The sequence below is a fragment of the Nyctereutes procyonoides genome, unplaced genomic scaffold (genome assembly GCF_905146905.1).
Source record: "Nyctereutes procyonoides isolate TBG_1078 unplaced genomic scaffold, NYPRO_anot_genome, whole genome shotgun sequence".
Classification (NCBI taxonomy): Eukaryota; Metazoa; Chordata; class Mammalia; order Carnivora; family Canidae; genus Nyctereutes; species Nyctereutes procyonoides.
In genome coordinates, this window is record NW_026575131.1 from 6,357,197 (window position 1) to 7,438,260 (window position 1,081,064).

A 1,081,064-nucleotide genomic window follows, 5' to 3' on the forward strand; every position below is an offset into this window, starting at 1 on the left:
ATGTTGATAGTCTTTTGATAGGGATTGCTTTGAATGTGTAGACTGCTTAGGGTAGTATGGACATTTTGTTCTTCCAATCCATGAGCATAGAATGTTTTTCCATTTCTCTGTGTCTTCCTCAATTTCTTCCATGTGTTTTCTAGTTTTCTGAGTACAGATCCTTTACCTCTTTGGTTAGGTTTATTCCTAGGTGTCTTATGGTTTTTGTTGCAATTGTAAATGGGATCAATTCCTTGATTTCTCTTGCTTCTGCCTCATTGTTAGTATATATAGAATTGCAATGGATTTCTGTGCATTGATTTTATATCCTCCCCCTTTGCTGAATTCCTATATCAGTTTTAGCAATTTTCTGTTGGGGTTTTTGTGATCTGTGAAGAGTGAAAGTTTGACTTCTTTGCCAATTTGGATGTCTTTCATTTCTTTTTGTTGTCTGAATGCTGAGGCTAGGACTTCTAGTACTATGTTGAACAATGGTGGTGATAGTGGGCATCCTGTTGTGTTCTTGAACTTAGGGGAAAGGATCTCAGTTTTTCCCCATTGAAGATAATATTCACTGTGGGCTTTTCGTATAAGACTTTTATGATATTGAGACATGTTCTCTCTATTCCTACACTGTGAAGAGTTTTAATCAAGAAAAGATGTTGTACTTTGTCAAATGCTTTTTCTGCATCTATTGAGAAGATCATAGGGTTCTTGTCCTTTTTTTTTTTTAATTTTTTATGATAGTCACAGAGAGAGAGAGAGAGAGGCAGAGACACAGGCAGAGGGAGAAGCAGGCTCTATGCGCCGGGAGCCCGACGTGGGATTCGATTCGGGGTCTCCGGGATCGCGCCCTGGGCCAAAGGCAGGCGCCAAACCGCTGCGCCACCCAGGGATCCCTTGTCCTTTTGTTAATGTGGTGCATCACACTGATTGATTTGCAAATGTTGAACCACGCTTATATCCCAAGAATAAATTTCACTTGGTTGTGGCGAATAATCTAAATAACCAATAGGTTAAATCCTATTGGCTAGTCTGTTGGTGAGAATTTTTGCATTCATGTTCATTAGGGATATTGGTCTGTAATTCTCCTTTCTGATGGGACCTTTGATTTTGAGATCAAGGTAAGTTTGGCTTCATAGAATGAGTTTGGAAATTTTCCTTCCATTTCTGGTTTTTGAAACAGCTTCAGAAGAATAGGCATTAATTCTTCCTTAAATGTTTGGTAGAATTCTGCTGGGAAACCATCCAACCCTAGACTCTTGTTTGTTGGGAGATTTAAAAACATTTTTTGTAAAGATTTAATTTATTTACTTAAGAGATACTGAGAGTGAGAGAGAACACAGAGAGAGAGGAAGAGGCAGATTCCCTACAGAGCAGGGAGCCCTATGTGGGGCTTCATCCCAGGACCCTGAGATCATGACCTGAGCTGAAGGCAGATGCTTAACTGACTGAGCCACCCAGGCACCCCTGTTGGGAGATATTTGATTACTGATTCCATTTCTTTGCTGGTTTTGGATCTGTTCAGGTTTTCTATTTCTTCCTGTTTCAGTTTTGGTACTTTATATGTTTCTAGGAATGCATCCATTTCTTCCAGATTGCCTAATTTGTTGACATATAATTACTTATAATATTCTCTTATAATTGTATTTCTTTGGTGTTGGTTGTGATCTCTCCTCTTTTATTTATGATCTTATTTAATATTCCTTTCTCTTTTCTTTTTAATAAGTCTGATTAGGAATTTATTGATCTTATTAATTCTTTCAAGGAAACATCTCCCAGTTTTGTTGATCTGTTCTACCTTTTAAAAAATTTCTATATCATTGACTTCTGCTCTAATCTTTGTTATTTCTCTTCTCCTCCTGGATTTAAGCTTTCTTTGCTGTTCTTTTTCCAACTCCATTAGGTGTAAGGTTAGGTTGTGTATTTGAGGCTTTTCTTGTTTCTTGAGAAAGGCCTGTATTGCCATATATTTCCCTCTTAGGACCACTTTTGCTACATCCTAAAGGTTCTGAACTGTTGTGTTTTCATTTTCACTTGCTTCCATGTATTTTTCAAATTCTTTAATTTACTGGTTGACCCATTCATCCTTTAGGGGGATGCTCTTTAGTCTCCATATATTTGTGGTCCTTTCAAATTTTTTCTTGTAGTTAACTTCAAGTTTTAAAGCATTGTGGCCTGAAAATATGCATGGAATAATCTCAGTCTTTTGGTACTGATTGAGACCTGATTTGTGACCCAGTATGTGAGCTATTCCAAAGAATGTTCCATGTGCACTTGAGAAGAATGTGTATTCTGTTGCTTTCAGATCAAATGCTCTGAATATATCTATGAAATCCATCTGGTCCATTGTGTCATTCAAAGCCCTTGTTTCACTGTTGATCTTCTGCTTAGATGATCTGTTCATTACAGCAAGTGAGGTGTTAAAGTCCCCTATTATTGTATTATTATCAATGTGTTTCTTTAATTTTGTTATTAATTGGTTTATATAATTGGCTACTTTCAAGTTAGGGGCATAAATATTTATAATTGCTACATCTTCTTGTTGGATAGACACTTTTATTATTATATAATGTCCTTTACATTCTTTGGTTTAAAGTCTAATTTGTCTGATATAAGGATTGCTACTCTAGCTTTCTTGTGATGTCCATTAGCATGATAAATTGTTTTTCACCCTGTCGTCACTTTCAATCTGGAGGAGTCTTTGGGTCTAAAATGAGTCTCTTGTAAGCAGCAAGAGGGTCTTTTTTTTTTTTTTTTTTTTTTTTTTTTTTGCCAGTCTGATACCCTGTGTCTTTTGATTGGAGCATTTAGTCCATTTACATTTAGGGTATTTATTGAAAAGATAGGAAGTTAGTGCCATTGTATTACCTTTGTAAAGTTGCTGTTCCTATAGATTGTCTCTGTTCCTTTCTGGTCTTTGTTACTTTTGGGCTCTCTGTTCAAAGGATCCTCTTTAATATCTCTTGCAGGGCTGATTTAGTGATCACAAATTCTCTTAGTTTCTGTTTTTCCTGGAAACTCTTGATCTCTCCTTCTATCCTGAATTTCAGTCTTCCTGGATAAAGATTCTTGGCTGCATATTTTTCCCATTCAGCACGTTGACTATATCATGCCAGTCCTTTCTGGCCTGCCAGGTCTCTGGCAGGTCTACTGACAGTCTTATGTGTCTGCCCTTGTAAGTTAAAGACCTCTTGTCCTGCACTGCTTTCAGGATTTTCTTTTTATCTTTGAATTTTGCAAGTTTCACTATAATATGTTGAAGTGATGACATATTTTTATTGATTTTGTTGGGGGGAGGGTGTTCCTTTGTGCCTCCTGGACTTGAATGCCTGTTTCTTTCCCCAGATTAGGGAAGTTCTCAGCTATAATTTGTTCACATAAATTTTCTGTCCCTTTCTCCTGCTCTTCATCTTCTGAGACCCCTATTATCTGGATGTTATTTCATTTTATGAATTGCTGAATTCTTGAAGTCTCCCTTTGAGATCCATTAGTTGTCTTTCTCTCTTCTTTTCAGCTTCCTTATTCTTTCATTATTTTGTCTTTTATATCACTGTCTCTTCAGCTTCATTTAGCTTCATTGTTAAAGCCTCCATTTGTGACTGCATCTCAGTAATAGCATTTTTAATTTCAGCCTGATTAGATTTTAGTTCTTTCATTCATACAGTAAGGGGATTCTCTAGTGTCTTCTATGCTTCTTTCAAGCCCACCTAGTATTTTTATAATCATTGTTTTAAATTCTAGGTCAGATATTTTACTTATATCTGTATTGATTAAATCCATGGTGGTATTACCTCCTGTTCATTCTTTGGGGGTGAATTTCTCCATCTGTCATTGTGTCCAGAAAAGAAAGGAGGAAAGGAAAAGAAAAAAGAAAAAAAATCCAGCAAAAACAGCAATAACGAAAACAAAAACACAACAACTTCAAGAAGTGCTTCTGCTATATTATGCATACACTCTGTTGTGTTTTAGCTGCTCTTTTCTATTGTACCTTCCTCTACAGAGTTCCTCCTTGCTATAGTGCAGTGTTTGGGCCTTTACGTAGGGAACTTTGATTTTTTTTTTTTTTTTGTCATGATAAGCCTCGCATCTGCCACATTCCCTCCCTCCAACTGTAGAGATTATTTCCTTAATCCTCAGGTAATCTTTCTAGTTGTTCAAAATAGTTGAATGTTGATTTGATTTAGAGACCAGGATTATCCAAGAGAAGCACATCTGATATAAATGATATATAAAACTGGAATTCTGGAGAGTAAGAACTGAGGCAAGAAGAAATTTTCTTCTTCTATTCATGTGTTCTCACCATGGCCTGAGGCAGAGGACAGAGACCTGCCCAGGGCCCAGGTGATGCTTGGTGGTATAGACCACTAGGACTTAGCAATAAGCCAAGTGCCTTCCAATTGAGTCTCCTGTGTTCTTTACATCTTCCTTATCCATTCATCTATTGTTGGATGCTTCAGTTATTTCCCTATCTTGGCTATTGTAAACACCACTGCAATAAATAGAGGGATACATATATCTTTTCAAATTAGTGTTTTCCTTCTTTGGGTAAATACCCAGTAGTGGAATTACTGGGTCATATAGTAATTCTATTTTTAATTTTTGAGGAAACCCCATCTGTCTACACAAGTTTGCATTCCCATGAACTGCACAAGGGTTCCCTTTTCTCCAGATCCTTGCCAATGCTTGTTATTTCTTGCATTTTTTATTTTAGCAATTCTGACAGGTATAAAGTGCTAATTCATTGTGTCTTAATTTGCAGTCCCCTGATTATTAGTGATGTTGAGCATCTTCTAATGTGTTTTGGCCATTTGTAGGTCTTCTTGGAAAAATGTCTATTCAGATCCTCTGCTCATTTTTTAATTGGATTATTCAGGGTTTTGTGTGTGTGTGTGTTATATAGGTTCTTCATATATTTTGGATATTAACCTCTTATGGGATGTATCATTTGCAAATATCTTCTCCCATTCAGTAGGCTGCCTTTTTGTTTTGTTGACAGCTTCCTTTGCTGTGCAGAAGCCTTTTATTTTGGTGTAGTCCCATTTGTTTAATTTTGCTTTTGTTTTATTTCCCTTGCCAGAGGATACATATCTAGAAAAATGTTTTAATAGCTAATGTCAAAGAAATTACTGCCTGTTTTCTTCCAGGAATTTTGTCTAGAAGAACGGCTCTCACATTTAAGCCTTTAATCCATTTTGAGTTTATTTTTATGTATGGTGAAAGAAAGTGATATAGTTTTATTCTTTTGCAGTTAGCTGTCCAGTTTTCCCAACACATTTACTGATGAAGCTTAGCTCAGTTAATCCTTAAAATAATCTCCTCAGAAAGGTACTACTATTCTCATTTCATAGATGAGAAAATTGAGACACATAAAAGCTATAATCAAAGTCAATTAGCTAATAATTAGCAAAGCCAGAATTTAAATTCAGATTTGATTTTAGCCCCTTCCTGTGGCCCAACACTGTCTCTCCCCATTTCTTTCCTGGCTTCTAAAATGTTCTGTAAGGCTAGGCCTCCCTGGAGGGCTCTTGGAAGTGAAACCTATTCATTTATCTTATGAAGGACAGTGTCTCAAATGGCCCATCAGACACCTAGAACTGAGACTCATTTACTGTTATTACTAACTTTCTTCATGACCTTGGCCAGCTCCTTAAGTTCCCTGGGCCTCAGTTTTCTCAATTGTAAAATGAGAGGATAGGACTAGATGAAACCTCCAGCTGTAAAATTCAGTGACTGTATTCTGTGTGCTCACCCCATTTCTCTAGTGGGCATGTCTCCTCATCCTGTGGGCTGCTCACAACTCACTAGTAGGGTGCTCCCCTTCTCTGACACTCAAGCTAGAAGTATGCTCCACTCCCATAACACCTACTGCTTGTTGCATTTTACACTTATTTGGCTCTTTTTCATTCTCCTTCCATATCTTATCTGAATTTAACTGAATTCTACAAATGTTTTTATTTCTTTAACTTCTATATAGTATTCCAATTTATGAGTAAATCACAATTTATGTTCTAATTCCTCCATGAGAGACCATTGGTTGTTTCCATTTTTTCATAAATGGTGCTGTGACTAATATCCTTTTACTTGCCTTCTTGAGTACATGTGTGCAAGTGGATGTCTAGAAATGGAATAATTGAGTAATAGGGTTTATGCATTAAATATTGTCAAATTGTTCCCCTAAGTGGTAGTACCAACATATGTTCCCATGTGCAATGTGTAAGCATTCTGACTCCTATTTCTTTACCAATACCTATCAAGCTTAATTTTTTTCCCAAACTAACATTTTGACTGTGTATGTCTTACAGCACTGATCACTTCCTTCTTTCTATTTGTATATATGCTACCTTCTCTACTGGATGGTAAATTTTATAAGGGCAGAATTTTTGCTTAATCCATTTTTATATTCTTCCCACAAAATGTGTTGAGCTTAGTAAATATACAAACAAGAGTTGTGAGGAAATAAATATGCAGAATTAGTTAATCTTGACCCAAGGAGATGGGAAGTTCCATGGGGCTGGGATGAAGTGTTGTATCCTTATTAATCTGGGGTAAAGATATGGGTAGGGAATCCCCATGAGCTGCCTAAAGGGCTGCAGAGTGGTCATGACTGGCCTACAGACTGAAGGCTTCAAGATCTATGTGGACTAGGGATCCCTGGGTGGTGCAGCGGTTTGGCACCTGCCTTTGGCCCAGGGTGTGATCCTGGAGACCCAGGATTGAATCCCACATCGGGCTCTTGGTGCATGGAGCCTGCTTCTCCCTCTGCCTATGTCTCTGCCTCTCTCTCTCTCTGTGACTATCAAAAACAACAAAAAAAAAGATCTATGTGGACTATCACCAACCTTGGAAGATTCCAGGTTTAGATCGTTTATTTTTAAATATTTATTGATTGTGGTGAGTGGCAAATTTCCCAATCTCTGATGCCAGCTTTATTATGTGCCAAGAGGAGTGTTTCTAAATGGAACTCCCCCACCTCTGACCCCACCCCATTACTAAGGGTTGAGTAGAATCCATGTGTCCTTTGGACTAGGGTGCTACATGACCTATGGTAAATGCCTCCCCTTTTTGTCACCCTAGCAGTTCCTGGGTGACTCATTTTCTAAATAAGCCATTTGTGGTTTTTGGTCTGACATCACATGTGGAAGAATGAGTAATTTTTTAAGAACCAGAACTATATTCAATCAGAATAAGATACATTGTGTATGTTACTCATGGTTCTAGGACAAGGGGTCAACACTAATAAGTTCTCTGACCTTCTCCCGCTACTCCTTTCCTGGTGCCAATGGATAGAAAGAAGGTAAAAGAAGGAAGAAGGTATAGATGTGAAGAATTTTTGTGTGTATTTCTTATTTTGCTTTCACATGACATACAATTTAATAAAATTATATCTTATTTCCTTTGCTAGATTAAATAAAAATAATACAGCAAAATTGTCAAGGCCATGAGTTATACTGCTATACTGCTTGGATCCAAATCTCAGCTCCACTGCATGCCAGCTCGGTGAATTTGATCAAGTTATTGAATCTTGATGTGCCTCCATTTCTTCATTTATAAAACAGTAATAGTACCTATAATATAGGATTCTTGGAGGGAGTAAATGAATTGATATATGTTAAGTACCTTAGAATTGTGCCTGAAACTTAGTAAGCACTATGAAAATATTAGTAAACATTTCTTTGACTCCATCACAGTGTTTATGCTCATAGTAAATGCTCAAGAAATGCTTTTTGATGAAATGAATGCATTCTACTAAACATTTTTAGAATTGAAGGGACAGAAATGACCACAAATGGCAGACTCTTGTTTGGAAATAGAAGGAACCTTGAAGATCAATTCCCTGGAGTATAGGGAGTTCTCTGCCCCCCACCTTTTTCTTTAGTTTAATAGTTCATTCTCTAGTTATGTATGTTGTTGAGGGAGGAGGGCTGCCACACACCTCCCACCCCACCCAGTGAGCCACTCAATGGGAAGTTCTACTTCCGATTTTTTTACGTGTAAGAAGGAGGTAAAGTTCTGGATCCTTGAACCTTGAAACCATGGGCTGAGTTAGAAAGGAGACCCTGGTGCCAGAGAACTTCACTCTCTGGCCTTTTGGCATCTACTGCTTATGAGGAGGGTTAACAAGATAGCGGCATTCAGTTGAGTATTATTTTGTTGAGTCAGGATGGGTATGTGTTGGAAATTATATAGATATAATGTTAATATACTGGTTTCCATGTATTAGTGCAGATGTGGTGCTTGTCTTCACAGGATTTGTGATCTTTGGGAGCCTACTCTTATGTGAGCTGTGAAGAAGCCAGAATGAAATCCCTTGTGGAGCCCACCCTCAATCACAGACCTCTTTAGGATGCCTGAGGCCAGGCTTGTGGGATTCCACTCCTCAGAGCTGGTTGGTCCAGCCTCATTGGCACCACCATGTGGCTTTGGGTGAGGAGCTTGATGGACCAGACAAGTAGGTCTAACTTGGATGCCATAGGAACAAGGGTGCTCTGCTTACTAGAAAGGCCACAAATTCAGTAAAAGTGGTAGAGATGTTGAGTTACCAAAGGAAGTTCAGTTGTCCTGCAGGAAACATTCACTGGGAGATGTCAAGGAGGCCCAGCATATGTGACATCTAAAGGATAGCCACGCTCTCAACCACTTGCATACAGTCAGTCACACATAAACACATTCACAAACATACTGGCAAAAACAGCTTCACTCTCCTAGACTTTTCCCTTCCCTATACTTGCAAGCACACATGTATGTCTCACATATACTCTCTCAGCCAAAAGGGTGGCCTAGGGGATCCCTCACAGCTGAATCAAATGCTGGTTAATGCTGCTGCTTTTATTACACCAAATGTCTTAACATTTATTTGGAGATGAACACAAAACTTGGCATACTGCTGTTACAGTGGCATGCATTCTCTACAATGCAGCTTCGGAGCTCAAGATCACTGCAGCACGCACATAAGAACTGCTCTCCAGAGGAGAGAAAAGGTAGGCGGGATCTTGTTCTCTCCAGTATCGACAGACTAAAGGTGCTTTGCCATGAGAGTGGTCGAGGAATCTCTTGTGTTGGGCAGGTGTGTTTTAACAGCTAAACATGTACGACACGGAATCCAAGTGTGGGTAAGTTCCTAACACTTAGAGCCAAGAGCATTTTTGGGGTAAGTATATCCCCAAATAGGCAGCACTGACTAAACCGGGGGCATGCTTAGCACTGCATCTGAGGTTAAGCTACCAAGAGTCTTCAGTGAAGGGAATCCTGGTTTCATGAAGAAGAATAAGACATGACGGCGCTGTCACAATAAGGCCACTAAACTCACAGCAAACGATGACCCCAGAGGAAGCGCTTAGGACTACAGGAAAGCAGCTCTATTCTCTCTGATGTCAGGTGCCCCTTGTTGGTTAGGCACTCGCCCTGAGACTTTCGCATGGTCTTTTCTGAGCTGCACAATATCACTTAGCACAACGGAGCAGAGGAAAGGGCCACACACATCGAGGTCATGGGACACCACCAAGCATGGCTGACTATTGGCAAATGTCTCAGATAGATGCCTTTCCCGGTTGGGCTAGGTGCCCCCGTGTTATCTGGAGAGCTAATCTGAAAAGAGGCTGGCAAAGGACTTCCTCAAGCTCCGGATGGTCTCCGCTTTGGCTTCATCCTCATTGGCTGAAGACCGGAAGAAGGAGGATTCAGAGAAGCTGAAGGCATTTGTCAGGGACTGCGACTTGCTTGAAGATAAAAACCAGAGAGAATGTGAGAGAGGGTGTTCCCAATGAGGGAGGGAAAGACGGTGACATGAGAATATACAACCGAACCCCACTCCCACCCCAGGGAGACCAGGGTGACGGAGGAGAAAGCCAGTGGAGTGCTGCCAGGACCCAGGGAGGCCCCTGTGCTATCATCCTCACCTTCAGTGCTGCTAAAACAGAAAAGGATGGGGGCAGTGTGGGAGAAAGGGAGAGGGGGGAAAAGAGAAAGGAAAGAGGGAGATGGAGCGACTTAAAAGCTGTTTCTTATACTTAATGCTAAACTAAATGGCTTACAAGCTACATTTCAGAGGTAAGTACTAATCTAGGAATCTTATACCTTTTCCTTCCGATTAAATATAGCAACTAGGAGACCTTAGACTCTCTGCACTCTCTTTTCCATCAACTGTCTAGTGGTGAAGCCAGCATCAGAAGACCTGGGTCAAAGTGTTGGATCTGCCCTTCACTCAGTCTTGTGCTTGGTTTCTCATCTGTCATGTGCAGATGTTTTGTAAAATGCTCTCTAGGACTTCTCAGGTCTTTATACTCCGCTTTTTTTTCTCTGATTCCTAATAAACTTGGAATAAACTAAGGCCTCAAGTTATCTGCTTTTAAAATGGACATGACCATCCTTTGTAGCCTTCCTCAGAGGAGGCCTAATATGAGGTTGATGCAGTTCAGGATATCTAGGGGCAAAAGAGATACATATCAGGTGTACACAAAGACGTTAGGCAGTTTTCTCATTAAAAACTCAAATCACACACATTTTAGGAATCTATTTTTCCCCTGAGACCTAGGGATTCAGAGAGGAAAAAGACAAGAACGTCAAAGGGAGGCCAAACCCAGTACTTGAGAAGAAAAGACAAGGTATGGTATCTCCAGTGGTCTCTCATGTCTCCCTGACTTTCACTGTCTCTTTCCTGAGGATTTCTGGCTGTAGAACTCTTCTCCTGATGTCTTAGGGCCCCCAACCCTTCTCTACATTTGGTGTCAGTCCCCAACATTCCCTTCTATGGGAGTGTGAGCAGTTTCTCTCCTACAGTGACTGTGAACAGATGGCCTTCCATTAGGGTTGAGGATGAGCCCCAAACATGCTGGCCTCTGGGAAGGGGGGCCTCCTCTGCGTGCACAGCCAGGGGCATGGCATATAAGCCTCCTGCCTGTTGGCTCTATTCAACAAATTCAGCCCAAAGGCAGTGATAACCCAAAGATCAGCCCTCAGACTGGGGCTAGAATTGACTAATGAGAAGGTAAGGGAGATTTTAAAAGTCAACATGCAGAAAACAATTGGATTGAGGGGAGGTTATGGGGCAGGTGAGAGGTGAAATGTGCCACTGGCCAGAGCTGGGGAGCAGTAGTGGATGATGCCCCTCCAGTCATGAGGGTTGGAAGACCCAGAGAAAGTGGTCATCTGGACTACCTGAACCTGAATCCTAACCAAATCTCTGAGCAGTTTATTCAATTATACATGACCAGACCATGTCTAAGTGGCTTTCTTTTCTCCCTCCCTGAAGATTTCCATCACCTCACTCTGAGAAGCACAGATGGATCACTCCCATCCCTGCAGGCCATACCTGTCTGTGCTGACAGTGATGACAGAGGTCTGTTTGGGGACAGTGGAGAGAGGTATCTCTGGTTCTAGGGGAGAGGGCACCATCCAACTCAGGTGCTTTCCATCCTAAGTACAGCTATACTGCTTCCCATGAACCCTCAGTTCTTCCTCTGAAGCAGGACTGTGTAGGGGGAGCTTTTAAGGAGTGAGGAAGACCAAGAAGATGGAGTTCCTCAGGGGTGTCTCTAGCTGGGCCTTCCTTTGATGGCCACGCCAGAAACTGACCTCCTTCTGACAAAGCTGAAGGTAAAAAGTTGAAATGGAATTAACTACTTCCCCCTTTTCCTTCTGGGCAGCCTTGCTGATTGCACACCCTAAATTCTGAGTCAGAGGCAGGAAAGAGGATTTTTAAAAAAAAATTTTGACACACACAATGCACACACTCACAGAAAAGGAATGGAAAAAAGAGTGGGAGACAGGATTTAGAAAGAAAGAAAGAAAGAAAGAAAGAAAGAAAGAAAGAAAGAAAGAAACCACCCTAAGCTAATATAAGAATAGGAAAAGGGCAGTAACTCTGCCTTATTGGCATTCCCCAGGAAGAAAGGGGAGGGTTTGAGCTTTTAGCTAGACCTTAGACTTTCACTTCCTTCTTTTCTACCCTCCCCAATCAACCCCAACCATACCCCCAACCAAAAAAATAACCCAAAACCAAAACCAAAAAAAGCCCCACAAAAATATCTGTAGAAGAAAGCCTGAACAAGGGTGCTTTCTAGCAGCTCTGGAGCCTAAGGCTGGTGAGGAGGGGCAGGAAGAGGGGAGGGGAAGGAGCTGCTGAGTTGTCTCTTACTTGAGCTGTGGGTGAGGCTGGGGCTTCTGTGGTGGAGCAGCCGGGGGTGGCTGGGCCTCTGCCAGGGAGCTGCTGCTGGAGGGTGCATCTCCGTGGGTGGTGGAGGAAGAAGAGGAGGAGGAAGAAGAGGAGGAAGGTGGCAGTGATGGTCCAGGGGGAGGCCGGCGTGGAGGCAGCACCTTGCCTGGGGGTTGCATTCCTTGGGGTTGCCCAGGGCCCCCTAGGTTCAGTACAAGAAAAACTTCATAATTTAGCCGTATCAAAGGGTTTCCTTATTAGAATCTAGTCTTAAAGGGTGAGGTTAGTTAATTATCAAAAGGATAAGCTCTATTATAAGAAGCTACCCAAGGCTCTGTAGGGCTCCAGAGCCAGTCCCTGGTTTCCCTCATACATCTGCCACTACTTGCTCCTCCTGAGACACACAGCACCTCAGGCACAGCAGAAGTCAGGAGGACAAGGAAGAAACCATGGGATGAGTGGCCCTGACCAGACGCAAGCTCTTTTACAGAAGGTCCCCCAGAACAGAGGGACCCAACCGTTCTTCCCCAGAGGTTCCTCAGGTATAGGGCAACCTGCCCCACAGTTTACTGGGAGGTCTCAAGTTCCACACAGTAGACGCAGTACAAAGGCAATGGAAAGAGCACAGGTCTTTGAATCAGAAAATCCAAGACACAGTCTGTTAGTGACTCCCTGAGCAAGTCAGCAAACTTCTCTGGGCCTTGGTGTTTATAACCATCAAACTATGAAAAAGTAATCTCTAGTCTTAGTTGTCTTTCAAGATTGGTAGTGTTTCAAAGATGTTAATGGACAAGAAAGTTCTTCAAAAAGTATTGTGTGCTTAAAAAAAAAAAAGTATTGTGTGCTTTATGATCATTAATGATCACAGACTTGCATTGTTTTTACGGAGCAGGGCCTTGTCCAGCTCCTGACCTGCACATGTCTGATTGCCATGCTCTGCCCAACCAGGGCTTCATTTTAACATTAACTCAAGCACATGACTAGGGGCATCTTCTGTTTCCATGTACTCTTTTGCCTCATAGTACCATCCTCAGGAGCCTCTACCCCCTCCCCAGCGTATGTGGTGAAATTCTCCAGAAATCCAAGTCCTATTCTCCCCTGGGGTTGTTGTGGTCACCATCCCACAAAGAAGCAGCCCCCTACCCTTATCCCCACCCCCAAAAGGACCAGGATACCATTCTCTCAGCATAAGACAGAAAACCACCTGGTGGCCTGGAGGGAAAAAAAGGCCATCCTCCCTCTGGGGGTTTGTCAGGCAGTAAGTATGATACCTGCTTGCTCAGACTTAAGGCGGGGGTAGGGTGGTGGTGGTGGTGGTTCTTGCAGTCCAAAGTCAAAAGATGCCCCCATCAGTACATACTGACTAGTGGAAATGATGCATAATTGGCCTGAGAGATCCAACTTCTCAGGTTTCACTCTCAGCATCTACGTTCATGAGCCCGTTAGAAGGAGCAGGCTTATGGAAACTCAAGAGCTAAGAGAGTTGTGTTGTAACTTAGTATCTTAGAAACACCAGAATACCCATACCCTCTGGAGAGGCAGAATTATACATCAACATCACTGTGCACCCCTGATTATCAGCGCCTCTCCTTTATACATGGCGTGGGCTCCACTGTATCAATTACCAATGAATACCAGAGTTAGTTTTACATAAATAAATACATAAATGTAATTTGGGATTGAAAACTCGAAGTTCCAAGTTCAAAGTGGATAACCAGTGAAGATGAAGCCAACAGACCAGCATATTTCATGTTAACCAGTTTTTGCCTCTTCCAAAGTTTGGCATCATTTGTATTTTAGCCTTTTCTTGCAAAGTACAGCAGGTGGATAGCTCAACCTCTTATACCAGGAACCTGAGTTCTTTCCCACTTGCACAGAGATACTTGAATAGCCAGAAACTTTACAACTTAACACTGAAGACAGATATAACTTTTCCTTTATTGCACATTAAGCTGTACAAGAGAGTCACAAAAGAGAGGTACTTAAATCACACTTCCAGCATTGGCTGAGGTTTTCCCAGCTGGATTGGTACAAAAAAAGGGGACAACATCAGAAAAGAAATGGATACAAAACACCTGAACAGCAATCCTATACTGTGACGTGGATGTCCCCCAGGCCACAGAGTTCTCCCTTAGCATGCTGCCTGAGGGCACATGATAGTCAGGTTATGCTGCCTGCTTCCATTTGGCAGTAGGAGCCCTAATCAGTTTCTCTCCGACCTGAGAAACTTTGGCTAACACCACTCTGGAGCCTGACTGAATTCAAATAGCAACTTTGTATTTGTGGCTCACAAATGTCACATGAAAAGCACCTGAATGTTCACACTGATAACATGCAGAGAAGCAACACCACCATCAGCTCACCACTTGGACAAAAAATAAAAAATACAAAAATAAAAATGTATTCCTCCATTCTGGGAAATGTTGCTTTATTCCTTTCTACCATTTCATCAGATTGGGAGGTATTTAAGGACCTGATTCTTATGCAACTCACCTGGAAGTGCATAAATGCATATATGTATATATTTACAACAGATCGATCACCATCACCATCTAAGGGAGGGATCACAGATGAGAACACTCACACTCAATGCATTTCTCTGTAGCCTCAGAATCTGCCAGCAACCAGAGGAGAAACTAGGGCATGTGCCCTTGACCCATACATCATACTATCAACACTATTTATTCCTCAGACCTGGAATCCAGAACTGTAACATGTCAGCATAGAAGTGAGAGGAATGTAACAGTAGAGCTAGAAGCACTTATTTAAAATGGAAACTGCTGGCATGAACTCCCAAGGACCTCCATCCTAGAGGAGACCACTCAGTGCCTGTCCCAACCTGGCTAGGAGATGGCAAGATGAGGCACTGCTTTCATTAATTGCCTCAGCATAGCCCAGGAACTCTGTGTCAGAGGAAAGAGGACAAACTGGTCAGGCTTCTTCAAGAGCCATGGCTGTGAAGCCTCTGCCCCAAACACACACAAGCTAAAATCAGAGATAGGTCTTTCCAGGAAAGATAAAACACCCCATTCTCTGGCCTCTGGGGGGGCTCTTGTAACAGCTGAAAATGAAGGCAGAAATCCAGCTCATAGTTCTGTAGGCAGTGTACCCACTCTGTGAAATGGGACATTTCTCATTTGGTCTCATGATTGCCTAGGGAGAGGGCAAGAGCAAGATAGTCGAATCCTTCTCAGACTTTCAGTAGCTTCCTGCATCCTATGTCCAAAATTGCTAAAGAATCATCTCTGTACATAGGTCAGGCTTTGGGGAATACAAATCAGCCTCAATTCCACAGAAGCACATAATACGGCCAATTCAGAAACAGCAACAAAGAAAAAACAACTTAGGGGACTGAGATCAACACACAGAAAATACTCACAAGTTCACTTTGATATTGCACATCAGCGGCCCCATTCTTTTTTGTCTAATCTCATAGCTAATTAGTTAATAATAAAAAAGAAGGTACACTGGGATATAAAGTACAGAACACATTCCCGGAAAGAGCTTGTTCTTTATATTTCATGTCATCACTAAAAACACAAGAGCTCTACAGGCACAGCCAGCCTATTCACATAAACTCAAACTGCACCAAATTTTAGCAAATGGAGAAAAAGGTGGATGCCTTCAGATTCAACGGATGAAGCTATGGAAATTAGACCTTGAAAATCTCTTAACTTCTATTTACCCTAGCCATGCAGAAAGGAAGCAAAAAGCACAATTCGTTGAAGATCCCAAGCACACTCATGGAGGTAAGCAGGGGGTGGGGGGCGCTTTAATCTGAGCCTGGGAAGGTGGAGGAGAGGAGTTGGGTTTTATTTTTGTGGTCTTTGTTTCTCCCCTGTCCATCTCCCCAGTCCTTTTTCACCCCACATTATGTAATACTTTAAAAAATACTATTAAACCACCCAGAAGATAGTCACACTGGACTTGGGAGAGGCACAATTCTTTTGTACACTGTTGACAAACAGCCCTGGAATCACAAGTTATACAGAGAAACATAAGTGAGCATTACAAGCACGAACAGGAACAGGTAAACAACCAGACAGAGGAGCTGACACTGCATAGGAAAACACAGTCCAGTCAGTATTGAAAGAATGCAGAAACGGCACCAAAGGGAGGGTCTGTTGCTCCCTCCCCGCTTTCCTTTCTTTCCTTGTTTGTTTTTGGCTTAAAATTTCTGCTTTGAAAAATGAACTACCAATCACTTTAAGAAGCTTGGACTTGTTTTGGCCCTACTGCAATGCCATTACAGTCGAGAATATACTGTAAACAACCTTGGGGGGCTGGCCGCTGAGGTGGGGTCTTGCTGGAGTCCGGATCCTTAAGTGTTCCACTCTGGAAGACAAAATGCAAAAGAGATAAAAACAAGACTGCAAGCAGATTCCGAAGAGAAACCTTGTGGCTCCATGGCATGAGTGCAGTGGGATGTGATGGGATCCATGGTATCTGGCCTAGAGGCTTCTGCTGTTCCAGAAATACACCTCAAAGGAGTTCTCAGCCTCTCTGGTGTTGCTGGGGCAGGGTTCCTAGGCAGTGTGGGCTTGAGACCTCCTAAACCCCCTTTTCATTTCCCTCCTTTTTAGACTTATTCTGTCTAGATGTTCTGGGTCTTCTAATAGCACCTGGTTTCTTCTCTGGTGGCTGCCTGCTGTCCAGTTCCTTCAATACTTACAGACCCAGCTTCCTGAAGGAAAGGGAGGATCAACACCAAAGTCCAGAGATTGGGTTGGGCTTTAGGCACTTCAGGGCCCCTGAGATTAGGAGCTGGACCAGATGATGAGCCCAGATTTGCCTCACTTCTGTGGAATTAACTCTGATGTAGAATCAGCTCTGGAGGTGGCTCTGGGGTCAGATCCACTCTTTGGGCTATGCTGGAACTCCCTAGGGAAGGACTTGGGGCCAGTCTTCTGTTTCCCCCAAGCTTCCTTTACCCAGAGGGAAGGGGTAAGATGTTAATGCTTGTAGAAGTGCTCAAGGCCAAGCTGTTTTTCCTTCTCAGATAGCATTACATTTTACCCAACAACATGGCTCCACTCCCATGTTTCCTCTCCTCCCAGCTGTGATTCTGATTATGCCCTGAAAGGATTGAAGATGCATGTGACTTCAGTTTGTCTACCATTTGAATTAAAGGCAGTGAGCATTTGTAGCTTAAATTCAGTACAAGGGAAATGCTCTATAAAGCCTAAGAGTTGCCAAGTGTGCTCATGGTGATGTCACAGAGGGAGCTGCAGGGGCAGGGCTGTGAAATGGGCTGAGCATGTCCCCAGCATGCTCCCGCTTCCTCTTTCAGTGCTCCTCTCCCTTGTGACGTGCCCCTCAGCCCTACTCCCACATGAAAACTGTTTCTTCTCCTGTTCCCCATTTCCTATGGGCCTCCCATTCTCACCATCAGTCTTCTCTCCAGCCTTTTTCAGCTCCACTCAAGAAGAGCTGAAGTGTTACCCTCTCCAGTGTCATGGTCTTTAACACCATTATCTAAAACTATTTTACTAAGAGGATTTGGGACAGTAGGAGGCAGAGGACCTTTGAAATGTCCTTAGTGCCACCACATCAGAGGGTACCTGTTCTATCTACAATCTCCACCCTCTCACAGATCACAGCAAGCACAACACTTCCCTTCCCATTCTTCCAAATACTGTCATGGGATCCAAGATGCTTGGTCTGAGCTCTGGCACTGAAATACCCACCACCAATACATCACCTAGAGATCACACCATCCAGTCAGGAGCAAGACCCATCCATTCTTCCCTCTCAATATCTATGATTCACCACTTTTTCCTGACTATTGCTGGTCAAGCCTGCACCATTTCTTGCTTAGACTACTAGGCAATGACTACTACTACTACATTACCAGATAGTCTCCTCTCTCTCTAATCTATCCCGTGCCTACCTAGTGTCCTCTTATGCTCCCTAATTGTGTCACTTTATACTTCTTTAATAATTTATAGCTAATACTACTTATGTGCCAGGTACACGATGGGCAGTTTGATATATTGCATACCTCATAAGACCTCTCTGAGGTAGATGCTATTATTATCAACATCCCTAATTTTTAGACAAGGAAATTGAGGCCCAACTAAGTCAGGTAATTTATCCAGGGTCACACAGTAGAGGCTAATGCAGCTGGGCTGTGAGGCCAGGCAATCTGATAGTCATATTTTCTTCCATTGCCAGCAGGATGACAACCTGCCAGCAGGATGACAACCACATCCCTCAGGCTGACATCTAAAACTTGCTTCAGCATGGTTGGAATTGGCCAATCTAGCCTTCTCTCTCCCTCATGTCTTAAGCATACCGGCTCCCTCCAGGCCTGATCCCTCACTGTTTATTCTCAAGGCTAGAACACATAATTTTTTGTGCTGAGTACCCTACAGGAATACTTTTTCACCTGTTCTACCAATCCCATCCAAAACATCTTAGATGTCTAAGTAATTTTCTTCCTCATCTATGAAATCTTCCCTTCCAACTGCCCCTTTTGACTATGATCTCTTCTCTGAAATCCTGAAACAGCATATAGGAAACTCATACTACCAAAGAGGGTCTTTGTAATGCTGTGTTGTGATCCTAAAGCCTAGATGATATGCCCAAGAAGACTGATACATCCTTCAAGCACAGACTATGTATCTTCATCTTCTCATGAATTCTTAACAAATGCAATGCCCTTGTTTTTAAAGAAAAATAGGGACATATGGCCTAGAACAGGAACTATTTATTTAAAAAGTTAAAATAGTTAGAATTAGGAATATTTTGAAAAATTCAAGACTATCATCATTTTACCAACACCATCAAGCATAGGGCTGAGTATATAAGAGATCCTTAATAAATGCTTGTTAAATAAATGAACATGCAAGTAAAATAATGGTGAAAATCCAAAAAGGACTAGAGTATAATTCTTTAGGAGAGGCATATTGTTAAATCATAAGAGTTAAACCATGTAAGTATTTGGTATCAACTCTAGTGAGCAGCTCTGAAAATGCTCAGGTTAGGGAACTAAACTTGAGGCCTGCTATGTGTACCTGTATATCAGGTACAGAAGGTAAAGTTAAAACAAGCGTCAAAGAAGCAGATATTGCTTCCATCAAGACTTCCTAACCCAAGGACATTTTAAGCCTAAGAGTTCATTCCCACTGTGATCTCTTCTTTCTCATGACCTGGTTGCCAGCTAGTTAAGTCTGGGGCCAGGATACAGTGTACAGTGTTTGATAAAGGGTGCATAGATAACAGGGTGGCCTTTCTACCTGGGCTTCTGGCATGCTAAGACGGGGCTGGGGTTCAATCCCCCTCCCAGCCCCCCCCCACACACACATTGCTGTCTAGGTCTCCAGCAGTAGGTCTTTAAGACTGGATAGCAGAGTGACTGAGGAAGTTGGGCTTTTGGGCTGTGAAGACCTTGCGTTCAATCCAGGTGTGCCACTTAATTGCTTTGTGACCTTGGGCAAGTTATTTCACCCCTCTGTACCCACTTCTTTTCAAAAGGTTTCTGTGATGTGAAGTGAGATTATCTATCTTTCTATCTATCTGTCCATCCATCTATCAAGATATCTATAAGCACTGGCCTCTGTAGTTTCTAAGTAAAATACAACAGATGACAATGATATTGATGAGGAATTTCTTTTTTTCTTTTTTTAAAAAATATTTTTATTTATTTATTCATAGAGACACACAGAGAGAGAGGCAGAGACACAGGCAGAGGGAGAAGCAGGCTCCATGCAGAGAGCCCGACGTGGACTCGATCCAGGGTCTCCAGGATCATGCCCAGGGCTGCAGGCGGCGCCACCCAAGTCTTATGCCCATGATGGAATACCCCTTGCAGTGCTCTATTCGTAGGCTTCAGAGAACCTTATTTAGTTGTGATAGTAAAGCCTCCTTTGATCTCCCTGACAATCTATCAGTGTTATGGTTTCTCATTGCCTGAGAAGAATACTCATATGAAAGACAGCAAAATTCATATTGTTTGTGGAGCCACTATATAGGCTCTTGCCAGTCTCCTTCCCTGGGGCCTCACCCCATACCACGCATGGCTGCCAATCACCTCAGGCATTGGTCAAGAACAGCTTAAGATGTTCTCCTCCAAGAGAATTTTTATTTTTAGATAGAATTATGGAAAACCATTTATAAGAGATCAGAACCAGGACCATTGGGCAAAAGCTTCAGAAAGGTAGAATTTCAGTTATAGGAAGAACTTTCTATAGTAAAATCAGTGGAAGAGGCTATCTTGGAAGGTGGGTGTGTTCCTGTAGAGGCTAGAGAATCAGCTGACCAAATATTGTAGAGAATATGCCTTCACTAAACATGAGCTATATTAGGTGAACACTATGGTTCCTTCTACCCTGACAATTTATGATTCGGGGGAGGGGAGGGTGGGGAGAGGAGAAACCCTTTAAAATCCCATAGATTAATCTCTAATGGTAGAACTCCAGACACTCATTGGATGAGTTGACAGAGTAATCATACCAATGAAGGCTGGCCCTGGCTCTCCTCAGCTTCAGAAATATACAAATAAGACATGGATGAACTGAGCCCAAAAGTTCCCTTCCAAAAGCTTCAGAGGAAGAGCTCCCAGAGGCAGTCCTTTGAACTGGAGCCTGGGAATATGCCTTGGCCACCCTTCTCTGGCGCCTAGGAAGCTTCACCCTTTGCTGGCTCCACAGAAGTTGTGGACTGAAGACTTCCCAGGGACTATGAGGGGTAGAAGAAGAGTCCCCTAGGACTGTCCGTTGCTAGGCTGAGACTCTCTGGCTCCACCCATAAGCCATCCATCTGTTGGGGCTGAGGGCTATTCCCGTGGGGTTTGGCTACCATGGGATCTGTCTCCAGTCACCAAGAACTGCCTGGGATGCTGAATTCCACAGAAGTCTGGCCACTCTGGCGTCACTGCCAAAGTCTGGACTGTAGCCAACCCACAGCAGGAGCTCATGGCCAGACTAAGCTGCAGTTTCCCTCAGGAAGTTGAGTTGACTCAAACAGGTAAGAATGTGTAGTCCAATGTTTGTGCTTAGCTGTACTGAAAAAAAGAAGGGCCTTTTTCCCTTATGGTCAAAGGGAAAGCCTTGGCAGCAGCATAAGAGAGAAAAAAAAACCCAAACAATTATGGCTTTATAGAATGATAACAAGCTCAGAGGGTCTCCATTTATAATGCTGCTGCCAAAAATTTGATGCAGTTAGAGGGGCTTCAGTGTCTCAAGGAGGGAAGGGCACAGGTCCATTGCTCTTTTAGCTGATAAGCCTCACAAGAGAGCAATGCAACCAGTTCTGGCTGTTCCTTTAAGGGGGACATCAGGCAGCCCAGGTGGCTCCGCGGTTTAGCGCCACCTTGGGCCCAGGGCCTGATCCTGGAGACCAGGGATGGAGTCCCATGTTGGGCTCCCTGCATGGAGCCTACTTCTCCCTCTGCCTGTGTCTCTGGCTCTCTCTCTCTCTCTGTCTCTCATGAATAAATAAATAAAATGTTAAAAAAAATAAGGGGGACATCAGTGGAATTAAAATAGATACATGGGGGAAAAATGGGTACCTGGAGCTGTACCCATGGTGAGAAGTATGGAAATGACATCTTTCCTCATGTGACTTTGGGAAAGTTACTTAATTTCTGAGTCTCAGTTCCTCAAACAGACCAATTGCAAGGATTAAGTGACCTAACCATGGAAGCACCTAAGACTGAGTAGAAGATCAAATGTAAATCCGATCAAAGGTCAAGGAATAACGGGCATAGTGAGCTTCCTGGCCTTAGAGGTGTTTAAACAGGGCCAGGAAAACCCTGGTCAGAGATGCTATGGAGGATGTTATGAAGTTATAGGCAGATGACTTCCATAGGCTGGTTCTGGGTTTCCATTAATACTTTCCTGTATTTTTCAGTTCTTTAGGTGTCTGAGATAGAAGACCAGCCCTCCTTAGCTGCAGAGTCTAAGCCCAGCAAGACCCCGGAGCTATTGGGTCTGAGCAGGGGTGTCTACAGGCACAGGCTTTGAAGCTCTTGACAAGTGCTTCAAGTGTGTTGACAAGTGTGTTACCGCTTTCCATCAAAGCCAGTGGGTTGGTATCCCACTTTGCTGAACCCACTGGGTGGGTCTGAGAAGTCAGGGAGGCAGGAAAGGCAGGTGTAGCTCAGAGACTCCTCTAGGTTGGCAGGTTTATCACTTGATTGTCAGGAGAAGGAAAACAAGGGTTTCCCTTACACAAGGTCACAAAGGCCCAGCTGTCTCCATTCTTACCTTCCCCAGTGCTCTGGTGGGGACATGAAAAAGGCATAGTGCATAGTATTGTATACTACTCCCTAAACTGGGTCCCCCTAAACTGGGGACCAGAAGACCCAGCTCTCCTGCTTATAAACCGCATGACTTTGGACAAGTCGTTTGCATTCTCTTTGCCAATGTACAAAACAGAGACAGACATACCAGCCCTATCTGGTATCTATCCTACTATCCTACATGAGCCCTACTATCTCGTGTAAGGGTGGTGAGACTCAAAATAATGTCTGTGCTTTGTAAACTGTAAGGTGCTAGTCAAAGCAATGATATAAGCAAGCATCATTACTATTATATAAATGATAATAAATATCAATCCAAAGGAATGCAACTCTAATGAAGCTCTAGAATTTAATGCATTGATGGAGAAAGTATCGTTGGGTGGTTTCCTGTCACCTGTTACCTGTTAGCTCAGTGTGTAGGGGATTCTGGGCTAGGTTATACCATGCCCTCTGTATATCATTGACTTGTTCCAACAAGGCTTATGAAGATGATGCAGAAGAGTCATTTTAGAACAGTAAATATTAGCTCTTAAGGTGAATGGACAGGAAATCACTGGTCTAGGAGAGAAACCAAGCCCATGGATGAGGGTTTGTGGGGTCTTGTCAAAGGCACCTTTAATTTGCTATCCTCTGGCTTTCAGCAGACAAGCTGGGAGACAGGAGCTCCTATCTCAGGTCCCAGCAGGATGGAAAGTTGAGGAAGGAAAGACACTGAGTGACTCAACTTTTGAGAGTTGTTGGCCCGTGTCCAGCTGCCCCCACCAAGGAGGAAGGCCTGTGCTTGCTCAGCATATCTGAGACAGGAAATTGGGAAAGGGTCTCAAGGTCTGGCCCCGGGAAAGAGGCCAGGCCAAGCTCCTTGCCTGACATGGCACAGAGCTATTCTGATCAGCTCCCCCAGGCTCTGCTCCCCTGGTCTGGGACCCCAGGGGGAATGAGGCTGCAGGAAGGAATGTGGTTGGGAGGTTGTACGTTCAGTTGGAGCAAAGGGGACAGCATTTTTTCAGGTACCTTGGGATCTTTCTGAGATCACTCTAGCAGTTACCAGTGCCTACCTTCCTTCCACTGAAAGGTTATAAAAGGTTCCCAAGGATGAGCTCCTCCTCCTCCTTTCATGAAGGAAATTGCTACTCCAAGGGCAGAGCTCATCTCCTGGATTGGGGCCCTCCCACAATCAGTGACTTCCTAAGGACACAAGAAGTGTCCCACGGGGGCAGTCCACAAGACCTACGGGGGCACTAAGGGCCAGGTCACTCGAGGTCAGAGTGTCAGCTTCAAGTGATTAAAGATGTCCCTTAAAAGTTAAGACGTCCCCAAAATAGTCAGTTTCCCTGAATAGTCTGCTAAGGGATCTGGTCACTAGTGACTTTATCTGAACCTGCCTCAAATCTCCTCACATTTTCAGCTTATGCTCACTGGGGAACAAATTCCCTAAAGCCAGTCCTGCTGTGGGAAGCAGGAAGGCCTTTCATTTGTCCTAAATTTACTTCTTAGCTATGTAAGTCCCTGTTAGTCCCATGATTGGGATCTGAGTCGTGGCCCTTCCCTAACTGCATGGCACTTTAGACCACAATGAAACCCCTCCTTGGTGTTGGTGTCCTTGTACTCAGAGACTTCATCTTTTCAAGCCTCTGTCACTGGAAAGACCTAGCTGAAAATGTTTTGAGTATTTCTTTAGTCCAAAGAACTAGTAAAAGGGACTGGGGGAATGTCCCACCAGAGGCCAGAGGCTGCAGATTTATGGACCTCAGCCCCTCAATTTTGAAGTCTCATCACTGCCATTTCCAGGTCTGTGGCTAGCACACAACATCCTAGATCTGGAAGATTTTATGCTACCTGCTCCAACAGCCCTAGCCCGCAGCCCACCCTTTTACCATATCCCTGACAAATGGCTCATCTTGCCTCTGAATAAACATCAGCAATGATGTGGCAGGCACACACCACTTCCCAGAGCAGCCTTTTTCTCTCCTAGTGTTAGAGAATTTACTCCTGTCTTTTGTCAGGTTAGCTTTTTGGCACCAGTCCTTTCCCATTACAGCCACAAGGGCACTGATGGTACTAAATCATGGGCTTCTTGAGGCTATTGCTATTCAACTGGAGCTCCTTTAACTTTTACTCAAAGGTTTGCCAAATGTCTCAACCTCCTGGTTATTTCCTCTGAGCACATTCCAGTTAGAGTTAGAGGTTGTCCATGTTATACTGTGGCCCTCAGACTGCAAACAACATTGCAAGTGTGATCTGATCAGCTCACAGTAGGGGAAGAGGCTCGGCTTCCTCCTGGACACCACATGTGTACTAATGCCTCCAAAGACCGAGTCTTAGGATCACTCCTCATGGGAATAACCCACAGGCCAAATAGAAAGCCCGTTGGTGCCTGAAATCCTTGCATTACCAATTCAGCCCTTTGACTCTGAAAGAATTTATAGGAAAATAATAAAAATGGAAGCAGTATGATTGGAAATTTAAAAAGATGAACACATGGAGAGCCCTAGGATGACACCTCTACTGGCATGACCTGAAAACTGTCTACCTGAAGTTCTCTTCCTGATTCCCAAGCCTCAGGAACAGCATATACTTCTCTAGAGCCCTGGATTATAAGGCCCAGCTCAGACCCAGAAGGCAGACCCCAGGGGTCAGTGAATGTGTGTGGGGGATGGGAGAACAGGGCCTGCAGGGAGGTTATATAGCCTGAGGCTTTGGCCATTACTGGCCACCAGGTGTCACTGCCACCTTGAAAACAGTCTCCCTGAAGCACTTCAGAGCCAACAATTGCCCTGGCCAATTCTTAGGGCAGCTCCGAAGCTGGCAGTCCAGTCAGGCTGAGACCATGTATGTTGTCATTAGCCAGATAAGGCTTTGCCACTCACCTCCCTACTTTCAGCAACACAGCCAGTGCCTCTTAGAAACCCACCCTATCCCTTTGAACTGGGCACAGCAGCTAGCCTGGGCCCACTCCAATGACTTTGCTCTTTGTTTTCTATAATTAATCCATCTTGGGCTAGGTGCCTGACTGACAAGGAGGCAAGTTGGGCCCTCTACTAATCTCCCCCTCAGCCTCCTTTACGGGCTAGTCCTTCAAGAGTCAAATTAATGGGAAGAAGAAGAGGCGAGAACGACCCCCGGACCGGCCAAAGCCCGCGTGCCGCCGCATCCCCGCGTCCAGCGCTTACGTCCCGCTGCCGCCACCATGCCCAAGAGAAAGGCTGAAGGGGATGCTAAAGGAGATAAAACCAAGGTGAAGGATGAGCCACAGAGAAGATCTGCAAGGTTATCTGCTAAACCTGCTCCTCCAAACCCAGAGCCCAAGCCTAAAAAGGCCCCTGCAAAGAAGGGAGAGAAGGTACCCAAAGGGAAAAAGGGGAAAGCTGATGCTGGCAAGGATGGAAATAACCCTGCAGAAAATGGAGAGGCCCAAACAGACCAGGCACAGAAAGCTGAAGGTGCTGGAGATGCCAAGTGAAGTGTGTGCATTTTTGATAACTGTGTACTTCTGGTGACTGTACAGTTTGAAATACTATTTTTTATCAAGTTTTATAAAAATGCAGAATTTTGTTTTACTTTTTTTTTTTAAGCTATGTTGTTAGCACACGGAACACTTCATTGTTGTTTTGGGGGAAGGGCATATGTCACTAATAGAATATCTCCGAAGCTAGATTGATAACAAGAGGGAAAAACACCTTCCCCTTCTAGTTTTGAGAAACTTCCTCTTGGCTCCCAGGAGGAGGGATTCCTTGATGTTGACACACATGAGCCACCTTGGTGGTGTGGAAAAACTAAAATTCATTTTTTTATGTCTTCTTCTCCCTCTCTGCCTTCAACATAGACTTGACTCCCTTAAACCCAGAGACTGTTGGAACCTGATCCCATGAAATGGTTCCCAGTATGTCAGGCAATCTGGACTTTACAGTGTCACCACTGAGATGGCGTCCCTCAAAAGAGTTCCTTTTTTTAGCTTGTGGATCTTCAGATTGATAATTCTGCCATTTTCATTTCATTTCCTGAAAGTCAGGGTCGGCTTGTGAAAAGTTGTTAAACAACATGCTAAATGTGAACTGTCAACCCTCACTCTAAACTTTCCCTGTTCAGAGCATCACATGAAGACTTCATTGGGTTTTATAGTGGCTTTCTGATTTTGGTAGTCCATTGAAGAAGGGAGTTTGAAAGTTGTTGTATACTGTAAACGATCGTCCGCCCATGTCCTGCCTGAAATACCATGATTGTTTATGAAAAGTATCTTTAATAAAGCTGGATACAGTTTGGCTTGGAAAAAAAAAAGAGTCAAATTAATGAAAGCTGTAAGGGTGGGACTGCAGACAAAGAGAGAAAGAGAAAGGTAGATAAATGGCTAGTCATTGCCTTTCTTGGTCTTTATCTAGAATACTGGGCAAGAAGTAGCTCTTAGGGCTTGTGACTCAGGCCAGAAGCTCTTTCAGCCTGAGCTGCCAAAGCCACAGAAGAAAGAGGCCAAAAAGAGGGACTTGACAATGAGGAATGCTATGTGATTTAGTGACAGCAGCTAAGGGCTCAGTGCATATCATGCAGAATTCTGGCTGGGACCCAGGTAATATTCCTTGGTTCATATCCCTTCCATATGCACACCACCAAAATCGCTCATAAGATCCTGACACCAATTCCAATATGCTGTAAGGGCTGTTAAAGACAGTTATTCCATCTGGAAATTCATTCAACAAATATGTGCTACAATGCCTTATCTAGGGGAGGAGAAGAGGAATGGTTTGTCTGGGTAGGAGGAATATTTTAATCACTGTCATTTGCATAGGAGTGCTATCACATGATGATAATAAAAAAGTAGCCAGACTTAGTTTTGTTATTGTTGTTTAACTCTCCTACTGACTGCACTTGTCTAAATCACTCTCATCCACCCTTCCTTAGTATACCCATGATGTATTCAATGGCTACCAGGTGCTAGCTACTCTGCAGATCCTAGAAGTACAGAAGTGAAGAGACCCCTATTCTCCAGATGCTTACATTCTACTGGAAGAGCCAAAGAAATGGACTGATGGGAATGATTTTAGCTGATAGCAAGTGCTATGCAGGAAATTAAAGAAGTAGGGGTGGTAGCCAGTGATTTGGATCCAAACTTTGGATTGGATAGCTGAGGAAATTTCAGTTATATTCTCATGAAGGAGCCAGCCATGCAAAAACAAAAGGAAGGGCATTTCAGAGAGAGGACACAGCTCATATAAATACCTTACCAGTGAGGAAGAGCTAGGATGGTATGAAGGCAAAGAGGTAGGTAAGAGTGCCTGTATGAATTGTTTGGAGAAATTAGAAGGAAGGACAAATTTAAGGGGGAAAAAAGAGTTCTGCTTTAGCCATGTTATATTTAGGATGCCTTTAGACATGTAAATAAAGATGTCAAGCAAGAGTTAGAAATGTGAATCTGGAGTTCAAGGAGTGGTCAGAGCAGGAAATAGATATAGTCTGGTTGAGATCACCAAGGAATATACACAGACCAAGTTCTAGGGCACTGACATTTGGAGGTTTAGCAGAAGTGGAGGGGCCAGCAAAGGAGGTGAGAAGGAGAAACCAATGAGGTAGAATGAAAACTAGCCAAGAACAGGATCACTGAGGCCTAGAAAGGAAAGTGTTTCAAGAAGGAGGGAGTGTGGGAAATTGTATCAAGGCTACTGAGAAGTCCTGTAAGATAAGGGGATGGAAAGATGAGAACTAGGTGACAAGGAGTCACTTTGACATGAGCAATTTCAGTAGGATGGTGGGATTGGCTTTTACTTTATTTTTCTAAATGGGAGATGTTTGTGGGTAGATGTGATAATTGTCTAGAAAAGAAGAAATTGATGATGGAGAAGAGAGGGATAACTTGAAAGCAAAAAGGACACTCATGGACCATGGGCCTTAGAAGAGATTCATGTGGCTAAATATGCAAATAAACTGGCAGATGTAATAGTGGCAATATGAAAACAATCTGGTTTGACAGCTCCATGGGCTTGGAGCCAGGATGACTGAAATGTCTCCTCAATCATAACCAGTGGAAATGTGTTATCATTAGGGAGAAACGGAAGGTAGAAATATGACCAGTACAGTCATAACCTCAAGCCCAAGTTGCAGTGTTTTGCCAAATGTGACAGACTGCGGTATACTTTCTGTCTTTAGGGTGGTCTGGGGTCAAGGCACAAGGTTCAAGAGGACACTAACAGAGAATACAAGAAGGTACCATCTGACGAATGTGAATTTAGTCATGATTTTAATCTAGAATCTAAACAACTTTAGGACAGGAACTGTATCTCATTCATCATCGTACCCTTAAGTCTGCTTTCTAATTTTAAGCACACACATTGGGATAGGCCTGTGCTGGTCCGTGGAAATATAGTTGAATAAAGCATGGCCCTCTCAAAATATTTAAGAGACATTTGTTAATTTAATTTAATCATGTCTGTAGTAAAGATTTGACTTTGCCCAAAGAGATATCTGGCCTTTGTACCCCCACTCCTGGGAGAGAAGTCTAAATTCTTGGAATTTCCTGAGTGATAGGAGTGTCTTTGTTATTTGTGGTGAGAGCCCATCAGACCACACATGATAATAAATGTTGATGAGGTGACTCACAGTGGTCCCTGAGGCCACATGGTATTAACCTGACTTCCAGGGATGGGGATACTGGAGACCAATTTCAAGCAGGTGATCAATCAATCAAGCAAGCCAACGACCTGAAAACCAATGAAAGCTGTGAATACTGAATCTCGGATGCGCTTCCCTGATTGGCAGCATGTGTACTGTCACATATGGACACAGGAATGTTAGGACAGTGGAATCTTCATGTTTGGAACACTCCCAGACTCTGTCCTATGCATTTTTCATTTGGTTAATTTTGATCCATACCCTTTCCTATTATGCACCTGGGAGTACAACAGTTTGTGGTAAGTTATGTGAGTCCTTCCCAAGAATTCTTGGGAACTCTCTAAACTCTATTGGTGTCAGGAGTGAGGAGTGAGTCTTGTGGAGAACTGTACTGTCAGACTTTGCAGTTGGGCAGACTCCAGGTTTCACGTGACCTTAGAATTGAAAGGGATCTAGATATCATCTGATTCAACCTAATTCTATAAGGCAAGGAACCAGAGGTCTAGAGATGGGGAATGGCTTACCAAGGTCACATACTTTTATGATAAAGTACAACTAACTCCCACATGTTCTGACTCCCAGCACAGGGTGCTTTCCACAACATCCTGTTGTAGCTTTGAATGTGAGCTTGAGCAGAGAAAAGCTTATCCTTGAGTCAGTCTGGCTTTTACTATAAGGGACTTTTGCAGGAGCCCCTATATTTAGGAAAGCTCATTACTTAATATGTTTCTTGACTTGATTCTGATATTTTCTAGATTTTTTCTTGAGAATATTTAGGTTGCAATATGTAACGCCTGCAAAGTAAGGGTCTTGTATCAAAGAAGAGCTAATGCTTTCCTGGGGTGCAAAGGGTTTTTTGGTGATTTCTCTTTGTTACTGAACTTTTATGCTTCAGATGTCATTTCTGTATAATTTAAATTTTATTGCTAGAAGACATCTTAGCAGGGTTTTGTTGTTGTTCAGTCCTTCATTTTACACATGAAGATGCTGAGGCACAGAAATAGGAAGATATCTACCCAAGTCACTTGGTAAGTCAGTGGCAAGGACAAGGCTGAACTCAGGTCTCCTCTCCATTCTAGTTCAAAATGACTTCACTATTGAAGGCCTAGAGAGTTTTGCACAGGTCTATTTATAAAAGTACTTAAGGAATCCTCACAAAATCCCAGAACAGCCCCCACCCCTTTTTTTTAATCTCACCTGGGTAGAGCATTGGACTTACTCTGTCATAAGTTCTTTAAGCTGCAACCAGATATTCTCTGTATTTCTCAGGGCTAAAGGGAAGAAGGGGGATACCTTCCACTCTTCCTCTAGGGCAGTGACAAGCAACAATCTGTAAATTTCCTACCAGGTCTGCAGCTGGGAGACTGTCGCTGTGAATGTGATTGGCCATGAGTCACACACCATAGTCAACTGAAAAAAGCTGCCTCTCCCTTAGCAAGGAAAGCAGATTTCTAATTTGAGTTTTACCTTGTCACTCTCTTCCAGAATGAGGGACCTGACCCTCTCTTCTCTCTAGACCAGCAGACTTCTGATAAAGACCCTTCTTTCTCTATAAATGTGGCAGACTCCTCACAGACAATGAATAGCTGGTGAAAGGACCCAACCTTTCTTGAAGATCTCCCATCCAAAAGTGGGAGTATCCTAAGGGAAATGGGATCTGGTTCTCCAGAGACTTCAAGTTCAGAGAGGAAATCCAGTAATCTATTTCTGGACAGTTCAATAGCTGATACCGCAGACTGCTAATGAGAAGGCTCCTCCATCCTGGAGCCACAGTGGACCTGGGAATGGTTCTTGGCTCTCCTGTGTCTCTTCCTCTTGCTTACCTGTGGCTGCTGGGTGGTTAAGGGTCTCTGAGGGGACAGAACAGGGGTCCTGGATAGCAGCTGGTTCATCTTGCTAATGACTAGTTCAGTAATGAGTTGTCTGTCTTCCACCTGGTGTTCACCAATAAGTGGCATACTGCAGTCCATGACCTAGTGGAAGATGTAGCCCAGGTTAGGAAAGGGTCTGGAAATATTTTTCAGAATGAGTAGGCATCAGAGATAGGTTGGGGATGAAACCAGTGTTCTTTTCTTGAGCTGGAAGCATGTTCCTTTGCAGAAATAGCACCTCTGTCCCCAACTCCAGCAAACTTTTGCCTTGGGTCCTTTCCCCCAGACTTCACCCAGGCCAGGGCTCAGTGAGACTGAAAAATTGGTAGCTGAAGGTAGCGGTGAAAAGGAGAGAGCATGGAGATAGCATAACTCCAGGGCTCAGAGGTTTGTTGGCAGGGAGAGCAGGAATACATGAAGGTCATTACTTTAACTCTCTAGTTAGGAATAGGCAGTTTTCATCTCCGAGATTTTTCACCCATGCAGTTTCTATCTCCACACATATTCTACCCATTAAACAACTAGATTTCTGCTTTTGCTCATGACCTGGGATGCCTTCCCTTTTCACTGCCATCCTAATTCTTCCTGTACCTCAAGGTCCAGGTAAATGTTTTCCTCCTTTAGGAATTGTCCACCTAATCAGGATCATAGATTCTATAGTCCAAGTCTCATTTATGGATGAGAAAACTGAGTCCCACTGAGAGAGGGGGATATGACTATCTAGAATACTACATGCCAAATACTACATGCCAAACAGATCATGAAGTAGATTTTGAAACCCACTTTGGACTCCTGACACTAATCCTTTGCAAATATCACCAACTCCTGGCAAGGAGCCTTTCCTGCTCCCAGAAGATTGGGCAGGAACATGTGTGAAGGATTCACACTGCTACTGACTTTCCTTTACTATGGAAAAAGGGAGTCCATCAAGTTTTGTTAGAGGACCAGGCTGAGTAAAGTATCTCTGAGGCTCAGAGAGATGCTAAGGATATCCTGTATCCAGCAGACCTGAACTCTAGCCCAGGTTGAGACAGTGATTTACTCCATGGCCTTGAGCACATGTCATGGCATTAGGCCTTAGTTTTCTCATCTGGAAAATGAGCAGATTGAACCAAATGATTCCCAAGTCCAGCTTTCAGAGACCAAAAATAGTAAATCATTATAGTCTTCCTAGAGAAATAGCATTAGGTTTGGACCCCAGGAACCCAAATCTGGCATCTCTTCCCCATTGGGTGGATCAGCCTAGCTGGTTGGAAACAATAGCTCCCCACTGATGGAGGTATTTCACTATGCACATCCATTGGTAGTGTTGTCTGGGAACCATCCCCTGGACAGAGAAACTGTAATCTGAATGTAGTTTGGGCCACTCACATAGTTCTGAAGCCAAGAGCCTGGCCTCTAGCCTTGGAGGTTGTCTCTTACTGAGATACTCTTTGTGCCAGACTTACCTCAAAAATGTAGTCTTTTCCATCTTTGCCATGTACAGCTTTGACAGCACAGATGTCCAGGCCACCAAACATCTCAGAGCAGGTGTCCACCCACAGCTTGTACCTGGAAGGGATGGGATGGTGTTCTGAGGCTAGGGTGTTAGCTCATTTCAAGCCTGCTTGCTACTCACGATTCCTTGGTGCCTCCACCTCATCCATCCCTTCACCTCTCCTCCTCCCCTCCCTCTACCCCCATCAAGCATGTTGCCCTCTCTACAGTGCTCTCTCACTTTGCTCTCCAGATTCCACCCATGTTTCCAGGCTCAAAGCAGGTCCCACATACTCTAGGTGGCCTTGGCTATTCCAGTGCAGAGTAACTACTCCTTTCTTGGAGCTTCTACATCATGTCCATTCTATCTTTATAATTTAGCATATAACCAAGTCCTACCTAATCTTGTTACCTGGTTGCTTAGGCCTTTCTGTTCTATCTTGATTAGAGGCTCCTTTTAGGCAGAGCTCATTTCTTTCACCTCTTCAACTATGGAGCTGAGCTAGGGAGTGGACTCCTTTGCTCACTCACCTGTCTGACATTGCAATCTGCTCCAGCATTGCAGAGCCGGTGTTTGTCTTCCAATTCCCTGAGATTGACGTCCTCCTGCAATAAGGTGCCACCAGAATAGGACAGGCAGTGAGCCACATCAGCAAGGGGAGGGCATGAGACTTTCCAGAATTTTAGTTCACTGCTAAAATTACTTACCTGCTTCTCGCATAAGTAGCCCAGGCACCTGTCTGCTGAGCCTAGAACCTGGATGCCCTGCCAACGCCTAACCTCAATGTCTTCCTCCTTTCTGTAGTCCAGCCCAGACTGCTGCGGCTCCATGGAGGCTTTCCTGATCTTTTCAATCAGATGAGCACTTGCTCTCCTGAACCCCTAAAGGACTTTGCCTGAACCTCACTTAAAGTCCTATGTCTACTTTTCACATTAGTTATTTGAGCTAAGTCTTAAGTCCACAAGTCTGTAAACCACTTGCAGCCTATCCACTTAGTATCTGGGCTGACTTGGCATATACAAAGTGAATTCTATTGATCCTGGGAATGCTCTCAGGATTCTTGTGAATATCTCCCATGGCTTCCTTACTGGCTCATTTATTTGTTTATTCAACAGTTGATTTCTGAGAGTCTACAGTATTTTAACAATGTGACTCTGGACAAGTCAGTTAACTTCCTCAGGCTTAAGTTGCCTCATCCATTCAAATGCAGCTGATGGAATCAAGTCACCATCTTCTCTGAAATGCCCTCTGCATCCTCTGCACCCTCTCCATCCACAAGCAGGTGTTAAAGTCAACTAGTCTTGGACTAAATTGGAGGTGGATGACCTGGTTTCTGGTCTGGATTTGCCCTTGACTGCCTGGGTGACCATGGGTGAATCACTTCACCTCTCTGAGCCTCTTATCATGAGGTGGTCATGAGGATCAATTGATACAGTTTTAAATAAATTGTAAAACACCAAAAATAGGCCTTCTTAATTATTTGTCTTCACTCAGACACAGTCAAGAGGAAGGGGTGGCCTAGAGGACAGAAAAGCCCTGTCACACTACTGACAAAACCGTTCATGTGCTGTCCTTGTTACTTGCTACTGTCTGGAGAGAGGATGCATGTGGTAGTCTCCACCCAGCAGTTCCCAAGAGTACCTTCCCCAGAGGCTGATCTCAGACACTGAGAAACCTAGACATATGGCTAATTTTCACAGCACTGAGGTGGCCTAATGAGTCAACTGATGTGGTATTAACAACCCCTCACACTTATACAGTACTGATTGCTTTCCAAGGTTCTTCCTCCACAAACCCTTCACCAGAGCTTCAGTACAAACCCCTGTTGTGAGCAGGCTGACATCCTTGCCCCAACTTTATAGACAAGGAGATTAAGACTCAGAAAGGTTAAATGACTTGCCCAATGTTATGTATACAGTCATATTAGATGTAAGATAGAAAAACGTCCAAGACTCTTGGTTCCCTCATTGTGCTGTGCTTCCCCATACCCTACTACCTAGTTCAGAAAACATAAACAACTAACAGATGAATGACTTCCAAAATCTGAGTAGTGACACAAAGATAGATCATAATAAAACTAACACTGTCTTCCCAATGTTGGTGGTTTATGAGTGTGTCCCTGTGACCAGGCTGGGCTCTTCAACGGTAGGGGCAGAGAGTCACTCACTTCCTGGTCCCCAGAACAGGACCCTGGTACGTAATAGGGGCTTGGAAATTTGAGCGAATAATAATAATGTCCTTCAGACTTCACACATCTCTAACAATGAGATGCAGGGCACAGATCCATCCTAGGTTATCTAGGTTGCATGGGAGAGCATCAGGGACACCCCAAAGCCACTCAGTAACAGCTCAACTACCTCTCAGGACTTGTAGGTCATCTGACATCCACAGAGAGAGGCACATTATGGCCTACTGAAAGCAGAGTGGTAACAGTACCCTCTTCCCACCAAACATGGCTGTCTCTGGATCTCCATGGTGAGAGCTAAGGGAGTAGGGAAGACTCTCAAATTTTATCTTGGCTATTGTCAGGTCAATTCTTTCTGAAAGCAAGGGAGCAGATAGATGATTGGGAAAGAGGAGCCAAGAGGAGCTGAATATTCCCCTAAATAAGTGTCCTTTGCAAATTAAAAAGTAAGTAAATGTTTTCTAAAGCTTCTTTGGCTGCTCACCTTTCATCATTAATAGAGGATTCTCTTTTCTTATGCTTCTTTGAAATTGCTTTTGGAAATCCTAGCCTTTAAAAATGAGGTGTCTTGTTTTAAGGATCAAGACACTTTTGCTCCACTGTCATAAGCATTTTGTGTTTATTTAGGAGATTTTACTTTGTTATTTTGTTGTATTTTTTAATTTAGGGGATTGTAAAAGTAAAGGGTAGGAAATCTGCTTTCCTAGGTGCCTACACATACTGATTTTTCTGCTTCTTTTAGCTACTTTTTACAATGGTCTTTTATTTATTTTTATTTTTTTTTACAATGGTCTTTTAAATTATCTTATATCGTGTACACTTTTTTTATATCGTGTACACTTTTAAAACAATCCTAAATTCCTTTTTGAAGCAGCAAGACTTTAAATAAAAAAATTATAAACTTTTAAAAAGTAGCAATATAGTAAAAAAAAAAAAAGTAAAAAAGATTCTATGCTTCAGTTCTGTACAAGGGCTCTTCCCTGAATACTTATTGGGTGCCTCCTCTGTGCCTGCTGCTGCACAAGTTGATGGGGCTGCAGAGATGATTTCACTGTTCCTGCCCAGGGAGCTCTTTAAAGGATAATAGAAATTCCCATGTGTGCAAAGGGCGAAAAGAGAGGTGTGTGCAGAGTTATGACAAGGGAGGGAGGGGCATGGCTCCTAACTAATTCCAGGGGTGGGATTTAGTACAAACACTAACCAGGGGAGACAAGAACAATGGAAATAGATGGACAAGGGAAAGGGAAGCTGTTTAGGCTTAAAGTCTGCTTAAGTGCTGAGCGGCCAAAAACAAATTTGTATGTTAGAATGTTCTTCATTTGTAAAGGAAATACTACCCTATAGGTTTTACAAAGTGAGAGGCTCACATTTCCAAAATTGGAATTGTAAGCTATTTGCATTCTTATGTATATTATAGAAGATTGGGTCATCTTTAAATCTTTTCTTTCTCTAAATTCGAATGGAGGAAACTTAACTTTCCATTCTGGCAAATGGACATAGTTAGGTGGAGAAGTCATCTATTCTCATAACTACTAGGCTTTTAATGCTGTGGAGTGTTTCCAGGGCTATATATTTTCATTTAGGAGTTCCTTAACCTTTTCTGAGTTCTGGCAGCCTGGTGAAGCTTATGGATTCCTTTCAATATATAAAAATATATAAGATATGTAAGTGTATAAAATAAAGTACATAAGATAACAAAGAAACCCAGTTATTTAAAATAATTATCAAAATATTAAACAAATCTGCAATTAGTAGAACAATATATTTCTTTGTAAATAACAAAAGTATTTTCAGGTACAAATGCAGTGACAGTTCTAGTAACTACCATGATTCCTGAGTAGTGATAAAAATAACTGGTATTTAAAGATACCTGGCGTAACTGTAAAGTGAATCAAAAATCTCTGTGATTACCTTTAGTAACAAAGGCACTTGTGCTGTTGTTACTACAATAGCCTATTGTGGTTTATAACCGAAGGGATGTCAAATTTCATTTAGAGGCTAGTGAATAAATGAATAATGAAATAAATGAATAAAATAAATATTCATTTTATTTCTCATCTTAGTTAATGTGACCTCCTCTGACTAGAAAGGAACTCACGCTAGGATTCCCTGACTTGAATGGCACCCTCTCTCTGGTCTCTGCCTTTTGGTCCAGGTGAGGCAAAACTGAGAGTTGGCTGCTACCTGGAGGCTCAGATATTCCACTGGGCTGAGGAGAAAGTGAAGAGTATCTGCTGGGTCCCCAGCCCCACTCACATATAAGCCTTGTAGTTGTTGCCTATCTTCTGGACCCGGATGTCATACTTGGCGTCAATAAAAGGCTCTGCTGTGGCATACGTCTGGGTGAGAGCCACCACACTAGCAATGTCCTGGAAGTCGTAGTGGTTTTCCACTTTGACCTAATGTTGGAGCAAGGCAGAGAGGAAGAAAAAGAGACATACCAATACATACACTGAGAGTCATAAGAACTCTGAGCCTCTAAACCCACCACGATGTTGTCGATCTGTATGTAAACCTAGATGTCACATCTCCCTAGGACACCCTTCCTCTCTAGTTTCCCCTCCTAGAACTCAGGAGCCACACTTGCTATAAAGGGCCCAAGAGCCCAGGTGAGTGGCCTGTACTCTGCTTGTTGGAAGAGGTCTGTTTGGGTAACACTCATGGCTTCAGAGAGGCCAAATCATTCCTTAGAAAGAATTCATGGGGAAAGGAGGCATAATAAGGCTCTCTGAAAAGTGCCCTTCTTGGCCTCAACCCCAAAGCATAGCAAGCCCTTACCACGGCCTTACCTTGCCCATGCCTGAGTGAGCATGGCCAATCTTCACCACCACAGGGAATGTGGGCAGTGTCAGCTGAAAGCAGAGGAGGAAGGAATGAACTGGTCAGACTGTGCCTCATCTCTGTGGAATCTTACAAGTATTTTTCTTGGTAACACCTTTGGAAGGGTCCTTTAAACAACTAGACCAACTTACTTGGTTTACAAATTAAATAACTGAGGTCCGTAGAGTGACAGTGACCTGCCTAAAGTCATAGCATACTAGTAGCAGAACTGTAAGAACCCTGTTCTGCCACTCAGTACTCTACATCTTCAAAATTCATTGCTTCAATCTCTGCATTAGACAAACCCTGGGCAGGATCAGTCCTTAACCAAAGCGAATTTAGAAAAAAAAAAAGCATCTTTGAAAGGGTGAATCCTGTTGTATATAAATTGTATCTTAGTAAACCTGAATTTAAAAAGAAATATATCCTGGAATCTTAATGTCCCTTTGTCTTATACCTTTTAGTACCCTCCCCTTCCCCTTCAAATGTCCAGCTTCCTATTCTGAACCTGGCCTTTTCCCTTCCTTTCAGTGTCTTCACTGTTCACCAACACTCCAAACTCACCACCAAACACAGCATTAGGATGCTAAGGCCTCTTTCTGCCCAGTTTGGGGTTTGGGAGAGATGACTTAAGAATTCAGCATGCTTATAATTTGAAAGACATCCTTAAGAGTGTAAACTCTATTTTGGGATAGTCATACTTTAACAGAAGGACAATAGAAACCTAAAAGGAGAACTATCCTCCAAAGGCAGGATTTCAAGTGGTTACAAAGTGGTGATGGAGGAAGTACTAGGGTGGAGTGGAAGAAGCACTACACCATATGTCAGGATATTTGCACTCTAGTCCTCTCTGCCATTAACTTTCTGCAAGTCACTTTCCCTCACAAGTCACTTTGTCTTCACATTTGCCAAACAAAGAGGTTGGACTGGATGCCTTTTCCCATGCTTCCAATACATCAGGCTCTATCTTGGTTCGAGTGTTATATGAGGAATCAACCTGGTCCCCAAATCTCATCCTTCTCAATCAGACTCAGCTCTCTTTCAATTCTTTTCTTTTCAAACATCACTACCACACCAAAATGGGAAGATATCTTTTGAAAAACTTAAAGTTAACTCTGATAAAAAGTCAGATTCCTATGGGAATTCTGGGTGTGGACAGATACTGGGAACACCCAACCTGAGGATTTCAGTATTTCTGGCTGAGACTAGTTGAAGCTGGGGCAAAGAGCTTCAAAGGGCTTTGGAAACATGTAGTTCAAGCCTATATAATGGGGAAGAAAGTGAGGTAGAGGTTGCCAGAGAGACAAAGGTTGCAAAGCTACCTTGTGACAGAATCGGAACCTAGCCTTCCACCTTCTAGTTCAGCACTGTGTGGGAATATCCTACAATAATCTCCTGGGTCTCTTTTCCTTTGGAGACTTGGAGCCCTATGCTCTGTCAAACAGAGCAGACAAGGCTCTGGTTGCAGTGACCCCATGAGCCTTGGTTCTTTGACAAGACTCAGTCTTCTCCAGCGAATAATGACACGAGACAAGAATCAGTGTAGCCTAGGGTCTGAAGAGGGCTTTGAAGTCCCAGGTTTGCTTTAGGTGATGGGATAACCCCCGCAAGGAGCTCGGTCCTCAGCCATCAGCAGAGTCTGAGGCTCTGGATATGGGAAAGGGTTTCTAAAGCACAGGCTGCTTTCTCTGACATCTCTCCCCACCCCCCAGCCAACAGCGCCAAGACACACACACACCCCAACTTTCTCTGTCCTATTCCATTACTGTTTGCTGTTGCTTTGGAGCCTCATAAATAGGGCATTGAAAACACTTCCTGCAGCTGAAAGAAGCCCTGAGTAGCTTGTCTCATTCCCAGTGTGCAGCTCAGCAAGAGGTCCGTCCTCTCTGTCACTGTCTCTTTTGCCTGTTGTAATTCTGTCTGCCTCTCTCTGACTCTGCCTGTCTCACTTTCTGTTTGTGCCTCTCCTCACTCTTGTTCCTTCAGAGTGAATCACAAGCCCTGGGTCTTTCTGCCCTCGTGCATTTGTCTTTGTTTCACTTTCTGTCTTTCTGCCTTGACACCATCCTTTCTCCGTGCTTTCCCTCTACTTCTATAAGGCTTAATTGCTCAGGCAGGGTAATAGAGGCCAGAGGCCTCTCTCCTGGCTTCCCTCTTCATTTTACTGAGCCTGCCAGTCAGGAGAGCTGTGGGTCCTGCAGCCGTGGTTGGCTTACTGCCAAAGGAGGGAGGAGCCCATCCGGGCGGGACTGCTCCTAGGTCCACCTCAAAAAGCCTGGGGTGGGGGGCGCGACGCTTCTGGATGCGCCCTGGAGTGTCTGTTTGGTCTGACAGTCCTCACAGGCTCAGTCGGGGCTTTGCGGTGTCATGCCCCGGGGCCCCCGGACCGCGCCGAGCTGGGCGCTGTTGCTGCGGCTGCTGGCACTGCTGCGGCCGCCGGGGATGGGTGAGGCGTGCAGCTGCGCCCCTGCGCACCCCCAGCAGCACGTCTGCCACTCCGCGCTTGGTGAGTCCGGAGGCCCAAGAGGTCCACAGCAGGGGGTGGTTGTGTGGGGTTGGTCTGGGGCTGAGCTGTAGACCTGGAGTCTGAAGGAAAAGGGAGGAGATCAAATACTGCACCAGTTGCCTCCTACTGGGGCTGATGGTTGGGCAGGGCCGGCGCCATAGCAACCTTGCAAGCTCAGAGCCTGGCTGATTTGCAAGGAAATGAAACTGTAAGGGACCCCCTTAATGAACCCCTGCCCCCTGCCTACTGCAATTATGGAGTGTCACTGAACAAGTCACAGGAGCTATCCAGTGATTATTCTGAACTACTGGATGCGGGGAGGGGGAAAGAGGGGCCAGGGGACTGGGCATTCATTATAAACATCCCACTGTGACCAAGCCTATAACTGATGTTTACTCCATGCACCCCCCACCCCAACATACACACACCTTTGCCCTTTCCCTTTCCTTTGCCTGGAATGCCCATATCTTTAAATTCCTGGCAGACTTCTATTCATCCATCAAGGTCTTATTTAGGTATCTCTTCTCTGAAGACTTCCTGACTCCTTGGTGTTACCACAGTATCCCTAACATTTTTGTACTGCCAGTATACTGTGCTGTTATTCTTTGTAAATGTATTCTCTACTAGACCAAGAGTTCTGCAGGATGGGAGACCCTGTCCTAACCATATGTATGGACTACTATTACCTAGTGTTAGACCAGGCACAGAGAAGAATTTTATAACCAGTTTTTGATTAATGCCCAAATGGCGAGAGATAAACTACCTCTGTGCAGGGTCAGAACATATTTATTAATTCAATAAACATTTACCAACATCAGGTCTGGGTGGGCTCTGTTGAGGCCTCAGACTATGTAAGTAGATGACTGCAAACTGACTATTCTCAAGGGGCTCCTCTTCCTTCTTCTATCCTGATGCCCACCTCCAACCCACTGCAATCTAGGCTATGCAGGTAAAGTATAGAGATTATACTTTAATATAAAGTATATTCTAAAGAGACCTAATAGGCCTGAGGGGTTTAGAACTTCTAGCAGCTGCAGAGGAGGAGTTTACAGGTCCCCACTCATATACATGGTCCTCCGTACAATCCAATAAGACCTAAACCCAGAATTCCCTCATAAAATTCTTCAGGGGGCTCAGGTCATCCAGATGCCAGATGGAACTGTTCCAACAGGTTGCTGAAGTTCCCCTCTTTTCTCTTCTTATGCAGCCATAAGGGCCAAAATATCCAGTGAGAAGGTAGTTCCTGCCAGTCCAGATCCTACTGACACTCAAAAAATGATCCGGTATGAAATCAAACAGATAAAGGTACATGGGGACAGGACAGGGTATTAACCCCCTCGGGCTATTGGGAGGAGTGGGGTCTGTGTATTGGGAGTGGGGCTGGTAGGTCAGGCAACCTGGCTCATTGATCCTGGGGTATTGATGCTGAAGTGGCAGGGAGGAGGCCCCACAGGCCCTTAGGGGTCCATCTAGTCCTACAGCTGCCTATGCGTGAGGCTACTAGAGGTATTCTCACTGGAATAAACCAAAGTTTAGATTTTTCATAAGAGAGAAATGATCCAGATGGGCCATCTGTGTGTGCCAAATCCTGAACTAGACTTTTGTTTAAATTTTTTTTTTAGATTGAGAAGTGAGTTTTTCCTGTTAAGATAAAAAGTATACTCACTGACTAAATATTGTTTTTTGTAATTGCCTTTCAGATGTTTAAAGGGTTTGAGAAAGTCAAGGATGTTCAGTATATCTATACACCTTTTGATTCCTCCCTCTGTGGTGTGAAACTAGAAGCTAACAGCCAGAAGCAATATCTCTTGACTGGTAAGTTAAAGACCAACAAGTGGCCCTAATAGTCTCTGTCCTAAGCAAGGCAGTCAAGAAGGAGCCAGGGCTCCTTGGGCAGCAAGCTGAGCTAGGTGGCATTTTCTTGGGCATAAAACAGAGTTGTATTACTAAGAGGCAGCCTCTGAGTTGGGAGAAGCTGTGGTAACCTTTCTTTCAATGAAGAGTTTTTATTACAGTGATCTTGGCCACTGCTTCACTGTTTTAAGGACAAGCTGCTCTCCCAGCCTAGGGAAGCTGGTTCCATTTTTAAACAATTTTAATTGATGTTAAGTTTGATATCTTGAGCCAAAAATCTGCCACTCTGAAACTGCCCCTTGTGAATTCAGTTCTGCCCTCTGCCTATGATAATCCCTCACAGGCCTGAGGACCATAAATACATGCATTCTAGCTCTAGGCCTGCTGGTCATGGTTCCCAGACCCCTTCCTATCCTGGCCACTTTCTCAAAATGGGATAAAGACTGTCCCTGTCCCTCCCCTCACACAGGACCCCAAACTGGACACTGTATACTATAGGTGATACCTTGGTTTCACAGAACAAACAAGGATTGTGCATGTGCAACCTTGCCCCACAACACATATACTATAGTTACTATAGTCTATAATGGCATTAACTTTAGGTTGCTATGTTGGGTCACGATCTTGGCTCATAGCCTCATTGGCTAACTCACATTAAAGGCCATATTCTGGGGTACAGTAAAGCACGGTCTTTAACAGAAGCCTTGAATCTAACAATTCTAACAAATCTCTATGAACCTGGGCCCAGGCAGGTCTCCATACTCAACTGGTTGGGACAGAGTAGTTAAGAAACCACACAAGAATATGACTCTGTGAGTGAATGAACACAATACTAAATTATTTTATAGTTTAGGGAAAAGAGGTATCTGTGTGGTTGTAAACAATAAGGAAAACTTCACTGTGTAAATGGGACCTAAATTGCCCCTAAAAGAAGAAAAATATTTGGAAAGAAGGCAACAAAAAGAAAAACACAGCAGGTGAGGAGAACAGGAGGAATTTCCACTATCTGTCCATCCATTCAGCAATAACGACCACCCACTCACTGCCAGGCCTTGGGCAGGAGTGTAGAGACTTAAAGACAAGCCACAGTCCTCAAAGAGTTCACAGTCCAGGCTTGGCTCTTGAGAAGTGATAGCCATTAGAAGCTACACTGGTAGAGGCTCCCCAGATCTAAGGATGTGGAATTGTGTTGACCTGGGAGCCTCTGGATGAGAGAGACAGAGGCAAGGGCATGCCACTGAGGCCTCCAGGTCCCAGGATTAATAGACAAACTTACTTCATTCCCTCTGTGTGCTAGCTCTCTGCCAGGCACTGTGGTGCATTCGGGGGAGGAGAAGACATGTTCTTTGTCCTCAGTGTCAAGGCTCACTGATGGGTGGGGATAAATGACAAAATACAAGTCCTCTGAAAAGTCATCAGTGGCCCATGCTCTTCAGAAGAAGGCACAAGCTCTTTTGTCCAATGTTGAAAGTCCTTGTGACCAGAACACTGCTGACCTCTCCAGCTTTGTCTCCAGCCATGTGAGATTGACAGTTCCCAGCCCCTCATTTCCCCCAGAGCTGAAATAAACTACTTGTAGTTGCAGAAGGTGTTCTGCTGGGTTGTGCCCCTCCACCCTGCACAGGGCAGTCCCAATGTCCAGAATTCCTTTCCCTCATTTGTCTGGTAGGTGAACTCCTACCCACCCATTCAAGGCCAAATGCAAGCATCATCTCCTCTGAGACACCTTTCTTGCCCCTCACCCCTTCCACAGATAGAGATAATTGTGCTTTGTTCATTCTTATAGAACAGGATAATTTTTTTTTTTGGATAATTTTTATCTACTTATCTATCTGCCCTACTGTTTATTAAGCTCCTTTGGAAAGAGATTCCGTCATATGTATTTCTGGGACCAAGTCATAGCAGCTGCTCAGTGAATAAATGAGTGACAGAAGTTCTAAGAGGGATATGGGCTAGGGTGGTCACAGATGGCTTTGAGGACACTGTGGTACTCAAAAGGGTCTTTGGAAGCTAGGAAAGGGTTTGATAAGTAAAGAAGGCGTGCTTTTCTGTGGGGAAGGGGAGAGACTCACCAGGATAGGTATCGACAAGGCAGGAGACTAGGCTGTGTAGATGTTGGGAAGGGTTGGAAAGAGGAAGGGACCTATTATTTATGGAAGCTTCTGTGGGCCCAAGCTGTGCTGGGAACTTTACATTCTCTCATTTCATCCTGACAACAACTTACTACTTTCATCTTTGAGCTGAGAAGTCATGTGACTTTCTGAAGGTCATACAGCTGTAAATGAGAGAAAAGAAAGGGGTTGTACCAACAGTCTGACTTTAAAGCTCTCTGCACCACACTAAAGGCCTTCATCCTACAACTCTCTCTCTCATATGAACATAATCTGTTAACATCTTTAATATGTAAATTACAGAGTTTTTTCTGGTTCTTTAATTGAGCTTCATGCCACCAAGAAGCCATTGAAGAAGCGGCAATTCTGGGCTCTTTGAGGACCTGGGTTCCTGGAGGTCCACGAGCAGATTCCTCATGCTAGGTTCTCCTCCATTCCCCTTGAAGGTCAGGTCCTCAGTGATGGAAAAGTCTTCATCCACCTGTGCAACTACATCGAACCTTGGGAGAACCTGTCCTTTTTGCAGAGAGAAAGTCTGAATCATCACTACCATCTGAACTGTGGCTGCCAAGTAAGGGAATGTCCATTGGCAAGGTCTTTGGGGGGTGAGGGAAGGGTCTTGAGCCTTGCAGCCTCACTTTTCATGTATTCCTTCCTTTGTGCATGTGTTTACTCATGTATTGTACTGTATTTGAACCAAATACATGGACCAAGCTCTGTATGAAGTTGGGGATGGGGAAGCAAAATGGTCCATAGCCCATGATCCCAAAGTACTTACATTTTGGCTGGGAAGGTGGCCATCATATAAAGAATGAGATAATATAGCTACCATTTAAAGAGAGTCTACTTTTTGCCAGGCCCTGTAATGTCTATCTATTTAAAATATTTAATTTAGTCTTTATAACAAATTTATGAAGAGTTCAGATTTCCATTTTAAGGCAAAGAAATTAATGCTATAGGAAGTGAAGCGATTTGCTCAAGGTCAGTGGTAGACTAAGAACCCTGAGGCCTGTCTGACTCCAAAGATACCATTAGAGAGGCAATACTGTGTGTTAGGAAATTGGGGAAGGGGAACTCAGGAGGAAATTTGGGGACTAGGAAAGGCTTCAGAAGTCAGGGGCATTTGAGCTGGGTTATAAGCATATGTAGGAGTCTGAAAAGCAATAATGGAAAAAGAACACCCTACTCATGTTGATGTTGTGTGGCTATGACTCTAGATTACCACCTGCTATACAGTGCCTTGTACCATCTCAGCCCCCAACGAGTGCCTCTGGACAGACTGGCTGCTGGAACGGAAGCTCTATGGGTACCAAGCCCAGCATTATGTCTGCATGAAGCATGTTGATGGCACCTGCAGCTGGTACCAGGGCCGCCTGCTCCTCAGGAAGGAGTTTGTTGACATCATCCAGCCCTAGTAGGGGCCAGTGACCATCACATCCCTTCAACCATCCTGAAGCCCAAGCCAGTTTTCCTTCCCTGTGGAGCTCTGGCTGTCAACACCTGCCTCATCACTGCCAGCCAATGGAAAGTACCAATGGATAGTTTGGCTAGAATTAGGATAGGGATGGAGTATGTTATAGCTTGTATCCAAATGCCAGCCCAGCACCTGTCAAGGGCCAGGGAAAGTAATATGACTTTTCTAGCCAGCCTTCAGCCCATCTCTCCTGCCTCCCAAACCCTTTTAGTTGAGCTGAAAGCTGTTACTGAAAATTTTGATTCTGGCTTAGTTTGTTTTCTAGGCCAGAACTATTCCCTTTTCTCCCTAGGAGAGTGTGTTTTCTCTTACCTTAACTGATCTGATAGGGGAGAAATGATGATTATTATACATATGAGATGATGTAGCCTTGTGATGTACAATACCAGAAAGTGGGTTGACAGAATCAGAATCAGAACAAACTGGGGGAATGAAAAGAACAACCCATTATGGCTGTATGTCCTCTACTCATATCCCCACTCAATCTAATCTTTTCATATACTATTATCTGTTTGAGGGAGACTCTTGGGGGATACAGTCACCCAACATAAGACCTGCAATGGCCTAACCTCCCTCCACATGCTATAATCCCCTCAATACCATTCCTGGCAGAGGATCTAGTCCAGTTAGCATACCTCTTTAGGCAAGAATAGACTTAGGTATCGTCTCTGCAGGTTAACTATCCTTAAAGCCCTCCACTGATATCCATAAAGCTTCTCTTCTGTTTCTTTTAGAAAGCCCTTCTCTACTAGATTACTAATGGTTTTATTCCTAATTCAGAATTTTTTTAAGCCAAAAACAGCTTTTCTATTGTAAGATGAAATTCCCCTTTAGATTTTGACACCTCAGAGAGATCTTAGCATTAGCAGGTCCTCTCTTGAGGGCAAATTTCAGGATAGAGGACAGGAGAAAAGTAACACAAGGACACTTGGGGGAAAAGATGGTAGATGGGGAATGTGTTTTGCAACTGTTGCAACTGTTTTCAGTGGTCAGCCCTGCTAGACGTTATGGCAGGAAAAAAAGCCAGTTTTGTTCCCTGTCTACCCTTCAGTTCAGTCCCCATATCACTGTGGGTTAGATTCTCTGAGAACTCCAAGTACAGATCCTTTAAGGTTCCTTAGATTGTGCAAGGCTTCTAGCTTGCCCTGAAAGGGAAAAGCCCTTATGTTCACCTCAAGGATTTATTAAGGATGAGGTCTTAAAGTTCTAGAGCCTCTTCCTGGCAAAGATGAAGGAGGTAGTTCTTTTCAAGGCCCAAGGTTGCTATTCATTTTTTATGTGTGGTTTGCTAATAAGCAGTGCCATCTCCATATGCCAAATGAAGGTTCTTGATTCACAGAAATTGTTCAAATGGAGATCCCTTTTGGAGTAGGGAGTGGGAAAGGCAACAAACATGATCACTGTCCCACAGTACAATACTAGAATGTTATGGCAGAAAGTCTCCATTGGTGGGTTAAGCAATTGACTTAACTAGTGGTCACCAACTGACCTTGCAGGCCTGGGGCAGAGGATGTAGGGACAGAGAGGAAGAAGACAGTTGAGCTAAAAGTTGTCTTAAAGGAAACACATTAGCTTTAGTCCTGTACCAACCAACCATGCCATCTCTCTGCCCCTTCTGACATCCTAGCATGGCCTCAGAGAAGGCACAGTGTTAGTTAGCCCAGTCTTATCTCAATCTTGAGGAAGCCAAAGGAATGGAAGGGCCTGGTGAATAATAACAGGAACAACACCTTACATCTGAGGAGTGCTTCACACTTTTCCAGAAGACTATTACTTAATCTCACTTACATTTTATAAGTACCATATTAGATATCCTGGTCAGAAATAATGATGCCCATTTAACTTTCCTATTGGGAAACTCACACACAGGGACTCTAACCTAGTCCAGTGACATGTGGCAGGGCAAGGACTAGAACCCAAAATAGCAGGATCTTCTGATTGTTGATCCAAAGATTTCTTACTTTTTCAGCTTCATAAAATGCCTTTGTTTCTGCTCTTCCCTATTGGGTCTCCGGATTTGGGAAGCAAGAGGTTGGCATTTAAAATTCAGCTGCTCTAGCCCCACAAAGCAGGTCCACAGTTAATCCCCAACAGAGTCTTGGGGGGTTGAAATGCTGAGGCATTTAGAGCCCCATAATCACCAAGCTCAGAATGTAAACACCAGAGGACTAAAGTCCCCACTCAATCTCCTACCATCTCTTTATGGTTGGGGTAGTATGTCTGCTCAATGAGTGGGAACTTCTCTCCTCCCAATGTCTTGTAGATGGCCACCAGCTGGGCAAACTGTAAAAGAGAAGCAAATATTTCAGCTTATCTGGACAAATGCAACAGACAAACATCAATCTATCAAACAAATATTTATTGGGTTTGCTATGTTGGAGGCTTTGTACACTGAGGATATAAAAGAGGTATACTATTCTTATTTTTAAAGACATATGCATTAGTTGGGGAAGGGAGAAAGAATGCACTAACATTCATTCAGTACCTATATGATTTTAAGGATATTTCATTCATTCCTCATATCAAATTGATGAACTAGGTATTTTATCATCTTTATTTTACATATGAGGCTCAGAGACAGTACAAAAGTTGCCTAAAGTCACAGAGCTGCAAAGAGATGAAGCTGGGATTGAAATTTGGGTCTCTAACTTAAACACTTGCATTCTAGAGATGACAACTGATAAAGCTAAATAGGTAACATGGGGACAAGTCATGAAAGTTCAAATGCCAGGAAAGGAATGATAGCTTTTTTTCTGCAGGCAGTCTGAAGTCCTAAGAATTGGAGCAGGGGTCATGAATAAAGCTATTCTTTAGGAAGATTTTCATGCTCATGGTATTCAGGATAGATAGACCTAGTCTCTCTAGGACTTACTACTCATTTAAGAACTGAACTCACTGGATCCTTCACCTATGAGAAACCAGAACAACTCTACAAAGAAGAGGTGAGGTACACATACTTACAGTGTGAGGGTTGAAAACCCTTTGGCAAATATCTAGCACCTCCTGAAGTCCCTTGCCCCCACATTTTATAAGTGAAGAAACCAAAGCCCAGAGAGATCACTTGTCCAAGGCCACATAATAGTTGAGCCGTATTCATAGCCAGGCCCTTTTATTTTTGATCTGTAACTCTTCACATGGCTGCCTTTCAGACTCTGCAGAGACCATGCTTTTCCCATAGTAAACACACAGGCCTTTTCTGCTCAATCCATTCAAACATACACCCACTCAAACACCTATCTCCAGTGCCTTGGCAGCAGAGGTAATCCAGCATCTTCCCTCTAGTGCTACTTAGGTTAGTTTACACTCTAACCACTGATATCTGGAACTGCTAGAAGGAAAAGTTGCCAGATCAGACTTGCCTTCTATTTACCAGAGAAAGGAAAGCTAGAATATTTTTCAAAAGCTCAGGTCTTATTCTCTATAAGGGATGTTGGTACATGAGCCAGTGGGGACAGAAGGTATGGGGGGAGGAGTAGAAACTTAGAATGGATTTTTAAAAATGAAGTCTTCTGGTTCTTGTTCTGCCTGGAACTTGCTAGGTGCCCTTTGGGCAAATGATTTCTCCTCTCATTTTTTTTTAATATATAAAATGAAAGGAGTGAATTTAATCAGTTCCTCAAACTTTTTGCCATAAGGGAACACCATTTTATTATATTTCCCCCCAAACTCCATTATCAAACTGCAGTTTAAGTGATCATATATTGTGGTCCTTTGTTGGCAAGGATAGAATTTATTTTTGAAATACTGGAAAATCTTGTAATTTCTGGGTCACTCCCCTTTGTGGAACGGCTATTGACTGTAGATCTTGAAGGCCTCCTCCAGAACTGAAAGTATGATTCAGGGACTCTCAAACCCTCAAGATTTGTTATTGAAAGAGACTTTAGGGATGCCTGGATGGCTCAGCAGTTGAGCCTTTGAGCATCATGCCTTTGGCTCAGGGAGTGATCTCAAGGTCCAGGATCAAGTTCCACATCGGGCTCCTTGTGGGGAGCCTGATTTTCCCTCTGCCTGTGTCTCTGCCTCTCTCTGTGTCTCTCATGAATAAATAAATAAAATATTAAAGAAAAAAAGAGAGACTTTAGATCTTGTAGACCAAACATCTCATTTTACACATGAGGAGGTGAGGCTAAGCTAAAGAAGCAAAGGAGAGCACAGGTTCCTAGATCACCCCTGGAATTGGGACTGCAGGACAGCACCCAGGTAGGTCTCTTCCTGCTCCTTGCATTCTCCATTTTACCCTGCTGTCCTTGCCATTCTTTGGTTTTCAACTTGCTTTGATTGTCAAGACCAACCCCTCAGACTTTTCTTGCCTTCTCTGATTCTTCCCATCACCCCATCTGACCTTTAAGTCCTGCCTGCCCAGATTCCTGCCTCTGGATACCTGCCTGAGCTCCCATAGCTCTCCAGCATCGCCAGCAAGCGGATGCCAGCTCTGCCTGACAACCTCTGTCCTGCTGCAGCCCACGTCCTGGCATGGCACTGAGGCATGTGGGGCCTCATCTTTCCAGCATGTGGGAGAGTTACACAGACACCACAGCAATGCCAAGAAGGCCCACGGCAAAATCCCAGAGTCCTGGGACAGCAAAACTAAAATGGCAGCCAGTTAGGTCCGGGGGGGGGTTGTTAGGTCTGTGGGAGCTCACCCTACTCTACTCCACTCCACTTTAATCTCCAGCAGTCCCTGTCAGCTCAAGGTATTGGACTTGGCATCTAACCCCTGCCTCCTTGGAAACTTAGATTAAGTCACAAGCACACAGTTACCAATTAAACAAATGTAATATCTGATAAGGGTTATTTCCTTTATGCATAGACAAAAGAATGGATTTTGGAGCTGGGGGTGGTGTTGGCAATGAATAGGAAGATAATTGTTCATTACCACCACTTCTTCAGTGAATCGGGAAAGACTTCTTGAAGAAATGAGATTTCAGAATCAGTCTGAGCTTAGTATGTTATCCTTAGCCCTCCTGAAAATAAATGCTTTAATTCAACTCTTGTGTCTCTGCCTCTAAAAAACCCAGATGGAGTCATAGGATTTTTAGATAAATTTGCAGCCATATGGGATGGTGGCATTCTTGCTTTCTCTGGAATGCTACCTTCATTGATTGGGCTATTTCTGCTTCCAAAATCCCAGGGCATAGCCTACCCTGACCAATTTATAACAGTAGATGTGCTCAGAGACACAATGATGCAAGGCAGAGCCTTGACAACCCTACTGAGGCCCCCTCTCACACCAAAAGCAGCCACAATAAAGAAATAAAGAAAATATGGTCAAAAGTCATCCTCTCAGAGGGACCCTCCTTTTATAGTCACCAAATTTGTTCACTCCCATTAACAAACAGAGAACAATATATAAAATGCCATTAATGGGGCAGCTGCTTAATGAAAATGAAGGGAAAACTTGGTGTCTGGCCAGGGAGCCTTGCTGTTCTCATGTGATGCCAAAGGCAATGTGCTGCGATTGTGAATGGGTGAGAATGTGAACCCTCACCAGATCCCAGATCCCAGGAGGGGCACAGCCTTAGGCATAGGCTCTCTAATCCTCCCACCTTGGCCTCTGGCATGGTTTTGGAACATAAAGCAGGGGACTATTTTCTTTAAGAGATCCTAAATACTAGGAGAATATAACAACCAGACTGTCAAACTGGTGACAGATACTACTATTATTCCTAGTTTACAGACAAAGAAACCAGGCACAGAGAGGATTACTTAACAAGAAAAAAACTAGCAATAGCAGAATCAGCTCATTTGGCTATGAGGGAGCCAAATTCTAGCAGGTATTGAAAGGGTGGGGAAGGAAAGGACTAGGGCTATGTGCAGTAGGGAAGGTTATATGACTAGGGAGAAAAGGGAGATCCCTAGAAAACAAACTTGATAAAGGCCTCAAATATGCTCTTCCATGATTAGTAACACATTCAAATCATACAACACTTTTAGCCTGTTTCTGCAAAACTCTAGGATTCTTAGATGCCTCAGGCCACAGAGAAAGGCTGAATAAGTGGTGATCAGGAACCCAACCCTCCTTCTTCAACCATAGCAGCTCCCACTGACTCCTCATTCTTTGGTCTTTGTCTTACACTGTCAGGTCTCCCTGGCTTCTAAGGGAACAGTGAGTTCAAGTGTGAGGAAGCGATCAAGAGCAGAGGTAATGGGTCCGTCTAATTAAAAAACAAAAACAAAAACAAAAAACACCCCCTCCAATTCCCTGGGTGATGGAGAGGCTTGGGGTCTGAGCACTTTACAGTGACCCTTGGCAAGCCAGTGTGATAGCTGAAGTGATTTTTGAAAAACAAGAGGAAGAGGATGTGATTAGGAGCAGGTGTTTCCTTCTAAGAGGGCAGCCTGGAGCAGCAGTTGTAGGAGCTGGATCCCCACTGGCCTCAGGCCTTTCTAATAGACCATTCAGAGGCAAGAAACGGTATTTTTATTCTTGCATCTTATGACTGAGGGCATCACTTGCAGACCTATAAGGACTTCTTTACAGAATCTTTGTGTGACTTTGTTGTGAGGCCAAAGGTCCACTCTGCAGCAAAGATACCTCAGCCCATGATAATGTTTTTTCACCCACCCTACCCCATGTCCCATCTGAAGCTCCTCTCACATCCTCTCAGCTGTGCCTAGTGCATCTTGATTACCAGCGGTGCCTCCTGGGGGACTGGGAGATACAGGACCTGGATCCTACCCTTTAACCTGGGGGGAAGGGGACCTCACTCACCACCCATGGCTTGTCACAGAAGTTGTAAATTGATTCCAGTGAGTTGATGCTGGGGAGGCCTGCGTACTGCATACCAATGATAAGGTGGCGGAAGTCCTCATTCTCTGCCATGCCAAATGCATGCTGCCGGATAAGCACAAAGTCTGGCCGGAAGGACCTGGTAAAAATGTAGAGGCAAGTTTCCCATCAACCAGCACCTCAGGTCATATGCCAACTTACCTCCTATTTCCAAAGCCCTAGACGGTTAGGTATTATGGCACTTCTTAAAGGAGATTCAAGGAACAGATGTCTGAAGCTCTCATTCCTCTGGATTAAGCATTGTCTTTTTCTAAGGTACAAATTCCCTCAGGAGGGAAGAAACATTTTCAGACCCTCACACCTTAAGTGAACAAGAATTTATGTGGTCCCTATGGGGCAATAAAAGAGCAGAAGTTTCTTGTGGCTTCAGAGTTCATGTTCCAAGAGGGTCCCAGTAGACTATGAAGACATATTGCCTGACTTCACCACCCTGCTATGGAGATTCCTGATCTCAGTATCCTATTCTGACTCTTTAAAGCTGCTCCTTAAAATAGGCAATGCCCTCATCAGGTCCCCACGAGAGCAAGGGTCCAGGCTGGCTGAGAACAGATGCCAAACTTTCCAATGTTATTCTTCCAAAGTGTACGCTAGGGAGGGGTGCAAATATTTTTCGAAGAACTGAGGTTGAGCAATGGCTACAGGAAGCACTGGGAGTACAGAATGTTCCCCATGCATGGGAAGGCTCCCTGCATTTCTCCTCTAGCCAGCAAAACTCCTCAGCTGCTCCATGCTCATGCCCTTACTCCAGGGGAACGCCACCTTCCCAGAGAGTCCATTCTGTGGCAGCATTCTCCCTCAAGGCTCTGGAGCTTGCCAGCTTCACACAATATAAATACCTACCTGGTTCTTTGCTCAGGCACCCATCCATCCCCCCACGTACAGCTGCAGTACCACCTGGGCTCAGAGATTGGTCTTTTAAAGTGGGGGTGGAAGAAGCTCTCCTTAAACCTCATGCCCATGCCCTCTTCAAGTAACTTAGCATCAAGTCAGGATGGTATATACTGGAGCTGTTCTGATCTCCTTGTGCACCAGTTCTGGGAAACTAGCCAAAGTCAAATCTTACATGGCAGTTTTAGGAACTGAGCCCTAGATTTCCTACACTGGCCAGGTCTTAAGTTCCTATACTCATAACTGGAAGGGCCTGCCTTATTTTTGCCAGATCCCTCCTGGCACCCTGCTATGGAACTTTCTGTCACCACCTGCTTGTATGCATATATCCCTATGACTCATTCTATCTACAGTTGTAGGGGCCCATCATTCTCTCTTGAGCTCACTCCCCACCTGGATGGACATTTCTTTTTCTGTCCTCATCTCTAGGATGGATGAGTTTACATTTCCTGTTGCTAGGTTCCAGACACCTGAACTTTGCCTTCCCTGTCACTGAGCCAGTCCCTGTTGGACATCGGAGACCTCAGTGTCAGGATGCTGCAGACTGAGGTAGGGAAGAGGATGAAGTGAAGATTCTTCCTGGAGCAAGATTCTGATATCTGAAAACCTGATACCATGCTGAGCCCCTGGGAAAAATGACACTGTGGAAACCATTTTTTCCCATCTGGAATTCTCATTATCTCCCTCACAAAACTGTTGTATTAAACTTGATCACATCTATAAGTTACCCAGCATACCACCCGGCATGTAAGTGCCTGTAACTACAAATTTTTCTTCCATATACAATGTCCCTTCCAACCTAGACTTTCCTATCAGAATTCCCAGGACTGAAGAATATAGAAAGAATACAGGGCTGGGAGTTAAGAGAATTCACATAGAAACACAAGGCTCTTCTACTGACTCACTGAGTAAATCTAAGCAAATCAATGTAAAATAGGTTGAACTAGAATTTTCAAACCTTTTTTTAAAGCAATGGAATCCTATTTTCCAGGGTAAATATACACAGAGATAAAAGCACAAAAATCACACTGGTGGAAGTGGCGCTGGAATCCTAGAACCCTCTGATAGGAATCTGATTACCTCTGAATTAGTCCTGAGTTCTTTCTCTACCATTGGATTAAGAACTTTCTGAGAGCAGTAGCTAGTTTTCTCTGCCTTCCTCTACCACTTCTACATAGCACACATCATTAACTTCTGTACAATATATCCCATCCTGCTCCAACACTTGACTTTGAAACCACCTTTGCAAACCAGAGACAATAACTCTGAAGGCCAAGACACTGAGGACAGAAGGAACCTTACCGGACAACCTTTGTGCCGTTCCGGAGTACCTGCATATCCACAGCATAGGTCCCATCTGCATGGGCCACCAGGTTGAGCTCTGAAAATTCTGCCTGGAAAATAACAGTAGGGGATAAAAGGGTAGATTTCATGTTATATATACATTTTTTTACTACAGTTAAAATTGTAAAAATAAATAAATAAAAATAGTAGGGAACTAAGGCCATAGTCTTGGCTTTACCAAGTTCTCCACAGAACAACAGCATCCCTCCCATCAAACATTTACTCAGTTTTCAAAGCACTTTCACAAACTGATTTCATCTCACTCTCATAGCAAGTCTTTGAAGCAAGAAGGACAAAGATAATTCTCCCCATTTATAAAGAAGCAGTTAAATGACTTTCTGGACAAACAAAACTTATTGTTTGTAGAGATAGGAACAAAGCTCAGGTCTTCTGACTCCTCTGTGCTGCCTTTCTACAGGAGTAGAAGTGCAAACTGGGGCAGCATGTCCTCTGTCCGTTTCAACATAAAAACACCAGATTTTAGTATGGCAACTGGGTTTTACTTCTGCTCTGCCCCCAGTTAGCAACATGGACTTTAGGCAAGTCACTTGTCCTCCTGTAGGGGTGGGAGGGGAGATTGTTTCATCTATAAAGTGGGAATAATTTTTAATCAACCCTGACTATCTAACAAGTTGTTTTAAGAGATAAATGCAATAATGGGTGGGAAAGTACTCTGTAAATTATAGCACACTGTGTAAGGAATGATGAATAACTTCTATTATTACATAGAAAATACATGCATTGTTGAAACTGGACATCCCCTTCTCCACCCAAATGGACTTCTCTATTTATCATGAAGCAAAGGGTAGAGGAAAATTTTAAAAAAAGGGAGGGGAGGCTTTCAGGGCTTTACTACATTAAATGAAGAAGGTGTTTTTAAAAAATTCTCTCTGAAGTGTAGCTTCATGACAAGTAGGCACTACTGCAGGTGCATAACTGAATGACAGTTATATGCCAACCCAAGAATATTATGTCACCAACAATATGGAGATGTGGCCAAGTGTCCCAGGAAGACATTCTCCTAAGGTCTTCCTTAGCCTGAGAATCCTGCACTACAAGAGGCCCTAAAAACCACATTCCTCGCTTTTCTACAGACAACAGGACCATGAAAGGAAATCAGGGAAGTTGAAAGGCAGCCTTCATGGCCATATCTCATAGAGAGAAAAGCCCCAGGGAAAGGGGTGGGGGAAAGGAGATGGAGAGCCTGGAATCCAGTGACGACTCTGAAGAACTAGATGGTTCACTCTGAGATGTCGAGAGAACAATGATGACGCAGATGTAACACTGGGCCTCAGGGTAATTACCTGTTCCACTTTGATGTCATAATCTCCAAGGACTTTTTTACCCCGGAAGCACTTGGCCCTGAAAAAGAAAACAACCCACACAAGTTAGTTTTGTACAAGTATTTGAGATCAGAAATTTACTATCATAAAGAAAAGGATCACAGCAGACAGAACCCCAGAATGAGAGTCAAGAGACCTGGGATAGGGTTGGACCGTAACTCAACTAGTAGATCATGATGAGACAGCCTCAAGCAAAGCACTTCTCCTTTACGCTCAGTTTACCCATCCATAAAATAATCCAATGCACTATTTCACTCCCAGCTTTTGGGATTTTATGATAATACCCTTTATCTTTGGGCTACAAAAGAAGTCCAGAGAGCAGCCTGGGTGGCACAGTGGTTTAAGCACCCAGGGCGTGATCCTGGAGTCCCACGTCGGGCTCCCTGCATGGAGCCTGCTTCTCCCCTGCCTGTGTCTCTGCCTCCCTCCCTCTCTCTGTGTCATCATGAATAAATAAATAAAATCTTAAAAAAAAAAAAAAGGAAGTCTAGAAATAGGAGTTTCCCTAATATGATTCCTGGTAAAGATCAGGTCAGTCTCACACATCTCTATACTTTTCTTATCTTCCCCCATCCTACAACTCACTCTGATTTTTTAGTTGGGTTCCACCCTTGGAATTTTAGTGTTTTTTTTTTTTTAAGATTTTATTTATTTATTTATTTATTTATTTATTTATTTATTTATTTATTTATGAAACACACACACACAAAGGCAGAGACATTGGCAGAGGGAGAAGCAGGCTCCCTGCAGGAGCCTGATGCGGGACTCAATCCCAGGACCCCAGGATCACAACCTGAGTCAAAGGCAGATGCTCAACCACCAAGCTACCCAGGCATCCTGGAATTTTAGTTTTTAAAGAAACTGTTAAGATTTTACTGCTTCATATGTATACTTTCAAAAAGGATTTGAGGCAATTAATAATTTAAGAGGCAAATATAACCAACAAAGTAAGGATTAAAGGACAATGAATGACAAAGTGTTAATTATACCGGAAAAGAAATTTTAAAAATTAGGAGGCTGAGGAAAGTTACTATAATTGAACAGAAAACCTATACTGTATTTCTGAATTTCAGTTAAGAAAACTACTCAGTCTGAGTTATACAGTACTTATTATTTTCCTATATTGTCACAGACCTAAAGGAACCTCACATTAATGCCTCAGGAGCTTCAGAGCCCCTTGTCAGTGGACCATGTTTATGTTTATATTGATACCCATTCCTACTTTACCTTTAATCTCCCCATTTCCCACAAGATTTTCTTATCTATCCACTTACACTAGTTCTCCATGTGTAAAAGGGCCTTTCCGCACTATACCTGCTAGTGAGGTTGGTCTTTCCCAGTGCCTTGAAATTTCAAATTAGTTATGTTTCGCTGGAGGTTTCTAAAAGCCTCTCTCCAAAATAAAGGGATAAACATTTATTGGGCATCATGTTCTAGGAATTGTGTGAAAATTGCTTTCAAGAACATCTCATTTAATCCTCATAACAACTTATTATATAGGGATAAAGGTCTTCATTTCTGAGATGAGGAAACTAAGACTCGGGAAAAAATAGCCTATTTAAGGTCACATGGCAAGTTAGTGACAGAGCCAATATTCACAACCAAGTTTGAGTCTTATGCTCCTGGGACTATATAGTACTTTCTCCCTCTGCTGATTCATTCTCTCCATCTTCACTCCCACCATTACAAAAACTGACTTGTGTGTTGCACTGCATGTTTTTTTCTCCATTTTCCTTCTTCCGCTCAAAGGGACTTAATGTTGCGAGCACTAGTTCCACTACAAATACTTCCCACCCTGGTTCCTGTGAACTACCCAGGATGAGGCCAGGCTATTTCCTTTCCTCTCTGGGTTCTGGAACAGTCCGTTCTAGGAAGTTGTCATTTGTCCTATTCAAGTCCCTGGCCATCCTCAAATTGTTCCTCAGAGGCACTCAGCCATCATCACTGAAGACTATCCCTCAACCTTTGCCCCAATACTTCACTAAGCTTCATCAGCTTGCTTCCAGAACCCTGTTCAACATTTATAGCTCAGCAATCCCCTCCAGCAAGGGGCCTGTACCCCATCCTGTCCCTTTGGCTACTGTTCTTATTTCTTTATTTATGGATTTAAATGATAGTCTATACATGGCACTATCACTCCTCTATAGATCTTGGGCTCTGTATGCTTTTATCCGGGACTTTAAAAAGGAGAAATGGAATAAAAGACCCTGGAGGTTCCTTTCTTGTATTGATGAGATATGTCTACCTTTTTACCAGCAATGCTTTCTGATGCTTCCTGTCTCAAAATAGCTCTTGTTCCGTGAGGTAAGTCTCAGAGACATTAACAACAACCTCTCATTCTGTATGATACCTTGCACTTTCAAAGCACATTCCTTGCCTTATTTGTTCCTCACAACTTAGTGAAACAGCCAGGGCAGATAGTACTCTCTGTTTGACCGATGGGGAAATTAAAACCCGAAGAAGTAAAATAATATGGCCAAACCACAGAAAAGTTCATAGGAGCTAAGCTTACAACTAAGAGTTTATATCTATCTTGGCTTACATGTTGCCAAGTATTTTAATTCGCTAACTTATTTTGTGAGTTTAAAACACTGATGTTGAAGTATATTTATAGATTCTGGCTTGGTTTATCTGCCACTTCCTGCATCTGCCCATTGACCAAGTTGGCTAAGGATACTGTTTTCATGCCTTTTCCCCGCCCCCACCTCTCCAATGATCTTAATGCCTTTTCCTTAAGGTAATCTGTCCTGTTGAAAATTTTAGTCTGTGTTTCCTGACTACAGGTCACTGACCTCTGTTGGCTGAGCACAATCTTATGGAAAAGGAGTCAAAGATGGCAGGCGAATAGGGCACATTCTCCTAGCTGTAGTGTTTGGAAATTTAGGTTCCAGGTTTTTTCATGAAAAATCCTGATACTAAGAGAGCACTGTTAGGATATAGTGTGTTAGAATCCAGGGGAATTGTGAATCACATGGCTCTGAAATCACAGTCTAGGTGGGAATCCTAGCTGTACCTTTTTCTGGCTCTATGACCTTAGGCAGTGGCTTAAATTAAAACAAACAACAACAAAAACACAAAGGTCATATGGTGAAATTAATCAATATACCTTCAAAAGTACATAAAACAATACGATAAAAAAATAAGTATCTCAATTCCCATTTCTTTTTCATCACATATAATCCCAATTATCAGTTGTAAGCAATCCTTCCAGTGTGGGGAAAATGCCTGCACCTATATCCTTCTAACATACATCATCATGCTACATAAACTCTTCCTTTTTGAACCTTGATTTTTATTGCACTCAGAAATACATCTTAGTGATATGCTTTCAGCACATACTAATGGATTTCTTTCTTTTTAATAATTGCATGAAATTCCATTCGAGGGTCATACAGTAATTTCAGCAATATATATTGGTGAGTGTTTAGATTTTCAGTTTTTGGGTTGTTTTTACCATTATAAACGATGCTATAATGGATAACATTTAAGAATATATCCATAGGAGTGTCTCCTGGGCAGCACAATCAGTTAAGCCTCTGACTCTTGGTTTCAGCACAGGTCATAATCTTAGGGTCCTAAGATCAAGCCGTGCATTGGGCTTCATGCTGATGGAGTGTGCTTTCTCTCTCCCTCTGCCCCTCCCCCTCTTCTTTAAAACAAATAAATAAATCTTAAAAATATATGTATCCAGGGGCGCTGGGTGGCTCAGTCAATTAAGTATCTGCCTAAGCATCTGCCTTCGGTTCAGGTTGAAGATGTGAGATGTGAGAGATGTGAGAGATGATGTGAGAGATCCCCAGGACTCTGGGATTGAGACCCACATCAGGCTTCCTGCTCAGCGAGAAGTCTGCTTCTCCCTTTCCCTCTGCTGCTCCCCCTGCTTGTGCACTCTGTCTCAAATAAATAAATAAAATCTTTAAAATATATATATATATATTTATTTATTTGGGGGGGGACGCCTGGGTGGCTCAGGGTTTAGGCATCTGCCTTTGGCTCAGGGCATGATCCCGGAATGCCTGGATGGAGTCCCACATCGGGCTTCCTGCATGGAAGCTGTTCTCCCTCTGCCTATATCTCTGCCTCTCTCTCTCTCTCTCTGTCTCTGATGAAAAAGAAATAAAATCTTTATATATATATATCCCTAGAAAAAAAATAATGTGTTCACAGGATAAATATTCTTTCCAGCTGTACTGAGATATAATTGAAAAAATTGTATGTATTTAAAGTGTACATTGTGGGGATCCCTGGGTGGCTCAGCGGTTTAGTGCCTGCCTTTGGCCTGGGGCATGATCCTGGAGTCCCAGGATTGAATCCCACATGGAGCTCCCTGCATGGAGCCTGCCTCTCCCTCTGCCTGTGTCTCTGCCTCTCTCTGTGTGTCTCTCATGAATAAATAAATAAATAAAATCTTTAAAAAAAAATAAAGTGTACATTGTGATGACTTAATTTACCTATACTTTGTGAAATGGGATTACCACACTCAGGTTAATTAGCACATCTGTCACCTCACATAGTTACCATTTGTGTGCCTGTGGTGAGAATGCTTAAGATCTACTCTCTTAGAGAATTTCAAGTATACAATACAGTGTTATTAACTATAGTTACCATATTGTACATTAGAAAGATAAACAATTTATTGCAGAATTGTTGGTGCAAGGAACAGACACAGTTACAGTTTTTACTGATATTGCAACACTGCCCCCTACCCCATGCCACCCCCAAGAAAAATATACCATTCTTCTCAGTATTTGAAAGTTTGGGAAAGTTACTTCACCTCCTTTAGTTCCCTTCTCCTTCTCCCAACCCCCACAGTTCCTTACATAAACTGGGCTCAGAGTAGGACTTTCTGACTGGCAGTGTTGTAAAATCAGCCTAAATTCACCTTCTTTGCTCCATCCTAAAAAGAACCTTAGATGTACATCCTTGAAGCACAGACTAAAAATATCTATGGTGCCTGTGTTGTCAATTTCCCTCTATTGTAACATTTTCTTAACAAGCCTAGCAGCTGAGGATCTATGTGGGTTTAATGGCTTGCAGCTTCCTTCATGGGCCAGTCAAGGAACCATATTACCTTACTGCTAAAATGAGTAGAGGCTTCTAGATTTAACTCTTCTTATTCAAGGCAATGAATATGCTCACCAATTCCTATCCAACTAGGGCTTGTGAGGCTAAGGATTTCAGGGACTTCTCTGCTAAGGCTGCCTCAAAACTTGGCCCAACTTAGACAAGGCTAACTTAAATTTTCCCTGTTTTATGCATAGGATAATGGAGAAAGGTCTAGAAATAGGAGCTAGTGGGGTTGGGTTCAGGCATAGTGACTTTAGGCAAGTATTGCCTCTCTGAGCCTCAGTTTCTTCATGTATAAAATAGGATTAATAATAATTGTAATACTGAAGCAAACATTCACTATGCACTAGCCAATATTCCAAGTATTTTATGTATTTTACCTCATTTATTAATACCATACTCACAGGTTGTTGTGAAGACTTAATAAAGTCACATGAGAATAACTGACATGAAATTGTTTTGGAAACTCTGAAATGCTATGCAAATATGAAGTACTATTAGCAAAATGCAACAAACATTTATGTACCAGGTATTATAATTGTTTTACTATTACCACAGCCAACACGGCCTCTTCCTCTTCTGAACTTTCATCCCATTTATTGTCTGCTCACGATATTTGGTCATAGCATTATCATCTGATACCAACTTTCAAACTCAGTTGTCCAATAACCTGGGACATCCCTCTCCCACTCTCAGCTCAGACAACTGGATTATGTAATAATGCTCAGAGTAAGGACCATCCATCCATATGTGAGCCCTGGATTTTCCAGAACATTTATGATTTTAAATAATGATTATGTCCTATTGATAGCTTATATGATTTGAGCTAAGGCCTATACAAACATAATGATCATATCTATAAATTTCCAACTCCTTCACTGAGCTATGTACTTACCTAGATCACAATCAAGGCTTGCTTATTGACTCGAGATGTTAGGAGTGATTTTTTTTTATTGGAGTTCAATTTGCCAACATATAGCATACCCAGTGCTCATCCTGCCAAGTGCCCCCCTCAGTGCCCATCACCCAGTCACCCCAACCCCCCGCCCACCTCCCTTTCCACTACCCCTTGTTCGTTTTCCAGAGTTAGGTGTCTCTCATGTTTTGTCACCCTCATTGATATTTTCACTCATTTTTCTCTCCTTTCCCCTTTATTCCCTTTCACTAATTTTTATATTCCCCAAATGAATGAGACCATATGTTTGTCTTTTCTGATTGACTTATTTCACTCACCATAATACCCTCCAGTTTCATCCACGTCAAAGCAAATGGTGGGTATTTGTCATTTCTAATGGCTGAGTAATATTCCATTGTATACATATACCACATCTTCTTTATCCATTCATCTTTCGATGGACACCGAGGCAGGAGTGATAGTTTTGGCTGGACAAATGTAGAAAACTAGAAGGGGCCACCTTCAGGACTCAGTGAATTGAGCCTGTCTCTAAAGGCCCAGCCTCTTCTTCTCTTCTCGTATGTGAACACCTGAGGGTGTCATGTTCGTTCTTCCCTGTCCTTCCCTACACAAAAATCTTTTCTTAATCTCCATCCACACTGGAACTAAAGGGCCTAAAAACAGTCTATAGGGTAAATCCTCCCTAGGTGCCTGAGGTTTGTATAAGGATAAAAAACCTCAAGCTAGAATATGAAAGCACTAACAAGCATTCTTAGAGCTCTGGCACTAGTCTAGCACCTAGTAAATGCCTGGCACTGGTCTGGATACTTATCTTCAATACAGTGCTTAGCTTCTGGCACTCACCGTCTTACTGGCGTGTTCTTCCAGTCAAGCATCTCTAGGCATCAAGAAGTTAGAAAGCACACCAGAAATACTAGAGGATTCCTATTTCCCACCCTATGGTAAAATTGGGCCGGCTGGTCTTGAGGTTTGTGAGGTCCTGTCGCCACCCACTGGCAAGATATGTACTGCAGACATGCTGTGGTCCCAGCTCACGATTCACTTAGCTTGCTGAATAGCAACCAACCCCACTGACTCAGGAATGTCTCTCCAGGTACTTATTTGCCACTTTGACTAACTATGTGTGAAAATTCACTGTTTCTTTTAGAAAGTCTGTGTCCCTCAAGCTAGATATTTAGCTTTTTGCAATCTTTAGAAAGAAAGGCTATGATTTGTCAGTAAGTTCAGCAACAATTTACTGAGTATCCAGTAGGAGGTGCTGGAACTGTAATAAATGCATTAGCAGTTGCGAAGTAGTGAAAGCACCATCTAGAACAGGAGAATGATATCCATTACCAAAATGGGTCATTGCTAAGGTCCCTTTCAACTCTTAAGCTTTATAACTAGTATTCATATGCCCAACTTTCAATCTTCCTTTAAAAATTATTTAAAGCACACAACTAAAACAACAGAAGTTTCATTCAGCACAGAAACATGTACAATGAAAAATAAGTTCCCTCTACTTTCAAGAAGCTCACAGGTTTGTGGAGAACAGAAATATAGACAGGAAGTATATGCGTAAATATAGGGTATAAGCTGTAACAGGAGTACCAACAAGGCACTTTTGGAACTCAAAGGAGTTTTCTTTGCCTGCAGAAGTCTGGGAAGGCTCCAGAGAGGGAGCTAAGTCTTAAAGAGTTGAGTAGGAATTTGCCACATGAGAAGGAGGAACAGACTTGAATTAAATGGCTGAGTGTAAAGGCAGAGAGGCTACTTGAACACAGAGCACAGCAGCAGACCTCCTGACTTCAGGGAAGGAGACTGTTGGCAGAGCAGTGGGAGCTGCAGGTCCCAAGAAATGGAAGCATTGAACTGGCAAAGGGTTCAGATGTCAGGCTGAATAGTTAGGACTTAATGGCTAGCTTCCAATTCTTTTTAATGTTTTTATTATGAAAAAACTACCCTCAATAGTTATCAACATTTTGCCAATCTTTTCCATCTATCGCCGTCACTGTTGTTGAGACTATTGTCTGAGCAATTTTATTTTTATTTTTTAAATATATTTTTTATTTTTAAGATTTTATTTATGAGAGAGAGAGAGAGAGAGAGAGAGAGAGAGAGAGGCAGAGACACAGGCAGAGGGAGAAGCAGGCTCCATGCAGGGAGTGTGACATGGGACTTGAGCCCAGGTCTCCAGGATCACGCCCTGGGCTGAAGGTGGTGCTAAACCGCTGAGCCACCCAGGCTGCCCCAATTGTCTGAGCATTTTAAAACAAATCCCAAATATCATGTCATTCCTTCTATAAAATTTTAAGTACTATCTCTAACTGGGTGGTGATTTATTTTTTTAACGTAACAAAATATATAAAAAATTTGCCACTTACTTCTGCATGTGGATGTCCAATTTTCCCAGCACCATTTATTGAAGAGACTGTCTTTCTTCCAGTGGATCGTCTTTCCTCCTTTATCGTATATTAGTTGAGCATAAAGTTCAGGGTCCACTTCTGGGTTCTCTGTTCTGTTCCATTGATCTATATGTCTGTTTTTGTGCCAGTACCACACTGTCTTGATGAACACAGCTTTGTAGTACAACCTGAAATCTGGCATTGTGATGCCCCCAGATATGGTTTTCTTTTTTTAAAATTCCCCTGGCTGTTTGGGGTCTTTTCTGATTCCACACAAATCTTAAAATAATTTGTTCTAAGTCTCTGAAGAAAGTCCATGGTATTTTGATAGGGATTGCATTATACGTGTAAATTGCCCTGGGTAACATTGACATTTTCACAATATTAATTCTGCCAATCCATGAGCATGGAATATTTTTCCATCTCTTTGTGTCTTCCTCAATTTCTTTCAGAAGTGTTCTGTAGTTTTTAGGGTATATTTTGAGAACCATTTGAATGGTAAATGGTTCTCCAACCTTTTATTTTCAGGTTGTAGGTGTCCTTCTGTCTAAAATGAGTCTCTTGTAGACAGCAAATAGATGGGTCCTGTTTTTTTATCCAGTCTGAAACTCTGCGCCTTTTGATGGGGTCATTAAGCCCATTCACGTTCAGAGTTACTTGAACTTCTTCTTAAAGGGGAGTTTTAAGAGTCCCCCTTAAAATTTCTTGCAGAGCTGGTTTGGAGGTCACATATTCTTTCAGTTCCTGCCTGTCTTGGAAGCTCTTTATCTCTCCTTCCATTTTGAATGAGAGCCTTGCTGGATAAAGTATTCTTGGTTGCATGTTCTTCTCATTTAGGACCCTGAATATATCCTGCCAGCCCTTTCTGGCCTGCCAGGTCTCTGTGGAGAGGTCTGCTGTTACCCTAATATTCCTCCCCATGAAAGTCAGGGACTTCTTGTCTCTTGCTGCTTTAAGGATCTTCTCTTTATCTTTGGAATTTGCAAGCTTCACTATTAGATGTCGAGGTGTTGAACGGTTTTTATTGATTTTAGGGGGGGATCTCTCTATTTCCTGGATCTGAATGCCTGTTTCCCTTCCCAGATTGGGAAAGTTTTCAGCTAGGATTTGTTCAAATACATATTCTGGCCCTCTGTCCCTTTCGGCGCCCTCGGGAACCCCAATTAAACGTAGGTTTTTCTTCCTTAGAGTGTCATTTATTTGCCTTAATCTGTCTTCATGGTTCTTTAATTGTTTATCTCTTTTTTCCTCAGTTTCCCTCTTTGCCATTAACTTGTCTTCTATGTCACTCACTCGTTCTTCCACCTCGTTAACCCTCGTCGTTAGGACTTCTAGTTTGGATTGCATCTCATTCAATTGATTTTTAATTTCTGCCTGATTGGATCTAAATTCTGCAGTCATGAAGTCTCGTGAGGCCTTAATGCTTTTTTCTAGAGCCACCAGTAGCTGTAGAATAGTGCTTCTGAATTGGCTTTCTGACATTGAAGTGTAATCCAGATTTTGTAACTCTGTGGGAGAGAGGGCTGTTTCTGATTCTTTCTTTTGAAGTGAGGTTTTCCTTCTAGTCATTTTGCTCAGTGCAGAGTGGCCAAAAACAAGTTGTATTGGAACACGGGGAGTATCACTGGTCCGTCTAGCTGGTCTTCTGGGGGAGGGGCCTGTTGCGCTGATTCTCAGGTGTTAGCACTTGGGGGAGCTGCTCTGCCCCTGCCTGCTGCCGGGCTCAGCGGGGGTTGTTTACCCCGTGGGGCCCCAGGAGGAACAGTCGCAGTTGCTATGGCAACTCTGGAAGCCTGGATTCAGCCTCCGCAGGAACTACGGGGCTCGGGGCTCTCGGCTCTCCGTCTGCAGGGCCTGGAGGCTCCGGGGCGGGGCCGCTGATCTGCTCAGCTCGGGGCAGGAGCGTCCTCGCTGTCCTGGGCCCTCCCGGCCTCTGCCTGTCCCGGGGGAGGCCGGATCCTGGGCTGTGTCCCGGCGCCCTGTGCTCCGGGGCCTGCGCTGGTGGATTCGCGCTCCCGCCCCGCAGCCCCCTCCGCGGAGCCGCCGCCCGAGCCCCTCCGAGCTGCTCCGGTCGGTCCCTCCGTGCGCGCTGCAGCCCTTAGGGAGCTCGGAGCACTCTCCTGCGCTCGCAGGTGTCTGTTAGTGTCCCCGGGAGCCCGAGGGCATCCCCGCCCTCCTGGGTCCTGCTCCAACTCCCTGCGAGCCCCTTTCCGCCCGCCCGGGAAGGTTGGTGCAGCTCCTGCTCCTCCGGGACGGGGCTCTCCTGTCCTGGGGACACTCGCCCCGGCCTCAGCCCGGCTCCTCGCGGGCCCCTCCCCCTCGGAGGCCTTTTGTTCCTTTATTTCTTTTTCCCCGTCTTCCTACCTTGATAGAAGCGCGAACTCTTCTCACTGTAGCGTTCCAGCTGGTCTCTCTTTACATCTCAGGCCGAATTCGTAAATTTTCAGGATGGTTTGAAGGTTATCTAGGTAATTTGGTGGGGACAGGTGATTTGGGGACCCTGTTAACCATTTTTAAGTCTAAAATTCAGTGCCATTAAATACATTCACAGTGCTGTGCAATCATCATCACTATTTCCAAAATTTTTTCATCCTCCCAAATAGAAACTCTGTAGCCATTATGCAAGAACTGCCCATACCTACCTACCCCTGCCCCCAGTCCATGGTAACTTCTAATCTACTTTTAATCTACAAATTGGCCTATATTAGGGTAATGACTTTTTAATAGTTAATTTGTTATTTAATAATTGGCAAATACTTTTAACAACTTTACTGAGTCTATATTCAAATTTTCTCAATTGTCTCCAAAAATGCTGTCAAAAACATTAAGCCAGGAGGTGACTTAATCAGTTGTGTCTAAAATCTGAGAGACTACCTTATCTGGAATGTGGGAAAGACTGGAGGGACCACACCAGGCCTTGGGATCATTTGGGAAGCTGATGCAGTAACTAGATATCAGAATTTGGTTTTACCGGTACAGAACAAACTGCGTAACACTCATCTGGGAACTCAATCATTTGATTGATTAGGCCTAGGAACTTTGAAGCTGGCTGGAAAATGACAGTTATTTAAAAAGATGTTTAAAAAGATATTAACTAAGAGGATATAATGAAGTCATAGAAAGTGGTATAGGACTCCTACTAAAGATGTTCTGGAGATATAAATGAGACCTAAGATAGTCAGGTAGGGCCTTAAGATTGGTAAAGGAATTCTTCACTCAAATTCGGACTTGTTTTCTAATTCACGAACCATATAACTTTCTTTCCATATGTGGAGAGATATGTCTGTTATGGATAATTGGTTTAGGAATAAGAAGCAAACAACAGGAATAAGTGAACACTTTTCTGGATAAAGAGTTCTGTGGCTACTCCTTGATATGAATTCAGTGATTTTTTTTAAAAGATTTTATTTATTTATTCACAAGAGACACAGAGAAAGAGGCAGAAACATAGGCAGAGGGAGAAGGAGGCTCCTTGCAGGGAGCCTGATGCAGGACTCCATCCCAGGACCCCAGGATCATGCCTTGAGCCAAAGTTCAACCACTGAGCCACCCAGGTGCCCTGAATTCAGTGATTAAGCTGTTCAATCAAATGCTCTGCAACTAAGGTCCTTCTTAGATAGAAAGCAAGCTGCATGGTGTCTTAGTTAACATTCATATAAATGATCTGGAAGGGAGTACAAGGGGAAACTGCCAAGTATGCAGATGGCATTGAGCTCTTCCAGGGATTAAAATGCCAAGCTGATTAGGGATAAACTGAAAGAAGATGTGGACGTGGGCAGAAAAGTGGCAGAGGAGTTTTAATGTGACTAAGTGTAAGAAAACACATTCAGGGAAAATGATTTTATCACAGGATCATGAGTGTTCGACTACAATCCAGTGAAGGAAACCGAAATGACAGGGGAAAAAAAAGACATCGGTTCTGTACGATGTCACAGGCAAACCACTGAAAGAGCGAGAGTGAAAGGTTAAAAGATGTTGGGTATCATCAGAAAGTTTACTGGAGGGACACCTGGGTGGCTCAGTGGTTGAGCGTCTGCCTTTGGCTCAGGGTGTGATCTTGGGGTCCTGGGATGGAGTCCTGCATCAGGCTCCCCGCTGCAGGAACCCTGCTTATCACTCTGCCTATGTCTCCACCTCTCTGTGTCTCTCATGAATAAATAAATAAATGATCTAAAAAAAGAGAGAAAGAAAGAAAGTTTACTGGAAACCCAACAGTAAGGCTTTCTTACACTCTGACCTCATCTTTTTGTTTGTTTGTTTTTTGTTTTTTTAAGATTTTTTTTTTAAATTTATTTATTCACGAGAGACACAGAGAGTGAGGTAGAGACACAGGCAGAGGAAGAAGCAGGCTCCATGCAGGGAGCTCACCCAATATGGGACTCGATCCCGGGACTCCAAGATCATGCCCTGGGCCAAAGGGAGGCGTTCAACCACTGAGCCACCCAGACATCCCCACTCTGACCTCATCTTGTACAAGTCATAGTACTTTCATATTTCTGACCAAGTATATTAGGTCCACTTATCTAAAAACAAATGACATAATGAAAGCAAAAATGGCCTAGGGAAAAATGGAACAAAATGTAAAGGCCCTGATTTTAGGAAAGACTGAAATAATTTCTTTGGTCTGTAAAGGTAAGGATCCAAAGGGGACAGACAGTTATGAGGGAGGGAAAGACAACACTGAATGACTTCACTGTCGTTCATCCCAGATAATCTATTTATTTCATGTTATTTCATGCCTTATAGGGAAGCTGCTCAATGTTATTGGTTTTATAGGAAAATGAGGCTCAGAAACTAAGTGACTTGATTAAAGGTAGCAGGGCTAGTAAAATTAAATTTCAGGCCTTTTGATGATCAGATTTAGAGATTATTTACTTCCTCAGGTGGGGACTGTGCTCTATTCCTTTTTGCATTTGCAATACTGTCCTAGTATTTGACACATACTGGATGCTCAGGAAGTGTTTATGGAGTTATTAAATTGAATATAGCTAGACATTTGGAGGTTAATATCAGGTTAATATCAGAGAGTTTAGCCATGCTCGTTGTGAAAGAATCCTGGGCTTGTAGGTCTCTGAGGATACCTACATAGTGCATTTCTCTGGAGTTATATATGTAAGTCCCTCAAGTTATTTGTGGGAAGACTGCAGCAGCCTTAGGTGGTGGATGAGACCCCTTAAGGAAAACAGCAATCTCAAAGCTCTGAAAACGACTAATTTCTGTGTAAACACCCTGGTTGTGACTTGATTTGGGAACACCAAATCACTTTTTCTAAGCAGATTTTCTGAAGATCTCTATTTTGGGGAATAATTAAATGATGCAGTATAACAAGATAACAACATTATCAAATGCAGAAGAAAAAAGAGAATCCTGTAACTCAGAACACATGATAGGAAGATTAGATGCATTTGTCTGTAATTATAGTGGAGCTACAGAACAGAATGCTTTGGAGTCATGGGACAGATTCTCTTTCCATGACTGGCTTATAAAATTAAATCAGGCTGATTTGATTTTGGAGCAAAATGGGTCAGTATGAAGTTTACTTAAGATAAACATTAAGCAAATATAATTTTTAAAAAGATATTGATTTATTTCATGCTAGATAGACATGGTTCCTAGCATTGACAAATCTCTAGGTTTAACTCCAGCATAGGGTCACAAATCATAATCACAATTACCACTACCATCAAAGCTGCATATTTCCATCCATTTTTAGCAAACTGGATACAAAGAAATGTTCTCTATAATCTGGCCCCACCCTTCTATTTCAAATTCATCTATTTCCATCCTTCAAGACAGCTCCAGACTTTTTGTATGAATTATAAAGATACTCCTGGGCGGCCCGGTGGCTCAGCGGTTTAGCGCCGCCTTCAGCCCAGGGTGTGATCCTGGAGACCCTGGATCGAGTCCCATGTCGGGCTCCCTGCATGGAGCCTGCTTCTCCCTCTGCCGGTGTCTCTGCCTCTCTCTGTGTCTCTCATGAATAAATAAATAAAATATTTTTTAAAAAAGATACTCCTTCTTCCAGGTGGATACACTCCTGTACTAGGGTACTTAACTTGACAAAAAGAATGTGGAGCTGAGTTTCATCCCCCATTAGTTTCCTTATTCAAATGCCCCTGTATAGTGAAAAACCTGCACAAGCATATGTAGGAGCCCTGTCCTACCACCATCCAAATACTGAATGGTACTATTACATCAATCTATCATTAAGACACTGTTTCTCAACTACCTCTCATCAAACTATTGCCTCTGTGCTTCGGTCCACTTAGAAATCACCTCTTTTGGGGCGCCTAGGTAGCTCAGTTGGCTGAGTGTCTGACTCTTGGTTTCCTGTTATGTCATGGTCTCAGGGTCATAAGATTGAGCTGTGTTGGGCTCTGTACTCAGTGCAGAGTCTGCTTGGGATTCTCTCCCTCTCTCACTGTTCCTCCCCTCGCTTGCCACTCTGTCTCTCTCAGATAAATAAATAAAATCTTTTTTTTAAAAAAAAAGGAAAAAAATTACCTCTTTCTTACAAGATCCATGATATGGAAACAACCTAAATGTCCACTGGTGGACAAATGAACAAAGGAAATGTGATGTATACATATAATGGAATATTATTCAGCCATTAAAAAGGTAATCCTGCCATTTGCAGCATGGATGAACCTGGAGGACATTATGCTGAGTAAAATATAAGCCAGATACAGATAAATACTGCATGATCTCACTTACATGCAGAATATAAAATAGTCAAACTCAGAAGCAGAGAGTAGAATGGTGGCTGCCAGGGGCTTAGGAGGGAGAAATGAGATATTGGTTAAAGATTCCAAAGTTTCAGTTAGGCAAGATGAATGAGTTTTAGAGATTTAATGTATATCATGTAACAATACTGTATTGTATACTTGAAATCTGCTAAGAGTTTTGCTTTTTTTTTAAGATTTTATTTATCTGAGGGGTGCCTGGGTGGCTCAGTTGGTTAAGCATTTGCCTTGGCTTGGGTCATGATCTCAGGGTCCTGGGATCGAGGCTCACATTGGGCTCCCTGCTCAACAGGGAACCTACTTCTCTCTTTCCCTCTGCCTCCACTCCCTCTGCTTGTGATCTCTCTTTCTCTCTCTGTCAAATAAATAAATACATCTAAAAAAAATATTTTATTTATTTGAGAGACAGAAAGTGAGAGAGCCAAAGGCAGATGTTCACAAGATGAGCACAAGCAGAGAGGAGGGGCAGAAGTAGAGGGAGAAGCAGACTCCCCACTGAGCAGAGAGCCCCATGCAGAACTCAATCCCAGGACCTTGGAATCATGACCTGAGCTGAAGGCAGACACTTAGCCAACTGAGCCAACCAACCACCCTGAAATCTACTGAGAGTTCTTAACACACACAGACACACACACACACACACACACACACACACACGGTAATCTCAAAGGATTTTTATGCATCTATTGAGATCATATTTTTTCTTATTACATTTGCTGCTGTGGTGAATTACATTGATAGATATTCAAATGTTAAATGAACTTTGTGTTCCTCAGATGAACCCCATTGAGTTATCATACATGATCCTCTTTATATATTATGGAATCCAATTTGCTAAAATGCTATTAAGTATTGTTGCATCTATATTTACTGGGGACTTTTGTTTGTGGCTTTGGTTTGGTATCAAAGTAATAATGCTGGCTTCACAGAATTATTTGGGGAGAAAGAGTGTTTGTGGAACTTGTATTATTTCTTTTTTTTCCAACCTTTGGATCCGAGAAAGTAATCGTTTCTCAGCCTTTTGGCTAAGATCAAGTGGATCCAGAAGTAAGTCTTACTTTATTATATAATGTATTTTTGATACCTAATTGATTCCATTAATCAATATGTTACAGAGGGGGGATCCCTGGGTGGCGCAGCGGTTTGGCGCCTGCCTTTGGCCCAGGGCGCGATCCTGGAGACCCGGGATCAAATCCCACGTCGGGCTCCCGGTGCATGGAGCCTGCTTCTCCCTCTGCCTGTGTCTCTGCCTCTCTCTCTCTCTCTCTCTCTGACTATCATAAAAAAATATATATATGTTACAGAGAATAATTGCATCTAAATTTGTAAGTAAATTTAGTAAGTAAATCTAAATTTGTAAATTTTCCCTTTGCTCTTAGCCAAATTATTGCTAAAATTATTCTGGCTTCAATAAAATTGGATAGACAGTTTCCTATTTTCTTTTCTGGTATAAATATTATGAATTATCTTCGCATGTATCCTAAAACTTATTAAAGATCACTTTAAAATTATTGTTTAAAAAAAGAAATCACCTCTCCTCATTCTTCAAAGGTCAAAACAAGTTCTGCCTCCCTTATGAAATCTGTCTTCCTCTCCTACGGTAGTTTCTTTTTCCTCTGAAAGCTTAGTCTGAAACCTATTTACTTGTCACTTTAGAGAGACACAGCTTAGTATAATCCACTGATTTTTCATCTATGTATGCCTTTTCCTACTGTATCAAAGCCTTCTGAAGGTGCATACTACCTTATATTTCCTCCCTACTTCCCAACTACTCACTCTCACACACACGTCTGCCTTAACCAAAGCATACTTGGGATAGTTAATTTTATGTGTCAACTTGACAGGGCCACAGGTGTCCAGATATTTGGCTAAACATTATTCTGGGTGTGTCTGTGAAGGCGTTTCTGGATGACATTAACATTTGAGTCAGAACTGAGTAAAGCAGATTGCCCTCCCCAGTGTAAGTGTACCTAATCTGATCCATTGAAGGCCTGAATAGGAAAAAAAGGATGGTGTAAGGAAGAATTCACTCTCTCCACCTTTGACTAGGGCATCAGTCTTCTGCCTTTGGACTCAGACTGAGTCCATCAGCTAGCTTTACATCATCAGCGTTCTAGTGCTTAGGCCTTCAGACTGGGACTGGAATGATACCATCACCTCTCCAGGGTATCCAGTTTGCTGACAGATCTTGGGACTTCTCAGTCTCTATAACTATGTGAGTGAACTCTTTATAATAAATCTCTCTTTTTTAAAAAGATTTATTTATTTATTCATGAGAGACACAGATTGAGAGAGAGAGGTAGAGATATAGGCAGAGAGAGAAGCAGGCTCCACGCAGGGAGCCCGATGTGGGACTGGATCCCAGATCGTGGGATCACGACCTGAGCTGAAGGCAGGTGCCCAACCGCTGAGCCACCCAGGCGTCCCAAATCTTTCTCTCTTTATCTACCCTATTTACTTATCTCTTTCTATACTCTCTAACGATCTACAGATAGAAGTATAGATATAAGACAGAAATATATATTACCTATTATCTATGCATTTATTACCTATTTATGTTATCTATATGTAGATATATAGATACAGATATCTATCTCCTTAGGCTGCTAAAGCAAAATTCTATAGACTAGGGGCTTAAACAATAGACATTTAATTCTCACTGTTCTAGAGGCTGGGAAGAGGTTCTTACTGAATAAGCTGCCACCTTGATCTAGACTTCAGATGGGCTGCATTTCAATGAGTTGCCCAATGGTAGGGCTCAGTGGAAAGAGCGTGGATTTTAAGAGCCAGATTAACCTGCGCTTAAGTCTCAGATCCTCAATTTACTACTTGAACTTGGGCTCTTTATTTCTCTGTAACTTTTTCTATAGGATAAAGATAATATGCATTTCTAAAATTTGTTATAAATTTACCATCTTTTTTGGGCTTTTGCACTTGTTGCAGGGTATATCCTTCCTCTAGACATTTGCAAATTCTGCTGCATCTTACCATCTTATATGTCTTACACAGCTTATACATCACCTGTGTTATGTTTTTCCAGACTACCTGAGCTCAGGTAGTCCTCTCCCCTCCCAGTCATTCTTTCTATAATCTTCAAAGACATTATCTTTACTTAAAACTTTCCTTGAGGGGCACCTAGGTGGCTCAGTCAGTTGAGTGTCCAACATTTGGTTTTGGCTCAGGTCAAGATCTCATGGGTTGGGGATCAAGCTCCGTGACTTGAGCTCTGCTCAGCGGAGAGCTTGCTTGAGGATTCTCTCCCTCTGCCCCTCCCCCTACTGTCTTTCTAATAAATGAATAAATATTTTTTTAAAATTCCTTGACTGTTTGTTTATTATCCATCTCTCTGATCAAAATGTAAGGTATATGACAACAGTGACCTTGCTATCATGGTAACTACTGTATCAATCCCATTCCCAGCTCTATTATACTACCTGGTGCAGGGATCCCTGGGTGGCGCAGCGGTTTGGCGCCTGCCTTTGGCCCAGGGCGCGATCCTGGAGACCCGGGATCGAATCCCACGTCGGGCTCCCGGTGCATGGAGCCTGCTTCTCCCTCTGCCTGTGTCTCTGCCTCTCTCTCTCTCTCTCTCTGTATGACTATCGTAAGTAAAAAAATAAAAATAAAAAAAAATACCTGGTGCATGTTATGTGCCAGATAATATTTGTTGAATGAATATAAATATGTAAAGTATCTAGCACAGCATGCATTCACACATTGTAAGTACTTTTCTTCCCCCTTTCTATGTAAAAATCATTGGGTTAAATAATGTGTGTGGTTCCTTTGAAATGGAGAGCATTTCAACAAAATGGATTCTTTATTTGAATGTTGATCAGGCATTTATAATTATAGACAGAAATATGATCATTTACTCCATTTTTGATGAGGCTATCTTCTATCTTAATGATCTATTTTAGATATAAATCAACATACTAGTTATTAAAGTGTTTATATAACTTTACTCTTATATGAGACTTTAATGACATAATTCCTCAGCCTTCTGAGAGGGAAAATTTTGCTTAGAGGCCTTTTATTTACAAGGAAGCAGAGGCCCAGGGAGGGGAAATACTTGACTAACTCAAGGTCAAACACCTACTTAGAGGTAAAATTTGTTGCCTTTCCATTCCACCATGCTGCCCCTTTAGAGAAAGAAAGGCAACTCACAAAATCAAGGAACACTGGAATTGAACAGAGATCCCTAAGTGACATTACAGGGTAGAAACTGAGGACTTGAAATCCATTCAGAGTGCTTTTGAAATCAAATATGATAAAGAATAAAAGCTATGCATTACAGAAGCATAAGTTTTATTTATTTTTAACACTTTACTGATACATTGATTCTGTTTGTGATACTGCATTACAGTTCATACAGCAAATTGCTGGAAGGCAGTTAGAAAAGAGCTCTCTTCATTCTGTTATTATTAGCACAGGAGATTTAACCTTCATTTCCTAGTCCAAGTGAAAACTGCCATGGCTAGTATTAGCAGCCTCCTCACCACCATGGCTCAGTAGAAACATCCTTATACCTTAAGGCAACAATTTCCAAATCCAAACCCAGGTGGCACATTCCATTCTACAATTTTCCAACTGGCACAAATTCTGGAGGAGATATTACTCACCAGAATAGGTATTAACAATTGAATTTTGGCAGGATAGGAGAATAACTGGCACTGTCCTGGAAGAGATATGTCACATGTTCCCAGATGCACCCAAGTTTAGCAACATGGAACCACGCATATTCTGACTGAAGAAATGGATCTTAGGTGGTATTCTCTCATTTTTATAGGCAAAGAAACTGAGGCTTAAAGAGGAAAAATGGCCTAAGGTCATGCGGTGAGAACCCCATGGAAGACAGCTATACTCACTACTGTATCACCAATGTATACAAGGACCTTATGGGAATGCTCATCTCTTCTTAATCCAGTGCTCCTCTTGTTACACCAAATTTTGTCCAGAAAGAAGCTCATGCCTTGGTATAAAAATGCAAAGATATATGGTGCTGTTCTGGCTCTCTTCTCCTCAATGAATTTGTCCATTCTTTCAGCCCCCTCTCATGATCCATTGAAATGCTCCTCACATTTAATAAGCTCAAAAGAGTAGTTTTAAAAATCGACCCAAACTGACTGAAAACTCAGTTCATTTTTACTTAGCATTGAATATATTTCTTTGAAAAGGAGTTTACTATGGAGTGCTATTATAATGAAATATATTCTATAAACCTTTAAAAATATTATAAACAATTATTCAATAAAGATTTATTAGATTAAGTACCCACTATTTGTCCAACAACATGGAATGCACTGGGTGGGGGTAGAGAAAGGAAAGACTATAGACCTCACCAAGCTCTGGCACAAAGAACAGAAATTACAGCAGTAGAGCAGATTATTTATTGCAGAATCCAAGCACCAGAATTATATTAACTACTGCAAAATTAATAATAACTAATATGTATTAAGTACTTAGCACTAGATACTATGCTGATTTTACACATCTTATTGAATCAATTCTCACATCAATCATATAAGGTAGATAATATTGTCTCCCAATCTAACAGATAACTAAGGCAAAGAAATAATGATTTGTTCAAGTCATACAACTGCTGAGTGGTAGATTCAGGGCTTATGACCATGATTCCAGAGCAGATCTTATTAATCACTCCACTTGACTTCTAAAATATGAAATTATTCAAAAAAATTTTTAAGAGTATTCACTTTTGAAAATCTAACAATTTACTAATAGTTTTCTAAGATACTCACTTTTTAATTTTTTTTTATGATAGTCACAGAGAGAGAGAGAGAGGCAGAGACACAGGCAGAGGGAGAAGCAGGCTCCATGCACCGGGAGCCTGACGTGGGATTCGATCCCGGGTCTCCAGGATTACGCCCTGGGCCAAAGGCAGGCACCAAACCGCTGCGCCACCCAGGGATCCCGATACTCACTTTTTAAAAAACAGATTTTATTTATTTACGAGAGAGAGAGAAAGCATGAGCTGGGGAAAGGGGCAGAGGAAGAGGGAAAAACAGACTCCCCCATGAGCGGGAACTTGATGCAGAGCACAATATGAGGTTTAATTTGGGGCTCCATGTGGGGCTCAACCCCAGGACCCTGTGTTCATGACCTGAGCTGAAGATAGACACTTAACTGACTGAGCCACCCAGGTGCCCCTAAGATACTCACTTTTATGCATGCTTTTAAAACTTTTACTTTTGAATAAATACAATTTTGTAATAAAAACAACTGAGCATACAAATGTCTATTATTATTTTAAAATGGCTTCCTAGCAAGTATGACTTTTGTAATAAAAATATAGCTTTAAAAATAGATACTTATACAAAATAGTAAAGAGAGTATTGCCTAGGCGGCTCAGTCAGTTAAGTGTCTGTCTTGGGTTCAGTTCATGATCTCAGGGTCCTGGGATCAAGGGCTTTGTCAGTCTTCCTGCTCAGCGGGGAGTCTGCTTCTCCCTCTCCTCCCAACTTATGGTCTCTCTCTCAAGTGAATAAATAAAATCTTAAAAACAACAACAACAAAATAAACCCCCCAAAATAGTAAAGACAACCAAAACCTTTAGATACAATTTGGTAACTTTCTCACTAATAATCAACCATTATAAATATTAATTCTCTTCTTTTTTTTCCATAGCAGATTTTAAGAAAAAAATATTTTCTTCATTAGGCTTATACATAATTCTCCAATTCTTAAAATTAAAGTTTTCAGTTTCCTTTTAGTTATGACATATATACTTTCTTTCTTTCATCACACCTTACTGGATAAAACATCAACTTAAAATTCCTTGTACTTGGGGTGCCTGGGTGGCTCAGTCAGTTAAACATCTGCCTTCAGCTCAGGTCATGATCCCAGGGTCCTGAGATGGAGCTCCACATCAAGCTCCCTGCTCAGTGGGGCGTCTGCTTCTCCCTCTTCATCTGCCTCTGCCCCAGCTTCTGCACTCATACACTCTCTCTCTTTCTCTCTCAAATAAGTAAGTATAAAATCTTTTTAAAAAATTCCTCGTGCTCATTGGGGATTTGTTGTTTGATGGATATAGATATTCAATTTTACAAAATAAGAGTTCTGGAGATTGGTTGATCAACAATGTGAATATATTTAACACTCCTGAACTATACACTTAAAAATGAGTAAGACAGTAAATTTTATGTTATGTGTATTTTATAACAAAAAAATTCCTTGTGCTCTTTTAGAGTCAAGATACTTAACTTTCAAAGGTATTGATTTAGAACAAATAAAGTCCCAAACATTCAACATGATTTTCTTTTTGTGTTATAGTACAGAAAAGGGAGTGATAAATTCTGATTATAGTATGATGTGGGAGAAATTTTGTGTAGTTTAGAAATTTATATGAATTACATTTTCTTTGTATGTAAAATGTGGAAATTTAATCACATGGCTTCTAAAGGAATTTTCAGGTTCTAACAGCATAGGAGTTAAACAGTTAGTAGGATTTCAATGTGTGATGCAGAAAAGGCATTTCAAGTAGAGAAACAGCTTAAACAAAAGTATTACAGCATGAAAGTGTAATTCACAAAACCTGCTAAGTGATGGTTAGCAGGTTATGATATAATACAGGATATGCATATGTCAGAGAGGAAGTAACAGGACCATTAGGATAGGCTTGAAAAGTAAAATAGAGCCAGTTCCTTGTTTCCTGGTTTGCCAGTGACCAGAGGAGAGGCCTCTAAAGACCTATGAGTCCAATAATTTGGAATTTGGGGAATGATGAAACAGACACCTTAATAGTACTGCCTTGAAGGGAGATTTCTACTTGAATGTTGTTTATTTCCCAGATTCCAGATTCTGTACTTTGGAGACTTTCCTAAAATAAAGCTGACATCCTGAAGCCAAGAGTAGTTTTCCCCTTTGTGTCAACAATTCTGGTATGCGACTATGTTCACTTGAATGGCTTAAGACTTAATAGTCTATCATTCATGTGTAGGAAGCTTAAAACTAGGTCATCAAATCCCACTTCCCACATCAATGTACGAATCTACTCTACAATGTTCATAATAAGGGGTCCTGAGAAAAATTACTATTTTTCTGTTTTGTTGTTTTCATTTTCTGTCAGTTGATTTTTAAACTGAGCCATATCTTGGAGTTTGCTGTTTAGTTTTGGCTCTGCCCACATAAAACCAGTCTGTTCCTTTCTTGTAATGTCTGCCTCGTCGGGGACAGTGAACAGACCTCCTTAAGACTTCACCTCTCCAAGCTACAAGGCCGCTATTCTCTCAAACAACCTCAGCCTAAACCCTCTTCTTTGAATATATTCCAGTTTATGTTATAAGGGCATGATGACTAGAACATGATGAAATCTTCTGGATTGGTCAGATCAAACCTGAATTAAGCAGCAAATATTGGAAGTTGGACAAATCTGAGATCGTACATTCAACATTATTTTCTCTTGGCAAATTACCACTTGGAGAAAACATGATTTTGGAAAAATGCAAGTCTGTTTATTTCTTTAAAGTTATACATTTTAATCAGGTGCAGTGGTATCTGTCTAAATTTCTGCCATCACTTTATACCACGCCTTACTATGAAAAAATGAACTTAATTAATTAGAATTAGTTATACACATAACTATACACTTTTCTAAAAGCTATGTACATTTCTCCAAATTTAAGTAATCTGCTAAATGAAGAGTTCAAGCACACAAAAATATTTAAAGAATGCTCTAACAAATACTTGTTTATCCCACTACCGAGCTTTGTCAAATCTTAACATTTTTCTACATTTTCCTCAGAATTTTTTTAAAAAAGAAATGTAAGATTCGCTATTAAAATTTCTTGCACATTCCTACTCAGTTTCATTCCCCTACTTCTCCTCCCCCGGGATAACTATTCTGAATTCGTGTTTATTATTTCCATATACAGATTTATATAGTTTTACTATATGTGTGTATTTTTTTTAAGACTTTATTTGACAGAGAGAAAGAGAGAGAGCACAAGAAGGGGAAGAGGGAGAAGCAGCTCCTCACTGAGCAGGGAGCCTGCTGCAGGGCTCTGTCCCAGGACCCTGGGGATCATGACTTGAGCCAAAGGCAGATGCTTAACTACCTGAGCCACCCAGGGGCCCCTACATGTGTGTATTGATAAACAATATGTAGTACTCTTACTTGTTTGGGGGCTGTATATAAGTGGTATTATTCTCTATCTTCCTGCCTGTAAGCTGCCATTTTCCACTCAATGTTGTAATTTTTATGTGTATTCATGGTAATATATAAAACTCTGGTTCATTAATTTTCATTGTTTGAATATATCAAACTTATTTTAACTTTTCTCCCAATGATGGACACTTAGGTTACTCTGGATGTTTACTATTAGAAAGTATGCAGAGTTACTCTTTCTTGTATGGGGCTCCTGGTACAAGTCTTTTCACTTTAATAGTCTGGCAATTACACATCTTATTTCTAATCTTTTTGTAGTTACACTTAACTCTTCTTTTAACCTGGACACTTTACTTTTCAAGTATAAATTTAATCAGTAGCTCTACTATCCTCTCAAATTTTAGTGTGCTTTAAGACTGATCACTCCTCTTTTCTCTTTACTCCCCTACCATGTCACTTATTACTATTGCCCAATATTTCAATTTCACTTTGTTTTCATACTCCTTAAATTGGTCATTATTTTTGTTGTTATTCCATACAGTCGAGTTTTTCTGTTGTTTTGTTTTCTATTTACACATATGTTTACCATCTCTGTCCTCACTATTACTTTTTTCATGTTACTGCTTCCTTTTAGATTCAATTTTCTGCTTCCTGGAGATTATCCATTTTTAGTACTCCTTTTAGAAATGGTCTCTGAGATGTAAACTTGATGTCTTTATCTGTCTAAAATTATCTCCATGTTACTCTTATTCTCAAATTAAGGCTTAACTAGCTGGAAAATTCTAGATTAAGTGAACTTTTTTCCTCCTCTCAGCTTTTGAGGAAATCATTTCCTTGTTTATTTTGTCACTGTTTTCAGTTTGTGATTTCTAGTAGGTTATCTCTTCTATCTTTGGACGCTCTTTAGATCTACTTTTGTCTTTGCAGTTATGCAGTTTCACTAAAATATGTCTAGAAGTAGCTTTGTTTATCCTTTGGAATTCAAAGACCTAATTGAGATTTTTCATTATTTTTGAAAAAATATCAAGCATTACTTCTGAATATTGCCTCTTTCCATTCTCTCTATTCTCTCCTCCTAGAACTATTATTAAACATATATTCCCATTCTATTCTCCTTGTCTCCTAACTTTGCTTTCATATTTTTTCTTCTCTTTGTTTCTGTGAGAGGCATCATGGATAATTCCTGACTGAACTTCCAATTCACCAATATTTTCTTTAGCAATATTGAATCTCCTGTTTAAATAGTACATTATGTTTTTAATTTTGATGATTATGTTTATGTTTTTTCTATTTTTGTTTGTCATATATGCCTTATGCCATGTTTTTTTAAAGATTTATTTATTTATTTATTTATTTATTTATTTATTTATTCATTCATTCATTCATGAGAGACACACACACAGAGAGAAAGAGACACAGAAAGATGGAGAAGAAAAAAAAAAAAGAAAGAAAGATGGAGAAGCAGGCTCCTCACAGGGAGCTTGATGTGGGACTCGATCCCTCTACCTGGGATCACATCCTGAGCCTAAGGCAGACACTCAACCGCTGAGCCCCCAGGCGTCCTGCCTAATATTCGGTTTTAAATTATTTTTTGTTCTTACTAATTTTAAATATATTAACGTTATAGACCTTTTTCATCTTATAATGTTAGATCTTATATCATCTTAAGAAAGTTCATGTTTTCTTCTGCTAGACACCCAGAATTGTTGTTTGGAAATATTTTTTTGTTAATTCATCAACTTGTAGGACCTCAGACTACACAGGTAGTATAGATCCAAACTCCAAACCCAATTTAAGATAGACTATAGTTTTGAGTTGTCAGAGAGAGACTCCTTTTTTTTTTCTTTTATATCAGAGCATAGGCTGAGATAGACAACTTTATTGTGTCGATATGTTAAGGAGATTTTTTTTTCTAATCCATCATTTTACTGAAGGTCCAAGGCTCACTTGTAGGTCTCAGTGTTAATGTGTCTCATGAAGATTCACAACTCCTGTTCTTGTGTGGGTATTAAAATCCAAGTCCTGGGATCCCTGGGTGGCGCAGCGGTTTGGTGCCTGCCTTTGGCCCAGGGCGCGATCCTGGAGACCCGGGATCGAATCCCACGTCCCCGGTGCATGGAGCCTGCTTCTCCCTCTGCCTGTGTCTCTGCCTCTCTCTCTCTCTCTCTGTGTGTGTGTGTGTGACTATCATAAGTAAATAAAAAAAAAATTAAAAAAAAATCCAAGTCCTAAGGTTACCAAGACAGATATCCCAAGAGGCCTGATATGACATCATCTTATAGACTTACTACTCAGTCTATCTCCTTTTTTAGCCTCCAGAGAGCCTCTTGCTTTCTTGCAAATTTAATTGTATATTTTAAAGAATGTTACTGTTTTTTATTTAGAGCTGTTAGGAGTTTAGTGGATGGAGAATTTTCAGATTAGTGAGCTCAAATTACTGCTGGAAACAGAAGATTCCTCTTTTTTCTGAGCTTCAGATAGAAGCTCAAAAGCACACATCAATTCAGCAAACATTGCTCACTTACTGTGACGATTAAATTTTGTGGCTAGATTATGGTCCCCTATTATTTTGTTGAATGCTAGCATAGATGTTGTTGTGAAAGTAATTTGTAGATGTGATTAATATTCACAACCAGTTGATTTTAGGTAACAGAGATTATCCTTGATAATTGTGTGTGGGCCTCATCCAATCAGTAAAAGTTCTTAAAAGCAAACACTGAGGTTTCTCAGAGAAGGAATTCTGCTCAAGATTAACATAGAAATCCTGCCTGAGTTGCCAGCCTGATGGCCTGCCTTACAGATTTCAGACTCAAGTCTACAGTATCAATTCTTGCCTGAGTTCCTTAAAATTCCTTAAGTTACATTTGATACAATTCCTTAAAATAAATCTAAATATCTATATATCTCCTATTGGTTCTGTTTCTCTGGAAAACCCTAGCTGATATACCTATAATGAATAAGGCCCTGTGAGAGACAAAAAGGTGAGTAAGACTCAAAGACTCAAACCGTGTCCCTGCTGTCACATAACTTGTCTAGTGGCAGACAAAAAGTGTTTTTAAAAATGTAGATACTATAATAGTATAAGCGTATTAAAACAGTATAAAATTATTTATTCATTGATCCCACAGTGTTTATTAAGCATCTACTATTAGTGAGATGTTGCTAGATGCTAGAAATAGAAAATAAAAGACATACATATCTCTTTGGAACACTGTCTAGTGTGAGAGTCAGATACAAAGAGATAAAATATACTGCTTAAGTACAAAGGTAGAGATAGGTATATTCTATTATGGGAGTAGCCTAACTCAGCCTGGAGGTGTCAAGGAAGCCATCCTGAAAAAAGTGATGCCTGTGCTCATCCTAAATAGGAGTTAGGCAAGCAAAAGTGAAGTAAAAACTTAGGGCAGGGAATTGTGGGCAAATGGACAGTATAAGCAAAGCCACAGAAGTGAGAAACAACATGGTATGTACAAAGTTGCTGTACAAAGTCCCTGAGGCAGGGAATGATGGGAGATGTAGCTACAAAGTTATAAAACTACAACAGAGGGAGGTTGTATAAGGTTGGAAATTGCTTCTTAAAGAAGGTGGCATTTAAGCCTGATCTTACAAGATCAAGGTGAAGATGAGGAGGAAGGGAAGAAAACACAGAACTCTGGGAGAAAATGTAGGATGCATGAAGGGGACACTAGAAAATAAGAATACAGAGGTAAATTATGGCCAGACCCAGAGAGCTTTGAATGATTGATGACTCCCAAAGCAGAAGTTTAGATGTATTCCCTCAGGTAGTGGCTAGAGGCCTGTGAAAAACAGAAGCTAGTGAGGAAATTGCGGTTATAAACACCTACCACCTCCAAGGGCTTGGAAGGCCCTGAAAGACACACCTGGCCGTGGCATTCAGCTGCCTCTGAAAGACACAGCCAGACTAGCCAAGGGACAGGAAACATCTGTGCCACCATGACCTGCCTGAATCCGCTCTCTCTCTATCCTTCTTGGCACTACAAAAACTGGGAACAGAACAAAGGCTAAGGCAAGCCCCAGCCTGGGTTCTAGAGAAAAACAATAACAAGAGGGGGCCAGCCTGACTTACTAGAGGAGAAGAAGAGGTGGACTCTGTCAGATCTCATCAAGGAGAGTAAAATAAAAGACTCATTGTTACTGTTTTCTCCCCTTGGGAAATGAAGCTCCAAACCGTAAATTGTGGTTCAAAGCACACTGACCTGGAAAGAAAACCTGGGTTCTAGTCCAGATCCTGTCACTAGCTTGCTGTGTGGATTTGGCAAGTTGTTTCACTTCTCTAGGTCTTTGTTTACTCTTTTGTACTGTGAAGGAGTTGAACCAGATTACTGGTTCTCAAACAATGTCCTGTGGAACCCCAAACTAACTCTTGGAACCATTAACTATATTTCATTAAAGCAACTCCATTTTCACAAGTTTTATATATAGAGTTGTGCCTAAAGCTTTGTTTAAAAAAAATTCAGCCATTTTAAAAAGTGTGAAGACCCCTGGAAGTGAATCTCTTAGATCATTTTTAACTTCAGGGTTCTATGACTTTGTGGTTTTGCATTAAGTTGCTCACCTTAAGGTCAACTGGGGCTGAGATTACATAAGAACCTCAGAGTGAAGGGAAAGTCTGGACAGAGCATGTCCAGAGTCCAGGCAGGTATGAAGGCAAGAAGGATATGGAAATGAACCTGGGAGAAACATCAGGAATCGAATAGGCAGTTAAAGAGCAAAGCCTAATAGACTCCGAAGGCTTTCCCAACAAAGGTGAAATCAGATAACCCTAAAAAGTGACTAAAGAAAGGGCTTCTGGAAAGAACTATGGAATATGGATTAAAATTCTGGCTATTTATTTTCCTGCAAATAATTAAAACCACAAATAACAAGGGAGGTCTTTATGTGCCACAGTATAGCTCCTTAACAAAAACTATCATTACAGAGAAAAATCACTGTTGAAGAAGAAGAAGGAGATGGGGGGATATCCAGGAAAAAACTGATTTACTTGTTCAATTACTAAAAATTTGTCAAATTTCTACTGGGGGCCAGAAACTGTGCTAGGTGGCTGGGATCAGAAAAATGAATAAAACATTATCTTTGTCCATAAGTTGAACAAAATTAAGTAGAAGAGACAGACACATAAATAACATGAGATGGAAAACTCAGTTCAAAAGAGCTGAATATTCACAGAGAAAGAAAGGCATGGTATAAGGAACACTAACTGATTTCAAATAGTAGCTAGAAGAGAATTTTTTACCTGACCAAAGAAGGATACCTGGCAGTTAGAAAAGAAGCCTGGCTCTTTAACACCAAAGAAACAGAAAATAAATAGATCCATTAAGAGAAAATAGTGAAGATAGGAATGAACGTTAGAAAGCCAGAACTGTGGGCAGCCAGGGTGGCTCAGTGGTTTAGCACCACCTTTGGCCCAGGGCATGATCCTGGAGACCCGGGACTGAGTCCCACATCGGGCTCCCTGCATGGAGACTGCTTCTCCCTCTGCCTGTGTCTCTGCCTCCCTCTCTCTCTCTGTGTTTATTCTCTCATGAATAAATAAATAAAATCTTTAAAAAAAAAAAAGCCAGAATTGAGAGATGGGAAAAAGGAGATTATGAAAGGATACATTGTCCAGTAGAATAGTCCCAGCCACATGTGACTACTGAACACTTGAAATGCAGCTAATACAAGTTGAGATGTGCTGGGAGGCAAAATACACATTCCAGCTTCAAAGATATAGTATGAAAAAAGGATGTAAATATCTCTTTAATTATTTTTTTTATATTGATCACATGTTTTGTTGTGTTAAACAAAACATTATTATTTTCACTTTTTTTTTTTTTTTTTTTTTTTACTGTGGCTACTAGAAAATTTAAAATTTCACACCAGGCTTATGCTTGCAATGTTAAACCTTTGCCAAGCCAAATGAATAAGATGACAGCATATCCCTACAATCCATACCCTTTTGGATAAAATATGGATCCCTAAGTTTCCTCACCCTAAACCTAAATACACTTTATGTGGGGGCAACAGCATACTGGCTACTTAACAAGGTCTATAAAAGGGGGGAAAGTGGAAAATGTCATTCTGCTTTGTGTCTAAACTACAGGTGACAGTTTAACAAGCATGTAGGACTTTCAGTAAGTTTTTCATCTCTCTATGCCTGTTTCTTCATCTGTAAAATAGGCTAAGATCACTCTCCACTTGTCTGCCTGTGTTTGTATTTTAAATTGTGTTTTCCAAAGTTTCTCATACTATCTCACTTGACCCTTACTACAACCTTGAGAGTTAGGCACAGTGAAGATTATTATCCCCATTTTATAGACGAATAAGCTAAGGCAAAAACAAGGTTTATTTGCTTATGAACATAAGACTGAGCCTTTCAGGGACACCTGGGTGGCTCAGGGGTTGAGCATCTGCCTTTGGTTCAGTGCATGATCCTGGGGTCCTGGGATCGAGTCCCATGCATCATGCTCTCTGCAGGGAGCCTGTCTCTCCCTCTGCCTATGTCTCTGCCTCTTTCTGTGTGTCTCTCATGAGTAAAGAAATAAAATCTTAAAAACAAAAAAAAGACTGAGACTTTCAACCTGGGTCTTCTAACTGCTCTTTCCATTTCTCCATGCTACCTCTTACTGTACAAACATCATTTGTCTGAATCTGCCCTCTTACTTTTCATTTACCTTTTCCTGTGTATATCCTATCTGCCTCATCAGACTACTTTTTTTAATGCAATATCCATGCCACATTCATCTCCATAACCACCGGATCTTCTAACATCCTCCATGTAGTAGAACTCAGAATTAAGACTAAGTAGAATGTGGCACAGAGGGCCAGGATAGGAAGACCCAGGAATCCCCATTTTCCAACTCCCCCTAGAAAGGCTGAGTCTTGCTTCTAGGAAGATGCCATGTACTTCTGGATAGGAAGTTCTATCCCTTCCCAGAAGGGCAAAAGGTAGAAAACAGAGGGGAGAGGATTTAAAACTTGACAACTCTAACTGCAACCACAAGGCAGAATTTTTAGCACATTATATAACAGTTTCTGGCACTACCCACTCATATCATCCAAAGTGCTATTAGTTCCAGTTCCCAATACTATTTGGGAAGGTGGGCCGGGATATAGTTAGTTCTCTGCTTCCAGGGCCTTTATAAACAATGAATGATGAGACACTATATGAGTCAGCACTGATTGGTACAAAATCCAGGGCAGTATGTCTAAGTAATTTCCAGCTTTTCTTCATAGATTTTGAGACCAGATACAAACAAACTAGGATATTCCTTTTTCTAAAGATCATACCTTGGTAAAGCACAATTTAGGGACTAAATCCTCTATCTCAACATTGAATCTAAAGCACCTAACAAAGTTGTCACTCAAAAAATGTATGTTAAATGACTGGAAGAAATTGCTTTTAAGTTTTCTCTAGGAATACAAGACCCATTGATCTTGTATTTTGAAGCTTTTGTGAGCACGGAGAAATCACAGTGATAGTACATCTTAAGTGAGTTTTTTCACATATCTACAAAGATGGGGAAAGGGACATGTGATTCTAACTAATTGCACTGGTTTTATGTAACTCTCATCAAATATACTTAACCTACAGAAAATTCTTGGGTGACCTTGAAATTGCAGTGACCTTTGCTTCCCCTGAGGTTAAACTCTAATCAAGAATGCCCTAGACTCTAAAGCTTACACCAACATCTGTAATCACAAGAGGAACCTCTCTAGGATGTCTGAGACTTGACTGTGGAGAAAGAGAGCAGTTATTTAAAGTCATTCCTCCCCTCTTTCTCCACAAAACATGTAAAGCCCACTCTGGATCCCAAGGCCCCACAAGACTTGAAAAGCATTGTGAGGGTGGTGACTACTAGAGTCAAACCCAATGCATTTCTGGCCACTGTGAGGAAACCATTCTCCAACAAAAATTCATTTGCAACCAATTACTGACCAATCACAAAACCAGAGTGAGGTCACAGCCACTATTCTCTCAGGTCATCTTTCTTTTTTCTCTGCATTACCAGCTACCTTTTTCCTCTTCCAATTGTGTCCCCATTCTCTTCCCCTCTTCTCCCAACCTTTCTCTCTGCTCCCCCTTTCCATACCAGCAATGGGAAATACAGCATCCTCCCAAAAATCCCTAGTTTTAAGCCTGGAAACATGGTCAAGGAGGAGTTTATCATTTCCTTTTCCCAGAAACTCGGGAAAATCTATAGTTATTCTATGTGGGCACTATGGGTTCAGTATTATTAGTCTTTGATTAATCTAGGCCACTCCAAAAAGCTAGATCTCCAAAAGGAACTGACATACAGCTCCATGAATCAGCTCATAAGCTCAGTTCATATTTTCTAGGCTATTGTTAACCCTCTGATTCTAATTGATGACTCATTCAGGGGCCCAATATTCTTGGCTGAGAAATGTCCAATTAAAATAACAGACACTTCCCTTAAAGTGAAGTAAAAAAAAAATCTCGATTCAATTAATTCTTTAAATAATCTTGAATATCTATTTTATTCTAGGAAGAATTGTACTAGGAGATGTACAAGTCCAGACGTTGCTCTGAGGAAACCAATAGTTACCCCAATTCATTACAAGTTCACAGAATGCCTACTTATGTCCTATTTACTGTATGTGGTACTATGGAAAATGAGTGGTATCCTAGGGAGCAAAATAATATTCCCCAAACATAATCTCTTGCCATAATGTAAAATTAGGGAGGCAAACATCAAAGATTCTTTATCAGAAGCTCTTGGGATTTAAGTTTCTATGTAAATTGGAACTCTGAGGCCCTTGTACAGCTTTTCCCAGGGTTTGGTTGTTTAACAAGGACCTTGAACAGGTTATTACAAATACAGAATGAATAAAAGATTAAAGAGATTCTAAACACTAGGAATTCCTGAAACCATGAAAGGTTTCATCTGACATATGGCACAAAAACTCCTATTTTTCACAGTCAATTTTCTAGGACAGCTTTTTGTAACTAAAGTAGGAGAATAATTTAAGGATATGAAGATTGAAACTGTTTTTATGCTGCTACTAAGAGCTGGCTGTAAGCTCTCTTCCCCAAAAGTTGAGGGGGAACTTCCAGGGCTAGGTTCTAAAGTAGTAGATGTCCATAGAGCAGATTTAAAAAGTGAAAAATGTCCTTGCCTTCTGAAACTCCACCACACATTCCTTTAGGTCCTAAAGAGCTACAGTATGATATATTGGAAGTAGCACTCCTGCATCCAAAATTTGGCTCTACTGCTTATCAATTGTTTGACCTTGCACACATCATTTACTTGAGTCTACTCTAGAATACAAGTTTCTTGCCTCCCAATTGACTATTCTTTCCACAAAAAAAAAAAAAAATGACTTTCCACAATAAAAATTAGATGATTCTTTGGAAGGACAACAGGGAGCTCTTTTCAAGGCAGTAAGATATTTCTCTAACAGAAAGAGGTTTCATAATTAGGGATAAAAATGAAGACTGACAGGCAAGTTTCTTGGAAATACATGTGGTGGTGGACAGACCCTGGGTAACAACATAGAGTCTCAGGGTAAAAGAGTAGTTAGAGATAACAGAAAGTTGTCATGTCTTTTCAGAGCCTGGTGAGTGAACTCTTGCTACCTTCATCTTGCCCAGCATTTATGTAACATTATGCCCATCTTATGAAACTGAGGAGAAGGTGGGTAGGAGAGGGTGCTTGAAGAGGAACTGTTTCCAAATTTGGTTTCCTTTCCTTCCTCAATATTTTATTACAGAGAATTTCAACAAAAAGCAAAGTTGAGAGTTGAAAGAATTTTATAGAGAATCCATCACCTAGATTCTACCATTAACATTATACAGGAGCTCCCCACTTATTTGAGGGGGACAAATTCTAACACCCCCAGTGGATGCCTTAACCTGATAGTACTGAACCCTATATGTACTATTTTTTTCCTTTACATACATACCTATGAGAGTTTAATTTATAAGCTAGGCACAATAAGGGATTAATAGCAACTAATAATAAAATAAAATAATTATAATGATATACTGTTATAAAAGTTATAGGAATGTAACTCTCTCTCAAAATATCTCATTGTGCTGTATTCATCCTTCTTCTTCTTGTGATGGTGTGAGGTAATAAAATGCCTATGTGATGAGATGAAGTGAAGTGAATGATGTAGGCATAGTGATGTAGTGCTAGGCTACTACAGACCTTTTGAACAAGTCAGGAGGACCATCTGCTTCCAGACCATGGTTGACCACAGGTAACTGAAACTGAATAAGGGAAGACTACTGTACCATACTTGCTTTATGACATATCTGTCCAGCTGTCTATACCTCTATCATTAATCCATCTTTTATTTTTATCAATGCCAAAGTAAACTGCAAATGTCAATACACTTTCCTTTATATACTTACACATGCATATCATTAACAAAGTTTAATACTTGATTCTTTTCTTCTTTTGAAATAACAGTTATATACAATGAAATGCCCAAATATTAAGTGTATTTGCTATGTTTTGACAAGAACACACCCTTATGTAACCCAAACCCCTATAAGTATATAGAACATAACTATTACCCCAGAAAACTTCCTCATACCCCTTTCCCATCAATCCTCAACCCAATATTTCCAGAAGGCATTGCTGATATGATTAGTTTTGCCTCTTCTAGAAGTTCATATAAATGAAATCATACAGTGAGGCTTTTTTCACTCAGCCTAATCTTTTAAGAATTATTCATGTGCTCTATGCTCAGTAATTTGTTCCTTTTATTGCTGAGTAGTATTCCAGTATATAAGAATTTGTTGGTTTAGTCTCCATGATGGACTCCTGGGATGTTTCTAGTTTGGAGCTATTATGAATAAAGAGCTATGAAGAGCTATGAACATTCTTGCATGAGTCTTTTTGAGAATATATGTTGGTTTCATTTTTTATTTTACTGCATACTGATCCTAGTCACAGAATTGGCTTCTCAAATTCATAGGAAAACTGCTATGACCCAAGTTCTACTCACTACAGCAAATACATAAAGAAATTAGAGTTCAATCAAAAGAATGTTGGGCCTCTAGTGAGAAGATCTCAGCTCTGAGACTGTGTGAGCCTATAGTAAATCATTAAATTCTGAAAGCCTCAGTGTCCTTATCTATAAAAGGGGATATTATTGGCCATCTTATTATCAAAAGAATAAAATTAGATATAAAAGCATTTTGTAAATTATAAAGTGAAAACAAAAGAAATATGTACTCTCATTGAAGTGAAATAGTATGATGCAATGGATAATATTTCTTTAAAAGTGGGGAAGGATGTAATTCACACATTATACATGAAATTAAAGAATCCACACACACCCAAAAACTAGAGCTAATAAATGAATTCACAAAATTAAAGGATATAAGATCAACATATAACAATCAGCTTTATTCTATATACTAGCAACTAACAATCTGAAAAGAAAATTAAGAAAACAATTCTATTTATAATAGCAACAAAGATAATAAAATACTTAGGAACAAATTTAACCAAGGGAGTGAAAGGTTTATACAATAAAAACTATAAAACATTGCTAAAAGAAATTAAAGATGACCTAAACAAAAGAAAAGACATAATATTGTTAAGATGGCCATATTCCCAGAGTGCTCTATAGATTCAGTGTAATTCGTACCAAAAACTTAATAGTCTTTTTGCAGAAATGAAAACACTGATCCAAATATTTATATAGAACTTCAAGGGACTAAGAATAACTAAAACAATATTTAAAAAGAACAGAGTTGGAGAACTCAATCACACTCCAACTTATTACAAAGTCATCGGAATTAAGACAATGGGGTACTGGCACAAGGAAGGACATATAGATCAATGGAAGAGAATGAAGACTCCAGAAATAAACCCATATATCAATGGCTAACTGATTTTTGACAATGGTTCTAAGACTAATAAATGGGTAAAAAACAATCTTTTCAATAAATGGTGCTGGGACAACTGGATATCCACATGCAAAAGAGTAAATTTGGACCCTTATTTCATATTACATACAAATATTAACTCAAAATGGATCATAGCCTTAAGTGTAAGATATAAAATGATAAAACTGTTAAAAGAAAGCATAGGAATAAATCTTTGGATTAGGCAATGCTTTTTTAGATATACACCAAAAGCACAAGTAACTAAAAAAATATATATCAGACTTCACAAAGAACTTTTGTGCATCACAGGATACTATCAGGAAATGAAAAGACAACTCACAGAACAGAAGAAAATATTTGCGAATCATATGTCTGATAAGGGTCTAGTCCCCAGAATATACAAAGAACCCTTACAATTTATTTTTTTTAAGATTTTATTTATTTATTCATGAGAGACACACAGAGAGAGAGGCAGAGACACAGGCAGAGGCAGAAACAGGCTCCACGCAGGGAACCTGATGTGGGACTCAATCCTGAGACTCCAGGATCACACCCTGAGCGGAAGGCAGACGCACTCAACCGCTGAGCCACCTAGGTGTCCCAAGAATCCTTACAATTTAACAACAAAAAGACAAACAACCCAGCTTTTTAAATGGGCAAGGGAACTGAATAGACATTTTTCTAAGAATACATAAAAACAACCATCAAGTACATGAAAAGATCGTCAACATGATTAGTCATTAGGGGAATGCAAATCAAAATCACATTAAGATATCACTTCAAATCAAAACCACAATATCAATTCACAGACATCATACTTCACACTAGGATGGCTATAATAAAAAAAAGATGGACAAGTCTTTTTTTTTTTTAATTTATTTATGATAGTCACAGAGAGAGAGAGAGAGAGAGGCAGAGACACAGTCAGAGGGAGAAGCAGGCTCCATGCGCCAGGAGCCCGACGTGGGATTCGATCCCGGGTCTCCAGGATCGCGCCCTGGGCCAAAGGCAGGCGCCAAACCGCTGCGCCACCCAGGGATCCCAAGATGGACAAGTCTTAGTGGGCTTGTGGAGAAATGGAAATTCTCATACATTGCTTGTAGTAATATAAATTGCTGCAGCTCTGTGTAAAACAATATAGCAGTTCCTCAAAAGCTAAATAAACATAGAGTTAACATGACTTGGCAATTCCATTCCTTGGTATATAGGAAATATACTGAAAACAAATGTTCAAACAAACCTTTTACACAAATGTTCACAGCAGCACTATTTCTAACCGGGAAAGATAGAGACAGCCTAAATGCCTATCAACTGATGACTAAGCAAAATACAGCCATAAAAAGGAAAAAAGTACTGATAATATATAACACGAAAGAAATTTAAAAACACACCACATGAAAGAAGTCAGACACAAAATACCATATTGTATGATTTCATTTATATTATATATCCAGAATAAACAAATCCATAGAAACAGAAAGCAGAATAGTGGTTGTCAGGGCTGTGGGGTGGGAGTGAATGCTTAATGAGTACAGAGTTTCTTTTTGGGGTGATGAAAATGTTTTGGAATTAGTGGTGATGGCTGCAAAACATTGTGAATGTGCTAAATACCATTTAAGACTAAGACATACTAAGACTAGAATTGTATACTTTAGAATAGCTAAAATGGTGAACTTTCACTCATTATACCACAATTATTAGAAAAGAGGAAAGGTAAATAAAGCCTGTCTTCTAAAGCATTGTTTTTACTTAATTACTTTTTTCCCTTTTTCAAACAATTAAATATACTATGGAGAAGAGTGCAAATTTTACATATATTTAAAAATAAAGTCATAAGACTTAATTAAAATATTTCAAATTAATGCCAACAGCTATTTGGGTTATAATATGTACTCTCTTCTCCACAGGAATACTTTGGTAAAAAAAAAAATACTGCATGAAGATATCAACATACAGAACTAGGATGCCTATCTGGGCCACAATTATTTCTAGAGAGTTGAACATAGAGGAGGGTGAAACGCTTTTTAAGGATGGCAGACAGATAAAGATCACCATCACTGAGTTTAGAACTTGCACAAAGACTTCTGTGCAAGAAAGCTCTGTCACTCAGAAGAACAAACACTAAAAACTCCTTCACAGTCCCTCCATTGATTTAAGCCCAACTCAAATCTTATCTATTCTACAAGGTCTTCCCTGATCATTAAAATCCATGATCATTCCAGACTACCATAGAACCAACTACACAGTAGGTTTATGTAGCACAGGTACATACCATATACTAACTTGAAATGACTTAATTCTTAAAGTATAGTAAGGTATCCATGGAGGCATCTCAGACATAATCAAATTAATTTTCACTTGGAGGCAGAAAAAAAATGGGTTCATGTTTTATTCTACCATTTATTAGAGGAAGGGTTAGACCCTGGTGGACACATTATTCTTTTTGTAGCTTAAGAGTCTTCATCTACAAAATCTACATAGTGGTTAACAAGGACTATACAGCTCACTGTGATAACTGAAAGAGAATCATGTATATTTCACAAACTGCAAATATTATGCAAATGTGAGAGATTCTTAGCACTTATATTTCAATGGGTTAACAGCCCTGTAACTTCACTGAAAAAAATTTGAAAGTACAGCCTATAGGTCTATGCCCTCCACAGCTGCAAGCTGTGTCTCAGCACAGGATAGAGACCCCCCAAATAATGAAATGAATTAAAACTAAACCTAGGAAGCCCATATCACAATTTAGTTGTCAGTGGTAGTTAAATAAATATGAATAAAGGAATAAAATGAATTAATTGATTCGGACTATGAAGCTGCCAGGAATCCCTCAAAGACAATGGAGTTGATCCAAGAACTAGAACAATGGGTAGGAGGATGGCAGATAGTTAACTTGCAGCATGATATTTTACTTGCACACAGGTACTTTCAAATTCCAAGGAGAATGCTGGACTTCTCATCTAGACTCAAAGAACCACTGTCAAGCCTCTCCTTAAGTTACACCACTCTCATGTTTTTTAGCATTAAACATTATCCTCCTCTTAGAGATTCTAAAAAGATAAACTATACCAACAATCGCCCAGGGATCTTACCTAGGAGTTTCTCCCAATGTGTTAGGTTAGGTAGTTTCTAAAAATTTGCCTTCCCAGAAGTCTGGCTGATACAACAATGACGCTATGTCCCAGATTCCATTTCACTTTATCAGGCACTGAGAGTCCTTTTCCCAGCCAATGATTCATCATACTACACTGACCAAGGATTCATGGAACAGTAGTCAACATCCCCCAGAGATAAATGGCCTAATACAGTGAACTGATGGCTAAGGAGTTCAGATTTCCCTTCCTTAAATAGCATCCCACTAACTAGGACTATTCTGAAGGCAGGTAGAGTGGGTTATACATTGACACCAAAAGCCAGTTCAAAGCTTTTCAGTCAGAAGTCCTATTTAAGATAAAGAAGAGAAAGATCTGTAAAGGAAGACCTGCTAAAAAATAAGACCATTTTCTCTGAGCCACTCTATCAAACTGCTTATGAATCACTAATTCTTTAAAAGTTTACTTAGGATTGTCTAAGGACCTGAAGGGGATCTCAGTGGGATGAGATGATGACAATACTGATAATACTGATAATAATTATGATAATAACAATGATAGCAATTAACATTCATTGAGCATCACAATGTGCCAGATATTATGCTAAAGATTACAAACCATAACTCTATTAGGTAAGTATTATAATTATTGACATTTTAAAAGAAAAACAAACAGGGGAGTCTGGGTAGTGCAGTCAGTTGAGCATCAGACTCTTGGTTTGGGCTCAGTCATGATCTCAGGGTTGTGAGATGGAGCCCCAAGTCAGGCTCCATGCTCAGCACAAAGTCTGCTTGGGATTCTCTCTCTCTCTCTCTCCCCCTCTGATACTCCCGCTCATGCTCATGCTCTCTCTCTCTCTCTCTCTCTTTCTCTCTCTCTAAAATAAATAAATAAAATCTTTAAAAATAAATAAAAGGGAAAAAACTAGTTTCATCAAGATAACTTGTTTTGGTTAGAGGCACCTGGGTGATTCAATCAGTAAAGGCTCAGGTCATGATCTTAGGGTTGTGAGATTGAGACCTGAGTTGGGCTCTGCACTGGGCATGGAATTTGCTTAAGATTCTCTCTCTGAAAAGACCCCGAATAGCCAGGGGAATTTTAAAAAAGAAAACCATAGCTGGGGGCATCACAATGACAGATTTCAGGTTGTACTACAAAGCTGTGGTCATCAAGACAGTGTGGTACTGGCACAAAAACAGACACATAGATCAATGGAACAGAATAGAGAATCCAGAAGTGGACCCTCAACTTTATGGTCAACTAATATTCGACAAAGGAGGAAAGACTATCCACTGGAAGAAAGACAGTCTCTTCAATAAATGGTGCTGGGAAAATTGGACATCCACATGCAGAAGAATGAAACTAGACCACTCTCTTGCACCATACACAAAGATAAACTCAAAATGGATGAAAGATCTAAATGTGAGACAAGATTCCATCAAAATAAAAAAATAAAAAAATAATAAAAATAAAAAGATTCCATCAAAATCCTAGAGGAGGGGGGGAGGGGCAAGATGGCGTAAGAGCAGGGTCCCCAAATCACCTGTCCCCACCAAATTACCTAGATAACCTTCAAACCATCCTGAAAATCTATGAATTCGGCCTGAGATTTAAAGAGAGACCAGCTGGAATGCTACAGTGAGAAGAGTTCACGCTTCTATCAAGGTAGGAAGACGGGGGAAAAAGAAATAAAGGAACAAAAGGCCTCCGAGGGGGAGGGGCCCCACGAGGAGCCGGGCTAGGGCCGGGGCGAGTGTCCCCAGGACAGGAGAGCCCCGTCCCGGAGGAGCAGGAGCTGCACCAACCTTCCCGGGCGGAAAGGGGCTCGCAGGGAGTTGGAGCAGGACCCAGGAGGGCGGGGATGCCCTCGGCCTCCCGGGGACACTAACAGACACCTGCACCCCGGGGAGTGCTCCGAGCTCCCTAAGGGCTGCAGCGCGCACGGCGGGGCCGGAGCAGCTCGGAGGGGCTCGGGCGGCGGCTCTGCGGAGGGGGCTGCGGGGCGGGAGCGCGAATCCCACAGCGCAGGCCCCGGAGCACAGGGCGCCGGGACACAGCCCAGGATCCGGCCTCCCCCTGGGACAGGCAGAGGCCGGGAGGGCCCAGGACAGCGAGGACGCTCCTGCCCCAAGCTGAGCGGATCAGCGGCCCCGCCCCGAGAGCCCCGAGCCCCGTAGTTCCTGCGGAGGCTGAATCAAGGCTTCCAGAGTTGCCATAGCAACTGCGGCTGTTCCTCCTGGGGCCCCACGGGGTAAAAAACCCCCGCTGAGCCCTGCAGCAGGCAGGGGCAGAGCAGCTCCCCCAAGTGCTAACACCTGAAAATCAGCACAGCAGGCCCCTCCCCCAGAAGACCAGCTAGACGGACCAGTGATACTCCCCCGTGTTCCAATACAACTTGTTTTTGGCCACTCTGCACTGAGCAAAATGACTAGAAGGAAAACCTCACCTCAAAAGAAAGAATCAGAAACAGCCCTCTCTCCCACAGAGTTACAAAATCTGGATTACACTTCAATGTCAGAAAGCCAATTCAGAAGCACTATTCTACAGCTACTGGTGGCTCTAGAAAAAAGCATTAAGGCCTCACGAGACTTCATGACTGCAGAATTTAGATCCAATCAGGCAGAAATTAAAAATCAATTGAATGAGATGCAATCCAAACTAGAAGTCCTAACGACGAGGGTTAACGAGGTGGAAGAACGAGTGAGTGACATAGAAGACAAGTTAATGGCAAAGAGGGAAACTGAGGAAAAAAGAGACAATCAATTAAGGGACCATGAAGACAGATTAAGGCAAATAAATGACAGTCTAAGGAAGAAAAACCTACGCTTAATTGGGGTTCCCGAGGGCGCCGAAAGGGCCAGAGGGCCAGAATATGTATTTGAACAAATCCTAGCTGAAAACTTTCGCAATCTGGGAAGGGAAACAGGCATTCAGATCCAGGAAATAGAGAGATCCCCCCCTAAAATCAATAAAAACCGTTCAACACCTCGACATTTAATAGTGAAGCTTGCAAATTCCAAAGATAAAGAGAAGATCCTTAAAGCAGCAAGAGACAAGAAGTCCCTGACTTTCATGGGGAGGAATATTAGGGTAACAGCAGACCTCTCCACAGAGACCTGACAGGCCAGAAAGGGCTGGCAGGATATATTCAGGGTCCTAAATGAGAAGAACATGCAACCAAGAATACTTTATCCAGCAAGGCTCTCATTCAAAATGGAAGGAGAGATAAAGAGCTTCCAAGACAGGCAGGAACTGAAAGAATATGTGACCTCCAAACCAGCTCTGCAAGAAATTTTAAGGGGGACTCTTAAAACTCCCCTTTAAGAAGAAGTTCAGTGGAACAATCCACAAAAACAAGGACTAAATAGATATCATGATGACACTAAACTCATATCTGTCAATAGTAACTCTGAACGTGAATGGGCTTAATGACCCCATCAAAAGGCGCAGGGTTTCAGACTGGATAAAAAAGCAGGACCCATCTGTTTGCTGTCTACAAGAGACTCATTTTAGACAGAAGGACACCTACAACCTGAAAATAAAAGGTTGGAGAACCATTTACCATTCAAATGGTTCTCAAAATATACCCTAAAAACTATAGAACACTTCTGAAAGAAATTGAGGAAGACACAAAGAGATGGAAAAATATTCCATGCTCATGGATTAGCAGAATTAATATTGTGAAAATGTCAATGTTACCCAGGGCAATTTACACGTATAATGCAATCCCTATCAAAATACCATGGACTTTCTTCAGAGACTTAGAACAAATTATTCTAAGATTTGTGTGGAATCAGAAAAGACCCCAAACAGCCAGGGGAATTTTAAAAAAGAAAACCATATCTGGGAGCATCACAATGCCAGATTTCAGGTTGTACTACAAAGCTGTGTTCATCAAGACAGTGTGGTACTGGCACAAAAACAGACATATAGATCAATGGAACAGAACAGAGAACCCAGAAGTGGACCCTGAACTTTATGGTCAACTAATATACGATAAAGGAGGAAAGACGATCCACTGGAAGAAAGACAGTCTCTTCAATAAATGGTGCTGGGAAAATTGGACATCCACATGCAGAAGAATGAAACTGGACCACTCTCTTGCACCATACACAAAGATAAACTCAAAATAGATGAAAGATCTAAATGTGAGACAAGATTCCATCAAAATCCCAGAGGAGAACTCAGGCAACACCCTTTTTGAACTTGGCCACAGTAACCGGAGAAGGACAAACAGTGTATGTTCTCATTCATTTGGGGAATATGAATAATAGTGAAAGGGAATATAAGGGAAGGGAGAAGAAATGTGTGAGAAATATCAGAAAGGGAGACAGAACATAAAGACTTCTAACTCTGGGAAATGAACTAGGGGTGGTGGAGGGGGAGGAGAGTGGGGGGTGGGGGTGAATGGGTGACGGGCACTGAGGGGTACACTTGACGGGATGAGCACTGGGTGTTATTCTGTATGTTGGTATTAAAAAAAAAAATCCTAGAGGAGAACACAGGCAACACCCTTTTTGAACTCGGCCACAGTAACTTCTTGCAAGATACATCCACAAAAGCAAAAGAAACAAAAGCAAAAATGAACTATTGTGACTTCATCAAGATAAGAAGCTTTTGCACAGCAAAGGATACAGTCAACAAAACTAAAAGACAACCTACAGAATGGGAGAAGATATTTGCAAATGACGTATCAGATAAAGGGCTAGTTTCCAAGATCTATAAAGAACTTATTAAACTCAACACCAAAGAAACAAACAATCCAATCATGAAATGGGCAAAAGACATGAACAGAAATCTCACAGAGGAAGACATAGACATGGCCAACAGTCACATGAGAAAATGCTCTGCATCACTTGCCATCAGGGAAATACAAATCAAAACCACAGTGAGATACCACTTCACACCAGTGAGAATGAGGAAAATTAACAAGGCAGGAAACCACACATGTTGGAGAGGATGCAGAGAAAAGGGAATCCTCTTACACTGTTGGTGGGAATGTGAACTGGTGCAGCCACTCTGGAAAACTGTGTGGAGGTTCCTCAAAGAGTTAAAAATAGATCTGCCTACGACCCAGCAATTGCACTGTTGGGGATTTACCCCAAAGATTCAGATGCAATGAAACGCCGGGACACCTGCACCCCAATGTTTCTAGCAGCAATGTCCACAATAGCCAAACTGTGGAAGGAGCCTCGGTGTCCATCGAAAGATGAATGGATAAAGAAGATGTGGTTTATGTATACAATGGAATATTACTCAGCCATTAGAAATGACAAATACCCACCATTTGCTTCAACGTGGATGGAACTGGAGGGTATTATGCTGAGTGAAATAAGTGAATTGGAGGACAAACAATATATGGTCTCATTCATTTGGGGAATATAAATAATAGTGAAAGGGAATAGAAGGGAAGGGGGAAGAAATGGGTAGGAAATACCAGAAAGGGAGACAGAACATGAAGAGTCCTAACTCTGGGAAACAAACTAGGGGTGGTGGAAGGGGAGGAGGGCGGGGGGTGGGGGTGAATGGGTGACGGGCACTGAGGGGGGCACTTGACGGGATGAGCACTGGGTGTTATTCTGTATGTTGGTAAATTGAACACCAATAAAAATAAATTTATAAATAAATAAATAAATAAATAAATAAATAAATAAATAAATATTCTCTCTCTGAGGATGCCTGGGTGGTGCGGTCGGTTGAGTGATGTACTCTAGGTTTCAGCTCAGGTCACAATCTCAGGCTTGTGAGATCAGCACCCCCTTTATGCTTATGCTCAGTGCTGAGCCTGTTTAGGTTCTCTCTTCCTCTCCATCTGCCTCTCCCCTTCTTTCCCTCTAAAAATTTTTAAAAATTAAAAGGGGCGCCTGGGTGGCTCAGTTGCTTAAGTGTCTGCCTTTGGCTCAAGTCATGATCCCTGGGTCCTGGGATCGAGCCCCGCATTGGGCTCCCTGCTCTGGGGGGAGCCTGCTTCTCTCTCTCTCTCTGCCTACCTCTGCCCCTACTTGCTTCCTCACTCTCTGTCAAATGAATAAATAAAATCTTTTTGAAAAAAATTTTTTAAAACTTTGTTTTGTTTATTCAGCTAGTAAATAATAGGAGTCAGTATACAAATTCATATTGAATTTCTCCTGAGCTTAACTCCTGAATCTGTATGCTTTATTGCCTCAGTCAAAGAGCCTCTGCAGGCAGAGTTTTCTTCTCTCATCCTGTATCTACCCCAAACCCAGGAAGGAGTTGTCTGTATAGTGGCATCTTATTCTCTTCCTTACAGAAGAAACAGGTGGTAGTAAGAAATAAATCAAGCAACTCTGGTGGTGGGGAGTGTGTTGGGTAAAGAAGGAAAGAAGAGAGGAAAAAAGAATTGTAGCTCTTAGTAAATGTCAGGCACTTCACATATTTTTTATATTAAAGCAAAAATATCTTTACTGGTTTTCTGATACCCCATAATTATCATAAACATTTCAAAAAAAGGAGAAATTAAAAATGTTTCTCAATCTCACTTGCCACAGGCAAACTCTAATTGTTTGATGAATATGATAATACTCATACTTTGATTTATGTAATCTTCACAATCCTGTAGATAAGTGGTATCATCATTTTAGAGAACAAATAATAAGCCCAGAGAAATTAAATACCTTATCTCAAATGACATAGCTCAAAATCAGAAAGTCTGGTGACTTCAGAGTCCAAGTACTTTCCAGTACAGTGCCTTTGGTAGCTGTGTCTCCTGTGTCTTTCTTTCTGCTTCTTGCCTTACACTTCTCCATGTTCCCAGATCCCTAATTGTGTTCCTATCCTGAGTCTAACTTCATTAAATTTCTTTGAAAATATTCCCTTAAAATGGTTTCTGACAATGGCACTTTCTGGCAAGAAAAAGCAAGAATGAAAAATCTTCAACATGGAAGCTCCTGGCTGTCTCAATCAGAAGAGCATATGACTCTTGATCTCAGGGTCATGAGTTTGAACCCCACGTTAGGTGTAGAGATTTCTAAATAAATCAATAAACAAACAAACAAACTTAAAAAAACTTCAATATGTAAAGAAATAGGTATTTAGAGATGGCATTACAAGCTCTAAGGAGGGGCAACCTGCAAGCCTCATTGAGTCTTGCCTCATTGATCCTCATTATGGACACATTTTCTTTTTATTCAAATAGCTCAGTATTAAGAATAGGTATTTTGAGTTTTCTCCATATAACTCCTCTCCCCGAAACTTTCCATCAATAGATGCCCTCCCTTAAGTAGAGGGTCAAGAAAAGCTCTGGAAAAACTGGTTCCCAGACCAAGTATATCTTAAAAACCAAAACCAAAACAAAACAAAAAAAAAAAAACAGAATTAAAAACAAACCCCAAAAAACCCACTAAATAATTTATGAAGGGACGCCTGGGTGGCTCAGTGGTTGAGTGTCTGCCTTCAGCTCAGGGTGTGATCCCGGGATCCAAATCCAGTCCCACATTGGGCTCCTTACAGGGAGCCTGATTCTCCCTCTGCCCTGTGTCTCTGCCTCTGTGTGTGTGTGTGTGTGTGTGTGTGTGTCTCATAGTAAATAAAAAAAATCTTTAAAAATAATAATTTATGAAGGATTCAGGTCCTTACGTGGAACACATATTCTTTTTTTTAAGAATTATTTTTTTATTTTTTATTTTTATTTATGATAGAGAGAGAGAGAGAGAGAGAGAGAGAGAGAGGCAGAGACACAGGCAGAGGGAGAAGCAGGATCCATGCAGGGAGCCCGATGTGGGACTCTATCCTGGGTCCCCAAGATCACATCCTGGGCCGAAGGCAGGCGCTAAACCGCTGAGCCACCCAGGGATCCCTCTAAGGCTATTTCTAATAAAAGTATTCTATAATGCTCCAAGAGTTGAGCTTAGTTTCTTGGATTAGAAAAAAATCAGCCTTTCCCAAACTGTGTTCTATGAGATTTATTGGGTGTTCTGTGGCAGGGTTTTTGTAATCAAATGATTTTAGGAAATGTTAGGTTAAAACCCATCCTACACTGAAAGATAAGAGATGATGAATAGGTCATATTGCTCCTCCTTATGTAGTATACTTTAAAATACAGTACCATATGCCGGAAGCCTCCACTTGAGTCATCTCAAATGGGAATGACCTCTCTGGATGAACATTAACAACTGAGCTAAGTAGAGAATTAAATTACCCAGCCTGATTACAGTGACATCATTACACAGACAAGCCCTCTGATGGGATTAGTATCTGCTAATCTATTATTTGAGCAGATAGTCAATAAGGGCTGAGCAAATGTCATTAAATTGCAACAATAACCATCACTCAAAACTGCAGGTTAAAAAGCTACTCAAGCAGGAAGGAAAATATTAACATTAGACAGTCCCAGGGTAATAAACTTTCAATTCCAAAGATAAATTTGTCTTGGAAGCTATTGTTGGCATCCATTAATCTCTCTGGTGCCTAACTTCAAGTATTTTTCCTCTAGTTGGAATATTTCTGCTGGGTACCTGGAATGTACAAGGCACATTGTTATGTGAAATAATATGTGTGAACAGTTGAGTAGTATATGAAATAGTAGCATTGGACATTGGAATTAAAAGATTATCTAATCTAAATTGTCTTTACCCTACACACACACACACACACACACACGCACGCACACACACACACAGCACTAGTTAGTTAGTGGCTGGGTCAAGATCTGAATCTATCTTTCATTTCCTATTCCGGTGCTCATTTCTCTACACCAAGAAAAATATAAAAGATATTTATGTGAATAATTTGCAGAACTTTGCTTTTAAAGCATCAACTGAAAAAAATTGAAGACTATAATTTTATTAAAACTACAAAGAAATTGCAAACTGAATTATACATTATTTTACAAAAATATATCATGCTATATAACCATCAGAATAGTGGCCATTGCCCTGAATTATTCATTCTTTTATTTATTCATCTAAATACTTACTAAAACTATAAATCATACTCTATACTAGATACTAGGGATTAAACATGAATAAGATTGTAATCTCATACTTCTAATACATTAATTAGTCAGTGATAATGTAAATAGCAGTATTTACTAAATGTTATTATGTGCCAGGCATTAACCTGCCCTAAAGACTCTTCCCATCTAGTAAATTAGATAAAACATTACACAAATGCAGTAGACAGAACTCTAAAGTGACCCCAGATTTCCCAAGGTAATCCCAGGATTGTTAAATAGGATGGATTTTACTCCCATGGACAGGTTATTATATGGCACAACTGACTTTAATATCAGGAGATTATTTAGGTGGCCCTATCCTAATCACAGAAGCCTTTTAAAAGCTGAGACTTTTCTCCAGCTGGTGCCTGAAGGGGAAGTCAGAGATTGGAAGCACAAGAAACATTTGAGGTGCCATTGCTGGATTAAAGATAAAAAAAGGCCACATGGTAAGGAATTCAGGCAGCCTCTACATGCTGAGAGTGGCCGCTGGCTGACAGCTAATAAGGAAATAGGATCTCAAGTCCTATAATCACACGGAACTAAATTCTGCCAAGTTCAAGAATGAGACTGGAAGCAGATTATTCCCTTGCATCTCTAGTAGCTCAGCTAACACATATGATAGCCTCAGCAGAGAACACAGCCACACTATGTCTGACTACTGACCTACAAAACTGTTAACTAATAATGGGTGTTGTCAAGAAACAATAGAAAACTAATACAACAAAACATTATCATAGGAATTGTATGTATATTCTCTTAATTGTTGAAAGGAGGATCTGTAAAATGCCTATTAGATCATGCATATTAATTATATTGTTCAAATGTTCTATATCTTTATTGCTTTTTTGATGCTTGGCCTTAAAATAATTAAGATATATTGAAATTTCTTAGCGATATATTGTATTTGTAAATTTCTCCCTGTGGTTCCATCAGCTTTGTTCTATATATTTCAAGATTATTTTAGAATTAATTTTCTGGTTGAGTCTTTTCCCCTAAAATGTATTTTGTCTTATATTAATCTGGTTACCCAACCTTTTTTGTTTTCCTTTCTAAATAGTTTTGTAGAGATGTTATTGCTACCTCAGCATTCTTATGTTCAGTGTTTGCCTGGTATACTTTTTTGATATCTTCACTTTCATGACCTATGTTTTGGTGTGTTTCTTGTAAAAAGCATATGGTCGGGTTATTTTTAAATGCTATTTGATAATGTATCTTTTATTTTTCTCTCTCTTAACTGGTAAATTTGGCCACTTATATTTATTGGAATTTGTTACACTTAACTCAACTGTGCTTTTCATTTGCCCTGTACATATTTTTCTCTTTTCCTGCCCTCTTCTTTTTTAATTTGTTAATTTTCTGAGTTGTATACTAATTTGGAAATTATATACATGCTATTTCTTTTCTTTCATTAGTTATTCTTGAAATTACATTTGTTTCCTTTCATTATATTCAAACCTAATTGATATCATACTCCCCTTCCTAAACAATTCAAGGACTTTAGAAGAGTGCTTCTCAATCTTTAATTTCATATGAATCACTTGGGAGTGTGCTACAAAAGCAATTCCAATTCAGTAATTGTGAGGTGAGCCTGGTATTCTGCATTTCTAAGCTCCCAAGTAATCAGAAGCAATGCTTTAGAATACTTTACTTCAATCATTCCCCTTTAGACTGGCATGCAATTGTTGTCTGGGGTTTTATTTATTTATTTTTTAAAGATTTATTTATTTATTTATGATAGACATAGAGAGAGAGAGAGGCAGAGACACAGGAGGAGGGAGAAGCAGGCTCCATGCCGGGAGCCCGACGTGGGACTCAATCCCGGGACTCCAGGATCACGCCCTGGGCCAAAGGCAGGCGCTAAACCGCTGAGCCACCCAGGGATCCCCTGTCTGGGGTTTTAATTGTCTTTTTTAATTCCATAATTATACATTATTATTATTCTTTTATATAGACAATATTCATTTAGACTTACAGAGAAAAATTTCTTAATTTCTTTGCTCACCTTTCTTTCTTCACATCTCAGACATTCCCTCTGGGATTATTTTCCTTCTTCCTAACATTCCTTAAACAAATCTCTGCTAAATGGTTCACATTCATTCTTGAGAGACAGTATTAAATTAGTGGACTGAGCAGATGCCTAATTTTGAATCCCTGTGCTGTCTGTTACTAACTGTAGACTTTAGGAAATTCACATCATTTCTCTGGCCCTCAGTTTCCTCATCCATAAAATGAGGATAATGATTTATTATTCCTTATGAGGAATTATTTATCCTCATTTATAAATGTATCTGGCACATTGTAAAATCTAAATAAGTGTTAATAACTACATAATTCTAAGCTGTCATTTATTTGCTCTCATCACTTTGGAAATATCTTAGTTCCTCCGGCTCCTATTATTGTTACTGAGGATCTGTAATTCGTATCACTCAAATAGGCTAGGTTTTGCTTCAGTAGTTAATCATGCAAGTCTCTGCAGCTCAGCACAGCAAACGTTTATTTCTTGCTCACACTACATTTTCTACACAAGTTGCAGAAGTTTCTGTCCCTCTGTCCCTCAGGGACTCAGGTTTTCTTTTTCTTTTTCTTTTTTTCCTTTTTTTTTTCTTTTTTTACCAGGGGACTCAGGTTTTCAAAGGCTCTCTCTTGAAATCTTCTTCCATTAATAGTTTAGACAGGAAAAAGGGAAATGATGAATTCCATACTGGTGTTTCAGGAAGTGACATTCATTTTGTTCATATTTCATTGCCCAAAGAAAGTTACATGCCACACTTAACTTCACAGAATAAGGAAAGCAATCTTTATTGCTTATAGGCAAAAAAAAATTGTAAGAGCATTCCTGACTACTGTAAGTCTAACTATAGTTCTTCTATAGGTGATCTTTTTATTGATTATTTTCAAGATGTTCTCTTTTTCTTAGGTATTCTAGTTTCACTACATAGTGTACAGTGTAAGGTGGTTGTTTTTTCACCACTTGTAAAAATATCTTGTTTTGTGCTTTCTTTGGAGATTTAGGTTTATCAGCTCGAATTCTTTCCATTATCCTTTCAGATAATGCTTCTCTTTTTTCCCTCCTCTCTGGGGTAACAGTGTAGATAGATTTCAGAACTTTTGATTCTATTCTCCATATCACATAACTTCACTTTTCATATTTTCCATCTATTTGTCTGTCTGTGTGCTGTATTCTAGGCAATTCAAATTTAGTTCAGTATTCAAATTTATTAATTTTCTCTGCAGGTATATTAAACCTGCTATTCAATTCAACCTATTGAGTTTCTTTTTTCAATTATAATCTTTATTTCTAAAAATTCTATTTTGTTCTTTTTCAAGTCTTCCTAGTAATTTTATATTTCTTCAAACATGTCCTTCATAAAGATTTTACTTTCTTTACTTGCAATTCTATTATCAGAAGTCCTTGGGAGTCTGAATCTTACTTGCATAAGCATAGTATATTTCTGGAAAGAGCAAAGAAGTTGAAGATGTTTGCTGCCTTTGGGGATGGGACTGGATGGATTTTACTATAATAAACTGTCAGCATGATAGCAGAGATATTTTGAAGATTCTTTCTATAACTAGATCTTTGATAACTTACAATAAAAATATCATTTTTAACCATTATTAGACCCTCAAAAACATAAGGAAAATCTCCAAATTCCCCTACTCCCCATCCCTCTATGAATTAAAAATTAAAAAAAAATAAGGAAAAAAATTCAGTGCAAACTAGAGAATTGTAAGCAAAAAAACAGCCCCAAAAGCTGAATTAGCCTTGAAGAAAAAGGCTGACTGATACCAACACTGGGATCTACAGACTAAAAACATTGTGTCTTCTGAAGGTGGCTCCTGACCCTGAAACTTTACTGCTAACCACATTAAGATAGTTTCTCAAAGGAGTCTACTCTCTTCTAAGCATCTTCTAATTTCAGCTCTTATAATTCAGTCTATAATCTATACTGTTAGTTTTTGATATAGTGTGAGCTAAGACCCCAATCTAATTCTTTTGCATGTAAACAATCAGTTGCTCCAGCAACACTTACTGAAAAGATTTCTTTCCCCAAAGAGTTATCTTGGCACCCTTGTTAAAAATCATTGGCCAGGGGATCCCTGGGTGGCGCAGGGTTTGGCGCCTGCCTTTGGCCTAGGGCGCGATCCTGGAGACCCGGGATCGAATCCCAGTCGGGCTCCCGGTGCGTGGAGCCTGCTTCTCCCTCTGCCTGTGTCTCTGCCTCTCTCTCTCTCTCTGTGACTATCATAATAAAAATTAAAAAAAAAAATCATTGGCCAGGGGATCCCTGGGTGGCGCAGCGGTTTAGCGCCTGCCTTTGGCCCAGGGCACGATCCTGAACACCCGGGATCGAATCCCACGTCGGGCTCCCGGTGCATGGAGCCTGCTTCTCCCTCTGCCTGTGTCTCTGCCTCTCTCTCTCTCTCTCTCTCTCTCTCTCTCTCTCTCTCTGTGTGTGTGTGTGTGTGTGTCTCATGAATAAATAAAATCTTTAATAAGGAAAAAAAAAGAAACTATAACTCAATCATAAGAAGAAACTCAAACACGTGGAGGTTAGAGAGCATCCTATATATGTGTGTGTGTGTGTGTATGACTATCATAAAAAGAAAATCATTGACCATAGTTATTGAGTTTGTTTCTGGACAATCAATTCTATTCAGTTCACCTATATGTTTATACGCTTGACCCAGACATCAGTATCACACTGTTTTGATTACAATAGCTTTGTAATCATGTTCTGTAGTAAGTTGAAATCAGGAGTTGTGAGTCCTCCAATTGTACCTTTTAAAGACTGTTTTGGTTATTCTGGGTCCCCTGAATTTCCATATGATTTTAAAATAAGATTGTTTATTCCTGCATAGAAAAAAATAAAGCCAAGTGGAATTTGGGTATGGACTGCACTGAATCTGCAGATCAATTTGGAGAGTAATGCCATCTTTTAACAATGTCTTCTGATTCATAAACATATTTCCATTTATTTAGATCTTCTTCAATTTCTTTCAACAATGTTTTATAGTTTTTCAGTGTATAAGTCTTGCACTTTTGTTAAATTTATTCCTGAATATTTTATTCGACACTATTATAAGTGGAATTGTTTTCTAAATTTCATTTTCAGATGATTAGTTGCTAGCACATAAAAATGCAACTGAATTTTCCCTTTCCAATCTAGAAGATTATTTCTTTTTCTTGCCTAATTACCCTGGTTAGTAAAAACAAAACAAAACAAAAAACCTGAATAGAAATTGTCAAAGTGGACATCCTTGTCACATTCCTGATCTTAGGGGACAGCTTTCATTCACCATTAGTATGATATTAGTTGTGGATTTTTTTTTATAGAAGTCCTTTATCAGACTTCTTATGAGAACTTATGAGAAAGTTCCCTTTGATTCCTAGATTACTGAATGTTTTTATCATGAAAAGGTGTTGGATTTTGTCAAATGCTTTTTTTGGTGTCTATTGAAATGATCATGTGGGCTTTTATTATATTAATATGCTTATTACACATTGATTTTAATATGCTAAACAATTTTACATTCCTAGGATATATCCCACTTGGCTGAGATATATAATCTATTTTATATAGTGCCAAATTCAATCCTGTTATTTTGTTGAGGATGTTTGTGTATATGTTCATAAGGAGTATTGTTCTGTAGTTTTCTTATAATGTGTTACCTGGTTTTGGTATCAGGGTAATACTGGCCTCACAGAACAAGCTAGAAAATGTTCCCTTCTCTTCTGTTTTTTGGAAGAGTTTGTGAAAGATCAGTGAAATCTTCTGTGTTAATTCTTCTTTAAATATCTGTTTGAAATCACCAGTGATGCCATCTAGTTCTAAGCTTTTCTTTATGGCATTATTTTTAAAATTATTAATTCAATCTCTTTAATTTTATAGGTCTTTTTAGATTTTGTTTTTTCTTGAGTTGGTTTCAGCATTCTGCCTTTCTAAAAATTTGCCATTTTAACCAGATTCTAATTTATTGCCATAAGAGATCATAATGTTCCATAAAATCCTTTTTATTTCTTCAAGGCCAATAGCAATGTCCCCTCTTAGATTCTTGATTTTAGTAATTTGAATTTTATATCTTTTTGTCTTAGTCCATCTAGCAAAAGAATTGTCAATTTTGTTGGTCTTTTCAAAGAACCAACTTTTGGTTTCACTGATTTTTCTCTATTTTTTTTTTTTTTTACTATTCTCTATTTCATTTCTTTCCACTCTAATTTTTACTTTCTTCTTTCTGCTTGCTTTGGATTTAGCTTCCTATTTTTTTTTTCTTTTTTTTAAGGTCAAGGGTTAATTATGCATTTAAAAATCACTTTTTAAAAAATAAAAATAAAAATTACTTTTTTCTTAAAATAGGCACCTACAGCTATAAATTTCCCTCTAAGAACTGTTTTAACCACATCTCATGAATTTTAGTATGCTCTGTTTTTGTTTTCATTAATCTCAAAGTATTTTCTAACTTCCTTTGTGATTTCTGCTTTATCTCATTGGTTGTTTAAGAATGTTTAGTTTTCACATATTTGTGAATTTCTTAAATTTCCTTCTGTTATTGCTTTACAATTGCATTTTCTTGTAGTTGGAGAACATACTTTATATGATTTAAACTCATTAAAATTTATTGAAATTTGCTTTATGGATTACTGTATGGTCTATTTTGAAGAATGTTTCATATGCTTTGAGAAGAATGGGCATTCCTCCATTGTTGGGTGAAGAGCTCTACAGATGCCTATTTGGTCTAGTAGGGTTTTAGTGTTGTTCAAGTCCTCTATTTCCTTACTGATCTTCTGTTTAAGTAATATATCCAAGATTCAAAGTGAAGGATTTAAGCTCTCAACTATTATTTTTGAACTACCAATTTCTTCCTTCAATTCTGTCAGGTATTTTTTGAGCTTTTGTATATTTAGATGTATGTTTATAATTGTTGTCTTCCTGACAGAATGATCTTTTACCAATATATAATATCCTTTTTTGTTTCTAGTAACAATATTTGTCAAGTCTGTTTTTGCCCAATATTAGTATAGCCATTCCCACTCCTTTGGTTATTATTTGTATAGCATATATTTTTCATGCTTTCACTTTTAACCTGTGTATCATTAGTTTCACATATAGAATTCAGTAATTCTTCAGTTGCATATAACACCCACTACTGATTACATCATGTACCCTCTTTAATGTCCATCACACATTTACCCCATTCCCCCACCTATCTGTGACTTTAAATCTACTTTAAATCTATTCATTGCCAGGATAAACAGCTCTCACTGAGCCCAGCACCCTGAAGGGGGCAGGGCATCTCTGCCCAAGCACAGACACCTGAGAATCAGCACAGCAGACCCTCCTCCAGAAGACCAGCTGGAAGAACAAGGGAAGAGCAAGTTCTTGACCAAACAGTGCTGGAAAGCTCCAGAGGAAGTCAAGGGATTTATAGTATATAGAACTAGAGGGTACCCCTCCTTTCCCCCCCCTTTTTCCAGTAAAACTCGTTTTTTTTATCAGACTAAAAATTTCCAATTTTTTTCTCTTTTCCCACCTTCACTACAATATTTTACCATCTCTTCATTTTTAAGTTTCTTCCTTTTTGACTTTCATATTTCTACAATTACATGTTTTACATTTTCCACTTCTAGATTCCCTTCAACATACTCAACTTAATTTGGGGAGATATACGAGATATCTTTTTTTGTTTGTTTTGTTTTGTTTTCTGTTTTTTGTTTTCTCTGCCTCATTTTGTTCTACAATGGTGGAAGTTAACATGACCAGCGTGCACCCAGAACCAAGTGGTATACCATGCTGGTTCATTCTGTGAGATTATCTTCTCTCTTCATTCCCATTCTGCCCCCTTCTTTTATCTCATTTATGTTTTGGTGATCAATGTTGGAGTTCTCTACAAGTATGTCTGGTTTATATAAATTTGGGACTGAGCATCTTCTATAATACAGAACTTAATACACTCAGAACCAAGAGGATCACCCTCTAGGACCTTCAGGTAGACTACATTCTGCCTCCACTACAACTTCATCACCACCACCATCTCCCAGTCCCCCCGCCCCGTTTTTTTCTGCTTTTTTCTTTTTTTATTTTTCTTCTTTACTTTTGCATTTTTTCCCCTTTCTTTTTTCTCCTTCTTCTTTGGGGTTCTTGGCCTTTTATTTTTTTACTACTTTGTTTTTAAATTTGTTTATTACTTTAGTGTTCCTTTTGTTTTATTACGTTTTGATCTTTGTTTTCATTTTCTGGTCTCTGACCTCATCAGAATCATCTAGGGTGAAATTTATTTAGGTTGTGGTTGATATTCTTGACTCATCCCGCTCATACAGTCACTCTGCCCTGAGCAAAATGACTAGGAGGAAGAACTCACCACAAAAGAAAGAATCAGAAGCAGTACTCTCTGTCACAGAGTTACAGAATTTGGATTACAATTCAATGTCAGAAACCCAATTCAGATGCACAATTATAAAGCTACTAGTGGCTCTGGAAAAAAAGCATAAAGGATTCAAACGACTTCCTGACTACAGGATTTAGATCTAATCAGGCTGAAATTAAAAATCACTTAAATGAGATGCAGTCCAAACTGGAGGTCCTAACAATGAGGGTTAATGAGGTGGAAGAAAGAGTGGGCAACATAGAAGACAAGTTGATGGCAAGGAAGGGAGCTGGCGGAAAAAAAAAAAAAAAAGAAAAACAATTAAAATATCATGAGTAGAGGTTAAGGGAAATAAATGATAGCCTCAGAAGGAAGAATCTACATATAATTGGGGTTCCCAAAGAGAATGCCAAGAGGGACAGAGGGACAGAAAGCGTATTTGAACAAATCATAGCTGAGAACTTCCCTAATTTGGGGAGGGAAACAGGCATTCAAATCCAGGAGATAGAGAGGTCTCCCCCCCTAAAATCAATAAAAACCGTTCAATACCTCAAAATTTAATAGTGAAACTTGCAAATTCCAAAGATAAAGAGAAAATCCTTAAAGCAGCAAGAGAAAAGAGATCCATAACTTATATGGGGAGAAATATTAGATTAATAGCAGACCTCTTCACAGAGACCCAGCAGCCAGAAAGGGCTGGCAGGATATATTCAGGGTCCTAAATGAGAAGAATACTCATTTGCAGCCAAGAACACTATATCCAGCAAGGCTCTCATTCCGAATAGGAGAGATAAAGAGCTTCCAAGATAGGCAGAAACTGAAAGAATATGTGACCACCAAACCAGCTCTACAAGAAATATTAAGGGGGACTCTGTAAAAGAAAGAGGAATCCCAAAGAAATAATCCACAAAAACAGGGACTGAATAGATATTATGATGACACTAAATTCATATCTTTCAATAGTAACTCTAAACATGAATGGGCTTAATGACCCCATCAAAAGATGCAGGGTTTTGGACTGGATAAAATGCAAGACCCATCTATTTGCTGTCTACAAGAGATTCATTTTAGACCTAAGGACACCTCCAGCCTGAAAATGAAGGTTGGAGAACCATTTACCATTCAAATTGTCCTTAAAAGAAAGCAGGGGTAGCCATCCTCATATCAGATACATTAAAGTTTATCCCAAAGACTGTAGTAAGAGATGAAGAGGGACATTATATCATACTTAAAGGGTCTATCCAACATGAAGACTTAACAGTCATGAATATTTATACCCCTAATGTGGGAGCTGCCAAGTATATCAATCAATTAATGACCAAAGTAAAGACATACTTAGATAATAATACACTAATACTGTGAGACTTCAACATGGTAGTTTCTGCAAATGACAGATTTTCTAAGCACAATGTCTCCAAAGAAAAAAGGGCTTTAAATGATACACTGGACCAGATGGATTTATGGGAGCTGCCAAGTATATCAATCAATTAATGACCAATAAAGACATACTTAGATAATAATACACTAATACTGTGAGACTTCAACATGGTAGTTTCTGCAAATGACAGATTTTCTAAGCACAATGTCTCCAAAGAAAAAAGGGCTTTAAATGATACACTGGACCAGATGGATTTCACATATATTTACAGAACTTTACATCCAACCACAACTGAATACACATTCTTCTCAAATGCACATGGAACTTTCTCCAGAATAGACCACATACTGGGTCACAAATCAGGTCTCAACCAATACCAAAAGATTGGGATTGTCCCCTGAATATCTTCAGATCACAATGCTTTGAAACTATAACTCAATATATAATCCTAACTTCAGTAGAAGGGAGGAAGTGAGGGAGGCATTGTCACTAGAAGAGAAGAGAAGGGGTGGCCATGGACCTGGGGCTAGGACCACATGTAGGAAAAGTAGTCAAGGGAAGGGAAAATCTTAAAGAATAAGAAAGTAAGGATGCCCCCCATTGTTACTTTAAAACCTCAGATTATGTGTGTTGTGTGGGTTTAAAACATTTGAGGCTAACAATTCTCAGGGATGAGATTTAGGCATATGCATGATCTTGGAAGGCATGTCGAGGAATCTGGATTGCGAGTGGCTTTAAAATCGTGGTTTTTTCAACAAACAAAGGCCCTATGTCAGATTCTATGGCTCGATTTTGTAATAGATTTAAAATTCAACCAAGGGCAGCCCTGGTAGCTCAGCGGTTTAGCGCCACCTTCAGCCCAGGGCCTGATCCTGCAGACCCAGGATCGAGTCCCACGTCAGACTCCCTGCTTCTCCCTCTGCCTGCGTCTCTGCCTCTCTCTCTCTCTCTCTTTCTCTCTCTCTCTCTCTCTGTGTGTGTGTGTGTGTCTCATGAATAAATAAATAAAATCTTTAATAAGGAAAAAAAAGAAACTATAACTCAATCATAAGAAGAAACTCAAACACGTGGAGGTAGAGAGCATCCTACTAAAAGATGAATGCGTCAACCAGGAAATTAGAGAAGCGCTAAAAAGAAGCGCTAATTAAAATGAAGATACAACCATTCACAATCTTTGGGACACAGCAAAAGCAGTCCTAAGAGGGAAATACATCTCAATACAAGCATCAAAAAATTGGAAAAAATCACACCTAAAGGAAATGGAGAAAGAACAGCAAATAACACCTACATCAAGCAAAAGAAGAGAGATAATAAAGATTTGAGCACAACTCAATGAAACAGAGACCAGAAGAACTGTAGAACAGATCAACAAAACCAGGAGTTGGTTCTTTGAAAGAATTAATAAGATAGATAAACACTAGTGAGCCTTATTAAAAAGAAAAAAGACTCTAATTAATAAAATCACGAATGGAAAAGGAGAGATCACAACCAATGCCAAGGAAATACAAACAATTTTAAAAACATATTATGAGCAGCTATACACTAATAAATTAGGCAATAAGAAGAAATAGACACATTTCTGGAAAACCACAAATTACCAAAACTGGAACAGGAAGAAATAGGAAACCTGAATAGGCCAATACCCAGGGAGGAAATTGAAGCAGTCATCAAAAACCTCCCAGGACACAAAAGTCCAGGGCCACATGGCTTCCCAGGGGAATTCTATCAAACGTTTAAAGAAATAATACCTATTCTACTAAAGCTGTTCTGAAGGATAGAAAGGGACGGAATACTTCCAAACTCATTTTATGAGGCCAGCATCACCTTAATTCCAAAACCAGACAAAGACCCAACCAAAAAGGAGAATTATAGACCAATATCCCTGATGAACACAGATGCAAAAATTCTCAACCAGATACTAGCCAATAGATTCCAACAATACATTAAGAAGATTATTCACTATGACCAAGTGGGATTTATCCCCAGGATGCAAGGTTGGTTCAACACTCATAAAACAATCAACGTGATAGATCATATCAACAAGAGAAGATACAAGAACCATTTGATCCTCTCAATAGATGCAGAAAAAAAATTTGACAAAATACAGCATCTATTCCTGATCAAAACTCTTCAGAATGTAGGGATAGGGGGAACATTCCTCAGTATCTTTTTTTTTAAGATTTTATTTATTTATTCATAGAAACACAGAGAATGAGAGGCAGAGACACAGGCAGAGGGAGAAGCAGGCTCCATGCTGAGAGCCTGACGTGGGACTTGATCCAGGATCTCCAGGATCATTCCCTGGGCTGAAGGCGGCACTAAACCGCTGCGCCACCGGGTCTACCCCATTCCTCAGTATCTTAAAAGCCATCTATGAAAAACCCACAGCAAATATCATTCTCAATGGGGAAACACTGGGAACCTTTCTCCTAAGATCAGGAACACAACAGGGATGTCTAGTTTCACCACTGCTATTCAACATAGTACTAGAAGTCCTAGCCTCAGCAATCAGGCAACAAAAAGAAATAAAAGGCATTCAAATTGGCAAGGAAGTCAAACTCTCCCTCTTCCCAGATGACATGATATTATACATAGAAAACCCAAAAGACTCCATCCCAAGATTGCTAGAACTCATACAGCAATTCGGCAGTGTGGCAGGATGCAAAATCAATGCCCAGAAATCAGTGGCATTTCTACACACTAACAATAAGACTGAAGAAAGAGAAATTAAGGAGTTAATCCCATTTACAATTGCACCCAAAAGCATAAGATACCTAGGAACAAACCTAAACAAAGAGGTAAAGGATCTATACCCTAAACACTACAGAACACTTCTGAAAGAAATTGAGGAAGACACAAAGAGATGGAAAAATATTCCATGTTCATGGATTGGAAGAATTAATATTGTGAAAATGTCTATACTATCCAAGGCAATGTACACATTCAATGCAATCCTTATCAAAATACCATGGACTTTCTTCATAAAGTTGGAACAAATCATCTTAAGATTTGTGTGGAATCAGAAAAGACTCCGAATAGCCGGGGGAATATTGAAAAAGAAAACCAGAGCTTGGAGAATCACAATCCCGGATTTCAAGTTGTACTACAAAGCTGTGATCATCAAGATAATGTGGTACTGGCACAAAAACAGACAAATAGATCAATGGAACAGAATATAGAAGCCAGAAATGGGCCCTCAACTTTATGGTCAAGTAATATTCGATAGAGTAGGAAAGACTATCCACTGGAAAAAAGGACAGTCTCTTCAATAAATGGTGCTGGGAAATTTGGACAACCACCTGCAGAAGAATGAAACTAGACCATTTTCTTACACCATACACAAAAAGATAAACTCAAAATGGTTGAAAGATCTAAATGTGAGACAAGAATCCATCAAAATCCTAGAGGAGGGATCCCTGGGTGGCGCAGCGGTTTGGCGCCTGCCTTTGGCCCAGGGCGTGATTCTGGAGACCCCGGATCGAATCCCACGTCGGGCTCCCGGTGCATGGAGCCTGCTTCTCCCTCTGCCTATGTCTCTGCCTCTTTCTCTCTGTGTGTGACTATCATAAAATAAATAAAAATTAAAAAAAAATTAAAAAAAAAATCCTAGAGGAGAACACAGGCAACACCCTTTTTGAACTTGGCCACAATTTCTTGCAAGATACATCTATGAAGGCAAGGTGGAAACAAAAGCAAAAATGAACTATTGGGACTTAAGATAAAAAGCTTCTTTCTGCACAGCCAAAGAAACAGTCAACAAAATGAAAAGACAACCTACAGAATGGGAGAAGATGTTTGCAAATGACATATCAGATAAAGGGCTAGTATCCAAGATATATAAAGAACTTATTAAACTCAACACCCAAGAAATAAATAATCCAATCATGAAATGGGCAAAAGACATGAACAGAAATTTCTCCAAAGACCTACACATGGCCAACAAGCACATGAGAAAATGTTCCGCAACACTTGCCATCAAGGAAATACAAATCAAAACCACAATGAGATACCACTTCACACCAATGAGAATGGTGAAAATGAACAAGATGGGAAACAACAAATGTTGGAGAGGATGTGGAGAAAGGGGATGAATCCTCTTGCACTGCTGGTGGGAATGTGAACTGGTGCAGCCACTCTGGAAAACTGTGTGGAGGTTCCTCAAAGAGTTAAAAATAGAGTGACCCTAAGACCCAGCAATTGCACTACTGGGGATTTACCCCAAAGATACAGATGCAGTGAAAGCCAGGACACCTGCACCCCAATGTTTATAGCAGCAATGTCCACAGTAGCCAAACTGTGGAAGGAGCCTCGGTGTCCATTGAAAGATGAATGGATAATGAAAATGAAAATGAAAAAAAATATATATATATATACACACACACACACACACACACACAATGGAATATTACTCAGCCATCAGAAGAGACAAATACCCACCATTTTTCGATGTGGATGGAACTGGAGGGTATTATGCTGAGTGAAGCAAGTCAATTGGAGAAGGACAAACTTTATATGGTTTCACTCATATGTGGAATATAAAAAATAGTGAACAGGATTATAAGGGAAAGGAGAGAAAATGAGTGGGAAAACTCAACAGAGGGTGACAGAACATAAGACACTCCTAATTCTGGGAAACGAACAAGGTGTAGTGGAAGGGGAGGTGGGCAGGGGTATAGGCTGACTGGATGATGGGCACTGAGGGGGACACTTGATGGGATAAGTACTGAGTGTTATACTATATGTTGGTAAATCGAACTCCAATAAAAAAATACAAAAAAATAAAATCTAAAAAAAAAACCTGTTCATTGCCAGCAATGAATTCATTTTTTCTCCCTGCCCTCTCTCTCTCTCTCTCTTGCTCATTTTCTCTATCTCAGTTAATCTGGGAATGTCTTGATTTCTCCTACACTTTGAATGATGATGTTGTTTGATACAGAATTCTTGACAGTCTTTTTCTTTTGGCATTTTGAATGTGTCATCCCACTGCCTTCTGGCCTCATCATTTCCGATGAAAAATAAGCTGTAAATTTTTTTGAGGATCCCCATACATAATAAGTCACTTCTCGGGCAGCCCCAGTGGCTCGGTGGTTTAGCGCCGCCTTCAGCCAGGGGGGATCCTGGAGACCCAGGATCGAGTCCCGCATGGAGCCTGCTTCTCCTTCTGCCTGTGTTTCTACCTTTCTCTCTCTATGTCTCTCATGAATAGATAAATAAAATCTTTAAAAAAAAATAAGTCACTTCTTTTGTGCTGTTGAGATTGTGTTTGGGTCTGGCTTTGAAAATTTGATCATGATGATTTAGGTGAATATCTCTTTTGAATTTATACTACTTGGAGCTTCTTGAGCTTCTTGGGTATTATAGTATAACACCCTGTGCTCATCCCATCAAGTGCTCTCCTTAGTGCCTTTCACCCAGTCACTCCATCCCCCTACCTCCCCCCTTTCTGCAACCCTTTGTTTCTCAGTAATTAGGAGTCTCTCATGGTTTGTCTTCCTTTCTAATTTTTCCCCACTCAGTTTCCCTCCTTTTCCTTATAGTCTCTTTTTTAACCATTATTTTGTCAAATACTCTTTCTGCTTTTTCCCTCTCCTTTTAGGACTCCCATTATATTTATGTTGGTATGCTTGATGATGCTCCATAGGTTTCTGAGGCTCCATTCATTTTTCTTCTTTCTTTTTTATTTCTATTCTTCAGACTATATAATCTCAATTGAACAATATTCAAGTTCACTGATTCTTTTCTGCCTACTTAAATCTGTTGTTGATCCTCTCGGTGAATTTTTCATTTCAGTTATTTTATATATATATATATATATATATATATATTTAAAGATTATTTATTTATTCATGAGAGAGACAGAGAGAGAGAGAGAGAGAGAGACAGAGAGAGGCACAGACACAGGCCGACGGAGAATCAGGCTCCATGCAGGGAGCCCGACGTGGGACTTGATCCCAGGTCTCCAGGATCACACCCCGGGCTGAAGGCAGTACTAAACTGCTCAGCCACCCGGGTTGCCCCAGTTATTATATTTTTAAACTGCAGAGTGTATACTGTATATCCCCTTATATTACTATATATCTTTATATATACATATATCCTTTATATATATTTTATATACTCTTATACACTCCCTGTTCATTGCTATTCTCTATTTGGGGATACATAATTCTCATATTTTCCTTTAACTTTTTTTAAAAATTGAGGTATAATTGACATATAACATTATATTGGTTTCATGTGCACAACATAATTCAATATTTGTATACATTGTGAAATGAACACCACAGTAAGTCTAGTTAACATCCATCACCTTACACAGTTACAAAATTTTCTTGTAATGAGAACTTTTTTTTTAAGATTTATTTATTTACTTATTTGAGAGAGAGAGAGAGAGAGAGAGAGAACAGGTAGTTGGAGTGGCAGGCAGAGGGAGAAGCTCAGCAGGGAGCCTGATGTGGGGTTTGATCCCAGGACCCAGTAATCATGACCTAAGCTGAAGGCAGATGCTTAACCAACTGAGCCTCTGGTGCCCCTCTTGTGATGAGAATTTTTCAGATCTTACTCTCTTAGGAGCTTTCAAATATGTAATACAGTATTAATAATTATACTCAACATGATGTATATCCCCATAAGTTATTTACAATGAGTAGTTTGTACCTATTGACACCCTTCAACCATTTGTCCTATCCCCATCCCTCAACTCTGGCAACCACCAATCTGTTCTCTATATCTATGACCCTGGGGATCCCTGGGTGGCGCAGCGGTTTGGTGCCTGCCTTTGGCCCGGGGCGCGATCCTGGGGACCCGGGATTGGGTCCCAAATCGGGCTCACGGTGCATGGAGCCTGCGTCTCTGCCTCTCTCTCTCTGTGACTATCATAAAAAAATAAAAAATAAAAAAAAAGTTATATCTATGACCCTGGTTTGCTTTGCTTTGGTTGTGCTTTTTTGTTTTTTAAATTCCGTATATAAATGAGATCACATGGGAATAAGTCAAAGAGCTACTGCTGTTTGTTTAGTGACTTTGATGGGAAAAGTCTGTATTATTTATGTGTAGCCAGTGAAGTCTCTGCTCGGTTAGCTTAGCAGTCTGTTAATAATTAAACAGAGATTTCCTTAAATGCCTGGAACCAATAAATCTAGTCTTTCCTGAGGGATCTCTGTGTATTGGGATAGGACTTCAGTATTCAGCCAGGCAATTTACAACTCTGCTATACCCTACAAATCCAGCACATGCACACAGCCCTGCACATGTGCATGACCTTCTAAATTGTAAGTAATATTCCACAGCTTTTTGAAGTCCACTATGAACATCAGATTCCTCAACTTTTCGTTTTAAGTTTCTACCACCTCAAGCAGTCATGATGTTAAGCAACTGCCACTGATTGTTTTTAGAAAATGCCCACCCCCCCCCCTCACTCCAAGAAAAGGCTTTTCTCACTGGGCAAATTTCCAGTCAGGTTAATAAAGACAAACCTTGCAAATGGAGTCTTCCAGGAAACCATCAAACAAGTCAAATAATGGCAATTTTTGGGGTATGGGGCTTTGAAGGAGCTCCATCCTCATTCTCATTGAGATTCAGCCATTTTTCTTGAAAATGCTCTTTGGATTGCTGTAGACCTATAGTTAATTTCCATAGTTCTGACAAAGTAGATTTTGACAAGTTTTGCCCAAAAAGCTCATTGCTTTTTCTTCTTACTGATTCATAGAGTTAATTACATCACTTACATGGAGAGATTTGTCAGAGGTCTGCACTCAAAAAAAAAAAAAAGAGGTCTGCACTCAATCATTCTCACTGACATAACTGTTTCCTTCTTGACTTAAGCAATTCTTATCTTGATTAACTTTTTACTTTTCCTTATTTCTGTTTCCTCAGAATCTTTATTTTCTGGTGCACAATTTCTTTCCTCTGGGGTTTAGAGTCACTGTGTAATTTTATGAAATATTTCCTTATCGTTTTCTGATGTATTTTTACACCTGTGATCATGTTTTCTTCCAAAATGCCCTCTCCCTGCTATGGCAAATGCTGGTTCGTCCCTTATGATCTAGTTCATTTTTTTTTTTTTAATGTAGACTCTGATTCAGGAGGACAAGGTGGCTGAGAGTCTGCATTTCTTTTTTTTTTTTCTTTAAGATTTTATTTATTTATTCATGCGAGACACAGAGAGAAAGACAGGCAGAGACACAAGCAGAGGGAGAAGTAGGCTCCTCGCAGGGAGCCCTACATGGGACTTGATCCTGGGTCTCCAGGGTCACGCCCTGGGCTGAAGGCGGTGCTAAACCACTGAGCCACCCCGGCTGCCCTATGATCTAGTTCAAATATCAACTCCTCTGTTAGGTCTTCTTCACTCCATCTACCAAAGAGTCAAATCACTCCTGCATTTTCTCCCACAACCCTCTTTATGTGCATCTATTACAGCTAATATTTAATCTACCCTGTCTGCTTTATTTGACTTTTGAGGACAGATATAAGGTATACACCTTACTCATCTTTATACACCTAAAATTTAACATAAAGAAGGAACTGAGAAAATGTTTTTGGAATTTATTCTCAATAAGAAGTTATCATTCTGCTGACAGTAAGAACCAATCTCATCAAAGGCACTGAGCCCTCAGGCATAAGCAGAAGCTGATGATCACAAATGAATTTTATGATACAAACCTAATAGAAGTCTTATAATTAACAAAATAAATAAAGAGACAGCACATGGCTTTTTTGTTTAACTTTGAGAAAATGTCACTTGGAATCATATTATTAAGTGTCCTTCTGGAGCTCTGGATGGTTCTCCAGACACCTGGGTTCTCTTCCAAGCCACCCCCTACCCTGCTGTAGGATTCTGAAGGAACCAACAAGAATATGTTTTAATGTGAAAGTGATTAATTTCATCTTTAACTCATACATGCTCTATCAAATTTATATCTGTAAGAGATCTCTTTCCCTGGAGTATGGAGAAAGAATTATAGGAAGACAAGACTGAGAGCAAAAAAGTAGATAGGTGTCTACTTTAAGAGTGTAGGTGAAATCTGATAGGACCTAGACCACACAGAAATGTGATAATGTGAGATATTCTGGAAATAGAACAAATCTGATTTGGAGTTAGATGTCAAGAATGAGGGAGAGGGAGTGAAGTTGACCCCAAAGTTCAAGCCTGACTAGTTTGACAAGTGGTACTATTTATTTTATTTATTTTATTTTATTTTATTTTATTTTATTTATTTTATTTTATTTATTTATTCATGACAGACATGGGGGGGGGGCAGAGACACAGGCAGAGGGAGAAGCAGGCTCCATGCCAGGAGCCCCACATAGGACTCGATCCAGGGACTCCAGGACCGCGCCCTGGGCCAAAGGCAGGTGCTAAACCACTGAGCCACCCAGGGATTCCCCAGACAAGTGGTACTATTTATTACGATGAAAAGAAGAGTTGAGGAGGACAGAGTTTCAACAGTTATGTTTGGGATGCATATACATAATATATACATGACATGTAAGTGGAGATGTCATGTAAAAAATTAAAGCTCATAGGAGAAATCTTACTAGAAATAAAAATTTGGAAGTTATCAGTTCAAGATAATGAAAAATCTACAGGAATGGTTGAGATCACCTAAGAAAAGAATTTTCAGAAAGAGGAGAGATAAGGGCTTGGTTTTGAGCCCTGAGGAATCTCAACATTTAGGGATCAGGAGGCGGAGTAACTATGAAAGGGTACTAAAAAAGAGGAGCCACAGAAGTAAGGAAAAGGAGGGAACAGTCAACTGTTCCATCCTCACTGTTCAATGAGGATAGAGAAATGCCCATTATATGTGTCCAAAATGTGGATAATGGTTCTTTGAAAAGAGCCATTTCAGTGCAGTTGAGAGGATAGTACAGAAGCCAGACTGTACTGGGTTGAAGAGTAAATGGAAAGTGAGAAAGAAAGATATCATGTGACAATACTTTCTTGAAATGTTTCCTTCTCTTGGCTTCTTGACATTACACTTCCCTGATTTTCCAATCTTTCTGGCTGCCTTTTTAAAGTTGCCTTGGTTGGGTTATTCTTTACTCACTTTTAAATATTGAAGTTCTACAGAATATAGCTATCGTAACTCTGTTCTTTATCTTTCTCTTCTTCCTGAGGGCTTCAGTTACCACATATAGGCCAACAACTCCCAGATTTAACACTGTATCTTTGCTCGGATCACTCCTTTGAGCTGTAGACTTGCATATTCAGTTACCTATTCGACATCTCAAAATTAGTCAACATTTCCCTTTCACAACTGTTTTGCTTCTAGTGTCCCAGATTCTCTGTAAATTATATCATTTTCTCTGTTGTTCAAGACAGACACCAGGAGCCATACTTTATTTTTTTCCCTCTTGTGTACTACAACTAATCCAATTCTACCTGTCCTGGAAGTCCTGTCCATTCTACCTTCAAATGTCTCATTCATTAACTGCTTATGGGCCAAGCACGCAAAGACTCCTTATTTATATTATCTTTCTCATTAAGGTTCACAAGTTCTCAACAGGGTAGGTTTATCTTCATCTTGAAATTGAATGTCAGACAGGTTAACTTAACTTTCTGCAGAAATACAAAAAGTGAATGGCAAAGAGGGGGGAATCTAATACTAAATACGTCTGATTTGACACTGCCTCTGACCTCCCCTCCCCCTGATCTAACCTCTCTGAGGTGAAGTTTCCTTAGGAGTAAAATGGACCTAAGATTTCCTAACTTTAGGCTGTTACAAAGATTAAAAAATAAACAATAAGGTATATAGCCCTAGTATATGATGTAAGTTCAATAAACGTTAAGTCCCTTACACTTCCTTCACTCCCTCCTTTATACTGTTTCGGGGACCATCTCAGTTATATTAGGATTACAGAGATGAACAAAGATTGCCCCTTGCCTTCAAAAAATAAATAATTTAAGGAGACAAATAAGCACACATAAAGCAATGAGATAATAATATAAAAAGACAGTAGAGAACTAAGCATTAAATTGTATACAGAGGCTTCTTAGAATTACAGAGAAAAGATAAAGGACTGTTGGGGAGATGGGGATGGGAGTGGGCTTTTGAAAAGAACCTATTAGTACAGTTAGGATATTTAGTGAGGATGTCAGCAAAGAGGGGCAGGGCACTCAGAAAAAAAGAATACTGATGTGAAAAGAAGAATAACATGCTCAGGGCCAGTGATGTGAGCAACTTGATTTCAGCAAAAGGTGCCTTTTTCCCCCTACATCGAAGTATTTTTACTACTAAGTTTTCTTTTAAGTTCCCAATGGAACAAAGCAACATTTGAGACCATTATTAAAACCAAATGTCCTGGTAGGCAAAACCATCATTAACTGTCTACCCACCTTCCCAGGAAAGAGGAACAAGACCTGGACTCTGACCTACATGAGATAAAAATAATTCAGATGCTGAGGTGTGCTTTGAGAATAATATCACACTGTCAGAATGGGTCTAATGACGTCAATCACATTTTCTTAGCTTACATCTCTCAGTTGCAGCTAACACTGACAAATATCATCATTCCTATATCTGAAGATTCCTTTGATTAAAACCTACAGAGACCACTGATACTAATATACCCATTAAGTCTAGGGGTTGGATGAAGAAGTTTTTATTCTACAGAAACCTGTTAATCAAACCAATTTGGCTTCTATGATGACAAGGAAATGTGAAAATAATTTGCCTCATCATTCAACGGAGCTTCTGGACAACGGCACCATAGAATATTAGGGCTGGAAAGAAACCTAACGATTACTTTGATCTTATTTTACTAACGAAGGCACAGATGCCCAAAACAGGGAAGTGTTAAGTGCAAGCTCAAAGGGGGACCAGGAAAGAAGGGTTTTTAGGATAGCCAATAGAACATAGAGAAGGAGAGTCGTTAGGTCTCCTGCTCAGAAAAGTGATGAAAATGTAGAAAAAGGAATATTATAATCTACTTTCAGAGCTCCAAAAGCTCTTTGGACTAGTCAAGAAACCTCAAACTCTGATCCAAAGTCCCTTCTCTCACCTTCCAAATGTTTCAGGTTGTCAATTAACAAACATTTATTCTGTACCAACTGTGTAAAACATTTTGAAACACCTAGGATGTGGAACACAATGATAACATGAAATACAGTACCTTATCTCAAGAAGCCTACTGTCTGGTTACGGACATAAGAAATAATATATGAGAGATGAAATAATCTGAGTGGTGAAGGGATTCAAAGTAACTGGTATAGCTAATAAGTGTTCTCAATTCAGATAGAATTGGAAAGAGCTCAATAGAAAGAAGTATAGTAAGAATACTTCACGAAAGAATGAGGACATGATGAGGACAAGGATTTGGCTACAAGAGAGCATGGTGGAACTCACACAGGCCAGACTGGATCTGAGGACCTAAATTTGTAGATCTCATAATTGATTAAATGATCTATTCAGCAGAATCACAGTAAAAGGTGACACTGGAGGCAGCAGAAAAAATTAAATAAAGCACAGAATTAACTTCAGTTGGAAGATTCAGTTCTGTCACCTACAAGTTATGTGGCCTTGAGTGTTATGTAACCCCTGTAGAAATCAGACTAACAATACCTTCCACATAGTTATTTTGAGAATTATAAGGTAAACATGGATAACCATCCAGTGGTTTAATAGGTGGACAATAAATGGCTGAGTATTTTTGTTACTATTGTTCATTTTGCCTTGGTTTCTGTTGCAAGTAGGTATGTAAAGGAAAATGTCAGGTCAAGAAAATGTTGAAGAAGTGAAGGTGGATTGAATTAAATTCTGGACGTGAATTAAGAAACAGAAGAGCTGGAAACAAATTTTCCACTCATGAAGTAGAAATTGGATGAGAAACAAGACTGATCTAAACCTGTGATTCTCATTGTTCCACAGCTCTGACTAGTTATGAAATTCACCTGGAAAATTTATTGAAAGAAAAATCAAAGATCCCAACCCAGAGGGTCTGATTAAAAGAGATCTATGGTGGAAACTGGCAATCTTAATTTTTTAAAAACAAGTTCTGCATGAATTTCTGATGCAGAAGAAGACATATAACTGTTAGACTAAATAACACTTAAGATCCCCTCTAAGAATCTCTAATTCCAAGCAAGCAGTGAGTTCTAAAGGCCTGAAGTACTATCCTTCCCATCATTCAAAGATTCAGGAAATCAAGCCTTAACCAGCCATACTACCTTACTACCTCATCTTCCAAAAGCTCTATTTGATCATGTCACTTTGGATTTTTTTTAAAGATTTTATTTATTCATTCATGAGAGACACAGAGAGAGAGGCAGAGACACAGGCAGATGGAGAAGCAGGCTCCATGCAAGGAGCCCAATGCGGGACTCCATCCCAGGACTCCAGGATCACGCCCTAGGCAGAAGGCAGGCGCCAAACTGCTTAGCCACCTAGGGATCCCCTCACTCTGGATTTTTAAAAGATATCTTCAAGCCAAGCTCTGCCTGATTTACAAGGATTTTTACAATCTTGATCCATCCTGCTTTTCTGAAGCCGTTCTTTGCCAACTCCATTCCATGTAGCAAGTCATACCATAAGATCTACCACTTTAAAATATGCACTTTGATTCTTCTGCATTTTTATATATGTTATTTTCTTGGTCAGAATAACCAGTCTCATCCCCACTAGAGTCTCTTGTTTATCTCAAAACATTTTACTCATCCTTCAAAGTTACTTCATGTGACCCTCTTGGTAGATTATTTCTCCCTCTGCGTTCCTCTGATCTCTCTAAGCAAGTCTTTCTCTCATTTATTATGGCTAATTGCTCTCATATATATAGTTCCTACTAGGTTAAGTTTTTGGAAAGCAGAGATTGGGGGCACCTGGGTGGCTCAGTGGTTGAGCATCTGCTTTTGGCTCAGGTCATGATCCTGGGATCAAGTCTTACATCAGGCTCTCCCTGGGGAGTCTGCTTTTCCTTCTGCCTATGTCTCTGCCTCTCTCTGTGTGTCTCTCATGAATAAATGATAAATAAAATCTTAAAAAAAAGAAAAGCAGAGATAATGTCTCAACCATCTCTTGAAAAATTAAGAGCACATAGTTTTTTCCATACTTGAATCTAAACCCTAATTATCTTTAGGGTTATTATCTAATGTATTTTAAAACATAGTGAAGAAAGTTTGAATACTGGTGCTCTGTTTAACAGTGATAACAGTTCAATATTTTTTCCCACTAATTCCTCATAGGTGATCCTAAAAACCTCAATTTCCAAGAAGCCACTGATCTTAGGTATATATGCAGACTTAAAGATAACATATTTAAGGGGACAAAACTTACTTAAAAAAAAATAACGACCGATCTGTAGCAATTTGCCTTAATTACCTTTATGGTGACATCTCCTACTGATGGCTAATACCTATTTGGGTTTTTTGTTTTGTTTTTTAATTTTATTTATTTATTCATGAGAGACTCAGAGAGAGAGAGAGAGAGAGAGAGAGAGAGAGAGAGAGAGAGGCAGAGACACAGGCAGAGGGAGAAGCAGGCTCCATGCAGGGAGCCCAACGTGGGACTGAATCCCGGGTGTCCAGGATCATGCCCTGGGCTGAAGGCAGGGCTAAACTGCTGAGCCACCGGGCTGCCCTAAAACCTATTTGGTACAATTCTTTATTTTGTGACTTGGCCAAAGTAGATCTGAAATGCAAATCCAGAGGTTCTTATTAGAAGGCTTGATGTTCATTTTGCTATACCCCTATACCTCACAACTTCAAGTAATGCTTTAAACACTTCTATATAGGCTACTGCCTTGTATCTATTTGATGGTAAAATCATCTATTCCAATAAATAGCTGGCAGAGATGTTGAGTAAGGGGCAAGATACAGAGGCTATACCATTGCTAAGTCTCCACCAAGTTTTGATATTTTATTATTTTGACAGAACTAATACCTGCAATCCAATTTAAATACAAAAAAATTCCACCAAATTAATTACAGAATAAAAGCCCTGTGGCAAAAGACCTGGCTTCAAGTCCTTGCTCTTCTGCTTATATTGAAAGTGATCGCAAATAAGTCACCTTCCCTGTCCCGTCACCTTCTGTTATTTTTTTTCAAGCTTTTTAAAAGTTCCAGTTAGTTAACACAGAGTGTAATATTAGTTTCAGGTTATAATTTAGCGACTCATCACCTAACATATAACACCCAGTACTCATCCAAACGCATGCCCTCCTTAACACCCACTTAACCCATCCCCCCCACTTTCCCTCCAGCAACCTTCAGTTTGTTCTCTGTAATTAGTCTGTTTTCTGATTTGCCTCTGTTTTGTTTTTTCCCCCATGTTCACGTTTTGTTTCTTAAATTCCACATGCGTGTAATTATATGGTATTTGTCTTTCTCTGACTGATGTATTTCACTTAGTATAATACTCTCTAGCTCCATCCATGTCATTTGCAAATGGCAAGACTTCATTCTTTTTGATGGTTCAGTAATATTCTATTGTCTGCATATGCTACCACTTCTTTACCCATTCACTTGTGGATGGACATTTGGGCTCTTTCCATAATTTGGCTATTGTTGATAATACTGCTATAAACATCAGTGTGCATGTGTCCTTCTACATCAGCATAAATTGCCATTGCTGGATCATAGGGTAGTTCTATTTTTAACTTTTTGAGGAACCTCCATACTGTTCTCCAGAGTGACTGTACAAATAGTTTGCATTTCCATCAACAAAGTAAGAGGGTTCCTCATTCCCCACACCTTTTCCAACATCCCTTGTTTCTTGCATTGTTAATTTTAGCCATTCTGACAGGTATCGGATCCGGTATCTTATGGTTTTAGGTGAAATAATAAATGGGATTGATTCTTTGATTTCTCTTTCTTCTTCTGCACTAATGGTGTATAGAAATGCAACTGACTCCTATACATTAATTTTGTACCCTGTAAGTTTACTGAATTCATGTATCAGTTCAAACAATTTTTTGGGTGGAGTCTTTTGGGTTTTCTATATGGAGTATCATGTTGTCTGTAAATAATGAAAGTTTGGCTTCTTCCTCACCAATTTCGTTGCCTTTTATTTTTCTTTTTATTGTCTGATTGCTGAGGCTAGGACTTCCAGTACTATGTTAAATGAGAGTGCTGCAAGTGGACATCCTTCACCTTCCCTTATTTTAAAGTAAGGATGATTATCACTTGAGCTGTGAAGATCAAATGGACCTTGAATTTGAAAGCTTTTTGAAAGTAATAAAGTGCTTCCTCAACAAGAAGAAAAAAGTAAGGAAAAGAAAGTTTATTAAGTATTTAGTATATACCAAGTGTTATGTTGGGCATTTATCCATATATTATCTTACTTTATTTTCATAACAACACTAAAAGAATACAGGGATTATTTCTGAATAAAGTCATGGAAGTTTAAGAGAAGTTAGATATCTTGCTAAGGTCTCATAACTCATAAACAGAACTCAACTTCTTTGGCATTTTTGGCTTTTTGCACAGATATAGACACATAAATAGAAAGATATTTTTTTTTTATTCCAAAGCCCAGTCCTTTTCCTATTACATCATGCTACTTCTCAAAAAGACTATAACAATCACACCTCTCCTCTCGATAGTTGGGGTAATAAAATTTTCCCATACAGGTCAAAGCAAACAGTTTTGGTAACATTAACATTAAAAACTATCATTTTAGCTATGTCAAAATATTTCTGAGAAAAGATTAGGGCAAGGTTGTCATATTTTGCTACTGCGCAATGCTCCTTAAATCGAAATAATGATATTTCCACAGAATATGCATAGAGACTCTTCCTGTAATATCAATTTCATGCACTGATTTTTTTTTTGAGAAAAGGGGGGTGTTTTTAAAAATTCTACGTTTTCTGAATATATACGTGCAATAAGTTCAACATAAAAATGTAAATAAACTTAACTCAAAGTCCTCTTCTATCTCTCCACTGAACATAAACTACTATAAACAGTTTAGTGGGGATCCCTGGGTGGCGCAGTGGTTTGGCGCCTGCCTTTGGCCCAGGGCGCGATTCTGGAGACCCCGGATCAAATCCCACGTCGGGCTCCCGGTGCATGGAGCCTGCTTCTCCCTCTGCCTATATCTCTGCCTCTTTCTCTCTCTCTGTGTGACTATCATAAAAAATAAATAAAAATAAAAAAATAAAAAAATAAAAAAATAAACAGTTTAGTGTTTATCATTATTCCAGACTTAGGCCTCCTGTCTACTGAGATTATGAGAGGAAGAGACAAAGGGAATAGTTTTGAATATTCTTTTCCTAAAGATAATTTAAAACTCAATGTTGATAGTAAAACAAAAATATGTTACAGAAAAGAATTTTTAAAATTTACATGAGATTGTCTCACTATAACATTTTAAATTTATCTATTACCCAACTTGAAGCAGACTGTTTAATGCTGTACTATTCCCTTCTTCCACAAGAACCTGGTGTTTGCCTTTCTCTGTCAATAGGGATATCTATGAAAGTTAGAAAAGCACTACCTAATCAGTATTTCAGTGGCACAATCAGGATAAAACACCACAACTTCAATTAGGCCAAGGTACAATAAGAAGTAATGCTTCATTATCAGGCTCCCAGCCAGGAACATCATGCTATCCCTGCTGTCATCCCAGAAGACTTTCCATCCAGTGGCTTCTAGCTCCATTCCCTTACTTGTGAGTTGCCAAGTCTCAGTTACTTGAAAGTTAGTCCAACTCTCTTATTTTACAGCTAAATTCTCATGCACAGAGAACTCACTAGCTCAAGGTCTTAATGGTAAGGAAGTGGCAGAGCCAGGACTTTAACTTGAGTCTTTAGACTCTCTATGTAGTATTCTTTCAACTCTATTGTGTCATCTCTCTTTTTGGACATTGTAATTTCAGGTGTAGAATATAGTGATTCAGCATTTAATACAATGTCATGACTATACTCTTTATGCTGTACATTATATCCCCATGAATTATTATTTGCTCTCTGTATCTATGAGTCTGGGTTTTGTTTTGTTTACTTTGTTTTACAGATTTCATACATAAGTGAAATCATATGGTATTTGTCTCTCTTTGGCTGCCTTACTCCGCGTAATACTCTCAATGTCCATCCACATTGCTGCAAAAGGCAAGATTTCATCTTTAATGGCTAGATAGTATTCCATTATATATAACATATCACAACTTCCTCATCCATCGACAGATACTTTGGTTGTTTCCATATCTTGGCTATTGTAAATAATGTTTCAATGAATATATGGATGCATGTATCTTTCAAATTTAATGTTTTCACTTTCTTCAGATAGGTACCCAGTACTGAAACTGTTAGATCATCATAGTTTTATTTTTAATTTTTTAAAGATTTTTATTTATTTATTTATTCATGAGAGGGGGGAGCAGAGGGAGAAGCAGGCTCCGTGCAGGGAGCCTGACGTGGGACTGGATCCCGGGTCCCCAGGATCCCACCCCGGACTGAAGATGGCACTAAACTGCTGAGCCACCGGGGTTGCCCTATTTTTAATTTTTTTTTAAAAAAACCTCCATATTGCTTTCCATGTAGGTGCACCAACTCACATTCCCACCAATAGTGCACAAGGGTTCTTTTTTCCACATCCTTGCCAACACTTCCTATTTCTTATCTTTTTTATAATAGCCATTCTGACAGGTATAAGGTGATATCTCAGTATAGTTTTGATTTGTATTTCCATGATGATACTCAACAGTGATGCTGAGTATCTTTTCACATGCCCTTTGGCCATCTGTATATCTTCTTTGGAAATATGTCTATTTAGATCCTCTGCCCATTTTCTAACTGATTGTTTGCTTTTATTTATTTATTTTTGTTTTGCTATTGAATTATATGAGTTCTTTATACATTTTGGATATTAATACCTTATTGATATATAACTTACAAATATTTTCTCCCATTTGGTAGGTTGCCTTTTCATTTCATTGTTGGTTTCCTTCACTGTGCAGAAGCTTTCTAGTTTGATGTAGTCCTAATAATTTATTTTTGCCCTTTCTCCCCACCTCTGGAGTCAGATCCAAACAACAACATCTCTAAGACCAATGTCAAGGTGTTTACAACTTGTTTTCTTCTAGGAGTTTTATGGTCTCAGGTCTTAGAAGCAAGTCTTTAATCCATTTGTGTTGATTTTTGTATATAAGGTAAGATAGTAGCCCAGTCTCATTCTTTTGCAGTTAGTGGTCCAGTTTTTTAAAACACCATTTATTGAAGACACCAATGGACAAAAACACATTCTGTGCTCATGGATGGAAGGATTAATATTGTTAAAATGTCCATACCATCCAAAGCAATCTATAGATTCAATGCAATCTGTATCAAAAATTTTTTTGAAGATTTATTTATTCAGAGAGAGCGAGAGAGAGGCAGAGACACAGGCAGAGGGAGAAGCAGGCTCAATGCAGGAAGCCCGATGTGGGACTTGATCCGGGATCTCCAGGATCACACTCCGGGCTGCAGGAGGCGCTAAACCGCTGCGCCACCGGGGCTGCCCTGTATCAAAATCATAATGCATTTCTCACAGAACTAGAACAAAAAATTTTTAAAATTTGTATAGAACCACAAAGACCGGGGATCCCTGGGTGGCGCAGCGGTTTAGCGCCTGCCTTTGGCCCAGGGCGCGATCGTGGAGACCCGGGATCGAATCCCACGTCGGGCTCCCGGTGCATGGAGCCTGCTTCTCCCTCTGCCTATGTCTCTGCCTCTCTCTCTCTCTCTCTCTCTCTCTATCATAAATAAATAAAAAAAAATTTAAAAAAAAAAAGAACCACAAAGACCCCAAATAGCCAAAATAATTTTAAGAAAACAGTCAGAGGCATCACACTCCCTAATTTCAGAATGTACTACAAAGTTATAGTAATCAAAACAGTATAGTTTTGGCATAGAAACAGACACATAAATCAATGGAACAGAACTGAGAGCCCAGGTAAGCCCATGTATATATGGTCAATTAACTTCTGACAAAAGAGGCAAGAATATACAATAGGGTAAGGGCCTTCCCTTCAACAAATGGAAATGCAAACGTTGAACCATCCTTGCATCCCTGGAATACATTCCACTTGATCACGGTTTATGATCATTTAATGTATTGGTGAATTCAGCTTGCTAACATTTTCTTGAGGATTTCTGCATCTATGTTCACCAGGGATATTGACCTATAAATTTTTTTTAGGACATGATGTCCAGAACAATGATTCTGGACATTTGTTTGTTGGGAAGCTTTTGATAACTGATTTAATTTCTTTGCTAGTAATCAGTCTACCCAGATGTTCTATTTCTTCATGATTCAGTCCTGAAAGATTGTATGTTTTTAGGAATTTTTTTAGGCTGTCCAATTTGTTGGTGTATAATTTGTTCATGGCTATTTCTTATGATCCTTTGTATTTTTGTTTGTTTTTAAAGATTTTATTTACTTATTCATGAGAGACACACACAGAGAAAGAGAAGCAGAGACACAGGCAGAGGGAGAAGCAGACTCCATGCAGGGAGCCTGATGTGGGACTCGATCCTGAAACTCCAGGATCACGCCCTGGGCTGAAGGCAGTGCTAAACCACTAGGCCTGCCCAATCCTTTATATTTTTGTGATATCAGTTTTAATTTCTCATTCATGGGATCCCTGGGTGGCGCAGCGGTTTGGCGCCTGCCTTTGGCCCAGGGCGCGATCCTGGAGACCCGGGATCGAATCCCACGTCGGGCTCCCAGTGCATGGAGCCTGCTTCTCCCTCCGCCTGTGTCTCTGCCTCTCTCTCTCTCTGTATGACTATCGTAAATAAAAAAAAATAATAATAATAATAATTTCTCATTCATTTCTGATTTCACTTATTTGAGCCTTCTCTTTTTTGTGGTGAGTCTAGCTAAAGGTTTGTTAACTTATAATAATGTTTTTCAAGAATCACCTCTTAGTTTCATTAATTTTTTTCTATTGTCTTATTAGTCTCTATTTCATTTATTTCCACTCTGATCTTTATTTCTTTCCTTTTACTGATGTTGGGCTGTTCTGTTCTTTCACTTGTTCTTTTTCTAGTTCCTTAGGTGTAAAGTTAAATAGTTTGAGATTTCTTTTATTTCTTGCGGTAGGCCAATTTTGCTATACACTCCTTAGAACTGTATACTTCCTCCCATAAATTTTAGTGTATTTCATGTCTCTAATATTTTATTTCTCTTTTGATTTCTTCTATGACTTAGTAGTTCAGTAACATTTAATTTCCATGAATTTGTAGTTTCTGTTTTTTTATTATTATTTACTTCTGGTTTCATATCATTGTGGTTAGAAAAGATGCTTCATATGAATTCAATCTTCTTAAATTTATTGAAACTTCTTTTGTGGCTGAACAGGTGATCTACCTAGAGAATATTACATGTGCACTTGAGAAGAATGTGTATTCTGCTGCTTTTGGATGGGACACTTATCTATTATGTCCATCTGGTCTAATATTTCCTTATTAATTTTCTGTATGGATGACCTATTCATTAATGGAAGTGGGGTTTAGAAATCCCCTACTATTATCGCATTGCTGTCAATTTCTCTTTAGGTCTGTTAATATTTGCTACAGACTTCAGTGCTCCTATGTTATATGTGCATATATTTATAAACGTTATATCATCTTGCTGGATTGACCCCTTTACATTATGCAGTGCCCCTTTTTGTCTTTTATTATAGTCTTTGTTTTAAAGTCTATTTTGCCAGGGCACCTGGGTGGCTCAGTCAGTTAAGCATCTGCCTTGGGCTCAGGTCATGGTCCCAGAATCCTGTGACTGAGTCCTGCATCAGGTTTCCTGCTCAGTGGGTCAGTGAGTCTGCTTCTCCCTTCACTTCTTCCCTTCCCCCCTGCTATGCTCTCTCTCTCTCAAATAAATAAAATCTTTTTAAAAATTCTATTTTGTCCGAGTATAGCTACACCAGCTTTCTTTTCATTTCCATTTGTGTGAAATATCTTTTTCTATTCCTTCACTTTCAGTTTGTGTGTCCTTACTTCTAAAGTCTCTTAAAGGCAGTATACAGGTATGTCTTTTTTAAATCCATTCAGCTGCTGTTTTTGATTGGAGAATTTAGACCATTTATGTCTAAAGTAATTAGCTTTTAAAATATTTTATTTATTTGAGAGAACCAGAGAGAGCATGAGTGGGAAAGTAGGGGCAGAGGGAGAAGGAGACTCTCTCCTGAGCAGGGAGCCCAACAAGGGGCTCAATCCCAGGACCCTGGGATCATGATCTGAGCTGAAGACAGATGCTTAACCAACTGACTCACCCAGGAGTCCCCAAAATAATTATTGATAAGTGTGTACTTATTGCCATTTTTTAAAAAAAAGATTTATTCATTTAAGAGAGAAAGAAAGTGTGTGAGTGGGGAGAAGGGCAGAGGCAGAAAGAATTGCAAGTAGACTCCCCACTGAGCACCAAGTGTGGAGCCTGATACAGGGCTTAATCTCATGGCTCATGAGATCATGACCGGAGCCAAAATCAAAAGTCAGACACTTACCCAACTAAGCCACCCTGGTGCCCCTACTTACAGCTGTTTTGTTAATTGTTTTCTGGCTATTTTCATAGTCCTCTCTGTTCTTTCTTCTCTTTCTCTCTTCCTTTGTCATTTGATAACTCCTCAATGCTATGTTTAGATTCCTTTCTCATTTTCTTTTGCTTATTTACCATAAGTTTTTGCTTTTTGGTTACTCTGAGGTTCACATGTATCATCATATGTATATAACAGTCTATTTTAAGTTGATACCAACTTAAATCTAAACACATTTCAAAACTCCAAATTTTGACTTCCCCCCAACATTTTGTTTTTGATGTCACTTTTTGTATCTTATTTTATGTATTCCTTTGCTAATTATCATAGTTTTAGTTCATTTTACTACTTTTGCTTTTTAAACTTCTTAGTAGATTTAGGAGTGATTAATCCACCTTTACAATATATTTACATTTTCCAGTGAGATATTTACTTTTGGGTATTTCTTGTTATTAATTAGTGCCATCTCTTTTCAGCATAAGTAAGTTCCTTTACTATTTCTTATAAGGCCAGTGTATGCATGTATGTATCTATGTATGTATTTATTTTACATTTTAAAATTTTAAATTCAATTTTTCAACATATAACACCCAGTGCTCATCCCATCAAATGTGCTCCTGATTGCCTGTCCCCTAGTTACCCCACCCCCCACCCACCTCCCCTTCTGCAACCCTTTGTTTCCCAGAGTTAGGAGTCTCTCATGCTTTGTCATCCTAATTTTTCCCACTCAGTTCTCCTCCTTTCCCTTATAATCCCTTTCACAATTTCTTATATTCCACGTATGAGTGAAACCATATAATGTTTGTCCTTTTCCAATTGACTTATTTAACTCAGCATAACACCCTCCAGTTCCATCCACATCGAAAAATGGTGGGTATTCGTCTCTTCTGATAGCTGAGTAATATTCCATTGTATACATATATACCACCTCTTCTTTATCCATTCATCTTTCGATGGACACTGAGGCTCCTTCCACAGTTTGGCTATTGTGGACATTGCTGCTATAAACATTGGGATACAGGTGTCTCGGTGCATTTGTCCTTTCTAATGGCTGAGTAATATTCCATTGTGTGTGTGTGTGTGTGTGTGTGTGTGTGTGTGTGTGTGTGTGTGTGTATATATATATATATATATATATATATACCATATCTTCTTTATCTATTCACCTTTCGATGGATATCATGGCTCTTTCCACAGTTTGGCTACTGTGGACATTGCTGCTATAAACATTGGGGTGCAGTTGTCCTGGCTTTCACTACATCTGTATCTTTGGAGTAAATCCCCAATAGTGCAATTGCGGGGTTGAAGGGTAGCTCCATTTTTATTCTTGAGGAACCTCCACACTGTTTTCCAGAGTGGCTGTACCAATTCACATTCACACCAACAGTGTAAGAGGGTTCCCCTTTCTCCACATCCTCTCCAACATTTGTTGTTTCCCTCTTGTTAATTTTCACTATTCTCACTGGTGTGAAGTGGTATCTCATTGTGGTTCTGATTTGTATTTCCCTGATGGCAAGTGTTGCGGAGTATTTTCTCATGTGCTTGTTGGCCATGTGTAGGTCTTCTTTGGAGAAATTTGTTCTTTTGCCATTTCATGATTGGATTGTTTGTTTCTTGGGTGTTGAGTTTAATAAGTTCTTTATAGATCTTGGATACTAGCCCTTTATCTGATATGTCATTTGCAAACATCTCCTACCATTCTGTAGGTTGTCTTTTCGTTTTGTTGACTGTTTCTTTGGCTGTGCAGAAAGAAGCTTTTTATCTTAAGTCCCAATAGTTCATTTTTGCTTTTGTTTCCACCTTGCCTTCATAGATGTATCTTGCAAGAAGTTGCTGTGGCCAAGTTCAAAAAGGGTGTTGCCTGTGTTCTCCTCTAGGATTTTGATGGATTCTTGTCTCACATTTAGATCTTTCAACCATTTTGAGTTATCTTTGTGTATGGTGTAAGAGAATGGTCCAGTTTCATTCTTCTGCAGGTGGCTGTCCAATTTTCCCAACACCATTTATTGAAGAGACTGTCTTTTTTTCATTGGCTATTCTTTCCTGTTTTGTCGAAGATGAGTTGACCATGGAGTTGAGGGTCTGGTTCTAGCTTCTCTATTCTGTTCCATTGACCTATGTGTCTGTTTTTGTGCCAGCACTATACTGTCTTGATGATCATAGCTTTGTAATTCAGCTTGAAATCGGCATCGTGATGCCCCTGGCATTGGTTTTCTTTTTCAATACTCCTCTGGCTATTTAGGGTCATAAAGCCAGTTTAGTAGTCATGATCTCTTTTAGCTTTTGCTGGTCTGGAAGACTCTTTATCTCTTCTTTAAATCTGAATGATAATCTTGCCAGGCAGAATATTCTTAGTTGGAAGTTTGGTGTTTTGTTTTGTTTTGTTTTCCTTTCAGGACTTTGAATGTCATGCCTCTCCCTTCTGGTTTGCAAAGTTTCCACTGAGAAATCTGCTGATAGCCTTGTGAGGTTCCCCTTGTATGTATCCATTTGTTTTTCTCTTGTTACTTTTATAATTCTCTTTTTAACTTTTTTTTTTTTGAAGATTTTGAGAGAGACAGAGATAGTGACAGAGATATCAAAAGTGAGCACAAGCAGGGAGGAGAGGAAAAGCAGGCTCCCTGATGACAGGGAGGGAGCTCAATGCAGGACTTGATTCCAGGGCCCTGGGATCATGACCTGAGCTGAAGGCAGATGCTTAACTGACTGAGCCAGCCAGGTGCTCTTTTTAACTTTTGACATTTAATTATAATGTGTTTTGGTGTAGCTCTCTTGGGTTCATCTTTTCCAGAGATTTTTGGGCTTCCTAGACCTGGATGTCCATTTTCTTCCTTAGATTAGGAACGTTTTCAACCATTATATCTTCAAATAAGTTTTCTGCCCCCTTTTCTCTCTCTTCTCCTGCTAGGACCCTTATAATGCAAATATTAACCCACTTAATGTTGTCCCAGAGGTCCCTTAGCCTATCTTTGTTGTTTTAAAATTCTTTAATTTGTGCTGATTTGTCTGGTTGAGTTCCATTACTTTATCTTCCAGCTCATGGATCCATTCTTCTACTTCATCCAGTATGTTGTGGAAACACTCTAATGTATTTTTCAGTTCAGTTACTGCATTCTTCAGCTGTGGCTTCTGTTTGGTACTTCCTAGTGTTTTCTCTTTGTTGAAGTTTGCAATGTGTTCAGCCATTCTCCTCCTGACTTTGGCGAGCATTTTTATGACCATTATTTTGAACTCTTTATCAAGTAAATTACTTATCTCCATATCTTTAAGGTCTGTTTGAAGTTTTTTCTTGTTCCTTTATTTGGAACATATTTCTCTGTTTCCTCATTTTACTGGACTCTTGTTTGTTTCTATGTATTAAACGAAATAGCTACCTCTCAGTCTTAAAGGAGTGGCCTTGTATATAGATGATGATCCCTGTTGTTCAACTTTGCCCTATCTCTTGGTTGTTTCTCGAAACTTTTAATTGTCTAAACTGCCTGATTTATCCTTGATATGTACCCACTGTTGAAGGTGTGCCAAGACCTATCAGCAGTATTCCAAGCAGAGGAATTTCATTTAGTACCTAGTTTTAGGCTAATTGGAAGCTAAGAGATCTGGAAGTGTTCCCTGGGCTATGGCAGCAAAATTTGGGGCTCCAAACATATTAGCTCCTTTCTGTGAAGTCTCATAGATCTATAGTGAGGCCAAGTGTATGCAAAAAGATGGTATCTCCCTGAGAGTGCCTCCTTAGCCTCTCAATGTATGGGAAACCTGAAGCCTATTCCTAATTCTAAAGCTCTAAGTCAAGTAAAGAGACCTTTTTCATAGGAAGATTGGGGTTGTTTCAGTCTGTTGTCTGTGCAGTGCCCTGGGAGTAGTATAGTGCCAAGAACTGTCTTCTTGATTGTTTAAGTAATATGGAATTCTGGAACACCAGCCCTCTGGGCCACCAGGGCCAGGCAGTCAAGCAGTGTCTCCTATGTAGATTGCATAGGCCAGCTGGCTTTAGCAAAGCTTCTATGGATTGTAGCGGGTGGGGCACAAGCTTCAGAAAAGCAGCAAGGCAGGGTAGGAGGGGCATTGTGTGGGGAAGGAATGTCTTGACTGCAGGTGCCTGTAGGCTTCAGCAACCCATCGAGAAAGTGCCCTGTTTACACACACAGACTTGAGACTGGAAGCAGGCAATGCCTGCACTTGCCAGCTCCAGCCAGGGGGAGGAGAGCGTCACAACTGCCTATGTTCACAGATGTTACCTAGGGAGCAGGAGAACTCTAAAACCATTTGTGCTCACCCACTCCAGCTAGGGAGTGGGAGAGTGCTGCAACTGTCTGTGCTCTCCAGCTTCAGCCAGTACTGTGATTGGTCACACTCACAGGTTGTAACAAGTTGGTGGGAGACTGCCACATCCGAGCTCATCCTGCCTGTGCTAGCAGGTTATCTGGAGAGTGCAACGATGATATCTGCCAATGCCTCCATCTCTGGGGAGTGTTCCAGCTATCCCCTACCTCTCTAGTTGATGCTTCTAGATCAGCAAGTGAATCTCTCACACACATAGTCTAGGGACTTTCCAAACTATGGTTTTTCACTGGGTCTCCAGGTGAGTGAGGCCACATGTGAGCCCTTCAGGAGGGGAATCTCACTTTCAATAGCACTTTAGGATCCCCAGACATCAGCTGCCTTGATTTTCCAAGCCAGAGGCTCCAAGGCTCATCTTTTCAGTTCAGTTCCCAGGGGCTGAGGGGCCCAAAGTGGGGCACTGAGCCTTCCTTCCTCCAGGAAAAGTGCTTATGTGGTGAAATCCTCCCTATTGTGGTCCCCAGGCCAGGGGTGGGATTTTGTGTAAGATCTTATCTCTGCCTCTCCTACTCATCTCAATATGACCCTTTTATCTTTTGTTGTGGAAAGCAGTTTTCACATGTTTTTAAGGGGGAAATGATCCATGAGTTCTGTTCTTCCTACTCCACCATCTTGGACCTCCTTCCTGTTTTTCCTCATGGTCATTTAAAAATAACAACACATTTTATGGAAGTGTTGAATCACTATATTGTACACCTGAAACTAATTTTACACTGTATTTTAACTAACTAGAATTTAAATAAATATTTTTTAATAAATACTTTTAAAAGTAAACTATTGGTAAGAAAAAAATATTATAAGTGAAGAAAAATAAAAATAACACATTTGCAGGAAAATGGCTTAAGCCTTTCTGAAGGCCACAGTCAGAGACTGACTTTATTCATCAGCTCTGGATGTAGATCTCTTAAGAAGCTACTGATTTTTTAATTCACAGGGACCAAGGAACCCATCAAAATTCAGTCAGGATTGCTCTAAAATTAATTATTCCTTCTAGATTCTTATCTGATCCACCATCCTGAAGGAAAGAATCTGATTAACTAATTTGCATATGAATTTAATGATTACATTTTTCAGAGGCATTTGGAGGCTACAACAATGTTGTAAAGGGCTTCCTCAGAAAAACAGAGCAGTCTGAATGACACTAAGACATATAATTAGGAAAAGTAAAAATAGTTAGATGTTATAGGGAAGCAGCTTTCACCTTAACATTATAAAAAATGTTCAAAGTGATCAAATTGATTATCTCAAGGCATACAAATAAGCTCCTGATCAATGAATGGTTTTAATTCAAACATGGATGACTATGTAATAGGGATGCCAAAATAGATCTCTGAATTACATGAATGAGGAGAAACATGTCTCAACAACAGACTGTCTTAGTATTCTCCTCTTCCCATTTCAACCCATGAAAAACATTATATGGCTTCTAAAGATTTCTTGCTCCTTAACTTTGGTCATTTTCTACTTGGTAGAGTATTGACATCTTATGGTTGTAAAATTTAGATGTCATAGTAATTCTGATAGGTAGATGGAAAGGTTAGGTCTTTTTTAAACCCAGTGGGCTCCTGCTTCCAGACAGATTAAAATTAGTAGATGACTGGGCTCTGCACCATCCTCAGGAGAGATCACTGGGTAGAATAGATGATGAAGGGCCAACAGCAGTCCACACATAGGCTCTTTTTGTTCAGGGAGAATCACTACAGTCCACAGAGATGTAAATTATAGGGACACAGGAGTTTTAGGAACATTCAAGTATGTTAAGTATTTTCTGAGTGTTCTCCTAAACCTGGAAGGTTTCCAAGTCTTAGGGAAAACTGTGGGAGGAAGGAACAAACATTTCCCTGTCCTTATCTATCCCACAAGTTTCCCCATTCCTTATTGCCCCAATTCCATCAACCTAAGGGAACTTTAGTCTGCAAAATTCATTAGCACCAACACCAGGAGTGGTGGAACCCTTAATCACAGGCATCTTAGGTGAGAAATGTAGCAGATCTGTCCAAGACATGATTAAGAACAATAGGAATGGTTAGACTGGACAGATTTTTACCTCAATACATACATCAAGAGCTTCTTAATAATCAAAGTAATCTAATGGAATCTCTCAAGGGGCAGATATATGAGAGGTAGGCAGAGCATTTGAGATCGAACAGTTTAAGTCTGTTATAAACAGATAAGAAGAATGATGGAGACAAGTGAAGAGTGACAGCATAAATAAGAACTCAGGTCATGGGACGCCTCAGGGGTTGAGTGTCTGCCTTTGGCTCAGGGCATGATCCCAGAGTTCTGGGATTGAGTCCCACATTGGGCTCCCTGCATGGAGCCTGCTTCTCCCTCTGCCTGTGTCTCTGCCTCTCTCTGTGTGTGTCTCATTAATAAAAACAAAATCTACAAAATAATATATTTCATGTGATTTTTTAAAAAGTCCTAGAATTGGACAGTAGCAATGGATAGATCTCTTCTAAAACTTTTTTTTCTAACTTTTCATACAAGTGTTTTTAAAAAGATTTTATCTATTTATTTGAGAGCACGTGCGAGAGCGAGCAAGCACAGGGGGAGGGGCAGAGGGAGAGGAAGAGAGAAAATCTCAATCAGACTCCTCACTGAGCATGAAAACTTGGGGCTCAACTTGGGGCTCAATTCCATGATCTGGAGATCATGACCTGAACCAAAATCAAGCATCAGATGCTTAGTTAAGTCCCAATAGTTCATTTTTGCTTTTGTTTCCCTTGCCTTCATAGAAGAGTCTTGCAAGAATTTGTTATGGCCAAGTTCAAAAAGGGTATTGCCTGTGTTCTCCTCTAGGATTTTGATGGATTCTTTCTCATATTTAGATCTTTCATCCATTTTATCTTTGTGTACAGTGTAAGAGAATGGTCTAGCTTCATTCTTCTGCACTTGGCTGTCCAATTTTCCCAACACCATTTATGGAATAGACTGTCCTTTTTCCAGTGGATAGTCTTTCCTACTTTGTCGAATATTAGTTGACCATAGAGTTGAGGGCCCATTTTTGCGTTCTCTATTCCTGTTCCATTGATCTATGTGTCTGTTTTTGTGCCAATAACACAAGATAAAAAGCTTCTGCACAGCAAAAGAAACAGTCAACAAAACTAAAAGACAACCTACAAAATGGGAGAAGATGTTTGGAAATGACATATCAGATAAAGGGCTAGTATCTAAGATCTATAAATAACTTATTAAACTCAACACCCAAGAAACAAACAATCCAATCATGAAATGGGCAAAAGACATGAACAGAAATTTCTCCAAAGAAGACCTACACATGGCTAACAAGCACATGAGAAAATGCTCTGCAACACTTGCCATCAAGGAAATACAAATCAAAACCACAATGAGACACCACCTCACACCAGTGAGAATGGTGAAAACGAATAAGATGGGAAACAACAAATGTTGGAGAGGATGCGGAGAAAGGAGATGAATCCTCTTGCACTGCTGGTGGGAATGTGAACTGGTGCAGCCACTCTGGAAAACTGTGTGGAGGTTCCTCAAAGAGTTAAAAATAGAGTGACCCTAAGACCCAGCAATTGCACTACTGGGGATTTACCCCAAAGATACAGATGCAGTGAAAGCCAGGACACCTGCACCTCAATGGTTATAGCAGCAATGTCCACAGTAGCCAAACTGTGGAAGGAGCCTCGGTGTCCACTGAAAGATGAATGGATATAGAATACATACACACACACACACACACACACACACACACACACACACAGTGGAATATTACTCAGCTATCAGAAGAGACGAATACCCACCATTTTTCGATGTGGATGGAACTGGAGGGTATTATACTGAGTGAAGCAAGTCAATCGGAGAAGGACAAACATTATATGGTTTCACTCATATGTGGAATATAAAAAATAGTGAACAGGATTATAGGGGAAAGGAGAGAAAATGAGTGGGAAAACTCAACAGAGGGTGACAGAACATGAGAGATTCCTAACTCTGGGAAACAAACAAGGGGTGTGGAAAGGGAGGTGGGCAGGGGGGTGGGGTTACTAGGTGATGGGCACTGAGAGGGGTACTTGATGGGATGAGCACTGCGTATTATATGTTGCCAAATTGAATTCTAATAAAAAAATACAAAAATATATATATGTATAAAAAAAGACTCAGATGATTAAGTGAATAAGCCACTTAGGTGTCCCTTTCATACAACTTTTATCCAACTTATTTGTCAATGCCTTTTACTAACAAGGTAATATTTACTTGCTAATGTTAGCCTATTTCACTTTCTGTCTGCACTTTAGAAAGGTCTCCCTAATACCATAAAAAGTCAACATACCAGGCTTGAGAATGCTCTCTTTAGAAGGTCCTGCTTGCAAGGCTGGCTAGTACCTAGGAACTTAGATTTCAGGAGGGTACCACCATTGTCAAAGTTCATAAGAATGGTCACTGTGCCTAAACTATTTATATAAACAATGTGGTTTATGATGACTATCTGCTTTCTTTCTAGGGGTCTGGATGGCATATGGTAAGTAGAGGGTGCCTATGTGACCAACCCCTAGTAAAAACTTTAGGCACTGAGTGTCTAATAAAGCTTCCCTGGTAGACAACATTTCACACTTGTCATAATACTTAATGCTGCAGGAATTAAATACATCCTGTGTGACTCCACCAAGGAAGCTGCACCTGTTTCCTCCAGATGTCACCACAGGATCTTTTGCCTTAGCTGATTTTGCTTTCTCTGTAATAAATCATACCTGTGAATGACTATATGCTGAGTTCTGAGAGTACTCCTAGTGAGCAAATCATCCAATCTAGAATCATCTTGGGGACTCTCTGACACACTGTTTTGATAGATACTAAGTCTTATTCTGTCTTTCTTAGTTTCTGCCCCTTGGCCCTTCAGTTCCACACCTTAGAACAAATGCTAAAATTAATGACAAACTGATAATCATACAAGAACAATGTGAGTTTTAGGAAAGCTCACTAGAGGAAATAATACTTGGGCCTTGAAGAAAGGGTGGCATATAGAAAGGCGGGGGAAAAAGAATACAAACCAATCCACTTAGGCAAGCAGTTTGAACATAAGTAAAAGCTAGAGATTGGTCTGGGAGGGGACATATATGATGGCAGAAGAGTAGATTAGATGGTTATTGAGAAAAATACTTCTGAGATTCTGATTCTCTATTTTTCTTTTTTTCCCCCATTTTTCAAACACTGTCAGATCTGATTCTCTATTTTTTTTTCCATTTTTCAAACACTGTCAGATCATCAATCCTTAACAAGGCAGGAAACCACAAATGTTGGAGAGGATGCGGAGAAAAGGGAACCCTCTTACACTGTTGGTGGTAATGTGAAATGGTGCAGCCACTCTGGAAAACTGTGTGGAAGTTCCTCAAAGAGTTAAAAATAGACCTGCCCTACGACCCAGCAATTGCACTGCTGGGGATTTACCCCAAAGATACAGATGCAATGAAACGCCGGGACACCTGCACCCCAATGTTTCTAGCAGCAATGTCCACAATAGCCAAACTGTGGAAGGAGCCTCGGTGTCCATCGAAAGATGAATGGATAAAGAAGATGTGGTTTATGTATACAATGGAATATTACTCAGCCATTAGAAATGACAAATACCCACCATTTGCTTCAACGTGGATGGAACTGGAGGATATTATGCTGAGTGAAATAAGTCAGTTGGAGAAGGACAAACATTATATGGTCTCTTTCATTTGGGGAATATAAATAATAGTGAAAGGGAATAGAAGGGAAGGGGGAAGAAATGGGTAGGAAATACCAGAAAGGGAGACAGAACATGAAGACTCCTAACTGGGAAACAAACTAGGGGTGAAGGGCGGGGGGTGGGGGTGAATGGGTGATGGGCACTGAGGGGGGCACTTGACGGGATGAGCACTGGGTGTTATTCTGTATGTTGGCAAATTGAACACCAATAAAAAATAAATTTATTATTTAAAAAAAAAGAAATCATCAATCCAATTACAGAACTTTTTCCAACCCCAGAAACATACAGAACATATTCTTTGGATCTACTACAAAGTACTGATCATGATCTAAATTGCCTTCTCAAATGTTCTTTTAGAACATTTGCAATTTGCTTTGGTAACAATGGCAACAACTAAAAAGTAAATGAAAGGAAGAAACTAAAGGTCCAAATGTCTGAAATGAACAACACAATAATATGCACTAAGCTAAGGAATACCAGAAAAAGTAAATCATCTTTCAGCTACCTTTTTATTGTAGAAACACAAAATACCTAGAACAATAGCTCACTCCCTCAGAAACTAGCAGAAAGTAATAACGCATATTCCATTTTCAAGTAGTTCTTTTTGGGATTTGATATTATGGACATACAACATTGTATTAAAAAAGACAACTTGTGTGCATAAATAAAAGGCAGCTTTTTACTTGCTTATTCAATGAGCTTTTATCAAGCATTTATATGTCAAGCACTACTGGGCTAACAGTGCAGATTAACCTTTGCCTAAACTTTGTTGTTTGCTCTCTAACTTTGTTGTTGCTCTGCTTCTAAAATCCAGATGTAATAAATCCTCTCATCAGTAAAAATACATTGAAATATTTACTTTCTACATACTACTTAACAATTATCTTTCCTCTAAACTATCAGTCTTCAAATTCTTATAGTTGAAAATTTTTCTTTCACCACAATTGAGACAGCAAATACCCTAAAATATTTTATGCAAAATTTAATTGAAATCTGTGGCCAGGATTACTCTTACAGGAGTTTTCCTTAGAGTGAATTCATTTCAGCTGAGTCACTGACATGACGCTCATGGCTTAATCTAACCTACTAAACTAACTAGTTGTAGAGAACAAATTGTGGAGGCGACACTGGTAAGATTGTCCCTTGTTTGCAATCCTGCAGTGAGCAGTAAAGTTAATCAGAAATAAAGTCAGAGAGGAAACCATACCTCTTTGCAACACCTCTCCCTTTGTCAAATTCTAATTCATTGGTTAGCAGCTGCTTCCTTCAATACCCTTTCTTCCCCTGTCTTAACATCTGTTCAAAACTACACAATTTCCCAGGTCAAAGTTAATTTTGATCAATTTTGTTCCTCCAAACCATCTGTCGCTACAGAGGCATCTGACGTGTTGTAATCTTAATATCAGTAAACTATAAGGGTAAACTCAGTTCATTTCCACAGCCTTGGAATGGGAAGTTCAAGAGCTTGTAATGATATAAATGTTTGTTCAAAACCATTCTACTGGGGTGTGTGGGTGGCTCAGTTGGTTAAGCATCCAACTCTTGATTTGGGCACAGCTCATGATCTCAGGGTTGTAAGATCAAGCCCTGCATCAGGCTCCATGCTGGGTGTGGAGCTTGCTTAAGAATCTCTTTCTCCCTCTCCTGCTCCTCACTCTCATCTCTTTCTCTCTTAAAAAAAAAACAAAAAACAAAAAAAAAAAAAAAACTACTACTAAGAAGCCATATGAAATTAGACAAGTACTTAACCTTTTCTAGCCATGGCATTAATTAATTAAGGTTAATTAAGACAGGTAAAACACTTGGCACAGTGTCTGGCATCTGGCAGTAACTGATTTAAAAAGTAACTATGGGGTACCTAGGTGACTCCGTTGCTTAAGCATCTGCCTTTGGCGCAGGTCATGATCCCAGGATCCTGGGATAGAGTCCCACATTGGGAATCCCTGCTCAGTGGGGAGCTGGCTTCAGTCTCTCCTTCTGACCCTTTCCCCCAACTCATGTTCTCACTTGCTCTGCTTTCTCTCTCTCAAATAATCTTTAAAAAGTAACTGTTATTAGCATTATACCCTTGAAATTTTTTTCTTCATTCTCATTTCCCATGGTGATCAGGTTACCATAATAAATTGGCTCATATAGTCTAATAAAAAAATTACTTCTAAGTTAAAAAGCAACCTGGGAAATATATTTTACATGCCAAAACACTGGCTTTTGCCTAACGTTTTCACGGCTCATGGGGATAAGGAAACTATATGAAATCAGTACTGAGAAAACCCAAGAACTATTATAACATAAATGCACTTAGTCCAGGCACTTATCACCTCACACCATCATTACTCCATTAGCCTCCTTACTAGCCTACTTTTTCCTGTCTCTAAAGGAAGCATAGCATAATGAGAAAAGCACAAACTCTGGAGTGAGTCAGATATGCATTCTAGTCCTGGCTCTACAAGTAACTAGCTGTGACTTGAGATTGTTCCCCAGTATTCTCATTTATAAAATGGGAATAATAGTACCTACCTCACAAGATTGTTTTGAAGATTAATTAATACATGTTCTAAAGTGTTTAGAACAATAAAATTGGAAACAGATCACACGCTCTATTATCAGCATTGCTATACTTTTCATGATTGCTTTTCTTCCACTTACCTGTTAATGAAAAATACCTATTGGTTTTCAAAAAATTTTTGTGATGATTTCTGCTCTAAAAACAAATAAATAAAGTGTTTAGAACAGTGCCTGACAGCAACTACTCAAGGGGCATTGACTATTATTACTATGTGCTCTTTACACAGTAACTAACTCATTGTTTCAAAATTCTCACATGCAGGATCCCTGGGTGGCTCAGCAGTTTAGCGCCTGCCTTTGGCCCAGGGCACGATCCTGGAGTCCCGGGATCAAGTCCCACGTCGGGCTCCCAGCATGGAGCCTGATTCTCCCTCCTCCTGTGTCTCTGTCTCTCTCTCTATCATAAATAAATCTTTAACAAAACAAAACAAAAATTCTCACATGTGACCTAGTGTTGCAAACCACAGGCATCATATATGCTTTTCTTTATAAATTATTTTGGCAAGATTTCATTCTTTTTTATGGCTGAGTAACATTCCATTGTGTGTATGTGTAATGTATACAGATATACCCCATATTCTTTATCCATTCATCAGTCAAGGGACATTTGGGATCTTTCCATAATTTAGCTATTGTAGATGGTGCTGCTATAAACATCAAGGTGTATGTATCCCTTCCAATTAGTATTTTTGTATTCTTTAGGTAAAAACCTAGTAGTGCCATTGCTGGAGCATAGGGTAGTTCTTTTTGGGGGAGTGGAGGAGTAGTTCCATTTTTAACTTTTTGAGGAACCTCTATACTGTTCTCCAGAGTGGCTGCTCCAGTTTGCATTCCCATCAACAGTGTAAGAGGGTTCCTCTTTCTCCATATCCTCACCAACAGCTGTTGTTTCTTGTATTATTTTTAACTATTCTGAGTAGTGTAAAGTGATATCTCATTGTAGTTTTGTTTTTTTTTTTAATAAATTAATTTTTATTGGTGTTCAATTTACCAACATACAGAATAACACCCAGTGCTCATCCCGTCAAGTCTCATTGTAGTTTTGATTTGTATTTCCCTAATTAGGAGTAATATTGAGCATCTGTATGTCTTCTTTGGAAAAATGTCTATTCATGTCTTCTGCCCATTTCTTACCTGGATCATTTGTTTTCCAGGTGTTGAGTTTGATAAGTTCTTTATAGATTGTGGATACTAGCCCTTTATCAGATATGCCATTCACATATATCTTCTCCCATTCTGTAGGCTGCCTTGTACTTTTGTTGATTGTTTCCTTTGCTGTACAGAAGTTTTTTATCTTGATGAAGTCCCATAGTTCATTTTCCTTTTATTTCCCTTGCCTCAGGAGACAGATCTAGTAAGAAGTCACTATAGCCGGTCAAAGAGATTACTGCCTGTGTTCTCCTCTAGGATTTTGATGGATCTGATTCACACTTAAGTCTTTCATCCATTTTGAATTTATTTTTGTATATGGTGTAAGAAAGCAGTCCAATTTCATCCTTTTGCATGTTGCTGTCCAGTTTTCCCAACAGCATTTGTTGGAGAAACTGTCTTTTTTCCATTGGATACTCTTTACTCCTTTGTTGAAGATTAATTGACCATATAGTTCCGGATCAATTTCTGGGTTTTCTTTTCTGTTACATTGATCTAGGTATCTGGTTTTGTGCCAGTTCCCCACTGTCTTGATCACTACAGTCTTGTAATAGAACTTGAAGTCTGGAATTGTGAGGCCTCCAGCTTTGCTTTTCTTTTTCAAGATTGGTTTGTTTATTCAGGTCCTTTGTGGTACCATACAAATTTTAGGATCATTTGTTTTAGCTCTGCGAAAAATGCTTGTTGGTATTTTGATGGGGATTGCGTTAGGTGTATAGATTTCTTTGGGTAGTATAGACATTTTAACAATATTTGTTCTTCCCATCCATGAGCATAGAATGTTTTTCTATTTCTTTGTATCATCTTCAATTTCATTTATCAGCATTTTATAGTTTTCAGGATAAGAACTGTATGCTCCTTTCTATAGATGCAGAAAAAGCATGTGACAAAGTACAACATCCATTCATGATAAAAACCCTCGACAAAGTAGAGCTAGAGGGAACACACTTTAACATAATAAAGATCATTTACGAAAACTCACAGCTAATATCATTCTCAATGGGGAAAAATGAGAACTAGTCCTCTATGGTTAGGAACAAGATAGAGATATCCACGCTCACTACTATTATTTAACATAGTCCTGGAAGTCCTAGCCACGGCGATCAGAGACCAAAAAGAAATAAAAGGCATCCAAATCGTCAAGGAAGAAGTCAAACTTTCACTATTTGCATATGACATGATAGAAGCCCAGAAATAAACCCTCACATTTATGAACAACTGATTTTTGACAAGGGTACAAAGATGAGTCAATAAAGAAAAGTATTTTTAACAAATGGTGGTGGGACACTGTATATCTATGTGTAAAAAAATGAATTTGTATTATTTCATATCATATGCAGAAATTAGCTCAAAATGCATAAAAGGACTAAATCTAAAAGCAAAATCTACAGAACTCTTAAGAAGAAGACAACCATAAATCTTGTAACCTTGGATTAGACAATGATTTCTTAGATATGACCTTAAAAACCACAAACAACAAAAGGAAAAATAAATTGAAGCTCATTAAAATTAAAAACTTTGTGCTTCAAAAGACACTATCAATAAAGTGAAAAAGACAACCAACAGAGGAGAAAGTTTTTGCAAATTATATACTTGATAAGGGTCTAGTATCTACAATAAAGAATTCTTACAACTCAATAATAAAAAGACAAATAAGCCAGCTAGAAAATGATCAAAGGACCTGAGTAGATATTTCTCCAAAGAAAATATATAATCAATATCACACAAAAAGATGTTCAATATCATTAAGCATCAAGAAAATGCAAATCAAAACCACAATGAGAAAAAAAAAAACACAATGAGATACCAATTCTTACCAAGATGACTACAATAAAAAGAAAAGAACAAGTGCTGATGAGGTAGTGGAGAAATCGAAACCTTCATACACAGCTAATATAAAATAGTGTAATTGCTTTGGGAAACACTTTGGCAATTCCCCAAATAGTTAAACACAGAGTTGCCATTTGACCAAGCAATTCTGCTACTAGGAAATGACGTAGAGAAATGAAAAATATATCACACAAAATTTATACATAAATGTTCATAGCAGCATTGTTCATAATAGCCAAAAACACAGATGTCCATCAACTTGGGAAAACAACGTGACATTTTCTTGGAATATGACTGCCAATGGGTAGTTTCTTTTTAGAGTAAAGAAAATGTTTTAAAATCAACAACTGTGATGATTACACAACTCTTGGATATAATAGAAATCATTAAAGTGTACACTTTAAATAAGAATATTTCTTAAGCGAAAAAAATATCACTGAAAGAAAATAGTAATGTTGGGAGAAAAGTTGAGGAAATTTTCCTAAAAATACAGAAAAAACTCAGACATGGAAAACAGAAGACAAAAAAAATTAAAATTACCTGCTTCATTCAGAAGTTTCAACATCCAAATAATAGTAGTTCTAGAAAGGCAGGCCAGACAAATATGGGTTGAAAACCAACAATGAAAAAATTTAAGTGTTCCAGAATTGGACTTGTTTTCCAGAATGAAACAAATGTCTCCATAGATCCTAGCATAAATAGATTCTCACCAAGGCTCATCATTATAAATTTCAGAAGAGCAAGTCAAAGAGAAAATTCTAAAAGCTTTCAGGGAAAAGGGTTGGGAATAGATCACAGACAAAAGATCAGGAAATCAAAGTGACTTTGAACTTCCCAGGAACAATACTGGAATCCAGAAGATAACTGAGCAATGCCTTCAATATTCTTATGGGAAAATATCTTCTAACCTGAAATTCTAAAGCCAGCAAATTATCAATTAAGTGCAAGAGTAGTATGAAAATATTTTCAGACATGAAAGGTGGATCTTTAAATGTTTCCATAAAAAGAGATATCAAGTTCATACCAAAAAATTTATTACAATTGAGTTCATCCACATTTTAAAAATTTAAAGAAAGCTTGAGAAGTGAAGACATGGAGACAGATTGAGTTGAGAAGTTTTTTTCAGGAAAGGAAGAAGGAAATTGGGAGTATGAGTGTCAAGGAAGCTTTTCTTTTTCTTTTTTTTTTTTTTTTTCATTTTTTTGTTAAAGCTAAATGAGCCAGAGCTTGTGATATGTTAATGGGAAAGATTCAGAACAGAGGGAGAAATTGATGCTACTTGGAATGCCCCCTCCATCAGTTCAATGAGGCTTCATATTTAGCAGCATAAATCTTCCTAAAGTGTTGGGTAGATACCCACTAAATCTTTAACAGTTTTCCGAACACCATCAGCACCAATGCAATCAAATTCTTAGGTTGGATTTGTGTGACTTCACTTAAACCTTGCTGTTATAATAGAACTGTAAAGGACCCTAAGCAAAATCATTTTTGGAGGTAATACTGCTTAACGGGCTAAGAGGCAATCATTGAGGAGGTATTATCTAGGAGAAAATATTGATTCTCTTAGTGCTTGGGGTTCAAGCTATGAATCTAGTTATGATTCTTGATACTTTTATAAAACATTAAGAGCTCCAAGCAAAATCTATCATCTTCGGTCTAATATTTAAGCCATACAAACCCTCAAATGTTAGCTCTAGAAGGGATTCCAGCAATGATTTTGTTCAGCTCCTCAGTGTGAAGATGAAGAATCTAAAACTCTAAGAGACATGTTATTTTCCTAAGATTTAAAGATCAGAAATTACATGTAAATGATTTGGGATCAATAATATTGGGATCGGATTTTTTAAAAGCCAACAACTTTATTGTTTCCAAAAGTAAAAATATAAGAGGTACACATCATATTCCCATGATGAGCACTGAGTGATGTAAATAATTGTTGAATCATATTATACACCTGAAACTAGTATGACACTGTATGTTAATTATACTAGAATTAATATTTTAAAATAAAGTAAAAATAAAAATCAGAGGCAGAGCCAAAAGCAAAACTTGGAACTCCAAGTTCAATTCTCTTAAATTTCCTCATACTCTGCTTTCATCAATAATAATGCATCAATGATACACATTTGCTATCTCCTCCCTGAATGCCTGACAATCCTATATTACTACATCAATGTACACTACAGAGGTTTGTAGTAACTGAGTTGATAAATGGGGCCAAACAAAATAGCAATGCTTTTGGCATAAGTATAGCTACTCATTTGCAAGGCCCTACAGAAAGCCCTAGAATATGTGCAAATAGTTAATAGTGCCTGCAGCATAGAAAGTCTGCATCTCTGAGAGTGTGTGAAATAAAAATACCTTCCCATATCTTAGTAAAAAATGTTTTATTTCAACTTGAAAATACCAATAACAATGACTCCACATATAGGAAAAAGTGCCTAGAAAAATGTTCCATTCAAAAAAAATTTATTAAGATCCTAATAGGTATTCAGCCCCATGTAAGATACTCTGTAAGAGAGAAACCATTTCTGCTGTCACAGAACATTGACATAGTTAGTGGGATGAAACTGACACACATACTTACATCAGAAAATAGCCTTAGAAATTACATCATTCCTTCATTTTGCAAGTGGGGAAATTGAGGCTAGGAAAAGCAAATGACTAATTAGGGGCCCAGCTCATATGAGAGCCCAAGTCTCTACTTATTGTTCTTATCATAAAAGCTATAACCACATACCCATGAGTAATCTTAATGTTTAAATCCTTTCACAAAGGATATGAGTGCTTCCCAACACACACGACAAAAAAGAATAAAAATAAATTATAAATGGTGTGAAAGCAAGGCATATAGCAGCAGTAGACCATGGTGAAGCTAGGACTAAGAACAGTACAAGCATATCCCATAAGTTCCTATATATAATTGCTAGTTATGGACAATAAATCTGGCACCCAGTTTCTGTATAACAAAGCAACAAGGAAAAACCAATCAGAATTGTAGCATCATTAAATGAAAACTAACCAGTTATTTGGGAGGCCTAACTAATGCTTCATAATAAGAACTTAAAGGAGTTTCTCCCATTGGTTCTTCCCAAAAAGCAAACATATCATACATATGATATGTTGGTATCCTAAATAATCAATAAATGTAATTTCTAACAGACTCTTATTTAAAAAACAAAGTTTTTTCCGCCCTCAGTGTGGAGTCTGCATAAAGATTTTCTCTAAAATAAATAAATAAATCCTTAAAAAAATAAGAAGTAAAAAGTAGTGATGCCAATTATAGTTACAGCAATTCAATAAAGGGATATAATATGGACTAGAGAGAAACAGATTTCATAGAAGAAATGGCCTTGGAGGATAGAAAGAATTTCACAGGAGAAAATCAGACAAAGTTGAAACAATAAGAGGAATAACTTTCCCTTTTTATCGTAACTGAATGACTTATGTTAAAACTCTCACACAGACTTGTTCTGTTCTGTTTCCCTTAATAAAATCTGCATCTGTGGGGTGCCTGGCTAGCTCAGTCATGCATGCATGCAACTCTTGATCTCGAGGTACTGAGTTCTAGCCCCATGTTGGGTGTGGAGGCTACTTAAAAAAAAAATGCATTAAAAAAACCTGGGTCTGTCCTTTCTCTGCTAGGAAGATGTGAAATAGAATTTAATAAAGCCTGTGAAGAAGTTCTTGAACAGAATGTAATGCTCTATATTCTGAATGTAACTACCATACCACCCCTGCGATGTTGGGACTCCAGCATACTTATTTCCATATCTTACACACTACAAACATTCTGAAATCAATATGCAAATAGTGTTGGGGAAGAGAGAGGGAATCATTTGGACTGAAAAACTTGGTAGTTCTGTAAATATGATATGTTTGCATAAGAGTCAGTCATATTTTCTACCAATGCCTCCAAGAATTTTGGTGAACATACTCAATTCATGCTCTGCAATTTGATTAGAGATTTTCTCCCTTTGAATCTTTTTTTTATGAAACAAATAGCTCTAACTATCCTTCTGTTTTCACATATGAGATTTTGTTTCTTTTCTCTTCTGATGTTAAAACAGCTGTTTTCATTTTTTAAAACTAACTTTACTTTTTAGAACAGCTTTAGATTTACAGAAAAATTGAGACAACGATATAGAGAGTTCCCACAAACCCCAAACCAAGCTTCCCCTATTAATGTACCCCTAGTAAGGTACATTTGTTATAATTAATGAACCACTTATTCATTATTAACTAAAGTACATACTTTGTTCAGATTTCCCTAGTTCTTTTTTATTTTATTGAGATATAATTCACATACCATAAAATTCACCCTTTAAAATACCATAAAATTCATAAAAGTACAGTTCCGGGGCTTTTAATATCTCAGAAGTTTGTGCAACCACCATCAACTATCTAATTGTAGAACATTTTTAATATCCCAAACAGAAACCACGTGCCCATTAGCAATCACCCACAATGCTCCATTCTCATCCTCAACCAGTAATTTACTTTCTGTCTCTACAGATTTGCCTATTTTGGACATTTCATGTAAATAGAATCATGCCATATGTGGTCTTTTGTGACTGGCTTCTTTCACTCAGCATGTTTTCAAGGTTCATCCATGTGATAGCATGTATCAGTACTGCATTCTATTTTATGACTGAATAACATTCCCCTGTATGGGTAAACCACATTTTGTTTATTCATTCATCATTTGCTAGACATTTGGATTATTTCCACTTTTATAGCTATTATGAATAATGCTTCTATGAATATTTATGTACAAATTGTTGTAGGAACATATGTTTTAAATTCTGTTGGGTATACCTAGAAGTGGTACTGGTGACTCATATCGTAACCTCATGCTTAACCTTTTGAGGAACTGACAAAATGTTTTCCCAAGTACATCATTTTATATTCACATCAGCAGTTTATGAGGGTTCCCATTTCTCCACATCCTTTCTACCGCTTGTTATTGTTTTTATTATAGTCATCATCATTATAGTCAGTTATGCTCTACATCCTCAATGACAGAGAATCTACACAAACTATTTGTAATTATAAGGAAATTTTTTCTCTTCTCATTTATTCAATCATTTATTTATATCAATATGAACCCATGCACATTTATTACATAGTTTGGGTTATAACTCAATAAAACTCTATTTATATTTTTGCTCAATTTGTTCTACCTTTAGCCACTGGGAACTCTTTCAATTGATTCCTGTGCTCCTATCTAACACATCCCCACCAATTTTTTTTAAATACCTATAAACATTCCCATATAGAACTACCTATATCTACATTAAGCTAAACATGAAGTTCACAATGATGTCTTCAATTCTAATCCATTACTATATGGATTTTTCTAGCCTCCTTCCCATGCTTATCCATAAACTTCCATTCTAATAGTGAAAAACCTGGCTTCTACTATTTACCAACCATTTACTTAATCATTCATTTTCAGTTTACATATATAGTAGTATCATATTGTTAACCCATACCCCCATGAGATACAAGATTATCAACTAGAGTATAGTGCTTATGTACAGTTTCATTTGCCTTTAGTCTTGAAAACTCTACTCATTGTCACAGCTACATTAGGTCAATACCTTTTCTCCTCACTCCCTTCAGATTGTTTCATACATCTTGTAACTCTGTTACCGTCTGTATTCATCTTGGGATCACTCAACTTCCTATATGATTTTTTTTTAATTTCCAAAAACTATGGTTCGCTCTGAGCTTTTGAGTTTCAAAGACTTTGACAAATGCAGTGCCATGTTTTCACAACTACAGTAACACATGGAACAGTTTCACTGTCCAACAAAAAAAAATCCAATTGTTCATTGCTGGGACATAGGAAAACAATTGACTTTTATGTATTTATTAACTTTGCATCCTGAAACCTTGGTCTACACACTTACTAGTTTCAAGAGTTTTTTGGTTGATTCTTAATTTTTGACATAGACAATCATGTCATCTGTGAACAAAGAGTCTTATCTCTTCTTTCTCAATCTACATACATTTTTTTTCCTTTTCTTGTCTTATTGTACTAGCTAGGTCATTCAGTACAGTGTTGAGTAAGAATGGTGAGAAAGGACATGTCTCTTATTCCAAATTTTCAGGAGGAAGCATACAGTCTTTCATCATTAACTATGATATTAATTATAGGTTTTTGGTAAGATGTTCTTCATCTGGTTGAGGAAATTCACTTCTATTTCCTAGTTTGCTGGAGTATTTATCATGAATGGTGTTGCATTTTGTGAAAGGCTTTTTCAGCATCCATTTCTGATCATTATTATTCAAATATATATTCTGTTCCCTCTTCTCCTTCAGATATTCTAATTATACATATTTTATATCTGTTGAAATTGCCCCATAATTCTTGGAGGTTCTGTTCTGCTTTTTTAACTCTTCTCTTTGCATTTCTGAGAAATTTCTATTACCATATCTTCAAGCATGCTGATACTTCCCTTAGCTGTGTTCAGTCTAATGAGTAACCCACAAAAGCATTTGTGTTATAGTGTTATTCCTGGCATTTCTTTTTTTTTAATTGAATATATTGACATGTAACATTATAGAAGTTTAAGGTATACAGCATGTTATTTTGATATATTTATATATTATAATTTAGTTGAGATGTAGTGATAGCTATGGTACATAATAGCACAAGATTATTGTCTCAATTCATTATATTGTGCATTAAATCTCTATGGCTCATTTCCTATTTGTTACAAGTTTATACCTTTAAGAATCATCATTCTTACTCCCAGGCCCCATCCTGAGGTAACCACCATTTTACTGTGTGTGTTTTGTTTGTTTTGTTTTGTTTACAGACTCAACTTCTTTAGATTCCAATATAGGGGTATCATATAGTACTTGTCTTTCTCTGTTGAACTTATCTTGCTTAGCACAGTATGCTCAAGGGCCATCCATGTTGTTGCAAACAGAGGAATATCCTTTCTCATGGCTGAATAATATTCTATTGTGTATATCACCATACTTTTTTTTATCCATTCATCCAATGATGCATATTTAGATTACTTCCAGATCCTGGCTATTATAAATAATGTTGTAATAAGCATGGGAGTGCATATATCTTATTGAAATCCTGTTTTCATTTCCTTTGAATGTATACCCAGAAGTGAAATTGCAGCATCATATGGTAGATCTATTTCTAATTTTCTGAAGAATTTCCATATTGTTTTCCTTAGTGGACCAATTTACACTCCCACTAGCAGTGTACAAAGGTTCTCATTTCTCCACATCCTCGCCAACACTTGTTATCTCTTGTCTTTTTGATACTAGCCATTCTGACTGGTGTGATGTATTATCTCACTGTGGTTTTGGTTTGCATTTCACTGATGAGTAGTGATGCTGAGCATCTTTTCACATGTCTACTGACTGTGTATCTTCTTTGGAAATGTTTATTTAGGTCTCTGCCCACTTTTTAATTGGATTGTTTGGGTTTTTGTGGTGTTTTTTTGGTATGGAGTTATGTAAGTTCTTTATATATTTTGGATATTAACCCCTTATCAGATTTCATTTGCAAATATCTTCTCCCAATCCCTAGATTGCCTTTTTGGTTGGCAGTTTTTATCTTTTGGTAATTTAAATATGTCCTTCCACACTCTGGTGGCTTGTAGAGTTTCTGCCAAGAAATCTGCCAATAGCCTAATGGGTATTCCTTTGCAGATTACTGTCTTTTTTCCCCTGTCTGCCTTTAAAATTCTTTACCATAGACTTAACAGTTTTAATAAAATGTGTATTAAAGACACTATTTTTGTATTGAGATTTAAAAAGGTGTTCTATTAGCTTTGTGGACTTGAATATCCAGTTTCTTCCCCAGGTTTGGAAAGTTCTCAGCTATTATTTCTTTAAATAAATTCTCTGCCTCCTTCATCCTCTATTCTCCTTCTAGAATACTCATTAGTCTTATGTTGGCTTTTCAATGGAGTCTGATAGCTCTCATTGGCTTTCTTCACTTTTTAAAAATCTTACTTCTCACTCTTCTTCTACCTGAATCATTTCTAGATTCCTGTTGTTTAGCTTGCTAATTCTCTTTCATCTGATTTGTTCTATTTCCAATTCATGCTAATACATTTTTCAGGTTATTGTTTTAGTTCTTCAGCTCCAGAATTTGTTTCATTCTTTTTTTGGAATTTCCTTCTCTTTGGTAAAGTACTCCTTCTGTTCATCAATTTTATTCCTGAAATCACAGCACTGCCTTTCTAATTTTTCTTGTAACTTATTGAATTTCTTCTTAATAGGTCTTTTTAATTCTTTATCAGTTAGATCACTATATTTTACATCTTTTGGTTCAATGCTAGAAAACTGTCATTTTCTTTCTGTGATACTGTACTACCAAGACTTTTCAAGGTGTTTGACATTTGAAGTGGCAAACACCTTTTTTTATTTAAATTCAATTACCCAATATATAGTACATCATTAGTTTCAGATGTAGTGTTCACAAATTCATCAGTTGCACATAACACCCAGTGCTCATGACATCATATGCCCTCCTTAATGCCTATCACCCAATAATTAACCCATCTCCCACCCACCTCCCCACTAGCAACCCTCAGTTTGTTTCCCATAGTTAAGAGTCTCTTATGGTTTGTCTCCCTCTCTGATTTTGTCTTGTTTTATTTTTCTCTCCCTTCCACTATGATCTTGTTTTATTTCTTAAGAGTCTTCTCATGGTTTCTCCCTCTCTGATCACTTCTCATTCAGTTTTCCCTCCCTTCCCCCATGAACCTCTGTGCTGTTTCTTATATTCCACATATAAGTGAAACCACATAATTGTCTTTCTCTGATTGACTTATTTCACTCAGCATAATACCCTCCAGTTCCATCCATGCCAAAGCAAATGGTGGTATTCATCCTTTCTGATGGCTGAGTAATATTCCATTGTATACCACATCTTCTTTATCCATTCATCTGTTGATGTACATCTTGGCTATTTCCACAGCTTGGCTATTGTGGACATTGCTGCTATGAACACTGGGGTGCAGGTGCCCCTTCAGATCAATACATTTGTATCTTTGGGGTAAATACCTAGTAGTGCAATGGGTCATAGCTCTATTTTTAACTTCTTGAGGAAACTTTATGAAGTTTTCCAGAGTGGCTGTACCAGCTTGCATTCCCACAACAGTGTAAGAGAAATGGTTCCCCTTTCTCTGCATCCTTGCCAACATTCATTGTTTCCTGTCTTGTTAAATTTTCACCATTTTGACTGGTGTGAGGTGGTATCTCATTGTGGTTTTGATTTGTATTTCTCTGATGCAGAGTGATGTGGAGCATTTTTTTTCATGTGTCTGTTGGCCATTTGTCTTCTTCAGAGAAATGTCTGTTCATGTCTTCTGCCCATTTCTTGCCTGGATTCTGTTTTTTAGGTGTTGAGTTTTGTAAGTTCTTTTTTTCTTTGTAAGTTCTTTATAGATCTTGGATACTAGCCCCTTATCTGATATGCCATTTGCAAATATCTTCTCCCATTCTGTAGATTGCCTTTTAGTTTTGTTGACTGTCTCTTTTGCTGTGCAGAAGCTTTATATCTTGATAAAATCCCAATAGTTCATTTTTGCTTTTGTTTCCCTTGCTTTTGGAGACGTTGTCTAGCAAGAAGTTGCTGTGGCTGAGGTCAAAGAGGTTACTGCCTGTGTTTTCTTCTGTGATTTTGATGGATTCCTGTCTCACATTTAGGTCTTTCATCCATTTTGAATTTATCTTTGTGTATAATGTAATAAAATGGCCCAGTTTCATTTTTCTACATGTGGCCATCCAATTTTCCCAGGAAACACCTTTCTAATTTAGGAAGGACTTTATTTCTAGTCTAACAGTTCAACAGGTTGGTAATTCTTTCTTTTGCTTTCCAGAAGGTGGTGCTATAGCACAAGTTTTTAGTTTCTCTTACCAGCGTTGACTGGCCACTAAAATTGAGAGCACATATTTTAAAAGCACCTTCACTTTCCACCTCCTGTGCCATAAAGATCCTGCTATTCTACTGCTAGACCTGCCACTGCTTTCTCTGCTACCACAAGCTCTGCTGCCACCAGCTCCACTGCCACTTCCCTTGTTCCACAGCCTCCTCCAAGGTCCAATCCACACACTTTCAAGTGTACAAATGGTGGATATCCTGGCTGTCCTGAAATGCTGTATATGGGGGTTTTTGGCTATAAACAATCCAATTAGTTGTAAATAAAAGAGAAAAAAAGGAACTATTCACACCACCATAATGTTGATGTCACTTCTAACATTTTTCATTCTTCTGGTTTTCATCTCTTCCTGTTATTTATTCCTTCATGTTGTCTACTTTTCCAAATAGTCTTTAACATATTAATCAATACTTCAAATTTCCTGTATGATTCCAAAATTTTTGCCATATGAATCTGTTTCTGATATTTGCTTTATCTCTTCAGACTGTGATTTCTTATTTCTTTTAGCATGGTTTATAATTTGTTCTTGAAAGCCAGACATAATTTATCAGGAATCAGAACTAGAGTAAATAGGCCCTTAATGTGAAGTTTTGTGTTAATCTGGCTAAAAGCAGAGATGTATAATATTTGCTGTAGCAGGAGATGCCAGAGTCTTCAAATTCCTCTAGTGTCCCTGTTTGTGTCTCTTCTGTTGCTGTGGTTTTCCTGAGAACTCCACCTCAAATAGAGTATGTCTTATAGGTCCTTTGGCTATAATCTAGTTATTCTATCAGAGCTCTATTGGTCTGGTAGTAAAATAGAGAAAGCATTCTATAATCTATGATTAAATCTCAATCTTTTAGTGGGCCTGTCTCTCTAGGCTGTGACCTTCAGAAGTCTTTTTTGTTTGTTTTTATTCACAAGTGTTTCTCAGCTTCTTTCTTCTCTCCTCACTTAAGTGAGATATTTAGAGAGGGGTAATGTCCCTTCCCCAGGTAGGATAAGGCTCTGGTAGTCTTTTGCCCCAGAGAGGAGACCTTTATTATGAAGGCTGTAGGTATATTTTATAATGGTTCCTCTTCTCTTCCTGCCAGAATCAAGATGAGATCTTTCTTGGTTCTTCACAGTGAGAACCTGGTTGGGTTCCTGGATATAAAACCCAGGAAAGGGATGCCTGGGTGTCTCAGTGGTTGAGCATCTGCCTTTGGCTCAGGGCATGATCCCAGTTCTGGGGATGGAGTCCCGCATCGGGCTCCCTGCCAGGAGCCTGCTTTGCCCTCTGCCTATGTCTCTGCCTCTCATGAATAAATAAATAAATCTTAAAAAAATAAATAAAACCCAGGAAAGTGTAGGTTTTTTGCTCTAAGAAGAATCTTAATCTTCTCTAAGATTGGGACCCCAGGGGTTTTTCATTCTCAAACTAGTTCACACTCAGCCTCTAGCAAGTCATCAATTATCAATTAAGTGTTCCTACCAAGTTCATGACTCCCGCAGCTTCTGTTCCAGGTAAGCAGATCTCAACTGTGACTTTCTAGATTCACCTGCCTTTTCATATTCTAGGGTAGCAATCTAAGTTTGATGATAAGAAAACTTAAGAATGGAAGAAATAATTTCTAAGCTCTTTACATAACAGTTGATACCTGCTACTTGCATTTTCATGCTTATGGTTTAATCAGTTGCTCTCTTGAGGAATCACTTGAGCAACATATTATATGGGATGCATATAACCTGGCAGGTAGATTTAGCTATGCCTCAGTGTTAGGATTCAGCTCTTGGCCAAATACTAAGGCTCCCTCATTCCAGCTGATGGTTTTGTGGGACCCATTACAAGATGGTTTTATAAGATGAGAAAGTAGTTGAAACTAGTGTAAAACTGGAATGAGGAGGTAATCTTGGAACGGCATGTGATAGGGGAGAGGGGATAAAAGTGAGTGTTCTTTTTAGAAATGATTCTCACTGTTACAACACTAGAACAGAATCTTTGGACTAGGTCAGAAAAGCAAAATTATCAAATAGATTTTCAGTACCCAGGCTCCTTTCTGGATTTCTCTCTGCCCATGCCTCCTTCCTTGTTTGAACACTGCCTTTGTATTACCTTCCCCGATGCTTTTATCTCGACTTACTCACTGGGCCCACTTCAAAATGCTAGAGCTTAATTGTTATCAGAAGGGATGATACTAGAATAAGAGAAAATAATAGAGGCAAGCTATCCATCATTGCAAGGAATAGTTTGCTCCAGAAAGGAATTTCCTGCCACTGGCATATTTAACAGACAAGAAACAATTGCTTGTCAGGAAAAGAAGTAAATTACTGTTATCTTACACCACACAAACATACAAAGGTTAATGACTGTAATAACTGACACTCATTCTGAAAAAAACATTCTAAGTCTTGATTCCTTTTTTAGTGTGTGTGTGTGTATATACACACACACACAGCATAAGAGCATACCTTAATTTAATGTCTTTGATAATGCAGCTGAGAATCATTTAGAAATCATTTACTATCATTAAAGGGATCCTTAGTTTGCTGAAAAGAAAATGTACTTAATGTTGTCAAGATCTTCAACTTACACAAACCTATTATTTCAAAAACATGCAAATGGTCTATCAGCTCAACTACCAGATAGCCTACTGATATCTACATGTCCTTACAGATACTATAGATAAGAAATTTAAACTCAAATGCAAACTGGTGCAGTTGCTGTGACAAACAATATGGAGATTCATAAAAATTACAAATAGAATTCCCATAAGATCCAGTAATTCCACTACTGGATATTTATTCAAAGAATATGAAAACACTAATTCAAAAATATATATACACCCCTATATTTACTGTAGCATTATTTACAATAGCTAAGTTATGGAAGCAACCCAAGTGTCCATCAGTAGACAAATGGTTAAAGAGGTGTGTATGTGTCTATAATTAAATATTACTCAGCCATGAAAGGAATGAAATCTTGCTGTTTACAACAACATGGATAGATCTAGAGGGCATAAGGCTAAGTGAAATAACTCAGAGAAAGATAAATACATGAGACAAAGACAAATATGAAAGACATATTTCACTCATGTGGAATTTAATTTAAAAATTGAAGAAAAAAGACAAATCAAGAAACAGACTTAACTACAGCGAACAAACTAATGGTTACTGAGAGAGAGGTGGGTGGAGGGATGGGTGAAACAGGTGAAAGGGATTAAGAGTGCATTTATCATGATGAGCACTAAGTGATGTATAAAATTGTTGAATAAAAAAAATAAAATTGGTGAATTGCTATATTGTACACCTGAAACTAATATAACACTATATGTAAACTACACTGGAATTTTTTAAAGATTTTATTTATTTATTCACGACAGACACAATGAGGGGGTGGGTGGGCAGAGACACAGGCAGAGGCAGAAGCAGGCTCCACGCAGGGAGCCCGATGTGGGACTTGATCCCAGGTCTCCAGGATCACACTCCGGGCTGAAGGCAGCGCTAAACCGCTGGGCCACTGGGGCTACCCCAAAATCTGTTTTTAAAATTGTTCTGGTACTGCTCAGCTGATGGATTATACTTGAAATTTATTTCAAATATCTTTGTTCATGTTTCATTAGGAAACAAATCCCCAAAAAGCAGATTTAAAAGTATCACTGTATCTTCCTGATATTATCTTCTTAAAAACTATTATCTTCTGTTAGAATATACATGTTTCCATAGAATTTTTAACATACACAAAGCACACAACTTTTCAGAAGGGTGACTAATTGGAGGATAGATATTATTGCCACTTAATTTAGAGAGAAATTAGTATACCACCCACATTTCTACTTGCCAACATCAGTCTAATGAGGAAAGTAAAAAGGATTCTACTTTGGAACCAGATCAGGTTTGGGCTTGAATTTATACTCTCTCATTACCATGAGCAACTTATTTAACCTCTATGAGACTTGGTAAACAAGGATAGTTTGGGGGTTTTCTTTTTTAAAACACTTGTGTCAAAGGCTGACTTTCAATGAAACAAGGATGGCTTTAAATATTAAGATAATATCTGTGAAACACCCTAACACAGTGCCAAGCATAGCTCCCTTCTTTCCACCTCTCTACCCACTAATCATCTTGTTCATTATTTCAGACCACAGAAGAGATATTGTTTTTGACCTTTATATTGTAGGGGTGCCTGGGTGGCTCAGTCAATTGAGTGTCTGCCTTTAGCTCAGGTCATAATCCTAGGGTCCTGGGATCAAACCCCGCATTGAGCCCCACATCAGGCTTCCTGCTCAGAGGGGAGTCTGCTTCTCCCTCTCCCTCTGGCTTGTGTGTGCTCTCACTCACTCAAATAAACAAAATAAAGAAATATTTAAAAGGATACCATAAATATGTTTGTGGTCTCCATTTCTTAAAAAAAGAAAACCTTTACGTTGTAAAATAAAACATACAGAAAGCCATACAAAAAATGTATTGCTTAATGAGTTTGATGAGTTGTTATGAGGCAAACACCCATGTATCCAACATCCAGGTTAAGAAAAAGAATTTTGCCTACCCCAGCAGCTCTCCCAGTACCCTATCACAACCTTAACCTACTCCCATCCCCACAAAATAACCTCTATCTTGACTTTATAGTAATCACTTTCTTATGTTTGCACCTGAGTGTACAGTTTTAGACATTATAGAGATGCCCATCAAAAAAAAAAAAAAACTGGGGCTTCCTGGGTGGTTCAGTGGTTGAGCATCTGCCTTTGGCTAAGGGTGTGATCCCGGGGGTCTGAGATGGAGTCCCATATTGGGCTCCCTGCAGGGAGCCTGCTTCACCCTGTGCCTATGTCTCTGCCTCTCTCTGTGTGTCTCTCATAAATAGATAGATAGATAGATGGATGATATAGATAGATAGATAGATAGATAGATAGATAGATAGATAGATGATAGAAAGAATCTTTTTTAAAAATTAAAAAAACAAAAAAGTGAAAAACTGTATGGGTCTTCTAAATCCCTGTTAAGTCACAGGATTCCTTCCATCATCTATTTCTTTCTCTTTTGCTACATCTGTTGAAGAACCTGGAGCCATTCACACATACACAGAATTTTCCACAAGGAGTATCAATACATTCCTCAGCCCTTTGTATTTCCTACAAATTGGCAGCTGGACCCAGAGGCTTGATCAGACTTATATTAGATCCCTTTATGTTCTTTTATCAGGAGTGCATAATTTCTGCTTGTTTCTTTTTTGTGATGTTAACAGCTGCTGATGTTCAATGCCTAAATACATTAGCTCACTAGGAGCTGCAAAATGGTAATGCTCTAATTTTGTCATTTTTATGCAAAAAAGTATTTATTTCTATGTCCCAGCAACCAATAAATAGAAAGAAAAATTTAAGAGTATTGCCATTTATAATAGTATCCAAAAAAAAAAAAATCCACAACCCATCAAGCACTCAGGGATAAAGAAAACAAAATGTGTCAAAGACTTCCACACTGAGAAATCACAAAATGAAATTGAGAGGTTATAGAAGCATCAAAAATGGTGGAATACATGTTTGTGAACTAGAAGATGCACAATTGCAAAGATGTAATTTCTCCCAAAATCGATCCACAGTCAATGTAATCACAAAATACTAGCAAGTATTTTTTGTGTACACAGAAATCCATTTTTTATGTACTTCTATTTTCCTTTCAGTTAATTCTCTTCATTTCTATCTTCATAAAATGGACACCTAGCTCATTCGTTTTAAGGCTTTCTCATCTAACACATGAATTTAAAAGATAAATTTTCTTCTAGACTCTACTCCTGTTTTATACCTCAACAGTGTTATGTAATGTTTTCATTATCATTCAGCTCTAGGTATTTTAAAATTGCATTAACTACTCAGTCTGTGTGGGTTTTTTAAGATTTATTTATAGATTTTATTTATTTATTTGAGAAAGACAGCACGGGGCAGGGAGGCAAGAAGGAGAGGGATATGGAAGGGGCAAGAGGGAGAGGGACAAGGGAGGGGAGAGAATCTCATGCAAACTCCACCTGAAGCATGGAGCCCAACTGGGGGCTGGATCCCACAACCCTGAGATCATGACCTGAGCCAAAATCAAGATTCTAATGCTTGAGCAATTGAGCCACCCAGGCACCCCCTTAAGTTTTTTCAAAACAATAGAAAGTTTTAAAAATTTATCATTCTGTATTAACTTTTAATTTCATTGTGTTGTAGTCAAAGATCATTTTTATATCTATTTTTAAAATTTGATATACTATTACTTGTTCATATTAACTTTTTAAAAGATTTTAATTATTCATGAAAGACACAGAGAGAGATGCAGAGACATAGGCAAAGGGAGAAGCAAGATGTGGGTCTTGATCCCAGGACCCCAGGATCATGCCCTTAGCCAAAGGCAGACACTCAACACTGAAACACCCAGGCATCCATCACATTCACATTAATCTTTTATAAATGTTCCATGTATATTTGAGGAAAGGTGTATTCTTAAATTGTTAGATATAAAAATCTATATATCCAAAATGTCAAGTATAAAGCATTAAACATTTTTTTAGATTTTATTTATTTATTTGAGAGTCTGTGTTTGAGTGGGAGGAGGGCCAGATGGGAGAGGGAAAGAGAATCTTAAGTAGACTCTGCACTGAATGTGGTGCCCGACACAGGGCTTTATCTCACAACCCTGAGATCATGACTTGAGTTGAAATCAAGAGTTGAATGTTTAACTGATTGAGCCACCCAGGCTTCCCAAAGCTGTTAAATTTTTAATTCTGCCTTCTTGACCTATCAGTCTTAAACTTCTCAATAGTAATAGATGCTAAAAGAAAGAAGCAGTAATTTTCTAAATTTTAGAGAAAAATTATTTTCAACCTACAATTCTATATTCTACTAAACCGTAAACCAAATGTATAAGGAGAATAACAACAGTTTTGAACACACAATTTCTCAGAAGATTAATCTCTTAGGCACCCTTCCTTGAAAAACTCCTGGAAATTATACCTCTGAAGAATGAGAATAAAGTAAAGTCAAAAGGAAGAAGTGGGATCTATGAAATAGTACCTATTCCCCAGGACAGCATTTTAAAAAAAAGTCCCAGAATACAATAGGCCTAGATAGCAAATAGGGCAAATTACAACAGAACAGATTTTGGGGAGATGAGGGGGAAGAGATTTCCAGACAGGGAGCAGATGGGAGGAGGGGGAATTGGTAGATTTTTCAGATATTGTTCGTAGATGATTGTATTAGACACATCTCTTGCTCCTTGTCAGATTCTCTTGGTTTTACTCACTTTTTCTTCAGCTGGCACCCTAGTGATTCTGTGTGGGCTCAAAGAGTTCCACTCAGGGTGTCTCTGGCTTCTCCCACAACTTCCAGATTTGGATGAAGTATCATACTATGGAAGGAAGAATCTTGCTTCCCCCCAAAATTGCCGAACACACATTTGATGATGTAAACAAGAAGGGTGGGGAGGAGGTTTATTCTTCACAGGACAAATTTTCACCAGTGGAAGACAGAAAATATGGGGAAATAAACAGATAAAATCCCTTTGCCAAGAGAAAGTTCTTGACCACTGGAAAGCTCCAGGGGAAGTCAAGGGATTTACAGTATATAGAACCAGAGGGTACCCCTCTTTTTTTCTTTTTCCAGTAAAACTCATTTTTAGCCACTCTGCACTGACCAAAATGACTAGAAAGAAGAAAAGAAAGAATCAGAAACAGCACTCTCTGCCACAGAGTTACAGAATTTGGATTACAATTCGATGTCAGAAAGTCAATTCAGAAGCACAATTATAAAGCTACTGATGGCTCTGGAGAAAAGCATAAAGCATTCAAGAGACTTCATGACTGCAGAATTTAGATCTAATCAGGCCGAAATTAGAAATCAATTAAATGAGATGGAATCCAAACTGGAGGCCTAACAACGAGGGTTAATGAGGTGGAAGAAAGAGTGACATGAAAGACAAGTTGATGGCAAGGAAGGAAGCTGAGGAAAAAAGAGAAAAACAAAAGACCATGAGGAAAGGTTAAGGGAAATAAATGACAGCCTCAGAAGAAAAAATCTACATTTAATTGGGGTTCCAGAGGGCACCAAGAGGGACAGCGGACCAGAAAGTGTATTTGAACAAACCATAGCTGAGAACTTCCCTAATTTGGGGAGGGAAACAGGCGTTCAAATCCAGGAGATAGAAAGGTCCCCCCCTAAAATCAATAAAAACCACTCAACACCTCGACATTTAATAGTGAAACTTGCAAATTCCAAAGATAAATAGAAAATCCTTAAAGCAGCAAGACGAGATTCCTAACTTATATGGGGAGAAATATTAACAGCAGACCTCTCCAAGAGGCCTGGCACGCCAGAAAGGGCTGGCAGGATATATTCAGGGTCCTAAATGAGAAGAACATTCAGCCAAGAATACTTTATCCAGCAAGGCTCTCATTCAGAATAGAAGGAGAGATAAAGAGCTTCCAAGATAGGCAGAAACTGAAAGAATATGTGACCACCAAAACACCTCTGCAAGAAATACTAAGGGGGACCCTGTAAAAGAAAGAGGAAGCCCAAAGAAATAATCCACAAAAACAGGGACTGAATCGGTATTATGATGACACTAAATTCGTATCTTTCAATAGTAACTCTGACCATGAATGGGCTTAATGATCCCAACAAAAGATGCAGCGTTTTGGACTGGATAAAAAAGCAAGACCCATCTATTTGCTGTCTACAAGAGACTCATTTTAGACCTAAGGACACCTCCAGCCTGAAGATGAAAGGTTGGAGAACCATTTACCATTCAAATGGTCCTCAAAAGAAAGCAGGGGTAGCCATCCTCATATCAGATACATTAAAGATTATCCCAAAGACTGTAGTAAGAGATGAAGAGGGACACGATATCATACTTAAAGGATCTATCCAACAAGAGGACCTAACAATCATGAATATTTATGCCCCTAAGGTGGGAGCTGCCAAGTATATCAATTAACAACCAAAGTAAAGACATACTTAGATAATAATACACTGATACTGTGAGACCTCAACATGGAACTATCTGCAAATGACAGATATTCTAAGCACAACATCTCCAAAGAAACAAAAGCTTTAAATAACACACTGGACCAGACGGATTTCACATATATTTACAGAACTTTACATCCAAACACAACTGAATACACATTCTTCTCAAGTGCACATGGAACTTTCTCCAGAAAAGACCAAATACTGGGTTACAAATTAGGTCTCAACCTATTGGGATTGTCGCCTGCATATTTTCAACCATAATGCTTTGAAACTTGAACTCAATCACAAGAAAAAGTTTGGAAGAAACTCAAACACGTGGAGGCTAAAGAGCATCCTGCTAAAAGATGAAAGGGTCAACCAGGAAATTAGAGAAGAGTTTAAAAGATTCATGGAAACTAATGAGAATGAAGATACAACCATTCAAAACCTTTGGGACACAGCAAAAGCAGTCCTAAGAGAGAAATACATTTCAATACAAGCATCAAAAAATTGGAAAAAATCACACCTAAAGGAAATGGAGAAAGAACAGCAAATAACACCTACATCAAGCAAAAGAAGAGAGATAATAAAGATTTGAGCACAACTCAATGAAATAGAGACCAGAAGAACTGTAGAACAGATCAACAAAACCAGGAGTTGGTTCTTTGAAAGAATTAATAAGATAGATAAACCATTAGCCAGCCTTACTAAAAACAAAAAAGATTCTAATTAATAAAATCACGAATGAAAAAAGAAGATATCACAACCAACACCAAGGAAATACAAACAATTTTAAAAACATATTATGAAAAAAAAACATATTATGAGCAACTATATGCCAATAAATTAGGCAATCTAGAGGAAATGGACGCATTTCTGGAAAGCCACAAATTACCAAAACTGGAACAGGAAGAAATAGGAAACCTGAACAGGCCAATACCCAGGGAGGAAATTGAAGCAGTCATCAAAAACCTCCCAGGACACAAAAGTCCAGGGCCACATGGCTTCCCAGGGGAATTCTATCAAACGTTTAGAGAAATAATACCTATTCTACTAAAGCTGTTCTGAAGGATAGAAAGGGACGGAATACTTCCAAACTCATTTTATGAGGCCAGCATCACCTTAATTCCAAAACCAGACAAAGACCCCACCAAAAAGGAGAATTACAGACCAATATCCCTGATGAACACAGATGCAAAAATTCTCAACCAGATACTAGCCAATAGGATCCAATAGTACATTAAGAAGATTATTCACCATGACCAAGTGGGATTTATCCCCAGGAGGCAAGGTTGGTTCAACACTCATAAATCAACGTGACAGATCATATCAACAAGAGAAAAAACAGGAACCATAGGATCCTCTCAATAGATGCAGAGAAAGCATTTGACAAAATACAGCATCCATTCCTGATCTAAACGCTTCAGAGTGTAGGGATAGAGGGAACATTCCTCAGCATCTTAAAAGCCATCTATGAAAAACCCACAGCAAATATCACTCTCAATGGAGAAACACTGAAAGCCTTTCTCCTAAGATCAGGAACACAACAGGGATGTCCACTCTCACTACTGCTATTCAACATAGTACTAGAAGTCCTAGCCTCAGCAATCAGGCAACAAAAAGAAATCAAGGGCATTCAAATTGGCAAAGAAGAAGTCAAACTCTCCCTCTTCCCAGATGACATGATACTATACATAGAAAACCCAAAAGACCCCACTCCAAGATTGCTAGCAATTCGGCAGTGTGGCAGGATACAAAATCAATGCCCAGAAACCAGTGGCATTTCTACACACTAAGACTGGAGAAAGAGAAATTAAGGAGTTAATCCCACTTACAATTGCACCCAAAAGCATAAGATACCTAGGAACAAACCTAACCAAAGAGGTAAAGGATCTATACCCTAAACACTACAGAACACTTCTGAAAGAAATTGAGGAAGACACAAAGAGAGGGAAAAATATTCCAGGCTCATGGATTGGAAGAATTAATATTGTGAAAATGTCTATGCTATCCAAGGCAATGTACACATTCAATGCAATCCTTATCAAAATACCATGGACTTTCTTCATAAAGTTGGAACAAATCATCTTAAGATTTGTGTGGAGACTTCTTTCTTGGCAGCCTGGGTGGCTCAGCGGTTTAGTGCCGCCTTCAGCCCGGGGCATGATCCTGGAGACCTGGGATCAAGTCACACGTCGGGCTCCCTGCTTGGAGCCTGCTTCTCCCTCTGCCTGTGTCTCTGCCCGCCCACCTCTCTCTCTCTCTCTCTCTCTCTCTCTCTCTCTCTCTCTCTCTCATGAATAAATAAAATCTTTAAAAAAAAAAAAAAGATCTGTGTGGAATCAGAATAGACTCCAAATAGCCAGGGGAATACTGAAAATGAAAACCAGAGCTGGGGGAATCACAATCCCGGATTTCAAGTTGTACTACAAAGCTGTGATCATCAAGACAGTGTGGTATTGGCACAAAAACAGACACATAGATCAATGGAACAGAATTGAGAACCCAGAAATGGGCCCTCAACTCAATGGTGAACTAATATTCGACAGAGCAGGAAAGACTATCCACTGGAAAAAGGACAGTCTCTTCAATAAATGGTGCTAGGAAAATTGGATAACCACGTGCAGAAGAATGAAATTAGACCATTCTCTTATACCATACACAAAGATAAACTCAAAATGGATTAAAGATCTAAACATGAGGCAAGAATCCATCAAAATCCTAGAGAACACAGGCAACACCCTTTTTGAACTTGGCCACAGCAACTTCTTGCAAGATACATCTTGAAGGCAAGGTGGAAATAAAAGCAAAATGAACTATTGGGACTTAATCAAGATAAAAAGCTTCTTTCTGCACAGCCAAAGAAACAGTCAACAAAACTAAAAGACAACCTACAGAATGGGAGAAGATGTTTGCAAATGACATATTAGATAAAGGGCTAGTATCCAAGATCTATAAAAAACTTATTAAACTCAACACCCAAGAAACAAACAATCCAATCATGAAATGGGCAAAAGATATGAGCAGAAATTTCTCCAAAGATGACATACACATGGCCAACAAGCACATGAGAAAATGCTCTGCAACACTTGCCACCAGGGAAATACAAATCAAGACCACAATGAGATACCACCTCACACCAGTGAGAATGGTGAAAATTAACAAGACAGGGAACAACAACACTGGAGAAGATGTGGAGAAAGGGGAACCCTCTTGCACTGTTGGTGGGAATTGAACTGATACAGCCACTCTGGAAAACTGTGGAGGTTCCTCAAAGAGCTAAAAATAGAACTGTCCTACGACCCAGCAAATGCACTGCTGGGGATTTACCCCAATGATACAGATGCAGTGAAAGCCAGGACACCAGCACCCCAATGTTTATAGCAGCAATGTCCACAGTAGCCAAACTGTGAAAGGAGCCTCGGTGTCCATTGAAAGATGCATGGATAAAGAAGCTGTGGTATATGTATAAAATGGAATATTAGCCATTAGAAATGACAAATACCCACCATTTGCTTCAACATGGATGGAAATGGAGGGTATTATGCTAAGTGAAGTAAGTCAATTGGAGAAGGACAAATTATATGGTCTCATTCATTTGGGGAATATAAAAAAAATATTGAAAGGGAATAAAGGGGAAAGGTGAGAAAATGAGTGGGAAATATCACTGACGGTGACAGAACATGAGAGACACCTAACTCTGGGAAATGAACAAGGGGAGGTGGAAAGGGAGGTGGGCGGGGGGTTGGGGTGACTGGGTGACGGGCACTGAGGGGGGGCACTTGACGGGATGAGCACTGGGTGTTATGCTATATGTTGGCAAATCAAACTCCAATAAAAAATATACCAAAAGAAATCCCTTTGCCTTTTTCTGGTAGCAGTGCAACTTTTAATACAGCCCATATGGAAATGTCCTGAGTGGATGAGTAGGTAAGGTGCCAAATGACCAGCTGTTATGTCTTCATGGTTTATTGTAAAACAGTAGCCAGTGAAGTAATGCATCATCTTGCATTTGCTTCCCATTCTTCCTGCCTTGCTTCCCCCTATCCTCATTCTTGCTGCCTGAGATTGTACCTCCCAATAAAGAATTAGCATTTATGCTTGCCCAAACTCTGTTGTCTAAGAAACATGGAGCAAGTCACAAATGTATAATGGATTCTGATGAAACTATATAAAATTTTAATTTGTTTGTAAAAATTATTCAAGGAAAAACATCAGAGTATTAATAGTCTGTAAGGTTTGTAAAGTAAGCATTGTAATCATAGTACAATATATCATCTAGGTCTGCAGAAAATATTTACACAATTATAATACTGTAAACACTAATCTCTGATATAAGTACAAATTGTAGAATAATTAAATTTAGTGGATGGAGAGTAGAGGAGTGTGAGAGCTAAAGTTATCTCTACCCGGTAATGAGAAAGAAGGATCACACAATCACAATCCTATTCCCCGCTCTAAAGTAATTCAAAGTGTGAACTTGCACAAGTTGTCTAATTTATCTTTGTCTCAGTCTCTTCACTTGCCACATGGAAATAATACCTGTCATGCCTTTTGCAGCAGGACTATTATAAAGGTAAAATGAAATGTTTGTGGAAGTATACTGAAAAACAGAAAGAGGCATGAGAACCACAGTAAGTTCAAAACCGCATTTTGGGATCAAAAGAAGAGAAGATAGATACGAGTTCAAATCCTCTACCTACCATTTCTTTGAAAGCTAAACTGAGTGGGGCAAAGCTAAGAATTCAAGAATGTTACAATCTCTTTTCTCTAGGAAGGAGGAAGATATGACCATGCCTGGCTCCTATGGGTAATTTAGATTAAAACAACCTCTTAATTGGTTTTCCTGCCTCTAATATCTCTCCCACCATATCCCTATCTAGCTTACCATTCCTAAACTAACTCTTTATCTTGTTATCCACAGATCAGGGACCTATTAAGTTCTCTCCATCAACTTGTATTAATTTTAATTTCTCTGGTCCACTCAGATTTTGTGTTTTATTGCCTTCTTCCAGGAGTCAACTTAATTTTTTTTCTTAGAAGTATAACCAACAGTTAACTTTTTTTTTCAAGATTTATTTATTTGAGAGAAAGAGAGTGCACAAGCAGGGGGAGAGGCAGAGGGGAGAGAGAGAATCCCCAAGGAGTCTCCCCACCAACTGAGGAGCCCATTGTGGGGTTCAACCCCAGGACCCTGAGAACATGACCTGAGCAGGAATCAAGAGTTGGATGCTCAACCAACTGAGCCACCCAGGTGCCCCCAGCAGTTAATTTTAATATTTAATTAAATTCTACCTTGTCGGAAAGGAGAAAAAATAAGTGGGAAATATCAGAAAGGGAGACAGAACATGGAAGACTCCTAACTCTGGGAAACGAACTAGGAGGTGGAAGGGGAGGAGGGCGGGGGGTGGGGGTGACTGGGTGGCAGGCACTGAGGTGGGCACTTGACGGGATGAGCATTGGGTGTTATTCTGTATGTTGGCAAATTGAACACCAATAAAAAATAAATTTATTTAAAAAATTAAAAAATAAAAATAAATTCTACCTTGTCTTTACAAATCTTGACCCCCTCTGACACTGCATGAAATTGAGAACATCAAACATGTCTTTTACTTCTCCCTAAGAGCTAAACACAGTTCTAACCAGGTAGCAGGTATTACCAAAAAAAGAAGAAAAAGAAATTCATGGAACAGAAGTTACTTTCTTAACCTCTTTATGCTTTTAATTTCTCTTCTATAAAATGTGGATAATACCTTACCAAGATACTATGGGACTTTTAAAAATCATAAATATGAGAGAGCCTAGAGAAATGTCTAGCATGTAGCTAGCAATTCATAAATGTTTGCTGAATCTAGATACTAAAATGTGGATAATATTCATCTCATGATTGGTGTGAGGACTAAATAAGGATGTGGCAACATGCTTTAAAACCAAAACACTCAGGGCACCTGGGTGGCTCAGTGGTTGAGCATCTGCCTTTGGCTCAGTTCAGGATCTCAGGATCCTGGGATCGAGTCCCACATCAGGCTCCCTGCAGGGAGCCTGCTTCTCCCTCTGCCTCTCTCTGTATATATCTCTCATAAATGAATAAATCTTAAAAAAAAAAGAAACCACTCACCAAAGCGAAAGAGTTATCATTATTAAAAAGCACAACATACAGAAACAGAATGGAAGAGGAAACCAGCAGGGAACTAATTCAAAAAAAATAGCCCCATGGGAAATATGTGGTGGATTTAATAGGAGTTTTGGCCTCTGAAACACTTCTTTCTTGGAGAAGCTGAATGAATACCTGAGGTTTTTGTTTTGGTTTTTTTGTTTGTTTTTTTTTGTTTTTGTTTTTGTTTTGTTTTGCCTGAAGAGGTGAGATTCTAATACCTTAGATACAGGCAAGCCTTGAAGCAGATGCTGTTGTACAGTATGCTTCTAAAGACGTTCTTTACAACTGGCGCATTTAAGAAATATTCCCTCCAGTCCAGAGAAGATCTTTGATAAGCCATCTCCAAGTGGGGTGATGCAAGAACAAGTCTGAGTATTCTGTTTCAAAGACCTAGGATCCATTTAATGTTGAAGAATAGCTCAGAACTAAAAGTATTCCATGTAATAGAGGAGGCAGACCACAGGAACTCTGAGACATTTCATTTATGAAATTTGATGATTCATCTGTACTAAGAAAACTTATTGGGGCAGCAGAATTGAGGAACAGACCACTGCTACCCAAATATAGAAGATCAGCAGTATTTCTGAAGGAGAAATTATCAGTCCCTGTACCTCTTTCAGAGATACAGAACAATGTTGCAATTCATCTCTCAGCACAGTGACCTCTGTTTATATTCCAATAAAAAATATTCTCTACTGAAAGCCCCCAAGAGAACCTAAACATCCCCTTGCCACAGCCCTATGAGATCATCTTAAATTCCTATTCATCCAGAAAGCTAGGTTTTTTTGCTAACCATACTCTGTTCTATAATAATCTGAACTGTTTTTATTGAGAGAACACTTAAATAGTCAAAGACAGGTAGGTCCATCATCATATACTAAGCATTGGCCTGCAAGTCAGAAGACTTGGATTCGTTTGTGCTGTGCAGGTCCAGCGCCCACTTGGAGCTCTCCAGGGTACTGATTTCATTTCTGCCTGGTATTTGCACTTCTACTCTGGACTTAAGCATGTTTCCAAATCTATCAACCATCCAGGCAGAGGTGTGACACAAATATATGCATTGCCCAATGGATATATGAATGAACAAAATAGATGAATGTCCTAACAGAGAACATCACAGGACTGCAAAACAAAATGAGTTCCAAACAGTTTTCATTCAGCACATACTAGCCACTTCACAGGAAGTACTGTACCATTTTCTATACAATATCCAAGTCATCTATAGCACTTCAGTACCAGACTAGAAGCCAGCTGTCTTAACCTTCAATCTAATGTTCTTTCCACAATTCCTCTCTACTTCTCTGTTGAGTCCCAATGTTAAATTTCCAAAGTTATACTAAGCCAGTAAGAATTCAGACTGTTTTCTAATACACCTAGCACAGTGGCCTGATATAACCGAAGTGTTCATAGATATTTGTTGAATGATAAAGATGGTACCATAAGCATTTCTAAACATCAAGTGCTTCCAGTTTCACCATGTCTCACCTGCGTATTCATTAAACCCTGACAATCCCAACTTACACAGAACTTAAAAGACTGATACATAAACCTTCCAGAGGTTAGGTCGGCATGTGATTACAAAATTAATAAACCAGCTGATATAATGACTAAAAGTAGACACTACTATGTTGATTGCTGCAATTCCAGTACAGGGATTATAAACAGAGGTTTGAAATCAGACAAACTTGGATTTGAACCCTAGCTATCACTTAATAGCTGCATGACTTGGGCATACTACCTTTCCTAAGTCACACCTAACATATCTGTAAAATGGGGAAGTACAGTATATACCCCTCATAAGTCTGCTGAGATGATTAAATTAAATACTGCATTAAAGCACCTACTAAGTAAGCAAACCTTAGGCTGCCTTACTGTGTAACTGGAACAATAATGCCTGGTACACAATTAGTGTTCAATAAATATTCCTATTGCGATCGTCTTTATAATAAATCACTGGATTCTATAACTAAAATAGAGGCTTTATATGTTAAAAACAGTCTTAAGAAAATCAAAAACTTTTGTAGTTAAAAAAAATAATGAAATCTCACACCATTCCCTTGGGAAAGTAAAATATATGAAACATTATGTCATTTTAAAAAGGCACAGAGAGGCTAAATTTTTTTACCTGGGGTCACATAAAATGCTCAATCCACTAAAGACAAGTAATGGGCACTTTGCCTATAAATCAGAAGCAAAAGATTGGAATATACAAATTACGTAACTCCACAGTTTCACAATTTGGTACCAAAAAACCAACCTATTTCATACCAATTATTTGCTAATTTACTGAACCACCTTAAATCTGAACAGCTTAGAGCAAGAAGTATGTTCATAGCTCTCTTCAAATTAAAGAGAAAATTCACATGCTGCCTCCTTAATATCTATAACAACCAAGTGAGAAAGGAATCAGAACTTTACATTTTACAAATGAAAGCAAACTTCATCTTAATAAATCCTCCAGATGATTCTGATGCACACTGAAGTTTAAGAACCATTGTCCCGGATCCCTGGGTGGCGCAGCGGTTTGGCGCCTGCCTTTGGCCCAGGGCGCGATCCTGGAGACCCGGGATCGAGTCCCACGTTGGGCTCCCGGTGCATGGAGCCTGCTTCTCCCTCTGCCTGTGTCTCTGCCTCTCTCTCTCTCTCTGTGACTATCATAAATAAATAAAAATTAAAAAAATTTAAAAAAAAAAAAGAACCATTGTCCCAATCCCCTCTCCCCTTATCTTCTTTTGCCTCTCTATTCAACCTGGATTCCATGACCTAGTATTTCAAGAACCTAGATTTCCTCTCTTTTTCATCCCCTCCACTTGATAAAACCTCAGAAACCCCTGATAAGCTCAATATCCACCTTCTCCAAGTGTATCCTCCAGGTTGCTGAAAAATGAAAAAAAAAATAAGGCAGACTGGCACTTCAACAAGGCTTTCAACTGTCAATAAATCATATGTTTGGTCAAAAGACATGGTAATTTTAAATCCTATTCATTCCCTTCAAATAGCACCTCTTCCGTCCTTCTTCCTCATTCTCAGTAGATGACCTCGCCTCCTACTTAACAGAGAAAATAGAATCCACCAGATGGATACATACTCAACTTCCCACCATCCAATCTACACAACTTTCTGTATCTTCATCCATATTCTCCTCCATCCCTTCTGTTAAAATAATAAATCAAGTGGCCCTCCTCATAAATAAGACCAAAACCACCTCATTCCCTCTTGCCCTTAAAAATCATATTATCAATTCTTCTCTCTCCATGTTATTTACCTTTTCCTTCAGTTACTTCTGACACATAGTCAGTACCTTAGTATACACAATGAAATGCCATACAGTCATTAAAAAAGGAATAAGGTAGTTCTTTCTGTCCTCATATGAAACACGATATGCTTTCCCGAAATTCAAATCCATATACCTCAACTGCCCATAATCATCCTTTGGTTGGATGTCTCATAGGCACTTCAATATAACATGTCTAAAGTAAGTCTCTTCTCCCTCTAAAATCTATTCCTTTAGGCTCTCTAGCATTCCTCATCTCAGTAAACATCACTTGCATCCACCCAAGTGCCCACCCAGAAATCTAGTTGACATACTTTGCTACATCTCTCTCCATCTCCTATCTAATCAATCATCATTTTCTGATATATTTCTTATATTATTCTACCTCTCTCCATCTCCACTGCTACTATCTTTGTCCAAATCAATATCAGCTCTCACCTGGGCTTCTGCAATAGCCTTTTAATGGTTTCCCAGCATTCACATTTCTCCTTTTCCAATTCTGTCTCCACTAGATTACAGCCAGAGCAGTCATTTCAAAAGGAACATCTAATCATGGCTCTCATCTATCAAAACTGTTATAGTTTCCCATTTCTATGAAAATAAAGTACAAATACTTATCAAAACCTATAAGCCTCTGCATGATCTAAACTTTGTTTTCTCTCATATAATTTTACACCACTCTCCCCACTCTACATTCCAGTCACATCGAAATGTATTTCTTCACATTATACTCTTTCCCTTTCAGAAACTTCACGAATGTTCTTTCTCCTGGAACGTGTTTCTCATTTGCCTAGCAAACTCCTATTCATTCTTTAAGTCTCAGTTGAAATGTAATATCCTCAGCAAAACCTTTTCCAAACCTTCAGATTTGGTCAAGCGAATTTAACCCTCCCCCCAACTTACCAGACATTCATTCATTTATTCATTCAACAAATATTTATTGAGCACATAATCTATACCAGTTGTTGTGCTAGGTGCAGAGGATATAACTGAACAATACTGATGTTTCTTTCCTGATTAAATATATATCCTAGTGGAAAATATAATCATTATACATATAATTATTTCATTCCCATTGTGATAAATACCACCATTAAGGAGAAGTACAGGGTGCTTTGAGAATGAATGAATTATCTGGTAAGTGAGGAAAGGAAGGAATTCAAATCCATGTCCTCTGACTCCAAAGTCTAAACTTCTTTTCCCACTACACTCTACTATAAATTCAAGCTCCATTTTATTTCTACCCATAACTGATTTTAACTTTTTTCTTCATAACTCCAGCAGATTCAAATTCTGCATAGATGTTTCTTGTGCTTCTGGGAGGCAGTCCTGAGCTCCCCACCACCCAACATGGCAGTTCTCCAACTCCACAAGGCCCACAAATCAGCTGACCATGAATACTATTCTGGGAATGGGGTAGGTAGGGATTGTGGGGGGTAAATGACATATAAAAAATAGTTTAAATACAGTGCAGGGCTATGTGCAGAAGACTATGGGAAGACAAAAGATGGAAAGGTTAATTTTGTCTAGGGCAATAACATAAGCAAAAGTACTCTGTAAAATGCAAAATGTTATTTGAATGATTGTTATTAGTGGTGGCAGTTGTGGTAGTCTCTCCAAGCAATATAATCCTCCAAGGACAAAAAACCAAACCAAAAGAAAACAAAAACCATCTAGTCAAATAGAAAAACAGTATGACTGTTTACTTATTTAACCCAGAAAAGAAACCTGAAATATATTTTCTTCATTCATTCTTAGTATCCCATTTTAACTCATTTTACAAACAAAATTCTTATTTGCAGCAAATGACAAATTTATGAACTTTACTTTTTATCTACTTTCTTTTATTGCATCAGAGAAATCTTAAATTCTGATATTTCTAATTTATTATGCTCACATCTTAACCATTAAGCAATCGCTGAAGTTAAAACACACACACACACACACACACACACACACACACACACACACACACAAGGCAGGGGCCACTGGGTGGCTCCAGCGGTTAAGCCTTGGATTGGGCTCCCCCTAGGGTCATGATCTCAGAGTTCTGGGGCCTAATTCCCAGACAGGCTCTGTGCTCAGAGGCCAGTCTGCTGAAGATTCTCTCTCTCCCTCTCTCTTTGCCCCTCCCGCTGCTTGTTCTCTCATTCTCTCTCAAATAAATAAATAAATCATTTTTAAAAATTAAATAAGGGCCCCTGGGTGGCTCAGTGGTTGAGCCTCTATCTACCTTCAGCTCAGGTTGTGATTGTGAGTCATCGGATCAAGACCAGCATCAGGATCCCCACAAGGAGCCAGCTTTTCCCTCTTCCTATGTCTATGCCTCTGAGTGTCTCTCATTAATAAATAAAATCTTTAAAATAAATAAATAATAGGTAGATAAATAAATAAAATATTCAATGCACTAAACTGTTAAATTCATTTTTAGCGTAGATTTGGTTACACCACAGGTACAGCCCCCTGGTGGTGGTATAGTGGAATTAATGGATTGAAATTTAGGGGACTAAAACTCAGGATCACTAACCACTTGGAAAGCCCAGGCTAGGTGGGAACCTCTGGATCACATAATCTTTAAGGTGTACAGATTTTAAGTTCTAATGATTCCAGTTATGCCATTTAGCTGAATGACCTGGAGTACATTTCTCAACCTCTGTAATCTTCAATCTCCTCATTCACAAAATAGAAATAACTATACCATTTTATAGAATAATTTTAAGAATTAAAATATGTAAAGAGATTAGCACACAACTAGTACTCAATAAACAGTTATTATATTACTGCTCTTTCAGTTCTAAAAGTCCTATAAACCCACAGAGCACAATAAAATACAGAAAACCTATATTATAGGTATTTTTCTTATTCTCCACTAGTAGAAATGTGCTGCAGTTCACAACTAAAAATCGTGACCAGGTAGACTTATAGTTAAAAGGGATGCCAACGGTTTCCTAGAGATCTCAGATGCTTCAATAAAACTAAATGATCATGACCCAAGATAAAAAGTCTCCTATTTTGAGGGGTTCTAATGGTTAAATAAATTCATCATAAGACTCCAAATTTCTCATACCTATCCCCCCTTAGTTCTTTCCTATGAAAGGATGGGAAATAGTTCCTTAGAATTATTTTGACCACAGAGAAAAACAACTTTAGAGAATTAGTAAGTCATGTTTCTAGAACCCTTTACTTTTCCACAAAGATCTTATTTCAAATCTTTCAATATTCTAATTACTCATGTAGTGGGAAAGACAAAATGAAAAACAATATTCTACCAGGAGTACAAACAAGTTTGACTTACAAAAGAATTCCCATTCTTTTTTGTCTTCGCTCATACTGTTCATGTTCATGCCTTACCTTACCTCACCTGAATTCTACTCATCCTTCAACACCTAAATTATGCTTTTCTTCCAACCCTCTGATTTCATTCCACCATTAGACTTTGTGAGTTGAACTAAAGAGCTATCAGCATCAGCATCCTATGAGAAGAAACTAAAATTCAGAGGCTGAGATTTGGCCAAGTTTATAAAGCTGGTCAATGCCAACACTATGATTTTATAAATCCACTGAAACATCAGGGATCATATTTACCTCTAGGGAAACACAAAAACAATTTAATGGCACCAAGAACATATATACCACCCATCTAATGTATTCTGATGAAAAAAAATCCAGTTTATTTCAAACAAGTATCAAGTTAAAAGTAAATCTACCTCTTAGTGAGTCTAGGATACTCATTTTAAAAATAATAAAATAAAAACTCAGAAAAGCTTATTTAAATTCACTTTTTCAGTTAGGACTCTTACATTTGCAAGTGTAAACTAGGCAAAAATATAGTTTACTAATTCACATATTTGAAAATATGTGGTTTTGAGTTCAACAGATTCTAGGAGTTAAAAGGACCTCGTCATTCTTCATCTGTTTTGGCTATCTCCCAGGCAGAACCTCTCCTGAGGACCCTGGTCTTATATCCTCTCAGGTTCATGTCCAGTATATAAAGAATACATATCTTCTCTAAAGAACTGATCTAAAATAAGAGTCATAGACCCAAACTGAGATTGGTGCCCATTCTTAAGTCAATCTCCATGATTAGAAGAAGGTAGTACTTTAGTCAGCAAAACATGAATCACATGTCTATCTCTGGAGCCATGGGTAAAGTGGGCTCTGTCCAAAGCTCAAACTCTGAGTTCTGGAGAGGAAATGGCTCCCCAGAGTAAAATCTGGGTATTAATGCTAAAACAAGGGGAAATGGACACTGGAGGCAAAAAAACAACAAAAGTCCACCACAATTATATAACAAATTAGAGTCATATCTGGGACAAGAACTTGCACTATGACTTCCAATTCAGTGTTCTATTGTACTATGCTATCATACTACACCATTCTTCCAGGAGGAAGACACTACAAAGGGAATCTCAACCAGTTCAAGCCTTGAATTATCTAAAGCTTAAAATGTTTTTGCTTTGCCTCTTAAAAGCTACTTTCATGAAAAGATAGCATCACAAAACTCTCCAGGATATAATTCTGCTCCATATGGAGAGTTTCAACATCACTTTTCAAGATGATCGTGACCTTATGATCTACTTCCCATTTATACCTGGCAGGATCAGCCACAGGAAATAGTAGATAACCTATAAGGTCAAGTATTTAGGAGGATCAAAAAGCTCCCAATCCAGATCTCTACCTCACTACTAATTAATATTCTTTTGAATTCTACCACTAAATTACATAGGATTTGAAAGGTCTATTGAGCTACTAGTTTCTCTAGAAAAAGAGACATCGTAGGATTAAAAACACTTTTAATTCATCCACTCAACCAACATTAAATGAATGTAAAGCAAAAAGCTAAGAGTCATTTGGGTACAAGAATGAGCAAGAAAAACCCTTTCTTTTGAGGAGTTTGCAGTTTGGGAAGAAAACATCTAATACAACATATTATGAAAGAGCTATGATAAATCTCCTATAAAAATGATTTAAGTCACAGCACAGGAATCACTTCAGAGGAGAATTAAGTGAGACTCATGAGACAAGAAGGCCTAGAGATGGTGTGGGGTACATCACAAAGGATAATGATTCCTTCCTAAGGAGGAATATAGGAAGAGACCAAAGATAAACTTTGCCTTCCAAAGGCATAACCTGGAAAGTGGAAAAGAGGGAGAAGAGGAAAATAAAATTCAACTAACAATTAATTAGCAGATGTTATGTGTAAGGATGTATGTAGTAGGTAATATGGAAGATAGAAAAATGACAAGATCTTCATCTTCAAGAAGCTTACAATATACAGGGGCAGAAATCACATAATAAGATATAGACTATTTAAAGTGCAATAGAGTTGAAACATAAACTGCTATAGAGTTTCAGATGAAAAAGAGATAAAGAATATTAGAGAAGAATCTAGGAAAGTATCATGAAGGAGTTATGAACATGTAGGGGTGAAAAATAGGTAAAGATGCTGAGGGAGGCAGATGTTAAAAGTTAATTCCAGAAGAAAGGTCATATGAGACTTCTGGCCTTCTTTTCATTAGTCCCCCTTTCATATCTTTAACCAATCTAGTAGGGTTAGACTATCATAATTCAGTGCCCAGTCACTCTGAGAGCCACAAAATAGCTCCTCAGGCAATTAACAGAAAAAAAAAAAAACACATTGCTGACCACACATGATAGTCTTAAGGAGCACCTGGGTGGCTCAGTAACTTGAGCATCCAGCTCTTAATTCCAGCTCAAGTCATGATCTCAGTATGACATTGAGCCCATTTTGGGCTATGTGCTCAGCAGGGAGTCTGCTTGGGATTCTCTCTCTCCCTCTTCTTCTGTCCCTCCCCAACCTCCCTCTTAAAAAACGGGGGTGGGCAGCCCAGGTGGCTCAGCGGTTTAGCCCTGCCTTCAGCCCAGTGTGTGATCCTGGAGACCTGGGATCCAGTCCCACATCTGGTTCCCTGCATGAAGACTGCTTCTCCTTCTGCCTGTCTCTCTGCCTCTCTCTCCCCTTGTGTCTCTCATGAATAAATAAATAAAATATTTAAATAACATATTAAAGTGCCTAGAACATGTCTGGTATATAACAGATCTTTCAGTAAATACTAGGTTTTCTTCCCTTCTGTTTTAGATTCCTAAGGCTTCCTTAACAAATCACCATATATGTAGTGACTAAATCTAAAATTTATTCTCCCACAGTTTTGGAGGCTAGAAGTCAGTCTGAAATCAAGATGTTGGCAAGACTATGTTCCCCCTAAAGATTATAGGGAACCATGGGTTCCTTACCTCTAGCTTCTATTGGCTATCCTTGCTCCCTAGCTTGTAGCTACATAGCTTCAATCTCTACCTCCATCTCCACATGGCCTTCTCCTCTCTATTTCTCTCTGGATCCCCTCTTCTAAGTACCACCGCCTTTGGATTTAGAGCCCACACTGAATCTAGGATGATTTCATCTCGAGATCCCTAACTAATTACATCTGCAAAGACTCTATCTCCAAAAATGGTCACATTCTAAGGTGCTGGGTGGACATGAATTTGAGGGGAGACACTATTCAACCCATCCAACCTCCCTTCTTCAGATTCATTTGAGTTTGAAACATTCACAACATTTTTTGTAACTGTCCAGGTCACAGGAAGGTTTTTTTTCACTGCTCCTGTAATATTTCCATGGAATTGAATAACAATATCAACAAATACCTTAAGGAAACCTGGGATTTTAAGAAAGCCTGAGGCAAGTCAGTATTTTCAACAGAGCCAAAAACCTGGGCTCCAGTTCTCTCTCTACCAGTAACAACCATAAGATCTTGGGCAAATTACATCAACTCCTCATAATTCAATTTCTTCATCTTTAAATGGGAATATCAAAATAATGAGGGGAGATTAAGATAATAAATGTGAAGAGATTTTGTGAATTCTAAAATAATATACAAATACTAGTTATTATTTACAAAACTTTCAATGTTTAATTAACAAAATATAATGATAATTGCCAGGCATCATCTTAAATACCATGGTCCCTGACTTCAAAGAGCTCATAGCCCAATACTTATAAACAAATAAAGATTATGAACTAATTTACACTGAATTATTTGGAAATGACCATATGTTTGACCAAGCCAAGAAGACAGCAACCAATGCTACTTTGAAAGAGGAAGAAATTGAGCTAAGTCTTACAAAATAGGTAGGTTTTAGCTAAAGAAGAAAGGAATGAATGCTAGGGAAGAAGATAGGACATTAAGGCCAGATGTAACAAACTTCATAGCTAGACAATATGCCTAGACTTGACACAGAGCAGCAGCTACTACAGGTAACTGAATGAAGAGAGCCATGATGAAAGCAGGGTTTTAGGGGGGAAAAGTCTGGCAGCATGTACAGTCTAGATTGGCAGGAGAGAGACTAAAGGCAAGGATACCAACTCAAAGGCTGTGGCCCTAATCCAGAACATGTTTCATCCTCACTGGTTACTAAAATCGTGACTGGCAGCAAGATCCATAATTTCTGGAAAGCTGCTTACTTCTCAAGCAGTAATTCCAAGTCCTTCCCAGGGATTTTTCCTCTGCTGACCTCACTAAACCAATCACTGGACTGTACAGAAGTTTCCATTTCACATCTCATCATCTCAGGGCAGAAAAGAAGCATGAAGGACACACAGGCTATCCAATCTAGTGTAAAATCCTCTCTAAAGCAACATGGATGGGAGTAACATCCATTGGGAGTTACAGCTTCTGCTTAAACACTTTAGCCTAAGAAATACCCAATACACCAAAGCCACTATCTCTGCAAATGACTGAGGTCAAATGCACTGTCAGCTCCTCGAAGGAACACTTGGTCCTCCTGAGTCCTGAGCAGCTCTTCACCTAAGGTTAGAGTTATCCACTGCTAGAGTAGAAGGAAGAATAATACAATCCTGCAGCTTTTGACTCAGATTCAAACCATACCCAGTAGTGGCTGGCTGCAGGGAGGCAGGTCTGAGTCAGTCTGTCAGGTGATGAAATCCTCACTCCATCTGCTCTGAGGGAGTCGTCTGCCAAGTTTGATGCCTGAACACATGAGCTCCCACTCCCACACTCACCACTTTCTCCTCTGAGAAGCAGAAACAAAATCTGTTTCAAACCTTCATCTTTCTCTTCTTCCCAAAACCCAGCCCTGAGCAATTACCTTTTCAGTTATAGGTTATAGAAGAGAAAAGAGAAGTACATATTCTACTAATGACTCCAAATGGGCAAGATGGCTATAATAAAACATATATTAAGCAAAGGCTACCTGGCATTTCCATAGTTAGCACGCTAGTTCCTTGCTGGGACTTAATTATTTTCCTTTATTCCTTTCATTCTTTCTTTCTCTTTTTTGGAATGAAATACTAGATATACTTAAAATTGTAGTATATACAGAAGTTACAAAGTCTGCTAATAAAAAAAAAAACTCTCATGGGCCTACCATTCACTTTAAGGAATAGAACTTGCCAATACCATTAAAGCTCTCTACCACACCTTCTTGCCTCACCCTGGCTTCCATTAGAAGTAACCAATCACCATTCTTCTATCCTATTCATCAAAATGAGATTAATTTGCTCATCCAAAAACCTCTTGCCCCCACTTTTCCACTCCAAAGTCTACTTTCACTGCCATTTTTGTCTGCAACTACACACTTAACCAGCCCATCTCTCATCAGATTCCAATCACCTTTAGGAAGCTGAATGCCCACACAATCCTAATTCATGATAATCAAACTCTTGAACACTCAAGGAATCTCTTCTCCTGAAACATGAGCACAAATCTCCCAAATCACTAACTTGCGTCCCATACCAGTATACTTTATACCTAATCACTCCATCCTTTATTATTGTTGTTGTTGTTGTTGTTATTAAAGTATACAATGAATATTGCAGGCTCCTCCAACACCAGTGCCCACCTGGTTAATGTGGACCATTGCTAGAGGCCTACTGTACATCGTGCATGTCACCCACAACTAGACCATTAATTACTTAAGGGCAGGAAACATGTCTTCTTTAAACCTGAGGCTTAAAGATGGCTTTGATTTAGGGGTTAAGTTCTGATCCTATCTGACCTCAAAAAAGAGTACCTATACAATTAAGAAAAACTTTAATTTCTTTCTCTATACCCCCAACACTTCACATGATATAAGATCTCTAGTCCATGATTATAACCAGGTCCAGTTCTATTACTACATACACAAAGCTAGTTTTAATACTCAAGATGCACCTTCAAAAAATCCATTGTTTTATTTGGTTGTGTCTCAATTCTTTTTCTTGCAGCATCAATCCCTATTTAAGGGAGGATACGTGCTGAAAAAAAAATATTTGCCCTTTTGTTTTGTCACCTGCAAAATAGGGACACCATTGCCTAGCATACAGTGAAAGATTAAATGACCTCCATTTAGCACAGAGGTAAAATTTTTAATAGGGTAACATCATGTAAGGCCTTTAGCAAAGTGGTAGCACAGAGGAGTTGGTGTAATAACATGAGGCAACTTCCATTTCTCTTTATATAATGTCAGATCTAGTAAATATATCACAGCTATAAACAAACTGTTAGCCAACCAAATCTAGCAATATATAAAAGGGTTTATATACCATGACTAAGTGAGATTTATCCCAGGAATGCAAGGTTGGTTCAACATATGAATATCAGTCAATGCAATACACCATATTAATAAAGGACAAAAACCACATGATCACTTCAATAGACACAGAAAAAGCATTTGGCAAAATCTAACATCCTTCAATCATAAAAATACTTGGCCATCTAGGAATCAAAGGGAACTTCCTCAACCTTATGAAGTGCATCAATTAAAAAAAAAAAAAAAACCACACAGCTAATATTATGCTAATGGTGACAGACTAAGGCTTTCCCTAAAGATAGGGAGTAAGACAAAGAATGTCTGCTCTAATTTTACCTAGCATTGTACTAGAGATTCTGGCCAGGACAATTAGGTAGAAAAAGAAATAAAACATCCAAATTGGAAAGGAGGAAGTAAAACTATCTCTACTTACAGATGGCATGATCTCTCATATATAAAATTCTAAGGAATATGTACACACAATTAGATAAATAAATTAATAATAAATGAATTCAGCAAGGTTGCAGGAGACACAATCAATACATAGTAACGAATAATTCAAAGATTAAATAAAGAAAATTCAATCAAGAGGGACACCTGGGTGGCTCAGTGGTTGAGCATCTGCCTTTGGCTCAGGGTGTGATCCCAGAGTACTGGGATCAAGTCCCACATCAGGCTCCCCCGAAGAGAACACCTGCTTCTCCCTCTGCCTATGTCTCTGCCACTTTCTGTGTCTCTCACATAAATAAATAAATAAAATATTTATGAAAAAAATTCAATTAAGAAAAGAACCCCATTTACAAAGAACAAAATTATTGGGAGTGAATATGGAAAACGAAGTACAAGACCCATACAATGAAAACCACTAAAAAACTATTGAAAAGGGCAGCCCGGGTGGCTCAGAGGTTTAGCACCGCCTTCAGCCCAGGGCGCGTGATCCTGGACACCCGGGATTGAATTCCACGTCGGGCTCCCTGCATGGAGCCTGCTTCTCCTTCTGCCTGTGTCTCTACCTCTCTCTCTCTGTCTCCATGAATAAATAAATAAAATCTTAAAAAAAAAAAAGCTCTTAAAAGAAATTAAAATCAAAACAAATGGGAAGACACTACGTCCGTGGATTGTAAAACTTACTAGATGTCAATATCTTCAAATTAATCTATAAATTAATGCAATCTGTATCAAAATTCCAGCTTTGTTTGCAGAAATTGACAAACCAATCCTAAAATCCATAAGGAAATTCAAGGGACCCAGAATAGACAAAAATCTTGGAAAAGACAAAGCTGGAGAACTTATACTTTCCTCTTACACTTTCCACATTACTAAGCAAATTTACTGCAGAAGTAAATAATGAAGACAGTGTGGTATGATGAATCAATGGAACTGAGAATCCATAAGTGAACCCATAATTCTATGGTGAACTAATTTTCAACAAGTGTGTCAAGACAATTCAATGGGGAAAGAAGAGCATTTCCAACAAATAGTGCTGGGAAAAACAGATATCCACAGGTATAAGAACACAGCATAATCTGTTTCATTCCCAAGAAGGGGAAAAATACTAAAATTGCTTAACTCATTACTTTGTATACATTCTATGTCTGATTAAGTGTTGATTCTCCAAAACCTCTTTCTTGACCTTGATGACTAAAGTCCTTCCCCTAAGCTTTTTCCCAGAGGTGAAATTTCAATAACTCTAATAGAATAATTATTCTGCTTTCAGAGTCAAGAAGTAGGAAAAAAAGGATGGATTTTCAACTCAAAGAAAAATTTAAATCCTCACTTAGCACTTTCTAGCTGTATGCAACTTTGGGAAAGTTACCTAACCATCTGCTTATATGTAAAATGGCAATAACACCTCTTTGAAAGTGTAAGGATTCAACTAGAAAATGAATGTAAAGTGCCTGATCATAGTAACTTTTCAATGTCAGTTCACTCCTTCTCAGTTTTGTAAAATGGATGAAGCTGACACTGGACCCAACAGGCAGATACCTCAATGTGAAACATGTCCTCAACCAGTATAGAACTCATGGGACCTAGGGACATCTCAAAGGCACAAATGATTAAAAGAAGCAAATGGGTGGAACATCTTTATATGTGTTTAATTGGGAACCTGATTCCCAACCTAATGCAATTCATAGGCTCTTTACATCATGGCTCTGAGCCTCGCTAGGCTAGAAGATGAGTGTTTGTCAGAAGAATGAAAAGGCACACTGCTCCAATTACCACGAATGCAAAGCATTACAAATAAACATGTGTTTTCAGGGACAGAATGAAGAGATCTGTTATGGAGAGGAGCTAGGAGGTTTTTGATCTACAAGATTGACTTCAATTTTTTACACAGGAGGTAAAATTACAATCTTGCCACTTCCACCTCTGATGACAAGTTTTAATAGTAAGGACACTACTGAGTTTATCACAGTGTGGAAACTTGCTGCCATCAATTTGCTGGCCCTCTTCCATTCCCCTACCCTTTTGTTTTACACAAGCATTACAAATATATCTAATACTCTAAGCCAATTAAGAATAAGAAATTAGTATAGACTCCAGGTCACCAAGGCTCTTTCTTATCAAAATAACTTCTAAGTGTGTGAGCTTCACAATTGCATACTACCATCCAAATACTGCTGTATGGATAAAGAGTGCACAGTCTAGAGGAACCCAAAATTCATTAAGCAGTTCTAATTCAAATGATATTTACAATTCTTCATTAGTCCTCATCACTGTAACTATAATGTTTGAGTCCCTTTACAAAGGATTCCATTGACCCCTCAACCTATATCACATAGCATTCCTCTTTCTTCCCGTTTTCATCATATACAATATCTACACTAAGACCACAATATTTCCAAAATAACAATGCCTTTTCATGCCTTCCTGCCTCATTCCTCTACCTGAAATGCCTTATTCCCTCCAATCTCCTAATCTACCCAGTGAATTTCTTCCTTTAAATCTAGCTCAGATGTTCCCTCTTTGACTAATCTTTCCCAACCTCCTACCCTAGATCAAAATTAATTATACCTCCTCTATCCCTCATGGCAGTCAGAGGATAACATGAAGGCCTTGCATATACCAAGAAAATGTTAACGTTGAGGGGCACCAGGGTGGCTCAGTCAGTTTAAGTGTCTGACTTGATTTCAGCTCCAGTCATGATCTCAGGGTCATGAGATCAAACCCCACATCAGGGCTCAGTGGGGAATCTGCTTGAGATTCTCTCTTTCCCTCTCCTTCTGCCCCTCCCTCTGCTCTTTCTCAAATAAGTAAATCAATTATCTGGTGTTAGATATAGCCCTTTTTGTTCAAGTTTCTTATAACATAAAAGCTTTTTATACTTAAAATACTGCAATACTGAGTAGTAATATAATTCATAATGAATTGAATGTTTGTGTCAAACCCCTCCCCTGAAATCCATATGTTGAGCCCCTAATCTCCCAATGTGATCACATTTAAAGGTAGGGCCTTTGGGAAGTCATTAGGTTTAGATGAGGTTGTAAAGGCAAAGCCCTTATAAAGGGATTTGTGCCCTTTTAAGAGTTTGAAGAGATCAGAATTCTCTTTCTACCATATGAGGATATAGCAAGAAGGCAGCATCTATAAGCCAAGAAGAGGACATTCACCATAATTATTATGCTAGCACCCTGATCTTGGATTTTTAAACCCCCAGAACTGTAAGAAATAAATTTCTGTTGTTTAAGCCATCAAGCCTATGTTATTTATTATAGCACCCAATCTGACAAAGACACAAGTATTGGTAAGGAACTCTTATAGATTGCTAGTGGGAATTTAAAATGGTAAACTCCATAAAACTCAATAATACAGTTTGATAGTATCTATTAAAGTTGAACATACATATTGCCCTAACCCAGCAAATTTCCACTCCTGGGTAGGAAACAAGAGCCTATATTCACCAAAAGACATATACGAAATTTGTTCACAGCAGCATTTTTCACAGAATCTCCAAACTGGGAACAAGTTAAGTATTTATCAACAGCAGAATAGATAAATAAAGTGTGATATATTCAAGCCATAGAATATAACTGAGTAATGAAAAAGAAGTAATGCTCCATAAAAGAAAACAGATGAATCTCATGAACATAATGTCAAACAAAAGAAGTTAGATCCAAAAGAGTTTATACTGCATGGTTCCTTATATAAAGCTCAAGCAGGCAAAATTAATATATAATGAAGAAAGTCAAAATAGTGGTTATCTGTTGGAGGAGGAGAAGTAATGACTGAGGAGGTACTCTATCAGTTTAGCAGGTATTGGTTATGTTGTATATATTGACTTGAGTTGTGCTTTATACTTGAAAAAACTCATTGAACTATAAACTTATTATTTTGTGCACTTTTATACTTCAATGTTTAAAAAGGGAAAACAAACCTCTGGGAGAGATAATAGACTGAAGGTCATAAGGTTCCAGAACTCCTTTAGCCTAGGACTACACCCTCTGATCTCCTTATATCCACTCCTTCACTGTCATGGTCTCATTATTATAAGCCTCTAGTATCTCATAGATAGACAACCAAAACACACTCCCTAAAGTCTCCAGGCCAACACTAATTCTTCCTCCTCCCAATTTTCAACAGTCTCCAGATATCTTCCTAAGGAAGGCACTGATTGAATCACTCTCTTGGTCCAAAATCTTCACTACCCCCACCAACTATGAGATAGAGGAAAAAAATCTCTGAGCTTTGCATTGAAAGTTCTTTCTTATCAGATCCCAACTTCCTCTTCTAGCTATGCTTCATTTGCCTCTAGGAAAAGGACTTGGGCAGAAAAATTCATCATTTACAAAAGTGATAAAAAGCTTAACAAAGTCTATTCCCTCCCCCAAAGTTACCCCCACCCCATTTTCCATCCTTTCTCACTATTTCCTTGGGGGAAAATAATACTTTAGAAAGTTCTATTTCATCTTCAAATGATAAAGATTGGCAGCAAAATATAAAGAATAAATCCAGGTCCTGGGAAAAAATAAAAGTAACTTCATTTCCCTATTTTTGGTTTCCTACATGAGATAATGATAACGATTCTTTTTCACATAGCACTTCTGAATTCACAAAGCTTTCATAACCTACTTTCATAACCTACTTTATTTCAATAAAAGTTCATGATAACCCTAGAAAGCAGGCATTTTCATTGACATTTATACATAAATATACCAAGGCTTAGTGACCACTAAGATTACTTTCTAGTTCTCATACTCCTGGGATTCTCTGCAATAGATGACAGTTTTTTTCTGACTTCCTACTACTCTTCTGAGCATCTCTCTCATCCCTATCTCTACTCCTCCACCACCAGGTGTCTATTCTATATTCTATCCCTACAGAGTGTTGCTCTCATGGTGGGGTTATAATTTCCAAGATGTTTCCTGAGAGCATCATAGTCATCCTCCTATAAGTATTAATAAATTCCAAGATTAGAATTAGGCCTCCAAGATTAGAAAATCTTTAAGATCCAAAGAAGAAATCTAAAATGTGAATGTTTAGGCAATTTAAGAAGAGGTGAGAATAATATTTAGAGGAGTTTACAGTACCCCCAAGAAATTCATATTCCTTCAACAATTTTTTGAGGCCTACTATTGGCCAGTGTGCTAAAAGCTGAGGCAAAGAATGAAACATGGCCTTTGCCCTTAAAGAACTCACAGCCTAGTATAGACTTCACAGGTGTCAACCCTACTTGTAGTACTGACTTTAGCTCAAAAGATCTGACTCTTGGGCAGCCCTGATGGCGCAGTGGTTTAACACCGCCTGCAGCCCAGGGTGTGATCCTGGAGCCCCGGGATTGAGTCCCACATCAGGCTCCCTGCATGGTGCCTGCTTCTCCCTCTCCCTGTGTCTCTGCCTCTCTCTAGCTGTGTCTCTATGAATAAATAAATGAAATCTTAAAAAAAAAAAAAAAGATCTGACTCTTGACTCCACAATCACAGAAGTTTTTGCTTAGACCAAATTCCCAAGAAGACATTCTAGCCACTGCTATCCATTCCTCTTCATCAATAATGAATGTCCCATTCAAAATCAAAAGCACCAAGGGGCTCCTGGGTGGCTCAGTGGTTGAGTGTCTGTCTGAGTGTCTGCTCAAGGTGTGATCCCAGAGTCCTGGGATCAAGTTGTGCTTCAGGCTCCCCACAGGGAGCCTGCCTCCTTTGTGTCTCTCATGAATAAATAAATTAAAAACAAAACAAAAAACAAAATCAAACCACCAAGTAAGCAAATCTACAAATAAACTGCCAAAAGTCCAGAGCAACTGTTTCACACATTTATAAACAAACATTAGGGAAAACATTCAACCTTACCTGTACTCATAGAAATGCATGTTAAAACATTCAAATACTGTTTTTTTTTTTAACATTTTAACTTTTTTTTTTTTTTTAACCTACGATAGTCACACACAGAGAGAGAGAGAGGCAGAGAGACAGGCAGAGGGAGAAGCAGGCTCTATGCACCGGGAGCCCGACGTGGGATTCGATCCCGGGTCTCCAGGATCACGCCCTGGGCCAAAGGCAGGCACCAAACCGCTGCGCCACCCAGGGATCCCTCAAATACTGCTTTTATACCTATTAACACAAAAAAAATAAATAATGGGCTGAAAGTGAGGTAAAAACAGTTGATGGACTACAAACTGGAAAAGCTTTTTATAGGAAGCAGTACAGAAATATCAAAAGCTATATATGTCATAATTTTTTGTCAAGTAGTTACTTTCCTGAAAATTGAAAATGCCTATAGCCTTACCATGTAATAATCATGAAAAATTCTAAGTCAACACAGTTATCTAATAGAAATAGAATTGGATAAATCATGGTACAACAGCTATGAGAAAATATGTAAGTAACAATATGTAAAAAGTATAAGCAGAAAAAATATGAAATTATAGTTAGACAACAATCACAATTACATAAAAAAATATGTTTGCATATGGACAAATACATTGGAAGAAAATATAGAAAAATATGAAAGTAGTTGCTCTGTTGCTATGGTAAAATTATGAGAGAAATATGTCCTACTTAAAACTTTCTTTAATCATGTTGATATGTCAATAAATCCCACTTTACTACATTGGTTGTTTAATTGACTATCTTCCCAAATAAAGTATAAGCTTTGTGAAGACAGGTCAAAGTCTCTTATGCACAAGCATTACAGCACCACTTCCTACAGAATAATTCATGAAAGAATGAATGAAATACATAGGAAACACCTCACAATAAATACCCCCAAGGAGGGGAGGGGAAGTAGACCACTAAAAGTAAACAAAAGGCTGATCTTTATGTGTCTTTTTTAAGCTCTGAATATGGGAAAAGCCAAACCAACCACTAAAAAGTCTCTGGGAAGTCTTTATTTCCTCAAGGCCCCTGCCGAGATGCTCCTAAAGGGTCTGGAGAAAGACACAGGGTTCTGGGAAGTAGACACAGCAGTAGGGTACTTCCAGGATTTGAGAGGAACACATGGAATCAGAAGAGACAGGAGCTTCATATCCTTTCCCTACTCCTAAATTCACTGCCCTTTGACTCTCAGAACCTTACATATAACTAAAGCTGGACTTAAGGGGTGGGATGTAGCAAGAGGGACAGGCTATGAGAAAAAAAAAAAAAAGAAGGCAGAAAAAATAGATCAGCAGGGAACAGTCTTTTTAGTAGGAACTTAAGTCTGTGACCACCTGGAACTCTGGCTAAGAAATAAATTTCCAGGTACAAAGAAAAATAAGAAGCTTTAAAGGAACTGGGCTCTGGAGTGAAAATCTCCTTTCTTGACAACTTAAAATCAGTCTGAAATATACCAAAGACACGAGAAGGATTCTAAGTCATAAAAATATTATAAGCATTAACAAAACACATTGGGGAAAGGAGCTAATCTTTAAGTTGTTTTTCAACCAACCTACGCAGCACCTGTCACAGACCATACAGGCTCTTTCCAGCTTAAGCAATTTTTTTAGCCTCAGTGCTTTTAGGCAAAAGTGTCAAAATTGACTAATGTAGAGCTCAGAAAGGAGTTTAGCTGCATAGAGAAAAGGGGCACTGAGTATGGAAAAAAACACAAAGAAAAATCTAGATTTTAGATGTAGCTCTACTTATTTCAAGTTGTAACTATAAGTGAATCACAATCTACCTGAGCCTTGGTTTCCTAATTATAACAGGAAGTTATACCAACTTACAAGGTTAAGGTAACAACTAAGTGAAGTGACACATGCAAGTCAGAGTACATAATAAAAAAGTTTTATTTAAATGTATGACCTTATTACAGAATCTTTAAATGCTACAATTTCCTTCCAGGGTCAAAGTTAAGTTGAGTGCATTTTTTTTTCCAAGCAAATCTGAATGCATTAGCTATTTGAAAGCTACAGGAAAATCAGTCTTATCCCACTTTGCCAAGTCAACTCACAGTTTATTCTTTCAAAGCGTAGACTTTTCATGTGAGCAAGTGGCAATAAAGAATGATTCTCCTTTTCCCCAATCTGAGTGCTGAAATTCCACTATTCATTAGATAGGATTAGAGTTTTTCTATTTTCCAGATCCTTTTATGAAAAAAGCAAAAGCCTGTGAAAAGGAATTGCCAATAACCATTAACAACTCCTGGCTAAGCAAAAATTAACTCAGTCTGCTGAAAATTAAAGACTAGGAAATAGGGATGCCAACAATAATTTGGCTTACAATTCCCAAGAACCTCCTAACTTCAAGGAATTTCCAACCACCAAAATTTCCCCAATTCCCACATTTCAGCACCTAAAATTCACTCATACTAGTTCTTAAACTGAAAAATAAGACCTCATGTCCCAGTTTTGTTTCAGAAAATATGTTTACCTCTGGAATGGGTCCCAGGTCATTTATAGGACATATGTCCATGGACACAGAATGAAAGGCATCAACAGGGAGAGAAGGCAAAGAAAAGCAAAAAAAAAAAAAAAAAGAGAGAGAGATTAAATTAAAAATCACCACCTCCACAGTTTTGAGTATAATCAACTGCCCTGATTCTAGGAAAAATATATTTGCTTCCCTAAACTTCTACTTCTCATAATGGTCCATGGCAATACTTAAGAGGAAATTGAGAAATTCTTCCTCATATCAACTCTCAATCCCACCTGTTGCAATAGTTTCAATCCATATATATTTAAATCTATATGGTACAGTTTGCAACTTGACCTCTCAACAATCTTATGAAGAAAGAAGGACAGGTATTATTATTACAATTTTAAGGATGAGGAAATTGAGATTCAGAAACTTGTTATGCCTGAATTCACCCAGACCATAACTCCAAATCTATGCTTTACAGAACACCATGGTGCTTCCCTAAGGTCTTTTGGCTCCATTCTTTCCAAAGAATACCAGTCTCAATCTTCCTGTCATCACCTTCCATGACAATGTTCACTAGCTTTTTGTGTTAGAACCCAGAAGTTTCTGCAAGAGAACCTCGAGGTAGCATTAAAGAGAAATCATTAAGCTAAACACCCTCGGAAAACAAAGAAGATTGTTAAATGGCTGGAAGAACTGATATTCTTGCCCATGTCATTTAAGCTTCCAATTAGCCATCCACCTAGTTCTATGGCACTTGCAACTCAGTACAGGAAGCCCATAGCAAAGTATACAAGATCCAAAGCCAAAGATCTGAGTTCTAGTCCTGACTCTATCATTTCCTAGCTATGTGAGCTTGGGTAACGACCCCATCTTAATTCCTTTTATACATAAAATGAGAATAACATTAATTGTGCCCCAAAATTTATGTATACAATGGAATATTACTCAGCCATTAGAAATGACAAATACCCACCATTTGCTTCAACGTGGATGGAACTGGAGGGTATTATGCTGAGTGAAGTAAGTCAATCGGAGAAGGACAAACATTATATGTTCTCATTCATTTGGGGAATATAAATAATAGTGAAAGGGAATATAAGGGAAGGGAGAAGAAGTGTGTGGGAAATATCAGAAAGGGAGACAGAACATAAAGACTCCTAACTCTGGGAAACGAACTAGGGGTGGTGGAAGGGGAGGAGGGCGGGGGGCGGGGGTGAATGGGTGACGGGCACTGAGGGGGGGCACTTGACAGGATGAGCACTGAGTGTTATTCTGTATGTTGGCAAATTGAACACCAATAAAAAATAAATTTATTATAAAAAATAAAATAAAATAAAATTTAAGATTAATTGTTCCAAAAAAAAATTGTGCCCCACAAATACTATTGTGTGGTGGATTAAATGAGACAATGGATGTGGTAACACTCAAAGAATAAAACTTCTACAAATAAGCCATCTCAAAAACATCTTCCCCAGAGGCTGTTTCAAAACACTAGTAATCAGTGTTTTCTAAACTATATGCAACAAAACTAATACAACCAAAATGAAGGAATATTCATCTAGGTTTGTCCTATTTTTCAAAATTATTTTTAGTGTCATAGAAATCTGTCTACAAATTATTTTACTTGATTTGAAGTCTTCTATAAATACTCATATGGTAAGCTGTTGTCTTAAAGCTGCTGTGAAAATCTGCTCATCATGGTAGAACATTATTGAACTCTCCATGTCCCAGACACTGCATTAGACATTTTCAGTTTACTTTGACTAATTGTCATAAGAAGCTTTTGAGGTATGTCTTATTTCCGCTTTATAGATGAAGAAACTGAAGTTCAGAGAGAACAAGAAATTGCCCAAAGTCAAATGTGTGTCATTGTCATTGAGGATAAGAAACATCAAGGTGTTTAGTGTCAAGAAATTTGAAACACGATTTATCTAGTGTTTACACAGTATATTCGGTAAGAGAATGCACTCAGAGCTGGACTACTTGGGTTCAAACCCTGGACTCACTATGAGCTTTAGTTTCTTCATTTGTAAAATTAAGTTCATAACAATAATCTATTTCATAACCTAGTAAATAAGTTAATACATCTACTTAGAACAGCACCTGCCTGTCACAGAGTATATGCAATATATGAGGTATTACCATCCATCATTTCTCCCACACTGCTTATCCAAACTTCTCCTCACTAATCACTCAGCCTTCAAAGGCTAGCTCAGATCTATCCTTCATGTGAAACATTTTCGGACTTCATCAGCCCATAGAAATTTCTTCCTTCTCTGAAAACCTCTATACTGTAGAAATCACTTGATTTCTAAGAGCTTCTGAAGATAGGTGATTTAACCCAAATCCCTAAATTTTGAAATAGAAATTGAAGCTTAAGGAGTTAAATTGCCTATGATGACACAAAAAAATTAATTGGCAGAGTAGACAATTGAATCTGGATATTTTAAATGTTTACAAAGCTCCTTCTACTATACTCTCCTTTTGTTTTGAGATTCTACACAACTTCTTAAAGCTGAAAGCATATATTCTATAATTATCTGATTTTAAGTATTTAACTGGCCTTGTGAGCTTCATGGCAACTAACACACTGAAGTTAGTAGCTGTTTACTGATTGATTAGCAGATCAATCTTTCACTGATGCCCTTTTGTCCAACAGTTAAGGTGTTAATACTTTAACACTTTGCAGCACAGAATGCAACAGAACTTAAATTCTCACCATCAGTGGCCAAAGAGGGAAACATATTCATATGTATCACTAGAATTGCATTACAGAATTGCATTGTAGTGCACAAATTTGGAGCCCTGCACCATGAGACTTGAGGCACAGCATGCTCCAGCATGATTGCCCCTACACATACAGCTCCTCTCTGGATTATTATTGGAACCTGGAAGTATAAAAGAAACAGTCTTCAGTTGAGTTTTCATTATTAATAAAAGGGCCCTTCAAGGATTTGAGTCCACAACAGAAAAAAGACACTTCAATTTCCTCCCACAAAGCCCAAGCCTCTTTTTGCAGGATAACCCCAGGCTAAAGTTATTGCATAAAGTTGCTAGGTCCCTTGAGCAGAGAAATAAATATGGGGTATATAACCTGGAAAGTTATTGTATCTGTACTTAGGAGGACTGGAATGGAAGAATGGTCCTAGACAGAAGGAAAAAAGAAAGAACAGGCCCTAAAATTTGAGAAAGTCTAAACTAAACAAAGACATCTTAGTGCCTATGCTGAAAAGGGGGAAGAAATAGAGAGCAAATGGCTGTTCTCCAGAAAACATGCATGGAGTGTTTATGCTCATCTAAAAAAAAAGGGGGGGTGTTAGAGAGAGGAAGAATAGGTACATCATCAACCTCTTGTAAGAGAGGCTAGTAATAATAATTAATGCTTTTATAGCATTTTATAATTTATAAAACATTTTTTAATATATCACTTCTTAATGAATAGTCACTTTGGCTAATGCAGCTATTGTTTGTTTATATTTATAGGTTTGTATATATTTATAGGGAGCTGAAGAGTTGCTTTTGATCATTCATATGTTCATAATTTTTTCATAAGTCATTTATAAAACATTTTTTAATATATCACTTCTTAATGAATAGTCACTTTGGCTAATGCAGCTATTGTTTGTTTATATTTATAGGTTTGTATATATTTATAGGGAGCTGAAGAGTTGCTTTTGATCATTCATATGTTCATAATTTTTTCATAAGTCATTGATTGGTCCCACAAATAACTATTGAAAACTTTGTCATACCAAATGCTGGGGATATCAATATTAAAGTTGTAGTCATTGTCCTCAAGAGAATCTCAGAGTTGAAGGTGAGGAGATGAGAAGATAAAATGTGATTATAACACAATAAATTAATTGCTATGACATAACTAAGTATATTATGATTTCTAATACAAATTGAAAGAATTAAGAAATGAGTAAGTCTAGTCCTTGTTGACTCTTCAGTAATCAACAACTGAATTGAATCTTGAAGATTATCCAGGCAAAAACACAGAAGAAGCCTTTCAGGTAGTAGTAGTAGTACAAATTTAGGGACATGGCAGATTCAGTTAAACCTAAGTAGTTGGTCATAGCTATCAAAGTGGGTGGGGAATCAAAAAAAGGTAGAACTGAAGAGGTAAGCACAGTCAGATCATGAAAAGCTTACTATGAAAAAAAAAAAAGAAAAGCTTACTATGTATTCAACATTTTTCAGTCACAATGCTGTTCAGTTCCTCAGAATTATCCTTCGGATAATCCAAAGGAATTTTTTTCACTAAAGAGAAAGAAACAAGCAGCTTGAGTGTCCCACGATTGGATTGTTTTTTTGGTTTTTTTTTAAGACTTTATTTATTCATTTATGAGAGACACAGAGACATGGGCAGAAGGTAAAGCAGGCTCCTCAGGGGAGCCCCATGTGGGACTCGATCCCGGGACTCCAGGATCACAACCTGAGCCAAAGGCAGACGTTCAACCACTGAGCCACCCTGGCATCCCTAGAGTGTTTTATACTGAGGAAAAGTTTTTTGGACGGTGGGGGGGCGGGGGGGAGGCAGAATTAACTTCAAAAAAATGAGCTCCATGAGAGCCAAGTATTAATATAGGCTAGGGAAGAGAACCTCAGTCCTTAATTTTATTTCATCTGCCTTTACTCTGCTCAAAGCTGCCATGGGCCAGATAATACTTTACAGTATTGAGGGCTGCTATGGCTCTCATTCAGAGTCAAATCTCTAAAGATTTATGATTTGGACTGATTGAAAACTGGTAACTAAGTTAATTTGTATTTCATACAGCGTAAGAGCAAAAGCATTCTAATGCTTGTATATACAGTGAATAAAGAGGATTTCCAACATAATAACATATACCTCTTATCCTAGAATACTTTTTTCTCACCCTTGTTCCTTTCTATCCCTTTTCTCATTCTCTGGATCTCTCTATCCTTAGCTCAATTTGGCAAAGATTTACTGAATTCAAACTATGTGTCAGACAGTGCTGAATGCTAAGGATATAAAAATGAATAAAACACTAAGTCTGCTGCAAAGAATTCTCCATCACACAAATAGATCATTGTGTTGAGTCCAGTGATAAAGATATCCACATGATTGAAAGCATGGAGGGGACAGAGGTGCCTAATATATCCAGGGGGTAAGAGAAGACTTTCTGAAAAAAAAGGAAATATTCATCTCAGTCTCTAAGATATATGAGTTTACTCAAGAAAAAGAAGCAAAGAGAAAGATAGATAATTGCAGGAGGAGTGAACAGCATAAACAAGGACAAGGGAAAGGAATGCCATAATGTGTGTATGGAACTACAAATAGTTCAAAAGTGCTGTAAATTGAAGTTTAGGGATGGAAATGGTTAGCAGATTGGACAAGAATGCATGGGTCAAATCACAGGAAAGTGATGAACTTCACCTATCAGAAATGGGATAGGACACAAAAAGCTTTAAGAAAAGGAATGAATAAGTCAGATTCATATTTTAAATAGTCCATTCAAGCTATTAAGTAAAAACCATGATGAGACTTGCAAGTTCTAGGCGAAATTAATGAGAACTTGAATAAGCAACCGTCAGGGTGTCAGTGTCCTCAGTTGAGACAGAGAATATGAAAAGAGCTGGAATAGGAGGAGAGATAAGGTCTTCAATACTGGAACAAATGATCCTGAGTTACTTTCAACCACCCAAATGGAGACATCCAGTAGGCAACTAACCATGTGTGTAAAGGTCCGGACAATGTTCTGGTCTAAAGATGGAGATTTGGAAACTGATTGCATTTAGGAGGTTAACTGACATCTTGAGAGTAGATGGGAAAGTATGCAGAGTGAAAAAAAGAAGTGGGAAGAAGATGGGACTCTGAGGAAAACTTAATGAGGTAAGCAAAGAAAAAGAACACAAAGAGTAAGAAGGAACTTTAAAAAGACAGGTATGAACAAAGATTGCCATATTCAGATGCCAAGGGACTTCTAAATGGAAGATAAACAGTGTCAAGCCAATCCGTGAAAGGATAAATTGACATCTTCCTTTGGATTTAGCAATGAGATAACCTAGCAAGAAAAATTTCAGTATTATGGAGATGGAAGATGTGTGCAGGAGGGAAAATACATGATAAGAAAGAAGAGACAAGAGTGAGATTGCTATTTCCCATCTGGAAGAATGATTAAGAAGGTGGAGAGCACATTTTGCTTATTTATTTACAAGGACAGAGCAACCAGTAGAAAATGAGAGAATGAAAAGGAGGAAAAAGGGGTGAAATTTAGAGCAAAGACATGGAGAGCACAGAAGGGGTTGGGTCATTTTTTAAACAAGACGACAGTATCCTCATTCTCTGAGAATGGAATAAAGAAAATGAGCATTGAGGTAAGATAGAGAAGCAGAACAAGAGCATTCTACAGGAACTATGTAATAATAGCATGGAATCCTGAAAGTCATGTATGTGTTCAGAAGAATGTAATCCAGGATATAGGAAAAGTTTAGGATTGAGAGTAGTGACAATGAAGCTGAAAAGATAAACTGGAGTAGGTTATAAATGAGCCTCATGAGCAACAATGTGTTGGAGAAGAATGTTAAAAAGAAAATTAACTCTGTAGTATTTGTGAATGCTTTTGCTTTAATACTTTGAATGCAATGTGAATAGGAGAAAAGAACACAGACACACCTTTTAAAGCTATTCTGTTTCTCTCTTCATTTCCCTCTGTAACCACTCTTCCCTAGTCACAAGTGAAACTGAAGCAGAGCTATTTTAGAATTTATTAAATCAGAATTTGAGGTCTTGTCCCTTATGGTTAAAATAGCTGAGCCAGGGGATCCCTGGGTGGCTCAGCGGTTTAGCGTCTGCCTTTGGCCCAAGGTGTGATCCTGAAGTCCCGGGATTGAGTTCCGCATCAGGCTCCCTGCATGGAGCCTGCTTCTCCCTCTGCCTGTGTCTCTGCACCTCTCTCTCTCTCTCTCTCTCTCTCTCTCTCATGAATAAATATAAAAATCTTTTTAAAAAATAGCTGAGCCAAATGGGTAATATCTTTTTTTAAAAAAAGTTAAATTATATTTCCTTTCAAAAAATACCAAAGAAAGCCTTCAAAAATTTTGCTTTTGAGCCAGTAGCCTTCAATTTAAAAAAACATATAGATTCTTCATCCTTAAAGTGTGCACAATAGTCAAGAAAACTGCACACTAAAATTTGGGGAACTCAAAGGGACCAAAATAGGTTGGGTACCTGCTGTTGGAAACAGGGAAGAAAGCAACAATCAGTAGTATGGCTCTTTACCCTTTAGAAAGTGCTTTTCCAAAACTTTATTTTATTCAATTCTCACAACATAGCTATGAGATAGACATGTTTTTATCTCCATTTCACACATAAAGGAACTAATTTTTGTCTGTGTTATTCCAGAACCTAGAACAATGTCTGGCATATGGTAAGTCTACAATGAAAAAGGAAAAGGGGCTCAGAGAGGTTATGTAACTCTGATTAACGTCATATGGTTAAGGGTGGAGCCAGGTCTCAACCCTAGGTCTTCTGACCCTCACATTGTTTCATGGTACTGAAGAGAAGAAAAGAGTAAAATGATTGAATACAATCATAATCTGCTTTCCAATTTTACGTGAACTGATTACAATTTCAGAAATGCCTGCTGTTAAGCACAAACACCAAGGCCAGTATACTTCCTCCTACTATTCTTAGTCATGCTGCGTTGGCATCTTTAGAGTTCAGAGATCTATAGTATTTGCTCACTCTTTATTCCCTCCATAGGTCACCTGCACTATTCTAAGTTACGTCCTCCTGCTGCACTGTACTAGTATCTGCAGAACGAAAAGCCTTTTATATCATCCTCTCTTCTCTCTAGAAAGCTATATGTAGCCTTCTGGCATTCAATTGCATCTACGTGGAAAGTTAAAGGATGACAGACAATGCCACCCAATGATTATGCAGGTCTTATTCACAAGATTTTAGTGTGAATAGTGTGAATGCCATTAAACACCAAAAACAGGATGCAACATTCCATCCTGAGGCTACTATGTTTAACCACACCCTCACTCTGTAATGGATATGATCCTGAAAAAGCTGTGTACATATAAAATTTTTGTAAAGTAATTTCAAAAGCAGTGGGGTGCTTATTATTTAAGCAAATTATGTGGTAAATTCTTTGCAAAAGAAACCTTTTTTATAACAAAAAATTTTTCTGCTGGCAAATTCATCTTGTATGTATGGGAATCTAACAATTAGGGTTTAGAACCTGACATTTCAGCTTAACAGCTATTTAATTTTGGGCAAGTGACTACTTTTATGAGTTTGTTTATTCATCTATGAGATATTCTTTCTACTGTTTAGAATCACTGTGAGGATAAAATGAGATAATGTGTATCCATATGTTATATAAACTCCTTAGCATAGTATACATGGCAGGGATCAAGATATAAAGTCTGTCAGCCAATACTTCAATGTATGTATATAAAAGTTCTTAGATCAGGAAGAGGAATTTAACCACAAGTCCCTAAATCCCATCAAGAGGAGGTAAGAAAGAGGTACCAAATGGCAAATACTCAAAGATGAGTCTTTCATCCAAAGACATGTTAGTCACTTATTGACCTATGCCTCCTCTTCCACGGATTTACAAGCACTATGCCATAAAATATAAAGTTTTTTTTTAAAGAAAATGACACAAAAACTGTACCATGCAAATACAGTGGTACTATAAAGGATCTTACAGAATGTCTGTTTCAATCCTCTCATTGAACAGATTTTAGAAAATCAAAATCCAAAGAGGCAAAGTGATTTACCTAAGGATATACAATGGCACAAACATTTCTAACCACAGCTTCATTTTCTAGGACAGTCCACCTTTATGGATGCTAATTACCATACTATAATAAATCCTACTTAAATGTCCATCCTCTCCCCTACTGGACTGGAAGATCCTAGCAAACAAAGCCTATGTCCAACTTATTCTTATATCCCCAGTATGTGGCTTGTGTTAGGTGCTCCACTACATTGAATATACCCCAGTTAAAACTGTTTTACCAATTTGAGAGGAAGATATATAATTCTGGAAAACTTATCTTTTAGGCCTCCATTACTTTTCGCTTAGCAAGATACTGAAAAGGCTAATAATGTAACTACTGATCTGAACTTGGGTACAGAAAGACAAAAAGCAATCCCAGGTAGACAGGAACACTACTGTAAAAATGGGTCCCTGAAAGGTCATCATTATAGCACACTACTACTAACTTGATTATATGTTGGACTTTGGTTACTGAGTTTCCTTCAACCATTTTACAATTACCTTTGCTGAAACAACAATACAAATAAGACAATGAAACTGCCAGTGTGAATACAGTGTGATGCTCATGTGGCTCTTTTTAAAGTATTTACTAAGAATTCCACAATGAATCTTTATTTTTTTAAATATGTATTTATTTGAGAGAGAGCAGGAGTAGGGCCAAAGGGTGGAAGGAGAAGCAGACTTCCCCACTGAGTAGGGAATCTGATATGGGGCTCGATCCTAGGACCCTGAGATCATGACCTAAGCTGAAGACAGATGCTTAACTGACTGAGCCACCCAGCCAACCCCACAATGAATCTTTAAAAGTAGACAAAGACAATATTTTTAAGGAGAAAAGGATTAAATTTGAGAGCTCTGCCTAAAGAGTGATTGAAGAGTATCAATAGACCTCTTTGAGAAAGACGTGGTTCTAGCTACAGTGGAGCCCTGGATGCCCCTGCTCCTGCTCCTGCCTCACTGCTGTTTGAACAAATCAGTCAGGAAGCTGCTCCGCAGTCATGGCTTTTAAAGGCACTGGGAAGACACCCTGGAACCAGAGGTGGCAATTCAGCGATTTAGAATTACTCTAGTTGCAACCTAAAATCTTCAAAGACGGTATGTGCTGACTTGATTAGAGGTGAAAAGGAAAAAAATCTCAAAGTGAAAGGACCAGTCTGGATGCCTACCAAAACTCTCAGAATCACCACAAGAAAAATTCCGTGTGGTTAAAGCTCTAAGACCCAGGATTGTTTTCAGATGACGATCTACAACAACGTATTGATCTGCACAGTCCTTCTGAGATTGTTAAGCAAATTACTTCCCTCACTATTGAGCCAGGAGTCAAGGTTGAAGTAACCATTGCAGATGCTTAAATCAACTTTTTTAATAAGTCATCAGTTTGAGAGAGAGACAGAGAGAGAAGAAAGAAACTTGAGTTGGAGTCAGATAACTTCTAGTCCCCATTCTCTAACTTCTTATTGGACTTTGGCCAAATCTTTCCATTTCTCTACACTAGATAATCATTCAGGTTCTTTCAAGTTCAAATGTTATAATTATAAAGGCAAAAAGTCCCTATCAGTCCTTGAAAGAGTCAGGGATGGAGAAAGATAACAGGAAGGTAGAAAGATGGTAAAATAGAGGGATACTGTGGTATAGTGGGGGGAAAAGGCCTAGTAGAGAGCCTGAAGTTCTAGATTGTAGTTCTGGTTTTGCCATTAACTATTTGAGGATCCTTATCCTTGAACAAGTCACTTTCCCTCTTCAGATCAAGATTTCTCCCATTTATAAAAGTAGCCAGATGATCTTCCAGGTCTAATAATCTAGAATTCTAAGCTATAGCCTACTGCTATTATGAACAATGAAATTTTATAGAATCAGTATGTTTGTGTTCACAAGTCAGAAACAAGACAGATAAAATATTTAGTAGACAGAAGCTTCAATCCTCAGTTGAGTCCCCCCATCCCAGCCCCGCCCAAGTTCTCAGCCTCTCACAAGCACTGGTCCAGACTACTGTACTTTGAATTCCCCTATTCTTAATGGTATGTCCCAAGATGGACCATTAAAGCATGGAAATAGGTGCTGCCTAGATAATGCATCAGTCCAGTCTCTTCACTGTCTCTTTGTTCTACCACTGTCCTTTCCTTATACTATACTATCCACTCTGGACTGAGCCAAACCTATCTCTTTTTATTCAAATTCTTCAAGGTTCAGTTCAAAACTTGATACTTGCATGAAGCATTCCCTTCTCACTATAGACACATGTATTTTTCACTCTTTTAAAGTTCTATAGTCCTACAGTGTTGTGGTACAGATTCAATTATATTTGTTAAGAGCTTAGTATAACATTTCCCATTTGGCAATTGCTCAATAAATAATAACAATTGTTGCCACACCTTTATTACTAATCACATATCCTTTAGATCAGTGCATCTTACATTTAATGTGCATGTGAATCACCTGGATATTTATTTATGAAAATTATGATTCATTAGGTATGAAGACTTGATAATATATATCAAAGAATTCCGGGGCTGGGGCACCTGGGTGGTGTAGTCAGTTGAGCTGTTGAAGGTTCAACTCTTGATTTCAGTTCAGATGGTGATCCCAGGGTCAAGGGTTCAAGCCCTGTGTTGTGTTCCAGAAGCAGTCTGCTTGAGATTCTCTCTCTCTCCCCTCTGCCCCTCCTACTTGTGCTATCAAAAATAAATAAATAAATCTTTAAAAAAAAAATCTCCTGGTTCATGCCAAAATACAAAGGGTAGTTTTTACTCAACTTAAAAAAGAAGTATGTATTATATCTATCCATTTGAACAGAAAGATCTTAGAAGACAGATGCTATGTCTCCTTTATCTTAGCATATATACCCTATATAGAGAAGGTGTTCAATAAACACCTGTGGACTTACCATATCTACAGTCCCTAGAACATCTAGGTAAACTCTAGAATGCCTGTGCTATGCTGATTTTCAAATCAAACATTGAGACTTGCTAAGATGAAAAAGCTCACTTGGTCCATGGAATTGGAATTGCTGAAAATGGAGACAGGGAAAATCTGAGAGAAAACTTACCTCTTCACCAGTGAGAGTGCGATATGTAGAAAAAAAAAACAACAACATACAAATGGACATTTGTTCCTTGTTTAAGCACAAAGATAATTAGAGTTCAGTCTTAACTACACTTTAAATTTAGGTATGGACCATAAAAGACGACATGCCTTTTCAGGCTATATATTTTTTTTTATTTTTACACTAGTAATGATTACTAATAAGGAGCTTGATTTCATTTTTTTAGTGGAGTAGATACATTTATCCAATGATTCTTTAGTGTACAATTAATCTAAAGATCTCAACCAACCAATGAGAACACATTTCAAGCAAGAGACTGAAACACCCTCCAATTTTTCCCATCAACTTAGTCATGGAAGTCCCCAAATTCCATTGCCAAAATTACACTGATAAAAAATTGGAGGAATCTGCTGTATATTAAGGTTGCCCTGAGAGGCTGCCTACTTTAAGCCCTTCCTTTAAATCTCCAATTATATAAGTGCTTATTAAAACCCTCTTTATTTTAGCATACTGTAATTTAAATGGGACCAATATTCTTAAATTCTCCTAGGAGGCTACACTCTGACTTCCTATTCATGAGGAAGATAATATTGAGTATATATGATACCTGAATGCTATCTAGATAGCTTTAGCTGAGACAAATTTACTAAAATTTGCCATTAAAGCAAAAAGAACCTTTTTAAGTCACTACTTGTCATAAGCAGGCATCTGCTTCTTAACTTACAGAGAACTTTCAACAAAACCATTCAATGATATTTAACTGAGATGTTTTTAACCAATTTAGGCAAAAGACAAAATCTGTAATCCTGAGAATTGCTATTAAACACAGAAACAGAAAAGCGTGAAATACTGTCAAGCACTAGACTCAAACTGGGTTTATGAGTTTTAATAAATCAATGTTATTACTTCAGAGAAAATCAGAAAACAGTTGGGAGTCAGCCCAAAGGAAAGTGGCTTCTATTACTTCCATCAGAAGTCTAGTCTCCAGGGCAAGGCAAATTATCTGGTTCATGCCAGGCAGGCAGTTTTCCTAGAAAAAAAAATAGTATCCAAAAAGAGTTTTGAATCCTAAGTTGCTGAAGCAGTTCATGCTAAACATTTATCATCAGCAGCCACATTATACCCATACAAATGAGTACCTTGCTATCTGTGGGTACCTAACTGGTAATTAAACCCAAAACAAATGCGTTCAACAGGATAGATCAAGACAAGGTACAGGAGCGTCAGATTCTTGCATAAAAAATGAAGCACCACTATCATTTCCACTTATCCCCTCCTTTTCTTGAAGACCCTTGTAAAGCTTTCTCCAATAACTCTGGTTCTCACAATCACTCTTTTATTGAATGCCTGAAACATTGGTCCAAAATAATAATTGTAGAATTGTGTTTTGTTAACTTTTCATGTTTCCATTTTGTCTCCCAAATTTCAATGCAAGTTCTTAGTAAGACCCTACATTGCCTACCCTGTAGAGGGAGCCAATTAATATTGCCAATAATACAATAGCGAGGCAAAAATAGCATAGTGGAATGGCAATACTGGAGTCAAATGGGCCCAAGTTCAAATCCTTGGTCTACTACTTGCTGGCTGTATGACTGGGAACACATTACTCACCTGTTGTAAGCCTCAGTTTTGTGTTGAGAATTTAAGGAGATATATATTAGAGCACTTAGTAGAGGGTTTAACATATAACAGAAGCTCAATAAAGCTTGGTTACCTACCTTTCTCACTTAACGAGCACTTGTTGATTTGAACTAAGAGTAATCCTCCTAGGGAGCTACCAATGGTACCATTATATACTTTTATATTTTCCTCATACACTCTTGCTGGTGTCTGTCATTTCCTAACGCGAGTGCCTTAAGATTTTCTACTCCATTGTTCTGCGAAAAGGCAACTACACAAGCCACCCAAATGACTATTCAGACCAGTCATATTAGGGGCCAGCAGGAGTGCATCTCCACATCCACCTCCCACTTCCATTACACCCACGCCAGTACTCCCTCCTTCCAAGTCTCCCAGGGAGAAAAATGATAGAGAAAAGCAGTAAAGCAGCCAAAAGAGAAAATGGAGATAAACAGCTCTGTGGTGCCTCACTCTTGGGAGGAAGTCCTTGGGTCCAGTGTCTAACCCCAACCCCTGGGAGAAAGAAAAAATAAAACCCTTCTCGTACTCCTGAAGAAAAAGCAACCCAGATCCCTTGCCTCTTCATTTCTTCAAGCCCTTCAGTAGTCAATTTCTCCATCGCCACCCACCCCAGCCATCCCCTGGGCCTACTTTCTGCTACATAAAATAGAGTCTCTTTAAGCTGATTTGTCTTAAATGAACCCCATTCATGCTTTCACAAACTAAAGGTAACATTTTCCCCCCAGCCTTCACCATTCTAAGTTGGAATGTCCCTTAGAAGAAAAAAAAGAAAGGGGGAGTGGGGTGTGGAGGGGAAAGGAGAAAGGAGGAGGGGAAGAAAAGAAGAAAATTCTTCAAGTTGCTATCTCCTGCATTAAGGCAGATCTATTTGTTTGCGCTCTTTTAACCATACCGAATATTTGACCTCGGGCATCATCTTCCCGGCTGGAAAAACCCACCAACACTTTCACAACCTCCTCCTCCCCCCCCCCCACACACACACACGTGGTTTTTTTTGTTTGTTTTTTTACTAAAACAAAAACAAACTCACAAATCCCCTCCCTGCTGCGCAAAACATAACAATTTTATTATTCTTCAACGGACTTCAGCCCCGCTCCCTGGGAACAAACCCCGGAACACCTGGGCTCTCACATCTGTCCTGTGACCAGCGTTGAGAACCACGCTGACACAAGGCCTCCCCCAGCCGGGTGAGCACTACCCCCACCCCCGTCACCCTGTTCCCGCAAAACACCCATTCCCACCGAAAATTCACGCAGCGCCTCACTATGTGGGAGGTCTTTTATTGGTCTGTAAGTGTTCCACCTGAGCTTTCCGCGTCCTGGCTGAAAGTCGGCTCCGTCTCCCCACCCCCACCCCTTCAAAAAACAAAAAACAAAACCAAGCCGAACAAAACTCTATTTTTTTCTTTAAGATCCGTCCCCGCCTGTTGTATAAAGTAGTTCGTGTCGTGAGGGCTGTGAGAAAATCGCGGCCGCGTCTCACCTCGGGATCCGCGTCTCACCTCGGATCCGCGTCTCCGGCGCCTCCGCCCCCCGCCTCAGCACACTCACCGCCCGCCCGCGTCTCCCCACTGCGGGACCCTGCGGACCCCCCTCCTCAGGGCTCAGAGACGATTCCCTGGCGCCCCGGGGCCACCTTCCCCGCGGCCTCCAGCTGCCCGCAGGCCCCGGAAGCCCCGGGAGCCCCGGGAGCCCCGAGCGGCGGCGGCGGCGGCGGCGGCGGCGGCGGCGGCCCGGCACCTACCAGTCGGTGTGCGGCTCGTCGACGACCAGCAGCACCTTGGCCTTCCTGGCGGCGGCGGGCGCGGGCGCGGGCGCGTCCACCAGGCCGGCCGAGGCGGCCGTCTGCTTCACCGCTTGGGACAGCGAGCTGAAGAAGCTGCTGCCCACCGACGGCGCCGCGGCCGCCTGCGGCGCGGGTTGCGGCGCGGGCGCCGGGGCCGGGGCCGGCAGCGGCCTCCGCTCGGGGCCCGGCGACGCGGCCGGGGGCGCCGAGGAGGCCGAGGCCGCGCCCGGACCGGGGGGCGGCGGCGGCGGCGGCTGCTGGGGCTCGGGCCGCTGCAGGTCGGTCATGTAGCCATTGGGCAGGTTGGCGATGAAGCTGCTGTCCGACAGCCGGCGCCTCAGGAAGTTCATCATCTGGCTTGGGGGGCTGGGGGCGCGCGGGGCGGCGGGGCCGGGCGGCGCGGAAGGCGAGACTGAGGCAGCGGCGGCGGGCCTGAGGCGGCTGAGGCGGCTGAGGCGCTGAGGCGGCCCGGTCCGCGACGCACGAGCCCAGCAGACAGCCGCGGTGCACTGGGCCGGGCGGGCCGGGCGGCGCGAGGCTCCGCGCCAGGGGGAGGGCGGGGCCGGGGGCGGGGCCACCGCTCGCCCCGCCCCGCGCCGCAGAGCTGGCCCCGCCCCCGCCCCGCCCCGCTGCCCCGGCGCCCTGCACGTAGCGGTGGGGGTCCCTGAGGGCCGGGATCGCCAGCGCTCCGGCGGCCCGAGCGGAGCTCTGTGGAGAGAGCGTGGCAGACAGTCTTGCTCCCTGAGAATACGGAAACGGGAGCCGAGACGCCTACCACCCTTTTGGTTGGGGATAAAAGAGCCGTGGCCCACCTGGGATTCAGATGAAGGAAACTGTCCCCACTCCCTCTGGAGGAAGAGAGGTGTCAGCCTCCCCACCCTGAGGTGAGAAAGGAGCCATTCCCCTGGCGTGCGCGCACGTACACACGCGCGCACACACTCCCCGTAGTGGGAAGGAAAAGAACCACCTCCTTTCTCAAAGCTGGGAGAAAGGTGCCATCTCCTCAAACTCCAGGTGACGGAGGAAGGAATAATCTGCCTCCCCTCCCCCCCCACACACACGTACTGCTAGGATGAGAGAGAGAAAAAAAAAAAAAAAAAAAACATCCCTTCCTCAGTGTTTGGAGACAAGGACATTCCCCATTCCCCCTTCATCCATCCGGTGACAGAGACTTGACAGATCCCGTCGCCGGGTCTGCAGACGCATTTTTGGTGACTGCACTTTAAGGATGGCTCACTTAAGAACACCTTCTTCTCTTCCCCTCCTCATGGACCAGAGAGAAGAGGCCGTGTATGAGGCTGAAGACCCCCTCCCCCCAAGGGGGATACCTAAGGGTGCCCCCCTTCTGTGTTTCCCTCTCTGATAGGCAGTGGAGCATCCTAGGTAGTACCAAGAGGTTCATCTCTTCAAAATCTTTCTATTTGTTTTTTTTTTTCCAGTTCACTAATTAGATCTGTTTCCACCTCCAAGAAGACCTCTGATTATTACCTTCCCATGTGTGTTCCCTGAATCTGGTATGACCTCTGGACCTTTGTTTTCACCTCTCACGAGAGATCCTTAATCCATGTGTTGTACTGGAACAAGACACAGCAGATATAGTACTTTATATTCAGACCACTCTGGGTGACATGGGACCTCAGGCAAATTAGCCTCTGATAAAAGGCTATCCCTATCTGATAAAAGACGATAATACTTTAATTTTTTTTAATTTTCACATAATTGACACACAATGTTACATTAGTTTCAGGTGTACAACATAGTGATTCAAGGAGTTTATGCATTATGCTATACAGAGGTAACACTTTTCAAAGTTGTTATACAGAATAAATGAGACTGGGTAAATAAAGCACCTGGCACACAGTAGGTATTTAGTAGTAGTGGCTAGATTCTTATTCTTTTTTTTTTTAAGATTTTTATTTATTCATTCATGAGAGACATGCAGAGACACAGGCAGAGGGAGAAGCAGGCTCCATGCAGGGAGCCCAATGTAGGACTTGATCCCGGGACTCCAGGACCATGCCCTGGGCTGAAGGCAGGCACTAAACTGCTGAGTCATCCAGGGGTCCCCTAGATTCTTATTCTTATTTGAACTAGTTCTCAGTAAGTATCTGTTGGACTGAATAGAATCAATGAGCGGCTTATCATTAATAGTGGTAGGCAGTTCTTGCTCCCTGCATCCCACCTGGCACTCAACTTGGGACCTATGCACAATCTGACTCTAAGCCAAAGACCCAGTGATGTTCAAGAGGTCTCTGGCCCAACTATAATAATACAGGGGTCTTGCTGTCTACCATGTGCCAGGCAGTGGTAGTGCTTCGTAGACTGATATGAATGGGAAGTCACCCCTGTCTGGGGGAAGTTCACAATCTATGTGGGCTAGAAGAGAGAATGGGGAAGATAGACACAGGAACAATTAGCCACAATAAGATGTGAGGAATGCTGTAATACCATTGGGCAAGGTGGATTAGGAGAACCATGGAGTGAGGGAAGCATTCTGCCTATAAGGTTTAGGAAGAGCTTCTCATGGGCAGCCCAGATGACTCAGTGGTTTAGCGCTGCCTTTGGCCCAGGGCATGACCCTGGAGACCCAGGACTGAGTCCCGTGTCGGGTTCCCTGTGAGGAACCTGCTTCTCCCTCTGCCTGTGTCTCTCTGTGTGTGTGTGTGTGTGTGTGTGTGTACACACTCTCATGAATAAATAAATAAAATCTTAAAAAAAAAAAAAAAGGAACAGCTTCTCAGAGGAGGTGACATTTGAGGTGGGTCTTGAAGCAGCAGAGAAGTGGGGAAAGCATCTAAGCAGAGAAGGGCTAGAGGAACGCTATTTGATGACTGCTCCAGGAAGCCTTCCCTCAATTCTCCAAGGTGGGCTAAGTGTTTCATTACCTGTGTTTGGTTTTGTCACAGCCCCTTAAAAATTATAATAAAATATGCTGGTGAGTTGAATGTAAGCTTTTCAAGGATAGGATTATGTTTTAGTCACCTCGGACCCCAACATGAAGCACGGTCCTTGGCATGGCAGTAAGGACTTAGCTGTTTGAGAGTTGAAATGTACTCTTACCCAGCTCAGTCTATTAGAGAATAAAATTGATACATCATCACTAATAACTAAATAAACTTGATTTAATGTATTGCCCTTCCGGTAAGTATGTCTTAGAATGTCAGATGAATCTTTTCAAAGGCATGAATCTCTAATGATAGCATTTCATATACTGTATCACTTTGATTTTTCAGGTGTTTGGATTATCTTCTTTTTATATTTCGCTAAGTAATTCCCCTTAACCATTAGTCTTGTATGTATAATATTTTAAAATCAACCAGTTAAAAAAACATGTTGTGAGTACCTAATACATGCAGGGTATTATGCTAAGCACTCATGGATAAAGATTCAAGGATATATAAAACCCAAGTTATGCCTTTAAGAAGACAGCTCGTAAACATGTGAACACATAGCCAGCCAGAGCAAAGCAGTCTGTGAATGACCAGAAATTGGAGCAGGCAGTGAGAGTTAAAGGAGCTAGAGGAAGAAAAGATCTCTGAGGTATGCGAGGATTTCACAGGGGAAGTAGGGCTCAGTCTTTAGGAAATGGCTGGAATTCAGATACCCAGGACAGAGTAGAGAAGGCATTCAAGGCAGAGAAGATAGGAAAAGCAAGACAGGAAAGCTGAACTGGATAAGTGATGAGAATGTATTGCTCTATTCCTTGAAGACAAAGACCTCACCTGTGTTATCACTAAATTTTTTGATCCTTAGAATAGCTCCTGTCCTTAGGTATGCCCTTAAATATCTGTAAGGAGGCTCTGACAGGCTATATTTGTGCATATGTTTATGTTGTTAGTGTCTATCCAGCTTTCTTTTTAGATGACAAGCACCTCATGGTGAAAGATTTTTCTTACGCCTCTCTCAAAATGTGCAATAAAGCCTGATATAACATTTAACACACAATTAGTGTCCCAGTCTTGAGTGCTAGACCAGAATAGTCCCGAAGAACTACTTAGGTTTAGATTCCTTCATTGATACAATGGAGGCCTATAAGACCATTGAAAAATATTTATTAAGGGCAGCCCGGGTGGCTCAGCAGTTTAGCGCCGCCTTCAGCCCAGGGCATGATCTTGGAGACCTGAGATCGAGTCCCACATCAGGCTCCCTGCATGGAGCCTGCTTCTCCCTCGGCCTGTGTCTCTGCCTCTCTCTCTGTGTCACTCATGAATGAATAAATAAATTTTTTTAATATTTTATCAAATATTCCATGAGTTTATTGTTATTTTCCAGTAGGTTTTAATGAGAATATCATTCTTATGGGAAGACAGACTATTGCTTTATAATTGGGAATGTGTGGTCATTAATCACTTGTTATATGAGCAGAAGATTTTGATTGGTTGGCACGACTGTAAATCACATCTGCTTAAACCAATATTTTCCATATTCCTCTGAGTCGTTGCCAAGAAGTGTTGGTGCAGTATGCAAAGACACTTGCTTGTAAGTGAGCTTCTGTTTTTAATGAGCCATAATGAAAATCTTTCCCTTATCCTTACCTGTGAATCCCGGTTCCAGATACAGGAAGAGTATAGCTTTTTTAGTCTATCTTATGTCTTGCCTTTTCTCTAGAATTAAAAGAGAGGCAGGACTTGAAAATGCTACAAAATATAAACTTCTGACACAGTTCAGGCCTTTTCTCTCTATCTCCCCCTGAGACCAACCAGCCATTCCCATGTCTAGGTAGAAGTCCTTTCTCCCAGAGTAATCTGTAGAAGGGTCTCTCTCACCTTTCTGAATCACTCAGAGACCGACTAAGCCAAATGTCAGAATTTCAGAGGTCTCTACCAGTTTTAGAAGCCCGAGACTCTGTAAGGCCTTTCCTTGAATAATCTTTATCTTCCCACTGAATCATAAACACAGGCACACATCTGTGAACAGCAGATGAAAGAATCCTGCTAAAATCAGGAACCAATTTAAATGCTTTATCGCCTCTCTGATTTCTCTCTTCCCCTGAACAACAAATGCAGCAGAGAATGCTCACGAGGAGAAAGAAAGGCAGGCAGAGCTCAAAAACAAAGCTTAAAGGAAAAGCCGGCACACCAAGCCAGCTGACCAAACACTTGTCCAGGTGTCCTCTCAAACAAAAGTTACTAGAGCATACCACCTTTGGCCCTTGCTCACTTCTTAGAATCAGGGACCCCATTCAGACCCACCTGCCCTAAAGAGATATACAACGAATTTGAAATTCAGAAACTGTAAATTCCATCGCTACTTGGCTTTGTGATTTTCAACAAGTTGCTCAGCTTTCTGGGCCTCTTATGTAAACAGGGAGGAAACACGTTGAAAGTGAAAAGCTTTACCAGAAAAGGCATCAATATTGCTTTCCAGACTCATGTTACCTGTCATTTGGAGAACACACTTGAACTGAGACTGTCACCTTTGTTCAGGTAGCCCTCCTTGATAATCAGCCCTGTGGATTCCTTTCTCCACAACCTCTGGATAGAGGACAGCTATGTCCCTGACATTGAATTTTCCAAAGGTGGCTGTGTCAGCTGGGCCGGTTTGCTATAATTAGGAATCACACACAAATACAAGTTTAATTCCTAAATCTACCTCATGGTAACTGTGTAACTTTGAACAAATCACTTTTAGCCTCAGTTTTCTCATCTGTAAAAGAATGATACAATGATCATAATGACCTTGAAGACTATTGTGAAAACTAAATAAGATCAAGAATATGAGTGTATTTTATAAGCAGTGAAGCACTGTGCAAATGTTAGCTATTAATATTTCTGACGCCAGGGGAAGCACAGAACTCGCCAGCACCACAACTAAAATATAAAAAAGGACTCCCCACACACATACTTATCCTAAAGTTATACACCCAAGAGAATTCATGGAAAGCATGAGGTGGATCCTTTGTAGTTATTCCCAGGCTTAGTCATACCTGCTAAAATATATGCAACAGTCACTTCAACTAATGGCTTCTACCTTCCTGGGTGACCTTGAACAATGCACTTCTCTCTCTCCTGGCTTCCATTTCCTGGCCTGGAAAATGAGCTGGGTGATCCCCAAGGTCTAGTGTTGTGAAATTCTGTGAGTGAAGTCCCACACGGGAAAATAAGCACCTGATGTCACCAGGCTGAGCCAGGGAATACAGTGGCTGAGTCTAGGGAGCAAACACTGAGCATGACTTTAGGAAGAGAGAGAGAAAGAGAGAAGCAGAGGCACCCAGGAGAAACAGGTGGCAAGGATTCTAACTCCAAGTCTTCCCCTGACTTAAAGGAGTCAGAGATGATCCCCTTGCCAAGTCTCCATTTCTCTGGCAATATAAAGGACACAATAATGACTACAACTAATTAGATGCTGACCACATGTCAGAAACTGCCCATGTGCTCTCATTTAATCCCCCTCAAGGGAGGTGTTAAATATCCCCTTTTTACAATTGAAGCAATAAGACTTCGAAGACATTATACTAACACGAGATCTTAGAACTCAAAAATTGCAGAGCTGGAAGGTAGGTTTGGTTGCTTACAAAGCCCATGGGATTCTCCATTAGAGTATGCTGGCAGACCCCTTAGAAAGATGCCATTCATCAGTAGCTTGCCTAATAAATACATTTCACTGGAATCCAAAGAAGAAATAATATGCCCTTGGGGCTCTCCTCAGCTTCTCTATCAACTCTCTTTGCCCCAAATCCTGCAGACATAGGAGGCTTGGTATCCTATATAAACATTCCTGCCTCCAGGAACAAGCTAGCTTCAAGCAAAAAGAATCAAGCTCATGAGACATCCCTCCCCCCACACACCCTACTCCTACTCCTACCCAGCTTGGACCACAGCTCCCCACAGAGCAGCTCTGGCCTCTTGTGGGATGCGGGTGTATTGGTTGTTGCCATGGTGATAGAAGAACATTACTGTCATGCACAGAGGAGCAGCACAGAGTGGGTCTCCCCTGCCTGGGAAACTCAGAGGATTCATCAGAGGTTGTTTTCTAGTTGCTTCCTCACACCACTTCACGGGTAAGTGAAAGAGCATCCTTTCCACTTAGCATTCAACCCACCCCAGGGACAGCGCTGAGCTTTTTGTACCGAGTGGGTGTAGAAGGCCTCTACTTCTGTTACAGTTCCTCTTCGAGGAGGTTCCTGCCAGGTGGTAGGAAGAGATATTTACAAGATGCCAGTGAATGAGCTGCTGTGTTTATAATCTCAGCTACACTTAGATTGTGAACCAATTAGATTTTTACTGTCAGATCCATGTGGGTTTATCCTCTGCCTCAGCTGCTTATTAGCAAAACAATCTCATGCAGTTCTTTAAAATGAGACTCAGTTTATTTATCTGTAAAGTGGGATCAATCATTCTTTGCAGGTTTTGAAGAAAATTAAGCAAGATCATGTACAAAACAGTGCTCAATACAATGCCTGGCACATATTCATGACAGCAATTTCTTTAAAGAAAGAAATATAGTGACACAGATGTTCTGGTTTGGAGACAAATATTTGAATCCTTGGTTTACCACTTAATAGCTTAATAGCTGTGTAATATTCTGAAGTCAATTTTATTTTGAGTCTCAGTTTCCTCAGGTGTAAAGAAGAGGTCATAATGAGATTCAGAGGCTCAAAACTTATTATGTTCTAAGTGAAGATTTATTTTGAAGACATGGTTATAATATCTGAGGATTTGTGTGAAAAAGACATCCATCCACTTCTTTATTGGTGAAAGGCCATAAGGAATCCATGGCATTACTTCTTAATATATCTACCCATTAAGAACCTTTCCTCCACCCCCACCCTTGACACCACATTGTATGAGTTCCTGCACAGCTGTCCCCAGGGAAAGTTTCCTTAGTGCCAGGACCAGCTCTGAGCAGATGGCCCCATTTCTTCTCTTGAAAACAGCCAGCTCCAGAGATCGGAGAAAAACTGTCATAGTCCAAGGTCAAACACTCGACTGTTGTTTTAATGAGTGTGATTCATCCTGAAAGCCCATCAGCATTTTCTCCCCATCCCCTCCCCTGAGCTCCAGAGTCTGCAAGACTCTTTGCCAGGACTGGAGGCCCTCTGAAGAGCTGAAACACCAGCTGGCTGGCTTGCCTGTCCCCTTTTCCTGATCAGGGGTGGGTTGGTTTTCCTATTCCTTGGTTTTTATCTTCTCCCTACACTGCCAGTGTCAAAAGAATGTCTTTTCTCATCTCCAAAATAGCATCTGGTCCATTTGAAGCAGGCTAGCAGTAGGCTTTCTGCCAGCATTCTCATTTCTTGAAGGATGGAAGGCATTCCCCCATCCAATTATCTAAAAGTCCTTTTGCCTGATGATTCAGCCAATCCCTCCATCATGAGCCAGTCCAGGGTATCCTAAAGTCACCTTGAACAGATAAATCATAGTGATCATTTCACACATTGCCTTGGATTCTTACATCTCTACAAGGTAAGACTCATGCTCTCACTTAAACAAATGAGGAAACAGAAACTGAGGAGGAAAAGACTTCCCCAAGATCACACAACCTGTCACAGAAGAGCTGAGATTCAAACTCTAATTGAGTTTTAGGAGGAAGAGTTGAACACTCACTTGCCACTTGCTTTTCCTACAAGCCACAGTGAGTGAGCACTTTGGAAAGTGCTGGGGACTAGAGAGCATAACAGCCAAGGGTTCCAAAAAATTATCCCATATGTCATCCATCTCTAGTGTGCCTCCAAGCCTTTGGCCACGCTGTTCCCTCTACTTGAGATATCCTTCCCTATGCCTTGCAGCATGGCACAGTGTAACCACCACAGGCTTTGTGGTAAACAGAGCTATTTTAGAATCCTCACTGTACCATTTGCAGATCTATGCTCTCAGATAATTCATCTAATATCCCTGAGATTTTCTTCTTCCTTAGGACTATCTACCTCATAATGTTGTCATGAGGATTTGAGCTAAAAGGGTCTAGCATGGTAGTTACCAGGGGCTGGTGACTACAACCAGTCCTTCCAAATGTAGCTCAGGCACCACAGCTTCAGTGAAGCCCTCCCTGACTATGCCTCCCTCCTCCATGCCCTAATATTCATTTTTTTCTTTCTTCATTCAACAAATACTTAAAATAAATAATGCAATTGTAGTACTCAGCACATGGTATTGTAATTATGGGGTCATGTTCTGTTTTCCTTCATTAAACTGAGATCTTTCTGAAGGCAAAGATTTCAATGAAATCATCTTTGAATCCAGAATGCCTTATCTAGGGCCTGGCAGGAGAAAGGAAGGGTGGAAGAAAGAAAGATGAAAGAATAAAAGGCAGAAGGAAAAGAAAATAAGGCCAAAGACTGCTTATGAAACCTGCTCAAAAACAAACAAATCGACCCCTCAGTATCCAGGCAGACAGGAAAAGCACCTGTTTCTTCCCCAGCCTGTTCTGCAAAAGCCTCTCAATTCCCCCCATTGACAGGAGCCAACAACAGGATGGGAATATCAATGACTGTCTGAATAGGAAGCCTCAGATGAGCCCCGCATGGAGAGCAGAGACAGGCAAGTGGAGAGTGCTAAGGCGCAGCTGCAGGAAGGAAAATTCTGTCTGTGCAGCCGCGGGGGATAGACAGCCGCCCGGACCTGGCAACAGCGCGGCTCTCGACGGAGCTCCGCCCACCTCCAGCGACTGCGGCTGCATCCAGGCAACTGCTCCGCCTGGCCGGTGATGAAGGCAGCTACCGAATGGGCAGGAGGACGTGACACTCGCCCAGGTGAGGGCCTGGGCCCAATAGCTCTACAGAGCTGGAGCTTGGACAAAAGTCTTAGACAACATACCAGGGAGGAGAAGATGAAGGTCTTCTTTCTCCCTGCTCCCCAAACAGTGCCCCTACCCACCACCAAATCATCTGAGGGCCTTTTATAAAATCCCATCCTAGGATCACCTGGGTGGCTCAATCGGTTAAGCATCCTACTCTTGGCCTAAGTGTTACATTTGTAAATTTACACTTCTTATAGTTGCTTCTACTGGCATTCTTTCATTTTCTGGTACTTGACTATGAGCATACAAAAATGATTCCTTTTAAAGGATAGAATCAGCGCTCAAATTCAATAACTCAAATGAGGAAGTGAGCAAGATCAGGATGGAGAAAACTTATGAGAATAGTTTGGTTGTATGAGATGTGTTTGGGATTATTTCTGCAATTGTAACACAAGCTCTTGTTTCATAATATGGACCCTACTCTGGAAAACACTTTCAGTGTTAAATCAACCAACTACATCTTCCTTGATGTGAATAAATAGCAGAAAGATTCCTACTGAAATGTTCTATTGTAATAAGCAATAAAATATTCAAATATCCAAAAAAAATTAAAAAGCATCTGACTCTTGATCTCGGCTCAGGTCTTGATCTCAGAGTCCTGAGTTAAAGGCCCATATTGGGCTCCACACTGGGAAAAAAAAAATCCCATTCCAATTCTACCATTCTTCCTTCAAATTGCTCATTTCCTAGCCATCCTTGAACTGGTCTACTATCATCTGCATCTGCTTTATGGGCAGATGACATGCTGTCATACGTCTGTGCCTTTACTAATGTTCTTCCCTCTTCTGGGAAAGCACTCTGTCTATTCTTTGCCCTGTTGGGTCAGTTTCCCAGAAGCAGACCCTGAAACTAGAATCTGAGTGCAAATACTTTGCTCAGAGGTGATACCCAGGAAGCCCCAGTAGGGACATGGACAAGTGAGACCAGGAAGGGAAGAGAGCTAGGAAAAGATACATTACTGAGCAGATTACCACTTTGGGTGGCTGGGGCCCAATCCAACTAAGCAACCCTGGTAGCTATTGTAAAGCGTATCTTCGGAGTTACACTCAACAGGTGAGAAAACTAGGGCAATTATCTGCCAAATCCCCTTCAAGATTAGTTGAGTACTGCCCCTGGGAGCATCAGCTACCCCAGCAGCCTGCAAGAGCCAGGCATATCTGTTCACCAAAGCTAGTGCTCAAGTAGAGAGTTACAGAATACTAGTACCACCTGCTACCCTTGTCAAACTAGTTCTTATCTTTCGAGGCCCAGTTTAAAAGCCAATACTGCTAAGCACAAATAAATTTCACAACCCCTTCTCTGCATTCCCAGAGCACATTGATCTTAACTCTATTGACTATTTAAGCTAGTTCATTACAGTGAATTTCTGCCTTTTGTTCCCACTCGACTGTGAGCTCCTCTAGGACAAGAACTGTGACTTTATTCATCTCGGTGTCCAGAGCCCCAGCACAGGATGGCACATAGATAGCAAGTGGTCATTAAATATTAATGTTGGTTGAGAATGCTAATGAACATTGACAAACTCCAATGCCAGCCCAAGATTCCATTTTCCTAAGAGGATACAAATCCCTATCTCCTTTCGAAGAGAAAAATCACATCTTTAGAAAGTGTAATACTGAATGCTGCATCAATTTCCTCAAGGTGACCATTTGTCAGGATCAGAGAAAAATCTACCTCAGCTTGAAGCAGCATAAGCTTTAATTAGCCATATTCCACCCTAGTGTGGACACTTTACAGTGGATGAAAAGACATTCAATTCATATAGATTTGTAGTTGCTTATAACATATATAACATCATTAACCTGTTTTAGTATTCATGGTACCCATTCTAGAAGAGATTAGGTGAATGGGTAGGGTATTCACTGGGCCAGAACCCTCAAAGGCCATCTCTGTCTCAAGGGGTCTAGGTCTTGCGTGCAAGCTGGCAGCATGAACTGGAACCCAAATCAAATCAGATATAATGTTTCTCAAGATAGCCTGAGGAAATACAGCCACAGTGGAGATTTTAAACTGTTGCCAAAAGAACATCCAGCTAGAATACACAGAGGAAGGGAACAAATATTTATAAGAGCAATTAAAAAGATAGATTATCCATCAATAAACTTTAAAAGATATATTCAAATTCTATTTGAAAAAAAAGTAATGTTACTAAGGGACACCAAATACCCTTAAAAAAAAAAAGCTATATCTTTTTCTTGAGTCAGAAGATTCAACATCATAAAGATGTCATTTCTCCCTAAATTTATCTTTAATTTAATGCAATTCCAGTAGAAAAGATACTGACAGATTTGGGGCGGGGGGGGGGGGCAGGGGACCTAGACAAGCTGACTTTGAAATTGATATAGAAAAGCAAGCAAAGAGGTGACTGGCTCATTCTGTCAGTAGAACATGTGACTCTTGATCCCAGGGTCATAAATTTCAGCCCCACATTGGATGTAGAGATTACCTAAAAATAAAATCTTAGAAAAGAAAAGAGCAGGAATAGATAGGAGAATTCTGAAAAGGAAGAATAGAAAGAGTGACTAGCTCTACCAGATATTAAAACACGGTATTGAGCTGCAATAATTTAAACAATGTGGTACTTATACATCAAGAGACAGATCAATAAATAGGAAAATCATAAACAAGCTAAATAAACCAGAAATCTAGTATAGAATAAGTGTGGCATTTCAAAGCAATGGGGAACAAGATTATTCAATAAACATTGTTGGAATAACTTGAAGATATCAAGTTAGATTGGATCCATATCTCACACGTTACATCAAAAAATTTTCATATGGATCAAAACCAAAACAGTAATAGAAGAAAACGTAGGGTGTTTTGTTTTATAATCTTGGAGTAAGGAAGAACTGTCTAAGAATGACATATCTCCATTATAAAATTTTAAAAATTGATAAATTAGACTGCCAAAACATTTCTCCATGGAAAAAAACCTTCACATATTGAAAAGGCAAAAAGACAAACTGGGAAAAATACTGGCAATTCATACCACAGGCATAAGACTAATTCTCTTATAATTAAAGCTTCTACATTATCAGTAAGGGAAAAAAAAACAATTCTACAGCAAATAGGTAATAGACATGAAAGAAAAAATATAAATGACTTCTAAACCTCCTGCATTTTAAACAACAAGAATTCAACGGAGTAAATTTCAAGATCAAATTGGCTCTATTCAATGACTTATGGATCAAGGCATCATCCCATCAAGCAATATAAAGGAGCTCTGCTGAACTGTAGAAAAGGAAGGGTTTTTTTTAAGTTTTAATTTAAATTCCACTTAGTTAACATACAGTGTAATATTAGTGTCAGGTGTACAAAATAGTGATTCAGCATTTCCATATAACACCTGGCACTCACCACAAGTGCCCTCCTTAATCCCCATCATCTTTGTCACCCATCTCCCCTCCCACTTCCCCTCTAATAACCATCAGTTTGTTCTCTATGGTTAAGAGTCTGTCTCTCATTTTGCCTCCTCTCTCCCTTTTTTTCCCCTTTGCCTTTTGTTTTGTTTCTTAAATTCCACATATGAATGAAATTATATATTTGTCTTTCTCTGACTTATTCCATTTAGCATTATACCCTCTAACTCCATCCATGTGTTGCAAATGGCAAGATTTCACTCTTTTTTATGGCTGAGTAATAGTCCATATATAAAAATATATATTTATATATGTGACCACATCTTCTTTATCCATTCATCAATCGATGGACACTTGGGCTCTTTCCATAATTTGGCTATTGTAGACAATGCTGCTTTAAACATTAGGGTGCATGTATCCCTTTGAATTAGTATTTTGGGGGACGCCTGAGTGGCTCAGTGGTTGAGCGTCTGCCTTTGATTTAGGTCAAGATCCTGGGGTCCGGGATCGAGTCCCACATCGGGCTCCTTGCAGGGAGCCTGTTTCTCCCTCCACCTATGCTCTGCTTCTCTCTCTCTCTCTCTCTCTCTCTCTCTCTCTCTCATGAATAAATAAATAAAATCTTTTTAGAAAATGAATTAGTATTTTGTATTTAGGTAAATCATAGGGTAGTTCTATTTTTAACTTTTTGAGGAAACTCCATACCGCTTAAGGAAAAGTTTTTAAAGATTTTATTTATTTGAGAGAGACAGAGAGCAAGAGAGAGCATGAGAAGGAGGGAGAGGGAGAAGCAGGCTCCCTGCTGAGTAAAGAACCTGATGTGGGGCTCAATCCCAGGACCTTGAGATCATGACCCAAGCCAAAGGTAGATGCAAAACCAACTGAGCCACCTAGGCACCCCTGTTAAAGAAAAAAAATTTTAAGGCAGAAAGGGAGCAGGTAAAAGAACTTAGCAAAGAATGCATTGTTTCAGGCAAAGTCACCCTCCTAAGGGGAATGAAAAGGGTCTATTGGGCAGATTATCTCACTAGTCCTGACCAGGTGATTCCCTGTTGACTGCTTAAGGATTACATTTCTGGGGTGCCTGGCTGGCTCAGTTGGTAAAATATATGGTGCTTGATCTGGGGATTATGAATTCGAGCCCCATGTTGGGTGTCGAGATTATTTAAATAAATAAATAAATCTTTTTTAAAAAAGCTTACATTCCTGGAGGATTGAAACTGCAACTATTTTAGGTATTAAGTCTCAGTTTGCGGACATGGGGTCTAGCACAAGTGACTCCATTTTGGACCTGCTGTCTTCTTTTCTAACATGCTTATAAGTTAACTGGGTGATGGGAAATAACTGTATGTTCTTTTTATCTCTAAATTTTATGCCATCTGCCTATGTTACCTAACTTTCAAAAAAATTCAAGTTAGAAAGAAGAAAGTCATTTTTTAGTAATAATCTATTTGACCCTGGGTACTAGCTGATTGGGTAACTGTGGGCATCCAAGGGATACATAGAAAAACAAATGAAGTTGGTAACTAAGGGAGTTAAAAACAGGGTAGGGGAGCTTAGTGAGGTAACCAATCATCTAGAGCTTGGTGTTCAAGCTCTATTTTATGCTAGTTATGTGACTTTAGCAATTGACTTCATTCTATGGCCCTCAATTTTCTAATCTGTGAAATGGGAACAATTATAGTAATTATCTCATTGGGTTTTTCTGAGGTTCAAAGAAGGGATGCATGAAAAATGCTAGGACAATATCAGGCATATAGTAAATGCATAAAGAGCACCTTGCATTAAAAAAAAAAAAAAAGAGCACTTTGCATGCGCCTCGAAGAGAGTGTATGTCAGGGATCCCTGGGTGGCACAGCGGTTTGGCGCCTGCCTTTGGCCCAGGGCGCGATCCTGGAGACCCGGGATCGAATCCCACGTCGGGCTCCCGGTGCATGGAGCCTGCTTCTCCCTCTGCCTATGTCTCTGCCTCTCTCTCTAGCTCTGTCTCTGTGTGACTATCGTAAATAAATAAAAAAAAAAATAAAAAAAAATAAAAAAAAAAATAAAAAAAAAAGAGAGAGTGTATGTCACAGCTTAGTGCCTGTGCAGGATAAATACAGGATCCTACATCTCTGATTTCCTAATCTTGACACCTGTGAGGCCATCTCTACATTTCTCGCTGACAGCCACAGTCATTTCCTTTTATCTCAGACCCATAAGAAACAAATACCTCAAATCCTTTTCTGCAGTTATTCTCTTTCTTTCCTAAAGCCTCTGATACCTAAGAATTACAGATTTCTGTTGACTTGCACAGGGCTCACTCGCCCTGAATTCTCCTGGAAAATTCCATTAAGGCTCCAAATATTCTAATCTATAATTATGGCTCAGTTGGGCTCATGATAAGAATTCAATGTGTGCAGTTTGCACTATGCTATGGCTGTTCCACCCCTGGTCCTTTCAATGAGACCATCCCACCCACATACCACATTCTTGCCAGACCTTTAAAGCAAGCTATAAATGGTAGCTAATACCTTAGACGATCCTTCAAGGCCAGTCCTCCCTGCTATCTAATCTGCCTACCCAATCTATCTCCTAGGTCTGAACTCCTGGATCCATTCCCAGACTTTGATCCCTGCCTCTGGCCCCTTCTGGGTTTTTGTATTTTGTCTCTCCTTTGGACTTTAGACCTTAGGGCTTCTGAATAATTTTTGATTTGCATAAGCATTAGGATAGTTAAGGACTGTACCTTTGTTTCTTCATTAAGGGAGACTCAGATAAGGCTGGCCCCCTACAAGTTTGCCTCTACTGCATCCCCCCTCCATTACAGAGCTCTTGGCCCAGACTTCATGCTGCTCTTCTCCCCTGGGTACCATCCTTAATGCTTTATTCTCAGTTGGCCATCATCAGTACCCAAAAGACCCCAGCTGATAAAGTTTGAGAATGAATCTAACACCCATCTTCACCATGGATTCCAAGGAGTTCTGAAAACCTGCAATGTCTCCAAGACCCTGTGGAAATTTTTAATTGCATAACCTGTATAGCATCCTATTCCCCAACATGATCTTGGGTACTTTTTCCCAAACTCCATCCACATGGCTGCCATGTTTCACATGACTCACTTTCTTGACTGCAATTCATTGGCTCACCTAACCCAGGCTAACCCAATCAAAGCCTTTCTCTGGGAGTTTTTTTTTTTTTAAATAACTAAAGAATAATAACTAGTCTCAATGGGGGTGGTAACTATAAGGCAAAAATGCAAGACTTATTCAAAGCCCTTTTTACCACCTGTGTCAGTTCAGATCTTCTGAAAAGCAGATACCAGGATGGGATTAGATATGGAAGATATTTCTTAAAGAAACACCTGTGGGGTATAGAGGGAAGGGAGCAGGAGTAGGGCAGCAGGAGCCTCAGAGTGCAATGCAGAACTGACACCTATGAAAGGACAGAGGGAAGGAAGGAGGATTGGTTAGGAAGAGCCTTAGACCACAGCACAGTTCTTTTTTTTTTTTAATAAATTAATTTTTATTGGTGTTCAATTTACCAACATACAGAATAACACCCAGTGCTCGTCCCGTCAAGTGTCCCCCTCAGTGCCCGTCACCCATTCACCCCCACCCCCCGCCCTCCTCCCCTTCCACCACCCCTAGTTCATTTCCCAGAGTTAGGAGTCTTTATGTTCTGTGTCCCTTTCTGATATTTCCCACACATTTCTTCTCCCTTCCCTTATATTCCCTTTCACTATTATTCATATTCCCCAAATGAATGAGAACATACACTGTTTGTCTTTCTCCGATTGACTTACTTCACTCAGCATAATACCCTCCAGTTCCATCCACGTTGAAGCAAATGGTGGGTATTTGTCGTTTCTAATGGCTGAGTAATATTCCATTGTATACATAAACCACATCTTCTTTATCCATTCATCTTTCGATGGACACCGAGGCTCCTTCCACAGTTTGGCTACTGTGGACATGGCTGCTAGAAACATCGGGGTGCAGGTGTCCCGGCGTTTCATTGCATCTGAATCTTTGGGGTAAATCCCTAACAGTGCAATTGCTGGGTCATAGGGCAGGTCTATTTTTAACTCTTTGAGGAACCTCCACACAGTTTTCCAGAGTGGCTGCACCAGTTCACATTCCCACCAACAGTGTAAGAGTGTTCCCTTTTCTCTGCATCCTCTCCAACATTTGTTGTTTCCTGCCCTGTTAATTTTCCCCATTCTCACTGGTGTTAGGTGGTATCTCATTGTGGTTTTGATTTGTATTTCCCTGATGGCAAGTGATGCAGAGCATTTTCTCATGTGCATGTTGGCCATGTCTACGTCTTCCTCTGCCACAGCACAGTTCTAAGAGAGCTTGGCCAGGCCCATCGGGAGTTGTCAAGCCAAAACTGCATTAGAGGCACAGACTAGCATTAGCCTCCCCGTTTTCCCCACCATGCTTAGTTATTGGCTGGAAATAATTGGGGGAAGCATGGCCTCAGCAAAATGCTATTGTGGGTCCACAGGAGTGGATGAGGTTCTTCAGTCAACTTTGCTCCCTATAACAAACTCTGTTAAAGGAGTCTGTTATTTCAGTACTCTGAGAAACAGACACTAAAACAGGATTGAATGTGCAAGGATTTTATTGGGCAAATCACCAGTCAGCGAAAATGGAAAGGGAGGCAGAAAGGCTGAAAGAATCATTAGACTATAGTGCAAGTCTGACTTCAGATGATAAAGAAAGGAAAAGTAGCAACCAAGACTAGGAGCCAGTCCAAGGAAGGATTGACAAGGCGGTAGGGAAATCATCAAGCCAAAAATCAATCATCAAAGTGTTCTTGTCTTCTTAGAAGGAGTCTGACATTTTCAGTCACTATCTTGGAGCAACCCAAGGGGATCATAGCCTTGCGGCAAATAGAAGAAATGAATTTCAGCAGCTGGGACCTTTGGTCAGTGACTTCTCCGTAGCTTCGGGTTTCTCAGGCTCAAACTCATGATCACCTCAAGGAGATCTGGGTGGTGCATTTACATAACCTCCAGCACCACCATACACAGAGAAAGCTGGTTGGCATTAAGAATGACATCAACGGGACACCTGGCTTGCTCAGTGGTTGGGTGCCTGCCTTCAGCTCAGATCGTGATCCCAGGATCCAAGATCGAGTTCTGCATCGGGCTCCCTGCAAGAAGTCTGCTTCTCCCTCTGCTAGTGTCTGTCTCTCTCTCTCTCAGTCTGTGTCTCTCATGAATAAATAAATAAATCCTTTTAAAAAAATGAATGACCTCAACTGAGCCTGGATAGCTCAGTTGGTTGAACAGCTGACCTCAGCTCAGGTCATTATCTCGTTCCTAATATGGAGCCCTGCTTTGGGCTCCCTGCTCAGCAGGGAGTCTGCTTGTCCCTCTTCCTCTCCCTCTGCCCCTTCCCCTGCTCATACTCTCTCTCTCTCTCAAATAACTAAATAAAATATTTAAAACAATGAATGACAACAACATAACTAAGAAAAGGCATAAAGAGAATCCTGGCACTGAACTTCTGATGTCACTTTTTCCTGAAATGCAGATTCCCCTGCCTTTTCACATCATTTAGCTGTTCATCTTTTCCTTAATAAGCCAATAACTTCCTCTTTCTGCTTACATTCATTTGAATTGGGTTTCTGCAACCAAAAGAATCCTGATTAATACAGACCTAGGGACACCTGGGTGGCTCAGCGGTTGAGTGTTTACCTTCAGCTTCAGCGGTTGAGTGTTTGTCTGGGGATCAAGTCCTGCATCAGGTTCCCTGTGAGAAGCCTGCTTCTCTCTCTATTTCTCTGCCTCTCTCATGAATAAATAAATAAAGTCTCAAAAAAAAATACAGACCTAAAGGAAACAAACTGGTAAAATTTCAGTACTGTCACCAGTCATTAGAGGAAATGTTTTTGGTGATGGAATTCAAATCAAGTTAACTCACAGAGCCTGGGTATAAAGAACATACAGATAAATGAGATTGATATGGGTATGCCCTATAACAATTTGAATTGTATTTGATGGATAAATGGCTGCTTCTTTACTAAACTATGAATTCTTTAAGAGCAGGAACATGCATTAGATCTCTGATGTCTGAGCATGTGTAATGGTACCAGGCACATAAGGCTTAATAAATAATTGTTGAATAAGTGAGACAGACCCCTGCTTTCAAGGAGCTCCTACTCTAGCAGCAAGAACAGATGTATAAACACTCTGATTACAATTACAATACAATCACAATAAGTATTAGAATTACATGCAAAGTGCTATGGAATCCACAAGCACGAAGAACATTCAGTTCTGCCTCAAGGAATTCAGAAATATTTACAATCAAGCTGGACTTTATGGAATAAAGAAGGGATGCCTGGGTGGCTCAGCGGTTGGGCAGCTACTGTTGGCTCAGGTCGTGATCCGGGGATCCGGAATCGAGTCCTGCATCGGGATCCTGCGAGGAGCCTGCTTCTCCCTTTGCCTATGTCTCTGCCTCTCTCTCTCTCTCTCTCTCTCTCTCTCTCTCTCTGTTTCTCTCATGAATAAATAAATAAATCTTTAAAAAAAATAAGGGATAAACGATCACCACTGGAGAAGGAAGAAAGTTCTTGCTAGGCAGCAGGAAAAGCATCTACAAAAAGATGACATAAAAGCATGAGGAACTTTCAGAAACAGCAAATAGACTTTAACTTGGCCATGAGCCCCTGTGTCTTAAGAAACTGAGTTGTATTCTTGGGTGAGTATCCAACACTTAGAAATGGCCTGGAATATAGTAGGAACTCAATGCACTTTTTATTTAGATTTTTTTTCCACTGCTTATTAAGTTTTAATGGACATATAACATATAAGTTTAAGCAACATATTGATTGGATACACTTATATATTGCAAAATGATTATGATATCATTAGCTAACACCCTTGTCACATCACATAATTACCATTTCTTTTCTGTTGTAGAACATTTAATCTCTCAGCAACTTGCATTATATAATACAGTTGTATTAATTATAACTGCTATACTGTTCAATGAATTTTTTGGTAGTATTTCAAAGTGGCTGAAGCATGGTGTTGTATGAAGTATAGCTGGAGGAATTATATGTTCTCATTCATTTGGGGAATATAAATAATAGTGAAAGGGAATAGAAGGGAAGGGAGAAGAAATGGGTAGGAAATATCAGAAAGGGAGACAGAACATAAAGACTCCTAACTCTGGGAAACGAATTAGGAGTGGTGGAAGGGGAGGAGGGCGGGGGGTGGGGGTTAATGGATGAGGGGCACTGAGGGGGGTTGACAGGATGAGAGCACTGGGTGTTATTCTGTATGTTGGCAAATTGAACACCAATAAAAAATAAATTTATTATTATTAAAAAAAGTATAGCTGGAGGAAATAAAGCTAAACAACAAATTCAGACCAAGTGGTAATAAATAATAATAAAATTAAATGTAAAGGGGCACCTGGGTGGCTCAGTCAGTTGGTTATCTGATTCTTGATTTCTGCTCAGGTCATGATCTCAGGGTCATGAGATCAAGCCCTGTGTCAGGCTCTGCACTGGGTATGGAGCCTGCTTAAGATTCTCTCTCTCCATCCCCCCTACCCCATCTCTTCCCTGACTCTCTGAAAAAATTTAAATTTAAAAATCAACAATACAAAATAATAATAATAATAATAATAATAATAATAATAATAAATAGCAACACTACATGATTGATGTGTGCCAGGCCCATGCTGAAAACTTCACATGCATTATCTTACGTAATCTTAACCTTATGAAATTGGCACTATTATAATCCCCCCCCTTTTTTTTACCACTGAAAATATTGTTGCTCAGAAAGTGAATAGCTTCACCAGGTCAAATAGGAAGGATGGGGCAGAGCTGGGATTCAAACCCAGCTAATTCCAGAGGCAGGGCTCTTCACCACAACATTGCCTCCCTTGCTAAGGAGTATTAAGTGATTCTGAGGCAATGGGGAGTCACCAGAGCCACTTGAGATCTGTGTGATGCCCTTAAGCCACACTGCATCAATGACCGCTTTCTCTATTCTCTAGTATGCAGAGTCTGAGAAGTGGGCTGAGGTATAGCCAGAGTGACATGACTACATTGGATGGGGTGAAGCCAAATGAAAATTAGGAATGAGATTGGGGGTAGATGCCAGGAAATGATCTTAAAGCTACTCTTAACCCAAGTACTGAGAACTGGGTTCTCATGTGCCAGGGCTGTCATGTGCCAGGCCCTGTGTTTGGCACTTCCGTTGCATCCTCTTGTCCCATCCACCTGTACGTAATTCCACCATAGGCATGAGGATTCTGAAGCCCAGAGAAGTGTAGGGTCTCTCCCTAAATTCCCTTAGCTAGTTAGTAGCAAAGCAAGGATTCTAACCCAGGTACTTCTGACTCTTAAACCTATACTCGTTTCATAGCAGAAGACTGTTTATCTCCAGTTTTTATCTTAATCAACTCATCCTTCTTTCCCATCCTGGCCCTGTAACAACAAGAGACAACTATATCCAAGGTTTGAGGGATTATGTCAAACCCTTGGTTTCACCAACTACATAAATGCCTGTTAGTGGTCAGCGCCTTGCCTATTTTGTCAGACTTTTCTCTCCGATCAGCTGTGTTGATAGGTCTGTCACTTAGGTTTGTCACACAGATAGGTCTGTGCCAAGCTGAGCCACAATCTAAGGTAAGATGCCTTAGAAAGGATTTTACCTGTGAATTTAATTGGGGAAATTCCCAAATATTAATATCTTTCACTAGGTTCCTCAGAGGAGGGATCACCCTCTTTCCAAATCTCTCATCTCTGTTTTAAAATCTGAAGCTCAAGATGGCGGAAGAGCAGGGTCCCCAAATCGCCTGTCCCCACCAAATTACCTAGATAACCTTCAAACAATCCTGAAAATCTACGAATTCGGCCTGAGATGTAAAGAGAGACCAGCTGGAATGCTACAGTGAGAAGAGTCCGCGCTTCTATCAAGGTAGGAAGACGGGGAAAGAGAAATAAAGGAACAAAAGGCCTCGGAGGGGGAGGGGCCCCGCGAGGAGCCGGGCTGAGGCCGGGGCGAGTGTCCCCAGGACAGGAGAGCCCCGTCCCGGAGGAGCAGGAGCTGCACCAACCTTCCCGGGGGAAAGGGGCTCGCAGGGAGTTAGAGCAGGACCCAGGAGGGCGGGGATGCCCTCGGACTCCCGGGGACACTAACAGACACCTGCGCCCCCGGAGAGTGCGCCGAGCTCCCTAAGGGCTGCAGCGCGCATGGCGGGGACCGACCGGAGCAGCTCGGAGGGGCTCGGGAGCGGCTCCAGGGAGGGAGCTGCGGGGCAGGAGCGCGAATCCAACAGCGCAGGCCCCGGAGCACAGGGCGCCGGGACACAGCCCAGGATCCGGCCTCCCCCTGGGACAGGCAGAGGCCGGGAGGGCCCAGGACAGCGAGGACGCTCCTGCCCCGAGCTGAGCAGATCAGCGGCCCCGCCCCGGAGCCTCCAGGCCCTGCGGACGGAGAACCGAGAGCCCCGAGCCCCGTAGTTCCTGCGGAGGCTGAATCCAGGCTTCCAGAGTTGCCATAGCAACTGCGGCTGTTCCTCCTGGGGCCCCACGGGGTAAACAACCCCCGCTGAGCCCTGCAGCAGGCAGGGGCAGAGCAGCTCCCCCAAGTGCTAACACCGGAGAATCAGCACAGCAGGCCCCTCCCCCAGAAGACCAGCTGGACGGACCAGTGATACTCCCCCGTGTTCCAATACAACTTGTTTCTGGCCACTCTGCACTGAGCAAAATGACTAGAAGGAAAACCTCAACTCAAAAGAAAGAATCAGAAACAGCCCTCTCTCCCACAGGGTTACAAAATCTGGATTACACTTCAATGTCAGAAAGCCAATTCAGAAGCACTATTCTACAGCTACTGGTGGCTCTAGAAAAAAGCATTAAGGCCTCACCAGACTTCATGACTGCAGAATTTAGATCCAATCAGGCAGAAATTAAAAATCAATTGAATGAGATGCAATCCAAACTAGAAGTCCTAACGACGAGGGTTAACGAGGTGGAAGAACGAGTGAGTGACATAGAAGACAAGTTAATGGCAAAGAGGGAAACTGAGGAAAAAAGAGACAATCAATTAAGGGACCATGAAGACAGATTAAGGCAAATAAATGACAGTCTAAGGAAGAAAAACCTACATTTAATTGGGGTTCCCGAGGGCGCCGAAAGGGACAGAGGGCCAGAATATGTATTTGAACAAATCCTAGCTGAAAACTTCCCCAATCTGGGAAGGGAAACAGGCATTCAGATCCAGGAAATAGAGAGATTCCCCCCCTAAAATCAATAAAAACCGTTCAACACCTCGACATTTAATAGTGAAGCTTGCAAATTCCAAAGATAAAGAGAAGATCCTTAAAGCAGCAAGAGACAAGAAGTCCCTGACTTTCATGGGGAGGAATATTAGGGTAACAGCAGACCTCTCCACAGAGACGTGGCAGGCCAGAAAGGGCTGGCAGGATATATTCAGGGTCCTAAATGAGAAGAACATGCAACCAAGAATACTTTATCCAGCAAGGCTCTCATTCAAAATGGAAGGAGAGATAAAGAGCTTCCAAGACAGGCAGGAACTGAAAGAATATGTGACCTCCAAACCACCTCTGCAAGAAATTTTAAGGGGGACTCTTAAAACTCCCCTTTAAGAAGAAGTTCAGTGGAACAATCCACAAAAACAAGGACTAAATAGATATCATGATGACACTAAACTCATATCTGTCAATAGTAACTCTGAACGTGAATGGGCTTAATGACCCCATCAAAAGGCGCAGGGTTTCAGACTGGATAAAAAAGCAGGACCCATCTATTTGCTGTCTACAAGAGACTCATTTTAGACAGAAGGACACCTACAACCTGAAAATAAAAGGTTAGAGAACCATTTACCATTCAAATGGTTCTCAAAATATACCCTAAAAACTATAGAACACTTCTGAAAGAAATTGAGGAAGACACAAAGAGATGGAAAAATATTCCATGCTCATGGATTGGCAGAATTAATATTGTGAAAATGTCAATGTTACCCAGGGCAATTTACACGTATAATGCAATCCCTATCAAAATACCATGGACTTTCTTCAGAGACTTAGAACAAATTATTTTAAGATTTGTGTGGAATCAGAAAAGACCCCAAACAGCCAGGGGAATTTTAAAAAAGAAAACCATATCTGGGGGCATCACAATGCCAGATTTCAGGTTGTACTACAAAGCTGTGTTCATCAAGACAGTGTGGTACTGGCACAAAAACAGACATATAGATCAATGGAACAGAACAGAGAACCCAGAAGTGGACCCTGAACTTTATGGTCAACTAATATATGATAAAGGAGGAAAGACGATCCACTGGAAGAAAGACACTCTCTTCAATAAATGGTGCTGGGAAAATTGGACATCCACATGCAGAAGAATGAAACTGGACCACTCTCTTGCACCATACACAAAGATAAACTCAAAATAGATGAAAGATCTAAATGTGAGACAAGATTCCATCAAAATCCCAGAGGAGAACTCAGGCAACACCCTTTTTGAACTTGGCCACAGTAACCGGAGAAGGACAAACAGTGTATGTTCTCATTCATTTGGGGAATATGAATAATAGTGAAAGGGAATATAAGGGAAGGGAGAAGAAATGTGTGAGAAATATCAGAAAGGGAGACAGAACATAAAGACTCCTAACTCTGGGAAATGAACTAGGGGTGGTGGAGGGGGAGGAGGGCGGGGGGTGGGGGTGAATGGGTGACGGGCACTGAGGGGTACACTTGACTGGATGAGCACTGGGTGTTATTCTGTATGTTGGTAAATTGAACACCAATAAAAATTAATTTATAAAATTAAAAAAAAATAAAAAATAAAATAAAATCTGAAGCTCTGTTTAAATGTGTTCTTTAACGCTATGCTCTGATAAACTTAGATCTATCACTGAAAGCTCTCCAGCTTAAAAAAAAATGGTAACAACTTCTAAACAAGCTGTCAGAAAATGTGGTAATTGGAGAAAAATTAGTTCAAAGCATCAGTGTGACCATGCCATTACGTAAACTGTTTCTCCTTCTGCTTCACCCAGAGGTGACAAAGGACCCCTGTAGGAAAAAGTGTGTGGCGGAGACTTCTCTAGCCAAACAAGAATGTTAAGAAGGACAACTGAGGCTGTTCCACTCCTGATCTCTAACAAGAGAGGAATGTATGTGAACCAGAGAAGATGCTGAGAATTGAGAAGTCTCTGTAAGAATGTTTAATGTCAACCTTGCTTGCCACATGTCCAGCATGGATAAGCTCCAGGAGGATTTACTGCTAGAACAGATTCAGAGTGTTTCAAAAATATCATCTAACCAGCAGCCAAATCAATTCTCAGTTCTGGTGCTTCCTCTCTTGCCCCACCTGGCAGCAACTCAGGTTAAATGCTAAAGCTGGGTAGTGGGAGTGGAGAGACTTGCTCAGGGTCAGGAAATAAGGAAGTGTCAGATTAAGGGCTTTTTCTCCAGGCTCATTGTAATTCTGCTGCATATCTACACTGTATTTGTAGGCCATCTTAGTGAAAGAAATCAGGTCTGTTTCATGTTGTCTTTATCTGTATTCAAAACAAAAATTTATCACCAACTCTGAGAGTCCTCTTTTAGTCTAAAATAATTCTTCAACAAAGTAGTTTGAGAGATTTGTCATTCAGGTTCTCAGACTCCCTATTTTTTATCTTTTTCCTTATTCCTTTTCTCCTGCCCCAAGACTCATCTTAGTCTGCTTCTATTCCCCTGCTTAGTTCCCTCTCCCCAGTTAAAAACTCTCTCAAGGAAAGAGTGTACACATATCCACACTGGAATGCTTGAGCAACTGCATTTTAACAAGGTTGTAAGAATGGCCTAATACATAGAGGAATTAATATTTAATGGTAGAACCTCAGAGACCATCTCTAATGGGGGAACGCATATCTTGGGGAAAACAGTCTTCCCAGGGCTTTCAAAGTCATACCAATAGGGAACCACTAATATGCATTATAAATCAGATCCATTTCACCAACTTTATAGATTTGGCTGGTTGCACTAAAAGGCAGTGTGGTGCATCATCAGAAACCACACTGGACCAGGAATCACCTGAACCTTTCTTTCCTCATACATAAGCTTTAGAAGACGTATCTTATATTCTCTTATTTGACATTCTAGGCTTCAGAGGTAGATTTTTCGGTAGTTTTGTAAGGAGTCAGACCTGGATGAGCGTGTCATGTCACTTACCATCTGAGACAACTTGATGAATCATTGAACCTCACTAAGCCTTATTTTCCCCATCTATATAATGAGAATTAAAATTACTTACCTCAGTATTACACTAAGCGAAATAAGCCTGACAGGAAAAAAACAAATACTGTATGATTTCACTTATATGTGGAATTTTTAAAAAACGAAACAAACAAAACGAAACTAATAGTTACAGAGAATAACTGGTGGTTTCCAGAAGGGAGGGAGGATGGAGGAGTGGGCAAATAGCTGAGGGGATCAAGAGATACAAACTTCCAGATATAAAATAAATAAATCATGGGAGGGACACCTGGGTGGCTCGGCAGTTGAGCGTCTGCCTTCGGCTTGGGGCTTGATCCCAGGATCCGGGATCGAGTCCCACATTGGGCTCTCTGGGAGGAGGCTGCTTCTCCCTCTGCCTGTGTCTCTCTGTCTTTCTCTCTCTGTGGGTTTCTCATGAATAAATAAATAAATAAATCTTTAAATAAATAAATAAATAAATGTAACATACAGCGTGATGACCTACAGTCAATAACATTGTATTGCAAATTTTAAAGTTGCTAAGAAAGGAAATCTTAGAAGCTCTCATTACAGAAATTTTTTTTTATAATTTTGTATGGTGACAGATGATAACCAGACTTATTGTGGTGATCATTTGTCAGTGTATACACATGTCAAATCATTATGTTACACACCTGAAACTAATATAATGTTAAATCTCAACTATATTTCAATAAAAATAAAATAAATGTACATATCTCAGAGTGTTATGAGAAATTCAATGAGCTGTGTGGTGCATGAAAGAGCTCAATAAATATTACCTATTATCATTGCTTTCTGTTAAAGGGTGATCACTTCTTCCTCAGCTAGCTGCCTGTCACCAGATAGTTGGATAGTCTTTTAATAAAGCTTGGGGATGAACCTTCCTTTAGTTTTACTGAATTCTCCAACCTAACTTCAGAGAGAAAATTATGTCCAAAACAATTAGAAGTCTATTGAAAAGAAGGAAAATGATTTCTTTCTTAAACAAATGTAGCTTTAATATTCTAATTTCTCACCCTAGCACTTATGAGTCACTAAAATTAATTGGGTTCAGTATTGAAAGAAGCACATTATCCCCTTATGTTTTCATAATCAGCTCCCTGGAAACTATTTTTAAAGAGAAATCAGTATGTCACACCTGGTCAGCATTATACTATGATTAGTTCTTAAATTAACAAGGAGGAAAAAATATCATATTTTATTAAGTCTTTGTGGAACTGCTGTTGGATTCCAGCAACTGAATAGTTTGTAATAATTCAGCATTGGATCATACCCAAGCAACTATTCAACTAAAGAGTGTATATTTATCAAAAGTTAAAGATGCTTATCATATTTTAAAATACTTCCTTACTTACGTGGGCTCCTTACAGTAGCATTGATTTCTTTTCTATTCCCTCTTTAATGCACAATTAAATGAAACTTCTTTACAAGAAATGTAGATCCACAAAAAAGAAAATCCCCCAAACTCTGCCAACTCTAGTTACCCAAACCAGAAACTTAGAATTCATTGACTTTACCACATATCAGAACCATTGCCTAATCTTGTCAATTCCATCTCCTTCATAATTCTGGAATCTGGAATCTCTCCATTCCCACTGCCATTAATCTAAGATCAAGCCCTCATCCTGTCTGACTTAGGTCCTTTCTACTCCAAATGTGATCCTGGACCAGCAGGATTTGCATCGCTTGAGAACTTGTTAGAAAGGCAGAATTGTAGCTCACCCCTCGTCCCCGGCCAGATCTACAGAATCAAGATCTGCATTTTGATAAGAACCCTGGATAATTCATACATACCTTGGAGTTTGAAAAGCACTGCACTAGACCAGCTCAGGAGTGAGGCCTTAGATTCTGCATTTCTAACAAGCTCCCAGCTGATGCTTGATGTGCTTTCCATAGAAAGCACTTGTAACAGCTCCTCATTTGTTTCCCTACCCCCCAGCTTGGGAAAATTGGAAGAAGTTCAAATCCTATCCACATTTAGCCAACAAAAGAATCTTTCTAACATATATTTGATAATGTCACTTCTCTGTTTAAAACCCTTCTTCAGTGGTCCCTAGCATGGACATTCATTTTAGTAGCAGTAGTAATTATAGTAGTTGTTGCTGCTGATTTGGATTTGCATAATTTTGGAGGGGGAATTTGGTTGATTCTCTTTCCAGTTTGGGAAATCTTTCTAACACTTGGTAGAAGGCAAAGTGGCCTCCCAATGTAGAAGCTGAGAATCCAGATATGTTCTCTGTCTCAGACTTTCTAACAACTAGAGAACTGGGCATGTGACCTAGTTTGGCCAAGCTGAGGTACCCATTTGGGATTTTGAACCTGGAGTTGATAGTAAAAAAAAAAAAAGACAGAGTAGCAGCCCCAACACCCAATTTCGAGGGGTGAAAGTGGCAGAGGTATCCAGGGCTGCAGGTATATAGGCTGTGCAACCTGAAATGTCCAGTGTTCAGCAATGAGAGTGGCAATGTCCCCAACAGTCTGGTTCCAAAGTTGATTTTGTCTGTGTTTCTGGCTATATCACCTCCTTATGTTCCTGCCCACTTTTCAATCCTGGATCCCTAGCCTTGCTGGCAATTCAGCGAGGTATCCAGTGTCTTGTCAATTACTTCTTTTCTTGCTTGTGTAATCCAGACTCAGTTTCTGTTGTTTGCAGCTAAGACCCCCTGATAGGTAAGGCTAACCAGCCTTGAAAGTCAAGTCTAAAGTCCTTAACCTTTAGCCTTCTTTATTTTTGTATTAGTAAAGATAATGGTATCTGTTGAAACACATCAAATCTCAGCTTAACACAACAGATTATTTTTTGTGTAATGTACTCCAACATGTATGTTCCTGATTGACAGGTGGTTCTTTAAGAAACCAAGTTCTTTCTATCTTAAAGATCTCACATCTCCAGCATGGCCTCCAGATGGTACTCTGCATCAGGCTGGTGAAGTGGAGAAAAAATGTACCCATCTTTATCTGTGATTACAATTAGATATAAGAGCAGGTGGGACAAGACTTTGGGGCTGGTGGCTGGGTAGAGAAGGGTAATAGAAAGTAGGGCAGGAGATCTGGAAGCATATGTTAGAAATCTGACTATCTCAGTCAAGGGTTCTTTAAAACACAAATAACAGATTTCTTTTCAAAACCATCTTAACCTGGCTAAAAGAAAGGAAAGAAATTTATTTTAAGAATAATCTATGATGAACACCTATTGTATCTATTGCCTTATATCCAGTCCTACTTCCTTTAAGGAGTGTTTCTTTGAGGAGCCACTTTTCTCCCCTCAGTCTATGTGATTTGAGTAGAACTGACTCCAACCCCTGGAATCATGTTTGGCCAATTATGCATTCCATCTCCTTGAACATAGTGATAGCTTCAGAGTTGGGCATGTGACCCAAGCCAGCCAATGACTCAACGGTGAGAACTTTTGGGAAAGAGATACTCTTGGCAGAGATGAAACCTGAATAATCTGTGCCTGGTGCTTCTTTCTGGCAGCTATCTTTCTACCATGGAAAGTGCCTACTTGAAACTGACACCAGCACAAAAGAAAGAAGATCCAAAGAATAGAGACAAGTTCCTGACAATATTGAGCATATTGAATCAAGGTAAGCCAGAACCCAGTGTTATTCTTAGAATCAGTGGATTGATTCTTTTTCATTTAAGCCAGGAGGAGTCAGATTTCTATCATTTACATCTAGAGTCATGACTAACACAGGCAAGAAGCCTAACTGGGAAATCCAGGGAGTCTCTCTCATCTTCTCCTTCTCCAGAGCTTCATTCACCTATTTCTTTCTATGTGCTTGCCACATTATTTTTCTATACAGAATTTCTATCTTTGTGTGTATCTAATCATTAATGACCACCCCAGAGCTCCCAAGTTTACATATCTTCATTTTGAGTGACCAGTGGAGATTATCAAACATCTCAAATTCAATTCTCGATTTCTGAGTGAGAGAATCTGAGTGATTCAAACTGGATCAGATGTCCAATCCTAATCTAATGAGCTGAGGCTCAAGAGGCTTTTGCATTTCATATAACTCTCTTAGACCTCAATTTCTTCATCAGTAAAATGAGGGCAATGGTAAAACCTACCTCAAATGTATTGGAGGACTAAATGAGATCACACATGTAAAGTTCTAAGCATAGTACCGAGTGTGTAGTAAATACAGAATAAATATAAGCCCTGAAAATAATACTTCATTGTAATGATTATGCTCTTCCTCTGTCCTTGGTGTCCTTAGATTCTTCCTAAAGTCAGGGTGATGTTGAAGCTGTAAGGAGTGTTGAGGGTCTCAGCTATCGGTGAGAGGAGATTTGAGGTAGAAAGCCAGACAGGTGATTACAGTGGTACAGGGTTCCACCAAGGAGGTAGGCTTTGACAGTGCCAGAAGAGTGAGGGAATATTTGAAATTCAGCCACTACACTTCTCCCTCCAGTAAAGGGAGGCTCTTCTCCCCTAAAATGAGGTTGCTCCCTTCAGAGAAATTCTCAGTCAACTCAGCTCTTCACCTGATTTCCCTCTGGTTTGTCTACACCAACAAGAAGAGTGAATAATTTAGAAAGACTTGTAATGGTAGCATTTGAGGCATTATTTCATTGAATCCTCACAACATTCCCCCTTGAAATAGGTATCACTATCATTACCATTATCATTATCATTATCATTATTTCTTTTTCATAAATGAGAAGACAGGGGCTGAAAAGAGGTTGGCCGAGGTCTCAGAGCAAGTAAGTGACAGAACCATAATATGAACCTACATCTGTCGGATTCCAATTCCCTATTCTTTCTACTGGGCCATGCCTAATTCTACAGTGTCATGATTTACCTATCAGTCTCACTAGCTAAATAAAATCCATTACTTTTGTGACTTCTCAAACAACTGGTACAAGCCCCAAGTCACCTGATGGAAGAGAGGGTAGTTGTAGGAGGATTGAGCTAAATTCTGAAAAGTAGGGAGGGGCTAGATTTTTAGGAGTTGGCCTTTTGGCGGTGGTCTGAGTGCTATTGGCGCTTGGAGGGAAGTTATGCCAAAAGATAGCTCTTCTCACTCTTGTACTTCTATGAACTAGATTGTGTACCCCCTCCAAATTCATACGTTGAAGTTCTAACTTCCAGTGTTATATATTTGGAGATGGGACCTTTGGAAGATAATTAGGTTTAGTTGAAGTTATGAAGGTCAGGCCCTCCTGATGGGATTAGTTTCCTTATAAAAAGAGACACCAGAGCACTTGCTTTCTCTCCACCATGTAAGAACATAGTGAGAAGGTTGCCGTATGCAAGCCAGGAAGAGAGCTCTATCAGAACCCAAACAATGCTGGCACCCTGATCTCAAACTTCCAGCCTCCAGAACTGTGAGAAAAAAGATTTCTCTTGCTCAAGCTACCTAGTCTATGATATTCTGTTATGGTAGCCTAAAATGACTAAGACATATTTTGATTTATGATAGTTAATTTTATGTGACAACTTTACTAAGCCATAGGATAACCAGATAATTGTTTAAACATTATTTCTAGTCCCTAGGTATGTCTGTATGTCTGTGTGTGTGTCTGTGTGTCTGTCTATCTAGGTTTTTCTGAGATTAACATTTGTTTGGGGTTTTTTCTGTTGTTGTCTTTGTTTTGTTTTGTTTTGTTTTTAAAGATTTTATTTCTTTGACAGACCACATTTAACATTTGAATGGGTAGAATAAATAAAGCAGATTGCCCTCCCCAGTATGGGTCAACCTCATCTAATCCATCCACAGAAGGCCTGAATAGATTAAAAGTTTGAGTAAAAAAAGAATTATTTCTTTCTGCCTGATTGCTCTGAACTGTGACAGTGGTCTTCTCCTGCCTTCATACATGGACATGGACTGGAATTTACACCATCAATTCTCCTGCATCTCCAGTTTTCCCATGGCAAATCTTGGATTTCCAGGCTCCAGAACTATGAGAAATAAATTTCTGTTATGTAAAAATACCACCCAATCTGTGGTATTTTGTAACTACTAAAGCTAAAACACACACCCAAGTTCAAATAAGTACCCAAGACACACATCTGACTATGACGCAAACCCAAGTCAAGACCACCTCTGGAGGTTCCTTTTCCCCAGTTTTACTTAAATGAGTGTACAGGGAAGGGTGAGGAGATAAAAGATTTCATAGCTGCATCTCTAGGGACATCCCTCAATCCCATCTCCAACACAGTGGGCAGGAAAGGCGTAATCCAGCCTGTAAGGAAACAAGTTTTATGGCCTGAAGCCCACATGGACCATCCAGTCTACCCCATCCAGCTAGGGAAGAACCAATGGCTAGGATAGGACACAGGGCCTTTTCCCCCTTCTCTCCATTCATTTTGTCACTGTCGTAGTCCATTTCTTCCTCAATGTCTGCTCAGATTCTTATTATGCCTCCTAGTTTTTCTGTGTGCCACCTATCTCTTCTCTCCCATCCATCCTTCAACATGCAACTGGGAAAGTCTTATCTGGTTTTGTCCATTTGTTTCTCTGTGATTAAAAACGTGGGCTTTGGAGCCCAACTGCCTGGGTCTACATCTCTGCTCTGCTATTTCCAGCTTTGTTGCTATAGTAAATTACTTAGTTTCATCACCTGTAAAATGGGGTTTGTGGTAGGTTAGATGGTGACCCCCAAACACATTCTGATCCCTGGAACCTATGAACATAATCTTATCTGGGGGGGGGAAGCCTTCATAGAAGCTAAAAATCTTGTGAGGGTGGGGAGGAGATCATCCTGGATTACCTGGTAGGCCCTAAATCCAGTGGGGAGGAGATCATCCTGGATTACCTGGTGGGCCCTAAATCCAATGACAAGTGTCAAAAATAAATTGACTGTAACAATAAGAGTTTATGGGACACCTGGGTGGCTCAGATGGTTGAGTGTCACACTCTGGTTCAGGTCATGATCTCAGGAGCATGAGATCAAACCCTAGGTTAGGCTCTGTGTCCAGCAGGGAGTCTACTTGAGATTCTCTCTCCTCCTCTCTTCCTGTCCCTCCCTGACTCACATGCACACACTCTCTCTTTAAAATAAATAAATAAATCTTTAAAGAAAGGATTTATTTCAAGATTCCCAGTTCTATTCTATTGATCTATACATCTCTACTGTATAAATCATTTTTTTATTGAGATACAACTTATATGCCATAGAATTAACCTTTTCAAAGTGTACAATCCAATGGTTTTGGTATACTCATAAAATTGTGCAATCATTACCACTATCTATGGGCATATCTTGGAGATATTTGCAGGTTTGGTTCCACACTAACACAATAAAGCAAATATCACAATAAATTGAGTCAAATGGATTTTTTTTTTGTTTCACAGTACATGTAAAAGTTATGTTTCACTATAGTCTATTCAATGTGCAAAAGCATTATGTCTAAAAAATATTGTACAAGCCTTAATTAAAAATACTTTATTGAGAAAAAATGCTAACCATCATCTGAGATTTCAGCAAGTTGTAATCTTTTTGCTAGTGGAGGGTCTTACTTCAATGTTGATGGCTGTTGACTGATCAACAGGCTGTTGACTGTTGTAGATGTTGAAGGTTGAGGTGGCTGTAGCAATGTCTTACAATAAGACAACAATGAAATTTGTTGCATCAAATCACGTTCCTTTCATAAATAATTTATCTGTAGAATGCAGTGCTGTTTGATAGCATTTTACTCACAATGAACTTCTTTCAAAATTGGAATCAATCCTCCCAAACACCTCCACTGCTTTAGCAACTAAGTTAATGTAATATTCTGAGTCCTTTGTTGTCATTTCAACAATTTTCACAGCATCTCCACCAGGAGTAGCTTCCATTTCACAAAAACACTTTCTTTGCTCATCCCTAAGAAGAAACTCCTCATCCAGTATAGTTTTATATGAGATTCCAAAATTCAAATATAGTAGTAATGAAAATTTTTGAACTATTGTGAAAATTACCAAAACATGACACAAAGACACGAAGTAAGTGATATTGAAAAAATGGCACCAAGCGTCTTGCTCCATGCACAGATTTGCTATGAACATTCAAATTGTAAGAAAAAAAACAAAAAAAAAACAGTAAGTGCAATAAGGTGAAGTGCAATAAAATGAGGTACAACTGTAATTCTGGAACATTTTTATCATCTGTAAATCCTTTTTTGATCCTTTCTTTCCAGACAGGAGTTTTGAGTAATGGTTGGGCTTTAATTCCTCATTTTGAAATAAATAAATAAATAAATAAATAAATAAATAAATAAATAAATAAATTCCTCATTTTGTTTTGTCCCTGTAGGTAGGGTGATCTCCTCATGTTAGTTTGTCTGGGACCTTCCTGGGTTTAAAACTGAAAGTCCCACATCCCAGAACCCCCTTAGTCTGGGAAAACTGGAATGGTTATTCCCCTTTCTTATAGGAAACATCATCAATGCCCTGCCCATATTCCTTGGCACCTGAATGTTTACCAGACACCTTCCTACTGCCAACTCCTGCATCTCTGCTAAAGACTTCCTCCAAAGCCTTGCAAGCTTTCTCTGAACAGAACAGCAGGATGGAATTAAATCCTGCTCTACAGGAACAGTTCTGATGGCAACTGGAACACCAATACCCCAACTCTGTCTCCTCTTGGGTGAGATAACTCCATAGGGAAGAGTTTTACACGTGCTCCTGTTATTTCCCCAGCAAGATAAGCTCCTTTTACCCATGGTGATAGCTGGCTTGATAGCATGCCTTTTACTGTCTGCCTTCCCTTGCTGTCTCACTACTCCAGTCTTCAATCTTTATCTCAGGGTCAAATCCAAAGACAGTCCCCTGTCCTATATCTTTGAAATAGACAACTAATGCTTTCTCAAATATATGTAAAGCGTTACGCAAATGGAATTTCCAATCCTTTCTTCCAACCAGATTGTTGCCCATAGAGTCCCCCCATATCGAAAAGCTGGAACTGCCACCACTTTGCTGGACAGATCTTGATACCTCCCTCCCTCAATACACAACACTGTCTTATGCAGAGCCTATCTTCAATCCATAAGCTTCTCCTAAGGCCCAGCCAGGGAAGTTCTACTTCAAAGCAGGAAACTTTCTAGTCACTGCTAGTTGGGCTCCATCCAATGACCCAGAAGCAAATTAGCACTTTTTATTTCTGTTCATTGTCAATGTCAGGTCCTCTTGGCAGGCAGGATCATGCCCCTGCCTATCAGTGGTGGGGCTGTCTGAGCCCTTGAGAAAAATGGATCACAACCTCCTGCAGGATAAATGCAGAGCACAGAAAAGCAGAATTATGCATGTAGGAAGCTGGAGCAAAGTGACCCCAGGAGCAATGAGATCTGATTTGAGCCACACTAAAAGGACCCCCCCATTGCCCCAAAATCTGTTCCTGTATACCAGACACATGCATGAAATCCCACCATTAGAGAGTTGTGCCAAATTGTGTTTTTGAAAGTCAGTTGCACCAATACATATCTACCCCCCCCAAGTTCTTATAATATGATATCAACATTCCTCCACTGAGAAGTGGAATCCATGTTACCTCCCCTTGAAACTGGGTAGACTTTTGATAATGCCTCAATCCATGAGATGAGGAAGAAATAATACTGCATGAACTCTAAGACTAGGTCATAAAAGTCCATATGAGTTCTATCTGGTCTCTCTCAGGATACTTACCCTGGGAACCCAATTATCGTGTTGAGAGGAAGTTCGGGCCACATGGATAGGCCACCAACATATGTTCCAGCCGACAGCTAACACCACCTACCAGACATATGAGTAAATGAGTCCTTAGATGATTTCTGCCCCTGGTCTTTGAGTCTTGCAGCTGAGGACCAATATATCATCCAGCAGAGTCAAGACTTCTTTTCTGTCCTGAGCTCCAGACTCACAGAAATTGTGAGAGACAACAAATGATTATTTATTATATCAATCCACTAAGTTTTAGGGTTGTTATGCAGCAATAGATTACAAATATAGTAGTGAATTCCTCAATTGCACTAAAGGACAACTTCTCTAAGTCAAACATACCCATATGGGGAAACCTATGAAGCTAGGTCTAGTCATTCACACATCAGTTTGAATCACTTATACTTGGCACCATTCCCCCATCCCTACTGGAAAAGAGGTAAGATTGAAAATTAGGAAACAGGAGATAGCATTAGGACCTAGGAAACTGAGTAAGCTGAAACAGATAATGTGGCATTTTGTAGGAGGGAATCTGGACTTAAAGCCAACAGGGCTGGGTTCTAGTCCTAAGCATGCCCCTTTCTGACAGAATTTCTTCTGGTATATACAATTAGCCATGTGACCTTAAGCACAGCCTCAGTTACCTCATTTATAAAGCACTCACAATAATACCTATCTCCCCAGATTGCTGGGAAAAGTGAATAATAATTGATATGAAGGGAAACTGTCCATGTAACTTAAGAAAGCTGCAGGATGTGGTAGATCCAAGGGGGACTCAGCAAATCTGGGTTTTAAATCAGGCTTTGCCAGTAATTCACTCTACATCCTTGACAAAGTCATTCCCCTCTCCACTATAGCCCCTACATAGCTCACAAAAATATAATACTTAACTCTAAACCCAAGCATCTTGGGTGCAAGGTCTTCAGTTATGAGTGCCAGCAGAGGGGCTCAGAGTCTCAAAGTTACCAGTCTAGTCAATAGGGAAAGATCTAGGTTAGAGCAAGGTCATTTCAGGATCAAGCTAGCAAGGTGAGTAGCCAGTTATTAGACAGGGTTATGGGGATCCAATGGTTATGAGTCCCATTGTCTATACCTTTTCAGCTATGAGAGACCAGGGATGCAACTCATGACTAGTAATGGGACCATCTATTACCATTCATGTATATTTATTATATATATATATTTCATACTATAAATATATTAATATACCAATATATATAATTTAGGAACTTAGACTCTGGAGCTAAAACACTTGAGTTCTATATCCCAGTTCTCCTACTGATAAGTTGTTGAAGTCCTGGATATTGTAGTTAAACTTTCCATGCCTCGGTTTCTTTATCTATAAAATGGAGGTAATAATTATAGCACTCTTACCAGAGTTATTGAGCGGAAGTTCTTTCACACCTAGGAAGCTAGTCCTCAGTGGGCAATTTTGTCTGATGTTTCCCAAGTAAGGAAAATGATTGTTATAGAGATAATTTTAGGAGGCAAATTCCCAGCTCCTTCAAATTAAAATCACATGTTCCCCCACCCTTCATTTAAAAATCACTTTTCAGGGATCCCTGGGTGGCGCAGCGGTTTAGCGCCTGCCTTTGGCCCAGGGCGCGATCCTGGAGACCTGGGATCGAACCCCACGTCGGGCTCCCGGTGCATGGGGCCTGCTTCTCCCTCTGCCTATGTCTCTGTATGTCTCTGTCTCTCTCTGTGTGTGTGACTATCATAAATAAATAAAAATTAAAAAAAATAAAATCTCTAAAAATCACTTTTCAGGGCACCTGGGTGGCTCAGTGGTTGAGTGTCTGCCTTTAGCTCAGGTTATGATCCCAAGGTCCTGGGTTTGAGTTCCTCATCAGGCTCCCCACAAGGAGCCTGCTTCTCCCTCTGCCTATGTCTCTGCCTCTCTCTGTGTGTCTCTCATGAATAAATAACTAAAACCTTTTTTAATAATCACTATTCAATATACTTTTAATCCTTCTGACTATACCACAGGGAAAATGTCAAGTTGGTGGTAGTAAGTCTCTAACACCTCTCTAGCACTTTCTAATTTTCTAATCCCCTCTCTAACAATGCAAGGTTCAGAGCCTGGAACTCAGAGCCTTCCCAGGCAGCAGTATCTAGCCACAATTTAATAACATTTTGCTCTTGTTATACTTTGTTATACTTATTTTTTATAGTTACTTTCTTTTTATGGGAGTGATTCTGGTTTTACATTTATAGTAGTGATTTAAAGTTTTCTTTTAAACTTCAAATGTATTTTTTAAAGTAAGTCTATTTTTAAATATTAAATATAGTATAGATGGTTCTTAGATATGGATAAAATCATGAAGGTGGTGGTGAAATGATTGAAGTTTGGAAAACGTGGTATTAGGCTGCCAAGGGCAGACATGGCATCACCAGGAAACTACATGGATTTACTGACAGCTAAGGCACATCCAGCAGTTCCAATTTGTGTCCTCACAGTCCCCTGTTCTGTTTCCCAGGACCTCAAGGAGTCATGCTGTATCCTGTCTTTTCAAATGCTGCCAGGATATAAATTGGTACAAACTTGGGTTAATTTGGCAAGTATATCCTCTTATAAATCAGCAATTCCATTTCTAAGAATTTAATAAAATAACCATAGATGTGCTCAAAGATACATGGTTGGAGATATTTGTGGCCACATTATTTATGATAAGAAAAAAATGGAAACCATCTGAAGATCCAACAATATGGGACCAGCTTAGCAAATTATAGTATATTTTTTAAAATGGACTGATCTAAAAACAATAATGTGACATTCTGTACCAAGTGCTTTTCTAAGGACTTTAGATGTGTTAACTCATTTAATCCTCACTACAATGCTAGAAGGTAGATGTTAGAATTATTAGCCCCATTTTACAGGTGAGGAAACTGAAGCACAGAAAAGTTGATTATCTTGCCCAAAGTCACACAGCTATTAAGTGGCAGAGTTGACATTTGAACACAGGCCATTTAGATCCAGAGGCCATGCTCTTAACCACTATGCTATAGTCTTCTCATTGAAGCCATTGTTGTAGATGAGAATATATTGACTTAGGAAAGCATTCCCAATGTTTTAGTAAGTAAAAAAGCAGGCAGGGGGGAAAAAAGATCTGGAAATAACACACCATTCATCAAAAAAAGATTATTTCTGGTTGGTAAGATTATTTCATTTTTGTTGTTTGGTTTTTTCTTGTATGTATTTTCCAGGTTTTCTGTTCTGAATGCTTATTACCTTTACAATAGAACTGAAATTATGAAAAGATGACATTTCTCCTCAGTTCTCCCATTTCTTGCTACTTCTAAAGACAAGGCAAGGGGCACATGGGTGGCTTAGTCAGTTGAGAGGTTGCTTTCAGCTCAGGTCATGATCTTAGGGTCCTGGGATGGAGCCCCATGTTGGGTTTCCTGCTCAGTGGGGAGTCTGCTTCTCCCTCTGCTCCTGCACCTGCTCATGTTCCCTCTCTCTCTCTCTCTCTCTCTCAAATAAATAAATAAAATCTTAAAAAAAAAGACAAGGCAAATGGTCCTTCATGACAATAAAATTGATGATGGTGATAGTAATAAACAACATTTAATGAGCTTTTTGTATGCTAAATATTAACAGTATGATTTCATTAATTTATCACAGCCAGGACCACGGTGTACATCCTTGTAGGCTGTGCACTGCACAACTCTAGAAAGTACCACTCGTATATCATCTACATTAAGACTGTGCTGTGAATTGTGCTGCTTGGAATTATACAACATGGCCACCTGTCAACAACCCTAAGAGGTAGATATTCTGATAATTCTCATTTTACAGAAGAGGAAATTGAGGCACAAGAAGGCTAATTAACTTGCCCCATATCACCCAGCTGGTGGGGGGAACCAGTATTAAAACCAAGGCAGTCTGACCCCAGAATCTATTCTTTTACTTTCAGTTGCAGAGGGGAGATACACAGGGCTTAACAAAGTAAAATCTGGACCTCTAGACAAAGATTACAAAACCAACAGAGGCATTCTGATGACATGAAAAGAGCACTGGCCCGAGGGGCAGGACATCCACATTCTAGTTCCTGCTAGGTCTCCACCTACCTATATGACCTTAGGTAGGTTCCTTTTTTTTCCCCCATGAGCTCAGCTTCCCCATCTGTAAAGTGAAGGAATTAGACAAGATGATCTTTAAGATCTCTTGCAGTTCTGAGAGTCTACAATTACAGATGGCATCCCAATATGGGCCCAGAATCGTGCCCTCCCACTCAGCATGGACCATTCTCCCTCCTGCTCACTCAAGGCAGTGTCTCTCAAGCTGACCTACTTTGTGTGCGAGGGAGAGAAGGGCAGAGAGGAGGGCTAAGGGTGGCATGAATAACTGCAGGTTTGCCCTCCCAAGAGAGTCAGGCTCCTCTCCAGCCCGTGCCCATCTCACCTGCTTCTGATGCTTCTCCCCCCTGCTCCACAGAATGCAGCAGGCTTAAAATATCTGACAGGGCGGCGGTGCTGTTTTAATGCACTGCTTTTAGTTTTTAATCATGTTGGTGATTCACCAGGGTATTTTTCTTACTTTCCAAACGTGCTTTGTTCAAGTCATTATTGCAGGATCATCAGGATGTTTTATTAAACAAAAAAAGCAAGGTGCAAAACAGTGTGTGTAGGGTGAGAAAAGTAATTTAAATATACATTTGTGGAGAAAGAAAAAAATGAATAATTTGTAGGAGACCTGAGACAACGGTGGCCATTTGCCTCCCAGGAGGGAAACCAGGTGGGGGTGGAGGCGGGGCAGAGGTAGGAGGGAGGCTTCATGCCTTTTGAATGTGCATGTATTATTACCTAGAGAATTTTTTTAAAAACCAACACAAGATATTGTTCTTCTCTCTCAATACCATTTCATTGTGACTCTTTTTTTCTTAAGATATTCCTGGCTGTATTAGTTTGCTAGGCTGCCATAGCAAAGTACCACAGACTGGGTGCCTTAAACAACTCGATGTTTATTTTCTGACATTTCTGGAGGGCAGAAGTCCAAGATCAAGGCGTGTCTGCAGGGTTGGTTTCTTTTGAAGCCTCTCCACTTGGCTTGCAGATGGCTGTCTTCTCCCTGAGTCCTCACATGGTCTTCCCTCTGTATGGCTCTGTATCCTATCTCCTCTTCTTAGAAGGACACCAGTTGTATTGGATAATGGCCCACCTTAATGGACTGATTTTAACCTAATTACCTCCTTAAAGATCCTATCTCCCAATACAGTCACATTCTGCTGTTTTAGGAGTTAGGACTGTAATAAATAAATTTTGGAGGAAATAATTCAGCCCATAACACTGTCCTATGCCAGTGAACTCACTCTTTCAGACCAGTGGCCCTTGGAGGAACATGTATGGGTTCTTATATTCATTCCATTTTAATTGAGCATCTCTTGTGAGGGAAATACTATTTTAGGGTTGTGGGTAATATCAAATAGAGTTAGATTTGCTTCTGGCCCAAAGGTAAATAGGGAAATGAGAAAGAACGCTAGATCCATACTCCACCTCTTACTGGCTGAGTTAGCCTGGACAAGATTTTTAGCTTCCAGTTTTACCACGTGTAAAGTGCCAGTCCTAATACATACCTCAAAGGGCTATTGACAGGATTAAAGGAGAAAGGCAGGTTAAATTCCTGATCTCTAGTAAATGTTCAGGATGTAGAATTTATCATTCAGCTCATCTCCCACCTGGACTGTGGACTTAAGCAGCAGAACCCACAGCTTTTTCATCTTATGGTTCTGGAGTATAGCAACGAACAGCGGAGCACTGGCTGGGAAGTTTTGCTAAAGCAATAGCCCAGACTGATTTGTAAGTCCATATGACCATACCCCAAAAGGACTTTGACTTTGAGAAATATCTGAGGGGCCACCTTTAAAAGTAGTTAAAAAAGAGAGAGAGAGAGAGAGAGAGAGAGAGAGGGAGAGAGAGGGAGAAAGAGTATTAATGTTAATATGACCATGGGAACCACAGGCTGATGAAGTCCAAGGATATCTGAGCTATATTTGGAACATGTCTTTCATGCCACACAGATCTCCCCAGCACAAAAGGAAGCACATACATTTATTCTGGACATTTGCTATTTGGATCTGCCAATCATTGATTCCCCCCTTCTTTATGTAACAGAATTCTACTTTTCTTTTGGAGACCCCCCACCCCCACCCCAGTCCTCGTAGTTTAGATGGGCAGACCACATCTGCAGCTCCTAGGAAGGAGCATGTGGTTCAAGCCTGGCCAATGAAAGTACTATATATTCTCTGGTTAACTAGAGTTGACTCAGAGATTAGCACATGATCCCAGCTGGAAAAATCAGCAACTCCTAGGAGTTTTATTGACACTATCAAAGAAAGAAGTGCTCTCTTTTCACCAGGGTTGCTAACCAGGGAACTTCTAGTGGCTATCTTGCCACTATGATGGGAAAGCCTGCCTTAGATCCTGGTCACATTGTTGGAGCACCTGGATTCAGCCTTGCCTAGAACCATTAGCCTTGAACATCTTGGTTATGTGAGTCAATAAGCTTTCTTTATGTCTTTTCTTTTCTTTTTTTTTTTAAGATCTATTTATTCATGAGAGACACACAGAGAGACAGAGACATAGGCAAAGGGAGAAGCAGGCTCCCTGCAGGGAGCCTGATGCAGAACTCGATCCCCAGGACTGCAGGATCATAACCTGAGTCAAAGGCAGACTCAACCTCTGAGCCACCCAGGTGCCCCTATTTCTTTCTTTTTTTTTTTTTTTTTTTTCCTATTTCTTTTTCTTCTGCTCATTTCCCCCTCTACACTTCCTGGCAATCACCAGTTTGTTCTTTGTACTTAGGAGTCTGATTTTATTTGCTTATTTTTTAGATTCCACATATAAGTGAAATCATAGAGTATTTGTTTTCTTCTGTCTGATGTATTTCATTTAGCATAATACCTGCTACATCCATTCATTTGTTGCAAATGGCAAGACTTAATTCTTTTTATGGCTGAGTAATATTCCATGCATATCTACACCATATTGTCTTTATCTATTTACATCTATCAATGGACACTTGAGTTGCTTCCATATCTCATCTTTTGTAAATCATGCTGTAATAAACATAGGAGTGCATATATCTTTTTGCATTAACAATTTCATTTTCTTTGGGTAAACATCCCATAGTAGAATTACTATTTTTTAAATCTATTTTTTTATTTTTTGAGGAACCTCCACAGTGGTTGCATCAGTTTATATTCCCACCAGTTTACATTCCCCCAACAGTACATAAGTGATCCTCTTCTCCACCCTCACCAACTTGTTATTTCTTGTATTTTTTATACTAATCATTCTGACACGAATTACATGGTATCTCAGTGTGGTTTTGATTTGCATCTCCCTGATGATGAGTGATGTTGAGTATCTTTTCATGTGTCTATTGGCCATCTATATGTCTTCTTTGGAAAAAAATTCTATCTAGGTCCTCTGTCCATATTTAAGTGGATTATTTGGGGGAGGGGTGTTGGTGCTGTATTTTATATGTTCTTTACATATTTTGGATATTAATCCCTTATCAGATATATCATTTGCAAATATCTTATCCCATTCAGTAGGTTGCCTTTTTGGTTTATTGATGGCTTCCTTTGCTATGCAAAACTTTTTATTTTGGTGTAGCACCAATAGTTTATTTTTGCTTTTGTTTCCCTTGCCTGAGGAGACAGTTCCATGAATACCTTCGTAAGGTCAATGTCCAAGAGATTACTGCCTGTGTTTTCTCTTAGGAGTTTTATGGTTTCAGGTCTCACATTTATGTCTTCAATCCATATTGTTTATTTTCATATATGGTATAAGAAAGTGGTACAGTTTCATTATTTTGCATGTAGATGTCCAGTTTTCCCAACACCATTTACTGAAAAGAATATCTTTTCTCCATTGTATATTCTTGTCTCCTTTGTTGTAGATTTGTTAACCATATTAATGTGGGAAGCTTTCCTTTCTACTTATATCAGTTTGAGGTGGATTTCTGTCACTGATCAAAGGAATTGCATGTACAAGATTAGTTACTTCTCTTGTAACTCTAATCGTTTGTTCAGAGGTGTAGGACTAGTCACTACTAAAAACCAGTTCATCAAACAACTTTCATGAGGATAGCCCTTTAGAATCTACAAATACGGGATCCCTGGGTGGCGCAGCGGTTTGGCACCTGCCTTTGGCCCAGGGTGCGATCCTGGAGACCCGGGATCGAATCCCACATCGGGCTCCCGGTGCATGGAGCCTGCTTCTCCCTCTGCCTGTGTCTCTGCCTCTCTCTCTCTCTCTCTCTCTGTGACTATCATAAATAAATAAAAATTTAAAAAAAAAACCTAGAATCTACAAATACTTTTCACATATCCAGGTGTGTATGTGAAAATAGATATTGGAGATGAAATGAAAATTGAAGATAGATATTGGGGATAAAATGAAATGAAAATTAACTACTCCTGCCAGGTGTATCTACATGCTGATTCTGACCCAGCTAGGACACCTGGCTGCAAGGTGGCTGATTTTGTGCTCTGGGCTAGTAGTACACTGGAACCGGCTTATACCCACTAACACAAAGATTTGTTAAATATCTGTGAATTATCTGCAAAATTACAGCTGATTATTAAACTGTTGGTAGCTTGAAATTGACCATGGTGAGAGTATTTATTTCATGAATATCACCAAACCCTACAAATTAAGGGGGAAAACACTTGAAGAGCCTATTTACCAGCAAATCACAGGCCCTGGGCCTTGGTTCAACAGGTCCCAGAGTGGCCAGTTAAGAATGACTGTTTAACAATAACCAATATCTACATTCCATTTCATAAACTTTCTCATCCATAATCTCATCTGGTTCCTCTACCAATGCTATAAAATAGAAATTATTATTCACATTTTACTGGTAAGGAATCCAAGGCCTGGAGAAATGTCTTCCCTGTGATCAGGTAACAGAGCTAAGAAATAAACTCAGGTCTTTGGGCCCCATGCCTGACGTTGTTTCTCTAACACCTCAGTGGGAGGTGACTGAAATATCAAAACAGGGTGTAAACAAGTAATTTGGTCACTGGATATGGAAAAGCTGTTCCTATAAAAAGAGCCTTTTAACGATGTATTTCTGAGCAGAGGTGGCCAATTAGCAAGGCAGTTGCTCAGGGATTAGCAATAATACTACATATTTGATCTGCTGAGAAAACACAGCATCACTTCTAATAAATTATATACCTCATTTGTATAGAAGTTTTTGGTTTATAAAGCCCTTTCAATTATGTTGCCTCTGTAGATCAACTCCTTTAAAATTTGGGCCCTGTGTAGCAGATTGATTAAACCAAAACCCACCACCAACACTCTTCTCCCTCCCAGTTAAGGGAGACTCTACCATAAAAGTCTGAAAAAACTAAATATTTACTTTTTAAGCCTCCCTTAGAAACCTACAATCATACAAACTAGTTCTGGCTATTGAGACTTACACAGAAGTCTGCTTTCCTGATAAAAAGAATTGCCTTTTCCCTCATTCTCTTGCCTTAAACAAAGATATGATATCTGGTGCTGCAACAGCCATATTATAACCATGAGGCGACAAGACAAAAAGCTAAGAGTAGCAGAACAAAATATGGGTCCTTGATGGCATTACTGAGTCTACACCTGTCTGCTTCCTCTGAATCTTTTGTTAGGTGAAAAGAATAAACCACTCTTATTTGGGTATTCTGTTACCTGCAGTGCAAATAATCCTACTAGGACTAGCAATTCTGCTTCTAGGAATTTGTCATAAAGATCATCTATAATAGGGATCCCTGGGTGGCGCAGCGGTTTGGCGCCTGCCTTTGGCCCAGGGCGCGATCCTGGAGACCCGGGATCGAATCCCACGTCGGGCTCCCGGTGCATGGAGCCTGCTTCTCCCTCTGCCTGTGTCTCTGCCTCTCTCTCTCTCTCTGTAGCTATCATAAATAAATTTAAAAAAAAAATTCATATATTAAAAAAAAGATCATCTATAATAAAGAAAAACTAGAGTCCAAGTATCCAACTATAGGTTGATTAAATAAATTATGGAATGGCCATATAATGTATAACATTCAGTTATTGGAAATTATATTGCAGACAAGGAATTCTTAACCTGTGTTCTTAAACAGTACCCTTAAATTACACAGAAACGTTTTTGTGTGGGTACATATGTGTATTTTTCTGGGTATATAATTCTTACCAGATTCTCAAAGGTTTCTATAAACATTTTAGAAATCACTATTACAAATTAATATTTGTATACATAAAGAGATGTTCTCAATATGTTGAAGAAACAGATATTTACAAAATAGTTTGTTCAATATTCTTCCAAATTAGAGAAATTACATTTATGTTCTAAATACAAGTATGTATGAGAGTGAGCTAAAAGTTACAGAATACATACTTAGATGTAAAAAAAAAAAACTATTTCTTTAAACTGAATTTGCCTTAGACTCTTATCCCATTCCTGCTAATTGTAGAAAACTTAATCTTATCATTCAAGGTAACTCAGACACTTCCTGATTTAAGGAGGGCAGTTCAAGACCCTCCCCATTTCCTGTTCCTTCCTGTTTTTCCACATCTTCCATGAGCAGATGCATTGCCCTGAAATTCAGAAGAGTGACATCTGGTCCTGTGCTACCCTCTGCTCTTCCCTGGCCTCTGCAGTTATCTCATTTGGTCCCCATTGTCAAGTTCTGGCATCTGCTGCCAATGTCTATAGTCTTCTCCTGGTTGTCAGTTGAAAAGCCTATATACTCCTGGCCTACCTTTTCCCAATTTATTCTCAGCCTGTTTGGTACCCATCACAGGGGAATTCTTAGATGCTTCCCTCATCTAAAAGGATGCCTTCAACATGTTACCCCTACCCAAGCAACTCTGCCCCTCAAAGTGCCAGGTTTGATATGGAGTGACTTTAATGAACATATATCCTGGGAAGAGAGGCTCAAGTGCCTTCTGTTTTTGTATTTTCACTAAAGCTATTTAGAATTCCTAATATCCACTTGCAGTCTCAGGTGTGGGCCAGAGCTCTGACCCCTCCTCTGAATCTATGTAATATGTCAGCTGTTTTCATTCCTCCAATGCTCTTTTCCCTTCCAGATATTCCAACTTATCTCTTTTTTTTCTTTTTTTTAAACTACATTTTTCTTCATTCTGGAGTTTATCTTCCAAACACTCCTCTGAGGTTCTCGGGTTTGTTCTTTTATATATAAAATCAGGCTGTCGCAAAACTAGAGATTTTTCTGTCAAAAAATCCCTGCTCTTGTGTGCTCATTGCATTGGACAATGTACATTGGCTTCCAAATTTTGTCCCTGCTGTAGATTTTCAAGTCACCTTAAGAATAGCCAAGAATTTGGCTTTTTGTTTTTCTCGATAATTTATTGCCCGCCCTGAGTAATACCTGGAAAATGCTTGAATGTGAGCCTAGAACACAAAAGGTAGAGTTAGCATGTATTAGGAGGAAGCAAGCTCTTAATCATTCAAAATAAGTTTTCTGGGGGCGCCTATGTGGCTCAGTCCACTAATCATCTGACTCTTTTTTTTTTAATGATCTTTTCATTTTTTTAATTTTTTTTATTTATTTATGATAGTCACACACACAGAGAGAGAGAGAGAGAGGTAGAGACACAGGCAGAGGGAGAAGCAGGCTCCATGCACCGGGAGCCCGACGTGGGATTCGATCCCGGGTCTCCAGGATCGCGCCCTGGGCCAAAGGCAGGCGCCAAACCGCTGCGCCACCCAGGGATCCCTAATCATCTGACTCTTGATCTCAGCTCAGATCTTGATCTCAGGGTATTGAGTTCAACCCCCACCTTGGGCTCCACACTGAGCATGGAGCCTACTTTAAAAAAATTTTTTTTTCTGCTACATATGCATTGGAAAAGATCTGAAAGGGTGCACACTGAGGTGTTATTAGTTATGATCTCTGGATAATGGAAGTATATATTTTTTGTTTATAAATTTATTTTTTATTGGTGTTCAATTTATCAACATATAGAATAACACCCAGTGCTCATCCCATCAAGTGCCCCTTCAGTGCCCGTCACCCAGTCACCCCCAACCCCCGCCCACCTCCCCTTCCACTACCCCTAGTTCATTTCCCACAGTTAGGAGTCTCTCATGTTCTGTCTCCCTTTCTGATATTTCCCACCCATTTTTTCTCCTTTCCCCTTTATTCCCTTTCACTATTTTTTATATTCCCCAAATGAATGAGACCATATAATGTTTGTCCTTCTCCAATTGACTTATTTCACTCAGCATAATACCCTCCAGTTCCATCCACGTCGAAGCAAATAGTGGGTATTTGTCGTTTCTAATGGCTGAGTAATATTCCATTGTATACATAAACCACATCTTCTTTATCCATTCATCTTTCAATGGACACCGAGGCTCCTTCCACAGTTTGGCTATTGTGGACATTGCTGCTATAAACATTGGGGTGCAGGTGTCCTGGCATTTCATTGCATCTGTATCTTTGGGATAAGATGCAGATAATGGAAGTATATTAATGTAACAGTTGTGATAGAAATTACAAAGAACCTAACTAACAGTGGCTTAAAATACCAAGGGTTTATTCTTCTCACAAAATAAGAAGTATGGAGGTAGGTGGATGCTGGCATTGGCTCAACACACAACATTGTCAGGGCTAGCATCTGTGCAGTTCTCTTGGCCTTCCTCTGTGATCTCAATATGATTGCAACTCACACATTACATGCCATATTCAAGGAAGAAGGGATGGCACAAACCCCATCTCTTCATTTGTACTGGAAAAGCAAAAGCCTCACACTTGCATCTCTTTGGCCAGAACTGGGTCACATGGCCATCTCAGGTTCAAGGGAGGCTAAAAAAACTGGGGAGGGGAGAGGGGGGTAGTTTAGCATCAGATTAGCCAGCCCATGGAGCCTATCACAAAGAGTACTTACACTATTTTAAATTCTTGCTTCTTTGTGTCTTCCAATTTTTCCACTATTGACAAATAGTGTTTATGATGAGTGCTAAACTCATTTAACTAAATGCAAATAAATAATGCTTAGAAATCAAATGCACTGCCTCATTTGATCCTCTCAATGCCTTGTTCTAGCTAATCTTCTCCTTGTCTTAAGAGAATGTAAAGCTCAGAAGTAAAATTACTTTTTCAAGGACATATGTCAAATTATTGCTAACACTGAAAAAAGAATGCAGCTATCCAGACTCAGAAAAATCAAATCTTCTGATTTTTCTACTAGACCAACTTGCTATTAAATATTGGGGAGTTTATAAATGAAACTTTACAGTTACACTAACAAAGAGGCAAGTGTAGGTTAATTAAGCAAGACACAAAAGACCTATTGCCCATGTTTCAAGCAACATTGAGTGGAGTTCCCATTGAGCCTATACTGACTGTCCATGCCTCTTGACTTCCATCCTGCCTCCCCTTTCCTCTGCCCTCCCTCCTCCTCACACTCTCTGCCCAGCTTTTCCCACCTGCTACCCCCAGGAAAGTGTCACCCAGTAGAAAGAGCTCCAACTTTGCCTTCATCTACATCTGAGTCTGATTCCTGATTCCACTCCTTACAATCCATGATACCTTGAGCAAGTTACTTCAACTCTCTGGGCCCCAAGTTCTTTGCCTATTAAATGGAAATAGTATTACTTTAAAAAAAAAAGACAGAAAGAAAATTGTATTATTACTTATCTCGTGGAGCTAACTTAGTAATTTTATGAAACAGCATGAATGAAAACTTATGTGGTATCTGATGCTTAGTACATGCTCAATTAATCACAATAATAGTAACTATTGCCATAACACAAAAGCTCAACCACTTTTGAAATCTTAATCTTGCATTATTATGAACTAGGGTAAGCATGTGCCAAAGTAGAAGGCAATCAACTGTGCTGTCAACAGAGCCATCACTTGTACAGTGCCACTTTAGAGTTAAAGCAAATGAATTTCAAAGCAGACTTTAAGAACTATCAGTTTGCTAAGTAATTTCTTAGTAGTGTACAATTTTGAGCACAAATGGTTGAAATCATGGCTTGGACATTCATTAGCTGTGTGTCAAGTTAGCTAAAGTCTCTGTGCCACAATTTGCTTAGGATAAAAATAGTACTTAACCTTATAGGGCAGTTATGAGGATTCAGTGAGTTAATATATGTAAACACCTAGAACAGTGCCTGACAGACACATTGAAGTGTTATATAACTCTTTGCTGTTAATATTATTGTGGGATTGTATTGAATACCTGCTATGTGTCCAGTATTATGAAGTCAAGATTTACACTCAGCACTGATTCTTAATCAGCATGCCAAACCAATAACTAGCCTTTTAGGGAGAAGTGTTCAGATTAATGGCAGGCCTTTTGTTTTGCTGAACAGAGATGTAAGTTTGAACCCAGAGCTGTTTTGCTTGGACAACAGAGAGACTATATACTGCCAAGAGGAGTATTTGTTTTCATTCTTAACATCCAACAAACATTCAGTCTCTTCTCTAAATTCCTTTACCAAATATTTAAGAATAATGGTTTGAAGGGATGCTAAATTATTAGCCTGCCTGGGATAGACATTACCTGTGCTCATCATTATCTGGCCTTGTGTTTCTCTTTCTGAGCACACAAGAAGAGTACACTATTTGGCCTCCTTGCAACTATATAGACTATATAGGGCTGCATGCCAAGTTCTGGATAGCAGGCTGTAGGCATGAGCTACATATGTCACTTCTAGGCCTAAGCACCTACAAGTAGATGTGAGTTCTCATTGCTTCTCTCTTCCCCCTGCCACGATGAATGTAGAGGCCTTGTGTTGAGATAATGAAGCCACAAAACTGAAATGGCCCAACCCAGTGAGTATTGGCTCATGGAGGACTCTACCCTAGGGGTTGGTTGGGGTCTCAGTGGACTTTGACCAATCAAGAAATACATTTTTCATAATAGACCAGAAATAAAACAACCCAAATGTTCATCAACTGATAAATGGATAAATTAAATGTGGTATGTCCATACAATCAAGTATAGTTCAGCCATAAAAAGAACTACTGTTACATACTACAAGGTGGACAAGGCCATAAAACATTATGCTTAGTGAAAGAAGCCAGACACAGAAGGCCAAATGTTGTAGGATTCCATTTTTTTTGTAGGATTCCATTTATATGAAATGTTCACAATTGGCAAATCCACAGAAACAGAAAACAGATTAGTGGTCACAAGGGGTTGGGTTGGGAGAAGCATAGGGAGAGACTGTTAGAGGGTACAGAGTTTCTTTTTGGGGTGATGAATTGTCCTAAAATTAGGTAGTGGTGACAGTGGTACCACTCTGTGAATAGACCAAAAGCCATTAATTGTGCACTTTAACTAGGTGAATTTTATGGAATATGAATTTTGCCTCAATATAGTTGTTAAAAAGAAATTTTGTTAGGTTCAACCACAGAGATTCATGGCTAATTTGTTATTACTAAAGCATAATCTGGGTCATCGCAGATAAAACACTTCCCAAAAGTACCTACCTGTGTGTAGTCAGTTTTGGCTATAGTAAAGTATGAATAAAGTGCCACGGGAGCATAGAGTAGGGGTCAACTAATTCCATCTGGGGAATGGTGACATTTGAGCTCTGGATTGAATAATGAGTAAAATAGTCCTCTCCTTCCCCAAAATAGATGACAGGTAGGTAGGTAGGTAGGTAGGTAGGTAGATAGATAGATGACTGGTAGGTGGATGGATGGATGAATAGACAGAACATGAGCCAATTATGATAAGACACAGACTCACTGAAAGAAGATATTGAAAAAATAATATGTAGACTGTGAGATACAGATCATCAAAGGGTCTTTAATTCCTGGGCAAGTTTTTGGGACTGGATCTAATAGAGGGGTTTTTAACAGAGGGCTAGAGTGGCAATATTTGTAATTTAGATCACTCTGGTGCCAGAGCAAAGACTAGATTCACGTCCATGAAATCTTAGGTTAGAAGCTGAGAGCTTGAGTCTGTCCATCCCACAAACACAACCTGCTGTTGGGGCTTCATACATGCTGGTATCTCTGCCTGGGACACTGTCCCCCTCACCTCTTTGCCTGGTAACTCCTGCTCATCCTTCAAGACTCAGCATCAAAGCCACTTCCACCAGGAAATCTGCCCTGGCTCCACAAACTAGATTTGGGTAACTTATTTTCTTTTAGAGTATGTGGTCCTTCCAGCACTTGTCTGAGTTGTAATTAATTACCATTTGTAGGATTTCTTGCAGACTATCTGTCTCCCTCACTGAACTCTAAGCTCCAGTCAGCCGTGCTTACCTTATCCATGGCTTCATCCTCACTGCCTGGTACAGTGCCTGGTCCATAGTAGGTGCTCAATAAATACTTGGTGAATAAACCAGGTGGGCAGGTACATGATGTGGTAGATGAATCTGAAATTCTAATAGCTGGCTTGAAGGTGAAATTTCTTCTTCTTGAAGGAGAAGAAATGCATTAATTGAACTTCTATGATAGCAGGGAGTGGTAAAGATTTCAGGCTTTGGAACCAGCCTGGTTTAGTTGTGCCTCAGCTGGGTAACTTAGAGCAAGTCACTCTCCTTCTCTGAAACTCAGTTTCTTTCTCTGTACAATGGAGACAATATTTATCTCATTCAATCAGAATATACACAAAGCAGCTAGCACTGTGTCACACAATAGAAAACCCTCGACATATGACAATAATCACAAAAATAGAGCTTTATTTTCTCAAACCTGACAATAATCCTTTGAGGATTAGGACTGTGTGTTTCCCAAGCTTGCCTGGTTGTAAGAATCACCGAGAGGGAACACGATATTCATAGATTCACAGATTCTCACCCTGGACATTCTGATTCTGTGGGACTGAGGTAAAGCCTAATGATCTGTATTTTCATCATGCACTCCAAGTGACTCTTCTGCAGGTAAGTTTGAGAAACACAATGGGTGTTATTATAACCCCTATTTTACTGATAAGGAGAGCAAGTCTTATTCTGTGCTTCTCCCATGTACTTCAATGTATAGGAGAATCACCTGGAGATTCTGATTCAGTAGTCTGGGGGGAGGCCTGAGGTGTCCAAGTTTTAGCAACCTTGCCTGTGATGTTGACACAGCTGGTCTGAGGATCACACCAAGTGGAAGGGGTTAGGCTGGGACTAATATTATCGTTATTTGAGGACGGACCCCAGAAATAAGGCACAAAGAGGTAGCATAGGCTGGGGCCCAAATCTTAAACCTGGAAGCAGAAAGTGAGCCAAGCCACCAGCACAAGGAGGGTGTAGTCTAAGAGCGAGACGCCTGCTCTTACTCTACCAGCTGTGGGCAGACCAAAGCAGACAAATGTGGATGTATGCCACGTCTCTCTCCCTCTGGCAATCCTCCAAATGTCACAAGCAGCTACTGAAGCCTGAACTCACCTCACACCACGCTTCCAGCTTTTTGAAGATGGAGACAAAAGCCAGGCTGCCCCAGCCATGAGATGAGAGAGGTATGATTGGACAACCTTGAGAAAATTGTAGCAACCCCTAACTCAATTTCTTGCCAATTACCCTGGTGAGATGTCTCCAAGGAACAGACGTCCACAGCCTGATTAACTAGGATACCAGACCACCGGAGACAGACAAACATTCTAACTGCAAAATTCATTTGGAAGACTCAAAGCAGAGAAGGATGTCAAAGAAAAATGGCTATAATTTCAGAAGCCAGGAGAGGTACCACTTGACATGAATAAAACTAAAAGCTGTCATTTTCTGAGGACCTGGCCTGTGCCAGACCCCATGCTAAGTACTCTCCACACTTTATCTCATTTAATCTTCACCACCCAAGGGAGTTGGTGCTCTTGGCCCTTCTGAACAGGTGAAGCGATTCAAGTTCACAAGGCCCAAGGTCACACAGCTAGTCCGAGGCAAAGTTAGGGCTTGAACCTCACCCCAGCTCTTAACCACTTTCTATTTTCCTTCTCACTCTGTAGCTGAGCCTCATAGATCACTGCCTACTTTGGCCTTTAAACAAAGAAAGAAATATTCTTCCTCCAACTAAGCAGTGTAATAATTATCCCCGCTGAGCTAAGGAGACACAGAGCCCAGCTGTTCTCTGTACCCACATCCATCTCTCCAAGTGCCTGCTCTCCAGCGAGGAAAGGGACTGATTTTTGAGATGACAGAACACCTCCAAAGAGAGAAACAAATTAACATAGTGCTCAGCTATGAAGGGCACCAGCACCAGAGAAAGCGAGGTTGTTCTGAGCTGCTTGTCTTTGGTTTTTCATCAGAGCTTTCAGCTGTTTTAATTTGCCCTGGGGATCTGGAAAGACAAGCACTCAGTTCTAAAGGCGTCAAGCAGAAACTACAGGTGTGGTCATTTAATTTCCTAGCTTAGAAAAAGGAAAAAAAAAAAAAAAAGAACAGGTGACATTTTGAACCAGCTGGCAGGTTTTGGTTCTAAAGAGCAGGATTGTTACTCGTTCTTATTTTATGCCCTCCACCGCAGGGCACACTATGGTTCTATGTCCTCTACCAAGGTGATTCCCAGGATACAACATTATCTACCTCCCATCTGATCTCTGAAGCCTGAAAACCCTTTCACAGGAGGACAAAAGCTTTCCTTCCATAATTAGAGACAAGGCCTTCAGGCAGATAGTTGGGAGAGGTCTATCCAACCTACCAGCCAGCAAAGACCTCTATAGAATCATCATGAATCCTAAGTCGGCCCTTTAGCAACACACAACTAGGAATGTCTTAGCAAAAGAAACAGCAGAAATCTGGGACCAGTCTTCAGTTTTAGGCTAGGTAACAAAGTAGTGAGCAAAGAATTTGAATTGCTTGCCTTTTTTTTTTTTTTTTAAACTTGCAAACTAATGAGGAAACCTCTTTCCTCAAATTCAGAGGCAACTAAGGAGCTAATGAGTAACTGGAATCCATGGTGGATTTCAAGCTGTTTTGTTGGCTTGGATGCATCTTGGTTTTGGAAACTCTTCCGCTAGCAAGCATACAAGCAAATAGCTTGGGAGACCATCTTAATTTTGTATCATTCTGGCTACAAACCTAGACATGAATCTCTTCCTTCCGTCCCCAGTTGTCAAGTTGTCAAGTGTAACCTTTGCTTCTCATCAGCTTAGGTTGCAAATGGATCACATAATAGGAATAGGAATAGCCAGTTTTTGTAGAGTGCTTACAATTTGCCAGAAATGGTATTCAGGGCTTTATATGTATTAATTTCTTTGCTCCTCAAGACAGTTTAATGAAATAGGTACTATTTTCATTCCAATTTACCTGTGAAGAAACTAAGAGAGGCGTTCAGTAACTTCTCCAAGAACACAGACAATAAGAGGCTAAGTCAAGACTTGAACCCAACCTGTCTGATTTGAAAGCCTACACTCTTTTAAAATTTTAATTGTAAACATTTTACAGAAGATAACATAAATTAGGAAAGTGCATGAATCATATGTGTACAGCTTCAAGAATTTTCACTGGGTGAATATTGCCCATTACCAATACTCAGATCAAGAAAGTGTTCTCCTGCTCAATTATAGTCCCTAACCTCCACCCCAGGGTAGAAGTGTTCTCCTGCTCAATTATAGTCCCTAACCTCCACCCCAGGGTAACTTCTATCCCAAATTCCTACTATCAACATCCTACTATCTTTGTCCTTTTTAAATTTTTATATAAATCTAATCATTAGCATGTACCCTTTTGCATCTAGTTTCTTTCATTCCTCATATTTGAGAAATGTACATAATGTAGTTGCCTCTCTTTCCCACTCTGTTGGTTTATCCTTGGGCTAGTACCACACTGTCCAAATGGCTAAGTTTTATGTTACATCTTCACATTTGATCGTAACATAAAGCTCTAGTAATTAAGACAACTTTGTTCTTCTTCAGGATTGCTTTGGCTATTCTTAACTCTTTGCCAAGTTTGTCAATGTTCACCAAAATTCCGACTGGAATTTTTTTTTAGATTGAGATTGCACTAAAATCATGGGTAAATGTAGTGAGAATTGTCATGTTTACAATAATGAGTCTTTCAAATGAAATATCCCTCTGTTTCTTTTTTTGGATCATCTTTAATTTCTCTCAATGTTTAGTAGGGTTTGGGTTTTTTTAGGTCTTATACATATTTTGTTCAATTTATTCCTAGATAGTTGATGCCTTTTATGCCATTATAAATAGATTTTTAAAATTTCATTTTCAATTGTTTGTTGCTAGTATTTAGAAATAATATTTTTGTACAATGATCTTTTATCCAGTGGCCTTGCTAAATTCAAGTATTAATGTAATCATTTTTGTGTAGATTCTTTTGTATTTTTTTTACATACACAATCATAATATCTAGACATGAGGATGTATTTGTTGTTTCCTTTCTAATAACTATGCCTCTTATCAATCTTTCTTGCTTTGGAGCACAAGTACAATGGTATAATCCAACTTGCTATACAGAACACCAGAGCTCTCTGTAGAACCAACTTCTCTACCAAGGCCACATTCCTGGGATCCCACAGCTCGTATTCTTTATCTGCTCTTATTTATCAAATTAGGAGTGCTTTCTGCTCCAAAGAACAGAAAACCTGACCTTTGTGCCATAAACAAATAGGAGGGTGTTTCATTTCATTTTGTTTTGTCTTATTTTGTTTTGCCTGAGTCACCTAATGGAGAGTCTAAACAAATGGCTGCTGAAGCTCCAGCCATCAAATCCATTCCAGCAGGAAGAAAAAGAAAGGGGGCCACATTTATACCTTGAACACTTTCCAGAAGTCCCAAAATAGATTGCCCCTGAAGGTGGAGTGACCAAAATTAGGTCACATGGCCATTTCAACTTCAAGAGAGCCTGGGAAAGAGGGGATATGCTATTGTGATCATTGACTTAGACCAGATCCATAATCTGGACCAGACACATTGCCTCTTTGAACAAGATGGCAATTCAGTTATCAAAGAAGAGGGAATGGTATTGGGTAGACAACTAGCACTGTCTACTACAACTCAAAAAGACTTACCTCTACCATGACAAGCCTCTGCTTGCTCTCTCTTGCACACATTGAGTGTCCCTGTGTCCCCTTTGGACAACACCACCTTCTACCAGAACTGAAGCCTGGTCAGTTGTGGCAAACTACCCTGATACAGCAGACAGGTGGAGCTAATGCTTCCCAACTCCTTTCATGCTACCCTCAGAACTGTCACAGAGTAATGCTGCTCATGCTCAAACATCACAAAATTTTTAGTAGAACAGAGCATTTACAATCCTCTCCTTTACAAGGACTTGACACACATGTCTGAATCTGAGCCCAGAACCAAGTGAGAACCACCAATCTGCACATGGCCTTATCTGAAGACCATAATTTACTAGTAAATCAAGCTCGTTATGCTAGGTGCCATTCTCCTTAGGATGAGTTCCTTCCCAGGAGTCAAGATTCTCATTTGAATCTCCACTCAGGCTTGAGCTGGAACCCTGGCTACACACATAAAGAAGCTAGAAAATTAGAAAACCATTTTGGCTTTGACCATTTTTCAACTTGATGACAAAGCAGTTTCAAATTTTTTTAGCTAGCTGGCAAGTCAAGAAACCTGGAGTCTAAACCCAATCCCGGCGCTACTTGGCAAATTTAATCTTATGCAATTTCATTCCCCTCTCTGGGCTTCAATTTCCCCATCTGAAAACATAAAGGAGTTAGACCAGATGGACTCTCATGTTCAACCCAGCTCAACTCTTTTTAGAGTCCACTCCCATAAGAGTGTGCTAAGGGAAAGCCCCAGTGGGCCCTCAGTATCTGTCAGCTCATATCCTGAGTACTCTAGGAGGCGGTCCTAATATTTTCCCCATATTAAAGAGGAGGCAAACTGTGAGTCACCACAGTAAGGCAACTTGCCCATAATGGCACAGCTAGGAAGCGGCGGTATTTGAACCCAGATCTGTCTGACTCCAGCCCAGCCTCTAGACTACCACATCATGTGACTTCTACCAATACTGGTTCCACACTCCTTAAGCATGGAGACTTGAGAGTCACTGTGCAAAATCTTGGCTGCAGGAAAGATATTCTTGCTTCTGGGTGAGTTGAAACAGCTCCCAGGTGAGGGGGAGGGCTGTCATCCACCTACCCATCCTTCCTTTGCATTGTCTGCCTACATGATTACAATGTTCTGCTAAGCTTTCAGCTTTCATCTGCTTTCCCCCACCATGCATGTCTTATTTTATGATTTCAATATAAATGATTTCCTGAGAATTGTCATTCTTTCCCTAGGCTGCTCAGCCTGCTATAGAAATCAGATTGCCCAAATCCACAGCCAAGTTGAATAGAGGAAATAAACATAACCTTAGCTCTGAGAATCCAGAACTGAGATGGCAGGCAGTCCATCACACCTGCCACCTGGGTCATTCACTCAGTGATGCATCTCGGGGCCTGCCACAAAGGAGGTCTGTAAACACACCCGCATGTGTACATTCTCTTCCCTTAGTCTCCACAGGAGGCTATTTACATATGCCAACAACTCCATCTTGGAAACTTTTTGTGAGAACTTATGTTCTCAAAAAAGAATTTTTTGAGCTGCCTCAGTTTTCCCAAAAGCAATCAACCTTTGGGAGGACAAAAAGTAAAAAAGTCAAATGGGAGTTATTCAGATTACTGACCATTCTCTGAAGCAAAGGCAGCCAAGATCTCAAACTTGAACTCTGCCCCAGTTACTTACTGCTGCAGGTTCCTAAGGGAGATTTGCAGAAATCTAAGCAAGGCTGACTCTTAGCATTGTTGTCTCCTTGCCTAATGAGCTTGGTAGTCCATATAGAAGCAGAAAAGACTCCTTTCACCTGTAGCTCTCAGCCAGGGCTTTGATGAAGAATGATTTTTTTTTCCCCCTCAATCTATCATGGACTGATAGTTTTATAAAATGTAATAAAAGTGAATTACTAGGGGAAAAAAGACATCCAAAATAAAAGCCTGAATGTTTTATTATTAGATTCAATAGATTCAATAAAATTACTCTGTCAAATTACCATAAAAAATGTTTAAGCATGTACTCTCAGTTTCTGCTCTTACCTTGTCACAGACCAGTTTCTAACAGCTTACAAATCAGCTGTAATTGAACAGCACTTTGTCAGGTCACAAAGGGGCAGCTATGTGGCATATGTGCCACCAGTTCCCTATCCTGCAACTGCAACAGACATTGCTAATTGGTCACAACGCTCATTTTTGAATGCAGCTCCAGATTCTTTCTCAGCACATTCATCTACTCCCCAAATCAGATTGGATATGTAAAATGAGAACTGTTAACTATCCCTGTTCTCTTTTTTCAGCCACACTCTGATCCTGGCTCTTCTGACTCTGTGCAGAGCTGCTGTCCTGAGCCATCCACTCTACCCCTCGTTTCCACTCTATCCAACATGGATAGGTCCTCCAAGGGACCAGAGCCTACCTGTAGGGGATGCAGTCCCAGCACTGGATTCATGAGAGGGAAGAGAGAAAAGTGCAATCCTAAAATTTTAAGGAAAGAAAAAAACCAAGAGAATTCCTCACCAACCCCCCCCAGCCAGTTTTATTTATGATCTCTTTACCCCCCCCCCAACCCCAGCAGCGTTTATTAACTATGTGCTTTGAATCTTTTACCAGAGGTACCATCTGTGGAGCAATGCATCAGACATTATTTTAGGTGATTATTTTTGTTATCTTGATCCATCATAAAACACCCCTATGAAACAGTCATTATTATATCACCATTTTTAACAGAGTATGAAACTCAGAGAGTAACAAAGTCATACAAGTAAGTGATAAAGCTTAAGTCAAAGGTCTGTCATATTCCAAGGCCTGTTTTTAAGATTTCATTTATCTTCTCACCTCCAACCAGACTCAGCTTTGGAGTTGGAGAAGACAAGCTTAGGCTTCCTCTAAAGGTGACACTATGCAACCCACGGTCTTCCCTAAGTGGTACCAACAGGCAAGACAGCACTTCCCCCTCCACACCACTAGAAGGCAGTGGAGGGCAGACCAAGACTCGGCTCCAAACTCCACGTTTTACCTCAAAGATCATACATAGATGCGTATTTTGGAACTACTCAATGTCCACTCCGATAGTCCGTGGCTGTTGCTAAGGCAGTTGATTAGACATTATTCATTTGCTACTCTGGCTCCTGGAGTCTTGATATTTTAAAGTGGGAGGCTACTGAGTGTCCACCCAAAAAAAGTGATGGAATGAGTCAGTATTTTTCAAAAGCATTGGCTGGAGAATTCACCCATCTGGCCTCAGCAATCTGGCCTCCTAGACAACTGAGGAAATAAATAAAACCAAATAAGAAAATGAGAATAACAACTGCTACTATTTATTGAGCTCCATATGCTGAGCATGATGATAAGCATATATATATATTCTTAAAATCCAAACAGCATTCCTTTGCATTTCTTCAGTGAGGGGGAAATTTCCGTACTTTAGGAGAGTGATTTTTCACAAGACCCTAAAGTCGTTTGATATAGAAGCAGATGAATAAGATGCGTGATGGAACTGAATCATGGCTGTATTTGACCCAAAATAAAGTGAAGCTTAAGGAATAATAGGATCAATTTCTTATATGTCTCAGATACTAGGTCTCAAGACTGCGGCACGGTGGGCCCTGGAAGATTCTGAACAGTGGCAGCCCTCCAAAAGAATATTTGTAGGTAAGGTGACAGGGTTTTTTCCCCTTTTTAAAAAAGCAGCATTTATTTGTTTTCTAAATTGCAAAGGCCATTTATCTTTACTGTAAAGAGTAGAAAATAGAAAAGAAAGTCATCTGTGATTTCCTGTCATTGTTTTTGTCATTTCCAATTTTGTTGCTACTAAAATTATGATGCAATGAATATTTTCATATTTATATATATTTTTGCACACCCCTGATTATTGCCTTAGTACAAATTTCTAGTCGTGGAATTTCTGGATGAAAGAGTACATATATTTTTAAAACTTTCAAAATTCATTGCCAAGCTGGTAAGTGAACAATGTTATCTTATTTTAAGGTGAATGTTCTGACTATTAATAAGATGGAACTTTTTTACAGTTTCTTATTTTGCATTTGTTGCCTATTCATAACTTTTGGTTATTTTCATGTTGAAATATTTATCTTTTTCTTTTTGTTAGGCATGCTTATATAGTAAGAAAGCCCACCTTTTGTATGTCCTATATTTTGCTTTCTTTAATTTGTCACTTGCCTTTCAATCTTTAGTTTTTCTAAATTACACTTTTTACTTCATGTAGTCAGATATGTAGATCATTTTCTAAGCGGCATCTGCCTTTGCTTGCATACTTTAAGAGGCTTTTCCTATATGATATAAATATTCATAAGGCAACTGCTTTGCAGGGAGCATGTTTTTAGATGTATAAACACTGGAATATTGTTTTTAAAGTCTTCATGCTTTATAGTCACACTTTTTAATTCAATCATTTTTCTCAACCACCATCAGATAAGTACCGTTACTTGCCAGGCTCTATGACAACTATTGGGGGTGCTATGATGAATATTTTTGGAGCTCAGAAATCACCCTGACCCCACTCTATATTGGCCAAAGCCAAACTTGACAACCTAGGAAGCAGCAGGAAGAAGAAAATGGGGTCGCTCTCCTTGGCTTCCTCTCCTTGACCTCAACATGTCTCTTACACTCAGTGCTTCCTAGAGGTCTATTCTAGGTCTCTTTTTCCTCTCACTCCTCACAAAGACCCTGGAGGATCACCTCCAATGGCTGTCGAGGATGAAGACCCCCATATCACCCTCCTGGGCATTGGAGCTCTATATGCTACCTTCATCAAGACTTGTAGTTCCCACGGGCACCTGTCTCATCATATACCAAATGGAGTTCATCATCTTACCCACAAACCTCACCTCCGTCATTCAGCTCAGGAAATGGCCCCACTGTCTCCCCAAGGGTCAAGCCAGCAACCTGAAGCCACCTCTCATTCCTAGCCTCTCTGTCGTCTCTGTTATCTGATCAATCACCAAATCCTAACAATTCTACCTCCGCATAGAGTTCATCTCTGTCCCTTTCTTCCCAGACCTACTACCATACTACCACAACCTCACTCCAGGCCCTCTCATCCCAAGCCTCCTAACCAAACTCCATGCTTCTTGTCTGGTCCACTTCCAACCTATCTTCCACACAGAAGCCACAGTGATCATACCAAAGAACAACTCTGGCCACATCCTTCTCCCATTGGTCTTTAATGGCCTCAAGATGAAGTCCATGCTCATAGCCTCCCCTATAGGACCTCCTCTGATGTGGCCCCTCTCTTTAAATCAATCTGTCATGTTCCTTGACTAGCCCTCCTTCTTCATTCCAACCATATAAACTGTTCACAGATCCCTGGATGTACCAAGCAAGGGAAAGCCTCTTGGGCTTTTCAAATTCTGTCTCCTCTGCTTGGGACTTTTTATTCCCACATTTTCACCTCACTAACTTCCATTTTTCCATAGGGCTCTGTTTAGATATTACTTTCTCCAGGAAGCATTAAGTGAAATCCACTCCAATGTCCAGTGACTTGATTAAGTACCCCCTCTCCTCTGCTTACACAGTCTCCCTTCTTACTTATCTTAAATACTATACCACAATGTTTGTTTACTTGTTTTCCTTTTTGTCTAGACTGTGGCAGAGCAGCATGCGTTATACACTGCACAGCTCACAAGAGACAATGATGTAAGTTATGCAGTGTATGTCCTTCACAAGTGTATCTACATGTGACCCCACGGAGAAGCAGGAGAACTACATTTTGTTCACTTTTGTATGTATATATATGCTCAGAAAATAATTGTTGAATTAATGGATTAATAGATGAATGATTAATGGGTTCATGGAAAGATAGATGGATACAGAACTTTCCCCCTTGGTCTTCACGTCCCCTAGCCAATGAAAGTCCACATCCTCTATTATCCTTGTCACTTCCTACCTGTTCTGCTTGCTTCCAACCAATTCACTCTCACATGGCTTCCAAGCAAGTACCTTATTTATGGGGATTAGTCCTTACATTGCTTAAAATCAAGATTCATTTCTCTTTATTGTTGCCTCAATTCCAAAAAGTCTCCTGAAGGTTTAATTGGGAATGACTTATCACCTAGGATTAAGCGGGTTTTTGTGTCTGACATTATGAAAAGTTAACCAGACTCTATGCTGTGCTTCCTAGGGCATAGAAGATTTATTTTTTTGTTGTTGTTTTTGTTTTGTTTTGTTTTGTTTTTTGTTTTTGGCATAGAAGATTTAAAGAGAAAACAACTCACCTTCCTTCTCTCTCCACCTTTTACCTTTTTTTCCACTGTTTAAAGAGAAATTGCCTTTGGAAAATTACAGAATCTTTTCCCTGTATCCTAGCCAAAAAAAAAAAAAAACAAAGAGTTTATGAGAATTAAAATCAAGAGGCTGAACCTAGGAAATATTTGGAGATGTACTATGCAGATATGCCAAGTGAATTAAGCCAGACTCTAAAGGCCAAATATCTTATAATTCCACTTATATGATATTCCTGCAAAGGCAAAACTATAAGGTCAGAAAACAGATTAGAAGCTGCCATCAGTGGAGAGATTGGGGAATTTGAGTGGGGGATAGAGCTGTGCTATATATTGATTGTGGTGGTGGTTATTCAACTGTATATGTTTGTCAGCACCTGTAGAATTGAACACTGAAAGAGTGGATTTTGCTATATATAAATTATGCTTTAATTTTTTTAATTGAAGAAAGTTGTACCACCTAGAAATCATTAATAGCAATGTTAATGTGAAGAATGCAGAAGGTAATGTATGGTAAATTGAGTTCTGTTAATCTCTATTCATTTTCTACCTTTGGATATCCACCAAGAATGTCATTTCTTTTTCATCTTTTTTATTGTCCTCTCTTTTCCCATTCCTTTTCTCAAACTAAAACAGACTCGGATTTGATATTTGCATTGTCACTTCCCAGTAGACAAATCCTGGACAAATTGCTCAACCTCCCTGAGCCTCAGTTTCTGGGTTTCCTTATCTGTATACAGGGGATAATCACACCTATTGCTCAGGAAGTTTTTGTGGGTGCTAAAAAAAAAGCAAACGTAAGTAAAGAAGGGTAACATGTCCTGCGAAAACCTATAGTATAAGTACAGTGCCATTGTATCCATCTATCCATTCATCTACCAATTCACCCATCCATCCACCCATCTGTTCATATATCCACCCACTCCTCCATCTGCCCATCCACCCATCCATTTATCCATCCATCCACCCATCTACCCATCCATCCACTCACTCACTCATCCATACACCCATCTGCCCATCCATCTATCCATCCATCTTCTACTGATCACTTCAAGATGAGAAGGGCAGAATCAGTAAATTCACGTTGTTGAGGATCTACTGGTACTGTGGAAAATATTTTCGTTTAACATTTGTCACTCAATTCTTCCAATCCCATGAAAAAATTCAGATTCAGAAATACCAGGTTGCATAGCCTAGAAAAGGGGACAAGATGCAAATTTTTCTGAGTCCACTCACTCTTTCTCCAGGTGTCAATTCCATTTTTCAAGTGTTATCAACTTTGGCCCTCACAACAGCCATATAAGATATATAGGCTTATCCCCATTTTATAGTTGTAGAAACTGAGAGGTTGTCCCTTGCCCAAGAACACATGAAGCTAGTAAGTGACTTTATTCTACATGTCCTGTCTAGCTCTTGTCATTGCTAACTGGTTTAAGGCAAGTTGCCAAGCATGCCATGCACCCTCCTTTGCCAAGTGAAGCCTCAGGCTGTATATGATGCAGTCCATGATCCAGACAGACAGGAGGCATTGCCCTGGGAAGTAGAAGATGCTTGGAGTTTGAAAACATCCTGGCAGGTAAAGAATCTTCATAGTGTATGGGCTTTTCCATTTTTCAGAGTGGCCTAAACTTGTTGCTTCTACTTTCTGATTCCCAGTTCCTTCTTCTGTTAAATAAGGTTTATTGCACATGCTTGTTGGAGCTGTGGTGGAGATTTAATGAGATACTTAGGTGAAAGTGTCTTGCATGAGGATGGTCGATAGTAGATGCTCAATAAAATGTAACTTTTCTCCCCTTTCTCCCCTTTTTTGCAGTCCCTGCCCTTCCAAAACTCAATCCACTATTGGTTGAGTCACTATTTATGATTTATTTACATCCACCAGTGAGTTCAAACCAGTAGCACCTGTTAAGATGATTAGAGGGGAATGGAATCACCAACACCTGCCCATGTTCAGGTCAGAGACTGGGAGAAGAAACCTAAGGAGACTAATTTATGGGGTTCTCTATGGATGTTGGGCCTTCAGATCAAGGCCAGCCCCCACTCTCCATCTCAGATGGATTAAGAGTATCTATGAATGTGCTAAGGGGAGGTATTGCCATAGTTACTCCATGCCCTGTACAAAGCAGCTGGACAGAGACTGAGCCAAGTCCTGGGGTGCAGGTGAGCATTACTCCCACAGGAACTCACTGGGTGCTGTTGAAAGAAGTCCTCAAGCAAAAGACAGCAGAACCCTTAAAAAAAGAGGTGGGGTAGCCCATGGACACTGACTCATCTCCCAAATTCTTCCAGTTATAGGTAAGGGACAGCATTCATACAGGTGGAAGCTGGATGGTGAGCAGAGACTGGCTCAGCTCCTGTCCACATGGTTCTTTCAGGTCCAAATCCACAAACCCTCCACCTCTCCATGCCCTCTCTGTCTCTCTCCTCTCCTGGTACAGAAAACCTTTCTGCAGTTTTGACGACAAGAGGCCTTGATATGAGTCCTCAAATTCTTCTCTCAAATGTATCAGAATATGAGCTGAGTTCTTTTCATTTTCTTGAAAGCCTAGGCTTTGGGAACTCAAAAGCCAGAAGCAGCATTCTTTCCTCTGCCAACGCATCCCTTTCCTGGGATAATTTGTCCCAGGATTATCTAGCTTGGTGGTTAGCAGCAAGGACATCAGCAGGAAACATGCTACAAATGCAAATTCTTGGGTCCCACCTCAGACCTACTGAGTGGGAAACTCTGAGAGTAGGGCTCAGCAGTGTTTTAACTAGCCCTCCAGGCCATTCTGACACAAGATATAGTTTGAAAACAGTTGCTTAGCTGATGGCCAAATAATGAAGTGGGGTAGATTTGGAAAGGGTCAAGGATAAATTGAAAATACAAAGGGCACCCAAAGTAGTTATTATTATATTAAATATGTTCTCCTCTTATAATAACAAGCAATAATTGTATTTGTAATGACAGACAAATTTGACTACTTATGATGTACCATGCACAACACTGAGAGATTTATCTGCATTGCTTACAACAACATTGTGATGTAGGCACTATCATAATTTCCTTTTGTTGGGTGAGAAAACTGAGGTTGCAAGAGAAAATTAGGGATTTGCCTTTGGTTATACAGGAAGCAGTGGAGCAACACTGGGGTCTTGTGGGTTAGGGTGGGCAAAATGGGTGAAGGGGGTCAAAAGGTACAAACTTCCAGTTATGAGATAAATCATTTCTGAGGATGTCATGTATGGCATGGTGACTATGGTTACTAATATTGTATATTACATTTGAAAGTTGCAAAGAGAATAAATCTTAAAAGTTCTCATCACAACAAAAAAATCTGTAACTGAGTGGTTATGGACATTAACTAAACTTATTCTGGTATTCATTTCACAATATATACATGCAACAAATTATGTTGTACACCTTAAACTGCTACAATGTTATATATTAATTAAATCTCAGTAAAAAAAAAAGAGGATCTTGTAAATTTGATTCAAGAGCTCCATTTTAGCGCTAATTTTATTTTTTTAAATTTTTATTTACTTATGATAGTCACACACAGAGAGAGAGGCAGAGACACAGGCAGAGGGAGAAGCAGGCTCCATGCACCAGGAGCCGGACGTGGGATTCAATCCCAGGTCTCCAGGATCACGCCCTGGGCCAAAGGCAAGCGCTAAACTGCTGTTAGCGCTAATTTTAAAAAATATCAGGCAATAGTGTGGAAAGTAGCATTAAAGATAAATTCTGTTTTCTTCTATTTTTCTGTATTTTCCACTTCTCTCTGTGAACATGTCTGGCTTTTTAATCAGACAAAAGGATACTATTTTAAAAAGTAATCTAGGGATCCCTGGGTGGCGCAGCGGTTTGGTGCTTGCCTTTGGCCCAGGGCGTGATTCTGGAGACCCGGGATCGAATCCCACGTCAGGCTCCCGGTGCATGGAGCCTGCTTCTCCCTCTGCCTGTGTCTCTGCCTCTCTTTCTCTCTCACTGTGTGACTATCATAAATAAATAAATAAATTAAAAATAAATTAAAAAAAAGTAATCTGGGGGATGTTTGGGTGGCTCAGTCAGTTAAGTGTCTGCCTTTGGCTTAGGTCATGATCCTGGGGTCATAAGATTAAGCCCCACGGCAGGCTCCCTGTTCAGCTTTTCCCCCTTCCTGTGATCCTCCCTGCTGCTTGTACCCTGTCCCTCTGTCTTGCTGTCTCTCTCTCCAGTAAATAAAAAATCTTAAAAAAAAAGTAATCTGAAAAAAAGTAAATTTAAAAAGTAATCTGTACATTATAGGTACCATATTGGTAAAAATAAGACCTATAAAACATAATTATATGTAAATGCACATATATATTTTACATAAATAGATATATCAGTGGGTATTTATTCACAAGAGAAAAAACTAGAAGGCTCAGCGTCAAAATGTTAGCAATGATTATCTCTGTGGTAGAGATCTAAATGATTATAATTTTCTTCTATTTGCTGCTCAGTATCCTTGTATAATAAACATAAATTACTTTTGTAATCAGAAAAAAGAATTATTTTAAAAATCTGAGCCTTTCTGACTCTAACACCAGAATTCTCTCATAGCAAACAGTGCTTATTTTAAAAAGCCCTTTTTTTCTAGCTTTTTCCAGTAAGCCAGTCTTGTTTTTCTGTCACATGTATGACTAACCACTTATCTCATTCCACATCATCCAAGAAGAAATCAAACCTTCCAACAAGGAGCCTCCTGCAAAGCTGCCAGATGATATCTGATTCAGATTTTGCCTGCAATCCCGTTGTTCTAAATAAAGACTAGAAACACACTTTGCCTTTCACTAGATAATAGTTGAGCTCCAGCTAATTATGGAATGCTCCTCTCTGGATTTTTGACTATAAGAACATGAGAGGCAATGTTCCTTCTTGGCTTCTTAAAGGATTATGAATCACATAGACCTAGGTTCAAATTCTAGCTATTTCTATTTCTTACCAATCCCATTGGCCTTGGGCAAAATACTTAACTCCTCTAGGCTTCAGTTCCCTTCTAAAATTAGCGAAAGTAATGAATGCTTTTAAAGGTTATGAGGACCCAAGAGGAAATACATGTGAAATTTCCTAAAGTGCCTGGCACACAGTAACCCTCAATCTTAGTTTCCTTCTTTCTGGAAGATTCATGGTTGATTCTGCTAATTGCCAATGGTGGGCTAGTGGTTACTCAGCCTTTGTCAGACTCAGTTTTCTCAACTGTTTAATGAGGATAAAACTTCTTTCACCTTTATGCTGAAGCAGTGAACACAGATATGAGCTGCCCATATGCCCCTTAAAAGGAGGGGCATCTCCTGCTGTCATCTCCTGCAAGGTTGGCTTCAGGGCTTGTCCTCATCCAAAGACCGATTGTAGGTGGGGATCAATGGAAATGGACCCACTGCAATGTAGCCCCAGGGGGGTTGGCTAAGTCTTTCTCATGTCTGCATTACAGTTCAATTTTTCCCTCTACCCAATCCACATCCACCCTTTCTCTGCCACAGCTAGTGATCCCTATTAAATATCCTGCATGCCAAACCTTCTCTCAGCAACTGCTTACAGAGAATCTAATCTGCAACAGCTGGTAGCAGGAGAGGTCTCGGAAAACAGGCAATAGATGAGGCTTTAGACCTAAATCACTCACCAGTGAAGACTCCATCACTAACAGTAGGTGGAGCACAGACAGCCCTCAGCACAAGGTGCTGATGATCCAATTGTTAAAACATTCACCTGTGATGAATCGGGATGGCATGTACTGATGGAAACAAGAGCTGGTGTGATCTATTAGGTGTTTAGAAGTATGGGCTTATTGTAGCCATGAGAACAGAGGGATTGGATGGATCAGTAGTGTCCTAGCACTGTTGTAACAAATCACCACAAACGGTTTATTTATTTTTTTTTAAATTTTTTAATTTTTATTTATTTATGATAGTCACAGAGAGAGAGATAGGCAGAGACACAGGCAGAGGGAGAAGCAGGCTCCATGCACCGGGAGCCCGATGTGGGATTCGATCCCGGATCTCCAGGATCACGCCCTGGGCCAAAGGCAGGCACCAAACCGCTGCGCCACCCAGGGATCCCTCACAAACGGTTTAAACGTGATTTAAACATGGCAGTTTAAAACAACAGAAACATATTCTCTCATAGTTCTGGAGGCCAAATGCCCCAAATTGAAAAGTCAGCAGGGCTGGTTCCTTCTGGAGCCTCTGAGGGAGTATCTGCTCCATGTGTCTCTCTTCATGGGTGTTCATGGAGGTTTCATAACTTCAACCTCTACCTCCATCTTCCCACACTGCCTTCCCTCTGTGCCTCAAATTTCCCTGTCCCTTCTCTTAAAGGACATCAGCTTTGGATGTAGGGCACACCTTAATCCAGGATGATCTCATCTCAAGATCCTTAATTATTCCTGTAAAGACCCTATTTCCAAGTAAGATCACATTCTGAGGTTTGGGGTACACAGATGTTTTGGGAGCCACAATTTAACCTACAGACAGTTATTGCATAACACCATTGATGCCTTTGATAGAGATCATGAAAAGCTGCTGGATCAACAGGCAATTGAAAGCTACATGTGAGGAGTGACTGGGTAACAGGCACTAAGGAGGGCACCTGATGGGATGAGTACTAGGTGTTATACTATATGTTGGCAAATTGATTTTAAATTTTGTAAAAAGCCCAGGAAAAGAGAAAAGCTACATATGAAAGCCAAGAGACCTCCTGATAGCTTACAGCAGCAGAAGGGTGGAGACCAAGAACCAGGCCCAGACCTAATAGTCAGAATGTCCAAGCTCCAAGGAAGATTAACTACTCAATCAAGGCAGATCTGTCAACTCAAGGTTATGGCCGGGGTTGGGAAAACATGGGCCTCTTACACTCAGGAAGGCGACATCTGATCCAGACTTCCTCTAGAAGCCCTGAGCCAGCATAAGTGGTCCACCCTTCTTATTAAGAGCTAGCATTCCCCCCACCTCTTACATGGAAAACATGGAGACGACTCTCTACAACCAATACCTCTACTTAGGATCTATCCCCACCTCCTGTCCTGGCCACCAGGCCTATAGCTAGGTGACATGGCAGAGCCAGTAGGGAAGGAAGCAGGCTACACCCCCAAAGAGCTATAATACATTCCAATACCAAACATTCCAAGAATGTTTGGTCAAGGGGGCTTATGATCAAGAACACAAGATTGGATTCCAGAGTATTTATTGATTGCCAAGCACTCTCTCCTAATACAGGAATTTACACCCTGGCAGAGAACTCCAGGAGATGATACAAATTCTCCTTTAAATGGTTATGAAAAACATGGAAAAAGTGATGGCCCATGCAAAGTGAAGTTGTAACTGCCGTGGCTGACCATGGAAGATACTATTAAAATGCTCAGGGAAGTGGATGTACCATGACACACCAAAAGACACACGAGAAGATTATATTCCATAGAATGCCCAGAAGCTACACCACTTACCAAGACTTGGAGAATGGGTTGGTGATGGGGACACTGGCATCACCAAAAATTCTGTGATAAATGGCTCTTCCATAAGCCAAGACTAAGAGCAGGAAGGAATGGCAATATCTAGGTTCACTAATAGCAGCAGAGGGGATAAGACCCCAAAATAGAGGCCAGGTGGTGGCATTTAATCTCCAGAAGCCAGGTGGATGCAATTATCATAGTAAACAGCAGGGTTGGAGTGGCAGCCAAGGGGCCTGACCCACAGAGCTAGTTAATAGTGCACAACATCCTTGGGCAAAATAGATAGGCAGCTTGTATAATCAGAGGAAATCAAGGAGGAATGATCTGGAGGCTTAGGACAGTTATCTTAAGAAAAAGTCTGATCCCTTGCCCAGTTCCAGACCTGGGTCAGGTTTTGGACCTAGAATCCACTGACTGAATAGGAGGCTAGGTCCCCGGGAGGAAGGACCTTTGCAACACCACAGCCAGTATACACAGAAATGATCCCCTAGTCCTTTTCTAAAGGGATCTGCAGCCATTTGCTCTGGTAACTATTCTCTGGGGAAAGGTGAATACACAAGGATTGTTGAACACAAGGCCTGAGCTGACATTGTTAACTCTAGCCCCAAAGCCTCATTCTCTCCATTACAGTGGGAGCACACAATAAATAGTCCTGACTCCATAAACCAGGAAAATGATTAAGTCTGCCTTTAGAAGTCCTTCATGATTCAGTTTTTGCTATCTCTCCAGACTTATCATTCAGCACTTATTCCACTTACTCCACAGAACTGAGCTACTTGCACTTCCTTAATGCTTCATCTCCTATCTTCATTCTCTTAGTCTCAATATCTTTCAATCTCTTTCTGTGTCTCATCTCTCTTCTTTCTCTCCCAAGCCCCCTTAAATCTTTCCTTCTGTCCTTGTCTATCTCTTTATCTCTTCTATGTCCCTCATCTTTCTGTCCCTGTTTCTCTCTCTCTCTTTCTCTCTCTCTCTCTCTCTCTCTCTCTCTCTCTCACACACACACACACACACACACACACACACACTCCAGGCTCCGTACATGCTTATTCACCAGTCTCAGATGCTTCCTTCTACCCCTGCTTTTCTTCTCACTGACTTCCACTTGTACTTCAATGTCCTTTCAAGGATCACGTCTGAGACTGAGAAGCTGATTTCTTTATTCTCTCTGTGCTTGCCTCAACCATAACAAAAACTAGACTCTGTGAAATAATTAGGACTCTCCAAAATGATCTACAGATTCAGTACAATCCTTATAAAAAAATCTAAGCTGGCTTCGGGGCCTCAGTGGCTCAGTCAGTCAAGCATCCAACTCTTGATTTTGGTTCAGATCTCAGAGTCGTGAGATTTAGGCCCACATCAGGCTGTGCACTGAGTGTGGAGCCTGCTTAAGGCTCTTTCTCTTGGGGATCCCTGAGTGGCGCAGTGGTTTAGCACCGGTCTTTGGCCCAGGGCGCGATCCTGGAGACCCGGGATCGAATCCCACGTCAGGCTCCCGGTGCATGGAGCCTGCTTCTCCCTCTGCCTGTGTCTCTGCCTCTCTCTCTCTCTCTCTCTCTGTGACTGTCATAAATAAAAAAAAAATTTAAAAAAAAGGCTCTCTCTCTCTTTCCCTCTCCCCTTCCTCCCTCTCTCTCTCTCAAAAAAAAAAATCTAACCCAGATTCTTAGCAGAAATTAAAAAGTTGATCCTAAAATTTATGTAGAATTCAAGGGATCCAGAATAGACAAAACTATAGAAATCAAGACAGTGGGGTACTAGCCTAAGGATAGACATATAGATCAATGGAATAGAAGTAGCTACTCAGAAATAAACCCCTACATCTATGATCAATTGGTTTTTTACAAAGGTGCTAGGATAATTCAGGGAAGAACAAACTTATCTTTCAACAAATGGTGCTGGAACAACGGATATCCACGTGCAAAAGAATGAAGTTGGAACCTTACTTCATCATATACAAAAATTAACCCAAAATGGATCAAAGACATGCAGGAGTTTAAATTATAAAACTCTTAGAAGAAAAACCTTGGATAAAATGTGAAACCCTTTCTCATTATGGAAATGCAAATGAAAACCACAATGAGATTCCGCTTCACACCTACTGTACTCAAAAAGACAGATACTAAGTATGGCAATTCCTCAAAAAATTCAATAGAATTACTACATGATTCAGCAACTCTACTTTTGGGTATGTTCCCAAGATAATTGAAAGCAGGGACTTGAACAGATATTTGTATACCTATGTTCACAGCAGCATTATTCCCAGCAGGCAAACAATGAAGGGAAGCAACACAAGTGTCCACTGACAGATGAATGGATAGATAAAGTGTGGTCTATACATACAATGTAATATTATTTAGCCTTGAAAATGAAAGAAATTCTAACACATGCTACCATATGGATGAAACTTGGACATTATGCTAAGTGAAGTAAATCAGTCACAGAAAGACAAATACTATATAATTCTACTTATGCAAGGCACCTAGAGTAGTCCAGTTCATACAGATGGAAAATTAGATGGTGATTTTTAGGGGCTAGAGGAGGAAGGAATGGAGGGTGAGTTTAACAGGTACAGCTTCAATTTGGAATGATGAAACCTTCTGCTGATGAGTGCTGGTGATGGTTGTACAACAATGTGAATATACTTTATGCTGCTGAACTGTACACTTAAAAATGGTTCACCTGATAAATTCTATGTTATGTGTATCTTATAAGTATTAAAAGAAAGAATGTTTACAGTTACCTAAACATACCATTATGTTTTTAAAGATAGCATGTCCCAGGGCGTGATTCTGGAGTCCCAGGATCGAGTCCCACGTTGGGCTCCTGGCATGAAGCCTGCTTCTCCCTCCTCCTGTGTCTCTGCCTCTCTCTCTCTCTCTCTCTCTCTCTCTCATAAATAAATAAATCTTTTTAAAAAAATAAAATAAAAAATAAAAAGCATGTTGGGCTGCCCCTGTGGCCCAGCGGTTTAGCACCGCCTTCAGCCCAGGGTGTGATCCTGGAGACCCGGGATCGAGTCCCACATCGGGCTTTCTGCATGGAGCCTGTTTCTCCCTCTCTGCCTCTCTCTCTCTCTCTCTCTCTCTCTCTCATAAGTAAATAAAAATCTTAAAAAAAAGATAGCATGTTGATCGTTAAATGTCAAACATCATTAAAGATATTGGTACAAAAAAAAGATATTGGTACTTAATTTAGAGGCACTGGGGTGGCCCATGCACCTCCTTGAACCTCATGGCTTCATCTTAAAATGAGGTGAGTAGGATTAGATCAGTGGTACTTCTAGCTCAGAGTCTTAGGACCCCTGTGGACTTCAAATGTAATTTAAAAGATCCTCTGGTTACTTTCAATGTTTCCAAATAAAATTATTCTTTTACCTTCCAAAAGCCTGCCCAGGGCAATAAAAAAACATCAGGCTTCACAGGATATTAGTTATAATTTTTACAGAAGATGGAGGAATGGGTTTAAGCTGCTTAACAGTGCTACTGGTGCAGGGGAGGGGACTGTCACCATGGAAGCCAACTGGAGAAGTACTTCAGAGCCAGCAAAGGGCACAGTAGTTTGAGCTTGGGCCACTACACCTACATCTGGAGAAGAAGAGAAGGATGTCACACCTGAATGGGCACAGGTACTTATGGCAGATAAACATGTCATCACAGCTGAAGCAGTAGTGTCTTCAGGTTCTATGACAACTGAAATCAAGCTCAGCAGCTGGGGGAGGAGAGGAAGAACATGGCACCTGCTACAAGGCAGCTGAGAAGACCAGAGAGCCATTTCTGACACCTTTAATTCCCTAAATTAAGGGTTCTCAAACAGTAGAATGCCACAGAATCACCGGGAGGGCTTGTTAAACCACAGGGTGCTAGGTCCTGCCCCCCACCCAAATATTTTTTTTCAATAGGCCTGGGATAGGGAACCAGAAAAATTAGCAGCTAACAAGATCCCAGGTAATGCCCAAGCTGCTGGTTTGAGGACCACACTTTATTTTTTTTAAGATTTTATGTATGAATGTATGTATGTGTGTATTTGTGAGAGAGACAGAGAAAGCACAAACAGGGGAAGGATCAGAGGGAGAGGGAGAGAGACAAGCAGACTCCCTGCTAAGTGGGAGCCCAATGCGGAGGCTCCATCCCAGGGCCCTAAGATCATGACCTGAGCCAAAGGCAGACATTCAGGTACCCCTGAGGACCACACTTTAAAAACCATTGCCCTACTAGTCTACCAGGATTAGTTCTGCTATTCTATAGTACTAAATAACCCCCCAGGAGTTTAACACCATAAAAGTTTAGTTCTTGCTCACATATCAGTCCAGGGTAGTTTAGATAGCCTTCACCCTTATCACAAGTATGCCAACTTAACTACAGGGAAGAAAAGGAGTATAGGAAGGTGCATGAGATGTTTTTAAAGAGTGATGCCTGGAAGAGGTTCACATCACTTCATCTGCCTCCTCCTGTGATTGGCCAGATCTCAATCACAGGACTCCAATCTAACTGAGAAACATAGTTTTTCCGGGTGCCAGGAAGGAAAAAGTGTGGTAAACATACATTATTTCCATCACACCAACCTACTGTCCATTCTTATTGTCCCTTCTCTCCTTCTCAGTAGCAGATTGTTTTTTAATTGAAATATAATTAACATAGCATTGTTTATATTTAAGGTGTGCAACATGTTGGTTTGATACATTTATACATGTAATACGATTGCCACTGTAGTGATAGTTAGCATCTCTATTATGTCACATAATTACCATTTCTTCCTTGTGATTAGAAGAGTTAATATCTCATTTCTTAGCAAGTTTGGTGATTATGATATAAAGCTGTTGTCTATATTCACTATACTGTGCATTAAATCTTCTAGGACTTAATTACTACTAGCTGCAATTTGTACATTTAAGAAACATTGCTCTTAATCCTCCACCCCCCAGTCCCTGGCAACCACCATTTCATTCTGTTTTTACAAGTTTGGCTTCTTATACTCCACATACAAGTGACATCATACAGTATTTGTCTTCTCTGGCTTTTCTCACTTAGCAGAATGTCCTCAAGATCCATCCATGTTAAAAAAAAAATCCATCCATGTTGTCACACATGGCAGGATCTCCTTTCTCATGAATGAATAATGTTTCATTATATATATTCACCACATCTTCTTTATCCATTCACCCATTAACAAGCACATCAGTTGTTTCCACATTTGGACTACTGTGAATGCTGCAATAAGCCTACTTTACCTCTGAATTTATTTTAAGCTACTTTGAAGCCAGATTGTTTCATGTAACAGAAAGCATCCAAATGAATACACCTCTCAAAGCATAAGAGTGGGAACAGAAATATTTTGTTTGCTAATCCTATGACCTTACTCTTACCCCAAGTGTTCTACAGATGAAGGAAATGAGTTAAACTTAATTAATGATGCAGTTTGTGTGATAGAAATTATTTCAAAGGTAGAGTCCATAGGATATAGTCACAGCAGATTGTAGACTTTGAGGTAGAGACTATGTCTTTTCTTTTCCCTATTTTTCCCTGTTTCCCAGGGTCCAGCCAGTGCTTGGCACAGACATATAAATGCAAACATACACTCATTATGTTGAATAAATACATCACCAGGAACTCACAAATATGGGTCCTTCATGGTGAGAAGGTTGGAAAGTTATCTAAACATTGTAAACAAAGAAACAATGTGAGTGTATAAAATGCCTAGCACAGGGTCTGTGGAACAGGGTCATTAAGATTACTGGGGTTAATAAGCCATTCCATCTTGAAGATTCCTTTCAAATCTAACTATGTTATTCTAGGACACATTGTATAGTGATCAAGAATATAGACGTTAGGGGCGCCTGGGTGGCTAGGTCAGTTAAGTGTCTGCCTTTGGCTCAGGTCATGATCCCAGGGTTCTGGGTTGGAGTCCTGCATCTGGCTCCCTGCTCAGCCAGGAGTCTGCTTCTCCTTCTCCCTCTCCCTCTATCCCTCCCCCTTGCTTGTGCTTGCTCTATCTCTCTCTCTCTTTCTCTCTTTCTGTTTCAAATAAATAAAATTTATTCTTTTTAAAAAAGAATATAGACTTTATTCATAATTTTCTAAAACTAGAACAAATTAGTCCAAATTCCATCAGCAGGTGAATGGATAAACAAACTGTGGTCTAGCCATACAACAGAATACTACTTGGCAATTAAAAAAAGAAAAAAATTCTCTCCTTCATTCTCTGTCTCTCTCTATCTCTGCCTGTGTCTCTGCCTCTCTCTCTCTCTCTCTCTCTCTCTCTCTCTCTCACACACACACACACACACACACACACACATGCCCACAGTGGATGAATCTCAAAAATATTAATGCTAAATGAAAGAAGCCAGAGACAAAAGCCTGTGTTCCATATGAGTCCATTATAACATTCTCAAAAAGATGAAACTATAAAGATAGAAACATTTCAGTAGTTGACAAAAGTTAGAGATACAGATAAGAAATTAGCTGGAAAGGAGCATGGTGAATCTTTTGGAGTGATGAAAATATTTGATACATTGGTTATACTGGTGGTTACATAACTATATATTTGTGAAAACTCATTAAACCATACACTATTTAAAGGTGATTTTAGGGCAGCCCAGGTGGCTCAGTGGTTTAGCGCCGCCTTCAGCCCAGGTTGTGATCTTGAGGTTCTGGGATCAAGTCCCACATTGGGCTCCCTGTATGAAGCCTGCTTCTCCCTCTGCCTGTGTCTCTGCCTCTCTGTGTGTGTGTGTGTTTCTCATGAATGAATAAATAAATAAAATCTTTAAAAAATAAATAAATAAAATAAAAGGTGATTTAACTGTAATTGAATTGTACCTCAATAAACCTGACTTTTAAAACATGTAACGTAGGGATCCTTGGGTGGCGCAGCGGTTTGGCGCCTGCCTTTGGCCTGGGGCGTGATCCTGGAGACCCTGGATCGAATCCCACGTCGGGCTCCTGGTGCATGGAGCCTGCTTCTCCCTCTGCCTGTGTCTCTGCCTCTCTCTGTGTGTGTGTGTGTGACTATCATAAATAAATAAAAATTAAAAAAAATAAAACATGTAACGTAAATAAATAAATAAAATTCTTTAAAAAAATATGTAACGTGTAGACTATTTGTATAGATCATACTCACGCAGATTTCAAATGTGGTCCCAATCCCAGATTCATCACTTACTATGTAACCTTAAAGATGTTTCCTTAATCTCTTAGATCCTAAGTTTTATTATTTAAATAATATCAAAGGAGCTTTTGTTCTGGGTATGATCGAATAAGCTCATTCTATTGTCTCTGATCCACTGAATGCAACTATAAGTCCTAAACATGATGCTTGAAGCAGATATTTGAGGTCTCTGAAAAATAAATACAAATTAGGAAAAAAAGACTAGAATTCCAATTAAACTGAAAGAGAGTTTGCCACTTCAGTTTTTACTCCAATGTCTTCCAGCTTGGACTCAACACAGCCCCAACCTGGAAGAAAACATTCATATAGACAGGGAGAAGTCTTCTGGTTATGGCGGTAGGAGCAACATAAGGGTGTTGCCTGGTGTTTTCTTCTTTTTCTTCTTTCCTTTTCTCAGCTTCTGTGCACTAGGTTGTGTGGCAATGGCAGTGATAGTTGTGGCAATAGAGACTTGCAGGAACCTGAAACTCTGAGAGTTTCTGATCAGAAGAGATGTGGTCCTAAAAAGGTGGGGCAAACCTGCTTATTTTTTTCTTTCTTGATCCCACATCTAGGTGTACTCATTGGAAGTGAGCAGCAGAGCAGAATAGATAAATTGCCAGATTTCTGGCCAAAGGTCAGAAAATATTTAAAGTGATAAAATAAGGAAACTATGAAAGAAACCTGGATAATTGGAGAAACTGATATACCATGTTCATGGATTGGAAGCTATAACCTAGTGAAGAAGTCATTTTTTTCCCATGTATATCTACAGATTTAACCTAATCCAATCCCACAAATCCCAGTGGGATTTTTGCAAATATAGATAAGCTGGTGCTAAAATATAAGGAAAGGCAAAAAACTAGAATACAAAGCAATTTTGGAAAAAAAATAATAGAATTGAAGGAATCACATTACCCAATTTTAAGGCATTATAAATCTCAATTAAGCAAGACAATGCTGTAGTAAGGAGGAACAGACATATAGATTAATGGAACAGAATAGAGTCTAGAAATACACCACATAAAACATAACCAATTGATTTTTCACAAAAGTGAAAAGGCAATTTAAGGGAGAAAAAAAATGGGGGATCCCTGGGTAGCTCGGTGGTTTAGCGCCTGCCTTCAGCCCATGGCATGGTCCTGGAGTCCCGGGATTGAGTCCCGCATCAGGATCCCTGCATGGAGCCTGCTTCTCCTTCTGCCTGCGTCTCTGCCTCTCTCTCTCTCTCTCTCTCTCTCTCTCTCTCTGTGTGTGTGTGTGTGTGTGTCTCATGAATAAGTAAATAAATCTTTTTTAAAAAGGGGGGGCAGCCTGAGTGGCTCAGCGGTTTAGCGCCGCCCTCAGCCCAGGGCGTGAGGTCGTTATCCTGGAGTCCTGAGATCGAGTCCCATGTCGGGCTCCGTGCGTGGAGCCTGCTTCTCCCTCTGCCTGTGTCTCTGCCTCTCTCTCTCTCTCTCTCTCTGTGTGTGTGTGTGTGTCTCTCATGAAATAAATAAATAAAATCCTTTAAAAAAAAAGAAAAAGAATTTAAAAAAAAACAAGAAAAAGGGGGGGGGAGAAAAAATGGTCTTTCTAACAGCTGGTGCTGGACAAATGATATATCCCTATGTAAGAAAATTAATCTTGATCTAAACTGCCCAACTAAAAAAAATAAAAATAAAAAAAATAAACTGCCCAACTAATAGAGAAATTTTTTAATAGAGAAATTAATTCAAAATAGATCATAGATCTAATTGTAAAACCTAAAATTATAAAGCTCTGAGAAGGAAGCATGGGAGAAAAAGCTTTGTGGCCAAGGGTTAGGCGGAGTTCTTACACATGACACCAAAAGCATGATCTTTAAAAGAAAATTTTTTCTCCTATTGACAAATTGAACTGAATGAAAAGTAAAACTTTTGCTTTGTGACAGACATTGTCAGGAAAATAAAAAGATTAGCCACAAAGTATAAGAAAGTATTTGCAAATCACATATCTGACAAAGAACTTGTATCCAGAATGTACAAAGAACTTTCAAAAGTTAGCAGCAAGAAAACCAACAATTCAAAAACTACAATAAAATAAGCAAAAGATTTGAACAGATACCTCACCAAAATAGATATACAGATGGTGCTGAATAAGCACACAAAAAGATGGTTTTGGGATGAGGGAGCTGTTCTATATCCTGATTTGTTTACATAAATCTATACATGTGTTCAAATTCACAGAGCTATGCATTAACAAAAAGTCATGATAATCTTTAAGATAAAGTTATAGGAAAGAAATAACATCCTAATAAGAGAACTTTCTCCATATGGCTTTGGTGTTTCAGCATGGAAGTACTAATAAAGAGGTGTGGAGAGGGAGGGGCAAGATGGCGGAAGAGCAGGGTCCCCAAATCACCTGTCCCCACCAAATTACCTAGATAACCTTCAAACCATCCTGAATATCTACGAATTCGGCCTGAGATGTAAAGAGAGACCAGCTGGAACGCTACAGTGAGAAGAGTCCGTGCTTCCATCAAGGTAGGAAGACGGGGAAAAAGAAATAAAGAAACAAAAGGCCTCCGAGGGGGAGGGGTCCCGCGAGGAGCTGGGCTAGGGCCGGGGCGAGTGTCCCCAGGACAGGAGAGCCCCGTCCCGGAGAAGCAGGAGCTGCACCAACCTTCCCGGGTGGAAAGGGGCTCGCAGGGAGGTGGAGCAGGACCCAGGAGGGCGGGGATGCCCTCGGACTCCCGGGGACACTAACAGACACCTGCGCCCCCGGAGAGTGCGCCGAGCTCCCTAAGGGCTGCAGCGCGCATGGCGGGGACCGACCGGAGCAGCTCGGAGGGGCTCGGGAGCGGCTCCAGGGAGGGAGCTGCGGGGCGGGAGCGCGAATCCAACAGCGCAGGCCCCGGAGCACAGGGCGCCGGGACACAGCCCAGGATCCGGCCTCCCCCTGGGACAGGCAGAGGCCGGGAGGGCCCAGGACAGCGAGGACGCTCCTGCCCCGAGCTGAGCAGATCAGCGGCCCCGCCCCGGAGCCTCCAGGCCCTGCAGACGGAGAACCGAGAGCCCCGAGCCCCGTAGTTCCTGCGGAGGCTGAATCCAGGCTTCCAGAGTTGCCATAGCAACTGCGGCTGCTCCTCCTGGGGCCCCACGGGGTAAACAACCCCCGCTGAGCCCTGCAGCAGGCAGGGGTAGAGCAGCTCCCCCAAGTGCTAACACCTGAGAATCAGCACAGCAGGCCCCTCCCCCAGAAGACCAGCTAGACGGACCAGTGATACTCCCCCGTGTTCCAATACAACTTGTTTTTGGCCACTCTGCACTGAGCAAAATGACTAGAAGGAAAACCTCACCTCAAAAGAAAGAATCAGAAACAGCCCTCTCTCCCACAGAGTTACAAAATCTGGATTACACTTCAATGTCAGAAAGCCAATTCAGAAGCACTATTCTACAGCTACTGGTGGCTCTAGAAAAAAGCATTAAGGACTCACGAGACTTCATGACTGCAGAATTTAGATCCAATCAGGCAGAAATTAAAAATCAATTGAATGAGATGCAATCCAAACTAGAAGTCCTAACGACGAGGGTTAACGAGGTGGAAGAACGAGTGAGTGACATAGAAGACAAGTTAATGGCAAAGAGGGAAACTGAGGAAAAAAGAGACAATCAATTAAGGGACCATGAAGACAGATTAAGGCAAATAAATGACAGTCTAAGGAAGAAAAACCTACGTTTAATTGGGGTTCCCGAAGGCGCCGAAAGGGACAGAGGGCCAGAATATGTATTTGAACAAATCCTAGCTGAAAACTTACCCAATCTGGGAAGGGAAACTGGCATTCAGATCCAGGAAATAGAGAGATTCCCCCCCTAAAATCAATAAAAACCGTTCAACACCTCGACATTTAATAGTGAAGCTTGCAAATTCCAAAGATAAAGAGAAGATCCTTAAAGCAGCAAGAGACAAGAAGTCCCTGACTTTCATGGGGAGGAATATTAGGGTAACAGCAGACCTCTCCACAGAGACGTGGCAGGCCAGAAAGGGCTGGCAGGATATATTCAGGGTCCTAAATGAGAAGAACATGCAACCAAGAATACTTTATCCAGCAAGGCTCTCATTCAAAATGGAAGGAGAGATAAAGAGCTTCCAAGACAGGCAGGAACTGAAAGAATATGTGACCTCCAAACCACCTCTGCAAGAAATTTTAAGGGGGACTCTTAAAACTCCCCTTTAAGAAGAAGTTCAGTGGAACAATCCACAAAAACAAGGACTAAATAGATATCATGATGACACTAAACTCATATCTGTCAATAGTAACTCTGAACGTGAATGGGCTTAATGACCCCATCAAAAGGCGCAGGGTTTCAGACTGGATAAAAAAGCAGGACCCATCTATTTGCTGTCTACAAGAGACTCATTTTAGACAGAAGGACACCTACAACCTGAAAATAAAAGGTTAGAGAACCATTTACCATTCAAATGGTTCTCAAAATATACCCTAAAAACTATAGAACACTTCTGAAAGAAATTGAGGAAGACACAAAGAGATGGAAAAATATTCCATGCTCATGGATTGGCAGAATTAATATTGTGAAAATGTCAATGTTACCCAGGGCAATTTACACGTATAATGCAATCCCTATCAAAATACCATGGACTTTCTTCAGAGACTTAGAACAAATTATTTTAAGATTTGTGTGGAATCAGAAAAAACCCCAAACAGCCAGGGGAATTTTAAAAAAGAAAACCGTATCTGGGGGCATCACAATGCCAGATTTCAGGTTGTACTACAAAGCTGTGTTCATCAAGACAGTGTGGTACTGGCACAAAAACAGACACATAGATCAATGGAACAGAATAGAGAACCCAGAAGTGGACCCTGAACTTTATGGTCAACTAATATACGATAAAGGAGGAAAGACGATCCACTGGAAGAAAGACACTCTCTTCAATAAATGGTGCTGGGAAAATTGGACATCCACATGCAGAAGAATGAAACTGGACCACTCTCTTGCACCATACACAAAGATAAACTCAAAATAGATGAAAGATCTAAATGTGAGACAAGATTCCATCAAAATCCCAGAGGAGAACTCAGGCAACACCCTTTTTGAACTTGGCCACAGTAACCGGAGAAGGACAAACAGTGTATGTTCTCATTCATTTGGGGAATATGAATAATAGTGAAAGGGAATATAAGGGAAGGGAGAAGAAATGTGTGAGAAATATCAGAAAGGGAGACAGAACATAAAGACTTCTAACTCTGGGAAATGAACTAGGGGTGGTGGAGGGGGAGGAGGGCGGGGGGTGGGGGTGAATGGGTGACGGGCACTGAGGGGGACACTTGACGGGATGAGCACTGGGTGTTATTCTGTATGTTGGTAAATTGAACACCAATAAAAATTAATTTATAAAAAAAATAAATAAATAAAGAGGTGTGGGCACCAGCCGTAGTACTTCTTCAATCATTTCTCTCCATGAAGAGGCCCAGATGATGCCCAAATTAGTAAGATGCCAGGGAAAGGGTCACATGCTCAGACCCTGGAGATTTGCAAAATGTCATGCTAAATAGGAAGATCATTCCTAGAATTTTGTCAGCTTGAAGTCTGAACAAAGACAGCCTCAGACAAAGGCATAGATATTCTTGGGATTTTATAACCACAAATTATAACAGTAATTCATGTTTCTCCTTAATGTATCTCTTAGGTTATGGCATCCTCTTGTTCCTGCAGGCAAAAGAGGTCTGCGTAAATAAGTCTTGATTGGTTTGGGACCTTGAGATGATTATCTGACAGCAAAGGAGTGCTTGGTACAAATGTTTCCCAAACCGATGCCATGAAATATTAATCCCAAAAGATTTTGAAAGAGGGAGGGGGAGAGAAGGAGAGAGAGGGAAGAGGAAAACATGGTTTGGGAAACTAGAAAGTGCTGCATGTTCTGTTTTTCTTTTAGTGATTCACGATGCATATTAATCTATTAATACTCTGGGAAATCCCACAGTTAAGAAATCTAGTTGCCTCTATTTAATACAGTTTCCTTAACTTAGTTGACCATGAAATTTTTTCCCAAATAATTCCAAATAGTAATAATTCAATGAAAGCCCACTTTGGGACATGTTGCTCTATCCCAAATCCTGATTACAGACTTTGGTGGCTAAAACGGACTTGCGCCCTCTCCTCTCCTCTCCCCACGACGGCGTGTGCTCATCCATTGATATCTGTATACTCCGAAAAGGGGGAATCATCTGGCAAAAATGTTACTTTGCCTGCTGTGTTTAAGGCTCCCATTCAACCCGATATCGTGAACTTTGTTCACACCAACTTGCACAAAAACAACAGACAGCCATATGCTGTCAGTGAATTAGCAAGTCATCAAACCAGTGCTGAGTCTTGGGGTACTGGCAGAGCTGTGACTGGAATTCCCAGAGTTCGAAGGGTGGGACTCACTGTTCTGGCCAGAGTGCTCTTGGAAATATGTGTCGTGGAGGCCGCATGTTTGCACCAACCAAAACCTGGCGCCGTTGGCACCACAGAGTGAACACAACACAAAAGCAATATGCCATCTGCTGTGCCCTGGCTGCCTCAGCCTTACCAGCACTAGTCATGTCTAAAAGTCATCATGTTGAAGAAGTTCCTGAACTTCCTTTGGTGGTTGAAGATAAAGTTGAAGGCTACAAGAAGACCAAGGAGGCTGTTTTGCTTCTTAAGAAACTTAAAGCCTGGAATGATATCAAAAAGGTCTATGCCTCTCAGCGAATGAGAGCTGACAAGGGCAAAATGAGAAACCGTTATCATATCCAGTGCAGGGGACCCTGCATCATCTACAATGAAGACAATGGTATCATCAAGGCCTTCAGAAACATCCCTGGAATTATTTTACTTAATGTAAGCAAACTAAACATTCTGAAACTTGCTCCTGGTAGGCATGTGGGACACTTCTGCATTTGGACTGAAAGTGCTTTCTGCAAGTTAGACAATCTGTATGGCACTTGGCATAAGGCTGCCTGCCTCAAGAGTAACTACAACCTTGCCATGCATAACATGCTTAATACAGAATTTAGCAGAATCTTGAAAATCCCAGAGATCCAGAGAGCCCTCCGAGCACCAGGCAAGAAGATTCATCGTAGAGTCCTGAAGAAGAATCCACTGAAGAACCTAAGAATTATGTAGAAGCTAAACCTGTATGCAAAGACCACGCGCCGGAACACCATTCTTCGCCAGGCCAAGAATCACAAACTCCAGATGGATAAGGTGGCAGCAGCCTTTGAAGCCAAATCAGGTGAGAAGGGGGTTCCAGACCATGGTAGGGAAGAAAGGAAAGAAGGCTCTTGGTGTGAAAAAGCCAAAGAAAACTTTGGTAGGAAAAAAGGCTGCAGCTACCAAGAAACTAGCAGCTGACAAGAAACCCACCACAAAAGAGAAAAAGCCCTCTGCCTAAAAACTTGTATTTGTTTATTCCATAAAAGTCAAATCATTTTGGACACCTAATTTTAAATAAAGACCTGATCAAAGATAGTGAGAAAAAAAAAAGAGATGGACTTGGGATACAATAATTAACTCTCTCTCCTCTAACTGGGGTCTTTGCCAACTCAGTTTTTCCCATAATTCAGGGCCAGTTTTACAAAGAGATAAGTAGATAGTTGCTGACTTGCTTAAATTTCAGGGCCATTAAGTAATTATAATAATTAATAATAATAACAAACACATATAATACCCACTACAGGGGCACCTGGGTGGCGGCTCAGTGGTTGAGTGTCTGCCTTTGGCTCAGGGCATGATCCCAGAGGCTGGGGATCAAGTCCCGCATTGGGCTCCCTGCATGGAGCCTGCTTCTCCCTCTGCCTATGCCTCTGTCTCTCTCTGTGTCTCTCACAAATAAATAAATAAAATCTTTTAAAAAAAATACCTACTACATATCAGGTATTTTTCTAAGCACTTTATATATACTAACCAGTTTGGTTGTTGTGACAACCCTGTGAGGTAAGCACTATTATTACCCCCATTTTATACATGTGGAAACTGAGGCACAGGCCACTTGCTCAAGGTCATACAGATAATAAGTGGCTGAGCCAAGTACTGAAACCTGGCAGAGTGGATCCAGAGTCCTCACTCTTGATCACTGTATTGTACTGCCTCTCATATGAGATACCTGCTCTGTTTCCTTCCTCTGTTTCTACTATTAGTCATTCATTTCTTTGATACCATAAGAGTCTGTGATCTTCCAGAACTCCATTGGAAAACACAATATCCTCCCAAAGTGAGAATTCCCAGATGCAGTGTAGCTGTTCTTTCTCCCTAGAATGTTTTTGTTTTAAAATTTATTTATTCACGAGAGACACACAAAGAGGCAGAGACATAGGCAAAGGGAGAAGCAGGCTCTACAAGGGGAGCCCAAAGCAGCACTCTACCCCAGGACCCCAGGATCACACACTGAGCCAAATGCAGATGCTCAACCACTGAGCCACCCAGGTGTCCCTCCCTGGAATATTTTCACTACTACTCTGTTATCACTCCTGTCTGGTGAACTGCTGGTCATCTTTAAAGACCTCATCCAATCGTCACCTTCCCCACAAGAAGCTTTCCCAGAAACCCTGAAGGGCTGTCTCACCACATCTGTGGCATAGATCTTGTCTGCATTTTACTATAATTGCTTTGTATATATGTTTAGTTTTATCACCAGCCTATGACATTCTCAATTTCAGAAACTTTGTTTCAGACATTATGCTAGGCATCAAAGAGTAGAAAGACAAAAAAGAAATGGTGCCTGGCCTCAGAGAGTCCCTATGCCTTATATACTTGTTCTTAATGGACACAGCTGATATTTAAGACAAGGGCTCGAGAGATATAAGCAAAGATTATGTGGGTACAGAGGGAAGAACTTCCCAGTTGGAAGGGGTGATATGTGAGCTAGGACTAAAAGAAGAGGAAGGTTTCAATAAGAAAATACATGAATGAATGAATGAATTCCTTGGGGGAAATGAATGATTTATGTTATTTTTATGGTGTAAAAGGGAAAGGATTAGACTTGGAGACTGTATTAGCAGCTGCTGCCATTAGCCCTGTGCCTTCAGGCAAGTCACTTCATTCTTTACATTTCAGTTTACCCATCTGTAAAATTGGAATAATAACCACTCATTTCCCAGGATTTGCTTTAAGAATTAAATAAAATAATGTCCAGAAAAGTGCTTTTTGTAAAATGCTAAATACCACAAAGATGTTAGGTTTAATGATGCTCCTTACTTGCTCTTGTATATTGTCTCTTAAGAGTTCAATGAGAGGAAGAATATTTGAGAGCTTACTCTGTGGCAGGATTATTCTATGTACTTCCTGGATACCATTTCATTTACTGTCCCAACAATTCTATAAGGTTGGTATTATTACTATGGCCATTCTACAGATGTGGAAAAGAAGGCACAGAAGGCTTCTCAGTTGTCTTGCCGACGGTCACACAGCTGTCCAATCTTGGGGCCAGATTCAAGCTCAGGTGGTACCTGAGGGCCCCTGATCAGAGGCTAAAGATAATGAAAGATGTCCTTAGTCTGGTCCAGTTATTATACATCAAAAATCAATTGAGAATGGACAGATGTGACAGGATGACCCTCTGACAAAGATCAAAACCCCTCTTTCTCACCTCTGTCAGCAAATACATCGAACATATAAGAATAATCATAAGAATCACAGTTTGAATTTTCTTTTCCAAAATATTTTGTCTTTTACTTAAACACTGATTAAATGAAAAATTAAGGCATAAAGGTTATAGATATTTCACAGGACTTTTATTTTTAAAGATTTTTATTTATTTGACAGAAAAGGAGAGAGAACACAAGCAGATGGAGGGGCAGGAGCAGACTCCCTGTTGAGCAGAGAACCCGATGTGGGACAGGACTCGATCCCAGGACTCTGAGACCATGACCCGAGCCTAAGGCAGTGCATAACTCACTGAACCACCCAGTGGTTATCATGGAGCTTTTTTAAAGATTGAATAGGTGAGCATTGTCCTACTGAAACCCAACCTGATAAGGTCATTGTTAAAGATACAATGCCAGCAGCTGGCTAAATCAGAAAAATGAGGCTCCCATTCAAATCAAATAGCATTTATCTGTAGTTTAAATGGCTCTCTAACATTTGTATTTCATTGGTATGAGAGTTCCAGCAGAACCCTAAAGCGATTATATAGAACACCAAGGCTTTTTAATAGCTTCTAACTTAGCAAACCATGGTAATTTAAAAGGGAACGGATGAACTGCTAGAAGCAAGGAGATTTCTGCTGAAGAATACAAATGTGTTCTCTGCTATTGCTTCTGCCTCTTTCTGGGGAGAGGCAAAAGGCACAGAGGCATGTGATGGAACTTTCCAGCTGGTGGTTTTGCATTATCAAGAAGGAAAGTGTTTGTGAAAATGAAAATTACTGATAATTAGTTGTGAACGTCTGTAAGGGAGAAAAATGGAGAAACACTGCAGAATCTTTATTTATATAAAAGGCTGAACCTCATGGGTAGCAGTGTGAATTGGTACAATCTTTTGGAGGGAATTTTAGCAATGTGCTGACCCTTTGACCCAGCAATTCCACTTCTAGGAATCCATAGCAATATTTGCACATGTACACAAAAGTCTATGTATAAAGAGGTTCACTGTAGCATTGTTTACATATATGAAAAAAGGAAATAATCTATCTAATCAATATGAAAATATTTAAACAAATAATGGCATATCCATATTTTAGAAAAATTTGCTGCTAATAGATGGAATGAGATAGATCTACATAGTTGACACAGAAAGATGTCCCCGACATGTTAAGTGAAAAGGGCACGTTGCAAAATAGTATCCCTTATATGATTCCATTTTAAAATGTTTTTGATGTTAATATATATGTAGAAAAATATCTGGAGGAATATGTCCCAAAGACTACCAGTGACTATCTCTGGGGGATGGTGTAATATTTTTGTAATGTTTACATTTTTATGAGCATCGATTGCTTTTGCAAAGAGGGGGGGAATAAAACAAAGTTGAAGGATTTCCTCAAGGGGAGAATGAAAGAAACATGGCTGGTAGAGATTTACTCACTGTGTTTAGGTGAAAGGGTTTAATGTAATTCTGCAGAATCTTTCAGATTCTGGCAATCTGGGCAAGGGTGCTAAACCGTCAGAATGAACCAACATGACTGTGCTCACACAGGGAGACTGAGACGCAGTCCTTATTCTGCTTTCTAGGTTGTCCCTTTGACTCTTGCTGCTATTCCTCAACCTTAGCTGACAGAGTAGAAGCAGCTGATTTTCCTTTTTCTTCTCTTGCCTCACAGGCCAGCCATTTTAGAAGGCACTAAAACATGGTGGTAAAGAGCTTAGCCTTTGGAGTGCCAGAGCCTTGAGTGCAAATCCCAACTTTGCCACTCTATTAACTGTGTGACTTTGAGAAATTTGCCTCTCCTGTTGGGTCCTCTGTTTCCTCATGTTAGAGAACCTGCCTATGAGGGTCTTTGAAATGATGAAAAGAGGTAAGTATAGAAAGCGCTTGGAAATTCATCTTGATGAGGGACGCCTGGGCGGCTCAGCCATTGGGCATCTGCCTTTGGCTCAGGGCAATTCCAGGATCGAGTCCTGCGTTGGGCTCCCTGCTTCTCCCTCTGCCTGTGTCTCTGCCTCTCTGTGTCTCTCATGAATAAATAAATAAATCTTTAAAAAAATAAAAAGGGATTTTTCTTGATGAGCACTGGGTGATATACGGAACTATTTAATCACTATAATGTATACCTAAAACTGGTATAACACTGTATATTAACTACACTGGAGTTAAAAATATTTTAAAACAGAAAACACTTGGGAAGTGTAAATAAATAAATACCACCTATTATTACTGTCGCTATCCCCTATCAATTCTCTCTTAGTAGAACTTCTTCCATCTAACTTCTGTCTGATAAACTCCTACCCGTTCTTCAAGCCCTGGCTCAGATGCCATCATTGTAAAACCCTCTCTGGTTTCTCCCTGCACCCCCAAAGCTGATTAACGTTCCATTATCAGTGGTCCAATGGGGTGCTGGGGTGCCCCAGCTTCATTACTGCATGTTATGTTCTAGGTTTACTTGTCTTTGTCCTTTACAGACTCTGAACTCCTGCAAGGCATCAGCCCTGTTCCAGCCATCTCAAATCCTCAGCACTTACCTCAGTGCAGGTCTCAGAGTTTGAATTCACATAATCTTTTTTCTTTTCTTTTTTTTTTGTTTTGTTTTTTTCACATAATCTTTTTTCAAGTTGAATTAATCCCCTCCCTGCCTCTATCACCCAGGCCAGGCGTCTTTAGTTTTGATGAAACTATGGTAACAGCATCCTAACTTCTCTCTCTGCTCCTTCTTTTCTCCATTTCAATCCAGGCTGATGTTCAGCCCTGGGTTTTAGTTCCACTTTTGCCACAGGCTAATGTGATCTAAGCACACTGCTTTTTCTAACAGCTTCTTTATCGATAAAATGGTGACAATATCCTCCCCCTACCCAGTAGTGGAGGGGACTTAAGGAAAACTGCATGTGACTGGCATCAGCATTACCCAAATTAGCTATTGCTATTTCTGCTTTTTGTTTGTTCGTTTGTTTGTTTGGAGAAAGGAGGGAGGAGGGAGGGGCAGAAGGAGAGAGAGAATCTGAAGCAGGCTCCACACCCAGCACAGAGCTTACACAGTGCTCCATCTCAGGACTCTGAGATCATGTCCTGAGCACAAATCCAACATGGGCTGCTTAACCAACTGAGCCACCCAGGCATCCCACTATTTCTGCTTTTAGAAAGGTAGAGTACAACAGGGAAGAAGAAAAGAGTATTTGAAAAGTCTCTGTCCTGGAAGTTAAAGTACCTCCTGTGATTTTGGATGTTTCTCCAGTTATACATAAACAGGTGAGGTCTCACCTGGCGTCCTGTTTCCTCCAGAAATTGTATTTGATATGCTTCTCTGTGAGACCAATCCCCGAGGCAAAGGCAAAGACTCTTCTCCACCCTTAGAATTAAATACAAATATCAGAGAACACTGGTGCAGTCCCTTACCACTCATGGAACACTTTCATACCCATCACTGGATTTGAAAAGAGCTTTTGTCAGAAAAAAATCGCAGCCAAATCTTAGTGATAATCTCTGGATGGTGGAATTGGACAATTTTAATTTTACGTGTGTTTTCCTCAACCCTTCAAAATCTCCGATTTTGGAGGTGGATAGAAATGATGGTTGTGTGATATTGCGAATGCACTAAATGCCACTGAATCACACATGGAGTGTACCATTTATTTTAGTTACACGAATTTCACCACATTAAAAAGTATTCTGCAGAACATATGCATGATGTTATAGCCATGTACTGAAATGTGTTTGAGCTGAGAACAAAAACATTCTTTGGGCAGCCCGGGTGGCCCAGCGGTTTAGCGCTGCCTGCAGCCCAGGGTGTGATCCTGGAGACCCCGGATCGAGTCCCACATCGGGGTCCCTGCATGGAGCCTGCTTCTCCCTCTGCCTGTGTTTCTGCCTCTCTCTCTCTCTCTCCTCTGTGTCTCTCATGAATAAATAAATAAAATCTTAAAAAAAAAAAAAAAACGCCTTCTTAAGGCTCAACAGCAGTTCAGTTAAGAGTGGGTGGCTCCGTGGTTGAGCGTTGGCCTTTGGCTCAGGCCGTGATCCCTGGGGTCCTAGGTTCGAGTCCCGAATCAGGCTCCCTGCTTCTCCCTCTGCCTATGTCTCTGCCTCTGTGTGTGTGTCTCTAATGAATATATAAAATCTCTAAGGAATAAATAAAATCTGTATTTAAAAAAAAAAAAAAAGGCAGTTCAATTAGATGACACTCTCCCCGGCCGGATCTCCCAAGTCCCAGGTCGAGGCGGCCAGCCTGCAGTGCGCTCCTCCGGCCACCAGGGGCCTCCACGGAGCCCTGGCGTCCCCACCCGCGGAGGAGCGTCTTCTCTTGAGTCTTTGAAGCGCGCGTGCCTGCGGGAGGCGTGGCCAGGACTGGCCCCTCGGCCCACGTGACCCGTAGCCCACCCGGGCCGCACCCGGTGCTTCCCGGCCTAGCGGGGCGGTCCTCGAGGGCGGGGTGCTCACCGGTCCCCCCAGCCCCCGCTTCCGGCTGCTGCCGTCTGCTGTCCGGGCTGGTCCCCCCCTTCCGTCCCGCCAGCCTTCCTGGGCGGCCCCAGTACCCTGCCCTGCTCCGCCACGGGGCCCTGTCTCAGCCTCGGCCCCATGGCGCTGCAGGCGCTGCAGAGCTCGGGGGTGGCCTTCCGCAGGATCCTGTCTCACTTCCCCGAAGAGCTGAGCCTGGCTTTCGCCTACGGCTCCGGGGTGTACCGCCAGGTGGGGCCCAGTGCAGACCAGAAGGTGAGCCTGGCCCCGGGGGCAGCCCCACCGCAGTCGGCCTGTCCTCACGAAGGCCCTTTTGCATCCCGGGCCTTAGAGCTGCCCCCCTGCTCGGCGCGATCCACGTGTCCAGTGCAAACCGTAGCAGAGTGTTCCTGGTGTAATGACATCATGAGCTGAGCTTGGAAGGATAAGTGGGAGCCCACTTCGCTCTAGAGCAGGAGATGCGATCACGCAGAGGGAAAAGCTGGTGCAGAGGCAAGCGGGAAGACGGGAGCTATTTGCCCGGCGCTAGCCCAGCGTGCTCAGCCTTAGCTGAACATTGGGGGAGCTTGCTGAGAAACTTTCAAAAATGCTGATGCCTTTCGAATACAATCTCCGCTTGAGGAGGTTCTGATGTACTTGGTCTGGGATGAGACCAGGGCTTCAGGAATTTAAAAAACTTCCCTGGTGATTCTAATGCACAGCCAATTCGATGTGAGAGTCGCATCGATAGCCGTGGGGAGGAGGTACCAGATGGTTTTCCGGACTTGAGGAAGCTGGCGGGACTGGTTGTAGGGCCTGGGCAGGTGCAGTGCAGCGAAGTTGCCAGCAAAAGTTAGCGGGTGACTAATATATTTATTTACCCATGCTCAGGATAATTATTTAGGACTAGGTCCTGTTACTATTCAAAGTTGCCTGAGCGCAACAGCAGGGAGGGCACAGATTTCCTAATGATTGCAGACTTTTGTTCCTGTAAATAAAGGGAGGGGGGGAGAGTGCTTCCAAGGGGGAGACAAGATTCAAGACATAAAGCAGCGGAGTGCCGGGCAAATATTCTCATTTAAATGAGGCTGTTACAGACTTTCCCCATTAAGGCTGTAGAGCGTATGCTAAATCAACATGAAAGGAGCAAGAGTCTAGAGATGTTCTCTGGCAAACGAGATTTTTTACTTGCTGTAGGTCATGCACAGCATAACAATTCATAGTCATCTTAGTTTATTTTTTTTTCTTCTTTTTTTTTTCATCTTAGTTTATTAAACTAAGGAAATGATTGCGATAGGGCGTCCTGGATTTGAACACCTGGCAGTAATCTGTGTTTAGGTTAAAATTTGCCTGTTCACTTCTTGTTAAGGCCATCTATACTGTTGCTTGGATTTCCTGTTTCCCAGCTATATTGTATTTAAGTAATACTTGCTTTAAGGTGACAACATGTGAAAAATTCTAAGTTGTAGATGTATGAGAAATTATAGATTATTATAGGCTAGTTACTTTTTCTAACATACATTGACATAATTATTTTTTTAAAAAGACGTCCACCCCAAATCTCTTTTTTTTTTTTTTTTTTAAGATTTTATCTATTTATTCATGAGAGACACACAGAGAGAGAGGCAGAGACACTGGCAGAGGGAGAAGCAGGCTCCATGCAGGGAGCCCAACGCGGAACTCGATCCTGGGTCTCTAAGGATCACACCCTGGGCTGAAGGCAGGTGCTAAACCGCTGAGCCACCCGGGCTGCCCATCCACCCCAAATCTTAAGTTTCACTGGTAGTTTGTGGCTTTTGAGAAACCTAGAGCGGGCCTTAGCCTCCTGATTCAATAGCCACCTCTTCATTTTTCCATGAAGATTTTACTCTGAAAAGGCTCTTTCTTCCCTTTGCCTCACCTTCCTTCGCTACAAGATAACAAGATAACAAGTCTTGCAGATTCCAGCATGAAGTCTCTCTCAGATCAGTCCCTACGCTCAATGCCTTACTTAATATCTTTTCATTTCTCACCTAGGAGTTTGCAGTTAGCCCCCTATGTGGTTTCCCAGCCTGTAGTCTTTCTTCCCTCCATTGAGCTCTTCTGCAGGAAAATTTTTGAAGGTGGTATCCCACCCTCCCTCTCTGGTCTCCCTTGCTTGTGTTCTGTTCCAGCTATATCAAACCAAAAGCAGCATCCAGAATATGCCTAGCTCTCAGAGCCCCAAGCATACTTTCCTTTAACAGGACTCTCTTCCCTTCCCCATACTTAATAATACTTCCACCAAGCCTGCTGAACTCTTGCACATTCTTCAAGACTGAGACTTACCGGAGGCTTGAAGAACGTTAACTTCAGAGCAAAATTTCTCATTCCTCTTCTGACCTCATCCTGAGTGAAATTAGTACATTTTCCATTCTTCTATCAAATTCACTTAGTGAGAATTTGTCTATTCCCCCCAGTAGACTTCCTTTACCTCTACCCCCAATCTACCAGGGCTCCTTGTAGGTGCTCAGTGAGTGGTAGGTGAATAGGTAAGAGTTAAAGTAACTTATTTGCCATTATATAATACTTTACAGAGCTTATCCATACTGTGTTATTTGACCTGGAAGAAAAGTGGAACACTTAGCTACATTTAAATGAAAGGCTGGGTGGCATAAGGTTTAGCACACAGAATTTGGAACCAGACTGTGTCTGCCACTCACTAGCTTTGCGTCTGTGGGCATGGAACTTACTCTGTGCCTTGGCTTCCTTTCCTATAAAATTGGGATAATACCAATACCTACTTGTAGGATTATTTTTGAGGATAGAATGAACTATGATACAGGACAATCCATATTGAGGAAGCATTGCCATTACTATGTGTATTGATGAAAACAAGCTCAGATTAGTTCCAGAGACTTGCTTAAATTTCTGATGACAGCCTCAGGGCTTCTATTTATTAGCCATATTGGCAAGCTTTCCACTCTAGGTGCCTTTGAGGAATTAAAACTAAAATCATTCTCCTCTTCATTCCCAGAATGCCATGCTGGACTTTGTTTTCACAGTAGATGACCCTGTTGCATGGCATTCAAAGAACCTGAAAAAAAATTGGAACCATTACTCTTTCCTGAAAGTTTTGGGGCCCAAGATTATCACCACTGTCCAGAATGACTATGGTGCTGGAGTCTACTATAATCCATTCATCATGTGTGATGGTAGGGTAAGTGACTTTGGACCTTTGTCTTAACTTGGGTGGTTATTATTAAATTAAATATTAGAATACCAGCTGAATATGTGTGTCCTTGCAGTCAGGAAATGTTCACATTCCTGCTGGATAAAGATGGTTGAGAGAGACTGTCTTTAATTGTTGCCTTTGGCCAGTGGTTCTCAAATTTGAGCAAGCATCAGACATCCTAGAGGGCTTCTTGGACACACAGATTGCTAGGCCCCACCCCAGAATTTCTGATTCAGTAGGTCTGGGGTGAGGTTTGAAGATTTGTGCTTTTTTAATTGCGATATAACTGTATAACATTGTGTTAGTGTTCAGTGTACAAAGTAACGATTTAATACATGTATGTATTGCAAGATAATTACCACAATAAGTTTAGTTAACATCACTACACATAGTTACAAATTTTTTTTCTTATGATGAGAACTTTTAAGATTTACTCCCTTAATACCAAGGATTTGCATTTCTAACTTCCAAATGATGCTGATGTTGCTGGTCTGGAAAATATATGTTAAGAACCACTGGTTTGGTCAGTGGGATGAATACTGAGGCCTATGAAGGATGAGGGTGTCATAGGTAGTCAGGAGCATGTGGTGTCATGTGATAGGAACCTTTTGGTGCCGGCAAGTGGATGGAATTTGAGGATACACCCCATCTCCCTGTTGGAGAGCAGATAAGCACAGATCCCAGAAGGAACAGAAGGAACCCTGCTGAACTGTTTTTCACACGAAGGGGCCCAGTCTCTAAGAGAGCTCCAAGAACTAGGCGGGACTGCAGCCCAAGAGGACCAATGGGGGACTAAGTCCTGTAGTCTTTAGAGATGAGCCAGGCTGCCATCGACAGTTTCCACCAGCTATGCCAAATGTGCTCTATGCTGCTGATTGCTTCGAGCTGTCTTTATATGTCAATGAATCACCTGAGGATCTCGTTGAAATGCAAATTATGATTCAGTTGGTCTGGAATGGAGCTTGAGATTCTGCATTTTTTGACAAGCTCCCAGGTGATGCTGATACTACGGTCAATGAACCACGCTTTGAAGAGCAGGAGGTTGGATTACTGACTTGAGAAGGATTTTGAAAACCTGTCTGAACTTGGCAGGAATGAGTACTATGATAGATTGGTGATGTCTGCATAGCCTCTGGGCCATATGTTTACTTTTCTGATTGTTTACTTTTCACCTGCATTTTGCAGTTGGGAAATGAGAGTTCAGAGAGTGGACATGATTTCCATGAGGTCATGCAACTTGATATGACAGGCCCCTGACTTCCAGGTCAGTGGTGTTTCCATTACCTCCCAGCTGTTACTTGCCTGCAGCAAGAAGGGCTTTCTGCCATAACGTGGCCAGATTGGAGGGAACATGGTTGCTCAGTGCAGTTCTCCACATCCACGTTAGTCATGCCAAGCACGTAGCTTTGTTCTTTCTCCATAATTAGTATTATGCTGAGCCTATCTCTAATTAGTGGTTTCAAACAATATTATAAGCTCCAGTAAGCAAATGTTAGGGCATAATTATATGCCAAAGGGACTGTGCTTTTTAATTGAAATTCTTTAGCTACTTTTTAGATATTTGTAGCCTGAGAAGGCTGTTTGGCTACTGAAGTTTAGCAAAGTGAGTCTGAAGTTAGTTGTTGAAGCAAATGGGATTTTGTAATTTGGAACAACTAAATTCAGGGTTTGTACAAATTGCTTTTGAAATGAGCTTGGCCATAATTCCGTGTGTTTAGTTCTGATAAAGAGGTTTAATTTTTGGATGTGGCTTTGTAATTATAAAAGTGTTTGAAATACTCAATAGTGAAAGAGAAATTCACCACATAAAGGATGTTGGTGAAAACTTCTACTTAAAGAAAATTTCCTGTACTTTGTGATAAAACGAACGTTGGAAGCCCAGACTGACATTCAGGGACCTAGTTTTTACTCTGCTATTAATGGTAAATAATGGGTACACCATTTATTACATTTATTTCTAAAATGAGAAGCATGAACTATATTTTCACTTCTCAAACTGCCTGTGGTGCAGACCCAGTTTTTCTTTACAATTCAGTGAGTACCAATATGTGCTAGATAGCCTCTAAGAGCCACTGTGCCTTTAACATCACAGGAGCCTGAGTGAAGATAGTGATTGCTTCACCTCATCCCTGAGGGAACAGATCAGCCTTGGAAACTAATCCATTGTGAAAGATTCTGATGGAGATGTGAGTTTGCACAAGGCAGAGATTTTAAGTGGCTTTGGAAATCAAGGTGCTAGTCTGGTTGGAAATTTTTTCCCTTATATTTTACATTTGCAAAAGCAAGAGTGTGGTATTTTGCTGTCTTTCATGCCCATATCTTCTCTTTTCTAGCTTATCAAATACGGGGTCATTAGCACTAACATTTTGATTGATGATCTCCTCAACTGGAATAACTTATATATTGCTGGACGACTGCAAAAACCGGTGAGCAAGTGTCTTATTGGCTGCCACAGTTAGGGATGTCTTTCCTCTCTGAACCTGACTTGCTTTGATGTGTTTGATTGCAATGAGATGGAACTCCAAGAAACAGAAATGAATTTCAGACTCCTTTTACTCCTTATAGAATTCTGTGCCAAACAATATCAAGATATTACCCACACTACTCCTGTCTTCTCTCTAAAGATACTCCAGTTGTCTGAATGGATCAGGCTCGGTGTCAGGCCATTTGGGCTAGGGAGGATGGCAAAAGAGGTGCCCAGTGCCTCAGTGGAGCCTCTATCAGCATGACTCAGATCACCATTTAAGAGTCTAAGTGCCATGCGGCACTGTTTGCCCCCTGATGTATCCCAGCAATGCTTGGGACAGTGTCTGATACATAGTAAACATTCAGCAAACACTTGTTGAATAAATCAATGAACCAGGTAGTCATTCAAAAGGAAGTAGATTCTGATCCCCTTTCTTACCCTGCTCAGGCCAGTGGTAAGATCCTATTATAAGGTCCTTCCTTCATTTAGGATGCTGCTAGAAGAGGTGGGCTTCCCCCTGGGTTGTAATAGAAATAAAACAGGAAAAGAAAATGATAAAAACTTGAACTTTTTCTTTTTTTAAGATTTATTTATTTTAGTGAGCTAGAGAGAGAGCACAGAAGGAGGAACAGAGGGAGAGGGAAGGAGAGAATCTCAAACAGACTTCCTGCTGAGTTGGGACTTGATCAAATGACCCAGAGATCATGACCCAAGCTGAAATCAAGAATTGGATGTCCAACCAACTGAGCCACCCAGGTGCCCCAAAGGACTCGAACTTTTGGCATTGTATTTGTGTATTACGTTTCTTCTTTATATATAGCCTATTTTCTATGAAGGAATCTGTTCATAGTTTAAGAATTATGTGAAATAGTCACAGTTGCTAATCTCACAGCAAGGAACAATTTTCTTTGTGCTGTTAGAGGGTCTCAGGCCCCAAAATCAAGTATGTGGATTGTTCTCAGATGTCTCCATAAGTATGATTCTGCTGCTCCCCTTTTTGTCAGTTATGGCAAAAGATTAGAGATTTATACAAACTTAGCTCACTTGATTGTGTCATAAAAATCTTTATTGAGCGACACCTGCATGGCTCAGTCAGTTCAGCATCCAGCTCTTGATTTTGGCTCAGGTCATGATCTCAGGATCCTGAGATTGAGCCATGCCTCAGGCTCTGTGCTGGGTGTGGAGCTTTCTTAAGATTCTCTGGCTCCCTCTTCCTCTCCCGACAAGCCCCCCCCACCCCCCAATCTCTATTGATATACATAGGTAGTCACAAGGATCACAATTCTCTTGTCTTGCTTCTGGACTTAGAATTTAATAGTGTAGCTCATTAAAATACCCAGAAACACTTGATCCAGGGCAACAGATATGGGTATATCCATATATAAAAATTCGTCAAGCTGTATCCTTTAGATTTGTGCATTTTGGGCAGCCCGGGTGGCTCAGCGGTTTTAGCGGCCTTCAACCCAGGGTGTGATCCCGGAGACCCAGGATCGAGTCCCACGTCAGGCTCTCTGCATGGAGCCTACTTTTCCCTCTTCCTGTGTCTCTGCCTGCCTTTCTCTCTCTGTGTGTGTGTCTCTCATTAATAAATAAAATTAAAAACCTTAAAAAAAAAGATTTGTGCATTTCACTGTATGTAATCTTTGCTTCAGTGAAAACATTTTTTTTAAGATTTGAGAGAGAGAGGGATCCTTGGGTGGCTCAGCGGCTTAGCGCCTGCCTTTGCCCCAGGGCGTGATCCTGTCCCTCATCTGGCTCCCTGCCTGGAGTCTGCTTCTCCCTCTGCCTGTGTCTCTGCCTCTCTCTCTCTCTCTGTCTTTCATGAATAAATAAATAAAATCTTTGGGCAGCCCTGGTGGCGCAGCGGTTTGGCGCCGCCTGCAGCCCAGGGCGTGATCCTGGAGACCCAGGATTGAGTCCCACGTCAGGCTCTCTGTATGGTGCCTGCTTCTCCCTCTGCCTGTGTCTCTGCCTCTCTCTCTCTCTCTCTCTCTCTGTCTCTATGAATAAATAAAATAAAATCTTAAAAAAAAAACTTTAAAAAAATAAATAAAATCTTAAAAAAAAAAAGATTTGGGAGAGAGAGAGAGAGAGAGAGAGAGAGAGAGTGTGTGTGTGTGTGTGTGTGTGTGTGTGTGTGTGTGTGGCGTGTGAGCAAGCAGGAGGAGGGGCAGAGGGAGAGGGAAAGAATTCTGGAGCAAACTCCCTGCTGAACGTGGAGCCTGACTTGAGGCTCTATCCCAGGACCCTGAGATCATGCGTGACCTGAGCTGAAATCAAGAGTTGACCACTCAATTGACTAAGCCACTAGCACCCCAGCAAAAACATTTTTTAAAGTCCAGAAGCAGTTGGCTTACTGCAATAATTTCATATTTATGTAGATGAATTTCTCATTTCTAAGCTGGATAATTAGTAAAGATAATCCAGTAAAGCTGGATAATTAGTAAAATAATTGAATGAATAGATGTCATTGAAGATTTGTAAATATTAATTTTTTTCCAAGTTTTTTTTCTTTTCTCTTTTTTTTAGTTTATAAAATATGAAGGCACCTGATTGGCTCAGTTGGTGGAGCATGCGACTCTTGATCTTGGGGTTGTGAGTTCAAGCCTCAAGTTGTAATTAGAGATTATTTTAAGAATAAAAAAGATTAAAAAATGAAATAAATTTACAAAATATAGACTGATGGGAAGAGTAATGAAAGCAGAATTAGAAGCCTTGGGTCTTATTTATTCCTGTTACTTGTTAGCTGTTTATGTGAACTTGAAAAACTTGTTTTATCCTTTTGAACCTCAGGTAATTTATCTGTAGGGTGGAGTAACAATACAGTACTTGCCTTCACAAAGGTGTTGACAAGTGGGGGCAGAATAATAATGCTGGAAAGAGCATGAGTGTTTTAGAATCAGATCTAGGGTTTGGGTCCCAGCTGTGATGCTCCCCAGCTATATGACCCTGCACCAGTGACTTAATTTCCCTGAGCCTTGGGACATCCTCCTCTGTGGATTGGGCAGACGACACCAACTTTAATGGCATTCAAGAAATGCCTAGATCTAAAATGCCTGGCACTTAGTAGATACTCAGGAAATGATTGTTCCTTTCTCTTTGTCCTTGCTTATCTCAGAGTTATTTTGAGATAAAATGAGATATTGAATGTGAAAATGTTGTGTTATTCTCTGTACTGTGCTTTGTGCTTAGAATACTTCAATTTTCTGGAACACCTGGGTGGCTCAGCAGTTGAGCATCTGCCTTGACCCAGGGCGTGATCCTGGAGGCCCAGGATCGAGTCCCGTGTCAGGCTTCCTGCATGGAGCCTGCTTCTTTCTCTCTCTCTCTCTCTCTCTCTCTCTGTCTCTCATGAATAAATAAATAAAATCTTTAAAAAATATATTTCAATTAAAAAAGCTTTAGAAAATGAAATGCCATGAAATCTCAGAATTTAGCACTGGAAAGGACCTCAGATTTCATCTAAATGTCACATATCCTTATAAAATAAAAATAGCAACTCGTGACCAGTAGTAACTGCTACACTTATCTTGATAAAAACTGCATTTCTGAGCTAAGTTGGAAAAGAAAATGTTACTGAGAACAATGACTATTCTTCAGGCTTATTAATTAACAACTCAAGAAAACTAGGCTATCTTAAGAATCATTTGAAAGTGTTGAACATAATACATGATAAAAAATAAAATAAAAAATAATAAATGGTTGAATTTACTCTCACCCATTAGCATTTTCCCTGTCACATCGAAATCACTGCTAACCAGAGAATGCTCCGTGGTAACGATCTTTAAGCCAATGATTTTCACCGCTGGGTGGCAGCATATAGTAATCAAACATGAACACAAATACGATGAAAAGAAAGGATTGGTAGCATTGTCGACAAAAGAAAAAATAGGTGAAGGTTTAGAATTGTGAGAATATGAGTGTGAATTCTTTATTTTTATATGTTTTAAAAGAAGGAGTTATATCATCTAAAGCTCTAAAATTATCTTCCATATTGCAAATAGGACAGAATTTCTCAAGTCTTTTAAAGGATTATACAGAGGGTATATAGGAACTCTGTACTTTCCAGTTTTGCTGTGACTCTGAAAATGCTCTAAAAAATAAAGTTCATTAATAATATTTTTTAAATATACAGGAGTACCCTGCTTAAAAAGATGGGCGTTTCTGGAAAAAAAATGAGTGTAAATTAAATTTCTACTCTGCTTTACCATTAACTTACCGAATAGTTGAGGTTAGATAAGTCATTTTTATTTCAGTGCAGCTATAAGTTTCTGAGTCACTCACCAAGACATTTTTCAAGGAAAGAGCCATGAAATTTAATAGAATCTTGTGGACAGGGTTTTTTTTTTTAAGTCAAGAACTCTAATATTAATAGTCACTTCCTTAATTTATCATGTCTGGATTTTTGTATTTCATGTTTTTAGTGTATAGATAATTTGGCTTGACTTTATAAAGCATTCTCATTGACATAGAATGGTATTTTGCTACTTTGTTAAGAGAATTTCTATTTATTTTAATGTATTCATTGCAATATTCACTTTTTTGCTAGTAATATAGCTTTTTTATATCAAATTATTGATTTAATTCACATATATACAATTCAACCATTTATTTTTTTTTAATTTTTATTTATTTATGATAGTCACACAGAGAGAGAGAGAGAGAGGCAGAGACACAGGCAGAGGGAGAAGCAGACTCCATGCACCGGGAGCCCAATGTGGGACTCGATCCCGGGTCTCCAGGACTGCACCCTGGGCCAAAGGCAGGCGCCAAACCGCTGCGCCACCCAGGGATCCCCAATTCAACCATTTAAAGTGCACAATGGTTTTTAGTATAGAGTTTTGCAATTATTCCCATTTTGTAACTTCACTGATTTACTTTTTTGTGGATAGAAAAATCCCAATGATATTAAAGATTCCTGAAAGAGAGTTGGAAAACCTGACTTACTGGTCTTGGCTCTGCCCAGCTGTAAGCAAATGATTGCACCCCTAGCCTTTGAAATGCAAAATTTAAGCCATTAATTTACTTATTCAAGAGACAACTAAGTTTCTTCTTTGTGGGTGCTGCTAAAGGAATAAAAAATAACACCACATTACTCGCCCTGGAAGAACCCACAGTCCAACAGGTAGATGATAAGGTTTCATCCAGCTCAAATGTTCAGTGTTTCTTCATGGTCAATAAGCAGTGGCCATTTAGGAAAATTAACTTTTCTTGGCCATTTGGAATGGAAAACTTCAGTGGGAAGTGTCATTTGGTTACTGGTTGAGTATTTAAACATTAGGTAGAGCTGTGTTCTTTGTGACTATAATTTCACTGTTTGCAATTCAAGGACAGTCTCCATGTGACTGTATTATAGTGGAGACCACATGTGACTCTTTTTTTTTCTTTCTTGAAAGGTACTCACAAATCTCTCAAGTTGAGCTTTTGAAAGTCCCTTCAAGATTTGCCCCTTCCTCTCTCCAGTAACGATTTTCTCCTTGGCAGTAGTGCTAATGCTATCTGTGCCGTTCAGGTCGGGGCATTCCCAGTAAGATACAAACAGCTATTCACAAATCTAAGGACTTTCTTTTTTTCCCAGGCCTCTCTGGCAGTGTCCCAAGAGTTCACTGGCTTTTCACTCTGAACCACAAATAACAGTGCTGCCGAGACAAGTTCCTAGGTCACTTTACACTGGAGAGGCAGATCAGCCCAGTAGCAGAGTCTTCTGAATTGACATTTTTCCTTTGTGTAAGGATGCTTTTATTTTTACTCTTCTAACCTTAAAAAGCAAACAGACTGCTTTTTTACAACCTAAATAGAACAATTTTCTTGGAGAATAAATGTATTACATTGAATAGGAAAATTTCTCCAAACATACTGATTTGTTAGCATTTTAGAATAACTTCTGTTTCCATTGAGTTTCTGTAAAAGCCACCAAAGAGAGAGAGGATGAAGAATTATTGAGCAGGACCTGATGAATGAGGAAGAAGAACAGGAGTTGGGAAGTAATAAACAGGCTTCACAGGGTTGTCAGAAGAGCTCTGTATAGATCAGGGACCTAGGTCCTCTTTTGGTGTGCCACTACTTCTCAAGGGGAGATCTTTTAACCCCCTGGGCCTCAGTTTCCCCATTAGTAAGATGAGGAGGTTGCCTTCCTAGACCCATGATTCTATATGGAATACAGAGTTTGGGAAAGTTATTCGAGGAATGACCATAGGAGTTCTATGGAACTTAACATTTCTTTTAATCATCTTTCAAGGTAAGTTAACCAGGACAACCATAACAAAAAAGTTAGCCAGAACAGATCCCTAACTGAATGCATGAGAATAATTCAAAATATTTAGAGCTGGATCTGCCAAGTATAAGGGTGTTACCCTGATTTTTGCCATCAGCTCATTATGCAACGCTGGGCAAGTCATGCTACTGGACTGCACCTTCATTTTCCTTTCTGCAGATGATTGCAATAATGCTAAACTCACCCAGGTGCTGAAAGGCTTAATTAAGGGCTATTAAGTGCTGTAATTACAAGGGAGGAGTTGGTTATATTGAATAAAGTGGCTTACCTACCATATGGGAGGTTTGGATTTTATAAATATTCCCTTAGAAAAAAAGTAGGGACAAAAGGTGAAAAATAGAAGTTAGGTTCTTAAGTTATTAAAACAGTTATGTTTTACAATATCCTTTTTGACAATTAAAGAATAAACTATTTTGAGATACACATCATCCTTTCTCATTGCTGTATAATAAAATTTTAATTTAGTTTCTGATACTATATGTCTTTTAGTGCCATCTTAGCTTGTCTCAGAAATCATCTTTATTTGACAGATAAAAGGCAACTTAAGCCCTATTTTCTAGATTGGGGGAAGATTTTGTGACAACACTAAATGGTTTACAGAAGGTGGATACATTTCAGACAGGTGAGAGTCCTTATTAGGGACTTCTAGACCCTTTCCTCGTTTATAAACAGAGGCAGCCTGATCATATAAAAAGATAGTGCCAGGATTATAAATTGGCACAACCACTCAGAAGAGCCATTTGGCGTCTTCTAAGTATATACCTGAGAGCAGTGGTTCTCAAAATGTGGTTCCTGGACCATCTGGGAACTTGTTAGAAATGTACATTTTCAGGCAGCCTGGGTGGCTCTGCGGTTTAGTGCCGCCTTCAGCCCAGGGCCTGATCCTGGAGACCCGGGATCGAGTCCCACGTCCGGCTCCTTGAATGGAGCCTGCTTCTCCCTCTGCCTTTGTCTCTGCCTCTCTCCCTGTGTCTCTCATGAATGAATAAATAAAATATTAAAAAAAAAAGAAATGTACATTTTCAGGTCTGACTCAGGCCTACTGAATCAGAAACGCTGGGGAATGGGCCTGATAATAAGTATTTTAAGAAGCTCTCTCAATTGATTATGGTGCTTGCTAAAGGTGAGAACCCCTGGCCCAGGAAAGCTCTGGGATTATGCTGCAAGAAAGACACTGAAGGAAGCTCGCTTCAGGATAGCCTCTGTGGTGCAGTGGTTTAGTGCCTCCTGCAGCCCAGGGCGTGATCCTGGAGACCCAGGATCGAGTCCCACGTCAGGCTGTTTGCATGGAACCTGCTTCTCCCTCTGCCTGTGTCTCTGCCTCTCTCTCTCTCTGTCTCTATGAATAAATAAATAAAATCTTTAAAAAAAAAAAAAGGAAGCTCACTTCAGCTAAGGGTTCGAATGCAATATCTCATTTAAACCCACAACCTTATCAATTTGATTCTGTTATTAACCTCATTTTTACTGATAGGGAATTATGGCCATAGTCCTAGAGCTAGTAAGAGACCTGGGTCTTGAACAGATTTCCTAACTGCAGTGCAGTCTTCAAAACAGTCTCAGAACAAACTGGAGCAATTTGTATTTTAATGGATTTGAGGAACGTCAAAGAGCACTTTCTGCTTCGTATTCAGGACAAAAATCCTTTTTATTGATCATGGCATTCACTAGTACATTAGGTACTTTACATTTATTATTCAGTCTTTGTAACAAATCTTTGATGCACATTTATCCCCACTTCATAGATGAGGACTTCAGAGAAGTTAATTTGCCCAAATTCACAGTTAGTAAATACCTAGACCTGAGCCCATACCTATTCCCAGGCCCTTGCTGTTTCTACTGTAGCTAATTTTCTTTCCTTTTCTTCCTTAGTTGGGCTCAAAATCAGTTCAAAATAAAGCGTGAAGTGCTTAGGTTATATATGGATAAGAACAGAGGTGAGTTCTAAATAAAGAAGTAAAATGCCTTTGCCTACCATAAAATTAAGTAAAGAACAATGAGATTATAAAATTTAAAAATACAAAATTTCCCAACGGATGTTTATTCCATTTATACCGACTCTTTTTCAAAACCCATGGAGAGTTTCCTCATTTAAGAGAAATATTTACTTTGTTTTCTTTCCTGTATCATGATATATCTTTGATTCTGGCATAAAACATAAGCTTCTGGGATTGCTTATTAGAGTAATGATTATTTCGTGTCAACTGGCCTAGTATGCCAAGATCTTCAGGGCTAAGGGTTTGGGACAGTTCTAGTGCATGTGTAAACCCGTAGCTTGAGCGATAGTCCACTTCTGAAATTTTTCTTCTAAATGTTCTACTTTTTTTGCAGGTAAAAATCATAGCAATGAATGAAAATATTGCTCTTAGGTCAGCCCTCGATAAAAATCTGAGAAGTGCTGTGACCACGGCTTTCCTCATGCTCCCCGAAAGCTTTTCTGAAGAAGACCTCTTTATAGAGATTGCCGGACTCTCTTATTCAGGTTAGTAGATTTGGTGCTCATATTTTGTGCAAGAAGGAGATGTGTTGTTTGAAGACCATGCAAACAAACATCCCGCTCTTCACCCTATGCTGAAGCTGTGGCACCCCTACTGGATCCCACCACTTCCTGTGCAGGTATTTGCAAGAACCCTGTGATTTACATCCTTGCCTCCAAGGTCTCTGCCTCTCCACATCTGTGTCTGTATGTAGGTCACCCCAGGGTAATCTTGTTGTTACTAATCATTTTCATTGTGAAACAATTTCAAGCTGACAGAAAATTTCAATAATAATACAAAAAACTCCCATACACATTTTGCCCAGATTTATCAATTTTAATGTCTCACCACATTTATGTTATTCTCTTCATCCCAATTTTTTTTTTAAGGTTTTATTTATTTATTCATGAGAGACACAGAGGCAGAGACGTAGGCAGAGGGAGAAGCAGGCTCCCTGCAGGGAGCCCAATGTGGGACTTGATCCCAGGATCCCAAGATCACAACCTGAGCCAAAGGCACATGCTCAACCACTGAACCACCAGGTGTCCCCATCCCAGTGGTTTTCTGACTCCATTTTGCATCAGAATCCTCTGGAGGGCTTGTGAAAAACAGATATGGACCAGCCCCCACAGAGCTGCTTTGGCACTCTGGGGTGGAGCCTAAGAATCTGTATTTCTGGTCGGTGGATTATGCCAGTGCTCCTCCAGGGATCCCACTTAGAAAACCACTGCCCTCCTCTATAAACTGTAAATACTATATTATTTTTTTGGTTTATTTTTCTGAATCATTTGAAAGTAGGTCAGACATATCCATTCCCCTTTGGGCCAAGTATTTCAATATGTTTCCCAAGAGCAAGAACATTCTTTTACATAACCACAGCACAGTTATCAAATTCAGGAAATTTAACACTGATATAGTACTTTTATCAGATTGATGATCCATAGTTCATATGTTGTCGGTAGTCCCAGTGATGTTCTTTGTAGTGTGTTTTCCTCCTCAAGTACAAAATCCAGTCAAGGATCATATTTATTAAGATGCCCTGTCTCTTCTTTTAATCTGGAACACTTCCTTAGCCTTTCTTTGTCTTATATGACATTCACATTTTGAAGTCTCAGACCAGTGATGCTTATGCCCTGATAAGCATAATTTTTGCTCTTCTAAGCAATCCATGGGGAGACATTTAAAGATCAAATACCCTGTTTCTTAGCAAACTTTCCTTCCTAGTTTGAGCTTTCATTGGTGATTCTTACTCCAACCAGTCTTTACTATGATGATTACAAAGTGGCAACTTTAGAATTCCACCTCTCCTTGTGTACTAAGGAAAAGCTTTCCCTTCTTCCCCATTATTTATCTAAATCTTACTTCCTTTTCATTTCTCCTTAAATCAGTTGTGTTCCTCAGAGATGTCAGAGTCCCCTTCAAAGGGAGAGAGAAACTCTTGAGACAATAGAGCCCCTGGCCCCTCACCCTTGCTGCAACCAGAGGGGAGCCCCCCTTCCTGTTTAATGTGTTAAGGATCCCCATAAAACTTCACTTACAAAAAAGTAGTCTGCTACTTGAGAAAGAGTTTGAAACCATTGTCTTGAAAATAAATATCTTCTTTCCCAACTTTTGAGTGTGAGTTAGAGAACTCTATGCTGAAAACATTGCAAAAGCAGTTTACTCACTTTCTGAATCCCTGTATAGATAAGATTTCATGGGAGTATAATGCTGAAAGAGACCTTAAAGACCTTGCTCGTCAGTCTTTCTCCCAAAATGCAGCTAGCAGGACTATAGCTGCAGTTGCAACAGTGGAGAGAAAGAAAGTGATGTAACCTCGGTCTTGGTGGCTTCTAGCTCTACATGGCAGCAGCCCTGCCTTTCAACAGGAAGTGCAGAGGCAAAGGCTTCTGTGGCTAGGTACCAGAATGAATGGGCCTGCATGCAACGTGTGGGAAACGTGGTCACCTTGTAAGGATGATTCCCTCTCTATGCTCCCTTGTGAAAAAAAGATGGACCCAAAACCTTTTATGAAGGGTTAACTTTGTGGGAGAAAGTGGCCACACCAGTGCCACTCCTCCATCTCCTCCCCTATGATCAACATCAGCATAATGTGAGGTGGATTTCTAGGAGTTCCTATAAATTCTGAACATTTTCTAAGGAAGTTTCTTGAATGGCATAACTGCTTTTACCTATTAGCAGACTTCAAGTTAGCATTCAAGCAGGTATCAATCTTTAGCTGACTTTTACTTTGCCTCCTGGAAGAGCCGTGTTTTATACTCCTGATTTCTCCTGTATTGTGAGACATGTACAAGGTGTTCAGTGAGTGCTTGCTGACTCAAAACACTATCATTGTCTGTTTTCCTGTTTCTATAATTTTTATTAAGGGCTGCTGTGTAGCAGTGCTGTACCAGACACAGTAGGTAGATGGGTAAGTAGATAGATAAGTTGGTACATGGGAAGGGGGGAGGATAGATATGTAGATAGATTGATCTTTTATTCTATAGTTGAATCCTCACACAGCAAACAAATATTTCCTGTGTGCCTTCCATGTGCCACATGCTATGCTAGGCCCTCATGGAGTTCATGTTCCCTTAGGCAGAGGCAGACAGTACAGAAAGTAATTTCAGAGAGTGGTAAGTACAATGAAGAGAAGAAAAGAAATCAAGAGGAGGGCCTTTACCTTGGATAGGCAGGTAGGGCCCTCTGGGGTGGCGATGTCTGAGCTCAGATCTCATGGTGGCAAGGAGCCCACCTGGAGCTGCTGGGAGAAGGGCAGAGAGAGAGAGTAGCTTCCTAAGAGGTAGGTCCTAACCTCGGTGAACCTGACTCGGGCTTTCTCAGCTTCCAGTTTCTCCCATTTCTCCTCTCGTCTGCTCTTTCTCTCTTGCCATTGTATTATTTATTGCTTAATCCAGATTTGGATCTGAGAATTTGGCCAAGGATCCAACATTACTCATTTCACTGAGGTTGGCTTCTTTTTACTGTAAAACTTAGGACACAATACTTGGCACATCCTCTCCAGAGGGAACTCATTCCAACTCTGTGGCCATCCCTAGCTTATGAATGAGACATTTTCCAAAAAAGCTTTCTATAAGCCAGTTGTTTAGAACTGGGAATGTATTTTTCCCATCAAGACAACATTATATGATGTTCCTAAGCCAGGACACTATATAATTAATGGTTACTTAATCCATAGTAAACGAAATTAGAGTAGAATAGTGAGGATCGGGAAGGATCTAGGCCCTACAGGTAGATGCCTTTCATCAGTAAGAGACCTGCCCCAGGCTATGTGTTAAAAGGTAAGCTTTTCCTCCTCCCTTTCTTAGACTTCTGAGAATCCAGTATCCTTGAACTGATTGGATTCTGTCCTGATGGCAAACCACCCAAAACTCCCAAGCCCTCAGAATATTACAAACCAATCTCATCTTTATTTACAATTTTGACATTTGTTTTCCATTTGAGAGACAATACATTGTTCCTAAGCTGCATAGGTCAGCATTTCTCCCTGGAAGTGGGTAGGGATGTGGAGACAGGAAACAGCATCTCTCCATGTTATTGGACAAGTTCCTGCCAGTAGTTACTAGCAGAGGCAGGATCTGTGTATTACTAGTAGTAGTAATAACCCCTTACTTTTTACATAGTATTTAAGGAACACTTTGACTGCCTTGGGGGTCATTATTGATGACATTATTGTTGTAAATGATGGTGAGAAAGGAGTAGGTGGAAGATGAGAGCCTGCAAAACTGGGAAGGAGAAAGCTTTTTAATCCTTCAGTTATTCTTAGAAGTCAGCATTGAAGTAAACAGAAAAGGAAAACCAAATGAGCTTTAAAGGGTCACCTTGACCTTTCTCATGTAAGTAAGAACTATTAAAATGACTAATTTTACATAATGATCCTGGTTTAACAATTTATCAAATGAATCAGCGTCCCATACCTCATGAAGAATTAAAGCTATAATTTCTTCTCTAAAGAACTTCACATTAATAAGCATGCAGTCATAGTGAGTCAGTGATAGACTTCAAAAACAACACGTGTAGAAAAGGCAGGGAGTGTGAAAAAATACGACTTGTTTAGGGAAGAACAAATAGGTTGATGTGACTGAAGTCTGTGGCTCATGGCAGAAGAAAATAGCACTTACTGTTATGTGGCAGGAACAACTCTCAATACTTTTGATCTAATAACTAGTTTAATCCTCGCAGTCCTCCTTTGATTTGTGTGCTAATTTATTGCCTTATTTTAAGATTAAAAAACTGAGACTCAGATCTGTCTGGTAGGTTCGTGGGTGGTGGCGCTGGAATTCTAGCCCACGGTCTTCACCACTTAACTCTCTTCACCACTTAACTCCACTGTCTCTCAGGTGTTTTGGAGAAGAGGTTAGGCCCTGGCCAGGCCAGACAAGGCATTGAATACAAAGTTAAATGAGACTGGAATTTGACACCCCATACACAACTAGGAGCCATGGAGGTTTCAAGCAGTGCAAGATGGTGGGAGATTTGTTGCTACAGAAAGATCATTTTGCCAGCACTGTGCAGGAGGGAGAGAGACTAAAAACAGAGAGAAGTCTTACTCATTGAGCCAATGAAAGGATGAGAGTCTCCTGTGCCAAGCACTCTTTTACCTCTATGGATGAAGGAAGTAAAGAAAGCAGCTATTGTCCCTGCCATCGTGGGGCTTTCATTCTGGTTGAAAAGTTGTACAGCAAACTCATGGCAACACTAGAATATGGGAGGAAGGCAAGCGTGGCTTACATTAGTGTAACCAGGGAAGGTTTCAGCGGGAGGTGACATTTGAACCAAACACCAGTGGTTAAAGACCCACAAGAAGGACCCACATGACAGCCATATAGGCAGAGAGGAGTATAGTTAGGACTGTGCCCGTGTCCAACCAGCCTTGTACCTTCGGTCTCTGGAACAGCACTGGGGCACAGACTAAGCACCCTGTATGTCTTTGTTGGGTGGATACAGTGTGAATGGTGATGAGGGCTTGAATTAGAATAGTATCTCAGCGAAGTGCATAAGTTCTTGCGAGAATAATTGACATTAAACCCTTAACTCCTTTTTTTTTTTTAAGATTTTATTTATTCATGAGAGACACAGAGAGAGAGGCAGAGATACAGGCAGAGAGAGGAGGAGGCTCCCTGTGAGGAGCCTGATCGATCCCAGGACCCTAGGATCACTTTGGCCCTGAAACAAAGGCAGATGCTCAACCACTGAGCCACCCAGGTGCCCCTAAACCCTTAACTTCTTCTTTTTTTTTTTATTTTATTTTATAAAGATTTATTTATTTATCTATTCATGATAGACACAGAGAGAGAGAGAGAGAGGCAGAGACACAGGCAGAGGGAGAAGCAAGGCTCCATGCCGGGAGCCTGATGCGGGACTCGATCCCAGGACTCCAGGATCGTGCCCCGGGCCAAAGGCAGGTGCCAAACCGCCGAGCCACCCAGGGATCCCTAAACCCTTAACTTCTTAAATTAATTGTCTTATTTTGTACCTTGCTGCTTTTTTTTTTTTTTAACATTATATTACTTCGTGGAAGACAGAATTAGTGAAGTGTTTAAAAGCTGGAGCTTTAGAGTCAGAGGCCTGGGTTCAAAACCTAGCTGCACTCTTACTTTTTTCTCTTCAGGCAAGTTTCTTAGCTCCTTGTGATAGTTTCTTCATCTCTAAAGAAGGGTTTTATATGGATTAAATCAAATCATACATGTAAAGTACTTAATAGAGTAGCTGGTACATAGTAAATGCTCACTAAATGTTATCCATTGTTATTTTAGATATGTGTACTCACATAGCCACTTTGTGTAATAGATAAAAGAAAGGGAAAGACCACAGACCTGAATTTGAATACTGGCTTTGTAAAAGTGCTTGTACCCTTCTGAGCCCATTTTCTTAACTGTGAAAGAGAATAGCTGTCTTGTAATAAGGTTTTCAATGAGATAATATATATAAAAGTCCCCAACATCATACCTCATTGAGAGTTGGTGTTCAGAAAATGATTGGTATTATTTATTATTGTTACCATATCATTGCTGGCCACACAGGTTTTTCTTAGGTTGAGACACCATTGTTTGCTTATTCAGTGATAGATGGATTCTCAGGTTAGCTCCATTTATTATTGTTTTATTAATGCCACTGCTGTGAATCACTTTAAAGAAATTACTTTGGTAGGGGAAGGGGGTAAAGGGGGCCCCTAACTTCCTCGGATATGTTCTCCAAAATGGAATTTTGTTGTGAGTTACAAGAATTACAAAACTTGTTATATAATGACAAAAATTTGCAGGCATTAGAATCTGCTTAGATGAGGTGGATTCATTTGGCCCTTTCCTGTCCTTAAGGAGTGAAAAACACCTTTAAACACTCTTGTGTAAGAGAGAGAATGGGTTTCTTTCAATGCCAGATTGTCTGAACACAGGCTCAGCTACTTCTAGGAATAAGACAAAGCGAGGAAGTTGCCAGTTGAGTGATTCTTGGAGAAAAAAAATTAGAAATGGGTGCCAGCCCTCTAAAGAGTGAGTAAACATCCTCATTTCTGGATCCTGGTAAAAGTCAATAAAGAAACTTTTTCTCTAGAGAGCTATTGAGATTTATTCCACGAGAGTCGCACCATCAGAAACCTTGCAAGCAGTGTCATTAGACAACTTGCATATTAGAGATTGACTATTTCAGTAATTTGGGAGCATATTTCTCTATGCTTGGCAAGCTTGAGCTTTTGCTGAAGCCTCAGATGGAACTCTGCTCAGTCACTGATTAGTTTCTGAGAATGTAGTACTCCAGAAGGGATAGTAATTGTCAATAATACCTAATGTTTATGAAGTACTTACTATGTGTCAGATAATATTCTAACTGTACACATGCAGAAAAATGAGTTTGGGCCCATGACTCATACTATGCATAAAGTTAACTCAAAGTGGATTATGGATATGAGAGTTAAATCTTAGAGCTAAAACTAAAAAGCTCTTAGCAGAGTGACTTTGGGTTAGACAGTGGTTTCTTAGATATATGCCAAAAGCACAAGCAACAAATAAAAAACAGATAAATGGGAAAACTGTATGAAAACTAAACTTTTGTGCTGCAAACAATACCCTCAAGAAGGTGAAAAGGCAACTAATAACATGGAAGAGATTTACAAATTGTATATCTGATAAAGAATAGCACCAGAATATAAAAGATTCCTGGAATGCAATAAAAAGACAAATAATCCAGTATTAAAATGGGCAAAGGATTTGATGAGACATATTTTCAAAGAAAGTATACAAATAGCAAGTACACACATGAAAAGATGATTAACATCATTAGTCATTAGGGAAATACCAGTTAAAACCCCAGAAACAGTGCTTCATACCCACTACAATGGCTGTAATCAAAAAGACAAGAACAAGTGTTGACAAGGATGGAGAGAAATTGAAACTCTCATGCATTGTTGATAGGGTTGTAAAGTGGTACAACTGCTTTGGAAAAACACTTTGGCCATTCCTGAAAATATTACTATATAGCCCAGCAACTCTGCTCTTAAGTATCTACCCAAGAGAAACAAGAACACATATCCACATGAAAATTTGTACACAAATATTCATCACAGCACTGTTCATTAAAAATAGCTAAAAAGTGGAAACAACCTAAATGTCCATCAGACAAGAAATGGGTTTTAAAAATGTGATACAGGGGATCCCTGGGTGGCTCGCCGGTTTCGCACCTGCCTTTGGCCCAGGGCGTAATCCTGGAGTCCCGGGATCGAGTCCCGTGTCGGGCTCCTGGCATGGAGCCTGCTTCTCCCTCTGCCTGTGTCTCTGCCTCTCTCTCTCTCTCTCTCTCTCTCTCTCTCTGTCTATCAAAAATAAATACAAATAAATCTTTAAAAAAAAATGTAATACATCCATCCATCCAATGGAATATTATTTAGCCGTAAACAGGAATGAGTATTGACACAGGCTACAACGTGATGACCTTTGAAAACATAATGCTAAGTCATAAAATACCATTTATTGTACAATTCCATTTATATAAAATGTCTGGAATAGGAAAATATATGGATACAGAAAGTAAATTAGTCTTTGTCTAGTGCTGGGGTTGAAAGGGTGGAGGGAGACAGTGTCTTCTAATGGGTACAGGGTTTCTTTTAGGGAGGCCAAAATGTTCTAAAATTAGATGGTTGCACAACACTCTGATATATACTAAAAATACTAAAAAAAATTATTTTATATAGGTGAATTGTATGGTATGTGAATTATATCTAAAAGGAAAGCTGTTAAAAAATGAATATTAGGGGCATCTGGGTGGCTCAGTCAGTTAAGCATCTGCCTTCTCAGGTCATGATCTCGGGGTTCTGGGATGGAGCCCCAGCTGAGCTCCCTGCTCAGTGGGGAGCCTGCTTCTCCCTCTCCTTCTGCCCCTCCCTCTGCTCATGCTCTCTTTTAAATAAATAAGTAAAATCTTTAAAGAACAATGAGTATTATTTGGGGTACCTGGGTGGTTCAGTCAGTTGAGCATCCAACTCTTGATTTCAGCTCAGGGCGTGATCTCGGGGTTGTGAGATCGAGCCCCGAGCCATGTCAGGCTCCGAGCTCAGCACAGAATCCCCTTGAGTTGCTCTCCCTCTGCCCCTCCCCTCACATGCTCTTTCTCTCTCAAATGAGGAAATAAATCTTTCTTAAAAATTCTGCCGTATTAACATCCAGTTTGGGGCTACTGTTCTTAAATACTACCATATAAGAAATACCCACCTCTGCGACCCACAGTGAAATGATCTGTTTTCATAGCACCTCCAACCTCGGGTAGGGCATGTATCTTTTTATCTCTAACGTCTGGCAAAGCTTCTGGTACTTACTAGCCACTTAAATATTTATTGAACTGAATGAAATAACAGCAGTACTGCAATGAGTTTAGGGGAAAGTTAGCCAGTTATTATTTTCAAAGACTCAAGGGCTCCCTCTTCCCCCATCCTTTCCTCATCCCATATGGATATCATAGCAACCATACTATCTGCTTTACTCTTTACAAAGCCTTGTCTGCTGCCTTAACTCATTTAAATCTAAAAATAACCTTGTGAGATCAGTATGTTGGTTACAGCCATTTTCCAGGTAAGAGAGCTGATTCAGAACAATCTCCAGTCACCACAGGCACTGCCAGACTTTCCACTGTACGGAGCAGCCCCTTACATCCCTACCTTCATACTAAGGCCCCTGGCCGCTGGTAGCATGCTGGAATCACAGAGCAGGCCAACTACAGATGCTTTACAAGCCTCTGTATTTATTTCATTTCAAAGTCAAAGAGAAATTATCCTTTTGGTTGTCCATTGTTACTAGACTGCCGGTTTTCTGGCTTGAGCAGTCAAGAGTTAAACTTACCAGTAGAGGTATAAAATAAAAGTCAGCAGTCAGTTTTTCTCAATCCCTGTGTTTTGTTGCAAACATCTCTGGAGGTAAGAAAAATTGATTCTTATGATCAAAATGCTGGGTCATGCTGTGCCCACGATTTTATTCATTTTGTTCTGAAGAAACAAGTAATAAGCCCATTTGCCTGTGGTTCCCTGTGGCTGAGCTAGTTCTGCTGCACAGCAGTTGGAGAAATCCGATTCGGCAGACGTTTGTCAATGTACCTTCCATGTGCCAGGCAGTGCATAAGGAGCTGGAGGTACAGGGATGAATAAGCCCCCGTCCACGTTCTCAGATCAAGAGTATTTTTTTTAAGGTTTTATTTATTTATTCATGAGAGACACACAGAGAGAGGCAGAGACACAAGCAGAGGGAGAAGCAGGCTCCATGCAGGGAGCCCGATGTGGGGCTCGATCCCAGATTTCCAGGATCACGCCCTGGGCCAAAGGCAGATGCCAAACCACTGAGCCACCGAGGCATCCCAAGAGTATATTCCATGCAGATGTTCTTTGGGGGAGGATTTGGATTCATTTGCTTTTACGTTGTAGTGAAATACAGCCACTCTCAGAAAGTTACTATCTAAAATGTAAGAACTCTTTGTTGAATGTACAGGAAGAAAAGAAATGACACACACGTTTAGAACTCAGTGGTGATAACAAACTGATCTTTTACTTCAGAGCCAGCCATGTTGGATTCAGAGTCGGATGACATTTAACCCTTCCAAGATTGATAGAATCCATTTATGGGCCCTGAATAAAACCATAAGGATTTACACGATTGAAAGTTAACCCAGCTGCCTCTCAGTGCACATTTGCCAAGTTAGCATGTCTGTGCATCCCATGCATCTATTTAAAAATGCTAGAAGTAATATGCCAACATTATAGAAGTGAGGAAAATGGCATAAAACTGCAAAGTAGAGTAACACTAGTCACCTAAAATGTCACTACCCTGATACCAAGAGGTAGCTGGACCTTTGCACCTCAATCTCAATTTTAAAATTGGGAATACTTAGTACCTTCATTAGGAGGCTTTGCCAGGACTAAACAAGGTAACAGCATAAAACACACTCACACCAAAACAACTCATAATAAATATGTGCTTATTAGAGCAAAAACAACATTTTTATGTAATCTTTCTGTCTTGTTTTTTCTATTTTTATACGAAGTTGTTTTCTTGTACTTTTGTCTTAGTTTCTTACTACTATATAATCATTTTTCATCTAGCCGTGTGTGAGTATTGTAATTTTTAATGGCTGCACACTGTTCTGTGGTAGGGTATGGGATTCCATTGTAACTTATCCATTCCCCTGTTGGACTTTTGGGCTGCTTCCAGTGTTTCGCTTTTATAAATGAGTGCCTCAGTGAATAGTTTTATGTATGCAATGTATTCACTTACTGGGAAATCTCAGGCAGGTGACTTCATCTCTGTCCTTTTTGCCCGGATGTTAAATGAGGATAGAATAGTATCTGAGAGGATGGGGATGTGTGGATTAAATAAAGTAATATAGCAAAGCACTTGCAACAATGTTTGGCACTTAACCAGATGCTCAGTGAGCATTACCTCTGGACCTCTGTTTGGGTCTGTTTCTTTAGGCTCACTCTCTAGAGATGAGATTGTTTCATCTACTGCTTTCCAAAGGATTTTACCAATTTAGTATTATGTCAAAGGACCAATTTCTCTACACCCTCACTAGCAATCATCTCAGGATTTAACTACGTAACAACTCTCTTTCTCTTTAAAATAATAGTGAAAAGGGGCCCCTGGGTAGCTTTAGTCAGTTAAGCATCTGCCTTCAGCTCAGGTCATAATCCCAGGATTTTGGGATTGAGCACTACATCAGGCTTCCTGCTCAGTGGGAGCTTGCTTATCCTCCCTCTGCTGCCCCCCCCCATTCACACACACACACACACACTCTCTCTCTCTCTCTCTCTCTCTCTCTCTCTCTCTCTCTCAAAGGAATAAATAAAATCTTTTTAAAAATAAAATAAAGGTGAAAAAATAAGTTCGTCCATATTTAGGGCAGCTTGTTATGACTGGAACTCACTTCTACTCACTGCCCTGAACAGACCTCATGTCACAAAGGTTGGATCCCAGAGGCTGTTCGTAAATCTGTTTTCCTGAAGTTTGCAGTGTCCAGCTGCTCTCCACAAAATTGTAGCATAAATTGGTCCTCTGGAGCTTTAAAACCCAGCATATTTTATTCCTTACTGAAGTACATACTATTGGGTATCTTTATTTTTTTCCAAAACAATAGTTTGGTCTAGTAATATCTGTTTTGGCCTATAATAATTTCAGTGATTCCTTCCTCTCCTGCCCACCCCACCTCCAAGGAGATAAATTGGCAAGGGTAACCATATGTTTGGGTTTGCCCAATTTTTACTTACCATGGTATAATTATTCATCATGCCCACTTCACCCTCAAAAGTGACCTAGTTCAAATGATGAATTACTTCATCACCTGATCCCCTGGAATTCCTCAGCAGCTGGGTACCTGCCAACACTTGCTAACTAACTACTTTCCTGGACTTTCTACCTGTCCAACAAAGGTTTCACTCAGAGTGCTTTCACCAGGCTTCACCTGAGAAGCCTTCACATGCACCCAGCCTATTTTGAACACACATTAGCCCAGTAGGCATTCCCTCAAAGTTTTTACATTTCATCATCTTTTTCCCTCTACATCTTGCTGGTAATGTCAATGGCATAAGCAGGCTTGGGCACTTCTAATTTGTGTCAGAAGTGGCTCTTCCCATATCAGGCTCCCTGCTCACTGTGGGGGGGCGGTCTGCTTCTCCTTCTCCCTCTGCTCCTCCCCCTCCGCTTGTGCTCTCTCACTTTCTCTCAATCTTAAAAAAAAAAAAAAAAGTGGCTCTTTATTCTTCAGAACTATTCTGCAGCTCATTTCATCCCACAGGCAAATGTAACGTTCCTTATTTCTCACCACTTGCAATTTAAAAAGAGACATCTGCTTTCAAGAAGTTAATCTTAAATGTAAACCTCTTCTTACGAGGTAAGACTCTTAACACTCACTGCTCCTGCCCTTATCAAATATGGTAAAGTTCTTTATATTCATAAAGTACGCAGAAGCCCTTGCACAAATGCAGTAAGAGGTTCAAGCTGAATAAACAGTAGCAAGTAGCAGTTGCAAAGACACGTCTAAGGTGAGACACTGCAGCTCTGTGATTGGTCACAGACAGTTTTGCTCACAGAATAAAAAATTATAAGTACAGGTGCTTCTGCGATGGAAAAACAAAAACAAATCAGCTTCCGGTGATTACATTTTGCACCTAGGTAACTGCATTTTAACTAGCATAAAGGGCTTTATGACTTTTTTTTTAAAGATTTTATTTATTCATGAGAGACACAGAGAGAGAGAGGCAGAGACACAGGCAGAGGGAGAAGCAGGCTCCATGCAGGGACCCCGATGCGGGACCCGATCCCGGGACTCCAGGATCACACCCTGGGTCGAAGGCAGGCGCTAAACCACTGAGCCACCCAAGGATCCCCTAAAGGGCTTTATGACTTGAGAGGGTCTGTTTTCCCCCTAACCAAGTGCCTGCATTCCTTGGGTAATGTATGCACGGTTTTAATTAAAGAGGAAAATTGGGGATCCCTGGGTGGCTCAGCAGTTTGGCACCTGCCTTTGGCGCAGGGTGTGATCCTGGAGTCCTGGGATCGAGTCCCACATCGGGCGGGTTCCCTGTGTGGAGTTTGCTTCTCCCTCTGCCTGTATCTCTCTCTCTCTCTCTCTCTCTCTCTCTCTCTCTCTCTCCCTGTGTGTGTGTGTGTCTTTCATGAATAAATAAAATAAAATCTTTAAAAAAAAGAGGAAAATAAAATGTTTTGAATGTGGGATGCTAGTCATCTTGAGCTAGCATCAGATGAATGTGGGGCTATAGTTTATAGGTCAAGATGTGTACTCTTAGTAGAAAATTTGTTTATCCATTTGTTTTAACCAGGCGACTTTCGGATGGTGGTTGGAGAGGATAAGACAAAAGTGTTGAATATTGTGAAGCCCAACATAGCCCACTTTCGTGAGCTGTATGGCAACATACTGCAGGAGAATCCCCAAGTGGTGTATAAAATCCAGCAAGGCAGACTGGAGGTAAACCGTATGTGGGAAATAATTTATGTTGTTTCTAAGGCAAGAGTGATTTTAAGAGAAAGAAGTAAGGGTTAGAGTATGACTAGTGTGATAACATTTTACAGTTTAAAAAGTAAGTTTCATATGTAAACATACTCGTCTGTGTATTTGGACTTATGCTAAATGGTAACATAAGAGAGTAGTAATAAGAAGCTGCCTTTGGGGAAGGGAACCTGGGGCTAATGTGGGAGAGGGACCTGTCTTCATCATGTACATCCTTTTTGCCATTTGAAACTCTTCTTATGCATACTACCAATCAAAATACGTGAAAGATTCTCAGATTTGCCTTCTTCATCTCCAATTCTGCTGGCCTCCCCAGATGTAAATTTACTGACAGTCTGGCATATATTCTCCTAGATCTTTTTGCATGTATTTTTGTATTTATTTGTACATATACACATGTATGAACAAGTTTGGTCTTTTTTTATTTGGGTTTGTTTTATATAAATGGACTCTTATACTTATTCTGATGTTTATTTTTCTCCTCACTTGTGTTTATTATGTCTTGGCTTTCCTTTTGATAAATGAAACTTTCTTTCTAGATATCTTAAAAATTATATTATTAAATATTTGAAAATAAATATTAAAGAACTTTTCATTTGAGGAAAATAATTTGGATTTAAGATTTTTTTAAAAACTATAGAAACTGGGAACTCCTGGGTGGCTCAGTGGTTGAGCGTCTGCCTTTGGCTCAGGGCATGATCCCGGGGTCCTGGGATCTAGTTCCACCGATATCGGGCTCCCTGCATGGAGCCTGCTTCTCCCTCTGCCTATGTCTCTGCCTCTCTCTCTCTGTCTCTCATGAATAAATAAATAAAATATTTTTAAAAAATAAAAAATAGATAAAACTATAGAAACCAGAGAGTTGGGTTTTTTTTTATCTTTAGTGTAAAGAACACTGTGTTTTACTTTTTTTTTTTTAATATTTTATTAATTTATTCATGAGAGAGACAGAGACATAGGCAGAGAGAGAAGCAGGCTCCATACAGGGAGCCCGATGTGGGACTCAATCCCAGGAATCCAGGATCACACCCTGAGCCGAAGGCAGAGGCTTAACTGCTGAGCCATCCAGGCATCCCTGTATTTTACCTTTTTAATGTTCTTCCTCTTCCAAATAACAGGGGCAACTAATATTATATTGAATATGGAATTAAGTAATTTCTAGAACTGAAAGGGAACTTCCAAAAAAAAGAAAAAGGAATTATTTTAAACAAAAAACAATGAGAGTAATATAAATGCCCAGAATTCCCTCCACTCAGTTGAACAAATTTTGCAAGAATTTTTTACTTTTCTCAAGGTAATGTGTGCACATGTTTTTTTTTTTTTTTTTTTAAGATTTTATTCATGAAAGACACAGAGAGAGAGAGAGAGAGAGAGAGGCAGAGACACAGGCAGAGGGAGAAGCAGGCTCCATGCAGGGAGCCCAATGTGGGACTTGATCCCGGGACTCCAGGATTACACGCTGGGCCAAAGGCAGGCGCCAAACCGCTGAGCCACCCAGGGATCCCTGTGCACATGGTTTAAAAACCAAATGGGACCTCACGGTTTATAACAGAAAGTAGCAGTTCCCTACTGGCCACCTTCTGGGTTCTCCATGCTGCTTCCTGGAGCCCACTGCTTTCATCTTGTTAGCGGGTCCTATGCTTACCTCCAGGTTTCTAAACAATATGATTTGACTGTTATTTCTTGATATATTTTTTTTTATTTTATACTTTATTTTTGTTATCCATGTCTGGAGGATGAGTATTGTTTTACTCTCCTTTGTCATTTCCATTAATAAGCACACACTTGTGCACACACCCTCTTCCTCTTCCCTTCCTGCCTCAATCCCTCTTGCTCCACATATGGTTATTTCATTTTTGGTTGGGTTAATGTTCAATATTTACATTATTATGAAACTTACCTTTTCTTCATTGCTGAGATATGCTACTATGAAATTTCCTTTCCTATACAGATTTGTTTTTCTTGGAGTTAATAATTGTCTCATTTTCTTCATCTGCTTGATTTTCTTTGTACCTGTCACTAACTCATACCCTCTTACAAATCTGTATAGCTTCCCCCATTATAGACAAATACATCAGGTGTTTTCTGTTTCTTGTTTTTCTTGACATTTCTTCCTGGAGCTCTGTGTGCCCTGTTCTTTCTGGATGGGCTATTTTCTAGGCTTGCTGAGTGGCTGTTCTCCTAGAACATCTTTTCATTATCACCCTGCCGGTTCTTTCCGCCTCTCTCCTTTGTTAGGTTTTGGTTTTCTGCATCTTCTATCTTCTTTTTTTTTTCTTAGTGGCCCTTTAATCTTGGTGAAGTATATCTTTTAGTACCTCTCTAACATAGGTTGCAAGGAAGGTAAATTTTTTGAGACCATGTACATCTAAACCTTCTATCCTTGCACTGATTCATAGTTTGGGCTACATATCACATTCTAGGTTGGAATTTTTCCCTCAGACTTTTTAAGTCATAGCATTACTTCTTCTAGTTTATAAGTGTTGTGTTAAGAAGTCTAATGACATTCAGATTGCCTATCCTTTGGATATGACCTTTTTAACTCTTGCACAATGCTATGCTTAGGATCTTTTTCCAGTCTTACATTTCATGGTAGTCTGTCTTTGTATATGTGTTTTTCACTATTATTCTGGCACTTTATGAGCCTTTCTAGTCTGAATATTCATGACCTCCAATTCTAGGAAGTTTTGTTATTTCTATAATAATTCATATCCATTTTCTTCATTCTTTCTGGATTCCTGTTAGTTGGTTGTTGGACCTCCTTGTTTGATCCTTTTTATTTCTCTTTCCTCCTTCTGCTTTCTTTGGGGTTTTTGTTCTTCTTTCCAGAAGAATCTCTCAAATTGATCTTCTAGCACTGCTATTAAATATTTAATTTCCTCTGAATGTTCCTTTTTTCTTATAGCATCCTGTTCCTGTTTTCCAAATATATTATCTTTTCTCATCCCTTTAGTGGTCTTTATTATAATTTTTGAAGTTTTATCTTGCTCTCTACATTGTCTCTGTTTCTTTTAATGTCAGTATCTGTAAGATTTCTCCAAAGGGACATCATCTGCTCCTTGGCTTCAGATCAGGAAGTATAATATGCCTAGCTGCCAACTTTCAGAAAACTGAGCAAGGGGAAAGGGCTGGGAATTTTCTTTAGACCCTGAAGATAAACATTTCCAAATTCCTTACTATGGCCTGTGAAAGGCTGCACAATCTAATTGATCTCTTATCCTGGGGAAGAGTAAGGTTAGTAGGGACCCCTGGGTGGCTCAGAGGTTGAACGTCTGCCTTCGACTCAGCGCATGATCCCAGAGTACCGGGATCGAGTCCCACATCGGGCTCTCTGCATAGAGTCTGCTTCTTCTGCATGGAGTCTGCTTCTCCCTCTGCCTGTGTCTCCGCCTCTCTCTCTCTGTATCTCTCATGATGAAAAGAAAGACAGAGAGAGAGAGAGAGAGGAAGGAAGGTAGGAAGGAAGGAAGGAAGGAAGGAAGGAAGGAAGGAAGGAAGGAAGGAAGGAAGGAGAGAGGAGGGAGGGAGGAAAGAAGGAGAGGAGAGGGAGAGAGGAGAGGAGAGGAGGGGAGGGGAGGGGAGGGGAGGGGAGGAGAGGAGAGAGGAGAGAGGAGAGAGGAAGGTTAGTGGACTGAACTACAGTTCCCAGCGCTGCTGAGGCTATAACTGACACCCGCCTGCTCCTTCCTGTACTACCCATTCCAAACTCCCTTCACCCTCATCTAGTACTTGTGCTGGGCTAGACGAGGTAGCCCAGACCCTTATCCCTGAGGCATCTGAGACCTGGTCACCCTGCCCATTTCAGGGTAGGGTTGCTGCCCTTTCCCTTTACCATCTAAACAGAGCAAGGGGTACTGAGAGATGTGTACCAGCAGCCCTACCCCTGATGATCAGGATTAGTTACTTCTGCCACTATGGTGACTCATTTCCATGTCTGAATCTGAATAGAGGAGGTAGCAATCATAGCGTTAAGTTTAAAGTCTTAAAGTTGTAGGGATGGGAAACACACATTTCCTGAGTGGGTCACTGGGAATGATGGGAAGCAGGCCTACTTCTTTCACACCTTGGTTCCCAGATCTATGTGTTCAATCAGTTGGGAACGTGGTACTGTATAACAGGCATTAGTGTAGGATGTGTACGGCACCCCATTCTCACAGGGTATCATCTCCAAGCTGCTGGTTCAGCTGTTCCTCATTGCTCTAACAAGATTTTTTAATGAGGGTACTGTTGGCATGTTAGGCTGGATAATTCTTTGCTGTGTGGGCCCCAAATTTCCCCTTTTTGAGAACTGCTCTATCAGTCTGGCAGCTTTGGTGCAGTATATGGTAGGAAAAGTGGAGCCATGGTCCTATACCCATCGCCATACCTCTGTACCTCTTTTGTTCTACAATGGGTCCCATATGTAATGTTACATGGTACAACCACAATGGTGAAGTGTGTGTTTGTAAGCCCTGTAATGGTACTGGCTAGGTCCTGTGGGTAGGAAAGGCAAACCCATACTCAGAATATGTGTTACTTCCAATTAAGATTAATTACTGCCCCAGGTGTGGCAGGAGTCCAATGTAGTCAACTTCCACCAAGCGACTGGTTAGTCTCAGGAGATGGTCCTGTTATCAGGATTTTAGCTTTGGCTTCTGTTGCTGTCAGGATAGACTTTAACAGCAGCAGTAGCTAAGTCAGCCTTGCCTAGGCAAAGCCTCTATTCCTGCCATCATGGCTACTCCTTTATGAACCATTGTCCCTGCACTGGAAGTCAGGCTATTTAATCAACTCGCTGAATTGTTCTTTTGGTTATTGTTGATTCTTCTGTGAAGAATCCTCTCTTTGTACTAAAATACAAAGTTCTTCATGCTTAGTGGGCTCCTCCCATAAGTCCATCCACATACCTCTTCTCCCTAGTTTTTTGTCTTCAGTCTTCCAGTCTTTTTCCTTTTGGGCCCACTCAACCTGCAAACCATGCTTCATACCCATGGGTCTGTGTGTGTTCTTACCTGGGTCTACATTCTCCATGTAAAGTGGGTGACCATGTGCACTATCTGAAGCATACCCATTTGGGAGGATTTCCCTTCCTTAATGTCTTTCAGGCCTATCCATGGATGAAGCTATAATGTATCATTTTCAGCTAGTACGTACTAAGCCAAATCATCCATGCAGCAAGCTCATCCTTTATCCTCCAAAAGCCAATCACAAGAGACCTTCCATGTAGTCATATGCATGAACCAGTGAAGAAATAGGGTGGTATACACTGGTACAACAGTGCAGAGTGGATATTATGGGGCCCTAGGTTTCCATTTGCGCAGCTTACTTGTGCCTTCTGGCCTTACTCATGTCAAATGCTAGTGGACCTCTCCCATCTTACAGTAGATTACTGTTGAGCCTGCCTGGCCTTAAGATCTGATGAATAGGAGAGATCTCCGCTCATGATGGCAGTTCTTGACACATGGTCTTTTGATGATGATCCATAGTTAGAAGCTCCATCTCTACCAGGGTCTCATATCTAGGAGCTGATTTCAAATGATATATTGTTCTTTATCATAGATGGCATGGCCTTGGTCCAGAACCCTAGTAATTTACATTGTGATTGTCCTACTGGGAGCCTACCACAAGCTTCCTGTGGCTTCTTTTGATACCAAAGATCTCATTAGTACTATAGAGTTTATAGGGTTCTGTGCCCCAAGTGGGGGCTGCTTGCACTGCTGCCTGAATCTGTTAGAGACCTCTTTTCTGCTCTGAGCCTCACAAACCTGGCATCCTTTCATATCACTTGGTAAGTAAGTCTGAACATTATGCCAAAGTGTGGAATATGCTGCCTCCAAAACCTGAAGAGGCTTACCAAGCATCATGCTTCATTCTTAGCAGTGAGAGGTATCAGATCAAAAAATTTGATCTTTACTTTAGAGGGATGTCCCAGCATGCTCCAGACCACTTGACTCCTAAACACTTCACTGAGGTAGTAGACTCCTGTAACTTCATAGGGTTTATCTTCTACCCCCTGGAGTACATTTATCTACCAGGGATTCCAATGTACTTGCCCCTTATTGTTTCCCAGGTAACAGTAATAACATACCATTGATGTAGTGGATCAGCCTGAGAGTATACAGAATGTCCAAATAGTCTAGTTTCGTTGGGATATCTTATGACAGAGGATAGGAGAGTTAACATAGCCCTGAGGCAAACCGTAAGATATACTATTGTCTGTCTCATGAATGCAAGCTGCTTCTGATCCTCCTTCCTAATAAAGATGGAAAAGAATGCATTCCCCAGGTCTTGGCCTCATCCAGATACCTGCAGTTCTGTGACTTGCTCTAGCAGATTTACTACATCTGGCAGAGCAGACATCACTGGGACTTCTACTTGATTGAGTTTTGGTATAATCTTCCAGAACCCATTTGGATTTTGTGAGGGCCAGACTTAATGGAAATATGATGGAGACAATTAGTCTTCACATTAGGGTTCTCCGAAGAAACAGAGCCAGTAAGATTTATAGAGAGTTATTTTGGGCAGCCCCGGTGGTGCAGCGGTTTAGCGCCGCCTGCAGCCCAGGGCGTGATCCTGGAGACCCAGGATCGAGTCCCACGTCGGGCTCCCTGCATGGAGCCTGCTTCTCTTCTGCCTGTGTCTCTGCCCCTCTCTCTCTCTCTCTCTCTCGCTCTCTCGCTCTCTCTCGCTCTGTGTCTCTCATGAATAAATAAAATCTTAAAAAAAAGAGTTATTTTAAGGAATTAAATCATGGAGGCTGTAGAGTTTGAAATTTGCAGAGCCTACCAGCAGCACACCTGGAGACCAAGGGAAGAGTGTGTCATAGTTTTAAGTCAGAGGGCAATCTGGAGGCAGAACACCTTCTTCCTCAGAGACTTTAGTCATTTTTCTTAAGGCCTTCGACTGATTAGATGATGCTCACCTACATTATAGAGGGTAATCTGCTTTACTCAGAGTCTACTGACTTAAATGTTAATTACATCTTTAAAAATACTCTTATAGGGCGGCCCGGGTGGCTCAGCGGGTTTAGCGCTGCCTGCAGCCCAGGGCGTGATCCTGGAGAGCCGGGATCCAGTCCTATGTCAGGCTCCCTGCATTGGGCCTTCTTCTCCCTCTGCCTGTGTCTATCTCTGTGTGTATGTGTCTCTATGAATAAATAAATATTTTTTTAAATACTCTTGGACTAATATTTGACCAAGCAACTGATCACTATAGCCTAGCCAAGTGACACAAAATTAAACATCATACCCCTGCATCCTTTAGGTTTACAGATAGCACTAATCCCTGTATTTCCTCCTGAGATGTGGTGTTGTTTGATTTTGTTTTTAATCACTGTCTTGGATAAGAGGCAAAGTGGCAGCTTCAGAGTCTTCTACTTAGCCTTCCATAGTAAGACAGCTCTAAAATGCCATCATAGAGTATACTCTTTGGACCGATCCTGGTACCTATTTGCATAGCATCAGGATTGAGTGGATTTGAAACAAGCCCTCATCTGATCCTGCAGTAGCACTGTGGAATTAAATGGCCCTTCCTAGTTGTCCCCACTTGGGGAAAAAAGGCCAGGCCTTTGTACTCCTGCAGTGTCCAGTCATTGGATCCAGGCAGCTCCCTTTGGCTGAAGACAAGTCTGGGGAACGACTCTAAGAGTGGGATTCAGCCAATTTTCCCAGCAGCTAGTGAAATGACAGTGGTACAACACAGAATCCAGTATCATATGCCCAAATCTGCTTTTTTAAAGCATCAGCTTTATTGAGATATAATTCACATACCATAAAAATCAGTGGTTTTCAGTGTATTCACATAGTTGTGCAACTATCACTACAATCTAATTTCACAACATTTCTGTCACTCCAAAAAAGAAACCCCACATCCATTAACAGTCCCTAGCTTACCCTCCCCACAAGCAACCACTAATGTTTTCTGTCTCTGGATTTGTCTCTTCTGGACACTTCATATAAATGCAACAATACACTATGTGGTCTTTTCTGTACCGGCTTTCAAAATGCAGTTTGACGCTCATGATTTAACTGAATGCTTTCGCTTCCATGTTTTAATGAGAATCAAAGAGTAAGAATAATTACCCAGAATTTAACAATTTATTTGAACATGTCACCTAATATTTTGTCTTTCAAGCAAAAATTCCAGTGCATTATTTTCCTCAAGAGAAAGCAGTGGCAAATATGTTTTTTAATCCTTATCTACAGCTAGACAGTACCTGTCAATTTCCTGTCCTTCCAGTTACTTTTGTCCATGTCTGGACTCAGCTGGCTGTTCTGCCAGCACCTTGCTGGTTACTGACCTGATAGTGATGCAGCCAGAGGCACCTGAGGGTTAGCCCAAGGGCCCACATCCTGGCTTGGCCTGTGAAAGAGCTTAGGGTCCTTGTCTGGGTTTTGGTGATGTTGCAGGAATACCCCCAGCCCACTGCCCCCATTCCTTTCTGCCTCTGGCTTGGAGCTCTGGACCAGGGCTTTAGTCCTGGTCTGTTTTGTTTTGTTTTGTTTTGTTTTGTTTTGTTTTGTTTTTTCCTGGCCGGTTTTTAAATAATTATTTAACAATGTAACTTTTAGACCTGCGTGACATCTACAAAGTGTCCAATAAAGAAAGAAGAAGCAAATAATAATAAATAATAATAAATAAATAAACAAACAAAACAAACTTAAGCCATTTTGACATCTCTAAAATTCCTGAAAGCTTCATAGATAAAGCCTTACAGAAATATAAGATCCTTTTGACTAATCTCAATCTTAACCCCAAAATATGAGTCTATAAATGTTATTTCTAATATATTTTATAGTAATATCCACATTTTTGTCATTTAGTGAAGCAAAGCTAAGTAGAGTTCAAATCCTGTGAATTTAGAATCCTTTTAATGATAAATATGAAATATTCAGGTTAAAAAACCCCTTTACTTCTACTGGAGCCACTAGATAATAGTCCTTTGTTCTTGTTTGCATAAATTTAATAGAAGACTAGGAAATCCAGACATTAGTACTCAATGAGTACTTGTTGAATGAAAAAAAAGAGTGGTAGAATGAGTGAATTCTGAGTGTTAATAAAAAGTCATATCTGGAAAATCTGAATCTAAAATTTAATACATTTATTTGTCAAATTTTTTTCTTACTGTTGTCTTAGTCAAAGTTAAAACCTAAACATTTGTTGAAAAAATATAGGACAGATTTCTTGCCTGACAAATGATGAGATGAGCCATTGAGGCCAGTGTTACTGGTTCTTACCTTGGCAGGCAGTCAATGTTTATGTGATTTTGTAAAAACTTAGTTCTGTGAAGTAAAGTGTATTAGACTAGAAGTTAGAGAAGCTAGGTGTGGCCTTGGCTCTGTGACTAACTTTGGATTCAGAGTAAAGTCTGATGCATAGTTTGTGTGTTTTATTTCTGTGTTTCTCTTTCAACTTGATGTATCTAGAATATGTGGGGCACAGAAACCACTGGTGTAATTTAACCCTACTTAAGAAATAATGACAGCTAAGCTTCATTGATGCAGTTATTCATTTCCTTACTCAACTAGTGTTTTTTGACTACCTACTATGTACCAGGAGATTAAAAGCCAATAAGCTTAGTCCTGTCATCAGTTTATTCCTACAGTTTATGAAATACAGCATGATGAGTAAAAGGCCTAGAAGGCAGGAGACCCGAGGTTGGACGCCTCTCTCTCCAACTGCTATATGACCATGGCTGTGTCACTCAGTGCCCCTGTGTTTACAGTGGGAGAGAGAAAGTCTGAGTGTCTGGATTTGCTGATCCTCAGTGAGTGTTAGCGGCAGCCTTCCTTCCTTTACCGCTGGATTTAAGAAAAAGAAATTTTAAAACTGAGAGTCAGAAATGGATGCTTGAAAAGGGCCTCTACTCTTTTCTCGTTGTAAAAGGAGAATATCATAGGAAAAGTGTTGGCCTTTCTGAAGGACCTTAGAATCTGAACTCTTGTGCATTCAGTTTCAGAAAGGAGCAAGTTTCCTTAGCATGCTCCCCATTCTGGGGTATGGGTTCGTGCATGTCTGTGTGACTTGAAAGAGAAGCCATGACTTTGAATCTTTATAGAATTCAAAGAACTTCCCATAGATATCATCTTTCTTTTTTTCCCCCTTAGATAGATAAAAGCCCAGAAGGACAATTCACTCAGCTAATGACATTGCCCAAAACCTTACAGCGACAAATAAATCATATTATGGACCCTCCTGGGAAAAACAGAGATGTGGAAGAAACTTTATTACAAGTTGCTCATGATCCCGACTGTGGAGAAGTGGTGAGACTAGGTATGTTTATGAATTTGACGTTAAGGAAGTGCTGGCCATGGGTTAAAAGCAGACTTTGTGACTGAGCTGTATTCTTTATTCTTTCGTGCCTAGTGAGATCGAGAGACAGATTGTCTCAGGGAAGAAGAAAGCACTAACAACCTGGGTTTTTTCCAAATCTAAATTGTCATTTGTTTGAAGTACCGCGGTGAGAGTACTCCTGTTTTCAGATTCCTTGGTCCTAAATCACTGTCAAAGGGGGAAACAATGTTTGTTTTGGTTCCAAGACCATAACTTCTAGAAGTTATTCCAAAGACTCCTCTGTGTTCTTCATGGTGGTCTGAGAAGGAAGGAGGCTAGTGACATTTTTACTGCTTTTATAACATCAGGAACACAGCTTTCATCAGCCGACTCCTGTTCGATGTGTCTCATAGTGTGTTCAGTCAGCTCCCTCTTACATGGCCCAGGGCCTTCCCAGTGTTTACCCAAAAATCTTATCTTCAGAGACCCACTTCTCTTTGAGTCGTTAAAGATAATTTACAAGGGCTGTCAGTAAAGAAATAATCATGATTGAAAATGACTCCCTTCTCCAGATGAGCACGTTCTCCTGTGTTATTGAGTAAATATTTCTTGAGCTCCTCAGGGATGCAAGCTACTGCCCTAGATGCACTTGCCAATGACGCACTCTCCCAGGCACCTGCCCCAGGCTGTCAGAGCATACATTTAGATTGCCAGGTACCTATTCTGAAGATAAATGAGGAGGCATGCTGTTTGTTTTCATTTTAACATGATTCTGGTCAGCATATGATCTCTGCTGCCTTTGTGAGAGGGTGAAGGACTATGCTATTGCTCTTCCCTGAGGAGTCCCATATATGTTTTCAAAATGTAAGTTTTTCTCCCAGGCAGAAACAGTGGGTTTGGGGTTGAGAACTAGCACCCTTAAGCAGATTTAAAGTCATGAAATGACCTTTGAGGGTGACCTAATCCACCCCATATTTTAATTAAGGTGAGGGAGGACCACGCATTTGCCTGAACTCACACAGCTGGTTGCTGACATGCCTGGCAACTCTGGTCTCCTGATCCTCAATCATGATACCCCTTCCACTGTCATTCTGCAACATCAGGGCAGAGATGGATGTGCTGGTTTTATTAGATAACTGGAAAGAATATTTAATTTTAGATTTTAAAAATGTTAAGATGACTAACATTTGGCCTTTTTTTTTTTTTTTTTGGCATCCTTGTTGGTTTTCTTTTCACAGGGCTTTCAGCAATTGTGAGACCTTCTAGTATGAAACAGAGCACCAAAGGCATTTTCACTGCTGGTAAGAACTTTTGAAAGTCCATGCTTTTTTTCACAAAAGTTACATTTAATTCACAGTGTAATAAAGGTTACAGGTAAAAACCTACACATAAAGCATAAAAAGGCCTATTACACAAATGTACAATTCTCTCCATGAAGCTCATATCACCATTTGCTGCATTTATCTCCTCTATTTGTCAGCTAGGACTACTTCTGGAGCTCTGGATTATGAGAGCTCTCAGACAAGGCAGGGAAGAACCTCTGAACCAACACCTAATAATGTCCTCTTAGAGACATCGGTTATTTGCAAAGTAAAATCATTTCCTTTTCGAAAATCCAGGCTTAATATATCTACTGGATGGAGTGGCCTCAGCACTCCTGATTCAGATATAAAGCTTTATCTGTATCCTGCAAGTACCTCTGAAGTGCTGAATTTTGATGGTCATGAACTAGGACATAGCAGTGGCATACAGACGGGCAAAATAGCACTGTCATCTGGTCTAAACCAGTCCAAACATGTGAGGTACTGTTGGAAGCCTTACTACCCCTTTCAGTCTTCTGAATAACTCCTGTGTGCACGTTGTCCCCTCGTTTTAGGATTTATGGAAGTCACATATGCATGATGTTGCAGAAGCAGCAGTACCTTGCCCTTCCCTGCCATTTCCCCTCTCCAGAGACAGATGTTGCTAATCCCTCTAGTGGGTTGGTTTTATTCCCACTGCAAGGGTCTAAGTAGTAGGCGTATACTGCTGCTCCTCTCCTTTCCAGTTGTCAGCATCAGCTGTGGACTTCTCACTCTGGGAGATTAGACTTCAGCTCTTGTATCCGCCCTGTCACACACAAGCTCACCCCTCCCATCCCTCGGTCCTCATGTAGTTGCTGTATAGCTTTGGTGAAGCCACTTGTCAGAGTTTATGGTATATGACTCTGTTACTGTGATTCACAGGTGAGCCACATCATACACTTTTCTTTCCCGGCACAACTTTCTTTTCCCACGGAGATTGTCTTCCCCTGTCTCATGGGAGGGATCCCCTGTTTCCCGTCTCTTGTGTCTTTTACTTTCATGGTGTACATTCATATTGGTGAAGCATGCCTCCAGTACTTTTCTGAGAAAGGATGCAGGGAGGCAAATCAGGAGACTGTGTATAACTAGAAATATCTTTAGCTTACCCTCACATATAATCAACACTTAGGCTGGAGATGGATTAGAAATCATCTTTTTAAGAATTTCGATATCATTATTCCGATTATCTTCTCATTTGAGGATTGCTGTTGAGGTCCAAAGCCATTCTGATTCTCAGTCTTTTGTGGTATATGTTCTTTCTGGAAACCAGTTGGGTCTTCCCTTGCCCCCATGGCTCTGACATTTCTCAGTGATACGCTTTGATAATAAATCGTTTTTATCTACTTTCCTGGGTACTTGTACTATCCTTTCATTTTGGAAACTCGGAAAATAAGAATATAAGAAATTTTTCCTTTATTTCTTTACCTTCTTCCCATCTATTTTCTTTCTTGTCTTTCTGGAACTCCTTTTTTTCAGATTTTGGACCTCCTCAAAGAGCCCTTTGGTTTTCTTTCTTTTGTCCTCTATTTTTTATCTCTTTGTCTTTTTGCTCTTTCGGAGAGATTTTCTCAACTTTAGCTTCCAACTCATCTAGAGGGTTTTTTTGTTTTTTGTTTTTTTAAGATTTTTATTTATTTATTCACGAGAGACCCAGAGAGAGAGAGGCAGAGGGAGAAACAGGCTCCATGCAGGAAACCTGATGCGGAACTCGATCCTGGGTCTCCAGGATCACGCCCTGGCTTGAAGGCGACACTAAACCACTGAGCCACCCGGGCTGCCCTCTATTGAGTTTTTTTATTTCTGCTATTGTATTTTTAATTTCCAAGAGCTCTTTCTGTTTTCTTTTTTTGTTCGTTTGTTCTCTGAACGTACATTTTTATTTATTTGAAGATTTTAAAATTTATTTTAGAAAGAGAGCTCGTGTGTGCACATAAGCAGGGAGAAGGGCAGAAGTAGAGGCAGAGGGAGAGGGAGAGAATCTCAGACTCCCCGCTGAGTGCAGAACCCTACACAGGGCTCAATCTCAGGACCCTGAGATCATGATCTGAGGCCATGATCAGCAGTTGGATACTTAACCGACTGATTCATCCAGGTGCTCCTGAATGTACTTTTTTTTTTTTAATTTAAAATATCCTGATCTCGTTTTATGGGCCTAAGCATTTGAACGTATCTTTGGATATTGCCACATTGCCCTCCAAAGTGATTATATCAATTTAAATCCTACTAGTAGGAAACAAGAGTTATCTTTTCCCCCCATCGTCTCCAACACTTGATATTGTCAAGTAATGGACTTGGATAGTTGAGTCTTTCTTCATGTGACCATCTACGGAGCCTCAATGTGCTAGCCATGCCAGGATGCAAAAGTGAACACAACACCATACTGCCTTCAAGGAGTTCATAATCTAGAAGGGGAGACAGATGTGTAAATAGAAATGTGGGGGTGCCTGGGTGGCTCAGGAGTGTTGGGCATCTGCTTTCAGCCCAGGGCATGATCCTGGAGTCCCAGTACTGGGTCCCACATCAGGCTTCCTGCATGGAGCCTGCTTCTCCCTCTGCCTGTGTCCCTGCCTCTCTCTTCCTGTGTCTCTCATGAATAAATAAATAAAATCTCAAAAAAAAGAAAATAAACATGGGGCAGCCCTGGTAGCTCAGCGGTTTAGCGCCACCTTCAGCCCAGGACCTGATCCTGAAGGCCCCAGGGTTGGGTCCCGTGTCGGGCTCCCGGCGTGGAGCCTGCTTCTCCCTCTGCCTGTGTCTCTGCCTCTGTGTGTGTGTGTGTCTCTCATGGATAAATAAATAAAATCTTATAATATAAATATATATATATATATATAAATAAATAAATAAATAAATAAATAAATAAATAAATAAATAAATAATAAATTAAAAAAACATGGTAGAGGGAGGCAGGTTAGGAGTAGATGACATAAAATTGGCCATGAGTTGATTGATTTATTGTTGAAGCTGAGTAAAGAAACATGAGACATATTCTACACTTCTTTTATAAGTTTGAGCTTTCCTCAGATAAAACGTTTTTAAAAATCCATCATCGTCTCCTCTTGGCACTTCAACCTGAAATGAATCTTTGGTCCTCTTTCCACCCATTCTTTCCAGTGGCCAGCAGAGGGCAGTGGGTGACACAGAAGCCACAACCCAGTTTTCCTGTGGCTGTCCTAATGCCCAGTGCTGGTTTCTGTGCCTGTTCACTGCCTGCTTCCCTCTCCTTCCTAAATATCCTTATTGGATCTTGGAAGGCCCGAGTAGCAGAATGTATGCAGCCTGTTCTGAAGGTGCAGAAACTGTGGAAAGTGATGGGCATCCCTTCAAAGTCTGTGGGTTTACCTACCTTATGCTCTGGCTCCTCTGGTTTTATGGTGCTTGTGAACCCACAGTGAAGGTGGCCCAAGCCAAAGGCCAAGAGACTGCGGCTCATATTCTAACTTAACTACTGTGACTTGGGCAAGTTACCTAATTTTTCTCAGTTTTAATTTCACAGAGATAATTATACCTGCCTCACCAGGTTGTGTAAATAACATCTTGTGATGAATAAACTCACTTAGCACTGCCTGGACTTTGTCTTTTTGGTGTCATTACCTAAAAGTTTCTGGACCCCTCTTTATTTTTTTTTTAATTTTTTTTTAATTTTTTTTTATTTTATTTTTTTTTATTTACGATAGTCATAGAGAGAGAGAGGCAGAGACACAGGCAGAGGGAGAAGCAGGCTCCATGCACCGGGAGCCCGACGTGGGATTCGATCCTGGGTCTCCAGGATCGCGCCCTGGGCCAAAGGCAGGCGCCAAACCGCTGCGCCACCCGGGGATCCCTGGACCCCTCTTTAGAATAGACCTCTTTGCACTGTCATATTCAGATGGCATTCGCCTACCCATTAACCAGGTCTCCAGTCGGAGTAAACTAGCAACGAAAGGCCCTGAGTGGCTGGTTTACTGTTTCTCTGCCCTCTGACTTGAGAGCAAGTTTCAGAACCTCTATGCTTTTGCACATTGTTCTTTAGAAGTCCTCTCACGGTCACAGCTGTCGCTGTTCTGCTTACTTTGCTAAGGCAAAACCCTCCAAGTTCTACCTGTGTTCAGGTTTTCAGCTCACTGATGCATCACGTGCAGGGTGGGAACACGTGTGTATTTGATGGAGTTTGGATTCCTTAATAGCCATTCTCACCCCTCCCCTTTTGTTTGTTTGTTTGTTTTTAATTTATTTATTTATGATAGTCACACAGTGAGAGAGAGAGAGGGAGAAGCAGGCTCCATGCACCGGGAGCCCGACGTGGGACTCGATCCCGGGTCTCCAGGATCGCGCCCCGGGCCAAAGGCAAGCGACAAAGCGCTGCGCCACCCAGAGATCCCTCACCCCTCCCCTTTTGAATGGTCCCACTCAGTGGGGGTAAAAAGGAAGGTTCAGCCTTCCCCCTTAGCTAGTGAATATATATATTTTTAAAGACTTTATTCATGAGAGACACAGAGAAAGAGAGGCAGAGACACAGGCAGAGGGAGAAGCAGGCTCCATGTAGGGAGCCCGATGTGGGACTCAATCCTGGGACTCCAAATCACGCCCTGGGCCAAAGGCAGGCACTAAACTGCTGAGCCACCCAGGGACGCCCTGTGAATACCTTTTATACACAACTACAGTTTAGTTCAGAAAGATAGCTAACTGAGGAGCTAAGCCTGGGGTCAAAAGACCTGGACTTGATTTGTAGCCACTCATTTCTTCACTCTGTAACTTAGCATGTTAATTAGCTCTTCTTCCTTGAAATGGAGAGGATGGTAATACCCAGCTTGCTATGTGTTCTGAGAGTGTTCAGTATGTACCTAGTAGATGTTTTATAAACTTGGGCAAGTCTAGATCTAAATATCACTGTATTCCTAGAAAAGATAGAGGCCAGGCATCTATAACCAGCCCAGAGGATCACCTTTTCTAATAAACTGTATTGAATAACATAGTTGCCTGTTCTCATATGGTCCATACTCTCTTCATTAGTTCCCTTGAAATCCCCTCATCATCAGATACACCCATATTCTAAGGTGAGTACAGAAATGCTTCCAAAGCCAAACACCATTTTCCCCTTTTAGCCCAACTCACCAGAAGTTCAGGAGGAGTCAACAGCCATCTAGTCTCCTGCCTGCTCTTCTTTTCATGGTAGCAGCAGATGGCATCACATCTCAAACTGGTCACAGAAGACCAGCTAAGCAAACTGTCTTCTGATCACCAGCAGCCTTCGCGTTATTAACCTGAGTTTTCTGGTACGGGAATAGAAGAGAGATGGAGGAATTTAGTGATAAGTCTGAGAAGTAAGCAGGAACAAGCAAAGGGGGGCCTGAAAAGCCAGGCGGAGGAATTCAGAGTTTATTTTGAGGGTGGAGGGAAACCACTGAAAGATTGTAGAAAGACCTCAATGGCTAGAGAGTAGAGAACAGATGGAAGGGAGATAACATGATTGCACAGGAAACTGATTAGTTATGGTTGCAGCCAGTCAGGGGAAGAGTTAGGCAGCCTGAACTCAAGTCATTGCAGTATAGGCAGAGAGAAGGGATTCATGTAATACTTAGAGGGCAAGTTACCTGTTCCAGGTGGTTGAAGGGATATGGAAAGTGAAGGAGAGAGAGGAGTCAAAGATAACTCCCAGGTGTCTAGCTTGGGAAGTGGTGGATGGTAGTGCCGTTCCCAGAGCTGGGGGAGGTTGGGAAGGAGGATGAACTTAATTGTTGAAATCTTGCTTTATTTTTCCCCACCTGACTTTGGTCAGTCAGAATTGCTCTGGGGACAGATACCTATTTACCCTTTCTAGCTTCAAAGGATTCACCTGAATTAACAAGACAGGTTTAGTCTTGTTCCTAAAAAGTTTCTGGCACGCCTGAGGGGTTCTTTACCAGCCCTTCCCTGGAACACAAGAGAATGGATCATGGATTAGCCTCTGCTTCTGATTTCTTATAACTAAAACACTTCTTCCATTTTTTTGGTACCTATACTTTAAATAAGAAGAACACGTGATAATAGTTAAGTTTTTTTTCTAGTGATTTGCTTATTATTTAACCTGAGAATTCTTAAAATAAGTTTGTACATCTGCTTCAAGAGATTTTTTTTGTAGATAATATCTAACTGTGGTTGGAAAATAATTGGAAGAATGTTAGGGGGCTTACTGATTTTCCCTCCTAAGTATCTGAAATGTTGAATTACAGGAAGGGAGAGACCTCTCACAGCCTACTCGTATCTGCCTCACATTGTTTCCCAGAGAACCATGTCTGTCATTGAACCCACCTTATATAAGTCACACCTTATTTAAGTGACTTTGCTGCAGGTCATGTGAAACAAGCTGGAAATCAACAAAAGTAAAACTCAAGGAGCCAGGGCAGCCCTGGTGGCGCAGCGGTTTAGTGCCGCCTGCAGCCCAGGGCTTGATCCTGGAGACCCTGGATCAAGTCCCACGTCAGGCTCTCTGTATGATGCCTGCTTCTCCCTCTGCCTGTGTCTCTGCCTCTCTTTCTCTCTCTCTGTCTCTATGAATAAATAAATAAAATCTTTAAAAAAAAAAAAAACTCAAGGAGCCAGATATTGAAGTAGATTTCTCTGGGCTTCCAAAGAAGACTTGACTTTAGTCAAAATTCATAATGATTCACTTTAAGGATCTGTCTAAAGACACTGTTATCTAACGAGATGTGGCATCTTTATCCAGTAGGGAAGGAGCAAAGGCGATGATGATGGTTCTTGAAGTGTCTTCCTTGAAGACACATTCTAAATGCAGACTTCCTAAATCACCATACTTTTCTGAAGAAAAAGAGCAGAAACCAAAAAGTAGGCTTAATGTAAGCCAAGTAGAATTCTGTGGATCATAAACCCTGTGAGAGCAGAGACCAGAACTCTCTTGTTCACACAGTATCCCCAACAGCTAGTTCAATATCTTGTATTATATGGATGCTCAATAAACATTGGTTCAGTGTATTCAGTGACTGAGTAAATGAAAGATTCTAGGTTTTCTGGTAGTAGGAAAAAATCTCCAGAGATTCAGAAAAAAAGTGCATAAATCATAAATTTGGTGAATTTTCACAAAGCCAACACACTCATGAACCTAGAACCCAGATAAAGAAATCGAACAGGACTGTCCCCCCAGTGGTGTACCAGTCATAGTCACTATTCCTCCTGGAGTAACCACTCTCTGACTTCCAGTGCCATGCTTCTGTTGTGCCCATTTTTGAACTTTATATAAAAATGTAATCTGTGTCTTTCACTCATTGTATCAATGAGATTCAACATGGTGTTGAGAGCAGCAATAGTTTCATTTATCCTCATTGCAGCAAGTCCATTGTATGATTACATCACGGTTTATCCACTTTCCTGTTGTTGGTTTCTTGGGTTCCTCCCAGCTGGGGCCATTACAGGTTGTGCTACTGGGAATGTTTTTGTACCTGTCTTTTGTAAGTGAACATATGCATTTCTCTTAGTAGCATACTTATGGGGTAGAATTACAGCAGCATAAAGTATGTGAATGTTGTGCTTTGGTAATAGCACCAAACCGTTGTCCATATTACACTCCCCCTAGCTGAGCTCTTGTTGCAGCCCCTCCTACCTTGGTGCTCCATGTCTTTTTCATTTTACACACTTAATAGGTGAGTATTGGTATCGTATTGGAATTTTAATTTACATTTTCCTGATGACTAATGAAGCTGGGCATCTCTTCCTGTTTATTTGGATATCCTCTTTTGTGAAGTGCCTATTCTAGTCCTTTGCTCATTTTTCTATTGAATTAATCTACCTTTTCTTACTGAATTCCTATATAGTCTGGATACAGGTCCTTTTTCTGATCTATGTAATGCAAAATCTCCCACTTGGGGGGCTGTCACTTCACTCTCTCAATGACGGCTTTTGATGGAAAGACGTTCTTAATTTTACTCAGTCCAGTTTGTCAGTTTTGTCCTTTATGGGTAGCAGCTTTTGTGTCCTGTATAGGAAATGTTGCCTACCAGAACTTCATGGAGTTTTAGTTTTCCATCTGTGTTGCAATTAGACTATTGAAGCAGAGGGGTGCCTGGGTGGCTCAGTCGGTTAAGCATCTGCCTTCTGCTCAGGTCATGATCCCAGGGTCCTGGGATCGAGCTGTGGGTTGGGCTCTCTGCTCGGCAGGGAGTCTGCTTTTTCTTCCGCCCCTCCTTCTGCTCCTGTGTGCTCTCTCTCTCTCTCTGTCTCTCTGTCACACACACACACACACACACACACACACACACACACACACACATGCTCTCCCTCTCTCAAATAAATAAAATCTTAAAAAAAAAAAAAGAATATTAAGTCAGAAAAGATCCTTCATTCCAATCTGTTGGTTCTTAACCTTCTGCAAATCCTGGCTCCCTGTGAAAACCTGATGAAAACTACTGTTGGCACAGAAGTACACATGTGCACACACACAGCAAACTTTCCCGGTTGCCTCTTAACTCTCCTGCAGACTGACATTGAAACATGCCTATGGCCCCTTGTTAGGGAACCCCAAATTAGTCTAACCAGTCTCATTACAGATGAGAAAGTTGAGGCCCAGAGAAGGTGCATCGTACTGTAAGTTTGTCGTCCAGTTGGGACTAGAACTCACATCTCTTGACTCCTATTCTAGTGCCATAACACAATGCCCTGCTGCAGTCTTTCTGAGAATCTCCAGCAGAGCCATCAAAGGAAGAGAATGTTTTTAATGAAGGGAGGTTTCTTTTTTTAAAGATTTTATTTATTCATTTATGAGAGACAGAGAGAAGCAGAAACACAGGCAGAGGGAGAAGCAGGCTCCATGCAGGGAGAACGACGTGGGACTCGATCCTGGGACTTGATCCCGGGACTCCAGGATCATGTCCTGGGCTGAAGGCAGGTGCTAAACCGCTGAGCCACCCAGGGATCCCCTGAAGGGAGGTTTCTATGTAGTAGCATCAAAACATGGCTACATGGTGACACTCATGTACTTCAGATATTTACCTTAAATGTTGAAGTCCAGGGCAGCCCCGGTGGCGCAGTGGTTTAGTGCTGCCTACAGGCCGGGGTGTGATCCTGGAGACCCGGGATCAAGTCCCACATCGGGCTCCCTGCATGGGGCCTGCTTCTCCCTCTGCCTGTGTCTCTGCCTCTCTCTGTCTTGCTCTGTGTCTCTCATAAATAAATAAAAGATAAAATAAAATCTTAAAAAAAAAAAAAAGGGGGGATCCCTGGGTGGCTCAGCGGTTTGGCGCCTGCCTTTGGCCCAGGGCACGATCCTGGAGTCCTGGGATCGAGTCCCGCATTGGGCTCCCAGCATGGAGCCTGCTTCTCCCTCCTCCTGTGTCTCTGCCTCTCTCTCTCTCTATGTCTATCACAAATAAGTAAATAAATAAATCTTTAAAAAAAAAAAAACCTTTAAAAAAAAGAAAAATGTTGAAGTCCACCGTGTCTGTATGTTAGGTTTGTGAAGTTGAGCTGGGACTTATCATGGCCGATGCATCTTCCTCTAGCTGTGACTCAGTGCCCTGGCATCGCTGTGTTAAACTCTACTGTATGCACCTACCTGTGTTCTGCTTAGTTTCTCGATTGGTTCTGGCTGGAGTATTAAAAAGCACCTTACGTAAGAAGTTTCCAGTCTCAATGCTCAAGTGGGTGAGGTTCACCAAAGTGGTTGCTCCAGGGAGAAAATTAAAAGAGGTGGAGACAGAGAAATGTGTTCTGAGTTTCTTGATTAGGCTAAGTCGGTTTGCAAACAGTAGACAAGCTGGGCCAGAGTTTCTAGAAGTATTCGCTAACGATTTTCCTAGTATGCGGCCTTTTTACCTGCCACTGCCTGCAGTAGCTTCTTCAGAGGTTCTAAGTGGACTGGGCAGCTTACAGGTAACAGGCCCAGGTATTTTCAAGAGACCACTCAAACTCCAGTACTGGGAGTCTCCAGATTTAATCCTGTTACCTCATCCACAGTGCTTACCAGTGATTAAAGTGCACTGCCAGAGGTGTGCATTTCAGTCTTGCAGTATAGACCACAATTTGTATCTCATGGGGAAAAAGGCTGTTCAGATCTTTAGGCCACACCTTGAAACACAGACTAAATGATCTCATCCTCAGCACAAAGGGAGTCGAGCCCATAATACCATCTGCAAATAGGATCCTATTAGACCTGACAAATAGCATCCCATTATTGTACCCCATTTTACCTCTGTCCCATTAACCCCCAGAGAGCCTCTTCTCTGGTTTCCTCGGGTATGTGGGATTAAGTAGGGGCAGGGGACAGGAGGTCAGATATCTCATGAGGGGCATCTGTTCCATCATTTCAAAAGCATTTACTGAGTGCCTATATGTGCTAGGTGATGGGGATACAGGGATGAATGGGACAAGCTCCCTGTCCTTGAGAGGCTCCCAGTCTAGGCAGAGGACCAGGTCACTAAGCTGACTGAGCACCATGCAGTATGCTAAGTGCTGAGTGAGACGTCAGCAAGGCTGCTGTGGGACCAGGAGGAGCCACATCTGAATTGCCTGAGGTGTCAAGGAAGGCACTTCTATAGGAGGATTCTGAAAGGGGATGAGTGTATAGGAGGAAAGTGATAGAACCCATGTTCATTCTGGTCAGGCTGGTGGCATATGCAGTGACACAGCAGCAGGGATCTGGGGGTGGTCGGGATGTGGGCATAGGAAGGGGGCTGAGGATGCCCAGTTACATACAGAGTTTTTGTCTTTGTTTTTCTTTCTCTTTAAAAGAGCTACTCAAGTCAGAGGCTGATGATAGACTAGTAACTTAAAAGATTCACTCATCCCAGTAACCCAGGTACCTTCGGTATCTGTGCCACTGTAGGAGTAGATTCCTAAATCAGAATCTCTTCCCCTTATGTTGTTCATGGTAACCTTTAATGATCTTCGACTTCCGGGGTCTCCTGGGCCCCCCAGTCAGCCCATTACTGCCCCACTCCAAAGACAGGCCTCTGATCAGGATATTATGGAAGCTCTAGCTGAGTACATAGTCAACAAGCACCAATTTTCTTACCATCTCTTCTTTTTGTCTTTTAGGCATGAAGAAATCAGTGGTTTATAGTTCACTAAAACTACACAAAATGTGGAAAGGATGGCTGAGGAAAACATCCTGATCGTGCTTGCTTTTATATGTGTTATGTATAGATTAATAAAGTGATCCTTTTTGACGGAACAGTATTTGTTACTTTGACCTGACCCATTGCTTGAATTTATAGATACCTTGGTTTGTATAATATTTGATTTTGAAATGTATGTGTTAGACATTTATTGGGGGGGGGAGGTGCAGATACTTTTGAGGACCTAGCATGAGAAGAGAAGAATCCTCTTTGCATATGAAACCATTTGTGCCCTGCTTGCATAAGAGCTTTAGCTGTGGTCTGTGTTTTTGGTACATGAGAGTTCATAAACTGAGAAACTGCATACACTTGTGGACATGCAGCCAACAGGCTACAGGCAGGGAAGTTTTGCTCCCTCTGTCTCTCAAGTCTCCTCTTCACCTGGCTTTTTCCATTGAGAGCTCACAAGTGTCACATTCACATTTTCCTGAACCTAGGCTTCTTATGTTTCTCTTTGTTCTCTGAGACATTGTGTAGCACAGTGACTTATGGGTGAAGAGCCTGTGACAGTCCCCTTTTAGAGTCCCCTTCCCCTATTTGTCTGGTAAATGCTTAATTATAAGGGGGTAACTAGAGGATGCTATGGAGATACCTAAAAGTAATGGCAAATACTGGGTTAAGCACTTACAGTGTCAGGCAGTATTCTAAGCACTTTCCATAGAAGATTCTCCCTCTCCCTCTGCCCCTCCCTGCCATTCTCTCTCACTCTCGCTCTCTTTCTCTCTGTCGCTCTCTCATAATAAATCTTTAAAAAAAAAAAAAAGTAGAGGCAAGATTATAATTATCCAAGTGAGAGATAATGACCATCTAGGAGATAATCAAGAATGGACCAAAGGGACACATATTCATGTGATGCTCAGGAAGTAGACTCAATACACCCTGGTTGAGGGGCAGCCCGGGTGGCTCAGCGGTTTAGCGCTGCCTTCAGGTCGGGATCCTGGAGACCCGGGATCGAACCCCATGTCGGGCTCCCTTCATGAAGCCTGCTTCTCCCTCTGCCTGTGTCTCTGCCTCTCTCTGTGTGTCTCTCATGAATAAATAAATAAAATCTTTTAAAAAAATAAATACACCTTGGTTGAATATAAAGAAGGTGCCAGAGCGTGTGAGTGGCTCAGTTAGTGGCATCCCCTCCCACTGCTCTTTCTCTCTAAATAAATAAGTAAAATCTTTAAAAAAAAAAAAAAAAAGTGCCAAGGTTCAGGCTGGGGCAACTGGGAGAGTTGTGTGCTATTTCCCAAGTTGGGGATTCAGGAGGAGGTTCAAATGGGGGGTGGCATGAAGACAGTGATAAATTCAGGCCTGGGCACACTGAGTTTGAGATGTCTGTGGGGGATGTTCAGTAGATAGTCGGCTAGACAGGTCAGAAGCTGGAGAGTATAACTATGAGAGTTGGCAGGTAATAGATGGGAGTGGATAAGACTCCCCCCAGGAAATCTGTAGAGTATGAAGACAGGAGAGCCAAGCTCACAACACTGGGAAACACCAACATGAAAGGAACAGGCAAGAAATCTAAGGGGTAATGGAGAGGTCAGAAAAAAATCAGGAGAGCAAGGTATCAAGTCATACAGGGGATGGTGAGGAAGCATTATATTGTATTACTGTTCCCCAGAATAACCTATTTTCCCTCCTTACAGTTCCCCACCTATGGGAGGACTAATTTTCTTTCCTCCAAGGACATCAGGTTGGCCTTATGACTCTTTTGCCCAATAAAGTGGGAATAGTGACATGTCACTTCTGAGAAAAAAACTTTAAGAGCCAGCCCAGAGTTTATCATGTCCCATTTCTCTCTGCCACAGGATTCGCAGTGGGGTCCTCATTCAGTTGGGAGTGTCAGAAAGTTTCGTGCAATCAGTTGATTTCTTGATTTTTGACAAGGGCACCAAGGCATAAATGAGAGAAAATGATTTTTCAACAAATGGTGTTGGGACAATTGGATATCCACATCAAAAGAATGAAGTTGAACCTTACCTCCCACCATATATAAAAATCAACTCAAATGGATCAAAGCCTAAATATAACAACTAAGTCTATAAAACTCAGGAGAAAACATGATTAAATCTTCATAACTTCGATTAGTCAATGGCTTCTTGGACAAGACACCAAAAGCACAGGCAACAAAAGAAAACAATAGATAAATGTAACTTCATCAAAATTTAAAACTGTGTGCTTCAAAGGACACCATCAAGTAGGTTAAAGACAACCCACAGAAAAATGGGAGAAAATAATTGCAAATCATTTTTTTTTAATTTTTATTTATTTATGATAGTCATACACAGAGAAAGAGAGAGAGAGGCAGAGACACAGGCAGAGGGAGAAGCAGGCTCCATGCACCGGGAGCCCGACGTGGGATTCGATCCCGGGTCTCCAGGATCGCGTCCTGGGCCAAAGGCAGGCGCTAAACCACTACGCCACCCAGGGATCCTGCAAATCATTTATTTGATAAGGCACTTATGCCTAGAAGATATAAAGACATTTACCAAAAAAAAAAAGACATTTACAATGTAGGAGCACCTGGGTGGCTCAGTGGCTGAGCATCTGCCTTCAACTCAGGTCGTGATCCTGGGGTCCTGGGATCAAGTCCCACATCAGGCCCACTGCAGGGAGCCTGCTTCTCCCTTTGCCTATGTCTCTGCCTCTCTGTGTCTCTCATGAATAAATAAATGAAATATTAAAAAAAAAAGAATATTCATAGCACCATGATCCACAATAGCCAAGTGGAAATAACCCAATATCCATCACCAATGAATGGACAGATGAAATATGATATATCTCACACAATAGAATGTTATTCAGCGTTAAAAAAGAATGAAGTACTGACAGCATGATAACAACATATTCGAACCTTGAAAACATAATACTAGATGAAATAAGCCACACCTGACATCTTGTAGGATTTGATCGATGTTAAGTGCCCAGAAGAGACAAATATGGAGGAATAGAAAATAGATTAGTGGTTCCCCACAGCAGGAGGTGGGTCCTAGGGGGCTTGGGAGTGACAAGTAAAGGATTCAGGGTGTCTTTTGGGGTTTTTGAAAATGTTCTAAAAGTGATTTTGGGGATGGATGGTTGCACAATTCTGTGAATATAGCATTAACCATTGAATTGTGCTTAAATTTAATCGCTAAAGTACATGAAATGGTAAGTGGTATGGTATGTGAATCATATATCAATGCTGAAAAATTGAAGAAGGTTTCATGGAGGAGAGATCCCTTGAGATGGTCTCAAAGGAATGTGAGGTGCTAAGTAAGCAAAGATAGAGTAAGAATGAGCACAAAGGCTGGAAAAGTAAGGAGGTGACAGGAACAGGAATAGGACTTTTTTTTTTTTTTTTGCCTGAGAATTTAGGGTTTTGTTTGAGGATCTCACACCAGAGCTTCCTGTCATCTCTAAGCCAAGCTAGACTTGGGGACAAGGAGACAAATCATAGGGTGTCATACTCTTGGTTTCCTCTCTGATGCTAAGCCAGAGAATTCTTGGATACTAGCTGCATTGCTTGTAGACCTCCACTGGAAGATAGGATTCCTCAGCCTGCCTCAGGGCCAGTGTTGGTCTCAGACAGGTTGCTGGGACCTTTGAATTGACAATCTACAAACTTCACCGTGTGAGATAGCAGGGCCAACGTGATGGGCCATGGTGACATCCAATCTTACCTCACTCGTATATTGAGTGGCAAGTTTCTCCCTGTTCTTTTACAGAAGTCGGAGACACAAGTATGATTCCTAAAACTGGAGCAACTTGAAAAAGGGAATTCACGGTGATTACACATTTTCCTCCTTTGCTGCAGTTACTGTGGAGGCCGAGAAAATTAAGGCCATTCCACCTTAAGTTCAGCGTTAGCACAAGTACAGCCATCCCAGGCCCCCGTGAGTAAGAGCTGAAATTTACCTTGCTTCAGTTGCAGGAAAAAAACAGCTTACAGCTTAACACCCTAGAAAGCCCCATATTAGAATGAGAACAGAGCTTAATGCCCTTGAAAGCCCCATATCAGAATGTAAACAGAACTTGAGAAATTCCTCCACCCCTTCTGGAGGTCCTTTAGACAAGCCCATAAAACTAAGCTGGAACCCACCTCGGGGTCCAAGTCCCTGCTCCGCTGTGTCGGGTATACTTGGACCCAAGCTCGAGCTTGTAAATAAACCCACGTGTGTTTGCATCGGTGTCAGCTCCTTGGTGGTTTCTCAGATATGCAATCTTGGGCACAACATTACAAAGTCGATCATGCGGCAAGAGGCCCACAGACTACAATGTCCTTGTGCAAGTATGACACACAAGAGCCTCAGTCTGTTAATACAGCTGCCATCCTTGTGAAGAACAACCTAACACTGGGGATAGAAGCCTTCGGTGCATTCCCTGGGAAACAGGCCCTGAAAAGGGGACATCCCTGCAGAAGGTGTAGTGAAGCATGCTCTCCAGAGCAATACCTGTAAGAAAGTGAGGAACACCGCAGGGACAAGCTGAGCTGGGTTGCAGCTGCAGCAGAGCCCAGCCATTCCTCCAGGGTGGCTCTGGAACTGGGGGACCTTACAGGGTGGTCCCAAGTCGAGACAAGGCAGTCAGGCTTTCTTACCAAGGCAACAATTGGTTATTGGATGTGGGCCCTACCCTCGGCGAGGCAACTTCCTTTGGCTGGTGACAGAGGCCACAAAAACACTCAGCTGTGAGCCATCAGCCGTCAGCAGTCTGGACAGCTGGAGGAACGTTTGCTCTGTTGCTGGAGGGAAATCTGAATGGCGCAGCAGTCAAACAGGACTTCCAGACCTTTTTCAGCTGGTAAAACCTCAGAGCCCCCATGGTATAAAGAGAGAGGAAACCTTCAGACATTAAACATTTATATGTTAACACTTTTCTTGAGCACTTTTCCCTAGGGGGCTCACAGACCTCCTGCCCAATATGGTGGCCACCAGACACAAGGAGCCACAGGGCCCTGGAAGTATGACCGGTCCAGATTGAGGTGTGGTATACGTATAGACTACACATCACATGACAAAAAGATATAGAATGCCTCATTAATCATTTTTTATATTGATTGCATATCGAAATAATTATTTGGACTACCTTGCCCCAACATATTAATGCTAATATTGGGATCCCTGGGTGGCGCAGCAGTTTGGCGCCTGCCTTTGGCCCAGGGCGCGATCCTGGAGACCCGGGATCGAATCCCACGTCGGGCATCCGGTGCATGGAGCCTGCTTCTCCCTCTGCCTGTGTCTCTGCCTCTCTCTCTCTCTCTCTGTGTGTGACTATCATAAATAAAATTTTAAAAAATTATTAATGCTAATATTAATACTAATATCACCTGTTCCTTTTTCCTTTTTTTTTTTAAAGATTTTATTTATTTATTCATGAGAGACACACAGAGAGAGAGAAAGGCAGAGACACAGGCAGAGGGAGGAGCAGGCTCCATGCAGGGAGCCTGACGTGGAACTCGATCCAGGGACTCAGGATCACACCTTGGGCCAAAGGCACAGCTAAACCACTAAGCCACCTAGGGATCCCCCTTTTTGCTTTTTTTTTGAATGGACTACTAAACAATTGAAAAGTATGGGATGACTGGGTGGCTCAGCGGTTGAACGTCTGCCTTTGGCTCAGGGCATGATCCCCCGGGGTCCGGGATCAAGTCCCACATCCGGCTCCCCACAGGGAGCCTGCTTCTCCCTCTGCCTATGTCTCTGTCTCTGTGTGTGTGTGTGTGTGTGTGTGTGTGTGTGTGTCTCGTGAATAAATAAGTAAAATCTTAAAAAAAAAAAAAAAGAAAGAAAGAAAGAAAGAAAGAAAGAAAGAAAGAAAGAAAGAAAAGTAATGTGTGGCTCCCATTAGATTTCCAGTGGGCACTGCTATCAGGCACGTTTTCTGACAGTCTGTATGCTGGTTTCTTTCTACAGTGGGAAGAAGGCTGTTTCTCTCATTGGATGGCTGGTAAGAACTCTATTCCTTCTATTCTTCCGGTCACCCACGCCTTGCCCATAGTAAACTCTTACAAAAGTTTGGTCAGGAAAATGGTGAAGCAGGAACATCCCATTCTGTTTCACTTCCCTCCTTCAGATGCCGCTATGCAATTTTGTTTGTGGGATTCTTAGCTTCCTCACAGATGGGAACGAAGAAAGCTGTGGGTGTGTCAAGGGTGTGTGAAAGGAAGAGGAGCTTACTAGGAGGTCCTGACGTCCTGCAAAGAAAGCAAGTGGGCGGAGATCCCACACTAACAATGGTTACTATTCGGGCAGTCTTTCACAGCCACAAGCCTGGCTCTGAGCGCTTGTTCCCAGGCATTATCTAATTTAATCCTCACAGCAGCACAGCAAGACCTATGTTTTCATTTCCCTCATTTTACAGGAGAGGGAGGCTTGTCCCTCCAAACTCTGCTTTACCTTACCAGCCTGGTCTGGTGGGATTGGAGGCTTTAGCCCTCATCCCTTGGCCAATTGCATGTCTTTTATATTGAAAACCTGGTTGGAACCAAATGAGCAGGGTTCCAATCTAGGTCTTAGTTCAAAGACCATGATGGAACTTTTTAATCAGATGCATTTACATGGTGATTTCAATACTTATTTTGACCCGATTTGATCTCTGGCATGGAAGATTCCATTTAAGTTTTTCTTTTGTAAGTACACTGAGTTGTTTAACATAACCTTATTATGCATCTTTCCTAACTCTGAGTTAATTTTAAGATTTCCTTTTTGGGAGGACCAGATGCTGCAAATAATTTGTTTTTTCCAGATTCTGGAGCGATTCCAGACTATGAAGCTAATCGAAGCAGATAACTGTGAATTCACTGGGAAGTGACCCATTTCCAATTCTGCAGGTCAGGGGTGGGACGTTGAGGTCATCTTTTCACTATTTTAATTAGGAGTACAGTCATAGCTAGCACAAATGTAGTGATTTCGATGGTTCTATTTAACTAGAACAGCAAACATATGTTTTCCAGATATTTTTATTCAAGACCAAAAAAGCAAAAGCCTTTTAACCAATAAAAGAATGAGTATTTTAGAAATGTTTAACTCATTTATAAATGTAAAATACATTTTGTTTTAAAAATATGTACTAAGCAGGCTGTTTTCATCAGGTTGGCATGTGAACCTTAAACTATGTGATTATTTTACATATGATTACCTATGTACATATGATTATGTAGCTAACACTCTTCTCAATTTCTCCCTCCTTTTTATTCACAGAAGAGAAAGCATCCCCTCTTTCCAATTCCCAAATATTTCCACATAGTATCAACTTATTGAAAGGAAATACATAGTCTTCCTTTTCTTTTTTTTAAAGATATATTTATTTATTCATGAGAGACACGGAGAGAAGGCAGAGTCACAGGCAAAGGGAGAAGCAGGCCCCCTGCAGGGGGCCTGATGTGGGACATAATCCGGGATCCCAGGATCATGAAGGCTGATGCTCAACCGCTGAGCCACCCAGGCGTCCCAATACATATTCTTTCTATCCTTATGGCTATCAGAAGATTAATTATTAACTCAGAAAGTGACCATGTTGTTTAAGGGAAAGATGTGACCTCTGGGGGTAATCAGATCTAGGTTCAAATTTGAGCACCGGCTTATCAGAAGTGGCCCTCATTTATCCTCCAAGAAGTTGAGCTTCCTCTTCTGACAAATAGGGATAATCACTACCTTGCAAGGGTTGGTGTGAGGCTCAGGTTAACTAAGGTAGCACATGGTGATTTCAATGCATCTTCCCTGATGAATCCCAGTGATTAAGAGGAAGCATGATTTAATGGTTCCAAATCTGAAGGACCCAGGGGGGATAAAGGTCATGCCTGCATAAGAACTTTCTGCTGTCCTGCACTTCACATAAGTGCATCAAGTTCTCTACAATAACCCTGCCAGGTAGGTGTTAATAGTCCTATCTGCACTTTGCTTTTCTCATTATACTTCTCAGATTTAAGCTCAAGTTTCCAGTATGCCAGTTACTCGGTGGGCTGGGGGACATTTATTCTAATGCTCAGTTTTCTGAGCATCTATAAAACTAGCAGTATTAATCCTGAGATCACACAGTAGCACCTCCATCCCTTTTTGGAGATACCCAAACCCTTTTTAGAGTTAGATTAGGTCTGGGGTGCCTGGGTGGCTCAGTTAAGCAATTGCCTTCAGCTCCGGTCATGATCCCAGGGTCCTGAGATGGAACCCCACATCAGGCTTCCTGCTCAGTGGGGAGCCTGCTTCTCCCTCTTCTGCTGCTCATGCTCTCTCTCAAATAAATAAAAATAAAAATTTTTAAAAATATATTAGCTCTGAATATAAAAGTAAAAGCTCCAATGGTACCCTTTGGAATGGGACAATGTGCATAGTAACACCTACCACACAGTAGGAGCTCAGTGAAGAATCATGACATCTGGATCCAAATGAAGTTACCTCCACTGGCATAGTGGTATGATTTTATTTTAAAACTTCTCAGCACACACATCTCTTAAAATGTGTGACAGTTTATGCATGGAGGTATGACTACAGAATGGCCAGGTCCTGGCCACCTTGATAAAATTGTAATGCAGTCATGGAAAACATAGTTCAAGGGTGAGTTATTCACATTGATATCAGAAATCTTGGGGCACCTGGCTGGCTCAGATGGTGGCATGTGCAACTCTTGATCTCAGGGTTGTAAGTTCTAGCCCCATGTTGGATGTAGAGATTACTTAAAAATAAAATCAAAAGAAAGAGAGAGAAGAGGAGAGGAGAAGGGAAGAGAAGAGAAAGAAGAAGAGAAGAGAAGAGAAGAGAAAGAAGAGAAGAGAAGAGAAGAGAGAAAGAAAGAAAAAGAAAGAAAGAAAGAAAGAAAGAAAGAAAGAAAGAAAGAAAGAAAGAAAAAGAAAAAAAAATGGCGTCAGGCAATGTGATAGAAATGAAGATGGTAAGCAGGATTTCAAAGCCTTCAGGGAATATAGGGAAGACATTTGGAGATAGTAATAAAAGTATTCTGGCTCATGACCTGGACCTCCAAAGGCAAGAGGTAAGGTCCGGGGGCAGTCTTGGGAGAGTGCAGGCTCCACCCCTCGGCCTGCTTGGCATGTGATTGCTTTGGTAGTTCTGCTACTGCCCATTGCACAACTAGTAGACCTTGCACTAGTTAACAGCCATCTAGTTAATAGCCACTCTGGAACTCAATTACTGCTTTTGTTGGCAGTTGGGGAGCTTGTCTGGGTCAGTTTGGTTTGATAAGGAACTTGCCAGGTGCACGTATAAAGGGAAAGAATACCTTCCGATTCCCAGGGAAGAAAAACCTCCCAGAGCTGGTATTTCTCTGGTGGCAAGACAACTCCTCCTTGCTGTTTTGTCCAGGAAGTTTTCCTGTGTGTAAATTGAGCATTCACAGAGTCAGAGAGCAAGGGTGCTCAAACCTGTTGTAGGTGACAGAGAACCTGTATGTCAGCTCCCTTTGCAGAAGATGATGAAACACTGGCATTTCTATGCCTCATACGAATGATGACTTAGCTCAGAATACATTGATGGATTTCACTTCTAGGTCAGGCTAGAAACATCTGTTCAATTAATTGTGCATACTGGGGACACCTGGGTTGAGCATCTGCCAGCGGTTGAGCATCTGCCTTCAGCTCAGGGCATGACCCTGGGGTCCTAGGATCGAGTCCCACATTGGGCTCCCTGCATGGAGCCTGCTTCTCCCTCTGCCTATGTCTCCCTCTGCCTCTCTCTCTCTGTGTCTCTCATGAATAAATAAATAAAATCTTTAAAAATAATAATAATAATAATTGTGCATACTGCCATAAAATCACAGCTGTAAGTGCACTGGCTCATAGGAAAAACAAGCTATTGAGCTATGCAGGATCTAGTTTTCAGGTGTCTCCACAATATCCATTTCCGGTATTCATTTGCCAGTAGCTTGGATATTCTGCTAGTACTTGATAGTAGTCATCAAAGAAAATTGTTGGGAGAAAAAAAAATACCAGCCTTTAGCTTTTTTTTTTTTTTTTTAAGGCAAATCAAAAAGAAAAAAAAAAGATCACATGTAAGATATTTGGAGTCAGAAAGACCTGGGTTTATGTTTTGTTTTGCTTTACTTTTTAAGTAGGCTCCATGCCCAACGTGGGACTTGAACTCACAACCCTGAGATCAAGACCTGAGATCAAGAATCAGGTGCTCCACTGGCTGAGCACCCAAGCGTCCCAAAAAGACTTGAGTTTAAATCAAGAGTATTAACTGTGTGACAATGGGCAAGTTACTTAATCTCTTGGAACTTTGCTTGCTTCCTCTTCTTTAAAATGGAGATAATACCTCCTTGGTAGGATTAGTCTCAAGATTAGCATTAATGTATGTGAAATTCCTGGCCCAGTGCCAGGCCCATAGTAGGAGGCTTAATAAAAGACAAGTGTTGTTAGTGTTATTCACATCAGAATGCTTTGTCCAACTCCTGGAACACCAGTGTCCCATCAGTGGGGAAAAACTAAGCTAGAAAAGGCAGAGAAACGATTGAATGGTTTCCCCCCTGCAACAGATGAGGCAACGGAGACTCACAGAGGATCCCAAAGTCACGCAGCAAATTTGCTGCGAGCCAGGCATAGAACCCCAACTCCAGCCGCTTCCCCAAGCTGTGCTGTTTTCTTCTGCAAACCCAAAGCGTTTCTGAAATGCCCCACGTTGTGCCCTTGAGGCCCCGGTGGGGCATGTGTTCTCCTCTCTTTTGGTGGCCAGCCCAGAGGAGGGTGCACGTGACTCACAGGTGAGCCCGGCCCCGCCCTAGTTACTGTTCCTGTAGAGAACACACTGCGCTCCCGCAGGCCCGCGGCTGGGGCTTCGAGCCCTGTTTGTTCCTCCTGCCGCGGCTCTGCTGGGTCGGGAGAACTTGCCGAGGTAGGTGTGTGGGCCCCGCACGAGGCCGCAGCGAGGACGCGGGTGTGGGGCGGCGGGGCAGGGAGGCCCGGGGAGGGCGCGGCGGGGGCGGGAGGGGGCAGCGCGCGCCGCAGGACCCCGGGAGGGCGGGCGGGGGGCTGGTGCGCAGGGGCCGAGGGAACCCAGAAGAACCAGCTGCCCTTTGGGGCCACGCGCGGGTTTCACGGCCTTGAGGGCTCTTTACTATTTCAAACGGCTCAGCGCCCTAAGAGATGCGGGATCCCTGGGTGGCGCAGCGGTTTAGCGCCTGCCTTTGGCCCAGGGCGCGATCCTGGAGACCCGGGATCGAATCCCACGTCGGGCTCCCGGTGCATGGAGCCTGCTTCTCCCTCTGCCTGTGTCTCTGCCCCTCTCTCTCTCTCTGTGTGTGTGTGTGACTATCATAAATAAATAAAAAAATTTAAAAAAAAAGAGATGTGTGTGGTTCCCTCCTTCGCTCTCCCACCCGGTCCGGACCGCGGCACCCATTCCCCCACCTTCCCGCTCCGGGCCTCAGGGCCTGGCCCGCCCAGCCTGCCCGCGAACTTCTATTATGTCACCAGCAGCCAATCAGAGTGGCTGATTAGTATGTGATAACCAGCGGTCCTACCTCGGTGGACACAATCCTGGCCAAGAGCAAAGACGCCTGACAGTTTTTGTCAGCAGGCAAAACTTTTTAGAGGGCTGTTGGCAAGCCTGCGTATCTTTATAGGGCCACTCATAGACCCCCTCCTGACTGTCGAGTCATCTGCACACGGCGGCGGTGAGAAAACTGCTCTGCGAAGCCTGCAGCAGACCCTGACAGATCGCGAGACGCTTGCCCTCACTCTGCAGCTCCTGGCTCCAGCCCAGGGGCACTGCTCATCCCACTTCTAAGTTCTAGAACGCGCCCCCAACACATTCTTTTTTACTTAAATTACTTTGTTTTTACCTAAATTAACTGGAATCAAGCCTTCCTGTCTCAGGCCAAATGGTGCTTTGGCAAGCCTTTCCACCTTATTACCCAGGCTTCTCCTTGCCTGGGCTGTGGGTTGTTTGGCAGGATTATTGCTAGTGTAGACTCTGTCTCTCCAACCTTGCTGACACAAGGACCTGCAGAGAATTCCAGTGGCCTGAATGGAAGATGTGAGCTTTGGCACAGCTTTGGGGTAGTGCCTTGCCTTTTAGGAAATGCTGGCTGGTGGGTGGGAAGCGGAGTTCCACTTTCCATCCCAACCCATGTTGAAGACCCTGCTCCTCTTGAAGTCCAAAGATACCCTCTTTGTCAGTTAAAAGTCCCACTTCCTTTGTTCTATTTTGATTCTCACCACTAATGAGAGAATTTTTTGGATAGTTGGGGGTCCACTTGTTTTCATTCTTCCCGTGGTCTAATCTAAGAGTCACTAAACCACAGCCTGCAACCCCCCCCACACACACACACACATCCATTCCACCTGGTTTTATTTATTTTTATTTTTTTTAAAAGATTTTATTTATATATTCATGAGAGACACAGAGAGGGGCAGAGACACAAGCAGAGGAAGAAGCAGGCTCCATGTAGGGAGCCCGATGTGGGACTCGATCCTGGGACTCCAGGATCAGGCCCTGAGCCAAAGGCAGGCACTAAACCACTGAGCCACCCAGGGATCCCTCCACCTGGTTTTAAAATAAAACTGTAGGCCGCCACCACCACCACCACCACCCGCCATCCACAGTCATGCCATAGCACGAGTTCTCTGTGGATGTGACCTGTGAAGGATGCTCTAACGCGGTCAGTCGGGTGTTCAACAAGCCGGGAGGAGTTGAGTTTGACATTGACCTGCACAAGAAGAAGGTCTGCATCAACTCTGAGCACAGCGTGGACGTTCTGCTGGAGACCCTGGAGAAAACAGGAAAGGCCGTTTCCTACCTCGGCCCCAAGTAGTGAGGGCCTGGACCCCTGAGCCCATTATGGACCAAAGGGTGCAGGACACTGATCCTCTCCTGCCTTCCAGACAGACCTGGGGCCTGGCAGTCCTGCTTAGTGATGGCAGTTCCTGACAGAGATCCTCACTTGCCCCGCTCCTCCCTAGCTTCCCTGTAATAAAGTCGAACCACTTTTGCTGGATAAATAAATAAATAAATAAATAATAATAAAATTGTATTAGGACACAGCCAGGCTTATAAATTTGTGTATTGTCTATGGCTGTTTTCACACTACAAGAGCCAACGTGAGACATTGTGACAAAGATCGTGTATTGGCAAGACCAAAATATTTGCTATTTGGTCCTTTACAGAGTTTGCAAACCTCTTAATTCCTCTACCTGGCTGCCCCCAGCATGATCTCTCAAGCCTCAGATGCAATCACACCATTCTTCAAAGCAAAAACAAAGCAAACTTGGGTGGCTCCATGATTGAACATTTGCCTTTGGTTCAGGGCATGATCCTGAGGTCCTGGAATTGAGTCCTGCATTGGGCTCCCCACAGGGAGCCTGCTTCTCTCTCTGCCTGTGTCTCTGCCTCTTTCTGTGTGTCTCTCATGAATAAATAAAAAAATCTTTAAACAAAACAAAAAAACTCAAAATCAACAGTCTGTAAACAGAACTCCTTGGCATGGCTCTACCCAACCTGCCCACATTCCCTTCCATCCCTCCTATGCACCCTTCACCTCTGCTGTTGCAGAACTTTGACATCAACAGTTACACCTTTGTCCATGGTGTGCCTGATGCCTAGAATGCCCTACCACTTTCTCTATCTGCCAAACCTCTAAACATCCTTTAACACCAAATTCAAATATCACCTCCCCTGTACTCCCTTCCTGCATGCCCAGCAGAATTAATTGCTCCTTCCTCAATGCTCCCATAGCTCTTTGGATAGATGTGTGCCATTGTATTGACCAAACGGGATTGCATGATGTGTTTATGTGTTTGTCTCCACCACTAGACAATGAACTACTTAGAGATCAGGGACGTTGTCTCAGTGTCTTTCTGCCTTTGACAGGAACAAAGATGAATCATCTGGATGTTACAAGTAAGTCAGAAACAGACCTTTATAGAAGCACCAGGAACCTGACTGTAATGTCTTATCTATGCCACTTCTCATGATGGACTATCCGGTTTCTTCTCATCTCCATACTTCCTGGTAGATGAAATATCATAGATGCCCAGAAAATGTCTTACTGAATGAGTGTGTAAATAGATAAAATACATGTATTTTTTCCTTTCTATTCTAACATCAAAATGCAGTTAATACATTGGCTATTTACTTTATTCATCAAGTACATTTAGGACTTTTAAAAGAAGTCTGCCTTCATCCAAAGATAGGCAAATGGCCAATAAGCACATGAAAAGATGGTCAACATCATTAACCATTCGGGCAATGCAAATCAAAACTACAATGAGATCCCACTTTATGCCCACCAGAATGGCTTTAATAAAAAAAGGCAGGCAATAACAAATGTCAGTGAGGATGTGTAGTAATTGGAATCTTGTATACGGCTGGTGGGAATGCAACACGGTACAGATGCTGTAGAAAACAATTTGACAGGTCCATAGTTACCAAGTGACCCAGCGATTCCACTCCCAAGCATATCCTCAAGAGGAATGAAATCATGCATCCGCACAAAAACATGGAAAATAATAGGAAAAATGTACAAACAATGAAAATGTCCATTGACTGATAAATGAATAAATAAAATGTGGCATAGTGCATACAATGAAATATTATTTAACCTTGAGATGCCTGGGTGGCTCAGTGGTTGAGCGTCTGCCTTTGGCTCAGGTCCTGATCCCCAGTCCAGGGGATGGAGTCCTGCATCAGGTTCCCTGCAGGGAGCCCGCTTTTCCCTCTGCCTGTGTCTCTGCCTCCTCTGTGTGTCTCTCAAGAATAAATAAACAAGGGCAGCCCAGGTGGCTCAGCGGTTTAGCGCCAACTTCAGCCCAGGTTGTGCTCCTGGAGACCCGGGATCGAGTTCTACCATCAGGCTCCCTGCATGGAGCCTGCTTCTCCCTCTGCCTGTGTCTCTGCCTCTCTCTCTGTGTGTCTCATGAATAAATAAATAAAATATTTTAAAAAAAGAATAAATAAAATCTTTTTAAAAAAGAAATATTATTCAACCTTAAAAAGGAATGAAATTCTGACACATGCTACAAGATGCATGAATATTGAAGACATTACACTAAGTGAGAGAGAAGCCAGTCACAAAATGCCATGTATCATATATATATATATATATATATATATATATATATATGAAGATTTTATTCATTTATTCAGGAGAGACACAGAGAGAGAGAGAGAGAGAGGCAGAGTCAGGCAGAGGGAGAAGCAGGCTCCATGCAGGGAGCCTGATGTGGGACTCGATCCTGGGTCTCCAGGATCACGCCCTGGGCAGAAGGCAGGCACTAAACCACTGAGCCTCCCAGGGATTCCCCCAATGCCATGTATTATAAAATCGTGTTTATGTAGAATGTCTAGAATAGACAAATCCATAGAGGCAGAAAATAGATTAATGGTGGCTGGGTTTAGTGGGGATGAGAGTGGGGGAGGCTATGAGCAATAACTGCTAATGGGTAGCAAGTTGCGTCTTGGGTTGATAAAAATGTTATGGAATTAGACACTGGTGGTGGTTGTACAACTCTGTGAATACACTAACACCATTGAACTGTATATTTTAAATAGGTTAATTTTATGGTAGTGGATTATACAGTGTTGTCGTTCTTCAAGTATTCTGCAACAAGTAACAGCTAAAATTGGTGAATTCTATCAGTTTAACTTCCTGGTTGGGAAATTGTTCTACAGTTTTGCAAGATGTTACCACTGGGAGAAACTGAGTAAACAGTACATGGGATCTCGATTATTTATTACAATTGCATGTGAATCTACGATGATCTAAAAATTAAAACTTTAATTTAAAACCATACTCCTCCTCTTTTCTATTTCTCTCCTCCCCGAATAAGAATACCCCCCAAAAAAGAATTTCCAAGAACATCATGTCCATGTTCCTTAAATGATATTGCTATTTGATGGCATCTTTTACTTCTTAGAAACCGTAGACCTAGCTCCTAAACCCTATGACTTTTTCAAAAGTTGACCAAAGTGTTGGATGCAACAAAAATATTTATTGTCCCCAAAAAATAAAAAAAAATAAAATCATTAATGAATATTTAAATGGCTACCCCCCAAAAATGGCTACCCAATATGATCTTATCAAATAGTGACCTGCAACTCAACTCATTTATTTCTGTGTGTGTGTGTGTGTGTGTGTGTTAAATGCTTAATATTTAATGTGGAATATTAGGAAGATTCAAAACAAGAAGTAACTTGGTTTTGAATCTTGTCTTTACGTCTTGTAGCTAGCTCTGTGGCTTTGGATAAGTGTTTAACTTCTTTGAATTTCAATTTCATTTTCTATAAAAAGAAAATTGTAGTATCTACTCCATAGACTTGTTGTGAAAATTAAAATTACAGGAATAACTCATTCATGTAAAAGGCTCAGTAGAGTACCTGCCCATGCCCCATTGTAAGGGCTCTCAATACAAGATAGTTATTATGATGACGATAATACCAAGCATGGCAATTTATGCGCTGTTGTTCCTGATGTATATTTTTGTAGGTGACTGGAGCTGGTGGTTAGAGCCCTAAGCCCAGTAGGTTCTTGGGCTCACTTGATAATGGGCTTGTATTTCACCAGAGCTGGAGAAAAGGCTTCTATTGTCACTGTTCTGCTAGAGGATCAATAGGAAGACGAGAACAAAGACCTGGTTACATTGGAGGCTCAAACTAATATTATTTTTAATGAAAGCCAAAAACAGTGTGGGAAAAAACACAGGAGGGGTGAGGCCAGCTAAGGTTTGTGTCCTGAGGTCAGCTGGTGGTTGACTGAGTCACGAAGCATTTCATACAAATCATGATCTGACAATCTGACAGTATTTTCCTTGCTAAAACTCAAGATACCTATTCTAAAAAAAAACTATTTTTTTTAGAAATGTGTGTGATATGTGGTGTCTTGTATATGACAAGGTTTGTATGTGACTTAAATCAAATTTGGTTATACTCTTTATTGAAAAGTGTAAGATTGTGTGACATCGGCACCTGCCTGGGAAACCTGAGCTTTAAGGTTGTGTAAGATTCTGCGACCTTTGGGATAACTGTGCAGAACATCTCTGCAAACGTGCGTCAGGGCCTGACCCCTCACCGAGCACAGAGGAGGCAAAACAATCCCTGTCCTCAGGCACACCTGGTACTATACCTATGAAATGTAACAAACAAACAACCACAAAACCCACAGAAAAAAACCCAGAGAGATCTGTAATATATAAAAAATCAGGGAAGCCCTGATGGCTCAGCAGTGTAGTGCCTGCTTTCAGCCCAGGGTGTGATCCTGGAGACCCCGGATCGAGTCCCACGTCGCGCTCCCTGCATGGGGCCTGCTTCTCCCTCTGCCTGTGTCTCTGCCTCTCTTTCTCTCTGTGTCTATCATCAATAAATAAATAAAATCTTTAACAAAAATAAAAAAATAAAAAATCAGGGAATCCCTGGGTGGCGCAGCGGTTTGGCGCCTGCCTTTGGCCCAGGGCCCGATCCTGGAGACCCGGGATCGAATCCCACGTCGGGCTCCCGGCGCATGGATCCTGCTTCTCCCTCTGCCTGTGTCTCTGCCTCTCTCTCTGTCTCTCTCTCTGTGTGATTATCATAAATAAATAAAAATTAAAAAAAAACCCAATGATTCTATGAATGTTTTATCTTATCAGTAGGAGATAATATTAAAACAAAAATGATAATGAAGATCATCTTTATCTTTCTGGCACTTGTATAGTTTTAGAAAAACAGTAGAACAGTAGAAATATGGCTAATGTACTAGGCAATACAAAGATTAGAAATGAAAAGATCTGGAGTCCTGATACCCACTGTGTGACTTCAGTCAAGTCACTTAAACTCTCTGTGCTTCACTTTCCTTATCTGTAAGAAATGAATAGTCATACATACCTCATGGGTTTGGTATGAAATTATCTAAGATAAATTGAATTGTATTCAAATACAAAGTAACATTATAGGAAATTATAGAGAACATTCTCAGTTGTGTCTCAGTTGTGGGCTGTTTACAGATAACCCAGGATCACAGCATTGTATTATTATTTTGAATTATAGTGTTACGCATTTTAGGCCAAAATTAGAGCAGGAAGTAAAAATTCCAAAAGAAAAGAAGAACACCACTGGAGGAGTCTAATTTACCAATTTTTCCCTGTTTTGTCTTTCAAGAGCTTTAAGATCTTTGATTCATAAAAGAGAAATTTGTGTCCACATCAGAAGGCAAATGCTCATCAAATAATAGTGCATGCCTAGGGGATCCCTGGGTGGCTCAGCGGTTTAGCGTCTGCCTTTGGCCCAGGGCGCGATCTTGGAGTCCCGGGATCGAGTCCCACATCAGGCTCCCGGCATGGGCCTGCTTCTCCCTCCTCCTGTGTCTCTGCCTCTCTCTGTCTCTATGTCTATCATAAATAAATAAATCTTAAAAAAAATGTTTAAAAAAAAATAGTGCATGCCTGAAGTGCTAGGTAAGGAATCATGCAGCAAGGCCTGGGAGATAAGAGAGAGTTCTGATTGTGAGTTTGGCATGGGCACAGGAAGGGCAGTATAGGTAAGAAGTAGGTATTCTTGGCCTTACATATCCAAAAAGAAGGGTGCACTACATTAGCATGGTGGGGGGCAAGTAGAAAGCAAAGTAAGATTCTTTTTTTTTTTTTTTTAAGATTTTACTTATTTAGGGCAGCCTGCGTCTCTGCCTCTTTCTCTCTCTCTGTGTGTGTGTCTCATGAATAAATAAAAATTTTTTAAAAAAGATTTTATTTATTTATTCATGAGAGACACAGAAAGAGAGGCAGAGACAGGCAAAGGGAGAGGCAGGCTCCCTGCAGGGAGGCCGATATGGGATGATCCTGGGACTCCAGGATCATGCCCTGGGTCGAAGGCAGGCACTCAATCACTGAGCCACCCAGGCATCCCGCAAAGTAAGATTATGATATATCTAGAAGACAGCAATGGAAGCCTAAGGTGAAGTGATTCGATAAACACTAACTAAGCACTTACTTTGTGCTAGACTTTGTGCAAGGCCCTGGGGATGGGGGGATTAGTGGGGCTGTATTCCTTAGTGCTCTAGACAAGAGGCCTTTGAGTATATAGACTAAGGTTCAAGTCCTGGCTCTGCCACTTGAACTATCACTTTAGGTAGGTGATGGAGTCAGCCATGGAAACAATTATAATACCATATAACAAATGGGCTAAGATAGGTATGTGCAGAAGATCTGGGAAGCCTCTGGTCAAGATGATCTCATAAGGTCATGCTTTGAGGCTTTCATCTGCTCCAAATATATGAAATGATAGATGAAGTATGAAAAGAGAGGGAGGAAAACATAGCCACACTAAAAAATTACAATAAAAATCTCTGTGGAGCAAAAATGGAAGACAGACCAGTCTGGCTCTGGATGGGGAAGCAGGCAGAGGTGACCAGGGATTGGGCTTTTGTGTAGCAACAGAAATGACAAGGACACTCAGCAAGGTGAAAGGCCAGACTCTGGCAACTGGAAACTGCTGGGCAGGGAAAGAGTGCAACAGGGACCATGGGGTGGTCAAGAGAGAAAACACACTCTTAAAATGAATGTGCAAACTAGCATTACCCAAGTCTATAGAAAAAATTTATGCTGGGGCACCTGGCTGGCTCAGTTGGTAGAGCATGCCACTCTTGATCTCAGGGTTGTAAGTTCAAACCCCACATTGGGTGTAGAGATTACTTTAAAAGATTTATTTAAGGGATCCCTGGGTGGCTCAGTGGTTTAGCCCTACCCTTCAGCCCAAGGGCCTGATCCTGGAGACCCAGGATCGAGTCCCGTGTCAGGCTCCTTGCATGGAGCCTGCTTCTCCCTCTGCCTGTGTCTCTGCCTCTCTTGCTCTCTCTGTGTCTCTCATGAATAAATAAATAAAATCTTAAAAAAAAAGGGGGGGGGTTATTTAAGAGCAGCCTGGGTGGCTCACCAGTTTAGCGCCACCTTCAGCCCAGGGCCTGATCCTGGAGACCTGGGAGTCCCACGCTGGGCTCCCTACATGGAGCCTGCTTCTCCCTCTGCCTGTGTCTGTGCCTCTCTCTCTCTCTCTCTCATGAATAAATAAGTAAAATCTTTAAAAAAATAAAAAAAAAGAAAGAAAGAAAGAAGAAAAAAAGAAAATCAATGCTAAAACAAACAGCCAAACAGAACCAACAACCAAGAGATAAATTCATTCCAGGTAAAAAGGAAATAATGAAGCAACCTGAAGATGACTTTAAGATGATTATGTTTATAGTCCTCTAAGGGATAGATGAAGAAACAGTATCTGTTTTTTTATAAAAGGACAAAACACTAAAAAATTAAAATGGGAAGAAATGAGAAAATGGATATGAAAGAGAAGAAAATGCTGAAAATGAAAAATACAACTATTTACAATGAAGTATGAATAAAGAGTAGAAAAGGAAGCTCCTAATTCAATGGGTGGTTGAGCTCAAGTAGAGCTCAGGATTATAGGTGCCACCAGGGAGGGAACTCCTTGAGTGTGTTTTGGAATGTTATTCTCATTGTTGGGTTGTCAGAAAAGGCAGTAGGCTAGCCTCCTGGCTTTGGGGAGAAAAGTAGGCAATTGCTTACATTAGAGGGAAGAAAACAAGCTTTGTTCAACAATGGAGTTATTTCCTTAAATTGAAAAGCTTCCTGAGAGGACAGCAACTTGCCCATCCAGAAATGCTATAATCGCATGTTCTGGAAATATTATTATTGGATCCACCATCTTTGAGTGGGTTTTCTATTGAGGGATGTTTTCCTAAACCTGATTTGTAGAATTTGGTCTTAGTCTAGATGCTTAAACATGGAAGCTGGGGTGGGGTAGAAGGAATGAATTTTTATTGAGCCCACACAGCATTTGTTTTCCACACATTTTCTCATTGATCCACACACCAACTCTGGAAGTCAGCTATTTTTATCTCCATGTTGCAGGGAGCAAACTGAGACTCCAGAAATTTACAGTAGCTCAACCAAATGTTCTAGGAGGTAGTGAGGGGGGAATCTGAAGCCATGTCTTCCTGTCATTTTGCTTCCTGTCATATTGCTGTTTCCACAATAGCCACTTCAAACTAGAGACGATGTTACATTTTTGGTTGTTTTCCCAATGCCTGGTGCAGTGTTTGGCACATGAAAAGTGGCTGGTAATTGTTTGCCAAAAGAGTGGAAGTTCCATTGATCAACCTCTAAGTTCCTAAATGGGCAATTAATCCTTCCATTCAAATACTGCAGAATGGACCTGAGTAATACCGAGTGTTTGCCAGTGAATCCCTGATAACTATTTTATGTGAAAGATGAACAATATTGCTCTTCGACCGTTACACTCTTCAGTCTCATCAAATCCTGCTAAATTTTGCTCCAATCCCTTCACTTCTCTTCATCCCCACCACCTCGATCATAGCCCAAAACATCTTTGTTTCTCAACTTCACTGCTGTGGTAGCCTCTCAACTCGTCTGCCCATTTCCCTTTTTGCCTTCCTTCTATCGATTCTCCACCTGCAGATACAATCATGTCATTACCTGCTTAAAATCCTTAAATGTTTCCATTGCCATAAAAAATGAAAAGCCATGGAACCCTTCAAATCTTCTCTTTCTTCTTTTTTTTTTTTAAGAGAGGGAGAGTGGAGGGGCAGAAGGAGAGGGAGAGAGAGAATCTTAAGCAGGTGCCACACCCAACACGCAGCCCAGGCATGTGGGGCTCTGCACATGGCTCTAACTCACCACCCTGATATCATGACCTGAGCTGAAATCAAGAGTCCAAAGCTTAACTGACTGAGCCACCCAGATGCCCCTGGAACCCTTCACATCTAAACCTGACCTACAGAGTCCTGCATGATCTGACCCCACCACGATAACCAAGTTATTGTGCCTCTGTCTAGTGTTCTCCCTTGTGCTCTCTCTCCTGCGGAGAACCTGGACTTTGCTGTCTCCTGCCTTCATGATGCTTTTCTTTACTTCTTATACCAGCCTCACTCCTCCTCAACCTCCAGGACTCAGATATCAGTTCTGCAGAGAAGCATCCTCTGGCTTCCTAAGACTGAGTTGAGACCTTTGTTGTATGCTTTCATGGCTCTCTGTTCACTGCCTTTAATAAGCTCTAATAAACTCTGGTTACTTCTTAAATATCCCCTTTCCCAACTCCACTCATCCCTCACCGACCGGGACTGGACCATTCTTGTCCACTAACATATCCTGAGCCCCTCCTCAGTGAACAGACATATAAGATACTCTCAGTGAGTACATGTTCTCTGCGTGAGTGATTTACACACTCTACTTAAGTGGTGACATGTCCAATGATTGAAAGGAAGTGACACAGAATTGCTTCTAAATCGCAGAATCAGAGCAAAGATTAAACAACTCTGTGATTTACTTATGAGTGACTTTTAGATGAAGAGCTCCTGATGGTCTAAAGAATAAGTTAAAAAGCATTGTCATTTTGCTGCCTGTGGCCAGCAGTTAATCAAACCCCAGTGGGGCCTGATTCCCATGTGGGGAATAAACAAGGTGACATCATGGTGACACACTCCCAAGGGATCGTGCAAGTTGTCAACTCTGTTTGCTGGTTGGAAGAGGCTGTCCTTGCTGTCTTGGGCTGCTAATCATCTTTGTAAGGCTTATGATTCTGGAGGTCTCCAGAGATGCGTGATAAACTTCAGTCTCCCCATTCATTCACCCTCCACGATGTGACCCTCAGGCTCTAGCTTGGACCTCCGTGGCAGGGAGAGGGTGCCCTCCACTGCACACGCAGAGCTCCAGAACAGTGCCTCTGCTCACTGGTTTCTAAATCTTGTGTAGTCATAGAAGTTCCCCTCTGAACTTCAGTGTAACAGCTCACATCCTTCTAACTAACCTTCATTGTTTGTAAAACTCTCCCAGTTTCTCTCTTGTCATTTGATTGTGGATCTTATGCTCCTCAAGGAAAGAAGACAGCTTGAAATTGCAGTGTTCTATGACATATTTTATACACACACACTCAGCTTAGTGATCTGGGCAAGTCTTTTAGCCTCTTGATGCTTCACTTCTCTGAAGTAGAATAATAATAGTAACTATTTCATAGGATTCTTACCAAGGTTTATTAAATTAATACATGTACAAACCTATAATAGTTCCTGGCACATAGATAATCACTAAATATTTAGCCATTTTTTTATATTTAGCCATTTATGTTAGTAGTATTAATCTATCTCATGAGAGGAAATGTGTTCTATTTGGAAGAACATGGGCTCTGAAATCAGAAAACTGGATTTCTGTCTTGGATCTATCAATTACTGGCTGTGTGACTTCAGGGTATTCTATTTAACTTCTCAGAGCTTCAGGTTGGTTGTTTATAGGATAGTGATTAATTCTACCAATCTCCTAAAAATCACTGTGAGTATTAACCAAAAGACTATCTGAAAAACATCTAGCGAAGGCCAGACATAGGGTGGACACCCATTAAATGATAGCTCTGGCCTATTATTCCACATGGAAAGTGCATCGCTCCCAACACATAGTAAGTGAGAATTGCATTCAAGCTAACCAGTGAAGAGAAGTCAAGGAAGAAGGAAAGGGCAGCACTATCATCAGATACTATTAGTAGCATCCTGCAAATAGGAACTGCTCAGTGACTCTGAAATTAGAACCAACGTTTACTGAGTATCTCAAGGGCAAGAAAGAGAGTGAACATTTCATGAGTACCTACTACATACCAGGCACTTTATGTAAGTCCATTTGAGTGCCGGAAAGATGTGCAAGGAAAGGATTGTCACTCTATTTTACTGATAATAGGATAGACACAGTGATTGCTCAGGTCTTGCTGAGTCAAAAGTAAAGCTGGAGTTCTTTTTTTTTTTTTAAGATTTTATTTATTTATTAATGAGACACACACACACACAGAGAGAGAGAGAGAGAGAGAGAGAGAGAGAGAGAGACAGAGACACAGGCAGAGGGAGAAGCAGGCTCCATGCAGGGAGCGCGATGTGGGACTCGATCCCGGGTCTCCAAGATCACACCCTGGGCTGAAGGCGGTGCTAAACCACTGAGCCACCCAGGCTGCCCTAAAGCTGGAGTTCTAATCCAGGACTGCGATGCCTAAACATCTTTTCTCCCTGTTATGAAATATTCAAACATCTGATGTCCTTCATAAGGACGAGTAGACAGTAGCAAGAAGATGGTCAGAGGAGTGTGTTTCATGGGGCGAAGTCATTGCAGGTAGCAAGAACAACGTGGCATATTAGAGAAGCATGAGCAAGCAGATGCCTTACAGGAGTGGAGGAGTCCATCTGGGGAAGGTGAGAGGAGGCGGAAAAGGTGTATGGGAGGACAGCAGGTGGTGCGAGTCCCCCTCATGGTGACAGGAGGAGTACATCATCAAGCAGCCTTGGTGTTGGCCATTGAATAGACATTGATTGTAAGTGCACTGGAAATGGTTCTTGCCTTCAAGCTCAAGCTGAACATTTGCACCTGCCTGTTTGCAGAGTGCTCCTATTGCTCAGAGCAGGTTCTCCTCATCTTAGTTTGTTTTCTTAGCTCCTTCACAGGAATGTGTCCTCCAACATGGGTACTTGGACCCCTGAGCCATCCCCTCATGGTCCCCCAGTCCCTTAGCCCTTTCATATACCACCCCCCCAGGAGCCCACTCTCCCTAGTTTCTGCATGGATCCTCAGAACAGGGCAGTGAATGGCCTGGGGGCTTGTAGGTCATGTCAGGGAAGTATCTGCAAGTTCTGGACTTTCTACAAAACCAAGAGAGGGGCCCCCTCTGCCTATCTCCTATGTCTGTGCATTGTTGTGTTTCCTCTCATCTCTTTGTCTGCCTTTGATCCCATTTCCAAGACTTCCTTTTGTTATCCCAGCCAAGGCATATGTCAAGGCCTGGAAGAAAAGCATGGGGAAGGAAGGGAGAGAAAGTGGATCCCATCACCCCACAAGCAGTTGGACTTACGCAGTTACATCATGGGCAGACTCATGTGTTAGCAGGTTCACCCTAGTAGCCAGTGTGAAGAGCACATTAGAGGGGAACAGGATGATGGAGAGTGGTGGAGAGGGACTCGTTAGGGGGCTGTTGCAGCCATCTATGGAAGAGCTATGGTATCTGGTTTAGCACTGTCTCTGGATTAGACAGGATAGTGACAAAAAGAGATTTGAAAAATCTTTTAGAAGTTTAAAGGAAAATTGGTAATTGATTGACTGTAGGAGGCATGGAAGAGCGAGGGACTCACAGGGACACTCAGGTTTCTAGGTTGGATGTCTGGGTAGAAGGTAGCATTATTACCTGAGCTGGAGAGACAGCACATGGAGCAGATGGAAGGCAGTGCTGCAGGAGGGCTTTGCACAAGTTTGAGGAGCCTGTGGGACAGACACATGGAGGGTCCAGCCTGTGTTTGACACGTGAGTCCAAAGCCCAGGAGAAAGGTCTCAATTCCCAACTGAGAGCAATCAAGATCTCCCACTTCCCCACTCACCCAGGTAGAATGAGAAGAGCAGGGGGCCAGGCAGGGAAAGAAGCTGGGAGAGCACTAATACTTATGCCTCATGTAGGGAAAAAGCAGCTCACAAAAACCCCCACAGAGACATGCAAGAGACTTATGAGGAGAGTGTGAGGCTTTCCAGGGCATTGAGAATAAATCTGGGTTCCTTACTGCTGCCCAAGGAGCCCAGCAAGATACTGCACCGTCCACTTACCTCCTTGTCTTCCGCCTTCCTTACGTGGATCAGACACACGCGACCTTCCTCTTTCTTAGGGTGCACTAAGTGCATTCCTGTTTCAGGTCTGCTCTTTCTGATATACACCACCTTCCAGGGCAGTCTTCTACTTAAAAACAACAACAACAACATTTTATTAAGGTGTGATCAAAATGAAAAACTGTACAGATTTAATGTATACAACTCAGTGAGTTTGGGGATAAATATATATACCTGTGACCATCACTACCATCAAAGCCATAAATGGTTTCATCAGCTCCTAAAGCTTCCTCTGCTTCCCTTGATTATTATTATTATTTTATTTGTTTGTTTGTGGTAAAAACAGTTAACATAAGATCTATCCTTAAAAAAAAAAAAGATCTATCCTTTCAACACACTTTAAGTATGCAGTACAGTATTGTTAGCTACAGGCACTATGCTGTATAGTAGATCTCCAGAAATTATTGATCTTGAATAACTGAAACTTTGTATTCTTTGACTATCACGTCTACTATTTCTCCATTTCCCATCCCCTGGAAACCACCATTCTTTTCTCTCCTTTTATGAGTTTGACTATTTTAGATTCCCCACATCAGTGGAATCACACAGCAGTTTTCTTCTTATGTCTGGCTTATTTCTCTTATTATAATGTCCTCTACGTCCATCTCTGTTGGCACAAATGGCAGGATTTCCTTCCTTCTTCTTCTTCTTTTTTTTTTTTTTTAGGATTTATTTATTTGAGAGAGAGAGAGAACACATGTGAGCAGGGAGAAAGCAGAAGGAGTGGGAGAGAGAATCTCAAGTCAACTCTGCACTGAGCATGGAGCCCAATGTGAGGCCTGAGCTCACACCCCTGAGATCATGACCTGGGTTGAAATCAAGAGTCGGATGCTTAACTAACTGATCCACCCTGGCACCCCTCCTTCTTTTTTAAGACTGTTGTTTATTTATACCATGTTTTCTTTATCTATTCATCTACTGATAGACATTTAGATTGTTTCCATATCTGGGCTACTGTGAATAATGCAGGGCAGCCACTTTTGACTATCCTAAAGTAGCTCTTCATTCCTATCACTTCTTGATTTATTTCCTTCATGGCTCATAGCACTATCTAAAATCTTTGGAACATTTACTTGTTCATTTGCCTCTCTCAGATTCCCCACTAAAATATAAACTCCACAAGGACAGTGAGCTGGTCTGCCTTGTTCATTTGTGTGCGCTCAGCACCTACCTGAGTGTCTGGCACCTAGTAAACACTCAGTAAATATCTGTAGAATGAAAGAATGGGCCAGAAGAGAGTGTCACAGCAGCCTAGGACACTGGTTCTCAATTAGGACTGCCTGCATCAAAGTCACCCATGAAGCCTGTCCCTTGCACTAACCTTGTACCCACAGAATTTGAATGCCTAAGCATTGGTTAATGTAAAATTCTCGGCCTTAATGTACTTAGATGGCAGTCAGGGTTGAGAACATTTAGAGTGAGAAATTTTAAGAAGGATCAACAGTGGCAAAGGCTATAGGGAGTTTCAGCAAGCTAAGGAGTGACCAATGTCCAGACTTGATGTTCTTTAGTGTTAAGCTGGTCAGTTCAAAGTGTAGAGGAAGCTGCTCAAGAGGAAACGTGCTGATTACCTTCCAGGGTCTACTTACCAATGCTGCCCTGATTGTCCTTTGGGGGATTTGTTCTTCCCTGTTCTTGACCATGTGGTTTGGTGGATCTGATCCCAGCATAACAAGTGTTCACTGGTCATAGTGATGTGCTTGTCTCCCAGGCATTTGGCTCAGAGCTCACCATAGGACCAGATCACAGCCAAGTGATCCAAGAAGATACTTGCTCGGGCTTCTTTTTTTTTTCTTTTTAATATTTTATTTATTTATTCATGAGAGACCCAAAGAGAGAGAGAGAGAGAGAGAGAGAGAGAGAGAGAGAGAATGAGAGGCAGAGACACAGGTAGAGGGAGAAGCAGGCTCCACGTAGGGAGCCCAACGTGGGACTCGATCCCTAGTCTCCAGGATCACACCCTGGGCTGAAGGCAGCACTAACCCACTGAGCCACCCGGGCTGCCCTTGCTAGGGCTTCTAAGTAAAAGACTCTTTCTCTTCCTCTGGATGTTGTGGTATGGAAGTATGCAACTTAGACCTGCGGTAGACATTTCGCCACCACAGAACAGAACGTGGAGCCTGCTGATAAACCAGGTCCATGGGAGAGAGATCTGAGGAAGGGAGTTAACTGAGGCCTCGGTGACAGGTGGGATCCCTGAAAACAAGCTGTCTGGAGCCAGTTCCCTCGGAACATTTCAGTTCCAAGAGTAAATAAATTATTCTTATGGGTGAAAAAGATTCCTGACCAATACAACTATTATGTCAGCTGTGCATCTGGGAAGCTGAGAGTGAACTGGGCTTTAGTCTGTTAATACTTAGACTCATCAGTAGGTTTTATTGAAATAGGCTGTCGGGATCCCTGGGTGGCGCATCGGTTTGGCGCCTGCCTTTGGCCCAGGGCGCGATCCTGGTGACCCGGGATCAAATCCCACATCGGGCTCCCAGTGCATGGAGCCTGCTTCTCCCTCTGCCTGTGTCTCTGCCTCTCTCTCTCTCTCTCTGTGTGTGTGTGACTATCATAAATAAATAAAAAATTAAAAAAAAAAAAAAAAGAAATAGGCTGTCAATCCAAACCACAAGTCTTTAGTTACGAGGATGAAATAAGCAATCAGCACAACAGTCACAATTGATAAATATTTTCAGAGGGTTAGAACATAGGTCTAAAGGGATCGGAAGCCTACTGTGGGCTTCATTCTGGAAAGATCTCTTATATCTGTCTCAATACCGAGAAAGCTTTTTAGAAATAGACACTCCTGGGCAGCTCTGGTGGCTCAGTGGTTTAGTGCCTGCCTTTGGCCCAGGACATGATCCTGGAGTCATGGGATCAAGTCCCACATCAGGCTCCCTGCATGGAGCCTGCTTCTCCCTCTGCCTGTGTCTCTGCCTCTCTCTCTCTGTGTCTCTCATGAATAAATAAATAAAATCTTTGGAAAAAAAGAAAAAGAAAAAGAAATAGACACTCTTGAGGTCTTCTGTCCATGTGGGCACAAACTGATGCCAAGATGTTCCAGTGTCCAATATGGTCACAGTAGTCTTAAAAACCAAAATCAATTCTTGCCATCCTCAGAAACCAACGTGAAACAAACAGCTCCTGCAGATCTCAAGCTACTTTGGTATGAATGAATACTCCCTCTTGCTTCATATCTGAATGTTATACATCTGTGTTGGATTGTACACTGTGTTTTTGGGTTTATGCTTTGATTCATAGCATTTCTCATGTTATGGGATTGGTTTGTGTTGAACACAACTCTAAATAAAAAGAAATAAATGGTTGGGGTGCCCGGGTGGCTCAGTCAGTTAAGTATCTTCCTTTGGCTCAGGTCTTAATCTCAGGGTCCTGGGAGCAAGCCCCACATAGGGCTCCTAGCTCAGAGAGGAGTCTGCTTCTCCATCCTCCTCGACCCTTCCCCTCTGCTCATCCTCTCTCTCTCTCAAATAAAGAAATGAAATCTTTTTTTAAAAAAGTAAGAAATGGCTGAAAAAGAAAAAACAATCTGCCAACAGATCCTGACCAACTGTAATAACTAGACTTGCCCGTTCATCATCCCTGTGACTTATCTATGTAGGGTGGAGTTGCAGAGAATTCAGAGGCCCTCCGGGGAACCCTAATCATAAAGCAAAGGAAACAGGTTTTTTGTGTTTTTTTTTTAAGGTTTTATTTATTGGGGGCATCCCGGGTGGCTCAGCGGTTTAGCGCCACCTTCCGCCCAGGGCGTGATCCTGGGGACCCCGGATCAAGTTCCACGTCAGGCTTCCTGCATGGAGCTGCTTCTCCCTCTGCCTCTGTCTATGCCTCTTTCTCTCTCTGTGTCTCTCATGAATAAATAAATAAAAAAAAATTTTTTTAAATAAATAAAAATCTTAAGATTTTTACGTGGATGAACCACAGGACACTATGCTAAGTGAAATAAACCAGTCACAAAAAGACGAATACTACATGAGTTCACTTATATGAGGTAGAATAGTCAAATTCATGGAAACCAAAAGTAGAATCTTGCTTGCCAGAGAATGGGAGTTACTTTTTAATGGATACACTTTCAGTTTTGCAAGATGAAAAGTGTTCTAGGGATGGAGAGTAGTGATGGTTGCACAACAATGTGAATGTACTGAATGTGCCATTGAACTTTACACTTAAAAAGATGTAAATTTTGTTATGTATTATATTTTATAAATATTTTATTTATTTAGAGTGTGTGTGCACGCGTGCACACATGTGAGTGAAGAGGGAGAAAGAGAATTTTTTTTAAAGGTTTTATTTAGGGGATCCCTGGATGGCTCAGTAGTTTAGTGCCTGCCTTCGGCCCAGGGCATGGTCCTGGAGTCCCGGGATCGAGTCCCACGTTGGGCTCCCAGCATGGAGCCTGCTTCTCCCTCTGCCTGTGTCTCTGCCTTTCTCTCTCTGTGTCTCTCATGCATAAATAAATTTAAAAAAAAATTTTTTTATAAAGGTTTTACTTAGCAGTCCGGGTGGCTCAGCGGTTTAGCTCTTGCCTTTGGTCCAGGGTGTGATCCTGGAGACCCGGGATCGAGTCCCACCTCGGGCTCCCTGCATGGAGCCTGCTTCTCCCTCTGCTTGTGTCTCTGCCTCTCTCTCTTCTGTGTCTCTCATGAATAAATAAATAAAATCAAAAAAAAAAAAAAAAAAGAAAAGAGAACAACTGATAACTTTGGGCAGCCCAGGTGGCTCAGCGGTTTAGCGCCTGCCTTCAGCCCAGGGCATGATCCTACAGACCTGGGATCGAGTCCCACGTCAGGCTCCCTGCATGGAGCCTGCTTCTCCCTCTGCCTGTATTTCTGCCTCTCTCTCTCTCTCTCTCTCTCTGTGTCTCTCATGAATAAATAAATAAAACCTTTAAAAAAATTCTCTTTCTCCCTCTTCACTCACATGTGTGCACGCGTGCACACACACTCTAAATAAATAAAATATTTATAAAAAATAATACATAACAAAATTTACATCTTAATTTTTAAGTGTAAAGTTCAATGGCACATTCAGTACATTCACATTGTTGTGCAACCATCACTACTCTCCATCCCTAGAACACTTTTCATCTTGCAAAACTGAAAGTGTATCCATTAAAAAGTAACTCCCATTCTCTGGCAAGCAAGATTCTACTTTTGGTTTCCATGAATTTGACTACTCTACCTCATATAAGTGAACTCATGTAGTATTTGTCTTTTTGTGACTGGTTTATTTCACATAGCATAGTGTCCTGTGGTTCATCCACATAGCATGTGTTAGAATTTCCTTCCTGGGATGCCTGGATGGCTCAGTGGTTGAACATCTGCCTTTGGCTCAGGGCATGATCCCAGGGTCCTGGGATCGAGTCCCACATCAGGCTCCCCACAGGGAGCCTGCTTTTCCCTCTGCCTATGTCTCTGCCTCTCTCAATCTCTGTGTCTTTCAAGAATAAATAAACAAAATCTTTTTTAAAAATTTCCTTCATTTTTAAGTCTGAATAATATTCCATTGTATACATTAATCACATTGTGCTTATCCATTCATCTTCCATGGACACTCAGGTGCTTCCTTCCGCCTTTTAGCCACTGTGAGTATTGCTGATACAAACATGAATGTACAAACATCTCTTCGAGACGCTGCCCTAATTTGTGGAGAATAGATTCCCAAAAGTGGGATCTTTAGATCATATGGTAGTTTCATTTTAAATGTTTTGAGGAGCTACCATACTATTTTCCACAGTGGCTGTACCACTTTACATTTCCAACAACAGTGCACAGAGTTCCAATTTCTCCACATCTTCACCAACACTTGGAGTTTTCTGGGGTTTTTTGGTAGCAGCCATACTACTGAGTGTGGTTTTGATTTGCATCTCCTTAATTATTAGTGATGTTGAACTTCTCTTCATGTATTTATTGGTCATTTATGTATCTTCTTTGGAAAGATATCTGTTCAAATGCCTTACCCATTTTTAAATCAGGTTGTTTTGTTGTTTTAAATTGTCCTTCTCTTAGTAATGTTATTCTGTTTTATAGATAATGAAACTTGAGAGTTTCAAAGTGACCATAATAGTACTGGTCACAGGCATTGTTCTTATATCATCAAAGACAAAGATAAATAATTACCTGAATATTGGTTGAGCATATCCTAAGAGGAGTTGAAATGTGACAGAGGCTGAGGATGCGTACACAGCTCTGAGAATGGCCGGAGAGGTAAACAGTTTAATACAATAGGAGAAGCGCTGTAAATGGGGATGTACATGAAGCCAATAAGGTATATTTGGGAAACTGGAAGTAATGTAGGATAGTTGGAGCATTGGGTATAAGGAGTGGCTAGAAATGAGGCTAGAGAGGAAGGTTGGTTGGAGTTCTTCGTTGCAGACAGCAGAATCTACTCAAGCTTATTTAAGCAGAAAAAAAATATATATATTTTATTTATGATAGTCACAGAGAGAGAGAGAGAGAGGCAGAGACACAGGCAGAGGGAGAAGCAGGCTCCATGCACTGGGAGCCCGACGTGGGATTCGATCCCAGGATTGTGCCCCGGGCCAAAGACAGGCGCCAAACCGCTGCACCACCCAGGGATCCCAGAAAATAAATTTTGAAAAGAATATTAAGTAGCTCAGCTCCCCATGAGGGTCATTAAGTGGGGCTGGGAAGCCACAGGAACAAAAACAATGCCCAGACTCCCCTACCCAGGACTTTGACCAAAGACACCACTGCCAACCCCCTACTAGTATAGTCACTGAAGTTCACTGGCTACAGTGATGTGAATATCTAGACCTCCATAACTGCTGCCCTTTTTTCTTATCCTTGTCTAAAAATGGTCTCAGAGTATCTACTTCCTCACATAGCTCATATGTGAACAAATTCTCACATGGCTATATCTGATGGACAGAGCCTAAGTGCCTTGGATACGAGTTGGGAAAATGAGTTTTTCTGGCTACTCTCTTCAATAGGCAGGGAGACTCTTAAGGGAGGGAACACTTCAATCATAGGAAGGGATTCAAAAAGTGGGCATGTTCATACAAAAACTTATACATGACTGTTCATAGGCATCTTCCTTTGTGATAGCCCAAACATGGAAATAGCCCAGATGTCCTTCAACAGGTGAACGGTTAAACAAACTGTGGTCCATCCATACGCTGAGTAGTAATGACTCAGCAGTAAAAGGAATGGAAAGATTGATACACACAACAACTTGGATGGATCTCCAGGGAATTATGCCAAGGGAAAGAAGCCAATCCCAAAAGGTGGCATACTGTGTTATTCCATTTATAGGACACTTTAAAATGACAAAATTTTAGAAATGGAGAGTAGATTGGTGGTTGCCAGGGGTCAGGGATGGGGAGAGAGGGTACAGTAAGAGGGAAGTAAGTGTGGGTAGAAAAGACCAATGCAGAGAATCCTTGTGGTGTTAGAAATATCCTGTGTCTTGACTATGGAGGTGGATATGTGGATACCTACACATGATAAAATGGTAAAAATTAAACACACACATACGTGTGCACACATACACACAAATGACTGCAAGCAAAAACTGGGACCTGAATCAGATTGGTGGACTGTATCAGTATCAATTTTCTGGTTTTGATATTGTACTATAGTTTGCATTGGAGAAAACTGGACAGAGGGTACATGGAATCTCTCTGTATTATTTATTACAGTTATATCTATAGCTATCACTATAAGCATTTTTTTAAAAACAGTGAAAAACCAGAGAACACTAGGAACTTAAGATGTTAAGAGCTGTGGGGAACTGTTGTGAGGTTTTAAGCAGGAGTGACACATGTCTTCATTTAGCACCGATTTTCTGTCCAGCGCTAGGATAATGTTATCCTGGTTTCAGTTACAACTGTGACATTTTAATTTAAAATAAAATTTAAAAGATCTGTCTTTATTTTTAACCTGATGTGGTTTTCCAGAGTTTCCAGGAAGGCAATTTTAGGCTCAATGTATAAGCTCTGATTCCTCCTGCAACAGAAATAATAAGGATTTGTTTTTTCATTCTTTCCTCAAGCATTTATTAAGCATCTGCTATGGGTCAGGCTCTGTGCCAGACACATCGATTCAGCAATAAGTAAGACAGTCTTGCCTTTGAGACAATGTACTGTTAGACTTGGCAGGGGTGGGATGGGATGGGATGGGGTGGTGGGGTGAGTGGCTCCAATAAGAAAAGGATTTATTAAAAAGAAAGAGAATAAGAAAAAAAAAGAAATAGATTTATTTGAATATCATGTAACCTGAAGCCAGAGGACAAAGGTCCAGAGATGGTGCAGTGGCCCCACAACATTACTAAGGTCCCAGACTCCTGTTATCTTTTTTCTCCACCATCCTTAGCCTGGTCGCCCAGCCTCAAGCTCACCTGTGGTTGCAAGGTGGGCCATGCAGCTTAGCTGGTATAAGGAGGGAGGAAGGGGCAGCAAGCAGACTACCTGCCAGCTGAATCATCAAGCCATTCCCCGAAGCCATCAGCTTCTGTTTACATCTCATTGACCACTGCTGTCTTGCAAGGGAGCTGGGAAATCAGCATTCTCCTGTTGGGGCAGGGAGAAGATGGATAACATTTGTAACTAGCAGTCTCAGTAACTAGTGAAAGACAATACAATGTGATAACCCCCAGTATATGTAATCGAACTATGGCATAAAGTCTGCAGAGCCACACATCCAGCCTAGAAGCAATCAGGGAAAGCTTCACAGAGGAGGAGACTTTTTGAAGAAATGCCCAATAGAGGAAACTGCATGGCATGTACCAAGGCATAAGAGCTGTCATGTCTAAGACAGAAAGTAAAATCTGATGGTGCTGGAGCATGAGGTATTTTCAGGAGTGTTACGAGAAGACTAGGAAACTAGCCTGGGATCAGCACAGGAAGAAACTTGAATGCTGTGCTGAGGAAGTTTGGACCGGGTCCTATAGCTCAGTAGTTTTAAAACTCCAGCATGGGGGATCCCTGGGTGGCTCAGCAGTTCAGTGCCTGCCTTTGGCCCAGGGCGTGATCCTGGAGTCCAGGGATCGAGTTCCGCGTCAGGCTCCCGGCATGGAGCCTGCTTCTCCCTCTGCTTCTCCCTCTGCCTGTGTCTCTGCCCCTCTCTCTCTCTCTCTCTCTCTATCATGAACAAATAAATAAAATCTTAAAAAAAAAAAAAAAAACTCTAGCGTGCTTCAGGATCATCCTAGGGGGCTTGTTGAAACACAGGTTACTGAGCCTCACCACCAGAGTTTCTGCTGGTGTATGTCTGGGATCGGGCCTGAGAATTTGCACTTGCATTTCTAACAAGTCCCTGCTGATCAGGGGACCCCATAGGGAGGACCATAGATATAAGGAATGGGAGATGGACAATTTCCTAGTGGGGGAATAATGTGATCATGTTTTTGAATGATCATCAACAAAGTTAACCTGGAATGAGTAATTTCCTGCAGAATGTAAATCTCTCAGACACAGCAAGCTCCCTAGAGCACAGCCCTAAAAGGTAGGCAGCTGCCTCTAGGGGCCTCACGCTGCGCAGCACAGATGCTTTTAGAAACAAAATGTGAGGTGTTGAGGGGATCTGGGTTCCAGGTCTGTCTCTGGGACCTACTAGTTGTATGAACCAGGGCAAATGTGTTAACCAGTTTGAACTAGGACACCAAAAACAATAATGACCACCATTTATTATAATTACACAATCATCTTGTTTAATACAATTGTCCTGAAAGATAAGTATTATTGTTCCATTTTATAGGTAAGAAAATTAGGGTTCAGATTACAACTTGCTCACGATTCTAAGACTATTAAAGGATAGGATTAGGATTCAAAACTAGAATTTTTGTTCTTTAACTCCAAAGCTTACACTCCTTTTTTTTTTTTTAAGCTTATGCTCCTTAACTATATTGCCATGATTTCTGAAACTGAGGTTTACAAGTGTATTCTAAGGAATTTATGAGTTTTGTAGGGGAATTTTTAAAATTTAGTATTCTTGATGCTAATCTTTAAAAAACTGATATAAGCAAATACTGGGTTATCTGGGTGACCCTTCCAGCTGATTGAGCCTCTGCATTTGTGTTTATGTTTGCAATTGGCATCAGAGCCAAGTAGAGTAATTTTAATGGTCCCAGCCCAAAGAACCAAAGAACACCAGTGGTCTTCATTAGTGAATGGCGTACCCATCCAAAGTAAAGAGCAAATGACCTCAGGATATGCTGTATGAATGAAGTGTTCACAGAGATCACTTTGAATGAAGAAAAAAGGTAAAAGGGTTAAATCATCAAGTGGCCCATGGCAGTAATAAAATGAAAACACATGAGCCCATATTAGTCAGTTTCACATTCATATTATTAATAGCTATTTAGTTTCATAAAACAGCACCATCTGTCATATTAGGTCAATGCTGTTAATGTCAACATTAGTGATTTTGTGGCCTTGCTTGTATTTACCTTGCTAATGTGTTTGTGTTTGATAGTTGCTATAGCCTCTAAGGAGTTTATGCATATTCAAGTGAGTATTTGTTCTCATGTCAAATGAGACAAAAATAATGTGCATCAACCCTGGGAGTCTGGAATTTTTGTTCTTTATTGGGGGACTGCAAATTACTTGATATTAAGCCAGGGTTCTGGGTTATGATGAACAGAAATGGTCTCTGGGTATAGAAGCAGAAATGGAGCTTATTGAACGGGTATTGGGTAACTAAAAAACAGGTGAGAAGGCTAGAGAACCAGACTCAGAAAGTAGTCAGAGCTAGAGAAGGTGGTCAGGGCTTCCCCAGAACCATCTGGGGTGGAAGCAGCTCTGACTCTGCCAGCACTGGATTCACCTCTTTGGCCCTGGCACTTCCATTCCAGGACTCTTGACACTGCCACCACCAAGAACCTGGGCAGGAACATCTAGTTGGCTGAACCTAAACCATTTGCCCACCTCTTGGCTGCCAGGGAGCAGCCCTTTGGCTTCTGTAGACCTAGGCAATGAAGAATTTCCCCCAAATAGGAAGGACCTCTAGGTGCTGGGCAGCCAAAACCTAGTTGATATTCACAATTCACACTTTCCCATAAAACAGAAAAGACGGGACCAGTTCCAGGGATGGTCAGCATTAACTAAGACAACCTCATGAACATCAACTGTATAACCCTACCCACATGTTGTGGTCATCGCTGAGCACTGTCCCAACGAGTCCCACAGTGATGAAGAAAGAGCAACTTTGAAAGGCCTAGACTTTACCACTGGTTTTTCTGTTTCATGGTTCTCACCATAGTGAGCTCTCACCATAAAGAGAAAACCATACAAGGTAATTTAACAGGCCTGAGAAACTGTGTATCCCTTGAAAATATACATTTTTTCCCCATTTAAACCAGCTTCTTCTAGTGTTCTAAAGACCAGCTAATAAAAGGCCTCTGGCTCAGTTTCTGGAGTTGAAATTCAGAAAACAGAGTATTTATCATTGTAGCATTTTAAGGTTCCCATCCTCCTGACCTAATCATGCAAATGGTCTAGCTCCAGGCATGAGGGGATGGGAAGTGTGTGCCTGGGTCTCTGATGGTGCTTGCTAAAAATGCTTCCCCTCCAAGAGGGCTTCACATGTGGCTGCAATTAACTGTGAAGAAAACCTGCAGCAAGAGGAAACATTGTGCATTCTGCGCTCAATGTTGTTAAACTGTTACCCTTTCTTATTTTGGTTGCAAATCCTCCACTTTGAAAGTGTTTCATTTTGGGAGTCGCACAGGAAGTTATTGATTGTGTGTTGCTTTCTTTGCAAAGATTTCTGCACCAGGAAATAGGTTTGTTTTTCTCCCTCCTTCTCCAGTTACATGAAGGCGTTGGGAAAAAAAATCTGTTTTGGCCGCTGCATGGCCTGCCCACCACCCCCACCTCTCTGACCTCTACCACTCTTCCTCACTCTGGCCACATGGCCTCATGGCTGGTTTTGGAACATCCCAGGTACTCTTCTAGCTCTGGGAGTTTGCATTTGCTTTGCCCTTACCTGGCACATACGTCCTCCATATAGACACAAAAGTGGTATAAGCAAATATTGGGTTATCTGGATATGAGCCCCTGCAATGGCATTTATATTTGCATAAACTCTCAACTTCCTTCGAGTTTCTGCTCAAGTGTTCCTTATTATAGAAGTCTTTCTGTTTCTAATAACCCTGGCACCTAACTTGTCTGGTATTTTCTCATTTACCCCACACTATTATTCTCCAGGGCAACTGACACATTGTATACTTCTTTTTTTTTTATCATCTTCTACTAAAATGGCATCTGTATGGGGGTTTACTAACCACAGTGCCCAGGACATAGTAGACACTCAATAAACTATATGGTGAATGAGTGAATGCATGTAATAGTAACAGTTGTCATTTCATGGGTTATAGAATTACAAGCATTTTCTCTAAAGAGGAGTAAAGTTATGCCGCTGCATTAATGATTGAGGGTCAAGGGTAATGAAGTGCCCCTACTTATAAGAGGAGGTGTTGGGATTAGAAGTCCTGGCAAAGGTAAATGCAAAATTTAAATTTCCAGTCTTCACTCTTCCTTTGCAGTCCTGACTTAACCCAACTGCCCTTTCAGCATTTCCTTTTAGATGTGTCATAGGCAGCTCGTAGTACATATGGCCAAAATGGGTCTTCTGATATCTCCGGCCTCTAGTATAAATCTACTCCTCCCCCATATTTCCATTTCAGTTAATGACCACCTTCCACCTTTGCTCAGGCCAAAAGCCAGGGGATCACCCTGGGGCTTCACTTTCTTTCAACTCCCATGTGCAATCCATCAGAAACTCTACCATGATAGAAATGACCTGTTGGGCACTAAGGATCTGAGTTCCCTTTCCATAGTATAGAACTGTCAACCAAAAGTGGCTCCCCACTCGGGGACTAGCATTTCTTAGCTCCCCATCATTCCGATGAGGCCATCTGACTGGTTCTCACCAATGGGATTATGCGGAAGTGATTTGTGTTTAGGCCCACAAAGAAGCACAGGTACCCTCTCCATGCTCTCTTTCTCCATCTGCTGGATGAAGATCTTGCAAAGGATTCTTGAGGTTTGGGGGCTGGCAGAGCCACAAGACTGAGGAATCCTGGGTTCCTGAGTCACCACTTGCAGAATAGCCACTGTCTTTTTAGAATACCTGTTAGACTTTATATGAAAAACCACCAAGCTTTTGGGGTCAACTCTTGCAGTAGCTGACATTGCCTTAACGGATACACCTATCACCAAAATACACCTCAAATTTGTCCATCTGGCTTCCTTAATCTCTTCTTCTTCTTCTTCTTCTTCTTCTTCTTCTTCTTCTTCTTCTTCTTCTTCTTTCTTCTTCTTCTTCTTCTTCTTCTTCTTCTTCTTCTTCTTCTTCTTCTTTCTTCTTCTTCTTCTTCTTCTTCTTCTTCTTCTTCTTCTTCTTCTTCTTCTTCTTTCTTCTTCTTCTTCTTCTTCTTCTTCTTCTTCTTCTTCTTCTTCTTCTTCTTCTTCTTCTTCTTCTTCTTCTTTTTTTAATGTTCCATATCTTCTTTTGTTTTGAGCCACTCTCCTCTCTCATTTGAAACATTGTGAAAGTCTCCTACCTTATCTCCTTGCCTTTATCTCCCTGCTAGCTACAGATTGTGTGCTTGTGCTCCCTGCAGATTCATATGCGGAAGCCCAATCCCCATGTGATGGTGTTGGGGTGGGGGGAGCTTTGGAAGGTGACGACAGCTGAGCCCTCATGAATGGGTTTAGTGCCCTTATACAAGACTCCAGAAAGCCCCCTTGCCCTTTCTACCATGTGAGAACACAGCAAAAAGATGTTCACCTATGAACCAGGAAAAGTTGGCTCTCACCAGATACCAAATTCATACAGGACACCTTGATCTTGGACTTCCCAGCCTTCAGAACTGTGAGAAATAAACATTTGTTGTTTAAGCTCCCCCGTCCATAGTATTTTTGTTATACAACCCAAAAGGCGTAAGGCACCGCCACAGCCCTTTCTCTGCACAGCCATCAGAGAGGTCTTTTAAGAACCCAAACCTGTGTCACCACTTTCCCTAAACCCCCTCAAATGGCTTCCTCTTGCATGTAGAATAAAGTCTGAACTCTTTACTATAGCCTGTCTACTTCCCTAACTTTACTTCAACTGTCTCTCCCCTCACTTATTATGGTCCCGTCACCCAGGCCTTCATATAGTTCTTCAAACATGGCCGACATACTCCTGTCCCAGAGTCGTTGCACTTGCTATTTTTTCAATTTGGAAATCCTCCCCCATCCCCTCCCCAGATCATGGCATGACTGGTTCCTTCTTATCATTCAGTTCTCAACTCAAATGTCATCTCCTCATAGAAGCCCTCCCTGATCATGCTGTCAGACTGAGGGAGGCCATTCTGCTGCCTCCAGTCATTCTCTATTTCATGATCACGGTTTTTTTTTTTTTTTTCATTGCTCTTATCACTCTTTTAAATTCTTTTAAGTTAACTTATGTGACTTAAATTATGTTTCATGGCTAATTATCTCTCTTTCCACCTCCTCCCCAACACCTCTCCATTAGACTCCTCCAGGGCAGGACCTCATCTGTTTTATTCATAGACACAGCTTCAATATCTAGAATGGTAAATGGCACACAGAGGGTGCCCTAGACAAAAGGAAGGGAGGGAGGGAAGGAGGATGGGAAGTCAGAAGGAAGGAGAGAGGGAGAAAGAATTGCCCCAATTAGATAAGGCCCCTCACAGTGCAACCCCATGGTCTACACAAAGTTCCCGGAGATAGGGGACTAGTGGGTTGGGGAGACCCAGAAGGAAGGCAGGCTGAGCAGCCTTGTGGCTTCTGAATCAGCTCCAGGGGATAGAAATACATTACCTACCACCACGAACATCAGCTCACTGCGCTTTGCAGGCTCCCACTCTGGAAGGGAAAAAAACACTTGCCCTTCTTTTTTCCTCTCTGTGCTGAAACCTCATCTATTTTGGACCCAAACCCATTTCCCTTACTGCCAATAAACACTGGGAAGATTATGGTGTCTCCTCATATATGTGATTCAGAAGCATATTAAACTGTAAACATAGTGTAAAAAAGACATGGTTGCCCACAATATTTATTTATTTGTATATATCAAATCCTTTAAAAAATAGGTTTGTACATTGTGGTGCCCTAAATACAAACACAGTCTGCTTACTGGGGATGCCAGCACTACATACAGTAGGAGCGCATTAGACTTTGAAATGAGGCCACTTTTATTGAGTATGCAACTGCCCTAATGTATACAAATACCCCCCTTTTTTAAGAAAAATGATTTTATTTACTTATTCATAAAGACACACACATAGAGAGAGAGGCAGAGACACAGACAGAGGGAGAAGCAGGCTCCATGCAGGGAGCCTGATGTGGGACTCGATCCAGGGTCTCCAGGATCACGCCCAGGGCTACAGGCAGTGCTAAACCGCTGAGCTACCAAGGCTGCCCTGCAAATACCCGTTTTAAAAAATATTCAAGCTAATATGAATTCATCAGCCTAAGGAGGGTTGACTTTAACACTTTTAAAAACCTGAATCTTAAAAAAAAAAACCAAAACCTGAATCTTTTTTGCCAATTAGAGTTTTTTCTTTTTCTCCAGTTTTTTTTTAATTTTTTTTTTAAATTTTTATTTATTTATGATGGTCACACAGAGAGAGAGAGAGAGAGGCAGAGACACAGGCAGAGGGAGAAGCAGGCTCCATGCACCGGGAGCCCGACGTGGGATTCGACTCCGGGTCTCCAGGATCCCGCCCTGGGCCAAAGGCAGGCGCCAAACCGCTGCGCCACCCAGGGATCCCTCTCCAGTTTTAATGATGTATAATTGACCCACAACCCTGGATACCATGTCTTGACTTACACATATTGTGAAACAATCACCACATTGTTTTGTTTTTTAAAATTTTATTTATTTATGAGAGAGAGAGAGAGAGAGGAGAGCAGAGACACAGGCAGAGGGAGAAGCAGGCTGCATGCAGGGAGCCCGATGGGGGATGCAATCCTAGGACTCCAGGATCAGGCCTGGGCTGAAGGCAGATACTCAACCGCTGAGCCACCCAGGCATCCCGGATCACCACGTTGTTTAGTTAACATCCATCAGCTCCTATAGATACAAAGAAAGAAAAAGAAAATTTTTTTCCTTGTGATGAGAACCCTTAGGATTTACTTTCTTAATAACTTTCAAATATATAAATATATATCGTATGCCAGTGTTAAGGTGGTCATCATGTTATACATTACATTCCTAGTACTCATTTATTTTGTAACTGGAAGTTTGTACTTTCTGAGCACCTTCCTCCTATTATGCCCCAACCCTGCATCTGGCAATCATAAATCAGGTCTCTTTTTCTATGAGTTTGGTTTCTTTTTTTTCTTCTTCTTTCTTTCTTTCTTTCTTTCTTTCTTCTTTCTTTCTTCTTTTCTTTCTTTTCTTTCTTTCTTTCTTTCTTCTTCTTTTTTCTTTCTTATTCCACATATAAGTAGATCATACAATATTTGTCTTTCTTTGTCTGTGTTTGTCTGTCAGTACTTGTCTTACCAAACCTTTCTAAGTAGGAATTATACCCAATGTATAGGAGAGAAGATGGAAGGGTGGGCAGTGGCCAAGTGTGTGACCAGCATCATACAGCTGGACAATGGTGGGACTGAGGTTTGAACTCTGGTCTGGCTGATGCTGATGTCTCAGCAATTCTCATGTTCCAAGTGTTTGTCCATCCTTTGACAAACAACGTCAAAAATGATGTTAGAACCTCAGTAAATTCCAATTCCATACAGTAGCCCACCAAGGATGGGCCACCAAGAGGAGACATTTGCCTTCAGAGTTGAAGTGTTGGTTTATAAGAGTAGATTTAATGGTTTACTTAGAGATTCTCAATAGAGTTGTTCTGGGTAAACTTAGTGATATTGCTGAAAGGTTATTGAATCAGGATCAGGACAGTTGGTTTGAATCTTGGCTCTGTACTACTAAGGCAAAGGTTTTACCCTTTCTAACCCCCCTTGTCTCATCTGTAGGAAGGGGTTGATAATGTCTTCCTCACAGGATTCAGGTTGTGTCAAATGGGAATGCTCAGCAGAGTGCCTTGCATGTAGTTGGCACCCAAGAATGTTGATCTTCTTCCTTCCTTGTTTACCTTCTTCTTGCTTATGTATAGCACATGCTTGTAAGAGCCGAATGCAAAGCAAGAAACTGGAGCCAAGAGAGACATGGCAATCTTGGTTTGAAGAATTTCTCTCCTAGGTGGTGGTGTCCTCTGAGTGATTCCACACTCAGAGGCAAAACACATGCTCATTTCTGGTAAGTTCCCTGACTCAAACCATTCTCTGTCTGAGAGTTAGCTAGTTACCTGTGGTCAAACTCTCAATGACATTGAATCCAGCATCTACAACATTATTTTCCCTGGAAAATGGCTCCTATTATGTCCTTGCCCAGACCACTGGTTTGTCTCTAAGAAAGATGGCAAGCATCTATTGCCAAGATGAATTGTTCTTACAGTAGTTGAAGGAAAATTCCTTGTGTGAGGATGAATCCAATCTTTGGATCAGTTAGACAGATATCACTCAGCTGAAGTCTAAGCAATTGTTCTGGCCATAAATCTTGCCTTGCTTAAGGGTGTCCATTCAGAACCATGCTGTGAAAAGAGCGGACGTTCAGAAAAATGCTCACCACTGACTCCTTGACAGATTTCTTTTTTTTTTTTCAGACTTTTTTTTTTTTAATTTTTATTTATTTATGATAGTCACACAGAGAGAGAGAGAGGCAGAGACATAGGCAGAGGGAGAAGCAGGCTCCATACATCGGGAGCCCGACATGGGATTCGATCCTGGGTTTCCAGGATCGCGCCCTGGGCCAAAGGCAGGTGCTAAACCGCTGCGCCACCCAGGGATCCCTCCTTGACAGATTTCAAATGGTACCTCTCCAAACTTTGGAGTGTCCCCTTCATTGAATTCCACAAACAATTTGAGACTTGGATTACTACCACTCAAATGGTCCCATCACTGCTTGGTGAAGGGTAAAATTCGTGTTGGGTCATGGTAGAGGTGAGGCTCATTTGTGGGCCCTAAGATGGTTGCAAGGAAGGAAAGAAAGGGACTTCACTGAGTGCTTACTTTGTGCCTGGTACTGTTAGATCCTTTCATACACATCTGCCTAGAAATTCTGCAAATGTGTTAATCATTCATAGCTCTATCATTTACCACATTCTGAAATCTGAGCAGTAGAGGATTTAGTAACCCACATCTGGGTTTGAATTCTAACTGCCCGCATTGGAATAATAGCTCAGAAAAAAAAAAAAAAGGAATAATAGCTCAGGGAGAGCAATGTTTGTTCACTGCCATATCCCCAGTGCCTACAAAAGTTCCCTGCACAGTAGGACCTTAATCCTTATTTGCAAACTTGGGCAGGTTAGCCTCTTTAAAGCTTCTGTTTCCTCAATGATAAAAATGGGAAAAATAAAACCTACATCATATGATTTTTTAGTTACGCTTTTTTTTTTTTTAGATTTTATTTATTTATTCATGAGAGACAGAGAGAGAGGTGCAGAGACACAGGCAGAGGGAGAAGCAGGCTTCATGCAGGGAGCCCAATGTGGACTCGATCCTGGGATCCCGGGATCACCCCCTGACCCAAAGGCAGACGCTCAACCACTGAGCCACCCAGGTGTCCCAAAATGCAGATTCTAAATCAGTTGGTCTGGGAATCAGTATTCCAGGGGATGTCTGATGTGGAGTGACACGTTAAGCACATGGACTCCAGAATTAGGCTCCCAGGTTTAATTCTACTTGAACTGTTATGATTTTTAAGACTTTGGACAAGTTATTTAACATCTCTGTGGTTCAGTGTCTTAATTTGCTTCAATAATGAGAATATTTACAGTCCCTACCTCATAAGACTGCTGTGAGACTTAAACTCGATAATTGTTTTAAAGCACTTAGAACAGTGTCCAGACCATAGTAAGTACTCATTAAATGTTAGGTATCATTATTACTTTAGATAATTTCTTTTTCTGGTTAAGATTTTATTTGAGAGAGAGAGAATGAGTGAAAGAGAAGGCAGAGAAAGAGAGAGAGAGAGAGAGAGAGAGAGAGAGTGCATGATCAAGGGGGCGGGGGAGAAGGAGAAGGTGGCTCCCCACTGAGTAGGAAGCCTGACTGGGGCTTGATCCCAGGACTCTGAGATCATGACTTGAGCTGAAGGCAGGTGCTTAACCGACTGAGCCACTCAGGTACCTCTAGGTAATTTCTTATTCTGTATTCTTACACTGGAATAAGATCATTTGACTTTTTCCACTGGTTACTTTGGCCTCTGGAAAAGTAGAAGTTCACCTGTTCCCACTTGAAGAGAAAAGAGAAGTTATGGCTAGAAGGGATTTTTAGAGCTCCTCTAGATTAGAAATGGTCAACATTCAGTACACTAGTTTCTACTCCGTGCCCATGGCAGACATTACTAATCAATCTTGACACTTATTTTTTCACTGGACCTCAATTGTGGCTTCAGAGTCTTCTCAAGAGAGGACTGCAGACAGAGCTGGTGCTCAAGATGACAACTGTTTGCCAAACCTGTTCTGATCTAAGCTCTTCATAGTTGTGGAGACTTAGACACATAGGTGTCCAATGACTTTAATGGGGTCCCACTGTCACCTAGAGAACACACATCTTCTGAATGAGAATCCCTATCTTCTGTCTCTTCAGGGATCTTTGTGGGATAATTTGGAGTGAAGAGAAGAAAAAAAATGAGACATTCATGTGAGCACATTATATAAGCAAAGGGCTGGGCAGAAGAGGACATTCTTCCATGGCACGTTAATGCATTGATAAGATTGATGACTATATGTTTGCACTACAAGCAATTCAGTTGGGGAGCCATCTTGGTGTTTCCTCAGTTTCCTTCTTGGAAGTATAACATGGGAGAACAAATTGGAAAATAAACTATTAATTGGGAATTTGGTGTGGGAAAAACCCCCTGTTTTTACAATTCTGAATAATTGGAGAGCCTTTTTTTTTTTTTTTTTTAAATTGGAGAGCCTTAACAAATCGTTAAGGAACAAACGGCAAAGCAGAGAACTTGTTCTCAATTGAACTCCTGAGGGCCTTTCAAAGTCTTGCATTGCTCTGGGTGCCGCTCCCCTCCACCTGCTGGCAGCTGTGTTATGTATCCTGTAATTCCCATTCTCCTTTGCCCTATCCTTTCTCCTTGCTGGACCGTGCCTGATGTCATGGGCCCTCACAGACCCTCACAGATACCCCACTTCAAGGCAGATCTAAGGATTACTAGAAAGAGAAGAATCAGATTATCTCTGTGAACAATTTGAACTCTGAAGATAGAAAGGGAGTCCATTACCAGGGGAACAAAAGCCAAAAGGAGCAGTAGGAATAGTAGTACAGGAGCCAAAGTGACAAGGAAACTCCTTGGTGGAGGGATGAGAAGGAATTAAATGGAGGTGGGGGAGGCCCAGAGAAACAGAGAGGAAGAATGCCCAACGACACTGTGGCCCATGAAGGAGGCAGGATTATAGTCCACAGAGCTTCTTTCCATCCTTGGCACTTTCTTTTCCTTTTATTTTATTTTTAAAGATTTTATTTGTTTATTCATGAGAGAGAGAGAGAATGAGAGACAGGCAGAGGGAGAAGCAGGCTCCATGCAGGGAGCCCTACGTGGGACTCGATCTGGGGTCTCTAGGATCAGGCCCTGGGCCAAAGGCAGACGCTAAAACGGTGAGCCACCCAGGCTGCCCCTTTCTTTTCCTTTTAATTTTGTAATGTCTTAATATAAAAATTTCAAACACATACAAGAGTAGACAGAGCAGTGTAATAAACCCCCTGTACCCATCACTTGGCTTCAACCATGATCAGTTTAGGGTGAATTTTGTTTTTTTCTCAATCTCCACTCACCCACCTCGTGGATTATTCAATCTTTTTTATTTTTATTTTATTTTTTCTTTTTTTTCATTCTTTTTTTAAAAAAATAAATTTCTGGGGGTGCCTGGGTTTTTGTTTTTTCTCAATCTCTACTCACCCACCTCGTGGATTTTTTCATTCTTTTTTTATTCTTTTTAATTTTTTTTCTTTTTCATTCTTTGAAAAAAAAATAAATTTCTGGGGGCGCCTGGGTGGTGCAGTTGGTTAAGCATTTGACTACTGATTTTGGCTCTGGTCATGATCTCTCAGGCTCCTGAGATCAAGCCTGCATTGGGCTCTGCACTCAGCAGGGTTTCTGCTTGAGTACTCTTTCTTTCTCCTCTGTCCCTCCCTCCACTCTCTCTTAAATTAATAAATAAATAGAATTTAAAAAAAATTTCTAGGGGCTCCTGGGTGGCACAGTCAGTTGAGTGTTGGGACTCTTGGTTTCAGCTCAGGTCCTGATCTCGGGGTTGTGAGATCAAGCCCTGTGTAGGGCTCCAGGCTCAGTGTGGTCTGTTTGAAATTCTCTCTCTCCTTCTCCCTCTGCCCCTCCCACTCATGCTCTCTCAAATCAATCAATCAATCAATAAATCTTTACAAAGAAAGATTCATTCCTATTGCTACACGTTAGTATAAGTGATTTGTTTAGGCTGCTAATATCCATCCCATCGTGTGAATAGTCTGTGTACCTGACAGGTTCCAGTTCCAGTCCATCTATACCTTGAAGGCACACCCCGTTTTCCTCAGGATGACTTGAGTGTGTCTTTCTTCTGCACAACTAAAACAGCCAGGCTTAAATAACCATGCTTAGATGTTGTCAGAGCGAAGTCACACTAATGCTGATGTAAGAGAAGCAGTGAGATTGATTGTTGGAAAGGTCGAAGACTGATCACATCCATGAGAAAAGGCCCTCTGTCCCCAAGATTTATCTGCAGAGTAAGGTTTGCTCTGAGCAGTGATGGAAATTAAAGAGGCAGCTTTAGGACCTCCACACTGACCCCAAATGGAAATCATTTAGCAGCACACAAATGGCAGAATTGTCATAGAAATCAAATGAGATAATGATATGTGGGAACACTTTGTAAACCCCAAAGCCAGTTTATAAATGTGCAGTTGTATTATTGTTGCTATCATTATTCATTTGCATTATCTGGGCAAATCATTTTCCCATCCCTCCATGTTAAGGTGGGGGTCTGTTTATAAGGTGCCACAGCAGGACTGGATTTAAGGTAGGAAGAGAGAAGGAGGATGTGAGTATTCATGGAATCCTATGCCTAGTCCTTGGTTCCGGCAACGGATCTTTAAGGTAAGAATTATTATCTGTTTTACAGATAAGAACACTGAGCTTGATAACATGCCCAAAGTCCTCTAACAAACACAGACAGAGTTTGAATTCAAATCCAGTTCTGTCCAAATCCCAAGCCCTTTCTCCATCCTGCCACACTTCCTGAAATCTGCCCAGGCAGCCCTCACTCTTTCCTCATACCCTGCCCTAACTTGGCAGGATGAAAACCTCCTTTTAATAATCTTTTCAGGGTGGTTTTCCCCCCCCTCCTAGTCTGAGACTATTGATGACCTAACATGGAGTCTAAATAAAAATATCTTTGGGGAGGCTGGGAGCCTTCCCAGCTTTAATCTGTGAATTTTAATCTGGGAACTGGGGGACCAGGGTCAGCTATGCTTGGGTTGACTTGTCACTTGGGTTGTGCATTTACAGTGGTCCTGAGTGGCCTGGAGGAGCGAGTATTTCACAAGGGGCCATAAGACCCAGGCTCTGGTACAGGCAACACCCCCTACCTGCTTTAGGTAAAATATCGAGCCTGACTGTAAAATGGAACTACTAGTACCTGTCCTGCTACCCAACAGGGGCTAAGATCAAATGAGGTAATATGCTGTGACTTGATATGATTGGATGAGGTAATAGATGGAAAAGCAGTTTGAAAACGGCAAAGCCTCCCCCCCCTCCCGCCAGCATTAATGTAAGCTGGTATTTCTTTTTTATTGCTATCATCGCCTCTCAGCAGAGCCTTCTCTCTCCCAGGGAAAGCCCTGTATTAGGAGCTCCTAATACCGACCCAGGTTTGAGAACAGCCAGAAGGCGAGCAACATGAAGCCATTTAAAGCAAACCAGAGGAAGTCCAGTCTCTGACTATTTATTTTATGAAGTTAGCGGCTGGATACGTTGAGCAAATGTTTTCTTAATTGTGGCAGTACGAGAAAACAATGGGGCAAGGGCTGCTGGAGACTGGAGTAGCAGGCCTCCACCCCTCTTACCGCCCCCCCCCGCCCCGCCCAAATCTCTAGAGAATGACAGGAAAAAATTAAAGACAGGGCTTTTCTTTTCGTGGTCACATGTCTGCGCTGCTGCTGTAACAAGAACCTGCACCAATTAGAAATGTTTCACCTCCTCCCCGCTGCCCCTCCCCAGGCACATTGCAGAGCAGCCCGGGTTGTGGACTCCAGGAGTTTGCCAAACGCAGCAAACACTGCTCTGTGAGCGGCTGGAGGGGGCTCTCTCCACTCCGACCTCCCTCCCTTTCCTCCTCTGCTCCCTCCTTCCACACTGTTTTCATTTACTAGGACTTCCTCCTCCGGGCGAGGGAGGGGGAGGAAAGACGCTGCTGGGCGCCTGGGGCGTGAGTGTGTGTGTGTGAAGTGGAGCGAGTGGTGGAGTGTAAAATGCTGTAATGGGAGGAAACCGAGCCGCGCCTGAGTTCCCCGGACTGCGGCGGCCGTTCTGATCGCAGTGGCGCCTGAGCACACGCTCCCCCAGCAAGCGCGACCTGTACCTGCAGGTACGTGTGCCGCCGGCCGGTCGGGGCAGTTTGACGTGGGGGTGTGGGCAAGGAGAAAGTGAGGCAGCAGCGGTCCGGGTCGGCGTCCCGGCGAGCGGGGAGACCCGGGTGTGCGGGAGGCACCGCGTGCACCGCGGTCCTGCGGGTGAGCCGGCGTGGGCGCGGAGGGGCGGGCCGGCCGGCCGGGGGCTGCCGGTCGGGAAGAGGACGGGTGCGGGTCGGAAGCCAGCGCCGCGTAGGTGCCGCAGGTCGGGCTCAAATGCTCTGGCGCTTGCTGCCTCACTTGCTGCGCGTGGCGGCCAAGGGGCAGCGGGTGCAAGGGGTGTGGGGTACGGCTCGGCCGTGGGCGCCGGTGTCACGTGTGCGGAGCCCACTGGGTGCGCGTGGGGAACGTGCCTGGTCCACAGCGGCGCGCACCTGGACGCGCACGCAGGGTTCGGTTGTGCGTGGACACTGAGGGTGTGTTCGCACCCGCTGGGCCCTGGGGGTACAGGCAGGTGTAAGATGCCGGGTCCTGGCGCCCCAGGCCGGCAGCCGGCGTCCCCCGCCCGAGCGCGGCGGCACCCGCAGGGTAAGTGCTAGCCGCAGCCCTGCGCGCGGCGGGCGGGCGGGGGGGGACTCTGCTCCGCGTGCGAGGCCCCGCCCCGCCGCCCGGCCGGCTCACCTGGGCGCGGCCCCCACCTGCCTGGCGGGAGGGGCGTGTCCGGGGGCGTGTCCGGGGCGTGTCCTGGCGGGCCAGGCGGAGCCCGGCGGAGCCCGGCGGAGCCCCGCGGAGGGCGGGCGGCGCCTCATTCCAGGGATTCCTCGCGCTTCCGCGCTCGCGTCCGCCGCGGAGCCGGCTCGGCGCGCGCCCCCGCGTGTGCGTGTGCGTGTGGGTGTGCGGAGCGGGAGGCCGTGCGGGAGCGCGGGCGCGAGCCCCGGAGTGCGCCCCCGCCCCGCCCCGCCCCCGCCCCCCGGGGCCCGGCCGGCCCGAGGCGGTGAGTGGGGCGGACTGGCCTGCGGGGAGCTCGGGGGGGCCGGCGTCCCAGCCGGGCTGAAGGCGTCCTCCGGGGGAGGGGCCGGCGGGTGCTCGCGAAGCCCCAGGGCTCTGGGGGAGGTCCGGCTCCAGGGGCGTCCCCGGGGCAGGCATCCGGGGAGGGCGAGGGCCAGGGCCAGGGCCGGGAAGGGGGCCCTGGCGGGCGGCGAAGCGGGGCTGGATGCAGGGCTGGATGCAGGGCTGGATGCAGGGCTGCGGGAAGGGGCCGGGAGGGGCCGCCGGCACGGGGCTCCCCTCCCGGGCTTCCCTGTGCTCCCTGCCCCAAACGGAACGGCGCACTCTTCCAGCACCGAGTGCAGGCCTCGCCGCAACGCAAAGGTCTTTTCCTTTTTTTTTTTTTTTTTCTTAAAGTCTCCATTGATTTCTGACGCTGGGACATTGAAATGATCTCAGGTTAGGATGACAGTGCTTGCTGGGGCTATTAGTCTTCAAGCGCTTTACTGGCATATATTCGTCTATTTAAGCTAGATGATTAAAATCGGTTTCACTTTGATCATTGGTGCTGTGTATTTGCTGGTTGTATTTCCTTCTCTGTGGTTAATAAGAACCAGCAGCCCAGGGGCCGGGAGTGGAGGCGGCTCTTCTAGTTTTTATCGCAGCTGTTTGCTACCTTCTGTCTGAAAGGTGCTATCTTCCAGTTTGTAGGTCTTGCAAGTCTTTTTCAAAACCCAAGCCTACCTTGACGAGAATGAAGGGTTGCATTTGGTTCCTCTGAACATTCAAAGACAAAACCAAGAAACGGTAGCTTTTCTGTTAGTGTTTGAAGGTCAGTTTTGCACACCGTGTTAGCGCACCACACTTGAACTCTTTGCTCTAGTCCACTAACTTGTAATGTTCATTGTTTCCTCCTTGCCGCGCGTGACTGCGAGGAGTAGCGTGGGTAGTTGAAAGGGAGCTTTGGGGTCAGTGCCTTAGGGCTGTACTGATGACATGATCTCGGCACACGTTATTTATCATCTCTAAATCTCAGTGCCTTAATTTTAAATAAGGCATTTAGAAATACTTTCTTCAGAAATTTCTTGTCTCATACTCGAGACATAATTTCGTGTTCGTTTTCTTCTGTTTCCTGTTGCATCTGGCTGAAAAATCATCTCCCCCATGGTAGAAAGGATGTAAAGCCCTCAAATGGTTATTTACTTTTAGTGCAATTTTTTAAATATTTTATTTATTTATTCATGAGAGACATAGAGAGAAAGAGAGAGGCAGAGACCCAGGCAGAGGGAGAAGCAGGCTCCATGCAGGGACCCCGACATGGGACTCGATCCCAGGTCTCCAGGATGGATCATGCCCTGGGCTGAAGGCAGGCGCTAAACCGCTGAGCCACCCAGGCTGCCCATTTTAGTGCAATTTTAATCCCAGGTTCATTTCCCCTGCCACTGCTTTTGTCACACTTTGGGGCAGCTTGCTTTTGCTTTCCATTTGGAAGAGAATGCAAACTAATTTTTATGTTGACCAAAACACAATACAATTAAGAAGATAATTCTGCTATAAATAACCATGGACTACATTCCAAAACTGTGAATGTTGTAGTAAAAACAGCTCTGGCCTATTTCTGGAGACTTGACGTTAAATCCAATCTCTGTCACCTACTAAGTTTGTGACCAGAAGAAGTTACTTTTACATAATCTTTGTATTTGCTTTTCCTCTGTAAGAGGGTGGTAGTATCTGGTCCCAATACATCACAGAAGTTCTGGAATTACAAGGAATAATGTGCTTTGAAGAGGAGTTGTATTATGTTATTTATAAATGTCTTTGAAGATTTGAGAGATTTTCTTAATAACAGTTGTTGGCACTTCCCCCAACTGATTTAGAATTGTGAGATTACCTGAAGGGTTTGACACTTCTTACAGACGTGATCATTATGAAACCAAAACTTTCACTTTCAGATGTTCAGTTTGACAAGAGTGCTTTAAGGGGAAGTTCCTTTTCACTGCTTATGGTGTCAGCCATGTTACCAACCTCTGGTGGTTGCAAAAACAAATCCAAAGGAAGGTTTTACTTTGTGTCTTTTCTCAGTATCTTTCCCCGGATCCCTTTGCTGTGCAGGTTCTAGTTTGCCTTAGTAAAATAAATTAAATAACCATCCTAAAAATTGCTTTGGGACTTTGACTATGACTTCATAAAACAATGAGAGTTGTGAATTCAGGAGGTAAAAGTGACATACATTGGGAAAATTTTAATGTAAATAAAAATATGACACTATAGCAATTTTAACATACCAAGTCTGGTTTTTGGTCTTTGTTAGACGCCCTGTGCAGACCCTGGTGAAAGAAAGTTTTTGTGTGTTAAGTTTGTGCATAACCGAAGCTCATTTGTGATTGTTTTAGAGAGCCCATCTAAAGGTCATGAAGTCGATTTGTGAGCACGTAATAGGTGAGAAAAGGGAATGCTGCCAACAGTCTGTAGCCATTTAGAATCTGTCCACATGAAGACAACAACAGCAACAACGACTGCTTAGAATTGGACTGCCTAATCTTGAGAGTATAAACTAAGGTAGGAAAAGCAGGAGTATAAGTGGGAGGTGCTGAAACCAGAAAGATTCTTGCTACCTGGGATGCGGTTTGACAGCTCCTTTGCAAGGGAGGAAAACCTTGTAGATTATACTGTGTCTTAAGCCTTGGGTCTGATAACCAAATACTGTCTATCCTCAGATTTCTGAGTTTGTTTACTCACTAAAATTTATTTGTAAGCCCAGATCCAAACTTGCAGGACTTTCCCCGTCGTATCACATAAGGTGTCTTTAAACAAAAACACTTCTAAAACAATGTTAATGTATTGATGTAACCAGCGGCTCAAAGGAACCTCAACAGGTGTACTTCCCCTAGGAACAGTGGTTCAGTGTTTGCTAATTCAGTGTTCTTGGAGACTTTAGAGAGCGTGACTGCTGTGAATAATGAGAATTGAGCATATATACTGATGCTGATAACTGGAGCGCTTCCTAATGATATGATGTGTCATGGGTTATTCATCTAGCGCTTAATAGGCTGGGTTGAGATTTTGGAACAGTGGACAGTTAGAGCTAGGTATTATGGGAAGTTTGCCAACTTGGACTTTGAAGCAGATTCATGTCTCTCATTCTTGGGGGTAAAAGGTTCCTGAGAGGGTTGCCTGGGTGGCTCAGTTGGTTAAGCATCCGACTCTTGATCTCAGCTTAAGGTCTTGATCTCAGGGTTGTGAGTTTGGGCCCCATGTTAGGCTCTATCCTGGGTGTGGAGCCTACTTAAAAAAAAAAAAAAAGGTCCTTAAGAGGATGGGCACCTCAGGAATTGTGAATAGGAAATTCTAAGTATCCTAATAAAAGAAATGGCAAGAACAAGCATACCCAGACTAAGCTAAAAATGCCAGGAAATTTCCCTTATTTCATGTGGAGTGCTGTAGAAGGCTAAAGTCTTAGAAATAAAGACACAGATTCACAAGAGCCTAAACATGAGAAAGAAAAGGATAGTCCCCCCCCTTTTTTTTTTTACAGTAATGTCAAGACATGGTGGGAACTGGTATTCTGCTCTAAAAGTCCAGACTTGAATTTTATTTTCTTTCACTTAGACACAGTGGTGTTAGTGTGGGTGCACCGTACAGTTTCCAGGGGACCGTTTGGTAAGGTAGGTAAACTTCAGCCAGCAGTGAGATTTTTATCTGGCATGCAGCCTCACAGAAAATGTCAGGAAACATGCTGTAACCTAAGTTTAGTTTTGCAGCATTGGGCTTATACACAGGGCTCTCAACTGGCATATGGTCAGCTTTCATACTGTCTGTGCAGGTGCATGGTTGACACTGATACCAAACTGTATTATAGGACCTGAGGATTTAGTTACTGTGTGGTAGCCCTGTTTGGCAGCTCCTGTTGCCAGGGTCATCAAGATGACTAAATATCATATTCCTAACACCCCCCCACCCCCCGGGGGAAGGGTGCTTAAGGAGGTCCATAGAGTCAAGCCTTGGGCCATTTTAGCATCAGAAAACCCCAAGTGGTTAAGTTGGGGATTCATTCTGGAGTTTCCATCCAGAGTGGTACATTTTATTCAGCCCAAACTGCCTGGGATCTCCGTCTCTGTTGAGATGATAGAAGGTGGAGACCAGCAGTAGGCAGAGCGGAGTAATTAATGGCAGTTACCTGAGATTACCTTGTTCCGACATCTAATGTATCCCCCACTTCGGAGGGCAAGAGTTGGATGGCTGTCCAATCTATAGACTGCCTCCTACAGAGCTTTCATAGGAAGAGCATTATATCATTATGGAAAGGGTACAAAACTGTCCCAACTTATCAAGTTTTATAAGACAATGGACAATAAAGGACAATGGAAGGACTGCCATCAGCTGACTCTCATTCTGGGGCTTATGCAGCCTAACTAGGGATTTTATACACACATATTTTCAATTCTCTGGAAATAAGCATAGAACATGTAGGTATATTGTTCAGATTTACTACATTTGGTCTTGAAATACATTTTCAGGAGTGGCTATATATAGAAGTGAGGAATTGAATGTAAGTGGAAGCTGGCCAAGCTCTTGTATTGTACTTGGTGGGTGCTATACATTATGGCAGTATGGGTCCATTATTCATGCCAGGGATATGCCTAGGTAAGGAACGCTGGCCTAGCAAATGATCCATCTGTTCATACTATTTCTTTGGCAGTATGACTATTGAAAGAGTATTTTTAATGAGAGCTGGTCTATATTTAGTAGTGTGGTATACAATTTAAGGTTGTGAGAAATACAAGTACGGTGAAAGTTTGAAAATATCATTTACAGATTTCTAACAGTTACCATTGGAACTCAACAATAGTTTTTTTTTTTTTTTTTTAAGATTTTACTTATTTATTTGACAGAGCAAGAGAGCATGAGCAGGGGGAGCACAGAAGGAGAAAGGAGAGGGAGAAGGAGACTCCCCGCTGAGCAAGGAACACCATACAGGGCTCTATCCCAGGACCCTGGGATCACAACCTGAGTTGAAGGCAGATGTTTAACTGACTGAGCCACCCAGGTGCCCCCAACAACAGGTTTTCTGGAGCATGACTAAGTAGAAACCATCCTTCCCAATACTGAACCTGTTCTTGGAGCCTGAAGCCTTGAGGGCTTATGTTTAATTGCTGTGTAGCTTCAGCCCTATGGAGTCCTGTGGCAGCAAGCTACTGCCAGTGTCGCTTGTTTCACTTCAGAACCAGCAGACTGTGAACATTTTCTCACCTGGCTTGGTTATGATTCCTGTGACTCCATGCCTGTCTTTATTCAAAGAAAGTAAAATATGGCCTCATTCTCTCATTTCCAAGAGGGGAGGGTTTGTTTCCCTTTACTTACTTTAGGAACTATAAAGTTATTGCCTGATGTATCCCAAGGTATAGGGGGGAAAGAGCACAGACTAGAAGTCTTGCCTTGAGTTGATGATGGAATGGGTTTTTGAGGGAAGTGAGGTGTAACTTAATGAAACTAAAAAGAAATAAGTATTTTTCTCTAAATGTCTTTATGAAAATCAGCTGAAGTATAGTAAAAATAGCATTGGATGTTAAGTCAGGGGACTTGGATTCTAGTCTTAGTTTCTTCAGGAAGTCACTTATATTCTTGGCACCTTGGTTTTTCATCTGTAGAAGAATATTAATAATCCTATGTGGCCAACTTACAGTGAGAATCCAGTGAAGTAATATATATGTGTGTTTTGGAAAAGTATGTGCTGTGTAGCCTTAAGAGTGTGGTGGCAGCATGGGTATAACATCTATTTCTCATTTGAGTTTACAAGGTACTTTTGGTTATGTTGTATCACTTAATCCACATACTGGGTTTGTGACCATATGAAGGAAACGTTATTGCCATTTTCTTTAAGTCAGGAAACTGGGGTCTGGGGAAGTTAAATGACTGGCCCATCCAATCAGTGGGAGGCTTGTAGAGCAGGGCCTAGCACAAAACAGTGATTGTTGACTGAATGAGTGAAAGTGTTAAAAGTAGGGCTCATGTCCTGGCTCCATTGATTTAACAGATGGTAAAGTGTGAAAAGTAAAAAAAAAAAAAAAAAAAAAGGATTACACTAATGAGAGATATTTTCTGCAAGAACATAGAGGGGTGGTCTGAGAATTGGATGTTAATGGGAAGAATGTGTTGCAAGAAGTTAGTGGGGCATCAACTAGACGCATAATGGAGAAGAAATAGCCAGGAGGATAAGACTCATCTTCTTTATGTGCCCATCCATGTACATCCATGTGGTTGCCCGAATCTGGTGATGATTTGGTCTGAAGTTTTATTTCAGTTCTCCTTCTCACTGAGATGGACAGCTAGCCAAATCAACTGCAGTGTGATACATATTTGGTGTAAGTTGCTTCAGGGCAGTGGATTTCCTTTTCTGTAACATCTGTATATAGGGATTTATTTTTATTTTTATTTTTATTTTTTTTGTATATAGGTTTTATAGAAATAGGAGATATACAATGTAAGCCTCTAAATTCTTGATGGCCAAAAGGGTCATATACCTCCTGCTGTGGTGTGAGAGTTCATACTTGTAGGCTTGTCCTCCGGTTGTGCTTTATTAGCTGAGGCTGGTTTAGATTATCCCAGGAAGCGGCCCTGATTGCAGGGAATAGAGGGATGGAACAAGGCCAATAAGAATCAGAGATACTCAACAGTGTGCATCTGGAAGCTGGAGATGCTATCAGTATTCCACGGTAGTGATGTCTTCCTGTTTCTGGGTTTTGGCCAAGTGACAGTATGGCAGGAACATCAGGAGGTTTGAATGTGCTTCTCCCCACCCCCACCGGTTTCCACCCCTTGCCAGGACAGTTGCTCCATGTTCTCATACTCTTTCCTAAATCATACTGTAGTTGGGTCCCCGTTCCTGGCAGAGCCATGGAGTGAGGCAGGCCTGGTGCCGTAGCTTTCACCTGGGAAATCTCCTTAGAACATTTCTATAACATATTTTAAAATTCTGTTCTTTTGCCTGAAAAAAAAAAAAAAAAAAAAAGAATACACCCTGTGATTCTGTTTCCAAGGCAGGTGCTTTTAAAGTCCTCATGTTGAAAAAAAAAAAAAAAAGTCCTCATGTTGATCAAAAAGGGACAGTTCTTTGTGGAAGTCCAAAATAATGGCTTTCAGATTTATAGCTGAGCGTGTCATTATCACTGCATGTCCCTAAATTTTAGTAGCTTTAGAATTGACCTCTTATTCTCCAATTCTCTATCTTAAGCTCTTTGTAGGAGCATTATTATAGGCAATAAGGGAGTTTGAAGAAAAGAATATGGTCTGACAGAGAAAATACTGGCCATTGCTTGCAAAACAAAACAAAATGTGTGTTCTGTTCATGATGACTAATGGTCATACTTGTCAGTAATCTCCTGAGAAGGTAAATGGATAGACTGGAAACAGAATGCAAGAGAGTAGAGTATCTTTTCAGATGTACATGATGTCTTTTTTCCAAAAGTATTTTCTTCACACGTGAATGGTGTTATGTTTCAGGTGTGAGCATTTCAAGCGATTATGTTTTTGGGTATTGTGATATTATACTGTAAAAACCATCACAGAAAGGAGAACATGTAACTGGGACGTATTTGGGGATCCCTTAGTACTAGGATCTACTTAGCTTTATTTTCTGGAGGTTGCATAATCTTTTGCAAAAGGTAGTAGATGATTTATGGCTCATAAAGGGTATACAGTAAACCAGGCATCTCTCTCCTGTGTAAAACCGTTCAGACCATTCAAGGGCTTTAGACTGAGAATAAAATCTCAGCTTTGTCATGCCCTAAAGGGGCATGCTTGATCTGCCCTTGCCCACCTCCCTGCCCACCTCCTGTTCTCTCCCCCTTGTTCCCTGGGCTGAGGTCATTCCCTCCACATCTCCAAGCCCAGTTTGGTTCTGTTTTGGGTGTTCTGCAAACGCTCTTTGTCTCCTTCCTGCCCCCCTTCACAAGACTAATTCTTCTCCTTGAGGTCGCAGCTTTCATTCATCTCAGAGACATCGATTGCCAGGTAAAGTAATTGTCAGTACCCTTTTTTTCAAAAACATTTATCACCATCATTTGCAATTTATTAAAATGTTTGCATACATTCTGACATATTGATACATATAAAGCCCATCCACTTTCCGTAACACCCTATGAGGGAGGTAATAGCAATTCATATCCTCATTTTACAGATGGGGAAACAGACACTCAGAGATAAAGTCATTTTCCAGGGACACACTAATAGGAAGTGTCTGAGCCCAGTTCAAACTCAGGTAGGTGTCCAAAGATCATCCTCTTAAATAACCACTCTGCTAATTTGCCTCTCCGTGTGCTGTGACCCTCCATAAAATACTGTAACCATTGTTGCCCGCCAGCCTTCTGCAACTTTACTAACATGTTTTATTGGGTTTTTTGAATTGTGAATATTGAACAAGCCGTAAAATAAATAAGGGTTTTTTTCAATAAGGTTTTTTTTAATTAATTTTTTTTATTACTGTTATCTTCTACCTGTATTTGCTTAGGTCTTTTGTGGCTAGATAATGCCTAATTGCTGGACTTCATCTCCCACCTGTATTTACTGAACCAGCCCCTAATGTCCTTATCTCACACTTGGTTCCTATAGAAGCCTCCTAAGTGACCTACTTCCAGTGACTTCTCACTTCACTCTATCAAGTTAAACCATCTTCTCCAGAACTGTTAAACAAAAATCTCATTAACATCAGATCACCAGCCTGCTCAGGGGCTAATAATAGCTGCCTGTTGCATACTATATTCAGCATAAACCTGTTGGGCTAGCCTTCAGCTTGTTCCTCCATCTACCCATTTTGAACTCACCCAAACTCAGCCTCTACTGCTTTTTTTTTTTTTTTTAAGATTTTATTTATTTATTCATGAGAGACAGAAGGGAGAGGCAGAGACACAGGTAGAGGGAGAAGCAGGCTCCATGCAGGGAGCCCCACGTGGGACTCAATCCCAGGTCTCCAGGATCACACCCTGGGCTAAAGGCGGCACTAAATTGCTGGGCCACCTGAGGCTGCCCACCTCTACTGCTTCTTAATCAGGACTCTCCATTCTGACCGGAATGGTCCCAGTTTCCCTGTCTTGGTTTTCATTCCTGCCTCTGAGCCTTTCTTCAGGCTTTTGATCCAACATGACTGCACATGTAAGGATAAGACAGGGTCCTTGCACCCAGGAAATACTCCGACAGTGTGATTGAGGTAAGAGAGGTCAGAGAGGAGCATGATAGCCTGAGGGGGTGAAGCTTTGGAAGGAAATCTTTGAAGTGGTTTTTTGAAGCACACACATGCCCACACAAAACAAAGTAGATGTTCACAAGGTATACATTTAAGCTGACACTGAGCTCTCTTTTATCACACAATACACACATTGGTTTTAAACTATGTCTTGTCTTTTATTATGCTCTTAAGTTTGTCTGTTATCCCATTCCTTAAAAAAATTTTTTTTGTCTGTTATCCTATTTCTTATACTTTAGGTTCACCAATAAGATCATAACTCCTTAAAAAAAAAGATCATAACTCTTTGAAAGCAGAGATCACATCTTCTGTTTCTCTTTTACTTCTCCTGAGTACTTCCCTGAACTCAGAATACTTGTGTCATAAAAATTGGTTGCTTTAAAAAAAAAAAATTGGTTGCTTTCATAAATAAGGCTGCAGCAGATGGCAGGTGCCTCTTAGGTGAACCTTAACCATCTAATCTCTTATCTGCCTACTTTGAACGTTAGGTTGCTTGGGGGTTTGGATTTCATGGTATCTGAATAAATTTAAATATGTAATCTGAGATGCTAGAACTCTGCATATACTTCTTTGTGTCATTTGATGTTTTTATTCTTTGATATTTTGCTTCTATGTGTAACACTTCTATGTGTCATTTGCATAACTGGAGGCATGTGTCAGTGTATATCTGTTCACGTTTAGAATTTTCACTGTGTGACAGGAGAGGCAGGAGTTTGATTGGGAAGAGAGCGTCCCTCAAAACCCTTGCCCTTCAACCTCACAGGAAAATTAAGGAATTTGAGTCTACACAGTGTATTATGGACTAGAATGCTTATCAACATCTACTTAATCAAAATGAAAGACTTTAAGCCCAGTTCTTGCCTGAATGGGAAACTGGTTCAGGTGAAGAGAAGATAACAGTTCTTGGGGGTTCAGCACGCCTTTTCCTGTCCTTTTGTTCAAGCCTTTCTTTGCTTTCTCCACCTTTGGACAAGTTCAAAAATCCTTACTCTCAGGAGATGATCTTTTCTATCTTGCCAAGAAGATTAGGAACGTGAATGTCATGAATTTTTCCTTCATTCTTCCGATTGTACTCATCTTCCCTTGTCTCTGAGAAAGAAGACATGAACTCTGGTTGGTGACATTGCTGCCCTTGCACTCACTGACAGCCTGCTTTGACTTCCCTCTCACACTTTCCTTTCTGCCCCCTCCCCCCATTTCTGGTATGACTCACCAATTTATTTATTTATTTTTCCACACTCCCTTCTTGACCTATTCCCTCCCCCTCCCCCTGCCTGCAACCACCAAACTGTTCTCTGTCTCTGTGAGTTTGTTTTCTAGGTTCCACATTCAAGAGACTCTACAGTATTTGTCTCCTCTCACATCTTGAGACCTGTCAGTCTGTCTCTGGTTTTCTCCTGTCCCCACAGCTCCCATAATAGCACCCCTCATTACCTTCTGCATGCTACATAGCTGTATCGTTCAAATTGTTTATCCTGCCTTTGTCTTCCCATTCTGTAGAATGGGACTACATGGTGCTACCAGAAAAATATTCATACAACACGTAGATGACCAAGTTAGTTCTTAGCTTAGAGATTTCGGTGGCTCCTTAATGCATACAGGATCAAACCCAAGTCTTTTTTTTTTTTTTTTAATTCTATTTATTTATTTGACAGAGAGGGGGGAGAGAGAGAGACCACAAGTAGGGGGAGCTGCAGAAGGAGAGGGAAAAGCAGGCTCCCTGCAGGACTCAATCCCAGATCCCTGGGATGATGGCCTGAGCCAAAGACAGACACTTAACTACCTGAGCCACCCAGAAGCCCTGGAACCCAAGCCTTGTCAGAGAGCACTCAGCCCTTCCATGACATGGCCAATTGAAACTCCCATCCCTGTCTCTTACTTCCTGTCTCCGTCTGACTCTGGTCTTCTAGCCAATATGGGCAACTTGTTCCTGAATAGATTCATCTTTTGTACTTCCATTCTGGAAGAACTTTTATATTCATTCTTCAGAGGCTCAGCTCATGGTTGTTTTGTCCACAGAGTCAGAATTCTTCTGTATTTCTATAGGACTTTGTTTATACCTCTGTTTTGTCAGTTAGCACATTTTACCTTAATCCATATTTTACTAAGTGTTCTCTAAGAGATGTTTCAGGTTAATAGAATGGCTAGTGAAGTTTGAGATTTCTTTCTTTCTTTTTTGTAAGTAGGCTCCATGTGGGGCTTGAACTCATGATCCTGAGGTTGAGAGTCAACAGGCTTTACTGACTAAGCCAGCTGGGAACCCTGAGAGATTTCATACGGAGAGAGCTACTCTGCCCACTACCTTAGCCTCTTGCAGAAGGAAGCCATAGCAACATATTTGAAGTGCAGAAAGGAAAATAAGCTGCTTAATTTGGTTTACTTCAGTGTTTCCTAAACTTCTAGAAAAAATTTTCCTTATAAAATATGAACATATAATGCAAAACACTTTTATTTGTTTAAATTTATATATTCATAGAGAGAGAGAGAGACAGAGACACAGGCAGAGAAGCAGGCTCCACTCAGGGGGCCCGACGCAGGACTCGATCCTGGGTCTCCAGGATCACACCCCGGGCTGCAGGCAGCACTAAACCACTGTGCCACCGGGGCTGCCCTCAAAAACACTTAAAAAAAAATTTTTTTTATTTACTTATTCATGAGAGACAAAGCAGAGGGAGAAGCAGGCTCTCTGTGGGGATCCTGATGTTGGTGGGACTCAATCCCAGGACACGGATCACCCCTGAGCTGGAGGCAGACCCTCAACCACTAAGCCACCCGGGCGTCACTCAAAAACACTATCTTAAACAACTAGATTCTTTTTTTTTTAAAAGATTTTATTTATTTATTCATGACAGACACACACAGAGAAAGAGAGAGAGAGAGAGAGAGAGAGAGAGAGAGGCAGAGACACAGGCAGAGGGAGAAGCAGGCTCCACGCAGGGAGCCCAATGTGGGACTCGATCCCAGGTCTCCAGGATCATGCCCTGGGCTGAAGGTGGCGCTAAACCACTGAGCCACCCAGACTGCCCAACTACTGGCCTTTTATTATTTTTTTTGCCTTAGCACCTGGTAGACAATGTTTATTAAATGAAGTTACATTGCCAGGCAAGACTTAGTATTTCTTTGAAGACCTGAAATATGAAATTCTAAAGCCAGCTTATCTGTCATGTCTTGTAACTGGCACATACCCAGTAGGTATTCAGTAAGTGTTGAAGAAGGCTGAATAAATGCTGAGTGTCTTTAAAGGGGCATAGTTAAGAAGGCATTTCTCGGAAGCCAGGGTGGCTCAACGGTTTAATGCCGCCTTCAGCGCAGGGTGTGATCCTGGAGACCCGGGATTGAGCCCCATGTTGGGCTTCCTGCTTGGGGCCTGCTTCTCCCTCTACCTGTGTCTCTGCCTCTTTTTCTCTTTGTTTCTCTCATAAATAAATGAATAAAATATTTTTTTTAAAGTATTTCTCTCAGTTGTACTAATAGGGTGTGCCTATTTTCCCAATAATTGCGTGTGCCTCTGTTTCTGTGTTTATGTATATGTGCGCATGTGCATGTTTAAATAACCCAGAAAAGGAAAACTGGGCAAAGTGGCCTGATTTTTCTAGGTTTTCCACCATCTTTAAATCTTTGGCAGTTTTTACTTTTATGTGTATCCGTAATTTAAGAAAACAGAATGAAAAAATAAAACTTATTAAAAAACACAGGATAAAATTGGTGATGGGTGGTGTTGATAGTATAAATACCATATAAACATGGTATTTTATTTGTTTTTTTAAAAGCATTTTATTTATTTTTTTAGTGGGAGAGGGGCACTGGGAGAGGGAGAGAGAAAATCCCAAGCAGGCTCCACGCCCAGTGGAGTGAACCCAAAACAGAGTTTGATCTCACAAACCTGAGATCATGACCTGAGCCAAAACCAGGAGTTGGATGCTTAACCAACTGAGCCACCCAGGCATCCCCAACACATGATACTTTAAAATCAAGATACCTTTCAGAGTTAAAACACCACTTAACTCAGCACTGGAATTCACAGACCTTTCGTGAGTATGTTGAATATATTAAGTGACATGATCATGCAGAGTCTCTCAGTGAAGGAGGTGAATGAACAGAACAGTTCAATCTTAGTAATTTCTGTTAGAACTAATAAACCAACGACAAATACCACCACAACAGAAATCTCAGACTGGTAGTAATGCTACATTCATAGAACAGCCTTTGTTCTGAAACTGGTTTTTTTTACTAGGTATGTCTGTATGGGCTTGTTGTTATGCACACACATAAACATTTATAAGCACAAATAACATGGGCGTGAATATTCACAATATCCCTCCTTTTAGCGCTAACACTGGCTGCTTCCTGGAATCCGCAAGGTTTAGCTTAGTACACTGAGTGGGATTTAACCCTTTGCTCTGTCTGTGCCTGAACCAAATCCATTGGATTTCTTCACAGGTTGGGAAGAATTTCATCCTCAGAATTAGGATTTGCATGCGGTAGGGGAATCCTTCTGTTAACTACCAGAATTCTAAAAGAGTGTTTTGAATTCTTTTTAACTTTTTTTTTCATCTTTTTTTTTTTTTTTTTTCCTTCTAGGCTCTAACCAGGAATGGAGACACCATTGGATGTTTTGTCAAGGGCAGCATCTCTGGTGCATGCTGATGATGAAAAACGTAAGTCAGGAACCTATTTTAAAGTGATTTTTATCCATGCCCTCTTGTCTCCTGCGTTATAATTCATGTGTTTCTCCAACATGGTTTTATGGTTATATGCAGTTAGTTTGGGTTGTTTTCCTCAGAGATAGCAGGTTAGGACCTTCATTTTTATTTTCCAATGCTAGAACATGTAAGTCTTATGAATGTCATCTTTGGATGCTGGAGCTCCAAGGCTTAACTCAAGGAAGTCTTTTCAGACTTCCTTGCTCTAGGATGGAGATAGTTCTTAAATGTCTCTGGAAGTTTAGATAAATATGTATTGCTTGATGGACTAATTGACCAGCAGAGAATTAGAGGTGGAAAAAATCAAGATCCTTCTTGTCATATGTAATACGCAGTGCATATAATGGAAAACAGTCTTGAAAATTCCTTTTGCATTGGTGAGAAAGAGCAAATGTTGTGTGGAAAAATTTACTACTGTGGTGGACAGACGAAAGGAAAGAGAACATGACATTGTCCTCCACAAAGTTATTCCACAATGTGTTAAAGTGGTTTTCCTGCTCATCCTAAGGCATATTTGTTTTTAAGCATTCTTGTTCAATGTTAAAAAATTGCTTGCTGAACAATTTTTGCGAGATTGGCTGTTTTACGTGAGAACAAAGTTAAGTTCTTTTTGTAAGCACTAAAATGCTAATAACAAAAAAAATATCTGAGGTTGAAATTTCATACATTAGAAGTTCTTAAAAACGAACTACTTTCCAGTTCTTAATGAATTGGCAGCTGGAAGGTGCATGGCATTAAAATGTAAACTCTGACTTTTTACTGGCTAAGACTTGTATTTTTCTATGCCTCAGTTTCCTATTCACTCACATGAAGTAACAACATTTTACGAGGTATTTGTGAGGATTAAATGAGCTATTGTAGATTGTGCTTATCTTAGCTGTCAGCTCCTGGCGGGGACTGCCATGCTGTGTCCTCTCTTGGCACTTTGTTGGCTTCTGGTAGGACTTAGTCTAGTCTTCTGTATAATCACTGTGTCTGTATCTTCCCACCCTCTCCTACTCCCAACAACTCTTGTAAGGTTATCTTTAGACTAGTGATTGGATGAGATAACAATTAGAGGGCTTTTTTTGTTTGTTTTTTTCAACCTCTTACATAATTTACATTTACTTAGCTTTTGATTGTTGGAAGGATATAACTACCTTTTGGTGTGGTATAATTATCCCTTGCTAAGGAAATTGAAGCTCAGGGATGTTAGGTGTCATTCCCAAGGACACTGAGCTAAGGAGAGGCAGCTCAGGTTGTAGGCTTTTATCTAAACCACAAAAACTCCTTTATGCCTCTAAGATTGCAGTACATGTTATTGACTTGAATAGCTAGTTACAAGCTTCACTAAGTATGAATATAGTTAATTTAGAAGTTTTTATACTTTGCAAGACAGTATTTTGAATTTCTTATAATGCCCACATTTATTTAGAATTAGTAAAACAAGATTATGTTTATACACATAAATAGAAGTAATGACCTCCAGACAGCCCTTTGTGTCTTGGGGGTAGACAGTTAAAGTTTTTTCCCTTTTTGAGCACCCTTCTTAGAGATTCAGCCCCAGAGCCCAGCTTGAGGGTCACTGATTTCAGGCTGGAGACCAATTCAATGAGCAATGATTGAATCATTAAGTATAAGGGGCATGCATAGATGAACAGGAAATAGCCACTGCCTTTATGAAGCATAGGAACTTAACTCCTGCAGCTGTAAAATGTATATATAGTAGGGGGAGACTGGGCATACTTGGTGATAGAAACAGAATGAATGATAACGCCAAGGGAGAGAGGAATTCTTACTTTTCTCTTGAGTTCAACACAGCCGGTAGTGATTTGCAGAGTAAGGATATATGCATATGGAAGGCCAGAATGAATCACAGAGTAGACTTTATTCTGGAATATTCTTCTTTGGACTCTGGTGCTTCCAATTGGTTTAGGAATGGGCTGGCGTGATTCTGGAATCCCTCTGGAATGATTTCAGTTGCTTGGGATCATTTTTTACATTTAAAGAAGAGGGAAAAAGTCCAAAAATGTCTATAATCATTATTATTAATATGTAGGCAACATTTTTGAGAATCCTTTTTACCGTTGTGTTCTGTACATCACTACCCACAAGAGCACAGAGCTCAAAAAGCAGGAATTCATTGTATTTTTTGTTACCTAATAATGTAAGTATGTGAAAACTTTGCAATTTATAGGCAAAGTTGAGCATTAAGTTCAGAGTCTTCCAGTAGATTTCTTAAGACTTACTTGGGCTTGTTCAGCCTGAATCAGCTTTCTCTGCCCTAGATTAATTCTATTTTAGCTTTTGTTATAAATTGCTCTTACACTCAACACTTAAAAAAAGTCTTGTGTATGTAATCTGATTTGGGTGTCTTATTACAAACAGAAAAATGTTCTATTACTTGGGATCAGTTTCCCGACTCATGTAGGTGACCTAAATGATTGTCTTTTCTTTGGCTCACAGAGAACCAAAAACTCAGGCATTTTTGAAGATGTTATTGTTTGAACATTTTGAAGAGAACAGTACCTATTAGGACTTGAGTCTATAATACCTGATAGCCTTAAGGCTTCATTATGTCTACTAGCAGAGAATAAAAGAAATATCTCAATGGTACACTGTAGAGCTGAAGTCAATAGTGAAATGGTGGTTTTGTAGTAGCACAATAGTCATTTATCTGGATGGCCTAGAAGGAATACATTTACTTAAAATAATCATTCCACTGCTCATGAGACATTGATTTAATCAGCATCCAGGGTAATCCTGGTAGGTACTTAAGGAAAATACAACGTGAGATTGCCCATTTTTCGTGTGCTGGAGGAATCTTTCCTTTCACTTGTGATTAATACTGGTGCTGGGAAGACCCTAACTTTTTGTCAGGTCTATTTTTTAGTGGTCAAAATTGAACGAAATTTGAGGACAAGACACTTAGACACTACTGAGGTTGTTAGACCAACACTTTGTTGCGTCTTTAATATGACACTTCATTTTATCTTACTGTTTACAAAATATTTTTGGTAACTTTGTTCATGTAGCTTCTGATGATAAGATCTTGTGTTTGCTGACTTCTTCACTTAGATTAAAATAATTTTAAGAGGGGCGCCTGGGTGGCTCAGCGGTTTGGTGCCTGCCTTTGGCCCAGGGCGTGATCCTGGAGTCCGGGGATCGAGTCCCACATCGGGCTCCTGCATGAGCCTGCTTCTCCCTCTGCCTGTGTCTCTGCCTCTCTCTCTCTGTGTCTCTCATGAATAAATAAAATAAAAAATAATAATAATTTCAAGAAATGGGTAGTTTTGGTTTTGTGGATTTTGGTGGAGGGAATAGCACTTTCGATCTGCTCTGATGAGCATGTGTATGATCAGAAAAAGCATGATAAGGTTGGTGTGATTGTGGAGAGAATGGGAAGAGAAGACAGCCTTGGCAGGGGGTGCTGCTGTACTCACCAGATCCTAGAAATTCACAAACTTCTCACTTGGGGAAGGTCACTGAAAGTTGACTAAATGATCACAAATTACCGTAATCTTTCCAAGTAAAGCACTGTTAGGAGTGCAAGCTTTTCTTATAAGGGGGACCAATGCCCCAGATGCATTTTCAGTATATAGGTTGTGGTTTGTTTTGCCTTAAAAAGGAGAAAAAGAAGCCTGTCTGATTAATTATAACATAACGATTAATTGCACTCACATACTGTTTTCTCAGATAAATTTCCTTCCTGCAAGATTGTGATCAGCCTCTGCATCAATAAAGTAATCTAGTTGCTGTGTGCACAGGTTATGGGTGCTCTAGATCAACTGGATCTGTACCTGATTTGTTTCTCTCTTTCTTCTTCTCCTCTTATTGTTGTTTTTCCTTTCTTCATCTGTTAGGGTGGCTTTCAAACATTTTTTATTATGGCACAGAATAAAGAAGTACTTAAAGGGCAGCCCAGGTGGCTCAGCGGTTTAGTGCTGCCTTCGGCCCAGGGCCTGATCCTGGAGACTCGGGATTGAGTCCCACGTCAGGCTCCCTGAGTGGAGCCTGCTTCTCCCTCTGCCCGTGTCTCTGCCTCTCTCTCTGTGTGTGTGTGTGTGTGTGATGAATGAATTAATAAAATCTTAAAAAAAAACCATATTGTGACCCTTGTATTGATATATTGACATAAATGATAGCAAAGCTGCATGAAACAAAAATTACCCTGACTTTGCATGGTGATATACCTGTTTTGTTCTTTATATTCTACTCTATTTAAATGAGAAGTGGGTCATGACTCATTAAATAGACTTTAGGATCTACCGATGAATTGGGACCCACACTTGAAAAAACAGGATTTGATTTATATCCCCTTTGTTGGATAAACTTGCTGCTGGCTCCTCCCTTCAGGTACTGGGAAGACTTGACTAACACACAGGGTCATGAAAATATGGTGAGCCAGATTATTCAGACATGTTGGAATACATTGGTGACTAGACAGGAATGACATCATCATACTCTCTTTCAAGAGTACTGGAGGACTTGGCACACCAGTTGTGAGCAAATGTGACTATTCCATTAGAGGCAGTTCCTCCCTTTCTCAGTCTAAATTGTTCCTGAATTTTTTTTTTAAGATTTTATGTATTTATTTGAGAGAGAGAGATAATGAGAGAGAGCATGAGGTGGGGTGTAGAGGGAGAAGCAGACTCTCTCTACTGAGCAGGGAGCCTGATGCAGAGCTCTGTCCCAGGACCCTGGGATCACGACCTCAGCCAAAGGCAGACACCTAATTGACTGAGCCACTCAGGCACCCTTGTTCCCAAATTTTAGAGAGGTACTCAATGAAATGGTTACTCTCCTTTGGTTAAATTTATTTAACTCCATCTTGCTCCCTAATGTGTGCTCCTAGCTGTACTACCACTCTATTGATATTGCTTCATAGACAGTAATTGAGAGAACACGCATCTGATCATTTGTAGCCTAATTTGATGGCATTAATTATTGCATTAGTGATTTTTATCCTTTTATCTTAAAACACCCAAGAGAGATACCATGCATTTTCATCCATGACAGTGGTTCATTGTGGCAGTGATTCCCAAAGAGAGGGATGAAGGAAGCATTCTGAAAATGCCTTAACAGGTGATTCTGTCATTGGATCCCTTCTCCCGGTTGAGGTAATGGTCGAAAAATACTCTTTGGGAGAATCCTGGATTTGGATCTTTAAGAAGGAGGGGCTAGATCCTCCTGCATGTAAGGTGCTGTAATTCTTTGGCTATCCTATATTCTTTAACCATATTCACCAGTGGTTTATATTTTGTCACATTTCCGTTATCATTGTCTCTCTCTCATACATATGTGCATATATTTGTATATACATGTGTATATATATGCAGATTATTTTTCCTGAAACAATTGAAAGTGGGAGAGCATGCCTCTTTACTCCTAAGTACTTTGTTATGTATTTCCTACAAATGAGAACATTCTTTTGCATAATCACAATATGGTTATCTTTATTAAAATGTTATTTAAGGGATCCCTGGGTGGTGCAGCGGTTTAGCGCCTGCCTTTGGCCCAGGGCGCGATCCTGGAGACCCGGGATCGAATCCCACGTCAGGCTCCCGGTGCATGGAGCCTGCTTCTCCCTCTGCCTGTGTCTCTACCCCCCCCCCCCGTGCGACTTTCAAAAATAAATAAAAATTAAATTAAAAAAAATGTTATTTAAATATATATAAGCCTAAAACTAGTCATAAAATCTTTATGCATATAGTTCTTTTACAATTTCATAACCAGAATATGAATTTATAATTTAAATATAGTGATAAAAGTTAGCCATGATACAGCAGATAGCTATCTGCTCCAACTGAAGCCTGTTCCACTAGTGTGGTCCTGCTGTCACACTGGATTTGCTTCATCAATGCCTGTACTGCTATGTGCCCTCTGACACAGTTTCCTCCCCACTTTTATCTTTTCAAACTCTTTTAAAATACTTTATTGTACAGATGGTGGTGAGTGACATAAGTTGGCTTTCTCAATGCAAATGTTTTAATTTCATATTAGGCCTATTTCTGTCCTTATCTCACTAGACCAGGAAGAAATGCAAACGTAGTCTCTGAAATCATGTGCAAGTACCTCATTGTATAGTAAATATCTGATTTTTAACCCCCAGATTTTCTTTTTCTTTTTTTAAAGTAAGCTCTATTCCCAACATGGGGCTTGAACTCATGGCCTAAAGAAGAGTTGCATGCTCTCCTGACAGAGCCAGCCAGTTGCCCCTGCTTATGTTAGGTTTTTAAAAAGATTCTCATTGACCACAGGGGAGCCATGGTCTTTTCTTTCTTCATGCTCAGACATAAACTTAGCATCTTAATGGAAGGAAAATGAGGGGAACTTAAATTATGATTTATTAAAGACAATTTCTGTTACACCCTCCTTTATGACAAGTGACATTTTAGATGTTAAAGTAAAAACTTTACCATGCCTTTTTTTTTTTTTTGACCTAACATTGAGGCCTTAAACCTGAGGCTCCTGTGCCTGATGGAATTCTTGTAACATACACTTGTGTATTATATAAAGATACCAAAAAAAAAAAAAAAAAAAAAAGATACCACTCTGTTTCTCTTAAAAAAAAATTCTCATTGAAATAACAACACAAGTGAGAATTCCTCACAGCCTTCAGAGCTTTGTCTGTGGACCTCAGTTTAATCACTGTATTGTCTCATTTTGTTCACACAAAAACCCTATTAAGTAGATATTGTGATTAGTCCCATTTTATAGATAAGGGAACTGAGGCTTTACAGAGATTTTTTTTTTTAATTTTCTTTTTTAGGCTTACTGAGTTTAAATAATGTGAATACTAATTATAATAATTCACTATACTAATAAATAAGGATCCTTAGGTGGTAGTGGCAGCTCTAAGATTCGAACTCAAGCAGCCCGACTCTGAAGCCTAAACCCTTAATTTCTCTGCTGTATGCCTTCTCAGAGAAAAGGCATTGAAGACTGGACTGCTGAATGAATGAATGCATGAATGCATACATATATACATACATACAAGATTTCTGTAAATTCTACTTCCACTAATAAGTTAGCAAAAGGTTTTTCTTTGGAAAATGTTCTTCAACCAGTAAATAGCATTTCAGGAGTAATTAGTAGCTATAATGAACCAAATGTTAGGATGGGTGGTGACACATATTCAAGAACTGCAGGGACTCTGCTTTCTCATGTGTGTCCATGACTCAGATCCTCACTGCCACAGAACTTCTCTTTTTAGGGAGCTTTCTTTTCCAGTAAATATCTCTCAGTTAAGACATTCCGATGGTATGGGCAGCCTCACGAAGTAACAGATCCCTTACTGCCAAAGTTCAAGTAGAGAGGACATAACCACTATTCAGAATCTCTGTAGGAGAGACTTGGTGGTAGGTGGGTGGCCACACTTGCTGACCTAAGATTCTCTGAGTCTGTTAGATCCTAGACTTGCTCAAGGCAAGGATCCTGTTCCATACTGCTTTGTATTCCAAGCATGTACCATTTGATGCATATGGTTGGCATTTAATAAACATCTGTTGGTAATAAAGTAACCGCTGTAGTGAAAGGCTCATCTCTAAGGAATTAATTTATTTAACACTAGCAAAAATGACTCATTATAATTATCACTATTACTACTAATAGTGTACAAATTGAAAGAACTATTATATTCCACTTGATAATAATTAATAGTTGGCAAACATTTTCATTTGATGGTTATAACAGGAATTTTTGCAGTAGGTTGAGTGGGAGTGTCACAGAAAAAAAAAACTAAGCTTGAAATAGTTGGATGCCTAATCCAGGATTAAAGTGTAAAAAGAAAAAAGCTCAAAGTGTGCCTCTTCTCTCAGTGTCTTCATGTGCGGTCACACACTATGATTGCCAGAGGTGCACTTAATAATTGAGTGTCAGCTGTTGCTGGGGAGTGCAGGGTACTCCAGGGGTGAGAGTCATGAGGTCTTGGGGGAGCTTGCCTCTTCCTCTGACTTCAAGCCTCCTTTTGATTTTCGAAATAAGGACTGAATTTATTATCCTTTTTAAAGGTTTGAATCACTAATAATATGCTTTGTGCTTTTTCAGTTATTTCCCTTTTGTGAACAATGGCATTGAAAATATCATCTCTCAGAAGCTTTATTTTTATTTTTTTTAATTAAAAGAAAAAATTTAAAAGATTTAATTTATTTATTCATGAGAGGCACACAGAGAGACAGAGACCTAGGCAGAGGGAGGAGAAGCAGGCTCCCCGCAGGGAGCCCTATGCAGGACTGGATCCCCGGACCCCAGGATCATGATCTGAGCCAAGGCAGCCGCTCAACCACTCAGCCATCCGGACGCCTGGAAGCGGAAGCGTTACTTTTAAAAAGTGCATAAAACCTAAGGTGGGATAGTATTTATGTGCTAACTTAAGACACTCTAGGTGTGGTCAGCTGCTTTAATCAAAGTTTGCCTTCCAGGCGCCTGGCATACAATCAGAAGGGCTACCCTCCTGAGACAGCTATTACAAAGGTCTCTGCTATTTTTGTGCTTTTATACCAGCTCAAATTAGCATAATAAATGTTAGAAATGGATCTCCACTGGTGAAAATAATGGCTCGTTAATTAACATAATGGCTGTTGGAAATCGATTCTTCCACCAAATAGCTCTTTAGCCACTTGAAGATGGTTTATTTTTTTTTATATATTTTTTTATTTTTATTTATTTATGACAGTCACACAGATAGAGAGAGAGAGGCAGAGACACAGGCAGAGGGAGAAGCAGGCTCCATGCACCGGGAGCCTGACGTGCGATTCGATCCCGGGTCTCCAGGATCGCGCCCTGGGCCAAAGGCAGGCGCTAAACCGCTGCGCCACCCAGGGATCCCATTGAAGACGGTTTATTATGTTTTCTTTAAACCAATATTTCTCAGCCTTTAGAAATCCACGCTTTCCTTTAATACCTATAAAAATGTAATGAGCTATTTTAGTGTCGTTTGCAATTCAATTTAAAAAGTCAGAGTCAAGAATCCTTGGATGAAGTCCTTCTGTTTTCCATTTGGTGCCCGCCTTCCTCAGCGTCCCCTTTGCTTCCCAGCACGCTCCCGCGTCTCTCTCTGCAGCTCGAGCCGCTGTCCGTGGGCAGGCTCTTCTCCGCCCTCGCCCTCGCCCTCACCCTCGCCCTCGCCCTCGCCCGGCAGCAGATCTTTGTTGAATAGGCCTTCTAAGCTCACCTTTGGGAGTCGCTGCCTACTCTGCCACTCTGGCTCCGTGGCGTCCCTCCTATGATAGGTACATTCAGACTTAAACAATGATTTTTGTGTGTGGTCTGGGGATAGTGTACCTGGTACTACCACCAGCCTTGATCTGGAGTTCTTTGGGACCGAGGGACGAAGGGAGTGGGAGGGCAGCCTGGTGCCAAGTGCGTCAGGCAGCCACGCTGAAGACTGTAGGGAGCAGGGGAATCCTGGAGAACACAAGGCTCTCTCCCCCTTTGCAAGAGGCAGCCACAGCCCAGCCCCAGTCACTGTCGTGTCAGAGCTGTGCTGTGCACGTCTCACCTCCGGACACAATGTTGAGAAGCTTGCAGCCAGCAATGGTGGGAGTGTTTACACTGGGGCAAGAGCTACAGATCAGGGCTTGTTTGGTTTTTCCTCCCAGCAGAGCCAGTTGCTACCATTTACCAGCATGCACTGGCTCCTGGTGACTGCTTTTACATGGGAATATGGGGCTGGATTTGTTAAATTTTCTGATTCTTCAAGACAAATTGAATCCTGGATTTTTGTGTAAAATGTATTGATTTTTAAAATTCCATGTGAGCCAAACAGTCATTTACTTGCGAAGATCTGACCTGTGAGTATCTATCTAGTACGTACTTTCTGGTCTAGTTTTAATACTTCTATTAGTACAACCTAAAATAACCTAATAAGTAGATTTAGGGATGTCTGGGTGGCTCAGTGGTTGAGCATCTGCCTTCGGCTCAGGGTGTGATCCTGTGGTCTGGGATCAAGTCCCACATCGGGCTCTCTGTAGGGAGCCTGCTTCTCCCTCTGCCTGTGTCTCTGCCTCTCTCTCTCTCTCTCTGTGTGTGTATCTCATAAATAAATGAATAAAATCTTTAAAAAATAGTAATAGTAAATTAAAAAAAAAGAAATCTAGATTAGCCCCCCCCCCCCCCCCGTAAGTTGTGAATTACTATAGCAATTCTTTAAGACCTGAAATGGTGGTATTTAACATTGAACCACTTCCTGGTATCTGTCATTGACTTAATACAGAAACAAATTTGGATATGTTTGTATTTTTTTCTTCCCAATCAGATTTTCTGTTAAAAGACAGAGGCCACAACTTTGCTTCACCTTATTTTGTTTTCTTAAAGTTTTATGTTACACACTTATGAAATACTTATTGACTTGATAGTGGATGTGTGTGTATTGCAGAAGCAATACCTTTGGGTTTACACTTTTAGGGAAAGATCAAGTTTGAAAGATCAAACTGTTACATGCTTAGTGGCTTTAGATTTATTGTAACTGCCTTTTTATTGGACCAAACTCGTAATTCCTCGTAAATGAAATAAATAAATCTTTCCATTTGAAATCTGGGTAAGTTCCTATTTCTTTCTCTAGGACTGCCTTTCTCACAAACTTTATATGTGTTTTTTTCCCCTTTGAAAAATATCACTTAAATGTCACTTCTTTCATGGAACTTGCCATGTTTAACTGGATTGTAGTCACTTTTTTTTTTTTTTAAAGATTCATCTATTTATTCATGAGAGACACAGAGAGAGGCAGAGAGGCAGAGACACAACACATGGAGAGGGAGAAGCAGGCTCCATGCAGGGAGCCCGATGTGGAGCTCGATGAGGGACTTGATCCCAGATCTTGGGATCATGCCCTGTGCCGAAGGCAGACGCCCAACCACTGAGGAACCCAGGCGTCCCTTGTAGTCACTTTTTAAATGAACTTGACAAACAGAAATCTGTTTTGTTCACCAGTAAGCAAGAGTGGAGAAGAATGATTTTTCTTTTCCTTGGCAAAAATGGTAGTTGGGGTGCTTTGAATAAAATAGTTTAAGTTACAAAGGGATATTTCATTTAGGAACTTAAGAGGACAAACTGGATTTTTGGGGTAAAATGGTAGCCTGAACAAATGTTTTTAGCTCCCCTCTTAATAAAAATCCTTTAAAATAACAAAATACAGACATTTATTTTATTTTTATTTTATTTTTTAAAAGATTTTATTTATTTATTCATGAGAGACACACACACAGAGAGAGAGAGAGAGAGAGAGAGAGAGAGAGAGAGAGGGGCAGAGACATGGGCAGAGGAGAAGCAGGCTCCCTGTGGGGAGCCCGACCTGGGACTCAATCACCAGTCTCCAGGGTGAGACTGCCTGGGCTGAAGGCAGTGCTAAACCACTGAGCCACCCGGGCTGCCCAAAATACAGACATTTTTTAAAAATCTGTCACACTGCTAGAAAACCAGAAAAAGTGCCTACCTTTAGTAGACCAAAACGTAGGAAGAATTCCTGGAAAACTGAAAACAGATGGGATTAGATTGACAAAAGGAAATAAAAACAAAAATAAAAAATCATAACCCAAAGCACAGGTGCAAGAGAAAATGGGATTAAAAGCAGAGCTTATAGCCACTAAGCACTACTGACAGGAAGGGGCCCTAGGGCCAAATTCATGAAACTCAAGTACTGCATTTATGACAATGACCCTCTGGCAGAGAACTGAGAACTATGCTCTAAAGAAAGTAAACACCCTGCCTTGGTAAGATTCCTTAACTGGATGAAGGGAGCTGAGAGGGCAGCAGAGTAGAGTTTAAGATTGGTGTGGACACCCCCAACCAAAAGCTGGGTGGGCAAGGTGATGTAAGCCTTCCTGTAGGCAGTGTCACAAAACTCCTTCACCACTAGAGGAAATACTCTTATTTAGGCAGGTTTGTGTTTGTCTCCCAGCCTGCTCTCTTACGTGTTTCCCATCCAAATACCCTAAAGCACAGCCTGCTTGCTGGACACCTCTTGTCCCCTTACCTAGGGCCTACAGCTGCTCCTCTCCAGGGAGAGACCCCAGTGCTAGCTAGCCAGGACACATGCATTAGCTACCTTTGGTGATTGACCTAGTCTTTTCTGATGAAGTATGAAGGAATATCCCAGGATCATCTGGCATTCGAGGAAAACAAATAGGATGAAAGAAAGACCCAGAGTAAGCAGACTTTGGGGAATATAGGAGAAGCTAAAAACATGTTAGTATCTTCAAAAAGATTTGAGGTAGTGAATATGTTAGATAATAGCCTGCTGTGAAAAAATATTATTTATGCAATAAAGTCCATGGAACTTTAAAATAGGATTATTAACTTAAAAGATTAAATAAATCAGCTTGAGAATTGGGTAGATATGATTAAAGACAAATTTAGTGACCTGGAAGATAGGCAACAAAATTTTATAGAATATCACAAGGAATTGAGGGAAGTAATAGAGATCTCAAACATCCATCAGATGGAAGTTCTGGTGAGGTGAGGCCAAAGGAGGACTGAGAAGATGCATTTATTAGAAAAGCAGGGGCACTGGGTGGCTCAGTCGGTTAAGCATCTGCCTTTGGCTCAGGTCATGATCCCAGAGTCCTAGGATTGGCCCCATGTTTTGGCTCCCTGCTCAGTGGGGAGTCTGCTTCTCCTTCTCCCTGCTTGTGCTCTTGTGTGCTCTGTCAAATAAATAAAATCTTAAAAAGAAGAATAGGGGGCTGCCCAGGTGGCTTAGCAGTTGAGCATCTGACTTTGGCTCAGGGCGTGATCCCGGAGTCCCGGGATCAAGCCCCACATTGGGCTTCCTGCATGGAGCCTGCTTCTCCCTCTGCCTATGTCTCTGCCTCTTTCTCTCTGTGTGTCTCTCATGAATAAATAAATAAAACCTTAAAAAAAAAAAAAAGAATAGGAAATTAGTGGACCCAATGAACAACCAAGATAGTAATAGTAGTAGTAGTAGTAGTAGTAGTAGTAGTAGTAGTAGTAGTAGTGGTAGTAATAATAACGCTAAAGTAGAAAGAAAAGAATTGGTCTTTGCTTTTATTTTTATAAATAAAAATGAAAATCAATAAACCTAAAGAGTAAAACCAATTTTTTTTTAATAAGCCAAATAAATGACATAAATCTTTGGTGAATTTGATTAGGGAAAAGAGAATACATACAATTATAGAACATTACAGGTGACAAAAGGTATTATTATGAGTATAGATGAGAATAATATACAAGTGAATACATATATACATATACCAAACAATGAAAAATGTAAGTGAAATGTATAATTTTATTTGGATCATGGAAGATAGGAAATCTGAACTGGTCAATGATTATAGGAAAAATTGAAAAGATAGAGATATGAGGCCCAGATGTTTGGTTTTTAAAAAATTATTTATTTAATTATTTGAAAGAGAGAGAGAGCACAGGCCCAGGGGGGAAGAGGCAGAAACAGAGAGAGAAGCAGATTCCCCACTGAGCAGGGAGCCTGAGTCAAGACTCATTCTCATGACCTTGAGATCATGACCTGAGCTGAAGGCAGACCCTTCACCGATTGAACCACCCTGGTACCCCCTAGATAGTTTTATAAGTGGAATTAACAAATCTTCAAGAAATAAATCTCCCTATAACACTGTGTAGAGCACTTTCTCACTCCTTCTGAAGGGTAATATAACTATGATATCAGAAGTGGATAAGGAAAGCCCAAAGTGTATGTGGGTATTATAAATCAATTTCCCTTCTAACATAGATATGAAGATCCTAAATTAAATATTAAGAAGTTCAGTCTAGTAGTGTATTAAAAGTAATATAATATATATCAAAGTAAACTGCATCACAGGAATGCAAGGATAGGTTAATAACAGGGGCTCTTAGAATGTAGTAAATTATTTGTATTACTTTAGTAGATTAAAAGAAAAATCCAAAAAATAAAAAATAAAAATAAAAGAAAAATCCATATAATCATGACAGAAATTCAAAAGTATTTGATGAAATACATTAATTTATGAAAAAAAACTCTTAGCATAATGTGAATCAAAAGAGACTTCCTTACACTGATAAAAGTAACGCACTAGAAACCTATGATTACTGTGTTTAATGGTGAAACAGTTTAAGTCAGGGCAAGACAACTCAAATAGCATTGAACTTGAGGTTCTAGCTAGTGAAAATTTTTTCAGATTTTTTCCCAATTTTTAATTTTATTTTAGTTCCAGTTTAGTTAACATACAAGGTTATATTAGCTTCAGGTGTACAATACAGTAATTCAACAATTTTATGCATTACTTAGTGCTTATCATGGTACATGTACTAATTCCCTTCATCTATTTCATCCATCTTCCCAGCCATCTCTTCTTAGGTAATCATCAAGTTTATTCTCCATAGTTAAGGATCTTTTTTGGTTTGTCTCTCTTTCTTTGTTTTCCCTTGCTCATTTATTTTGTTTCTTAAACTACACGTATGAGCAAAATCATATGGTGTCTTTCTCTGACTTATTTCCCTTAGCATTATACTCTCTAGCTCCATCTGTGTAGTTGCAAATGGCAAAATTTCGTTCTTTTTCATGGCTGAGTAATACTCTACCAAACATACATATACACATAGATGTACCACATTTTCTTTATCAGTTTATCTATTGATGGAAAGTTGACTGCTTCCACATTTGGTTATTATAATTAATGCTGCAGTAAACATAGAGATAGATGTTTCCTTTTGAATTAGTGTTTTTGTATTTTTTGAGTAAATATCAAATAGTAAGACTACTGGATCATAGGGTGTTTCTATTTTTAACTTTAGAAACCTCCATGCTGTTTTCTACAACAACAGTTTGCATTTCCACCAACAGAGCACAAGGGTTCTTTTTTTTTTCCCCACATCCTTACCAACATTTGTTTCTTGTGTCTTTGATTTTAACCATTCTGACCCATATGAGGTGATATGTCATTGATTTCCATTTTTCTGGTGATGAGTGATGTTGAGTATCTTTTCATATGTCTGTTGGCCATATGGATATCTTTGTGGAGAAATGTCTGTTTCTGTCTTCCACCCATTTTTAAATTGGATAATTTGTTTTATTGGTGTTAGCTATATAAGTTCTTTTATGTATGTATGTATGTGTGTATGTGTGTATGTATTCATTCATTCATTCGTGATAGAGAGAGAGAGAGGCAGAGACACAGACAGAGGGAGAAGCAGGCTCCATGCCGGGAGCCCGATGCGGTACTCGATCCCAGGACTCCAGGATCGCGCCCTGGGCCAAAGGCAGGCAATAAACCGCCGAGCCACCCAGGGATCCCCCTGAGCTATATAAGTTCTTTATGTATTTTGGGTACTCTTTATTGGATATTTCACTTGCAGATATCTTCTCCCATTCAGTAGGTTGTTTTATAGTTTTGTTAATTGTTTCTTTACTGTGCAGTAGCTTTTTATTTTGATGTAGTCCCAGTAGTTTATTTTTACTTTACTTTGTCTCAGGAGTCATAAAAGTCATAAAATCCTGATTCTAGGATTTTTATGGTTTCGGGTATTAAATTTAGGCCTTTAATTCATTGTAAATTTATTTTTGTGTATTATGTAAGAAAATGGTCCATTTCATTCTTTTGCATGTAGTTGACAGTTTTCCCAACACCATTTGTTGAAGAGACTTTTTCCCATCGCATATTCTTGCCTCCTTTGTGGAAGATTAATTGACCATATAATTGTGGGTTTATTTCTGGGTTTTCTATTCTTTTCCTTTGATCTGTATGTCTGTTTTGTGCCAGTCTCATACTGTTTTATTCACTATAGCTTTGTAATAGAACTTGAAGTCTGGAATTGTGAAACTTCCAGTTTTGTTCTTCTTTTTCAGGATTGCTTTGGCTCTTCGGGGTCTTTTGTGGTTCCATGTACATTTTAGAATTGTTCTAGTTCTTTGAAAAGTACTGTTGGTATTTTGATAGGGACTGAATTCTAGCTAGTGAATTTTTTTTTTTTAAGATTTTATTTATTTATTCGAGAGAGAGAGAGAGAGAGAGAGACAGAGTCACAGGCAGAGGGAGGAGCAGGCTCCATGCAGGGAGCCTGATGTGGGACTCGATCCCGGGACTCCAGGATTACACCCTGGGCAGAAGGCAGGCACTAAACTGCTGAGCCACCCAGGGATCCCTAGCTAGTGAATTTTTAAAAACTGAAAAGTTATAGGCAAAATGGTAATTTTCAGATGTTTATAAATAGTTTACTAGAAAATTTTTTTTCTACTAGAAAAATTTTAATGTCCTCATGTATTATAATGGGAAAAAGACTGCTAGGACTAATAAAAGATGCAAATAAGGTGTCTGGTTATAAGAGTAGCATCTAAACAATCAATACTACCCTTATTTACTTGTGATAACCAGTTGGAAATTATCTCTAAAAAAGTCTTATTCACATACCAACCATAGATATGAAGTATTCAGGAAAATACTAATAAGAAACATGTAGGACCTACATGAATAAATCATAAAACTGTTGAATGACATGAAGATGATCTGAATAAAAGAAAATACCATATTTCTGAGTAAGAAAGATTCAGTCAAATAAAGATGTCAGTAACATTCATTTTAATCTATGTTATCCTAATCAGATTCAATATGTCAATATAACCCTAATCAGAATATCAGATGTAATTTTTAAACTGGTAAACTGATTCTAAAGTTTTTTTGTTTTAAAGATTTTATTTATTTATTCATGAGATACAGAGAGAGAGAGAGAGAGAGAGAGAGAGGCAGAGACACAGGCAGAGGGAGAAGCAGGCTCCATGCAGAGAGCCTGACATGGGACTCCATCCCGGGTCTCCAGGATCAGGCCCTGGGCTGAAGGCGGTGCTAAACTGCTGAGCCACCTGGGCTGCCCTGATTCTAAAGTTTATGTCAAAATTTATGAAAAATAATTTGGGTGAGGAGCGAAGGGACTTGCTGTATCAGGCACTAAAAATCTCTATAAATTGTATTACTGTGAAGTAATTAAAATGGGGTAATACTGGCATTGCAATAACTAGAGCAAGTATTTTTTAAACTTAAAAAAATTACAATCCATAGTAATGAAAGCATTTTACAATGAAGTTTTGTGGAATAGATGGACATAGTGTGCAGGAAGTTTGCTGGGGGTGCTGTCAGGATTATCCCTGTGGGGGAAGGGAGGAACATGGGAGCAGAGGGAGAGGTTGGGCTCCTGAGCAGTCCCTGCAGGGTCCTCCCACTTTCTCCTGTCTCAGACTGTTTTCTGGTGAACCCAGCTAATAGCAGACCTTTGCAAACGGATGCTAATTTAGGATTACTGGAGATAGGGCCTTGATTATTTTCTTGTTCAGTCTTCTTTCTGATGCACAGGTGCCCTCTGCAATATTCCTGATGTTTAGCTGTCTGTCCTCTGCTTGAATGTAAGAGATGGAGACTTCATTATGTAGCTGCATCTGTCAGTGTTGAAGCAGTGTTAGAGCATTTTAAAAATTATTGGTTTTTTTTTTAAGATTTTATTTATTTATTCATGAGAGACACAGAGATAGAGTAAGGCAGAGACACAGGCAGAGGGAGAAGCAGGCTCCATGCAGGAAGCCCGACGTGGGACTCAATCTGGGGACTCCAGGATCACGCTAAACCGCTGAGCCACCAGGGCCGCCCCTAAAAATTATTGTTATTAAAGATTTTATTGAGAGAGAGAGAGCAGGGTGAGGGGCAGATGGAGAGGGAGAAACAGACTCCCTGCTGAGCTTGGAGCCCAATGCCAGGGAGTGGGGAGCAGGGAGAGGGTGAGGGGGTGGTGGTGGAGGTTGGAGTGGGAGGTGGGGCAGAGGCTCCATCCCAGGACTGTGGAATCATGACCTGAGCTCAAGGCAGCTGCTTAACCAACTGAGCCACCCAGGCACCCCTCGAGCACTTTTATTAAATAAAAATCTGCATCTCTATAACTTTCTCTCCTTAGATACAGTTCTCTCAGCTACTCCAAATACCTCTTCCAATCCTTGGAATTGTTCCAATTTCCGCCCTTAGGAAAATTGAAGAAAGTTACCACATTTCCTTTAAGTTTCTTCTTTACCCCTATTGAAATGCCTCATATTCTCACCTATCTCTTATATGATGTCCTTTCTCTCTTTTCTCCTCCAGCTTTATTGAGGTATAATTGACAAAATTGCATATACTTAAAATGTGCAGCATGATGGTTTGATATACGTATGTAATGTAAATAATTAATCAAGTTAATTAATACATCCATCACCTCACATTAGCAAATGTGTGTGAGAACACTTAAGATCTACTCTGATAGCAGATTTCAAGTATAAATACAGTATTTTCTTTCACCTGTAGTTACCATGCTATGCATAAGATCCTCAGAACTTACTTATTTATTAACATTTGTGCCCTTTGACCAAAATCTTCCCATTTCTCTGACCATCCCTAGCCCCTGGCAATTAATTTTCTATTCTCGTTTCTATGAGCTTGACTTTTTTTTTTTAGATTTCATGTGTAAGGGGATCCCTGGGTGGCACAGCGGTTTGGCGCCTGCCTTTGGCTCAGGGCGCGATCCTGGAGACCTGGGATCAAATCCCACATCGGGCTCCCGGTGCATGGAGCCTGCTTCTCCCTCTGCCTGTGTCTCTGCCTCTCTCTCTCTCTGTGACTATCATAAATAAATAAAAATTAAAAAAAAAAAGAAAGTACAAAAAAAAAAGATTTCATGTGTAAGTGAGATCATGTAATATTTGTCTTTGGCTTATTTCACTTCACATGTCCTCCAGATTTATCCATTGTGTCACAAATGGCAGGATTTTTTCTTTGTGTGTGTCTGAATAGTGTTCCACTCTGTACATATACACATTACATTTTCTTTGTCCAGACATTTATTAATGGACACTTAGGTCGTTTCCCTATCTTGGCTTTTGTGAATAAGGCTGCAGTGAACATGTGAGTGCAGGTATCTCCTCTAGATACTGGTTTCATTTCCTTAGAGTATATACCTAGAAGTGGGATTGCTGGATCATACGGTAGTCCTATTTTTAATTTTTTGAGGAAATTCCATTCTGTTTTCTATAGAGGCCATACCAATTTACATTCCCTATAACAGTTTTACAAGGGTTTCCCTTTCTCCATGTCCTTGCCAATATTTGTTCTTGTGTTTTTTATAATACTCATCCTAACACAGGTGAAGTGATATTTCATTGGGGTTTTGATTTGCATTTCCCTGATGATTAGTTGATGTTGAGCACCTTTTCATATATCTGTTGGCTATTTGTGTATCTTCTTTGGAAAAATATCTATTCAATTCTTTGTCCATTTGTTTTATCAGGTAATTTTTTTTGATATAGAGTTGTATGAATTCCTTACATATTTTGAATATCAATCTCTTATCAGATACATAGTTTGCAATTTTTTTCCTGTTTTATGGGTTGCCTTTTCATTTTATTGATTTTTCTTTTGCTGTGCAGAAGCTTTTTCATTTGATGCAATCATCCATGTTTATTTTTGCTTTTGTTATTTGTGCTTTTGGTGTCATATCCAAAAAATCATCGACAAGACTAATATCAAAGAGTTTATTATCTATTAGAAGTTTTGTGGTTTCATTTCTTATGTGTTTAAGTCTTTCATCCCTTTTGAGTTGATTTTAGCATATGGTGTAAGATAAGGATCCAGTTCATTGTTTTGCATTTAAGATGTACAGTTTTCCAAACACTGTTTATTTTATTTAAAACTTTTTAAATATAAATTTGATTTAATTAACATATATCATATTATTAGTTTCAGAGGTAGAATTCAGTGATTTGTCAGCTGCATACCAGGGCTCATTACTTCAAGTGCCCTCCTTAATGCTCATCACCCAGTTATCCCTTCCCCCACCTTCCTCCCCTCCAGCAACCCTCAGTTTGTATCCTGGAGTTCAGCATCTCTTATGGTTTGCCTCCCTCTCATTTTTTATCTTATTTTATTTTTACTGGTCAGGATGGCTAGTATCAAAAGAATAAGAAATAATAAGTGTTGGCACAGATGTGGAAAAAAACCGAAACCCTCATGCACTGTTGGTGGAAATGCATATTGGTACAGCCATTGTGGAAAACAGCATGGTGGTTCCTCCAAAAGTTAAAAATAGGGCAGCCCAGGTGGCTCAGTGGTTATGGCGCCCCCTTCAGCCCAGGACCTGATCCTGGAGACCCAAGATTGAGTCCCGCGTCAGGCTCCCTATATGGAGCCTGCTTCTCCCTCTGCCTGTGCCTCTGCCTCTGTGTGTGTGTGTGTGTGTGTCTTTCATGAATAAATAAATAAAATCTTAAAAAAATTAAAAATAGAGCTATCATATGATCCAGCAATTCCATTACTGGGTATTTACTCAAAGAATATGAAAACACAAATTTGTAAAAATATATGCGCCCCCACGTTCATTCCAGCATTATTTACAATAGCCAAGATATAGAAGCAAGCTAAGTGTATATCTATAAATGAATGGATAAAGAAGATGTGATATGTGATACACACACACACACACACACTTATCACCACACTGGAGTATTACTCAGCCATAGAAAAGAATGAGACTGCCATTTGTGATAACATAGATGGACCTAGAGGGTATTATGCTAAGGGAAATAAATCAGAGAAAGACAAATGCCATATAATTTCACTTATATGTAGAATCTTCAAAACAAATGAACAGAAACTAAACAGACTCATAAACACAGAGAACAAACTGGTGGTGGCCCAGAGGAGAGATAGATGAAATAGGTAAAGGGGATTAAGAAACAAACTTTGAGTCATAAAACAAGTCATGGGATTAAAAAAAAAAAAAAAAAAGTTCCCCGCAGCCTGGGTGGGGCTCAGCGGTTTAGCACTGCCTTCAGCCCGGGGCGAGATCCTGGAGACCCGGGATTGAGCCCCGCGTAGGGCTCTCTGCTTAGAGCCTGCTTCTCCCTCTGCCTGTGTCTCTGCCTCTCTCTCTCTCTGTGCCTCTCATGAATAAATAAATAAAATCTTAAAAAAAAAATTCCTAAGGCATAGAAAATATAGTCAATAATGATGACTACACTAACTGTGGTGAGCATTGATGTATAGAATTATCGAACCCCTATGTGGTGCACCTGAAACTACCATACCATTGTATGTCAGCTGTACTTCAGTAATAAAAACCAAAACCAGATGCTCCTTTATTCTTCAATTTTAAAGTTATTTCTAATTATCCCATTTGTGCATGATGCTACAGTGAACACTTTTATTCAGACAACTTCTCCGTCCCCTTCTTCCCTTTAGGGTTATTTCTTTACAGTGAGTTTCCAGACAGGAATCACTAGGTCCAAATTTGTATGTGTGCTTCTATCGTGGCTGTCTTTTAATTAAAAACAAAACAAAACAAAACTGTTCTCTGGTTCTTATTTCATCACATATAGTTGAATGTTAAGTAAACTTTTGGAAGGAAATGAGTCACTTACTATTTTCTATTTATTGTTTTACATGTTGTTAGTTTATTATTTCCAAGTACATATTAAATTCCTGAGGTTAGGATTCTATTTTCTCAGCCCAGTACAGTATAGAACTTATGAGTAAGTGCTCAGTTTTGGTTGCTTGGTTGAGAAAAAAGAAAAGTTTAGAAGGGAAATTAATTCTGGGGAAAAGACAAAACATTATTGATATCTGGTCAGATTATCATTTCTAGAAATGTACATTTAGGAATTTGTTCCAGGAAGAATAATAGTCAACTCCATGGGAAGGGCTCATCTGTGAGGGAGAGAAAATCATAGCAGATAAGAGCAAAGCAGATAACCACTGGGAATGGAAAGGAAGGGAAGGCTGCTGCCATTTACTGAGTACCTAATACAATGGCGTGAGCATTTCTGCATGCAGTCCTTACAGTAATTCCAGCCTTCCATCCATCCATTTATTGAATGCTTCTTGCATGTCAGATGTCATGCTAAGTAATGATGTGGAGGCATCTGCTTTGGCAGAAATCAGGACTTTGTTATCTCACAGCCAGTTGGTGGCAGAGATGGGGGGCAATCAGACTTGACTGCCTCCATAGTGCATATCCTTTCCAGTATGATGTTTCGGTGTAAGTGTACATTGTATTGGGAGTTAATCATGCACATTTTATTTAGACTTTTATTAAGGGACTTGGCATAAGTGCTGTCCCTGAGAAAAAAGTAGTATCCACCAAGGCAGCCCATGGTATCTTCCCACTATCCTCCCCATTGCCCTTCTGGATCAATCTGAGTATATTACGGGACCTTGTATCTTAGTGTAGTCTGCCTTCTATTCAGACTTGTTTGTCAATCGGTCTCTCCCACACATTTTGATTTCCCAAAGTATCCTTGTGTAGTACTTTAAGCAAAATAATTATTTTACCTGAAATTAAGTATATTTTTTTCTTAGGTATGAATTTGGTAGTGTGTTGGGATATTTGATTATCATGCTGCTGTGGAAAATAGCACATGGTTGTAATAGTAAGGAATATTTAAAAATCAGATGGCTTTTCTAAGGAGCATTTCTGGGCTATGATTTTTTTAAAAATGAATGTACTTTATTTTATGGAAAAATTACAACTTAAACAAGTAGAGAGAACATTATAATAAGCTCTCTTACACTTTTAGTTGGATTAGGATGATATGTTGAGGGTCACAGCTAAACAAAAGGCAGTTTAAAAGGAAAGCAACATTGTGACCAGGAATGGCATTCCTGCTGGAAGATAATTAGAATGTAGGTCAGAATTAATACTATGTTATCTCTGGAGTGAAAAATACCATGATAGTAAGAATTTAGCTATGGGTCAGAGATATTTTATGTGGTGTGAATATTTAGGGATTCTATTCTTGAGATCTGAGCTCCGAGAACGATAGCTTTCACTGAAGCTGGCCTATGAAATTAGCAATTTACTTTTTTTATTTTTTAAAAGATTTTATTTTTTTGAGAGAGAGAAAGAGAGCACAAGTTGAGGGAGGGAGAGAGAAAGAGGGAAATGGAGAAGCAGGCTACTCACTGAGCAGGGAGCCCAATGTGGGGCTCCATCCCAAGACCTGGGAGCCATGACCTGAGCCAAAGGCAGATGCTTAACCAACTGAGCCACCCAAGTGCCCCTTCTATTGATTATTTTCAAAGCTTCTATCATTATTTTAATTTTCTAGAGCTCTTTTTAAAAGTCACACCCTCTTTCACCAATGCTATGTCTCTTGGAGACAATTAATACATTGAAAAAAATTTCCTTCTTGCACGGTCTTTGAGTTGTCTGGGTTGCTTTCTTTTTTGTTTGATTTGGTCTCTTTCTTACATGTTAGTAGCTTTCCTCAAATATCTGCTTGTGTACTCATGATTAAGGTCAGGGAAGAAATGACTGAGTTTGGTAAAAGGCAGAGGGAAGCTTGTACTCTGAGCCCCATTGGAGGTGATCTTTGGGGGCCATCTGTTGGGAGAACCTCCAGTCTCAGTATTGTACATCTTTTATCTTGGGTTGGTCGAGTTTGTTAGAGCTCTCTAGAGTTCAGAAGCCTAACTGCCAGCATTCTGGGAGCCAAGGGGGGATGTGAAATCAATCTGCTATCCTTACTTGGGTAGGGGTTTAAAATAGCACAGAACTGTGAGGTTCAGTACCCAACCCCATTGTTCACTAATCCTCTATAAGCTGCATTTTATTTTATTTTATTTTTTAATTTTACTTATTCATGAGAGACACAGAGAGAGAGGCAGAGACACACAGGCAGAGGGAAAAGTAGGTTCCCTGGGGTGGGGTGGGGGAGCCTTTTGTGGGACTTGATCCCAGTACCCTGGGATCACATCCTGAGCTGAAGGCAGATGCTTAACCTCTGAGCCACCCAGGTGCCTCTATAAACTGCATTTTATTTTTTTATTTTTATTTTTTTTATAAACTGCATTTTAAAAACAGCTTTATTGAGACTGATGTACCACACAACTGACTAAAAATGTACAGTTCAGTGGTGGTTAGTATGCTTACAGAGTAGTATATTTGTAGTGTTGTATAACCTACATTTTATTAATTGAAATATATGTGGCATATAACATTGTAAAAATTTAAGATGTATAACATGTTGATTTGATACATTCATATTTTGTAATAGGCTTGCCATGTAGCAATAGCATCTCTCTCATGTTACATAATTATCATTTCTTTTTTGTGTCTTGGAATAATTAAGATCTGGTTTCTTAGCCAGTCTGATGATTGTAATACAATATTGTTGTCTGTATCCACTATACTGTGCATTAGAGCTCTAGGACTTATTTATATACTGGTTTGCAAGTTTGTACCTTTCAACAACACCTTTGTGTTACATCTCTCTCTCCCTCACTGGAATGTAAGCTCTAGGAGGGCTGAGAATTTGTCTTCACTGCTAAGCTACAGCATTTAGAACAGTACTCAGAGTGTGATAGGCTTCGGAAGTGTTTGCATGGAGTTTCACTTGAAATGCTTATCTGGGCTTCCTTCCCTTTGCAAATCCCTCTTTTACTGTCACCTTTTGTAAATGATTGTGGGGCTGCTTGTTGAAGTAGAAAAACATTGAGCTAATGATGAGTAGAAAAACATTGAAGCTAAATATATAATGGTTTTCAGAGACTTATTTTTAATTTAAAATTTTTTAAAAGATTATTTATTTACTTATTCATGAGAGACAGAGACAGAGAGAGAGACAGAGACACAGGCAGAGGGAGAAGTAGGTTCCATGGAGGGAGTCTGAAGTGGGACTTGATCCCAGGTCTCTAGGATCATGGCCTGGGCCGAAGGGAGGCGCTCAAACGCTGAGCCACCCGAGCTGCCCCAGAGACCTATTTTTTAGCCCTTGCTTTGGCGATAACTGTGTTATTTATTTAAGCTTTTTGTATTCCATTTTTCTAAGAGGGACTAATACTTGCTCTGCCTTGCTTATGGTGAGCCTCTTGAGAAAAGTGTTAAAAGTATAAATGTATAAAAAGTATACAGTGCTTTTATAACACAGAATATTTAAAAATTAAGAACATGAGCTATCACCTTGCACCTCTCAGAATGGTATTTATCAAAAAGACAAGAAACAACAAGTGCTGACAAGGATGTAGAGAAAAGGGAACCGTGGTGTCCAATTGATGGGAACGTAAACTGGCACAGCTACTGTGGAAAACAGTATGGAGGTTTCCCAAAAAATTAAAATTGAACTACCATATGATCCAGCAGTCCTACTTTTGGATATTTATCTGAAGGAAACAAAAACAGGATATTGAGGAGTTATGTATGGACTTGCATGCTCATTGTAGCATTATCCACATTATCTAAGACCTGGAAGCAACCTAAATGTCAATCAGTGGAGGAAAGGATAAAGAAAATGTAGTGTATGTGTGTACAATGGAATATTATTCAGCTATAAAGAAAAGGAACTCTTGGCTTTTTGTAACTTTATGGATGGACCTCGAGAACATTATGGTAAGTTAAATAAGGCATAGAAAGACAAATGCTGTATGACCTCACCAATATGTGGAATCTTAAAAAAACAAAAACAAAAACAGGGGTGCCTGGGTAGTTCAGTTGATTGAGCATCTGCCTTCAGCTTGGGTCATGATCCTGGAGTCCTGGGATCCAGCCCCAAATCGGGCTCCCTGCTTAGTGAGGAGTCTGCTTCTTCCTCTGCTCCCCACTTCCCCACTCCCCACTTCACACTTACATTCTCTGTCTCTCTCACTCATTCTCTATCAAATAAAAACATTTTAAAATTTTTTAAAAAATTAAATAAAACCCCAAATTCATAGGTACAGAGAACATATTGATTGGTGGTTGCCAGAGGCAGGGAGGAGCATAGCAGGTGAAATGAGTAAAGTTTGTCAAAAGGTACAAACTTCCAATTATAAAATAAGTAAGTCCGGGGATGTGATGTACAGCCTGGTGACTATGGTTAACAATACTGTATATTTGAATGTTGCTGAGAGTAGATGTTTAAAATTCTCATCAGAAGACATTGTAATTGTGTGGTGATAGCTGTTAACTAGACCTATTGTGATCATTTTACAGTTCATACAAATGTTGCATCATTGTGTTACACGCCTGAAACTAACATAGTTATGTGTTAATTATATTTCAGTTAAAAAAAAGTAAATGTAGTTAGAATCAGAGTACCTGAAGATCTCTTTACAAAAAGCATAAAAATAAGGAATACATTTAACTTATTTTTAAGCCCTTAACTTTCTTTTTTTAAATTTTTTAATTTTTTTTTTATTTTTAAAGATTTTACTTATTTATTCATGAGCGACACACACAGAGAGAGAGAGAGAGAGAGAGAGAAAGAGAGAGAGAGGCAGAGGGAGAGGCAGGGTCCATGCAAGGAGCCCGATGTGGGACTCGATCCCTGGACTCTAGGATCACACCCTGGGCTCAAGGCGGCGCTAAACTGCTGAGCCACCAAGGGCTGCCCTACCTTGTTGTTTTTTGATTGCTGTAAGATTATTTGTTTTCATCCTCAGGTTAATTGAGGTTAATCTGAAAATGTATACTTTTTCTTTTTTGGTTAGGATCTAGAAAAATGGGATTCCCAGATTCCTTCTTTCCAAACTAATAGTTATTATTTGGAATTGGATTTCCTGTTTAATTATGCTTACTGGTAAATATTTGTCATTTCAGTGGGGGGACTTAAGAACCTAAAGGCAGGTGTTGGCCTCTCAGCTTGTTTTGTTGAGGTCTCTGAAGGTAGAGTGAGTTGCTAATGGCTAAAAGCTAAGCATTCTTCTCTATCCCAACCTTTTCCTATCTCCCTCAATGTTTTTCTCTTTTCATTGGCTGAACCTCAAATCAAGTCTTATTATCTCTTTGATCCATAAAAAGTTCAGCTCTGGCAGCTCTGGCTTATCTATATTACATTGTATCCCCATTTTCCGATAAGCGGCCATCCCAGTGGATTTAATGCGTCTCTTTGTGTCCTGCAACTTGCTTTTCTTTTTCCCTTTGATTCACTCATTCAGTTATGTGTGGAGCATCTGTTCTCCTATTTGTCCCTCTTCTAGGCACTAGGACACAACAAGGAACAATCCAGAAACCTTTCTCTCATGGAGCTAGATGGAGCTTTCAACTTTCTTCAGTCTGGGATGCTTCTTTTGATTGACTCCAGTATAAAATAGAAGTATTTAATTAAATAATAGATGAATATCTTGACTGAAGTTTAGTGGTCTTTGTTCACATGTTGAAAAGTTAGTTGCATACTTAAGTTTTTCTGAGAAATTCATTTTGAATTCTTGTAGTTATGAATGATCCTTCACTGATTGTCTCTTGCTCTGCTTGCTCAATCGTCCTCCACAAAAACAGATTTCCTCCCTTTGCTGAATAGCAGAGACTTGCTGTGGAAACTGGCCTGGGAGAACAGATGAGGGAGAGCTTGCTGTTTTATATTCAGTTCTGTGAGTAGCTGGCCTAAGTATTCCGTGTGATGTCTGCCCTTTATTTTTCAGTTAAGGCAAAGAGTTCAGCCTTCTCTTTATTCCTTTCATAGAATTTTTTGTTGTTGCTATTAACTTCTAACTTTAAAGAAGTTGGTAACTTTGTTGTTGTTGTTAACTTCTAACTTTAAAGATGTTGGTAACTTCTTTATTTTATTTATTTATTTATTTTTGGTAACTTCTTTAAATGTATACAGATAGCTTTTATTTCTCAAAGTTGGCTGCCTCTGCCTCCCTGTGAAGTATTTAAAAATGCACAGATGAGGAACCCAGAAGACTCAATTTCAGTAGCAGTGTGGCTTTGAGTGAGTCACTTAATGTCTTCGGTTCTGTGTCCTCAGCTGTAAAATGAGGAGCCTAGAGAAAGCTGTTTGAAAGTCTCTTTTGCTGTGCTAAGAATTTTAGCAAAGTCTCAGCAAGGAATGATGACTAGAGATCAGAGGATGCATGTGTCATTTACCTTACAGAAGTTTGACAGGTGATCTTTGCACAAGTTTTGACTTGCAAACCTGTGCCTGTGCTGCAAGACTTATGGGGAATTGTGAGAATTTGCTGAGGATATTGCTCCAGAGATAATGAATAAGATAGAGAATGAATATTGTTTTTAAAATAAGAAAATAGAGGTGCCTGGGTAACTCAGTTGGTTAAGCATCTGATTCTTGGTTTTGGCTCAGGTCATGATCTCAGGATCGTGAGATTGAGCCCCATGGTGGGTTCCATGCTCTCCTTCTGCCCCCCCCCCCAATATAAGTAAATAAGTCTTTAAAAAAATAAGAAAATAATAGGAAAGTAGAATTTACAACGGGGGAAAAACACTAAACAGAAGCATATGCTTTCTTCTTGAGCTATTTTAATACTGAGAGCACAGTCTTAGAAAGTCAAGTTACTTCCTGGGTGTCTGAAAATATCTTTGCATCCTGGATTCATTCAAAGTTGACCTTCTGTACTTAAATTCTAGTTTTGTTAAATAGAGTTTGTGCTTTGCAAAGAGGACTCCTAATTGCCCTTTCTCTGGGATGATGATTCGAAGTAACCACAAACTTTCAGAAAGTCCAAAAGTTCTTGGCTTCCTAATTCCATTACTTTGCAGCATGATACTATGTGCCATTGGGAATCTTGAAGAATTTAGAGAAAGAGGGAGAGGTTGGTGAAAGGGTTCAAACTTTCAGCTATTAAACAAATAAGGTCTGAGGCTGTAATGTAAAACATGATGACTAGAGTCGGTAACACTGTATTGTAAAATTGAGTTTGCTAAGACAAGCTGAATGTTCTCACCTAAGTAAATAAGTAAACAAGTAGGACAATGGATATGTTAATTAACTAGATAGGGGAAATCCTTTCACAATATATATGTATATCAAAGCACCAGGATGTACACTTAAAAAATATCTTATAATTTTATGTTAGTTATACCTCAAAAAAGCTGAAATAAAAAAAAAAAACAAAAGAATTTAGAAAACTTGCCAGGAAAAAGTCCTCTGCTTTGTAGGAGATAAGCAGATGGCAAAAGGCATTTTATCTACCTGGCAAGCAAGAACAGTAGAGATTTGGAAATTTTGTGACCCATTTTAATGGCAGAGTAAGCAGTAAGTGAAAATTGAAACAAGGATGAAGTTAATAAAATAATAATTGTATGGGTATCAAGAGCTTTGCTAGAATTTTAGCCAAATATCCTATTCTTTTTGAAAAAATGCTAGGCATTTTGAAAACCTATTTTTAAGAGGCGTGTGGCTGCGATCCTGGGCTTTGAGCCAGGGGCTGGCTTTGTGGAATTTTCCCAGTTGAGATTTTTTTTTAAAAGTGACTTTTTAGGACAGCCCCAGTGGCGCAGCGGTTTAGCATCGCCTGCAGCCTGGGGTGTGATCCTGGGGACCCGGGATCGAGTCCCACATTGGGCTCCCTGCATGGAGCCTGCTTCTCCCTCTGCCTATCTCTGCCTGTGTGTGTGTGTGTGTGTGTGTGTGTGTGTGTGTGTGTGTGTCTATGTGTCTATGAATAAATACATCTTAAAAAAATGAATTTTTAGATGATATATTCTCAAATGAGCTCCTAGGAAGCACATTGCTGCAGAGAATATATTCTCTCCCTCTTTGCTGCTCAACTGTGGTCTGTAGGGTCACCTGGGAGCTGGTTAGAAATGCCTTCATGTCCTCACAGCAGAGCAACCGATGGAGATGCATTGTGCCCAGATCCCCCAGTGAGTCGTATGCACGCTGAAATTTGAGAAGCACAGTTCTCTACCCCATGGTAAACATGTATTTTTATATTTTCTTTCTTTTTGGGGAGTAGGGAGAGGGAGGAGTCTCAGTTTTTTCCCCCAGCTATAGTGAGCTATAATTGGCAAGTAAAGTTGTATATATTTAGAGTGTATAACACTCTAAATGATTTGATACATGTACACATTGTGAAGTTATTACCACAATTAAGTGAATTAACACATCTATCACCTCATGTAATTACCACTTTTTAAATTTTTTTCACATTTTCTTAATTAAATTAGCAAAATTGTAACACAGTGCTTTTCTTGCAAAGAAAAGTTCGGTAGGTTTGTCTAAATGGCTCATTACTTCCTGAAAACACCATTTGTGCTGGAGACCAGACTATAATCTTCTTAAGGACAGGGACTCCTGCTGTTGCTACTTTGTCTTCCCTCCACCTCTCTCAGCACGGTGTCCTTTACATGGTGTAGGATAAGGGAGGAGACTGACTCCCAGTCAGCGTGCACCCCAGGCAATGGCACTGGTTGTTAAGATTTTATTAATTTATTTATTCATGAAAGACACACACACACACATACAGAGAGAGAGAGAGAGAAGGGCAGAGACACAGGCAGAGGGAGAAGCAGGCTCCACACAGGGATACCGATGTGGGACCCGATCCCAGGTCTCCAGGATCACGCCCTTGGCCGAAGGCAGTGCTAAACCTCTGAGCCACCTGGGCTGCCCACTGTGGTCTTCTTAATGGAAGTCATACCTTCTGGAAGCAGGATTCTAGTCTCAAAGAATTATGCCAATTGATACAGTCAAAGAATGTTGTTCTAACCATTAGTCCAGGATAAAAATATTACAGCAATACTGTCATAGTTCAAGACGTTTTTGGAGTTGCCTTAGGGAAGAGTTTATGAAATACACCAAAATAATCAGTTTTATTAATATTTAACTTTTTTTTGGAATAGCTATTTAATCACCCCTTTAATTTGCATCAGTTGTTTAAATGGCTAGATGTTTCCTAAAATTCTTTTTTTTTTTTAAGATTTTATTTATTAATGAGAGACACAGGGAGAGAGGCAGAGACACAGAGAGAAGCAGGCTCCCTGCGGGGAGCCCTTTGGGGGACTCCATCCTGGATCCCAGGATCACACTCTGAGCTGAAGGCAGATGCACATCCACTGAGCCACCCAGGTGTCCCTGTTTCCTAAAATTCTAATGATGTCTTCAAAGAATATTTTTTGTCATTTAATGTCATTTTGAAAAAAAAGATGATAAACTAGAGGAAAATGTAAAAATTTTCAAAGAAGAGCTTTAAACAAAGACAATATTCTGTGTCTGAGTTGCATTTTGAAAAACATTTAATTAAGTGCTTATTTATTTCAAGCCATGTGTTAGGTGCTAAGGCTACAAAGATGAGTAATATATGGTCCTGCCCTTAAGGTGCACGCTGCCCAGTGGAGGAGAAAGAGATGTTTAAATATGAATCATGGTTTAGGGATGCAATCCTCACTGTGTTAGAGGATCAATGGAAGCCCGAAGAAGAGATTATTTCAATCTGGTTGATATTTAGTCAAGGACACAGGCCATGGGATGGGTGGAAGTGGTTTTACCAATAGTCTTTGAATTGAAAGGAGTTTTTACAGAAAAAAGAAATTCTAAATAAAGGGAACAGAATGAACCCTGGCATGAAGTCAGTAAAACGCACGGATACATTTGGAGAAGGGTGCCTAGGTAGTATGACCAGAACATGGGGGGTGGGGCACTTTACCCCACGGGAAGCTAAGCTCCTTGAGAATAGGGACATCAGGTACATCCTTGCTACCTGCAGAAGTACCTGGCATATATCAGGCAGTCAGCACATGTTTATTGATATAATGGGGGAGGTGGTTGCAATTACATTATGAAAAGCCTTCACTTCTTGCTAAGGTGTTTGCACTGTATCTTGTGGCCTTTGAAGGTTTTGGATGAGAGATGACATTTTGAGGATTGTTTTCATGATGTAACGCAGAGCCATCCTTCCAGCATTTTACCTAAAGACTTTGTCTGCTTCAGTAGGTTGGGGAGGGTCCAACAGTTTCCTTTTCTGACAAACTCCCAGGTGTTGCTGGTAGTGCTGGTGCCTCACTTCAGTAGCAAGGGTAGAATGGATCTGATCATTTTAATGAGGTTTCCAGGAACAGTAGTAAGCATGGTGCATTTGGAAATTGAAGAGGCTATATTTTGGATTCAGAAGATGAGACTAAAGCTGTTTTGATGTTTAAAATTCTCTCTCCCTTCAAAAATATACTTTTAATTTTGCTCTTTTTTGTTGTTGTTCACTTGTTTCTGTTTATATTTTAAAGAAGTGGGTTGTTTCCTGTGGCTTAAAGGTAGGAATTTGAGACCCTCATGAAATATTTCAGAAGAGTTCTCTATTTGGAAGGAACCTTCAATTGCATAATGAAGACAATGCAGTCCAGGTGGTAATGGTATCTAGACAGTTTAAAAGGAAATGCCTTTTGAAAAAAATTATTAATGAGCTGGCTTTGACGTTTGGTCACTTTTCATTATCTTTCATATCTGTTTGTGATACAACAAATATTGGGGCCCTTTTTTGTCAAAGTGTGGTGCATAAAGTCTATGTGCACCTGGTACTATACAGAATATATAAAGTGATGAGCAGCCCAGGTGGCTCAGCGGTTTAGCGCTGCCTTTGGCCTGGGGCCTGATCCTGGAGACCCAGGATTGAGTCCCATGTCAGGCTCCCTGCGTGGAGCCTGCTTCTCCCTCTGCCTGTGTCTCTGCCATTCTCTCTCTCTCTTTCTCTCTCTGTCTCTCATGAATAAAAAAATTAAAAAAAAATTAAAAAAGAAATTATATAAAGTGAATCAAATAGGTCCTAAATGATTACATAGTCTAATAGGGAAGATAAAGCAAGTGGATTAATGGCAAATAGTATATATTGTAGTATGTGTATGTGTATAGTATATATCAGTAAATAAATAGGCTATATCACTTTTTATCTTTATATCAGGTACAATGTGACATTATACCATAAAAACAAGACAGATAACATGTTATGTAAATTCAGAGAGAAAGATAAGGAAAGATTATCAGGAGACTCACCAGTCTTATTTTGTTCTGTATTATCTAGAAAGGAGGCCCAAGCTGTACAGCCTGTCTTTCAAAGTCATGGCCTCCTGGCTTCAGCCAGTGAGAACAGTGAGGATTAGAACCTTAGTTTAGGACTTTGTGAATTTGAGAGGCTGCAGGAGATGAAGCACAACTGTTAGGGATGCCATTTGAAATAGCAAACTGTGGTCCAAAGAGAGTCAGGCTAGAGATGGAAATCTGTGTGCTTTTTCCTCTCAAGGGATTGATGTGTGAATTGATTTAAAATTGTAGAGTGAAAGGCTGTTGAGACAGAAGAAGAAATAAAGGAGGATGGCACTTTGCAGAAGATCAGCATCAAGGTGTGTTGAATGAGAAAGTGAAATTAGGGAAGGAATCAGGAAGGCAGGAACATCGCAGAGGTAGGGAGAGGAACTTCTTCCACCAAGGGGAGTTAGTAGTTTTTGCTGCAGAGAAGTTACTAAGACTGAGAACTAAAGAATGTATTATTAGTGATTTAAGAGAGCAAATACATTTCTTAAAAATATATACCTACCTCTACAAAGACTAGAGTGCGAATAAGTAAGACAGTAAAACTATGGTAGCATTAACATTTTGTAAGTGGCTAATTATTGCAGTTGAATTTATTCTTTTTTTTTTTTTAAGATTTTATTTATTTATTCATGAGAGGCCCAGAGAGAGAGAGAGAGGCAGAGACACAGGCAGAGGGAGAAGCAGGCCCCACGCCGGAAGCCCGACGCGGGACCTGATCCCGGGTCCCCAGGATTACACCCCGGGTCCCCAGGATCACACCCCGGGCCACAGGCGGCGCTAAACCGCTGCATCACCGGGGCTGCCCCAGTTGAATTTATTCTTAAGTTGGGTGTTTTATGGAGCCTTAGAAGCCTATCGGTTTATAGGTCTCTGTAGAAGACCTGTCATAGCTTACGGTCTCCTTGGCTCTGGATTCCAAGTCCGATTTCAATGTTTCAGCAGTAGTTCTACCAAATATACATTTAACAGTTTTATTTGGAGGCCAAAATGCTTAGAGTCGTTCTTGATAGTCTTTTTCTCACAAACTACCCACCAGCAAATTGTGTTTCATCTACCTTCAGATGTATATGAAATCTGACCACTTTTTGCCATCATCATTGCTACCACCCTAGACCACAGACACTCACCTCTTGCCTGAATGCCACAGAAGCTCCCTAACTGCTGTCAACTACTAACTATCCACTTTCCATCTGTTCTCAACTCTATTGCTAGAGTGATTCTTTAAAAGTGTAAATTGGATCCGAGTGCCTGGACGGCTCACTCAATAGCACATGCAACTAACATGATCTCCTGGTTCAGTTCAAGTCCCATGTTGGACAGAGCTTACTTTAAAAAAAATGTAAATCAGATTATGTCACTCCTTTGTTAAAAAATCTTCCAGTGGCTTTCCCTCTCATGCTGAGATAAGAGCTGATGTTCTTTTATAACTTCTGAGGCAAGCTGGCCTCCTCACGACTCCTGGAAGCATGCCCCCGCCTCCTGACCCATCTCAGGACCTTTGCACTTGCTGTTCCTTCAGCATAGAATGATTTTCCTTCAGGCATCCTCATGGATTGTTCCTTCCCTTTCTTTGTATCTTCACTCAAATGAATCTTCTCAGAGCAGTCCTCCTATCCCCTGCCTGTTCCCCATCTATGACTTGACTGCACATTTCTGTTTTATTTTTTTTAAAGATTTTATTTATTCATGAGAGAGAGAGAGAGAGAGAGAGAGAGAGAGAGAGAGGCAGAGACACAGGCAGAGGGAGAAGAGGCTCCATGCAGGAAGCCCAACATGGGACTTGATCCCAGGTCTCCAGGATCACACCCTGGACTGAAGGTGGCGCTAAACCGCTGAGCCACCCAGGCTGCCCCTTCTGTTGTATTTTTATCTAAATTCTCTCTCACATACACTGGAATGTACAATCAATGAAAGCAGAATTTTTGTCTTATTTTATCCACTATAGAATCTCCGGAGCTTACTATGGGGCCTTGCACATGGTAGGTGATCAATAAATATGTACTGAATGCCAGCTTATTCTTCTCCAGACTTGGTGGTATTCTGTTACAGACTTTATTAGTCACCTTCATGCATGGACAGGACTTGCCTTTCTTTATAGAGGAGTGAGCTGGTAAAGGATCTCCTTCCTCCACAGCTGCTTGGCCAGCTCCCTCTGCCCACTCAGAAGTTACTCATCTCTAGGTCGTGGGCTGGCAGCATGGTGTAAATTGGCTTTGGCAAAGTTAGAGGTGCATGAGGCATGTTGGGATTTGAATATGGTGAAATTTTTAAAGTAAAGACATTAACATCTCTTCCATTTTGGTAAGCATTGTTTGGAACTTTATTTTGGAATTAATCAAATTCATACAAAAATTAACTAGTGACAGTAAAGGAAATCTCCAGTAGTGACTACAAAATCTCCAAAAGGTGCTACGTATGTCCTGTAAGAAATGTGGGAAGAGGCTGCCATGCTTGGAGGAAAAAGAGAATGGGAACACACTTGGGCTAATTAAGGTGTCGGTTTTATTTTCTGAGAAAGAGAATTCTATGACTTGTAGGCATTTGGGGCTGGTAGACTGTCATTTTGGACAAATCTCAAGGGTTAACATCTATTCTTTTCTACTTATTTCTGGTGAGAACTATGTTCTCTTTGAGGCAATTGTTTCCAGTAATAATTCTTGACAAGTATGCCTCTCTCACCAAAGTCTAGACTAGTGTCTCTTTTATATGGAAAGCATTTTACCTCTAGGGCATATCAGAAACCCTTGGAGGAGTTTTTTGTTTTTTTTTGTTTTTACAAATGATTCTGTGTGTGTGTGCATGTGTATGTGTAGATACACAGGGTATACATATCTTCAGAGATTTTTTATTTTATTTAATTAATTTTTAAAGATTTTATTTAGTTATTCATCAAAGAGAGAGGCAGAGACAAAGGCAGAAGGAGAAGCAGGCTCCGTGTGGGGAGCCTGATACAGGACTCAATCCCAGGACCCCGGGATCACCCCCTGAGCCAAAGGCAGACTCTCAACCACTGAGCCACCCAAGTGCCCCTATGCAATAAACTTCTGTGACTCCTGAGAGAGAGACAAATGACAGAAAATAAACCAATAGTAGAGATGTAAAAAATGATATAAGCTTATGATCATTTGCTTTTTTGCTTATTTGTTAAAAATTAGAAAATATATATAAAACAATTAACAAAAACTATCTGAAGTCCTCCCTTCTGCCCACAAGATGGCTTACTAGTTTTAGTAAATAGGCTTCAAACAATTTTTTGTACAAATAGATAACATATCACAAAAATAAAATAATATATAATATTTATGTATTGTTAGCTAGATATACAATTTTTTAAAAGATTTTATTTATTTATTCATGAGAGACAGAGAGAGAGAGAGAGAGAGAGAGAGAGAGAGAGAGGCAGAGACACAGGCAGAGGGAGAAGCAGGCTCCATGCAGGGAGCCCGACTTGAGACTCCATCCCGAGACTCCAGGATCATGCCCCGGGCTGAAGGCAGGTGCCAAACTGCTGAGCCACCCAGGGATCCCCTAGATATACAATTTTTTATATATACTATGTGTATAAAACAAAAGTGGAATCACACATAAAAACCAAACTGAGGGCAGCCCGGGTGGCTCAGCGGTTTAGCGCCGCCTTCAGCCTAGGGCGTGATCTTGGAGACCCGGGATCTTGGAGACCGGGATTGAGTCCCACGTCGGGCTCACTGCATGGAGCCTGCTTCTCCCTCTGCCTGTGTCTCTGCCTCTCTCTCTCTCTCTCTCTCTCTCTCTCTCTGTGTGTGTGTGTGTGTCTCATGAATAAATAAATAAAATCTTAAAAAAAAAAACTGAAGCAAAACCATATGTATTGCTTACTTTTTTCACTTAGAATTATTGTGAACATTTCTCCATATCACTAAATGTAGTTCTATAGCATTTTATTTTTTAATTAAAAAATTTTGTTTTAAGCTTTTATTTTTTATTATACTTTTTAGAGAGAGAGTGTGAGCAGGAGAGGCAGAGAGAGAGAGAGAGAGAGAATCTTAAGCAGGCTCCATGCCCAGCGTGGAGCCTGATGTAGGGCTCGATGTTATGACCCTGGGATCACAACCTGAGCCAAAACCAAGAGTTGGACATTTAACTTTGACCTACTGAGCCATTCAGGTGCCCCCTACATCATTATAGATTTACTGTAACTTATTTTGTAACTTATTACCCAATTATTTTTAGTTTTTTATTATAAACAATGCAGTTATGTGTATTTTTGTATATGTGTGTGTGTGTGTGTGTGTGTGTGTGTTTCTGTGTTTGGGAGTTTTTTTTTTTAAGGCGCTTTGTTAGATATGTGAGAGGTATAATCATTTTTCAAGTAAAATACTAAGACACTTCACAATTTTTTTTTATTTGTGAATATGTTATATGGGTCTTATTGCTAAGGTAGAGAATTACTAAGGTAGAGCATCTCTATCTAGTTGGCTGTATTTTAAAGGAATTGCCTATACTGGAAAAAATATGTACAGTTGGGATTGTCTTAGAAAATTGGGATAGATGATTACTAATTATTAGTATAAATTGTTGTGAGCTCATTACCTGCTTTATACATAGCCCTGGCCCAAAATACTTGATATTCCTATTGATGATCTGGCTTGAAGCCTTCAGGGATGTCAGAGGAAGGCTGAACTGTAGTTCTACATGTGCTCTGCTACGAATGTTTATTTAAATAATTGTTCCATGACTGTCTTCCAAGTAATTGAAAAGTAATTGTTTATAAGGGGTAACTCAGTTAACTAGAGCTTTTAATTAATATTCTGTTTCTCCCAAACTTCAAATAAACAGGAGTCTGCTGTAGTTGCTTCTTGTACGTACCCTGAATCGTTAAGCCTGTGTATGCCTTGTGTCATTGAGTTTAGGTATTTAGGCATTTTAAATTGTCAAGGAGTTAAAATGTTTATCTTGATGAGATAATAGCAATTTAAAGGAGTCTGTTTCTAAATGTGATTGTACCATAGTTGTACTTGGCAAAAATACACAAGCAGATAGAATTTCAATTATTAGGTAATTTATTCTTTGGATTCTGATGCATAGGATTTCTCTGTTCAGACAGGTCCTACCAGTTGTAATTTTTCTCAGAGACATTTTGAAACCTACCTAGCGAATAGTATGTGATGCTTTGTGGTGTCTTTGTTTTGTTTTTGCTTTGTTTTGATTTATTTCACTTCCTCCTGGGAGCAAACAGCAAGGAATCTAAAGGAGGGAATTGAGGGGACATAATCTAAAATGGAAGAAACAGAAGAAAGTAAAGTCTCACTAGTATGAAAGAATCAGATCATAGGAAGCAGTAATCTGTTCTGTTGGCCAGTCTTTTCCTGAAATACAGTGTTCAGTTGTATACCATTTTTAAAAGAGAGTCAGTAACAAACTCCATTCCCAGGAAGAAGGAAGTGGAGCAGAATGATGTGTGGTTAAGACTGAGATACGTGTTGAAGGAACTAAGGTTAATTAATCCAGAAAGAGGTCTAAGGTGAGACAGAAGAGCTAGTTTCTACATGACAAATATTCTTGTTTTAGGTCAGGGATTAGGTTTATCCAGTGCTGTTCTAGTGGGTCTAACTGGGATTTGTGGGTAGAAATTACAGGAATTGATTTAGTTTGCTGGAAATAAGAAATGTCTAAGAGTAGGAGTTGCCTAGGAATGGAATAAAAGGCTCACAGGTGAAATGCTGAGTCCTCAACAGCTAGAGCTAAGGAGTGGGGTGGGGTAGGGGCACCATCCACTGATCTTTTGTATAGTGACTTCTTCAACTCTAGTGGGGAGGTGATATTTAGGTAGCCCCCAGATCCTTTTCAAATCTGAGATGCTTTGGCTTTATTCATTGGTCAGGGAAATGCTCAAACTAAACACTTAAATGTTTAAGTCTGTTTCCTACCATTTAGTTAAAACAATTTTAAATGGTTTTCTATTGAGACTTCTGATATCTGTGCAGCCACAACTTGGCTGTATTCCTGCTATCACCCGACTACTTACATGTGCATGGGTCGCATCCCAGTGCTATAAACATTTCTCTCCAACCCAAAAATTTCTTTAAAAAAATAAAAAAAAATTAAGGTACTTGAGGATGTAGATTTACAAAAGAGAATTACCTCAGTGTAAAAATTAAATCATTGTATTAATTTAATTAACAATGAAAAAAAAAACCACAATCCATTTCTAAGACATTGATGATATAAAGAAAACCCTGACTGTAAGACTGAATATATGATTTCTGCAATTTATCTACCTGGCCTTTTCACCTAAAGGCATACAAATTTATTTGCTAGATGACTTACCACAGCAATATGTATAAATGCAAAAAATGTGATCGTGAATAACAGTCTTCAGTAGGTTTTTTTTTTTCCAATTGTCAACAGTCATCATGCAACCTACCCTCTTAACACATTTTTAAAAAGATTACTTATTTATTTATTTAGAGATTAAGCATGCATAAACTGGGGGAGGGACAGAGAGAGAATCTCAAGCAGACTCCCTGCTGAGTGCTGAGCCCAATTTGGGGCATGACCTCGTGTCCCTGAGATCATGACCTGAGCCATGACCAAGTGTTAGACGCTTAACTGACAGACCCACCCAGACACCCTCTCCTTTAACACATTTTTAAGTGCACGGATTATTATTATTGTTACTAAAGATTTTATTTATTTATTTGACAGAAAGAGAGAGAACATAAGCAGGGGGAGTGACAGCCAGAGGGAGAGGGAGAAGCAGACTCCCCTCTGAGCAGGTAGTCCAATTCGGGGCTCCATCCCAGGACCCTGGGATCATGACTTAAGCCAAAGGCAGACACTTAACTGACTGAGCCACCCAGGCGCCCCCGGAACAGTATTATTAACTACAAGGTACCATGTTGTACAGCAGAGCTCTAGAATTTACTCATCTTATAGAACTGATGCTGGATACCTATTGAACAGCCACTCCCCGTTTCCCCCTTCACCTGGCCCCTGGTCACCAACTTCTACTCTTTCCATGAGTTTGACTGTTTTAAATTCCCCCATGTAAGTGGAATCATATGGTATTTGTCCCTCTGTGACTGGCTTACTTCACTTAGCACAATGTCCTCCAGGTCCATCCATGTAGCATATGGCGGGATTTCCTCCCTTTTTAAGGCCGAATAATACTTTATTACATGCACATACTATGTTTTCTTACTATAGTAAAGAAATGGAAGAGAAAGAACAGGTATAAAAAAATGAAAACCAATTATACATTAAGATGATGGTAGTCTGGGTGAATTTTTACTCTTTGTACTATCAACTAATTATATACAAATTTTTCAACAGTCTTATGTATGTTATGTATAATATATAATTATAGCTATTAAGATCTCCATATCCAAGATAAATGTGAACAGGGTTATACAGGTTCCTAAGGGTAGGACTTCTTCAGTATTCAGGAAGTCTTACATAGCCAACTGGAATGATGTGTGTTCTGAGTGTCACTGGTAACCTGTTACTACACAAACTCTGTTGTTCAATCCCAGCCCTCTAGTGCTGGCCCCAGGTTCTCAGCTGCCATTGCTGCCAGATCTAAGTTTAACCTATTCATAAAGTTTTACAATTGGAAAGGATTATAGCACACTTTTGGTCCAGTCCCTTTGTTTTATAAACGAGAGTGCAGAAAGAAGAGGTGAGGGCAGCCCCTGTGGCTTGGCGGTTTAGCGCTGCCTTCAGCCCAGGGTGTGATCCTGGAGACCCAGGATGGAGTCCCACATCGGGCTCCCTGTGTGGAGCCTGCCTCTCCCTCTGCCTGTGCCTCTGCCTCTCTCTCTCCCTCTCTCCGTGTCTTTGATGATTAAATAAATAAAATCTTAAAAAAAAAAAAGAAGTGACTTATTTAGGATGACATAGGGAGCTAGAAGTAGACTTGAAACCAGAACCCAGGTCTTCAGATTACTAAATTCGTGCTCTTTTATTACCTCTCTGCAAAAGTTGTAGATTGGACTTTGGTAGCCTTCCTTCCAGGGATTGGTCTGTGTCTAGCTACTCTCCTTTTTGGAGCTGTTTAGATGGAATTTATGCTTAAAAGGAAATGGAAAAAGAAATGGCAAATGTGTTCTCTCTTTTTTATTTAAAGGATTTTATTTATTTATTCATGATATATAGAGAGAGAGGCAGAGACACAGGCAGAGGGAGAAGCAGGCTCCATGCAGGGAGCCCGGCGCGGGACTCGATCCCAGGTCTCCAGGATCACGCCCTGGGCTGAAGGCGGCGCTAAACCGCTGCGCCACCCAGGGATCCCGCAAATGTGTTCTCTTATGTTAGTGTTTAGCACAGAGAAACGAAACCTATCATTTTGCTAATCTCAGAAATATTGTTGCATAAAGAAATAGTGCATAACGACAGAGCTGTCCAAATTCTTCAACATAATTTACCAACATATATATATATATATATATATATATATATATATACGTATTTATACATATACATATGTATATATATGTATTTATCAAGTACTGCTAATTTAATTTTGAAACTTGGGAGTTCAGCAGGATGAATTAGTTGTGATTTCCACTTCCTTTTCCTTTTGCTTCTTTCTTGGCTTATTCTATATCCTAGACTGATCTTCCGCCATTGTTTTTATTATAATATTACTCCTTCCGTCTCTCCAAAAGGAACCAATGGTGATTCTTCACTACTGTGTGTTACTGTGCAGAGTCAAGCCTGATATAGTCCTGGTCTTCATCCTCTGGCCCCTTATATCTTTTCAGGTATATTTTCTACTGCTTTCCGCCACCCCAAACCCTTCCCTGAACTAATGGTTCATGTCATTTTGATAGCCTGAACTTACCCGCCCACCCCTGCTTTTTGCTTACCCAACTTTGACCTCGTCCCTTGTCTAAAACCTCCTAACTACTCTGCATGATTCCTTGGTAATTAATCTCTCCTCTTGTAGTTACAAAATAATTATTTATCAGTTTTGATTATAAAGTGTTTAGAGAAAAGAAAAATCCAGTCAGTGAAGAAAATTTCTCCCCTCTCAAGTTCCTAGTTTTTCTAAGGTAACCACTGGTAAGTTTCTTTTGTAGCCTTCTCAGGCTTTTTGCATCATGGTCACAAAATGGTTGCCATATCTCCAGGTATCACATATACATTCTAGACAGTAAGTCAGGAAGGGGAGGAAAAGGGTTCTCATGAGCCCAAACTGGCCTTTTTATTAAGAAAAGCGAAAGCTTTCCTAGAAGCTCATAGCAGACTTGTTTTCATGTCTCATTGGCCAGGCCTGTATTCTCTGGCTACTCCTAGCTATAAGAAATTCTGGAATAGAGTATTTAGGCTTCCTAGCCCCCCTAGTGGAGGTAATAAAGGAGAAGGGAGTTGACTGTGTATTTTGAGTTAGCCATCAGATTGTGTCTACTACACACAACATATTATTTTCATACTGGATTTTTATAAAAGTTAACTTTATAAAAAGCCACTTTACTATAGTTTCCTATTGTTTTGAGTAATTTTTCAGTTTTTTTCTCAGCTTCCCAGTGTGTCATTTTAAAATTATGAAAATTCTGCCTTTTTTTTTTAAGATTTTATTTATTTATTCATGAGAGACAGAGAGAGAGAGAGAGGCAGAGGGAGAAGCAGGCTCCATGCAGGGAGCCCGACGTGGGACTCAGTCCCAGGACTCCAGGATCAGGCCCTGGGCCAAAGGCAGGTGCTAAACCGCTGAGCCATCCAGGGATCCCAAATTCTGCCTTTTTAAAATAGTTTTTTAAATCTCATCAAGCAGCTTTCAGTTCCAAGTAATGGAAAACTGAATCAAAATGATTTTAAAAATAAAAGGAACTTATTAATTCACTTAGCTGCAAAGTCTGAAGGTAGGATGGACTTCAGGGGCAGTGAGATTCAAAGAATCCTGATGTTATCAGGTTCTGGCTTTATTTCCCTGTGATTTTCCTGAGTATGTGGGTTTGTCCTTGGGTCAGTCTTCTTTGTAGTAAGCTGCATGGGTACATCATAAGAGTCCGAGAAGACTGTCTCTTCTCGTAGCTCTCTTATCTTCTTTCCAGAAAGCCTACAGCAAACATGTGCAAGGCATGTTCTTTTTTTTTTTTTTCTAAGATTTTATTTATTTATTCATGAGAGACACAGAGAGGGAGAGCCGGATGTGGGACTCCATCCCAGGACCCTGGGATCTGACCTGAGCCAAAGGCTGACACTCAGCCTCCGAGCCACCCAGGTGCCCCATGCAAGGTGTGTTCTTATCCTTGAATCAACTCTTGTGATTTCCTGAAGCCTGTCCTTCATACACCTGATCTGGTTTTTATCCATGCCTGTTTCTTTTACTGTTTTTATTGTGGCATCTGTTTCTGTCAGAGCCGAATTTTTCCTTTTTGTGTTTCTTTCCTGAACTTTTCTATATTCATCTTTCCATGTGGTCATACTGTTTCTTCAAAATAGAGCTTTTACTTCAGAGTTTATGCTTTTTCTTCTTTTTTTTTGGTAAATCTTGTAGAGAAATGTTGGTTCACTACTTTCAACATTCTTTGTATAATTTCCCTAGTATGTTTTCTCAAACACCTTGTTACTTGTAATGTTTCTTTGCCTTTTTTTTTTTTTTTAAAGTAGGCTCCAAGCCCAGTGTGGAGCCCAGTATGGGGCTTGAACTCATGACCCTGAGATCCAGACCTGAGCTGAGATCAAGAATTGGACGTTTGGGATGTCTGAGTGGTTCAATGGTTGAGTATCTGCCTTTGACTCAGGTTGTGATCCCAGGGTCCTGGGATCAAGTCCTGCATAGGGCTTCCATGGGGAGCCTGCTTCTTCCTCTGCCTATGTCTCTACCTGTCTCTGTGTCTCTCATGAATAAATAAAATCTTCAAAAAAAGAAAAAAACTTGGATGTTTAACCAACTGAGCCACCCAGGCACCCCTTATTTGCTTCATGTTGCATTGGTGATGGTTCCTTTCTCATTATTAACCAGTTTGAAATGGGACTTGTTCTTTCTGCAGTAGCAGTTGGCTGAATGATGTTGAGTTGGGAGTGTTTGGGGAGATGCTGGTACTATATAGGCAGCTAGACTTTCAGTCAGTTGCCTCACAGCACTTTGTTACTGGCACTCCATCCTGAGGGTATGTATTTCTTCTCTCTAGCAGAGTAGGAATTTGGGCCGTCCCACGAAGCCCATATGCCCAGGTCCTTGTTATATAGTATATGAATAGATAAAGAAGCAGGTATATGTATTCATTTTTTTAAACATTCATTCATTCATTCATTCATTCATCATTTGTTTTTATTGAAGTTCAATTTGCCAACATATAGTATAACACCCAGTGCTCATCCCATCAAGTGCCCTCCTCAGTGCCATCATCCAGTTACCCAGACCCACTGCCCACCTCCTCTTCCACTACCTTTTGTTCCTTTCCCAGAATTAGGAGTCTCTCATGGTTTGCCTCCCTCTCTCATTTTTCCCACTCCATTCCCCTCCTTTCCCCTATAATCCCTTTCACTATTTCTTATATTCCCTGTATGAGTGAAAACATACGATGATTGTCCTTCCTGATTGACATATTTCACTAAGCATAATACTCTCCAGTTCCATCCATGTCAAGTCAAATGGTGGGTATTCGTTCTTTCTAATGGCTGAGTAATATTCCATCGTATATATAGACGACAGCTTCTTTATCCATTCATCTTTCGATGGACACCGAGGCTCCTTCCACAGTTTGGCTATTGTGGACACTGCTACTATAAATATTAGAGTGCAGATGATCCGGCGTTTCACCTACATCTGTATCTTTGGAGTAAATCCCCAGTAGTGCAATTGCTGGATTGTAGGGCAGGTCTATTTTTAACTCTTTGAGGAACCTCCACACAGTTTTCCAAAGTAGCTGTACCAGTTCACATTTGCACCAACAGTGTAAGAGGGTTCTCCTTTTTCCACATCCTCTCCAACATTTGTTGTTTCCTGTCTTGCAAATTTTCGCCATTCTCACTGATGTGAGGTGGTATCTCATTGTGGTTTTGATCTGTATTTCCCTGATGGCAAGTGATGCGGAGCATTTTCTCATGTGCTTGTTGGCCATGTCTATGTCTTCTTTGGTGAAATTTCAGTTCATGTCTTCTGCCTATTTCATGTTTGGATTTTTTGTTTCTTGGGTATTGAGTTTGACAAGTTCTTTATAGATCTTGGATACTAGCCCTTTATCTGGTATGTTATTTGCAAACATCTTCTCCCATTCTGTAGGTTGTCTTTTAGTTTTGCTGACTGTTTCTTTTGCTGTGCAGAAGCTTTTTATCTTGATTAAGTCCCAGTAGTTCATTTTTGCTTTGTTTCCCTTGCCTTTATAGATGTATCTTTTTTAAGAAAGTATTTTATTTATTTATTCATGAGAGACACAGGCAGAGAGAGAAGCAGGTTCCATGCAGGGAGCTGACGTGGGACTCCATCCCAGGTCTCCAGGACCATGCGCTGGGCTGAAGGCAGTGCTAAGCCACTGAGCCACTCGGGCTTCCCATTCATAGATGTATCTTACAAGAAGTTTCTGTAGTCAAGTTCAAAAAGATTGTTGCCTGTGTTCTTCTCTAGAATTTTGATGGATTCGGGGTGCCTGGGTGGCTCAGCAGTTGAGCATCTGCCTTCCACCCAGGGCATGATCCTGGAGACCCGGGATCAAGTCTTGCATCGGGCTCCCCACAGGGAGTCTGCTTCTCCCTCTGCCTTTGTCTCTGTATCTCATGAATAAATAAATAAAATATTTTTTTTAAAAAAGAATTTTGACGGATTCTTGTCTCACATTTAGATTTTTCAACCATTTTGAGTTTATCTTTCTTTGTGTATGGTGTAAGAGGATGGTCCAGTTTCATTCTTCTGCATGTGGCTGTCCAATTTTCCCAACACCATTTATTGAAGAGACTGTCCTTTTTCCAGTGGATATTCTTTCCTGATTTGTTGAATATTAGTTGACCATAGAGTTGAGTGCCCATTTCTGGGTTCTCTATTCTATGTATTCATTTTTGTGAGGACCTTCATGTATCATAGTTTTGCTGTTGGTCCCACAGCTACTGTGATGAAACAACCGTATGATGAATTGGTTTTTTGTTTGTTCTGTGTTCTTTCCTTTTTTTTTTTTTTTAAGATTTATTTATTTATTTTAGAGAGAGAGAGTGCAAGTGCAGGGGTGGGGGAGAGGCATAGAGAGTCTTTTAAGCCGACTTCGATCTCACAACCCTGAGATCATGACCTAAGCTGAAACCAAGAGTCAGACGCCCAGGTTGCACCACCCAGGCAGCTCTTGTGTTCTGTGTTCTTGATGTATTATGGAAACAAAGCTGAAATGAAAGTTCAGTTAACATAAAACTTGAGTCTTTGGATCTCAAAGTTTTTTAATTTTTAGAACTCAATGTGAATGATTTTTTACTGGCATTTCATATACCCAGGCCCCCAAAGAGATAGATATATTTTAAAAATCTATAACATTATTCATAGAAAAAAAATCCTACTGAGATAGAGATACGCTGAAATGTAAAGATGAAACTCAAATTTTGAAATAGGGATATTTCAGAATTTGAGTGACAGTATACTTTATAGTACAAAGGAAAGAATTTCCATAGTGAATAGAAATTGAATAGAAAGGAAGAGAATTGGGCATCTGTTGGGTGCCTGCTGATAGTAGCAGCAGGCTGTTTCAGAGTAAATAAGCAAAGAAGTTGGGTCTTAGGGAGTACTTGGTCTATCCAGGAGATAAAGCCATGTGAGATTATAGCAGACTGTATTAACAATACCATCATGGAAGTGGTGGCATCCCAAGAGAGTGATCAGTCTGTGGAAAGTGTTGGCATTATCCCCATTTTTCAAAGATAAAGAGTGAGATCAGAGGCATTATGTAATACACCTGAACTCACATAGCTACTCCTTTGCAGAATCAAGGTTGGAACCTGCTTCTGACTAGCTCCTGGCCTCCAGGATTGCACATTTTAATTATTTCAATATTTTAAGCTAGTTTTGCCCTGAGTAATCCCTTGAAGTTCACTTAATATGTCTATGGAAAACTCATTGAGCTATAGTAAATATTTTACTTTGTTTGTGTCTTGGGAAATACCATTGGGAATGTCTTGACCCTCAACCCTGCCTTGAAATTCTATTCTTGTGAGGGCCCAGACATATGCCATTTTCTTTGTGAAGCCACACCTAAATCCCTTCAAAAAACAGTGTTTCTCTTTCCTTTGCTTCCTATGGTTTGTTTATAGTTCTTGTTGTTTGCCCTCTGGTATATGCTCTTCAAGGACGGGGACTGTGTCTTATTCATCTTTGGGCCCCCATCCCTTCTAGGCCAGTGAAGTGGTATTAGCATTAATGTGGCTCTGGCCATTTTTTTTTTTAAGATTTTATTTATTTATTTGAGAGAGAGACAGCATGAGCATTGGTAGGGACAGAGGAAGAAGCTGACTCCCTGCTGAGCATGGAGCTGGACATTGGGCTCCACCTCGGACTCTGGGATGATTACCTGACCCAAAGGCAGACACTTAACTGACTGAGCCACCCAGGCGCCCTCTGGCCATGTTTTTATGGATGTCTTGCTTGCCATATGTCTAGAGTCCCAAAGACAAGTAAACAGTACTTGGAGGCCGTAAGATTGTGTCTGTGCTGGGTAGATTTTCACCTCTACTATGATCCTGGGCAGGATAAATTTGTACCTAAGGTTTGGAGAGTAGGGGTCAGATGTATATGGATGGTCTGGTTGGATGTCTCTCCTTCTGGGGCTCAGCAATACTCTTACCAACAACAAAAATTCTAGGTATCTCTATATAGTGTCTTTTAGCAACAGCCAAATAGCACTTTTCAGGTCTTCAAGATATTTTCACATTCATGTACTAAGTGCACGCAGTAGGCATGTCAATACTTTATAATTGCATATTAGGCAAGTTATTCAGACTCTCTTATCTTTTTGTTCCTTGTGAACTAAATAAATGTGCATTTATGAGTGAGAATTGAAGGCTTGATTTTTCTTTCAAGAAGAGTAGTGGGCCACATGCCAGGTGGATAAAAAGAAAGGTCTAGAAAGAGTTTGTGTATTCATTCCTTTTCTCTGTGGCCTTCCCAGTCTATTAAAATTGGCAGCTGGTTCTTTAATTAATGATGATATTAAAGCAGCAAACACACTGCAGTGCTCTGCCGGAAGAGAGTTGGAAGGTTTGCTTAAACACGGGAAAGAAAGCTTTTTCTTTTTCTTTTTCTTTTCTATGTGTCAGCCTTCCAAAGGAAAATATATTGGTGTACCTTTCCTTGGTGGTTCCAGGCCAAACGCGAAGTGTTTTAGTCTGCACTTTGGAAGCAGTTGTACTTTTAGAGCATCTATAAATAAAATATGGCCATTTGGTTATTTGTGCGGGAAGTGCAGCACTAAGCGTGCAGGTGCAAAGCTCTATTTTCTCATGTTTCTCTCTTTTTAAAACTTGTTTTCCTGGGAAAATGGAGAGCAGGGAACAGGAAGAATCATTTATTTTGATGCTGCGTAAATCGGCATTACTGCCACAAGGATCATAATTTTCTTGTTGGCAACCTGTACCACAGGGCTGTTAGCACAGATATCCTGTGACAGGAGTCTTGAACAAGGAGAGTCGCAAAGAACACTGATAGCCATTCAAAAGTAATAGGATCATACATGAAACTTTTATGGTGAACTGGTTAGGCTCCTTAACCCTCTGGTAACTGCCTAGAACGTAACCAAACTGAGAGCTAAAGACAACCAGGAGTTTTAGGTATTTTCATTCTTATTGAGCTGAAAAGTCCGATCCCCCTAGGGAGCAGATGTCTTGCCTTCATGTCCTCCCCAAGAAATGTAGAACTTTTAATTACTTTAAGACCTCTTGTTGTTATTGTTGGTATTGCAATTCAAACCATCAGGAAAATGAGCTAAACAATTTTCTTCATGTCCATTGTTGGGTAATATGTGTGCGTGTGTGTGTATGTGTGTGTTTCTCCCTCTCTCTTTCTTTTTTTTTGCCCTGGGAGGTACAGTGTGCTCTTTCTCTCCACGTGCTTTCAGTCAGTAAACCAAAGAAAAACCACCCATAAACCCAGCAGAAAAAGCCATCTCTAAATAGTAAATACTGCCTTTTATTTTTTATTTTTTTATTTTTTTATTTTTTTTTATTTTTTTTATTATTTATTTATGATAGTCATAGAGAGAGAGAGAGAGAGAGAGAGAGAGAGAGAGAGAGAGGCAGAGACAGATATGCAGAGGGAGAAGCAGGCTCCATGCACCGGGAGCCTGACGTGGGATTCGATCCCGGGTCTCCAGGATCGCGCCCTGGGCCAAAGGCAGGCGCCAAACCGCTGCGCCACCCAGGAATCCCAATACTGCCATTTATTATATAAAACATGAAATTCTGTATTGAGATTGCAAATGAACATGGCAGCCTATGGTTGGGGAGGGATGAGGGGCACAAAAGGAAGGGAGGAATTAACCGGAACCCTAGGATTTTAAGGCTGATTCATGCACAGAGGAGGTTGAAGGAAGGATGTTGTATATTGACGTGGGGCATATAGTGCATTAGAAAGAAGGTGTGAGGCTTAGGGAAGTATATAAGTAATGTACATTTTGTGTGATGTCAAGAGAGTAAATCTGTTCTGGTATTAGACCCCATTTTTATTTTATTTTTGACAATTTTGTTTATTAGAGAGCTCATGAGCAGGGGGAGGGGCAGAGGGTGAGAGAGAAGCAGACTCTTCACTGAGCTGGGAGCCCGATGGGATGGGAGGCTCCATCCCAGGACCTCAGGATCTTCACCTGAGCCAAAGGCAGATGCTTAACCGACTGAGCCACCTAGATGCCCCTACATCCCTGTTTTTAATGCAGTCTGCAGGATAGGTTTTGTTTCATCTGAATGATGGATAAGATATCAATGTGATTTTTAAATATTTGACAACTTTTAGGGTAAGGATACTAAATTTAAGTGAGGCATGCATCACGATCATATTTTTAAAATTAAAAAAAAAAAAAAGGTGTGTGTGGGTTCCTTGGCAGATCCACAGCCATCTTAAGTTATTTTCCCCTCTTCAGGATGCACAGAGGAGGTATGTGGCAGGGGCATTCCTGGATTCTCCTTCCAGAAATCCACAGAAGTCTAATTAAGCATAAGGAAACTGCTAACCGGCAAAAAAGACGACCTTTGTTCCCACATTTTTATAGATGTTTCTGTTTGAAGTTCTTTGGGAGGGAGGGAGTGGCCAGGGCAGTCTTACTGTCTGAACAGGCTCTGCTTCTCCTTGTGGGATACCAAGAAACTTCATCATCTGCGGGAGGAATGGCGTGAACAGTTCCCTACATTCGTACGTGCTTTGTAGTTCATGCAATGCTCTAATAGCCGTGGCTCCCTGGGTCCTTGACAGCCTGTGTGATGGGCAAGTGAAGTTTTATCGTACCCCGTTTGCAGAGAAGGCAATGAAGCCTGGGAGAGGGAGAGTTCGCTAAGAACTAGGAACCTAACTTTTCTGACTCCCAATCTAGTGCTGTTTCTTTTTCTTTCTTCTTTTCTTTTCTTTTCTTTTCTTTTCTTTTCTTTTCTTTTCTTTTCTTTTCTTTTCTTTTCTTTTCTTTCTTTCTTTTCTTTTCTTTTCTTTTCTTTTCTTTCTTTTCTTTCATTCTTTCATTTCTTTATTTTTTTTTTAAATTTTTTTTTATTTATTTATGATAGTCACAGAGAGAGAGAGAGAGAGGCAGAGACACAGGCAGAGGGAGAAGCAGGCTCCATGCACCGGGAGCCTGATGTGGGATTCGATCCCGGGTCTCCAGGATTGCGCCCTGGGCCAAAGGCAGGCGCCAAACCGCTGCGCCACCCAGGGATCCCTCATTTCTTTATTTTTACTGGAAAGCCAGTCTGAGATTGCAGAGTACAAAACGTAGGCTCATTATTGTTATCAGTTTCCACTCTTACCTGCTTCTCCTCCTTTGCTTCCCCATTCCTGACTTCCTCTGGGGATGGCTATGTTCCCCTGCAGCTGTTCCTCCTTGGCTTAGTCCTTAATTCTTAGACCTTCTTCTCCCTTACCCTTGGCTCTCATTCCCTCCCCAGGGTTGGGGTTTACTGTTCCTGCGGCCACAGTTGTCAGTGCTTCTCTGGGAGGCTGGAATGTCATCAGTCTTCTGAGCCTGGTTAGAAACCTAGTTCTTTACTGATCACCTGCCAGGTGCCAGGCATGGTCTAGGTGCTGGAGAGGCAATGGCCATTAACCAGAGGAGCATACGAATGTGACATCACAGTTGAGTCCTCCTCAGGAAGGTTCATGGTGCTGCACGTTACTAAAAATTCACCATCACCAGCCTTGACTAGACGCACATACTGTGGAAATGCTGCTCTGCTCCTCCAGTAAATACTCTGTCTCATTTCCAGGATCCCTCACACACTACACACCCTTACCCATTTGTAGGTAAGCAGAAAAGCCTGGTGTATACATTTCTGGTATTAAAATAGTTGAGTGTCGGCAGTTTATAAATCTCTAAGTTTTCTTCTGGCTACTGAGTGTCAGTGGTTGAAGAAGATGGGCTGAGAATGGGGGGATTTGTTGGTCTCTTCCTTGTAAAGCAAGACACAATGTGTAAATTGAGATGATGGGGTTCACAGTCCAGCTTCCTAGTGGGAAGGAATTTGAGCTGTGTCTAAGATTGACTCAAGGGGATCCCTGGGTGGCTCAGCGATTTTGCGCCTGCCTTTGGCCCAGGGCGCGATCCTGGAGTTCCGGGATCGAGTCCCACATTGGGCTCCCTTCATGGAGCCTACTTCTCCCTCTGCCTGTGTCTCTGCCTCTCTCTCTCTCTCTCTCTCTCTCTCTCTCTCTCTGTCTATCATAAATAAATAAAATAAATCCTAAAAAAAAAAAAAAGATTGGCTCAAGTCGTCTCCTAGTCCTGCCCAGGAGTAACTCATTGGGATGTCCTTGAACTCTGGAGGGTGTGGAAGGCAAGGGGTTTCCTCAGCCAGGCACTTGACTAAATTCAACTCAACATTCCCACTGCAGAGCTCCTGAACATCAAGGAGAGGGGCGCGTGTGAAAATGATGTAGGGAGCTATTTTCAGACTGTACTGAGTGCAGCTGTTTCCTGGGCATAAATTCAAAATACATCTTTCTGGGCCCCACTGTGTCCTACCCCAGATTTACTAAATCACCCTCCAGATACATTGCCGGGACCTGCATGGTTTTGAGTCTCCTGGGTGATTGTGATAGGTGTCCAGGATGGGAAACTGCTCTTCTAGTTGATGAACTACTGGTGCCCTAAGGCTTCAGTGTCCTCACTAATGGAAGCATCAGTGAAAACATGCAAAGGGTGATTGACGGGGCTATGTGTGCCAATCCATCCTTGGAAAAATCTAATTGTGTTGTGAAAAGAATTTGATGGCATTGACTGTTGTTTGACTCAACTGAATATTTACAACAAAGGGACACCTGGGTGGCTCAGCAGTTGAGCGCCTGCCTTCTGCCCAGGGCATGATCCTGTGGGATTGAGTCCCACATCGTGTTCCCGCAGGGATCCTACTTCTCCCTCTGCCTGAGTCTCTGCCTGCCTCTCTGTGTGTTGCTCATGAATAAATAAATAAAATCTTAAAAAAAAAAGAACATTTGCAACAAAACCCTTTTTATTCTACTTTAGGCTACTAAATATAGTTGACTGGGTGAAAAAAAAAATCTGAGCCATCTGCTTGCTTTATGAAGACTCTGTCTTCCTTCACTGGGGCTTTAGGTCAGCAATCCAGGGAACTTTAAATGCCTACTCCCATAGGCATTGGGGCATATACAAAGAAAAATAAGACATGATGTAGCTTTAAAGAGATCACAATGTTATGAGGAAGATGGATTTATTTAAAAGTTTTAAGGTATAGTTCTTAAAAGCGTGTCTTTTTTTTTTTTTAAGGTTTTATTTATTTGTTCATGAGAGACACAGAAAGAGGCAGAGACACAGGCAGAGGGAAAAGCTGGCTCTCTGCAGGGAGTCTGATGCAAGACTTGATCCCAGGACCCAGGGATCATGACCTGAGCCGAAGGCAGACGCTCAACCACTGAGCCACCCAGGTGCCCCATTACAGGCATGCCTTAATCTTAACATTGCAGATGATCTGTTTTTCATATCCAGTTTAAAAAACATTTCTTTTTTAGAGATTTTATTTATTAGAGTGAGAGAGTGCTCATGCGCACAAGTGTGAGAGGTGGAAAGGGCAGAGGGAGAGGGAGAAGCAGTCTCCCCACTGAGCAGGGAACCCAATGTGGGGCTCAATCCCAGGACCCTGGGATCAAGACCTGAGCCAAAGGCAGACACTTAACAGACTGAGCCACCAAGGTGCCTCATACCCAGTCTTTATTCTGTTGCTTTCTGCAGATCTGATGTGAAACTTGCCCCTTCTAAGTTAATAGTCCTTATAGCTTTCAAAAACTCTTATTTTTAGTTCAAAGTAAGACCTGGAGTGTAGTGGAAAAGCACAGCTTCAAATCCAGAGCTACCACCGCTTCTGTGAGTTTGGACAAGCCACTTAGCTTGTGTGATATCTGCTTCCTCATCTGTAAAACTGTGATAGTCCCTGATAGCATTGTTGTGGGGATTAAAAAAGACACCAAGTATGTAAAAGAACCTAATGCTACGCCATGTACTTGCCCAACACCTAGTACTGTCCTTTGTCTTTTATCCCTTCATCTTTAGGGAGAAAATAACATTTTGAGACAATAGGAAATTGACTTCTTGAGCTGTATCAGCCACTGATTATATGGCCAAGAAGAAAAATTCTAATAATGGTTTGCTTGAACCAGGGTTTCTTATTAATGAAGAAACCAAATGTTTCCATTTTGGTCTAGCTAACTCTTTGTTGTGGGGGTTGTTCTGTGTACTATAGCATGTTTGGCATTATTGCTGGCCTCCATCTGCTGCTAGAAGCCAGTGACAGCCCCAAGTTGTGACAGCCAGGCATCACCAAATGTCCCCCAGGAAGGGAGTGAAGCAAAATTGCCCTGGTTGAGAGGCACTATTGGTCAGAGGAGTATAAAGTAAAACCACAGTGTGGCTGCTCCATACTTAACAGAATAGTGGGAATGAAAAAGATTGAAAAGTGTTGACCAGGATGAGGAACAACCTGAAATCCATACACCACTGGCAGGACTCTGTATTGGTACAACTGCTTTGTTGTCATTGTGTGGCAACTAAGGTGAAAAAGATAAAATGTAAAGCTGCAGAAAAAATATAAAAAGTATAAATATCTGATTTTAAGACTTTACAAAAACAATAGCAATAGCAACAGTAACAAAAAAAAAAAAAACAAAACCCAGCTATATGCTCACCAAAGACATGCACTAGCAGATTTGTAGCAAACATATTATAATAACCCCCAAATGGAGACTGCCTAACTCAATGCCCATCAACAATAGAATGAAAGAAGTGTCCTCTGGTAGGGCAATGTAATGCTATACAGCAGTGAAAAAGAATGATTTTTCATCTGTGCATAAAAATAAGAGTAACACACTGGGTGCCTGGTGGCTCAGTTGGTTGAGCATCTGACTCTTGATTTCAGCTCAGATCATGATCTCAGGGTCATGAGATCGAGTCCTTGATGGGCTCCATGCTCAGTGGGGAGTCTGCTTGAGATTCTTTCTCTCCCTCTCTCTCTGCCCCTCCTCTGCTTGCATGTTCTCTCTCTCAAAGAAATAAAATCTTTTTTTTAAAAAAGAGAAGGATAACACTCATAAAATTGAGTGAAAGAATCCAGTCACAGTACATAACATATTCTATTTACATGAAGTGATCAAACTAATTTATGCTGTGAAAGGTTAGGATATTAGTTACCTTATGCGGGTAGTGACCAAAAGGGGGCGCAAGGCAGGGGAGCATTAAAATTCTCTCTCTCTCTCTTTTTTTTTTTTTATCATTATTTATTTGTTCATGAGAGAGACGGAGATAGAGGCAGAGACATAGGCAGAGGGAGAAGCAAGCTCTTTGCTGGGAGCCCAATGCGGGACTCAGCCCCAGGACCCTGGGATCACCACCTGAGCCAAAGGCAGGTGCTCAACTACTGAGCCACCCAGGCGCCCCTAAAATTCTCTTTTAAAATACCTGGTGTGGGGTCTGTTTTCTGGATGGAATCCTAACTGGTGGAATGGGTAGATATTCTATTTCTACCCTCCAGATTCTGAAGGTAAAAAAATGCTGCATACTGAAGTACGGTAAAGGCAGTGTACTGTGGGACTATCAGTTGATGTTAGCACTTCAAATGCTAAATATTTTGGTACTCTTCCTCCTTTGGATTTCATCTCTGATTTTTACTGTGGAAGGCAGTTCCAGCCAGCCTTGAAGGAATACATTTATGGATGATTATGATTTGTGAGAATGTGAATATCAGAATAATATTTTATTTGTGAAAGTTCTTTGGATGGCTTTACTGAACCTAAGTAATTTTTAGTAATAAAAACCTGTAAAATAATAATTCTGTTTGCAACAAAACATTTGCGTTGTCAAGCATATAAGGTAGTAGTTGTAAAACTTATAAGGTTTGGTATTTTGCAAGAGTTTTCTCCTTCCTTGGGAATGCTAATTGATTCAATTCCTTCTCCCAGTACTGATTTATTCCAGTTTAAGACTTCAGTCCTGAGATGGTAGCTAAATTTGTCACGACGATCACTTGGTAATGTATATAAATGTTGATTCACTATGTAGTGCACCTGAAACCAATATGGTATTGTACATCCACTGTGCTTCAAAATATATATGATATAAAATAATACTTTTAAAATACTATTAATATCTTAAATTCATGTCAGTAAAGATTTCCTATTCAATCATTTGATATTAATTGGTTTTGCTAGTATTTTAATTTTTACAAAGTTTAGTAATTGTTAAAAGATATTTGCTGTGAGGCTCCACGGCAGGCCAACGTGGAGTCTACTTAAATATATTTGCTGTGACTTTTAAAAATAAATTAACAGGTTTATTGTGTTTGAAATATAAGGTCTATCAGGTGAAAATGGCCCAAATTGTGGGGGCTTGCTTTCTCAAAATTGTCATTACATTTTAAAACTCACCCCCAGAGGGCGCTGTTGTATTGAAAGTTTAAATCTTTGAAGCACCATTTTATGTTTTTTTTTTTTTTTTGAAGTACATATATTTGTGCTAAAATTCTACACTAGAGTAAGTAATCTAGTAAAACTTAATAGAAGTTAAGAGTGTTTTGGGGAACCTGGCTGGCCAAGTCTGTAAAGCATGCAACTCTCCATCTTCAGGTCATGGATTGATAGGAGCTTCATGTTGATTGTAGAGATTACTTAAAAATAAAATCATAAAAAAAAAAAAAGAAGAAGAAGAAGAAGTCGAAGGGCGTCTGGGTGGCTCAGGCAGTTAGGCCTATACCTTCAGTTCAGGTCATAATCCTGCGCCCTCAGCCAGGAGCCTGCTTCTCCCTTTCCCTCTGCCCTTCCGTTGCTTGCACTCTCTCTCTCTCTCTCTCTCTCTTGCCTTTTCTTCTCTCTCTCTCAAATAAATAAATAATTTTAAAAAGTTGAATATTTTAACTTAGAGATGGTACTATTTTATAAACAAAGAAGTCAAGATAGGGCAGCCCCGGTGGCGCAGCAGTTTGGCGCCGCCTGCAGCCTGGAGTGTGACCCTGGAGACCCGGGATCGAGTCCCATGTCGGGCTCCCTGCATGGAGCCTGCTTCTCCCTCTGCCTGTGTCTCTGCCTCTGCCTCTCTGTGTCTATGAGTAAATAAATAAAAACTTAAAATATATAAAACAAGGGAGACTATGAGATAATATATGTATCTCTCTCCCACCAGTTTATAAAGACTGCTTTTGCACACAAAGGTCTTCAACAACATGGCTGTTGAACTAAATAAGATACCTAAACAATTTTCAAATGCTTCCAGTATCAATGAGGTGAACCTACATATCTATCAGGTTTCCTATCTTAACTGCATTTTCTTTCGAGGAAATAATTCCTAAATATATAATAAAATATTGCTTATTTTTCTAACTTGGAGTTGCTCATCATAGAATGATAAAAAATATATACTATTTTGCAAACTTTTTTTTAAGATTTTATTTATTCATGAGAGACACAGAGAAAGAGACAGAGAGAGAGAGAGAGAGAGAGAGAGAGAGGCAGAGACACAGGAAGAGGGAGAAGTAGGCCCCACGCAAGGGAGCCTGATGTGGGACTCGATCCCAGGACTCCAGGATCAGGCCTTAGGCTGAAGGCAGGCGCTAAACTGCTGAACCACCCCGGGATCCCCGTCAACTTTTTCACAAAAGTAAATACTATTGAGCTGTATATCTTGACTTCTTTTTTTTTTTTTAAGTTTTTATTTATTTACTCATAGACACAGAGAGAGAGGCAGAGACACAGGCAGAGGGAGAAGCAGGCTCCATGCAGGGAGCCCAATGTGGGACTCGATCCTGGAACCCGGAATCATGTCCTGAGCCGAAAGCAGATGCTCAACTGCTGAGCCACCCAGGTGTCCCGTCTCCCTTGTTTTAGAATTAAGTGCGGTATATCTGTTTTTTTAAAACAGATTTTATTTATTTATTAGAGAGAACATGAGTAAAGGGGTGAGACAAAGGAAGAGGGAGAATTAGACTCCCTTTGAGCAGGGAGCCTGGTGCTGCGTTGGATCCCAGGACCCTGAGATTATGACCTGAGCTGAAGGCAGATGCTTAACCAACTGAGCCACCTGGGCACCCCAAGTGCAGTATATCTAAAATACAGATTATAGAGATTAATCCTAGCTAATGGGGTTCTTGAAGAAGTTGGGGTTTTAGCTAGGCTTTGAGGAGCCACAGAACTTTGCATTCTGAACAATACTTAACGGAAAAGAAAGTTTGGTTTCTTAAGTCTTTTTTCTTGACACTCAATCTAGATGTTCATTTAATCCCTTTTCTGTGCTTTCCTTCTTACAACCTTTGTCTTAGTAATTAGTATTATTAGATAAAAAAAAGGAAATGTGCCTTGCCCAAGAAAATGTATGAACATCATCATTGTTACTCTTGCTATGGTTCATATTATACTGAGGAATGTACTTGTAAATGACAGTGGATTCTAGAGATGCTTTTAAATATTGTTATACAGCCAACTTCTTGTTCAACTAAAACTTTAGGTCAAGGTATAGTCAAACTTACTTTCTTCCTTTGATTAGGTCTGTTTTGATTATTATTCATATATTAGGTTGAAGTGATTTAAAAAAGATAAACGTGTGATAAGGAGAAAACTTTAAAAGCATTAACTAAGTATCTAGCTTACATAAAATCCTAGGGAAAAGAGAGCAGTTCAATCCATTAAAGGAACTCAATAACGTAGTAGGGTTATTTATATTTCCCAGTGTCTTTGAAGAGATTATTGTTAGACTTAACATTAAAATATTCACTTCTCGGGGATCCCTGGGTGGCTCAGCGGTTTACTGCCTTCAACCCAGGCGTGATCCTGGGGTCCCGGGATTGAGTCCCACGTCGGGCTTCCTGCATGGAGCCTGCTTCTCCCTCTGCCTGTGTCTCTGCCTCTGTCTCTCTCTCTCTGTCTCTCATGAATAAATAAATAAAACCTTTAAAAAATAAAATATTCACTTCTCGGAGTGTCTGGATGGCTCAGGCAGTTAAGCGTCCGACTCTTGATTTCAGCTCAGGTCATGACCCCAGGGTTGTGAGATTGAGCCCAGTGTTGGGGCCTGCTTGGGATTCTCTCTCTCTCCCTCTCTCTGTCCCTCTGCACCCTCCCCGCCAAAAAAGAAAGAAAGACAGGGAGGGGGGAAGAAAGGAAGGAAAGAAGAAAAGAAAAAAGTCTCTTCTTCATATACATACCTCAATGTTTATAACAACATTATTTACAATAACCAAACTGTGGAAGTAGCCCAAGTGTCCATCAACTGATGAATAAAGAAGATATGGTGTGTATACATACATACATACATACAGTGGAATAGTATTCTACCATAAAAATGATGAAATCTTGCCATTTGCAACAACATGGATGGAGCTAGAGAGTAAGTATAATGCTAAGCAAAATCAGTCAGAGAAAGACAAATACTGTATGATTTCACTCGTGTAGAATTTAAGAAACAAAACAAGCGAAGGAGCAAAGCAAGAAACAGTCTCAACTACAGAGAACAAACTGATGGTTATTAGAGGGCAGGTGAGTGGGGGGATGGATTAAATAGGTGATGGAGGTTAAGGGGGACACTTGTGATGAGCACCAGGTGTTGTATGGAAGCGTTGAATCACTGTATTGTACACCTGAAACTAACATTACTGTGTATCTTAAGTAACATTCCATTTAACTTAAATTTTTAACTTAAAAAATTCCCTTCTCTGCACATGCTCTAATGAGAGCTTTTTGTTTTTAAAAAAGTGTCTGGAGAGTGAATTTGATCTTCTAGCTTTTATCAAGCAGGTCACGGTTCCGATGTTCTGTTCTAAATTGGTAGTCAATTGTCTAGCAAACTGAATAGTTGAATCTAGTAATCAGCCTGGGGTCCTATCATCGTTTGGCCATCATTATTCCACAGAGATGCCGAGATGCTGTCATAGTGAACATGTATGGAGCACTTACTGTGTGCAGTGGGGAGGTTTATACCAAGAACTGAAACTCTGTTTTCTTTTTCTCCAGAAAAAAGAGAGGTCTTGGGGAATTGATACTGATAAGTGAAATAATTAGTAAACAATAGAGGACAGCATGTGCATACATATCCACCTGCTCTGAAAGTTTAAAGTACAGGGAGATTCTCTTTATAGTCCCTTTAGGACACATTTGAAAAAAACATCATAAATATCTTTGAGTCTTACAAAGGTCTAAATAAATGTTTGGAATCTTTAGTTGTTAAATCTAAATCAGAAAGATATATTATGGTATTTAAAAATAAGATACATATGGTCCCCTGTTCATGCCTTACCAGGGGATATTTTCTCATGTGCCTGCTTGTTAATAAGTGAGGAATCTCCTTCACCCTCACCTTGATTATGTATGGCATATACTCTTTGTAGGTTAATTAGAAATACAGAAAAATGTCAAAAATGCCCACTACTCAAATATGTAGGCACTGTTACTTTGGTATTATTATTATTATTTATTTATTCATGAGACACACACACAGAGAGAGAGGCAGAGACACAGGCAGAGGGAGAAGCAGGCTCCATGCAGGGAACCTGACATGGGACTCGATCTCGGGTCTCCAGGATCACACCCTGGGCCGAAGGCAGGTGCTAAAGTGCTGAGCCACCTGGGCTGCCCTATTTTGGTATTCTTTATAGTGTTTTTAATACATGTGCAAACTTTTTTCCTATATATGTGTACATACTCAGTATAGAAGCAAAATTGGTGTAGTACACTATGTACACTATATATTACTGTTATTTTTTTAATTTTTATTTTTTTAATTTTTATTTAAATATTTTATTTATTCATGAGAGACACAGGGAGAGGGAGAGGCAGAGACACAGGCAGAGGGAGAAGCCAGCTCCATGCAGGAAGCCCAAAGTGGGACTCGATCCTGGGTCTCCAGGTTCGTGCCCTGGGCTGAAGGTGGTGCTAAACCACTAAGCCATCGAGGGTGCCCCTGTTATATTCTATTTTGATTATATTCATTTAACATTTGTAGTACTATTATCATACAGAACATAGTATAGCCTTTCCTCATGTCATATTTTTGAAGGAATTATAATAACTATAATATTTTGTTATTAATATATTGCATTTTTTTGTTATTGTTTTTTAGAGAGCAACAGATAGAGAGCTGAGTAGAGGGGCAGAGGGAGAGACAGAAAGAGAGAGAGAGGGAGAATCAGGCTCTGCACTCAGTGTGGAGCCCAGCGCAGGGCTCGATCTCACGACCCTGAGATCATGACCTGAGCTGAAATCAAGAGTCATACACTTACCTGACTGAGCCACCCAGGTGCTCCAATATACTGTAGTTTTAATGCAGTCTCTTTGGACTTTTAAGTATTCAAGTTTTCAGCATTATAAGTAAAAGGTTGGTAAGCATCCTCATGTAACTCTTTGATGAAATCTTAGTATTTCCTTAAGACAGAGGTCTAGAAGTAGAGTCTAGTGTGAGGAAAGGAATATGAACATTTTTGACACTACAAATAACTTGATATAAATGCCATACTGCTTTGTGGAAAGGCATTATATGGGGGGTGGCTCAATCCTTGAGCATCCAACTCTTTTTTTTTTTAAATTTTTGTTTATTTATGATAGTCACACACAGAGAGAAAGGGGCAGAGGGCGAAGCAGGCTCCATGCACCGGGAGCCCGACGTGGGATTCGATCCCGGGTCTCCAGGGCCGCGCCCCGGGCCAAAGGCAGGCGCCAAACCGCTGCACCACCCAGGGATCCCCGAGCATCCAACTCTTGATTTCAGCTGAGGCGGGTCACGATCCCAGGGTCTTGGGAGCGAGCTCTGCATCAGGCTGTCTGCTCAGGAGTGAGTCTGCTTCTCTTTTTCCTTCGTTGATCTCTCTCTCTCTCTCTCTCTCTCAAATAAATGGAAAAAATTCTTAAAAACAAAAAAGAGGAAAGGCATTATCTGTTAACATGTCACTAGCAGTGAACACAAATTGTACTAGGATCTCACCTTACCAGCGCATTTAATAAGATTGAAAAGTCTTTGTTGTAGTTAATTTGGCAGATGCAAAATCACTTACTTTTTTAAAATTTGTATTTTTCTTAAGGATTATTTACTTGAGAGAGAGAGAGAGAGAGCAGGGGGAGGGGTGAACAGAGAGGGAGAAGCAGGCTTCCTGCTGAGCATGGAGTCTAACTTGGGACTCCGTCCCAGTACCCCAGGATCATGACTTGAGCTGAAATCGGATGCTTAACCTACTGAGCCACTCAGGCGCCCTAAAAATTTGAATTTCTTTATTAATAAAGTTGAATAGTTTTTCAAAAATATATTGACCATTCACTTCTTCCATTCTTTAAAAAATATTTAGATTCTTTTATTTCTTTCTACCTTTTTTTTTTTTTTTTTTTTTTTTTTATGATAGGCACACAGTGAGAGAGAGAGAGAGAGGCAGAGACACAGGCAGAGGGAGAAGCAGGCTCCATACACCGGGAGCCTGACGTGGGACTCGATCCCGGGTCTCCAGGATCGCGCCCTGGGCCAAAGGCAGGCGCAAACCGCTGCGCCACCCAGGGATCCCCTTCTTTCTACTTTTAAATGTTCTTTATAGATCAGAAACATTTATCCTTCATTGACCATAATGTATGTTACAAATATATTCTTCTGTTTGTTTTTTTTACTTGGTTTTATGGTTTTTATATGTACAAACACCTAAAACTTGTATAGTCAAAGTCTTCAGTGTTTTCCTCTGTATTTTCTTTCTTTAAGGGGTTTTTTTGTTTTGTTTTGTATTTTCAGCCTTAGAAAATGTTTCCCTGTTCCAGATTAGTCTGAACATATTACAGTTTTTAAAGTTTTTCAGTAAAAATTTTATTGCATTATTTGTATCATGCTACTTATTCTGTACCCACTTCTACCTCCAAAATGTTCTTTGCTTTATGTTTTAAATATCTGATAGCTCAAATTTCTTCATTGTTTTTTAAAAAAGTAAATTTCCTACTTGATTTTTTTTTTTTGTGGATAAAATATAGAATAGTCTTTCCCATTTCTTAAAAACAATCATGTTGGTACTTCAATTATGAATATATCATTAGCCTGTGAATGAACTTGAGAAGCATTGACATTTTCCAGGATTCAGATTTGTAAACTGAGTATGCCAACTATAACTTGAGGTGCGTTCAGAATCCAGATGAATGTTCCTCAAATGTGAGGACTTGTGGTTCCCAAAAGATGTCTACAGAAACCAATCTGGAAAACGCTAGGTATTCCAGTTTGTGCTGGGGCAGGAGGCTGGATAGAGAATATTGCTGTGAGATGTTTTAATCATCTTACTGATTTTAATTCACCAAATATTCACTGATGGCCTACCTAATGCGTCAGGCTTAGGCCAGACTGACCTTGAAGAAATGAAGAAGGTATAGTCCTTGCTCTTTCTTTCTTTCTTTTTTTTTTTTAAAGATTTTATTTATTTTTTCATGAGAGACACAGAGAGGCAGAGACATAGGCAGAGGGAGAAGCAGGCTCCTCCTGGGGACCCCGATATGGGACTCCATCCCGGGACCCCAGGATCAGGACCTGAGCCGAAGGCAGATGCTCAACTGCTGAGCCACCAGGTGCCTCTGTAGTCCTTGCTCTTAAAGTCTAAACTTGGGGGCAGCCCGGGTGGCTCAGCAGTTTATCACCACCTTCAGTCCAGGGCGTGATCCCGGAGTCTCAGAATCGAGTCCCAGGATTGAGTCCCATGTCAGGCTCCCTGCATGGAGCCTGCTTCTCTATCTGCCTCTCTCTCTCTCTCTCTCTCTCTCTCTCTCTCTGTCTCTGTCTCTATGAATAAATAAAATAAATCTTAAAAAAAAAAAGTCTAGACTTGGTTAGGATCAAAGCATATATCTGGAAAAATGATAGTGAGGAGCAGGGAACAAGGAGGTAGACAGACAAGAGCTATAGGACTGTCCACACAGATGATTGCCACTCAGAAACTAAGAACCACATTCTTTTTTTTTTAAGATTTTATTTATTTGACAGAGAAAGAGCACAAGCAGGAGGAGTGGGAGAGGGAGGAGCAGGCTCCCCACTGAGCAGGGATCCCAATGCAGGACTCAGTCCTGGGACCCTGGGATCATGACCTGAGCCAAAGGCAAATGCTTGACTGAGCCACCCAGGTGCCCCTGAGAACCACATTCCAAGTGACATAGCATCATTTAGGGAAAATTACGAAGTACTCATATTTTTATAACTATATTGTTTGAATATGGTTAAGTCACTTTATTTAAAGGTTTTATTTATTTATTAATGAGAGACACAGAGAGAGTCAGAGACATAGATGGAGGGAGAAGCAGGCTCCTCACAGGGAACCCGATGTGAGACTCCATCCCAGAACCCCGGGATCACGACCTGAGCCAAAGGTAGATGCTCAATCACTGAGCCACCCAGGCGCCCCTAAATCACTATATTTTTAAAAAGAGAACTCTTTCTTCCTCAAAATAAGTATATAAAATGAAGTATCTTAAGGGAGGTAATTTTTTTTTTCCCTCTTGGATAAAAGCAATGGTTTTCAACCTTGATTGCTTATTAAAATCACCTGGGACTCTTAAAAATGATACTGATCCTGGGTCTCACCTCCTCAGGTTAGTTTGAGCTACCTCAGCATCAGGATTTTTTTAAACGTCTGCATTGATTTTTATGTGCAGCCAACTTTCTCCCATAGGGACATGTTAATGAGTCATCATGTTTTCTGTTTGAGATCTTATGTCAAAGAACAGCAGAGTAATTATACTCCAAAACTACCATTTGAATTTGAATGTGGTGCTTAAAGATATTAAGATTGTTTGAAATGCAATAATCTAGTGTATTGTAGATGCTATTAGAGCTTTCTTCTGACCTTCCCTGCCAAATACCATTATTTTAATTATAATTGATGGTATATATATATATATATATATATATATATATATATTTCTGTACAGCTTATTCACTATCTAGAATATGTAACCCAATGTTAATAAATACCCTTATGAATGAAAGCTTGTGAAATCTTGATTTTTCTGTTGCCTACTTCACCCGCTGCTATCCAGTGATGGCAGTAGTATTGGGTGTTTTGTTAATCTTCTAATAAGATCTGATTAGAACAATTTGCTGTGAACATCTGTCATCCAAAATGCAACTACTGATGGATTTTAAAAATCCCCTGAAATTATTTATTCAGCTCTGTAGAATATTAAAATTTCAGGTCTTGATCTACAGTATGACACTCCTTGATATTTTCTTAATCTCCAAATAGCATATATTCATATCAATATACAGACCCTTCCCGTGGTGAATTATTAGTCAATTTATGGTGCCAAAAGCTAGCTACAGCCTGCAAAGATAAAACAGTTTCCTCCCTCTGTTTGCTAGTGTGCTCTTTGTGCGCTTAAAGGCTCTGGACATTCAGTGATGTACTCATCAGTAAACAGCTTTTGGGTACCTACTTGTACAAGATACTGGAGATAAGAAGTTTAAGGGTTTTATTTTTTATTTATTTTTATTTTTTAAAGATTTATTTATTTATTTATTTATTTATTTATTTATTTATTTATTTATTTATTTATTTATGAGAGAAAGAGAGAGAGAGAGAGAGAGAGAGAGAGAGAGAGGCAGAGACACAGGAGGAGGGAGAAGCAGGCTCCACGCCAGGAGCCTGATGTGGGACTCGATCCCGGGACTCCAGGATCACGCCCGGGGCCAAAGGCAGGCGCTAAACCGCTGAGCCACCCAGGGATCCCCAGTTTAAGGGTTTTAAAGGAACAGTATAGGAACAGCATAGCAACATGCTACTGGCCCCTAATAAATAGATGAAACAGCTTTCATATGTGCCGAATGAAAATGCCTTTATTCTCCTCATGCCCCGTCATTTCAAATAGGCTTTTGGTCTTCCTTGCTTAAACCACTTTCTCTGTTTTCTCTTTTTTTCTCTCTTTCCCTCCTTTTTTTCTTTAAGGAAAATTATTAGGGGAAAAAATACCCTAAAAGTAGTTTTACCAACTATTTTGGGGTCCTGGGTCAGTCATTTAATCCCTCTGAGCCTCAGTTTTCTCTGCTGTAAAAAAGTGATACCATCTCCGCCCCGTTCATGTCATGAGGAGCAGGAGAGAAGTTCTACGTAACATTCAGATCAAAATTTGAGACATACAGCCTGAAGTGGAGAAGTGTAAAAGGACATCATAAACCAATTTTTAAAAGAAACAAAAAAACCTTCCAAATAACGCATGGTATATGTACCACGGCAAACGCAGCAGCGTGGGTTCCCGAATCCCCACGGTGAAGACACAGCCAAGGTTAAATTCTGTGGAAGTTTGCTTCCATGATGGATTTTTTTTTTTTTTTTTTTTTTTTTTTTTTACACTTTTTTACTCAGCTCCCGAAACAGAAACTTCCTGGGTTTTCTCTCCCCTCCTAGGGTTCTTGCAGTGGCAGGGCTGCTTCCTGTCCAGAGCAGCTCTGCCGCGGCCCCTCTGTTCAGACTCTCCACCTCCTCTTTCTCTTTCTTTCAAGCACTTAATACATTTGGAGACTGATCTTGTGCAGAAAATATCCCTGACATTTGAGGAGCTGCGGGGCTCAGTGAGCATGCTCCGTGGCCCGCGGCGGGGAGAGGAAGCTCGCTCGCATTCGAGTCATACCAAGCATAGCCAGCATGTCAGCGCAGTTCCCTTGCAGCGGGCTGTGAGGAGGGCGAGCGTGGCTTTGTCCGAGGAAATGTGCTTCGTGGTCTTCGTCTTCACCCCTTCTTTACTTCGGAGGAAGACCTGCAAAGACTTCTGAAACGGTTTTTAAGTGCTCGATCGAGGATACAAAACCTGTACTGTCTACAAATAAGCCCTCAAAGGGTTTCTGTGTGACTTTGATTTTTTTGGTGGCGTGTTTTTGTTTTCTCTTTTCTTTTTTCTTCTTCTTCTTCTTTTTTTTTTTTTTTTTTTTTTACTTTTCATACTTTGTTTTGATCGTCTGAGGCTGGGCCTCGCTGTCTTTGTGAAGTTTGAGAAGAGCCAGGAGCTACTCAGTAATAATTGATTTTTGAAACCTACTCTTTGGGGGCGGAAAGCAAAGAGCTGGTTTTCTGTGCTAGCCCAATAAATGCTATTTATGAAGATGGACCTGTTGAACTACCAGTACTTGGACAAGATGAACAACAATATCGGCATTCTGTGCTACGAAGGTAGAGGTTCTGTTCTAGAAATTGCTCTCCTATTGCTTTTGTTAAGGCCACTCCTCCTTTAGGGTTCTGAATGCCTTCTGTGTATTTTGTTCTCTTTCTTGGGATTTTAGGGTGCTTTGAAAGGCGAGTATTTATTATGCACTATTTTCAATACAAAGTTTGCTGTTTCTATCTTAGCTTTCAGGGTTACAGTGGGGGAGGGAAGGCAGTGAAATATAAACTGTTAAAAGTTTCCCTTTTGCTTGCAACATATTAACTCTTCAAAATTTTTAACTCTTGATAATATGATTATTTTTGTTTTCTGCTGGTGCTCTCTTTAGAGGAAGAACTTCTAGGATCAGGAAAAGTTAAAGGAGTTGGTCACCCCCACCCCCCCCACCCCCCACCCCCACCCCGCTCTGATACTTATTTTAAACATACACTATCTACAGTATTCATGTTGTATTCCAGTCAGTGCTTTGGATTTTCATGTAGAGGGGAACAGAAAGTTACAGTGAGTTTTTGTTTTCAGGAGCTATTGTCCCAAACAATGAAGAATTTTTCTATTCAGTTTGGGGGACTGGAAGGGCACCCATGTCACAAAGCACAGACTGGCTCTTTGTCTGATTTCCCATTTCCTGTACTGCTCTAGAGAGTTCTGACATTGAAGGATGTTCCCTCCACACTCCGGTCCCTTGTGGAAGTGATTGCACAACACACTAACCAGAAAGCTAAATTGAAAGAAAAGAAAGAAAGAAAGAAAGAAAGAAAGAAAGAAAGAAAGAAAGAAAGAAAGAAAGAAAGAAAGAAAGAAAGAAACCTACTCAGAATTCTTGTTTATCACCTCCTGCTAAACCATGAGGTGTTTCCCCACTGCCTTGTAGCATTTCAAGCTGCCTCTGTTGGTAGGAAGAAGAGAAAAAGCGATTTCTTGATCTGTTGGAACATTATCTACGTGCAATTTGAAAAAGTGGAAATGGCCTGGGTTTGAGTGGCCGGAGAGGCATCTCCGGGAGAATTCAGCTTGGCAGGAGGGGCGCTTTTTGTTGTAACCAAATACAAATCGAGGAGGAGACATCTCCTTTCTGATTCAGTAGGAGTTTCCATGTTTTCCCTTAATAGTGAACTGAACGTTTCTTTTGAAAAAGAAACTAAACTTGTATTTTTCATGTAAAATTTTCAGGCCTGTTACCTAGTCAGTTGAAAACTTACCCTTTCCCCTTCAAGGAACATAAAATCTCATTCATACTGTTTTTTATTTCACTCAGGTTAAGGATCTCATACTTAAAAATTTTTTTCTAAAAAGTTATACGTATTTAAACTCCTGCTTGTTCCACTAATGAGAATTTTGGTGATTGCTTTCTTTGAATCTGCTGTTTTTAACTATCGTGTTACTTCTGAAACCACTCATTTAAAAAAAGGCAGACTTCTTCAGGATGGTGGAAGTAGTGAGTGACTGGGCTCATTTCTTGTGAAATTAATATACCGCAGTTTTTAAAAACGTCTTTTTTTCAGTGATCAAGAAATCACAAAGTCTTAAGGCAATATCTGTTGGCTTCTCTTTGTCATTGTGTAATATGATATTCTCAAACCAAACCAAAACAAAATAAAACATAACGATCCCCTTAAGAGAGGGATAGAGGGATTGCTAGGAAATTGATACCACATTACTTTTCTACGTCTTTAGTTGGGGGTGGTGAGGAAAGGCTTATGGAAAGCTCCACCAGGTTGATTTGTTGTTCTGTAGTCTGTAATATACTTGAGAGTAGTCTACTTGAAGCTTCCCTCTTTTGGGGGGAGGAAGAAACTTTGATTTTGAAAGTTGAGTAGATATGTAGGATGATTTGCTATAGTTTGTTTGGTTTAAACATCTGCTGCTATTTTCCTTACTACAAAAGTTAACGTTATATTAACACCAAAATAAATACACAGGAAATGAAGAAAAGCACAGCAAAACTTGAGTGGTGTTTTTAGTGGGTTGTTTATGTACTGGTGGTTTTCTTAGTATAAACACTGCACACATCTGCTCTGAACTCAAAAGGGTGTTTTGAGGATGGGCATAAATCTCAGATGGGAACTTTTTTTTTTTTCTTTTTTGTAAGAAAAGTTGGAACCATTGCTATTTCTTTAAATCCAGTACTTTGGAAATATTCATATTAAACATAGCAGCTCACCAGCATTCCAGGGAAGTTATTTGGAAAATGGAATGTACAGTTGGTAGGCAGCATTTGATTTCATTTACGGCACAGGCAGGTTTTGCATCTCTTAAGAATAAGGGGCAATTTAATTTTCTGAGGTTTTAGTTTTAAAAATTAAGATGCGGATGGTTATTCTTATTCTCTAGGTTATACCAAATTCCTTAGTTGTATTGTACACTGCTGTACTCTGCAAAATAAACCATGTGTCTGCACTGTCATTTCTTCAGTTTCTGTGGCAACATATACACAAATAGATCATTTTTAGCCAATTATTTTGTAGCATGCAGGGCCTTCCTAAAGTCCTACAGTTAGATGTCTCTAAATGGCTCAAATATGGACACTGCTTGGTGACTGCTCTCTGGCACCTGACTTTCACCATAGTAGCCTGGAAGCATAATTGAAAAAGCAAATAAAGGAAAAAATTAACTTCAGATAGGTTTGGGGTGAGACCCATTGGATAGGAGAAGGAGAAGATTGGCAAAGGGCAGAAAGAATCTGGCTAATTTCTGGAAACCAATTACCTTCATTGGTAATGAACAAATTAGTAGAACTCTGCTTGTGTTAATGAGTCTGTTCAAAAACCTTATGGTTTATTACCACACTCAACAGTTTACCAGCTAATCACTCATGATCCTACTGAATGTTCAAGTTATACCCACTTGAACCCCAATTTTGCCTGTATCTCCATGAAAGGGTCATAGGCTAACCTCAGCCTTCAATTTTCCCTAGTGAATTCCTGAGAATATTCCACTAGTAGATTGGAAGCCTCATGAAGGCAGGGCATTTTTTCTTGGTCACCACTGTATCCTGGCGTCCTGACACCGTGCCTGATTTGGCTCCCAGGAAGTAGCTGACTCAAAAAAAAAAAAAAAAATCCATGAAATCTCTCCAGTGGCAGCGTAGTCACTATTGTATAATTTAGTACTTTGTTATATATATCTTATATTCCTTATCTAATTATTGCAGAGCTGTACAGGGCTTTAGGTATATCTTAGACATTTGACTTTTTTTTTTTTTTTTTGCCAGGGAAACTGAGGCCCAGAGAGTTAAATTGTTCAAGTTTATTCAGAAAGTTTGTAGCAGAAATGAGTTGTTGTGAGGGCTCAGTGGTTTTGATTAGTCTCTGCTTTTTCTGTAGCATTACTGCCTCTCCACAATCATTTTATGTCTTGTCTCCTTAATTATTAGCTCCTTGATGATAGGGACCATGCTCTGTAGTGCAGACCCTCCCAGCTCCCAGCATGAGGATGACATCTTAGATTACAAGTTCATGGTGAGCCTGTCCTGGAGTCCTCATTGCTTTGAAGCCAGTTGCTGGCCTAGGTTCCCAGGCTGTTGTGATGTCAGGAAAGAGAGTAATGAGAACTGTAGGTGACCAGCCTTGTTGGAATTCGTTCTCCCTGCTGCTCTGGCACTTAGAGATTTTCTTTACTTTTTTTCTGATTGTGCAGAGGAGGAGGCCCTGGGTAATGCCAGTTCACAAAGAGTGTTTTCCCAAGGGAGTAGAGAACTGGTTAGACCATTGATTTTTCTCAAGATGGCTGATGGTTATATTTACATAATTACGTGGTGCTGAAAACATAGGTCCTAATAAATGTGCTCATGGTTGGCTATGGCTTTAAGCTGCTGTTAGTGATACTTTAATTATGGGTTAAGAGCCATTAGTGTGTAATTTGGTAGAAGAATTCTCCCCTTTTAATTTAATAGTGCGATTTATATTGGGAGAAAGTAAGAATAAATTGCATATTGTGATCATCTGAAAGCTTAAGAGAGGAGTGTTCTAAGTTCCTCACATTTTGAGCTCTTCATTGTTTTAGAACATAATTATCACTTATTTCATCACAGGCTACACTTAAATTAATTTTCTGGAATTGAAAGGAAAATGCACACGAGTTGTTGTGTGAGACTGTGCCAGAGATGGGAGCAAGGTTGGGTGACGGATTTCTTTTGTTTTCTGCCAGTCTAACTAGCAGCAGTTTAGCATTCTTTGTCTAATGAGTTCAGAGGCATCAGGAAACTTAGAGCACTGGGTACTATTAAGGTGAAAAGGCCACAGAGCAGAGCCATTTGAGCCCGCCTATGTTCCCCAGCCCTGCATATATCAAGTGACCAGCTCTTGATCCAGGGATGTATTCTGAAGTAGAACATCTGCAACTGTTTTGCTGTGGAAATTCATTTTACTTCAGCATTTTGTTTGCAGGAGAGGGTCCAGAGTGAGGAGAGGGAGAGGGACAGAAGAGAGGTAAAGGGGAGGGAAGAGGGGAAGAGAGGGATGGGGAAGGAGAGGCAGGGAGGGGAGGGGGGAGGAGGCGGCCCAGAGGAGCCTGATGAGTAAAACATGCCCAGGTGAGCCCAAGAGATCTCCTGCAAGAGATCTGGCCAGTTTGTATTTCTTCTAATTACAGTTTGTGAAGGGAAGGTGTGATTATATCCTCCTTCCTTCCAGTTCCCCACCCTTGTTTCTCTCCCGTCCTCTGGAAGGATTATTTTACTTGGCTGTTTATCTCTTGGAGCCTACACATGGCTTTGTTTTGGAAGGCAGATTTCTCTTCCTTCCTTCCTCCTTCCCTTCCCTATTGTCTGCATGGCCTTCTATTCCTAGGGTGTTGGGATTTGTTGCTGTAAGGATTTTTTTAAACACACCATAAGATACAAAAAAAAAAAAAAAAAAAAAAAAAATCTCCCTGGCATGTAAGATTCAAAACCTCTCAATATAGCCTCTCAGTATAGCCTTGTTCTGCTCAATTGTTGCAGAAAACTTGGTTTTGTCTGAAGAAATTAGATCCAGACTTAGCACGTCTGCATGTATACAGATATGTAAAACTAGTCTTACCAGGGATTGTTTCTGGTTATATCTGTTTTATCTCCGTATCTGAACATTTATTCAGTGACTGTTCATGTAAATGGTATTTCTGTATTGCATATTGAGCTCATTGGAAGTATTCTCTAGCCTTGCTGATCAACATCAGTTTGTCCTACAGACTAGTCCCTCTCCCTCATGTTTTTTTTTTTTTTTTTAAGATTTTATTTTTAAGTAAACTCTATACTCAAGGTGGGGCTCAAACCTAAAATCTGGAGATCAAGAGTTGCACGCTCCACTGACTGAATCAGCCAGACGCCCAATCCCTCTTTTATTTCTTAATGAACTCCTATCAACCACCCCACCCCCACCCCCCAGCCTGAAAATGATTTTATTTTCTCCATTTGTTCTCTTTTTGCTTTCCGGAATGTTACATGTTCTGCTAAGTTCTAAGGAATCCTTTCCATCAGTTTGCTTTGTTATCTTGCCTTCTTTTCTGCACGTTCCCCTCCTTTTTTAAAAGAATGGTATAGATTGGTACATTATTGGGGTATTACAGAATATGTTTAAATCCTAACAATGTGAATTACTACTAGTTGAAAGAATGCATATTTACCCTCAATAAAGTAGATAATTTATTCTTCAAGTTATCTTTAATTTGTTGCTAATTTATATGATCTTTCTGAACTCTTACTATTTTATTTGTTTACAAAGAAGTCTGTAAGGTGCATCTGGGTGGCTTAGTCAGTTAACCATCTGCCTTTGGCTGAGGTCATGGTCCCAGGGTCCTGGGATTGAGCCCCATGTCAAGCTCCCTGCTCTGTGGGGAGTCCACTTCTCCCTCTATCTCTGTGCTTCCCCTCTACTATGTCCCCCCCCTCTCATAAATAAATAAATAAACAAAAATAAATAAATAAAATTTTAAGTTTTAAAAAAATTTTAAATTTTTAAAAAAGGAAGTCTGTAAACATAACAAACAAATATATCAGTAAATGATCACAGAAAACTCAATCCAGTCCTTTTCCCACCCAGTATCCATTCTCTTAAAAGTATATAGAATGCCTGTGTTCTTCTGGAGTGTATTTAAGTCTGGGGTCGTCCCTCTGTCTCTTAACATTTTTTATTATGAAATATGTCATGTGTACATAAACATGCATAAAACATATGTGTGGTTTAAAAACGAACAACCTTATAATCACCACCAGGTCAGGAAATAATAAATCACCTCCTTCAAGTGTTCTTTCCTTTTCAAATTCCTCCTCTCCCCAAGAGGTCATCATAATTGTAACATGTCTGTTGTTTATACCTTTACTATCTGTGTGCAGTTCTAAATAATTAACTTAGTTTTGTCTGTTTTTCCTTTTTCTTTTTTTGAGCCCTATACTGAAATTATTTTCTGTGCCCTCTTTTGTGTCTTGCTTATGAGGTTTTTTTTTTTTTGTAGTGGAGATGTCTTTTCCATATGAAGCCAGCTTATCTTCAAGTGTGGGAAATCTTGGCTGTGGAATATGTGTGGACGCCCCAGCATCCTTCTCATTCACTTGCTGCTCACTGTCTACTAAACATAGCTGGTGACCCTTTGGTCTGAACTTTTTTTTTTCAGCCTGTGTTTTGTTCACAGTCTACCTCACCTGTTAAAAGCCTTCTACCATCCATGCTGTAATGGGAAATTGTATGTGTGAGAATTTCTGCACGGTTTTGGAGAGTGCAAAGTGGGGGACCTTGAGGAGATACATAGCTTAATTAGGATCTGAACAACGACTTTCGTTCTGCATTAATAAGCAATTTGCTTAAAGGCTGAGACTTGTTACAAGTCAACTTTGTTACAGTGCCAGATTTCTTTGGATGTTAATCCAGGGACTTTTAGATACACAGAAAAAGCTTAAGTTGTTCCAGTATTCAAACAATACTCTACATTGTAGAGAGATGGCTGTCCGAGGGCAACAAAGATCTGAAACAATAGTCTGCATTATGCACCATCTAACTTTATGAATGAAAAAGAATCATCCATATGTATTGCTCCTGATTATTTTATATCTGTTTTGCATGAAAATAGTTGCCTGTTAATTGTTCTTGGCTAATGATTCGATTTTAATAGAGTGAATTCCAGAATTTAATGATTTGTTGCAGATCCATTCTGCCAAGCAATTTAGCAAAGTTGTTTACACTACCCCAAATCCAGCTGGACAGAGTGAGCCTGTGCTTCTTCCCTGATAACAGTTGAGGGAGTGATGAGTGCAAATTTCTGGACATCCGCGCCCCCCCCCCCTTTTGAAAACAAACATGTCTTCCGTTATGTGGCAGCACTATTAACATGGCAAGGGATTAATTTAAAATTTTATTTTAATGTCAGCAGCTCTTTCAGGTACCCATTTTCTCTCATTCTTACTCTGTGTGTCCTCTTAAGTGATTGCTTTTTTTTCTGATGAGTAATTGATAAACTATTGGCTGACCCCACAGAGAACTCTTGTTTTATTTCCCTGCTGAAAAGCTTTGACCTCTTTGCCAGTCTTTAAAATCACCCATTAGAGGGCTTTGAGCAGCTTTATTAAAGGAATATGCAATAGCAGCTGTATCAGGCTCTAAGTTCTATTGAGCAGAGAGCAAAAGAAATGAAAAACAGTAGCCATTCTCAGGATAAAACCCATAAAAAGTTTTCTAGCACCGTTTTTACTGAATTCAAAATTGGGAACAATTACCACTGCTTTCTGGAGATCACGATGGGAGCCCTTATTCTCTGAGAGGCCATATACCAGTAAAAGATGACTGATGTTGGTAGGGGGGAGGTGGAGTGGAGTTCTAGAACAAACAGCAGACATCAAACGTGGCTCTTGGTATCCAGTAATAAATGTGATACACATACATACTGTGCTTGGTTCTGTATTTTGTTCAACACAGAGGGGGAGAGGGTCTTCTCAGAGAGCCGGAAGAGAGCTTATGTATCCTTTAAGGAGAAAATAGAACCACCACATCTTGTTTTTTCCATCTGCAGACTTTTCCAAATCCAAATCCTTTTTTAAAAAAAATTTTATTTATTTATTTGAGAGAGTGAGGATGGGCAGCCCTGGTGGCACAGCGGTTTAACGCCACCTGCAGCCCAGAGCGTGATCCTGGAGACCCGGGATTGAGTCCCATGTCAGGCTCTCTGTATGGTGCCTGCTTCTCCCTCTGCCTGTGTCTCTGCCTGCCTCTCTCTCTCTCTGAATGAATAAAATAAAATCTTTAAAAAAAAAGAAAAAAAAGAGAGAGAGAGTGAGGATGAGAGAGATCACAAAGGGAGAGGGAGGAGCAGACTCCCTGCTAAGCAGACAGCCCAATGCGGGGCTTGATCCTCAGGACCCAGAGATCATGACCTGAACCGAAGGCAGATGCTCAATTGACTGAACCCCCTAGGTGCCCCCAACTTCATCCTTCTTCTCTTTCCCTTAGGCTCAGTGAAAGGCTAATTCTTCTATTGGTGCTTACCAGTAGAAGGGTCCCAGCCTTTCTGGCCTCAGGGACTTACGTATGATCTGTTTTCTGATTTCCTCTTCTTCCTCCCCTGGTTCTTTATCTTCATCTTCTACTTATGCACACAAGTCTTTCCCACCTGTAAAACAAAACCAAATTCATCTCTAAATCTTACCTGTGCCCCTGCTCCCACCCTCATTGCAGCTATTAGACTTTTTTCTTTGCCATCCAAGTTCTTGGGAGAATATGGTCAACTTATTTCTACTTCCCTTCTGCCCAATCTTTCCTCAATCCACTGGCATCTCATTTCATCTCATTTTGCTCCTACAACTCTAAAGTTGTTCTGGATGAAGCCACTAAGTGATATATATCCTAATGGAAAGTTCAGTGGACACCTTTTAGTCCTTACCTAATTGAATCTCCTAGTTACCACTTGGTGTGGACTCCTTCCAAAATTGTAAACTTCTTACATTCCTTGGCTCAAATACTTTTTGAGTATGTACTCTTTTGGGAATGAGGTGCTGGTGAGCAACATCGACAGGGGCTTTATGGAGCTCCTGGTGTTGGTAGGAGGGCATGAAAAAGCAAGACAGGCTGATAAACATTCAAAACAAACAAACTGGTTGCAGCTTGAGAACAGATTGGAAGGGAAGAAGGAGAGAATGTAGAAATAGAGAATGTGAACATGCTGCGATGGTTTAAGCAAGAGATGGTGGTGACCTAAATTGTGGTGGTGGTCATGGAAAAGGAGAGGAGTAGTTGAACTAAGAAATATTTAGGGAGAAAACTGACAGGACATGGTGAGAGCCTGGAGCAGAGGATGGGGGAGAGGACATAGAAGACATGGAGAGTGCCTCCTAGGTTTCTAGCTTGTCTGGGTGAGGGGAGGGGGCCATTTGCTGAGATGAGAAACGCAGGGAGAGGATTGGGTTCTGGGATGAGATCATGAGTTTAGTTTTGGATATGTTGAGTTTGAAGGAACTTTGAAATTTCAAAGAAGAGCTAAACATTACAGGATTAGATATATGAGTCTAGAGCTCAGACAAGAGGCCAGGGCTGGCAATATTCTTTTGGGATAGAGCATAAGTGAAGCTCTAGCCAAGAATGGTCACTGAGGAACAAAGGACAGAATGAGAAGTTGAAGAGGTTCTAGGAACTCTTCTAGTTAGTTAGGTCTCCCTCAATTTTCCTCTTTATTCCTAAAATAACTCCATAACTGACCCCTGCTTCTAATCTTGTTCCCTTCTTGGCCTTTATACATAATATTACCAGAGTGCCATCCCTTATTTACTGTGTCTTATTTACTGTTTACCTATGCACCCTGTAGTCCAGATATATCAATATACAATACTGTATACAATATGTAGGGATCCCTGGGTGGCGCAGCGGTTTGGCGCCTGCCTTTGGCCCAGGGCGCGATCCTGGAGACCCGGGATCGAATCCCACATCGGGCTCCCGGTGCATGGAGCCTGCTTCTCCCTCTGCCTGTGTCTCTGCCTCTCTCTCTCTCTCTGACTATCATAAATTAAAAAAAAAAAAAGAGTGTATACAATATGTATACAATATATACTTTTGACGCTCAGACAACATAAGAGTTAGGGGTGCCTGCCTGCCTGCCGCCCCCCATGCACTTGAAAACATGTGTATGACTTCTGATTTCCCCCAAACTTAACTAATAATAGCTTACTGTTGGCTGGAAGCCTTATTGATAATAAAACACAGAGTGATTAATGTATATTTTTGTATGTTATATGTATTATATACTGTATTCATTCTTACAATAAAGTCAGCTAGAGAAAAGCAAATGTTAGTAAGAAAACCGTAAGGAAGAGGAAGTACATTTATAGTACTGTTACGTATTTTCTGGGAACAAGCTGCATACAAGTGGACCTGAGCAGTTCAAACCCATGTTGTTCAAGGGTCAGCTGTATTTCCTTTGAGGGAACCGTGACCTATCTCTGAAGTTCATCCCCGTCTCCCACTCTTTGTCTTGACTTCTATTTATCCCTCTCAAGTGCAGAGACTTCTAGAAAGTGACCCTTCTCACTCTTCCTTTTTAGCTGAATTAGGTGTTGTGTTGTATTTTCATAGCATGCTATGCATGCTTTTGTCAGAGAATTTATCTCACTATGTTATGTACTTCTCTGTCTGACTTTCTGTAAGATCTGGGAGGGCTAGGACTTTGTCTTTTATCTCTTTGTTCTTAGCACCAAGCATCATCCCGTCTGCTTAGGTATGCATCTACTCCAGTGTCTTTTTATTAAAGAGAGAAACATTGAAATTTTGTGTGATTAATCCAGGGATAGTCAGTTACTTGGTAACACAAGAGAGTGGAATGGCAGCTGGCAAAGGAGGGATAAAAAGAAGGGAGGAAGAAAGAAAACTGTTTAAGGCTTTTTCTGAAGAGAAACATTGGAAGTGGACTAGTTGGTTGTAAATGATTGTTTTCTAGTTACTGCACTCTGGATGGTCTATTAAATAAATAACTGAACATTTATGGGAAAATGCTTAATACCTGTTGTGTGCCAGGTACTATTTTATGTGCTGGGGATATAGCTGTTAACAAAACAAGCAGCAACATCCTCGGATTTTGGGGCCTACATTCTAGCAGGGGAGATGGACCATGAACAGGTATATAAATAAAGGAGATAATTACAGCTTATGAACAGTGTCATTATTAACAGGTTGATGTCTCTTAGCTGATCTGCTGTTTAGAATAGTTGTATCCGTACTTCAAAAGTGACTGCTTTTATTTTGAAGCTTCAAAGCATATATTTGAGTGGATGGTTATTTCCCCCATGATATTGTGAAGGATTTAAAAGGATATCTAGGAAACTTTTAGAAAATTTTCTTTGAAATATTAGAAGTTGAATCTTTTGCCTGGTTTTTAAACTATGGTCAGAGAGTCAGACTGCCTTACTCCATTGTACCTGGTTTTTATATTGGGAACTAACATTTACTGTAGTATTAACACGGTTTTCTTTTTCTTTCTTTCTTTCTTTTTTTTTTTTTTTTAAAGATCAATTTTTGTTTGGGTCCTAAGAGGAATAGAATATATTTAGAGGGATCCCTGGGTGGCACAGAGGTTTGGTGCCTGCCTTTGGCCCAGGGCGCGATCCTGGAGACCTGGGATCGAATCCCACGTCGGGCTCCCTGTGCATGGAGCCTGCTTCTCCCTCTGCCTATGTCTCTGCCTCTTTCTCTCTCTCTCTCTCTCTCTCTCTCTCTCTGTGTGTGTGTGTGTGTGTGTGACTATCATAAAATAAATAAAAATTAAAAAAAATAAAAAGAATATATTTAGAATAAAAAAGTCAGTGAATTTTGGGACACCTGGGTGGCTCACTCAATTAAGCATCTGACTCTTGATTTTGGTTCAAGTCATGATTTCAGGGTTGTGAGATCGAGTGCTGCATCACACTGAGCTTGGAGCCTGCTTGAGATTCTTTCTCTCTCCCTTTCCCTCTGCCTCTCTCCTCCCTTTCTCTCTCTCTCTCTCTCTCTCTCTCAAAAAAAAAAAAAAAGAAATATATTGGTGAGTTTTAAAAAGGCTCAATAAATCATATGTTTTTCTTAAACTACTCTGGTCAGACCTTTAAAGTTACTGCCCTGAATACAATAGATCCTACAAACCTCAGGGGGAGTTTTTCTTGTGAGCTCTAATTTTGTGATAAGAGTATCTGGGGAGGTCTAGATGAAATGCAAACCTGGGCTTCTTATGGATAATGGACTACTGAGGTGTTCCACCTGTTTGGTTTCTTTCTTTGTTTTTATTGAGGTATAATTGATGGTGGTGAAATCTTAAGGGCATGGCTTATAATGATTTTTTTCCCATTTATACCTTTTGTAAGAACAACCCGGATCAAGATTTAGAACATTTCCATCACCTGGAAATATTCCTTCATGCTTCCTTGGATAGGTCATACATATCCCCCAAAGACAAGGACTATTTTGACTTCTATAGCCATAGATTAGTTTTGTTTGCTCTTGAGCTTCATATAAATAGAATCATTTGATTCCAATTTTTTATACTCAACATAGTATTTTGGAGATTCATCCATATTGTATGGATCAATAGTTTGTTCTTTTGTATTATTGTGCTATAGTCCATTGTATGTCACAAATTGCCCATCTATTTTAAGGTCAATGGACATTTGCATAGTTTCCAGTTTTTAATGATTATGAATAAAATTGTTCTACACATTTTTGTGGTAAAATATACATGTGCTAAAATTTATTGGCCATTTTTAGGAGTATAGCTCTTAAATTCATTCACTTTGTGGCACAACCTCTGAACTTTTCCATATGAACCTTTTTGTGGACACATAAACTCCTTTCTCTTGGATACGTATGTGTGGAATTGCTGGGTCATTGGTATATGTAACTTTTTTTAGAAGCTCTCATTTGTTTTCCAAAGTGGTTGTACCGTCTTATTCTCCTACCAGTGTTGTAAAAAGGTTCCAAGAACTGTACATCTTTACTATTACTTGGTGTAGCTGCTCTTTTAAATTTTAGCTTTGCTGGAGATTTATAGACAATATTAAAATGTTTTTCATTGTTAACTTAAAATTCATTACTTGCTGAAATACCTGTTATGACACTGCTGTTTCATATTTTTTGTGAAAAGATGTATTCTTTACTTTCGATGGGTTGATTGCCTAAGAGGCTGGAATATGTGTGTTCCTTGTCTAATTTCAGACAGAGGTAGTGATTTTGGTATTGTCAAAGGAGGGGTTGTTTTTCCAAATGGGTAAATCCAAGCCATGGAAACCAGCAGGCAGCCGGATTGAGGGATGTGAACAAACACCAACGTGGCACAGAGGACTCTTTTTGGGAGCACTTTCCTTTAGTGTAGTGTTACTTTCCTTTATTTTGTATTTGGTAATGATTCATCCGACCACTGGCCTATTAAAATAAAGCTCAGAGATTAAGCTCTTCTAGCTCCAGTTAGATTTATCTTCTGGTTTGCCTACCATTCCCTCTGTAGGTTCTTTTAATTTCCCCCAATGTGGAATGCTCTTCCTGCTTCTTTCCAGCTATGTGAATTCTGTATACCCTTCAGAGTGTAGCTCAGCCTCCCTCTATGAAACTATATCTGAAACTTTTTATAGGCAGGAATTGCACTGTGTGTAACCTTTTAAATCCTCAGTGCCTAACAAGATACCTTGTCCTCCTTCATGTCTGACGATGTTTATACCCCCCTTTTTTTAATTTCTGTGGGGCTTATAGCCTGTAATATTCATTTGGGAGTTATATCACCTTGTATTTTGTTATCTTTAATGTAAATAGAGTGTGACATTAAAAGCAAACAAATGTAACGACTTACACATCCGAATAAGTAAGGTGTTCAAACTTGTCTTCATAATAATTGCCTTGGAAAATTACACATTTAACCTAACATTGTGGTGATCTCATTCTCAGAACATTGTTGGTTTTTTTTTAGAAGTTGCCTTCAAGGTCTGAGGTGTATTCTTTTGAATATTTTATATGGTGGCTGGTGATTGTATATACATGTATACATATGTATATGCATTCATGTATGTATATATATACACATAAGTATTACATATTATATGATATATATATATATATATATATATATATATATATATATATATATTAGACACTTGTAGAGTACTTACTGTTTGCCAGGCTCAGTTCTATTTAAGTATGCCTATAAAATGATGAGCTAGTTTTTTTTCCCTGTTATTCTAAAGCCAGTTCCACAAGTGGAGTTGGAAAATACCTTTTAATCAGTGACAGTTTTCTTTGGAATAAGTAGGTTCACATCATCCTAGAATGACTAGTTTGAAAATGACAAGACTCCTTTGCATGTTTACCAAAAATTTTTAAATTCACTCTCACTGCCATCTAGATAGATAAACATCACATCTAAACTGTAAGTTACTTGAGGGCATGGAGTCTGTTATCTTGCTTGTGTCCTCCACCAGTAGCACTTTTCATTGTGACTGTGGCAGGCACTAAGTAAATGTGTGGTGATTCGAGATCATAGAGCCGTGCTTTAGAAGGCTGAGATACTTTGTTATGGTGGGTAGACAATCTCTTGCTTTGTCTTTATTGTGTTTTTTGCTCACTGATTTCTATGTCACACAGTGCAGTGGCTCTTTGTGACCTTCTAGCAACCAGTTCTTCACTTTATGGAAGATGTGAATGCCACTTAGTTTGTCTGTAAGTGATTTTCTGTAGAATGAATCTTCCATTCCCATTAAAGAGGTGGGTTAATCACAGCCCATAGCTATGACAGTGGTGTTTAGAATACAGCCTGGGAAATAGTCATGGCACCTTAAAATACTTATTACTGCCTTGTTAAGGTTATGAAATCTCCAGCTATGCTAGATCTTATGTGTCATGAGGAAACACAACTTCAAGTTCCTGCCTTTGCAAGGGCTTATCTTTTAATTAACAACAGGAGAATGAGAGAACCTCTGGTAAGATGAGTGACACTTAAATACTCATGCACCCATATGGAGACTTCTGTTGTTTGATTTTGTGTTGTTATGTGTGTAGGGGTTTTTCTTTCCTTTTTCATTTTGCACATTTGTGTGCGTGTGTGTGTGTATGTGTCTTTTCTTCCTGCCATGTTTGATTTACCTCATTTTAGTTACCTCTACAGCTATGACAGTTGGTTAATTCTTTTAATGCCTGGGGCTCACTGAGAATCTTGGAAAGATAAAGAGCTGCCATATTTACTTACCTCATTGTTGGCTCTGTTTCTGCTATAGTCTTTTTTTTTTTTTTTAAGATGATAGTTATTTTTAAACTTAGTGTCTTTAAACAGCTTTGCTGAGGTGCAGTTCACATACCACAAAATTCACCCTTACAGTATTACAATTCAGTGGTTTTAGTACATTCACAGTTGTGTAGCCATCACCATGATCTGTGTTGGGAACATTTCCATTACCCTCCAAAGAGACCTTGTACCTATTAGTAGTTACTCTCCATCCTTCCCTTACCAGGCCCTGGTAACCCCAAGTCTACTTTTTGTTTCTGTAGATCTGCTTATTCTGAACATTTCATATAAATGGAATCATACAATATATGGTCTTGAGTGACTGGCTTTTTTTACTTAGCATGATGAAAGGTTCACTTGTATTGGAGCGTGTGTTAGTACTTCATTTCTTTTTATTGCTGAATACAGTCTCTTGTATGTGTATACCACATTTTATTTATCCAAAAGATAATATTTTTTAGAAGCAGTAATAGAGGAGTGCCTGGGTGGCTCAAGCCATTTAGCATCCACTCTTGGATTCAGCTCAGGTCCTGATCTTATGACTTGTGGGATTGAGCCCTGTGTTGGGCTCTGTGCTCAGCCAGAGTCTGCTTGGATCTTCTCTCTCTCTCTCTCTCTCTCTCTCTCTCTCTCTCTCTCTCTCTCTCTCTCTCTCCCTTCCCCCACTCACATGCTGTCTCTCTCTCTCTCTCTCAAATAAATAAATCTGTAAAAAAAAAAGTAATAATACTTTCTGGGTAAAGATTGGGCTGAGCAGTTATACTGACTACAGTGTCTTCTTCACTCTTCTTCAGCTATGAAAAAGCAAGAGAATTTGGGATCCCTGGGTGGCGCAGCGGTTTGGCGCCTGCCTTTGGCCCAGGGCGCGATCCTGGAGACCCGGGATCGAATCCCACATCGGGCTCCAGGTGCATGGAGCCTGCTTCTCCCTCTGCCTGTGTCTCTGCCTCTCTCTCTGTGTGTGACTATCGTAAATAAATAAAAATTAAAAAAAAAAAAAAAAAAGAAAAAGCAAGAGAAAAACATGCCATTTTGTTTGCTGATTTGCACATGAACCCCAACAAGATGCCATGGTCCCAATCCAGTGGTATAACTTCTCTAGAGCAATAGCATGGTTTATTTTGAGTATCTGAGTGATAATTTCTGCTTAGAGGTAGACTAATCTCTGGCTTTGTTTTTATTCCATTTGGCTTCACTTACCTATTTATATGTTTTATATGTTACACAGAGGAATAGCAGTTTGTGTAATTGGTAGATTCCTTACTCTCGAATAATTTACACTTTAGATGTGGTGATTTTGTGTATATATATAAAATTATATATGTGTGTGTGTGTGTGTATGGCAGTGAAATAGGCTTTTTATTTTAGATCTGTAATTTCACATGGATATGTATAGCTATGTATCTATATTTATAAATTTATATTATATAAAATATATATACATTATATATAAACTTAAAAAATGTATCTACATCAATATCTTTATCTCTCTTTAGCCAGATGGTCTTTGACATTTTGAAGACTGTACTTTGAAAGACTTAAGAACCAAATGTCATTTAACCAAACCACAATGGGTTATAAACTAAGTGTTATATAATTTTGTACTCAGTTGTCATTGGGTCAGGTAAGATAGACTGCCAAATGCTAGCAATCCTACTTAGAAGGCCTACTTGTAGGATTTAAAGGAAATGCGCTGCCATAGATGAATGATCTGACACAAATAGCAACATGCAGCTCCCATGAGTGATCCCTTCTGACACGAAGTAGCATTTGAAAAACAATCTGGGACAAAAAGAAAAACCTCTGGTGCTTCTGAAGTTTTGAAGAGAGAAACCTGTAAAAGTTAGCATGTGATTTTTTTTCTAAGTTATTTTATTATTTTATTTCTTAATTATTTTTACTTAATTTCTTATGCTTGTAAGTATTTACAGAATGAATTGAGATATTTTACAAGGCAGACCCGCCAGAGAATTTTGATCTCTTCCTCCAATGATACCAGTCATGCTGAGCAGATCTTAATACTGTCCTCAGTTTACCTGCTGTGATCTCTCAGAGAGGGATCACAGGGGCTTTGTAGCTGGCCTCAGTTTAATTATGAGGAGCTAGTTGGGAGAAAGTGAGCAGTTTCCTGAAGAGCAAGTCAAGGCTAGTTTTAGGGGTTAAAGTAGAAATACCTCTTTGTTCCCTTTCCTGCCCCTTTGTTTTTCTAGGCTTTGAGGAATTTATGAATTGGTGGTCCCAGAATCTGTAATCTGATATTTATTGCATATCTTGAAGCTTTTGTTGCATAATTCAAAGCTCTTAGGGGGATGAGTTGTTTTGTCATGCAAAAGACATATAGTAAGTTGAGGGCAGTATACACATTAGAGAGAGTATAAGGCCACTGATGGTTGACCCATTTTCCAAATAAGGAAACTGAGACACCAGTGAGGGCCATTTAACTTAAAAATTCTAGCATCTGAAGAAGTGAATATTAAAAATAATTAGAGAAATATGTCTCTGTTTGAAAACAGAGGTGAGCTCTCCTAAAGACTATCTTAGCTATTTTACATGTTATCGGTGGTAATGGGGAGAGTCTAAACTCTATCCTCTGAACTCTGCTTCTTCAGGCATTTCCTGACTAGATGCTTGGGCATTCAGATACTCACATTCATCAATTTTTCCTTCTATCAATCACTGTTGCAATGCCCCTTGAGCAATTGGAAATGATTGATCATAGCATTGCTTGATTATACTATTGATCCATTTTGAGAGTGGAAGAGGTATAAGAGAAGATACAAGCAAAATGCAGGAAAATTCCTGGGGAGTATGCTGAACTTAAATATTTTTATTTTTTAAAGATTTGTTATTATTTATTTATTTATTTATATATATTTATGATAGACATAGAGAGAGAGGGAGAGAGAGGCAGAGACACAGGCAGAGGGAGAAGCAGGCTCCATGCAGGGAGCTTGATGTGGGACTCGATCCCAGGTCTCCAGGATCATGCTCTGGGCCGAAGGCAGGCACTAAACCACTGAGCCACCCAGGGATCCCCAAACTTACATATTTTTAGAGGTCCTGTAGTACTTTTTCTTTACAACTGGGGTCGGGCCTAGGAATATGCTTTTTATTTTGTCTTATTTATTTTTTAAATATTTATTTATTTATTTTAGAGAGAGTGTGTGCATGAGTGGAAAGATGGGAACAGCAGAGGGAGAGAATCTTTAAGCAGACTCCCTATTGAACATGGAACCTGAGGCGGGACTTGATCTCACAACCCATGAGATCATGACCTGAGCCAAAACCAAGAGTCAGACACTCAACCAACTGAGCCACCCAGGCACCCCTGCATTTTAAATAAGCATCTCAGGGGATTCTAATGCAGCTGGGCCAGGGACCACACTTCCAAAAGCTTTATTCTAGATGGAGATTAGGAGTAACAGAATGAGAAGCAATAAGGAGACTTTCCATAGATTGATAAAAATAAACTGAGAACCATTTTTGCTCTAAATAGGAGCTCAGTAGATCAAGATTGTATTTAACCAAAAGTGAATTTATTTCCAAATTTTCAGTAATAACATTTGTCACATAGAGTCCATTTCATCTGAATAGTCATGGAAATATTCATTAAAATTTACAGAAAATTCTGAGATAAAGAATACAATATCTCTTTTGTTTACAACACCTATTTTTAACTCTTCACTAAAACAAGAACATTTACTGCTTCTGCTTCATGGATTCTTTCTTCTTTTCCTTCCAGCAGGTCTACAGTGCCTTGGTATTATCCCAATAGATAATCTGCTGTCTCAGTGAGGTAACTTGATTATGTGTGGGTTGATGTGGAAGCTAGGATTTGGATATGTATGAGGTGATGTCACTTTCTCCATCTGGGATTATCACCTCTGTGCTTTCAGCCACAGTTGGGATCTATAATTGGTTTAACATGAGCATCTTCAATAAATGTCCATCCACCTTTGGCCAGAAAGATTGAAACATTAGCCGTTTAAGATATTTGCTAAACTACTGAGTGCTTAAGTAAATGGGCCATCCAAAGCCTGAACAACTCTGAGTGAGTGTAAGAAAGAAAATGAGAGCATCTCACCCCTCAGTTTTCAATGCAACAGATGGAAGCCTCTCAATTACATGAGCACACATCTGTCTCTCTGATTTGACTGGGTCTGTGCCATAATGTGCTGTGGAATTACTGATCCTGTAATCCTTAGAAAGCATGGTTGAAGTGAGATTGACAAAGAGCTAGGCCTTAAAGGTTAATGGCACAGGGAGAATATGGACCCTGGAGAACTAATAGTGAAATATAAATGTCAGTGGTTGCAACCACTCATCCATTTTATTTGCCAAAAGTTTAATATAGTTTAGTAGGCCCCAAATTAAGATGTTTCAGTTTTGTTTTATTTCTTCATTAGTCTAATTCCCATTGACCTTGTGTCAAGGCTGAAACAATTTAGGAGCGTTCTAGCATGGGAGCAGTTTTAACAATCATCGTCAACATGGTTTTAAGGAAAATAGGTTGGCAAGACACATGTAGGTTCTGCAATCTATTAATAGCGTGACATTCTATTTATTTTGTAAAACCATTAAAACAGGGCTTTGAGAAGATGGATTGAATTTCTAAAATGGCAGAGTGGCTATGGTGAGCATCACTGTTATTTATTTTCCTGGAGTTTGCTGCCCAGGCAGATGTGGTGGGTATTTGGTAATGGCTGGGCCCTCTCGTTCCAACATAGGTTGGCCTGTCAGGAAACAGGATGGAGTGGCACCTCGGTGACTCAGTTGGTTAAGCGTCTTTCTTTGGCTCGGATCATGATCCTGGACCCTGGGATCAAGCCCTACGTTGGGCTCCCTGAGGAGCAGGGAGCCTGCTTATCTCTCTCCCTGTGCCCTTCTCCTCTGTTGCTGCATGCACTCGTTCTCTCTCAAAAATCAATCAATCAATCAATCTTTAAAAAAAAAGATAACAGTTTGGAAAGATAATAGCTTTTAGAAGAACATTTGTTATGAAATTCTCATGCCTTATGAAAGAGGTAAGAATAAGGGTCAGATTTTGTGTAAGGGTCTTTTGTTTCTGTCTGAAGGCCCTAGATAAAGGCAATAATAGATTCAAAGAAAAGGCAGTCCACAGAATGGAAGAACAAATCCTATATCTGGTAAGAGACTTGTATCCAAAATATATAAAGAACACTTATACCTCAACAATACAGAGACAGTAACCCAATTTAAAATTGGATAAAGGACTTGAACAGATATTTCAAGATATGTCAAGAAGACATACAAGTAGTCAGTGAACACATGAAAAGAGGCTCAACATTGTTAGTCATTAGGAAAATGCAAAACTGCAGTGAGATACCACTTCATGCCCACTAAAATGGCTAAGATAAAACCGACAATAACAAGTGCTGATGGGGATGTGGAGAGATTGGAGCCCTCATATACTGCTCGTGGTATTGTAAATCTTGCAGCCACTTAGGAAAACAGTTTGGTAGTTCCTCAAGTGTTAAAGTTAGGGCTGCCATTTGACCCAGTGATTCCATTCCTAGGTATACACCCAAGAGAATTGAAAACATAGCCCCACAAAAGTTTGTCCACAGACATCCGTAGTAGCATTATTCAGAATAGCCAAAAAATAGGACCAATATGAATACCCCTCAACTAGTAACTGATAAATCGATAAATAAGATGTGGTAGTTCTCATATTATGGAATATTACTTGGCAATAAAAAGGAATGCAGTACTGATATATTTATATATATATTATATATATATATAATTAAGCCAGACACAAAAGACCACACTTATGATTTTATTTATATGAAATGTCTGGAATAGGCAAATATATAGAGAAAGAAAGGGTAGTAGCTGCCAGGGACTGGAGAAGGGGTGCAGTGTGGGTAGTCACTGCTAAGGGGTATAGTGTCTTTTTTTTGGGAAAAAGTATTCTAAAATTTGATTGTGGTGATTGTTGCACAACCCTATGCATACACTAAAACACGTTGAATTGGATATTGAAATGGGTGAATTATGTGGTATATGAATTATATCTTAATAAAGCTATTATATAATTTGGAGATTTGAAGGGGAGAATATTGTTTGTGTTGTTATTCCATTCATTTGATTATTTGCAGTCTTCTATGTGTGTGATTTACTTACAAGTGAAAACATTTTGCAAAATATTCTTAGTTTGCTGATGAACCTTACTAATGGCACCTGTAGCTCATCCAATGAATATTTGAGCACCAGTGCTAGGGGACCTGTTCTGCTCTTCTCAGGGAGCTGACAGTCTAGTATCATGTTTTCTTTATCAGTACTAGTTATTGTATAAAAAGCAAGTTGACATCATACATGTTGTAAATTAAGATATCTTTACAGAGAATAAGTTGTGGCTGAGGGTGTTTGGGGCCTGGGGGTATGGATGAGCAGAAGAGGGTGATGGAATGCTAGGTGAAGATAATCAGCAAGGGCAGATGTGTGGATGGCAATATATACATGTGAGTGTGTTGCTTTTCAGGTTGGATGTCACCATTGGCTCCTGAATGCCTGCAAAATAAAGTCAACCTACTTGAGCATGGCCCAGCGGCAGAATTTCCATGCAGGAGAACCCTAGGGGCAGCAGTCTGATTGGAAGTGGGAGGATGCAGGGCTCATGACCTTGTCTGGACCTGGTCTGCATAGCAAGCTAACTTTTATCTATAATGAACATTTATTGGAGGGGGACTTTGAGGTGCTAAAGCCTTTAGATGGCCAAAGCTGAACCTGTTCCCCACTATCACTGTTAACGGGGCTGTCTTTCCCTGATTTGTCACTTTACTGCTCTTTCACTTTCTCCTGGAAAACTCCTACTCATCCTTCAAGACACAGCTGGAGCACCATCTGTTCCTTTAAGCCTCTCTGAATGGCATATAACCTTGGGCAACTTGCTAAGCTACTTTTTTTTTTTTTTTTAAGATTTTATTTATTTATTCATGACAGACAGAGAGAGAGAGGAAAGACACAGGCAGAGGGAGAAGCAGGCTCCATGCAGGGAGCCCGACGTGGGACTCGATTCCTGGTCCCCAGGATCACACCCCGGGTCAAAGGCAGGCGCCCAACCGCTGAGCCACCCGGGCTGCCCCACTAAGCTACTTTTTTGCTTCCATTTCCTCCTGTCTAAAATGAGACTAGTAAGAATACCTACTTCATAGGTAATTGGGATGATGAAGTGAATTCGTGTATATAAGCTTTTGGAACGCTAAGTACATGCTCCTAAATGTTACCTATCCTTCTGATTATTAATTTGGGGCAGAGTGGGTGGCTCTCTTGTCTGTGCTTCCTCTGTACTTACATGCCCTTCCGTTACTAAATTACAGGATGGGAGGGCATTGCAAAAATTGGTGAAAAGTCTCCAGTGTAGTCAAAACCATATAGATAAGGTTGTTTCAAGTGTTAGAGGGCTTGGGGTACAGAGTGCACATTTACCCCATTTTGTAGTCATTCCAGGGAGTCTGTCTTGGGATGGAGATGAACCCAAATGACTTAAGGGCTCCTTAATCTTTCCTGCCTGAAGGAGCCTCTGTCTGTGGAGGTACTGGGAATGAGGGGGGAAGTTGGGGAACAAAGATGGGACAGAGTAGGATGAGGGAACTGGGGTGAAATCCTAAATCCACTTGACTTTCCCACTCCTTCTCCCTATCCCTAGTGTGGCTGTAGACCAGCTCTGCTCCCACCCGAAAGCCTCAGGACAAAGTCTGGGGTGGCCTGCATCAACACACTAAGCATCCTGCATTAAACTGCTGGGGAAATGGGTCTTACTGCTTCATCCAGGACCTCTCAGAATTAAGATTTGTTTCCTTACACAGCTGAGGGCATATGGAGAAACTCTGCTTAAATGTAAATGCACACTGTTTCAGAGATGCCACTGTCTTTAGCCATCATTGAACCACATCACATTTAAAAATTTTCATTTATCCAAGTATGGAAAGTTTCTGCCACTTTATATTTTTGGATTATCCACCCCTCTGTAAATTCAGGAGGAAGCCATTGGAGTTTGTCCTCGCATTTCTATTTTACATAGCGGGCATGCAGCCGCTCCAGGAATGTCTAGTCCATTACTCTGCAGTCTGTACCTCGGATCCCAAGACTCATACTGTCAGCTCACCCAGCCTCAGCTGTACCTTTGAAGTGGAGGGCAAGCCTTTCATCTTCGCTCATTTTCACTTAATGACAGCCCAGCCTTTGATCAGCTCAGTTTTCTTCTTTCTTTGGCTTCCTAATGAGTCACTTGGAGGTAAGGAGAGACCTGAAGTGTAGGCCCTGAACCAGCCACAACTTTTATGAGCACAGTGGTTGTTTGACCTTCATATCTTAAGTAAACATACCAGAGGAGTCAGTCCTTCCTGGCCTTTCATTGATAAAATTTGCTCACTGGCTAATGTAAACTTTAAAAGAGAGGTAGATGGGGGTAGACAGGATGGAGAGAATGAAGTGAAATGTAAGCAACATCACCTCCTGCAATATTTTAAGTTGTTTAATTTGGGAAACCCCCTTCATCTTCAAACCACCTATAAAACTTCTCAGCATCATGGGGGTGTATTGTGTTTGGGAAACATCAAATTCTGCATGCTAGTGAAATAATTTGTTTTCAGATTAATGGTTAAGACTTTTTAGTCTTTTATTTAACAGTATCTTTTCTTGGCACTTGATAGGGATACAAAAAGTTCTCCTTGATTGAATATAATTTTTGCATAAGACTTATTTCCAGTTACTGTTAAAATCTAGGAAACAAATCTGCAATAATCCCTTTACAAAGTTACTCTTAGATTCACATATTCTTTGGGTTTGCTATTACCACCATTATGCCATTGTTCTTAATATGAGATAAAAATACATTTTGGTATTAGATACTCTTATTCATAGATGAAATGAACTGTTTGCCTCTCCAGTAAATCTGTAATAAACGGTTTAATACTCTCTCAAGCTAGTTATTATACTTTTAGACTTCAGGTCCAATAGTGTTTAATTTTTGGTTGGGGAATGCAAACATCTTTCAGTAATAGCTTATGTTAACTATAATTAGTAAAATTTTTCCATAAAAGGACTCCAAAGTATACTGCATGCTGTGGGGAAAAAAACTAACAACTGTATATAAACTTGACACTAATTTAATGAAAGATGTTATGTTATAATTTTTTAGAATTGTGTGGTTTTTTTTTAAATAAGGTGGATTTCATCTATTTTAAATCATTGTTAAGAATTTTTCTTCTGTATGTATCCATTATTATTTGACAGGCTTGATATTTGTTCTTCACAACTCAGATGTTACCCAAGAAATAGTTATTAAATGAATTTGGATTATTTATGGACAATTGGAAACTCTTTGCATAACTCTTGCAATTAAAGCAATAGACATCTATATTATTTAAAGAAAATGAGTTTTGGCATATTCCATTTTTCCCTCCAACAATAAAAATAATCTTATTAGAATATTGAAAATGTCATAACAAAAATGTGGATGTAGAAGACTACTTAATTAGACTTTTAGATCAACCTGGAGAACCTAAAATATGGACTTAACTGGTAACTCAATCTTTACTTTTCCTTTTATATGTTGATAAGGTAAAAAAAGAGTGTAGCTTTCTGGCTTTTCCAGTTTGTATAGTTTCTCAATTTATAAAGAAGATCTTTCCTTAAAATGTCTCTTGGACTTGCCTCTTCACTACCCTCATAGATGTGAACATAGTTGGCCACCCCACTTACACATACATTACTGTTCCATGGCTCAGGTGTGTCCATCCCAGGAGTCATTAGCATAGTGTCTGAAGGTTTGCTTTAGCTGTGTCAACACTTACAATGGCTCCCTATCAGTTGCTTGTCACACCAAGTCTAAACGTTCTGCTGTGTTCAAAGCCCTTATTTATCTGACCCATCTGTCTATATAGCCCTGACTCTTTACTGCTAGAAGGAATGAGCCCTTCATTCCAGTTAGGTTGACCTCGTGTACACGTGCACACACATGACATCATCCTTGCTCTCTCCATTTACTCACACAGTTTTCAAGTGTCCAAATCCTATTTTTCAAATCCCACTTCTGACTATTAGAGCTAGAATTAATGTCTTCCTTCCTTTTACAAAATGCCCACAGCTCCTCCTTTTTTTTTTTATGTATTAAGTTTATTTTGATCTTCATATTAGTTAATACTTGAATATTTTCTCCATTGTAATTCCTGATATGGTAATTATTGAGAGATTTAGCCTATACAGTCAAAAGCTCTTTGTGGTCCTCAATTATTATTCTTTTTTTGTAGGAGTTTTATTGAGATAGGATTCACACACCGTATAATTCACCCATTTAAAGAACATCTCTTTTATTTTGGCATTTTAAACATTTTTCCTTATAGTTATTTATCTCCATGACTTACCAGTCCTACAAGAATTATAGTTCCTTGAGGCAAAGGCCAGATCTGAAAAACATCTTTGTATTTTTCTTAGTTCCTGGCATAGTACTGCAAACACACCAGTCAAATGCTATTGAGTGAAAAGTATCCCTTCATTTCTCCTGCCAGCTCTAAAATCTCATACTTTGTTTAGATTGGGACTAGCATCAATAATTAGCAATTAGCCTTTAAAATAAAGGCTCCATGTGTCAGTTTCTGGGGTGATAAGCAGGGTTACAAATCCCATTAAATATCATTTTGTGAGGAGGATCATCTCAAGAAGAGAGCTTGAGTGACAGCTTTCAGAGCAAAGGAAGACAGACTAGGGTTTGCCCCCGGAACCTGAGTCTATCTAATGGCTTGTTGGCTTACCAGCTTTGTCAAAATGTCTGTAAGTAGTGATCTAGTTGGGTGACATGATTAAGAACACAGCACATGACCCAGACAGTAAGGTTTATAGATACGTTAAAGATAGGAAAAACCCACGAATGCTGACTTGCCAAGCAAGATCTTGATGAAGAAGGTAGGATTTGTACCTTGGCCCAGACCTGAAAGTAATGGCATGTTTTAGATAGGTGGGAGGGGAGATGGAAGAGCATCCCTAGCAGGAGGGAACAGCACCTGCACTGGAATCTGGGAGAAATAGTGAAACCCAGAAAGAGATTGGTGCAAGGCCAGAAGGATGACTGTGGAGGCCTAGACTAACAGGTTGAAGAACTTCAGACCTTATTTCAGCAGTCCAATCCATCAGGGATTTTAATCTCTCAAGGCCAGATACTCTCTGCCCAAGGTATAGGTGAAGTGAGAAGGAAGAGCTGAAACATGAGGTTAGTGCCAGTAGCATTGAACCATACAGATCACTTATTGAACTGATATTTATTTTTCACCTACTGTATTCTAGGAAGAGTATAAGCCAGCTTCTGATAACATTGAGTATTTTTTTAATATATTTGTTCATTGCCTTTTTAAAAAAATAAAAATTTACTTATTAATTTGAAAGAGAGAGAGCATGCACATGCAACTTGGAAGAGGAGCAGAGGGAGGGAATCTCAAGCAGACTCCCTGATGAGTGCAGAGCCCAGTGCAGGGCCAGACCTCATGACCCATGAGATCATGACCTGAGCTGAAACTGAGTCCAATGCACAACTGACTGAGCCACCCAAGTGCCCTTCATTGTCTTTTATATGAAAATATTATATCCCAAATCAGACTTGTGCTGATTTATGATCAGGAACTTTATGTTTTATCCAGCTTAGCTCTGGTCTCTTGCATAGCAAATAAAAAGTGAGCAAGAGATTGAGTGATAATGACAGATTTCACACAGGTGTAAACAGTATTAGGAAGTCAGGTAGCTGCCCCAAGACAAGATACATATACATTGTTACTACAAAAGGGGGAAGGCTACTTTTTTTTTTTTTAATAGCAGAGACATCTGTGGACACCATCTTAACCAAGTAATCAAGATTAGTTTCACCAGCAATGTATAAAGTGACACCAGGTGTCTTATGATGTGATACAATGAAATGTGCACAATATCACCTCCCTAGTATTTGTGCCCAAAATGTTCAACTCGAATGTAATTGTGAGGAAATCAGTAGGCCACAACAAATTGTAGGACAGCTAATCAGTCTGGATCTTTTTTTCTGTAAGATTTCTTTATTTCAGATAGAGAGTGTGCACACAAATGGTGGGGGGCGGGGAAGAGCAGAATGAAAGAAAGGGAGAGAATCTCTAGCGCACTCCTTGCTTGAATGCAGAGCCCAATGGGGGGCTCAATCCCACAACTCTGAAATCATGACCTGAGCTGAAACCAAGAGTCAGATGCTCAACCAACTGAGCCACCCAGGCACCCCTGGTCTGATCATTTTTAAATGTCAGTGCCATGAAAGAGGAAAAAGGATAAAGTTCCTTTAGATAAAAGGAGATTAAAGAGGCATGACAGCTACATCTAGCAGTGTGTGGTTCTTGATTTGATCTGGATTGTCCCACCACTCCCCCATACTCTCCAAAAAGAAGGCATTCGGTTGGGAAAATTTGATTGGATATTAGATAATGATAGTGTATCAGCTTTACCTTGTTGAGTGTCATAATGGTCTTATAGTGATGAAGGAGAATATCTTTGTTCTTAGAAGACATTTGTTGGAGTATTTAGGAATGAAATATGATATGTACAAGTTACTTCAAGATTATAGCAGTTATAGCAGATAAAGTGTGTATAGATAAACTGACAAGATGCTTATACTAGGTGAATTTAGGCATAGGAAGTGGGCTATTCATTGTGCATTCAACTTTTGGTAGCTTTAAAATTTTTTTTGAAATAGAAAGTTGGAAAAATGTTACTCAAATGCCTAAATCTTTCACTGATAAAATTTACAGAATGTTACTCTAAGTGGCTTGTTTTACAGTCTTCATGGTTATCAGGCACTTAAATTATGTGCATGCCTGAGTTCTTCATGTTGCTTTCATTCTCTAAGTATTGTGTGTCACACTCTCAGTATTTGAACCGTGTCCTATTTTAATCCTTGGAAAATTTATTCTGTGGCTTCTGAAACCAGCATGTTTAGCAATGATAAGTAATACAGTGAATTAATGCATCTCTGTGGGATAGCAGAATGGCTTTCTGAGGTATTTGAGGATATTTGTCACGTCTTAGCTACTTACCCACTTCAGCTCTGTTGGGGGTTTGGAGCTGATAATGAGATTTCATATTTGGAATAGGTAAGCCTATATGTGACTTTGAATGGTCCATATGCCAATTTGTGTAAGAATTTTGAATTGGTTCCTGGGAGCCTCATCTTATTCCTCAGGGTCCAGACTAGAATATATTGTAGAGAACAAGATTGCCTATTTATCTTCAGAGACCGTAGCACACGTATTGTGCAAAAATCTGTAGCTGTTGAATTGGAGGCAGGCAGTGCTAGAATGTCACTCAGGACTGTTAGGTCGACCAGCTTTAACAGATGGTGTCAGGAGAGGTACTCTTGGGGTTGGGGATGGCAGCATGCCTCTGGGTTGGGTTTTTGAAAGTGGAGATGAATATGATTTGGCTGACAGGGATTCTGAATCCATTCTAGTGGAGAGAAAGGTATACAGAAGCAAGCATATTGAGTTGAAGTGTGCCTGGGAAGGAAATGGTGCTAGTTTACTGAACACCAACTATGCGCCAGGCACTGTACCAAGTTTCTTGTTTAATCTTTGAACTAGCTCAGGGCCCATGTGTGGGTTCACATGGTCATTTTCACACACGTGTAAACAGTATTAGGAAGTCAGGTAGCTGCCCCAAGGACCTCTTGGCTCCTGGTGCAACAGATTGGGAATGCTTACTCACCCATGCTCCTTGACACTGTGTCTCCTGACCTTTTCAGGTAGTTGGTGGAAACTGTATGTGCTAACTATGGGAGGAGATGAATAGTGAATAGGAATAGTGAGAGTGAGGGATCCCTGGGTGGCGCTGCGGTTTGGCGCCTGCCTTTGGCCCAGGGCGTGATCCTGGAGACCCGGGATCGAATCCCACATTGGGCTCCCTGCATGGCGCCTGCTTCTCCCTCTGCCTGTGTCTCTGCCTCTCTCTCTCTCTCTCTCTCTCTCTCTCTGTGACTATCATGAACAAATAAATAAAATATTAAAAAAAAAGAAGGAATAGTGAGAGTGACCGTTGGAAATGTCTCCTTTGCCCCCATCATCTCATCCTTTATCTTTTAAAAAATGATTTTATTAATTAATTAATTTGACAGAGCATGTGCATGAGAGTGCACAAGCAGGGAGAGTTGCAGAGGCAGAGGGAGAAGCAGGCTCCCCACAGATCAGGGAGCCCTGTGTGGGGCTAGATCCCAGGACCCTGAGATCATGATCTAAGCCAAAGGCACATGGTTTACTGACTGAGACACCCAGGTGCCCCCATTTCCACACAGCTTATTATCTCTATTTTATAGCAACTGGAGTTCCTCAGGAGGCAGCTCGACTGTAGAGGCTAGAACAAGCCTTTTTCACTTCACCTTGTTTGATGATTCCTTGTACATGTTTATGAGGCCTGCCACCAAGGAAATTGAGCCTGGTTCTAATACCATCTGTAAAAACTTCTATAACTCTCCTCCTTCTCACTAAAAGTCACATGTCACAAAAGTAGACTTTCTGGTACATATAGTGAAGAATTCCCACTGTTAAGAGGCCCTTTCCATTAAAGGGCCTTTCCATGGCCCTTTCCATTAAAGGCTCTGTATGCTTGGCACTAAAAGGTTCTCCAGCTGCCTTTACCCTGTCACGTGTTGGTGCCGAGCCCTCAGACAGTGATTGGTGAGGACATGTGACACATTATGTCGATGTTCCAATATCCAGGCAGACACAGCCCTTCCGGCTTCATCAGTACAGGAAAGCAGGGCTCGCACTCTGAGCCTCGGCTTCCTGATTTACTCTGAATCCTTTTGCAGCTGTCAGAGCCACAGTCTAGGCTTGGAGGACCAAGAATAGAAGTTGGTGTGGTCATTGGTCTGGCTCAGGAAACCAAGGACGCAGACAATTGTTTGATCTTTTTGAGTCCTGGTTATGATTTACGAAGCCAAAACCCAGCCTGATACCGAGATCTGCTGATCTTCAGCCTCATTGTGTCATTGTTAAGATACCTGACTTTTTCTTTAAGCTGAAGTGATATGTAAAATAAGACATCAATTTCAGTTCTCTTACTTTGTGATAATTTCACCGAGGTTACAGTATTTTTAAAAAATATTTACTTACTTACTGGGGGGGAGGGGCAGTAGACTCCGCTGAGTGCCCCCCTCCCAAACATGGGGCTCAGTCTCCTATTGAAACCAAGAGTCCACACTTAACAGACGGAGCCACCCAGGTGCCCCCTAGGTTACAGTGTTGCATAATCCATGAAGATAGAGTGAAGTTGTAAAGTGAATTCAGTAGAGTAAATGAGATTAGAGGGACTTTATTTTTTTAACCCCAAACACAACAAAATTATTTAAGTGGTATAAAACTTGTTAATTAAATGAATAGCAACATATGGGTATGAATATAATAATTTTTAACTGACTTTAAAATATCTTTAGTTAGTGCTTTTTGATATTCAGATTAATTTCTGTTCAATTTATATAAAGTATTTTATTGTCTATTCAGAATGGAGACCAAGAATTTGAGACATTTTACTGTTCCTCCGGGGTTATTTTTTACTCTTTCCCTTCTAGTCCTTACAGAATTATAGATATTTAAAAATGTTAAAGGTTGTAGACACTCTCCACCCCAATGCACTAGCCACACTGCCACTCTCTGGGAGCAGGGGCCATCCAGACAGGCTCTGCAGGGACTCTCCCCTTCATTGTGCAGCTCAGCACCCTGTTCATTTGCACTGAGGCTCAGCCTGAGTCTACACTTTTCCTGGAACCCAGCCACGGTGTCCACTTTCTATCAGTGCTGACCCATTGTTCTCCTCTCCTCTGTGGCTTCTAATTCCAAAGTGGCATCTGTCCATTAGACTGCTTCCATCTTGACCAGTCCTGCCATGTTAGGTCAGGTGGAATAGACTAAGTGGCAGAAGCTGTTAGGTTCTAAACTGAAGAGCTTTCTCCCCTGAGCCAGACCTAAGTTTCACACCTCACCACCCATCTCCCCTCCTTAGTCTTTTGTCCTTGTGCTCTTCAGCTCTGGCCCCATAACAAAGCACCCCAGGGGGCTGAACCAATGTTTGTTGTGTCTCAGTTCTGGAGGCTGGAAGTCTGAGGTCAGGGCTGGTTTCTTCAGAGGCCTCTGTCCTTGGCTTGCAGATGGCTACCTTCATGTTCATGTGGTCTTCCTTCTGTGTGTGTCTGTGTCTTAATATCTTCATAGAAGAGCATCAATTTATTAGATTAGCACTCATTGTAATGACCTCATTTAACCTTATTTTTTTTCTGAAGAGACCCTATTTCAAATACAGTCACATTCTGAGGTACTAGGGTTAGGCTAAAAGGAATATGAAAATGGAGGGATCTGAATGTCATATTTCTCCTGCTAGCTCTTCTCTGGATCAGCTTTGTGACCTTGAGCAATTCACTTAATTCTTGAAACACTAGTCTCCTTAGCTATATAGTTCGAGAATCATTCTTCCCTTCTTTCATTTTAGGACTATCGTAAGAAAAAAACTGGGATAACATTATATTTTTAAATGCTTTAAAAATAAAACATACTGATATAAGTTACAGGAAAGCTCTGACAAAGTGTAATGCTTATGGGATTATTTAGATTACTTGAAATTCTGATTACAATGGCATTATGTTTCAACTCCACATTTTACTGTGTTTTCTTATCCTTAATTATATTATTAGCAGTCAGCAATATACTGTAAGCGTTTTTGTTTTTGTTTTTTTTTTCTTTTTCCCTTTCCTGAGCCATCTCCTTGCTGCTCTAAAGAAAAGACCAAAGCTGCTCAAATTGTGCTCAGCTGGGGGTCTGGCCTCCCCCGCCTGGCTGACTGCACAAGAGTGACCTTTCGCTGAGGGTTGGCCTCCAGATGTGGGGTTGGGCTCTGCAAGTCTCCAGCTGTGGCTTTGGGCTCCTGAGGGTGGCGGTGGGAAAGGGGTGGGGGGTGAGGGGTGGGGGCGAGGGGGCGCGGTCGGCTGAGTTGTAGAATCGCTTGTAATCCTTGCTCCGCTGGCAGACACTACGTCACGTCTTTTATCTCTTGGCTCGCCCGGGTTTCATCATGTTGCCTAACAGCCCTCCTTACAAAAAGAAAAAAGAGAACCAGAATGGGGATAGCCACCAGTTGAACTGTGTGAAAGAGGTTGACTTCACTGTCTTCTCTCCAGCTGCTAGCTCTCTGAGACAAAGAAGTATTATTTGAAAGAAAGTGAATAAGCCCCGGGTTGCTGGGGCTGCTGCCCTGCACCGTCATGAGTGTGAGAGGAGAGTGCAGTTGTTTTATCTGGGTGTCTCTCACCAGTAGGGTGATGTCAGTCTGGTCCCTGTGGGCTGTGGTCAGACAGGAGACGTTTCCACGTAGCCCAGAGGCTTGCGGGTATGTGTATGTGAGAGAACTGAGCTGTGGTTTTACTTTGATTTAGGTTCAAAAAAGATAAAAGAGCTGGGGAGGGGAGTAGAACATAAAGTCTTAAACACAACAACGATTTAAATTGTGGAAGAAAGCTTTTGAACAAGGAGGGCAATACAGATTTTTGTGAAAAATCTACCCTTAAAAGTTACAGCAAGATACTTTTTTTTTGTTTGTTTGTTTTTTGATACTTTTGTTTTTTAAGTACAGATGTACCTTCCCCTTCTCCATAAACACAAAGACACTGTCATTTCAGCCTTGTGCTGTTTGACTAATCTCCAAAAAATGACAATAAATGCCATGATTTTGATTAATTCCTCATGAAACATGCCACAGTCTTGCGTGTAGTCACAGTCCTTTTATGGCAGTTGGTCCACACAGTTGGTCTCTTCAGCACCGTGACCTGGGTTCTAAAGCCACCTCTGCTTTTCCTTGGAATCCCTTAGAATAACCACATCAGTTACCTCATCTCCATGATGAAGGCCAAGGGCCTTCAGTTGTATAAAAGTTAAATCCGCATTCCATGGATCTGATCATATTTATTTCCACTATAATTTTCTTATGGTATTTGAGCAAGTGAAGCTTGAACACTGAGAATTAAAAGTGTACTGGATTGGTAATTACATCTCCTTCAAGGACAGGGTAGGGTAGGTTACTTAATATTTAATGGAATCAGTTTTTTCTCCTGTTGTGTGAAGTGTATCCTATAAAAGTTTAGTGTTTCTTGATTAGCAATTAAAGTATGACTTAACTTGGAAGATGTACATTATGTAGACTGCAGATGTACATTATGTAGGGCTGAAGTTAGGCCGTCAAGGTGATGTAATCAAACCACTTAATTTTACAAATGAAGAAACAGAGGCTAACGAGACAGAGTGCTGTTTTGAAGGCCCTCTAGTTGTTCCATAGTGCATCCAGTCTAAGACATCTCATTATCTTGTGTTCCACTAAGAAAGAAGCTGTCTTGCTTATTAATATATGCCAGTTGATTATAAGACAAACCTTAAGTAGCTTTATTAAAATGAAGGAAATAAGAAGTCTTAGAATCTTTAAAGGATTCTAGGCCACATCTTCCTGGATCTTGTCCCTGTGCCTTGCTTTTCTCCTGCTTTATTCTGACTCAAAAGCAGTTTTCTTGTGATATTTCACCAGAATCATTATGTGGCACATCATAAAGCTAAGCAATTGTCTTTATTTCTCTGTTAAACTTATTTTTATTTTTTATTTTTTAAAAGATTTTATTTATTTATTCATGAGAGACAGAGAGAGAGAATGAGAGAGAGAGAGAGAGAGAGACAGACAGACACAGGCAGAGGGAGAAGCAGGCTCCACACAGGGAGCCTGACGTGGGACTCGATCCCAGGTCTCCGGGATCATGCCCTGGGCTGAAGACAGATGCTAAACTGCTGAGCCACCTTGGCTGCCCTCTGTTAAACTTTTTAAAATTGAAATTAATGTATGCTGATTCTTATGAAATCTTGGGCCAAAGATCTTTGCTCATATTCTGTTGGAAGACATATTTAAGAACATTTTTGATTCTTGTATTAGAGCTCTTGTATTAGAGCCACCATGACTAAAAACAGGAGTTATATAATCTTTGTATCTATTGGGCATTTTCCTTTAGTAACTCATCTCTAATTAAAAAGGCCAAATACATTTTTAAAAAATGGAATTTCCTTTGTTTAGTCAGTCAAATTTTTTAAAATAAATTTATTTATTCATGAGAGACACAGAGAGAGAGGGGCAGAGACACAGGCAGAGTGAGAAGCAGGCTCCATACAGGGAGCCCGATGTGGGACTCGATCCTGGGTCCCCAGGATCACACCCTGGGCTGAAGGTGGTGCTAAACTGCTGGGCCACCGGGCTGCCCCAGATTTTTTTTTTTAATTAAATTGACAATTATAGTGAGGCCAGCTTGAGAAACTTGAAACCCAGGGTTACTCAGATCTCCTTTCTCCTCTTTATTCCTGAAAAAGAAAGATAATCCTTTCTCCCTTTTCAATTAGTGAACCATTGTGAAATGTAGAATACACATTAGTTCAAGAGCAAAATGTCTTTTACACCTCAAGATAAATTCCTTTTGGTGTGTATTCTTTGCTCCCCTGCTTGTGGTCAGGGTCTGTATAAATTTCATCATTTACTTTTCTGACAGCACTTCACACAGCCTTCGGCAGGCAGCAGGCGCTCACACAGTCTGATTAAAAACTGAGCTGGAGCTTAATCGAACTCTGATGAATCCAAGGGCCTGCATAACCTCAAGCGGTTCCCTGCTTTGCCTTTTCTTAACTTAATAATAATAATAATAAAAAATCTGACTTTAACATTGTAGAGAGCTGTAGCTGTAATAACAAAAGATCTAGTTTTATACCAAAGAAAATCAATGGGTACTTGTTCATATGTAGCAGTTCAGTGTGAAAAACTGAGGGAGGGGAGGAACTAATATAATGCTGGAGTATTTTATCATTTACTTATAATTATATTTTTATTTTTTGGGGTGAGGGTAACAGCTTTATTGAGAGATTCACATAGCAACATAATTCACCCATTTAGCCTACACACTCTAGTGGTTTTTAGGATATTCACAGGGTGGTACAACCTTTACCAAAATCCATTTTAGAACATTTTCATCACCCCCAAAAGACACTCTGCACTCACTGGCAGTCACTTCCCATTGCTTCGACTCTCCCCCAAAAAGTAGAAAAATTCACTTTTCGTCTCTTCAGATTTGCCTCTTCTGGACATTTCACGTAAATGGAATCAGACAGTATAAACTCTTCGTGTTTGACTTCCTTTACTTCACATACTGTTTCCTAGGTCCATCCATGAATCAGTACTTCATTGCTTTTTATGGCTGAACAATGTTCTATCCTATGGATAGATTGCATGTTTTCTGTACGCATTCATCAGCTGGTGGACATTTGGGTTTTTGGCTATTATGAATCATGCTGCTATAAACATTCATGTATAAGTTTTTATGTGAATATGTGTTTTAACTTCTCCTGGTTGTATGCCTCAGAGAGGAGTCGCTGGCTCATATGGTAACTCTATATTTAGCCATTCAGGGACCTGCCGAGAATTATTTTCCACAGCAACTGCACTGTCGCATTCACACCAGCAGTGCAAGAGAGTTTCAAATTCTTCACGTCCTTGTCAACACTTGTTACTTTCTGTCTTTTGAGTATAGCCCTACTAGTGTGTGTAAAGTAGTACCTCATTGTGGTTTTTGATTTATTGCCTGATCAATAATGATGTTAGACATTTTTCTATGTGCTTATTGGCTGTTTATATTATTTTTCTTTGAGAAAGGCTATTTAGACCTTTTCCTATTTTTAAGTTCTTCTTGTTGAGTTTTGAGAGTTCTTTATATAAATATAGTAAGTGGATCTTTTAAAATTCCTTATTCTATGATATCTCTGATCTTTAACATGTCTTATACCTCTCTAACCTGGGCACCCCCTTGCCCAGACTCATTGATTTCATTCAAGCAGTGTTTACCATCCATCTACTATGTGCAAGGATTGTGCTTTGCATTCTCAAGTGTAGAAAATGAATTAAATGTTCCCTGCTTCAAGGGACACAAACCAAATAGGAAAGGAAATACGTAGGGATAAATTTCTATGGTATTCAGAAGTGATGACTTTTAGATTGAGGAGTCAAGGAAGACAACCTGACAGAGGAGGCATTTTAAGTGGCCTTTGGCAGGTGTGTTGGATTTAAGTATAAGAAGATCGGAGGAATGGGACGTCTGGGTGGCTCAGCAGTTGAACGTGTGCTTTTGGTTCAGTTCCTGATCCTGGGGTTCCGGGATCGAGTCCCACATCGGGCTCTCTGTAAGTAGCCTGGTTCTCCTTCTGCTTGGGTCTTTGCCTCTCTCTTTCTGTAAATAAATAAATAAAATCTTTAAAAAAAAAAAGATTGGAGGAAGAAGCTGAGTAAGGCCTTAGGGTTAGACAGTGAGATCTCTGTGCAGTGGTGTCCAGTCTGCTTTAACCTCTAGGGCTGACATTTTCAGAGATTACCAAGAGGGATATTAGGAAAAAAGGCTGGGAAGCCGGTGGGCCACTTGTTAATTGTAAATGTAGAAGCAGCCTGGAGATTATTTTATCTGTGACTGGCAAGACCTTGGCTATTTGGGGTCCTGGCGAGTTGACATACCCAGAATGGTGCCATGGAAGACCGAGTTTACAGAAATGTGTAGGATGGTGGGGGTGGGGGCAAATAAAAGCAGCACTGCCGTGTCTCTGGCTCAGAAGCGGACGAGTGCTTTAGAGAACAAGAAGGCCTGTAGTGAAGAAACTCCTGTGAAAATGGTTTAATCTAGTTGTTTTCAAGTTTATTTGACCATGGGTTCACTTTTTAGTTTTTTAAATACATGATCATTGAGACACGTATTTTGCATTTTGCTGCCTTCGTTCAATGTTACACAAGTAATTGCTTAGTAAATGTTGGCTGGTTGGTATCTGATCACTTACTGGGTTACTACTAATTCTGAGGGCTGAAGGAGTGTTAGGTATTAGCTAGTCCATCCCCTTGTGGTAGTCAGGCCTTAGAGGGGAAGTGTGTGTCTGTATTCGCCTGGCCCTACATAAAGTGACAATGTCCCTGCCGGTGTCTTGATTCCCAGACTGTGTTCTCTTCAATTTTACTAAAATAATTTTAACCTTCCTTTGCTACTTATGCAATAATAATAGCAAATCCCATTTTATGATATAAGGTGTTGGATGAGAATGTGTGTAGGCCTTGCTTAGTGTTTATGAGGGGATGTCACTCTGATAAGCAGAGGGCATGGGCTTTTGCTTACAGTAAACCCATTAACTGTGTGAGCCTAAGTAGGTCACTCCATGTCCAGGGGCATAGTTTTCTCTGTCCAGTGAGGGAATCCAAGTGTACAACATGGATTCCAGTGCTAGCAACATGCATGTCCCATTGTCTTTAGGGGATTTGGTATAGTTTTGTCACAGCCCCTAAAGGGTGAGGAACCACCTGTGGTTCCTGTGTGGATCCTTTACCTATCAGGTTAGAAATCCCAGTGTTTTTAGGATTCCTTTCTTCTTTCTATGTCATACACCAGCCATTTGGTCTTAAAGGTAAGCAGTGCATCCATTTGGTGAACTTAAACTGCAAACAAGCACAAACAAGCTTATACTAAGATGGAAATTAGAGAGTGGAGTGAGGATGTTGTTCTAACTCCAAGACTTCTGCTTTTCGCTTAGCAGTGTATGCTAGTGTTGTAATGAGTGGCTCTTTATTGGAGTGATTCGAATTTGTTGCTGTGGTGGCAGGTTTCCATGGCAACTACTGTTGCTACACATCTGGCATCTGATAAAATGGTTCCCAAAGCCCAGGGGTCCACACAGAGCCCGAATATTCCTCATCCCTGCTGAACCTGCCAAGGATGTGGAGAAACACAGGGTGGAGGGCATGGTGGCTCTGCACCATGTTGATGAGGCTTGATTTGCAGTTGTCAGGTTCCTGGAGGTATCATCAGGGATCCTCCAAAAGTTAGCCTGGCTACTGATGCTTTATATTGGAAATTCCCTCTCCCTTTCCATGGAGGAGGAGGGTACAAGAGGGGGGAGCATATTTGGAAATAATATTTTCCGATTTATCACTATATAAATATTAGCATGGCTTTTTGTTTGCTTTTTTAGAAAAAGATTTATTTATTTATTTGAGGTGAGGTGGAGGAAGAGGGAGAGAGTCTTAAGCTCACTCGGTGCGGACCACGGAGCCTGACACAGGGCTCGATACCACAACTCTGAGCTCACAACCTGAGCCAAAACCAAGAGTCAGATGCTTAACCAACTGCGCCACCCAGGCGCCCCGTTTGCTTGCTTTTTTAAACCAAAAATTCATAAATAGGAAGTAGAAGACAACCAAAACCCCACTGAATGTCTGAATGTGGCAGGCCAGCATATGGCCTGTTTTTAGATATTTCATTTAAAATGGAAAGTTCCAGTTTGCTTTGGGGCCAAAATCTCTAAAAGAAATCCTGCCTGGAGGTGTATTATGGGGTCACTGTATATTTGCTAGTTTATATCTTGCTGACTAAATTGGCAAAAGTTTTATTTTTCCTGGTAAACATTCAGGAGGCTTTTCCTTCACTCCTCTCCCTAACAAAATCATATTTGTCATATGTGTATGAAGCAAAGGACTGTTAAAACTGTCCACACATCTGTGATGATATGAAAATTAGTGGTGGCAAACAAAGATTTCCTTTCTTAGGTACTATGAAGTCTCAGATGAAGTTCACTTTATCCTAATATTTCTCTCAAACTGTGACCAAGTGGAAAAAAAATTGGTCATGCCTTAGAGACCAGCATGAATGAATAATAACATGACAAAAAGGTAATTATTTGTGAAAAATTTAGGTACCCCCCCATATGACTTAGAAAACTTGAAGTTTTCTCTTAAAATGTATGTTAGTTACTCTTGTTTATAAATTTTAGAGGGTATAAAACCTTCATTATAATAGAGTTGTGCTTATTTTAATTAATAATGATGCATAAAGTTACCACCCAGTACAAAGTCTTTTTAGTAGTTGGAATGAAAATACCAAGATGTTGAATCAGATCACAATGTGAATTCTCACTTGAGTGTTTAACTTTGAGTTTGAGAACTGCACCTGTGTATTTTTTTTTGCACCTGTGTATTAAGCTCATGACAAATTCTATGCGCTTTGTGCTGATAATAGTCAAAATACATCCAATGTGCCATTTTTAGTGTGCTGTAAGAATGAAATGCTGATTTTTCATTAAACAATGTGTTTTCATTTCTTTTAACTTTTTGGGCAAATATGTGAATTATTAACTCATAAATTTTCCTCATTCTTTTGAAAAAAGTAACATATCAAAATTGTAATAAAAATGTAATAGGCAAGAAAAGTGAGTTTCTCTAGTCATGTTCTAATGAAACGTGTGTTAGGTCATTCTCTTACAGTTTTAGAGCTGAATACCCACACGTCAAAAGACCTTTATTTTTAAATTAACTTTGAGATGGTTTGTGGTCAGTACTTTTACCCTTCTGTTACTTTCTTGCAACTTTTAATTTTAAACTCTACCTTCAAGAGTTATTGCAGAAAAGGTAATGATGTGTCATACTGGAGGTGTTAGCAATATGTAAGTGTATCAAATCGACACCTTTTACACCTTAAACTTGCCCAGTGCACTATGTCAGTTACATCTCAGTAAAGCTGGAGCAGGGGGTGGGGTGGGGGCGGGGGTGGTGAGTTACTGAGTAGAAAACCACATTTATGTAAAAATGTCTTGTGCTTGGCAGCTCACCTCCCGCTCAGGCCATGTTCTGAGAATGGCAGGCAGCCCATTCTGTTGCCAAAACTTTCCACTGGGAGTAGTTTTGCAAGGGGTGGGCGGGGAAGCGGGGCACTGAGGTGGGGGGCGGGGGTTCTTCTGTTTGGTGACGGCATCATCTCTCTTTGCGTAGGTGAAGCTGCTCTCAGGGGAGAACCCAGGATGCAGACCCTCCCTGTGGCGTCTGCCCTCACCAGTCACCGCACAGGCCCCCCGCCCATCAGTCCCAGCAAGAGGAAGTTCAGTGTGGAGCAAGGGGACGATGACCTGGACTGTGAAAATGACCATGCTTCTAAGATGAGTCGCATCTTCAACCCCCATCTGTAAGTTCCATCTTTCTGCAGTGAAGTTGGTTTTGGCGTTGGCTTCCCCGCGCTCTGTGCTGGGGCCACGTTCTCCTGCAGCTTTGTGCTGGGCGTGAAGTGAAAGGACGAACAGTGCTTACCTGCCAGGCAAGGGATTAACCATCTTTAATAATTTGCAGAGAGATGACGTTTCCTTTCCTTCTAACTTACATGTATGACCCTGTGTGTGTGTGTGTGTGTTCGTTCCCCATAGATGTTAACTTTCTCTTCCAGCTTCTGGGGGTGGGGTGGTGGTGGTTGTCTGAAGACCGCATTTTCTTACCTGTACCACTGATGGTTGTTAGGAGAATCAGTGTATGGTGAATGTCTTATGAGCTAGGAAATGGAAGGACAGATTAGCGCCTGAACAGACTTCGTAAAATATTTTGCTTAGGAGTTGAGAATTGTACACATTAAGAAGTACAGTAGACCCCACCCTTCCCCCCCTGCTTATCTGCGGGTTATGTGTTCTAAGACTCCCATTGGATGCCTGATACATGGGTAGTACCAAACACTATATAATCTGCATGTTTCCCTGGACATAGATACCTATGAGAAAGTTTAGCTTACAAATTAGGCGCAGTGAGAGATTAACAACAATAATAAAATAGAACAGTGATAGCAACCTACTGTAATAATAGTTATGTGAATGTGGTCTTTCAGAATATCTAGTGTACTGTACCCACCCTTCTTCATCCTGCGATGATATGAGATGATAAACTACGTGATGCAGTGAGGTAAATGACGTAGGCATTGTGATGTAGCATTAGCTGCTGTTGACTTTCAGATGGTGTGTCAGAAGGAGGGTCATCTGCTTCCAGGCCACAGTTGATTATGAAAGCAAAGCTGCAGCAAAGGGAGTGGGGAATGATTAGGTCAACTCTCACCTTGTGTATTCATGGTATGAACTTGAGACCTTTCTAAAGTGGGGAAGATGGCTTTTTGTGTTTATGATATGGTACTGCTTATCACGTCTGGCATGTGAGCCTGTTGTAGCTGTCAGAGAGCCAGTCTTGGGGCTAGTTCTCCATCTGCCACCAGCACTCTCTATGATTGTGACATGAATTGCTCCAACTTTTTGGGCCTCAGTTTCCTTATTTGTGAAACAGAAGGGTTCATTGAATCTGTACAGCTCTTACCACGTTTACATTAGGAAAATAGCTTGCAGGGCACCTGGATGGCTCAGCTAATAAGCAGCTGTCTTCCGCTTAGGTCATGATTTCAGGGTCCCGGGATGGAGCCCCACATAGGGCTGTCTGCTCAGCAGGGAGCCTGCTTCTCCCTCTCCCTCTCCCTGCCGCTCCCCCTGCTTGTGCTCTCTGTCAAATAAATAAAATCTTTCTTAAAAATTGAAAAAAAAAAAAAAAAAGAAAATAGCTTGATTCTGTGCACCTTGTTCTGGCTACCCCTTTGCACTCCCTTCTGAACATGCATACCCCGCAAAGGGAGTGGAATGTCTTTTCACATGTTTTCAGGACTTGGAGACAGCCAGCCAGCTGCCTGGAGAGTCTGCTCTGGCAACTAAGTAACCAGTTGGTATTATCAGCATAGGGGAGCTTGTCAGAGGCGGTGAGGTAGTGTAGCTTATTATTAGAAGGTGTAGCTTTGTATAGCCAGGTAGAAAGATCCTACTCTTTTTTCCCTTCCCCAGGCATGAACTGATGTTTTGAAATTACTCAAAATGCTTGGCTTCCCCAGTTCTGATTTCTGAGGATGCGACTGCTTCTGGCAGGAACGTGACTGCTCAGAGAGCTCCTGTTTTCTCATTGGAGGAGACCTAGCGCAGTGAGAGGTAGCCGATAACACCAGCGGCCCTGTGCTGCCTCAGCGCCAGCAGTCCTGAGCATTCCGTGCATTCCAGCCCGCTTGGACTGTTGTGTTCAGTCATAAGACATACTGACAGAGGTATTTATCCTCAAATAAATCACTGTAGTGTTAGTCAGAGGCTGAGCCTGCAGTCTGGAGCCCTGGAATTTGCTACAATCAGGAATCCAGCAACAAGGCCCTGCAAAACAATGAGCTCTCCCAAATAGGCAGAGGCTCATAATTGAGATCCTGGGCACTTGAACTAGTTATTCGTTCTCCTGTTACTAGGAATTTCTTCTCCTCTGCCATCCTCTTTCCTGCCACCCAAATAGGAGAACTTTGGTCTTTTATTTGGAAGCAAAGGGGAGCTAGCTAGCCCTGAAGCAGTATATTTTGTGAGCAAACATGCCTTGGTTTAAATAGCAATTTGGCGACTTACTTGGACAGTCACTGAATTTGCTTGGGCGCAATATCCTTCTTTGCACAATGGCAATGAGAATAGTTCATGTGAGGCCTGTCGTGAGCATGAGAATCAGCATATGCAGGGAGTTTGGTGCAGGAAGATACCCAGTTGATGGTAGCTATTACTTTTATTATTGTTAAATCTCTTATTCTGATATTGATAATACAGATAGAGATTAAAATACTTTTATGGTGAATTTAATGCCTGAGAGTGTGTGAATTTCACTCAGAAGGTCTGGGCTCAAATTTCAGCTTCTTTATCATTCAGTGAATGTAAGCATAGTTCCTTTTTCATAGGATGAGTGCAGTGCCTAGCATCTAGGTAGTAAGCACCCAGCTTCAGTCATTATGAATATTATTATTAAAGTGTTGAAACAGAAAATGATTTTGTAACTCCTTGGGTCTTTGCAAATATGACCTTAGTACAGATGAATATAAATAATTCATCCTATGTTATCATTATATTATAATGGGGGCACTATAAGTAATTTAAAGTGTAAATAATAAAATTGCTAGATTTCACGTGCATCTCACAGTTGATGTCATCATGCAGAGTTTTAGGCAAACAAGAAGAGCGGCATCCCCATGGGCCACACGGCCTGAACTTACAGGTGATCAAGATGTGGTCGAGTTCATTCTGGTGTCACTGTTCACCTGTGATAATTATTCATTTCGATGACAGTAACAGTGTTTCTATCTATATCTTCTAAGAGCCGAATTACGGATTTTGTAGGCAAATTGGAAAGATGCTGTATCTCTTCTTCATGTTGTAGTGTACTTGGTATTGTTGGACTTGAGGTAATCTTTCCTCTGAGCCATAGTGTATTTTCTCCTTTTTGATATGTCTAAGAATTTTTTTATAAGAAATTACTAATTGATATTTCTTTGGAAAAGAATGTCTGGTATATTTGTCTCTTTAAGAAATTATAAAATGGGGACGTCTAGGTGGCTCAGCATTTGAGCATCTGCCTTCAGTTCAGGGCCTGATCCCAGGATCCAGGACCGAGTTCTGCATCAGGCTTCCCGCAGGGAGCCTGCTTCTCCCTCTGCCTGGGTCTCTGCCTCTCTCTGTGTTTCTCATGAATAAATAAATAAAATCTTTAAAAATAAAAAAAACAAAACAAAAGAAATTATAAAATGGGGCACTTCGGTAACTCAGTGGGTAAGTGTCTGCCTTTGGCTCAGGTCGTGATCCCGGTGTCCTGGGATCAAGTCCCGCATCAGGCTTCCTGCAGGGAGCCTGCTTCTCCCTCTGTCTATGTCTCTGCCTCTCTCTTGAATGCCTATGTCTCTGGTGTCTCTCATGAATAAATAAATAAAAACTTTTAAAAAAGATTATAAAATTATTTTTTGCTTTTTATCTTCTTAGATCATGTTCACACTGTGTATGAAAGTATGTTTTGTTTATTTTATCACTAAAGAAATCACAATAATTCTGGGCATGGAGTGTTGTTGAAAAACAGTTTTGACAGCTAGTAAGAGTTTCAAAAATGCAAGCCTTGGCTGTATTTCATTATAACCATCATATTGAGATATTTTCCAGTAGAGAAGAGGAGAGATTGCATGTCTCTGAGCCAGAGTAGGAAGCTACAGAGAATGACTAAATTTCATCTGACTTAATTCAGGGAGGAGGAGGAGAAAGAAGAGAGGTTTCCTTAGTAATTTCTCCAGAACTTGGAATTTGAAAATTCCTGGACTCTTGTTCCAGCTCCTTATAGCCTGGGTCATTTGAACTCTTCATTAACTTTATTGTTGATATGGTGACTCAGAGCAGTCTATGTTTTTGTTAAATTTTTTTTCTTAAGAAAAGTGTTAAGAACATGAGTGTCTTATTTGGAAGTTGAAAGATACTGTATCTCTCAGAAAGAAAGTGGTTAAGTAAGGCATGGGGGTGTGGGTATTGGGATTCCTTTCGTAGAAATGACAATAAGTAATTTTTTTCTAGGGCCCTGCTAGTCAAGCATGATCTACTAAGTAGGAATTCTCTTTTCCTCCATCCAGGACCCATGTGGACTCATGGATTTCAGTTTTATAGCTGTCCCTAATTTGGTGAATAAGAGCACTTTCATCTGGCTCCTGTGTCCTTGTTATGTGCCTCTTTTTTTTTTTTTTAAGCACTTATTTTCTGGCAAACACGATCCTCCTCTTAATAACTTGCTTATACCAGCCATGGAATCAACCCTTTTTCCTACGGAACCTGGTTCCTTTTAGTGGAGAATAGGATTTAGAAGCCAAAATCTGGGTGCTAAGTATTATTATGGCATCATTGCCTTTAGATTTGAGTTGTCTGACTCAATTCAACTTAATTGTGTAGCTAGTAGGCAGTAGCTACATGTGGCAATTCAATTTTTTTTCAATTCAAATTTAAAATGAAATAAAATTAAAAATTCAGTTCTTCTGTTGTATTAGCCACATTTCCTACTCAGCAGCCACATTTCAAGCTCAGCAGCTGCATGTGGCTAGTGGCTACCATATTGTACAGCACCAATATAGAATATTTCTACCATCACAGAAAGTTCTGTTGAACAACACTCTTTGAGGAGAAAGAGCTAAGAAATCATGAGTTCATATTAATACTCTCAATTCTAGTCCAGTGCCACAGATTTCTTCCTCCCCATTTCCCATTCCATATTTGCATCTCCTTGTTTTCCAGTAAAACATTTACTTATTGTTCATTCCTGTAGCTCACATAAAATAGTTTCAGAATTGCTATGCCCACATCACTTTGAGAAACAAACCTTTGTTGGCACTTCTTTTTTGGTTCTGTGCTGAGGGTGTAACAGAGCACTTGTAACTTTGGAGCCATTGACTTCCCCTCTCTCCCTTTCAGTGTTGTGCCAACTGAAATATATAGTTGGGTTCGTTCATTTCTGTTTGCATTCAGCTATAGATGTTTTCCATCTTTGTTTATTTCATTTTGTTTTTTTGAATATGTAGAACATCAACGTGCTTCTAAAAGTGAAAACTATATTTAAAAGTACTTGGAGGATGGGAGCCCTGGTAGCTCCGCCAGGTTTAGCAGCCCTGGTAGCTCCGTTGGTTTAGTGCCGCCTTAGGCCCAGGGCATGATCCTGGAGACCCTGGGATTGAGTCCCATGTCGGGCTCCCTGCATGGAGCCTGCTTCTCCCTCTGCCTGTGTCTTTGCTGTGCTCTCCCTCCTCTCTCTCTCTGTCTCTGTCTCTCTCTCTGTCTCTGTCTCTCATGAATAAATAAATAAAATATTAAAAAAAATAAAAGTACTTGGAGGAGTGAGGAGTGTTATTCCCTCCTCTCTCTTCTCCTTCCCTTTTGCTCCTTCCTCTTCTAGGCTATTATCCTTCTTGTGTTTCTTTTTGTTAAAGTAAGCAGATACATGAATGGTTTCTCAGTTCCCTGTCTTTTTCTTACACATAAGGTAACACACTTCATATGCTCATTTAAGCTCTGGAACTTTCATTCAACCATACACCATGGAAATCTTTTCATGCCACTGCCTCATCCTTGTTTATAGCTGCATAGCATTCCATGGCATGCATGTGCCAGCGTTCAGCTAACTGATTCCCTTTGCTTGGACATTTATATATATTTTAAAAAGATTTTTATTTATTTATTCATGAGAAACACAGAGAGGCAGAAACATAGGCAGAGGGAGAAGTAGGCTCCTGAGAGGAGCTGGCTGTGGGACTTGATCCCAGGACTCTGGGACCACGCCCTGAGCTGAAGGTAGATGCTCAAACTCTGAGCCACCCAGGTGCCCCTCACTTGGACATTTAGGTCACTTCCAGCATTTTTACAATACTGATAATGCTGCAGTAGATAAACTTGTGCATTTGTAATATTTTGTGTATTTGTCATACAGTAGAAAACTCCTGAAGGCAGACAGTTGATGGACTAAAACAGCAGGCTAACCTCATTGATTTTGAGACCTAATTTGGGCTGCTTGACTGAGAGTTCGGTGCTGAAGAGTACAATCTAAGATGACTTTTGGAAATGAAGCAGTTTCCAACTTTGTGTGTGTGTGAAGGTATGTGGCAGGGTTTGTGTGTGTTGAAGGTTTGCTGTTGTGCTGTTCAGTTCGTCACCTCTGAGAGGAAGGGAACATTTATTGAGTGCTGTATACTCATCCTATGCTAGACACTTTAAATATATTGTTATCTTACTTGAGCCTCACAATAAATGTGACTCTTTTAGTGTGTGTGTGTGTGTGTGTGTGTGTGTAAGAGCTCTATTACTTACAGAAGTAGAAATTGAGGCTCTGAGAGGATCATGTGTCCAACATGGTAGAGATGGGATTATCCATTTTGTGTGTGACACCAGAACCAAAAGTCATTTGCCATAGCTGTATCTTACCCGAGGCAAGGTTACATGCATCTTAAATACAGACATCTTATATTTATGAAATTTTGCCAATCTGATGTCCAGTGCATGGTAGGCACTACATTATTTTATTTTATTTTAATTTATTTATTTATGATAGTCACACACACAGAGAGAGAGGGAGAGAGAGAGAGAGAGAGAGAGAGGCAGAGACACAGGCAGAGGGAGAAGCAGGCTCCATGCACCGGAAGCCCGATGTGGGATTCGATCCCGGGTCTCCAGGATCATGCCCTGGGCCAAAGGCAGGCGCTAAACCGCTGCGCCACCCAGAGATCCCGGCACTACATAATTTCTGTGTTGGAGTGAATTAGATCCACTTTCAAGAGACCATGCTCTGTCCCAGCTCCTGTCCCAGCCTGGGCGTGGGGTGGGGGGGCATCCTCTTCTGATCCATGCTATACAGTTACAAAGTAGTTTCCCCTGGCCTGAGATGGGGCAAAACTCTGTAAGCTCACACTGGAATCAAAGCCATGGTCACTAGGCTTGTGCTCTAACCAGCTGAATTTGCCACAGATTGAGTTAGCAGTCCACACTGCATGGGGAAGGGCCAGTGAAAGAAAACAATGCCTCTCCTCATAGGTGGTGCTCCTTTGAAATACTGCCCTGGTGTGAAATGTGTCCAGTGCTGTGTCTTTGCTTCTGTGGCCATTCTTTTGAAGTCTTTCTGCAGCTTCTTGTAGCCAATTCTGCTTTCTACTTGAGTGCATATGCAGCCCCTGGGCTCCTCTGTTTCCTCTGTTCCTCCTTTTCCTCTATTTCCTCCTTCTTTTGTTTTTGCATTCTCCTTCCCTCCACTCCTTATCCTTATTCCTTCCCACATCCCTCGGCTTCACTCTTCCCTCCATAAGCAGGAACAGAAAAGGAGAAACAAACAAACTCAAAACCAGTCATTCTTTCAGCTTGACAAAAGGTTGGAGGCAGCCTTTGAAATTAAGTGCTGGTCCTATAATGAAAACTCAGTAAAAAATAAAACACAACCCCCCCCCCCAACTTACTGATTACTGGTTAAAATGAGCGTTGAAGGGGATCACTGGGTGGCGCAGCGGTTTAGTGCCTGCCTTTGGCCCAGGGCGCGATCCTGGAGACCCGGGATCGAATCCCACGTCGGGCTCCCAGTGCATGGAGCCTGCTTATGTCTCTGCCTCTCTCTCTCTCTCTCTCTCTCTCTCTCTCTCTCTCTCTCTGTGACTATCATAAATAAATAAAAATTAAAAAAAAGAGCATTGAGGTTTTCATCTGGATTTTGTTTGTTTTTTTGCAATGGAATTGATTGTATAAATGGTACCTCAAATGTTCTAGAGTATCTATAGTTTGTGATGTCTATGCATAAAATTCTTGGGATCATCATCACACTCTTTTTGGTGACTCTGTGTGTCTTGTATCTCATTAGTACCTTTAGTTTGGATATATGTGGACATGCTTTACCAAGGGACAATTCCACAAACTCCATGAAAGTGAAGAGGGCAATTCCTTATTTCGTATTAAAACTAGACCCAGAGGAAATTGAAAAGTTGGGGTTATTTTGGTACTTTGACTCTACTGGCAACTGGGACTTTGTAAGGTAAACAGTAACATATATTTATAGACAGAGTGTATTACAGTTGTGTTCCAAGTCCACAGAAGCCTTAGGAGAGAGGCATACTTCCCTACTGAGAATGGTGACAGCTCAGGATCTGCAGCATCCAGAGAATCATGAGAGCCTTTGCATCGGGGCTTATTAATAACAGTGACCTTATGGGCATAATCTCATCTCATCCTCACAAACCTGTGATGTTGGATACTATGATTATCCCTCACTTACAGATGGTAAGACTGAAGCCCAGAGAGGTTCTGTACTTGGTCAAGGTCACACAGCTAGTTAGTAGGTCAGGGGACCAGGAATCAAATCTAGCCTGTCTGATCCTAAAGCCAGTGCTCTTGGCGACCATGTTACATTTACTTAATAGCATAAGTACCTAGCCTCTATGAATCATTTGATATAGGACCTTAACACCTTTCAGTTTTTTTTTAAGATTTTATTTATTTATTCATGAGAGATAGATTGAGAGGCAGAACCACAGGCAGAGGGAGAAGCAGGCTCCACACAGGGAGCCCAACGTGGGACTCGATTCCGGGTCTCCAGCATCACACCCTGGGATGAAGTTGGCGCTAAACCACTGAGCCACCCAGGCTGCCCCACCTTTCAGTTTTGGATGATTTTCTATTTAAGTGCTGTCAAAATGCTACTAATGATGCTTTGGAGATGAGAGGTGGAGACTTTATTTTAGCAGTAACGAGGATGGGGGCATAAGGTAATAAGTAGTAAGTAATACTTATAATAATTATTTTAATTAATTTATTATTTTACATTAATATTAATTTATTCAATTAATTTAATTTAATATTAATTAATTAATTAAAATAATAAGTAATAATAAGGTCATAAGTAATAAGAATGCTCTGCAAGGCAGATCCTTCCAGAGCAGTGATGAGACCTTTCAAAGATGGCTGAAGAAGAGCTCCTATTTAGTTTCCCTGGAGGAGGCTTGAAATAGTGTCTGTGCAGGTGAGAGCCCTAAAAGAATAAACATGTTTGTTTAACAAACAACATGCCCAGGAAAGGGCTTTTTCATTGTTTTAATTTGGGGGGGGGGGAGTGTGGGTGGCTCAGTGGTTGAGGGTCTGATGCCTCTGGCTCAGGTCATGATCCTAGGGTTCTGGGATCGAGTCTTGCTCATCAGGGAATCCGCTTCTCCCTCTCCCTCTGTCACTCCCCCTACCATTCATGTTCTCTCGCTCGCTTTGCTCTCTCTTTCAAATAAATAAATCAATCTTCTAAAAATTGTTTTAATTCTTGTTTAAAACTTCTAACCCAATTTTAAGGTAGTGGCACAGGCCAATAGTAACCTTAGTCTAACAGATTTGCATTGGAGCAGTTTAAAATTTGGTTTAAGTATATAGAGACACATTTTTTTCCCCTTCCAGATTTCATAAATCAAATGCTCTTGAAATAGAATCCCTCCAACTATGTGCTCTCTCTTTTCTCCCACATCCTTCTTGGCATCATCCAAACTTGGAACATTTTAGCCTTGAAATTCTATACTTCTACACACAATCTTATAGGTACCCCCAAAAGGGTTCTGGGGGATTCAGGAGGATATTTCATAGCCTTAATTCTTATTATTCTAAATAACTCAGAAACTGAGATAATGTTAAATTAGAACTAAAAAACGTCTCTCCCCTCTGCATGCAGCAAATATGTGTGTTTACTTAAAAAAAAAAAATGAGAAGGGAGCCTGGGTCTTTAATAAATGTTTCGTGTTAGGGAAGTATAATCTAAGAACCATTTAGAGTGAGACCTTGCCCCTAACACGGTAGTTGGAGCTGTGGGCCAGCCTTAACAGGGATGGAAACGAAGCTGATTTTTTATGGCCGCTCCTGCTCCCATGTGACATTAAAGGCGCATCTGTGTGTTCCATGCAAGTGTTTTGCTAATGAAGTGTGGTACCTTTAAATAAAGGTCACAGGCCTGACCTGTGTTGTGTGGGTTGCTTGTTTGTCAGGCTAGAGGCATTTTCTCATTTTCACAGTTCAGCCGAAAACAAAGACCTCCTTATCCAAGCAGGGAGCTGTGCTCTTAAGAGCTGACATCAGCCTTTTCCCAGCAGGCATCACTTCTGCCTTAAGAGTCTTTGCAGAGAGCTGGAAAGGGAGATACCCATCCTGCTACTGGTATTTTTCTGGCCAAATTACACACAGAGTAAAGAAATGCCAGGAGTGCCAAGAGTCAAAGAAGGAGAAAAACAGGACCATTATCATTTGCCTGTTTGGTCTGCTCTGGGGACCTCTGTGGTGCTGATCTGTGTCACAAAGAATATAAAAGCGCGACCAGAACCTTAAAACAGGAGGGCCTTTTTTTCTAGAGAGGAATTAAAAAACACTCGGGATATAGCAGAAAACTTCCATTAGCATGTATAAAGTCACTTTTTAAAACGGCACATTAAAATTGAAAGAAAGGAGTGTTTTTATTTGCAGAGTAAGTCAGAGGCATTTGTTCAGAAGTTGAGGAAACAAAACAATACGAGATTTGGCTGTTTCTCCCTCCTATCCTGATCTCCGAGCTCTGAAGCTCTTTTCAGAGTGCTGTTGTCTTGAAGATGCTTCTGCTCTGGGAACACAATGGCAGCTGTTTTTATATGTTAGTTAGAGGATTAGTCTTGATGTTGCTTTATGACCACACAGACCTCTGACTGTAATCCAAAGCCATTCTGTCCTGCAAGTATAGAAAGTGCTGTCACTTGAGTAGATTTGACCAAGGACCAGAGAGAGGAATGCTAGAAACGTTGCTTGTGTGTGAGTACCGATGGTTCTTTTATTTTCCTCTAGGATCTTGATTGCAAATCCATCATTTGCCTGGGCTACGTGCAACTGGAGCATAGCAAGGTAGTTAACAAGCCCAGTGTTCTGTGTCCGGTGTAGTTTTTATTTGATAAGTGCCAGTACTCAGTCTCTATCTTCTTTGCTAGATCCCTGGGTAAACCAACCCTCCCCACCCCCGCCCTCCATTTTGAAATTTCTTCACCAATTGTCTCCAAAGCATAATTAGAGAACTTAATGTTGCAGTGGTGTTCTGAGTCTGGCAGTAGTTAGAAACCTTGCCAAACAAGGGATCTGTATTCTGGATCCAAGCCTTCAATAGCCCCGACAGAGGCAAAATATACTGCAGAATAGAAGGAAACTGATGTGGGGCGCCTGGGTGGCTCAGTGGCTCAGTTGGTTAGACTCTTGGTTTTTGCTCAGGGCGTGATCTCAGGTGCATGAGGTCCAGCCTCTGTGCTCACTGGGGAGTCTGCTGGAGATTCTTTCCCCCACCCCTCTCAAGTAAATAACTCTTAAAAAAAAGGGGGGGGGGACTGACTTCACTACTGTGCTCTTCTCAAAATTATCCTTCCTCTTGCCTTCCCTTCCTTGAAACGATCTGAGAAATGTAACTAACGGATCCACATAGAAACCAGTTCCAGAAACTGGTTGAAGGTCAAGTGGAAGAAACAAACCAGCTCTTACAAGGTCAGGTCACTGTAGAAGCAAGTCTGAGAACTGGAATCTCTTTGCTTCCCTAAATTTGTCTCTGACATTAAACCCATCAAGGAATGGTTGTGGAGTGTTCTAATTCAGCAAGAATCATTTTCTCAGCTGCATGTGACCACTGAAGTGACAGTCCTCATGGATTCAAGACACCATTACCCATAGATGATCTCAGAACAGTCTTGCCAGCAGATGCTCCAAGGAAAAAAAGGGTTCCCTGGCCTAAATTTGGGAAGTACATCACCTGATCTTGCAGGTCTGCTCATGCATGGCACATATTAGGCTTTGAGAGGTCCAATGCGTGAAAACATTGGCTAGTCCAGGATTTATTGGGTAACTAACCATGGAATCTTGTATCCCTTTTCATGAGACCTGTTAGGAATATTCCAGGGAGCACACTTGCCTAACAAAATGAGCATTTTGCTTGATTTCAAAATTCTGTTATAAACTTTCAGATTCACCAAGGTCTGGTGCTGTACTGTTGTACCAACTGTTGTAATGAAATGATTGTATAATTCCTGGATTTGGGGCTATTGGGTGCCATCTTTCCTGTCTGGGGCTCTTAGGGAAGTTCTCTGAGTTCAGAGAAGTTGAGGAAGTCTGAGGTCCTGTCTTCCCTTGACCTTATGTGTCTCACCATCCATCCTTAGCTTTCTCCTCCTCTCTGAGCTGTTTCTAGACAGCATATTATTTCTACTTCCATATCCACCTCCCAGTCCAGTACTGTGGTCTCTGCCAACAGTTTTATATTTTTAAAAAAATTTTTTAAAGATTTATTTATTTATTTATGATAGACACAGAGAGAGAGAGAGAGAAGCAGAGACACAGGAGGAGGGAGAAGCAGGCTCCATGCTGGGAGCCCGACGCGGGACTCCATCCTGGGACTCCAGGACCGCGTCCTGGGCCAAAGGCGGGTGCCAAACCGCTGAGCCACCCAGGGATCCCCCAGTTTTATATTTTTTTAAAGATTTATTTATTTTAGAGAGAGAGTGAGTGAGTGAGTACAAGCGGGGAGAAGGGTAGAGGGAGGAGGAGAGAAGCAGACTCCCATTGAGTGAGGGGCAATGTGGGACTTGATTCCACGACTCTGATGAGATCATGACCTGCACTGCAAACAGGGATTGTACACTTAACTGACTGAGCCACTCAGACGCCCCTCTGCCAATAATTTTAATGAAACTTCTCTCCCTCGTTCACTGGTGACCTACTCATCACTAGAAACAAACCTGAAGTTCCTTATTGGACTTCCTCTTCCTTGTAAGTCTTTTCTCCCTCATCTCCCATGGCCCCTTTCTTGCTTTCTTTGGTTCCTCTCCTACTTTTGTGCCCACTTCACTCAGGATCTTTCAAAGACTCAGCATTACTGCCATTCTGCAGACCTCCATCCTTGTCACTGTACAGACCCTGCTGATGAAGTCACATTGCCAACTCATGGCCTAGATTACCATTCCAGGTAGAGGATTCTCAAATCTTTGTGTCTAGCTGAGTCCACCCTTCATACCTGTAGAGCCATCTGCATTTGAGATACTGTGTATACTCCTCGGGTCAGCGCTGCTTTGCTGGAATTGATTTTAGTAGCTCCTTTCTTCTTCCCATCTTTTTGATGGGACAGCTGTCTTTCTGTTTGCCCCGGAAGTCACCTCCTCCCACTTCCCACTTCATCTCCCATATCGAACCCATTGGCATGCCCTGCTAAATATTGCCCATGATGGTACTAGCCCTAGCCATAGTTTAGGCCCTCATTTCCATGATAGTGCCTTCTTTGCTGGTCGTGGCACTTCAGAAGGTTTCTGAAGTTCTTACTCTCCTCCTCAAATCTTACATGATTTCTAGTCAGCTGCAGAAAACAGCAAACAGACCACTGTCAGCAGGAGCTTCTCCCTGTGTGCTCCCACTTGCTGAAGTGAGCCCGTGTGCCTTCAGTCCTCCCTGGTATACTTGCCTCCCTCTCTTGGCAAATGGTGATTCCTTTTGCCTCAAGATAAACACTTCTTTATATAAAATGGTAATGCTTTGCTATAATTGTGTGGCCATCAGTCTGTGCCCCTCCCCAGACTGCAGGTCCTTCCAGGGCAGGAGCTGAGTCAGGGCTGAAGCTGAGTGTCTGTTCCACTAACACCCAGCACAGTACCTGATACCCGCTAGGTGCTAAATAAGTGTTTGAATGAAAAACAAATCACTCTGAGAGCATTGTTAAAACTCTCCTCCCTTTGGGAAAGATTTTAAGAATTGCTTTTACATATGTAATAAATCCTGTGTGACACCACTTCCTGTGCTTCTGTGTTTTCTTGTAGCTTTGATGTTTAGTTGAGGAAAAATGCTGGAACAGAGAGAACCAGAGCATTACTACCTTCACTCTTTCCTTTCCCTATCCCTTGCTCCCCCAAGACAGGAAATGCAAACCCCTAGTACCTGAGCAAATGCACAGTTTACGAATCACTAGCTCCGCTTGTGATGCTTGCTTTGGATCAAATGATCTTTTCCTGATGTTGACTTTGAGTAATAAGTCTTCAGAGTTTATTGCATGAATGAAATGTGGTTTTTTTTCCCCCACTGCTCTATTTAGATTTCTTCTTATGCACTGTGCTCTGATGCCAGTGTGTACATAATGTAAGGTATATGGAAATGAGAAATTCACTTCAGCTGGGATCACCTCCCAATGCAGAGGGGTGGCCAGACATGTCTTCTGGGTGGAAATCAACCCAAAGACTAGATCTGTTCCTACTAGAAAAGCAAGCAAGTATCTACCCAAGTGTTCAGTACTTTTGGTATTTTTTCAAATCTACCTAAAAAGTTCTCAAAGCCAAAGTGTATTGGCTATTCTAATAGAATTGTTTATTTTTTTTGTTTGTGATAGCTTTGGGCTGGCATCACTGACAGCTCTAGTTCCCTGTGTGTTGGTTTTGAATGATCTTGCATCGTTTTGCATTAGGCTTTTAGCTTTAGAGTAAGTTATATCAACTGATGGAAACAGCATTCTCTCAGAGCTGTCTGTCAAATGTGGATTAAGCTTGGGCATGGAGACCTCATTGAAAGGGGCTGATGGCTGCATGGTGCCATGGTCAGCAGGTAATCTTGAGGGCTTATTTGGAGGACATGGTAAAGTTTATTGGTGGGTGGTGGCTCTGGCTTCTTTTTGATAACAAGATAAAATCCAGGTTCCTTATGGTGATTTTCAAGAATTTTGGTGATTTGTCCCAAACTCCCTTTTCCCACTTAGTTCTTAGTAGGTGGCCTTCTTGGACTATCGATCATTGAACTACTCCTTAACCATGGTTAAATCTTAAAAGAATGTATTTAAATTTCTGCTATTACATACCTTTAGGCAAGCTACACAGTATGAGAAGTAGCTCTTTGACAATTCAGGGTGGGCAGTTTGGATCATCCAACCTGCTTCAGGACTTCATTTTGAGGCTAATATTTGAAACCAACATTTTCCTTGCTCATGGCGTCTTCAAATATATGGCATGCTCCTCTCCATCACACAATTCCTCCCCGTATCCTTGTGTGGGCTCTTCTGTAAAACTAAAGTCCCACAACATCCCACTTTGCCTACATTTGGTTATTAGATAATTCTAGACGTACCATCCAAATTAGATGATAATCTGACCTGTCATCTTTTACTCCCTCCACCATCCCCTGCCCCAATTTTTTTATTTTGGAAGAAGTTCAGATTTGCAGAAATATTGAACAACTATTTCAATGAATACCCTTCACTAGATTCACCAGTTGTTAATATTTTGCCAAATTTGCTTTCCCTTTTATATATGTTTTAACAATGATATGATCTAATATACAAATATATTCACATTCAGTAATGTCCTTTATAGATTTTTCTTTTTAATGAAGGATTCATTAAAATAAGTCATACTCTGCATTTCATTTAGAACAGATTTCTCCATTTTGCGGGGGTGGATGATGATGGCATTTTGGTGGCTAATGGAAAGGGGACTTGGCAGGGACAAGTCTCAGCACCTTGGTGAGGTCTCCCCTTGGGACAGTAGTTGGACACCTGGCAGGGAGTTGGTTTGTCTGTGAACCCTGGGAGGGGTGGCATTGTGGATGATAAATAAAGGCAGTATTCAGTATACGTGTGTGATTGTTATATGGTAGGAAGTGAGAGCTCAGGAACGGGGGGGATGAGGGGAAGGGAGAGAAGTCACGGTGGAGGAGGAGGCAAAGGATCTAGAACACAAGATGGCTGAAATTTATGCAACACATTAAATTTTTCCTGCCTGCTCTAAGATAGCTCAAATCACCTTTTCATAGACTTTTATTACTAATGCCCCAAAGGCTCAGTTCTACTTCTACCCCGGAATTCCAACAGTTTACTTTAATTCCAACAATTCCAACAACAACGACAAAAACAAAACTAGTACCTTCAGTTATTCATGGCAGAGATGGAGCATTCTCTGTTTCCTTTTCTCCCCAAACCTACAAAACTCAAAACCTCAGTAGATTGCTTTCCTGTAAGATCCCCAATTTCTTACTGAGAAATAATTCATTGGAAATTCAGGTGAAGTCTTTTGATTGAAAACTGGTGCCATTTGGGTGTGTGTGTGTTGGGGGGTTATCTTCTAATTTTCAGCAGCATATATGGTATCTAATAAAAAGTCTCAGAATTTTTAAGACTTGTTGTCAATAAGTCCTCCATGGCTCTGTGATTGGATTCCAGTATATGTGTAGGACCTGGAAAGGGGACTGTGGTACTATTCATGGTGATTGAGTCTAAGACCTGGAGTGGTTGGCCATGGTGCCTCCCCGCCAAGCATCTTGCCGTGGTGCTGGGAGAGGGCAGGTGTGCTCTGTGCAGCAGTTGCTCTGGGTATTGCTCACAGGAGCATAGAGCTCCTTCTACCTCCTGCTGCCAGGTCCTGGGGCTGCCTCGTTTTTTGTTTTTGTTTTTGTTTTCCTTTACCAGTTGGTTGTTTCACTCTTCTTTCATTTCCGAGAAATGTAGCACAGTATCCTTCCAGTAAATTCCCCTTTATTCAACTAGCTAGCTTTGTTTTATGTTGCTTGTAACCAAAAGAACTTGTTAAACAAATGCAGATATTTGGGTTGTTTACAGTGTTTCACTGTTATTTGCAAAACTTCTGGGATGATGTATGTATATCCATTCTTCTGCTTATGTCATATTTCCCATTTTTCTAGAATTGGAATTTCTGGGTCAGAAGGCACCCTTTTCTGCTTTGGCTGAACCTAGCAGGTTCTCTGATTTACATTCCCACTAGTAACCGTCTGCACGTGCCCGTCTCCTTGCATCATCACAAAATGACTATTACCATGTACTCAATTTTTGCTAGATTCATAGAGAATCATTGTAGTAACTTGCCTTTTTTCCCTTCTCTGCTACTAGGGAACTTGAATGATTTTTTCACATGCTTATTGGCCACTTGGGTTTCCTTTGTTACTTTGTATCTCCTCTCTCTCTCCCTCCCTCTCCCTGTCTCTCTCTCTCTCTCTATTTTAATTAGGGCATTCATCTTCTCTTATTGTGTTATAACTTTTCATGTCAAGCATCCTTCATCAGATGTGTTAGGAAAATAACCATTTTCCTAGTTTGTCGTTTGCTTTTCAACATTATTGTTTTTTTGAAATACAGATTTTTAAAAACTTGGAAATGGTTGAATCATTCAATATATATATATATATATATATATATATTTTAATGGAAGAGGCTTCGAAAGTGTTCTGGGACTGAAATGTGTTAGTACCTTGTAATATGTCTGCTGTGTTTCAATGGTCGGGTAATTCTATCTGCTTAGTGCATGTTTGCTGTGGAATGGAGGAAAGCATGTTGTTTGTGTATAACTTCTTTAGCTCATTTTATCCAATATTTTCCCCAAGTGCCTGTTTGTTGATGGGTGTGCAGGGAAGGAGTCAGCCCTGGTTAGAGGAGGGAACGTAGCTGTGCCTGGTGATGATGTACAGGACGGAGCTCTGTGAGGAGCAGGGCCACCGCCTGCCTTTCCTGACTTGTCTGCTTTTTCCTCCCTTCCCCTCAAGAACGTTTTTCACTATCACTGAGTACTGTGCGTGGCCAGAGCGCTTTCGGTATTTGTTTTAATAGCCTCTTGTTGGGTACCATAAGTAAGCTCTGAAATCAAAAGTTTAAATTCTGTTTTTATTTAACCATTTTACCAGATGTTTCCTGTGGTTTGACAGATTACCATTTACTCGAAAGTTACACTCCTGAGATTTTGAATGTTATGGACACTGTTGCTATAGACAATGATTGTGTCAGGGCAGGATTTGGAAGACAACTTTCAAATCACTTTTGGGTTGAAGTTGTGTTTTCCCCCAGAACAGAAATGCTTATCTTCGTAATCTGTTTTTACCTTCTCGGTTACCATTCTGATCTGTGGTTTATGAAAGGCTGTAATCTATATCTGTTAGAGTTTATTCCAATAAACACCATTGTTCCTCCATGGGGATTCCTTTCTGGAAGCAGCTGGACTCAGGTACATCCAGGTTTTGTTCGCAAAACTCACCTGGGTTGGGGGGAAAAAAGCTCAGGTGATGGGCAGGAGAAGATTTAAATGGGGTTGAAAATCCGGCTTGATGCCCTACGTGGTAGGCCACTTGATGCTGAGTTCGGTTGATCTAGAAAGCTGCAAGCTTGGCAGTTTTTTGCACCCACCGAGAGCCGCCCGTCAAGACAAAGCAAGGACTGCTGTGGTACCTTTGGTTCCCCAGTGCCCACAGTCAGCGTCTCTCGGCAGCCTGAGTCCTAATAGAAAAGAGCCTCCCATCCAGGATTCTGCTGGTAGGAGGAAAGCAGAAGGAAGTTGCTTCCTACAAAACACAGGCGAGGCTAGTTGTGGCTGCAGCGGGGGGTGGGGATGAGGATTTTTGACATTCCTTCACTAAGGGGCCAGATGCAAGGGTGCCTTGGAGTTGCATGCGTGGTTCCGTCAGAGCTGGCTCCCTGCTCCAGCAACCTTCCTCTCCTGTGTTTTGTTTAGCCTTATTTAGAGTTTTATAAAAGCCTTATGTTATGGAAGATGGAGAAACAAAGAAAGAGGAAATCGCATGCTATAATTCTGACAGCAGATCTATTTGCGCACAAAATGGAACTGTAATGATGCATGTAACGTTTTGGCAAGACACTCTGCGTAAATAAACCCTCCCCGGAGTTACTAACCTATCCCAGGGCCCGCAGGAAAGTTTCCTCGCGGCGCGGGGCAGGCAGGCCCCTCACCTTGCAGCGCGCCTCTCCGACGGGGACTCTTATTCTGACAGGCGCTCTGCTCACCCACTTTTGCGCCGGGGCCTGCTTGCCAAGTTTGTGAGGCCCAAGGCTTTCTTGTGGGAGGACGCTGGGCTGTCTTCATGCTCTTTGGCAATGATTAAAGTGAGGTTAGTACCAAAAACCCTTTCATTTCATTCCCTTATCCTTGCTTTTTCAAACCAGATGGCAACCCTGTATTTTCAGCTGTAATTAATTTAAACTATGAGGCAGCAAGTCCTGGGAGAGGTAGGGTTGCCTCTGCTCAGAAGGGGCAGCGCTGACTTGCCTGCCCAGCCCTCTCCCCTCGCCAGATGGCACCTTGTCCCAATCAGAGCGTGTCCCCGCGCTGCTTCTGAGGGGCCTGGCAGCAGAGCCACGGGTGTTAATGGGGCTGCCGCCGGCCGCCCATGACACGTGGGAGCTGCAAGGGTTAAGGCACGCTGGTAATTGTTGCCTTAATGGATTGGAAGTAACCGAGCTTCAGGTGATGGCTGACATGTTCCTGCCAGGCCGGCTCGGCCTCTCATGTGACCGCCCGGAGACAATGGCGCATAGTTTGAGTGGCCGCTGATTCAGGGAGTACAGGAGTACAGGGTGCTTTTTCTCCCCGCTCACTGCAGCTGCCAGGATCGCCTCCAAAAAGGGGGGATGTTTTAGGTTTGACATTTATTCTTAAAGAAAATTACAAGGGAAATAAAAGCCCTCGGCCACAATTGCAGTCTGGAGGTTTTGACCTCAGCTACCTGACCACTTCCCTCCGTGGAAATTTTACTCGAGTCCCCTCTCTGTAAGTTGGGTTAATTAGTGATTGAGAGATCCTTCACTTTTTAGTAGAAAATGAGTGCTTGTGTTTGATCTCTAAGCAACTCGTCAGATAACTGCACAGAGCGGCCTCCCGCCACCCCCTTCTCCTCGCCCCTCCTTGCTCTGAATCCAAACTCAGGTGAAAACAGAGCGAAGTAACCGACTTCCAAGAGCTCGGCATCCAGCTGCCTGTACCTGCCCGCACAGGTTGGCACACAGGGTTTTAGTTTCATCGTTGGAGGAGTACATTTTCCGGGCAGTACGGAGGAGTTGCAGACTGAAGATCTGTTAACTGTAATATATGTGCAGAACACTTTGTAAAACAGTACACTAATGTTATACAAGTGGTAGTTATTACTATTATTAACATTAGCCATCCTTGGATGACTTGAAGTAATTTTTAAAGGCCCATAGTGAGAAAGGAGAACCACAAGTATGTAGCTTGTGAGTCTCCAGAATGCTCACTGGTGATTACAGCATCACTGACTGCAGTCGCTGTGTGTGCTTGAGTTCGCTGAATTTACTGAGCTGGGTGATGGCTGTTCTTTGTTTACTTAATTTTTATGTCAAATATTTACATTATTCATGAGCATCTCTCTCATAGACCACTTGGACTGTGTTTACCAAGGCTTGCATTTTTGTTGTTGTTGTGGGCCAGACCCATCCTTCTGGAAACCTTTTATTTTTCTCTAGGAGAGAGGGCCAAACATGTAGATGATTTGTCAAAACTTGTAAGGACTAAAAATTTAACACAGAATTACCATATCCAGCAAGTCCACTTACTGGTATGTTCCCCAAAGAACTGAAAGCGGGGATCAAGCCATTATTTGCACTCCCATGTTCATAGCAGCATTATTCACAATAGCCAACAGGTAGAAACTGCCCAAATGTCCATCACTGGATGAACAGGTAAACAAAATATGTATGCACATAATGGAATATTATTCAGCCTTAGGAACACAGTTCTGACACACACTACAACACAGATGAACCTTGAAGACATTCGCCAAGTGAAATATACTAGTTACAAAAGGACAAAAATAATGTAATATTTCATTTATGCGAGGAGTCAAATTCATAGAGAAAAAGTAGGACAGTAGTTGTTGCATAAAGGGGGAGGGAAACAGGAGTTCGTGTTTAATGGGGATAGACTTTTAGTTTGGGAAGATGAAAACATTCTGGAGGTAGATGGTGGTGATGGTTGCACAACAACATGAATATATTTAATGCCGCTCAATGACATACTTAAAAATGACTAAAATGGTGAATTTCATGTGTATTTTATCACAATAAAAAATAAAAAATCTAAGAACTAATTAACTTTAGTTCACTTGAGTAAACAATAAAAAATCTCTTACGTGTTCCATACTTAGCTGGGAGAAGCAGTGTGTAAGGAGGGGGTAAGTGGTTTGGAAGACAGCAGAAGTCCAGCTCCCTGGAGATAATGATATTTGGTGCCTAATAATAAGAGAGTCACAGTGTGATGACTCTTGGAGGTGGTAATTTTAATTTAAAGGGTAGTTAGAGGGCAACCCCGGTGGCTCAGCAGTTTAGCGCTGCCCTCGGCCCAGGGCGTGATCCTGGGGACCTGGGATCGAGTCCCGTGTCGGGCTTCCTGCGTGGCGCCTGCTTCTCCCTCTGCCTGTGCCCCCCCCTCTCTGTCTCTTGTGATTAAGTAAACAAAATCTTTTTTTTTTTTTTTAAGGGTAGTTAGAATTAACCATTACCATTTGGTTTTGTACTTCCCAAGAAAAGGAGAGGGGTTGTGTCACTGGGGTATTAGGAAATGGTGGTCCTCTGGATTCTTCAAAGGTGTTCTAGAATCATCAACTCAAGAGTTTGGGGGAAAATGCCACCTCAGTGCTGAACAGAATCACCAGGTTCCCGAGGAGGTTCCTTTCCCTCTTTCTCTTCCAGGTTCCAGGTTTGGGATGTGGACATGATTTTAGTAGCCAGGGGATGGCTTTTAGATGTTAGTGATGTTACAATAAAACTAAGTGGACAGCTTAATTAGTACTGAATTCCATGAAGTTTTCAAATGAGAATATTTGTAAAGAAATGCAACTTTATAACTCAGAAATGAAATCGGCCATCTGTGTTTTGTTTTTTTTTTAGGTCCCTTGGGCACTTTGCTTTAAGAATAGAGATTGATGTGTGATTTGCCTATCAATTGTAATAGCTTTTCCAAGCACCTGTGGGACCTCGTAATAATCATTAATTCACATCTTGTTCCTATCATGTAATCTGTGTTTTTGTTTTTTTTTTTTTTAAAGGCCAACTTTTCCTCTAGTCTTTGAAAGATGGGGTTCAACCTGGACTGCCTAGATGCTCAGAGGGAATTAATGCACTAAATGCCTAGCATTAATGCACTACATAATTTACTCTCAGATAAAAGATCCTTGAGGTTCTTCATTACTACTATTTTAAAGACTATTGGATAGATCCCTCATTATATTTTATTAGATGAATATTTAATCACTTCATATAAACCATCTTAAATTTTCAAACTTTTTAGTATAGTTATATAGTAACTTAACTCAACTATTTAGCCCAAAAGTTTCTGATGTCAGTCAAGGTAGGTGGCTGGTTTTGAGAGAAAAACTGGCTAATTTTTGTTTAGTGTTGAGTAAATGTACTGAATTTGAGGTTGGATAACCCCTCATATCAAGAAGTCATAAAATCACGTGGAGCTAGTTGGCACCAGCATTGGGTGCAGGAAGGTGACTGGGTGGGTGTGCATAGGGGAAGGGGGAGGAGCAACAAACATAGGAAGGACATTTGCCAGTGTATGTCTGATGTGCAAGCACAGATGATGCAAATACAGGTAGCAACTCATTTGTAATCCTTGCCAATGTGGGGTCATAAATACAGCTGAGTTAAAGGAAAAAGAAGAGGAGGGATTTAGATGACCACACACTTACAACGTGACACAGGTGCTGAAGGAACTGTTGGCATCTTGGGTAATGCTGTTAAAAGTGTGGTTCTAGATGACTTAGAGTGTTGAAATAATCTTGATTTCGAGTTCTGTTCTGTTGACCTTAATTCTTACTTATTAGATCTTATGTCATGTTTTTTTTTTTAAGATTTTATTTATTCATGAAAGAGAGAGGCAGAGACATAGGCAGAGGGAGAAGCAGGATCCAAGCAGGGAGCCCGATGTGGGACTTGATCTCCGGTCTCCAGGATCACGCCCTGAGCCAAAGGCAGGCGCTCAACCACTGAACCACCCAGGCGTCCCTGTCCTGATGTTTGGTGCAGAAATATGCTACCATAAATGAAGGGAATTATCTTTTCCCGTGTGCTCTGTGTTAGATCACATCGAGAGTATTATATTTAGTTCTAGGCACCACACTTATAGATGAATGTTAATTTGTAGGGCATGTGAAGATGGATGTCGGGATAATAAAGGGTCTGGGACAATTTGGAGCAGTTCTTGGGTGAAGAGAAATCTGGGCATGGCAGGGCTAACATAGCAGTTTTCTAGGAGTAGGAAGAGGAAAGAGACTTCATTGAGTTTTTCCAGAGGCTTCCCAAAGGTTTGGACCTTTGACCAAAGAATCATACTGGAAAGAAAATTTCATTTATTGTGAGGATGAACATTTCATTAAAGCTCTTCAGTCCTTGAGTGAAATGCCTGAAGAGGAAGTGAGTGCCCATCCCCAGAAGTGTTTAAGAAGTTAGCCACCCCCTGGTTATGGAATGAATGACTCATGGGAGTGAAAGGCACAGCATAGGGAACATAGTGGTACTGTAATGGGGTTGTGGAATGACAGCTAATAGTTACACTTGTGGTGAGTACAGAAGAATGTGTAGACATATTGGGTCACCATGTTGTGTTCACCTGAAACTAACGTAACATTGTGGGTCAGCTACACTTTAAGAAAAAAATAGCAGTATGGCCATCTTAGGGATGCTGAGATTCCCCACCCACTCTCCTTTATTCACAGCCATCTTACCTTGAAGTTTTCTTCCTTTGAGTAGGACAAAAAGTCCCATCTTTCTGCTAAGTGGCTTTATAATATTTTACAATGATTTGCAGCAAATTGCAGAGTAAACTAAGAGTGAGCCTTCTGAAGAACTTGAACGGAGTTATGACAGATGGCTTGGTACCAAACCAGAAGAGTGGAAGCAGAAATAACGATGGAAGGTGTTTTCAGACCACTCCTTTCAGGGTGGGAGTGGTTTGCAATGGCGGGAGTTGGCTCTCCAAGTTACCCCTGTACCAGAGCTGCTCTGGTCACCGGCTTCATGAGCTCCTCTGTCTTGTTCAGACCAGTTAGTGCTGGTTTTTCCTAAGAATTCATGTGCTTTTTGGTTGGTTCAGAAGTTAGTCACTGTGTACCAGGCACTGTATAGACACCGACTGATGGAATCTTCTGAGCAGCATATGGTGCATGGAAGTTACTCTCCCTCATTTGTTTCACTCCAGGTGTGTCTGGAGGTCTGGAGGGACCTTTCTTCTCTCTGGATCTCAGATCAGTGGATAGCTGAGAAAGGGGATGCCTCCCTCCTCTGCCTTCCTGAGGAGGGTGTGTAAAGTAATGGTCCCACACCACTTTGCTAGCACAAGGAAGGTGTTGCCTGTGGATCTTAGACTGAGAGGTGGGGTGGGAAGCAGCAGGGAGAGCTGAGGCCCTGGGTTGACCCCAGTAGAGCCAGCATTGGCACTGGACAGTCTTGGTGGGCAGATCCCTTTGCTCCCCCTCTTTCTCCTGTCCTTGCCCCAGCTCACCCAAGCATTCCCTAAATTAGGACAGCAGAGCAAAGTGTCACCAGGTTGATGCCTCTGATTTTGTGAAGGGGAGGTAGATGGTCTTTTCTAGGCTTTTGTCCACCTCAGACACTGTAATAGCTCAGTTATAGAAGGGAAGACATAATGTTTTCCATCCCATCTCTGGTTCCAAGGACTCCATTTAATGCCAAAAATATGGTAGTGGTTGTAGTTTTTAAACATCATTCATTGAGAGAATACATAATGATGAAAGCTCCTACCAATATAGTAGCAGTAGGAATTTTAAATTAATTTATATTTTATTAATTTCAGCTACATCTCCATTCACTTGGAAACTCTGAGTGTACACGTGTGGGACCTGTGATCTGTCCGAAGAGTAAGCAGTGCTGGCTGTGCACATGGATCCTGGGCCCCGGCTCACACATGGAGGCCCCTTCCTTTGGTGGCAGTAGTTGCCAGCATGGGGAGGGGGATGAGCTGCCTTACAAGTCATGTTCTCAGGCTGACCCCTTTTCTCAAACTTTTCTCTTGTCTCAGCTAATGATGGGAAACATGTGCAGACAGCTCTAGTCAAAGACAACCAATGCCTTATTTACATGGGGCTGAGCTGTTTGGAAATGTGGCTTGAGTCCCCGGGCTATCTGTGAGAGCGCTGCCCTGCCTGCTGACATCGCTGGGAGTCTTGCTTTCTGTGGGTGACAGCGCTAGAAAGCTTTTCCTCTGTGCAGCAGGTCAGCTCTCTGAATGCTGGAGCGGGGGATGGGGAAGGGTGCTGTGGTGGGCCCTGTGCTCCCTCGGCCCGTCCTCTCTTACTTCACGCAGTACTCTAGCACACCTAGTTGCCTAGTTTGTTGGCCCGGCGTAAGGAGAAAGGGTACCAGCAGTGGCAGGCACGCTTCTCCAGGAGTGACCCTTTAGTCACTGACCCAAGAGTGCAAGCGGCTGAGCAGTCTGAAACAACTCCGTCCAGGCCCGTGGAGGCCTGCTACATCACATCCGGGAGCAGTGTTTATACTGAGGAGCCTGAGTCACCAAGAAAGGGAAGAAGTTGCAGGGTGTTTCAGACAGGTTTCTAACTAAAATAGTTTAAAAAACATATTATCTCTTAAGGCTTAATGTTTTGGTTTTATCTAGGAGCTTAAGTGGCTGTGCTGGGTAAGTGCCGCAGGGTCCCTTGTGTGACCTGCATAGTAATTGTGCTCAAGGAGAGACCCACTTGCCCCGAGTTCCTTCCCGTCCCCCAAAGAAAGGACAGGAGTTCACAAAACGCTCATTAGGGCTGACCTGCTGGAGGAATGGAGGGAAGTCTGAGGAGTCTCAAAGGCTGGAGAGTATTTGGAGATATCGTTACACTAATTTAGTGCCTCTCACTCTTGGGAAGGCTTTGATTGGAAACCCTTGACTCAATTATAGACACAGAGTCCAAGTCAGTAACAGCGGAAATGTCACTTAGATACATATTTCCTCTTACACTATTTGTGATCTCTCCCCCCTCTCCCTGCACTAGAGAAATGTGCTATTTCTGAAGCCGCTGTAAGGCAGTTCGGCAGAAGAGAAAGGGTGGCCGATCTGAGTTCCTACTTCACCACCTACCAGGCTTGTGACCTTGGGTGATTGGTCCACCTCTCAAATCCATTTCTCCCCGTGTTCTAAGGCAATGGTGGTGGGAGCCCCAGAGGGCTTGCACAGGCATTGTTGTGAGAAGGGGGACAGTACTCACAGTTGGCCCATGGCCTTGAGGGGTTGGTTATCGATGGACCCATCAATGCAGGAATGATGGAAAGATCTAGTGGGTCATTCATGCTGTCATCTGTCCAAAATGTTACCGAGCCAAAAGGTTTTGCAATATAACTTGGCTGACAACTGTCTTCCCTCCTGTATGCGGGGGCAGGTGGGGATGCTTTTCTTGCCTTCCTGAATTGCTCTTGGAGGTGAGGTCAGGGGGCAGCTTGCTCTCCAGCTTCTCACTGGCAGTCCTGGGCTCACACACACTGTCTTAACTTGTGTTGTCATTTCTTGGTGCTGGTTAAATATTCCTCATAATGACAGGCCTGCATGGCAAAGTCCAGTGGATCTTAGGAATCTCTTTGAAAATGAAGCTTTAAGACTTCGTGCAGGGGGTCGGTGGTGGCATGTGTTAATTATAGATAAAGCAGAAAAAAACATGATTGTGGAGAATGTCTAAAGATGTATAAAGCAATGGTGTGGAAAAGCCATGGAAATTGTATTGGTTTCCCAGGAACAACCTGACAAAGTACCACAAAGTAGAGGGAGGAGTAGATTGTGTCACAGTTCTCGAGGCTAGAAGTCCAAGGTCAGGATGTCAGCAGTGTTGGTTCCTTCTTGAGAGCTGTGAGTGTGGATCTGCTCTTGCCTCTCTCCTGACTTCTGGTAGCCTCAAGCATTCCTTGGCTTGTAGATGGCGTTCTCCCTATGTCTTCACATTGTTTCTCCTCTGTATGTGTGTCACTTTGTTCAGATTTCCTGCTTTTCTATAAGGACACCAGTCATATTGACCTCATCTTACCTTGATTATCTACAAAGACTCTTTCCAAATGAGATCACATTTACAGGTCCTGGGGGTTAGGGCTTCACCATCTTTTGGGGGAAACACAATTCAACCCAAAACAAATTCAAAGCAATCTATACTAGAAAGTAGGATGACTGATAGATATACGAAAATATGCTCAACTGCACTGGTAACTGGAGAAATGCAAGTGAAAACATCAAGGAGGAATGACTGTGTACCACAAGAATGGTAGAAATCCACGGGCCACTGAAGCTGGACAGCATAGAGGTCGCACATCGGCCGAGGTGGTGACACATTGCTAGCAGAGGCGGTGCAGAGTGGACAGCTATGTCATAAAGGGTTCTGGCAACCTCTGTTGACGTCTAGAAGGTGGTGAGCTCTGCAACCCAGTGGTGTACTTCTAAATATCTTCCTGGGAGACACCCAGAAACTCTTACACCCAGGGACAGAGATCTGCAAGGATGGAAGCACCACGGGGTTATTTATAATAAGGACAAGGCAGAGATGGTCCAGATGCCTGTCAGTAGAAGAATGGATAAATACATCATGGTGTATTCATACGAAGTAATCCCATGCAGCAGGGAAATAATCTAGGTCAGGACATGAGTAGAGCCCCAAAACCACGTGAGGGAGGAGAGCATGATTTGAAGTCAGAACATACAGTCTGATACCATGATGTCAATTTAAAACGTGCTTCATATTATTTACAGATAGACTAGGTGGCGAGAGTTCATAAGCACAAATGGGAAGACTCCCCAAATACAGGGCAGCTGTGCATCTAGGGATGAAGAGGGGGAATGAGTTGGGGGGGGGCGCATGAAGGAAGGGCTCCAGCTGTGTCTGCCATGTTCTGCTGCATTGGTTACTGCCAGCATTTCCCATAAGAGGAAAGAGAAGTTCTAAAGTGAATTCCATATGTGATTTCATTTGTCCATCCTGGGAGGTGGGTACATAGGTCTTTTTCATCTTACCCCTGCTCTGCCCCTCTCTTGAGAGGGAAAGCTGCAAGGAAAAGGCTTTGGAGCCAGTCACATAAAAATTAAAATCCTTGTACTGTACTGGTTTTGCAACTTTAGATGAACTCCTTAGCCTCTCTGAACCTCAGTTTACTCATCTATAAAATGGGGATGATACTTAACTCTGCGCTGTAGTGAGGGCTTTAAATAAGACAGTTAGATCTAGAATATGGTCTGGCAATCAGCATTCAATAAGTGATAGCTTATATAATAAAGATTATAGTGGTAAAAAGGGGGATTCCCTGACTTTGCAGCATTATATTTTTGGACACGACTTTCAAAGGGCAACATTGCAATGGTATATGCTTGCCTTTGGGACTAGAGATCGCAGATGTCATTGCGATAGAGCAAATCAGTGTGTGGTTTGGATCCCTGTGATTGCTTTTTGAAATCTGAACTAGCAGAAGGGGGATGGCTGCTTTTGTGGAGAGCTAAAGGGGAAAAGGTTATGTGGGTGCATAGATGCGCAGTGTGATTCACCAGCTGCAGCGCCCTCCACATGCAGGTGGGATTGGTTCCCTTGGACCTTTGACGGTGGTAGGGCTCTGGCTTTTTTCTTTCTTTTCTTTTTTTTTTCTTTTCTTTTCTTTTCTTTTCTTCTTTCTTTCTTTCTTTCTTTCTTTCTTTCTTTCTTTCTTTTTCTTTCTTTCTCTCTTTTTTTTTTAAAGATTTTATTTATTTATTCATGAGAGACAGAGAGAGAGAGAGAGGCAGAGACACAGGCAGAGGGAGAAGCAGGCTCCATGCAGGGAGACCAACGTGGGACTCGATCCCGGGTCTCCAGGACCATGCCCTGGGCTGAAGGTGGTGCTAAACCGCTGAGCCCCCCCGGGGCTGCCCTGGCTTTTTTCTTGATTGTTAAGTGATCTTAAGTGATGATCATTGTCATATGGAACACAGTGTCTCCCCACAGTTAAAGTCAAAGGTGGTCTCCGTCCTCTTTCTACTGCCGACCAGGTCATGTGTGTGGTTGAAGCAGAGGTCCCAGATGGTTCTGTGTCTTTGGGACACTGTGAGTACCAGTATTTCCCAACTTTTCCTGCCTGCGACACACAGCTCGTCATGTTTTACCCAGGAGGGTGTGTTTGCCTTTCCTGGTGGTGTCACTGCCCCCTCCGCTTCCTGTCTGTAGTTGGTACCAAGGAGTGACAGGCTTGACCAGGGTGTCTTGGAGACACACCCAAGTGCCCTCTTGCTTGTTGGGAAGCAGTGAATTACCCTGCTCACGGGGGAAAGCAGGAGGTGGTGCATGATGACCTAAGGGACAATGGGGGGTGGGGAAGGTGGGAGGACAAAAACGAGGAAGGTACTTAAAGGGAGAAAACATTTCACTACTGTTTATTCTCAATATATAAATTCTGCTTTTTCAGACGGTCTCTTGCTGGGCATTGCCTCCGAAATTTCCTTAATTCCTTTTTCTTTTACCACAGATGCTGCTCACTGGATGCACACGTAATATAGGTACTTTAATAATTCACTTAGTCAATGACGAGTTAAATGTCCACTGTGTGCCCAGCCCTGCACTGGGTGCTGGGGAGAGGGCAGAGCAGGGGGCCTGCGGGGCCCTTGAAGCGTCCCGTGGAGCCGGCTGATTGGAAAGCAAGGCTGACAGGACACCCAGGGCTGGGCCCATCACGCGTGTCTGGGGGTCAGGGAAGGCTTCCTGGAAGCTTGGGGTGGAGCAGGAGGTGGTGGAGGGAGGATGGCTGAGCAGCCCATGTGTCTGGTTGATGTTCTGCCTCCATCCCCATCCTTGGCTAAGTGTTTATCTCTGTATCTTGCTCCTCTTTTGTGTAAAGCTGTAGGGACAGCATCATTTACCCAAACCCGAGGAACTCAGTAAGTAATGGCCGTGGGATGCTTTATGTTTTTTAATAAAAAAAAAGTCATTATTCTGTTTAATTCTGGTAAAGCATATTTACCATACAGTGTACCAGTCTAGCCATTTTTTTTAGAACTTTGTTTTTAGTAATGTCTACACTCAGTGTGGGGCTTGAACTCGTGACCTTGAGATCAAGAGTCATGTGCTCCTCCAACTGAGCCAGCCAGGTGCCCCTCTAGCCATTTTTTTTTTTAAAAGATTTTTATTTATGTATTCATTGAGAGACACACACATACACAGAGAGGCAGAGACACAGGCAGAGGGAGAAGCAGGCTCCATGCAGGGAGCCCAACGTGGGACTTGATTCTGGGTCTCCAGGATCACACCCTAGGCCGAAGGCAGCGCTGAACTGCTGAGCCACCCGGGCTGCCCCCCTCTAGCCATTTTTAAGTGTGCCATTCAGTGGCATTAAGTATGTTGTCTGAGAAGCTTTTTAAAATTAAAGATGCTTTACTGACTATTATTATTTAAAATTTTATTTATTTGAGAGTGAGAGAGTGAGCATGCATGAGGAGAGGGAGAGAGAGAAGCAGGCTTCCTGAGAAGCAGGGCCCTCTCTGCCGCCTCCATGTGAGGCTCGATCCCAGGACCCCGGGACCATGATCTGAGCCAAAGGCAGCCACTGAACCAGCTGAACCACCCAGGTGTCCCCTGACTTTATTATTGTTGTCTGTGCTGGGCTGGGAAGGTGTAGTACTTTCCTGTAGGTTCCCAGAGGGCGACTGGCCCACTAAGGAGTGCAGTGGGAGTGGGAGGAGGACTGCGCAGGGGAGAGGGCTGTATCTCGGCTGGGACCCTTGTCTTATGCGCCCCTGCTTCCCCCGGCCTTAGCCCTGCTCCTGGCGCCCTCCTGCTTGGAACGTACATCTGCACTACACTGCTCAGTTCGCCCCTGTGGGGTCTGGACTGGGCCCTGCCTCATTCACCTGAGCTTAGAGAGCTGCAGCATGCGGGCCCCCAGGGCCCAGAATATTTCCTCGAAAGCACCAGCTAAAATGCCTCATGCCCATAGCCCCTCCGCTGCTGGAAGAATTCAGACCCACGTTGGTTTATTTAATAGCCATCGATAGTTCATGGAATTCAGCTAAGGCCCAAGAATATCAAGGACACCTTCCCAAGGGTTTGGTTTCAACTCTGAGCTCTTATTTGTTTAAAGGCAGGAAAATCTCATTTTAATGAGAATACAGATGGCCGCAGTGCAGCTTTTCCACGTGATGGATTCTTTCGCCGTCTCCCTGCACTTCCCCAGACACAGCAGACGCCTGCTTTCTGGGCTCAGACAGGGCGGAAGAGCAGGACGGATCCGTTCTCCGCACACTGTCCCTGAGGAACGTGCGACAGGCATCTTCTTTTTTTTTACCTCATCTCTACGTTCGTCCCCCCCGTTTCCTCTCCTGGAAAGAGTTGGCCGTGGCTGTGCTGCCCCAGGGGGAGCGTGGGTTTCCGGCAAGGGCCGGGGTGCACGGAGCGGGCAGCCCATCCTCGGCTGCGGGGCACCGGGGAGCCCTGCGGGCCCGCCGCGGCCGCACCGGGTTTTCGTGAGCGGGGGCGCCCGGATCTCCCGGGCAGGAAGCGTGTGGTTTGTCTGCTGCCCGTGAGAGCACATGACCCTCTGGGAAGCCGTGGAGCTGGGGTATGATTCACTGGGGGGGGAACATGGAAAACGGTGACTGTCTGTGAGCTCCGGGAACCAGGAAGATGAGCTGGAAATGTGAGTAATGTATAATTTTACTAAAATTAAACAGCAAGTTCTTCACATTTTCTGTGTGTGTCGGTGTCTTGTCTGATCCGTGACGCCCCACTGCATCACCTTTGCCGTTGACCGTTTTTCTGGTTGGTGGCCCCAGAGTCCTGTCCCCCAGCTCCCGGGTGGGTGCGATGTGGGTTCAGAGTAGGCCTCTGGGGGTGTGGCCCTGGCCTGTCCCGCTCTGCCCTGGTAGCTCGATGCCTTTAGACAGTTGCCTGCCACCTTGGGGCGTCCCCTGCTGCCCCCTGGCCATGAGGTTCGGGGGACCTTGACGTTGGGTGGAGCTGGGCGCCGCCGGAGCTTGGGGTGTCTCTTCATCCTTTGTCCGGCCTCCGCCCTCACCGGGCTGCGATGCTCCGCTGTCGCCTGGAGCCCCTGCTGCCGGCCGCGTGCCCGCGAGGAGCCAGGGCCGGGTCTTCCTTTCCGTAGTGGTCACGAAACAGGGGCTCAGTTAACACCGCGTGATAAACGAGTCTGCACTGGATGGAGGGGATTGGGACTGAGAAGCTCGTCATTGGTCCCCTGAGCGCCCACGGCTCGTGCGGTGGCCTCCCGGGACCTTGCTTGGGCGGCGGGGAGTGGGGACAAAGAAGATCGAGTAAAGGAGGCAGCTTATGTGTCTTGCCAGCCGTTAAGTTTTATCCCAAATCTCGAAGGAAACCTGATGATGCAGATGAGGAGTGTGATGATACTGTCTTCTCCTCGTTTGAAAAATTGTATCTTTAGCAATACATTTCCGTGTGGGTAAAGCCTGGTTGGTCTCGGGTTCGAGGGGCAGGAAGCCTTCCCGGTGGACGTCCTCAGTTGTCCTGCGTGATAGTGGCTGTTTGCGACCATAGCCCTGGAGGCGTTCACTGGAAAGGCCTGAAGTGTCTTCTGAATCATCACAGGAAGATGGAATTAGGTACGGGCTGGTTTCAAAATTAAGTGTTTTTGTTTGGTTTGGTACTGTAATTCTTTGACAATTGCTCTGGTACTTGTGGCAAGTGTGGAACATGCCAGAACACAGTCCTCCGTGACTGTCTTAATAGGCTGACGATTTATTCTCTAATTGCTTTCAAGTCATTCTACATTGTCAACCAGAGGATAAGAGGAAGAAAAATCATTCATAAAGTAAATGCTGTGCCTTATGCAGTGAATTACCCTAAGCCTACAGCCAGTTCGGCCTCACTGTGTCCACTGCCCGCTTGCACCATGCAAGCACGATTGTCTGCGTCTGTGTTCTGTTCAGGCCCCGCTGAAGCTCCTCCGAGGAATATTTTACTGTGACCACACAGCAGATGAGGACACTAGGCTCAGTGGCTTGCCTGAGCGGTGGCGTGCAGAACTGAAGCTTGGGGCTTGCAGGACTTGCCACGTCTCATGCTTTTCCTGCTCAGCCCCCACTGGCTTATGGCTCAGGCACAGAACCCATCGGAGGGTGTGAACCACCCGGACACCCGGCTCCTCAGCCCTCCCTTCCCCACGATACCGCCCATCCTCAGTTCCCCGGCCACAGTGCCTGCCTTTCCTTCCAGGTCACCCCTGTACTGCTTCTCCGTGGTCACGTGCGGTCACTGTGGGCCTGCCCCACGAGGCAGTGTGCTGGGCAGCATGGGGACAGGGTGGGCAGGGCCTGGTGTACTCTCAGAAGCCTCGGGGAGAGGGGCAGCCCAGGTGGCCCAGCGCTTTGGTGCCGCCTTCAGCCCAGGGCATGATTGATCCTGGAGACTGAGGATCAAGTCCCATGTCAGGCTCCCTGCATGGAGCCTGCTTCTCCCTCTGCCTCTCTCTCTCTCTCTCTCTCTCTCTCTCTCTCTCTGTCTCTCATGAATAAAATCTTTAAAAAAAACTTTTTTTTTTATTTACTTATGATAGTCACAGAGAGAGAGAGAGAGAGAGGCGCAGAGACATAGGCAGAGGGAGAAGCAGGCTCCATGCACCGGGAGCCCGACGTGGGATTCGATCCCGGGTCTCCAGGATCACGCCCTGGGCCAAAGGCAGGCGCCAAACCGCTGCGCCACCCAGGGATCCCTCTCATGAATAAAATCTTTAAAAAAAAAAAAAAAAAAGCCCTGGGGAGGTGAGGGGTGGACAGACGAAAAGGCTGTTAATGATGGTGTGATGGGTTCTTTGTTAAAAGTCTGCACAGGAGGGCATCCCTGGGTGGCTCAGCAGTTTGGCGCCTGCCTTTGGCCCACAGCGTGATCCTGGAGTCCCAGGATCGAGTCCCGTGTCGGGCTCCTGGCATGGAGCCTGCTTCTCCCTCTGCCTGTGTCTCTGCCTCTCTCTCTTTCTATGTCTATCATGAATGAATGAATGAATGAATGAATGAATAAATAAATAAATAAATAAATAAATAAATAATAAATAAATAATCTTAGAAAGTCTGCGCAGGGCGCTCAGGGACCGAAAGCCCAGTTAGCGAGCGGTGTGTGCGAGTTGGCAAGTGGCACAATACACACACGGTTCGAGGCAGAAAGTGGTGCGTCTTGCTTGAGGCATGGCGAGAAGACTGCTGTAGCTGCAGCGTGCAGGGCGTGAGGGCGTGCGGCTGGAAAGGTGGTCAGGGCCAGAGCGGGAAAGGCCTAGAAGGGGGTCCTGAGCTGCCGAAAGTTGCAACTACAGGTGTGATGTGGTTGGAGCTACTTTATAAAAGGATCCCGCTGGATGAATGCGAGTAAGTCCGGGCGTCTGAATCAGGCCTGCAGGTGGTGGCAGTGTCAGCAGCCCGGGTGTGCTGTTGCGGTTCTACAGGATGTCCCCCTCGGGGGGAATGGGGCGACGGGTACACGGCTCGCTCCGTGATACTCCCTACACCTGCCCGTGAGGCTCCTGTGGACGAGGCGTGCCTATTGCACATGTGCGCATGCCCAGGTATAAAACACCTTTTGTCCTATTCAGGCAGTGAGGCGGGCTGTGACTTTTCATTTCTCTGGGTTTCTTAGTACGTGAGCCTAGGCTTCTATGCTATACAGCTGGTTGTCCACTGAGGCAAGAGGATGGTTGCCTGTAGAGTCTGAGAATAATTTGCATTTCTTAAAGAAAAGTCACTGACATTTTGATCTACCACATTTCTAGTTAAAAGACCACATTTGTTATTTAAAAAAAAAAAAAAAAGATTGTGCTGGCAGCAAAGAACATGGTAGACTGAAGGGGCTGAGACCCATGGTAGAAAGAACCTCTGGAATAAACAGGGCAGGAGGGACCTGGGCCCAACCTGAAATGGCGTTCCTGGTCTTTGACAGGCTGTGCCTTCCTCGTCCCCCGCGCTGTGTCGCTCCCTGACAGCTGCAGCATGGCATGCTGCCTTTAGACGAGGCCACTCAGATTGCTGGTGGGGGTGGTGTTTACAGCCCTGTCCCCCCATGTTCCACACAGTACCTTCCAAGTGCTAGACGTGCAGCGGAGGTCTTCGGGGGTGCCCCTCGATTGAGGGACTTGGCTGGAGCAGACTGCTGTGGCTCGTGTGTTCTGGACGTAGGGTGGCGTGCATAAGCCAGGGCAGATGCCACCATTTACCAGCCACGGCACCACTGCCCCGAGTCTCAGTTCTGTCCTCTGGAAAGGAGGTAGTCGCGGCATCTCCTTCATGCTGTGGGGAAGATCTGGAGAGCTCACGCTGCTGGAGGCCCAGAACGGGATCCACCATATAGGAGGTGTCTGGTGACTGTGTCATTGTTGTCTTCATTCTTTTGAAATGGCAGATCCTTGTCAAACCAAGCTGGCTCGAGCACATAGGCTAGTTCTCCAGGCTCTGAGCAAGAAGGGCTCTGATAGGCACCCAGCTGTGCAGGGGGCAGGATGCTGAGCAGAGGGGTGCCATCTTCATTTGGATGGCCCAGCAGAGCCAACTTCATACCCTGGGGACACTACTTCCTCCCAGCACCAAGGGGCTTTGGAGTCTTGCCCACCTGGGTTAGCGCTGGGGCTCCTTACTTCTTCATGAGCTGTTTGACCTGAGCCTCAGGAAATGGAAATGGTGGTAATAAATATTTATCCCCAGCACAGTGAAGAATTCAATGAGATAATCAGCCGAAGCACCTGGCACAGGGCCGGCAGCCCCTTCACCATTCAGAAGATGCCAGATTTTCTCATCTGAGTGCTCTTTCCTCTTTTTCAGGAACAAGACTGCCAATGGAGACTGCCGAAAAGACCCCCGGGAGCGGAGCCGCAGCCCCATTGAGCGTGCTGTGGCCCCCACCATGAGCCTGCATGGCAACCACCTGTACACATCACTCCCCAGCCTCAGCATGGAGCAGCCCCTAGCACTGACCAAGAACAGCATGGACGCCAGCAGGCCAGCTGGCATCTCGCCCACGCTGACCCCGGTGGAGCGGCAGCAGGTAGGCCTGTGTCCAGTAGGGTTCAAGTTGGTGGCGGATAGGAGGTCTGGGGGCTTGGGGACTACATCCTGGCTGGAGAGCACGGGGCGGAGGGCCGGCCGGGGGGTGGGGGTGGGGGTGGGGGGTGGTGGTGAGAGAGGTGGTGCTTAGCTTCCAATCAGTGGGGGAAAGGAGGAGTGGGAGCAGCAGCAGGGGTCCTTTCACTGAATGCCACCCACGTTTTAATTCCTACCTAGACCTGCCTGGGCCTCTCCTCCCAGGACTAACAGCCCTGGACAAGACGGTTAACATCTCTGGGGCTTAGTTTCTTTGCACAAGGCAGGGCTGGATTAGATTAGCTATGTTTTCAGCAGTCTTCCTTGGCAATCCTATTTCTAGGAGGATTAAGGAAAATCCTGCCTTTACCTGATATAAGGTCACGCTGATGAAGTAAAATGTCAGGTAACTCTGCTTTGGGTTGGAATCCTATAAAGCCAGTGGTCAGAGCAGTTATTAGCTCATGCTGGTGAGAAATCTGTGATTGGCAGATAGGGATGTTTTTTATTAAAGGGAAATAAGGAAATTACATTATTACTTAACAAAACACGGTTTGCTTGATTAAAAAAACTCAGTATTTCAAAAATTGGGCTTCTGGGGAAATATAAAAGGAAGCATTAGTATCGAGGTTTGGAATCCCCACACAAGCCCATGGCGTTTCTCTGTGAACCGCTGGGGCCTGTGACCCAATAGGCTCCCGGTCAACATTTGTTCAAGACTGACAGGCAGTGAGCAGAGGCAGGTGCTGTGTCCTGAGGAGATGCAGGGTGCAGCTGGAGGCCCTGCTGCTGGGGGTGCCACTGCTTACCTGTGGCGCCTCTAATACTGCCGGGGCCGGGCTCTGGGCATTGGGAGAGGTGGTGCTGGTGCCTGTGAATCCCAGTAAGGCTGACAGGCAGTTGCACTTCCTATGTGGGAGCCAGGCATCTCCATCCCATTATGTTTCATTCATTCATTTATTTAACGAAACCGGGTAGATGCCTCCTGTGTGCAAGAGGAGAATGCTTGAAGCTGGGCAAGGAAACTAGAGGCACTTACGGTTTTAGGCTAGAGGAGACTGGTATCAAAAAACTATAGTGCTTAAACCATTAATATGGGAGGAGACAGCCACTTATACTCTGATAGGAACTGGGGGCCAGGTTGTCATTACGTTCTTTATTGAACACTTACTACGCTAACTGTGCCTTGGATGCTCTGTAAAGCCCTAGAGATAGAGATGCTCGTGTAGGATACAGGTCCAGCCTGCAGGGAGCCCGCAGCCTGGTCAGGGAGATGGGTGTGTGCAGAGAGGATTGCACTCAGAGGCTGCAGGAGAGGTGCTTTAAGCATCAGAGAATTTGTAGGATCAGGGAATTCAGCTTTCTGGCTGCAGCCACTGCCATGGCGTGGGTGGGGGTCCTCAATGTGGGGATGGGACTCCACTGGGAATTCAGTCTCTGAGCCCATGCTGGCTTGGGGGAAGAAGCTCCCCAGAATGCCTGGAACTATCTGCCTGGAACAGCTGTCTCTGAAGCTTTAGTGTTGGCTTGGATCATAGGTTTCCATGACTCTGAGGTTCTTTTGGTTGATTTTGGTCGTATCCGCTGTGTGAGAAGTATACTGCTGGACAGTAACCTGGCCATTTTAACCATGGTCTCCTCGACCCTTCTGTAAAACGTGCCTGGCTGCCCACTCTAGCAAGAGGATCCCTGGCCCGTCAGATGTGCTGTGGGGGCTGTTGAGTGGGTTTTCTAGGACTGAGAACCTTGAGTTTCCACCTGAGCTCTTAGGGGATTCCTGGATGGAGAGCAAAACAGGTGGTCGTGGAACGAGACCCCAGCTTTCCCGGGATGGGTACCATGGCTTTGGCTTCCCTGACATGGTGGCCCAGACCTAAACTTTAAGGTTGGGGTTGGCGGTGGAGCAGAGGGCAGCTTGCCCTCCCACCGTGGCTGCGGGTCCCCATGTGTTTTGTTCAGATGGTGACCATTCATCGAGCTCCTTGCTGTGCCCGATGTGGTGTGGCCTGGCTGGTCACTGGAGCCTGAGCTAACTCTGAGGCTTCCTGAATTCCATGCCAGCTCCTCTGCAGACCACACAGAGATGAGCTGCATGGTCCTTGTTCTCTAGCACCTGGGAGGCATCCATGCATTTCTGAGGGTTCTGTTTCATTTGTGAGCTGTCCGGGTGGCTCTGGTGGGGAAGCTCTGAGCCAGGGAAGTGACGGGGAGGGGCTTCCTGGAGCAATAGCACAGCTCTGTGTGGAGGGCAGGCAGGATGGGCTGAGCAGGGCAGGCGCTGGAAGCCTTCCTCTTTGGGTGGAAAATGTGACGCAGATCTCTGGCAATGGGGAAGGGAAGGTTCACAGAGAGGGACGTCTGGGGAGAGTGTCACCCCACTTCTCGTTTTGGTGATGGCAGCTCTGAGGGGATCGTGTGTCCTAATGCTACGGAAGAGCCCACGAGAGTGGTTTTGATGACCGCAGCAAATGAGGAGACACAAGATAAGGCTAAATTTTAACAAGCCCGGGGACAGCAGAATGGTTCTCCTCTGGATGCGCTTTCCCCGGGGCAGCCTGGGGCTCCGTGTGCAGCCAGAGTGCGTGGGGCGAGGGGTGCATGGAGCGTGGGTCACAAAGTCTGAGCTGGCCCGGCCGCTGCCTGCTGTGGGAGCTCCAGCAGGTTACTCATTTCTGGCCTTCGCTTTCCGGGTCTGCAAAACAAGGGGGGGGGGGGGCGGGGTTTGGGTCACGTGAGCTCCCAGCGCTCAGCATCTTGGAAGTGGGAAGCCTGTTCCAGGTGGGAGTGCTGCGCCAGCCGCCCTGTGGCCCGGGCCGGGGGAGGAGGGGCTGCCCCCTGCCCACTCTGTCCATGTGGCTGTCCATGCCATTGCCTTCGTCCCCAGCCAGGAGGTGTCCTGGAGATGGTGTGCTGCCCCCCCTCCGAGCAAGGTTGGGATGTCTTCGCAGCATCCCCGCGTTCCCCCGTTCACCCGGGGCTCTGTTGCTGGATCCGGCTCAGGGGCCGCTTTCCACCCTGGAGTGGCTGACGTAAAGGCTGGGCGTTGACTGTATTCTTCTAGCTTTATTCTAAGCTTTCCCTGACACCTTACATTTCTTACGTTTCTCCCCAAAATATGACCGCGTTTGGGGGCATTTGCGTCAGTCAGGACTCTAGTTGCAAGGAACAAAAACCAGCCTGAGCTGGCATAAGCACAAAAGGAAGGGAGTTTTATTGGGAGGACCTGGGGCGTGGGGGTTCAGCGGACTCAGGAAGGAAGGGCCAGCCCTTGCCCGGGAGAGCTGGGGAGGAAGCCAGGCTCCCCGTCCCCGTGCCGTCCGGGTCTCCGCGTCCTCCTCTCTGCCTCTCCGCGCACAGCGCCGGCCTTGCGCCTGGCCCCCGGGTCAGCCCGAATCTCTCAGTCTGGCTTAGTGGCTGGCCCCAGCCGGGTCAGATTTGCAGCACGGCCAGCAGGGCAAGGTCACTTCTGGACGTGGCCGCCCGGGCCTGCCTCGCGGATGGAGGCCGTGTTCTGCGAGCGGGCAGGCAGGGAGACCGCAGGCTCGGGGGCCAAGGGACCCTTCAGGAGGTGGCCTCGAGGCTGCAGGCTGCCTTCCTGGGGCAGCGCGACCCATGCCTAGGGGCAGCCCCCGGCCTCGGGCGCTCCTCTAAGCCCCTCTCCAGCTGCTGCCCGCTGAGGGGACGTGGACCTGGCCTCAGCCCTGTCCCCCGCCCAGTGTGCGGGCGCCCTCTGTCCCCACGCCTGATGTGGCGAGCTGGTAACGAGACCTCCGGTTTTTCCTCCACCTGTGCTGGGAGCCGCACCTCCCCCCGGCCTGGGTGGCAGTGCCTGCGGGTTAGACCCAAGCACGTCCTGGCTCATTCTTGTGGATCCAGATCTTTATCACAGGACGTGTTTTTCACTCTTGTTCATTTCCCATCGTGGGAAGGTGGGCCGCGCAAGCCTGTGTCTGTCCTGCCTGTTGAACATCTTTAAGGGAGAGGCCGGGGGTAGGCAAGCACGATTTCCCCCCCGTGTGGACACTGTTTGCATCTGTGGGCCCTTTGAGGGGCTTTCCCGGGTCCCCTTTAGTTGTCTTGGAACTCCGCCCCCCCCCCCCCCCCCCCCCCGCCATCTCCAGCGCTGTCGGGAGGGGTCTTCCCTGGTGGGGCCTGAGGAAGCTGTTGGAGTCACAGGTGTTTCCTGTCCTGGATGCCGTGCCATGGTCTGGGGATCCAGGAACGCTTCCTGGTCCTTGTTCCGAAGTGTGCACGGGCTAGAGAGCCCGGTGCCGGGGTCTTCTGGGCACACTTGGGCCCGACTCGCTCCGTGGGGACATGGTTAGACTTGAACAGGGTTTTAAAGGACTAGAGTTCTTACTGGCAGCGCACTGGTCGTGGGGAGGGAGGGTGTCGGCAGAGCCAGCTGGGCGAGGGGTGGGAGGCACGTAATTCACCCTCAGGTGTACTTCCTGCATTCCCATGCCCGTCGGGATTTGTGTGGTCCTCGTAGAAACACACTCGAGCGGTCTGGCTTGAGCAAAAGCCGGGAGCCTGCCGGGAGGGTACAGGGACTGTGCCTAGAAGCCGTGGGCCACGGGGACCTGAGCACCCTGGGGACCGAGCCGAGGAGCCGTGAAGGTTTCTCACCCCCCAGGAGGCCCACGCACTGTGAGTGAGTCTGCTGGGGTTTAGCAGGTGCGCTCGTTCTGAAGCTGGAGGCGGCAGGGGGCCGGCTTCGCTGTGCCTCCTGTGGGGAAGGGCTGCAGGGCAGGGACCCGATGGGGGTGGCACCTGATGCCCCGCAGGTGGGAGGAGTGCCTGTCTGTGGTGCTGGAGGGACACACAGACCACCCAGCCTCAGCTCTGGCAGGTGTGTAAGGCCCGGGGTCGCTGGCCGGCGTGAGCACCAGCGCTCCTCGCCCGCTCGCGACACCCCAACCCCAGCCTCCTCTCCTCCCCAGAACCGGCCCTCGGTGATCACGTGCGCCTCCGCCAGCACTCGCAACTGCAACCTCTCCCACTGCCCCATCGCACACAGCGGCTGCGTGGCGGCCGGGCCAGCCAGCTATCGGAGGGCGCCGAGCTGTAAGTCACCCTGCGGTGGGTGGGAGGGGGCGGGGAAGGGGGGCTATTTTTTTGGACGTGGCTCAAGCAGTGTTTGCATCCATCCTACGTTGTGCCCTGGACAGAACAACTAGCCGCTGGAGCTTGTTCTGTTGAGGCTGAAACGGTGGTGGTTTGGAGCACGTGGCACGTGGGTTGTGTCTGGCTTGAGTGGTACCGGGAAGGGGCCTCCAAGATCCCACTGGACTTGGGACAAGCCCTGTTCTGTCTCTGAACTCCTGCCTAGCCCAGGCGGGCACGTTGCCGTGGCACGGGTCCAGAGAACAGCCCGGTGGGTGGGGGCCGGGCCCCACGCGCGTCCCCACAGCCCTGACCGCCTGCTGTCCTGCCCCCTGCAGCCACTGCCACCTGTGACCCCGTGGTGGAGGAGCACTTCCGCAGGAGCCTGGGCAAGAACTACAAGGAGCCCGAGCCGGCGCCCAACTCCGTGTCCATCACGGGCTCCGTGGACGACCACTTTGCTAAAGCCCTGGGCGATACGTGGCTTCAGATCAAGGCGGCCAAGGACGGCGCGTCCAGTAGTCCTGAGTCGGCCTCCCGCAGGGGCCAGCCCGCCAGCCCCTCTGCGCACATGGTCAGCCACAGTCACTCCCCCTCCGTGGTCTCCTGAAGGGAGCTCCGCCCTCGAGCGGGATGTCAGTCTGCATGGTTTGCCTGAGCTTTGAACAGTCAGTGCTTAAAAAATGGAAAAACAAAAAAAAATATTGTGGGGGTGGGGTAGGGGGAAGGGTGGGGAAGGGATGGTTTATTCGCAAAAACCATGTCGTGGGGATTTTGGTTATGTTTTTGTACTTGCTTGGTATTCGTACGCGGGGCCCTCCAACACGACCGCAGGGGCTGCCCCTGAACATCTAAGGTAGCGTCCTGCCTCCCTGCCTCAGTTACCAAAGAAACCTCTGACGCAGGTCTGCTGCCCTGACTGGGCGGGACTCCGCGCGCACGCTTTCTCAGTCACAAGCCATGACATTCGTGACCCAGATGCTTCGTGCTCTTTAATTTCCTTCTCGAGACCGGGGTGTGTGTGGCTTCGCTTCCACTGGGTGTTTGGTCCGGCCCGCATGTGTGTGCGTCTGCGTGCGTGCGTGCGTCTACTTGAAGAGAACAGAGAACTGTCGCGTCTGATTTGCACTATTGGAGGGCTGAAGTTGCCTGCCTGACAACTTTATGTGAGATGCTAGTACTCTGAGGGCAAACTGCTGAAAAACAAAGGGTTTAAGGATGACATTTCTGACCATTTGTGTGTTTTTTTTTTTTTGTTGTTGTTTTTAATTTAGACAAAACAGCTTTGGAAGGGGAAGTCTCATACAGGTTATAGGTCTTTCTCTCTAGATTTCAGGTGCTTGCAACTGGACTGCAGACTCTACCGTCACGGGCATTCTCCCTTTCCTGAACACTGCAGTTTGTTAGACTAGAGCTGAGGCTGGAGGATTCTTTAGTGCTTTCAACGTGATGCATGTTTTAATGGAGAAAAATAGCTGGTTTCTATTAATTGTATAGATCTAGTAAACAAGAACCTTAATACTTATTAGCTTCTTTTCAGAATTAGTTTATTTTTGTCAGTTATGGTCCTGGATCTACTTACTGCTGGTACAGTTGTACTCTGAGATTCGTGTTTGCTACTCCCACTGCTCCCAGGTAGCGTGGGGCCGGCAGCCCTGGAGACGGGCGGGCCAGTCGTGGGTCGGCCGCGGTGTAGGATGCTGGAGATTTTTTGCTGCGGGCTGACATTTATTTTTTGCATCCCTGTCTGCTTATTACTGGCTCCCAGGGGGGTTGGGTTTGTGTCTCCTTCCGGCTTCCCTCCACGCAGAAACCGCTCCCTGCCCACCCTCTTGGCTGAACAGCAGATTACTGACAATCTGTGATATGGTATTCTGTGCGCTTCCTCGTACGCCGGGGCCAAGGCAGTATACATTCCTCTGACTATACACTTATCACTGCATTTATTATCGTTTGCTAGAGTAATAGCTACTAACTAGAGGTTAGGCGAAGAAGAAAGCATGACGGACACAGCTGTGGATGTTCAACAGCTGCTCCTCTTTTTGGTAAACGTACATTTCTATCCTCCCCACCCCACCCCCACCCCACCACGGCCCAGCCTCCAGAGGGCTTACCAAGTGGCCTGGCCAGGTGACACAGGCGGGCCCGCCTCCCCTGCGAGGCACTGTGGACTTGCGGGAGCCCTCGAGCCTGGTTTTCAGTATAAGAGAAATGGAGGTTAGCCGGTTGTGAAAGTCGTCACTGGGCGGAAAGGTCAGCCGATCGGCTCTCGTGGTCACAGGGTGGCTGCGGGTCCTTCCACAGGCGGAAGGAAGGCCCCTCTTTTGCCCCTGCACACACATTTCACCCCCACGTAACTGGGCTTCCAGGCTTTCGCATTTGGGCCCCTATATTTTCTGTAGGAAAAATCGGTGAGAACACTTTTTTTATATAGGTAACTTTAAGACCATCATTACGCTGTGCGTAAAGAATGTACAGAGAAATTTGTAGGTATTTTTTGAAGAACAATTAATTTGTTAATGATATGTAGCTATTTAATTTCCCCTTTCCCATTGTAATCATTCATATTTTTTGTTTGGAAAAAAAAGTTGATCTTTTTTTTTTTTTTTTTTTTTTTTGTCGTAGATGTGTCTGTAAAAGTGCAGGAACACAGTTATTCTATGAGAACACTGCATCTGCCTTAATAGCCACTAGTTTGTTACTGCTCCAGGCTACTGAGCGCTGCGGTGGGCAAGCCGCCCCGGCGGGCTCTGTGAAGGGCGGGTCCTCGGGCAGCTGCCCGGCGCGGCCCCGGCACTGACCTATCTGGGATAGGCGGGACCCTGCGGGGGGCCCCGGGCGCACGGGGAAGCAGAAAACCAAACATTTCACTGGGAAAGGACACACTCCCTGGCCTCAGGAGGAGCACAGTGAGTTCTTCACAGAGCCTCGCCGTCGCAGTGCGTTCTGACCGTTCTCTCCATGTTTGTAAATCTGTAATATACCATTCTCTGTGGCCTGTTTTTCCTGGAAGAAGAAGAAGAAAAAAAAAAAAAGGTTTGGCAGGCCATCTTTTTTTTGTACTTAAAAGTAGCCTTAAGAACAATAATAAAGTGCTCTTAAACCACAGGCTGTGTGTGTGAGCCACGGGCCCGGGGAGGGCACACCTGCCCCTGCGTGCGACGACACCCCCACGGGTGGTTCCTGACGTAGCTCTGACTCCACGAGAAGCACCACTTACAGCCTGACCTGCAGGCGCCCCTCAGCCTTCACATGCATGCTGGCTGACTTGGGTCCCTGGCCTGACACCGAAGAGAATACCCCAAAACACGAGTGTGGAGGGGTGTGGAGGGGCTGCCTCCCTCTCCTGAGTTCCCACACCCTAGCTCTGGGTGTCCACGGGTGGGGGCGGGGGCGGGTGTGGCCTCCGGTGGTGTGAGGCCTCCTCCAGGGTACCAGATTGTGGCCCTGGGCCCTGTTCCTGGGCCTTCCACCAGCTCAAGGCAGCAGCAGAAATTTCTTTCCTCCCCACAGCTGAGGACAGGCCAGGAAGTGGAACAACCGTGTAGGTGGCAGGCCCTGTCCTTACTGGTGCTCTGGGTTCACCGGGACGAGTGCAGGCCTTTTTGTCCTGCCCCCCACCCCCCCAGCAAGGACATCAGCCCTCACTGGTGCCCAGAGGCCCCTCTCTGGGCGTTGCCCCCCACAGTGGCTGCCGGAAGGAGGTGCCTTCTCATTTCCCTAGTTGGTGTGTGTTGGGCTGTTTCCTGTCCTCCCTGCCGCCCCACGGGGACCAAGATGGGCAGGATCCTGGGAGTTTCAACCATCAAACACTTGACACAAGAAAAAAAGAACTCGCGGAACGAACCAAGTCCCAGATCACTGTCAGCGCCAAAGCCAAGGTTATTATTTAGCTCAGAACTGGTAGCATCATGAATCATGAGACCTGGAGAACCCCAGAAGCTCCTGGGCAGCGGAGAGGGGGCTCCGGCCCTCAGGGTACGCAGAGGAGGAGACCACAAAGGTTGGAGGGTGCAGGGCCCAGAGTCACCGGTCCTGGGGGCAGCTGTCCTGCTCCGGTAGCCCAGGGCTCCTCGGCGCGCAGCCAGGGAGAAGCCAGCCGCACACAGGTGGGCCATGTCACACGGTCTCATCGTCGCTCATGTCCCAGATCTGTGTGGAGAGGGGGAGACATTCAGTGTTCAGCTGCCTGGGGGCACCCGCTCATGTGGGCTCAGATCTGGGTAGTATGACAACAAGCAAAAGAATGCTGGCTCCCACTGGCAGAGGACACACCGTGTGCCTCACAACGCCCTTGTCACTGAGGACAGACACCCTATTTCTTGTATAAGCAAAGCAAGTCATAGAGAAGGGAAGGCACTTGTCCGAGGCCTCACTGCGAAGTGAGCAAACCAGCAGCCAGCCGGGGCAGGGGCGGGGGGCCAGGGCCTGAGCCCCTCACCTCTAAGGGCTGCGCCCAGCAGCCATCCCCGCCAGGCCCTGCGCCCTCTGGCTTCTGCAGCGCCCCAAGCCATCCTCTACAGTGGCTTCCTGTCTTCGAGGGCGGGGCCTCCGGCTTGTCCCCTGCTCAGAGGCACAGTGGCCTGCCTGGGCACACCCTTCCACCTCCGCAGGCTCCCACCCTGGGTGGCAGGTCAGCTGTGGTCTAGGTGCCACATGGACTGCAGCTGGCTGTCCCTTGGGAGTAAGCTCTCGGCCCACCAGTCCTGGGGGAGACAGCCTGGCCCTGCCTCTGTCCCTCTCTCTTTGGGGAGCCCAAGACTGCTGGGGCCAACCTTTGTGTGCGCAGCGTGAATAAGGGGACAGTGGGGCGCTATTAGGAGCGGCGAGCTTGCTGGGCCCTGCCTGGCCACCTCTTTCTCTGCAGGCCGTCTGCATGAATGCCTAGGAGGGAGCCAATGCAGGCATAGAGGCCCCCAAGGCTCCTTGCACCCTGGGCTCCCTAGGGGGCTGGTCCCTGAACTTACGCCTTCAGACTTTCAAAATTCCTAGAATTGGTTGCAAAAGGCCACCTCAGCCCTAGCAGAGCTGAGAGAAGGAACATCATGTTTACACGAGGCTGGCCCGGGGAGATGGGGAGGCCCGGCCAAGGTAAATATCAACACCAGCTTGGCTTTCAAAGTCAAGGATGTGGAAAATAAATAGAGAAGGAAATTTCCTTTATCCTGAGGCCTCAGCTGCCCAGGCTGAGGGCTGGTGCTGCGTGTGCCTCTCCCACCCACCCCCCTTTCTACATACACCCCACTGTCCCAAGATAGGGTGGGAAGGCACAAGCAAAGATCCAGACACATGCAGGAGCAGCAATGGGGGGTGGGCTGGTCTGGGGTCCAGCAACCCCAGTGAGGCCAGGCAGGCCCTGCCCTTCTCTGGGCCCAGCTCCCCACCCAGCTTATCCAGAGCATGCTTTGAATGAGACTCCAGGGCCTGGACCCTCAGGTGGGTTTGGTTGGGGGGGGGAGGGGGGCAGGGGGGTATGAGGGCATGGCTGCATCTCGAGCAAAGGCGGTACTGAGGAGCCCCTGGTGTCACAATGGTGGCTCTGGTTCAGGCCATCTGAGTGTGAAATCAGCTGCTGGAGGGTGTCTTGGGGGGCTCGTCCGTTCTTTCAGTCATCCAATAAACACACCCGTGGAGCCCCTCCCCGTGCTGTGACTGCACAGAGCTGTGGCAACTACTCCCTCCTCTGCTGCACAGCAGCCTGGGAAATGCAGACGGAGACAAATTCAGAGGTAAGATGGCTGGCCTGGGATCACACAGCAAGTCAGGTGTGAGCTCGGAGCACAGTGTGTGGGAAAAGGTTACGTGAATAACAAGCGTTCCTGGGGTGGGCTGCAAGGAGGCGGTGGCCACGGCCAGTGGGCTATAACCTGCTGGGGGTGGGAGGGATGCCAGCCAGGGCCCGGGCAGTCTGGGTCAATAGTGTCCTCTGAATGGATGGGGTTTTTCATAGGACACCTGGGGGCCACGCCCAGGACAGGGCTTTATGGAAACGCAGGAGCTCCATCCATTTTATCATCGACTCGACTGCATCTCAGCTACAGGGAAAGGTCCTCAGCACCCAGCCCTGGCCGTGCGCGCAGCAGGGGAGGAGGAGCGGGAGGGGAGCTGGCTCTGCCCCTGGCTCCTAGCCCCACCCAGGTTGTGCAGGGGATCAAGTCAGGCACCCAAAGGGCTTATTATGACAGGACTCTACAGAAGGAGGCAGTGAGGGGTAATGGATTTTACATAACCATATGGGCATTTTCCAGAAAGAGTTCCCTGGGCCTGAGATGGGCCTCTCTACTAGGGCAGCCAATCATTTTCCCATCAGCTAGGCTCAGGAAGGCAGCAGTCATAGTTGTAAACTTCCAGAAATGTAAGCCTCCACTGCTCCCATATGATCTCACTTATAGATGGAATCTAAAAAAGCCGAACTCCCAGAACCAGAGAGCAGCTGGGTGGTTGCCAGAGACTGGGGGGAGACGAGATGTTGGCCACAGGGTACAAACCTTCCCATTATAAGAGGAATATGTTCTGGAGATCCAGTCTACACCATGGCGATTATACTGGGAGAATAGAATCTTAAGTGTTCTCATCACACACACACACACACACACACACACACACACACACGACAACCATGTGAAGGTTTCGATATGGTAATTAATTTTGTGGTCACAATCATTGCATAATATATATTAAATCACTACTTTGTAAAACCTAAATTTATATACTTTTTGTCAGTTTTCCTCAGTGAAGCTGGAGGAGGAAAAAAACAAACTTTAGTCTCATCTCACCCTGGAATAAGGCCTTGGGGCTGGGGTTGTCCTCAGCTTCCCTCAGAGGGCCCAGCAGCAAGGGGCCCCATGAATGTCCTCTTCGTAATGAATGAAGGTTGTATTAAATTGGCAAAGATTTAAAAAATGCTGATACTCATTGCTGGCAAGAGAGTGGCAAAACACTTCCAGCAGGAACATAAATTGGTACCATATTTTTCAAAAGAAGAGATTGGGCAATATATAATACAAAGCTTTAAAAATAATCATACCCTAAGGAAGAGATAAATGATCTCTTTTTGTAGATGATATACAAGTACACCTAGAAAACCCAGGAAAATAAGTATCGAGACGAATAGAGAATATTCAGTAAGACAAGCAAGGTATAAAATTACCAACAACCAATTCTAGCCTTCGTATCTGCAAACCGCAGCCAGTTGAAAAACAGTGAGAGGAAGAACCCATCGTAAGAACGATGAAAAAGAGAAGCTCCTAGGGAATAAACCTACGCGAAATGGATAACATCCAAATGAAAAACCCGTCATCCCAGCCGCAGAGCAGTCCACGCCAGGGCCTTGGGAAAAGTAAACTGGAACAAACTGGGAAAAACGCTCCTTGTGTGTACACGGGGCGACTCGATGACAAGAAAGCCCGTCAGGTTTGCCCACTTTCATACAGAAATTTACCACGATCTCAATTTGAAAAAAATCAACATATCTTTTCTGGAGCTAGACAACTTGGTCCTAAGGTTTATGAGGGGAAAAAAATATCTAGGAAAACCTTGGTGAAGAAAAACAATGAGAAGGTTCACTTGCTAGATGTTCAAGCAGGTCATCAAGTTGACAACTTCGAGAGGGCTGCGTCACCACGGGAAAAGAGAGATAGGCCAATGGCACATAGTGAGTCCAGAAACAACAGAAAAGAATGTCCCAGGACATATGGACATTTAGTATCTTAATGATAAAGGTTTGGGAAAGGTGATCCCAAATCATTAGAAAAAGATGGACATTTTTTTTTTAAGATTTTATTTATTCATGAGAGACACAGAGAGAGAGAGAGAGGCAGAGGCACAGGCAGAGGGAGAAGCAGGCCCCCTGCAGGGAGCCCGATGGGGGACTCTCCCGGGTCTCCAGGATCACACCCTGGGCCCAAGGCAGACACTCAACCACTGAGCCACCCGGGCGTCCCAAGATGGACTTTTTAATAGATGATATGGATATAACTGGACAGTCATTTGCAAAAAGACAGAATTGATCCCATGCTTCACTGTACATCAGAATCCACTCTAAATGAAACCAATTGAAGTGCACAATGGTGAACCCATATAAAACAAACATGAATTCCTTTGTAACCTAGGAGTGAGGAGCCTATAGCCTTAAATCTATAAGCAATAAAACAGATACACTGGATTATGTGAAAACACATAATTGTGGAATTTTGCACAGAAAAAGCTACATGCAAAGTCGGAAAGACAACAAAGTGGAAGAAAATACCACACCAGACCGTAAAGGGCTAATCTCCCTAGTGTACAAATAGCTCTTACAAATCAAGAAGAGAAAGACCAATAAATGGATTCTTTTTTTTTTTTAAACAGACCAAAGACATGGACAGTTCACAGAAAAAAATACGCAAATAGTCTTTAAATAGAAGAAAAGGGGTTCAGCTGCTCAGAATTAAAGAAATGCTAACATTTCTTAGGATACAATAAATACACAGCAGAAAAAATACTGAGTCTTCACAAAAACCAACTTCTGATCTCTTAAAAGATACCACTATGAAAATGAAAAGGCAGACCAGAGACTGGAAGAAAATATCCACAGTGTATATAAAAACGACTTGTAATCAGAATTACGAAGAACTCCCACAGTTCAGTGATACAGAGATGGGCAACCTTTTTTTTTTTTTTAAATGGGTGAAAGATGTGAACAGACACTTCACCAAAAAGGAAATAGAATGGTCAGTGAGAACCTGAAAAGGGACTCAGCATCCTTAGTCCTCAGGGAAATGCAAACCACAAAGAGACACCACATTGTACCTTCTAGAACTGCCAGAATGAAAAAGGCTGGTAGCGCCAAAGGTCTGTGAGAGTGTGGAGCAACAGGAACTCACGTACTGCTGTCAAGGGTAGAAAGTGGAAGAACCATTTGAGAGTAAGGTCTGCTGACTTAAAAGCTAAAAGTACAGTATGGTGCGGCCATTCTACTCCTATTTACTTACTGCACAGGCATGAAAACACGTGTCCACAAAAAGACTTGTTCAAGTATGTTCACAGCAGCTCTATTCCTAACACGCACGAACTGGAACCAACCCAAAGGTCCACTGGCAGGCGAACAGAAACACACTGGTACAGCCATACAGTGGGTGCTGCTTACCATCCGAGGAAGAACTCACAAACGCATGCAGCAACATGTATGCATCTTAGAGTCACTGTCCTGAGTCAAATAAGTCTGACACAAAAGACTTAAACCATATGGATCCATTTATATAAAATTGTAGAAGTGGCAAAACTAATCTATGATGACAGGAAGTAGATTGTCTGTCAGAACTCACCAAACAAAAAAAAGAGGAAGAACTCACTAAACTATGCACTTTAAATGGGTACATCTTACTGTACACCTTATTATATATGTATATTATATATATATACCTTATATATATATACTTATATATATATACCTTAATAAAGTTGATTTTAAAAAAAAGCTGCACAGAACAAGGGTGTTTGGGTGGCTCAGCCAGTTGAGCTTGGGTCCAACTCTTGATTTCAGCTCAGGTCATGATCTCAGGGTCGTGAGATCTAGCCCCACGTCAGCTCCACCCTCAGCAAGAAGTCTGCTTAAGATTCTCTCCATCTCTCCCTTTGCCCCTCTCACTGCTCTCTCTCTCTCTCTCTCAAATGAATCTTAAAAAAAATAAAATAAAAAAAGCTTAAAAGCTGCACAGAACATTTTGTCACCTATCAGAGGGGCACAAATCCCAAAGCTTGAAAATATGTTCACTGTATCTGTGAACCAGCAGGAAAGCACACTCCCCTTAGAAGCCAGTGCTATGGAAACAGCACAACCTCTATGGAGGATTCAACAGAAATTACTTGTCTCAAATTTTGACCCAGCAGGCTGACTTTTAAGAGTCTGTCCTAAAGATATGCCTCCACAAATACAAAAGGATGTGATTAAAAAAAAAAAAAAAAAAAAAAAAAGCATGTGATTCACGGCTGGGTGGATTGTTACAGGCAAAGATCAGAAATAGCCCAAATGACCCTCAGTGGGGAACCAGCTCACTAAGCCATTTGCTGCACATTGGCCACTATGGCCCTAAAACACAGCAAGGAAGCTCAGTGAACAGGATGGGGTAATTTCCAGGATTTCCTTAGTGAGAGAAAGAAAAATGAGAGTGTCTGTGGCATGCCACCTTTTGTGTGAGATGGAAGAGAAAATAAGAACATCTTACATTCTTTTAAAAGTCTGCAAAAATAAAAACACAAATGATAAACTGGAAATTAATTTTACTGGCTCCCTATAGTGGGTGGGTGGGATGGAGGCGAGGCTGGTCTGAGCATCCCTTGTAATTTGAGCATCAGCTACATGTTTATATAGTCAAAAATTAAAAAGAAAAATAACTGAAAGTACAGCAAAAAAAAACAAGAAAAATAGATACACTGGACCTCATCAAAAGTAAAAAGTTTTGCGCCTAAAAGGACACTATTAGGAAAGTGGAAAGACAGCCCGAAGAACGGGAGAAACTATGTGCAAATCACACACCTGATACGGGACTTGTTTCTAGATCCTTTACGACTCAGTAGTGAAAGGACAACCTAATTTATGAACGGGCAAAGGAGCTGCAGAGACAAACATAAATGGCCGAGAAGAACATGAAAAGATCCTTGGACATGGTCTCAGTCATGAGGAAAATGCAAATTGGAAATGTGAGGAGATACCATGTTGCTCCTGATGGGATGGCTTTAATCAAGTCAGATGACAGGACTGGAGAGGACCTGAAGCAGTTCGCACCTCGGGCATTGCTGGGGAAGACGCACCATGGCACAGCCACTGGGGAAGACTGTCTGGCAGCTCCTCAAGCTAAACACAGTGATCACGTGGCCCGCAATGCCACCGTGGGGTGTGCACGCGAGAGAACAAAAACCTATGTCTGCACAAAAACTTACCTAGAAACATTCATTGCATTACTCGTAATAGGACGTCGAAACGCCACAGATGCCTACCGACTGATGAATGGAAATGTGGACCGTCCGGACGGCGTGATGTCACTAGCAAAGCATGTGTGTGCTCAGTGTTCTCAAGAGCCTGAGGACAGTGCTGTCACCGTGTACAACGTAGGCAACTGAAGTCCAGAGGAAATTATGTAACTGGTCAAGGAGGCCCAGCTAGTAAGGGGGGGGGGAAACAGACTTTTCCCCTCATCTCACTATTTCCTTACTGTTAAACACAATTCCTTATAAAACAAACAAACAAACAAAACCAATGAAGGCCTGTCTCTGAACCTGCTTCCTGGACTGACATTCAGCTAGGCTGACACAATGGGTGGCCCCACGGCTGGACAGCACCCATGGAAGCACATGTCCACCCAGGGCTTGGGAAAGGCCAGGCCAGCCTCTAACCTATCTCAGCTGCGGGGGTCCCCCGACCTCTGTCTTTTGACTCCATCAGGAGGTGAGGCCAGGCTCCTGCCCGAGGCCCAGGCTGCTCCTGGCTGGCTGAAGGCCTGGCCTCCGCAGGCCCAGCTGTCCCACAGCAGGGAGCGGGTCTGTCCAGAGGAGGTGCTGCGCCACTTCAAGCCCATGTAGGCGGGGGACGGCGGGGCCAGGGCCACTGCTTCGAAGCACGGAGACCTTCCAACATCAGGACTCCTCATGAGAGGGCGGGCAGGACAGGCAGCTGGACCACACAACCCCAGGGGGCCCTATGGTTTCACTTTCTGCTCTCTCCAAATGAGACACATTTGAGAGGAGCTGTTCATCATCCAATTCCAAACTTGAGTCCCCTTTTTGGACCACACTGCCTGGAGCCTGCCACAAACTAAAGTTTTTCTTTTATAAACACTGTAATTACCCTTTGAATGGCATGATTATATTTGTGTATGTGTGTTAAAAGTGTTCATTTGTTAAATGTAAACATTTAAAATATACCACAGTTTCTGAAATCCAGTTTGGGCATTTATTTTTTAATATAAAAATGGAAATATCCAGATCTCTCTGGGCCTCTGAGCGGCCCTGCTCCCCCTCTCTCCTCTCTGGGATCTTCATAGGTATGCATCTTTCTTCAGGAAGGACACAAAACAGAGGGGTCTAGGGGTTGGCCTTGGCTGGGGACCAGATGAGGACATCAGCCAGGACTTCCCCAAGACTTCCCAGCCAGGGTTCAGTCCACTGGGGAAAGAAAGAAGGCTCCATCATGCTTCCAACCAGCTCACACTATATAGCTCTCCATTCATTCACTCATGTACAATCACTTACTCAAAAAAATGCTTCCTGGGTAGGTGACACTAAGCCAGGGATGTGGGGCACTGTCCTTCATTTCTTGCCTGTCCAGGTGGTCAGTACCTTCCTCTGAACTATGGGAAACAGTTGAGGGCATTAAGCCCCATTTCGTCTGAGGGGCAGGGGTCTGGCAGTCTGCGAGCCCCTTCTGAGCACTTCTGAGAAACCATGGGCGCCTGTGGAGAAAGAGGACAGGAGGCACCCAGAAGATAGCTCCAAAAAGACTTGGGAGCCAGGCAGCCAAGGACATGCCACCAGAAGGCCTAGCCAGGCAGGGCTGGCCAGGGCAGGGCCCAATCACAGCTGAGGTCCAGAGAGAGGACAGTGGTTACAGGGTTCCCATGGCCAGCACACTGTAGACCCGCCCTGGGTCTCTGATATCTCAGGTCAGGTTCCTAGACAGGAAGGGAGAGGAGGTGGCAGCCTGGCAGGAGGAGGAAAGAGGGAGGAGGAGCAGATGCAGAGTCCCCTGCCTCACCCTGGGTAACCCGCAGGCCTTGCCACAGCCCCTGAGGGGAGACCCCTTGGTATCCTGAGGGCGAGGAAAGACTGTTTTCAGGGTCACTCTGCAGACTCTGGAGGCCCACAGACAATAGGATCTGTTGTCTTCATTGGTCACTGGCCCCTACTTGCTCTCCCTGGATCTCCATGGTCCCTGGAGGGCTGTTCACACAGGGAGAGTGCAATCCATTCTTGTTTCTGTGCCACTAGGCCCCCCATGCATGACCGTGTTGACCTCCTCGAGCTCACCTTCCAGGACTCCTTGCCCACCTGTTCCCAGCCACCTAAGCTTGAGCGCTCCTCCCTTTGCCAGGGCTCTTGCACACACTCCCCTTGGGCATGGGAGCCCCTCTCCATGATCTCGTCTCCTGGCTGGCTCCGGCCTGTGTGTGGCTGCTGTTTTCCTCATCCCCCAGCTGAAACCCCCCAGCTGAAACCCCTTCCCCTCATTCTTCAGTATGAACAACCCATCTGGCTCCTTCAGTGCCCCTCCCATAATTTGTCAGCACACTGTGGTCTGTGCCTCTACCTAAATCCCCTGGGAGTGTGAGCTGCCTGAGGGGAGGGCCCAGGCTCAATTTACCGCTGTGTCCCAGGTGCTGGCACAGAGTCTGGCCCAAAACACAGCCTTTGAATCAATGGTGACTCAGAATCATCTGCTCTGCACATGATACCACAGTGGAGAAAAGAAAGGACGATTTTTGGTGTGAACATAATACCCAAGAATCAAACAGCAAAGGAAATCAAACCCTCAGTCCAGATGGTTGCTGGGGACTCTGGCAAGTCAGTCCCCTGCCCTCCAGACCCCAAAGGCTGTGGGTATCTCCTGGCAGGAACGCATGGGGATAAGCAGGCAGCAGAGCTAACTTTCCAAAGGGAGGCCTGGGCTCCAGAGCAGAGACCCTTGTTTTCCTTCCTGGGCCTCCCCATCAGGTCCCAAGCCAGACCATGGCAACACACCGTGGCAGACATTTCCTGCTTCTGAACAGGATGGGTGCTAGTCTGAAAGGATGCTCTGTATGTAGCAGTTGGGGGGCCTTTCATGCAGTGTGTCCACTTGTGCAGCGTGTGCCTGGTTCAAGGCCCAGGTTCTGACTCCCCAGTTCCTAGATTCCCACCTGAGCTCAATCACACCATGGGGACATGGGCCAACTCAGGAATAACCCTGACCTCTCTTTCACAGTAAGTCCAGAATGCAAAAGGATAGACCATGTGCCCCAGCTTTTTATCTGTACCAGGGGACCCAAAAACTTCAAGATCTTTCTGCCTTTTTGCCAAGGCAGAGGTAGCTGACGTGAACTGGCTAGGCTAGCTGCTATAAGCAGGTGATGGTCACCAAGGACAAACAAGGGAGAAGAGAAGGGCAGAGAGTCTGCATAAGGAAGGCTGGAGTAGATAGCTAGGGCTACCCTGGGGATCAGCCACCATGGCCTGCAGGGGACTTCTAAGTGCCCTTGCTGTCACCACTCCATCCACATGCCTTTGTCACAACCTCCTTCAGTGGAGATGAAATGATTCCTTCCCCACCCCATCCCCAGGGCTCTGCACTCCCTTTTCTTATATACGACTGCTCTGGTACCTTCCTTTTTAAGGATGCCCGCTTGCTCTTCCACCCTGAGACCCCAGACACTCACTATCTCCTCCAGCCTGACCTCTCCTGGGCACTTATTTAGGAGAGGAATTATGACCTAGCCTTTCTTCTCATGGAACTTCAGCCCCAAACTCAGCCTCCCAGACACCAGACAGCTGAGGGTTGCAGGAGGGAAGAAAGATGGGGGTAGCTAGACCTTTTGGGGCAACTTCCAGTGCTAGAGCCTTCTGGTGGAGAACTTCCCATCTCCATCCTCACAGATGCCAACTCAGGGACGCAGTATGCACTGCCCCCTGACCCCACTGCTCCAGGGGCTCCAGCACAAGGTTAAGGTTTTACCAGAAAGAAATAGTTGTGGCCCAGGCAGCTGGTAAGATGCAAACAATGACTTATACAAAGCACACTGGGCAGCCAGTAGTGAGGGAGGACAAAGGAGAAAGGAAATGCTTCATGCTGGCAGCAAGATGGGGTGCCTCTCCCCCTGCAGTGGGGTGGGGTGGGGAGGATGCCTCTGTCTGGCTGCACCACTGATCAAAGGCACATCAAGGGAGGAGGCAGGGCCTGGGCCTGTGAACACATGCAGCTTGCACACATGCCATCTTCGAGGGGCCTCTGCCCCCAAGCCTCCCCCACAGCTCCCCCCCCCCCCAACTAAGATGCTCTGGGCTGCAACTGACAAAAGGGGGCCTGAAAAATGGCCTCTTGTTTTGGAACCTAGATCTGGGGGAAAAGACAGGCTGACACAGCAGGCCTGCACTCAGAGAAGCCCTGAGGAGGCGCTCAGCCATTCCTAAGGTCACTGGCCCAGGTACCAAGCATATAGTTAACTCCTCAAACACAAAGATACAGGGATAGGATGCCTTGGGGGTGGGAGGAGCATACCCGGAGGGTTGTCATCTTAAGGGAAGCATAAATGGTAAGCAGAGGAGAAGGGGTTTGCTAAGAGCAGCTTCCAGGCTCGGGGTAGAAAGAAGAGAAAAGAAGTTCAAGGGTGCAGCTCCCCTCCACCAGGGGAGGTGCAGACCTCAGGTGACAACACTCAGTGGCAAGGACACTCCATGACAATCCACCTGAGGAAAGGCTGCTCCTTTCCACCTTCCCACCAGGGGCTGAATGGGCCTTCAAGGCCAGAAGAGAGGGACGGGGGCAGGCAGGGGGAGAAGGAATGCTTCCTGGGGGACAAGAGTCTCAAGCCATCCCCTGGGGTAGAAGAGAGAAACTGGGAGCCCTGTCCTCACCACCACACCAGGGGAGACTGGGTGGGAGAGCCTTGGCCTGTGTACAGGATGAGCAATAGGCAGGCATTTAACATGTTTTCAAGCAAGTTCTAATGATATGAGAAAGTTGTCAGAAAGGGATATGTTTTTTTTTTCTTTTTTTTTAATAAATTAATTTTTTATTGGTGTTCAATTTACCAACATACAGAATAACACCCAGTGCTCATCCCGTCAAGTGTCCCCCTCAGTGCCTGTCACCCACTCACCCCCACCCCCCGCCCTCCTCCCCTTCCACCACCCCTAGTTCGTTTCCCAGAGTTAGGAGTCTTTATGTTCTGTCTCCCTTTCTGATATTTCCCACACATTTCTTCTCCCTTCCCTTATATTAGAAAGGGATATGTTAAGAGAGAAAACAAAACCATGTGCCCCAATCACATTCACCTGTGGTTAAAAAAAAAAAAAAAAAAAAAAGCTAGAAAGAGCAAAACCGAAGAATAACCTCCAAGTGGTGGAGTCATGGGTGCCAATTTTATTCTTTATTTTGGAGCTTTTCACAAAGCTCACATGGCACTTTTGGGACCAGAAGACAATGCAGCCTGCAGAGCCCTGAGGGCCCCTGGGGGCGAGTGCACTGGCTGTGGAAGCGCCCACTGGCACCGTCAGAAACCTCAGGCCAGGAGGAGAGGCTGCCCCCTGTAGCCATGCACTCCTTGTGAGCTTTCCACGGGAGACCCCAGAATTCCCAGCCCCCCCCCCCCCCCCGCTGCACCGGCTGCCCAATGTCTCCCCTGTGATGGGTCTGGACAGTGGGCCTTGGAGCCCTGCTATATTTAGTGCCTGCCCTTTGGAGGTCCCTAAAGGAGTACCAACATCTGAGAGCTCCAACGAGTGTTTATTGCCGGAGGACAAGGGAGCGACGGAGGGCTGAGAGGGGTCAGTCGAGTCCAAGGACTGATGGGGAGCAGCCTGGTTTCTGGGCTCTCAACTCCTCATCATCAAGTGACATTCAAAGGCAAAACTTCCAAAATAGCAGCAGCAGCCCCAGAGAATGACTAACAACAGGGTGTGTGTTCCGTGCTTCAACTTCTCTACTTAGTTTGGGGAGTAGTGTGGATTTATTTTGGGGATGGAGGGGAGGAAGGGGACGTGTGGGAGAAGGCGGCTGGGCCCCGGGCTTGTTTGCTTTCTTCCCAGCTTCAAAACACATTTTTCAAATTAGGTGGTAAGAATACAGGGCAATTTCTGTGGCACCAACATACTTTCTTTCAAGATATGATTTATATGTTTGGCCCACATTTTAAATGAAATGGTTATTGAGATAAATGGCCATGCTGGAGGCTGCAAAATGGTTTCCATTATGTAGTTCTTTTTCAGTTCCTTAGAAAACTTTCTGAAAAGTGCCCCTGTAAAAAGGCAGACACTTTAGCATCTTTGTTCTCTACCTCAAGGGGCTTTTGGGGTCAATACTGGAGAGATGGTGAAGGAAAGGGAGAAACGGGTGAGAGCTCAGAACTCCAGAGTGAGGTGAGGGCAGGATATAAACATATATAGACTTTATATGGTAAGAGATAATTTTGAGACTTTACATAATGCTAAGGCAGGGGACCTAGAAAACCATGAGAGGGCCCTGATTCAGTCCCTGGCAGACATTCAAGAAAATGTTTGGTATCCCTGCATGGAGTCCTGAGGGCACTGCCTCTATGCACCCCCAGGAGAGACAGTGCGGTGAGACAGACACCCACCCCTGACCTTGTACAAAAGTGCAGGATCAAACCGTAAGGCACTGAAGTAAGGGCAAAAAAGAGTAGAGGAGCAGAAAGAGACCCACACATACACTGGGCCAACTGACTTTCAACAAAGATGCCAGAGTAATTCCAGGAGGAAGGGAGAGTCTTTTCAACAAACGGGGCTAGCACAATTAGGTACTCATGTGGAGAAAAATGAACCTCAACCCTTACTTCAAACCATACACAGAAATTAACTTAAAATGAATCAAACATGGATGTACATGTAAAAGTATAAAACTTCTAAAAAAGAACATAGAAAAATTCATGAGACAGAGAATCCTTAGATACTAAAAGTATGAACCTAAAATAAAAAACTAATAAACTTGACTTCATCAAAAATCAGAACTTTTTCTTGCTTAAAGACAGTACGAAAATGAAAAGGCAAGCCAAAGATATAGAGAAAATACATGTTGTACATATACCTGACAAAGACCTATGTCCAGAAAATGTAAAGAACTCTTACAAACCAATAATAAGGTAAGCAACCCAATGGAGACTGTGGCAAAAGGTTTGAGAGAAATGTCACAAAAAGAAGATATATAGATGGCAAATAAATACATGAAAGGATGTTCGGCATCCATTGTCATCAGAGGACTGCAAGAAAAAAAAAACACAAGCTACCACCATATACCCAGTCAACTAGCTAAAATGCAAGACCACCAACTAAGTGCTGACCAGGAGACAGAGCAACCTGAACTCTCAAGTGCTGCCAGTGAGAATGGCAAATAGTATGGCTACTTTAAAAACAAGTTTGATAGTTTCTTAAGAGATTAAATGTATACTTATATTAAAACCCAGGAATTCCAGTCCTAGGTAAATCACTTAAGAGAAATGAAAAGATACGTCTGCACAGAAACTTGTACTTAAGCACACATTGGAGCTCCATTTCTAACAGTCCCACAACAATAAGCAAGTGAACAGACAACTATGGTGTATTCATAAAACAGGATATTATTCAGCAGGGAAAAGGGACAAACTACTGAGACATGCAACCACATGGATGGATTTCAATAATATTACAGCTGAGCAAAAGAAGCCAGACAGAAGAGGACTTAGTATATATGATTCAAAAAAAATTAATCCTAAAATTTGTATGGAACCACAAAAGACCCCTAAACAGCCAAAGCAACCATGAGAAAGAAGAACAGAGCTGGAGACATCATACTTCCTGATCTCAAACTGTAACATAAAGCTAAGTAATTACAACAGTGTAGTACTGGCATAAACATAGCTACCTAGACCAACAGAGCAGAATTGAGAGCCCAGAAACAGACCTCCACTTTGATGGTCAACTAATTTTTGACAAGGGTGCCAAGAACACTTAATTGGGGAGGGTAGTATCTTCAACAAATGGCACTGAGAAAATTAGGTAATCACATGCAAAACAGTGAAGCTGGATCCCTACCTCACACCGTTTATAAACATTAACTCGAAATGGATTAAAGACTTAAACACAAGATCTCCTACAGTAAAACTCCTACAAGAAAACATAGGAAAGAAGCTCCTTGATTGTTGGTCTTGGCAATGATTATTTTAGATGTGACACCAAAAGCTCAAAAGCAACAAAAACAAAACTCAACAACTGAGACGTCATCCAAAAAAGTTTCTGCACGGCAAACCAACAAAACAGAAAACAACAACAACAACGGCAAAAACCTGTAAAATGAGAAGGTAACCTATGGAATGGGAGAAAATATTTGCAAGCCATGTATCAGATAAGAGGTTAATATCCAAAGTATATATTAAAAAACCTCCTATAACTCAATAACAATAAATTAAACAATCTGATGACAAAATGGACAGAGGAACTAAATAGACATTTTTCCCAAAAAGACTCCAACAAATACATGAAAAGGTGCTGGACATCATTAATCATAAGGTAAAAGCAAATTGAAACAGCAATGAGATACCACCTCATAGCTGTTAGGATAATGATGTTCAAAAAGATAAGAGATTAAGTATCCTTGAGAGTGTGGAGAAAGGGAACCCCTTACACACTGCTGGTGGAAATGCAAGCTGGTGCATCCACTATGGAGAACTAGTTGTGTGAAGACTCCTTTAAGAATTAAAAACATAACTACTATATGATGTAGCCATCCCACTCCTGGGTATATATCCAAAGGAAACGAAAACATGATATCAAAGAGATTGATGCACTCACCCCCATGCTCCCTGCAGCATTATTCACAACAGTCAAGCTACAGAAACAATCTAAATGTCTGTCACCAGATGAATGGATAAAGAAGATGTGGTATAGAAACACAATTGAATTATTATTCAGCCATGAGAAAGAAGGAAATCCTGCCATTTGTGACAGCATGGATGAACCCTGAGGGCATTATTCTAAATAAGGTAAGTTGGAGAAAGACAAATACTTTATGATACCTCTGATATGTGAAAAAAAAAAAAAAGCCCAACTCATAAATAAGAGAGTAGAATGGTGGTTACCAGGGGCTGCGGGGTGAGGAAATGGGGGGGGGGGAGGTGGTTTAAGGGTACAAACATGCAACCAGTAGATGAATGAGACCCAGAGATCTAATTCACAGCACAGTGATTAGAGTCAACAATGCTATATTACACACTTTAAGGCTAAGAGACTAGATCTTAATTTTCCCCACCATGAGAAAGAAGTAATTGTATTGGTAGAGGAGTTAGCCAACATTAAGGTGGTATCCTTATTGCCATATATCAAAGTATCAAATCAACATTGCACACCCTAAACTTACACAGTTGTATGTCTTGACAAAAATAAAAAATAAAAAGTTGGGATCCCTGGGTGGCGCAGCGGTTTAGCGCCTGCCTTTGGCCCAGGGCGCGATCCTGGAGACCCGGGATCGAATCCCACGTCGGGCTCCCGGTGCATGGAGCCTGCTTCTCCCTCTGCCTATGTCTCTGCCTCTCTCTCTCTCTCACTGTGTGCCCATCATAAATAAATAAAATAAAATAAAAAAAATAATAAAAAGTAAAACAAAAAATATGGTTTCATTTGTATGGAGCCCTAAAAAATATAAGTGGGATCTATAATGACACAAAGCAGACCCTTGGTTGCCTGGGGCTAGGTGTGATTTGACTATGAAAGGCCCCAAGTAAATCTTTACCTTTTCGGGTGATAGAAATTGTCCCTATTTTGTGGTAGTAGTTATATAGGTATGTGTAAGGCTGCCAAAACTCATAGAAATGTACGATTTTACATATATTTTATTACATGTGAATTACAATAAATAAAGTTTGATCTTTTAAAAATTCAGCAAAACAGCTAAAAAGGAGGAATTCACAAAATATAAATACATATTTATAAGTTTCCAAAAATATAATAGAGGAATACTGTCCTTTCCAAAATGGCAAAGGGCTGGCAATCCTAAAGGGGGACCCCATTTCTACCCTTTTAGCTCTGACACTGTTTCCCAGACATTTTATCTAGAAGTTGTGTTTCTGAGTCGCTTTAGGTAGAACAGAATTATCACAATCCAGCATTCCCTTGCTTCTTCAGCTAAATGGCATGCCTTCTCTCCCCCTGCATCCTACATGGGGCTCCCCTTTAATCACCAAGCAACATCAAATCACTTGGCTCAAGAGCTAAGAGCTCTGCCTTTGAAGTTAGATTTCCTGGATGGTGTCCCTGCTCTGCCACTTGCTAGCTGTGTGTCTTTGGGCAACTTGCTTAATCTCTCTGTGGTTGTTTTTCTCATCTGAAAAACAAAGCCAAACTGTATCTCCCTAATAGGGTTGTTGTAATAATTAAATGAAACACATGAGTAGGTGCTGTTATTTGAAATTACTGAGAATACAACTTTACAACCTGAAGAAAAAAAAAATCCCTGTTCATATAATTAACATTTTTTATAAGATCTTGGAAGTTGTAGGTAATTGATCTCATACAATAGCCTAAATAAAGTTCTTCATGCCAAAAATAACATGAAGCGATTTCCTCTTTTCTGTTGTCCTTTCAGGATGAGGACATCTTAGATGATATTCCTTCACTCACTCACAGGCACAAGAATTATTAAGTGCTGATTCTGTGTCATATTCAAATAGGACTCAGAGAGGACAGATGACTTGCCCAGGGTCACACAGCCAGTAAACAGCAGAGCTAGGATTCAAACCCAGGTCTTTGTGGTTCCATGCCTTGTCTTCCCTTCTCCACTGCAGCTTCTGGCAAACAGGTCTATTTTGAGGCTCCACGTGGGTGGGACTAAGGGCTTCATAGGGGAATTTGGTTTGTTTTATAACACCCTTCCTGCTACAACCAGACCCTTGAGGGAAAATGGGCCTGAGTGGTTAGGAGGAAAAACAGAGTTCTTTATATGGAGGAGCATCCATCCATTTAACCATGCATCCACTCAACAAACATTTATGGAACACCCCTGTGCAGCAGGCACTATGCTAGGCGCTGGGTGCTCAGTAGCCATCAGGAAGGCCCCCACTCTTGCAGGTCCCTGTTTGTGTGAAGCCGACATTCTAGTGCAGGCAAACAAGAGACTAGCACAAAACCAGATCCAAGAAAATAGCTCCAAGACCTTTAAGCACCATGAAGGAAAATAAACACAGAGTGAGAGGTGGAATAACAGAGGAACACTTACTTTAGACAAGGATTTTGAGTCGAGCCTCTTGGAGGTGACATTTAAGCTGAGATCTGAAAGATGGGAAGGAGCCAACCCATTAAAGGGCAGAGGGAGGGTGGCTAAGGATGGGGGAAACAGCAGGTGCAAGACCTACAGGCAGGAGGGGGTGTGGCGTGCTCCAGAGGGTGACAGCAGAGCACGTGGTTGGGAAAAGCCCCAGGCAGAGTCATGGGAAGTCTTCCATCACAGGGTCCATGGTGAAGAGTCTCGGTTTATTCTAAACCACTGAACTTACGCAAGAAGTGACACGATCATAGTACCAGGAGAAATGGAGTGCAGTGTGCATATCTGAAGTATATTTTGGAGGGATAATCAGCATATTCATAAACACCTAAGATCAGAATTGTAAAATGTCAGAGCAGGAGATGATCTTACATGTGTCAGGTTCAGCTCCCACTGTCACAGAGGGGGAAACTGAGGTCCAGAGACCCTTCTGGGCATGGCCTCAGCGAGGTCATAGGCAGAGCTAGGTCTAGAACCCTGAACTACCAGGGTGGTCCTGCGCTCTCCTAAGTCAGAGCCATGGGCTCCGGCTGGGTCCACGCCTGTGGAAACAGAGGTGAGAGGGTCCCTTCTCCATGGACTCCCCCTTTCAGAGTGCACTCACACAGAAGTTTACTCTGAAAACAAGGGCAGTGACCTCCACAGAACACAAACATCCTCCCTAGGTGTGCATGAAACTCTGCACTTTTCTTGGGAAAGGGAAGTTTTTACTTTCTTCCTCTGCAGTCCCAGGGAAGGTCCTGGGAAGGCACTGACCTATTCTGAAATCCAGGCTCCACGGGCGGGATGGAACAAAAGGAGTCCATGATGATGGTCACTGCTGATGGAACAGGGTGCGCACACTTCCTCGAGCCCACATGGGTAGGGCTAATTGGGCCAGCCAAGGGCTTATGAGGAGATGGCTAATCTTTAAAGACTAAGAGCAGTAAGAGCAGTCTTTAAAGACATTTCTTTTGCAACCTAATTTATCCCTAGTGAGCTATTTCAAATGCACTGGAAGGCTCTCAGTTCCTCTCCAGTCCTGCTCCAGTGGGCCCTAGGGCAGACCTTCCAAACTCCTCCTACTGGCTCAGCTGGCCTTGACCTACTCAGCAAAGAGGGGAAATCTCTCATCCCCACTGGCCAGTCTTGAGGCCTTGTCCCTCCTGACCCAAGAATGGAGGCCCAGCCCATGGCCAGGCATGGCGGCCAGGCTTGACACTGGTTTGGCCAGGGACTCTGCTCATCCCATATGGAACTGTTTTTTTCCCTCTGAAGACATTAAACTTTGGGGCTCATTTTTTGTGGGCTCAGCAGAAATTCTTTAAAAAGGACTGATGTGTTTTCACCATGAGAGTGAGGATACAAGATTACTAGGAGCCTTGGTCCAGGGGAGTTCCAAAGTACTCTGGGAGGCATGACAGAGCACATTCCATAGCTCTCACAGGAGGCAAAGCCCAGCCTCATCCCAGGCTCCCCCAACCTCTGTGCCAAAGAGCCTGGGCCTGGAGATTTGAAAACTGATAGGGCCAAGCCCTCCTCAGAGAGAGCCCGGGTCTCCAATGCCATGTCTACCTGAAGAGTTGGGTCCTCCCACTGGGTTTACAGCAATCATCTCAGTCTGGCCCAAGGGCTCCCAATAAAGGCCACTGTCCTGTCATCACCTCCCCAAATCTGCAAAAGAAGGCTCGCTCTGAATCTCCTCTTACACACATGCTCCTTTACCTGCTCTTGGAGGGGCTGATGCAGGAGACTTTCAGGGTGACAGAAGTTGGGGTTCCATGCTAGGGCCTTGGACATAGTGCTAGGTATCACTAGGGACACAAGGATGACTGGGATGCCCCCTTCCCCCTGACCTGGCAGCCTGGAAGATCATGCACACCTTGGATAATACTAGCCAGGGTTTCTAATAGATGGGCCCAGGGGAATGTTCTGAGTCAGAGGATGCAGAGGGCTAGAAGCTAAGCTAAGGCTCTGCATGGGATGTCTGGATCTAGAACCCAAAAGGATGGAACATTCCAGAAGGAATGCCAGCATGGCTGAGAAGGAGGACTCCAAGCAAGGCAGCCACGGAAGAAATCATTTGGCCCTTTACAGAAGGCTTCCTGGAGGAGGTGAATGAGGATGTGAACTCACACAGTGAGTGAGGATGTGAACTGGTAGCATAGCTGGACAATACAGGGAAACAAAGGCACTAGGTAAGGAGGTTTAGGAAGAGGGCTGAAGGCCAGCTAGAGTAGAGACCCCTGTTAGGAAGTAAGGAAAGGAAAGGCAGGTTGGCTCAGGCCCCTGAGTGGCGGAGAGGGACACTAGAGAGGTCCCAAGGTAGCCAGGTATGTGATGGCAGGCAGTGACTGGGTCTCTGTCCCCCAGGTGCTCAGCAACACAGGAGATGGAGCCAGGTGAGAATAGCTTCCTGCTGTGGGTTGAAGAACATCTTCTGAGAAGCAATAACCCATCAGACCTGGCTGGGTCATTCTGGGCTTGACCACAGGCCTGCTAACAAAGAGTGTGCAGCAGCTCCCTTAAAGGACAGCAAATAGGAAAGCACAGTGTCCAGGTCCTGCTTGGCAGCACGTAGCCACCCAGCATGAAGGACAGTCATTCAGGAAGGGCTCTAAGGCCTTCCAATTCCTAGGCTTTGGGCAGAGGCCTTCTCCTCTGTGAGACGGTCCAACCCCCAGAGCAACACAGGGCCTCTGTTCCAAGACAAAAAGCATGCTGAGGTGACACCAACCATGCCTTTCTTTACCTTGGCAATCTCATGCCCACACCTAAATATAGATGCTTGTGCAGAACATCTGCCTGCTGCCACAGAATCAGTGAAGTTTAACTTACAGCAGAAGGGCACAGTGTTAAGACTCTAGAAGCTTTTCACTATGTGTTGTTAGAATCCCAAGTTCCTTTTTTGTTCAGACCGAACATCCTCAGCAGGTGAAGATGGGGGACAGCCATGCCAACTGGATAGAGACGCACAGCTTCTCACTGGGAGGGAGGAGAGGACATGGAGCCCCAAGGAACCCAGCCTGAGGCTTTCCTCTCTGGTCAGTACTTTTCCAGCCCCAACTGCTCAGAAGTATTGAAATTCTTGAGTGGCTACACATTTCTGATGGTGGGAAACCTGGATCTTACTATACCCTGCAAGTTTTTTTTTTAATTGTCATAACTTGGAAGAGCTTAAAAATTTAAGAACAGGAAAGAAGGGTAGTTCAATCTCTTCAAAAATACATTTTTAGTGGCGCTTGAGTGGCTCAGTCAGTTAAACATCTGTCTTCAGCTAAAGTCATGATCTCAGGGTCCTGGGATCAAGTCTTGCATTGGGCTCCCTGTTCAGTGGAGAGTCTGCTTCTCCCTCTGCCCCTCCCCCTGCTCATGCTTTCTCTCTCTCAAACAAATAAAATCCTTTTTTTTTTTTAAAGATTTTATTTATTTATTCATGAGAGACACACACACAGAGAGAGGCAGAGACACAGGCAGAGGGAGAAGCAGGCTCCATGCAGGGAGCCCTAGGTGGGACTCCATCTGGGGTCTCCAGGATCACACCCTGGGCCAAAGGCAGGCGCTAAACCGCTGAGCCACCCAGGGATCCCCAAATAAATAAAATCTTTAAGAAAATACATTTTAAAAAATCCACTTTAAAAACAATTCCGTGTTTCTCCGCTTCTAGTTTCTTTCGTTTTTTTCTCTTTTTCTTAGTTTGTTGATAAACACCAGGCATTAAGTCCAGAAGGCTGCATTTTGGTTAACAAAGAACAAACCAATGACTGTGGCTTCAAAAATTCAAATCTTTAAAGAATCAGTTCTGTGTCTTCCTACCTATCTCTTCTCAGGAAGAAGTTTCTAATGACAGTTTTCAGTCTTTTCAGAAGAGTTTCTGCTCCAATGTATTTACGTAATGAGTGACTCTTCACAGAACAGGGCTTTTCTCAGGGGTCCCAAACCACCCTGAGAAGGAGGTAAATGAAAGTTCACACTGGGAACAGCATCAAACCCAAGCAGAAGAATAACACAAAGTAAGCTCATGCATGGGCCTAGCTCTTTAAAATCACACTTAAAAATCACTTTATCTTTCTTAATAAATTATTGCAAGCTGAACTAGGAAAAAAGTCACTCCAGAGGAGGTTTACAATATAAATAACCGCTGAGAGATCATTTTCTTTGTTTTCGTTGGCACGGATCTTGCTGAGTTTAAATGCACATGTACCATGATGATGAAAGGATCCTGGAGAGTAGGGCTGGGGGACCACAGCCCAGTGTGGCCTCCAGAGAAAGAGACCACTCCAGGCAGATCACAGCCCCAGGCAGCACTGGGGTGGTGGGGCTTGAGGTCAGTGACTCCAGTGCAGAACCCTAAGCCCACACCCTCTCTCTCTGCTCTGCACAAGGCACCGCTTTAGGCTATTCCTGTCTGGGGCCCCTTCTTCCAGCCCTCCCCTCTCAGGCTGGGGCCTGCTCCTCTTCTCCACCCTTCTGGGTAACTCTCCATCTTAGCACTTGGGTACCCAGCTTGAATGAGCCAATTCCAACACTGGGGGCTAGGAGATGGCATACAGACAAATGAATAAAACTCGGGGCCTCTGTCAGAGCCCTTTACTCTCTTAACAGCACAGCTCGTTTTTCCTGCCTGTTGGGTACTGAGGTAAACACCACTCTTATGTTACCTAGATCCATCCTTAGCCCACAGGGACATGGTGCCCACTAGGGACATGGTGTACTACCCAATTCTTTTAGTCCCACAGGGACACTGGGTATCTCCAATTTTTGGGTACCCAGCACAGGGCACCTCTGGTTTACCTGCTGTAGGTGATGTGCTCCAGACCTGGGGCTGCACCTGTTCTCTGTGCCTGCATCTCACATAGTGCTAGTAACTGCTCAATAAATTATAAACCATACATAAATCAGCAGGTCAGCCTCAGTGAACGCTTGTGGAATGAAGGAATAAAAGAACAAGCCACCCTGTATAAATTCTCTTCTTACCATTTTGATTCTCAAGCACCTGAGGGCAAGACCACCCACTTGTGCCTGCAGGTTCACACACTGCCTAGCACAGGAGGCTTAATGATGGACCCATCTGTCTGTAGGCACCACATGCAACCTTTCCATTTCTAAGTTTTAACAAGTTGTCGTTTTCTACATGATGATTCTGGGGGAAAATCAAGTAATTAGATTTGATAATTAATTTAAACTGAATGTGACGCTAAGAAGTAGAACAGTGCTTGGCACACAAAAGGCACTCAAATGTTAGGTACTATTACTGCTATTATTAGTAGGCCTAGTTTTATCTATTTAGGAAGTTTCAAAATGCTCTGCTGTCACAGTGAAGTTTAGTGAAAGCTGACACACAGATTTGTAGATTTGACTATTTCTTGGGCTTAAGGATGATTACCAAAGGGTGATACTCTTAATGCCATCCAGAAAAGGCCTGAAGTGGGGCTGTGAGGAAGGTGCTTTGCCTCGCCATGCAGATTGCACACATAGGCTTGAGAGGTAAATAAGTGTCAAGCATGAAGTAAGAGTGAGGTCCCCTCCTGTCCTCATGTCTTCTCATCTCTCAGGCAGGACAGCAGGCCTAGTCCCCTCCACCTCCCCATACTCTTCCTCCTCGCTTCCCCTAGGACCCTATCATTAGCTAGGGACTGTGCGCAGCCACCTGTTCCCCCAGTGCCAGGCCCTGATAAGGACAAGTGGGTTTTAGGCTTGACTCTGTAGCTTAATAGTTGAGAGCACTGGGCCGAGGGAGGTGAACCTGGCTCCACCTAACTCCACAGTCCTGTGGGGAGGGGACGCTCACCTGGGCCACCACAGGGAGGAAGGCAATCGTCATTTTGATGAATAAAACAAATGAGTTACTATTTATCACTAAAGAGAATTGGGGTAAATGGGGGTCACCTGATAGCGGAGTCGGGAAGGCAGAGGAGGGAGCGCATTTCACAATGAGGTCCAGGTTGGGTACTGGTTGGAAATAATTTGATTTTTCTTACATTTCTGTTTTCAACTAAAGGAAATCATTACTTCCCAAATCAGCATCTGAGTTTCTCAGAAAACCAACCAAAGGAGTTCCAGAAGTATTTCTGGGCCAAGACATAACCCAGGTCGCTGTGGCTCCTTAAATTCAAAAGGTGGCACTTCCCTCAAAGTTGATATTAGCATGTTCAGCACATTGGCTGGCAATGCACTCAACAGGAGGAGGTCCGCACACATACACCGGGAGCTGTTGTTGTGGAGAACATGTGGCTGCTCGCCCTGTGAGCTGCTCTGACAACCGGATTAATTGTTCAGAGAAGACAGTTTGTTGAGTCATGTCTGCTGAGGCGAGAAGGATGTTACAGTCCATCTGTGCTGGCCCTCTCCACATGGGTCATGCAGTCCTTAGGCCTGCCTCGAACCCAACCCCCCAGATCCCTCAGCCAGAGCTAGAGGCACGGCCACAGATGCCAATGCACACCTGCTCCACTGGTTTCAAATTGAAAAGGAGCGAGTATGAGAGAAAGCTGCAGGCTCCTCCTCTCTTGTCAGTCACTGTGAGGGTAAGAACAGGGCAAAGAGCAGGGAGAGAGCCAGTGCCCGAAGGTGACAATGTCACAGAGCTACCTCTGTCCCAGTATCCTCAAAGGGAAATACAAACTCCTTACCCAGGCTGGCTTTTGAGTGTCCCAGAACATGACCCTCAGGATCTTAATTCCTAATCCTTCCTTCCTCCCCCATCATGTGCCCTCTTGTCTAGCTATGCTGGATGTACTGTCACCTGGATGTACCATTCCCTGCTTTCAAGGCAGTATTTTTCTCACCAAAATGTCCCCCAGGCAGGCCCACTTTTTGCAATTCCTATCTGTTTTGCAGAAAGCCCTCTTCTACCTCCCTTGTCCCCACTGACAGTCTGACTGCTTGTGTAGTTATGGGAGTTCAACAACATTCTATTTATGACTTCTCTTATGTCCTTCAATTGTGACCTCATTCTTGTAACGTTGCTTTTAACTTTTGTTGAAAAGAAACAAATCTGAAATGGAGTCACTTGTGCTAAGCCTCACATCAGCAAACCAAGACTTAATACCCAACCTAAGTGCAGTTACAACCTCCCCCCAGATGTGACCTTTAACCAGTCAACTTGGAAATTCCTGGTCAGCACAAGGAGGTAATCTGCTGATAGACCCCTTTCGTTCCCCTGAAGAGGGCATCCTTGCCTAAAAGAATGCATCCTTTGCTAATAATTTCCTTTTTGTATGTTTCCTCTCTGCCTTTAAAAAACTTTTCCTTTTCTGCAATTCTTTTTTTTTTTTAAAAGATTTTATTTATTCATGAGAGATAGAGAGAGAGAGAGAAGCAGAGACACAGGCAGAGGGAGAAGCAGGCTCCATGCATGGAGCCCAACGCGGGACTCAATTTTGAGACTCCAGGATCACACCCTGGGCTGAAGGCAGGCGCTAAACCCCTGAGCCACCCAGGGATCCCCCTTTTCTGCAATTCAATATAGCTCCTTTGTATTTCTAGATGAAAGGCTGCCTGATTCATAAATCACTCAATAAAGCTAATTAGATCTTGAAAATATACTCAGTTGAATTTCTGTTATTTAACATTTTCTATGTGTACTTTGTATTGTCCCTCCTACTGGACTTGATGTTACACTATGATGTAAAAGGCAAGCCTTCTGTAGTCTTCTCAAGGTCTCTGATGGTGAATGGCACAGAGGAGGTACATGGCTATCTGACTCACTAAATATTAGTGATAATAAATGACTGACTCTAAGCTCCCTGAAGGCAGGAGAGATGACTTCTACTTCTGTAAGGTACGTGCCATTGAAACTTTGATATACCTGGACACATCAGCAGGGGCTAGCACTTGCTGATTTAACAATAGCAGCTCAATAGATACTGGTTGAATGAAGTCAACATTCTTGTGGGCTGAAAATAGGGTTCAGTATAGACAATCTTGTCTTGTGAAATTAGAATGGTAAACAGAGCCTTACTTCAATAATGTGTTTGTTTTCTTTGCTGCATATATTGTATTTCCATAGTCCCCAAGATGAGAAGGTGATAGCAAGCCCACAACTGAAGTAGAAATGAACTCATGGGTGACCCTCAAGTAATGGGCAAAGTGGGGAAGATATAATGCTTCAAGCCAAAAGGCAAGGAAACAGGATATATGCCAAATCATTTCCCTGTTGCATTTCTGCATAGGTAAGGATGAAAAATCCTAAAGCTGGAAGGCAATGTACTGTTTCCAGTGCAGTTGGAAGTCCTTTCTAGGATATAAGTCTCTCAGACTTTGATATGTTTGCTTCCTAAGTAAACTCCGTGGGGTCCTACACTATAACAATTGTGCCTGTGTTCCTTCCCACTCAATCCTTATACACACTGATAAAGGTTGTAAGGCATCTGCATAACATGAAAAATAATCCAATGTCAGTGATATCCAGGACTTCCAAGAATACAAATTCTTAATTACGGGAGATAGTAAGGGACAGGTAGAGGAGAATGACAGTATCTCAGGAATGCAAAGATAGCTCAGCATTTTAAAAAAATCTAGTATGTTAGTATATCATACTCCTCATTTTTAGGAAAAATTTAAACATCTTAATAGATCAAGAAAAGTTAACATTCACTCACAATTTTAGCTAAATAGCAAATCTGTAACAAAAGGAAGCTTTCTTAATCAAATAAAACCTATAGTGGATATCATGAAAATGGTAAAACTTTAGAAGCATTCTCAGTAAAGTCAGGAACAATTGAAGGAATCTGCTATTAGTGCTTTGATTTAACAGTATTTTGGCAGCCTTAGCCAATGAAATAAAAGAAGAAAAAGCAATGAGGTATACAAAATGGAAAAGAAGAGCCTAAACTACTGTTAGTTGAAAAAGATTTGACATTCTATGTGGAAAATCTAAAAAGATTTTCAGGGGACCCTGATTGGCTCAGTCAGTAGAGTGTGCCACTTTTGATCGTGGGGTTATGAGTTTGAGCCCCACAAAGGGTATAGAGATGACTTTTAAAAAATCCTTTAAAAATAATAAGAGACAAATAAAAAATAAACAGATTTTCAGACAAACCGTGAAAACTAATGAGATAGGTCAACAATGTTGGACATATAAGCAATGTACAACAATCAATGGTTTTGCCATATATGGATAATAACCAATTTGAAAAATGTAATGGAGGAAATCAGAGACATTACTAACAATCTCACTGTTTGTAAGTTGGTAATTTGGTAATTTAAAAACAAAAGACAAAATTCTACTATTAGTGAAGGTTATGGTCCAAGGTCACAGAATCTCACACTCTGCCTGTGAATTTGGAAAAATGATCAGCAATAATCACATCTGTATTGGCAAGCATTTTATGGTTTACTGAGTATGATATTTATTGTGTACAGTAAGAAATATATTGATAAAAGAAAGAAGAGCTGAGTGGCTGCCAGCAGGTATACATTTCTTTTTAGGGTGATGAAAATGTTCTAAAATTGAGTGCTAAAAAAAAAAAAAAGAAAAAAAATTGCTGCACAACTCTTTGAAAATACTAAAAGCTGTTAAATTGTATACTTTTAGTGGGCAAATTGTATAATATATGAATTACATCTCAGTAAAGTTGTTACTAAAAAACAATAAACAAACAAAAAGACAATACAATAATTTCTCCAGGTAAACACATCTTAGAGTTGACAGTAAAGTGACACCTGCTTGGTAAATTTTTCCTAAAAGATATAAAGTCTTTTAAAAATTTTCTACTTTAACCACATAAGCATCTTTGGAAATACTGTTAGCTCCCTTTGGGCTTTATTTTGTAGTTGGAGAAATTGAAATGCAGAGCCTAGCTCGGTCTGAGAAAGCTTCATGGAGAAAGGGAAACTTTTTTTTTTAAGATTTTTTTTTTTTAAGATTTTATTTATATATACATGAGAGACACAGAGGCAGAGACAGACAGAGGGAGAAGCAGGCTCCATGCAGGGAGCCTGATGCGGGACTCAATCCCAGGACCACAGGATCACAACCTGAACCAAAGGTAGATGCTCAAGCACTGAGCCACTCAGGTGCCTCAAGAAAGGGAAACTTGAATAGAATCTTGCTTTCCCTAGAACGTTTTGGGGCATCTAAAGAAAATAGTTCTGGAGGATAAAAGTTGACAGCTTTATTAAAGAAGGAAAAATGTGAATGAGACGATTAAACTAGAAACTCCCTGAAGGCAAGATATCTCTTTCATCTGTGCCCTTAGTACCAAGTCAGAGTCTCAGCCAAAGGAAGGGTTTAGAAAATATTTCTTTAATATATAAATGAATGGATAAACACCACCAAAAAAGAAATAACATATTTTGGTCTTTGTGACTCCTGGCTACAGCTCCTAAAACTTTTGGAATTTCCTGGGTAACAAGAGCACCTTTTCTTCTAATGAGGTGAGCTTTGGTGGCTTCCTAGATGGCTTTAGGAAGGGGGGCTGGTTCCCAGAAAGACCAACCCATGTTAGAAACTTGGAACTTTCAACCCCATCTGCCATCCTTGTGGGAGGGGAGAGGAGCTGGAGATTTAGAATAATCAATCATGGGCAGCCCAGGTGGCTCAGTGGTTTAGGTTTAGTGCTGCCTTCAGCCTCGGGATTGAGTCCCACGTCGGGCTCCCTGCATGGAGCCTGCTTCTCCCTCAGCCTGTGTCTCTCTGCCTCTCTCTCTGTCTCTCATGAATAAATAAATATCTTAAAAAAAAAGAATAATCAATCATGCCTACATGACAAATCCTTCATAAAAATCCCCTTAAGTATGAGGTTTGGAGAACTTTGGGGTTGAACCCATGGAGGTGCTGGGAAGGTGGCATGTTCCCAGAGGACATGGAAGCTCCACACTTCTTCCCTTGTACCTTGCTCTATTGTATCTCTTCCATCTGGCTGTTTCTTAGTACTTTTTCTTTTCTTTTCTTTTTTTTTTTTAAGATTTTATTTATTTTAGAAAGAGAAAGAATGCGAGTGGGGGGGGGTGCAGATGGAGATGCAGAGAATCCCAAGCAGCTTGGAGCACAACGTGGGACTGTGGATCCCACAAACCTGAGATCACGATTGGGCCGCAACCAAGAGTCCCAGGTTCAACCAACTGGGCCACCCAGGTCCCCTCTGAGTTCTGCCTTTTTATAATAAACTAGTAACTGGTAAGTAAACTGTTTTCCTGAGTTCTGTGAGCTGCTTTAGTAAATCACTGAATCTGGGGACTGGGTCATGGGAATCCCTGATTTGTAAGCCAAATCAGACATAGGTTGTGTGTAACTATTTCCAAGTGGCATCTTAAGTCAGGGTGGGGTGTTGGAAGGGCAGTCCTGTGAGACTGAGCCGTTAACCTGTGGGATATGACACCACCTCCAGGTAAACAGCATCAGAATCAGACTGACTTGCAGGGCAAGTAGACAGTGTCTGCAGAGAACTGGAAAACAGCTCGGTGTGGACGTCTACAAATTTGGAGGACAGAGACATTCTCAGTCGGGACAGTTTTTTCTTTCAATGAGTCTCGTCAACTAGCACAGTAACGCTGCAGATCCTGCGAATCATCCTGTGAGAGGTGAATCCTATTTCACGTGAAAGGAGATAAAAGCTACAGAGTTTCTCAGTCCCTGGTCCTCTGCTTCAAAATAAGTCTATAATTAGATTTTCCTACTGGATGCATAAAAGATGTTCAATTAACAAACAAGTGAGTACCTATCAAATACTAGGGCAAGGCAGCAAAAATCCCACCGGGGATTTATGGCAAATCTCTTTTGTGTGAAGTCAATCACTCAGAGCAAAGAGGAGGGGTTCTTTTTTCTGTTCCTCAGGAAATAGCTAATGTGAACATGATTTGAACAGACAGAGGAATAAATGTCCCTAAAGTTCCATCCTAAATCCTGAAGCAGCTGAGGACAACACAGAATATGTGGGTTTGTTGCTCTGTCGTTTTCAGCATTTGCTCCCTGCTAAACAGTTGTGTTCTTAATGATGTCTAGAGTACAGACCCTTACCTGGAAGATGACAGGATAATGTGGGTGGTGGTGGTGGCTGCTATAGACTCAGAATGCATGGTATTTATTAGTAGTGTTAAAAACAGACTGTATGTTCTTTACTAGAATTCTTCTGCTTTTCTGAGAAACATGCAGCAGCTGCCACCATTTAATGTGACACTTTTCTGTTTCTCTAACATGCCACAGTCAAGGAGACCCTAACTCCATTTTTCAGGTCTCCAATGCACATTTACCCTGTGGTGCCAGCAGTGGAACGGGCTGCTCTGTCAGAGGCTGGAGGGAAATGCCGGCTTCATCTTATGCTCTTCATCTCAGGTTAACCCAGGGGAGCTGGTTAACTGGGCCAGTCTGCTTACTTGGGGGAGCCTGCCAGGCAGACAATCAGGGGTCGGGCACACAGAACAGTGGAGAGGTGTGGGGCTCCTTTTGATGGAATCATGCATGTGAGAAAAACAGAGAATATTTCAAACTGCTTTTGAACCAGACTTTTTACAAACTGTGTTGCCTGTTTTGGCCTGGGGCTGCATACTTGAAATGATAAAAGCAGTTCTTTCAACTCATTGTTAAATCACAGAATTCCCACAGCTAGTGTCAACATGCAGGGCCTATGGCTGCAGAAAACAAAGGGGTGGGGGCTTGCGCAGAGGTGGGGTGGGGGGCACAAGGTGTTCCAGTTAGAATGAGACAAATGAAAATAGAAGATTTTGTGTCCCACCAAGGCTTCCTTCTCTATCCCTTGCCATGGGTTTGGTTGAATTTTCCCCTCCTTGTCTGGTTTTTCCATGTTAGCTGGATTTAGCAACTGTTGTTTTGGCTGTAATCAGAGATCGAGAATGGTATAATTATTCTAACATCACAAGGTGCAGTTTCATTTCCAGAGCTGACATTTAAAAACCTTTGCCAATATTACCAGAGCACTTCCTTTAGAGTATGTGAAAGGAAATCGGTACCAGGGCGACGCAGTAAATCAGGTTTCACCGAAGCCCTGCCCTCCCAAAGGCAAATCAACATTTAGGGCTCCCAGAGGAACGGCAAAGCAGATTTCCCCATTACTCTAAATCAAACACTGCAGAGTACTTCACCTCTGCCCAAAGGTAGGTTGGGAAAGAGTCTTGCATATGGTACAAATTAGAAAGCATCCTCCCCCTTATTCTCTCTAGGCCTGGAGACAAGCTAGATGGATTTGCCTTGCATGCAATGGGTCACCAGGATAGAGGGTAAAATCATTGTTGGGTAAGAGTTTTAGGAAGATTATTTTAACAGAATTGGACAACTCCTCCTCCCATCATCCCTCCACCAAAGAATGAAGAAGGATGGGTACTAATTGTAGTTTATAAGCCAAACATTTACAAACCATTTATAAAACCATCATCAGAATTTCTGGTTGATCCTTACAGCCTGGGGATGTTCTCAGAAAGGACCTGAGATGGGTGTTACAAGAATCAGAGAAAGCATTTCCTATATGACACAAAATGACATCATCAACAATTTCCAGGTATTTTACAAAGTGTGATCATACAATTTCATTAGTCCTTCTGAAAAAGCACTAAGAGGTCTCAGTGTGTCCATTTTACAGGTGGGGAAACAAGGCAGAAATAGGAAAAGCAAGTAGTTTGAGGTCATATGGCTGGTGGGTGGCCGGCTGGCATTTCACCTCCACTGTTTGATTCTAGATCCAGAGCTGTCCATTAATTTGTGAAAAGATTTGTCCATTAATTTGTCAAAGATTTGTGAAATCTTTGAAACATGAATCAAAACAGTGCAGGTGATCAATGCCTGCCTACATCTCCTGGCAGCCCTGCCCCTGACTAAGTGGGTTGTGCTTGAACACAGGCATGTCAGACTCATAGTAGAGGACACACAGCGAGCATTCAACAGATTAGTCTGAAGGTTGAGGTTTGTTTGAATTCATTATTCACGGTCACATGGAATTGCCCAGTAAACACTTTTAAAAAGTTGGGTGGGCCATTTTGATAGAATTTAATCTAAATTCCTTGAACACCATGTCTGTTACCTTGGGGAATGACTGCTCCCGTTCCGAGTCCCTCCCAGCCCTGTAAAGACACTCATAGGAGAGGTGTGTCATGGCCTTGCCCATCCCCTGCTGATTCAGTTGGCCAACCTGCAGAGCTGTGAACTCTGTGAGGTTCATTGTTCCTCTTTGAGTACCAAGTTCTGAGCTTATTTAGGAATTCCCCAGTGTCTCCTAGCACAGGAACTGTGTATGTAGCCAGCACACAAAAGGATGGTAGGCTCCAAAAATACTCGACTCTTGGCTTCAGGAAGTCAGGGTTCCCTGACATTCCACCAAAGATAAGTGCTAGTCTCTGCTGTAGCTTAACCCTTCCACTGGAAAGTTTTCAAGCAGAAGATAAGTAGATAAAAGGAGGTGAATGGGTTTAGGAGGCATAAAAATCTCCTCCTCCCAAGAATAACTGCTGAGTTAAGAGCTTCTGCTATGGGGATGGACCCCTCTGAAGTGGAACTCTGGCTCAACCACTATTAGCTAATTACCTGGGGGCAAGTCACATAAGCTCTCAGTCCTTCAAGTGTCCCTTTTATTTATTTTTATTTTATTTTATTTTTATTTATTTATGATAGTCACACACACAGAGAGAGGCAGAGACACAGGCAGAGGGAGAAGCAGGCTCCATGCACTGGGAGCCCAACGTGGGACTCGATCCCGGGTCTCCAGGATCGTGCCCTGGGCCAAAGGCAGGTGCTAAATCACTGCGCCTCCCAGGGATCCCCCCCAGGGATCCCCAAGTGTCCCTTTTACAACAATGAAAGTAACAATGGTAGCTATCTCACGCAGTTGTGGTGAAGACCAAGGACATAAAGGGCCACTTGACACACAAAGGTTTGTTTTTTTTTTAATATTTTATTTATTTATTCAGACACACACACACAAACACACACACACACACACACACAGAGAGAGAGAGAGTGTGTGAGAGAGAGAGACAGAGACACAGGCAGAGGGAGAAGCAGGCTCCATGCAGGGAGCCTGACATGGGACTTGATCCCGGGTCTCCAGGATCACACCCCGGGCTGCAGGCAGCGTTAAACGGATGCGCCACCGGAGGTGCCCGACACACAGCTGTTACTACTCTGTTACTCTTGTCATCAGAGACCAATCTAGAGTCACTAAATGCATGGATAATTCCCCACAAAGCTTCCTGGAATGGCCATGCAAAGTTGATCCTCTGGCAGGCTCTGGCAAGGGATTAGAAAGAAGAGACTGGGTGCAGAGTCTTGTGTTAGAAGGTCTTCAATGTCCCGTATGTAGCTTGCTCCTGCCTGCTGTCCTACTATTCTGCGTGCCTTTCTTCTCATCTAGAATGTGTGACTATTCTTCTCCCTCACAGCACGTCCATAATCTCGAAGACTGAGTCGCCACCTCTGTGATGCTGTTCTCAGCCACCCTTTCCCAAGCTGGTGTCAATTAGAATCCTGATTTCCATTAGACCTTTGTCAGCACATGGTGTGCACAGTGGCATTCTTGTCCAGTCCATCCAGCTGTTTCACATGTTCCTGGCCTCTCCACCTCATCCTTACTAATGGCAACTCATTTCCGTGTAGTGCTTTACAGATCCCTAATATGCTATACCTATTAACTCACGATCGATGGTGTGTTTGGTGCGTTGGGGCTATCCCTCCAACACCTCTGTTAGACATTTTTGCCATCATCCCCATATTACAGAACAGGCAACTGGGAATCTGACAATCCACAGCTGTCCGCTCCACTATTCTTCCCCTCAAATCCCCACGTGTGGCCTGGAACAACAGCTCCTTTCAGTTATGGAGTCTTCATGCTAGGAAATGCTCCAGTGTTTGCAGAGTGTTGGCCCCCTGGCGAGGATTCACAACCAACTGTTCCTTGTTCTCAGGGGTGATTGAGATGTGAGGCATTGGAAGGTGAGGGATCCTAATGAATACTGAATTTTTAAGAGGGAAAAACTACATCCCAGACACACTTCTGGTTACTGATAAGCCAAAGCTTGGATCCATGATGATTTCCAGAATCAAGCTTGTCAGGTCACTGAAATTTCTACTGTGAGGCAAGAGGACAGCCTCAGAGGTGCAGAGTCTGTGCTGAGGTCCTACTTTCAATATATGCTTGTTATTCATTTGGGGCCATTTCTTTCACTGGGCTATGAGCTCTTCCAGGGTAGGGACATAACTTCCTCACATCTATTTCCCCAGTCCATCTGGTACGGTACCTGACACAGCAGCCACTAGTAGTAGCCATAAAGGCTACTGTTTAGCAGGTACTTACTGCTGAGCTATAAGCCAAAACCCTTACAGGCATTCTATCTCTAATCCTTAAAATATTCTTGAGACATTGAACATCTGATTCTGTGGGACCCAGGAAATCTAACAAAAATCCCCTACCCCTGGACAAGCAGAGCAGGACTAACTCCATTTTGTGCTACACCCACCATCTCCTGTAAAACCCCCCACATGACACCTGCCTGTTGTTTAAGGCACTCCCTCACCCTAGTTTAGCTGTTAAGCACACCCTTATCAGAAACTAGCACACATAGGAATGCGGGACCTCTGACCTTTAACTGCCAAAGAATGAAAACCCCTCTTTTGCCCGCCAAACCTGCGCGCCAATTCTAACCAGAATAATAGGCTAGTTCAAATGGTCACTATAGGGTGAATCGTGATTCAATTGGCCACCTGCATGTGGACCGACATGACTGTGCAACTTTCTACGTATGTTATAATCTCATTGGCCATGGACCCCTATAACACTACTATGCTTCTTAGTCTCGGGGTCCAAGTCCCTGCTCTGCTGCATGGAGTATACTTGGACCCAAGCTCAAGCTTGTAAACAAACCCTCACGTATTTGCATCGGCGTCGGCTCCTTGGTGGTTTCTTGGATTCGCAATCTTGGGCACAATTCTTGGTTTCAGCTCAGGTCATAATATCATGGTCATGAGATCCAGCCCCGCCTGCTAGAGATTCTCCTCCTCTCTCTCCCTCTCCTTCTGTCCCTCCTCCTCACCTCCCCCACCACCTGCACGTGCTCTCTCTAAAAATTAATTAATTAAAAAAAATGTCCTCATGAGGGAAGGTGGATGTATCATCTCCACTTGTTTACTGAATGAATAAACAAAAGGAAGACAGTGGATTCCAGACATGCTAGTTCTCTACTAGCATACTGGCAGAGAAGGAATTTTATCCAGGGGTGCCCCTGTCATGGTAAAGCAGCATGCTTAGTAGAAAAGTATGGTGGGGGGGCATCTCGCTGAAGTGGGTTCAAATCTCAGCTCTGTCCCTTCTTAGCCGTGTGACTCTAAGTTTACTGAATTTATTTGGTGAGCCTCAGCTTCCTGGTCTTACGAGATTCTTTTTTTTTTTTTATAAGGTCTTATGAGATTCTTATGAAAGTTAAATGAGTTTGTGTGCAAAATCTCAAGCACAGAGCTGCCATTTGGGTAGCTGGCAGGCTCCCTCTTCCCATAGTCACTGCAAGACCAGCACAGCCTCAATGTGTACGAATGTGGTCTCCAAACTATATACATTTTAAAATGCCAATAAAAAGTATCATTATTTGAAAGTGGGGAGATAAACAAAAAATGTTTAAGATTGTATGAAAACTCTCACCAACTAAGTTCACTGACAGCAAATAATACTGTGAGCACGAATGTAAGACAACTTGTATGCAGTGTATCCCTCAGCACTGAGAAAGAGGTTTGGTTGCAATCATCAGAACAAAATCTGAGTAAGATTCACTAACCAGATCTATTCCACCAAGGAAGCACATGGTCTTAAATAATTATCCTCATCTATTTATTTCTTCATCATTAAAATGAGGATTGTTTGTAAAACATGTCTAATTACATTCTCTTTCTTTCCTTCCTTTCTTTCTTTCTTTCTTTCTTTCTTTCTTTCTTTCTTTCTTTCTTTCTTTCTTTCTTTCTTTCTTTCTTTCTTTACATTCTACATTCTATTTTAAAACCAAATCTATTCACTGCCAAGGGTTAATCTGTAGTTCCTCAACTCAGCAGGGAAAGTCCTGTACGATATGGCTTCTGTCTATATGGGAAGCTTTATCTTCCACGTCTTTGCTCATGTGAATGATTTGCTCTGGCCAAACTGATCACCTCACTGACCCAAACCAGCCATCTATGTCTTCCTCCTGCCTCTCTTGTGAGGCTGCTCTGATACTCTGACTACTCAGGTCTTAGACACTGGGAGACCAGTGTCATGGTGTTGAGTGTCTCTGCCTGTCTATATGTCTTATCCCAACCAGATTAGAAGTTCCTGGAGATGAGGGACCAAATCTTAGATGTGTTTTCTCCATGGGAATATTTACGTGCTTTGCTTTGATGGGTATGAGGCTTTGTCAGACTATTCTGGTACATTTAGAAGAACTCTGAACGCAAGTCTTTTCACCTTTGGTGCACATCAAAATTGCTTTTAATTTTCCAAAATTCGTATGTCAGGTACCCAGACTTGGGGTTCTCTTATGTTACATCCAAGGTAAGGTCTATGCATCTTTATTTTTTAAACCTCCCCCAGGTGATTCTGATGTATATAAGAAGTTAGCAATTACTGCTAGCTATCCCCAAAAGGACATACAGACTTTCTTACAACCCCATTCTCTCCTAAGGTGTGGTAGAAAGCCTGCTGATTTTGATACAGGTGCCATCTGTGCCACTATACTCTGGACCTCTCTGAATCTCTTCATCTGTAAAATGTGAGTATCACTTGCTTCACAGGTTTGTTGTGAAGATCAAAAGACACAGAGCAAGTTAAAGCATTTTGTAAACTGTAAAATACAAAATGGTACTTCTGCTATTGCTACTGATTATAATTAGACTGGATGGGCAATGTGAGATGGAAGCAAAGATAGTGGGAGCCTGAGGTTCCCCAAGAGTACAAGATACTTCTCTTTGGTATTCACCTTGCCTCTATGCATTCCCTCAATTTATAACTGAGGTTCTTGGCAGGGCTTGGGCCCCTATTGTTCTCAGGCAAAAGCATCATTCCCTTTGCCCTGGCCATTCCCCATGACACTGCCTGCTGTGGTAATAATTAGGAATGACTTATGTTTGAGCTACCTACATGGCAGCCTTAAGAGGCAAGGACCTCTCTCACTAGCAACAGTGTGGAGGCATTCGGAGGCCAGGAAAAAAATATCTGGCAACCAAGTCTTCGCTCAGCCTTGAGTGGAAACAGAGATCTACCCCACTCCAACACTTTCCTACACATATACTGGCCCAAGCCCACAGCTTTGGAAAACACTTGCAGGTAACCTAGCAAGGCTTCAACTTCACAAGTGAAACAGTTAGATGGTTATAAGATCTAGGCCTAGGGATCCCTGGGTGGCTCAGCAGTTTAGCACCTGTCTTTGGCCCAGGGCGTGATCCTGGGATGCCAGGATCAAGTCCCACATCGGGCTCCTGGCATGGAGCCTGTCTCTCCCTCTACCTGTGTCTTTGCCTCTCTCTCTCTCTATGTCTATCACAAATAGATAAAATATTAAAAAAAAAAGATCTAGGCCTAAAATATGGACAAAGATGTGAATCAAGATAACTATGGCTGTTTCTCGCAGTAAGGCATGTCGAATATGCAGTTTAGATAACCAAATACTGGTTTTATCTCCACAGTTTATTTATTGGTTGATGAAGACCATGGGAGAGGGTATTTGAAACTGGAACACTCCACACCAATGGTAACTGCAGTGAGAATAGCAGGACAGAGTGTTCAGGAGCATGCACTCCACAGCCAGACTGCCTTAACTTGAATCCTGGGTCTGCCATTCACTAACTGTAAGCTCAGGCCAGTCACTCCACCGCTTTCTGCCTCAGTTTCCTCATCTGCAAAGTGAGGAAGATAACTAAACCTACCCACATCATAGAGCTGTGAGGATTAAACGAGTATGTAAAGTTGGTTATGACAAACAAAACTGAGGATTATAATTGCACCTGGGTTCCTTATAGGACACAAGATGGTTATGCGGTTTTTGTAGCATTAGTATTAGGAAATTCATTGCTGGAAAGACAGAACTTTCCTTCTCTCCTTCTTCCTTCTTCCTTCCTTCTCTGCCTCCCTTCTTCCTCCCTCAGTCAGAGCTTCAGAGGTTACAGTGTTTTCAAACAATAACAGCGCACTGGTCCAGAGGATTTACACTCTGGGAAATCTGACAAGCTAGCTGGAGTTTCAACATTAAAATTTTGGATTAAAAAAGGTTTGAGGCTCAATAAGGGGTAGCTCTGTACTCTGTGTTTATTCACATAGAGGTTTTTTTTTTTTTAATCTTGATGAAAAATTTTATTAGGCTAGAATTTCAGAGCTGGAAGGGAACTCTGAGATCAACAGGTCTGTTTCCTTCATTTACCAGATGAGAAAACTGGGGTCAAGAAAGATTAAGGCTGTTTCTACTGTTTACCTTATCATTTAAATTCAATACTTTAAGAAATAATTGCTAAAATTCAAGAAAAGCTATTCTCTTTTATTTAACTACATTGGCTTTGGGGCTCATATCAAGTTTTTCTCCAGGCTTCAGCAAGCACCCGATTGTCAGTTTGGGTATGGGCCACTTTGGGAATGCAAAGGCTGTCAAATGTTTATTCTAGAATCTAACAATTCCCAGATGTCCATCTATATTTCAGGGTCTGGATGAAGTCTGATGTATCAAAGAAAAGAGCAGTAACAAAACAGTGATTTGTAACAAGACCGTGCCTTCCTTGGGCTTCCCTCATGGCAATTGGCACATTGGCAACCACAGCACAGTTCTAATCCACCTTTCTAGCCTTATTCCCCAACCCTCCTCTCCCTGATCTTCATCTTCTCTTTGTGGATCCCCCACCCACTGCTCCCATCCCTGCTGGCTGTCTAAGCCATAACCAGAGCCCTTGGAGGTGCCAGTGTCCTTGCTCTCACTTACCACCCAACCAATCACTGGTGCCTGCACATTCTACCTTTTCAAATCCATCCACTTCTTTCTGGCCTGGTCTTAGCCAAGCCTCTGTCCTCCTTGAGCCAGCCCATCATCTGCAATCTGTCCTCTGCCCTGTGGCCATCTTTCTGAAGCAGGCATCTATGTGATTATGTCACCCTGCTCAAAACTCCATGGTTCTCCCCACAGCTCTCCACATGAAATCTCCATGTACTTGTGTGCCTGACCAAGCCTTGCACGACCTAGCCCATCCATGCTTCAGTCTCCCTGCCCATCCCTCCCAGTTCTGCTGAGCTCTCAGGTCACAGATGGTTTTTCTTCCTCTCTCTCATCTCTGGGCATTTCCACGTCAAGTTTCTGTGGCCTTAGAATGTTCTTGCTTTCTAATCACACCCTAGATGTACCTCGTCCCCTGGAAAGCCTGTAGTGAAGCCCCCTGTGAGCAGCCAGTTCCTTTCCATGGCTTCTTCTGGGTATGTCCTCCATCTCCCTCTGATATGGGTGTCCGTGGACCCCAGCTCGGCCAGATACCCTTAAGAACAGGGACAGAGGTTTTTTTCCACTGGCCTAAAACTCCTGTGTGCTTTGCCTGCTTGTTCCCTCACCACCTCCCCGACCAGCACCTGGCAACCACTGATCTTCTACTGCCTCCAATGTTTTCCTGTCCCAGACTGTCATATAGTCGGAATCTTATAGCCTGTAGCCTTTGCAGGCTGGCTTCTTTCACTTAGTAATATGCACTAAAGTTTCCTCCATGTCTTTACGTGGCTTGATAGCTCATTTCTTTTTAGCACTGAATAATGTCCCATTGTCTGGATGTATCATAGTTTATTCACCTACTGAGGGATATCCTGTGCTTCCAAGTTTTGGCAATTATGAATAAAGTTGCCATAAATATCTGTGTACAGATTTTTGTGTGGACATAAGTTTTCAACTCATTTGGGTAAATACCAAGGAGCATGACTGCTGGATGGTAAGAGCGTGTTTAACTTTGTAAGAAGTTACTGCACTGTTTTCCAAAGTAGCTGTACCCTTCTGCATTCCCACTAGCAATGAATGAGGGTTCCTGTTGCTTTGTTTCCTTTCCAGCATTTGTTGTTGTCAGTGTTTTGGATTTGGGCAATCTTAATAGGTCTGTAGTGGAATGTCATTATTGCTTTAATTTGCAAATCCCCCAATAACAGATGATATGGAGCATCTTTTCATATGCTGTTTTGCCATCTGTGTATGTTCTCTGGTGAGGTGGGGGTGCAGATGGGGACTCATCTCAGAGTCTTCAAGTACTCCGTTGGCACAGAGTCGGTGCTCAGCAAACACCAGCTTAGAAATTATGTTGTATGTTAAAAAACAAAACAAAACAACCCAAAACCAAACCAAACCAAAGGGAGTGAGAGCTGTTCCAAAACACACCTCCCTGCTCCCATGCCTTTCTTCTGGCAGTTTCCCCCTCTGAGATCTCCCTGCATATGCCACGTACTGTCAGGACGGTTGGGGTTTCCCACAGCCAGCAGTGGTCTGTGCTGGCTTCAAGGCCCCACAATGTCCAATCTCTGTTGTCACATACACTGTATTTAACTATGGAAGACAGTTTACTATCTTATTTTTCATTAAGCTGTAAGCTGTTTGAGAGGAAGGATTAACCTTTTACACTTAAAAAATTATTTAAAAAATTTACACATGGTAAAAAACCTGACATTTCAGGGTGATCAATTCTGTTAGTTTTACATACACCTATGACTGTGTAACCACCAACACCACAATCTTTCAATTCCCTCAATACCTGTGGGACACTGTCTTGGTCTTGTATCTATATACTTAAGACATGTTGAATGGAATCGCACCATTTCTCAGTTAAGACATAAACACTCTGAAAAGCGGCAAGTTTTATCATGTATCTTTTCTTGAATTAAGATTAAAACCAAGTTTATACCAAAGCCTCCCAGGAATACAGCATTCTGAAACCTTGACCATATACCCCTGGCTATTTCTCATATTTGGAACATTCTTCACTCTCCTCACCATTCTATCCACACACACACCAGCATCAAGATCGCACTCTTTCATGGGGGCTTTGCCTTCTCTGAATCCTCTTGTTGGATCCATTTCTTTCTGTACTTCCAAATATACACACACTGTTTAGTCACAACATCTGTCCTGTCTCTGCAACAGGATGGTGGTCACACAGGGATCAAGACTTTTATGTCTCATTCTGTGGCTAGCCGTGTGCTATGCCAGGGACTTGGTGAACTCACACCTGGCCAACGGCTCTGAAAAGCAGAGCAGGTCTAAATGCCCTACCTCTGTCAACCACAGTAATAGAAATGCAGTGAGCACTGTCTGAGCCTTAGTCATCCTGACAGCTAGTGGCTTATATAAGAGTCACTGTTGAGTTGGCTAATGTATAGTCAGTGCATCGGGGTGGTGCAGTGTGGGTGACAGGAGTGGGTGGCATTTCCTGGAACAGGCAGACACATCTCATGTCTCCCTCTCCCAGGAGGAAAACGAAGTTCCATCTCCTCTGGAAATAAGGCCTGAGCACAGGAAACAGCTTGTTGATCCAAAAATGGTAGGGAAAGTCGGTATCCCAAACAAAACACTATAAATGCCCATCTTTGAAGTTAATTATGTTTCTCTTACCAATCCTGAAATGAGAAGGGAAATATTCTGCTTAATAGATGAGAACATGGGCCTTAAAGCCAGCCTGGCCAGATTCAAATTTTGACTCTCCCACTTTCACTAGGTGTGAACCCACCAATAACTTCATCTTTTTAAGCCTCACTTTCCTTTCTGTAAAATGGGCATACTAATACCTTTAAAGAGTAGTTGTCAGGATTAAATGAGGTAATTCCCATGAAGCACTAAACAAAGTACCTGGAACATGACAGATGCCTATAAAATAGTACCTACTATTTTTATTCTTGCTGTTGTTATGCTCTCTGCCTTTCATAAAGCATTTCAAGTATAATACTTTATTTTATTTGATCTTATTATTCTGAGATAGAACATTAATCCCAGGCAAAGGCAGAACCAAAGCTCAGAGCGTGGATAGACATCATTGGTGACCTGGTTCTGTGGTCCCTTTGGCCAGACTGCAGCACCAAGCTCTGGGGCCCTTGACCCTGGGGTGGAACTCAGAGACTGAAACAATCTCTTTTACTTCCAGACTTGGCCCAAGAAGTGAGAAAGAGCTCCAGCCCTCAGAGTTGGCTGGTGGGTGGGAGGAATGGGGGCAGGGCTCCCAGAGGCAAGCTAGTTGTAAAGTTAAGGAGACACTCAAGGCCACTGGGTGGATGAAGCCACAGATTCTGGTAAATTATCGGGGGAGAGGGGATGCTGAGGCTACACATGGCATACTGCCGACCAATTTAACTTACACTTGAAACTATCAATTCTATCCCGAAGCCTGCAAGTTGGACTGCCAAGTACAGCATGGTCAAAAACACAGCATGAAAAAGAGCAGGATCAATTTTTGCTTCATGTTGAGAATGTGCTGTTTATGGCATGAAAACCTGGGGAAAGGATGTAAAGAAAGGGCAGTGCTGCAAGGCAAGACTCTCCTGGCCGACAGTGCTAGTAGTGTGTGTGTGTGTATGTATGTGTGTGTGTGTGGTGAGGCAGGCAGTGCCCCACAAGGAGGGAAGAGAACTCTAGAAGCCCCAGGCCGAGACATCTCCCAGGGGGAGGCCTGAGCTGGCACTCTAATGTCTGTATCACCTAGGACAGGGATGTTAGTCACAAATGGGGTTGAGGTTACCTCAAAGGAGGCAGTTTGGTTCATCAGCAGGAACTTAGGATTTGGGTTTTTGTCCTCCCCCCCAACCCCACCCCAACTTGGGGCCGGGGCAAATCTACAAAGACAAACAAAAGGTAATATTGTAAAATATACATTCAGGTATGAATGTAGGGAATTGTTCTGCCTGAATGCTGGTAGATATCCATTTCAGACAAGGCGGCTAGTCCCAGAGATTCTGTGGCCAGATGGGCGGGGTGGGTGCCATTCTCGGGCCGGATGAAAGAAAGATGATACTGAAAGGGGGTGAAGATATAGGATTTCAGGCAACTCTGTGTCAGGCACGTATCTTTCTTCTAATTTCTGCAGACACCAGCAGGCTGAGGGAGGTGGAAAGACAGGCTTGCAGAATAGAGGATCTCCCCAGTGGTAGAGGAAAACAGGGGAGCCAGAGGGAGAAAGTCATTCTGGGTTCAAAGAAATCAACTTAGAAAGCTTCCCTTATAAAAATAGCCATTGGCAAATCCTAGCCTATTTATATCACCTGACCAAGATCACTATCAGATCCTGGGCTGAATCACAAGACCCTGTAAATAATCCTCACAAGTATGGGGCACTGGCTGCCTGATTTATGGGAAGATATTTGAAACACCACTGGAGCAACTGAGTCAGGGAAAATTTGAGTGCTGGCACCAAATGGTACACTTGCAAGTGGATCTCACTTTACAGAAATAGATAGGTTCCTGAAAAGTTGGCTCTAAAATTAATTCAATCAATGGAGTCATATTTTCCTAGTGAATCACATTTTTAAACTAGAGAGGGATAGGGGGAATGGTGACCAAAAATGTAAGACAACTGGTGACCCTAAGACTAAATAAAAACCACTCTTCATTCAGCAAACCTTAAAATCACACTTATTTAAAAGGCCATTATAAGCGCTCATAAAATGGAAGCGATTTGTCAGCAAGCAGAAGACTAGTGCCTGTGATGTATAGGGAATTGCACCAGGCTTTGTGGGGGCTAGGAAGAATCCACTGCCTGCCCCTTGGGAGCTCACAATCTGGGACTTTAAAGAAAATAACACTGAGCATTCATGTTCCATCAGAAAACATCTCCTGGGGCGGAGATGAGAGGCATGCCTGAGGGGTTGCCTGGCCCTTTAAGTGCTATCTGGGCTTGGACCAGCTCTGTCTCCCTCCAGCCAGAAGCCAACTGGGTTAGCCTGTAAGTATGCCTTTTTAAACTCTTCTTTTAGAAGCTAAAAGCTGTCAGCCATGTGGTGCTGTGTCAGAATTGCTATTTATTTAACTAACTTAAAAAAAAAAAAGAAAAAATGAAGCTTTCATGATCTGGATACTTTAATAAGATGAGAAGAGTTAAGATACTAAAAGATCTCTGAAAAGTTAAAGGCCTATACAACCCAAGGACTTGTTATTTTAAACTTTAAAGGGCATTTGTTCAGGTGTCTGTTTGTTTGGAAACAGTCTGCCTCCTTCTACTTTTTATGCTCTCTTACAGATGGACTATTGGTCACTGGTGACAGGAGTAGATACCTAACAGTACAGATCATGGCATACTGAGTCGGCTTTGAGCAAGGGGTAAACACACTCTGACATGGATGAGACTGTTGTCTCTGAGCTAGTCACAATGTTGCCAGTGATTACAGGCAGATGTACAGAGAATTGGGGAATACCAGCTAAAAATTTGCTACATCCCTTGGACACTGTATGCCTCAGGACTGGTAACACTGTGGGAGCCTGTCCACAGCTCCTAAGAGTGAAACTCTTCCTAGCATTTCTGACTCAGATCTGAAAATGCACAAAATGTCAGAGAATAAACAGCCATTTTTGAAAAACAAAACCACATTTTTTCTGTTTCTATTCCACAGTGATGAACCAAGCTGTGGCAGAGACTGCCATTTATCCTAATATTGCTTCTTCCCTTCTTTTACTAGCAGAACTCCTAACAGCTATTCATTCATTCATTCATTCATTCATTCATTCATTCATTCATTCAGAGAGAGCAAGAGAGAGAGAAGCAGGCTCCATGCAGGAAGCCCGATGTGGGACTCGATCCCAGGTCTCCAGGATCACACCCTGGGCCGCAGGTGGCGCTAAACCGCTGAGCCACCCGGGCTGCCCCCTTAACAGCTTTTTAATAACAACATACAGGGCTGCCGCCTGAAGACTACATTTCCCAGGCTGGTTTATACTATAGGTGATCACGTGACTGCCGGTTGGCCAATGGGATGGGAGCAACTTTCGGGTTACATCATTTATTTATTTATTTATTTATTTATTTATTTATTTATTTATTTATTTTTTTTGGGTCATGTCTTTTAAAAGAGAAATCATTTACCCTCCCCTTTCCACATTCTAGAGGGTGGACTTGGCATTGTCAAGCCAGCTTTGACATCACCCAGCAGGGCTTCTTATATCTGGAGTCCATAGACCCCTGAGGGGTCCATAGGTAGAAATGTTGGTCTGTGAATCTGGATGGGAAGAAAACTATATGACTTTCTTTTCACTAACCTCTATCTGAAATCTAGCATTTCCTTCAGTTGTTAGGTATGGAACAAACCATAAGTGGTATTGCCATGTCTATGACTGTCACCAACTGAAATTATATTTTCTTTTTTTTTTTTTTTAATTTTTATTTATTTATGATAGTCATACAGAGGGGGAGAGAGAGGCAGAGACACAGGCAGAGGGAGAAGCAGGCTCCATGCACCGGGAGCCCGACGTGGGATTCGATCCTGGGTCTCCAGGATCACGCCCTGAGCCAAAGGTAGGCGCCAAACCGCTGCGCCACCCAGGGATCCCTGAAATTATATTTTCATATCACATTATATTTGTTATGGACTATCTTGAAAAATCACATATACTTATCAATACCTTGAAATTACAGTGGCCATTAGATTTGCCACTAGATCATTACTTGGTGTATTAATAAAGGACATATTATTATATCATCAGTTCATTTTATTTTTTATACTTTGACAATTATATTTCAACATAATTAATTTCCATTGTAATTCTATGTGTATACATTTATAAATATTATTCTGTGAAGCAGTCTGTAGGCTTTGTCATAGTGCCAAAGGTGGATGGGACCAAAAATACATTATGAAGCCTTACCTAGGGGGTGGCAGAGAAATAGTATTAATGAAACTCAGGTCCATGGATGACCTTGTAGAGCAAACCCACCCTTAAGGTTCTGGACCACTCCTCTAGATCAGGGCTGCCCAAGAAAACTTTCTGGATGATGAAAATGTTCTATATGTGCTGTTCAATACAATACAATAGCCTCCAGTCAAGTGGCTTCTAAGTGCTTGAAATGTGGCCAGGGAAACTGAGGAACAGAATTTTAAATTTTATTTAATTGTAATTGATTTAAATCTCAATAGCCACAGGTACCTAGTGGGTACTATATTGGATAGCACAGCTCTACACTGTTATATGAGAGAGAAACAGATTTTTGTCTTGTTTAAGCTTGTTTAAACTGTCATATTTTTGGGTCTGTTATTAGCACTTTAACCTGCTCCTTAACTAATACACAAGCCCACCTAGAATCATTATAATAATAACAACTCAGGGACAGAAGGTAAATTTGTACAAACTCACCACATGAAGAAACTCACTAATGAAACCAAGAATTGTAATAGGAATTTTCTAGTTACAAGGCATTCCCATTCACATAATTTTGCCTGATATCTATTATCACCCTGTGATTATTATTGCTCCTATCTTATTCTCAAGAGGTTAGGTGACTTTGCTAAAGTCACAAAGATAAGAGAGCCAGGAGTCAATTCCAGATCTTACCACCACCACACCATGTACTTTCCAGCATTTTAAATGCTCTGGATGGCATTCCCACCCCCTGATTTCTGGGGAGGAAAGAGGAGGCAATGGAGGTTGAATCAGTCACCGATGGCCAAAGATGTAGTCAATTATGCCTATGTAGTAAAGGATCCATAAAAACTCAAAAGGCTGAGATTCAGAGACCGTCCAAGTTGGTGACCTAGAACACTCCCATGTGCTGGGCCCCAAACTCCACAAGGACTGAGCTCCTTTGTTTGGGTCCTCACCCTATGTATATTTTGATCTGGCTACTGATTCACATCCTTTAATATCCTATGTAATAACTCAGTCATCTGGTAAGATGATTTCCTGAGTTCTGTGAGCCACTAGCACATTAATTGAACCCAAGGAAGGGGTCACAGGAACCCCTGATTTACAGCCCCTTAGTCAGAAGTATGGATAATAATGTGGACTTGTAACTGGCATCTGAAGTGGAAGGTAGTCTTGTGGGACTGATGCAAACTGATGTTATCTCTGGGTAGATAGTGTCAGAACTGAGTTGAACTGTGGGACACCCAGCTGGTGTCAGAGAATTGTGAGGTGTGAGGGACCCTTTCCCCAATAGGAATTGGGTACAAAATCTTTAATGTCTACATGGTTACTTCTTGGCTTCATGATTTTTTCCTCCCTGGGTTTAAGCATTATGTATCTATTTCCCATTTTGGTAAATGAGGATTTAGCTATCTTCCACTAAAGCACCTATCACCCCCACAATCACAAACTCTTACCTTCTCTTCCTTTCATCTTGCCAACATAATTATAATTCCATTTGATCAGTATCTAATTGCTATATCAAGGTGAGCTGTGTAATATGCTAGGATTACTTTTCATTTCATCTACAAGGCTGTTTTCCCTTGAGGTAACAATGGTCTTTTTTGTTTTACTTTGTTCTTAAGGATTTATTTACAATTTAATCCCAAACTTTCTGCCAATTGTCTAAATCTCCTAAATAAAAGCTCAGACACATTACGTAATTTCAGCTCCTTAACAAATCTGTGTTGGAGCCCTCTGCCCTGGTCCAAACTGTTCTAGTAGCCCTTACTGCTTCAGGTCATCCTGAGATTTCCCCTCACCATTATTCTGAGGGTTCCACTGTGTGCCATTTGCCTTTTCCCATTTTCCGTGTCTTCTTCTTCCTTGATTTATTCTTGTTCTTCTGGAGTTCATTCTCCAGTGGTTCCCTCAAAAAGGGTGAATAAAGGGTACGTTTTTGGAGAGTTTATGTATCTGAGAATATCTTTACTCTAGCTTCATACTCAGTTAACAGTTTGGATACAGAATTGTAGATTAGAAATAATTTTCCTTCATGCTTTGAAAGCACTGTTTCATTGGCTTCTGGTTTCCAGTGTAGTTACTGAGAAATCAAAAACTATTTTGGTTCTGGATTCTTTGCATATGACCCTACTTTTCCTCACTTTAAGTGGTAGGTATTTTTTGACCTCCATTCTGAAATTTCATCATGATGGGCCTTGGTGTTAGTCTATTGCCATTTACTATTCTGGCCAGTCAGTAGACCTTTCAGTCTACAATCTCAAGTCTTTCAATTTTGGGAAATTTACTTTAATTCCTTCTTTATTTCTTCCAGTGTGTTTTCTCTGTTTTGATTTCTGCAACTTGTATCATCTGGATGTTGGCATTCCTACCCCAATCTATAATTTGCTTATTCTTTCTCCTCTGTTTTTCATTTCTTTGTCCTTTTGTTTTAGTTTCTGGAAGATAATCTGGTTTATGTTGTCTACTCGTTCTGTTGAATTTTAAATTTAACTATATTTTTAATTTCTGAGAGTTCTTTTTCATTATCTGAATATCCCTTTTCATGGCCCTTTGTTCTTGTTCCATGAATATAATCTTTAGTCTCAATGAGAACATACATAATAGAAGAATATCTTGGAGTATCTAAAATTTTCATCTCTTAACATAGTCTGTTTCCTTCAAATTTGGTTAAGTCTTTGTCTTTCAAGTGAGATGCCTAGAAATACATAGTTTCTGCTCCTATTTAAGGAATTACTCAAAAGCTGTTTGAGGTCTACCATGGACTTCACTGTAGGGTCCTCAGCCTGAGCTATCATGTCACAAAGCTCCTGACACTTTCTTTTTAGAGTTGATCAGATTCTCTGGAGATGGAGCATCCTCTCTCCTGTCTAGAAGGTATTTAAGCTTGATGACTTGTGTTATGGGAGCCCAGTGTGGAGAGAGGGTCTAATCTCTCTATATTTGATACATAAACATTAGTTTAATCCCATGTTTTCAGTGTTAAACATCCTACTTTCAACTCTGATATCCTTCCTTGTCTAGAAACTGTTATACTCTCACCAGGAAATAAACTCTCAGTTTTTACCTAGAGCTTGCTTGATAGGGAGTTGTGCAAAGCTAGGGTGAGAGGCTAGGGATCTAACTGCCTCTTAAGATATTCAACCAACCCTCCTGTTTTTTTTTTATTAAAAAAAGATATTATTTATTTATTCATGAGAGGCACAGAAAGAGAGAGGCAGAGACGTAGGCAGAGGGAGAAGCAGGCTTCCTGCAGGGAGCCCGACGTGGGACTTGATCCAGGGACTCCAGGATCATGCCCTGGGCTGAAGGTGGCGCTAAACCACTGAGCCACTGGGCTGCCCAACCCTCCTGTTTTAAGTCATATTTACCTCCCATTTTCAGATGTATCTACTGCCCTAATTCCCAAGTCTTCAGGTAGCTCTATGGAAACTCTTGGCTTTCTCTACTTGCTGGCTTAGTATTTAACTTTCTTGTTGTCCATCTGTCTTAGTTTGGACTGCTATGTCAAAAACACCAAAAGCTGGGTAATTTAAGCAACAAACACTTATTTCTCACAGTTCTGGAGGCCAGGGAAGTTCAAGATCAAAGTACCAGCAGATTTGGCATTTGGTGACAGCCTGCTTCCTAGGTCATATCTTCTCACTGTAACCTCATAAGGTAGAAGGGGTAAAGGAGCTCTCTGAGGTCCCTTTTATAAGGCTACTAATCCCATTCATGAGCAGTCCACCATCATGACCTAGTCATCTCCCAGAGGCCCCACACCTGCAAATACCATCACACTGAGGATTAGCTTATGAATTTTAGTGGGACACAAATATTTAGTCTATAGCATCATCTTTCCAGATTCCATATTTTTTGTTGTCAGTGTTTACATTCCTATTCTTATTATCTTTGAAGGTCAAAAAACATATCCCTTTACTCTTAGGGTGTTATAGGAAAGGTAACAACTAAACTTTGCTTGATCTTTTCTTTTTTCTCTTCTCTTTTGAGTAACACATTCATACGGTTCAAGCTTCAGGAGGAAAAGAGATTACAAAATGAAGTCTCTCTCCCTCATCCTTAATGTCCAGCCACACAAAAGCCCTCCTAGAAAGAAACCAATGTCACCAATTTCTGGCATCCCTCAGCCTACCTTACTCATTCTAGATTTTCCTGTATATTATCAGCCTATTTATATCATTTTAGACTTTGCTTTATTGCTATAGTTCCTATCACATTGCACAAATAACTTCTTGAAGAAACATATAAAAAACTGAAGGAGCCTAGCTCCTTGGGGAGGATTATAACAATAATAAGATTTATCTTTTTTATTCCTTTTATTTTATGTACACTTTCTCACCTTGTATGGCCCTGTTCACTGCCTCAGACATCAAGGAGTAACCACAAAAGCTTCTCCCTAGCTATTGTTCAACCAGTTCTACAAGAAGGGTACTGAGAAGTTGTTTTTGTGTGAATGACTAATACAGGCTACTCTGCCATTCTTCCTCTGAAGTGGCTGAATTTTCACAGGAGATAAAATTTAAGGCCAAAGGAATTAAATTCTAGTGGCTGCCATTTTGGGAGTCACCCAGGACAACAGGTCACTTTTGTTACTGGGATTATGCTTACCAGGAAAACAGGGTCAAGCCTGAGCAGACTCTCAACACTAGACAATTTTCAAATTATGCAAATGCCAAAGAAGGTATGTCTTAATACAGTGAGCACCAAAGCTATTCTGAATAGGCTAACTGAAACATTCATACATTAATCAAGGTACTGCTAAAAAATAGTCATTTTCTATCTACATGATAATGTTGGGAAACATTACTGAATAACAAATTTACCATGAAGTGACCATAAAATAAAAGTTATCCATAAATTGTGCCTTTTAAAATGAATGTCTCAAAAAATGTAACTGAAACCAAGATAGCAAAATGTTAGCCTTTAGTTCTACGATAAAGTAGATGGTATCAGACTCACACTCTTGCCAGAAACAATAAAAACTTGACAAAATATATAATATAACAGTTACCAGGATCAGAGAGCAACCAACACAGAAACTCAAGCAGGGAGCAATTGTTTTGATAGAGGGATGAGTCAGAAATAAAAGTTCGATGCTGCTAAGGTGGGGAGCAGGGTGGTAGCAATGGTTGAACGTGAGGGAGAGAACCCAGAAATCTACAGGGAAATTGCCCTTGAATACTTGGCTAACTCTTGGGCTACTGAGTGGTGGCTGAGACTCCTAAAAGTCTGGGAGAAACATGTGCTATGAACCCGAAGCTGAGTGGAAATACCAGGTATTAAACGGTATTGGAAAGATGTTGGATTTGGGGTGATGGCAGAGTGGAAGACACATACCAAACATTTACATGTAACTCACAAAAGTCACCCATAAGATTATCAATCACACATAGCAGTAAGAGGACTCTAAATAGATCTTCCCTAAATAAGGCTTTCTAGTAACTTAGCGGGCTGAACAAATTTAAACACTCTGTAGAATACTATAAGATAGTCTGGAGTAAATCTAGCATTACAATGTCTTGCATATAATAAATATTTGCTAGATATTGCCACTCACCCTCTAAAAACTGTAAGAGGCACCAATTATCAAGGGATAAAACACTGATTAAAAGTAGAGTTGATCCAGGTATTTGACTTAGCAAAGACTCCAAAATAACTATGATTAATATATTCATAATAAAAGAGATAGAAAAACCAGATGAAAATATAGAACATTTGAACTTAGAAGCTATAAAAATAAAAAATCCAAAACTTCTAAAACTTCTAAAACAATATCCAGAACTTCTAAAAACAGTATCAGAGATTAAGAACTCACTGGATGGGTTCAACAGTGGAGTAGATATATAGCAGATAGGATTAGTGAGCCAGTAGATTGTCAATATTATATATCCAAAATAAAGCACAAAGATAAAAAAGAACAGAAAAAGCAAAACAGAAAGTAATATAGATTTGAGCCATCGTCAGATGATCTAATATGCATGTAATTAGATTTCCATTAGGTAGAAAAAGAAAGAATGGAAAAGAAGACAAATTTGGAAAAAATGCCAAACAATATTCAAAATCTGAGGAAACATATCTATCCCACAGATTCAAGAAGCTCAGTGATCCTCAGGTAAGATAATAAACAGAACAAAACCTAGGTTCAACAAAAATTGGTAAAAAGCAAAGATAAAGAAAAAAATCTTAAAAAAAAAAAAGACACACTACGTTCCAGGAAACAAGAACGAATAATGAATGTTGATGGAGGTTAAAAACATGCTACTAAACAATGAATGGCTCAACTAAGAAATCAAAGAGGAAATCAAAATTACATATGGAGGGATCCCTGGGTGGCGCAGCGGTTTGGTGCCTGCCTTTGGCCCAGGGCGCGATCCTGGAGGCCCAGGATCGAATCCCACATCGGGCTCCCGGTGCATGGAGCCTGCTTCTCCCTCTGCCTGTGTCTCTGCCTCTCTCTCTCTCTCTGTGACTATCGTAAATAAATAAATAAATAAATAAATAAAAACCTTTAAAAAAATAAAAAATAAAAAAAATTACATATGGAGACAGATGAAAATGAGAACACAATGGTCCAATATCTTTGGGATGCAGCAAAAGTGGTTCTAAGAGGGATGCTTATGACAATGCAGGCCTAACTCAAGAAACAAGATAAACAAACAACCTAACCTTATCCCTAAAAAAGCTAGAAAAAGAAGAACAAACAAAACCCCAAACCAATAGAAGAAAGGAAACAATAAAGATTAAAGTAGAAATAAGTGAAATAGAATTAAAAGTCCCAATAGAACAGATCATTGAAATCAGGAGCTGATTCTTTGCAAAGATCAACAAAATTGATAAACTTTTAGCCAGACTTATTAAGAAAGAGAGAGAGAGAGAGAGAAAGAAAGAGAGAGAGAGAGAGAGAGAGAGAGAGCTCAAGCAAAATGAGAAATTAAAGAGGAGAAATAACAGCCAATATCACAGAAATATAAAGGATTATAAGAGAATACTATGAAAATCTACATGACAACAAATTGGGACAACGTAGAAGAAATGGACAAATTCCTAGAAATATAAAACCTCCCAAGACATAATCAGGAAGAAATAGAAAATTTGAGCAGATAGATTATCAGGAATTAAATTGAATCAGTATTTTAAAAAAGATCCCCAAAAAACAAAAGTCCAGCACCAGACAGCTTCACAGGTGAATTCTAAATCTTTTTTTTTTTTCTTTCTTTTTTACTGGCTCCTTAGAATTTATTTTCCATTTGGTGTAAGGCACATGGTTACAGGGTATCAGGAAAGCTTGCATTTGGCATGGATAGTAAGAGTGGGGTTTTCTCAACTCCCTTTTTGGTGTTTTGCTGTTTTAATATAAAAGAACTTAACTGCTTCTGTTTGCTGCACCCTGCCTACTCTACACGGAGGGAAGGGGTAAGGAAGGATAATGGCTCTGATGAGCCTAGCATCTCCTGAAGCCTGGTGGCTGTGGTGGCCACTCAGGATTGGGGCCTAGTATTGGCTTTGCTAGGCTGGACACAAGGATGCTTCCTTAATGGCTTCTAGAGCTGAGTCACAGGTGACTGTGCCACTGGAGGCCTAGGGATATTCTGAGTGTTTTGGGGACTCCAACACGATGGCCATGAATGGGAGAGTGGACTTACCAAAAAAAAAGAAGCTTGCCCACCAGTGATCCAAGTGGGCCTTGAGGAAACTGCTACGGTTGGGGGTGGCTTCCCCAGGATACTCTGCACTTCCACAGGAGCTGTTGCTGGAAGTGGAATCCAGGCGGTGCTGGTAATAGTTGTAGGTGGCCACAAGTCAGCTGCTGGGGGGATGGCTGCCAAGCTCTTGCTTGTGGGTGGGTGGAAATCTTGGTGGTGACCCCTGGAAGGCCTCGGCCTGTGATCACAGGTGGCAGGGATGGGGACACTAGGCCATGGAGCACTTGCAGAGGACACCAATGAAGGCCACTGCACAACTGAGGCACAGGTAGGATCTTTAATAAATAAGAGTTAATATCCATTTTTCTCAAACTATTCCCAAAGACAGAAGAGGAGGCAAAGTTTCCAAATTCATTCTGTGAAGCCAGCATTACCCTAAAACAAAAACCAGATGAAGATACTACAAACAAAAAGAGAACTACAGGCCAGTATCTCTGACGAACATAAATGCAAACAAAATATTAGCAAATTGAACTCAACAATACACTAATAAAAGTCATTCACCACAATCCAGGGGGACTTATTCTGCAGATGCAAGAGTGGCTCAATATTCACAAATCAATGTGATAAATCACATCAGTAAGAGAAAGGATAAAAACCATATGATCATTTCAATGGATGCAAAAAAAAAAAAAAAAGGAAAAAAAGCATTTGACAAATTCATGATAAAAAAAAAAAAACAACCCTCTACAAAGTAGGTTTAGCGGGAACACACCTCAACATAATAAAGGCCATCTATGAAAAAAAACTCAAAGCTAATATCATCCTTTATGGGAAAAAACAATTTCACCCTAAGGTCAGGAACAACACAAGAATGTCCATTCTCGCCACTTTCATTTAACATAGTTCTGGAAGTCCTAACCACAGCAATAAGACAGGAAAAGTAAATTAAAGGCATCCAAAATGGTAAGGAAGAAGTGAAACTTTCACTATTTGCAGATAACATGATAATATATATGGAAATCCCTAAAGACTCCACCAAAAAAACTACTACAACTGATAAATGAATTTACATAAGGTCACAGGCTACAAAATTAATATACAGAAATTCATTTCATTTCTGTACACTAACAATGAAATAGGAGAAGGAGAAGTTAAGAACACTATCCCATTTACAAAGTGCACCAAAAATAAGAAAATACCAGGGAAAAAACTTAATCAAGGAGGTAGAAGACCTATATTTTGAAAACTATAAAACACTGATGAAAGAAATTCAAGATGACACAAGCAAGTGTTTTTCCACATGACTGGAAGAACAAATATTGTTAAAATGTTCATACTAACCAAAGCAATCTACAGATTTAATACAACCCCTATCAAAATTTCAATAGCATTTTTCACAGAACCAGAGCAAATAATCCTAAAATTTGTATGGAACCACAAAAGACAAAAGACCCTAAATAGTCAAAACAATCTTGAAAAAGGAAAAAAAGAACAAAATTGGAGGTACCAAAATTCCAGATTTCAAGAAATACTACAAAGCTGTGGCAATAAAAAGTATGTTACTGGCACAAAAATTGACACATAGATCAAAGAAAAAAGAAGAAAGTCCAGAAATAATCCTACAGTTATATGGTCAATTAATCTTTGACAAAAGAAGCAAGAATATACAATGGGAAAAAGAGAGTCTCTTCAACAAATAGTGTTGGGAAAACTGGACAGCTACATGCAAAAGAATGAAACTAGGCCACTTTCTTACACTATACACAAAACTTAACTCAAAGATGGATTAAAGACCTAAATGTGAGACCTGGCACTGTAAACATCCTAGAAGAGAACACAGGCAATAGTCTCTCCAACATGGGATGTAGCAACATTTTTCTAGATAGATTTCCTGAGGCAAGAGAAATAAAAGCAAAAAGAAACTATCACAAATACATCAAAATGAAAAGCTTCTGCCCGTTGAAAGAAACCATCAACAAAACTAAAAGACAACATACTAAATGGGTGGAGAAGATATTTTTAAGTGGCACATTCAATAAAGGGCTAGTATCCAAAATACATAAAGAATTTCTATAACTCAACACAAAAAAACCCAATTAATCCATCTAAAAAATGGGCAGAAGACATGAATAGACATTTCTCCAAAGAAGACATCCAGATGGCCCAACAGACACATGAAAAGACATTCAACATCACTCATCATCAGGGAAATGCAAATCAAAACCACAATAAGATATCACCTCACACCTGTCAGAATGGCTAAAAAAAAAAAAAAAAAACACAAGAAACAACAAATGTTGGCAAGAATGTGGAGAAAAAGGAGTCTGTTCACACTGCTGGTGGGAATGTAAACTGGCACAGCCACTGTGGAAAACAGTTTGGAGGTTCCTCAAAAAATTAAAAATAGAATTACCATATGATCCAGTAATTGTACTAATACATATTACCTAATATAAAAACACGAATTTGAAGGGATAAATGCACCCCTGTTTTGACAGCAGCATTATTTATAATAGCCAAATTATGGAAGCAACCCAAGTGTTCACTGACAGATAAATGGATGAAGAAGATGTGTGTGGTATACACACACACACACACACACACACAGAGGAATATTACTTAGCCTTTAAAAAAGAATGAAATCTAGTCATTTGTGACAACGTGGGTGGACCTAGAGCGCAAAATGCTAAGTGAAATTAAGTCAGAGAAAGACAGACACCATATGATTTCACTCATATGTGAAATGTAAGAAACAAAACAAAGAGAAAAAGAGAAAAAAACCAGACTCTAGAAAACTGATGGTCACCAGAGGGGAAGTGGGTGGGGTATGGATGAAATAGGTGAAGGGGATTAAGAGTACACTTATCATGATGAGCACTGAGTCATAGAACTATCAAATCTCTCTACTGTATGCCTGAAACTAATAGAATGCTGTATGTTAACTATACTGGATTTTTTTTTCAAAGTGAAAAAAAAAAGAAAGAAAGAATGTTGCCTTAAGAAAAATTACACAAAATAAAAGATTTTAAAAGTTCTGAGAAAAAAAAATTCAACTAAAAATTCTATACCCATGGAGGATGCCCTTTAGAAAGAAGTGTGCAGTACAGATGCTCTCAGAAAAATAAAACAAACGAGTATTCGTTTCTTGTAGATAACTGGTCTATGAGTAATATCAAAGGGTATGATGAATATAAGACAGGATGCTCTTCAGGCTCAAGGGCAAATGCTCTCATTTGGAAGTACACAATTTTAAGAAGGAAACAGTAGCTCCAAGATGTAAATATATAGATAAATATAAAGGCCACTGACTATTAAAAACAACAGTGATAATAATGCCTTGTGAGGTTTATTACTTAATAGAAATAAAATACATGGCAAATGTAACAAAAATGAAATAGAGGGGGAAAGGGAAGACACTTTAAATTTCTTGCTTGCTTAGGCAATGGTGAGGTAAACTGTAATAGATTAATTTGGAAAGTTCTATAATAACCACTAAAGAACTCAAGCCCATATTGGGGGTAGAGTTGACTTAGAAAAAAAAGAATTAAAAACATGAAAAAATGTTTTAAAAATAAATAAAGTCAGAGAAAAGGGAATGAAGGAGGAAAAAACAGAGCAGACAAATACAAAAGACAAGAGAATTACATCTAACTAAATCAGTAATTGTATATAAGCGGTGTAAACAATCTAACTAAAGGACAAAAACTATCAGATTGTAATTTTAAAAACACAGATGCAACTAAAAACCCCTAGCAATTTACTTTTCAACAGGTTGAAAATAAATGATTTATACCATGGCAAATAACGAAAAGAAAGTTTTTGTTATGTCAATATAAGATAAATAGATATTAAAGAAGTATCCTGAGAAATAGCTAGAGACATTTCACAATGACAAAAGGGTGAATGCAACAGAAAGATGTTACTGTCCTAAACGTTTATGATCAAATAACTTAGCTTTAAAAGAAATAAAACAAAGCTGAGAGTAAAAAGAAGGAACAGACAAATCTATAGTCATCACTAGAGATTTTAACACACCTCTTTCACTAACAGAAGAAGCAGACAAAATATCAGTAAGGATACAGAAGATTTGAACATGACTAACCAATGCAATTTAACTGACACACATAGAAGAGTATATGCAACAACTGCAGAATAGAGATTCTTTTCAAGTGCACATGGCACATTTACCAAAATAGATTATAATCTTAGCCATAAAGTAGGTCTCAACAAATGTCAAAGGATTAAAATCATGTTTTCTGACCACCGTGGAAATGAGTTAAAGTGCAAGAACAGAAAGATGAGAAAAATCTCCAAGTGATTGGAAATTAAGCAACACAACAGAACCTAGAATTAAGCTCTAAAAGCTAATAGGGCCTGTCCATGGCCAGGGCAATCAGGCAAGAAAAAGAGACTAGAGGATATTAGCTCTGGAAGAGATCCTGGGGCAGTAGACAAATCCTATTTTATACTGGAAGGGCCTGCAGTCTTAGGTCAAATGGCATGTACAGGGTCTCAAGGATAGTCAACAGGCAGGGCAAGGACACTAAATGCTGGCTCCCTGATTCCAAACACAAAGGACTTGCCCCCTTTGCTGACTTGAGCATGTGCAGAAATCAACACATGAGACTTAAGATGTGGGATGATTCTAATTTTAACTCAGATTCATTTCTTTTATATGCCTCAAACTCTTGTCCTTTGTAGATGTTTATGCCATTACTTCCATATTATATTCCATTTTGTTGTCTCTCATTTTCATACCCCTATTGATACACTGTATTGATACAAACACTGCTGCTATTTACCTCTGGTCTGACCTCAGTTTGGCAAAATGAGTGGAAACGGAAAAAGAGTAAGTAACAGGAGCTGCCCTCTGTCTACCAATCTGCATTTTGCTCATTCCTGACCAAATAGCGGCCTTCAAATTCATCCTTTCCTTCCTTCTTTCTATTGCTACTGCCTCCTCCTGTCTCCTGCTCAGGCCTCCACCTGTCCCTTTCCAATGCATGCCTTTCCCTGCTGCCAAAGGCATTTTTCTAACAGTCTCTACTGTGTCTCTTCGCTGCCTAACACAATTCTATGAGTTCCCCAATTCATCAGGATGAAGTCCATTCAACATGCTCCCCAGACTAGCCTCAACCATTCACCTTCCTACCTTTCAAGTTTCATCTCTCTGCACCATCCCTACATACACCCTACCCTCTAGTTACCTGAAAAAGGCAGTATCTGTGCCTTTGAACCTACTGTTCTCATTGTTCATCTTCTCTGTTGGATTTTTTTTAAAGATTTTATTTATTCATGAGAGACATAGAGAGAGAGAGAGAGAGGCAGAGACACAGGGAGAGGGAGAAGCAGGCTCCATGCAGGGAGCCCAACATGAGGCTCAATCCCGGGTTTCCAGGATCACACCCTGGGCTGAAGGCAGCGGTAAACCGCTAAGCCACCAGGGCTGCCCTCTGTTAGCCTTTTTAGATAAAGCTGAAATGACCTATCTTCCCTGTGAAGTCTTCCCTGTCCCCAAACTGGAATCAATTCCCTCTTTGACACTCTATACTTTTCCCCTGTACATAACTAGCAGTCTTTATATTTCTGGTGTTACAATTATAAATGTATGTGCCTGAAGCCTTTAGCACCACAATGCAACCTTACTGAAGGCAGGGCTGTAACCCCTGTCTAGCTTGACACTGGAATAACTGATTGCCCCACTATCTGGGGTTACAGAAGATGAGCCTTTTCTAACATAGAAGAAATAGAAATGTCAGCTGGTCTGCCATAAACATAGGTACTTAGAAGGGATGATATGGGTGGAAGTCAAATGGTATCACCAGCAGGCCAGGACTGCTCCACAGTGGTGCCTGATGTTCACAGTGAACATCTGCTGAAAGGTCATTTCCTCTCTCCGGGTCTGCCCACTGTCTAGAGAGCCATGACCAGAATCTAGTGAGATGTGTCTGTGGGAATACAGCTTGCCAAAGTACAGCAGGGTACTAAATAGGTGGATGGCCTCAGTCATTAGGAGCTTTTCCAAGAGGAGCTTTTCTTCCCTGAGAAGAAGTCTGAGGTAAAGACCTGAGTTTATTTGGAAGGAAAAAAAAATTCCCAGGTGATTTCCAAGACCACTCTCCAAATTAAGAACTCTGAGGTAAATCAAAGTGCTGTCTCTCAGATAAAGACCTGCTTCTATGAATCATTAGTTTCTTTCTTTTTTTTCTTTAAAGATTATTTATTTCTTTATTCATGAGAGACACAGAGAAAGAGACTAAGCTACCCAGGTGCCCCTGAATCATGGATTTCTGAAACGGAATCATTTGTTCAGTCTGTGAATCAATGAAGGATATAACAATGGTGAGAAAAGGTGGGTACTGTGTGTACAAGGAACAAGTGCAAGGATGTTTGTTGGGGCATTATTTGTATCAAAAGCTTAGCTTAGGGGATGCCTGGGTGGCTCAGAGGTTGAGTGTCTGCCTTTTGCTCAGGGTGTGATCCTGGGGGTCCCGAGATCGAGTCCTGCATCAGGCTCCCTGCATGGAGCCTGCTTCTCCCTCTGCCTCTCTCTGTGTCTCTTATGAATAAATAAATAAAATCTTCTTTTTTTTCAAAGCTTAGCTTGGAAACAATTTAAATGTTTTTCAGCAGAAGAATAGATAATTTTCAAATATGTCAACAATAAAATGCTCTGGTGAAAATGGGTGAACTGGCACTCTACCTAGCAGCATGGATGAATCTCACAAATATACTCTTGAGTGGAAAAAAATAGTTGTGGAAGGCATTATATAAATGATGTACAATGTGCCATCATTTATATAAAGTTGTAGGAAAAACAAGGCAATACCTTATCTAGGGAGATATCACACATGCAATCAGGGTATAAAGGCACACAGAGGAATGATAAGGAGCATATTCAAGGTGAGGCTTATCCCTGGGGGAAGGGAAGAGGGAAGGCCTGTGATCAGGGAAGGGGAGGTGGGGCTTCAATCAAATATCCCAGTCACTCTTTTTTTTTTTAATTTAAAATTTTAATTATTTTTTTACGTTTTAAAAAAGATTTTATTTATTCATTTTAGAGATAGATGGAGAGAGCAAGAAGGTGAGAAAGAGAGAGCTGAGTAGGGGGAGGAGCAGAGGGACAGGGACATGCAGATTCTGTGCTCAGCATAGAGCCCTACTTGGGGCTCAATCCCATGACCCTGAGATCATGACCTGAGTTGAAACCAAGAGTTGGATGCTTAACTGACTGAGCCACCCAGATGCCCCATCCTAGTCATTCTTTGGCTGAGTGTGGTATGTACACTTTCATCACATTCACTAAGTCTTTTTGCATGCCTGAAGTATTTCATAATAAAGTGAATAGTGAAAAAAAGTTCTCAAATGTTCTATGTAAAATCTCCAGTGTTAGGTATTTTAATGCTCTGAGTGCAAAGGATAAAATCCACCATGAGTTTATCAGTCTCTTTTAAGTAAGAGGTGAACTGGGTTCCCTGCCAGGCCTTGCATGGGCAAAACACTGTTCTTAGTGAACCTTAGTGAACCTCCCTAACCCTCCCTAATCCCATCCTGACTCTTCAGCTTTAAGCTGCATTGTATGCTTTTCTTCTGAGACCAAGCAAGCAGATCAGTTGCAACACCTACTGCCCAGTGTAACAAGTCTCATGCCTGCCACAGAGTGAGTCCCCGTGGACCTCTCAGGAGGCTGAAGTGTTATGGAAGGAACCCTGGAGAGATGGCTCAGGGGAGGTATGGTTACTAGCTGTGCCACATGTCCAAGTCAGTGGACCTCTCCTGGCCTTGGTGGCTTCATTTGTAAAGTGGGTGGTTTGGATCTCTCAGTTACATCCCTTCCAGCTCTGAAATCTTTGGCACCATAAGCTACATCCAAAACACTTTCAGTTCTGGTTCTCACCAAGGAGGAAACCTTGAAATCAGTTGCCTCTTGCCCTGAAGTCTGACACTGGAGAGCCTCACCGGTGTCAGAGTGAGCAAATTATTTATTAACAGTGTTCCACAGAAATGCTTTCCGGCTTGCCTGAGTCACAGTGAAAACAGGAAGCCCACACCTTTTTCTTCTGAGGACCATCCCATGTGCCTACCACCTTCCACCAGCTGTAAAAACGTCTTCATGAAACCCCCACAGAGCAAAAGCCAAAGGGCACTGTGTGCGGGAGGGGGCGGGATGTTGGGGCAGGAGGCATGCAGGCTGCTTGCCTACAGGAAACCCGCAGTGAAGTCTGGACAGTCCAAGGAGGAATCTGTCCAAGAAGTTCGCCTGGAGATAAGGCACTTCCTACGTAGTTTCTGACCCCCGGGCATAAATTATTTCATTTATCCAATAATGGCACAACAGTGAAACTGAGCATACAACGTGGAGTTTAAAATTTTTTAAAAATTATAATAGCTTCCCCCCACCACCACCATTAAGATAGAAAATGGAAGCACATCTACAAGATTCACAAGCTAAGTCTCCTTCCAGTCCTGTCCCAAGCCAACCAATTCTCTTCCCTAGTAGCAACCACTATTCTCAATTTCTGGTATAACCTTTAGAGTTCATGGTGTACAAGAATATAAACATATAAACACACACATATATATACACGATTCTTAAAAAAAATACCACACGTGTTCTTTATCCTGGTTTTTGGCAATTTTTTTTTCTTTTGAAATGTTCCAAACTTAGAGAAAACCTGAATCAATACTCCCATCCTAATCCCATAAATATATTGATATTTTCCCACATTTTTCTCTTAATCTATGTTTATTTTTTTTCCCTGAACCAATGAAAGGTATACTGCAGACATCATGACACTTATCTTCTGAATACATCAGCATATGTCCTGCAAGAGTAAGGGCGCCTTCCTACACACCCATAATAACATCATCACACCCATGAAAATTAACATTAATTCAATACTGTATCTTAATGTGGAGCCCATATTCAAATTTCCCCAACTACCTCAAAAGTAAACCTTGCTTTTTAAATTTACTATCTATCCAGGAGAATTTCCTGTACCATCCAAATAGAAATTTCTCAATCTTTGTGACAGGTAAATAATAATGGGTAACATCTATTAAGTGCTTATTGTGTGTAAGGCACTTTTCTAATATTTTTCTTCTGCCATCCCTGGGTTAATTTTCCTTTTTTTTTTTTAATGTCATAAGTTTGATGCATAATTTCTTTTATTTTCATTCATTTTTGTTATTCATTAGAACTTAGGTTGGTGAATTTTCCTAAGTACCATGTTAGCTGTGTCAAAAAAAATTTGTGTCAAATTTTCACATTATTTTCTAGACAGTCTACAGCTTTCATTCTGATTTCCTCACTAACCCAAGAGAAGCTTTTAAAATTCCCAGTGATGTTTTATTTTTGTGTTTTAATTTTTTAAATTTGTGCTTCCTAGTTATATTACAGAGTGATCAGATATGTTTTCTGTGCTATTTCTACTTTTTTGATATATAATGTAGCTTAGTGTCCTATATATGGTTAATTTTTGTGGCAATTGAAAAGAAAAAGGTTTATTAATGAATCTATTTTATAAGTTAAGGAAACAGCAGTTTTATGTCTCCACATCCATACCAAATTCAGCATGTTAGAATTCAAGTATCTTGATATTTTTGGCCTGGGAGTTTGAGACATTTCATCCTTACTACTCCATCATACAAGTGTGCTTATGTGGGTCTTACATGGCATATTGTTTCTACTGAATTAAACAACCTTAGCAACAGAAAGGAATTTAAAGGGCATTTAAGCCAACCTCCATTTAGTATAGGAATTTCCTTTACAACATCCCCAAAAGATGTTCAAATGGATTTAATTTGAATTATTGCCATGCCAGGGAACTCCATACACTGCTGAAGTTGACGTTGTTGGTGCTTATGGTCCCTAGCAGATGCCCAAGGATTAAAGTCCTCATTAAGTATTAATTGGCTACTCCTATGAGGACTGCATTGTTCAATGCACTTTGCGGAACACATTAGAGAAGGGTGATACTACAATAGAGCTGTGGTTTCCAAGATGGGTGCCTCAGGGCAGTGAATTTGCATCATGGGATGGGATATTTTAAACTTTTCAGGAAAATGTGACACATAATATCTGTCAGGCACCAGATCAAGGTAGCGTACAGCTTCAACATTATAGTTTGTGCTATATTCCTTTTGATGACCTCATATCTCTGCAAAACTGGGTTTTTGGCAGTCATATCATCATAGTATTATGTGAAAATCAACACAGAACAGGAAAGGAATGTGGCAGTATCTTATCTGATTCTAAGCTTTGGGAAGCTGTGCAGTACCCAACAGATCCTGTTAGTAAATAACTGGTTATTTCAGAATAAAACAATGATTTTTTTTTCAATTTATGTGCAGTATTTTTTCAAAGGGCTAATAATTAGGCCAGGACTACTTATTGAGTCATAATTGCTTCATAAATGAAAATTCTGTGTATTTCTTTTGGCCTAATGGGCTCTGTGGAGTAATTTCTGAGACACTGAGAGCACTGTGAACTGAGAAAGTCTGAGAATTTCTCTGGGAGCTCATAGATAAGTCTTAGAAACCAGAACTCATATGACAGCAATGCAATCAGGATGTCAAATGTCACAGTTATACAATCTCATAGAATCAGCACACATTTCAGGAGATCAGAGTAGAGGGAGTACAGTCAGACCGGAGCACAGCATAGGACAGAGTCAAACAAGTGGGATTGGCCAGGCCCCTGGCAGGTGGGAATGCCTGAACCACAGACAGGAGAAGGAGAACTTTTACAAGAATAGAGAGGATTGGGAATGACTATGGTCTGTTCTGGTGAGGACACTGGTCTGGTGGGGGGCCTTGGAGGGGCAGTTGAGGAGTTTAGAGCTTTGACTGGGTGTTTGGTCCCAGCAGTAATACATTAAAAGCCAGCATTTTCAGAAGATTAATCCAAGCAGGGTAATAGATGGACTGGAGGGTGAGAAGGTAGGAAATTATATCACCTGAAATAGCAATGTGCCTGTATAGGACAAGCCTGATATAATACACCATAGGAGTCAGTACCCTCCTTCAGCAGCCACACTACATGAGGTCCACAATGGAAAGTTCTCAAAGCTATAATCCTGAGAACAGGAATCATAGCCCTTGATTGCATGACTTGATAATTGCTATTTTAGGATTCTTTCTAACTGAGGCACAGTGGAATTGAGTTTACAGAAATTCTGCTTGGAGATCATAGCCTTGCTTCTAGGAAAGTATACAAAAAAGAGGGGTTAAACATAGAATAGGAGAAAAAAAATACTGATCGAAAGCCAGGATACCTGGAATCCAATTTCATTTTGACCAAAAACTCAGAGTCATTTTAGGCCTCCACTTCTTCACTCTTAAAATGAGGGCTCTATGACATGAAGAAATCCTGAATTGCCAAAGAGGGCTCATTTCTATCTGAGGAATCAGGTCCAATCTTTTTGTATAATGATAAGTCGAGCCAAAATTGTGGTTTTAATATTTCATTCCAATTTGCATGAAGCATTTATATCAACAAAGGGCTCTATATTATTAAAATATCATAATCTGGGCTTCTGTAAACTATTATTACTGTAATAGCAGTGAATGTATACAATAGACCGGAATACTGGCAGAGACTTCTAGGGAACAAAAATGAGCTTCATGTACCAAAGCTGCCCCATGATGACGATTCACAGACATTTAAAATAAAAATTAAGCAAATATCTGCTTTGTGTCTTAAGGGAATAAACAAGTTCTATACAAGCTGCATGAAGACAGAGTAGGAGCATCCAAGTATGATAGGGAGAAGATGATGGAAAATCAGGGGAAATCAGGGAGCAAAATGACTGCTTAGAACTTGACACAGTTACAAACACAAGAATACCCAATAAAGGCCACATCAGAAAGGACATTAAGAAAAGTCCTATGGATTTGTGTTTATTTTAATTCAAGCAATGACAGCTTTATTTTTCCTTTCTAACTTCAGAAGGAATGATAATGCATTCTACACAATCAGCCCATAAAGCACTATTGATTCTTTACTCAAATTGGGTAGAAGATCAAATGAGACAGTATTGGGGACCTCCTAGGGTGATGGGATTATTAAATGTCCAGACCTGGTGATGAGTCACAGAAGATGTCTCTAGCTTTTTAAATGGCCCCTGGATATTACAGTCTCTTTGATAGCCCTGAAATGTCTTTTTACAGGCACTGGTCTAGTGGGGGCACAAAGCCTCCATGGCCACCAAAGAAGACCAGGATAAACCTAGCCACAGTAGGCTTCCAAACACAGCTCTGGGTTATGGCTTTTGCTAGGGTAGGGAGGCTGAGGTTGTTTTATGGTGGAAGAGGTGGGGGAGGGAAAAGGAGGGGGAAGAAAAAAACACTATCTCATCCTTGGGAAACTAGCACAATGACTTCCCTGGATGAGTTTGTTCAAGCGAAATCTCTACCTCCCACCCTTGCTTACAGGTCAGCGAACTCATTCACAGATTAGGAAGTGACCCACCAGCACCCAGAGTGAGAAGAGGGGCGTGGTGGTGGAAACGTTTGGAGAGAATGCCGTATCCTGTTTAACTTGGCCTTGCCAACATTTCTTTAAAGAGCAAAACGTCCTACTTCCAATGGCCTTTCTGTTCATAAAACGGGCTGCTCTCCACATTTACAAAATCACTCTCCCTGCTTCACTTCACCTCTCCTGCATTACTCTACTCATCTGTGAGACAGGGAAGGAGCTCTAACTTACATCATAACACCGCTGTGGAAAAATGCCTGGAAATAAAAATGTGATATGCTTGCAAAAGGTAACACAATGCAAGTCCTTACAGTGCAACATTCCCTGGATATGGTCTTTATCTCGTTATTGGCCACTCAGATAAGAGAAAATAAAGAGTGAATGAGGGAAATAAAACTAGATAAAGTATGCTGGTGGCCAGAACTAAGAAGGGCTCTCTAAAGCCACATTTATGAACAAGGGCAAAACACAAACTTCGTTACAGTGACGGCCACTGGGAACACCACCTTAAAGTTTCAGAAAGTGTAGAGAGTCAGCATTAGTACAGATGCAAAATCTTGGATGAGGCTGCAGGTGGATAAATAAAGCCTCACTGTTGATGTGCTAGCAAGGTGCCTTTTCCCCATGGCCTTTGGGAAACTGCCTATGACTCTTCAGCAGAAATAACTTTTGAGGGGATCCCTGGGTGGCTCAGTGGTTTAGCGCCTGTCTTTGACCCAGGGCGCGATCCTGGAGTCCCAGGATTGAGTCCCGTGTCGGGCTCCCAGCATGGAGCCTGCTTCTCCCTCTGCCTGTGTCTCTGCCTCTCTCTCTCTATATATATATCATGAATAAATAAATAAAATCTTAAAAAAAAATAACTTTTGAGTAGTTTGGTCAGGACACCTCCACTGCCTGTCAACCAACAGAACAGGGAGCTGCCAATATCACTGAGGTTATGGGGTTGGAGTCTGCTTCACTCTGTGTCCTTGTAGGAGACCACGTGAGAGTAAGAGTACCCAAATCTCCATCTCCTATGGTTTCCCATCCTGTTGCCCCACCGTATCTACTCAAACTTCTCTCTCATCGTCTCCCATCATCACCTCATATCTGCCTACCTTCACCGGGTGCTCCTCAATTCTGTCACACTTCAAGATCCATGACAGTCCCTGCCTTCTTCCCCAGATGTTCTAGTTCATGACCACCTTACTAGAGCTTACCTGAGCCTTCACTGTGCACCTATGAACAACCATAGAACATCAGGGTTGTTTCTAGGGCATCTTGTTCTAAAGATCTTTAGTGCATGAATCCCTCTCACAAACCCTCTGACAAGTGGCCACTGGGGCCCTACGACTGGTATGAGGTCCATCCTCCATAAATGCGAGTCCTTTACACCCACACGCAGTCATGAGGCTGCCTATTCCTTCTGTTCAGCAGCTTCAAGTATGGGTAATGGAACCAGAGACTCTCTCTGTAACCTCTCCCTAATCCTAAGCTGGCCTTCCAGGGCATAGCCTTGTGTGAATCACATATGGGACAGCCTTCGGATATTTGGGGATCAGAGATAGGTGTCCTTTTTTTTCTTCCAACTAACTACCCCTTCTTTTATTTGAGAATGTTCCAGGTAACATGGTTTCTGATCCTGGTTCTCAACATCTTTCAGCATCTTTAAGTGCGGTCATCTGAAATGAGGTCAGTATTGTATCCAGGTTTGGGTACTGGCCATTCAGTTTCGAGAAATGGGAGTTTGCAGTACAGAAGATGTATGTTATGCCCCTTCATACCATGGCTTCACCCACACAGTACTTGCAAGCATCCATGATCTCTCCTCACAGGTGCTACTTATTGTGTCTCTCCCATTCTAGACTCACAGAAGCTTTTTTAATGATCTAAGGATTTACACTTGTGCCTGTTATATTTCAACTTTCTAGGTTCAGCCTTGTGTCCATCATGATCTCTTTAGATCCTGATTTTAGTGCTCTTCCAGGTTTCGCATCACCCATGAATTAGTCAGACGTGTCTATTCTGTTGTAACCTAAATCATGGATAAAAATGCTGAAAAAGTTTTGAGAACTTATTCCTTTTGACACATCATCTTCCCTTTGGGCTGCAAACTACATTATGCAATACCATCCATATAATAAATGCTTATGTACATTGTTAAATTATTCCAAATTCTCCCCCATATACGTTATAATTATATTTTCATGGTAATGATGGAATCTATCTCAATTCTTTCTTGCTGGGTTTATTCTCTCTAAGTCTCCCTCTTGCTTTTGCCCTCAGAACTTGGGGAACACAGTGTAGCCTGCAAAGCCCAAGAAATACACATTATGTCAATAACATGTTCCTTAAATCCTTTTGTGGAGTCTATCCTGATTGGCTGTAAAGTCAGAATGTAGAAAACCCATCGCATTAAGGCAGACAACATTTGTGAATCCTCTGATTTCCTGTTTGGCTCCAATGTCAATATAATAATAGCTTCTTGTAGATATTTTTACTGTAGGATAAACAGACTAAGCTCCACTTTTAAATACAAGGATTTGAGTAAGGCAGTGCATGCCAAAATGGGGGCTTCTGTGTACCTCCTATAAAATCATCTTCTAGTAATATTCCTTAGTAGAAACAGCTCAAGATGGTCAACGTTAACAAGGGGAGTGTAATGGTGATAGTCCTCATCAAATGCATTCCCCATCCCCAAGAAAACTGAAAACATAATCAGGGGAAAGATAATCCCACTTTGACAGAAAAAGGAAAACAGGAATCTAAACATGTTGGAAGCTCAGTGGCTATTTGATGATTCTAAGAACCACACTCTTGTTCAGCTTAGAAAACACTATACCGTGAGGTTTGGGCACCAGGAAAATAGGACTAAGGTCCTAGGGCATCTGTTTCTGTTCCTTTTCAGACTCTGGGATCGAGCATGACTGGCTAGAAAAGATGGGGATTTCACTTCCCTGACCATGACCTGGTTGGGGGTTGTGGCTGGTGGGGGTAGAGGGCATATTAGAATGTGTGTGCAGGTGGGGAACGTAGGAAAAGCATTTCTAATATGACCATTACTTTGTTTCTTTTTGATCATAGCAGGCTATCTAATACATAATAAACTTTGAATTCTTAAATGATATTAAGTAGAAAATCGGGATTTAGGGGTGGGCATAGTTGCAAAAAGGTCAAGAACCCAATGCAATCTAAGGTGATAAGAGGATGAAGCAGTAGTTACCTTTGGGGTTACTGCAAGAAATGGGTCCAAGGCTCTGGAGTACTGGAAATGTTCTGGATCTCAGTGTGGGTAGTATTTACACAGGTGTGCAGATCAGAAAAATTCATTGAGATGTATACTTCAGATTTGTACACAATCAAGATTTAGTTGTATATAAATTATACAACCCTCAAAAAGTTAAAAAAAATAACAAAAAGGTTGAGAACCACTGGCTTGGTAGCCTCGTACTAGCCTTACTATCATCCCCTTTAACTTATGGTACTGGTATGAGAGGGGTGCCCAGCTCTTTATCACTCCAATGTTTATAAGATACAAAAGGATGTTGTTAACTTGGGGAAGCTGAGAAATTATACCACCCATCAAAGTAATCTTTCAACGAGCTGAATTCTAGGTCTTCGTGAGGCCTGATGCAAAGCTGGGGTGTCTCTTAGAGCCAGTTAGGACAGCATGGACCCACGGGAAGGAAGGGTGATGGTCCCCAGACACAGCTTTTCAGACCTGCAGGAAGAGGGTCTGCTGGGGCCAAGCTACCAGCTGAAAAGACACAGGTCTGGGGTAACAAGTACCTTTCTTTGCTTCTAGCTTCCAACCGAGGGACAAGAGGTCAAAGGAAACCAAAAGGAAGACATTCTAACTCTAGGGAAAGGTAGTGGGTCTGAGAAGCGAGACTGAGGCCTTGGGGTCTCAAAGGAGGCAACAGACCCAAATACCATGAGACACTGAGCGCTGCTGCCATTTCCACAGCTGCTTCTGGCACTGGGCCAGGGGTGGGCAATTTCCCCTCTTTCACAACATCAATATATTCGCATCATGAACTTTCCAGTTTAAAGGCAGGCAGACCAGGAGAGCAGAGTATATAGAGTGATAGGAGACCAGAGAGGGAGAAAAGATTTCCAGGAGGTGTCTCACATGCTCCCACATGTGGAGGATAAAGGGTACTCTGGACGCTGTCTCAGATACCCACTGCATTACAGTCCTTTGACTGTCACAAAAGTCTCAGGGGCAAGGGAAATGGCACTGATTTGCCACCTACTCTACCCCCAGTCTAGTGCTAAGTGTTCTCACAAATGTCTGCCTGTTTGGTCCTGACAGACTTTACAGCGGGCATCTTCACTCCCATTTTATAGGTAAGAACACTGCAGCCAGCCCACAAAGATAAGATGATTTGTCCACAGTCATACCACTGGCCAAAGGTAGAGGCAGGAATCAGAATTCTGAAGATCAAGGCTTTCTCCACTTTAGCTGGTCTCAAGGCAGAATCTGAGTCTCTGTTCACCAAGCTCAACAAAGTTCTGGCCGTTTTGGGATACTGTGGTATGGACGTTAAGTGTAAGGCTTAATTCAGGGGTTCATTATACAATGCACTTGTTGAGACTCTGTTTTCACCTCGATTACAGAAGATAGTAATTTGTTAACTTAAATAAGACCAAAAAAAAATTAAAAAAAAACTTAAATAAGACCTTATATACTCTTTTGACAACAGGAGAAATCACTGACATAATGACCTCAGTACTTGCTATGTAAAATACAAAAAAAATGTAGAACTCTAGGTTTTTGTGGCAAGTCCCACACACATTTTATTTTGTTATAGGATATATGTGGAACTTATAACGTACAACAAATAACTAATCCTGAGTGAAAAAAAATTTAAGATCCCTAATTGGTTTTGTGGTAAAATATACTACCTACCATTTAAAAAATATAAAATCTACCATTTTAGCCATTTAAAAAAGTACAGCTCAATGGCATTAACTACATTCACATGCTATAACAACCATCACCATCATCCATCTCCAGAATTTGTTCATTTTTCCAAACTGTGTCCCCACTAAACATGAACTCCTGTATCTGTTCTTAAAGTAGCAGTTTTCACAGTACTTTGCCCGGAGCACATGCTTAGAAAATGCTTGTTGAAGAAAAGTGAGATTTATAGTCATATGAGAGGACCAACTATTATATTATATAAATAAAAGAGATTAAAGTGAGTATATTTTTCCATCACTAAAGACTAACAGCATCCATAGCCAAGAAGAATTAAGAGTAATTTATGACTTGTTTACTCTTCTGGCATCAACTCTAATCATCTGTTGTGACTAAGACCTCTTGCTCCTTTTAGATGCATTAGCAGGTGGTAGTGAAGTCTAGTGAAGGGGGTGGGAAAGAAGAGATGGCTGGCTAGCCAGCACTCAAGGATAGTTGTTGCCCTGTCACTCACTCTGTGGAGAGGGACTCAGTACTCTCCTAGACAAGCTTCCTTTGACAGATTTGTATGACTTGGCAGTGACCCTCTGATGGAAATTCACTGAAGAGCACAAATCTCAAGTCCTGGTGAGCAAATCTTTCAGAGAGCTTCTGTGCATAGAAGCTGCCTGGAAAGAAGGCAAAGGCTTCCCCAGTACCCTTTTGTGTGAAATTGGGGAAGCAGAGAAGCATGGATCACAAGGCTTTTTATTGATTTCAGGGCACCACAGAAGCATGCAAAGCCTCAACAAGCAGCTCCTTTACTTCAGAATGATCTAATGTGGTAAAGACACAATGCCCTAAGTGGAGAGGGCTGGAGGTAGGCTATTTGTTGGGGACAGGTTAGCTGGATTTTCAAAAAATGGCTGAGGGACCAGGCATGCACATAGCAATGGCCACTGGGCCACTGGTTGACCTTACCTTTCTTTAGCAAAAAAGAAAAAAAAAATTGAAGTAATAAATTTTGCCAGAGAAAAAACTGTTCATTTCACTACTCATGTCTGTGGTTTTAGATTCTTCTGACAATTGTTGTTCAATAACTTTTCCTTTCGTTCCTGGAGACTATACCTTACCCAATGTTTCATACTCAAAACCCTAGGCTGGGAAGGTGATTCTGAGCTGGTAGATTTGGACTAGTTGAGAGATGCTCTGTTCCAAGAGAGGGGACCGATAATTATCCAGGCTTTGGAAGTAACTTTATGATGTTTGGATTTTGTGCTGGCACCAGCCTCTGGGTTTTAAGCACTCTGCTGTCATATGGCACGCAGCCTCTCCAAGAAAAACTCTATAAAATGAAAATACTTTATTGCCACGGCCTTTGACTTTTTGAGAGTCACAAAAATACTGTAATCTCTTGCAACATTTAATTTAATTTAAACTAAGTTCACCTAAAGAAAAAATTAGTTCTGAATCTGCCCATTTCATTTCTTAAAAAGCGCTAGTCTTCTCTATGGTGTCACTGTTTTGTTTGCTATGTGCCAAACTGTTATTTCACATACGTGAAAAGAAAATTGGCATCAAGTCCGTATGAACTCAACTACTGGCAAAGGCAATGCTAGAGCTTGCCATTGAGAAGATTAGATTCCCAAGAAACTCCTCTAGCACTGTCCAATATCCACAAACTAAAAGAGTGTGTGTGTGTAAATATACACACACTTATTTGATTTGAAGAAGCTGATGCTGCATACCCACCCCAGAGTTCAGGTAGGGTAGTATTCCATTAGTTTAAGTTGACCCGAGCTTAAATATCTCAGTTGTACATAACTAAAAAAAAAAAGAAAAAAAAACATAACCAAAAAATTGTGCATGATTCATAAGATAAATAGGAAATTGAGAATTTATTTTTATTCAAGTCTGAACTTGCACATTTTGATTATCTCCCTCACATGCTTAAAAATTGGATGATTCATACTTTCCTTATTGATTAGATCATGTTCAGTTGGTATGGGGGGAGATTAGGAAAAGCACTTTTAAATTTTCATCTAATGTTTTCTCTTACTTTTTAAAGGTCTTTTGCTATTTAAGTCTGCCATTTTTAAGACTGTTTAGCCTTTGCCCTCACAGATTCAAACGTGGAACTAAACCAAGAGAAAAATGGAAAATTGGTATTATCCAGAATTGTGGTAAGTAGTCTGGTACTCTGAGGCAGTAGTTGAAAACTGTGCTCTCTGGAACCAGGGATCCTTAGTCCCCTGTAATAATGCAGCTCTGGTGGCTGTGCCGCCGAAGCAGGCATCTTTGTGTCTGTTCCATCTCTTTAGGGCCTTGCCCTTAAAGTGCACTCTTATGGGCTCAAGAATGATTGCAGGTGAGGTTAGGCAATCATTTGAAACTGAGATGGATTCTTTCATAACTCAGTCTTACAAAGGTCGAATATATCTAAAAGAAAGATGGAGATCCACTTTGGGAAAACAGGCAGAGACTATTTATTAGGTTTGGATACTTCAGATTTTCATATTCATTCTCTAAAATAACCATTGTGTTTTTCTTAGTCACTAGGGAACCACCTATGGGGACACACCAAGTTCTCCGACAGGGCTGTCAATCAGAGAGACTCTATCTCCCCTACCCTGCCCCCAGGGATGACATGCGACCCAGGCTTGGCCAATCGAATGGTATCATTTCCTTGGGGCTGGGAATTAGTCCAGGGGGTGGAGTATGACTCACTAGGGCCAATGGGAGTCTTTCCTTGAGGCCAATTTATGAAAGGCAGAAGACACATGTTACTAATAGAGTTGCTCAGCAAGGAAGATTAGAATCTGGGGCTACTGATGGCCATGTTTCCTACCACAGGGAGAAGTCTAGAAACCTATCCTAAGAACAAGGCCAGGCACAGGCAGACTCAACTGAGAAATGAACAGAAAGTAAGTCTCAGGAGGGACCGAGTCCCAGTTTCTAGCTCTGGTTCCTGCAGCTCTTTTTTTCATCCTATTAGTGGTTCCAATAATATAACTTAAGCCAAGAAATGTACTCTTTGCTAAGGTTGGTTAGGATTAGATGTTTGTCACATGGAAAGAGCTCTGGATCATGCAGTGGCCCATCCTAATTTGGGAACCAAAGTGTGTTACTAACGTTAGTGATTAATGGCTTTCCAGGTGTGAATGCCACTTATGCCAACGTTCTGCTAGTGGCATCCCATATCAATTTGTAGGTCAAGAAAGGAATGCTGATATGCCTACAACAGAGCGAGGAAAAATGTTTGTTTAAAAAAGAGCACAATTATGTTCCCATTTAGCATTTCTCAGCACATGGAGCAGATTTACATTCGTTACTGATTGATTCAGGAGTTTGTAGCCCAAAAATTCTTTTTTTTTTTAAATTTTTTAAAATTTTTATTTATTTATGATAGTCACACACAGAGAGAGAGACAGAGACACAGGCAGAGGGAGAAGCAGGCTCCATGCACCGGAAGCCCGATGTGGGATTCGATCCTGGGTCTCCAGGATCGCGCCCTGGGGTAAAGGCAGGCGCTAAACTGCTGCGCCACCCAGGGATCCCCGTAGCCCAAAAATTCTTACCCACATCTCATTTCATCACTATCCTTCATCTACCTTATGGAACAAGAGGCCAGGAACCAGATTGGGAAAGAATAAAAGAAAAGCTTCCATTCATAGAAGGGCTTGATTCTTCCTCTCCGTATGTTGAGATTCTGCTTCTTTCGCTAATCCAGAGCTGAACATCTCAAAGATGCTGGCAGGTACAAACATGCTCCCTTTTAATTACACTACCAAATTGCTGCAATAACTGATTGCCAGTTAAATAATTATAATCAAGTGCCCATTGTGCATAACAATCATTTAATGACTACCATCCGAAAACACTATAATAAAGAGAGCTTTAATAAAGAAAACTGGAAAAGAGCCAAGGTTTTATGGCGGTTTGCTTAAAGGGAAAGAGAGTCATAATCTGTATTTAAGATTAAAAGAAGCCTTTAATCCAGATGCTCAACATTAAACAAGAGAGTGGAGTCATGTTTTGATCAAAAGTTACTGCATGCATAAAAGAAAGTAATGTAAATGTTCTTTAAAAAAAAAAAAAGCTCCAGTAAATTATATTAAGTAAGTGTTTGTAACCATTTGCTTTGGAAAAAAAATTAAAAAGAAGAAAAACATCTGATTTTCATTTTGGATAAGAATACTTAGCTAAAATAAAATAAAAGGGAATAGCATTTTATTTGATTTGTATAATATCATTGAAAATCGGTGAGATGCCATTCAACTTACCTGGTACCAGTAATCATTCCCCTTCTACTGACCCTACTTATTTTTTGCCCTCACTTTACTAGACCAGACCCATATCTTTCGGAGGTATAATTATATTCTCAAAGTCCTAAATTGAAATGATTTTGATGATCTCAGTGCTAGCAAACAGTAGTTCTCATCGGAGGGGGGAAAACAAAAAACAAAAAAAATCTCACCACATAAAACTCAGATCAACTGACAGCTACTGCCCCTGCTGCTGTGTGGAGTATTTGGCTAACAAATTAAGGCTGCAATTCCTAGAACTGCAACCATTTTCTACCAGCTGATATGGAGCCTGGCCAACAATAAACACCAGAGATTCCAGATTTTGCTAGAGTGAATGCTAAAGGCTTTCAAGGAGGAAGAAAATAACTCAAAAGAAAACCAAAACTGGTTCCTATAGGTGAGAGCAGATTGGGCTCCAACAGCTCTCCTAGTATCTCAGGATACAAAGGAGCAGGACTTGACCCTTGTCAGGTGCCCACAGAAACAGCCAGTCCTCAGGAGGTCCTGATGATGTCTTGGGGCTGTGAAAAGCCCCTGAGCCCCTGAAGGAAGTATATCAAAGCTAGGGATCATTTCTGTCCCAGGGTGAACATACAGAGCAGAAGAGGCTACCCTAGTGCTCTTGAGATGCCCCAGAAAGCCCAGTTCCTGGTGTGTGTGTGTGTGTGCGTGCGTGCGTGCGTGTGACAGATAGAGAAGCAGAGACAAAGGACACAGATGAACTGGGGGTAGGAAAAAAATGCCTACTTGCTTATTTGGGGGTAAAGGGCAGACAGATCAGGACAGGTTTTCTGAGACCATTCTAACTTAAAACGGACTTAGGAGAAGGTATAGGAATTCAGTGAAGACACCAGGACTTCGGACATTGTAAGTTAGGTGTATCAACAAATTCTCCTTCAAAAGGTTCCTGCTTTTTAGTCTGTGTTAGAGGCATCTCATCACCTGGCCTGTACACTGCTGGGGGAATGGCTTGATGGTCCATTTTATCCCAGGCTCTCCCACAGCACTACCTGCAGAGTTTGACAGCATGTGGACTGCTCTGGGATGTGTGTTCCTACAGCAGGCTCTTCACCATCACCTGGAACCAGCTCTTCTTTGCATCTCAAAGTCACCACCAAACTCCAGTGTGCTTCCTAAGGAGTCTCCCAGCCCCCTTCTGGGAATTTGGGGCCTAGCCATTGTGCTGCCCCTGTTTCCTTTCCTCGCTAGTGAGTGGTCAGCATCTAGGCTCTCCTCATCACAGTTTCTTCCTTTATAAAAGGTAAAGGTAACATTGACACCAAACTCAGCTTATAAGGTTCTTCGTGTGAGAGAGGACTTGATGAAAAATGCACAGAAAGCCATGTGACTGGCACTGATAAATGTTCACTAAGCAGGAGCCATTATTGACACACACTGTTGCCTCTAGGAGAAACCCCAAATTCAAATTCCTCTGCCAGGTATGTGATAACATCGATAATTATAACGACATAACTCATCTTGCTCAGCCACTCACCCCAAACATTCTTGTTCCTAGTTTTTTACACCCTGATCCATTCCCCACATAGCAGCCAAGGCATTAAAAAATATGCAAATCACTCCCTGTCATTCTCCTGCTTAAAACACAACACAAGCTCTTTCTCATGGCCTAGGAGAGCCCCATCACCTGCTCCCTGCCTGTATCTCCAACCTTGCTTCCCACCACTCCCCAGCAACTCACTGTGCTTTTGCCATGCTGGCTATGTTCCCTCCCCCCTCCCCTACCCCCCTTTCTTAAACTGAACAGGCTTATTCCCACCATTGGTCTTTGCACAGGATGGTCCCCCTGCCCAGTCTCTTTCTGCATACATGTGAGGGTCTGCCTTCAGGTCTCAAGTCAGAAGCTGCCTTCTCGGATGGGTCTGCACTCACCTGCCAGTCTAAACTGTCTAACTTCTGACCCTTATTTTTCTCCTCCTCTGCTCCCCATGCCAATTCACTCTACCCTAACACCCTGTTTTGTCTGCATCTTTGTGCTCGACATTATCTGAAAGCATCTTTGTTTGTTGTGTATGAAGCTCCATGAAAACACAGACCTTGCCCTGTGTGTCTTGACTACGAGTACTTACAAGGAGCCTAACAGCAGGCAGTGAATGAATAAGCTGTATTTCCCCCCAAGGCCCGACATACCGGCTGCCACTTTACTAGGCACTCAGTAAGTCTCAGCTGAACTTAAGTGCACTGAATTCAACCAAGTCCCAGATGTCCAGGGTATAGAAAAAAATCCTCCCTGGACCAAAGTCTTGTCAAATCAGGTGGACAATGGAGAGCTCATAACTGTGACCTGTGTTTATCAAGGTCATGAACCCTAAAAGGCAGGGGTCATAGGGGTGAACATGAGTAAAGACACTTAGAGGTCACAAATGTTTCTGGGTTCAACAGAAGGCTGAGCAGACATAAATGCTTAAATTTACGGCATACAGTAAACAAAGTGGTGAATGAGCTTACTGTACAACTGGGACCAGGGTAACATTTAAAATAAAATCTGTTTTAAGAAGATATTTATTTACTTGAGAGAGACGGGGGGGTGGAGAGAGAAAGAGAGAATGCACATGAGCACGCATGCACACAAGTCGGGGTGGGGCAAAGGGAGAGACTCTCAAGCAGACTCCTCGTTGCGCATGAACCTGACATGGGGCTCAATCTCATGACCCTGAGATCATGACCTGAGTCAAAACCAAGAGTCTGATGCTCAACTGACTGAGCCCCTAAAATAAAATCTTGACTTAGTATTTATATATGCCCAGTCATGTTCAGAAAGGAGTTCAGATAGGGATCTAGAGGCAGAATTCACCATTTTCTGAACTTGAAGAGCACCATCAATTATACTGTATCACATGGCACTTAGAAGTGACAGTATCTTAATTCACTGTTTCCAATGTGTTAGTCTTACCCTTTGGCTTCAGGTCATAAATTGGAGCTTCTACTTTTCCAATATGTTTGAGTTCCTAGTCTAATTCTTGGAGAAAGGGCTTTGAAATTTAGCAGATTTGCAACGGAATCCCTGGTCTTCCACCAGTTCTATGATATTTGGCAAATTATTTATCCTCTCTTAGCCTTAATTTCTGCCTCTTTTAAGTGGTGATGACACCCATCCCACAAAGCATTGCTATGAGAAATAAATGGGATGATTTTCATGAAATTTTGGTCTACTGATGTACTTAACAGAAACAAGTACTCAATAAATTACAATTTCTGTCCTGGGTAGGTGGTAGGAGTTCAAAAATACTACGTGGCAACCAAATTGGTGTGGAAAGCATGCCAGGAAACAAATTTAGGAAGCATAGTAGGAAAAGAAAACAAACTATCAATTGGAAAAGATTAAAAAAGGCCCAAAGTGCTGTAATGTTCTGTTATTACTCCCCATTTAAGAAGGATCTACCAATATTGTTATTTTATGGCTTGGTCATGGTGACAAGTGGCAGTCAGGGCTGAATATTAGAAGAAAGCAATTGCTGAAGATAAAAAATCACTGGTTAACTACAGAAAGTAAAGGGAAAGCATGTTCTTGAGAACAGTATTTGCTTTAAATCTATATAGTAGTTGAGAACTCATGACAGGATTCCAATTAAAAATCATCGGGAATTTAAGTATTTCTTGATCTTATCAGGAAATGCAAGTCATCATGAAAAACTGCTGTGTTCAAATCCCTCCATTTGGCATTCCCTGGCTCTGACACATACAATAGAGCTGTTGGCCAATTACAAAGGCTAGGGTGAAAAGTAAGTGCAAGAAAGCAGTAAACTATCTTCAACAGTCCTGGATGGGGGGTATTTATAGAAAAAAGGAAAAGACAAGCCACCTGCTTGGGGTCTATCACACCATTTAGCTCTAGGAAATAAGAGAAATATTAGAAATATTAGCAAAAAAGATATCTGTCACTCTGCTCAGCCTGCTTTATCATCATCTTTGTGATAACAACACAAGTTTCCTAACTTTTCACCAATTTCTCCCTGCCTCTCAGAGGCTGTGCGATTTTGGTGGGCTGTTTACCCTATTACCACAGGAGATGGAAACATATCCAGCTCTGACCAGTGAGAGCTACCTCCTTGCCCCCCAAATGGTAACTGGGTCACTAGCAACCAGTGACGCAGGACCTAAGCTAGGACCAATGGGAAGAAGGCTTTCTTTCCACGGGAGTTGCTAAGCCTGGAGATAGAAGCCCTGAGCTATCAGTGCCATCTTGTTATCCCAAGGTGAGAGTGCCTAAGAATAAAGCAGTATAGAGTAAAGCCAGGCAAGAGTAGAAGATGGGAAAGTCATCACTGGCACTTTTTGAACATTTAGATCTAGTGGTACCTAAGGCTAGAACTACCCACGAATTTTTCAGTTATTTGAACATACAAATCCTCACATTTGCTTACATTTCTTTGAGTTTGTGTCTAACTTCCAACGCAAAGAGTCTGACTGGTAACAGTAATTAATTCTGTAGAGTTTAATCCTAAAGGAGTTATCTAAAAAAGCCATCCACGAAGTATTTTTCTGAGTTCTCTTAAAAAAAAAAGGGTGAGGGGAAGAGTTAGAATATGTGAGATGCTGGGAAACCACCTATATTTCTCACACCAGCAATTCTACTGCATCAAATATACATATGTATGAGACAGCAGTATACATGAGACAAATGCACTGTGAGATTTCTGTAGACAGAAGGAGACCTTCTATTTATTATGTCCTGTTCCTTCACCTTCACCTCACCATCAAAAAGAGTCAAACAGTCATTCTTCTTTCAAAAATGTTCTTAGTAAGTGCCGAATGCTAGGTACTGAGGATATAAAGATAATCAAGACATTATTCTTATTTTCAAGAAACTAGCAGACGATTATGATCCAATGTGACAAGGGTGAGAAGGGAACCAGGGGGGCCTTCAGAAAGGATGAAAGCTTGAAGGATGAGCATGGGTTTGTCAAGTAGAGAGAATGAGTGCCAAGGGATAGGTGGAAGTATGGGGCAGCTTAGGAGGTAGGCTGGAACCTGCTGTAGGAGCTGTGACTGCCACTCTGAGGAGCCAATCTTTTTTTTTTAAATTTATTTATGATAGTCACAGAGAGAGAGAGAGAGAGAGAGGCAGAGACACAGGCAGAGGGAGAAGCAGGCTCCATGTACCGGGAGCCCGACGTGGGATTCGATTCTGGGTCTCCAGGATCGCGCCCTGGGCCAAAGGCAGGTGCCAAACCGCTGCGCCACCCAGGGATCCCTGAGGAGCCAATCTTATCCTGAAGCAATGTTCAGCCTCTACATGTCCCTGAGTAACATGCTCGGATCTATGTGTCAGAAAGGGATGCCTGGTGGCTGCAGGAGGGTGGGCTGGAGGGGACAGGGACTGAAGGGCTCACTGGGGCCTGTGATTGTCAATGGGAACTGGCTGTGGGACTTCGATGTAAAGCCAGACTAGACTAGGAGGCAAGTGTCTATAGTTCCAACTTGAAAAACAATAAATATATACATACAGATAACTTGAGAACTGGAGAATTACCTGGTCAAGATGATTATCTGCATCTTAATGACAAAGACAGAACAAGAGTAATATAGGGAGATGGTAATACACCTCTGTGCTTTCCTCAGATTCCAGGTCTCATCCTCCTCCACCTAAGTTCTTTTCCCAAACTAAATTCCATCCACCTCATAACTTAGCTTCAGGGACGGGCGTCTGCTTCACATCTGCTAGCGGTCCTTGGGGCCCTCTGTGCTATGGCATCCCTATACTTTTTATAAAACTTGTTCACTGAATACACCTCTCTGAACCTCAACTTCCACATCTTTAAGATGGAAATACAGACATTTATCTTGGAATAAGGATTGAATAAGAGAGCATGGCACAGAACCTGGGATGTGAAAAATACCCAATACACAGAAGCTGCCACACTCCTGCTGAAGATGACATCACTGCACTGCCAAGAAACAAAAGACACCTCAAACCTACCAGCAGGTTTGCACTTCCAGAACTTACAGTTAATAGAATTTTGTGGTAAGAGCAAGGCAGAGGCACTTTACCAGGTAAAGTGCATGGACTAACACGAGTGCACTAACTCGGAAGGCCTCTAAGGAATCCAATCAGGCCACAGTGAAGGGTGAAACAGATGTTCATGCTCCTAGACACAGAAATGCAGTACTCATCCTGTTCCTCCTCAGTGAAATGGTTGTTCTATTGTTGCCCCTCCTCGAAAAGCTAGGGAATGTTTTGTAACTGAAATAAGAAACTCAGGGACAAGCAGGTTTGTTGATGATGTGGTTTATTTTGTTCCTAAAGCCACATCTACAAAGATAGTTTCTTTATAGAATTTCCTACTACCCTCTTCAACCAAACCTTTTTCTGGACAAGTTGGGACTTGGCTACCAATGAGCCTGGCTTAATAATTTGTGCAAATGAGCAAACTCAGGAAGAGATTAGAGAGCCATAATGCAAAAACCCAACAAGACTGGGCGGCTGTACACTGCTTCAGCATCTCTATCCTCAACCCACCCACACAGAGTTTGGGTGCCAGAGGAACAAAGCTGCAGAGTTTGCAAACACTAAAAAAATATAGTCAGTTCACTTAGGGCAGTGATTCCAAAGATATCTCTTGAGAATTTAGTGACAATGAACCTCCCCTCCATAACACATGTACATGCAACCTTTTGTGTACAACTCGTGAGTGTTCAGGAACCATCCCTGCCCCACCTGCAGGCCTATCATGGTCCTGTGGGAGTTTAGAGAAACCAGTTCACAGGACTTGAAAGAATGAGGTGGGAGAGTCAAGAGCTCCTCTTCTTGGGGCTTAGTTTTCTTCAGGATGCAGTTCATTGCCATGAATGCCCCCTCTTCATAGGGAGAGGGCAAATCAATGAGGGGAAACTGAGCCCAAACACTGATCTGTCACAGGGCCTAACTCTTAGGGGTTATGTAGCACCTTGGAATCTTAGTGGTGTCCACTGTGCTAGGTATGTTAAAGTCAAAGAGGATGCTCTGGAGGTGTGGAGTGGGAAGGGAGCCAGCCACCAGGTTCCCCTGGGAAGCAGCAGGAAAGCCTATTCTCTTTCTCTCAGCTCCACCTACTTCTCCCATTCTCATTCTTCACTTATGCACAGACAGCAGATTCCACAAATGATCTGTACCAGATCCAAATGGTTAAAAATAATTTGCTAAATACCTTCCTAGATGAATTGAAATACAAGACCTTTTTGAGCCTTGTCCAGCCATCTCTCAAAGGGTGAGCAGGGCTCACAATCATGCTCTTTCCTAGCTGAATCCCTGAGTCAGACTTCTGCCTGTCAATCTTCTGATGTCACAAGTCAAACTGTGCCACGGAAGGCTGAGTAAGCATCTTTAGGAAATAGAAACTCAACAGTAAGAACACAGGTATTTCCAAATGCAAAACATCCCTGCTTGGTTTCTAACTCAGCTACTGTATATAAATTTAGCCATGATACTGGGAGAGGATTTTTTTTTCTTTTAAAGATTTTATTTATTTATTCAAGAGAGACACAGAGGCAGAGAAGAGACATAGGCAGAGGGAGAAGCAGGCTCCCTGCAGGGAGCCTGATGTGGGACTCGACCCCAGGGCCCCAGGATCACAACCTGCGATGAAGGCAGACACTCAACCACTGAGCTACCCAGGCGTCTCACTGGGAGGGGAATTTTTAAAAAACAGAAGTCAAGAATGAAAAGAGTAACAACAACGTACCAGTCACTACCTTAGGCAAGACATATAAAGTGGTCAAAAATACATATAAAGTCTTTGCCCTTATGGGGATTATATTTGTTTTGTTTTGTTTTTAAGATTTTATTTATTTATTCATGAGAGACAGAGAGAGAGACAGAGACACAGGCAGAGGGAGAAGCAGGCTCCATGCAGGGAACCCGATGCGGGACTCGATCCCAGGACTCTAGGATCATGCCCTGGGCCGAAGGCAGGCGCTAAACCACTGAGCCACCCAGGGATCCCCTGGGGATTATATCTGAATGGGGGCCGGAGTGGGAGACAGGAAATAAACACAAATATTTCAGATAGTGATTAAGTGCCATACAGAGAATAAAATGGGGTAAAGGGATAAAGAATAGTTGAGGTACTATTTTTATATCCATTTTATAGATGAGGAAACATGATAACAAAAGTCAGGTGGATTATTCAGTGATTCATAGCTAACAAGTAGTGAATTTAAACTTAAGTCTGTCTGATTCCAAAGCTGTTCCTACCTGCTACCCCATGCTATCTCTTCAGCTTCCAGAGAAACCAAAGAATCTGGAGAACAAAGAAGAAAACAGACCACCCTTATCTTTAAAATTCCCTCTTTTTAAGAGATCAGCAAAATTCTGAGATTCATGAACTCATAAATGAGTATACTACAGCTTCCATTTTGATGTTAATGCAACTAACATTTGAGATTTTCTACATGTTATTTAACATACTTTAATCCTTAATGCCACCCTTTGGGAGGGGGATTACTGTCTGTATATTTGATAGAAGAGTTTAAGTAACCTGTTGAAAATCACAGAGCTTGTAAGCGTGGAAGCTGCAACCCAGGCCTCATGCTTCTGAGTATATTGCTTTTTCCATTACACCATGCTGCCTTCCAGAAGACTCCCCAAGGAGCTACATTTTTCTCTCACTGGGAGACAAGGCAGTAACTAACTTGGCAGTGCAGACAGAAAGGAGTGACTGTTTTGCATCTCTGCCAAGCAAGCATTCATGCCCCTTGCAATATGACTTGGACACAATACCCAACCAATCTTTAGCAACTAAGCATTCTAGAATTTGCTGAAGAATTTTCTCACCTTCTCCGTATGGGGTCCAAAATTAAGAGGGGAAAAACATATTTATGTCTCATTCAGAATTCAAAAAGTAATAAATCCTTCAAGGCTCTGGCGAGTTTCTCTAATCCGCTGTAATCATGTTTCCTTGTATAACAAGTCTTGTGATGTCTGTAGCACCGTCTTGCTATAGTAACGGCAGCCTGAATGTTGGAGTTCTTCTTCTTGTGCCTGGGGGATTATTCCATTTTCCACATTAGGAATAAGCCGCAGACTTTAGGTTCTAAAACAGAGCCAGAAATGCTGACTAGAATCCAGATGCCCAGAATATACTTAGAACTAAATTTTACTGCCCTCTGTGCAAGGCACAAATGACAAGAATGTACCAACTTCTAGAATACTGGTCCAGAAAGCAAAGTTATGAATAGAGCCAGCATGGTTTCTGCTGCAACCCAGAGGCTCCTTAAAGCTACATGGAGACTTTCTAATTATCTCTTCTGCTTTTTTAGTTTTTTCCCTGGCTTAAAACAATTTTTTCTTTTTTTAAATACAAAAGCCAAACATAGGAAGGAGGAGGTGCTATAGATTCGGGTTTTCACAGACCTCTAGAACTTTATAGAGGTGTCCTTTTTTTTAAATTTTTATTTATTTATGATAGTCACAGAGAGAGAGAGAGGCAGACACATAGGCAGAGGGAGAAGCAGGCTCCATGCACCGGGAGCCCGATGTGGGATTCGATCCCGGGTCTCCAGGATCGCGCCCTGGGCCAAAGGCAGGCGCCAAACCACTGCGCCACCCAGGGATCCCTAGAGGTGTCCTTTTACATTAAAAAAATTATATAGGTTTTCAGGGATTGATTTGATTAAAAATGACTTTTCTTTATAGTTAAGCACTTCTAATTGTTATTAAAAGAAGTAAATTTATTAAATTCTTTAGTGGAAATAACTTGTTTAATACTAACAGTTGCCCGAACAAGGCTGTTATTATTTCCATTTTACAATACAGGTCTAAGTCTCAAGATGCTCCTGCTGCTACTGCCCAAGGTTACACAGCTAGAATTTCAATATAGGGGATTAGACACCAGAACCTCTTCTACAATAAAAGGTAAAAGCCCTCTTTCCCACTGCAGATGAGCCATTGCTTCTAGCTACTGGCTCATCAAATCTTTCCAAATTAAACTTAATTTTCATAGCAGTAACTTTCTTCTTGCATTTTTTTTTCACTAGGAGAATGTTTAATTAAATGGTATAATTACAAGTCCATCTGGCATTATCAGGTTTTGGAAAGCATACCCCTCAACTGATGGGAGCAGAAACATGCAGGTGTTCTAGAAACCAGCCTACTAGCTGGCAGCATCCAGCTTCTAAGGGTACCAGATACCACTTTAACAAGAGAGTGCATAGTTAATTAATCAGGAGAGTCAATGAAGGGAAAGTTGATAAGGAAAGCTTTATTGAATATATATATTTAAAGATTTATCTATTTAATTTTTTGAGAGAGAGCAAGTGTGCAAGCATGTGTGCACAAGCAGGGGATGGGCAGGAGGAGAGAGAGAATCTCACACACACTCTGTGCTGAACCTGAGCCCAATGTAGGGCTCCATCTCACAAGCCCATGATCATGACTTGAGATAAAATCAAGAGTAGGACGCTTAACCAACTGAGCCACCCAGGCACCCCCTAATATATAAATATTTTTAAAAGCATATCACGCGTCTTGTTTTTCAACCTGTACTCAGTCATTCCTCTCAGGACGGACTCTCAGTTTGTTTCAGATACCCTTAGTTTTCAATGCTCAGCACCCTTGGGCTCCTAGTAATGGCAAATACCTTCCGATGGGGACTGCTAACCATGTTCTTTTACAGGCCCTGGCTCTCTGGGCCAACCTGACGGGCCCCAAGATGAGCAAAAGACCTAAGCTAGGCCCTGGATTTTGAATCCAGGACTGGAGTGGCCAGTTGACATCAAGGGGACTGCAGCTCTGAATTAGGAGGCTCTGGAGCTGCCAGCAGCCATATATCCTATCTTGCAGAAGAGGCCTGTCTGCAGGGACAACACTTGCTCTTGTTACTCCTGAACTGCAGCTTTTCCCAACGTGGGCCTGATTGACTTTTTTTTTTTAAGATTTTATTTACTTATTCATGAGACACACACACAGAGAGAGAGAGAGAGAGAGAGACAGAGAGAGAGAGAGGCAGAGGGAGAAGCAGGTTCCGTGCAAGGAGCCTGATGCGGGACCCGATCCCGGGGTTCCAGGATCACATCCTGGACTGAAGGCGGCGCTAAACCGCTGAACCACAGGGGCTGCCCCTGATTGATTTTTCTTTCAGTATTTCTATTTATCTCTGGTAATTCAAGTTGGGTCTATTTCACTTGAAACCAACAGAGTCCTGAATAAATTTAGAAATGGTACCAGGAATGGAGAGCTGAAAGTGAGCAGAAAAGCACTGGATGAGGCAGGAGGGGAGGCTATAAGAATCCACCATCTAGGGCCGAAAAATTCCCAGTTGCGGCTATAGGCAGTAAAACAATGGGTTTACCAAGGCCAGAGCTTTAGGGGATTTAAGAAAGCACCAGATTATTGGAGGCACTGTCTACTTCTTCCGACCTTTCATAAGGGCAAGAAAGAAATGCTTCCCTGTAAGGTGGCCTAGCCAGAAGCAGGTAAGGACGGCAGAACTAGTATATTACACTTTTGGAAGGGATGGAGGGAGATCTCTTACCCTTTTGGTCAGCAATCTGAGTCTTTTGTGAACTGCAAAGGCTGGATTTTTTTTTTTCCTCTGCAAACAGAAGCGAGCAGTTGCTACAGAAATGGTGGGCATCTGATAAATGGACAGAAATCTATGGAAGGAGGCAGGACTCTTAATAATGGTGACAGGAAGGTTCTGAACTCAAATGCAAACTAAGGGTAGGTACCAGTAAAAGTCCTTAAATTGAGTCCCAGAAGGATACACAGAGGCTCTTAAATAGCTTGGAGGTACTGGCCTCCAGCTAGGAACAGAAATCATGAGGACTGAGTAGGTTTTATTTTTTTAATTTTTAAAGATTTTATGTATGTATGTATATATGTATTAGAGAGAGAGAGACAGAGAGAGAGAGAGAGACTGCATGCGCGCGCTAGAGGAGGGGCAGAGGGAGGAGGAAAGAGAGAATCCCAAGCAGATGCTGTGCTGAGCATGGAGCCCAAGACAGAGCTTGATCCCATGACCCTGATATCATGACCTGAGCTGGAAACGAGAGTTGGATACTCAACAACTGAGCCCCCCTGGTGCTCCTGAGTAGGTTTTTTTCTTTTTCCTGTTTATTACCTACTTACTTACTTATTTATTTAATATTAAATTTATTTTTTATTGGTGTTCAATTTGCCAACATACAGAATAACACCCAGAGCTCATCCCATCAAGTGCCCCCCTCAGTGCCTGCCACCCAGTCACCCCCACCGCCCACCCTCCTGAGTAGGTTTTAATGGCTAGACCTCTCAAATTTCTAGGAGCTGTCCCCTGGATTCAGATTCCATATCTTAGAACGAGAGTACTGAATAAGATTATCTCCAAAGTGTCTCCTCAGTTTTAATCTTTTGTTTCTTGACGATTAAGTATAAAATAAATCTTCATTATTTTCTTAAAATCACTAAGGACAATTGTCCTAATTTTAAGCATTAAATGTATAGGCAATTGTAGGGGTAAGAGACAGACCAAATACTTCCTTGTGAGTCTTCGCTCAATTCATTGTGTGATCCATACCACATACTCCATTTCCTCACCTGCAAATGGGGATTTTAAATGTTTGTCTTCACAAGGCAGTGAGAAGGGAAAAATGAAAGTCTTGCAACTTCTCCTGAGAGAGAATTTGTTATAGAAATCCTAAATAGGATTAGGGCAAATCTCTTTCTAAATACAGATTAGGGCAGCCTGGGTGGCTCAGCAGTTTAGCGCCACCTTCAGCCCAGGGCCTGATCCTGGAGATCCAGGATTGAGTCCCATGTCAGGCTTCCTGGGTGGAGCCTGCTTCTCCCTCTGCCTGTGTCTCTCATTAATACATAAATAAAATCCTTTAAAAAAATATAAAGATTAGCCTCAAAATGACTTTATTTGGGGTTTTTCACCTCCTGTAATGCAATTTCTGACCCCAACCACTGCTCTCCGCCATTTTCATATGTCTACAGAGAATATATTTCCCAATGGACACAGAACTGGTCTGGGGGAAATGCCAATGCTGTCTCATCCCCAGCATTTCTGATTTTCCCATTTGGTATCCTATTTCACCTGCCCAGTACTGATTCCCTATTTCCCTGGCTTTATCTTACCCAAAGATCACAGAGCCAAGCTTGTAAAACATTGACCCAATGTGATGGATTAATTTCATCCTCTCCTGGGTGTATAACTGCAGTGAGACTCAAAAGAAATGACATACTAATGGTAGTGTTGTATATATTCTGAATATGATAGTTAAATAAAAACAATGGGGGATGTCAGTCATGTCAGGTAGCTGTCAAAACACACTCCCTTACAGGTTCCATACACATGGGCTGAGTTAGGGTTTGGACTAACTGGCACCTTCTGTGAAGCCTGTCCGCTCTTCCCAGGCATAAACAGCAGCTCTTTCCTTTGTGCTCCCACACCACTTTCTAAGAATGCTTATTATTTCACTGTATAGAAATTGTTAAAATTTATAGGTCTCTGGTTAGAATAAAATTTGTGGACACAGAGACTATGACTTATTCATCTTTCTATTGTGTGTCTTGTACAAAGCAGGGATTCAATAAATTTTTGTAGAATGAATTGTGTGAATCACTACATCTTGTTCTCCTATTGAAGGAAAAATAACCTTAGAAGCCATGCAGTTTAGAGGGAGCCTCTGATCCTGAACTAGATCACGGATGGCAAAGACATGAACTTGTGCTTGCCCAAAGCAGATGTTACACTCAGCCATGAACCTCTCTCTCATGACATCTGAACCAGGCTTGCAAACCTTTCTCAATACAGTTTTCCAGGTGGTCACTTCCCCTGCTGGAGCAGGCTGATTCAGCATCCCTGATGTAGATTAAAGATACCCTGGAACAAGAGGACACAGGGTTGATATATGATGCTCTTCACACCAACAGTGAGATGTGCAAAGCAATGCTACACTGTTTTTGGAACTCAGGATGCTACCTTAAAACAACATAAAAAAGAACCGTTAACTTAGAGAAAACAACGGATCCACCCAGTTATTAAGCTGCCTGCTTTGTAAACTGGCTATTGCTGCTATAAATGAAACATTCTGTCCTGAGATGGTTCAGAGCTGGGGAGTGGAGCTAACTGGTGGTGAGTTAAATTTCTGTAGTGATTTCAGAGATATAAGAGGAAGTGTGGTGTAGTGGTTAAGATCACAGACCTCAAAGCACTGTTCCGAACTCTCATGGCTGTTATAAGGATTTCATATATTAACATAGGTAAGATACTTACAACAGTGTCTGGCATAGAAATACCTTAAGAGTAAGCACCAGCTGCTATTATTATATGTGGCCTGTCTAGAAGCCACCAAACAACCAGCAAAATAAGGTTTGGTCTACGTTGGCACTCTTATTCACAATTCAATTGTTTTTTTTTTTTATTAACTGATAGCTATTGCTTTGATAAGCATGGCAGGATGACAAATTGAGCTTGCATTTTCCTTTTTTCCCCCTAAAGCAAATTATTACACTGGCTATTGTCAGACAAGGAGAACAAGGTAGCCCATTACCTCCCCCTTTGCCTTGGCTGCCAGGAACCATGAAGCTACATTTCATGTTCAACTTTGGAAGCTTTCCGTAGTTTTAAGTATCCTAAAATAATGATATATATTTAAAAAAAAGTAAACTTGGCTCTTGTCCTTTCTTACTCTAAAGGTTTTTAGGTTTAATTATTTCTATGGTATTGAGTATAACTTTCTTATATATACATTTTTTAACAGGCAGAATGTACATAAATATAAAAACATTTATTTGTCAGATTCTTGGTGAATGTCAGCCAAGACATGTGTCTGAGATGATACATTTTTATGTATCACATGTACCACAATCATCTTGGAATATAGGGCAAACCTATTCTGTAGAGATATCGGAAATGCTTTCGTTGCGTTGACACTTTACTGTAAGTGATCATAATTAAAAATGTCATTCCTCCTCCTTAGCCTGAGATCACTGCTCTTAGGATAGAAAGTGAAGCTGAAGTCAGAGAAACAATCAGCTAGGCTAAAGAGAGAAAGCTTATCTTGTTGAAACCCATTCTCTTTTTCATCTTCTACCCTGGTTCACAGAGCCAAAGAGCTAATGGAACTTCAGTTCTGTGATATTTTTGGAGGGCAGAGACCCAGAGTGGAGAAGTGATTAGCTTATAGCTGCAAAGTGCTGTAAGTAAAATCCAAACCTGAATTCTAGCCTGGTGTTCCTTCTAAAATACCAACGTGCCACTCTAGGCCACTGAAATAGAAAATGAGAAAATCTGCTTTGAGTAGCCAATTTAAGTGGAAACTCTTGAAATGTATTATTTCACTGTAGCAAAATGGAAAGCTATTTTGAAAACATCAAGGCAAAAGCTCCATGATAATCAAAGTTCTCTGGGAAATACTTCTGTTGCAAAAAATTCATTTACTGTTAAGGCATTTAACATGTGTCATTTACTTAGAATTATGGGCTAATTCCAAAACTAGGAAATCAAATCACTGATTCAACCAATATACACCTACTGCTGATTTACTCTTTGCCAGGTCCAGAGACTAGACTACCTTGTTATTGAGGAGCTCAAGGTCTAGGGCAACTACTGAACACACGTGCTACTTCTGAATCTCTTAGGTGTTCATGACAGACACCGCTAATTCAATATATGATCATCTTCCCTGCTGAGCCTGAAATTGGCCTCAAAAATCCTTCCCAAGAGAATCCTCCATGTGGCCATGAGCAAATGATAAGAGAGACACACAAATTTATCTATCATCTCCACACTAGGATAGTTACTATGTGCTTATTAGATACTATGCAACTGGAAATCCTTATTGTATGTGCTAGAACCCTGGTCTCCCCACTCGGGAGAGCAAAACAAAGTACACTCTTGCTTTCATTTAGCACTGACTTAACTCCTGGGTGATCAATTATTTTAGGTACTGTTAGAATTCTTTATAAGGGCTCACAAAAGACCAATTATGTCCCAATAAGAGGCACTCCTCTTTGGTTCGCACTTTTCCTTTCAGCCTGGGAAGCACAGCCTTCCATCTTATGTTCATCATCACCTACAGCTACCATCTGCTGCAAGAGAATCCGACAGAGGTGTTGCGCTCCTTGCTCCAGAGCAGCTGCTTATCACACGTAGTGATTTCACCAACTGAGAAAAGCATCTGCTCCTGACAATGCTGTCCTAGTCTAGTTCTTCCTGCCAGCAAGAGTTTGGGAAAAAAAAATACTTCTGATCTTACCCTTTCAAGGTGGACCTAAAGACAGATGCAGGGCCTCTGTTTTATAAACTTGGCATCCTTTCTCTCCTTTGTGAAAGCTGTTTTCTTAGGGTCTGATCAGGGCAGAAAAAGTAGAACGGTATCTTTTTCTTTTAATGGCTTTTATTATGTCTTTAAACGTTTTAATTAACAATGATAGATGAATAAAGGCCTTGTGAAGCCCTGCTTCGTGGAGGTGCATTATTACCCCCACAAATGCTGACCTTTCTTGGCAGCAGAGAACAGTGCACAGTGTTGTCTGCAAGGAGACAAGTTTGAAGCTGTCTTTTCCTTGTGCCTCAAAGTACATCTCCCTCAGAATATACAAACCTGTAGGTATTGTACATTGATCATCTGCACTTGCAGGTCATTCACCTCTAATAGCTGGGGCTCGGGGAGACCAAACACTTTAGAAAAGAATATACATGTAGCACTAACAGAAAGGAGCAACATAAATTAGGCTCAACCAAGGAAGAGAATGCCACTATTTTCTACTTTCCATTATATTTCCCTGTCCTAACAGTGACCGTGTTTTTTTGTTAGGTAGATATGATGGTAGGTACTAGGTGGAGTAGAAAGGGGGAAAAAAAAAAGGCTTTTTTTTCCTGCCCTCAAAGGTTTAAATTTCGTAAGTTAGGCAAGATAATGATAATAAAATGCCATGGGATTTAAATATCAGAATATAGGGATCCCTGGGTGGCGCAGTGGTTTGGCGCCTGCCTTTGGCCCAGGCCGTGACCCTGGAGACCCGGGATCGAATCCCACGTCGGGCTCCCGGTGCATGGAGCCTGCTTCTCCCTCTGCCTATGTCTCTGCTTCTCTCTCTCTCTCTCACTGTGTGCCTATCATAAATAAATAAAATTTAAAAAAAAATCAGAATATATAATGATGTCCCCCAAAACAGGTACAAAACACAGAATTACCATTAACCCAGCAATTTTACTCCTACTACATATGTACCCAAGAGAACTGAAAATGTATGTTCACATAACAGCTTGTACACAAATGTTCATAGCAGCACTGTCCATAAGTCTCCAATGGAAGCAACCTGAATGTCCATCAGCTGACCAATGGCTCAGCAAAACGTAGTCTATCCAAATAATGTAATATTACCTGGCCTTAAAAAGAAATGAAGTACTGACACATGGTACAACATGGATGACCCCTGAAAACATTATGCTAAGTTGAAGAAGTCAGTCACAAAAGACCACATGTTGTAGGATTCCATTTATATGACCTGCCCAGAAAATGCAAATCTATAGATATAGACAGATCAGTCATTACTTATGGAGCTCAGAGGAAATGAGGGCTGACTGCTGAGGAGTACAGGCTCTCTTTTTGGGGCAATGAAAATATTCTAAACAGATCATGGTGACAGTTACTTAACTGAATATATCAGGGACACCTGACTGGCTCAGTAGTTGAGTGTCTGCCTTCGGCTCAGGTTGTGATCCCGGGGTTCTGGGATCGAGTTCTGCATAGGGTTGCCTGCAGGCAGGAGCCTGTTTCTCTCTCTGCCTATGGCTCTGCCTCTGTGTCTCTCATGAATAAATAAATACATAAAAATCTTTCAAAAACAACTCTGAATATATTTAAAAAGTTAAAGTGTATATTTTAAAAGGGTGAACTGCAGGGTATGTGAATTACATCTCAATAAAGCTGTTATAAAAAACACAACAGTACACACAATGCTGTAGAGACTCAAAAGAGGGATAGAGAATTTCTGGCTTGGATGATTTGAAAGAGGTATTTAAGTTTTGAGGAGAAAACATTTACTGGAGGCAGGGTGGATGGATAGGAACATAGTACAAGCCAAAGGACAGAGATGCTCTGGTCTTTGAGTAAACAAATTTGGTTAAGGTGGGAGCCTTCAGTGGGAGAACTGGGGACACGAAGCTGAAAATATAGTTGTGGGGCACCTGGGTGGCTCAGTCAGTTAAGCATTTGACTTTTGGTTTGGGCTCAGGTCCTGATATCAGGGTCATGAGACTGAGCCCCGTGTTGGACTCTGTGCTCAGCACGGAGTCTGCTTAAGACTGTCTTTTCCTCTTCCCTCTTCCCCTCCCCCCTGCTCTCTCTTTCTTTATATCTCTCTCTGTCTCTCTCAAATAAACAAATAAATATTAAAAAAAGAAAACATAGTTGGTTTCAGCATGGGTGAAATCAGAGGGGCAGACGACAGCCTCTGGTGAGGGCCGAATCCATTCAGCTCTGTGAGTGCTGCTGGCTTCCAGGTCAACAAGAAGCAGCATGCTGACAACCTGTCAGCCTCTCCCACAGCTGTCAGGGGAAATGGGTGCCATTGGAGTAAGGAATGGCTGGCTGGGAGGCTGCTTCCACTCCTCTTCAAAATGAGTAATGCCGAAGTCAGAATCTGCTTCAGACCCCCTACTCTGTGGGAGGGGATGCTGAAGAGTTGGATGTGGGACATCAAAGAGCTAAAGAGGATCACTGGGTGTCTGAGAGCCACCTGCCAGAAACTGATTTCTCTGGAACAGGGTACTTTAGTATGGCCATCATTATGGTTTGGCACATGCAAGTCTTACTGGGTAAGGAGAAGGAATGAGCTCTGTGAGAAATTTTAGGACTTTACCTCTCCAGTGACAGCCCACTTAAAAATCAATGACTTATTTCCCGAAAAGGCTCCAGAAGTCAACAAGGCATTTTAAGTATCTTCAGTTTCCAGGTCTAGGAAACGCTAGTTGCTCTTGCATGAAAGAACATTTATACACACTTCATTTTGTATAATGTGTGGCTCCATATGGTAATTTTTTTCATTATACTACTGTGTTAGAATTTGTATATAAATCATTATACACGAGAGAAATAAAAGTTGACCTTTCATAAATCACTCCTTTCAAGTAAGCCAGACTATTGTTCTGTATGTTGTGCTATCGATCATTTCAAAACAAACATCTGCAAAAATACAGCATCCTAGAATTATGGTCTGAATCTTACATATGTTTGTATTCTCTACAGTAGCACTTTCCAATAGAACTTTGTGCAATTATAGAAGCGTTCTGTATCTGCACTGTCCAGGAAAGGAGCATTGAACACTTGCTTTGTGGATGGCATGATTTAGGAACTGGAGTTTTTATTGTTTAATTTTCATTAACTGAAATTTAAAGAGCCACATGTGGCCTGTGGCTGCCATATTGGACAGTGCAGTCAGAACAATACATTTGTTCCTCGTATCTGTTCAACTGAAAGAAAATTTGTGCATAAATAAACACATACTGAGCTTCCTCTACATGCTAGGCACTCTGCTAGACGTTAGATATGAGTAAAACGCTGCCCCTGAATGAGTTAAAACTCATGCAAGGGACAGCAAACTTGACCCTGATTAACTCAAGCCAAATGGGAACTTTTTGGCTCATGCGCCTGGAAAGACCAGGATAATGGTGCCTTCAGGGAACTTGGCTGAGGGCTTAGAGGATAACACCATGACCATCCTCATCCTCACCCTCTCCCTCCTCAGTTAGAGTTGGCTCTTTTCCATGTGTGGTCTTCATGCTCAAATTGGCTCTCTACTCATAATTGCTAGAGAGCTGCCCCAGCCCAGAGCTCACACTGGCAAAGCTCCAAGCCCTGACCCCAGCCTCCTAGCCAAAGGCTCATTAGATCTCATTGGTCATGACTGGGTCAGATGCCCAGTTCTGCACCAATCATCACACCCATGGAAATATGATGTATTGACTGACTTGACCACAATTACATGCTGCAACACTAAGCCAAGGGTGGAGCCAACTTCACCAGACAAACACACGGAATTAAAGTAATGTCCTAGATAGTCTCTCAGAATAAAACCAAGGTGATCATTAGGGAAGAGTAATTTTGCTAAGCAGCAAACACAATAGCCATCCATTGTAGTCTCTAAAGAGCTCAGCATCTCCCTAGGGAAATCTTTTTTTTTTTTAAGATTTTATTTATTTATTCATGACAGAGACAGAGAGGCAGAGACACAGGCAGAGGGAGAAGGAGGCTCCATGCAGGGAGCCTGATGTAGGACTCGATCCCGGGTCCCTAGGATCACACCCTGGACTGAAGGCAGCGCTAAACTGTCAAGCCATCCGGGCTGCCCTACCTAGGAAATATTTTTTTTTAATATTTTATTTATTTATTCATAGAGACGGAGAGAGGCAGAGACACAGGCAGAGGGAGAAGCAGGCATCATACAGAGAGCCTGATGTGGGACTCGATCCAGGGTCTCCAGGATCACGCCCTGGGCTGTAGGCGGCGCCAAACCGCTGCACCACCGGGGCTGCCCCCTACCTAGGAAACCTTAAAGAAAAGTGCTGGTTGGTCAGATCTGCTGGTCAGATAAAGAAAATACTATCTAAAAGGTAAAGCTCAATTTGCAATGACATCTAAGTTGAAATGACAGTGTTTACTTACACAGAATTTCCTTTGATGTTTACTTTTCCACAGATAATTACCCTAAAACCCTTGTGGGCAAGGTTACGTCTATGAAATCTAAAACATTAAGGAGGGAGCCATCAATTGACCAGGGCCTGCTGTCTGCAGCCTGACTCAATCTGAGAGTCCAGATGTCTCCTTCTGTGCCCCCTTGTCACTGAGCACACCAAGGGTGTGCTAGACCTTAGAAGTCCTGACATATGTGGATGCAGGCAGAGCAGACGCAGTGCAGCCCACCCAAGGAAGGGACACACAACTGCCAGTTCACACAATGCAATATGAATTGTCTATTTTCATAAGGGCTACTCCAAGAGAGATTATTTGTGGGCAGGATGACTCACGAGAGAGACAAATGAAATTCACTCCACAGAGAAGACAAAGAGCTTGGAACATCACTGAAATGAGAAAAATTAGCCAAAACAGCTGCAGCACTTTAGGGCCTTTTAAATAGCCTCCTTCTGTCTACTTCTCCACCCCTTTCTAGCTGTTCCCTCTCTCTCATTAAATACTGATGAGCCTTTGCTTTTGTTGGCTCTAAGGGCCAGCCGAAGCTGGGAAATAGTCTTTTTTAGCAAGCATATCTTTTTATCCCTCTGAGTTTTCTGGTATTATCTTTTGTGAGGATGATTCTGGATTACTCTGAAACTTCTTGGCTTATTTCTTGGCAGAAAAAAATGTTAATAAAGCTCGTGGACAGGACTTTCTGCACTTCAGGGACATCCAGTGCTTGGGCCCCATGACAAGAAGTCCCATGACTCTCTCTGCTCTCCCCTGGGAATCCAGAGACCTCTGAGCCCCTTCAACATCAAAGTGACCACCCCTACTTCTACTGTACAGTGAATCTTCTCATTGGAGTATGGCTCTCGAGGCATAGTAGACAGAGCTGCAGATATTCCATGCTTGGTAAAAAAGGAGAGGCTGTTTGCAATATCATCTGTGGTTTTCCCGGATTGCTCAGTTTGGCATTTAGTGGGCCTGTCCCCTACCAGACTGGAACTGTGCCTGCGGCAGCCCGGGAAAACCATGCACTTCCAGCACGCAAGAACTGGGCCTCCTTTGGTTTGCCAACTGGCACAGAGTAGGTGCTTACTGAATGCTGGCGAACTGTGGAATATTATTGGTAACTTGGAGATTTACTGTGCATAAAAAATACTAAACAGAATGGGTCTGAACACTAATATCTGCAATTCTTACTGTTCCAATAAAGTGTTCAGCTCTTTGACTACCCTGTAAACCTCAGTCCCCCAATCTTAACAAATTCTCAACCCTAAAGTGACTTAACTTCAAAACACTTTTTATTATGGATCTCAAGCTAGTTAGCTGATTCTCCAGTCCTCAAGGGCTAACTCCAAAGGACTCTAGTAGATCAAACTGGCATAAATTAATTTGCTTTTCAGAATGCCTCTAGTCTTTTCCCTACTATAGTTTAATTCATGTCTAGTGGGTTTTTTAATGAATTTCACTTTCCCATTCATTTTTAAATGAAGTTTATTGAGATAAATAATTCACATAACATACAATTCACTCATTTAGTGTGTAATCCAGTGATTTTAGTATATTCACAGAGTTGTGCAACCATCATCACGATAGAATTCCAGGACATTTCATCATCTCCAAAAGAAACCCAGCACCTATTAGGAGTTATTCCCCTATTTTGCCCCAATGCTCCCTTTCTTCCTAACTCACCACCCCTACCAGCTCCTGGCAACTATCAATCTACTTTATGTCTCTATAGATTTGCCTATTCTGGATATTTTATATAAATTGGATATCATTCATTTTTTTAAAAAGACCCCTTATTGTATTTTCTATGTATGAGCTCTCACACTAGGTGCTGGAATCACAGGCTTAAGTAAAATCTAATGCCTGCCTTCTAGTTACTCACAGTTCAACAACAAACAATTGCTGAGCCCAGAACTCTCAGTGTTTCCTCTTGGGCACAATAGCCACATACATATTAGCCGGCTTTTGTACCAGTGAGATACTCAGGCCAAAATGTCCATCACTTGCCTTTGGGTTCACCTCTACTGGGTAGATGGTGCCCAGTACTCCATCTCATGTGCTGACCAGGCCTACAGATGTCTACTTTATTCCTATTTAATCAAGCACCTGTAACTGACCTGCCCTTTTGAAAAGATTCTGTCTTTGGCAAAGACTCAGAAATTTGGGGGTGTTTTTAAATGCACCCAGGTTGTCTTTTTCTTTCCAATAAAATCAAAGGAATAGAGAATAAATGAATGGTTACCAGAGGGGCAGTGGGTAGGAGATGGGTTAAATAGGTGATGGGGATTAAGGAAGGTACCCCTGGTGATACACACTGGGTGATATATAGAAGTGTTGAATCATTATGTTTTACACCTGAAATTTAAATTACACTGTATGTTAACCATAAGGGAATTAAAATACACACACATGCACACACACATACATGCACACACACACACACACGCATCAAAGGAATATTTTTCTCAAGTTTCTAATAAGGTATTTGGGATTTTCCTGTGCAATAATGATTGTATATAGCATATCCGAGGGTGGGGGGATATACAGAGGTCTCTCTGCAGATCTTGAAAATAAGGTTAGCTTTGCAGAATGGAATGAATAAGAACTGACATACCCTGGAGGAAATCAACCATGTGTGGAAGTTAGTCATCTGAAGAGACTAGAAAAGCAGTTGAAGAGATTGGGAATTTCCATCTTCAGTCAAAATTACAAAGGAGTGATATCAGGAGATACATTTTAATTAAGAAAGCTACAACCTACATAACTCTAAAATATTATTTATAGATAGTAACAGGGTCCATGTGGATTTTGGAAAAGTCTCAGAATTTGTGCAAGAATTTGTTCATGTCTCTGCTACTGTCCAGAAATTAGCAGGATCTCCAGTGGAGCGATCATGAAATCTTCAGATTACCAACTGTCTCCCCAAGGTACACATGGGGAGTGGCAGACAAAACAAATTAAACAGCCTCACTTATACATCAATATCTTATGAGTCTGGCTGTTAGAAATTAGACCCTGAGAGTCTTCAAACTTTGGCAAAAACTGGTTTCTGACTAGATAAGGTAGGACCCATATACTATGATGATTTACCAAAGCAAAATCTGGAGAACAGAAGTTTGGGAGGTGTGAAAACCATGGCCAAACATACAAAGGCCTGCCATTTAGAAGAGGGATACAACTAGCTATAGGCAGGCCCAACAGAGCAGTAGTTAAGAACACAAGCTCTGGAGCCAAACTACTTGGCTCCAACACTTACTAGCTACATGAACTTGGACAACTTAGCCTGTATACACCTCAATTTCCTTTCCAAAGTGGTTGTGAAGATTAAATGAGATAATCCAAATAAATGCTTAGTATGACATCTGGAACACAGTAAGTTCTCAGATGTTAGCCATCATATCATCACTTTCCAAAGAAGACTGACCACCCTGTGAGATGGGGAGCCCCTGCAGACTTCAATTCAAGGCAGAGATTTGTCAATTGAGGAACAAATACAAACTTGCTGCTGCTGAGCTTACTTCAAGCCCTGGACTTCTGATTAGCTCCTATGCCCCTCAAGCTCCTACATACAATCCAAAACAAAAATGCTGTCTCAGTAGCTGATGTGTTGTTCATGTAAAACTGCCTTTTTGGGCATTCAACCCATGTATACCTTATGTGCAAAGCAGCTGTTAGTCAATAATAATAAGGGGGAAAAGTGGTCCTTGCCCTCAAGAAGCTCAACATCTAACTGAAAAGAGGATCAGAAAACCACACAGTGACACAGACACATATGTTGGATTTAGGCCAACCATACACTTGGTGCTTAAGTTTTTATTAGCCATAACCAAGAGAAAGCTCAGGGAACTCTATTCTATGGAACGTAACAAGCCTGTTACACTGAACTAAATTCAATCACATTCTCTCCCCCTCCAACTCTTAGTCTCCTTCTCCATCTCTCTCTCTCTCTCTCCGTCCCTTCCCATTCCCTTCAAGGTATAGCAAAGTAGTATGATGGCTCTAGGACCTCCTAGTCTCAAATTCTCAGGCTCATGTGCTGGCCAGCCCATGTAACAGCTGGTGAAGGTGGAAAAGCTGCTTCCATGTTGCAAGTTCACACAGGACTCCTTGGCAGGACACTGAAGGCTAATTTTTATTTTTAACTACTGTTTGAATTCCCTTCTGCCTCTTATCTGTAAGTTCAGGGAAGAAAAGGAAAGTGGCCTTTCTTCCTCCTGTGGCACAGGCAGGTTCTCACATATTTATTGACTGAGGCAGGTTCTTCCCATGGTTATTACAAGTAACATCTGTAAGGAAAACCACCGATCCTTAGTCTCCTAAAGACTCCTAAAGTCTCCTCTCCCAACCCTGATGGTTTCTTTTTGTGACATTCTAACCAGAGTTCCGGGCTTCTTTTAGGTTCCACAGGAATGTGTGGCTGCATTTTAAGTATATTCCTTTCCTGTAAAATGTCAGGTAGGGAGAGAGGCCCCTGGTCTGCCTTGCATTTTGTGGACAAACACCCGGGACCAGGGAACACCAGGAGGCTCCATTCATGTTGGAACAGTCACCAGTTTACTGATTGCTCTGTTGCCTCAAGAAATTCATAGCACCTTCGGGCAAAGGAACAACAGTGTGGTGTTTATTGAAATCTACATCTGGTAGCAATTTGTTCAACAGCAACCAGCTTCCCCCCCCCCTCCTTTTCTTCAGTCAAATAATCCACAGGGGCCCATAATACCCCACAACTGTTCATTTGTGCGAGGCCTGTATTGTGTCGTTTATGTTCCTAATTACAGATCTGGGTTTATCAACAAGTTGCAGCATGGTAAGTAATTTTTTAGACTGCAGAGGAGAGTAAAGGCCCATGTGTTGAGGCAGCGACACAGTTACTGACCGTCACCATCTGGACTGAACAATGAAGTGGCACACTGGCCCCCATCCTCAGCTCCTCTGCCCACACTTGGTCAGCAGAGGCAGCCAGAGCACATCCCTTTCCCACCCAAGGAGGTGCGGCCTCACCATGGTATGTGGGAACTTGGGAGAAGGAACAACAGAGTGTTAACCTAGAATTAGACATTTGCGTACTAGAGAGCAAGGGACAATCCTTGTGCTTTAATCTGGGAGAAAAATTCTTTCTCCCTTTGGAGGCTGGTTGTGAGAGAGACTGAGCAGCTAGTTTGTAAAGGACTCAATGAATAAAGAGCTCTTAGGGTATCTGTGGTCTGATGAGAAGATGAGGTAAATTTAGAAACCAGAGTAAGCTGAGGTTGGGGTTAAATCTGGGGAGCTGAATTTCAAAATTTGCAACAAAGTTGCTGATGTGAAATTGCTAATAGAAAAGCAGAACTGTTTAGGGAGGAGAATAGACAAAAGAGCAGACTTAAGAATAAAATGGATATCTCTATATATGCCTGCACCTACCACACCCACATCAGGCCCTCCTTTGGGGAGGACGATGCTGCTCTCCCACTAACCACCCGGTTCTGAGGGATGCCACCAATCCCCACACCCTGCCTGTGGCCCAGGCTGTCCAATCACAGCAGTGCAGCCCTGTCTATTGCAAGTGGTCCAGAGAAGGCATGTGACTCAAGCCTGGTCAGTCACAGTCTGTGTCCCAGGGGTTTCCTTTTGGAGCCATTGGAGAAGATATTCCTAAAGGAAGAATAAGATTTGGAACTGCCTGAGGATGTGTTTTTTGCTAAACAGAAAAGAAAGAGAACTTGTTGGCGGTGAGAGAAAATGGTGCCAACAAAGAGGGAATAAAGATGAGCAATAAAGAGAAAGATGGCTGTGACATTAAACCCCTCTATGTAGAGTCCCTGAAGCCAAGATTCCATGGCCTACCTACACATTCTTCATATATGTTAAAGCCAATTTGAGCTTTTGGTTTCTGCTATCACAACCAGGGTCTAGGTGGCTACCAAAGGCATTTCTCTGAATGGTTGCCATGATGACCAACTGAGTAAATGCAAGCAAACACTCTGAAAAATACAAGTGCCACACAAGTGCCAGATATTGATTGTGTGCAATCACACATTATGAGAGGCAGGTGGGCACAAGAAAACGGGGCTCATGGACACCAGGAGAGGGGTTTCTTAAAAAGACTTTTTGTTTGGGGAACTTTTGAAGACACACAGAAGTACATGGAATGGTATAATGCCCTCTCGTGGTACTCCTCTCAGCCCTAATAACCACTGACCCACAGTGCAATCCAGGAGAGCAGTGGTTTTGACCAACTCTTCCTGGAGCACAGCTGGTTCACTCTGTGCCTTGGTTCCAGGCCTGAACAGCTCCTTGTCTGACTGGAATTGAAAGTCTGGCTTCTGGCAATGGGATAGGATCTTACAGAAAGAGCCAAATGTCAGGAATTAATGAGTTCAGCCTTATCAGGCTGTACTTAGCCCAGACACCATAAGCAGACATATGCTCATTCTAAGGCTCATTTACAATTTCTTAGCATTGTCTTTGGATGTGTATTTTGTCATGACAGGTGTCAATGAAAGAAATTCTATTTAGTGTTGCATGTAAATCAGCTACCAAAAAAAAATTTTTTTTGAACACTGACACTACCTTTCCTTTGTGGACTAAATTTAAGGAGTTTCCTCCTTTTTTTTTTTTTTTTTAAAGATTTATTTATTTGAGAAGAGAAAGAAAGCACAAGCAAGCAGGACACAGAGAGAATCTCAAGCAGACTCAGCGCTGAGCACAGGGCCTAATGCAGGGCTCAATCTCACAATCCTGAGATAATGACCTGAGCCGAAACCAAGAGTGGGACTCTCAAACAACTGAGCCACCCAGGCTCCCCAAGTTTCCTCCTCTTTATAACTCATTTACAAAAACAGATTATAGTTTGACAGAGAAATAGTCCCCTGGCAGGACTAATTTAGGGAACACACAGAAGGATGACTCAAAACTATTTTATCAATATCATGCAATGTTGGGTTGGAAGGGATATAGGAATCTCTAATCCAATTGACTCAGACTTTCTAGTAGAAGTATGCTCTAAACATCGGTATTACTGAAAAGACAATTCTAATAGGCAGCCAGGGTTGAGAACCACCTCTCTAACCCAATTTCTTTATTTAGTATATGAGGACACTAAGTCCCAAAGATATGGGACTCTAAGACAAATAGCTCATCTGGGATTAGAATGCAGGTCTCTGGGCTCCATTGTGTTTTTCAAGGGAGTAACTAGATCACCCTATTTTAATAGGATGTGTTTTAACAAGAGTTACCTAAGTGGAACATACAAGAATTTTTAGAGTTGAAATAGAGAAATAAACCATCAGGGAAGAGGAATCCAAATAAGTAATAAACACAAGCTGTTTAACCTCACTGATAATTAAGAAACTACACATTTTTTTTTACAAAGCATAATGTAATATTGTTATACATCTAACAGATTGGGAAACATTTTAAAATATCATAGTACCAGGATTTTGGCAAGGATATGCGGCCACAGAAATTCCTATATACTACTAGTAATCATTTAAATTGGTATAATTGCTCTGAAAGACAGTTTGCCATGATCTAATAATGTTGAAGATTCACATTTTCCATGACCCAACAATTCTGATCTTAGTTATAAAACCTAGTACATGCATTTTCAATAGGGGTAGTATTATTCCCACAAAAGAACAAAATTTAATTTTTGATAGGTGAAAAAATCTTGGGCTATCACAATGGCTTGTGGCCCCCCCACAAAGCTCAGCTCTACTCAACAAAACCCTACTCTTTAGGATTAATTAATTTAAATTTAAAATTTTTAGTTTAAAATTAATTAAGTGGGGATCCCTGGGTGGCTCAGTGGTTGAGCATCTGCCTTCCGCCCAAGGTGTGATCCTGGAATCCTGGGATCGAGTCCCACATCGGGTTCCCTGCGTGGAGCCTGCTCCTCCCTCCACCTGTGTCTCTGCCATTCTCTCTCTCTGTGTCTCTCATGAATAAATAAAATCCTAAAAAAAAATTAATTAAGCCTTCTCCTTAGGAGAGGTGATAAAGGAAAAAAGGTTGAGAAACACTGACCTAGAGAAATGTTGCACATGTAGCCCAGGAGATAGATAGGTAAATAGATCTATATAGATAGACAGATATAGACATATAGATAGATTGATCGATATATATGGAAGGGCTACAGGTATTCATCTACAGTAGAATTGGAAAACTACACCATATGTAAACTACAGAATAGAATATAGCAATGAAAAGGAACAAACTTTGGCTGCACACGACAACATGAGTAACCTACACAATGGTGAGCAAAAGAAGCAAGACACAAAAGATCATATAAGGCTTATTTTCATTTATACAAGGTCAAAGTCACGCAGGCAAAGTGAATTATACTGTTCATACACCCAACTGAAACTGTCAAGAAAGGCAAGGAAATATAACAAGAGTTAGTAGGGCATTTACCTTGAGGGCTGTGATCCAGGAAGTCAAATATGAGAGGGGAGAAAGGAAACACTGTATTTTTTTTGATCTGGATGTGAATATGATAATCATTCTCTTGTATACATAATGCTTTATGCTTTCTTCTGGCTTATGTGATAGCTCATTTGAAAATATTAAGACATAAAAGAAAAAAGCAGGAGGAGAAATCTCTTGATCTTCACCATTTTCATTTTCCTTAAAGCATTGTTTGGATCCAGTTAGTCTTCTGCTCACAAGTAATAATACAAACCACCCCAAATGTACATGGTGCTTTCAGACTTTCATTTACAGAATCTCATGTGTACCCCAGCACTGGGAAGAAAAGAGTCAGAAACCACTCCTCAGAGGAGGTTGGTACTTGAATTGGAAGAACCAGCAGGAACCAGAGAGACTCCATAGGTAAGGAAACAGGACTTTACCAGAAGGACTAGCTTGACCAAGTCTGGAATGGGGAGAAGGCGGAGCAAGGGAACAGAAGTACACACAACAGAACTACAGTGAACACATGGGAGCATGGGAGAGACAAAGCTATTCACCTGTCCTTTTGAGGAGTTAATTTCAGAATAGGTAAGAATATTCTTTTAAAGATCACAATTAATTGAGAAGTTGTAACTTTTTCATATTAAGGGGTTTTACCCAGATTTATTTGAAAATTAATGTGTATTCTTATACCTGAATTGAAATCAAGTAGTTTTTTTACAGGTTCTTGTATAACAAAACTGTCTGTTGCTAATGTCTTTGATACTCAAGATCCAGTTAATACAAATTATTTTAAGGGTTAATGATTGTTTAAAGTTTAATTCAAGACATTCATGTTCAAAGGCCTATGATATATCAAGAAAAATTTTACTTAAAAAACTATGGCAGTTTTCCATTTGGTTCATTTGCAGTTAGCTTACAGGAACTGGTGCTTATATTATCCCATTTTACAGATAAAGCCCAGACAAGAGGAAATGATGCAATTAGAGGCAGGACCAGGCAAACTCCTACTCTTCAAGACTCAAAGCCTGTATTTCCTTCCATGAGAACACTATGTTTCTAGGCCTATGCTGCTAAAGGCTAAAGGGAGCTAGGCTTAATATCATTTCAGCCTAGCATTCATGGTATTAAAGTATAAGCTTTTCATATACTATATATTTTCTATTTTATATACCACATGTTTTCTAGTGAAAATAAAAGAGAAAGGGGAAGGAGGGAGCAGAGTATAAATAAACCAATCAATATTTGAGTTTGGAAAGTTGAAATACTTATCTCTAAAAACTTGGTACTGAACTGCTGCTTAAAACATCAATTCAATGCTTAGAACTGTTAGTTTGACAAAGAGTATAATCAATGTTACATATGTATCTTTTATGAAAATAAAATATCAAAAATCTTTTTGAAGATTTTTGAAACTTTCTAATAAAATGCTAAGCAGAATCAGGTATGCCTGAGATTACAGTAAGATAAATGCAAAGACCTTAAGTTTAGTGGCATAATTAAAAACAAATCAATCTACAGCAGTTTACTATACATGTAATTAGAAACTCAATGACTTTTGTTTTGTGACAATAAAAATCTAAATATTTCTAGTTTAGCACTGATTGTTTTTAACCAGATTCTTGAATAAAGACAAATAGGGACAAGCCTTTAATTTCTCTTTACAAATTAGGAGAAAAGTAAAGGCCCAGAAGAAACAAGTTGTCTCTTATCTGCACTTTTCCCATTGGTTAAGTCTGGAGATGGAATCATGAATGAGTAAAACCTCATTCCCACAGATTTTAAGATGCCAGGCTGTTCTTAAAGACAGTTCGAGAATAGGAAAGCACAGAGAGGCTGGCTGACCAGGCTCCAGGATGGAACAGTGAAAGAAATTATGCTATTCGAGAATGCAGTTGGGAGGAAACAAAAAGTAAACTACTCTTTGAAACTGCTCAATCTGAAAGCAGAGGCACCCTTAGTAAAGCAGAACACATCTGTATCTTCCTGTCTGCTCTCAGGTACATGAAGCATATTGTAAACCTGAAGGTGTAGATTTAACAGTGTCCAGTCAACTTAGCAAATCCATTCACTCCTCTGAGCTGTAAAATGTAAGGTCTAGGGCATCAAAGGCTAGGTACAAAAGTTCCATGAGAAATACAGATAACATAATCAGTATTAATTGCTATGTCTCTCTTGGTACTTTTTTCATCAGTGATCTCAGACGCTCCTGTGCCACGGCCCATTCTGGAATGCCTTCTCACATTCTCCTCTCATACACTTGGAGAGCCAACCTCCAAGGATCAGTTCAAAATCTAACTCTTGCCTGGAGCACTCTCTGTATCCTATGCTCTTGAAATCTTGCAGGACTTACTGTACCATGTGTCTAGCTCTCTGTGCACACCTACTGCCTCACAGCCTCATCTCTTCTACCACCCTAACTATGCCACGTCAGCCACCTGAAGGCCTGGTGTGTACCTCTTTGAATCCCCACACCACCATGAACTTGACAAGGGGTCAACATTTGTTGATTGACAGAAGCCATGATTAAACACCAATAATACTTAATTTAAAAACAATATACACCTTAAAATGTCTCACATCCCTTCTCTCCTTGCTGTCCCACAGTTAATGGCAAAGCAAGATGGATCAAAACTAAGATCTTAGAGCCAAGAGTCAATTTAATTTTACAGTATCAAAACATGGAAACCTCCCAAATTCAAAATAGCAGCTGTTATGTTTGCAAATGAGAAGGGTCAGCTGTAAAAATATAGCCCCTGAAATAATGGTCACAGGGCAAACTGCAGGAACATCTCCCCAGGACCCTCTATTGCTGATACAGTCAAGAAGTCAGGGCCAGTGGCGCCCTGGGCCAGGGGCTCTCCTCTAACCCCCACTTTCTTTTTTTTTTTTTTTAAAGACTTTATTTATTTATTCATAGAGACACACACACACACACACACAGAGAGAGAGAGAGAGAGAGAGAGAGAGAGAGAGAGAGAGAGAGGGGCAGAAGACAGAGAGAGAGAAGCAGGCACTATGCAGAGAGCCTGACATGGGACTCGATCCAGGGTCTCCAGGATCACGCCCTGGGCTGCAGGCGGCACTAAACCGCTGCACCACCGGGGCTGCCCTAACCCCCAATTTCTCTGTCTCAGACTACATCTTGAAAAACTGCTACTACCCAACAAAATGCACGACTTTATCTAATTGTTTTTATAATTCAAAGGCATATATAACTGTCAAAAAGAGCTTCTGGCTGGATCAGGCTAACCAGTATTCCATTCCACTCTGAGACAACAGAATTCAGAAAAACCAGCTTGACAGATCAATGTAAGCTCCCATCTTAAATGTTTTATTTCTGTTTGGCTTTACAAAATATCGAAAAAAGCCTTCACAGTCTTGTGATCACCTCCTCAAAAGCCTTAGGCATTGGGTATCCCCATGGGAGGATGAAGAGGCACCCATTACTCAGGGCTGGTTGGTATGGCTGTCTCAGGCCAGGATGCCTAGGTGATACCTAGAGATACCTCACCAGGAAAAGGCCTGTCTAAAGCAGCAGAAGCTCTGGGGTATGCTACCTAATAGGATAACTGTATTTTCCTTTTAGAAATCAGGGTGTTAAAGAGTTTAGAGATAAGATCAAGCTTATATACCAAGTAACTGACACTTAATTTTTATTTTTATTTATTTTTAAAAGATTACACTTATTTATTCATGAGAGAGAGAGAGAGGCAGAGACATAGGAAGAGGGAGAAGCAGGCACCCTGTGGGGGGCTGGATGTGGGACTCAATCCTAGGACCCTGGGGATCACAACCTGAGCTGAAGGTAGACGTTAAACCATTGAGCCACCCAGGTGCCCCTTAATTTTTATTTTTTAAAACCTTTTAAGTATAAAGTTACAAACTTGTGGGAAAAAAAAAGCAAATAATGGTTTGAAAGGTACTTTTAAAATTTTGTGGACTACTGGGAAAATAGGAATACGTACTGGATTTTAGATGCCATGATGGAATTACTGTCCATTATTCTGTGATATAATGGTATTCTGCGTATATGAAAAGAATAACTATTCTTAGGTGATTCATGCTAAAAATTTAGAGGTGAGGTATCATTGTATGTGGGACTTGCTTTCAAATGGTTCAGGAAAAGAGAAAATGTGTGGGTGTGTTTGTGATGTGCTGTGTGTATGTACTAGCCATAGTGCAAGACAGGGTGAAATAAGGTGAGCAGAGACTAAGTCCTGGAAAATGGAGGCACAATAAAAATGGGAACAAAAATCACTATCATATTTACACAAAGTTCATTTCTACAAACAATGAGCTAACATGATCTGACAGCCTGTCACAACAGAAAATCAACACTGCCCTTAGAAGCCAGAGAGAGAAAAGGAAAGAAGGAAGCACACAGAGTCCTAGCTATGTGCACTGGGGCTCCATGCTGTCTTTCTCTTCTCTTGGTTAAACTCCTTTATTGAGATATAATTCACATGCCATACAATTCACCCATTTAAAGTGCACAACTCAGTGGCTGCAGTATAGTCACAGCTGTGCAAGCATCACCATAATCTAAGATTAGAACATTTTATCACCTCCAGAAGAGATCCATATGGATTTTTAAATTCTGGACATTTCATGTAAATGAAATCCTATAATATGTAGCCTTTGGTGACTGGCTTCTTTCACTTAGCAGGCTCATCTGTGTTATAATATATGTCAGTAGTTCTTTTCTTTTTATTGTCAAATAATATTCCAGTGTTTTCCAGTCTAACACCCACATTTTATTGATCCATTCACTAGATGGACCTCTGGGTTGTTTCTACTTTGGGGCTATTATACAAGTAAACAATGCTGTTACGAGCATCAGTGTGCATGTTTTTGTATGAACAAATGTTTTCATTTCTCTGGGTTATATACCTTGGGGTGGAATTGCTGAGCAATATGGTAACTCTGTGTTTAACTCTTTGAGGAACTGTAAGTGGCTGCACCATTTTACATTCCTACTAGCAATGTATGAGGGTTCCAGTTTCTCCACATCCTTGGCAACACTTATTGCTGTCTTTTTGATTATAGCTACCCTAGTAGGTACAAAGTAGTGTCTCAGTGGTTTTGATTTTCATTTCCCTGATGGCCAATGATGCTGACCTTCCTTTCATGTACTTATTGGATATGTGCATATCCTCTTTTGAGACATGTCTATTTAAATCCATCACCCAGTTTTTAATTGGGCTTATGTCCTTTTATTACTGAGTTTTGAATATTCTTTTTTTTTTTTTAATTTTTTTATTTATTTATGATAATCACACACACACAGAGAGAGAGAGAGAGGCAGAGACACAGGCAGAGGGAGAAGCAGGCTCCATGCACCAGGAGCCTGACGTGGGACTTGATCCCAGGTCTCCAGGATCGCGCCCCGGGCCAAAGGCAGGCGCCAAACCGCTGCGCCACCCAGGGATCCCTATTACTGAGTTTTGAAAGAATTTCCAGTAAGTTCTAGATATCAGTTCCTTACCAGATATATGACTTGTAAAAAACTATTTAAAGCACAAAGTTTTAAATTTTGATGTACTCCAATTTGTCTCTTTTCTTTTGTTAAATACCTTCTTATTTAATGCTCACAGCAGTTGTGAGGAGCAGGAATTATTGATCCCATTCTATAAATGAAGAAAATGAAACTCAGTGAAATCAGGCAAATGACCCAAGGCTCCTGCAGGACCCCACAGACCTCCTGCACATGGTTTTGCCCCACACAATGCACATGGCTGAGTCTTGGTTATTTGGCGAAGCTGTAATATGGACTCAGGCCTCTGACCAGGTCACGGTTCAGGCTACTCATTTACTCTACGAGTATTATAGTGTAATGTGGTTTATTTTTAAAGAAAATGCTTGAATATTATACATTCAACATTCTGAAGATGTTATCATTACTTAAGGGCTTTCGAGATCATCTTTGGAAGCTGTACCAAGAGGTTGTGAGTGGCAGATTCAAGGAACACACTCGATTATGGTGTGGGGAAACTTTGGTTTAGGTTTATAAAGAAGCCAAAAGTCCAGGGCATCAAGGCTGGACAATAAGGTGAGTTATGATGCTGGCTTACATCATATTGAATTTATATATACTGCTACATTTACCAATCAACATAAGGTATGAGAAATGTTATGTTATGGCTCAAATAGATCTAAATCTCTAAAGAATCCAACAAAAAAAAATGCCTCTAGCCATGACAACCCAGATAGGACAGATAACAGTGAATAGTTATAAAATGTATAAAAAGTAATCATCTTGATACATTTTAAAACATTTGACATAAAAATTTGGCCATCTCTTTTCTTCTTGGTCCCACCAGCTATATTTGAAACAAAACCACTGGATTATTAGAACTAAAAAGAATTTCAATATGGCTCAATTCCTTTATAAAACTGATATACAAAATTTTCAAGTTTTGAATATTTATCCCAATACTCAGGAGAACATGAGGAGAACAAGGACTGAAATTTATAGAAGGATGCAGTACCCATATTCTATTTCTTAATATTTGCCATTTTAACTCTTCTTTTAGTATTTATGATTCTCTTCTTCTTTCCCCCATAGATCTCTAAATGGATTATACCATCCAAGACTGCTCTTCGGAAGGGTGGGGACTCTACCCAAACTTCATCGTTTATCCTCCAATTGGATCCTTCTCCAACACCAACTTATCTAAACATCTCAAATCTATGTAGATAACTCTGACAGCAAATAAAAGGGATTCATTTTATAAACTGAGTTCTGAAGGGATACTGCCAAGCCTTATTTCAAAAACCAGGCTCTCATTTCCAATCTAAGAATTAAATGGCTTTCTGCCTGCTATTTCTGCCTTTCTCCTTCAATTAGGAGAGAAGGCCAAGGCTGTGTCTCAAGGGATTGCTTCATAAGGAAAAACCAAAGCAGGATACAGTCTGAGGATTGGCCACTGCAGGTTGGAAGTGGGCTAGCAGAAGACTGTGGGAAAAGCAAACTAGGTTCATGAGCAGGCTAGGTCAGTCCCCACAGCGATTTCTCTCCATTGGAAACAGGTCTAAGTGCTGACATGGGGGTTTCCCACAGCTTCTACTGGCCTCCAAAAGCATATTTGTCATCAGAGGTTCTTGATGAAGCTGTACATAAATATCTGACTGTTGTTAAATACAAAACAAAACAAAAAAATATTCCACAGGAACCAAATCAAAACCATCTGTGAGGGGGTGAGGCCAAAAACTCAGTGTAAGTGCAAAAGGCCCAGCAGAAACACTTGTTAATTGTGTTATTTACTTTGCTGAATAGTAAATTGTCATGCCAATGAAGTCATATCACATGACTATAATGTTTTTCATATGACTTTCCTGCTATGAGAGAAATGGGCACTTTATTTTCCAGAATTCTGAATTCTGTAGTAGATGAGTCAGAACCTGAGTTTTAATTCAGAATCAACCCTTCGGCTCAGCCTTCTTTATTTCTGCCAGCCTGTTCATGATTTTACATCTTTGTTATTGTTGGCATTCAACTATTTTTTAATGATCATTCGTTAATCTCTGATTCTGCAGGAAAAAAGTTCTGCTTAGCAAACACTTGATAAAGATGTAAAATCTATTAATGAAGTGCTGTAACTGCAATCCTAAAATCGTAACTGCATGACACAGCATCAAATATTGATGACACAGTCAAGGCAAGGGAAGAAAACATAGCCTAAAAGTAATCCTGGAGTCACGTAACTTGCAAACCTTTAAAAATGAGAATAAAGTGTTTTGGGGAAATTGGGTTATGAAATTTTGTTATTTGAATTTCTCAAGGATATAGCTTGCTTTATTACCTCTCTTATGAATCAGTCTTTTCTCTCTAGATGGGGTTTGAAAATTATTTGGCATTTCCCCCAGCACAATGTTGAACCTACAGTTGGAACTAATTCAGTACATGTGAACAGGTACTTGATGAAAAATAACCCTAAAAAGATTAAGTCACAGCAAATTTTATGAAAAGATGGCTAAGTAATTTGTGTGTTTGATTTACACTGAGCCCTTCTTCAACAAATTCAGCAGTTTTAAAAGCATCTGGTGAGCACTTCAACAGCTTCATGACTTGGATATCTTGTACTTCGTCAACTTTAAGGCCATTTCCTTTTATTCCAACTGGAATAAACAGACAGGGATACGCAACAGGGAACTCTGGTCAATCTCCAAGTATCCAAACCCATTCTTAAAAAGTAAGGATCAGAAGTTTGCAAAATTCCTATTTGGATAGCAACATTTTAAGAGGGCAAAAGCTGAGAGGGGTGGGGGGCTTTTCTCCATAGGGCCTTCTAATACCCTTATGGGTAGAATGTAACTATAATTTGGCAGATTGATGGACTATAGACTAAGGACTGTCTCCATCCAAGACCTCTTCTTTAGGAGACGTAACATTAGCAAAAACATTTATGAGAGGAGTATTTTTAATTTTTTAAGCTACAACTCAAGACAGTCAACCTATCACACACATTCCTCATTTAAATACTTTATTGCATCCTAGCTCAATAGCTTCTCTTCACTGCACTCAGTGAAACAGGATAATTTTCTTTACCAGCTAAATCCATCTACCAGACTCCCTCTTTTTCCCCAGGCTCTATCACCATCCTATCTCTAATACCATTCATTTATGCCATTACCTCAAAATCACCATTACCCCAAATAAACTCGTCTTTGTAAGTTTGATCTGTCTGCCCCTCCCTTGGCCCCATCACCACATTCACAGTCCCTATTCTGCACCTTACACCTCACCCCTCCTCCAACAGAAACCAACCTGGTGATTTGTCTGTTAATTTCAATCTCAACAGCACTGTGATAACAATAGTAAACTAGCCTAAAATAATGACAATCATCTGGGGACCATTTGATGATGGAAGAAAGGTGGGTGCGAAAAATCTGGGTGATTGTCTCAGAATATATCTTCGAATCCATTATTCCTGTGTTCCTTTCTATGAAAAGAAAGGGATTTATAGTTCTAGTAGGATCAGCTCTGCATTCTTCCTTTAGAAAGGGTCTATATTTTGGGAGATAGACCACAGGTGTTAAAGGATAGGGGATTGTTTAATAGCATCAAAACTTTTCTTTCTTTAATGAAAAAATAATTATTTTGCTATAACATTGATGAGCCTTGAAAACATCATGCTTAGGTAAAGACACCAGACACAATGGGCCACATATTGTTTGATTTCATTTACATGACACGTCTGGGATAGGCAAATCCATGGAGACAGAAAGTACAGTAGTGGTTTCCAGGCCTGGAAAGAAGGCAGAATGAGCAGTGACTGTTAATGAGCATGGAGTTTCTTTTTGGGCGATGAAAATGTTCTAAACTTAGAAGTAAGAGTAGTATGACAACTCTGTGAATACACTAAAAACCACTGAATACTTTAAGAGGGTAAATTTCATGGTATGTGAATTAGAACACAATAAAGCTGTTATTTAAAAAACCCACCTTATCTGACTTCAGATAACTCTGGTTCCAACTACGTGCTCATGATTCTGAGTAACACAGTAAAGACTCTTGGCCTCTGAGATCTTTATTCGTTTAGAATGCCCTCCACCCCTTCCCTCTCCTTTCCCTCCCCATTTTTATTTTTAAAGACAGTCTATTCATCCCTTAAACTAACTGGTGATGGATGTTAATTAGACTTACTGTGATGGTCATTTTGGAATACATACAAATATCAAATCATTTTACACTGAACACCTGACACTAATATAATGTTGAATGTCAATTATAGCTCAGTAAAAAATTAAATAAAAAAATTAAATTTCAGAATTTAACTGGAATACTTGTTCCCTTCTGTGTGAAGCTTTCTTTGACATCCCTACTCCCCCAGGCAGGAGTAAGTGCTCTCTGAGCACTTAATATATATAAATGACTAAAAATATTTTTGATATTAGAATGCACTATTTACATCTGTTTCTCATATTAGACTATGAGTTCATCTCATTAGCTTCTGTATTCAGTTACCAGCACAGTGACTTGCTATCAAATTTTTTTAAAGGTGTTCAGTAATTCCTGTTATAAAAATAGTATGTGTACAAACACATATTTTATAAACAACATACAAAATGATACACTCACATGTAATTATCTGGTTGAATCTTTTGTAATTCCAATGCTGAGGCATAAAAAGAGCCCAAGATGTGAACTGGGCATTCTTTTCTTTTCTTTTTTTTTTTTTTTTTTTTAAGATTTTATTTATTAACGAGAGACACAGAGAGAGAGCAAGCGTAAGTGGCAGAGGGAGAAGCAGGCTCCATGCAGGGAGTCCAACGTGGGACTTGATCCTGGGTCTCCAGGATCAGGCCCTGGGCTGAAGGCGGCGCTAAACCATTGAGCCACACGGGCTGCCCTGAACTGGGCATTCTTTTTTTTTTTTTTTTTTTTTATTTATGACAGTCACAGAGAGAGAAGCAGAGAGAGGCAGAGACACAGGCAGATGGAGAAGCAGGCTCCATGCACCGGGAGCCCGACGTGGGATTCGATCCCGGGTCTCCAGGATCGCGCCCTGGGCCAAAGGCAGGCGCCAAACCGCTGCGCCACCCAGGGATCCCTGAACTGGGCATTTTTGATTGCATTGCTAAAATAAATAAATTGGGACCTTTCTATATGGAATGAAGAATTTTGTATTTTTATTAATAAATACCTCTTAATGCATTGGGAATCAAATACATAAATCAAAACACTACCTTCACCTAGATTTTGATATATATATTTATTTACACACACATACATATTTTTCATAGTAATGTAAAATAATGTAGGGGGCAATGCGTTTTATTGTTAGAGGCCTTCTGTTGAGTTTTGTCTTAAAATACAGCCCAGTTTAGAGCACTGAAATACATAAAGCAGTTAATAACAGACATAAAAGAAATAATAGTAATACAATAGCAGGGGACTTTAACACCCCACTTACATTTGATCATCCAAGCAGAAAATCAACAAGGAAATAGTGGCTTTGAATGACACACTGGACCAAATGGATTTAATAGACAAACTCAGAACATTCTATCCTATAACAGCAGAATACACATTCTTTTCAAGTGCACACAGAACATTCTCCAGAATAGATCATATATTAGGTCACAGAACAAGTCTCAATGAATTAAAAAAAAATCAAAATCATACCATGTATCTTTTCTGACCACACTGCTATGAATCTAGAAATCAACCACAAAAAAAAAAAAAAAAAAAAAAATTCTGGAAAGAGCACAAACACATGGAGGTTAAATAACATGCTACTAAAACAATGAATGGGTCAACTAAGAAATCAAACAAGAAATTGAAAATTACATGGAAACAAAAATGAAAACACAATGGTCCAAAATCTCTGGGATATAGCAAAGTGGTTCTAAGAGGGAAGTTTATAGTAATACAGGCCTACCTCAGGAAGCAAAAAAAAATCTCAAATAAACAACCTAACCTTATCCCTAAAGGAGCTAGAAAAAAGAACAAACAAAACCCGAACCCAGCAAAAGGAAGGAAATAATAAGGACTAGAGCAGATAAGTGATGCAGAAATTAAAAGAATAGAACAGATCAATGAAAACAGAAGCTGGTTCTTTAAAAAGATCAACAAAATGGATAAACTTCTAGTCAGACTCATTTCAAAAAAGAGAGAGAAAAATCAATTTAAACAAAATCACTAATGAAAGAGGAGAAACCGCCACCAATACCACAAAAGTAACAGAATAACAATTGTAACAGACTATTATGAAAACCTATATATCAACAAATCGGATAGCTCAGAAGACACGGATAAATTCTGAGAAACATACGGCCTCCCCAAAATGAAGCAGGAATAAAAAGAAAATTTGAACAGACTGATTACCAGCAAAGAAATTGAATCAGTAATCTAAAAACTCCCAACAAACAAAAGTCCAGGACTAGACAGCTTCAGAGATGAATTCTATCAAATATTTAAAGAAGTGTTAATACTTATTCCCAAAAATATGAGAAAGGAAAACTTTCAAATTCACTCTTTGAGGCCAGGAGCACCCTAATACCAAAACCAGAAACAAACACCACAAAATTGGGAACTATAGGCAAACATGTCTCAGGGATATAGATGTAAAAATCCTCAACAAAATATTAGCAAATAGAATTCAAAAATATATTTAGAAAAATCATACAGCATGAATAAGTGGGATTTATTACTGGGATGTGAGGCTGGTTTAATATTCACAAAACAATCAATATGATACAACACATCAATAAGAGAAAGGATAAAAACCATATGATCATTTCAACAGATGAAGAAAAAGTATTTGATGAAGTATAACATCCCTTCATGATAAAAAAAAATAAAACCCTCTGCAGAGTAGGTCTAGAGGAAATCTATCTTAACATAATAAAGGCCTTATATTAAAAGCCCACAGCCAATATCATACTCAATGGTGAAAAACCAAGAGCTTTTCCCCTAAGGGCACAAATAAGACAAAGATAGCCACTCTCACCACTTTTATTCAATATAGTACTAGAAGTCCTAGCCACAGCAATTAGACAACTAAAGAAATAAAAGACATCCAAATTGTTAAGGAAGAGGTAAAACTCACTATTTGCAGATTACACGATACTCTATGCAGAAAACCCAAAGACTCCATCAAAAAACTACTAGAAGTGATAAATGAATTCAGTAAAGTCCACAGGATACAAAAATCAATGTACAGAAATCTATTGCGTTTCTATACACTAATAATACAGCAGCAGAAAGAGAAATGAAGAAAACAACCCCATTTACAATTGCATGAAAAACAATAAAATATCTAGGAATAAACTTAACCAAGGAGGTGAAAGACCTGAACTCTGAAAACCATAAAAAATACTAATAAAAGAAATTCAAGATGATACAAAGAAATGGAAAGACATTTCATGCTCATGGGTTGGAAAAACAACTATCATTAAAATGTCTATACTCCCTAAAGCAATCTACAGATTTAGTACAATCCCTATCAAAATACCAATAGCATTTTTCACAGAAATAAAACAATCCTAAATTAAAAAAAAAAAAAAGATTTTATGTATTTATTTTGGTGGGAGGTTGGGAGAAGGAGAGAGAGAAACCCAGCCAAACTCTGCACTGAGCACAGAACCCAATGCAAAGCTCAATCCAATGACCCTGAAATCATGACCCAAGCCAAAAATCTAGAGTCAGATGCTTAACCAACTGAGCCACCCAGGCACCCCTAAACATTCCTAAAATTTGTATAGAACCACAAAAGACCCCAAATAGCCAAACCAATCTTGAAAAAGAAAAGCAAAATTGGTATCACAATTCCATGTTTCAAGTTACATTACAAAGTCGTAGCAGTTAAAACAGTATGGTACTGGCATAAAAAAAGAAACAGATCAGTGGAATAGAAAACTCAGAAATAAGGAAGCCTGGGTGGCTCAGCAGTTTGGCGCTGCCTTTGGCCCAGGGGGTGATCCTGGAGACTCGGGATCGACTTCCCCGTCGGGCTCCCTGCATGGAGCCTGCCTCTCCCTCTGCCTGTGTCTCTGCCTCTCTCTCTTTCCGTGTCTCTCATGAATAAATAAATAAAACCTTTAAACACACACACACACACACACACACACACACACACACCTCAGAAATAAACCCATTATACAATCTTCAACAAAGGGGGAATGAATATACAATGGGAAAAAAAATCTCTTCAACAAATGGTTTTGGGAAAACTGGATAGCAACATGAAAAAGAATGAAACTGGATCATTTTCTTTCACCCTACACAAGAATAAACTTAAAATGGATTGCAGATCTAAATGTGAGACCTGAAATCATAAAAATCCTTGACAAGAGCACAGATAGTAATCTCTCCAATATGGAATATAGCAACATTTTCTAGATATGTCTCTTGAGGCAAGGAAAATATTTTCTTTAAAAATTTTTTTTATTGGAGTTCAATTTGCCAACATATAGATAACACCCAGTGCTCATCCTGCCAAGTGCCCCCCTCAGTGCCCATCACCCAGTCACCCCAGCCCCCTGCCCACCTCCCCTTCCACTACCCCGTATTCATTTCCCAGAGTAAGGTGTCTCTCATGTTTTGTCACCCTCACTGATATTTTCACCTATTTTCTCTCCTTTCCCTTTATTCTGTTTCACTAATTTTTATATTCGAGGCAAGGAAAATAAAAGCAAAAATAAACTATTGGGTTTACACCAAAATAAGAAGCTCCTGCACAGTGAAGGAAACACTCTACAATACTAAGGAAACAATCTACAAATGTAAGAAGATATTTGCAAATCACATATTCAATAACGGGTTAGTATGCAAAATATATAAAGAACTGATACAACTTAATACCCCAAAACCAAATAATCCAATTTAAAAATGGGCAGAAGACATGGACATTTCTTCAAAGAAGACATCCAGATGGTTAATAGACATATCAAAAGATGCTCAATATCACTCATCATCAGGGAAATGCAAATCAAAACCACAATGATATATTACCTCACATCTGTCAGAATGGCTAAAATAAAAAACATAAGAAACAGCAAGTGTTGGCAAGGATATGGAGAAAAAGGAACCCTCATGCAATGATGGTAGGAATGGAAACTGATGGAGTCACTATGGAAATTATAGAGATTCCTCAAAAAATTAAAAATAGGATTATCCTACAATCTATTAATCACACTACTGGGTATTTACCCCAAAAATAAAATATGCTAATTGAAAGGGATACATGTACTCCTATGGTTACTGCATCATTATTTATAATAGCCAAACTACAGAAGCAGCCCAAGTATCCACTGACAGATAAATGGATAAAGAGGATGTGGTAAAATTACAGTGGAATATGATTCAGCCATGAAAAAAAAAGAATGAAATCTTGCCATTTGCAACAACATGAATAGATCAAGAAAATATAATGCTAAGTGAAATAAGTCAGACAGAAAAAGGCAAATACCAATATGCATATGATCTCAGTCATATGTGGAACTTAAATAATGAAACAAAAACAAACAAAAAAAAAAAAAAGAGAGAGAGAGAGAGAGAGAAACTGAGAAACAGACTCTTAACTATAAAAAACTGATGGTTACCAGAGGGGAGGTAGGTGGAGGCATGGGTGAAATGGGGGTGGGGGATGAAAGAGTACACTTACTATGATAGAAAATAAGAGGAAATAAAATGACAAGAATTTTTTTAATTAAAAAAAAAAAACCTACAGCCCCATTTAAAGCTTTTTAAGAAAAATAATGGGGACACCTGGGTAGCTCAGTGTTTGAGTACCTGCCTTCAGCTCAGGTCGTGATCCCAGGGTCCTGGAATCAAGTCCTGCATTGGGCTCCTCACAGGGAGCCTGCTTTTCCCTCTGCCTATGTTTCTGCCTCTTTCTCTGTGTCTCTTATGAATAAATAAATAAAATCTTAAAAAACAAAAAGGAAAAAGAATGATCCTTTTCTAAGATAAGGATTGCAAATTCTTTTTTTTTTTTTTAAAGATTTTATTTATTTATTCATGACAGACACAGAGAGAGAAAGAAGCAGAGACACAGGCAGAGGGAGAAGCAGGCTCCATGCAGGGAGCCTGCTGTGGGACTGGATCCCAGGTCCCCAGGATCAGGCCCTGGGCTGAAGGCGGTGCTAAACCACTGGGCCACGGGGGCTGCCCCAGGATTGCAAATTCTAATACCTTTGTTAGGGTCATTCACTTGAGAACATTGTTTAAATGGAGAATATCACTTAAAAAATAACTTTGGGTAAAAAAGCAACAACAGTATTTGTCTCTAGAAAGGAAACTAGGTGGTAAGGGACAAGTGTAGATTTCCTTTTCATGCAGAATATTTTTTACATCTTTAAATTTCATATAAAGTACATTATTTATCTACAAAATTTGCATCCTGGCTCCAGCTAACCATCACTATTAGGAAATGCAGGCCTAGGCTTGCCAGATCTGGTATTTTCAAAGTTGGAAATGGGAAAATTCAGATTTTTTTATGTAAAACTCCTTAGTTTTAAATGTTGACTTTATTCAGAATTTAACACACAGGGCAGGCCAAACAAAACACACCTGCAAGCCATATCTGGCTCACAGGCCAACCAGTCTACCATCTCTAATCAAAAATTGGATGTGCAGCTTATGATTCCAAAACTATAAATATAATTTAGTAGAGGATAACTTCAAAAAGAAAACAGACTTGTGGATGAAACCATGTCCCCTCCTGCCCCACCATCTATTTAGTCACTATTGTTCTCTTAAACTTCCCCTTCTCTTTCTGGGTCTTTGAAAAAGCTATTAATGTTTGACCAACTCAAATGTAAAATAAACCAGATTTCATCAAGGAACCTGCCCATTATCCTAGCATCTGCTCTGTTTTAATTAGTGAAATTTGGGGTCAATTTTAAGTTGCAATTCATCTAGCCAATGAAAGAGAAGTATATGAATTATTTCTAGCTGGGTAGAGAAATATTCCTTCAGCAAACTAGTCAACGAATTGCATGGTTGAAAACATCTTTAAGTTATTTTTACCTCATCATCAGGCAGTAAGTACAATGCTACTCAAAGGATAAAAAGGAGGCCATGAGCAACATAATGTTCTGAACTGTGTCTGGGAACCAGTCACAGTTCTAGGGAAAAATCTCAAGTCTCTGTAAGTTCAGCAGAGATGCCATTCATCTTCTGAAACTGAAGCTATGAGACAATATGTAGATCTAACTATTGGTTATAAGTGGAATACTACTACTACTGAATGCCCAGAGGACACCAAGGCAAGTTAAAGAAGAACTAGTTTCAAGGGTTTTTTTTTAAAGCTTTATTTATTTAAATAATCTTTACACCCCATGTGCGGCTCAAATGCATGACCCCCAGCTCAAGAGTTGCATGCTCTTCCAACTGAGCCAGTCGGGCATCCCAGAAATTATTCCAGTCTTAGAAGTAGTACTTGAGATGTAGTATCTTGCTTCTCTGTTGTGCCTAAAACTCTCACCTCCATCTGCTGAAAGCCTCAGAGGATATGACTCTGGTAGTTCCTCTTTTCCTTAGTGCTACTAGCTCCAATCTTTCAAACAGCGGCCTTAGTTTGCCATCAGCTAGTCTAGTATTGGGTCTGAATGTCTATTCACTGACTACTGGGGACTGCCCCAATGGGGAAGACACATAACCCCAGGAGGGGGGGAATGGGATGGTAATCCATAAAGAGGACAATAGAACTAATGGCATCTTTGCAAGTGTTCCACTCCATCATGACACAGGCACTCAAGGCTTTCTTTATGTAGCTTGTGGAAATGCTAAGACAGGCTACATTTCTCCTAAGAACTTCTACACAAGAAATTAAGATCTGCAATATATTCTAATTGACAAAGCATAATTTTCTCAGATTGTGACTGGGGAAGCCATTTTATTTTATTTTTTTTAATTTTTTTTTATTTATTTATGATAGTCACAGAGAGAGAGAGAGAGAGGCAGAGACACAGGCAGAGAGAGAAGCTGGCTCCATGCACCAGGAGCCCGACGTGGGATTCGATCCCGGATCTCCAGGATCGCGCCCTGGGCCAAAGGCAGGCGCTAAACCGCTGAGCCACCCAGGGATCCCTGGGGAAGCCATTTTAGAGTAGAGTTCAGTGACCTCAGAAGATGTATCTAATTATGAAATAAAAGCCAGGCATATCCTCTCTGAAGAACATGGCCAGAGCCCTTGTCTTTACTGTCTTACATTCTGATGTGTGGACATCAGAGCCAACTCTCCCATGGCCACAGGCATGCTAGTCTTTAGAGAGGACCAGAGGTGCTTGAAAATCCATAACCTTTACTCCCTTTAATTATGTGGATTGGGCACCTACTATATAACAATCTGCACACATCAACATCCAGCAATTGAAAAGGTTCCTCCTTCTCTGATAATTAGAAAAATTATTTAGCAATGTTTGTAAGGAAAAACATCATAATTAACTGCTTCCTTACTTTTCCATAAACCTGAGTATCAAGTAGGTTTCAAACACACCAGTCCTCAGTACAGAGAGCTTTCTTTATTCTTACCTCAGCAGCTTGGGTCTCTTGATGCAGCAATGTGAGACCAGTCAAATCTTCTAAGAAGGAATGTGAAGAATTAAACACCTTCGCTAGGAAATTAAATCCTTCTTGTTCATATTGATCAAGAACCTGTAAAACATTTATAATTTTTAAAAAGAGGTTGCAGGTTTTATTTTTATTTTTTTTTAATTTTTTTTAATTTTGTTTTATTTATTATAGTCTCACAGAGAGAGAGAGAGAGAGAGAGAGAGAGAGGCAGAGACATAGGCAGAGGGAGAAGCAGGCTCCATGCACCAGGAGCCCGATGTGGGATTTGATCCCGGGTCTCCAGGATCGCGCCCTGGGCCAAAGGCAGGCGCCAAACCGCTGCGCCACCCAGGGTTCCCGAGGTTGCAGGTTTTAAAAGCATATTACAATATTTTCACTTCTACAAGCACCTGTCAAAAATGAAACTAAAACTAGAATTAAATATGGGGATAATAATGCAATCTGGTGGGCAAAAACTGGGAGGGCTTAGTATTTATCATTTTTCTCGTTTTAGAAACCATGACATTGTCTTCCAGTTCGGATGACAATTTTTTCAAATAAAATTTAAGTCTCATGCAAATTCACTAAAATTCCCAGAAAAGCTGAGGTTACCTACTTTTTTTTTTTTAAAGATTTTATTTATTTACTCATGAGAGACACAGAGAAAGAGACAGAGACATAGGCAGAGGGAGAAGGCTTCCTGCAGGAAGCCCAATGTAGAACTCGATCCCAGGACCCTTGGATTACAACCTGAGCCAAAGGCAGATGCTCAACCACTGAGTCACCCAGGTGCCCCTGGGGTTACCTACTTCTAATGTTCACTTGTTAAGGAAAAAGATAACAAGCCAGAAAAGAGTCAAGAAAAAAATTAAAAAGGATAAAGGCAAAGAGAGGGATAAATGGGTGGGAAATGTGATCTACTGGCTAACCATATATATATATATATATATATATATATATATATATATATATATATATATATATAAAGCAGAATACCTTAAAAATGTAAAAATAAATTTCACCAGGCATGTCACAAAAGAGGATACCTAAATGGCCAATAAACATATGAAAAGTTGCTCTCAACATTACAAGTGATTAGGGAAATGAAAACTAAGACCATAATGAAATCCAACTTTTTACACACAAAAATGGCTAAAATGAAAAAGAAGATACCAAGTACTGGCAAGAATGTAGAACAACTAGGATTCTCAGGGGAGTGCAAAATGAGAAAGCGATTTAGAGGCTTAACATTTATATGCCCTGTGATCAAGCAATTATACTCCTAGACATGATTTTATACACATATATATAACATATATAATATATAAATATATTAATATAATAATCTACAAAAAAGGTATACAGTTGTGCATCAGAAGACCCAAAGTGTCCATAGCAGCACTACTCATGATAGTCCAAACTAGGTACTACTCAGGCGTCCATCAATAGTAGAATGAATGAACAAACTGGCATATTCATGCAATGGAATACTACTTAGCAATGAAAACAAACTATACCTACCTGCAACAATATAGATAATTCTTACAAACATCATGTTAAAGAAGAGAGAAGCAATATTTACTGTATGGTTACATTTTTATAAATAAAATTAAAAAAAGAACAGGCAAAATGAATCTAGATCAGGAGAGTGGTTACTCATGGAGGGACTGTAACTGGAAGAGGAACAAGGAAGGCTCCAGATACTGACAACATTTGTTTCTTTATCTGGGTGTTGGTGTGCTTTATGAAAAGGCATCAAGCACTTTTTTTGTATAACATGTTGTCCTTTGATGAAAAGATTAAAGGCCTGCAGTCTTTTTTTTTTAATTTTTTTTTAATTTATTTATGATAGTCACACAGAGAGAGAGGGAGAGAGGCAGAGACACAGGCAGAGGGAGAAGCAGGCTCCATGCACCGGGAGCCCGACACGGGATTCGATCCCGGGTCTCCAGAATCGCGCCCTGGGCCAAAGGCAGGCGCCAAACCGCTGCGCCACCCAGGGATCCCAAAGGCCTGCAGTCTTGATAGGTGAACAATATGAGAATGTATGAGTTCTTAGAAGCGAACAAAATAATGATTATCATATTTAAAAATTCAAAGATCACAGGAATTGTGAATGTTAGAAAGGAAACAGTGAACCAGAATGTCTCAAGAATTCTCTCGGAACTCAGAAGAAATAGAGATGAATGTATCAAAAAGTAGACACTGAAGATAAATCTGAGAAATCAATGGACATGAATAGAAATGCTGGAGAAGCAAAATAAGAAATAGAAAACAATTTTTAAAAATTCCTCCATAAAGAAATGAAAATGTATAAACCCTTTGATGCAACAATTCCACTTCAAAGATTTTTCATACAGATATAGTTGTCCATGAGTAAAAAAAAAAAAATCAACATGTAATGATGCTCACTGAAATACTGTTTGCAATAACAAAAGATTAGAAGCAGCTACTCTTTATTAGGGGGCTGGTTAACAAAATTATGGTGTATTTACAATCAAGGGCATAATTAAAAGAATGAGGTAGCTCTATAGTATTGATGTAAACTTATTTCCACAAGACATGCAGAAATATTAAAAGCAATGTCCACACCATGTGTCTACTATTAATGTTTTAAAAATAAAGATAGAGGAGGAAAGAGGAAGAAAGGGAAATTTACCTATGTGTATGCTTGTTCATGCATATAAGATCTCTGGAATAATATACACACACACAACTGGTGTCAAGTAGTTACCTCTGTAAATTCTTTTATACTACTTGAATTTTTAAAACCATGTAAATGTATTACTTATTTGAATATTAAAATCTCTGTTTTTTCCCCCAGTGCTGGAGAAAGGTCTCAGAAGAAGAGAAAGAACTCTGAAGCCCTGATGAAGCTGGAGCTAGGAGGAGCAGCCCTCCTTTAGCAGGAAACAAAGCACCTGTAGTGTTAAGTTAGAAAAGTAGGGAGGTGGGGGTGAGAAGCCCTGGAGTCTGAAAGCAGGCAGCAAGGTCTGCTGCCAGAAAAGGGGATGGGGTGGACCATGGAGCTTCAGGACGGTGGTGATGGTCTGGGACAGCTGTGTGGGAAATGCAAGAAAGGAAATGGAAGCCCTTTCTCAGGACAGAAAATACAAGTTTTGGGAGAAATGTGGTAAAGGACTCATCTAAACTTGGGCATTGAAAAGATAAAGGTAAAAGAGAGGTCAAATAAATCAAGGGGCTGCTGAGTACCAATGAAGAAAGCCAAGGATGGTAAGGTAGGACCTACAGACTGGAAGGTAGAGATACACTGGCAACCACAGAGTAGCAAAGGGTGATCAGTATGCCTCAAGGTACACAAAGCAAAGCCTTTGGCTGATGAACCCCAGTAAATTAACCTGACAACCCAACACCTGGATAAAAAGGCACTTAGTAACTGAATCCCTCAGGAGTAAAGAATTTTACTTGCAAGAAAGAATTTTATCTTAGAAAAATATGCATGAAAATTAAGTGATCTTTTTCAAAATGATAAATACTATGTGCTTAGTGATCACTTATTTCTGAACCACTAAGCTCACTAATTAGCTACTTTGTGCCAGGTTTTCAGTAAGGAAAAAGAAGAAACAGGTTTGAAAAATGGATAAAAACTTTGAAAAAAATTAGAATAATTCCAGAGATGATACTTTGTTGTACCTTAATCAACCTTTCAGATTTCAAGTCTATGTTTCCACAGATAATTTTGCAGTGCTGCAAATCTGAATAGCAGAAAAACTAACAGCAAGAACAGTTGGAGCAAAACCCTCCCCCATAATCAAGACATACAGAAAGTTTAATGCTGAAACATTATTCATAGCTCTGGCTTCAAAAGTATGTGGAAAAACTTAATCCTCCAGAGGCATATTTAATCATGCAAGGGTTTTCTAGTATTCCCTTTATGTGCTGGGAAGTTAATCTGTGTTAGGAGTATAAGCAGCTTATAAAAGGTACAAGGATATTTTGCCCTATAGTTTGACCTTCTTAAAGGGGAAAATGTGTTTTAAATTACTCCTCACCCCCAAAAAGATACTATCACAATAAATTTGGGCGTTGCAACAACATGTCAGTCTACATAAAACATAGTGCACCTCCTAAGTAATTAAAAAATACATGGTCCTGAGAAGTGTACTTACTCCATTTTGATAGAGTGTAAGTACTCTAAAGGTACTGGGAGAGTTTGCTAAGTAGAGAAATAATAATGACTCTTTGTATATAAAGATATAGATCCTTTCCTGATGAACATGATTTTCCTTACTTAACTGTTTTATAAGGCTAGGTTAACTTTATTCATGTCTCATGCATACTGCTGGACAAAGATAGTAGACTCTCTTAAGTCATGGTTTTAGGAGTATTCGTTCTCGTGCTGAAATTCTCAGCTCTTTACTAGATCAAACCTTACCCCCCCAGGTAGGCATTTAAGTCCCTCTAGAACCTTCCAACTTTGGACAATTCTCTGAAGAATGCCTTTCACAGGGTATAAGATCTCCTGATAATACCACACAATGATTTCCATTTCTCGAGAAGAAGAGATTCATGGTCTACAACTCTTGCCTATTTTTAAACAAGAATACAGGAACTGAGTACCCAACCAAAAAAAAAAAAAAAAAAAGCTTATGTGTTTTCTTCTTTTAGCTTATGTATTTTCATGCAGTGTCTGCAACCTCTTATTCAAAGTCTCTGTTGTTTAGAAATTGTATTTACTTACTCCAAATGATTTAAAAATCTACATGTGCCATGATCTCTAAAATATTCAGGGAAAGCTAGCCCAATATCCCAGATTGGGTAATAAAAGATTATGGCTGGAAGCTACCAGGACCTCTGATTCCCATCCTCTAAGAATCCACAAAGAAGGGTCAAAACACTCCCATCTGATGGACGGTTACCCAGTAGTCTGCAGAGGCTTTGCTCCAAGGAGGGCAAACTCCTCTGTTTTCCAGTTCTGTTGCTAAGGGAGCCATTCCAGAGTGGAGAAGCCCCACTTTGGATAACAAGCTGGAAACATCACTAATAAGACCAGGAAACCCCTGATCAGTTTCTGTCTCTTGGTGTTTGGGATTTCTCTCACCATAATAAAAAAGAATCAAAGAGGAAGAAAGCAAGCTCTGATTTCAGCAGCCCTTAAAACTACTGTCCCACATTTACTGCTCCCAGCTCCTTTCTTAATCCTTCTTGGTGTTAACCACTGAGAGTGACCTCCAGTCTTCCTCCAAGGGAGATCTTTCACTTCCATCAAAGTTCAGCTCAAGTACCAGCTCCTGCATCAAGTCTTGCCTGATTAATTCCACTCCCTATGATCTTTTCTTCCCTTTTATATTCTGATCCCACTTCCCAGGCACACTAAGTTGCCAAAAGAACTGAAGGAAATGCTCATACTATCCATAATAACTGAGGGTTGACGGCATTTCCAACTATTAACCACATGCTGGATAACTTTGTTTCTGTTTTATATATCTCAGTGATATAAAGCAAATAATGGATGAGAAAACAGCTTCAGATGGAAACATATAGCTATCAATCTAATTATTTTTCTTTTAAAGATTTATTTATTTATTCATGAGAGACAGAGAGCGCACATGAGAGAGGCAGAGACACAGGCAGAGGGAGAAGCAGGCTCCATGTAGGGAGCCCGACGTGGGACTCGATCCTGGGTCTCCAGGATCAGGCCCTGGGCTGAAGGTGGCACTAAACTGCTGAGCCACCCAGGCTGCCTGCTATCAATCTAATTAAATCTGCTGCTGTTAACTTACTTTAATTGGACATAGGCAGGATTTATAAGGCCAAATTTAAAAAAAAAGAAAAATCTGAGTTCACGGTATGTAATGGTATTACTGGCATATCAAAAATATGGAACAAGGAAGTCTCTTGTTGTTTCCCTGAAGTCTCTGAATAGTGTACAATCTTAGGCATCCAAATGAGAAATGGGCACAACTATAAATTAGAGGATGTGGAAGAGTTCAAGTCAAAACAGAAAACAGTATCAACATTGAGATAACTGACTATGAATAAAAGTTCTAACACTTAAGTCTTTAAATTAAACTTCTTATGGTATAACACACAATTGCATTTAAAAAATCAGCTATCAAAAAATTTAAAAAATATATAAAAAATCAACTATCATATCTTGTTTTTTTTTCATATACCAAAATCAGAATTCTGCTTGAGTCAACTGGGCAGAAGAAAAGAAACTGATAACTGGGAGTTAACACTCAAGTGGGAGCAAGCTGGCAACACTGGGCAAGACACTTCACCTTTAGGAGCCTGTTTGCTCATCTCTAAAATGGAGACGCAACTCTATTCCTGTTTCCCTATCTACTAAGATACAAAAGGGATCTCACGACTTCGATCACTGACAAAGAATGGTTTATGAAGGGAAACTGAAATGCTATGCATTTATTACTTTAAAAATATTACTGCCAACTAGGGTTTGATAAATACAGAAAATACATGACAAGATGACACATAGTGATGTCAGCAATGTTAGCAGAGGGAGAGCCTCTTGTAAATCCTCTTCTTTGTAAGAGAAAAGAGAATAATGACAAAGTCTGAGGAGTATTTATATTCAGGAAAACATCTGAATTTCTGTAAAAAAACAAAGGGCTTTGAGGCTTTTAACATGCTCCATTCCCACCCCTTCCACCTTCTAGCTCAACTGTACCCTTGAACACTAACACAGAATCATAGTAGAAACCAGCCTGGCAGCCACTAAGAGGGGGCAGACTGGAGTTGAAGCTCCTTCGAAGGGCAGTCCGGGTGGCTCAGCAGTTTAGCGTCACCTTCAGCCCAGGGTGTGGTCCTGGAGACCCGGGATTGAGTTCCATGTCAGGCTCCCTGCATGGAATGGAGCCTGCTTCTCCCTCTGCCTGTGTCTCTGCTTCTCTCTCTCTCTCCCTCTCTCTCTCTGTGTGTGTGTCTCTCATGAATAAATAAAATCTTTGGAAAAAAAGCTATTTTAAGTAAATTCAAAGAACTAAAAGAAACAATGTCTAAGTACAAAAAAAAAAGCATGAAAGTGATGCTTCACTAAAATAGAGAATATCAATAAAGAGAAATTATAAAGAAGAACCAAAGAGCAATTCTGGAGTTGAAAAATACAACTGAAAAATTCACTACAGAGACTGAAATCAGTTTTAGGCATGGCAAAGAAAGAATGAGTGAAGATAGATCAACTGAAAATATCCAGTCTGTGGGGGCACTTGGGTAGCTCAGTTGGTTAAGCATCTGACTCTTGATTTCGGCTGGGGCATCATGTTGAGGTTGTGAGATCAAGCTCCATGTCAGGATCCATGCTGAGCATGGATTTTCTCTCTCTCTCTCTCTCTCTCCCTCCCTCTCTCTCTGTCAAAACAAAACAAAGCAAAACAAAAAGTATCCAGTCTAAGGAGAAAGAAGAAAATTGAGCGAAGCCTCAGAGACCTGTTGACATCATCAAGTGTACCAACATATGCCTAAAAGGAGTTTCAGAAGAGAAGAAAAGCAGAAGAATATTTGAAAAAATGACAAAAAAAATTCCTAAGTTTGATGAAAAACATTCATCTACATATCCAAGCAGAATAAACTCAAAGAGACCTATACCTAGACACATCATAATTGAACTGTCAAAAGACAAAGGGATGATCTTGTAAGTGGAAGTGAGAAATAACCTATCATGTAAAGGGAATCATTAACAGCCAGTTTTTCTTCAGAAACAACAGGGACCAAAAGTACTGGAATGAAATATTCAAAGTGCTGAAAGCAAAAGACTGTCAATCAATAATTCTGTGTCTAGCAAAACTAACCTTCAAACATGAAGGAGGAATTAACACATTCCCAGATAAACAAAAACAAGAGAATTCATCACCAGCAAATCAATCCTGTAAGAAATTCTAGAGTACTTCAGGTTGAAATGGAAGGACACTGGACAGTAACTTAAATCCATAAGAAGAAACAAAAAACACAGGTAAAGGAAACTACATAGATAAAAATAAAAGATAAATGTCTTTTTTCTTTGTGATTTTTTCTTCTATGTGATTTAAAATACAGATACATAATACAATAAAATACAAATGCATAAAGTAATAATTATACATTTATGTTGTCATATGAAGATTTAATCTCTGTGACAGTAAGCCCAAAGGAAGGGGAAGCAAACTGAGGTACAATGGAGCAAGGTTTTTACTAGTATTCAAATTAAGGTGACATTAAAACCAAAACACATTGTTATAAATTAGTATTTTAATTGTAAACTTTGGAGCAGCCATCAAAAGCACCAACTAAAAAAAATATATATATATATATATAGTAAGAAAAAATAACAAGGGAATTAAAATGGAACATTGGAAAATATCTAACACAAAAAAGGTGGAATACAGAAAGAAAAAAGGCATAAGACACATAGAAACCAAAAAAACAAAAAACAAAACAAACAAAAATACCAGATGTAAATTATATTTTATCAGTAATTACATTAAATATAAATGAATTAAATGCTCCAACTGAAAAGGCAGACATGGTAGAATGGACAGATAAAACAAACAGCATCATTCAACTACATGCTGTCTACAAGAGATTCATTTTAGATTCAAAGACAGGAATAGGCTGTAAATAAAAGATTAGAAAAAGATATTCCATGCAGTTTAAGTTATGCATGATAAAAGTTCTGGAGATCTAATGTACAACATGGTGATAACAGTTAACTACACCATATTGCATACTTGAAATTTGCCAAGAGGACACTCCTCATACTAAACTTCTCAATACGTATACCCACCCTCACAATGGTAACTCTTTAGAGTGATGGATATGTTAACCAGCTCGGTTGTGGTGATCATTTCAATATATATACACACACTGCAAGTTGTATACCTTAAATATGTAAAATTTGTATATATTAATGATATTTCAAAAAAGCTGTCTAAAAAAGAGAAAGAATCCATGAAAACAGAAACCAAAAATCAGTTAAGTGGATAGGCTATAATAATAATATCAAACAAAATAGATTTTAAGACAAAAATTGTTACTAGGGAAAAGATCAATATATTAAAAAAGATAAAATAATTATAATTTTATGTGTACCTATCAATACAGCTCCAAAATACATTTTGCAAAAACTAATAGAATTGAAGGGAAAAATACATAATTAAACAATAATAGTTGGAGACTTCAATACTACACTTTCAGGAATGGATAGAACAACTAAACAGAGATCATTGAGGAAACAAAAGACATGAACAACACTATATAAACTGTATCCAGGATTAGTAGAATCCATATTCTTAAAGAATGGAACATTCTCTAGGATATACATGTATTAGATGATAAAGTATGTCTTAGTAAGTGAAAAAAAAGGTGAAATCATACAAATTATAGTCTCTGATCACAATGGAATGAAATTAGATACTAATATCAGAAAGAAATTTGGGAAGCTCACAAATAGATGGATATTTAAACAACACACTCCTAAAAGCAATGGATCCAATAAGAAATCACAAGAGAAATTAGAAAATACTTGGAGATGAACAAAAATAAACACGCATACACACATAACATACCAAAAGTTATGAAATGCATTGAAATACAGCACTCAGAGGGAAACTTATAGCTATAAATGCCTATATTAAAGAAGAGTGATTTCAAATCAATAATCTAACTTTTCAACCTAAGAAAAAGCAAAAAAAGTGAACTACACACAAAGCAAGCTGGAAGAAGGAAATAATTGAGCAGAAATAAAATCTTTTCAGAAGACCAACAAACCTGACAAACCTTTACTTAGACTGACCAAAAATTAAAGGGAAAAGACTCAAATTACTAATATCAGGAATGAGAGAGGGGATATGACTGTCAATATTTCAGAAATAAAAATTATATGGAAGTACTACAAACAATGGTGTGCCAATACATTAGATGAACTAGATAAAAATGGAAAAACTTTGAGAAAGACAAGTACTAAAACTGACTCAAAAAGAAATAGAAAATCTGAATAGATTCATGAAAAGTAAAGAGACTGAATTAGTAATCACAAACTTCCCACAAAGAAAAGCCCAAAAGCAGGTGGCTTTGCTGATGAATTTTACCAGATATTTAAAGAATTAACCAATCTTTCACAAATCCCTGTGAACAATAGAAAAGAAGGAAACATGTTTCAATTCACTTTGAGATCACTATTATCTTGATACCAGAATCAGACAAAGACATCAGAGATAAAGAAAACAAAAGACTAATGTCCTTTATGAATATGAGTGCAAGTATCTTCATCTAAAATATTAGCAAACTGGGGTGCCTGGCTGGCTCAGTAAGAGCAGCATGTGACTCTTGATCTTGGGGTTGTGAGTTTGAGCCCCATGTTGGGCATAGAGATTACTTAAGGAAATTAAAAAAAATATTTTTTAATTAGCAAACTGAATCTCCAGCAACACATAGAAAGGGTTATATACACCATAACAAAGTGAGATTTATCCCTGGAAAGCAACGTTGGTTCAACATATAAAAATCAATGTAATACAACCTGTTAATAGAATAAAGAACAAAAACCACACCATCATCTAAATAGGCACAGAAAAAGCATTTGACAAAATCCAACACCCTTCCATGATAATAAAGAATAAACTAGTAATAGAAGAGAATTTCCTCAACTTGCTAAAGGGCATTAATAAACACCAATATTATATACTTAATGGTGAGAGACTGAAAGCTTTCCCATCAGGACTAAAACAAGGATTCCCACTTTTGCCACTTCTATTCAACATTGTATTGGAGGCTCTATAGAGTTAGGGTAATAGGCAAAAAAAAAAAAAAAAAAAAAGAAAAAAAAAGAAATAAAAGCATATGTCTAGATTGGATTTGGCTTACAAAGGAAAAAAATAAAACTATTTTCAGAAGACATCTTGTACGTGGAAAAGCCTAAGAAATCCACAAAACACTCTTAGAACAAAAAAGTACATCAAGTACTCCTACTCTTGAGTACAACAGTACATTCTATTCTTGAAGGATACAAGAGCCATATAAAAAAATCAATTGTATTTCTACAAACCAGCAATGAATAATTCAAAGAAAAAATTAAGAAAACCACTCCATCTAGGGGTGCCTTGGTGGCTTGGTCAGTTGGGCATCTGATTCTTGATTTCAGCTGAGGTCATGATCTCAGGGTTATGGGACTGATCCCTGCATGGGGGCTCCACACTCAGGGGGAGTCTTCTTCTCTCCTTCTCCTTATTCCTCTCTCTTTGCCCTTCCCCCTGCTCACAGTCTCTCTCTCTCTCTCAAATAAATCTTGAAAAGAAAACCACTCCATTTATAACAGCATCCAAAAAAAAAAAAAACTAGGAAAAAATGTAATCAAATAAGTGCAGTACATGTACACTGAAACTATATTGAAAAAAGTAAAGAACTAAATAAATACAAAGTCATTCCGAGTTCATGGATTATATAACTTAATGTTGGTAAGATAGCAATATACTCCAAATTGATCTAATACTCAGTGCAATCTCAGCTGGCTTTTAGTAGATGGGGACTATGACAAGCTGATCCTAAAATTCATATGGAAACCTAAGAAACCCAGAATAGCCAAAACAATCTTGAAAAAGAATGAAGTTGGAAATCTCACATTTCATGATTCAAAAATTTAAAAAAAGACACAGTAATCAATACTAGATGGCACTAGCATCAGGACAGACATACAGATCAATGGAATAGAATCCAAAAATAAACCCTTAGGTTTTTGACAAGAATAACCAGATAATTTAATGGGATTAAAAAAAATACTCTTTTCATCAAACAGTATTGGACCAACCGAATATCTACATGCAAAAGAATGAAGTTAAACACCACATCCAAAATATAAAAATTAACTGAAAATGAATTACAGATCTAAATGTAAGTGCTGAAACAGTTACACTCTTAGAAGAAATCAAAGTAAATCCTTATGAGCTTGGGTCAGACAACAGTTTCTTAGATGTGGCAACAAAACCATACTTAACCCCCTTACCATCCCTCCAAAAAAAAAAAAAAAAAAGGATGTCATCAATATCAAAAACTACTATGTGTCAAAGGATACATCAAAAAAATAAAAAGATAAGCGACAAAAATAGGAGAAAATATTAGCAAATTAGGGATCTGATAAGGGTTTGGTATTCAGAATATATAAGGAATTCTTAAAACTTCTCAATAAAAAGTCAAGCCCACCACAAAAAAAAAAAACCCAAAAAACAACAAAAAAAACCCCTCAAACAATTTAACAATGGACAAAGGAAGTGAATGGACATTCCCCCCCAAAAGACAGACAAATGACCAACAAGCACATGAAGAGATGCTCAACATCATTGGTCACTGGGGAAATGCAAATCAAAACCACAATGAAATATCACTTCACACCCAGTAAGAAAGCTATAATAAAAAAGAGACAAAAACAAGTGTTGATAAGAAGATGGAGATTGAAATCCTCCTTCACTAATGGGAATTTAAAATGGTACAGCTGTTGTGGAAAACAGTTTGGCAATTTTATAAAATGTTAAACAGAGTTACCATATGACCCAATAATTATACTTCTAGGTATACACCCAGGAGAACTGAAAACATATGTTCACACAAAAACTTATACACAAATGTTTGTAGCAGCATTATTCATAAAAGCTGCCAAGTGGAAACAACCCAAATAACCATCAGCTAATGAATGGATTAAAAAATGTGGTATATCCATACAATGTAGTATTTTTTAGTCTTAAAAAGAAATGGAGTACTGACACATGCTACATTATGGATGAAACTTGAAAGCATTATGTTAAATGAAAGAAGCCCTTTGCAAAAGGCTACATGTATGGCTCCACTTACATGAAATGTCTAGAATAGGAAAATCCATAGAGACAGATGGTAGATTAGTGCTTGCCAGGATCAGGGGGAAGCTGGGAATGGGGAATGACTACTAATGGGTATTGGGGGTCTGGAGCTTTTTTTTGGGGGGGGGTGATGAAAATACTCTGTAATTTGATAGTGTGATGGTTGCACAAACTTGTAAATATACTTAAAAACCAAAGAATTGCACACATTAAAGTGATGAATTTTATGATACATGAACTGTGCTTTTTTTTAAAAAAAGATTTTACTTATTTATTCATGAGACAGAGAGAGAGAGAGAGAGAGAGAGGCAGAGATATAGGGAAAGGGATAAGTAGGTTCCCGGTGGGGAGCCCGATGCAGGACTCTAACCCAGGACTCGATCCACGACCTGAGCCAAAGGCAGATAGATGCTCAACCACTGAGCCACCAGGTGTCCTGTGAATTATGCCTTAATTAAAAAAAAAAAGACCCATAATGAGCTGTTAGTATAAGGATCCAAGGTAGGCTGTCTATAAAGCAGCTTGGAATAATAAAAAACACTATCTGGAGGGAGGAATGGAGGAGTGGGCTGATGGACAGACAGACACACTTAATCTTCCCCATTAATCTGTGGATTGTTTCTTAAAAATGTGCCATTTCCAATTAGAATTGTTTGGAACTAAATAAGTACCAAGTCTAGTTTATCATCTTAAAAGAGTGACAATACTTTTGAAGATCCTTGGAAAGACAAACATATATAGTGAGGAGAAAGAGAAGAAAAGGGGTGGCTCAGTTGGTGAAGCATCGGTCTTCAGCTCAAGTCATGATCGCAGGATCCTAGAATTGAGCCCCTCGGCAGAGTCCCATCTCCCATTCTCTTAGTGGAGAATCTGCTTCTCCCTCTCCCTCCTGCTACTGTGCTCACTCTCTCTCTTTCTTGCTCTATCTCAAATAAATAAAGTCTTCTAAAAAAAGAAGAAAAAGGAAACTCTTAGAAGGTTTCACAACCTTCAAGTTTTGAGTAGTGGTAGATCAAAGAACTACTGAAGACCCTTTGTGGAAAAACTATTTTTCTCTACCCCTGCCCCCCAAAATAAGCTAATCTACCGTAACTTTATCTAAATCTAAAATATCTCTCTTTTGGGGGACCTGGGTGGCTCAGTGGGTTAAGTGTCTACCTTCAGCTCAGGGCACGGTCCCAGAGTCCCAGGATCGAGCCCCACTTCAGGCTCCTTGCTCAGCAAGGAGCCTGCTTCTCCCTCTCCTTTGCCTGCCACTTTATCTGCTTGTGCTAACAAATAAATAAAATCTTTAAAAATAAAACAGCTCTCTTTTTAATTCTATCATAACAACAAAATAAGGTTTTCTTAAATAATCTTACAAAATTGAGTTGCTTAATGAGCATGGTATTACAATGATCAAGGTACTTACAAATGGATGTTCTGACCAATTAATCTAATCTTTTTAGACTTCCACTACTATGGCAGGTCATAAATCTGAGGGGGCTTATTTTAAATACGATAGAAGTCCACAAGGAGGTGAATTGGAAAAATGCAAAGAAGAAGCGCTTTAAGAATGACTATAGCTGGGGCAGCCTGGGGGCTCAGCGGTTTAGCCCTGCCTTCAGCGGAGGACATGATCCTGGAGACCTGGGATTGAGTCCCACATCAGGCTCCCAGCATGGAGCCTGTTTCTCCCTCTGCCTGTGTCTCTGCCTCTGTCTATCATGAATAAATAAATAAAATCTTTAAAAAATGTATAATCTTTCTTGATAATCTATTTGTCTTACTACCTTCCCCCAATGCCCTTAACAGTAAAAATATCCTTGAAAACTGTATCTATTTCATCCTATGACTTATCATCCTATGATAAGGAAGGCAAAGAGAAGGTATGATTGTATCTTTCTTGTATACGAATCTTTATTTTAAAATGGAATTTTTAGGGACAGAACTTTTCTTTCTCAGTCATTTCTCTAACCCAAATCATGTTTTTCATGACTATAACAAACTGAAGATATTCTTCAAAGGATCAATTGGAGAATGGGGAATAATAAAAAAAAAAAAAACACTTGAAACTTTAATAATGTACATCTCTCTAAAGCCATTCTTCAAAATAAGTCACAAAGCACAAAAACTACTGAGCCTTGGTCTGGGAGCACACATCAGAATCCCCTAGTGAGCTGGGCCACACCCCTAGTGCCTCATTAATTAAGTATAGGGTGGGGTCTAAGAATCTGCCTTTCTAGTGAGTTTCCAGAAGACACAGATGCTGTAGGTCTTAGGACCACATTTTTGGAAATGCTTCCCTTATCTGAGCAGGAGGACCTTCTTTTAGATTCAACCCATGAAGAAGCATGTATGTTCTCTTAACTTTAAAAACTCATCTTTAGCTGTCCCTCCTAAAAGAAATTACTGAGTGATATTACTGTTTATTTAGCAGTTTAAGTCAATCCCTTTAATAAATTCTTTATGGTAAAAAGTTTTTAGATTCCCTGCACAGAGAGCCAGCTCTCATTAAGTAAATTATTACCCTAAGTGACTTTGTAATGTGTGAATTTTGGTTCAGTGACTTTCTTTTAATTTTGGAACTGAGAATTATACAAGCACATACTTGGCAGGAAAGGTCCAAAACTAGGCATTTGATTATATTATTTTATATATTATTCTCTAATCTCTATCTGCATGGCCCTTGATGTCACTGCCATAAACTAATGGCCATTGACTGGAAATAGCCCAGACACAGGTTTGGTTTAGTATGATTCATGGAAAATTTGGGGAAAACATATGCTTGAATTAATACTAAGAATCAGATGCTTTGACTTTAAAATATAGATTTTCATTTACTCTTCAAATAAAGAAATAACAAGATATTGCAACTTTATTCTCAAATTTCCACAAGTCAGTGATCAATCAGAGTTGGACCCTCACTGCTCTTCAGAGAGAACTTGTGCTCTAGGAGGCCATAGTCCCGTTCATTTCCTCTCATCTTCAAACTAGTTCACTCCACACATGTATTTATCGGCCTGCCCTGTAGGTTTCTGTATTCAGGTGCCCAGAATAAGAAGGAACACATAGTAGAATCTCAATTTCAAAAATTCTATATACACTGGCTTAAATTAAGTATGGTGTAAATAAGTTCCTTTGGACTTGGTCCCTTACGGCCTAAGGTTGTTGAGTTGTGTGATCTACCAGTAGGTCACCTCTACTCTTGTGTTAGAAACCTTCTAGCTAAAATGAGCATTCTCTAAAAAGCAATGTGTTAGTTTGAGACCCTTTAGTGTAGAGCTAAAAGAATAACGTAAATGATGGGTGAGCCAGAAAACACCTGCAAGCATAATGTTTGTTATTTTAATCTTTTTGTCATGAAATAACACAGACATAAAATGTTATAGCTTAAAATACTGTAGAGTGAACTCCTGTATTACAATTGAGAACATCAGCACATCGGAAGTCCCCACAAAACGCACTTTACAATCACTACACCCCATCCACCTCTCTCAGATAAACACTGACTTGTATGATAACCACTTCCTTATTCTTCTTTTTTAATTCTTCCACCTAAATCTGCTTCCTGAACACCATCTCTTAGCTCTGTTGTATTTGAATGCTGAACTTAGGCATTTATTCCTTTGTATCTATCTAACCTTTAAAAATTCAATACTATGTTGGGGGCACCTGAGTGGCTCAGTTGGTTGAGCGTCCCTCTCTTGGTTTTGGCTTGGGTCATGATCTGGGGGTCATGGGATTGAGCCACAAGCACAAGCTCTGTGCTCAGTGGGGAGTCTTGAGATTTTTCTCCTTCTTGCTCTTCCCCTCCCCTCCTCATGTGCATGTGTGCATGCACTCTCACTCTAATGAATAACAATCTTTTTTAAAAATTCAATACTATGTTGTTAAGATACAGGCTAATTGTGTTTTCTGTTTCCTCATGGTAAGCCTCAGCAGAGGCTTATCAATTTTAGAGATACTTCCACTACTTGGCTTTATCTTCTTTTTGCTCTTCTCTTTAGTTTCTACCTCTGGCTTGTTTGTACTTGTTGTGCTCCTTTTCTGACTTCTTCAGATAAATATTTTCTCACTAGTTTCAGGTCTTTTTTTTATTTTAAGGCTATCCATTTTTCTATTAGGTTACTCCTTTACCTATATCCTGTAAATTTTTACATGGAATATTTATCACTCCTTTACAATGTTTCTTTCTTTTTTTTTTAAAGCATTTTATTTTTTTAAATTTTTATTTATTTATGATAGTCACAGAGAGAGAAAGAGAGGATCGCGCCCTGGGCCAAAGGCAGGCGCCAAACCGCTGCGCCACCCAGGGATCCCTCTTTCTTTTTTTTTTAAGATTTTATTTATTTATTCATGAGAGACAGAGAGAGAGAGAGAGAGAGAGAGAGGCGCAGAGACACAGGCAGAGGGAGAAGCAGGCTCTACATAGGGAGCCCGATGTGGGACTCGATCCCAGGACTCCAGGATCACACCCTGAGCCAAAGCAGATGCCCAACTGCTGGGCCACCCAGGCATCCCTAAAATATTTCTTAAATTCCATTATATCTTTCTTTAATTCATGACTTTAGGGGTAGACACTTGAGTTTCCAAATAAATATATGGCAATGATTTTCCTAGTTATTGAGTTATTACTGATTTCTAGCATAATTACGTTGGGTTAAAAGTATATATTCGGTATAGTTTCAGTCTTTGATATTGAGACTTGCTCATTAATTCAGGCTATGGAAAATTCTTATAAAATATCTGTGCTTGACAAGAATGTGTACCTCACAGTTTGGGGCAATGTGTTCATTAGAATAGGTTTTTTAATCATGTTGATCAGATTTTCAATTACCATCACTGACTTTTTTTTGTATGCTTCTGTGAGAGAATGGAAAATATATATATTGGTATCTGCCCCCGGGTTTCAGAGCTCCTGAAACCCTTGTAATTTACTAAGTGATAAGAGCACTCTTACCTTACCTTTTATATTTCCCATCTTTTTGTATCTTCATGCTTCACCTTAAATATTGAAGTTTCTTCTAACCCATTTTTTTCAGGTCACTGATTTGCTCTTTGCTATGTCTGACAGCCTATAAAATGTTCACTTTGTTTTTGTATTCTAGTTGTAGAATTTGATTTTTTTTTTTTTTAAACATCCAAAGCCACATTTTGGAGTTTTCAGTCTCTGCTTAAAATAAAGTTTGGCTCTTTTTCTTTTAATCCCGAAAATGTAGTATTTTACAGTGTGCTTCTGGTAAGTCTCATATTTAGAATCTCTGTGAGTCTATTTATGTTGTCTGTTGCTTCTGTTAGTTTTCATGTTTGGTGTCTTCTTTCTTTGTGTGCATGGTTACTTCTGATTGTGACTGGGTACTATAATTGAAAAATTATTTGTAGAAGTAATTTGAAGACTGGGTTCATGATATTCTTTGATATGATTTCATTGCTTTCACCTGGCACCTGTGGGCATTAGCTACATGCAGTCATCTTAATCCAAGTAAACCTTAAAGTTTGTGGGCTATCAGATAATGCAAAACAGAGCTGCAGCCAACGTGAGAGTTGATTTACTTCCAGTTACCATTACTCCTCAGTGTATCTCTTTAGGGAGTCCCAACTCAAAAGGAGGGAATGTTTTACCACGTTTCCTAAGCTTGACAATGCCCAGGCTACAGTTTTTAACCTTGAAAGGATACCACAGGTGAGCTCAGTTTCTCAACTTCTTTTTTTTTTTTTATTTATTTATTCAGAGAGAGTGAGAGAGAGGCAGAGACACAGGCAGAGGGAGAAGCAGGCTCCATGCAGGAAGCCCAATATGGGACTTGATCCCAGGTCTCCAGGATCACACCCCGGGCTGCAGGTGGCGCTAAACTGCTGTGCCACTGGGGCTGCCCACAACTTCCTTTTCTTGATCAGTAAATGCCCATAAGACAAAAGAGGCACCATTGTTAGGCTCAGATTCTCTCTCAAGTCTCAACTTAATAATTCTTCACAATTTACTAGTTCTTTGATGTTTAAGAAGATTAAAAACGATTTATCTAGTTTCTTTAGGTGATTTCAGTAAAACAGCTGGTTTGAATTATATGGCTTACCATGAGTTAAACTACTAATCTCTCAATATTCTTTTATGTATTATGTCCTTAGCACATGGCCTTACCTTGCCCACACCTGCCCCAAAGTGAAAGCTCTATGGTATTCCTTGAAGAATTGTGACAGCTCTTCCTGGTAGCAATCTACCCATATAGTACAGAGGAACTATAAAAAACAAAGGTTCAAGTTACAGTTCCTATTTCCTCTGTGACTCTAAAAAAAGATTTCTCTGCAAAATTGGGTGGGAAATACTTTCATGCATATCAGAAGATTAGATAGAGGAATGCAAAAGAGCTTGAAAAAGTCTACAAAACTAATTCTCTTTCTCTGCCCCACAGGTGAACCATTCATCCATGGCTCTGGTTTATTCATCATAGCAGGCCAGTCAGTGGTCAACTGAAATTTCAGGTCACTCATTAATGTCTGGCAACATTATACAAGACACAATACTCCAGGTCCAAATAAAGAGATACCTACTGCTATGTTGTCTATAATTTATTTTAAAATACTTCAGCATATGTAGAGTGTACATGGATGATGAGCACCATACACTCTCTACTTCCTAGGGGTAGCTAGGGTACCCTAATGAGTAATACATCATCTGGGTGTGGTTGGTTCACATTTGAAGGACTAAGCAGAAGAGATCCAAACTCCCAAATCAGAGTGTATTAATTCTTTATAGTTACCTAAATCTACACTGGAGGGTTTTTCTAATGAGTATAAACGAGGGAGTGGGGCAATATTTTTTCTAATGAAAATAATAGTGCTCAAGATAGATGGGCTGGTTGGAAATATACCTTTATATATACATGTGGATTCTAAGAGTTGGACACCCAGGAAGTCTACCACCCTTTGCAGTGGCACTCTGGGCCTAAGCTTCTGGTCCCAGGTCTGGACAGTTAACAGAAGAAGATTCCATCCTCATCCAACTGACAGGTTAGATATGTCTGTATCTGTCTCTACTGAATATTTGATGTGAGATACATATGAAAAGGATGACGTTGGGCTTTTCTCAGTCTATAAGAACTGCTGAATGACCAGCTTTTGTGTCTGCTTGCTAATAAATATTCACATGTGTGACAAAATCTGGTCTGAGACTTGACTTTATTGTTACAAACCACATGGTAACAAGATAACCTGTAACCATAGGAAGCTACTGATTTCTACCAAAAAGATTAAAATGCATGTTAGTTTGTAACAATTGTGGCGCATCAAATTCCCCAAAAGGATCCTGTTGAGCAATAACCTCAAAGCAGGAGCATCATGCTGATCAAGCTAATGTACAGACTTGCCCTCCTGGACTATCCAAGAAAAAAGGCTGTTTCTCTTCAGTGGGAAAACCACAGGAAGCTACAGAGACAGCCTTGGGGTGTGGGTTTTGCAGGGCCTGGAAGCCTGCCAAAAATACCATCATTCTGTCTCTTGGCCCTTGGAATGCAATAATGCATTGCATTATTTTGGTTGTTGTTGTTTTTTAAAAATACATATAACTTTTCCCACTGACTGCCCCCAAACCACCTGGACTCCATATTTTATTCAAAATGATGTCATTTAAAGAGTATCTGTATTCAAAGGAATAGATAGATGGGAGGCAACTATCCTACTTCCTTAAATAAATCCAAACCAGAATCATTTTCATTTTCAAAACAGTACTGTCTTGGATTCTCAGCAGCTGCATGTCCCTACCTACCAAATGTTTTTAAAAATATTTAAGCTGAGGGACGCCTGAGTGGCTCAGTGGTTGAGTGTCTGCCTCTGGCTCAGGGCGTGATCCTGGGATCCAGGATCGAGTCCTACATTAGGCTCCTTGCAGGGAGCCTGCTTCTCCCTCTGCCTGTGTCTCTGCCTCTCTCTGTGTCTCTCATGAATAAATAAGTAAAATCTTAAAAAAATATATTTAAGCTGAAAATTAACCCAGTCAAATCAACTATGTTTGTCATAACAATTTTTTGAGGAAAAACTTTGAAACTCTCATTCCCACCCCCCACACCTGTGCTGGAGGGCACCTAGAAATTGCTCTAGCGCAGTTTTCCTGATGTCAGTCTGAAAATGTGACTGTAAGAAATACATTCTTCTGGGTCAGGATTCTCCTTTAAAAGGACAAGTCTCCCAAGGATAACCAGTTGGTTCACCATGGAGCTTAACCAATCAGTCCTCAAAACTGCTAAAAATGTCATTTTTTTAAAAGATTTTTTAAAAAATTATTTATTATAAATATGTAGAACTTGATCCCCAGATCCTTGGATCATGCCCTGAGCCAAAGGCACATGGATGTTCAACCACTGAGCCACCCAGGCGTCCTCCACTAAATTTTTTTAAAATTTTTTTTTATTGGAGTTTAATTTGTCAACATTTAGCATAACACCCAATGCTCATCCCGCCAATCCACTAAAAATTTTAAATGGAATCTTTCCACCCTCCACCCCCTAACTCTCCCAAGGACATTGGAATTCTATGATCTGAGTTATTTCTGCCACTTCATTGCGAGATGCTTAATATGTATGTAAGTGAACTGAGGGTTGGAAATCCTGGGCTTCTGTGTCATTTCTCTGAGCCTAATGAGCTCTGGGCCTGATAGTTGGGGTAGCCCTTTTGCTAGACACTTCCTGGGAAGCTTGGAAAGGGCACCGAGAAGACATTCATAAAATGGTGCTGAAGACAGAAACACTGTGGCATTTGACGAGATGAAGCCAAGCCAGTTGGTCCTCCCTGCTCATGTTGCTCTAACCACTTATAGCCAAAATAAGACAAGACAAGATGCTTGAGGCTGGAGAAAGGCTTCTGAGGAGCAATGTGGGACAAGGGCAAGAACAACAGTACTGCCAGCAGCAGGCCTGGTGCTGCCACAGAACTACCACCCTGATTCTCTTATGCCCCTACCCTCTGAGGGCACAGAGGAATTCAGAATTCAGAGGCAACATAACCAAGAAGTCTTCCCCAAGATTCATGCCAGCTCATCTAGAGTTGTGGGCCTGACACTAGTCAGATACATGCACAGAAATTTCACCAAATAAGAGAATTCATCTCCTCCCATTCATTCCTGGGAACATTAAACCTCAGCTTCATTCTGGTTAACAATGAAACCCCTAAGTTAAATGCCTACTTGAAAAGAAAAGCGAAAAGGAAGGAAAAAGACAAAATCTTATAACTTGTATATTAGTATTTGCTCACCTCTCGAGGCCATGCCCTTTTAAAAGAACTGCTCATCCTTTTTTGTTTCCTTCCCTTTTCAGCCTCTAAAGATAGAAAGATTTTTTGGCTGTAAATTACAAAGTGAGCCTTTCTGTGAAAGGAAATGGAAATGGCGTCTGAGTTTTGCTTGTAAGAAGGAACAATTAAAAACATTTACAGTACTGAGGCACCTGGGTGACTTAGTTAAGCATTCGACTCCTGATTTAGGCTCCAGTGATCTCCGGGTCCTGCAGGGCCTCTGAGATCAGTACAGAGTCAGCCTGAGATGCTCTTCTTCTCCCTCTGCCCATCCCCCTGTGTGCACTTGTGCTTGGTCTCTCTCTCTCTTTCTCTCTCAAATAAAGAGAAAAACCACACACACACACAAAAACATTTACAGTATCACCTATAGGACATTTGGCACACTTATAGGACACTTGGCACATGAGGTCTGATTTAATCTTCATTGCCACTAAAAAGATTATCTTAACTGCTTTCCACCCAAGGGAGGCACAGAATGTTTGAGATACTTTTCATCGGTCACACAGCAGGCAGTGTTATCTCTAAAGCTAATGTCCATTTCTATGGCACAAACCATATTAAAATGTCTTGTTATCTCTCAGCCAGCTTGTAGCCAAAACATTAGCATACTCTGACTTCCCTTCCAACTAGTGGTTTCACTTATTCAGATCCATAAACTGTTTGAAGCTCTTGCAGTTTTTTAATTCCTGAAGTTTTTCTTGCAAATTGCTTGTTCTCTTGATTCACAACACACAGCTTCAAATTACTTCTAGCCTTTCCAAAATTCAAACCCACCCTTCAAAGGTCAAGAACTTACCACTGCTGAGGCTATTAAGAGGAAAATATTTTGAGATCTGAAGCAATTTCCTAAGAATTGTCAACTGTTTTGTGTGAGCACAACAGAACTGAAACAAGCACACAGCCTCCCTCAGGGACACTGTGAAAGGGCCACTTGCAGTCCTTTTGCACAAAGGGTGTCACAGGTCTCATTTTTCAGGTATTAAGGGCCTACTGAAATATTCTCAAAAATAAGCAGTAAGCAATTAGGTAAAGAATGGCAGATGTTAGGAAATAAAACTTACTCCTCTAGTAGAGCCAAGTGACGCGTGTTATGTTTTTGTTTTCTTTCTAACATGTTACTCTACTATTAAGTCAGTTTGTACTTGTTTATTTTTAAAAATCTGCTTGTACTATGATTGAAATCAAGTCTGTCAGGTCAAATTGAACTAACAGGAAATCTAAATATGGGCCCATAAAGAGTGATGCTAAGCTCACGTCCCATGTTTGGGATATGCGAAAAGTATTAACGCAACAATGAATAACTTGCCTCAATTCTCACTTTTGTTACCATTTCCCCTTCAGAGTCCTTCATGAAAGAGCTGACAGGGAAATCTCAGGCACAACTAAGGACGGAGAGAAACCCAAATTTTCTCTCCTGCCTTTACAAAGAACATAAAAATATGCATTCACGTAGATTTCTATCCCAAGTTGGAGTGCTGACAAAGGTCTTCAAAGTATCCAAATGCTCTGGTGAATCTAGAGTCAACTACAAAGACATCAAAGACTGGCTAGAGTCATGAGGGCAGACAGATAAGTTCTGACTACAGGCCTTGGGACTATGCAACATACCCTTCAAAGCAGTCCTCATGGGAGGCTGGGCAGTGATCCCAGAGATACTGCCATTCCTCAAGACCCTGCTGGATATGCACTCATGTAGTTTCTACATGGTCCCTCGTATTTTTTTTTTTTAAGATTTTATTTATTTACTCATGAGAGACACAGAGAGAGAGGGAGAGACACAGGCGGAGGGAGAAGCAGGCTCCATGCAGGGAGCCTGACGTGGGACTTGATCCCGGGTCTCCAGGATCACACCCTGGGCTGAAGGTGGCACTAAACCGCTGAGCCACCCGGGCTGCCCGGTCCCTCTTATTTGAAAAAACTTGCTATGTCTGTTCTCCTACTGATTGTCTATATTTGGCATGCTTGCAGCCATTTCAGGATCACAGGGAAGATATTTTCCAATTTTAGTCTGATGGCCATAAATTCAAGATGTCGAACTTTGGCGTATGCTTTAATCAGCCATTAGATATTCTAGAAAAGAAAAATAATGTAGTCTTTCCTTCCTTGTGAAGGAAAGAATCTTTAGTTTCTATGATGAAAAAATTACTTAAAACTAGGAAAGACGAGGGATGTCTGGCTGGCTCAGTTTGTAGAACATGCAACTCTTGATCCCGGGGTTATGAGTTTGAGCCCCATGTGCAGCACAGAATTTAAAATTTAAAAAAAAAATTTTTTTTTAAACTAGGGCAGGCCAGACACTACCATTTATCACTATCATCACATAAAATATTATGTAAGCAAGTTATAAGGACAGTAACTTTAGGAATAGGATGTTCTCCAACAGTTCTTTCATATCTTCTTTGGCAAAAAAAGGCTGTGGTGATAAGTTCTTTTAGAAATACCTGGACAGGATATTGGAAGGCCTTTTAGAAGAAATAAATTGGAGACTCTAAAAAAAATCCTGCAGGAGAGTAAGCAAAACCCTTCAAAGAATTCATTGCCAAAATGTGTCCTTTAATAAAATGTTAGGTCATCTCTGATGAATCCCAAAGGCTCCTTCTTTTAATATCCTTTGGAAATGATCTTTCAACATAATAACAATCATCGAAAGCATCAACTAAAGCAAAGGAGACAGTAAAAGCTGAAAAAGAAGATCAGCTGGTAAATATTCAGAACACGGAAATGTAACATGCAGTAATTAGCTACCACTTACGGCATAATGACAAATCACACCTCTGCACTAATAGGCAAAGGGCATTCTGCTACTGAGTCTTAGCTACATACCACACTGTGAGTTCCTGGAGGACATAAACTATCTTATTTTTTCTTACCCTGTTTTGCTGTTCATTTATTCATCTACTAAATCGTGATTTTTTCCTACTATTCAAACTAAAAACTAGTTTACTATCATTTACTAAAACTAGTAAATGCTAAAAACTAGTTTTATCATTTACTAAAAATTAGTTTGCCTTCCAAGCTAGTACATTTCTTGAGTAAAGATGTTTATATAATTCTGGGATAGCAAGTTGTTCAATCATGTCATATAATTTTACTATCTTGCCTAAAAGGATATCATTGGACACTTCAGAGGCTCTTATTTGCCTCTGTATCATTCACAAATGTATCATAAATTAGAAGCTCTAATGTTTGTTCAAGTGAACTGCTATGACAATAGTGATTAAAATAAATTCACATAATATGTATCTGGGTGTTTTCAGTATTCAACTTAAAGAGTTATATGCTGTATACAAACTGTGTATGTATAAGTATGTACATTCATAAAAGATTTTCCAGTTCAAGCTGATGGCTCCCTTATTTCAAAAACCCAGAAGTTACTACCATGATCCTCCCTCCCTTCCTTCTAAAGACAACACACATGTTATGAATATAAAAATAAAAAATATAAATACAGGTTTTGTGTAAATAAAAACATAAGGAAGAAGGAACATGAGCAAAGGATAATTGCGGCTCTTTATCCACTGGGAGCAGGGTCAGTATCTTCCCCATCCTAAATGTTAGTTGGGCCTAAAGAAATGGAATAGTTGATCAAGAGATTCTATAATTTCAGAGTCATAAAACAAAACCCAGTGGTAGAGGAGTTCCTGAATCTCTCTTTACTACAGCTGAGGAAAATGAGTCCCCAGAGAGAGATGGCACCTTTCCAAAGCCATATAAGAGGTCATGGTGGGGCCATAGAACAAGGGTGCTTTCCTAGGATCCACAGGAAGGTTTCAGGGACTTCATGAAACCACTGAAATTGTCTGCAAAACTGTGTGTGGCTTTGCGTCTTTTTCAGGGAAGCAGGGTCAGTCTAAACAAGGCCCAGGACTCAAAAATTTTAAGAACCACTCCGTCAAAGGATGGGCTTGGGTGAAGGAGAGGAGGAGAGGTTAAAAGTAAATGAAATTAATTCCAAACTAAAAGGAACGCAGATTTTCAACACCCTGAAGATTATATTTGGGCTGGGCAGCCTGTGGAACCAGGTAAGAACACAGTTCTAAACTTTCTGGTCTGGATGGTAAAAGGATCCTGTAAGAAAAAAAGGTGTTCAAGCAAACTAGGCATGTCTTGGTAACCACAGGTGACAGGGAAAAGAGTAAGCGGTACAAACTTAACTACCAATTAGGTGGTCTCAGAAAACCACTGGTCAAAAGTAATAGGCAAGGCTCAGTTCTCTGGAATCAAGGGGAAGGTTTTGGCAGTTATCTGTCATGAGTCACGATGGAAGGTTTCTGCAGCTTCTCAAAACCAGGGCAGCCTTGACCTTCACTCAGGCCTCTCATTGTACCTACTTGTACAGTGAGCCCAGAAGGGGCTCCACACACCCCAGGTGACCTATTTAAATCACAGGGGGTCTTTGTTTTCTTATTTCTGATGTCAACATCAGTCCCAGGAGTGGGCAAAGGCCTTGCTACTTGGTCACAGGGAACTGGATACACGTCAGTCATTGCAATTTCCCTGGGAAACAGAAAATATTTTCCTCACTCTATGGATGAGGAAATTAAAGCAAAGGGAGAAATGTCCAAGGTTTTTCAAGGAGGTGAAGAGCCAAGAGCTCCGAGGTTAGGGCTTGCAGCTACATACGCCACACTGGCTCTGGCTAGATATTCTGTCCCCTTTTGGGAACCAAGCAGTTCTGGAGATTGGGGAAACACTAGTTGCTAAGCACAAGATGTAGGATACAGTTTATACCACACAACCATGCATATGGAATCCATCACACGTTACAACAGAAGACTTGAGGCCTCACTGGGTAAATGAGATAGGAAAAGGAGAACCTGGGGGTTACTCATCATTTTCCAAATCAGAGATTTATGTCCCTTTTGGAAAGGAGAAGGAAAGCCTGGCTGCAGCCCAGTTTTGAGTAATATTTGCCACTGAGAAGCTGTATGAAAAAATTCCTGGCACAAACTTTGGAGAGCTCTTCCGATTGGGCTCTGGCCAGTCCTTATAAATGATTGAGATTTAAAACCCTATCAAATCAGAGAAGCAGGGAGTGTTGGTGCAGCACCATAAATCCCTCTCTAAAGCTAATTTCAAACACAAAATAGGAATGTTCAGAGAAAAAAATTATCTACACATACTTCCTTACATAGAATTTTTTTTCCCCTTAAGTCTAGTAGGGTAGAGGTCAATTGCTAACTGTAGTCTGAGTGCCTGGAATAGTCGATTATCTTCTTTAACCTAAATATATTGTCTGATTTTTCCATCATTCAAATAGATTGCTGTGAAATAAAGAATAAAATTAAGTAAAGAAAATATAAAAGCTAATAACTTTGAGTGTCAATAGAGAGCCAGAGCTTATCTCATCCAACTGACTCATTTAACAAAAGAAGAAACGGAGGCGGACAGAACAGGGAGCACCTTGCTTGTGGTCACTCAGGCAGCCAGCAAGGGACTCAGAGCCAGGACCCTGGAAATCCCCTGAACAACTTCCTGGCCTCCACACCACAGTGTTGCAGCTGCTGGATTCCTTAGGCTAGGAAACCCCCTAGGCTTGGTGTTAGGTGAGAATCAATTTTATATGGAATTGTAAAATTCAAAACAGCAGCCTCAAATGTTAGACAAAGTACACTAGATTCCAACTCAAGAATAACTGAAACTGAAAAGGCACAGAGAGGACAGTTTGTAGGGAATTGGGTGTCCAATGCTCTGTCACAACTGCTATACTGAACTGCAAAAATGTACCATATTTTCTTTCTTCTGGCTATTGTTTATGTACTTCCACCTGTCCACAATGCTTTCCCCTCTTGGTCTACCTCCCTTCCATGTGTTTCTAGAAATTCCTCCTCATCCTTTAACATCAACTCAAAAGTCACTTTCTGCAATGCTGTCCCTGGTCTCTATTTGAAAAATTAATGGGTACTGGGACACCCCAACAAAAGGATGCACTTTTGACTGCACAGCATACCACTATATAAGGGAAATCACTGCTGGTTTACAGATCTGTCTCATCCTCTAGATAGCGTTCTTTTTAAGTCATTGTATCTCTGGCACCTAGCAGGAACTCAAATGACAGCTGAATGAATGAAACCTACTAACAGCCATACAGCAAGACTTTTACCTCTCTTTGCATATCTATGACTTGTTTTTCTATCCTGGAAAGGGTGCATTTGTAGAACCTGAGGCAAGAGAGATTGCTTCCGGACAGAGGTTTTCCCTAAAGTTAAAACAGCTAAATTGACTATTGTTATTTCATACTACTTAAGTAACAAAGAAATAGGTTAGAAAAACATTAAGATTACAAAATATCCAAAAAATGGACAGATTGGCAACACACAACCCGTATACTTTATTACAGAAAGACACCAAAGTGTATTATTCCTACACCCTCTCTATCACTCAAGATACATGTACACAGGTACACACAAAAAGTTAATAGCAAGTCACTGTGGGAAGTTTAATCAGAACCCATCAATAGAAGACCCATGGCGTGGTAAACACCAAAGTGTATTATTAGGGTTGCTAATTGCTAATTAAAATCCCCAGATCAGGTTTCTGGGCACAGCTTGCTGCATCTGTGCAGTGGGCAGGTCCCAGACAGTATGAAAACCAAGACTGAAAAAAAAAAAAAAAAAAAAGAAAACCAAGACCGGGACCTGCTTCTTCATGCAAGGCTATTCCTGCAGTATCACAAAGGGTGTGGGTGACAGATTGTACAAGAAGAATATCCACATGCAGTCCCCTCAGGCACAGTCCTGTTCCTGACTACAGATTTGAAAGAAGTTTCTCATCAACCTCTAGGATCCAGAAACTAGGCTATTGTTGCATAAAATACCAGAAGGTACCTAGCTTTACCCCTTATAGGGAAAGAGAATGGTCACAACATTCAACATACTGTCCTCCTTCCTTGAGATGGTCTGGGAAGGGGGATAAGAGGACTTTCTGGGGCGATGGAAACATTCTATATCTTGATTGAAATGTGGGTTACATGCATGTATACACTTGTCAAAACTTACAGGATTGTTTGCTCTTAAGATTCATGCTCTCAAAAAAAAAATTCATGCTCTCTAGTATATATAAATTTTACCTAGAAAAAAAGAACCATGGACAAAGATTAAACTCTAATTAGTAGGTTTATTTTCTGGAGTGGTATGAGCTAGCAATTTTGAAACTATTTTCTATGTATTCTAGACTGGAGCAAGTGAGTAAATACATGCAGGATCTCATTATCTCATTATCTCAGGTTTTTCACCATTGGGGAAGGTAGTTACAAATATGGGAGAGGGTAAATTAACATCACCATAGGGGATAAAATATATCATGTGCCTCCTAACATGATGATACATCATCACCTCTTTGGTAGTTCTGCCAAAATTTCATGACCTGACTCAAATCATAAGGAAACAGGAGACAAAATCAAATTGAGGGAAATGCTACAAAACAACTGGCAAAATATCAACATATTTAGGTTAAGAAAGACAAAGAAAGAAAGGTTAAGGAACTTTTTCAGATTGAGGGAAGCCAAAGAGATACGACAACTAAGTGCATGCTTGATCCTGAACTGGTTTGGGAAAAGAAACCTATAAAGACTGTTACTGTTACAAGTAACAACATTTAAAATATAGACTGTGGATTAGGTAAGAATATTGTGGCAACATTAAATTGCCTGAATTTGAAAAGTATATTGTGTTTAGGTAAGAGAATAGCCTTTTCCTTAGGAAATACACATTGAAGTATTTAGTTGGAAAGGACACAGTGTTTCCAACTTACTCTCAAAGTTGCAAGAAAAAAGAGAAGGGTGAGGAGGAGGAAGCAGGGTGAGAGGGAGGGGAGTATGCATATATAAGTGGAGCAAAAATGTAAACAAACAACTGGTCAATCTGGGTAGAGTGTAAGAAGGTTCTCTGTACTATTCTTGTATCTTTCCTGAAAGTATGAAATCATATTAAAATACAAAGTTACCCTCAAAATACCCTAACCTCCCCCAAAATATTTATCTTTTTTAAAGATTTTATTTATTCATGAGAGACAAGGAGAGAGAGGCAGAGATATAGGCAGAGGGAGAAGCAGGCTCCATGCAGGGAGCCTGATGTGAGACTCTATCCCAGGACCCCAGGATCAACGCCCTGAGCTGAAGGCAGATGCTCAACCGCTGAGCCACCCAGGAGTCCCCTCCCCCAAAATATTTAGACGTAAGGCTAATAATAACTAAATCAGTGTATTATGAGAAATTGTTTCAAGAATATTGGTTTTAAAATTCTATTTTTCCCTATGGTAGCAATCCACAAAAACTTTAGTTGGCACTAAATTCCTTTTTAGAACTAAAAACAATTCATATACCTTCAAATAAGATTTTTTGAAATTCCATGCTTTTAGATTTTAGAAAGTCTTGTAAGACAATAAACAGAAATTGGAATGAAAGTGCCTCTTTACTACCCAACTCCCTCCAGATTCTTCAATATTTTTTCTGTAAGAACAATTCATCTGGCTATATGCCAAGTTAAAACAAAACAAGATAATAAACAATTTGTGTATGGATGATTCAGACTTCCCTGACATAGCAGAGAACTGCATTCTCTCCAGGCCTTATAAAAGCTCTATACACACACACACACACACACACACACACACACACACAAATATAAAATATGCCAAGGAACACAGCATTATCACTCAGCAGAACTTATTCTATCTCCCCATCTTTGTCTTTGTGTTAAATCAAACACAAGTATGACCCTGGTCTGGGGGGGTGGGATAGGGGGGGAGGCAAAAATACCAAAAACTACCAAAGGAAAAAAAATTACTTCATGGATATCAAAGGAGAATTTTTAAAAAGTCATTTTTAGCCCCAAGAATCTTTTTGAAACAATAACTATGATATGACTCAGTATGAAAATATTATGCTAAGTATGTATTAAGAAAAATTCACATGCACAGAGATGAAACTGCAATTGGATTTGTCATTTCAAAGTATTAATGTTGGGTTTGCAGATAATAGAGAATGACATTCTCCTAAGCGAATAAAGAAGTTAGCCAAGTAAGTAAATGCTGTGTTTCTACTGTAAGGAAATACATGCACCAGTGAAGCAACCTTTTCAGCACAAAAGAAATTTAATACCCAGACCACATGAAAAGTGATCGCTCTGGGAATAGCACAGCTGTTAAAATTCAAGGCAGTTTGTATTAAATCGTCCAGCATGTTTATGTAAAGCAGGACTCTCAGAATGACCACCAAGAGGAATTAACTTCGCTAACAAAAAAGTGATACCTATATTTAGTTTAATGCTTACAATAAGTGTGAAAGAAAAATGCAAAGCGATTCTTTCAAAGAATATAAGGGACCTCAGTTAGCTAGTATGCCTGTGATTCTTTCATAAACAGTATCTCAAGGGCTAATTTAATTAGAAAGAGAACAAAAAAGAATGAGTGTTTGCATTTCACTTACAGAACCCAATTATCTTTATTTCATTGAGATGCATGATCTACATAAAGCCACAGAAAAACTTCTGGCACCTGTGCCAAATGATTTCAGTATGAAAATTAATACTGCCAAGTTATTTTGAGACCAATTAGCTTAGCCATTCAAAGAAAAAAAAATGTGCTCTCTAAAAAACATATAATCCTAAAACCTGCATTTCTGAAGACAGAAGTGTACAGATATCTTTAACGCCTTGATGTGAACAGATATAAGATACCTCAAAGAGATGGCAAAAAGAATGAGCTTGTGGGTAACTACTGACAAATGGCAAGCTTTAAATCTCAATATTGATGCTTGGGATGCACAATGATAAAACAGCTTAGTTTACTTTTTGAAGAAAAAAAGTTACTCTCAATGTTTGAACACCTAAAATTAACCAAATTTATCAGCATTCTCAAATGATTTAATTTTTTAAGACTGGGTAGGATTATGCTTCTCATAGGATATTACCAAGTAAAGTCTTTAAAAAAAAAAAAAAAGCTTATCAACTCAGAATGGAGATAATTTCCCAAGACCTCAATCCCTTCCATACTGCTAGATGTTGTAGGCCAAGGCAAAGAAGTCCTGAGTTAGAAGTGAGATGCCAGACTTAGGGGTTAATGACCCTAATACTACTTTGCATAACACTTGTACATGAAAGTCTTACCAAAAAGCTTGAGTTTTAAAAGCCCAAGTTAAATCACTGGGCATCAGAAGGCTTAAAGAGGCATACAAAAGAAAATTAGCAATAACACACAGTATAAAGGCACAAATAACTCAGCCTATCTCTAGGCCTGTTAAAAAAGGAGATGCCATCAACTGTAGTTTTGAGATACATCAGCCGTTTCCCATTACAATGGGGTACATATCAGCTCTATTTTTAGAGCCTCTGGAAAGATCAAAGCAAAAGGGGCCCTTTTATGGCCTCCCTAGCCAGGCCCCTAATCTCTGTTTACTTTTTGTCATTATGTAGATCTCCCAAAGACAAACCACGAGGACTGCCTAGTTTAACTCCCTCCTCTGATAACACTTACAAATTGCTCTAGGATGGTCCACGTGAGCAAGGAACTTCTGAGGAGGAACAAAACCTAGTAACGTTCATATTCAAGCCAAAATTATTATGAGGCAAGTATTGATACAGATATCTACAATATCTAATTCAATCTCTCTTTGTACACTATAAATCAAACTTTCTCAGGCTGGTTTCTCTGTGAGAATGAATACACATGAATGACAAATCTCTTCTGGTGTTTTAGACCTTCCCTCTCCCCCTCCAAAAAGTCCTCAGTTGGTTTCAGTGCTCTGGCTAGTAAAGATGATAGGCTCATTTTAAAAAACAAGTCCTTCAAATGCCGAACGACTTACTTTGGAAGAACAAGCTGTACATTTGTCAAACGCCAGGCTGACAGGAAGAACATTATCAAACCGTGACAGAAATCCCCGGATCTAAAAATAAAGCAAAACAATTGACATCAAGCTCAGAATACCCATACGTGTGAAATATATTTGTAGTTTCTGACAAAAAGTGGGAAATAATATGGTGGTCTTGACACAGATTAGCAAAAATGAAGTTCAGCATGGACATTTTTCCTTGTATTATAATCAGTTTGAGGAAGAACTGTATCATGTCCTTTATGCCATCAAGAACCAGGCCCCACAATCTTTTTACATATTTGAGACCTAAAAACTCCAAAATACAAAAAGAAAGCGATATGCTGTAAAGTATCATTGTAACAAATGTCTTAAAAAATAAAACAGGTCAACTAGTTCATGATGGTGCAACTGTCACATACATGTTATAGTAAATATGGTAAGTGTGTGTACCTGGATAGGATATTGGGTGGGGCATCACAGGTGAGAAGGCCTGGGGACTACATCAGGCAGAGATGGTCCTAAAGATACATCTAGTTATTTGTTTGAGTTGGGACAGGGATACAATGCAAAACATCACCAAATTTATGAGGAAACAGCGCCACCTTGAGCATAAATTTTTGGACTGCAACTCACTGTCCCAGGATATGAGCCATAACCAGGTTTCAAAAACTATGATTTAAGTAATTTACTGAGAACATCATATCTCTCTAGAACTATAGTATGCCAAATTGGAAGTTTTAAACTGCTGTGTAGATCATTAACATATTATTATGAAAAATATGAATGGTAAACCCCATGAAGTCTCACAGGACTCAGCATTTATAGTAAATCAGATAACATGAATCCTTTCATGAGTTAATTTATTTCATCTTCCCAACTGCCCCCATCTTCATAAAACTCAGGCTCAGAAAGGTGACACAAGTTGGCTGAGGAAAATAGAAGTGACAGAGCTAAGATTCAAAAGGAGGTGTCTTAACCTTCAACTTGGCCCAGTCTCCTTCTGCTACCTACTCTTTCCCTCCCTTTCTCTCAGGATATCACAGGTTTGTCTTCAATATTAGGTCTCAGCACAAATTAACAGTCTCACCTGAATAGAGCAAAAGAATCAAGCCACATATCCTTGTTGCCTTTGGCTGCCCTACCAACACTCCCCCAAAATAAAAACAAACAAAACCTGACAAACTCTTTAAAGAAAAAGGCTTCCTTCTGCATTGAGATAACTCCATCTTCACACCCACACTGGATCTAATGGTTTAATTGCATGTTCATACTAGAAAATTGAATCTGTACAGACATGGCTATGGCTATCTTTTAAATATCCTTATCAGTATAATCCAAGATCAAAAGAGCATTTGGTAGAAATGATAAATTAGACAGCTGGTTTTAGTTAGATGGCCTCATTGTGAGCTTTGAAAATGTGACAATCTTTTAGTTCCCTAAATCTCAGGAATGTAGTGACTATTTCATTATACAGTACTGGAGGCACAGTCTGGGTTTAAGTTTGCTATTCAAGGACACCAAAACAGGAGACCTCAAACTTCTAAGAAGGATTAGTCAGAAATGGGAATGCTGAGACCTTCATGAGATCAAGTAGAGGCTTAAAAATATTTGCAAAGTGAGCCTTCTCACTTCTCAGTTACTTTCATATTTTATATATTTATATAATATATATAAACTTTTATATTAAATTCCCCAAAAATGTTACTATATTTTACACATTTTCCATTAAAATGTTTGTTGATACAGCCTATGTTAATGTCTCCATATAGGCTTCGCAAAAAGGTTTTCTTCATCCTTTTTTCTCCTACAGCTAATAACAAGCTTTATGTTGTATAAAGAAATATTGGTAATTTTCTCTGCTAAACTGTCTTATATTTACAGATGGGAGGTAAGGGAAGGGAGACAGAAGACCAAGCTAGAGCAGGAAGGAAGGCAGGAAAGAAAAAAATAAAAACAAAAAACACAGGTGGTGAGCAACAGAAGAAAAAGGAACCAAAATGAATGGATTGGCCAAGCATGGGCCACACACTATTGTTTAGCACCCCCAGACAGCTCTTTACTAGGAAACTGTGATTCATTTTCCCAGGAAATGAAGTAAAATAACATCTGTGTGTGAGGCCTTTCAAATTCACCAAGCTGGTATCAGAAGGCCCAGAGCTCAAAGTAATTAGTTTTAGGTAATTTCAAAAAGGAAAGTCTTCTTCTCAAACCAATTGCATCGGACTCCTAATGGGTATTTCATAGGTGAGCTCCCTCCTTTCCACATAATGCTACACTCTGCCATTGATTAATTTTTCTAATACACAGCTCCTAGGTGTGTCACTTTATCAATTTCTATAGCTGAAACAAATATGGCAGAGAATTCCTTATGCTGGCATTCAGAGACCCCACACACACACACTAATCTGGGACCATCCTGTCTTTCTAATTATGTCTCAAATTGAAACTGCTCACAATCCCTATACAGCTACTAAGCTGAACTACAACTTCCTTCCAAAGACTTTCCCAAGTTCCTGACCTTATCTCATGCTAAATTCTGTGACTTGGAACTCTTCTTTTTGGAAAGAGCTACACAGCAAAATCTCCATCTTCCTTAAAAGCTGCTCAATGCAAACACACTTTTCATAAATCCTCAATCTACCTACCACCAAGCTTAGAGATAATGTCTCCATCATTTGAAATCCTTCTTTTTGATATTTATCACTAAATACCTGTGTAATAGTTATTTTAAGAAAACAACAGCTTATGAACACCTGGGTGGCTCAGGTCATGATCTGAGGTCCTGGGATGGAGTCCCGCATTGGGCTCCCCATAGGGAGCCTGCCTCTCCCTCTGCCTATGTCTGTGTGTCTCACGAATAAATAAATAAAATCTTTTTTTTAAAGGTTAGAACATAATTCACGTACCATAAAATTCATCTTTTTAAAGTATACGATTCAGAGGATTTTAGTATATTCATGGAATAGTACAATTATCATTAATATCTAATTTCAGAATACTTCATCACCCCCAAAATAAATCCAGAACCCCAAAATAGTCCCCATTCTTCACTTTTCCCGGGCCCTGGCAACCACTAGTCTACTTTCTATTTCTAATGATTTGTCTATTTTGCATATTCCCTATAAATGGAATTATACAAGACTGACTTTTTTTACTTAGCAAGTTTTCATCCATATATATCCTGGATATGTACTTCCTTTTCATTGCCAAATAATATTCCATTATATGGATATACCACATTTTGTTTAATCCATTCATCAGTTGGACATTTCTTTTGGGTATCTACAAAATTGGGTATATACAAGAATTCCCATTATTTTAGGAATTAATGAGTCACATGGTAACTATATGTTTAACATTCTGAGGAACTGCCAAACTGTTTTCCAAAGTGACCGTACTGTATTACTTTCTCGCCTATAAGGCCAACACTTGTTACTGTCTCTGATTATAGCCATCCTAGTGAGTCTGAAGTGGTATCTCACTGTGGTTTCATTTGCATTTCTCTAATGACTAATAATGCTGAACATTTTTCTGTGTGCTTCTTGACCATTTATACATCTTTTTTGGAAAAATGACTTTGCAAATTCTTAGACAAATTTTAAATTCGGTTTTTCTTTTTATTGTTGAATTTTTAGAGTTTTTAAAAAACATTTTGGATACAAGTTTCTTTTCAGATAAGATTTGCAATATTTTCTCTCACTCTGGGTCATCTTTTCAATTTCTTGACAGTGTCCTTTGATGCACAGGACTTTTCATTTTCATAAAGTCCTATTTATTTTTTCTTTGGTTGTCTTATGGTGTCATATATAAGAGACCTTGTCTAACCCAAGGTCATGAAGGTTATGTTTTCTTCTAGTTTTATAGTTTTAGCTGTTACATTTAGGTCTATGATCCACTTTGAATTAACTTGTGTATATGGTATGAGACAAGCATCTCAATTCATTCCTTTGCATGTAGAAATCCAATTGTCCCAATGCTTCATTGATAAGACTATTCTTCCCCAATTGAATGGTCATCAAATGACCATAAATGTAAGAATTAATTTCTCGACTCTCAATTCTATTTGGTTGATCTATTTATCTATTCTAATGACAGTACAACACTGTTTTGATTATAGTAGCTTTGTAGTAAGTTTTGAAACTGGTGAAGTGTGAGCCTTCCACCTTTGTTCTTCTTCAAGATTATTTTGGCTATTCTGGGTCCTTTGTCTTTCCATATGAATTTTAGAATCAGTTTGTGTGCTACAATTAACAAAAACATTTATTTCTCTTGCTTTTAAAGGGCAAGACACAGGTTTAACTATTTGCATTTGCCCAAAGCACAGTGAGATGTTTATAAAAGAGGCTACATATTATTATGAAATGAGAAAAATACAAACATCCCAAAGCCTACCAAATTACTCATATTTGAACTATACAGAGAAAACAAGTCTCATACCACAAGAAGAACTCCAATTTAGCACCATTCACATTTTCCAGGCAATATGAAGCCTTTCCCCATCAACAATGCTTTAAATCCCCAGTATTAAAAGTGCACGGAACTTCCACAAAAAGCTCTGCATTCCCTCAATCCTACAATAACTGTATAAAACTTGAAGAGCAGAGGTTGTTATTTTAAAGTTTTAGCACCTTCCTTCCTTAGATACACACAGAAATCACAGAGCAATCTAAAATCCAGGTACCCTATGCAAAATCCTAATATGTTCACATCTATTTAAGTGGCCACTCCCCAATTCATAATCCAAGAAATTCTAGAAATTTGTCCTTAGCTTGGGTAGAGAAAAATTCACCATCACCTCCTACTTAGAAGTGTGCACTGTGAAGCAATATGCTCAGCGTTTTTCTAAACTTGCCTGATCAGAAATAATTCCTCTCTGGAACTTGATTCAAAAGGGCTGGAGTAAGGCCTGGGGTACGGCCTGAGAATCCAAATGTTTATTAATAAGAGCCCCAGGTGATTCTCATCAGGCAAGCATATGAAACAGGAGCTTTTAGTTACCAACTGTATTTACACCTTCTTGTGGTTTGCTCTAGACCACTCAACATCACCTGTTAGATGTCAGAAAACAGATGGAAGCAGCTTTTAGCAAACTTCTCATTTTTTTCCACATTTTCTAAAAATAGCAGCACCACACTCACCAAATTTTGCCCACATCTAAAATAACATTCAAAAGGTTTTATGAAATGATAGTAAAGTCATTTCTCTATCCACACAAGAACTAATAATAAGTAAGCCCTCTGGATACTGCTCAAGGTAAATTCTCTAACTTTGGGGACTGCACACAGTTCACTGTAAACTTTTATTCTATTACTAGTATTTGCTGTCAATCTTTCCATACAGGAGGGTTAGCATTAAACAGCTTTTTAAAAATTCTACCTTTAAATAAAAGCAATGCACATGACAGAAAACAAAACAAAAAATAACTTATGCTCAACAGGATATTTACTCCCATTTTCATATTTAAAAAATATTTACATATTTAATTTCCTCTTATGTGACCTCCTCTGAATATTGAAGGGGAAAAACTGTAGATTTTACAAACACACATGCCTTGCCTCTCTATCTAACTTTGGGGCTAGTAAGAGATTCCTTAGAGAAGCCAAATGTTGCCTGCTTCTCTACATGTTTTTTTTTTCTTTTTTTTTTAAATTTACACTAAGTTTTTTTCCTCTTAATACAGGAAAGAATAAGGAAGAAATTTAAATGGCCTGCATGGAAATGGATCAGTGGTTGCCTGGTGATGAGGGTGGGGTATTACCTGGGAAAAGGCACAAAGGAAATTTTGGGGTTGACTGGGAAGATTCAACATCTCACTTGGGGTGGTAGTGGTTATATATGTGTATGCACTTGTCAGAACTCATTAAAATGTACATTTAAATGAGCTATATAAATTATACCTCAAAAAGGGTAATTAAAAAAACCTGTTTATCATCTTAACATTTTAAAAATAGTATAGAAAGGCACAAAATGAAAAATATAAGTCCCTATTGCCCCCAACTCCCCATCCTCAAAATAATCTCCAGCATCCGTTTCCTGTGTTGCCTTCCTCAGAAAAAAAAAAAAAATTCATGCACAAATCAGCTCTCCAATCTTTGCTACCCCCCTGAATATTTAAAAGCCCACCTGGGAATGACAGAACCTAGAAGAAATACAATTAGCTGTCATTTCTTGGCTCCCTTAGCTCTCATGGCCCCCAGGTTCCATCAAGGGCGAAAGCAGCCTGAAATTGCCGTTGTCCAACAGTAGTGAGGCACTGGTGGTATTTGCCTTGTAAGAAGGACAAGCTCCCCTCACCAGAAAACAACAAAACAACACAACACAAAACAAAACAAAATGAAACACCTGGCAGGAGATATGCAAAAGTCTCAGCGGAGGGCCTTTAAACTTTCTTTGGCCTCCCTCCCCAGCTGTTCCAGCAGGACAGTGGGCGTGGTCCCAGCCCAAGTCATTAGGCACACCTGTGCTGTGCCTAATTAGCTCCATAGGCTCACAGGCAGGAACACCTGCTTGGGCTAGTGGTGTGGGCTGGGGACAAGGTGCCAAGGGTCCTTTTGTAAACAGAACTTGAGTTGGTGGGAGCACATAATTCAAAGGTATGTTCAAAGAGCAGAATTTGGTCTGTGTTAACTTGAAAAGTAATGTACTTTGTCCCATAGGATGCCACGAAGAAGCCATTTTTTTTTCTAACGTCCCTGGAGGCTGGCATTCAGTATATCCAGAAAAGGGCCGGGAAATGTGATTCTGAAATGGCTCCAGAGGTGACTCTGATGTAGTCAGATGTGGGAACCCCTGGATTAGGCTGTCTTCCACTTAATGGGTAGCAGACTTCAAGTCTATACCCAGACCTGCTCAGATCTCCTCCAGGCCATTCTCTAGGCAGCAGCCAAATCTTACCATATTATGTCCATCTCCTGATTTTCCACTCACTGGCTTTCCACTGCCCTTGGGGTGAGGATCCATGGCTTTCAAATGCCTATAGGATTTGACTGACTCCCCTCCACCCACCCCATCCTCCTGTGCTTTCTCAGCCCTGTGTTACAGGCACACCTGCAGCCCTGCAGATCCTCAAACTCACCAAGCACTCTTCTCGCCCATCTTCGCCGCCGCTCTTATGCCTCCCCTACAGTGTTTACCCCTCTCCTTTTTCCCTTTCAAAGAAACAGCTGCTCTTCTTTTTGCAAGCTGTATGGGAAGGCATGTTCTGGAATAATGTGGAAAATGGGAAGAGAAGGAGGAGAGCACTATTGTCATCCTGTGCTCTTGGGTGTTTTCACTTATTTATCTCAATTTACCCTCAAAACCATCCTGTGACTTTCTCAGGGAAGTAGTATGGCTTGCCCAAGATTCCACAACCACTCAGTGGCAAAACCAGGAATCTGAGTTCTATTCCTTCTGGCTCCAAAGCCTGGGGAAGAGAGCTGCAGAGCATGCAGGAGATAAAAAGAGAGGAGGAAAGAAAAAGAAGGCACAGAAATTAAACAAAAAGTCCTGCAAAACCAAAAACTCAGTACCTGGTGGCTATCAGGGTCTGGGTAAATGAAATTAGATCTTCAGTCATTTATGGCCAATTGGCTACAAAATAAATAGATCGGGTATAGGAAGGAGCTGCTTCCATTCTGGGCTACTGCTGGCAGTGTGTACACCAGAGCTGAGTAAAATCAGCTTGAGCTGTAAGCCGACCCCGCCTTGATGGGAAGCAGAGAGCCAATGTCCACAGACAAACAGCCACCCTGAGAAGGTACAGTGCGGCCACAACTGAACCTGCTGCACTGACTTCACACCAGTTTCCATCAGATCTGGCAACATTTCTAGAGTTGGAGTTTGCATAAATAAAGACGAACTTCAAACTCCAAGAGATTACTCTAGAATGTTGAAAATAATTTTTTTTAAAGATTTTATTTATTCATTCATGAGAGACACAGAGAGAGAGAGGCAGACACAGGCAGAGGGAGAAGCAGGCTCCATGCAGGGAGCCCAACATGGGACTCGATCCCAGGACTCCAGGATCAACGCTCTGGGCCGAAGGCAGGCGCTAAGCTGCTGAGCCACCCAAGGATCCCCTGTTGAAAGAATCTTAATCAAAATCAATGCCAAAAGGTGAGTTGAGCAATTGCAAAACCCCAGGCACAGCATAGTCAGTCATCTTTGTTTCAGACAACAGTGTCAGCGACTACCAATGATCCACCTCTTTTTTTTTTTTTTTTTTTTTTATGATAGTCACAGAGAGAGAGAGAGAGAGAGAGAGAGAGAGAGGCAGAGACACAGGTAGAGGGAGAAGCAGGCTCCATGCACCGGGAGCCTGATGTGGGACTCGATCCCAGGTCTCTAGGATCGCGCCCTGGGCCAAAGGCAGGCGCCAAACCGCTGCACCACCCAGGGATCCCAATGATCCACCTCTTGCTACTGAAATGGAGCCACCAAGGGACAGAAGGACGGAGCTGGAAATGAGCCTGCATCATTCTTAGAAAAAGCCTGCAGAATAGAGCTGGTTAATCTTTTTCAACTCTTTCCAATGCACTCAATGCTTCCAGGGTTTTATGAAGAATCTTTGTAACTCCCTCTTTAGAACACAGAAGCTCTATTTTACCATTTTAGTTCAAAGTGAAAGAGAAAGATAAAATAAACATTTACTAGTATCCCTTATGTGCCCAGAACTGTGCTAGTGCTTAGTAAATGTGATGTAATCTGTATGTTAGTTCCAGGAGTTTATTATATAATTATTCTCATTTTACTGGCATAAAGTGTGAAATTCAGAGAGGATTGGTAACCTGCACAAGGCCATACAGTAACAAGTGACAAGAGCTGTCTCAAATCTTTTGTATAAGGACAAAAAAATGAATGGATGAAAATGCAATTAAGAAGCAAACCCAGGATTCTAATCAGATCCATATGATTGCAAAGCCTACAGGCTGCCTCTCACACGGGACCTCTCAAACAGGATAACCTCATCAGGTGAGTACAAGTAACATCCTTGAACTGATAAACTTATGTCCAAGTCCTCTGGGATGAGAGATGCTCTCTAAGACACATCTGAATTCTGGTACTATATGTGATTCATTGCCTCTGTCATTCTCCAAAGAAGGCCTCTCTTTTTCTAGGGCCCACACACAAAGCACAGACATTGTCAGGTCTTGTACCCAGATCCCTCCTTCTATTTAGGGGCCTCCCACTGGAATGAGGCTCCACTACATCCACATGGCTTGGGGTATATCCTTCAATTTAGATCATTCCAAAAGCAAGTGGAAATAAACACTGAGTGACCTTGTGTCAGTTGCTGAACTTCTCTGAACATCAAGGGTCTTGGCACAGTGTTTGGGCATCATTTGCTGAAGGGATGGTTGAACGGTCTAAGAGGATGGATAGGTCACAAACCACAGCATCTGATATGGAGAAACAGCAGACATTTAGACAATTTATTTTTCTTGCCATTCCCATTATCATCAATCGGAAGGGTAAAGAAGCAGAGAAGGAAGGAGACTCCTTTTCTTGGGCTACATCTCAGGAAATGGGCTTTTATTGCTTATCTTCTTCATCTCCTTCCTCAGTTCAGTCCATCCATATCCCTAGAGGCACACTGCGATAAGCATTTCTGACAAAGTAAGAAGAGCTTATTCAAAGCTAAAGGCCTGAGGATTTGTGGGGGCATAGCCTATGCAGACAAGGCAAATAACTAGCAGTCCAAGGAATGGCTAGGAACCCCAGCTCTGTCTCAGACTTGTCTCAGAGATTTCCCAGGCCAGGTCTCTCCCAGGGTCCTGCCCTAGTTCCGGCTTTGTTCTGTGTTTCTGAAAGTAATTAAAAGAAAGAATCCAAGAGCCCAAGAGAACCATGGGGTTGGCAAGTCCAAACCCCTAGGAAGGGCATACACATTCAGGGTCTTTATTCATCAGTACTTGAGAGCCAAGAGTACATTCACCCAAAGACAAAAAATGTGAACTGCCTGGTCCACAAGCGGGATAAAAGCTGACTGCTATATTAATGACCATGGTGTTTGGAGGACTGTTGTACTGCCACCTTGTTTTTCATTTTTTGAGGGAGGTCTAGTCAAATGATCAGCAACTTCACAGGCTTCCAATTTCTGTCACATTCAGGATCTCTTATAAACCTGAAAACCAACTTCCTGGAGATATCAAGAGTAGCCTGTACCTTTTATAACTCTTGAGCTGTGCCAGCACCAAAGAACCAGGATAAAAAGGGTCTGGCCTCATGGAACTCAGCCACCACCCCGAAAGCCAGGAAAAGATAACTTTTTTTTTTTTTTTTTTAAAGATTCTACTTGATGGAAAGCAGAAGGAACAATACTATGGTAAGATCTGCAGTGAAAAAGTTCTCTCTACAAAAGAAGCCAAACTCCAAAGAGTATACTACATTAGATGATTTCATTTACAGAAAGTTCAAAATTGGGGCAGCCCGGGTGGCTCAGCGGTTTAGTGCAGCCTTCAGCCCAGGGTGTGATCCTGGAGACCCAGGAATAAGTCCCACGTCAGGCTCCCTGTATGGAGCCTGCTTCTCTCTCTGCCTATGTCTCTGCCTCTCTCTCTGTGTCTCTCATGAATAAATAAATAAAACCTGTAAAAAAAAAAATAGAAAGAAAGTTCAAAATTAGACAAAAGTCTCCCACAATGTTGAGAGTCAAGAGATGCTTGCCTCTGTGTAGGAAGTATGCAATCATAATTGCAAGAATCATGAAGGGGCTTTGGGAATACTTGATAACATTTTATTTTGATCTGTATGCTGGGTACATGAGTAGTGTTTATTTTGTGATAATTCAAGTTGTATACTTAATGATTTGTAGGATTTGACACACTTTATACATCAATAAAATGATGATTTAAATTACCCAAATCATTGCCTTTACAGACAAAAAGAGTTATGCTTATTGTTGGCTGCTTGCACAATCCCTACTATGTACACTGGGCCAGACAGTTTTAAAAAAGAGTAAGCCCATAAGCCTATTTTCTTACCGTCAAATGGTTTTCTCATGGTTTTCAAAATCAATCAAGTTTTTTTCAGGCTGGCTATCACTGAATGTCAGGGCCTAATCAAGCCTTTTCCTACACTTGGCCAATCTCTGGATGGGCCAAATTCTGCCTGTGGTTCCACAGGCAGATCAACCAAGTAATCCTCAGGCCTCCCTGGTCTGACACAGAAAGCAGAGACACAGAGCCCACAGGCTAAGTTAAGCAACTTTCTCCAGATTACACAATGAGCTGCTAGTGGGGGGCCTTGTGATTCCCATCCAAGGGCTATCACTTTTCTACTACAGCTCATTCCACAGGGGCCAATTAACACACACTCTCTTTTGGGAAACAGAAAAAAAAATGAGCTCAGGGAACTCACGGGTTGTTCTTTGTATGCAAGGCACACAAAGGGGTTTACCAAGTTCCTCTCCAAGAGGAAATCTGGAGAGCCAGGAAGAGGAGAAGTGCTGAGTCTGCAGCAGGGCATTGCAACCCAGCCCAGTGTTTTTGTGGAAACGATGTTCTCCTAATCAAAACACAGTTGCATAAATGGACTCACTCCATTTAAAAAAAAAAAAAAGAAGAAATTTAAAGTCTATAAATAGGAACCACACAACCCTGATTAATTTTAAAGTTCTTTCTCCACTGTCTTTTTTAGATAGTAGCTAAAAATAAAGGCTTGAAACTTGAAATAATGTAAGCAACTAATCACACACAAGCGCTGGGCTTTTCCCATATATGGCTGGGTTATTCTTCAGCCTTTGAAAAGACCAAATGAAGAGATGGCCAACAACCAAAATAATCCTTCAGACATTTGAAAACGAGGAGAAAGAGCTAGAAGAGTTGGTGAATGACAAACAATTGTGAGGCTCAATGGGGGTAAATGACACTGAGAGGGATTAGTTGCCATAGTACTTTAGAAACATGGGTACATGCATTTTGACACTGGACCCCTTCTATAAAGAGACTGTTTTGCCCTCTGGCCTCAGCACTAAGGAAACTACAGCTGTGGTGATTTAACATAAAGGACTTAAGGGGAGAAGTGCAGGGGCATGACTGAAAATCTAATTAAGGCCTTTCTCAGTATGAAATCTGTAAGGGCGATGAGGGCACAGCTCAAGGTCAGGAGAAAGGGGTAGAGACATGTGAAGAGGGGAAGTGAGTAGGGATTCAAATGAGCTTTGAGCATAAGTAGCAGAGGTCAGCTCTAGAGGACAGCTTTCTTGCCATGGAGAGGTATTATAGTGTCTGCTGGGTCCTGCCTGAAATGTTTTTAGAAAGATGAACATAGTCATGTCAGATAAATGCTACACAATGGCACACAGTCCGTGTGAGGCAGACTGGAAAGCCACACTTGCACTGTGTTTTATGGCTTACAAAACCTTATGGGAGGCATAATCCTGGATACAAGGTAAGACACCTGCTTTTACTGATATGGGAACTGAGGCTTTGGGAGGGTAAGTAACCTAACACATGGTATCTGACGGGTGACTTAGTGCAAGAGGGCTGGTGTAGTGACCAGAAGGTAACACTCCCAATGGGCAGGCCAGGGAAGTTTCACTCATAAAACCTCATGAAGAACACCAGTAGGAGTGTCAAGTTTAGGTTCATGTTTTGGCTCATCCACTACCTCTCTGTGACTGTGGGCAAATAATTTCCCCTCTTCTGATTCAAATCCTCAATTGGAAAATGATAGGGCTATCGTAGATGACAGGAGGCAGGAGGAGACAAATGTGGGCTGAATGCGCCACCCTACTCTCGCCCTCAGCTTCACGTGAGTCTGTCTGCATGACCCTCAGCCAGAACTATCAGGCACTGTCACTGCTTCATCCATGGAGACAGCCTTTCTCTTACACACTGAAATACACATATGGCACCTAGAGAAATGACTACCAAATGGTAAGATTGGAAAACGTCTTCATCCCTCCAAAAACATAGTAACAAAAACTAGTGACCGGGCAACATGAATTTGAAATTTTCATTCCACCACCTTTTGTCCCCCCTTCCCCGACCAACAGCTCATTGTGATGAATCTTCTTCATGATACTTCAGATTCTTTTTCTGAGAAGAAACCTACTTTTTGACACCTCTAATGGTTTTCCCATGCATACCCATAAGGCTTCTTATGTGGCTAGGGAATCAATAATAAACAACAGCAAAAATAGCAAGCACCCTTCACTGAGGGCCTATGGCACACCAGGCACCACTGCGGAGCCCTCTGCACACATCACCTCTCATCTCTGTAACTACCACATGAGGGTGGTATTATTGTCACATTGCATAGATGGAGAAACAGTGGCTCAGTTAAGTTTAGGGACTTGGCCAAAGAAGGCCATCTCAATAATTGCATGGCTGGGACTTAAACTGCCATCCAGTTGATTCCAGGGTCTGTTCTTGCTGCTGCTTCTCCATTATGGGACCTCTGGTCAATATGGTTAATGCATCCAAGACTCTGGGTGATGCTGCTTGCTCATGATTTCTCCTCATCACCATCCCTGCGGAATGGGATACTTTCCAGGTAGTCTGAAAGCACTCCCACAGAAACTCAAGGGCAGCTGGAGAATAAGGTGGGCTGAGTGGACAGTGAAGGGACCCTGAATGCATTCCCCCCTGTGCCACTGGCACCAGGTCCAGAATGATGACTTCATTTCCAAATCACTAACCTGGTGAGGCACAAGCCCAAGAGAGGTTGGCGGTTCATTCATGCGGTCATCACTGCTGCTGGCAATGGCATAGCCCCTGAGAAATGAAAACAATTAGAGGTGCTCATTTAATAAAAGTTTATGCTTGACATCTGTGAGGATGGTCTGGAGGGGGACCATGGGAGATTTATAAGGATAACTGAAAACACCCTTGCAAGGCAGCAAGATTTAGCGGAGACCTAATTTCCAAGGGAAGGAAAGAAGAAGAGTGCGCACACACATATGCACACGCGCGCGCGCGCGCGCACACACACACACACACACATCCCTGCGTCTTGGAGTTAGAAAAGCCAGAGCTTGTGACCACAGGCAGATTGCTTAACTTCTCTGTGCTCTGGGTCCATTACCTATAAAGTAAAAATAAGATAGTTATGAAGCATAAATTAGGAATAAGTTAGAAAAACTGCCAAGTGCAGTGGCTGGCACGTGATAAGCTGATTAATGTTAACTCCCTTACTCTGAGATAGTCTTGTAAAAACCATGGCACATTTTTGTACAGAAATTTTGAAATGGAAAACTTTCCAACCATAACTTCTTGAGGTGATATGAATGCTATGAAAATGGAAGAAGGAGACAGAAACAGTAAGGAATTAATGGGGCAGGAGAACAAATGCACTCCTTCCTGAATGATAGTGTGATGTTTTCTTACGGCACAGAAGGGCCTGGTTTTAGCCTATGACCAGGGCGAACACACAGAGGGGTCAGTGTCAAGGAATGGCACAATCGGCTCTCCAAGATTTTATCCCAGATATGTCCTGTCAGGAGGCCACACTACACTTAGAAGGCAGGGGTAGTCAGGGGGATGACAGAGACGAGAGGAAGTTAAAAAAAAAAAAAAAGCTGCTTTATTTTCCTTTAACTCTCTTGCACCTAGACTAGCTATGTATGCTACCAACATTGTACAGGGGTCATCTTTTCAATTGTGTAGAAAAACTGTTGAGTCATAAAGTAAATAGAATATTTGATGTTAATTTCTGAGAATTGGAAAAACAAATCTTTCAAAAATTCAAGTCTCTCCTGCCTGTGTTACAAACAGCATAGCAGGATGATTAAAAACAGAGTTTGGAGCCAAACTGAGTGAAAGCCCAGCTTTGTGAATTCCAGCAACTTATCTTCCCTATGCCTCAATTTCCCCCTCAAAAATGGGACAGGTAATAGTTCTTTCCTAATAGGTTTGCTATGAGGATTAAGTGAGTTACTTCTGCAAAATGATTAGAACAGTGCCTAGCACAAGGTAAGCACTATGTAATAAGTGTCTGACAAATGAAATAAATCACAGTGTATTTGTCAGATAGTCAGGTGTAAATACCCATTTGACTTCAGTTTGCCTACACTAGCTGACACTTGGCAGCAGACACTTGGGCAGATATGGAGAGAATCTTAAACTGTTTAATCATTTTTCTTTTACTTTTTTATTTTTTGTTTCCTTTCCTCTTCATTCCCCCACCCCTTTCTCATCTCTTCTTTTCTTTCCTTCTTTCTTTCTTAAAATTACTGGTTCTATTTTTGAAATCAACTTAATTTTATCCCACTTCTACTTATTACAAGATGAATTAGTTCTATTGTTTATAGGTCATAAAGTAATAAGATCTTCTTGAGTAGAGCATCTGGGTGTCCAGATCACAAATGTGGTAAGTTTTATATCTTTAATGTAAAATATCTATAGTATGGTAAATATATAGTCTGCTATAAAGCCAAAGTCAGGTTGAAACAAAATGTACCAGCCTGCTCACTTGTCTACTCTCACATGCAAGCTAGTACACAATGAGTGCTTAATAAATTAAAAAAATATATTTTTAAAAATTGGTATGGCATTGATAGACTAGGTAGTCATGACCAACCTTTCACTGAAAACAAACAGAAAGCTAGATACAATATTAAAACCTTTGAAAGCCTGACAGCTACCAAAGTAGGGAAGAATTGCAGAGCTAGGATCTGTGAGAGGAGAGAAGCCGCCCATAGAGGTAAACAAGGCATTTGCAAGGGAACTTTCTGCCATAAAGTGATTGCCAACCTCCAAAAGCACTGGCTATAGGATCAGAAGCTGGACAGACAAATGAACTGGAAGGAAAAACTAGAGCTTGAGGTCTGTCAATAAGGAGGAATCATGGAAATTATCCTGGGCTTTGGGTTGGGACCAATGGGGGTTACATGCTAGGAAAAAGAGTGAACCAGAAATAGACAAACCCTAATTGGACTTAAGCATTCTAGGACTTGGTCTAGCAGTTTGCCAGAAGGAAATATAAATCACATCATCTCTGCAATTTCTCATATACAATGTCCAGTAGTCAAAATTAGCCAAGCAAGAAAAAAAATAATAATAACCAAGCAGATTTGAGAAACTAGGGAATTTTTTTAATTTAAATTCAATTTGCCAACATATAGTATAACACCCAGTGCTCATCCCATCAAGTGCTCTCCTTAGTGCCTGTCACCCAGTTACCCCATCCCCACACCCACATCCCCTTCCACAACCCTTCACTTGAGTTAGGGGTCTCACATGGTTTATCTCCCTCTCTAATTTTTCCCACTCAGTTCCCCTCCTTTTGAGAAACAAACTGGGGAAATTTAAAAGCTAATTTTATATGAGGTGATATGAAGGAATTACTTTTGTTTGGTTTTATATGTAAAATAGATATACGCACTAAAAAGATACCTTTTATTAATGAAATGCGACATCTTAGATTTGCTTTAAAATAAGCTAGTGGGGAGAGAAAAATGTGGATATCTGTATAGACAAATGATGGGCCATATGTTGCTAACTGTTGAAGCTAGGTGGTCTATACGATGGGATTTATTATTTTATATATGTTTTTCTTTCATAGATATTGGAATTTTCCATAATAAAAAAGGTTTTCTCTAAAAAAAAAAAAAGGAAACAGTACCAGATACTGGAGGAGGTAATACATAACCAAAAGCCAAAAACCAAAAAAATAATAGACAAGAGGAACAGACTCATAGGAGAGCCAGATAATAGAGTTACCTGATAAGGGCTTAAAAGAAAATAATAATTACGTGTTTTCAAGGAATGAAAAAGATCAAAATCACAATTTCAGCAGAGATCAGGAAATGTATAATGTATAAGATCAAATGGAAATTTTATAACTGAAACATAAAATAATTAAAAACTCAATGGATGGTACTAGACACAGAAGGAAAAAGAATTAGCAAACTGGAAGATAAGCCAAAAAGCAAACTGGCAAACTGAAGCAAGGAAAGACAAATACTGGAATATACAGAAAAGGGCATAGATTGATTCTGACATGCAATTAGAGACTCAAAAGGAAAGAAGACAGAAAGGGGCAGAAGCCATATTTTAAGAGATACTGGCTGAGAATTGTACACAATAGATGAAAAGTATCAAGCCATGGATTCAAGAAGCACTAGAGAGCACAACCAGAATAAATACATAAGTAGGTATACCATAGTCCAACTTCTGAAAAGCAAAGGCAATGAGAAAACCTTAAAACCAACTAAGGGCAGGGAAAGAGAGAGAAAAACAAACTATATCAGAGGAGCCTCTGTGAGATAAACACCAAACTCCTCAACAACAATAAAAGCAACCAGAGACAACAAGATTATACTCTCAATGTGCTAAAAGAAAATTATCACCAATCTACAATTCTAAACCCAGCAAAAATATCTTCCAAATATAAAGTCATTTTTAGGCAAACAAAAACTGAAGTATCTTGTCACTAGCATTCCTTTTAGGGATGCTGAACAAAAACTGAAGTATCTTGTCACTAGCATTCCTTTTAGGGATGCTGAAATGATAAAGGGCATTCTTCTGGCAGAAGGATAATACAGCCTTGGCTGGAAGCTCAAAGATAGATAGAAGAGGAAAATGAAAAGTAACAGAAAAGGAAAACGTTAGCCAAACATAATTAATACCACCATAAAACAATCTCTTCTGGAATTTAAAATATATGCATAATTTTAAAAAATGAGTGTGCAGACAGTGCTATTTGCCTACCCAATATCCATTCTCCACATCTATCTTAAGACAACTTTATTTAGAGAGGTAATGTGTCCAGACAAAATAACCATATCTGTCAGTCTTCCTTGTAGTGAAGGGTGGCCATGTGATACAGGAGTTAGAATCACTGGGTGTTATTCTGTATGTTGGCAAATTGAACACCAATAAAAAATAAATTTATTATTAAAAAAAAAAAGAATCAATGGGTGAATCGGGTAAGTTCTTTAAAAGGGGGCAGCCTCAGCCAAGGGGACATATGTTAACTTTAACACAGAAGCAATACGTAGTCACGACCACAAGGTGGCAGGCAAAAGGAAAAATGCTAAGGGTACCTGAGTGATTAAGAAGGAACTGGAGTCCCTGAGGGCCTAACAAAGCCTTTGTACCAACTCTGAACTGCCTGCCTCCAGGCTTTTGCCGCATAAACAAAATAAAGTCCCATTTGGCCAAGTCACTGAAGATGTTACATACAGCCCAAAGCATTTCTATCACATGTGATTCATGTATTGCCTTACAAACGTTCAGGGCTAAGGAGATCAAAACCTACATGAGGGTCCGTACAGCCCCCACCAAAATGTTTATTCTTCCTTATCATCAGTTACCAGATAACTCAGAAGAGTTCAATTCCAGAAGAATCCAGAGATAGAGCCCCAAAGGTCCAATGACAAGCTCCCCAAGGAAAAAGAATCAGACTAGGGTTTTCAGTCTTGTTTTTTCGAGGACAGCTTTAAAAAGCAACACAATTCTCAGAGAAGTCAGGATGAGAAAAGCCCAATGGAGATACAAAAAGCTTTTTGTTTAAATGACCATCTCTAAATAGTAAGCTCACCCTTCTGGATGCTGCAAAACAGAAACCATCAATTCCACAGCCAGGGCTCCTGCAATCATGGCCAGTCCTGGGCGGCTCACAGTGCACTGCTGGTCCAAGGTCCGGTCTCTGGTTGACTAGAGAGAAACAATCATTGATGTGTGCTTCAAAGTTCTAGTCCACTCAACTGTGCTGTCTGAAGCATGAACCTCCTCCCTGGTAAAGCTATATAACATAACCAGATGCTCACTCAGTGTGGACAAAGAACATTCAGCCTCAAATAATACTGCTTCTTGCAAGTACCAAGAAAAAAACAAAATATACAACTTAGGTAACTAAATGAGGTACTTTGCCAAAAAGGAGTAACAGTTACAAACTAATTAAAGATTGGGGGCCTAGCTGCCCCAATAGGGAGTTGCATCATATGCTCTTTTAACTGACTCAAACCCCACTGCACTTGGTAGCTGAAGGACAGAGACACAGAGAGGAATAATCACTTGAATAGTACAAATGATTTTGCCCTGTCATTCTAACTGAGCCAGTGCCTCAGACTGCCTGTGAGGTGGGACAATAACTTGCCTTTCCTGCAGTCCTCAGTTCCCACGTGCCTCTCACAGTGTGGACATCATGTCACCCACCCATCAAGTCACCCATCATTTCACCCTGGGCTGAAATGCAAGTATTTTTGCTACAACATGGCTCCAAATACAACCCTTCAATAGTGCAACCAAAGAAATTCTAATCTTACAACTTTAGGCAAATTAAGAGGTTGTTAGGGATAATTTTGACTCTGAAATTTTCCCCTTATGAACAGACACGACTTTACTGCAATTGATTCCTTTATCCTACTTGTTGGTAATGATGCGATAACAGGGCCAGCTATGTGTTACAACACCACTGATGAAGATCCTCAAGTCATCCTTCTTCACATGGAGAATATTTATCTTTTATTTCTTCATACTGGGAGGCCATAGAAGCCAATCTTCCAAAAAAGGCAGGAGTTATTAAGGAATACATTTTTAAAGAAGGGGAAAATGAAGGGAAGGGCACAGAAACACTTATGCTTTATTTCACTGGACATGATTCTCTGTTCTGATAAAAGACCATTCCTACAGACTGGGCCTTGTGTGCTGGCATTAATACTACAGAATCTTATATTTGAACAGGGTACTACTTGCTGTTGAGAGCACTTTCATATTCAACCCACCTTGCACTATGAATAGTCAGGTTAAAATATTTTTCCCTCTTCTACTGGGTTAGCAGATAAAATACAGGATGCCCAGATAAATTAGAACTTCAGATAGACAATGCATAGTATTTTAATACAAGAAGGTCTTGAATATTGCATGGCAAAAATTAATACTAAAATGTTATTTACCTGAAATTCAAAGTTAACTGGGAATCCTATTTTCATTTGCTAAATCTGACAATCTTATAGGGCCGGGCCCCTTCTGCAGAAACACAGGCAGCCTATGAGCCTTATTTGGAATTATCCTGCAAGGCAGTGTCCAAGCCTGGATTGGAATCCAGGTCTTCAGACACCTCATTTAATGTTCTCTTCAATGATATATGCACAGGAGACAGAGCTGACTGCTGCCAGGGACCAGTCTATCCTCCAGTTTCCTTGCTGAGCTTTCCACAAAAATGGTTGCTCACTGTGTTTATGCTAGTGAACAAGGAACAGCTATGCACAGTTGATGACACCAATCAAGGCTTGTAGTGTGATAGCATCACCCCCAAATTGGAGACTTCTTCTCTTTGTTAAAAGACAAAATTTAGGGACGCCTGGGTGGCTCAGCGGTTGAACACCTGCCCCTGGCTCAGGGCATGATCCGCGGTCTCAGGATCCAGTCCCACATCAGGCTCCCTGCCTAGAGCCTGTTTCTCCCTCTGCCTATGTCTGTGCCTTTCTCTCTGTGTGTCTTTCATAAGTAAATAAATAAATTTTTTTTTTTTAAAGAAAAGACAAAATTTAAATAGTCACAAGAGAAAGAGCTGGGCCATTTTGCCCCAGTGGGCAAGACAGTTGTAGGAAATATCTAGAAGCACAAAGAAATCCACTTACATCTCCCGGGGCCACCACATCATTGCAGAAATAGCAGCCAAGTTTGTAGCCAGGGATGTTGGCAAAGAGGGATGAGCCCAGGAGGTCTGCAGGTGCCACAAGGTGACCAGAACACAAGTCCCCAGCTCCCTGCTGCTTAGGTTTCTTCAAGCCATGTCTCATGACAACAAATGTGTCAAACCCCAAGGCAGCATTGATGACCAGCTGTGGGTTTTGAGGAATAAAAGTCTACAGTTAAGAGACACTTACATTTTAAACCATGGCTAATTTCATATTTGGTCAACTTTTAAAATTCATTTTGTAAGTATTTGCATATGAATGTAATTAGTGTCTAGAAGCCAACGTTAGTAAAAACAACCCAATTTTGAGGATTTATTAAGTGCAAAACACTTGACCAGTGATTAACATTAATTATTTTATTTTGCTTCATTTAAAATTCCCAGCACACATTTCCCATTTACAGATGAGGATAATGAAAGTCAGAGTAGTTATTTCTGTAACTTGCCCAAGGTCACTTAGCTGGTAAGAGGTAAATGCATAAAACCAAGTCTTGAGAGTCCTCAGCTTTATTCTTTCTACCATTACACTATCATCTGACATACCTACACACATTTTTTTTAACAATAGATTCGCTGAGATATAATTCACACACTATACAATTCAACTTTCACACAGATTTTTTAAGGACAATTTGTTTCTCATTTATACTAGAACTTCTCTTAGTTATAACTTATTCCTCTCATATTTCTGGTTATATAGGTTGGGAAAAAAAGGAAAAAGGACATCAGAAAACAAAAATTACAATCTCACGGCTCAAACACATACAACTAATAATTTGGGGTATTTCTTCCTACTGTGTTCTCTCTCTCTTTCCTTCCACCACCTTTCTCCCTTCTTTTCTCTCCTTCATCCCTCACCAGATAGAAATGTTTATTTGTTTACAGCTATAAACAGTTCATATTAAATATATACAATACTGTATCCTGTAATGTGGTATTTTCCATGTTATTAAAGTTTTTGAGAACATAATTGTGCACAGCTGCATAGTATTCCATCACATTTATGTACCATGATTTAATTAACCATTCACTACTGTCGGTCCTTGAAGTTGTCAGTGACCAAATAGTAGTAAATGAGATGGTCTTTTCTGCTTGGAACTTACATTTTAATCTAAGTAGAATATCCCTTCCAGAGTACTTCAAAGGGTTGCTATGAAAATTAAATAGTAGGAGAAACCTATTATATTAGATGGTGGTATGTGAGGCAAAGATAGCATCTGCCAGTGGAAGCCTTTTGGCACCATGTCACTAGGTTATATACAGCACATCTCTCTTCTGGAGGGAAGGCAAATCTTCCTTCAGGGTGATGGTACATTAAGTCACACTCAGACTTGAAAGTCCCAGGAACCACACACTCTACCTTTCTCTTGCTCGCAGCAATGACGGCAGGGAGCCACCGGCTCTCCCTGGTGTCCATCAACAGAAAAATGACATCATGGCTTTCAATGAGCTGCTCTAGTTGTTCCACATCCCTGCGGGCTTGGTCCAGGGTGACGCTTGAAAAGTTCACTGGGTGTCCAGGCATGGGGATGCTCATGTTGAACCCTCTGGCATTCTGGGGAAACACCCAGATATATAGATGTCTGAAGCAAATATATAGGTGATATCTTAGAGCCCATATCTCCCCATAGCTACAAGCATGCATGTGTATGCAACCAGAAATTTCTCTATGTGTGATTTTGCTACCCATACCCTGTACCTTCTTCACCTCTACATCCTAGACTATCTTTTCCTGTCATCCCAGGGTCCCTAAGCCTGGATAAAGTAGCAAGCAAAGACATATGGATCCTAGTTCCAAAGAAGGAGGGAAGTACTTCCCATTTGAGGCAAGGAGGACACTGGAAAAAACCGTACTCTTGGCTTTCTCCTATAACCTGAGAGAAGAACCTCTATCAAAGTGCCCTCTGGCCAACTGCCTCTCCCTACTTGCTCCCAATTGTCCCCACCCCCGCCATTTCCTTAATATATAACTTCTTCAAATAGGATATTATAACAAAAAACATTTGATTTAATAAACTCACATAAGATTAGAATGACTGATAGTCTTGTCTTAATCTTAGAGGTATATGAACTTAAAAAAAAAAAAAAAACCTCTAAACTGAAAAACTCCACTTGCTAACTTATGACCAGAAAATCTACTTAGGAGTGTGCAGATATTTGTTTGGAGGGGACAGGGCGGTGCGGGGTTGGGGGGTGAGCTATAGCAGAGTGGGGTACTGAAGTGAAGCTTCATTCCCTGTCCAAAGAAGTTGCCTGGTGGCCCAGATTCTCTGCAAGTGTGGTGACTCAGGAGTTTTCATAGGGGCTTTAGAACAGCTCTGTAAGACTGATCCCCCGCTGGCCCCACAGTTCTTGGCAGATTAACAGTGAGTCACATAGGGGTGTCAGCGAAGCCAGGGACATTAACTGTCCACAGAAAAGAAAGTGTTCTAGAATCACAAACTGCATCCTTAATCCTCTGCATAGTGCTGGCCACAAAGAGGAGTGTGAAAACATTAGCTTTGTCATTCATTTGCCAAAACCTGTCACTTACCTGAAAAACAACTGGTGGGGGGCAGGGGAGAGGACCAGAATAAATAGGTCCTTTCACAAAGGAAAAATCTATTTTGTGGATTGTGGCTATTCTCTCCTTATCTTAAACTTTAAACCTAATCTCTGGAATTCAAGAAAGGGACAATGGTAGCAAAAGCAATGCTATTTAAAACCATAAAAAAAAAAAAGTTACAGGAAAACACACCAGACAGAAAGGACTTCAGAAAGAGGGTTCAAAACAAGTCCATTTTAACAATGAGAACACCACAGAGACAACTATCTGGCCCTCATTAATTAATTCACTCATTAAGATGTACCATGTACCAAATAGTGTCATAAACTTTAAGCAAAGATCACAGTAATGTTAATACCTTATTGTCTTATTACAATTGACAAAGTATCTTAAATGGTGGTGGCTTAATCCAGAAAGGTATTTTTGGTATATTAGTGACACCAAAATCAAGCATAATTACTCAACACCAATTCTGACCTTTTCAATAATACAGATCCATACTCACTTCACTGACCTAAATGATTCTCTACTTGCTAAAATTTCAGCCAGTAAGCCTACTTAGGACTGGCTCTCAGCCCACCATTTAGGTCCACATGCCTAAGGCCAGAATTCAGCAAGTTTCAACACAGAGGTTTTCAACCTTGGCTGCATATTAGAACCACCCAGAGAGGTTTAAAATTCCTAATGGCTAGACTTTTCCTCGGACTATTTAAATTGGAATTTCTGAGAGTGGGACTTGCCATTAATATTTCCTAAAACTCCCCAGATGATTCAAATGTGTAGCCAGGGTGAAGCATAATTTACAGAAACTGTAATATACAGATTTCAAGTATACAGCTGGCTGTGTTTCAACAAACTGCAGATTAACCACTGCATATACCTATTAAGACATAGGATATTTGCATGACCCCAGAACGTGCTCGTGTACCCCTTACTCCCCACCCCCACTGGGACAACCACTGTTGCAATCACTTTTTTTTTTGCAATCACTTTTTAAATCCTAGATTAGTTTTCCCTCTTCTAGAACCTCATATAAATGGTATCTACAGTATATATCTGTTGGTGTTTGGCTTCTTTAACCCTGCATAATGTTTTTTAGGTCTATCCAAATTGTTAAGTATCAAGAGTATGTTCCCTTTTTGCTGTGTGAATATACCTCCATTTGTTTATTCAATGTCTCATGGACAGATATTTGGGTTATTTCTAAATTGGGGCTATTATGAATAAAATTGTTATGGACATTCTTTTGTAAGTGTTTTAGGGTATATACGTTTTCATTTCCTTCAGGTAAACATCTATGAATGGGGATTTCTGGGTCATCAGGTAGGAGCAGTTTCATGAAAACCTGCCAGACTAATTTACAAAGTGGTTATTTTAGCAGCATACCAAGAGCTCTGGTTGCTCCTCAGCCTGACAACAGTTAGCCCTGTCAGTCTTCTTAATTTGAGCCACTTTAGTGGGTATGTAGTGATGTATTTTCATGGTTTTAATTCCTCTTTCCCTGAGACCATGGATGTTGAGCATTTTTGTGTGTGCATTGGCCATTTATAGATCTTCAATATGAAATAAATGCCTGCACAGAAGTCTCTGGCACCTTAAAAAAAAACTCAACAAACTAACAAACCCTTGTCTGTCCTTTTATTATTGAGTGATAGGAGTTGTGTTTATGGATTCTGGGTAATAGCTATTTGCCAAATAGACATACTGTGAGTATTTTCTGGGTTTTGACTAGTCTTTTCATTCTCTTAATGGCATCAATTGGGAAGCAGAAGTTTTAGGTTTTGATGAAGTCCAAAGTTATCCATTTTTACACATACGGGTCAGTGTTTCCTGGGTCTTAGGAAATCTCGCCTATCACAAGCATACTGTGCTGCTTTCTCCTGGGAGCTCTATATTTTAGCTTTTATGCCGAGTTCTGACATTACTAGAGTGTCACCTAAAGGCTCAAGGTGTTCAGTGAAGACATTCCATTCTGGAAAGGTGGGATTCCAATGTCTCCTGGACTTGGAGAAGCTCTGGAATCTCTAATCGGTTCACAGCAGACAATGGTGCATTTTTACCCAGCCTTACAAAGTCATGCCCTGAGCACGCACAGCTTGATCTGGTCAAAGACTAAGGTGCTGCCCACACTCCTCCTCTGCTCAGTTCCCACATGTCTGATACTCTGTCCTGCAAGTTCCAGCTCCCTTAGCTGCTCTGAGATTGGATGTCGGTTTCCTCAGCTCATCAAGCCCAAGAACATCTCCTTTCCTCATGGGCTCGGGAATGGGCCAGAGAGTGCCTCCATGTGATGAGCTAGGACAAACATTCTTGCTTTTCTTTCTGTCTATTGTTCATTGTCCAGAGAGAGTCATTTTTTATATTTTGCCCAGTTGCATAATTGTTTATGGCAGGAGAGCTGGTCCAATACCAGTTACTCATCAGGGTTGATAACAGACATTCAGAGTTGGGTTTGAAAATCTATCTATCTATCTATCTATCTATCTATCTATCTATCTATCTATCATCTTATTATTGGTGTTCAATTTGCCAATATATAGAATAACACCCAGTGCTCATCCCATCAAGTGCCCCCCTCAGTGCCCGTCACCCAGTCACCCCCACCCCCCACCCACCTCCCTTTCTACCACCCCTTGTTTCCCAGAGTTAGGAGTCTCTCATGTTCTGTCTCCCGGGTTTGAAAATCTCTAGTGCAATTCCACAATCCTACATTTTATTGTCTTGTCTTAAAAAAAAAAAAAAAGTAACTCCAAATAGTTTGATTTATTAATGGTCAGGTTTTTTCCTATTGAATTAATTCAACCCCAAGATTAGACAGGTATTTGCAGCAGAGCAGTTCTTCCAATATCTTGTTCACTTAGGACATGTCTGCAGCCTGACATGAGAAAGGTTATGAGCGAGTATCTGTTGAAAGAAATAAACACCACCAAACTGAACATACAAAGAAAGCACCATAAGCCTGAGTAACCGGTAGGTGAGATTATGATGGATTACACCAGGACCTTAATGGATTCTACACATTATCTATTATTGTTTATAAGGCAGGAAGGGTAAAAGTATGAGACCTGGCTCCTGGCCTCAAGGACTGAATAACCCAGTAGGGAAAGCAGAATAGCACAATTTAAGTGTCAAGGAGGACACTCAACGCTGGTGGGCTGGTGGTTTCAAGAAAAAGTAAACTTGATCTCAAAAGGTTCCGTGTGAGTCAGCCCTAGCTTTGGCTTTAGCTTCTGCCCTAGCCCCTTCTCTGTCTTCCTTGACCTTCATGCTTCAGCCTCCCTAGTTTTCCTTCAGCTCCACAGAAGTGCTATGCCACCTCCTGCCTCCAGCATTTGCACAGACAGCTCTGCTGTCCTCATCTAGCTGACCCCTACTCATCCTGCAGGACTTTGGCTCCTCAAGGGCATCTTGAGCTTAGGTCAGGCTGCCTGGTAAACGTCCCTATAGCATCTGAGCTCCTACTTCATGCACTTATTATAATTACAACTGTTTATGAAATTTGTTTTTTTTTTTGTAAGATTTATTTATTAATTCATGAGAGACACAGACTGAGAGAGAGAGAGGCAGAGACACAGGCAGAGGGAGAAGCAGACTCCTCGCAGGGAGCCTGATGCGGGACTCAATCCCGGATCCTGGTATCATGACCTGAGCCAAAGGCAGGCGCCCAACCGCTGAGCCACCCAGGCATCCCTGAAATTAGTTTTTGACCATGTCCCCCTCTGGACTACAGAAACTCCATGCAGAGAAGAGGGAACTTTATCTGTTTTGTTACCCAATCCCTAGCACACAGAAAACCTTAAGTATTTAATGAATAAGTAAAAGAATAACTGAACAGATAAATAGGGAGGACTGCACTGGATCATAGACTATCTGGACAAGGAAAAATTTCAGGCAACTAGTTAAGTAGCAGAGGTGAGATTCAAAGTCAGGTCTCTCTGGGCCCTGAGGCTCATAAGACTCTCCAGTGATAGGTTGGATTATTCTTCCCAACCATGCACTGCCTCTCACTAATGTTTTCACTCTTAGCCACATGACTTTGCATGACCTCCCACTAGGAAGGCAAAGTATACCCCTGGACTTTGGGCTTGGCCCTGTGACCGGCTTTGGCATGGGGATGGAGAATGCTGCATTGTGTCACCAGTGAACTGAGACTTTTAGAGGTATAATACGTTTTCACCAATCCTTTTTCATTTCCACCTTCTATTGTAAGAAGAGCATTACCCAAATGACTGCTGCTCCTCAAGCCTAGATTTTATTTCTTTTTTTTTTAATTTTTTTTTAATTTTTATTTATTTATGATAGTCACAGAGAGAGAGAGAGAGAGAGAGAGAGAGAGAGAGAGGCAGAGACACAGGCAGAGGGAGAAGCAGGCTCCATGCACCGGGAGCCCGACGTGGGATTCGATCCCGGGTCTCCAGGATCGCGCCCTGGGCCAAAGGCAGGCGCTAAACCCCTGCGCCACCCAGGGATCCCCCTCAAGCCTAGATTTTAAAACTATAACACATAGCACAGACTGGAACCTGACTTAAAGACTGGAGTCCAGCTATAGCCACTCTGCAGACCTGTGAGTATGAGATAAATGCTTATAATAATAAAGCACTCTCATGTTAGGACTGTGTGATATAGTCCTATATCACTGCTGCAATAATGTAGCAGTGATATAGCACTGTAGCACTGCTGCAATAATGTATAGCAGCAACTTAATTAATATGATAGGGTTCTAGCACTCTTATTTCTTTTGGCCTCCAGCACCTAGCTGGGGACACAGTGGGTGCCTAAATAATGGTGTTGAATTAAACCCAATAAATGATGTTCCTCTGGATCAATGATGAAATGGACAAAACCATCAAGTTGCTTCTTTTAAAGCAAAAATTAAAATGAATGAATCTAATACTGAGTAATTAAACAGAAAAACCTTGAGAAAGTGGTCTTTTTTCAAAAATTTTGTTGTTGTTGTTGTTGGTAAGGCTGAGAGCCTCTTGTGCACACTTTAAGTATTAGCAGATGCTTTGGAGACATCTAACCTAACTTTTGTCATATAAACTGATTAAGTATGCAAGATGCACATTTCCTTTTGTGGATGACCTATAAAAAAACTGGTGAGATTTTGAATTGAATGAGCTGAATGGCTTGTCTCTTATTATTTGGTGTTTTTAAAGTAAATAATGCAACTCAAAAACAACCAGCAGCTTGAGTAAAAAGCTAAATATTTAGCCAGATCTTCATTCTGTGCAGACTTGCATTCAATTTAATTTCATAAAACTGCACTAAGTAACTATCAAGTATTCTGGTGATGAAGGAGAAATAAAATCCTGTACCTGAGCTACCAAGAATCCCTTTGGAATAAGGCAGTATATAAAAATATCATACTCCTAAATTCTTCAAATGAGACTCCGATAATGCTCTGCAACTTACAAAAGCATTTTTTTCATACATTCTTCATTTTATTTTCACAATATATGAGAGTTTTGTTTTTTAATGCCCATCTCTGAGATGAGGAAACAGAGGCCTGGCCATATAATGAAGGCCTGGGTAGTAAGTGACAAATGTCTGACTCTCTTTTACCAATACCACAGGACCTTCATTGCCCAAATTAATCAGTAGGAAACTACAGGAGACAAGCTCTGACGTTCCCAAACAACATCAACATACCACTCCAGGGAATATTTTCTGAAGCCGGTCTGCTGCAGCCAGGGCCTTGGGTTTACCACCTGCTAGGCAATCTTCAAATTCATAGAGAGGCTGCCTCACAGGATTAGAGTAGGAGATATTGGCGTTGTCCACAAATGTGATGTGTCTGACACCCCAACCCTGCATGGAAACAAGAGATCATGGTGTGTTTCTGACAAACATGTCACAGGGTGTCTCTCTTGAAATCCCTAAAAGAGGTTTTGCTTTGGAGTAGCTTAGGAACTTCAAAATACAGGAAACTTCAGAAAATGAATTGTGCAAATTCAGTTTTTGATCAACAGAGGGTCAACTTCCTTTAAAAGACAAAATAATTATATACCCGGTGCCTGGTTTCCTGCAGTAATGAGACTAAGAAATGTCAGAGTGGGTCTGACTAATAACTCATTATTTTTGACAGTAACACCAGAGAAAAATTTGGAGGTAAGTCCCATAGGAATTGTCTAAGCTGTTGTCTTAAAAGGATTAGCAATGAGCCCCCAAATGTCCTTGCTTTTCCTTAATGAATAATTAAGTATAAATAACAGCTCACTTAAAACTCACTTAAAGCCTGAATTAACTCCTCAGAAAAATGACTTGAGTTATTTCCCATTGTATAATGTCATAGAAGATTTTGGCTACAAAGCTGATTCTGCTCTCTCTTATTTCAAAATCCTTCCATCAGAGACTCAGAAACTCAGTTAAATTGATGTTTCCAAGGGGATGGTCAACAAGAATCCAAGGTACATTTTCAGGGTTGAGGACAGGCCAGAATCTATCTTTTCAAAAGCACAGTTATCTGTGTTGAAAGCCCACTGGTAAACTTGGTCTACTCATCCAGTTTTTTTTTTAAATTTATTTATTAATGAGACACAGAGAGAGAGATGAAGGCAGAGACACAGGCAGGACAGGCTCCATGCAGGGAGCCTGATGTGGGACTCGATCCTGGGTCTCCAAGATCACACCCTGGGTTGAAGGTAGCACTAAACCACTGAGCCACCAGGGCTGCCCATATTCATCCAGTTTTATAAGTGACTTTTACCAGCAAAGCAATCTACCGTGGAGGCAGAATAAAGATATGGAAAATCCCTCTCTCTGTGTGTCTCTCATGAATAAATAAAGAAAATCTTAAAAAAAAAAAAAAAGACACAGAAAATCCAAAAGTCACTTGTGCTTGGTTTGGACACATTTATTTCTTTTTTATTTTTTTAAGATTTTCTTTATTTATTCATGAAAGACACACACACACACACACACACACAGAGAGAGAGAGAGAGAGAGAGAGAGAGAGAGAGGGAGGGAGAGGCAGAGACGCAGGCAGAGGGTGAAGAGGCTCCATGCAGGGAGCCTGATGGGGGACTCCATCCTGGGTCTCCAGGATCACACCCTGGGCTGAAGGTGGCACTAAACCACTGAGCCACCCAAGGATCCCTGACACATTTATTTCTGAAGTATTTTTACATCCCTTAAAGCAATGCTGAGTGGAAGGCAGTCTAGGAAGATGCTGGGCAATGGAAAAAAAGCCAAGTAAATTACAAACAGGCCACAAGGTTAGCCACATCCAGGGGGGCATTTGCACTCAACTTTTGGCTTCCTGGAATGCTACACAGTTTAAATGGCTAAGATTAAAGAAAACTGTAATATTCAATGCTGGTGAGGATGTGGTGATGAAAAGCTATTGTACTGGATGAGAATGTAAACTGTTATAATTTTTCTGGAAAGCAATTTGGCAATATGTTTCTAGAATCTTTCAAATGTTCATATCTTTTGGCCTATTTGCAGCAATCTAACCTCAGTAAATACTTCCAGCAATCTACCCTAGGAAGCAATTTGAAATATTAACAAAAATGTTCCACAACATAATTTGCAGTTGTAAAATACTGGAAACAATGTTAATGCCTACCATAAGGGGAATATCTTAGAACATTACATTTCATCATATAAGAAAGCATATTATAGGGGATCCCTGAGTGGCTCAGCGGTGTAGCACCTGCCTTCGGCCCAGGGCATGATCCTGGAGTCCCTGGATCAAGTTCCATATTAGGCTCTCTGCATGGAGCCTGCTTCTCCCTCTGCCTATGTCTCTGCCTCTCTCTCTCTCTGTGTCTCTCATGAATAAATAAATATTTTTTTTTAAAAAAAGCATATTCTATAGACATTAAAAACGTTTTACAGGCATTATTTTTAATTACATGAGAAAGTGTTTACAATGTTAATAAATAAAAGTGAGGGGCATTATATAAATCAAATAAGATTTTTAAATATATATTTAACAAACATTAAAGGAAATAAGTGAAAAAGTGGTAAGAAAATGGGTGTCTCCTTTTCTGCTTTATAACTTTTACACTTTACAAATTTTCTATGGTAGATTTCCAATGACTTTACAATTCTCAATAATGCTAAGAAAACCTTAACACCTAATTCTGGAAGCCAGATAAAGAACAACAAAATAAATTTCACAAAAAGAGGAAGATATTAATGAAGATAAAAATAGATATTAATGAATCTGAAAGCAAAACAAAACAAAAACAAAAACTATAAAACTAATAAATACATCAAGGACTGAGTCCTCCAAAAAGACTGATAAGACAGACAATCCTCTCTGGAAAGTCTGAATAATAGGAAAAAGAAGAAAACGTAAACATGCAACCTTGGGAATGAGGAAAGATTTTTTAAAAAGATAGAGTTTTAAAAGATGCTAAGAGAGTATTATATGTATTTTGTGTCAATATATTTTAAAGTTTAGATGAATAAAAGAAATAATATTCACAAAGGAAATTAAAGATATACTCTAATAAAAGAAACAAATTAAAAAGCTCTGTTTTGTACCTGGTTCTAAAAGTACAGGCTAGTAAAATGTTTTTGGAAGGTAACTTAGCTTGAAAAAAAACTTATATATACATAGTGTGTGTGCATACACACACACACACACACACACACACACATACACATAATACATTCTCTCTAACATAATAATTTCTACTGGGGCTTTTTTTTCCCCCCTAAAGAAATAATCACATACATATGTAAAGATATAAAAATATTCATTTCAGCAGCATCTCAAAAAAAATGCTGAAATCGAAAAAAATTGAGGACATAGTCAGACAACAAAATACTACATATACATAATACGGAACACATAGAGAACCACAATTACTTTTCTATAAAGAATAAAAACCTGTTACAGACAGTATGCCATGATCCAATTTTTATAAATACAAATAAACAAATGACAGCAAAGATGACAAAGGTCCCTCTCTATATTTGTATCTGCCTATGAAAACTTCAGGGAGTGCTTTACTGTTTACTCATCTAGGAAGTCTGTTTAATTTTGGGAAATGGGACTTGAGATGAAGGTGGAGAAAGACTTTCTGTTTCTACTTTACAATAAAAGTATGAGTTTCTTTTTTAGTTAAAAAGATAACTGAGGGATCCCTGGGTGGCGCAGCGGTTTAGCGCCTGCCTTTGGCCCAGGGTGCGATCCTGGGGACCCGGGATCGAATCCCACGTCGGGCTCCCGGTGCATGGAGCCTGCTTCTCCCTTTGTCTGTGTCTCTGCCTCTCTCTCTCTCTGTGTGACTATCATAAATAAATAAATAAAAATTAAAAAAAATAAAATAAAAAGATAACTGAGATAAAAAAGGAAGGGAGAGAGGGAGGGGAGAAGGAAGGGAGTGAGAAAAAGAGGAAAAGGGGAATCTGGGAGGTAGGAAGCAAACTGGTATACACAGCTTTGGAGGTACCATTTGGCCCCCACAAACTTACCATCAATGTCCTAGCTACATTACAACCCAATGTGCCGGCTCCAAGCAACAGACACTTGACAGACACAACCTTCTCTAAGTCCAAAGTAGGGACCAATCTCCAACACATCAATTTGAGATTTAGATCCACTGATGACTCAGCTAACCTAGAAAATGACAGAATTATTTATTCATTCAGTCACTCATTTATGCCCCCATCTTATCCTAAAAAGATAGAAAGCATCTGAATAAGAAAATGAAGAACAAATCCTGAGCAAAATGGGATCAAAGGGAAAATAAGATGAAGCTTTAGGGCAATAGGGAGGAGAAATGACACAACATGTGTGCCACTGTAGACCACTGCAATTGCTAGTGATAGGCCACAAATTTGATACGGAGCCCCTAGCAGCCAAAGTAAAAATGCAAACATGACCACTTATAGGAGTTATTGTATCTATAAATAAAAAAGACACCAGCAACTTAAGAGGAAAGTTTTCCCTAATACTGAAAACCAAGAAATATGTCCCCTCAAAAAAGGGTGCACTTATATCATCCCTTCAATACAACGTTGGTTTCCATGAAATATTCTTACAATGTCCTTCAATGTAGGCCAATGGGACTAAATTAAAGGGCCATGAATAAAGGACTAAAAGTTAGTAGGTACTGGTGTAACTAGGTTCAAGAGTCTCAGCTCAAAGCAAGAACAAAACTTATAATGTGTAGAGAGCAGATGAACTGTGCATCCTTCAAAATCTCCATCAGGATATTAATTCGCACTAACACGCTTCAATCAAGAGTCAGTGGAGTAACACTCATCAATGCGAATGGTATCCCCTGAACTGAACTCAGTGATGCGGTTCGCCTGACAGAACCTGCTGTGTGTCTGGTGACAAACAGTCCCACTGGAGAAAACAGCTTCCAAACTATACCTTTTAGGGTCCATACATTCACTGAGGTTCACCATCCTCGGTCCCATGCCGCCTTTCTGGTTTTTTTCCCATCCGACCGCCTTGGGACAATCTTAAGGCAAATGCATTAGTGAGTTGAATGAAGGAGGGAAGAATAAAAAATGAGCAGGAAGTCAAGTAGCAAGATGGCCGACACATTAGTTTTCAGTTCACTTCTTTCTCACAGAGGCTCCAGGGTCTGAATTTGCACGTACTTGCTGCAGTTGCTCGCCATCTTCCTCAACTAGCCATACCCTTGCTGAGAGACCACCAGACCTGAGCATGGTTTTCATGTAAAGGTGCTTCTGAAATAGCCCTCAACTCTGGCCTGAGTTGAGTCAACTTCTGCAGTTCCCAGAAGTTACGCACCAAAATAGACCATCCTATCTGGGATAGGTATCTTTGGGGGGCTCTCTACCCAGGGAAGACCAGCCACAATGACTGCACTTTCCACTGAAGTTCCCACCAGGCTTTGAACCTTTGGGTTCAGTACATCCTTTCTGTTCCTCATCCTTACCATGTCCTGCTGCTCAGTCTTTCAACACGGTCACTGCACACCTAGCCTGTCCCTCTATTAAGCTGTCCTCGCCTTTAAGTGTATCCTTATCCATTCAGACTTTCCCCTTCCCTGACTTCTCTCTTCTCCACTAACTTCTTTTAATCTCTGCTATGGGTGCCTCTGAACTTCCAATTCCAGTTCTCAAAGTCCGATCTAAAAGGATAAGTGTCCCGTGGCTGCTCTAGTCTACTATTACAAAGTCCTCTTAAGTGTCTCACTTGCTTTCTAGAATACTCCTGCTACTTTCTCACCTTAACAGTGACCTGAATTCCTTGGTGGAGACCTGATAATGGCAGCCACTCACTCTCTTATACTCCTCACATCTTAGGACCTCTGTCACTCTCCCTTTCTCATCAAATACCTGAAATTCATAATAAAGCCTCAACTCCTTATCAGGAGGATAACCCATGCTGCTAGCATCCCCTCCAATGTCTGCCTTAAGTAACAGTCTGTGAAGGAACAGAAACTCCCTGACTTAAAAATGTATAGGACTACTGGGAAGAATATGTTTCTAATTTGTATGTTGGTGTTCTTTGGCCTTTCTCCTACTTTTAGATTGCTGTCAACACTTCTATTTTCTTTCCTTGGGAATCTTCTAGCTTTTGACCTTTGTTTTTAAAAACAGTATTGCTCAATGTAATTATGGGACCTACAAGGTATAGATTTCCTTAACACAATCTTTCCTTTCTGGGATAGGATGACCGATGGAAAACGTTGGAGCCATTTATCCTCAAAAGCTAGTTGGGTTTCCCTGTGGCTGGAAATATCATTCATAGCAAGGAGCCAGAAAACAAATATCCCTTCCACTTTAACTCAGGCACTCTGATGTGGGTTTTTTGTTTTTTAATGTAATCAAAAATTAAAACGTATGTAATAGATGAGTTCTTGGGGCACCTGGATGGCTCAATGGTTGAGTGTCTGCCTATGGCTCAGGGAGTGATCCTAGGGTCCTGAGACTGAGTCCTGCAGCAGGTTCCCTGCAGGGAGCCTGCTATTCCCTCTGCCTGTGTCTCTGCCTCTCTCTCTCTCTCTCTGTGTCTCTCATGAATAAATAAGTAAAATCTTAAAAAAAAAAATAGATGAGTTCTTAAGTCAAGAATTCAAAATTCTTTTTTTCTGGGAAAAGGAATTCAGACATGTTACTAAATTCATATTTTGTTTGTTTTCCTTAACTATTCTTACATTAAATTTTAAAAATGCTTCTAATATATAGCCAAAAACTTGAAGATTTCAGAACCACAGTCTAGTACTGTAACTAATAACTCTGGCCTAAGTTTTCTCTTGTTACAGATAAGAAGTCATAGGACAAAAAAAAAATTCATTTCAAATGAAAACATCTCTGTAATCAAAACCTTATAGCCATTTCTATATGGCTATATAAAATTAGATAATACTTTAAGTATTATCTAATTAGATATACTTTAAGATATAAAAATAAATAAAATTAGATATACTTTAAGCTTAATAATGAAAAAGATATATATTTAATCTATCAATAGTGTTTAGTACATCTTGTCTGCCTCTGTATCAACTACATCCATAAGACATGCCCCAAATTAATAGAAAAATATTTTTAGGAGAAAAGCTGAACAAGCAGGAGGAGAACATGAAGGACAGGAATTAAAATGAAGAATCTCCCACTCTCAGCAGAGTCAGTTGCCTTCTTCAGCTGGCTGCCAGGACACTTTTTGTAACAACAATGGACAGTGGATTTGACTGTGCCACAAGGAGCAAAGGATGATTAAAATTATACTTTTATGTCACTGCCATTGCAACTATGGGTTGTCTTCAAAATAATAAAAAATACTATCATATCAACAACCTTCAGTTCACACTATGATATAGAATAACTCTTTACAAAGTTTTATTCAGCTTTATTTAGAGGGGCGCCTGGGTGGCTCAGTTGGTTAAACATCTGCCTTCAGCTCAGGTCATGATCTCAGGATCCTGGGACCAAGCCCCACATTGGGCTCTCCGCTCAGCGGGGAGAGCTTCTCCCTCTCCCTCTGCCTGCCACTTTTATAGTCTTTTAAGAATAAATAATAAATTAATAAATTAATAATTAAATTAATAAATAAATAAGTCTTTTAAGAAAAATAAGAAATAAAGTTTTATTTAGAGCTATGAGGGAAAACATTAATGTACACATAAAAAGAAAGAAAATTTGCCTTTTCTAAAGTAAATGATCTACACTCAACATCAAGCATAAAGAAGCTGTATCGAAGGCATTATTGGATGATAGAAAACATTTTTCTTTTTTTTTTAAGATTTTATTTATTTATTCATGAGACACACACACACACACACACACACACACACACAGGGGCAGGAGAGGAGAAGCAGGGTCCATGCAGGGAGCCTGACTTGGGACTCAATCCCAGGTCTCCAGCACTGGGCCAAAGGCGGTGCTAAACTGCTGAGCCACCAGGGCTGCCTGAAAATATAGTTTTCAAAAGGAGATGTGCAATGTTTCTGGGCTTTGCTAGCTTCACCAAACATCAGCAAGATTGCTGGGATTGTGGAGGAAGAATCATACGAAGACTTTATCATAAAAATGGAAAACAAAAGTGCCTACTCTATAGGATGGCTGGCAGGATTGAGTAGTGTGGAAGGCACCTGGTGGTTTGTCAGGCACAGACCAGGCACACATTGTTAGTTAACTCACCCATTCCCCTAGAACTATCTACAGTTGTTGGTTTAGTAACACACAGGTATGGTACCTCAGTTAACAGCATATGGAAGCTATTTTAGAATGTGCCAGAAGAGGGTGCTAAATCAAATGCTTGTATCTAAAGACAGAGAAGCAGAGGATTTCTTAGGGCTCTCAACTTAAAACCTGTAGCCTTTCTTTGCCTAACCAAGCCGAATCCATCATCAACCTTTCCCAGAGATCTATTTAAAACATTTATCAGTGCTGTGGCAAAGAATCACCAATAAAATGCCCTCAGAGCCAATCCTGAAACCTTCTGACTTCACTCTAGAAGGCATCTCAGAGGAGGTGATAACACCGCCCTCCCCAACACACACACATAGACACTCTCTCTCTCTCTCTCTCTCTGTCTCTCTCTGAGACACACAACCCCCAGATGAAAGAAAGCAATGCGCCTTGGAACAATGCAGAGGTGGTAAAGAGCAAATTAACGTGTATAAAGGTACCCTGGAAAGCATGTAAGTCACAGAAATCTGAGATCATTTTGGAGAGTGCTGGGCTTTGTGTAAGATAGGAAATTAACATAAATTAGCATCTATTAAATACCTATAATATGCCAGACTTTGTGTTCTTTTACACAAGACACATATTCGTCCTAAGGGAGACTCCATGAGGTGGGTATTATTATCTTTATTTTATTCAAATTTGAGTATGTATTCTATCTTTGTAACATGCATATAAATACATAAATGTATGTGTACACACACACACACACACATCTGTAAAATATCTGTGAGTTAAAGTTTCCTAACAGCTACCGTCTACCACCCTGGATCTAAAGAAGAATACTAAACGTGAAAGGAGAAATGGCACTTCTGCTGACTGGTTTGCTACATGGAGAGCAGGATCACACATAATTTTATATAACAAATGAATACGTAAATGTATTAATACTTTGTTCTTCCCGTAAGAAAGGTCAGGAATAAAGATTTTATGTGAAACAAAAACTAAGGGGGAAAAGAATCCTCAAGAATGAAAGAAAAAAAAGGCCTGGAGGAAATTTCCTGAGGACATTCTCTGCCTTTGTTCCTTTCTGAATAGCAGTGTGTGCCCTCTGTTCAAGGGAGGTGTTCCCATGGGCAAAAAGGTAGAAGCTGTACTTTTTTCTACCTTCTGCTGCCATTGTGAAGGGATGAAAGTTAAGCTTGCTTCAGTTTCTGATATATGATAATTATATGCATTCTCAAAGACCTGCAAATTACCTGGGCTAAATGCCATTTCTGGAAGCTTCACTTCGAAGATGATGCTGTGGGCAATGTCTCTCACTCCCTGCATGGTGCGGTCCCGGAAGCAGAGGACTTCAACAGACTGGAAACAGCTACTCCTGATGTCAGGCCCCAGATTTTAATTAATTCATTTTTTTCAAGGAAGGAAAAGAAAGAGCTCACATAAGAGCTTCAGCAAAACCAGTTGGAGAGTATTCAATTCATTGTTAATTATGCCTCCCTGACACTCGGGGCATGGCCTTAACCTCCGAGAGATTCTGAACACATCCACATGTTTTCCTTTATCTAAATGTTTAGAGACTGAACAATGAATTGGCTGATTTCTTTCTAAGTGAATTTTATATAACAATTACATTGCAAATAAATAATTCTGACAAATGCATCTTAAGTGCAGGGGAAATAAAGCTTACAGGACATTAAAAAGAACCTCTAAGACACACATAGGTTCTCCTGGTTCCCCCTTCTCCCCTTCTGAACTCACATTCTATGAAACAGCTCCTTAGTCAGGAGTAGTTAGCAAACCATGTGCGCTCTACAGACACTATCTGGATAACCAAGTGCAATCATTCCCCCTCTAGGGACAATCTATAATTTAGCTATCTTCATTTTTTAAAAGCATTTTTATGTAAGTCAAACAGATAGGAAGATAAGTACACAAGTCCTAAAATAAAAGAGCTTATCTCATGCCTTCTCCCAGGGTGGGCTACCTCCCTCAAGAGTAACTGCTACTCTAATGTCTAAGTCCATTCCCGGGTTTTGCCTATTCTGATCTTTACACGGAAAGAATCTAGAGTGTGTATTCTTTTAAGGTCTAGCTTACCTTGACTCAAAATTATGGCATCCATGTTGAAACGTGCATTAGCAGTTCACTCAGATTTACGATAACATCCCATTCTGTTGCAGTGACTGTGTCACAATTTATTAACCATTTCATGTTGAGGGACATCATCTGGGTTATTCCCAGTGTTTGATTATAAAGAAAAATGCTGCTATAAATATCCCTGCATGTGTGTTTTGCTTGTATATGAGTGCACATTTCTGTGCACTATCTACCTGTGAAAAAAAATCATTGAGCCATACATAGTTTTAACTCTAGTGGATGCTGCCACTTTTTAAGCAGTTTGAAGGAGAGATTCACATCTTTGTGATGTGAATGAGATGTGAGAGTCATATCTTTTGACAATGCTTGGTACTGTCATCTTTTTCAAGTCATTTTGTAGGCATATAGTAGTATCTCAGCATGGTACTTCAGTATCTCTATTACTGAGTAGAAACTCATTATATTTTATGTCCATGATGACTAATGATGTTGAGCATCTTTTCAAATGTATACTGACCTCTTAGATACCCTCTGTTTTCATTATTTTAGGGCTAGGAGAAAAGGAAGACAGTAGTAAAGGAAAATCCTATCTGAGAGTGACCCAGACGTCTGGAGGAAGGGGCTGGAGAGTTTCCAGCTTGGAACCTCTGCTGCTCATCCTGCCCTACTCTGAAATGTCTTTAGTGTAATATGGTCAGAGTCTGCAACTCTGTAACATACCTGCTTAGGGGCTCACCACTGATGGAAACTGGACTGATGGATTGATTTATTATCTGGTTTCTATGCCAGAAATGAAAAAATGCATATGGGAAAAAAGAGACACAGGCAGAGGCAAACACAATGTCAAAAACAGATCGACAGAGACAGACAGACACACACATGTAAATACCATCGGTGAGCTGCTAGGACCAAAAGATTCCTCAAAGGCCATCCGGGGTGCTGGGCTAAGTTACAGGGATCATATACACCAATTGTTATCTGTGAACAGAAAAGATTTTCTGAGAAAGTATCATGTTAGGTTCACAGTATAGGCACTGCTAAGACTTCTTCTTCCCTTTAATGCTATTCTGCAAAAGCATTAACAATCAGACATTTGATGAAGGGCTAGAGGGAAGAGAAGAAAGCAAAAGGATCACACACCAGACCGCTGAACTTCTAGATAGAGGGGCTGTCAAATTCTTCTCTGCACTCTCCCACACCTTATAGTAGGCCCAGCATAGTAGGAACTAGATATATTTAGAGGGAAGAATTTTGATTACTCTAGTTCCAGTTAGTTCTATAAGAATGAGACCAGCCCAAACAATTCCACTTATTTACTATAACGCTCAACGTAGTGTTGGACACAAGGTAGAAGCTTAACCCATACTCAGAGAAAGGGAAGAAAGAAAACGAAAAGGAAGGAAAGGTGGGAGGGAAAGAGAGAGAGGAAAGAAGGGAGAGAGGGAGGGAGGGAGGGAGGGAGGGAGGGAGGGAGGAGGAGGAAGGAAGGAAGGAAGGAATTTTTATTACTAAGCAAAAATGACATCATGTTATAAATACTGTTTTATATCTCTTATTCTATTGCAAACTTTCCACACCAATAAATGTCATTCTACAACCACTGTCAGTAGTGGCTGAAGGGCATTCCATTGTACTGGTGCACCATAACTTTTTTCTATTTCCTACTGAAGGACAATTAATTAGCCTTCATCTGTGCTCAATAAATACTTCTGAAAATGAATTTTACTCTTATCAGATAATTACTGTATTATTTCCAAGGATATTCTTTTTTTGCTACCTTCTCTATGTGAAATTTTCTTATTCCTAACACTGAAGCTTTTTGTCTAGGTGTATTTCATGCCTTTAATGCAAACTGACGGATTCATACTTAATTCAATACAGATTCAAATATATAACCATCCTTTCAGGAAACACAGAACGTCTTTATTTGAGATTTCCTTTTCCATGGGAGATGAAACACCAGCATCCAGGAAGCTTTTAAAAACAGAGTTTGCAGAAACTATTATTCTGAGTACTGCCCCTAACTATGTGAGTAGCCTAGGGCAAATCAGTCAAATTCTTTAGACATCAGCTTTTTTTCCCTTTTTTTTTTTAAGAGGTGAGGAGGGGCAGAGGGAGAAAGGATCTCAAGTAGACTTCCCGCTGAGCACAGAGCCTGACAGACTGCTCAATCTCATGACCCTGAGATCATGACCTGAGCTGAAATCAAGAGGAGGACACTTAACTGAGTGAGGAACCCAGGCACTCCAGGCCTCAGCTTTTTAAACCTGAATCAAAGGGTGCACCTACCTCACAGGGCTGTAATGAGGATTACAGGATATAGTACTGACATGAAAAGCCCTGTACATGTGTAGTGCTGCTAATATCTTATTAGTGCCTCCAAATCTCCAGTGGTGAGGCTAGCTATCTGTATCTGTATAAAGTGCCTAAGTAATTCTGGTGCACTTGGACCAGTCCACACGCATACTCTGAAAACCACTAGAGAAGGTTATTTCTCTTTTGTAGACAAAAGAATAAAAAGTCTGTGGGGCCACTTTCATTACCTTGGAAAATCTGTATTGGTTCTATGTCTTTCCATTCTCTGTAAAATGCAGTTCATGCAACAGTAGCATCACATGGGAATTTGTCAGAAATGCAGAATCTCAGACTTCTGGTTTCCAGCCCTGCTAGATCCAAATCTGCATTTTAACAAGGACCCAGGTGATCTGCATGCTATATTTTGTCCTATATTCTTCCTATAGTAACTGATTATTTGTTGAACCTTGGTATTTTCTTGATTCAAAGGCACCACAGACTATAAAATGCACTCTCCAACCAGAAAAAAAAGAGTAAACACCATTAAATATATGCAACAACTGCAAGAAATTCCTGACTTTAGAAAAATAATAATGTGAGGAAAAATGCAATTTAGGGATGTCTGGGTGGCTCAGTGGTTAAGCATCTGCCTTCAGCTCAGGTTGTGAACCCAGGATCCTGGGATCGAATTCCGCATCACGCTCCCCATGGGGAGCCTGCATCTCCCTCTGCCTATGTCTCTGCCTCTCTCTCTATTTCTCATTAATAAATAAAATCTTTTAAAAAAAGGAAAAATTCATTTCAGAATGGAGGATGCCTTTCGTATCTGTTTCTTTGCTGGCTTCTGTGAGGGCTCGAGCAATGTCTAACATATGCATCTTTCCATCCTTGGTGCCTGGCACAGTACTGGATACTAAGCAAACAGTGCTGAAAAAATGACAGAATTGGTCATTTCTCTAGGTCCCACTATCTGGAAAGCTCTACCCCTTACACCTTATCTTTGGGCAGGGATCCTGGGGGGCAGCTGGAGGGAAGGAAGTGATGGCTGACCAACAGAGATCTGAAGCTCACATATAAAGCCATGGTGCAGCATCTTGGCTAGCTCCTTTTCCTCCCCTTTCCCTTCTCAACAGTACAGGTTCCCCCTTCAGTGACATTTTAACACTAGGATTCTCCTGCTGGGTGAGAATGTGACAGTTTAATCTCAAGGGATTTGCTCTGAGAAGCGAGAGAACTCAAAGAATTAGGCACTCCCCCTAAGGCTCCCTCTGAATGCAGAAGTTGTCTCCCTTTCTCCCTTGAGTTGTTCTGGTCCCATTGGCCACCACCACCACCTGGGATACCTTTCAGCTTTGTTCCTTTCTTTCAGTCATGACAGTCATGACAGACAGCATCTACTGGACAAACTACATTTAAAAGTAATCACTCCTTTGACTTCACATTTTTAAAAATTCATCAAAGACATTTACAACTCTATTATCCAGCAAGAAAAGAGGGAGAAGGGAGAGACTGGCATTCTATTTCTGGAACATTTAAAACAGCTTAGAAGAAGAAAATGACCTGATGTGGTGGAAAAAGCACCAGCTAGAGGTCAGAAGGCATGTGTTCTAATTCTACCACTGACTGATTTTCAGACCTTGGGGGTGAGTAGGCAAGCATACTAATGTAGGGAAGAAAACTGATGGTGGGGGGAAATTCTGTCCTCACCTATAAAAAAAGGACACAACAAGTTGTATCTCCCTCCCTCGTTCCCTTCCTTTCTTTCTTTTTAAAGATTTTATTTATTTATTCATGAGAGATAAGGAGAGAGAGGCAGAGACATAGGCAGAGGGAGAAGCAGGCTCCCTGCAGGGAGCCTGATGCAGGACTCAATCCCAGGACCCAGGATCACCCCCTGAGCCAAAGGCAGATGCTCAACCACTGAGCCACCCAGGTGCCCCATGGGTTGTATAATTTCATCTCAAAAGATTCCTTTTACTTCCAGAATTATAAAACTTTATAGAACATTAAAGAGAAGTAAAATCCTACATATGTTATAAGGCAACACAGACTTATTAGGCTCATCTTACTGGGTATCTAAAGGCTACTCAACTTTTATTTAGGAAGAATCTAGATAATATCAATCCAGAAAATCCTGTTTGCATTGAGATTCTGAGTTTCAATTTTCAAATGTGATTCAGTAGATATGGACTCTTAGCAGATGCCCTGAGTTACTTACTCTCATACTAGTTCTCTATGCCTTAGGTTTCTCCTCCTTGGAGAACTCTGCCCGGACTCGGACTGGAAACAAGGCAAACACTCAACAAATGCTAACACTAACAGCCATGTAGATAAGCTCTAGCTTATCTACTGTAGTCCCTGCAGGTTCAATCTGTTACTGTTACATAGTATAGATGTACCCTCAGTCTCAATGTTCCTTTTTCCTAACTGGCAGAGAAAAGAAGGGATAAGTTCCAGTTTATCAAATATTTTCTACACTTGGGTTTTATCATCTGTATATGCAGATTTGGGACTAAGTGAATTTTAATCATAGAAACAGGGTAGTCTGGGTGGCTCAGCAGTTTAGCGCTGCCTTCAGCCCAGGGCCTGATCCTGGAGATCCGGGATCAAGTCCAACATCGGGCTCCCTGCATGGAGCCTGCTTCTCCCTCTGCCTGTGTCTCTGCCTCTCTCTCCCTCTCTCTCTCATGAATAAATAAATAAAATCTTAAAAAAAAAAGAAAGAAACAAGAATATCATATAAGGTACTATAAGTGGGTGCCTAATTTCAAAGAATGAGCATATTTCTGACACTAAATACAAAAACAATGAGATAAGAAGGTGATAAAAAAAAAAAAAAAACTTTTTCTGAGCAGCAAAAACCAGGAACAGGTTAACAGGTTTCTTAGAGCAACCTGACCTAAAATGAGCTACGGCACAGGAATGAACTGCTAGAGAGAATCTATCACCCACAAAGGGAGGTCGACTTGGAAATGCTTTAAAGTAACTCTCCTAGGGGTCCCTGAGTGGCTCAGTGGTTTAGCGCCTGCCTTCGGCCCAGGGCGTGATCCTGGAGTCCTGGGATCCAGTTCCTCACCGGGATCCTTGCATGGAGCCTGCTTCTTTGCCTCTCTATCTGTGTCTCTCATAAATGAATAAATAAAATCTTTAAAAAAATAAATAAACAAAGCAACCCTCCTACCCACATGAGGCATGCATGAGTACAAAAAGCAAACATCCAGACAGGAAAATTACAGAATCCATTTGACATTTAGGCTGAACATTATTTAATATTTCTTTGATAATTCAAAAGTTATTCCAAAATGTTTAAGTGCTTTTGGAACCAAATCAGGAACGTCAATTACTGTAGAAATTAGTCAGCACAATAGTAGGTAAGCCAGCTTAACTCTTTGGGTAAATAGATTTTTTTTTATTGGTGGTAGTGACAGTCAGAAATCATCATGGGCCAGGAGTTCTGTGTTCTCCAACTGGCTTTGTCACACAATCATTGTGTGAAGTTGGGCAAATCATTTCCTTTTGTAATACAAATCAGTAGAAAGAAGCAAAATGTAATTGGAAAAAAAAATTGTTCAGAAGGTTGTTGATATAAATGCTCCTTTCTACTTGGCTGAGAGCATGCAATTCGTTGAAGTAGCTCAGTCATGCTCTGGCTATGGTCCACCCAGCTATTTGCCGAGAAAGTACAGTGTAAGAGAGAAAAGGGCAAAATTGTCAACTTGAGTAACTTCAGTAAACACGTTTATCTGACAAATGGCCATCTATTACTCAAACACTTGATATAACAGGAAATGTGCAAAGGCGATTACAGGTTTTAAAAGAAAAGGACAAAAATCCAAGTATCTAATGCACAGCAATGTCACAGATGGCTGCCAAGACGTGGAGCTTGCTAAGTGAAGAAAGAGCCCACTAATAGCATATCAATTGCTGTTCCTTTGCTATCGTTCTTGTCCAAAGATTTTAAAACCCTAGAATTAAACGCTAATGTTGTTAAAATTACAAAATGTTTCCCAAACATCCAATCTTCAGTAACTGCTCTGCAGAAAGCCAAAGACTCAAGCAAGCTTTCCAAAAAGACTAGCAATGGAATAGTGATATGGGCTGTTTTTGATGGAATCACAAGCACTGGCTTGAAGGACAAGTAATTGTTGTTAGTGACGCAGTTGCCACTGTGACTACTCAGCAGAATCGTTATTTCCCTGAGGGGAAATAAGAACGTAAACAAGGCCCATTTTTAACTGATGCAAATATGTAAAATGTACAACATTCCAGAGCTGGTAAGGGGGCACAGCTGGCAGGACCAAGAATTGGCATGGTTTGTGTGCTAGAGCTATGACAGATAAGCAGTGGTGTGCCAGAGCTGGTGCAGGCAGACTTGGAAGAGTCAACCGTTACCGTCTCTTGCCATTCCATGTTCTGTGACTTCACATTAGTAGTTTGAAATTGGCCACAGTGGGAGTAGCAGCACCACAGAAAGAAGCAAACACTATACAATCAGGGTTTTGCCCTACCTGAGAGTCAGCTGTCAAACATTTACGGGTGTACCATCGACGGTAAACCTTAAAGTATTCAAACCCTTTCACTAAGTAACTATCTAGGAATCCTTTCTAAGGAGATAATTCAAGATAAGTGGGGGGAAGGCAGTAATTTGATGCACAGGGAGGCTTTGAATAGTGATGAAGTTATGAGAAAACTAAATGTCAAAAATCTGACGTCTCTATCAGAAAGGATGTTGATAACGAGTGTAACAGTACTACGCTAAGTCCTACAATAAAAAGAGACTCTGGTAACTCTGGAAATTAAGTTAAAATATAAAATAAAATATCAGAAAGGAAAACAGAAATAACTTTATCACGAATAGGAAGTAGGGAACCCAAAATTACTCTGAGGTGTAATAGAGCTAGGAAAATCTGGAGGAGAAGCTGATTTGGGAACAAGGGTAGGAGAGGATGAAGATACAGAATGTTCCACAACATTCTTTGGAGGACTAAAGAAATCTAAGTGAGTCTGAATTTTGCAGTGGTCTTACTACGACATGAACATCAGATGTTTTTTAGGGCTAATAAAATGAAACTCAGAGTTTCTCTGACCTTTGTCCTTTGGTCTTGGAAGAAATCACTGTAGTGTTTAAGCAGGGAAACCAGTACCATGTTCTCATCATACTTGATTAAGAAGTATGGTAGCGCTGGGACTCCTTCTGTTTGACAAAGATCATCATATGCATGCTCAAGGGCTTGAATCTAAGAACAGGAAACAATGAGTTATTCTCCAGACAACTTCATATCTACTTCTGAGCTTAAAATTAACATAAAAGGCACTTTTAAAGCCAGGAGACTAGAAATGACTGAGCATACCCCTGTTATTCTTTTGCAACAAATGAACATATAAGTACTTCAAATAATACCCCTTCACTTCTATGTAGCATTTTCCATGTGCACGGTGGTGTGTCTTAGACAGGGGCATGAGGGGACATTTTATGGTGCAGTATGGTGGTTCCCTAAGATGCTAATCACAAAGATGTACAGAGAGCTCCTTTAAAAACCAAGGACTGAATCCACCACTGATGAATTTTACCCTAAACCTTTCCATAAAATAACAGCATTATTGAGACATACCTCACTTACTATACAATTCACGGACGTAAAGTGCATAATTCAGCTGTTTTTAGCATGCTCATATGATTACCCAACCATCAATACAATAATTTTACAGTATTTATGTCGCTCCTAAAAGAAACACTGTATCCATCAGCAGTCAGTCCTATGGCATAGTCCTTTTCCTCCACTTATATTTCTTGGGAAATTAGTTACACAAAACAACCTTCAATTTGTTCTAAACAAACTTACTACTATTTTTTCATCAATAAGGGCTTTTCCCTGGTGTTAGAATTCATGGTTTAGTGATTGACGTGCTTCATGATTTTCAGATCATCTTGACATGACCACAATGTTGCCTCAATAGCAATCAGAATTCTTTGGTTTAGGATCTGTGTTCTACTGGCCTGATTATTTTCACTGCTCTTCTCAGGATCATCTCTGATGACCTTATTGTCTTTCGTAGACCACAAAGACTAGCTCTGCATGTGCCATTCCTGATGTTCCACAACATGGTGTGAGGGTGGTAGAATGTCTTCTGTTTGGTTTCAAAGACTCTTTCCAAAGTATACTGCCTTAGGATCCTCACAGTGAAAGTGAAAACCACATTTTGGCAAATTCTTGCAGACTTAACAACATATTCCCATAACTCCTCCCCACCAGCTTAGCTTTTCACCAAATGTCACTGAAAATCTGAAAAAATATCACTCACTACTCCTTCAATATGATTTTACAAACATGTTGTGAATAAGTCTGCTCCTAATACCATGTATGGAGGATTCCACAGTGACCATCTCTTCATTCAGCAAGTGCCTATCTGTCTTTAGAATGAACTAAAGTACTCAAGTGTGTTAAGTCCAATTTTTGCTGCATTTTGTTTTATTTGTTGATACCTGTTTTGACGAAAACCTTTGATCCAAGCCCACTGGACCCTGGATGAGGGGTATACTCTCTGGAAGGCAGAGAGCAGGGAAGCAAAACCAGTAGTAGAAGTGGTACTTCTTTAGATCCTAGAAGAAAGAATATGACAGAGGATATCAGAGTAGCACCAATGATTAAATTGAAATGCAACTATTAATGTAATTCCCCACTGCCATGTAGACAGACACACTGATGCACAAAAGATATGATCAGCTGGTCAGAAAGTCTCATCTTCTATAGAACTCATGATAGAATACAGAATTTCTCTTAAAGTATTCCTACACACCACACACGAATATCTCATGATAAACATATCAGCCACTTGCTAACAGAAAGTGTTGACAATTATCATCATCCTTGTTTAATATACAAAATCACTCCTGGAAGTAACTATTATCCCTTTTAATGTACAGAAAACTAAAGGTCAGAGGGGGAGAAGAACTCAATAAAACAAAAATACTGAGTGGTGAAGAAGGGGGCAAGATTCTGTTTCTGAAATTTAAACTCTGTTCATGGTACCAATCATCCATACTCAATAATCCATCTGGGGAGGCTCAACCACCAAACATGGTTACCACTCTTCATAATCAAATGCATTGAGCATGTTATTGAAGAAGCTGTGCTATCCATAACCTATATATGCCTGGGATAATAAAATAATGCTTTCAGAAATGCCTCATTGGTGAAATTTGGATCAGCAACTATTCAGCACTTGCTATGTACAAAGCGATACATTAGACACTGATAGATAAGTAAAACCCAGTCCAGCCCTTAGACAGCTGTAGAGGCAGAGACAAAGTGAGTCCATGATTAATGCCACAGGTCACAGAAGAGGTTCTGAGAACAAAGGAACATCAGTGACATGAGATTACATCTTCAGGGATGTATCTGACCACTCCTCCACCAAGGGATGCAAGGCAGAGACAATGACTCATGAAGCTGATCTTGAAAACTTCCCACTCAGGCTGGATGCTCTTGCCTCTGGATTTTTGCAGCCTTTGTGGCCTAAGTCATTCCTAGGGTGGGATCTCATAGTTATATGAGCAGTTGGCAGCTTCTCCACCAGTCTATCTTTGGCTAATCAATATTGCTTCTTGAATCTTGCCAAGAATAAAGAATAGGTAGTTGTTTGATGACTTTTTATTGAGATAAAACTCACATACCAGAAAATTTACCATGTTCAAGTGTAGAACTGGGTGGTTTTCTGGTATATTGACAAGGTTGTACCACCACTCAACTGCAGAACATTTCACTGCCCCAAAAAGAAACTCTAATAGCAGAGCCCCTCCCACCTCTGTCAATTTATTAGTTAGAAAAACCCATCCACAGAGCTCCCCATTCTCTCTTCTCCCCCCCCCCCCCCTGCCTTGGAACCAGTCACCTATTTCATGCCTCTATGGATTTGTCTATTCTGGGCTTTTCATATAAATGAAATTGTACTAGATAACTTTTTGAATATAAATGTATATATAAACGTGTGTCTGGATGAGGAAGTCTAGTAATTATAGTTTCCAGTTTCTAATTCTGCCATTAGTTGATCGACTAAGAACAAATTCCCTTTTGACAGCAGCAAAACAAAATACAAAATTGAAATTAATGAAGTGCCTGTTCCTTTGAGTCCTAAAAACAGTAGAAAGGAAAGTGAAAACATCTCCAGAGATTATTCTCTCTTCTTTATACTTAAATGATTTGTCATAACTGATCTTTAGTCAAAGGTTAAACAATTCAAGATGAAAAACTTCACAATTTCTAAGAAGCTTTATCAGATCATCTTCAAAAGTCAAAAGGCTTGAATTTCTTAGAATTCTTTTCAGGATACAAAGGACCTCGATTAAATTAAACATAAAGCCCTTTGTGTTTGAAGATTTTAAAAGATAGAGACTTTTAATTTTTTTTTTTTAAAGGCAAGGTAAGAATGATCAGTAGAAAGGGCAGCAGGGCCAACACACATACTAACTCTAGGAAATGCCTTAAAACTTTAAGTAAGAGCTAATGTTATTTTTCTCATTAAACACAAATTGTCAGATTCTATTACTGAGAATTCTTGGTACAGAAAATATATCTATATTAAAGTAACAAACCCAGAAATCCTTAACTAGCACTACTTATCTCTTAGTAACAGATCTACAAAATTGCTCAAATTTACAAGCAAATTATTAATGCCAAATTGCAGTCAATAATCTCATGAAGAATTTAAACATTTTTCTCTCTCTCTTGCTATTACACAGAAAGCATTATAACACGTTAGGTAATGTGCTCCTTATATAATAGCCACCCTTTGACATGGCCTTCAGTATGATTTTTATCATTCTCTCCTTTGTCTTGGGCAGATATATACACAGACATACAAACATATACATACACAGGTGTGTATGTGGCTGGTATCTCTATAATCCACCCTTACACTTTCCCACACTGCCCATCATAGAGACCAGGTCCTTCCCTCTACTTCCCTAGGCAACAGATGTTACACTTACACAAAACATTTTTCATTCTTAAAAAGAAACACAGCTGTATGGACAAACTATGTAGTGTGAACTCCTCTAGTCCAGAAGCTGTTGGGGGATAGTCATGATCCCCAAGATGTCACCTTTTCCTTATGTTGATGGACGCAGCAACTGAGCTCCACAGGATTGTACTGAAAAAAGACATTAGCAACAAAGAACCACTACTCCCTGAAGCTGACTTTATTGTGTCCTGAATGACAAGACATGGGTCACCATGTTACACAAACCATGTGATTATGATCAGTATGGTCAGTAAGAATGAATAAGTTTTGCACTGGTGTTAAGTGCCAGCACTATGGGGCCACTTATCAAATGAGTGTTTCTTGAACAGCTCTGACTTCAATTATACCAGGTTGTAGCTTCAGTGAAAAGAGCACAGTGTCCTATCGGCAGCCTGGACTTGGCCAGTGCATTTCAGCAGTCTAAATGTACCCAAGAGTCCATTTACTTACTGCAAATGTCAAGAGGAGGAACTTGTTGAGGAGGACAGGGTTTTCAAGAGCAGCGCCTGATTTTATGGCTTCCCATATCTGTCATAAGAAAGAGAAGTGTCAAGGCAGGTTCTCAGGCATCTCTGAACTTCGCTCTCAAGTGAAGCACAGAGGCAAAAAGCTTCGAGCTCTTCTTTCCTCCAAGTCCAGCACCACTTAACCCAGGCTGTAAAGTAGGTTGTTACCTCACTCTGGCCACACTCCCTGTGGCCACTGAAAAGATTGAAAGAACCCAGTAACCCTACTCTTTGTCAGTCTCAGCATCCAAGGAGGCAAGCATGCCTTCCTTATTTCCCCCAACAAATGTTTACTGCCTACTAGCTACCAGGCACATTAGGATTACAGAATAAAAGACACAGTCTCTACCCTCAAGAAGCTTTGGGTTTGGTGAGGGAGATGGGCATAAATGTCCGAGTGCACCACCAGTTAGGACATGCTACCTCAAAGGGATGTGGAATTCCTGGAATTCGGTGGAACTGCCACCAAACTGGGCTGAGCAGGTGGAAGGGCAAGGAGCAAAGGAGGGATTCTAGGAGGCAGTGATCTGAACTAGATGTAGGAGATTTCTAGAAGAGGGATTATCTCGCATAATCTTGAGTATCTATGCATACTCAGCAAGTATTGCAACCAGAAGCAGAGCTGGTATGGTTTGTAGCTGCTGATCACAAGATGTTTCAGCAGCTGAAATTAGCTGCTAAACTCTGTCACTAAGCAAGGCAAACAGTTGCACCAATAGGAGCCACTGAGTGGAAGAGAAGTTCCTGCCATCGACATAATAACCTTGGAGGAGCGGGACCATTCCCCACTCCTGAGAAACTAAGGGTGTAGGAACTGCTGGGGAGTGTCGACGGAGGTAAAGGCTGAGCCCCAGGGCAAGGGGTGGGATTTCTGTGGGGAATAATCTGTGATTTTTGATGATGGATGAGAACCTGACCCCACTCTTTGGAGACAGGCTTTGAAATGTGCAGCCAGAGCAGGAGCCTAGAAGCAGTGAAGCTGCAGGCCAAGGAAAACCACCATCATCACCTGTATCACAAGCTATACCCATCTCAAGGGATGTAAAGGATGCCTTCCTCAGGACCAAAGAGAGAAGATTTCCTTCTCTGACCATGGCATCTACATAAATAAGACTCTTTTCTATTTTAAGACTAGTGTGAAGACCACTTGATTAAGTAGGTTAGAGAGGATAGGAATAAACTGTTCTCCTATTTTAATTCATAACACTCAGATGTGAAGAAGTAAGGGAAAGACACTCTTGGCAGAGAGAATATTATATCCCAAGGACAGGGGTGAGAACAAAAGTAGGGGAAGGAATTTTAAGTGATTTATTGTGATGGGGTCAGAGAAGGTAAGGGCAAGAATGACAGGGGAGAAAGGCCAAAGAGGCCAGGCCACAGGGACCTTGTAAATCAGATGGAGTAGTTTAGATGGAGCCCGAAAGATCCTAGAGAGACTCTACAATTACTTCTGATAGCATTACAGTGCTTAAAAGTGGAAGCACAAAGAACAGAGAACACAAAGGCATGCAGACACAGGAACAGAACTCTCAGGGCTGGGTCAAGCTGCTTCCAAATGCTAACTGAAAGCAGCAGCAAAGCTTTTTACAACTACCCTGCCGGGACTTTCCAGCCTATCCCCAGCTGAGAGCCTGAAGGTCTTCTCCCTGACCTTCCCGCCAACACAGGAGAGCTGCAAGTACTCTCTCCGAGATAAACCAGAGCCCACAGCTATCTTTAAGTACCTGCTCTATGCCTGTTTCCATGCCAGACCCATGTACGTGATCAGAGACACTGGACCTACCATGCTACCCCATCGTTTCCCAGCTCACCTCATCTGCTGCTTGCTCCAAAAGTAGCTTCTTATCTGCGGCCTTGAAAGCCTCAAGTGTGTTGGTATTAAAGAGCGTTCCAACAGCCGGGCAGCAGTGGGCTGGGGTGGGAGCACTCCTGGACAGGGGAGAAACATGGTTAGGCAGGCACAGCCAGGACAGCAGTGGGAGACAAAGGACAGTGGTCTATAGGGTAAAGAAAGATTAATCACATGTTTCTTTGGGAAAAGATGAATATCCTTGCTTAAGAACTAAAAAAAATAGGCATTATATGCATGAAAAAAGCCTGTATATTCCTTTGCCCTTATCTCTCTTCCACTGCCCACCACTCCACCCTCAAATATAAGTTCATTACCTAGTTTTTACTCTTTCCCATCTTTAACCTGAAAGGGAAACATCAATTATTGAAGTTCTACTGTGCCACTTGTATAGACAAGTGTTGAATTTTCCTAACAGCTCTTTCTCCCAGTTAAAAGCTTAAGTAACTGGCCTAAGGTCACATAAAGGCAGAGCAGTATTCTAAAGCCAGAACTAGCAGACTCCATGGTACTGAAGGTACTGAGCTGCCTACTTCCCACTCAGACACTCTCAGGCTTCAAGGCCCTGCTCTAAACCCTCCCCTTCCAGGAAGCCCCTCCCATTTCTCTGGTTATGGCCAGCAGAGGAAAATGAGCATCACATTTTATTTTATTTTATTTTTTAAAGATTTTATTTCTTTATTTGACAGACAGAAAGAGAAAACATAAGCAGGAGTGGCAGGCAGAGGGAGAGGGAGAAGCAGGCTCCCACTGAGCAGGGAGCTCAATGCAGGGCTCAATTCCAGGACCCTAGGGGTCAAGACCTGAGCTGAAGGCAGAGGCATAACCGCTAAACCGACTGTGCCATCCAGGCATCCCAAGCACCACATTTTAATGTGTCTTGAAGACTGACCATCATACACACTCAACTAGAAGACAGTAAGCTCCCCGAGGGCAGGAAACATGTCTCCAGACCTCACCCCACCCAAAGAGGCTCCACACAGAGTCACTGCAGAGCAAACTCCTAGTGGTTGTCTGAGTCACCCAGATAATGTCATACCCAGGCTACCTACCAATCTATCATGTGACATGATACAGAGTAATCAAAATCAGGGGAGCAGAAGATGAGTTAATTCTGAATACAAACTCAGATGTGGAAACATCTGGTCTCTTCCCTGAAATGATTAATTTGTGTTTCAGAGGTTACAGATGCTAAATGAAAATACCCATTTCATTAGTAGCCTAATATTGTTGTCAATTATAATTGCTGCAGAAAGAATGCATTTTTATTGATTGTACAGTTTCAAAGACCTCATATCTCTTGGAGTCTTGGAGTGTAAAATTGGATTCACAGGGGCTGCGAGGAGAAAAGATGGAAACCTAGAACAGGTGTGGAGGGGTGTGATGGGTAGCAAAGGCTGTGGCAAATGCTACCTGCAGGGCTCAGATGCCAAGTCCTAGGGAAAAAGTACCTTTCAATGGCCAGAGCTTTCCCTTGGAGGCGGACAAGTCAGCAAATCATATGTTGTTTCTCACAACTCTACTCCAATAAAATATTTTTCATCCACGTGGGAGGAGGACATCAAAAAACAGTTTTGAAGACAAAGAGAAATCACAAAAGGGCAAGACTCAGCGGAGAGGGAGGAGGAAAGAAGCACAGTGGTTGGTATACTAGGCCCCTGACATTCAGACTTGGCTTTATGAATTACTGCTGAAACAGAAAGAACAAAGCTCTGATCTAATTCTGATACAGGCACAAGAAGAAGGTACCCTTCTTCCTAAGTGCTGGAGTGTCCCAGGTGTGTGAATGCAGTGCCAAAGTGTCACCATGAAAAGTCAAGCAACTGCCAGCACACTGGTCAGGCTCCTAGAACATAGTGCTCATGCAGGTTAATCAGTGAGGACAAGGTGAAGTTTCAAAGGAGAAGACTTTTTCAGGAGTAAAGTCCCACCAGGGAAGGTAGCCAAGGAAACGAATTTAAAAAGTGATGGGGGAGGAAAAGCCATCCTGCCAAACTCTCCAGGTTCAAGTTCACTTGTTTCACACAGATGGCTCAGAAGAAGAGTAGAAAGAGCCCTGGACTTGGATACAACAGAATTTAGTATACATCCTGGTCCTAGACACTTATTAGTTTCTTACAAATTCTATTGATATTAAATGCCCTGAATAGGCAAATCCATAAGGTAGAAAGTAGACTTTCTAGGTTAGAAAGGTTACTAGGCCTGGGGCGGAGGGGGGGGGCGGGGGAGAAGGGAAGAATGTAGAGTAACTGCTAACAGGTATAGGCTTGCTTTCTGGAGTGATGAAAATGTCCTAGAATTAGTGGTGGCAGCTGCAAAACCTTGTGAATACACTAAAAACTGCTGCATTATACATTTGAAAGTGGTCAGTTTTATGATATGTAAATTATATCTCAATAACACTGTTAAAAGATCAGAATTAGAAATCTTCCCCATATACGGAAGCCAGCAGCAAACTCACAATGCTGTGCAGACTAACCAGGTAAAGGACTGATCTTAGAAAGGCCACAAGTCTGGGCCTGCTTGAGGATGCTAGCTCTAGAAACTTGGCTTTCACTTCATTCAGTCTCCCAGGACTTACTGAGGAAAGTACTGAAGCTGGTTAGCACCTGTTATTCACATCTGGCCAAAGGCAGGCATGTAGCCAGAGCCCTCAAAACAGGCAGGGTAGTGGCCAGGACAGAATAAATCCCTCAGAAGAAAGACAGAGGTAGTTTTTGAATCTCTGCTCCACATGCACAGCTCTGCATGCCCATGAGGAACTCTGGGAACCTGGAAGTCACACTCAGTCTGGGGGCATGTGCCATTATCTCCTGCTTGCTATAATAATTTGAGAATCTGTTTTGCAATATCCGCTAACAGACTCCACTGCTGTCTTTCCCACCAACCACACCACATCCCATTTTAGACAACCATGCATTTAGACTGCTTGTAATTGATTTCAACAGTTATTTGAGCAACTAGTACATGTCAGATCTGTGTTAGGGGCTAACAAGATAGCAGAGATTAAGAGAGCCTGTGTCCTGCCCAGATGATTTTGCATAGGAGTCTCATTTCCTTAACTATTTTTTATCTTTTATTTTATTTTATTTTATTTACTTATTTATTTATTTTTTAAGATTTTATTTATTTATTCATAAGAGATACACACACAGAGAGAGAGGCAGAGACACAGGCAGAGGGAGAAGCAGGCTCCATGCAGGGAGCCTGATATGGGACTCGATCCCGGGACTCCAGGCTCATGCCCTGGGCCAAAGGCAGGCGCTAAACTGCTGAGCCACCCAGGGATCCCCCTTAACTATTTTTTAAAGTTTTTTTGAGGGCAACGGTTATGCCTTCTATTTCTCTAAGTCCAACTTGAGGCTTAGAAAAGAAAATATTTCTTCTGACTGCAAAGATAAATGTTCCTAAAGGGAAAGAAGCCCATAGAAAGGAAAACTTTTGTTTTAATGGGTCAGTTTCACATTTATGCAGAGATTTTTCACTGAAATCTATTCTTCCCTTCTTAAGCAGAAATAGAGTACATATATGCTGCTTGTAGTGGGGCACCATGCTTCCCAGTCTTCCTTGCAACACAGGTGAGGGCCCACGCTCTCCCCAATGGAACCTAAGTGACACATGTCTCTGCTTCGCAAGGTAAAAAGTGACAATTCAGGTTGCTGGTGGGTTTTTTTTACTTGTTTTTTCTCTTTCTTTCAAGATTTTATTTAAATTCAAATTAGTTAACATATAGTACAGTATTAGTTTTAGGGTAGAATTTAGTGATTAGTCACTTGCACATAACACCCAGTGTTCATCACATTAAGTGCCCTCCTTATTGCCTACCACCCAGTTACTCCATTCCCCCATACACCTCCCCTCCAGCAACCCTCAGTTTGTCTCCTCTAAGTAGGAGTCTTCTCGTGGTTTGTCTCCCTCTCTGTTATTTTATTTTTCCTTCCCTCCCCCTATGTTCATCTGTTTTGTTTAAATACCACATGATTTCACTCATATGCAGAATTTAGGATACTTTTTTTTTTTAAGTAGGCTCTATGCTCAACATGGGGCTTGAACTCCCACCCCTCAGTTCAAGAGTCACATTCTCCACTGACTGAGTCAGCCAGGTGCCCCCCGACGATTCAGTTCAGTTTTAAGCAGCACACACAGACAAGCCCTCCAGAATGATGGAAACATAGAGGGAAGAACACTGAGTCCCAATCCTAGACTATTAAATGGGCAAGAAATAAATCTCCTCTGTACTTGGATCATTACATTTTGGGGTCTGGTTTGGCAGTACACCCTACCCTAAGACAGCTCTCTCCAGTGCAAGATGGTTGATGACTGATGAAATACTACTTGACTGCTAATTCACCTAATGTGATGTGGAGAACAGGACCTTATAGTGCTAACTGCTGGCAGACACCCATTAGGCTTCCAGGGACTCAGAGGATAAGGGATTTACCTGATGCTATGAAAAGCTGAGATACTCTTGGCATCTATAAATGAGTATTAGGACCCTTAGCTCTTCAGCTGTATCTTATTCCTCTCTGCACGCCCAGTGCCTAGCACATCCTATTGTCAAAACACAGAGGAAGCAATCAATAAGTATTTCTGAAATAACTACTACACCTTCACTTTTATTACAGCACAGAACATACTACAATGCAAATACTTATCTTCTACCCCTATCCAGAGCTCTGTGTTTCCTAAGTCTTTGCATTCCTACCACCTACACATCCTGCACATAAGAGGCATTCAACATCTGATGAACAGATTTATAAACAATTTCCCTACAAACCCATGCAGATGTACAGCAATAAAACAAAGAAAGAATAATAATGAAAATAATTTGGATATGAAGAACTCCTTTCTTCTGTGGAGCTCCAAGCACTTACATTAAACTCCCTAGCTCTCTTAGCCTTTTTGGGCTACTATAACAAAACATCACAGACCAGGTGGCTTATGAATGACAGAAATTTATTTCTCATAGTTCTAGAGGCTGGAAATCCAAGATCAAGGTGCCAGCATGGTCAGGTTCTGGTGAAGGCCCTCTTCCAGTCACAGACTACACACTTTTCTCACTATGTCCTCAAGTGGTAGATGATGTGTATCCATCTCTGGGGGTCTGTTAAGGCACTGGTCAGACTTATAAGGCCTCTGTCTCATTATCTAACTCCCTCCCAAAGGCCCCACCTCCTGATACCATCACTGTGGGCACAGGGTTTTCAACATATGAATTTTGGCAGGGACACAAACACTCAGACCAAAAGCACCAATCATCCTAAGACAGATTCAGAAAATCACAGACTTATAAAACCAGAAGGAATGTCAGAAGCCAAGTGCCAGAGATGAGGAAACTGAAGATGAGGAAACTAAAAGCACTTACTCTAGGTAACAGAGTTAACCCGCTACAGATATCAGGTCGGCCAGCTCCAGCTCCACCACTAGGGCATGCTTCATTCCTGCCCATCTCCCCAACAACCCAGCACACACCCTTGTACGCTGCGGGTATTTAATAGCACAATGAAAAGATGGGACTAGTCAAATCGAGCCATTCATGTGAAAGTCATAGCTGCCCAATCAAATTTTCTTACCTTCATCAACTAAAATTTCTGGATTGTTCAAGTTTAAGATGTTTGAATTTTGTAATAAGATCAAAACCTAACTTCTGTGAATTGCTTTTTCCTATAATTAATTGTTCCAAAGAATAAAATTATTAAAATCTATTAAAAGATATAACCCTTCAGTCTAGTTCCAAAATAAAGATGAGAACAAGTCTAACTGGCAATTAATGTTAGATTCTCCAGATCACACTAAAACTACACTGTTGATATGCCCCCTTGAACATCTTCAGATAATTTAATGATTGTACACTGTGGGTTATTTTCCTTATTATCTTATAATTGCTTCAAAGGTAAATTAATCTCTACCAAAACAAGAGAGAGATTATCAGGATTGGATTTGTTTTGACAAGCAATCACAAGGAATTTATTACAGAGCAAGAAAGGTCTGAAGAGAACAAGAAACACCAACACATACCTTTTAAAGATATAAAGACTAATATATTTTTTAACAGGACCATGTTTTATTTTTCCTAAGCCATTTTTCCTCTCAAAGTGTGGCATATTATTTATTTCAGCATATCAAATCCCTGATTTACGTGGGATTTGATAGGGGAAAGGACTAGTATCAGCTTGGATTTATGTTATACAGTTAAATTTTGCAATTTGAGATAGAGGAATCAAATGTGTTGACTTTTTGAGAGATTTTAAAAATATATTCTATGCCTAAAATCAACATCACAAGAAACAACACGTGTTGGCAAGGATATGGGAAAAAAAGGAATCCTCATGCACTGCTGGTAAGAATGCAAACTGGTACAGCCACTGTGGAAAACACTATGGAGCCTCTTCAAAAAATTAAAGATATAGTACTGTATGATCCAGTAACTGCAATACTGGGTATTTACCCAAAAAAGACAATAACACTAATTCAAAGGGATGTATGCACCCCTATGCTTACAGCAGAATTATTTACAACTGTCAAATTATGGAAGCAGCCCAAATGTCCACCAATTGATGAATGGATAAAGAGGATGCGGTAGATACATACAATGGAATGTTATTCAGCCCGAAAAAAGAATGAAATCTTGCCATTTGCAACAACATGGATGGAACCAGAGAGTGAAATAACTCAAATACATATGATATCACTTACTTAAGAAATTAAGAAACAAATGAGCAAAGGGGATGAGAGAGAGAAATCAAGAAACAGACTCTTAATTATAGAGAACAAATGGATGGATGGCAAAGGGGAAGAGGATGAAGAGATGGGTTAAATGGGTGATGGGGATTAGGGAGGACGATGTCATGATAAGCACCGGGTAAGGTGTGTAACTGTTCAATTCCTATGTTATACACCTGAAACTAATATAATTGTATTAACTAACTGAAATTAAAATAAAAACTAAAAAAAGCCAAAAACAAATAAATAAAATAAAAATAAAAAATATATTCTAGGGATACTTTACTTGCAATACCCTAACCTTTGACTATTGCTACTTTCAAAAGCCAGGTAGTCCTTACAAAGACCGCTTGGCTTTTCTCATAGCCTACATCTTGACACTGCTAATGTGGAGAAAGCAAAAAACACTGACCACCCTGAAGCCTTCAATTCTTCAACCATTAATTGTTGTATAGCCCCTCAATATGGTTTCAGCTCCACCCTCCCGTGTGGAATTCAGTTTGGAACTACAAACAGCCTAATCAACAAATCCAATGGCCCTTGCACTGAACACTGACCTTTCTGCTTCTCACATGTTGATCAACTCTTTCCTTCCTGAAAGCATCCATCTTTGGTTTCTGTAACACTTTTCTGGTTCTTCTTCCTCTCCGACAATTCTCATCTCCTTTGAGAGTTCTGTATCTTCCTTCTTGCACTCCCTCATCAGATTCATTCACTGTTCTGGCCCTTTGTTCTTCTTATATGATAGCCTCATGATCTCCTCTACATGGATGACCCTTCCTCCTTGACTCCAGTGCCTCTTGGACATTTCTGCCAGATGATGCCATCTCAAACTCAATATGTTTTAAACCAAGTGTACATCCTCCTAAAAATCAAATCCCCCTCCTGGTCTATTTCTGTGGAAGATAACAAAATGCCCCTAGCTACTCAGACTACAACCTGGGAAATAGATTTCACTTTTCTCTCATCTCTGCTTCCTAAATTTAGCCACCTATGACCTTGGGCAAGCCATTTTACCTTCTGACCCATGGTTTCTTTGTCTGGAAAAAAAGAAAAGTCACATCTGGCAGGTCTGAAAGGATTACATATGTGCAAACATCCACATAATCAGGTCAATAAATATCTCTCTTCTCTCCAGCACTCCCTATGGCCCCCAATAAGAAAAAAAACTAAACTTTTTGGGGGTATATGTCATATTTCTTTGTATAATACCTTACACAGTGGCTTGTATACAGAAGTAGCCTAATAAATGTTCACTGATGCCCATGGATAAGCAACTGAAGGAGTAAGTCAAGAAGTACCAATAAGGAATCACAAAATATTAACTAAAATCAAAAGCAGAAAGGATATTATCTAAGTCTCAATCAATCTAGATACTTGGCACCTAATAAGCTCTGATAATTATCTGCTGAAAAAATAATCCAGTAGTCCTAAGCATCTAGCACATGTCTCTGTGCAGTGGGGGCTACAAGAGAACTGAGGAGATGGCCCTGCTTCTGGTGGCTCCCCCAGTTCTCCCTGCAGCCCACCTAGGTGCAAGGTTAAGGATGCTTATTCCTCACAAAAAACAAACATTTTAGATTTTAAGCAGAAAAATACTCACATGTCAAAAGCACTGAACTCCAACGTTAAGCGAGCTGGCAGCCCAGCAGAATCACCTGGACAGAAGCATTATCACATTTTCCATTATGAGTCAGCAATAGCATTCATAACTAAAACATCTGTGAATAATTTTGTTCTCTTTCTTGAGCACTAAGTGCCCTGTCCAAATTCCTGGTCATCCATATTCAATAGGGACTTAGTGGAAGATGCCAGAGCTTTTCTGAATTTGAGGAATTTATTAAGAATATAAAAAAAAAATTCATCAGGGGATCCCTGGGTGGCTCAGCGGTTTAGCGCCTGCCTTCAGCCCAGGATGTAATCCTGGAGTCCTGGGATCGAGTCCCACATCCGGCTCCCTGCATGGAGCCTGCTTCTCCTTCTCTTTCTGCCTCTCTCTCTGTCTCTCATGAATGAATGAATGAATGAATGAATGAATAAATAAATATCTTTAAAAAAACTTAATCAGGAAAAAAAAGAGTTTCCAATCTCCTCCCTTAGCAATTCTAAGCAATAGGTATTGATTTTTTAGATTAATAACTGGAGTCTCACTACTCACTTTCTTTTCCCCACAACAGAGGAAAAGTGAAAATGAACTTGTGTTAAAAGTCAGGAAGTAAAATGGGGATAAAAGGTATAGCCTCAAGAATATAACCAATGTTATTGTAGTAGCACTGTATGGTGACAGATTGTGGTAGCTACACTTGTGGTGAGCACAGCATAATGTATAAACGTGTCAAATCACTATGTTGTAAATCTGAAATTAACATAGCACTGTGTGTGAACTACACTCAAATAAAAATTAATTAATTAATTAATTAATTAATTAATTAAAGACAGACAGTTGGGAAGTAAAATAGAAACCAGTGAAGGGTATTAATTATAAAAGACAAGGGTGTCCCTTTTCTGAAGGAAAGCTGACCCTATACTGGAGGGCAGAGAACATAACAAAAGACGATGGAGTTTACTGTTGCCTACCATTGTAGTAATAGCCCTTAATATCCTTCGGAGCTTCATCTAGCCGATACTCATTCAGCTTCCTCTGGGTCAACTCATGCCAGAATCCCACATCCAAGGCACTGCTAAAGGGAGCAAACAGCAATTTGGAGAGCCCGGGATCCCCCAGAGCTGCTGCCATCATTTGGTGCCTCCTAAAAAAACAAAACAGAACACAGCGAAACAGCGCAAAATATGAGGAAAAAAAACATGTGTAATAAGGCATAATCAAAACAAAAAGTGATGGGAAGTACACAGGCTACCTGAAGACATAACTGAAAACCATCCTGAGTAATCTGCCTATGTTGCCAAGTTTCACCTCCTGATGACACAACTGATTGTCTAAGTAAAGTAAAGCTCTTTCTCTGAGGCCTTTCTGGCCTTTACCTCTGTATCTTCCCTTTTCATTCAAGTCAGTCTGATGCTGCACAAGTGCTACTCCTTCCCTGACATAATCCCTGTCTCATAAATATCTGCCCTCCTGTATGGTCCTGGAGAACTTCACAAGTGCAAAACCCAAGCCCAATTGGCCAGAAACACAACAGAGCCAACTGTCAGACCTCTGAGTGACAGCAGCACTTGAGCACCTCCCGCTGAGGAGAATGAAGAAATTTTTGCCCATCTAACCTGCATTTTTTTATATCACATATTTTACCTTTTAAATGCATGGAAAATGTGCATTTTCTTTACTATACAGATTTTAGTATTTCATTCCCCATCCCCCGACATCATCAAATAAATATGACCCTACAGGCAATCATGCATGTGTGCACTATAACTCCCCTGTCTCTGCACACTCTCAGGGGGATACCACCCCCAGCTAGAGAAGTACAATACTAGAGGAACTCAGTATATCCAAAAAGCAAAAGTGGGAGAGGTCTCTTCACTTTCCACCCTAATTTCCCTATGGCCAGATATAATAGTATTTCTTCAGCAGAATGGATGAAGAGTCATGCTAGATGACAACAGTTCACATCTTTTACTGTCTGAATTTTGAGCCAAGATTATTACATAGCTTTCAGTTTTCCAAACTTGTTTGACTTTGAAATTAAGAGGTAATGAGCTTTCGACTGATAATAACTAGATGGTAAAATGCAAAGTTATCACTACATGAAAGTGCTAAAAATACAGAAAGAGATGAGTATGGGGTAGAACTGGGAGGAAGTCTCAGGGAAGAAGCTCTTTAAAACTCCCACTGCCTCAGTATCCACTCTCAAATCATGCTTCAGACATCTGACCAAAGGTTTTCAAACTTTTCCCAGTGTGAGGGCTTATTAAAGACTGAGGATGCCTGGGGTCCACCTGCTGGAGGGAAAAAGGGAGGGTGAAGGTGAGGAGTCTCCAGGTTGGACTGGCAGGTCTGATTCAAGTCTGATACTATCTTGATGGTTTTAGGCCACTGCCACTCTTAGTTTTGGAGGCCCCACCTCCAAATCATTTCAAACATATTTAAATGTACCCCCGTCCCATGTTAAATAATTTCTGGCTTTTAGTTATTTGAAAAGCTTTTTATAATTCTGTACTCTTCGAATGTTCATCTTTTCCCAGGTCACACCTATTTCCACAGGCCCAGGGAAAGCTCATAGATCCCATGCACCAGGGCTTCAATGCCCAACAGAGAAAACAGACCCTCATATAGGTGACCTGGGGCCTTCGTGTTGAGAAACATGGGGTTAGAACACCCAACAGCCTCCTCCAATCACTCCCCTCTATTCTTCCTCCACAATGCTTTCCACTATTGGTTTCTGAAAGATTCCATGGTCAGACCTCTCCTTGGTCTGTAAGCTTCTCAAAAGCAAACTTACTCATTTTCTACATCAATTTCTTTTTTTTAAGGTTTTGTTTATTTGTGTGTGAGAGAGCGAGCCAAGGAAGAAGGAAAGGGAGATGCAGACTCCCACCTGAGCAGAGAGCCCAATGTGGGGCTCGATCCCAGGACTCTAAGATCATGACCTGACCAAAGGCAGATGCTTACCCAACCGAACCACCCAGGCACCTCTCTACATCAATTTCTATCTATATGCCAGATACAACTGACCAACATATATAGTTGACCCTTGAACAACACAGGTTTGAACTGCATGAGTGCACTTGTACATGGAGTTTTTTCAATACGGTACAGTACTATAAATGTATTTTCCTTATGACTTTCTTAATAATATTTTCCTTTCCCTAGCTTACTTTATTGTAAGAATACAGTATATAACACATATAACCTAGAAGCTATGTGTTGTCTGTTCATGTTATCAGTAAGGCTTCTGGTCAATAACAGGCTACTAGTAGTTAAGTTCTAGGGAGTCAAAAGTTATACCTCTATCCTCCATGTTGTTCAAGGGTTACCTGTATAAGTATGTTTTAAAGCCAGGACTTGGATTTCTCAGAGACATCTCAAGTTTGACAAACTCCAATCTGAACATTTCTTTTCCCTAAATTCTATCCCTTTTCCTTTTTTTTTTTTTTTAAAGAATCCATGGTTAAGTGGACCCTACATGTTTCTTTTTCTTTTAAAATGATTTTATTTATTTATTCATGATAGACACAGAGAGAGAAGCAGAGACACAGGCAGAGGGAGGAGCAGGCTCCACGCAGGGAGCCCGATGTGGGACTCGATCCTAGGACTCCAGGATCACGCCCTGGGTGGAAGGCAGGCGCTTAAACTGCTGAGCCACCCAGGCTGCCCTCTATCCCTTTTCCAATTTGTCCTAGTTTACTTAATAGTATCACCTACATCTGAGGTCAAAACCTCAGTCATCTTCACTTCTTCTCTTACGTTCAGGAGGTCAGCAACTGCTAGAGGCTCACCCTTAAATGGGCCTCTAGAATGGGAGGAAGGGAACAGCTACTGAGCACTGCCCAGGACTGGGCACTGCTGCAGGAGTGTGCACCTAAATGTATTCCACCGGAAAGCCCTAAGAAGTGACCGTTCCAATTTTACAGGGGAAGAAATTGAGGTTCAGAGAAGTAGGAAGTCCACAGAAGGACATACAGGTTGGAAAGCAGGGTGAACTGGGGAGGACAATGATCCAATTCCATACGTCCACACTCTTCATACAATTTCATGCTTCCTGTTCAATCGGCTTCCCTCCTCTCCATCCCTGCTGCCACATGTCAGGCCCACCATCTCACACCTCAGCTCCTGCAGTAACATGCTCAGAGGTCACTGCCTTCTGTCCCTGTACTCTCCAAACAAGATGTCACACTGCCACCAGGACTGATCTGCTCACGGGGGCTCCCTTCTTTAAACAAACAAAAGCTTACCACCTAACTCCACAGAGAGTAAGGTGTCCACACTGTCTCAGTCTGCTTGTTTTCCAGCCCTACACCTTTCCCTAAGAAACCTCTCCCCATCTCTACCAGGAAAATTCCTTCTCATCTAATTAAGATTATTTATAAAGCTCTCACTAATGCCCACTGTCAGTGGGCATCCATGGTTCCCTTCCCCATGATGACATGAAAATTTCCATTAGAGGGATACCTGACTGGCTTAGCGGTTGGGCGTCTGCCTTCGGCTCAGGGCATGATCTCGGGGTTTGGGATCGAGTCCCACATCGGGGTCCTTGTGAGGAGCCTACTTCTCCCTCTGCCTGTCTCTGCCCCCCCATCCCGTCTCTCATGAATAAATATTTTTTAAAAAATAAAAAGAAAATTTCCATTAGAGCATTTACCATCATGAATCATACTTGCTTTTTTGATCATACTCTTTTTATAACTTTTTAAATAATAGCAGTACTAGTAGTAACTATTCTAAGTGAATCTTTATTCGGTGCCAAGCACTAAACATTTTACACATTATCTTATGATAACCCCGAAGTGGTTGCATTGTGCCTACTTTACAGAAGAGAAATGGAGGCACTGAAATATCAAGTAACATGCCCAGAGTCACTCAGAAAGGAGAAGAGCTAAGATTATAACCCAGGTCAACCAGCTTCAAAGCCCCAACTGTCATTACTACGCTGTACTGCCTTGAAGGAAGACACCCCTTTTCAGAGCCTTTATATTGCCCACCAGCCACATATATACTAAAAGATAACCATTTGAAAAACATTTACATACTAACTTCCTCTCCAACAGTCAAAAGAAAAACGCTGCAGTCAGAGTAATCATCCAACATGGAAGGAAATCAACACAGAAGCATACAGTGGTACAAATGGATCTTTGAAAGCCTCTGTGTGATGGGTCATCAGGCCCCTACATGCTTTAGTCATCCCCAACTTACTCTTAAAGGTCAACAGTAACTCATCATCATTTGGATGACCTGCTAAGGTCATCCCCATGGAATTTTACCAGTGCGAGACAAAAGAGAAAACTCTCATCTATACTGCACTTCAACAGCTGGGAAAAAGTAAATCAGGAAGATCACTTAGGAGATAACAGATGGGGGATGCCTGAGTGGTGCAGTGGTTGAGCGTCTGCCTTCGGCTCAGGGCATGATCCTGGAGTCCTAGGATCGAGTCCCATGTCAGGTTTCCCACATGGAGCCTGCTCCTCCCTCTGCCTATGTCTCTGCCTCTCTCTCTCTGTCTCTCAAGAATAAATAAATAAAATATTTTTTTTTTAAAAAAAGGAGATAACAGATGGGCATACTAACAAAGTAATCTGCATAAGAGGCACATCCCTCAAACGTTTTCTGACTTATTTGATCTTTGAGAAATTTCAAACAGAACCCAAGAGTCTATTTCACAAGAGGATATGGTTGGTATTCAGCCATTGAACTGCTGCTTGACAGGCTAAGAAAACAGAAAGGTCCTAAGCAGCAGCAACATGTGATGAGGACACAGCTGGAAATATCTAAATACCATACTCAAGTATAAATGTATCACTTAGGAACCCATATATCTGTGTCATACTGCTATCTTCCTTAAGCTGGAAGGAAAAATTTAAGAAGTAATGATCAAAATGGAATCCTGGAGGGAGCAGTGAGTTAATAGGTGCAAAGTAATTTATGTGTCACTAACCTATATCCAAACATCATGTGCTTCCTAAAAAATTACATGCCTATAACAACCCAAGACAGCACAAGGTGAGAATTCTGGCCTCTGCTTACTTAACTTAGAACATTAAAGATTACTTCTATCATATTTCAAAACCACATACTGACATATTCAAGGAAGGAAACTGACAGGGGCATCAATATAAATGTGGTTCAACTTTTTTTAAAAAAGATTTTATTTATTTATTCATGAGGGACAGAGAGAGAGAGACAGAGGGAGAGACACAGGCAGAGGGAGAAGCAGGCTCTCCAGAAGAGCCTGATGTGGGACTTGATCCTGGACCCCGGGGATCACACCTTGAGTCAAAGGCAGATGTTCAACCACTGAGCCACCCAGGTGTCCCTCAACTTTATTTCTATTTCTACCATACTCAGGATGTGAAACCCAGAAGTTACACAAGATGGGACTGTGTCACTTCCACTGAAAGAGGAAAGGCTTTGATGAGGATTCAATGCCGTCATGAACAAAAAGCCCAGCAGTAATCAAAACATCCAGTCAAGATTTAACTGAAGTAGCAGGTAGGTAGTTAAGCAATACAAACTCTCTGGGTCTGTGTGTACCACCCAAAGGCGGTGCAAATATCAGGTCTTATGAAAACAAAATGAAATCACACTCAGCAATTTACCCAAGTGGGAGCTCAAAAAAACACCACTATCTGAGTACTTACCAAAAGTTTCTTTACCATTTCTAAGTCTCTAAAGTCAAATCCCGTGCTGTTCTTTAAAGTCAAATCCCCACAGGAAATGGGTAACAATGGTTGCCTCCCAAGAAAGCAGCTATGGAATCAGGAGACAAGGGTGGGGAGAGACTTATTTTCACTGTATGGCCCTATTCCCTTTGTATATGTTTGAAATTCAATGAATTGTGTGTATGTGGAATAATACAGAAATAAATAAAGAAAAAAGCCCCAACCCAATGGCAATATGGGGAATGAAACACACCAAAAAATACCAGCATGGCTGTTTTAATTCCAAGAAACATCTGAGAGAGCTCTGATGCAACAACCATGTCTTACTCATCTTTCTTCAGCACTCAGCACACTGTCTAGAATATATTAGGAGCTCAGTAAATGTTGACATGCAATAATAGCACTCTTCCCCCACAAAAGACCAATAGATGGATGCTATAATGAGATAAATTACAGCAGACTTTAAAAATTACTAATAGCCTGAATTGTCCAAATAAGAAACAGATTGGCTGGAGAGATAATGAATTTTCCATTAGTGGAAGTGTCCGAGCATATATTAGATGATTATTAGCCAAGTCATATTGTTCAAAGGATTACTGTATCAGGCAATCAGACGAGACGAGGGCTTGGCAGGCTTTTTCTGAAAAGGGCCAGATAGTAAATATTTTAAACACTGCATGCCAAACAGTTTCTGTCATAGTTCCTTCTCCTTTTTTACAACTCTTAAAAAATGTAAAAACAATCCTTAGCTCATGGACTACACACACACAAAAAGGCCTTGGTCAGGATCTAACCTGCAGGCTGTAGTTCGAGGACCCTCGGTTTCCTTCCTGCTTTTTCCAGGACCCCTGCTACTACTGCCTCCCAACTTTTCTGGTGCCACCCTGGAGGCCCCACCACTCCTCTGACTAGATGCTGAAGAAACATCAAGCTGCTTGGTTCTCCTGTAACACAACTGCTGTGCTGCCTTGGCAACTCTGAAAAAACTGCTCCCCCTGTCTAAAAGGCACCCTTGCCTCTGTGACTGGCACTTTTCAAAATCCAGCTTTGAGATTATTTGCTCCAGAAAGGCTTCCCAAAGCTGCCTTTCACTCTCTTTACTCCATGTTGGCTCTGCTCCATTGGCTATGGTTAATCACTCCTGTCTCTAAGCTACCTCTACATTTAGTATTACTGACTCTCTGCTGATCTGTCTACTTCCATCAACCTGATTATAAATTCTACAGATTCAGATCCTGGCTCATATTCCTCTCAATATACCATACTCCCTTGCAGAGTGGCTCTCAAATGCTACTAAGGTGAGTTCTAGAAACCTTTTATGGGTACCTATCACAAGAGAAGCAAGAGTAAGAAATAAGCCAGGCTTCTGCAATTGGGAAGACAAACTCCAAGCTTATTACCATGGAATATGGAGATGAGAGTAAGAAATCATGAAGAACATATGGAAATAGGCCATGTGACTTAGAAGGTCTCTAAACTTGTTACTGTATTTTAGGACTAAGATCTTAGTGGGCAAGAGATGCATGTACAAATCAATTGAAATGAAACCTTACTCAACCAAATACAAAATCAGTAAAGAATCAATCTTTCTTCCTGAAAGTATTCCCATGGCTACAGAAGTTAAAAGCCTACATTCAGTCTCAAAGTCTCATCAAAAAAATGATTAATCAAGAGAGAAAAAGTGACTCTACAGTGACAAGATCTGGCAGATTCCATCTTCATGTAGGGATTGAAGTTAACACCAGCAGCAATGGGACAAACAGACATGTATGCTATCTGATGGAATGCCATGAAAAACACAAACGTCTATAGCACTCGGCTAAAAACACAACTTGGGGCTTATCGAGAGGAAACGTCAGGTAAACCCTAACTAGAAAACCTTCTACAAAATGACTTAGATGGGCTTACAATCTTCCAAAGTGTCAAGGTCTTAAAAGTCAAGGGAAGACTAGGAAATTGTCCCAGAGTAAAAGAGAAAGACGTGACAACTGAGGGCAACATGTGATCTTGGGTTGATACTCTGCTTTTATAAAGGATGCTATTGGGACAGAATCTGGATGGAGTCTCTGGGAGAAGGGCACATGAAAGGTCTTTGTCTTATTCTTGTAAGGGTGCAAGTCTGAAACTGTTCCAAAATAAAATATGAAGACAATTTTAACACCTGCACACACCTAGCCTATGTTATTATATACTCAACAGGCAAAACCAATTAACATGATAGAAATTAGAAAAGTAATCACAGGATGGGGTGGGGCTAGTGACTGAGAAAGGACAATAAGACGCCTCCTGGGGAGCTGGAAATATTCTATGTAACTTGAGCTGGGCAGTGGTTACAGGGCACATACCTATGTAAAAACCCATGAGCTTACAGATTTATGATTAGTGCATTTTACTATATGTATACTACACTTGAACAAGAAAAGTAAAACAGAAAGTCCTATATTCAGAAAGTCCTGGGGATTCCTGGGTGGCTTAGCGGTTTAGCACCTGCCCTCAGCCCAGGACGTGATCCTGGAGTCCCAGGATCTAGTCCCACGTCGGGCTTCCTGCATGGAGCCTGCTTCTCCCTCTGCCTGTGTCTCTGTCTCTGGGTGTCTCTCATTAATAAATAAACAAAATCAGAAGGAAAAGAGAAAAGAAAAAAAGAAAAGAAAAGAAAAGAAAAGAAAAGAAAAGAAAAGAAAAGAAAAGAAAAGAAAAAGTCCTACAGTGATCCTACAGAGAACTTCCTGTATTCATTTAATACTTAACAGATTACCTCTTTAAATCTAGCTTTGGTGAAAAGAAATTCTTGCTCTAAATAAGTCTAAACAAAATATCATTTCCATAAATTTCTCTGACATTTGTTATTAAAGAAGCTGAAGACAGAAGAGTTTTGGCTTTGCTGCTTATATAATTAATTGGAGAAGGAATGCTCCCTGGTGAGTCTGTCCAACTGGTCTTTCTCCAGTGGGGGGCCAATAGGATTGGACACAGCAAGTATTAAGCCAGTGTAGGATTTCTGGAAATGAAGAAGGTAAATGGGTAGAAGATAGACAACAATCATAGTGATAAAACAAACAAACCTGTCTTCAGGGAAACTAGATCCTTGGAGAGATAGCAGAAAAAGAGGCCAGCCAAACTGTACTAAATTGCTGTAATTTGTCCATGTGTGTGTTTTTGGGTTTTTGTTCATCTGCTTTGGGAGGGCAGGGAAGCTTCTAATGGTTCAGAGAAAGGATGCTAAAGTGACAGCAGTTGGGAGTCTGGTCTTCAGATAGACCCAAATGCAAGTTCCAGTTCCACCTCTTATTGGCTGAGGAGCCTTGGGCAGGGAACTTTATCCCCTCTGCCTTCATTTCCTCATCTCCGAAATAAGGATAATTATACCCAAGCCCTGAGGTCGTTGGGAGGACTAAATGAGAAAGAGTATGATGTACCTATCCCAGTGCCGGGCACAGCCAGTGCTCAATACATGGTAGTGCTGTTAGTTCTTCTTGTCAACACATCCCTCCTGCGTTAGCCCACAGAGCCTGACTAATGTGGTTGCCTTCCCCATGTTCACTATGAAAACTTTCTCTGCCTTAAACACGTCTCATTGAAGCCTTGCCTCCCTCAAAGGAGCATTGCACTAACAGCAGAGATTAATTAAAATGGAACGGATGGTATCCTGCTATAGGCCATCAAGGGGAAGTACAGAGGAACAAGTTCTAAGGGTTAGGAGCACTTTGTGTTCAATTTCTCTGAGGTTGCGTGGGGCCATTCACTTAGCAGAAGTGCCAGAATAACCACAATTTGGCCCTGAAGTACCTCCTCTGGGCCAAAATGGAGCACATAGAGCAGACTTCTGTTCTCATTCTCACAGCTACAGGCTGCGAGCTCTGGCAGTCATTAAAATAAGCACCAAACCACATGGCCAAGTCCCACTGTCAAGCAGTATATTCTTAGCTGTGGATGGGTTTAAAAAAAAAAAAAAAAGAGGCGGAAAGGGCCCGGAGTGGGGAGAGGGCCCCTTTGGCATACGGAGCCAATGCATGTTTTGTTGGCTAGTGATGCTCTGCATCTTCATGAATTTTGGAAATAATGTGCAAGGCTGCCAAAGAAGGAGATTTACAAGCCCTCCCTTCCAAAAGGAGGGGAGCAGAGTTCCAAACTTTGAAGACAGATTATTAGCCTTTACCAGAAGATGAAAACTCAGGATTCCTACAGAGGAATCAGCTGATTCAGAAGCCTCAATTCCTTTTAAAAATCGCATTAGGGATTCCTGGGTGGCGCAGTGGTTTGGCGCCTGCCTTTGGCCCAGGGCGCGATCCTGGAGACCCGGGATCGAATCCCACGTCGGGCTCCCGGTGCATGGAGCCTGCTTCTCCCTCTGCCTATGTCTCTGCCTCTCTCTCTCTCTCTGTGTGTGACTATCATAAATAAATAAAATTTTTTTAAAAAATCGCATTAGAATCAAGATGCCCCTGAGTCAAACCGATGTCTCCGCAAGACACCAAGTCATCTAAAATGGCTTTTTTTTTTTTTTTTTTTTGTAACTGTACTGTGAGGTGATCACAATTGATCACATAAGCAGGCATGATAACTGCTATTACGGACGAGTTGTCTCCCTCACCTCTATGTGTACCCCTACAGATTGGCATTATTTGCTTCTTCAAGAAGTCAATCAGAGAACTGACCGTCACCTCTACAGTCTTCAAACTGTAACCTTCATTCTCATTGGCTACTTCTGGCAGTTGTTTTCCTTCTGCTTTAATAATCTTTACCTTCATATATAGTCTACTTGTTCAGCCTCAGTTTTTGAAAATGAATTCATTGGATACCAGCCTTGTAGGGCATGGGAAGCCTACGAAGGAGAGGTAGCAAAAGCTGTAAAAGCTGAGAAGGGCTGTGAGACAGGAGAGAGAAACAACACAAGAAAGTTGGATGCATGATGCCTGCTTTTAAGACTTTTTGTTACCTGTCCCAATCAACAGTGTCACGTTGCTCCGTTGTGTATATGAGGGACTGCTACCTGGATTCACCCGAATCACTGTGGAGACCTTATGTCAACCAACAAGTAAAATCCGTGATGGTTTCCTAAAAGCAGGCTGAGTTATGCAGGCTAGCTTCTGAGTAACAGAGACTCTGATTTTCAGTTCCGGTGATATTTAAAGAGTCCTGGAAAAGAAGGGCTGAAAAATTGGGCCAAGCCAACACTTGATACCAGATTTTCAAAATATTTAATTTCCAAAGATGAGAATAAGGTTGGGCTCTCCAGCCCACTGGACAGAGATTTTGCTCCCAGGAAGAGTGTCATGTGGGCCTTTCTAGACCACATAGCACTTTTGTACAATTAGAAAACTGCACCCCTTGCTCAAGATATTTTACTTCCTTCCCTTAAAAAACTTCCTTAATACATTGATGGGTTGGCTCAAGACATTTTACCCTTGTATGTCAGAAAATTGACACTATAAAAAATAAACCCATGATGCCTATGACATAAACACCCTCAGATGTGGCCTCTTGTGCAGTGCACAACCTGCAGAACTGTATGAAGCAGTCCCAAGTAATCATAAGAAGCCACTATAGTTTAAGAACAAGTCATGACAGAGTAACCGCACTTCTTCCTTGATCAAAAAAGAACCACAGACATAGGGACATAGGATATCTGGACCTCAGGCAAAGTCTCTGACAAGAATGCTCCAAATATCCTAGTAGGTAAGATGAAGATGTTGTAAGTGGATATACTGACATAATCAGAGGGATTAAAACTGGTAAAAAATAATCTTATTCAAAGAATTCTGGTTAAGGCATGAACCGATGTTAGGAAGAAAGGAGCTAATGGTGATAAGTCACTGGCTGTCTTTGGTCCAATTTATTTTTATTTATCTGTGTCAATGAATATTTACTAAGTATTTTATGTGTGCTGAACCGTGTGTTAGGGGTTTAGAGCAGGGAAACACACAGAAACGGTGTAAACAAATATATTCAATAAGTATACTTGCTGCATTTTACCAGTGACTTGAATAATGTTAAGGGTTTGCTTACCAATTCTACACATGACATGAAGCAGGAAGGAACAGGCAATATGATGGATAACAAAATTTCAGAATAGAAAAGATTCTGACCACCTGATACAACAGGCCTATTTTAACAAGGCTAAAAACTTTACAGAGGTAAATATAGAGTCTTAAATCTAAGTCCAGAAAAACTACTGGGCAAAGATGCAGCCGGATACGCTGGAGGCAGTATGACAATGGAAGGGCTTCATGAGCCAGAGAGACCTGAGTTAAAATCCCACCTCTGCTACATCTAGGCACACAACCTTGGGGAGGTCATTTAACTTCTTGGAGCCTGTTTCTCCAGCTATAAGATGGGATATCACCTGCTATACCGAGTCATTGTAAGGATTCAATTAGAAAATGCAGGTAACTGACACAGGAGGCACTCAAAAAAAGAATTATTTTTTTTAAAGATTTTATTTATTTATTCATGAGAATGCACAGAGAGGAGAGAGAGAGAGGCAGAGACACAGGCAGAGGGAGAAGCAGGCTTCATGCAGGGAGCCCGACGTGGGACTTGATCCAGGGTCTCCAGGATCACACCCTGGGCTGCAGGCGGCGCTAAACTGCTGAGCCACCAGGGCTGCCCTCAAAAATAGAATTAATGTTACCAACAAAACATGTGTCAAAGACAGAGGGGTTTCCATTTAGTTATTCCCTCAATAAACATAATATTTAAATAAATAAATAAATAAACAAACAAACAAACAAACATAATATCATGCACAAGTTCCCGTGCTATATTTCAGCACTCAATGGCAAAAAAACTAAGGTCTTTGCTTTTCAGGATCTAAGTTTTGAGGGTTACTAAGACCAGGAATGACAGTACAGCAATTTGTGGATAAAACAAGCACCACACAGTATGGTGTGAGTATCTGTACAGGCTGTTATGTGAGGAAGAAGGAGCGATATCCAAATTAGACTGAAAAAGCAGGGATTTGTTTTTTAGCTAAGATCTGTATTTTAGAAAGGGCACCTGGCACCAGACAAGGCAAGGAGTTAGTGGTCATGTAGGGAATATAGGCAAGAAGTGAGAAGAGCCCAAACTAAGGCAGTGGGAGAGAAAATGGAGGACACATTTTCTAAAGCATCTGGGGGACTATCAAAGAAGGAGAATCTGTAGAAATTTGATGACTGCCTGGGATGGCATGAGAGGTAAAAGTTCAAGATGACAACAGGGCTCTGGTGTGAATGACTAAATGGAAGGAGGAGAATGAGTCAGAGTAAAGGATGTAGAAAGAACTGTAGCCTTGGAGGACGCCTGAGTGGCTCAGTTAAGTATCTCTCTTCAGTTCAGGTCATGATCCTGGGGTCCTAGGATCAAAGCCCATGGCAGGCTCCCTGCTCAGAGGGGAGCCTGTTTCTCCCTCTGCCTCTCTTTCCTGCTCTGCTCTCTCTCACTACCTCTCTCTCAAACAAACAAACAAATAAAATCTTTAAAAAAAAAAAAAGAATTGCAGTCTTGGAAGGAAGCTTATGAACTTCATTTTGGACTCACTGAGTTTGAGCATGGGCCCTCATGAGAGATCCCAGCTCAGGATACAAAACAGGGGTCCTTGGTATGTAAGTGGGAGCTGAAGTTGTGAGGGAGAAGAGCACAGAGTATAAGGCAGAGCCTTGAAAAAAACTAGCATTTAAGAGACAAAAGGAGGGGAAAAAACCTACAATGGATACAGGGGGAAACAGCCAGAAAGACAGCACAAAGCAGGAGTGGTTTTCATAAGTGAAGGAATATCAGCAATATTAGATGTGCTCAGAATTCAAAAGATAAGGAAGGCAAAATGTTCAGAAGTTTTGGTAACACAGAGGTGTGAAGACTAGGGAGAGCAATTTTGGAGGACGAGTGGGTGGAAGCAGGATTTTAGCAAATGATGACTTCAGGAAGTCAAGAAATGTGGATGGGATGAGGTGGCATGGTGGCTGAAATAAATGGGAAGACGGTTTGGTTTTTTACTAGATATTTACATGAGAAGGGATGGATAAGCAGGAAAGAAACAGAATAAATGATGGAACCAGATCCGGAGGAAAAGGAAGAGATGGAATCTCAGCACAAGTAAAAGAATTACCCCTAAACATATTTCTTTCACAGAATGAGGCATAGTGACAGGGTCAGCTGGAGCTAAGTTTGTTAAATGATAGAGGCTGAGGAGCCTTCACTGATGTTGCAACTCAGTGAAGTCAAAGGGAACGTTAGGCAGCTGAGGGAGGAATGCAAATCTGAAAGACAAGCAGGAGCCAGGCAAAAGAGCTGTCCAAACACACGTGGGGAGTGCCAAGTAGCGCCAGGAGCTCACAGCGTGATAGTGTCAAGGACAGGATGTGTCTACAACAGAGATGGGGTGGGGGGCCTCAGGTCACCAAAAAAACTACAGCCGTCTGTATGGTCAGACTCCGGAAGAAAGAGATCTTTCTTTGTATACCACACTCTCAAAGAGAGACTGTCAAACAGGAATGAGCGCCAAGGAGGGTAAGCACAACAAAGAAGGCGTTGAGAAAAACCCAGAGGTGATCATTGGAGCTGGACTGACACTGCACTGTTGCTACCCAGTCTGCCAAGACCATGGAGACGCATACTGTCCACTGGCTAACAAAGCAGCATCTCGTTATTTTCCCTTGAGTACACAACCAGGCCTTATACTAGAGATGGTGAGAAGGATTAGGGGACAAAAAAGGAGGAAGGCATTTCTGAACTTCACTTCCCATGAATAGAGAAAACAGGCCATTTGGACTTCCACATAAAATCTCAGCGGAGGCCAGGGATAACCAATCAAGGACCACTCATCAAATAACTTTGTTATTACTTAGGTCCACACACAGGATTCATCCCCTGCACCCACCCATATCCCAATTCATCTCCCTCCTCTCACCACGTGGTGTTACAGGGTTGCCAGTCCAGCAAATCCCACTCCCTGTATCCCTTAAACCCACCCATGCATCTCTCGGCACAGCCACTGCCTTGGTTCAGGTCTCCCTCCTCTGCCACCTGGACCAAAGCGACAGTGTCCTCACTGGTCTCCCAGCTTGCCCCAGTGTAATCCCCATGGAACTTCCTGGGTAATTTAAAACAGAAGAGAGCATTTCACATTCCTTTTTTAAACTGCCTAGACTCTCCAACATCACACTTTCAAGATAAAGTCCAAATTTCTTAGCATGGCAATATTAACTGCTACAGTTTATCATTTACCATCTACGAACATCAGGTGGGTTAACATATAGCGTTCAATTCTCACAGCAACCCTGGGAGGTTGGCTTTCACGTGAGGAAACTGAAGCTTAGAAAGGGAGAAACTTGCCCACGGTCTCAAAACTAGCTTGGGGCAAAGCCAGCATAGGTACACAAGTAACTTAGATCACAAAGTCTGTGATCCTAATCGTATATTACAATATATAATCCTCTATTGCCCACAAGGCCTTTTGTGACCTGCCTCCTGCTTACCTTTCCACAGTCCCCTCTTAGCCTAGGTGAACTACCTGCAAGTCACACAGTCACCTACAGCTCTCTGCTCATGCCACTCCCAATGCATATCATCCCACCTCCCACTCTTCTCCTCCTGACTAATCTTGCTTAACCTTCATAACCAATACATCCTCACAGAAGCCTTCTCTGATACCTCATCCTGACCTACGGTCACTCTGAGTCCTCCTCTGGCAAATCTCTACTCTAGCTTCATACCAGAGTGCTATTATCTATCTCCTTGACTTAAAAAATAATTAACTCCTTGAGGACGGGGATGTACATCTTGAATGAGAGGCCTGTACTTCACTCCTTAAAGAATTGAGATCATGTCACGTGAAGGGCAGGGAGGAGTTGGCCAAGAAAGTGGAAGAGGAAGGGGAGCTGTTTTTAGGCAGCAGAAGGGGCAGGAACAAAGGGCACAAGTGAGACACAACCTGTACACGGCTTAACAAGACCGCAGCACAGAACTGGGGGGTAGAAGAAACAATTAGGCAAGATGAGCTTTCACAAGGCTGGCTTTTTTTTTTTTTCTTCATTCGCATGTGAGTTCCAAAATCACCTACTCAAAGAGACTTTGCCTCTAGAATTCACCAGCTAGATTTTACAAAAACCCCCTCCACTAACCCCCGGTTACTCTCCATCCCATTACGGTCTCTTTTTTCTGTAGCATCTAACAGGATCTGAAACACCTTTGGCCCACTAAAAGACGGGTATTATTGACAATTACCACAAATGCCACCACCACGATCAAAAAGTAGGCTCCGGGCAGCCCAGGGGGCTCAGTGGTTTAGTGCCTCCTTCAGCCCAGGGCAGGCTCCCTGCATGGAGCCTGCTTCTCCCTCTGCCTGTGTCTCTGCCTCTCTGTGTGTCTCATGAATAAATAAATGAAATCTTAAAAAAAAAAAAAAAAGTAGGCTCCATAAAACAGGGTTTTTTTAGTTGTTGTTTTTGTCTGGTTTTACCTCTACACCAGCAATGCTCACAGTGATGCCTGGCACATAAACAAGATTCTCCATCATTACGGAGTTTACTATGGGTACATAAATTAAACGTGCTCAGCCTGGAGAAGAAATGGTGTGAAGGGGAAGACAAACCAGCAGCTTTCAAAGGTGTGTGGGCAATCAGGTGGAAGGGAGATCCCAGGAGCCTGAAGGACGGTGGACAATGAGCTGAGATCATGGGTAGCTGCTTTCGGCTCAACATAGAACTCAAGTCAAAGCTAGGGAAAGACCAAACAATCACCAGAGGTAGTGGGTTTTCTGCCACTTACGAAATTTAACCAGTGGGCAATGGTGTCATAAAAGAAATCAGGGGCAGCCCGGATGGCCCAGCGGTTTAGTGCCTGCCTTCGGCCCAGGGCCTGATCCTGGAGACCCAGGATCCAGTCCCACGTCAGGCTCCCTGCATGGAGCCTGCTTCTCCCTCTGCCTGTGTCTCTGCCTGTGTCTCTGCCTCTGCCTCTCTCTCTCTCTCTCTCTCTCTGTCTCATGAATAAATAAAAATCTTTAAAAAAAAAATAAAAAGAAAAGAAATCCGAGTACTCAGTGGGAAAGGGAACCTGGTATCCAGGGATCTGAAACTGGCAGTCACATATATGTCTGGTTTCAGCTGTGGAGTATAAACAAACAAACAAAGCCCCCCAAAACCCACAATTTCTAAAAACAGGTCTTGAAAAAAAATTGTAGTTGTGTTTAATGATCAAGAGATCACACGCGTGCAGCGCCCAAGTCTTGTTTTCATTTCTCCCACTTCATACATGTCAGTACTGCACCATGAAAACTCAATTCGGTAAAAACAGAAGTCTGCTCCTGACATGGAAATAAATTCCTTTACACCTACGTTTGCCTTACCTGACTGAATAACCATTAAAGCTTGTGACCCCTGGGCGGGCCACGTTGAAGAATCGAGAATCTCAGCTCAGAAAGGCCCTGACAAAAGACCTGACTTCATTTCATGCCCCCGCCTCACAAACGACGTTATTCTCGCTCTCCCATTCTACAGATGAGGCAAGAGAGGCCGAAAGCGCTGACTCGCCAAAGCCGCACCGCAAAGGCGGGCAAGGCCAGGATAGGAAGCCTGCCTGGCGTCCGGCCTCCGGCCTTCCGACCCCCCAGATTCAGAGTACCGCCTGCCAGACGGCAGCAGGGCCTGACTTGGGACAGCCGGAGCCTTCCAGTCAGAAGAGCCCGGGCTCAACCAGTCCCGGGGGACGAGGCGCGGAAGGACGGCGAGAGCCGGAGTTAGTGACCCCCTGCAGGAGGGAGGATCCCGAAAGCCGCCAAGACTCCTGCCCTCACCGCCGAGCTCGCCCCTTCCCGCCAAGCGCGGGACCCCGCCACTGCCTCTCCAGCGCGGCTCACTTACCGCCGCTTAACTTCCGGCAACCACGGCGTCCTCCGCAGCGCGCGCTCCGATGACGCAATATAGCCCCGCCCCGGGTGGCCCCGCCCCCGGCCAGTGGTGCGCGTGCGCACACGGAGGCGGGGACCCGACCGGGTAAACGAGCCCCTACACCCGGCTGAGTGGGAGGAGCTTGAGTTGCACGGAAGGCGGAGCGTCAGGAGGTGGGCGAGGGACTCGAGGGAGAGCTGAGCTAGGTGTGATAAGCCGGTTTGTCGGCTGTGGGAATGTGTAGAGGGATGATGATCATTTCTATTTTCCAGGACAGGCAGCATCAAACATATCCCAGGCGTCATTAAGGAGGAGGTGTGGAGACAGACGAGAATTTTAATAGGTAAAATCTCATGAAGATTGTCAGTGATTAACCTGTTCTTTTTTTTTTTTTAAGATTTATTTATGTTTTCATTCATGAGAGACACAGTGAGGCAGAGACACAGGCAGAGGGAGAAGCAGGCTCCCTTGGGGAACCTGATGCAGGATTCGAACCCAGGACCCTGGGATCACGACCTCAGCAGACGGCAGAGGCTCAACCACTGAGCCATCCAGGTGCCCCTTAACCTCTTCTTTCTAAACCAGGCAATATTCCCATAGCTCCCTGCTGTCGATGGGATAAAGTTACTCATTCCAAATTATTTATCACACATATACCATATGCCAAGCATTGGTCAGGTATTGAAGACACAATAGTGAGTATGAACTTAATGTGACATATAAGGCCATTCATTCATAAGGAATGAAAGTGACTCTGATGTAGCTCAATAGACTCCTAACAAGAGTAATGACTAGGGATCCCTGGGTGGCACAGCCGTTTGGCGCCTGCCTTTGGCCCAGGGCGCGATCCTGGAGACCCGGGATCGAGTCCCACGTCGGGCTCCCAGTGCATGGAGCTCTGCCTCTCTCTGTGACTATCATAAGTAAAAAGAAAAAAAAATTTAAAAAGAAAAGAGTAATGACTACTACTATCTCCCATGTTTTCAGAATTTCACATTTTCTAATCACCACAAATTTCCTGAAACATAGGTGTCATATTGTCCCCACTTTACACATAAAGGAACAGAGACTAGGAAAAGTTAAGTGGCTTGTTGAAGGTTTCAGAGCTTTGGGGATAGGATTCTAATGAAAGCCTGTTTGACTCTGTCAAATAAGAAAGCAAATCCAGACTTAGTAAGGAGATACTTTATTTGAAAGGATTATTGCAAGGGGGAAGGATAAGGGGAGGGAAGGGCCTCTTGTAATAGGGAGACCCCTCTGACTAAAAGATCTTCAAGTGTCTGAAGGGTTAGGCAAAAAGAATTTTTCCTTAATAGGGAAGAGTGAAGAAGGGTAGAAAAAAAAAAGCTGGGTATGAGAGAGTAGGAGGAAAGGGTGGCTTGGTTGGATAGTAGTAGATCAGAGAATGTTTTACCTTAAGATCAGTCTATTTTCTGGAAGGGTTGTGACTCAGGCTGAGAGTATGTCAAAAATAAGGAGCCTGGAAGGTATGGGAAAAGCTTAACTAAAGTTGGTTAACAACACATTTTGTTTAGATTGATCAGCAGATACAAGTAGTTCAGCTAAACATTTATAAGGCAAAGAATACCAATTCAGAAGGACTGTCTTGCTTTGTCACAAGGAAGGCATCCACGAGTCTTAGTTTAAGTCATATAGGAATGGATATTTATTTGCAGTAAACCCTTTCTAGAGCACAAAAGAGTAGAGAACGCATGTTGAAAAAGGATAGTTTTTTTTTTTTTTAAGAGCACAGGGACCAGGTAAAATTCACTATTATAAATTCTTTTCTTATTGCAGGCTCCTCTCCTGCCACGGCCCCCTCAGGCTGCATACTTGGGTCACACCAAACTAATTCTGATATTTTAAGCATACTCTATAAATCTCCCCCCCCCATCAATACCCTCACACTTCCTTTGCTTGTGTAATTCTTTCTCTGTCTTCAAAAGTTGATGCACCAAAAAGATTACCTAGGAATAAATGTAACCAATGAGGTGAAAGACCTATATTTTGAAAACTCCAAGACATTGATGAAAAATGGAAGATGACACAAATGGAAAGATGTTCCATGGTCATGGATTGGAAGAATTAATACTGTTAAAATGTCCATACTTCCCAGAGCAATCTACAGATTCAATGCAATTTTAATTGAAATATCAATAGCATTTTTCTTAGAACTAGAAAAAATGCTTCTAAAATTTGTATGGAACCACAAAAGACTCCAAATAGCCAAAGTGGATCTTGAAAAAGAAGAGCAAAGCTGGAAGTATCATAATCTCAGACTTCAAGATATATTACAAAGCTGTAATAATAAAAACAGTATGGGACTGGCACACACACAAAAAATACATAGATCAATGGAACAGGATAGAGAGCCCAGAAATAAACTCATGTTTATATGGTCAATTAATCTATGGCAAAGAAAGCAAGAATATACCACGGGGATAATACAGTCTCTTCAATAAATGCTGCTGGGGAAACTGGACAGCTACATGCAAAAGAATTAAACTGGAGCACTTTCTTACACCAAACACAAAAATAAACCCAAATTGAATTAAAAACCTAAATATGAGACCTGAAACCATAAAATTCTTAAAACATAGGCTGTAATCTCTTGGACATTGGCCTTAGCAATGAATTAATTTTTTTTAATTTTTTTTATTTATGATAGTCATACAGAGAGAGAGAGAGAGAGAGAGAGAGAGGCAGAGACACAGGCAGAGGGAGAAGCAGGCTCCATGCACTGGGAGCCCGACGTGGGATTCGATCCCGGGTCTCCAGGATCGCGCCCTGGGCCAAAGGCAGGCGCCAAACCGCTGCGCCACCCAGGGATCCCCTTAGCAATGAATTTAAGGAAATGTCTCCTCAGGCAAGGGAAACAAAAGCAAAAATAAACTATTATTATACCAAAATAAAAAGCTTTTGGGACACCTGAGTGGCTCGGGGGTTGAACGTCTGCCTATGGCTTGGGGCATGATCCCAGAGTCCTGGGATCAAGTCCCATATCGGGCTCTCTGCATGGAGCCTGCTTCTCCCTCTACCTGTGTCTCTGCCTCTCTCTCTCTGTGTGTGTCTCTCATAAATAAATAAATAAATAAATAAATAAATAAATAAATAAATAAATAAAATCTTAAAAATGTTTTTGCCCAGCAAAGTAAACCAACAAAACAAAAGGCAACCTAGTGAATGGAAGAAGTCATTTGCAAATCATATATCTGATAAGGAGTTAATATACAAAACAGAGAAAGAACTTACACAATTCAACATACACACATACATGCATGCATGCACAAATAATAATAATCCAATTAAAAATGGGCAGAGAACCTGAATAGACATTTCTCCAAAGACATACAGAAGGCCAACAGATGCATGAAAACATGATCAACATCAACTAATCATGAGGGAAATGCAAGGCACCTGGGTGGTTCAGTGGTTGAGCATCTGCCTTTGGCTCAGGTCCTGATTCCAGGGTCCTGGGATCAAGTCCCACATCAGTGTTCCCCACAGGGATCCCGCTTCTCCCTCTGCCAGTGTCTCTGCCTCTCTCTCTGTCTCTCATGCACAAATAAAATCTTTAAAAAAGAGAGAGAGAGAGGGAAATGCAAATCAAAACCATGGTGAGATATCCTCTCACACCAATCAGAACGCCTAGTATCAAGAAAACAACAACAACAAAAAAAAACAAATAACAAGTGTTGGTGAAGACCTGGAGAAAGGGGAACACTTGTGTACCATTGGTGGGAATATAAATTGGTGCAACCACTGTGGAGAACAGTATGGCAGTTCCTCAAAAAATTAAAAATAGAAATAAATTTAAACCAGTAATTCCACCATTGGGTGTTTACCCAAAGAAAACAAAAACACTAATTTGAAAAAATGTATATACCCCTATGTTTATTGCAACATTATTAACAATAGCCAATATATAAAAGCAGCCAAAGTGTCCACTGATAGATGAAAGAATAAGGAAGATATAATACACACACACACACACTCACACACACTGGAAGATTACTCAGCTGTAAAAAAAAAAAAAGGAAATCTTGCTATTTGCAACAACATGAAAAGACCTAGGAAAAACCTATTTTGCTAAGTAAAATAGGTCAGAGAAAGACAAATACTATATTATTTCACTTATATATGGATTCTAAAAAACAAACCAAATAAGCAAACAAAACAGAAACAGATTAATAAATACAGAGACAAACTGGTGGTTGCCAGAGGGAGGAGGGTGGGGTGTGGACAAAATAGGTGAAAGGGATTAAGAGGTACAAAATTCCAATCGCAAAATAAGTAAATCATGGAAATGAAAAGTACAGCATAGAGAATATAGTCATTAATGTTATAATCACGTTGTATGGTGACTACATTTACTGTGTGAGCATTCAGTAATCATCCAGATGATCCAGTTCAATCAGAACTGTCAAATCACATATGGTACACTTGAAACTAATATAACATTGTATGTCAGCTATACTTCAATGATAATGATGATGATCATAAACCCAGTTGAAATGTGGGTAAATCTTTGACAAATGAACAAAAAAATCACATATAATTCCACTTATGCAAGGTTCTACAATCAGCACAACTAATCCATAGTGATTAGAAGTCAGATCAGTAGTTGTCTGGGGCACAGAGGGACATGAAGAATTTTTTGGGATGAGGGAAATGTTCTATATCTTGATTGAGATGGGGATGACATGGGTCTGTACATCTGTCAAAACTCATTGACCTCTACATTTTAAATGGGTGCATTTTAATTTTAATTTTGGTGCAGTGCAACAAAATTGACTTTCAAAAACCCCAGTAGGATGACACCCACCCATATTTAGGCTTCACTCAATAGAGTGAAGGCATATATGAGTGTAGGTTGATGTTTGTACTTTATAAGCTTGTTCCCTCTGCTGGACTTCAAGATACTTACAGTGAACACTTTTTCGGAGTTTCCGCCCAGCTCACAATGATTCCACCTCTCTGGGAACTGTTGGTCTTCCAACCATGTTTGTACTACATGTGCCATCTGCCCCCACCCCATCCCACCCCACCCCAACCTGTTCAGAGTAAATTGCAGGAGAGGTAGACACAGGATGATTCTTCACTCTAAGCTTTGGACTTTTGAACTGATGTTCATGCCTTGGGGCACCGAGATGATGGAGCATCATGAAAGATGCAAGACCAGGACCCTTAAAAAGGCAGAGAATATTCTCAGACACAGCAAGGCAATGAGGCCCATGACACTTATTCAAGGAAACAGTGATTCAGATCTATCCACCTTCATCATTTGACTTGTAGCTCAGTTGAGGAGAGCACATGCTCCCCACAATGGGAACCATACGCTGCATAGCCTAGGCTTTGAAAGCTCAAGAAACTGTGGAATGACATATTGGCAAATTGGATCTTAACAGCATTATTTCTCTACAGAACTTAGAATGCATCTCAGCCAAAGAGCCTCAATATCCTTTTTACCCTGTGTTAGGACTTAAGTCTGCCTTTGGAAGGCCCATTTTCAAAAGAGACATCAGCAATTATCTGCAAGCCAAGTTGCCAAATGACCAATCTATCAAATGGCCAATCTGAAGACTAATGGATTTTCTGAATGAACACTTTATTAACATTACCAACTTCTAAGATCTATAGCAATTTCTATTATATGGAGTAGTTTCACAAGCTTTTAAATATTTATGTGATGCAGTTGTTGACTGGTTTTCATGTGGTCTTTAGAGAATCATTTGAAGGAATTTCTATTTATCAAGAGCTAAGGATGGTTTATTCTTCTTTTGAATATATTTAACTTCTGAATACATTGACGCAGAATATGTTCTTGAATGTAGATTTTTCTTGTGTGTATTAGTATTATGCCACTTGGTTTATGCTCTTTCTGTCTGCCACTTTCTACTTCTCTTTTTCTGTCTTCCTTCCCATTCCTCAATTTCTCTCTGTGCCTCAATATGCCTAGTTGTAAAAACACAGAAATTTCCCTCATGAGATTGGCATATAGGTTAAATTAGATCATGGTGGCAAAGCATGGGGCCTCGCACATAGTAAGATCAGTATTTTTAAAACTACATATGAAAAAAATGCATATGAGTCCCCACTGTGTACCACTCTGCACACACCATAAATATTGTATTCAATAATGCATGGATCTTGTTTTCCTATGCTCTGACCCTTTATAATTACTGTTTCTTGTTCTTGTCAGGCTCAAATTCCTAAGTCTCTTCAGCCCAAAGTGAGAGCACATAAACACTTCTCTTCACTAGTTGCCTCTACCATACATCAACATAAATAATGGGCACTTGAGAAACCTTTTTTGACCTGGGAGCAGACTGGCTGCAGCTTTTAGAACCAGGATAAAGGTCTCTTTGGCTCCCCTAAGTTTGGAGCAAGCAGAGCTTTGGGAGATGTCAAGCAGAGTGAAGCTTCTTTAAAAAAGTAAGTTCTTTTCTAAAGACATTTACGAATGTGACCAGAAACCAAAGAGAAACGCTGTATTAGATCTCGTAATATTTGACAGTACGTTTCAATACATCTTTTCAGTCCAAGAGACTCAGAAAGGCAGAATTAAATAAATCAAAGTCATAACAGTATAGTTTCAAATATATTTTAGGTAGGTAAAAATCTGTCATTGTAACAGATCATGCAAATAGGAACACAAGACACAAAATACCAGCTTGTACACACACTCCATTTTGCTACATATATGACAGCTTGCCATTAAGTTTTAAAATATAAATCACAACCAGATTGAGATATAAACCCCAAGGAAAACTGTATGTTTCCATGACTTTGCTAGTTTTTACTGAAGAACTGTAACTATAAAAGAACATGATGACTTTTCTTCAACAAACACAGCAGAACTCACAGATAAAAATGAAACTGTTCCTTCAAAGTATCACCTTCTGCAGCCTCAGGCATATTCTATGTCATCTGTTCCTTCTCTGAACACATCCTTTTGAGAATTGCCACCACTCTCAGGAATAGTGTGTGTGTGTGCATGCGTGTGTTGTATACTTAACAGGACAAATTTTTGCCTTTTGGAGGAAATGTGTTACAACGAGCCGCAGCCCCACTGGATTTTCATTCTAGCTCCCTCACATAACTAGCTATGTCCCTCAATCTGCTCCCCTAGTAATACCGTCCTCCTGCGGTGAGGTGTCATGAAGCTTAAATGAGATAAACATGACCCAGCCTTCAAGAAATATGGCTTTCTTTTCCCCATTCCCATTTTTTGTTTGCTTTTTATTGTGCAACCATTAAAAAGTACCCTTTTCCTCTTTCTTTTGAGGGTAGCTTTTATCACTATTTTGTTAAGAGTCAAAAGGAATGTGGGATTGAAAACAATCAAGCTGCATAGTGTCCTACCAACTCTAAGATATGTAGGAATGAGAAACAATAAGGTAGAATTTCCAACATGGTTCAGACACTGGTTCTGGAGAAAACTATAGAAGAGCCTCAGAGGACAGGTGTTCTGAGAAGTTACAGTCACGATGGAATAGTTGTCAATGCCTATCAAGGTGACCCCTGGAAAGGGACAGCATCTATCCGCATATGTAAGGTCTCTGCACAGTCCTATAACTCCATTCCAGGAAGGCTTGAGAATTCCATCTAATTCTGCAGTAAAACTCTCTCCATGTGTCCCTTCAGTTTCCAATTAATTCCAGTCTGCAAGCTTGAATTGCATTGAGAGTCTGAGGCTCTCACATTTCCTGAGGAGCAGGAGAACTCATCCAGATCCGATTGTCTTGGATATATCCTGCTCTCTCTGTTGACCACCGCCATCTGCTGTTCTGTCAATGGTGCCTAAGAACTTTCTAAGTTACCTAGTCTTTAAGACTATTCTTTTGACTCCAGAAAGCCCAGGTGCCTGGCAACTCACAGGCCTTCATCCTCTGTTTTCTTCGGGACCATCCTAAGTGTCACTTTGGTTGCATCCCCTGGTCGCCTCCCTTAGGAGCGAATGTGCAGAATTTTCTTGAATGTCTTCTTGAAGTTTTCATTGCATAAGGGATAAATGAGGGGGTTCAGCGTGGAGTTGATATAGCCCAGCCAGATGGTGAACATGTGCACACGCTCATTGCAACAGCTCTTGCAGAAAGCAATGACCATGAAGAAGATGAAGTAAGGAATCCAGCAAAGGATGAAGGCCGCCATAATAAAACCCAATTGTTTGGCAGCCTTTCGTTCTCGGTTCATGTGTAACCCAGACACATATTGCCTTGAATGTGAGCGGAGCCTCTTCCAAGTGAACTTGATATAATCCAGGCCTGTGCTAGACTCACTTCTAGGTTTCCCTTTCCCTGATCCTGACTCTGTGGGGGTGTCTGAGTCTGTCCGAGAGAAAGACTGGCTATCACCTAGGATCTGATCCTCTGATGTCTCATTGGCCCCACGCATGTTCATACCCTGTTCATCCATCTCAAGCATGCTCTGGCTCTGGTTGATAGCTACATAACTCCTAACACTCCCCTCTGCCTCAGTCTGCACCTGCACAATGTTAAGTGGAAAGCACTGGAGTTTGTCCACCTCTCTGTCCTCCTCTTGACTGAAGACACTTGGGGATTTCATCTCCTCTGAATCTTGGGATGGTGGCTTCAAGACAGGCTCACCACTGGCATCTTTTGACTTCCTTTTCAGAACTTCCCAAGGAGACTCCTTCCCTGGTTTCTTGGCCCCTGCCTTGGGGTTCTCTGGCTTCAGCTTAGGTTCAGAGAAGGAAGGGAGGGATCCATTGATGAGTTCTCGGTGCTGACAGTGCTGCCGTACAGCCTTGTAGATCCTGGCATAGAACCAGAGCATGAGCAAGGTGGGAAGATAGAAGTTGATGATGGCAGTCATGATCTTGAACCAGGTGACATCATAGAAGTCTGTCTCACACTTGTCTTCCCGGTGTCCTGAGGTCTGTGACATAAAGTGATGCCATCCCAGAATGGGAATAATCCACAAGAAGGAGAGAAACCAGGCCCCCAAGATGGTGGCTGATGCTCGGGTCTTGGTACGATACTTCAGGTATCTGAGGGGCTGCTGGACAGAGCGGTAACGATCAATGCACAAGATGAAGACACTGAAAATGGATGCTGTACTGGCCACATAGTCCATAGAAAGCCAAAACAGGCAGAGAGGCTGGCCTAGGGACCACCTGGACATGAGGAGGTAAAGGATGTTCATGGGCATGACAACAGCTCCCACGATCAGGTCTGCCACAGAGAGGCTGACAATGTATAGGTTCCCCACGGTGTGTAGCTTTCGCTCACTCCGCACAGCATACAGGACCAGCAGGTTGAGTCCCACTGTGACCAAGGAGATGGCACTCAGGAACACCACGAGGGGCGTCAGTTTGGGGTTGGCTATGGTGGTCTTGTTCCCCTCACACATCTTGTCTTCAAAGATGCAGGAAGAATTGGGAAGGTTCATTGGCACAAGAGCAGCCTCCAGCTGTGGTTCCCTCCCTGGAAAAAGAGACACAAGGATTAAGATCAGAGCCTTGGAGATCAGTAGAGTCACTTGGTACCATCAAGTTGATCTAACTGGGGTTGCATGCTGTTGGGGGTAATAGATACTGCTGGTTACCCTTCTCCCTTAGTCGTTCATTTCTTCACTTATTCAATGACTAGTTAGTGAATTCCTAACATTTTTCTGGACATGGAGAATACAGAAGTGTACAAAACAAAAATCTCTGCCCTCATGGAGTTTACATTCTAGTGAGGGAGTTGGGCAAAAGCAAGGCAAAGTTTAAGTCCTATGTTGCATGTGTTCTGGGAAGGTGGGCTGCATTATGGCTGGTCTTAGCTGGACATGGCATTCTAGTTCTTTGCCAGTGGCTGATCTAGGAGTGGCTGATCTAGGCCTCATGACTGTGGCAAAGGAAGTAGATACGGAAGTCTCATGGCAGAGCCAGGGTTCTAGAAAGTTCTTCCTCTCTGACAAATGATCAAAAGCAGGAAAAGTGTTACTTCTCCTTGTCCCCTTCTTCCTGACAGGAGGTGATGCTTGGGGCTATGGCAGTTGTCTTGGGGACAGCAGGGAAATGCTAAGAAAACCACTGAAACACCAACTCAGAGTCCTGTTATCACTGAGGTGTTAAACCAACCCTGGAATCTCCTTCCTTAATATTGGTTTTTAGTGGGAAATAATGAAATGTCTTCTTTGCTTAAGTCACTGTTGTGGGAGTGTTCACTTGTAGCTAAAAGCATCTGTAACTGATATGGGGGAGATAACAACGGTACAAAAAGCAGGAAATAAAACTAGCACCTCTTTAGACTAATGGTTCTCAAATGAGAAGAGTTGTGTGGTTTAAGAAAGCATATTTTACCTCTTTAAACTTATTTTGCTTTTGTATTTGAAATTTTTTTCGTTATATAAACTATACAAAGTAATATGTAACAAAACCTTCCTTGCTAATAAGGCTGTACTGAAAACATATTGTATCCTGTTATTGGTGATCCTCAACTGGGGTGAGAGGTAGAAGTAGGTCCTAAAATTTCTGGAAGAGGCTGTGAGATTTTGATATTCATCAAAAAGTGATAGAGTTTGAAGAAAACTGAGAAGCCCTGAGTGCAAATCTCTCTCAATAATTTAGCAAAAACAAACTACTTTCACATTAAGACAAACCCAGATAAATTCTTGAGAAAAAAGCTAAATTCGAATGATATTTTAATGATTAAAAGCAAGGCCCTAAGACATTTGTTCCTTGTAAGAGGAACCCTTGAGTTACTTTGCTGGAAAAGCACCACGTGGGTAGCATTGATTTTGCCCCAGCTCTGCCACTGATATTTTGAGTGACCTCTCAGTCTTTATTTTCTCACGGGTCAAACATGAAAGGTGGCACAGGTGATCTCTCAAGGCTTTTCCAGTTATCCTATTTAGAGTCTGCTTTAGGCATTTTTTCATATTCTCCTCCAGCTCCAAACTGTCCATCAGGGCAACCCTCCAGCTTCTCTGAGTGTGCCTCCTCTGAACAGCATCACTTTCTGCTCTTGTGACCCAGTCCTGCTCTCTGCTCCTGTCACTCTCTGATGTCTGCCTGAGAGCTTTCCCCACTCACCCCCATCCGCCCCAGCCATCAGCTCTGTGAAGATAAGAGCTTCCAAATCTACAGCTTCAGCCTCTCTCTTTCTCCACCTCCACATCCCAAACCAGGACCTTGCAGCTTCACCTTCAGCCCTGACCAAGCTCACATCCCTTGGAATAGATCGCAGCCACCTCAAGAAAGAGGAAAGAGGCTAAGGAAGTTCATCTCAATTTTATTTTCGATTTTGGTTGGAAGGAAACAGGAAGCAGTTCCTCCAGACACTCCCATAGCCTTGGTATTCCCAAGGTAGCTCCAACCACTCTCTCTGCTATAGATGTGTCTCGTTTCTCTATTTTCCTTTTTGACTTGAGGAAAATTCTCTTCTCTCATTTTTCTCTTTGTCTCATTGCACACAGAGGGGAAATGAGAATTTCTTTTCACCATGCATATACCATTTGTCATTCAATAATTTGACAGAAAATGATATTTTTATATAAAAAACACTGATTTTTTTCCCTTTTGACTAAAAAAAAAGTTGTTATGATTGAACTGAGATCACTGAACTAAAAATTACCATTGGATATTAAGCGTTTAGGGGTGAGAATCTACTGAGTCTGCACCTTACTTTGAAATGAAAAAACAAGTTGGATGGATAGTTGGTTAGAAGAAGGGATAAAGGAACAGACATATAATAAAACAGAAAGAGCAAAATATTAATTTATAACCCAAGTTATAGATATAGAGGTGTTTACCCTACAATGTTTCCAAATTTTCTATTTTATCAAACATTTTCATAGTAAAATGTTGGGGAAAATTAATGTAGCATATATATGTTTATCCTCACCTAATCACTGTAAGCTTGATTCTTTATCACATGTTCTCCTTTGTAGCTTGGACATGTTATTTTGCATAAACATAAAAGCAAAATATCAATACATATTTCTTAAGTGGATGAGTAAGTGAGTGAGAGGCAGGGTGCTATGAAGCACCTCAGCTCATTCAACAGGTATTTCCTGGTGAAAGGTTCATTTCAGCTCAGTGATCTGCTCTAGAACAAGAAAATCCACTTTTGTCTTCTGATGCTATGGAATTCAGGGTTCCTGGAAAGGCAACTGCAGCAACCACCTGCTGTATGCAGACCAATCTTGGCACCTGGCTCCCCTGAGGAATGCGAGGTGGAGGATGGGGTGTCAGGGAAAGAAGGGGAAGCCCGAGGGATCCCTGAAAAGTGGGTGTCCAAAAAGTCAACAGGAGCAGCCATATCAACATTAACTTCATGTCCAACTCAGGACTGGCTATGTAATTTGTAGGGCCCAGGGCAGAATTAAAAATTAAACAATTATTTAGAATTTCAAGATGAGGACACCTGATGGCTCAGCAGTTGAACATCTGCCTTTGGCTCACGGTGTGATCCTGCAGTCCCAGGATGGAGTACCACATCGGGCTCCCTGCAGGGAGCCTGCTTCTCCCTTTGCCTACATCTCTGCCTCTCTCTCCGTGTCTCTAATGAGTAAATAAATAAAATCCTTAAAAAATATAAGTTAAAAAAAGAGAATTTCAAGATGGCAACAGCAGAATATGAAACTAAGACAGGAGGCCTCTTGAGCACATGGCCTGTGTGACTGCCAGGGTCACAGGCCCATATGCCATTCCTTGTCTTTGGTGCTCTTACACAATCCCTGAACATGTCCTACCCCATGAGGTAACTAATGTAAGATGATTTCCCCTGCCTCAGGGATCTGCATTTTGAAAAATAGATGGTTGAATGGTTTTCTCTCTACAAGAGCCAAAGGAATGTCAAGTTGAGCGTAGGAATTATTTGGGGACATGGATCCTCACTGCACCTCATTCTACACAGGAGGTCATGCTCCCTTTGGGCTGCCCAGACTCTGTTGGGTTCTGAGGTACCCTCTCTGGGACCAAAGCCAAGCCTACAGAGATGATGCAAGCGATAGTGTGCTCTGAGAGAATGGAAGCTAGAAGAGGCACTTTGGACAAGCCAGTTGGAGAAGAAAGGTGGGCACCTATAGATTCTTTATAGCTCTGTGTCCCTAGAGAAGCAGGTGATGGAAGGAGAGAGTTCCCCTCCATGCTCTGTCACTTGGTGGACTGTGTGGAGCTTGGGTAAACAGCCATGACTCCAATTTCCTCAACTGAAAAGTAGGGAAAACATCATTACCTCTCTCCTTGGGCTGTTGGGAGGGTCAGTTGAGGCAGTGGGGTAGGAAAGCTCTACTAATCCCCAGGTAATGAGGACTGGGTGACAAGCAGAAATGAACCCCATTCCTCTAAGAGGCTCATGTGCATAAGCAAGCCATCATTTTTGAATTAAGGCAATGGCTCCATTCCAAAACTATTAGCTGCAGCAGGACTTTTTCCAGAGTGATTACAAACAGTCTAATCTAATCAGGTCCATGTGCCAGCAAGTAAACAGAGGTAGTCAGTGTATCTTCCACATCCTGGGAATGCTGACTGGAGGAGCTATGACAGTAAGGAGCCAAGCCCTGGGCTTTTCGGATATCAGTTATTAAATGGCTACCACAAGCCCATAGAGAGGTCTTGTGATGATCCTCAAGGGATAGATGAGGAAATGGTCAGGTCAGGCTCACAGGGGTGAAGCAACCGACGCAGGGTCACGCAGCTAGGGTCACACAGCTAGGAAGAGACTGGTGAAGTCCAGGTTCAAACTTCAGTCTATCTAACTGTTTCTCAGGTTTTGTTCTATTGACATTTTGACCTGGATATTTCCTTGTTGTGAAGGATTGTCCTGTATTGTTGGATGTTTAGCAGTATCCCTGGCCTCTGCTCACTAGATGCCATAGTATCCTCACCCTCTTCTTGGTCATGACAACCAAAAATATCTCTTTGACATTGTCAGAGATCCACTAGGAGGCAAAATGATCCTTAGTTGAGAACTACTGGTCTAATTGAAGAATAAACACCATGAACTGCCAAAGAATATAGCTTACTGCTCAAGGTAAAAAAAGGACTTTCTAAAAATAGATGTTATCTAACAATTCAATGAATTGCCTTGATAGATAATAAGCTCCCCATCATGGGAGGTATGCAAGAAGAGGTGGCCTGGATCTGATTCCAAAGTAGAAATACTCCTTCTTTCTCACGGGCAATTATTTACCTAAACAAAACTTGCAGATGTTGATTTTAGATAAAAGAGACCAATAGGCAGGGATCTCTGTGAATAGGAAGGGGAGGCAAGAAGAACTGGTGGGTTTGAAGAGATGCTACACTTTAAAGAAGGCACCCAGTGGCCTCATATTCCCTGCTTTCCATCCTATTTCAGCAATGCTGATCCACAGAAAGCTCGAGCTCACTTGGATGGAGGAATTGGGCAGTGGTTAAAAACCCAAGCTTTGCAAACCAGTTAACCTCTGCTTTGATCCTATTTCTGCCCTATTTAGCTGGGCAAGATATTTCACTCTGCCAAGTCTTAGTTTTCCTCACCTCTCAAATGGGGCAGAAGCACCTCATACAGTGCCTGACATATAGGAAGTGCTCAATTAATAGTAGCTGTTTTCTTCCATTTCTGGGTGAATAACACAACGATCCCACAGCTGGCCCGGTCTGGCTCAGGGGAATCATCCCAACTTCCTTGTTTTTCACTGTGGCAGAAACTGCTCATAGTCTTCCAGTATCAGTTCTCTATTTGGGAATAGACTTCTATTTTTTCCTGAGTACATGGCTGCCTGGAATAGAGACTACATTTTCCAGGCTCCTTTGTAGCTGGGTATGACCATGTGACTAAGTTCCAATGAAACAGAAATGGAAATGTAGCTTGCAACTTGCAGAAAGCAACCCTAAATGGAGAATGTGTTCTTTTCTTTGGCCTTTCATTCTTCCAGCTGGCTGGAATGGCAATAGGATGAATATGGCTTAAGCAGCCTTCTTGGGACCACAAGGAAGAGCCACATAATGACAACAGTGAAGCAGCAATTTGGACAGAGCTGAGGTCTTTGGTGACTGCAGAGCTGCCAACTCAGTCAGGACTCTCTACCTCTGGGATAGAGTTTAGGTTTTCTATCACACACAGCCAAACCAGATCCCTGACTTCAAGGAGTTTTCCAGTTAACATGAGAAGACAAAAGGTAAGTGAATAGCATCAAAAAATGAAAACTTCTAGAATGTAACTGGGACAAATATGATGACTGAGGTAAGATCAAAGCAGATGACAGGACAGAGGAGAGAGGGACAGCCTCTCTCAAGGTGGAATGTAGATGTCAGGAAGAACACTGGAGAAGGAGTGATGTGTGAGCTGGGCTTCAAAGGATGAGTAGAAGTTCACCAGGAGGAAGGAAAAGGAATTTAAGTATGAAGAAGAGAAAGAATAAAAGCACAGAGCTGAATTCAAGGAACTGGGAGGGAATCGTTGGAACGATGAGCCCAGGAAGGCATCAGGGGACAAGGGATAAGAAAGGTCTCTACACCTCTCTGCTTTTGCTTGTGTTGTTTGTCCCAAAGGGAGCACCATTTGCCTTGAAGCATCTAAGTCCCCACAATGTTTCTAACACTCCCCTTGACATCACCTAGCTTATCATTCTTTCTTTAGCTGATTCTCCCTAACTAAAAAGGGACCACCTCTGGGACATGGAAAGTGTCCACTATTTCTGTTTCTGACATGAGACACGCATGAGCATCAAGGGACACACCCTCCTTCACGACAGAGCCCACACGTTTTCGTTCACTGCCATTCTCCCATGCTGGCACCAGGCTGGCACACGAGGGATGCAGAACAGAAGCTTGTTGGATGGGGTCTGAAAAAGCAAGACACGAATGAAGAGCAGCAGGAGATGCATGGAGAAGGATCTAACTGCCTATTTTTCACAAGGATGTCTAAATGAACAAAACTTGGAGGTAAGATTTATGCTATTGATGAATATCGGTAACTTCTACTTTTTCCTGGAAACTTTATTGTTGGAAATTTCTCTCATGGGAATCCAAAACATGAATACAGATTTATGCACAAGGATGCTTCCAGCAACATCATTTATGATAGGCAGTAGAAGGAAAGAAATCTAACATCTGGGAACTAAATATATTACGGGATAGCTACAGAATAGAATATCATGCAGTCATTGATAATCACATTTATGCAGGGCCATTAGTAATATCAAAAATGCTTATGATGAAGTTAAATTTACAATGCACATTGTTTAACCAGGATTATGTCAATTCCATTATCAGGTTTACATAAAGGTGAGTCTCTGTTACATTATATTAACAGTGGTTTTCTCTGGATAGTGAGTGATGTTTATTATCTTTGGCATTTCCCAAGATATCAACACTGAGAGCATCTTAGTTTTATAAAGGGGAAAAATAGGAACAGCATCCATTTTTTAAAATAAAATAAAATAGATTTATTCCATCAGGAAAAAAATTTTTAAAGAAAGGTCTTCCACATTCTTAGCACATCGTTTATTTTCTTTTTTTTTTTTTAAGATTTTATTTATTTATTCATGAGAGACACACAGAGAGAGAGGGGCAGAGACACAGGCAGAGGAAGAAGCAGGCTCCACGCAGGGAGCCCGACATGGGAGTCGATCCTGGGTCTCCAAGGATCAGGCCCTGGGCTGAAGGCGGCGCTAAACCGCTGAGCCACCCGGGCTGCCCCATTGTTTATTTTCTTTAGTGAAAAGTAAGAGTTTGGGATTCCTTTTTTGATATATTCTAAATTGCCTCACCCACCACTCCTCATTCCAAACTGCTCTCCCCTCTGAGAACCATTTGCCTTGGCAGCTTATTTTCATCAAGTCTGAACATTAGTTTCTTTGCTTTAACTCTGAGAGAGAAGTGCCATGCATGAAAGTACCCCAAGTACTACATATTCTAATTGAGTCTCACCAAGGCATAATTTCCATAAAACACCTAGGCTTATCAGTGCCACTGGTCGTAGTACAGAGAGCAGACTGCAAATAGCAAAATCCCATTATGAACCCCGTACTGCAGGAACATGCCTGACTTTGAATCTAGGGCAGTGGTGGGTTAAGCGTTAGCCTCTGGGTAAGATACAAGAGGTAGATGACCTTGTGGGCAGAGAAAGGTCCTGAAGATTGTTCTGGGGGTGGAGGTACACATTCAAATGTCTACAGAGTCAGGGAGGGGAATTTAATAAAAATAGGGAGTGGTGGGGCCTGGGGCAACCCGTAGAGTATATTCTGTCTAAAGAGGACAGCTCTTGCTCAGACACCACCAACTACTGCAGGCTCAGATCTGCCTATTTTTAAAATGAAGCATAAAAGCTGGATTTTTACATGAAATCTTTTTGTTTTAAAACATCAATTATTCAATTGTTTTCTTGAACACAGGTCAAGCAAAAACAAAATTTGAGGATCTGACCTGTTGGCCCCAAGCTGGAAATGTCAAGCTAGTTCATAGGGAATCTGGAGTGCTGAATATAAGACAATGACCCTGGAATAGACTCCTCTTGGGGTATTTCCACAGCTCATAAGCTTCCTTCCCTGAGAACCATCATCCAGCTATGGGTGGGCCATGGCAGCCAAATTTTTACCAAGTAAACCTGAACTCTAGTCATGTGATTGGGCTAGAGGATATCATCTGACCCAGAAGGGCTAAGTCTAGATTCATCTTTGCATATGGAGAGATTAGTTATTCCAGCACAGGAGCCATGGCATTCATCCCCTCACACCATACACAAAAATTAACTCAAAATTGACAATAGTCCTAAGTGTAAGAGCTAAACCTCTTAAACCTATCAGAAGAAATAATAGGAGAAAATCTTTGAGATCTTGAGTCAGCCAACGATTTCTCAGATACAACACTAAAGACATAGCCCATTAAAGAGGAAAACTGCCAAGTCGGATTTTGTCAAAATTTAAAACTCTTGTGTTTCAAATGGCACCACTAAAAAAGTAAGAAGCTACAGAATGGGAAAATATATTTGTACCTCCTGTATATGCTGGATCATATGTCTGATGTATCCAGAATATATAAAGAACTTTTCCAACTCAATAGTAATAAGACAAATAACCCAATTTAAAAATGGGCAAAGGATCTGAATAGATGTTTCATCAAGGAAGGTATAGGAATGACTCAGAACCTCATGAAAAGATGCTCAACAGCATTAGTCATCAGGAAAATGCAAATCAAAACCACAATGAGATACCACTTTGCATCCACTGGATGACTATACTTTTAAAAGACAGACAATAATAAGCATTGATGAGAATGTCGAGAAATTAGGATCTTCATTCACTACCGGTAGAATGTAAAATGACACACCCACTGTTGAAAAGTCTGGTAGTTCCTCAGTTAAATACAGTTACCATAATGACCAATGATTCCATACCTAGATATCTACTCAAGAGAACTGAAGATATTTGTCAGCACAAAAATTTGCATGTGAATGTTTCTAGTATTATTAATAATAGCCAGAAAGTGGAAACAACTCTGATATTTATCAACTGGCGAATGGATAATCAAAATATGATATGTCCATGCAATGGAATATTATTTGTCAATAAAAAAAAAACCCAAAGCGCTGACGCATGCTATTGCATGGATAAACTAGAAAAACATCATGCAAGTAAAAGAAGCTAGACACAAAAGGCAGCACACTGTATGATTCCACTTACAGGAAAAGTCTAGCATAGGAGACCCAGAGAGACAGAAAGTAGATTAGTGGTTGTCTGAGACTGGGGGTGGAAACAGGAAGGAGTCTTCAGGAGTGATGGCAATGTCCTAAAATTGAATTCTGATGATTATACAACTGTGGACATTTACTAACAATAATTTAATTGTATGATTTACTCAGAATGGGTGAATTTCATGGTATATAAATTATACCTCAAAAAAGTTGATTAAAAAAAATTCAGTGGTACAAGCAAGAGGCTGTCTAGATTTCCAGACCTCTGTCAGTTTTAAAAACCTATTTGGGTACACTACTACTATTACTCCCTAAAATACTTACCAGGCACTAGGATTTTTTAAAGGGAAATAAAGAAGTGTTAGCCAAATAAGGATGAAACTCAGGGTAGATCCTAAAGAGCCACCAGAATTGGGCCACAATTCTGACTCTGAGCTTCCCAGGAGCCAGAGCAAAGAAGAAAAACAGGATCAATTACAAGATTCTATTGTCCTTTGAATGAAAGTAAAATAGTCCCTTAGCAGAAAGACAACTTTAGTTGGAACTAAGTTTAGATAAAATGTATCTTACAGTTTCTTGTAGAGAGGGCACAGAGAGATGTTACACATAACTTCTTAATTCTTAGAAGCCCAAGTGTGGACATGATTTTAGCTACGTCAACTCTTTCTTCCTGTGCCTCCATGATTTTCTCTCACTTTATAATTTGGACTTGTTTGTCTGCTCTCCCATGCTCCATCCCTACTATGACAGGCTGGGATTTTGAAATTAGGCCAGGAAGGGGAAGCTGAAGGGTAATTATCCCTTTATTATGGTAAACAAAAGAAATATAAAAAGCCCAGCTCCATCCTCTCTTACCCTCTGACATTGAAAAGCAACGAAGGAGAAGAAAAGTAGTATTTCCAAGGTTTCCTATATACTAGCATTGGGCTAGGATGGTTTCCATGTTGCTTTATTGAATCCTCACAGTGCTGATGACCTTAGGATAAAGGAAACATTTTTTGCTTCCATTTTAATTTAAAAAACAGGCTTCTGGAGTTTATAGGGCTTAGTACCCCACACTAAGATCCAAAGATGACTGAAAAACAAGTCCCTTAATGGCCCAAGTGACACCCACCTGCCCTAACCCACCTACCTTTTCAGTATAGTAAGAAAGAGAGAGCTGTAACATACGCTTTAAATAAAGATTTCATTGCATTAGAACTATGAACATCTGTGCTAACATTAGACAAGGACACTGTACACAACACCAGGCCCAGCCTGCATACACGTATCATTTCAGGACACAATGAATAATGCTTTATTTTTGTTCCAAACCCCCAGAGATTAAGCCTTGAGAAAGGCATTTCAAAGACCAAAGTTATCCAGGCTGTTTTCTTCTTGAGGAAAAAAAAAGAATGATTTATGATATTGAAGTAAATAAAAGAGCTGATAGAAGAAAAAGGAGAGGCAGATGAGATGTTTGCAAGAGAGAGTTCCTAGGTAATTGGGAGTTTCTTTAATGTCTGTCTCTTTCAGTCAAGTGACCCCCTGCCTGACTGCGCAGCGGGCTGTCCCAGCACCTCACCTGGGCTCCTCAGTGCCACCTGCTGGCGAAGCGCCCTACGGGTGCTGGGGCCAGGCTTGTCTCTACGCTGAGGTTTGTGCAATGTGGAGCACAGGTAAGAGTGAATCAGTCTGGCTGCTCATTCCATTGTCATATGCACTCATTTACCCACCCATTCATCCACCCACCCATCCATCCGTCCATTCAACCATCCTCCCTTCCTTCCACCAATCCATCCATTCAAAAACTCCTTATTGAGACATCGGGCACAGATGTTATGATAGGCTTTCACAGATACAACCCCAGTGCTCATGGAACTTATGGCCTATTCCAGTGGGTCTCAACCTTGGCTACCTGGAGACCTTTTAAAACATACTGAGACATCTGTTTCAGGGAAGATAGAGTACAGGTACTTTTTTCCCTATTTTTCTGCTAAACACAATTAAAAACAAACCTTGAACATTATATTTAAAGCTAATATGAGACAAATCTAAAAGATGGAGAGGCAAAGGCAGATCAGCTAGGAATCCCAGGACCCAAAGAATGACACAGAAATGAATTCCCTGGGTTTTTGTTTGGCCATATATATCTGAAACTTTGAGCTATGAAGGTTGGCAGCTCAGAAACACCAATGGTCATAGACCAAAAAAAAAAAAAAAAAGAAAAAAGAAAAAAAGAAAGAAAGAAAAGAAAAAAGAAAAAGCCCCAACAAAAGCCTGCTGTGTCTAGCCAAAGGACCAGGAATAGCCTAGCAAAATAGAAAACTTCTAGACTAAAACTAGTCTACTTGCAGCCTAACTCCACAGAAAATACTAGAGGAAAAAAAAAATACTAGAGCCCTGTTCCCATCCTGGCCAGCAGAGGAGCCAAGTGGAGCCAAGATATCCATCCTTGTCAGGCTACAAGGTGACTGACCCTCCTACTGGGGTGGTGTCCCTACAGTCCCTAATAGGGACTTTCATCCTCATCAGGTGGAGATAGGCCTGCACCCTCTTCCCCCTTTACCCTCCCCCACCCAAAGTCAGTGGAGAGCACATGGGGAACAGTAAGGAGGCACCTCTACCCCTCCTAGTCAGGGAGTTATTCCTGGAGGCCTGGTAGGGAGCTATAACTTGTCCTTGCTCATGAGTAATGAAGACCCTCCCTCTTCAGGTGTCAAAGAAGCTGAACAAGGAACCTGGACTTCTACCCCCACCTCCAAGTAATGAGGAAGAGCACCCTCATCCCACCACCTCTTGCTTCCCCTGCCAGAGCAGTGTCTCATAAACACAGATAAAACAGAAGACTTTGATCCGGAGTCCCAAATGCCGACCTAAAACACCCACATTTCAGTTGAAAATCATTTCTCATATGAAAAGCTGGGAAGAATTCATACAGAATTTTTAAAAGCAATCAATAGATACCAATGCCAAGATGACAGGGATGCTAGGATGACCCAAAAAACACTTTAAAGTAACCATCATAAAAATGCTTCAATACGCAAGTGGAAACATGCTTGAGACAAATGAAAAAAAAAAAAAAAAAAAAAAAAGAAACTCCGGACAAAGAAACAGAAGAAAAAAAAGAAGAACCAAATGGAAATTTTAGAACAAAAAAATCTGATAACTGAAATAAAAACTCAATGGTTGGGATCAACACCAAGACAAAGAGAATAGAGGAAACAATCAGTGAACCAGAAGTGAGGACAACAGAAATTACCCAATCTGAACATCTGAAGGAAGTTCTGGAATGGGAGTGGGGGAAGGACAGAGTCCCAGAGATCTGTGGAGAGATCTATATAACAAAAGACTTAACATCATGTAGGCTTAGTGCTGGAAGTTGACAAGAAAGAGGGTAAGGATGAAGAGGTACTTGAAGAAAACTTCTAAATTTAGCAAGAGACATAAACCTTCATCAAGAAGCTGGGTGAACCTCAAACAGGATGACCTCCTCTCAAAACCCACACCAGGATACGTAATAATTTAAAAATTTTAAAAATTTGGCTTTCCAAAGAAAACAATCTTGAAAGCAGCTAGAGAAAACACCTCACTATAATGAGAAAGACAGTAGATTTCTCATCAGAAAATATAGAGATGAGAAGAAAGTGACACAATTATTTTCAGAGGCCATAGGAAAAGAACTGTCAACCCAGAATCTCATACTTGGTGAAAATATCCTTAGGAAATGAAGGGAAATCAAGACATTCTCAGAAGAAGAATTTGTACAAGACTTATATGTTGAAAACTACAAAATGCTGATGAAAGAAATAAAGATTTAAATAAATGAGATACACAGTGTTTATGGATTAGAAGATTCAGCATATTAATGTGTCAACTCTCCCTAAACTGATGTATGGATTTAATGCAATCCCTATCCAAATTTCAGCCAAGTGTCTTATAGATATGGATGACACCATTCTAAAATATATATGGAAATACAAAGGAACTAGAATATCTAAAATGATTTTTCAAAAGAAGAATAAAATGGGAGAAATTAGGCTACTTGATTTCAAGACTTATTATATAGCTACAGTAATCAAGACTATAGAGGGGTAGACACAGACCAATGGAATGGAATAGAGAATCAAGAAACAGACCTGTACAAATAAGCCCAAGAGACTTTTGACACAAGTGCAAAATCAGTTTAACTGGGGAAAGGGTGTTTTCAAAAGGTGGTGCTAGACAGTTAGACATCGATAGGCAAAAAACTGAACCTCACTCAGAACCTCATACTTCATGAGAAAATTAACTCAAAAATAGTTCACAGACTTAAATGTAAAACAAAGAACGGGCACCTGGGTGACTCAGTCGGTTAGGTGTCTGCCTTCAGCTCAGATCATGATCCCGGGGTCCTGGTACTGAGCCTTGCCTTGGCTCCCTGCTCAGTGGGGAGTCTGCTTCTCCCTGTGCCCTTCCCCCCGGCTCAGGATCTCTCTCTGTCTCTCTCCTCTATCTCTCTCTTCCTCAAATAAATAAAAGCTCTTAAAAAATAAAACTATAAAACTTTTAGAAAAACTCCTTAGAGAAAATCTTCAGGGTCCAGGGCTAAACAAAGAGTTCTTAGACTTGACACAAAAAGCATGACCCATAAAATGAAAAATTAATTAATTGGATCTCTACATCAGTTACTTACCTACTCCCATTGTAATCTTTGCAATCTTTGCTGGGTCTATGCATATCTTATACCATCATTTCCTTTATATACATATTATATATATACATATATATATGTATATACATAATAGACCTACTTTTTTTAAACTTAAGTTTATTTTACTATCACATATGAAAATCCAGTCCCCTATTTTTTTGTCATCTATAGAAGCTCTCCATAAGAATAAACAGGATGAAAACAAAACAAGATGATTAAATTCTAGCCAGATATTTTGCTTTTCATTAAAAAACAAAACAAAACATGAGTACTTATAATGTGGTTACTAAAGATCTACCAGCGCTAAATTGAGACTCTCTTGCAGGTAACCAAAAGAATCAAAAACCAGTGTGAGTCAATATTAATCAATGTCATGACTGTGTACAATTTATAGTCATATCAGGTACCACCTAAAATGTGATAAGCATTATTTTAAATCTCATCAAAGGATCGTTTTGCTCCCAAATACCTTTAGTAAAAGTTCAAACTCTTTTGACGACTGGCATGATATTTCCCTCATGTCTGATCCACTATACTCCAGTAAAAATGAAGCCACAGTCCCTAGACACTTCAGGTTCTTTGGGATCTGCACATGTTATTTCCTCCTCCTGGGAGAGGAGGTTCTTTCAGAGTGGGGACCTCATTTTTGCATACTATTTTCTCCTTCTGGGCTTATTTGATAGGCTGCCCTGCAACAACCAGGTGAGAAGGATGAGAAGGAGAAAGAGGGGGATGGTTGATAAAGGTTGATAAGATGGAAAGCGGAGCACCTGGGTGGCTCAGTCAGTTGAGCATCCAACTCTTGATTTTGGCTCAGATCATGATCTTCAGGGTTGTGGAAAGTCTGCTTCTCTCTCTCTCTCTCTCTCTCTTTCTCCCTCTCCTTCTGCCACTCCCCCTGCTCATGCATGCTATTTAACATCAATCAATCAATCAATCAATCAATCAACCAATCAATCTTTAAAAAGAAGATGGGAAGAAAAGAGGAAGAAGGAAGGAAGGCTAGAAGGGAGGGAGGGAAAGAAGGAAGGAGGATGATGAACTTCTTTTTTAAAAAAGTTAGTTTGTTTATTTATTTATGTCATCTATATCAATGTGGGGCTCAAACTCATGACCCCAAGATGAAGAGTTGCATGTTCTTCTGACTGAGCCAACCAGGCACCTCTGAATTTCTATTTATCATACAAAACTCATCTTAGAAGTTCCTTCCTCTTTGAAGCTTTCCTATACCCTATAGCCACATCTAAGTCGTTTCTTCCTCTGGGTTCCCACAGTATTTTTTCCATATTTGTATCTTTTTTTAAAGATTTATCTGAGAGGCAGCATGCACACATGTGTGAGTGGGGGTGTTGGGGGACAGGAGGGGCAGAGGAGAGGGAGAGAGAGAATCTTAAGCAGACTCTCCCCTCTCTCCACTGCTGAGCACAGGATCTGATGTGGGGCTTGAAATTATAATGCTGAGATCATGACCTAAGCTAAAACCAAGAGTCAGATCCTCAACTGATGGAGCCATGTAGGCATCCCCCATATCTCTATTAAGGCATTTAATGCTCTGCGTTCTAATGAATGAATGAATGAATGAATGAACACATTCACGTATCTTTCACTTAGACTTTGACCCTCACAAGGGCAGGGACAATATGATAGTGACCTATTATTCTGGTACCTACTTCAGAGGTTATTAACCATGGCTACACATTAGAATCCCATGAGGAGCTTTTTAAAAAAAATGCAAATGTCCTGCTCCCACCCTCAGACAAGATCCTGATTTTCTTGGTTTGGTGTATCAGGATTTTTGAAAACTTTCCAAACACAGCCAAGACTGTGAACCATTGCTTAACCCAAAGCTAAATGGTAGGAGGAGCTCAATAATGATGAATGAGTGAATGGATGAATTCTTTTAACACATCACTGTCCTGACCCAACATGACCATTTTCAGGGTTTCATGTTATGCTAATTCATTAATATATTCAGGAACTATTAATTAAGCAAGAATGCAGTAGCAGGTGTTATGCTAGGCCACGCTGCTGGAGATGGAAACATGAGCAAGACTCCCACTTCTCCCCCTATTCTAATGTGCCTTTGGGAAAGCTGGGGCTGTGTCCTTGTTTGCCCAAGAACTTTCTGTCCTGCTGGTTAATTGGCCAGTACCAACAGCAACCATCTCTCCATGGACAGACAGCAAATTTTACTTCTAGCTGCTTCCTTTGGCAAATGGAAGGACAGACTCCATAAATTCCAGAGAGAAAGTTCCTGGAGGGTATCAGTGAGTCTACACACCAAAAAGCAAGTGGTCCAGTCTAGATCTCTCCAAGCACTGCAGAAGTGACAGGTGAGTCTCACAGGTGGCAGAGTCAGTTGAGTCTCACAGGTGAAACCCTACTCTACTTAAATAAACTGCTTTCTGGGTGTATATTTACATAAAGTAAATCTAAGACCTTAGGATATGATTAAGCTCTAAATTGCTTCACACTTCAAGAGAATTTCCTTTCCAATTGCTGTCCTCTCATACTTAGAGCTGCTTTAAGATCTGTACCACAGATTACCGAAAAGCAGAGATAATGACCCTTTGTGTCACTGCTCTTCTGGTTCAGACTTTGATAATATCTCTGCTCAACTGTTCAACAGCTTCCGAACTGGTCATCCTGATTCTGATCAGGGTCCCCTCAGCCCATCCCACATGCAGAAGCCAGATAATCTTTCTGAAAACCACATATCCATCCAATGGCCTCTTTTTCCTACAGAAACTCTAATGGCTTGCTATGGCTGTCAGACCACAAAAGAGATACAGAGGATGACCCCGCTACATAGACAAGGGTAAACCAAATGAACCTGGGCTGTCTTGTGTCCAGTCGAACCATGGTACTACAATCAGAAGAAATTCAAGTCCAACATCCAGGAAGAAAACAGATAGAAAATGACTTAAACCTTTACTGAAGACTCCTAAAGAGGCAATCAATCAATCAATCAATCAATCCTAAAGCACCTCTTTCCCCATCTATTACCCTATTGTGTCACTTTCTATGTCAGCTGTTTGCCATTGAATCCCCCCTTCTCCCCTCAAAAACTGTAGCTTGCATTGGTCCCCACTTGTGTTCTTTTTTTTAAATTTTTTTAAATTTTTATTTATTTAAGATAGTCACAGAGAGAGAGAGAGAGGGGCAGAGACATAGGCAGAGGGAGAAGCAGGCTCCATGCACCGGGAGCCCGACGTGGGATTCGATCCAGGGTCTCCAGGATCGCACCCTGGGCCAAAGGCAGGCGCTAAACCACTGCGCCACCCAGGGATCCCCCCACTTGTGTTCTTTCTCCCATTCACACTCTGATCTTTCTGACCTATTGAGTGGTACCTTACATTTGTTACATAAATCCACTTCATCTTCCCATTGATTTCTCTTATTTTCCCATTACTCCAATCAGCACCACAGAAGCCCAAGAGACAAGCATTCAAAAACAGATTCTACTCAGGAAACCAGGAGAAAGGGCCAGGCAGTGGTTAGTGGCATGTTAGAATCTTTGACCTCACACGAGAGCCTTTTCCATCTGGGTCCAATTTCCCATGTAGCCTCCTCTTGTGGGGCTCCACTTTGCCTCCAAAGGCCTGGCTCTCACACACCCCTACATTTGCAAACACTGTTCCATCTGGGATCCCTGGTCCTTCCCTCTCAGTCTGAGGAAAGGAACACATTCAATTAATTATTTACAATGAGCTCTGATGTCACTTCCTTTAAGGCTTTCTCAATTCCATGAGAAGGGTTCATTGCCTTCCTTCTTTAGGAACACATTCAATTAATTATTTACAATGAGCTCTGATGTCACTTCCTTTAAGGCTTTCTCAATTCCATGAGAAGGGTTCATTGCCTTCCTTCTTTAGGGTTTTTCTGAACTTTGTAGAGACCTCTCTTATAAGCCCTGTCAAGTTGGGTTGTAATTCTGTAATTACTGAGCAGACTTTTTCATTAGACCGTAGGCGCCAAATTTAAGTCTGAGTCATCTCTGTGTCCTCCCAAGAACCAGGGAGCTGCTCAATAAACAGTTACTGAATGCTCTAGAAATATGCTCCAGCTATGAGTGCTACAGAAAAGCATTTTTCCCAGTGTTCTCCCCTCTGCTTACTAGCCTGGGAGTGCATGTCACAGTGGTGCTTGAGAGATCAGCCCTGGCACTCACATGGTTATATCTGGCCAGCTCTCCAAAGGGTAGTCTGTCCCTCCCTCTGACCCCAGCCAGGCCTGGTTCTCACCTAGTCAAAAAATAAAAGGAGTTAAAGACAGCCCAGCAATTAGACATGAGAATGCAATAAAGGCATACAGATTTGAAAGGAAGAAATAAAACTTCTTTCTTTGGAGATGACAGGATCTTGTATCAAGGAAATCCTAAGGGTCCTATAAGAAAATGATCAGAGCTAATAAATGAGTCTGGGGGGCCCAGGTCCTCAGTTGGGATGAGAGGAGCCCTACTGCCACCTGGATCCACCTTCCTGTGGCATTTGCCAGCACACCTTCCTTTCCAGTGCTCTTGGCATCAACAGACGGAGTGTCCTGTGCAAGCTGCCTGTCTGCCCTTCTGGCACTGTGCCCGGGCAGTGCCTTTGTCTGGAATGCTTCTTTCCCACCATCGCCTTATCTGTAAACTCTGGAAATATGAGCTACATCTATTGAAGCTGAGAGTTTGTTATGCATAGCCTCATTTAATCCTCACAGCAACCCCATCATGAAGGAACTGTTATTATCATCCACATTTTTTTTTAGAGGGGGCAGATAATCTTTCTGAAAACGTGGGTGAGAGAGACTCTCCAGCAGACTCCCCACTGAGCATGGAGCCTGACACAGGGCTCCATCTCATGACCTTGTGATAAAGACCTCAGCTGAAATTAAGAGTTGGACTCTGAACCAACTGCACCACCCAGGCACCCTATCCCTCTCATTTTTCAGATGAGACTCTGTTCTTGTGCCTTGCCCAAGCTCCCTGGCTGTGTGGCCCAGCTGGGCTTTGAAGGGCTACCTTACTCCAACACCCAAATTCCTAACTGAAAATATGGGAAGGTAAGAGAGGCCCCGTTTCAATGCCACTTCCCTAACACTGTAGGGAAGAGACACATTCCCTTTCTAACCCAGATGCCAAGAGTGGTGTTTAGCACTGACTCTATAGTGTAGTCAGTTGTATAGAGCTTTTCTCCCGCCTATTATGCAGGAAGTTTGTTGGCAGCAAGAGCCATGTCCTCATCAGTTTGATAGCCTCATATGCCAGTACTGCTTGGCACATAGTAGGTACATATATGACAGGGCTTCAGCAAGGATGGAATGATATGGTGGGAGGAAAATATACTAAAAAGAACACAGATCTGTTCCTTTTTTGCATGTACAGAAGTTATGGCATCACTCATATGTGGGGTGTGAGGATAATCCGGAGGGCACACATTGTGGGTTGGGGGAGGCTGTTCCCTTCCCTATCGACAGGTCCCCATGTATCCAATCCCCATCCTCTACAAATCTGGGGGAGATCCATCCTAAAGATCCTGGCATGGGATTTGTCTGCTCATCTTTGTTTCCTATGCAACTGGCACATAGTAGGTGTTTGCTAAGTATTTGTTGAATGAATTGAATGAATCTGCTGTGTGACTTCGAACACTTCTCTCAACTTCTCTGGACTTCCCCTATCAAACAAGGGGGTCTCACTAGATCAGAGGCTTTCAAAGCTCCCACCACTTTTCTTGGTAGCACAACGACTGGTCCTTATAAAAATTTATAATCAGATAAAAGCATATTGCTCTGGCTGGAGGAGAGGAGTGGGAGTCCCAGAGCCCCATCTGCTTGGCTCTTTCCTTCCATCTTTGTCCAAGAATCCCCAGAAGCTCCTCAGAGTAAAGTTTGATAACTATCAAGCTAGATGAACCCTAAAAGTCCTTTAAGGAACATCTGTTCTGTAAAGGGAAGACCTTTGTGACATATTTGGACAACTCTTTATTGCATGTCTAATGTGTCTGAATGGTGGAACCTGAAGCACTTTGATTAGAAGGGAGAGGTAGCATTGTCTCACAATGAAAGATGGATGCTTCCTGGTGCCTTGACACCACACTGGATAGAGAAGACCACTTGCTCTGCCTGGACAGGTTTGTAATTTGGTCCTGGCTACACAGCATGTCAGCAGTCAGCAACCCAGACCACTGTACCTTCCTGTGAGCTTGCCATCTTTTCCCTAAATGGGTGTCTACTTCATAAATGGTTGCCAAGAAAACCTTCCCAATCCAGGGACATTATAGCTGTGAATGTACAGCATTTTTTGGTTCCTTGTCCTGGCCCAACCCTGGCTTGTCCCTCACTCCTGTCCTGGCCCCTGCCTCCAACTACTTTGCTATTTCCCCAGTTCCTGAGACCAGGATGTAGGTGTTAAAGAGAGGCTGACTGTTAGTACCCCATGGCATCAGAACACCTACATAATAATTGGAATATAGGATTAATTTTAAGGAAAAACTGATATAATGTTCACAGTGGCATCAAAGAGTGGAAGCATCCCAAATATCCAAGAACACACGAATAAATATTGTCTATACATACAATGGAATACTGTTCAGCCTCAAAAAGGAAGGAAATTCTGACCCTTGCTACACAAAAATGAACCTAGAGGGCATTGTGCTAAGTGAAATAGCCAGTCACAAAAGACATATATTGTATGATTCTACACTTAAAGCAAAGTTATAGATAGAAAGTTGAATGATGGTTGCAAGAGCTGGGGAAAGGGAAAAGAGGTTGCTGGTGTTTGATGGGTACAGAGGATCAGTTTTATAAAAAGATGAAAAAGGATCTGGCCCAAGCAACTTTTTATAGCATTCTAGGATAGGTTTGTGTCTAACATGAAAGGATTTGTCAGTCGAAGGGGATCTTTAGAGGGAGTCTTCCTGGGAATTCAAGGTAGATTGAATGTGAGTATCTAGCAGCTGTCTCGGCATTCACTGAATTGCTACATTTTACATTTTATCACAAACTCATATTTTTGGGAGCAGCCACCCCAGTGACTCCATTTGACTTGATTTCTCCTCTCTATTCAGTCAAGGAATCAGGGGTTGGGGGCAGCCCACGTGGTTCAGTGGTTTAGCATCGCCTTTGGCCCAGGGCATGATCCTGGAGTCCTGGGATCGAGTCCCACATTGGGCTCCCTGCATGGAGCCTGCTTCTCCCTCTGCCTGTGTCTCTGCCTCTTTCTTTATCTCTGTGTGTCTCTCATGAATAAATGAATAAAATCTTTTTTTTTTAAAAAAAAAAAAGAGGAATCAGGGGTTGGTCGTCTCTTTCCTGGTCCCAAGGTAGAAGGATTGTGAAGGACACCAGCTAGGAAAAGTGACCCTTTGATAGGCAGGGAACCCTTCCCAGGTTATTCCCTTTCTGTTCTTCAATCTCACACAACTTGGTAAAAACCAGTAGAAAGGCAGTTGAGGCAAACAAAGCTTACAGGAGGCAGCCCAAGCCTAAAGGGTAAAAGCAGCACCATTTTCCCTCCTTAAAACAACTGAAAGCAATTTATTGCCTCTCTGCCTTGTGTGTCTCCAGCACATCTTCACCTGCCACCGGCATGCTGGGGAAGTGCTGAAGATTCCATACCTCTCACTGCTGCTGTTTCCTGGGGTCACTGGAGGTTCCGCGTGTTTGGAGGAAACATAAGAACGGGCAGGCTCAGCCTGGAGCACCTGGGGCCCAGCAAGCAGCCTACCAACCTCAGCTACAGTTCTTACAAGGGATGGGATTTTCAGGAGAATCAGGAGGCATCAGACAGCAGAGAAGTGACTCTGCCAAGATCACACAGCAAGTCAGGGGTAGCACTCAGGGCTCCTTATCCCAGGACCACCAATTCACATTAATAGTTTTTACTGGGGTCCAGGTGTGTGCTAGGGTATTACATGCTTTCTCTTCTTAAATGACCAGCACAATGTTAGGAGCTAAGTACTATTATAATTTCTTTTCCAGAAAAGGAAACCAAGGTTGAGAGAGGTTAAGTAATTTGCCAAAGGTCAGAGAGCTGACAGGAGGCAGAAACTGGATTTTACCTGATTGTATCCAATACACCCTTCCTTCTTATTTAATTCAATTTATTTATTTATAAAGATTTTATTTATTTGGGGGGGAGAGAGAGAAACAAGCGGGGGAGCAGCAGACAGAGGGAGAGGGAGAAGTAGATTCCCTGCAGAGCAGGGAGCCCAACGTGGAACTTAATCCCAAGACCCTGGGATCATGACCTGAGCTGAAGGCAGATGCTTTATCAACTGAGCCACCCAGGCGCCCCCATTATTTTAAAAGTGTGTTTTTTAAAAAAAAAAACCATAAACACAGGAAACAACACAAATCTAATGAATTTATTCAATAGGTTATTGTAAGATGCACACCATCCAGGTCAAGAAAGAGGACCTTACTCCCCACTCCAGGAGCAAGCATGACCAGTCCCTGAACTCTCTGCTTCCTGCCTCTTTGCTCATGCTGTTCCTTTTTCCTGTACCACCATTATATAAAATCAGTACTGACCTACTGAGATCCTGCCCAACCCAGAGGCCCAACTCAAGTGCTACCCCCATCCTGAAATGATTTTCTGATTCCTACTACCTGGCCTGGCCAGAACCTTTCATCTCTCAATATGACAGTCTTTTGCACACCTCTCTCATTTTCTTTAGTACATTCTATCTTAATTTATAGATCTAAGTAATAATAGTCTAAGGTCAATCATCATTATTGAGAATTTTAATTGTGATAGGCACCGTGCAAAGAACTTATATGCATTGTCTCATTTAACACATAAGCCTCTATAACCATGTCCATTTTAAAGACTTGGAAACTCAGCCTCAGAGATACTAAGAAGCTCAAGGTCACACAATTAGCAAGTAACAAAGCCAAGCATTCATTCATTCATTCAATCAATCAATCAATCAATCATTATTTATTAAGGGTCTGTAATATACTAGACACATACCAGAGAATCAGGAGGCATCTGATGTTCATCCCATTCCCAGATGTTGGAAAAATAACAGTAATCACTTTACACAAAGTGTCCATTCACAAAGAGATAGGACAGGGGAGAAACAGTTCATAAAAAAAAAAGTAAATAAACACTACATTAGGTAGTGACAAATGCTTTGAGAAAACAAAGGGATTATTATGTCTGGGATTATTATGTCCTAAAGGAAGTGAGGGAATGAAACACATAAAGATCTGGGAAAAAGAGCATGATAGGAGGAAGGAACAGTCTGTGCAAAAGACCTGGGGTAGACACATCCTTGACATGTTTGATAAACACCCAGGATATCAGGATGGCTGGAGATGAGTGAGTGAGAAAGGCAGAGAGGTGGCAGAGATGAAATCATCTGGGGCCTTACAGAAGGGGTAGATACTTGGGTTTCGACTTTGAGTGAGATGGGGAGCCACAGGAGGATGGTTCCCAGAACCCATGCTCTTCATTACTATGCTAAACTTTCTGATTCTTACTTGAATCAGTGTCAAAAGGCATTTGGGGACATTTTCTCATTAAACCAGCAGGGTGGCAGCCAGGCAGCCAAAATCAACAAGAGATAGCAAGATCTGAGCTGACAGGGATGGCATGGCCATCCCTTCGGTTGTCAGGAGGCTCTGTGGCTGGTTGGGGTTCTCTGGTTACCTCAGTGGGTCCTCTCACTGTACTTGGCGAAATGTTAACTTCCCAGGCCTGTTCCTGGGGAGGTCTCAGCCCCTCCAAGAAATGTGTTCTTTGCTTGAAAGAGGCAGAGAGAAAAAGGCAACTTCTGTAATGACTCCCCAGAGAGAAATGAAAATTGTGTCCAGGTTAGGAAACAATCTATTTGAAAGTCACACATTTGCCTATATTCTGGAGGATATACATATATATATATATATATATATATATATATATATAATGCTTTTTATATATAATATAAAATTTTAATATATATTATATATGTATGCTTTTTCTTTTTCCTTCTCATTAGAAGCAGAACCTTCTCACACACAGTGCCTCACAGCATGACAGAAACCATCTCCTGAAATTCCTGCCTTCCTTCTTGCTGCAGTTCTGAGACAAAAATGCAAACCTGAGGATATGGCCAGGCCCCCAACCCCCAGCCTGACCAGGAAGTGCCATCTGACAGCAGACACAGGCGCTGCTGGTCCCAGAACAATCCTGGCTATGAATATCCTTCTGATGGGTACCCCCACCAACCATCCATCCCCCAACTTTGGAGGGCACAGCAGTCAGTAAGGAGCCTGTTAAAAGGCAGATTCCAGGGAACTGGACCCAGGACGTCTGGCATGAGGCCCAGAAGCTGAGATTTTAATAAGGAGTCCTCAGTGATTCTGATGTTGGCGGACTGAGAAACACTGCCCCAAACTGTAGGAATAGCACCAAGAGCCCAATCTTTCTGCATCTAAGCTTCCAGGAAGTGGCCCCCAATCCTTTCTCAGACTATAAGTAGCACATTTTGGCTCCTGGCAGGGGTGGGAACTCTCCTGGGTAAATCCAAGTGGAGGAGAATCTTGAAATCCCAGTCCTTGCTGATGTTCATCCCAACCATCTGCATTTATTATCCTGACTTGAGCTACCACACCACCCAAGGATTTGCTCTCTGGGTCCCACACAGGAAGGAGCTGCCCTGGGACTGCAGATGCTCAGGGGACAGCCATGACTGGAGAGGGTACCAGACGTGCTCTGATGTGAAAGGTAAAACAAGGCCTAATCCTGATTATGAAATACTGTTTCCTTTCTCAACTTGCTGGGTTTACATATTGGCAATAGGTACTCTCCTAACAGTTGGAAACAACAGAGCTCAATGGACGTTTATTATTATTATAATCACTGGAATAGGGGGCCACTAGCTAGAGCTCCTGGCTGGCACCCTTTCCTCAGGATTTACAATAGTGGTTTGAGAGCCCTGTTAGTTGCTTGCTTCAGGCACCAAATTTGCTAATTAAAATTTTTCCATGCTGCATTCAAGTTCATTTATATCTGTGCTTGGATGCCACCTTCCTCTCCATTCTGTCTAATGAATTCTCTTCCCCAAGCCTCTTGTTGTTTCTAACCTCTTAGCTTGCCTTATTTTTCCTCTTACCCTACTTTCTTTTTTTCTTCATAGCATCCAGCATTAATGGAATAGATTTATTTGCCTGCTACTTTATCTTCTATCTCAATCCCCCTAGCAGGTTAGCTCTTTGGGAGCTGGCCTTTTATCTTGTTCACCGCTGGATTTTGATGCTTGGCACGTAACAGGCACTCCATCAATATTTGCTGAGTGAATGGATAAGTGAACAGATGATGTTATTATACATGAGAGTCCATGGAACCATCTTTAACTCCATGGCGCTCTACTCATTGGATCCTGGGGTCTTTGAGGAACTAAATGAATATACCCAAAATAGTAAATTTATTCAGTGCTTATTATGTACTGGGTATGTACACTATTTCATTTTGTTCTTAAGGCAGTTTTGAGGGGTAGGGATTATGAATCCAATTTAAGAGATAGAAAACCCAAGCCAAAGCCACAGAGCTGGTAAGGGGCAGAGGGGCGATTCAAACCCAAGTCATTTAAGGCTAAGGCCTTTGCTCTACCCATTAACAGCTGGACTTGATGCTATCTGCCTTGTGTTGACACTGGAATAGGATTCAGAGGCAAGCAAAAGAAACCCCTACCCGCCAGAAGTTGTACCTACAGTCTACCTGGGCATGTAGCAGAATGACAGTGGGCAGAGAATTGGAGTTAGCCTCCCAATCTGAGCTCCATCTCTCATTAGCTGAGCCTCAGGATCCTCCTCTGTAAAATGAAATAATTCTTTCCTTGTAAGGATGTCCACTGAGACAATACATAGATAGTGTACCAAACAGAGCTTGGTGTATAGTAAACAGTCAATAAATAATCGGGCTTATTGGCTACCACTGGAGAGACAAAACTCACATTAAAAGCAATGACCTAGCCCACTGGTTCCCAAACTTGTCTCTACGGAAGATATCTCGGACTGAAGGCTTGTATCTCCTCCCACCCCCGATTCATATGTTGAAGTCCTAACTCCCAATGTGGTGGTATCTAGAGATGAGGCTTTTAGGAGGTAATTAGATTTAGAGGAGTTTGTGAGAATGGAGCCCCCATGATGGGATTAGTGCCTTTTATAAGATGAAAAAAAGACACCAGAGGGTCCTTTCTCTACCATGTGAGGACACGGTGAGAGAGTGGCTGTCTGCAAGCCAGGAAGAGAGCCCTTGCCAAGAACCTGACCATACTGATGCTCTGATCTTGGGTTTCCTATCCTCCAGAACTGTGAAAAGTAAATGTCTGTTGTTTATGAACCCAGTCCATGGTACTTTTATGGCAGCCCAAGTTAAGAGAGAAGAGATTCTAGAGGTCACAGGGCTATTAGCCAAACACTGTAAAACTATTGGTAGATTTAATTCCATCATACAGACCAGAAGCAGTTTTATTATGAGATCAGTGCCAAGAAAGGAATCCAGAATCTCTACACAATTAAAAATTACCACCACAAATAAATAACTTCCAAATCTCTTTGTTAAGTACAGATTACCCTTGAATAACATGAGGGTCAGAGGCACCAACCCCCTATGCAGTCGAAAAGCCATGTATAACTTTTGACTCCCTCAAAACTTAACTATTAATAGCCTACTGTTAGCCAGAAGCCTTACTGATAACACGAGTCGTCAATTAATACATATTTGACATATAAACTATACACTGTATTCTTACAGTGAGCTAGAGGAAAGAAAATGCTAAGAAAATCATAAGGAAGAGAAAATACATTTACAGTACTGTAAAATATAATACTGTTTACATTTACAATATAGTACTGTACTTCCTCTTCCTTGTAAGGAAGAGAAAATACAAACAATACATTTACAGTACTGTACTCACTCCATGTGTGAGCAGACTTATCAGTTCAAACCTGTGCCGTCCAAGGGCCAACTGCATTTCTTAATCGGGCTTTTAAAATTTTCATGTCCTCATGAACAATACAAGGTAGATGAGTGTGCAGGACGCTGGTCTCTCACAGCTGGTGGTGTAAATTAGGGCTCTCTTCTTGGAGGGCAGTTTGGTGCTTTTTGGTTTTTGGGTTTTTTTATTCAAAGTCTTTAAAATGTACATCCTTTTCCTCAGTGGTTCTACTTCTGAGAATCCTGCATCTTACAGCATACAAAAAGGTGTTCACTGTGGCTGTTTATATCATTAGAAAACCAGAAGCTCTATCAACAACAATCATTACGGGATTGGTTAAGTATTGGTTCATAGAAACACTGAGAACATATGCAGCTGTTAATAATCATGTGGCTTGCTCTGTGGAGGTGGGAAGATGTTCGTGGCTGTCAAATTAAGGTTACTGAATAGCATGTAACTCTATTATGCAAAATTGGATGAGTGTGTATCCTTGGAGAGAAGTTCCCTGAAAATTCACAGTTGGTTTTACCTTGGTAGAAGGATTTTAAGTGACTTTTTAAAAAGCATTTGATTTAATAGATAGTGTTGTGTTGGGAAAAGACAAAAAAAAAATCAACTTAAAATTGATTTCAAGAAAAGTGTTAAGGGAACAACAGGTAGAACAGGAAATAAAGAGACACGAAAAAATTGTGAAGGGAATGTGAAAGTTTGAAATTCGCAGTTTTAAATTCCTCTTCACCTTGCTCTTGTGTACCTTCCACAAAGTGGAGAGTGTTCTCACCTTGAAACAATAAACTTCTAGTCTCGGTGGCCCATAACACCTACCCTTCTTGACAGCTATCAGGGCACAGGCTAGACAGACACACTGGACATGTAGGGATGGCCACTCTTCTTCTTTGGGTCTTGCAGTGGCTCCCTATCCCCCAACCCCCCAAATGAGGGGAGCAGTGTGTGCATACTGGATCTTCATTTTGTAAATACCGTGCTAATCTTCTGTGCATCTTCTTAACCACTCTGAAAGGGAGGCCTTTGGATTACCACCTCCCTCCATTTTATTGACTAAGAAACCGAGGCTCAGAGAAGTAAAGTCTTGTCCATGGTCACACGGCCGGTATGTGGAAAAGCTCAGACTCCAGCCCTGGTCTGTCTGAGTCTTGAACACATCACTAAATCTCTGCTGAGTTCTGATTTAGCTTGGCCTGGGGGGCTTAGCATGATCTCACTTCTACCTGCCTTTCCTGCCTGCCCATCCCACTGCCACTCCCTGCCCATCATCAACCCCTGAGTCCTAAGTTCAATACATTCATGAAGAAGGCAATTTGGAGGCAATTTTGCTGTGACACAGGACTCTCTCGTTGGTGCCTCTCTTCTCAGGAGGTAGGTCTGAGGTTATGGGAAATGTATGCACTGCCACCCACCATGTCGCTGCTCCTGCTGTTACCCACCTCCAGGAATGCCCTTTCCACTGTAAATCTCCAGAGGCTTCTACCCATCCTTTGAACTCCCCAGCCACAAGCTCCCCCACATGCCACTCCCCTGGCTTCTCCACCACAGCACTTCCACCCTGCTGTCATTGTGTGTCCTCCCATTTGTTCCTTCCTACAAGTCTGCATGCCCCCTTGAGGTTACAGATAGCATACCACAGGCACCTGGGAACTGTAGAGCAATGGACTAGAGGGCTTAAAAATCAGGTTAGGAACCAGACAGATAGCCGGGACAGACATCAACACCATACCAGCTGTGTGACCCTGGAAAAGTCACTCTATCTCTCTGAGCCTCAGTTTCTGCATCTGTAAATGGTTGTGGGGATGAAATAATATAATTTTAGGCAAAGAGCTTGGCATAGCAAACACACAACAAATATTGGCTATAATCAGGATGATGTCAGTTGCAGTTCCACTGGTACAGGGGGACCTGGGTGGTGGGAGGACAGGGACTCAGGTACCAGCAGGCCAATTTTGGCACCCAAGGATGGGAGAACAGCCAACCGACAAGTGGCAATCCATGTCAAAGGTCAGCTGCTGAATGTGCCCCCACTGCGCAGCCAGGTGAACCGCAGGGACAGGGCACCCAGGACCTGAGTAAAGTCCAACTCCAAGACAGCAGACTTCTGACAGCAGCAAAAAGAAGTTTGTGAGCTGAGGGTTTGGGGGCAGAACTCCTTCCCATTTGGAGCATGGGTAAGTGACAGAGCTACTGAAAATGTCCCACATTCATGTGCCGAGGGCTTGCTAAGTGATTTAATGCATTATCTCATTTCATCTTCACAGCAACCTCATCAGGTGACGCTATTTGTCCCATTTCACAGAGGAGGAAACTGAGGCCCAGACAGGTTAAGAAACTTGCCCAACACAAAAACAGACACATAGACCAATGGAACAGAATAGAGAACCCAGAAATGGACCCTGAACTTTATGGTCAACTAATATTCGACAAAGGAGGAAAGACGATCCACTGGAAGAAAGACAGTCTCTTCAATAAATGGTGCTGGGAAAATTGGACATCCCCATGCAGAAGAATGAAACTAGACCACTCTCTTGCACCACACACAAAGATAAACTCAAAATGGATGAAAGATTTAAATGTGAGACAAGACTCCATCAAAATCCTAGAGGAGAACACAGGCAACACCCTTTTTGAACTTGGCCACAGTAACTTCTTGCAAGATACATCCACGAAAACAAAAGAAACAAAAGCAAAAATGAACTATTGGGACTTCATCAAGATAAGAAGCTTTTGCACAGCAAAGGATACAGTCAACAAAACTCAAAGACAACCTACAGAATGGGAGAAGATATTTGCAAATAACATATCAGATAAAGGGCTAGTTTCCAAAATCTATAAAGAACTTATTAAACTCAACACCAAAGAAACAAACAATCCAATCATGAAATGGGCAAAAGACATGAAGAGAAATCTCACAGAGGAAGACATAGACATGGCCAACATGCACATGAGAAAATGCTCTGCATCACTTGCCATCAGGGAAATACAAATCAAAACCACAATGAGATACCACCTCACACCAGTGAGAATGGGGAAAATTAATAAGGCAGGAAACAACAAATGTTGGAGAGGATGCGGAGAAAAGGGAACCCTCTTACACTTTTGGTGGGAATGTGAACTGGTGCAGCCACTCTGGAAAACTGTGTGGAGGTTCCTCAAAGAATTAAAAATAGACCTGCCCTACGACCCAGCAATTGCACTGTTAGGGATTTACCCCAAAGATTCAGATGCAATGAAACGCCGGGGCACCTGCACCCCGATGTTTCTAGCAGCCATGTCCACAATAGCCAAACTGTGGAAGGAGCCTCGGTGCCCATCGAAAGATGAATGGATAAAGAAGATGTGGTCTATGTGTACAATGGAATATTCCTCAGCCATTAGAAACGACAAATACCCACCATTTGCTTCAACGTGGATGGAACTGGAGGGTATTATGCTGAGTGAAGTAAGTCAATCGGAGAAGGACAAACAGTGTATGTTCTCATTCATTTGGGGAATATGAATAATAGTGAAGGGGAATATAAGGGAAGGGAGAAGAAATGTGTGGGAGATATCAGAAAGGGAGACAGAACATAAAGACTTCTAACTCTGGGAAATGAACTAGGGGTGGTGGAAGGGGAGGAGGGCAGGGGGTGAGGGTGACTGGGTGATGGGCACGGAGGGGGGCACTTGACGGGATGAGCACTGGGTGTTATTCTGTATGTTGGTAAATTGAACACCAATAAAAATTAATTTATAAAATAAAAAAAAATACATAAAATCCATAAATAAATAAATAAATAAATAAATAAATAAATAAATAAATAAATAAATAAAAAGAAACTTGCCCAAAAGGACAACTGTGTGGCTTAGTGGTTGAAGCCTCTGCCTTTAGCTAAGGGCGTGATGCCAGGATCCAGGATCGAGTCCCTCATCAGGCTCCTCCCGGTGAACCTCCTTCTCCCTCTGCCTGTGTCTCTGCCTCTCTCTGCATGTCTCTCATGAATGAATGAATGAATGAATGAATGAATAAAATCAAAAGAAAGAAAGAAAAAGAAACTTGCCCAAAGACACAGCTGGTGAGGGAGGAGCCAGGATTTAAAATTAGACAGTCTGGTTCCAGAAAACTGGAACCTTGGTACCCCACATCCAGGGTCCAGGGGCCCAGAACCAGGTGATCCCCACATAAACTCAGATTATGTGATCTGAGTAGTTTCTTCAGTGTGTTCCACCTGGGGTGGGTGGTGCTTCCCCAGCAGGAAGAATTTCTCCCTGGAGAGCGGCCAGATGCAGCTTGGTGGGTGGCAGTGCATACATTTCCATAACCTCAGACCTACCTCCTGAGAAGAGAGGCACCAACGAGAGAGTCCTGTGTCACAGTGAAATTGCCTCCAAATTGCCTCCTTCATTAACTGTACAAATTTGCATCTTAATTAGGCTTAATGGAATACAATTACCAGACCCTGAGTTTCTCGCTCTGATTCCAAGCAAGGATGCCACAGGATCAGGCCAGAAGCCAAGCACGCGGGGCGGAGGACAGTGTGGCTGGGCTTTCCCTGCGGGGAATCCTACACCTGGATGAGGAGAGTCAAGGTGGGCGTAGTGCAGGGATGGTGGCCCGTGTGTCCAGGCCCCTGAGATGGGAAGCCGAGGACAGCCTGGGCTTTGCACTGGATGTGGTACACAGCCTGGCCACCTCTGACCAGCTGTGGGACTGTAGATGTCCGCCCCCTCAGAGCCTCAGTTTTCTGCGTCAAATGGGATAGTGAAAACACTTGCCTCTGGGTGGCTCCTGGGATCAGATGAGATCACGCGTACAACAGCACCTGGCACAGAACCTAGCATCTAGTTTGTTCTCTTTCTTGTGCCCTCTCTCTCTGCACCACTTCCATCATCCCCTCCATGCTATCACCACACACACCTCTGAGTTCTTGGAATGCTCTACACTCCTTCCTGCCTCAAGGGTTTTGCAAGAGCTCTTCCCTCTGCTTCGATCACCTGGCCCCTGCCTCTCTCCTTTAATACTTACTCATTTCATGCTTCCAATCTGAACTCAAGTGTCACCTCCTCCAGGAAGCCTTCCCTAGCTCTGACTACACTCTCCTGACACCATTTATCTTTGAGATTATTTCACTAGAGTCCCTCTCTCCCCTACTAAACAATAAGCTCCACGGGCATGGGAAACACTTCCATTGTGTTCTCTGTTGTTTCTCCAACTCCTGGCTTAGACTTTATCACACAGGTCCTTCCTTCATATTTGTTTATTCTGCACATCTCCTCGAGCCTCACTGAATGCATCTGTCAAATGGAAACCTTAATCCCACCCTCACGTCATGGTGTTGTGAAATGACCAAACAATTTTTGGCACACGATAGTTACAAATGGACCATCACTCCATGCCCGCATTCCTTTTGATTAAGGAACTCAGAAGAAGCCGTGTAGCTAGCTCAAAGAGCAGTTTGGCTAGGGCACAGAAGAGTGTAGGGAGCTCAGAGGCTGATACCACATAGGAACAGGATGTAAAATCTGGAAGAAACCTTAGAAATGATCTAGTTAATTTGTTCCCAAACAAAGGCCCCTTTTAATCTTCCCGCCATGCAACAATTTCATCTACCTCAAAACTACATGAATTAAGGGAAAACATCCACTTTCCTAGCTTTGAATTACTCAAAGGCATTCTATTTTATCCTCCTGGTGCCTGCCCAGTGTGAGGGGAGCCATGCAGAGACACCTTACCAAGCAATTCCAGCAAAAAGCCAGGCCCGCGGGGGCCCAGACAGCAGGAAAATGATTTTCTTTAACTTTCCAAAATGTTAACAACAGCCTCTGGAGGCCAGGTACAAGGGCCAGAGTTAAGAGTCACCATGGGACCACGTAAAAGGGAAAAGCTCTCTGCTTTTATTTTTCTAAGCTAGAGCTGCTTCCTGTTGGCAGTTCAGCAGACACATGACAAGGCCCAGTCAGGACAGCTTTCTGCCCGGAAGGTTCCCTCTCAGGGTGCAGTGACAGCCTTGGCAACACCTTGAACTTAAAGAATCTGAGGCTGTGTTGACTTTTCAGCCTGTTTCTTGGAAGGCCCGGGTCTGACCTTAGATCCTTGTGAACTTCTACAGAAATTTCCTGCCCTGATCCCCACCCATAGAGCACGCCCCAGAGTATCCAATACTTGGCCACTTCCCCTTGGCTTCTCTCCCACCCACCATTATCTGTCCCTTCCACTGCCTCCACCATCGATCCAGTTTCTTCTCTGCTTTGTTCTAGCCGCACAGTTACTCAGCATCCATAAAACCCAGCACCCTTGCACACCCCGGGGCATATGCATGTGCTGTCTGCTAGGCCACCAAGAGGTCTTTCTCATTAGAGAAACTGGCGAATTCCTACATGAGCAGCAAGGCTTTACCCTGCATTCCTCTGTAGTTTCTGCTGTCCCCAGGGTCTGTTTCAGCACCTCTCAAATTGGAGATGAGTGGTTTATTTGCACATCTACTTCCTCTTCTGCATTGAAGGCTCCTCTGTCCCCTCTAGCTCCAGCTCAGACAGGGACAGGGCTAGAAGACAAGTGTAGGCCTCTGGAGGTTTTTGTTTAGCTGAATGGATTTCCTAAGGCTGCCCACAGATGTAACGAGGGCAGGAGCATTTTTCTGTGGGGAGAAGCCATCAAAGGGATCTATTCCCCCCACCCAGCAAAGGTAAAGAACCTCCATACTAGACCCTGAGTATCTCAAGAGAAGGGAACATGTCTGATTCTTTCCTGTAATGCACGGCCTTGCACAGAACAGATGCTTAATATAAAATACTATCAAGTCATGGAGGTTTTTTAGAGCTGGAGATTTTAATCCAACCTTCCCATTTTACAGATGGAAAAGCTGAGCCCCAGAGCAGGAAAAAGACTTATTCATCTGTCAGCCCAGGTGGAATGCTTAAGGGAAATGCTTTCTGTCTTACGAATTAGGAAGTAGAAATATTAATATTATTTGCCCTTCCATTTATTCCTCAATCATTTTTAAGCACCTACTATGCACAGGATATAACTGGGGGCATACAGAAATGACCAACACACAGGCCCTCCTCTTGGGGAGCTCACAAGCAGCAGGGAGAGAAGACACATGAATAGATTATCAAGATACACAGATAGAAGAGTCCAGAGTAAGGAGGAATGACTTCCTGGGAGGCTGGGGAGGAAGGGCAGCGCTCTAGGAAGGCTTTGTGTGAAAGTGGCATCCAATTTGTGCACAAAAGATACCCCAGACCCCTCAGTGCTGGAGTCAGAGCCCATGTCCCTGCTGTATTCTCCACTCGGTCCCAGACTATACTGTTTCTCCATGGTACAGTGTAATCGTTAGGATGGTTTAGGCTAAAAGTAGCAGAAAACCCCAACACACTTGGCTTATGTAATAAGGAAATATATTCTCCCTCTGACAAGAAGTCTTGAGTTAGGGCAGCTCCAGAGTTGGTTAATTCAACACCTCAAAGACATCATTGTCTCTGCCATCCTCAGTGTCTGTCAGGAATATCCTCAAACCAGATCACCTCCTGGTCACAAGATGGCTGCCAGGAGCTCAGAGGTCACACTCGCACATGACAACATCCTGAGGAAGAACCATCCTTCTCTAAGTGTGTCTTCCTTATTGGGAGTTAGCCAGGCAAAGGAGACTGCAGGCAGCAGGAAAGTACATGCAAAGGCCCTGAGGTGAATGAAAGAAAGAGAGATGACCCCTGGGACTGGCAGTATGCATCATACAGAAATGCAAGACCTCTGAGTCAAAGAGATTTGTGTTCAAATCCTAGGGTCAGTACTAATGGAGAATACGACCATAGGTGAACTGCTTGAGCTTTCAGAGCATGAACTATTACACTCAGAAATAATACAGGGTTAATACTACATGTCTCATAGGATGTGTGGCTCAAATAAGGTCAAGTCCATGAACCTGACACCACAGCATAAATTCTCAATTATCATAATTAGCATATTGTGAGGATTGGACTCTACAATGAAGAGATGCACCAAGAGAGATGGGCAGGATCCAACTGGCTCCTCCTCATTGTTCTCTAAGGCAGACCGGCTGGACTTGGGCCACCCAGTAAGTGGTCACAGCCACATTGACTAGAGAGTCCTTGAATGCGGTGGGTCCGAATTCAGATGTGCTGTAAATGTAAAATACACACAGGTTTGAGGATTTAGCCCCACGCCTCCAAATGTAAAATATCTGATAATTATCTTCATAATTGTTTACAGTGGTTACAATGTTCAAATGATGGTATTTGGGATATACTGGGTTAGATAAAATATGCTATTGAAATGAATTGCACCTGCCTCTTTTTGCTTTTTAAAATGTGGCTCCTAGGATATTTATAATTACATTTGTGGTTGGCATCCTATTTCTACTGGGTAGTGCTGGGTGAAGCACATTATCCCACCGCAAAGGTCAAGAAATGGAAACGCGAACACATTCAACACCTGCCTGCATTCTGTGGCTAAGAGGGTATAGTGGTCGAGGGCCATGGCATCAACTCCTTGGCCAGTACTCATTCCACTCGCTCTCCTCTCACTTACACACTTGGCTGATGTGATGGCGGTGGCACTCCCCACCCCACCCCAACTCTCTGGGTTTTCATTCTCTAGTTTATCCTTAGTTTGTCTTCTCCAGGTCCCCAGTTTCCTCTTTACCTAATGAGCTCCACTTCTTGGAACTGTTGACAAGAGGCACTCTCTTTATACAGAGAGGGAGGGAGGGCTGTACAAGCAGCTAATGACTGTTCTGTGAGAGGTGGACTGAGCCCTAAGTAGTGGCCTTGCCGTCAGTCCCGGGGGTGGGAGAGGAGCTCATCTGTGGGTCCCACCAGACCACTGATACTCGAGGACTGTATATGGGAGCGCCTGGGTGGCTCAGTCGGTTACATATCTGCCTTCAGCTCAGGTCATGATCTCAGGGTCCTTGGGATCAAGCCCCGCATCGGGCTCCCTGCTCAGCGGGGAGTCTGCTTCTCTCTCTGCCCCTCACCCTGTTCATGCACGTGCATGTTCTCCCACTTTCTCTCTCAAACAAATAAAATCTTAAAAAAAAAAGATAAACACATATGAAGACCCTCACCCCTCCAGAGCACAGTGTCAGGAATCCTTGACGGCTACTGCAGTGTCACCATCTTCTGTTTGGGGACATCTCCAGCCGGAAGTCCTAGATGCCTGAGACTCAACCCATTTGAGCTGTCTCATCACCTGTAGCAAATGCCTCTGGTGTCCCATCCATACCTCCGGTCTACTCCAAGACAGCTGTCTATACCATCAGAGAAAGGTCTCTTTCTATCCCTAATGAAGAGCAGGATGAAGTGCTGGAGAGTTAACACACCAGGAGCGATGTAAAACCAGCTTCTGGGGACCACATTCAGGCATGGCCCAGAGTCTGTCATAGGTTCCCAGGTGGGCTGAGGCACTGCTCACAGCAGTAATCCATGTGCCAACACACCTTCCATCAGTATTCTTCCTTGCTCTGGCTCACTTCCAATTCCTATCTGGAATACCTCCCTAATAAAGTGCTTACCAAAATCCTTGCCTCAAGTTCTGCTTTGAGGAGAACCCACACTAAGTCATCATCTTTCCCCCTAAACTACATCTTGTCCCATGGATGGCAGTGCTCTCCTCTCAGATGCTGTGGCTAGAAAACTGGGAACCACCCCTGACCTTCCCCTCCACCTCACCTCTTGGATTCCAACCATTTCTAAGTGCTGCCCATGCTGCCTCCTAAATGCTTCTCAATTCCATTCACCTCTTTGGGTCATTTTGCCACTGTTTCTGGGCCAGGCCACCATTGCCTCTCATCTGGACAGCAGCTTTAGCCTTCTGTATCCCTGCCTTAACTTTTGATCCTGGTGGCTCCTAAATCTGCCCACATCTGCCAAACTCTGCCCAGATATCTACATGCTTCTTGGACAACTCCTCTTAGAAGTGCACCTCAAACTTGGCACTTTCAAACCCCCTTCTGGGGTACCCACATCAGTGACGGGGTTCCCTCCCCCACCTCATCAGCCACGCACCTGGAAGGTAGGAAGTCACCTTCAGCAATTCTCTTTCCTCACCACCCTGTTTCTGCCTTGGAAACTTCTTACACACCAACCCTCACCTGTTGTTTTCATGTCACTGCCTCCGTTCAGGTGTCCCAGAGCAGGAATACTCTGCCTCTCTCTGAACTGGTCTGTCTGCCTCCAGTCTTGCCCTTCCCAGTCCCTTCTCTATGCTGCTACTGGAGGGATTTTCCTAAGACACCGATTAGATCATGCCACCATCCTGTCTGACTCTTCACTGGATCCCCATGTTCCACAGGATGATTCCATAAAGATCTCTTATAATGTGGATCCAAACAAGCTTCACTCCCACATTCCCACAAAATCCATTACCGCAGCCACCCCCAGACTATCTGTACTTTTTCTTGCCTTGGGCCTCAGGGCTCTAAGGGGTGAGCCCAGGGATAGGTAGCTCCCTGGGCCATTCAGTCAGACATTTCAACAGAAAGTCCCCACTCTCCACCTCTCCATTCCAGTGAATGGCCCTCCCATCCACCTGCACATCCAACCCAGAAACCAGGCAAAACCAGATGTTCAACCCACTGCAATGGATATTATATATCTCTCAGTCATTCCTATGCTCTTGGAGGAGGGAATTAGATCAGAGAGAGTGAATGTTTGGAGCATGGGGAATTGGAAAGTGAGGGGAGAGGGGACAGAAGCAGATCTGGGTAGGACTTTGTTGGGGGGGGGCAACAAGCAAGCACATGGAGGTGGTGCAAGGTGGAGGGGTATGTAAGAACAGAAAGTGTGAGGGCACACAGGATAAACTGCAGCTCTTCTGACCTCACAGCTTTGCAGAAGGTGGAGCCAGGGCCACAACATCCCCTGTGCTATATACAGCGGAGGCCACAGGTAGTGCAGGGGGCACATGATGGAGGGTGCTGGGAAGAAGGGAGGGCCCCGCAGAGAGCTAGTCAACCCAGTCCTCTGCAAGTTAGTGGGATACATAATGCCAAAAGACAAGCAGAGTTGGGGAACAGCATCCCATTTCCCAGGTGAGGAAGTAAAATTGTCACCTGCAATCACCAGCTGGCAAAAGGCAGGGCAGGGCCTTCCCAGGCATGACCTGCCAGTTGTGGTCTTTCTTCTTTAGCTCCTGGAGGCTAACACTGTAGCATCAGCAACAGTACACAGCTGGGAGAGAGTCTTTGATGAACAGTTTGGCTTTAAAAAAAATTCTGTGGTTGTATGTCATGACCCTACAACATAACCATATATGTAATACTTTTTAAGATGATCTTCAAAAGGCATGTATAGTGCTGTCTAGCTTTTTCAATTGTGAAGTCATACTTTCCAGAAATGATGACTAAATTGGATTGCATTTCTTTACCCATCATCCATTGAATCCGCTGAATGACCTCTATAAACATCCAAACTAGCATTGAGGTCATTTTCACATTTATGTGCCTTTCCCAGACAGTACCTTTTGTTCAAAACAAAGTAATTTATGGAGCACTCTATAATATGAAAGATGTTGGATGGGCCCTTTTCTGGGGGATAATTTCGGGGGAAAATATCCTGGCCTGTGTATGCCAAGCTACCTCCCAGGCACCGAGTTTACAGAGCTGGGCATAGCAGCCAAGGCCCCTGCCCTTGGGAGGCTCACAGGCTAGAAGAAGAAGTCCAGCACTAAAGAAGCACTGGTAAGTAGAAAGAAATCAAGGGAGGTTATAGGAACATATAAAAGGATGTCCTAACGCACTGCTCCTCAAACTGTAATGTGCACATGAATCCATTTGTTAAAATACAGATTTCTACTGAGTAGGGCTAGGGTAGGTTTTGAGATTCTGCATTTTTAACAAGCTCCAAGGCAATGCTGATGCTGCCTGGACCACAATTTGAGTAGCTGAATGGCTTCTTCTGATTTGGGATATAATTTCCTATGACAGCATCCTGAACAGTTTCTAAAAGGGCAGCATCTCAAATATTTTTTTAAAGATTTTATTTATTTATTCGTGAGAGACAGAGAGAGAGAGAGAGAGAGAGAGAGAGGGAGAGACACAGGCAGAGGGAGAAAGCAGGCTCCACGCAGGGAGCCTGACGTGGGACTTGATCCCGGGACTCAAGGATCAGGCCCTGGGCTGAAGGCGGTGCTAAACTGCTGAGCCACCCAGGGATCCCCAGCATCTCAAATATTTTATATGGGTTTGAGACTTGGCTGCTCTGAAAGGCTCCAAGGGATGACTTGGTTAAAGGCTGCAGCATGAATGCTGCTGTTGCTGAGGACCACTGGCCATGTGCCGGGAGAATTAATGGACCTATCCCCATCCTGATGGAGTGAACAGTTGAATGGTGGTAGACACATAAAAATCCAAAAATCATAATACAGACAAATATGACAAATATGGGGGGAAGAAGACTATAACCAGATTACATTTTGAAAAGATCATGGGGTGCCTGGGTGGCTCAGGTGATTGAGCACCTGACTCAGGTCATGAGCTCAGGGTCCTGGGATGGAGCCCTGAGCAGGGGTCTGCCTAGTGGGAGTCTGCCAGGGATTCTCTCTCCCTCTCCCTCTGTCTCCCCATACTCTCCCTCTCTCTCTCAAAGAAATAAATAAGTCTTTTTAAAAAAGAGATCACTGGTTACAGGGAGGAAAATGGACTGACTGATGGGCCAGAGTGTCTAGTCCCTTCACCGGGGATGTGGAACTGGGCCCAATAGAGCATTGCAGTCTCTCTCTGGGTGGCATAAAACTCTAAAACTGTGGATGGCTACTTCCTTCCCCGAGGATGCTGCAAGTGGGGATAGATGACCTGCTCAGAACAGGGCATGAAGGAGACACACAGGAAGTAGCTGGGAGAGAGCAGGCCACAGGGGAGTGGGAGAGGAGCTCTGCTACACTGTGGGCCCTTCCTTCCTGAGGCTCCTCTGCAGTCCTGCCTGATTTCTTTAGAATGCCTCCATACCTTTATGAGGAGTTTTTTGGTTGAGGTGGCTTCTGTCTCTTGCAGCCCAGAGAGTCCTAGAGAATTCTGCAACACACCTCAACTGAGGCTTTCACAGGTGAGACCACTCCAAAGGCAAGCAGCAATGCCCCAGGATTGGAGTCTCCAGAGGCCCCATAATTTAAGCCACACCATCATCAAAGTTGCTTGGTTCTGATGAATACATGTAGATTTCTGAGCTCCAAGGGGGTCACGTGAGGTCACCCCATGCCCTCTGTGGAAGTGGAGGGGATTTCTAGCCAACTCAGAAGTGCGAAGGTGAGCTGGGCAAGGAGAGGCTGTCAAGGAATCACATGGCAGATATGCCTAAATGTGGTCTGGCTGGAAGCACAAATTGGCTCTGAAGGTTCGCTGCTGGCACCATCTAGTCAGCCCCATTCAAAGTTGTTTATGTTTCCTCCTCACGCTGGAGGTTTGGGTTTGACTTACAAGGGACTGAGATGAATATGAATCTTTTCCAAAGGAAAACAACCTTGAAGAAAACTGTGTGCTCCAAGGAGCACTCCCTAAAACATCTTGCTCTTTTGGGTAACTGGCAAGAAGATTGAGGATCTGAAAGATGTCTCTTGAAAAGAAAATATCTTGAAGGAATGTCAAGCTGACCTCTCAAAGTTACTGATTGGATGTGTGCTGTTAAGAGGGAAATCCATTTCTTTATCTCAAAAAGAAGGGTAGTTCTCCTCTTGACAGGACAGCCTGAGGATTAAATTTGGACATTTGGGCATCCCCAAGTGTGATGCGCATATCAGTGTTGCTTAGTACACTGATTCTTTTTTTTTTTCTTTTTCTTCTTTCTTTGGTCTCATACAAAGAAAACTGTTGTTTTACTGGTTACACGTATATTTTAAAGCATGTCAGAGAAAGAAGCATATCAAACCCATAACTTCATGGCTACTATTGCTTAGGAGGAGGCTTAAACTAAGAAGTGAGTTGACTTAGAAAGTTATTAAGTAAATAATAATAGTGCACATGTATACTAAAAGTTGTGACATTTGCAGAACAACGAGACGAAGTGTAGGTGAGCATCCGGCAGAGTCAGTATAGAGTAGGAGCCACCATGGAGCAAGTGCATAGGCATCAATAATCCTTACAGCAAGCAAGGGTAGGAATTACCATTCCTATTTTACAGTTGAAAAAAAACTGAGGCTTGGAGAAATGGGATCACTTGTTCAAATGCAGAATACTACAGTGTCAACGGTGGGATCTGGATGTAGGTCTGTTTGCCTCCTGTCTCCAGATTCTCTGCACCATACCACCATAAACAATATATCATTCTCTCTCACTTCTAGGGAAAACAACCATCCTTCATACAAACAGCCCATAAATGCATACTTGGGGCATGGCCAATTTTACCCCAATGCACTAATTTATGCCACATTATCTATTTGCATTTGTGCTTGGACAACCCAGTATCAACCGAATAAATTTCAGGACCAGCTCTTCCTGCCACATCGTGAGCCCACGGCCCTGTCCTCAGGAGGCCTGAAGTGAGGAGCGTAGGTTAGCTTAGCCTTGGGACAGTGTGGGATGGCTGGGTCTCTTCCCACTACTGGGGTGCTAAGTGTTGGGCTTGAGTGAGGACCAGGGAAGGGGCCCTTCCAGTCTGGTCTGGTCATGCTTACTTGGCATCCAGGTGGGTTTCTGGAGCCACAGTTGCAGAATGATACTTTGTTCTGTGTCCTCTGGGCACTTACAGGAACTTCCCTTGGGACTTCCAGGGCTGGAGTGGGTGTTCCATGGCCCCGCTAAATGCCATCTGGATGACACCCTTCTACCAACATCCATAAGAGTCAGAGACTTCCTGTCCTGCTCCTGAAAGGCTCCTGGCTCTCTGCCTACAGGCAACCATTCTAGAGGCACATGCTTCCTGCCTGTCTCTCCCTCAGTTACCTGGATTTACACTATTTTCACTCCCTTATTGATCATTTTTCACAAAAATGTATGCATGCTTGTTTTAAGATGATCATCACAATATCATTCCATGTGAGTCGTTAACTTCTGCCTCGGCAAAACAACAAATTGTTACACATCATGGACCACTAAGGTCCTCTGAGAATTGCCAAACTATGGATGCCAAGCATGTCATTAGAGTCTTGCCTAATATCCATGGAGCACTATGTCCTAAGCACTATTCTAAGAGCTTTGTATATGTTTACTTAATTCTTCTTGAGGTAGATAGTTACTATTATCCTCCTAACTTTACAGATGAAGAAAGTGAGTCACAGAAGGACTGAATAGCTGGATTATGAATGCAGAGCCGTTCCCTTAATCACTGAGCTGATTCATAACATGAGTTTGAGGGTATCCCCTGGATCCAGAAGGATAACAAGTTTATCTGAAAGTAAAGAATCTGGGTTACAGTTACACATGTGCCATGTGACCTTGAACAAAACACTCCTCATTGAGACCTTTCTGGCATCTGTACAATGGAGACAAAATCTGCCCTGCTCACTCAAAGGGTTTCTGTGAAGGTCAGAAGAGATCGGTCACATGCAAATACTTAGTTTTTGCTAAATGTATGCATGAAAGGATAGAGTCAAGTGCTAAGTGCAATGCTACTCATGTCTTCAGGACACATTTAGGATCTTATAGTAGAGGAAAAGCAGAGCACACATGCATTTTCCTCTGTGCATTCTGCAAACACTCAGGCAAAGTGTTTGAGGCACAGCTAGCACAGCTACCAGGAACACACTATGTGATCTGAAAAAGAGTACTTCCTAGCTCCAGGCTTCACCCTTCTCAACGCCGAGGTTAAGGGGAGGTCCCGTTCTGTTCTAATGTCTATGACTTCACCCTGTTTGTATGTTAACATATTTGTGAAACAGCAAACGGCTCACATTAGGGATTCTTCTCACTGGTGGGAACACACAGCAGTGATGTGTCAGGTACTAATGGCTTCTTTACACACAACATCAAGGGGAGGTCACTACCAAAGTAATATTTAAAGTTGCATTTTTGTCTCTCCATCATGTTAGCATTCTACTTTGGGATCTTGAGCATGGATGTTCCTTCTTATCCTGAACAATGGACTTACTTTCCCTTTGTCCTGCCTCCCTGGACTCCAGCCTTCACCTCACACAATATATTTTCTTATCTAAGCTCTCTTGAGCTTGAAACTAGTTTAGAAAGAAAACACTAGCCTTGAAGTCATACAGACCTGAGGTGGAACCCTGACTCTGCAACTTCCTAGATGCATAACCCTGGCTGAGCAAGGCTCCTTGAGCTTCTGTTTCTTCATTGGAGAAATGAAGACAGTTGGAGCTCTCTCACAGGGCTGCTGTGAGGATTAAATGGGATGGAGCAAGTCAAGTGGTTGGGTATGTAGGAGGCATTCAATAAATGGCAGTTGGTATTACTGAGGTAATATAGTGACTGTATTAGTCAGCACAGGAAGAGTTATGCTGCAGAAACAAATTAACACCCAAATCTCAGAGGTATAACCAAGCAAAGGTTAATTTTTCACTCAAGCTAAGTGGCCAGTGCAGGTCAGCAGGGGATCCATGTGGTCACTCAGGGAACCAGGATGAAGAGGCTTCATCATCTAAAATACTGTTATTAACACCACAGGGAAACGGAGAGTGCCAATTAAGTGCTTTGGACTTGACTAGTCTGAACTAGTTACTGGCCCTGATTGCCTGCAAGGGGGCCAGGAAATGTAGGGGAACACGTGTACTATTAGATGAGCATGACTCTATGTGATATGGAGCCAAATTTTGTTCACTTTTGATTCTTCCACAGTGCTTAACACTGTGCCAGGCATATTAGAGATAATTAACACCATGCCAGGCATGGTGAGAAATTAAGACCCAAGTCAAAAAGAAGTCTTCTCTGATGATGTAATAATTTCCCAGCAAAAATGGTTTTCTCTCTTTTTCTCACTTTCAGCAGATGTTTGTCATTCTTACCCTACAGTTTATCATTGAAACAGATATTCTAGTTTTATAGACAACATTTGTTTTGAGGACATTTACAAATGCCCTTTCACTTAAGGGAAAACCTCAGGGCATGTCCAGGCCATGAACTCACACTTGAAAGAGGAAGAAAGAGAAGAGGGGACAGGACTGCCCAGGACAAGACGATGAGATGTTTGCATCTCTTGACAATACTTCCAACCCTTCTTGTCTTGAACCCTTCCTCTGGGTCCTTTGGTCACCCAGGGGTAGGTGGGTGGATCATGGCTATGGAAATCAATTCAGGGAGGCAGTATGGCTTGCCCATGGACCCAAAACACTTGTGGACCCAAAACACCCAAAACAAGAGTACATCAATGTTCCTGCCACACCTTTCCCTTCTTCCCAAACCCTGGTACTCTGAAAAGTCCTCCTTCTTGCCCAATATTCATAGAAACTATTGTGAGTCACAGTATAACAATACGTCTATTCAAGAGAACTGAGAGCTGCGTTGCTTCCCCCTTAGCCTAAGTGGAAAGTGGGGGGGGGGGCTCCAGAAAGATCCTTTCCTATAGGAAGGGATCACCTATCACCCCATTCTCCTCTGGGTTCCCAGATGTGTTCCTGGTTCTGGCTCCACCCCCCTGGCACCACTGGGTGACTTTGGCTAACACACCACTCTCCTCTGGGTGTCCCTTTACTCACCTGTAAAGTCAATAAGCATGCAATGCAGCCTGACAGAAGGGCTGGGGATGTGCAGATGACTCTGCCACGACCTGACTTCCAAGCAGAGGAATAGGTCAAGTAGGGGTCATGGGGACTGCCTATGCCAGCAGCCCAGGCATAAACAACAGGGGTGGGGGAAGCAAGTGAGCCAGGGAGGGGTTGAATGGAGACCTGGCACCTGCTTGCTGCCACAAAAAACAAACAAACAAACAAACAAAAAACTCTTAAAGACACATTTTCAGGTGACTTTCCAAATGGCTAATTCCAATTTGTTAAGAGCCCCCTGTGTTTGTGTCACAGGAGATAGAAAACTTATGATTTACTAAGATCATTCTGTTGCCACTTTAATCAGCAGATAAAAAGATATCTTTGTTCTCAGCGGCCAGTGGGGCTCACCGTAATGACCTTGAGATTGGTTTATTCCAATCACTCATCTCTCAGAATGCCCATGCTCTGGACAGGAACCTTCCTCCTTCACCCCACACCAGCTTGGTACCTCAGGTTCACAGACCATCACCACACTGTATCCTGTATCATCTAAGTCCCTCCCAAGAGCAAAGCATTATTCCTATTTTCCAGATGAGCAAACTAAAGATCACCTGGAGCCCATGTGTAGCCCAAAAGTCAAGATGATAGAAAGTCACGAAGTGAGAATTCAGGTCTTTTCAGACTGTAGGCTAGACCATGAGATGCTCTGGATGGAGGCCAAAGCAGCCTGGATGCTTAGTCATTTATTTGTTCAATAAGCATTCATTCAATATCAACTTCATATCAGCACTGGATGTGCAGAGGCTGATAAGACTTTTCTCGCTCAAAAAGACCAAATAAATAAGTACTCTGTGATGTCAAGTGTAATGGGTGTACCAAATGTGGTGGGAGGTCAGGGAAGGAGCAATTACCTACCATGAATCAGGGGGGCCTTCTCAGAGGAGGCAATTCTGAGATAGAAATTGAAGGATGCTTTCATTATCAATGATGAGGAGTTGATTTACTCCTCAGTGACTGAAAAGTTAGGTTCCCAGGCCCACCATTTCTATACTTGGGGCTCCTGTTCCCTGGCCATACATTAGAATTTCCCAGGAATCTTGTTAAAAATACCCATTCCTAAGCCTCACCCCAGAATTTCTGAATCTGAATTTATAGTGCTAGTACCCAGAGGCACTTGAATTTTCTCCAAACCACCCAGGTTTTTATCTGAGGGTGTGCATTTTGGGGCTTGCTATCTAATGGTCAGCTACTGGCAGTTTTTTCTTATGAGCATTATTCATTTTAAGAAAAACTAAATCTAGTGGAAGAACAAAGACAGAAACCCCATGGATAAACCCCATGCCCATTTTTCCTATCACAATTAGTCTGATTCTCTCCTTTGTGCTTGAAAAACATTATCTGGGTAAGTTAGGAAAGTGCTTCCTCCACTCCCATTAATATTGCCCAATATGTTAGAAAAGCTTTGAGCTCTGGGAACTTCTTGTGTCTATTTGGGAGAAAGTTCGCCCCAAAGACATGAGGCAGGGAGGGCAGGCTGTGCTTCAAAGGCAGTTCTTAAGAAAGGGAACAAAACATTTAGTGATGAAGAGGATGGAGTTAGACCACCTGTGTTCAGATTCAGCCTCTGCTACTTCTGAGCTGTATAATTGCAAACAAGTTACTTAACCTCTCTGTGTCTCAGTTTCTTCATCCATAAAATGGGGATAACAGCAATTTCTATCTCATAGGTTGTGTGAGAACTACCTGAGTTCCCATATGTAAAAGGTCTTAGAAAAAAAAAGGAAGGCCTTAGAATCATGCCCATCAGATATAATAAAGTTTACTAGTTGCTTTCATTATATTAACATGGAATTTAGAGGTGAAAGTTGGGGGGTGGGAGGCTGGCCATTGCCAAGACTGGGGCAGCTCTTACACCAACAGAAGGCATCTTCTCTGACCAATCATTTTCATACAGCAAGTCCTGCCTGAGAGCCAGCTATGTTCATTTACTTGTGCAGGGCACTGGAGATAGAGCAATGAACAAGACACTCACAAGGTGCCCTGCTTCAAGAAATGAGCCAACCATTCCATCATCTGCCTCTCTGAGCCTAAACAGGATCATGGGAGCTTTAAAACAACAAAGCAAGCTTTCCCACTTCCTGGCTTCATTACAGGCTGATTTGCAATGTCCAGCCTAAAACATAGGAAGGGGCAGGAGAAGAAAAGGATCCCCAGGCATCAAGTAAAGAAGATCTTCCTGGGGAGTAGAGTCACCCCCATGTACACATACATAGGTCCCTGCCCCCTCATGGGCCCCTGGGGAGAGCAGGACCAATCCTACAACTGTATCTGCCTAGAACAGAATTTCTCAGCCTCTGTACTGCCACTCTGGGGCAGAAGGGTTCTTTGTTTGGGGGGCTGTCCTGGGCCTTATAATAGGATGTTTAGCAGCATTCCTGACATCTACCCACTAGATGCCAGTAGCACCCACTCTCCCAACCCTCTCCAAGTCCCAACAACCAAAAACAGCGCAGAAAAATGCCCAGTGGGTGCAAAACCACTCTGGGTTGAGAACCACTGCTTTAGAATCTGAGTCCCCCCCCCCCACTGTCCAAGAGACCCCCACCACCTAACTAGTAGGAGCATAGATTTTCCTGATTTCTAGAAGGGGGCCCAAGGTATCTTTGCCTCCCAAACCCAGCACTGTCTAGGCGAAGTTTGGTCCTGGGAATGGTGAACTTCTAGCCTCCCCAGACCACCACTTCTATAAGGTGGGACTTGGCTGGGCCTACACTGTATTCAAAATCCTGCAAGTCTAAGAGGTGATGAAAGCATCATATATGACCAGAGTAGGAATGCCTTTTCTTTTTTCCTCAGGTTTCTTCTGTGGTTATTAATTTCTGATACAATCACAATAAACATCAGAAAAGAGAAAAGGGGGGAGAAAAGGTGCTTTCCTGGGGCAACCCAAGAGATGGAGTACCCTAGGACTCATCAGGTAGCAGCCAAAGAGAGGACAGATACTGAGGTTAGAAAATCCCGATGCTGTCACTTCCCAGGCAGAAGCTCTCAGGCAAGGGACTTCATCTCTCTGAGTATCAATTTCTACATCTGTAAAATGGGCAGGAAAGAACACCTATGACTTTGGGAAGTTGGGAAGATTGAACAAGATGGTATTCATGGAAGCATTTCAGACTGTGCTTGCCACATAGGAGTTGCTCAGTGCAGGCCAGCTGTAACTCCCTCCTTCACCTCCATTTTACAGATGAAAACAGTGAGGTGCACAAAGAAGAGTTACCTGCCCAAGGTCATGCAGTTGAGCTCCACCACAGATATGTTTCAGACCATTTCTGAAACCAAGAGCAGAAGGTCACTTTTCTCTCTGGTCCGAATTGCTTCATCTGTGAAATGGGTAGAAAGAAGGGAGGACAGATTGGATAATATCGAGAGGTTTATCTGGCCTTGTGAATGAAAAGAATGTTCTATTGGGGTGCCTGGCTGGTTCAGTTGGAGAGGCATGCGACTCTTGATCACAGGGTCAAGAGTTCAAGCTACACATTGGATATAGAGATTACTTAAATTAATACATATTTAAGAAATCTTAAGAATGTTCTATTAATGATAACAACTAACTGCTACCCAGTATTTATCAAGCATCTTACATACTTTGTATCATAATCCAGGAAACAGTAAGTTATAGATGAGGGAAATGAGGGTTCACATATCTGATAAAGAAAAAATAATCTAGAAGCTATAAAGAACTCTTACAAATCAACAAAAAGGGAATTCACCAAATTAAAAAATAGCAAAGACTCTGAATGGACCTTTCTTCAAAGATCTATAAATGGTCAGTAAGGACATAAAAAGATGCTCAACATCATTAACCATCAGACAAATGCACATCAAAACCATAATGAAATATCACTTCACCCTCACCAGCAAGGCTAAAAGAAAAAAGACAAGTGTTGTCAAGGACATGGAGAAATCAGGATCTTCATACATTTTGATGAAACTGTAAAATAATGCAACCTCTTAGAAAAATAGGCTACTTCTCAAAAAGTTAAACATATATGACACAAATTCTACTCCTAAGCATATACCTATATATATGCACAAGAGAAATAAAAACATAGCCACACAAAAAACTTGTTCATAGCAGCATTATTCATAATAGCCCAAATGTGGAAACGACCTAAATGTCCATCTACTAATGAATGGATATACAAAATGTGGTACATCCATACCATGGAATTTTACTCAGCTACAGCGAAGAGTGAAATTCTGACACATGCCACAACATGAATGAGCTTTGAAAACATGATGTTTAGTGAAAGAAGTCAGATACCACCAAAGACCATGTATTATATGACTCCATTTATAGGAAATGTCCAGAATAAGAAATGTCCATAGAGATAGAAAATGGATTCACGGTTGTCAGGGTCTGGGGAGTTCGCCAAGGTGAGGGGGGAAATGGAGGATAATTGCAATGGGTAGGGGCTTTTTTGCAGGGTGATAAAAAGGTCTTAAAATTAGATCATAGGGCAGCCCGGGTGGCTCAGCGGTTTAGCACCCCTTTCAGCCTAGGGTGTGATCCTGGGGACCTGGGATCAAGTCCCGCACTGGGCTCCCTGCATGGAGCCTGCTTCTCCCTCTGCCTGTGTCTCTGCCTCTCTCTCTCTCTCTTTCTCTGTCTCTCTCTGTGTCTCTCATGAATAAATAAATAAAATCTTAAAAAAATTAGATCACGATGATAGCTACACATCTCTGTAAACATACGAAAAACCATTGAACTGTGTCCCTTTAAATGGATGAATCATATGGTATGTGAATTATGTCTTAATAAAGCTGTTAAAGTTCTTAAAAAAGAAAAAGAAAGAAACTGTGGTCTAGGGAGGCAAAGAAACTTCCTGAGACTCAATCAGGAGGTTCAAAACAGAAGTTGGGGCTCCCACTCCCCAGACCAATGCACTCGGCTAACTTTCTGAAAAAAGGGATCCTTAAAATTAGGGATCCTTAAAGGATCCTCCACGCCATGTGCCAAGCACCTTGCCTGCATCTTTCACTCAATCCTGCCAATAATCCTAAGGCATAGGCACTACTGGCCTCAAGTTTCAGAGAACACTGAGGCACATAAGTGTGAAGGGACTGCTTGAGTCACTGTCTTAATCCAGGTTCCCCAGAAGCAGAGCCAGAGACGAGGATTCCTGTGTGAGAGTTGTATTAAGGCAGGATCTGAGGAAAAAGCAGGGAGAGGGTGGGGGAGAAAGAGCCAAGCGGGTATGTGATGATCTCAAGCAGACTCCTGCTGACCCTAAGCAGGAGCTGTGAAGCGTCTGCCACAGCCCAGGGTTGGCCCAGCCCAGGTTGGGGAGATGGGAGTGGAGGTGTGAATTCTTGGACACTTCTGGATCTCTGCACTTGTGGACAAAATGGCTCATGGCCCAACAGCAGCCCTCCAGAGAAGGGTCACAGGCCATGCCTTTGGAGCCAAAAGCACAGTGAGTTGGAGGGAGGTTGTACAGACACTGTTTGGAAATACTGTAGATCACCAATACCGTCTGTTCCAAGCACCTAGGTGGGAAGTAAGGGACCTGGGATTTGAAACTAGGTCTGGTCCCAAAGCCCATGGCCTTGGCACCCTCTTTAGTGGGGATGCGCCCGTAGACTAGGCTCGGGAATGGAGCAAATGTATAGGCCCACAGGGGCGAGGACAACAAGCCAGACCCTGAAAGGATGGCATCCAGAGGCCACAGTCTGAGGAAGACATGAACCTGGTTCCCAGGGAGAAGAGAGGATGAAGTACATATGAGGCAGAGGTCTGAAGGACTACGACGATGGGGACGGCAAACAGCACCTCCTCCCTCCTAAATGTAATCCAGCCACCTCTTCGGCTGCTGGAAGCTCTGGTGTGGGGATGGAAGGGCCCAGATAACAGATGCCTGCAGGAAGCAGATGTGTCTGAAAGAACCCCCATGGAGGGAACTCTTTTGGATAAACCTCTTGAGAGGGAGGCTGAATTGCCGCAGGCACAGGCTGACTCCTGTCTGTATCTGTGCCAACTAAGAAGCTACTGTGTTTAAAGGAAGCCATAAACAGCTCATAAATCCCAGGTGACTGTGACCTGCTCTACTTAGTCACCTGGTATGAAGGGTCTGCTCTGTGAGCAACTTAGGCAAAGTGAATTGATTCAATCAAACATAAATTCTGCACTTTTTCATGCCTGTGATGCACCTGGAAGGCTCTGTGTTGGGCACTGTGGGTGGAGGGTGGAGTTGTTAAAATGAATCCAACAAGGTCTCTTCCCTCAAGGAGCTCATCATTATACCTCATCATCCCTCTGTAAGGGAGACAGACACAGCAGGAAACAAAACACAGGTGATAAGTGTCGTAGTGAGTTAATGATGGGAGCCCAGAGCCCAGAGGAGGAACTATTCCCTCATCCTGGAGGAGACAGGGATAATTCACAAATGAAGTTATATTTGAGCTGGGTTTTGAAGGATGAGCAGGAGTTCACCAGGAAAACATGAGGGAAGTACCCTTTCAAAGTTACTCAGCTGATGAACCCAGGACTGGGTTCGTACTTTACTCCATGTTGTCCTCTGGAGTATTTAACACTATCCAATAGTCCCATTACATTAATCTCTCACATGACAACCTCAATTTTAAAAAGTGCAATAGAGATTATCCCCTTTGGAGTCAGTCCTATTTGAATCCTGGCTTCACACCACTCATTAACGGTATGACCTTGTGCCTAGCTGACAGTAAACACTCAGTAGTCATTCATTTCTTTTTCTCTCTTTCCTACGTGGCCATAGGCTTATCCTGTCCAGTCCCTGAGCCAACCTGAGACACTGGATGCTTCAGGTTCACCAATAGGTGGCTCCTGGAATTGTCACCAGATGCCTGCAATGCAGAGTCTAGCATGGTGGGGTGGGAATCATGGTGCCCATGTACCTCTCTAAACCTTGGACGCTACCCCAGACCATGCTAACCTAGAAGAATGGCTTTCAGCGGTGGTGGTGGCGGCAGTGGTGGTGGTGTTTGGGGGTATCACCTATGCAGCATCTGGAAATGACAGAGGTATTCTGAGTTATTACCATGATGTGGAGGGCACAATTGTCATTCAGTGGGCGGCAGCCAGTTAAGTCCCATACAACAAGCACTGTCCTTTGTCCTGCCTACCTTTCAAAGGTTCCCTGGACTATCTGGAGATGGAAACACAAGTTTAAAATTATCTAAATCCAGAACCCGTACTTCCATTTACATACAAACACAAGAACTCGTTGCATGGTTTTAATCTGCTCTAAATTGTCTAATATTGCTCTCATCATGTAAATTGAGGGAAGATGATACACTGATAAATTGAGGGAGCTTGACATGGGTTTAATCACTTGGTGGCATTCAATGTGCCAATTCAACACACCTATGTCCACCTGCATTTGTAGCTGTGCATTTACCTGATTCTAGATGTGGCTGCAGGCACCTGCTCCACTTCAGGAAATCTTCGAGTGTGGGCATGCCCAAGTATTTATGGAGTGAAATATGTATTATTACTATTACATTATAAATGGTTTTCTTTTCATTTCTCCTTTACCATAAGATTAGTTTCTACTAATTATATTAGTTGTAGTACATTACATCCTACTAATTACATTACTACTGTTACTACTATTTTTAGTATTTGGAGATAGATTGTTTTATCTTTGTTGGAACTGCATTTCAGGATGGTAAAGAGGGCATCACGGACTATTGGTAATAAAAGGGAGCACTGGGTCTGAGGCATTCAGAACCACTGGTTTAGTCCATACAAGTGGGAATCCTCCCCATTTCTTTGGGAGGACAGAGAGTATAGCCTACGGATAGGAGCCAGAGTTTGGGAGCCAGAAAGACTTAACCTGAAACCCAGCTCTATTGATTACAAGGTATATGACCTGGGGGAGTTTGTATAATCCTGCTGATCCTTAGCCTCCTTGTCTGCAACATAGGAATGAAACAGCCCCCCAAGGAGTATAGTGAGGGTTCAACGAGGTTGACTGTGGAAAGGCACAAATTACGTGCTCAGTAACAACAGGAACTGATTTATCATGTCACTGTTGCTGTTTCTCTGTGGAATCCTCCCCAGCTAGAACCCTGAGCTGTGAACAGAGCTTAGCGTTTCAACCATACCTGCCACTTACAGTCTGGCTCAGCATCCTGATCCCCAGACACTGAGAGAGATCCATATGAAACATGAAACCAAGACACCCTGTTGGGACCATGTGAATCAGGCCTGATTAGCTACTGAATGTTGCCCTGGGTAGTGGGGGTGTTCTATTGTCCAAAACTCTTCCAGTCTCTGAGCTGACGTTGAGTTCACCTTCCCTACTTTTCCCACCACTGCTCGGGCCCTGGCATGCCCTGCGTATGCTGTGGGGACCAGCCAGGTTCTGGCTCTAGCCTCTGAGCCTCCAGGGTCAGCCAGGCCCCTTTGCACCAGGCCCATGCCAGCTTCAGAGTGTTGAAATGGCTGTGTCCTCCCATGGTTAGGCATTCACAGAGCCCTCAACCAGCTCTACACAAGCCACCAAGCTACAGTTCATGGCATACAAACTCTGGAGTGGGCCCTGGGAGCTGGCTTTTCTTATCATCATTCTGGCAGGTCTCTGCTCTTTCACTGACCTTTTCTCTATTCCTCTGAGTAATCCCAGTTTTCACATCCTGCTTCCTGGCCTCTGTTCTCAGGAACCCCAGGCAGGCCTTGAACCATGCATTTGGCCATCAAAGGGAACTGATTCCTTCCACCAAGGCAATGGGAACCAGCAGAGTTGTCAGAGTAGAGATGTCCTCTCCCAGTCTCAAAAGACCCAGAGCCATATCTTCATACCTCTTCTCTTTGGCTGGGTCATTAGGAATTCAGAGAAGGTGATGAGTGAAATTTGGTCTTGATAAAGTGTTGTCTAAGAGGTGAGAGACAACACACACATGGATGCCTGCCCCAAAGAATGTCATGGTCTAGCTGGAAGGAGATGGTCATGTAACATAACTATAGTTAAATATAGTACGTGTTGAGTATGATATTTGCTCTAGAGACCATGGACCTTATCATGGTGGAACGGCCAACTAATTCTGCCCAGGTAAGGTGGGAAGTTTTCTGAGAAAAGTTAACATTGGAGTGAGGCATTGAAGGATGAGTAGTTTTTCAAGGCCTGGACTAGACTCTCAAGCTTCACCCCACACTGCTAGTTCTACAACTCTCACATAGTTAGCTCATATCTTTATTCCTGAGTCACAATCTTGGGGGAAGAGGTGGTGGAGAAGGAACTGAGAATGAAACACAACTCTTTACACCCAGAATAATCCATATCTAGGCTGGATCCTGGTTCAGAGACATTGGTTTCCCCAGACTGTTCCCAAAACACAAAAATCAGTATTTCCCAGAGTCCCACAGAGCATGAATTCCTTAGAAAGTCCTGTATGTTATGTGAAAAGGGCCACTCCGAAATTAAATTTCAGAAACATTAAGTTAATCAAAGTCAAGCAGGTTTTACTGCAGGATCTCTCAGAGCCTTTAAAGGTAAAATAATAAGACAATAGTAATTTATATATTTAAAATAAATTTTTACAGATAATATTTTATAACATTAAAAATATAATAATAATTTAAAAGCTATCTTTTATTAGTTTTCCAAATGTGCAGACAGGTGCTATGCGTTATCTCATGAATGTTCACAATAACTTTACGTCATTGGTACTGCCATTATTCCCATTTTGCAGACTGCATCAACCCAAGAAGTAGAGTTCACTGCCCAAGATCACACAGTAAGTGGTGGAGCTGAGATTCAAAGCCAGGTCCTGTCTGACTGACCTAAAGCCTCATCCTTTACCGGGCATTGTGAATCCCTAAAAGAAGGATATGATATGTAGCATTTCCACACTTATGCAGCCATGGAATATCCTTCTGTTCAGGGTTCTACAGAGCAACTTTGGGAAACACTGTTCTACTTTCTTCCTAGTAAGATTCACCAAAGACAACAGAAGGACTTCTGAGGCTCTGTTTTCTCTCTTCTTCTCCCTTCTCAGCTGGGCCAGGGGTCTTGAATCCTCGGCAGACCCTTCATGTTCATCCCAGGAACCACTGTGAGAATTCAGAGGAGTTCCCGGGAGAGGCCAAGAGTCTAACCAGGAGTTCCTAAACTATCCAAATCTAAACAGATGACCTCACTGGGTACACATCACTCACAGAGGGTTCCAAATCTTATTCTCAGCTCATTTTAAGTGACTGCTTCAAAATTAGCAGCTACTTCTGTCTCCAACAGACTAGATAGGTTATGAACTCAGAATTCTTGTGACATTACCCACTTAGCAAAACAAAGTATGGGCTCTCTGAGTGCTGGTGCAGTGTCACCAAATAGGGCCACTGGCCAGAGCCAGGTCTGATCTTTCTCATTTGGACCCCGCTATCAGCCTCTGCCCTGATGTCTCCAGATCCTTCTTGCCAATTCCTCACTGCTGGCAGAGTGGTCTTTCAATCAGCAACATTTTGACACTCCCTTCCTTGGAAATCCTCAATGTCTCTCTAGTGCCCTGGTAAAAGTCCAAATCACTTGGCCTTATTTTCAAGGTCCTGGGAGATGTGGGAGACTTTGTAGTCATTGTCTCTTTCTCAAGAGAACACATGGATGAACAAAGGGGCCATAAGGTCCAGGCACTCTGTCCCTGAAGACAGACCATCTCATGGAAGGAGCCAGGTAAGTAGCACCTACCACATCTCCTGCCCAGGTATTTTTTATTTTGGAAACTCTTTTTAACAAGGAACGGAGAAAAGCTTTCTCCTTACTGAGTAAGAAAGAAAGTTGTATTGATATATCCCACTCAGTTCTGCTTGAGACCAGACAAGAGACCACAGGGAGGTGGTAAAAGGGGTTCAGACATCTCCCATTTTAGGGAAGTCCCCACATTGGAGCAATGCCCTCCTGGTCCTCATCTGAGACCAATGACACATGCCTATTCGAAGGTCCTGCACTGCTCGAAGAGCAATAAGCCCACCCTTGCCAGGGAGCTGGAAGCAGAGCAGGTGATGTCTGGATGCTTTCCGGCACTGCATCACCTCACTCTCTAAGGTGTGTACATGTCATCTTGCCAAAATGCAGATTCTGATTCTGCAGGTCTGGGGCAGGGCCTGAAGTTCTGTGTTCATAACAAGCTCCCAAGTTACACTGTCACTGCCGTTTCTAGAATCACTCCACCAAGCGCAAGTTTTCAGAGAATAAATGGGCAATGAAAACCCTTCCACCCACCCACTGGGTCTCCTGGCCACGCTGAATCTTTCACTCATTGTGATGAAAAGATTCTACATTAGATCAAGGGAGACAATCCCTAATGATCCAGCTTATCTCTCTAGGTATGTCCATCTCCTACCACCCACCCTGCCAGTAAGCTTTGTTTTATACTCTGGATAACCTAACTCCTTATGGCTTTCTGCACGCACCATGCTATTTGGTTAGAATGCTATTTTGCTCTGTTGAGACTGACTTCTGCCTATAAGCGCCTTTTACCTTATTTTGCTGAATTACATCCTACTCATCTTTGAAAACTATGCTGGCATACCCTGAGGCACACCCCACTGACAGCCATGCAGCCATAAGCCTTGTGTCCATCTAGACCATACGCATAGCTCATTACCAGGAGACTGACTGTATGCGGGCCTGCCTTCCCTGCCATGCTGCAAGTTCAAAAGCATAAATCATGCCTTGTCTCCTTTTGTCTCCTCAGGGCCTAGCACAGAGCCCGGCACATGGTGGGTGTGCGAAACATGTCTGGTGCGCTCCTCCAAAGCTGATAACATCTCCTCCAAGGAAAGAGTTTCACAGATTCTTCCCATTTTAAAGAGAAAAGACTTAATTTTATAAACACCATATGTTCTGGGGTTTTTTTTTCCTGCTTCTTTCCTTGCTCCTGAGTTTAAAGAAAGGTATGAACGGTAATGCAGTTTATAGCTGCTTCACCTGGGTTAACTCACTGAGTCCTGTGAGGCAGATCCAGCTATTAACCCCCCCTTGAACAGATAAGAAAACTAGCACTCACAGGGGCCACTGACCTGTCACATGATGTGTCAATGGCAGAGCAGGTGGAGAATTCAACACAGCTTTGTGTGACTCCAAGCCCTGGGGTCCTTCTGCTGAATTCCTCCAAAGCTAATAGGGTTTGAAGTGTGCATTCTTTTTTTTTTTAAGATTTATTTATTTATTCATGAGAGACAGAGAGAGAGAGAGAGAGACAGAGACAGACAAAGAGACAGAGACACAGGCAGAGGGAGAGGCAGGCTCCTCGCAGAGAGCTTGATGTGGGACTCGATCCCAGATCCTGGGATCACGGCCTGAGCCAAAGGCAGACGCTCGACCGCTGCTGAGCCACCCAGGCATCCCTGAAGTGTGTATTCTAAGTAGGGAAGGAGAGACTAACAGTGTCCATGTGCTGGGAGGTGGGTGGAGAGGAAGTAAGAGCTGTGGGATGGAGTTCCACAGGGCTGGGGTAAAGAGAAGGGGCAAGGAGACTCTTTCTTCGAGACAAGGTGTCAAAAAGGATCTAATTATTGAAGGACTCCCAGAGAGTGGGACTAGATCTCCAAATGGAACTGTTCTTGCTGCAAAACAGTGAGCAACTCGTTTTTGATATCAATTCAGAGAAACAGCCAGAAGGGTTGTCGGCTTTGACTTGACAGAGATGTGGTAGGGAGATTGTTTCAAAGGGCAAGACAATGAATGTGTCGCCTCTTGACGGGGGTGGAAAGAACAGCAGGTGGATAAGGGATTCCAGAATGAGTCACATCCCGGCTTTAGTCTGCCCAAGCCTTGGGGGGCCTGGGAGGTGGCTGTGAGTGGCCCCACAGGTGGTGCCCTGTGTCCCACACTCCCTATAGGAACAAAGCCTCCAGTTGAGCCCAGCTAGCCTTTGTCTGATCCATCACAGCCTCGCTTCCCGCCCCCACTCTGTTCCTCTGAGCCATCACTGCTATAATGAGCTGGTTGAGGTGGGCCAGAGGGTGAGCAAGGGAATGACAGCCCCTCCCCCAGATCTCTCCTAGGCCTCTCCTACTCCCCCATCTCTTGGTTTCCATGACAGCGTCTGGCAATGAGGCATCTACTTCAAAATGCTGGCAGGGATGCCAGGCAGGAGCCAGAGACACAGGCCTGGGGGCAACAGAGGAGAGGTCTTAGCTGTTGAGTGTCTACTCTATGTAGGTCCCACCCAAGACTTGACATCCAGTCCCTCCCTTAGAACCTCACCCCAACAAGCAAGGAACCTAGTATTGTCCTATTTTATAGCTAAGGAAACTGAAACACAGAAAGGGGAAGAGACATGCTCAGGATCACACAGAGCAGAGCCAGGATTCAAACTTAGGCTTCTGTAGCCCCAAGCCCAGGTCTTTAATCACTATACCACTCTGCCTCTTGGCCAGGAGCCAGCTGTTCGGGCCTGAAGTCTGCCACTTGCCACGGGCCCTTGCGTGAATCCCTTCACCTTTCCAAGACTCCACAGAATGGGGCTGGTGAGTTCCATTACTCCAAGGGGCTGTGAGAACTAAAGTAAGGTAGGGCAAGCTCCAGGGTCTTGTTGGATTTCAGTAAAGGGGTTTGCCCTCCATTTCCAACTGGAAAGTTCCCAATCCCAGGGTTCTGGCCAGAGCAGAGCCAGGGCTGCCCAAAATCCACTGGGAGAAATCCAACCTAGAGGTGTCCCCTGCATGCTGCCCCACCTCCTGTGTTCCTAACAATAATGATCCTCATTTACTTGTTATAGAAACTCATCAGTGACACCCAAGGTAAGCACTTCAGGAATAGACAGGAGGCAGCACTTGCATCTGCCTGGACAACTGGCAGGGAAAGTATATCAGGGAGACATCCATTATGCTCAGTTCTTTCTTCAAAATAGTCCCGGGAGCTCATCACATCTCATCACGTCTACACTATACCCTGGTCTAGCCCACCACCACCCCTTGCCTGAATGATGGCATTAGCCTCCCTGAAGTCATTTTGCTACCACTCTTCTCTTCCTTTAGTATATCATCCACACAGCAGCCAGGGTGATGCTTTTTATCACACATTTGATCATGTCATTGGAAGTTCCCAGTACTTTCTGAACGAAAGCCAGGTCCTCACAATTGCCAAGAAGGCCTTACATGCCTGGCCCCGTGACTTTGACTTGATCCCCTATGTTTGCCCTTGCATACTCTGCTCTAGCTACTCAGGCCTCCTCCCTCTTTCTAGAATATTCCAAACCACCTCCAGCCCAGGGCCTTGCTGTTTCCTCTGCCCAGAATGCTCTTCCCTCAGATATAAGCATGCTTCAGCTCCTTACTTGATTCAAATGCCACCCTTCTAAATGGATACCCTTCATTCTCCCACTCTGCTTATCACTTACTGCTCTTCAAAGTGTTGCCTTTTATATTCATTTGTTGATTTATTTTTTGCCTGTCCTCCCACTAGAGCATAAGCGCTAAGGCAGCACCTTTTGTCTCATTCATCCCTGTATCTTAGCATCCAGAACAGTCCCTGACAGTCATTCATGAGTTATCTGTACAGTGGCCTGGGGCAAAGTTTCTGGACACTGAAATACTGGCTAACTGAACTATAAGATTGTTTCTTGAACCAGAATGTGCAATATCCAGAGCAGCTTCAGTTGGTAGAAGTTGGGGACAAACATCAAAAGCCATGAGGTCCCAGAAACAATGACACAACAGATGTCATGGGCTAGCAGAATCCAGAAAGCAGGACATAGGCTCCACCTGGACAGGCATCGTTGTCTGCTTTGTTCTGCTGAGCATCCCAAGTGCCTAGAGGAGGGCCTAGTACACAGTAAGTGCTCAATAAATGTTTGTTGATGAATGAAAGGTACAGTAAATCAAAAATAAGAATCAGTTGGCATCAGCAAGAAGAGCCAAAGCTGAGGAGCAGGTTGCTGAGGCCCTCATTGGATGTCCCTGTCCTAGGGATGGGAGCAGAGGACACTGCTGCAGGGGCAGGAAAAGCTAATGAGTCTCCAGGGGATCCAAACAACCCTCAAGGTCCTCGTGGGACCTGGCAACATGGTGGTGACACTATTTTTTGTCTTCCTCCCATCTCGCTATATGCAGACAATAAACCCCAGGGTGCAACTCTGGTCGTTATAACCCCAAATAATCTGCTAATGGGAAAGCCTTCCTGGAAGAGGTATCATAGAAGGGGGAACTCAGAATGAGCATTCCCCTGACTCCTTTCCCTTCTTGCTTTATTTGAATAGCTGTATTGAGATATAATTTACAAACCATAAAATTCACTCACTTTGTTATATGTACTTACCACAATAAAGAATTCCCACAATAAAGAATAAAGAATTCACTTGTTTTAAGGGTAGAATTCAGAGGGAACTTAGGGCTTGAGTGGGCAGGGGAAGTGGGAGGTATGGTGGCAGCAAAGCCATGGTGATGAGGAGGCACAAGGAGCATCTGGGGAAGGGTGAGTTGTCCAGTATGGATGGGGCCAGTGTGCAAAGTGCTCATGGACAGAACTCTGGCTTGGAGTTCAGATTTGATGTGGGAAGTCTTAGAAAGAGAATAGTCTGCACAAACCCAGCAATGGCCCCCATGGAGGCCACAAGACCTGGGTTCTAGATCCAGCTCTGTCATTACAGGAGGTGTGACCCGGGGGCAGTCCCCCTCCCTCTGTCAGGCCCATGTCCTCCTGTGAGGGAGAGACCCCTGCACCTCTAACTTCCCCTAGACAATGTGGTAAGAACAGGCGTTGGGAGCCAGATCTGGCTTGGAACCCCAGTCCTTCCACTTTTTTGTCTGTGTGATCCTGGGCTCCTCATCATTAAGATAGGGACAACAGTCCTGACCTCCGGAGGCTATTTAGAGGGCCAAATGAAGTGACAAATATAAAGCACTCAGCATGTCAGACACATAGTAGATGCTCAGTGTGTACCATTATTCGCAGTGCCCTGTGTTAGGTGATGCCAATGAGATGTGTGAGGGCAATACTGTAAAATAACAAGCATAGAACTTGAGATCTGCTCCCAACTGCAGTGCTTTCAAAGTAACATTTAGTGTGCAGATACACACAGAGCTCTGTGTCTGGGATGAAAGGGTGTAAGATACATTCACCAGGAAAACGCCTGGTTTCCCCTAGCGACCAAGGACGCAGAAAGCCCTCAGTGCTCAGAACTGGCAGGGTGAGCTCGCTGTTAGGGAACTCAGCACTGACCAGGCAACCTGGGTGTCCAAATGCCTGTAACTCGCTCAAGCTCCCTGCCTCAATCCCCAGGGCCAAATGTTCATTTGAGTTTTCTTCCCTACTTGCCTGGGCGCTTTTTCTGCTTGTAACAGAAAGAAAACGGTGAAATCTCTTGGTATCAATGAGCTCTCCATTAACCCTGGGTTTAATTTTGTGACTTATTCCTGCTACCTAGCCTGGAACTCACACACCTAGAAAGATCCACTTTTTAACTCTAGAGGGGGATGAAATAAATGGAGGAATGTAACCTGGGATACCAAGTGAAGAGTCAGGATTGCGTTATGTGGAGCAATTTCTAAAATGTTTTAGGGGCAGCCCCAGTGGCTTAGTGGTTTAGCGCCGCCTTCAGCCCAGGGTGTGATCCTGGAGACCCGGGATTGAGTCCCACATCGGGCTCCCCGCACAGGGCCTGCTTCTCCCTCTGCCTGTGTCTCTGCCTCGCTCTCTCTCTCTCTAATAAATAAATAAAATCTTAAAAAAAAAACATCTAAAATGTTTTAGGCAACTACCTAGGGCTTGATGGCACTAGGAAAAAAATGTCAGAGGATCTCAGTTCAAATGCCAGGCTGGCTAAACTAGCTGTGCTATCTTGGGCGAGCCACTTAGCCTCTCTGAGCCTCCCTTAGGGTTGCACTTTCCTGCCTGAGAACCTCACATCCCATTCCACTGCTCCCTGGCCAGCACTTGTCTTCTCCACCACCCTGTAAAGGCAGTGGGCTTAGCTGTCCATCCACTGCAGTGTCCCCAGCACACGGTAGGGGCACGATCCCCACAGACTCCAATTCCTGCTTTACCTTCCCATACCTCTCCTGCTGAACCTAGGCAACACTACCTGTTTGGGTTTGGCAAGGATTCCATTCAACCCCAAGAACTTAAATGAGAACTTTTTCTTTTGCAGGAACTCTGTTCAAAAGACCGATGTCCCCATCTGACCCAGGAGTGAACTGCAAAGGCTGCTTCTGTTCTGGGCTTGATACAAGAACTCCATGAAGGAAGCAGAGTCACATAGATGGTTCGGTTAAGTAGAGAAGGTATAAATCCTCTGCTCCCACAAAAACCAGAGTGATTTATACTAGGGTCCAGATATCAGAATGCCCAACACAATCTACATCTATAGCCCTACATGGCAGGGGAAAGTAGGCATGGAGGAGCAAAGAGCTTATCTTTGTGGGCAAGAAGGTTTTAGAAAAGAGAGAAAACATAACTTTCCGTACCTTGAGAGGTTCACAGTCTGCAGGTGGAAAGAGAAAGGTAAGCCACGTGTTTATTTTACATTAGGCTGAACACACGGCATCACAGAAGCACCTCAGCTAGTCTGGGGGATCGGGGTATGAGTGACAGGAGGGCATCATGCCCCTCCATAGATCACTTCCTTCTCCATGCCCACCCTTATTACATCTACTTTCCTTTTGTTTACACAGGACATTTCTTGTGTTCCCTTCCTAACTTCCTACCTTCAGTACTTTCTGTCACCCCGTGATCACACTCTACGATGTGTCTGGACCCGCCTGGTTGCTCTTCTCAGTGTGCCTTCCTTCCCACCTGTGCGTGCCTTTGCTCACGCTCTTCTCTCTGCCTAAAAGGCCTTCCTCTACACCTCCACTGACTGAAACCTTATGTTTCAAAGCCCTGCTCGCATTCATTCATTCACCCATCCATTCATTCAACAAACACTTTCTGAGCGCTTACTATGCCCCCTACACTGTGATGGGTACCAGGGATCTCATGAGGAAGCAGCCACAGCCTGTATCCTTGGACCACTTACAGCCTTGAGGAGACAGAAGGCTACAATAAGGGGGTAATATGTGTGGTAGATGTAAGACCAGGAGTGCTGTGAGTCCAGAGAGGAGTCCTAGCCTAGCCCTTAAGTGGGATTGGTGGAGGGGTCTAGGGGAGGAAGGAGATGTTTAGGGAAGCTTCCTAGAAGAGGATATTTCTTTCTTTCTTTTTAAGAGATTTTATTTATTCATGAGAGACACAGAGAGAGAGGCAGAGACACAGGCAGAGGGAGAAGCAGGCTCCCTGCAGGGAGCCTGATGTGGGACTTGATCCCAGGACCCTGAGATCATGACCTGAGCCAAAGGCAGATGTTCAACCCCTGAGCCACCCGGGCACCCAAAGAGGAGACTTCTAATCTGAGTTCTGAAGAATGGGATGAAAAGAGAGAGAGGCGCATTTAAATGTATATAAACATATACAGTTATGGCCATGATGATGACCGGCATTTACTGAGCGCTGCTAGGAGCCAAGCACTGGGCTAAGCCCCTTTAGCCCTTTCAACCCTCTGGGAGTGAGCACTGTTGCCATTCCCATTGTTCAGATAAGTCTGAGGCACAGAGACATTAAGAGCTTGGCCCTGGTCACACAGCTATCAAGAGGCAGAGCTGGGGTGCAAAGCCAGCATGGCTCCAGAGCCCATGCTTGTGACTACTACACTGTCCCATCCTATGCTGTCACAGCTATCCTTCCACGTCCTCTTTTCACTTACTGGTATGTTTACCATGGACATCTCATGTTGTGATACTGGGGTTTCAATCTATTTAATGGCTACAGAGGATGTGACTGGATATTGAGCAGGGAAGTAACATGCTCAGATTTGTGCCTGGCAAAGAGCCCTCAGCATGTGTGTGGGGCGGGGGCGGGGTGGGGGGGGCGGACAGCAGGGTGCTGGAGGGGTTCCTGGGGAGGGAGAGCAAAGCCTAATGGCCATGATGATGCAATAGGGAGGCTGCAGAGGGGGCTGGGCTCCAGGCTGCAATAGGGAGGCTGCAGAGGGTGCTGGGCTCCAGGAGGAACAGGACAGGACAGTGGTACAGAACTGTCAATACTGGGGGAGGGAGAAAATGTGGGAGGGAGTGGGTAGGACCCTCTTACAGACCCAGGCATCTTTTCCCTTGACCCCAACCTCACCCCTGTGTATTTTCACTCATTCTCTTCCAGCATGGTCCAGCCAGCATTTCCAATTAAGAGTGAGTGATCATCAGTTTCAGTTCCGCTGAGATGTGCAGATGTGGTCCTATGGAATTAATTCTTCACATAATCTCTGCCTGGAAGGATCATGTCTTTTCTACCCAAAATGTGAAACACAAGCAGAAAAATCCACAAGTTACCCAAGGGCACTGCTTTAACACTCCCCTCAAGTAATGCCCCAACAGACTCCCCACACTCAACTATCTGCCTGTCCTAAAACACCCGTTCCAGGGCAGTCCAGGTGGCTCAGCAGTTTAGTGCCACCTTCAGCCCAGGGCGTGATCCTGGAGACCCGGGATTGAGTCCCACGTTGGGCTCCCTGCATGGGGCCTGCTTCTCCCTCTGCCTCTGCCTCTGTCTCTGCCTCTCTCTCTCTCTCTGTCTCTGTGTTTCTCATGAATAATAATGAATAAATGAATAAATAAATAAAATCTTAAAAAAAGAGCACCTGTTCCAAAAGTGTCAGTCTGTCCCTTCTCCTCACTGCCACCACCCTCTGATCTGAGTGACCATCCTTTCTCATCTGGATGACTACAAGAGCCTCCTTACTGGTCTCTCCAGTTCTGCACAAGTGTGAGTTAGTCAACATCTCAGACCTCAATTTTCTTATCTATAAAATGTGCACACTAATTCTTATCTCGTAAGACTGTTGAGACTGTAAGGACATAATAAATAGGAAGCCCTGGCTTCCTGTGCTTTTTTTTTTTTTTTTCTTTTTTTCCTGTGCTTTCTTAATAGATGGCAGCTCCTTTCCTTGGTCAGCTGGATGGGAAGGCTCAGAAGGGTCATGGCTCTCTTTTTTTTTTTTTAAGATTTTATTTATTTATTCATGAGAGACACGGCGGGGAGGGGCAGAGACACAGGCAGAGGGAGAAGCAGGCTCCATGCAAGGAGCCCAATGTGGGACTCCATCCCAGGACTCCAGGATCACGCCCTGGGCTGAAGGTGGTGCTAAACTGCTGAGCTACCGAGGCTGCCCTCTCCTTCTTTCATAGTCCACTGGTATACATAATGAGCAGGCGTCAGAGGCCTACCTCTCTGGCTCTCCCTACCTCTCTGGAGGCTTCTTGTCCTATTTCCTTCTTCATGTTTCCTTCCAGGTAATGGGGCTTTACTAGCTTCATACCCCTGGCCTCTTTCCACCTCCTTGTTTGCTCATCCCCTGGGTCTGTGCTGGATGCCACAGGTTTAGGAGTAAGTTTAAGAGATGAAATAGGCAAGTATTACTCATCCCCTTCTCTGCTTCTCCTAGAATCCAGCCTGCCTGCAGGGAGCACGTATCTGACTCTGCTCCCCATCAGGAAGGAGAAGGGGCTGTGCCCAGGCAGGCATGGACACCGTCCAATTCCGGCCTTCAGCCCAGCCCACACCCCTGCTCCAGGGTTACAACAATCAGTGCTAACATGTCATCCTCCAGCTGTCCAGGTGGGCAGAACTCTCAGTGGGCCAGAACTCAGGCCAGGCAAAGGAGTGCTATATATTGGCCCCTTCCAGTCCCAACAGGAGAGAACAGCGGGAAAATCTCTGCCCTCTGTTTCTGACTTATTAATGGAGCTTCCCGGGGCCTCTGTCAAGCCTCTGTCAAGCCTGGTGTTGGGTGCTGGAAGAATTAATCAATAAATAACTGACAAATATTGACTGCATTCCTGATACAACCATGAAAAGAACTTTGTTCAGTGTTTCTTACTATTATTGAAATGCCTAAAAGCATTTTTAGGTGTGTGAATGCAACAAAGTACCAGGTACATTTGCCATCTTGGTGGTGTTCACTGCCATCTGCATGATCAGGGCAGGCCCCTAGCTTTAAGGCTCTAGCTGTGATCTTACTTTCTTCAACCAATAAGTTTTTAGGGCACACCTGCTAGGTGCCAGTGCTAAGTAATGCAGTCACTGCAGGTATAGCAATAAACCAGGCAGATGACATCCTGACAGCCGTAGGGCTGGAAGTCTGACGGAGGCTATGAAGAAAATTAATGCAGTGGAACCAGATTGGAGTTGGGGATAGGTAGCCAAACCAGGGTGGTCGGGTAAGGCCTCTCCACAGAGGGGACAGCTGAGTCCTTGGTGATGAGAAGATCAGATACTGTAAGTATGAGAAGAGGCTCTCCATAATGCTTTGAGAATTATTATTATTCCCCTCTTACAAATATGGAAACTGAGGCCAGGGATGTTACAATGCTTCCTCTGAGGCCAAAGAGGTAAATATTGATGTGAAACCCTTACTACTGCCACCAAATCTACTACTACTAATGACCACTTCACTACCACTTCACTTCCATGACCCCTCTACTTCAGTGAAGGGGCATTTAGCACGCCCTCAAGGAGCTTGCAGTCTAATCTGAGAAAGTATCTTCACACTGAAAACACTAATCACACAAGGAGGGTCAGAAATTGATGCACAGGATTAACACAATTTCAACTTTTAAAACTCAGTTGGGTTTATTTTGGAACATGAAAAAATGACTCCCAATTTCTTAGGGGAAAAGAAGTCCATATAATATATTTATTTACTAATTAGTTTATTTTACAAACATTTATGAGTTGCTAGATTCTATGGTAAATCCTTTTCAAAAACTTATTCTTTTTCTTTTTAAAGATTTTATTTATTTATTTGAGAGAGAGACAGAGACAACAAGCAAGAGCATGAGTGAGAGTGGGGGAAGGAGAAGCAGGCTCTCCACGGAGCAGAGAGCCCATCCCAGGGCTCGATCCCAGGACCCTGAGATCATGACCTTAACTGACGGAGCCACCTTGGTGCCCCCAAACATGAATTCTTTTTAATTTCATGACTTACTTATTACTCGCAGCAATGCCATAAGTTAATATAGTCACCAACCCCAGTTTATAGTTGAGGGGATCAAAGGAAAAATAGGTGGGAGATGTGCCCTGGACATACTCTGGCAAGTGGTGGAGCCAGAATCCAAACCTATGTCATCTGGCCCTGGAATCTTTGCTCTGACCATAAACTGAATTTATGAGTGCCACTTATACTATATTTACATATACAACATTTTCTCTCTTTTTGTCTCACATGAGCTTGTTTTGTTCTGGGGAGCTCATGGGAGGTACATTAAAAAGTCTGGGGAGCTCATGGGAGGCACATTAAAAAGCTAGACCGGGCGGCCTGGGTGGCTCAGCAGTTTGGCGCTGCATTCAGCCCGGGGCGTGATCCTGGAGACCCGGGATCGAGTCCCATGTTGGGCTCCCTGCAGGTAGCCTGCTTCTCCCTCTGCCTGTGTCTCTGCCTCTCTCTGTTATCGCTCATGAATAAATAAATCTTTAAACTTTTTTTAAAAAAATAATTAAAAAAAAAAAAGCTAGACCACCGTACTCCAGGGAGGCTGAAACCAGATCCACCAGAGGCCCATGTTAGGCACACTGGGCCTAGATTCACCATTCAGGCAGTTAGGCGCCAAGGACAGAGGAAAGAAAGTGATTCTCAGCCCAAGATCAACAGTCATATTGGCAGATGTTCCAGACCACGTGTGTGGGCTGGCGATGGACTGTGTTTCACGTAGGTCAGGGCGAGGGACAGCAGGATGGATTTATTTAATGATGATTTTTCTCCAGGGACAGAGAAAAGCCAGCTAGTAAATAAACAAAGTTCTCAGAGAGAATAAGCCAAGCAAAAATTGCCTAGAAAAGTTTAAAAGAAGGGGGAAAAAAGAAAAAAAAAAGACAAAGGAAGCAGACGTCTTTGCCAGCTATTAAAACATACCGTACATAGATAATCATCAAAGCAGTGTGGTGTGGTCCCTGCCCCTCACCTTCACCTGCACTATGACCAGCTGCCATCTGCCCTTTGTTTTCTGCCATGATCCTGTCAATGGGTCGGCCACTAGAATCAGCAGAAAGCTCAACACCAAAACAGATAGCCTGGAAAGAGACCGGTTCCTAATGACATGATTTCCAGGTCATACACCCCTGATGCCCAAGATTGGAAGCCATATGAATGGTGTCCTCTGGAGTTGCACAATGCTGCACCTCTGCCTCTGATATACAGAGGGCCTTAGGGTCTGATATAGGTGGCATACAGCTGAGGAAGGGAAGAAAGGTGCCATAAACAGGATGGGAGCAATTAGTTAAATATGTGACAAGCGAGTTAAGTCACACCTTTATCTCACACCCAAACTCAAATAGCTTACAGAAGGACAATTTAATGTGAAATATGAAACCACTCAAATAATGACAACCAAAAACCTTGTTTTCCTAACATGAATAATGGGGATAACAGTCACTACCCTATAGCACTGGTATGAGGATTAAGAGAGATGATCCAAATTAGCACAGTGCCTTGGTGCTTCAGTAAAAGAAGATTGAGGGAAGGTGTGGCTGAGAAGTTTGCCCAAATCTAGCTACCCCAGAGGGATAAGGGGATGGGGGAATCAGCAGGAGGGAAGTGGTCCCAGGTCTCAATCTGGGGATTCCAGACAAACTGGTATCACAGAGACAGAAAGCCTCTCCTACCAACTAGAAGATGAATGGTCCATGGAAGCAGGTCCCTCCAGCTGTGGGCACCAGGGAATAATAATTCACTGTGAGGACTCTGTCTGCAGCCATGGCAATTTTAGAGGTAGGAAGACACTGAAGCAGAGCTCACAGTCATTAGAGTCTCACCCTGGACTGAGCTCCCTTCATCCAGGGTCCAAGGTTGCAAAAACTTTACCTAGTGACCTAGGCCGGGCTCTCTCCACAGCACTCATGAAAGCTGGGGTTCATAGTCCCTGAACCTCTACCTGAGGCAGCCTGAGCCTCTCACTGTTAAGAAGTTCCACTTTGGACAGAGCTGAAACCAGCTGTCTTCTTCACCTTTCTCTTTAGTTTCTACCCTCTGGATCCTCACTGGTGAGTTTACCAACATTCCACAAGAGAAACACCCAGCTTGCACAATCTCTTCTAGAGAACTGAAGAAGTGGGAACACTGCCCACCTCATTTCATGAGGCCAGCATAACCTTGATACCAAAGCCTGACAAGTAAGCACCAGAAAGAAAAATCACCAGTGGATCTCCCTCATGAAAACATAATGTGAAAGTCCTCAACAAGGTGAGCAGAAAGAGTCCAGCAATAAATATACTACAGGATGACCCAAGTTGGGTTGATTCCAGAAGTGTAAAAGTCAGTGTGTTCACCATGTTAACAGATTGAAAAAGAAAAATCATGTAACTATCTGAGCAGATAAAGAAAAAAACATGTCCATTTATAACAAAAGAAAAGAAGAAAAGAAAGAAAAAAAAACCCAAACACATGGCAAAATGGGATTAGAAAGGAACTTCCTTTATCTACCAAGACCCTGGACTAAACATACCTGTCAAATGTGGACAGCTACTCCATAAGAACTACAAAAGGCAAGATGCCCACTGTCCCCGAAGTCTTAGGGCTGTCAGGCAAGTTAAAACAGAAAAGAAAAAAGAAAAGAAAAGAAAAGAATAGAAAAGAAAAGAAAAACTGAAAGGGTTGAAAAATAAGAAAAATATTCTACAATTCTATTAACATTGTTTCCAAAAGAATCTACAAATACATTTTTTTTAAATTAGCAAGAGAGCTTAGCAAGATTTCTGGATACAAAATCAATATACAAAACAAGAACACATTTTTCCAAAATGTAACCAAGAAAACATTAACTTAAAAATACACAAAGGCATATATATAATTTATAATAGAATGCAAAATATCAAATAACTAGGAATATATCTAACAAAAGAGGTGCAAGACCACAAAGGGAAAATTAGGACACTATACCATGAGAAACTAAAGATATCTGAAATGATGAAGAGAGATACCATGTTCATGGAAGACTAAATACTGCACCTTCCAGCCCCCATTGGGGGCAACAGAGGGCTCAGTCATATTAAGCAGCAGATCAGAGCAAACTGTCATATATTCTACTTCCTGCTGCTTCTGGACATCCTACGAACCCCTCTGAACCTGTTTCCTCATCTGTAAAACAGAAGTAGTCATTCTGTCTAGTTGTTAGGGGGGGTCAATGAACATGAAAGCACTCTGTAGAGTGCTGTATAAATACAGGGATCCTTATAGCCTGTATTATTGCCTCTTGTTGGTCTGAGTGTGAGGAAAAAGTTCTCCATAGACTCTGCTCATCAACTTATCATCAAAGGCATTGCGGAGTATTTATTCTGCGCGTAACATTTCCTCATTCAGTACTCAAGCAACCCACAAGGTGGGTGCTATATTAACTCCATTTTACAGATGAGAAGGCTGAGGCTTGATCAAGCAACTTGTCATTCATATATCCAATTCTTCATTCACTGGATATTCATGAACCCCTTCTATGCACTAGGAGCTGTGAATATCGTGGTGAATTAAGATAGGCATGGACCCCGCTCGATCAAAACTGATAGTTTAGCTGGGAAGATGGCCAATAGTCATGCTACAACTAATGAACTGGAAGAACCAAGATTCAAACTCTAACTGAACTCAAGCCAGAGTCTACACTTTTAGCTACTACCTGAAGGTGTCTTCCTCAACCTCCTCTACTCCATTCTCTCTGTTGCAATGTAGTGATTTCTAACATCCATTCTGCTGGCAGAGTAAAATTTCAAAGGGCCTTGCCATGCAAACTGCTACACAAATTGAGAGCTGTCAGCTTCGATCCCAGCCCACGTGATCCTCGTGCATTATCACTGGAGAATTAGAGCCGGGAAGATGAATGCATAAAAGAGAAAAGGCACCCTGGAACCCCCCCCCCCCAAACGGCATCAGCAGTATTGTTCCCAACGAGTGTGTGCCTGAGTCCTCTGTCACCATTAATGGCAGAAGTGAGTCACTTATAAATAAGATACGGGAGCTTTATTATAATTACATCCTGAGATTCAGAAATGCTCAGCATCACTGTGAAAGGGAGGGCAGCAGGTGACTGGGGCTTGAATGATCCTCTGCCAGGTACATCTTTCAGATAAAACGTCTTGGATCAGGAGCAATTACAACTAATGCTCGGCCTGAATGCTAATGAGACTTACTTACAATTGCATGTAATTCTTTGCCATTTATACTATCTACTTTTTCCCTTCTTTTCTCTGCTTTTCCATCTTGCCATTGATCCTTGGAACCAGACACTGGGAAATATGATTAGTGGCCATTTTGCAGATGAAAAGACTGGCCCAAGGTCACTCAGCTCAAAGCACTGGGGTTGTAACCCTGAGCTTTTTTTTTTTTTTTTCTTAACCTCACCATCCTGTCTTAAAGGATTTTCAGAACTCTGCATGTGTCCACTCACTTGAAAGGTGCACAAAATATCTCAAGTTAGTAGGACAATCTGAAAGGCAGCTCGAGTGGTATGTTGGGGCCTTTGCCTTGGTGAGGGCAGGACACCTTATGAAATAAATTTCTTTTTTTTAAAAAAAGATTTTATTTATTTATTTATTCATGACAGACACAGAGAGAGGGAGAGGCAGAGACACAGGCAGAGGAAGAAGCAGGCTCCATGCAGGGAGCCTGATGTGGGACTCGATGCCGGGACCCCCAGGATCACGCCCTGGGCCAAAGGCAGATGCTCAACCACTGAGCCACCCAGGGATTCCCTGAAATGAATTTCAAACCTACCCTCTGCCATCCTACAACCACCAAGAGGCCCATGCTTGGAACTGAGAAATGATCATGAAGAGAGAACCTAGCTGAAAGATAGAAAGAATCCTTTTCTTACCCATAGAAAGGTCAGAAAACTGTCCCAAACCCATGGCCCATGAAGCCAAGCCAAAGTACGGAGTTCAAGCTACAGTGTGAAGGAATGTGGTTCAGGATAATAATAACTGTGGTGATGCTCAGCATTTGCTGAGCACCTAGCAGGATGCCAGAAGTTTCACTAAGTCTGCCGCAAGATAGCGGGTGTTAGGCTATTTAAAGCTTCTACACTTAAGACATCTGGGACACACACTTATGTCTCCCACTCGACAGATGAGAAAGCCCAGAGGCTTGCACTGGTGAGGCAGCTTGCAGAAGGCAGAGCCAAGATGCAAATTTGGCCCTGTTGGACAATCATGACAACTAATGTTTAAATAGCACTTTTACGTATTACTTGCATCATTTAAAGCCTTCATGCATATAAACACAATTCTTTCAGCAACCTAGTGAGGAAGGTTCTATGAATCTTCCTATTCTAGAAATGAGGGAACTGAGGAACAGAGAGGCATAGCAACTGGCCCAAGGCCACAGAGCTCATAAAGAGCATTGGAATTTGAACCAGTTCCAGAATCCACACTTTTGCTCTCTTTGCTATCCCTCCTCTGTGTTATCGAAAGGCCACTCCATTTCCACCAGGCACAACTCAGCTGTGAAAAGGAAAATGCAAACATGGAATTCTGAGAGAGTGCAGAGGCAGGAAGTTCCAATACAAGTTCTTCCTCCCTTGGACATTCAGCTGAGAGCCAGGAGGAACCAACCACTCCCAGCTCAGGACTGCCCAATCTCCTCAGGAATGCTGGCTCCTTTGCCGGCAGCTCAAGTCTCCACCCAGCTCTGAAATCATGGACAGGGAGTGCTGGGCCATCTCTTGCCTTGGAAAGATTCTGCATCACACTTGAAAATGGTGCCAGGCTTTCTCTCTTCTGTCCACAGACTCTCTCCAGGGGAAATACGTCTTGATAAAGCCAGGCAGCCTCAGACAGCCTTGGGCTCATATAAGGGTCTAGCAAGGCCTCAATCTTATTAGCATATTTATCTGGGGATTCCTGTGAATGATAACCCACTCAGCAGGAGGCCTCCTGCAGGACACCCATCAGAGAAAAGGGAGAGTGGTGCACAGGCATCAGAGACCCTATTCTTTATTTCTGCTGCTGCCAGCCACAAGCAGGAGGGACCTAAGGTCCCAAGTACAGCCTGAGTTTCACTGATAATCTGGAAGGAATCAAGTAAGATTTGTGTTCCATTCTGCCACAGACCAGCTGGGAAACCTCAGGAAGTTACTTGACCTTCCTGAGCCTCACCAGAGTATAGGTTCAATGAGGCTAGTAGTGACAGCGCCTATCTTGTAAGGTTGCTGTGAGAACTAAATGGGATAATGCAGAATGACACTATGATCAGTCCTCTATCTCTCCCTCTCCTGGTGCATGCTGGTCCCTGGCTGCCAAGAATGGGGATATGTCAGACCCCCAACTCCTCTCTCTTTCACGTTCTGGAGATACACTCCATCTGTGCTCCACTCACAAGGGCCTATGCCCCCCCCCCCCCCACACACACACACATCAAGGAACGAGCTACCTCAGCATCTTCCAGCCAGTCTCACATAGTACAACAAGTACTGGTCCCCTCATGTCAGATTCCAAGGCTGAGGTGGGAGCCCCCTGCCGGAGAACAGTGACCCTGCCTGGAGCATCTCTGCACTACCAGCTAGCTGCCAGGCTGAGCGGACACTCGGGGATGAAGGGATTGGTGGTGGTGGTGGGGGGGGGGGGGTTCTGCTTGTGGGACAGGGGGAGTGGGGTAGGAGATGGGTTATCACCCGGAGACAAAAAGTGGCTTCCATAAAGAACTGCTGCGCTCAGCCCCTGCTCCCGAAGTCCTTGGCTCCTTCCAGAAAAATCTAGAGCAACTTCCAGAATTTGATTCCCTCTCACTCTTGCCCTCAAAGAGCAGCCCTGGTGCCCTTCGGCCACCAAAAATCCAGACCCTGGCAGTAATGGCCACCCACTGTTCCAAAGGCTCCTCCGAGGGGTACACGGAGGAGGTGGTCCGACCTTCCTGGGCTTGCAGCCTGGACGCAGGGCTTGATGCTTCCCATCCCGGACCCCTGGTGACGCTGAACCTCGGGCTTGCCCGCGTGCGCTCAAGTGCTTAGGGTCGGGCCATCTGGGGCTCGAAAACCCGGCTCTCTCCTTGACTTGGCTGCCCTCCTGCGCACAACTTTCCTTCCCTAAGTCTCGGTTTCGTCTCCTGTACAATGGGCGCAGCAATACCTGGTTCCTGGCGTTACAGGGAGACTCCCAAGAGGTAATGGATGCCCAGCGCCCGGCACAGGCAACGCGCCCATCGGATGCGCTGGGGCTGCGGGCAGCATCAACCTCGGGGGCGGCTCTGAGAGCGGGGGGCCCGCCCTCGCCGCCCCGCCGCCCGCAGGCAGAAGCTCGGGGCGCGCACCCTGGCGAACCCCGGGGAAGCCACAGGTGACTGCGCGCCGGAACCCAGGGGATCAGGAGGGTGCCGGGCAGCGAGCGAGCCGCGCGGCGGGACCCGCCCCGAGCCGCCGCGGAGCCCGGAGCCCGGAGCCCGGAGCCCGGAGCTCGGCGCCCGGAGCCCGCCCGCCCGCCCCGCGCCGGCCGCCCCGGGGCCCCGCCGCTCCGCAGGGCCGCCCAGACCCCACGGGCCGGCGCCCAGCCTCGCCCGCCGCCGCGGCCCCGCGGCCGCCCCGGCCGAGCCCTGCCCGCGCCCCGCTCTGACTCACCCGCGCCGGCTCCGGGGAAAGTTTGGTGGCGCGGAGGCCCGGCTGCTCGGTGCTCGGTGCTCGGCGGCGGCGGCGGCGGGGGCGGGGGCGGGGGCGGGGGCGGCGGGGGAGGAGCGGCGCCGAGGGGGGCCCGCCGGGAAGGGGGGCGGGGGCCGGGCCCGCCGGCTGCAGCGCCCCCGCCTCCCGCTCGCCGCTCCCGGGCCGCCCCACGCCGGGAGGGGGCGCGAGAGGGCGCGACACGCTCTGGCCTCGGGCTCCTCGTGCCTGGACACCCAGAAGGGACAGGCGGTCGGAACCGAGGGAGCGAGAGAAGGCAGAGGGGTCAGAGCCCTGGCGAGAACGCGCCGCCGCCCACGCTCACCTGAGTGTGGGCGACGGAAATAGGTGAGTCCAGATAAAGAAGGCGAGGTAGAAAGTCAGACGGGGGTGATGTCTGGCACAGCCAACCACAGACGGAGCGACAGACAAAGACGCATGGTGGTACCCCACCTCCACCTACCCCGGGAGCGCCCAGCATACCAACAGACGGACAGAGCCAGCCAGACAGACAAACACTAAGACTGCCGGATAGGGACCCTGCCCGAGAGGTTTCCTGGGGAACTGGAGACACCTCCAAGGTCTGGAATGTCAACCCCCCCCGCCCCCCATTTCTCCGTAGCCCCCTCCAGGTGAGCTCACGTTCCACATTACAGTGTGTTTCCATTAGCATCCTGCGCTAGTTGAACCTAGCCGCGTGGCCCAGGGAGGTTGCCAGGGTGAGTGAGGGCAGGGGGGTGGTTCTTCCGCAGGCCCCGGGAGCCTCCGCCCCGGGCTCTGGCAGCCTGAGAATCCTTCCCGGCTGCCTTCAGTTCCAAAGCCAGGGAAGAGAGGCAAAGTGTTCTTTGCTCAGTGTGAGGAAAACTCCATCTGAACCTCATGGCAGTTGTGACCTCAGATCTTATCTCCAGGCTTCAGAAAGAGACACTCAAGTTCAGAGGGCAAGAAAGGTATTGAGGAGGAAAGAACCCTGTGTTGACGATGTGTGTGGGGAGTATGGGTTTGGGGCATGGTGGGGCTTTTAGCTTCCTTTGAGTAGAAGGTAAATTCCACTGAGTCGTTGTGGGGTCACATGGAGCTAGTTTGAGGCTCAGCTTCACAAGATACGCATGGGATGTGGTATCTTTCTGGCCTTTCCGCCTCAATGTGCAAAATGAGGGTAATGAAAACAGCGGTCATGGTGCCCTGTACTCGTCTAAGTGCTACAGGTGTTTATTCACTTAATCCTCGCGACACCCTGAGTAAGTGGGAACTATTGTTATTCCTATTTCACAGAGGAGAAAACTGAGGTCCAGAGAGGTTAAATAACTTGCTCAAGGTCACACAGCTAGTATAGAGGAGGACTGAGTATCCACCCAACCTTGTAGCAACCTGGCTACAAGGTGCAAGGTCATCTTGGCTGTGCTGTAATGTTCATCTCACTGCAGCTGCTGGAAAGTCCCATGAAGTCTTTTACATAAAGGACTTAGCAAGTGCTGAAGTGGTGGCTCATAGACTGCTGAGCCTTTCTTCAAGGTGGGGATTAAAGGGCTGATGATGATGCCCAGAGATAGGAGACTTTGGGCTCAAGATAGCCAACAAGCCATGTTACTGACTTTCACGAATCCAAGAGGCAAGGGATTCCCCGTTTGTTCCTCTGACCAGACCTCTGTTGATTAGCCTACCCCCCAACTGGGACTCACTCTGCATCCACAGTGATCCCCTTTCCATTCCCTGGTGATTCTCCAGGGCCTCCATATTTTTATACTTTACCAGATGGATGCCATTTTGGAATTGAGCTAGCCCTTGGGGGAGCGACTGTTATAAACTCTAAGGGAAATGCAGTCTACCCCCTATAGCTGTGGGGCTGATGGGAGCAAGAGGTTGGGTGGGGGCGCTTAGAAATGGCTGGGTCCACTGCCATCCCGTCTCATTTCTGCAGTTCCTCATAAAGCTTGATTATTTGGAATCCCTCTCCAAGGTTTTACTTCCTGGGCTGGTTTTAGGCCTGCTAAGCACATAGTGGTCACCATTTTTAGAAACTTCAGAATTTTAGAAACAGCACGTCAGACATTATTTGAAGCCCCTGGGGAGCACAGTATGTGTTGCTTTGTCGTATAATTTGGAACTGACGTATCATAACATAGGCCGCATCCTGGTTGTGTGGGATGGAGGTGGGTAACCAACTTACTAATAACATACAGGCAGCAGGAGAAAAATAACAGTAAGCCCTTTGTCATACTTACCATGTGCCAGGCTCTAAGCGCATTAGACATAATGCACTACACCTGCTCCACACAACAATCCTGCCAGCAAGATACTATTAATTTCCTATTTCACAGATGGGAAGAGTGAGGCGAAAATTGGGGAAGAGACTGGTTCAGAGTCTAGTAAGTCATTCCAAGATCAGACTAGGTTAGGAAGCAGTTGAACCAGGCCTGGAACCTGGATTGGCCCGGCTTCACAAGCTTGCCCCTACTTCCGTGCTTTGTGCTTTGTGGAAGGAAGCTAGGAAAGGGGGACTGTCTGAGCCCCTGAGCAGAGATTAGAGGTAGAGATTAAGAAACGGTAGATGAAAAAATCTGCTCTACCACTTGTTAGTTCAGGGCTTACTTTGCTTCTCTGATCTTCAACGACCTCATCCATTAAATGAGAGTGATAACACCTGCATCATATCTAGGATTTTAATGATGATTCTTTTGGTTGCAGGGCACATAAACCCAATTATAACCAGGTTCAGCCAAAAAGAGTTATGAACTGAAAAGTTTTGGATCCAGACCATAGTGCATACCAGGAGCTCAACAGAAGTCGTCATGAATCTCTCTCCCTTTGTGTCTTGACTCTGTTTTATTAGCAGGCGGGGTCTTTCTGCAGGGAAGCAGAAATAGCCAATTAAGCAAACTCAAGGCAAAGAGATCACTTCCCAATACTTCCAGCAAAAATCCCAGGGTTGATCTCCATTGGCCTGGATTGGGTCACATGCTGAACCCATTACAACTGCTCTGATTGGCTAAGCCTGAGTTACATGCCTATGGCAAGTGTCAGGGAGTGGGGTCAGCCCCTCCTAAGTGACAGGGACTAGGAGTACTGGAGGGGATGGGTCCCTAAAAGAAAGTCAGGGTGCTATTAACAGAATAATGGGGCATTGGTGCTAGACAGGCCCAGATGTCCAGTTACTAAGGAGCCATTGTTAGGATTAATACGCGCATGTGTGTAAAGTGCTTGGCTGTGGTGGGTGCTCAGAACCTGAGATCTCTCTCGTGGGAAACATGTTTCATGGCTTGCCAAATCCAGACCAACTGCTTCCTTGGTCACATGGGGAAACTAAGAAGGTCCAGAGAGGGGAATGGACCAGGTGACCCAGCTGACCAGTCAGAGCCCAGTCATAGTACCCATGCCCTGGGGCACTTGGGTGGCTCAGTGGTTGAGCATCTTCCTTCAGCTCAAGTCATGATCCCGGGGGGGTCATGGGATGGAGTTCTGCATCCGCTCCCCGCAGGGAGCCTGCTTCTCCCTATGCCTCTGTCTCTGCTTCTCTCTGTGTGTCTCTCATGAATAAATAAATTAAATCTTTTTTAAAAATTAAAAAAAAAATCCATGTCCCTTGAACTGAAACAAATTCTAGTTAAAGTCTTAGCTGAGAAATTTTAGGTCTGTCACTAATCAAAGGAGTATTCTTTGCATTAGCACAGGGAACACTGGAAATCACAAAGTCCTTAAGACCCAGAGGAAATGAATACTACTTATGTTGGACTCCCAGACTGAGCAACAAGCAATGGACTGGTAGACATAGGCAGAGTGCCCAGTCCAACTCCCCACCCAGGACTCAGCCATTTCCTCTGGGGACTCTGTACTCTGGGTGCTGAGAATTCCAAGTGGTCATGTTTCAGACAGCTGCCCAAAGAAGGCAAGATGACCCTTCTCTTATTTTATTTCCTGCTCCGTTTGTGAGAACAGATGTTCATCTTTCAGGGCCAAAGTAGGCCAAGTGGCAAGCATGTTATGTGGAATTATTAAAACTGCCCCTTCAACTTTGCCCTGATGCAGTTTCAAAGTTTTTGGCCTTGGGCAGTTAGTGGCTTCTCCACTCTAAATTTAGTTAGATTGGCATGCTGTGAAGCTTATGCATTTAAAGGAAGGTGAGCAAGAATGGCAAATATCAACCTGGAATAAGACCTACCCCTTCCTTCCCCACTTAAGTAAAGTGAGTAGGCTTGGAGTGAACACTGCTGGTGGAAGCGTGAATTGATACAGCCTTCCTGGAGGGCAATTTGGAACCAAATATTGAGGGCTTTAAATATATTCAGCCTATTATTCCACACTCTAACAGTTTTTCCTGAGAAAATAATCATGAATATCACCAGGATATACATAAAGATGTTCATTGGAGGATTGCATGTAAGAGGAAAAGATTGAAAATAATCCAAATGTCTAACTATAGGACTGTTAAGGTCATATTACACATTATGGAAGTATGTGAAAATAGTTTATGACATGAATGTTAAGTTAAAAGAGCAAGTTACAGAAGACTAGGTATGTGTGAACTCATTTTGTGAAAAAAATAAAATATACCTATTTATGATAAAAAACTTAACAGTGGTTATTATATAAGGCATAGTGGGAAGGAGAGAATAGATGCTTTTGGTTTTAACTTATCTATATTTCCTAATATTTCTTTAGTAAATTTGTATTACTTTGGTAATTAGGAATAATGCCCAACTGAGGGGGACACTTGACGGGATGAGCACTGGGTGTTATTCTGTATGTTGGTAAATTGAACACCAATAAAAATTAATTTATTAAAAAAAAAGGAATAATGCCCAATAATTGTTATAAAAGGATGTGTTTGTTTTCCTTTTAGAAAAGCACTTTCATTTATTAAAAGATCACAAATCAGAAGTGAGATTAATTAGTCCTATCTCCCTTTCTCCTCTCTTCTCTTCTCTTCTCCTCTCTCTCTCTCTCTCTCTCTCTCTCTCTCTTTCTCTCTCTTTCTCTCGCTAGGATGTGTGAGAGGAATGGGCGCTGATGGCTGGGAGTAGTAACAACAGCTACAGACCAGGGCAATCCAAGAAGGTTGTACCAGGAGGCTCTACCCATTTGCTGTGTGGCCCTGAGCAAGTCACTCAGCATCTCTGGGCCTCAGTTGCCACATTGTTAAAATGAAGTGTTTGGTTATATTATCTCTGGAGTTCTTTCCAAGGCCAAAACTCTATGTATGAAAAATGTCTGTGAGCTCCAGTGAATCTTCATATATGCTCCCAGAGAACATGTATGGCCTAGAAATGGGTTCAGCATAAATTATTTTTGCCTCTCCAGCCCTGTACGACTACCGAAAACCCTGCTCAGCTTTACTGTTTCTCAGCTTCTGTCTCTCCACCTAGTTACTTAGGAATTGGCAGATTCCAGGGGGAAAGCACATGGAATGCTGGGCTCCCCTCCATGTGTTTCTCTTCACTCTGGGATCTTGATCCTTCAGGTGTTGGCTTCCTGGAGAGCTCTTTGATGCCTTTAGCAGATTTTTATTTTCTTTTTTAACAGTTCTCCCAGCCGGGTTTTCCAGTTGTATATTGAGAGGATTGTTCTCTGCAAGCTAGTTTGTCTTGAGCAGAAGTTCAGTCATATGTTATTTAAGTGAAAATGTCTGGTTATAAAATGTATGCACAGTGGGATCCTATTCATATGCAAAACATGTCTATGTGTTTATGCAGAAGAAATAGTGAAAATGAAAGCTACATACAACCTCTATCTCTGGCTGGGTTTTCACTTTTTAATATTTAGCTGTATTTTTCAAATTTTATACAGTGGACTCTAATAATCCCTAAACTGGGATTAATTTTTGAGGTCATTTATATCCATTTTAAAAATAAGGAAACTGAGGTTAAGAACACGTAAATTCATTTCAATCAATTTTTGGAGGCTTGCTGTGAGCAGAGATCTGTGCTATGGGCCCCTGGGGCATCTAAAGAAAGGTAACACTTAGTCACTTATTCCTTCATCTCAAGTGTCTCCAAATGTGCTTGACTTTGGGATGTGAGGATGAAGATGACAAGAATCTGCCCTCAAGATATTCTATCTGTGGAGAAAAACATCCAAATAAAATATCCCAGTTATAGTGTGGGTAAATGCTACAGTAATGATGTGGCAAAGATTGCCTCTTAATAATCATTCTTTCAATATCCATCTAAAAGATTGGATTTCCCAGCCTCCCTTGCAGCAAGGTGTAGTCATGTGACTAAATCTTGGCTAATGAGATGTAAGGGTAAATGTTTTGGGAATTACTGGGAAATCTTTTTATTTTTTTTATTTTTATTTTATTTTTCCATACTCTCCAGCCCCAGCAGAAAGCGTGGGCCATGGCTTTCAGTATTTTTATTTACTATATCTGCCCACTTTGAAAAAGAATTTGCAGTGACATACAGTGAAGAGCCAGACACAATCAAAGCATACCACGAAGGTAAAATGCACCAGACAATCCAGAAACAAGACAGTACTACTGTTGAAAAATGAATTTTGCTTTGGGTTTCCTGATGGCCAAGGCAAAAAGGGAAATACGATGGGATCTCAGTTTTTGTTACATGTTAAAATGGCACGGATGATCATTCATGTGTTTGTGTTTTGCAAACACGCTTTTTAGTGCAGTTTCCAAGTGCATGTGTGTGTAACCGTGGGTGTGATGGAAGACCAAAGGGAAGTAGGACACCTGGCATTCATTGTGTGTGTGGGTGTGTGAAGGGTGAGAGCACTGTGCTCTAGTGAGCACTCAGTAAATAGCAGGGGAAGGTGTGGGTTTCCAAGTGTGAGCTTTGCAGATGGCTGCCTGGGGGGCCATCTTCTCTCTATGATTTACTGGCCTTGGGTGATGTCCCACCTCTGACTGTAGGATTTCTTCCTCCTCCTCCTCCTCCTCCTCCTCCTCCTCCTCCTCCTCCTCCTTCTCCTCCTCCTCCTCCGTTCTTCTTCAGATTTTATTTATTCATGAGAGACACAGAGAGAGTCAGAGACACAGGCAGAGGGAGAAGCAGGCTCCATGCAGGGAGCCTGATGTGGGACCCCGAGATCACGACCTGAGCACTCAATGGCTGAGCCACCCAGGTGGCCCTGACTCTAGGATTTCTGAGCCGTAGAATAAGTAGAATAACGAGTGACGGCACTCAGCTCCTAGGACCCCGAGAAGTTGCAGTGAGGCGACAGTGTGTTTGAAACAGCGCCATGCCTCATCCAGAGCGCGTGCTCAGGGCACACGGAGCCCTGTGCTCTTGGCGTTTGTTTGGAAGGCATTTGGGACCATTGGGTCCCCTGTAAAAGAGCCCCGTCAGTCTTGGGCAACTGCAACGTCTAAATGCAAGTTAAAGTCGACACAAGCTTGTTTGTGAGCCAGGCCCACTGTTCATTCAACCCAATTGTGGAAAATAAAGCAGTTGGTCATGTCTGGAAAACATGTGTTAAAATAAAGGTGTGCTTGTTGGGGACATTTGACATGTTGAGTGCAAGCCCTCTGGGGGCAGACGCGGGCACAGGGCAGTGGGGCCCCAGCGGCTCAGGTCGTTTCCCGGGTGGACCTTGCAGGTGGATTTCCAGGGCTGTCCGGAGAAGCTGATCAGACTCCGGAAACTGTGGGGCGAAGTGGAGTGGACGGGGGCCTGGAGTGACAAGCTCTGTCTCCCTGTCCTCACCTCCCCCGGTGGAAAGACATCTCGCAAAGCATGGTCCTCATGTGGCCGATGGCACAGCCAGTGTGGCAACGCTTTCTGTGCACAGCCTGTTCTGGAAGGAGTATTGCTTGGCTGTGGCTGAGAAAAGCAAAGCAGCACCACGTAGCTGGAGCCTTTGCTTCTGGGTCTCTGCTCAGCATGTGCAGATTTGGCAGCTCAGTCACTGAAAGGTTTGCCTGTGTGGGAAATCTTTTTAAAAGGATCAAGCAAATGCTCCTTTCCTTTTTTCTGCCATTTGGGATGTAGATGCAATGGCTGGAACTTTAGCAGCAATTTTGACCTGTAATGTCACCTTAGGAAGGGAGCCCCATACTCAGATGATGGAGCAAATAAAACAGCTTCAGTCACTGAAACCATAGAGCTGCTGTATCAGCCCTGGGTTGTCTACCTCCATATTTCTTTTACATGAAAGAGAAACTTATTTTGCTTATCACTCCATTATTTTGAAGTTTCTCTTTCATACAGATAAATGCAATCCTTATTTACACAATTCCTAAAAGTAAAGTGCTATGGGAACAGAGGAGGAAAGGGAGGGAGGAATGAATATTTCTACTCTTGAGCATCAAGGGAGTCAGAGGAGGTATCAAGTGTGTGAAGAGTTCACCAGTGGAATGGGCAGAAGTTGAGAAGTTAGAGGGTTTCAGGCGGAGTGGATCATGCAGGGAGCATGAGCACACAGCTGGAAATGGACATTGGAATGGGCTAGAGATGGTCACATGTGTGTTGGAATCAAGCAACCTGGACTCAAATCTTATCACAATCTTTAGCAAGTCACTTCATTGCTTTATGCCTCAGTTTCTCCATCTGTAATATGAAGATAATAGTAGTATTAACCTCATTGGGTTGTAGTGAGGATAACATGAGTTAATAAATGAAAAATGCTTAGAGCACTACTTGGCAATGGTGAGTGCTCAGTAAATGTTGGCTGTCATATGCCCATCTGTAAAATGAGGTAATCATAGTCTGACCTCAGCTCCCATGGCCCCAGGGGCATAGAAAACTCTGTTAGGCATTTAAGATTCTTCTGCTCAGCCACATGGCCATTTTTCTGCCAGAGTTTGCTTTAGGAGAAGAGCATGGGTTTTTCTACATTCAATCTCTTTGAAGTTATCTGGGGAATCTGGGACCTTTCTCCAAGCTCTGTAGCTCTTCCTCCAAGCTCTGGGCCCTATCCAGTGAAGGGGCAAGTTCAAGTGTGCCTTTCCTCAGGAGTTTGTACCATCTACCTCCCCCTTTGCTGCTGCTCCAGCTCTCTCTCCTACCCTTGTCTCTGTCGACCTTTTAAAAGGAAAAAGTAAGTAAAATCCAGTTTATTCAGGAATAGCAGAGGAATTGCAACTCGAGACAAGCAAAGGAACCATAAATAAGTCCCCAGAACAAATGAGGAGAGTGTTCTTTATAGAGGAAGAAAGGGAGTTGGGTGAGGTTGTTTTGAACAAAATTCATGGGAAGAAAAATGAGTTTGAAGTGGTGGCAGCCTCTCATTGGCTGCAGGTGAGGGCAGATTCTCTTTGCCAGCCCAAGGGAAAACTTCCTTCTTCCTGCTGCACTATGCAAGCTGCAACCATGGCTTCCCTACTCCAATTCTGAGTTATGTTTCCTTAACACATTTTTGCATCTGGAAACTCTTGCCTAGTTTCAGAGAAGTGGAGCCTTGCCCCTAAATACGCTGCATTTCCCTTTATTAATCATGTCATCAGCACACAGGAATCTTTTCCTGTTGCTCCTGAGATCCTAGAGTTTTGAAACTCAAAAGCCAGGAAAAGAGTTTGGTTTCTTTTTTTTTTTTTTTTTTCCTGCACAGCCAGAAAAAGAAAGTAGCCTTGAGATAGCAGCTTAAGATAAGACTTCTGGGTAACAGAAATTAGCAAAAATGAAAAACAACTCAATGAGCTTCCTCCATGCCCCGATCAGAATGGCTGAAATAAAAATGAGTGACAACATCAAGTATTGGCCAGAATGTGGAGCCCCTGGAACTCTCATACATGCTTGGTGGAGATGCAAAATGGTACAGGCACTTTAGAAAACTGCTTGGCAGCTTTAATAAACATAGATCTGCCTTATGATCCAGAAATTCCACTCCTAGGTATATCTTTGGGGGAAATGAAAACATGTCCACAAAATCTGTACATAAATCATAACAGATTTATTCCTAATAGTCCAAACTGGAAACAACCTAAATATCCACTCAAACAGGAGTTTGAATAAACAAATTCATAGTATAGGATACTATATAGCAATAAAAGTAGATGAACTACTGCTGCCCACAACAACACAGAAGAAAAAAAAACATTATTTTGAATAAGAGAAACCAGTGCATAAAAAGTGAATATTGTACAATTCTACTTATATGGAGTTCAATAACTTGCAGGACTAATCTACAGTTTTAGAAGTGGTTACCTCTAGGAGAGGGGTTGGGAACGGGACTGTTGGTGACTTAGAAGAGGCACTAGAAGCAGGTGCCAGAAAAATTCTATACTTTGATCTTTGGGATGGTGACACAGAGATAGGTAGAGATAGGTAAAAATTTTTAATATTTGTGCATTTTACCATGTGTAAATCAGTTCTAAAAATCTCATTTTAATTAAAAAACAGAGGTTAATATTTCAAAAATAATATGCCACCTTTGGTGCTATGAAGAGGTAAACACTTAGCACTCTGTGAGAGCCCAGGAGGGATATTAACCACACCATGTGTGGGATGGGTGTGCGGAGGGAGGGGTCCCTAAGGAAGACTTCCTGGAGGAAATGATAGCTCAACTAAACTTCAAAGGACTTGAACTGAAAGTCAAGCAAAAGATGTCGCTATGGGCATTCCAGGCAAAAGGAGCAGCATGCCAAAGGATGGGATGAGTCACAAGAGGACTTAAGTGGGGTGGGGGTGGGGCGATGAGACTGCAGATGAAAGCAGCAGCAGTCAGATCTGACCGAGCCTCATAAGCTGAAGAGGAGCTCAAAGTGGGGGCCTGAACAGTTGTGGTCAGACCTGGACTTTAGAAAAGCTCCCTCAGGAGGAAGGGAGGTCAGTGTTATATAGAGGGAGTTGCAGTAATCCAAGAGATGGGGTGTGTGTGGTCTGAGCTAGGGCAGGGGAAAAAGGGTTTGGGGTTGAGAGAAGAGCTTCCAGGACACTGAGGAGGAAGGCCTTGTCAACTGTAATAGTGGGGGGAAGTTAAGGAGACTGTCAGGATCTCGCCTTTCATGTCGCAGTGGAGCCAACTGCTGAGAAAAAGATCAGAGGAGGTAACATCTCTAAGTGTTGCAGAGGTTAGCCAGATGCTTTGCCTGTCCAGCCCCTGCTGGCCCCTTTCCCCTGTGACAGAACCTTGTCTTTGGGACTGAGAAGTTACTCCTTCCTAACCTCAGGCCAAGTACCTAAAGTAGAGGTGATTCCCCTTCCCAGCTTGTGGCCCTGGCCAATCAGCAAGTTCCAGCTCTCTGGTGGAATGTAGTGATTGGTTCAGGGATTGACACGTGGCCCAGATTGCTCCAATAAGAATTAGCCCTGGAAATTCTGCTGGAACTCTTGGCGAAAGAATCCTCTATTTACTTCTGGGGTTGCCTAGCTGGTGGAATGGAAGCCTGGAGCTGCTGATGGCTCTCTTTGTCAGTAAGAAGGGGAAAGGCTGGGGGCACATGGGGGGCTCAGTGGTTGAGTGTCTGCCTTTGGTTCAGGTTGGGATCCCAGAGTCCTGGGATCCAGTCCCACATCAGGCTCCCCACAGGAAGCCTGCTTCTCCCTCTCCTTATGTCTCTGCTTCTGTGTGTGTGTGCGTGTGTGTATCTCATGAATAAATAAAATCAAGAGAGAGAGAGAGAGAGAGAGAGAGAGAGACAGAGACAGACTGCCTGAGAATAAAGCCAGCACTTGAGTAAACAGCAGAAAGAAAGAGAGCCCTATGCCTGATGATATTGCTTGGGCTTTTAGATCCAGCCATGCCTGAAAACTAACCTGTACTTTTCACTTTTGTGAGCCAATGGCTTCTCTCCTTGGTGTAATTCTATTTGAGTTGGGCTTTTTGTCACTTTTAACTGAAAGAGTTCTGATGACCATAGGCTCCACTGAAAAGCTTTAGAGGTACAGAGCTTCTGTTAGGAGTGATGTAAAAGTTCTGGGAATGGATGCTGGTGATGGTTGCACAACATTGCGTATTTGCCTACTGTCACTGAATTGTACTCTCAAAAGTGATTAAAATGGTAAATTTTATGTTGTGTCTATTTTATCACAATAAAAAAGTTAATTAAAACTTTTGAAAGAATATGTTATGAGAGACAAGTGACCCATTCCCCACACAACAGGTAGAGGCCCCTTTGATGCACATTAAATAATCTTTATTGAAAATCATTCAGGGGCTTCCTATTCCACTTAAAATTCAGCTCACACACCTTCCCAAGGTCTACAAGTCTCCCTGTCATCTACCCTTGCACCTTTCTGTCTTCAAGTCCCACCCTCTTGCCTGGGCTCACTACCCTCCAGCCACTGTAGTTTCCTTGCTGCAGGCAAACAGAGCAATCTTTTGTCTTGTCTTGGGACCTCTGCACTTGATGGTCCTTCTATGTGGGACACTCATTTCCTCCCCCGCTCCCACCCTGCCCCCGCCAATCCTTCCATGGTCACCTCACCATCATTCAATCTATACTCAGTTGCCGCCCTTTGGAGAAACCTTCCCTGGACACAGTAGTGCCCCCTGCCTATCATTTCACCCTTCATGTTCTCATGGTTATCTGTAGTGGTCTTTTTCTTTGTTGGTTTGTGTTTATTGTTTCTCAGCCTACATTTGAATGTAGGAGGGCAGCAGGAGGGCAGGAACGTTAGCTTGTTCCTCGTGTTCCCAGCACTTAGACCAGTACATGGTCTGTAGTATGTGCTTAATAAATGGTACTAAGTGAACCATTTGCACAGGTGAGTTTCTTACAGACAATTCTGCAAGTCAGGAAGCTGAACCCAGAGAGGGGAAGGGACTTATCAAAAGCATCCTACAAATCAATGTCAAAGACAGACCTAGATCCAGACTCCTGGTTCCACGTTCAGTTCAGTTTCTGTAATTCTCCTCCACCAATTTTTGCCAAAAGAGTTGCAAGGCTGCAGTGATTTTCCCCTCTGATGCAAATATCTCAGAACAGAAAGAACAGTGAACTAGAGACCAAGGGACTTGGGAGCTGGGTCTAGCTCTGCCATCCACACACCCTCCAGACTGGGTTTCCTTGAGGACAGAGGCATTGCTAGCATCTAGGGCACTCATAGTAGAGTAGGCACTTGGACAAGGTTTGCTGAATGAGTAAGTGATTGCTTGCATGAAGTAAATGGGTGTCAACAAAGGATGGTGGTTAAGACCTCAAAGTCTGAGCTAAATAGAATTGAATTCAAATCCTGGCTATGCCACTTTCTAGTTGTTGGACACCTGATCTCACATGAAGAATATACTTGGCATCATCTATGATAGTCTCCAAGATGGGTCCTGATGCCCCTCACCCCCTGGTATTTAGCCCACATTAAATTAGGATGGGCCTGCATCGACCCATAGAATACCACAGGAGTGATAGTGTGTGACTTCTGAACCTAGATGATAAAAAATATTGCAGCTCTTCCTTGGACTCTTGGATGGTTCATTGGGTAAGTCAGCTACCATATTGTTTTTTGTTTTTTTTTTTAAACTGACTCAAAGTCAGTCTGCTTTTTTTTTCTTTTTTTTTAAATTTATTTATGATAGTCACACAGAGAGAGAGAGAGGGGCAGAGACACAGGCAGAGGGAGAAGCAGGCTCCATGCACCAGGAGCCCGATGTGGGATTAGATCCCGGGTCTCCAGGATCACACCCTGGGCCAAAGGCAGGCGCCAAACCGCTGCGCCACCCAGGGATCCCAATCAGCTACCATATTGTAAGGACACTTAAGGAGTTCTGTGGAAAGAAGAACCAAGCCCCATCCCCCAACCCCAACAGCCAGCACCAATTTGGGAACATATGAGCAAACCACTTGGAACTGGATTATTTAGCCCAGTCAAGACTTCAGATGACTGAAGCCTCAGCTTCATGAGAGACCTTGGGATAGAACTGCCTATCTAAAGTACTTCTGAATTCTTCACCCACTAAAACCACGAGAGAGAATAGATGATTATTGATGTTTCAAGCCACTAAATGTTGAGGCAATTTGTTATACAGTATCAGGTAACTAATATATTTATTCATCTTTATCATTGACGTATACTGAGAGCTTACCATGTGGTTTTTCATCAAGCCCTCCTAGTAATGCTATGAGGTCGGTATTCTTATGCTTGTTTTATAGACAAGAGAACTGAGGTGGAGGGCAGTGAAATTTCTCCCTACAGAGCCCCTGAGCTGAAAGGCTTTATGGTCATGCCTGAGAGTCAGAAACTCAGATACGTATGACCCAAGACAAATATGGCTCTAGGATCCCAGGAGGGAGAGAGGAATTTTGGATCTGGTTTCTGGTAGTTTCTCGTAGGTTGAGAGAACACTCCGAAAGCAGCAGACACACCCCCTGCCCTTGAGCACCTGATTAGTGGGCATCAGATGCTTATGAATAGTGTATGGTATTCTGTTGCTGAGAAACACACACACATTTACACAGTAATGATGAAAAATAATAACCCTTAATAAGAGTCTGGCACTTGGCATATATTAAGCTTCATACCTTCAGAATTCCATGGAGTCCCACCTGTCAAGTAAGCTTGGTTTAACGGACTGAATGTGTCTCCCCTCTCCCAACCAAATTCATATGTTGAAGCCCTAGCCTCCAATATATGGTAGGTATTTGGAGGTGGGGCCTTGGGGAGGTAATTTGCATTAGATGAGGTCATGAGGGTGGGGTCTTATGACAGGAGTGCCTTATAAGAGAGCTCTCACTGACCACGCTGGCACCCTGATCTCAGACTTCTAGTCTCTAGAACAGTGAGAAAATAAATTTATGTAGTCTAAGCCACCCAGTCCATGGTATGTCACAGCAGCCTAAGCCGACTAAGACACATGGCAATGTACATTTTACAGATGTGGACACTGAGACCCAGAAAAAGGTATAGGATTCTGAAGGGTCACACAGGCTTTAAGTGGCAGAGCTCAGATTAGAACCTGGCAATTGAGTGTCTTTACAAGTGCTAAGGGCTGATAGGGAGTTAGTAGGGTTCATCTAAGGGAGGTCTGAGAAGAGGTGAGCAGGGAGCAGGGTTCTGAAGCAGGGTTCTGAAGTGGCATAGTGCAGAGGATGGGGTGTGGTGGGCCTAGAGGGGCAGGGTGAGCCCCTGGGAGGTGTGAAGGCAAAAAGGGAATATAGCCAGAATGGAAAGAATGAGGAAGTCTGGGTGTGTGGAAGAGGTTTGGCTGAAGGAATTTGGGTGTTGGGTGCAATTGCAGCAGAAGGGTTGTACAGAGTGAGGGATGGTGGAGCTGGGGCCAAAGTCAACTCTTGCACCTAAAGCAGCTTATTTTGCTTCTTGGGTGGTTTTAGAATATTCACAATATTTTGCAACCATCACCACTGTCTACTATTACCCCAAAAAACAACTCCATATCTCCCAACTCCCCCCTCCCCCGTTTCCTGGCAACACTAATCTACTTTTTATCTCCAAAGATTTCCCTGTTCTGCACTTTCATATGAATGGAATCCACTTTACCACATGTTGTCTGAGGTGACTGTCTTCTTTCAGTTAGCATAAGTTTATCTATGGCTTTCAGGATTTATCTATGTTGTAGCATTACTTCACTCCTTTTTTATGGCTGCATAATTTTCCATTGTGTAGACATTCTACATGTTTCTGTATTGATTCATTAGTTGATGGACACTGGGTTGCTGCCTCTTTTTGGCCGTTATGAATATTGCTGCTATGAACATTCTTGTACAAGTTTTTGTGTGAATATACGTTTTTTGTTCTCTTGTGTATACATCTGGTTATGGAATAGCTGCATCCTATGATAATTCTATGTTTAACTTTTGAGGAACCACCAAACTGCTTTCCAGAGGAGCTGTACTGTTTTACCCTCCCATCCCCAGTGTTTGAGTTCCAAAGCCTCCACATCCTTGCCAGTACTTGTCTTGTGTTTTATATAGTCAACCCAGCGAGTGTGAAAGGGTATCTCATTGTGGCTTTGATTTGCATTCCCCTAATGACTAATGATATTCTGCATCTTTTCATATGCTTATTAGCCACTTATATAACTTCTTTGGAAAAATGTCTATTCAGATCCTTTGTCCACTTTTTAGTTGAGTTGTTTGCTTTTGTGAGACTTCTACATAGAATCTAGATACTAGACCCATATCAGATATATGATTTGCAAATATTTCCTCCCATTCTCTAGGGGTTCCCTTTTTCTTTCCTCCTGTTTTCCGATGAATAGGGCTCCTCTGGGACTGGTAGGGACCTTACCCCCTGGTACCAGAGCATGAAACACTCTCCCACCATGGAAACAAGTGGCTCCCCAGAGGTCTCACCCAAAGAGGATGTGCTAGTACCTCAGTATCCCTTTACAGCAAGTGCCCTGCCTGCCAGGCACTCAGGGTGTAAGTCTGAAGACAACATGGTCCCTTCCCTCTTGGGCTCTCCATCTCCATGAACAATACCTACAATCACCCAGACTTTCAGGAGGGAAACTCCAGTGCCCCCTCAGACCACCAGCCAATTTCCCACTGTAGCCCTCATCTCCCTCCTGTCTCCTGCTCCCACATCCCAGTCTAGCCCCCCCCCCCCATTACCTGAAAGATTTCAAAAGCTCAATAATTGCCCCTAGACATCCCAACTTGCTTCTTCCAGTCCATTCTCCCTTCCATCAGCGCAGGAGCAGAGTGACTTTTCTTAAGTAAGAATCCCATCATGAGTCTTCCCTCACCAACAACATCTCAATGGCTACAGTCAAGAAAGAAGGCACTTGGTTTAGACGGCTTTCTCCACCCTCCTTCTTAACTCAGCAGATTGAACCTTCTCCCAATTTCCCAACTCACCCCCCTCCACACTGGGCAGAAATCACTCACTCTGACACAGGAAATAGTAAGGAGATGTCAGTGAGAAACTCCAAAATAGGTCATAGGCTGGGCAGCAACAGGTCAGGGAAGAGCTGGGAGTTTGTGTGGGGGAGGGGAGAGGACTTCAATCATGCACCTGCAGCCATATGCTCAGACTTGGATGGGCAGGCCTGCCGGGTACTCAGCAGTCTCATCTGAGTCTCTGGGGTGTATGAGGGCCTGAGTCAGCCCTAGGTGTTGGGAGGCAGGTTCCACTGCCACCTGGACCCTCCTAGGTTCCTCAAACCCAAGCACTGAGAAAGCCCTAAAGATACTGTGGTCCACCGCTCATCCGTGTGCCTCTACTAAAACCCCATTCTTCCTACCTCAAAACTGGAAATAATGGCACCCCCTGGGGCTGTTCTGGAGCTCAAAGAACACATGTGTCTGGAAAGCACATCTAGACGGTTGTGTTAACTTGTAGAACAGATGGGGAAACTGAGACTTAAAGAGACAAATTGGTAATTTTCAACCCTGGCTGTGGCTAAAGATCACTAGGAGAATTTGTTGAAAACAAGGATTTCTGGATCCTACTATGGCTTCTGATAGGGGTCCTGTTGTCTGTGTTTTTTAACAGGTGACTCTGCTGGGAACCTGGGGAACAGCCGACTGTGCTGGGTATACGTGGAAAGGTGTGGGAGGGTGAATTCTGTTTCTCTCCCCAGAATTCTTTTTTTTTTTTAAAGATTTTATTTACTTATTCATGAGAGACACATGAAGAAAGGCAGAGACATAGGCAGAGGGAGAAGCAGGCTTCCTACAGGGAGTCTGATGCGGGACTTGATCCCAGCACCCCAGGATCATGACCTGAGCTGAAAGCAGACACTCAACCACTGAGCCACCCAGGTGCCCTCTTCCCAGAATTCTGAGATGTGCCTCTGGCAAGAGGTCACTGAGGTCCCAGCTGTGTGTGGCTAGCCACCTTACTTTCCCAGACTGGAAGCCAGAAGCTGGCTTTCCTGCTGCCAAGCTGCTGAAAATATTTCTCCCTGCTGGATTTGGCTGCTAAAGATGTTCCGGGGAGAGAAGTCTGTGGCAGTACAACCCCTAATGAGCAGGGAAGGGGAGGTTTGGGGAGGGAAGCTCCCTCCATCCTATAGCGAAGAGAACTGAAACCAAATTTAAAAGGAAACAGGTTTGTCTTGGGGCAGAGTGGGGACTGCAGTGAGGAGGGGGTTGGCTAAGGCAGGCACTTAAGCAGCCATCTCCTTGTCTGTCTCAGGCTCCTGGCACCTTTCTCGCTCCCTCCTTGACCTTTCCATCTAAATATGTTCTCTGGACAGGGTCTGAACCTCAAATGCACTTGTCTCAAATGCGCTTGTCTCAAATCCACACTCAAATGCAATTGTCTAATAATAGCAGTCTAAAACATGACTGTATTCCTTCTTTCTTTTCTTCAGCTCATAATCTGAATTGCTTTCCCCAGGTCTTTATTTCTTCATTTATGATTTGTGTTTTCCATACTTGCTCGGCAAAGCTACCATTCTGATCATGTCCACTCTCAGCCAATGCTGTGTCCACCCCCACACAGCTGCACTAAACAACCACTCTGCCTGGACTCACTTTAAAATTTGTGACCTTGAATGTAAAGAGAGCCCTTGGTACTGTGTGGCAATTAGGCTTTACCTACCTACCCATTGGTCTCCAGCTCTGTTAGACTACTGTTCCACTTCTCTGCTCCCCTAAATTCATAGTGCCTGCCCCCGCCCACACTCTCCACTGCCTCTTCACTGACAAAATTGAAGTGGTCAAAATGTCCACACACCCACCATGAGAGAACCCTTCCACCAGGGTCTCCACCCCCTGTACTCAGGCTTCCCACCTGCCGCCACAGGTGAACAGCCCATGAGCTCGACTACCTGTCCCTGTGCACTGGACCCCAGCCCCCTTCGTCTGCTCTTTCTTCCCACACCATCATTTTTAATCTCTTCTGGATCATTCTCATCAGCATACAAATATGCCATTATTTCTCCCATCTTTAAAACAACAACAAAAATCTGGGCAGCTACGTGTAAAAGATTAAAACTGACCCACTTTCTCACACCATATGCAGAAATAAACTCAAAATAGCCTAAAGACTGGTATGTAACACCCGAAACCATAAAATTCCTAGAAGAAAACATAGACTGTAATTTCTTTGACATCAGTCTTAGCAACATTCTTTTGAATCTATCTTCTCACACAAGGGAAGCAAAACCAAAAATAAACAAGTGGGACTATGCTCAATGAAATAAGTCAGACGGTGAAAGACAAATATGGTGTGATTTCACTTACATGCAGAATCTAAGAAACACAACAAACAAAACAAAACAGGAACAGACTCCTAGGTACAGAGAAGGAATGGTGGTTACCAGGGGGTGGGTGAGAGGATGGGTGAAACAGGTGATGGGGATTAAGAGGTATAAAATTCTACTTATAAAATAAATAACAGGGATATAATGTACAGCTTAGGGAATACAGTCAATAATAGTGTAATGACTTTGTATGGGGACAGATGGTAACTAGACCTATGTTGGTGATCGTTTTGTAATGTATAAAAATATCCAATCACTATCTTGTACACTGGAAACTAATATAACATTATATGTCAATTATAATTCAATAAAGAAACAGTGATGCCATCACTACTAAAAAAGATCTTTTTGACTCCTCTTCCCCCTTGACTATCCCTTTACGTCTCCCTGTTTGTATTAGTATTGCTCTATGGCAATCCACCCCAAACTTAATGGCTTCTTTTGATTAACAACCGTTTTATTATGCCCCCTTGACTGGGCTCCCCCAGGCAGCTATTCTGCTTCGTGTGGTGTCAGCTGCAGCTGTAGCTTTCTGGAGGCTCCACTGGGCTCAGATGTCCAAAGGCCCATGGTTGGAGCTGCCTGGTGGCTGGAGCTTGGTTTGGCCCTGTCGAGGGCAAGGCCTCCACATTCTCTTCCACATGGCTTACCTGTGTGGCTTGGGCCTCTTACAGCATGCTGCCTGGGGTCTAGCAGTGCAGAAGCTTCCAGGCCATGTTATGAATTAGGCCTGGAACTGGCACAGTGTGGCTTCTTTAATTGGGTAAAGTGTGGCTTCTTTAATTGGGTAAAGTCAGTCACAGGGACAGCCTAGATCCAAGATCCTCCTTGAATACAGGAGACAAGGTCCCCGGGGGCCACCAAGCAACAAACTATCACACTCTCCTTTGTACTACAACTCTTCGAAGGAGCTGTCCATCCTCAATCCTTGCAAATCCTCCCTCCTGTTCTTTGTAAATCCATTCTAATCAGAGGGCCACTCCTGCTGTTCCATGGATGTCCCTTTGGTCAAGAGGGCGAGTGGCCTCCTCATGGCAAAATCCATGCTCATTTCTCAGATCTCGTCTTTTACTTGGGTTAACGAAGTTGACGGCTCCTTTCTCTCATCTGATTTCGGGACCCTGTGCCCTTCTAGTCATTGCTTAGCTCAATGGTTTCCCCTGCTTCTCCTTCACTGGTTCTCTTCTCTCCCCAACCTCTTGATGCTGACAGGACCTAGGGCTCGGTCCTTGATCCTCTTCTCTCCTCCATCTGCATCATGATCTTGGTAACCTCATCCAATGTCGTTGCTTTCAATACCATTTATGTGTGACTCCACCTTTATGTCTTCAGCCTAGACCTCTCTTAAATTCCAATGATGGTGACTGCCTGTTTGACATCTCCACCAGAGAGCCAATGCACAGCCAAACCTGTCATGTCCAAGACCAGGCTCCTGATTGTGCGCCCTCCCAAAACCTTGACCTGATGCCAGCTGTCCCCATTTAGGTGAGTGGCAACTCCTTACTCGCAGTTACCCAGGCCAAAAGCCCCGATATCAAACCTGATTCCTCTCTTCCTCTGACATCCATATCCAAATCCAAATGAAATCCCGCTGGGTCCACCGTCAGAATATACCCAGATTCTGACTATCTCTATCGTTTCCACTCCCCCCACCATCCCCTGTGAGCCACCATCCCCTCTTAGATGGATGACTTCCCATAGCTCGCTCTGCTTCGATTCCAATCTCCCATGGTCTACTGATTTATTATAAGAGTTTTCGTAAGGATCCTTTTTTTTTTTTAATTCAGAAAAAAATCAGAAATAAACTCTTACATTTAAGGTCAACTGATCTTCTTTTAAGATTTTATTTATTTATTCATGAGACACACACACACACACACACAGAGACACACACACACATTGAGCACATTGAGAGAGAGAGAGAGAGAGGGGCAGAGACACAGGCAGAGGGAGAAGCAGGCTCCATGCAGGGAGCCCGACGTGGGACTCGATCTCGGGACTCTAGGATCACACGGTGGGCCAAAGGCAGGCACCAAACTGCTGAGCTACCCAGGGACCCCCCCCCCGAAGGATCCTTTTAAAATCTAAGCCAGGTCACATCCCTCCTCTGCTCGACACCCTCCTGTGGCTCCCTTGTCACTCTGCAAAAACACCGAAGTTCTCACCATCACCTACAAGGCCCTATGTGACCTGGCCACCCTGTGACCTTGGACTCCCCCTCTCCCCTCCACTCACTTTGCTCCAGGTGCTTGGCCTCTAACATTATTGCTGATACACAGAGGCACACTAACATCCAAAACCTTTGCACGGAACATTCCCCCACCTGGAATGCTCTCCTCCTAGATCCTTTCAGGGCTCCCTTCCTTACCTCATTCAGATCTTTGCTCGGAGGTTACCTTCTTCATGAGTCCATCCTTCATCTCCCTGTTTAGAATGGCATCCCATCCCTGCCTGCTTGGATTTTCCATCTCTCTTTCCCTGCTCTTTTCTCTCATCAATAGCTCTTAGCCTTCTAACATACTCTATATAATTTAGTCATTTGTTATGTTTGTTGTTTATTGTCTGTTTCATGCTGCTAAAATTGAAGGGTCACAAGGGGAAGAAACTTTGTCTCTTGCTCACAGATGCATTCTATTGCCTAGAGTGAATCCAGGTACAGGGACAGTGCTAAAATTTTAGTTTTAATTTTACTATAAGTATCTTGAATCCTTTTGAGTATCTCAAATCCTTTGTGACACAAGGCAGGCTGTGGACAAATTTATTCTTGCATTCACCTACTCATCTAACCATCCATCCATCCATCCATCCAACCTACTGCCTATCTATTCACTCATATCCATTTATCCGCTTATCACCACCCATTCACATCTGTCCACTTGTCTGTTTATCCATTCATCCCATCCAACATATTTCCAAACAATCTTTCAACAAAACAATTTTGAAGCATTAACTTTTGGCCAAGCGCTGTGCTGGGCTCTAGAGTCAAATCCATGACAGTAAAATTCTGACCTCTGAGGTGACAGTAATAGGATAACTGTTACAGGATGCTTACATAAAAAAAAAAAAAAAAAAACACAATCACTGGGCCTTAAGTCTTACTACAGGGAATGACACCATAAAAGACACTTGGTGAATTGCATGGGTGGAGGTAAATGGGGGGAGGGGGAAGACAGGGGGAAGCTGTCAGTTCTTCTGTCTCTGCTTCAGGCTCCCCTTGCCCAGCAGCATGCACAGACCTGGGATCTCTGGATTCTATTCGCCCCTCTCATCCTGGGCCCGGAGCCCCAGGCTCCTCACCTGTGAAATGAGGCAGCAGCATTCTCTTGACAGAATTCACTAAAGCACGTGGGAAACTTTCTGGTGCCTGTGGAACTTAAACTGCTGCACATTCTAACCCTCAGGAAGCTGATGCCCAGGCTCCACCTCCAAACAATGAAATCTGAACCTTCTGGACCAGGGTGGTATCACCTTTTTAATCATTTGGCAGTGGGACCTGGGCATTACTGTTTTTCAGGAGCTTCCAGGGGATTCTAATGTGCAGCCAAGCTTGTGGACTGCTGGAGGTAGAGCCATTTAATCAATGCTCCTTATCTATTTAATTGATCTCAAATATTGCAGCTGGATAAAAGTGGATTTAATTAGAGGAGACGAGACATTTGTGAAGATGCTGAAGACAATGTCTGGACACTGTCAAAGGCCTCACAAGTTGTACGTTGCTTCTTATCTTACTCTTAACTTGTTTTTTATTCAGTTTTTGTCAGAGGAAAAACTCATGTTCCTAAATCTAATTTTTGGAAGAGGGAGTTAAAGAAAGTAAGAGTTGGAGAGAAACCCTCAAATGCTGAGACCCACAGAGAGGAGAAAGAGAAAGGAAGAGGAAGGGAGAGAGAGAGGGAGAAAGAGAGAGGGAGGGAAAGAGGGAGAGGGAGGCCAATGGAGGGAGAGGGAGGGAGGGAGGAAGAGCGGAAATATTACCAAAGTTCCCTTGGGTGTTAGGGCGAGACCTTGCAAAGTGAATATTAGTGGGAAAATTGTTTTAAAAAGGCAAATTCCAGGGTCCCCTTAGGATTAGGATTTATTATGGTCCAAGCTAGGACATAGGAGCCTGTCTTCTCAGAGCCCCCCACCCCTCCAACCCCTCATGTGGCTCAGGCCATCCTGGAGGCTGTTGCTTTCAAGGGCTGTGCCATTCTTTCCTTTACCCGCCCCTTCCCACCCCATCCCTGCGAATTGCAGCTGTTTGTGTTGTTTTATACCTTCTATGTTTCCTTGGTTCTTCAAAAAGGAACGATAGAAATAAAGTTATTTTCTTTAGGGGGAAAAAAAGAGAGAGACAGGGAGAGGGAGAGAAATATTTTCTTGAGCTAATTGGCCAAGAGTAAGTGAAGAAACAACAAAGAAAAATCTGTGGAAGCACAAGAGCATCAGCCAGAGATTGTATTCCCCAGTGCCAAACATGAGTGGTGAGAGAGTGTGCTGGGCAGGGACTCCATCCTTCCAGTGGAAGGGGGTGTCTTTCTTGGTAGGGAAAAGAGTCTTGGACCATTGGAGGGTCCCACCTCACAGTCTTATTGAGAGGGGGCACCAGTCCAGGTCCTCTGAGAAGACCCCAAGATGAGGCATGCAAAGGATTCGGTGGGGGAGACACTTGTGAGGAATAATGAAGGGGGGGAGGAGCAGAAGGAAACAGGAGAGCCTCAAATCCAAGTGCAATTGGACACCTGTGAAAGCTGAGAAGAGGCCTCCAGTCCAGGAGTGAGTAGTGCAGAGAAAGCCAAGGCCAGGAAAAATGGGGAGCCCCCAAACAAAGATTGGCTGTTAGAGGTCTCCATTGGGAGGGAAGGCCCAGCTCTGATACTCCCACTGTGCTCAGTGGTTAGGAGCCAACTAGGGCAGCAAGTGGAGGCAGTGAGCCAAATGCACAGGAGGGGGTCTTAAAGGGGCAGCTCCATGGCCACCGCAGACACTTACCCAACAATGGAAACATTCATTTGTCCAGGCAAGGTTATCAAGCTCATGATAAACATAAAGACAGTGTGGCTGTGATGGTGAACAAGGCAGGCGTGTTCCTGCCATCCAAGAGCTTTTATAGCACAGCTGGAGAGACAGCATCACACAATGAACCAGTCACAATTAAGAGACACTAAAAGGAAAAAAAAAAGACACTAAAAGGGTCTATCAGGAGTAGGTGACCATTTGGTTCACCATCTAAATCTAGACCCTTTGGAGTGAAAGTGAAGCTGTTAATAATTATGCCTGGACAACTGGCATAGATTGGGACTATCTTGGGAAAACTGGGATATACAGTGATCCTGAAATAGAGAAGCCCCATATAGCCCAGGGAAGACCTCCTTGAGAAAGGGACTTTAGAGCCAGGATCTGAAGGTTATGTGGAAGTTAACCGGTTGCTTGGGCTTCCATCGTACGTCATCAGAGCCTGGTGATCCCCCCTGTATGGCTGGCACCATAAGAGGTGGTTAACTGTTTGGTGACTGATTTCTCACCATCTTAGGGACGCCCATGTCAGGGGTGTTACCAATGTCTGGAAGAGCACTGCCTGGTATTCTTTTGATGGCACTGAAATGGAAACACAGGGCGCTTGGAAGAATCAGTCAATAGCTTTCCCTCCACCCTTGATTATGTCATTCTGGGCAGAGAATAAGGGAATCTGTTGACATCAGATTATAACCTATTTTTACCTTTTTTAATAGAGCATTTTCTTTTTTTAAAAAAAGATTTTATTTATTTATTTGCAAGAGAGTGAGAGCCCTAGAGAGAGAGAGAGAGAGAAAGAGAGAGAGAGAGAGAGAGAGAGAGAAAGAGAGCAAGCATAAGTAGAGAGCAGAGGAAGAGGGAGAAGCAGACTTCCATGCTAAGCAAGGAGGCTGACATGGGGTTTGATCCCAGGACCCTAAGATCATGACCTGAGCTGAAGGCAGACACTTAACCAACTGGAGCCACCCAGGCGCCTCCATTCTTAGATTTTTTGAAATACCAATGAAACTGCTTTCCCCTAATCTTTCTTAAAATTGTTGCAATATACATAACATAAAACTTGCCATTTTAACCATTTTTAAGTGTCCAGTTCAGTGGCAATGCATCCATTCACACTGTTGTGCAGCCATCCCCACCATCCACCTCCAGAACTTTCTCATCTGCCCAAACTGAAATTCTGTTAAACACTGACTCCCGACCCCCTCCCCCAGCTCCTGGTACCCACCATCCTACTTTTCATCTCCATGAACTGCACTCCTCTAGGGACCTCACAGAGGTTGAGTCACACACTATTTGTCCTTTTGTGAGTGGCTTACTTCACTTAGTACAATGTCTTCCAGGTCCGTCCATGCTGTAGTGTGTGTCAGGATTTACTTCCTTTTTAAGGCTGAATAATATTCCAGTGTATAAATTTACCACGTTTTATTTGCCTGTTCACTCATCGGTTGAAATATGAATTATTTTTTTTTAACCATATGGCTATTATGAAGAATGCTGCTATGAACATGTGCATAGAAGTATCTCTTCAAATCCTTGCTTTCGGGATCCCTGGGTGGCGCAGCAGTTTGGCGCCTGCCTTTGGCCCAGGGCGCGATCCTGGAGACCCGGGATCGAATCCCATGTCGGGCTCCTGGTGCATGGAGCCTGCTTGTGTCTCTGCCTCTCTCTCTCTCTGTGACTATCATAAATAAATAAAAATAAAAAAAAAAACAAATCCTTGCTTTCAATTATTTGGGTATATACCCAAAAGTGGAGTTGCTAGATCATAGGGTAATTCTATGTTTAATTTTTTGAGGCATTACCTCACTGTTTTCCACAGCATCTGCAATTTTTCACATTCCCACCAGCAATCCACAAGCCTTCAAAAGTTCTCCACATCCTCTCCAATACTTGTTAACTTTTCCTATAGTCTTTCAGAGGGACTTAACATTTTTTTGAGCTAACTGTAGGTTTACATACAATTTTAAGAAATACTGTGGAGAAGGCTAATATATTCTTCTCTCAATTTCTCCCAATGGTAACACCTTTCACACGTAAAGCCTAATATTACAATCAGGATATTGCCATTACTACAATCTGCTGCCCTTATTCAGATGTCAGTTTTACATGCATTCGTGTGTGTGTGTGTGTGTGTGTGTGTGTGTGTCTAGAAGCAGTTTTTTTTGCAAATTTATCCTCCTTGTAGATTCAGGTGACCCTCCTCCTGTAGTCAAAATACAGAACAATTCCATCACAAAGATCTACAATAGGGATTTTAAAAAAACCCTTTCGTTTTGGAAAAATTAAAACTACACAAAAGTAGAGAGCAAGGTGTTATTGATACCACGTGCCATCAGGCAACTTCAGTAACTCTGTGTTTATGGCTGATTCCGTTTCCTCTGTAGCCTTGCTTACTCTCGGGTTATTATGCAGCAGATCCCAGCCTTCTCATCACTTCAATGCCAAGCATATCAGACAAGAGACAAAGACATCACTTTTAAGCAGAACCACAACACTACCCTTATGCTCTATCGCCTGCCCCTAGCCAGTGATAATCCCCAAAAGGGCTTCATAGGGAATTGGCAGATCTTGCAGCTTCTCCTCCAAGCGACATCCTAGGAAAGGCACACATCAGATATGAATAAGTTGCTGAAGGATAACAGACAAGAGTAACAAGCTCTTTTTCTCCCAGACCTCACAACGAATCCATCAGAAAAGCCCGTCACTCTATCTCCAAAATAGAATCAGTATCCAACCACACGTCGCCACCTCTGCTCCTGTCACTGTGTCCCAGCCTGCACTGTCTTTCACCTGGGCTGCTGCAGAGCTGCCTCTCTGCTCTCACTGCCCCCACCTCTGCCCCCTGCAGCCTCATCTCTGCACTGAGCCAGAGGGATCTGTCAAGACAGAAGCCAGAGGATACCCCTCCTCTGCTCAGCACCCTCCAAGGGCTTCTCATCTCATTCAAAGCCTAGACAGTCACCCCCACACAGCCTCCCATCACCTTGTGATTTCATCTGCTGCCCTCCTCTGCTACAGCCAGAGGCCAGTAAGCTGTGGCATAGATGCCCTGGGCACATTCCCACTGCAGGGCCTTTGCTCATACTCTTCCTTCTGCCTGGAATACTCTTTTCCAGATGTCCACTCAAACTTATCCCCTTCAGGTCTCTGGTCTAATGTCATTGTGCAGCTTCTGTTTGCATGCCTGGATCTTCTCAACACCTATTTCCACCCTGCTCCGTCTTCCTGGTGCTTACAATAGGGACTAGATCAACAGAACCTTCGCCCTCTAGCTTTCACTGGGTTTGGCCTATGGAAGGCTCCATGAGGAGTGAGGCCAGGTATTTATTCCCTGTGCTCCCTCCCAGGACACTGTTACAGGCCGACTGTGGCCCTGTCAGGTGGCCTCTCTGCACAGCCTCTGTCTTCTGTCCTGTGTCCTCCCTTGCTAGCCTCATTCCACCATCCCTGTGGTTTCTCTCCGTCCTGCCCACATCATAGTAAGTAGTCTCTCTGCTAACACTCCTCCAATGACCCACTTTGGTGTGCCAGCAGTTCCCTGCTGGGGTGCTGACGGAGGCAGTGATCTTGGTGAGCTTGTCCCTGGCCACCCAGTTAAAATTGCAACCTCCCACATGTCCACACCCTTTCTGTATTCTGTGCGTTATGCTCCTCAGCATTTCTCACCAACTACTGTGGTACATATTGTACTTACCTATGCTGTTTATTATCTGTCTCTCTCAACTGGGACAGCTGTGTCCTGTTGCACAGGGTGTGTGTGCACTGCACAGTTCCAGAAGTCATAATTTACACAGACTACGATGTAAAGGGCAATGGCACCTCCTAGAGTTGTGCAGCAGGGTGGTCCTGTCCCCCATCAGAATATAAGTTTTGACTCCCCCCTCACCCCACTATTCTATCTGAAATGCTTAGAACACTGCTCAGTACGTAGTAGTTCTCACAAAATTGTCATCAATAACTATTAATTTCTTTTATTTCCCATGAGAAGTCTAAGTGCAAGTATCCTTATATGGTGGTGTCAGGAGGTCTCAGTTTTCTAAGGGTTTCTCCTGATATACCTTCTGTAGTGTGTGCCCTCTGCGCCCCTCCCAGTGCTCCTGAGAATTGCCTGCGGTGTGGTGTGTTCTGATGAGAGGCGAAGTGATGACTCAGAGTCCAATGTCTTGGAACAATGAGAGGCCGGAAGGGGATACACCATCAGGCAACGCCTAGAGGTGCAGGTGCCAACGTGAAGCCTCGAGTCCAGATTGGCTCTCGATTTTATTATCATAAAATGTTAAGTGTGTGGAAACAAGGAAGGAAAAAGAACTCAAGAAACCAATCATGAGAGGGGTGGCCGGGAACTGTGTCCGTGACTATCTGCATGGGTCTCAGAGAAGCTTAACAAGGGGGCTGCGGGAGACAGAGAGGTGACCTCAGCAGGCCTGGCTGTCTATCCAGCATCAGTGCTGTTTTCAGCACAGATCCTTAGCAGGAATAATTGGCTTTTGCCACATGCATAGAGCTGTTGCCATTTATGTGTGTCCCCGTCCTTAATGTTTCTCTTACTCGCTGAGGTCTTGCGCTACAATTGCCCTCCACCAGTGGGGAGCCCTCTTGCTTGGAAGGTCCTGCCTTCCACACCCAGGAGAGTCTGCGGCCAGTGACTGCCACAGGTGCAAAATCCTGCCCCTTGGGCAGCCGGGTGGTTCAGTGGCTTAGCACCGCCTTCAGCCCGGGGCGTGATCCTGGAGACCCGGGATCAAGTCCCATGTCGGGCTCCCTGCATGGAGCCTGCTTCTCCCTCTGCCTGTGTCTCTGCCTCTCTCTCTCTGTCTGTCATGAATAAATAAATAAAAATCTTAAAGAAAAAAAATCCTGCCCCTTTACCTCAAGGTGGGGCCAATTCAGCGGTGCACACCTGCCAGGCCCAGATTAAAGCCAACCTCCCTGGAAGTTCGCATCCTCATTAGCTCCCACCCCACATGTACATAAGCATCCTGGCTGGCTCTCCCCTTCCTGGGAACCTGCCCTAAGACACCTATGTGCTCTCCACGTGTGGCATACTGTCCAGCACACGGCAGGTGTCCCGTCACTATTTTTAGTGAATGAATAAATCAGTATGGCTTGGCTTCCCAGCCCTGCCCCTCATTAACTCTATAACCTTGGCCAAGGTAGTCCTGATCCTGAGCCTCAGTGTCCCCAAAGACCAGGCAGGGTAATCCCATTGGTAGAGATGATCCTGCGTGCCATGGGGGGCAAATGCAGTTACATATGACAAACCCTCACCCTGCCCTGCTCAGCTTTTTCACTCCTCCCTGAATGTTAAATCTGGTCAGGCCAGCTTCCTTGTTAGCTCCTGGTGGGGTGGCTTTCTGTTTCCTGGCCTCTTTCCTCCAGGGGATAGGGCTCACAAACGCTCTGTGGATGCTCTTTGCTTGATTGAAAGTGCTTTGGGCAACAGAAGGAACTTGAGGGAAAGGCAGCGATTAGAAGAGAAGAGACCATTAGGTATTAACGCCACCCACCATCAGTGCTGGGCCCGACTGCCTTCCTTTGAGTGTGCTGAGCTGCAGTTAATTAGCTTTTGGATTTCTTAGCTGTGGGGTGTCGCTTTAATCATCTGCCACCTGGCCCCAGCTCTGCCCTGGGCGGGAGAGAGGCCTCTAGAAGCATGAGCTGAAGGGAGGCCAGTTGTGCAGCATAAGAGCCCCTCAGAGCTGAAAGTATGCTCCAGCAGCTGGACTGCCCACCTGCTTGCCCCTGTGAGGGCTCCGAGAGGCTGGACTGATGTGTGGCATGTGGCAGAGCCGGGATCCAAGCTCAGGGGTCCTGTGTTATGGCTTGGGGCTTTGTCCATCTCACCATCCCTCCCTGCGTGCCACATGTATTTCCCTAGCACCTCCTCAGAGTGGGGACCTCAGGATTTTGTGGATGAGGAAACCAGAGCTCATCCTTCCCCTCCAGGGGCTTGCAGCCATCAACAGGCTAGCAAGCAGATACAGCGGTAATAACAAATGGTGAAAAGGATCACGAAGGAGACCAATAGTGCAATGAAAGGGAGTACCATGAAGCCTCTCTAAGGAGCTGATGTACATTCCCTAAGAGGACCAGAAGTTTTCCTCTGTAGAATGGCAGTTAATAAATAAAAGATGAAGTAACAGCATGAGACTATCATAATTTTCAACCCCAAAAAGAATAATGGACCAGACTTTGAACATCAGTGGCTGCAAGCAACACAAAAATGGAGACCAGCAGATACTAAGTGCCACCGATGGAAGAACACAGCATCGCCCTGAAATCGCCAGAAAATTGAACCTAAATCTGATCAAGCCCTTAGCTCAGGACTGTTCAATTAAATACACACAAATGCAAGTCAAACAGGTCACATATGTAATTTTAAATTTTCTAGAAAGAACATGGAAAAAGAGAAACAAGAAGTGAAATTAATTTTTTTTTAATTTATGATAGTCATACAGAGAGAGAGAGAGAGAGAGGCAGAGACACAGGCAGAGGGAGAAGCAGGCTCCATGCACTGGGAGCCCGACGTGGGATTCGATCCCGGGTCTCCAGGATCGCGCCCTGGGCCAAAGGCAGGCGCCAAACCGCTGCGCCACCCAGGGATCCCTTGAAATTAATTTTTTTAATTTTTAAAAGATTTATTTATTTATTTTTAAAGATTTTATTTATTCATTCATGAGAGACACAGAGAGAGAGAGGCAGAGACACAGGCAGAGGGAGAAGCAGGCTCCATGCAGGGAGCCTGATGTGGGACTCGATCCTGGGTCTCCAGGATCATGCCATGGGCCAAAGGCAAACACCAAACCACTGAGCCACACAGGGATCCCCGAGATTTTATTTTATTTTTTATTAATGAGAGACACACAGAGAGAGTGACAGAGGCAGAGACACAGGCAGAGGGAGAAGCAGGCTCCATGCAGGGAGCCTGATGTGGGACTTGATCCCTGGTCTCCAGGATCATGCCCTGGGCCAAAGGCAGGCGCTAAACTGCTGAGCCACCCAGGGATCCCCAAGCAGTGAAATTAATTTTAATAGTAGCTCTTACTTAACGCAATATATCTGACACATTATCACTTCAATATATAATCAATACCAAAAAATGATTGATGAACTGTTTTCCATCCTTCATTCATACTTAGTCCTTGAAATCTGGTGTGTGTTGTATGCATACAGCACATCTCAGCTTGGATGAGCCACATTTTAAGTACTCAGTAGCCACACGTGGCTGGTGGTTACTGTCCTGGACAGCATAGCTCTGCTCAACTACCAGTTTCCAGGAAATTCAGAAGACAGGAATGTGTGAACACCATCACCCTGATGCAATCAGCAAAGTCCACAAACTGATTTTTTTTTGGAAAACTTTATAGAAAAAGCAATCTAGCTTAAAAAAAAAAAAGAAATACATTTTTAAAAAGATTTCAGGGGATCCTTGTGTGGCTCAGTGGTTTGGCACCCCTTTGGCCAGGGGCTTGATCCTGGAGTCCCAGGATCGAGTCCCACTTCGGGCTCCCTGCATGGAACCTGCTTCTCCCTCTGCCTGTGTCTCTGCCAATCTCTCTGCATCTCTCATGAATAAATAAATAAAATCTTAAAAAAAAGATTTTAATTTTTTATTTGAGAGAGAGCGAGCACAAGCAGGGGGACCAGGAGAGGGAGATGGAGAAGCAGATCCCCACTGAGCCCAATGTGGGACTCTATCCCAGGACCCTGGATCATGACTTGAGCTGAAGGCAGACACTTAACCCACTGAGCCACCCGGGTGCCCCAAGAAATAAATTTTAAAGGGAAAATTTTCCCCTTTAAAATGGAGAGAGGACCCATAAATTAATAGTCTTCATATCAACTAATCACAGTATGTGAAACTTCTGTGATCCTGGTTGAAGTAAACAACCTGTAAACGATCTGTAAAGCATTTTATAATGTTTATGAGATAATTGGACATCTGAACACTGAGTATTCGTTGCTGTTAAGAGTTGTTATTTGTTCTAGGTGTGATAATGGTGTTGTGGTTATTTATTCTTTCAAGGAGTCATTATCTTTTAGAGAGACACACTGAAATATTCATGGAGGTATTCTGAAATAATATGAAGTCTAGAATTTGTCAGAATAATCTGGGAAGGGAGAGTAGTAGGGGTGGAGTGAAATGAAACAGGATTGATAATGGGGGTGCTGGGTGAAGGACATATGGGTCTCATTATACCATTCTGCCTACTTTTGTGGATGTTTGACATTTTGCATCATAAAAAGTTTTTTTTTTCTTATAAAAAGTATTTTAAAGAAGTTGGGATGATGTTGGAAAGGGAGAGATTGCACCAGGGTAGGGATGTCTGCCTTATTCACTAGTGTCTCCTAGCGTCTCACACGGAGACCACACATGCTAGGTCCTTAGCACATTTGTCACTTTTTGGCTATGTTTGCGGCTATTTTTGTCCTTAGGGCTCTTCAGGTATATCCCACTACTGTGTCTTCAATCATAATTCTTCCCTGTCTGGTTACATCCACAATGTTTTCCTTTTTAAGGCTTGTTGTATTTCACTTTTAGTGATTTTTAAAACTTTTATAATCATGTAAAAATTTTGGATGCTTCCCAAGCCAAGTCTAGAAAACAAGGCATATTCGAAGGAGTCTGACTCCAATCCCTGACAATTTTCTTTTGAGGACTTACCTCCACCTTTTGGTATAGTTAATGGGAGTAAAGACAGGAACCTTCCTCCAACCTAAAATTTTGACCCAGGACCTACCAACAAACTTACTGATCATCTCTCTTGGGAATCTGAAACTCTAACAGAGGGACAAAGACATGAAAGCAGTTGGACTTGACTCATCAGGAGGTGACATCCTGACCAGACTGCCCTTGCTACAGCTCCACTCTCAAGGTCCTAGCATCCTAGCCCTCTGACATTGGTTGGGTTCCTGCCTCCATCCCAGCCAGGTTCTCCAACCTTCGCTCAGTTCCAAGCCCCCCAATATGAATCCACTTAGTTCCCTTTTGCTTACATTAGCTTGAGTCTCTTTCTGCAGTTTGCATTCTAAGACTCCTAACTGAAGCACAGACCTCCGGCAACACATAGCATAGTTAAGTACTTAATCCAGGTTCTGACAGACACCCAGAGTGACAGTCCAGAACCCTCAGAGCTGTGAAGTGAGCTTGAAGAATTCCCTGAATCAGGCAAAGCTGGAGAAGCAGATGTGGCAACCAGGGTTCCTATGCCAGTGGTTAGGCTGGGTTATCAATGTTCCCGGGCTGCATACCTGGTGGCATTGGCCTGAGGGTCCCAGAACCTGTGCTTAGGATGGTGCTCTCTGAACATTTCTCTCCTAACTCACCCCGGCTGACACATCTCCATCTATGACATCACTGCAGCAAGGGCTGTGATTTCCACTGTAGCTCAGCCTTGTTAGCTATTCAGAGGCTAGACCTTTAAGGTTGAGGTGTTTTTTTGCTGTATTGAGTTGTCCTGACCCTACTTCTGGCAAGTTGATTGAAATGCCTGGGGCCAGGTGTAGGACAATAGGGGGCAGTGGGAACTGGAGAGAACATGAGAGGTTATGCTACTAGGTTCTAGTGATTGTCACCATGAGGCTCAGGATTACCAGATCACCTTATTTTTCATGAGAACCTAAAACTTAAGAATTTTATGCTAAATGTACTTATTTTTAAAATACTCTAAAAAATTTCAGTGGGATGAATTCATACCATGGGCTATCAGTTGGGAACTGCTGGCCTACCACCTACATTGTGAGCTTTCCTCTCTGGATGGCCATAGTCTGTCTGTATGTCTGCCTCTCCCATGAGCTCATGAGTCTCAAGAAGGCCAAGATCATGATTCTCTTGCCTGGCTTAGTCCCTGGCATATGGCAGAGTTCAATATACCCATGGATGGATGGACAGATGGGAGAGAGGTCACAAAATTCACAGAGGATGACAATGCAAAGATATGCATCAATATCATACGGGGCAGGGAAGGGAGAAAGGGAAGAGAGATGACTTGGCTTCTTAGCTTGGATGTGGCTGCACCACTAGTCATTAGCAAGTTCCTCTATCGAGGTCTACAAGGGCCAGACCAGTTCCATTCCAGAGCTTTCAGATTCTATTTTAAGAATAGCACTTCCAGAGCACTCACTCCACCCAGGGTGAGGACCTGCTTTCCTGTGTCCATAAAGCTTATAGCCTTGTGATTATTCAGAGCTAAGGGCCTGAGGGCTATGGCTTGCATGCTTTTCCCCCTGCCTGGCCTCTGATCACCTCTGCGCCCCTCACCCCAGCAGGGAAGCAGCCTGCCTGGCCCCCTGCTAGTCTCAGGGCATAGAAGTCATGGTTCTCAGGCCAGGATGGAGCAAGGGATGTGGGGCTTCCCTTGGCCTGCCCCCCTTTGCTTCCTGATGGTATCCTTTGAGGAGCTTCTTCCTCCCCTGCTCCACCACCCACTTGGCCTTGAGGACACAGAAAGGCTCATCAGTTGCTATAACAACACCTACCACCTTCTTCTGCACTTAGCCAGGCAATTTAGTCCCTGTTTGATAATGGATCTGCCTGTAGAGTGACCGGTTCCCTTTAAACTGGCCAGCCACTAGCCTGGCCTTTGGCCTCAGAGTTGGGTCTGAGACATGATTACTATTAGCAGAGGTGTTGTTGATCTAGTCAGCCAATTACTGAGTGCTCACTGTGTGCCAGTATTATAATGAAGCCTTTACAAGCACTATCTCATTTAATCCTCACAGTGATGCTATGAGATGGGGAACATGGCTGTCATGTCACAAATGCTGGTCTTGGTTACCCCCAGAGGAGACCCCGCAACAAGGGTAGCAGCAAAAATTGGCGAGATCTGGGATCCCTGGGTGGCGCAGCGGTTTGGCGCCTGCCTTTGGCCCAGGGCGCGATTCTGGAGACCCGGGATCGAATCCCACATCAGGCTCCCGGTGCATGGAGCCTGCTTCTCCCTCTGCCTATGTCTCTGCCTCTCTCTCTCTGTGACTATCATAAATAAATAAAAAAAAAAAATTGGCGAGATCTGAGGCAAGTAGGGAGGAGTGAGGCACAAGGAGGCAGCGGGGAAAGCGTGCTCTGTTAAGTTACCACCCTGGGCTATTGGAGATGAAGCCAGCCAGCAGCCAGTGTACACACACATCTCCAAGTTACCCCATCTGAAGGGGGATGGAGTTGGGGATTTATCCACTAATTCCACCAGCCATAGGTTGACAGTTGCTGCTGGGTGTATGTGAGCTCCCCAGCGCTTCTGTCCTACTCTAGGGGACTCTTCGAAATCACTCTGGCATCTGGCTGGGAAAAGCTTGTGGCCAGGTGATGCAGAGGCTGGCTGTGGGAAGCTGGGCTGGGCATGTGCTGACAGCACTCACAGTATCTGCTACATCGCTTATAAATATGTGTTGAATAAAGGAACAAAAGAAACTGTGGAAAGCAGAACAGCTCCTCCCAAAGATGTCAGTGGCCTAATCCCAAGAGCCTGTGGATATGCTATATTACATGGCAAAAGAACTTTGCAGATGTAATTAAAGTTACAGATCTTAAAATAGGGAAATTATCTGGTGGACCCAATCTAATTACATGAGCTATTAAAAGCAGAGAACTTTCTTGAGCTGGAGTGACAAAGAAGAAGCAGAAAGAGCAGCTAGAGAGGTCCAAAGCATGGAAGAGACTGGGCTTGCCTGAGGAGTGCTGGCAGCCCTTAGAGGCAGAGGCTGGCTCCCAGCTGATAGCTGGCTAGGAAACAGGGACCTCAGTCCTACAGCCATACCATCTGGATCCTGCCTACAACCTGACTCCACTTTGAAGTGGGTTCTACCCCAGAGCCTCCAGCAAGGGCCCGGACTGGCCAACACCTCTATTGCAGCCTGTGAGACTCCAAGCACAGTACCCAGCTGAGCCCCTTACACTTCTGAGCTACAGACTGTGATATAATAACTGTGTGTTATTTTAAGCCACTGGGTTGTGGTAATTCATTAGAGCAGCCTTGGGAAATGAATACAGAAACTGAGGTTCAGAATGGGCAAATAACTGGCTCAATGCCATATAGTCAGTAAATGATAGAGGTGAAAAGTCACTTATCATCAATACCCAGGTCCCTGGCCTCTAGGTAATGCTATCTCCTGGTCTTTGGGGGGCAGGAGAAGAGAGGAAATCCTAAGAAAGGCTGCGGAAAGTGGGGAGAATACAGTTAAGGACACAGATTCTGGCCTGGACATATTTGGTTTGAAGTCTGCTCTGTAACTAATTAGCTGGGTCACTTTAGGGAAAATCACATTACTTCTCTAAGCCTTAAATTCCTCGTCTGTAAAAGGTAGGTGATAATAGCACCTCCCTGGTGGGGTGTATTGTGAGGATTAGAGGAGATTGTGCTTATAAAGGGTTGTTTGCAAGGCCGGGCCTATGGGAAGTGCTAGGTAAAAATTTGCCTCGTATGGTCATATATGTAGCATCCATTTTGTGTCAGGTGCCTTAGTGGTACCCCAATACACATAACCACTTAGGTAAGTGTTGTCATGCCCATTTTACAGATGAGGCAACAAGGCTCATGCAGATGAAGGGACTTGTCCAAAGTCACACAGATGTGTCAGAGTTGGACTGAAACTCAGCTCAGCTTGAGTTCCAGGCCCTGTCTCTCTGTCCAGGCCTCCCCAGCAGTCCTGATGTTTGTGTCAAGGACTTTACCAGTGAGCCTAGAGAATCAATCGGAGCCTTCCTCTCTCTGCCCTGAGGGCAGTCATGCCAATTCCAGATGTTCAAAGAAAGCTTTCTCATTCTGGTTTCATTTTGCTCTAGCTGTCTGTTGCCTGCTCCATACATGGTGCTAGAAAAGGACCCAGGCTTCATTAAACACTTACAGGGGCCTTGGCTGTGTCAGACCCTGTCTTAGGCACCCAGACATGTAGCTCAAAGAGCCCTGAGCCCAGCCCTTGGAGAACACCTGATGAGGACAACAGACATGTGAATAACTATGGCATGGTGTGCTCAGGTTATAAACCAGGTCTGAACAGAATGATGATGGTGGTAGTAATAGCATACTATATTGAGATTGTTCTTATGTTTGGCAAGTGAGAGAATAAAAGACACTCAAGGAGAAAAAAGGTGATTCCAGGGCATTACATGTTGCTGAGATGTGACAGAGAAAAAATAAGATAAGGAAGGAAGATAGGAATGGTGAGAGAGAGGTGTTAAAATTTAAATTGTTTCTTGAGGGGGATCCCTGGGTGGTTCAGCGGTTTGGCGCCTGCCTTTGGCCCAGGGCGCGATCCTGGGGTCCCAGGATCGAGTCCCGCATCGGGCTCCCGGCATGGAGCCTGCTTCTCTCTCTGCCTGTGTTTCTGCCTCTCTCTCTCTCTATGTCTGTCATGAATGGATAGATAAAATCTTTAAAAAAATAAATAAATAAAATAAAATAAAATAAAAAATAAATAAATAAATAAATAAATAAATAAATAAATAAATTGTTTCTTGAGGAGGCCTCACAGAGAAGATCCACCAAAATGGAGTCCTGAAGGAAGTAAATGAAGATACCTGAGGAAGAGTTCCCCCAAGCAGAGGCAATAGCCAGAGCAAAGGCTCAAGAATGAGCAGGTGAGTTCAAGAATACCTGGTATATTCCAGAAACCTAGGAGACCAGAATGGCTGGGACAAAGTAATGGGGAGAGAATAGGTGAGGTCGGTTCATGTAGGGCCCCAACAGCTATCAAGGACTTCATTATTTACTCTGAGTATGATGGGGAGCCAGTAGAGGGCTCTAAGCAGAGGAGAGACCCTGGTAGAATCAGCAGGACCCCCAGAGCTGTGTTGAGGATGAGCTAGGAACTGGACACAATAGCAAAAGCAAGAAAACCTTTTAGGATGTCACTGCCGCAACCAGGGGAGAGATAATGGTGGCCTGAGCCACACAGTAGTGTCAAGAAGTGGTTGGATGCTGGAAACAATGTGGAATGATCTCAGACATACATTGTTAGGTAAACAAATCAAACTGTAAGTTATGGAGTCTTGGGTCACTTCTCCCTAGAAGCAGACTTTGAGACAGGCCTAGTAAATAGTTTATCCCAGGAAGCACTGGGAGGAGAGAGGGAAGTGAGATGGGAAAGGGAGAGAAGACAACAAAGTGTGTGCTACTGAGCAGATTATTTTTTCAGCAACTGAGACTCAATCCCCCTGGGGAGCTCTGGGAGACAGTGTTGAATGTACCTTGGTGATCCCAGTGGAGAGGCAAGAGGATGGCACGATTATGTGTCAACTCCTGCTAGTCATTGGTTGAGGTCAGTTCTTAGAGGGAGGCATGAAGTTCCTGGCACTGCAGCCTGCCCTGGCACAGGCTGAGAGGACTCCTGTGACCAGACGAAATCTGCAGGCAAGGAAAGCCAGGTAGTTAGAGTTGGAAGTAGTCAGTGTAGAGTGTCAGGAAATCGCAAGGACATGGGGTAAGGGCAGGACATCAGCGGTGTCTCTTAAAGCAAGTTTGTGATATCTGTAATTCCTGCTTTTCAGAGGGAGCATCTAGAGAATAGCACTGAGAGGATAGTTAAGAAGCTGGTGACATTGGTTGCCTCTGGGGAGAGAAAGTGGGATATTTAGATTCAAGATGGCTGAGACACTCTTTACCAAATAACTTCCTATATATACACTTTTATTTTTTTTACTGTGTGCATTTTAATTTATGAAATTAAAGAAACTAAGAATGGGAATTTCACTTTTCATCCATGAAAAAGGCAACAGCCAGATGGAAAGAGGGAAAACAAATGAGTGAAGCCTCATGTTCACCATGATGTTTAGCCTAGAGGCACTTTCTAGATCACGGTGTAGGATGGTGGCAGAGAGCAGAGTTTGAATCTGATGAAGTAATTGACATTTTCAGGTCAGAGAACCAGAGGGGAGGGATTTACACAGGGGAGGATGGCGGCGGGCGGGGGTGGGGAGGAGGAGAAGTCCATGTGGGGGTTTCTGGTAGATCCTTGGCTAAGGACTGGAGTGCACATGTAGAGGGAGAGTCTGCAAAGCCCAGACACTGGTGGTCACCTGATGGAGTTCCATCCCAGAGTGGACAGACCTCACTGAGTATCTTGGACATTAAGTTGACAGCTCAGAAAGGCCACACCTTAAGAGTAAAGATCAAGCACTGGGGCCATATCCTAGCACAAAAGACAGAAAAAGATATACCACTCCAAATGGTAAGCTAAAGAAAAGCTGATATTATGTAAATATTAGACACAATTCATTTTTTTAAAGAAGATTTTAGGGCAGCCCCAGTGGCTTAGCGGTTTAGCGCCACCTTTGGCCCAAGGGCTTGATCCTAGAGACCTGGGATCGAGTCCCATGTTGGCTCCCTGCATGGAGCCTGCTTCTCCCTCTGCCTGTGTTTCTGCTTCTCTCTCTCTCTCTCTCTCTCTCTCTCTCTCTCTCTCTCTGTCTGGCTCTCATGAATAAATAAATGAAATCTTTAAAAAATTAAGAGGATTTTATTTATTTATTTGATACACACACACAGTACAAGCGGGGGGAGGGGTATGCAGAAAAAGAGAGACCGGCTCCCCACCAAACAAGGAGCCCCGACCCGCTCAATCTCAAGACTTGAGCCAAGGGCAGATGCTTAACTGACTGAGCCATCCAGACACCCCAAAACTGACTTCAAGATAAGGAGAACTAACAAAGATAAAGAGAGATTTTTCATAAGGACAAGAGAGCCAATTTAATCCTAAATGTACAGGCACTTAATAACATAATTTTGTAATAAGTAAAGCAAAACCCCATAGCTTAAGGGAAGAACAGACAAATCTATCATCATGTTTGTCAAAGTAGCAACTCTCAGCAATTGAAGAAAAAGTAGGAAAAAATCAGTATGGCTATAGAAACTTTGAACACTATCAATCCCTTTGGTCTGACATTTTAGGAGCTCAACCCCCCAATAATTGCAGAATACCCTTCTTTTAAGGTACAGGAAACATTCACTAAGATGGATCATAAACTGGGCCATAGGATAAGTCTCAATATAATTCAAAACTTGATACATTTTTTAAAGACAAATCATATAAAGTGTGTTCTTGGCCTACACTTGAATGAAATTAGAAAATCACTACATCTGTAAATACCTATTAAAAAAAGGAGCAAGATGTCAAATCAATAACCCAATTTTAATTAACAATCTTAAGAAACTAGAAGGTGAGCAAATTGAAATAAAAGCAAACAGAAGAAAAAAAATAAATGATATGGTGAAAATGAGTGAAAGGGAGTACAGAAAAATAATAGAGAAAATTAATACAACCAAAAGTTGTTTCTTTGAACAAACAAACAAAACGGATAGACCTTTGGCTACATGATCAGGACAGGAGAGAGAAGATTCAAATTATTAAAATCAGGAATGAAAGAGCAGAAATTATTACCAACCTTTCAGAATAACAAATTGCCAATGTTACCTTGATACCTAAAGCCAGAAAAAGTCATAAGAAAACTACAGACCAACATGCTTTGTGGATAAAGATGAAAAATCATCAGCAAAACACTAGTAAACAGAATCCAGCCATCTATACAAAGGATTACACACTATGACAAAGTCAGATTTATCCTAGAAAGGCAAGGTTAGTTCAACGTCCAAAAATTATTTAATCATATCAATAGAACAATAATAAAAAAATCACACAGTCATCTCAAGAGTTGCAGAAAAAGCTTTTGACAACCCAAACCTTCTCATGACAAAAACTTCTCAACCTGGAAGGAATAGAAATGAACATTCTCAACCTGATAAAGGACATCAATGAAGAAGCCACAGCTAATAGCATACTTATTGGTGAAAGACTGAAAGCTTTCCCTCTAGGATCATGAATGAGTCAAGGGTATGTACTCTCATCACTTCCATTCACTATTGTACTGTAGGTTCTAGCCAGGAAGATTAGGCAAGAGAAAGAAAAGTCTTCACATAATTATGAATATGGAAAATCCTAAGGAATGAACATCAGAAAGGAGGAGGAGAAGAAGAAGAGGGAGAAGAAGAAGAAATCACAGAGAAAGGAAAGAAGGAAGGAAGGAAGGAAGGAAGGAAGGAAGGAAGGAAGGAAGGAAGGAACTACTAGAGCGAATGAGTGCAGGAAAGTTGCAGAATGCAAGATAAATGTACAAAAATCAACTATATTTCTATGTACTAACAATGCATAATCCAAAAATGAAGTTAAGAAAACAATTCCATTTAGAATCAAAAGATTAAAATGCTTAGGAATGAATTTAACAAAAGAGGTGAGAGACTTTTATAGGGAAAACACTTAGAAAGCAACTAAAAAAGACTTAAATAAATGGAAAGTCATTTGTGTTCATGGGTAAGACAATATTGTTAAGATGGCAATACTGCCCACATTTTTCTACAGATTTAGAGTTGTCCTTTTTTTTTTGGCAGACATTGATAAGCTGATCCTAAAATTTATGTCGAAATGCAAGAGGGCCAGAATAGCTAAAACAACCTTCAAAAATAACAACAAAGGTGGAGAAATCATACTTCCCAATTTCAAAACTTACTTCAAACATACTGTAATCAAGACTGTGGTACTGGCATGAGGATAGATATATACATCTGGAAGTTGAGAGTCCAGAAATGAGCCTCTGCATTTATGACTGATTTCTGACAGAGTGCCAAGACAGGTGAAGAATTATCTTTTCAACAAAGGATCATAGAGCTGGACATCCACATGCAAATTGAATCAGAGAGCTTAAGTGTAAGAGCCAAAGTTACAAAACTCTTAGAGGAAACTGGTGTTATTTTTAGCTGGATTATACAATGGGTTTCCTAGCTATGACATAAAAAGCACAAGCATTTTCTCATGTGCTTGTTGGCCATGTGTATGTCTTCTTTGGAGAAATTTCTTTTAATGTCTTTTGCCCATTTCATGATTGTATTGTTTGTTTCTTTGCTGTTGAGTCTAATAAGTTCTTTATAGATCTTGGATACTAGCCCTTTATCTGATATGTCATTCGCAAATATCGTCTCCCATTCTGTAGGTTGTCTTTTAGTTTTGTTGACTGTTTCTTTTGCTGTGCAGAAGCTTTTTATCTTAAGTCCCAATAGTTCTATTTTGCTTTTGTTTCCCTTGCCTTCCTAGATGTATCTTGCAAGAAGTTGCTGTGGCCAAGTTCGAAAGGGTATTGCCTGTGTTCTCCTCTAGGATTTTGATGGATTCTTGTCTCACATTTAGATCTCACTTACCATCAGGGAGATACAAATCAAAACCACAATGAGATACCACCTCACACCAGTGAGAATGGGGAAAATTAACAAGACCGGAAACAACACATGTTGGAGAGGATGTGGAGAAAAGGGAACCCTCTTGCACTGTTGGTGGGAATGTGAACTGGTGCAGCCACTCTGGAAAACTGTGTAGAGGTTCCTCAAAGAGTTAAAAATAGAGTTACCCTACGACCCAGCAATTGCACTCCTGGGGATTTGCCCCAAAGATACAGATACAGTGAAATGGCAGGACATCTGCACCCCAATGTTTATAGCAGCAATGTCCACAGTAGCCAAACTGTGGAAGGAGCCTCGATGTCCATCGACAGAATGGATAAAGAAGATGTGGTCTATATATACAATGGAATATTACTCAGCCATTGGAAATGATGAATACCCACCATTTGCTTCAATATGGATGGAATTGGAGGGTATTATGCTGAGTGAAGTAAGTCAATCGGAGGACAGTCATATGGTTTCACTCATATGGGGACTATAAGAAATTGTGAAAGGGATTATAGGGGAAAGGAAAGAAAATGAGTGGGAAAAATCAAAGAGGGAGACAGAACATGAGAGACCCCTAACTCTGGGAAACAAACAAGGGGTAGTGTAAGGGGAGGTGGGTGGAGTGATGGGGTGATTGGGTGACAGGCACTAAGGGGGATACTTGATGGGATGAGCACTGGGTGTTATACTATATGTTGGCAGATCAAACTTCAATAAAAAATATACCAAAAAAGAGAAAAGCACAAGCAACAAAATAAAAAATAGATCAAATGGACTTCATCAAAATTAAACACTTTTGTGCTTTAAATAACACCATCAAGGATGTGAAAAACACAACCCACAGAACAGGAGAAAATATTTGCAAATCATATCTTTGATAAAGTCCAATGTTCAGAACACATAAAGAACACTTACAACTCAACAATAAAACGACAGATAAACCAGGGGCACCTGTGTGGCTCAGTCAATTGAGTCAGTTCAGTCTGTTTGTTCAGTCTGACTCTTGATTTCAGCTCACATCATGATCTCAGGGTCCTGAGATACAGCCCAACGTCAGACTCCCCACTTGGCAGGGAGTCTGCTTGACATTCTCTCTCTTCTTCTCCCTGTCCCTCTCCCACTGTGCTCTCTCTCTCTCTCTCTCTCTCTCAAATGCATAAATAAATCTTTACCAAAAAAACCCCAACAAATAACCCAATTTTAAAACAAAGGATTTGAAAAGACATTTCTCCAAAGAAGATGTACAAATGCTAATAAGCACATGAAACTCAACATCATTAGTCATTTGGAAATGCAAATCAAAATCACAGTGAGGTACCCCTTCACATCTAGTATGATGGCTAAAATAAAAGGAAAAAAAAACCCAGGAATAACAAGTGTTGGCGAGGATGTAGGGATCCTGGGCTTTTTATGCTTGTTAGTGGGAATGTAAAAGGGTGCAAGCTGCTGTAGAAAACAGATGGGCAGTTCCTCCAAAAGTAAAACAGAAAGTTACCATATGACCTAATAATATCGTTCCTAGGTATATTCCCAAGAGAATTGGAAGCATATGTTCACACAAAAATTGTGCACAAATATTCATAACAGCATTATTCATAAGAGACAAAGGGTAGAAACAACCCAAATGTCCACTAACTGATGAATGGATAAACAAATATGGCCTATCCATACAATGGAAAAGTATTCATCCATGAAAAAGGAATGAAGATGAAAACATTATGCCAAGCAAAAGAAGCCAGGGACATCTGGGTGGTTCAGTGGTTGAGCATCTGCCTTTGGCTCAGGGCGTGATCCTGGCACCCAGGATCCAGTCCCACATCCAGCTCCCTGCATGGAACCTGCTTCTCCCTCTGCCTGTGTCTCTGTCTCTCTCTCTGTGATTCTCATGAATAAATAAATAAATCCTAAAAAAAAAAACAAAAAACAAAAACTAGCCAAACATGTATGCCACATGTATGTATGCCACATATTGTATGATCATATATATATAATTTCCAGAATGGGCAGATTCATAGAGTCAGACAGTAAGTAGATCAATGGTTGCCAGATGCTGCTAGGGGAGGGGAGTGGGGAGTGACTGCTAATAGGTACAGGGTTCCCTTTGGGGTGATGAAAATGTTCTGGAATCAAATAGCAGACATGGTTGCACAACCTTACGAGTTGTATATACTATACTATATACTGTATAACTATACTAAAAACACTAAACCATGTACTTTGTTCTTTATTGTATAGTTTAATAAAATAATTAAAAGAATAGCATATACACACAGCATTTGTATTAGGAGGCTTTTAGCTGCAGGTAACATAAATAAAATCTCCACTAGTTTAATCAATAAGAAAGGCTATTGACTCAAGAAGGTTGCAGTCCAGAGGCAGATGGAGCCTGCAAGATCAACTGATTCAGTAGCTGAATGTTGGTGTCAAGGATTCAGATTTTGGTACATCTCTCTGCTCAGCAGTCTTCAAGTATCAGGTATGTTTTAGACTGGTAGTAGGCTATTTCAAGGGACTCCAGACAAAACAATGTCCTGAGGCAGAAAAGAGAGCTCACCTTCTTAGGGTTTTCTCTTAAGAAAGGAAAATCCGCCCCCCCCCCAGCCTCCAATGGGCACACTTACTTTCAAGTCACTGAGGCCCAGCCTGGATATTGGGGTGCTATCAACCTTCCCTGCAGCAAATGGCTGAATGGGTAAAGAATGAGTGCTAAAGACAGAATTAGGAAGGAAGGGGGAAATAGATGTTGGATGGGAAGCCAATAATTAAGTTATCTCAATAGAAGATGACTGATTCAACTTTTACAAATTTGATTACAAAGTATTAAAATACTCAGCCAATGGGCTAGAAAAAAGTACACGGACAATGTGAAATCCAGTGTTCTCCATGGAGATTTAAGATGTAATAGTACCAACCAAGGATACATCATGACCTCCATCCTCTCTGCCAGAGGTTTCCCAGAGAGATTTCATCCTCTAGAAGAGACATTGACTATAGAATAAAGAGAACCCCAACCTGAGAACACGTTATGTGTATCACAGCACAAATAAATCAATTTCTAATTATTCCTAGGACAGGATGAGTTGTAGAGTATTTCTTTTCAATTTATAAATAAAAATGGTTAACAAAAATAAAGAATAAAAAAGCTTTTTTAAAAAGCTAAAAATAGGCAAAAGACTTGAACAGATGCTTCATAGAATAATATATCCTAATGGCCAATGAGCATGTGAAAAAGTGCTCAACTTCGTAAGTCATCAGGGAAATGCCACTTCTAAATTTAATAGCACTAAAACGCCAAATGTTTGTGAGGGCATAGAGCAGTTCGAGATATCAAACATTGCTGGTCGGCGTGTAAAATGGTATACCCACCTTGGAGAACATTTTGTTAGATTCTTACAAAGTTAATACTTACCCTACAATCCACCCATCCACCCCTAGTTATTAATCCTCAAGAAATGAAAACAAATGCCCTCAGAAAGAGTTGTTCAAGAATATTCATAGCAGTCTGTTCATAAGCCAAAAAGGAGAAATCACCCAAGTGGCCATCAGTGGGAGAATGGATAAGCAAATTGTGATGTATTCATAATGGAATACCACTTAGTAATGGGAAGGAAGGCATAACTGCCCAATATGGATGAATTTCACAGACATGATGTTGAATAAAAGAAGCCAGACCCCCCAAAAGTACATACTGTGTGATTCCATTTATATGATTTTCATGAACAGATACATCTAATTCACAGTGATAGAAACCAGAACAGTGATTGCCTATGCGAAAGGAACATGGAAATGTTCTGTATGCCGACAATCATGTTGATTACGTGGGTGTATACATTTACCCAATTCTGTTTATTGAAACACCCAAGATCTGTGCATTTCTTTCTTTTTTTTTTATTTGTGCATTTCAATGTATGTAAATTTTTCTTTAATTAAAAGAAATGAAAACGGTGAGAGCAGAAGTGGCGATTAGAGAGGAAGTGTCTGGAGCCAAATTGGAAGAGGCAGGAATTCAGAGTTGAAGAGTTTGCCTCTGACGTTCTGGGCCACAGGGGTCTAACTAAACAGGGTGTGTGTGGCTAGCCTTTGGTGCATTCCAGGGACATCGTCTGCCTCCGGCCACCCTGCTGTACAGCTTTGGTGGCCGAGTCAGCTTAGCTCCTAGGATCTGGGCTTTGCCACCTGCCCCATCCTTCCTGAAACACCTTGGAGAGTTTGTCCCTCAGGAGATGCTCAACTGGAAGAGGCAGAGCAGCCCCTAGGCCCCGGGTCTCCAGCCCTGGGTGAGGCAGGAGTAAAGAGGAGCCACCTCCTCCCTCCCAAACCCCTGCCTTCCTAAGCTGAGCAGGGCTGAGGCTTCTGAGAAATCCCATTCTGAGTGCCAGCCGGCCACCCAGTCCTGCTCTATGATTTGTCACTGTTCTGCATGGTTGATGACTCAGTGTGGGGGAGGCAACAGGAGCCTCGATGCTGCCAAGGCAGCCCAGGGCTGCTGCTGAGGGAGGAAAAGCTGCCCACCCCTGTGGGGATGAGGGTTTCCGCTCCTGACCTGTCATTCTGGGCAGACAGGATGAAAGAAGCAGAAAGGGCTTTAACTTTGGGGACCGACCAAGTTGGGGTCCTTCTAGGTAAGGCTTAGTTTCTTGTCCTGTAAAATGGGGTAGGGGTGTTTCAGGGCTTTGAGTGCATGTGATTTACTGAGGGAAAACTTGTAAAGGGTGAGGGAAACAGGATAGGGAAGAGGGAGGGGCCCAGGGGGAAAGTGACCCCAGGTAAGGTCCAGCCTCAGGATGTCTGGGTGGCTCAGTGGTTTAGCACCTGCCTTCCGCCCACGGCGTCATCCTGAGGTCCTGGCATCGAGTCCCACATCAGGCTCTCTGCGTGGAGCCTGCTTCTCCTTCTGCCTGTGCCTCTGCCTCTCTGTGTCTCTCATGAATAAATAAATAATAAAATCTTAAAAAAAAAAAAAAAAACAGGCCCAGCCTCAGCCGGATCCCCTGGGGACTGTGGGACTCCTTGCACTACTAAGTTGTTCACAGCCCCAGGTGGAATGGGGAGCCGGTTTTTTGCATCCCTTTCTCAACACTGGCTGTGGAAAGCTCTTGGAGGGGCGTAATCTACTGGTGAGACTTCTATCAGCTTAGTGCAATTTTCCAGAGATGGGGGCAGCTTTGAGTTCTTGGCAACATCTACACAGCTGGTGGTGGGTATACTGGCCTGGTTATGGAGACCTGACTGGGGTCCCAACAGCCCATATTCAAGGGGTAAGATACCCACTTCCCAGGGCTTCTGTGAGTGAAGTGAATAATAGGCAATAGGCAGTGAAGAAATAGTAATTATTTCTTAGATGCATGAGAAATGGCATGTAGTACTGCAAGTGTGTGTGCCCTGCCTACTGCAGATCCAGCACTTTTAAGGACCAGGGCAGAGTGAGAATTGAAAGTCTATGCATCTAAGCAAGAGCAATATCAAAAATACTTAATAGCCAAAAAGATGCTGGCAGGGCAGCTGGGTCCTGGAGACCTGTTTAGTTCCTGGATCATAGGAAAGTTTGGGGTTTCTGAGGACAGTAGCTGAGGTAGTGGTGAGGAACCCTTGAAGAACCTGGGACAGCAGCTACCAATAATCTGGTCTTACCAGCTTGCTGCATGATTCTGCCTTCCTGCCATGTACTTGTGTGACCTTTATATACACCTACTGGAGATGGGGGAGCCTCCAGTCACCTCTCCACACTCTGCCTCCTGACATTTTCTCTATTATATGCTCCTAAGAAGTTGAGCATTGACCACTGAACATCATCTGGTCTGTTCAACCCAGCACTCTGCTTTTGATGGGGGCTTTCCAGAAACAGTGAGTTTAAAATGTTCATGGGAGGTCCACATTTTCTCTCATAACCTACTGTGTGTACATCATGGGATGAAAGAACACTGACTGGAATCAGAAAGATCGGAGTTTGGATCCAGCTCTGCCATTTCTTGGCTGTGTGCTCTTGACCGAGTTGCCTTACCTCTCTGAGCCTCAGGTTCCTTCTCTGTTAAAAAATAAAACAAAAATAATAAACTTAAAGGGATAAATTAATGTGCCTGCTCAGAATAATGACTGGGAGAAGTAAGCCTCATGATGTCACATACTTAGCACAGAGTAAGCCCTTGGTAAATGTTTGTTCTTTGCCCCTTCCCTCTTTTGGAACAATGTATTTTTGGTCCTGTCATCCCTGGGGGAACAACTTTCCTAGTTTCACCACCTGCCATGGGGGTCTTGCTCATCCCACTTGTTTACCCTAATGAAACTCTTTACCTTCTGGGAGGGGATACTCATCCTTTTAATTTCTGGCTCCAGTTCCAGGAACTGCCTTACAAAGGCTTGGTTATTTTTTCTCAGCTATTTCTTAAACCTCCCAGAAGACTCATCTCTGTTATGAGCACCTTCATTGTCCCCACCATCCGGCCTCCCTTTCCTTGGAAAGAGGGTTTTCCATGAGGTGGAGCCTTTGCCAGTAAGCTGTGTCTGTTGTTTGGAAATGTGTTAAGATGGGATGAAGACTCACGTGAAATCTGTCACCACAGATGACTTCAAAGGAGCTGGTGGCTAGTACCTATTTCCTGCCTTGATTAGAGGTGCTTCTGCAGGAGAGGAGGCACTTACAGGACATAAATATCAGGGCACAGACAGCACAATCCCAGCCCGACCTTGAGGTCCAGGGAGGCAGCTAACAAGCAAAGTGCATCTCTTGATACGGTCTGAGTGTTGAGACAAAGTGAGAGAGATCCAGGTCTGCAGGAGCCCTGCCCTGAGTTCTAGAACTGCCACCTGCAAGGGAATGGGATCAGGGCTTGAGTCCTGGCATGGCCACTTCCCAGCTATGTGATCTAGAGCATTGTACCAAACCACTTTGTGCCCCAGTTGCCACTCCTATAAAATGGATATGATGATAATTGGCATTTTTCCCTGATAGTGAGGGCTTTCTTCCTTTACACATAGGCATTGTCACTTCTGGTAGTAGTACCTGCTTCTTCTGGAGAGCAGTCCCTGCACACCCAGGCCCTGTGTTTGGGAAAGGCTGGCCTCCAAACTAGGCCTGTATTTCAGCCCTGGCCTACAAACATATTCCATCCTCAAGCCCTCATTGTTCAGAGATGGATGCTGGAGCCCTGAAGGTTCGGTGGAATTCAGTTCAAGGACTTCTGTTGGAAGTGTTGAGAAATAATTCTTTCCACAGGGGTTTCAGAGATCTCCGGCAAGGGTTTGTATTCCGGGCTGCTCATGGCCATGTTGCTTCTATGAAAGGAGAACCTGACAAGAAAGGAGCCAACACAAAGCCATGAGATAGAGTGGAAGGTGTCTGATAACATCCTTTGAACACCTGGATCCAGCTGGACCTGAACACCTCATTGGGGTTTGTTATCACTGTTTTTTTGCTAATAATATATTCTTCTCTGGTTGCTTGAAGACAAGCCACAAGAGGTTCCTTAGCACAGCACCTGGCATACAGTAGGCACTCAAATGCCCCTTTCTGGGAATATAAGGGAAGGGAGAAGAAATGTGTGGGAAATATCAGAAAGGGAGACAGAACATAGAGACTCCTAACTCTGGGAAACGAACTAGGGGTGGTGGAAGGGGAGGAGGGTGGGGGTTGGGGGTGACTGGGTGATGGGCACTGAGGGGGGCACTTGACGGGATGAGCACTAGGTGTTATTCTGTATGTTGGCAAATTGAACACCAATAAAAAATAAATTTATTATTTTTTAAAAAAACAAATGCCCCTTTCTCCAGGGCCTCTTTTCTCATTTGTCGGGTGGGTGCACTGAACTGTGTTCCAATGCTTCTTAGTGGAGATGGAGACCATAAAGGGGAAATCTGAGCAGTCTGTTAAAGTAACAGAGGAGCACTGGGATAGCAAGAACACTCCCCAGATGTCCACATCCTAATCCCTGGATGGACCCTGTGAATAAGTCACACTACATGGCCAAAGAACTTCAGAAGATATTATTAAATTAAGGATTTTGAGACAAAGAGATTTTCCTATATAGAGATGGGTCCAACCTAACCATGCCAGTCCTTAAAAAAACTCGAGAATCAGGTCAGAGATGCAATATTCTTGGCTTTGAAGGATGGAGAAAGGGGATCTTGAACCAAGGAATGTGGCAGCTTCTAAGAAACCAGAAAAGGTAAAGAAATGGGATTCTTTCTAGATCCTTTATAAAGGAATGCCACCCTGTTGACACTTTTAATTTTAGCCCAAGGAGACAGGTGTCAAGACTCCTAACCTCCAGAACTGCAAGACAATCAGTTTATGTTGTTTTTAGCCACTGAATTTGTAGTAATTTGTTAATAGCAGTGGCAGAAATTCATACAAGCATTCATACATCTACTTATTCTTTTCATTCATTCATCATTCAGCAACTATGTATCAGGCCCTGTTAGTAAAACAGATTTCATTTCTGCTCATAATCTACTTGAGGACACAGAAAATAATACTCAGTTTGAAAAGCTCTGTCAGGGGAAAATGAAAGCTGCACAATGGGAAATGTACATGTTGCTATGGGAACACAAAGGAGCCACCCAATGCAGCTCTGGGGTGAGACTTAGGGTGGCCTGAGAGGACTTCCTGTAGGAAGTGCTGTCTAAAAGCAGACACAGGAAGGATGAATATGAACAATCTTCCCTGGGTGGGTGGAGCTAAAAAGCGTTGGTGCTATATTAGAGTTCTTCAGAAGAGCAGAATCAACAGAACACGTACATATGTACAGAGAAATTTATTTTAAGGAATCGGTTCATACAATTGTGGCAGTGTGGTAAATTCAAAATCTGCAGGGTAGGCCAGCAGGCTGGTTACCCAGAAAAGAGTCACAGTTTGAGTCCAAAGACCTCCTGCATGGCATAATTTCTTCTTGCTCAGGGGAGGTCAGTCCTTATGCTATTAAAGCCATCAACTGATTAGGCATGGACCCCCATTATGAAAAGCAATCTGCTTTAGTCAGATCCCACCTATTTAAATGTCGATCTCATCCAAAATACACCTTCACAGAGACATCCAGAACAATGTTTGACCAAATGTCTGGCCACTGTGGTTCAGTCGAGTTGAGACATAACATTGACCATTAAAGCATCAGTTTACACATATAGACATATGAAAAAACACATTATTTTGTCTCAGTCACTTAAGGGTGTCCCTCTAGCCACACTCACTTGGCAAGCATTTCAGTCTCAGCTATGTTTTGGCAGGCTACCCTGTTTTAGGCTCAAACAAGAATCAGGGATGAGGACATTTTGGGACTGCTAGGAAAGCAGGGATGAGGCCTCTTCCCTTGTCCACATGAAGGCTACTGTCACCATGTCTCCCTCTGCTCCCTGAGGCAGCTGTTTGGCCTGCTTCTCTGCTCCATCAGCCCCTACTGCCTCCAAAGACTTCTTTAGGAAAACTTCCCTTCCTTCAGCACATGTCTGAATGTGGAAACCCTCATGAGTTCACTCAAGCTCTCAGGGCTATTTCTCCAGGCATTCTGCAAAGGCAGGGACACAATATCTCTTCCCTCCCTACAAAAATGACCACCCTGAGAACCCTTCCATTCCTTTCCTGCCCCTTCCTCCCTAGTCAGATCTCAGCCCCCACCTCTGCCTTCCTCCATAGACCTCCCTCCCTAGCTGAAGTCTGGGGTAGGTGAGGGCCCTTGCAGAGGCCTGGAAAGTTCTGTTTGAGGCTCTGAAACACAAAAGTTCCTGGAAATATCAGAAATCACATTCGGAATTATAAAGGGATTTGCGAGAGAGAGAGAGAGAGAGAGAGAGAGAGAGAGAATGAATGGATAAAAACATCACTTTTCTGAATCATGTGCAGGAGTGAGAATTAGAAATGAATTCTGTAATGAGTGACTTTGCCACATGCACATTAGAAAGAAGGACCTACTGTGCAAAGGCCCTGGGGCAGGAGGGGAACCACAAGGAGGCAGGGGTGGGCAGAGAGAACAAGGGAGAATGGTGAGAAATGAGATTGGGATGGTAGACAGAGGCCAGACTGGGGCTGGGGGTGGGGTGGGGGGGTGGTCCTGATGCCAGATGAAAAGTATGAGGATGGCAGGAGGATGTGAAGTACTTTAAGTGGCAAGCAACACAATCACATTTGAGTTTTTAGAAGACTTCCTCTGGCAATTGGGCAGAAAGTGTCCTTGATGAGTATTATGGGCTGAAGCACACCCTACCCCCTAATTCACATGCTGAAGTTGGAACGCTTAGAAGTTCAGAATGTGACTGCTTGTGGAGATAGGGCCTTTCAAGAGGTAATTTAAATAAATAAATAAGTCATTAAGGAAAAGTAAGGTCATATGGATGGGCCCTAATAGAGGATGTCTGGTGTCTTTATAAAAAGATGAAATTGGGACACAGACACAGACAGAGGGAGATCACATGAAGAGACACAGCGAGAAGATGGCCATCTGCAAACCGAGGAGAGAAGCCTCAAAAGAAATCCACCCTGCTGACACCTTGATCTCGGATGTCCAGCCTCCAGAACCATGTGGACACATGTTTCTATGGTTTAAGTTGGCTAGTCTGCGGTGCTGTCACAGACAGCAGCCCAAGCAGACATATACAACAGGGCAAAAGTGGCCCCTGGGACGCTGCCAGGGCAGCTGCTGCGATTTCTCAGGTGAGAACACAGTCTGGAGGTGACAGGCAGATGGCCCCCAGAGGGCCTTAAAGGTCTGCAGCAGGGCGAGGCCCAAGACCAGACATGTCCGCTTCCCAACAACTTCTAGCTGTGCCAAGAAGGGCAGGGCTTGGTGCTTATTACATCTGGAAAACTGCTCTCTGACCATATTCCTGCATGCTTCCCCACCTCGTGGGACTGATTTGGCTGCCCTGGGCCTTAAACAGACTTCGTCAAACCTGAAACTTTTTTTTTCCTCCTGCCTCTTGGACAGAGTGGCATTTTCTAAAGTTGGTCACACCAAGAAATTTTTATCAAGAAAGTCAGATCATTTTTCTTCCTTTGAGGACATGATCACACCCATGGGTATACTTTGTCCATTGTTTTGTGAAAACTTGGCATTTGGACACTTCTCACTGTTTTAACTATGTATAGTTCTAGAAGCAAAACACTCAGACTTTTATCCTTTTATTTTATTTTTTTTAAACTTTTATTTATTTTTTATTTTTTTATTTATGATAGTCACAGAGAGAGAGAGAGAGGCAGAGACACAGGCAGAGGGAGAAGCAGGCTCCATGCACCGGGAGCCCGATATGGGATTCAATCCCGGGTCTCCAGGACCGCGCCCTGAGCCAAAGGCAAGCGCCAAACTGCTGCGCCACCCAGCGATCCCCACTTTTATCCTTTTATATGTGAATGTTTATATATTGCGGTTTATGTAATTACATATACTGAGATTGTTATGAAAGTAAAGGAAAATGCATACATCTTAGGTGTACAGCTCGATGAATTTTCCCCCCGTTTAGACCGCTATAACTCCCATCCAGATCAAGGTGAGAAAACCCATCTGATAGAGCCCCATCATTCCCCTCAGGAGGGTGACCTTGCCTGAAACTGCATTCTTTGCTAAAAACTTCCTCTGTTTACTCCCCTTCTGTCATTAAAAACTTTTCCTTTTCTATAGATTTGGTAGAGCTTTTTTTTTTCTGATGGGGATGCTCTCTGATTCATGAACCATTGAATAAAGCCAATTTAATCTTTAAATTTATTCAGGTGAATTTGTTTAACAGGTTCAGTTGGTAGCTGTGGGATCTAAAGTGAAATCCAAAGTGATGGCATTTGGGGACAGCAAGAAACAGGCATGGTGCCCTGTAAAAACCCTGTTGAGATCACTCCCTTTCTTGCCATTTCTGAGATCCATGAGTAAATCCCTCTTGATTCTGAGCTCTGTTCGTTTTGCACTGAACTCCCAATCTAATTGACTTTCCAGACCAGAGCTTAATGGGTCGACTTACTGGCAGACAGTTCCATCTGGAATGCGAATCCCCGAGCTTTGGTTCAGTCCGCAATTCCTCAGTTCCAGCCCGCAGTCTCCATTTTAAGACTGACTTTATGGAACCAATAAAACCTTTTGGAAAAGTCATCCTGGTACCTTGCTCACAAGGTTTCAGCAAAACAGTCTTAAAAAGAGCTTTTACGGTCAATCACCATTTTCAATGCACTTATGCAAATAATCAGGCCAAGTTTAACACAAATGTTTTACTGTGATTATCTTTAAAAAATTGGGGGATAATTATAGGAAGAAAAATTATGTTTGTACCTTTGCAGCTATTAGAGTTTAGTACTGTAAATTGTTTTTAGGTTTTGTTACATATCTTTCAACTGGACTAGATTCTGAATTCTTTTAGTTTTTTTTTTTAATTTAAATTCAATTTGCCAGCACATAGTAGAACACCCAGTGCTCATCTTGTCATGTGCCCTCCTCATGCTTGTCACCTGTCACCTACCACCTAGTTAACCTGTTCCCCCACTCACCTCCCCTTCTACAACCCTTTGTTTGTTTCCCGGAGTTAGGAGTCTCTCATGGGTTATCTTCCTCTCTAATTTTTCGCTACTCAGTTTCCCCCTTCCCGTATGGTCTCTTTCACTATTTCTTATATTCCACATATGAGTGAAAACCATATGATGATTATCTTTCTCCAATTGACATATTTCACTTAGCATAATACCCTCCAGTTCCATCCATGTCAATGTAAATGGTATTTGTCCTTGCTGATGGCTAATATTCCATCGTGTGTGTGTGTGTGTATGTGTGTGTGTATACCACATCTTCTTTATCCATTCACCTGCCCATGGACATCTCGGCTCTTTCCACAGTTTGGCTATTGTGGACATTGTTGCTGTGAATATTGGGGTGCAGGTGTCCTATCATTTCACTGCATCTGTATCTTTGGGGTAAATACCCAACAGTGCAATTGCTGGGCTGTAGGATAGTTCTATTTGTAACTTCTTGAGGAATCTCCACACAGTTTTCCAGAGGGGCTGCACCAGCTTGGATCCCCACCAACAGCGCAAGAGGATTCCCCTTTCTCCACATCCTCTCCAACATTTCTTTTTTCCTGTCTTGTGAATTTAACCATTCTCTCCAGTGTAAAGTGGTATCTCATTGTGGTTTTGATTTGTATTTCCCTGATGGCAAGTGATGTGGAGCATTTTTTCATGTGCTTGTTGGCCATGCATATGTCTTCTTTGGTGAAATGACTGTTCATTTCTTCTGTTCATTTCTTGACTGGATTGTTTGTTTCTTGGGTGTTGAGTCTGATAAGTCTTTATAAATCTTAGATAATAGCCCTTTATCTGATATGTCGTTTGCAAATATCTTCTCCCATTCTGTAGGTTGTCTTTTAGTTTTGTTGACTATTTTCCTTTGCTATGCAGAAGCTTTTTATCTTGATGCAGTCCCAATAATTCATTTTTGCTTGTTTCCTTTGCCTTCATAGATGTGTCTTGCAAGAAATTGGTGTGGCCAAGTTCAAAAAGGTTGTTGCCTGTGTTCTCCTCTAGGATTTTGATGGATTCTTGTCTCAAATTTAGATCTTTTTTTTTCAAAGATCTTATATATTTATTCACAAGAGACACACACACACAGAGGCAGAGACATAGGCAGAGGGAGAAGCAGGCTCCCCATGGGGAGCCCAGGACCCCAGGATCACACCCTGAGCTGAAGGCAGACACTCAACCACTGAGCCACCAAGACATCTCTCACAGTTTGAGTTTATCTTTGTGTATGGTATAAAAGAATGGTCCAGTTCATTTTTTTGTATGTGGCTGTCCAATTTTCCCAACATCATTTATTAAAGAGACTTTTTTTCATAGGCTATTCTTCCCTGTTTTGTCGAAGAGGAGTTGACCATAGAGTTGAGGGTCCAGTTCTGGCTTCTCTATTCTGTTCCATTGATCTATGTGTCTGTTTTTGTGCCAGTATCACACTGTCTTAATCACAGCTTTGTAATACAGCTTGAAGTCAGGCATTTTGATGCCCCCAGCTTTGGTTTTCTTTTTCGACATTCCTCTGGCTATTCAGGGTCTTTTCCTGTTCCATACAAATCTTAAGATGATTTGTTCCAACTTTCTGAAGAAAGTCCATGGTATTTTGACAGGGATTGTATTGAATGTGTACATTGCCCTTGGTAGCATAGATATTTTCATAATATTTATTCTTTTAATCCACAAGCACGGAATGTTTTTCCATCTCCTTGTGTCTTCCCAATTTCTTTCAGAAGTGTTCTGTAGTTTTTAGAATATAGGTCCTTTACCTCTTTGGTTAAGTTTATTCCTAGGTATCTTCTGGTTTTGGGTGCAATCGTAAATGGGATTGATTCTTTGATTTCTCTTTCTTTAGTCTCATTGTTAGTGCATAGAAATGCCACTGATTTCTGGGCATTGATTTTGTATCCTGCCACACTGCCAAAATGCTGTATGAGTTCTAGCAATCTTGGGGTGGAGTCTTTTGTGTTTTCTATATACAGTATCATGTCATCTGCAAAGAAGGAGAGTTTGACTTCTTTGCCAATTTGAATACCTTTTATTTCTTTTTGTTGTCTGATTGCTGAGGCTAGGACTTCTAGTACTATGTTGAACAAAAGTGGTGACAGCGGGCATCCCTGTTGTGTTCCTCACCTTAGGAGAAAAGCTCTCAGTTTTTCCCTACTAAGAATAATATTCACTGTGGACTTTTCATAGATGGCTTTTATGATATTGAGATATGTCCCTCTATCCCTACACTTTGAAGAGTTTTAAGCAGGAATGGTTGCTGTATTTTGTCAAATGCTTACTCTGCATCTATTGAGAGGATCATATGATTCTTCTATTTTCTTTTATTAATGTGATCTATCACGTTGTTTTATGAATGTTGAACCATCCTTGCATTCCAGCGATAAATCCCACTTGGTCACAGTGAATAATCCTCTTAGTGTACTGTTGGATCCTATTGACCGTATGTTGGTGAGAATTTTTGCATCCATGTTCATCAGGGATATTGGTCTATAATTCTCCTTTTTTTGTGGGGTCTTTGGTTTTAGGATCAAGGTAAGGCTGACCTCATAGAACAAGTTTGGAAGTATTCTTTTCATTTCTATACTTTCATTTTTTTTTCATTTCTATACTTTCAAACAGCTTTAGTAGAATAGGTATTATTTCTTCTTTAAATGTTTGGTAGAATTTCCATGGGAAACCATCTGGCCCTGGGGTTTTGTTTCTTGGGAAGTTTTTGATGACTGCTTCGATTTCCTCACTGGTTATTGATCTGTTCAGGTTCTCTATTTCCTCCTGTTTCAGTTTTGGCAATTTGTAGGTTTCCAGGAATGCATCCATTTCTTCCAGATTTCCTAATTTGTTGGCATATAGTTGCCCATAATATGTTTTTAAAACTGTTTGTATTTCCTTGGTATTGGTTGTGATCTCTCCTCTTTCATTCATGATTTTATTAATTTGAGTCTTTTTTCTTCTCAATAAGTCTGGCTAGGGGTTTATCTGTCTTACTAATTCTTTTTTTAATAAAGATGTTATTTATTTATTCATGAAAGACACAGAGAGAGAGAGAGAGGCAGAGGCATAGGCAGAGGGAGAAGCAGGCTCCATGCAGGGAGCCTGATGTGGGACTTGATCCTAGGACTCAGGGATCACGACCTGAGCTGAAGGCAGATGCTTAACCAGTGAGCCACCCCAGCGTCCCATGTCTTATTAATTCTTTCAAAGAACCAGCTCCTGGTTTTGTTGATCTGTTCTACAGTTCTTCTGGTCTCTGCTTCACTGAGTTCTGCTCTAATCTTTACTATTTATCTTCTTCTGCTTGGTTTAGGCTTTATTTGCTGTTCTTTCTCCAATTCTTTTAGCTGTAAGTTTAGCTTGTGTATTTGAGATTTTTTAATTTTTTTGAGGGAGGCTTGTATTAAAATGTGCTTCCCTCTTAGGACAGCCTTTGCTATAGCCCAAAGATTTTGAATAGTTGCACTTTCATTTTCATTAGTTTGCATGAGAATTCTTCTAGTTTCTTTGAATATCTGGCTATGATGCATCAAATTAATGTCTCTAACTTTCTCCCACCCTTTTGATTTGGAATCACTGAGAACAAGCCCTTTACTCTCCTTGGAAAGACTATCCCAGGGCCTCTTCCCTACCTGGATGGCAGCCAAACTTCAAGGACTTGAACCTTGTGTCCACATATCACAGCTGAAGAAGGCTCTACCTGAAGAAGGCTATGTCCTGTGCAAACACTGGAGATCTGAATCCAACTGACCAGGAGAAGGAGCTGACATGGAAGTAGACTGCCTCCTCCCAAGATACCAGATAAAGACTTCATACTTTAACAAAAACTTCCTCCCTTTCTTTCCTTTACTCTGGCAGTGGCCTGGAAAGATAACACCCTTATGCAACTCCCCCAGGCCACTGCTGAGAGGAGTAGGCTTTACTTCTCAGACTGTTGGATTTTTCATCAGAAACTTGTCTATTAATAATGCCACCTTATCAGGAAGCGGTGTGTGCCCCAGCAGGTATTGCCTTTGCCTGCAGTAGTTATCATTCTCCATGGATTTATGAATGCCTAGATGGCTGTTATATAACTGGACAATGCCTCCTAAGTTATTTAACTGTGCCCCTAACTGCTCACAAATAGAGACACCTGAATGGTCAACTCTCCTGAATTTATACCAATGAGTTAGGAATTGCCAGGAAGCGTTCATAACTCAGGATTCACTTAACTCACATAACTCAGGAATCACTCTTCAATACTTGCCTGATTCAAGGTAAATGTAAATGAGGCTATGATCAGGAATTTCTCCTTACTCTTGAAAGTATTACAGAATCTTCTGTTAAAACAAGAGATGCCCCCCAAAATCCTTAGACTCTCGTCAAAGCTGTCTTGAAAACAGGACAGCTCAATTACCATTTAGCTGAACAAGGAGGTGTTTGTGCTATGGCCAACATAACCTGCTATTACCAGATTAACAATTCTGGGGAAGTTTAAACTCAATCACATAATATCACTGAGCAAACCACTTAGCTTAAAATAGTGATGCCCTCCAATGAGCCTTTCTTTGACTCACCTGATTTCGATCAGTTCGGGTCTTGGGGACCAATGTTCTGAACCACAGTCCAAACATTGAGAATTATCTTGCTTATAATAACCATGATAATCTCCCTGGTGCATCGTATTCTCCCAAAAGATTTAAATGTCTATCTGTAGCCATGAACCACCAAGCAAACAATCTCCTGAAGACTGGAATGTCAAGAAAGGAATGAAGAGGACAATTTAAGAATTGTGAACCTAAGGTCTTGGCCTGTGAAGATCACAAAGATTAATCCAAAAATGCAAACCAAGACTTAATACCTAACCTAACCAATTTTAGGCCCCCCAAAATGCAAACTTAAACCAGTCATTACAGAATTACCTGGTCAGCACTGGTGAGATAGTGAGATAATTTGCCCTTCTGCTCCCCTTCAGGAGGGCAACCTTGCCTAAAACAATGCACACTTTGCTAATAATTTCCTCTTTCTTCCTCCTCTTCACCTTTCAAGACCTTGCCTTTTCTACTGCATCATGGAACTCCTTCCTACTGCTAAATGGGATGGTGCCTGATTCCTGAACCATTGAATAAAGTCAGTTTGTTCTTTAAATTTACACAGCTGGGGCAGCCCCACTGACCCAGCGGTTTAGTGCTGCCTTTGGCCCGGGGTGTGATCCTGGGGTCCTGGAATCAAGTCCCACATCAGGCTACCTGCATGGAGCCTGCTTCTCCCTCTGCCTGTCTCTCTCTCTCTCTCTCTCTCTGTCTGCATGAATGGATAAATAAAATCTTTAAAAATAAAGAAATAAATTTACACAGCTGAATTTTTGTTTTTTAATGGGGGCAATGTGGTAACTGGGAAGAATGGGGATGCTGGGTTCAGGCAAAGTGTTGAATCCTGTATCAGTCACCTAGCAACTGTAGGAGACTCGGAAAGCACTTCCCCTCTCTGAACATTACTTTCTTCCTCTGGAAAACAGGGGTGAGTATGCCCACCTTGATGGTTCCCCTGAGGGTCATGACAGTTGGGGCACAACCCCAGCCCACCCTCTGGCCTAGGATCTGCCTTCCAGAGTAGCGTTTCCTGGCTTGTCTTTGTCCTGTAGTTGTCATGGAAGTAAAAGTTTAGCTAAGGGCATCAATAGGACTCCCAGCCTTTAATGGAATGTTGGTATTTGTTTACTGTTCTTCAGGCTCTCAACCTGTATGCTCCATGCCTGCATTGTGCATGTGGACAAGAAGGCAAAGAAGGCACAGCCCCAGGTTCCAGGAAACAATCAGGATTCCTGGCTCCCTATGCCTTCCTCTGGCCATCTGGAAAAGCGGTTAATGAGGCCCTCTCCAGGGAAAGGTGAAGTATCTGGACTTTGATGTCAGATAGACCTCGGCTTGAATCTCTCTTGTTCATTTAAAACTACATGTCTTTGTGGAAGTGATTTCATTGCTCGGATCCTGTGAAATGAGGATAACAATCATCCTTCCCTAGAAAGGTTACTGAGGCACCTGCTTGTGGGTAGTGAATGCTATCTTCTACTGTTGTTGAGATAAGGGCCTGGTGCATGGTTTACTCACCCAATAGTAAATTCTCCAGTGTGAGCTGAAGTAGGCCTTATTCTTCACAGCTCTTCATGGGCTATAGGGAGTGTTGTAGGATACAGGGTAGCACATGGACATTTGATAATGACAGCCAAGTGCTTGGCACATGGTAGATGCTCTATAAATGTTAATTCCCCCTCCCCCAACTTCTCACAGGTCAATTGAAGAAGGGCTCAGCACTCCCTTAGGTACTATTACCATGGTCCTCACTTCCTTCTGCTCAGGCTTTACAATGTCAAAGGACTCGAAGTCTCCTTCATTCCCCAGGAGAGCCCCATGGGGCTTTGTCCCCACACAAGGGAGGACATTCAGCAGAGAGGTTCTTAGTAGCTTCAACAACATGGACGAACTGGTGATAGCAATTATATCCACTCCACCTGCTATGCATCCATCATTCATTTACTCAACAGATATTTATTTAACACCTGCTATGTGCTCTGGACATAAAGCAGTTAAGAAAATAGACTCTTCTTGGCCTGTGGAGTTTATTGTCTAAGTAGGAGGGAGACATGAATAGATAACTAAATAAAGGTTTCTTAATAGCAAGGGTGATAAAAACTATGAATGGAAGATGCAGGGAGTTGCCAGAGTGTATAGAGATGACCCAGCCTCCTCTACGGGATCAGGGAAAGCCTTTATGAGGAGGGCCCCAGCCGAGTTCCTAAAGAGCAGAGCTTAAGGCAGGGACCTGGTTTTCAGGGGTTTATTTGGACAAGGGGCTGTCCTGGGGATCAGCAAGTAGGGAGAAAGGTGGTGGGACAGGGCAGGGAAAAAGCCAATATTTACAGTTGTGTCATCAAGGTTATTACTGTGCCCAAGACCACTTGAAGAGGAGGCATAGAGTTTCCTGACAGTGTCCCAACAAGAGGAGGGGAGATCATCCCTGCAGAAGGCTAGCCAGCTTCCCCAGTGTCCTATCCATGAAAGGAGCCCAAGGGCATCTGTCCAGCCTAGCCCAGGCTGACTCAGAGTTTGGACCCAGATGAGTCAGGTACAGGAGGTGACATTTTCCATGCAGTTTGGAGGGCCTGGGAGAGGATACCAGGTGGAGGAACAGCTCCAAATTCACCAGCCTATCAGAGGAGTGGCTCATCTGCCATAGCCCAGGCCCCCAGCGCTTCTGCTGGTCTGAGTCCTAGAGGATTATTTCCTGGAGCAGTACATTTCCCCAAAGCCCCGGGCTCCTTCCAGACACCCACCCAAAGCCGCATTTCTCACTGTCCAGCAGGGCACTTCCTCCACGTGGTACCTCTGCTACTGATCCAGGTGGGCATGGGGTACACTGCTGAGAAGTAGATCTGTTTTCTTCCTTTCTGCACTTCTTGCCTCATGGACTCTCAAAGACTTTGGAAAGAAGGAATAGTGAGAAAAAGGTGTACAGGCCTGCTCTTGATGTGTTGTTGGATGTTATCCACTTCAGTTCCAGGAAATCTTTAGTTTCAGGCCACCAGATAGTATGCAGCTCTGGTCAGGGGCTTGGTGCTTTTTTTAGGTGTGTCACCTGAATCCAAGAGTCTTATTCCCTGGAGTTCAGTGACACAGATTAGTAGTTTATGATAAGGGCCTTTCCAGAGGTCTTTCTGAGGGTCTATTTTCTTTAACTGATGCAATCTCTAGGTTTTAAGGTGTGATGCTTAAGGTCAACCCTCAGGAGTGTGCTGTGAAAACTGCTCTACCAAAGCTTGGTTATTTTCAATAGAAGCAATTAGGCCTTTACATTACCAAAACAGGTTTTCTTTTATCAACTCTGGGTCAAAGGGGGCAGGGGCTAAGTGCTTTGGCTCTCCTGGGACTATCTCAAAGTCTCTGAGTGTCTCTGAGTTCCCAAGAGGGTGGGTCTGAGATTTAGAAGGGCTGATGGCAGTGCTTTAGGCCAAGGTGTTTGGAGAGTCTCTGAAAATTCTTCCAGTTGAGTCTTACTCATACTATTAGTGCATGCAACGAATGCTGAGGGTTGAGGGTGGTGTGCTTGATGTTAGTGTTGTAAAACTGGCTAAACAGCAGAGATTTGCCAAGACAAGTTTGAAAGGGGTTCTTAGGTAGAGATAATCTTTTCTAACAGAAGCAGCATTAGACGATCTACAAGAGAAAGTTCTGGTCCAGTGAGAAAACATACAGACCACGATTAAAACATACTTATTTGTGAGAGGAGGAAGTTGTATGAAACCCATTTGTGCCAACAGGTTTCCCTAGAATGTACTTTGGACAAGTGAGACAAATGAGGCAGGCGCCTTTTATGGTCTTATTAACTTTTCACACCAGTGCTGGTCCATGAATGCTATCACCTTGTCAGTAGACCAGGTACATGTTTGATGCATGTACAGCAGTAAGTAATGGAAATTTTAAAATTTTCTGGTAAGACTAGATTGCGATTTGGTCCAAACCAGACTTTTCTTTTTATTGAGCTGACAATTATAAGATTCACATTATTTTTTTCCCTCTCTGGAGCCAATTGTTATATATCTCCTGTCAGTTTTTCTAAAATTATCATTTGTGATTATGTTCCTTTGGACCATGATAGAGATTTAGCTACTGATTCCCTCACAGTGGCAGGTTTTGATGGAAATATCAGCAAGGTAGAGTCAAGTCTATAACACCCAGGAACCTTAATAGCTAGAGCGGCTGACAAAAGTGCAGCATTAGGACATCTGGGTGGCTCAGCAGTTTAGCGCTGCCTTCGGCCCAGGGCGTGATCCTGGAGACCCAGGATCAAGTCCCACATTGGGCTCCCTGCATGGAGCCTGCTTCTCCCTCTGCCTGTGTCTCTGCCTCTCTCTCTCTCTCTTTCTGTGTGTGTGTGTCTTTCATGAATAAATAAATAAAATCTTTTTAAAAAGTGCAGTTTTTAACAAATTCTGGACATAGACATTTTTAATTTATTCCCATAGGCGATAAAGGCAATTTGTTTTTTTTTTCCATATTACAAAGTCATGAGCAACCCCAAAGGCATACCAACTATCAGCATAAATGCTAGTCATTTCACCCTTGGCTAGGGTATGTAGGGCATATAATTCTGCTTGTTGGGCTGAACTTGCCACAAAGTAAAGGTACTGTCTTGATGACTTCAAAAGGAGCCACAATAATAAACTAGCACAGTATTTATTATTTTCATCCTTTTTATAGGAACCATCTGTAAACCATGAAAATCTGCATTAATTAGAGGAGTTTCCTGTGAATTGCCACAGGGATTAGAAAGGTAACCTGTCAGCATTAAGCAGTCATGAGGGGTTTCATCTGAATCCAAAAGTAGTCTTTGTTTTGAGATCAGATTCCCTAAGTATAGAGCCTAAGTTTGATAAACTGAAATTTTTCTTTGGAAACTTGATGTCCCTTTAAAGCCAAGAGTTTTGACAACTGGATGTGGTTGGTTCGGCAAGGGAAGCAGAGACGCAAATCATCTACATATTGTAACAAAGTAGAACCTGCTGTTCATCCAAATTAGTCTATAAGGTTTGTGAAAAGTAAAGACTGAAACACTAGCATTACTGTCTAGGTGTATTTCTGTTCTTCCCAAGTGAAAGTAAGAAGATTTTAGCTATCCTTATCACCTAGAATACTAAAATTGCACTGCACCGATTAATTACAGTGAAAAATAGGCTTTCAGTGGGAATAGGATGTTAGTGGCACATGGGGGCTAGGAACACAGTGCCAAGGGATAAGGATGGTATTTATTGCTCAGAGGTCCTGGCAAAACCTCCATCCTCAGCCACTGGGTTTTCTTACAGGTAAAATAGGGGTATTACAGGGACTAGTGCAGGGGATAATGAGGCCCTGAGCCTTGTATTCTTCTATTGTGGGCTTCATGCCTTGAAGGCTTCTTCATTTGTAGGGTACTGATTAATTATGAGAAGAGACTTTTGAGGGATCTATTGGAATCTTGATGGAGGAGGTGTAGTGTGGATTCTGCTCGCATCAGTTGAGGATCTTGCCCGTAAAGAGACTGGTAGCTGATCCAAAAGGAACAAATAGAAAAATGTCAAAGGGTCATTTAATTCCCCCCATTAGCTATTTTGATTACTGCTGTCAAATTCTAGAATTGTTTCCTCCTTTGGGAAGAAAAAAAATCTGACATACTCCTTTTCTAAGAAATCTCAGTCCAATAAATGGCTAGGGGCAGAGGAATTGAGGAGAAAAGGATGCGTGTCTCTCAAAGGGCTTCGGGAATAGGTTCAGAGGCAGGAACCTGTTGAGGTCTAGGAGTTGAGCCACTATTTGAGCTGTTTTAGCACTCTGAGGCAGAGGCTGCTTTATAGCAGAGGGTTGAGCGCCAAGAGTGTAGCTCTGCTGTCAACAGGGACAGAATGTCCTTCCAATCTGAAGAGTGGTTTCTCCAAGCCTATTGGGAAGAGCCCCTGTAGTTTCTCATACCCTCCTTAATGGGAATTAGGAGGGCATTGCAAATACTGACTAGAAGTCTGAAAGTACCTGGAGCACATAACATTTCTAACAATCCTTTGTCCAGTGACTTGGCCTTTTGCAAAACAAGAAACTAGGGTTTTTTGGGGTTGGTTTGAGGAGTCTTCATTTGCTGGAATTGAAAGTTGAGAATTTTAGTGGTTTTTCTTTTAGAAAGAAAAAGTGACTCATTTAGGAAGAGTCTTTGAGCTGGCCTGCTACCTTAACTAAATCTGGAGAGGGCAGTTTCCCACTCTATGCTGGCCCTTTGACCTAAAAGAGAAAGATCCCAGTTCAACCTGTTAATAAGCATGGTGTCAAATGCCACCTGGGTGGATTCAACATCTAAAGGAAGACCAGAACGCTCTTAAAAGACAATTTGGAATTGATTGTACTAGTTATGAACAGGTTCATCAGGCTCTTGTGCACAAGCTGGAATTTTGTTCCAATCCGCAGGCTTGGGAAAAGCCACTGCAATTTTGCGGTGGAGATTTCTCGAGAGTGTTCTAGCATCTTGCCAAAAGTTAGTGGTTTCTCTGAATTCCCTTCAGGAGGTTCCCTTCCAGCTTGTTTCATCCAATGTCTGGCCTGGCCCTCACCCACAAGCATGTGAACTCACTGATATAAATCTAAGAAACCTAGCAGGTAAGTTGGAATGACTACACTTAATTTTCTGGCAAACCTAAGGGAGTCCTCAGTCACTTTAGGAAACTCCTTAACTATGACTTGCAATATGGGAAGGAAGACCAGGGAAGATAAAAAAAAACTGGGGCTTTACTTAGGGCCTCAGAAGACTTACCTTTAAAAAGGCAGACTTTAATCAATTCAGGAGAGCAGGGTGTGGGGAGAGAGTGGAAGAAAAAGGGAATTTTGGCAGAGAGAAGAGAGGTGGGACCAGAGCACAAGGTGGCTGCAGATTATGAAGACAGGGAAGAACAAAAGGGGCCTAAGAAGCTATTTTGATTCCCTCTCATTTTTTTGTTTGCCTCAATTAACTTAGAGTATTTTGCAAGGAGGCAAACTTAGAATCCCGAAAACATCTGGAAGCCTCGAGGTCCCATTTAAAATGGCCATCCCCTTTGGCTTCTTGTCAGTTGGTTTTGGAGCAGTGGCTGTCTAACTTAATTTTGAGTAAAACAAATTTGGAAAGATATCGATTCCCCATAATGGGCATTGGTGTTCTAAATTACTTTATTTTTAAAAGTTTTTAAATTATTTTTTTTAGCGGAGTTCAATTTGCCAACATATAGCATATCACCCAGTCCTCATCCCGTTAAGTGCCCCCCTCAGTGCCCGTCACCCAGTCACCCCATCCCCCCACCCACCTCCCTTTCCACCATCCCTTATTCGTTTCCCAGAGTTAGGTGTCTCTCATGTTCTGTCTCCCTCTCTGATATTTCCCATTCATTTTCTCTCCTTTCCCCTTTATTCCCTTTTACTATCTTTTATATTCTCCAAATGAATGAGACCATATAATGTTTGTTCTTCTCCGTTTGACTTATTTCACTCGGCATAATACCCTCCAGTTCCATCCACGTTGAAGCAAATGGTGGGTATTTGTCATTTCTAATGGCTGAGTAATATTCCATTGTATACATAAACCACAGCTTCTTTAGCCATTCATCTTTCCATGGGCACCGAGGCTCCTTCCACAGTTTGGCTATTGTGGACATGGCTGCTAGAAACATCGGGGTGCAGGTGTCCTGCCGTTTCACTATATCTGTATCTTTGGGGTAAATCCCCAGCAGTGCAATTGCTGGGTCCTAGGGTAGCTCTATTTTCAACTCTTTGAGGAACCTCTACACAGTTTTCCAGAGTGGCTGCACCAGTTCACATTCCCACTAACAGTGCAAGAGGGTTCCCCTTTCTCCACATCCTCTCCAACATTTGTTTCCTGTCTTATTAATTTTCCCCATTCTCACTGGTGTGAGGTGGTATCTCATTGTGGTTTTGATTTGTATTTCGCTGATGGCAAGTGATGCAGAGCATTTTCTCATGTGCTTGTTGGCCATGTCTATGTCTTCCTCTGTGAGATTTCTCTTCATGTCTTTTGCCCATTTCATGATTGGATTGTTTGTTTCTTTGCTGTTGAGTTTAATAAGTTCTTTATAGATCTTGGATACTAGCCTTTATCTGATGTGTCATTTGCAAATATCTTCTCCCATTCTGTAGGTTGTCTTTTAGTTTTGTTGACTATTTCTTTTGCTGTGCAGAAGCTTTTTATCTTAAGTCCCAATAGTTCATTTTCGCTTTTGTTTCCCTTGTCTTCCTAGATGTATCTTGCAAGAAGCTGCTGTGGCCAAGTTCAAAAAGGGTGTTGCCCGTGTTCTCCTCTAGGATTTTGATGGAATCGTGTCTCACATTTAGATCTTTCATCCATTTTGAGTTTATCTTTGTGTCTGGTGTAAAAGAATGGTCTAGTTTAATTCTTCTGCACGTGGCTGTCCAATTTTCCCAGCAGCATTTATTGAAGAGACTGTCCTTTTTCCAGTGGATAGTCTTTCCTCCTTTGTCAAATATTACTTGACCAAAGAGTTGAGGGGCCATTTCTGGATTCTCTATTCTGTTCCATTGAAATATGTGTCTGTTTTTGTGCCAGTACCACACTGTCTTGCACAGCTTTGTAGTACAACCTGAAATCTGATATTGTGATGCCCCCCAGTTCTGGTTTTCTTTTTTAATATTCCCCTGGCTATTCGGGGTCTTTTCTGATTCCATACAAATCTTAAGATGATTTGTTCCAACTCTCTGAAGAAAGTCCATGGTATTTGATAAGGATTGCATTAAATATGTAAATTGCCCTGGGTAGCATTGACATTTTCACAATATTAATTCTTCCAATCCATGAGCATGGAATATTTTTCCATCTCTTTGTGACTTCCTCAATTTCTTTCAGAAGTGTTCTGTAGTTTTTAGGGTATAGATCCTTTACTTCTTTGGTTAGCTTTATTCCTAGGTATATTATGCTTTTGGGTGCAATTGTAATTGGGATTGACTCCTTAATTTCTCTTTCTTCAGTCTCATTGTTAGTGTATAGGAATGACATTGATTTCTGGGCATTGATTTTGCATCCTACCACACTGCCGAATCACTGTATGAGTTCTAGCAATCTTGGGGTGGAGTCTTTTGGATTTCCTATGTACAGTATCATGTCATCTGCAAAGAGGGAGAGTTTGACTTCTTCTTTGCCAATTTGAATACCTTTTATTTCTTTTTGTTGCCTGATTGCTGAGGCTAGGACTTCTAGTACTATGTTGAATAGCAGTGGTGAGAGTGGACATCCCTGTCGTGTTCCTGATCTTAGGGGAAAGGCTCCCAGTGTTTCCCATTGAGAATGATATTTGCTGTGGGCTTTTTGTAGGTGGCTTTTAAGATGCTGAGGAATGTTCCCTCTGTCCCTACACTCTGAAGAGTTTTGATCAGGAATGGATGCAGTATTTTGTCAAATGCTTTCTCTGTATCTATTGAGAGGATCATATGATTCTTGTTTTTTCTCTTGTTGATATGATCTATCACATTGATTGCTTTATGACTGTTGAACCACCCTTGCGTCCTGGGGATAAATCCCACTTGGTCTTGATGAATAATCTTCTTAATATACTGTTGGATCCTATTGGCTAGGATCTTGTTGAGAATTTCTGCATCTGTGTTCATCAGGGATGTTGGTCTAGAATTCTCCTTTTTGGTGGGGTCTTTGTCTGGTTTTGGAATTAAGGTGATGCTGGTCTCATAGAACGAGTTTGGAAGTACTCCATCTCTTTCTATCTTTTGGAACAGCTTTAGTAGAATAGGTATTATTTCTTCTATAAACATTTGATAGAATTCCCCTGGGAAGCCATCTGGCCCTGGACTTTTGTGTCTTGGGAGGTTTTTGATGACTGCTTCAATTTCCTCTCTGGTTATCAGCCTGTTCAGGTTTTCTATTTCTTCCCTCTGGTTTCTTTGGAGATGTTGTGCTTAAAAGATCTGTCATTTACAGAAAGTCTCCCAGTATTAGTGTATTATTATCTAAGTATGTTTTAACTTTGGTTATTAATTGATATACTTGGCAGCTCCCACATTCAGGGCATAAATATTGATGATTGTTAGGTCCTCTTGTTGGATAGATCCTTTAAGTATGATATAGTGTCCCTCTTCATCTCTTATTACAGTCTTTGGTATAAACTTTAATTTAGCTGATATGAGAATTGCCACCCCTGCTTTCTTTTGAGGACCATTTGAGTGGTAAATGGTTCTCCAACCTGTTATTTTCAGGCTGTAGTGTCCTTAGGTCTAAAATTAGTCTCTTGTAGACAGCAAATAGATGGGTCTTGCTTTTTTATCCAGTCTGAAACCCTGCACCTTTTGATGGGATCATTAAACCCATTCATATTCAGAGTTACTATTGAAAGATATGAATTTAGTGTCATCATACCACCTATTCAATCCCTGTTTTTGTGGATTGTTTCTTTGGGCTTCCTCTTTCTTTTACAGAGTCCCCCTTAATATTTCTTGTAGAGCTGGTTTGGTGGTCACATATTCTTTCAGTTTCTGCCTATCTTGGAAGCTCTTTATCTCTCCTTATATTCTGAATGAGAGCCTTGCTGGATATAGTATTCTTGACTGCATGTTCTTCTCATTTAGGACCCTGAATATATCCTGCCAGCCCTTTCTGGCCTGCCAGGTCTCTGTGGAGAGGTCTGCTGTTAATCTAATATTTCTCCCCATATAAGTTAGGGATCTCTGTCTCTTGCTGCTTTAAAAATCTCCTCTTTATCTTTGGAATTTGCAAGTTTCACTATTAAATGTTGAGGTGTTGAATGGTCTTTATTGATTTTGGCGAGTGGGGGCAATCTATCTCCTGGATCTGAATGCCTGTTTCCCTCCACAGGGTAGGGAAATTCTCAGCTATGATTTGTTCAAATATACTTTCTGATCCTCTGTCCCTTTTGGCACCCTCTGGAACCCCAATTGAACATATATTTTTCCTTCTGAGGCTGTCATTTATTTCCCTTAACCTTTCCTCATGATCTTTTAGTTGTTTTTCTCTTTTATCCTCAGCTTCCTTCCTTGCCATCAACTTGTCTTCTAAGTAACTCACTCATTCTTCTACCTCATTAACCCTCATCGTTAGGACCTCCAGTTTGGGTTGCATCTCATTTAATGGATTTTTAATTTTGGCCTGATTAGATCTAAATTCTGTAGTCATGAAGTCTCTTGAATCCTTTATGCTTTTTTTCCAGAGCCACCAGTAGCTTCTGAATTGGCTTTCTGACACCGAATTGTAATCCAAATTCTGTAACTCTGTGGGAGAGAGTACTATTTCTGATTCTTTCTTTAGTGGTGAGTTCTTCTTTCTAGTCATTTTGCTCAGTGCAGAGTGGCTAAAAACAAGTTGTACTGGAAAAAGGAAGGAAAAAAAGGAGGAAAAAAGGGAAAAGAAAGAACAAAACAAAAACAAAAACAAACAAAACAAGACCAAAACAAAACAAAACAAAAAACAAGGAGGGATAGTCTCTGGTTCTATATAGTGTAAATCCCTCAACTTCCCCAGGAGCTGTCTAGCACTGCTCAGCCAGGAACTTGCTCTTCCCCTGTCCTTCCAGCTGGTCTTCTGGGGGAGGGGCCTGCTGTGCTGATTCTCAGGTGTGTGCACCTGCGGGAGCTGCCCGGCCCCTGCCAGGTGCACGGCTCAGTGGGAGCCATTTATCCTGTGAGGCCCCTGCTCCCTGGTGGCCCCGCTCAGTCCCAGGCACAAGGTGACACCAGGAGGAGCAACAACAGTGGCGGCGGCCGGCTCCCCAGCCCTGGCGTCAGCTCCCGCAGTAACTACCGCAGTCTCCCAGTCCGCAGGGACCTGGATGCTCCGGGGGCGGGGGGCGCTGACCTGTACAGCTCAGGGTCACCCGGTGGCAGGAGCGTCCTTGCTGTCCTGGGCCCTCCCGACCTCCCCCTGTCCCGGGGGGGAGCACAGGATCCTGGGCTGTGTCCCCCGGCGCCCTGTGCTCTGGGCCTGCACCGCTGGGATGGCGCTCCCGGGGCCCCGCCGGGCTTGCGCTCCAGCCGTTTAGGAAGCTCAGCCGCAGGGTGTGGTGCTCGGCCCGCGGGGTGTGGCACGCTCTTCCCCGGCATCCTTCCTCTGTTAGTGACCCCGGGAACCTGGGAGCTCCACTGCCCCTCCTGGGATCCTGCCCGAGTTCCCTGTGAGCGCCTTTCCATCCAGAAAGATTGGTAAAGTTCCCGCTTCTCCGGGACTGGGCTTTCCTGTCCTGGAGGCTCTCGCTGCCTGGCCTTAGCAGCAACCCCCCGCCATGCTTTTTTATTTATTTATTTTTTTCCATCTTCCTACCTTGATAGAAGCATGAAGCTCTTCTCACTGTAGCATTCCAGCTGTTCTCTCTTTAAATTTCAGGCTGAATTCGTAGGTTTTCAGGATGATTTGAAAGTTATCTAGGTAAGTTGGTGGGGACTGGTGACTTGGGGACTCTGCTCCTCTGCCATCTTGCCCTGCCCCTCTATTTTTTATTTTTTAAAGATTTATTAGACAGAGAGCACATGCACAAATGCAGCAGGAGCTGCAGGGAGAGGGAGAAGCAGGCTCCTGCTGAGCAAGAATCCCAATAAGTGACTCAATCACAGGACCTTGGGATCACAATCTGGGCCAAATGTAGATCCTTAACCGACTGGGCCACCCAGGCACCCTCTAAATGACTTTCTGTTCAGTCCTTTTAGTTATAAATGCACATACGGAGGGACCATAGTTTTTAAATGTAAAACCAGGGTCCCAGAAAGGGGGCTGTGGCACCACCCTGCAAGCATTTTGATGACAGAGATCCCATTCCTTCGAGGCTTCTCTCTACAGCAAAGAGAAGAAATTCCTAACCAGCACAGTTTCAACAGGAACAGTCTGATTCTGAAAAGGAGTCAGACTGAAGGGCAACCCAGTACTTTCAGAGAAAAAAGACCAAGACCTTAAACCCTTCATAAAGCCCACAGAGCTCAAACATGAAAGATAGGCTTGAGACGCAGGAGAAAATTTACCCTCAGACTCCAGGGTGGGCAAGAAAGCAGTGAATTCGACTGGCTCCGTGGGTACCAGCCCCTGTTCGCTCAGCAGCATTGAGTGTTGTTGGGGTCTTCTCTGGATCCTACTTCTGGTCACCCAGTAATGTTAATATTAAAAATAAAACTACCAGTTATTTTGCCAGCAAAAAAAAGGGGGGGGGTTATCTGGAAATCACAGAGAACTGAGACCCTGCAGGAGCAAGACCCAGCAAAACCACAGGTAGCCCACGGAACAGAAAGTAAGGTTCCTTTACAAGGGAAAGGCGGAAGGCTGGAGTGCTGTTATAAGCAAAACATCTATTGGTATAAACTGGGCCCTGGAAGTATCGTGGCTTTTCATTGGCTGAGTCATGACTGCCTCTCATTGGCTGCACTGTTGCCATGGGAGGAGAAAAGCCTTTCTTCCTCCTGCTGGGATAGTAAAATAGCATCCACCTGGCTGGTCCCTCTTTTCCTGTTGGGTCTGCAATTGACAAGGAGCAGTAGGATGTGAGAGCGCCTCTTGCTGGCCTCCCCACTCCTTAAAAAAAATTTTTTTTAAAGCTTTTATTTATTTATTCATGAGAGACATACAGAGAGAGGCAGAGACATAGGCAGAGGGAGAAGCAGGCTCCCTGCAGGGAGCCACATGTGGGATTCAATCCTAGGACCCCGGGATCACAATCTGAGCCAAAGGCCAACACTCAACCACTGAGCCACCCAGGTGCCTCTCCCCACTCCATTCTAAGTGAGATTTCCTTTCATTAATTTCAGTAGGTGGAGGGGTGACTCTAAAAAGCCCTTTGGTGACCAAAGAAGAGGGATCTCATGCACAGTTATCTCTAATGAAATTCAGGAAGTCTAAGGTATTTTCCACACTTAACCTGCTCTCTCCCAGCCATCTTATTCACTGGGCAGATGGCTTCTGGCCAGGGGCCAGCACAGGCCTTCAAGTAGGTGATAGAGCTACATCTAGTCCCCTTCCAACTGACAGTGGTGGAGTAATGGTCTGGAAGTTAGACCTCATTCCAGGGTCACTGACTCTTTGGGCCATTATTGTAAAAAAGAACGAATGTGATCTGAAATGCATGATCGAAGTTCTTTTTTGGTGGACGATAGCAATAGCTAACAATTAGGACCAAGGGAGGATTTGCTGCTTCCCCACTGCCTTGCTACCACACTACAATAAAAGCAACTGGTGAACAGAATTCTACCCCCACAATGACATTTATTAAGCAACTATTAGGAGCAAATAGGCCCCAAACAGTGCGTACGATGTGCTATTAAGTTCAATAAATCTGAGGCAGATGTAAAAATATTCCAGAGCCACATTTCTGTGACTATTAGAATCCATGTCAGACAACCAGAATCACCCTACACCAATGGCTGGATGCAGATCCACAGGGACCAGCCTGGAGTGCCCTCCTGAGGGTTTGTGGGACTCTTACACCATATCCATGCCAGGGAGGGAGCATTTCTAAAATGTTTTTAACCAAGCTCTATCTTCTGAATCTCATCAATTTCATCAACAAGTGCCTGTTTCTAGCATCCATTAAGCTGGCTAACAAGCCACTGATTTCACCTCTAAGAACCTATTTATTTTTAACAGTCATTATGTTAATCAGCAAACCTCTAGTGTTGATCAACATCAAGGATGAACGAAGCTCTTGTCCTAGTGCCTTCTGGAGCCAATGAGGCCTTTCTGGAGAGGATGCCAGCTGGCCACCCCTGGACTGTGAATTCCAGAATAAGTAACTGATTACTCCCATGGAATTGTAGCTTGAACAGGAACACAGGCTCGTATTACATTATATTCTTAGAAGGATGCTAGACTTAACTTCCAACATAGGGTGGTAAGCTTCCCATAGTCAACTCTCCCCTTCCCCCGGGTCTCAGTGTCCTGATCTCTAGAATGACTGGTACCTCATGCTCTTGGCACAGGATCCTCTCTGAAGGTTGAGTCTTAGTGAGGTACTTCCAAACTCCCTGTGGACAAGGCTGATCATTTTCCAATGCCTTTATCCCCCCCCATACACAGACATATACTTGACATATAACATATTAGTTCCAAGTGTACAACATAATGATTGAATATTTGTATATATGTGTGAAATGATCACCACCATAAGTCTAGTTAACACCCATCACCATACATAGTTACACATTTTTTTCTTGTGATGAGAACTTTTAAAATTTACTCTTTCAGTAATTTTCAAATATACAATAAAGTATTATTAACTATAGTCACCATGCTATGCATTCACATCCCCAAGACTTATTTATCCTATAACTGGAAGTATGTACCTTTAGACCCCTTTCACCTATTTCCCCATCTCCCATCCCCTGTCTCTGGCAACCATCAATCTGTTCTCTTTATCGATGACTTGCTTTTGTTTTTGTTCTTGTTTTAGACTCCACATGAGATCAAATGGTATTATCAGTCTCTGACTTATTTCATGTAGCATGATGCCTTCAAGAGCCATCCATGTTGTCACAAATGGTAAGATTTCCTTCTTTTTTATGGCTGAATAGTATTCCATTATATATATGGGCCACAATTTATGTATTCATTCATCCGTCACATCAACAGACACTGGGTTGCTTCCATATGTCAGCTATCATAAGTAATTCTGCTGTGAACATGGGAATGCAGATATCTTTTTGAATTCATGTTTTCATTTCCTTTAGATAAATACCCAGAAGTGGAACTATAGGATCATACAGTTGTTCTATTTTTAATTTTTTAAGGAACCTCCATACTGTCTTCCACTAGGTTGCACTAGTTTGCATTCTCACCAACAATGCACGAGGGTCCCTTTTTCTCCACATCCTCACCTAGACTTGCTATCTTTTGTCCTTTGAAAATAGCCGTGCTAACACATGTGAGGTGCTATCTCATTGTAGTTTAGATTTGCATTTCCCTGATGATGACTGACATTGAGCACCTTTGCATAAACCTGTTGGCCATATGTATGTCTTCTTTGGAAAAATGTCTGTTCAGATCCCCTGCCTATTTTTCGAAATAAATTTTTTGTTAACGCCTTTTGTTTTGGCAAATCAATCCTGCCTCCTAGTTGGGCCTCCCTTTGTTGAGAGGTTGTATTGCTCATCCTGAGGCCCCAAGCCTACTGTGCTTATCCCTAGGAAAATATGCCTGTTTTTCGCTGGTGGAACCAATCCTTGTTTCCATTCTTTTGTTTGATTGATCATTCATTTGCTCACTAACAACTTTTTGGCTATTTTCCATGCATCAGTGACCATGTTAATGTTAATTTTCTGTCTCCCTTGCTAGACAGACCACAAGCTCAGCCCTCCTGCGCCTAGTGCAGTGCTGGCACTCAAAATCCTGCAGGAGTGCATGAATGAATAACGAGAAAGGAGAAAGAGGTTTGTGGCTGGCAAGCTGCCAGCTCTGCTGGTCCCTGAGTTTTCCTTGGTCCCTCCAACTTAACGGCTCTCCCAGGTGGGTGGTGAGCCTTGAGAGCGAGGCTGAATTAAGTGCAGAGCTCCCTTCACCTCCTGAGTGCTTGGTAGAGCTGTGCCAATTAGCTGATTGTCAGAGCACTAGGTGCTTTTCCTTGCCTGACTCACTTGGGAGGAGGTGGTTGTGATTCTGAAAGGTTGAGGTCTGGTGAGTGTTCATGGACAGAGGGAGACGGAGGAGTAGGAAACAAAGCAGCAGACTGAAAGACACAGAGAGTACAGGCCAACTAGTATGTGCAGGGATCCCACTCCACACCAGCCATGCTGGGAGGCCCCCAAGGTTTAGTAGTGAGGAAGACAAAATCACACCCCACCCTCATGAGGCTTTGGGTGCAGAGCTAGGTCTGCAAACTCCAGCCCTCAGGCTCACTCTGGCCCGCTGCATATTCTTGTAAACAAAGTTTTATTGGAATATTGCCTTGCTTGTTCATTTGAGTATTGCTTATGGCAGAGCTGAGTCATGGCAACAGACACTGCATATAGCCTACAAAATAAAACGTTTCAACTATCTGGCTCTTTACAGAAAAGTTTGCCAGGTGGGATCATATATGTGACTTAAGGTTCACTTACCCCGTAAGAAATGGCTGCTATTCTATCTGCCATCCCTGACCTGTAAGAGCACCTGCTCTAGGTGCATGGAGGCACACGGACAGGCATTGGTGCATAGCAAGGATGGGGCTACATTTTGTATGTGTGTGGGGAGAAGGGTGTGGGATTTAAAGTTTATATAATTTGGGGGGACCCTGTTTAAGTAAAAGATTTCAAAATGATCAATACAAATTTAGGGTACCCATGTGAATATGTATTTTGAATTAAAAAAGAAATCAGAGTGTCACAAATCTTTTTAAAAAACCAACAAATACCAGAAACATCACTGCACCTAGAATAACATGTATTAGTTAAGTTCCTGATACTTCCTGAAATGCATTTCCTACCTTTTATTTATTTATATTTTTGGCTGTATACTCCTAGATAAGCTCTTCATTTTTGACTAGATGTCGATGAGAACTGAATCCAATTATAATACTACATGTCTGATGATGACAAGAATGTCCCACTTCCATTTCCAAGACTAATTTCCAGCTCTGTACATTTCCAGTCTTGTTTCTCTTGTTACTGACATATTTCCAGGATAGGAGGCACCAGGGCATGCACAGATCTTTCAGCACAACCAGGATCTCACTCCTTCATGTCATGAACTGGGGCAGGTGGCACTAGGGCAGCAGCGTGATTTCTGGAAGCCATCACTATGCCAGCATTGCTAATAATAAACTGTCTGTGGAAGGGAATGTGAACCACATGTGTATACCCCACTGGTCCCAAACTAAAGGTGTCCCCAACTCAATGGCCCCAAAATGCTACCTGTCATGTGACCGAAGGGGTTAGAGAGGAAAGAGCTAGTAGTTTTAACTGACTGTGGTTAGAATGTGCTACTTTTCCTGAATGCCCATCAATTGATGAATGGACAAACCAAAAGTGGCATACCCATGCAATGGGATATTATTCAGTCATAAAAAGAATGAAGTACCAACACAGGCTACAACATGAATGGATCCTGAAAACTTAGGCTAAGTGAAAGAAACCAGACACACAGACGGCACATATTGTCTGATTCGATTTATATGAACTGTCCAGAATAGGCAAATCTAGAGTCAGAAAATAGATAATTAGTTGCCTGGGGCTGGGGGCAGGGGAATGGGGGAGTGACAGCTAATGGGTATGGGTCTTTTGGGGGTGATGAAAGAGTTCTGGAATAAGATAGTGGTGACAGTTGTACAACTCTGTGAATATGCTAAAACAAACAAACAAACCCAACCACCCAGCATTGTACACTTTAATGGGTAAGTCTGGTGGTAAGTGAATTACATCTCAAGCTATTATATAAAAAAGAGTATTACTTTTGAAAATTTTATAAAACCATATGACTAGGTAAACACATTGCTGGGATCTCCTCGTAGGGCCTTTAAAAGGCCGATACACCGCATGACAAATTCCCTTGTAGTGTATGTATGTATCAGTCATTCATTGCTATAATAAATCTGTATGACAAACAACCACAAAGCCTCAGCAGACATTCTATGTTCACAGGCATATGTGTATTTGTATGTGAATACAAGTGTGTTCAGGCATAAGTGTGTGTGCATGCAAGGCATGTGTGTGTATACCTTCTTTAAGTGTGTATACTTGTGCTACATGCATGCATGCATGGACATGTTTTGGGAGCTTTTCTCCTTGTGTGACTGCACAAATGTGAGCTTTCCTAGATGGGTACCAAGCATAGTGGGCTGCAGATAGTGCCAAGTCAATGCATGTGACCGCACCCCCAAGCCCCAATTCCAATGGGATTCTGGAGTCTCTGTGTCCTTGTCTGTCACTCCCCAAGAAGGACAAGAGCACAGGCTTTGAAATCTGGAAGGCTGGATTCAAATACCAGCTCTGCCACTGACTGGCTTCGCAAGTGACTCCAGCCCCAGTTTTCTGATCTGTAAAATGGGAACACCATTTGCTAGTTACCTTGTGAGAGTGCCCCACAAGCTAGTGCTTGTTGAAAGGGTTTTGTAACAGGCACTGTGCTGTAGTTTTGTTAATTATAAAGATCCCAGGGGAGTGATTTCCCTTCCCACTCCATGTTCCAAAGGCTTGACCCTTTCCAGATGCAGAAACTGGAGGTGGCTCTGCTTCTCTTAATGTGCTGCCATGGCAACTGCTGCTTCCTGCTCTTCCGTCAGCAGCATGGCTGGGGCTCTGTCGCCCCCTCACCACTGGCTGGAGGTGGCGAAGGAGCAGGGTCGCCGGAAGTCCCTTCCTTTTAGGAGCAAGGCAGGGAAGGAGGCAGGGAGGTAGTTCTCTGTGTTTGGGGTTTCTGCTCTGCCTCTTTCGCTATGCCTCTTTCAACAGCATCTTCAAACTTTAGCACACCTCAAAATCACTTGGGCAAAATGCACCGTCAAAAATACATACTCCTGTGCCCCATCGCAGACGTCTGATTCTGTGGGTCTAAGATGCACCTGCATTTTTAATCTGCTCCCCAGGAGCTATAACCACTGGCTGAAGCGGCTGTCCCCGCAACAGAGCCATCACTTCATCCATTCCTTCACTGATTCATCAATTCACTTATACACTCATCAGTTTATTCACTCACTCAATTATTCACTCCTCCACTCACACTTAAATAACTATCCCCTCATTTATTTACTTATTCATTTAAACAAACATTTATTAATGTCTTAAGCTCTGGGAGTCAGAGAGAGAATTAAAGATGCAGTCCCTGCAGCCCGGCAGGAGGTTCCAGGGCAGTGTTTTTCAGACTGCAGCAAAATGAATTTAATGGGTTGACTAGCACGTTTTAAAAAATGAAACAGAATAGACTATAATCGAAAATATTAGTGTGCATAGCAGGTAGCAAGGGAAAAATAGTGTTTGAGAAACTTTTGCGTCCATTGTGCATATGATTGTGGGTATTGGATTTCGATGTGAAATGTATTTTCTGGTGGGGGCGATGGGGGCTATGGAAACAAACGCCAACACGGCATGGTGGGTGGTATGGCAGGATGTGCTGTGTGTGTGTGTGTGTGTGTGTGTGTGTATGTGGGTGTGGGTGGCAGGGCTCAGTCCCTCTGCCAGGGTGACACTGGGGAGGCTTCACACAAAAGGTAGGTGAACCATGAGCAGGAGTTTTCTCCCCTAAAAGAAGAGGAAACGGATTGCAGGTAGAGGGAATAGCATGCCCAAAAGCACAGAGACAAGGAAAAGCAGAGAGAAGAGCCACACCACCAGGGAGCCTGGTGCATGGAATGTGTGGCTGGAAATGGTATGAGATCAGGCTGGAAAGTAAGAGAAGGCTGGATCCCAAAGGGTCTGAATGCCAGGAAAAGCACTAGGGTTTTTAAATGATACCATCTGGGGCCACTGGGGAGAAGTCAGGGAAATGATGTGCTGGGAGTGGCCATTGAGAGAGACCACGCCGGCAGACCAGGGTGGGGAGACCAGTGGGAGACTGGCTATATTACGTGGTGAGAGATGGTTGTAATCGGAGCTGGGAAGTGGTCTGTGGTTGGAGTTGAAAGATAAGGATACACTTGCGATGTGGCTTAGGATGTAAATAAAGATGCTTGGGAAGTGGTGACTGGACATGGGAAGGGGGCCTTTGGAAGAGTCCACGATGATGCCTGGGTTCCCAACGTGAGAAGCTGGGTGGATGGGGGAAGCCATTGACTCAGACAGGTCCCCTTGATTCTGATCTTTTTAAGGGCCCCCACCTGATGTCAGCATAGATTCCCTCCCTGGAAAGTAGAGGTAGTTAGCCCTCCAGTGGGAGTTCTGTAACTTTCAAATATTTTAAAAGATTATAATACTAGAAAGCAACAACGTCCAATGTGGTGTCCATTGCTAATCTAACTGCCCTTCTCTGAGTATCTGGAAGGTGACACTTCCCTCTCCCACTCTGTGATGCCTAATTTAATGTATCAACTTGACTGGGTCATGGGGTGCCTGGATATCTGGCTAAATATTATTTCTGGGTGTATCTGTAAGTATGTTTCCAGAAGACATCAGCATTTGAACTGACTGGCGGAGTAAAAGAGAGCTCACTCACCAGTGCGGGTGGACGTCACCCCTCTATTAAAGGCTTGAATAGGGGCACCTGGGCGGCTCAGTGGTTAAGCATCTGTCTTTGGCTCAAGGCATGATCCCAATAAACAAATGAAATAATTTTTTTTAAGCGGCAGAAAAAGAGAGAATTCCCTCTCTGTCTCTGCCTGACCATTGAGCTGGGACATTGTTCTTCTCCTCCTGCCTTCAGACTGGAACTTAAACCATCAGATCTTTGGCTAGTAGGCATTTTCTTTAAAGATTTTTAAAAAATGTATTCATGAGAGACACACAGAGAGAGGCAGAGACACAGGCAGAGGGAGAAGCAGGCTCCTGAGGGGAGCCTGACTTGGGACTCGATCCCAGGACCCTGGGATCACACCCTGAGCTGAAGGCACCCAGGCATCCCTGGCAGGTAGGCATTCAGACTCAGACTAGAACTCCACCACCAGCTCTCCTGGGTCTCCAGCATGTCGATGGAAGGCTGTGGGACTTCTCAGCCTCGACAGCGGCATGAATCAATTCCTATAATAAATCTCTTTATGTACATAGACATAGAGATATACAAATGGAACGATAGATAGTTTGAGATATCTATATACGTCCTTTTGGTTCTCTTTCTCTGAAGAATCCTGACTAATAAACCCCTGGGCATGGGTCTGTGACTAATTCCGATCACTGAAATGTGAGAGGGAGTACATGTAAATCATTTCAAGTCAGAAGCATCTAGTTGGTACTATTGCTCTTCAACTTTTCACCATTCTCTTCCCCTGGCTTGATGAACCCTGAAGGCTTCTGTCAAAGCATCAGTGTCATAGATTGGTGGCACTGAAATCCCCTGGATCCCTAACTGAAGGTCACCCCAAACCACTGGGGCCAACCCTTTGTTGGACTTGTAATGTAAGAAATATATCTTTGTTGCTTTAAGCAGCTGGGCTGTGGGGTTATTACCCAGAATTACAATTATTGTTTACTCTGACTGGTATCTATTTAAAAAACGCAAACCACCATTTGTTGAGCATCTACTATGCACCCCACTCTTTCTTTACAGAGTAGCTAGGACTCTGTTGCTGTGTAAACGTCATGGCACTCCACTCTTGAAAATTTTCTTGGCTTTCCATCTCATTCATGGTGAAAGCCCAGTTCCTCCCACTGTGGCTGGGAAAGCCCTTCATTTTCTGGTGCCCTGTCCAGATTCCCCTTCCCGCTTACCCCACCCCGGTCCTGCCGGCCTCCTTGCTGTCTCTCCAGCACACCAAGCACGTTCTCCGCTCAGGGTGCTGTTTCTTCTGCCCAGAATCCATGGCCCTGTGTTTCCTTATGATTTGGCCCCTAACCTCCTTTGCTCAAATGTCACCTTTTCAGCAAAGTGCTCCTGAGCTCCCCAAGTGTTTTCACTAAGTGTTTGGCCCCCTGCATGCACATTTCCCACCTGCCTTTTCTGCTTGATTATTGGTTTTCCTTATCACCTTTCCATGATTTAATGCTTGCCTTCTTTCTCTTCTTTGCTGTCTCCCTGCTGGAATAGAGTCTTCCCTAGGGCTGAGCAGGGGTTTTTGTCAGCTTTGATCCCTGCTGAATCCCAGGGGCCTGGCAGAGAGGAGGCAACTCATTCAAATGAATGAGCATATGGGCTCCCTGGATCTTGCCAACGACCTGTGAGGGATTGTTAGAGCATCTTCCCAGAAGGAAGCAGAGACCCAGCACCTGGCCAGAGGTCTCTCAGCTGTCAGGGAGCCACAGGCCTGACCTTCTGAAGTGGGCCCGTCTCTCTCACACACAGCATGTTGGCAATACTTGGCATCTTCATCTGAAGCGCCCCGCCTAGTCTCACAGGTGGATCCTATGCCTTGATACACCCACCCACCCACCGATCCTCCCTTGCAGCCTGCATAGACTGACCAGACCTGGGTGAGACTGTGGGCCCTGGGTCGGGCAGCAGCGCCACCTGCTGGACACGCGTACCGGTCTGAGCCTTCTGTTGCCACCTGAGGGTCCGGAGGGAAGCTCCGGGTTCACACTCTGGGACAGAGCTTTGAGGCCCTGGGACAGTTGCAGTATTTGGGGCGCCTGGGTGGTTCACTCAGTCAAGCGTCCGATTCAGCTCAGCTCTTGACCTCAGGGTCACCATCTCAGAGTCCTGACCTCAGGAGGTCATGAGACCAAGCTCTGCACAGGGCATGGGGCTTGCTTGGGTTTCTCTCTCTCCCCCTCCCTGCTCATTCTCTCTCTCAATAAATAAATAAATAAATTAAAAGAGTCGAAGTTATTTGCCTTCAGGATGTGAACTGACAACTGTCCTCACTCAGTGTGGTTAAGAGCTCCATGGCTAGGCTCCAACAGACCTGGATTCAGTTCTGGGCTGGACCACTTCCTAAGAGGGCAACTCTGAGCACCCCCACCCCATGCCTCAGATGCTTCATCTGTCAAATGGGTATAATTACAGTACCTACCTCACAGGGGTGTGGTGAGGATCAAACCAGGACACCCAAATACCACCTCCACAGAGAGGCCTTCCCAGGTTACATCTGCCGGAAAGAGTTCCCCCATCACCATCTGAGACATTTTTCGTCCTTTTACATTGCCTTATTTTTTCTGTATAGCATTGTAAAATGACAAAACAATTTAGCAATGGGTTTGATGTCCTTTATTTAAGGGAAAACAATCCATGGACTGGGAGAGGACAGAGCCTCACAAGCAGTGGAGCACTGTTCTGAGGGGATTTGGGACAAGGGCAAGTTTTATAGAACTTCAGAAGAGACAATGGGGAAATGGGGCATGATTGGCTACGAGATGGAGCATTTCCTTATAAGGCTAGCAGGTCCTATTTTCCTTGGGGAAGGCAGGTGAGCTAGCTAAAGCTGAGCTGGAGGATTTGATGGGTGTGCGTTAGGCTTCTTAGGTGTGTCCTGTCCAGCCCTCTGTGGGCTGGGCCACTGGGACAGCCTCCATATTCAGGGTCCTGAGACGCAAGTTAACTTCATCAGTACATAGCACCATCTGACACCTTCATAGTCCCTGTTTACTATCTTTCCCACAAAATGCCAACTCAATCATGGTAGGGACTTTGCTCGCTACTGATCCCCAAGGGCCTCCAGCACTGCTGGACACGTCTCGATAAATATACCTCTGAGCTGAAGAACATGTTACATGATGACTGTCGCGTGCTAAGTACTGAGCAAATATTCCCGTTATTGTGATTACGCATTCCTTTGTCCATTTGCTCGGGTCTTATTCACCCTTACAATTTCTTTTCTGCATTGTGATAAAATCCACATGACATAAAATTCAACCACTCTTACCATTTTAAAGTGTGCAGCTCTAATGCATTAAATCCATTCGCACAACCATCCCCACCACCCATCTCCAGAGCTTTTTCATCTTCTCAAAGGGAACCTCTGTCCCCGTGAAACACTAACTCCCCTTTCCCATCCCCCAATCCTCTGGCAACCTCCATCCTACCTCCTGTCTCTCGGCAAGTGACTGCTCTAGGAACCTCATGTACGTGGAATCATCTGGCATTTATCTTTTTGCCCTACGTATTTCTTGAACCCCTGCTACATACACAGGGTTCTTGCAGCGCTGAAGTGTGTATTGAATGAGATCAGTGGAGGTGAAGCACCTTGCACCGGGCCGCTGCCAGAAAGACACAGCCCACATAAAACTGACCCAGTAACTCCCCCCCCCCCCCCCGCCCCCCGCCCTATTCTCCTCTCCGAGCTGCTGCTTCCAGGCCAGGCAGTGCTCCCACCCCGGCAGGGAAATCCCAGGCTGCCCGCGGCCCCTCTGGGGCTGCTGTACTCGGCACAGACACCAGGTGGCAGCCTCGTACCGCGAAGAGGCTTTGCCGCCTGGGAGGTGAGCCGCGGGAGGGAGCCTGCCTGGGACTCTAGGGGCAGGAGGTGATTAAGAAGGTTTCAGGGGGTGGGACACAGGGGCCTACATCCTTCAGAGTTTGAATCCTAACAGAAAGCAAAGCCCCCAGCAAAGGAGAGGAGAGGAAGGGGCAGCATGTTGCAGGGGAAAGAGCACTGGGATGGCGCGGGATAAACTTGAGCTCCAGCCCAGCTCAGATGCTTCTCTGCTGTGTTGACACTGGGTGAGTGTCTTGGCCTCTCTGAGCTTCCAAATCTGTAAAATGAGTCTTCTGATAGACTCTCTGCAGGGTTGTCGGGAAGAGTAAGCGAAAGGCGTGCTAGTCTCTGGCACATAGCAAGTGCTGCACGTTTATTGGCATTTGTTGGTGTTTATTGACGTGGAGGAAAGAAAGGTCCTCTCTAGGACCATTACAGGACTAGGAGGTGAAGAGAATCCTTATTTCCCCTCACACCATTAAATAAAGGTCACTCCAATTCCCACTAAGTACTCACTGCCTGCTAGACCCTAAGCCAGGTACTTGGCAAACCCTGAGAGGTTGGCATGTTCTCCATGCCCGCTTCATGGCCTGGAGCCTTGGGGTCTTGGCCTGCTTCTCAGGTCAGGCTGCTTCCACCAGTTCTTTTACCTTCCCAGTGAAGTGGCCAAGCAGGGCTGGTCATGCTGCCGTTTCACAGCTTCCTCCCAACCTCAGAAGCTAGTTTTTGTTGCCCACAATAAGCCTGATTTGAGAAGCCAGACACGAGAAGTCACAGATTGTATGATTCCATTTATATGAAATGTCCTTTGCAGAAAGTAGGTTAGTGACTGCCAGGGGCTGGGGTAGGGGAGGATGGTGAGAAGCTGCTTACTGGGGTTTTATTTTGGGGTGATGAGATATTTTAGAACCTGATAGATGTGATAGTTGTACAACATCGTGAATATACCGCTGGATTGTTCACTTTAAAATGGTACATTTTATGTTATATGAATCTTACCTGATTTTTTTTTTTAAAGAAGTCTGGTTTAAGAATATGTTACTTTTGAAAAAAAAAAAGAATATGTTACTTTTGTTGTAACCACTGAAAATAAGAGCTGGGGGCAGGCACAGAGCCTTCCAAATCTTTTTTTTTTTTCCTTCCAAATCTTGATCTTAAGACTGGAGTTTTTCTTCCTGTAATAATAGAGGAAGGACCAACATCTGTCTATGTGTTCATCAGCCTTCCAGTTGTTCATCTATTCAACCATTCACACACTTGTCCACTATCGATTTATTAATCTCTCTATCCTTCTATTATTCATCTCCCAATATATCATTCCTTCTCTCCATTCTACTTATCTATTCACCCATCCATCTATTCATCTACCCATCCAACCATATATCCATCCATCCATTCTTCCAGCTATCCAGCCATCCATCTATCCACTCATTCATGTACTCTTCCATCCATCTACCCATCTGTTCATCCATCCATGCATGCATTCATCCATCCATCCAACAGACCCTCTACCCCAGGAACTATTATTTCAGTAATGAGCAACTCCAACCTGGTCCCCATCCTCAAAGTTCCCTAAATCCAATGGAGGAGACACACCGCTAAAGTAATTACAACAGAATACGGTAAATGCTGAACGAAAGAAGCTTAGAAGGCTATGGAAACTTTAGCAGTGGACTTTGGGGGGCATTGGGAAGAGTTTCTTCAAGGAAGCAGTGTAGCAGTTTTGGTGGTGGAGGTGAAGGGAGAAGGAGCCCCTCCCAGGGCAGGGGTCTGGGGCCCGCAGGGACAGGCTCCTCTCCTGGTGCCCCTCCACTCTCCTCCCATCTCACCCAGTGACCCTCCCAGAGACTGTTCCTGCACTGCTTCTTACTCTACTGCAGCCCTGGGAAGGGACAGGGGTCTCATTTTCCAGACAAGGAAATGGAGGCACAGAGGGGCCAAGTGACTTGCCCAAAGGCAGGTACCTCGGAAGCAACCACACTGAGGCTTGAATGCCAGTTGGCCTGACCCCTGAGCCATGGCTCTTCAACTTCGGGAGACGCTCCTTTAATATTCATCATCTTTTTAAAAACAATTGCAGCTGAGCATGATTCACATCTGTTTCTGCCTCCACACAGCCACACTGGAAGCAGAATAAGATGACACCCATAGGGCCTGGTCTGAATCCTGCCTCTCTCCTTATTAGGTGAGATGAGTGCACTTGGGCAAGTTACTTAGCTTTTCTGTGCCTCTGTTTGCATCTGCCAAGAGAGCTCGTGAAAATGATACCACATGGGATATTGGGGTGGATCAATGAATTAACCTATATAATTGTGGTGTTTTAATAACGCTAACACTTAGTGAATGTAGGCCATGTGCCAGACATTGTCCTTACACTGGACACATACTCACTAATTTTATTCCCTGTGAGACAGGCCTCACTATTACCCCTCTATTACAGCTGGGGGACCTGGGGTCCAGAGAGGTGAATTAAGTTGCCCTCAGCCACATAGCTAGGGAGTAGCAGAGGCCAGATTCAAACTTACAGAGGCTGAGCCCCCAAAGTCTGCACTCCTATTAATAAACCCCCAGGGGCAGCAGTTACTTTCAATGCGTATCAGCTGCAATAATTGTAGCCATCACCACCCACTGTCTGGTGTGCCTCCAGCTAGGCTGACAGGCCTCTGGGAAGTTGGTGCAAGAGAAGTCATAACCCCAAGCAGAGTCCTTCCTCCCCTTTATTCTATCTGAACGGAAACTCTCAGAAGCCAGGCTGGCCCAGCAAGGGAGAAGAGTAAGGAAGCCTGGAGACCCAGTGCTCTTAATGGGCCAAGCCCTGTTCTTTGCACTCACCTGGTCCCCGCTTCCCCACTCCTCCACTGGTCAGAATGTCAGCAATAATCCCACCTCTGGGGATGGGCTCTCTCAGGGGGTCCTGGGTTCTGAGATTAGCCACCCTTCCTCACAGCAGGGAGCAGATCTCAGTGCTGTAAGGGATCAGGAGAGAACTGCAGGGACAGGAGGGTGGCTCCCTCCCCCACATCCCTGCTCCCTCAAGCACCTGCTCTTGCCTGCTCTGCCATCCTGGCCAACTGTACTTTCATCAGAAAGGGATTTTTAGGGCCACCTGGATCCTCACTTTAATTAAAAGGAAATGTCCTCCTGGAGTTATCGGGCTGTTTTCCCTTTTCTTCCTCAGAACATTTGCTCAGCCTCTGAGCCGGAGCCTGATGCCTGGTTAATTGAAAGTCACAGATGAGCAAGGACATGGCCCTTTTGGGAGGGAATGAGGAGAGACACAAGCTGGTGCTGGCTCTCTGCATTTCCTGGGGGAGGGAGCAGCCGTGCCTGTGCTGGTGGGCAGGAGGCAGGCAGGGGTCTGGAGTGCCTCCTCCACTATCACATCAGGCCAAGCCACTGCAGACCTCATGCAAGCTCCAGATACCCAACATACCCAACTTCTAAACAACTCATGTGCTCCCTTTCTACAGAAAAATGACAAAATAGAGCAAAATGAGGAGCCCAGAGTGCCCCAGTCCTCCCGCCAGCTGAAGATAATCATGGATAACACCTGAGTGTGTACAGCCTTCCAGAACTTTCTAACATTTTGCATACACAGATTATTTCATTGCCTTTCCCCCTCTATTATCATATAAGTGATAGATGTTTGTTGTAAACAACTTAGAAGAAAGTTTTAAAGGCATAGAAAAAGTTTTACTCATGTACCTATAATGTCATACTGAGAGATGGTATGTAGAGAAGTAGGGCATAGAAGATGTGGGCCTGGGTGTGGACTCTGGAGCTAGACAGTCCTTGCCTTGGTGAGGAGCTTAATTTCTTGTGCCTCACTGGTCCCATCTGTGGAATGGGAATATTCCCATCTCAGGGAATATCCCTGAGTGGCTATCTCAGGGGCCATTATGAGGAGGAATTAATTCATTTTGTACCCTGTCCAGCTTGTTCAATGAATTCAGCCAGTATTGCTGCACACAGCGTCAATGCTTGGAGAGGTTTCCTTCCCTGTATATAATAATACAGCACAACGCAATGTGAATGATATTATGTATAGATAATTTTGCATCGACTTATTTTTACTCATAACTGAATTTTGAACATTCTCCCCAAAATGACATCTATTTCTCTTTTATAACATCATCTTCTATGGCTGAGTCATATTTCATGGGCTGGGGGTGCCATTGTTTATTCCACTAATGCAACTATTGGACATCTAGGTGAATTCCTTTCCTTTTGCTGCAATTCTGTCCCACATTTCTGAGTACCTCCTAAGAAAGAGATTTCTAGAAGTGGCAGTGCTGAGTCAAAGGGAATAAATATTCTTACTATATATCTTATCATGTATTGTTACCAAATTACATCCAGAAAGATGGTTTTTTTTTTTTCAGAAAGATATTTAAAAATCAGTTTAGGTGTCTGTCCAATGTGCATTAATGTGTTTTTTTTTCCTAACTGATACTGCTGTCTATGATTTTTTAAAGTTTTGTGGATTTAATGGATGAGGAAGATCGCTCTAGTTGCATTAGTTACTGTGTGAAAAGAGGAGCATTTTGGGACTTGATCAGTATTTGCTAGTTGGGAAAGCAAGTTTCTCATCTCATTGCATGTCTGGTTCCTTACCTATAAACTGAGGATAAAAATATCTATTTCATAGGTCGTTGTGAAGACTAAAGGAGTTAATACATATAAACTTTGAGAGCCCTTCTCAATAAGTGCCAAATAGCCCTCAGCATGCAATATTATCTTTGTTGCTGTTGTTGCCAAATTCCACAGGTGTGGTCCAGGGCCTGTTTTCTGACCGAAAGAATGCTGTGTGATTTTGTGTAGGTCTCTTGTCCTCTTTGGTCCTCAGTTTCTTAATTTGTCAACGGGACTGAGAAAGCCTGCCTTGTCTGGTCTGGGACGTCACTGGAAGGGCTGAACGTGGACTTGCCTCTCAGAGAGCTGGGCATGTATAAAGGTTTACTGCCTCTCTTCTCGCTTCATGAGTTTCAGATTCCCAAGAGATATGTGGGCAGCCCAGGTCTTCTTGGAGGAAGGCCACCTAGGCCAAGACATGAAGGCAGAGATAGAGTTAACCAGCTGGACAAAAGGAGGAGGAAACTGGTAGAGCAAATAGCATGTGCAAAGGCCAAAGGTAGAAGAGCATCAGGGGTTGGGGATGTCAGTGTCCCCAGTGGGTGACAGGGATGGTGAATGGTGAGAGAAGAGGCAAGACTTGTGAGGAAAGGCTTCCCGGACACTCCAGCCCACAGGGGTCCCTGCAGCTCACCGCCAGGGAACTCTCCTTGCTCTTCCTTGCATGTAACATCTCTTCTACTGTTGAATTTCTGTTTGGCACCCCTGCCCCATCCCTGCCCCGAGTAAACTAGAATGTAAACTTCACGGTGGCATGGGGACTTTCTAAGCTTTTTCTGTAGGCCTCAGGGTCCTGGGGGATAAAACAGGAATGATGATAGCACCAACCCCCTATGGTTTAAGTGAGGATTTGATGAGATCTCGTGTGTTAGGGGCTCAGAACACTGCCAACCACAGAACACGTGTGCAGAGAATTTCAGTTATTATGGTACATGAGTATTATTATGTGAAGGGTGGTTAGAGACTCTGAGGGAGGGGCCCAGGAGAGAAAGGGTGTATGGGAGCAATCTCTGGGGGACATGACTTAGCAAATAATAAATTTAGGAGTAGCTCATTTCTGGGCATTTGCTGTGAATTGAACGCTGAATTTCACAGGCAGCACCTTGTCTCTTTCTCACAGGTTCTCTACAAGGTGGTCCAAGAAATGGAGACTCAGAGAGGGAGAGTCCTATTTCCAAGGTCACAGAGCAGTGAGTGGCATAGCTGGGGATTAAGCCCATCTAGGTCTGGCACAGTGTACCCGGAAAAGCTCCAAGAATGAAAGGAGGGGCTTTGGGGGCAAATATAAGGATGTGGAGGGGGGGAATCTGAGAGAAGAGACATTTCTGGCTGGTGAGGAGGTCCTAGAAGGGAGCTAATAGGGAAAAACACTCACTTGGTTTTCCATTCTCTTATTTTTTGGTATTGGTTGGGATATATACAACTACAGGTTACAGAAAACCTAAATAATAGAGGCTCACACAGCATAATAAATTATCTTGCCTAATAAGAACTCAGAAGGCAGATTTGATTCAATAGCCTAATGATGTCATCAAGCACAAGTGTCCTTTACTTTTTGTCTTCTTACCTCATGATCACAAGATGGCTGCTCCATCTCCCAACATGATGCTCCTTGCAACTGTATTCATAGCAGGAAGAAGAGGAGGAGTGCTCTGTTACCTTTTTCTCAGGAAGGAATATCTCTCCCAGAAACTCCTTTTCCCTCTTCCCCTTAGATACTTTCTCATTTTCCATTCCTGTTTTATGCCCCTGAGGCCTACAGAAAAAGCTTAGAAAGTCCCCATGCTGCTGTGAAGTTTACATTCTAGTTTACTCGGGGCAGAGATAGGGTAGGGATGCCAACACAACTGTGCCACAAGCACCCCTGTAGCTAGGAGAGACTGAGGAAGTGAGCATCTGGCAAAGGTGGTTGGATTTACCATGACTGGCTTAGACCAGGGGTCCTTAGTTGTGCCACTTAGTGTAATCTGAAGAGCTTTCAGAAAATACTGATGCCTAAATCCCCAACTAAGCAAACCTGAATCTTTGGGTATGAGGCACAGGCTGGGTGTTTTTTAAAAATCTCCCCAGATAATTCTGATGTTCAGCCAGAGTTGAGAACCAGCAGACTAGACCAGTCATGATCTGTCCTCAGCGACAGAGCCCATCACTACCCAAATACCACTGGGTTCCATCAACATGCAAGAAGGGAGGAATGGTTATAGGTGGGCAACCCTTACGGTGAGCCCCATACTTTTCCTGGTTAATCAAGATTCACTGAGCACCTACTACCCCACCCTGCCCTCAGGAGACTCCAGCCTGGCAGGAGGAGGTGGGCTGGCCAACAAATGAGAACAACGTGGGTGCTGGATGCTATGCAGAAGTAGGTGCAGAGAGGAGAGGCAGCATTCAGCCTTGGGGTGCAGCCCTGGGATTCATGAGAAGAGCCCCAGAGTTCTAACCCTGGACATCCCAGTGGTGTGCTAGGCAAATCCTCCCTGGCTCACCTTTCTCAGCATCTATTTTCAAAAGCAAAAAAACAACAAAAACCCCTCCCTCTCTCCTCCAGTCTGCTCTTCACACTTCATTGGCCATAATTGCTCCGCTGCCTAGGACTCCACCAATCACTTGCCCAGGAGAATAGACTCTCATAATCGACATAGATCAATCCAGATTTACCTTCTGGAGCTGGGGCAGAGCTCAACAGGATCTGGGTTTCTTCCAGCAGGCGATGTGGGAGAGGGGCTGTTGTCTCCCAGCCAGCTGTGTCTTTCACGCTGTCTCCAGAGACCATCTTGGCAGACAGGAGAATGGGCTGCGCAGAGGCTGAGCACCCCTGAGGAAGGGAGCGTCCAGTTGGCTGCCTTGCCTCATTGGCTCCTCATCATTTTCCCTCTGGGTCTTGGCAGACCTTGGAGGCTCAAGAAGCAGAGGATAAATCTACTTTTTCACCAGGGTATGCTAACTTGGAGCTGAGGCCCCACCGGAGACCTCTCATCCCTAGGCTCTGCCCTTGGGGTGCTGGTGTCAACTCTGAAGAAGCAGGGCTGAGTTAAGAGGCCTGATCCCCCAGTTCAGAACTGTGCCTGGTACTTAGCAACAGCTCAATAAATATCCTGTTTCATCGTTTTTGTTTTTGTTTTTGTTTTTTAAGATTTGATCCCCAGCCTTTGGGCAAATTACTGCTCTTCCCCAGGCTTCAGATTCCTCACCTGCAGAAATGGGAAAGTAAAGAAAAAGGGAAAAAATTAGTATAACAATATCTGCCCCCCCCATCCATGGCCTCCTGACCCCAGAACAGCAAGCATTGTCTGTCGTCCCCCCTCCCCACCCACCCGACCTTCCATCTTCCTTTCTCTGTTCAGGACTGGGGAGAGAGAATGCCTCTCGAGCCCTGCGCTTTCAAGTGCTACCCCAACCAGCAGCACCAGCAGTATCCGGGAACTTGTCAGACAAGCAGATGACAGGAGCCCACCGCAGAGCTCAGGGGTCAGGAGACTGCCAGGCTGAGTTTGAGAAACACTGACCTTCCCAGGTGAAGCTGATGCTCCTGGTCCAGGGACCACACTTCTAGAACCACTCAACCCTGGCTGTTTGTGACAGTCACTTGGGCTTTGAAAAATCTGAAGTCTTGCCCACCTCCCCTGCAAAGATTCTGAGCTAACTGATCCGGGATGGGCCTGGGCCAGTTATTTTAAAAGCTCCCATGTGGTTCCAGCGGGAAGCCAGGGTTTGAGAACCATTGCTTTACACGTTTGGGGTGGGGGGGATGTTCTATCACTTACTTGTTTACTTGCATTTAGGCCTTCATCCATGTGATGCTTCATCCATGTGAGCATAATTTGTGTGTTTATATCATATGTGCTAGTTTGTTCCTGTGGGGAATACAGTTTAATCGGGCTTCTGGTATTCTCACTGATTCATCCATTTGCCCACTTCAGTCAACACACAGTCATCGAGCCTCTATAATGTGACGCACTTGGTGCTGGGGAAATGATAAGCAAGACAGTCCCTGTCCTCATGAAACCGACAGTCTAGCTGCAGAGGGAGTGTGGAAGAGCTGATACCAATACTGTGCATATTTGTGCACAACCTAGGTGGGTCTAGACACCTCCAGAGGACGGGGTGGGGTGGGGGGCTGGCTCAGGGAAGGGTCTGCAGGGAGGGGGTGTCCCAGAGGGCTTCTGAGTTTTCAAGGCAAAGCGGAGAGAGGACAGTTGATAGCAAAACCCAGACATGAGAACATCCAGCTGAGTGTGCAGAGCTGGATGGGGCTGGAGACCAGGTCAGACAGGGCCCCACAGAGTACGGCAAGGAGTTTGAACTTGATTTTCAGCGCAGTGGGAGGATGTTCCGGGTTTTTCAGCAGGAGAGTCTCACCACCTGACTTAAGCTTTAGAAAAAGCTCTCCAGTTGTGGGTGGAGAATGGGTTGGAAGGTGAAGAGCAGAAGACAGAGGCCAGCAAGCAGGACACTGCAGCTGTCAGGTGAACCATGCAGTGGCCCGGGGTGGGGGACAGGAGAGACTTGAGTTGAGATATATTGGGAGGGGGCACCCCCAGGTGAAGGTCCCATATGAGGGCTCCTGGGGACCTGGAGTGGAGAGCTGGCTGGGGATGGATGCTGGGGGCGGGGTTCTGGCTGAGGCTGAGAGGACTCAATTATGAATGTCCAGGTTGGCCTTCAAGCCCCAGATGGGGCCACCTGCAGGTCCCACGTGACCATTGTTAGTCTGACTGGGGGTCGGCTCCCTTGTTTCAACTAAAGTCAAATGAGACCATTGTCTTGGTACAAAGACTCAGCTTAAAAATATTCAAAGTGCAAGGGCCAATTTTTTAAATTAATGTTCAATGGGCCAGGACTTGGCCACATGCCCTCGGGGAAATGATATTCTTGGAGTGGGGGCAAGGTGGAGGATGAGGAAGGGGAACAAAAACTCATCTTCAGGTTTTTCCACCGTGTCCCAGTCCCAGGTCTCCTCTCCCACCAGATCAGCTCAGAAGCCATCTGCTTCTGGGTCCTGCAGAATGGGTCCCTGCTTACTGTCCCAGCCACCTCTCATCTTCCTTTCATCTCTGTCAAGGTGGGGCCCTCTGCTTGCATAAGCCCAGGGATGGGAAGCTCACTTGCTACCAAGGCCACTTGTGTTACAGGACAGTCCTGATCATGAGACTGCGCTTCCTTCAGTTGAACTGGGGCTTATCTCCTGGGACCCCTCCCTTATCCTTCCTAAACACAACTGTGGCCTCTCTGGGATCCCAGAACATCTGCACCCTCTGCCTTATTCACTTATTCATTCAATACATTTTTTTTCCCAAGCAAGTCACTTCGTTTTCCTAAGCGTTTTTTCATCCAACAAATGAGAGTAATCAGTGCTACCTTACAAGTTTTTATGGGTGCCAATGAGACAGGGAAGGCAGAGCTTTGTTAGCAAGTATGTATTGCAAAATGCTGGATTTCAGCCATAAGAAACCCAAAGCAGTCTTTTGAGCATTGGTCTGCGATAAACGTTGTGCCAGGATTGGGGACGCAGAGACAAATAAGACACAGTCTATTCCCCTTGGGCCAGTGGGGGAGACAAGTGAGCAAGCAGTGAGAGGAGCACCTGCCAGGGAGCATGGTGGAGGCATCTAGTACAGCCTGGGTGCTCTGCTGCTCCTGAGAAGCTGCAGGAGGGGACTTCTCACCTGAGACCTGAAAGAGTTGCTTTCCAGAAGAGGGCAGTTACAGGATGGGCGGGCGTGTGCGAGCAAGGTGTGATCCTGCTCCAAACTAAAGCCTGTGTGTTCATGGCCTACACCCCTGCAGGAACCCCTGGACGGCTCTCATTAAATGCAGGTGATGCCCAGGCTCTTCCTCGGTCATTTGTTAACATAATTCCAGACTTAGAAGTCACAAAACTAGTGCAAAGAGTTTCTGTATCCCCTTCCCACAGATCCCTCAAGGGTTATTTCCCTGCCTTTTCCTGCTGCATCATGCACTCCTTCTAGCCGCCCCCCCACCGCCCCCCGCTGCATACACACACAGTCACGCATATGTGGATATTATCATTTTACCTCAATCATTTGAGGATACATTGTAGACCTGATATCCACTTACCCCTCAATACTGCAGCATGCATTTCCTTAAAGCAAGGGCATTCTCTTATATAACCACAGTGCATGGATCAAAATCAGGAAATTAACAGATATAATATAATTATCCAATCTACATAGCCTATTCAAATTTCACCTATCATCCCACAAATGTCCTTTAAAGCAAAAGAAAAAAAAATGGTTTTGTTTTGTTTTTTTTTATTCCAGCTCAGAATCTAATTCGGAACCATGTGTGGCATTCAGCTGTCACTTCTCCCTAACCTGAAAATTTCTTCCATTGTTGTTTAAGACCTTGACATTTTTCAAGAGCATAGGCCAGTTGTTTTGTAAAATGTCCCTCAATCTGGGTTCCTGGGTTGTTTCAAACAGTGTTTCTTGATGCGATTGGCAGCCAGTTTTCTCCATCAGAAAAGCTTGGGCTGCTTTTTTAGAAGGCAATTTTCTGGGCCCCAGGCCAGACTTCCCGCATCAGAACATTTGAAATGGGCCTGGGTATCAGCCTTTGATCGGACACCCTTCCTCACCCTCTGGTGCGCTGCTGGCTTGAGGCCTTCTTCTGAAGATGCACTTCCGGTTCTGGGGGCTGGGGCCTCGGGGTGGTGCTGCCTGGCATGGTTTTGGTCACCTCCGCTGTGCCTCCGCACAGTACAGCTCCCTGCACTCAGGGGTGGGTGCAGACTGCTTGCACCCAGAGGGGCTGGCACAAGGGGTGGGGCTAATCCCTGAGGTGCCAACGGAAAAGGGTCAGAAGCCTCTGACGTCTAGGCCACAGATTTTTCCTGACCACCCTCTGGCTTAACTCTGGCTGGTCTTAGACCTTTGCCTGGTGCCCTGTATGTGGCTCTGCCCAAGGGAGGCCACTGTGGTGTCTGCCCCATGACTTGCAGTTGTGTGGCCTTGGGGACGTTGCTTTCCCCATCTGAGCCCCAGGGATACTCATCTATAAGTGGAAAGAATGACCTGCATCTTTGTGCAGGGTGGCAGTGGGAGAAGAAACAGCCTCCCTTGAGAAAGGGCTAGGCATGTGGAACACTATCAGGGAACGTGGCTACCCTTTCCTTGTCCCTATATTTCTGTATTTTGCAGAGCTGCAGTGGAGTATAGCTGGCACGGCCTCTAGCTGTGGCAACTCTGAACGTGTTCACACTCCCCCCAGGAGCCGCAGTTGCGGGCCTAGCATGCTGGAGGTGCTGGGGCCAGACAGTCCCCCAGTGTGGACTCCTCTAGTGACAGCCACTGACCCGGAATGCTTCCTGGGCCTGGCCGGCACTGCCTCTGTGTAGCCCTGCAGCCTGAGGCTCTTCCTACCCGGGCCCCCTCTCCGCTCCCTCCTGGCACAGGTGCCCAGGTGCCCAGCTGCCCGGCGGGGCATCCCCCTGCCTGCTCCTGCCCTTCCTCCCCTGTGTCACTCAAAGGCATCTACCCTAGTAAACCTCCTGTGCTTCTGACTCTGTCCTGGTGTCGGCTTCTGTTCAGACCCCAACTGACCCAAACCTCAAGGGAAACACCAGCAAATCCTCTTGAAAACATCAGATTAAAGAAACCTCCCGTGATCACATCGCTGGAGCTCCTGGTTTCTTGTTAGACAGTGTCCCGATGTTACTAGAACTCTCCGTCGTGCTTGGGCTGCTCACCCATGTCCCCGTTAGCATTTTTTAATATAAGAATGCTCGCCTCCAAGAGCAAAATATGCACAGTCCTTCACTGTATGTGCACGATAATGAGATGCTCTTGTCAGTAAACTGTCCTCCCCCACGTTGGCAAGCCCACGTTACTTTGTGATTTAAAAAAAAAAAGTTTATTATGAATTTCCCGTTATAAAAAGTAATGCCCATGTCTGTGCCACAGACCGGAGGTGCTGACACGGGGGTGAAGGCGCACGTATACAGCGCGAACAAGGGAAAAGGATCCCAGGGGTGAGGCTGGGCCGCCGCTGTGAGGACCCCTTGCCCTTCAGGGGTCCCGAGGTCAAACGAGAACGCGCTCAGGGGGCTGTGGGCTCGGAACCTGCACTTAGCAGGGGCTCAGGACGTGCGTGATGCCGCCGTGCGCCAGCCCCACGGGCGCACCCGAGCAGCTCCCGCAACAGCTGCGCGAGCCCCAGGCGCGTCCCGGGAAGGTTCTGTGAAGGTCACGAGGGGACGGTTGTGAGGACCGAGACGCACAGATGCACGCCGCCTGCATTCTGGTGGGGTCTCCGAAGGCCCCGCCTGTGCGTCGAGACCCTTCCCGGTGCGGCTCCGAGGACTTGAGCCCTGGGAAGGCGCGAATCGCCAGCGCCCAGGAAGGCGCCGCAGGAGGCGGCCGCCCCGCCCCGCCCGGCCCGGGCCCGGGCCCCCCGGTGGACCGCCTGTGCCCCGCTTCACGCCCCGGCTCGGCTCGAGCTGAGCTGCGAGAACGCGGAGGCTGGGGAAGCCAGGCCCGAACGCCGGGGGAGGACGGCTCCAGAGGAGGTATCTCCCCCACGCCCGCACCCGCGCGTCTACACCCGCACCCGCGCATCTACACACACACTTCTGCACCCACACCCACACGTCTACACCCACACCCGCGCGCCCACACCCACACGTCTACACGTACACCCGCGTGCCTATACCTACACCCATGCATGTACACCTACACATCTACACCTACACCCGTGCGCCCACACCCACACCCGCGTGTCTATTCCCACACCCGCGTGCCTACACCCACACCCGTGCACCCACACCCACACCCGCGTATCTACACACACACTTGCGCACCCACACCTACACCCGGCGTCTACACCCACACCCGCGGGCCTACACCCACACCCATGAACCTAGACCCACAAACCTACACCTACATGCACACATCTACACCCACATATCTATACCTGAACATCTACAGCCACACCCACATATCTACATCCACACGCATACACCCACTTGCACACATTGGCATCCACACATCTATACTTACACCCACACATCTACATCCACACCCACACATCTACACCCAGACATCTATACCCACACACCTACACCCACAACCACAAATCTACGCCCACACATCTATACCCATACCCACACATCTACACCCATACCCACAAACCCACATCTACACATCTATACTCACACAACTACCCCCACATATCTACATCTACACTCACATATGTACACCTACACATCTACATCTGTGTCTTGTGATTTAGCTGCCTAAGATTTAATGTGTATTTTTAACATAGAAAATATAGTGTTAATGTTCTCAATATTTAAAAAAAAAACAAACTCCCAAACAAACAAGATATAAAAACAAAATGTCTAGGAACTGTAAATTCACAAAACAAATATAAAAGGCCAGAAAACACTTGAAAAAAGACCAGCATCAGTGACATTCAAAGACGTCTAAGCTCCAACATTCAGATATCTTTGGCTGTGAAACTGGTAAGGAGTTTTGAAAATAACAAGGTCTGCTTTTGGAAAGGGTGTGGAGCGATTATCACTTCTGATACTTTCTTACTTTTTTGGAGAACGGAAAACAGACTCAACTTTCCTGGAAGGCAATTTAGCACTAGATATGAATGGGTGGGGGGAATGGGTAAAATGGGTGAAGGGGATTAAGAGCTACAAACTTTCAATCATAAAATATATAAATGACAGGGACGAAAAGTATAGCACAGGGAATACAGTCAATAATATTCTCATGTGCTTATCATGCTGAGCACATTTCATAATGTGTATAATAGCTGAATTAGTATGGCTTACACCTGAAACTAATTTAATACTATATTTCAACTATACTTCAATCAAAAATAAAAAGGAAAGCACACAGGCTTTAAAAATGGACTTGGTGGCATTTCCACCACTACGGGTTTTCCCGAAGGATAGAGAGATGAGAACAATTTGAGCTTCAAGACCATGAGCCATTTTCCTGATTTTTTTTTATTTTTTATTTTTTATTTTATTTTATTTTATTTTATTTTATTTTATTTTTTTTTTTTGCATGAGCAAGGGTCGTGGTCACCTTGCTTGCAAGTTTGTTCCTCAAAGCAACCTGTGTGGCTTTGATTTTAAAGAGGGGCGATACAAAGTCCACAGAAAATGTGCTGTGGACTTGTGTGGATTCAGACCCCATCTGAGGCCCTGGATCTGTGAGGATCCCTGAAAAGACCAGTGGGGCATCTGGAGCCTCTTTTTCCACGTTATGCAGAGCCCAGAGGAAATCACCTAACAATGCACTGTCAGGGTGAGTTGTGTACCCAAAACGCCTGCTTTGCTTCTGCCTGGAATGATACCAGCTCAGTGCTGTCACCCTGGCTACTTCACGCTAATCGGGAGCTCTCTTTAGCAGCGACATCTGATTAATCAAAAGGGGGACTTGCTTGTTAAGCCACAGTGTGGTAGGTAAATCCTGGAGGTCTGTGTTGGGGGAGAGGGTGGACCCTGATGAGCGAGATCCTTCCAGGAGAGCGTCTCGGGGACCACTGCTATAACACTTGCTGTTTCGTGTGTGCTCATTTTGGGCCAGGGGCTGAACTCTGTGCTTTTCTTAACTCATTTCCCATTAACTACATTTTTGTGAGGAAACTGAGGCACAAAGAGATTTAAGTAACCTGGTCAGAGTTCCATGGAGATTGAGTGGCAGAGCCAGGACTCTCACATCAGGGTTGTCTGATTCCAAAGCCTGTGACCTTGAGGGCTGTTATGCTGCCATTCCCTGGCCATTCATATTCATTCATTCATTTATTCTTGTATTCATTGACCTCCTACTGTCAGGCACTGTCCTGGACATTTGGGACATAGCCGAGAACAGATAAAACCCCTACCTTCCCTGAGCTTCTGTTGGAGTGGGAGGAGGCAGACAAATTAATGAGCTGATGAGTGTTGAGAATAAGAAAAATAAAGCAGAGTTAGGCAAGGGGGGGGGGTTATTTTAGCTAGGGTGGTCAGAGAAGTCTTCTGGGAGTAGGTGACGTTTTGAGCAGAGACCTGAATGAAAGGAAGGAACCAGACTTGAAGATCTTTAGAGGAAGAGCAGACCAGAGGCAGAATGTGTGCCTGGTCCCCCCAGTACAGAACCAGGAGTGCTTCTCTGCCTCTGTGTCCCAGAGCCCTGGGTCTTTGCTTACTCTGCCCTCTCTGTTCCTTTCACCAGGTTTTTGTTATCATTCATCTTTGGGCAGGTTGGGAGTAGAGCTGGACCAAAGTTTCATGACTAAGTCATTCTTTGGTTCCCAGCTGAGGTGGTTCCTTCCTCAGCAAGTCATCCCTGACCCGAACCAGGCTGAATCATGTGCCTCTTGGTGACCTTCCCCCATCCCCTAGGCAGTGTTCCAAACATAGGGAAGGACAAGTGCAAAGGTCCTGTGGCAGGAACAAGGTTGCAGGGCTTGAGGGACTGAGATGGCCAAATACTGAATGCAGGAGTAAGTGGTACACACTGAAATCAGAGAGTTAGGACAGCCCAGGTGCCTCAGTGGTTTAGCACTGCCTTTAGCCCAGGGCATGATCCTGGAGTCCCTGGATCGAGTCCCACATCAGGTTCCCTGCATGGAGCCTGTTTCTCCCTCTGCCTGTGTCTCTGCCTCTCTCTCTCTCTCTCTCTCTCTCTCTCTCTATCTCTCATGAATAAATAAATCTTAAAAAAAAAAAGAAATCAGAGAGTTAGTGGTCATCAGATCATGGAGAGCATTACAGGTCGGAGTAGGGAGCTGGAACATTTTTCTAAATGTGCTAGGAGAGGCTATTGGAGAATCTTAAACAGGGAGATGACACGATCTGATTTACATTTTCAAGATATCACTCTGGCTGCTGTTGTGGGGTGGGTGATGGGGGCAGGACGAGGGGCAGGCAGACAAGTCAGCGGTCTGTTGCAGGGGAGCTAGTTGGGCCACGGTGATGGTCTGGGCTGAGTGGAGGCAGCATTCCTGACTCCACCTCTGGGTCCACCCAACAGTAGCCACACCCTGGACTGTCCCAACTCGTTCCAGACACACACCCCGTTCCTCTCCATCTGCCTTCCGGACCGCATCACAGCACAAAGGACTTGTGCTAGAAACTGGACCAAATGGGCGCAAGTGTTCAGAGAAGGACTTGCAGAGGATTATTTGAAGAGATAGTGGGTTTCTCGGGGCGGGGGGTCTTTATCCTGTTTGCTTGCACAGCATCTATTTCCCCCTTTTTCCTTTGGTGACCCACCCCTCCTGCCCCCATTCTTAGTTCACATGCTTATGTGCAACTGACCCATCCCCCAGCTCGAGAGATGGCCAGGTGACTCAGGCCTGGCAGTCAGTCCATCCCATCCTCTTGGTCACATTGACTGGTAAGGAGACGGGCATGCAATCTAGGCTGGCTCAATGCGACTCAGTCCCAGCACTGTGACGGAAGTTTTGGGGACAAATCTCACTTTTATGGTGTGTTTGCCCATCTGATAGGATGTTAGCTTGAAACTTCTGGAAGCCTCATTAAGAGTAGAAACAGAGAGTGGAAGCTTGGCCAGAAAAAAAGAGAGGTGGAGAGATGCATTCCTTTTTTTTTTTTTTTTAAGATTTTATTTATTCATGAGAGACACAGAGAGGGAGAGAGGCAGAGACACAGACAGAGGGAGAAGCGGGCTCCATGCAGGGAGCCGACGTGGGACTCGATCCCGGGACTCCAGGATCACGCCCTAAGCTGAGTAGCTGCTTAACCGCTGAGCCACACAGGTGTCCTGAGAGATGCATTCCTGATGCTTTGAGCACCTGGTTCCAGCTGTGCCTGAAGCAAGTGCCCATGGAAATTTTTTGAGTTAACAAATTCTTTTTTATGCCTAAAACAGTTTGGGTTTCTGTCGGTTTCCTAAGGAGGTGGCAAACACTCTGAGTATTTAAGAAGAAGCTAGGTGGCTTTTCTTTGAATTCTTACCATGTAAAGAGCAGGAGGAAGCCCACTGACAACACCTAAAGCTTATTGGAAATGCAAATCCCCGGACCTCTGGAATCAGAACCTGCATTTTGACAGGATCTCCTAGGGGATTTGTATGCACATTGCTGTTGAAGAAACAAGTCCCTGAAAACAGTCCAAGCTTCAGTAGAACCAGATGACCTTCAAGGTTCTTCTCAATCCGGGGACCTCTGACCTGTGTCTCTCCTCTGAGCTGCTAGAGAGGAAGTACCCCAGTGTGGGGGACGGACGGGGCAGACGTAAGGGCCGTGGCCATGGTTGACAGGTGAGCTTCACATTTTGGATTTTATTCTCTTCTGTTTGTGCTTTACATGCTTATGGCTTAGGGATGGATGAAGGCCAGGAAGGGTGTGGAAAGGAGAGAGGCCCCGGGGAGGTAGCCAGAGAAAGAAGTGCGGAGGGCAGCTGGGACACTGCCCCGGGGGACGTGGCTTCCTTAAGTGAACTTTGTGTCTGCTCTCCTAAGGGAGAAACACATTCTTTTTTGTGATGCCCATGACAAAATCCTGGCTGTCCTTTCCTGGGAGAGACGATAGTGGAAGAGAGAGTGACCTCCCCCTACTTCATTCAGAGGTGGGGGAAGGATGGGGGGGGTGGGAAGGCGAGGCTGGCCAAGGTCGCTCTCTGCTTGACAGGTAGTAGGTGCTCACAAACACTTGCTGAGAGACACAACGACTAAATGCAACGTGCAATCCTGAATCAGAGAGAAATTGCTCTAAAGGGCATTATTGGAGAAATTGGATACGGACTGTAGGTAAGATAATAATATTGTAACACTGTGAAATTTCTTGAATATGATAAAGGTTTTGTGGTTATGTAAGGGGATGTCTTTCTTCAGAGGACACATGATCATGTTTAAAAACAAATAGGGCCCCAGATGTCCACAAGTCACTCTCAAACAGCTTAGCAAAATCATTTCATTATTACGATTAGTGATTAGTGTGTGTGTATGTATGAGAGGGAGAGAGAGAGAGAGGAAAGGGAACCTGTATTATACTCTCTACTTGGTTAAGCTAAAAGCATTTCTCAGAGTCCCTTTCCATGTATGGTTCTGAGTGAGAATTGGCCAAAATCGACATTTGCCCAAGATTGGGAAGGCAGAAATGAAGCAGGAGCCATTCCTCTCCGGAAGCCTCGAAAGTCAAAGGCAGTGAGAGATCTGAGTGCTCAGGGATCCAGCTTGTCCTCACTGTCCCCTGCCCCGGGCCCTGCTGACCGGCAGCTCCAACTGTCCACCCCACATTCCAGTGTCAGAAGCTCTGTGCAGGCGATGGCCTTCCCTAGATGATTCCTTTGGTTGCAGGATCCAGTGCAAACGGCAAACACAGGACCCCTTGTTCAGCAAGTGAGGAAGAAGTGCTGATAAAGGTACTGAAATATAAGGCTTTTCTTTCCTTCCACGGTCTTTCTCTCGGTTGGTCACGGCATTTTTAAATTTGCTGTTTAATGTCGTTCTAAGTAAAGGAAAATTTAAAATCTAAATCTTCACCATACATTTTATTGTTCACCTGTATACTATGCAAATGCCAATATAGGAGCACGTAATTCTTATGTGAATTACACAATATGCATTTCAAAAATGGAATACATGCACGTGTATTCCGTTCTCTCCCAAACAGAAGAGACCTGCACAAGACTAAGTTGTTTCGATTTCACTTCTTGAGACGTGCACATTTTGCCAATACTCACTACTTCCACTTACTGATGCTCAGGGAAAGTATGGGGTTCGGTAGCTTTCCCTTTCCTTCTATGCCATCATTTTCAGTGTGAGTGGTTGGCTAGAAGGGGGAAGCAGGAAAGCACAGGCTAGGGGTCCTTGGGTGCTGAGCATTTCTTCGAGCACCACTGCCTTTTTCTGCACTGGAAGCAGGTTCTCGTTTGAACAGAGTTGTGACCTCTCAGAGCCCTGCTTCACAGTGAAAACAGCTCCTTTATGTAGCTCAGAGTTGTTTTTTTTATTTACTCATTCCAGGACTTTTGGCAAACTCAAGCTGTATCTTGCTGTTGTTTTTTTTTTTTTATGAGATTTTATTTATGTATTCATGAGAGACACAGAGAGAGAGGCAGAGACACGGCAGAGGGAGAAGCAGGCTCCATTCAGGGAGCCCGATGTGGGACTCGATCCCGGGACCCTGGGATCATGATCTGAGCCAAAGGCAGACGCTCAACCACTGAGCCACCCAGGCGTCCCTCTTACTGGGTATTTGAGCCCAAATCTCTCTCTCTCTTGGGGAAAAAATGGTTCTGTGTGTATGCAGTGTTGTTCCAATGAAAGAAGCTATTGTGCCCCCAGCTCAAAGAATTGAAGGTCTGACATTGTGTATCATAGAACCTTTATTATTTTTCCTCTAAATTCTTAGAAACGTACATAACGCCCGTGCTCTAGTTATGACACCATTTATAGACATTTAAAATGCATCTTCATTTATAAATATTTTACATTTGGTCCATAGAACAGATAATTTTTCTAAATAATACTGTAATTTTTTTAAAACAGGCTCTGTATATAGTTTGAATATGTATATATTACATATATTTTTTTTATATAGAGATAGATTTACTTGGTGTTCTGAGAATAAACCCTTATTGCAAAAAAAGCATATATGATAATACAATATCTTTTCCCCCAGGGCAAATACTAAAAAAAGGTACACATATTCACAGTTCTCACTGGAATTGTACGACACGTAATATTGTGCTCTATAAGTAGGTTTGGATGGAAATCAGTTAGGGGATTTCTTGCCAAACATCTCAATTAGATTTGCATACAAACATTAAGTACACTGCATTTGTCTTAGAAAGACTCGGCCTTAGTTTCACATTGAAGAACAAAGAGAAAGTCAGAAGTTTTCCTGCCCTTAATCTAAAGGAATTCACACAGGATGGGGGGGTGGGACCATGAGACACAGTGAAGGGTTCCTTTCATTCTAAACCCTATAATTTAACAACACATATGCATTTTGATCATGGATTCACCAGTTGGCATTTGGGATGCCTTAGCAATGAGACTATTTTACAGATGACCTCAGGAAAAGGTTTGAGATTTCCTAAACGATACCAGATAAGACCCTATATACCACACGGGAGGATGAATGTATATGTGTGTGCCTTTATATGTGTATATGTACTTTTTGTTTCTCTACAAGAATGTGCTTAATATTCTGAGGGTAATACCTTATTGCAAGAACGGGTATGCTGGTCACTGTCGGATGAGAATGACAAGAGATTAAAAAACCCACAGTCACAGTTATTTACCATAATTATTAAGGATTAGTTGTAAAACACAGTTTGTGAGCTAACTAGCTAAGGAGCTACGGGACACAACATACGATTTGCTACATGGGAACCCATCTTCCTGGCAAATGAGAAACGCTGAGTCACTGGAGCTTGCAAGAAACTGTCTTTGCCTGATGTGCCGCCACCACCACCACCACCACCACCACCACCACCACCACCACGGAGCCCAGTTCCGGAAAGAAACAAATACTACCTCTCAATGAAGCAGTTTAATCTTGGAAGCACTTTGAGGGGGTGGGGGCGTGGGGGTGGTCTGGATTAACACTAGCTCCTCAGTTAGTAGGCTGGGGAGATTTAGTGGCAGTGAGGGGATTCCCGCTGAGGAATATGAACGAAGAAGGCAGCATTTTTGACTGGGGCGGCAGTGAGGACACAGCTGAAGGGGGAGCTGGAAAGATAACTGCATCCGTTTTGACTCAAGGACAGAGAAACCTTCACCTTGATTTCCTCCGCACCTGATTTGTGCTCCACAAAACGGGGCAAGCCTAAGAAAAACTGGGGCTTCTGATTAGGGAATTTCCCCAGTGGAATCTTAGGTCCCCCAGAATGGCAATAAAAAAAAAAAAATCAATTGTGCTTGTGGCAGTTTTCCAAGGACGGAGTGAGGGAGCTGGGCCGTCTGGAATGATCGCTATTGGGCCAGGTGCAGTCAGCATGGCCTGGCTGGGGGGGGCGGGAAGGATGCTCTGCAGATTGCTGGAGACACAGCTCAGCTCGCAGCTTGGGGTGGGGGGACACTGATGGAGGTCCTTGGGGGTGGTTTTGTCAAGCTGCCTCGGGAAGGATAAACAAAAAAAATGAAAGTAAGAGCTCCGCTGGCTCCCTGCTACTGAAGGGTGAGCTCTCCCTGGAAATCCCCATTATACAAAATGCCCTTTGCGTGTGTACAGAGCAGCGTTCCGACGGAACCAAACTCCGGCAAAGTCCGAGAGTAAGAGTCATGGGTTTCGGCAGTAAGAGAACAGTCAGGAATATGACTAAAAGCCCCGAGTGTGTGAGCCTCACTGCACCACACTCGCTGGCAGGATAAAAATGATCTACTGCACAGTCACGAAGGCTGATTGCTTGATGCTTATGGGGCCCGGATTCAAAAGGTCACCAGCCTGCAGGTGCTGGAGCCATCGAGTATCTTTGCCCTCGGCGGGGCCCACTGGGGGTGTGACTGTCCCCCACCTCCCCTCTCTTTGCATGGTGATGGTGTCTGGACTCGCCACTCGAGGTAGGTTGAGATCGACGGTATCTTCAGACATCAAGTGGTGGTCATGTTCAGCCAGGTTGGGGGGTGAGTGTCGGGTCGGCAAGCCGCCAGACACCCCTAGATGTAGGCCTCTTTGCTGGCTGAGCCACTGGGCTGGGGCTGCTCCGGACCGTTCTCTGGGCGAACGATGTCTTCGCTGGGCTGGATCATGACCTGGATGCGCTATGGGCACCAGGAGAATTTGGGCTGGGAGGAGGAAGACTGGCCTCTCCGTTCCCCCACCCTCTTTTCAAGTCAGGAAGGCCTGCTCTGCCTTCAAAACGCACCCAGACTCTGGCCTCGTCCCCACATCCTCTGTACTCTCTGGCCTCCTCGCTGCTCCTCACATGTGCCAAACACAAACCTGCCCAGGGCCTTTGCACTTGCTGTGCCCTGTGTCTGATCCATCCTTCCTTTCAGATCATGACACAGTTCGATCTCTACCTCCTAGGTCTTGGCTCCATGTTACCTTCCCAGCAGGGCCTCCCTCAGCACTCCCTTTCTACTCTAGCTCCATAGTCATCCCTATCTAACATGTTTTTAGTTTGCTATTGCTGGTCTTCCTCTACTAGAATGTAAGCCCCATGAGGGTGGGATTTTTGCTTACTTTTTCTCACAGCTGTGTCTCTAGCACTGACAACACTGTCTGGCACACAGTAGGTGTTCAATACAGATTTCCTGAATGGATGAATCTCCCACTACTTTCTCTACACATACTCCCTGAAATCCTGTGCCTTCAGATAATGCACCATGTCTTCAGATGTGCCCACTCCTGGGCCTTTGCACAGGCTGTGTACCCCTCTTCAAATGCACTGCGTTTGCCTCTCTCTCACTCCAAGACCTGACTGCCTTTCACAGCTCCAGGATTGTGGAAAATGAAAGCATTGGGCCTGGATTTGAAGAAAGGGCTGCAAGCCTCCGCTCTCCTAATAACTTACTATAAGGGGTAGGGAAGTGATTTCTCGCTTGACCTCAGTTTCTCTGTAAAAGGAGGAGGCTGGTCCAAGGGCCTCCCTTACACTGTCTTCCTTAGACCACAGACCACAGAGCTCCCTCTTCTGGTTCTGAGTAGTCTGGAAGGTCCATCTTAGTAGAAATAAGGTTGAGAACCACTGATCCTGGGGCCTCCCAGCCGCGGCCCTCTGTATCTGATTATTCACCCCTCCTCAGGGAAATCTTCTCAGCTTACCCTTAATCCATCAATGTCTCTAGCACCTGGGTACCTCCAGCACTGCCTTGTTTCACTTGAGAATTTGATATAACTTAACAAAGAGCGAGTGTGGACCTAGAATGTGCTAGCAGGCACATCTCCTTGAGGGTAAGACCACATTTTGTCTTTATAAAGCTCACAAAAGAGATCTAGAGTAAGTCCGCAGTACAACTGACCCCACCCTTCACCTGCTTCAAACTCTTGAGGCGTTCCATTACCTTCAAGATAAAGTCCAAAGTTCTTGTCTTAATTTTGAAAGCCTTTCATGATATGGCCTTTCTTACATCCCCAACCTCTCTCTTATCAGCCCCTCTGCATCCTTCTCCATTCTACCCTCCAGCCATAATGATCTCCCTTCAGTTCGCCAAATGCTGTTTATACCCCCGGGCCTTTGTGCATGCTTCCTATCCCCCTTTCTAGGAACATTCTTTCTGCTTCTACTCTTAACTCTGACTCATCCTTAGGCCTCTTCTTGGCTATCCCCTCTTTTAAGAAGCTGTCTTTAACCCTCCTCAATCCAGGCGGGGCTTGCCCATCTCCCCGGTTTACCCAAATCATGAATGATTGGCACATGTTGGCACTTCCAACATTCTGCTATCATTGGAAATGTAGTTGTCTGTTTCCTAACTAGACTGTGATCTCCACAAGGGTAGGGGAAAGGGACTAGCAATCTGAAGGGTGAAGAAGGGACTTACCTGCTTCAGAGATCCCTTTAAGGTGAGGAACATGTAGGCCATGTACCCAGGGATGAGGACCATGGAAGACAGAGCCATGAGCCAGCCCACACCCTGGCCCCACTTGGGGAAAACGTAGTTTCCCATAGTGAGAGGAGTCATCTGCACAGCACTGAAAATGAACACACCCTGGGGATGGTGGAGGAGAGGGAATAGGACATAGTCACCCAGATTGGACAACCAAGGCCCCTTCCCAGACCCTGAAGCTGAGATCCACTGACCACCTCCCTTGCCATGAGGCAGACCCTCACAAGGGCCCAGCATGTGGGAATCCTGCACCGAAGGCCACTGCTCCTACATAAGACATCTCTGTATAGGATAGAGAAAGGGACCCGCCCTCTGGGAGGATCAGTAGCAAAAGGCATCCGTTCCTCCAAGTTAATCAGCTTGGCAAGCCAGAGTGCAGGACACGATCAATCCAGTGGCCTAGCCCCCACCCCAAGGACCTGGGGCGGCCACCCCAGGGTTGCTCAGGCCTCAGCTTCCTCCTGCCTGAGGGAATAAAGGATGCTGAGGATGAGAGGCCTGCCTGAGCCCATGGCTGGGGCTTCAGAATCAGGCCTTCCTGGTTTGAATGCAGCACCAACTAGCCGGGTGATGCTGGCAGGGTGAACCCGGGTCCCTCAGCAGCAAAGTGAAGGCAAGAATGCCTATTTTGCTGAGGTTTGCGAGGACTATGTAATGTGTCTGGTGCTGTATAGGGCACAAAGTAGAGGCTCAGCAAATGGGATGTAGTAGTATTTTTAGGAAATAGGTGCCTCTGCCTCCACAAGTTTCTCTTTGGACCTGAGTTGCCCCAGGGCCTGGTCTGGTCTCATCCTAATGGGGCTGGTCAAGACTTGTCCTTACCGCTACAATGATTGGGGTGAAGAAAGACCAGCAGAGTTTCCACCAGATGCAGGGCCTGGAGCCAACCATCTCTTGGATGTTGTCATAGAATCGGTTGACACCTGTGACATTCGGAGCGAGAGCAGGAGGTATGAATGAGTTGTGGGGACTGCAGGCTCAAAGTCTCAATCTGCCACTTTCTTAGAGTAATGACCATAGGCAAGTCGCCTGACCTCTAGGAGCTTGAGCCTCTTTGTAACATGGGACTAACACTCTAGGGGGGGGCCTCGCTATCTAAGCATTCAATAACCCCCAGCAGGTGGATTATGTCAGGAAGAAAGCCAGGCACCTACATGTGAAAATTTCCACCAACAAAAGGATATGCTTATAAAGCATGTCCTCACCTCCCTCAAAGTCCCTCCCACCCAACAGGTAGCCTGGCCATTCCTTCAAAGCCCTGTGGACAAGGCCATTCCTTCAAAGCCCTGCTGATCTGATGCTATAAGCGACTGCTGATAGCCTGCAAAGAACCATAAATCTTGCAGAATGCCACAGGTGTTTTGAAGTTCCCAGACTGACATCCGACATCCCTCGGATTCTGAACAAAGCCCCCGACCAGCGAGAATCTCACAGCATTAAGCCAGTTGAGAGCGAAGTGGTGGGGATGAGAAGGAGGGGCAGGTGGTGAAGAAAGTACAGTGAATATCAAGGATTAAGAGGGACCCAGAAAAACATTTCGAACACAGTGCCTTGCTGTGATAATCAAAGTGCAGGGAAGGATCTTTTGACCATCATGCAGCAGGGTCTGGAACCTCAGTCCACAAGGTAAAGAAATAAAATCATCGTTTCCTCCATTCTTTGTTCTAAGGGAGTGCATGCTTTAATCATGGCCCCACTTTTGTTAACTATTTAACTTTAGAACTTTTTCTTTTGTACTTTTGGTCTCGCTTTTCTAGATAAAAATCCCTCTTATCCCAATCTATGAAGAAATTTTGACTCCCATTTTAAGTGAATTTATTTAGCCTGTCTTACAGTGTCTCCTGAACACGGGACCCCCTCTGCTAACTTCATCAGATTGTTGTGAGGACCGAATACAGCCGACCCTTGAACAATGTGGCAGTTAGCGGTGCTGACTCCACCATGCAGTCAAAAATCCTCATGTAGCTTCTGACTCCCCAAAAACTTAAGCACCAGCAGCCTACTGTTGACTGGAAGCCTGACCAATAACAAACAATTGATCAATACATATTTCGTATGTTCTCTGTATTATGTACTGTGTTCTTAGAATAAAGTAAGCTAGAGAAAAGAAGTGTTATTAGGAAAATCTTAAGGAAGAGAAAATACATTTGCAGTACTGTCTTGTAGTGAAAAGAGCAATGGAAAAATGCTGTATTGTATTTATACACAGAACAAGTAGGCTGTACTGTTCCCAACAGGGTTGTTTAAGCATCAGTTGTCAACCAATGTACAGAAACTGTAACTACATTACAGTTTTCACGCTGTATATCTTGAATGATGCTTGAAGAAAGGAATGAATGAATGAATGAGGGAGGGAGGGGGGCAGGGAGGGAAGGTGGAAGGAGGGTTGACACTCACCATAAAACCAGGAAATGGAGACACATTCGAAGAACACGAGGAACAGCAGGCTCATGCCACTAGCAGAATAGTAATCAAACAGTTTGAAGACATAGATGCCCCCCTAAAAGAGGAAAAGCAGTGAGAGGGGTCCACTTCCCACCAGGGCCCAGGGCACTCAGTTCCTAGCCAATGTGGGCTTTGCAGTCTGGCGAGGTAGGTGTGAGACAACACTGCAGTGAGGAGGCTTGAGGGAAGACTAAAAGCAGCACTGAGGGCCTAGTAACTATGAGGGGGTGTGATTGTCGACTCCCTGGGAATGGGGGAAAAATGTCTAAGGAAGAGGAATGCCTCATTTTTGGGAATGCTGGAAGACTCACAGAAGAACTAGCCATCAGAGCCATCTCTCCACAAAGTTAAATTAGTTATGTTTTTCCCCTGCTCAAAACCTTCCATGGTTTGCATAGAACATAAATATAACACATCAAGAAGTTGAGACAATAGAATAGAATAGAATAGAATAGAATAGAATAGAATAGAATACAAAAGAAAATCCAAATGGCTTTGATCTGTACGTTCCTGCACGATCTGCTTCTGTACCCTCTAGCTATCCCCTCATTCCCTCTGCCCCTCAAACTTACCAAGCTCATGCAAATCTCAGGGCCTTTGCACCTGCTATATTTTCTTCCCCTAGCTCCATCTTCCCTTGGTTGTTTCTTCCTCATCATTTCAGTCTTAGCTCAACTGCCATTTCCTCAGGGGGCCCTCTCCTGACGACTCTGAAGTAGCATCCCTCCTACCCTCACTGGTCATTCCCTGTCCCACTGCCCTCTTTTCTTCATGGCACTGAACACTCTCTGAAATTATCTAATTTGTATGTCAGTCTTGTCCACCAAAGCATAAGCTGTAAGAGAGCAGATATTACATCTGTCACATTAACTGCTAAATCTCCAGTGTCATGACAGGCCCATGGTGAGTAACAATAATGGAGGAATAATTCGTTCTGGGAATGAACTGTATTTGAATCCAGAGGTAGTTCTGTGAATCATAAAACAAACTCACAGGGCTGAGCTCATGGCTATAGGATCATTTACATTTATTGTACAATGCATCAGGTATGTGTATGCCTTCTGAACAGACCAGGACGGCCTTGAATGCACAGACGACTGCTTGTTAATATCAATAGAAAAAGAAAAGTGGGAGCAAGAATAAGGGGCAGTGTCGATGTCAAAGGCCTAATTCCAGCTTGACTCTCTAATTTTTTCTTATAAAGATTTTGTTTGTTTGTTTGTTTGTTTATGAGAGAGGACACAAGTAGCGGGAGGAGCAGAGGGAGAGGGAGTAGTAGACTCCCGGCTGAGCAGGGCGCCTAAGGACATAGGTCTCCATTCCAGGACCCCGGGATCATGACCTGAGCAAAGGCAGATGCTTAACCAACAGCCACCCAGGCATCCCACTCTATTTATTGTCCATTTTTTAAAAATCAGTCCCCATATCCCCTCCTCCAGGAAGCAGTTCTGGGTGCCTCAGGCTGTATTCTCCAGCCGTGTCTTAGCACTTCTAGTTCAATGTCCTGTCTCCCACCCTCGCACCCTGAAGGCAGGGTCCCTATCTGACTCACTGCTGTGTATGCAGGGCTTGGCACAGAAATGGTGCTTGATGAACAAAGGATAGGATGGCGTGAGGCTAGGGTGGAGGGGACCTGGAAGTGGGCCTGGGGCAGATGGCACTAGAGGCATGCCAGGTGCCCAGTGAACTCACCTGGGTGATGTTAGAGAGGCCAATCAGGTAGGAGACGATGCAGACAGCAGCAATGAAGAGCTCCCTGCGGTTGCGGAGGAGCCTGGGGTACTCATCCACCAGGGCGGTGATGAAGCCCTCCACGGTGCAGAACTTCAAGGTGGACAAAGGTCAGCCATGTGTGGCAGACCCCAGCCCCAAGCCACCCAGAACCTGACTCTCTGGGGCAAGATGGAAGGGGTCTGGCATTGTTGAGACTACGGAGCCAGAGAAGCCCCGGGATCCAGGCCTGATTCCACCTTTGCCTCTTTGTGACCTCGGTAGAGTCCCTCCCCTCTGGACATCAGTTTTGCCATCTGGAAAATGGGGAAGGTGGCTGAGCTGATCCACCCTGAAGTCTCACATGGTGGAAGAGTCCAGAGGTCTGAAACTCTTGGCTATCCTCCTGGGGGCCTAAGACAATGGACAATGGCCTCCTCTTTCTGCTTTCTTCCCAGACTGACAATGCTGGATAGGGGTTCCTCGAAGTGCCAGGGAGGGTGTCCTCACCTGGCTGTCAATGCCCAGCATCAGCAGCATCGAGAAGAAGAGGATGGCCCAGAGGGGAGAGATGGGCAGCTGGGTCACTGCCTCTGGGTATGCCAGGAATGCCAATCCAGGGCCTATGGAGAGAAGGACAAAAAGGAAAAAGAAAATAAAAGGTACTGAGCATTCACAGCATACCCAGCACACCGCCCACTTTCTCAGCTTTATCTTTGGGGTAACCTTTTGGGTGAATGCTATAAGCTCCTCTTTCACTGAGAATACAGTGTACATTGTGGGGGGCGGGCAGTAGGGTCAGGTCCAGAGGCCAGGGTGCCGCTGAGATGAAATGAGGGACTGTGGTGGCCTGGCTGGTGGTGGGGACTGTACAGGGGCAGAGAGGGGGCCAGACGGAGAGACACCTAGCAGGTGGAATGGGCAGGTATTAGTTGGTTTGCAGAGTGAAGGTGAAGGAAGCATCCAGGATGATGCCGGGGCTGGCCTGGGTATGGGATGATGGCGCCCTTTGCCACAGTGGGGAGCCCAGGGAAGGAGAAGGCTTAAAGAGGTCAGTATGGGACATATGGTGTTTGAGTGTCTGGGTGGGGGTTAGTCAAGAGGTCAGGGGAAACCGTGGAAGGAGAAGAAAAGAAATCATAACCTCCCTGGGTCTGACTTAGGAAAGGGGGTGGTTGGGGAATTCCAGAGGAAAGAGCTGGCCCTTGGAGAGAAGATGAGGACAACAGTAGGAGAAAGTTCCTTTCTACATGACCAGCTCAGTTCTCCAGGATGGCAGTGGGACAAGTCCTGTTCCCTCCCCAAGCCTCAGGGACTCTGCTGTGCATGCAGTGGGTGCCTCATGCCCACTCCTTTCTTGGCTAAGCAGGCGGGCAGGGGTTGCTGGGGTTCTCTTCGGACCCTGCAGCACCGATGACCACGAGTGGGCACAGCCTGCTTGGTGGGAACACATTTGGAAGTGAGACAGAAGCAAAGATTTAGGGACTCTCAGTCGTGGCGGTGAGCATGTCTGAGTGGGAACAAGGTTTCTATCCCAGGGTTGCGAGAGTCGGGTCTTCCCCCCGCAAAAGGCAGGACTGTGTGGAAATGCCAGTACGGTCAGGCGATTAAGAGCCCGGGCTTTCTTTGGTCAGCCGGGTCCGTGCTCAACTCCAGTTCTACAGCTTTCTAGTTTGCCGAACGTGGTCCAAGAGCCTCGGTTTCCTCACTTAGTAAATGGACATGGCCCATGTGAAACGCTCCCTGCTCGGCCTGGCACATAGTGATGCTCCGTGCCAGGGAGCCAGCACACCGCACTCATCCCTGACTCTAGGCCTTCCTACTGGCCCTTCCCTCTGCGTGCTCGTCCTCTGGCTCCCGCTGCCACTGCCCATGGTGGTGATGACCAAAGAGGCCCGGTGTCAGCGCCTCCCACCCCAGGAGCCCGGCCCTCCAATGTGTGGCGCTGACCTGACGCCGCCACATCAGCAATGGACCTCTTGGTGACATGGGCCATGAAGCCCACGATGGAGAAGATGACAAATCCTGCGAACATGCTGGTGCACGAGTTGATACAGCAGACGATGATGGAGTCCCTGCAGAGAGGAAAGGTGGCGTCAGTGCAGGGTGGGGGGCACTGGCAAGCAGGGGAGCTAGGAACCCGGGAGCCTGGGCCAAGGACAAGGGGCGGGGGCAGGAGAGGGTGCCTGGGAGCAGGGCTGCAGGGCAGGTGCCCCACCCCATCCCAGGGAGGGACTGGAACCCGGAAGGAGTGGCCACAGGAATCGGCTTAGACAGGAATGGAGGTGAAAGTGGAGAAAGGCCACGGGGGCGTGGCCTACAGGGGGCGTGGCCAGAAAGGAAGGGACTCCTGGGCTCTCTCACCTGTAGACATTGTTGTGGAAAGAGTTATAGCTCCCAAGAGCGATCAGGGATCCCAGGCCCAGTCCATAGGAGAAGAAGATCTGGGTTGCTGCATCCAGCCACACCTGGAGGAAGAATGAACAAAAAACAGTCAAAATTATAATCATAGCCACAGCGCCCCATGGCCTCTTGCAGGTGGAAACGAGCTGTACCTGGCAACCCCTTCAGTTTACATATGAGGTTAGAGGCATACCGTGACTTATCCTACAGCTGGTAAGTGGTGGCTCAGGACTCAGCCTGTGGGGGCTGGGGAACCTGGGAAGGTCACTCACCTCAGAGTCGGACAGCTTGCGGAAGTTGGGTGTGATGTAGAAGAGGATGCCCTCCTTGGCCCCAGGCAGCGTAACTCCACGGAAGAACAGGATGATCAGCATGATGTACGGATAGGTGGCGGAGAAGTAAACCACCTGGGAGGAAAGTTGGCAACGATGCCCCCTCCAGCGCACCCATTCTTTCCCTCCTCTCCATTTCACTTACATCCATATCTTTTGTGGCCCTGGGCTTATTTCCAGTTTGTCTTCGTCCAGGAAGCCTTCCTGGATTCCTAACGGACTGTCCACTTTTCTGAAGCCTCTCCTTGGAGTCTGAACCAACCAGCTCAGCACCTGGTTTTTCCTTGCCCTACCCCTCCTTTATTTTTCTTACTTTTGTCTAAACTGTTCAAGTAAAACATGGTATCAGGAAAATTTTCAAGTTACACACACACACAATTAAAATTCCCTTCAACAGCCCCTAGAATTTAAGTTAGGTGAAGGAGAGGGCTTGTCTCCTTCACTTGTTTTCCCATGCCCAGAACAGTCCATGGTTTATAAGATACACTAAATAAATGCCTAATATATCAATGCACAGATGTTAACATTTTAATGTTCCTCTTTTGAGACTTTTGCTGTGTATCTATTGCTATCATATTTTCTTACAAAGTGATGCTCCAATTATGTGCTTGCCTTTTGTTTTAACATATTTAAAATTAGAAAACTGCATACCTTATTTCTGCTTACTAAACATTGTCTTACTGTCTCATAACAATGTGATTTTTAATCATGTAAAATAGTCCCTCAGGAGTTTCTATCATCCTCTTTAAAATTTTCCCTACTGTTATCCCTTCATGTGAATCTCACTAACAGTACATTGGACATCTCTGTGTATAAAACTTTGTCTACAAAATTATTATACCATTCTTGAGAAAATTTTCTAGAAGTAGAATTACTGACTTAAAAAAGGGATAAATTTCTCAATGGCTTGTGAGCCACACTGCCCAATTATCTTCCAGAAACAGAACTTTGTCCAGCATTTCAGAGCACACCTTCCCCACAAAGGTGCCAGCACTGAGTATAATCATTAAAATGTTTTTTTTTTCTGCCAGATTGATAATCAAAAGACTGATGTCATTTTCTGAAATGACATTTCTTTACCCACTGTTGTGAATGAGCAATTTTCAAGCTCAGCAACCCTTCTATCTCACAGTCTGATGTGACCCTATTTTCTGATCAGCATGAATTGTTCTCCGGGTTAATTTCATTTCCCTGAATGGATCTGAGAATCTTCAGAGTTAGGAAAGGCAGCCATGATCCACTGGAAAAGCTACCATACTTAGAATTAGGAAAAATGAATTCAAAGCCATCTGTGGCACCTATAAGCTGTGTGACATTGAGTCAATTTTTTATTCTCTCTGAGGCTTGCTTTTTTTCTGTCTGGAAAATGGGTACAATCAACTTGCCTACTCAGAAAAGATTAGTTATATAGGACATACAATATACTTAATATATATTGCCGAGGTCTTGCACTTGAATTTGTCTTCCACATTTAGCATGGGGCTAGGTACACAGTAGCTGTTCAATAAATGTTTACTGATGACTTGGATGACTCCCTCAAAAGATAATTGATACCATGTATTGTCTGCCTGCTAGGTGCTAGGCATATGCTACACACTCTACCTAGATTATTCTCCTCAGTCTTTATGACAACCCTGTAAGGTACAATTATTGTAGCTACTTAACAGATGAGACTGAGGCACAGAGAGGGAAAATGACTTGCCCAAGCACAAATAGCTAGGTATCAGGAGACTGAGATTCAAGCTTACCTCTATCTCTTCTGGAGCCCTTAGGCCCTATGTTCTTCTACTTCTTAAAGTTGGGCGGGGAGACACCTGTGCCCTCCTGCTGCCTGCCTAATGTAGGTGTACATCAGAGAGGTTTTGACACCGGCTTTGGATCTGAGAACCTGGTAGGTCCAAAGGTCCCACCAGACTGGAATTGGGCAGTTTTTCATCAGCGTACTGTACTCATGCCCAAGTATGGAGCTCCTTAAAGTTCTGTTTTGCTCACATCAGCTTGGATAGCCTGGACCTCCCTCCTCCAGCATAATTTTGTTCAAATCCCTTCTCTCCCTTACTTGCTTTGCTGTAAGAACTCACAGAGGTTTCCTCTAAGTTTCCTTCAGGCCAGGGTCCAGTGAGAGGCTGGGCAATCCTCTGTCCCTGGACCCCTGAGGTGGGGCTTTAAGGGGTAAGGGGTGGGAGTGAGGCCAGTTCCCTTCCCTCTAAAGTGACTGGCAAGCTCCCCAGATGTCCCCAGGCTGGATCCCCCAGCTTGATCTGATCTGGCTCTGCCCTTGCTGATAATAAAAACAAAAACAAGTACAATTCTTCCTGCTAGTTGCCAAGTATTTTGCAAAATCACCATCCCATTTGATTCTCCTAACAAGCCAACAGACAAGCCCCATTTTTCAGAGGAGGAAACTGAGTTTCAGAGAGGTGAAGTGATCTACCTGAGGTCACCTAGCCAAGTACACAGCCAAGGTGGGATCTGAACTCAGGAATGTTTCAGTACAGAGCCTGGGTATTTATCCATTCATTGATCCATCTGTGTTCCTCCTCCAAGGCTGAGATGTGGAATATTCATCTCTGGATCTCTCCAGAACAAGATGGCATGGACAGCAGAGATGCTCAGGGACTGTTTGTTCAATGGTCCTTGAGCAAAGTTAACCATCTGTTTTGTGATGGCTGTGTGTAACTGACTTACATTATCATAGTTCATCCTCACAACTGCCCAGAAGGTAGGTGATGTTATTAATTCCATTTTACAGGAAAGAAAATCAAGGCAGAGAGAGATACAGGGACCTTCTGCACTCCAGGTTCAGTGGAGTTCCTGGAAGCACAGACTCCTTGTCTAGGACAGAAATCCCCTTGTAGATGCATCCCTTCTGTTCCCCACTCTGCACATGCCTTACCTTTCCAGTCCAGCCAACACCCTTCCAGATACAGAAATACACAAGGATCCAGGCGATGGCCAGGGTGATGGCCAGAGGCCAGCGGATCTGACCTGGTTTATCCAGCCCGTCTGTCATCTGATGCATGTTTCGCCTGGTGGGACAGTGGAGGGAGCAGAAAGTCATGTGGGGCTGGTGGGAGCTGGGGTGACCTGGGGGGTGCCCCGGGGATGAAAGATCCTCCATTGTGATGGTACTGACATCCATGATCATTGACACCCAGGAGCTGGCTGGAGAATGCAGGATCCATTATATTAACCCATAGAAAGCACTAGTTGCTCAAGGGGCCTGCCGATGCCTTATTTTGGCCATGATTATTGCTCACCTGTTTGGCTGCTGTCCTAACAGGACCCTCACCGTCACTTTTGCTCTATCCCCACTCCAGCCTCAGTGACCCTTCTAAATTATATGTCTGATCATGTCACCCTCCCGCTTAAAACCCTGCAGTGAATAGCTCCCTACTGTCCTCAGGATGAAGCCCAACCTCCCCAGGCTGACCTTGCAAGGTCCTCTGAGCTGGCCCTGCTTCTCTGTCCAGGCTCAGCCCTCCCCGAAGCCCCTCAAGTGCTCATCAGGCTGGATGACTCCTATGCCCTCACCTGTGCCTGGCTTGCTCTCACCTGCCTCCAAGCCTTCATTCACATTCTCTTCCTCCTGCCAACACCTGTGGTTTTCTCTCCTAATGTGGTTTTCACCATAGATGTCATTCCTCACCTGGGCTTGTCTAGGTACTTACTTGGGGTTCCTATGGCCTCCCGTGCATCCCCTCCCCTTAGCACTGATTTTCTGGCATTTCCACTGCCTGTTTATGTTTGCTTTTTCTCTAACCAGACTGCACATAGTAGGGCTCAAGAAATATTTACTGAATAAATGGTTCAGTGCAATCCTGAATGTGTGTGGCAGATGCTGGAAAGAAGCAGCCGGAGAAGAATCTGATTTTTATTTGTAAGGAGACAGCCTAAGCCAAGGACATTTCTGCACAAAGAGACTCATCACGTGTTCTGACACCTCCTGAGCACAGCTCCTCTTGGCAGCCTATGCAAGGTGCAGTGGAACCTTCCAGGGTGCTCCCAGGCCCTTTCAAGCTGCCAGCCACAGATGCTTCCTTCACGCCAAAGAGATTTGGATCCCAAGACCTCCTTTTTGTAAAATCAATACCCCAACACACCATCTAGGATGTGCTCTCCTGAAGATACAATAAGCATGGCCTCAATATGAACTCTGTGTGTGTGTGTGCGCGCGAGAGAGAGAGCGTGCACGCAAGCAAGCATGTGCCTGTATGGCAAACAACTCTGAGTTTCTAAGTAGACTGGACTGGTTTTCAGGATGAACTGGGATTTCGTTGGCCTGTGCTGGTTACTCCCCTCCAGCAGCACACTCTCCACCCTTGTCCTCCGGCCTGCTCTACACCCCAGGAAGCTAGTGATGTAGCCATCACTGGCTCCTTCGCCCTCTGGCTTCTGGCAGGTTTGACCAATGGCAGGAGCAGTGGGCAGGAAGAGAGAGGAAGCAGGAATTCATTCTCTCGAGCTTGAGTCTAGTGGCCTTTTCCAGGGCCCAGCTCTCTATGGCGGAGGAAAGGGCCTCACTCTGTCTCGTTTCTCCCTTAGCCCTGAGCACATCACCAGCTCCCATCACCCTTTTGAGGGTGCCTGTCTCCTGCTGGCCCTGGCTGACAGGACCCACAGCTCTGATGGCCCCACACTTACTCCCAGAACTCTACAACAGCGCTGGTCATATTGGTGGTGTTGACGATGCTGTAGTTGGAGAAGCAGCGGTCTGTGTTCCAGGGGTTGTCACACTGTTTCCACGGCAGCGTCTGCAAAGGCACAGTGGCACAGACAAGCCCTGTTGAGCCCCCAGGGGATGGCGATAGTGGTCCCAGAGCCCTTCATCTGTCCTCACGGTCCCCTGAGCCTCTTCAAAGCCATCCATTATCTCCCCTCCCCTTCCCAACAGCTCCCAGATGCAGATCATGTTGAGATCCCCATTTTGGAGATCAGAGAGGGGCAGCAACTTGCTCGACATCACACAGCTCCTAAGTGTCAGAGCTAAAATTTTAACCTTGATCATTTCACTCTGAAAGCCAGCTTCTCAAGCTGCACCATAAGGTCTTGTGTGTTCATCCCGGGATCACTTCCCAGCTATATGACCTCAGGTAAGAGATCTTGCCTGTTTGGCCCTCTGTGCACTGATGAGAACAGTGAACACTTAACAGCACTGCTTTGTGAGGTAGCTCTAAGCCCTTTACACATATTTACTCCTTAATCCTCACAACTCTATGAGGCAGGTTTTATTTCTACCTTCCTTTTATAAATATGGACACTGTGGCTCAGAGAGGGTAAGTCTCCACTCCAAAGTTGCACAGTTGGTATATACTGGGGTTAGGATTTGAACCCAGGCAGTCTGAGTCCATATGAAATGAGCTAACAACAGCCACCTTAAGAGGGTGTGTCAGGAGGATTAGGGGTCAGCCCACACAAAGCACCAGGCTCAGTGACAGGCCCAGAGCAGATGCTTGGTTCATGGTGCTATGACGACTTGTGGGGAGATAGGGGCTGCTGAAGACAAACCATGCCCCCCCCCCAGGAACAGCTCTTCCAGCAGAATGGTTGTCCCAACCAACACAGGGTGGGCTCTGGGTCTGGCTCCTTCTGCAGAGGATGGTCCAAGGGGCCACTCACTGTGGTGAAGGAATTGTACAGATAGTAGATGGCCCAGGAGATGATAACGATGTAGTAGATGTTCAGCCAGAATGACAACACGGCAGCGGCAAGGCCCACACCTGGGAGCAGACATAGCATCACAATATTTGTTTACTAGAGTAATAATAATAACTATCCCAGTAAGCATCATTCTCATCATTTTCCATGAGGCCCACCAGCTTACTGGACCTTGGATACAGGTGGCACTGAGGCACTGAGGCTCAGAGACAGGGAGCAGCTTGGCTAAGGTCACCCCCATCTGGCAGATGAGGACTTGGGTCTGAGGCCCAGCACTGGCTGGTTGTAGATAGGACAGGGGTCTTAGCTTGCCAGGCAAGAAGGGTTCTCCATGCATCCATCTGAGTGTCTGTCAGGCACTGAACAAGGAAACAAAGAAAGTGGTACCCAGCCCTGGCTGGGGAAATAAGCTCACAGGACAGGGCAGGATGATGTGCATATGGAGTCTCTGGATTGGGCCCTCCTGTCCACCTCCAGCACCCTAGATTTTAGCCGGGGCTGCCATCTGCCACCTGGCCCCTGCAAGGGCTCTACTCCGCTGAGAAGTAAACCAAGCAGGTCCCTCTCCAGCGCGGCCAGGAGCATCAGGAAGGCCGTGGTTTCACCACAGTTCTGTGGGCAGGAGCACTACCAGACGGCCTCACTCCACAGACTTACCCTTGAACATGGGGGCCAGCTTCCATACCCCCAGGCCCCCGATGGATGTGTACTGGCCCAGAGAGCACTCCAGCAGGAAGAGCGGGACCCCCGCAAAGATGAGTGTCAGGAAGTAGGGGATTAAGAAGGCTCCTGTGGGGTTGAGAAGAGAGTCCCAAGGCTTTGGAGAAGCCCCATTCGGAGGAAGCATCACGCAGGGCGTTCTGGGGCCCCAGCCACAATTTCCTTACCCCCTGCCTTAAAAGGAGCATGGTGGGGGGAGCCCCGGGTGGCTCAGCAGTTTAGCGCTGCCTTCGGCCCACGGCATGATCCTGGGGTCCCGGGATCGAGTCCCAGATCGGGCTCTCTGTAGGGAGCCTGCTTCTCCCTCTGCCTGTGTCTCTGCCCCTCTCTCTGTGTCTCTCATGAATAAATAAAGTCTTTAAAAAAAAGCAGCACCCATAGCCAAAACGAGGCCCAAGAATATCCTCTGCTCAAGCTACATCCCTCGTTCTTTGCAAAATGAAGAGGTAAACTTTTTGCAATCTTTTGGTAAAGAGATAAAAACAGGAAATGGGACCTGGTCTTTAAGGGACCCCTTCCCCTAAGGTTGTCCCAGAAAATGCCCAAGGGTGATACCCTTCAAGGGGTCCATACCCGGCTGGGAGGTTGCCAGGCCAGCACCTACCACCACCGTTTTTGCCACAGAGATACGGGAATCTCCAGACGTTGCCCAGGCCAATGGCGTAGCCCACACAGGACATGAGGAAGTCGAAGCGGCCCTTCCACGTGTCCCGGTCTGGAAGGTCTGCCGCCTTCTTCTGTACCTTGACCACCAGAGTTTTGGGCTTGTCATTGGCCACGGGGGCCTCGCTGACCTCCGTGGAGATCTGCCCATCGGCCACCTTGCTGCCATTGGTCGCCATGTCTCGGAGTTTGGACACAGAGGTCCTGGTAGATGGGCGTGTGATGTCGGCCCCAGTCCACGCAGACAGCAGTTTTGCGGCTCAAGGTCACCCTAGGAGAATGGGGGCGGGGGTGACAGGCGTGGAAGGATGGCAAAATCCTGGAGTTGCCCCAAAATAACACAAATGAAATAACCCACAACCTACGGACTAGAGAAGCCTCTCTCATAAGCCCTCTTTCTCCTGAAGGAAGGACGCTGCCTTTTGTTTCCAGATTGGGGTGGGGGGGCGGGGGCGGTGCTGTCCTGATAGCTCCTAAATTAACTTCAGATCTGCATCTGTGTCATATGTCCCCTGGTATGTGTCTTCCTTGAGAAGAAAACCAAGGAGAGCAAATTTCCAGACAGAAATATTAAGTGTTGCTCGTCTTTGAGGAACCCTGAGGCCATAGTAAAATCACGTCGAATGTAAGCCATGGAGGGGCTTACCGTGGGGCCAAATGCGGAGGTGACCGGGCTACAGGTGGTGGGTGAAAGTGAGCACAGATCTAATTATGGTCAAAGTCCTCTTTCACATTTGAGCTGTGTGACTTTGAAAAAACTGCTTAACCTCCCTGGAGCCCGCTCTTCCTATCTTCTAAATTGAGTACACACTAATAGGACATCAGGTGGTTGTCCTTCTCTTATTCAGCAAGGCTCCTGTGCCTGGCAAATGGCGGGGACTTGGGACTATTTTGTCAGCAGTCCCCAAGCCTGGCTATGCTTCCAAGTTGTTTGCAAAGCTCTATAGTGATACAGAGTTCCAGGTCCCACCTCAGATGTTCCACATCAGAATCTCAAGATGAGTCCTGAATCTATACATTTAACAAATTCTGCAAAAGGAGATTCTTATGCTGGGAGCCAGTCCCAGCCCTCAAGTGAAGAACGATCACTGGTTTACATGACCTCTCTGACCCAAGACATTCCACCTACACTCTGCACTCTTCTTGTCTCTTTAGTTCCAGGGGCAGCATGGAGCAGAGAATGGTGTATGACTTTGGACCCAACCCAGTCCTGGATTCAAAACTCTAGTCTACCTTATAAGCTGAGTGACCCTAGATATTGCTCTTGATGGTTCTAGCCTTAGTTTCTCCATCTATAAAATGGGAGTAATCTTATCTGGCTTGTAGAATTGTGGCAAAAATAAGCTCTAATGGTCGTATGGGTATTTTTCACCTGACTGGTTTAGAAAGAGAATTCCAAAAATGGTTGTTTCGGTTGTGGGTGTTACCTGATGGTCCTGGTGGGTCAGTCAGCTCCAGAGCAGCTTCCTCTGCAACCCCTGGGTGCAAGCCTACAAAGGAGAGATGAGGAGGGACGACAGTGAACTGGCAAGTGGTAGCTAATGGGCAGCCCTGGGGCAAGAGCAGTAGGGGTGCAGGAAGCCCATCAGAGCCCCCCCGCTGGGTGACCGTGTGAGTCCATGCAGTGTGGTGCTAGCCACAGGGCATTAGGAACATGCTGGAAGGGGCCCGCTGCCCTCTCAGGACAGCTGTGGGGGTGGGCATGAGGGCAACACAGGACGGCATTCCATCATTTTATCAGAAGGAAAAGAAATCAAGAGAGGGGCTATAGCCCATTGGGGAGCCAACAAATGCAGCTGAGAATTTTCTCCATCCCCTGACCAAATGTGCAGAAAGCAGACCTCAAAATAGTTTATTTAGTAGGATCCTATTTAGTAGGAACCCCCAACTCTATTCATTAAAAAAAACCCTCCGAAACCCTAAGGATATATCTCAGGCATTCACAGTGATTACTTTATATGTGACTTTTGTTTCCTTTTTTGTGCTTTTCTAGATTTTTATAATTATTTCTGGTTTTCTACAAAAAATTTAAATTAATGACACAGAATAAACTTACGGAACCTTCAGAGCAAACAGGACTGTGTGGAACAATGGTCTGGGGCCTCTGAGATGTAAGAGCAGAGCCAAAGCAGTGTGTGGCTCAGGCCCAATGACCTCCTCCCTCAGCTCTGCCCTACTGGGGAGGATCTTGACTGGGGTGCACTCACCTCCCAGCTCCTCACATGCAGTCCTCATTACCAAACACTACAGTCTCTTCCTAGAGTTCACAGAAAACCAGATTACCTTTGGAATCCAAACTTTACAGTGAATCCTGTTTCTTGTTTTCAGACATGACCGACAGGCTTGGCTTGGATGCCTAACTAGTTCCTGACTTGGCATGGCACCAGCAGAAGGAACTCCAGACTCAGGTAGGGTGACCTCCCACTGTCAGAGATGGGTAGCCCACCTTCTGGTCTACCAGGAAGTCTTGGGATATGCAGGAGAGAGAGCAGCCTTAGGAAAGGGGAGGCTAAAATGGACCCCCTTGCCCCTGCACCTCAATGTTTATAGCAGCAACATCCACTGTTGCTATGGAGAGAACCCAGATGTCCACTGACAAATGAATGGATAAAGAAGATGTGGTGTATATACACAATGGAATACTACTCAGCCATCAACAGTGAAATCTTATCATTTGCAATGATGTGGATGGAACTAAAGGGTTTTATGCTAAGTGAAATAATCAGACACAGGCAAACTATTATATCTCACTCATATGTGGAATTTAAGAAATAAAACAGAGGATCACAGGGGAAGGGAAGGAAAAATAAAACAAGATGAAATCAGAGAGAAAGACAAGCCATAAGAGACTCTTAATCATAGGAAACAAACTGAGGGTTGCTGGAGGGAGGGTGGGAGGTGAGGGGAAGGGGTAACTGGGTGATGGACGTTAAGGAGGGCACATGATGTAATGAGCATTGGGTGTTATATTAAGACTGATGAATTGGGACACCTGGGTGGCTCAGTGGTTGAGCATCTGCCTTTGGCTCAGGGTGTGATCCCGGGGTCCGGGCATCGAGTCCCATATTGGACTTCCCGCAGGAAGCCTGCTTCTCCCTTTGCTATGTCTCTGCCTCTGTGTCTTTCATAAATAAATAAAATCCTTAAAAGAAAAGACTGATGAATTAATAACCTCTACCTTTGAAACTAATAATACACTATTACACTATATGTTAATTAGTGGAATTTAAATTTAAAAAATAAATAAAATGGACCCCCTTTTGTGTATATGTGTGTTGGGGGGGGTTAGCCATTAATTGTCAAATCAGTGATGCCCCTAACTGTCCCCATGACCTACCCTTGTGGGCTCCAGCCACCATGTTTGTTCAAAAGGATCCAAAAACCTTGGACTGGGGCTGATCACCTGACTCTGGCTAGTCAAACAAAACTCCTTCCTTGGTAATTTGGCATGAGGCTGAGAAAGAAGGCCAGCCTGTCTGGGGGAATTGGGAACTCTTAGGCAGCTATCTTCTGCCCACCTGTACTCAGAGTAGCAGGAAGAGTTGGTCTGCTGAGGAGGAAAGAATAAATTGAGGTCAAACGTTGCAGAGTCTTGACAGCATTTATCTTTGCCATTCTAGGCTTTCTTAAAACGGACTACATTCCTACGCTTAGAGTTTACAAAGAAAGCATCCCCACTGTGGTAAAATAAGTGCCCTGTTTTTGCTCATGTTGGCTCAGGGGATTCCTGCTAAAGTCCTGAATCTCTGTTCTACCAACTTGACTGAGCTCTGAGGTAGGCCAGTAGCCCATGGGAACAACTTCCGGCCTCTGCTCTGGATACACTCTTATACTTATATCTTGATTGATTATCCATGGAGACTCAAACCAAACTCCAAAATCTACTGTGCACTGGACCTCAGATTGTGCCACACCACACAGGAAGGGAGACAGACAGACAGACACAGCTGTGGCTCACTCCCAGCAAGCAGGCAAGATGGCAGGCTGCGTTTAACGGGATGAAATGTGGTGTGTATGTCCTTTGAAGAAACCATTCAGCATCAACAGAGAGGAAAGTAGAAGGTCGGGAGGAAGCAGAGTTCTGGTTCACCAGGAGGTTCATTCCACGGTCTTCTCCATGAGTACATTTAGCATCTCCTCGTGCAAAGGCCAGAGAGATCAGAGATTGTGGCTGCTTAAAGAGCTCAGCGTGAGGAAGGCATTCACGCTATCTTCGGAATGTGGGAAAGATTCAGCCAGATGCTGTAACAGCCCTCTAAAGAACCACACAACCGTATGTGGAGTTTTCCTTTTAGAAGACAAAATGTGAAGGTTACAGCATAAGGCCGTGAACTGATACACTGGTGCTTCCTTGGGGATTCCTGTGGAGAAGGCCCCCTGAGTTGCAAGGCAGTGAGGTGGTGATACGTCAGAGACCTCGGCTCCCCTAGACAGTTACAAGCACCGGGCCCGTTCCTCCCCGTTTTGATCCTCATCTGTAAAATGGGGAAATAATAATAATCTTTCATTCGTACAGTTGTAGTAAAGGGTAAATGAGATCATGCATGTAAAGCCTACGATAGAATAATCTGGCTCAGAGCGAGGGTTTAGGCCATCCCAGCCGTTCTCATCACCACAATGATGGGCACAGTGATGATGATATTACTACTACTAACGGCAGTTAACATTTATCGAGAGCTTATTATCCAAGGCCCTCCAGAGACTTGCAGCATTTTCAGAAGGCTGATGGAAATTGTCCTTTTAGCCTCCGTGGGGAAAAATAGCTAATAAAAATTTCAAATCTCCCTGCTTTGGGCTCTCTGTATACCATCTGGAGAATGGTCCAGGTCATCACCCTAGGCCAGCCAGAAGCTGAGAGAGGTCCACTTGTGTGTTTGGTTAATAAAATAAAGAATTATTCTGTGGCAAGTCAAGTCTGGCAAGAACAAAGGTCAGAAGCATCTAACAGACAGGAGGAAAGTGATCAAGGGATCCTTGTTAGTCAAAAAGCCTGGGGCCCAGAGCTTACAGACAGCACTTCCAGAAGGGGCCTCACTCACATACCCCAGGAGTAGCTGCTTGCCCCTTTTCATTCCTGACACCAGCTTCCCTCTCTCACGAGAAACAGCACACAGAAAGCACAGCCATGTGCAAATTCACAGCAAAGGAATCTGGCTATCTTTCTAGAAGATGAAGGATCTCTGAAGTAGGAGCCACCCTCCAGCCAGTTGTTATTTCCTCTTTCCTGAAACAGGCTCCCGTGCTCTGCAGGGCAGGGGCCGCCCAGTGTCAGAGGACAGCTGTGTTCTACAGCAGTAGGACCATGCATCTCTCCACCCGCCTGGACGGTGTGACTCTGCTCTACCTGCTGGTAGGATGGGTAAAAGGAAGGCCTCTCACCACTTCACGATTTGGGGCCATCTTCAGAGTCTTCTGGTTCTTCCACGTCAGATGACCATATGCTGCAGACCAAGAACCTGCCTACATGCTCCAAGTCCTTAATGTTTTATTAACTGAATTCCGCTGAAGCAATGTTCAAAAGGGCACTGTAATGTGAAACCACAGTGACACATCCTCTGTATTCCCTCACCTACACATTCACTCCTTCCTTCATTCAGCAAGTATTTACTTGCACGTGCTGTGTGCTGAAATGAGGATGGAGCAATCATTTCAAGCACTTTGTATTCTGAACCAGAGTTCAAATCAGTGAAGTAACAGAAGCCAGCAGAAAGATTCCATTTTGTAAATATTTACCGAGGGCCTAATGCGTACATTGAGCTGGGCTGGACACATGGGTCACAAACATTAATAAGACAAGGTCTGTGACCTTGACAAGGTCATGACCTAGAAGGAGAAATATCTCCACGTGTAAGCAACCACAGTACCCTGAGACATGTGCTGTAAGACTGTATGAACAAGACACTGTGGGCCTCAAAGGGATGATTTAATTAAACCAGAGAAGGCATCCCAGGTGTGCCTGGGAGGATCAGTCAGGTAAGGCTCTAACTCTTGGTTTTGGTTCAGATCATGGTCTCAGGGCCATGGGATCGAGCCCCACATTGGGCTCCAAACTCAGTGTGGAGCCTGCTTGGGATTCTCTCTCCCTCTATCCCTCTTCTGCTCTCTTTCTCTCTAAAATAAATTAATTTTTTTTTTTAAAAAAGAAGGCATCCCAAATGAAGGGACATTTGAACTGGGTTTTGAAGGGTGAATAGGTATTCAACAAGCTCAAAAAGAGGGAAGGGCCTCCCAAGTGGAGGGAAATGCAGGAACAGAAAGAGAGAGGTTTGAAGATAGGAAGGTCAGTTTGCGAAGGACCTTGAAAGCCAGGCTAAGGAACTTAGGGACCAGTAGCAGGAATGCAACAGGGGTGATGATGTGATTAGATTAGTATTTCAGAAGAAGGCTCACTCAGGGAAGCTCTGGGAAGGAGTTAAAGAAAGAGACTCGAGGCAGGAAAGTGGTGAAAATGTTTCCATGAACATGTTCCTTCCTCGATGTGCAGTTTGAGACCAAATCCTAAAGCTGTCGATAAAAATGGGGCTAAACCAAGCAGAAAGAATACCTCTGCCAATCCCTCAGTGAGGAAATGCTTTATAAGAAAAAAAAATGAAATTGGGAAGCTCTAGATCAGAAGTGGCAAAATGGGTCAAAATTGGCCCTTGGGCTTGTTTTATCTGGCCTGAACAAAAACTTTTTCAGTTTGAATTAGGAGCCAGAAATATAACTCTCTAGGATACAGTATTTCAAACAGAGGGAACAGCAAGTGCAAAGGCCCTGAGGCAGGAATAAGCTTGGCATGTTTGAGAGTCAGCATGAAGGCTGTCCTGGCTGGAGTCCAGTACAAGAGGGAACAGAACTAGTCAGAGGCGGGCAAGGGCCAGATCACACAAGGTCTCAGAGACCATGGCAAGAAGTTCACATTTTCTTCTAAACAGGATAGGAGAGAGTAGAGGGTGCAAGTAGTGGGGGAAATCTGACTTACATGTAGGAGTCTCACTGTGGCTGCCCAGCAGATGCTACAGAAGGGCAGGGGTAGAAATAGGAAGGCTCATTAAGGGGCTGAGTCCAGGTGATGGAGGACAGTGACCTAAATGGTGGCAGCTAGGGCAGAGGTGGTGAGGAGTGGGACCAGGGATTAATTCTGGAAGTGGGGCCTGCTGGCCTTGCTAGCAGATTGGCTATCAGCAGCCTAGCCCTGCACAGATGGCAGGCTGGGGGGAGGGGACTGTGTGGCAGCCACCTTGGACAATCTCCTCTCTGTTCCACTGCATCAGAGGGACTGGTGGCTGCGTGGGGTGGGGACTTGGGGAGAGGCCAAAAGGCCAAGGCCAGTGTCTCAGAGCTGCCATTGTCCAAGGCTAGGGCTGGGTCCAGAACGAGGCTCAGAGGGAGTAGGGCACCATGAAGAGCCGGGAAGGCAAGCGCGGGAGCAGCAGGCCTGGGAGTAGGGGCCCCACTCCCTCCCATGACGCTGTACATACTCCTGCTTTGTCTTGCTCCCATTCTGTAATTACAGAAATTACAGAGGCTTGCTTCATACTGCAATCACTCTACTTGCTTTTATTTCTTTTTGGAACACTGCAGTTCAAGAAAAAAATTAATATTGGGTTTGGCTTCATTCCAAGGGGAAACATAATGCAGTTTATTCTCTGCTTTAGGGAAAAATGCTAGGCTCAATAAATTGGACAGGCTTTATTGAGCATCTGTTGGGTATCCAGACCCATGCCAGCTCCTATCAAAGGAGAAGAGCCAGCATTTATTGAGCACCTATTGCGTGCCAGGCATTTCATAGGTGCTGTATCATACAGCCTTCATGCCATCTCTGTAAGCCAGAGGCTATTTCACCCATCTGACAGAAAGGGAAACTGAGGCTCACCAGCCTGTGACTATTGTAAAACAGTCTCAGATTGCTTGGTGATTCAAGGCCTTGCCATCCAAAGTGTGGTTCTCCAAGAGGCAGCATTGGCATCGCCCAGAGGTCTGTTAGAAATGCAGAATCTTGGGCCCCACTCCAGACCCATGGGATCAGAAGCTGCATTTTAACAAAGTCCCAGTGATTTGCGTGTACACAGAAGCTCTGGCAACTGTCAGCTAGGGATGACTGATTATTTCACAGAGCTTGGTTCCAATCCCTGTGTGACCGGGGGCTAGATATTTAGCGTGCCTGAGTATCAGTTTCCTCATCTGTAAATACGGACTCTTGTACTCAATAGGATGGTTGTGAAATTCTGAATCGAGATAATGCATGGAAAGAGGGTGGTGAGAGCAGAGGGCCTGGTGCACAGGAAGTGCTCAATAAACAGCAGCTTAGGTTGCTATTCAAAGAGATGAATGGCTGGGGAAGTGCTTTGTAATTGAAAAACATTGCACAAATATGAGAACCAATTAATAGCTGATAATCATGTGCAGAAGGTTAGAGGGAGGATGGAAGTGGGCAGGCGGATGCAAGTGCTGTGGGTAGCCTTTGACACCACCTGTCCTGAAGGTCAGGGACAGTTCCCTGTAGAAGGTGCTTTGATGTAGAAGGGGCAGTTGGAGAGGTCCAGGAGGCCTCAGGACTTAGGTCTCAGAGACCCGAGTCTGGGGGTGAGGAGTCAATCGGCCAGGGTGCGAGCTCCAGGCAAACGGGATGGCCACAGGTCTAGATGGTAGGTCCTTTTCTTGGACCCTCAGCCATAGGGCATAGAGCCAGGACTTATGCAGCCTCCTTCCTGCTCCAGACTTGCTCTCTGCCACACTGGTACACCTGGTCTACACCAGCAGTCTACAGATGAAGAACAAAGCCCAGAGAGGGCTGGTGGCTGGCCCAAGGTCACACAGGACACAAACAGTATGATCCTTGCAGACCCCCACCACCCCAATCAATTCTCAGCTCACTACACATTCATACTCAAGAGATGAAGGAAAGCAGCTCCACATCTCAGCACGAACTCATCTACCTCGACATACCTGAGAGGTAATTTGCAGACCCCCGTGCATTTCTCAATAGCATCTGTTGAATGCCTTTGGCTTCACAACATCCTGCTGTGACTTTCAAGTAAGTTACTTATTTTCTCAAAGTGTTCATTTCCTCATAGGGAAATGGAGCCAACAGTAACCACTTCACATGAATTTTCTAGGGCTGTGCTTGGCCCAGCAAGTGCTAAATGCATTGAAACTAAAATCATCACTAGATTCACTTTGCAGATGATGGTATGAGGCTCAGAGGGGCCAAATGACCTGCCCAAGGTCACACAGGATTTAACCCAGGCCCTCTCACAATATGGTGGTATCTGATCACCCAGCAGGGGTCTCCCAGACATAGGCCTGGGTGAAGCTCTCGAAGTCTTTAGATGTAGCCTTACCACCCATTCGAGCCTTCCGGCTGGGTTCTAAAGGGAAGAGATGTGACTGCACATAGATGAGTTTCCCCAGCCTCACAGCCCCATCCAGATGAGAAAACTCAGACTCAAACCCTTCCCCTCTACTTGAAGCCTCGGAGAGCCTGGAATTCTGGTTTTCCAGGGTCCCTCCCAAAGCTGGAATGTAGGAGAAGGCGAGAGAATGCACCCACCCACCCCCAATGAGCAGTGAGGAAAAAAAATCAGCTTTATAACTGCTAGAGGCTTAACAGACCCATCTAACAATGAACTAAACTCCAGGAGTTGAGCTTCTCTTTCTTTTGTGGTTGCACACAGGAAAAAAAGATTCCCAACTTTTCATGAACAAGGAAAGGAAAAGAAGAGCTCAGAGTGCAGGAAGGAAGTGAGCCCGGCACTTACTAACATGCCAGGGCCTGCTTTAATTTTTTTTTTTTTTTTTATGATAGTCACAGAGAGAGAGAGAGAGAGGCAGAGACACAGGCAGAGGGAGAAGCAGGCTCCATGCACTGGGAGCCAGATGTGGGATTTGATGCCGGGTCTCCAGGATCGCGCCCTGGGCCAAAGGCAGGCGCCAAACCGCTGCACCACCCAGGGATCCCCCAGGGCCTGCTTTAAATAATTTTTGTGTATTATCACTCCCTCCCCATTTACTGATGGGTAAACTGAGGCACAGAGAGGTTAAAGTGGCTTGCCAAAGGTCTCATATCTAGGGGCGAGGGGAGCTAAGATGAGGCAGCTGGGGTCCTGTATACATGACCTTAAACACTCTGCTGTCTCTAGTGGGATACTCATGGAACCCCCAAACTCCACCTTTAGGGTAAGAGTGGCCTATTTCCAGCAAGCAATTCCCTCCAGGGCAAACCTTCACAAGGACAAGGCCTGCCACTCCTTTTAAGAAACCCAAGGGAGGCTGCAGAGGCCTGGCTCCCTGAGAGGCTAACTTGTCCCCATGGTTTTATTGGGCAAACCTGCCAGTGTCCCAGGAGCCAATAAGAGGCCACTTGGGATCCAGGCTAAACAGCTCTCACCAGGTCCCAGGGGCTAGAGGCTCTAATTATAGAGTCCCCGGGGGCAAGGGGAGCCAGCCCCAAGGGGTGGTGATCCCCTCTGGGAGTCCCCAGCTCTCCTCCAATTGCACATGTAGCTTCTGGGTGCAGCAGGAAGGAGGCTGGCCTTCAGGCCACGTCTGCAGGGCAAAGAGGGAGCATGGCCAGGCGCAGACTTGGGAGCCGCAGGCCCCCGGGGGAATCCACTGCACACAGTGCTAGCTGTGTGATCTCTAGCCAGCCCCCTCTGCTCTCTGTGCCGTGCTTCTCCTCCGTGTGCAAGGAGAGGTGCCAGACTGCGCCTTCTAGGGCGCCTTCCAATCTGTGTCCTGATTCTCATCTCACCCTGTGTGTCTAGCTCAATCAGTGGTTTACTAACATCTGTCCTGGCCCCTAATTGTCTGCAAAGCCCCACTGAGCACCTCCTCTTGTCAAGGCAATGTTCAGTCTAATCCAGCCCTCACGGACCGTGTGCGCCCCTGGGGAGCAGGTCCCACACTAGGTGTAGGGGAATAAAGATGCCAGTCGGGGTCTCGCCCTGCTGCCACCGAGTTCTCAGATGGCTGGGCCACAGGTAACCAGCAATCCATGTGATAAATTCTTTGTCAGGCTAGAGAAGGAGGGTTGGCCCCCTTGGCAGGCAATTGGGAGAGGATGGCACTGTGTCCCTCGGGCAGAAGGGGACAGAGGTGGGGGGTTCTCTATAATCACAACCAGAGAAGCAGGACTGGAATCCTTGTCTTACCCCAAGTCTAGCTGCTGGTCCACTGTGGGCAGAGAGAAGAAGGTGAAAATGCATAATGTATTTGGGACCAGTGAGGAGCCGGGCATGGCTGGCTAGAAGCTGAGGTGACTTAAGGAGCTGGGGCTGGAGAGGTGGAAAGCAGCAGTAAAGGGTTTTGAATGCAGGACAAAGGGGGTACACTGTATCCTGTAATAAGAACAAGGACCACACTAGATGCTTATTAAATGCTTAATACATTTAGTGCATTTCACAGATGATCATATATACCTCTCACCACACCCCATTGCACAGATGTGGAAACTGAGGCTCAAAGTAGTAAAGCACCTTGCCTGCGTTCCCAGATCCAGGAGGCAGTAGCTTGATTCCGGAGCCCATGCTTCTAATCACTCCTCCTCACCTTGGGCACTGTAGGGGGTGTGCATCTTGGGGGGGTCCCAGGCAGGCCCCCGGGAAAGCAAACAAAAGGTTGATTTCTGTAGTATAAATGCTTCCCCTGCAGCCAGCTCAGGGTCCTACCATGAGGTCACAGGACTGCCAAGGGATGAGCTCTTGAGTGCTCCCTGTAAGGAGAGCCGGGACTCACCTCCTCCGCTGGCACCTGAGTGGGGCAGCTCCAGCAGGTGCCCGGGGCCCAGAGTCCAGCCCTCCGTGGGTGGTGGGTGCTGAGGGGTGGGGAGGGATGGAGAGAGGGCAGGAAGGAGGAGAGTGAGGAATATCAGAGGGAGAGGTGAGTAGCAGAGCAAGCAAGCAGTGAGAGCAGGGGCACAGGAGGAAGATGGGAGGAAAAAGAAACATAAAAAGGGCAGTGGAGGGAGGGGAGATGGGGTGCTGTCCCTTTCCTGTGGGCTGCACGAGGCTCTATTCTGGGATCTCACTGGAGCCTCCGGAGAACCCAACGAAGGAGGGGGCCTGTGTTTTAGCAGGAAGAAACGTGATTGCAGAGCCCCAGTCTTGAGCATTTGAGGAGCTGTGACCCTGGCCAGAGGCCACAGGGCCTGCCACGGGGGCTTCCTCCCTTTGGTTTAACTGGATGCTCTGTGGGCCAGCCCATCGGTCTGTGCTCTCCTGGAGGGCTCGAGGCACCTACCGGGAGGTACCCTGCGCCGGGCACCAGCCTCGGGGCTCTCGCAGTCCTGTTCCAGGCTGCGCCTTTCCTCCTCCCTCCCTCAGTCGAGAATGTGCAATCTTGTAGGGCTGCGCTCTGGGGGCTGCCTCTGAAAAGGCCGGGCTCAATCAGTCAGAAAGGATTAATTCCGATCAGGAAATGAGAGTGACATGATGACCACCTGGCGTTCTTTTACATCACTCTTTGCCTTTTTAGATACACTTGTGAGAAAATCAGGGTGTTGAATAATTGTTCTCTCCTGTTCAAGATGTGCTTGAAGGACTCTGAAGGGCATTAAGATAAACGCCCTTCAAAATCTCAGACTGGGGAAAAAGGAAAACGCAGTACTGCAGGCACTGGCCGAACTAAATGATAATCTGTAATAAGTCACATGCAGACACGCCACCTAAATGGAGAGCTGACTGTGTGTCACAGAATAGCACTTCAGTGGCTGGGACTCCTGGCATTCCTTCAGTTCATTATCAAGCACCCACATCTGGGGCTCCATTTCCAACTCCGCTGGCTTATTGGCTCCATTCTAGAGATGAACACACTGAGGACCTCAAAGGTCAACCGTCTGGACCAAGCTCGCACAAAGTCACAATAAGAAGCAGCGGGGATTTCAAACTGATGGCCTGTGGGGGCGTCGAATGGGTCCTTTATGCGTGTCTGGTTGACTGATATCAGAATCTTAAAACTTGGATGGGCAGGTATTGGGGGAAGGGAGTAGGTCTGTGTTTTCCCATTTACTGTACGTCCCGCCATGACTATTACCCTCTCCCTGACCTCTTTACTCATTTCTTTGACCTGCCTGGCTCTCAGTGGGTCCTGAGTTTGCAATCTAGTCACTCCAGAAAGCTCTTCCTCTAAGTGGTAGAAGGACAAAGTTACTCTTTCCCGAACTTCCCTAGGAGATGGGCAAAACTCCAGGGGTGGATGGTATTGATCAAAAAAGCATATTCAGTATTGTAATTGTAATTTATATTTGGGAAACAACAAATCCTGTCGTTCTCTTAACACAAGCTCAGTTGGATTTTTTTTTTTTTAAATGTAGAGGGACACTGTTTTAGCATATTTTGCAAGAATGAGGAGGGTGTGTGTTTTCAGAGTTGACTAAAGGTCAGATTCCAGGGCCTCGATATCTCCCACAAGAAAAAGCTGATTTTATTTTTAAAAGCCTCAAATGAATGCTCACTTTAGCCAGTGCATCTGTTCTTGATTCATTCACTTAGCTTTCAAGAGGAATCTTTATAGTATGAATCTCCCCTTCTTTGCAAAGCGAAAAACTCACATGCAGCAAGAAAAATCTACCCATTTGGGAAAATGGGATTTTTACTGAGTGCATTTTAAGTCCAGGGCCAATGAAGAAACTCATGAATATCTTCCGCTGGGGGTGTCGCAGGGTCTTCAGAAGCTGATTTGGCAGCTACGACAGGGGCAGGAGGAACAGGCTCATGGTTAAGGGCACGGGCCCTGAGAACAGGAAAAACCCGGGTTTTGAGCCTCAGCTCATATGCTGTGTGACCACGGGTTCCTCTCTAAGACAGAGGTGATGATACCTACTTCCAGCTACTATGAGGGTTAAATAAGATAATATGTAAAGTGGTTAACACAGAACCTGGTTGCTACCTGGCAGGTATCATAATCAACCACTTGATTAGCGCTGGAATCATTTGTCTTGTTTTTGACAGCTATGGGGAAAAGTCCTGGGCAGGATGCCGCAGTTATCTTAACCTATAGGCAATCAATAGAAGGGAACAGGGCCAGCCACTGGGAAATGCCGATCAGATCAAAATCTCAAAGCAAATGGTTCATCAAACACGACTCCCCCGAATGGACAGGTGTGCCTTTCCTGCAGTTAGCACACTCGGTCAAATCCTCGTCAAGTGTCCGCGTCCCCGCGCGCCCACCGAGCGAGTCTCCCCAGGTCGGGAATCCAGGGCCTGCAGGCTCGCTGCCTCACACCCTGTCATCCAGCCCCAGGATCAGCAGTGAACAAATGACCTTCCCTCTCTGGAAATCCAGAAACAGGTTGTCACCTCCCGGGGGATTTGCTCCGACAGGTTTGCGGAAACAAACAAAATGGTTGCTTGCATCCAAGTCCTCAGGATCCCAGCTCTCACCACTGCTTTCAAAACAGCCAAAGGCCTGGGTTCGGCACCCTCTCTCTGCCTCCCAAAAGGAGTGGGCTTGTCTGCCAGCTACATCACATCTTTGCCAGCATGCAAATGATGCACTTTGGGGTTTCTCAGGGTGTTAACCCCATGCTCCCCGATCCCCGAGGAGAGGAGTAAACAGTTGGGACCAGCTGTGCAGGAGGGAGAAATGAAGAGCGTGGGTGAGAGTATTTATTCTCCGAAAGGGTTTCCAGCACGGGGTCATTTATTTAGATAGCTGGCACAGAGAAAAGGCAATTTCCCCTAGCATGGTTTGCACATGGGCTTTTAGGGACAGCATGCTGCAGCGAGGTACATCAATCACGCTTTCCAAATGCAAAATATTTATGTATATTTTTGGTAATGGGGGCTGTTCATTTGTTCTGCTGATATTCACTAGCCCGGAATGAAGAGCTCTGTTATTCATCATTCTCATACTCATTTTAGCCAGTTTCACTCTCCCAACACCACAAATTACAAGCTGATACACGGTTGGGAGCAGATCCCTCTCCTCCCCTCTCCTCTTTGGTTAATAATCACAGCTACCGTTGATGGAGCTGGACGCTCAAGAGCAGGGCTGGACGCTCCATCTACCTTACCTTATTTGGTCTTAGAACGATCCTATGAGGTAAGTCTGTTATGGTCTCTGTTTTGCAGACGAGGACACAGAGGTCCACACAGGTACAGTGACTTGTCCAGGGTCAAGCAGCTAGGAAGCAGCAGGGTGGGATCTGACTTTGGCTCCAATGCTGATATGGGTAGCTACCGTGACATACTGGTTCCTCACTCCTCCTGGGCTAGAAATGTCATCCTGGGCCCATCCGAATCCCAAGCACCCTCTTCAGCAGTCTTTATGGGGGTTGAGGTGCTCTGGGTGCAGGGCTCAGAGCCGGCTTCCTTCTGGTTCCTGATGCCACCCACCGCCCGCCCTTTCTAGGTGCCCCTCCAGGTCCTCCCCGGTGCTTCAACTTTTGACACCAGTCTGAAGTTTAAATCTCATGTCTTGCCTGACTGTGTGACCCGGATGAAGAGTCCCTTCACCTCTCTTGGCTGTATTTCATGCCTTCATGAAGAGAAGGTAATTATCTCTCTCTGCTGAGGTTGTGGGAAGATGGAACTAGGGGAGGCAAGGGTCCCCCATGGCTGTCCCCACCTACCCAGCCTGAGTCTCCTGGCTGGGGGAGCTCAAACTCCAGACACAGTTCCCTCTGCACTCCTGCTCACTCGCTCCAGCAGGTCCCGAATCAGCATTCAACACACATCACTCTGCCTGTACAACGCCATTATCTCCCGAGGACACAGGCTCCGTTGTCACGGCAACCAGAGTCCTTCCACCAACTCTATTTAATAATTTCTCAACAGTGGAGCTGGGCTGGCTTGGGGCAGGGGAAAGAGCACTGGGTTAGGGGTTAGAAGCTTTGTGTCCTAGAGACTATGGCCTTGGGGCTCCTCCCTTCTGGGTCTCAGTTTATTCATCTGTAACACAGGGGTGTCTGAAATGAGTGGATTGTGTGACTTTCTCTGGCCTAGACAAACCCAAGAAACAGTTATCCAGGTCCAGAAGGCAGGAGGCAGGGGACTGGAGCTATTGGGGAGTGGATGGAGGTTTGGGTGACATCCTAAATCCGTAAGAAGAACCAGAAGCTGCCTTCAGTGACCCAACTCCTTTGCTGAATTGTTCACCAAACGTCACTTTTCAGAGGTTTATGCAACCTCCGTGACCCTCGGGGTCCAGAGCTGGGGTTGGTTAGGAGACGTAGTTTTGCCTTACTCTCCCCATTTTGCAGATGTGTAAACTAAGGCTTAGAAGGCAAAAGGGTTGTCCATGGTTGCCCGACAGGTGGAAAGTCCTGCAGTCCAGGAAGGCCAGGTTGGTGTGAGAGCTGGTCTACCTGCCTGTCCTGCCTCACTCTCATCTCACAGCTGATAGTGGCCTCTGGCTCTCACTGAAGAAGACTCGTAGATAATAAAAAGCAAGAGGTAAGTACTACGATGTGTCGAACTATGCTGAACCCCAGGGATGCCAGAAGACACAGTATTCCTGCTCATAGGGAATGTGTAGTTTTGACTGTGAGAGGCCAGAAACGCCTGGTTTGTCTCCACAACCCACCGTGTTTGGGCCACCCACCGTGGTCCAGGTGTTTGCCCACATCTGGCCCTGAGGATAACCTGTCAGGCCCCAGAGGCCTCTATGAAAATGTCCCAAGTGGCCACCAACATCTCTTGCTTCAAGGAGCCACCGTGGACTCCACTCTGGGGAAGGAACCAGTGTGGACAGGCTTTGTGGCTCTTGTCTTGGACCTACGGTTGGGGAGGGGGTGGTTGTGCCTCGGCCCAGGTCCATGGCACCACTTTTAGGCATGGCCACTGCCAGCCCAGCAGCACTATTAAACTCATCCCAGGTTGGCATTTTCATTTAATACCCGCGGCATAATTAACGGTGCTGCATCTGCTCTGTCATTAGTGGCATTCACTGCCATTTGGAGAAAGGGCTTTATCTTCCCCAGTCATTAGTCTCGGGAGGCTATTATGAGGGAAATGGAGGAGGAAGCGGGGCATGCAGCCGCCCTTCCCCTGCCTGGAGAGCCGGCTCCGGGCTTGGGGTGCAGCTCATCGTCCAGTCCAGTCCAAATCCCTTAGCTTTATGGACTGAGAAATCAAAGTCCAGAGAGGGGAAGGACCCTGCTCTTTATCCCCTGCAAGCTTGAAGCCTGCCCGGACCCCAGGACAAGCCTCAGGGTCCCGCAGATCTAGATCTGAGTGGCAATTCTGTGGCATGTCAGTGGGGCGATCCTGGGTAACCATGAGAACGCCCCGGGGGCTCAGTTTCCTTATGGAGGATCCTAGAACACTGCTTGTCAAATACTCAGCTCAGTGCCTGGATCACAGTCAGACCTCAAAGTCAAGGCTTGCAGCTATCCGATCATCTGCTACCAACCTGTTAAAAATGCATGCATTTAAATGTCATCTTCACATAATACTCTTCAGTAGGACAACTTCCCTGTTCCCAAGCCCACTTTCTTTCCTGTTTTTAAATCACAGGCAAGTCCTTGATCTCAAGCTCTGAAAACATCTGACATGGGAGCAAAGGGGCAAAGGGACTTAGGCAGCAGGGAAGCTGGACCTCATAATCAAGGGCAAGGGAACCTTTGGCCTTGGTGGCTTTTATTTTGTAAAGTTTACTCTCTGCCTCGGTGAGTCAAGCCCCTGTCTCCTCCACTGTGACTCCACTCAGGTGCTTTCCAAAAGCAACGGTAGCATGAAAAGGCACATGGAGAGGGGGCATCAGCAAGGTTTGGGTTCAAACTCTGTTGTGCAAGCCAGGGTGAGTGACTCCATCTCCCTCAGCCTCCAGGTCCTCCTCTGGCCCACGGGGACAGTAACAGCTATCCCCCTATGCCCTAGCATCCTTCTCACCGGCCTCAGGCAGTCCAGGACCCGTGCCCAGGGGGGCACTCCATACTCAGTGGCTGAGGGGAAGAGTTAAACTCTCAGGCGCCCCTGCCCCCCAACACCCCAGAAGGAAGCTCCCAGAACTTTGATTTTTCATAATCTTCAGCAAGGACAGAGGGGGAAGTGCAGTAATGGCCTGAATGAGTGATTGACTCCTTCTCCTTTCCTATCCTCTTGACTGGAAAGGACTCAAAACCACTCAGCCTGCACCTCCAGCAGGTCCCAAACAACCCAAGGCTCACCTATGGATGCTTCCTCACACCCTTCCTGGTTGCCGAGGCCCTGAGATCCTTCTAGACAACCTCACAGGGCCCCTGGTGTATCTGTTTTCACCCAAATCTACCTAGATAAGCATGCTTGTGTTCACGCACTGAGAATAATCATCCCTTCCTTTCCTCCCAAATCTGGCTACCGCTGGGGGCCCCCCTAGCCAAATGAGCACATATCAGATTCCACCAACTCTGGGAATAATTGTGGAGATGTTAACCTCTGGCCCAAGCTCAGAACTAGAGGGAAGGCGAAAACGATGCCGGGGCTCTCCCCCTCCCACCCCCCCCCAACTGCAGGGCTGTGCATTCCCGTACTATCCTGAGATCAGTCCCTACGTGCTCGGGGTTCAGTCTGCATGGATTAGGCTCGTTGGGCTCCTTCTCAAGGGGCAACTTGCTAGATTCAGACTTGGTAGTAGAGGTGAATACCATCACCTGGGGATAACTGTGTTCAGGGCTTGCTGAGTCTCTGTTTCCTCATCCAAAGGATGGAGATAATCATGGCAATAATAATAACAATAATATTTTCACTTGGCTCTCCCAGGGCTGTTGCAAACTTCGACTATACAATTCTACATAAGTGTTAAGCGTGCATGTACTCACATGTGTACAGAGACCTCATTTGAGTCAAGGTCATTCTGACTTGGGCTTTATGAGAAAACTAGCTTTTTTAAAAAAAAAAAAAATGTTTGACAGACGATTCTTCTCCAGGATATCAAGGACCGCATTTTCTTCCCCTGGAATATTTGATACGGGATCAAAAGATAGAACGGCTTCAAGAACATTTTTCTGCAACCTGCAAAGGACTCTTGTGATGACCAGAAGTTTTAGCAGCACCAAGTTCCAGCAAACTGCTATACTGATACCAAATGTTTTCACTCAACTCCCGTGGCTGCTGCCCTCTCCCTGGACAGAACCTCCTTACCAAACAATAAGGCCATGAAAACAACCTGCTGTCAATGTCTTTCCGGGCATCTTTGACCTTGAATGTCCCTCTGGCCAGGGCTCAGTTGTGTCAGGAGCTGGCATGCAACACCGATCTTGCAGACACCATGCACAGACAGGTGGGCAGAGCTGCAGGTCACCGTCCAAGACAGCCACCAACTCCTGCTTCCTGCAGCCTGGTCTGCATGCCAGGATTCCACTCAGCCCCGGAAGCTGGGGGCCCCGTTGGCAGCCAGCCAGCCCCTGGCACCTTAATGTGGCCTGTTCCACCTGGCTGTATGCCCCCTGCTTTCAAAGAGCCCCAGCCAATCACTCTGCAAGACCTGGCCTCCTTGTAATTTCCAATTTGTGACAAATGTAAAAATAGAAGGCCATTCGATGCAGGCGGCTCGCATCAAATTGGATGCCACTTTCGTGTCATGTCAGATCACGGTAAACAGAGCTGATGACTTCGTTGGCCATTCTCAATGACTTCTGGAGCAGTGAGAGGGTGGTGACAAATTGTGGGACACCTAAGAGTTGGGGAAAGGTGGCTGGGTGCACAATATTAAAACCAGCTTCAAGTGAATTTGAAGTCTAGCTCACAAATATGCTGTGAGAGGCAGGGCACCCGAGCGCAGATCCCAGTTCTACACCTTGGCCGCGGAAGGACCTTGGGCACAACTCATCTCTCCATGCCCTGGCTTCCCCCAAAGAACACCACCACCCTCCCAGAGCTGTGGCAAAGCTCAACTGTTGGAAAACAAAGGGGGAGTGCTTTCTAACTGTGCAGCTCCATAAATGGGGCGTGTGGTCCTTGCCAAGTGAGCAGCACTGGGGCGGGGGGTGGGGGGGAGCGCTCTTCCGGGGCAGGGATGTCAGCACATGGCAGTTGAGCTGGGCCTCCAGGGGCCAGTTACGGGCCTAGCAGTCCTGCGGCAAGCACCTTCACCTCTCTTCCTCTGTTTCCTTATCTGCACAGGGACAACCCTATGTACCCCACGGGGTTTTGTGAAAATTAAATGCAAAGATGTAAGTAAAGCACACAGCACATTCCCTGGCTGATCGTCAACTTGCAATAACTGTTAGCAATGATTGTTATTGACGATATTATCATTGGAACAATATTTAGTGGGGTTTTTTTTCTTTCTTTCTTTTTTTTTTTTTTTCTCCGTTTGTGACTGAATCCAAGTCTGTGCTGAAATATCACAGCTTGTGTTCACACCTACCATCTATGCCAGGCAGGCCTTATCCCTACTATTAGCTGGCTTCCCACTGACTCTCATGCCAACCTGCCCCTGGCTCTAAGGTCTGCAGGTGAGCTCTGAGCAAAGATGCTGGATGTTCACAAGGCTCACAGAGGCCACATTTCCTGGGAAGGCCTATGTTGGGGTCCACATCTGGCCTCCCAGCCATTTCCCCCTCTTAGATACCACACTCTTTCCCTCCACCTCCCAGCAACCTTCAGGGAGTGGAGCAAAAAGGTAACAGTGAGGAGCACCAGTGCTGGGCCCACTGAGGAGCCGGTGCAGAGGAATGCCACGGAGCAGTGGACGTCTGCCGATCTCCTCACTGAGAGGGACCCTGCTGCTCTTTGCAATTGGAGTCAATTCAAGGTTGTTTTCATCACGGCAGGGGCTGTGCTCTGTCCACTATTCTCTGGGCACAGAGAAGCTCCGGCGAGTCTGCATGGGGGACTGAAGGGGCTGCTCTGACAGGGGCAAAAACAGGCCTGCTGACACTCACATCACATTCTCCTTCCGGGGAATAAGGCGATTAAAGGGCTCTAACTGGGTTTGGCACTGCAGCTGTAGCTGAAGGACAGGGATGCTAGGGTGGTGTGGCTTTGGTGATCCAAGGGAAGCAAGGTGGGCACACCTGGGACCAGGTGACAGGGAGGGGCTCCAGCATCCCATCTGCTCCCAAGGACAAAGGGAGCGGGGCTTGAGGATGGACTTTGGATGCAGGGAGCTAGAGGCGGTGGGCAAAGCTTAATGGTTGGCACTTGGTCTGTGATGCATATCTGTGCTAAGAGAAGAAGGAAAAAGACATCTCCGAATTCCAAGTGGCTTGGGACATTTCTATCTCAGCTGCTGAGCTCACAGCCAAGCCTACAAACAGTATCTTTACATGATGGCGAGAAGCTACCTGACATTGGTGCTTTATTCAAGCTCTTAACTTATGCTGGGAAGGTAGAGAAACAGCCACTGCTCAGACAACAGACCTAGAAGCCTCATTGCCAACCATTAAATCCTCACGATCACCCTTCCACTTCACTCTATGGACGTGAAAACTGAGGCCCAGAGACCCAGGAGAGGGGCAGAGTGTTGGCCAGGAAATCAGAAGATCGGGGTTCAAATCCCTGCCCTGCCTCTTCCCAGCTGGATGACCTTGGGCAAGTCACTTCCCTTCTCGGTACTGCAGTTCCCTCACCTCTGAAGCGGGGATTAGAAGAGTAGTGGCTGCAGGAGGTTATTATCGGAATTATGCTGGCCACACTGGAAGCTTGCAGTACTCCATTCCTCCCTTCCTTCCAGTGGGGATGAGAACTTACCCAAGGTCACTGGGCCAGAAAATGGCAGCACCCCAGCTCAAAGCCAACTGAGGCAGGGCTGGTTCTAGGTTCAGAGTCCACCTTTTCAAGCCTCCCTGGCTCAATGACATAGAAAGGTATTGCAGGTCGGTCCATGCCAGCACTGTCGTCACCTTCCATCGGTGCAGGCTTTATTCTAAGACACTTCCTAAGTGCCTGCTATGTGCTGGGCCACGCATAAACAGATGACATTTGGAGTCCCTGATTGCCGGGCATGTGAAATCCGGAGAGACAGAGCTATTGTGCTTCTTTCTGCCTTGATGGACTTGCTCTTTCCTCTCTTTACCCTCTGAGTTGTTTCCTTCTGGGCCTCTAGATGCCCCTCTCAGCTCCATCCTGAGCTGCTGGGGACCCACTTCTCACCAGACCTTCCAGCCTGGGAATAAAGGGCTGCACACAAGACGGATGGTCCCGGTTTCCTCTCCCACAGCAGCTGCCTCTCTCCTGTGTGGTTCTTAGGAATCGCCCCACTCTCCAGATTCTCTGCCAGACAAGCCCGGCTGTGTGCCCCTGCCTGGAACTCACTGTTTGTCCTCCAAGCCCTGGCCACCGAGCCAGCGCTTGGCTGGAGAGAGAGAGCTCTTTCTTTGTCTGCTGCTTGCCTGACAATTTATTTCTGAGACTCAAGAGAGGCTCAGCCATTTTGCCCTGGATGCTCTGAGGAAAGGTCTCTCCCACTCCTCCTGGGACTTGCACCTCTAAGGGCAACGTCCCCCTCTTCCTCCTCTGCCTGAGGGAGGGCCTGGGACTACTCAGACCCAGACCAGAGCAGAGGCGGGTTCAACCCTTCCCAGAGAGAATGCTCCAAAGGGAGAGAGTGAGAGAGAGACACAGAGGGTACAAGTTGCCTGTAGTTCCCACTGATCTCCTTTGTTCCGGAATTTGGGAGTCGGGGCAGCCTTATCAGACTCCTTGTGAATACGTTTCCCCAAAGTTCCCAAAGAGAAAGAAGAACCTAAGCAATACCCAGCACCCACCATCCCATCTAGCCAAACACCTCCTCTCTCTCCAGACACCCACTTAGTGTGTCACAGAAAAATGAAGGTCGACCCCAAAGTCCACTCACATAGCCCGAGATTTTGGGGTTGTCACCAAAGCTCAGGAGCCATTTTTACTCAGTGCTTTCCCCTCCACCCCAGTTCTTCATGGGGATGAGGCTGGGGTTTCTAGGAGAGGGAGGGAGTGCTCCAGCCCCATATTGGGAAGAAACAGGGCTTTATCTTTTGGCTTTTTAAAATCCAATTTTCTCCTTGGGGTCCATGTCTATCTTGGGAAGAGATTAGCTAAGAGCCTCAGTAAGGGGTTGCCCAGTCTAAGTTCCTTGTCTGAGGACCAAGCCAAGCTAGAAGAGGGCATCTGTGGGTGCCACCCGTAGGGATGGTGGGCACAAAGGGGACGGACGTGGAGACCCCACGGTCACTGCCCCGGGGCAGGTAACCAGGGCAGGCACTTTCCCTTTTCCCATCCCCGGAGAGCACATGCGGGACACGAGAAGGTGGGAACAGTTTCCTCAGCAACAAGGGGACGGTGTCCCCAAACCCTCCGGGGGCCTCCCCTCACCCCACATTCCTCGGGTACGGGTGCGGAGCGCAGAGTGCGGCGGAGCTAGCGTGCGCTCAGCCCCGGCTGTGGCAAACGCTCCTTGGCCAACAGCTCGAGATGCCCCAGGAGGGGGAGGAGGTGACCCGTCCCCAAGTCGCTCGCGCCAGGGCCCTTGGAGAATGAACGAGGCGCGCGGCTCGACCTCGGCGCATCGGACCCCGGGACGCTCCTCTTCGTATCCTGCACTGCCCGGGGCCCCGCCACCCCGGGGAACGGGCGCGGCGCTTCGACGGCTCCGGCCAGGGGACTCCGGCGCCAGCGAGGGGGCCCACGCGTGCTCCGCGACGGGGAAGGGGCAGGCGACCCTCGCGACCCTCGCGCGAGCCCCCCGAGCCCCGCGCACCCCAGGGGCCCGGCCCGGGCTCACGTCGGCGGTCCGATCGGAGGGCGGCCCGGGCTCCTCCGTGCGGCCCCGAGGCCAGGCGAGGAGAGGCGCGGGGGACGGAACCCGGGGCCGCCCCCACCCCGCGCGGCCGCACCTGCCCGGGCGGTCCGGGGCTCCGCGGCCCGCGCCCCGACGCCGGCGCCCGTTCCTACCTGCGGCCCGGGCTGCGCTGCCCGCAGCGGGCGCTGCGCGGGCAGCTCGGCCGCTCCGGTGCGCTCCGGGCGCGGGGCCGCTCGGGCTCGGGCCGCGCTGCGCTCCCGGCTCGTCGGCTCCTCCGCTGCTCGGCGCAGCGCGGCTCGGTCTTCCGAGGGCGGGCAGAGGGACGCGGGGAAGGGGCGGGCGGGGGAGCGAGGCGCGGAGGGCGGGAGCGCGCGGCCGGGGGCGGGGCGCTGCTCCGGGAGCCCGCCCCGCCCGGGAGGGCCGCCGCCCGCCGCCCGCCGCGCCCCGCCGCGCCCCGCCCCGCCGTCCCCCGGCCGGGGCGCCCCCGCCGCCCCCCGCCGCCCCCCGGCCGCCCCCCGCCGCCCCGCCCGGCCGCGGGGTCTCCCATCCCGCCTTCCCGCCCTCCCCGCGCGCCCTCCGGCTCTCCCTCCGCCCGCCCGCCCACCCGCTGCTCCCTTGTCTCCCTCCTCCCATCCCCTCCTCCTCCTCCGTGTCTCGGGTGGCCTCTCCCGGCCTTGGCCTCGGGTCGTCCGCCTGCCGGTCGCGGGCTCTGTTTCCCGTTCCTTTTCAACACGGATGCCCCCTTGGCGTTTCTCTTTCCAGCCTGACTGTCCGCTTCTGCGGTTGGTCTGTCCTTTCGGCTTCTCTGCCTCCCTCTGGCCCCCTCTTCTCTCTGTAGGTTACAGGGCCCCCAGGGTGGGGGTGGGGGTGGGGGTGGGGTGGCGGGGGGCTCCTGCCTCCCGCTGCCTGTTAGGAGCGGAACACAACTTCTGACCTGAAGCTGACTGGCCCTTGGTGCCCGTCTGGGGTGTGCCTGTGGCACGGTGGGGCAGGTTGCTACCAGGGTTTGGTCCTGGAGACACAAGTGGGTGCACAGGTGGATAAACATGACTAAAAAGTGGAAAAACACCCGAGGGATGGCAGTGGAACCCCCAAGACATCCTCCTACTTGCAGTGTCTGAGGTTGGAGGGATCCTGTTCTGGAGAAGCCTCTCTCCTAGCTGATCCCAACCCAGTGCCGGAGGACTCCCTCCCTTCCCTTTGCTGACACGGCCTGCAAGTCCTGGCACAGCTGCCCCCTTCCATTTTCACAAAGGCTCCTGGAATTGGGGTCACAACTGGCCTTCTCTCTGGGTTTCCCAAAGACTCATAGAATTCCCTCTTTCCAGCCCTGACCTACTCTTCACCTCCTCTCTTTTCCCCTAGGGCTGGCATTTCCGGATGGACTTGCCATCCTCTACGCACCTTGCACCCCACTTGGGCCATCCATCCTGGGGTCCCATGACCACCCTGACTTCTCCTGGCTCTTTCCCTACGTGCACCCACAAGCATGGCATCCCAGTACCTTCCTTGATAGCTTCCATCTGTCCCTCCCCCCACTTCACTGGTCACTAGCTCCCACAGGCTTATAACCTCCACTGACTGGGACTTCAAATAAATATTTAATGAGCTTCCACTTGCCAGGCACTGTCCTATGCTCTGGGGACACAGCGGTAGACAAGACAAATCTCAAGGTGGTCTTGGTCCAGCATGGAAGATGGGCTTCTGTCCAATAGCCAAGTAAGCCCAGAGTGACAAGCTTTGCCAGGAGCACACATTTCAGGGGCATCTCAGGCCAGCTCGGGGTGGCCATTTGAACTGAGGGCCATAGGATGATTGGGAGCTGCCTGGATGGAGAGGTGGGACACAACTTTTAGCAAAGATACGAAGGTAGCCAAAACGGAAGCTATTTTTGCTTGCCTGACATTCATTTCAACTTCTTCAGGTGATAGCACCTCAGTTTTGATTTGGGGAACTTCCCCTCCTCCCCTCATTCCTATGGCCGGGTGGGGTTCTCTTCTTCCAGAGGTGGACACATGCCCTGGGTATAGCCAGAGCCACCATGACCTCGATGGGGAGGGGGCACGGAACATGTGGCATAGGCTGGCTCAGTGAGAAGTCTCCCTGGGACTTTTGCGAAAACTGATGTTGAACAGAAGCTTGATCTCCACCGCGGTCCCAAGCCTGGAGCTGCCAGCAGCCATTCTTCACACCTGGAGTAGACCCTACCTGAAAATGCAGCCAACATAGAGCAGGGCAAAGCTGGGAGATGGAGAGTGGACCGAGTCCTGATGAATATTGTTTGGGTCTCTGAATCTAGCCATGCCTGTAGGCTGTTTAGTTATTTTAAAACCCATTAAGTTCCTTTTTGTCAATTATGCAAGTTTGAGTTCAGTTTCCGTTGCTTAAAATCAAAACTGTCCCGATGAATCCAGAGCTGGATTGAGAAATATGAAGCATTACCTATATAAAGAAATAATCCTAACCATTTCCATCTCCCCTTCTGCCTTTGGGTCTCCTGAATAACCTCATTCACAATTGTCTTTTTTCTAAATTCCTGATCAGAAGTTAATTCCCTGCTATTTTCATTGCAGTACATGTGTTTTGCCTACATACCAAAGCGAATTCTAGCTGTCAGGTCAGTTTCATAGGCCGCCATCTGATGCTTGAATTATCTTCACAACATTTCCTGCTCCCCATCCCCTCTCCCCCCATGACTGTCTAGCATCTGTCTGCACGTCTCCAATGATGGGAGCTCCTTATTCCACCAGGCAGATGGTTTCAAACAACAAACTCTTATCTCAGTGGAGTTCTGAGAATTGTCTCCTGTGCCATGGGGTTTGGGTAAGGGCCACTATACTATAAAGATGAGGCAAGTGTGTATAGGACCTTCATCCTTCTTAAAAATCCCCAGGTAAAGTCTTCCAGAGAATTCATAGGCACCCCTCATGGGCTAGAGTGGTGGGTTCCATTAAGCAGCATTCCCAAATGTGGACTGGCCATTAGGTGGTAGTTAGGATGGTGTGGGTGGTAGTTAGGATGTTGTTGGCAGAGTGGAATAATCTGGAAGGGAAAAGCTCTTCTGTGTCCATCTCCCTATAACATGCTTGTGATTTTTGTCCAGGGATAAGTCTCAGGTTGGTACTAATTTTTCATTACCTTTCCAAAGTCCTGACCAATCCCATTTAAGAGAGAGAGAGAGACTCTAGGACTCCAGCCTTGGTAGACAACAATGTCTAGTTAGAAGTGAATGCATTGCTCATTTGTCCTTGCATTTCTTTTAATGGAGACCTATTTCTGGCAAGCAATACTGATCTTCTAGTTATAGCATGATGTACAGTTTCCTTTTGGGATACATTTATTTAATCTAAAAAAGAAAAATATTTAAGTAAATAAAAATAGACACAGTGCACAGATTTCACAAAACTCTTGTAAGTGGCTTGCAAATGACTAAAGTTTGAGTAGCCTAATTTAGAGAAACATTACACCCATGTGTTCATTCACTTAAAGGATGTTTATTAAGCACCTCTGAGTACCAGGCATGGAAGAGGACCAGACAAAGAGACAATACAGTTGATAGGAAATTCCTTAGAGAGGGAATGGCCTGAGCATGGAAATCTTAACCAGCACATTAAAGAATTGGACTTGACCTTGGGGGCACTGGGGAGCCATTGATTGTGCTGGAGCAGAAGAGTAAGGTAAGAAAGGTTGAGACTGGTCAGATGTGCAAGGTGGATTGAAGGGGAGAAGAGTGGAAGCCAGGAGACCAGCAGGGAGCTTTTGTAGCATTGTAAGTGTGACATGAGGCGGGTCAGTACCTAGCAGAGTTCCCAATTCACCCAATAAATGGTTGAAACTGTTATTGTTAATATTAATGTTGTAGTCTTCTCTCTTCCCTGCCTTAAGGTAAGTCATGAAGTCATATTTTACAGGCCTTCAGACTGGAACTGGTCCTTAGATAGTACCTAGTTGAGTCCTTTTATTTTAGAAATGGGTAAATCAAGGCCCAGAGAGAGGTGACTTGCTCAAGAGCACCTTGGTGTGTGATGGTGAAACTAGGAAGATGTTGACTACCTGCTACATTTTGGAACACGTGCTACATGTAGGGAAACAGAGGCCCAGAGAGTCACTGGCCCAAAGCCACACAGCAAGACAGGAGCAGAGCTGGATTCCCAGCTCAAGCCTGGGCTACCTCAAAGCCACTAAGCCATTAAACTGGTTTATCTTGCCCCTAGGGGCTTTCTGCTAACGCTGGCTGCCTCCCGTGAAGGCCACAAGTGGTGCTGTGGGGAGAGACCTGTTCTGGGGGTGAGGATGCTGAGATCTGTCACCAACCCTCTGTGTCACCTTGGGCAAGTCCCTTTCCCTCTCTGCGCCCCCCGTTTACTCACCTGCAATTAAAAATATGGCACTCCCTTCTGCCATCCCGAGTCACCAGGCTACTGGGGAAGAGGCTTAGGGGGATGTCGTGCCAAGTCTGCTCCCCACTGTTTGGCCCAGGCCTCCTGCCCTGGACCCCTGTCCACTGTTTCCAGCAGACTGTCTCCCTCTTTGAGGGAATTCCCGCTTTGAGTTTCTCCAAAATTATAGTAAAACTGAGATGCATCCCTTCCACCTGAAAAAATATCCCCTGTGGGGAAACAGAGCTTCATGTTTTGTTTGCTGAAGGGACGCTGTTATCCTAACCACACCCCCCTCCATGCAGGAAATTCCCCCATTAGCAAAAGAGCCACAGCTGTAGTGTGTATAATCACTTGAAAACCCACAATAAACCTCACAGGGGATAATAGGACATAAGATCATTTTGTTATCCTGCCCACGAGTCACGCTGGGGCAGATCCCTGGCAGCTGCCTCGCTGCTGAATGTTCAAATATTTGTGTGTGTCATACCATGCTGGGATCAATATTTTAACACTTCAACAGAATGCCACTTCCGAAGAGTTAACCCCCCAAAAGACAGGTGGATAGCAGTCTGTGATGGGTGGAGGCTGAGCCTGTCCCTGCAGAACAGCCCAATAAACATTTCTCTGCAGCGTGCAGCATTTTGGATAACGTGCAGGCTTTGCAGCTAGGCAGATCTTGGCCAAATGATCTCGCCTTCTTGGGCCTCAGTTTCCTCTTCCACAAAATGAGAATCATAACAGCATCCATCTGACAATGTTCCTGGGAGAAAGCCAGATAATGCACGGCCAATACCCAATATACTTTCATTATTCAGGTGCCATTCACAAGGAAGCTCCTTGCTTTCCCTTCCCAGTCGACATGATCCTAGTTGGGGGTTGAAGGCAAGCTCAAATGCTACCACTGCCAGGAATCTTGCTGGAATTTTGCTCAGCTGCATGTGGATTCTCTCTCATATCCCCAGATAGATTTTGTTCCTGCTTCCCTGTAGGTATGTAACCACTCTCCTTTTGGTGGATCCAGCGACTGTTGCTGTCCCGTCAAGCCCTGCACACAATAGGAGCTCACTATTCATCCTCACCCAGGGCAGAGAGCCCAGGACTCTCTGATCCCCTCCACACTCATTGCCTGCATCCAGCCATGAGGCTACTTTCAGTCCCCCTCCAAAAGCTCTCAAGTCTGAATCTTTGCAGATACCGTTCCCCCTGCCAGGAATACTGTTCCCTTATCCTCCTCTCTTGGCGGACCCTTCTTTGGTCTGCAGGTTTTGGCTTGGATGCCAGCGGGACACCTCATGCCCTCCTGGCTTGGACCAGTTCCCTGGTATATTCAGGGAACTCTGCATACAGTCACCCCCTGTACAATCGTTTTGCTTTTGCTTTCCTCTAGTTCAGTTACCCAAGGTCAACTGCAGTTGGGAAGTAGATGATTCTCCCTCTGAAGAATCGCCCAAAGGTCAAGTAGTAGCCTAACACTGTATCGCAATGCCTATGTCATTCATCTGACTTCATCTCACCTCTGTAAGAAATTTGGGGGGAGCTTTGTCTATAGAGCATTCATATGTGATGCAGGTGTGATCTTTAAAATTAATTCAGAAAGGGGTAAAAACCACATCACCCCTTCCTGGTTGGGTCACCTCAGGCAAGTTGCTCAAATTCTCTGCTGTGTCTCTGCTCCTTGGGCTGGTGGTCTGGGTTCAGTAAGGTGATGGCCATCAAGTGCCTAGTACCCAGCCAAGGTAGCAGTTTGTGCAATGGCAGCTCTAGTAGAGGGCTTTCGACGGCTTTAAAAAATGATGGCATCTTTGGGCAGCTTTTGAGATAAGTGTCTGCAAGAAATGGGCACTAAGTAAGAAAATGAAGAGGAAGTAGTTCCCCACCTGCCATGCCTTTGGGTGCCTCCTTGACCCCACCCTTGTCCACAACCGGGTGACAAAAGCCATCAGCAATCAGATGGTACCAACCTTACTTCCTCACCCATAGCAGCCCAACTCACTTTATCTGTTGGCTCAACCAGCAGCCTATATAGTTTTCAAATTGAGGTATAACATACACACCTTAAAGTGTCAATAATATTGTAATAACTTTGTGTGGTGACAGGTGGTAACTACACATGTGTTGAGCAATTCATAATATATATAATCACTAAGTTGTACACCTGAAAATAGTATAATATAAAGAACTATGCTACAATTAAAATTTTTAAACCTAAGTGCACAGAAAATACTTACCTTGTGTGGACAGCTCAGTGAAATTTTACATGTGCACACTTCCATGTGCAAGACATAGAGCATTTTGAGCTTTTCAGAGATTCCCACTCAATATATCACCCCCAAGAGGTAACGACTCTTCTGACTTCTAGCATCATAAACTAATTGTGATCTTGAATTTCATGTGAATAGAATCATACTCTTATTTGTCTGGTTTCACTCCCTCAGTATCATGTTTGTAAGATTTACCCACACTGTTATGTGTAGGAATTAGTTTATCTTTTTCAGGGCTATATGGTATTCCATCACATGGCTATAGTATAATTTCTTTATATATTTTCCTGTTATGAACATTTATATTGTTTTCCACTTGGGGCAATAATAGGTAGTGCTGCTGGAAATATTTTTATATATGCCCTTCAGTGCACATGTGAATGCGTTTCTGGCTGGTGGTCTTCGTTCATACTTACAGATTTGCTGATAAAATGCCATGCGTTTTTAAGCCAAGAGTCACTTGCAGACTTGTCTTTTCAATCTCCAAATGGGATTGCTGGTCATGGATGTGTTTAACTTTGGTGGGTATGTCAGCAGCCTATTTAAGAGCTCTGGATCCTTGGTGGAGCTGCCTCTTTTGACGGGGAAAAAGGAGCCCTTGAAATGGACTCCTATCTAAATTCCCCATTTATTTGTTAAAAAAAAAAAACAATATTTTTTTTATTCCAGCCTTAGCTGCCAAAGATGGCAGGCAGATTTATCTCCTTGGCTTCCTTCAGCCTGGCTCCTGGCTGTCACATCAAAAAGAAAGGCTCAGATTGGTGCTACCATGCCTTTAACACCTCTCCAATACTTGCTAATCTTCCTTTTTAACAAAGAACCGGCTGCAGCCTCCCTTCTGCAACGTAGAATTTAGTAGCATTGTTCTTTGCTTATTATTGTTATTGTCATGATTTTAAGTTGGTTTCTATTTTGGCAAAGGATATTGGCTTTCCATTTGCAGTGGTGAAATGTTTCCTTTTATTTTTTTATTTTTTTTAAATGTTTCCTTTTAAATAAATTTACTGTTGTTTCAAGGAGAGTTGCTTTAAAGAAAGATCTGATTATTGCCCAAATCTGGCAAAATTCCTAAATTAAAGTGTGGATGATGAGAACGAAAATGAACGTGATATGTGAGTGGCTGAAACTTCAGAAACCCAGGGGCTGAGGGTGGAGCCAGAGGTTCACCAGGATTCCAGTTGTGGCACAGAACCATGACTTGCCCAAGGTCACACATTCGTTTTGATGTGAATGTTTCTTTTTGGTGTGAACACAGAAATTGGAAATGAATTGAAGAGGAAGTCACTTTCTGTGTTTGTGGGTCAGTGTTGTTTAATGCCATGTCCAGATACACCTGGAAACCCCACTGGCCTGCCAGTGGTAGACATCTGACAAGGACTTTCTGCCATAGTCTAGTGCTTCAGAAGCTCTTGTATGGCCATGAATTTCCTGACCCCTCAGCTGGAGAGTTATGGGACTGGGATAGGACAGTGGTGTGAGCTCCCACTGGTCCCTGGATCTTCCTGGGGAGGTGCCCCTGTGGGCCAGGAACATGCGAGTGGTGGTTGAGGGCAGCAGTGGGCACACTCAAGGATCCACATCTCTGATTTAGCCAGAACAGTTCCACTTGTATAATCTGGGCTTCTACTTACAATTTTGTTTGATACAATTTTTATGTCGCGAAAGATAAAAGTTAGAAGCCATTGGCTTTTGGGATCCCTGGATGGCTCAGTGGTTTGGGGCCTGCCTTTCGCCCTGGAGTCTCGGGATCGAGTCCCACGTCGGGCTCCCTGCATGGAACCTGCTTCTCCCTCTGCCTGTGTCTCTGCCTTTCTTTCTCTCTCTCTGAATGAATAAATAAATAAAATCTTAAAAAAAAAAGTCGTTGGCTTTGGAATCTTAAAGGGCTGTCTGGCTCACTCAGTTTAGTTCTTGAGCAAGTTTTCATTCCAAATCCCTTTGGTTTCAGGAGATGAAATCTGAGCTCAAACTACCTGAAACACAAAATGAAACTTATTGGCTTGCACAGCGAAAATGTCAAGGATATATCCAGTTCACATAGCTGGATCTACTCCACGTCTCTGTCTTTCCATTTCTCTGCCTGGATCTGCTTTCTGTCTCTCCCTTCCTCCTTTCCCTTTCTTGGTCCTGCTTTCTTCAGAATTGACTTATTTCTTGGGCAGCCTCTCCCCCATGTGTTGACGATATGGCTACCAACAGCTCCAGACAAACATCTTTATTTTCTCGACAGGGAAAACCCTCTCATTCCCAGCGTTCCCTGAAAATTCCCAGCTTGGACATTTGTTGGACTAACTTGGATGCATTACTGAACCAGTTGCCACGGTCAGAGGTATTTGATCAAGGTCAGAGCTCTCTTTGGCTAAGCCTGACTCATACACACTCCGTCTTCATGGAGTCTTGGTGGAACCAGCCCATCTGAACCATATACCAGGCACTGTGCTCAACTCTTTGTGTGTATGAGCTCTTCTAACCCACACAAGACTATGTGGGAGGTACTCTGCTTGTTGTCCATCACATGAAGAATATACCTAAAGACCAGAAGCTCCATGAACTACCCACTCACATCACCAGACAGGATTCAAGTCCATATACTCTTAACCAAGGATGAGATCTCTCCTATGTTCTCTTTGGACTGAGTTTGAAGAAGTAATTCCCTGCCCCCGCCCCCAAATTGAGAGGTTGTAAACAGACCACGGAAAAGGATTTCTGAACTGATAAAACCTCTAAGTGTCCAAACACCACCTTAAGGAATTTGAACCTGTGATTGCCAGAGGAGGGAAGTGGGGGTGTAGCTGAAGGGAGTGGAAATGTACAAACTTCCAGTTATCAAGTAAGGAAGTCATAGGGGTGAAATGAATCCATGGTGACTATAGTTAATAATAGTGTAATGCCTATCTGAAAGTTGCTGAGAAAGTAAATCTTGAACGTTCTCAACACAAGAAAAAAGTCTGTGACGATCGGTGTAGTGACGAATATTAACTAGATCTACTGACAAATACATTTAACAAATCATTATGTTGTATCTGAAATTAATATAATGTTATATGTCAACTGTACCTCAATACAAAACAAAACAAGGCAAAAGAAGAAAAAGTTTGAACTTAACCTAGGGAGGCTTGAAGGATGGGATCAGATCTGAGTCTTAGGAAATTCCTGCTAGGAGATTTGCTGCTGGTGACTGAAGCCTTGGTTACAACGTATCTGGATCTTGGCTTCCAAGGGGCTCTTTGCTTGAGTTCTCTCAAACAAAGGTGGCCCCCAGACAAGGACTTGAGTGGAAGTGGTCTACTTGGGAAGCTTAGGGAACACAGTAGGGAAGTGGGATTGGGAAGGGAAGGCAACCAGTATGGAGTGCATGATCTAGCCCACTAGCTGGTGGGCAACTGATGCTCAATTCCAGTGAGAAAACCTAGGTAAGAGTGTGCCACATACACGTCAGAATCATCCCACCTGAGAGGAGAGGGAGCTGGGGTATCTATACACCAAATCTTGCCAGCTATTCGTTGAAGACTGCTCCAAGAGTACTAATTTCCTGACACTTCTGGACCAGCGAGCACTTGGTAAAACAACTTTCATAGGTGTTATGGGGAAGCCCGCAGGCAGAGATGCAGGGAAAGGAGTAGGAGGTTGGCCAGAGTCCCTGGAAAAGGTTAGGTGCAGGGTTATGGTAATATACTGTGTCTTCTCCACTGGGGAAGGGGTGGGCTGATGCCTGATGGGGGTGAGCCACTGAGCACTACCCTGAGTCTACTCATCTTATTCATCTTCTAGAATTTCTGCTTTCCAAAAGTAATGGGCAGGTGGGGTGTAGAGATGTGAATCCTGATCTTGGAGAGAGAAGTCCTCAGTTCATTCTAGGACTTTGTAGGTGGATGACGTCACTGAGCCACAGTCTATTCCTCTGCTATGTAGACACAGCCACAACTACCGAGGAGAGGTGGAAGGAGTGCATGGACTCAAAGCCTGGCACAGAGCAGATGCCCCATCAGGGCTTGTGGCACTCACACATCTCTATCTTAGGAGATCTGGAAGCAGCAAATGCATGATCTACTTTCATTATCTGCCATCAGAATGGCAGCTAATCACAATATCAGTATTTATGAGAAAAATGGATTCAGCATTTTTATTCCAAACGGAAGCTATTGACATTCCTAGAATAGTCCTGGGAGAGGGAAAACCCATTGCTAAACACTCCTTCAGAAACAATTTGCAATCAGTGGGCCAGGCGTGGGGCCAGCCATGTGGTCCGTTCTGGTTTTCTCCGATAAGAGGAATAAAGGCCTCTGCAGGAGGCCAGGGCTAGGGGCAGGTGGGGGCCAGAAGAGTTGACATCTTAATGGGAGAGAACACTGCAGAGCCCTGGGATTTGAGCTTGTCTGCCCCAGGCTGATGGGACTGGAGAGATCTTGGCGGGTGCAGAGGGAGGGGACCTCACAGGGCTTCTGCAACCTGCTTCCCCACCCCTGCTTCCTCCTCTCCCTCACTTTCTCCCTGACCCTCTCTCCGCCCATTTACCTGCCTGGTCTCTCTTCCTTTCCCTCTCTCTCCTTCCTCTCCTTATTTTGTTCTCCTTTGTTTTCCTCTTATAAAATACTATTAATGATGCAATATTTCTGGTGTATATTCCCTATAGACTATTACAATATTTAAGGGCTTTTGATCAACCACTTAATCTTCATTTCTTCCTCCACCCTTCTCAGCTACAACATGAAGAGTGTGCCGCCTGTCCTCTAGACTTTTCCCTTTCCAGTTGCATACATCTATATATACCTAGAAAACATGTAACAATGGTTTCTTGTGTGTGCGCTTATATTCTAAATATAGCATCGCACTCTAGTTATCATTCTGCCACTTGCTTTTTTTAAAAAAAGACTTTTCTGTAGAGTAGTTTTAGGTTCACAGCAAAACTGAGAAGCAGGTATAGCAATTCCCACACTCTCCCCGCCCCCACACAGGCACAGCCTCCCCTGCTGCCAACATCTCCAAGCAGTGGGTACATTTGTAACAACTGATGAACCTGCACTGACACATCATTGTCACCCAGAGTCCACAGTTTACATTAGGGTTCAGTCAGCTTTGTACATTCTATGGGTTTGGACAAATGTATAATGACATGTATCCATCATGCTAGGACAATACCGAGTATTTTCATTGCCCTAAAAATCCTCTGCTCTGCCTTTGCATCCCTCCCCATTCCCCAAGCCCTATCAACCACTTATCTTTTTTTTTTTAAGCCTTTTTAAAAAAAATATTTTATTTACAGGAGAGAGAGAGAGTGCACAGAGGGAGAGGGAGAGACCGACTCCCCACTGAGCAGGGACCCAGATGAGGGGCTCTACCTCAGGACTCATGACCTGAGCCAAAGACAGAAGCTTAACCCACTGAACAGCCACCCGGGCATCCCAACATCTGATCTTTTCATTCTTCTCATACTTTTGCATGTTCCCGAATACCAGCTAGTCAGAATCATGTAGTATATAGCCTTTTCAGGTTGGTTTCTTTCACTTAGTAGTACACATTTACAATTCTTCCATGTATTCCTTGGCTTGCTAGCTCCTTTCTTTTTAGTGATGAATAATATTTCAATGTTTCCACAGTTTATTTGTCCATTCACCTACTGAAGACCTTGGATCATGCTGTTGGTATTATATCTAAAAAGCTACTGCCATCCCCACTGTTATATAGATTTCCTCCTTCGTTATCTTCTATGAGTTTTGTGGTTTTGCATTTTTCATTTAAATCTATGATCCATTTTGTGTTAATTTTTGTAAACCATGCATATGATTTCTGTTGGTCACACAAAGATAGAGATACAGCCAAAGTGACCGTGGTTTGTTACCTTCATTCATAGTGGAAGGGACTTAATGAAAATAAAGATCTGATCCATCTTTATCCATGCAAGTTCACGGACACCCCCCTCCCTCAGTTCTCTCCATGGTGGTCTACAGGCCAGGAGGAAGGGGCTGCCATAGAAGCTGGAGGGGTCCCTTCCATGGGAGTCCCCATGAGGCTATGGATCCATGCAGCTCTGACCAGGCTCTGGGGGCAGGCATGATGGAAAAGGAGAAAAGGTTCCATTTGTGCCTTGCCTGAAGCATCTATCCAGCAGCTTGAGAGACACATGGGGACAGTACCCCGGGCCCAGGCATCAGTAAAGACAGTTGGGGACAGCCTTGCTGACAATAGCCAATGTGGCTGCTAGAGAGGAAGATCACAGTGGATGCCGCAGGTGACTGACACTGATGGGTTGGTTGGTGAGCACTGGCAAGATGTCATAGGGCCCACATGAGGGGGATGTAGAGCCAATGAAACATGAGCTAAACTGTTTCCAGGGCCCCCTCTGAACCCATATGCCGGGGAAGCTTAGGCAACTCAAGATATAATAATCCTTATTTTAAGAATATTTGACTCATGTTTTTCAAGACATAGCCATTGTCATCCCCCAATTTATAGATGAGAAGGCTGGGGGCCCAGAGAGACAGAAATTTGTTCAAGGTCACACAAGGTCACTGCTCATTAGAAAACCGGTACTAACTCAAGTTTTGGGCTCTTAGTCCAGTATAGAAGGTTAGAAGAGAAAAGGCTAAGAAGGAGAAGTCAGATAAGATCTTGGGGGCTGGGATCCCTGGGTGGCCCAGCGGTTTGGCGCCTGCCTTTGGCCCAGGGCGCGATCCTGGAGACCCGGGATCGAATCCCACGTCGGGCTCCCGGTGCATGGAGCCTGCTTCTCCCTCTGCCTCTCTCTCTCTCTCTCTCTCTCTCTGTATGACTATCGTAAATAAATAAATAAATAAATAAATAAATAAATAAATAAATAAATGATCTTGGGGGCCTTGAGCATCAGATTAAGACATAAAGATCTTGTTCTGATGGCAACTGGGAGCAAAGGAAGGTTCTTGAGCCAGGACTTGGCAGATTGGGAAGATTAATCTGGTGGTGGTGGGTGGTGAGGCCTGGATAGAGAGAGTGAGGATTAAAAGGTTATCCAAGAAGGAATGAGGACACCTTGAGAAGAAACCCTGAGTATAAACCCTACACCAAGAACCCCCCCGGACTGTCCACTGGAAGGATCACAACCACATGGACATTTTCTGGTGTCCACTCCCAGGATATGTCTGCTTCATATTCTGTGGTGCCGATCCTTCATCATACGTCGCCAAGAGGGCAAGTGGGTCTAAAATCCAGTCTGTTCTCTACAGGCCAAGCCAAAGTGTACAGCTAAGTCCACACAGAGGAGGGTGCTGTTCTATTTCACATGAAGGCTCCCTATAGGCAAGTGCAGCCCATCTACTACCCTAGATTCCTTCTGGGGAACCACCCTTCTGCCCCTGCGAGGTCGTGTAAACCTGGTGGGGCTGGATTCATCTCTAGCTCTAGCTTCTGGGTCCCTCGATCCAGCTATGCCTGAAATCTACCCAGGACGTTTCTCTTTTGTGAGACAATAATCCCTCCTTCCTGAGACAATGTTTAACTTAAGCCAGTATGCACTGGGATTCTGTTGCCTGGAACCTAAATTGTCCTGACTGATACACCAGGAGAGTCTCCTGGACCCGGGGTAAGTAATCTACAAGTTTGGGCCTACCACCTCTTTGTTATAAACAAAATTTTATTGAAACAGAGCCATGCCTGTTTGCTTACATATTGTCTGTGGCCGTTTTGTGCCACAAGGGCAGAATTCAGTAGTTGTGACACAGATCCTATGGCCCACAAAACCTAAAATATTTACTACATGGACTTTTACAAAATGTTTGTCAACTCTTGACCTACATCAATCTCTCTCACCTCTTATTGAGGTAGAAACTGGGGCCCAAAGTAGGGCTATCCTAAAATTGGGGCAAAGCCAGAGCTAGAACCCAGGTTTTCTGACTCCCAGTGAGAGCCCTTTGCACTGTCTTCCTTGGTCTCTCAGACACCAAAATGATCAGGGGTCCTTCTGGGGATGTTTGATTCATTTGGCAGTTGAATCTTTCTTCTAGGCCCAGACAAATATTTTTCTGCAGCCTCCCTGGGATGCTCCTGGGAGTCACAGGGAGCCAGGGAAATTGAAATCCATAAATAACCAAGCCTCACATCCCAGCCAGTCCAGCCTGTCTCCCCTAGAGACTTGCTAACTGGAGCTGGAGCTGACACAGAGGACACTGTCCTGTTTGGGACCCTATATAAATCCCACAGATGCTCTCTTGGCCCTGGGACCCAGGACCAGAGGAAGGACCCAGTTGTACAATGCTTTTACCATCCTTTGAATAAGACAAGGCAGGGGGTTTAAGACTCCTCTATCTTAAAGGGGCCAGGAACTGATTTGGGTCATCAGGGTAGGGACTGGGAGAGCTCAGAGGTACAAGGAGTGGCAATCCAGAGAAGGTTTTCTGGAGGAGGCTGTCTAGAGCATTCAAGGACAGAATTTTTAAATGTTCAAGAATTGCTTTGCTACCTCTCCAAACCCTCCCCTCCCCCAGCTCTCTCTATACTCCAGCGACCTGGGCATAACCCAAACATGCTAAGCCTACTTCAACCCCGGGGCCTTTTCACTTGCTGTTTCTTCAGCCAGGAGTCCCGTATGTATGCAAAGGATTAGAGATAAAGGAATGTCAGCCAGGAACTCAAAGCAGGAGAGAAAGGGATCATGAGGTGACAAGGCTGGACAAGTGGGAGGACAATACACACAATACAGTGTGTTGGGAGGACTGGACATTTATCCCTAGGGTAGCGGGGCCCCCAAGCATAGTTTAGCTGGGACATGACAAAATCAGCCGTGGGCTTAGAAGGTTCATTTCAAGGATGTGTTAGAATTAGAAAGCAGGGCCAAGAGAAGGGGCCAGTCCAAGAGGGTGGTCTCTCCCCTGGAAAGGGGTGGGGTGGGTGCCAGAGAAGAAGATGGGGTGTTCTGGGCACCCTGCTCCACCTCCTTACTCCAGCATCCACACTCAGGGCTGCTGTCCAGCCAGAGACCCAGGCTTGATCCCTCCAGCCTGTGAAATGGGACAGCTTCCTGGAGGAGGTGACCTGGAACAGCCCTAAACTCATCTAGAAGAGCTGCACAGGGAGAAGTTAGCACAAGACCCAGTTTGGTTACAAGTGGGTGGGAAAGCTTGGACACCACTCTGTGTCTCAGTTTCCTTATCTGTCAAGAAGGGAGAACAGTAGCGCCTGTCTCGGGTTTTGTGAGGATTAACTGAGACAGTCCATGTAAAGCACTTAGCACAAAGCCTGGCATAGGACCAGCACCCAGAGGAGGGCACTCTCAGCAATTATTAGGGGCTGGTTTGTTCTGGCTGGGGGTTCCTATCAGAGTGGGAGGATGAGCTGGGATATGGAAAGGGTTGCTAGAGGTTTGCGGGAGTCCAAGTATTTTGGAGACTTCCACTTCCCTTCTGTTCTTGGGGACCACTCAGGGCTGCCCCCTACCGGGATCCCATTCCCCCAATGCAGCTCCAAGAGAGTCATTCCTGGTCTGGGAGGGGGACCCCATTCTCTGGAGTTGGTAACTGAGGGCAGAATGCCTGTGTCCCGGTCCTACCAGCATTCCTTTGCACCCAGTGTGCAGGCCAGGTAGAGACAGCCACTGTGTGGAAGGTGACAGATGGCCACAAATGAAGGGTGAATAACCTGCTAAATCATCAGCTGGGAAATTGAGCATCTCACCTCCCATCTGTGAGAGCCTCTTCCCTGTGGAAGGGAGCATATGTTTAGGTGTGAGTGCGGGGGGCATTCAGCGTACGTACAAACAGACTCAGTACTGTGGCCAGGATTGGTGTGCACACACATGCATATGTGGGTACACACGCATGTTTAGTATTCACATGCTCTCACACGCACACATCGCCACACACTTGCTCACATGCTGACACACGTGCAGGCACATCCACATGCTTACACTCCACTGAACCACATTCCTTCTCTCACACACCGACATCTGTCCATTCATCCACAGGCTCTTGTACGCAATTCTTACACACTTTTTTACATCTAGAAATGCCAACCTAGCCCTGTCTACACTCAGAACACAAGGCACTCCAACAGGTGAGTTTGCACACCTGCATCTTCTCACATAAACCAATACTCATTAAGATGCAACAGTCATTTGAATTGGGTTCTCACACACTGGATTCACATTCTCCTTGTTCACAGATTTCCTAGTTCTCGCTGAGGGAGGGGTCCACTTCCCATCCTGCTGAAGTCACGTTTGCTCATGTGACCAGCTCTGGCCTGTGAAAGAGAAGTGAGAGAACCATGTGTCACTTCAGGGCAGGAGCTCTAAGAGCCAGCTCACGGTTACTTGTGTTCTCTTTTCCCTCTGCTGTGGCGACCCACAGCATTCCAGCTGGAGGCTGTCCATTTAGTCTGGGTCCAGGGTGCAGCTGACAGGGGGCACATGACCTGTGAATTAACTGGTAAATGCTGGGAAATAAATCTCTGCTGCTGTGAGCGCTGGAGCTCTGGGGGCCATTTGTTACAGCAGCATAGCACAGCCTCGGCTGGCTGAAATAATACTCACGTACACACACTCCTGCTGGGTTTATGTACTTCACACACACATACACACACACACTCCTGCTGGGCTTGTGCACTTCACATACGCACATACACACATACATGCACACACTCCCCTGGGTTCACACATTCCCCAATACACTCTAGGCTAGTCTGGCACGCAAGGACAGGACAGGGACAGGATGAAATAGGAACAGTTGTGTGCTTCTGTGATACTGCTGTAGTTGAATTATTTTGTTAAGAAGGACTTCTATGTTATCCGAGGATGCAGAGCTCAACCATGAGTGAGTGGTGAGGTTTCTGAAGGCCAAGGAGCGCTTTCTGGGGAGTTGGGGGTAGGGAAACTTGGCTTTGAGCCTCATGTGGCTATGTGATCTTCTCTGGTCTGCCCCCAGTGGGGGCAGGAATTGCTTTGAATCCAGGAAGGGGGGCTTGTCGAATCCAAATAACAATAAGCAGCCCAGCGTGGCCTTCCCCTGTGGTAAGTGAGCCAATCTCTTCATAAGCGTCTGCAGTGCTCTGTGACCTTACGTTTCACTGGATGAAAGTCCCCTTGGCCGCTAGGCTGCAAAGCCCTAGGCTGGGTGTGGGTGCAGGTGATGCAGTGATGAACCCCGCCTTGGACACAGCTGACTGGAGCCTACAGAAGAAGAAGACAAGTGTGATCCTGAGATGAAGTGAGATGGGGGTCCCAAGGAGCGAGTAGCCATAATCTGAGGTAGTTTGGGAAGACTTCCTTTTGGTGGACATATTTGAGCAGGGTCTCCTGATGCTGGTGAGAGTAAAGACTTCAATAAGAAGTCCCGACTCCTTTGCTTCCTGACTGTGGAACTTTGGATAAAGGACTTACCCTGACCAGGCCTCAATGTCTTTATCTGTAAAATGGGTATAATCATTACTATAATTATCACTGGGTTCCTGTTGTGAGGATAAAATGAGTAGATGCTAGGCAAAGCCCCAGGCAGGGCCAGTCTAGTCTATGCCTCTATACCACTTCTGATGCTCCTTCCTCCAGGAAGCCTTTCTTGATCTCTTCCTCTTCCAAACTCATGTTGCAGTTTGTACACCTGGTCACATTCTGGCATGACCAAGCTCACTCACTAATGAATTTGTCCTATGTTTTATTAAGCATCTTCCCTGTCCGAGGCCTTGGGCTGGGGGCTAGGATGTGGAGTGGAATAAGATGGGATTGCTGCGCCTCCAGCAATGTCTCCTTCATTTGCCTGCTGTTAGGTGAGGGCTGTGGCATGCTCTTTTCTTTCCAACTGCCTGGAGTGGTGACTGGCACATAGGTGTGCATCAGGGGCCGAGAGACAGAAGGACAGAGTCGGAAGGGCTCAGGCCTAGAGTCGAGTCCAAGTTCTGCTATTTTCGTATTAGGTGACCTTGAGCAAGTCCCTGCACCTTGTTGAGACGTAGTTTCTCCATCTGTAAGGTGGCAGGGGTTAGGCCCAATCATCTCTAAGTGCCCCAGGGCTCTGTCTCTCCAGAGTTGCCAAGCACTCTGTTCTCACACTGTTCTCTATTCTAACACCCCTGCTCACCTCCCCCAGGTCCTGATTGTGTGCCCTGCCAGGGGGAGTGAGGGAGAGGTTAATGCCAGACCTCTCAGGAGGTGGCCCTTTATTCAGATGGCTTGGATTAGCATCTGTGGCCCGATCAGAATCTGGGTATTAAAGAGCCATTGAGTCAGAGCCAGTTATTCAGTGGGCTGTGCTATTAACGAATTAATCACTTCTGACAGCTTTGAACGCCAACTCTGTGTTCACCCTGAGCAAGCTTGGGGTGGCCACTGGCTGAGCCACTCAGGGCCAAGGCCGGCCTAGCTGCCCAGGACACCCCCTGCCCCCAGCAGCATGTCAGCAGCTCAGCCCAGGTTCTTGGCCTCCTTAATCTGGACCCAGCCTCTCTCTCCTTTCCATTCATCACTCTTGCCTGCACCCTAATCCACTCCCATAACATGCTAAATCATTCAGCCTCCTTAGCTAGAATGGTGGCCTCTTCCCCTACTCTCGTTTACCAGTTGAATGAAATTACACTTTCCCATCTCTTGGGTAACAACAGGCAGAAAATCATTTACTCTCAGAAGCTCATTTTCTCCCTAGAAAGACAGATGTTTTATTTGAATGAGTATTTGTATACTTTTTGGGAGAGTGGGAGTGAGATCCCCAGTATTGGGCAAACGACCAGTTGAGGAACATAGATTGAGTGCAGAGTGGACATGCTCAAGCAAGTAGAGAGGACTTTGGGAGACTATGTGGTTAGAAGAGAAATGAAGAGCTGTGGAGCATACCTTGAAAATTGTTCCTTCTGCCTTGGTCTCCTGGCAATGTTCTGGCCACATCATGACCTTTCACATCCCTGGACTTTTGCTCAAGCTCTTCTCTTTTTCTGGAACGCCGAGGCCTTTCTTCTTGGTCTAAGCAAACTTGTAATCATGCTTCGAAGCCCACTCGACTTTCTCCAGTCAGCCCTGAAAAGATGGCCTGAGAGGAATTTGTAAACTTTCTCTGGATCTGTCTGGATACATATGTGCCTCCCCGTGTAGCCTGGCTGAGAGCTCCTTGAGGGCAGAGACTTCAACTTATTCACCACTGGCGCCCAGGGATCAATCACAGAGCCCATCATGGACAGGGACTCAGGGAACAGGGAGTGGAATGGATAGAATTAGTCAAATCCTGATGAAGGTCATAGGAGTTTGGGAGTAGTTGGAAACTTCCACCTTGGGTTTTGGTCATGTGTGCCCCAAAACTGGTAGCCCCATGAACCCGATGATGTCTGAGTCCTCTCAGAGTCCCCAGCCAGTATAGCCCAGCCCCTGGCTGGTAGCTGAGTGGGAAAACCTGTGAGACCTGGTGGTTGGATGCCAACCCTTCACCTAGAGGCCTTCCCTCTCTCAGGCTCCACTACTCCCAGGAGCTTGGAGGGAGCCCAGGCTGCTGGATCCTCAGCCTGTAGAGGAACCAGGCTCATGGTGCACCATACATCGGCCTGTGGTGTGCAGGCAGGGTCAGCGGTGAGTCGCAGAACCCCAGCTCTGTCTTCGGGCAGGTGACTTAACCCCTCTGGGCCTCATTTTCCACATCTGTGAAATAGGCACAGTGATGAGACCAGCTTCCTAGGGCTGTGGCACGGCCTAAGTGAAATCATGAACAGAAAGCCTTTGGCAAGAAGTCTGGAGTTGGGGATCTTCTGTCCCTTTCTTCTTTTCCATTCTTCTGTCTCTTCTGTCCCTTATCCTTTTCCCATTTGAGTTTCAGCTGTTTGTCTTCCTTCCTCTTTCTCAACCTTCCCAGTTGACAATTAAAGGCAGAGAAAATGAGAGACAGAGAGACGGGGGTGGGGTGGGGGAAACAATGCCTGATTCCAAGGAGCTACTGCTCTCTTGGGGGGCATTTTGGGCCTCGGTGGGCCCATCCTTACGCAGCGCTGTGTAGGCAGCTGGGAGCCTCCGCCCTGCAGAGCAGGGGTGCCCGCACAGGACAGGTTGGCACCTCGACATCTGTGTGCCATTTCTCCTATTGGCTGTGCGCCTTCTGCCCTCAGCCTGCTGCCTGGGGCTGCCTGCCCGGGCTGGCTGCGATGAGGAGGGCTGCCAGGATGGCCTGGGGCCTCTGGAAAGCGGCACTCCGAGGAACACAGTTGTCACAAGATGCAGGATCATCTTCTCTGCGTGGAGCTCCCTTTCATGTCTGTGATCACACTAACTCCCCGAGGTCGTGCTGGCGGTGAGAACACAAGGCCGGCAGGGGCAGCTGGGAACGCAGGAAGACCATCAGCTCCCCGCCAGGCCCAGCTGCCTGACTCCAGGGCCTGCATTCCAGACTCCGCGTGTGGCCGAGGCTTCCAGCAGCTTCTTGGACTGGCTCCCTTCCCATCTCTCCCTAAAGTAAGTGGGCGGGACCGATCTGTACAAAGGTATCAGGATACTCATGCCCTGGTTCACACACTCACTCGTGCATTCACACATGACTTTATGCTCTTCTCAAACCTGTCCCCAGAGGGATCATGAGCAGTGGTAGGTCAGACTGGGGCCCCCCACCCTGCTCAGAAGGCACCTTCCTCAGAGTGGAAATCCAAGCCGCCCCCCCCCCCCAACAATGGCCTGCAAGGCCCGCATCATCTGGCCTTGTGGCCCCATTCATTTCCTGAGAAGCCCGCTTCCTGGTTGGGGAGCCGCACTAGGCTCCTGAGGGTTCCCATCTCCACACTTAGGCAGACTGTCACCTCACAGGTTTGTATGAGCCTTCCTTTTACCTGGAACTCAGTTCCATTGCTCAGGTTCCTCCTGCAAGCCCTGACACACAGCCATGATTTCAGGGAAAATTTCTCTGATCGCCTCTTTCATTTTGTACTGCTCCCCCCAGTATTCCTAATTCCCTTTATTTTATAAATAGCTCCTGTATTTTACACATATAAATAGCTCCTATATTTTGTACATATATATAGCTCCTGTATTTTATATATATAGCTCTTTTATTTTTCTACACACACACACACACACATACACACATACACACACACACAGAGCTAGTAGGCTTTAAAAATCCCTATATATTCTACTTATCTATGTTGCTTATTGTCTGTCTTCTCCATGAATTTAAGCGTGTCAGGGCAGGATTTTTCATTTATTTTGTTCATATATTGGCTGGAAGACCTTTAGAAAGCCATGTCATACCCATGCCATGCCTCAGTTTCCTCATCTGTGAAGTGCAGATGGCTGGCCCTGCAGCCTCATGGGGTTGTGTGAAAACCGTGGTGGTGGATATATAAAGGGCAAAGCTCTGTACAGGGTAGTCATGCAGACCCATGGACCCAATAGTGACCCAGTGACCCAGACACACTTCACAGGAGGCTCTGTCCTATTGTGGGATGACAGATGGTGCATTTTGGGGGGGTGGTATGGGTAGTTCCCACTGCAAGGCCCTACACCTCTCCAGCCAAGTGCTCCTCTTGGCCATGCTGGACAGGCTGGACATGCTAAAACTTCTTGCTCCTGGCAAATGTTGGCCAACAAGGGATGGCAGATGGAAGATGGATACCCAGCTTCCTGCCTCTCCAGGGAATGGTGCTGAGGTGTGCTCTCTGCTGGGAGGATTGTCCCCAGTCACTCACAGTGGTAACCTACTCACTAATGAGCCATTTATTTACTCTTCCCCATGCTTCTACCAGAGCTTCCTGGGGTCATCCTCTAAATAAGCTTCTTGTATTCAAGTCTTTGTCTCAAAGTCTGTTTCCCGGGGGAAACAAACTCAAGACACATGGATTCTTGGCAGGGGCAGTCTCCATGGGGAACATCTGCCATCTTTTCTTTGACAGCCCAGCCAAGAGTCTCCATTCCAAGAGTTGTCTGTGGTTTTCTCAAAAGTGTTCCTGGAACTTTCCTTTGGAATTCCACCTGCCCTCACAATGGGGCTCTTGGTCAGGATCTGGGCTGCATGAGAGGGAGAACTACTTACAATAAGTTAAGGATTTTCTTCCCTCCCACTAGAATTGCCACAGGTCAAGGAAGTGTATATTTAATTGAGTCAAAAGGTCACTGGGAGAAAAATGCCTTGTGGGTGTATTCGTCTGGGGTATCCTTGGGCCATACATGCAGGGAGACCTTGTCTGAAATAGGTTGGTCCTAAAATATGAGAAGAGTTCAGCCAGTGCTTGTGCCAGCTTATGGACTGAAGGGTTCATTCATTCATTCAGCATACATATATGGAGCCCCCACCCCATATGTCAGGATCCAATGATGCAGTGGAGAACAAGACAGATATGGCTCTGGGGCAGCAAGGCCATCTCAGGGCTCTCTAGGCTTTGGGGATCTATGCTGTTGGGAGTCTGGTGGATTTGGAACCCAGTGAAGGGAACTGAACTTGCCCTCTGAGGGTTCCTAGCGCTGCTGTGAGAAATGGCAGTGACCAGTTAGCACCCTTGGCTGGTGGTCCTAGCACCATCTTGGCCGCCTTGCAGAGGTCTTTTTACACCTCCTGGTCTTGCAAGATGTCCCAGTTACCCTCGGAAGGGAGCAATAGAGCTGAGACGTGATTGTCTCATCCAAATAGAGAGAGGAACAAAGTCCTGCTTCTGTCTTTTCATGCAGAGCTCATGTGTCCCAGAGGAGGGTCAAGGCTGCAGATACCCAAGTCTTGGGCGAGGTGGGGGGAGTAGAGTGGGGTAGTGAAGCCTCCACAGACCAACTGGTCAGCTGGATGTCTTTTTTTTTTTTTTTAAGCTGGATGTCTTAGAAGGAATGGGGGTAAAGAAAGGGAGATGAGAATCAGAGAGCACTCTAGAGCCCATGGGCTGGAAGCAAGAGGTCCCTGGAGTAATTTACATTCTAAGCTTCATTCTTAAAGCCAGAAACCTCTAGAGAACACTCTCTGGTTATCTACATTTCACCAAATGAACTGTTTTCAATGGAGTGGTATGTATGTGCATGCACATTTGTGCATGTGTTGGGAGGCTTGTGGCCAGGGAGGATGACTGTAAAAAGCAGGGAAAACAACAAAAGATAACAAAGCACCTGAGGTCAGCAATGATGGGCTTAAATGGACCAAGGGAAGGAAATGTTACTGGAACATGATGAGCATGAACACAGCCCCAGGCAGGGCTGTGGAACAGGAACTGTAGCTTTAACAGAGAAATGTGGCCACTCTGAAATGACCCAGCAGGGAGGGAACCCGGGGAAAGCACCCCACTGGGGGATGGGTAGTTTGCCCTTGGACTTGAGCACATTCACTCTCCTTGCCCTATCATGTCCCGTCAGGGCCTCCCATTGGCTGAATACAACCATGTGTCAGGACCTGGGAACCTGACTGGTGTAGTCCTCATAGGCCAGCTTCCTGAGCCACAGGGCAGGGTAGAGAAGGCTAGAGAGTAGACCTGGAGCAGTGCATAGAGCACATCCAGCTGAGGGAGGTGCTGGGCGATGATTATTCCCACAGGAATGAGTGATATTCGCAGGACTAAGCTATATTCAAGACCTAGTGCAAAAATGAAAATGCCAACATCCTCGTTAACAAGTTATTGAGAGGGGTACCTGGGTGGATTAGTCTGCCTTCAGCTCAGGTCATGATCCCAGGGTCCTGGAATTGAGCTGAGTGGAATTGTCCACTCAGCGGGGAGTCTACTTCTCTCTCTCCCTCTGCCCCGCCCCCTGCTCATGCTTTCTCTTTCTCTCTCAAATAAATAAATAAAATCTTCAAAAAATACTGAGAATTTCAAAACAGTGACAAAAGAGAATTAAACCATGTCCCATGCCCATGACAAGCCAACCTTGCTCCTTTGTTACCTATGGGGAACCCGAGGCAGAGAAATGACACATTATCCAAGACAGTTATACCTGGTCTTGAGTCCGGGCTCTGGCCCTTTGTAGCTGTGAGGCTTCAGACAAACTACTTCAGTGACACACAGGGGGGCCTCAAGACACGTTACTACTTTGGAGGGAGGCATTGCTAAGAAGGAGAGGATCAAGCCAGGTGAGGTGGGGTTGTGCCAGGACCAGGCCTTGGGAAGCTGTCCAAGGTGATCCCGCGGAGGGCATCTTGAGTTCCATGTGTGTTACGGATGCTGATGTTGGCAGGAACTTTTGAAATAATCTGCTCCCTCAGTTTGCCTCTGGGGTCCCCTAAGCTTCAGAGCACTGAGACTGAAGTGTTATCATCTGGAGTTTGGGAAATGATGTGCTGAGCTGGAAAGAGCACACAAATGGGAGTCAGGAAATCAGGATTTCGCTAAAGCAGTGTTGACATCTTGTCCTTCATCCTCATAACCATCCATCAGATTGACCACTTTGGCCACATCATATACTTTATCGAACACCTACCATTTGCCAGGCACGACTACTGCGCAGTTACTGTATCATCCAAGTGCTCTTAATACCTCACCTAGGGAGTCTTAGGCAAGAGAGAGTCACTACCGCAGCGCGTCCCCATCATACTTACCCGGTGAACAGAACAAGCTGAAAATGCTGGATTTAATGCCCATGGAAGCAGTTCTCAACCATTGGTGGATGAGGATTGGATGGAAAAGTACCCCAGAGTCCGCATGTTTAGGTTGCAATGACTCTGAGGCATGTTCTACACTGTCCTCCAGGGCCCCTGGAGGGGGGCTCTTAGCTGTTCACAGGGGGACATGATAACATGTCTTTCTCCTGCCTTCTGTTTCTTCTCCCTGTCTCTCTGTCACAGCCAGCCTCTATCTAAGAAGGCTCCCACAATCCCCACCTCCTGGTCTGCACACCCTTGCAGCCCCTCCCACACTCTATCAGGGTTAGTCTGTGTGGCCAATCCAATAAGACAAAAGTGATGTTGGTCTGAGATTAGGTTATAAAAGACATTGTGGCTTCTCTCTTGATCTGTGTGCCCACCTGGTCCCCAGCCCATCCCCCATCGCTCACTCTAGGGAGAGGCTGCTTCCGTGTCATGGGCAGTGATATGGAGAGGCCCACGTTGTAAGCAGCCAGTGAGGAATCCAGGTCTGCCAAAAATCACGAGGGTGAACTTGGGAGTGAACTCATCAGCCTCAGTTGAGTCTTCAAATGACTGCAGCCCTGGCTGACAGCTTAACTGAAACCTCATGACAGACTCTTGAGCCAGAACTGCCACGCTAAACTACTTCCAGATTCCTGACCCTCAGTAATTATCAGATAATAAGCATTTGTTGTTTTACCCTGCCAAGTGTTGGGATAATTTCAGTAGGTAACTAATACATTTTCTCCCTTCACTGTTGATGCTTCCTATATTCACCTCCCAAGCAAACAATTTAAACTTAAAACCTTGTTTCAAGATGAGCTCCTGGAGAAACCCACATTCAGACCATTACCCCAGGCACCTATCTGATAAGTGAAGGAGCCAGAATTTGAACCCAGAGCATGTGAGTGACTGTCCAAGAGCCCAGTATTGTATCATTCACTCTCAGCTTCAGCCTGCAGGTGCCTTGGTTATAGGAATGAGGTCTCAGCTCCCTTGGTGGCTTCAGTACCCAACTCAGTGCCTCCCACATAGTAGGTGCTCAGCATATGTTGCTTCCCTTCTGCTACCTGTGCCCCCTGCCCCCCCTTTTTTACAAATGTTTAGCTGCATTATGCATATTCCCTCTTTTTATTATTTTTTATTTATTTTTTTTGTTTTGTTTTGTTTTTTATTACCTCTTTTTAGATTGAGATTTCAGAAGATAAACTCTGGAGTTAGGCTGCATTCAAATCCTGGGTCTGCAACTCGCTGGCACTTGACTTTGGGCAAGTCCTTCAACCATTTTGTGCCTCAATTTCTTCTTCCATAAAATGGGGATGATCATGGTATCTATTTTGTAGTGCTGTGGGGAGAATTAGATAAATGTGTGTATATTCTCAGTCAGTGCCCAGCACACAGAAAGTGCTGTGTAAGTGTTTGCTTTACTGGGATTGTGTCATGCCTGTCTCCATTCTCCCCATTTGTATTCCTCTGAAAGGCACATAGCTCAGGGAGCCATTACCTGCCGTAATTTGAGAGAAAACTTTGAGAGACATGAGAGATGATTTTTTTCAATTCCCAGGGCCCTCTATGGATCCTTACCAGACATGTATAACTTAGAGCCATCACCTTACTCTGCAACAGATAGCAAATCTCTCTGCGAGTGGGAAGGAGGATGAGGGGCTTAGAGGATGGGGAGCACACTCTGTGAACTTAAATTTTTTTTTTTTTTTTTTTTGCCAAGAATGAATCCTGGCTGCCTTCCCAGCAGGTGCTCAGTAAATACACATTAAAGGATGGATTGGAAAAAATGCCAAGTGAACACTGATGCCTTGAAAACAAGGGTGCGTTTTACATAAAACAACATCTCCTGTGGACACTTGCACAGCAACAGCCTCGAATACACACATTTCCTGCCCTCTTCTCTCCCTCCTGAACTGGTGACTCCCAACTCCTGGCTGGTGTCGATTTCTCTACTGGAGTCCCTGAAGGCACCACAATTCATATTCACCTCCCACTTTGGGTGAGGAATATTGGCCCGTTTATGCCCTGATTATGCTAATTAACTGTTTTTTTTTTAAGGAGACAATTATTACCTTCAGTTTGACAGCTTCTAACTCCATTAGCAGTCACAGCTGCCAACATCGTGGTGCTGATTAGTTACCTTGAGTTGCTCAGAGAAAGATAATTATCCTCAGGATGTACCCCCAGCCTCTCCTGCCATGATGGGGGTACTGGGCTCCATGACTTCTACAGTGAGCAGCAGTCTAGGGAGATGAGGTCGCAGCCAGCAGGGTCACCAACTCCAACCGTGGTCTAGGCAAAGGCAATTGCAGTTGGAGCAAAAAGCCAAAGGAGGAGGAGTAGAGGTCCAGACATCTGGGGCTGCTGCCCCTGGTCAGAGGAGCCATGGTGGCAGGAGGCCCTCTTTCTGGCATCCACACTGCTTTCCATGGTCCTGAAACATTGCACCAGGGCTCCTGGCTTCTCCTAACTCCTGGCTCCTGGTTCTGGAAACTCATGGCCAACTATCCTCATAGCTCACATCTTTTCTTTGGTTTTTTAAAATACTTTATCTCTTGATAAACATTTTGTCTCTTTTTATACTGTCACTGAATAATTAGGCCCGTGACTTATTAATAATTCACAGGAGTGATTTCATATACCTTTGACAGTTCCATAATGGTTCTGACAGTTCCACACTTTATTTTTGTCTCTGAAAGGCTGGGAGGGGGGCTCTCATGACCTTAACTGCCTTCTCCAAGCCTCTGCTTTTGAGTAGTGGGTGCATTTGGTGGGATGAGGATGACGCTTCCATAAAAGCTGCCTTCCACCTTATGGAGCCAAGGGCAAGGGGCTGAGCAGTGCCACCAAAGGGCCAGTTGTGAGGGAGAAGAGGATCTTGAGCACAGGATAGGAGTCTGGACCATAGTCTCTGGCCCCCATCTCTATCATCCTGGTTATAATCACAACCCTCATTTATAACCACTTTCTCAGTGCTAGGTACGAGGCTAAAAGCACTTTGCAAATAATTTCTTTTCCCCCTGATATCCACTAGAATCTTGAGAGGCAGAAATCATTAGCCCCATTTTATAGATGAGGATACTGAGACTCAAAGACCTCAAGGCCCTTTCCCAAAGCTTATTAGTACTGAATCAGGACTTGAACTTCAGAGTCTCTATGAGTCTCCTGTCCTTTGCCACTTTGCCTAGTCTGTGAGGTTGTAGGGAAAAGAGAGTATGGCATCTATGAAGCACTTGGTACAGTAACTAAGTTCCTTTCTTCCTTCCTCCTTCTTGATTGGCCCCCTTCCCAGCACCTTGCCGCCTCATGCCCCCCTTGCTCTCCCTGGGACTGACTGGTCTGCTTTGCAGACAGATGACCTATGGGGCTCCTGCTCAGGCTGTGGGCACCTTGGGCCTTTTCTACCTATGGAGTAGCTGTGGCTGGATTGTATGAGAGTTTCTAGGCTGCAGTGTGGATATTGAGAAAGTATACACCTATGTGTGTGCGTACACACAGAGCACATCCCCAGGTGTGTGCTTGTACATGTAGTGTTCATGTAGGCACAGGACTTGAACACACACACGTGTATGTGTGCACATGTGCAGACATTTACCCCTGAGTCATCACACACAGTGCCGGGTGAGACAGAGGGAAGATGAGAGGATTCCACAGCAGGTGAGGGAGGGATTTAGCCTGAGGCTTGGGGAAGGACAGGCTCTGAGGCTTGGAGGGAGGAGAGGAACAAGTGGAGGGTGAGGTAAGTCTGGGTGTTCCCTGAGTGCACCATTCATGGCCACATGTCACAGTCACAAAAATCCAACCTACTCATGGAACAAAGAAACCAAGACCCAGAAGGGCCATGGTCCTGGGCAAGGTCATATCATGTGTAGATGGCAGAGTCAGAGAACCCAAGCTCCTGAACAAAGCTCAGATTCCCCTGAACCCTGAATCTAAGGCAAGGATTTGCTTGAGGTGGTTTGTGTGAAGGTGATGTGGGGTATAGGAGTGGGGGAGTAGGGTGGCCAGGAAGGAGACACTAATGCAGGGTTGTGTGAGCCAGGTTGCCATTGTCGCAAAGAGAACTCAAATCCACTAAGACCTTCTGCAGAGTATACAGAAATCCTTCCAGAATTGTCCATCAGGTCCAGGCCCCCATTTTTTAGGGGTTTCCTGTACTCCTGAGCTGCATGTCCATGAGGTCCTAGTGAGCTTCATGGGCACCCTCATGTTTAGGTAAAGGCTCTGGCACGTCCTTGAATAAAGTGAGAAGGAGATTACAATGACAGCCATGGTGGAAATCAAAGTGGTCAAGCGCATGGGAGTCAAAAGTAGAGGTGTCAGATGAATTCTGGCCACCAAATGCATCAGCCATGCATGTTGGCTTCCTTTGGGTATCTCCATGACAATTCACCTGTCTGTGCCCCCTGGCACTGGCAGAATTGCTCACTCTGAATAATAAGACCAGATGACACTCACTAAACCTTTGCTATCGGGTCACCTAAGTGGCTCAGTTGGCTAGACATCTGCCTTCTGCTCAGGTCATGATCCTGGGGTCCTGGGATCAAGCCCAGCATTGGGCTCCCTGCTCAGCGGGGAGTCTGCTTCTCCTTCTCTCTCTGCCCTTCCGCCTGCTTGTGTTCTCTCTCTCTCTCCCAAATAAATAAATACTCTTTAAACCTTTGCTATGTGCCCTGTCCTCCTCACTTCACATATATGAACTCATTTAAATCTCCCAACTTCCCCTCATCCCCAGGATCAGTACTATCATTGTTTCCATTTTACAGTAGAAAATATGGAAGCACAGCTAGTAAGTGACAATGGTTGGATACAAACCTGGGTCAAAAGTCTGAGTCCCTAAGTGCCCAGCCCCCGAGGAGTTCTGAGAGATTTCTATCTCAGCAGCATGTGGCCAGCTAAGCAGGTGGCTCAGGTCACTTCCTTGGGAGAACTTTTGGGCAGAGTGCATCCCCAGCACCCCAGAGAATGATGCTCCCCTGATCCTCAGAGCCTGGGGGTTTCTCTTTTAACTCTTGCAGGTCTCTTGTGGGTCTGCTGCCCACAGACCCCTCTCGGTTTTTTCTTCTGCCTCTGGCAACCCATTCGGGCCTGGGTCTCAGCAGAATTTTGTCTCATATCCTGGAGGTGCAGGCACAAGAGCTGCTGAGAAATAGACACCCAGCACAAGTGGCCTCTACAGCTTGGTTTCCAGCAGCTGTGGCAGTTGAGTTGCTAGGTCATTGATAGCTGGGAAGCCAGCCAAGCCACAAGTGCCAGCTGATTGCTCCTGAATGCATGGCTCCTTGGAAGCTTAAGGCCCCCCTCCCCTCTTCTCACTTGGGTAGGGGTCAAGGCTCATTAAGGGGGCAGATATGATGGGGAGGTTGCATGGTGTACTGGGGTACCTGGAGCCGTCTCTGGCTGGAAAAAGTAGGGTCCCTCACCCTCCTTAGCACCCTTTGGAGAGCAAAGGGATTGGGTTAAACCAGGTTCCTCACTTGAAGTTACAGAAGATAGAGTCGGGCCTTAATCCACATTGGGACCATGCATCCACTGGTAAGTTCTGTCGCTGAGGCCTGGGTGTCTTCTTCTCTATTAGATGCCATTGCCATGCAAGCAGGTAAGTGCTTAATAAACACGTAGCAAATAGATTCACATCCAATCCCCAATTATCATTATTAATGACTATTGCTGGCTGAGAGTTTCCTCTGCACGAGACTGTTACAAACATCACTGCATGTGATCCTCATGAGCATAGGAGGTGAGCATCACCATTTTCTGGATGAAGAAATGGAGGCTGAGAAAAGGTAAGCCACTTCTAAATCACACCTCTGGGAGGAACAGAGTAGGGATTCTAGCCCAGGTCTGGCTGATTCCCAGGCCTGGCCCCTTAGTCTCTGCTATGCTAGAATAAGCACTGCAGCTCTGTTGACGGTGCAGCTCTGTTGACGGAGTTTTCCTCTGAGGAAAGCCCCCAGAAAAATTTTTGTAGATAACATCTCATTTAACCTTTGCAACAGCCCATTGCATGGATGAGGAAACAGGCTCAGGAGAAATGAAGCCAATTGCACAAGACCACATGGTTCAGAAGCAGAGGAGCTAGCTGCCCTAAAGCCTGCGTTATTTTGACTACCATAGTGCTCCCAGATCCCCCCATAATCCTCACACCAAATAAAGTCAGGATATGTGGGTGACAAATCCTCCTAGAACATCCAGAATGAACCATACAGCCCTCCCTGCAGCCCCTGTGATCTGTGCTCAGGTTGTTCAAAGCTCTCTCCCCCTGCGCTGCCAAGAGGTAGGAAAATGGGGTCAAAGTCTCCGGCAGGAGAGAAGTGAATGTAAGATGACAGTCCCGTGGCCGGCGGGCCTGTGGGCAGGAGGGAACGGAAATAGGTTAGTGTCCAGGGCAGCGCTGACCCACTTTGGGGTTTGTTTCCTCTTTCTAAGCCTTCCTCAAGCCCCTCCTTCTCTGCCCATCCGGACTGGGTGAGTGGGGTTGCCCCCCATCCACAGGGCAACTGGGGACACTAGAAAGGTCTTTTCCTCTTTGTCTTTGCCGGGGAAAGCACATGCCTGGCACCGTCAGCGTCAAGGAGACCTGAGAGATTTCAGCATGCCTGTCTGAGCAGGAACAAGGGGCTAGCTCGGCCGGCTCTGGGGTTCATTTGGAGAGTCGTTACAAGCCGGCGATTTCTACCTAAACATCCACAAAAAGGACATACCTCACAGGCAACTGGGAAAGCTGCTGTTACTGACTAAGCACCTACTATGTGCCAGGAACTTGACGTATCTTCCAAAGGATCCTCTCGATGGGTGGAGGGACCAGAATTATGTTCAATTTCCCCGCTGTAGATGATGAAACGGAGGCTCAGAGAGGTTCAGCGATTTTCCCAGGGTCACACAGTAGGTTTGCTGGGATTTCAGCCAGGGCTTTCTGCTTCCAGGGCCTCCAGCTTTTCCCTCAGGCTCGCCAGTTCTCTATTCTAGAGCCGTGGTCCCCAGACACAGAGAAACTTATTAAGAATCCAGAATTCCCTGGGAGGGGGTATTGGGAACCTGGATTTTTTTTTAACTTTCTGGTGGGATTGGGAGCCCCAATTTAAGGAGGTGCCTAATCTGAAAGTGCAAGTTAAATTCTGGGGCAGGGGGTAGTCTGAGGGTAGTCTGAGACCAACTGTTCGTCCATTTTTACATGAGTCTAGTCCCCCTGGAATGGGAGACCAGGGAACAGAATGGCAGAAATCCCTGGAACGTGAAGGAATTTGTTTTCTGAGCACCAGGCCTCCTGAATGCTCCATAGATTCAATCCCAGCAGGCGGGTCTCCGAGGAGAGTCCCCGCCTGGGGCCCACAAGCCAGGAGCTGCTGTGGGTCAGGGGAAGGCAGCAAGGAGCATGTGTTTGCAGCTGCTCCCTGAACAGCTGACTGGGGCCCTGCCTGGCCAGCAGACTCAGGCCTGTGTTGGGGAAGGCAGCGATGGGCCGCACGCCAGCCTGAGGCGGCACACGGATCTGGCACATGGTGGACCCTCCACAGATCACAGCCGCGGCCTCCAGTCGCCCAAAGCAGAAACCGACTCTTCTTGATTCTATTTTCTCCCCTAAGCCCCTGCTCCGCACCCACCACACCAGACACCCCTGGTCCAGCCCACCTGCCTAACCGCTGTGGTGCGGCCATCTGCACCCCCCTACCCCCAGTCCTTCTGGCCTCTTCCCTGTCCTGGGCACACGCTTTGCATCTGCTCCTGGGGACGTGCATTTGCGTTTGCTTTTACCCTTTCCCTGTAACGCTGTTCCTTTGGCTCTGCTGGGCTCGCTCCTTCTCCCCTTGATTGAGTGCCTCCTTCAGAACGGCCTTTCCTGAGCACCTTGTCAGGAGCAACCCACCCCTGGCCTTAACATTCACGGTCTTGGGTCCTTGACCCCCTCCCGGCACACAGCATTATCATTATTTGATGTTTTTATGGGTTAGATTTATTACTATATATTCTCCATGGGGCAAGAAGCTGCATTTAGTGTGGTAGTTGGCTTAGAGTAGGCGCTCAATAAATTTTTTTTTAGTGAGTTAATGAAAGATTAACAACCGATCTCAAACTCCTCGCCTCTGACTGGATGTCTTCACTCCTGCTCCTGGCTCACTGCCACTTCTGGATCCCTTGAAAACAAGACAAAAGGGACTCAACATAATCAGAGGGAAGAGATGACTTTAACAAAATTTAAAGAGAGATCTGGGAAAGAGTGGTTCTGGTGAGAGTCTCCAAAGCCATCAAAACAGACACACGAAGGCTATGACAAAGTCCTTCAGCCAAATTAGGTGCAGTGAGAACCAGACAGAGGGTGCTGGGCAGGGGCAGGGGCAGGGGCAGGGGAGACACTCCCTCCCCCAGGTAGGCCCGGGGCTGCTCCCTGCAGGTGGCATGAGCCACCACACCTGGGCCCCAGGGCAGAGCTCACCACCCAGGACCCGCAGCTGCTCACCTCTGCTCACACCCGCACCAGAGCCCCTGCACTGCCCCCTGCAGCCCTGTGCCGCCTGCTGCATGACAGCAGAACCTCTCAGTGTGCCTTGGCTGGGTCAGGAAAGATCTTATTTGAGATGAGATCAAGAAGACCGTGGAAACGTTTCAGGGGGAAAAATACAACCAGCTCCGCGGGGAAAACTGTGTGCGCGCACACACGTGTGTGGAGTGTGTATGCATGCTCGCACACCTGCGTGCACGTGTGCGGGGGTGCATGCACTTCTCCCCCAGACATTCTCAAGTCCCACCCTTGTGTCTCAAGAATCTCTACCGGAAGCTCCCTCCAGCATGATTCTTCTCTGAAAACCCCCTTCCCGTCCCTCATCCCCGCTCCATGCTGGCAGCCAATATCACCATGTCCTTCATGACGGGGCAGAGGGCCTGTCCCCAGCGAGAGGTGACCCCAAGCTGACCCACCAGTGAGGAGGAGACTCTCTCCCTCCCTCTTCCTGGTCAGCTGCTTCCCAATCCAGATGCAACCGAGGGGCAGGGCTTGCAAGGGATAAACCGCATCCCTGGGTGCTGGACTTGCAGAATCTGAGCGTCTCTTCTGACTCCCTAATTGGCAGAGGAGAGAATGGAGGCACGGGGAGGGGAGGGACTTCCCAAGGTCAAGTTGGGGAGTCAGTCAGGAGCCGCAGACAGTGCCTCGTCTTCTCTCAGTCTGGCGCTTCAGCTGTGTCACGGTTTTGGCTTTCGGGAAGGTTCCAATCCAGCAGGCATGCTCGCTTGCTCTGTGCACCCGGCACCACACGCTCACCAACGCCGCTCTGTGCAGTTACCAGAACCACCTACTGTGTGCTCTGGGTGAATAGGGTACCCGGGCCAAGGCCTTGCCTTCAGGGAGCCCTGGCTGGGAGACTGGGATGACAGTGGATTCCATGAGCCCCGTGTCAAGGGCTCAGCCCCTCCCTGTGAGGGTGGCAGGGGTTGGGACTGCAAGGCCTGGGGTTGGTTGTGCCCTGTTGTCCTGGATCAGAGGAGATGAGACCTGGTGGCCCGGTGGCAAGTGCCTGGCTCTGGGGCCAGTGACGGTGCCTGTGTCATGGGGTTGAATGACCTCACCTCAGATAGGTGTGGTCTGTGGCAAGTCACAGGTGTGGTGTGTGGTATGTCTGTGACATATGGTGTGTGGTGTGGTATGTGGCGTGGTGTGCGGTGCACGGAGGGGGAGCCTGCCAGGTTCTCCAGCAGCCACCAGGAGGCAGAAGTAGGCATGGGATGGATCGGAGTCTAGGGAAGGGCAGAGAAGGTGGCAGACCCCAGACCACCTAAGCCCCAGCTGAGCCCCAGCAGGTGCCCCTCAGCATTCCCTTCCCCAGCCTGATATCTGTTCCTCACCCACACGGGGCCGTCTTCTCCTTCCCTCTCCAGCTACCGCAGGACCTGGTGAGTGCCAGTCCTTATCCCTCAGCCAAACCCTTGCAGTTACACCCACTTGTTGGGCAAACATCTGCCTCTCCTGGAATGAAGCTGCCTGCCAGGTTGGGACTGAGGAAGGTGTGTCGCGGGGATGCTTGGATGTCAGCCTGGCTGCTGCCACTCGAGGAGACAGACAAGAAAGGAAGGATGGGGTGCAAAATCCCTTGAGTGCCACTTCCACATCCGACACTCCGCGGGATGCTTGCAGCTGCTCCCCCAGCTAATGTTTACGGGGAAGGCTTGCTTTGGTCGAGCCCATCCTGCAGACGGTACAGTCTGAGGTTCAGAGAGGCATAGCCACTTGCCCCAGTCACAGAGCAAGACAGCACAGAGCCAGGTCCTTGGGTTCTGACTCCTGGGCCCAACGTGCGTTTTATGCAATCACGTTCCTCAGGGCCTCTGCTTCCCTGTCTGTAGAATGACACCGTAGGAACCGAGAAGAGATGAGAAAGACGTTGATCTTGCATGCCAGCTCTGAGCCGTTGTCAGACTGGCCCGACCACTGTGTGGAGAATTCTGACCCTAAGGCTGGGCTCAGTGGAAGGAGCACGGTCATGGACAGGCAACGTCTGCCTTGGCTGAGGGACTGAGGGGTGACAGTGCGTGTGCTGTGTAAGAGCTGCCTTCCTAAGGGTCTTACCAGTACTGACATTTTGGTGCTGGGATGTTAACCTTCCCCGCCAGTGGTCTTGGGCAAGTCCTTGCCCGTCCCTGAGGCGCGGATTTGCATCAGGCTTGGCCTGGCCACAGCTTCCGCTGGCCTCTCTGTGAAGGAGGAAGCCAGCTGCTCAGCCTCTCTCGCTGGTACCTCAGGGATGAGCAGCCGTTGCCTAGCAACGGGGGATGGGTGGGGGGCTGGGGGGTTCTGCACAGAGTCTGGGCAAACATCCTATCTCCCACACCCTAGGCATGGGTCTCCAAAATCCTGCACCGGCCCTGTGAGAATCCTCAGGGCTGGGGCCCAGCACCAAGTAAGTGGAGGGAGACAGGTCTGTGGGGCCACCCCACTGAGCCCCAGTCCCTGAAGGGCTCAGCGTTCATGGGCTCACCCTCAGTTGTTTCATGTGTAACATGGGAGAGAATAATCCCAAACCAGGGGAGGCACTGGGTCCTGAGGGTGGTGGGTGGGAAAGTGCCTAGAATCTGCTTTCTCCCTCCAAGTGCTCATCTAAAACCCCAGAGACTGGCTCAGATGTCCACCGCCCTCCCCAGACGTCAGGCCTGAGACTGTGAGCTGTCCTTAAGGTTATTGAGCACCCAATGTGTGTGTCGGGTCTGGTGCTCCATTAGCTCGTGGAATCCTCATGGCATCCCTGGGAGGCAGGAACTAGCTTTACCTTAATTTCACAGATGGGGAAACTGAGACTTGGAGATTTCAGGTCGCTAGCCCAGGGTCACACAGCCAGGATGTGTCAGAGTCAGAATTTGAACCCAGGCCTGTGTTCTTAAACCCCAACCAGACAAGCCCCTCACCCTGCCTCCAGGTTCCTCTTGGCTCTGTGACTTCCCCTTACCATCTGGGCCTCCTCCTTGCCCTCAGGGCCCCTCTGCTCTGCACAGGGAGAGATTTTGAGGGATCCTGTCTCCCTCCTCTTCTTCCTTAAGAGCAAGAGAGCAAGACTTTGGATAGCACCTCCTAACAGTGGTGTAGGGGGCTTTGAAATCCAGAGAAAATAGCAAAGGGCAGCAGGTCAAGTTTCCTGCCTGTCCCGTCCATAGGGAGGCCATTCCTGGCACTTGCAGCCATCCCTGGCACCCTGACCCAGGTGGACAGAGGTCCCCAGTCGGGCAAACTGATAGGAGTAAGGGCAGCTGCAGAGAGGGAGATAAACAGGGACCAGGTAGTGAGACAGGGAAGGGTACAAAAAGGATGGGAAGGGGAGAGGAGGCAGCAGGAGTGTGCAGAGGTGAGAGCCACCTGTGAGAATGGGGGTGAGGAAGAGGAGTGAGCATTAGGAAGGGGCAGAAGGGGGAGGGGAGAGGAGCTGCTGAAGAGAGGGAGAGGCGAGGAGGGATGGAGGCTGCTGGAGAGAGAAGGTGTCTCAGAGTAGTAGACGGGAGAGGAGCTCACAGCAATCCCCCTGGATGTTACAAGTGCCTACCAACCAGGAGTCAGGGGCAGATTGTTTCACTTCCCAGGGCTGCCCAGGACCCAGGGGCCAAGTGGAAAAGCTTTTTTTTTTTTTTTCCAAAATTTTATTTATTCATGAGAGACACACAGAGAGAGAGGCAGAGACACAAGCAGAGGGAGAAGCAGGCTCCCTGCAGCTGGACTCGATCCCAGGACCCCAGGATCACCACCTGAGCCGACAGCAGATGCTCAACTGCTCAGCCACCCAGGTGCCTTAAGTGGAAAATCTAATGAGAATTCCAATCTTGTTGCCAGAGCTCTGGAGACCCCACTGCAGCCAAGTGTCCTCTGCTTAGGCTCCTTGGAGTTCTGGGAACCAGGGGCCAGGTTTCCACTGTCCCCTTGGCTCCCTACACCCCAGGAGGGCAAGGGCCCCCTTGTCCCAGAAAATTACAGGCTCTCCTAGGTAGGGAGAAGGATCTAGGGCTCAGACCTAAAGCAGATAATCTCCACGACCTTTTTCCAAGTAGATAAGCAGAATTGTCTTGTATGCCTCCCTGCACAGGGAGCTTACTCCCCCCGAGCAGCCCAGTCTCTCCAGGATAGTTGTAGGAAGTGAGGTTTGAGCTGTATATAATGGATGAGCAGGAGTTAATTAGACAAAGAAGGGGGAAAAAGGTGCTTCTAGAAGAAGAGCAACACAAAGGCCCTCTCTGGCAGACAGGCATAGAGTGGGTTGAGATCTAAAATCTGAAAGAGGACCAGGGAGTTGCAAGGAGGGGTTTGGTGGTGGTTTGGCTGGAGGTGGAACAGAGGCCAGTCCCTGCAGGATCTGGTTGGCAAAGTGTGGGGTTTAGTCTTGGAGCAATGGGGAGGCAAAGTGTGGGGTTTAGTCCTGGAGCAATGGGGAGCGGGTTGGTGGTGGAACTAGGGGCAGAGGGTGAAGCTGATGATGGTGGTATTCAGATTTGCATTTCAAGAATACCCTTCAGTCTTTTGTATAAGAAATGGACCGAAGAGGACCAGAAGGGCAGCAGAGAGTCCAGGGAGGAAGCCGTGGCAGTGGTCTGGGCACAAGATAATGGGGGGTTGGGCTGGCAGCAGGGAGCAACAGGGAGGCAGCAGGGAGGGCTATGGAGAAGCCTGATTGCAGACCCTAGAGAGTAGGACGGACAGGTCTTGTGCATGGATGGGGCTGCTGGGGAGAGGGAGTTTGGGGTGGAACTGACTGATGTCCAAACCATGGACCCTGATTCCTGGGCTCATCCCGGGACTAGTGATTTCATATCTCTAAGGATGAAGTCCATAATCTGCATCTTAAAAACGTGCTTCTAGATTATTCCAAGAATCAGTACATCCACCATGGGCAATGGTCTAGGGTTTGAGCTGCCCTGAGCCCACTCTCCATGTTACAGAGGAAAAAAAACCAGGTCCTGGGAGGGGAAAATACCTTTCCAAGACCACAAAGGACTGGCATAGGAGAAATAAGTAGCAAGAGGCATCTGACCCAACCACTTGTGGTTTCCCACAACGCCCATTTGTGGTTTCCCTTCAACCTGGCGGAGAATCTGGAGCGTGCTGTGGGAATGTGAGAAGCACAGGCTGTCCTTCACAGTGACCTCGGTTCAAATTTGACTTCGCCATTCTCTAGCTGGGCGATGCGGGGCAATTCACATCACCTCTGTTAGCCTCCTGGTCCTCACCTGCACATGGACACAAAACACGTGCCTCAAAAAAATAGTTGTGGCATTTGCACTTGATAATGCGCCCAAGGCACCTGGCATGTGCTCAGCAAAGGGAAGCTCTCATTATTAAAGGCCAATTCCATCCTGCCAAGGGCAGCCTCAAATACAGGCCGAGGCAGGAGCAATGTGCGTGTGTGCGTGCTTGCGAATGTGCATGCGCGTGTGCATATGTGTGTGATGGGGGTCTTTTGAAGAGACGCTTCTCCACTCTCCGGCCTAAACCCTGTCCTTCCCCCTCGTGACCTAGCACGATGTCTAAAAGCCCACCATTAAAGCCGCATGGCCCTGGGCACTATTCGGTTTGGAGCCCCTTTTTTTTCTAACTCCGAATTTTGCAGTGGAGTAAATCGAGGCCAGGGAGAGGGACAGGGACCTGCACCTGGGCGGTACAGGCAGAATGAGGACCCCGGCCCTGGGGACGCTGCGCCGCTTACGGGGGAGGGGTGGGTGGGTGTGGGAGCCTGTACTCCCCACAGAGCCTGGGGAGGGGGCTGAGCGATGCGCTCTCCATAATCAAGGCGCAATCAGCGCTAATCAGCGTGTTCTTGAAATAGACCCAACTGGATGGGGGAAGCGAGCAGCCGCCGGTTTGTATAGCGGCAATCAGAGGGAGGCAATTTTAGATCCGCGGGAGAAACAGCCCTTTGTCCGGGGACTCTGCCGAGCTCTTCGGAGCCCACTGCAGCTTGCAGATAAAAAGCACTGCACGGGGGGCTGCAGCTGCCCTGGCCCAGGAAGGGGGGCGTTGGTGCAGTGGGGCCAGCTGCGGCCAGCGTGAAGTCCAAACTCTTCGGCACCTTGGCTGGGCACCTACTATGTGCCGCGTGCATGGACAGCTTCCATTTTCTCCGTGGTTTCCATTTTGCAGGGGGAGGAACGGAGGCTCAGAGACGGTGGGGCTTTGCCCCAGGTCACTAGGCTGGTAAGCGCCAGGGCCGGAGTGGGAATAGAGCCCGTCTGACTCCGAGGCTTGTGCCTATTCCTTCATGGGGGAGGGCACCATCAGGCCCTAGGAGACAGTATCTTGCCTTTAGCCAACACCCTAATGAAATTCCCACATCCTGCAAAAATCTCTAGGCTTGAGGATTATGGGTCCCCATTTGCAGATAAGGCAAGCTGAGGCTCAGAAAAACAAAAGGACGTGCTGAAGGTCGCCCAGAGGGTGTGTGAGGTGGAACCAGGATTCAAACCCACATCTGTGAAATGCCAGAGCCCACCACCTGACATCACTAGGCTCTGAGCTTCTTCAAAGACCCATCCCTTCCACCGCCTCCAGGAAGCCTTCCCTGCTAACTCCGGGGCCACCATTCTCTTCCCCTTTGATTGATGCTTGCTTATCAGGGAACTGATATGGGTATGGGTATGGCTGGGTGGCAGACTTTGTGGGGTTTCCCTCTTCTGTTGGTACCAGCTCCCCTGCCCTCCCGATTTCCTTTTGGGGTGGTAACTCTCAGGCAGAAGGAAAGCTCCCTGACAGAGGCTGTGAGTGAGGTGGGAGGTGCTCTGGCTCAGGCCCACCCAGCCAGGAGCACAAGGTGTGAAGCACTTTATCATAAGAAGAGCATGCAGTAGAGGCAGGCAGGCAGGCTGGGCAGGAGGCCACAGCAGTGGTCCAGGTGATGGTGGACCCACCAGAGCAGTGGCTGAGACGTAGGAAAGTGGGTGGATTTGAGAGATTTCATGGAGGAAGAACCAAAGAAACTCTCAGATAGATTGAATGTGGGGAGTGAGGAGGATTTCTCACTTGACCAGCTGACCCTACCCTTCAGTCATCCTTGATTCCTCTCATATCCCACCTCTATTCCACTAGGAAATCCTGTTACTTTATCTTCGAAATATGCCCAGAATCTGATCATGTCTGTCCTTCTCTGTCTCTTCTGGTCCTGCCAGGATCATCTCTCACCTTGGATTTAAAAATTTTTTTTAAATTTATTTATGATAGTCACAGAGAGAGAGAGAGAGAGAGAGAGAGAGAGAGGCAGGCAGAGACACAGGCAGAGGGAGAAGCAGGCTCCATGCACTTGGGAGCCCGCCGTGGGACTCGATTCCGGGTCTCCAGGATCGCGCCCTGGGCCAAAGGCAGGCGCCAAACGGCTGCGCCACCCAGGGATCCCTCACCTTGGATTTTAACAGCTCCTCACTAGCCTCCTTGCTTCCGCTCAAGCAAGGAGGTCTGCAGCTTGAGAGGGTCTTATTGTTTTTTTTTTTTTAAGATTTTATTCATTTATTCAGGAGAGACACACACAGAGAGAGGCAGAGACATAGGCAGAGGGAGAACCAGGCTCCCTGCAGGGAGCCTAATGCGGGACTCGATCCCAGGACCCTGAGATCACACCCTGAGCCTAAGGCAGACGCTCAACCTCTGAGCCACCCAAGTGCCCCGGAAATGATCTTATTAAAACAGAAATCAGATTATGTCTTTCTGCTCAAAACCTTCCTGATCTCACATCTACACCAGCCCCCCAGTCCTTTGTCATCTGCCCCTCACCTCTCTTACCTCACTTTTATACTTTCCCCTTGTTCACTTTGCTTCAGCCAATATGGTCTCCTAGTTCCCTGGGAATGTTGCAGAGAAGCTCTCACCCCAGGGCCTTTGCAAATGCTACTTCCTTCACCTGGAACACTCTTCCCCCGACAATCACATGCTCTATTCCTCACCTTCTCAGGGACGCTTTTCCTTACGAACCCATTTAAAATTCCAACCCAAACACTTACTCCCTGGCCCTCCTTATACCCCTGCTCCACTTCATTTATTTTTTATTTTTTAAATATTTTATTTATTTATTTATTTATTTATTTATTTATTTATTTATTTATGAAAGACACAGAGGAGAAAGAGGCAGAGACACAGGCAGAGGAAGAAGCAGGCTCCATGCAGGCAGCCTGATGTGGGATTCGATCCGGGGTCTTCAGGATCACACCCCAGGCCGCAGGCGGTGCTAAACCGCTGTGCCACTGGGGCTGCCCCTCCACTTCATTTTTAGCCAGATCCTTTATGTTCACTATCTTGTCCTCCACTAGAATGTTAGCTCCTTGAGGGCAGGTTCATAGTGATTGCTAAATCATATTTGCTGAATGAAGGACGTTGTTGAATGATGGTGTCATTTATTGAGACTGGGAGGGATAGATTGTGATACATGGGGGATGGAGGAGATGAATTTAACTGCTGAGAGGCCTCAACAGACGCCCAAAAGGAGATACCCAGAAGGCAGTCAGATACCCAAGTTCATACCTTGGCTTCCTCATCTGTAAATTGGGCTAATAATCCCAGCTCCCTCAATGGACATGTGTGGGTAGGGTAGAGGGGGTTCTGATGAGATAAAAGGAGTGGCAGTAATTAGCACACGGTCAGCCCTCAACCAAGGGGCGGCTGCCTTGCATGTCTGTCTCCGTCTCTCTTCAAACAGCTGCAAGCTCTCCCTGCAACACTTGAAGATGTTGGAGCCTGGAGCACCCAGAAATGTGGAGCATATGCGGCCCAGAGGAGGGGTCCTGCTCCATTTGCTCCTCCTGCATCCTGAGGCCCAGAATCCCCCAGAGGAGGTCGGAGCCAGAGGACCAAAGAAATGTGTGCCGCGGCAACACACCCGCTCCCTTCTCCTGCTCATCATTTCTTCCAACCATATCAGAATCCTTCCTCATCCCCCCCACCCGGGTCTTCATTTGTAACCAACCTCTAAGTGGCGAGGAGAGGATTTTTAAAAATAGCTTTATTGATTTTGTTTTTTTGGAATGTAAAAGCTATAGAAGTTCTTTGTTAAAGAAAAATTAGACAGTACAGAAAAAAAGGAGAAAATTAAAATTAGCCAAACATTATTGCCCAAAGATGATCACCCTCCATATTTCAGTGGTTAGCCTTCTCATCTCTGTTCTATATTTTTGTGTCCAAATGTGTTGGGGGCAGGATTTGAGGGATGAGAGTGGGAAGTAGGGACTGGAGGGGGCGGAGGCGCTGGGCAGGTGCATGGCAGGGCCTGGCTGATGGGGCCTGTGTAATTGCTGGTACATGGTCAGGGCAAACCCACAGCCCGACCCAGTCCCTGAGGGGCCGCCCTGCCCTCCTCATACCTTATCACCATTTTCATATCCACCCAACTACAACACCCTGGAAACATTAATATTTTCAATAATCATTTTTCCTGTTCATTTGGTGCTCTATAAAACAAATGTCCTAGAGCCACTGTCTCATTTAATTCTCAAAATAGCCAAACAAGAGAATTCTTATGATTAACCCCAATTTACAGATGAGGAAACCGAGGCCCAGGGAGACAAAGTGACTTTGCCCAAGGCAGACGGAGAGTTGAGAGCTAGGACATGGGTCTCCTGACGCTGGTGGGGGCCCTTCTGACTGTCGTCCTGAGAAGAATGACACATAAGAACAAGAATCTGTGTGTCAGCCACATGGCACTATTGTCTCATATAATTCTCTCAATGTCCCTGCCAGGAGGGCTCTATTGTGTCTGTTTGCACAGATGAGGAAACTGTAGTCCGAGAGTGAAGTCACTTGCCTGAGGCCACACGGCCACTAGTGGGGAAGTTGAGAAGTGAAAGCAGGTGTCTGGCTGTTGAGGTAATGCTTCAAACAGGAGCAGGGAGGTAGGGCAGTGTGAGGAGGGTGAATTGCGCCCTTTTGTCAAGGGCAGCCTCCTTGTCCCTCATCTGGGCACCTAGAGTGGGGCCTCTGGGCCTGGAGTCCCAGCTCCTAGTCCCACCTCACTAGTCAGGGCCTGGACCCTGGGGAGGGGGCTTGGGTTTAGCAGCAGTGCCACCTGGTGGCTGATTTGCTGCCACCAACGTCTGCCTGAGCCCAGGACTCCCAATGGGAGGGTGGTGATGAGGGGAGGGAGGCCCAGGGCCTAATCTCTGCTGGAGACTGGGGCCACCCCAATAGCCACCTGCCATAGGGAGTAAACCATGGTCCCTGGGTTTGATAGACCTGGCTTGGAGTTCCAGCTCAGTTTATGTGATGTCGGGTAAGTTCTTTCCATACCTCTCTTTGCCTGTTTCCATGTCTATAAAATGGGAATAAATCAGAGCTGCAGTGGTTGTGTTCAGGCTTATGGAAAATACCCAAACCTATCCCAGGTGTATGGTAGGTACTAAATAGATGATACTTTAGGTGATCAATGATACTTGCCTGTGCTCTACTATTTCCTCTGTCCCCCCCACTGTCTGACCAGGGGCTCCCACAGATTAGGCCCAGACCTCTCTACTGGGCCCAAGCTCCTTCTCAGACAAGGCTACCAGAGCCTGCTTGTTCCAGAAATGTTTGGCTTTGGAAAAATACCCGAAAAGAAGGCAGAAAAAATTCCATGGAGAATAAGGAAAGCCAAGTGTTGGCTGGTTGGCACACCTAGGTGGGGCATTTCCAGAAGAGCCAAGCCTGCTCCACTCTGGTGAGGGCAAGGTCATGGAGTCCCAGAACTCTGCACGGCTCCAGTGCCCCCCAGAAATGACCAAGGGCTCTAATTATTTGTATAGCTCTTGATGGCCACCAGCAACTCTGAAGTGCCTCCCCAACAGTCCTTCATTTTTCCCAGTGGTCCCCTACAACTCCCATGCCCACCCTCCAGAATGCTCAACTCTCCATAACTCCTGAGGGGCTTCATCTCTCACTGACGACTCCACATAATTCTGGCTCCTCACTCAGGACCTCTCAATCTCTCCTGTAGGTCTCCAGGGCCCCAGTGGTCCCTTCCACTAGCCCCCAAACATCCCTTTGTCCATCCCAGTGAACCCCAGTGAGCTTCTATCATTTCTGGGAGACCAAGGTTTCCAGAGGTCCCCAGTGTCCAAAAGATTATTCAAGGCTCCTAGAGCCTTTCTGATTTCTCTGCCTGACCTCTACCATCTGTTTCTCCATGGCCTGTAATGATTCATCAGTGCTGGTGGCTGTGGTGGCACACAGAGGCTCCCAAAAGTGGTCTGTGGAAAGTGCATGGGCCTTGGAGCCAGAACCCCATGGAGTTGCTACCACAGCTCCGCTGTTAACCAGCTCTGGGACCTAGGGCCGCTGACTCTACTTCTCTGAGCCTGTCTCTTTACTGGTAGATATGAACACCTTGCTAATCCACAAGGTGATTGAGGGCAAGATAATACATAAGAAGGGACCCAGCATGGTTTTCAGCACCAGGTGGGTCTTCAGTGGCTCCCTACTCAGGGGCAAGCCAAGCACTTGTTCATTGAAGGCCCTGTCTGATGGAGCACGCACTCTGTGCCAGAACATGCACCAGGTGCCATCTTTGATGAGCACAGTGCTACCTAACCCCCTTGCTCTCAGAGAATGGGGAGGGGCCACCCTCAGAGCTGGTGAAGTTGTAAAAGTAGACCAGGGATGGGGAGGATTTGGGTTTCCACCATGTTCACCCAAAGACATTTTCCTGCCTCTACTTTTGCTTAGGCTATTCCCTCATGTCAATTGCTCTTTCCTGCCTGGTGAAATCTTCCCATCCCTCAAGTATAGCTCAAGTCCCACATTCTTGGTTAGGTGGTTGGGTACATGGCTCTATTTAGACCCAGCAAACCTTGATCCAGTCCAGCTTCTCCACTTTCCAGGAGGTATAGCTGGTATTATTTTGGGGGGCAAATTATTTATAATCTCTAAACTTGAATTCCTCCATATGAAAAATGGGATTAATAACATTTTCCTCTTAGATTTGCTATAAGGCGCTGATGAAGTAATGCAGGTATGACACCTGGAACATAGTAGGTGCTCAGTGAACAGTTTATTTCCTATGCTTGGCAATGCCTGGAGACTTGGTCCCTGGGATATTCTGCCCTCTAGTTTCTCATGGGGGTAGTTCTGACACGTCAGCCGGCCTGAGAGCTCTGAGAAAAAATACATGTGTATCCCCTGCAAAGTGGATCTTATTTAAAAGTGAGAGGCAGAGAAGGCTAAGAGTTGGCAACAGATGGACTTTGCTCCCAAGCAAGGTGCCCAGGTCAAGGACCCATTTGATTTTTAATAGCCTGAGAAGGTGCAGAGGGCTTCTAGGAGGATCTTGAGTCAGCTATGTTTCCTCCCTGGGTCTCATTTTCTTCACCTTTCTCCTGATGGCTAAGCTAAGGCCCAGAAAAGTGGAGACTTGCTCAGGGTCACACCACAGAGCTCAAACTGGC

General features: G+C 42.5%; 8 protein-coding genes, 1 long non-coding RNA gene and 3 pseudogenes across 20 annotated transcripts; 8 read left to right on the plus strand and 4 right to left on the minus strand.

The window, feature by feature from the left end:
- Positions 1-8,768: 8,768 nt before the first annotated feature.
- On the minus strand, positions 8,769-213,825 carry SYN2 (synapsin II). Its single transcript, XM_055343437.1, has 13 exons — positions 213,366-213,825; positions 55,598-55,655; positions 54,252-54,343; positions 51,984-52,140; positions 47,465-47,554; positions 37,296-37,358; positions 36,763-36,905; positions 32,852-32,926; positions 32,293-32,395; positions 30,797-30,946; positions 16,408-16,468; positions 12,116-12,335; positions 8,769-9,698 (listed from the first exon to the last, which is right to left on the minus strand). Exons 1-13 carry the CDS (start codon positions 213,758-213,760, stop codon positions 9,563-9,565), a joined length of 1,743 nt encoding a protein of 580 aa, XP_055199412.1. The 5' UTR covers positions 213,761-213,825; the 3' UTR covers positions 8,769-9,562.
- Positions 25,469-25,933, plus strand: LOC129521708 (non-histone chromosomal protein HMG-17-like). The gene has a single exon (XM_055343439.1). It carries the CDS (start codon positions 25,564-25,566, stop codon positions 25,834-25,836), a length of 273 nt encoding a protein of 90 aa, XP_055199414.1. The 5' UTR covers positions 25,469-25,563; the 3' UTR covers positions 25,837-25,933.
- Positions 39,618-50,259, plus strand: TIMP4 (TIMP metallopeptidase inhibitor 4). The gene is made up of 5 exons (XM_055343438.1): positions 39,618-39,832; positions 41,040-41,137; positions 41,533-41,647; positions 44,244-44,368; positions 45,015-50,259. Exons 1-5 carry the CDS (start codon positions 39,694-39,696, stop codon positions 45,210-45,212), a joined length of 675 nt encoding a protein of 224 aa, XP_055199413.1. The 5' UTR covers positions 39,618-39,693; the 3' UTR covers positions 45,213-50,259.
- LOC129521706 (40S ribosomal protein S20-like) lies at positions 207,937-208,290 on the plus strand (annotated as a pseudogene).
- A 77,636-nt stretch (positions 213,826-291,461) lies between the features above and the next one.
- On the plus strand, positions 291,462-298,511 carry LOC129521634 (60S ribosomal protein L4-like; annotated as a pseudogene).
- A 6,549-nt stretch (positions 298,512-305,060) lies between these two features.
- TAMM41 (TAM41 mitochondrial translocator assembly and maintenance homolog) lies at positions 305,061-355,779 on the plus strand. Its single transcript, XM_055344244.1, has 8 exons — positions 305,061-305,413; positions 308,133-308,315; positions 310,664-310,756; positions 319,403-319,553; positions 332,858-333,003; positions 343,131-343,296; positions 344,535-344,597; positions 355,644-355,779. Exons 1-8 carry the CDS (start codon positions 305,279-305,281, stop codon positions 355,718-355,720), a joined length of 1,014 nt encoding a protein of 337 aa, XP_055200219.1. The 5' UTR covers positions 305,061-305,278; the 3' UTR covers positions 355,721-355,779.
- Positions 355,780-368,248: 12,469 nt separating this feature from the next.
- On the plus strand, positions 368,249-368,455 carry LOC129521538 (copper transport protein ATOX1-like; annotated as a pseudogene).
- A 36,155-nt stretch (positions 368,456-404,610) lies between these two features.
- On the plus strand, positions 404,611-570,750 carry VGLL4 (vestigial like family member 4). Of its 5 annotated transcripts, none has more exons than XM_055343146.1 (6): positions 404,611-404,954; positions 419,744-419,820; positions 526,332-526,521; positions 562,279-562,501; positions 567,480-567,603; positions 567,981-570,750. In XM_055343146.1, the coding sequence occupies exons 2-6, from the start codon at positions 419,757-419,759 to the stop codon at positions 568,250-568,252; spliced, it is 873 nt and encodes a 290-aa protein (XP_055199121.1). In that variant the 5' UTR covers positions 404,611-404,954; positions 419,744-419,756; the 3' UTR covers positions 568,253-570,750. The 5 variants fall into 5 exon arrangements, with proteins under 5 accessions (XP_055199121.1, XP_055199123.1, XP_055199122.1 ...); XM_055343148.1 differs by lacking the exon at positions 404,611-404,954 and adding an exon at positions 405,038-405,099; XM_055343147.1 differs by lacking the exon at positions 404,611-404,954 and adding an exon at positions 405,833-405,931.
- A 750-nt stretch (positions 570,751-571,500) lies between these two features.
- ATG7 (autophagy related 7) lies at positions 571,501-805,881 on the minus strand. 5 transcript variants are annotated; one of them, XM_055343913.1, is made up of 20 exons: positions 805,334-805,527; positions 798,944-799,143; positions 788,308-788,480; positions 787,334-787,388; positions 778,970-779,087; positions 777,103-777,180; positions 774,116-774,232; positions 772,719-772,868; positions 766,226-766,314; positions 764,493-764,614; positions 760,004-760,094; positions 759,097-759,241; positions 755,317-755,475; positions 748,480-748,674; positions 747,061-747,264; positions 745,017-745,132; positions 740,173-740,248; positions 726,540-726,620; positions 693,645-693,767; positions 571,501-571,794 (listed from the first exon to the last, which is right to left on the minus strand). In XM_055343913.1, the coding sequence occupies exons 3-20, from the start codon at positions 788,468-788,470 to the stop codon at positions 571,762-571,764; spliced, it is 2,115 nt and encodes a 704-aa protein (XP_055199888.1). In that variant the 5' UTR covers positions 788,471-788,480; positions 798,944-799,143; positions 805,334-805,527; the 3' UTR covers positions 571,501-571,761. The 5 variants fall into 5 exon arrangements, with proteins under 5 accessions (XP_055199888.1, XP_055199887.1, XP_055199884.1 ...); XM_055343912.1 differs by lacking the exon at positions 571,501-571,794 and adding an exon at positions 654,511-655,628 and having other exon boundaries at positions 805,334-805,744; XM_055343909.1 differs by lacking the exon at positions 571,501-571,794 and adding an exon at positions 663,105-663,690 and having other exon boundaries at positions 805,334-805,745.
- A 6,581-nt stretch (positions 805,882-812,462) lies between these two features.
- Positions 812,463-889,340, minus strand: HRH1 (histamine receptor H1). 3 transcript variants are annotated; one of them, XM_055343640.1, is made up of 2 exons: positions 889,276-889,340; positions 812,463-815,323 (listed from the first exon to the last, which is right to left on the minus strand). In XM_055343640.1, the coding sequence occupies exon 2, from the start codon at positions 815,286-815,288 to the stop codon at positions 813,825-813,827; it is 1,464 nt and encodes a 487-aa protein (XP_055199615.1). In that variant the 5' UTR covers positions 815,289-815,323; positions 889,276-889,340; the 3' UTR covers positions 812,463-813,824. The 3 variants fall into 3 exon arrangements, with proteins under 3 accessions (XP_055199615.1, XP_055199616.1, XP_055199617.1); XM_055343641.1 differs by lacking the exon at positions 889,276-889,340 and adding an exon at positions 862,960-863,024; XM_055343642.1 differs by lacking the exon at positions 889,276-889,340 and adding an exon at positions 833,347-833,364.
- A 267-nt stretch (positions 889,341-889,607) lies between these two features.
- On the plus strand, positions 889,608-938,776 carry LOC129521339 (uncharacterized). The gene is made up of 3 exons (XR_008666798.1): positions 889,608-889,659; positions 926,764-926,881; positions 938,728-938,776. It is a non-coding gene; the product is annotated as an uncharacterized LOC129521339 (long non-coding RNA).
- Positions 938,777-993,380: 54,604 nt separating this feature from the next.
- SLC6A1 (solute carrier family 6 member 1) lies at positions 993,381-1,035,415 on the minus strand. Of its 2 annotated transcripts, none has more exons than XM_055344735.1 (16): positions 1,035,260-1,035,415; positions 1,012,913-1,012,975; positions 1,011,427-1,011,756; positions 1,010,760-1,010,891; positions 1,010,064-1,010,164; positions 1,009,089-1,009,198; positions 1,007,341-1,007,473; positions 1,004,385-1,004,519; positions 1,004,074-1,004,177; positions 1,003,660-1,003,784; positions 1,002,220-1,002,332; positions 1,001,692-1,001,823; positions 999,952-1,000,054; positions 998,377-998,477; positions 997,489-997,656; positions 993,381-995,766 (listed from the first exon to the last, which is right to left on the minus strand). In XM_055344735.1, the coding sequence occupies exons 3-16, from the start codon at positions 1,011,662-1,011,664 to the stop codon at positions 995,662-995,664; spliced, it is 1,800 nt and encodes a 599-aa protein (XP_055200710.1). In that variant the 5' UTR covers positions 1,011,665-1,011,756; positions 1,012,913-1,012,975; positions 1,035,260-1,035,415; the 3' UTR covers positions 993,381-995,661. The 2 variants fall into 2 exon arrangements, with proteins under 2 accessions (XP_055200710.1, XP_055200711.1); XM_055344736.1 differs by lacking the exon at positions 1,035,260-1,035,415 and adding an exon at positions 1,016,865-1,017,095.
- Positions 1,035,416-1,081,064: the final 45,649 nt, after the last annotated feature.

What these genes read in the sequence shown, in the direction of transcription:
- LOC129521708 (XM_055343439.1), top strand. Translation starts at nt 25,564, where the DNA reads ATGCCCAAGAGAAAGGCTGAAGGGGATGCTAAAGGAGATAAAACCAAG.
- TIMP4 (XM_055343438.1), top strand. Translation starts at nt 39,694, where the DNA reads ATGCCCCGGGGCCCCCGGACCGCGCCGAGCTGGGCGCTGTTGCTGCGG. An exon ending in GAAGCAATATCTCTTGACTG is followed by an intron (nt 41,648 to 44,243) that starts GTAAGTTAAAGA and finishes TTCCCCTTGAAG; the next exon opens with GTCAGGTCCTCAGTGATGGA. An exon ending in ATCTGAACTGTGGCTGCCAA is followed by an intron (nt 44,369 to 45,014) that starts GTAAGGGAATGT and finishes CTATGACTCTAG; the next exon opens with ATTACCACCTGCTATACAGT.
- SYN2 (XM_055343437.1), bottom strand. Translation starts at nt 213,760, where the DNA reads ATGATGAACTTCCTGAGGCGCCGGCTGTCGGACAGCAGCTTCATCGCC. An exon ending in GAAAAGACTACATTTTTGAG is followed by an intron (nt 30,947 to 32,292) that starts GTAAGTCTGGCA and finishes ATCTTCCACTAG; the next exon opens with GTCATGGACTGCAGTATGCC. An exon ending in TCAGCGGCCAGCCCCCCAAG is followed by an intron (nt 12,336 to 16,407) that starts GTTGTTTACAGT and finishes TACTGAACCTAG; the next exon opens with GGGGCCCTGGGCAACCCCAA.
- TAMM41 (XM_055344244.1), top strand. Translation starts at nt 305,279, where the DNA reads ATGGCGCTGCAGGCGCTGCAGAGCTCGGGGGTGGCCTTCCGCAGGATC. An exon ending in GGCCCAGTGCAGACCAGAAG is followed by an intron (nt 305,414 to 308,132) that starts GTGAGCCTGGCC and finishes CTTCATTCCCAG; the next exon opens with AATGCCATGCTGGACTTTGT. An exon ending in TGGAGAAGTGGTGAGACTAG is followed by an intron (nt 343,297 to 344,534) that starts GTATGTTTATGA and finishes TTCTTTTCACAG; the next exon opens with GGCTTTCAGCAATTGTGAGA.
- VGLL4 (XM_055343144.1), top strand. Translation starts at nt 486,199, where the DNA reads ATGCTATTTATGAAGATGGACCTGTTGAACTACCAGTACTTGGACAAG. An exon ending in CCCCGGTGGAGCGGCAGCAG is followed by an intron (nt 562,502 to 567,479) that starts GTAGGCCTGTGT and finishes TCTCCTCCCCAG; the next exon opens with AACCGGCCCTCGGTGATCAC. An exon ending in CTATCGGAGGGCGCCGAGCT is followed by an intron (nt 567,604 to 567,980) that starts GTAAGTCACCCT and finishes TGCCCCCTGCAG; the next exon opens with CCACTGCCACCTGTGACCCC.
- ATG7 (XM_055343911.1), bottom strand. Translation starts at nt 788,470, where the DNA reads ATGATGGCAGCAGCTCTGGGGGATCCCGGGCTCTCCAAATTGCTGTTT. An exon ending in GAGTTCAGTGCTTTTGACAT is followed by an intron (nt 779,088 to 787,333) that starts GTGAGTATTTTT and finishes TCCCCTGTCCAG; the next exon opens with GAGTGCTCCCACCCCAGCCC. An exon ending in GTCCTAGCAGCTCACCGATG is followed by an intron (nt 764,615 to 766,225) that starts GTATTTACATGT and finishes GCCTGACATCAG; the next exon opens with GAGTAGCTGTTTCCAGTCTG.
- HRH1 (XM_055343640.1), bottom strand. Translation starts at nt 815,288, where the DNA reads ATGAACCTTCCCAATTCTTCCTGCATCTTTGAAGACAAGATGTGTGAG.
- SLC6A1 (XM_055344735.1), bottom strand. Translation starts at nt 1,011,664, where the DNA reads ATGGCGACCAATGGCAGCAAGGTGGCCGATGGGCAGATCTCCACGGAG. An exon ending in GCAAGCTGTCCGACTCTGAG is followed by an intron (nt 1,004,178 to 1,004,384) that starts GTGAGTGACCTT and finishes TTCTTCCTCCAG; the next exon opens with GTGTGGCTGGATGCAGCAAC. An exon ending in TGCTGGGCATTGACAGCCAG is followed by an intron (nt 1,001,824 to 1,002,219) that starts GTGAGGACACCC and finishes TCCACCTTGAAG; the next exon opens with TTCTGCACCGTGGAGGGCTT.